Source organism: Phascolarctos cinereus, unplaced genomic scaffold (assembly GCF_003287225.1).
Source record: "Phascolarctos cinereus isolate Bilbo 61053 unplaced genomic scaffold, phaCin_HiC Scaffold_1;HRSCAF=81, whole genome shotgun sequence".
Classification (NCBI taxonomy): domain Eukaryota; kingdom Metazoa; phylum Chordata; class Mammalia; order Diprotodontia; family Phascolarctidae; genus Phascolarctos; species Phascolarctos cinereus.
The window spans coordinates 58,768,634-59,922,066 of NW_027555514.1; the positions used below are offsets into that span (position 1 = coordinate 58,768,634).

At 38.2% G+C, this 1,153,433-nt stretch overlaps 4 protein-coding genes, 2 long non-coding RNA genes and 2 other non-coding genes across 10 annotated transcripts; 3 read left to right on the top strand and 5 right to left on the bottom strand.

The window, feature by feature from the left end:
* The first annotated feature begins 60,541 nt into the window (after positions 1-60,541).
* LOC144456674 (collagen alpha-1(III) chain) lies at positions 60,542-64,726 on the top strand. Its single transcript, XM_078151935.1, has 2 exons — positions 60,542-61,305; positions 61,590-64,726. The coding sequence occupies exons 1-2, from the start codon at positions 61,271-61,273 to the stop codon at positions 62,068-62,070; spliced, it is 516 nt and encodes a 171-aa protein (XP_078008061.1). The 5' UTR covers positions 60,542-61,270; the 3' UTR covers positions 62,071-64,726.
* A 100,105-nt stretch (positions 64,727-164,831) lies between these two features.
* Positions 164,832-169,862, bottom strand: LOC144457724 (uncharacterized). The gene is made up of 3 exons (XR_013487173.1): positions 169,747-169,862; positions 169,407-169,514; positions 164,832-165,319 (listed from the first exon to the last, which is right to left on the bottom strand). It is a non-coding gene; the product is annotated as an uncharacterized LOC144457724 (long non-coding RNA).
* On the top strand, positions 167,782-167,889 carry LOC144455157 (U6 spliceosomal RNA). The gene has a single exon (XR_013483866.1). It is a non-coding gene; the product is annotated as a U6 spliceosomal RNA (small nuclear RNA).
* A 205,198-nt stretch (positions 169,863-375,060) lies between the features above and the next one.
* Positions 375,061-379,651, bottom strand: SKIDA1 (SKI/DACH domain containing 1). Its single transcript, XM_020966890.2, has one exon. It carries the CDS (start codon positions 379,566-379,568, stop codon positions 376,698-376,700), a length of 2,871 nt encoding a protein of 956 aa, XP_020822549.2. The 5' UTR covers positions 379,569-379,651; the 3' UTR covers positions 375,061-376,697.
* Positions 379,652-396,906: 17,255 nt separating this feature from the next.
* Positions 396,907-617,369, top strand: MLLT10 (MLLT10 histone lysine methyltransferase DOT1L cofactor). Its single transcript, XM_078151936.1, has 21 exons — positions 396,907-397,195; positions 397,362-397,521; positions 400,136-400,215; positions 447,140-447,194; positions 475,173-475,282; positions 479,927-480,030; positions 483,071-483,163; positions 484,881-484,977; positions 511,411-511,506; positions 521,431-521,686; positions 524,994-525,563; positions 571,832-572,010; positions 601,804-601,921; positions 603,248-603,320; positions 607,439-607,593; positions 609,524-609,712; positions 610,441-610,529; positions 610,658-611,019; positions 612,103-612,199; positions 613,538-613,750; positions 615,048-617,369. The coding sequence occupies exons 2-21, from the start codon at positions 397,362-397,364 to the stop codon at positions 615,120-615,122; spliced, it is 3,171 nt and encodes a 1,056-aa protein (XP_078008062.1). The 5' UTR covers positions 396,907-397,195; the 3' UTR covers positions 615,123-617,369.
* Positions 617,370-635,208: 17,839 nt separating this feature from the next.
* Positions 635,209-891,002, bottom strand: DNAJC1 (DnaJ heat shock protein family (Hsp40) member C1). Its single transcript, XM_020966879.2, is given in 13 exon segments — positions 635,209-635,434; positions 640,444-640,587; positions 640,590-640,891; positions 646,044-646,092; positions 672,740-672,859; positions 739,355-739,521; positions 756,948-757,038; positions 788,500-788,593; positions 789,765-789,862; positions 790,869-791,034; positions 797,073-797,119; positions 797,679-797,780; positions 890,326-891,002. Coding segments are annotated over 13 exon segments (1,623 nt in total). The 5' UTR covers positions 890,500-891,002; the 3' UTR covers positions 635,209-635,365.
* A 190,438-nt stretch (positions 891,003-1,081,440) lies between these two features.
* Positions 1,081,441-1,091,374, bottom strand: LOC144456678 (uncharacterized). 3 transcript variants are annotated; one of them, XR_013485697.1, is made up of 3 exons: positions 1,090,985-1,091,374; positions 1,089,064-1,090,328; positions 1,081,441-1,088,807 (listed from the first exon to the last, which is right to left on the bottom strand). It is a non-coding gene; the product is annotated as an uncharacterized LOC144456678 (long non-coding RNA). The 3 variants fall into 3 exon arrangements; XR_013485699.1 differs by having other exon boundaries at positions 1,081,441-1,087,365; positions 1,089,064-1,091,374; XR_013485694.1 differs by having other exon boundaries at positions 1,089,064-1,091,374.
* Positions 1,091,375-1,096,136: 4,762 nt separating this feature from the next.
* Positions 1,096,137-1,096,210, bottom strand: TRNAN-GUU (transfer RNA asparagine (anticodon GUU)). The gene has a single exon. It is a non-coding gene; the product is annotated as a tRNA-Asn (tRNA).
* Between the last annotated feature and the right edge of the window lie 57,223 nt (positions 1,096,211-1,153,433).

Here is a 1,153,433-nt window from a genome sequence, read left to right on the forward strand (position 1 = left end):
CACAACTGAAACAACTTAACAACAAGATAGAGGGAGAGTTTTTTCAACCAGTAAAACTTTGCCTTGGGCCGGGGATTGAGAGGTACTGTTCTTTTAGGTGTAATTAAGTGAGCTAACTAGACCAGATGCACCAGAGAGACAAAAAGAAACAGGATCCGAAAGGGAGATTACAGAACAGATTGAAAACTAGATTGGAAAAAAAACAACAGCAGTAGCTCATCTAAATCTCCAATAAACCATGGGACTAACTCAAGTGGCGGGATGTAAACCAGGAGGGAAGAGTGACAATAATGTGCATTTAAAACTGCATAGGAAGCTCACTAGAAAAATATAATGCAAAGAACAATCTCGCGTTAGCAAAAGATAGACTGAATCGTCTAAAGCTGTCTTTACCTCTCTAATTTCTATGATTAATGGAATCATAGGGTCTCTGTAAGCTTACACAAAAATCATTACGGCCCCATGACTGCACATTATGATGAAGCTATAATCTCACATCACTAAGGGGCCTTCATTATATTGAAATGAAATCACCATGAGTTCGTTTTTACATCATGGAATTCCTTTCAAGAGAATGCTTTGTGTTTTAAACAGCCCCATAAACAACTGTTTTGCATTCTGAAGATTTACTATAAGAGGATGGGGGAAGAATGAAAGAAACAGGTTCCTGTGCAAAAAGGAACCATCCAATCATTGGCTTTTTTCCATTAAAGCTATTAAATTATTGGGGTGATGTTACAGATTGGTCTACCAGAAAAGGAACATGTCACTATGCAGGAAAAAAAAAAACAAACAGGTAGGCCAATGTGAAAAGCAGAAGAATTTAAAGGAGTGGGCTTTGTTGTCTCTTGGCCATGAAAAATAGTTGGGTGATGGATTTAAGCCAAAGTTTGAAATAAAAGCATTCTCTCTTCTGTCTGCACCCTACAGAGCTCTCTTTGAAGTGAACATGTGCTCCACAGGGCACAGACCAAAGCAAGAATCAGGCCTCCTTTTTATTATACATATTTGTGTATATAACAGTGCCCTTCAAGCTGCTATAAAAAGGAACCTGCGGCTTCCTTATTCTTAGAGATTTAAAACTCCCAATTTTCCATATTCTTTAAGATTAACATTATACTTCCTTTCTGGGTTTCCCTTGCGGCCCCAGACGCTACCTTACAGACTCTGGCCTAGTCTTACTCTAGCTTTGACCAAACTGGTTCCAAATACCATGTCTATCTAAATCCACTGGTCCTGCGCTCTTTTTGGCTACCTAGCCCCCTGGATATCTCTTCAACCATCATGGACTTCACATCCTTCTTTGTTCTATTCCCTACATCCACCCCACCCCACTACGCTATCCGTCTAGTACTGGATGAGAAGCAGCTGTTACCTCTTCCTGCTAGGTGACCTCCTTACAAAACCAAATATCTATCAAAAAGCGCATTAAAAGTGTTTTACAAGGTTAGTCTCTTTAGAAGCTGATCTCTGTGTCTTTCTTGGCCTACATTTTCCTTCTGGTTTAAAATGTCAGACTGTACGGAGCCTGAACTTTGTTCTGAAATGCCCAAATTAATTAATTGACCATTAGCCACATGCCTGAAGGCAAAAAAATCATCACACAGCCTGAAATCTAAATATTGTCCTCTTCTCACAGTAATTCCACCACTGTGCCATGCAAATAGAAAAACTCAAAGCCATTGACCAGAAACTTCAAATTAGTGAAAAATGTTAGAACAAGATGTTTTCTTGGATCAATGAGTTAAAGTAGTTTATGAAAAGACCATTAGAAGAAGTGCAACATGGACCAAAGAGGAGACAGAAAGAAACAGAAAAAGACAGACACACAGACAGAGACACAGAGTCAGAAAGACAGACAGAGAGGGACAGAGAGGAACAGAAAGAAACAGAGAGACAAAGAAAAGGCAAACAGACACAGAGATAGAGACAAAGAGAGATTATAGCTTATATGATCCCTGCCCATAAGGAATTTACATTCATTTGAGGGACATGTATACATACATACAATTATAATACACATGAGTGCTTATGTTCATTTCGCTATCCTAAAAGAATGTAAACTGTGAGGGCAGGTACTGTTTTATTATTGTCTTATCAATACCCAGTACAGTAACCTGATGCACACATTAGTAGATGCTTAATAAATGATTGTTGATTGATTCTAAACCCAATTCTACCACTAATTCTATGTAATACTTGGTAAGTCCCTTTATATCTCTGGCCCCCATCTTTACCTCTTAGCTAGGTGGGGGAGAGAAGGAAAGAAAAAGAGGGGGAGAGAGGGAGAGGGGGAGAGAAAGAAAGTAAGAGAAAAAATATAGGAAGGAAGGAAGGGTGGGAGGAAGGGTAAGAGGAAAGGAGGGAGGGAGGAAGGAAGGAAGGAGAGAAAGATGGATGGATGGATATAGATTGACAGATAGATATACCATCACTTCCCCTAAAGTTCTGATGATAGGACTACCACCCTCTCAGGCTCATAAGCTCACGGTCAAAACTAATTCTTCCCTTTCTGTTATGATCCCTAGCTATCACTCAGTCAGCTGTCCACTCAAGGTCCTCAATGCTGCCATACTATAGTATTTTAGGAAACTCTAAATTGTCCTCTCTGTTTCCAGTTTACATCTTCCATCTTCCACACTGTCACTTAAACAGTCATCCTACTGTACTGCTTTGGTCAGGTCATTCCTGAACTCACAAACCTTTACATTACTATTTGCCTATTAAGTAAAGAATAATTTAGGGGCAGCTAGGTGGCACAGTGAAGAGAACACCAAGCTTGAAGTCAGGAGGACCCGAATTCAAATCCGGCCTTAGACATTTGCCAGCTGTGTGACCCTGGGCAAGTCTCTTAGGCTCTGTTTGCCTCAGTTTCCTCATCTATGAAACAGGGCTAATAACAGCACCTACCTCCCAGGACTGTTAAGAGAATCAAATAAGATAATAATTGTAAAGCACCTAGCGCACTGCCTGGCCCATACGCAGCAAGCATTATACAAATGTTAGCTATTATTATTAACCAACTGATCCTGTCCTTTGGGGCCCTCTGCAATCTGGTACCAACCCATCTTTCCAGCTGTATCACATACAACTAAAATCGACATTCAGCCAAACTGAACCACTTTTCATTCCCTGTTCTTATCTTGTTTGCCTTTACTCCCACCACCCTCTCCTACCCACATCTCTACCTGCTGAAGTCCCTCCTCTCCCTCAAGACCCAACTGAGTCATCACTTCCTCCATGAATATTCCCCAGAAATTCCCCATCCCCTTCCAACAAAAGTGATCTCTCCCTCCTCAAATCTCTCCACTGCCCAAACTTGCCTTTGCATTTATCACATTTCACCTTACATCCCAGTAATCTTTGTACGTGTGTTTTTTCTTCCCTATCAGATGACAAGCTCCTTAGAAGCAGTTTCTATCATTTATATCTTTATAAGTACATTAGCTAGCATGGTGCTTTACCCATGTGCTTTTTAAAATGTCTACTGAGTTTAATTTAATTCCAATCCTTTTTCTACCTGGTACACTCTGACAGCAATGAGTCTCTAACTGCCCTCTCCCATTCTGTTAGAATTGTCTTTTGTTGTTAGTTGTGAGAAGCAGCATGACAAAACTGGATAAAGCAGATGGCCTTGGAGCCATGAAGGCTTGGATTCAAGGCCCATCTCCAACATGCTCTGGCTGTGTGACCTTGGACAAATCACTTAATCTCTCAGTCAATTTTTTAATATTATAAATTTCGAAGAAAGCACTGCAATGCTTCCTTGTAAAAGAAAGCTAGGTGGAGCAGTGGATAAAGGACTGAGCTTGGAGTCAGGAAGACCTGCGGCCAACTGCTTCCTAGCTGGGTGATCCAGAGTAAGTCACATGACCTCTGTCTGCCTTAGTTTCCTCAATTAGTAAAATGGGGATGATAACAACACCTACCTCACAGGACTGCTATGAGGATCAAATAAGGTGATATTTATAAAAGTGCTTAGCACAACGTTTGGCACACAGAAGGAATTTAATAAATGTGCATTCCCTTCCCTTCTATCTCTCCAGCAGAACAAGGGAATGAGAATAGTTTGTTCCAATGGTCATGAAGGCAGCTAAAGCAGATGTTAGGGAGGGCTTAGAGTTTGATCAAACATGGAAGACTCACGGTCATCCACTGCACCCTGGGCCATCGCCAGTCTTCTTGACTTTTGACGTGCCATTGGTCTTCAGTGACTCTAGAAGAGAGAGTAAGGCTGACAACTCTGTGCAATTCTGTCTCACTTAAATCCAATTCATGCACAAGTCAAAACATCACCCAGGGGTGTCGCTGAGCTTCAAAAACAAGCCAAGCAACAGCAACATCTCCACTATACACTTAAATTACACGTTATGTTCCTGTCTCCTGTCGCAGCTAATGTATTGGGATTATTTGTGCAGATGCTCTATTCCCACCATTTGACTATAAGCTCCAGGAGGGTAAGGTCCATATTATGTCCATCTTGGTAGTCCCATGATGCCTACCCCAGCGATTTGCCCAGAGTAGATGTTCAACGTTTGTTAAAGGAGCAAATGAACATAGGCCATAAGTAAAATGCACTGGGGATATGTTGGCATTAGTAGCACAACAGAAGCAGCTGATGGCTTGAAGGCCAATTATTTTATCTTTCATCAAATCAGTAATGAGAAACAACAGAATATCAAGAACAATTATAGCATCTATCATCCACTATTTGATTCAGTGCTTTAGACTTTGCAAACCAAGAGGATTTTCTGTCAAGTTAAATAAATAAATGAAATAAACAGAAAAGGAGAGAGGAAGGAAGGAAGGAAGGAAGGAAGGAAGGAAGGAAGGAAGGAAGGAAGGAAGGAAGGAAGGAAGGAAGGAAGGAAGGAAGGAAGGAAGGAAGGAAGGAAGGAAGGATGGATTTTTCCCCCAGCAGAGGAAAAGCAAAACCCTCAAAGCCCATGTTGCCAGCCAAGCACGACCAAAGCTTGCTCTTTTGTAACACATTTGTACTCTTTGATGTGTTTGACAGGTCATGACACGGAACACTGACCTGAAGATAGAAACAGAAACAGACTCGTTTTTTTCCTCCCTGATAAACTATTCTTTTTTTCCAACTCTGCTGTTTCTGGGACGGTGAGTAAAGCAAGAAGAAATCAACAAGGAGTCCACTTAATTGTGATCTTCATCCCAGTAACTTTCCTCAAAATGGCAGCAGGCAACACTTCCTTTTTAAAATACTCTTGGAAAACAGTTGTCTCAATTTTTCCAGGTTTTCTCTGGCAACTGAAGCAAACGCTCAAGACTCATTGACACATGGGTTGCTTCAGTATAACAGTGAAATTCTAGTTTTTAGGCAAGATGAAATTAGGAACTATTTTTATAAAGATAAGGTGATTAATTAAGCTATGTTTGAGGTCTACAGGGAGGCAGAGCCACTGAGAAAACCTTGGCATACATGAAAAGAAGTGAGGCTTGATATAATACCATCTATGCAATCAATGGCCAAGACAGAGTAACATTAATCCTGGTGATGGAATATCTAAAGACAAATCATATATCCCAAGACAATTCTACCCAAGATCAATTAAATACAGATAGAGATGTGGATATAGATAAAGATATAAGCTATATAGCATTTGTGGCTGTATGATAAATTCTAGTAGGTGAGGATGAAGTAGTCTCCAAAAGAATGCCAATACAAAACTAAAAGGCCAGTAAATATTTGATGATTATTATGAGGATGACTATGACAATGATGTATGCTAGGTGATCCCTGTTTTCTTCCAACAGATATGCCAGATTATGAGAAAAATACCAAATCAAATGCCTATATTTACATATCATAAAAATGAAATTTGGTTTTACTCATGAACTACTCTATAGAGCATAGACAAAAGTTGCTACTTAGGGACAAAATATTACTTTTTCATTATACAGTATGTCTATTTCTAGGTCATTTGCAGTTGCAGGGTCCCTTTATAAAATTGTATAGTCAATACTCAGACAAAGATAGAACACTTTTAGTCTAGAGTGGGTTTCTCTGATACCCAGAATGCCACTGGACCACCTCCCATTCTCCTCCACCAGTGTGTACTCAGGGATTGAAAATTACTCTTAATATTAACATAAGTAAAATCTAATTACTTAAGTAACTTTAATGTGGTCACAGGAGAGATCTGATCATAAAAGTCCAAAAGAATATTTGTCTAAAAAATCAGAGAGATCAGAATTTATATATTCAAACTAATATTAACCCCTTCAAGGTAATCACCTTAGAAAGCCATACACTTATTTTAGCAATGCTGTCATTACTCAAAATACTTTAAATCCTTTTTTAGAACTGTTTCCAGACATGTCAGAGAGATGGTAGGCTGCAGGCACAGAGAAATACACAGCAGACATGACAAATGCACTAATTTGTTTGACTTAACTGTACTTCTTGGTTACAAAAGAGGGCTCAGTTGGGGGAGGGGAAGGAAATTGGGAGTTGAGAAATGATAGTAATGTAAATAAAGAGAATCCGTAAAACTTTTTTAAAAGAATTCTCTTTAAAGTTATCAAAGGAAATCAGTATCATTCTTTAATAGTCTTGTTTTTAATTTTAAATAGCATTGCCTGGCTTGACTGTCCCATATTTAATAGACCTGGATCCAAATTGTTTTTAGTTATTTTCCAAAATTGAAACCAATCCCCCAAAAGGGAGATTGGTCCCCACTACAAGCTAATCAAAAGAATGCACTATAGACTCTGAAGTCATTTCCAAAAGGAAATTTTCTTTTTTTTCTTGCCAGGCAATTGGAGTTAAGTGATTTGCCCAGGGTCACATAGCTAGTGAGTATCATGTGTCTGAGGTCTGATTTGAACTCAGATCCTCCTGATTCCAGGGCCGATGCTCTATCCACTATGCCATCCAACTGCCCCACCAAAAGGGAATTTTCAAAAATATTTACAGCAATGGCAGCACCTTCGGGATATGAGTGTGAGCTCATGAGGTGATTATTTTGAAGGGTATGATATTCATTCAGATAGAAAAGTTGTAGTTTGTTTAAAAATCAGACACCTGACTTAGAAAGATAATGTGGTACAGTGGACAGCTCACCGGACCTAGAGTCAAAAAACATGGATCTGAGTTCCAGCTCTACTCTTTACTAGCTGTGTGACCTTGTGCTACTTACCTAACTCTCAGAACCTCAATTTCCTCTTCTGAAAAATGGAGGTTGATCATATGTGTGCTATCTGACAGTGGAACAACAAGGAAAGCATTAAGAGGAAGGAAGGAAGGAAGGAAGGAAGGAAGGAAGGAAGGAAGGAAGGAAGGAAGGAAGGAAGGAAGGACGGACGGACAATAATAATAACAATAATAGTAGCACATAACCCTGTTTTTTATTCAAATATAAACAGATTACAGGACTGTCTACTATATAGATTAGCCATCTTATCCTAGAGTCCTCATAGGATTCCGCAGTCACTCTGGGGATTTCAGTTGACCTTGAGGCTGAGTAAATTCCATACAACCTCATCTTGGAAAATGAATTCTAAAAGATAAAACTAAAGCCCGCTTAAGAGATAAGGAACCACAGTAGTAGGAAGTAAAGATGGAGAATGAACCATAGTCAATGATACCAAGTTGGGGAATCCCTCCTTAAGCTATTCGCTCTCTTATTTAACAATTCCTACTCTAAGAAGTTTCTTTTTTTATATCGAAATTCTCCCATTTGAGCTAAACTCATTGACTCCAGTTAAATCCTCAGTGGAGCTAGAAAACATTTGGCCCTGTTCCTTTGCCTAATTACTCTTCACAAGTTTAAATGCAGTCTATTAAACCACTTCTCAGAATAAGTACAGCTGCCGTCCAATCACAGAACAGGCACAGCTGCTGTCCAACCAGGCCCTGTAGGGCTTGAGGGCTCAATTTTGGATGGATGGATGGATGGATGGATGGATGGATGGATGGAAGGAAAGAAGGAGGGAGGAAGGGAAGGAAGGGAAGGATGGAAAGGGAGGGAAGGGGAGGGAATGAAGGAAGGAAGGAAGGAAGGAAGGAAGGAAGGAAGGAAGGAAGGAAGGAAGGAAGGAAGGAAGGAAGGAAGGAAGGAAGGAAGGAAGGAAGGAAGGCAGGCAGGCAGGCAGGCAGGCAGGCAAGCAGGCAGGCAGCCCCCTCAACCATCCAGCCATTCCTACCAACAGAGCCATTATGAGAGTGGGAAGACTACAGCTTTGCCACAGGGTGCCCAAATTTCCACTTGAGGTCCTTCCTCAGCATAGTAATAACTGATACTTAGAATCTAATTCATAAACTGTTAAATTAGGAAAGTGGCAGATGAAGGGCTATGATTCCAACTTCTCCTCATCTCCTCCTGCTCTCCCTAACCCCACCCCCCTAGAGTAGTTTTTGCTTGAATCTTTGACCTTCCCACACACACACCCAATCCCCTTAATTGAAAGAGTCCTTCATACTGCTTATGTGCACAAAAATTCCCTAGTTAGACTCTTGCCACATTTCTGTAGGATATTGGGCAGAAGAAACACAACCTGTTTGCAAAGGATTATGGGTAGGGGCAGGAATTTCAACACGTCTTACCCTTTCTGTTCCAAGGGAGATAAATACAACTCCAACTGCTGTTGAACATTTCAGGAGCAAGAAAATACCAAGAGAGTTTCCCGCCCCAAAACGGCAAAATGCCCAACTCATCAAGGAAAGGTCAAATAGAAAACATGCCCTAAAAGTGAAAGAACCCCAAGTAAATGGAAGTTCTTACACTAAAAAAAGAGGGAAAACAGACCTGCAGAAAAAGAGTTAGCTGTTACTCCTAATTCCAGCTGACACCCTGAAGAAGATAAATCACCTGCCAAGAAAGTAACAGATTCAAATTGCTACCATCATTCTGACTAACTGCCACACAGCAGAAGACACCAGCAAGCCCAACCCATCTCTATAAAGGTAACCAGTAATAGTGTCTACAAAGCCAGCTCACTGAAGCAGGCTCTACATCTCCCTCCTGTCACCTGGTCATCACAGGGCATGAAAAGTAAAGGGAGACCTGAACCTCACACTTGGGCTTCTCTGAGGACAAGGAAGGCCACTGCCACAACTAGAAATTCCCAGAGTTCTAGAGCAAGCCCCAGAGCCAGGAATAAGGATGAAATCTGTTCATCAAAGCCCAGTATGGCTCAAGAAAAACCATGGAGTCCGTCAGGAGTCGTGGACAATTCAGCTATTGCCAGCACAGGTAAAATCAAGCAATCATCAACCAGGACTGGGTAGGATCCAACTTTAGAGAAAAAACATGCTAACCGACAAGCCAAAGTTAGCAATTCAACAATTACTGATTAAGTACCTACTATGTGTAGAGCGCAGTGAGCTAAGATATGAAAACATTTAGACAAGACACAATACCTACCTTGATGGAACTTATAAGAAGATATGATAAAGATACAGGTAAAGGAAAAAGCATTCATATGGTCCCTACTATGTGCCTGGCACTGTGCTAAGCACTTTTTACACATATCTCATCTAAGCCTCACAATAACCCACAGGTGCTATTATTTATCCACATTTTACAGCTGAGGAAACTGAGGCAAACAAAGGTTAAGTGACTTGCTCAGGGTCACACAGCTTAGTAAGGGTCTGAGGTCAGATTTGAATTCAGGTCTTCCTGACTATAGGTCCAACATTCCCAGGGGTAGGGAACCTGCAGCCTCAAGGCCACATGTGGCCCTCTAGGTCCTCAAGCGCAGCCCTTTGACTGAATCCAAACCTCACAGAACAAATCCCCTTAATAAAAAGATCTGTTCTGTAAGACTTGGACTGCATGAAAGGACCTAGAAGGCCACACGTCTATCCTCTGCACCACCAGCTACTTCAATAACTTCATGGATAACTATAATAGATGTTAAGTTTATTAAAGAGACAGAAAACAAGTCTCTTTGATATTGATATTTGATGTTCATAAGAGTGAAAGGCATCAAGTAAGGTTTCCTGAAACAAGTAGGATTTTAGCTTCAAAGGAAGAACTGAGGAGGGGAGAAGGGAGTGGGATAGCATACCAAACACGGAAACAGTGCAAGCAAGACCCACGGAGGATGGAAAGTGCAGGACATCTATTCAGAGGGCAGAGAGCAGCCCAGGCTATCTGGAACTAGGCAAAGAAGTTTAGATTTTACCACACTGGCAATAGGGAGCCACTGGATATTTTTGGGCAAAGGAAGAGCATGACCATATCAATGCATAAGGAAGATTAATCTGGCAGTGAGGGAGAGGCTAGAGGCAGTAGACGTCTGACTTCTTTGGAATAGGGAACAACTCAATGAGCTAATTCCCTCTACCAATGCAGCCTGGCAAATTCTCTACAACTTATCGTCTTAATTACCTGGAACACCAAGAGGCTAAGTGACTTGCCCAGAGTCATACATCCATGTGGCACAGATAGGATTCAAACCCTAATCTGAAGGAGAAAATTACTCACCCAAGATCACTCTGTTATTAAGTGTCTGAGGCAGGATTTGAACTCAGGACTTCCTGACTCCAGGTCCAGTGCTCTATATACTATACTGACTAACTGCCTACTAATCTTCACCATTCTAAGCAACTGTTCTTCCACAGTGGAAGTACAGAAGTAAGCACAGACAAAATTATGAAGCCTGAGAAGCTTATCTTTTGCACTCTACCTTTTTCTATGTTCCTTTCTCCTTTCAGGAACCCTGTACTACCGCCCTGACTACACACACACCCTCCACCCACAACCATCAACATCGACATCGCCACCGTCATCATCATCACCATCGCCATCGTCATCGCCATGGCCATCGCCATCACACACCACCACCACCACCACCACGACTATGGCGTCCCACCCAGGCCTACACTCCGTGGCCTTCACATCACGTGCTAGAATCTCCTTCTCTGCCCAAAATCAAAAGGACACCAAAGGAGGACATGTGGATTAGTCCAAGTTACGCCAGCGCCAGTTGCCTTCAACTTTCTTGTGCCTATTTCCCCCGCCTTTAAACCATAAACAATAACAGCTGCCCTCTTTGCCTCACTAAGTGGCTGTATGGAGAAATTAGATAGTGTGTGTCTGTGTGCATATATGAAAAATACATAATCCCTATGCAAATATAAGTTAGTACTGAAAATTCCTATTCCATTTGTGCCCCTGCTTCAGCTACATGTGAAGGAGAAAAATGATCTGACAAAGTAATACCCCATGGAAAGACGACTGGCCTCAGATTATAGAGTCAGATAAAGAGCTATTCACTCAGCCTGATGCCCACATTCAAGTTAAATAAACATCTATTAAGTACCTACTCCATGAATGGTACTGTGTAGTCAGTGGGGATAAGGAACATTTATACAAGGTATCCCAAAAGTCTTAGAGAAGTTTTGAGCTGTTAAAGCTTAAACCACACTAAGACATTTGGAACATCCTTTATGATAGTAGATTTCTTGATATGTACTGACAGAGTGCTAGATTTGCTCATCTGTAAAATAAGAGGACCAGCTCCAGATCTATAATCCCAGGAAACTTAGGAAGGGACAAAGGCAGGATTGAGACAAAGTGATCTGGGGAAATTTGAGAAGGGAGAAAAAACTGAGGTGAGAGGCTCCAAGAAACCTTCATAGCTTTGTGGAAAGGGATTCTGAAAGGCAGAGCTGAAAGCATGTATTTTATTAAAAACCATTCCCTAAATGCAAAGTTAAATGCTGTGCTAGGACAACCATGCTAGGATTTGGGGGAAATGCCACACTTAGCCAAGAATCACTCCCTGTTCTCATGGAGTTTACAGTCTGGAAAGGGGGTCTAATGTATAATTAGAATACAAAATATTAACCATAGGAGACATACAAAGTATCTTCTCAGGGGAATCAAGGAAAGTTTCCTGGAGGAAACTGCATTTGCATTGCTCCTAATATCACAGATTTTTAGCTGGGAGGGACCTTAGGGGTCGTTATCTCCACAAACATCATCATTTGATAGATAAAGAAACAGGCTCAGAAGGAAGTGACTTGCAGGGTCACAAAGCCAGAATCAGAGCGGGATTCAAACCCAGGTCTTTCTCACCCTGAGTTCAGCATTCCATCCACTACCAAGGACAGTTCAAATTCAAAGAGAAACGAAGGTGAGCTAGGGCATTCCATGAACTGTGTGTCTGTTCTGGACTAGTGAAACACCACGTCTAGAGAATAAGATGAGCAAGGAACACGAGGATTACCTAGCATCTGACCACAGCCCCCCAGAGGTCAGAGGAATTGATGGCACAGAAACATGGCAATTTACTGTGACACTTCAACGCTGTGATGAACCTGTGATCCCCTCACCATCCACCTCACATCCATCTGTACACCCATCCCATGCAACTCTCATCCATGTTCTCCTAACCATCCGTGTTCATCCCTGTCCATCAGAAGGGATGAGGGCTTCCTCCAGACTTCTTGACATTGTGTAAATATCAGTGGGGCAGAGGGGTTAGGTATTAGTTACTCCTCAGTCTCCTACATGACTGACCTATAGTCTGCTCCAACCATTTTCTGTGATGCCTCCCTTTACCTTCTTCCTCCTGCACAGCCCCAAGTCCTAACTAATTTCTCCTCTCTCTCCCACCTTGCATCCAAATTCTCTTTAGCCATAGAACTGGGTCAGCCACATCATGTAATCATGGCTACCCATCAATTAAATACACTGAAAAACACAGTCCAAGGAAAAATAACTGGTACAAAGCACCCAGAGCTCTCACTCAGCTATTGTGTGAATGTAATGTGCAATGAGTCTCCCACCCCTGATGCTATTTGAATTTTAAAAGAGGACACATAGGGCGGTGATGCCTTAACTCAAAGGAACAGCTCACTAAAGGTGGTATTTTGGGCACTATTATAGACAAGTGGGAGATGGGTCTGGGGACTGCTCAAATTCCTCATTTTATAAATGGGAAGTGGGGTCAAGAGAAGTAAAATGACCTGTATGAGATCACAGAGGTTACAGTTTCAGAGTCAAGATTCTCTAAATTCAGTCTTCTTTCTTCTGTACCATCCTGCCTCTATCTGCCCATTGTTATTATTTTTCCCATATGTGCTTGTTGGACAAGTAAGGGACTCCCAGCTTAGAATCACTCCTAATACTGCAAGTTGGGTCTCCTTAGCCCCCCACACCATGAAGAAGAGAGGTAATGTTTTGGGGGGTTTTTTTCAATTCAAGAAGCTTTATTAAGTGCATACTATGTATTAAGCATTATCAGGCACTAGAACATCGACAGAAAATGGATAAATTCCATTAATAGTCCCAATTTTTTTTTTGCATCAAGGCAATAAAACCTTTTTTCTTAATGGTATTCAATCTGCACGTTGGTATAACAGTACTAATTTTTGTAATATTCCACTGTCAGGAACTTGGAACCCTTCAAACCTGAAAGAAAATCATCACATTTCTATTTAGAAATGAGGTAGTACAAAAAGCATTTTTGAAAAAGATGACATGATTTTATTTTATGGCTAAGAAAAGTTCAATTCTTTCTGGATAAAGTACACATTCACAGGTTCTAAGAATCACTCCAGAATGTGGTTTGGAAAATGCTTTAAGATTTTAAAGAGCTGAGAATACCTTAACAGATTACCTACATTTAACTCTTTAAAAAATGCCAGATTAACATCAAAATGATTTTTTTCTTAAAAAAAGGAAAAGAAAAGGGGAAAAAAGGCAGAAAAAAGAAAAAGAAAACTCTCCCAAAACCCCTGTCAGAGTTAAATTCTGGGTAATAATTATTCTTGGTCTCAGAGAACAGATAATGAAACCTCCTTCTTTCCTCTAAAGAGAGGTGGAAGACTGAGTACAAAATGCTGCACACACCGCCACAGCTAATCTATCAGCTGTTTTTAACTAAATTGTTTTCCTTGGTTATAAGGGAAGATTTAGTACTAGGACCAGGAGAGATTATTTTCAAAAGAAATGACTACTACAAAAACAGAAGATGTAAGTAAAGCCTATTTTAATTTTTTTTTAAAAGAGACAGGAGGAAAAGTAGGTTTTATCTAGCTGTAGTTTTCTTTAACAAAAATCTATTGATTGGGGCAGTTAGTTGGTGCAGTGGATAAAGCACTGGCCCTGAAGTCAGGAGGACCTGAGTTCAAATCCGGCCTCAGACCAAACACTTGATACTCACTAGCTGTGTGACCCTGGGCAAGTCACTTAACCCCAATTGCCTAAAAAAATAAAACAAAATAAAATAATAAAATTAAAAAATCTATTGATATTCTAATACATTTTTAAAAGAAAAGTCACTTTTCAATTTTTAAAATAATTTATTTTAAATTACCTAAGAAGCCAAGAATGACAAAGTTGGAATAAGAGAACAGGGACTGTTATTTCACCCAAACAAAAATAACAAGTATATAAAAAAAAAAAAAAGAAAAAGAAAAAGGTATGTACTCGAAGTTTTACAAAGGCAGGAACATGCCTACATCACTGTTTAATCTAGGACAAACCTTCATAATCACCAAAGGCATTCATTTTGTAAGATAATAGGATTTAGAAGAGACTGGAGATCATATAGTCCGACCTTTTCATTTCACAGAGAAGGACATTTTTTAAGCCCCAGAGAAGGGAAGCACCTTGCTCACGATCAATTAATCAACAAACATTTATTAAGTGTCTACTGTGTGCCAAGCACTGTGTGAGGCACCAGAGATACAAAGTCAAAAATGAAATGGGCCCAAACAAGATGTGAACAGCAGTGCTGGGTTGAAACTCAAGCCTAGTCCACACAGCTGCCTGCTGGCAGCACATTTAAAAATCTATTCTCAGCACCACATTTAAATTCAGCATCCATCCACTGAGGTCAAATACCACAGTCCTCATTAGGATTGCCATTCCACGTTAAATCTATGCTGACTGCACCAAACACACACTCTACGTGTTTGTAGAACGAATCAGCATTTTTTAATGGAACAGAACAATCACAAACAGGTTTGTGTAACATATGGAACAAAGACTCTGCCATCGGTAGGCTTGTGGGCAACCAGAAGATTCAGAATTCCCAGATGTGACATCTCTCAGGAAAAAGATTTCCCTCATTTTTTTTTTGTTCACTGTGTTCTTATATTATCCAAAGATGGTGCTGTGTTTGGGCACTGTTACCTTGGAATTTTCATCTTAATTACAGAAGCTCTTAGTAACAGTTGCTTAGTAACAAACACATTTGAAATAGATTTGTTGACTTAGTATGATATACTCTCTCAAAAGCCCTTAGAATGAAATGTACTGCTTGAGGGATGGAAGCAGTCACATAAGGTAAAAAGATATGAATTTTTATAAGAGACTTTAGGAAACACCAGATTCCAAAGACAGTGCTTAATTCAAATGATAATATTTCTATTACATAAGCATGAAATAATATTTGTGTTGTTTCCATAATTGCTTCGAATCATGTCATTCTACTTAAAGGCTGCCTACCACCCAAACCTTATGATTTGCTGGGATTTAGAGTTGTTATTAGCACAGGATCCTGCAGGGAAAACAGCTGGATTATGGACAAGTCAACAAAAGATTAAAGTTTGCTCTAAATAAGATTTTACTCCCACCTCTTCCACTCAAGAGCAACCAGAAACAGTGGGAGGGGGGTCAAGTTCACAGGCAAAAGGGTGGCCAGGCTTTTGGCTTCACTTTCACAAAAGAAGCAAAGAGAAACCTTTCACTTCCCTCAAAACATTGCGTTATTAGCTGCAGTGACAGTGACAATAAATAGAAGTTTTCCACAAGGAGTTTTTAGAAGGGGATAAACCTTACAGTGACTTGCTGATGAGATCTATGTCATAAATGGAATGTGCTACAAACACATATCACATGTGCATGCCCACCCATATCTCTATGGTCACTTTTCTCCTGTGTAAAGAGCAGGAGAAGAGTAGACATACAGGCTTCCCACCCTGTGTATGAAGCCATACATACTTTAGGTATCACATATTAGCTTTTTATTCCAGATAATAAATTATCAGAGGAGATAAGAGTACAGGCCTTATGAGTCAGAAAGATGTGAAAATAGGTTTAATATGAATGTATATTTAGAGCCTATATCAAATTGCACAATGTCTCGGAGTTGGGGAGAGGGGAGGGATGGGGAGAAATTTTGGAACTTAAAATCTTATGGAAGTGAATGTTGAAAACTACAAATTAATTAATTTTTATAAAAGAATCAGGAAGACCTGGATTCAAGTACTCCTTCTGACATGTATCAGCTGGGTGACCATTACTAGCAGGTTACCTGATCACTCTAGAGCTCCAGACAGCTCCCTAAAGCGATGTGTCAATGGACTTCCTTTGACAGCTCGGTGAATGCTCAGAAATGTGTTTGAAAATAAATGCTAAATTTCAGTTAGAGGCTAGTCAAAATAAGAGATGGATTTTTTTTGTCCCACTCCTAGTTCACAGACCCACTGAAATCTATCCATGAATCCCTTGGGAGTCTATGGACCCCAGGTTTAGGATCCCTGCTCTGAAACTACAAAGACAAGTTGGAGTTTTACATGAGTTTTCCACACCAAGAGTTCCCTATACTGCAGAACTCACAGATACAAACCAAAAAAATTAACAATCCTGGAGAACAAATGGGAAGAGTTTCCAACAAGAATCCCTTTAGGAAAACAGTAAAAACTTGATTAATTCAGAACAGTGTAAAGGGGGAGAGAGGGAGGAAGGTTTCCTAATTATAGACTAATTTAAAGAAATGTAATTTTATTAATGTAATGCACATGCATGCTACAGATTAATTCAGAAATGGATACCAACAAATGATATGAGATATATTCACCAAAAACACTTTTTTTCTATTAAACTTGTATTTCCTAATAATATATCCAATACATAAAGCATTCTAACACCAAAAAAAATTAATTATTAGACCCAGAAGTTGAAGACACATTGAAAGAATTTTTCATTTCTTAAACCTGGCAAAAGCTGCTGATTTTTTAACTGGATTCTCCATGTGCAAAGATCTTAAAATTTCAAAGGAAAAATATCCTTTTTTTACTCCACAGATGTCATGTATACTGTATCTGAACTGCTATAAATTCAGAACTAGTAGGATCCAACAATGATAATAGCAGATTATATTTATCTAAGTCTTTATTGCTATAAAGAATTCCATATGCATTATCTCATTAGATCTATATGAAAATATACCAAAAATACATATGATAGATAATGCTCATTATTATCCCTATTTTACAGTCCAGAAAACTAAGGCCCAGAGCATTTGACTAACTTTCCAAGGGTTACAGGGCTCATAAGTGCTAGAGCTCAAAATTAAAATATTTGATTCTGAACCTTAATGGTCTGTTTTGGGAGGATCATAATCCACTCATTTAACAACTAATATTTTATGTGAGGTCTGAGGGAAGACATGTAATCAGGGAATGCTTCATTCAGAAGGTGATGTCTGAATTACACTTTAAAGAACAGTAGGAATATAAGAGACAATGAAAAGAGGGGAAGACATTTCAGGTAGAAGGAAGACTGGGACAAAGCATATATAAATGGGAATTATATTAAAAAGAGCAAAAAAGACAAAGAAACATTAGATCACGAGGTGCTGAGTAAAGATGGTAGAATAAGAATAAAACATTTTTACCTCACTTGCACAGAAACTCTTCCACAAGAGCCCAGAAAACGAACCAAACAGAATTCTGATCAGGAAACCAAAAAAAAAAAGAGTCAAGAGAGTCATTTTTCCAGATCAGGGTATTTTTCAGAGACAGAGAGGTCTTGCAAGAACTAGGGACAAGAACTGACCAGGAATACATGCAGTGGTGGCAACAGCAGCAGTGAACATTACAATGCCCAGGGACAGAAAGAGGGCTGAGACAATGCATTGAGGAAGAAAGACATCTCAAAGGATCTCTGAACTAGTGCTGCTTGCACCTGGTGGCTTTTTACATAGTGCTAGGTCACAGATAAAGGGCAGAGAGGAGTGGGCCAGTAAGTATGGACACTAGCTGTGACCTGAGCAAAAAACAAGTTCTAGAAATGTAGATGTGTGGTTTTAAACTCAGGAGCAAAGCTGCAAGGCAGTTCTAGTCTTTAGCCCAGCATATAAGCCTACAGTGGAATAAGCCAGGGCAGGGGACCAAAACCAAAAAGGAGCCAGCAATTCATTAGCTCTGAATCTGCAGCACCCCTCCAGAGGACTAACAGTGACGTAGTACAGTAGGAGTCTGCTAAAAAACCACATACAACCCAACAGACCCAAATCTAGGTCAGGAATGTGCACCAATCAGTTTGGAGAGGGATCTCTTTGGGTCATACCACTTTGGGAGCAATGAAAACTTGCAAGTCCCCAGACTAAGGTGTGAAAGCAGCAGGAGAATATAAAAGAACAGACTTCCCCTCTCCTCAAGAAGTGCACAGAACCTGGCACTAATGTCTAAAGTAAAAAAAGTAGGCTGAATGAGCAAACAGAATAGGACCCCACCATAAAGAGCTACTATGGTGACAGGGAAGCTCAAGACACAGCTTCCCTGTTTGTTGAAACACAGAAGATGATGCCCTGAAAACATCTATAAGCAAAGCCTCAAAGAAAAATGTAGATTGTGCACAAACCCAATAAGAATTCCTAGAAGGGTTAAAAAAAATTTCAAAAACTAAATGAGAACTATGAAAGAAAGATATGAAAAGAGAACTAAGAGTTTGGAAAAGAGGTACAAAACTTTACTGAAGAAAATAAGTCCTAGAAAATTAGAATTAACCAAAAAGAAGCTAATTACTCCATTGAAACATCAAGAAATAATAAACCAAAATCAAAAGACTGAAAAAAATAGAAGAAACTTTGAAATACATAATAGGAAAAATGACTGATATGGAAAACATATTGAGAAGAGATCATTTAAGAATCATTAAACTAGGGTCAGCAAAGTGATACAGTGGATAGAGAGCAAGAGTCAAGAGAACCTGAGTTCAAATCTGACCTCAGACACTTACTAGCTGTGTGACCCTAAGCAAGTCACTTAATCCTGACTGCCTCACCAAAAAAAGAATCATTAAGCTATCTGCAAGTCATGAATGAAAAAGGAACCTAGACATCATATTTCAAGAAGTTACCTTAGAACCAGAGGGCAAAGTAGAAATTGAAAGACCCTCCAGTAGTCATCTCCCGAAAGAAACCCCAAAGTGAAAACTCCCAGGAATACTGTAGCCAAAACCCAAAACTCCCAGTTCGATGAGAAAATACTGAAAGTAGTTAGAAAGAAATAACTCAAGTACTATGGAGCCACAGTTAAGAACACACAAAATTTAGTAGCTATCACTAGAGAGAAATAGAGGACTTGGAATGTGATATTACAGGAGGCAAAGGATCTAAGATTACAACTAAGAATAACCTACCCAGCAAAATTGAGCATAGTCCTATGGGGAGGAAATGGATATTTAATGAAATAGAGGACTTTCAAGCATGCCTGATTAAAAGACCTGAGCTGAAGAGAAAAATGTGACATAGAAACTCAGGACTCAACATAAGCATAAAAAGGTAAATATGTGTGAGAAATCATAAGGGACTAAATAAGGTTAAACTATTTATATGTAATATGGGGAGATGATATATGTAATTCCTCAGTGCCTTATCATCGCCAGTCTTAGAGGAAGTCTGATTAGACAGAGGGCCTACGTGATTCATTATGTTTGGATGATCAAAAAATAATAATAATGATAATGGAAGGGTGGGCAAAAGGAATGCTCTGGAAGAGGGAGAGAGGGAGGAAGGGAGAAGAATAGGGAAATTCTTTTCCATAAATGAGGAAGAGTTTATACAATAGAGGGGAAAGTCAGGGGGAACAGGCCACACTAGAACCTTACACTCATCTGCTGAAGTGATTAAAGAAGGGGGAAATACACATACACAAAGTTGGGCAGAGACCTTTATCATATCCAACAGGGAAGGAGGAGGGAAAAGGTTAAGGGAAAGGAGGGGCAGAGAATGAAAATGAGAATAGATTAAAGGAGGAGAGTCAGAAGCAAAACCAACTCTTAAAGAGCAGTCAGGGAGAAAAAAGAGAAGGAAAATTATAAGAGGATAGAATCAGGGTAGAGGAGCGAATACACAATACTCATAACTGTGAATGAGATGAACTTGACCATAAAATGGAAAAGGACAGCAGAATGTATTAGAAACCAGAATCCAACAATATGCTGTTCACAAGAAACACATTTGAAATAGGGAAAAATATACAAAGAATCGAAGCAAGATTTAAAATGCTGTAGATGAAGTAGAAAAGACAGGGGTAACAATCATGATCTCAGACCAAGCAAAAGCAAAAATAAACTTAATTAAAAGAGATGAGCATAGAAACCACATTTTGGTAATGGGATCATAAACAATAAATTGACATCATTACTGAACATACATGGGCCTAGCATCTAAATTCTTAAAGGAAAGGTTAAATGACAAACAGGAAGTAATAGTAAAACCATAATAGTGCAGTACCTCAATATATTCCTTCTAAGATCTAGATAAATCTAATCACAAACAAGATTATGAAACAAGTTAAAGAGATAAATAGCATTTTATAAAACATATAATAGATCTCTGGTGAATACTAAAGGGGAATAGAAAGGAATCTACCTATTTGTCAGTGGTATACGATATGTTCACAAAAACTGATTATCTATTAGGGCATAAAAAACAAACAAATGCAGGAAAGCAGAAATAGTAAGTGTACCTTTTTCTAACCATAATGTAATAAAAATTATATTCAATAAAGTGACTTTGAACCATAGATAAAAATTACTTGGAAACTCTATTAACTTAATCTTAAAGACTGAATGGGCCAAAGAACAAATCACAGAAACAATAATTTCATCAAAGATAATAACAAGAGACAACATACCAAAGTCTGTGGGATGTAGTCAAAGCAATATTTGGGGGAAATTTTATATTTCTAATGCTTATATCAATAAAAGAACAAATAGAAAAACAACAAATTTAAAACCCCCAACTAAACATCAAAATAGAAATCTTGAAAATCAAAGAACAGATTAACAAAACTGAAAGTTAAAAAAAATTGAACTAATGAATAAAATTAGGAGCCTTAAAAAAACAAATAAGCTCTTAGACAATTTGATTTTTAGAAAGAAAGAAGAAAACCTTGTTACCAATATCAAAAGCAAAAAAGGTAAATTCACAACCAATGATGAAGAAATAAAAATAATTATTAGGCATCTCCCCACCATATATGCCAATAAAGCTGATCATCTAAATGAAATAGATGAATATTTACAAAAATATAAATCACCCAATTAGAATAGGAAATAGAATACTTAACCTTATCTTAGAAAAAAAATTGAACAAGCCATAAATTAACTAAAAAAAGAAACAAACAAAAAAAAAACAGCACCAGGTGGATTTACAAGTGAATTCTACCAAACATTTAAAGAACAGTTAATTCCAACACTACATAAAAATAGGAAATGGAAAATGGAAAAATAAATAAGTAAAGAACGAACCTGACCAAAATCCTTCTATAACACAAATATAGTCTCAGTGCCTGAACTACAGAGAACCAAAACAAAGAAATAAAACTATAAACGAATTTTTCTAGTGAATATTGATGCAAAAAAAATTTGATGAAATACTAGCAATTTGATTATGGCAACATATCACAAAGATCAGACACTATGCTCAAGCTGGAACTATAGTAGGAACGAAAGACTGGTTCAATACTAGGAAAACTATATGAATAATTGGCCATGTTAGTAACAAAAACAACAAAAATCATATGATTATTTCAATAGATGCAGAAAAGGCTTTTGACAAAACACAACACCCATTCTTGTTTAAGACACTAGAAAACATAGGAATAAATAGTAAGTCCTTAAAATAATAAGTAGTATCTCTCTAAAACCATGGGCCAGCATTATCTATAATTGAGGACAAGCTAGAAGGCTTTCCAGTAAGATTAGGTGTGAAGCAAGAATGTCCATTATCACCATGACTACTTAATATTGCACTAGAAATGCTCGCTATAACAGTAAGAGAAGAAAAATGAAATTGAAGGAATAAATATAGGCAAAGAGGAAATAAAACTATCACTTTTGTAAATGATATGATGATTTACTCAGAAAACACTAGAAAGTCAACTAAAAAACTATTAGCAACAATTAACAGCTTTAACAAAATCACAGTACATAAAATAACTCCACATAAACCATGTGCATTTCCATATATTACCAACGAAATCCAACAGGAAAAGACAGAAAGAGAAAATCAATTTAAAATAACTACAGACAATATAAAATACTTGGAGGTCTCCTTGGCAAAACACACACAGGAACTATATGAATATAATTACAAAATACTCTTCACACAAATAAAGGCAGATGTAAATAACTGGAGAAATATTAATTGCTCATGGGTAGGCTGTGCCAATATAATAAAAATGGAATACTACACAAATTGTTTTGCTTACTTATTTCCATACCAAAACTACCAAAAGATTATAGAACTAGGAAAAAATGTAAAAATTCATCTGGAGGAACAAAAGTTCAAGAATAGAAAGTCAATCAACGAAAAAATATGGGAAGGAATAAGGCCTAGCAGTACTCAATCTCAAACTATACTAACAAAGCTATAATTGTCAAAAACAAGTTGGTACTGGGTAAGAAATAGAGAGGTTAATCAGTGAAATAGATGAGGTTCAAAATATTCAGAAACAAATAGTATAGTAATGGTGTGTTTCATAAACTGAACGATCCTAGCTATTAGGGCAAGAATTCACTCTTCCACAAAAACTTTCAGGAAAACTGGAAAATAGTCTAGCATTCAAGACTCCCTGCAATCTTTTTTTTTTCCAAACTTTACTTTATTTTTAGCTCTAATTTCACTCTTTTGATCTATACTTCCCTCATCCATTGAGAAAGTAAGAAAAACAAAGACCATTATAAATGTGTATAGTCATGCAAAAATAAGGCATTAGCTATGTCTTAAAAAAAGAAAAGAAAGAAGGAAAAGAAAACATGCTGTGATCTGTACTCTGAGTCTATCATTTCTCTATCTGGAGGTCGTTACTATGTTTCATCATGAGTTTTTTGGAGTTGTGGATGGTCATAGAATTCCTACATCTTTCAGAATTAATTATCCTTACGGTATTGTTATCGGTTCATAAATTGTCCTGCTTCTGCTGAATTTCCTCAGGTTATACAAGTCTTTAACAGATTTGTTTCTGAAACTATCCTCTCCATCATTTCTTGTAGTAAAATAACATACCATCACATTTATATACCATAATTTATTCAGCCATTCTCTAATTGATGTGCATCTCCTCAGTTTCCAATTCTTTGCTACCACAAAAAAAAAAAGAGCTGCAATAAATATTTTTTGTACATGTGGGTCCTTTTCCTTTTTCTTTGATATCTTTGGGATATAGACCTTGTAGTTGTATTTTAGGGTCAAAATGTATACACAGTTTTATAATCTTTTGCTGTATAGTCCCACATTGCTTTCCAGAATGGTTGGATTAATTCACTGCTTTATCAAGAGAATATTAGCATACCTGTTTTCCAAAAATCCCCTCCAGCATTTGTGATTTTCTTGTTTCACCATTTTAGCCAATCTGATAAGTGTTAAGGTGGTACTTCAGAGCTGTTCTGATTTGCATTTAGAGCATTTTTTCATATGGTTATTGATAACTTAGACTTCTTTTTCTGAAAACTTCCTATTCATATCCTTTGACCATTTAGCAGGTTGGGGAATGGCTTTTAGTCTTACAAATTTGACTCAATTTCCTATATATCTTAGAAATGAGACCTTCATCTGAAAAACTTGCTGCAAAGAGTTTTTTTTTTCTCAGTTTCCATCTTGCAATAATTATCTCATTTGAACCTCATAACAACCCTGGGAGGTAGGTATTGTTATTATTATTCCTATCTTACAGATGAGGAAACAGAAGCAAACGTAGGTTAAGTGAATTACCCATGGCCACACAGCTGAGAAGCGTCTGAGGCTGGATTTGAACTCATGTGTTCCTGATTCTAGGTCCAGTGCTCTATCCACTGTACCACCTAGCTACCTATGGACCTCTCTGTTCCATCCCCCAAAGCTGGTCCAGTAGCCATGCCCCTGCAGGGGTCAGATGCTTTCAGTTTCTTCCCATTTCTGGTTTTTCCACCTGGAAGCAGATGCCTGACCACTGCACTCAGCAGGGAACGTAAACCAGAACCATTTTCAGAAAGCCTGTACTCTAAGCACTACTCATGATCCAATTGCTAGAACCTCTCCCATCAACCTGCCCATCCCATCCTGCCTCTCCTAACCTCCTGAATCCCTGTCATCTAGTCCTATTTTACGGTCTCTTACTCTGTAATCTTTACCCTCTACTCTTTGATTTCCCCAAGATCACGATGTAGCTTGCCTGCATTCTGACCTGAAGGTCCTGCTAGAACGGTGCTGATTTCCCCCAGAACCCAGACTTTGTTTTCCTATTTGGACTCTAAGACACCCCTGTACTAGCTGGTCTTTGATTTTTTGTGATCCCTTACTGTCTCAACCCCTACAATAAAATATAAACTAAGAAACCTTAAATTATGATGCATTTACAATTGCACATGTGTTTATACATAAATATATGCCCTTAAGCATACATACCCATACAAAATCACACATACTGGCTGTATGACCCCAAGGAAGTCATTTAAACTCTCAGAATCCCAGGCAACTGCTTATGCATACATATACACATATAAATACATACATATGGATGGGCATATACATACACATACATATCTACAGTTTTGTCTGGAGCTATGACTTCATAACCCACCCAACCCTGGAGAAACTCTCTCTAGCAATTCAGGTCAGCAAGTCCTCTGTAACTTGGAGTCTCAGAGAGTTGCCAGGGCAACTGAGAGTTTAAGAGATTTCCCCTTCGTTAAACAACCTGTATTGTGGCTGAGCTAGACAACAGCCTAAGTCTCACAGATATTCCAGGCCAGTACTCTATCCATTAGGCCACCAGAATCTCTCTGGTTAGTTGGGTTGTTTTTTTTTTAGTATACTGATTTTTGAGCTGACAACTGGCATAATCACTTTGTAGCTATGTCAACGTACTTGAGGCACTCATTTCTTCAAAGATTTCTTAACTAAGGAACGTGTTTTAGGATGCTGCAAGCATTCACCTCTCATCGACTTTGACAAATTTTGCTCGGCACAGCTGCTGCCATAAATTTTAATTTGCCACTTCCCTCCTCAAAAAAAAAATGTAATTTCAGAGTAAAATAACTTTATCTTCCTTGCTAATATGTTTCAAATAATTAAAATGTGGCATGAAATATATGTTTAGATTGTCAGGCTGCCATCATCCATACTGCACAACCTACAGCATGTGAATAAAGAAAGTTATGTGGAGTTCCCAAGTGCTTAAGAACATACAGCATGTATCCAAACATTTGCACTGCCAAGAAAAGGAACTGGTGAGGATGTTTGGCAAATAGGAAAATGAGATGTGAATGAGAATTGTCCAGAAGCTGTGTAAATCAATTTCCTTGCTTCAAATATTCCAAAGGCAGAGTCATTATGCAGCTTTAATTAACCTTTGCAGTAACAATTATTTGTATACCTTCTGTCCAAAAGTCACACAGAAAGCCAACAGATTTGCCAGCTGCCCAATGACATTCATTATTAGCTCACAAAATGAAAACTTTTTTCAAATGTTTTCTTAAGTGCCTTAATTGAACAAGAAAATTAACAGGAAATGGAAAGTGGCCAACCCCTTCACTGCTGGATTCAGAGCAACATTCTACTGTTAACATTCACTCCCCTCTGTATCGGAATTATATATTCTGAAGAAGGACAGAGAAATGTTCCCTATACTAGGTTACAGGGAAAGGCCCTGAGAACAAAGTCAACCACTGTGTACTGAAATTTAAAAAAAAAAAAAAGATACAACTCTGGGTGTTTTCTTTTTTTCTAGTCAAGAAAGAGGCTGTACTGTTTTCATCACTTGGGTGAGGCTGAGGTCAGGAACTGTCAAGGTTTTTGCATGGGCAAGGTCCAAACGACACCCAGAGCCATCCCCAGTTTGGGTGTTGGGATAAGGGAGTGAGAGGAAGGAAAGAGTTTGCAGCTAAGAAGGGGTCAGAAACACAGTAGGAATCTGGTCAAGAGCCAGATAAGCAAACTATGTAGATAAATGGGGGCAGAAGCAGAAAGCATCGTCTGAGAAGGATGTCAGATGAAACCAAGCAGAGGCTAAAGGGAATGGGAAAGGAGACAAGGGGAAGGGGTGTGGGGGGAGGGATAGTTACAAGAAGCAAGAGTCAGGCTGCAACAGTTAAGTATCAGGAAGATTAGTGGGGCGCTGAGCTTGACAGTTAACCTCAATTTGCCATCCACCACTGATCTGTGAGGGCAGTGCCTATATCTATGCCCAGCTGTGTATGCGGGCAGCCCCACCCTCCCCCTTCCCCTGAAGTCTCTTTACCTAAAGAGCCCCTGCTGCTTGTTTGCCTCCTTGTTTGCCATGGCAACAGTCAACTCCACTCAGAGTCAATTAGGGCCACTGAATCATACAGGGAAAGGGCAGGGAGTGCCTAAAATCAGCACCAGTTGAGAAATGGACAGGCCTCATGTAGCTGCTGGGCAGCTAGGTGGCTCGATGGACAGAGTGCCAGGCCTAGAGTCAAGAAGACTCATCTTCCCGAGTTCAAATCTGGCCTCAGACATATACTAGCTGGGTGACCCTGGACAAGTCATTTAACTCTGTTTGCTTCCATTTCCTAATCTGTAAAATGAGGTGGAGAAGGAAATGGCAAATCACTCCAGTATTTGGCCAAGAAAACCCCAAACGGGGTCATGAAGAGTCAGACGTGACTCAACGACAACAACATATGGTTGCTGGGTCGCTTTAGATTTTTTTCCTTTTTTTCCTCTGGAAAAAAAATGTTTAGAAAAACAAAAGGGGACAGCTAGGTGGTGCAGTGGATAGAGCACCAGCTCTGGAGTCAAGAGGACCTGAGTTCAAATCCAGCCTCAGACACATAATACTTGCTAGCTGTATGACCCTGGGCAAGTCACTTAACCCCAAGTGCCTTGCCAAAAAAAAAAAAAGTTATGCGCATATGAGTACATTCACTCTTCATTCAATAAACATTCAATAAACATTCCTTAAGCACCTACTTCAAAGTCAGAAGAGGTATGAAAAAGATAAGCACATAAATACATTGTTGGAGTTGTAAAGCAGTACAATCACTCACAAAGGGGATTTGGTATTACGCAAATAAACTACTAAGATGTCGACGCCCTTGACCCAGAGATTCCATAGTGAGGAATGTGCCACATGGAAGTCATTGTTTTTGTCAATTTGAAAGATTCCGTGTGCGCCAAAATATTTACAGCAGCACTTTTCATTGTGGCGAAGAACTAGAAACACAGTAGATGCCCACTGATTAAGGAATATCTAAATAAACCAGTACATGAATTCAACTGAATATCACTGTACTAGGCAAGCTGCTGTCCAGTAGTGTCTGACTCTTTGTGAGGCTTTCTTGGCAAAGATACTGCAGTTATTTGCCATTTCCTTTTCCAGTTCATTTTACAGAAGAGGAAACTGAGGCAAACAGTGCTAAGTGACTTGTCCAGGTTCACACATCTAGTAAGTGTCTGAGGCCGGATTTGAACTTAGGAAGATGAGTCTTCCTGACTCCAAGCCTAGCACTCTGTGCACTATGGCGCTGCCTGGCTGCCCTCAAACATGAATTAGGGGAAACATGAAAAGACTTACATGAACAGATGCAAACTGAAATACACACACCCAGGAACATAATATACATCATTATAGTAAGATAACAGGAAAGACCTTCAAAAACAAGTGAAAAATTGTTGAAAACTGTTGGAAAATCGTAAAGAACGAGAATAGCTCCTAACAACAACAACATAACATTTATATAATGCATTAACATTTGCAAAATACTTTACAGATACCATCTCACTATCATCTCATAATAACCCTGGAAGTAGGTGCTATTGTGATCCCCATTTTATAGCTAAGGAAACTGAAGTAAACAGAAGTGACTGTCCCAGAGTCACACAGCTAATAAGTATCTGAGGCCACATTTGAACTCAGGTCTTCCTGACTGTAGCTCTATCCACTGAACCACCTATCTGCCTAGCAAAGAAGAGATACCAGAAGATAACGTCTCCTGTTCCTTTGCAGAAATCCACAACCACTGGTGTGGAACACTACTGCATTTAATGTCAGATTTCTTTCCCCTTTGGTTTTCTTTTTTAAAAATTCTTTGTCATAAAGGATGGCTTGGAGGTGGGGTAAGAGGAAATTTGGGCAAGATGAAAACAAAATATTTCAATAAAATCTATTTTTAAACACACCTCTTATATACAATGAGCCAATGTTTTACCTCTTGAAAGACGATGCAGAGACAAATATGGCACCTTCCCTGCCCTCCAGAAGACCACACTCCAGTAAGAAAGAGAAGATGTGTACAGAGATGAAGAAGATGCATAGTACATATGAAGATGCAGAAAGCTGTAATATCAGATAAGGCAGTGATCATTTCTGATAGAGATGGGAGGAAGAGGCTATCATGGAAGACTTCACTGAGGAAGCAGCATTTGAACTGATCCTTGAAGGATGCCAGAATGTCAATATACAGAGATAGAGGGACACAGGAAATACAACGAGCCAAGGTATGGAAATGGGGGGGGGGAGACATTTTAACACACATGAAGGTCAGGCACCAGTAGAGCCTGCCTGCACTTAATGCCTGGACAAGTAGCACCAGTAACTAGGGGATAAAGAAGGATTACTCCTCTGGCTATAGCTCTAATGCCCAGGCCCCCATCTTAGCTCTTTTGTCCACTCATACAGAACAACTATGGCCTACATGGCCACACCAAAGAAGTGAGCCTGCCCTTATGTGCCAAGAGGACAAAGAAGTTGTCTTTTCATGTCTATTCAATTTACATCCCAACAAATGGAAGTTTGGGAAGCCAGACCTCCCTGCAACATTCGGCATCGTCCATCCCTTCCTCTTAGATGTTCTCTCCTCTCTGGGTTCTCTTCCTGTCTATAATCACTCCTTTTTAGTCACCTTTGCTGGATTCATGTTTCACCCCCTTGATGTAGAACCCCACCCTCTCCTCCTTTTCTCTCTCTACACTCCCTTTGTGAGTGATCTCATTAGCTGTCAAGGACCCAAATATCAATTCTATTAGATCCACGTGACTAGCCTGTCCTCTCTCCTGAGCTTGAGTCCCACATCACAACTGTCTACTGGCTATCTCCACACCTGGATGTCCCATGGGCATCCCAAACCAACATGCCTAAAATGTAATTATCTTCCCCCATGAAACTCAACACTCCTCTGAACTTCTCTCCATGAAAAATCACGATTCCTCTGGGTCACCCAGGTTTGCAACCTGGGAATCATTTTCAGCTTTTTCTCCTCCCTCACCCTGCTCCACATCCAACCAGATGCTAAGTCTCATTGATTCTAGCTACACAACATCTCTCTCCTCCATTTCCTTCTTTCCACATCCCTGGTTACCATCTCAGTTCAAACCATCATCACCTTTTACCTGCACTATGACAACTCCCTAATTGAACCCCTGGCTTCCAATATTTCTTACTCTCTAATCCATCTTCTATGTAGCTGCCAAAATTATCTTCCTAAAGCACAAGTTTGCACTCCCCTGTTCAAAAGCCTTCCATGGCTCCCCAGTGTACTGGGACAAATACAATCTTCTCAGTCTACCATTTAAAGTCGTTTATAATCTGACTCCAGACTAACTTTCTGGGCATGTCTATAATCATCATCATTATCACAGCTAAAATTTACGGTGTACCAAGTGCTTTACATATATTTTCTCATTAGACCTTCAGAAAATCCCTATGAGATAAGTGCTATTCTTGTCCCCATTTCAGAGATGAGAAAACTGAGGCTGAAAGAGGCTAAGCATCTCCAGATTCAGGATTTGTAGATTTTAAATGCAGTATTTGAACTCAGACTTTCCTGCCTCCAAGCCCAACACTCTAGCCACTACAACACCTAGCTGCTACATTACTCTAAACCACCCACCCCTAAAAGAATGTAATCTACTTGTGGGAAAGGATGATTTTCCATTTTATATTCCATTTATATTATATTTTATAGAGTTATATTTATATCACTTGCACCTAATATCCTTTACATATAGTAGACACTTAATAAATTTTTTTTAAGAATTGACTAATGTAGAAAACACTGTACTGGGCATCAGAGAAAAGTACATAATGTAAAGTATGGATTTTATTTCCTATCAATATTCTGGCATGTGTTTATAGTATTTTTCATTGTAGAGAAGAATTCGATATAAGGTTAATGCACTTTGGTTACCTTCCAGGGAGGTTTAGTTAACATGCCAAAAAAAGGGTCTCATTATAAAGTGATTTTATGGGATTGACCCCAAGAACAACATTATAGTATGTAATGTATATACTACATTTATAAATAATATTCATTTATATATAAAACATACATATTATATCTATGAAGACTGCTACATTGGTTGAAATTAAAATACAACTCTTCCATTTAGGCCACAAAATTTGCATTGACTACATTCATTTACCAACATATTTTCCTCCTATTCAATACTGGGGCCAACTTCCTCGTCCGTGTTTCAGTGCTTGACTCAAGTACCTCAACTGTTAGTATTCTCTCTTTTCAAATTATCTTGCATTTACTTGTCTGTTTATATGCTGAATGCCCATTCTTCATTTTTGTCTTTGCATTTCAGCCTATAATAATATCTTACACATAGTAAGTACTTAATAAATCCTTGTTTAATTGGATTTTTTCCACTTCCAAGACTTTACTCCAAGACATATCATCCATCCACGACATAGCATTACCTTAAAATAACAGAAGCCTCTACCAACAAATATCTAGATGGGTTTCCCCCACTAAATGACATTCTGAAGAAAACCAAGTCAAAGGGGAATAGAACCAGGAAAAAAAAAATAATAATAAGAATGATAATAACATCTGCTGCCTGACTTATATCAGAACCAGGACTTATTTTTAAGGATGACTAACCATGATCACAATTTGTGATCTCGGAAGATTATTTTAACTTCCCAAGTTAAGTAGGGATATCACAAGTGTAGGTGAATCCACCATTATCTTGACAATCCAGTGACCACTAGTCTGATCCCACTTCTTAGTTGCAAGTTTTATATTTTACTTTGGAAAAATAGCAAACTCCTTATGCATCAATATTTCTGTACCACTTAGCCTCTGTAGAACACTGTTTTTTAAAGTTCCTTCCATATATTATTTTATTAAGATCCATGACAACCACCCAGTCTTCATAAGGTATTCTTTTATTTTACTTTATTTTATTATTAGATGATAATGATGATTCCTTTGTTACTAAGGGGAAAATCTGAACACAGACAGTTGTCTGATGCACAGCCAGAGCTAGAAGACAGATCTCTTATTTCCTAGTCTTTGTTGAGAGGGGAAAAAGTCTAAAAAGCAAGCTCCTTGAGGGCAAGGACTGCTTCATTTTTGTCTTTGTATTTCTAGGTTCCAAGACAGTATCAGACACATAGCAGACACTTAATACATGCTTGTCGATTAGTGGATAATAGCAAGAAAACGTGATCTATATATTTACAAACATGAGATTTTACTTTATATTTCTTCTTTTAACATAGGTCTGTGATATCATGGATATGGTTCCTTCTCCATCTGAATGAAGAGGGAAGGAAATCAGCATTTATTAAGTACCTGTAATGTGTCGGCAACGTACTTAATGCATTACAAATATCATACCTCATTTGATCCTCACAAAAACCCCATGCAGTAGATGACATTATTATCCCCATTTTAGAGTTAAATGAGGCAAACAAAGGTTAAGTGACTTGCCCAGGGCCACACAGCTATTATCTGAAGCTGGATTTGAACTCAGATTTTCCTGACTCCAGTCCCAATATTCTATCCATTATATCACCTAGCTACCTCCATATAGAGCCAATCACAAACCATCAATTACTTTCTTGTCCCATATAATTTTTATCCTTATCTTTCCACAAATTCCCCCAAAACAACCTACCTAACGTGGAGGAGTCTTTCATCTGGTTCCTTTAATCTTTTAGGGCTTCCAGTGTCTACTATCTAAACTATTCATTACATGATCAACCTAGTTCATTTTCTAGTCATCCTTAGTCTCGAACACCAGGTTATCACACGACTGCCACAAGTTGTCATTGGTAACACTCTTCAGCCTACTAATACCCATCTTTCCAATGGCCTTTGGTTCATCTGCTATTGTGATATTTCTTTATAAACTGCAACCATAATATAACTGGGAGAAAAAAGGTTGGTTTCCATAAGAACAATTATCTTGGAATCATAGAAGATGCCACAAAGTTTCCAAATGTTGTCCAGCTCCTATTTAACTCCAGACCCAGCTCACCATTCATTTGCAGTATACCAAGCCAGGACATAACATACTGATAGACTAATCAGCAGGCTATTTATACAATTGCATGTCACAAGCTGAGCAATATGTATTTTTCATCCAGTGTGCATGTCCAGTGTGGATGGCGAGGCTGATTTATGTTGAATAAATGTGGATCTCATTGAACAGACTCGCAATGTGTTCTAATGCTTGACACAACAAGTAAAATGCCTTCCACAAATCAGATGTGAATTAGGCCACAAATGTATCCATTATTTATTGCAGTAGTTATATATTTCTTAACTATTTAACACGTATAAAATTGTGCCACTTTTTTTTTATTAGGTTCCTTTTTTCTAACGCATCATTCACAATGCTTTTGAGTAGTGCGCTCCCAACCCCATTTTCCCCATAAATTCTTTAGTGTTTAATGTACAATTTTGTATAATGGGCTTTTTTGTAATACAGATTCCAGTTATAACAGAAGTCCCATTTTTTAAAATTGAAAAAAAAGTTAAAAATTAAAAAAGAAAATAATCTTGGGTCTATTTTTAAGTAAGTTCAATCTATGAATTTTGGGGAAAAGGTTTTGCTGAGTTCCATATTTAAGCCTTTACAAAAAAACATGATGGGAACAATTCTTCAGCCTATCAGAAAAATACCTCAAATTATTACTATCATCCAGAGAGACAACATTCTGTAAAGCAGACATGAGAATCAGATTATTAAATGAGATAAAATATGAAAAGATTTCATTTTCCATTTTTCTTTACATTTCCTTGAAACTATTAAGAAATTCACCAATAACACTTCATGAAACTTATAATATGAAATGTACAAAGAACACTAAGCTGTATGTTTAATAGAAGGAATTCACACATCAACTAGCACGAGAGTTGACTAAATGCCTTCTAAGCCTCTAAAGTCTTTTCCAACTTTCTAATTATGATTCTAGATAAAATGTTAAGAAGACAATTTAAGCACACTTTCCTCAATTAAGAGCACTATAAAAAAAAACTTTGCATATTTTCTATACCAACAAATTAAAATACTTATCTAATTGAAAATCAAGAGGCAGTTTGAAAAAAGAAAGAAACGGGGCTTCATCCTATAACAAAATGTAAAAAAACTCAAAATGTATTCCAGTCTGAAAATAAACATTCATAAATGGCTTTGAGCCATTACCAGAAACCCTCCACATAAAAAGTTAAGCACTTTAAATTTTAAAACAATGTACAAACAGACAAAACCTTCACTGCTAAGCATAAAAGCCAACCACTAAACCTGAGAGAATAAAGTGGAAAAAAAAAAAAGTAAAGCACAACTTGGTTCCAGGCAAGGAGGAAAATAAATGAGACATCAAGGAAAGGCAGTTTGAAACAAGGCTCGTGTTAAATTCACTCATTAGCACGGACTGCTGGATTATAAATCACTTATGTGAATTAATTCTACTGTACGCCTAGAGCCAAAAAGCCATCAAACGGAGTTGTTGGTTTTTTTTTTTAAACCACGATGTTAGCTAATATTTTAGTAGAATTCAAAGATATGACTCACGGTACTAGTGCATGTTTTGTAAAGTTTAAAAAGTAAGACAAACATATGGTGTTACTACTATAATTATTATTATTAAGGTTACAGAAAACACAGAAAGGACTGGTGAAAATAGGCCAACTAGGGGGAAAAAATCCTGAAATCCTAAAATCATTCTTCTAACTATTTGCTAGGTGGGAGGAACCTTAAAGTTCATCTAGACCAAACCCATAATTTTTACAGAGAAAGAAAACAGTCTCAGAGAGGCGCCAAAATATAGCACCTAGAAAATGACAAAGTGAGAAATCAGACTGGAAGCTCAACCTTACGTCCAATATTCTTTCCACCATATTTAAAACGAACGATATTAGCAAGATAGCCTTGGCTTAGAATTTCAAAGTTAAAATCTGATTATAACAAGGGTGGAAATGAGGTGTTTTGATTGGGTTTTACTGGGTTTTTTTTTTAAATAACAAATCAACTTAATTGGAGAATAAGCCTTCTGCCAGGCAACAAAGGGCACCTGGAAGGCTGCGCTAAACAGAACACCTCTTGTCTACCAAAAAAAACAACCTGCCACCAACACAATCATTATTATAGCATACAGCACGGTTTTAAATCTCCCTTATATGCCTGATATTCCTATATAATGCAGCCACCATTACGACAAAACTCTGCCAAGTTTTAGATTACATAGAAAATCCTAAATTACAGTAATAAAACAAGAACGATTTTAGGAACCTAAAACAACCTGAGACTATTTCATGTTTTAAAAAATGATTAATCAAAATGTTAAATGGCCCACGGAGCCTAAATGGCAGAAATGTTAAGGTTACAAATCCCTTATCCAAAGTTTAATATAGACTAAAGTTAACTTCATAGGAATGGGATTTTTTTTCTTATTGTTTAAATAAAGTAGATAGAATTGTGTCCATTTCTGTATAATTTTAAACTAATTCTTGTCTTTTTTCAATTTCACCAAAAAAAATTTTTAATTATTTTTATTATTATATTATATATTTTATTTATTATTTTAATTAAAGGGTTGTTTTAATATTAAGGGTCTATGACATGTAGAGCTGGCAGAAGTGTAAGACACTATGGGAGATACTTAAATTTTGGGCAGGTCAAGAAGCGCTGAAGGAGTCACAAGTGGAAAAAGTTTAAGAAGCCCTGGCTAGACAAATACTGCTTCTGACCTCATGGAGTTTATGATTATTTGTGTATAATAATCCCCATTAAACTATATGCAAAGGAATATATAAGTGCTATGTGAGATCTGGGGGGGGATTCAGGGGAAGAGATCAAGAGAAGTTTCTTAGAAGAGGTGGTTTTTAAAGGGAGATAGGAATTCAAAAGTCAGATAAAAGAAAGGTCATTTCAAACATAAGGAAGAGACAAAGAGATGTTATAGCGTAGGGTGGCCTTAAAGTCCAGTTTGGCTACCCCATAAAACATATTAAAAAGGAATAGAGTAATATTTTTTTCAAAAAATAGATTGGGTGGCACCAAATCATGGAAAGTCCTGAATGCCCAGCCACAAAGTTTGGATTTTACTGGATAGGAAATTCATGGAAGAATTGTGAGCAGAAGAGTAGCCCTACCAGATATGGCCAAACAAATCAGTAATTTGGTTTGGAGGTAAAGAGAACAGAGGTGAGAAAACCTTAGAAGTTTTCTGCAGTCAGCCTTTTCCTCACCATCTTCTAGGAACTTGAAACAAATCAGTTCTTCTAAATTTAACGTGCTCTCCTATGATCAGGAATGATCAAACACTAGGTAATTCTGCGATGGAAACAAAAGTCTTAAAATGGAAAAAACTCACAAAATAACATATTTGGTACTTCATTGATACGACTGGATTTAAAACAGGGTAATATACCTTTAGAAATAGGTCTAGAGCTGGAAGGGCCCAGAGTGGTCATCCAGTCCAACCCCTTCATTTCACACCTGCAGAACTGAACTCAATCCTGGAAAGACTCACATGAACGGATGCAAAGTGAAGGGAGCAGAATCAGGAGAATGTTATATACAACGGCAGCCAGATTGTACAAAGAAGAACTGTGAATAACATAGCTATGCTCAGCAATACAACGATCCAAGACAATCCCAAAGGACTAACATACTATCCGCCTCCAGAGAAAGAATGGATACTGTCTGAATACAAACTGAAGCGTGCTATTTTTCACTTGCTTTCTCTCGTTCTTTTATTCTACTCTTGTGCAAAATAACTAATATGGAAATGCTTTACATGACTGCACATGTGTGAACTATGTCAGATTGCTTACTGTCTCAGGGAGGAAGGGAAGGAGAGATAGAATTTGGAACTCGAAACTTTTTAAAAATGTTAAAAAAATTGTTTTAACATGTAATTGGGGAGGCAATAATATATACATGCGTGTGTGAGAGGCTGTAATTTGCCCTTAAGTCTAGTTACAGAAAGATAAGCTTCAGAAAATAGTGTCAGTACTAGAATTTGAATCCAGACCCTTTGACTCCAAATTCAATCCTCTTTCTTTTGTATTATGCTATTTAGAAATTAGATACAGTAGTAAAAAATTATATCTGTGATGCAAATGACATCTCAATTAAACCCATGGAAAGAACCAAAGATATCACCAAGTTCAAACTCCCTAATTTCACTGAAATGAAATGACTCCATCTCACAAGGAGTAATGAAACCCAAATTAAAGCCCAAGTCCTCTGACTTCAAAACCAGCAGGCTTTCCTGCATTCCAATGCTACAAATTACATAAAGGAATGACAAATCAGAAACATCTTTAACATCAAAAAGACATGGTATGAGTCATTTTTTAAAATATCATCATCAATAGTTTAAGTTACTCTTTCATTCAAGCCTTGATTCCCAGGTTTTTCTTCCCTCTGGGTCTATACTGTAGACCTCACCATAAGACCATATTATCTTCAAAGATAGGAATAATCTTTAATTTCTTTCTGTATTCTATGTACATGTGCTTTCTCAGAAAAAAAGCAACATACCTATGTTCCTTACAAGTACTTCCTCAGTATACATGCAAAAATCATAGAATCAAAGAATCTTATAGTGGAGGAACATTTACATACTACATTTCTAATCCAATCTACTTTTCAGTTTAAGAGCAATAATAATAAACAACTCCTTATATTTATAGAGCACATTACAGTTTTCAAAGTGCTTTCACATGCCAAGTTATTTAATCCTCATCGAAATGCTGTGAGGTAGGGCAAGGCGGGTTTCTTTTTCTCAGTAACCAACAAATAATCACATGATGCCTTCTTGTACATTTCTAATGACAGGTAGCACCATCTTTTTTGAGTTAGCCTATTCCATTGTTGCACGGCTCCAATTGCTACCTTTTTTCTCCTAGTAAAAGAAAATGTTCCACTCTGAAATGTTTGCTCCTTGGCTGTCATTCTGCTCTCAAAGGAATGCAAAAGCAATCTATTAGCTTCCAAAAGAATCATTTGAGACTTTGACTACAGAAATCATGTTTTCTCTAAGATTAAGTTCTTTCTACTCCAGGCTAGGCACTACAGTCCTATGATTACCACACTGTTAATTCATATGGACCTTCCAACAAAAACAAAAACAACTCCAAATCTTTCAGGTTAACTGCTACTAAGCCAGGCCCTCTCAAATCCTGAACATTTGCAACTGATTTTTTGGGCTAACCACTAGCCTTTACATTTACATTTATCTCAATTAAATGTCATTAGCTCCCCTAATATCACACAGGGATAGTCAGAATTGCTACTTCCATGTTCAAGGTACTACATGGTACACTCAAAATGAAAGCTCACTAACACTCACTAGTGTATTTACTTTCCTCTACTAAGTCTGAGAAAATAGATTAAAGCAAATATATAATATATATATATATAAATAAAATAACCTAATAAGATGGTTTATATCAGTATACTTCTTCTATAAATGTAGAACACACTCTCCCACAAATACACATATCATCAATGGAGAGAATGAAAATCCATCGGATTGTGTATGAGGAGCCAATAGGTGAGAAATACAGGATGTTGGGATATCCATTACACGTGTAAGGGTGATTTCCATCTCCAAAATTACTAGTGATTTTAGTCAGTTGGCCAGTCAACAAGCAACTACTATGTTCCAGGCACTTTGCTAAGTGTCAAGGATACCAATAAAGGCCAAAAAAGTCATTGTACTGTTCTCACCAGGCCTGTTTCTTGATGGCTAGAGCAACTTTGATGGATACAGCATCTCTGCTGGACCTGTTACTCTCTTGGCAAGGCATCTCTGATAGGTTCATTGCTTCCGTGATCTGTGCTGTTCTTATTCTTCTCTGGAATGTTCCTATCTTTAAGGCCAGCCTAGTCATTTCCCCTTCAGTCTGCCAGGGCATCGTGGTTAAAATCTCTCTTTTATAGGGACAGAATGACAGCTTTTTAATCTTAGCCACAATATCCAGCTAATGAAAACCAGGTAAAGTGCCCCCTGGCTAAAATTAAGTTTTACCTTTCTGACTTGTTTCCCCACTAGAAAACAAAGTTTTCTGTTACCCAACTTGTGGTAAGTCACTTTTAATGACTCAAAGATTCTCTCTAGTTCAGTTGTAAATGAATTTGAGCCAGACAAAAGATGATCTAAGGAGGTAAGATCACTATTCTCCAATCAAGCTTGGTTTCCTGTCTTTATTATACATATCCATCAATTTGAGAGCTTTGAGGCTTGTATGTAAGCCAGTGAAAACTTCAGCTGCCCTACATACCAAGTCAGGCTTGAATTTTTATCTCACTCTTCAACATTCTGGCTATCCCTCCTTACTTTGTGGCATCCACAAATGTGATTAATTTATGCTTTTCATCCATGTCTTCACCTATGGTTTCCATCATTAACAAAAATATTGATTGGGACAGAGCTAACTTGTAACATACCTTAAAGACCTCTCCTCTAGGTTAATATCCATCCAAATAACACTCTTTGTACAGTAATTCCAGTATGATTAAGAAAGAACATGGTAGAGTGAAAAGAAAAGTAAACTGAAATTAAATGGTGTAGTTTTAAGTATTGTTTTTGGCACTGACAAGTAACATGACCTTGACAGAGTTGCTCAGACTTTCTTGAGTTTATTCATTTATAAAATGGTGATTTAAAAAAAAAAAGTTACATTACCTACTTCATCAAGTTTTTATGAGAAAAGTACTCAAAAAAGACGAGAACAGTCCACAGTTGTGACTTGTTATCATCATTGCTGTTGGTATTACTGTTATGAGGAATATGCCCAGTTATTCTATCACCCAGCCTACATTTCTCCATCTTATCCACAAAGATCTTGTTTCATTCTTGCTGAAATCAAAAGCCACACAGTCTGCAGCATATGTCCCATCCCCCAGTCTGTAACCCTTTCACAAAAAGGAAATGAGGTTAGTTTGGCATGATTTGTTCTAAGGGAAGCCATCCTGCCTTGTAATGATTAACTCTTTTTTAAGTACTCACAAACCATCTGTTTAACAAAATCTCTTCTAGAATTTTATTGGAGATTGATGTCAAACTGACAAGCCTGTGCTCTCTGGATTCTATCATCATCTATACTCTTTAAAAACTTGTAACATTTGCCCCTTTCCAATCTTCTGACTGTTCTCCCATTCTCTGGGATTTCTCAAAGATTACTGATGACATAGTAACATCAGCAAGACCTTTCAGTACCCTGGAAAGCAAATCAGTAGGGTCTTGAACTCTATCTTCTCCCTGAGGCTTCACTTTCCTTTTAGAGATGTTTGTCCTACCCTTTCCAGTTGGACTACTATTCTCTTCTAAGTGAAGAATATGGTAATACAATGGGAGTGGAGGAGCGTTCTTTTTGTATTTTGTTAACATTACATCTTTTCCAAGCATTGTCCCCATAACCTTTCCTTATCCATCTTCTTCTACACACAGTTTTAAACAACAAACTCTTTCAGTTGTGTTCAATCTTTTTTCACACACCTTAGGGTCATTCTGAGATTTAGTTTTTTCTGACATTATTCCAGAGATCTATGCTATTTCTTTTTAATTTATTCCTAATTATATGTCCCTCATCATATTCTATGTACATGTTCTTCAAAAATATGAATTTATCAGAAAGAAACCTATGCGACTAAATTAGTTTGCATATATCTCACTCTTTACTTTTCTTTTGATGTTATTCCTGATTGTACAGTCAGAATTTTATTATTGTTGTCTCCCATTCCTCTTGAGCTATATTCCCTTTTAGCCTCTTGCTAAACTGGAGTCACATACATCTTTTTTTGGGCTAGGCAGTGGGGTTAAGTGATTTGCCCAGAGTCACACAGCTAGTAAGGGTCAAGTGTCTGAGGCAGGATTTGAACTCAGGTCCTCCTGATTCCAGGGCCAGTTCTCTATCCACTGTGCCACCTACATCCGTTCTTTGGAGCTTTGAAACTCAGTTCCCAATGTCTTACTATGCCTCAAAATGATATGATCAATTTTCTCTCAAGGCTCCTACAATTTCTATATCACTGATGAGTTTTTTCCAAGTTTTTTCAGAATTCAACCCAAAATCACAGTGCTCCTTGGTACATCCTCTACAATCGTGAGCCACAAACTGCAAGAATCTATCAGAATTTCTCTGTTTAGCAGAGTGGGACTTTTAGCAAATATCTAGGTAGCTGAAATCCCCTATCACTACTAGACCTTGCCTACTTTCCAGCTCAATAACCAATATTAGGTAAAACATCATTTATCATTCTTATCTTCCTTATGGCTAGACAGTACATATTAACACTTTTGTATCTTTTTCACAAATGTTACCTCCAATTCTTATGCCTTCAGGTTTACAGATTTCCATCCAAGTATGTACCTTCTTGGAGCATCTATATTAAATCGGTTTCTTTCAAACAAAGTACACCTTTATTATATTGTTGCTGCACACTTCCTGCACTTAAATTTAATTAGTTTCTTTTAAATAAGGTATGCCCTTCAATTTCCAGCTCTACTCTACTAGGATGTGATACTAATGGTTAGTTAAACTCTAAAGTAACTTTTTCTTATTCCTCATCTGCCCATTAGGCTCCTTTGGCCTTGCCATTTGCCCTGTTGCTACACCCATAGGACTTCCAGGTCTTTCCATCTTCCCTGCTTTGTGTGTTGTTTCCCTCAGTTAAAGTGTGTAATCCCGAACAGTAGAGACTCTCTGGATATTTGTTGTAGTGGTCTGCATTCCCAGAACTTAGTGAAGTGTTTGAGGAACTGCAAGAATTTTAATAAATATTTCCTTCCTTCCTTCTTTCATTCATTCATTCATATGTAGCTTTCTAGAAGCAAGATTAGATGATATCATCAGAGAGATACATAATGGGAAAAGGAAGTTAAGTGGTCACATAACCACATGCTCTATTTGGTATAATGAAATCTCCAAAGATCTAGAACGGTAGTCCCCAAAGCAGGTAATACACACTTTAACGGGTACACAAAACAATCCTCTCAGGTAAATAAGGAAAATATTAGATTGAGGAGAGCAGCAGAGCTGTTTACAGCACACTTGTTTCCTTCCTCTCCTTGTGCCCAGTATGAGTTTTGACAGTGATCAGCTGTGCTCCTTCCCAGGTGAGCCATCATTCCCAATTCCAGGACCCTAAGCCTATACACTGCTGTCCTCCTTCCTGTACTCTGACTTCAGTCACAATGCATGCCTCATAAGTCCCCTGGCTAGGACCAGAAGTGTTTTTGTACCATTAATAAATAAATTAAATTTAAATTTATCTCTTGAATACCATTTATTTCATTTTACCTCATTTTTTAAAAATTCTGTACATTTTATAAAATGCATACAAGCATAGTCACATACAATTCATAGATAAATAAACATAACTTTGGAGGTCCAAGCTCAAAATCTTTTTTCTGCTGGGATATGTGAGCAAAAGAAATTTGGAGACCACTGATCCATAAGAAAACCCTCTAGAATATGGGTGAGCACCCATTGTCATGGAAGATTAACAGGAGGAGATAGGCAAGAGCTACACAGGATAAAGAGGTGAAGAGGTTTTGGCCTGTACTCAAATTAATGAGATCACAGGTACACCAACCACCTCCCCATCATATATCCCCTTACTATTTCACAGTCAATTGTCTTTAAATGCCTAAGAACTTGGTGTGATTTTTTTCCCCACAGAGCTGAAGAAGGAGACTCGAAGGTTTCAGAACCTGGTAAGATTAAGAAGAGGCAACAGACTGAAACAAAAGGCTTTCTGGGCTTGCTAAAGGGGAGTAAAAGTTGGGGGGCAAAGGGCTAGGAACAGGGTAACTGGAAAAGGGAGGGAGGGCAGGCAGCTTCTGTCATCCCATGGCACCACACCGACATTCTAAGAATTCACACCACCTTAAACAGAATAATTAAGTTACAGCTCTGACACTCTCTGACTAGTGATAAGCACTCTTCCAGGCAAAGCTGCCATTTCAAAAAAGATTTCAACAGAATTCAATACATGTTTAGTCACTTCACTAATACAACAAACATTTTTAAACACCTTATGTATGCACGGCATATAAACATAAGTATTTGGACTACAAAGACAAAAATGAAGCCTACATTTTCCACTGGGTAGATGGAGATAACATTTTTGTTGTTTGGTCATTTTTCAGTCATATCTGACTTTTCATGACCTCATTTGGGGTTTTCTTGATAAAGATACTGGAGTGGTTTGCCATTTCCTTTTCCAATTCATTTTACAGAAAAGGAAACTGAGGCAAATAGGGCCAAGTGGCTTGCCCAGGGTCACACAGCTAGTAAGTGTCTGAGGCCAGATTTGAACTTAGGAAGATGAGTCTTCCTGACTCCCAGCATTCTATCCACTGCACCACCTAGATGCTTTGGATATAACGTATGCCCATGAAAATATAAAAGCTACAGAAGTAATTTCTAGAAAAACAAATGAATGCTGGTAACTGGGGAGACCAGGAAAGACTTCAAACAAGAAGCGACACCTATATTAATGTTACGATTTTTAACGTAACTTTAATTTGTTTTTTTAACTAAGCATTTGTGTTCTCTCTTTCCCACTTCTTCCCCCACCAAAAAAGAAAAAAAAGAAAATAGAAAAACAAAACCTATGTCCAAAAATATGTGTTAGCTCAGCTCTGAAGGAAGCTATGGAATCAACAACTAGCAAAGGTAATCATGGAAGCTTGAAGAAAAACCTGAAGACAGGAATGGTGGGTACAGGAAACAATGAGAGCGTGTGGAGGGGAGTGATGTGAAAGAAAACCAGAAAGGTGTGTGGGTGCAAACTGTAGAGGACTTTAAATGAGAAGGATTTTGTATTTTCTCCTAGACTTCAGAGTTGGGGAGAAGAGGGATGGGGAAAAGGAAATGATCAGATTTGCACGTTAGGAATATCTGTTTGAGAGCTATGTGGAGGATGGACTGGAGAGAGGAAAGACAGGAAGCAAGGAGACCAATCAGAAGGCGTTTGCAACTGTCTAGCCAAGAGACAACGAGGGCCTGAACTAAGGTTGGAGAAATAGACTGGAGAATGTAAACTCCTAGAGGGCTGGGATTATTTTGTTCTGGCTTTGGATACCCAGCTCCTAGTACAGTGCCTGGCACACAGAAGGTGCTTAATAAATGCTCTTACACTGAATTCAGATAGATGATGCAGGATTTATGTACAGCTAGGGATAAGAATCACACAATAGAAGGGGTTGAGATTGATACCAAATTAAAAGGCCATTGGAGGTTCAAAGTACTTGCAAAGCTCTGGACTAAGCTGGCTGTGGGTTTGTTTGGCCCATGCCTCTCCCTTGAGGAAATAATGGGGTTTCGACCAGATAATCAAGTGTTCTTCTTCAGATTGCTGGGGAGGGAAGGAATACAACAACCAGGTCCCCTTACTGCCCCAGTGGACACAGACTCCCTAACACCTCCTTCCACAGAGAGTGGGGAATGTCACCAGCGAATATACAAAGTACACAAAAGATGTTGCTGAAAGAGCCTGGCTCTAGCAAGGACTCCAGAGGTGGACGACGAGCATACCATTCACTGGAAACAGACACCCACAGGTGCTGAGCTGAAAAGCCCTCACTATTCCAATCTTGACCTTTATCCAATTTCAGAATGGCTTTGTAGGGCAGATACACTTAGGAGTACTGATACAAGGATTACAGGACACCAAATACTTAGCACTTCTGATTTCTTCAGAGTGGGAAGAAGCTCCCAGTAGAGGATACCCTTTCCAGCCAAAGAGATGCTAATAATCCATGATCTGGTGGATAAACCTTAAAGACTTGCTTGAGGCAGAACTTAAATGACTTACCCAAGATCACAGAGCTAATACATGTCAGAGACAGGATTTGAATCCCCAGTCTTCCTGGTTATAAGTCCAGCACTCTCCTCACTATTACTTGAAGGAATCACTATGTCACTATATTCTTTACTGTCATGGATTACATTTACATCATCCAAGAACACATCAGTCTGCCAAACTTAAAAAAAAAGCATTAGCAGACACAGCTGTACCCAAGTTATCATCATGCAGATGAAAGTATCAGTAAGAATCATCTGATTAAATGACAAAAATGTTCCAGATGCCTAGCTCTTAAAAAATAAAAAAAGTCCTGATCCCACATATGCATTTACTAAAAGCCTAGGTCTTTAATCTAGTAGTTTATACTAACTGTACGAACAATAGTATTGGGGGGGGAAGCTCACCTACCCTCCTCTAACTCCACAGACGGAGCTTTCAGATGGCTTTGAGGTTCTTCTGAAGGATAAGAATGTCATGTGAATGCCTGTCTATAGAACCTCTTATTCCTTAAATACCCATGAACTACTAATACTCTTTAAAGCCCCCAACTACAAAATGTTTAAGGAAGATGCACTGAAATGCATTAATATACAGACCATTGACATAGAATCAATATGCCGTTAAGCACATCTATAGTTTGCATTAACCTTGCATCTCTCTGAGATTTAGAGGCTGTTCAGTGTTCTTCATCTCAAAATCTTTTCCAACACTGTTCCATACTATTGTGAAGAAAAGAAAACTGCTTATCTAAACCTCTTTTTAGAAATGTTGTAAAACATGGCTATCCTCAATACCCAATATTCAAAGAAAGCCTTTTAAATTTAAAAAACAACCACCTTGGTTATGAAAGATACTGAACAGTATGGTAGATAGAGTGCCAAGCCTGGAACCAGAATGACAGACTTCAAATTCAGCTTCAGACACTTACTAGCTGTGTGATCCTGGACAAGTCATTTTAACCTCTCTCTGCCTCAGTTTCTTCATCTGTAAAATGGAGATAATAATAGCACCTATTTCCCAGAATTGTTATGAGGATTAAATGAGATAATAATCGTAAAGCACTTAGCACAGTGTCTGCCACACAGTAGGCATTATGTTAGCTATTAGCTATTTAGTATATTTTTGTACTATCACATCAATCACAGACCAAAAATAAAAATAAAACACAATTTCAATATGTAAAGGTTTGGGGCAATATATAAATTCATCCATATAGATATTCTCTCCCTTTTTCTTCTCCTTCACTAGCCCTTCCTCACCTTAGCAGATGTTTTCATGAATTGTCACAACCAAAAAGTTCAGGGGCAGCTAGGTGGCACAGTGGATAGAGTACCAGCCCGGGGTCAGGAAGACCCGAGTCTAAATCCAGCCTTAGCCACATACCAGCTGTGTGTTCCTGAGCAAGTCACTGAACCCAACTGCCACTGATTGGTGGCCAACCCACAGATGATGTGCCTCTACACACTTACCTAGACTGGTCCTTGAACTATTGGCATATAGCCCACAGCTGGATCCATATTCAAAGCCAATTCATCTTTAGCAGGACTCACTATGCTCGCATAGCCTTGATGATGGAATGATGAGAAATTGGGAATACCACAAATGCCAGGCCTAACTAGTCCTAGATTACTTATTAATTTATTACTTCTTAATTTAAATTTATTACTTATCAATATAAGTATATATGTAATATAAGTATTATATAATACATATCATATATTATATAATATATAAGTATATATAATATAAATTTATTACTTATTAATTTTTAAAAACTCAAAATGCTAAAATATAAGAACAAATTTACATTTTATAGACCTGAGGGGAAAAGAATTTACAGCATAAAATTTTAAAATTCTTTTCTTTGTGCCTTAATGAATATTAAAAAATGTTAAACAGATTTGAATAAAATTTTAAATAGAATTTTTGTCATAGTTGACACATGATTCTTTAAGATCCGCAAAACATTTTAATAAATTATTTCAATTGGGCCTGACTATATAACCTTGTAAGGAAGATTGAGATGAGGGATACTATCATTTCCACTTTACAAATAAAGGAACTGAAGATCAGAGAGGCTGATTTGCCCACAGGCACAGGTGCTAAGTATGAGAGCCATTTTTGGAAATCAGTTCTTCTTCTTAAGTTCAGCCCTCAATGGAAGATTTAACCACCACCATGTTGCCCCTAACTTAGCATTTCACTAAAAGAAGCTTTAACATACTTTACTCTTAACATACACTAGAAACTTTTTCTTGGTCTTAAATGAGATTTTCTCCTTCCCTCATTACAAAAATAGTCACTTTCCCATATCAGGTCTGAGTTAAGGAGCAAAAGGCCTAATTTGCAAGGGAAAACTATGTTCTATAAGGAACCTCAGACGCAAAGCAGTTAACGATTATTCTAATTGGTTTTAACTGGCACTCCCACACATTGCAAACTTCTTGAACTGAAACTAAACCTTGCTTTCCAAAACACAGCATTACCTGTGCCATAGCAGGAGGAGAAAAGAAGAAACTTTTCCCAATATAATTATTCTACATAACTATTTATTAAGCCAAACTAACTCAGAAGCACCAATAAGAAAAGCTTTATATACGATTTTAACTTTTTGGCATATCACAGACTCCTTTGGGAATCTAGTTAAATCAATGGACCCCTTTTTCAGAATAAAGTTTTTTCAATGACTAAATAAAATGCATATGATTACAAAGGAAAACAATGATTCTGACATGCAGTTACCATCATATTTTTATAACAACTTCATAGACCCCAGTTTAAGAATCCCTGCTTCAGAATGCCTTCATTTTTGAAACTAGGTAGTAGCAGGGACATTGAACAGGGACACTGCATTCAAAAATAATAACAATAATAATAGTTAACATTTATATAATACTTATTATGTGTCAAGGGCTTTACAATTACTATCTCATTTGCTCCTCACACAGATGAGGAATAGGATACTGGTTCAGGGGTGGGGAATCTGCAAACTTGAGGCCATATATGGCTCTCTAGGTCCTCAAGTGCAGCCCTTTCAGTGAACCCGAATTTCACAGAACAAATTCCCCTTAATAAAAAGATTTATTCTGTAAAACTTAGACTCAGTCAAAAAGCCGCAATCAAGAAACTAAGAGGGCTATGTGGCCTTAAAGCCACCGGTTCCCCAGCCCCTGGAAATCAACACATATATCTTGCAACTCTTTCTTATATAAAACTAGCTTAATCAGAACATCAAATGGGTTCCAGGCTCAAGCACCAACAGCTGACATTTTCTTTCATCTTGTTCACAATCTCAAGGCCCACCTAAGACTTGAGAACATGAATTTGAGCACAGGACTCTATGTGCATTTGCAACTCTATGCAAACGTTTCTCCATGATCCTTCCAGGCACAATGGAGGTCAAACTAGATGAAGAGTAAACACAGAATGATCTGAAATAGAAGGGCACATATTTGAATATTGGCTCCATTGTATACTATCTTGTGACTGCAAAAGCCAAGCCCTCTCTCTGGGCCTTAATTTCTTCATCTAAGGTTTCTTCCAGATCCAAATTCTGTGGGGTCAACACAGAGCTCAACTGGGGTGGGACAGATGGAAGAGAGAGTCAAGGAACCATACCCATTGTCAGATTTCACATGAAATGGATTTGGCCATCTTTCCATCCACCCTTCCTGTCTCTCAGCCAGAAATTTGATCTGAGCTTCCCCTGGGACAAGACAATCAGCATGTGCCCAGGGCATCTCATCATCTGGCAAGAACCCTAAACACCAGAGTAATGATAATTGTTTAAAATTCCATCATGAAGTATGCAATCAGTCCATATGGTACCTGTCTTGAGTGGAAAACATTACAAAAAAAAAATTAGCGGGCTTACAGCTGAGCAGATTCTTACCATCTTGGCAGATTTATCCTAATAGTGAAATTGATTGACTTTACCCAAAAGGGGAGAATGGTCTCAACTGTGAACTGCCGGATTTTGTAGGAACTGACAATCACATCTGGTCTATTTCCTCAATGCATTTGCCAGGAAGGAAGTTGTTTTCATTTGCAGGTAAAGACTTGGAGGCATACTAAGAGATGTAAACATAAAAGGACCACAATTCAAACACTAAAAAGTGCTAGACAAAGAAAAGGGAAGCCCTCAAAATTAAAGTAGCACAAAAGAGAACAAAATAGCAACAATATGTTTAAAACTAATATCAAAGTCTAGAACATGCACTCATTTTTATTCACTCTATGTACAAACCATCATTTAAACTTATCACAGAAGGAATTGTTTCCTTTTCAATCTTCCCATTTAATCCCCCACCTTTTTCTTCCTTGAACTTGGCAGCCTAGTGAAATTAGCAACTCAGTTTAGGAAATACAGATTTACTCTGCTTGACTTGCTCCTTAGGAAGTTACAAACATAGTGAAGTTGGGCAAGTTAAATTACTCTTCATATTCACTTTTGAAGGAATTCTATGGACAATTTGTTTGTTTGTTTGTTTGTTTGTTTGGCTAGGCAATGGGGTTAAGTGACTTGCGCAGGGTCACACAGCTAGTAAGTGTTATGTGTCTGAGGCCAGATTTGAACTCAGGTCGTCCTGAATCCAGGGCCCGGTGCTCTATCCACTGCAACACTTAGCTGCCCCTGGACAATTCTTCACAAACAGATATGTTTTGCTAATCAAATAATCACTATTTAATGCACCTCTTTTTATAAATGGACATCTTCTCTAAACAATTGGGAAAATATTAATTGCTCATGGATAGGCCAAGCCAGATATTAAAAATGTCAATTCTACCTAATCAATTTATTTATTCAGTGTCATGCCAATCAAACTACCAAAAAGTTATTTTATAGAGCTAGAAAAAATAACAATTCATCTGGAAGAACAAAAGGTCAAGAATATCAAGGGAACCAATGGGTAAAAATGTGAAGGAAGGTGATCTAGCCATACTAGATCTCAAATTGTATTATAAAGTAATTATCAAAACAACATGGTACTGGCTAAGTAATACAGTGGTGGATCAGTGGAATAGATTAGGTACACAATACACAGTAGTAAATGACCACAGTAACCTAGTATTTGAAAAACCCAAAGATCGAAGCTTTTGGGACAAAAATTCATTACTTGACAAAAACTGCTGGAAAACTGGAAAAAAAAATTTGGCAGAAACTAGTTATAAACCAACATCTCACACCACAGGCCAAGATGAGGTCAAAATGGATACATAATTTAGATATAAAGAGTGATACCATAATCAAATTAAGACAGCATGGAATAGTTTACCTGTCAGATTTTTGAGTAAGGGAAGAATTTAGGAGCAAACAAGATATAGAGAGCATTACAAAATGTAAAATGGATGGTTTTGATTATATAAAATTTAAAAAGTTTTGCACAAACAAAACCAATGCAGCCAAAATTAGAAGGAAAGCAGAAAACCGGGGGAAATTTTATAACAAATATCTCTGATAAAGGCCTCATTTCTCAAATACAGAGAGAAAACCAAGTCAAATTTATAAGAATACAAGTCATTCCCCAACTGATAGTCAAAGGATATAAACAGGTAGTTTTCAGACAAAAGAATCAAAACTATCTATAGTCACATGAAAAAATGCTCTAAATCACTATTGATTAGAGAAATACAAATTAAAATAATTCTGAGGTATCCACTTGCACCTATCAGATTGGCTAATATGACAAAAAAGAAAAAATAATGAATGTTGTAAAGGACGAGGGAAAACTGAACACTAATGCACTGTTGGTGGAGTTGTGAACTGATCCAACTGTTCTGGAGAGCAATTTGGAACTATACCCAAAGGGCATTGCTGTGATCCAGCAATACCACTGCTGGGTCTATATCCCAAAGAGATTTTTTTTTAAGTGAAAAGAACTTTTTGTACAAAAAAAAAAATATTTATAGCAGCTCTTTTTTTTGGTGGCTAAAAATTGGAAATTGAAGGGATGCCCATTAATTGAGTAATGGCTAAACAAGCTGTGGTATATGATTGTAATGGAATGTTATTGTGCTATAAAGAAAAGACTTACATAAACTGATGCAAAGTAAAGTAAGCAGAACCAGGAGAATGTTGTATAAGTAACAGCAACAACTATGGATGACTTGGCTCTGGTGTGGGGAATCTGCAAACTTCACAGAAGAAATCCCCTTAATAAAAGAATCTGTTCTAGAAAACTTGGACTCGGTGAAAGAACCACACTTGAGGACCCAGAGGACCACATGTGGCCTTGAGGTTGCAGGTTCCCCACCCCTGATAGCTATTCTCAACAATACAATGATCTAAGACAATGCCAAAGGAATCATGATGAAAAATATTATCCACTGCCAAAGAAAGAACTGATATCATCTGAATACAGACCGTAGCAAACTTATTTCATTTTCCTTTCTCTGGTTTGAGTTTTCTTGCACAAAATGACTAATATTGAAATGTTTTATATGATTGTATATGTATAACCTATATCAGATTGGTTACCATCTCAGGGAGTAGAGTGGAGACGGGAGGAAGGATAGGATTTGGAACTCAAAACTTTTTTAAAAATGTTTAAAATTGTCATTGCATGTAATTTGGGGGGGGGAATCAAAATATTTAAAATAAATATATAAATGGACATCTTCACATATATGACCTCCTTAAAGTAGAAAACCCTAATGCTAGGTAGGAGCGTATTCATGGAATGATGGGATAGAAAACTGTAAGAACAACGTCACAGTCAATCAGTAAAGGTATGTATGTTACTGGAAGAATTCTAAATGTAGGTATTAAAGTCAGATATTTGGATCCTCTGAGCCCAGCATAGAAGACACATAGACTCAAGTAGGGATTTTTAGAATTAAAAGATTGGCATTTCAATCTCAGCCTGACAGCAAGACTATGGGCCAATATGCACCAAACCTAACAAAGTAGCATGAGCCTCAGGTATTCTTATATACAAAATGATAACATTATACTAGATCAGGAGTTCTTAAACCATTTTGCATCGTGGGCCCCTTTGGCAGTCTGAGGAAGACTGTGGGCCCTTTCTCAGAATAACATGGGTCACTTGCACTCATAATTTAAAGAAATGTCAAATTTCAGTTGAAGGTTAGTGAAAATAAAGATGTAATTTTTCCCCACCAAGTTCACAGACTCCTGGAATCTATCCATGGACCCCCATGGGGATCTCTGGACCCCAGGTTAAGAAGCCTTGGAGTAGGAAATCTCTAAGATCCTTCCAGTTTTAGATTCTATGTTCCTATGATTGTTAACGAATGGAGCCAATGCAAATTTGCTTCTATTTCTGTAAGGCAAGTGATTTCTCAAAATGGATTAGTCTGACCAAATGAAACCACTGCTCCATTATCTGGACCCTACCCTGCCCCAAAATAGCTGTGTTTTGGATAAATCTCATTAACTGATCAATACCTGGTACTGCTATTTCTAAGAGGTAACTCATAAGATAAAGACCTGCTTTCCTTCTCAATAAACAATTAGTGAAAGGGAGAATGTATAAAATAAAGATAATTAAAACAATAACATATAATCAAAGATACTAGTCATAGCTCAAAAAAACTTCCTGGAAGGTAATTACACATAACAATGTCATTTTGACTTTTGCACAAGAGAAATTAATCACAACCCTTTTGAAAAACTGCTGAGAAAAAAATTTGTCTGTTGGACACATGCTTTCTTTCACATGACTAACCTGTATCAAAATCTGAATTATTTTATTTGAGTAAGAAAAACACCTTACTATAGTTTTTTTTAACTAGAATGTATTTTCATGATTTGTGGTTGTTGGGGGTTTTTTTTCTAATAGTCAAGCTCTGTATTCTCAGCACATCTACGAAATAAGCAAAAATGCTGTGTTGTGTTTTTCCCTTCCCAAGTTCCCTGATGAAAAACCGTTCTGACTGAGCTTCATCATCCATCGTCTCCCAATGAAACATGAAAGTTTACAGAAATATGGCATATACCAAAGCAGATCAGTGTTGTTTTAAAATATTTTAATAGCACAGACTGCTGCTTTAGGAACCAAATTTGTATTCTGTTGATTCTCACATCTAGTCTGCACTAACTATACTTTGATCATTCTATCAAAAGATCAAAATTTAAATATTATGCAAATTGTATTTCCTTAATGTTCCCTTTTTGCATGAAATCAAACAGAAAATTTGTTTCCCCTATGAAAACAGAGAACGATAAAAAATCAACGTATTGAAAATAAGGAGGCAATCTTTGCAAACATAGGCCTACTTTATTAGGTTAAAGGTAACATCTCTTATAGTTGCAAATAAAGAGGACTTCTAGTTTCACTTAAAAGAACTCCAGACATCAATTTTCAAGCCTCTTAATATATGAAAAAGATGGACTGGATTACCTATATCATTATGACAAATGTTCTAAGGCCATCCTCAGCGATCAAGATTAATTTCAGAAGAAATGTCACACATATGTCCTTCCTGAAAACACTGTGGCTTCAATAAGCAGAAACGGGGCCAGTAATTGAGCAATGACTGAAACTGAATCGAAAGCAATGAAAGAAAATGTCACTGTCCCAGATTAATATCTGTATGTATATTGAGTTCATTAAATATAAATGCTACCCAATGAGGTACAGAAAAAATATTACCTTACCTCCACATGGAATCTTTCATTTCCAAGGAGCATTGTGTAGTATGTGTAAAAGACCATTGAGAGGAGGAAATTATAGTAGCCATTCTATACAACCATTTTCATAAAGGCTATAGCACAGGTTCTGATAGGAAGGGCCTGAATTCAATTCAATAAGCATCTATCAAGCACTTACTCTCTGCAAGGCATTGTGAATTTAGAAGAGAACTTGTGTAAAGGCTGCCTTGTAAAGACTAACATAGAGTGCAATCAGGGATTTGATGCTTGGTTTATATAGGATTCTAAGCTTTTAAGGCAATGTAGGATCAGAGGGGCAGCTTGGTGGCACAATGGGTAGAGCACCAAGCCTCGAGTCAGAAAGACTCATCTTCCTGAGCTATGTGACCCTGTGCAAGTCACTTAACCCTGTTTGCCTCAGTTTCCTCATCTGTAAAATGAGCTGGAGAAGGAAAATGGCAAACCATTCCAGTATCTTTGCCAAGAAAACCCGAAACAGGGTCATGAAGAGTTGGACACAACTAGAATGACTGAACTAGGATCAGAGAGTCAGAGCTAGAAGAGACCTTTGAAGTCCCAAACGATCATCTAGTCCAACCCCATCATTTTCAAAATGAGGAAACTGAGGCCCAAAGAGTCTAAATAAATTGCACAAGATCACGCAAATGCTAAGTTGTGGAGCTAGGATTTTAACTTCATTTCCATTGCTCTTTCCATCACACTAACCTTCCAATAGTGGCCTAGCATCATGGGAATCTGTCTAGTCTATTCTCTAGAAGTCACATAATAGTAGTGGTTCATACACATAGTACCTTAATAAAGCATCCAGTGAGATGCTTAATGACACTAGCATTATTGCCATTTTATGTATGAGGTAGTTAAGATTCAGAGGGGTCAAGTTACTTGTCCAAGGTCACAGAAGCATAGGACATACAAGTGCAAAAGACCTTCAAAAAGAAAAAGACCTTCAAACTAGATCGAAGCCCCTCATTTTACAGATGAGTAAACTGAGGACTGTGCTCTGCCCAAGGTCAAATAGCTAACAGACAACAAAGCTCGTATTTAACCCAACATCTAGTATGTTTTCTACTATATCCCAAAAGAGCTCTAGACTTGGTCAGGAAGACCCAGGTGAACTGCAGCCTCTCACACTTCTTAGCTATGTGACCCTAAGCAAGTCACTTAACCTCTCTCAGCCTCAGTTTCCTCATCTGTAAAATGGGGATAATAATAGCAAGTCCTTCCCAGGGTTGTTGTGTAAATCAAACGTAATAATATACATAAAGGACTCTGAGACCCTAAAAGGGCTGTACAAACGTTAACTAGTCCATGGCAGGGTTCTTTTCACTTTTCAACGGCCTTGTAACAGGCTTCTATCTGTGTTAGAGTGATTGAAAGGTAAAATAAGCATATTTAAAAGAGTAACATCATCTTCTGTCCAGGTGAACTAAAGAAGGATCACCATCTCCTGCTCATTTCATGCTAACCAGAGCAAAGGACAAGGAAGTTACTTCCTTACCCAAGATCTGTGTTGCTCTCCTTAGAAAGCCTGCTTATCATTAAAAGATTCTATATTTAGCATTACATGGGAAATTTTGGGCAAGTGCTCCTCTTAAGGATAAAAGACACTATGGGTAGTATTTCTATCCATAGTGTTTCTTTGGAACAAAACCTGGATTTTCCTAGATAAAAATGGGCAATGTTTTTGTTTTATGGTTCATCGGAGATCATAAAGGTCCTAATTATGCTGATTCAAGACAAAGTTAGATTGAGAATGACTATACCAACACAATCTGCTAAGGAGCACAAAGTTTTTTTAGGGAGCTTTTCCCATTTCTATTTTAAATTTAATAAAACTTAATGGGGGAAGCAGTAAGAGCATGGCTAAAGCAGTTTTAAGAGTATACATACACACACACAAGGTCTGTCCATTTAATTTCTCTAAATTTAGGTAGTTCCTTGGTTGACAAATACATGGCCATTTGTAGAGGCTCTACTTGGTAGAACTTAAGACTTTACAGAAAGTTAAACCCATCTAGCCTGAAAATATCAACAAAGTAAAATTGTTGCAGGAAATAAAGGTTACTTTTTATTATCTGCAGGCTAATGACCCAGTTTGTAGATTTTTTTTTCCTTTTCTCTTCTCTTGCCTACATATGCTTCCATAGAGAGGAAATGAAGGAATATGCAACTCAAATCTGTTCATTTGGCTACTTGCCTCTAGAGTACAAGGCCTCTAAGGCTCCTTACAGCTCTAAATGTATGATCGCTTTGACACTGATTAAGATGGAGCTCGAGATCAGCTGTAGATTTCATTTATCTAAGCTATGTGGGGGGAGGGGCCAAGGAACAGAAGCCACAATCATTTCATGACACCTTGATGGGCTAACAATGTAGAAATCTCCCAGCCACCTGGTGGCTCAACAGTGGAAAACAAGGAGAAATAAAAATGAAATAAACTCTGCAAGGACATGGTAAAGAAGATGGTTTCATTGGCTGTTGTGAAGACCATTTGTCGTCCTTGGGCAAGAGACAACTGCAGTTTTGTCTAAATAGACTTAAACAGTTGTTTTAAAAAAAATAGTGTTTACCTCCCCTCATCCCCTGCCCTTGAACAGGGAATGTTTTCTTATCCCAATAACAAAATGTGTCAGCTGTGTGACAAGTTTTCCTCAAGAAAATCCCCTTTTTATCCTTTGAACGATTCCCTCCCTTTACTCACCCTTCCCTCTCCTACGAAATGCCTTACTTATCTATCCCAAGTAGGCAAAGAATCCTGCTGACTGACTGTGTACTCTAAGCCATCCTGAAAAACTATAAAAACCAAGTATGTACCCTAGGAAGTTGAACGGTCTTCCTCAGCATACTAATCAATTTCTTTGCTTTTATTTTGGAATCCTTTCTTTGGCCCGCAGTCCTTGAACCCCAGCTGACTAGTATGCCTCTCCCAAGAGGTCCCATTCCTCTTGGTCAAGAGATTCTCCACAATACTTGTTCTCTGTTTTGATGGATAATTAAGGTGAGGAGGTTTTTTGTTTGAATTTTTTTAAAACAATTGCTCAATTTTCTTACATAGTTTGAAAAAATCCCACAGAGATTTATGGATAACTCAATCATTTATAACCATAAAGAACCTCATTCTAATTATACTGACTCAAAGCTATGTTAGATTGCTTTTAGGGTTCACAGGATTGTTTTTAGTGTTTACGAAGTACCTACTAGGTCACCATTAATAAGAATTTGTTGAGTGCCTTCACTACGTACAAAGCACAATACTAATTAATTAGGGAGACATAAATTAGTATTAAAAAAAAACCCTGTGCCTGTGAACCTAGCACTGTGTTATGTGGCACATCTGTAGCAACAGGCCATTCTTATACTTGTAGACCAAGACCGACTTGCTTACTAATTCAAGTATACTAATTTTTGCTTAAGGTAAGGCTACTCCAAGAGGCTATTCAGATACTTCTTAACTGTTTGACCCTGGGCAAGTCAGTTAACCTCTGTTTACTTTAATCCACTGGAGAAGGAAATGGCAAGGCATTCCAGTACCTTTGCAAAATAATGATTATAATAATAATAATAATAAACATTAACAGTATGGTCCATGGGGTCAGACACAACAAAACAAAACCAGAGGGGGAAAAAAAAACACTGCTCTACTATTTTCAAGGAGTTTCAGAGCTCCACCATTTAATAAATAGTTCTATGGATCAAGAGAAGGGAGCAAGAAGTGACCCAATGAATGTCAAGATATGATCTGTTATCAAAACAGCTGGGCTTAACTCTTTCCTGCTACTTCTTGACCCAATTCAAGCCTTCCAGATTCCTTGCTTCCCTGGGATCTCACAAATAGATCAGCATCAGACCCATTAAGGAGCCCCCATGGCAAACTGACCTTATCACACTAACTCTAGAGGCAGTATGGCTTTATTGGCTACAGTGCTGGACGTGGATTCAAAGGTCCTGGGTTCAAATCTCACCTCGCTACTTCATAGCTGTATGACTTATGGGTAAGTGCCTCGACCCATTTCCTCATTTGAGAATGGTGACATTAACATAGTACCTATGTTCTGATGGTTGAGAGGTCTATTAAAATGTTAGTTATTTTGGAAAACAATTTGGAACTATGCCTAAGGGCTATTAAAACTGTGCATAGCCCAATGTTACAGCCATTAGGTCTATATCTCAAGGAGATCAAAAGAAAAGGAAAAAGATCCACACGCATAACAAATACTTATAGCAACTCTTTCTGTAATGGGAAAGAGCTAAAAAATGAGGGGCTGCCCATCGATGAAGGAATGGCCAAACAAGTTATGGTACAATATACGAACACGATGGAATATTACTGTGCTGTAAGAAATGACAAATGGTTCTAGAAAACCCTAGCAAGACTTATATGAACAGCTATGGAGTGAGCAGAACCAAGAGGACAATTTACATGGAAACAGCAACATTATAAACAATAATCAACTGTGAAAGACTTAGCAATTCTGACCAATACAATGATCCGTGACAATTCTAAAGGACTCATGATGAAAAATGCCATCCACCTCCAGATAGAGAATCTGAGCACAGATTGAAACATATTTTTTTCTCTATGTTTTTCTTGCCTTTCCCCCCAAAACCTGGCTAATGTGGAAATATGTTTTGCATGACTTCATAGATATAAGGGTATTATATTTCTTTCCTTCTCAATGAGTAGAGTGAGGCATGAAAGAAGGTAGAAAATTTGGAACTGAAGACAAACATTGAAAAGTCAGTTATTATTACGCAACCTTAATTGTGCCTAGTTCTTGAGTTTTTTTGGCTAAAGTCAGTGTGGAATTATGAAGAGTAGTGGACTTGGTATCAGGAGATTTGAGCTTCAAGCCTAGCTCAGATATGTGAATACGTCACTTAACCTCTTGGAGCCCAGGTTCACTGAACCATAAAATGGTGTTGCCAATGCTTTTAGTACCTACCCCACATGATTACTGTGATTACTTTGAAAACCTTAAACCATGTACATATCAGCTATTTTATAGAGTTCAGCTGAAGTCTCTAAAGCAAGGTTAAATTCACATGAACTAAGTTGCAATGCAAAATCATAACAAAACCAAATGACCTAACCAAATCAATATGAAAAATGAATCCACATAGGCCTGTTATGCTAAGCTCATGCTTTATCTGATAAAGAGTTGGTTTTTCATCCTTTGGATAAAGATCATTTTCATAGCCTTCAAACAATCTTCCCTTACTTTCTATTTTGAAACAGGAAATCTACCTAAAATATTAATAATTTCTTACTCAAAGGTATAGTCATTACCTTACCCAACTTCACTCCATGCACTTCCACAAAGGAACCATTTTCTATGAATAGAAAATTAGCTACAAACCACACTTGGGCTGACAGTGAGTCAATTCTTCATAGTAAGAAGTTTGAACTCTCACATTGATGCCACACATGCCATTTATAATACTTACGCATTACAATAGGGTTTCTTCTCATATCCTTTATAGTTGTTCATGTTTAATGCCATCTTGCAGACTTCACAATGGAAACATCCTTTATGCCAGTACTAGGGGGAAAAAATTTGAATGATTATGTCATCACTATATCCCAAGTTTGATATAGAATTTAAGATCATATTTGACATAAGGAAGGGACCTTGGAGGAAGTATCTGAGGTGGGATATGAAATCACATCTTCTATTCACTTGGCAACATTGCCTCTACATGAATTTAAAATGCTAATTAAATTTTTTACTAATATTTGAAAATGCACTAAAGCTGGGGTTAACAAGGGTTTACAAATTTTTTTAAATATTTTGATAACTACATTTCAATACATTTAGTTGCCTCTGGTTTTTTTTGTTTTTGGGGGGTTTTTTGGGTTAGGCAATGGGGTTAAGTGACTTGCCCAGGGTCACACAACTAGTAAGTGTTATGTTTGAAGCCACATTTGAACTCAGGTCCTCCTGAATCCAGGGCCAGTGCTCAATAATATCCACTGCGAATTAGTTGCCTTTGTAATCTCAAGTATTTTATTTCAGGAATTTAACAACATCACCCTGAGATGGAGTGCACAAACTTTACCAGACAAAGGGTTCCTCAACAAACAAACAAATAAACAAAAAGGTTAAGAATCTATTCACAAAAGGAATTTTAACAGAAGACTGAGCTTGCCTACTGGTAGTTAAACAAAGCAAGCAGCTTTCTAAGTTCTTTAAAGGGGTTTTTAAGTAAGTCGTTATTTTCAGGTTTTTAGGAAGAGGAACAATAGGATATGTAATAGTACAATAATACATACTGGGAAGAGAGACGGTAGAATAGTGGGAAAGCCCTGGTCTTGGAGTCAAGGGAGTGCTTCGCTCAAATCCTGACATTTACTAGCTGACTGACCCTGGGGTCACTTAAAGACTCTGAGACTCACTGTACTCACTCATCTGAAAAAGGGGTATAACAACACATATTAGACTAAAGATCAAATGTGATGCCTGTAAAACTCTTAAAATGCCTTAATATCAGCTGATTATTATTATTATTATTATCATTATTACCCTAGGAAAGAAACGCAAGCTTTCTGTGGTAGATTTTATTAAAGCATTTCTATTTACTGTACCCACAGACAGCTCTGAAACTGATTAATGGAGAAGTTATTGCCCTGGAAGGTGGCTTAAAAAAAAAAACCTAGCTTGAACCTCTCACAGAGTAGATACTTTGTAGGAATGGTCCAACTGTATGCACCCTGCATGGCCTAGTGGCAGTGGAAAGGGCAATGAACTTGGAGTCAGAAGACCTAGGTACAATCCTGCCTCTACTCTTTACTACCGCTATCACCTTGGACAAGCTTCTGTGGACCTCAATTTCCTCACTTGCAAAATGAGGGAAATTGGACTAGCTTATCTCTTCGCTAAGGCCCCTTCCAGCTCAAAATCTTATGAGCCTCAATAAATAACAAACAACGTCTGGCAATTAAAAAAAAACCCAACAATAAATAATACAGTGAGATAAGGTTAGAATCACTTCCTTTCTACGACTTTCACCAAACCCACCCTGGATCACGGAAAAGGTTTGTTTTAACAAGGCATCCCTCCAAATTATCAATGGCATGGGAACCAGAGCATCTGTCTAAATTCCCCTTCTTCCTTGCCCCTGCCGGTCGCTTTCTGAGTGATTTAAAGTAGCAATCACAGTTACATAGGAGGAACAGTCGTGTAATGCTGTGCCATCCATGGGGCCTCTTTCAACCCCGGAAAACTGTGGAGCAGTAGTGACAGCAGGGCTTTCACCTATTCCATTGAACTCCCTCCAGAGGGAGGCAGGAGGAGAGAGGTAGGCAACGCAGGAGAAGCCAGAGTTCCAGCCAAGAGAGCTGAGCGCCCGCCCTAAGCGAACGTCAAAGGTGGTGGTGGGGCCCGGGAACAGCGCCAAAGCCTCGGGTTTCTCTGGAAAGCTCGAGGTCCGGAGCTGGGGCGGGGGAGGCGAACAGCTGGGTGTTGCTTTCCCCCCTCTTAGCAATGCGGCAGTGGCTGCCCCATGGCATATTAATAACTATTTGCTTCTCTACCTCCCGGTGATCCCCCGGCGAAGCCACCACATTCTGAAGGAGCAAGGGAGATGGGAAGAGGGGCGGGGGTCTTGGAGAGATGGAGGGGACAGGGGCGAAAAGGTCGAGGGGCTCACTTGATATAGCAAGTCTGCCGGCCCCCTGGGAGATTCTCGCGCTCTCCCCATCCCATCCTCGACCCCTCCTTGGGCAGGACAGGAGAGTACTGCCTAGCAGCAGCGATGCCAGGATCCGCAGCCCTCTCTCCCCCTCGGAACCCCCAACCCCAACTGAAAATGTAAACACTCCACATCTGACCTTCCCCGGGGAATTTTTTCTTTGCGCGGACCACCCAAACAACCTCCTGTATGTACGTATGCACACAAACACATGCCTCTTTCCTTCCTCCTCCAAAGCCAAACTTCTAGCAGGTGCAGCGGCTGCCGAGGCGCCCGTGGGTAGGGGGCTGGCTCTCCCTATGGCTGCTCGCTCGCTCCCTGGCTCGCTCTCTCGTCCCCCCTTGCTCACCTTATCCAAGCAGTTGACTTTTTCCGTGGGATACACGACTTTCCCACAGCGGGCACACTGGGGGTTCATTTTCGCAGCTCCTGGACTAGGTGACGACTAGAAGAGGCGGTGGCTGAGGCTGCTACTGCTCCTACGGCGGGGCTGACGGCGGAGGCGGTGGCTGGGGGCTCCGGCAAACCGGTGTGACATCCCCTTACGAACTAGACCCCCACCACCTCCGGGCTGGCGTCCCCCGCTGGGGGCGGGGGAGGGGGACGGCGGCGGCGGCTGCTACTGCTCCGGGCTGGGTGGTTGAAGCACAAGACAGCAGTGGTGGTGGCTACAGCCCGGGGCTCGCTCCTTTTGCCGACTGCAGCTCCACGGCATGCGGGATGAGAAGTGGAAGAAGGAGGTGGAGGGACGGAGGGTACGTGAGTGTGTGTGAGTGTGTCTGTGTGTGTGCGTGCGCGTCCCTCTCCTTTCACCCGTGTGGCCACCAACGGCAGCACCAACGCAACGCACTGCAACGCACCCTCCTCCTCCTTCACATCCTCCTCCTACTCGTCCTCCTCCTCCTCCTCCTCCGGTCGCCGCCGCCGCGGCTGCTGCTGCTGTTGATCCGGCTGCTTCTCCCTCTCACTCTAGGTACAAATGACTCATAGAGATAGATAATGTCTCCTTTCCCTCTATCTCTCTCTCCCCACCGTGCAGGAATAAGCCAACCCACCGACGCTCCTGGACCAAAGTTGCAGTGAACGAGCACGTCGGGTATGTAGGGAGGGAGAGAAGGAAACCCGAGAAACCGCGACAGCGGCGGCTGGGCTGTGGCGTAGGCTGGAGCGGTAGCTCTGCGGAAAGAGGAGGAGAGGGAGGACAGCAGCGATCCTGCAGAGGAGTTGGAGATGCTCTGCTCCTCATCCCCTACCCCGGCAACGTCGGGGTAGGTGGGGTGGGGGGAGGCGCCAATCCACCCACGGGCGTCTCTGCGCCCTGCCGGCCGCGGGACAACTGCATCCACGGCCGCCCCCGCCGCGCATACGCGGGTCCCCAACCTGCAGCCCTCCAGGGACGACTGGGAAAAGGAAAGGATAACTGTCTACCCCTACCAGCCTCCTCTGTAAGGAAGGAACAGTCAAGTCAAATCGTTCCCTATGCCCTCTGCTATAATCTATCCCCGAGGCTGGGATCCTGAGGCAGCATCGGTTGCAGCTGTTCTTGCAGCTGGCCGAAAACACGAGCTGGAGCAGAAACCCCCCCCCTTCCCCTACCCCCTGGAGAAGGCTATACACTGGAGGAGTGAAAGGTGAAGGGCTGGTTGTTACAGTCGCACAAGGTTTCTCCCCGGGGAAGTGGAGCTATCCTGTTAGATGCAGTTCTCGGGCACCATTGCTGCTGGCAGGGTGGCCGAAAAGACTTGCCTTTTCCTTCCAACGTCCCATCCCCCTCGCTTTTTTTTAATCTGCTTTTTGAAGGAAGGCTGGTCATGTGGGACCTGAGTTCTATGTTTATTTTGTTAAGAAACACCTATTAATACTTGTTTGGTTTTTAAGTTTTGCAGTCGAAAGCCACTGCAAAATTACAGGTAAATTCCCCAACGCTCTTACCCAGCATGAGAATTTCAGATACAACTCCTCTTGGTATTCTAATGAAAATCAGAACATGAAGCTGAATGGATACATGATAGCTGTCTAACTTCGCAATTCTCCAGTCTGAGAACATGAAAACTGAATGGAGCAGAATTTTTAAACAGCTTTAATAATTGAATGTGCTGGCTATTACAGGGAAGCCAACAGAACTAACACATCTTTAAGGCTTGGTAAATGCTAAATAATATTGGTGATTTTTTTAAAAAATTATGTGGCTGTATAATAGAGAGATAGACATATAGACCTTAGCTTCAGCCTCTCAGGTAGAAGCAGTATCAGAAAAAAATTAGACTTCTTTCTCTATTAGGTAGGAGGCACTATTGAGTGTTTCTTACATAACAATGCCCTATTGTGTAACTCTTCGGGAAAGGTAACTACTTGGGAAGCGTCAGTGAAACTCGGAGCCTTTGAAGCCATTTATTATAGAGCTCACAATCACATCTGAAAAGCAAGCGAAACAAAAAATCCACTGTCCATTGTCATATGAAAATACTTGAGCTTAAAAAGAAAGTCCACATTCACAAGAAATGAATCGTTTCTCAATATTAGTTTTCTGTCTTCCCTCAAAAGCAATGTTATTGTAAACATTAATTTCATCATCTAAAAAATTTTATTTAGCAGAGAGATGGGGGGGTGTTAACGGAAGTCTATAATTTTGGACCTGGCAGATATTTTAACTATGCATTGAGTTAATTAGTAAACTGAAAGTGAGCTATTTTCTCCTTTCCATGGCTAAGAATCAAGTACTCTAATATATTTTACCTCTATTCCATCTGTTTTCTCTTGAAATTTATTCTCACCAAATTCACTTTTGGCTTGAGGATATCTCTTAAAGATTTTAAAGCCTCCTTTACTAATGCAAAAGGGTTATAAGTAGGGTTTGTAAGCTGGACTTAAGCTTTCTAAATTCAAAATCACTGAGTCACTTGGGACCTAGAAAGACAAAGTGGTCCAGCTCTCTGCCTTTAAACTATCCATTCCAGCGTTCTCCACACCGACAGTTCAATCCTTTTTGTTCATCAAACAAAACTTCCCCATACTATAATTTAAGTTCATTTCTTCTTATTTGGAGTTCCACTGTTATGAAGGACAATTAACCAGCAGCGCCCTCATAAAAGCTTTCACTTACATGAAGACATTAATTGAGCTTTCTTTTCTCTAAACTAAAAAAAGAAAGTTCCTTTCATTTTTCTGTTTAGGATCTGTCCTTCACTGGACCTCTGTAGAGTCTTCAGTCATCTCCATTGCTCAGATTATTTATATCTAGTGCTTAATCATGAGCATTAAATAATATTAGGGAAAGGCCTATATTGATTTTGAGAAATACAGTAAATCCTTTTGTCTAAATGCTGGTGCAAGGCATTGATGAATACCACCTCGTTCATTAAAGATGTGAAGCTAATGAAATTGCAAAAGAGATTGTTTCCCCCCTTTCCCCCTCTATTAAAGACATAATGTTTAAATTGAGAGGCTCCCAGTGAAGCATAGATCTTAGAAACTGTGCTGTGTCACTCTTGGCCTCAAATTCACTGTGATGTGTTCCCAAAGAGTAAAAGGGGAGGAAACTTTCTCCACCACCACCACTACTACCCCACCCCAACCCCGAGGATGAATGAAACTCATAACAATGTACAAACTCCGTACAGAAGCCATTCTAGGGAGTTCAGACACTTTGAAGAGATTATCTCATTTTCTATCAAAGTATCTCTGCAGATTAGAGAGAAACTAGGAATTCAGACATTAAAGAGAGTTCCAAATTCAGGACGTGCTACAGAGACTGGGCTACTTGTTCCAAAACAATGGAATTTCTATGTACTGTTTCTTAACGAACTGAATTTCTAAGTATTTTAGGCAGAAAGATTATTAGACAAGGTTAAAGGGGTGAGCCCTTTGCTGACATTTTAAAAAGAAATGTTACGTGCAGAAATATTAATAACCCTATTATAAATTATTCCATTTTTGTACAGGGTTTCAGGAGTATTCCTATTGAGTTTTGAGATGGATTCTATTGTATTTACCTAGATGTATTGTATTTTATTTTTGTAACAAACACAAACATTAACAAATAGGAACATTTCAGCATAGAAACAAGGAACAAAAAAAGAGGATTGTACTTAAAACTACGAACTTTAGTTACTTATAGTTTTCAAGTGTGTATCCAATTGAATGTGATAAAAATAAAATTGCCTCACTTATCTACAACCCCCTCTGAACTTCCTTCTGCCCTCTCTATATTTTTTCATGTTTCAATTACCCTCTTTTCTTTCTTTTTTTTTAATTCCTCTCTATCACCATCAACCAATCCTACCATTTTATATTTATGATAAGAATAACTAATTAGGATGATGGGAAACCAGTGTATATGTGTTGGCTTGTGTTTCAGTGGATAAGTTGATGCATTGTCTTGGTTTTGATGAGCTTTTCTCTTTTTAAATCTTTGTTACAAAGGTTGTTTGTTTGGGTAAGGAAAGGGTCAGGAAATACATATAGAAATGAAAGTGATTCCCCAAAAAAGTTAGCAAGTAAAATGTTTGAAAAGGCTAGAAAACTTTTTAAAATAGGTAAGGGGGCTATGGGTGCAGAATGTTGCATATACAGTCAAACATGGTTTTCTGATGGTCAGTTTTACTTAACTTTTTCTTTGTTACAAGGGAGGGTTCAAAGCTGGGGGGGGGACCATAATATAAAATAAGACTCAAAGAAAATAAACTATAAAAAGAGGTATTGTTTAAAAAAAAAGCCCAATTTTATCCCTGTATATGGTATCTTTCCTAACTAGAATGGAGGCTCCTCAAGGACAGGGATTATTTTGGCTTTAGCTTTGTAACCCCAGCCTGCTCTTAAAAATAGAACTGTTATAAATCAGAGTAAATATAAGTAGGCCTCAGGCTACTTCACTTAAATATTTATTAAGGATATATTCATTAAACAGTTGTAGCAGTATAGCATACTGTTCTCTAACAATTGCTACTTTGAATGACCCTAGGCAAGTCACTTGACCCGAGTCTAAATTTCTAAATGAAATAATCCAGGACTCAAAATATTATAGCAACCATAATCTGCTTAATTTAAAATAAATTAGATAAAATAAATTTCTCCTAAATTATCTAGATAATCTAGGCAAAGGTATATTTTATTCAAGTTAAATGTAGGTTCCACCCAAGTGTGGAGATAGTTGAAGTCTTCAAGTATCTAGATAATTGTGTCAATTATCCAATTAACTTTGCATATGTACAAACACCAAAAAGTTGATTTTTAGGAATTAGCATTTAATAAATAAACACAGTAATTTAAAGGTAGCCAGATGGTACACTACACAGAGCACTGGGTCCATAGTCAGAAAGGCCTGAGTTCAAATTTAGCCTCAGCTACTTCCTAGCTATATAACCTTGGGTAAGTCACTCAACCTATGACTGCCTCAGTTTCCTCAATTGTAAAATGAGGATAATAATAGCGTCTATGTCCCATGGTTGTTGTGAGGCTTAATGAGATAATGTTTGCAAAGCATTTAGTATAATTACTAGCACATAGTAGGTACCTAATAAATACTTTAAAAAATTTTTAAACAAAAATAAAAAGCTTTATATCTAGTATGAGTTGAAAGGTTTTCTGGCCCAGTAGATTCAGTTGCTGCAAGTCTCCTAATAACTATAAACTATACAGAGAAAAGTTAAAAACTTGAATGATTTCAAAATCTATATTCTAGCCAACCAACTCATAGAAAGCTTGATCTGTTCGAAAATTAGTCTATTATCATAGAATATTAGAGCTAAAAGGGACCTTAAGAGATCATCTATATTAACACCTTCATTTGACTAATGAGAGAATCAGGATCCCCGGAGGTTAGGATTTACCTAAGATCATATAGTCAGTAAATAGCAGAATGGGAATTTGAACCAAATCTTTGGATTACAGATGCTGTGCTCCTTCTTTCATAATACACTATGTTATCATTAGAACCCAGGTCTCCTGTTCTCCATCTTGTCCAAAAGGACACCATGAGAATTTAGGCCACTTTTTTTTTGTTTGTTTTGGTGGCAATCAGTGGTAAGTCACTTGCCCAGGGTCACACAGCTAGTAAGTATCTGAGGCCACATTTGAACTCAGGTCCTTCTGACGCCAGAGCCAGTGCTCTATCCACTGTGCCACCTAGGTGCTCCAAGGGCACATATTTTTGCTAACATCTATATTTACTATGTCTACGTAATTCCCCTGATCAAATAGGCTTTTTATTCTTTCAAACACGGAAATGAAGTTACCCTAGCATGACCTGTTCATGGTGAATCCAAGGTAATTTTTAATAAATAGTGCTTCCTTTTTTAAATACTAGCAAACCATTCCTTTAATAATGTATTCTTGGTTGGGTTTTTTTTTCAAGTATTCTAGAAGTTTTCCAGGAATAAAAGACAAGCTCACTAAACTACAAATTGTAGACTCTTCATTTCTCTATTTTTTGAAAAATAGAGATAATTGGCCCTTCTGCAGTCATGTAGCTCCTCTCCCATTCACCGTATCTGTCTCAAAGATCACCAGGCACAGCCTAACAATCCCATCTGCCAGCTTCTTCAGTATCCTAGGCTGTATGTCTGGGCCTGGTGCCTTGAATTCATTGAGGACAACTGCATGCTAACTCGTTCATGTTGGGTTCCATCCCTGCTAACCATTTGTCTTGCCAATCCAAAGATCATTGTTCTTGGAAGAGAAAAATAAGAATTGAATTGTTCTGCTTTCTCACTATTATCCTTTACCATCTCATCCACTTGAACCCTGATGCCTTTTTTGATCTCCTCATTGCCCCCAAAATATGTAAAAGAAAATCTTTTTGGTTGTCCTTAGTATTCAGCACCAGCTTAAGCTTTTGAGGTTTTGGGCTTTAGCATTCTAGTTTATTCTTACAGCGTCATGCTACCCTTTTACGAAGAGGAGGTAGGAGGAAAGAGGGAAAGTGAAAAAAGAGAGAAGAAGGAAGGAAGGAAGGAAGGAAGGAAGGAAGGAAGGAAGGAAGGAAGGAAGGAAGGAAGGAAGGAAGGAAGGAAGGGGAGAAAAGAAAGTGGGAGGGAGAGGGGGGCAAAGGAAAAGGAGGAAGAGGGAGAGAGAGAGAGAGAGAGAGAGAGAGAGAGGGAAAGAGAGAAAGGGAGGAGGGTTGTGGCGGGGAGTTCTCTCTATTCAACCAGCTTATATTCTAATAGGAAAAGAAAACAGTATGTATAAAGAAGAGGTGACCAAGGAGTGGAGATTTGTTGAGGGAATGTGGAGGGGGAGGAAGGAGAGGGTATCTATGGCAGGAGCTCCAATGGATTAACTTCCCTAGGACCTTATGGCACAGAAAATAATAATAGTTATTATTATTATTATTATTATTATTATTATTATTATTATTACTATATAAGAATAATAGCTAACATTTGTGTAGTGCTTACTATGTGCCAGGCACTATACTAAGCACTTTGCAATCATTATCTCATTTGGTGCCCATAACAACCCTGGGAGGTAGGTGCTATTATTATACCCGTGCTACAGAGGAGGAGATGAGGCAAATAGGTCACACAGCTACTAAGTATCTGAAGCCATATTTGAACTCAGGTCTTCTTGACTCTAGGTCTACTGCTATATCCACTACACCACATAATTACCCCACAGATTCAGGAAAACTTTAGTAAGGGGGACCCACATTTTAGGTCCGATGTGGAAAGGTCTGTTCCAGGTGAGAAAGAACTGGTCAGATGTTGCAGACACTAGGTGAGGTGGCCCCAGGTGAATGGCTGATAGGATGTGAAGCCGAAATATGGTTTGGCGTCTAGGACCAGCCAATATATACAGCGAGCTATGTAGTCCAGGTTGCCCAAATTAAGCCACCAATCAATTAAGTTGAGCCCTAGAGAGAGAGCACCCAAAATAATTTACTTCTCTGGGCACTAAGGGCATAAATTTAGGAAGATCTCAGTGTGAAAAGCTATGGCTCAGGTCCAGAACAGAAAATGCTGGTCCAAGTAGGGAGGCAGGAAGATGAGGAGATGGCCTGGGTAGATGGCTGGAAAAGATGTGAAGCTAAAGTATGGGGTTTGCTGTCACTGCTAAGCTCCCTGTATAGCTACATCAGTCTCTGTAAGCAACGCCTTCTTTTCATAGAATCACATCATCTCAGAGTTGGAAGGGATTTCAGAGACCCTCTGGTTCCCTGTACACGTGAACAAGAATTCCTATCCAAGAAATCCAAGAAGTGGTCATTTACTTTTTCCTTGAAACCCTTTATCCCCCAAAGCAACCAGTTCCATAGTTTGCTCCTCAGTAGTCATGTCTGTTTGCCCCTTCAGAAGTCCTTTCTTTAGAACTTCCTCTCCCACTTATATAGTATCACCTCTGAAACAGTAATACATTAAATCCTATCTATTCTTTCTCTGAATCTCTTAAAATTGGCTCTCCCAAAATCTAGGGGACATGTCAGACTAATCATGGTTTTCCTGTCTTCTATCATAAACTCTGCCCTAGTGACACTCTATCACACCACTTGCCCATAAGACGTTTGCTAGTTCTACTTCATGAACTACTTCTGGGCCAGTTAGAATTAGGTCCAGAATAGCAGGTCCCCTTGTCATTTCCTCCACCTTTTGAAAGATGAAATTGTTATTAAGGCAAATGATAAATTTATCAGCTCTTCCACTAGTGTGTGTGTGTGTGTGTGTGTGTGTGTGTGTGTGTGTGTGTGAGAGAGAGAGAGAGAGAGAGAGAGAGAGAGAGAGAGAGAGAGATTCAGCAGATGCTCAGATACTTGAAGTCCATGACCACCACTATCATCATTGTGGTCATCACCAATTGCCACTTAGAAAAGTTCTACTCAGGTGCTGCATCATGGTAGAGAAGTCATCTTGAGACAATAGAGAATATACCAACAAAATAGAACCTGAGTCGGTTTCTACGACACTGAAAAGTATTTGAGTATGGTCTTGGCAACGAATCATGTCTGTTTTCCGAAGACCAGTCTAGCTTAGAGGCTCAACACCAGTAGACTGACAACTTGGTGATGCATGCTTTGGCCATGGCAACCCCTGAAACAAAGAAAATTACAAAGTGACTCCCAGGGTTTTTCAGCCCCTTTCCTCCTCTACAGATGGCAGAGAGGCGAAAAAAGCATGCAGAGGGCAATAAGAATCCCATATTCCTTGACAGATGCAATGACAAAGATGGCTTTGTTTGATAATTCTCCTTTGATAATGAACATCAAGTGAGACATAAAATAAGAAGAGGTATGCTCACCAAAGGCATCTTGCCACTGTCGTGAAGGATATCCAACTCAGAGTTCAAATGGAAAAGGGATTCCAAATAGATGCCAAGATTTTGTCTGCTAACAGATGACAATGGGCTGACAGCATCAAATGCATACTAAGGGGTTTAGACAGCATGATTTCCCAGTTCTTGTCCAAGTCTAAAGTCTATAATTCTGTAAATGAAGAGGAAATGAGTGATGATACCAATAAGTTGTAAGGAATGGAGGAGGGAAGTTAAGGGAAGTCCCTTTGGATGGCTTCAATCTTCCCAGTGAAGTAGGAGGCTGGATCATCTGCTATAAGTACAAGATTGGCAGTAGAAATGGGGAACCTGGGCAGCTAGCTAATCATTTCATCTTTCTAAGCCTCAGTTGCCTCATCTATAAAATGGATTTTATAATACCTATAGCACCTACATCCCTTATAGGTTGATGTGAGGATCAAATGACCTAACACGTGTAGAACATTTTATAAATCTTCAAGCGCTATGTAGATGTTAACTATTACTCCTAATAATAATAATAAAATAATGTGAGAGAGCAAAGTAAAAAGTTTGGAATAGTAGAATAACCTTTATAAGACAGAGAATAAAAAAGAATAGGGCAAGAGGATTGCAGAACAGTGGTGAGGGCCCATTGACTTGTAGAAAAGAAGATAACCAGAATGGTGGAATGATTTAAAATTATATCAAATTAGGGATGGTTGAAGGAACTGAAGCCATTTGCTCTGGAGGAATGACTTAGGTCACATGTGATGGGTAGGGTATGTTTCCCATCCTCGAATATTTGAAGGGCTGTCTCATGGAAGAAGAATTTGACTGTTTATGTAGTTACATAATTCATAGATTTAGCCAACAGGTAGAAGTTATAGGGATCTTGATTTTAATTCAACATAAGGAAAGTTTTTCTAACAATATGAACTGTTGAAAACTAGAATGTACTGTCTTATAAGATCCCTGTTATTAGGAAGTATTCAAGCATGGTGGATGACCATGTATCAGGGATACTATATCAGGGGATTGGTGAATGGGATAGTAAATTACAATGAATGACCTGTGAGGTCCCTTGCAACTCTGGGATTCTATGATACCAACTAGGAACTCCTACATTTTAAAAATGATTTAATAAGATTTTAAAATATTATTTCATTTATGTAGAGAGCTATCTATAAAGAACACCCCCTACCAGTACAGACCAGCATTTTCTCAAAAAGTTAAAGTCTTAGAGATGACTTCTACGTTACGCGACTCATCCAAGATCCCAAGCCAGTATGTGTCAGAATCAGGATTTTAACTCAGGTCTTCCCAATTTAAAGGTCAGTTCTCAGTCCATTATGCCAAGCTATCTCCCATACACTGACCCTTCTCATAGACCTAAAGATCACTTCTGAATCATCTCTGACCTTAATAAAAGGTCAATCAATGAAAACAAAATTTCTATGTAAGAAGAAAAGGTTTTTCTTTATAGTCTTATGTCAGCCAGGGATATATTTTGACCAGACTACATTTTGACATTAGGAACTTCAGCACATTTTGTAGACATTCCATCTCTGAATAGAGTTGCTATTCAGGTCTAGTGGGAGGACAACATAGATGGAATGTTTAGTTGTTTTAATTCCTTGGCGGAAGTGCTGAGTATTCTCTTCTTGAAACTCTGACTCATTAACTAGCATTCTTTCAGACTTCAGAGGCAACTTGATTTCCAACCTACTTGGCAAGAGATTTGCAATTACAGCCAATGACAAATAAAAGGTTGATCCCTTTAAAAAAAAATCAGGCTAACACTAGTTGGTATAATTTATGCACAGTTAATGAATAGGGTTTTTAAATAGGCATGAAAGGATAGGATGGCCCTGGATTGACCTAGAATTCTCTGGGGACCTGTCTGAAAATGGAAATAAAAGTGATCAAAACTCCAAAAAGCAAGTTTTTACTGTTCAAAAATTTGGAAAAAATGTGAAAGAGAAATTGTTTTTTAATGGGATGGGGCAAGCTAAGCTATTTTAAAAGCCTGGTCTTTATTATGGACCAAAAAATGAGCAAGTCAACAATGTACTGTATATTCTTGTTCAGGTCCAGGGATCTCATTAGCATAAACCGTGGAGGTCTATGGGAAATATGGAATAGCTTGCCACTGTTCTAAGGTTTTGAATTATTGTAGGCCTTGCCTCAATTAGACTCCCAGAATTACTTACCCAGCACAGGTGTTATAGTATTACATTCCTTTGATTGCATGAGCCAAACTTCAATGTTTGCCTATTCTCCATGCTCCATTTCTTAGCCCTGAGTACTTCGAGTTAACTGGCAGGTTTATGCTGAGTGCTTAGTGTGTATAAAGAGCCCGCCTCGACGTTTCTTTCCTGGCTTACATCAGCCTGTTGGTACTCGGGCCTGGTGGTCCTGAGCTTCACTCAGACAGCTCCCAGTTGGTGGAAACTCCAGTAACATCTGTACTACTACCCCCATGTTCCCGGATGAATCGAGTCATGGGACCATTGGGACGATTACTCGAGCAGAAAGGGCACATTGTTCCTGTATGCATTCTCTGCCCAATAAACAACCACTTGGGCCTTGCATTATCAATTTCCTTAGCTCAGCATGCTAGCTAAGTGCCTATCCAATCTATTATTACAGCTGACCCAATAGGCATATAACTAATGCAAACTATTAAAATTTTTCTACAATGCATCCTAGAAGAAACTAATAGGAATGAAAAGTACCATAATCCTACCTTCTCTTAACTATTTACAACTATCATTGTTTCCATTTATAAGTACTATTACTAAAGAAGAGATATTTTATAGGCCACAAAGGAGACCAAGACTTAGCAGTTATCAAACATTTGAGCACTGAAGAAAAATTAAGGAATCTATGTTTATTTAGCCAAAGGAAAGGATAGATGTTTATCACGAGTGGCAGTGGTTGGACCTCTTTGAAAAGGTAGGTAATTAGAGAAATGCAAATTAAAACAACTCTGAGGTACCCCCTCATAACCATCAGATTGTCTAATATGACAGAAAAGGAAAAATGATAAACATTGGTGGGAATGTGGGAAAATTGGGACACTAATGCACTGTTGGTGGGGTTATAAATTGATCCAGCGTTTCTGGAGAGCAATTTGGAGCTATGCCCAAAGGGCAATCAAACTGTGCATACTCTTTGATCCAGCAATACCACTGCTAAGTCTGTATCCCAAAGAGATTTTTTTAAAAAGAGGAAAGGACCTACTCGCACAAAAGTATTTATAGCATCTATTTTTGTGGTAGCAAAAAAAAAAAATAGAAATTGAGGGGATGCCCATCAGTTGGGGAATGGTTGAACAAGTTGTGGTATATGCATGCAATAGAATGCTATTGAGCTAGAAGAAATGACAAGCAGGATGATTTCAGAAAAACCTAGAAAGACTTTCATGAATTGATGCAAAGTGAAGTGGGCAGAACCAGGAGAAATTGTACACAGTAACAGCAACACTGTGTGATGATCTACTATGAATGCTCTTCTCAGCAATATAATGATCTGACACAATTCTGAAAGACTCAGGATGAAAAATGCTACCCACAACCAGAGAAAGAACTGATGAAGTGTGAATGCAGATGGAAGCATACTATTTTCACTTTCTTTATTGTGTTGTGGTTTTTTCTTTTGGTCTGTTTCTTCTTTCACAACATGACTAATAAGGAAATATGTTTTACGTGATTGCACATATATAACATATCAAATCGCTTACTGTCTTAGGGAGGGGAGAGGTGAGGGAAGAAGAAAATTCGCAACTCAAAAAAAATTTTAAATGAATGTTAAAATTTGTCTTTACGGGTAATTGGAAAAAATAAAATACTTTTTAAAAGAAAAGAAAAAGTAGGTAATTATTTGTCAATTATCTTGGTTCTGAAGTTGCCTTTACAACACATGGCCACCAAACTCTAATCCAAGTTCTATTCTTTCCTAAATCCTCAACGCAAGAAAGGCAACACCAGTCTAACCTCTCGCTGCCGTTGACTTTTTCCCACCCCACTCCCTCTACTGATCACGATACTGGTCTTGGGGCTTCAGAAATATGGTGGCTGGGGCACCTAACAGCAGGTAAACAAAGAAAGAGAAGACATGGGCAAGGGGATTAGACAGAAGATAGCAGCAATCATGAGGCATAGGGGGAAAAAGGATATGGTGAAGAGAGGCAAAAGACATGAAAGAAAGCAGAAAAGGAGGGAGATGAGATGTAGGAAAGGAAAGAGAAGACATTGGAAGAGATGGTGGTGGCAACACCAGGGAAAGTCTGTTTGAGCAGGGCCAGTCGGGCAGGGCAGCGGCAGGGAAAGGAGCAGATGAAAACAGATGAGCAATTCAGCAGCGTTAGCAAAATGGAAAGCAAGAAGACAGCCATGGGGCATTGGGAGGCTTGAGAGAGGGCAGAACCACTGGGCTGCCAAAGCCCAGGCTCTCTAAGAAGGCAAGAAGCTTGAAAAATCTTCAAAAGGCCTGAAAAAAAAAATCCTAAACAGACAGAAGACCAAACACAAGTACTATTTAAATCATTCTAAAAAGTGGTTTGGATCTTATGGTAAAGTAGAAAATTAGATAGGTTTATCCACAATGTCCATGACCAGTAACTTGGGCTGTTCAGTTATAGTCCTAATGAGGCCAAAGTAGTATGTAACCCAATTACCTTCATTCCATTCCATGGACAGAGCACATCCCTTTGCCCCTTAAGCAAACTCATTTGAGTGGTCATACAGGAGACAAAGTGACAGGATATGGAAGGTTCTGTCTCCATCACCACACCTAGAAAAACAACTAAAAGTGCATGCCCTGCTGACAATGAGTCAGATCAAATTTGTATGGGAAGAACATTTCCTCATTAGGGTGAAGGCTTACTGGCCATCTAAGAGGGACTGCTAGGGAAAACAAATGGAACAGAAAGAGGCATATAAAGAGAAGGCACATCAGCTCCAAAAACCAATGGCCCAGAAAATGGAATGAGATGCTACAAGATGTGAATGTGCAGGTTGTCCCAAAATAGATTTCAGCTTCCCAGGATGGAACTTCATAGAGGGGTGTAATGGAAAGAATCCAGAGGATCAGGTTCAACACAGGTTCAACTGCCAACCCATTACAACCTCTGAGGGACTGGACAAGTGTTCCACCTTTTAGGGCAAATCACAAAACAAATCCTCTTAATAAAAGGATTTGTTCCATAAAACTTGGACTCGGGCAAAAGGCCACACCCACGGACCTAGAGGGCCACATGAGGCCATAGGTTCCCCACCCCTGGACTAGATCATCTCTGAAGTTCATGCCAACTCTACATCTATGATTCTATAACCTCCAACCAACTCCAGAAGCTACAAACAACAGCCAGAAATTAAAAGCTTCCCCTTATGCTCCAGGGATGTTGATCAATGAGGAGAGAAGAAGGGATCTTATATTCAAACAGGGAGAAAGGATTTCCTTTTAAGTAGATAGCTAAAGGGCAGCTAGGTGGTTCAGTGGATAGAGCTCTGGGCCTGGAATCAAGAAGACTCTTCTTCCTGAGTTCAAATCTGACCTCAGACACTTACCAGCTGTGTAACCCTGGGCAAGTCACTTAACCCAGTTTGCCTCAGTTTTCTCATCTGTAAAATGAGCTGGAGAAGGAAATCATATACCATTCAAGTCTCTTTGCCAAGAAAATCCCAAATGGGTCACGAAGAATCAGATACAATCGAAAACAACAACAAACTGTTAGTAGTTCACTAAACTTGCCCAGAAAGTAGGTAGTGATATCAACATTATCATCATAACTATTGTTTGTATAGTCCTTCAAGATTGACAAAGTGATTTACATATATTATCTCATTTTAAGCTTCACCAAAAGCCTAGGCGATAGTGAAATTATTATCCTTAATTTACAAATGAGAATACTGAGACAGACAGCTGTTAAATGACTTGTGCAGTCACACAGCAAGTAAGTTCTCTAAGGCTGGATTTGAACTTAGATCTTCCTGAATCCAGGTCTAGCTCTTTATTTACTATGCTACCTAGCTTAGGCACATTAGAAGCAATTTAAATTAAGGTTAGATAACTATATGAAAGAATTAGTTCTGACAGACTGACTAGTTTGGGCACTTTGCAAAAGGTAACACAACAGATGAGAAACTCCTTAAGGGCAAAGAGTCTTTATATCACCAAGGCCAGGTACAGTGCTTGGGACATAGTAGGACCACAGAGTCTTGTTAAATGCATGCATGCATAAATGAATGAATGAATGAATGGATAGATTCACTGGTTGTTCCTTTACCAGTAATTTTAGACCATCAGAAAGAAATAAGATTTTTTGTCTTTATATCCCTAGGGCCTACCAAATAGGAAGTACACCACGGATGCTTGTTGAATCGAATTGAACTAAATAGGGAAAGGGAGGATGTTATTAGGGAGAAAAAAAGATGGTAAGCAACAACCAGAATCTAATGAACGATTAGAAGATACACCCAAAAAAAATGGCTTCATGGCTTCTAATAAGGACAAGGACAAATAGTTCAATGGGGTGACTGCAGAGGAACAGGCTGCTCACGGGAAATACAAACAACATTGGCAGATATTTGTTGCAAATTTACTTGAGGTCAAGGTCCTGATGATACATGGAAAATTACCATTGCCCAAGCTCAAAATGAATTTTTGCAGAAAATAAATGGGTGGAAATGTTTCTCCTGAAGAAAAGTGTTTTGTTGTTCATTTGTTTCTGTCGTATCCAACTCTTCATGACCCCATTTGGGGTTTTCTTGGCAAAATTACTGGAGTGGTTTGCCATTTCCTCTTCCAGCTCATTTTACAAATGAAGAAATTGAGGCAGATAGGGTTAAGTGACTTGACCAGGGTCACAGAGCTAGGAAGTGTCTGAGGCTAGATTTGAACTTAGAAAGATGTCTTCCTGACTCCAGGCCTGGCACTCTAGCCACTGTGCCACAGTAAAGTAGAATAGCAATAGAAATAAAGTCATCACATTGAATGGCAAACCTACTCTTCATAGCTCCCAAATCTCAATTCATGGATCACTGTTCCCAGCTGAAAAAAGAGGGAAGAGAAGAAAGGAAGGAGAGAGCAAAGGAAGAACGGAGCAGAAAAAAAGAAGAGTGGGAGAGGAGAAAAGTTGGGTGGTTTGTTTTTTTTTTCTTCTTTCAAACACTGCAGAAAAGAAATGTGCTCAGGCTGTGTGTCAGGAATCCTGGGTCTAGTTCACTTACTTGCTATGTGTCCTGAGGCAAATCACTCAGTCTCTTGGGACTTCAGTTTCCTTATCTGTAAAAGAAAGGTACTGGCCCAGATGATCTCTTTAAATACCCTTCCTTAAAGCTCTAGACTCCTATGACCTGAAACTTAAATTAGACGCAATCCCCAGGCATGTATGCCTTGGCTTCTCACTCAGCACAGACTCAGAGACTATGCCGGTAAAGATTTGGAAAGCCAACTTCTCTTCTTTCAGAATGACTCATCAAATGGGAAAGTGTGGATCCTGTTCTGTGGTGTACCAAGCCTTTACAAACCTTGTAGCACATAATGTGCCCATTAGCACTAAGAATCTGGGGCGAGTAAGTGTTGCTCATGATTGGCAATGTGAATAAAACGATTTGAGAGGGAATGGAATGAATGAAGCCACTCAGGGATGGAGCAAAGGCAGGGAGAGCGTCAGTGCAAAAGTGCATTGAGCTGGGGCAGAATAGAGAGCTGGGCTTCCTGAAGCTTCATCTGAGAACAGTATACAATTGAACTCAAATGAAAGAGAACAGAGACATGGTATTTATTTTAAAAAAAAAAAAGAGGAGTTCTTAAAAATAAGACCAAATGATTGTGTGAAATGGGCTTGGTTTTGTTTTTAAGAAATACCTAGCTTTGCCTCAGCCTCACCCATCTTACCTCCCCCGCCCAAGTCTGGCTCATCTCAGTGAAGTCTGGTAGTGCCCCAAAAACTTGACCTGTTCACCCAGTAAAGGGTGGAGCCAGGAGGAAGTAAAAAGCAGCTAGCAAGAAATACTTAAAATCAGGGGTTCTTAACCTTTTTTGTAGACCTCTTTGGCAGTCTGTGGAAGCCTGGGGACCCCTTCTCAAATGATGTTTTTAAATACATAGGATTAAAAAGGAAACCAATTATATTGAAATACAGTTTTCAATGTTTTGTTTTTCAAATACAAGTTCACGGACCACAGGTTAACAACCCCTCAGAATGTGGGGTTTTCTGTTTGTTTGAAAAAAAATCACCTCTTCTCCTTGGTTCCCCCCACCTCTGATTCAAGGCTCAGCTTGAGCACCATCTCCTACGAAGAGATTTTCCTGATTTCTCCAGGAATTAGCACCACCTGCCACCAAAATCACTTTGTATTTATTTTGTTGATATTCTGTATTGACATATCTGTGAACATGTTTATCTGGCAAGAGAACATAAGCTCACTGAAAGCAAGTATTATCTCAATTTTGCATTTGAATACTCAGTATCTAAAAAGGTACCTAGCCAATGGGAGGGCCTTCATAAATTTTTGTTGATTGACTCAATATGCAGATTAGGTCTTAAAAGAAATAAAGTTGATTAGAGTAGGGAGATAAAGACACCTCCCACTTTCCAACTTAGGTACTGGGAAAGTACACCCCGTTTAGAGTCAGAGTTCCTGTGTTCAAATCCAAGCCCTATCACTTCCTATCTTTGTGATCTATGGCAAATCATTTAATTCCTTTCTGTCTCTGTTTACTTATCTATAAATTGAGGCGTTTGGAATTAGATACTCTCAAGTCCCTTCTGGCTCTAAGGTACTGTACAGAGGGTACCTGCACCTTGACGGGTAGAGATAACATTTGACAGGAGCGGAGGATAGCTCCATGCTGAGACCCCTGAAGGTTGGGCCAGGCAGGAGGTTGATGAAATTCCAAGATCTCCTTCCACTTCAAAGATTTCAGGTATCCAATCCAATTCAACTTCAATTCCACAAGCATTTATTCAGGGTCTAAGGGCCAGGCACTGGGAATATAATGATAAAAAATAAAACAGTCTCTAACCTCAAGCAGCTTACATTCCATTTGGGGAAATAACATGTACATAGATAAGTAAATGCAAATGATAGCTGAAGTAAATATAAAGTACGGGCGGGGGGGGGGGGGGGGGGGGGGAAGGGACTACAAAGGAGAGGATCAGGAATACCTTCAAGTAGGAAATAGAATTAAGCTTACTCTTGAAGATAGCTAGGGATTCCAAGAGACCTAGGTGAAGAAAAAGGCATCATACATACAGGGCACCATTTTAGAACAAAGAAATGTCATGATCTGGGGGGGGGGGGGTTAGGAAGCCAAGAGAGTAACGTGAAATCAACCTGGAATGAAGTCCGATTATGAGGGTGTTTAAATGCCGAACAGAAAACTTTGTATGCTTTATCTGAGAGGCAAGAGGAAGCCACTGAAGTTTCTTGATTAGAGATTTAAAAGAGTCAGATCTGTGTTTAATTTGGGGGCAGCTAGGTGCAGCGCAGTGGATAGAGCACTGGCCCTGAAGTCAGGAGGACCTGAGTTCAAATCCACCCTCAGACCAAATACTTGACACTAGCTGTGTGACCCTGGACAAGTCACTTAACCCCAACTGCCTAAGCAAAAAAAAAAAGTTAATTTGCCAGTTACGTAGTGCAGAGACTAGACATGGGAGAGCCTAGAGGCACCCAAGGGACAAAACCTCAACCAAAAGAAAGTTCTAGGTCGCTTTCAGCATTGGTTTGATATTTTTAGCTGCAGTAGATTTTGCTATTTAGAAAGGGATTTGTTATATATATATTTTTTCAATTTAAACTGAAAATCTTTTGCATGAATAAAATCAAGACAACTGTGATAAGAGAAGCTGTCAGTTGGGGAAAATCTTTACACCAAACAGTTCTGATAAGGGTCTGATAATATCTATAGGGAAGGAATACAAATAAATGATGTCAAGAGCCATTCCCCAGGGGGAAAGTGGCCATAGGGTAAAATCAAGCATTTCTCAAAAGAATTGTAAACTGGTAACAGCCACCTTGTGCCATGACTAACTTTGATAAACTTAGCCCTTCTCAGCAATGCAAGGATCTGAGACATCTCCAAAAGTCTCATGATGGAAAATGCTATCCACATCCAGAGAAAAAACTATGGAGTTTGAATGCAGGTGGAAGCATAATATTTGTTCTTTTTTTCTTCTGTTTTGTTTTGGTTCCTCCTATTGGTTCTAATTCTTCTTCACAACGTGACTAATGTGAAAATATGTTTAATAGGAATGTATATGTAGAGCCTATATCAGATTGCACTCAGTTTTGGAGAGGGAGGCCAAGAGGGAGGGGGAGAAAATTTAAAACTGAAAAGTTTATGGAAGTGAATGTTGAAAACTAAAAATAAATTTTTTAAAAAAAATTGTAAACTGTTAATTAGCATATGAAATATTGCTCCAAATTACTAATAGAAAGAGAAATGCAAATCAAAACAACTCTCAGGTTCTGCCTCATACTTAGTAAACTGGCAAAGAGGGCAAAAGACAGGAATAGTCAATGTTGAAGGGGCTGGGGAAAGACAGGCACATTGATTCACTGTTGGTGGAAGCATGAAGTGGCTTCAACCACTCTGGATACAATTTGGAATTATGTTAAGTGCCAAAAGTGTCCATATCCTCTGACTCAGAGGTTCCACTATCAAATTATGATATTACAGGTTATTTGTAAAGTACTTAGCACAGTGCCTGTTACATAGGTGCTTAATTTGTTCCCTTCCACTCTTTCCCAACTAAAAGGCATATACTCTACAGAAGTCAAAGATAGAAAGAAAGGTGTCATATACACCAAGATATTTATAATAGAAATTGTTAGTAGTAGCAAAGAACTGGAAACAAAGTAGATGGGGAATGGTTAAGCAAATTGTGATACAAGATCAATTATTTAGCAAGTATTAAGTCCTTATTAAGTATTAAGCACTTATTTTTTTAAGCATTTATTACGTGCCAGGTGCTGGGGGTGCAAGTATAAATAATGAAAGAATCCCTACTCACAAAAAGGTTAGGTTCCAAAAGGGAAATGGAACGGAATTTTACTGTCTGATAAGAAATTATGAATATGAAGAATTTTTTAAAATCATATTTACAAAGAAACACTTATATGAACTGATGTAAAGTTAATAGATTCAAGGAAATTAACAGTTCAAGGAAATGACTACAACAATGTAATGACAAATAATGCAAAGAAGATGGTAATAACAACAGCATATATATGTGTGTATATACACATATACATATACATATACATACACATACACATACACATACACATATACATATACATATACATATACATATACATATACATATGCATATATATACATACATACAGAGAGAGAGAGAGTGAAGCACCAAGTACCAGACACTATGCAAAGTGATTTACAAATATTTCATTTGGTCCTCACAAAGTTGAGAAGGTACTGCCCTCAATTCTTTGCAGAAGTCAAAGGACTACAGGTTTGGAACACTGCATACAATCTTAGATTTTTTTTCAATGTATTAGCTAGTTTTGCTAAACCTTTTTTCTCTTGTCTTCTTTATTATATAGGATAGCTCTCAGGGAGGAGACAGTGGAATGGGTCTAGTGGTAAATTATTGGATTACATAAAAATGTGTCAATAAAAATTCTTCAAAATAACAAAACTAAACACATTGTATAATTACAATGACCAATGTTGATCCTAAAGAGATATGAGAAAATGCAATTTCCACCCTTCTTTGTAAAGGTTAGAGAGCTATGGTTATAATTGCACAAATTATCAAATTAGGTGAATGTTTTGCTTAGTTTTGCTGAACTTTTTTTTCTTTCTTTAATTCTTATTCTTTGTTACAGTAGATGCCTCTTTGGGCAGTAGAGGGAAATATCATACATACATACACACATACATACATACGTACATGGAAATGGAGATAATATGAAAAATAAAAGTTATCAATCCAATTTTAAAAGAAAAGGTTTTTTCCTGCCTCTCAGACTTTGCATTTGCCTTTATTTCACTCTTTAATGTTTCTGTTACTCATAGGGAATCCAATTATATTTCCTATGACTGAATTCCCAAAGAAATCCATTGATGGAATGCAAGTTTCAATGGTTGCTTTAAATTCTCACTCCACAGTGGTACCATTTTATTATTTCCTCTTAACTTTTCTATGAGATTCCCATCGTTTTGCTAAAGCAGTGAGAAAAAGGTAATAGGCTTACAAATGGGAACTTGTCAAATTCAAAAATGAGCTATAGATATGTAAAGGTAAGATTTCTACATATAATGTGATTAAAAGTTAGAAATGAGTGAATCATTTCAATTATAAAGTTGAAGAACACTAATTATGGTTAATTTTCTTCCCTTCTCCATCTTCCAGGATCTCCCATATAATTCATGAACCCAAGAACAGGACTGAGTTATTGCTAATTTTGTACTATTTCATTCTTCTTAAGTATTATATCCTTTCTGCCATTTTATGGAAGGGAGAAGTATGGAATCAATGATCCTTTGTATCTAAGAAGACCTGTCATCTAGTTTGGGAATTTTTAATTAATATCATTTCTATTGCTAAGCTATTCTTTTCCTAACTTAGCTGTCCCATACGAATCATTAAGAGTAACCTGTATTCATATTAAGTTAATTTTAGTTAAAAGCTCATAAAATTGGCACAAGGTAAGTAATAAGTCACATTTAGATAGTGCTTTAAGGCTTATAAAATACTTTCTTTATAATAAATCTCAAGGAAGAGATTGCAAAAATTAATATTCCCATTTTACAGGTGAGAAAAATGAGGCTTAGAGAGCCCATGACATAAACCCAAGGGTAGCTAGTGGCAAAACTGACACTCAAACTCAGGCCTTCTGATTCTGATACCAGTGTTCCTTCTGCTATACCCCACTACCTCTGCCTTCTCAAGTGTGAGTCCCTTTACATGAGGATCACCTATATAGAGTGACCTCTCAATTAATATTGCCAGAGAAGTAGCGTAACCCATGGACAATCCAAAAATCATTTAATGTTGGGGAGTGGGATCTATTTTTGACTTTTACTTTAAAAGGAAGGGATCTGCTATTGAGAAGCATTATTTCCAGGAAGGAGGAAGGGATAGTACTGTTCTAGTCTTCCATGGTCAGACAGCATATGGAGTATTGTACACAGCCTTGGGTGTCGTGTTTAAGGAAGGAGACTGATAAACTGAAGAACATCTGAAGGAGAGCACCCAGGTGCAGCATATAGAACAACGGATTCAGAGTCAGAAGACCTTCGAATATCAATCCTGCCATCTGCTACACATAAGACTTTGGGCAAGACACCACCTCTAGGACTCTGTTTTCTCATCTGAAACTTGAGAGGCAACATGAGGGGGGAGTGGATAAAACACTTGCCTTGGAGTTAATTAAGATCTCATTCCAAATCCTGCCTCATGCACTTAATAATTGTATCTGAGCCACTTGCTTACCATCTCTGTGCCTCAGCTTCCTCATCTGAAAAATGAGGGAGTTGAACTTAATGATTTCTGAGGCACTTTCAGCTCTATAGCTACAATCCAGTCACATATAAAATGAGGGGATTATACAAGATCAGAGGTTCTTAACCTGGAATTTATAAACTTAGATGGGGAAAATTTCTATTTTTATTTAAAAATAATTGGTTTCCTTTGTAATCCTTTGTATTTTACTTTACACATTTAAAAAGTGTTCTAAGAAAAGTCTTCACAAGACTGTCAGAGGACTTCATGAGACACATGAAAAATTTTATTAATTTATTTTGATTTATCAACAATCACTTCCATATGCTTTTGAGTTGAAAATTTTTCTCCCCCTTCCTCCTCCCCACCCTCCCCAAGACGGCACACAATCTGATATAGACTGTACATTTACATTCCTATTAAACAAATTTTCACATTAGTGAAGTTGTAAGTAAAAATTAAAACCAATAGGAGGAACCATCAGAAAGATGAAACAAAACTCAACAGAAGGTAAAAATATGTGATAGCAATTCGACTTCCATAGTTCTTTCTTTGGATGTGGACAGCATTTTCCATCACTAGGCCTCTGGAGATGTCTTAGATCCTTGTAAAGCTGAGAAGGGTTAATTTATCAATATTAGCCATCGCACAACATGGCTGTTATTGTGTACAAAGTTCTCTTGGCTCTGCTCACTTCACTCAGCATCAGATCATACAAGTCTTTCCAGGTTTTTCTGAAGTCAGCCTGTTCATCATTTCTTATGGCACAACAGTATTCCATTACATTCATATACCAAAACTTGCTCATCCATTCCCCAATTGATGGGCATCCTCTCAATTTCCAATTCTTTGCCACCACAAAAAGAGCTGCTATGAATATTTTTGTACATGGGGGTCCTTTTCCCATTTGTTTGATCTCTTTGGGATATAGCCCTAGAAATGCCATTGCTGGATCAAAGGGTATGCACATGTTTATAGCCCTTTGGGCATAGTTCCAAATTGTTCTCCAAAATAGTTGGATCATTTCACAACTCCACCAACAATGCATTAGTGTTCCAATTTTCCCACATCTTCTCCACATTTTCATTTTCCTGTTTTGTCATGTTGGCCAATCTGATAGGTGTGATGTGGTACCTCAGAGTTGTTTTGATTTGCATTTCTCTAATCAATAACCATTTAGAGTATTTTTTCATATGACTATAGATGACTTTAATTTTCTTCTGAGAACTGTCTGTTCATATCATTTGACCATTTATCAATTGGGGAATGGTTTGTATTCCTATAAATTTGTCTTAATTCTCTATATATTTCAGAAATGAATATTTCAGAGAGACTGGTTGTAAAAATTCTTTCCCAATTTTCTACCTTCCTTCTAATCTTAGTTGCATTGACTTTGTGCAAAAACTTTTCAATTTAATGTAATCAAAATTATCCATTTTGCTTTTCATAATGTTCTCTATCTCTTGTTTGGGTCATGAATTCTTCTGTTCTCCATAGATCTGATAGGTAAACTATACCTTATTCTCCCAATTTACTTATAATATCAGCTAAGTCATGAACCCATTTTGACTTTATTTTGGTATATGGTGTGAGATTCGAGTCTATGCCTAGTTTCTGCCATACTCTTTTCCAGTTTTCCCAGCAGTTGTTTTCAAAGAGTGGGTTCTTATCCCAGAAGCTGGGCTCTTTAGGTTTATCAAATATTAGATTACTATAGTCATTGACTACTGGACACATGAAAAATTTAAGAAGCCCTGTACTAGACAATCTCTAAAGTTTCTAGAGTTTCAGCTGTAAGTCTATGAAATAAAGATCTCATCAAGGTTAAGAGCTTTCAGTCCATATTATATGAGGATCAGTTGAAAGAAATGGGGATGATTTGCCTAAAGAAGACACAGAGGGGAACTAATAGGTGTCTTCAAGTATTTGAAGCCATGTGAAAAAGAAAGAGAAATCAAATTTATTCAACTTGACCCCAGACAGCAGGATTAGGAGCAGTGGATGAAAGTTACAGGGAGGCAAATTTGAGCTGGATGCCAGGAAAAAAAATTCCTAACAATCTGTTGTTGTTAATCATTCATTTCAGTTGTTCTGACTCTTTGTGACCCCATTTTGGGGTTTTCTTGGCAAAGATACTGGAGTAGTTTGCTATTTCCTAACAATTATAGCTCTCCAGAAGTGGAATGAACCACTTTGGTTGAATAACCACTTGCTGGGTTTTTCATAGTGGGGATTCTTTTTCAGATACGGAATAAACTGAATGTTCACTCAGGTCCCTTCCATCTCTGACATTATCTGGATATATTTGTACAATATTTGCTCCAGCCACAGGAGGACTTCAGCTCCCATGGGGACAGGGTTGCCTACACTAAGTGGGTGTGCTTTGGAGTAGCTGGATAGGTCTCTGTAGGTAGCTGAATCTAACTGGAGAAGGAAGGAGAGTCATCCAGATCATTTCTGGGATTTCAGCCTTTGTATTTTCCACTTTCTCTATTTCACAGAGCTAAACAAAGTGAGGCTGGTGACTTTGCACAGCCCTCCCTCACTCAAATCCAATTCACTTGCAGGTCATGGCATCACCTCCCTGATGTCCTAGTCCTCTTCCAGAACAAAGGATAAACAGCAAACAGCAGAGCTAAACAACTTCAGTTGCTGGGAAGCAGAGTGGCATTACAAAGAGACCACTGATTTGAGGGTAGAAAGGCTCAAGTTCAAATCCTGCTTTAGATGTTTCCTAATTGGCCCTGGGCAAGCTACTTTCTTAGCCTCAGTTTCCTCATTTGTAAAATGAGGCTAATAATAGGACTCATCCCACAAGACTGTTATGAGGATCAAAAGAGATAATAAAGTGCTTTGCAAACCTCCAACGAACATATAAATGTCAGCTATGTTTTATTATTTGTTTTTTCCACCAATCCTCACATGGCATGGTCTTGAGAATGACCCTTTATGATCCTAGGGGTCCTCCTCTATACATTCTCCATCTTCTCAACGTCCTTCTTAAAATGTAAGGCTCAGAAGTGAACACATTATTCTAGATACAGTCTACTGATTAAGAGACGTGTCGTTGTACAGTGGAAAGAGTTCTAGGTTCTGAGCCAGAGGGTCCAAGTGCAAATTCTGTCTCTGCCCATCTGACCTCTCTGGGCCTCCGTTTCCCCATCTGTAAAATGAAGAGGTTAGACCAGATTGCCTCTAGGGTCTTGTCCAAGGAAAATTTCTGTGATCTTGACTAGAGAAGACTATAGTCGAGCTATTACCTCCCTTCTTTCTAGATACCATGCTTCTTTCTATACAGCCCAAAATGAAATTAGCTTTTTTTTTGTTTTTTCATTTTTCCTTTTTTTTTCAAGTTGATATATTTTACTTGACACATCATACCAAAGCCCAGGACAGTCACTACTGGATAGATCCCCCATGATATACAATCCCCCCAAAAGAGTTGAGCAAAATAGCAAAAAAAAGTGATTGCCACTGATGATACAAAACAACCTTCCATATTCAAAGATGAGAGTTTGCTTTCTGACTTAGTGCAAATGTTGCCCAAGGTTTTCTTTTTTAATCTGATTTTTGTTGCTTTTTAATGTTATCTTCAGTTATACAGTTAATTGTGTGTATCAAATCAAGGACTCAGAACTGAAACTCTGGGATTACAGTGGCCAGGTCCAATTCTGGTGAAATCTCTCATAAAAGCTTTCTTTGAAGCCCAGACCTCAACACAGCGTCTCCCCTCGGGACCATCAGACTAGACGGCTCATGTCTAGATCTTGACAGAAAAGGTAAAAGGACCTAGGCTTCCATAAAAGGACAGACTAACAATACATTGAATACAGTATAGACTCTTTCACCCAACAGATAGCTGTAATAACCACGTGAGGCTTGGGTACAAGCCTACAAACATCCAAGATAACCCTTGCTCCCTTCCCAGAGAGCTCCCAACTCTCCCGAGGACCTACGTCATCCTCATACTTATTCTATCAGTTTTCGGTTGACTCCCACCCACTATCAAGTGGAAAAAACACTTGGAGTTAATAGGAACAACCCAAGACCTCTTTTTTTCATTTAATATTTTATTTTTCCCAGTTACATGTAAAAATAATTAATACTTTTTTAAATTTTGAGTTCCAAACTCTCCCACCCCCCCCACCATCGAGAAGGCATAGAAAAATTCAGCTGTGCAGGTCTCCCTCCAAGGAATAGTCTGTATCTTTGTACCTCTCCCTCTCCTCACCCCTCATCCATGTCTCCATTTTCAGCTCTATGACTGCCTTTGAAAGATCAATTCCAAAAGCATGGTTCAGTTATACACAAGTCATGACTCAACCATTTATCCTTAATGTGATTTCAATGGCATTGTTTATACCTTCTATAAGAGATATTTTCCGTGCCAGACCAAGGCCATTTTCCTTTAACCTTGTTAACCTTTACCGGGCTCATGGTCATGCCCTCTACGTGAATACTGTTCTCATTTTGCTTTGCTTACCCTGAATCACTTGATACAGACTTCCCACATTTCCTTGAATTAATAATTTTCATTGTTCTTTAGGCCTCAGTAATATTCCATTATATTCACATACACAATTTGGTCAACTGTTCACCAATAGTTGGACATACATTTTGTTTCCAGCTTTTTGCTATTATAAATAGTACAAAGTTTTCATATAGATAGCTCTTTTCTGCACATAGATAACTTCCTTGGAGTTCAAATCCAATGGTGAGATCACTGAGCCAAAGGGTGTGAACAATTTATAACTTTTCTTGTATAACTACAAACTGCTTTCCTAAATAAGTACTCTACTAGTACCATCATATTGGTATACCTGCCAACACTGAATTTTTTCTATTTTTTACCATTATTGCCAATTTGATGGTATGCCATGATAAGCCAGAGTTGTTTTCATCTGGATTTCTTTAATTGCTAATTTATTATATCATTTTATAATTTTATTATTAGTTAATTAATAGTTAATTTAATTAATTGTTGGTGACTCTGAGCCCTTTTTAGATGGCTATTGTTATTTTCTGTGTCTTCATTCTAAAACTGTTTCTCATACCTTTTGACTGCTTATCTATTCAGGAATGACTCTTAATCTTGTAAATTTTGGTTCTTTTCCAAAAATTTTTCATGAGAGATTTTGCATGAACAGATTTTTTTTACTTACCCATAATTTCTTGTTCTAACTGCAAAATTTGTTTCATTTTTCACTGAAGTAGTCTATTTTGTCTTTAATAATGTAACATGGTCAACTCTGGCCCCACTCCCTCAGGGCTAGGCCTGTTATATTTTACCACCTTCTCTTCAGGGTCCTCTGGTACCCTGAAAGGACTGGGAAGTCTCCTGCCTCTGGTATTAACTTAAGCCCCTACTGGCTGTGCTCCTCTCACTCCCTTTTTTTGAGAGTCCCAGGTCTGCATCCTGGTTCCATTTATTTTTTTAATGGATAAATATGTGATTCGTGTTAAATCTATTTAAAATTAAATCATACATCTTTATAGAATGATAATCCATTGTGTATTAATATTTCTATTTTGCTGCTTTAAGGCCAACAGTAGCAAGGAAACCCCCCTCCCTTTTTTGGACTTAATTTTTTTAAATTAGCAAGCATTCTTTTTTCCTCCACCTATCTCTCCCCACCCAGGGGAGAAAGGGAGAGCAGGATGGAGAAAAGGAGGGAAGGAAGAAGGAAAAAGAATGGAGAGAAGGAGAGAGGGAAGGAACTCATCTATGTATCACATAAACACAGTCAAGTAAAATATATTCCCATATTGGTCAGGCCCAAAAACTCATTTCTTATTCTGCATATTAGTCCATCATCTCTCTGTCACAAGGTAGGCAGAAGTTTGTTTCTTTTTTTTCTTTTTTTAGTCCTCTAGAATCATAGTTGATCATTTAATTGATCATAATTCTTAAGTCTTTCAAAATTTTTCAATTTTATAATATTGATATCAGATTAGAAATTATTCTTCTGGTTCTACTCACTTCACTGTACACCACTTCACACCAGGTCTTCCCCGTGTCTCTTTGAAACTACTTTTTTCTTTATTTCTTACAGCATAATATTCCATTATATTCATATATCACAATTGTTCAGCCATTTCCCACTTAATGGGCCTAAGTTTCCAGTTTTTTGCCAACATAAAAAGAGCTACTACAAATATCTGTGTGCACATAAGACCTTTCCTCTTTCTTTGATCTCTTTGGGGTAGAGGTCTAGCAGTGGTAGAGTGGGGGCAAAGGGCATGCACTGTTTAATTACTCTTTGTGAATAGTTCCAAATAGATTTCCAGAATAGTTGGACCCATTCAAAGATCCACCCAACAAGGCATCTATGTGCCTCTTTTCTCACAACCACTATGATATGTCATTTTCTTTTCTGTCATCTTTGCCAAGCTGATGGATGTAAAGCAGAACCTCATAATTGCTTTAATTTGCATTTTTCTATTTATCACTGATTTGGAGCATTTTTTCTAAGAACCCAGGATAACCTGGGTTCTTTCCCTTGAGAACTGCCTTGTTCATATCCTTAGACCATTTCTCAATTGTGGAATGGCTCTAATATGATAAATATAATCACTTAACATCAGTATTTGCTTTTACAAAAGAATATTTACTTCAAAGATATCAATCAATAAAATTTATTAAGTGCCTAATGTATGCCAAGCACTTTGCTAAGACACAGCAAAAGCAAATATACAAACATTTTCCCCAATACCTCAAGGTTATAATTCCCCCTACACTACCTTGGTAGGGCTGGGAGAGTAGGGATTGCGGCTTAGATCAATTCCTACATGGCATTAGTCCCACTAAATTCAAGCCCAAGCTAGCAATGGACTGCTACTGGGCTGGAGTACCAGCATCCTTTTTCCTCAGGACATTGCTGCTAGACTAACCATAATAAGCAGCCCGGGTTCCTTGGCTCCCAAGATCCCATGGCTCTGTTCCCAGGTGAGATGGGAAATTCCTCCTGTGCACCTCCTATGGAAAAGAATGAAAGAAAAGACAAAGACCTAAGCCTGTTTCTTGGGACCACACAGTCTCGGGGAGTTGGGGAAGGGAGGAAACCTCAGTTCCCTCATTCCTTACCATGATCTCACAAGTTATGAGTGAAGGAGTCACCTCCTCCCTCAGACATGAATGACACAAAAATCCCCTGCCAGTATGGGCAGCCTTTTAATGATGATGACAGTTCTAGGTGCCCAGTCAAGTGGGAAAAGGCTGGCCCAACCATGTGGTGTAGTCATTTTTAATATATTGATGTGGCCAGTATTCAAATTGTGACTATTCAAACATTGAGTATCTCTTCATTTATCTAGGTTTTCCTTTTTGTGTGTGAAAATTACTTTGTAACTATTCATATAAGGCCTATATGTTTTGTGACTTATTAACTCCAAGATACTTAATGCATTTTATTTTAAATGCTACCTTTTATCTCTCACTGGTTTTTGTTAGGAATATGCAGAAATGATAAAAACATTATGGATTTATTTTTTATCCTGACAATTTTTGAAATACTTATCTTGATTTTTTGTAGGTTCTCTAGGGTTTACTAAGCAAACCATTATATCATCTACAAATAGAGATAATTTCACTTTCAGTTTGCCAATATTTATTCCTTTTATTTCTTTTTCTTATCACTATAGCAAATATTTCTAATACTATGTCAAATAATAATAGGATAATTAACATCCTTGCTTCACTACTGACCTTAGTGACATAGTTTCAATGTTTCTCCTTTACAAATAATGCTAGCTCTTGAATTTAGATAAGTGCTTTTGATAATATTAAGGAAATGTATATTTATTCCTAAGCTCTTTAGTACTTTAATATAAATCACTGAGGCATTTTTCAAATGCTTTTTTAGCAGTTACTGATATGATTATGCCATTTTGCTGTTCTTGTTATTAATATGATTTATTACATTAATTGGTATTGTAATGTTGAACTGTATTTGCATTCCTGATATAAATCTAATTTGGTCATAACAAGGTATTATATAGTTAAAAAAAACCTATTGGCTTTAAAATCAAAAGACTTTGCATTCTACTCTCTACTCCACCATTAATTTACTGTGTGTCTTTAACAACTCACTTCATGCCCTAGACCTCAGTTTACTAAATCTGTTAAATGAGTTGATTGAATGAGATTATCTCCAAAATCCCTCTCAGCTTTCATATTCTGTGTTGATATGTAAGGAGAGGTCCCCATATGTAGGAAGGCCTATTTGTTACAAGGGCTATCCCCCTATATGATGGAGTCTTTGTGTGTCTCAAAGGGAGGAGGACTAGACATCTCCAGCCTCTTCTCTACCCATTCTTCTCCAAGGGACATTTTAATTACTATCAGAGTGAAACAGGAAGTTGGGGCCAGAAGCCACCACGAGAATCGTACCTAGCTGTTACCTTAAATATTATTTGTCTAGGAGATATGATCAAGTTCAGTCTAACTTCTGGTCACTATGTCATTATTGGGGGGAAGCAGGACCCCAAGCTCTATATCCAAGACAGCCCCTTTTTAAACAAGCATTAATTCTACAATGAATACAAATAGCAAAGAAACCCATTTATCCAAATCATAATAAAAACAGAAGTCAGAAGAAGTATACATAGGAGAATATATACCAGATAATACAGAGTGAAGGAGCTCTCCTCTTGGGAGTAAAGTAACTTGGTTCAACCAAGAGAATCTCAGATCTCACTCCAAGGGAAATTCCACAAAGTCTCTAGTATAGCAAATTGGGAATAGGGATATGATTGAGGCTGCCAGCTCTTCTTATGTCTCTCCAACAGTCTTTTATTTCAGCTACCTGAAGTGGGGTTTTCCTCTTCCATCTTCCTGCTGGAAGCCAGAAGCGCTCAAGGTGACTCAAAGTTCAAAGAAGACAGGAAAACTGAAAAAGTCTGGAGCTCTGTCACTCTTGCCAACTTCACCCCACTGCTCACACCAAGCAGGGTATTCCTCTCCACCAGTGAGAAGAAAGTCCCACATGAATGAGCCTTGGGACAGGAGTTACATATAAATATTGGTAACTAATCTCTTTTATGGGGGCAGCTAAGTGGCACAGTGGATATTGCTGGGCTTGGAGTCAGGAAAACTCATCTTTGAGTTTAAATCTGGCCTCAGACACTCACTAGCTGTGTGATCTTGGACAAGTTACTTCACTCTAATTGCCTCCAAAAGAAAAAAACCCAGGAATGTGTAAGTCTCCTAGAAATATTATGTTATTAACTAGCTCACTTTTTATTTACCTTACTACAGTTATTGTGTATTTTGTTTTCCTGGTTCTGCTTGCCTCACTCTACATCACTTCACATAAATCATCTCATGCTTATTTGAATTCTTCACATGAAGTATTTAAGGTCTAGAAGGAAAGGATATATTTATCACTGATTCTCATCACGGTGGATCCATCAGATCTTCTGGTTAGTGATCCCAGCTCTATGGGAGGGTTCGAAAGCTCCTGGAGAAGCCTTTTCTTCTTACCCAGTGAGAATGTATTTTCCATGGGGTAAGCGCATCCTGCATCACTAGGCAAGATAGTACAAGCCTTAAGGACCAAGAAGACAAAGTCCAAGTTGGGAGGAAATCAACATAAATTAAAAAATCCAGATCTGGTTAGTACCACCATATATATGGAAAACAAAGATACAAGAACGGACATAAGCAGGAATACAAGTTAAAGGTAAAGCTTTATTCAAGGCCAGTTAGATTCACATGAGTTTAGGAAGCCAAAATACAGGGAGTGCTGCAGAGTTGAATGTTTGTCCTACACAAAGTATAGATTGAAGTAGCTGGTGGTCCAGTGGTTAAAGCACCAGCTTTTCAGTGTTTTTCCAAAATACGGTATCCAAATCTAAACTCGATACTCCACATATAAGACAATTACCTCTCTAGTCCTGAATATGATGACTCTTTTTATAGCCTAAGATCTTGGCTACCTGTTGACTCATATAGAGCTTGAAGTACCCTAAAGCCCCCACATATTTTTTAGATAGAGTGCTATCTAGGCATCCTTCTCCCATCTTGTGTTTATGATAAAGATTTTTTGAACCCTAGTGTTAGATTTTACATTTCTATCTATCTTATTTTATCATGTTAAGTTTAGCTCAATGTTCTAGCCTGCCAAGATATCTTTAGATCCCGACTCCATCAAGTGTGTTAGTTTTGTGTTACTGGAAAATTCAAATAACCTGCCACCTATGCCCTTACCCAAGTCACTGATAAGTGTCAGCATTAAACAGCACAGACACAAGCATAGATCCCTAGAACAATCCCCTGGAAACTTCCCTCCATGGACATCAAACCATTAATGACTACTCCTTGGGTCCAGCCATTAAACCAGCTTTGAATTCACCTATTTGTACAATCATCCTTTGATCCAGTGACATTGACCCCCTTGCTATTTCAAACAAGACACTCCATCTCTTGGCTCTGGGCATTTTCTCTGGCTATCCCCCATGCCTAAAATGTTCTTCCTCCTCAACTCCACCTCCCGGCTTGCATTCCTGTCTTTAAGTCTCATCTAGAAGTCCATTTTCTACAGGAAGCCTTTCCCAACTTCTCTTAATTCTAGTGCATTTCCTCTGTTAATTATTTCCTATTTATCCTGCATATACCTTACTTCGCATGTATTTGTTTATGTGTTTATCTCTCCCATTTAATTGTAAGCTCCTTGAGGGCAGAGACTGTCTTTTTCCTTTCTTTGTATCACTAGTACCTGGCACATAGTAGACACTTAATGAATGTTTACTGACTGACTCATCAGCTCACATCTCCCCATCTTCTTCAGAAAAACATGAAAACATTATCAAATGCTTTACTAAGAACTAAACTGTATCTACACCATTTCTCTAACATATACACAATCTGTCAGACCTGTTCTTGTTGATGTTACGCTAGCTCCTTGTGATCACCAATTATTTTTCAAGACAGAAATCAGCCATCTCTGTAATGCTATGTTCTAGAATTTTTACAGGAATTACAAGACCATAGATTTAGTGAGGGTGAAATGATTCTATCAAGGTCATAAGCCAGTAAGTAGCAGAGCAAGGATTTGGACCTACATGTGGATTTTGGTGAAAGATTCATTTTTCTCTGTCACTCATGAAGTAGAGAAATATCCTTCTGTTGGGAGGCAGAGTAATAACTCCAAGTATATGAATCATCCTTTAAATGTGGTCACTAGATCTCTAGGTCCTACCTGTACCATAATGCTACTCATAAAGCCATGAAAAGATATTAAAAGAGAGCTTTCAATTCAACAAATGCTTATTAAGCACCTACTACAAGTTATGTACTGTGGGAAGTCCTTGAGATAACGCAAAGTAGGCCCTGACCTTAGAGAACTTGCTAGTGGGAAAAACAGCTCTACAGGTAAATATTTATAGTTTATATACAAGAGATACATGGTACATCATTTATAAATGTAGTATGTAGTTTATATGTAAAGCTATACAGATAAGTAAAAACTTAGAGTTTATATACAAAAGATATATGGTATACAATTTTTATATAGTATGTAGTTTGTACATAAAGCCACACAGATAAGTACATACTTATAGTTTATATACAAGATATTCTTCATATACAAGATGGGTGTAGGATATAGTTTATATATAAAGCTATACAGATAAGTACTTATAGTTTATATACAAGATATATAATATATGGTTTATCTATAGTCTATAGTTTATACATAAAGCTATATAGATAATACTTACAGTTTATATACAAGATATATAATATATGGTTTATCTATAGTCTATAGTTTATACATAAAGCTATATAGATAATACTTACAGTTTATATACAAGATATATAATATATGGTTTATCTATAGTCTATAGTTCATACATAAAGCTATATAGATAATACTTATAGTTTATATACAAACTATATACTATAGTTTATCTGTAGCATGTAGTTTATACATAAAGCCATACAGACAACTAAATACTTATAGTTTACATACAAAACATTCTTTTATATAAGATATGTATAGTATATTGTTTACATATAAAGCTATATAGATAAGTACTTATAGCTTATATACAAGATACATATGTATATAGTTTATATATGAGATATATATGTTTATACATAAAGCAATACAGATAACTAAATACTTATAGTTTATATATACAAGATACATATTGTATAGCTTATGTACAAGATCAATGCAAAGTAACTGGGGGACAGTGGAATTCACTACTAACTGGCAGAATGAGGAACGGCTCTTGTAAGAGGTAGGGCTTGAGCTGAAGGACTTGGATGGGGCTCGGGCTTCCAGGAGGTAGAAGATGAAGCAGAGCATTCTAGGCAGAGAGGCCAGCCTGTGCAAAAGTAACAGAAAATCAGCATAGACTGATAGGTTGGAACTATCAAAGACTTGAAATGTGAAGCAGCTTCATGCCGTTCCCCACATATGGCCTCCCCAGAGAGAGATAAATATTATAACTTATCAGTGCCATGGTCTGGCTTATAACTCTAGGGTTTCAAATCTGTCATCTCATGTCCCTTTTCAGTTTATTCCATTTTATGCAGTTTTATACAATTCCAAACCAAATACTTTATATTTAAAAGGCAGGTTGCCTCAAAAGTCTTAGTGTAGTTCTAGGTAGACACTAAAAAAATCTTAAATTACATTCGCATCAAAGACTATATCACCAAAACAATAACAATTATATTAACAGTGATAATAATGAGAAAACAAAGTTCTCAAAATTGGTCCAGATAACAGAGGAAGTTACATTACATGGTGTTCCAAAAGATTTAGTGCAGTTTTAAGCTTCAATAACTTTAGATACACAAATGGTACAAACTTACAAAAAACAAATTTTGAAAAGTTTATTATTTATAATTTTAAAATATTGATATTTCAGATTAAAATGCAACCTAATCATTATTTGAGGCTATACATCATCACTCTAACCAGTTTTAAAACTTTGTAAAAACTTAGCTGCTGCTCAGTGACTCAAAGGATTCTCTTTGTCATCTTAGCCTTAAGATCATGCAAAGAATGAGGTCTTGATGCCTACAGGGCAGTCTTGACATGACCCCACAAGTCTAATGGAGATAGATTAAGTAACAAAGATAACCACAAAAGAGGACCTCCTTTACCCACTAGTCTGAGAAAATATCATCCAGAAACTATTGTACATATAATGCATAATAACAGAGTTCTCCATTTTTTAAAAATCAAAATTTATTGTTAAAAACACTGACAAATCTAAATAAACATAAAAGAAATTTAAATAATTATACTTTCAAATGATATTTTTGTAAGTTTGCAGCTTTATATTTCTGAAGGTCTTAAAGTTCAAAAACTGCACTAAGACTTTTAGGATACTCTATAATGTAACTTACTACATTATTTAGACCAATTTTGAGAGCTTTGTTTTCCCATTATTATCATTCTCTTTAAATATAATTGCTTTTGTTTTGGTGATATAGCCTTTGATGCATATGTAATTCAGGATTTTTTTTTATTCTATACTTAGAGCTGCATCTCTTATTCCCGTTTCCTTCCTTGGTTACAAACTTTCAGTTTGTTAATGATCTGGAAAACTTTGTGCCTTTCTAGATTTGTTCACAGGTTCTTTCAACTGTAGGTAAAATACTGTCAGTTCATTGGTATATAGAAAACTCACTCTACTGATGTAAATAGCTCAGCACCTTCTCCAACTTGTAAATCAGTGTTACATAGCCAGTACTGTCAGAGGCAGGCTTGAGGCCCTCTGTCCATCCCTTAGGCCAAGCTGTCTCTCACCAGGACAACGGCCTAGTTTATTGATTGTATTGAGGGAGGAGGGAACAGTTACCTAGGAGAGTCCTGTTCAGCAAGAAAATTGACAGTCTAGCTTCTATTACTGCCTCCAGAATTCCATTACGTAACTTTTTGACCATGTGCCCAAAATGTTTGACAATAAGTGCATTTAAAATATACTGTTATTTTAAGCTGCAGGCACTCTTTTCAGTGAGTCATACTATCAAGTACAAATCCCTTTGACCTTAAAATCATTCAGCCCCTCCCTTTTCAGACCCAATATACTTTCCCACAAAAATATGTGATCATATGAAAGCTTTTCTAACTGCAAAAACAAAACAAAATAAAAACAAAAAGGGAGAAGAGAATTACATAGGAGACTTGGGGGTGGGGGGAAGGGCCAGTGAGGTCTTATCTAGGGAGGTAGGGAAAATAGTACATTTTTTTAAAAAAGGTCTGCTAAATATAACTTGTATAATTTTTCTTTTGTTTCCTAAGCAGTGGCATTAAAGGAAATAATGTAATTAATTGTTTTACTCAGAGGTAGTCCCAAGGCTTATTAATAAGTTATACAATAGCTTGAGTATCTTACGGATAAGACATTGTTCCTACGGTCCCTGTTCCCAGGTAATGTAGCCTTCTAATGTAGCCATGTTTTCCTGTCTCTAGCCACCTCTAAACAAACTTTGGAAATATTAGGTATCAAGTTTATGTAATTAAAAGTTTGCTTGAGTCTAGCCCACTTCTTTCTTCTGTATCAGAACTTTTGTCAAATTCATCAAAATGGTTGCCCTCATCCTCATGTGTAGACACAATGATCCTTGGGAAAGAAAGTACTTCACAATGCCCAGGGAGACCTCCTGGGATGAAGTGAAACCACAAGAAACTACAGACAACAATAAATGAGGGAAATGCACATGGCAAAACTTGAGTGACAGCCATGAAATTAACCCTATTGGGGATTCCCCCCCCCCCAATCTCAGAGTTGTCAGGCTGACTTTCAATGTTAAATCACAACATATCCAAATACACAACATTATCCAGTAATTAAATATAATAACTGTCACAAGAAAGGGTTCTTTATTCCCTCTGAATATGTACCTTCCATGAACCTGCCAAGCCACCTCAAACATAAGACAGGTGCTTTCAACAATGAGCTAAATGCTGCATGTCATCCACTTAATTACATAACTACAATTCCTGGAGCTGAAGGGAAAGAATTCTTCATTGCACTTTTATTGTGAAACAAAATCCATTCCTTGCACTATTCCTGAAGTAAAAAGTAGGCATTTGTCATTATTCCATTAAACATAAGAAAATTCAAACACAAAAGCCTATGTGATCAATAGTAAGGTGTGTGTGTGTTACTTAATAACATCCTCTTGGACTAGGCCAGCCATTCTTCCCATTTCCTGATTCAGCAAGATTGTTTCTATACATCTATACAATTCCATTATACAATTCCAAAACAAATTCAATCATTCAGTGAAATCTACACAAAACTCAGGTTTGTTTGTTTTTTAAATGAATTGATTGACTTAGAGATTGTTGTGGTGTCTCCTAGGCTCCAAAATTCAAGCTGCAATCATTTCTATCTCTGATTATAACTATACTGTCATGCTTCTAAAACCCTTTCTTTTCCTCTTGCTCATGAACGCTCCTTAGGTCTAGAACTGGATGGTAACTCCATTTTGCAGATGAATAAAATGGAGTCCTGACAGAAGTGATACACCCAAGGTAGGATTGTGCTTCCAAGTTTTAGCCTTCTATCTACTGTATCATCCTTCATCTTTTCATCTCATGCTCTTTCCATCTTCTGGCTCTGGAAAAAACCTGGCTCCCTCTAGATGACCCTGCATCTCTGGCTACTTTTTTCAGTATTGAGTGTTTTCTTTCTCAAGTCCCCCACTCCCAATGCACCGGACTAGGATCCACCCATACCTTGCTCCCACACTACCGCTGCCAGATCCTTCCCTCTGCCACAGTAACTCTGCAACCCCACCTTGTCTGAGGTTCACTCTATCACCCACAGTCAGATCTTAATCGTTATACCAGTCTAAGCTCTCTCTCCTCCCTTCTAAAGGGGTTTAGCATCTTGCTCAGTCTTCCTCTACACACCTACCCCTGTCCTCAAAATTTGTTACTATATACATTGATGTCATACCAATACATTGATGTCCCACCAAACATCCTAGATTTCCAGTTCATCAATTGTCTACAAATCTACAAGTCACCCACAATGTGGTTGTGCCTTACATCTATCACCCATAACTGCATATATCCATTACTTAGAACTCAGAAAGTCCCCTTTCCAATCATAATTATCTGTACTTCCCTCTCTCCCTTTGTCTTAAATCTCCTAAGATTTTTCTTTGTCTTCATCGTGACCTCTGGTCCCTTCAACCACATTCTTCCAAGCCGTCTCCCCTGCTGAGGCTTCACTTTTCTCTCTTCACAGCACTAATCTTTGGATTGATTTTTCAATATGGAAATTCTTTCTCAGAAATCTACAAGCCTGATGGTTCTTAAACTTTTTTGTCAATTAACAAAACATGTCTCTCCATCCTTCCATTAAGGAAAGAAAAACAAAATCCTTGTGAAAAATATGCATAGTCAAGCATAACAAAATCCTGAAGTTGTGATTTCTTAAAAAATGTAATCCTCATTCAACATTTTGAGCCCTCTGTCTTTCTGTCAAGAGGTAGATTGTATACTTCATCATTGGTTTGCTAGAATTGGGGTTTGCTGATGGATTGATGACAGTTCTTAATGGTTTCAAAGTTGTTTGTCCTTAAAATGCTCTCCTGATTCTGCTCACTTTACTCTATATCAGTTCATACATATCTTTGCAGGTTTCTCTGAAACCATCTCTTTCATCATTTCTTACAGTACAATAACATTACATTACATTCAGGTGCCATAATTTGCTCAGCCATTCACCAGCTGGAAACTAAGAACGCTCGCTTAGTTTACAGCTCTTTGTTACTACAAAAAAGAGCTGCTGCAAATATTTTTTGTAAATATGGGGTCTTTTATTCTTTCTTTAATCTCTGACCATCTGGACATAGTTTCAAATGCTTTCCAGAACAATTGTACCAATTCACAGCTCTACCAACAGTATATTAATGCACCTGTGTTCCCACAGCCTCTCCAGTATTTATAATATTCCTTTTTTGTCCACTTTACCAATCTGCTGTGTATGAGGGAGCACTTCAAAGTTGATTTAATTCAAATTTTTCTAATTATTAGTGATTCAAAGCATTTTTTTTCATATGGCTATCCATAGCTTTGGGCAGTTAGGTGGTGTAGTGGATAGAGCCCAGGATTTGGAGTCAGGAAGACTCATCTTCCCTATTTCAAATCTGGCCTCAGACACTTACTAGCTGTGTGCCCCTGGGCAAATCCTTTAATGTTGTTTGCCTCAGTTTCCTCATCTGTGAAATGAGCTAGAAAAGGAAATTGCAAACCACTCCAGTATCTTTGCCAAGAAAACTTCATAACGGGGTTAGAAGAGTCAGGCATGAATACAAAGGACTGAACAACCATAAAATTCATAGCTTAGATTTCCTTCTTTGAAAACTGGATAGGCCTGATGTTTGAATGGTTTATAAACGGGTCCTCTTGTATCATTCCCCATACTCTCATCCCACCCAACTCAATCCTACCACTCCACAGTGCTCTTCCTTCTCATCCTTTCCTTTGTCTCAACCATTAGAGGCAAAAAAGAAAATAAAACAAAGTCCTTTTTCTGCCTAATTGCACCTACAATTAAGTTTCTCAGAAAGGTACAATATTGTCCAAAAAATGGAACTGGGAACAGTTAATGACATGTCATACCAAAATCTGATGTGAATATTTCACTTTTCAGTGACTTGTTCTGTTACTATTTTGACACAGCCTATGTCAACATAATTGAGAATTCAACTCAGGATCTAGTCCTATTTTTTATTCCTCTATAGCCCTGATTTTCTTTAATAAAAGTCTAAGTCTGACTCCTAAGGAAATGCATTGTCAGCTCTGTGCATTTGGTGCTATTCTCAACCAAATCCCATGTTCCAGGATGTCACTTATAGTTTACCTTATTTTACTGCCAGGCAGGAGTTACACTGATTCTAAGCCTCACAAATTGAGAACATCCTGGGTAGCCATTGTCTTAGATTTACCAAAAACACAATTTGGACTTCAAATTGAAAGAGTTGGCATTTCCCTTCCTAATCTATTTTTGAATATTGGCAAGTGATTTTTGATAGTGTTGATGAATTCTTGAATCTTTAAGGTAAAAGAAATTATTAATTTCTAGGGTTTTTTGAAGCAGCAATTAGGTTTACAGATTTAGAGCTGGAAGAGGTCTCAGAGGTCACCTAACCGGGAGGGAGGTGGAAAGAAAGAAGAAGTGAATAAGCATTTATAAAGCACCAACTGTGTGCCAGGCACTGTGTGAAGTGCTCTTTTTCATTTGATCTTCACAACAACCCTATGAGGTAGGTGTTATTATTATCCCCATTTTACAATTGAATAAACTGAGGCAAACAGAGGTTAAGTGACTTGCTCAGGGTCATACAACTAGTCAGTTGTCTGAGGTTGGACTTGAACTCAGGACTTCCTGACTCCAGACCTAGCACTCTATCCACTGTATCACCTAGCTACCTCAACCTTTTCATTTCAAAGATAAGAAAACCGAGGACCAGAAATGTTAAATTACTTTCCTAGAGTCCTGTAGGCAAGTTGAAGAGCCAGGCTTTGAAGTCAGGTCTTCTGATTCTACACTCCTTCCACTCTTTCCATGGTACCACATTAACTCTTGAGTGATTCTTCATATTTTTGGCACCATGATCGAAAGGAAAAGACCTAAGGGCAGGAATTGAAAAATGAAGACGTGGATGATTGTGGAAAGATGGTGGAGTAGGTCAGAAATGCCCAGGTTCTTCAGACTTCCTCCACAAATAGACAGAAGATAGCCATGAAATGAACATAGAGCAACAAAAATAAAAGGGTAAAGCAGTAAAGTAAAGACAACTTGAGAGGACCTCAGAAAAGACCAAACTGGGGCAGCTAGGTGGCTAAGTGGACAGAGCACCTGCTCTGGAGTCAGGAGGACCAGAGCTCAAATTCAGCCTCAGACCGTTGATATTAGCTGTGTGACCCTAAGCAAGTCACTTCCCCCCCATTGCCTCACAAAGAGAGAGAGAGAGAGAGAGAGAGAGAGAGAGAGAGAGAGAGAAGAAAAAAAAAAAAGAAAAGATAGGACCTCCAGGGGCTGAGGTTTAAGCTGAGTGAAGTATAGACACCTATAAGCTTACTCTACTGGATCAGCAAACAACAGGCCCTGAAGCAGTTCTGTGTTTTGTTCCGTGAATTGAAAATAAAATAATTTTTTTAAAAGAAGATGTCCATCCTGTCTTCACTGCAGATAAAACCCTGTGTTGAGCTGCTGGGCCTCTCAGTTTTAATGCCAATTGTCTTTACTTGCTTCAGAGAATGAATTCTAAGAATGTTTAGATTAATATGGGAGAAAAAATATGTAGCATTCTTTGAGCTCCTTAGAAGAGACAATTAAAAAAAAAAGACAATAGTATTCTAATGCAGCTTTCCTCAATGATTCCCAAATATATTTTTTTCTTACATTAGAATTGTTTTTTGGGTATTTTTTAGGCAATTGGGGTTAACTGACTTGCCTGGGGTCACACAGCTAGTACACATCAAGTGTTTGGTCTGAGGCCGGATTTGAACTCAGGTCCTCCTGACTTCAGGGCCAGTGCTTAGAATCATTTTTATAATGCAGATCTGAATGAAATGGAAAAGATAATAGCACACTAGACTAGAGGGGCCAGAAACAGTAACTGAATGCCACAAAGTCTCCATCAGCCAGAGGTTGCCATTTGAGGTACCAGCTTGCATCCCTTTTTCCAGGCAATCCTAGGTCTGGGATTGTTGTGGATATGGGCTCCAGTCTACAACCAGCATCACCTCCCATTCCAATTGGTCCCACGTGGCCACCAGCAAAGCCTTCTGAACTTTTTCCAGGGACAACAATGCACTGGAGAAACCAGGTTATGTCTATTTGTGTAACCAGTTTAACCATTTACCTAATCATTTCATTTAAACTACCTTTGAGGTCCCTCTCAACACTTAGATTCTGTAAATATAAATGCAACTCAAGTACAGTTCAGTTGATCAAGTACCTTAACAACAGAGCCAAGAAAGGCCAACCAGAGTGGTACAAGGGTAATCAAACTCTTGCTGTAAGAAGATCATTTGAGGTAACTGGAGCTTAACCCGGAAAAGAAAGGACTTGGAGCCCACATCAAGTATCTGAACAGCTATCATACCAGAAAAAGGAATAAGCTTATTTTCCTTGGCTTAGGAGGGCAGAACTAAGAAGGCAAGTAGTTGAGAAAGAGGTGCTGGATTGATAGAAAGAAAAAATTCTGAACAAGTAGGGCTTACCAAAAGTGGGAGAAGTGGCCTCAGGAGTTAGAAATTTCCACAATCCTGGGAAGTCTTGAAGGTAAGGTTAGATGACTCCTTGTCAAGAATATGGGGAAGGCAGGATGATTTAGGGGGGAAATAAGCCAGATTGGGAGACAGAAGACCTTCCTGCAGGATCACAGGCAAGTCATTGACTTTTCTGAAAACTTTAATCTTCACATCTAGAGAACAGTAACAATAAAACTTGCCCCATTTATCACACAGAGTTGTTATAGCAGAAATGCACTCCATAGAGATATTAACAGGAGTTTCCTGCTCAAGTTCAACTCACTCAATGATTTCTGAGGTCCCTTCCAACTCTGCAATTCCATGAGTCAAAGAATTTGTTGCATTAACTTTTTTTTTATTGTACAGACTAATTGGCTGAACTTACCAGTTAATTCAGTCAAAAGCACTAAACCAGCTACGTGAGAAGACACTGCCCCAACATAACTTCAGAATTTTGCCATCTGCCCCTTGGCTTTCAGCTCTACTGCAATTAGAGAGCTCAGCTGGTCAGGATTTGGCTATTAGATTACAGATTCCTTAAAAGCAAAATTTGTGAATCCTCACAGCCTAGTACACAGTAGGCACTTAATACATGTTTATTGAATGCATGAATGAATGTCTATGATACAGAAGAAGTCTGCTCTTTTCCCAACAGATTAGGACACTCAGTAACATTTTGCTTAACTTCTGAGTTGTGGTGTATCATTAGCATCTGTGGTGGTAGGCCAGCACTGATGACATCTACAACTATCTATTAAATGTCGCGTTTAACTGATTTACAGTGAAAAAGATATACAACTTCTATTTATTCATGAAAAAAACCAGCACACTGCTTTCAGCTGAATTGAGCCCAGCATCCCTAGTATGTACATTGCGATTTTTAAAAAAAGAACATCCAGATTTCATTTTCTCTAGCAACACCCACAGTTCCAACATGTCTGAGTCTCTATTTGTTATAAGTCAGATCCAATTTATCCAAAATTTTAGCTCCCTTTTGTGATTTCTGTAAACATAATTTCCTCCTTTTCATTTGCAATTCATGAGGAGGGAGGAAAGTTCTCTTCACTGTAAAAAGTCTCAAGCAAAATTCTACCTTATTTTCAAAGGTGTCAACACTGTGCCTGCAGGACTGTTCCCATTCTAGATAATTCTTCTTACATTAAGAATAAAGTACCTCTGATGCTAAATGTGAAAGTCACTCATTCCAATGCTTTACACATAGTAAATTATAGATTTTGAGCTGAAAGGACCTTAGAGGTCATTCAATCTAATGCCCCATGTTACAGATGAGAAAACTGAGGCCAAGACCCAGGAAATACATTGTCCAAAGTCACACAGATAGTAAATAGTGAAACAAAGATTTGAACCCAAGTTGTCCGATTACATAACCATCACTCTGTACACACTGTGCCACTTAATAAGGGTTTGTCGGATTGAACGCATGAGACTGCCCAATAGCTTTAGTTGAAGTGAACCAAATATCTCAGATGAGAACACTGTAACAAAATATGGACATCCACCTCAGGGGTGGAGGGCTGGAGGGCTGGCTCTGCAGGCGTGAAGACCTGAATCAGTTCAAACCCTGCCACAGACACTTCCTAGCTGACCAACACTGAGCAAGTCACAAAATCTTTCCAGGCCTCAGATTTTTCATCTGTAAAATTAAGATAATTACAGTACCTGCTTCACAAGGTGGGTATAAAGATCAAAGGAAAACAATACATAAATGTTCGCTTTTATACAGGGCAGTAGCCAAGGCATAGCAAAGGGAGAGTTGACCTCAAAGTCAAGAAGATCCTAATTCAAGTCATGCCTCTTACACCTATTGTCTGTGTGGCTGAGCAAGTCACTCCACATCTGGACCCTCAAGGCAACTTCCTAACACCAAATAGCAAGGAAGGTGCCAAATTGCATTAGCATGGGGTAGGTGGGGGGGGGGGTTCCTCATTCAGGATTTCTCTATATTATTGAGAGCACCCGTCCGGCCCTAGCCCTGACCCTATTATTTTTATCCCCAGTATGTGGATGAGCTTTTCCAAGTGAAATCGATAAACATGCTTCTATAGCCAGATCACATGACTCTTAGTCATTTCAGAATTTACCTTGGAGACTATATCACACATTCACATTTTTATGAGCAAACATGGGGAGGGGGGAAGAAGCATGGATGAGAGATGGATTGGTCACATGGCAAAAGCTAGAGACAACCAATGAATGGATATATATTTATATACATACATATGTGTATATGTACATATATGCATGTGGCATACACATATGTGCATGTGAGTGTGTGTATATATACACATACATGTATATATTCATATACATATCAATCAAAAGAATGCAAAGAAGATCCCAGCACATTGGATGGCCCACATCAAAATTATGGAAAGACATGGACAAGAGTTACCACAGAATGAGCAGCAATGGATGGACTGCAAGGGAAAAAATACCCACATCCACGAGATCACAGCTTCATTGCAATGTTAGAGGGCTGCCCCACACATTAATTCTAAAGCACCTTTTCCTTCCAATTCAACCTAGCACTAACTATACAAAGATCTCAGATCAAGGAAGTGGCTTTCAACATATCAGACAATTTTTAATTGCCCCCTCACCCTTTGTTCCTTGTGAACTTCTCAAAGAATCTTTGCCAGTAGTGATCGATGAGGAATCCCAAGACAATAGAAAGAAAACCATCCTTTTCTTATTTTTAATCTTTGAATTTTTTTAAATTACAGAGCGATTTTTAACCCACAGAGGATATCTCAGGTACTCTTAATTTTTTATATTACCTGTACATGGTTCTAAGCTATTTCCATGCTATATAAGGGGTCTTTATTTTTTTTTTCTTTTCTTTCCTTTTCCTAATCATGAACTGAATAAAATAAGGGGGGAGGGGGGAATTCCATAGCAAATATACACAATCAAGCAAAACAAAGAAAAATTATTCTCCCTCTAGTTCTCTAGGTTTCACCAGAATCTCAAAACCTCTTTTCAACTTTTCAAGCAGCTCAACTTGCTTGAAATACAAATAGTTTTCAAAAATAAAAAACTCAGAATCCTCTCAAATAGATATTAAGCTGTACACTGGTAGGCAAAGGGAGAGAGCAAACTCTGTTCCTGGTGGCAGAGGAGGAGGAGAAGAAAGAAGGATGAAGAAGAAGAGAGAAGGAAGAAGGAAGACAAAGAAGAGGGAGGAGGAAGAGGAAGAAGAAAGAGGAGGAAGAAGAAAGAGGAAGAAGAAGAAAAAAGAAGAAACAACTTCCATTTCTATAGTACTGAGTTAGGATTCAAGATGTGCTAAGTGCTTTCTTCTCAATAACTCTGTAAGATAAATAATGCAAAATTATCATCCCCATTTTACATTATGCCGATGAGGAAACAGACCAGGAGAGGCAAGGCCATCAAGCTAGCCTGATGATTAGATTACTGCCCAGCTCATCTGATTTGTGCATACAAGAGGAATGTGTTTTCATCAATGTTGAAGCTACCAGTGGGAAGAATCCCTCTACCAAAACAGACTGGCATTCAGTCTTTGATTTAATAAGACCATGCTAAGAAGTCGCCTACGGCACACAGAGTTTGTGAAGTGATTTGCCCAGGGTCACACAGCTAGCAGATGCCCGAGGTAGAATCTGAAGTATCTTCATAAGAAGGTTTGCAGTAGAAGTGTCCATACTGTGTGATTGATTCCCTGTTGTCCCTCCCTTTAGTTCATTGCAGAAGCAGAGCTAGAGGATTCACACAGCCTTGGGTAGAAATACAGTTGCTGAAGAATTCTTTTGTGTAAAGTAAACCTTAATAAGTTAAAAATGTCTTATTAATAAGGAATGGCCTCATCATCAAATGTGTGTCTGGGGAAGGATGATCTGGTTTCTTAGAAATCTTTGCATGGGGTAGTGGATACTGGACTTCTGGACTTGGAGTCAAGGACACCAGAGTTTGAATCCTGCCCCAGACACTCCCCAGCTGTGTGGCCCTGGAATTGTCACTTAACCTCCACTTGACTTGGTTTCCTCACCTGCAAAATGCAAAAAATAATAGCAACTATTTTAGGGGGTGGTTGTGAGGATCAAAAGAGATTTTATATATACATACACATACATACATACATGCATATATATATGTATATATATATATATATATATATACATATATATAATGTCTTACAAACCTTAAAGTTCAATATGAATTTTAGCTAGTATTATTATCAATACACCAAGCTAACAGCAGTATATTACAAGGTCCATCAATTTATCAGGTACATTGTTGAATCACATTCCTTTGGAAAGATCTTTTAAATTATGTGAATATAAAAAGGGTGTTCAGTTTTACCAGGGGGGTGGCATTCCTCCCACCAAAGCAGATTGCAACCCCTTTACGATTTAAAGTAAAGAAGTTACAGGGAACAGTTTGAGACAAGTTACTTGTCCAGGGTCATACAGCCAAGGCGTATCAGGAGAGAAGATTTGAACCCAAGTCTTCTTAACTTCAACCCAGCATGATGTCCTCTATGCTACACTACCATCCTGGCAAAACAAACAATGAAAAATGCAGAAAATACCCCTAGTTTTTTTGTTTAAATATGCACAGAGAAAAGGAGATATTTGAAAGGTCGGAATCATTCATTTCCAAATCCCTGCATCCATTAGCAGACTCATGGAAATCTAATAACGAGGCTTTTCTAAGGCCAAACAACCCACAGCAACCAACAAAAAGGAGTAAGGGCTGCTGCTCTGGTCCTTGTTCCTTTACAAATGCATGTGGATGGAGCGTTGGCCCTGGACTCAGGATGAGCGGTGTTCTAATTCTGCCTCAGGAGCTCACACAAAGTGTGCGACCCTAGGCAAGACACTGCACCGCTCTCAGCCTCAGTTTCCTCACCTGTAAAATAAGGGAGTTGGACCAGGTGACTTTAAGTTCACTTTCAGATCTAAATCAATGATCTTGTGATTTTTCAAGTCATTGTTACTATAGTTGTTATCAGGACAGCCCTAAGATTCTTTTTTTTTTTAAATTATTTTTCCCTAAGATTCTACCTTAGTTTTTTTACCTTAGAACTTGAGAAATTCTGAGAGAGTATTTTTCCTAGAAGAAAATATTTCTCTCCTCCCCTATCTCGTGAACATAAAGAAAGTTCAACTGAAAGGAAGAGAAAGTGATGATGGCAAGGAGTCGACTTCAATCTGGGGATTTCAAGCTGAGCTAGCAACCCCTAGAGCGGAACCCCCGAAGATCTTGCAAAAGATCTCCCTTAACTCCTACCTCACCTGCTCCCTCAATAGGAGTGGCCCCTGAGGTTGTTTTTTTTTTCCTTTCACAAAGCTTTAGAGAATGTTTTATTGAACTCTTTGTATCTGAAGCAGGAAAATCAAGATGATTGCTAAAGTGACAATCCCAAGAAGGATGTGACAGTCTCAAGAAGGGAATTCTGAAGATATAGAGGGGCACAATTTCAATGAAGAGGGAAAAAAATGGGACTGGTCTGAAGAGTCCCATGAAGATGCACAGAGCTCCAAGAAGCTTTAGCATTAGCAGCGGCCACACCCTGGTAATAACTTGGCAGATGGGCTAAACCAGGCCGAGGGTAACCAACAGACCTCACACTTGTAGCAAGGCATTTAGTAATGTATTTCATACTATCCTAGTGGAGATGAATAGATAGGTTGATACAATTACATTCATTTGGAAATGGATGATTAACTGGACTCAGAGTTATTTTTAATTGTTCCATGTCACCTTGGCAAAAGGTCTCCATTAGAATGCTCCAAAGATCTGTATTTGGTCTTGTGCTGTGTAACATTTTAATTAATGGCATAATCAGTTAATAAACATTTATTAAGCCCCTACTGTGTGCTATACACCGTTAAATACTGGAGATACAAAAAGAAAAAACCAGTCCATACTGTCAAAGAGTGGACTAATGGAAGAGACAACATGCTAACAGCTCTGTCCAGACAGGCTATCTATAGGAGAAATAGAAGAAAATCATTCAAGGGAAGGCTTCTTGTAGTGTGTCAGGGAAGCCACAAGGCAGAGATGAAGGAGAGAATTCCAGGCATAGGAGACAGCTAGTGAAGTGTCCAGATGGAGGCGGATTGTTTTGTGCAAGAAATTAGCAGATTGGCTAATGTGACAGAAAAGGAAAATGATAAATGTTGGAGAAGATGTGGGAAAATTGGGACACTAAAACATTGTTGGTGGAGTTGTGAACTGATTCAGTCCTTCCAGAGAATAATCTGGAGCTATGCCCAAAGGGCTATAAAATTCTGCATACCGTTTGATCCAGCAATACCATCTCTAGGGCTGTATCCCAAAGAGATCATAAAAATGAGAAAAAGACCCACATGTACAAAAATATTTAGAGCAGCTCTTTCTGTGGTAGCAAACAACTGGAAATTGAGGGGATGCTCATCAATTGGGGAATGGCTGAACAAGTTGTCGTATATGAATGTAATGGAATGCTATCTGTTGTAAGAAATGATGAGCAGACGGATTTCAGAAAAACCTGAAAGACTTACATGAACTGATGCTGAGTGAAGTGAGCAGAACCAGAACATCGTACACAGTAACTGTTACATTGTGTGGTGACTAACTTTGATAGACTTAGCTCTTCTCAACAATATAAAGATCCAAGAAAATTCCAAAAGACTCATGATGGAAAATGCTATCCAGAGAAAGAACTATGGCGTCTGAATGCAAATTGAAACATACTATTCAGTCTTTGTTTTGTTTTTCATGGCTTTTCCCTTTTGTTCCATTTCTTCTTTCACAATATGACTAATGTCGAAATAGGTTTAATATGACTGCACATGTATCACCTACATCAGATTGCTTGTCATCTTGGGGAGGGGGAATGAGAGGGAGGGAGAAAAAAAATTGGAACTCAAAATCATATAAAAATGAATGTCAAAAACTATTTTTACATGAAATTGGAAAAAATAAAATACTATTTACACAGCATGGTAGATAGATAGATAGATAGATATAAACAGAGAGAGAGAGAGAGAGAGAGAGATCCTTCTTTCTTTTTTTTCTGGCCATCACAGTAGTTCAGGCCCTGTATCACCTCTTATATGGATTACTGCGCTATCCTCCTGGTTTCCCTACTGCTAGTCTTCCCCTTCTCAAATTTGTCTTCTACATAGTTGTCAAAGTGATTTTCCTAAAGTGCATCTTTAACTTTTAGTATGCACAGAACAACCACTTTTAAATCATTTTCAGTTCCTGTGACTCTTACAACTTTTTTTAATCAAGTTCATGTTCTTGTCCTGTTCAATGGACCATAATATTTTCTGAAGGGGAGAACGAGTCTCCCTGTCACGGAGGGTGGAAGTGCAGCAGCCATTTGTGGGCCTTGTCCTACGGCTGATAGAAGCTTTAACCAACTCTGTACCAAGCTGGGATGGTTTCCCCCTCCTCAGGCAGCCCAATGCTCCACTTACTCTCGGGGGCTGTGGATATCTGATCAGCTTAGTATGATGCAGCTCAGAATTCCTGAGCTCAAGAGATCCACCCGCCTCAGTGCTCCCAGAATTAGGGATGACAGGCATGTTCCACCATACCTACTAGTAAGAATGTCTTATAGGAAGTGATGTTGGTGATTTCTATGGTGGAATACCAGCTTGTTTTGTTTTTAAGTTCTAAACCAGGCACAAAAGTAGGCTTTTTACTCATTATTTTAGGTCTGGCTATGTCATTTTTCTTTTACTCAATAAGCTACAATGATTAAATATAAGATCTTCTGTTAAGTTTTTAAAGCCCTTCACAGCCTAGTCTCAACCTACCATTCCGAACTCTCATATAAATGATTCCCTTTCATGAATTCCATGGTCCAGCTAACTTGGCTTTCCTGCAGTTCTTCACACACAACTCTATCTCTTATCTCTTCACCTTTGCATTGGCTGGCTCCCCCATGCCTGGAAGGTATCCCACTTCACCTCTTTGTTTGCTGTATCTGTGCTCAAGAGACACCTTTTATATGCATCTTTTCCTGATCTCCTTCCCCCTTTCCATTTGGCCTTTTATTTATTTTACGTGTATTTACAGAAATAGTGTGCACTCCAATAGAATGTAAGGTCTTTAAGGCTAGGGAATATTTTATTTTTCTCTTTCTATTTCCCAGTGACTGGCACAAAGTACTTAATATTTGTTGGTGGACTGACTGCAGAGCAGAAAGCTAAGCACCAAGAGAAAGTGACTTGCCCAAGGTCACATGACTAGTTGAGCCACGACCGGAGCCCAGTCTCTAGGACTGGAATGTATTCTACAGTATTTCATAAGATATATAACTAGAACAAGAGTCATCACTAATTATTCTTATCCATGTTAACGATGTCTAAGTAGTCATCTTATATTGGCATTCAACATTTCACTTTTTCTAATAAGACTCTTGAGACTCAGAGAGATGCTCAAGTTAATCAGTGCAAACATTTGTATTCCTCGAATATTACAAAAACAGAAAGAGTGGTGTATTATAGTAGAGATCTGGGTTCAAGTCCAAACTCTGACATAGACTGTCTGTGAGAACCCTGAACAATTCATTTAATCTCTCAGTGCTCTAGGGAACTCTATAAAACTAAACTTCAGAGAAGATGCTAACCTGCATTTCCAGAGGAAGTTTCCTCACTTGGGAGGACTAGTGAAATCATAAATCTAGTCCCTATCTCCAGTTACAAAACAGTTGTTCAGTCATTTTGGTGTGTCTAACTCTTCATGACATCTCTTGGCAAAGATAGTGGATTGGTTTGCCATTCCCTTCTCCAGCTCATTTTACAGATAAGGAAACTGAAGCAAACAGGGTTAAGTGACTTGCCCTGGGTCACACAGCTAGAGAGTATCTGAGGTCAGATTTGAACTGGGGAAGATGAGTTTGATTCCAAACCCAGTGCTCTATCCACTGCACCAACAAGCTGCCCTACAAAACAGAGGGATTGCTTTTATAGAACATATCTGATTGCAATGCCCCCATTTTACATCACAATTTTAAAATTGGGAAAAAGCAAAGCACTGCCCAACAAAAAAATATCCAAAGGACCCAACAGCAAATTTAGACAAGGTACGAAAGTGTCAATTTATGCTGATGTAATTATGGACAATTTGAGATTGAAACAAGGTAGTTTGCCTTGAAGCGACCAAAAAGCATTCTTGACATAATTTAGGATAGGGTAATCACCACTAAAAATGTTCAAGTATATAATCAAGGAAACTTTCAGTTAATAAGAACAGATTATATATGTTGACTATTTTAACAATTTCAAATATAATTGAATGTTGCAAACATCACCACCAGCTGATGTGGGTGATACCAAGAGTAACAAAAATAATTCGTAGAAATTAGTCCCCAAATTTAACTGGATAATAGATCACAGGATTTAGACCTGAAAAAAATATTAACAATCATCCAATCCTACTATCTCATTTTGTAGACAGGAAGTTGAGGTCCAGTGAGATTAAGTGACTTGTTCAGTCACATAGGTAATAAGCAGTATATTCAGGATTCAAACCCTGTCCTCCAACTCCAAGACCTCTGACTTTCACTATGCCATGCAGAAAATGACCATAGTAAGATGAACTGGAATAGACCCAATCATAGATCAAAAACTCAATCAATAGATCATACCTTTTAGGCTATTTGATCAAATTAATAAAAAAAAATAATAAAGCAGGGAACTTACTAATATAGCCATCTTACTTAGCAGAAACTTCACAAAGACCTAGAAACACTCATGTAGCTCTAAGGCCAATGTGAAAATTAATCACTAAAGAGTTGATCACCTTGTCGATGAATGGTTTTACATATAATTAGATGTAGATTTTAAAGAGTTAGGGATGTGCCATGTTTCAGTGGCTATTCCAAAGGCTTTATTACTAAATACATGTCATAGGGAAAAAAGATGCCTGTCTCAAAAATAGATTCCTTGTCATCTGCTGGGCCAATAGAGTTTTACTTGTTATTATGAGTTTAACTCTAGACTCCTCTGGGTTATAAAAGAATAATATAAATTAGCAACGTGTAAGAAAAATTTAGTAAGAAAAATGTAACGTCCATTGTACAGACTCTGACCTGCAGTTGGACGCCTGACTCATTGAGTTAGTCTTTCTGCATGTAACTGTTAGGCAGAGATGCCAGATGGACAATGAACTGGGTCCAGAATAAGGAATAAAGGAGCAAGCCGAATAACATTTGGGAAATTGTATGGTGCTTTCCACAGTCCTAAGCTGCTCCCTGAAATAAAAACAACTTTTAAAACATAAACACTCCTTTATGATATTAGGTAGCTGTGAATCAAAGAGTACAATAACTGAGTCAGCCACATGGCACAATAGATAAAGTGCTGGACATGGAGTCAGGAAGACCTGAGTTCAAATCCATCTCAAACACTTACTGTATGGCCCCAGGCAATTACCTTAATCTCTCCAAGCCTCTGTTTCCTCATCTATGAAGTAAAGACATAATAACACCCAACACCCAGGGCTTTTGTGAGGCTCAGATGGGGCTGCTAGGTGGCGTCATAGTGCATACAGCACTGGACTTGGAATCAGGAAGATTCATCTACCCAGGTTCAAATCTGATCTCAGACACTTACTAGCGGTGGTACCCTGGGCAAGTCATTTAACCTTCTTTATTCTTCATCTGCAAAATGAGTTGGAGGAGAAAATGGCAAATCATTCCAAAGTCTTTGCCAAGAAAGCCCCAAACTGGGTCATGAAGAATTGGATACAACTTAACAATAACAAATAAACATGTAAAGTATTTTGCAAACCTTAAACCACTTTGTAAATGCTTGCTATTATTTCCAAAGAATCAAAATTACAAGTGCACCAAAGGGCAATCCTTTTTTATGGTCCATAAATAATAATAATAATAATAATAGCTGGCATTTATATAGAGCTTTAACATTTGCAAAGCACTTTCCAAATATATCACCCATTCAATGAAGGCTTTCTTGACCCTTTCCCTAAAATCTGATCTCTACATACCAAGGCTAAAGTGATCTCTTCTTTTTTTAAATTCATCTCCATGCTTTGCTTGGACTCGGCACTTGTTACAATTTTATTTATCTTATCTTAGTTACTTATATATGTGTATTTTTTCTGCTAGTAGACTGTTATGCTCTTTCAAAGTCTGATCTGTGTAGAATCTACCATTGTATCCCCAGCTCCAAATACAGTTGTAGATGCTTCTAAAATACTTGTTGTATTGGTTTGGGCAAACGATATCACCTCTGAGTTTTTATTTCCTTACTTGGGACAGTGAATGTCACTTAAAATCAGGAGGACCTGGGTTCAACACCCCTACACATACAAACTTACTAGCCATAAGTTTGACCCTACACATGGCTCTTCCATTCTCTGTGACAGTTTTGCCATTTATAAACTGAGGGGGTTGGACTCAGTGACCTCTACGATCCCCTCCAGCTCAAGTGCCTATAATCTAATTTTGACAACATTTATCTTATTATATAAGATCATGAAAATAATTTACATTAGAGATTGAAACAGGATGGGTTTTTTTAACAGGGAATTTTATTAACTTTTTAATAAAAAATGGTTCAAAAGCAGAGAGTGTGTGATTAAATTAAAATGCTTCACATTTTCATCAAGGAATTGTAGTGCCTCTGATCAAATTCTATTCTTAATGATTCTTATTCATTCTGATGACACCGAAGAAGTCACACAGGGTAGCTCAGTGATTTAAAGTTTCCGTAATAAGACCCTAGAGACCAAGACTCATATCGAGGAAAAACACACTCAAGGATGTCACATTCTGTTCTCGACACATGATTGTCATTATCGGCCAAGTCAATAATGCTTAAAAATGGACAAGCTACATCTAGGCTACCATAAATCTTTCAAATCTCATGGCTTGACATTTATAGCCTGTTCTAGGCAGCAGGAGTTAATTTTCATCCAATGGTACAGTTTTAAGCCTGTCCTTTGGATTCTCTAGAAACTACCATAAAAACATAATGGCAAGGCTTGTTATGGATATCCCTAGTCAATTTTTCCTTGAACTTATTGGCCATAATAACCAGATACCAAATTTGTAAGCTCAGAAAGAACCAAACTTTGTAGCAATGTGTCTGTGCCTTCAGAAGCCTGAGTTATGACTTATTCCCAAATAAATCAGTTTTGGTAAATCAGTTTTTCAGAAAGCTTGATGGATCTCATTCAAAGGAATGGACCCATTCCAATGAATACTCAATGAATGCTTTAGGCAATGTATGCTCATCACTAGTCAGGCCTTTACTGCAGCCCCTCAGGCATTCTCTACCTCTGACCATAACTTTCTATAGGGGGGGAACTCATGAAGCTCATGAGGACTACCTCAAGTTCCAATACTATGGTCAAGAACCTCAAACATTAACAATGTTTATCAAGAATGGTATCAGGCAGGACCCAGATGTTTGCATGACTCTCCATTTCCTCTTTTTTTAGAATGAACTTATGGTTTGGGAGGAGAGAAAAGTATAAATGAACAAGTAGCTACAGTCATGAGAAGTAATGGATAGTGGGTTATTGTAGCATAGAGGTCAGAAAATCCTGAGTTCAAGTCCTGCTTCTGATATATACTCAGAGGCAAACCATGGAAAATTACAGAGACTTGCCTTTTGTATCAGTACTAAGTAGAATGAATTTCCATAGTGGGAGTTCTACCATACCAATAAAAGCACAGGCAATTCTCCACGACCATAAGACACAGAGGACTTGTCTTTTCTATCAGCACATAGTGGAAGGAAATTCCAAAGTGGGAGTTGCCCAACACCAATAAAATCACAGGTTCTGACCAGGAAAAAAAAATATTATAGCCACAGCTATTTTACAATGGAAATATATTTTTTGAAAACATAAAGGCAGCATGACACAATGGATAAGGCTCTGGCTTCAGAGCTAGGAAGACCTGGGTTCAAGTCCCACCTCTGACATATTGACTATGTGACCCCACACAAATCACTTAAGCTCTCAACCTTCCACAAGGAACTTTCTAAGACCGTAAAGAAGGTGCCTAGCAGCAATGGGAGAAGGAGTTTCCTTAATGGGAATTCTCTGTACTAATGAAATGACAGGTCCAGTTCTTGTTGAGTAACCACTTGGCAGTCATACCTTGACCTCTCTGATTATAGAACTCGGTATAGGATGATAGCAGAGTTTTAGAGTTAAAGGAGATATAGGTGTGTGTGTACATATATGTATGTGTGTATGCATATCTCAGGTAAGTCACAACCTCCCTAGCTTCAGTGTCCTCGTCTATAAAATGATATGGGGATGGTTTCATTTTTTTAAGTCATATCCAACTCTTCATGACCCTTTTTTAGGGTTTTCTTGGCAAAGATATTGGAGTGGTTTGTCATTTTCAGTTCATTTTACAGATGAGGAAACTGAGGCAAACAGGATTAAGTGACTTGCCAGGGTCACATAGCTAGTAGATTTGAACTCAGGTCCTCCTGGCTCCAGAGCCAGCACTCAACACACTCACTGTGCCACTTAGTTGACCATAAAATGAGAAGGGTTGGCCTAAATGATCTTTAAGGCCCTTTCCAATTAAAGATTTAAAACGGAAGAGACAGACAGACATAGACATGATTCTATGAGCTAAAACAGTAAATGGTAATGCTGATCTAGTTCTGGTAAGCAAAACTTAACATTTCATCTTTCAATTCTAGCTCTGTGCCTCTGATGCCCAGACTATTCCCCATGCATGAAATACATACCCTCCTCACCTTGGCCTCCTATGATTCTTGGCCTCCTTCGAGGTTCAGCTCACATGTCACCTCCTATAGGAAGCCTTCCACGATTTCCCCAAATTTTTCCATTACCTCCCCCTCCTTAAACAATCACCCCTGATGTGTATATTTCCATATTGAACCTCTGCAGTACAACATAAGCTCCTTGAGGGCAGGTCTAGTTTTCATTTTTTGCCTTGATGGCCCCAGCACCTGGAACTATCTTGCAGATAACATTTAATAAATATTGTTGGTTTTGATTACATTAAGCTTTTAATGTGGGCAATTTCATGACTAATGATCAGTGGCAGCCATTTTCATGAGTTGGAAAATGAAATATACTGCCTCCTTGGAAAAGTACCTTTTACTAAAGCTGTCTTTCTTGTTTTGCATAAGTACTTAAGCAAATCTTATCCAAAACCCTTTATTTTGAGAAAAATGCAGTTTACTTCTCCATTGGTCATTATCAATCAATCAACAGTAGAAAGGAAAAGAGTGTTAATTCTAACTCAGCAGGGAGGTCATTTTGCCTGTATTTCTGACTTCATTGAAATGAGACAGCTAATCTCACAAGAAAAGAAATACTTAGGTGAAATTTCCACTCTTTGGTCTAGTCTAAAAAGAAAAATCTTACATTATTTCAGAAATTGTTCTTCCTCCACAAAGTACTACTCTGATGCTCCACAGTGGTACAGAAATGACCATGGGATCTTGAAAACTATTCCAGTGGATATGAACTCTATAAGGGACTTCCATTCTGGAAAGGTTTCATATGTGGACAGGAAACAGACCAAGTCTATTTCTTAGGACCAGCCTAGCTAAACATGGAGACACAACACCAGTAGGCTGGCCATTTAGTGGTAATTTGGCCATGGCAACCCATGAAACAAAGAAACATAAAAAATGTTCCTCAGTGCCACAAAGCCCCCTTCCATTTCTTCAGTGCAGTGAAATGAGGCAGAGGGTGCTAAGAATCATACAATTTTTAGAATGTCAACAAGCTTTAATTCGATTGTTGGTCACCTTAATGCAAGACCCTTGTCCAGTTACCAAGTAGATGCTTTGCTGAAAGAGTATAATTATATCAATCTTGACATTCTTGCAATAAAAAAAGCAAAAAGAAAGGAGTTGCAGCTCATTAGAAGGATGGCTCCCAGGCATAGAGACAAAGTAAGGAGTTGGCACAGTGGGTTTTATCATATGCCCTAAAGTGACAAGAAACACTTCACGGGACATACCACTGCCCCTGAAGAACCAAAGATAAGCATCTCTTAGAAGGTAATGGAGGCATGTGGTAAGTGTAAGAAGGCATACAATATAACCAAAGAGGAACTCTGAAGAACAGGAGTAAAGGATAGTATTAAGGAATTGTGTGACAGAAAGAGAAGATGGGCTACTCATGAGATAAGATTGAAGGATAAAGGAGGATAGCCAGAGTGATCACCTGGTACCCTCTTGGTGTAAGAAGAATTTGAGGAAGGCCTCCAACATGTAAGATGGCTCCCCATGACCAACTTTTGGGAGGAAATGGGATGATTTGCATCATTGGAGGGAACTCACAAATCACAGATCCCTTTGTATAGCTGAGTATGATTCTTCACCCTTCAGTTATTGTAAATGCTTTAAACATTGCTTCAGTTTAATTCTTTTAAAGTGTTCACATTAGCATTTGTCAAATATACATATATATTATACACACACACACACGAATATATCATTAGAGGTGATTAGAGTCATAGCAGTTAAATTCCAAGCCCAGAATCAGGAAGACTCAGGTTCAAATCCAGCCTCAGACCCCAGTGAAATAGCTGTTTACCTCAGTTTCCTCACCTGTAAAATGGGGGTAAATAATAGCAACTACCTCCCAGAGTATTGTGAGAATTAAATGAGAAAATATTTAATTTTTAAAAGTGCTTAGCACAGGATCTAGCATATAGTAGCATTACATAAATGTTTATTTTCTTCCCCTCCCTGTTATGATAAATAGAGAAGGCATTATAATACTACAATCTATTTTTGTCCTTCAAAACATATTTTAGTTTTTTTAGTGGACCAGATCCATGATTTCATCGACATAGGGAATTTCTCCTAAGTTAGAGAACTTCCTCTACCAATGCAGATTGGCACCTGTCCTGCAATTTATAGTCGCAGAGAATTAATTGCCTGAAATACCAAAGGGAATCACAAGATCACACAGTCAATACTTGTCAGAGGTAGGACTTGAAATTGGGGCTTCCTTGGTTCTAAGTCCTCTATCCATTATACCACATTGTTTCAAACAAAAACTAATTTTTTTTAAATAGTTGACAATTTTAAAATTTTATTTTTATGTAGTGTTTTTCTCACAACTCTATGGGTAAGTAGTACAAATGCTGTCCTTATTTTGGACATGAGAAAATTGAGGATCCAAGAGGTTGTTTGTGCACAGCTAAGAAGTTTCTGTGGCAGCACTACTCCAAGTCCAGTGCTTTTTTCACCATGGTAGGCTACACAAATTCGATTGCCTAATCTCCTGAGGACTCATAGTATGTGAAATGATCACTCCCTTCCTTGCTTGGGTTGGGAAGAGAAAGTCAGGAAATTCCTTCATGCCAGGACACTCTTTCTTCCTCACTTTTCACTGCTTTCTTTAAAGTCATGTTTATTTTATCAAGAAGAATATATGCCTAATCTTATCTTTCTTCACTTTTTCTACCTCCTAGAAAAAAAAAAAGGTTAAGAACCATGGATCTAGGGGCAAGTTCTATAGCTCTCTCTTTTTGATAGATGATGAAATGAAGGTTCAGAGTGATTTATCCACAGTCACCCAATTAATGTTAGAAGCAAGATTTGAATCCAGATTTTCCCGACTGCCAGTGTAGCAGGTAACCATCATGCCAAGCTGCCTCTTAGGACAAATAATGAAACAGCGATATGAACAACTCAGGGTAGTTCAGAAACAATGCAGAATTGTTCAGGCAGGAAGACTCCTCCTGCAAAATCTCCAACGAGATTTCCCCCAGGGATTCCCGTTTCTTTTCCTTTGAGGGCCTTGTTTGCTTTCAGGCACTGGCCTGCCTTCTTTTCAACTGTCTGGAGCAAGGAAGAGCAAGGAAGATACAAACACTTTGTACTGTATCCCTGACTCTGCATTTTGTTCTGTCACTGAATGCAAATTGGTCACCATCAGCAATGCCCAAGCTCACATCCTGAGGCCCAGTACAACTGTCACTAGGGTGTTAGATACTTCTGCTTGGGTCCTGGTTTCCCACTGTCCAGATCATCCCCAATAAAACTCCTGGACATGGCTTGCTAATTACTATTGATGTCACTTCCCACCCCCCTCCCTTCTAAGATAACTTGGCACGGACTCAATTCATGGTCTTCAGAGTCCCCTTTATTGACTTTCAAGTTTAGAATCCCTATGCCTTTGGGATAGAGCCCCCAGTATAGCTTGGACCTTGGAAGGCTTTCATCTGAACAATCTCATTGCTAGCTGGTCACGGCTCTACCCTCGTCAGATCATCACACAGAACCCCCAAATAAGAAAAATGGTAAACAGTATGTTATAGAAGCAATTGCGGTGTAGATTATTAACTACTCACAAATTGTTTTTTAAATCATGGATCAAAACCAGTAATAGTACCATGCAATTAATGGAAAATTCCACCCTTTCATGTGGCACTGTAAAAAATATCAAATGTTGTTAATGATTTGGAATTTCAGATGAGTTGAAGGGATTGAATAAGATGACAGGTACTGTGTTTTAGAGGGTAAGAGTGGTAGGGTCACTATCAGGGAACCATGGTTTGAATCCTAGTAAAGGTTTATTGTATAAAAGTAGTTCTCAAAAATTTTGGTGTCAATACCCCTTTACATACTTTAAAATTGGTGAGACTGCCTCCTTAAAATGAGCTTGTTTACTGGGTTATATCTAGTTATATTTTAACATATTAGAAAGTAAAATATCTTGGTATTATTACGAAATAGTTTTGACTTCATGGACCTATGATAGGGCCTGGGTCCCCAGACCACACCTTGTAAACCACTGCTCTACAGTATTCTGACTGATATAAAAAAAGTCACTTGCACGATTCCCTGGCTCACATAAAGCATTATTTTCTACCTAGTTGGCAAGTAATCAGATAATTCCAGATAAATCATACAATAGCATCTAAATACAAAAATCACTAGCATTTTTGAGCTGGAAGGTACTTTAGAGAGAATTCATTCATTCAACAAGGATTTATTAAGCCCTTACCAGCCATTTTATTTTTCTCTTAAAATATAGAATTTTATTTGGAAACTTTAAAATAGAAAAAAATCTATCAAGAAATAGCAGGTAGAACATGGTTTCCCAGTAAAGTAGAATTTTTAGGGCAACAAAAAATCTAAAAGGTCACAGCAGAGAAACAGTATCACCAAACCTTAACAATGGTAAGTTCCTTGCATTTGGAGCATTTTTATTATTCACTGAATTGGGATTTTCCTCAGAATTCCACACAGATTTATGCATCCACAACAATTTCATCATAAAATACTCACCTTCTACATACATTTCAGAATCTACCTTGAGAAACAAAATGATACAAGCCTATCAGGACTAATAGGTCTCAGTAGTAAGCAACCGAGAAATCTGTGCACCAGGCATATTGCCAAGCACTGGGGATCCAAAGACAAAAATGAAACAATCTTTAATGACTTTAGGGAAGTCGATTCTGCAGATCAGGTTAAAAGGATATATACTCAAGTTGCAATTAACACCAATTAGACCTTACAGGTATACCAAGAATAGCATTTAAAAACACCATAAGTGAAATCCAATCAAATGTTTCTGTGGCAAACAGTTGCATGATGAAAATCGGTCTTCTGATTTTCATACTTACAGACTTGGATAGATAAACTGAAAAGTATTGCTTAAGCTGGAAAGTTTTTGTATGTCTTCCAATTCTACTTTGCAAAAATCAAGAAATCTCATTCTTAAAAATAATCAAAATTCATCCCTGAAAACCTCAATGTACCTTTTGTGAAATCTATTGTGCCTCCAGGTTTTGAAAAATATTCTTTAAATTTTTTTTTTTTCATTACATTATAATGACATATTGGGGAAAGGGTCCCCCAAGAATCTAAATACAAAGGAACATGAGCAAATAAGTCTTCCCTTCACTGAGACTTCCTTCATTACCTCATCACCTTGAGCGAAGTCAGTTTTACTCCAGATGAACTGCATGAGGTTAAGCCCAATTGCTAATTGGAAAAATACCAGAAACCTGAAAATACAGTCCAAGATAAGAATCTGCCACCCCAAATGGCTTCCCCGCCATCATTTGTTTAACATTACATGAATTATTTTATTTTATGCTTTCTATGAAAATGAAGCAAGATCCAGGCAGTGATAAAAAAAAAAAAAGGAGTTTTATTATCTAGTACCCCCTTGCTAACAGGGAGAAGTGTATAGGTTAGCAATAGCACAGATCTCCCAGATAGAGATGATCAAAATGGAGCACTAAGCAAAAACTGCCTGCTCCAGGGTTTCAATTAAAAAGTCCTCTATCCAGATGGTTTCTGTGGCCTAGCAAACAAACTTAAAAAAAAAAAACCAACCCACAACTACCCTCTACTTCCTGTTGCTTTTTTTATGCTAGCCCCTGGTAATGATGACCAGCTGCATTGCCTCCATCCCTTTAACTGCTTTCTGCCTAACCCTGTACTGTTGGAGTCTCTTACATTCCAGGAACTGTTTAAACTGCTCGAAGAGGGCTCAGGACTTAAAGACGGTAACTGGTCCTATATAAGTAACTGGTCCTATATTAAGCCTGTGCAAAGGAGAATAAATGTAAAGAGGGAAAGGATAGCTCGTGTTTCTGTAGACTTTTAAAACTTCAAGATGTGCTTTGAACCCATCAAACCAGTTCTATACAATGACCCTGGGAGGTATGTAGCCTTCTTAGGTCCATTTTACAGATAAAGTTAAGTGACCTCCCCAAGATCATGTGGTCAGAAAATGTCAGAGTCAACACTGTAACTGAAGTCTTCAAGCAACAAGTGCCACATTCTTTCCTATATACCACAATCTCCTAGGGTCAACTTCTATAATTTACAGATGCCAGAGCTAAGTCCAACAGAAGGTTACTCAGGTAATAAGAAGAACCATATTGTCTGACTCCAAATCCAGCATTTTTTCCCCACGCACCCATGCTGCCTCTTATACTATTTAGGCCTTTTTAAAAAAATCCCCTGGATAAACAACTGATACGTAAACGCACCTGACTTTAGCCTTGGGGATATGAAAAAAAAAAGGTTATCTTCAACTTTGAAAGCCTTCAGAACTGATCAGAGCTATGACTAATCGTCATCCTGGAGGACTGATGCTACCTACGCTACCCTGTCTCCTGACAGAGAAGTAATGCATTCAAAATAGAAAACGAGATATACACTTTTGCACACAGCCAACGTGGGGAGTTGTGGGGTTTTTTGCTTGATTGTGCATTTTTCTGTTAGAAGAGTTTTGTTTTTATTTTTTTCTCCAATAGGATAAGGTAGGAGGGAGAGAAAAGAAATGGTTGTTAATTGAAAAAAATAATTTTTAACAAAACCAATTATCTTTGGGGAAAGGAAGCACAATATTACGGGGGACTTCCTCTCCAACATTTATATCAGGGATTGGGTTTTTTAAAAACTGCCAATTTTACCTTTGAGTTATTTATGATTTGTTTCATCTAATGGGCTAGAAATCTCCAAGCAGCCCTCTACTCTCCTCTCCTGTCACTGCCCCTCAACCTCAAAGACAGTTGCTGCCTACTTTTAGGACTTGACTTCAAGACAGAAGCTGAATCAGGCTTTATAGGTACAAAAAGAAGCTATCTCTTCCCCCAAAAGAGTCCTTTGTTAGAAAGCTGGCCATCAGTCAGAATTCTCACCTTAAGTTTCAGAAAACTGGGGATTCATTTATTTCAGTAGAAGGAAGAAAACAGTTTGGAATGCCTGGCATGCTCTACAGCAGTCTTAGCTCTGAAGCGTAGCTTACTCCTGGGGGATTCTTTATAAGAAGAAAAGTAGAAGAAGCTTCTTAAGAAGCAATGAGAAAGAATGCCACTGCACCACAACAGCCTTCTCACCCTAAAAGTTCATGCTGCCCCTGCAGCCCCTTCCTCTGATTGGTTGATTTCTCCCAGAACTTCCGTTTTAAGGAAGATGCCCAGGCCAGTCATTTTCATTCCCTTCCCAGCTTCATGCCTATATCTGCAGCCTGGCTCCACCACCTGTTACCTTCTCTTTTCTCCCTATAACTTCCCCTTTTCTTTTGTGTGTTATCTTTCCCCCATTCGAATGTAAGCTCCTTGAAGGTAGGGATTGCTTTTCTTTCTGGTTATATTTATATATTTAGCACAGGGCCTGCGATGTTTGCTTTATAAATACTTGCTGTCTTGACTATAAATGCAATGATAAAAGGAAAAATCCAAAGGACAGAAGAGACCATCACTTGAATAACCTTAAGAAAACCCACATCTCTTCTCCAAGAAGTGGACAGCACATAGCATAAGTAACATATCAGTACAAAGACTTGCATCAGTGAACTGATGATTGGAAACAAAAACATTTTTCTTTGACAGATTTCTCAAAAATGGATAGTAGTTAAAATATTTACCTTGTTTCTCTCTTTTAATTAGGGATTAAGTCCATGTCAAGGCAAAAAGAACCTTTTTACTGCATCCTTCCCTGATTTATAGCATCCGTATCTCACCTGAGCTGTGGAGATCATTCATTCCTCCTGAAATCTGGGCCATCAGTCAAATCCTCTAGACCATATTACAAAATTGAAAGGAAATGGCTTTTTGTGAATGATATATGGCACAGCCTACAGCCCCTTATGGTCTGGGAAGGGTTCAAGGCCAACTGTTCTGACATTCATAGCCCCCATGGTTTTTATTTATATGATAAAACCCAAAGCTGTTCCTCCTGAATCGATTTCCTCTTCACCTATACAAGATTAGTAATCAGTAATTCTTTCTCCAGGTGTTTCCCATCAATTCCATTCGCTAGACCCATGTCCCCAGTCACAGTTCTCTTGGGGGGGTGAAGAGGAAGAAACACTCACACCATTGGTAATATGGGTCTGTGGTAAGAAAAGGGGCAGGTAGGACTTAAAAGAAGCAGAGATTTCCCAGTTGCATCCTACAGAAGCTGTAGTCCCTGATGTTTTTTATTCATCACTCTCTGTTCCTGCCTTGTTTTCCCAGGAATACTTTTGGGCTACAAAACACAGGTATGATCCCAACTGAGTCATATTTTTCACTACAAAACCTGACATTACAACCTGCAGTGGTAACATAGCCATGTGTTCTCCCAATATCCCAGGTATTGGCTATTTCAGGAGCCAGGAACTCAATCTACAAGGTTCAATCACTCCTATGTGCATGGCCCTTTTAATAAGGAACCTAGGAACCTGTTTGAAATAGCTACGAGTCACAAGCCGCCACCACCACCCCCATCCAGGTTTAAGGATGTAAAACAGGATTTCTACAACCTGACTGGTACTTTCACAGAAATGAACATGGTGCTTTTTACCTTTTAAAAAAAATACCCAAACACTGTCACAGTCCCCTATGAATAGTATCAAGGAACTGTTTAAGACAGCGGCAGGTGGATGATGGGCTGATACCTGTGGTGTCTCTGCTGCTCTATTGGAAAGATCCAGTCACCAAGAATACTAAGGATGTGGTTACCTTGACAACATAGGTAACTCATGGCTACAGGATGTTTGACTCTCAATTCCCTTTCGATGTCTTGATAGATTTAATGCTATTTGATCAGAACTGTGTGGATGGAATGTTTGTCCCTGTGGCAGAATAAGAAACCTCACATTCTGCTGGTAACTTTGTCTCCAGGATGAAAATATATTCCATTTCTGTATACAGGTTTAATAAGTCAGATAATTGAAGTCCCCAACCTTGAATTATCTAGGTTGCCTATATACACTACCTGTTCTCACTGTGTAATTGGCCAGTCCTCTATTTCTTTTGATTTATATCATTAATATCTGACATATCACTTTAAGATTTGCAACACTTTACAAATATTATTTCATTGGCTATTCACAGCAGTCTTGAGACATCTGCTATGATTATCCCCATTTTACAAAGAGGAAATGGAGCCTCAATGTAACAATTTTAATTTAACTAGCAGGGAGAAACTGCTGAGTGGGGCAGAAAAGATGGGACCTTTAGGGTGAGGTGAAAACCACCTCCTAGAGTTTGTGTGATGAAGGAGAAAAAAAGCTAGGCACAGTCTGACATTTTAAGATATGGCCTAGATCTTAAGGACACTTATTTGAAGGGCTTATAGGAAAGACATGGACCAAAATTCTATAGGGAAAGTCAGTTCATAAGAGATAGGGAAAGTGAAATTCTCAAGCTACCAAAGGAAGTCATTCCAAAGGGGAGGAAAAATGGGAATCATCTGAAAAGACCAAGGTATATACCCAGAGAACTTGCCAAGTAGATTTTTTGAAATTAATGAACAGAAGATGAAGGCAAAAGCAGGTGACAGAAGTTGAATCCAATAAGCATGGAATAATAATGTAATAATAATATTCGTTTCGTCTCAGAAAAAAAAATTAGTGGAGGATGGTGAGGCTTCACTATAGTGGAGGCTGGGGAGGGGGAATGAAGGATTGAAAAAGATGTGATTCCTGCTTATAGTAGATAAGGGGGTATTCACTGACAATGCCTTCTCTAGGCAGTAATGTTCAACTGTCATTTTATTTTCTCTGCCAACGAAAATTATCTTTGCATGGTCAGGCAAGGAAAGAACAAAATGCCAAATAGAGTTGACACCCCCAAATAAGTAAGGAAGTAGTAAGAGAGCATTTAGTCTCCCTTGAAGAATTCAGTCACCTGGCCTAGGCGAATGAACTCACTGAAATGAAAAGGACGATAAACTTGGAAGTCAAGGGACCTGAGTTCTAATCATGCTGTTGCCTTTACTGCTACCCCACCCCAGCCGCTCACCACCTGTGTGGTCATAAGTCATTTAACCCCTTGAGGCCTCCGTTTTCTCATTTGTAAAATGAGAGGGTTGAACTAGAATCATGTAGAATTAACACATAGCTTTTGAACTGGAAAGGACCTTCCCAAGCCCTTTATTTTATAGGTGCATAAACTGACACTCAAAGAGGTTATAATTTGCATACAGGTGGCACAGGCAGGATTTGAATTCAGGTCCCAGTTACATGAAGGTGTCTAGGTAGTGCAGTTGATAGAGTGCTGGACCTGGGGTCACAAAGCTGTTGTTGTGAATGTTGATTCACTTCAGTCATGTCTGACTCTTCGTGACCCCATTCAGGGTTTTCTTGGCAAAGACTGGTTTGCCATTTCCTTTTCTAGCTCATTTTTACAGATGAGGAAACTGAGGGAAACAGGGTTAAGTGACTTGCCCAGGGTCACACAGCTAGTAAGTATCTAAGACCAGATTTGAACTCAGGTCTTCCTGAGATCCACTGTGCCACCTAGCTGACCTGAGTTCCAGTGTGACCTCAGATACTTGCTAGCCACGTCAGTTTCTTCATCTATAAAATGGGGCTAATAAGAGTACCTACTTCCCAGGGTAGCTGTGAGGATCACATAAGATTACAAATATGTATAAAGTGCTTGGCACATAGGAGATGTTTGTTTCCTTCCTTTCTTCCTTGTCAGTTACTGAGGAAGTATAACTATAGAGCAGGGGAAAAAAATGGATTATACAGAAAATCAGGTTTTTATTTCTTCTGGATGCAATTGTCTTCCATAGTATCAGATACAAAAAGGGACATTTTTAGAAAATAAAATAGGGGAAGAGTGAGATAGAAGGAAAACCAGCAAAAAGGGGAGAGGGAAGGCCCCAAATCCATAGTTTAGAGAATACAGCATTTGCCCCACGGGCTTTTATCTAATCAGCAGCCTGTGCCAATGAAAATGAACTTGTACGGAACACTAGATTTGAAGTCAGGACACCTGGCTTCAAAGGCTCCTTCTGACATTTGGTAGGTGCCTTATCATAGGTAAGTCATAACCTGTGAAGGCCTCAGCCTCATCATCTCCAAAATGGGAATGCGAATACTTGTACTATCTCCTTCAGAACACTGTTGTTAGGAAAGGGCTTTGTTAACCTTAAATACTTAAAATAACTGACATTTAAATTGTGTAAAGCCCCTTTATCTGCATTATCTCATTTGAGAAACAACAGCTTTGTGGCACATCAGGCCTCAGTAAGAAATGAATTTGAAGTCACAAGGCTAGGATTTGAATCCCAGCTCTGCCTCTTAACTACTTGGTGTGACTCTGGGCAAGTCATTTAACTTGTCTGAGTTTCTTCACCCATAAAAGGAAAGGGTTGAACTAGATAACCTTTGGGGTCCCTTCCACTTCTCAATCTAACATCCTATAAATTCCAAAGTCCCTTTTAGCCTTAAATTCACCATAATGGAAGTAAAGGTACTATAGGTTTTATAAACACTGCTTTTCCAAACAACGAAACAAATTAAGGAGAGCTTAAGTAGTCTGCCCATAGTTACACAGCTCCTCAGAGGTAGCATTTGAACTCTCTTCCTCACTCACCTCTAATGATCTAGCCTCTATATAAGCTGCCATGCTCAATTTATTAAAACATAAAATTGAGCCTTGTATTACTTTCTGAACCACCACCTCATTTTTGTCTTCTTCATGAGATTCCATAGATTGAAGGTTTCCTGAAGTTGAAACATTGTTTCAACTCTTTTGAAACTCTGTTCTTCCACATTGTTTCCCTTCTAGACCGATATTTCTCAGGGGCTGGGAAAGAAAGAAAAATCTTCAGAACCGTAACACTTCCTAACAGCAAGACAGAATGAAGGGTGTGCCTGGCAGGATCCCAGCGTGCATTTCCAGTTTATATACCTGAAAACATTTTCTCACATCAAATCCCAAGCATGCTACTGTTTGGTGACATTCTCTCATCACCAACATTTCTCCTTTTCAATGCCAAAAAACTCACTAACTCTCTCAAAAATCCTTCCTCTCCTAAAAGGCCTGGTGTGTTAGTCCAGCCTCCATAGTCACAGTCACGTTTTTAAAACAACACAAGCCATAGAGAACTGGCTGTTTTTGTATGAAAATAGCTTTTTATGAAAATACCCTAACCCAAGGGCAAGAAGAGACAGACAGCAAACTGAATGAGAGAAACCTTGTTTCCTACCTGTTAAGACACATCTGGAGAGCTGAGGTCTTCTGAGCTCAAGAGACACGCACACCTGCTTCATTGATTTTTTGATTGGGCCCTAAGGTTAACTAGAAGGGAAGGATGTAGCTTTGCTCAGATAAGAGTGCTTAACCTTTTTTTTTTGTCATGGATCCTTTCGGCTGAATGAACCCCTTCTCAGAATAATGTTTTTAAATGAATATGTATGCATAAAAATATACATGTATTATGTATGTATGTATGTATGTATGCATGTATGTATGTATAGCTTAAAATGGAAACCAACTATAGTGAATTGCTGTTCAGTCATTTCAGTTTTGTCTGACTCTGTGACCCCATTTGGGGCTTTCTTAGCAAAGATACTGGAGCGGTTTGCTGTTTCCTTCTCCAGCTCAGTTTACAGATGAGGAAACTGAGGCAAACAGGGTAAAGTGACTTGCCCAGGGTCACACAGCTAGTAAGTGTCTGAGGCCAGAATTGAACTCTGGAAAATGAGTCTTTCCCGATTTCAGTCCCAGTACTTTATCCACTGAGCTACCTAGCTGCCCCTGAAATGTAATTATAAAAATTTTTAAGTTTGCAGACCCCAGGTTAAGAACCCATGATTTATATGAAGATAAGAGAGTCTGACAAAAGTTTATCTCAAGCACAACCCTATCTGAGAGAAAAGACATCAGCTCTGGTCAGAAGGCATCAGGATATTGAGCTTTGTGACAGTGCCTGCATTTTAAGAAGTCATTAATAAAATGGAGTCAGTCTAGGCAACCATGAAAGTGAGCAGTCTAGAAAACATTCAGAATGAGGAGCAGTTGAAGAAACTGGGGATTCGAAACCTTAGGGAAGATGGAAGAGCTGTCTGGAATTTGGAAACAGGATAAGACCTGCCAGATTTGTTTTGCTTATCCCTTGAGGGCAGAACTAGTGGATGAAAATTACAGAAAGGTATATTTTGATTCAGTGTAAGAATGAATTCTGTACAGCAGTGGAATGGGCTGCTATAAGAGGTAGTGAGCTGCCCACCTCTAAAAGTCTCCAAATAAAGGCTACATGGCCATTTGTGACAAGTAAAGGAGATTCCTGCTTTAGGTGTGGATTACCTCCCTCTATCTCTAGTTCTGTGATCTTATCATCTCCGGGATCCCTAAAAGACTCCGAGATTCTATCGAGTAAATAACTCCTTCCTGTGTCCTGAAGTGAACTTTAGGCAAGAGCAGGAAGGAAAATAAACAATTCAAAGAAAAATGCTGAGAAAGATTGCACAGAGAAGCCAAGATTGAAATTTTAATTCACTTCTGGGGAACAACAAAAAGTTTCCATTGGAGAAGCCTTTGGATCAACAAAGCTTTTGTGATACTTAACAGGTTTTTAAAATGATGGCTATAATTCTGAATAATAAATGACAAAAGTTTATTGGTAAACATTGCTCAGAATTAACTGTCAGTGATAAAGATCTCATTTAAGAAGCAGTAACTTATCCTTGTATTCTCTCATGTCCTCCCCTTTGGAAAGCTAGCTTTTAACAATAATACCAGCTAGCATTTATACAGTGTTTTAAGGTTGGCAAAGTACATTTCATTTATTATCTCATTTGATCCTTATGACTACCCTGTAAGGTAGATACCATTATTATCTCCATTTTACTGATAAGGAAAGCAAGGGTCACAGATTAAATGACTTGTCTACGGTCACACAGCCATGAAGCATAGGGGACAGGATTTGAACTCAAGCCATGCCAACTACTGAGGCAGTTAGGTGGATAGAGTACCAGCCCTAGAATCAGGAAGATCTGAGTTCTAATCTGACCTCAGATACTCGCTAGCTATGTGAGCTTGGGCAAGTCACTTCACCCTGTTTGCCTCAGTTTCCTCATCTGTAAAATGAGCTGGAGAAGGAAATGACAAACTATCCCAATATCTTTACCAAAAAAACCCCAAAAGGGGTCATGAAGAGTCAGACATGACTGAAAAATGACTAAACAACAACTTGTTGACTATAAGTCAGCCCTCTATCCACTGTGCCACCTTTATTCAAGAAGAGAATCAAGAAGGACAGAACATATCACCAAATAACACAGAAGGAAGCAAGGAAGACATTCTTCTGAAGGATTTATGGAGTGACAGGGACAAATGTCATGCAAGGGGAGAGAATATGGATTACTTTTCACAGTCTGATGACATACCTTTTGAGGACCCTGGGTTACCTCCATGCCACAATGGGGCATTGGATAATAAATATTAAATACCACATTTGGAACCAAATTCCATGGATCCAGATGTATGGATCTTTAGCTGGTTGTGAAACCAGATAACAGGAATTTGTTATGAAGCAGTGATCTCAAACCCAGTTTCTAAGGCCCGTCAGATATAGCTTAGGGTCCTTTGCCTTTCTGTTCAGAGAAATGTGTAATGAGATTAACAAATCTTTATGAAGGAAAATATTTATATAAAGAGAAAATCAGCATTATCAGCTTAAAACAAACATGTCATTTGTTTGAAATCATTGATCTAAACAATTTCTTCTTATAATAAAAGTCTGCTGTTTGAAAATTATTGTCAGGGGGCAGCTAAGTGGAACAATAGATAGAGCACCAGCCCTGGATTCAGGAGGACCTGAGTTCAAATCCAGCCTCAGACATATAACACTAGCTGTGTGACCTTGGGCAAGTCACTTAACCCCACTGCCTAGCCAAGAAAGAAAGAAAGAAAGAAAGAAAGAAAGAAAGAAAGAAAGAAAGAAAGAAAGAAAGAAAGAAAGAAAGAAAGAAAGAAAAGAAGAGAAAAGTATTGTCAGAAGATTCAAATTTGTTTAAGAACTCTAGAAAGTCAGAAGCTTCTAGCCAATATTTGAATTGTAGGGAAAGGATCCACCATTTTTTAATAAGGGTTGTTTCTCTAATAATATAATAAGATCCACAGGTCATGAGATCTCCATTTTTTAATTACATAACCTATGCATATCAATCTTCAATTTTTAAAATCTCATTCATATGTATACTCCCTCCAATAAGAGAGATCAAAACTCATCCATATCTCATCATCCTCTTGCTCAAATATTCTCATAAGTTTTCATAAGAATCCATCCTTTTATCAAGAAAAGCAATTCCTCAATATCTGCCATACCTCCATCATGGACCTTCTCTGTCTAAATTTGGTCAGTTATTTAGTATATCAATAAGCATTTATTAAGAACCGCTATGTGCCAGATACTGTACTAAGTAGTAATGATACAAAGAAAGGCAAAAGACAGTCCCAGCTCTCAAGGAACTCACAGTCTAATGGTCTGGTCTAGCTGTTCTTCCTCTCCTTGTTTTTAGAGCCATTATGACAGATCTTTTCCACTTTTCTTCGTTGTGTGTTGTCCTCCTAGTATTAAACTGAAAATGCTCTCAGGATTATCTAGTTTAATGGGGACTTTCACCAAGCTGTCTGTGAACTCTTGTTTCCCTTCAATCACTTTTTACTGTTTTATGAGGTAATAATGCTCAGAATCTTCTACCATCCTCCTTTATAGGATTTTGCAAATAAGTTCATATTCTGGATTAATACTGCCCTTTACTGCCATAACAAAGCACTACTGTATTGTTTGAACAGTTAAGTTGTAATTTTCCTGTACTACCCAGTTACTGACCTTCCATCCTTCCTATTCAACCCAATTCAATTAAACAAATATTTATAGAGCACCTACTATGTACACACAGCATATGGCCACCATCTTCTCCACACAGTAGGCATTAATAAACATTAGTAAATATTTATTGTATTTTTCCATCATCTTATCATATGAAGATCCACATGGGATTCAGGAGCAAGAAGACATGGTCAATGTCCTCAAGGAACTTAAAGTCTTGTTGGAGAAAGAAGACCTCTATGCATGAAACAATCAGAGCACAACTTTACTTTAACACAAAAATAACTCTTAGAATGGGACAACATTGTTTGATGAAAGGCTCAGAGACCTGAGCTCAGAAATGTCAATTGGTGAAAGCCGGTATGCCCTTAGCTTCCCCAGGATGCAAATATGGAAAAGTTCATAAACCCGGAGACAAGGTATTAGTCTCTCTGTCCTCTTCCTGAAATGAAATCATTAAGGTTAGATTTTCTGCTTTCCTACTTCTTAGTCCTCATTCTTTATTAAATAATTTGGAAAATACCCTCACTCTACGGGTCTCAGAGATAACAGGGCAATCTCCCATTGGTATCTTTGTCTCCAAGACATATTAGTTTGAGCCTTGAAAGGTTTAGGGTCTTTGACTGGAGTATAGACCCCTCCTCCCCACCTTGTGTGCTGTCATGGAGGCTATACTGCTAGCCATTGTTCTCCTTCCCCTTGTGACTAGCAATGAAGTTTGTTAACACTGTCTCTGTGTGCTAATGTTCTTCAGCTCCACTCTCCAGAACTGCAAAATTTCTCTACAAAATCTTTACATTGGGAAAATAATTTAAACTCCCTTAAACTAGGTTCTTTATCTGTAAAACAGGGGAAAATAACATTGCTAATACTACCCAACAGATTTGATGGGAGAAAAGCAATTTGTAAAACTTGAAGTACTATATAGTAGAGGTGGCCAATGTACTGATTTGTTTCACATGACTATCCTTATTTGTTACAGGGGAAAGTCATCTTGGTGGGGAGGGGGGAGTCATTGGGAAGTGATGGGGATATAAAAACAGAGAACAGCATCAATAAAACATTTAAAAGGGAGGAAAAGCACTATATAACTACAGGTTATTATTATTATTATCATTATCACTATCATAGTGTGGTCAAGAATGCATACTTGAATCCTAAAGGAAATCAAAATAAGAGAACGAACACTGTGTGCTGCAATGAGACTTGGAATGATTTATGGAGCTGCTAAATTGATCTTGGATTGAAAGAAGGTATAGAGTCTGTTTCAGAGCCTCAAGTCATTGCCCATCCCCCATCTCCATGATCCTTAAAAGAATTCTCATTTTTGAGATATCTACCTCTCCCTTCCCTCAAAGTTCTGCTGGATAGGGAAGAATCCTACCTATCAGAGGTAGCTCAACGTGACAGAGTGTATAAAGCACTGGGCCTGAAGTCAGTGTGACTTGAGTTCAAAAGTGACCTCGAATATTTGCTAGCTGTGTGAGTCACCAGACTTCTGCTTTCCTCAGTATCCTCATTTGTAAAAGTGAGGATGATAGCGGCCCAAACCTCCTGGGTTTGTTGTCAGAATTGAATGAGATAATACTTGTAAGTGCTTGACACAGTGCCTGGTACAAAGTTGTTGTTCAGTTGTTTCAGTCACATCTGACTCTTCATGACCCCACTTGGGGTTTTCCTGGCAAAGATACAGGAGTGGTTTGCCATTTCCTTCTTCAGCTCATTTTACACATGAGGAAACTGAGGCAAACAGGATTAAGTGACTTGCCCAGGGTCACACAGCTAGTAAGTGTCTGAGGTCAGATTTGAACTCAAGAAAATGAGTCTTCCTGACTCCAGGCCTGGCACTCCACCTCACCCTCAGGCACATAGTAGACACTACAAAAATGCTAGCTATCATCATCATCATCATCATTATTTACCTGGGAAATAAATTCAGTACAGATTCTTGGGACATTCTTCCCTCTACAATGTCAAAAAGCATGCCACCAAAATAAATGCTTCTTAACCAAAAACAATATACAATTTAATTTTTTAAAAAGACAAAAAAAAATGCACCTTCATCTCTTCTCCTTCCCAGATAGACTGAGAAGCCTTAGAAGTTGACTTACCACCAAGACAGCCTACACCTCTGAGGCCAGTAGACCCTCTAGGATCCTTAAACATGTGGCCTGTGAATTTTGATGGGAAAAAAATTCCATTTTATTTCAATATAATCAGCTTCCTTTATAATCCTGTAAGTTTTATTTTATTCATGTTAAAACATCATTCTGAGAAAACAACTGTAGGCTTCCCCAGGCTGCCAAAGGGGTCCATAACACACACTCAAAAAGCTTAACAACCCCATCTTTAGTGTGAGGGCCACCTGGAGCAGATCGTCTACACCTATGTTGCTAAACAACATAGCAACTCTGAAATGGGCCCAGAGCCCAGTGGTATACCCAGCCTACAGTCAGGGCCTGCTGATCTCTGACACAAACTGACCAGTTACATGCCAGGACATTCCAAGCCCCACCGCAGGAATTTTTTCCCTTAGTCTTTATTCCATGTTTATCATTTTTAATTGAAGATACTGGCTTCTATTCGTTATATTAGAAGTATTCATCCTTAATCTGGGTATTTTCCTTCCTTTCAAACAGACTTGGACCTGTACTGCTGCATTTTAACCTTTCTTCAATTTTAATCTTCACTGGTTTGCTTTTTCTGCATTTGGAATTGTTTCCAGCCAAGAAACCTTAGGCACTGGATCATTAGCTTCCTCTGTTTTCCCTTTTCAACTAGTCCAGTTAAAACCCTCAGTAAAAACAGACAAGTGTTTTCCAACCACCCCTTGGAGAATCAAGGCAGCCTCGAGTGCCACACACTGGTCCCAACTGCAGGAGAACCATCCTAAAGTCACTGAGGAATCTGGTCTCCTAAGAGAGAAGAATGTTGACCTTCACTTTGCCACTGGAAGAGTTCCGGTCCCCATTTTTTTGGCTGTGCTAGCTCCAATGGAAAACCTTTGACTTGTACGTCATTAAGCTATTTCACTACTGATTACATTGTAAATGTCAGGGGTGGGAAACCACAGCAAAATCATTAGGATCAGAGGAAATTTCTTCAGAGGCTTTTAAAAAGATTTTACAACAACAAAATAAAATCTAGCAGGAAACTTCACAAAATCTAGGGAAGAAAAATTCCCCCGCTGCCTGAATCTTTTCAAGGGATTTGTACAGTAAGTACTCAGAGCATCTGTATAATTTTAATTTATTTTCTGAAGAAACGGGGAATCACCGAAAAGTGATTTCTCAATGGCAATAGATACTTTGAGTTGCCAATGACATTAATAATCTATATGGCAGTTAAAGTTTTGTAAACCACTTTGGTACGTTATTTTCATTTGAGCCTCACAATACTGAGCATAGGTGTTATCTAGATCTTCATTTGATAGAAAAGGAAACTGAGTTTCAGAGACATTAAGTGACTTACCCAAGGTCATGCATTTAGTAAATATCTGAATTGGTATTCAAACCCAAATCAGGGCTATGAACCTTTGATATCTTAGGATCATAGAACGTTAGAGACCATCTAGCCCAGGGGTGGGGAATCTTCAGCCTTGAGACCACATGTGGCCTTCTAGGTCCTTGGGTGCAACCTTTTGACTGAGTCCAAGTTTTATAAAACAAATCCTTTTATTAAAGGGATTTCTGAAGTTTGGATTTAGTCAAAGGGCTGTACCTGAGGACCTCGAGGACGAAGGTTCCCCATCCCTGATCTAGTTCAACTTCCTCATTTTATAGATGGAGAAACTCAGGCCTGGGGAGGGGAAATGATTTCACCCAACTGAGCCAGGGATTTTTCAGTTCATAAAATCAGAGATTCAAATCTGGAAGGGACCTGAAAGCCTCTCTAACCTAACCTCCCCATTTTACAGATTAAGAAATTGAGGCCCAAGGAGGTCAAACAGCTTGCCCAAGTCACACTGTCATAAGTGAGAGTAAAACCTATGTCCTCTTCACTTAGACCCATTATGCAAACTACATTCTCCAAGAAATGACCCTTCTCTTTTTTTCCCGTGCATTCATTAGGAATCTGAGCAGAGGAGAATCCAGAGCACCCATGCTCTGAAATGTCCTAATACTTCTCCTGTGATCCAGAGAGTCCCATTGGTTTTCCAGAATGAAATAAAAACCTTTTTGCCTCTAAATGTCAACCTGAGAAGAAAAGTGTAAGATGTCCCTAGACAGATAGGGTTTTTGCTGTAGCAGTCCTGAGTGGGAGATAAGGTGATGAGCACGACAGGCAGAGACACACGTCTTTCCCCAAAATATCCTCGAGTCTTCCCTGGTCAGAAAAACCAGTGCCCATCTTGTAGTTGCCCTTCTGGAGAGAGACAAGTCCCTGCCTGAGAGACAGCCATATAAAGTTAGTTCAGACTGTTTCAATCAAAAATATCATGCAGGATAATGAGCAAAAGGTTTGAGGATTTTGAAACCAAAGGGCTTCTCTTTTATGAGGCTATCCCTCAACTGAAGGCCAACCAAAAAAGGCATGGGGGAGGGGAGAGAAGGAGGGAGGATAAAATAAGACAGACTTTGTCTTATTAACCTGGCACTCATACCCAGGGATTAGAAACTGGCAGTGGCAGGCACCTCGATGGGGATTCAAAACTCAACAAGTGAATGTCACTATGGAAACGACTCAAATGAACCAGAAGTATGAAGAAACCAGACCTCAGGAAAATGTTTGAGGAGAAGGAATATGGCTATGAACCAGTCAGTGAGTTTGCAAGGGATGCTGGGAAAGGCTAAAGCCACTGATCAGGTCACCTTTTGGTCCTAAAATAAAAACAAGATGATTGTTCCTTGGGCTGTAGGCAAGAAGGATTTTGAGATGAGTGGGTAGCTCTTCTATACACACACACACACACACACACACACACACACACACACATACATAGTTTTTCTAAGGAAGAGCCCAGCCTGGATCATCTGATGTTCCCAAATCCAGTTGGCCAGCAGTTCTGTTGCTAACAGTCTCCAAATGGATGATGGGTTGGCAAGGTACAGCACGTTAACAGCTTGAGAAACAGGGTGAACAAGGAAAACCTGAATCCATCCTGGATGGAAGATAAACTAAGGTTTGAAACTATCCCACGCCATGGAGTAGGTAAACACTTTACTCTAAAAAAAAGTGATCAGATTCAAGATTGTATCTTTTCCTATGAGAGGAAGGGGTGAATCTTCAAGTCTACAAAAGCCATTTATCTGTCACATTGCGTGAAGTTGGGGCAGTGGCTAGAAGCAGGAAGGCAGACCTGATCACCTGTGGGCAACCCCTCCAATTTTATGAGTCTCTGATAGTAATTACTTGGAGTATGCAGTGATGTTCAAATACCAGTTGGACTTGATAACCTTTTGGCACCTTCCACCTCAAAATCCTGTCATGCTATGACCCTCCACCTTTTCTACAGATTCTTACTTCAGTATTTTCAGGATTTGGCATTTCTACCACAGCAAGTGAGCTCTAACCCTCTCTGGAAAGCCAGGTTGCTACATCTGCCCCTCAGTGTCTAGGGTACCTTGAGGGGTTGGTGTTTATGTCTCTCTACTGCCACTGACTTGAGTCCTTACCAACATTTTCCTCCCACCCCCACCCCACTCTTAGGGGCCTGTGACTATAACTCCAGTTCCATGTAACTACTTAATATCAATTAGCTTTTTAAAAGGGATATTTACTTGGAAAAAAACAGCAAGTACTAATGTAAAAACATTTTCCCACCAAGACCACAGAAACAAAATTTCCCCTATACAATTGTGGTCTTAACTTAGCTCAGTTCTTACATAACACAGGTCCCATCGAATTCAAGTCTAGATATGGCATAACTGCTGGATGGGTCCTTGTCTCAACTTTCGATGACCTGGATCTAGAAGGTCACTCCTTAAGAATATTCCTTGTTCCTTGGGGTATTAATGCTGGGCTGGTTACAAAATATAGCCTGGACTCTGACTTTCAGATTTCCGAGAGCCCACTCTCCTGACATTTCTAAATTCCATGGGGTTGGAGACTCTATTTCCTTCACCTAGAACAGAAATAGAGGAGATTTTGTCTCTGTGGAACTAGGGTTATATTCACAGGCCCCCCTAACAGTGGGGGCAGGGCTGGAACACAGCTGATGGGGGCTCAAGAGAGGAAAGGAACAGGAAGCAGGCAGTGACAGGGATTCTACCATAGCATTCCCTGGCTTCTCAATACACTCAAAGCCAGCCTTGAAAACAGAAGCACAGAAAGCTCTCTTCTCACCTGCTACATTGTGAGTTCTGACAAAGACAGAAAAGTTCCCCAGAATCCAAGGCACAAAGTAAATCCATGAAATCCAAGATAACTCTTGAAAACAGAAGCTTGTTCAAGGTGTCCCACAAGATAAGTGTTAGTTACAAATCCAGCCTCAGACATTTGCTAGCTGTGTGACCGTGGGCAAGTCACTTAACCCCAACTACCTCAAAAAAAAAAAAGTCATCCTCCAATACTAAGAGTATGTGATTCTATGGCAATTGGCAGAAATCATTTTTTCAAAAAGATAATTATTAGTGGCTGACCTGGGCAGATCACCCACATAGAGATCCATGAAATCCATGTCCCAAGAGCCAAACTAAACTCATCAGGAATGGTTTTTCACTAACCTAATGATGTTGGTTCCCATCCAAGTTCCCCTATCCTGACGGCCATTTTATTAGCAAATGACTCACTTGACTGTTGGATCTCGTCACAATGTTCAAAGCACTAAAAAACACCACAGGAATTTTTACCTGTAAAAATAAGGCTAAGTGAAGGGCAGAGCGCCTGAATTGATCCCTTATTGTCTAAGAAAGCTACAAATGCAATTCCCAATTTGGCAGATTCCTTTCTTAAGTAGAAGAAACACTTTCATTAAGTATAGTTTATTGTAATACTTATAGCTTACACCTTAATTGCTTTTTTTCTGGAACTTCCCTATTTAGGTTAACGGCATCACCTTTCCAAGAACTTAGATTCACAACCTCAGTGTCCTAAACTCAAGTAAATGTTTAATAATCAGCTCTGGAGGACTGGGGGAAATGTACACACAACATAATTTTAAGTTTCATCTGTATTATTAATACTTTCTCCACCACTTTCTTAATTCTAGACAATCAACAACACAATAAATTGAACCCTAATTTGTAGCATTTGCTGATTGCTGAGGCATAAATGCTCACATTGAAAATTTAACAATGACTAGGCATGAACTGGCCCCATCTCACCTCTCCCGATTTCTCACTCCACCCCACCCCACATATTTGCCATTTTGACCTCTTGCATCCATTCCCTTTTCTCCATCCATACAGCTGCCAGGTGGCTAAGGCCCTCATCACTTCTCATCTGAACTATTAAGATAACCTCCTCATTGATCTCCCTATTTTAAGTCTCTTCCTCTCCAATTCATCTTCCACACAGCTGTTAAAGGGATTTTCCTGAAGTGTAGGTTTGACCATATCACTCCCCTGCTCAAAATACTCCAATGGTACCCTATCAACTCTAGAATCAAATATAGGTTTCTCTGTTTAGCATTTAAGGACCTTTCTGCTATTCTTCACACATAGTACTTCATTTCCCATCTCCACACCTTTGTACCCGCTGACCCCCATGCCTGGAATACACTCCCTCTTCACTTTCCCCTTTAGAACCCTAGCATCCTTTCAAATCCCCGTCATGATTCAGCATAAGTGCCACTTTCTTTATATCCCCTCTCTCCCAGTTGCTAGTGCCTTCCTCTCAAAGCTTACCTTTACATCTATCTAGTATATATTTACATAAGTACAGGATGTTTCCTTTTTTAGAATGTAAAATCCTTGAGAGCAGGAACTATCTTACTTTTCAGAGGATTAAAAAATTCTTGCTGATTGATTGAAGTCTAGCCTCTTATAATTTCACAGGTGAAGTGCTAAAAGTTCAGATATTTTCTAAAGAAGTCTAGGCTTTATCCTGTCCACCCCCTATTCCACTTCAAGATAACAGAAGCTTCTTTGAGGTCTCCTTCAGGATAATTATTAATAACTGACTTGGATGGATCATGGACATGGAGATAACAGCTACCTCCCAAGGTCACTGAATAGATGTTATCCTTAGACTAATTGTAAGAAGTTGCCCAGAAGATCACTGGTCCCTTTGTAACATTCATCTATACCTGAGGCTACCGAGGAATTATAAAATTAGAAGAATAACATTTGCACTATCAATCTCACTAAGTTATTCTGACAAAAGTGCTTTGTAAACTATTGAGCCCTATATAAATATAAGAAGCTAATATTACCATTTTGTAAAAGTCTATTACTTTCTCTATTGTTATTTTATGGTAGGTGGAAGACAAAGAAAAATTCCACTGTGGACAGGAATAAAGTTCAAGAATCCATACATAATTCTTAATTCTTACTTTATTTGAGAATATTCTAAGGAGTTGGACATATGAGAATTTGCCACAATAATAAATGACATTTTTGTTGTTATTCAGTCATTTTCAGTTACATCCGACTCTTCATGACCCCATCTGGTATTTCTTGGCAAAAAGACTGAAATTGTTTGTCATTTCCTTCTCCACCTCATTTTACAGATGATGAAACTGAGGCAAACATGGTTAAATGACTTGTCCAGGGTCATACAGCTAGTAAGTATCTGAAGCCAGATTTGAACTCACAAATGACTCTTTCTGACTCCAGGCCTGGCACTGTATCCACTGTGCCACCCAGCTGCCCCTATAGGACATCAAAATTTTCAAAGTTCCTTACCTATCCCATTTGAGCCTCACAACAATACTTAGAAGCAAGTTATTAATTAATGTCCCCATTTGAGAGCAGGGGGAATAGGATGGGACCTGTAATTTCAATGGCATAGAGAAAGCCTGCTGAAGAAATTCCAGGATCAATGCACACCAGCATCTTCTCTGCACCTTCTAGTCTGAGACAGGTGTCTGGGGCTCTGAGATGCTAACCGGGATTGCTCAGAGCCTGTGAGGTCTAAGAATGTAGCAAAATAGAAATCTACTTTCTGAAGCATCCCTTTTGGCAGGCTCTCTTTCTGATGCTTCATTTTGGGGATGTGACTGTCCTGGGGAGTGAAAGATGCTTGAACGACTACCATGTTCTGTGTTCAGCTGTAAGGGATGATTCAGATGATACACGTCCATCCCCCCAGCATTCAGCCTTGGCTCAACAAAATTCTTACACAAATCCAAGTTAACTCTAATGTATTCCCCAATCTCCAAAAGTCAAGCTATCAAGTGGCTCAGTGAACATAACTGGTCCCCCTCCCCTGGAAATACTCCAACTTGTCTGTGTCCTTCCTGAAGTGAGACACCCCCAACTGAATACACTATTTCTCCTTCATTCTAGACACTCCTCCACTCTTCATGCAGCCCTTTCTGGCTGCCAGGTCTTACTGTTGACTAGCATCCAAAGAATACAGTTGCCTCACCTGAGAAGGAGAATTCCTGTAACTCCCTCCCAGAACAGCCCTTCACTTAATCTCAGTAGTAATTGCCATAAACTACCTTTAAGTGTTGTTTTGTGTGTGTCAAGGTTTTATTTTTTCTAAATAATTAAATATGTAGGTATATTTATTTATATTACAGACTTATGGTGACAGGCATCTAGAAGAGTCACACGCTTGAAAATACCTGAAGTAGAAATCATTCATAAAGGAGTGAATATGGACTGGACTTAAAATTAAGTCAGTTATCTCAGCTCTGCAAGTAAGCTGAGAACTAGAGATATTCCCTCAGCCTGGAAACAGGAATATTTTGAAAGCGGTAACAGGGGCTCTCAACTTTGAAATGAAAAAAAATGGCAACATGAGGCTGACCTTTAGGGATACGCTCACAAAGGAGACAAACTTCTGGGGGTGATAGTATGGTTATCCAGTCTTGCAGAGCCCCAAGGAGAGCACCAAGCCTAAATGTTAGCCAAGAAAAAGAAGGAGCCAAGTTTCACCCAAAGTTCTGTAAGACTTGCCTTGACAAGCAGCTAGTAAATTCTCGTCATACCAGGACGGAGAGAGACAAAGTTGAGGGGACTCCCAAGGTGTGAGAGCCATCCAGACGTCCAATGAGGTCAGAGGAGACAACTATGACAGTGTTGGGCTCAACATATCTGAGGAGATGGTCAGAATCTTTTTTCATTGATGTTGTCGTGTCTGACTCTTCATGACACTGTTTAGGGTTTTCTTGGCAAAGAGACTGGAGTGGTTTGCCATTTCCTTCTCCAGCTCATTTTACAGATGAAGAAACTGAAGCAAACATGGTTAAATGACTTGCCCAGGGTCACACAGCTTACTAAGCGTCTGAGGCCAGAATTGAACTCAAGAAGATGAGAGTTCTTGATTCTAAGCCCGGTGCTCTATCTGCTGTGCCATCTAGTTGCCCAAAGAATCTTTAAGGATGATGATAATGATAGTAATAATGGCTGCCCTTTACATAGCACTGAATGTATCACAAAGGGCTTTACACTCATGGTCTCTTTGGCTCCCTTGGAATACCTACCCTATAATATAAGGCTTTCGTGGGGTTCAAATGAAATAAAGCATGAAACCTACTCTGCAAAGTTTCAATCTCAATCAAAATGTCAAATATTATCACCATTCCAACAACCCTGTGAAGTAGGTGGCACAGGTATTAATACCCTCATTTTGCAGATGAAGAAATTGGGGCACAGAGAGTCTAAGGGGCTCATCTTCTCTTGAACTAAGAGCTCTTCATCCAGGAGCACGGTGAAGACCCAGACTAGGAAAAAGGCTCTAAAAGATGCTAAGAATTCTAATAGTGTTGCCAGTTTGTATCCACCTTGGCTAGAAGCCTGAACCTTTGTATTAGTAACCAGTCAAGCCCAGGCAAGGATGACTCTGGGATGAACTAAAAGAATTCACAGCTAAAAATGGACATTTGCATTAAAAACCAAAGCAGTCTACTGTTATGAGTTTTTAAGATGCCTTAAAACTCCCCCATTTTGTTTATTATTCTAAACCCCATAAGAGGTTTCCCCACGAGAGGTGTTAGGGCTCACTGCATAGAGGGCTGGTCTTGAGGTCAGGAATCAAGCCCTGCCTCTGATACATACATGCTGTGTTACTGTAGACAAACTGCTTAACCTCAGTGCCCCAAAGAAACTCTGTACAACCATAATGCCATAGCACAAGGGGTTCTTAACTTTTGTGTGTATCATGGACCTAATTTGGTAGTCTACTAAAGCTTTTGGATGCTTTCTCAAAACAGTATTTTCCATCATAACTAAAAGAAATGCTAAAATTCAGTTAGAGATTAGTGAAAAATAAAGTTGTTCATTTTTTCAGAGTTCAGAGACCTGAAATCTGGGAGTCCATGAAACACAGGTTAAGAAACATTGCTATACGACAGAGGGAGTTTGCGTGCTGGGAGTTACCTACATTGTTGAAATCACAGATCCAGATTGGGGTGTGTGTGTGTGTGTGTGTGTGTGTGTGTGTGTGTGTGTGTGTGTGTGTGTGTGTGTGTGTACATTTCCTACCAAAACCAGTTCTCTACTTAAAACGCTTAGAAAAGCTTTATAAAAAGGTTCTATGCCTATTCCAGAGGCAGCAGAGAAAGGGAACAGTTGGAAACCTGTGCCCCCTTCTTGAAGAGATCAAGAAAGATTTTCATCCAGAAAGATTCTGACCTGAAAAGAATAGAAGGGTGGGTGGTAGCCCAGATTTCCAAAGGAAAGGAAATGGCACACTCAGCAGGGTGCCCCTGGGGCAGCATGTTATTTTACATGGCTCCTCATCTAGAGTTCAGGCTCCAGGCTCCAGCCTGCAATAGAGTGTATAGTAACATCAGCAATGTTTAGAATTCTTATTTTCCTTTAAGAAAACAGAATGATGCTCAGGCTTCTGAAGAGATGGTGCCTAGAGTCTTAAAATGAAGTCAAGAGACTGGTGATAGATCGAGCCCAGACTCTGATTTGGTTCAACTCACTTTGCTGCTATAGAGACTGATACCAAATCAACAGAGACAGATTCCTGAACATTCCTGGACTCAGCTTTCAAGTGCTGAGTGCTTGGAGATCTTCAGGGAAGCACAATAGTTTTGGATTGCTTTAATGGATTGCTTTCATGGTCATTACCTTCCTCCCTTCTCCCACTTCACGGAGACAAGATGTTCTAGGTGTTTAATATTCTAAAACAGACCTCGTTGCCAAAAAATGATGAATTGTTCACAGTTAGGGGCATTGCGGGTAGAGTCCAGAACATTCTGATTTCATCCAATAAGGCGTTCTCTCTTATATCAAATATTACTAAATATTAGCACATTAGGATGGAACCCACAGACTCATTAATGTTGAATGTAATTGAATCAGGCTGGCCACCCAAGCTTTTCCAGTGGGCTAAATCTGTTTTTTATCAAATTCTTCCAAAGTGAATATATTTGCGTGTACACGGGTGGGCATGTTATGAAAAAAAAAAAAGAATTTGTAATAAAAGGAAATGTGAAGGTTTGCCTACAAGGCGGTGGTTTGATTTCCCAGAGTGGCTTGCCTACAATGGCTCTCTTCTCTTCGACTTCCTCATATGGCCCCACTCACCTGGAAGCTCTAGAGCAACAGATAACAGATAGTCAGTGAGATCAAAGGTACAACTGATTAACAAATTGACTTTCCTGGTCTAGCAGTCTAAAATACCCACATGTACTATTCCATGCTAACCTATTCCTTTGCATACATGCTCATATGCATGCATACCACATGAAGATTATAGTAAGGGAATAATGGACATCTTAAAATGTGTAAGCATCTTGGGGTCTATGAGCTCAAACCAGCCAAAATATATGTCGCAAGAGCACAAATTTCTAGAATTCTACTGAGTGGTGGCACCATCTGGTGGATACAAATAGCACTACAATAACTCTACAAGAATATTCTCAAATTTCACCATCGTGGCGGGGGGGGGGGAGGATGTGCTCTTTTTCAAAGATGATTTTAGGTGTTTGATTTTTTTTTAATTCTTTCCAACAGCCCAAGTTAATATCTCCCTTCTCCAAAGAGCTTTAGCATTTATCAAATGTGGCATGATTAGATTTGGTCTTGTAATGTTCTCTGGCTGTTGGTTTTATGTAGTGAATGTAATCTCAGATTACACTAAGAATCACATAGTGTCCAACTGAAAGCTGAGAGTCCTGTTGTACTTTGTCCTGATTAGACTTCATCTGGAGAATCATGTTCAAATGTGAGCACCACATTTTGGAAAGGACATAGATAAGTTGGAAAGAATCCAGAGGAGGGACAGCCAAAGTGGTGAAGGGTCTTAAAATGAATGGATGAATAAATGAATGAAAAAAAAATCTATTAAGTGCTTACAATACATCAAGATCGGACCATACTAAGGATCTGTGTAAGCAACAGTTAATATCTGCTCTGTGGAAAATATCAAACATAGATGGGACAAGATCACTGTCTTCAACTATTTCAAGTCCAGACATGGTCTTCTTGGCCCAAATGGCAGAAGTAGTAGCAATGGGAAAGATTTCAGCTTGATACAAAGAAAAACTTCCTAATAAATAGAGCCATATTAGGAGCTGATGGGTTTCCCCTCACTGAAGATATTCAAGCAAAAAATGAAGATAATCATAAACATATGAATCTTTATTGGGGGGGGGGGCCTTGGAGGGGATATATATAAGGAATTTCCAGCCTACACAAGCACGAATGTTGCCATATGCATGTCCCAGGCTACTCCAATGTTCACAATTTATAGAAGGAAACTGAAGGAGGTAACTGGCAGCTAGGTAGCACAAGAGATAAGAGTACTGGACCTGAACTCAGAAGAGTTTAAATCCTGCCTCAGATACTTATTAGTTGTATGACCCTGGGCAAGTCACTTAACCTTTATCTGTCTCGATTTCCTCAACTGCAAAATAAGGAGAACATTTACCTCCCCAGGTGGATTCTTGTGAGGATCAAATGAGATAATATTTGTAAAGTGTTTTGCAAACCTTACATAAATGTTAGCTATTACTAGTGAGCAAGAGGTCCCACATTTCACCCAGCAATGAGAGGCAGAAAGGAAAAAGGGGTGTTGCAGGCATGCTTACTGCTGCCATCACTTCATTTACAGCAGAGGTCAGAAAATAAGGGAAAATCATGGACAGAAATTTTCCTTTTCACAATGAAAAAAGGGTAATAGTCCCAAAACAGTCCAGCATCCCTTACCAGGGATAGGTCATAGGATCAGTCCTCTGATTCTCATCCAACTCCTTCATTTAAAGATGAGACCCAGAAAGGATAAGTGATTTGCCCAATGTCACTAGAAAGTATGGGAGCCAGGTTTTGAACTCACTATACCAGCTGCCTCTCATTAACATACTGAAAGGGGGTAACTAGGAGCAAACACAACCTGCCAAGAGGGGTCGCTATTTTCACACACTCCCTAATGTTACTCATTAGGAACAGGATGATTTCTAGCAGTGTCCTTAAAGTGTCTGTTGCTAATGGTGTTCATTATACTAGTCCACTTAGTTCTAGGGAAGCCAAAACAATTATGTTATATCACAGTGATGGATTCTTTTGATGCCTCAATGAATCAACATCCCCTAGATGTTGGTATTCCCTTGAATAATTCAGATTGAAATTTTCTGTATCCTCCCATAAATCATCTCCAAGAGGTGCTGGGAGCCTTCCTCTAAATGTCTCATATCATGTGAATACCAACAGAGTCTATCAATCCATCTCTCATTCTCATTATGTGATTGGCCCATCTTTTGACATCTCTAAGACGACATCCTTTACTCTGCTTTTCCTAAACAGTTTTTTTCCAATATACAAATACCAAAGACCCTGCAATATGCACCAACTGCATATCATAGTCTTGATAATAAACATTCCTCATCCACTTGGTTTTTCCTGTTTGGATTGTTAAGCCAACCTCTTTTGATTGCTTGTGGATCTTCTACAATGCTCCAGGACTTGATAAAATCATCACAAATAAACAGGAGCCTAGAAATAATCAATTGGCCCAGTGATTAGCAACTTACTATAAATTTAACTAATTAACGTCAATCAGCTTTTACAAAAATATATTAACTAAAAAGATATAGCAAAAACAGAAGTACAAAACATCCAAACCAGGGACATATGTTCCCTCATGCCATTTCAGTTCCTGGGGCCAGTGTGCTCAAATTTAAAGCAGTTGGTATAAAGCATTTGCCTCCACAAAAGTAACTTCCAAATGTTGCATAGCTGATGGTCAAAGTCACTCTAGAAAATCTCATCGGCCAGATCCCATTCATTGTTAGGCTAACATGTGTCCTCTCAATAGGTAAAGTAGCCATAAAACTTTGGCAAGAACTCTGTTTCCTAGAACTGTGAAGGTTCAAACTTTCAAAGATGCTCCTTTACCTAAAAAAAAGAAAGAATAGATACAACAGAGACAAAAACAATGGCAGAGGCATGTGCCCAAAGATTATGGTCAAGATTTTAAAAGGGCCTGAATCCCTTTGCCCACCAGCAGCCCAGGGCACTTTGTCCTCTTCAGTCAAAGGCAGCCAGGGAAGAAAGAGATCGAAGTCTTCTCTGTGGACTTCGCTTATATGCACATTCAATTCCCACTCAGCCAGTCAAAAAAGCTTCTCATCACCACAGAGTAAACAGACAGGGAACAGTCATATAATACCTGTGCATGCTCCAAAGTTCACATGGGGATTGCATCACATGGAGAATTCTCTGCATGTTCATAAGAATGATGCTTTCATTGGCCAGTCCACTGTCCGTATTTTCTTCTCTGGGCCCCCTGTATCCCAAAAGATTTTAAGTTCTTTGTGAGCAGGGATTTTCATTTTTTTCCTTGTCTTTGTATCCGCATCCTTTATCACAAAGCCTAGCATACAGTAGGCATTTGATAAATGCTTGTTGAATTCATTAAGGATTCCCATATGACTTATATAGGTCATTTTCATAAATGTGATAGGAACAAGACAGGAAACTAGGTCTATGGTAAGCTGTTATTGATATTCTCTTGATCACCTATTTTTTGATCATGATAAAATGTGAAATTTTTCCCAACTCTTTGGTATCCTCCTCACTTTCAAATAACTGGAAAACTGATCCCTCAGGGCCCTCAAAAGTTGTGTCAGCTCCAAAGAACTCTCTTGTGTGTAGTTTGTCTAGACCAGATGTTCATCTCATCTTTTTTCTTCAGTGATATTCCCACTTCTTCATATAGCACATCTTGGACTATGATATGAGAGTCCAAATAGGATGACTTTACTGTTACAGATGGGGAAAAAAATGTTATAAAGCTCCTTACAGATTTTTTTTCCATCAATTTTTTGCCTTTTGTCCAGTTTCATCTTTAAATATCCTCAGAATGATTTTGTTTAGTTGAGTTTCTCATCAGTTTTCTGCAAGTTTGTTTTTCCATCCATTGTTTCATGAGCCTATGTTGCCTGCCCATAACTTTGCACCCTCCTCCTCTTTAAGATTTTACAAATTCATATTTTAAGCCAGTGGATTTTTTGTTTAGTTTTTATTTTAGTTTTGTTTTGGTTTTTTTGGGGGGTTGGTTTTTGTTTTGTTTTGTTTTATTCTTTTTTGTTGTTGTTGTTGCTGTATCTCTCCGCTTAGCAAGGAGATAAAGTGTTTGCTGACTGAGATGGCATTTTGTTTCTTTCAGTTTCCTCTTTAGGATGACTGATTTACATCCAATCTATGGTAATCTGTGTTGATGTCTAGTCTCTTATCTCTTTCTTACATTTCATTACCAATAGCTTGTTTGCCTAGGTCAGTCTGGAGTTGCTGTGGTTCCATTTTTTTCTCATGTGTGGTCTCCTAGTTGGCTACTGACTTTGATCTTTTCTTTAATAACTCAGAGGTCTAACTATAAAAAAGCAACTGATTCAGAAACGATTTCATATCAGTTGCTTATCATTTTATGTCTGTTAGGATATAATGAATTTCATTTTTGTCAGTTTAGGCACATTGATGCACTGCTGATGAGTTGTGAAATGGTCCAACCATTCAGGAAAGCATTTTGGAACTATACTCCAAAAGTTATTAAATAGAGCACACCCTTTGACCCAGCAATACTAGTACTAGGCATATATACTGCAAGGAAATGAAAGACAAAAGGAAAGAACTCACATGTACAAAAATATCTGTAGCAGCACTTGCTATAACGAATAACTAGAAAATAAGCATATGCCTGTCAGTTGGTAGCTAAACAAAGTGTCGTATACAAATGTAATGGATTATTACCATGCCATTCGAAATAATGAAAGGGATGCATTCAGAAAATCATTGGAAGTTTTAATATGACTTGATAAGGAGTGAAGTAAGAACCAGGAGAACAATTTATAAATTGACCATAGCATTGTTGTCTTAAGAAAAAAAAAATTGACTTAAGAATTCTGCTCAACTAAATAGCCAACTAAAAGTCCAGAGGACCAATAATGAAGCTTTCTACCCAGCTCCTGACAGAGAGGCAGTTCATGTAAGATACATATTTTCCAGCATGGCCAATGTATGAATTTGTTTGTTTGCCTACTCTTATTTGCTATAAGATCATAGAGATAGAACTAAAAAGGCACCTCAAAAACCATCTAACTCCACATTGCTAGTATCTTCCCTCTGAGATTACCTACCATTTATCCTGTCCATATTTTACAAGTACAATTTTTTTGCATGCTATTTTCCCCCTTAGAATGTGAGGTCCTTGAGGGCAGGGGCTATGTTTTTACCTTTCTTCGAATTCTTACTACTAATTGGCCAGTCCACCATTACATTTGTAAAAGGGATATCCTAGTGAGATTCAGCAAAAACTGAAGTTCTGACAGGACTAAAAGACTGAGAGACATTGCAAGGTAAAGGGGAAAGCCTTCAAATGCAAAACAGACATTCCCCCCCTTCCCAGAAAGGGTGAGGGGCTGAAAAATCTTAATTGGGTATGGAGAGGCCAGCAAGACAATGAATGTGCTTGAGGGCATAGACTGCCTTCTTGTCTTTTTCCCTAGCCACTCATTTCCATAGATTCCCAAAGGAGTATGTGAGGTGAAACTGACTGAACTGAAACTAATCACTGTAAGATATTGTGGAATGGCTTAGGGAACTTTTGAGCAAGAAAGATATTTGGCCATTAGACAGGCAAGCATTCTCCTATCTCCTCCCTGAAGGTGACAAACAACCTCGTAGCTAAGATTATGAAGGAGTCAAAGGAAAGAAGGAATCTCAACTAGGTGCTGTTGCCCCACCTGAAAGAGCCTTCTCACTGAAAAGAGTTTAATAATACTCCAGCTGAAAAAGGCACAGTAGCACCAAGCCCAGTTAGTAAATGAACATGGGGGGGGAAAGGATTACAACTACCCATCAAAAAGTGAGTCCAGGAGACCTACTGGATCAGTCTGTTCAGCAGAATCATTGCATCCTGAGAAAAGCTCAGCAGCTAGCTGAGCAACCTGCCCAACCCAGCCAGGAGCCACTGCTCCATGGTTGTGTGGTCCAACATAGAAGCATCAGGTCATGGTGAGGACCTAGCCCAATAACAGATTGGCCCAGTCAGCTGAGACACTATGCCACCAGTTAAAGAGATGTATAACAAACCACAAAGAGAAGAAACGATAATACCTTGCAGTTCCAAAGTTGTGAGTTTCTTTGCTCATATATGTCCCCTACAAGTATGTATGATTATCCTTACTCTTTAAACTCATGTCTACTCTTTCCTCCCTCTCACGTATTTGTGGGGAGATTAATGTCCCTGGTATTGGGGAAAATGAGTTGTAACTACTATCATTGCTATATCATTTGAGTAAAAGTCTTTGCTAAAGAATTGAGTCTGATTGTCAAGAGGAAGCACACTAGTGGGGGCTTGGGAATTAGTGTTTTGGAGGATTACCCCTAGAAGTCTGGAATTAGTAACAGTCTCTGGGGACCCAAGCTATCAGTGATAGAGCTGGCAACTGAGCCCCACTGAGACATTACACACACACACACACACACACACACACACACACATCTCTGTATCTGTATTTTTTTTCCTGTCCCCCTCAATAGAATGTAAGTTCTTTGTGGACAGGAATCATTTTTATTTTTGTGCTTCTATACCCAGCACTTAGCACAATGTCTGACACATAGTTAGGACTTAATAAATGCTTCTTGACAGCCTGAACTCACTTACTGTACAGATAAGGAAGCTGAGACACAGGGAAGTTAAGTGACTTACCTAAGGTCACACAGACAATAGGGTAAAAGGTGAAAGTTCTTCTCCACTCTACCCCAGGATTGTTTTTTGTTTTGTTTTGCTTATAATTTCAGGAGGTGAAATTTGAGTGGGAGAAGGAGACAAGTATAAGGATGTCAAAAAAAAAGGCAAAAGAAAAGAGAAACATTTTTTTAAAGACCATAGAAGAGAACAGAGAAAGGGCCTGGGGTGTGGGGAGGGGGAGAGACAAAAAAGCCAGCAAACTTTAAGACTAACAGTGAATTTATTATATGCTTTTTGTTAAAGGGCAAACTATTTGTCATGGAGAGTTGCGGTTTCCCCATACAATCCTCTTTTCCTGTACAAAGGAAAATGTTTGTATTAATTTGTACTTGTCAGCTACAGATTATCAAAAGAAAAGTTGTTTTTCAATATTTGGTGATAGGGACTGGATCTATGGTCTCACTGGTATAGGGAACTCTTGGTGAGGCAGCTTTCTACCAATTCAGGTCAGTACTTTCTCTGCAATTTATAGTTTTGGAGTATTGCGTAGAGCAGTGGCCTCAAGCTCAAATAGATACATAAGGATCCCTATGGGCACAAATTGACTTAGAAAACCACAGTTTCACATTATCTATGTTTTGTTGGATTTTTTTGTATTTTGTTAAATATTTACCAATTATATTTTAATCTGGTTTGGCTACACATGTTGTAGAGTATTATGGGATTCATGCTGCCTACCTGTAGCCATGTATTTGCAACTCTGCCCTAGAGAACTAAGTGGTTAAATGACTTGCCCAGCAACTCACAGCCAGTATGTGTCAGATGTGGGACTTGAACCCAGGTCTTTCTGGCCCCTCCATCAGTTCTTTCCACTAAACCTTGGTGCTTCTCTTAAACATATATGTGCATATATACAAGAAGGCAGCTAGGTGGCACCATGGTGCACAGAGTGCTGGTCCTGGAGTCAGGAAGACTCATCTTTGTGAATTTAAATCTACCCTCAAGACACTAGCTGGTGACCCTGGGCAAGTCACTTTACCTCCCCCCCACCTTTGCCTCAGTTTTCCTCATTTGTAAAATGTGCTACAGAAGGAAATGGCAAACTACTCCAGCATCTTTGCCAAGAAAACACCAAATGGGGGGTCACAAAGAGTTGGACATGACTGAAATGATTGAACAACAACATATATATAGAGAGAGAGAGGGTCCCCAAAGTCTTACTGTAGATTATGCTAATAAAACTTTGCATATATGTTGTTGTCGAGTCATTTGCTAATATAACTTAAAGCTGCAGTAAGACTTTGGGGATACTCTGCATACATAAATACATGTCATTAGTTTCATCTTTTGCAGTGTTATTTAGTGCTCCCTATTTTCAGCACTTCTTGACTTTTCCTACAGAAATTATTCATGATATATAATTGAAATACTTCTCAGTAGTGTGTACAGAGCTTTGGACTCTCACATTTCTTATTCCTCAACCACATTTTCCAACATATTTTTGCTGTTCTTCCTCATCACAACATTTTACGTGTGTGAAGGGGGGTGGTATACACACACACACACACACACACACACACATATTCAGATTTTCTATGTAGTTTTTCAACATATATATATATATATATATATATATATATATATATACACATGTATAAAATCTCTCTACTTCTTCAACTTCTGCAACAGATATTGTGGTATGAACTGGAGTCCTCTTGGGTCTCACGGCTGTTTTTTTTTTTTGTAGTGTGGATTATTGTGTTATTCTAGAATCCTGAGGATTTCTCAGGCTGGGTACCTATAAGGTTTCAGTGTGCCCACATTAGTCTGATCCAGGACAAATCTGACTACTGTCCTTCTAATCTGAGCTCTGCAAGTTCCTGACTTGGGTTTGGGTCTGAACAACACAACCATTAGCTTGCCCTGATTGGAGTTCCAGTAGACTGATTCATACTGAGCCACTATCAACCAACTAGAAAACTCTGTATATTGAGAGCATCAGAGAACTACAGGCTCCCTTTTGGTTTGGGCTTTCTGCTCTGGTTATTCTGCTACAGGCTTCAGACTGATCTAGAGGCTGAATCTGAAGCCCTGCTCTATTCCTAAGGTCAGAGCCACACACCTACTTGTATCTATATTTGTTCCTCATTCAATATACAGCTTACAAGTTGCCAGCACCCCTTACCCTGGACCGCCAGGACCTGTCAACCAGCAGTGGGTAGTGAGCAACAGGGCTACTTATTCTTACTCCATGTACAATGTCACATCCCCTCCATGCTGAATCTGGGTCCTTTTCTTGCCCTGGTGCAGAGCCAAAGGCAGGCTGTGCCTGTGCCAAAGTTCAGTGCCTGTGCTGGAATGCTCTATGCAGCAGTTCCTGGCTAGACTCCCATCCTCACTATAGGTAGAACTCCTTGTTTCCCTAGGCAGACCTGGGATGGAAAATTACTTACCGTGGGGTTTTTTTCCTCCCTTGGATTTCCTGATCAGAACTTAGTCTGGTATGTTTTCTAGATCTCTGTGAAGTAGTTGTTGGGAAGAGTTCGGCTGGACTGCTCACTTTTACTCCATCACCTTGGCAAATCTCTGCATATGCTATTTCTAAGTAACTGAAAGGGCTCTAGATGTGGAGTTGGATGGGACCTGAGTATGAATACCACATCTATCACTTATAACTTCTCTGTTTTCCTCGTCAATAAAATGGGGGCTATTACCTATAGTATTTACTTTACAGAGTTGTTCAAATGAGTTAAGGTCAGTAAAATTAATTTCAAACCTTATAGTGCTACACTAATGTCATTACTGTTACCATTATTATTATATTATTGTTGTTATTATTACACTGCTGTTTATTATTCTTCTTCTCTGCCTCCCCAAGTCTGACCATAGCCACAATTTGGCTTAGTTTGTGACTCAACATCCCAAATCACAGCATCTCTTTACATCATTTTCCCTATTGATATGCAACAGCCACATCCTATTTCCCATCTTAAATCCAAGCTCAATACTCATCTGTTTGTTCTGCTATTCGGGCACTAATTGCCATCCCTGATTCTGTTTGAGATGTTTGACCTGGTATTTTAGAACCAACTCTTAATTGTGTTTTTATTTAATATGGACAGCACATATAAAACATGAGCAGAAGGAATGCTATATATATGCAAATTTTATTGTATTTTACTCTCTAACCTAAGAGATTTGCCAAACTCAGTTAGCCTCTAAAGAAGTTTTGTTCTGAGATTCCTCTGAACACTCCCCTTCCTCTTTCCCTAGCCAAGAATGACTTAGAGTCTTGGCTGTTCATCTATGTTTACTCTATAAATCTTGCATAAAATTGGTTGATTTTATAGCATTTCACGGTGTTTTCTACATCTTCCTTTTGTAAGATCAATCAATCAACAAATATTTTTGGGCACCTTCTATTCACCCAGCACTCTACAGGATGCTTCAAATCAAGATATAGGATCTGAGGTCAAGTTAGTATCACGCCATTTAAACTTTAATTCTTCGACAGAAAAGTATGTTTTAATCAATTCATTCTCTGATGCTTCAATGTGGCATGAACAGGCCACCAAGATCTGTAAGGATATCTCAACAGAATGAAAGCTCTGGAAAGCTCTACCCACCAAGCTGGAAAGACTTGGAGGACAGGCATAGTGACAGGTTTAATGTTTATTGTCTGAGGATCAGCCTAGCTAAGTTTAGAGATAGGCTTATCATCAAAAGATTGGTGATAGAAATTAAAGTTTCTGGCCATGGTAACACATGAAGACCATTTAATAAAGCATAAAAGGAACACTGATGCAGATGAAATCATGGAACTTCAGAAATACCAAAGTACTTTTTGTATAGATTTGCCCTTTCAGAAATTGTTCATTAAATGCTAGGTAACTAGTACCACTTAAAGGACTCCACTTCTAACCTTCTCACCTAATCCATCCTTCCCACAGTTGCCAAATTGTTATTCCTAAGACATGAATCTGGCCACATCCTTCCTCTACTCAAACATTTCAGTGGCTTCCTGTTAACTTTAGAATAACAAACAAAATCCATAGCCAGAGATTTAGTCTTCCACAATCACTTCCCATCGACATTTCCAGCCTTGTTTCACGTTACTCCCCTCCACCCATTCTCCATTCCAATCAAACTAGCTTGCCAGCTGTTCTCCATACACAACATTCCATCCTCCACTTCTAACCTCCATGCTTTTGTAGGCACCCCACCATTCCACCCCAGACATGTATGAAATGTAGCCCCCCTTTACCTTTGCCCCTCCTCCTTCAAAGCATAGGTGACACCTTCTCCACAAGGTCTTTCCAGATCCTCTGAAATAATAGTGCTCCATCTTGCTCTTGAAATTGCTTTTAATATTTCATATAGACTTTGTACTTACTTATCTATGCACATGTTGTGTCCTGTAATAAAACATAAGTTCCTCGAGGACAAGGACTATGTGTTGTTTTCATATATTCAGTTATCTGGCACAGGGTTTTACATTTAGCAGGTACTTAATAAATGTTGGTGAACTGAATTGTTTTTTATTAGATGGACTACTGTGCTTCCAAGGGATGTCAAGAATTTTAATTATCATGAAACTCTGTACCAAGAATGAATCCATTGGGAGCACGGCCAAGATGGTAGAATAGAAAAAAATAGTACAGCAAACTTAGGGGTCATGAAACATTGGACATGACTGAAGTGACTGAACAACAACAGCAAATTCTCCCCCATAATCTCCTCCAAACAGATCTAGAAAATGCCACAGACTGAATTCTGATGGGGAAATCCAGGACAAAGTCAAAGTGGATCATTGTCCAGCCCAAGTTGGCATAGGGAGACAAAGAATCTATGGACACTGGGACAGGTTTAGGCCTCTAGAACTGCAGAGCAAACATTCTAGCACAGACAGAGCCTGTCCATTAGAACAAACTGGGGTCCCAGACTCTGACCAGGGTATTCCCAAACCCACATTAAAACAATGGGAGACAGGAGCCACCTGGCAGCTTTGTCACCACTATCCAATTCTTCTTGGTCACAGATCCAGGGTAAAAGGATAATGGGACCTGTCCTTGGTAGAGAGGTCCTGAATAGTATATTGAGAAAGGGGCAGGCTCAGAAGTAAACTACAGCGATGTGTCTCTGAAGCCTGCAGAGGATTAACCAGGGCAAGAATTCCAGACCAAAAGGGAGGCTTCAGTTAAGTCATTTTGAACAAAAAGAGCTTTCCAACAGGCTCATAGTGGCTGGACCTAGTAATTGTCTACTGCTAGACCCAAATTCATGTCAAGAACTTGCAAAGCTTAGACCAGGGGAACAGTAATCATATTTTTACTTTGGATAAGACCATTTGGGATCACTGAAAACTTGTGTGGCCCCAGCCTGAGCTGTCCTTGAGACCTTGGAACAGTACAACATTCAACATCCCAAGAAAGCAGCAACACTCCAGCTCAGATATTCCCTTTAGAAACGCACAGATCCTGGCCCTAACATCAAGCACAAAGTCAGAAAGTAGGCTGGAAGAATGAGCCAAAAAAATCCCACCATAAGAAGCTACTGTGGTGACAGGGATACATAAGGCACAAACTCAGAATAAGAGAATGACTCCAAAACATATATAAGCAAAGCCTCAAAGAAAAACGCAGTATGGGTGCAAAGTCAAAGAGAATTCTTAGAAAAGATGATGCAAGAGTTTCTTTTAAAAGAGTTTGAAATGTTTTTATCAATGAAAGGAGAACACTAAAGGAAAAAAAAAACTAGAAAAGAAATTAGAGCAGTAGAAGAAAGAATTGGAAAAAGAATTAACAGTTTGGCACAAGAGGTACAAATCCTTGACCAAGCAACAACCTCCATGGAAATCAGAATGGTCTAAATGGAAGCTAAAGACACCATGAGACAATAAGAAATATTAAAACAAAGTCAAAAGAGTGAAAAACTAGAAGAAAATGTAAGGTATCTAAAGTAAAAACAATTAATCTGGAAAACATTAAATTTAAAAAAATTAAGAATCAATGGACTACCTGAACATTATGACCAGAACAAGAGCCTAGACATCATATTTCAAGAAATCTGGAGGAAGAAAAAACTTCCCTGAGCTCTTAGAACCAAAGAGTGAAATGAAAACAAAAAGAATGGGCCAGTCACTTTCTAGAAGAAATTTCCAAATAAAAACTTCCAGAAACATTATGACCAAAATCCAGAGCTTCTAAGTAAAAAAAAAAAAATGCTGCAAGTAGCCAGAATGCAAGAAGTCAAGTACCAAGGAACCACTGTCCAGATCACATACAATTTAGTAGCCTCTCTTAACAGAGAACAGAGAGATTGCAATACCATATTCCAAAAGGCAAAGGATACAGTCTTACAGCCAAAAAGACCTTATACAGCAAAACTGAACATAATTCTAAAAGGAGGGGGTGAAGGGAAGAATGGACTTAAATGAAACAGAGGCCTTCCAAGTATTTCTGACGAAAAGACAAGAACTATTTAGAAACTTTGAAGTTCAAACACAGCAGTCAAAAAATAAATTTTAAAGGTAAACAAGAATAACAATGATAAAAGATTAAAAGATAAACAGCTTATATTCAAATAGGGCAAGAAATGTCCTCACTGAACTATATCATCATCAGGGGCAGAAGCAGTCTAATTAGACATAAGGCCTGGGTTCTGTTATGTCTTGATAATCTTAAGAAAAGAATGGAAAGAAACAGGAAGAGGAATACATGGGGGGGGGGATAGAAAGGAAGGTTAAGGGAAATTTTTTATTTTTTTACATAATTTTAATGTAATTTTTTTAACATATTTTACATATTTTAACATAATTACGGCATATACAAACAAGAGATGTGGAATGATTGATACTTGAACCTTGCTGTCATCTGAACTGGTCAAAGAAGGAAGCATACACACACAGAGTTGGGTACAAATATATATATCTCATTTAATAAGGAAATAGGAGAAGTAGAAATTCATGGAAGGGTAGCTTAAGGAAGGGATTAGTCTTAAGCAAAGTAAACTCTATGGATGTACAAAAATATTTATAGCTCTTTTTGAGGTGGCAAAGAAATCAAATCTGAGGGAATGCCCATCAACTGGGGAATGACTGAACAAATTATGGTGTATTCAGGTGATGAAATATTATTGTGCTGTAAGAAATGATGAAAAAGATGGTTTCAGAGAAACCTAGGAAGACTTATATGAACTGATGCAAAGTGACATGAATAAGATCAGAATAAGTAATACAATGATAATTAATACGGCAAAGACAAAACTATGAAAGATTTAGAACTCTGATCAATCTAATCAACAACCACAATGCCAGAAGACCAATGATAAAACATGTTGCCCACTTCCAGATAAAGAGGTGAACGACTCAGAGGGCAGAATGAGACTATATGCATGTGTGTGTATAGACACATGCATATATACATATTATGGCCAATGTGAAGGTGGATTTTTCCTGATTGAAAAATATGTATTTACATTTTTAAAAAAGAAAACAACCACCACAAAACAACTGAATTTTGCAAAATACAAAGAACAAGCTTATCCCTAAAGGAGAGACATGCGAAATATCTCCCCCTACCAATTCCTTTGTAGAGATGGAGGATCCATGGGTGTGCAATATTGCATATAGTATCATTTTTTTATAAAAATGTTTATCAGTTTTGCTAATTTTTTTCTCTTATTTATCTTTTTCTTTTTTAAACAATGCTTGTCATGTGGAATGGTTCTCTGGGAGGAAAAGGAAGGATAGAAGGGGAAATTTAGGTGATATGAAAACAAAAGATATCAAAAAAATTATTTTAAAATTTACATTTCCAGAGCATTATTATACTTAGAATTTTAACCTGCCTTGTATATCTTGCATGTTTTTTTTTCTTTTTTCCTTGTGTTTTCATTTGTTTTACCATGCTTTGCCATCATTGCTGGGGTACGACAGACTAGGTTTAAGTCATGTCTATAAGCACTTGGTAGAATCAAACTTCATTCAAGTATTCAGTCTTTGTGAATTATGGTAGGCAACAAAGAAGAAATGGTCTAGTGAGGCTAGGACTGGGAGAGATAAGCAGTAGGTCAAGTCTTAGCTGAGCTGTGACTTAAGGGCTACTAGAAACAAAAATCAGGCAAAGGACTACCAGAAGTCAAGGTCAGAAGCAAAGGACTGATTGGTTACCTGATAACAAGGATAGATGCTGAACAGTTGCAACCACAGCCAAAGGGAACCATTGTCAAGTACAAAGAGTTAAAGAGTCTAATTCACAGTAAGAATCAGCAGGTACATCTTATCAGGAATCCTGGAGTCCAAGGAGCCATGAGAGAGGTTAAAGCACCGGCACTTGTGGGGATGCTACTCAATGTCTTCCACTCCAGTTTTCCACTACAGAGAAAAGCATCGATGAAGTCCTAGCTAACGCTGCTAGCCATGTTGCTAAACATAGGGATTATTTTTCATCTTCAGATGACTACCCTTCAGTTTGACACATTACATCAGGAAAAAATGGAAGAGTAGCACCAAGAAGGTCACTAATAATGGAAATAATGATGAAACTACAATTTCAATAGCTCCTCCCACACAGACTTCGGATACTGTTATTCTATCTTTAAGAGGAAATCAAATTTTATGAGAGACAACTATCACTCTAGATTTAGAGGAATCACACTCCCTGACCCCATAGTGTAGCCCAAACCAGATTAAAATGTAATTGAGAAATGCTTAACAAAATAAATAAAAATGCATGTTATTTTTCAGTCATTTCAGTCATGTCCGAATCTTCATGACCCCATTTGAGGTTTTCCTGGCAAAGATACTAGAATGGTTTGCCATTTCCTTCTCCAGCTCATTTTATAGATGAGGAAACTGAGGCAAACAGGGTTAAATGACTTGCTCAGGGTCACATAGCTAGTAAGTTTCTGAGGCCAGATTTGAACTCAGGAAGATAAGTCTTTCTGACCATAGGCCCAGCACTCTCTCTACTGTGCCACCTAAATTGCCCACAATACAACATAAATAATGTTGATTTGTGGTTTTCCAAGTCAATATGTGGCCTGCAGGGATCCATTTCTAATTGGTTTTTAAACCACTGATCTAGACTGTTAACTGTCATACTTGGAAAGAAACAGGACAGAGAAAGAAAGAACAAGAACTTCTTTCCCAAGTGATTAGTCTTAAACAAAATAAACTCTAAGGATGTATAAAAATATTTCTATCTCGAGAACATTATGAAAAGCAAAATGGATAATTTTGATTACACTAAATTGAAAAGTTTTTGCACAAACAAAGCCAATGCAACTAAGATAAGAAGGAAGGTAGAAAATTGGGAAAGAATTTTTACAACCAGTCTCTCTGAAATATTCATTTCTGAAATATATAGAGAATTAAGACAAATTTATAAGAACACAAGCCATTCCCCAATTGATGAATGGTCAAAGGATATGAACAGACAGTTCTCAGAGGAAGAAATTAAAGCCATCTATAGTCATATGAAAAAATACTCTAAATGGTTATTGATTAGAGAAATGCAAATCAAAACAACTCTGAGGTACCACAACACACCTATCAGATTGGCCAACATGACAAAACAGGAAAATGATAAATGTTGGAGAAGATGTGGGAAAATTGGAACACTAATGCATTGTTGGTGGAGTTGTGAGATGATCCAACCATTTTGGAGAACAATTTGGAACTATGCCCAAAGGGCTACAAAAATGTGCATACCCTTTGATCCAGCAATAGCACTTCTAGGGCTATATCCCAAAGAGATCATACAAATGGGAAAAGGACCCACATGTACAAAAATATTCATAGCAGCTCTTTTTGTGGTGGCAAAGAATTGGAAATTGAGAGGATGCCCATCAATTGGGTTAATGGCTGAGCAAGTTGTGGTATATGAATGTAATGGAATATAAGAAATGATGAACAGGCTGACTTCAGAAAAACCTGGAAAGACTTGTATGGTCTGATGCTGAGTGAAGTGAGCAGAACCAAGAGGACTTTGTACACAATAACAGCCACGTTATGCGATGACTAATATTGTTAAACTGAACCCTTCTCAGCTTTACAAGGATCTAAGACATCTCCAGAGGCCTAGTGATGGAAAATGCTCTCCACATCCAAAGAAAGAACTATGGAAGTCGAATCGCTATCACTTATTTTTTACCTTCTGTTGAGTTTTGTTTCATCTTTCTAATGGTTCCTCCTATTGGTTTTAATTTTTACTTACAACTTCACTAATGTGAAAATATGTTTAATAGGAATGTAAATGTAAAGCCTATATCAGATTGTGCACCGTCTTGGGGAGGGTGGGGGGGGAGGAAGGGGAGAAAAATTTTCAACTCAAAAGCATATGGAAGTGATTGTTGATAAATCAGAATAAATTAATAAAATTTTAAAAATATATAAAAAATTTCTATCTCTTTTTGAAGTGGTGAAGAAATGAAATCTGAAGGAGTACCCATCAATGGGGGAATGACTTTAGCTCATCCTTTGGAGAAGATATCTTGAGGAAAATTCTTTAAGAAAGGAAAGAAAGTTGGGAAATGACTTTAGTTCATCCTTTGGAGAAGATATCTTGAAGAAAATTCTTTTTTAAAAAAAGAAAGAAACAAAAGAAAATTCTTAAAAGGTTTTGCCATCCTGAGAGAACCAAGTGAAGAGACTGTTTTCAGAGATAAAGAGAAGTCAACAGTTGGAGCTGATGGCTAGAGGTGACTTTAGTTGTGATCTTTCTTATAGCAATACATTGTTACAGTATTTAAATATGTCTCTTTTTTACACCGTTAATAAATTATCCAACAAGCAACTGATGTTTATTGAAGCCTATAAGACTATGGAATGGGGTGGGAGGGAAGAGAGATAGACCCACAGACACACACACAAAGAAAGAGATAGAGAAAGAAGAAAGCTGATAGAAAAGAGAGTTCTCTAGCTTATTTAATAAGTTGTGGTGGGGGCTCAGGGCTAATTGTTTAAGTATTGAAAGAGACTGCATTTCTGTAAATCATGAGGGAATAACAGAATATATCCTTGATTGCTATAAAACTGGGGAATGAAAATTACTAAGGAAATGAGTCAGTAGCAGTAACCATCCCCACCAAAGCTATATTGAAAAATAAGAGAGAAATCCACAAGACCTTGAAAAAGCTAGAGAGTAAAGTAAAGGATGGAAGCAACATCAGGTTCCTCTCATCCAGCCCTAGGCTTGAAATGGAAATTGGATCAGGGTGATGATAATTATGATAAATTAAAACCTGATTGTTTCTTAATTTATCCCATATGCAGATTATAGCTGCTCTTAGAACTTGCTCCTTTTCCAAAAAAACAAAAACTCACCGTGTAGTCCAACTATAACTGTAGTAATGTAGTTAAACTCAACATAATAGAACCAAAAAAAATCAGATAGTTCAAGACATTTGTTTTTTGGATTCTGCTCCATAATTTGTGTTATCCTCTCCAATCTTTGTATTTCTGTGGAGACTTTCATCAAAGCATCTCAGTTAGGGGTTTGTGTTTTATCTTTTCATTAAAACTCACATACTTTCCCTAGAACTTGTGGGATGCATTTTCCCTAATCAACATTTCAAGGTCTGAGATATTCAGATCTTAATAACATGAGTTGATCAGTAAAGCATACTAAAAAAAATGTAAATCAGAATTTTATAGAATGCTGTAATTGGAGCCTTTCAAGGCACCCCACCCTGATGTTGAGAACCACATTTATAAGGGGGGAAAAAATCTGGATCATTTTAAAGTTGATATTTAGGCCACTGAATTCATAAATGGTTATGGGGTGGAAAATAACTTGACATTGAGAAATCAGACTAAGGGAAATGATAAATATACTTAATTCTTGGGACAGAGAAAACTCCAAACCATTGAAACCATGAAATCAGCATATTGACAAATTTTATGGCTAAGTTACTTTGCTGCCTTTGTGCATAAAAGAACTTGAATCGTTGACATTCTTCCACCCACTTCAGGCAGCCAGCAGGAATGCAGGAATCAAAGCAGCTGCATTCCTGTCTCCATAAAAAGTAAGCACACTCGGCAAGTGGCAAAGATTCAGGTCATCATTTAAAGATGATTGCCAAGCGGTAAAGATGAGCTCTGAAAGAGAGCAAATAACTGGATATAAAATCAATGATCTATCATGTTGCAGGAAACAGTCCAAATTTCTCTGTGTCCCAAGGGGACGTGGTTCTTAGCAGTGCTTGCTTTGACGTGGTAAGTGGGGCAAAAGTAGCTTGCACCCGTGAGGGACTTTGACGTTCACTTAAATTGTTTTTACACCTAGTCCAAGAGAATTGGGGTGGAATTATATTTATTACAACTGTGCAAATGTATTTACTGTTTAAGCCACTCTTTCTTCAAGTCCTAGCTGTCAACAGCTCTTCTCCTTATTTTTCTTAGAGCCCTTTAGGAGCCAAGAATGTTTTGTTTCTTCAGCCATGCACCTGAAGAGCTAAAATAACAATCTCGTTAATGAGAAGACAATAACGCTAACTGCAGTACTGTGCCATGTTATTGTAGGCCTTACCTTTTAATTGCTTAGTGCTGGCAACTTAACAGACAGTAATGAGTACGTTCTTCTGGGGTGGGTTTTTTTGTTGGGTTTTTTTTTTTCCACGAAACTCCTTAAGTGTATTGGAAACGGAGTTTATCTTGTGTACCGAGTGGAGAAAACTCTTATTAAAAGATGACTGAAGCATGTGGAATGAGGAGTTTATTTTGATGAGTAAGGTATGTCTTGATATTTTGCATTCAAATTCAAGAGGAAAAGGAGATAGGGTGGATTAGCCTCAATCATCTGGGAGATGACATTTCTCACTGTGTTTGAAGTATTTTATGAATTAGGGAATGGGACTGATTTTGAAGCTTAAATTAATTTAATCTGTTTGCTTTTGTTTGATGCAGCAGCTGGGCTGACACACCCAGTTTCTTTGAAAATGCTCAGCTTCAAGGGCCTAGGTTTAGAAGAGCCTGAGTGTAGTACAGAGGTGGTGTCTTCCTTTCTGGGGAGAAGAGGAAATCAGTTTTCAATTTCCCCTTGTTGACGTCTGGCATCCTCAACTAGGGATTGGCCTCCTGTGGAAAGGTAGACACCATCAGGCTTGCAGATTATGCTTTCAATTAAAGATGAACTTGCCAACTGAAGCAGACATGACAAAGAAAAGAGAAATTATTATCCCCACTCAGAATCCCAAGCACATTTTCATTGAAAGGGCCTCAGGGTGAAGATGAAAGGGGAAGAAAGGTTAAAAATGATTTGGGTCCATTAATGATGATTGACACCCAGTTTGTCATATACCTGACACCTCCCCTAAGATTCTCCTTCTAGTCTTTCAGCTCTGTATTTCACGTCTTACCTCCCTTAGGTGCCGACTTGTACATTTCTCTGATCTTGGGGGGATCCACATGTGTAAGACCACGAAATACAAACTTTTGTTCTAACTATTGGCATCTGTCCTCACTCTCCATTGTCATTTTTTTTTACTCAGATTTGGCACATTTTATTATTGATCATCAAAACATCAGAGACCGACCTTGTCGAAACATGAATTCCCTTGGTGTTGTGTAGGTCAGGTGCCAAACAGCAGTCCTCAGACATTCACTTACTTGCTTGCTTCCACAGATACATAAGCAGATTAGACAGTTTTTCTTGTGCCCAGCCCATGCAATACGGGACCCAGGAAGACACAAATTCAAACACCGAAACAGGTGAGAAAGGGATTTCCTGCCAGCCAGATGTGTATAGAAGTTACTCAGTTCCTAGGGTTGGGCTGAAGAGGAAGTATGTCCAACTCACAGCATGCATCCTGCAACATTCACTCTAGCACACCAGAAGAAAGAATGAGCCACCACTATCTGCAGGGATTTGCATCTTCTAATGAATTTTACTCTCTGGCGACTACTTTTAGAGAAAAAAAGGTATGAATGAAGATGCCCCCAGCAACAACCCCTGGAGGGGATCACTGCAGCTGTTCTCCAAACCTCCCTGACATTGCTGCTAGTTCAGTGGTGAAAACCAGAGCGTTGCTTATGCTCTCTGTACATGCTTTCCTCTTTGTTCCTTTTGCCAGAGGATTTAAAGCTGGAATAACATAGAACTGTAAGTTTTGAGATCAAAGGGACCTTAGGGGCCATCCCTCAGTCCAACCTTCCCATTTTACAGATGAGAAAACTGAAGCCAGAGAAGTTAAGTGATGTGTCACAGACATCACAGAACCAAGTCACAAAACTAGTAAGTAATAAAGCTGTGATTCGAAGTCATTTCCTCTAAATCAAAATCCAAGACTTGTCCCACTTGGCCATGGTTTGAAACAATAGGTCTAGTTAATGTGTCTTCTGGTTAACCTGGCTATCTTCACAACAAGCTCAAATTAGTTTTCAGTAGTGTGACTCTCAGAGGCCATCACATTCTTTTCCCATATTTGCTCATTATAAAAGTGAAGAGGAAGGTACGATTAACAACTACAATACTTGACTGGCATGGATAGAGGGCCAACTTAGTAAAGATGATCTGGGTTCAAGTTTTGCCTTTTACACATGTTAACTATATAACACAAAACAAGGCAGTTGACCACTTGGCACCCCAGAATACTCTAAGATTATAAATTACAGAATAGGTAGCAATGTGTATTAGCAGAGGAAATTTCTTCACCAGCGAGTTCTCTATACTAATAAAAATTCTCAGGTCCACACCCCCTCCAAGATCCTACCCAAAAAGTGCTTCCTTATAGCAGACAGACACACAGCCCCACACAGGGCTGCCTCTTCTCAAATTCCTTCTGATGGAACAAGAAAGGGAAATGGTCTGGTATCTTTTTGGAAAGGAGGGCCTTTGGAAAGGCTTAACGAAAGCATATAAGTGGTTATGACATTCCTTATCTAAACAAACAAAATCAGTCCTGATTGCAAACCAGTCTCCAGAATCTAAGTGGTCCCAATCCATCTGTAAGTCACAGAATGCCAGAGCTGGAAGGAACCTCAAAGGCCCCATCCAATCTAAGTCAGACTTGAAGTAGGAATGGCTTCTACAACATTCAATGTGACAAATAGTCATTCGGCTTTCCCTTGATGATCTCCATTCATTCTAAATTCTAACCCATTGCCTTCTAAATGCAGCCCATTTCACAGTGGGATGGCTCTTCAAGCCCAAGTCTACTTCTATAATTATCATCATTGCTCTTGATTCTGACCCCAAGTCTAAGCAAAAAAAAAAATTCTGATATCTCTCTGAATGACAGCCCTTTAAATGTTTGAAGGCAAATGCTATGTCTCTTCTCAATCTTCTCTTCTCCAGGCTAAATACCCCTAATTCCTTCCACTAATCCCCAGATGTCATGGCCCTTCACCATTCTGTTCACCTTCCTTTTGCCCTAGGGTTCTTAACCATTTTTGTGACATGAATCCCTTTGGCAGTCTGGTGAAGCCTACTGGCCCCCTCTCAGAATGTTTTGAAATGCTTAAGATAAAATGCTAAGTTTACAAAGGAAACCAATTCTATAGAAATACAGTTATCAAACCTTTTTTTAATCAATTCACAAGTGCTCACTTGGGCAGTACATATATTAAAATTGGAATAATACAGAGAAAATCAGCGAGGCTCCTGTGCAAGGGTGCCATACAAATTTTGAAGGGATTGGTATTTTTTTTTCTCAGCATGGCTAATGTGGAAATATGTTTTGCATTACTTTATTATATGTATAATAGGTAATGTATTCCTTGCCCCCTTAATAGGATGACAGGAAAGAATTTAGAACTGAAATTTTTTTTAATTTTTAAAATTCAATTAAAAAAAAAGTTCACAGACCCCAGATTAAGAAACCTTGCTCTAAATGGTCTCTGGTTTTTCAATGTCCTTCCTAAAAGGTGGCACCCTATACTGAGCATAATATTCTAATGGATACTGGGAATATTATGGGTGAAAAAGACAGGTGCTCTGGTAATAAAGTTCAGTTTCCTCATCTGAAAATGAAGGAAGCTGGATTTAATGGCCTCTAAGGCTTTTGCCCTCTCATCTATAATTCTGGGTTCCTATGAAACCACTTATAAGGACGGTTTGAGAGAAGGGAGGGAAAGACAGTAAATATATACCACATATAATATATACATGAGTATATATACATATTACAGATCCATATGTATATATATGGAAGTAGACATAGATATACATAGATATAGGTGCTTACATTCCAAAATCTATGACAAATCAAGCCAGATGCCTTCTTTCTTGGTTACTTAGTCAACATTTTTTTTTCAGTTATGTCAGAACCTTCATGACCCCATTTAGGGTTTTCTTGGCAAAGACACTAGAATGGATTGCCATTTCCTTCTCCAGCTCATTTTACAGATGAGGAAACTGAGGCAAATAGGGTTAAATGACTTGCTCAGGGTCACACAGCTAGTAGATGTCTGAGGCTAGATTTGAAGTCAGGAAGATGAATCTTCCTGACTCCAGGCCCAGCACTCTATCCACTACAACACCTAGCTCCTCCTTGGTCACTTAGGATTAGGGTAAAAGAGATACCAAGCCCCAGTTTTAGGATGCAGTAGCATCCATTATTGCTTCTGCATTTCTACTAAAGCAGAGGGCTGCCCCAAACCTTCTTCTTAAGTTAAATCTGACTAAGGCAGAGGGGAAAAAGAATGGCTAGCATCTTCCCACATTACTGCATCCCTGTTACTGGCTGGCTAAGCTGTTAATCAGCATCTGTTCAACCAATATCCTATAACCACTGGTCTAATACTGAACATTCAGCCAATCAATAAGGTTGGTGCAAAGAGAAAGCAAGAGTGTTGCTTCTTTGCCTCTCTGTATTATACAAACGGCTCTAAGTCTCTTCAAACTTTCCAGGAGTCATAAAAAGGTGTCAAGCTCTTATCACAGAGAATTGAAAGTTATTCCTGAGAACTCTTCTTCAGAAAACAATAAATAATTATCTTGTCAGCTAGAATGCGGTTTTAAATTTCTCTTCAAGGAATGATGTTTAATGTTTGACTTCTTTATTTCTTTTTTTTTCAAGTGAAGTTTCTGCTTGTATCTGCAGGAACAAACTAACATCTTAACCCAAAATCAACATAAATATGTTAATTTTCCCAGACCCAGTTTATCCAAGCCCTCCAACATTCACTGCCTACATAGACCAAAGGTTGCAGAAGGAGTGCTCACCATCAAAATGGGCATGGAGCAGGTCCATTGGTACAAATGGCTCCATTGATCAAGCTTCAAATCATGGCCTTCTTAAATTCCTGGATTGCCCAGACCAAATCCATCCAGCTGTTGGTGGGAGGAGAAGTAGAAAAGTGGAAGTTGGAAAACAGGAGAAGAGCACCTGGTTCCACACAGGAACTGAATCTGAAAATAGCCAAGGACTCAAAGACAGTGAGATTCCTACTGAGGCTGCATTCCCCAGAGCCTTCCCCTTCCCTCCCTTTCCTTTCTTTGCTGAACTGCCCCTGCTGTCTCCAAGGCCAATCCCTGGATGAATTCCACCCTTCCTTCTACTCACTGCTCCATCTCCTCCCCTACTCCCTGCAGAGGATTGAAACTCTTCCAACGGACTAACTGTTAAAGTAGGTTTTGCCTCCAAATAAGCAGCTGTGGCAAGTAACCAGTTAGCGTGAATAAATGCAGTGTCTCTATTATACCTTAGACAAAGGTCTTCTCTTACAAAGCTACAATAGACCGGAGCGGCTGCCACAGCCGTGGTTAACCAAAACATCATCTTTCTGGGCCAAACCAGTTTCCCTGGGGTACCACCCACCATCACTTCCACCAGTCTGCTATTCATGGAAACGGAGATTTGGTGTAAACACAGGCTTTCCACTCAGCAACAGAGTATGAGCAGAGTAAATGGTTTGTAAAGAGAATTCCTTACAGCTTGCCACCCTATTTGTCAAAATTTAGTCCTGCATTACATTTTCCACCATGCCTTGACCCCTGCAGGGAAAAGCACAGGGCATTCATTTGAATGGGTTATTTACTGTATTTAATAGTCACAAAGAACTACCAACTGTGTTTCCATTCCGAAGATACTTGTTAGATAAGAAATTTCTAATTTCCATAGGAAACATCTTGGTCAATCCATTATTAAGCATTTATTAAATGCCCATTTTATTCCACTGTGCTGGATGCTAGGGATACAGTAACAAGAAATGAAATCATACCTGTCCTCAAAGAGTTTACATTCTATCATAGAAACAACATGTACATATATAAGTAGATTATATAAAAATATATTTATGTATGTATGTATATACCTAGATATACAAATATATATTATTATTGTTGTTGTTCAGTCATTTCAGTTGTGTCTGACTCTTCGTGACCCCATTTGGGGTTTTCTTGGCAAAGACATTAGTGTGGTTTGCTCATTCTATACATGAGGAAACTGAGGCAAACAAGATTAAGTGACTTGCCCAGGGTCACACAGTTACTAAATGTCTGAGGCTGGATTTGAAATCAAGAAGATGAATGTTCCTGACTCCAGAAGGGGTACTCTATCCACAGTGCCACCTATCTGATATAGATATAGATATATATAGATATATATATATATATGTATTTATACATTATATATATATGTATTTATACATTATATATCTGTATATGTGTAGATATATACATATATACATAAATATGAAGCATCTTTTGGGGAGAGAGAGAGAGAAAGAGAGTTTCGTGATTAAGTTTAAAGCTTTTTTGGTCTATGGGATCCCTTTTTCCTTTCTCCATTGTGTCCTCTACTCCTTTATAGCAAATACTCAGAGTACAATAGAAATCAGCTTACCATTATCTAGAGACAAAATTCATTATCAAAATATACACAACAAATAAAGTTTAAAAGGAGCAAGAAACTCCTGAAAGTAAGCAATACTATTCACTAGGTAACAGTGAGGCAGAGGAGTGGAGAGCAGATAAATTCACCAGGTGCCAATAACAGCAACAGTTAGGGAAACGACAAAATTCTGTCCAAGCAGATGCCTCTTTAAGAGTGTCACTATGCCAAAAAAGGTTCTAACTGGTCATGATTATATTCAGGTTAGGGTAGTGGTGGCCTTCACTTACAATCAGCTGGCCAACGGCCCTGTTGTATATCAGCACTCTGAGCACCTTTTTCTCTGTGTGATGCTCAAAAGAGCCCAAGAGGTAGATTTACCTCTACCTCCCCTCAGTCTCTGCCTCCTGTGATCCTTCAGTTCCTCCTTCCAGCTAGGAAAAACTACCCTTCTCATCAGCCCTCTTGCTAATAAGGAGGAACATAAAGTAAATACAAGGTAATTTGAAGGGGGGGAGGGAAGGAGCAATAGCGGGGTGGGGGTGGGGGAACAGGAAAGGCCCCACACAAGAAGCAGCAATGGAGTTTCTGAGAGGCTATGTGTAGTGCTGTAAGTCAGAAGAACACATACAGCAGATCTCCACCCTAGCTTACAAAGACTAAAATCTCATTAAGCCACATAGCCTTTGTGAGACTGGTTGAATAATTCCTGTTTTACAGGTAGGCCACAGAGAGAGGTTAATTGTCTTTCCCAAGCTACCTTAGCAACTCAGTCAGGAGCCTTCACTAGAGCTGCTCTGAGCCCCTGCTATTTCCAGCTCTCAAACCACATTGACTTCTCAATCCTGAGTTCAGTTACATCTTAGAAGATGCACTGCCTCACTGCCCTGTAAGAAAATGCTTTCCAAATAATAACAGAACTGTAACTTTGACTAACTCAAAACCAGCTGTTCAAAGAATTTATTTTTCCAGTCCTGAGCCTTATAAATAGTAGCAGCACACGACTATGGCACTTAACATTTGCATAGTACTTAACAGTTTACAAGGGTCTTTCTTAAACATTATTTCGATTCTGACTACAGACCTGTGAATGAGGTAGGGCTGGGAGGAACTTACTAAGGTCTCACAGCTAATAAATGGTAGGGCCAGGACCTTAGAAACAATCTAGTCTAACCCAGAGACAGTAAATGTCTTGCCCAAGGTCATACAGAGCCAAGATTACAACTTAGGTCACCTGATCCCATGCTGCCTTTCTAACAACCTACTCTAAACTGACACTTACTAGCTGTGTGACCCTAGGCAAGTCACTTAACCCTGTTTGCCTCAGTTTCCCCATCCACAAAAATGAACTGAAGAAGGAAATGGCAAACCACTCCAGTATCTTTGGCAAGAAAACCCCAGATGGGGTCACAAAGTGAGAGACATGACTGAAAATGACTGAACAACAACAGTAACAGCTCTAAACATATGCAAGGGAACAGATACTTCTATACTATTTACTTAAGACTAGAGCTTTTACAATGAAATATAAGGAAAATCTAAGCTGGTTTAATGAAAGTGTAAGTTCATGGTCAGCATAACATCCAAATGTGACAGCATGAATACATCAAAACAAAAGCAGGGAATAAGAATCACACATAACAGAAAAGTAAGAACTTTCTTTTCATTAACAGATTCCTAACATTCTTCAAAGGATGAGGCCAGAGTGAGATAGACATCCATGTAGAGATCATCCCACATCGAACTGTAACATATGAGAAAATGTGCAAATGAGCCTTCACAGAACCAGCTTCTGCTGGTGGAAGAAGAGAAGTAGGAAAGGAGAAAATGCTCTCTGATACAGCAAGCTTCCTATCACCTCCAACATTCAGTCAGCTATAAGTATTTTAGGAAGGGTTTACTATGTGCCAGGCACTGTGCTGCTTACCAAAAAAAAAAAAAAAAGAGCAAAAACAGCCCCTGATTTCAAGGAGCTCCAATCCTAATGATAGACCTAAGTTTGGGGAAAAAAAAATCCATCCTAACATTAAAAAGGGACCCTGTCAGTCTACTGCCCACCTTCTTACAGTGAAGGTAATCTTAATTCTTTTAGACAGGCTATCTTAAAAATAATAAAAGCACAGTGACACTGTTAACACTTTTATCTTCTATGCCAAAAATAATTTCTGTACAACGTACCCTGCTTTGTTCACCTGATTTGGAACTATATCTGCTATCACTTCTTAACCTTAGGCTTGCAGAGAGAATCTACTACTACCACCCACCAAGGTCATACAGAGCCAAGATTAGAACCACCACCACCACCACCACCACCACCACCACCACCATCATCATCATCATCATCATCATCATCCTGCAATTTTACTATGCTACCACTAGGTGGCAGGAGCGTCTCAGTCTCAGTCCAACCTAACAAACCCATGTTTTGCCTGAGAATCAGATTGGGTCCTCCATTCAAACTGCCAGACATTACTAATCAGGAATTCTGTACCCTTTACTTATCAAAAATACATATCTTCAACAAAATAACCTAACCTAGTCCATTGCTGGTTTCAAAAATGAAATTTTAAAGAAAAGGCTGGGAAGAAAAACCATGATACAATTTGGTACCTTTCTCACTAACCTTAACTGTTGTTTTATCAGCTTAACTGGAAGTTTAAATTATCGTCAAAAATCCACTCCCAAGTTTTGTTTTCATTCTTCTGAGCTATCTCAATATTAAAATGCCGAGGCTACTTATCTTCTAAATATCTGGTTATACATACTTTCTATTTCTGCCATGAGTGATCTCCTCACTCCTCCCTGGCTTTTGGAGCTACTTAAAGAGCCCTTTCTAGCCCTCAGAGCTCCTGAATTCCCAACTCTCTTTCTCTTTGGGAAACATTGGGGGGAGGGGAGGCAGTGGAGAGAGAAATGACTAAGTAGCTATGCAATGCTACTGGAATAAAAGCCCTATTTTGGAAGCTTTCTCTTTTATTCAGTTTTCTCCTTCTACCAGCTCTGACTGTGAGCATATTTAAATTGTATTACATATAATAGAAAAATTATATATTAGCCCCAGGTAACTGATTACCCTCAGTAACTTCACATTAAATGGCGGCTTCTGTTACAAACTGCCTCAATTTAAAGAATGGTATTTCTTACACAGAACAGAATATTCTGAGCAAAATTCAAGTGAAGCTTTTGGAGCAAAGATTTAAAACTTGGTTTATCTTTCTGAGGTTTCTGGCTTAACATCCCATCAACTTGTTTGTAATCTAGGGAGCAAAGAAAACAAATATAAATCTTAAAATATCACAATTAAAATACAAGTAATAAATTCGCTTAATTTGAAGATGATGACTTGCTTCTGGGGAACTCAGAAGCTTATTAGAGGCATTATTCAGTTCTCCAGCTGAAAGGACCCCTATGAATTCCTTAAAGCTTGGGGAAGTGAAGATCCCAAATCTACCCCTCTCCCTAAAGCCCCAAAAGCTTTCATAGCTAAGCCAGCCAAGTCACTGAGCCTCCCCAGGCCTCAGAGTTTTTTGTCTGTAAAATAAAGAGGTTGGATTAGATGCCCTCTGAGGTCACTTCTAGCTCTTGAACTATGCTTATGGAAGGGTTCCACGTTCCAGCCCTTCCTGAATATAGACTCCTCATGGGGGCTACAAAGGTACAGGCAGATAGGAAACACTTCTTAAAGGAGGAAGTGTTGAAATTTGGGAGTTTGATCCTTTGCGACAGGGAATTTTTGTAAGCACACCAATCCCAAACTTTTGAGTTCAAATCCAGCCTCACACTTACTAGCTTGTCTGACCCTGGGCAAGTCACTCAACAAAGACTCTTTGCCTCAGTTTCCTCAATTGTAAAATGGGAATAAAAATAGCACCTACCTCCCAAGTTTGTTGTGAGGAACAGATAAGGTAATATTTGTTAAAAAAAAAAAAAGCACTTAGCATGGTACATGGCACATAAGATATGCTATATAAATGTTTATTCCATTCCATTCCATTCCCCCACCTGAGTATGCATATGTCTGGTGATATTTCTATTAATAAAAAGTACTGGGTTCTGGTGACATTATAACTAATTATAACTAATATTAGGATATTATCATAAACTTCTTTAATCAGAGCTGGAAATAACAGTGGTAACAATTACCATTTCTAACATTTATAAATTATTGTTAATCATTTGCTTAAAGCCTCACAATAACCCTGGAAGATAATTGCTATTATCATCCCCCTTTTACAGAGCAGAAAACTGAGGCAGATAGAGGCTAAGTGATTTGCCCAGAGTCACACAGGTTGGAAGTGTCTGAGGTAAGATTTGAACTTGGGTTTTCCTGACTTCAAGTCTAGCACTCCACCCAGCATGCTATCCAGTTGCCCCTATCAAAATGTGGATACCTTTCCTGCTGCACTTTGGAAAGTCATTTCCTCTCTAACTCTCCTTAAGAAGAGGCAACATGGAGTGTCCCCCCCAAAAATTCAATTCAACAAATATTGATTAAGTACTTCCTCTATGCCAAACACTGTTCTAGACAGTGGGGATACAAAGACAAAAATAAAACAATACTTGCCCTCAAGGAGCTTATATTCTAATGGGGGGAAATATGTACCTAGGTAAATAAAAATTGAGATCAACTTATAAAATGACTACAATATTACAAGGGAAAGCAACTTTCTGATTATTGCAGTGACCAGTCACAACTCCCGACGACTGAAGCATGCCTCAGACCTCTTGCCAGAAAAGTGATGGATTAGAGGAGTTTCCAAAGGGAGGTCCAGAGATCCCAGGACCCCCAAGATCCCTTTTCAAGGTTTCCACAAAGTCAAAACCACTTGCTATTCCCAAGGCATGCCATTTCCTCTCAGATGTTTGAACTCCCACCAATTACTTTTATTTACTGTTGTATGTATTTAATATTTACTTATTAAATTAGGATTCCTGACTCCAAGGCCTTTACCCAGCATGGGATTCATTAGTGTTACTCTTTCCTAATCAAACAGTAGAATCCAATGGAATACATCACATTTTCTTTCAGGAGACCTGGAAAGTAGGGGTGATGGTGTTGAAGTATAGAAAGTCAGAAGCAGAGTAAGAAGGGGAATGCTGATTAGCCAGCCTGGGCCTCTCCCCAAAATGAAGGACCCAGGAGGAAGTAACCAATGGAAGTAGGGGACAGGCATGCCAGATGGATGTTCCAGGGTAAGAAGGTTTCAGGAACAGACAGATGTTCCCAGGTAAACAGGCCCCAGGCACCGAGGGGAAGCTCCTGGGTAAGATGGCAACTGAGGCACGGTATCGAAGTCAGAAAGTCAGGAGCAAAACCAGGAAAGGAAAGGCAGAAAGGAGTCACAAAATGTGAGAAGTCTTGGCTCAATGCGGTGGATAAAAAGAGACATAACAGGGAAAGGTGGGTGCGTCGAGAGATGGAAGCAAGGCTTTGAAGGCAAATTTTACGTACCACACGCTTTTCCTTAAGGCTTTCCCTATCACGAGAAACTGGTATATAGCAATATGATGCCTGCCCTAGTGAGCCTCTCACAGAGTCATCAAGGTAACCCTGAGGAACTGCCAAGGAGCTACGCTAGGTTTTCCACTTTCTCTTTGCTGACCATTGTAAAACTACTGTAGATATTCCATGACCGTTTGCATTTAACTGCATAAGCCTATGAGAAAGAAAATGAAGAGAATAATAGCAATATGAGAAATTGTTTTCTAAGATGTCTCAACTTCAAATGTGGTAATATTGATGAGCTGTTGGGATGGGTTCTCAATAATTTTTAAGAATATGAAGGAGTCATGAGACCAAAAAGGTTGAGAACTGCTGGGCTTGTACAGAAAGAAGGGTGCGCATTCTCAGACATGACCAATGTGTAGATTTCTTCTGCTTCACGGCATTTATTTGTTACGAAGGTCAGCTTTTACAGGCAGAAGAGAGCAGAAGGAAGTTGGGAAGCATGCATAAGCAGGGCAGTGCTGATATTAGCATAGTCAACTCAATACAGCTTTTAAAAAGTATGCAAAAGGGAATCAGCTTCATATACAATCATCTCTTTTGTGGTTGTCATTCAGTCGTTTTCAGTTGTTCCCAACACTTCGTGACTCCAAATGTGGTTTTCTTTTTTTTCCTGGATAATTCTTTTTTTAAATTAATTTATTTTTGGTTTTCAATATTCACTTACATAAGCTTTTGAGTCTTACATTTTCTCCATCTCCCTCCTCCCCAAGACAGTGTGCAATCTGATATAGGCTCTACATATACATTCTTATTCAACATATTTTCACATTAGCCATGTTGTAAAGTCATGAATGGAAGGAACTACAAGAAAGAAGAAACATAACAAAACAGAGAGAGAGAGAGAGAGAGAGAGCAAATAGTATGCTCCAATCCAATGTAGTTTTCTCAGCAAAGATACTGGAGTGGTTTGCCATTTCCTTCTCCAGCTCATTTCACAGGTGAGAAAACTGAGGCAAAAAGGGTTAAGTGACTTGCCCAGGGTCACACAGCTAGTAAGTGTAGGAGGTCAGATTTTTAACTCAGATCTTCCTGACTCTAGTGTCAATGTTCTATCCACTGCACCACCTAGCTGCCCTATCATCTCTTATGGTACTTTGCAAATTAGAAAAGTTCTTTTTTGTCAATATTTATGAAGTACACCAAAAAAAATTAGTAAGTAAATATTAAATATGTACACAGTAAATAAAAGTAATTGGTGGGAGTACAAACATCTGAGAGGAAATAACATGTAGGTGAGCAACTTTGCCTGAAATGCAAAGTGCTTGGGAGAAGACATAAGTACCCAAGATGAGCTGGAGCCAGATTGTGAAGATCTGTAAATGCTAAAACAATGAAGTTTCTATTTAGCCACTGAAACTTTTAAAGGAGAGGAAAGAGAGACAATCCTCTCCTAGGACAGACCCTGAATGAGTCATTTGAAAGCCACCTATGGTTAGAGAAAGACAAAGGTTCCACCTCCTTGTGACAAGGCTGCCTCCTTCAAAACAATCACCATCACCAAGCCATTAGTAAGGAAACCTGGACTCTTCCTAACCCTCTTCATTTTCAGGTCGACTTTGTTTAAACAGTTTTGTTCCCAGAGGATTTATTAATCAAAGTATGACAGGATAACAGGAGGTAGCATGGACCTCAAAGGTCATAGAGTCCAATGCTCCCATTGCAGAGATGGGATAACTGAGGCTCAGTGAAGAGACGCTACTTGCCCAAGGTCACACAGGAAGCAAGCTTTAGAGCTGGAATTCAAACTCAAGTGTTCTGATTCCAACTGCAGCCATCTTTCCACTTTCCTACGCTGCTCCTATAACACAAAGTATAAAATTTCTACCTGGATAGATAAGATAGGTAAGTAGGTAGACATATATATTATATACATAAAGAAAGAATTTCTGAGCACATTCCTACAAATACTACCAAGAAAATTCAACAAAACAATTTATTTTCATCAAAAGTCCTCATTACCTGCCCCAATCCATGCCCCCAGAATATTCCAGTGTTGTCCTCCTCAACCAGCCTGCAAGTGGATTATCCAATTGGAAAGGGTCAGGAGTAAAACTCCAAGATGAACACCGCCAAAGTCCCCATTTTGATCGACTAAGAAACACTTTTATTAATCCCAAAGACTATTAACTAGGCACTGTGGATGGAAGGAGAAAAGAAACAGAAACCTCCCTCTGCCCCCAAGGAACTTACATTCTACATTTCTTCAGAGAAAGACTCAAAAAGGTTAATGCCCAAGCAGACCCAAGGACAAAGCACCCAGCTCAATTGAATGGGGAAGAAGAGCAAGTGTTTATGAAGCATCTACCATGTGCCAGGCTCTGTGCTAAGTGCATTACAAATAGTATCTTATCTAGTCCTTGCAACAACCCTGGGAGGTAGGTGGGTGCTGTCTTTGTGATCACAATGGCATGGAAAGGATATTCAGCAAAGATACAGCATCGATTCAGTTGGGCTTGGCCTCCTTGTCTCTTTTTGCCATGGTGACACATTTGGTTGGAACTGTATCAAGCCTGAGGATTTCTCATTAACTGGACTTGTGTACTAACATGACCACAAAGTCACATCAATGTTTCAAATCTTATTCTGCTACACAAATTAAGTCTCTAGGACACGATCATCACCTTTTAGTGGAAAACTAGGACAGGCTTTACGGCAGGGGCTTCAGTACATGTTGTTCTTGACATACGTGTTGGGCTTGAGTAGAACAAGACACATTCCCAACCAAGAATTGTCCAGGTGGTGCAATGGATAGAGCTCTGGGCTTGGATTCAGGAGGACCTGAGCTCAAATCTGGTCTCAGACCAGACACTTGACACTTACTAGCTGTGTGACCCTGGGCAAGTCACTTAACCCCCTACTGCCTCACCAAAAAGCAAAAAAAAAAAATTGTCCAGAAGAAGCTAAATAAAGATATTATTAAAGGGGCCAGAAAAGTAGGGCCAGTTATAAACTAACAATGACCAGTCATCAGTGGAAGGTCTTTGGGCCCCCTTGGTACTACACAAAGGACTATGCTAAGCAGTTTCATAAACAATATCTCATCTGATCCTCACAATAATCCTGGGAGGTAGATGCGACTTATATCCTCTCTTCATACAAGGAAACTGAAGCCGAGAGAGGTTAGATGACTTTTCCAGGATCACACAGCTAGTAAGTGTCTAAGGCCAGAACTCAGGTCTTCCTGACTTTGGACCCATTGCTCTCTCCATGGTATCTAATGAGGATAATCCCTGTCTATATCACAAGGTTATTGTGCCAAGCAAATGAAATAACATAGGTAAAAGTGCTTAGGAAGTAATAATAATTGATATTTACAGAATGCTTTAAAGTTTGCAAAGTGTTCTATATCCTTATCTCATTTGGTCCTTAAAACAATCCCGGAATGCACAATAGGCATCATCACCTCATTTACGGATGAGAAATTTAGATTTCATTTCATTTAAATGGCTTTCTCATGGTCATGGAGTTATAAAGAATTTAAATCGCTTTCTCACAGTCACACAGCTATAAAATACCAAAGACAGGATTTGAATCCAGGCCTTCCCTGCTTCAAATTCAGCTTTCTATCCTCAATACCAGCCAAATCCCCTCATCTTATGTTATTTTTCAAACCTTGTGTGTGGCCCTTCATTATGGCTTTTTATGTGTATTTTTTAAAACTATCCCCAGGCCTGCCCTACAACAACCAGTCATTTATGTAGAAATAATCCTTTTCATTTCCTTAAAAGAATATGAAAGGACTTTTCAGAAAATTGAGGCATTTGTCTCATTCTGTAAATTAGCAAGTGGAAGTTTAGGGGGTTTGAATAACTTGTCTAAGCCACCCAGAAAATCATTAGTAAACATGGGAGCAGATTACAGGAGTCAACTTACCGAGCCTGGCCCCCATCAATAGCAAATATTTCTTTCTATCCAAATTATCTAGTAACCTCACTTCGTCGAGTCAAACTGCATATTCTCTTGGTTATGGATGGTGACCTGATGTTACTTCTATATCTGACTGGGCCCTTTGATGTCTTAATTATGTCTGACTTCTCTGGATTTCCAGTTCCCTGGCCAAGGTCCAGGTCTCCCTCTGTGTTCTGCAGCACCTAGCACATTTTCAGTGAATGTTAGGTAATCAAGAGGGGAAAAAAAAAAACAATAGAAAAGATAAAATATCATGAGAAAAGGCTCCTATAATCAACTCATGCAGGAAGTCCCCCAGGAAATCATAGTTTAAAAATGATGTGATTTCCAGATCATCACTACCACCTCCCCCTCTCTTTTTTCCCTTCTTCGCCAAAGTCTTGCATCCCATTTCTTTAATTAAGTTCCCAACACTTTCCATGGTGAAAGGATGTCCTTTGTATTAATTCAGCCTTGCAGAAAACAGTCTCAGGGTAAACAATGGTCCCAGCAAACTCCAGCACTGTACCACCCACAAGCCCCCCATTCACCTCAATGAAGTGTTAACTCCAGGCTTATGGGGGCTATTAAAATTCCAACTTTATTAAGCACACCAATCAGAGAAACAAACACTTACTGGAGCTGGGCATCTGGCTTATGTGTTTGTCTCTGTATTTAGGTATCTTTGTGGCCTTGGTGTTTGTCCTTTTTCTTTCTTGTCTTTTTGGCAGAGGACTCATTCTCTGTGAATATTAGTATAATGTACCAAACCTTTACCTGTGACTCTGCTGATAGAGCTTCTATGAGGGCAGGCTAAGGACAGCCACCCAGTCTGGTCAGCCCTAAATCCAGGCAAGTTTCACTCTGCCTGCCTCTCACACTGGGGTCCAAAGGGACCCTTTTAGGACAGATGGGTACTGACTCTTAAAGAAACAAGAGACCCCATGATCCCTTGCTAGAGTTCAATCCACAGACAGCTAGGAAAACTAAGATTTTTCCAAATACATTTTTGAATTGCCTTATTTTATTTATGGCTCTCTTTTTGCAATCAAAAATATTGATGTTAAATTGAAGGCGTATAAATTCAAGGCCCCAAATCCTAAGCTCTAGGTTTAAATGTGCCAGGCTAACCTGGGAGAATTTAGATTAGCTTGTGCTCCATCCCTATCCACAGTTCCCCTACAGAATATCAGAATTTGAGTGGTTGATCTCAGAAGCAACAAGTATAGCTTGTGTCTAGGTCTACATAAATGTGAGTACAAAGGGCTCACTTCCATGCAAGCACTCAGGCTAACAATATATATATATATATATATATCAAATATATATATATATCAAATATATATATATATATATATATCAAATATAGACCTGCTTTTATTTCATCCTATAGAAAATGCCAAACACACGGAGTACTTACAAAAGTCCACACACCCTCAAGCACAACTCTCATTGAGTCCCACTCCCCTCCCCTCCAGGGATTTATAATGATCCTCCCAATTCAGAGCCACTTCTTGTTGAGATTTCTCTAGAAAGGAAACATACTTGAAACTAATAAGGGGGGGGGGTGGCCCTTTATCCTCTGATGAGCCCCACCCAACTCTCCAGGGATCTTTATAGTCCTTCTTACTTATAATACAAACCTGGCTTTGAAGATACTCCTGAAAGGAAATTTTACACTTGGGATTGCTAAAGAGAAAACCCCACTTCCTCATCAAAACTGACATAACCTACGGCAATAGTGAAGAATGAGGTCTAGGTTTGCTTCTTCACTTTATATCTTAGTCTCCTGGCGCTCCTCTGGTTCCAGGGCCTTGGGATCACTCTTCTTCTCTCTAGAAGGAACTGGCATTGACCAATTCCTCCATATTGCCCAGAAGAGTCTCCTCCTCTTTCAGGCTAGGTCCAAGAACTATTGCCAATTCACTGTTATCCCTGCTTGCATGCACCTCTCGGTTCTTCCACTGCCTCTCAGTGGCTGCCATTTCTAGGGACAAGGAGCTTCTGGGGAGGGCTGCCAAGGTTCATCAACTTTGTCACATGTCCCCTCCTTATGTGTCTATTCCCCTGACCCTTGTGTCTCCACTTTACCTCTACTTCTCCGATTTCCCTTCTAGATCAGTCTTGTCCAACTCTCCATGTCCCTGTGAACCATGTTGCCCATGGGGTTTCTTGACAATGACACTGGAGTGGTTTGTCATTTACTTCTCCAGTGGATTAAGGTAAACAGAGGTGAAGTGACTTGCCCAGGGCCACACAGCTAGCAAGTGTCTGAGGCCAGATTTGAACTCAGTCTTTCTGACTCCAGGGCCAGCACTCTATCCAGAGTCACCTACCTAGATCAGGCTACTCCCTTTTTAAAAGCCTGAGTGCAAGAATGGCTCAGATACAAAATAATCATGACATAATCATCATCTTTCATGAAGGAGAAATAGGTTAATATGCCTAGGCCAAAAGTATACCCTCTACCCCATGATGTCCTCAATCATCTCAGATATCCTGTTAACAGGGATATCCACAGCTTTTATGAGGAGAGGTCTTCAAAGATGGGGCAGCTGGGTGGCATAGTGGATCCCAGGATGATAAGATTTAGAGTTAAAAGGAACCCTAGAGATTACCAAGTGGTACCCTGGAAAGACTTCTAGCTTTAGAGTCAGAGGACCTGAGTTCAAATCCTGACTATCTCACTACTTTGTGACCTTGGGCAAATCACAACCTCTCTGGGCCTCAGTTCCCATATCTGTAAAATGAGGGAATTGGACTAAGATGCCTCTGAAGTTCCCTTCAGGCTCTAAATCTAAAACCCTATTCCAATTCCCTCGTTTTACCATTGAAAAACCTGAAGCATAGATGTTAAAGAATGATACCAAAGATCACATGTGTTATACGGAAGGTAGCAGGGTAGGGGCTAATGAAAAGAGTTCTGGCTCTTCCCAACAAACAGAGGTAACATTTAGTTAAGTTGTCTGAGGAGAAGGGAGGGCAATTATTCGTGCTGGTCGTACTATTTCTGGTATATTCAAGACTGGGCCGAGGAGGATACTTACACTATCCTCTAACTGAAATTTAGCACGTTCCTCAATTATTTAAACACAATATTCTGAGAAGTGGTCCAATGCTTCACCAAACTTCCAAAGGGGTCCATTACAGATTTTTGAAATATATACTATTATTCCCATTTTATAGTTACAGAAACTTAAGCAAACAGAGGCTAGGTGACTTGTCCAGGATCACACAGCCCCAAAGTAGTGTCTAAATTGTTCTATTTTTCTGAAATTTTGTTGTATTTCATATTGCATGAAAGAAGCCAGCTGCTGTAACTTGGAAGTGGTTTGTTCTACAAAGATTTTGTTGTAATGGTATTCTACCTGTAGAATGCAATTAAACAACCACTATTCAGTCACCCATAAGAGCATAAAAGTCTAAAAAACAAACAAGATGGCTTTATGTATAGCAAATCATATCTTCTATAATAAAATGACAGGTCCTATCAAGAATTACAGAATCTCTGAGTTGGAAGTGACCTTGGGGACCAATTAGTCCAGCCCCTATCTGTACAAGAAAATCCTCTGGGACCTATCAGACAAGCGCTCATCCAGGCTTTGCTTGAAGACCTCTATCTATTACTTCCCATGGCAATCCATTCCATATTTAAATGGCTCTAATTGTTCGGAACTTTTCCCTTAGATTAAGGTGAAATCTGCTTCACGATCATTTCCACCTATTATTCATAGTTCTAGCCATAACAAGACTAACTCTATTCCCATATGACAGCCTTTCAAATACTTGAACTCAGGTTTTCTGTCTAACTCTTATCTTCTCTGGGCTAAACATCACCAGCCTCAAACGGACTGATCCCAGAACCATTTGCCTTCCTGTTTGCTCATCTCTGGATGTTCTACAGATTATCAATGTCCTTCCTAAAAGGGAGTACCTAGAACTGAATACATGACTCTAGGTTTGGTCTGACGAGGACAAAACACATCAGTACTATCACCTCCCTAGTCCTGAACACTATACCCCTCAATGTAGTTTAAGATTGCATCAACTTGCTTGGGCTGCCATATTCCCCATCAATTTGATTCATATTGATAATGGAGTTTCCCTAAGATCTTTTTGAGATGAATGAAAATCTAGGCTGATTTTTTTAAACACAATAATCCTTATTTTATTTCATCTTAGTATTTTCCACACAACATTCTAAGCTGTCAAAATCTTTAGGGATCCTTACTCTGCTATCCAGTATGGTAGCTCTCCCTCTAAGCGTGTATCATCTACAGATTTGATAAATGTGCCCTTATGCAAGTCATTTATTAAAATTTTAAACACCACATGGCCAAACACAAATACCTGGGATACACCCCTAGGGACCTCCTTCTAACTTAGCATCAATCCAATAAATACTATTCTTCTGGGCTAGTCACTGGGCCAGTTTCAAGTCCACCTATGTGTACCATTGTATAGTCAACATCTCTTCTTCTTGTCAAAAAGGACAGAATGAAAAAAAAGTAATCAACTGCTCTGTTGAAATCTGGGTAAACTATATTGCTGTTTGTCTAGACAACATCTCTCACCACTCTAATACAGGCTCTCATCACCTCATGCCTTGATTATTGCAGGAGCTGGTGATGGGTCTGCCTGTCTCAAGTCTCTCCTCACTCCAATCCACCCTCCATTTAGCCACCAAAATGATTTTCCTAAAACACAGGTCTTATCATTTCACCCCTCTACTCAAAAAACTCCAGTGGCTTCCTATTGCCTCCTGAAACATATACAAAATGTTCTGTTTGGCATTCAAAGCCCTTCATAAACTACCTTCCTCCTATTTCCCAGTCTTTCATCTTACTCTGAGACACAAACTCTTTGATCCTGTGACGTTGGCCTCCTAGCTGTTCCAAGAACAAAACAATGCATCTCTTGACCCCAGGCATTCCCTCTGCCTGTCTCCCAAGTGTGGAGCGTTCTCCCTTTTCCACTGGCTTCCCTAGTTTCCTTTAAATTCCAACTAAAATCCCCCCATCTATCAGAAGCTTTCCCCAACCCCTCTTAATTCCAGTGCTTTCCATCTGTTAATTATTTCCTATTTATCCTGTATATAGCATGCTTTGTACAGTATTGTTTCTATGTTTTCTCCCCCATTAGACTGTAAGCTCCTTAAGGGCAGGAACTATCCTTTGCCTCTTTTTGTATCCCTAGCACAGTGCCTGACACATAATAGGCACTTGATAAATGTTTATCAATTGTTTAGCAATTTATTATTTCTTTTTATCAAGTTTATTTATCAATTTATTGGTTGATTGAAAGAGTTGGTCAATTGCTTTCTTGAATTCTCTGTAAACTATTTCTAAAGCATTCCCTGGACTGACTAGCATCACTTCTTTCTCAAGTTGTTTAATAACTATCCATTAAAATTCTAATATTTGGATAAAAATCTAAGTCGAGTTCATTGTCCAATAATTTGCAGACTCTTCAGTTTTCTGAAAATTAGGATATTTGGTGTTTTCCAAAACAGAAGCTTAGAGAAATTAAGTTACTTGCCTAGTGTCACACAGCCAATACGTGTCTGAGGCAGAATTTTGATTCAGGTAATTTGGATTCCTAGTCCAGCATTTAATTGACTGCATCATCTATCTGCTTCTTGGTAGTCATGTATACAGCAGCTGGAACCCTGGGAACAGATTAGGTCACCAAGGAACAGGATGTATAGAGGGAAGAAAAGAGAGCCTAAGACAGAATCTAGGGTGATACCTATACTTACAATGCAGGAAATCGATAATGAGAGAAGAAGAACAAGGAAGAGGTACAGGAGGAGGTGGGGGAGAGGAGGAGGAATGGACATATAAGTACAAAAAAAAAACTAGAAGAGAGCAATGTCAAAGAAACTGAAGCAGAAGAGAATATAGGAAAAGGGGAAGGGGAATGTCAATACTATTGAAAGCTAAAGAAAAGTCAAGAATGATGAAGACTGAAAAAGGCTGTCAGATTTAGCAGGGTCGTATAACAGAAAGAACACTACCCTTAGAATCAAGAGAGACTCAGATTTGAGTCCTAGAACTCCTGTTTACTAGCTATATAGCCATGGGCAAGTCATTTAACTTCTGAGCCTCAACTTTCTCACCTGTAAAATGAGGGTAATAATATTGTATAAAAGAGGTTCTTAACCTTTTGTTGCGTCATGGATCTCCTTGGAAGTCTGCTGAAGCCTATGGACCCCTTCTCAAAATTATATTTGAATGCATAAAACAAAATATATGGGATTACAAAGGAAACCAAAGATTATTGGAAATGAGGATGTAATTTTTCCCCATCCAAATTTAGAGTCCCTGAAATCTTTCCATGGGCCCATTTATAGGTTCCAGGTTAAGAAACCCTGGTTATCTCATGAGCCGCAAATGAGTTCATGTGAGGCATTTTATAAACCTTATATGAATAGGTAGATAGATAGACAGATAGATAGATCGATAGATTATAAATGTTAGCTATTATAGCCTATGGAGAATTTAAGGGGAGAAGAGACAATGAAAACACAGGATGAGAAGGCATGGAAAAGTTGTGGGCTATACCACTGAGGAAAGTACCTATATTGATAAGATCATGTATCACTGAAACATCAATGCACTGTCCTGGAAAGATTGGACTAATTACTGGTCTTGGAATCAGAAAGACCTGCATTCAAATGTCTGATGTTTACTAGCTGTGTGACCATGGGCAAGTCACATACATCTGAGTTTCCATTTCCTGATCTGTAGAGTGAGAGTGGTAATACCTGTACTAGTCACCTCACAATGTTATTGTGAGGCTCAGATGAGCTATGTAAAGTGCTCTGCAAATTGCAGAGTTCGATATGTTCATTTTTGTTGTTATTCCTAACCACTGGAGGAGATAACATAAGGACAAAGGAAACAGTCTCTGACCTCCAGGGGCTTACAATTCAGTCATTCAACAAGGGAAGGAAAAAGAGATGAAGCAAATCAAAACACTTGCAGCTTATTAGCTATTCTAATTTTTAAAAAATTGATGAAATTCAGAGGAAAAAATTATTGACTCGAAGAAGATTTTTTAAATTAATTCAAAGGAGATTTTTTAAATTAATTCAGTGAACTTAACAAGGAAGTGCCAGGCATTACTAAGTGCAAGACACCATGCTAGACACTTGGGACAGAAATATGGCAAAGAAACATTACCTCTGGATATGCATGTGTTTCTGACCATACATAGATGTGGACCACTTGGAGATGAGCATAACCATTTGTTAATGATTATGGAGAACAGCAGGAACTAAGAATATTGCAAGGTCACCAGCCCCAACTAAACGTGTGAGAGCAGGGGAAGGTTATAAATACAAGCAAAAGGAGATTCTAAAATTGAATCCACACAAGTGTTATACTTACACAGGAAAGTAAGTCCATGGAGGCAAGAAAAATTATGTAATGGAACAAGAACCTTCTGGGAGGAACCTGATATACTTCTGGATGGTTCCCATGACTACAAGTCCAAGTATCATGATCCCATGTCTTAGAAACAACTTTCCGCTGACCAGTGTGATTCGGGCTTTTCTCTCTCCTCCCTGCCAATCCCTAGTGGAGGGACTGGGTGAGAAAAGTTTGGTGAAGCAGGGACCTCCCCGGCATTTCACCCCTCCATCTCTATAGCCCCACACCCTCAGTTAATTTTCTTTGACCACCAAAGTAAAAGGGATAGTCTCCTCCAAAGACCCAGCCTTTGGGACCCTGGTTTCTCCCTCTTTTTATTCTCCCCAGTAATTCTTCAGTACAATATATTCAGCCTTTTAAAGTGAGGAAAGTTTTACTACAGAGCGAGGAAATCTCTAGGTACAAGCCATAGGTGTAACTAAAAGTAATAAGACAATTTTTTTTGAATGTTTGGTGGAAAGAGAAGGCTAGCAGCTGCAGTGAATAAAAGTTCAAGACTGACATTAAAAAAAAAAGAGTGACAGCTATTTGGAGCAAAGAATTAATTTCAAAATGTGTGCAAGGAAAACGTGACATGTCAACATCAGCTTATGGGAATGAAGTCACATCAAAAGTAAGCATTTTCAACAAATACAAAGAAGGCTATTTCCAATTCAGCTAAAAAAACACTCAGTAAGAATTTACGTACAGAATATTAACTAGGCAATAAGAAGACAAATACTTTTTAAATGCCATCCCTGTACCCGTGAATAGTGGGAGAGGTGTTAGATTTGGAATCAGAGGGCGTTGGTTCAAATCTTGGCACTTTGTGACATTAAGTAAGTCATTTAACTTATCTGTGCCTCAGTTCTTCATCTGTAAAATGAGAGAGGGTTAAAGGAGAAGACCTTTAACATCTCTTCCAGCTCTAAATCTATGATGCTCTGATCTAATCGTCGGATAAGACATTTACACAAAGAACATTAATTCAGAATAGAATGTGTCTAAGTGCACAGGGAAGGTTCAGTGGAGACAGATGAGTGATTCAGGGAGAGATCATATCTAGCTAAGGGGATCAAGGATGGCTTAATGGAGAGGAAGTAACACCTGAGTTGACCCTTGAAGGAATAGAAAGATTTGAACAGGCAGAGTTATGAAAGGAGTCTGTTGGGGGGAGGGGGGGAGCAGGCTACCCTGCACATGGAAGGTGGAAGAGGGGAGAAAGAAATTAGGGACTAGCCCATTGCTCAACCAGGCTGGAACATAGGGAAGTGTGAAATAATACTAGAGTGGGAGCTTAGAGCCAGCTCATAGAAAATCTTGAATGCTCAGCTAAGAGATTTATAAAGAGTTGCCTGGGGCGCTGGAAGTTAGAGTCACCCAAGATCACGTGACTAATATGTGCAAAGGGGAGACCTGAACTCAGGTCTTTCTGACTTCAAAGTCAACAATGCTGACTAAGCTACACTGAGCCTTCTGTAGAAATTATGAAGAATCTGAGACCAAAAAAAAAGTGAATTCTGCTGGTTATGTCTTAAAAAACCAGCCAGGAGTGGTGGCTCCTGGAGAGGCTGAGGTTGTTGGATCCCCTGAGCTCAGCAGTTCTGAGCTGCAGTGGACTATGACCAGGTATCCATATGAAGATAAGAATCAATGTGATGGAGAGGAGGGTACCAGGCTACCTAAGGAGGGGATTCTGTACATCTTGGAATCAGTGCTGGTCAAAGCTTCCCAGTCCCAGCTCATAGTGGGATATGGCCTGTGAATGGTCCCTGCATTTCCAGGCTGGGCAAGCTAGGGAGACTCAATCCTTAAAAAAAAAAAAAAAAAAAAAAAAAAAAAAAAAATTCAAAAATCAAAATGCAAAACTTAAAGAAATTCACAATCATTGAATGTTCATAACCAATCAAAAGGTAGTGCCACAGGCAAATCCAAAAGCAGACCGTCAAAAATGTTTACATCATTGTGCTAATCCTGCACTAACCAGAATATCATCCCCCAAAGAGGACTCCGTTGAAGTTGACCACATTCACTTGGAGTTAAATCCAAACGAATGCGTCTGTTGAAAATTAAGTTTGCTGAAAAAAATTAGTCACATGACTTGACAGCCACACTTTAGCTATAGGGTTGGGTAAGTTATAGATATACTGTATTAATTAAATGAGTTTCATGCAATTGAATAATACACTAATCAGGGCCATCAACAAAGGATCTCCATTTTCACCTTCTAGTCCCACTTTTGCTCCAGCTCCCAGCCTAAATAAAGCCATCTTTCTTAGCTCTTCTGCTCACTGGAAAAGAAAATCCCTTCTGTACGGCCTCTCCTAGCTTTACACTCACGTTCAGGTTGGATTGCATTCCAAAGCGCCCCCTGACATCCCGAGCAATAATACTTACTTGGTCCCTCACTCACAAAAATTCCCCTGAACTCGTTTCCTTCTTTGCCGGGTACACAGACTTCCATTCAGCTCCAATGAGCAGCCCCCTGCTTCTTTCCTGCTCTGCACTTTTCAAGCCTTCCCTAATGACTGCTCCTCGAAGCCTTGATCAGCTCTTTCCCACCCTACAGAATGGTCTCTTTTCACCCAAACAGTTTCTTCTTTATTCTGCCTATCTCTGCTGTTTTTTCTTTAAACTAGAGGTTCTTAACCTGGGGCCCTTGAACTTTTTTTTAATAGTTTGGTAACTATATTTCAACATATGGTTTCCTTTGTATTCTTATGTATTTTATCTTATACCTTTAAAAATATTATTCTGAGAAGAGGTCCATTGGTTTCACCAGACTGCTAGAGGGATCCGTGGACTCCCCAAAAAGGCTTAAGAACCCCTGCTCAAGACCCATATTTTTAATAGCTCCTGAATGCCTTTATATTAATCTCTTCTTCCCAATTACATGAGATTTGCCATCTTGTTCACCATGTTTCCTTCTACTTCAAGTTGCCAAACTGACCACGTCTATACCTTCTGGTCATTGTCCTTTCCTTACAAGAAAATACAGTTTTTAAACCTCCCCCCACTTATATTTCAGCTTCTCCTGTATCACACAATTGAGATTATTCTCAAATCCAAGTAAATTTTGGGGTAGGAGGATTCTCACGTCCAAGGAGCTGTCAAGCTGCCTATTAAATAACACAACAATCAGTTGTTAAACTGTTGTTGTATGCCTATTATGGACATATGCTTTGCATGACTTCACACGGATGATCTATATCGAATTGCTTGCCTTCTCAAGGAGGTGGGAGAGGTGGGAGTTAGGCAAAAAATTTGTAACTCAAATTTTTTAAAAAATAAATGTTAAAATTTTACATGTAATTGGAGAATATTACAAAAAAGTATCTGGGAAAAAAATTCTTGTGCTCAAGATACTAAAATCATATGCACCTTAAGATGCATTAAAACCACCATTGCCAGAAAAGGGGAGACAAATGCTCCAGCAGTTCAATGTTAGGTGGGAGGAATACTTCATCTGAAGTCAGAAGACATGAGTTCAAGCCTACCTCATCTATTTGTTTTCTCTATGACCATGAACAAGTTGCTGTACTGTCAGAGCCTCAGTTTCCTCATCTGTGAAATAAAGGTATTGCATTAAATTATATCCAAGGTAAAAGAAGCAAGCAGGAGAGCAGGGGATGGAACCCCAGTTTTCGGATTTCAAATCTAGTTTTTTCACCCATGCCAAGATCATCTGAGGTCGTACTGAATAAATGTCATTCAACAGCTACGACTAAATGGATGAAAATACACAGTGACACCCTAATCAAAAGTCCCTTCCAAGCTCTAAGGCCTGTGATCCTACTTCTGGCTGGTTAAACTGCATCTGAAATACTGAACTAAGCTCTAGCAGCTTCGTTTTGGTGTGGGGTGGGCTGGTTGGCTGGTTTAGAGGCAGATGAGAGAGATAGCACATGCAGCACTAGGCTCAGAGTCAGTAAGACCCAAGTTCAAAGTCGGTCTCAGACACTTACCAGCTGTGAGACCCTGGGTACCACATAACCTTCCTCAGTCTCCTTGTTTGTAAATAACAATGATAATAACAGCACCTTCATCTCTAGGTTGTGGTAGAGACTTAATTGACACAACATTTATAAAGTGCTTTGCAAGCCTTAAGGTGCCCTATAACTGCTGAATATTATTATTGTTGTTGTTTTTATTTGTGCTTCATTTCAAGAGAGACGTTGACAAGTTTCAGAATGCTCAGAGAAGGCTGGTCGGAAGGTTAAGGGGTTGTCTTCCCATGGTGTGAGAGAATCGATCAATAGACATTTATTAAGCATTTACTACTGTGTGCCAGGCACTGTGCTAATCAGTTGTAGGAGCTGTGAATCTTTATTAATTGACATTAAAGCTCTATAATTTATCAGGGACCGATCAAAGAGGGCCCCGTCCTGGCTGTATGTACAAACTTCTCTGCCTGGTACCAATCCGTCCGATACACGGAACTTCTGGAAGTGTGTGATAACTTGGAATGGAGTAGCCTACCCCGAATTCAGAGCATGCACAGGTAGTCCAAGACTGCCTCTGGTCCACTTGCTGAATGGGGGATGAATATCAATTAATTGCTTGCTGAAGCAGAACAGTGTGTACATACGAAAGGCACTGACCAGCCAAAGAGATCTCCAGCTAGTGTAAGCCTCTGGGTGATGAGAGAAAGAGGCAGTATAGGATCTTAGTGCCTTTTGTATGCACACAGTTAACAACTAAAAGGTTTGCAGTAAATGGACAGGAAAGTGGTAGAATACCTGTTTATGCTCTGAATTGGGGGCTGGGCCCCAACCAGTCACAGGTTTTTAGAAGCAAGTCTGCCCCCTCCCCCAAGTGTCCACATGGGAAGGCTGACCCCAGGCATAGTAGACTGCACAGGCACCCAGGACTTTGCCCTCATTGTCCCTTCTCCCCTCCCCCTGCCCCCCACCTTATACCAGTCTTACTCCCTTCCATACACTCTACAATCCAGCCCTACTGGCCAATTTATCGTTCCCCATGGGACACTTTTGTGTTCCCATCTCCTTTGTGCTGACTGTGCCTTGTGCCTGGAATGTTCTTTCTCCTCATCCACCTCTTTAAATGCCTGTCTTCCTCCATGACTCATTTAAAATGGCATTTTCCACAGGAGCCTTTCCTGGTATTCCTAGCAGCTAGTACCTTCTCTTTTAAAGTTACTTTGTTTCTACTTTGAACCTATCTTGTACATTTTTGTCTGTACATGTCATCTCCTCCATCAGAATGTAATCTAGAGGGCGAGGTCTTTTCACTACGGCTCATAGTAGGTGCTTAATAAATGTTTATTGACTGATTGAATAATGCTGATATTTATATAATGTTTTAAGGCTTGCACACCTAAATCAGTACTATAAGTTTCGATCTATTTTATAGATGAGGAAACTGAGGCTCGGAGAGAAAAAGCGACTTACCTACAGTCATATAGCCAATTGTTTATACCCCTAGTCTACACTGTCTTCATGGTAAAACTCAGGATGGGACGTGACATCTATTTTCAAATATTTGAAGGCCTACAGGTGGAAGAGGAATTAGACTTATTTGGTGTCCCTCCAAAGATTGGAGCTAAGACCCACGGGTCAAAGTTACAGGAAGATGGATTTCAGTTGGATAGCAGGAAGAGCTTTTCAACCCAATCAACCTCTTCTCCCTACCACCATGAAAAAATGGACATCTCCATGAGCTGGAGCCCCCTGTTACTGGAAGCCTTTAAGTAAAGGTTCACAAGAATATCTGCACCAAAGCAGGGCCAGGGATGGGGGAAGGAGGAGGGAGGGATCCTGAATTGAGTAAGGGTTTAGATAACTTTTAAATCCCTTCCAGCTCTTAAGAGTCTCCGATTCTAATTCCATGCACCAAGTTTGGAATATACATTCTGTCTAAACCAGGTCAGCGAGACCCAGATGGCTAATAAGGCAAGCTAAAGAGTGGGCGGAGCATGTTGTCAGGTGCAATGCTAAGGTGTGGGCAGCTGGTACGTCGGAAGAATCATACACTTAGTGCTAGCCAGAGAAGGCCCTCTAATACAATCTCTCATTTTACAGATGATGAAACTGAGGCTCTGGGAAATTAAATGATTTTACCAAGGTCATAGTGGGAGTATGTGCCAAGATATGAACCCAGGCTTTCTATGCTCAGACTGTCCCATGTGTCCCAACCAAGAATTTCCCAGGTCTCTTAATGGGCTGCTCACTCATTCCCCCCAGATATCATAGCCTAGGTGAAAGAGACTCAGGGAGTTCTGGAACCCACTCTAAGAATGAAAACAGTGATTTTCCTTGTAAGAGCTGAGAAGAGGAACTGACATATCACAACCATATCACAGCCCCTGAGTGCGGGTCTTCTAAATACCTTTTTCCCCTTATAATATTTAGTGCAAAATGGAACACACCTTAGAAACCTTGCAGGGATCGGAGGAGAGCCACAAAGACATTTAAGGGGTTGGAAAATAGGACCTTTGAGGGAAGGCTAAAGGAACCAGGATTATTTAGCCTGAAGAAGATAAGGCTCAAAAGCAACTTAATAATGCTCTTCAAATTTTAAGGATTATTCCACAGAGTATGGAGACCAGCTGTTCTCCGTCTCCAATGAGGAAGAAACAAAAGGAAATGAGCTTCAGCCTCCCCGTGAGTGATTTAGGCTAGAAAATAATTTCTGACAATGAAGGATATCAGACATTGGAAGAGGTTATCAAGGGAGGTTGTGAGCTCTCCTCTCTGGAATTCTTTAAAAATCCAATAGAGTCTCATTATTCTGGATAGATGTAGGTGTGATCCAGTCAGCAGACAGGGGAATAGATGAGATGAGTCTCAAGTTTCTCTTCAAACCCTCTGAGTCTATGATTTTATGTTACAAATAGCCAGGGATTTTCCCCCTCCGAATGCACAGCTGCAGAGCACTTTTTGGACTCTAACAGTTGAAGAGCACAGTTGGAGGGGGGAGGGGAGGGGGAGGGGAGCAGGGAGCAGAGAAAAGGAGACATAGATAAAGAAAGGAGGAGAGAAAAGGAGATAGACAAGAGGAGAGAAAAAGAAAGGGAGAGAGAAGACAGGAAGAGAGAAAAGGAAAAGGAGACAGAAATAGAGATAGGAGGAGGGAAAAGGAGACAGAGACAAGAGGAGAAAAAAAGAAAGGAAGAGAGAAGACAGAGATAGGAGAGAAAAGGAGATAGACAAGAGGAGAGAAAAAGAAAAGGGAGAGAGGGGGAAGAGAGAGAAGATAGGGGAAGAGTGAGGAGGAAAAAAGAGGAGAGAAAAAAGAGGGAGAGAGGTGGGAAAAGAGAAAGTGAGGAGAGGGAAAGGGGAGGGAGATTCAGGCAGCGCATATCAAAGGGGAGGGGAGAGTGGTACCTTTTTCCTTAGGAGAATGAAAAAAAATCCCAGCAAATAACTAACTTAGGTCCTTGGTAACACTGGCAATTTCTAAAGTGAGAATTCCTCACTTTTTCATATGAAAATTAGCTTTTCCCATAAATACACTAATTGGCAACTCTTTTTTCCCCCTTTCCTTTATGGGTTTTCTGGCATCAGTTTGAGCCCCTTTGTACTTTACTTTGAGCTCTCCTTGTCCACATACAATATTAGCCCTTTTCAGTTTCCTGTGTAAGAAAAGAGCTATGTTTGTTTCCTATTTCTATAACCATCCCCTGTTCAGAATCAAATATTTAGTAGAGTTACCACCACCCCACCGTCAGCCTGATGCTGTCCCCACCTAGTACTTCATGTTTCTTATTTTTAACCTCAACAAAATTTCTAAGTTCTATTTTTTTCTCCCTTCCTTAACAAAAAATACAAAAATGTAAAAAAAAAAAAAAGACAAAGGGGAGTTTCAGAAAAATCAGGGGAAGACATGTGAATTGATAGAGTGAAGTGAACAGAACCAAAAGAATAATTTATACAATAAAAAACCCAAACAACTTTGAAAGATTTAAGAACCTCAATCTACTAAAAGACTAACTACAATTTCCCAAGAACTGATGATAAAGCATGCTACCCACCAAACGACAGAGAAGTGATGGACTCAGTACGTGTAATAATACACTTCTTATATATGACCAATATGGGAATTTGTTTTGCTTGGCTATGAATATTTGTTACAAGGGTTTTGTTTTCCTTCTTTTTCCAATACAAACACACACACCCACACACACACACACCCCTACCTTTGATTCTCTTAGGTAATCAGGAGTCCTGCCTCCTTACAAATGCACAGCGCTGTCCTTGAGGATATCACGAAGTGCGGCTGGTGGCTTTGCACAGCCCTCCCTCACTTACATCCAATCCACTCACATGTCGTGGCATCCTGACTTGATGTCCTTTTCAGGATGAAGGACAAACAACAAACTTGCCTCAGACAGGAGCACAGAAGTGAAATTCTAAGCAATCTGAGGAGAACAATGCCATCAGTTAAGATCCAGTGAATTCTAGCGCTTTCCAGTCTCTCCTCCATCACCTCATATTTGTTATCTTCATTTTTGTCTATACAGGTTATTTCCCCTGAAGAAAGTCCTAGAAGGCTGGGCTGCTGAGGGGGTTTTTGCATTTGTATCACCTAGGCCCAGCACATAGGCTGCTTAACGAATTGCTCTTGATTGATTCTGTGAAGGCAGAGGGGCCTGTTTGCCTCTTAGAATCTCCCTCTGTTCCTTCCACAGTACTCTGTACTTCTGGAGTAGGGCAGTGGGTGGCCACTTCTGCTGATAGAAGGAAGGTCTTCAGCACTGGTCTGTGCAAACCTTCAGAAACAAGGAGGATATCACTGCCTCAAGGAAAGGGTGGGAAAGTCTACTCTTCCCTCATCCTAAAGGAGAAAGGTGGAAATCTCTTGAGAAAGGGAAAAGATGTGGCATGGGGAGAGATGAGGGGTGAGCTGAGATGCTGGGGGGCGGGGAGAGAGGGAGAGAGGGAGAGAGGGAGGGAGAGGGAGGGAGAGGGAGGGAGAGGGAGGGAGGGAGAGGGAGGGAGAGGGAGGGAGAGGGAGGGAGAGAGAGGGAGGGAGGGAGAGGGAGGGAGAGAGAGGGAGAGAGAGAGGGAGAGAGGGAGAGAGGGAGAAGAAGTAGAAATGGAAGAGGCTGGAGAGACTGATTAGATAGGGTTAATGTTTGAGAACAACTGTGTGCAATCACTGCTGATTTTGCTTTTGCCCACCTGGGGACAGATAGGAAAGCCCATGTCCAAGAGAGGGGTGTGTGCCATCAGTGGCACAGGGTCAAGGGCTGATTCCCTGTCCTCTGTTCTGTTCAAGAAGACAGATATTAAATCCAAAGTTTTCCAAAGTTTAAAATCCATTTATACTTTCTCTTTTAATTAGCACCACAACCAGCTTAGGTAAATATTTGATCAATAACAGTAGGTATTTAGCAAATGTTCATTGATTGATTGTTGTGAAGGAGAAGCCAAAGAAAAGGGGTCTGTGATGGCAATGTATACAGACCAAAATGAAAGGGACTGAGGTTTGGGCCCATTGTCTAAATGACGGTGACCCTTATTTCACCTGAGGGCTCAGGAGTGAAGAAAGAGAGAATAACCTACATGAATCTGGACCTCATGATCGTCTTATATGATCCTCACAGCCACCTAGCAAGGGTGGTACTAGAGGGGGAGGGTCTCTTAACCTTTTTATGTGTCATGGCTCCCTTCTCAGAATACTTATTTGCCTACATTCACAGTAGAAGGAAATGCTAAATTTTAGTATGTGTCTTTTTTTCCTCATTCAAGTTCATGGACTCTCTGAAATCTACCCATGTATCCTAGACTAAAATGCCTTGCATTATAGGTATTTTCATCCATATTTTTCCACATGAAGAAACTAAAGCTCTCAGTGAAATAGAATGACTTGCCCATGGTCACACAGCTAGTAATTGTTTAAGATGGGATTTGAACTCAAATCTTCCTGACATAAATTCAGTGATTTTATCCTCTGCAAAGCCTCTGGCCCACCCCCATGATGATGACAGGTTCCATAACAGAGGCCAGAAGCAATCAGCTTGGCTTTTACCAGGTAGGAAGCAGCCAGGGACCCCAGTACAGGAGCTAAGACCAAGGTCTGGAAATGTGGGTGGACAGTGAGGGAGCATCAGGGTCTAAGAAGAAGTTGTAGGCCTGGTGGATGGGAGCGCAAGCCTCCAAGAAAACCAGGCATCAAGACCAAGGCTGAGCTCACCCAAGAGGTCTATTTTTCCATTTGGTTCCATCTGTTCACTGAACAGGGCGCGCATTTAAGTCCTCACCTCTTAATCGGGTGAGCCCCAACACACACCCCCTCTCCTTCGGCTTCAGCTGTTAACAGCTTCCCATCACTGCTAGGGTTTTCTGTATTGGAAACAGCTGAGTCTGAACAACCCTGAGAGGCATCCAGGTGCAATGTTCTTGAGTCAGAGGACCTGAGGTTGAATCCTTTTTCAGCCAGTTAATCTCCATCTGTTTGCCTCTGGGCAATCGCTAACCTCTGGAGGCCTCTTCCCTCATCTGCAAAATAAACTAGATGACCTTTGAGGTGCCTTTCAGCTCTAAATCTGGGGTCCCAAGCAGACACAAGCCTCCAGATATTTCCCAAGGTCCTATAGTCCCTTTAAATATCAACACGTATTGTGTCTCATTTCCTCAGGGCTTTTGTGGGGCGATAAATTCCTAATCTGATCAATTAATCCACAATAAACTGTTAATGAGCCCTAATAGGCTAATGTGTTACCCTCCCTAAGTAACATCCTAACATTTTAACTAGGGCCTCCAGGAAACAATGCTGTCTTCCAAAGAAATTACTCTAAGGATGGGAAATTTAGGCACTAGGAAGCCAGCCAGCATTGGCTTAACTACCACTATGCTGGTTTACACTACTTCCAGGAGAGCCACATCAACTGAGAGACAGAAGAGAACTTGGAGATGATTGGATACAACTTGTTTATTTCCCAGAAAAGGGAACCGAGATACAGAGAGGTGTCATGTGCCAGGTCGGCCAAACCACCACCACCATCATGTTGGCCTCCATCTCCCTCCAGATCCTGAAACCTGAAGCCCAAGAGCCCTGAGAATAGCAGTACTGCCCTGCCCAGCCCAGCCCGACGCTAGGGCAGTGGTCCCCAGCCTGCTCTGACTCCCAGACATCACTGAGGGGAGCACGCTCTGTGAACACCAACTTGGCGCCTTACAAGGGTATAACCCCTATCACCTCAACAGCCGTAGCTACCGAACACACAGAAAAGAAAGCTTTTTGCCATCAAAATGTCCATCACTAAGAAGAGACATGGTTGTATCAATGGAAATGACACTGAAGAAGATGCATTACCAGTTGCCTTGCCACTACTCCCTAAGGACCACCAGGCTTTTCTGCCTCCTGCTGAACCCTTGTACAGGTGTTCCTGCCCCAACCATCACCAACCACCTCCACTGCTCTTTCCATTTCACGCTTCCCTTGGAGAAGGGGCAGGGATGGTCATATATTTATTCCTTTAGAGTTAAAAGGGGGGGGAAAAGAGTCTTCTCAGACAGCTAATTGGAGCTAAACAGGTTAAGATGCTAGATTGTCTATACACCAGTGAAGGAAAGATTCTACTGCCCATTCCCTTGGGATTTACTCTCCCAACTGAGGCTACAGGTCCCATGCACAGAAAAAATACTCCATAAGAATTCAGGAAATGGGAGATCCCAACTGCTCTATCCTTGATGCAGCACACAGGACTGTTCATTGAAGTCCAAAGGTTACCACAAAGGGAAAATTCAAACAAATTTGATTATGCATTGGGAGAAGGAAACTAGCAGCAATTTCCACATAGACCCCTGTGGGCTTTAGACAAAAGGGAAATTGACCCAGGTTTTCTCCCTCTTCCCAGACTCAGAGCTGGGAGAATTAGCCTGATCTGGTTATACTGATTCAACCTGAGTTAGCATAACCATTTCCTTCACTGCCCAAGGAAGCTAAAGTAGAGTCTACTATTATACAGTCATAGGTCTTTAGGCAGGGGGCTAAATTTAAGTCCTAGGTGTCTTCCCTGTCTGACCAAACTCTAAGGGCTCAACGGTGCCTGAGTCAGCCACCTTCATGGTCACTGGAACAAAAAATTCTCATTCCCCTATTCCCCCCAGGGGAAGTCTTCACATGCTTGGGATAGATATCACCCCAAATCCCCAATGAGTTTGAAGCATCTCAGTTACCCTCAACCTAATTTAGCCCCCCTGTTGAGACAATTTTACTGAGGTGTGGCTGCTATGCATGCTACAGTTTCTTGGAGTCACGGGGGAGAGTTGGGACACAGGTGGACGAGTGATGAGTGGATGAGGAGTCCTGAATACCCCATGCAATATCAATCAACAGACAAGCATGCATTAAGTACTGCATGACACCAAACAAGCAGAACTAGTGGAAAGAGACTTAGATTTGGAATCATAGGTTTTAAGTTCAAATCTTGACACTTTTCTGGGACTCAATTTCCTTACCTGTCAAATGAGAACATCAAACCTGTCAAATGAGAACATCAAACCAAATCTACAATCGTATAAACTAGAGTCATCAGGTTTAAGAATTACCTCAGAGGTCAAGGATCTCTGTTTCTTTGGGAGCAGAACTCTCACCATCACTTCAGGCTGCAATTCGATTCCAATCATTTCAATAAGCATCTCCTAAATACCTATTACCTGCCAGGCTCCTAGCCAAGTGCTAGGGCTACAAAGACTAAATGAAAAACAGTCCCTGACCTGGAGAGCTAATATTCTACCATTGGGACACATGTACACAAGTAAATAAATACAGAATCATATTAGAAGAGCTAGCGAACTAATAACCATAGGGATCAGGAAAGGTTTTTCTTAGAAGACAGCACTAAGCTAAGACTAGAGGGAAGCTTCAGAGTCTAGGAGGACAGGAAGGAATTGTAACATGATTGCTTCGGTCCCCTCCTCTCCCCAAGTCATCAAGCCAAGAAGCATCGTTTTAAGTGTCTACTGTGTGCCAGGAACTGTACTTAGCACTGGGAATGCAAAGAAAGACAAAGAACTGTCCCTGCTCTCAAGGAGCTTGGTCTAATGGGGAGACAACACGCAAAGATAAGATAATATACAAGATAAATTGGGGATAATTTCAGAGGGGAGGAAGGAAATAGGACTTTAGCTGAGACTTGAAGGAAGCCAGAGAAGCCAGGAGGCAGAGATAAGGAGGGGGAAAGTTCTAGGCATAGGGGACAGTCAATGAAACCATTCAAAGTAAGGAGATGGAGTCTCCCGTTAGAGGTGCTACAAAGACAGCCAGAGAGAGAATGACACGGGGTCACAGGGGATGTGAAGAGGAGTACAGTATAAGAAGACTTGAAAGATCTGAAGGGCCCAGGGAAGGAAAAACTTTAAAAGCCATTTTTATTTTTATAATGGAGGCAATAGGGAGCCACTGACAAAATTCCTCCCCTTTGAGCAGCCCAGTGACTAGCACCCAACTCCATTTAACCACTCAACATCAGATTAACTTTTATAAGGGGGTATTTAGTTGAAAGCTACAGCAAGAACAGACATACATTTTCCCTAACACCCCCTATACCACCCAATTTTTTGGTGGGGGGGGATTAGACTCACAGTTTTGCTCTGTTCGTACACAGCATTAGTACCGCCAAGTTCATATACAAAGCCAATGTCTGCTGGGCTGACTAGACACCCAGACAGGATTCCTGCACTCCCAGTTTCTGTGGCTTATGATCTGGGGTACGATCAAAGCCTCGAAGATCAGTCCCTGTTTCTTAGGTCCAGTTGATCCTGTGGGAAAGAAAGAATCAGTCCTCAGGCCCTCCCCACCTTTCCACATGGTGTGAGTATAGGAGTCATCTTCACCCTCAGATGCGAATGATACAAAAATCCCTAACGGTAATGAGTCCGGCCATTTTGAAGAGGCTAATAGCTCTGGCTACTCCAGTAGAAAAAAAAAAGGTACTCCCAGCAGTGTAGTAAGATAACCCAGAATGTCCATACCTGCTCTAGGCCTCAAGTCTCCCAAAAGCAATCCTGAGCATCTTCCATGTGGATGATGCCATCTTGGATAGCCTAGGCATTAACTTAATGCCCGTTATAGATGCATGAGGGACAGCCTGCTTGAAGGAAACAAGTTTGAGAGATTCAGTTACCCAATTTGGGTAGCCACAAGCGGACCAGATTCTCTAGAGCATAGAGGAAGAGTCATGTGAAATTTCTGGAAAGGTAGAAGCCAGATTGCCAAGGGTTTAAAATGTCATACTGTGGCATTTGTGTTTTAGCCTACAAGCAATAGGGAGCCACCAGTAACTTTGAGCAGAAGAGTGACAGCAGCAAAGCCTTCAAGCCCTGGCCCACAAACACACAGCCTGGAGCAAAGAGCGACCCACCATCAGATTCTGCCCTAGGATCGGAACTCCTCCTCCAAGGACTCCCTAGTTTCTTCATCTGTCTCTCTGACTCCCTACCTCAATTCACCTAAACCTTCAACACCTGCCTGACCCTTGCTACAATAGCTCTGGGCTCTCTCCTGGTCTGCCTGACAACACTGAGTTACCTACCCAGTGATGCTCACTGCAGCCTATTTTTCTTCCATGTTCTTGTCTGGGACATAAGGATTCCACTGAGGGTGAGATCACTTGCACTGACCAAGCAATTAGGCTTAACCTGGGTTTGTGCAGTTCCGATCAGCATCTCCAGGCTGGCTCGGAGCAAAGTCCTCATCCTTGGTTATTCCTCCCAATTCTGGTACACTGTGGGGAGGTTTTGGAGCAGCAGGAGCCTAGAACCCAGACTGACAGAGTCATCCCTAAATAACGACGGTGCAAGGGAGAGGAAACACCTAGCCCCTCAACACCGCAAGCACTGCCACCCCATTGCTCTTCCCAGACTATAGCGGCCTCTTCCTGAATTCCCTCCAGACACTTTTACATCAAACACCACTCAATCAATCAATATACTTATTAAGCATCTCCTCTGTGCCAAGCATTGTGCTATAGGCTAAGACTACAAAGACAATAATAAAACGACCCCTGACCCCTGGAAGCTTACATTCTTCAAGGGTAGATATGTACACACACAACTACAGAAAAAAAAATAAATACAAGTTAACTCGGGAGCAGGAGAGGCACTAACAGCAGAGGTCAGGAAAGGCTTCACGTAGGAGCCTTGAGCTATAAGTATTCTGTAACCTGATTAACGTGTATCATAGCTTAACTAGCTTATTTGTAACTTAACTATAATAACACACCCTGATTGGAGAGACTTGGAGAATTCTACAAGACACGTCTATGATTAGAAGACTATAGTGCTTTTATTTACTTTGTAATGGAAATTATATTTAAAAAGAAAAAAATGCTACACAGACAGCTAACATTAAGTCACATTACCTTGGACAGAGACTTCCCTGAAATGGATTGAGGTTGGAGAGGAAGTCCCATGGAAGCAGATACCAACTAAAGCTCTAGCACTAAGTAAGCATCATGTTTGTCAGAAACAGAACATCCCACCCCTTTGTGAAAGATGGCTAGTTCCCATTAGAAAGATATTTGATGTGCCCCGTCGGGATATGGAATCTGGGGACCAGAGGTGACTCCTTGGCAAACGCCTGTCAAGTATCCATGACAAAAGACAGCTTTAATCAGCTAAGTGGCAAATACTGATTCCTTTCTTAGCTCAGAACCCAGAATAAGAATCCTTTTAGACCAAGACTTCTTAAGCTGGAATCTGTGACCTTGTTTGGAAATACACAGACACACATTATTATATTTCAACATGACTGGTTTATTTTGTAATCCTCTATGCTTCATTTTATACATTTAAAAACATTATTCTGAGAAGGGATCCACAGGGTCTACCAGACTGCCAAAGGGGCCCTTAACACTCAGAAATGAGTAAGAACTCTTGGACTAGACTGACCCATGTCATCTCAGTGTGACACCGAGATCCTTCTGGGAGTATATTTAATGTTGATATCCAAAAAATGTTAATATTCAAAGCAAAGTATTTTTTAAATATATATATATATATATATATATATATGCTATGTGGCACAGAGTATAGAATACAGGACTTGGAGTCAGAAAGACCTGAGTTCCAATCCTGTTTCAAACACTAGCCATGTGACTTTGGGTAAATCACTTAACCTTTTTCTGCCTCAGTTTCCTCATCTGTAAAATGGAGGAAAAGTTGTTGTGAGGATCGAATATGCATGCACTTTGTAAATCTTAAAATGCTATGTAAATTCTAGCCATCATCATCATCATCATCATCATGGAAAGAAAAAGAAACCTTTAAAAAAAAGGAAAAGAATTATCCTAAAGGAACGCAAAATCTGTACAAATAATTACCAGTATCAAATGTTAAATTCTGGGCCCAGAAGCAAAAGTTTCAGAAAGTTGCCTTGGCCTTTGTTACTCTGTCAGACCACAAATTGCAAATCAAATGTCGATCTGCTTTGAGAGAGAGAGTTCCCTTCAATGAATCCCTCCAATGAAATCATAGATCCTGTCTATATGTAGGATCAGGGGTAGTTACTTGAGTGACTACTAGACATATATGTGTGCATTTGTACATATATTTATATATGTACATAAATTATATATAATATCTGCATACATAAATATGTTTACATATATTATGAAGAGCCTAAGGGCCCTTCTCTCTACATTGCCATTAACAAGGGATATATATGCATGTATATATATATATATATATATATATATATATACACACATATATTACATGTGTATATGCATATATCTGTATAAATACATCTGTGTATGTACATATATGCATATACATATATAATATTTATATGTATATGCTATATATCTATTGCATATGTATTGTATGTATATGACAATATATTCTAATATGCATGTGTCATATGTACACATATGTGTTAATATAATTATATACACACCTATGCATTCTTTGTTAATGGCAACACAGAAAGAGGGGCCTTAGGTCCCTCCTGATTAACAGTCCCTACTTTTAAATCTGAATAAGAGACTACCACCTAATAAAATCAGGAGGCTAGGAAGCCTCAACCATCTCCCAATTCTTCCCATCAGTAAAACATTACTCTGTTTATCATGAAGATATACACAGGTCCTTCATTCTCCAGCAGGTGCTGCTGGTACTCTAATCCTAATGCAGCACATTGGAGGACATCAATCATAAATTAAAGGGACACACTGAAAGGATTTTATGTGCAAGTGACTCAATGATTTCTTTATTTATTATAACTGACATGCAATTAGCTGACCTTCTAACCAATGATTTCTCCTAAAACAAAGCCCTTTTTATGTTCTTATCTCTATAAAATTAGTGTTCCCTGCTGACTTTAAAAAAAGAAAGAAAGAAAAAAGAAAAAAAAAACTTAATGGAATGTGCTGCTTCTTTTCTAGTCTGGGTGAGAGAATGCTCATTTCTAGGACTCTCATTCATCACCGTTATCTAAAAAAACCAACAACAACAACAAACTTTCCCCCCTCAAATCCTGAGAGCTTGGTTTTAAGGAAATATATTTTGTTGAGAGAGGGGAGGAAAAGGGGGTTACTTATTCTTTTTCAAGAGAGTTGTACAGTCTCAATTAATGGATAAGCAAGGGTGTCAGTTTGACTGGCCTATTTACAAAGGGGCCAAGATGGTTGATGAAGATTCTGAGACAATCTACACTGTGAACAGTGGGTTCTCTAGTGACATCTCAAGTATGTGGCCATTCAGGAGCACAGAGCATTTTAACCATGTCCTGAATTCTTTTTCTCAAATGTTTAATTTGTTTACTTAGTGCCCTTCTAGGAAGTGGGGAATTCTTATTAAACACTTTCTAGCTTGTCACTTTTTCAAATTGTGCTCTGTGGTTTGAGCAAGGTCATTTAGAGAAGCAAATATTTTTTATTCTAACTAGTCATTCTTAATGAGATCAAATGAGATAGCACACGTAAAGAATTTTGTAAACCCTAGTATTAAGTATTGTTGTTAATGCTAGCTTTTTCACCTTGTCATTCAGAGGAGAAATAGTTTATTTCTGGGAAAGGACAATTCAGGGCCATTGAAAACCAATATATTTATACTTTTACATACGAGTGATCAAAAGACAATGATGAATCTGCCTATAATGATTTACCTCAAAATGAACAAAGCTACAGAGAGAGAAACAAAGCAAATCTTTCCTCTAAAGATCAAATTCCACAGGTAGAGAAACAGCACATCAGAAGAGTTTCAGGAGCCTTTGGTTAAAGACAGAACTGGCTCAGCAACTATGACTGGAACTTTGTACCTCTAGAGCTAGATTCACTACAGGCATGCTGAGTGGGGGGTGGGAAGGGGAAGGAAAACTATGCCCCTGGGGTTAGACAGTGAACTTAGAGCCAACACCTCCAAGGGTCGGAGAGGTCCTTGAGGGGAGAGAGGAGCTCAACCCCAAGAGCATAAGGACTGAAAGTCTTTATTACACTCTAAACTGAAATCAAATGAATTGACAAATGTAAATTGATTTGCAAAAGGCCAGCTACATGGAGCAGAGCACTGGGCCTGAAGTCAGGAAGACTCATCTCCTTGAGTTCAAACCTGGCCTCAGATACTTACTAGCTATATGACCCTGGACAAGTCACTTCACCCTGTTTGCCTCAGTTTCCTCATCTGTAAAATAAACTGGAAAAGGAAATGGTAAACCATTCCAGTTATCTCTGCCAAGGAAATCCCAAATAGGGTCACATGAATGAAATGACTAAAAAACAGCAGTAACAAATTTTATTTGCAAACTTTAAAGAATTATATAAATGCTAGCTATTTTCATTGTTAGAAATTTTGTTCCATCAGGCTGTCCCACCCTAATTATGGCTGTGTCTGAGCCACAAGGACAAAACCACTCACCTCCTTAATTGATAAATGCACAGCTCCAACACAAAAGATGGTCCCACTGGGAAGATCCTGAACAGCTAAAATCTCTGTAAGATGACCTGTTGTTCACCCAGGTGATCACCCTGCTATGTCCTTCTGCTTACTGTCTCAGCTTTGCCCTTGACTGTGACAGCTGAACCTTAACTGTATCTGCTGAGTGTCCAGCTCTCACATAACCTCATCTGATTAGGTCAGGAATTCTCAACATTCTTGTGTGTCATGGACCCTTTGACAATCTGGTGATATCTATGGCTGTTCTCAGAATCATGTTTTCTTTTAGTTCATAGTCAAAGGAATTGCTAGGTTTTAGTTAGAAAATAAAAATGTGATTTCTTTTTCCAAACAAGTTCAAGATCCCCTTAGATTTATCCATGTGCCCAGTCCTAGTAACCCAAGTTAAGAACCCTTTGTCTAGATCAGTCAGGATGAACACAAATCAGACTTAGATGATGCTAATAATATGCCCGAGGGGCATTTTGTAAACCTCTTTGCCTCCAAACATATTGATTTAGCTAAATTGGGTGTCACAGGTAGAGCGATCTTTCTGAAGCCAACCTTCATGGAAAAAGCAGAAATGTCAAAGTCCCTAGTTCCCATGACTGCCCAGTCAGTTTCCTTTTAACCCCATGCCTCATAAATCACTCAAATGGAAGATGTGTCAAGCTCTAGGTATAAATGTAGTCCAAGATATGATTATTTGTTCTACATGTTTAGAATGGAAGTGAAAGTTGCAGGATTTTGTGGAATTAGAGAAGTCTGTCCAGTCAAGGTTCCAGGCCTAATGACCTCTTCTAGGAAGTTCCAGTAGCCACATCATGGGATCACTTCGATGAGTTCTGTTAATTCAACAAGCCAGCAATTGCAGACAGTTATCAGAGACTTGTAAGGCTCCATAAAGCGCTGTGCTTTTATAGAATTTTTGCTCAGAATTTGAAGGACCAGTAGACCCCTGGAAGCAATGGGAGGTTGGGGAGGTCTTAAGAGACCAAGCAGGAAAGAGAAGAACATCTGTAAGGGCTCTTTCTTTCAATTCAGCAAAGGATAATTAACCAAAGAAACCTCTGGCATCAGTAAAAAAAAGAACTTCAAGATGATACTTGCTTGACGGAGAGGGTTTGCAGACTCTGTCTCTAGAAAGTGTTGCACAGCAAAGTGGGCCAGATAAAATCTAACTAGTCAGGAAGCTGGGTAAATGAGGTTGCCCTGAATTTCAAAAGTAACACACTGAAGAAAGAAGTCAGCTGGAAGCCTTGAAGTCATATGATTCTGAAGACCACTGGGGTTATTACTGGTTAGGACTAGCAGAATTTGAAAGGGTAGAAATCAACATGAAGATTTGAAAGCATTACCTGAATAGACTCAGCAAAGCAGAGATTCTGCAGGTCAGGGGAGAAAGGGAACGTGAAGGTAGAAAGCAAAAAGGTTCAGAAATTGGGGAAGAATTACTGCTATTCCAAAAATAAAGCCTGAGAAAAGACAAAACTTGAGCTAATTTTCTGATAAAAGAAGTAGTGTGACTAGAGCTGGCATTGGACCCCTAGAAGACCCGGGTTCAGCAGCAGCAGCAGCAGCAGCATCACTTATTAAGCTTTACTATGTGAAAGGCACTGTGCTAAGTGCTAAAGATACAAAGAAAGGCAAAGCATGGTACCTGCCCTCAAAGAGCCCGCATTCTAGTGGGAAGACACAACCTGCCAACAACCATGTACGTACAAATACATGATACAGATGGTATAAAGGGAGTTCACCTCAGAGAGTTCAGGTTGGGGGCATGCTAGGGCCAGGTTGGATTGGAAATCAGCCAACACCATGATTCAGAGCTTGATTTAGTGTTGTACTGATTGTTAAGACTTAATAAAGTGATGGGAAAAAAAACATTAATAATGTAGATCAAATTTAAATGTATGTCATGAATACTTTTTGGAGAGCTGGTTGTGAAACATTTACCAACACTCCCCTAGATCAAGTCTCATCTCTGACACAATACTTGCTGTGTGTCCCTAGGCAACCCACTTAAACCCCTCAGTGTTCTAGACAACTCTCTAAGATGAGGAGTTGAAGAGAAGGTGCCAACCTGGATTGATAAAGGAAAGTTCCTCACCTGAAGCTCCCTATACCATATAATCACTGGCTCAGTCTCTTTCACTAACCTTCCAACACAAAACTGATTCACACATCTAACTCCCACCATTAGACTGTAAACCCCTTGAGGGCTTGGTGCTGTTTGATTTTCTTCTGGTTTTACCATCTTCAAAGCCTCTAGCTTAGAAGATCCTTAACAAATTCTTGTTGAATTAGCTATTAGCATTGTTAGACTGAAAAGAGAGGTAAAGTATCATTTTAAGACTTCACTTAAGGGACTTCAATTTAGACGGTTATAGAACCTCTCAGAAGAAGAAATAAGTATTTGTTTACTATTTGTTCAAGTGTTCTCAATGAGGTATCTGTGAAGAGTTGTAAAAAATTGACAAGAAAGTTCCTCTAATGATAATCCTATTTTTTTTTCAGGGATTGGGGAGAAAAGGGAGGTAAGGGTCTAAATCACCAATTTCACTTGTATAGGGAAGCTCCCCCAAAAGAAAATTTCCTCTACAATACACAGCTGCACCTTTTCTTCAACTTGCCTAGCACAGAACAGCCCAGTATCATACAGCCAGTATTGTGTTGAAGGCAGAATTTGAACCCAGGTTTTCCTGGGGCCAAGGCCAGCTTTCCATCTACTACACCACAATGCCTATCAATAATAAAATAAATGCAAATTAAAATAAGTCTGAGGTTCTATCTCTTACTTACCAAACTGGCAACGATGAAAAGAATAGACCATCATTGGAGGGTGGGGGGGAGGATAGGCACACTAAATACTTCTGGTGGAGCTGTGAATTGGTACAGCCATCCTGGAAAACAATTTGCAACTGTGACCCAAAAGTCACTAAACTGAATACGCCCCCTAGCCCAGAAATACCACTACTAGCCATATAACGCCAAGAAATCAAAGAGGAAAAGGACCCTACACGTACAAAAATATTGATAGCAGTCATCTTACTCCCTTGAAAGTCACCAGGGAAGAAATAGACCATCCCTTAAACAGTTTGTATGTACCCTCAGTTCCTGTTCCTTGGCTAATTAGAAATCCCTTCATCATCACAACACCAGCTCCTCAGTCACTCATGGCTGGAAGAAGGCTCCCTGAGCTTCCACATCACATGTTGGAATTGAAACCAGTCATGGACTATTATTACTCATGCTCTGAATGATTTCACCAAGAAGGGCAAATATGAGTCTGTGCTAAGGACTGGGCCCTTGTTGTCCAGTCTCCCCATTACAAATACAATGGATGGCCAATTATAACTCTAAAAGACAGATGATAAATCATGCTATAAGTGTAGAGTAAGACTTATATTTTTCAGACGCAGCCAATGTGGGATGTCTTTACATTAGAAGAAAGAGCTTTTTATTTTTTTAATAAAATAAGTCTAGATCAATATGGTGAACCATCAGGAGTAGGAAGCACTACCAAGCCGCCTAAGGGATGGAAAACCTGACCACTTAGGAAACAGCAGGTCAAAGTTTCTATGACAATCAACCATCAGACTTGTAGCCTGAATGAGATGCAGAGATCCCATCTCCAAAAAAAAAAAAAAACCAATTGCACTTTGCTTCATCCTTAGATCTACAACATTTTCCCAGACAGGTAGCATATTTCTATGAAGTGTCAGACAAACATTTGATCTGGGCAGAGCACCCCAAGACTGGCTTCCAGATGAAGGACAGGCCCTAAGGAATGCAAAATAGGAAAGCTGACTGAAGACAGCTATGACTGATTCATAGACACTTTAATGTTAGCCATCTGATAATGGAACGTCCTTGCAAATAACTACCTGATTTGTGAATGTCCCTATCCCGACACACCCACAAAGCCAGGAGCATCAGGTACTGTCTGCTAAGTACTGCTGGTGGACTCTTTAATCTAGCAGATGTTTGAACAGAACTACAAACTCAGGCTAGAATCTACTTATTCTACTGGGATATAATTCTGAGAGTAGCATGTTAATTATATCAGTGTGTAAAGGACTTGTGATTTGTCCCTATTATTTTTTGCCAATGTCCTTCATTTCTGAGAAGGTACCCATGTTCTCAAGTGCTGATTACAGTTAACTTGCAACACTGAATGCAATTTAGCCTACAAATTACTGCCCCATTCCCCCCCTGAAATTAGGCTACCCCATACAACAACCAAATTCAATTGATAGAGATTTTCTATGATTTGTATTTTCCCTCAAACCCCATTCAGAAGCGTCACACAGATCAGACACAACTTACTTCCAACTGTATGCTAATTAAAAGTTTCCCTGTTTTTCAAAACTGAGTGGTCAAAGACAAATCCCTAGAGGTTGTTCTTGGGAGTATATACCTGTAATTAATTGAGCAGACTGCTGGGAATGAGACCGTCTCTTCAGCTGAAAAAATAATTCATTGGCAGTAAAATATATGTGGCCCCTTGAGTGCCCTAGACCCAGTGTTTAATTATACCAAAATAACACTGATAATTATTTAAGGTGCTTTCACTGCCTTACCCAAGAGATCTGAATAACTGACAAAGGAGGGGAGGGAAGGAACATTTATACAGCGCCTACTACACACCAGGCCCCATGCTAAGCACTTTACAAATATATCATTTTATCCTCACAATGACCCTGAGGAGTAAGTGCCATGATTATTCCCATTTCACAGTTGATGTAAAGAGGCGTAAAGTGATTTGCTCAGGGTCACACAGCTTGTAAGCACCTGAGGCCACATCTGAACTCAGGTCTTCCTGACTCCAGGCCTAGGACTCTCTCCAATGTCACACCTACCTGCTCCTAGCAAGAAACAGGAAAAAGTCTCTGTCTCCTCCAGGCAAGTATGTAAACTTTCATCTTTTTGGAAGCTGAAGAGAACACAAAACAGATTATTTTTTATTAACAACCACATTTATAGGCCACTTTGGAAAACTTAGAGTTTTTCGTATTTTCTCATTTGAACCTTACAATAACCCTCTGAAGTAGGTGATCTCCATTTTACAGATGAAGAAACTGAGATCAAAAGAAGTAACATGACTTTCTCAAGTTCACACAACCAGAAAGAAGCAAAAGTCCGAGTCAAACCCAATTCTTCTGACTCTGGATCTGCTCTGCTCTTTTCACCATGTTAGTGGTTTTTTGTCTGAAAGTACAGACAGTTCCTTTTTAAGGGATCCAAAAATCCAATTTAAGGCACTTCCACCTAATGGTTCTCCAGTGCAGTCCATTTGTTGAGAAACTATGAATTCAGTACTCAAATTATCTATCAGTTCATCAATGCAGATGCTCCCTCCAAAGTTACAAATCAAAGGGGCAGCTAGGTGGCACAGTGGATAGAGCACCAGCCCTGGAGTCAGGAGGACCTGAGTACAAATCTGACCTCAGATCAAATACTTGACACTTACTAGGTGTGTGACCCTGGGCAAGTCACTTAACCCCAATTGCCTAAAAAACAAAGTTGCAAATCAAAACACATCCATGCCCAACCATCACATATAACTCTTATTCTTATCCTCTCCAAAGATTGCCATAGGTGATCTACCCAACATCCTTCAAGACTTCCCACTATACTCTTGACATTGGAAGGATACCAGGTAAGCACTCCAGCTATCCATCTATGACTTCAGTAACACTTTCAAATGAATTTGTATTTTATCAACCATAACAGCATCGCTGGAGGAAATGTGGCATGGTGTGTAGAGAGCTGACCTTAAGGTCAGCTTAGAAGACTTGGATTCAAATTCTATCTCTGATACAAACCAACTGAGCCACCCTGGTCCAGTCTTTTAACTTCTCAATGCTCTAGTCTAGGCAACTCTTTTAAAACTAGCAGTTGCAGAGATGGTGCCAATCTGCACTAATAAAAAAGGTTTTCCCATGTGAGAGTTCACTACATAATTAAAATTAGAGGTACAACCTCTATCCCTACTATTTATATGGTAGTAATAGGTATGTGCAAGACACTCTTTCCAGACGGTGTGTTTTTTTCTACTGAATTGCACTGCATATTTTGTAGATACTAAATTAAGCTCAAAATGGCACTTGTGAACTTTGGGATCGTCAGACCCCTTATGATAACTCTAGCTACCTCCTGAGGTCCTCAACCAGAGTGGAAACCACTGCATCACACCACATCTTTCATGGCTATACAACCTAACAAGGACTGATGCTGCAAAACAGGAACGGAGAATAGGGATTGGACCTGTGATTCAATCGGTGTAAGGAGCTCCTGGCAAGAAATTCCCTTGACCAGTACAGCTTGGCATCTTCTCTGCATTGTGTAATCTTAGAGCTGGGCCTGGAATCGGGAAGACCCAAGTTCAAATCCAGCTTCAGATATTAGCAGTGTCACCCTAGGCAAGACATTTAACCTCTATTTGCCTCAGTTTCTTCAAACATAAAATGGGGACAGTAATAGCACTTACCTCTCAGAGTTTGTTGGGAGGATCAAATGAGAAAATATTTGCAAAGGGCAGTGCCTGGCACATGACAGGTGCCATAGAGATGCTTGTTCCCTTCCGTTCCAGCAGGGATTCTTAATTGTTTTTTGTGTCATAGACCCCTTTGACAATCTGTTGAGGCCAACTGCATTGTTCTTGTTAGTCCTTCATTCTCTTTTTTTTTTTTAGGCAATTTGGGTTAAGTGACTTGCCCAGGGTCACACAGCTAGTAAGTATCAAGTGCTTTGGTCTGAGGCTGGATTTGAACTCAGGTACTCCTGACTTCAGGGCTGGTGCTCTATCCACTGCACAACCTAGCTGCCCCTTAGTCCTTTATTCTCGAAGAGAACCAATGACACTACGAGGGTGATATCTTGACTAGCTAGTAAACTGGATTTAAGTGAGGCAGAGCTGTGCAAAATCATCAGCCTCACTTTCGCCCCCAGTCATCAGAATCCAGTGGCCAGACACAGGTCAAGATGACTCATCATGACCTCCAAAGCCAATTAGAATAATGTTTCTGAATGCATAAAATAAAAAAAAAAACATAGTATTGCAAGGGAAACCAACTATGGAAAGACAGTTATTAAAATATTTTGAAAACCAGGTTCACAGACTTCAGATTAAGAAGCCCTGCTTTAGAGAGTTGCCTAGAGCAATAAGAGATTGAGTGATTTGCCTAGGGTCATACACTCAGTTTGTCTCAGGGGCAGAACTCAAATCCAGGTCTTCTGGGGTCAGAGGGTGGCTCTTTCCACACCATTTCATTAACTATGCAAAGAATTATAATTAATTAGGTACTGGTAGCAGTTCCATTACCAAGGATAATTATTTTGTTACCATGTCACTGTTGTGGGTTCAGTTGTAAAATATCTTGAGGCTGAATGCTGACAACTATGAGATAAAACATGCGGGTAAATATTCAATAATCATTCTCATTTCTGTAGCATTTTTCTCACAACAGCCCTGTTAGACAGGTGGAACAACGTATAATCCAGAGAAAAGAAGCAATTTGACCATAACCTCACAGATAATCAACAGCAGGATTTGAACCCAGGCTTTCTGGCTTCAGCGCCAGTGTTCTGCTTACCTCTCCACTACTACCCTCTCTGGCCACCAAGACCTTCCCACAAACACTCTGTCAAGTGAAATACCACTGTCAGGAAGTAATGACTTCAAAGTGGATGTCATCTGCTCTTACAATATTATCAGATCACAGATTCAGAGTGGGAAGGAAGAACAGGAGTCCAACCTCCTCATATTGCAAGTGAAGAAACTGAGACCAAATAAGTTGAGGGGCTTGTACAAAGTCACCGAGGGCTGTTAAGAGCAGAGCTAGGATTTAAATCTAGGTCAACTGGCTGCAAATCCATCGCTTTTCATCCAGGTGACTATTTAGTGTTCTCACCCACTTCTGCCTATAGTCTCTAGGATGGGTACACCTAGTGACTATCTTTTGGTGCAACAGGAAGCCTCATACCTTACTATACCTGACTGCAAAGCATGGTCTCTAGAAGCCAGGGACAGCTACATCCAGAGGCACTTAGGTCCCAGGCCACCAAAAACATCAAAAGAGAATTGAGCAGGTCTTTCATACCATCAGGGATTCACAAGATTCAGAATTAAAGGCACACAAAGACAAAAAAAAGTCCCCTTTCTTCTCCTACCTCCTCCCCACCTCACACCCCTTTCCTTCATAATTACTCATCTTACATTAGGAAAATTGTGGGGCTAATGTGAGAAGCACCAGCAATGTTTCATTGCGCCTTCTCCTTTTAAATGCACCTGTTAATTACACCCCAGCTGGTGCAAAAGCACAGCTATGCTTCCCAGAAGCAGCAGTTGGGCTTTTGCTCAGCCTGTTCTCACCCCTCCCCCTCCTTCGGCAGCACTTCTCGCCCTTCTATCGCTAGAGCTCAGGTCAGACCCACTCTCATGCCAGGCCTCCGTTGCCCTGCACACAGCCAGCAAGATGGCCGGGAGTCAACAGCACCTTTCAAGAGCTGTGGCCCAGGGAAAAGAGGGTGCATCCCAAGACAGGCGTGTTCAATGAAAAGGCATGGTAGTTTTTGTGAGGGTCAGAGGTGGCCACGCCAAATCCAAGTACCAAGGAGGCCAGGCTGTCGACAAGCATTTATTAAGCACTCACTATGTTGCCAGGCACCGTGCTAAGTGCACAAAGTGCAACATCCCCCCAAAAAATATTCAAGCAGTAGGATTTAAGTGGTCGATTTTCCAGAAACTAGAATCATATACCTAGAATTGTAATGGACCTTGGCCATCATCTAACCCAACTCCCTTCTCTTATAGTTGAGAAAAATAAGAAAAGTTACTTGTCCAGATGGTAAATGGCAAAGTCAGAATTCGAACCCAGACCCTCCCCCCAAAAGATGCTGCTCTTGCCACAGTACCATACTGATCCCCCCCCCAACTAGATGGAATAAGCTTGGCTATACAATGGAAACAGATATTTTCACCTGCTCAGGCAGACAGAGCAGACACTCAGCTCTTAGGAATGACTGATCCTGACTTTGCACAGGAGAAGGTTTGCAAGCGGTTTGGTGGTTGTGCAAAGCTCTATGCCTGCCTTACTCCCCCACTTTGCCTTGGTTCTCCCAGTTTTTGTTTTCCATTCTGGGTCTGGAAATGAGAAGCACAAGCCACTGTATTCAGACATACAGGATTACTTCATAGCTTTCTAAATGTTCGCCATCTCCCCTTCCTTCCTCTCCACTCTACTAATACCACCACAAGCTTTCATCTCTCACTTGGACTATTGCAGCAGCTTTAGAATTGGACCCCTGCCTCCAGACTCCCCTCCTTCCAGACCTTCCTTCACAGAGTGGCCAGAAGGACTTTTCTAAAAGCACAGGTCTAACCATATTACCCTCCTGATCAGAAAGTTCCAGTGGTTCCATATTGTCTCTGGGCTGAAATACAAATTCCTCTTTTTGGCATTGAAAACTGCCCTTCACTGTCTAGAGCTTTCCAGGCTGATTATACATAACTCCCCTTCAGTCACACTACATTCCTGACAAACTGGTCTACTTCCTGTCCCCCAAACACAACGTTTCAATATCCACATCTTTGCATAGGCTGCCTGGAATGTATTGCCTCTTCACCTTCAGCTAGTAGAATCTCTAACTCCAGAAAGAAAGAAAGGAAAAGAAGGAAGGAAGGAAAGAAGGAAGGAAGGAAGGAAGGAAGGAAGGAAGGAAGGAAGGAAGGAAGGAAGGAAAGAAGGAAGGAAGGAAGGAAGGCAGGCAGGAAGGAAGCAAGGAAGGAAAGATCCTTAACTCCCTTCAAAATTCCACCTCCTAAATAAGACTCCTTTACTACCCTCCTCCAGTGCCCCCTTGGAATCACTTTATATTTCCACAGTATTGATTTTGTATTTTATCTGTGTACATTTTTTAATGTTTGACTAACTATCCACACAGGAAAAAACCAAATGGATGAAGAATATTATTATCCAACTAATAGGCAGTTGAATGGATAAGCAGTAGAATTCCTGTGTTTGTATGTATATCTTAGACATACGTGTTAAATAGACAATGATGTGGGCCTCAAATTGCCCTGTAAGAGAAGGGAGGACTGAATTTCCTTGGAAAGGCTGCAAAAGTTCTTCCAATGACCTCTGTCTTCTCCCTGAGACAGAGGACCCATCTTTTAAAATGCCTATTTTGTGTTACACAGCTGAGTCATGAGGGGAAGGGAATAAGGGAATAAGCATTTATTAAGCACCTACTATGTGCTGAGCAGGAGGCAGTGAGGGGGCTCAGTGGATAGAGCACTAGGCTTAGAGTCAGAAAGATCTAGGTTCATATCCAGCCCTAGATACTTACTAGCTATATGACCCTGGGCAAGTCACTTAACCTTTGTTTGCCTTAATCCACTGGAGAAGGAAATTAAAAACCAATATCTCTGGAAAGAAAACCCCGTGGACAATATGGTCCATGGGATCACAAAGAGTCAGATACTACTAAACTAAATTTTGACAAGTATGGTACTAACTGCTTTACAAATATAATCTGTTTTAATACTCACAGCAACCTACCAAGTAGGTAATGTTATTATCTTCATTTTACATATGGCAAAACTGAGGCAAACAGAGGTTAAGTGATTTGACCAGAGTTACACAACTAGTAAGTGTCTAAGGCCAGATCTGAACTCAGGTCTACCTGACTCCAAGCTCACTGCTGAATCCATTGGAACACCAGCTGCCTCATGGAACACCAGAGTCCTTGAAGAACTAAAATTGAGGCTCACCTAGAGGTCAGGGGTAAGGCAAATGGTAGGCAAAATGCTGGCTACAGAACATTACAATGTTCAGAGAGGGCAGAATTTGAGTGTGCAAGACCAGGAAAGTGGTCCATTTGGGGCAGCAGTCCCTAGCCTTATCCCCAGTGGCATCCAAGGGAAATGTAAATTTGCTACAAGGGAGTCTGTGTTGCTACTTTCACTATCACCACCACACAAATAGTCCTTTTGACATTAGGGAAAGGGATACAGTAAGGGGGCAAGGCACAGGAGGAAGAAAGGATTCAATCTGCCACTGCCATCTTTCCTCATAACCCTAGAGGTGGGAAAAGCCATTTTCATATAGTTATTCAAGCTCACAATGGCAAAGGGATGGCAGAAGAAGGATGAGGAAGAAGGGGATAGCTAGGCTATTAATCAAAGTGCTAGAGCTGTCCTTTGCCATGGAAAATGCCAGGAGTAACACAGGCACTCAAGAAGTGTTGCTTAACAATCACAGTCCATCAAGAAATACCAATGGCCTATAAAGAACTGACACACACTTGGGCCTTGATTAGTGCGATTAATGAAAGTGTCAAATGTATTTGAATTCTCACTGTTCGAAGTTATAATCATGTAATATGTGGCCATTGGCTCTAGTTTAATGGAAATCAGTAGTGGGAATTCAAATAATACAGCTACTTTGAGGGATTCATTATTCCCACTAATTGGGACCTGGTGGTATGTAAAAATAGCGTACTGTCTTTTGCTGTTTCTTCATCCACGACATGCCTATTAACAGTGGGAGCCCCACACCCACACCAATCTCTCCTCTGGACCTTCTCCTCTTTCACTTCTACACTATTTGATTTGGTGATCTCATTCATTACCACAGGTTTCATTATCTTCTCTGTGCAAATGATTCCCAGACCCATATATCCAGGCCCAGTCTCTCCTCTAAGCTTCATTCCTGCATTACCAACTGCTTTTGGGACATCTGGATATCCCATAGGCATCTCAAACTCAGCAATGTCTAAAACAAAACTTACTATCTTTCCTCCACAAATCCTCCCCTCTTCCAAACTTTCCTTTTCTGTTGAAGCCATCAGTCAATAACATTTATTAAGCACTTACTATATGCTAGGCCCTGTATTCAGCACTGAAGGACAGAAATAAAGGCAAAAAATACAGTTCTTGCCCTCAAAGAGCTTACATTTCCAAAGGGGAAGGTAACATGCAAATAACCATGTATGAACAAAATATACATAGTGTAAATGGAAGGTTAATCTTACGAGGCATGGGAGAGGGGAAGTTTGAGTGGAATAGCAAAGCCATCTCACTGAAGGATTTGAACTGAGTCCTGTTAGAAGACAGAGAAATAAGGAGGTGATGTTAGGAAACAGCATTGTAGTGACCACCATTATCCCTGTCACCCAAGCGCACATTTCTATGTCATCCTCGGCTCCTCACCCTCAGTCACCCCACATATCCAATACATCACCAAACTTTGTCCTTTCTACCTTCACAGTCTCTTTCATATATGTCCCCTTCTCTCCACTCACATAGCCAATACACTAGTTCAAGTCTTGTCACCTCTCACCAGGACTATTGCAATAGTCTTCCAATTGTTCTCCCTCAAGTCTCTCCCCTCTCCAATCCATTCTTCCTTCAGCTACCAAGATGATTTTTCTAAAATGCAATTTCAACCATGTCATTTATACACGCTCACACACACATTCACTCACAAACTCCGATGGCTCCCTATGACCTTTATGATCGAACATCCACTGCATTGCCAGTCATCTTGACTTTTGTCCTGCCACTGGACTCCGATGACTGGAGGAAAGAGTGGGGCTGACGACTTTTTGCAGCTCTGCCTCACTTAATTCCAATTCAAGGACAAGTCAAGACATCCCCCTCGTGATGCCATTGGTCCTCTTCGAGAACAAAGGACAAATAATGACCAACGGGATCAAAAATAAATTCCTCTGTTTGGCATTTAAAGGCAAACACTTCTACCTTTCCTGTCTTACTTATTCTTTACATCCATCCATTCTTCCTTCCATGAGCTCTGCCATCTGCTACACTTGCCTACCTGCTGTTCCATGACACTCCTGCCGGAAATGATCTGTTCTCTTACCTTTGCCTCTTATTTTCCCCAACCTCCTTCAGGATTGAGCTCATTAAGCACTGAAGCTCACTTTCAACAGTAAACCTTTCCCAACTGATCCCCACTTCCCAGCTCCAAGCGTCTTCCCCATCAGACTACCTTCATCTATTTTGCATATACTTTGTAAGTACCTAGTTATTTGCAAGTCATCTTCCCAGTTAGAATGTGAGCTATCTGGGGCAGCTAGGTGGTGCAGTGGATAGAGCACCAGCCCTGAAGTCAGGAGGACCTGAGTACAAATCCGGCCTCAGACCAAACAGTTGACACTTACTAGCTGTGTGACCCTGGGCAAGTCACTTAACCCAAATTGCCTTGAAAGAAAGAAAGAAAGAAAAGAAAGAAAGAAAGAAAGAAAGAAAGAAAGAAAGAAAGAAAGAAAGAATGTGAGCTACCTGAGGGCAGGGATAAAGGCTTTGCCTTTCTTTCTTTCCCCTAAACATTGCATGGTGCCTGGCATAGAGTAAGTGCTTAATAAATGCCTATTTACTAACTGAATACACACTCCAAAATGGAGTAGTAGGCAAAGAAGGAACCACAAATTATTAGTTACTGCATAAGAAAATGCTCCAGCACCCTGACAATAATAGCAATGCCCATCAAGACAGCCTTAATTTGCCACCTTGTACCAAAGAGAATAGCAAAAACAGCAAAAACAAAATATTATTCATCATGCTTTTTGATCCAGGAACTTCACAGCTAAGGCTTTATTACATATACATGTATATACACAAAAATACATATACATGCATATGCATGGATATGTGTATATATGTATTGTATACATATATGTATGTGTGTATGTGTCTACACATATATACGTGCAAACATGTATGCATGCATGCATGTGGGCAAATGAACACATCTGCACAAAAAATGTTTTTAGCTATTGTCCAGTGGTTGGAAAACAGTTGAATAAAATATTCATATAATGGAAGATTAAAATACCATTAAAAATATGAAGAATACAAAAGAAAACAACATGAAGGATACAAGGGAACACATAATGAACATAAGGTCTTTGAAGGTAGAGACTATTTCAATTTTGTCTTTGTATCCTCAGCACCTAGGACAGTGCTTAGCACAGAGTAGGGATCACTATCTATCTCCCATGCTCAGAATGCTCTCCCTCTTCATCTCTACCTACTGGCTTTCCTGGCTTCCTTCAAGTTCCAACTAAAATCTTGTCTTCTACACAAAACCTTACCCAATTCCCTCTTAATTCTAGTGCCTTCTCTCAGTTGATTATTTCTAAGTTATCAAGTATACCACTCATTTGTCCATAGCTATTTACATGTTGTCTCCCCCATTACACTGTAAGCTCCTGGAGGGCAAGGACTGTCTTGTACCTTCCTCTGTATCTTCAGTGGCACATAGTGATAATAGGCGCTTAACACTCACTGATTAATCTCTATGAAGTGCTGTATCTCAAAAAATGCATTTTATTGTTTATTTTGTATATTTAATTGTCTTTGTTAATGGTTGTAAATTTTTTAATTAAAAATGGACTGAAAACCTACTACATGTATAAGAAAATTATACTATTCTGAAGACAGGCTTTTTATTTTAATGTCTTCTGGTTTGGTAAGCAAACATTAAAACCACAATGGATAGCAATTAATGGCAAGCCCCCAAATTTCCTATACTTATTTTTTTCCCATTTCTGCTTGTGTATGCAAGTGTGGGAAGCAAATTGATGATAATAAGATAGTGTGTTGATATGAGAAAGAAAGACAAAAAGATGGAAAAGGAATGCATCTCATTTCTTTAAGTTTCACCTATTTTAAGCAACTGGGTAAAAAACCAATTTTTTAAATTATGAAAAATCCCTTCATAGTGTCCCCTTTAACTATACCACAGATTTTCCCTTGGGATAATTAGATTTTTTGAACCTTCTTATAATAGTATCTCCTTCTACTTTCCCTCACATTTTTCTCTTTAAATTCTTTCTAATATATTTGGGAAAATATTTTTCATGCATAAAGATGCTTTTTAAAAGAAACACTTGCATGGTATGTAGGATTATCATTACCATGGCTCTTCTTTCCCCTCCTCTCCCTACTACCTTCTCATCAAATAAAGAAAGCTACTAGTGATGTTATAGTTACCAGAGAAACAAAAGACATCCCAATTGCTTCCTCGTTAGAATGGCTCAGTGTTGCTAATAACAAATAAAAAAAAATAGACAAGAAATCTTGTGACTGTTGCTTAGTTGGTGGGAAAGTTCAGGGCCCAAATAAGGCTCAAGATGACCTTCAGGAGAATACACCAGCCACATTGCTGCCAAACCACACTCAAGAGAATAAAATCTATAATGACAGTTAAAAACAATTTTCCCCAGTAATACCCACCACACCTGTCATAAACAGCAGCAATTGAGCTCAAGAGATAACTGGATCTTTGACTGCTGGGTAGCAGTCATTACCAGTTCTGGCTTCCAGAATCACTGAAGTTTCTGGATGACAGCAAATCTTCTATAAAGTCTGATTATTATAATTGATATTTTCAACTTACTGGGAAGAGAAGCTATTGCCACCACAATCAGGAGGTGAAGCACTTGAACAATGGGGGCAGAAAGGCAGGAGAGCCAGCCTGGGAGCCTCTCCCCCATCTGAAAGCTGCCATCAAGCTGTAGGTTTATTTTTTAAGTGGAACAAGATCAACAAATTTTGAGCTACAGCTTCAAAATTAGCCTTCATACTGTGATTTCAAAGCTTGTTGCTTTGATAGAAGGGAAAACAAGAAAGCCAAATGTCAGCACCTGCCCAGAGTATACCAAAAGGCTGGATGGTGATGCCATACCACAAGACCAGTGACAGCTGCATCTTTACTAATACCTTCTACCCCTTCCCCCAGCTCTCTGGAATGGCTGCATCAGAGGTTGCAGGACCCTCACAGCAGGAAGTTACATTTGCCTAGATTTCAACTTATATTCCACTGCTAACAGATTTAGGTTTTTTTTTCCTTAAGTTTGACTGATGCCTTTTGTTTTTATATCACAGTCATTTCCAGATATACCCTTCCTCCCCACCTCGCCAGCTTTCCCTCGTGACAAATAAGTTAAGCAAAACCAGCTGCCACAGAGGAGGTGTCTGACAGCATATCCAGCACTTCACACTCAGTCCTCCATCTCGCCAAGCAAAGGAGAGGGGTTCTACTACTCATCCATTATGAGAACTGACAGATTAAACAAGTCGTGGCATCCCTGGAAAACAGAGGAAAGAATGCCACTGAATGATACAAAAGTACCATGGCCAAGGTTGATCTCAAAGAAGAAATAAGAGAAGCTATCTCCTTGCTCTAAACGCTCTTATTTACATAGGTGAGAGACTAAAGATATGCAATGTTATATATAATGTCAGACTTTTCAAATATGTTGGTTAGTTCTGCTGTACTGTTTTCTTTTTCTTTTTGATTCTTTGCTGCAAAGGATGGCTCTCTGGGAGAGGGAGAGGGTGGGGATCCAGTGGGAAATGTAGATGAGGTAAAAACAAAATATATTACTAATTTTTTTAAATGCCTCTCACTTCACAGAGATATCCTGAGGCTAAACTATTGAATTCTGAGGAAACATTTTAAGTATCTTTAATAAAATTTGTCACCTAAGTATTAAATGGTACTTTTGTCAGGGTTCCCCAAACCAGTAGTATCAAACTCAAATAGAAACAGGGATCTTTAATCCCTACATAAGGATCCCTGAAGGCCACATATTAACTTAGTTTTCATATGTAATATTATCTGTGTTTTATTGCAATTTTAGTTATTTTGCTAAATATTTCCTCATTACATTTTAATCTGGTTCAGGCTACACTCCAGAGTGGGAGGCCCACAGGCCACATTTTTGACACTTCTCCCCGATCACTGACTAGCCACTATCTAGAGCCCCTGTCATGTCATGGCTAAGATAAAAGAGTTTAGGAGGCTTTTTCAAGAACAGAGTTGTCTTCTCCTGAGTCATTGGGTGTCCAGATGTAAAATCTTCTCCAGACCTTTAAATTTCCTTTGTGCCAATGGTCATTCCAAGTATTGTTCTGCCATCTTTGTACTGAGGGGGCAGCTAGGTGGTGGATAGAGTGCTGGGCTTGAAGGTAGGAAGACTCATCTTCCTGAGTTCAAATCTGGCCTCAGTCACTCACTAGCTGTGTGACTCTAGGCAAGTCACTTAACCCTGTTTGCCTCAGTTTCCTCATCTGTATGAGTTAGAGAAGGAAATGGCAAACCACTCTAGTATCTTTGCTAAGAAAATCCCAAGTGGGATCAAGAAGAGTCAGACACAAATGAAAACAACTGAACAACAACTTTGTGCCAAGAGGACTCTACTAGGAAAAGTAAATAGCATGATCCTACCTACCCCTTCCCTTCTTGAGTTCACCCAAGGCCAGGAGAGGTGTAAACTTGTACACTTAATCACATACTAACTCTTATTGTTAACTATATCAGAGAATTGGTACAGTGGAAGGATAAACAAATTGGATCTGGAATCAGAGCAAATCCATCTCAGCTACCTGACTACCTGTGAGTCATTGAAGAAATCATTTAGTCTCTTTGGGTCTCAGTTTGCACATCTGTAAAAGCAGATCAGATTGCCTCTAAGATCTCTTCCAACTCTAAAGCCTATGTGTACACATCCTGTCTCCCCAGATTGATTGTAAGGTTCCAATGGAAAAAGTTCTGGAGTTTGAGTCGAGAAAGAGCTGGGTTTGGACACTACCTCCAACATTTATTAGTTGACCATGGGCAAATCACTTGGCCTCTTGAGCCTCAGTTCTGTAAAAGGGTCATAAAAGAGGTATCAAACTTGCTTGTAACACTCCAAGTGCAGCTGAACCTGATTAAAATGTAATTGAGAAATATTTAACAAAATAAATAAAAAATATGCCCCTCATTTCTATTTTGGTTTCCCACCACTGATATAAGAAAATGTATGTTGAAGTATTTTACAAAGCTAAAGGACTACATATATATATATATATATATATATATATATGTGTGTGTGTGTGTGTGTGTGTGTGTGTGTGTGTATCAACTTGTTATTTTATTTTCTTCATTGTCGCCTTGCCCCAAATTTTGCGCATAATAGATATTCAAGCAGTATTTATTGGATGGAAGAATTAAATAATATTGTTCTCGGTATCCATTTAATACAACAGAGCCTTTTTGTTTTCAGTCTATTAAAAAGAAAAACAGAAACCGGATCAGGGCCAAAATGTTATTTTTAAATATGTTAGTAGGACAGCCCACTTCTATTATATTTACTAGGTAGAAAACATCTGTTAAATGAATGGATCTCTAAGAATATGTGCAAGGAAAGGACATAGTCACTGTAATTTTTTTCACTGGCATTTCTTCTAAATCACTAGATACTGCTATCCTAGTCACTCAGAGTTCTGTACCAGGGCAGACATTGCAGTATGCCTCAGTCTCAATGATTTATTCTATTTCCTCCTCCTGTGTTGTGTCTTCAACGCAGGCACAAAATCCTGCATGCACCCCACATACACCTCATCAATTACACTCCTGCACAATTCTTTGCCCCCTCCCATCCCACCCTTACTACTCCAAGTAGTTCTAGGCCTCTCTGTGTTTCCAAGCTTCAACGGTCCTTAGCAAGGATAGCAATGGCTCATCCTGACAGCAGGACAGGCCATTTGACTTTTGGGCTACAGCTACTTAAACCATCCAGGCACTGTTAACTGAGGATGCTGAACTGTGCAAAGTCCAGTCTGGCAAATGAACACACAGGCCAATAACCCACTAAACACAGAATAAATATATAGACAGGAAGTCACTCTGCTGACACTACCCAGAAAAGCAGACAGTGAAGTGCTTGCCCCTTTCTGCTTTAAGAAGGTGGACCTGTCACCATTATTTCAATCAATCAATCAGTCAATCGACAAGTATGTCCTAAGTGCCTAGAGTGTAGAGTGCCAGGCCTGAAATCAGGAAGGCTCATCTTCCTGAGTACAAATCTGGCCTCAGATCCTTACTAGCTGTGTGACTCTGGGCAAGTCATTTAAGACTGTTTGCCTCAGTTTCCTCATCTGTAAAATGAGCTGGAGGAGGAAATGGCAAACCTCTCCAGTATCTTTGCCCACAAAACCCTAAATGTGGTAACAAAGAATTGGATATGACTGAAATGACAACAAAACAAAACAAAACAAAACAACGATGTCCCAGGTACTGTGCTAAGCTTAGAACAAAAACAAATACAGAGAAAAATGAAACAGTTCCTGCCTTCTTAGAGCCTATATTGTATAAAAATAATCAATATATAAACATATAAGTATGTACAAAATAATTACAAGGTAATGAAGGGAGGGAGTTACTAGCAACTAGGAAGACTCAGGAAAGGCTTTAGGTCAGAAGTGGTATTTAAGCCAAAACTAAAAATTCCAAGAGATGGAAGTAATGAAGATGAAGAATCAAAAGTTCAGTTAGAAATTCTAAAAATCTGTCTTCTCCCCTCTTCTAAAGGGGAAAAAACAATGTAAGAAAGTTTAGTTAGGATGACGTCAACTATTAATGATAACTGAACATAGCTCTCTGTACCCTCAAGAAAGGTGGAGTTTGACCAGTTTACTGGCCACAACAGTGAATTATTCTGTTCTGCTACAAATAAAACCATACATCTTTTAAATCAAGCTTAAATGTATACAAATATTTCACTACCATTCCTCAACAGAAACTAAACTAAGAGAAAGGAAGGAAAGAAGGAAGGGAGAGAAAGAGAGAGGGGGAAGGAAGGAAGGAAGGAAGGAAGGAAGGAAGGAAGAAGGAAGGAAGGAAGGAAGGAAGGAAGGAAGGAAGGAGGGAAGGAAGGAGGGAAGGAAGGAGGGAAGGAAGGAGGGAAGGAAGGAAGGAAGGAAGGAAGGAAGGAAGGAAGGAAGGAAGGAAGGGAGGGAGGGAGGAAGCAAGGAAGGAAGGAAGGAGGGAAGGAAGAAAAAGAAAACAGACTCAAAGAATGTGAGCAAGCAGGATTATTAGAGATTGTCCAGTTCAGTCCTCTCATTTTACAGATCAGGAAACCGAGTGCCAGAGACATTAAGTGACTTGCCCCAAATCATATAGCTAGTTACAAGAACAGCTAGGATTAGATTGCAGGAACCTAAACCCTGGGCTTCTGAAAAAGCCTCTTTCTGCAAAGTCTCTTCTCTTCTTCTCAATTGGGCTAACAACAGCAAAGGATGGGTCAGATGTGCAGGCAATAAGGAATAGATGGGTCCGTCTCTGAAGGGAGATGCATGTATACATAGGGTTGCTTGGATATAAGGTGGGGCTATCACCTGTGTCTTCATGTGAGTTGAATGTACTCCCCCCACACCTCTCCTTAGAATCCCTCTCTTCCTTCAAGTCACTACTCAATCACTACATTCTACATGAAGCCTTTCCTGATCTCCCCAAAAACACTAGTGTCCCTCCCAAACAGCCTTGGATTTAACTATTTTGTATTTATTAGTATTTCGCTTTGCCTTTATTCTGTGTACAGAGAGAGACAGAGACAGAGAGATGGAGAGAAACACAGAGAGACAGAGGAGACAGAGAGAGAGAGAGAGAGAGAGAGAGAGAGAGAGAGAGATGTCTTTGTTGTGTTCCTCACTAATATGAGCCCCTTAAAAGTAAGCATTGTCTTATTCTTTGTTTTGGTTCGGCCGCCCCCTCCCACAGCAGTGTCTGACACATCAGAGATGCTTAATAAATGCTTGTTGATTGCTTCATATCAGCTGAGTCTTGAGGTATGAGCAGTTGGCAAAGACTATCAATAGGCCAGGGAAATTCTGGCAGACAAAATGATTTTTGGAAACAATTTACCATTCTAAACCATGATTTCCACCTACCCACGGTAAGGCCAATGACTGCAAGCTGACTTTTAAGTGTAATCATTTTTTTCATTTGTAGGGAATCAGGCCAGGAGTAGGGGGGATGGATATAAAATTATCCACCCCGCCTTGCCAACGGGTGCTCATGCCCTGTACCCAGGTGCTCTATCATTTTCTATATGATCTCTCCTGGTTAGGTGTTTGAGAGAAAGGGAATTTACCCCCATAATTCACAGAGACCAAAACAATCCTGTACTGAAAGGACACAAGCGGAGCATAGCCTGGGTCCCAGGCTGGTCCAGATCCTGGGATAGGCTGAGACAGTAACATATAACCAGCTGTGAACTGGTCAGCACAGCTCAGGACTGCAGACAGATCCTTGTGACACATTGCACCCAGGGCTTACATTCGTTTGTACAAGGGAATACATAAGGTACTCAAATTCACTTTACAAACACATCAATCTAAGGTGAGAAGCCCCTATGCACTTATGAATCTACCAATCATAAATAAGTCAGGTCCAAATGCAGACTCAGGCTGATACGACTTCTTTCCTACCTTACAGCTGTACTTTATGAATTCACCAGTCATCTCACCTATTCCTACCAATATATGTTTTACTGGGAGGCAAGGACAGGTCTAACTAGCTTACATCATTATAAGAGACAGCAGTAGCTGCTGTCTACATGAAGTCAGGATTTTTTCTTCATCTCATCTCAAAAACAATTGTAGGACACGTATATCATTTTTGGCAGAAAAGTCACTAAACTTTATACCCTTAGACCCAGTGTTACCTCTGCCGAGCCTATGACTCTAAGGAGATCAGAGACAGAGGAAAAGGTCTGATATATTCCAAAATATTTATCATATCCCTTTTTGGGATAGCAGAAACTGAAAACAAAGTAGGTACCCATTAACTGGAGAATAGGCAAACAAATGATATGGGAATGGAATGGAATATTATAACACTTATTACAGAGTAAGAAACAAAGAATATGAAAAATTCAGAAAAATCAGGAAGTATTTATAGGAAGAGATGCAGTTAAGTAAGCAGAAACAAGAACTATATATGTGTGTGTGTGTGTGTGTGTGTATGCTACAGTAATATAAAGGAAGATATCACAACTTAGATCAATGCAATGACCAATTTTTACTAAAGAGAACTGATTATAAAACATGTCTATCTTCTACCAGGAGAGAAGTGATAGACTTCAGGTGCAGAATGAGGCAATAAATGCCAGACATAGTGCACCTGTTTTGCTTAACTGCACCTCTTTGTTACAAGAGCAGATTCTGTGGGAGAGGGATAATGGGAAATGAAAGTGAGGTTTTTGAAATGCTTGTTGACTTTAAAGCATCAATAAAACTTTTTTTTAAGAAAGGGCATTTTTGATATGGAAAGATATACCTTTACAATATTATTCCTCATTTTTGGTTCTAAACCTCTAGGAAACATTTTAGATATATGAATTCATTGACATAACGATATTTTGGTCTGATAGTTTCTGGTATGAGGTCAACATTAGAATATTATGAGTGTTCATTCAGTCTAATTTTGTTCTGCTTGGAATCTCACATCTTGTTCTGAAGTTCATGCTATTTGACTTTTACAATGAGAAGTTTTGCCCAATCTTTTAGCTAACTGCATTAAAATCCAATTCAGATTTTAATCCATTGACAGATTGTTCCTCATTAATTATGAGTGGTTGCTCAAGAGGCTGCATTGATCCGTACGTACAGGTATGAACTCTTTCAAGGAAATGGGCCATAGTTACTTTGAAAGCCTAGGCATACCCTTCACACAAAATCCTATTTGCTTCTCTGATCTGTATCAGCCATTCAAAGTGCCATAAAAATAAATATAAGCAGGGCTACATGATTCCTAAATACAGAAAGAGACCATAAGAAAACTTCATTGATTGCCTATGGCTTCCAAGATAAAAATACAAAATTCTCAATCATTTAAAACCCTAAATCTGATTTCATATTTCTCCCTCTCCAGATTCCAACCAAAATGGACTGCTCCCTGGGCACAATGATCCATCTCCCACCTTTGCACTCTACTGCTTAAAATTTCTAGTTACTTTGGACTGTCAGCTCAAATGCCACCTCTTACACAAGGCCTTTCCCAAACCCCTTCAGTTCTAAATTCCCCCAAAATTACTTTGTACATATTTTGTATTGACTTATCTGTGTACATGTTTCCCTACAATAGAGATGTGATGTCTTTGAGAAAAGAGAATGTTTTGTTTTTGTCTTTGTATCTATGGTGCATAGCCCAATGCCTGGTGTTTAATAAATGATTTTGAAGGAATTAGTGAATGACTCTGAAGGCCAATTTTATTGAAGAGATCAGAAAATGTGTTAAATAACATTATTCAAAAATGCAAATAACAGTACATAAACAAAGTAATTGCTATATGAAAAGGAAAGATTTTCTGAGAACAGAAATACAGCCAGGAGAATGTTGGCATCCCAACTGAGAAAAAACCGGCCTCCAGGGTAGTAACAGAAATAAAACATCCTCAAGTTCAAGATATTACGGGAGAAAATGAAGATAGAGCTGAAACATTTGCTTTTTATTACCCAAAGCTTTGTAAAGAATCACAAAACTATATTAAAAAGGAAAAACATATATGCTTTTACTCGATTGCTTATTTCTTCAACTGAGTTGGAAATCTGAATAACCCTTTCCAACAATCTACAGAAAACGGGTTCTCCAGTATTTAAAGGGATAGGAACACACAGCTCCTCTCCACCATTTTTCAAACTTTCTCAGTAACATTGACCTCACTCCTCTTTCCCTACAGACATAAAAGAAGTGTTCTTTCTATCTCTAAAGTCAACCCTATTATTCTAGTTCCTTCTTTCCTCCTCTAGGATTTTGATGGACCTCTCTCTCTCTCTTGTATCTTCAATCTCTCCTTTCAACTACAGCCTTATCATGTGCCTGAAAACAATACATAAACAAAGTAATTGCTATATAGAAAGGAAAGCTTTTCTGAGAATGGAAATAGACCTTGAAAATGCTGCTTAGGTCTCTCCAATTTAAAAAAAAAAAAGGCTTCAGTTGACCCTTTTCTTCCATCCAGCTACTATCCCATCTCTCTCTTCTACTTCATTCCTAAACTTCTTGAAAATGTCACAACATAATGTCTTTACTCCCTAACACTTTCTCCCCAATCCCTTATAATATTATTTCTAACCATATCATTCTACTGAAACTGTTCTCTCAAATATCACCAACATACTTGCCACCAAATCGAATGGCATTTTTTAGTCCACATCTTCCCAACTTGACCTCTCTATAACTCCTGAAACTCATGACCATTTCCTCCTTCCTGGTTGTTTCTTCCTTTGATTGAAAGATGTGTGTTGTATCCATCATCATTATCATCAACAATAACAACAGTTATGTAATGCCTACTTATGTGCCAGCCACTATGCTAGCACTGTACAAATATTATCTCACCTGACACTCACAACAACCCTGTGACGTAGGTGCTATTACCGTCTCCATTTTACAGATGAGAAGACTGAAGCAAACGGAGGTTAAGTGACTTGCCCAAGGTCACACAGCTAGTATCTGAGGATGGATTCCAGTTCAGGTCTTCCTGACTCCAGGCCCAGTGCTTTGTGTACTGTGACACCACCTATCAGCCTCAATCCCCCCATTAGAATGTTAGTTCCTTGAGGCAGCTAGGTGGTGCAGTGGATAGAGCACTGGCCCTGGATTCAAGAGGACCTGAGTTCAAAGCTGACCTCAGATACATAATACTTACCAGCTGTGTGACCCTGGGCAAGTCATTTAACCCCATTGCCTAGCAAAAACAAAAATAAAAAAATGTCAGTTCCTTGACAGTAGGGTCTGTCATCTTTGCTTTTGTATTTGTATCCACAGACCATGGCACCACACTTGGCACATAGTACATATTTAGTGAACACTTTTTCATCCATGATGAAAATATGAGAAGTGAGGTAGCTGGACTTTCAGTCACAATTTTCTATAGCAGACTACATAATATATGAAAATATGTGACATATATATATATATTATATATATGACAACAGTAACAGCAACTGGCTAAGAAGAAGAGTACAAGATGCTCTGTGTTCTAGATCACTTTTTTAAATTCAGATTTATGATGTCATCGACGTGGATAACTCCAGGTGAGGAAGCTCCCTTTACCCATACTCATGGACAACCGCATAGTACAGTGGAGAAAGCACACACTCTGGAGACTGAGTACTGGGGTTAAATTTTTTCTTCTGAGCCTTACTTTCTGTGCGACCTTCCACAAGTCACGATTCCCTCAGTCTCAGTTCCAACATGGGTAAAACAAGAAGTTTGAAACAGAGCACCTTTGAAGTCACTTCCAGGTGTAAATCTATGAACTGCAACTTAATATCTTAGCAAAAATAATAACAACAAAATAGAAAAATGAATAAATAAATGGATAGATAAAAATGGATAAATGAATGAATGAACAAATGAATGATGCATAGATAGATGGATGGATGGATGGATGGATAGGTAGAGTCTTAGTTGCTGGACCACTGAGAAGTTCAATGACTTGCTCGAGATCATGATGTGGACCCAAGTCTTCCTCACTTAGGTTGGCTCTCTGCTATCCTATGCCACCAAAAACATATGAGGTTGTTTGGGTTTTTAACACAAATAAACTAGTATTTAAGTCTAATAACAGTGATAATAACAGGTGATAATATAACACGTAAAGTTTACAAAGTACACACATCTCATTTGATGCTCAACAACTCTGTAAAGTAGGTGTGATTTTCCTGATTTATAGATAGGCAAAGTCTTTCAGTGATTTCTGTGGTTACTCACATGTCAGTAGTTACCTAGACCTACACACCACTCCAAGGTCATATCTTCATTGTCATCTGCTTTGAGTAATTATGCTCATCAAATGAGATATGTATAAAGAGATTAATTTGTAAAGAGCCTAACACATAATAGGTGCTTAATCAATGCTTTAGGCAGCTAGGTTCAGCCATGGACAGAGTGCTTGCCTGAAGGCATGAAGACTTGAGTTCAAATTTGGCCTCAGCCACTTACTATCTGTGTGACCCTGAGCAAGTCACTTAACCCTGTTTGTCTCAGTTTCCTCATAAAATGAGCTGAAGAAGGAAACGGCAAACCATTCCTGTATCTTTGACAAGAAATTCCCAAAAGGGGACACGAAGAGTTGGATACAATTGAAAAAAACTAAACCACAAAAAATCAAACCTTATTCCTTTCCCTTCCTTTTCCTCACCCTCATTTCCCTCAGTTCAGAAAAGGTAGTAGAATTTCCATTTCATAAATCCTTAGAATTCCCATTCTAATAAAGATAGTTCCCATCCCTGTGGAAGACCACCTTAGACATGCAGTGACTTGAATTCCTATTTGCTATAGTTGTGGGATTTTCATAGACTTAAAAAACATAATATATTTTTAAAATTCTAATACAAAAAACTAAATAGAACATAGAACACAAAAGTAAACACCTTTACGTTAGCTTTATTAGCCAATAGCTAATTAGCCTCATTCACATTTTTAATGATATAAAGAGAAAAGTAGAGGGCTTAAGGAAAGATATCCTGTAGCATACTGATTCTTCAAATGCAGGGGACATATTCTTGTATTCCATCACAATTCAACATTTATTTAAAATGATAAAACTACACAGGATAGGTTTAGGTTAAAAAAAACAGAATGACAAAAATTTCTGATGCTTATTGGTTTGAAACTAGACAAAGTAAAAAAACAAAATCATTCTTGGGAATCACAGTAAGCTTCATCTTTATAAACAAATTATTCCCAAGATGATATTTTGAAACAACTTTTCTAATTGAAAAAATATGGGGAAAATATGCTGGGGTTTTTTTGTTTTAGTAGACCTGGGATTTCATCAATATAGATAGTCTCAGATAAAGATCTCCCCCCACCCCCTTCCCACATAGACTGGCACCACCACTGCAATGTAGAGTCTTAGGAAGTTGTCAGGAACACTGAAAGGCCACACAGTCAGTATGTGTTTGAGATGGTACTGCATGCAGGTTTCCTGATTCTTAGGCTAATTTTCTATATATGCCATGCTGAAAGCATAAACATCTAAATATATCCACAGACTTTTACAGCTGCAAGGGATCTTAGAGATCTCATCCAAATCCATGATTTTACAGGTAGGGAAAGTTAGGTGTACAATGCTAAAGTAAATGCTAAGTTTCATGACCTGTGACTACCAAGATCCCTCAACCTTAAGAAACCATATGCCCAGAAAACTAAGGAAGGCACCATAAGGTGATAATTCAGAGCTGTAAAGGAACTCAAAGGACATCTAGACCATTCTCCTCATTTTACAGATGAGGAAACTGAGGCCCAGAGAGATCAATTGATTTGCCCAAGGTTATTCTGACTACACATCTAGTGATTTATCAGCTATGCTGGGGTGCTTCTATCTTGAAAGTGCATCTAAGATACATTTAGCTATATCTTCACTATATCTAAAGATGGAATTTAATAGTTGTCAAGGTCAATATGAGCACTATATGTGAGTTCCAAGAATCTCTCTTACTTATATGGGTGAGTGCCTAACAGAGTAACTTTCCTCTTATCTAAATTATCTAAAAGAGAGTATGGATCATTAAAAAAAAAAAGACAGCAGATAATCCAAAAATAATTTCTATTTTACTTTGGAATGTGTTTTTGGATTTGCATTTAGATAGGGATATATCTGGTATTCTGGGAATCACTTCAAGCAAAATAATGACCTGACTCTGGAGAAGCTGGGAAGCTGTCCACTTTTAATATCCTGCTAAGCCCCTCCCTGAAAATCATTCCATGCTGGAAAGGGAACCTTCTCTCAGACTGTTGCAAGGTTTACCCTCTCTCAGATCTTCCATGGGGCACTCCTCCCCCCTTTTGTCAGACACATGGGGGAATACGGATATAGAATGTTGCATATGCTGTCAGAAATGTTCAATAAGTCAGCTTTTTTTCCCTTTGTTAAAAGGAAAGGATGGAGTGGGTATATCTGAAAATGACTGTGATATTAAAACAAAAAGCAGCAACAAAACTTTTTTTAATTGAAGCCAAATCACTGAGGACCTTAATTGCCAAGAGGAATTTGTAACTTGGGGCAATGGAAAGCTACAAAAGTTTTTTGAGTAATAGACATAGTCCTATCTGTGCCTTAGAAAGATCATTTTGGTTCCTGTGTCAAGGGTAAATTGGAAAGGGAAGATAATAGAACCAAGAGGGCTAGAGGATATTCCAGTAATATGGGAGAGAGATAACAAGGGCCTGAACAAGAGTGGTGAGATGGATGAGTGGAAAGAGATGGATGGGCAAGATGTCATTGAGGTAGGATCCAAATGACTTGGCAACAGAATGATCGGATGGAAGAAGAGAGAGTAAAACTAGAGTCTGAGATGACATCAAGTTACCTAATTTTGATGACCAGGAGGTTGGAGGTATCCTTGTAGAAATAAGAAATTGGAAAGACAGATTTAGAAGACGATAAATTCAGTTTGGGGTATGTTAACTTTGAAATGGCATCAGGATATCAAGGAGATACATGGGACCAGAGTTTAGAAGAAAGATTATAACTACACATCAACTTTACACCAACTTCAATAGCCCTCCCCACAGAGACCGTGAACTCTGTTACCATATCTTTAAGAAAAAAGAGACTCTTGGTCAAAATGGCAGTTTAAATGGTTGACTGTTGTGGTTGGAGAGGGGCAGAGATAAAAGACATAAAGAGCATCTTTCCTGTGAGACTGGGGGATTTTACTGTCATCTTTAACAAAGGCTATGAGAGAAGTTTCCTAAGAAAATTGAGTTTAACTTTACGCTATGGAGAAAGTAGCCTAAAGAGAATTCTTGAGAGATCAGGAATGCCATTCTGAGAGAATTAAATTATGGGGTCAGCAGTTGCCGTGGATGGTTTGAGGTAAAGTTGTGAGTTGGACCTGACTCAGGCCAGTCTCTTGTTAGTTTGTGTTCGATACTGAAATGAAATAAGATACTCATTGGTCATTCAAGAACTGACAAATGAAGATTTACTTAGTCGCACAAGGTGAGGATATTCAACAGAGAGTGTATTGAAGAAACCCCAAATTGATTCAGCTGAGTGATTCAGCTGCTTGAGCTGCCATTATGGTCTGCCAGCAAAGCATCACTGATGATTGTGATGAATAGTTCAACTATAGTTGTGAAAAAAGATCACAGCCAGAGTCACCTGTATTGTATTGGTTGCTATATTATTAATAAATTATATAGCCAATAACACTGATATTTCTCTAGGTCTATAAGACTAGAGGATCTGATATTATGAGATGAGAGAAAGCTTACAGAAAAAAGGACTCATTTGGTTTATTCAACAAATTGGGGTTGAAACTAATAACTAACTAATAATAAGAGAGATGGTGCATGTTATTAGTTTATGAAGAAATATTAGAACCCAGGTAGAGAATTAATAAGATAATGAGCTAGCAACAATTAAAGAAAGAACCCCCTTTTTGAATCCCACCTCTCAGGTGAGTTCATCCTGTCTACTGGCCTAGACATGCTTGTTAAATCTATGAAATATGAATAATAATACCTAGAGTACCCAGCACAAAGGACTGCCATGAGAACCAAAGTGTATCATATAGGCAAAAACACTGAAAACCTTAAAGCTCTATATAAATGTGACTCATTATTAAACGTCTAAACTCTAGTGCTTCTATATATGTTGTTTTGATACTTCCCCTCACTGCAATGTGTTCACCGTGTTTGTTCATAACCTGAATTTCATAAAATTCTTTGAAAGAGTATTCTTGGTGCTACTCCACCCCTTTCCTGACAGAGAGGTTTTCTCTCTTCACTCAGCTGAATCAATTTGGGGTTTCCTCAATGCAACCTTTGTTGAATATCCTTACCTTGTATGGCTAAGTAAATCTTCCTTTGTTAATTGCTGAGTGACCAACGAGTGTCTTATTTCATTTCACTAGCGAGCACAAACTAACAAGAGACTGGCCTGAGTCAGGCCCAACTCACAACTTTACCTCAAACCATCCACTGCAACTGCTGACCCCACAATTTAAAAAAAAACACACACACAAAAACCATATCCAGAATGAGACACACAGAATGAGACATGGCCCATATGGGAATTTGTTTTACTTGATTATGCATACAAATTACAATGGTTTTATTTTTGTTTTTCCCCCAATGGGGAAGGAATTGGAGAAGAAAAATTAGTGCTTGATGATTAAAAACAGAAAAGATTATTCTTAACTGTGATCAATTCATGGTCAACCATGATTCCAGAGGCCCAATGAGGAAGCATGCTACCCAGTCCCTGGCAGAGCGGTGATGAACTTTTAAATATAACCAGTGTGGGAATTTGTTTTACTTGATTATGTGTATTTGTTACAAGGCTTCAATTTTTTTTTCCAAAGAAGAAAGTGATGAACTTTTAAATATAACCAGTGTGGGAATTTGTTTTACTTAACTATGCATATATGTTACAAAGCTTCAATTTTTTTTTCAAAGGAGAAAATTAGCTGGGTGGGGTGGGGTGGGGAGGGGAGACAGAAATAGGATCGATGGGGCAGCTAGGTGGCGCCATGGATAGAGCACTGGCCCTGGAGTCAGGAGGACCTGAGCTCAAATTTGGCCTCAGACACTTGACAGTTACTAGCTCTGTGACCCTAGGCAAGTCATTTAACCCCACTGCCTAGCAAAATGGAAAAAAAAAAAGAAATAGGATTGACACCTGCCAAAAAAATAAAGAAGAGTGCTATTGAAGTATAAAAATGAAGGGTCAGCCTAAACAATTAATATACCCCATTTAAAGTAAGTGATAACTACGCCCCATACATTTATCATGTGAGAACATGTCTAGTTTGTTCACTAGGAGTGAATAAGACCTAGACGCTTCCCCAGGTGACACTGGAAGTCTATTCAGATTACCTGAAAGACATGGTCAATGCCCCAGGGAACTATATAAAACCACTGAGCTAGCTGGAATTAGGGATCCGGCAGCAGAGAGGTGAAAGCATTCCAGTGTGAGCTTTGAGTGGTCTAAAGGCCTTTGAATTGCCTGTCTTTCCATCAGTCACCTAGCGCAAGCCCCAGAAAACAAGACAGTTTTTATACTAGGAGTCAAGACTAGACTGGACACAGATTGAAGGCTTTACAGAGGTCAACAGAATGGGGACTCCATTCCAAAAGGAAACAGCTTCATGACTCCAGCAAAAGGACCTTGAGGAGCTGAGAGTTATTACTCCTTTGCCCTATGCACTTTTTAAAAAAATAATTAATTAATTGATTTTTAGTTTTTAACATTCATTTCCACAAGATTTTGTGTTCTAAATTTTCTCCTGCTCCCTCCCCTCTCCAAGATGGCGTGCAATCTGATATAGGCTCTACATATACATTCATATTATACATATTTTCACATTGGTCATGCTATAAAGAAGAATTAGAACCAATAGGAAGAACCATGAGAAAGAACAAACAACAAAAAAAGAGCAAAAAGTATGCTTCAATCTGTGTTCAGACTCCCTATTTCTTTTTCTGGATATGGATAGCATTTTCCATCATGAGTCTTTTGGAGTTGTCTGAAATCCTTGCATTGCTGAGAAGAGCCAAGTCTATCAAAGTCAAGTCATTGCACAATGTGGCTGTTACTATGTACAATGTTCTCACTTCACTCAGCATCCCATGTACTTTCAAACCTTAAATACTTTCCCTCAGCCTCTGTAATTGTGGGGAGTATGTTGTACTTTGGAGGAAAATGTCTTATACCAACTATGCCACTGTAGTAAATACCTCTTTCTAAAAGTGAATTAAGTCTGATAACCAACTGATAATCGCGACAGAAAGAACACTATAGGTATTCATGAATTACAGCACTAGATAGGCAACTCTCAAACTCAGAGCTGCCGGTGGACTCTGAGAGGACAATTAGCAGCCTTGCTCTAAAGACCCAACCTGCACTAAGATTAGAAGGAAGGTAGAAAACTGGGAAAGAATTTTTACAACCAGTCTCCCTGATAAAGGGCCTCATTTCTAAAATATACAAAGAACTAAGTCAAATTTATAAGAATACAAGTCATTCTCCAATTGATAAATGGTCAAAGGATATGAACAGACAGTTCTCAGATGAAGAAATTAAAGTCATCTATAGTCATATGAAAAAATACCCTGAATCATTATTGATTAGAGAAATGCAAATCAAAACAATTCTGAGGTACCACATCACACCTATCAGATTGGCCAACATGACAAAACAGGAAAATGATAAATGTTGGAGAAGATGTGGGAAAATTGGAACACTAATGCATTGTTGGTGGAGTTGTGAAATGATCCAACCATTCTGGAGAACAATTTGGAACTATGCCCAAAGGGCTGTAAAAATGCGCATACCCTTTGATCCAGCAATAACACTTCCAGGGCTATATCCCAAAGAGATCATACACATGGGAAAAGGACCCCCATGTGCAAAGATATTCATAGCAGCTCTTTTTGTGGCGGCAAAGAATTGGAAATTGAGAGGATGCCCATCAATTGGGAAATGGCTGAGCAAGTTGTGGTATATGAATGTAATGGAATACTATTGTGCTATAAGAAATGATGAACAGGCTGGCTTCAGAAAAACCTGGAAAGACTTGTATAGTCTGATGCTGAGTGAAGTGAGCAGAACCAAGAGTATAAGTTGTAGACAATAACAGCCACATTGTGCTATGACTAATACTGATAAACTTAACCCTTCTCAGCAATACAAGGATCTAAGACATCTGGTGATGAAAAATGCTATCTACATCCAAAGAAAGAACTATGGAAGTTGAATCACTATCATTTTTTTCTCTTCTGTTGAGTTTTGTTTCCCCTTTCTGATGGTTCCTCCTATTAGTTTTAATTTTTACTTACAACATCGCTAATGTGAAAATATGTTTAATAGGAATGTAAATGTATAGCCTATATCAGATTATGTGCATCTTGGGGAGGGTGGTGGGGAGGAAGGGGGAGAAAAAGCATATGGAAGTGATTGTTGGTAAATCAAAATAAATTAATAACATAAATTAAAAAAAAAAGACTTACATGGAATAAAACTGAGCGGTTGAAGAAAAAAAAAACAAAGACCCAACCTGCTAGTTTCAATGGGGCTTGGGAGAGTAGCTCCAGCGCCTTGCTATAGAAACATTTTTTTAAGTGAACAGAAGGAAACAGAAGGAAGTCCAGAAAAGAAACAATCAGACAGACAAGCAGGACATTTTGGAAGTTACATATTGAAAAGCAAGCTATATTTAACAGTGAGTCACAGCTTCATATATAATGCTTCTTTCAGAAGTAATCAGGAGGCAACCACAGGTAAAGAGCGCTAGACTTGGAGTTAGGTAGACCAGAGTTCAGGGCAGCTAGGTGGAGCCCTAGCGTACAGAGTGCTGGGCCTACAGTCAGGAAGACTCATTCCTGAGTTCAAATCTGTCCTCAGACACTAGGCAAGTCACTTAACCCTGTTTGCCTCAGTTTCCTCATCTGTAAAATGAGCTGGAGAAGGAAATGGCAAATCACTCTAATACCTTTGCCAAGAAAACTCCAAATAGGATCATGAGACTCGAGACATGACTGAACAAGACCAGAGTTCAAATCCCATCTAAGATACTTACTATCTGTGTTATTTCAGCAAGTCATCAAACCTGTCTCAGTCTCAGTTTCCTCTTCAAAAAATGGGGGGGAAATAGCACCTATATTACAAGGCTGTAGTGAGGATCAGCTACAATATTAGGCCCATTCCATAATAAGCCAGTTTCAGAGAGCTCATATCAAACATGACAAGAAGACTCCCTTATCAAGTTAGGCTACTAGAAAATTTCTTCAAGAAAAAAAAGGTTTGAAGTTACATTCTCCAAGGCCATTAATTAAGAAATTAATTAATTAATTAGTCTTAGGTACATTATGAATTAAACTTGCCAGTGTAGGCTAGCCTGGGAACCTATCATTTATAACACCATTTCAATGGGAAAATGTATTCCAAGGTCCAAATCACTGCCTTGCTGTAGAAACTTTTGAGACAGAGTGTCATCATTAGCTCTTGGCTGCCCGAATTTCATCAAGGGAGGAAAAAGGCCAGTAAACACACAGTGCTGCACAAATCCATACACAGGCGACACTCCATAAATATTTGTTGATAGATTGATCAAAATAAGGGGTTGAGGAATTAATTAATTGGCTAATGTAACAATTAGTCTAGCTTGCTGCATTTAGGACCCAAAAGTCAAAAGCTCATCCCACCACAATAGAATCTTTTTTCTAAAATTGCTGCCCCAAATCTTTTCTCTTTGCCTCTCCTCTCAGAAATGCCACAAAAAAATTCCACCGAATTCCTCTTTGACAATTACCTCAGAAGAAAAAAAAGGACCTTGAACTAAAGGCCTACCTGAGCTTGTGAGAAAAAATAAATAACACAAGATATACACTTTAAAAAAGGCTTCTGTCTGTGGTATTGCTATTCAGTATGATACCTCTTCACGTTACTGTCCCATTGAGCCTTTCGACTCCACAAACCAATTTTCTCTCTTGTGAATCAGCTTTAGGGTTTCATATTGTTGTGCAAATTGCATCAGACAAGGCATTCCCATCCCCACCCCACTTTTACTTTGAGAAATAAAAAGAACAAAAACCCAGAAAACTGTGTGACTATAACTAGAAGGGATAAAGAATGGATGCTCCGTTTATGGCTTACTATCAGTGATTCCTGTGATGTGCAGGGCACAGTTCCTGCTAAGGGTGAGCCTATAATAGTTTGCAATCTGAGTTTTTTCACTGTCTTTCCCAATGTCTTCAACCACTGGAGTTCATAAGCAGTGAAGATAAGGGGTTAGAACAGTTGGCCTGGACTCCTGAGTTCTATTTCTGGCTCTGCTAATGACTTCTTGTATGACCTAGGGGCAGATTTATGCCTTAGTTTCCCCCCTGTGTCAAGTAAAGCTAGGAATATCTGCCTAGTTCTCAGGAGTTATTAACCATAATGAGTCTGGCCAGGTCTTGCCAACACAGAGTGAAGTGGAGAATGGGCAATTATATGGCACATTTAGAAAGCTAAGGCAGACAATTCAGGACAAAGCTAGGCAAGAAAGAATCATTCATCCAGCACGTATTTACTGCTCACCCACAGTGTCCATGGCACTATGCTTGGCAGCCGGGGGGAGGGCAGACTGGGGGGGCAGGGAAGGAGGTTACTAAGATGGCTTAGATAAATTCCTGTTCTCAAGAAGTTTATAATTTAGACTAGTGGGCTTTTAAAAAATCAGAGATTCAGAACTAGTAGAGACCTTAAAAGCAGTTGGTGGTGTATTGGATAGAGTGCTGGGCCTGGAGTCGGAAAAACCTGAGTTCAAATCCACCCTCAGACACTTACTCGCTGTGAGACCCCAGACAAGTCACTTAACCTCCAGTTGTCTCAATTTCTTCAACTGTGTAACAAGGATGATAATAGCACCTACTTTTCAGGGCTGTTGTAAAAATCAAATGAGATATTTGTGAAGCGCTTAGCACAGTGCCTGGTACACAGTAGAGGCTATATAAATGCTTATTCTCTGCCCTTCCCCCCTGGGGATCATCTAGGTCAATTCCTTCATTTTACAGATAAGGAGACTGAGGCTCATGGATATTAAGTGACTTGTCCTAGCTCACACAGGCTACATTGGGCTGAGCTTGGGATCCTCCAACTCTGAAATCTCTCTTCCCACTGTAGCACCTGCATGCAAAAGTAACTCTAATACAAAGTATCAACATCATAAGAAAGGCATGCAAAATGCAAAGAGACTTCGAAGGAGAAGGAGATTAATGCAAAAACACCTTCCTTTTCTTTGGTTTTCTTCTGAAACCTTACCACTGGCTGGTTATGCCATCCCAATTCCCTAGGTGCTTGCCAGCAATCTTAGCCGAGGGCTATGAAAATTCTGCTATTAAAACAAGGATTTTTTTTCTCAAAGCCTCCAGACCTTTTGAAAAGATAGAGGTGCTACCTCATTACAAAATTAATGAAAAGTAAATCTGTCTATGGCAGCCGGATTGGTAGATCTTTGCTCTGTCAAATGGTCATACAGCTAGGTGATGTGGGAGATAGAGCCCTAGGCTAGGCATCAGGAAGACTTGAGCTCAAATCCCCCCTTAGATATTTACTAGCTGGGTAACGCTGGGCGAATCACTTAACCTCCACCTGACTCAGTTTCCTCAACTATAAAATGGGGATAATAATAGCAACTACCTTGCAGGTTGTTGTGGGTATCAAATGAGATAGTATTTGCACAGTGTCTGGGACATAGTAGATGTTGAATAAATGCATCTCTCCTTTCCTTCCTAAGTATAATAGCTGGACTTTATATAGCACATTTAAATTTACCAACTGTTTTACACACTGTGGTACTGTATACAAGTTGTATCATCCCCATTTTATGGATGAGAAAACTGAAGGTGAAAGAAGTCATTTATTTATCCAAGGTCAAACAGCTGGTACTTGTCAGAGGCATAATTCAAACCCATGTCTCTGGAGTCCAAGTCTAGCATTTTTTCCTTAGTACCAGGCTACCATAAAAAAAAAAGTCATCCTCCCACTTCATAGATGTGTTTGGAAGACAAATTATACAGGGCAAACCCTTTGGGGGTGTTATTAATCAATCAATTAATTACCTACTCTGTGCCAAGTACTGGGCTAGGTGCTTAGGATATAAAGACAAACATGAAACAAATCCCTGCCCTCAAAAAAAATTACATTCTATTAGGGGAGAAAAAATTTACACATGTAATCACATATAGAATGTATAGCAAATATAGACAAGATAACTTTGAGGCAGAGAATACCAGTAGCCGAAGGAATAAGGAAATGCCTCGTATAGAAGATGGCACATGAGGAATTTTAAAGAAGGCAGGAGGCTCTAAGATACAGAGGTGAGCAGGGAGTTTATGCCAGGTGTGGGGATGGCCAGTACAGAGGCTTAAAGGCAGGGGATGGAGTGCCATTTGGGAGGAATGTCAAGAAGGCCATTTTGGCCAGGTCCATAGAGAACATAAATGGGAATGATGTGCAAAAAGACTGGAAAGGGGGGTCAGATCCAAATGATGAAGGGCTTAAATGTCAAATAGAGGAGTTTATATGTGATCCTAGTAGCAGTAGGAAGCCACTGGAGTTTACTGAGCAAAGGAGTAAGAATGTCTACATTTAAGGAAAATCAGTCTGGGAGCTGGGTAGAGGACAGAGATGCAAGGAGATCAATTAGTAGGCTGTTACAATACTGGAAGTGAGAGATAATTAGGTCCTGAACTAGGGTTGTAGTCATATAACTAGAAAGGGACAAATTCAGGAGATATTGGGGCAATAAAAATAACAAGATTTGGAAATTGATTGGATATGAAGGGAAAAATAGATTGAGGTATCCCATATGACATCAAGGTTGTGGGCCTAGGTTACCGTAAGGATGCTGGTAACAACATCTTGACAAAAATAGAGAGGTTTGGAAGTGGGGTGGATGTTGTGGGGGGAAAAAAAGATGAGTTCTGTTCAGACCGGCTGGGTTCAAGATTTCTTTAGTACTTCCATTTGGAAATGTCCAACAGGCCATGTAAACACAGGAGTAGAGTTCAAGGAAGAGATGAGAGCTCTCTATACAGTGTATTCAAAGTATTATTATTATACCTCATCTCTCTAAATGACCTTAAGAAATATATACCTGGAATTTAGAAAGATACATCGATAATTTTGATCTCAAGGAATTGTTATTGTTGTTGTTGATGATGGTGGTGGTGGTAGTGGTAGTGGTGGGCAGGGGGCAGGGAACAAGTAACCCAAAGGGCAACATGAACTCTTGATGGAGGTACACGGAGTGCAGTGCATTACTAAAGATAACTTATACCCCAGTTGTCATAAAATACCATCAAGGACCTGTCTGTCTAGAAAACAAGATGTGCCACTCAAGGAATAAGAATGGACGACACGGAGCTCAACTGTTCCAGTAGTACCCTTAGACATTTTTTAAAACCAGAAGAAGGCCTTCATCCTGTCAGATGGATCCTTCAGTGAGAAATTTACAAAAATATATGATAAGGTTAAGAAATTGAGAAAGTGGAAGGGCTGAAATCTGCTTTTATTGGGATGCGCCGGAATCATTTCACTGAGTCCAGGTTCACTGATCCATCAAAGCAAATGAGTGCTAGTTTTCAATTTTATTTCAGCTGGATACAAATAACAGCTCACATTTCAATCAACAAGCATTTATTAAGTGTTTACCATGTACAAGGTACAGTGCTAAAGGCTAGAAATAAAGTGAAAAAAAGCAGTCCCTGACCTCTAGGAGCTTACATTCTAATGGGGAAACAACATATATAAATCAGAGTAGATGAAAGGTAACCTTAGAGGAGATGGTACTAACAACTGGGGGGAGGAGGAGAGACCAGGAAGGGCTCCTGGAACTTGAGCTGATTCTATACGTCTCTGTGTGTGACGTATATATACACATATATACACACATATATACACATGGCAATCAGGGGTTAAGTGACTTGCCCAGGGTCACACAGCTAGTAAGTGTCTGAGGCCAGATTTAAACTCAGGTCCTCCTAACTCCCAGGCTGTGCTCTATCCACTGCGCCCCCCCAGCCGTTCCAGCTGAGCTGATTCTTAAAGAAAGCCAAGGTTTACAACAAAAGCACTTCCATCACAGCAACCCAGTCTCCCATAGTGGAAATATTATCCTACATTTGCTCTGGGGAAGGCCAAAATTTGGATGCTGGTGTTGTAAGGGCCCTTAAAGACCCTCTATAAGCTTCCTCAAAGAATTGCAGTGAAGGAGAGAATAATGTGAAGAGCAAACTTCCCCAACTTGACAGACAAGGACATTGAGACCCTAGGGTTAAGTGATTTGCCCAGGGTCCATAGTAAACTAAACAAAAAGCATTGCTAGGACCAGAACTGTTGGACTCCTAACTCCCAGGCCTGTACTCTTTCCCTTACAGATAGATCACAGAGCTATGGGGAGTTGGGGGTGGGGGGGAACCTCCAAGCTCTTCATTTTGCAAATGAGGAAACTGAGAGAGGAGAAAAAAGTAACTTGTCCAAGCTCATGATGATAGTAAACAGAAGAGCTGGGGTCTCTGACTCCAGATGCAGCCTTCTCATATTGCCTTCCACACTCTTTTTTACCCTATATGTTTTACTCTGGAAAAGTTCTGTGCACTTGACAAATGTTCTAGACACCAGCACCTGACATGTAATCTTGAGATCTTGTGCCTGCCACATGAGAATAATTTATGGAAATAAGCATGCAATCTCACACCATACATTTGTTGCTTAGACTGTCCCTATCTTCGACATTGCACTGGATGTATTCAGAAGGAAGAGCTACTGCCCTCCTCCCCTCCCCCCAACCTCCCCCCACCCTTCTCTGACCTTGGCTAATGGGAAAACACCTTCAAAACAGCAAGTTTCTGTAGTCTGTTAATGAATCACTTGGATGAGTCTTTCTGAGGCCAGACAATAGTTAAACATATGCATTTTACAAAAAAACATGGGAACAGTCTTAGTTAAGTAGAAAGGCAGGAGTTACTGTTGACATAAATCAAGTTGGTTTTTCATGAGTTGTTAAGGAAGGATGGAAAGTTGAGCCAGTCAGAAAACTCGGCTGGTTCAACATTCCACACCTCATAAAATCAGCCTGGAGGTGCCCAGTCTGAGATCTGCTCAGCCCTTACAATGCCAGAGCCGATGCGGAAGGGAGAAAATGTGAAAAGCAAACAGCCAGGCTTTAAAAATGCAAATTCAACATGTTTGGGTTCAACTCTTTTAAAATATGACCCTCTCCATCTACTAGCCATTCCATTCAGAAGGAAACTCTTAATTGAGTACTAAGGAGTACCAGGATCTGTTAGAATCACAAGTCTCCTCATCTAGTCTCATGATAAAAAAAAAAAAGAAAGAAATGAAAATGCCTTTGGGAGTATGCCTAGAATAACTTTTTAGAGCCTGTACTCCAATAAAGAGTCCTTTGCTAAAACTTGGATCAGATGTTCATTTATTACTCCCACCTCTTAATCAATTAAAAACATATCATAAAAACACATTCTTCATAAAAGGCCAAACATAGGGGTTATTCTCCTCACTACAGACATAGCACAAATCCTCCAAAATGAAAGGAAACTACACATATGTCCAAAATGGAGAAAATGTGCTTGCATCATGGGGTAGCTGTATGAAATATTATTCCACTCCCAGAGTCAGACAGAAATTGATGGGTTGGATGCTGGCATTTCCCCACGCAAGAAGTCAGCCCTGAGTAGGAGACTGGGCCAGAAGGTAAAAAGAGCATGTTTATATTCAAATCTTAAGACGTTAAGGGCGCCCACCTAAACTAAATCTTCAGGCCTCCTTACCAGACCTGGATAAATGTCCTAGCAAATCCTGCTTCTTCCAGAGTTCTACTTTTTTGACACAATGGACGTTTGCGCTCGCTAGCAGAACCTGGGAGTGGCCTCACCAATTTTCCACACTTCTTAGTGATTCTTGGCACTGGCCTTGCTGCTGGCCCCACCAAGCTCCCATTGACAGACATTGACATAGCACTGTAGATGTACGGTTCCTGTTCCTACTCCCACCGCCTATAAATAATAGCAACATCTAAAATTTTGCACTTGAGGAGGGGGTGAGGAAGATAGGGAAGGGAGGGGGAAAGAGGGAGAGAGAGAAAAAGAGAGAGAGAGAGAGAAAGAGAGAGAAGGAGGAGAGAGGGAATCGATGTAGCTGGCAGAGGGAGCTGCTTCTACTAATCAAGCTTGTCCTAATCACATAGCCCTTAGCAGGAGCACTAAAGCTCAGGAAAGAATCCTTTGGACTGAAGATAAATAAATCTCTTTGAAAAGAATGTGAGGATTTTTTTTTCCAACCAACTCTGATGAATCTTAAAACAGGATCATTCTGCCATGTTACTCACCTTTGTCCCTCAATTGGGAACAATCAGTCAATGAAAAAAGTGTTTATGGAGTGACTGCTCTGTGCCCAGCTCCAATAGTCTCTGTGGGGATACAAGAGGATAGCATTCCTTCCCTAGAGGAGTTTATGGTCTAGTTCAATGGTTCTTAATATAGGGACCATGAGTAGGTTTCAGGGGAGGAGGGTTCTGTGGACTTAGATAGGAAAAAATTCAATACTTATTTTTACTAACCTTTCCTTTCCAATGTAATCCTAGGTATTTTATTTTATGCATTTAAAAATATTCTGAGAAGGGGTACATTTATAGGCTTCACCAGATTGCCAAAGGGGCCTATGACCAAAAAAAAAAAAAGATTAAGGTAAGAACCCCCTAGTCTAGTTGAAGGCAGCTAGGCAGTGTGCTGGGCCCAGTGTTTAACTGGATAAAATCGGAGATCAATCAACAAATATCTGTTAAGCACTGGTCATGGTGCAGACCCTATGCTAGATGCTGGGGAAACGTGGACAAAGAATGAAACCAGACCTGTTCCCAAGGGGCTTAGTACATTCTAATGAGGGAGACAACTATTATATCAAACATTAAGTTAATAAATGCAAATGTACAGAAAAAATACTTAAATACAAGAGAGTTTGGGAGCAAGGGGTGGGGGCGGATCAGGAAAAGCTTCTTCTAAGGAATACTGCCTGAGCTATATCTTAAAGGAGAACAGAGGCTTTCTGAAGCAGAGGGAAGGGGCGAACATATTTCAGGCCTCAAGGACAGCTGGTGAAAAGGCACAAAGATGGGAGATGGGCTGTTGTGATTGAGGAGCAAAGACAAGGCCAGTTGGACCAGACTGTACTGTATAGGAGGGAAAGCCTATAAGTTTGGAAAAATGTAGTGAGTCAAGTTGTGTACAACATTAAAAGTTAAACAGAGGACTTCATGCTTTAGCCTAGAGACATTTAAAATTACTTTGGCAGCTGTCTGTAAGATAGACTGCAGTGGCACCAGACTGGAAGACCAATTAGGAGGCTAGAGCTCAGTTCAAATTCTGCCTCATACTTACTAGCTCTGTGACCAAGGACAAGTCACTTAACCTCTTACCCTCAGTTTCCTAAGCTGTGAAATGGGGGTAATAATAATAGCACCTACCTTCCACAGTTGTTGTGAGGGCAAAATGAGATAACATACACAGCACTTTGCAAACCTTAAATCGCTATATAAATGTCAGCTATTGTTATTATTCAAAGAGAGAAGATTAACAGACTTCAGAGAAAGGAGAATTTAGTGTCAGAAAGGCTTCATGGAAGAGCTAGCACCTGGGCTGGGCCTTCCAGAGTGAGATTTAGATTAACCGGGAAGAAGGAGGAAGGTATTGTAAGGAGGAAAAGCATGAACAAAGCTATGGAGTTGGGAATGAGCATCCCAGGTGGGCATTTCACTTTCCAAGACTAGTCCGATTCTCTCAGAGATTAGATGTTGGGAGCTGGGAGAAATAAAATTGGCCAGTTAGACTGGTAACAAATCATAAAAAGCATTGAAATCTAAGGAGAAGAGTTTGGACATGCAGGAAGCAACCCTGGGCCTTTGCCACTCTCTTAAGCTAAGGAATAAACCAAATTCTGTATTAGCTTTTTCAATTTCTCTTGGATTATCTGTAAACATTCAGCTATCCCCAAATCAATATCTATCCTTATATGAAAGGAAAGAAGTTGGTGGATAAGCTCTGGTCCCACGTTTAGGACAATAAATTGATCGATTAATGAATGAATAAATAATTAAACTCCTCTCTAAAGCCACAACCAGGCAACAGGTATCAGAAAACACCTAAAATGCTAGGAAACCTTGTTCCTTCAGAATGCCTTGTCACATTACAGGCAGGGGGAAAGCGCTCGCTTTCAGTCCACCCATTCATTTCCTGACGTGAGGGTTAGGGGGAAAAGAGAGCAATGGTTATCCTGCTATAAAGCTGAACTAAGAGAAGCTGCCCACTAGATCAGGGCAATAAGAACAGAGAGGGGAAAATATTGGCCACTCTTTTCCACCCTGACCCAACACTATTAACTTGGCAGCCTGGCCAAATCATTGTATAAATTAATTCAGTGTGATCCTGAAGGCCCATCCTTTTGGCAGCTTCTCATCCACGTTTCACATCAGAGAAGAGAACGAAAAGCAGCCAATCTAATTTTAAAGAGGTTGGGAGTTTTGTTTCTTTGTTTGTTTTTAACTAGAACTGCAAAGGGGATTTTACTACTCTGACTTTAGCAGTGAAACCTCCATGTTGGTAGAGGGAAGTGGAGTAGAAGTCAGAGCCCTTGAGACCAAAAAGCAGCCTCATTTTAAGTACAGTCTCTGTGGTCCTTCCCATTTGTGCTGGACGTTATTTTAGGAGCATTTCTTTTTCACTTTACCCACTAGCAAACTCTGTGTTTGGTAGGTAATGTCCTCAGTGCAACTGGATTTTAGTGAACAGTAAATGGCCATTATCTGAACCCTGCCAGAGGTTGTCTGAAAGACTTTCAAATTGAATTGGTTTGGGGGGAAAATAGCAAGTTTTAATTTAATCACTGTGATTCCTTTTTCAGATGATTAAGTTAATTCCTCATTGCTGCTTTTGAAAGACAAGATCAAATGAGGAGGAGGAAGAAGAGGAGAAGGAGGAGAAGAAAAAAAGGAGAAAAAGGACAACAAGAAGAAGAACAAGAACATCCCTGCCATGTTGGATGGTACAAAAACAAAAGCAGAAAAAGTCCCTGCCCTCAATTCTACAAACATCAATAAAGCAACTGGTATGTGCAGAGCATCAGGGCTAGTTAAGCACTGGTAAGGAGACAACAAATAAAACAGAGTCCCCGTTTTCATGGTGCTCATACATGTGGTCATTGGATCCGATGAACAGCCCCACCTATTAGAGTGTGTACTCTATGGGCAATCTTTCCTTCAGAGATATGTCCACCATCCAGTCCAACAGTCCATTTTGCATTTCCCTCCCACCTCAGTGTTTATTCATTCATTCAGCAAGTATATATCTACTACTAGGCATTGGGGAGCAGCTAGATGGTGCAGTGAATAAAGTGCTGGGTCTGGAATCTGGAAGACCTGAGTTCAAATTTGGCTTCAGACACTTACTAGCTCATGTGACCTGGGGCAAGTCGCTTAACCCTGCTTGCCTCAGTTCCTCATCTATAAGATGAGCTAGAGAAAGAAATGGCAAACCACTCTAGTATCTCTGCCAAGAAAATTTCAAATGGGGTCCCAAAGACTCGGACATGATGCATTGACTAAACAATAATTATGCACAAGGCAAAAAACACACAGTCCCTGACCTAAAGGAATTTACATTGAATTGAGCAAAAATAATGCATACATGTGTTTTGGGGGACTAGTTGAAGAACTATGCAATCTGCTCTGCCTGGTACCCATCCATGTGGATGCCTGGGGAGTCTACTTCTGAGCATCCATAATGGAAGTCCTCCCCTCAACTTCATGTTCTCTCTCTCTCTCTCTCTCTCTCTCTCTCTCTCTCTCTCTCTCTCTCATTCTCTCTCAGTCGTTCTCTCTCTATTATATATACTTTTTTTTTGGTAAATATCTTTTGTAAAAGCTAATTGATACTAATTTCTTATCAAAGATATTGAAAAGAAATCAATTGGTTAAACTGATAGAACAATTCCAACAACTGAAACTGATGACACCAAGATGATATTAACTAGCAGTGAATGATTTAGGGGAAGAGAGGGAATACTATGGAGAATGTTCAGCGGATGGAGACTCAAGACAATACATTAGAAAAACACCCCAAAGCCTCTTAGGAGTACTCCTAGAACTCTGAGAAGAGATGGAGAAATAGCCTTGCTCTGGGGACCCTATCAGCCAATGGAATTGGGGTATGGAGAATGAGCTAAGAGCCTGGCTACACATGAATAAATTTATACAACATATAGACCCACAGATTTAGGTCTAGAAGAAACCTTACAAACTATGAGTCCAACCCTTTCATTTTACATATGAAGAGACTAAGGCACAGAAAAGTTAAGTGACATTTCCAGAGTCACACAGTTAGTAAGAGTCTGAGTCAGGATCTGAAACCAGTTCTTCCTGACCTCAAGTCCAGTGCTTAATCAACTTCAACATACTTCATAAAAGACATGTAGTGAGTATTCTCTGGGATCATGATCCCGGAGTTAGGATGATTCATCTTCTCCGAGTTTAAGGGATACCCAGAGGGGTTGGTGATGTCTCTTATTCTACTGTTTTTGACTTGAGCTCCCATTCTAGGAATGTTCCCTCACTGATGGACACTAATGACTAGCTCCCTATACTATTTAACCAATTAGCATCAATTAAGTTTTACATAGTGATATTTACTTTGAAGACTTGGCAGAAACAGAAGCACAAACATTTCCCTCCAACACCTTAGGGGCATACTTTCCCCTATACACCTTGGTTTCTAGGGAGAGTCCACTCACACTTTTAACTAGATTTCTATATAGCACTGCTCACACCAAAGTCACATCCAAGGTTGCTGGATGGATGAGTCCTCATCTTAGCTAACATTGGACTGGGTGTTGAAGGTTGCTCCTTGCTCTAATGCTGGCTAGGCTACAAAAACCCAATGTGGACTGCTCTCTAGAGTGCCTGGGCTCCTAGATTACTGAACAACTCCCTCTTTTGACCTTTTGAAACTTACAAGGTAATAATCTCAAGGTTAATCACAAAAGAACAACCACTGACAGAGGAGAAGAAGCAAAGCCCATAGTCCCCAGGGCCATGTGCAGAAGTCAAAAGGAAGAAGAACCAAAGCCTCTCTCCATTGCCTCTCACTGATCACCATCAGGCAGTAAGATGTGGGCTGAAAAGAAGTCTAACAGAGATAGACACAGAGAGACAGAGAGAGACAGAGAGAGAGACTAAAAAGAAGTCTAACCGAGAGAGAGAGAGAGAGAGAGAGAGAGAGAGAGAGAAGAGAGAGAGAGAGAGAGAGAGAGAACACGAGACCACCAATAAAGGGGTGAAAGGCTGACTAATGACCTTTTGAATGCCACAACAGGCAATCAAAGAGCCTCCTAGTCACCACATGGTCAGTAAACCAGGACCAATGACAGAACATCTACACATGCTCCAAAGTCTCTCCGTGGCATTATTACACATCCTCAGGACTTTTCTAGAAGAAAGATTTCTTCCACATGGGGAAATTGTACCAGCAGCACTCTGGGCATGCTTATAGGGACTGAGCTCACTAGCCAGCCCCCCATTACACAGTACAAAGTGATTTCCAGGGAGGAGTCCGGAGCGTGCTGGAGCCAACTCTGACCTGATCAAGAGGGCCAACTGTCTTTTTTTTTGTTTTGTTTTGTTTTGTTTTTTGTTTTTTCTTTACTTTTAGACAATTGGGGTTAAGTGACTTGCCCAGGGTCACACAGCTAGTAAGTGTCAAATGTTTGGTCTGAGGCCGGATTTGAACTCAGGTCCTCCTGACTTCAGGGCTGGTGCTCTAGCCACTGTGCCACCTTGCTGCTCCAAGAGGACCAACTGTCAGCTCAGAAATTGGCACACAGCACAAATCAAGGCTTGTTTTTTTTTGTTTTGTTCGTTGTCTAGACTTCAGAAAGCGATGGAGAAAATAATTCTTCAGATTAAACTTTTACAATGTGTCATTTGTACTTTTTTTCCTTCTAAATGGTATTTTATGTTTTCCAATTACAAGTAAAGACCATTTATACTTTTCCCCCCAGAAAGCTGATTGTTAAACATTTACTAGCTAACCTCAAGATTAATCACATTCACCTAAAAAAAAAAAACAACCACTGAGACAGGAGTTCTACCCTACGAGTAGAACAACTAGGAAGAGGTTAGGAAAGACTTCATCAAGACAGAGGCACTTGAATCGTGTCTTGGAAACTAGCGATTGTACGACACAGAAATGAAGAGGGAATGTTCCAGGCATTGGGAACAATCCCTTCAATAGTACAGCACCTGAAGATGCTTAAACAAGCAATCCAGTTTATACTTCACACATTTTTCAATGACTTGCAAACTCATGAGGTTGCTCTTAAAGAGTAGTCCATTTTCTATAAAGAAAGGCCATTGCAAACGTTCAAATTCAAGCCATGAATATAAGCCCCATACAAGCAAACCTAATGAAAAGCGGGAGACCTAAATTGAAAAGCAGATAGAAAGCCTTAAATAAATTTGTTGCATCCTATGCCTCCTTTCCATTTGCTTCCCATTTGCTTTCCCAAGGAATCAATGTGGAAATGCATTTTCTGCAGGAAAGCGATTTGTGCTGCTCCCTCCTCCACAGGGTTGCTGGGAGGAAGGGGCCTGGTGAACCTCACAGCCAGCTCTCCAGTGCTGCTGGGCGCTTACTAACTGAGCTGGGGTCATTACTCTACATTTCCCTCCAACCTTTAAGATAACAAGATAAAATTAGTTAAAAGGATTATAGGACTCAGCTGTCAGCATTCCTCTCTCCATCTGAAGGTTTGGCAAAGACAGAAAGGGGACAAATGACTTCTCAGGTTCACGCAGCTTGTCAGTCACTTAATGAAGAATAACTCCCGGAGACAGCCAGCCTGCCAAGTCTCTGCTGGAAAGATGGCCGGCTGGGGCTGTATGTTACTTCAAGAAAGATACTTTTCCAACTGGTCATTATGTATTTAGGGAGCTCGCTTGATGCGCATTTTCCCCACTTGGGAAACATCTTTGTTGGACTGGAAAAAAATTCTACAGAGTACAGACTCTAATACAAGTAAGTACACGTGTAATTATTGAAAATAAAAGTAAGTTTAAAAAGCATAAAAACCAAAAACAAGTAAGTACAAGAAAAAGCCTCCCTTAAACAGAATTGGGCTGCATAAATCCTAGCCTAGTTAAACAGCCCAGAGTTTGTTACTCCCCGCCCAGCACCTGGAAATCCCTCTCCTAGGGATTGGAAAACGAATTCCAAAGAGGACTTATCAGATGAGATAAGCCAAGATCTATTAGCATTTCCAAACAGCCCTGCAAATGGTTAATTAGAATCAGAAAGGAAGGTTCTGGCCTCTTAACAAGCAAATAAGCGACTGAGCTGAGGCCTCCTCCCGTCCTCTCAGCATCTCTGCAAAAGGGGGACACCCTAGGGACTGCACTGTAAACCTGTGAATTTGGCACGTCCCTTTTACCCAGATTCATTGCTTTTTTCCCAACTTTAACTACAGACAAAAGCTTAGTACAGTATTTGGTACATAGCTGGTGCTTAATAAATGTTTATTGATCGTTTAACGATTGAAACAAAACCACTGACAATGGACAGCCCAGAGTATTTCTACCTAGCTTCTCACAAGGCCACGGGATAATGTCCTATCATAGATTCTCAACACTCTACATAAAAGAATGGAAATTCTTTCCTTGCTTTGCCAGATATAACCAAGGGGGGAGAATGATTTGCATTCCCTTTTATTTTTTTTAAGTCCTACTTTGTATGCTTTGTAGGAATACAAAATTTTCTCAAGCTAAAGGTCAGCGCTAATATAGGAATAAGGAGTAAGAATTTATTAAGCACCTACTGTGTGTCAGGCACTGGGCTAACTGCTGTCTACATATCTCACCTTATACAGTGGAAAGATTGCTAGCCTAGGTATCAAAAGACCTAACTTGTGGGGCAGCTAGGTGGCGCAGTGGATAGAGCACTGGCCCTGGAGTCAGGAGGACCTGAGTTCAAATCTTGGCCTCGGACCAAACACATGACACACTTACTGTGTGACCCTGGGCAAGTCACTTAACCCCATTGCCTAGCCAAAAAAACAAAAACAAAAAACACATACACAAAAACAAAAGGCCTAAATTGGAGTCCAGTCTCTCCCTTACCTAGTTCTTTCTGAGCTTGGGGAAGTCACATATAGAGAAGAGGAGGAGGAGGAGGAAGAAGAGGAAGAGGATGATTCCTCTGATTGCAGAGGTTTAGCTCCACAAGCTTTGATACCAGAACATTTAAAACACTAATAAGACATTGCATTCGCATAGAAATGTAGCTCAGGGTAAGCATCCCTCAACCCATCAATGGATACCTCATGCCTCCACTTCTCTTCTCACACTTCTAAACCTACTGCATTCTGGCTTCTGAATTCATTATTCAACTGAAACTGCTTTCCCCAAAATCATCAAGGATCCCTCAATTACCAGATCTAATGTCCTTCTCCCTCTCAATTCATGCCACTCTCCTGGTTCTCCTCCTACATGTTTGACCACTTCTTCTTAGTCTCTCACTAGATTTTCATCCACGTCATGATCACTTTCATGGCTATCCCCATTCCTCCATCCTGGACTCCATCTTGGGCCTTCTCTTTTCACTTTATACTATCTGCTTTGGTGATCTCATCAGCTCCCAACGATTCAATTATAATATCTATGGAGATAATTCCTAGATCTAAATGGTCAGTCTCATTTCTATCTTGCAGTTCATCAAACACTAGACTCTATCTCCTGCCTCCCTACTTTGGCACTCCCATGAGTGAAATGCTGTCCTTCCTTGAATCTACCTCTTAGTACACTTGTACTCTCTCAAAATTTAGCCTAGATCCTACCCCTGTCTCCCAACAGCTATTAATGCCTTTCCCTTTGAGCTAGGTGCTTACAAGTCATCTCCACCATTAGAATGTGAGGTCCTTACTATACCAAAGGACATACCCTTTGACCCAGTAATACCACTACTAGATCTGTATCCTAAAGAGATTTTTAAAAAAACCCTATATGTACAAAAATATTCACAGCAGCTCTTTTTGTGGTGGCAAAAAATTGGAAATTGAGGGGATGCTCATCAATTGGGGAATGGCTGAATAAGCTGTGGTATATGAATGTAATGGAATACTGTCACACTATAAGAAATGAGAGCAGGACAGTTTCAGAAAAACCTGGAAAGCCTTATATGAACTGATGCAAAGAGAATTTGGCAGAAGCAGGATCACATTGTACACAGTAACAGCAATACTGTACTATAATCAACGGTGAATGATCTAGCTATCTTGATAAATCAATAGCTATTTAACCATTGATAGAGTCTGAATGCTTCCTGGGTTTTGTTCTGTTTTGTCTTTTGGTCTGTGTTTTCTTTCCCAGAATGGCTAATATGGAAATATGCTTTTTGTGACTGCACACATATAATCTATATCAAACTGCTTGCCTTCTCAAGGGGGGAGGGAAGAAAAGGAAGAGAATGTTACTCCAATTTAAAAAAAACAAATGTTAAAAATTGTTTTAATATGTAATTGGAAAAAAAAGAAAAGAATGTCAGGTTCTTGACAGCAGGAATTGGTTTTGCCTGACTTTGTAGCCCTGGGCTTTACCACAGTGCCTGACACATAGTAAGCCCTCTTGCTGACTGACTGTTGCCTGACAATCATTGGAGAATAATATAATCACTTAAATCTTCTCTTATAATAAGAATCTATGGTCTTCTGTATACACAAAGAGAGGTATCTATAAAAAAGTAAAAAGGTAGGATAATCAAATATTTGACTTCTGAAAATCTTCCCAATCTAAAATATGTAAACTCAGAGGATAGGAAAGGACAACAGATAAGGAAAGAGGCATAGAACTGAGCTTCAATTCCCTTCCAGGTGAGCTTCCAGATACATCTTCCAGAACGGACTTCAAACCTGGGTCTGTGAAGCCTCAACCAAAACAAGATGGTACCTCAAATCCTTAGAAGTGGCAGTGGCCCCAATGAAAGGAATCAGAGAATTTTAATCAATCAACAAGCATTTATTAAATGCCCGCTATATGCCAGGCACTCAAATAAAACAGTCCCTGCCCTTAAGGACTCACATTCTAATGGGAGAACATGTCCACATATAGGCATGTGCAAAATGGATACAAAGTAGAATTTAGAGCTACTAAAACTTTAGTAATCAACCAAACCAGCCCCCTCACTTTACAGATGGGGAAACTGAGATGCAGGGAAGTCAATCAACTTCAATAGACAATAACAGGTAGCATTTAGCATTTATACAGCGCTTTAAGATTTGCAAAGTACTTTACGAACATTTTCTTATTGAATCCCCATAATAACCCTGTAAGGTATTTGCTATTATTATTATGCCCATTTTACAGATAAGGAAACTGGGGCTAAGCAATAAGTCATGATTGAGTGACTTACTCCGCGTCACACAGCCAGTGCCTAAGGCAAAATTAGAACTCAGTCTTCTTGACTCCAAGTCCAGGTTCTAGCCAAGTCCAAAAAGCCAGGTGATGCAGTGGATAGAGCTGGACTTGGAGTCTAGGTTTCCTCTGGAAAATGAGGAGAATAGCACCTACCTCCTAAAGTTGTTGTTGAGGATCAAATGATAGCAAATATGAAAGTGGGCATTTTGCAAAACTTGAAATGCTATATTAATGCGAGCTCTCCACCACACCACCTTGCCGCCTTCTATGGCACAGGGCCAGCTAGACTCTGGATTCTGCCCAAGATTACAGAAGATACCAGGGCAGAGCCAAGACTTGGAAACAGGGCTCCAAACGAAGCGCTCTCTCCACTACTCGGCAGCTATTCTAAAGTGCTGAGGCAGCTCTCCTTCTGGAAGGAAGATCCTCCTACTCGCCCTTCCCCCAACTTTTCCATGTATTCCATCCTCACCCCCATCCCCCATGGGCTACTATGGTCCTTCTGAATTTAAAAAAAAATGCAGCTTTTCACATTCACATTCTCCAACTGCAGCGAGAGCAGAAGGCGGAGATAATGACAATGAGAAAGGGGAAGTGTCTGAGGTAAGAGCCTCTTGAGAAGGCCAGAGGGAAATAGGGGGACCAGGAGGAAGGGGGAAAGAGGGGGGGAGAGAAAGTGAGGGGGACATTCAGCTTAGCAGAACAGACCCCCCCGGGAGCTCATCTGGACCACCAGCAAGGTCCAAGCAAGCCTTGGACTTTGGAAGAGGCTGTTTATACATGTGCATAATGAAAGGGAGGAGGATGGGGGGAGGGGATGGGAGACGCTTAGACATCTACTAGGGATGAGTACCTATGTAAGAGTGAGAGCGGGCGGGCAGGCGGACTGACAGGCACTGGGTGTGACGTGATGCAGCTGCTCCCCAGAGCCCGGCACATCCTGACTCCGAAGCCACGCCTCCTGGGGGGATGTGCAGTTCTGCTGCGTGGCGATGAGCACACGGTCCTGGCTGGGGGATGGGGAGACGGGGTGGAGGGGTACGGGGGGCGGGGACAAAGGAAAGAGGAAGGAGGAGGAAGAGAAGAGGGAGGAGGAGAAGAAAGAGAGGAGGGTGAAGGGGAGGAAAAAGAGAAGAAAAGTGCTTAATAGGAATGTGTGTCCACAAAGCAAATTCGGGCTCCTGCTCTTCACATACTGGTGCAGAAATGAGACGGACGGAAACAATATGCTGAAAGAATATTAAAGCAGAAAAGGCTATTGAATCATGAATGGAAGAAGAGCAACATTGTAGAGAAAGGCCAGAGATTTCATAAACTGGAAATAAAAGCCAGGCTACTTAGCTACCTGTGCTGCTAGGCTCCTGTTAAAACAGACCTAACTTTGTAACAGAGTTTATGATAATAAACTCCGCCCCCCCTGCCCCAAAGAAACGGAATTCAGAGGCTTTCTTGGGTCTTTATTTACAGGCAAAAGAGACTCCAGCTAGGTTCAAAAATATATATTGAACGAAGACTATCGTGAGCTCCAGAGTTCTGTGGGCATTAATTGTGATATCATAATTATTAGAAAACAATTTAATGTATTGTACTGGGCTGCAGAACCCTATGGAAGTGATTAACAATTTCTCTTTTCCAATTAACAGGGAAATGTTAATTATACTTTCTGAAGAGAGATACAAAATAGCACACATTGTGATTGGCTTTGTAAAGTGGGCAAAAATGCATGATTTTTAAAGATAACTAGCTTGAGTTTGAAATGCAAATATCATAACAGTTATCTTGATAAGACACCTAGCTTTCCCTTGAACATGTTACTTGAGTTGAGGTATTTCATAAATACCTCGCATTTATATAATGCCTTTTAAATTTTTTTTCAAAGAATTTTTGCATGGATTGTGGATAGGGATAGTGATTTCTTTGATATGGAGAACTCTAAGATGAAATTCCTTCTAGCTATGTAGGTCTGAGCACATCTTCTTTGCAACCTGAAGTCTTCTAGAGAGCCTTGGTGCACTGAAAAATAAAGTGATTTGCCCAGGGTCATGCAGCCAATACCATAGAGGTGGGTCTTGAGCCCAGGTATTTCTGGATGCTGTCTAGCCTTCTCCCCACTATGCTAGCTATTCTGTTTGCATGTATTATCTCATCACCATCATAATGCTTCATATTTATATATTGCTAAATTTTTGTAAATTATTTTGTTGTTCAGTAGTGTCTGACTCTTCCTGACCCCATTTGGGGTTTTCTTGGCAAAGATACTGGAGTGGATTTGCCATTTCCTTCTCCAATTCATTTGGTAGATTTGAAAACTGGAGCAAACAGGGTTAAGTGACTTGCCCAGGGTCACACAGCTAGTAAGTGTGGAGGCTGGATTTGAACTTGGAATGCTGAGTCTTAATGGTTTCCAGCCCATTGCTCTATGTATTGTGCCATCTACCTGCCCTTGTAAATTACTTTATATTATTGCTTTTGGGTCTTACAGACCTGTGTTGTAGGTACTGTTATCACTTCTGCTCTGTAGATGAAACTGAAACTCACAAATGTTCATTGACTTGCTCATGGTCACACAGCAAGAAAAAGCCAAACTGACTGAAGAGATGTTCTTCTCATTCAAGATTCTCTCTCCAGTTTTGGTTGCTTTGCATAGGGATGAAAAAGAATCCAGACTGAGGGTATGGTCAACGATATCAAATACTTCAGGTCAAGAAGAATGAGAACTGAGAAAATGGCCGTTAGATCTAGCAATAAAGAGTAGAAACTATTGGTCACTTGTAGACAGTAGTCTCAGTAGAGTAGGGAGGACCGAAGTCAGATTGCAAAGGGTTAAGAAATAGAGTGAACGTAGAAAGTAACTCTTGTAGAAAGCTTTTTTTCCTAAGAATTTTGCTGTGGAAGTGATGAAAGATACAGGAGGATAGACTGAGGGGACGGTAGGGTCAGGTGAGGTTACACTGTGTCTTGTTTTAAGGGTCAGAGAGATGTATCTGTGTCTGAAGGCATCAGAGAAGGAGCCAGTTAACATAGAAAGTTTGGAAATTTGGGTGAGAAGGGGATAATTAAAGGAGGTACCAGAGGAGACAGGAATAAAAATATGAGGAAGGAAACGAGTATTTATTAAGTGACTAATGTGTGCCAGGCCCTGTGCTAAGTATTTTACAAATATTATCTCCTTTGATACTCATAACACCCTTGGGAGCTATTATGATCCCCATTTTCCAAGTGTCAAGAAGTGAGGCAGGCAGAGGTTTAAGTGACTTGACCAGGGTCGCACAACTAGTAAATGTCTGAGGCCAGATTTGAAATTCAAGTCTTCCTGACTCCAAGACCAGTATGCCATCAAATGCCTGTAAGTAGAGGTGTTGTTCCTTGGTGAAGGGAAGGAGCTATCTCATCCTCCCAAACTGGGGCAAGGGAGGGCGGGATAGAGGGGGTATGATGAAGTGAACTGCAATGTGGGACTTAGGAGGAAAGAGCTCAGGACAAATGGCCTTAATGTTTTCAGTGAAGCATGATGCCAGGACCATCGGTTGGGCTTGAGGTATCATAAGTGGCTGGAGGAGAGAAGAAAAAAGATTTGGCACAGCCATTCAGATAAAAGATTGGCATATAGAAGTGAGGACACAGTTGGGGTCACCGAGAGTCAGACATGACTGAAAAACAATAACGGGTTCAAAGCAGGTACTACCTCCTAACTTTTAAGAAAGTTAAGCAGTAGTCACTCCTGCTTCCAAATATCTCACACTTTCTTATCAGTGTAAATGTAGTATCCCCTCAGTTGGCTGCCAGTTCCCTGAGGGTAAGATTTTGTCCTCATAGTCCCTGCCAAGGGAGCAGAGGGCAGGGACTCTTAGCATAATTGTCTTTTCATCCCTCCCCACTCCCCCATTCAGATCTGTGCCAAGAAATTTAGCAAGCTACTTTAATAAATACTTGTTGAATTGAATTGAATTATAAGGACTATCAATGCTCAGTAGATGAAAGAGAGAGGCTTGTGCTACTATCTCCAATCACCTTTTCTTGCTCCACGCCTTTTCTATGTATTCTGATGGTTTGCACTAGTGAGTGATTAGGGACTTTGAGTGAGTTCTTTCTGATTGGGGGTGGGAAGTGGGATGTTGTTAATTGGGGTGTTTGAATTTTAGTTTATGGTGTTGGATAACAGGATCAATAGTATTAGGAGCCCCTCAGTTCAACCCAGGTACTGCCAGGGTCTCTACTGAGGTTCTTCCAGTGAAATCGAATCATTTGCTGATTTTCTACAAAGAGGTCGGCCCCTGTTCTTTCATCTACAAGCCCTATAGCTTCTAATGATATATTTGTCAGAAATGATAGCTAATGTTTGTTGTAGTTCAAAAATTGCTCAGACTCAGGCTCTTAACCTGAGGTCCATGAACTTTTAAAAATATATTTTAATAACTATATTTCAATAAAATTTGCTTCCTTTGTAATCATACATATTTTATGCACTTAAAAATAATATTTTTCAAAGAGGTCCATAGGCTTCACTAGGACATTACCCCGAAATGGTTAAGAACTCCTCTTCTAAAGAGTTCATAACCAAATGGGAATAGACAGAAGATAAATTGGACAATTTTGCATACATAGTGTTTTTAAAAGTTTTTTCACAAACAAATCCAATGCAGCTAAGATTAGAAGAGAAACAGATAACTGGGGAGGGGGGATCTTTGTTGCAGATTTCTCTAATAAGGAGCTCATTTCCGAGATAAAAGGAACAGATTCAATCTTATGAGAATATGAGCTATTCCCCAAATGATAAATAGTCAAAGGATATAGTTCTCTAGGGAAGAAATTTTTTTAATGCTCAAAATCACCAATAAAGAAATGCAACTTAAAGCAACTCTTAAAACAACTTAAACCCCTCATGTTCATCAGATTGGCAAAGCAGACAAATAAGGAAAATAATAAATATTGGGAAGGTTGCAGGAAAGCGAACACATTTATGCTCTGTTAGTAAATTTTTGAATTGGTACAGCCATTCTGGAAAGCAATTTGGAGCTATGCTCCCCAAAAGATAATGGATAGATGGGTGGATAGAGCATTTATTAAGTACTTACTTTGTGCCAGGCACTGCAAGTGCTGAGAATGCAAATACAAGGAAAAAGATAGACAGTCCCTGGCCTCAAGGAGTTTACATTCTAATGCAGGAAAGATACCACATAAAAGAGAACTAAAAAGGGAAGGGAAAGGAAAAAGTCCAAAGAGTCTAGAGGCTACAGGAGTGAAGGCAGCTTCAGTATGAGATGGTCCTGGGACAATAATGGGGGAACTATGCCCAAAGGGCTATCAAACTGTGTATGCCCTTTGATCCAGCAATACCACTTCTAGGTCTGCATCCCCAAGAGATCATAAAAGAGGGAAAAGGACTCACATGTACAAAAATATTTGTAACAGATCTTTTTGTGGTGGCAAAGAATTGTAAATTGAGGGGATGCCTATCAATTGGGGAATGACTGAACAAGTTGTGGCATATGAATGTAATGGAATACTACTGTGCTATAAGAAATGATGAGCAGGCAGATTTTAGAAAAGCCTGGAAGGACTTACATGCATTGATGTTGAGTCGAGTGAGCAGAACCAGGAGAACATTGTACACAGTAATAGCAACATTGTGCAATGATCGACTTTCGTTGACTTAGCTCTTCTAAGCAATACAATGATCTAAGACAATTCCAAAAGACTCTTGATGGAAAATGCTATCCACATTCAGAAAAAGAACTATAGAGAACTATAGATCAAAGCATACTATTTTCTCTTTTTTGCTGTTGTTTTTCCTTTCTTGTGGTTTTTCCCTTCTGACTCTTCTTTCACAACATGACTAATGTGGAAATACGTTTAATATGATTGTACAAGTGTAGCTTACATCAGATTGCTTGTCCCCTTGGGGAAGGGGAGGGAGAGAGAAAAAAATTTAGAACTCAAAATCTTACAAAAGAGAATGTTGAAAACTATCATTACATGTAATTGGGGAAAAAATACTATTAAGTGGGAAAGCTGGGTGGGGGAGGAAATGTGTGCTCCTTTTAGTAATCCAAAAAGTTGCTAAACTTCACATATTCTTTGATCCAGTCATACCACTCCTAGTTCTATTCCCCAAAGACAGGAAAAGGTGTTTATATATCTATATATCTATATCTATATCTATATCTATATCTATATCTATATCTATATCTATATCTATATCTATATCTATATCTATATCTATATATATGTACATCTACATATATATATATATACATACACATATATGTATATATATAATTCTAAATGGGAAGATAACACATATGGAGAGTTCCATCTGCACGTCAGATGGGAAGGTCCCATGATCCTTAGGGTACAGCAAGAAAGATGGTATAACTCTAATGTCATTCCCACTGATAAAAATCCTATCAGTTTCTAATGTTGAACCATTTGACTATGCCAAAGATTTTGGTGGCAAGAAATTTCTCATATGACCAAAAATATTTTAATAGTTCTTTTTGCAGTAGCAAAGAAATGAAAACTAAGAAGGTACCCATCAGCTGGGGAATGGCTAAACAAATTATGGTATATGAATATAATGGAATACCATTGTGCTGTGAGAAATGATGAATGAGACAATTTCAGAGAAACCTGGGAAGACTTGTATGAATTAATGTAGAGTAAAGTGACATAAAAATGCACGACTTTAAAAGACTCAAGAACTTTGATCAATGTAGTTATCAACCCTAATTACAGAAGACTGAAGAATGTTTGCTATCTCCCTGTAGAGAGGTTATAGATTAAACATGCTAAATGTGATATACATCTTTAGACATAGACAATTTGGGAATTTGTTTTCCTTGACTATGCATATTTGGTACAAGGATTTTGTTTTTCTCTTCTTTTTAGTTGTGTGAGGGAAGCAGGAGGAAGGAAAAATAAATAATAATTGAAAAAAATTAAAAACTGAAAAAAAAAAAAGGAACTCTGTCCTAGATGACTTCTGAGGTCTCTTTTAGTGTTTAATCCTATGACAACCCATGACAGTATTAGAGAGAGGCCGGGTGGCTGGTTGGCTGGCTGCTCAGATGATGGGGTAATTATACCCGAAGTCCAGGGTCCCTTTCTTGATTTTATTAGTAATACTCGGGCTCTTGTAGATTGATTTATGCTAACCAAACTTGAAAGACTAATTGGTATTAATTTCTAATATGAAATACATCTGACTCAAATGGGCCACATGCACAAGGTGTATCTTCCAGGTCTCTATAAACTACAAAAAATAAAAATAAAAAGGTTGCGTGGTGATTATCAAACTGGAGCAGAAGGAATTGTATGTTTTTAAGGGAAATTTCCATCCAGTGAAGGAAATTCGATAAATTGCTCTTGTCTACTCGAAGAATTTCTGTCTAAAAAAAAGTGGTCATTCAGAGGTCATTCAGAACCAAAGCATCATTGCCCCTGAACAGGACTGGAGACATAATGGAAGAATTCTTATTCTTTGGCTCCTTTTTCCCAAGATTCCATTCAGATTACCACCCTTGGGTTAGGACAAACATTACCTTGGCCATGTTACAATACAATTAAGTAGGTTGCAGATTTCTTTACATCAGCTGCATTCCAGTCATGCCTTCCAGAAGAGATTCTGGGGAACACCCTCATCTCCTAGATTAAGTTTGGGAGAGGGATCTACAGAATTGCTGTCAAGAGACACCCTGATCTCATCAGCATTTTCATACAACATCTTTTTGTTCTTATTGTTCAGTAGAGTCTGACCCTTTGTGACCCCTGTGGGGTTTTCTTGGTAAAGATGCTAGAGTGGTTTTCCATTTCCTTTCCAGTTTGTCCCTATTTTACACTGGAAGAAACTGAGGCAAACAGAGGTTGACTTGCCCAGGGTCACACAGCTACTAAGTATCTGAGGCAGGATTTCAACTCAGGTCTTCCTAATTTCAGACCTACATTCTATCCACTTTGTCACCTACCTGCCCCTAATTAATTAAGAGTTAATTCAGAAACTGGCTAATGTTATCCATTTTATGTTGAATGTTATTAACTTCAGTTTTAGAGGGTGACATTTTCTGACATCAGCCCTGAAATTTGTAAGGACATAGGACCTATTCAGGACTTGTAGTTTCCTCCAAGGCTAGAGTTCTTTACGTTGTCATGGACCCCTTTTGGGCAGTCTGTCAAAGGCTATGGACCCATCACAATAACACCTTTAAATGCATTAAACAAAATATGTAGGATTACAATGAAAACCAATTATGCTGAATTACAGTTATCAAAATATATATATTTTTAGAAAGGCTTACAGACCCCAGGTTAAAAATCCCTGCAAAGAAAGCTATTGGTAAAGTTTAAAGCACCTATCAATGCCAGTTGTTATTATTACTGAAATGGTTCACAAAAAGAATAATTGGGAAATTTGTGAAATATCTTTTTGTAAGTTAAACAAACAAGCCAATTCAGTAATTGAATTCAACAATGTGTAGAACAATATGCTAGATACTAGAGTTATAAACATATACAAGAAAAGTTTTTGTCTTCTTGGAGTTTACAATCTAGTAAGAGAAAGTGAATGTATCCATAAATAAGCATGATACAAATTAGAATACGATCTGTCCACAAACATTTATTAAGCGCCTACAATGTGCTGGGGATTCTGCTAGGTATTAATATAGAAATATGTAATCCCTACCCTCAAAGGGCTTACATTCTACTGGGGAATAAGGGGAAAATAGAATATATTCCCAGGGAAGAAAGTAAGTGCATGAAATATACAAAATAAATAGACAATGATTCGCATTGGAGGTGAGGCACTAACAACTACAGGAATTGTGAGAAAGCATATTAAACTTTTGTGTATAGAATGGGTTGGAAAGTGGAGACCTTGGATTTTTGCATAAGTGTGAGGCCTCAAGGGAATAGAAATGGGAAGGATAGGATAGATGCAAGAGGCATTTTGGAAGGAAAATCCGTAAGACTTAGCTACTGATTGAATGGAGGAGGTGAAGGAGAAAGAGTCAAAGATGATAGGATTTAGGGCTAGAAAGGGCCTTATAAAGGTTTGCAAAGAAGGTAAATGAGTTGATGAAGGCTGTAAAGTAACTACGCCAAAATTCAAAACAGCTTTTGACTTCATATGTTAAAGTGTCTTTTTAAAAACGTTTTTGCTGATAAATTTTGTTTCAACATATCATATGGGACCTCAGCTTATTCACCATTGAATTCTCATAATGTACAATCCTGAAAAAAGTCAAGTAGAACAACATAAAATAATGAGTATAGGATGATATTCTATCTACTGTAGTAAGACATTAAGATCTGAGTCTGTCGAAGATGACTAGGAGGGTGGTGGTGCCACTAACTAAAATAGGAAAGTCAGAAAAAGGAGTTAGCTAGGGAAAATAAGATTATTTCAGTTTTCAGACAAGGATGAGAAGATGGAGATGAGATGATACAGCATGAAGTAAGCAGACTTTGGGAAAAAAGCAAAAAACCACGACTGAACACTGTATAATGACCAAACTTGGCCCCCAAAGAAGAGTTAGGGAAGAAAATATATCCCCTTCTCTGTTTTGCAAAGATTGGGGAAGAAGGTCTATGGGTATAGAAGATTACACATACTGTCAAATATATCAGATACGTTGGTTGGTTTTGCTGAACTTTTTCATTCCCCTTTTCTCTCTTCCTTTCGTAATTTCTTTTTTTTCCCAAGAGATGGCTCCCAGGGCAGGGAAGGGGAAGGGATATATTTAGAAATAAAGGTGATGTGAAAAGAAAAAATATGAATACTTTTTCTTTTAACAAATTACTTGCAGTTTCAGATATGTGGAGCATGAGGCTTTGACAGGACATCCAGGTGGAGGAATCAGGACTCTTGGCAACATCGAATGTACAGATCACTCTTTCCCATCAAGATATTTCATGTCTCCAGCTGTATCTATTGACAGATTTTTTGGGGGAGGAGGGGTCTCTGTTTTTATATTGATGATGGGTTCTCAATTCTTCTCATGCATATCCTGAGGCAAACCCCACCAAGGAAGGAATGCAAATTCACTTCCTGTCAGTCCCCAATCCCTGGAGGGGTGGAAGGAGAAGCAGTGAGGAGAGCAAAGGCAAAAGTATTAAGAAGGAGGGGATGGTCAACAATGTAAAATTCTCAAGTGCTTCATAAAAACCAAAGAGATAAAGACTTTAAAAAGGCCATCGAATTTGGTAATCATTTATCTTTGATAGAGCCAAGTTGTTGAGCAGAAGATGATAAGGAAGTGAACATAAAATTTATTAAAAAAGGAAATTCTGGAGAATGATTCAAAGGAATTGCAAGATTGAGAACAGAGTTTTGACATGGCGACAACCAAGCATATAGACAGACAGAAGAATAGGACTTAATAGAGGGAAAGGAAGTGGAAATTTGAAGAATATTCCTTTCTACGCACTTATACTTTTCTGACGCCCCCGCCTCCAGCTTCTAGAGGCTTCTCTCTGTGTTGTTGTTCAATTGTGTCTGACTCTTCATGACCCCATTTTCTTGTCAAAGATACTGGAGTGGTTTGCCATTTCCTTCTCCAGCTCATTTTATAGATGAAGAAACTGAGGCAAACAGGGTTAAGTGACTGGCCCAGGTTCACACAGCTAGTAAGTGTCTGAGGTCACATTTGAACTCAGGAAGATGAGTCTTCCTGGCTCCAGATCTGGCACTATATCCACTGTAGCACCTAGCTGCCCGTATTATGCCTCTCTCCCACATTATCTTCTATTTAATTACTCTATATATTTGTATGTACTGATTTTATATTTATACTGTATATATATGTACTTGTTTTCTTCTCCCATTAGATGGTAAATGCATTTTTACTAAGTATTGTTTCATGCTTTATACTTGTAACCACATCTAATACAGTTCCTAGCGTATAGTAGGTACTTAAATATTTGCTGATTGATAGATACTTCAATACTTCAGTGAATTTAGATCTAGGTTAGGTACTTCCTCTAAACTGTGCAAATCACATTCCTTTTCATCCTGATCAACTTTTATCCATATTCTCTCATAAATTCTCTATAGAGAGAACACAACATACAAGGAGCCTCCCCCTAGGTATCTTGATATTACATGGGTACCACTGCAGCAAACATAGACTGTTCAACTATCAATTCTTCCTCTTTTAATATGACTGGCACATCTCCTTTCCCAGTCATATATCTCTTTGATATGTTTTCCACCATTTTTAGCAGGCAATTCTTCCATTTAGTGGTATGTTGGAGCAATGCATACCTGGCATATAGCTCTCTATTGCCCTTTGGGGGACTTGTAATTTTGATTTTTTTGGAGACTGTAGCATTCCATGATTTGTAGACACATAGCATCACAGAAAAAATATTAGTATCAGAAAGATGAGATTTTGTTTCAGGGAGCTTCTTGGTGTCATTAAAAGCACTGGGCAATTTCCCAAACACAATCCAATCCACTTTTCTCTTCTTCTTCAGTTCTGGGCTCAATTCACTGTCTATAAGCAGTGACTGTCCAAGATACCTACACTGATGGGCCAGCTCTCTGGGCTGTGCTACCCCAAACTGGACAATAGGCATTCTTTTTTTTTTCCTAGGCAGTGGGATTAAGTGACTTGCCCAGGGTCACACAGTTAGTAAGTGTTATGTGTCTGAGGCCCGATTTGAACTCAGGTCCTCCCGAATCCAAGGCTGGTGCTCTATCCACTGTGCCACCTAGCTACCCCCAACAATAGGTATTCTTTATCCTCATCGTTTGTCCCGTATGTATGATTAGATCAAATGCTTTTGAGTAATTATGGATCTCATTTAGGAAGTTATGTAATGCTCATTATGCTTGATGCAATTAACATATTATCTGCAAATGATACATCTGAAGGACTTCATTATCTTTAGAAATCTCTCTTCTCCTTGGACTCTGTGCTGGACATTCTTCTAGACAGTTGCAAACACCTTTAGTGAGCATAAAATCTTACTGCCTTATACCTCACTTAGGATTAATAATGAGAGAATAGCCAAGCAAAGTTATCTGTGTTGTCGCATCTATCAAGGAATTTTGCATAATCTTAATACATATATAAGAACTGCCTTATTGAAGGAGACCATTTAAAGCTGCCTTTTGCTCTACTAAATCAAATACTTTTTAAATATTCAGCAATAATCACAGTGATATCTAATATTCTCTGTACCTTTTAGTCAATTGTATGACTGTAAAGATGTGTTCTGCTTTAGAATGTCATTTGCAAGTCTTGATAAAGGAAGTCCACAGTACATCAATGTATATTTTATTCTCATAATTATTTTTAAAAATGAGACAGTAAGTATATGAGTTGGTAATTATTGATATCTTGGTTATGTCTTTCAGTGTAATATAAATAGTGATTTTCCATAGTCATTTGCTATCTTCATTCCTTTCATATATATCCTGAGGATCAATTGTTCAATACACTGGCAACTGTGCCACTTTCAGAACAGGAACTCCTCCTTGACCCTCCACCCCCCACCTTTCTATCTGTTTCTCTGTCTCTGTCTCTGTCAGTTTCTCTCTACATATAATTATGTGTGTGTGTATGTTTATCTGTTTTCTTATCAACTTCCCATTCTTACATATTAATAACTCATTTAAATGTTGAGGTTAAAGCTGACCTATGATTACAGTATCTTCACATTCTTATTTTTTCTTCTAACTTTGTTGTTGTTACCATTGCTATAACAAGTCAATAATCTGACTGCAGATCCCTAAATTAAAAATGACTCCCATGTTAGCAACCAAAAGCTGCCCATATTTTAAGATAATTTCATTTTTTAATGTTATTCATGCTCACCATCTCCAGTGCCTCCCAATTCTCATCTTAAAGAAAGTATTCATCAGATATAAGCATGAAGCTTCCATGTAGTCTACAAGGCTTTAGCTTTTTTAAATTCTTGATCCTGAGCCATAACTGGGAGGGGGGGAAGGTAGTGTTCAAGTGTTGAGGCATGTAAAAAACATTTCAATCTGAGAGTTAGATGACCTAAATTTGAGTCTCAACTTTGCTATTAGCTATGAGTTCTTGGCCAAATTATTTAAACTCAGCTTCAGTTTTCTACTCTGTGAAATGGAGATAAAGATATTTGTAATGTCTACATTGCTGGATTATTTGAGGAAAGTGCTTTTCACTCTACAAAACGCTATGTGTGGGAACGAAGATTATCATTGTCATTATCATTATTATTGACTTACTGCCCAGCCTGGAAACACTGTTTAGTTTGGACCACCAAACTCTTCCCCTATGCCCAATTTTCCAGTGGAGTCATTGAGTGTTAAAGTATTTTTTTCTCCGACCTGTGATTTCATTGGTGTAGGGAGCTCCCAGTGAGGAAATTCTCTCTTAAAGTGCATATTGCTTAATTTGTAGGGTCTTCTTGAGTTCTCCATTGAATCTCTCTACCTTCTCATCCTCTGCCACAGATGTTGACATCTGGACTACAGCTATCTGTTCATGGTGGTCTTTTTGTTACTGTTCCTCTTAAGTATTTCAATGAGTAATGACCAAGTGTCCCAAGAAATATTTCTTATTGCCTTTGGACATCTGACAAAGCTAACTTCTTTATTTGCCCCTCCAAGGAGAACTTTTGAGTCATCTTTTCATTTAACTGGAACTTCCTTATATTTTCTGGTTTCATTTATAAAGAGAATGTTGATACTAATATAATTCATATCCTCATTCATGTCAACTTGTTAGTCATTGGATAAGGATCTTACATTTAGAGGTTCAGTAGTTTTGGGGGTGTACATTTACCAGATCTGTGATTTTTTTGGAATGGGAACTCTGAGTTCATAACTCCTTCTACCAATGCAACTCATAAACTTAGAAAGTTTCCTGGGGCACAGAAGTTAACTAACTTGCCTAGGGTCATTCAGCCAGATTGTGTCACAGGAGGGATTTGAACCTAGTTTTTCCTTTACTACAAGGCTAGCTCCTAACCATTACAGTATACTGGCTTTCTTCCAGCACGTGTCATATTCTGATTTAGGTTACACTTATTTGCATGCATGTCTTGTCTTCCATACTAGATTATACATTCCATGAAGACAAAAACTGACTTACTAATTTTTGTATTCCCCCCAGTCCCACACAGTGTGTTGTATGTAGTATAAGTAGTATATAGTAGGTATTTATTAAATAGTTGTTGGATGGAAGATACAAGAAAGGATGGGAATCAAGAACACAAGAACAAGAGAAATATTATCTTGGAGAGAGGAAGAAGAGGATGATGGAAGACACAAAGAAATTCTGAAAAGTTGAGGATGTGAGGAAGAGTAGAGATTAGGGATCAGCCTGCCCTGGTCTCAGAGGTCATCTGTTAAGAGTGAGGAGAATAGGGTCAAGGATTGGGGTCTTGAGGGATATAAAAAACATTTGAAGCGACCTTCGAAAGTTCAATCATAGGGACTCAACAAGAGATTAATAGAAGAATTACTGGAGGCAGCAAGGTGGCTCAGTAGATAAAGAACTGGGCCTGGAGTCAGGAAGACCTGAGTTCAAATTAAACATCAGACACTACCTAGCTATGTGACCCTGGGCAAGTCACTTAACCTCTGTTTGCTTTAAACCACCGGAAAAGGAGATGGCAAACCACTCCACTATCTTTGCCAAGAATATCCCATAAAGAGATCAGACACAAATGAATGACAATAGCAACAACAATAACAACAAGTCATTGCTGAAGTCAACTCAGTCAAGAAAAAACAGAGCAAACTTGTGAATCAATGCCTCCCATTCTTATAACTTTCTCCAGCAATGTTCTAAAGTCCCAAAGCTGGACTTGAGAAGGTAGGGAAGACCTGGAAATGGGATCTGGGAGATCTTTCTCAACTTGGAGGTGGGGTGGGGAGAGTCTATAATATGTATGATACGATCAAGGGAGTAATTTTAAGAAGCCAAAAATAACACTATTGAAATGGTGAACCAGGCCAGGAAGTGAGATAACAACAATGATGATGATGATGATGATGATGATGATGATGATGATGATGATGATGACAATGATGACGACGATGATGGTGATGATATCCATTCTGTTACATAGCATTTTATAGTGTGAAAAGTGCTTTTCTCACAATAACCCAGCAATGCAGGCATTGCAAGTATCATTATCCTCATTTCACAAATCAGAAAGCTGAGGCTGAGAGCTTAAAAAAAATCTGACCAAGATCACACAACTAGTAGCAAAGTTGAGACTTAGGTCCAGGTCCTCTGACTCTCAGATCCAGTGTTCTTCCCATTATACTCTACCACACCACTTCTCAAATCAAGTGAATTTGCAAATATTCATTGTTCTTCCCAAGCAATGAATTTTATCTGTTACAGTTCTTAAATAGCAACTCTACCAAAGCAAAGTAATTTGGAAAGCCTACCATGAAAAGTTTTCATTCCTTCATTAAAGCCCTGCTCTGGAGATACCTTATCATTGTATGCCTTTGCCAGTGAAGGGCCAGCTGAGGCAGATACTACCAGCAAAACCAGAAAGCCTTTGAGATCTGGAATCCTGGTAATGAATTTTTTTTATCTGTCATCTAAGGACCAGCATGGATAAATTCAAAGAAGATCATCACTACAAGGCAGTAGGAGGAATGAATTTTTGAGCCATGCCACCTCTCAAAGACCATCTATTAAATGTCAAAAGATTTGTGATCTGCACAAGTGGAAGGAATACTCACACCAATAAGAACATGGATCCTTAAAGTATCAATGTGGAATGGATTGGAATGACATTTTTTCTTGTATTCTGCTTTCTGCACGTGTTTCTGGAAAATGACATGTAAATTGAATTTTTATAAAGCAGATCTTCTGGAAATGGAAGTTGATGGTAAATCTTTTTGTAATGTGGTGTCAGCATTTCAAGGTTTACACCTTTGGAAGTCCTTTTGGACCTCCAAATGGAGCTCCTTTTCTAGTACAGATACTTTAGGGCTCAAGAACAGACTCTAATATTAAAGCATTGTTGACAGAGCTGTGACTTGGTCCAACCATTTTGGAAAGTAATTTAGAACTATGCTCCAAAAGCTAATAAACTGCGCATACCTTTTGATCTAGCTGTATATCTACTGGGTCTATAGCCTAAAAGAGATCAAACAAAGGAAAAAAAGACCCATATATATAAAAATATGTATAGCAGCTCTGTTTGTAGTGTCAGTGAACTAGAAACTGAGAAGGTGCCCATCAAATGAGGAATAGCTGAACACTGATATGGTATATGAATGTGATAGAATGTTATTGCCTTATAAGTAAGGAGGGATATGAAGATTTCAGAGAAACTTGGGAAGGCATAAATAAATTGATAGATAGTAAAGTAAGCAGAGCCAGGAGAACATTTACAAATGAGCACAATGATGTAAAGGTAAACAACGGCAAAGGGCTTCAGAACTCTAATCAATACCAAGAATGACAGTAAAGCATGCCCTCTCTACCGAGGGGAGGTGGACTCTAGGAGAATGTCCCTTTGTTTTACTTAATTATACTTCTCTACTCTAAGAGAGGGTTCTCTTCTGGCAGATGTGTGGGTCTGGCCAAGTCATTCCCCTGTTCAAGAAGGTAACTTCCTGTTTCCTATAAAACAAAACTCAATCTCCTTTGGCATTTAAAGTCCATCACAATCTGGCTCCAAGCTGATTACACACCATTCCCCTTCACACAGTCTACATTCTTGATCACCCTACATTCTTGCTAAACCGTTCCCAACAAACTTTCTATCTCCCATCTCCAAGCCTTTGCATAAGCTGTTCCCCATACCTTGCATGCTCTCCCTCCAAACCTGTATACTTGAAAACCTTAGTTTCCTTCTATACTCAATTCAAGCACCACCTCCTTCAAGAGAATTTCCTAAATCTTATCTATTAGTGCTCCTCATTCTAGAATCAAGGTGTATTTATATTGCATTTCCTTATATGGATATAAGTTGAATGTAAATATCCAGTAGAATATAAACGCTGAGGGAGCAGAGACTGTTTCATTTTTGCCTTTGTATTCCCCCAGTGCCTGGAACATAGCAGACGATTAATAAACGGTTGATGAATTGAATAGAGGGGAATGAGTCATTAGGAAATGAGAGAAGTGGAGATTTGGGAATTTGTTTAATATCACTATCCGTATTTGTATTAGTTTTGTTTTTCTTGCCTTCTCAGTGGATGGGAGGGGGGAAGAATTCAGAGCCAAAAATAAAATAAGATTGAATTTTTAAATTAAAAAATAAAATCATATGGAAATGTAAAACAAAACAAAACAAAACCATACCCCTTTCTCCAAAAGCAAGTGCTTTGGATTTAGGGTTAGGAGGGCTCAAATTCATATCTTTCCTCTGTGTGACCATGAGCAACTTGGTTTAGTAGCAAGAACACTAAACTTGAAGTTAAAAAGACCTGGTCTCAAAATCCACCTCGAACACTTGCTAGCTGTGTGACCCTGGACAAGTCACTTTTGTGGCTTCGGCCACCGGTTCCCCACCCCTGGTCTAGATGCCTCAGTTTCCTTATCTGCAAAGTAGAAATAATACTTGTACCGACCCTGCTGTATTGATGGGAAGATCAATAGAGAATGTCTCTAAAAGCACTTTGCAAACTTTAAAGTTAATATGGAACTGTCATTATCATCATCATCATTGCTATTTTCAATAGTATTCTGCCATTACTGTACCAGGGCTGAGAAGGACCAAGGACACCAGCATGGGGCAACTGGGAAGCAGCCTGACCCGCAGCATGTTTGGAACCCTCCCACTCATTTGCCACCATCACCGTCTGGAAATAGGTGGTAAGCTAAGTCTCCGTCAACCAGTATCAAGGAAGGACATGACACAGGGTGATCTCATCAGCCTTCTCTCATTCCCTCTGCCCTCAACTTTTCTCAGAACTCTTAACTTTTCCCAGACTTCTGGAAAGCATATTTTAGAGACTGGAGACTGATTCTGGAGCTATGACATTTGTATAGGATTGTGGACCCTAAAGTGCATCAGTTCAGTTCACCTTTTGTAGAAATTTGTGTGTTTCCCTCTGGGCAGGAATCTGTGGCACAGGCTGAAAGGAGCTGTGTCAAGACCTCATGGTTCTGGGACACACAGCCTAGGGCACAAAAGAGTGAATGGAGAGCAAAGAAAACCCATTCTTACCCATTCCAGCCTAGTTCAAAAATCTCCACTACTACAGACAGCATCTGTCAGAATTAAAAGATTGTTGTGGCAATTTGAATTTTTAAATTTGTCTTTTAAGAAAAATGTATAAACAAGCTCTTGGCTATCAGATCTGAATGGTGGTTGGGGAATGCACAAATAGATGGCAAAGATATGACGGCAATTGAGGATCACTGAAATAAAGAGGCCAAGTGAGTCTTGTTAGAGAATTCTTTGTTTTTCCCCTGGCTTCTGCCCTGGCATAAGGATATAAAACCTTAGTGAGAGGATGAGTCAATATAGTTTGTGTGTTTTGATATGGAAGATGAAAGCACATTCTTCTCTCCCTAATCTATCCAACTTCAATAGGTAGGAACAAGGGAAAATTTAATATCACAATAGATCTTTATTACAGTGACACTTCATGTATCCAGAGGTCACTTATTGGGCACATTTAACTGTTCAGAATACAGACAAGATCCCTGAAGTAAGCAAAAAGGAAAAAAAAGGGCCTCTGAGTAACAAAAACAGATGATACAGCATCAAGGCACTATCCCACCAGGTGGCTGTAAGTTTCAAATAAGATAATATTTATGAAAGCACTTTGTAACTGTGAGACTCTGCTGGGTGCAGTGGAAAGATCGCTCAATTGGAGAGCTAAACACCTCGATTTGAGTCCCAGATCAAACTGGGTGGGCTAACTGCTAAGCTGAAGGTAAATCTCTTAATTAAGGCGAAGCCTCAGTTTCCATATCTGAAAAATGGGAGAGCTATGCTTTTCCTAATCTTATAGACAGCTGCATGGCACTGTTGATTTAGCCTTGGGCCTGGAGTCAAAAAGACTAAATTCAAATCCAATTTCAGACACTTGCTGTGTGATCCTGGCAAATTATTTAACCTCTGTCTGCCTCAGTTTCTTCAACTGTAAAATGTGGTTAATAACGTATTCCTCTCAGGGTTGTTGTGAGGATCCAATGAAATCGTATTTGTAAAATGTTTAACAAGGTGCCTGGCATTTGGCACTTAATAAATGTTTGTTTTCCTCCTTCCTCCCAGGGTGTTGTGAATTAATCACTTTTTAAGTGAGTTATTATTTAAACCCATACACTACTCCTAAGTAAGCCCCTCAGGCCTTCACTCAGACACTACTTGCTCTAATTTAAGATAAAATAGACTTTGGACAGAGGTTAGATACTATAAATACTGAATATACTTTCAGGTTTGATTGATGTGTTGATTAGTTTTACTGGACTGTTTTTTTTTCTTTTTTTAATTCTTTGTTGCAAGGAATGGCTTGCTGAGGAGGAGGTGAGGGGGTATATATCTGAAAACCCATGTGACGTAAAAAACAACAAAAATCAGTAAGATTTTTTTTCAAATATGTAGGGTTGCAGATAGGTATCTATCATTGATAGAAGAAGCTCCCAAATGTAGACATTCTCTATGAATGCAGGTAGACACTTAGGCTCCTAGAGTTTGTCTGGGGAACTGGGAAACTAAGAGATTTGTCCAGGATCACAGACAGGGCTGGTATATGTCCAAGACAGGACTCGAAATCCAGTCTTACTAACTCCTAGGGCAACTCTCTGTATACTACATACCCTCTTCCTCCTCCTCCTCCTCCTCTTCCTCTTCTTCTTCTTCCTTCTCTTCCTCTTCCTCTTTTTCTTTCTCCTCCTCCTCCTTTTCCTCTTCTTCCTACTCCTCTTTTTCCTCCTTTTCCCCCTCCTCTTTCATTTCCTCCTCACCTTCCTCTTCTTCTTCCTTCTCTTCCTCCTCTTCCTCCTTTTCCTCTTCTTCCTTCTCTTTTTTCTACTCTTCCTCCTCCTCTTCCCTCTTTTCCTCCTCCTCTTCCTTCTCCTCCTCCAATACTAGTTGAATTGAATTAACCCTGAGCTAGTCCCTTAATGTCAGTGGGCCTTAGATAATTCCTTAGGACTCGTCTACTAAGGTAAGTGGTGGCATCTGTTGGACAGATACCCATCAGACAAACATCACAGGCATAAGCTGAATTAACTGGCTTAGAGTCCCATAGTAGAATGTTAGAAAGGAATTGGGGGTGATGTTTTGTTGGATGTAAATATAACAGCAGAAGCTAGAAGTGAGAACTCACGTTGACAGAGGAATTCAGACCAATAGAGCAGGCTGAAGCCAAGTAATCTCTTTCTCTCTGAATTTATCTCCATACTTTATTTCTACCTCGCTTATGCAATTTTCTCATCCTCCTTTATATCACAGTAGCTTGTGTACATATTTTCTCTCCCCTACTAGATGAAATGCTACCTGGTCTAACAGATTGTGCCTGTCTGGGCCTCAGTCTCCTCAACAGTAAAATGAGGGGGTTGAACTAGATGACTTTGAAGGTTTCTACTCAGATCTAAACATATGATTCTGTGCTCCTTCAGAGCAGGTCATTTTATTTATCTTTTTATCTCCCTCAGTGCCTGGAACAATGCTCTTCACATAGTAGGTCTTCAAACAATGTTTAATAAGTTGAATTGAATTATGGGAATGAATTGTTCCACATATGGCAAATAGCCACTGGGAGCATATGTATACCTCAGGATGCTGATACGCAATGTTCATAATGATCTCTAGTCATAAAGAAGAGTTCAAGTTTGTTCAGGGCCATCTGTTTACTAAGGCAGAAAACCTGAACAATGGTTTTGAGAAAGGCCTTTATTAAAGTGATTAAAATAAAAATTTTGTCATTTAAGGGGGCAAACTTCAGTTATCTAGAAATTTTTTTTAAAGGAACAACTCATCCTCTGAGGATGCTGGATAAACAAGAGTATTATAGCTGCTCTCTAACTTAGTAAGGGTTCATTTCATTTCCTGATCACATATATAAAATTTTTGAAGTGTGTGAGTTGTTTTTAAGTACATCCCATCAGATAAAGTAGGTAATGGGTTGCTGCTGACTGATCACAAGGAGTCTCAGTGGATAGAGTGCTAGGCCTGGAGTCAGGAAGATCTGAGTTCAAGGCCTCAAACACTTACTAGCTATGTGACCCTAGACAAGTCACTTAACCTCTATTTGCCTTAATCCACCGCAGAAGAAGGTGGCAAACCATGCCAGTATCTTTGCCAAGAAAACCCCATGGACAGTTTGGTCCACAGGTCATGAAGAGTCAGACATGACTGAATAACAAGACCATAGGAAAACCCATACCCAAACCTAGAGATAACCAGGAAAATGTCTCCACCCTACTTCTCATAGGACCTATATAGCTCTCTGACTAGAGAGCTGACCATCACTTCCATGAGCAATGTCAAAATCAAATAAAAATGGCAGCCAGTAATCCATACATAAGGATCCCTGCAGGCCACATAGTGACTTGGTTTTAAATGTAATATTATCGACGTTTTACTGTATGCTTATTTATTTTGTTAAATATCTCCGAATTACTAATTTGAATCTGGTTCCAAGCTCAGAAGTATTGTGGTCCTCTTGCAGCCCATGGGCGGGCGTTTAACACCTCTGATCCACATGACTGAAGAGCAAAGTCTGGATTCCCTTCTTCGTATTATGGCTTTCTTTTCAGTCATTTTTCAATTGTGTCTGCCTCTTCATGACCCCATTTGGGGTTTTCATGGCAAAGATACTGGAGTAGTTTGCCATTTCCTTCTCCAGGTCATTTTACAGATGAAGAAACTGAGGCCAAAAGGGGTAAGTGACTTGCCCAAGGTCACACAGCTAGTAAGTGTCTAGGACAAGATTTGAACTCAGGTCCTTCTGACTCCAGGGCCAGCACTCTATGCACTGTGCCACCTAGCTGCCCCCACTATCACCCCTGCCCCCATGATGGCTTTCTGCCTCCTCTTTGCCCGCCCCTCTCTGTCCTGCTGCTGCCTCTTACTTTCCATCCTCATCATCTCTCCCTGGCACACAAGGTCCTTCTTATATAAAAATAGCTTTCCTCCTGCACGTGAATACTGGGAGTCTTGGGGAGGATGGGTGAGCCTTATCCAATTCTCTCTCTGTGTGCTGGGTTACACTTGACTCAGTCACAGAGCTGGACCTGGAAGTGAAATAGTCACTCTGCTGAGGAAGGCAGAGCCTAGAGACCTTTGAAGGTGGAACTCAAAAAGTTTTATGACTCACTTATCTTAATGATGATATTTAGGGTAGAGAGGACACCCTAAAAAACAAACATCACGATAGGGAAGTTGCTGTCTACCATATCATCTTTTCATAGGCAAGGATTATTTTTAATTTAACCTAATAATTCTTTTCAACACCGTATTACTTCCTAAGTAATTTTATAACCAATATTTTCTCCTCAAGAATTCTCTTCAGTAACACTACCATCATCCAAGTAGCCAGGCTCAATTACAAAGACAACATGAACACACAATCAGAGGCAAATGATTTCTTTTGAAGTGACATATATTAAAAAAAACCAGACAAGTACCATAAAATGCGATATCAGTTAGCTTAGCTCTTCTAGCACTTCCCATGCTGGCATGCAACGTAGTTACCACTTTAATGTAAAATTTTTGTATATCCTTAACAGCATATTTCAATGTATGTTTTTAGTGGCTTTTCACATAAAGTCAAATTGAAATATGCTTAGCAAAGCATAAGCCAGGGCCAGGGTGTCCTGTATTGCTTAGTTCTTCAACGGTGCCCATCTCCAAAGAACTCAGCCCTTCATGAGTAGTAGAAAGAGCTGTGTACTGTGGAAGTCATTTCACTTGCACGCTTCTCGTTTCCTCATCTGGAAAATGAGGGACTTGGGTTAGAGATGTTCCTTCTAATCCCAAGCACTTCTGTCCCTGGGACACTTTAGTAGCCCTTTCCCGATTTTAACAATTTGTAAAGCACCTTATGCTTATGGAAGCAGCAGGGCATGGTGAAGAGGGTGCTAGACTTGGAATCAGGAAGACCTAGGTTCAAATCCTGCTCTTACTACACCAGGTGTATAATCCCTGATGAGTCACATGACCTCTCTAATCCTCAATTTCCTATGTAGTAGCAAAGGATTGTTATAAGGCTCAAATAAAATAATGTACACGAAATGCTAAGCTCTTGACAGTCTGGAATTCTTGCATGCATTGCTCCTGTACCTCCAGTGCTTGGAACAAAGTAAGCACTTAATAAATCCTTGTTATCTGATTTGTAATCAGCAAGCTTTATAAGAATGTAAATTATTATCACCATCACCACCACCACTACCACCATCATCATCGTTATCGTGACAGACCTGGGTGGATTATGAAGTAAGTGAGCCTTTCTAGGCAGCTAGGTGGCACAGTGGATAGAGTACTGGTCCTGGAGTCAGGAAGATCTGAGTTCAGATCTAGTCTCCAATATTTAACAGCTGTGTAGCCTTGGACAAGTCATTTAACTGCCTGCTGTCTGCCTCTGTTTCCCCGACTATAAAATGGGGACAATAACAGCACCTACCTCCTGGGGTTGTCACAAGGATCAAATGCTATAATATTTGTTAAGCATTTAGCACAGGGCCTGACACTTTAAAAATGCTTGTTGCCTTCCCTTCTTCTCCCTCCTTCTGACCTAATCTAGACCTACCTGGACGTACAGGAATGTCCTAAAACGCTTAAGCAAACCATTTCTAATTTCCTGGGCATGACATTACACTCAGTAAACCAGGAATGCTCTTTTTGTCCTTTGTCTTCCCCAGACAATTCAGGAACCCACTTGGAGATCTGTCTAATCATCGTCCCCAGGTCAGAAAAGTGATTATACAGCATCTAATAGCCTGTCTGGCTTGGGAGATTATGGGGATAATGTGGGTGGGGGCAACAGTTTCACCAACGTCTGTATAAATTTCAAATCACATCGCTCTACCCTTTCCCTATCACTTCTGTGAGGCTGGACCCCCTGCTCAGCCGTACCATATATTGCTTGGCTAGAACCTATAATCTTCCTCTGTCTCCCTTTGCCTTGCATCTATTTTCAGTCTCCTGTGTCTTCAGCTGTAATCCTCACACTACAAGCCCAGACTGGGCATACCTATAACAAAAATTGCCTGGGAGGGACATCATTTATCTCAGATCAGTGACACTATCTCCTGCTCCTTCTTGCCCATACAAAAACCAAACTGTTGAATGAAGACAACAAATGTCTTTATATCGAGCCTGTCCTGGGGAGCCATTTATTCACATTCAGTTGCAAGGCAAGCACTTCCAAACTCACTACTGGCACTTACTTATTTTTCGAGATTGCATTTAGTTTAGACTTGCATGAACTGATGAAGAACAAAGCAGGCAGAACCAAGAGAGCACAATGCACCACAACTATAGCAACGTACACAAAGATGCTAAAAGGCAACCACACTCCAGTGAATTGTAAGCCCCAATCTTGTTCTCCCCAGAGAAAAAATGAGAATAATTTATCCAGTGCCAATAATGATGTAAAGAAAACAACCTTGAAAGGCATCAGAACTCTGATCAAGGCATTGACCAATTATGCCTCCAGGGTGCTTATGCTAAAATATGTCACCTGCCTCACAGCAGAGATGTGGTGGAGTACAGGTGCGGGGTGAGGCATACAAAGTCGGATCTGGTCAAAGTGTTGGTTTGTTTTGCTTAATAGTGCTTCCTGGTTACAAGGGAGAATGCTACTGGGACATGGGGAGGGGAGAAGTCATTGGGAAATTATAGCAATGTTAAAAAAAAAAGGTTTTTTTTAAAGAATCTTAGCATTTAAAAATGGACTTCAGAGCTCAGTTAGTACCTTCACAGAAATTCCCTCTATAACAGCTCTGATAAATGATCATATAAACTTTGCTTGAAGATCTCAAGTGATGGAGAAACTCTCATCTCCACAGCCTTTTCTCCTTCTGGACAGGTCTAATTGAGAAAGTATTTCTTTTATTTGAGCCAAAATCTGTCTCTCTGAAATTTTCATCTACCACTATTCATTCTGCTCTGTGGAGCCAGGCAGAACAAGGTTAATCCTTCTTCCGGGAAATAGCCCTTTAAATACTGGAAAACAGCTGTCCTGTAGCCTCCGCGCTTCTCTTTTCTGGGCTAACCATTTCAATTTCTTCAATTTTCTTATGGCATGGTTTCCAGTCTTTTTGCTACCCTGATCACCTAACTCTCCACTCATTTCAGTTTGTGAGTTTATTAGCATGTTCAGTTGTTTCAGTCATGTCTGACTCTTCAGGATTCCATTTGGGGTTTTCTTGGCAAAGATACTGGAGGGGCAGCAGGTCCATCCCACGTTCTGAACATTGGTTCCCTCTGAATGCAACTTAACGTCACTTTATATATGCATATATATGTAGTTTATTTTTAGTTTTCAGCATTCACTTCTATAAGATTTTGAGTTCTAAATTTTCTCCCCCACCCTCCACTCCCCTCTACCCAAGATGGCATGCAATCTGATATAGGCTATACATGTACAATCATAGTAAACATATTTCCATATTTCCATATTAGTCATGTTGTAAAGAAGAATTAGAACCGAAGGGAAAAATCATGAGAAAGAAGAAATGAGAGGGGAGAGAGAGAGAGAGAGAGAGAGAGAGAGAGAGAGAGAGAGAGAGAGAGAGAGAGATAGAGAGAGAGAGAGAGAAAATAGTATGGTTCAATCTGCATTCAAACTCCATAGTTCTTTCTCTGGATATGGATATCATTTTCCATCATGAATCTTTTGGAATTATCTTAGATCCTGGTATTGATGAAAAGAGTTAAATCTATCAAAGTTGGTCATCACACAGTGTGGCTGTTACTGTATACAATGTTCTCCTGGTTCTACTCACTTCATTCAATATCCATTCATATAAGTCTTTCCACACTTTTCTGAAATCTTACTGCTCATCATTTCTTATGGAACAATAATATTCCATTACATTCATATAGCGTAACTTGTTCAGCCATTCCCCAATTGATGGGCATCTCCTCAATTTCTAATTCTTTGCCACAAGAAGAGTTTCTATAAATATTTTTGTACATGTGGGTCCTTTTCCCTTTTTGATGATCTGTTTGGGATACATACCTAGTAGTGGTATTGCTAGATCAAGGGGTATGCACATTTTTATAGCCCTTTGGGCATAGTTCCAAATTGCTCTCTAGAATGGTTAGATCAGCTCACAACTCCACCAACAATGCCTTAGTATTAAGGTCACTTTTTTGGCAGTCATGTCACACTATTGACCCACACTGAATTTGAAGTACAATAAGACCCCCAGCTCTTTTCTAAAGAAACTATTCTTTGGCCACATCTCCTAGACACACACACACACACACACACACACACACACACACACACACACACACATATAATATATACGTGTGTGTGTGTGTGTGTGTGTGTGTGTGTGTATAGAAAGAGAGACAGAGACAAACAGAGATAGAGAGGGAGAGAGAGTGTAGACAGTATATAGGGCCCAGCATCATGGGACCTGAGACTGAGTTAGAAAATGAAATTAGCAGTGAGACAGCCTGAGTACATGAAAAGTAGGAAGGCAACAAGACAGGCTATACATGTAATAGAAGAGGTCAAAGACAAAGTTCTCAAACACAGAGTATGAGAAGGGCCAGTGACACAAAAATTTGTTCCCCTCTTGCACACAGCACAGCCATTATAACCAGAAACCTGAGGGAGCTGGCCAAATCAACAGTGCAAGGTCAAAGATAGAGTCAGCAAAAAAGTTCTCACCATTTGTCAAACTCAATAAACAAAGTACATCTGCAGCCCTTCAAGCTGGAGTGCACTGGGCTGGTCACTGCCATGCCAATCTTCCAGATGATATGCAGCTGTGCATGGCTCTTATTCACCTCCAAGGCAGCTGTGTGCATATGGTAGCAGACACCTTTCAGAAACCAGATGAGAAAAAATGTCTCTCTCCATCCTGACCCTGGCTGTGCTACTTGCTATCTATATGATCCAGGGCAAGTCCCTTCTGCTTTCTGAACCTCAGTTTCCTTATATGCAAAATGAAAAAGTTGGATAAGAAGATCTCTACTTACCCTTGCAGCTCTAATCTCTCACTGATTTAGGCAATTTTCCAAGAGTATAAATTGTAGAGAAGGGGCTGACCTGCATTGAGAGAGGGAATTCCTTCACTCAGGAGGTCCCCTGTACAAAAGAGGGCACAGGTCTAGTCTAGCCCCATTGTACCTTAGCCATTGTTGTTTTTCCTGAAAAAAAAAAATACCATTCTTATTTTTCCCTAAAGAAATGATGTAATTTTTTTAGGTGCTCCATAGTGAATACAACCAGGTCCCAGGTCCAATATATACAATATATACAATTCAGCATTATTTATTAAGTCTCTGAAGATATATGTGGGATAACAGTGAGGTTTGTGTTAGCGGCTTGCAGCAGATATGCAGAATAAAACAGTAATATAGACCCAGGACCAGCTTATTTCAACTAGGCTTTGTTCTAGCTACCAGTTTCATTTTCATGACAAAGGTGTTCTTGGGAGAGAGGATCACCTTGGTGCCCCAGACTCGGAGTACTAGAAATAGAATTTCAGGACACAGATTTACCAAAAAAAACCAAACAAACAAAAATTTTAAAAGAATTCTTTATTCTTTATCGCAGCGGATAGAGAACTGGCCCTAAAGTCAGGAGGACTTGAGTTCAGTTTTGACCTCAGACCAAACACTTGACACTTGCTAAGCTGTGTGACCCTGGACAAGTCACTTAACCTCAATTGCCTTAAAAAAAAAAGAATTCTTTATTGGACCTTGAGCCTTTAAAACAATCAGCATCAACAAAAGGCATTAAGGAGACTAAACTTAATCTTGGCCTGGTAGATTTCTGCTGGCTTTTGTTGGTTGCCCTAGCTGGGCATGCTTTCAACCTTAGGTATAGACAGCCCTAATCAAGGAGAGGCTTTCTAGCCACTGCATCTTGGTAGATGGCAGTGAAGAACTCAGTATGTGATCCTGAAGAGCTACAGTCCTGTGTATAGTTGCAGGAAATACCTTGGTAATCACAAGGCCATCAGATACGATGAAACCAGCAGCGGAGATCAGCTCAATGACATTACCTATGGGTGTCAGCAGCTCCAAAGTGCCAGAGACACGAGTGGCCTCAGCCTTCCATTTGACCATGGTCAAATATGTTCTCTGTGTGCCCTTCACTTATGAGTGGCATGGTGACTTATGAGAAAGTATATCCCCAGTATGCATGGGGCAAAAGGGTATTTCTTTATGTGCACTTAATTCTGCTTAATTGTGTCTTTTGTTTTTTAAGTAATTGGTCCTTTACCCTATACTCAAAGCCTTTGGAGATTAATTGTTGTTGTTTCTCTTTGTTTTTCAAAGCAGACCAATGACATCACAGGGCAGTGTCTTGACTCCTGAATGAATTGGATTTAAGCGAGGCAGAGTTGGGCAAAGTTGTCAGCCTGACTCTCTCTTACAGAATCATCAAAGTCCAGTGGCAAGACAAAAGTCAGGGGGCAGTTAGGTGGCACAGTGGATAGAGCACCGGCCCTGGAGTCAGGAGGACCCGAGTTCAAATCCGGCCTCAGACACATGACACTTACTAGCTGTGTGACCCTGGGCAAGTCACTTAACCCTATTGCCTAGCCAATGGCCAGTGAATGACCTTGGCATCTTCGATGTCTGACCAGTTCCTAAAGCACTCCACGGTGCCTGCTTCAACTGCCTTCATGACCATTGGAAGAAATTGTTCTCATCCTCCCATTCCACCAGGGGAAATCTTCACATGTTTGGGGTAGACACCCCCTAATTCACCCACAGGTTTGTAGCCTGTCAGTTACCCTCAACCTGGGTTAGTTCATCTGCCAAGGATGGTTTGCTGGGTTGTGTATGTGCTACCATTTCTTGGAGCCACAGGTGAGAGTTGAGTGCCAGGTAGACATCAAAGGTGGGTGAGCAGCTCTGAATAGGGCTCAGCAAGCCCTCACATCAGAAGTGCTAGTCGTCCTTGAACACCCAGTAGGACTTGCCAAAACACTAAGCTGTGTCAGCATAATGTAAGTAGCTACAATGTTGCGGACATTGTATTAAGTACAAAGGGTACAAAGAGAAAAGTTAAATAGTCCCTGCCCTCAAAGAGATTTCAGTCTGGAAGAGGGGTGTGGATAATAAAACTAGATACTAAATGTATATAAATGAAATTCAAAGTAATTTGAGGGGATGAGGAGATCACTAGGATGGGGAGGGGAGGGGTCAGGAAAGGCTTAAAGGATTATAAAATGTCATTTGAAGGGAGCTAGAGAGTCCAAGAGAGGAAGGGGAGGAGGGAGTATATTTCAAGCATGGTCCAGGTACATAGGATGTTGTACGCAGAAAGTAGCATAAAACAGAATGTCAAAAACATTTAAGCTGAAACACTCATATTCTTTTACACATTTATCTTTTTTCTCCAACTCTCCAGAGTCCTACACCAAGGAGACCTACACCACCTCTAATTAATGTTTAATTTGTAGTTACTACTTACATTTGCACCCTTAGTAGACTAGTGATCAGTCAGTAACAAACACAGGCTAATTATTTCCCTCTATAGGGCGTAAATGTGATATCCAAGTTATGCAAATTTCCTCAAAGTAGGGTTTTCTGAATGGAACCGTTAGGGCTAAGTTGGAGAACATCTGTACTATGATATGGATAGCATTCCCATCGTAATAATAAAGAGGGGGAAATGCAGAGTTGTGTATTCTTCCTCCACCCATCAGTAATGCAAAAGAATTAAAAGAATAATCACCTGGAAGGGGATAAGGAGGATGGGGTTGTGTGAGGAATGGGTTTGTTTTTGTTTTTAATGATAGGTGAGTGAATTAATTAACTAGAGGTCCCAGGATACAACAATAAAAGGAGCAAAGAAGGATTTTTTCTTTAACCTCAAGCAACAACCAGCATTATCTCACGTGAATAGATAGAGGAGGGGAGTGAAAAGCAGCACTCCTGCATTTTGGGGATTTTTTTTTGTCAGGAAGAGCTTGGGGAAAGGTGAAATTCTGAGAACCTTCTGAATGAGGGAAGAAAGGTTGTTTGACAAGCTGTTAAGGGGAAATCCTTCCAAGTCCTTATATTTGGAATTGGTCTTCCATCTTTCCCCCAATAAAAGCGGTGACTACTCATACATAATACCCTCACCTAAGCACCTAAAAGATCAGCCACAACCACTACATCAACATTGAAATAGATGAATAGGTAGAATTAAGTAGTTGTACTAAAAGATTCTGTTTAGTTTGCTTTCAATCACATGGGAAAATACAATTTTAGAAAAATTTCTATGATAGAGAAAATATGTAAATTAGTTTCAGGCATGGTGCAAAATCTATCCACTAGGAATGTGGTCTCACCCTGGGATTTCCCATATCCAGGCCTGACATGCTCTCCCACCTGGAGCTCCAGAGAGATATCATGGGTCCTACGTCTACAGGAAAACTGAGAATGGAGACATCTGGAGGGAGGCATCTGGCCAGATAAGTGAGAGAAAGATAACCAGAGAGACGAGACGCAGAGCAAAGTAATAATAGCCCAATTACTGGATCAGATGGCAGAAGCTTAGATTTATACAGGCAGCTCTCCTCAATTTCCCTCTTCTACCTCCCCCACCAACCCCAATCTGCCCAGATGGTGGATCTTAATAAGAATAGAGTTCTCTTCCCCTTTCCTCTTCCCTAGTGATCATCTCCTCCTGCTACCTATCATTTACTTCCTCCCACCTTCCATATTCAACACTTCTTTCTACCTCTTCTGATGATCATTTCAATGATTCCACACCTAAAATTATGTGGCCTGCCAGCCCTTACCTGATCTCCCCCTTTGCCCTGCCCTCTCTTATTTATTTTGTCACCTCTTCTGCTTTGACTATATAATACACATTTCACTATAGAACAAGCCCAGAAGCTCAAACAGCATTAAAGGCTTGGGCGATCAGAAGTAAAATTCAGTGAAAGCCCAGAGCTTCTCAGCAAACAGTTTCTGCAATCTGAAGTCAAAATCCATTATTTGTTGCTCTGACTCTAGTAAAACTCTAGCTCCTTGTCAGTTTTCTTTGCTGGATCATGGATCCTCTTTGGTCCCTTAAAGATGGGTTCATCCCATCTTTAAGTACTCTTCTTCTTCTACATTCTCTCCATTACTGATTTAATCCGCATGAATTAATCTCTATGCAAATTGTCCCCAAATCTGTGTAATCAACCCCAATATCCCTCCTGAGCTATAGCCCCACATTGCTAACTGCCTGATAGACATCTCCACTTGGCTATCCCATTGCCATCTCAAGCTCAAGTTAAATGGAAGTCATTATCATGCCCCTTAAACCTATTCCTCTTACAGATTTCCCTAATTCTGTTGAAGACACCACCATCTTCCCAAACACAAACTTTCGTAACCTCTCAGTTAACTTTAACTTTTTTCTCGCTCTCACCCACCCTCATATCCAAATAGTTACAGTCTTAAAAATTCTACCTATACAACATGTCACACCTATTCCTTTCTCTCTACTCAAACGGCCATCATCCTAATACAGGTACTCCGGTCATCTCTCACCTAGGCGTTATAATAGTCTTCCTACTTCTAGTTTATTTCTTCTCTACTCCATCTTCCACTGAGCTGCCAAAATATTTTTCCTAGGACACAAATGTATGCATGTCACTCCTGACTTAGAAACCTATTCATCCATACCTAGAATGTATACCCTCTCTTCTATTCTGTCTCTTCAACTTCTTATATGATCACATACTTAGAGCTAGAAGGGCCCTTAGAGGCCACTGAGTACTCCCCATGCCTCCTTTATAGATAAGGAAAAAGAGGCCCAGAGAAGTTATTTAATTGTCCAATATCACACAGATAGTAGATGACATAGTAGGGGAAAAAAAGTGTTTTTTAGAAGCTGATCAGTGAAATAAAAGGTCATAGTTTCTTTCTCTTGTTTTTGTGTTTGTTTGTTTTTTGGTGAGGCAATTGGGGTTAAGTGACTTGCCCAAGGTCACACAGCTAGTATGTGTCAAGTGTTTGGTCTGAGGCCAGATTAAAGACCATAGTTTCAAGAGGAGGCAAAGCAAAAGGACACTGTTATGGTTATTTCTTTTCAGGATAAGGAGGGCCTGAGTATGTCTGCAAAAAGAGGGTAAGGGGGCAGCTAGGTGGTGCAGTGGATAGAGCACCAGCCCTGAAGTCAGGAATACCTGAGTTCAAATCTGCCCTCAGACCAAACACTTGACACTTACTAGCTGTGTGACCCTGGGCAAGTCACTTAACCCCAATTGCCTAAGAAAAAAAAGAGAGGCTAAGGAATAAGTATAGTGGGAAAGGCTGAGATGAGAGGAGATAGAGGGAATAAGTAATCAATGGAGAAAAGAAACCAAGGGAACAGTCATGTCTTTTTCAAGTAGCACTCTGGATTAGGAACAGAGAAGGCTTATGGTGGGGATGACCAGACTGGGGAGTTAACAGAACTTGAACAATGGGAGAGCAAGGGCATATTTCTGACATGTTTTCAGTGCTTTTATCAGGTATAATGTGTTCTTTTCACATCTTTATGGGTCTAGATTTTTCTCTTTCTTGGTTTCATGGTGACCATTAATATATTTGTTGATATAGCTACAGCTAGGTCCCAATTAGTTCAAATAATACATGCCCCTGAAGTGGTTGCGTTATTCAAGTTCACAATAAATATTTCTGTTGGGTTAGAACCAATGACCATACCATGCCATCATAATTTTGAATAGCGCAAATTAGAATCCATGCATAAGGATTCATTGTTCACACTAATCAGGACATAGCTATAGTTAGGCTTGTGAAGCCAATAGAACTTGAACATTAGGCCAGATCCTTAAGATTAGAATTAAGAAACTCTAGGTAACCACCAGATTAGAGTTTTGTCATACTTAAATACTTTGAGTATCTGATTTCATTTGTGTGAGTTCTTCTTCCTCTGACACAGATCACAATCCCACCCCTTAGTGGAGGGTCTTCATAAGTTGATGTGGCTAAAATACTTATCCTCACCCTTTGGTTATTCTTCTAGTAAAGTCTATCCAAACTTCATTAGGCTGATCATCAGACAGTAGACAAAGGTCCACCACCAGATATTTCCTTATATAAAGGTGTTTTAAATGCTTATATATGTAAACTCAAGTTTGGGGTTTTGAAGGCCATGTTTGATCTGAGGAGCTTCCCAAAAACCACTGTTTTTCTCATGTCTCGCTTAGGGCTTCAAAAATTTGGCTTTTTATTGTTTAAAGGTCTTTACTGATATGTAAAGGAGTTCCAAAACTTCTGTGCAAACTAATAAAATATATCATAGGATTTAGCATATGTAAAGCATTTCACAAACCTTAAAGTACTGTAGCTATTATTATATATTGGATACTGGACAACCTTTATCTTACCTCACAGAAAGAATGTAAAAATTACCAAGGACTCAGAGGCAAATTTAAAGAATAAAGGCACCTTTTCTCCCCTTCTCAAATAAGTTCTTCCTTTCTCCAGAAATCTGGGTAATTCTCTAGACTTAGAGCACAAACCTGAAGGATAAATGGGCTTAATAGCATCTGAGACACCTTTCAACTCCAAAATTCTATAGCTGGTGAAACCAATAAATCAAATATGGTGAGACAGCAAGGTTTCTCATTGGTCAAAATATAGCACCAAAGATTGTTGCTGCTATATACACATTGTAAAGGGAGGAAAACAGGTCAGATAAGTGAACAACAATGACCCTAACTCCTTTATTTAGCTTTTTTTTTTCTTCCGATAACTCTAGTTCATTTGTATACCAAACCAGTGAGTATCTTGGGAATTTTAAAATCTAAGTCAGACTTTTTTCAGATATGGGAGTTAAAAGAAAAGAAAACCTTAACCTGAGATTTGTTAGGCTCTAGCTATGATTAAAGAGCTGTGTCCTTATCAGAGAGAGTCCTCCTAGTCATTACATCCTAGAAGACAGAAACTGAGGTGGTCAATAGAAAGCCCTGAAAAGATAAAGCCCAAAAGTTGAGAGCTGGGAGCAATACCCAGCAGCAACCACAAAGCTAAAGTGATGTATCTATAAGAGAACCTAGAAACCCAGGGGAGAAGAAATAACCAGGGAACAACAGATTTGTACCACCTGGTAGGAGAGCAGCAGAGCGTGATACCCAGGTGCAAACCCAGCAGAGAACAGACTGAGAGAGAACAGTCCAATGGCATGACTAGATGATATTAGTATCCCTGCTGCATCAGAGGTTTGAGTTGCCCTTTCATGCATGTGTTTTGTCCATACTTATTCCCGCATATGTGATAATTATGCATGTATCTCAGATTTATGGGGAGAATTTTATTTTGCTATTTTCCTTGTCATGCTATTTCATTAAATGGCTTTGCTTTTACTAGTCAACCAGAAGTGACAATTAGTTCAAAATGACACATCAGTGGGGGCTCCTGAACTGTCATTTCGATTGTGTGCTTTGAATCGGGAGTAGCTTTTCTGAGGAACTCTATGTGTGAGAGGGTCTTACTCAGATGCTACAAACAATAACAAATCAGAGCAAAGGTCAAAGAAAACAACATCTACATTATCAATCAATCAACAAGCATTTATTAAGTACTTACTATGTGCCAAACACAGTACTAAGTGCAATGGATGCAAAGAAAAAGCAAAAACAGTCCCTGCCCTTAAGGAGTTTGCATTCTAATGGGGGAAACAACATACGTATAGGCAGTGTGTTATTTTGCCTAAGTAACTTGGAATAAATATATATTAACATGCACTCTGTTCCTTACAGCTGTGCTTTAAAATGATAAAATATATTATTCTAGGACCTGCAACAGATTCGTTTTGCCTCACTCTCTCTTAAGCAATCCGTTCTCTATTGAGTTTTAAAGGTCATTTCTTATAATTTCAGGCTAGTATTCATTTTTACATCTCTAGTAGAGAACTATTCTGTCAGGAAACCTTTTGTTCAACTTCTTTAAATCTTTGAAATAGCCTTTTCTCTGGAACAAAAAGTCTAAGTTGATAGCCAGTCTAAGCTGCCCATATGAAGCCAAATCTTGCTTAGGGTTCCTTTCTCCATGGCAGTTTTCTCTGAGCAAATCTTCCCTACACATCAGTCATTGATAAAAACTATAAGAAATAACCAGGAGAACATTGTGCATGGTAACAGCAATGTTGTTCAATGAAAAACTGTGAATGACTTAGTTGTTCTTAGTAATACAATGATCCAAGACAATTGCAAAGGACTAATGATGAAGTCCTCCAGAAAAAGAACTAATATTGTTTGAATACAGACTGAACCATACTATTTTTTACTTTCTTTCTCTCATTTTTTTCTTTTATTCGAGTTTTCTTGTATAAATTACTAATGTGGAAATGTTTACATTTGTCTAATTTTTAAACACATATTACACATTTTACACATGTATAATTTATATCTGATTGCTCCCCAGATATTTCCTCTCCCCTGGGTTTCTAGGTTCTCTTCCAGGTACATCATTTTATTAGCCTTGTGGCTGCTGCTGGGTATTGGGATGGAATTTGGAGCTCAGAACTTTAAATAAAAATGTTTTTTAAAACTATAAGAAATATAGGGGACAGCTAGGTGGTGCAGTGGATAGAGTACTGGCCTTGGAGTCAAGAAGACGTAAGTTCAAATATGGACTCAGACACATAACACTCACTAGCTGTGTGACTCTGGGCAAGTCACTTAAACCTAATTGCCTTACTAAAAAAATGTGTATACATATAGATATAGATATAGGTATAGATATATAGATATAGATATAGATGTAGATGTAGATGTAGATGTAGATGTAGATGTAGATGTAGATGTAGATGTAGATGTAGATGTAGATGTAGATGTAGATGTAGATGTAGATGTAGATGTAGATGTAGATATAGATATAGATATAGATATAGATATAGATATAGATATAGATATAGATATAGATATAGATATAGATATAGATATAGATATAGATATAGATAGATGAAGAAGTAGAGGGCAGGGAAAGAGTCCTTGTTATGTTGGCCAATGGCACAAAGCTGGGAGGGTTAGGTAACACCACAGATAATAAAATGCCAGGCCAAAACCAACAATATAAAATTTAAAAGGGATAATTATAAACATCCTACATTTATATTCCAAAAATTGGCTATGGAAGGCCAAGGTGGGGAAGATCTGACTTGGCAGCCGATCATAAGGTAATAGTCTGAGGGACCACTTCAAAACAAACAAAAAACAAAAGACAATCTCAAGCAATACAATGCCCAGATTACAGGAAGAAACAACTGGGTCACTGGTCATACCACAACTGATTATGTTCAGTTCAAGTATCACCTCCTAAACAAAACTTCCCCAATTCCCCAAGCTATTAATGTCCTACCCCCTCCCCCCAAAATTACATTATATTTATTTTTTGTGCACTTGTAGCATGTAAGCTCCTTGAGGCCGGGCCCTGTTTTTGTCTCTATCTTCAGCAGCTAACATGTAGTTGTTTAATACATTTTTATTAAATTGAATTGACTTGAACCCAAAGGAAAGTAACCAGGATAGGGAGAGGTCTGAAAAACATTTTAGATGAGGAACAGTTTAAAGGAATTGGGAATGTGAATATTTAGTCTTGAGAAAAGAAGATTCAGGGGAGACTTGATAGCTGTCTTCAAATGCTTGAAGAGCCATCATGTGGAAGAGGTATTTCATTTTCATTTCCTTGGCCTCAGAGGGTTGAAGCAATGGGTGGAAGTTCTAAGAAGGCAGATTTCAGCTCAATGTAAGAAAAAACTTTCTAACAGTAGAGCTATCTACAAATGGATTAGACTATTTTGAAAGGTAGTCAGCTCCCTAACACTGGAGATTCTCAAACTAAAACTTAATTACCCTTAAGCAGGAAGAGAGGACTCCTGCTCTATGTGGGAGAAAGGACTGGATGACTTCTAAGGCTTTTATTTTAGGGTGCCATATCCCAAAGTATAGAGAAATTGCTAATCTGTTTTGTTAATTATTTTGCAGTCTTAATGACTAATAATGTTAAAATGCTTGAGTTTCCCACTAGGGCTTATCTTTTTGCAGGGCTTTATAAGACATTTGAAGACATAAGATATAGGGCCTGGCCTGGAGAAGTGAATACTTTCACTGGGGAGGCAAGACAATAGTGTTTAAGAGTGATAAAGACTGTGATTTAATGCTTTACATGAACATGTGCTGGTCTTGTGTGGCCAATAAGATTATTAGCTCCTAAAACTCCAGAAGACTCACAATGGAAAATGCTATCCACATCCAGAGAAAGAACTATGGAGTCTGAATGTAGATGGAAGCATACTATTTGCTCTCCTTCTCTTTTGTTGTTTTGTTTTGTTTCTTCTTTCTCGTAGTTCCTCCCATTAGTTCTAATTCTTCTATACATCATGACTAATGTGAAAATATGTTTCATATGAATGTATAAGTGGAGCCTATATCAGATTGCATGCTGTCTTGGGGAGGGGAGAGAGGGAGGGGTAGAAAATTTTAAATTCAAAATATCATCTAAGTGAATGTTGAAAACTAAAAATTAATAAATTATATTTTTTAAAAAGATTATTAGCTCCTAGAGGAAAGACACCACATTTCAATTTCCTCTTCTGTAAAGTGAGAAAGTTGGATCAGACAACCTTTAAGATCTCTTTCAGTGCTAGAATCCCATTGTGTATATACCCTTCAGTGTCGGGCACCATGCTGTCCATGGAGTAGGCATTTGATAAAGATCTGTTGAATTCATAGATCCTATAAGAATTCAGAAATTGCTGCCAACCGGAATGATTTTGAGAGCTTCGAGGAAGAGATGGGAATGAAGTTGAGCTTTAAAAACAGGATAAGAAAAAAAGAAGAAGAAAAGAAGGGAAAAAACAGGATAAGGTTGGAATAGAGAGAGAAAAGGAGAGAGGCTATTCCAGGCAGATAGAACAAGATAAGCTAAATCAGAGTGGGAATAACATGACATCTTTGGCTACTAGTAAGGGGGTGAGAGTCAGGAGCTGAGAATGGATTGAGAGACTCAGAGAAACAAAAAGGAACTGCAGCTGTTAAGAGGAAGGCATCCAGAGGCAGATGCTTACTACTGCCAGGGCCCATTAATAGCATCAGGCTATAGCCTCAGGACTAGAATTTCATCAGGTGAGCTAAGAAGGATAATTGAGGAGTAGGGACAAAGACCCAGCATTGTAATGTGAAAGAAATCCAGGTGCATGAAGAAGCAAGACTGGGGAGTGAATGAAATGAATCCGCAGAGAATGAGAATAGGGGCCGTGTCCTAATGTGCCCCCCCCCCACACACACGCACGCACACACACACTCCTGACCACACTTAGCACAGTGCCTAGAAATAGGTACTTAGTAAATGCTTGTTGACTGTTGACACACATTCATACGAATACCAATGGAAGAAAATGACGAAAAGCTGCAGAAAGCAAATGTCCTAAACAAGGTATATGAACCATGGATTACTGAGTTCTTAGTTTTATTTTTTGGGAAAAGAATTCAGGGGAGCTACGGAGACAGGGTAACCCAAGGCTTGACATGACTTGAGCATGACAGTATGGCGCAAAGGGAATTAGCTGGATTTGGAGTCAGAGGACCCAGGTTCAGAACCCAACTCCATTACTTACTACCTGTGTGGTCTGGGGCAGGTCACTTGACCCTTCTGTCCTAGAGCTTTTTCATCTGCATCATGAGAGTTGAACCACATACGTTTTGAGATCCCTTCAGGTTCTAAATCTGTGACCCTACGGCAGTGGAATGAAATAAGCCTGGTCAGAGTAGAGAGTTAATTTCGTGAAGTAGCATGAGAAAATTGAGATAGACAATCGACAGCAAGAAGTCATGGAAGATTTTTGAGCCGATTTTTGAAGGGAGTGATATAATGAAAGTAATATTTTAGGAATGTAGCACCCAGGCCTCCTCCCCTTCACCCCAAATTCAAGTCACTTTATGGGTATGGGTAACCATCCATTCAAAATCATAGCACATCAGTTCCCACCAGTCTGTTGGGCTGGGATTGGTTTTTTTTTTTGGGGGGGGGGATTGGGTTGTTGTTGTTGTTGTTGTTTTTAACCAGCCAACCAAAAGACACATTCAAAGCAAAGTGCATTTAAACATCCTAACAAGACACGTGGAAAGAAACAATTACCCTGTGCACCAAGAGTTATACTCTCTCACGGGTGAGCCACCAGCAATAGGGGACGGAACACATCCTAGGAACGCCGGGGAGACAGAGGACTCTCTGCTCTTTGCATGCTCAAAATAACTCATGTCTCTGACATTGCTCATTTCTCTTCTGAGTTGTGGTCTTCTGCTTTGCTGATCTCTCAGCTATGGCACTCTCTGCTGGTCATCTTTACTGATGCTGTTCTTGTCAATCATCTTTTGGTCACTGGACGTAGTGAGGACACCTTCCTCTTAGTGCAGGGGTTCTTAACCTGAGGTCTATGAACCATAAATTGAATTGGTTTCCTTTGTAATCCTATGTATTTTATTTTCACTTAAATTTTAATTTTTTATTTTCCCCAATTATGTAAAAACAATTTTTAAACTTTTTTTTTTACAATTTTGAGTTCCAAATTCGCTCCCACCTTCCCATCCCTCATCATTGAGAAGGCAATTTGATGAAGGTTATACATGTTATTTGCATTTAAGAAGATTATTCTGAGAAGGGGTCCCTAGGCTTCACTAGATTGCCAAAGAGGTCCAAGGCACACAGACAAAAGTTAAGAATCCCCCTCTTAGAAGGAGAGATATGCCAGCTAGTTATGTCGACAACTCCAGGAGTTATTGAATCACCTTTGCCTCTTTTTTCCCTTTAGAAAAAAAAAAACACTCAGGGCAGCTACATAGAGCAATGGACAGACCGCCGGTCCTGGAGTCAGGAGGACCTGAGTTCAAATTTGGCCTCAGACCAAACACTTAATACTTACTAGCTGTGTGACCCTGGGCAAGTCACTTAACCCCAATTGCCTTTTTAAAAAAAAACCATTCAAATAGCATAACAGGAAAACTAGTTATAAAGCATTGTCACCCCTTCCCCCCCCTCAAAAAAACTGGAGCACCTCTCTTACAAATACCCAAAGAATCTGGGAGGAATGGTAGAGGAGAAGAATGAGTACAAATTTAAAGACCACAGTAGTGAAGTACACATGTAGGTAACCTGTATGGCCAAGACAGCTAACAACTCCACAACTTCAGGGCTTTGGTGTCCTCTTTCCTAAGAGTCTTCACAAAATTCACTGTGGGACCAGGGCATTGGTGTCGGAGGTGGATGGGCCACTCTGCTGCTAGGCCAGGCAGGTATGGCATCTCTACTGGACAAGCAGCTCAGCTAGGCTTGCTCTTCACAAGGCATGGCCTCTCAGATTACTTGGTCACTGGACTGGATAAGGCAGGTCTTTTACCTACTGGGTACAGATGCTGTCAGATTGCCCTGGGTGGGTCACTTGGCCATCAGGCTCTTAGCATAGCACAGTATTTCTACTGGATAGTCAATGCACTGAACTCCGGGAACTGACTCCTCTATAGCAGCTAGCCTTCTCTATTTCCAGCCTCTGGCTTGGCTAAGTGTTACTGTGCTTGCATTATGGCGCTCATATGTATGTATTTATCTGTTATTCTGAACTTAACAAACCAAATAAAATTAGCATCTCCATGTATAATGTACACACACATACATACATATATATGGATGGAAGAGAATTGTACATGAAACTCTATCACATAGCTTTCTTCTTAAGCATATGATAAATTCAACATGTAACTTTCAAAACTGTCCTGCTCATCTGTGATTCCTTCTGACTTTCTTTCTATATACTTGTGGGCATTTTCTTTTCTGAGACTGGGTCCCCTGTCTTACCCTGGCTGGAAGTGTTGTGGCTGTGTCCCACTTCCAATCAGCACAGAAATTTGAACCTGTTTTGTGTCCAGCCTGAGCTGGTTTGCCTCTCCTAAGGCAGCCTGTACCATGATCACCACCACACCCCATCTCAGAGGCTCACCACTTGGTGCCAGACTCAGTACAGACACCTGGTCAGCGTTAGCCCTACTATAGCTCAGAACTCCCAGACTCAACAACAGCCTCAACCTCCCCAGTAGCAGCAATTACAGCCATGTACCATCATGCCTGGCTCTTTTGGGCGTTTAAAAAAACTACTTCAATGACCCTCTTTCTTTACATTTCCTTCCTCTGTCCCTCCCTCCCTCCCTTCCTCTCTCTCTCTCTCTCTCTCTCTCTCTCTCTCTCTCTCTCTCTCTCTCTCTCTCTCTCTCCCCCTTCCTTCCTTGTTTTGAAAACGTTATGCTTATACCTCCACCCTGCTCCCCACCATGCCCTTGATTGGGGTAGAGGGGAGAAGAAAAACAAAACCCTTTACATTGCTCTTCTGGGCCGAAGAAGAGTTCCCTTTCAACAAGGGCAGCCTAGAATTGACAGAAGCCTCTCCTCTTTGACTCCCTGTGGGCTTGGGCTTTGAGGTTTGTTACCTCCAGGCAGGAGGTTAAAGAGGTCTAGCCTCTCCAGTTTAAAAGTTCTTCCTGATTGAGAGCAGGAGTCTCTCAGTGAGGGTTTGGCTCTATTTTTATGCAAACTCCAGCCAGCTAGCTAAAGAACACCGAAATTTCTTTGTCTGTAGAGCTGATTCTTCTGTCTTTTGGACTTCCTTCATCCATTATCTGAGTTATGGCCAGAAAATTCCTTTTAACACCTATCATATGGAAGATCTGTGCAAATCACCTCAGGAGTTCCACTTTTAAAAATGCAAAGAAGCTGTAGTGAGGAGACCCTTCTCAGTTCCCCATCCCTGTTATACCCCTAATGTTCCATGCAAATCATGGAGGCAAAGATTCCGTGGCAAAGATCTGACTTCCCACCAGACCAAAAAAATTTTAAAAAATCACTGTGTTTCCTAGAGAAAGTTCAGTCAGGCAGCATTATGTAATGAAACAGAGGTGGGACAGCCCAGAGACAAAAAGTTCAATTAAGAGACTGTTGAAATAATCCAGGCAAGAGATGATAAAGATGGCATTGGGACAGGAAAGTAATGGCCAGATCTGAGACTGATGATGAAGAATTACTGCATGAGGGAGACCAGGGAGAAGGTCCATTTTTCTCATGTAAAGTCATCCCAGTTAAATAAACAATTTTGTTTTTAGACTAAAATTGTTTCCAATTAAGAAGCATTTATTTTTCTCTCTCCCTCTCCTCACCCCCAAACAGAAGTTACCAGACTTTCACAAATGGAAGAAAGATTCTTGGCAGCTCCTTTTCTTCTGCATTGAGGGAATTGAAATGGCCAACGAGCATTTATGAAGGTTCTTCTGTATGCCAAGCACTGGAGAGAAAAAGAAGAAACAAAAGTTTCATCATAAGGACATTCTAAAAGTGTTTGAAAAATGGAAAAACCTTTGCTCCCTTCTTAAAATGCATTCCCCAGTCTTATGTTCCCATCAAACTACTCATCCTTCAAGCCCTGCCTCTTTTATTGAAGTCTTCTTCAACCACTCCAGCCATTATTTGTTTTGACCCTCTGTGAATTCCCATGATGTGTATTTTCTGTATCACAGACTTCAGTACTAAATCAGCAGATCCTAATCTGTGAACCAAAGATACTGTGATGGTTCCACGGCATTATTTCAAGGGCTCCCCAAACCCATGTGAATCCATAAATATGCAGACATATATACATTCTATAGATCAAATATGTATTTCCTTATTAGCCCTATTAATTTTTACCAACGTAGATGCTATCATGGCTAATAAAACATTCATAGTAGCTTCTCGTCTTTGCGTATTTTATCAAAGGACACCACACCAACAATTACTATCCTATGGTGAACTGTGAAATGTTTTGATGCTAAATGGGGATCCTCATACTTGAAAAGGTTAGGAGTCACTAAACTACATATGGCTGTGTGATAAGCGGTGGAGTGGTAGACAAAGGTTGGTAAGTGGCCATTGCTAAGAGCCCAGCCGGGTCGGGTTCAAAGCTGAGGTCTTCTGCCAAAAGGTGTCAATATGGGGAAGTACAGGAAGAAGTCAAGGTGTGAGACTGCCGCTAGGAATGAGTAATCTAGAAACCATTCACCAGGTAATAAAGCCAGGAAACAGAGCAGAGGTGGGGGTGGGCTTAAATAGGCTCCCTGAGGCTTTTAAGTGTACCCCACCTCCATAGGGCAGTACTTCAGGGCAGCTGCTATTCCTGAGAGAGAGAATACTGGATTTAGGATTAGAAGACTTTAGGCTAAAATCCCTTTTTCTCCCCTTAATTGTTGTCTTATCTTGTGCAAATCACCACATCTATAAGATAGCACCATTCGTCCTGCTTAATCCCTGGGGTTGTTGTGATAATCAAATAAGCAAAATAGAAGTGAAGGTGGCATTGGAAATCACACGATAATGTTTTGATAATTCTCTAATTATGTCTCTGAAGTAGACTGTAAATTCCTTGAGGGCAGGGACCCTTTCTTATATTTCTTTTATATCTTCCACAGCACCCGACACGGTGCTGGGCACAGAGTGGACATTTGTCAATCAAGGGGGGGAAACGTTGATCGACAGCTGTGTAGTTAAGTATTCTGCCCAATAGCTCACCCTCTGGGTGAGAGTGCTGTGTGCTCTCAAAAGAAAATTCCCTTGAAATCATGGAGCTTACAAGTATTTCAGAGCTAGTGACTATAGAATGCTAAAGCTCTGTCAGCAGTCCGCACATAATCAACTCTTTGAGCTGTTTTCACTTCTTTCGGTTCTAAAAGTCCGAACTCCAGAAAGCCCCATCCCCCCACAATGACAGCTGCAGTAACAATAGAGAAAGTCCGGGGGGGCCAACAAATCACACCACCGTGGAAATTTTAGGTCAGTGTATTTGGATCGTTGGCTGCACAATGAGACAAGAGGTCAGAGATTAAATTTCACTTCCCATACCCAACAAGGGTTAGCTTGAGCCTCTCAAACCCTCTCTTTAAGCTGGTGTATGCATATGGCAAATTCTGCCCCTATGGCAAATAGTCAGAATTTTTTTCACTGTGGTTCATGAAAACCTTTCTATAAAAAAGCCATAAAATAATTTCTCTATGGTCTTTGCCTGAACAAGACTGAGAAGAGCTATGATTTTTTTTTTTACTCTGTGAATCATTTAATTTTCTATTTTTGTGTTACTTTTAGTATTACTAAATATGAAATTACCCAACCTAGGGGGCAAAATTCCTGTATGAATATATATTTTTTCTTAATTGTGGGAATTTTTTGAAGCCACTGGTTCCCATTGCTATGGGATAGTAACCAGAACAAAGTTTCCAAAAATACCACAGCTTCCCTGCTACTTAGACCCTTCTCCTTAGGAGGCATTCATTCAAAGATTTCTATGGTAGCTAATACCAAATGCAAAAATGCTTAGCTACGTATGCATACAGCCATGACGATCTTCCTCTGATTCCACACGACCGAGGAAGATATCCAGGAGAAATTGCCTTTGTTTGATTTGGTTTTTGATATGTTATGAGATCAATAGGGAGCACATTTTCCATCCCCCAGGGCTGTAACTTGAGATTTTTGCACCTGGGGCAAATGAAGTAGGTAGAACCCTTAGCCTATGAAACATTCCCTCAAATCACACCCTCATAATCATGGCAAAGCCAAGAGCTTTCTGTCTGGTGCATTACAGGGGAGCCAGTTCTGGCTGAGTCATGGAGAAGCTCTTCTGGGGCATAGCAATTGGGGAAGAAAGTCGGCCACATGGTAGCTCTCCGTTCGCTATCTTGCTATCTAGGTGCTAAGCTCAGTTGAGGCATTCTGACAGAGTAGAACAAACGCTAACTCTAGAAGTCAGAGAATGCGAGTTCAAATCTTGTCTCTCATGCTTTCTAACTGTAAAGATGGGCAAGTCATGGCCTTCCTGGGCCTTATTTTCTTCATTTATATAAAATGAGGCTGTTACTAGATGGCTTTGGGGTCCTTTCTGGATCTAAATCTCTGATCCTATGATATTATTTCTGCAAAAGGATTACAAGTGGTGTTTCAATATTGGTCCCTTGGGGGGAAAACCCTGGTTGCCCCCCATCCTAATTATAGCACCGCTATCTCTCAAGTTTCACCTCCTTTCCTAAGTCCAAGCTCTCTTCTGATCCTATCTTATCCAGGACCTACTAAGGTAACCTGGAACCGACTAAAGGGAGAAAAATCATTGCCAAAGTATCGGTGTCAATTGCATGCCTCTATATCTGCCCTTCAGTTCACATCAAAAGGGACCTTTACTAAGAGAGACCAGTTAAATAAAGATATTTAATGCATGGTCTCAAATCTTGGTTTCCCAATTTGCCAGGGGGTTCAGGACCTAAATGGCTTCTGATGTTGCAGATGTAATGAATGTACTGCAAAGCTGTTTTAGATGAAATTCACTTCATTCCTCAGACCCCCTTTGGTCAGTCGTTCCTCTGGGCTTTATGGTTTGTGAGGAGTATCAAATCCCTCCCTAGCCCTAGGGTTCTGATCCCATTGACTCCATCCTTAGCGCTTGGACTGTCAGCTATTGACTTAGTATTCCCAATGAAAAGCAGCTTCTGCTCACCTCAACAGCCATTTGAAATTTAATATTTGTAATTATGAACTAAAATACCGAATAGAATGAGCATTTTCGTACAGAGTACAAAAGAGAAAAAGGAGAATATATATGAAACTACAAATCTCTTATTACATACAGCTTGATTTTCCTTTGAAGAAACAAATGAAATAATATTTGTAAAATGCTTAGCACAGTGCCTGGTACATAGTAGGAGCTTAATAAATGCTTGTTCCCTCACACCTTGTCCCCAAAGTGTGTAATAAATTTAACATGTAACTTTCAAAGCTGGCCTGCTTGTCTGTGTTTCTGTTCTCTTCAGTCATGTTTTTCTCCTTTCTTTTTCCCAACAGACTTTCCATGTGCATTGTCTCCCAGACTGTGAGATTGTAAAGATAAAGGCCAAGTCTATATTTTCTGTATTGCATCTAGCATAGTATGAATGCTTACCAACTAGTAAGCAAGCCAACCACTTGGATGTCCCAGAGAAGACAAACAGAAAAACCCAGTAGTCAGAGCTGCTCAAAGGGTCAACAGAAACCTATGGAACCCAAGAAATCTTTTTAAATCAGTTATAATTTTCTATTTTCTAGCTTTAGGATCAAGAACCCTTGAGTGCTAAGGGCTTCCCAAAAATGTACCAGCAGCTCCAACATTGGTAATCAAGGCAAAACTTTATATAAGGAGACTTTTCTATTTATAATCTGAAATTGTATATGTGTGTGTGTGTGTGTGTGTGTGTGTGTATATAGATATACACACACACACATATGAAAGCATTAAAATGCAAATCACAGCTACTAAAAATGAATTGCGCTTGAGAAGAAACTAGAAAATAAATGAGATCATTGTCTTTATGCACTAAATTTAGGCATAACTCCTTGTAATTGGGCAGGTGGGTTTCATTCATAAATAAATAAGATGGATTAGTGGGAGGTATGAGAATAAAGACAAGGAGAGAGATTCCCATGGATTTCTTTTGAAATGATTTCTTTGCATCCAGGCTCTTCAACTATCCATCCTTTAAACAGTAACCCAGCTGTTGTTCTTACGGCATATATGTATATGGAGATATATATATACACACATATATATATGTAATATATGTGTGTGTTTGTGTGTGTATATGGATGTATATGTATATATGTATGTATATGTGTGTGTGTGTGAATATGACCATGTCACTCTACTACTCAAAAATCTTCAATGGTTCTCCATTATTTCTAAGATAAAATGCAAACTCCTTAGCCTAGTACTTAAAGTCCTCCACAGCCTGGCTACAAGCTACCTTTCCAACTTTATCTTATATAACTCAGCTTCATGTACTCTGCATTCCAGGCAGACTGGTGTACTGGCTGCTCCCCAAAATCAGCATTCTATTTCCCAACTCTATGCTTTCCCACAAACTGTCCTCCATGTCTGGAATGGGCCTCCTCTTCACCTCTATCCCTTAGAATTCTTGGTTTCTTTACATGGCAGAGATTCCTGTATTCATGTGCAAATGTTCATTTGTGTTTGTGTTTATCATGTTCATAATAATACTAATAACTGTGTGACCCTGGGCAAGTCACTTAATCTCCATTGCCTGGCCAAAAAACATCATCATCATCATCATCATCATCATCATCAATAATCTTACAAAAAGAATACCTCACTTCCTTCAGGATCCGCTAAGGTGATATATCGTATGCAAAGCCTTATCTGATCTCTTCCTCTTCCTTACCTCCTCCTCGTTAGCAGAGCTAGGATTGATGTGGGGCAAACAGGACTTTTTCTAGGGCTCTCTGGGGTAGAGTGGCACCCACTTTGGCCCCAAAAGGTCAGACTTCTTTCCTGCACTGACCATCATCCCAGGTTTCATTTGGGGAGGAGCCCACCACCCCTCACAAGACTACGCTGTTATTTGTGCCACTAGGGGGAACAGTGATAGCACATTGGACCTGGAGTTTAGGAAGACCTGAGTTCAAATCCTGCCTTAGACACTAACTGTTAGTCAGTCACTTAATTTCTCTTACCCTGTTTCCTTATCTATAAAATGAGAAAATTGGACTCATTTACCTCTCAGACCCCTTCTGGCTTTAAATCTGTGATCCTGTGACCTCATGAACTAAATTTGCCCTAGATACTGGGATTCCTAGTTATGGCTCTGGCTACTAGTGCCTGCTTCTTCTTCAATTTACCCTTATTAACTTTTCTTTTTATATGTTATGCCCCCAATATAATATAAACTCCTAGAGGACACTGACTTTTACTTTGCCCTTATCTTCTCAGCACCTAGGACAGTACCTTACACATAGCGTTGTTTAGTCACTTCAGTCAGGCCTAACTCTTGGTGACCCCATTTGGCTTTTCTTGGCAAGGATACTGGAATGGTTTGCCATTTCCTTCTCTAGCTCATTTTACAGGTGAGGAACTGAAGCAAACAGGGTAAAGTGACTTGCCTAAGGTCACATAGCTAGTAAGTGTCTGAGGCCAGATTTGAACTCAAGAAAATGAGTCTTCCTGACTCCAGGCCCAGCACTCTATCCACTGTGCCACCTAGGATAAATGTTTGTTGAATTGCCAAGGGACCCCAAACATTGGCAATAGATCAACACATTTAACCTGCCATTGACTTGTTTAATAAAAAAACTGAATAAATGCAAAGGATTTACAAGCTGTGATTGAGCTTAATTGATCTCTTACTTCCCTGGACACCTAATATTCCTATAATTACTACTATGCAAGTGAGTGTGTGGTTTTCTTTGTGTGTGTGTCCTTGGTAAGACTTTAATGGACATAATGCTAGATTTTTAATCAAAAAGACCCAGGTTCAAATTCTACCTTGGATACTCATTTGCTGGGTGATCAAGGGACAGTACCTTAACCTCTCTGACCCTGTTTCTTCATGTGCAAAATGAAGCTGTGATACCTGTAGTATCTATTTCATAAAGCTAAGTCTCAAATGAGATCTACCCCAGGAGGGAGAACCATTTTCCAGAGAGTCCATCCTTTGCCCCTGTAATAGGATGTGGGCTCCAACAAATGGATGCCCTGGCAAAAAGAGCCAGGCAGTGGTGGCAGCCTGCTGGGAAGTATACCCTGTGATAGTGTTTGCTGACAGAGTACCAAAGAATATAGAGTACTCTTGGGGGATGCACACTACTCCAGATTTGGGTGCCCTGTGGCAAAGCCCCATTTTGCTTAAGACCCTGAATCTTTCAAACACCTTGCATTTTCAGATTTACTTATGATATTCTATTTTGTGTAACAGTTATTTCTTCTACCAATATTTCCTCCTCCTGCTAGATTTAAGGACAAAGAATTACATCTTACTTATGAATTCATCCTTGTCAGTGCCAAACACAGTGCTCTACACACAATAGTGCTTACTGTTTGTTAAATGAAATATTTCTTGATGATTAATTGATCAAATTAGCCCTTTTATGTTCTTTCTCATTCCTTCTCTTTCAGACATATACAAATTCTTCCTTTAAAAAAACTCTCCAGAGACATTACAACATTTAATCATCACATAAATATATATGCCATAGAGCTCATGGGCAAAGGAAAGAGAACACAGAAAATACATGCATCACATTTGCAAATTACTTCAGAAATACCAGCCCCTACTCAGTCTATAGAGCATTACATAGACTGTCTGCATCCTGACTATTAAGTTTAGATTCTGCAAAAAGAAGGACCAATCCAAGAGAAAAATATCATCTAAAAATCCATCAGTATGAAGCAGAGAAACTAACATAACAGTTCATGTCATCTGGAATCAGGTATTGTTATTCATTCACATGACAGTAAAGCCCTAGTGTTGTATTATATTCATGGGGTCAATGTCAAGATGCCTCAGGATACTACAATATGAATACAGTAGTATTCATTACCAACAATGAGTACAAGATAGATATTGACTCTGGTATGTTCCCTTAATGACTGATTATAATGTCTTCCATGTATTTTCTCATAAAGCCTATTGCCAATATTGTCAAGGCACCACCATTCATTCTTCAAGATTACAATGACAACTGCTCAGATGATACTACTAGAAACTTATTTGTGGGTATATAGTATAGCTCCTTAATAGAGAGGTTTTCACTCATAGTTGCAAGGGAAAAACGCAAAAGCCTCTTAAGAAGGCACTGATTAACTCCATATGGAATCAGTGTCCAAGACAATCATACCAATGGAACAGGATGAGAGCAAGCATTTGTCAAGATTTCCCAGATTCCTCCACGGACTTGAGATTCCGTTTGAACCTAGCCCAGAGCTTTAGCTAATGGTCCTCATGCCTAGGAAAAAGACAAATTCAGTGAGATGAAGAGGAAAGGTTGAGAGGCATGATGAACAACTGCAGGCAATACCTTGGATCCTTTCCTCATCTTCTTTGACCTTTCTTTTTTGTTTGTTTGTTTGTTTGTGGCTGGTTTTTGGGGGTTTCTTTAAGGCAATTGGGGTTAAGTGACTTGCCCAGGGTCACACACCTAATAAGTGTCAAGTGTTTGGTCCGAGGCTGGATTTGAACTCAGGTCCTCCTGACTTCAGAGCAAGTGTTCTATCCACTGTGTCACCTAGCTGCCCCTCTTTGAGCTTTCTTTACCATGATCCTAAGGATACTAATCCCTTCATGGATACTCTTTTTCTTCAGCTTCAGAGTGTGTACTGCTGAGCCAGTCTCTAACTCTCAATGTGTCCCTTTTGCTTCCTTTGATGGTTCCTCTCTGTAGTGAGCCCCCCTCCCCCGGTTACTCCTCTGGGCCTCTTGTCTTTCCTTTTTCACATTCTCTCATTTGGCAAACTCATTTGCTCCTACAGGTTCAACTACCACTTCTTCCCAAATAATTCATAGATGTTTTTCCAGCCTTGACCACTCCTCCATACTCAGTACTATTTCCATTTTTTGTCATCTTTGTCAATTTGGTAGGTATTAGGTAAAATCTCAGGTTCATTTTGATTTATGTTTCTCTTCTTATTAGTGATTTAGAGCATTTTTTCATGTTTGTTAATAGTTTCCAATTGTTTTGAGAATTGTTTGTTCAAATCCTTTTGACCACATGTATATTTTATAGTCATCTGATCTGACATATTTCTATTTGTTGTCTATATGTCTTGGGTACTAAACTCTTCTCAGAGATATTTAATACAAAGATTTTTCATAGTCTATGGCTTCCCTTCTTATCTGACATACATAAATTTTATTTATATAAAAGCTTTTTAATTTCATGTAATTAAAATTATCTATTTTATCTTTTGTAATTACCTCTATCTTTGCTCAAGAATATATCTCTTACCCACAACTATGAAAGTCATATGATCTGCCATTCTCTTAGTTGTTTTTATGATCTGATCTTTAATATTCAGGTTGCATATCTATTTTGAATTTATTGGAGAAGTTGGTTTAAGGTGTTGATCTAAACCAAATGTCTGCCAGACTACTTTATAGTTTTCCAACAAATTCTTAACAAATAAGGAGTTCTTTCCCAAATAGTTTATGTTTGAGAGTTTATTGAATCCTGGGTTATTGAGCTCCGTTATTTCTGATTCTCCCTCTTCTAGTTTATTCCACTGGGCTACTTTTCTATTTTTAAGCCAGTAACAAATGGTTTTGATGACTGCAGCTTATAATATAATTTGAGGCTTGGAACTGCTACTCCCTCTTCATTCTTACCTTTTTGCATTATTTCCCTTGCATTCTAGTTGTTTTAATCCTCCAAGTGAATTTTGTTATTACTTCGTCTAGCACTATAAAGTTTCCCATCCGTAATTTGATTGGTATAATATTAAAATTACAAATCAACTTTGGGAGTATTGTTTTCATTATGTTTCAATGGCCCATCTACGAACATTAAATGTTCTTCTAGCTATTTAAGTTGTTCATTATTTCTTTAGGGAGTATTTTCTAATTGAATCTGTACAAGTATTGTGTGTGCTTTGATGGATCGACTCCCAGATGTTTTATGTATTTTGTAGTTATTTTGAATAACTTCCCTTTCTATTATTGCTCCTTGCATTTTATTATTATAGAAATGTTGTTGATTTTGTGGGTTTATTTTGTAGTCTGCAACTCTGGGCAGCTGGTGATTGTCTCAATTGGTTTCTTTGCTGATTCCCTAGGATTTTCTAAGTAAACCATCTTGTCATCAGGAAATAGGGGAAGGTTTATCTCCTCTGCCATTCTTTATGCTTTTTGTTTTTCTTTTCTTATTGCTATCACTAGTGTTTCTAGAGCTATATCAAATAATAGTAGGAATAGAAATAATCCTTGCCTTAATTTATTGGAAAAGTTCTGGCATATTTCCTTTGTATATGATGCTTGGATTTGGTTTTAGTTGGATTTTTTTTATATTAAGAAAGATTCCTCCATTCCTATACTTTGTAGGGGTTTTTTGCATAAATATGTGCTCTATTTTTTTTTGAAGACTTTTTCTACATCTATTGAGATAGTCATATGGCTGGGTATGTGTTTGTTTTTAATATGATTAATCATGCTGATTATTTTCCTAATGTAACAATAATTACACTGGCCTGTATTGCCTGAAGTCAGGTCTATTACATTTCACCCTTCTTCCAGGTTCTCCAGTACCCTTCAGAGGTTGGAGAGTTTCTTCTTTCTGCTATCGACTCAAATCCCCACCAACTGGGTTTCTCCAATTTTAGGTGTCCAAACACCCCAGTTCCACCTAACCACTTGACAGAAAAGTTTTTTGCAAAGGAATATTCACTTCAAAGGTATAGCAACACCCAACATGCAACATTTCTGCCCAACACCAGGTAGACATAACCCCCCTACACCACCTGTGATCTCTGGGGAGGGAAGAAGGATTAGGCTCACAGTTTAGCTCAGTTCCTAAATAGAATCAGTCCCACCAAGTCCAAAATTCCTGTTCAAAACTTCTCAGGGCTTCTCTGCTGGACTGGTTGCAATGTAAGGACTAGAATGCTGTTTTCCAAGGTTAAAATCGTTCAGGCTCCCAGGTCTAGGATCCCACACCCTGTACCGAGGACTAAAAGGGATAAACAAAAGAGACCTAAACCTCAAGCCCATTTTCTTGGGCCACAGACCCTAAGAGAAGAGGAAAGTGACCCTTCAGGTCTTCCCCCCAACCCCAGATTAATACATTTTGTCCTTGCTATGGGTGAATGTGACCTTCACCTCTACATGCTGTTGGAAAGAGAGAAGAGCTGTGCCTCAGTCAGGTAGATCTAAAGATGCAGGCAGATCCAGCAAGAGTGCTCCCTCATACATGGTAGGCCAACACAGATGTCTTTTCCCAGAAGTATGTAGCTGCTGTCTCTCTGTGGGTGTCACCAACTTAGGTGATCTAGTCGTGTGCCAAAGCCCTATTACACAAATACTGAACCATACTTCCATCCCTGGTATAAGTCCAACTTGGGCATAATGAGTTATTAAAGTCTTTCTTACACCTTTGTGCCTAGACCTGAACACAACAAACTCCAGACAAGGTCCACAAAGGCACCATACCTGACAGCTTGCTCCCTTTTCATGCAATCTAAGATTACATTAGCTGATTTGTCTTCTCCACCACAATACTGCCTCATGTCTTATTAAGCTTGCTAGCCTCTAAAACCCCCAAATCTTTTTCAGAACTATTGTTGTCTAACCATGCTTCCCCATCTCATAGTTGTAAAGTTGGTTTTGGGGGTCCAAGTTCAAAATTTAACATTGATCTCAATTGAATATCATCTTATTTGATTTGGCCTAATTCTTTAACCTGCCAGGATTTTTTTAGGACCCAGCTTTGTTATATGCTGTTAGCTGTCCTTCCAAACTTTGTGTCATCTGCAAATTTGATGAAGACACTATCTAAGATTCTATCTCATCTGTATCACCCCACCTCCTTCTGCCATGTTACTTCACACAATTTAATAAAGCACTCAAAAGTACCCTAGTACTAAAAGTATTTCAGCAGCCAAGTGGTACAGTGGGTAGAATGCTGGACCTGAAGTAAAGAAGGCCTGCATTCAAATCCAACCCCATATACTTACTAGCTGTGTGACCCTGGGCAAGTCATTCCTATCTGCCTCAATTTCCTCACATGCAAAATGAAGATGATAATAATAGCATCTTCCTCCCAGGGTTGTTGTGAGAATTAAATGATACACAGATTGAGAGCTGTGTTGGGGAGGGAGGTGGAGAGGGAGGGGGAGAAAAATGTAAAACTCAAAAGCTTATGGAAGTGATTATTGATAAATCAAAATAAATTAATAAAAAAAATCATTTTGATGAATTCAACCCCTCTTGATCTTTCCTTCCAAAGTCTCCTTTGCAGAAAGCATGAATCAGTTCTGCTCTGTACCACAATTAAAATAAAGAATTATCAGTTATTCTAAAAAAAAAGAATTAGATGATATAGTATTTGTGAAGCACTTAGCACTGCTGCCTGGCACATAATAAGTACTTAATAAATGTTTCTTTCTTCCCTTCCTTCCTTCTTCCCTTTTTTCCTTCCTTCCTTTCAATCTGCTGTGAGAAATGATGAAGTAGTCTTGGTCAACAGAGCTATTAGTATGGAGATGCAATTGGGGCTTTATTGTGGATTTCTAACAGTACTTGTAGTCTTTCAGTGTGTTGGGGTAAGCTTCTTCCCTTCCCTACCCTGCCCTGTTCCTTTACCTGGTGCCTCCCCCGCAGCAGCTTCTACTAGTGTCCCAAGGGCTTTGTCTATTTGCCATGGAGCATTACCCCACTCTTGCACCTCTCAACTGAGGGTGTCTTTCATGCTACCTACCCTTGGTTCAAAAATATCTAGTTACAACTCCATTGGATAAGAATCCATTTTGATTTAGTAGGAATATTCCAGATGGAAAACTGAACATGAGAGACTCTCTTAAAACGGTTCCACACGCTTCTAGCTCCACTTAAATCCCTGCCACCATTTTAGTTCTTCAGCAGTTTTTTTTATTCAATCAATAAACATTTATTAAGTACCAATTATGTGCCAGGCACTGTGCTAATCACTGCATATATATATATATGTATATATACTAAGACATTTATTTCACACAAGTCTACGTGTGACTCTGTTGAATTTAAAGTGGGCAGGAACCGTAAGGTGTCACCATCATATTTTATCACCCTCTAGAAAGTGGTCAGACTGAAAGGATGGGGCAGACTACTAAGGATGCCTTGAAGCAGATTGTTGGAGGCGACTGGCCAGCAATACTTGCCAAGCATCTCATTGTTCAGTATGTCATTCTATGTCCAACAGTTGGAATTGTGTTGAATTACAAATGTGGCAATATCCCAAGACTTGCCCTAACTGTCTTCATCCACAATTCCTCAAGAATTTACAAGACCAAAAGGGATATATTTTGGATGCTGTTCTGTCTGTGCCTGCTCTTGAAATCTTGACCTACAAATAAGCAGTTTTTGCTAGGGACTACAGCAACAAACCATGATGGGTTCTTAATATCTCAACTTGGGTAATGGATATGTCATACGAGGTCCATGGTGCAGGTAGATATCATGTTAGTGATCATTTGTGAAAGTATTCCTCTGAGAGTGACAGAATAACAGCAAAGCCATTATACTGCAAGCACTATGAGAGCAGGAACCGTATCTTATTTATCATGGTATCTCCAAGGACACAGCATAGTGCTCTGCATATAACAGGCTCTTGATAAATGTTGGTGGCTATTGTAAACATATACATCAGAGCTACCTGATGTTGACTTTTCATCTATCACTTTTAGATTACAGTGGAAAAGGTGTGGCATTTGGGGTTAGAAGAACTGCATTCAAAACCTAATCCTAACATTTACTAGCTGGATTATCTTGAGTAATTCAAGGAATATTCATTAGACATCTATGTGTTCAGGCATTGGGGATAAAAAGACAAAATGCAGCAGTCCCTAGCCTGAAGAAGCTTACATTATCCTGGGGGACTACAACCTGGACATAAGTAAATATAAAGTAAATGATATTTTAAAGTGATGCAAAGGAATTCCAAGTGGGAAGGAGTATTTATAACCTTGGGGATCATGAAAGACCTCATAGAGGAGAAAGCACCTGAACTGTGGTTTGAAAGAACTTAAAGATTCCATGAGGTAGAAGTGGGATGAGAGAGCATTACAAATATGGAGGACCACTTGCGTAAAGGCAAAAAGATGGGCTATAGATGTCATGTATCACCAAGTACCGAGAAGAGCTGGTAGGCCCATTTGACTGTAACAGAGTATGTGAAAGGGGGGAATATGAAATAACAACAAAATATTTAAAAGGTATTGAAATATTGAAAAATAAATTGAAAAAAGTATCCAAAATATTGGAAAGGTATGTGGGAGCTAGATTATAGAGAGCTTTAAATGCCTGGCAAAGGAATGTGAATTTTATCTTAGAGGCAAAAGGAAGACATTGAAGATTCGGGCCTCATTTAATTTCTCTGAGCCTCAGTTTCCTCATCTGTAAAATTAGTAGGTTGGACCATATCATCCCTAAGGCCCTTAAATCTGGTTCACCAGAGTCACAAAGTGACAGAAGCATAAGTCTCTCAACAGTGTAAATCCCCAAATAGAGTATCCTGATTTCTACACCCTTGTGATTAATAGTGTAACATAACGATGAGGCACTGTTAGCCCCATCCCCCTGTTAAAATAGAAAAGCTTCCTCCTCGTGGGCTGTCTTTAAAGATTACTGTCAGAGTGCACAGCTGCAATACCTTCGGCTAAGCCTGTGAGGAGGGAAGAGAAGATGAAGATGGCCAGCACCCTGCCAGCCATAAATACTGATGCCAGGACCATTATCCTTTCATGAAGCAAATAACGTTCACAAAGCTCCTTTCCTGTGTTGTTTCCTGTTCCTATCCTGGGTGGGCCACTTGTAAAATGTGAGCTGAGCCCCCAGATCTGGTATTTCTTGGCTTGTTTGAATTCCTGGCCTCAAATTCTTGACCGAGCTTACTCATCTGATCTGTGGTTTCCCTGAACTCTGGCTTTTTATTCAGACCATGCCCTGCCTCATCCCCTCAGGCTATTGACTCTCTTACACCCTGGCAAAGCCAGCTAACTCGATGCTAACCTCTGGCACAATTTGTCCATCCCAGCAGGGGCCAGGGGAACACTGTAATTATGCTAAGTGAAGGGGAGGGGTGAAAGAGGGTGTTCTGTATGCTTGGGGTGGGGCCGAGGGGTACTGGTGCAGCAATCAGAGCTTTTAATCGCTTGCTAAGAAAATTGTACACCTTTTGAGATTCCAGAGTTTGAATTCTGTAGCGATCTCTTCACATGGGGTTTTTGACCAAAGTGGTTTCTGCACTAATGAAAGATCTTTGGTGTGGAAGTGGGTTTATCCTCATCCGTAGTACCCCACACGACAAACACGTGTTACCACAGAAGCATAGAAGCCCATACAGGGGGTTTCTCTTTACAGCAATCAGGATGGCAAAAAGGAAAGGCTGAGTAGGCTCAAATCCATTCCCCACATCTATGCTGAACGTATGGGACAGATGGAGAAACAAATTAACATCCAAAAGGTCGCCAGCTTTGACATTCCTGGAACAGAAATGCTTCCAAGTAGGCATAAATCCACAAGTCTTCAACATTTGGAGGACTAATTCTTTTCATGACCCTTATCAAATAGTTAAGAAAGCAAATGGGGGAAATGGGGAATGGACCTTAAAGTGGTTTGAACACTTAAAACTTAGGCATTGTATTTTATATGAGTTTTGTATTAAACCTCCCAGAGTTCATTGCTATTTCAAAGGTTAACAGCGATGGGGCTGAATGCCTAAAAGATAAATTATACATAACCTTGGCATCAGAGCATGCATCCCTCCTGACAGGAGAACCTGGGTGCAATTGTGAGGGAAAAGGGAAGAGAACTCTAACAAATTCTCAAAAGCTCGTATTTTTCCTCCCTTTTTTGCTTCTACCCAGCGAAATTCTGGGAAATTTGGCAATCTGGCTCATTTTGCCCCACCTAGGTAGCAGTGGAGACCTTGACAGGTGGTGTCCCCCCCCAAAAGGAGTGTCTTCAACTCCCCTTCAGGTATCAAGGCTAAAATCTCAAGTACAGAGCCAATTTTATTTAACACAGCATGAACACATAAAGAACACAAATTGTACCCCCCCAAAAAGTAAGGAAATCTTCCTCCCTTTTTTGGTGGTACCGTCAGGGACCTATACAATTACTTCCTACTTATAATATTATTCCATATTGAGTCACTCTTCCATGTCATGAAAAAACCAAAAGTCAAGCGACACTTCCTTCTGATGGGCGCCATGTTTCCCAAGAGACTATAGAGTCAATCCCAGTTGATAGACCTATAACTCTGGACTGACATCCCCTTTTATGAAAAGAACTCAGAGTCACTAAAGAGCCCAACCCTTCCTGCTGGACCTTCAAACTTCACAGGCCACCATAACCAATGAAAAGCCAGGTCCAGGTCTGTTCCTCCACATGGCAGCTCAATGGTTCATTGCTTGATGGTGCTGACCCCTCTTCCAGGCCTCAGTGGTTCCCTGGTGATCTAGCTCTAGTCTTTCTCCTCCCTTCCCTCTGTTGATATGTGACTTCCACATCCTACTGCCTTAGCCAGGGCTGCTTGTTCTAGCTTTACACTCCCTTTGTGAGTGAGCTCTGCTGTGCCACTACATTCCCTTTGCCTCCTTCACAGGTCTCCTACATTACCTCTCCTCCATCACAAAACAGCTTTTAGGTGTCCCTCTTTTCCTCAGGGTTGTGTTCCAACCCTCTTATCATATCCAAGTTGTCTAAGACCATCATGCCTCTGGTCTGTTTGTCATATGTTTTGCTCTTTCAGACAGGCCCAGGATTGGAATGCTTCTGGCCAACTTTGTTGTTGTTCAGTCATTTCAGTCATAACTAATTCTTCGCGACCCCATTTAGGGTTTTCTTGGCGAAGGTGGTAGAGTGGTTTGCCATTTCTTTCTCCAGCTCATTTTACAGATGAGAAAACTGAGGCAAACAAGGTTTAGTGACTTACCCCGAGTCACACAGCTAGTAAGTGTCTGAGGTCACATTCGAACTCAGGAAGAGGAGTCTTCCTGACTCCAGGCCCAGTGTTCTATACACTTTGAAACCTAGCTGCCCTATTCTGGCTAAATAACATAGTCCAAATCAAGAGTCTGAGTCAAGTACAAGAATCAACCAAAACTGTACACCAGGTAGGCCAAAAACACACAATTTGTCATACTCACTTAGTTGTGGCATTTACACGCTTTTAAGTGTTGTGACCCGTCTTGTCCTTGTTTTTCCACATGAATTGCAGCTGTAGCTTCTCATTGACAACGGAGCTTGAATGAAAGTCAACTGCCAGGGCAGCAGTGATGACTTGGGCTCGGGGACACAGGTGCCTGGCAGGGAGAAAACAAACCCATATGCACTCAGCAGAAGCCATTCCTACTATGCCATCACAGGCAGCAGGATCAGCTGTCGCTGCAGAAAGACTAGGAGAGGGGAAGGTATTGGTCTTTGGCAGAGAGAGAGCAATTACACAGACAACAGAGATGTAGCCATGGTCTTGATGTTGACAACCCTCACACCTGGCCCTTTAGCTTAAAAAAAAATTCTGGTTTTTATGCAGCACTTTAAGGTTTTTCCAAGTGTTTTGCATACATTATTTCATTTACCAGCATCAAGTATCACTCTGATGCTGGTAATCTGCCCAGCTGCCGTACTTAAAGAGGTTATTATAGAGCCAAGAAATCTGTGAACCTGTGAAAACTGGTCTGACTGGTATGGCTACTGGTATGGCAACAGTGCCCAGGATGCATGTATGCCAAGGCTAATAAATCCAGAAAGTCACTCCAGCCTCTTACTGGACAGAACAGTTAGATTTATGTACCCATGTCCCTTCCCCTCATTCTTCATTCCTTATGAGGCACTTTTTGAAAATACTAGTCTCAACAATACTACTCTACAACTATGCTGCTCTATCAGATTATGAGCTCCTTGAGGACAGGGATTATGTTTTGCCTCTTTTTGTACCCCAGCACTCAGGAGAGTGCCTGGCACACAGCAGGTGCTTAATAAATGTTCACTGACTGACTATTCTCTTCCACTGTAGATGATGGCACATATTGCTGTCAGCCATCTCAGTCTAAAATTCTGTGTAATTTTGGGCCCTGAAGTGGCTGGATCTTCTACTGGAGTTAAAAAACCATTGCATGGTTCCATGTCTGGGGCCATCCCACTATGTGTTCCCATTGTCTGAGGGTCATGGGGGCCACACACACAAGACTATTCCCCATTGGCATCTATTCTCTCCTCTCCTTGTGAATAGTAATAAAACTATCTTTCACAGCATGACTAATGAGGAAATATGTTTAATATGCATAGCCTGTATCAGATTGCATGCTGTCTTGAAGAAGGGAAAGTGGAGGGAGGGGGGAAATTTTAGAACTCAAGATCTTATAAAATCGAATATTGAAAACTAAAAATAAATAATTTTTAAAAAAATTTAAAAAAAGGAATTCATTAGAGAAATGCAAATCAAAACAACTCTGAGGTACCACATCACACCTACCAGATTGGCCAACATGACAAAACAGGAAAATGATAAATATTGGAGAAAATGTGGGAAAATTGGAACATTAATGCATTAGTGGTGGAGTTGTGAAATGATCCAACCATTTTGGAGAGCAATTTGGAACTATGCTCAAAGGGCTAGAAAAATGTGCATATCTTTTGACCCAGCAATAGCACCTCTAGGGCTATATCCCAAAGAGATCATACAAATGGGAAAAGGACCCACATGTACAAAAAATATTTATAGTAGCTCTTTTTGTGGTGGCAAAGAATTGGAAATGGAGAGGATGCCCATCAATTGGGGAATGGCTGAACAAGGTGTGGTATATGAATGTAATGCAATACTATTGTGCTATAAGAAATGATGAGCAGGCAGACATCAGAAAAACCTGGAAAAACTTGTATGGTCTGATGCTGAGCGAAGTGAGCAGAACCAGGAGAACTTGGATACAGTAACAGCCACATTGTGCAATGACTAATATTGATAGACTTAATCCTTCTCAGCAATGCAAGGATCTCAGACATCTCCAAAGGTCTCATGATGGAAAATGCTCTCCACATCCAAAGAAATAACTGTGGAGTTTGAATGCAGATGGAAGCATACTATTTGCTTTTTTTCCCTTCTGTTGTGTTTTGTTTTCTCTTTCTGATGGTTCCTCCTATTGGTTCTAATTCTTCCTTACAACATGACTAATATGAAAATACATTTAATAGGAATGTATATATACATATAGCCTATATCAGATTATGCACCGTCTTGGGGAGGGAGGTGGGGAGGAAGGAGGAGAAAATTTAAAACTCAAAAGCTTATGGAAGTGATTGTTGATAAAGCAAAATAAATTAATTTTTTTAAAAAGGAAAAAGCTGATTCTTAAGATCTGGCCTGCTTGCATTAGTGATACAAAAGCTTAGATTCCTTAAGAGTCTGTCCAATAAGGCAGATTCTTTAAATCTCACCCGCCCCTGAGCGATGTTCTAACAAACCTTGTCTTTCGCTGAAAAAAATGAAATAAAATAAATCAAAAAAGGGGAAAAAAATAGTAATAAAGCAAAATGACCCCATAGATATAGTACTGGGCTCAGAATCAGGAAGACTTGGTTTCAGTATTATTAGCTGTGTAGCCTTGGGTAATTCACTAAACTGCTATTGGCCTCAGTTTCCTCAACTGTAAAATGGGAATAATAGCAGCAAATACCTCCCAGGGTTGTTGTGAAGATCAAATGAGATCATATTTGTAAAGCATCTGGCATATGGTAGGCATTATACAAATGCTAGCTAACACTACTATTACTATTATTGTTAACTGCTATCCAGGTGCGGTACTAACGCCTCCTTCTCCTCTAAGATACCTCCATCTCACTGTCAATTGTTCTAAAGGTAACTTGCCTCCCTCTGACTTCCTGGGTGCTCTTCCTCAGTGTCTTCCAGTTTGACCCACTACTCCTGCTCAATCATCCACAGTATCTGCCTATTTCTAGACTCCCAAGCAAAGGGGGTGGAGGGTTCTGAGAGGTGTCTGCTTCCTGATTTCCCCCCTACCACTGTTAATTCTTTTTTTTTTCATATTTGATATAAATGTATTTATTTTCAGTTTTCAATATTTACTTTCACAAGATTTTGAGTTCCAAATTTTCACCCCATCTCCCCCTCCCCCCACCCCAAGATGGCGTGCATTCTGAATATCCCTTCCTCTAGTCTGTCCTCTCTTCTCTCTCTTCCCCCCTTCTCTTATCCCTTTCCCCTTCTATTTTCCTGTAGGTCAGGACAGACTCTGTACCCCATTTCCTGTATTTCTTATTTCCCAGTAGAGTGTGAAAACATTTTTTTAAATATATGTTTTTAAAACTTTAGGTTTCAAATCTTCTCCCTTCCTCCCTCCCCACCCACCTTCACTGAAAAGGCAAGCAACTCAATATAGGTTATACATGTGCAGTTATGCAAAATACTTCCATAGTAGACATGTTGTGAAAAACTAACTCTATTTCCCTTAATCCTATCCTGCCCTCCCATTTCTTCTATTCTTTCTTTTGACCCTGTCCCTCCTCAGAAGTATTTGCTGCTGATTACCCCCTTTCCCAATCTGCCCTCCTCTCTATCATCACCCTGCTCTCTTGTCCCCTTCTCCCCCTATTTTCCTGTAGGGTAAGACAGATTTCCTTACTCAATTGAATTACTACTGTTAATTCTTAAAGGAGCCCTTCCCTTTTAATCTGGCAAGCTCCTTTATCTATTAGCCAAGTATTGCTACCTCTTTCCCTTCCCCTTCCCTCTGTCACAGGTCGAGGGGGAAGAGAGAAACTTCCCCAAATTAAAGACCTGTTAATCTGCTCTCAAGGAGCTTGTAAATAATCAGTCAGCCAGAACCTATTAAGCATCTACTATGTGCCAGGCACTGTGCTAGCAGCTAGCAGGGATAAGGAACCTGCAGACTCGAGGCCACGTGTGGTATTCTAGGTCCTTGGGTGTGGCCTTTTGACTGAGTCCAAGTTTTACAGAATAAATCCTTTTATTAAGGGGATTTGTTCTATGAAGTTTGGATTCAGTCAAAGGGCCACACTTGAGGACCTAGAAGGCCATATGTGGCCCCAAGGCCATAGGTTCCCCACCCCTGGTAGGGATACAGAGAAAAACAAAAAACAGTTCCTGTTTTCAAGGAGCTCCCAGTCTAATGGGGGAAACCATATGCAATTAACTACATACAAACAAGATACATAAGGGGGGAGCAGCTAGGTGACATAGTGGATAGAGCACCAGCCCTGGAGTCAGGAGGACCTGAGTTCAAATGCGGTCTCAGACATATAACACTTACTAGCTATGTGACCCTGGGCAAGTCACTTAACCCCATTGCCTAGCCAAAAAAAAAAAAAGATATATACAGGGTAAGTGGAGATAATCAACAGAGGGCAGGAACTAACAGTAAGGGTGACCAGTAAAGGCTTCTTGTAGGAGGTGGGATTTTAGCTGAGACTTGAATGAAGCCAGGAGGTAGAAATGAGGAAGGAGAAAATTCCAGGTACAAGGGATGGCCAGAGAAAAGATTCAGAGTGAGGAGATTAGTGTCTCACTCCAGTAACAGCAAGGAGACCAGTGTCACTCGGTCACAAAGTACTTGGAAGTGTAATTAACATAGGTGTAATTAGCATGATATAAAAACATACTGTATATACATACTTTCATCATCATGTAATACATTATTATGATGCATAACTGTTGGAATCTTGGTCCTATAAAGCAACTTGTTGCATATTTTCTTTTTTGTTATTCATTCTGTTGAATTAGGTTTTTTAAATTTTCAGTTATCTAGAATTTATTTTTTTATCCTCACACCCCCACAAATGAAAAATAAAAGGAAGAAGAAAACTCATGTAGCAAATGTTCATGGTCAACCCCTACTGGCCTCATTAAAAGGTGTGTGTGTGTCATTCTGTATCTTGGGTCCATTGTTTCTCTCTCAGGAGATGGGTAGCTCTCTTCATCATCAGTCCTCTGGAATGACAGTCAATCATTGTGTTGGTTGAACTTCTTTAAGTCTTTCCAAATTGTTTGTTTTTCCAATGTTGTTATACTATAGATTGTTCTCCTGGCATTAATTAATTAATTAAATAGATGGATGGATAAATGAATAAATCAATCAAAGTTCATTTCATTTCATTTCATTGATTGTTTAGCAGTTCCCTTTATTGAGGCAGATTGAAACCCATCTTTAATTTGCTATATAAGTGGCCTGAAACTCATAGAGATTAGGACTTTCCTGTGGTCACACAGCTACTGAGTGTCAGAGACTAGATTCAATATAGGTCTTCCTGAGTCCCAAGTCCTATGCACTGGCTCTGATTGGTGAGATACCAGAATGTTTAGCTAGCTCCAAAATCAACCTTGCTTAACCCTAGCCATTTTGTCATCCTCCTCAGTGGCCCAGCTGCCATCCAGTACCACTTCTGCCTTTCCACATCTTATTCCAGGAACCGTAATTAAATCAAGAGTACATTTGCTTCTGGAAACAGCATGCAAATCAACTAGTCCATTGCTCCACTCACCAACTCGATAACTTCCTAGACTAAAACATCCTTTCAAGGCTGTTACTCTCCTCCTTATATGGCCTTATTTCCCCTATTCAAATATGAGCTCCTTGAGGACAGGAGCTGTCTGGCTTTGTATTTGTACGTAATAAATTTGTAGCACTTAAGAAATGTATTTTTTTTCATTTATTCATTCATTCACAAAACCTCACTGCCTCTCATAGTTTGAAAAATAAACAATAGAATAAAGGTTCGCTGTTGTTGCTGTTTTTATTTATCTCCATACCTCAAGAGTGTTTAGGTAGCACCCCAGTTCTAAAGTCCAGTATTTATTAAATTTTAAGCACGTTGTGTATTTGGCTTCTGTTGCAAAGTCAATTTAGAAGGTTACTAAGAATATCTGGGAAGTGAAGAAGTAATAGGGATCGCAAAGGTGATTCTCAGCTAGGACCTAGTTTTACCAGGGCAATTTATGATACTACATCCTCACTTTCTTCTCACACTAAATTTCACTTGAATTAAAATCAAAATGAAAACCAAGAGAAGGACCTTGCAGCCTACCGTTGTTAAACTGATTGGTCTCAGAACTAGGTTGAACTTCCTGTATTATACAGTGAACTCTCACTATGACATTGTCCCTATTATGAGATCACCTCGTAGGTGAAACTACTTTATAATGAAAGCATCTTGGTACTTTGCTACCAAAAAGACCTTGAACTGAGGTCTAAGGCAGACCTGCTTTAGGCAGGACTCGCTGCCTAGACAATAGTGCTATTGTGAGATTCCAAGTAACCCTGTTTATAAATATCATGTATACACGTTCTTGGCTAAAAACTAAAGTGGAGAATATATTAATGTACCTGAATAGTACCAATCTGTCAATAGCCACATCTGAGCTGGAATTTGAATGGCGAAGCTCTTGTGACTTGAAACTGTAATATTTCAAAGACTGCTGTGTAGGTAATGCCCACCACCAATGCCAGTAACACTCCTTTCACATCTTACCGGAAGACTTAATGAGTTGCTATGGTCGGAGCTACGGTAATGAACCTCCAGTCTTCACAAGGCTGTGGAATGAAACTGTCATTTACAATTGTGTGCACCTGACAAGACAGTGGCCAATTTTGCTTAAAGGCCTCTAATGAGGGGGAACCCGCTACCACCCGAGGTGTCCCGTTCTGGCTTTGAATAACGCCAATTGTCAGAAAGGCTCTCGTGATTTAAAAAAAAAGTCGACCTCTTCGCAATTTCCACTCATCATTCCTAGTTCTGCTCTTTGAGGTCAAGAAGAACAAATCTTCTTCTTCCATAGGATGACCTTTCAAATACATGAACCTGGCTAGCGTGACTCCTCAAAGTCTTTACTTCTTCAGGCTAAACATCCCTAGTCGCTTCAGGTTATTCTCATGTTGCATGAACTCAAGACCTACTTACTCTCCTTTGAACGCCCTATGTCTCATTAGTGGCCTTTTTAAAAAAAACCAGTCCTCAGAACCAAATATGATACTGTAGGGGTTTTCTGAGCAGGGCAGAGTACAACAACACTGTCCCCTCTCTCCTTCTGGACACTATGCCTCTGTTAATGTGGTCTACCATCCACACTGGCTGTTTTGGCCTGCTGTATCGCCCATTGGCTTATACTGAACTTTCAGTCCGCCATAATCCCCACAACAGTTTTCATGTGAACTGCTTCCTAATCACTTGTTGTTATTCAGTCATTTCAGTCGTATCCGACTCTTCACGACCCCGTTTGAGGTTTTCTTGGCAGAGATACTGGAGTGGTTTGCCGTTTCCTTCTCTGGCTCATTTTATAGATGAGGAAACTGAGGCAAACAGGGTGAAGTGACTTGCCCAAGGTCACACAGCTAGTAAGTGTCTGAGGCTGGACTTGAACTCAAGTCTTCCTGACTCCAGACCCAGCGCTCTATGTACTGTGCCACCTAGCTGTGTGTGTTTTTTTAAGTTGATTGTTTTTAAGCCAAGTATTAGACTTTATATTTCATTTAGACTGTTTGGACCAAGCAAGACTTCACATTTCTCCCTCATAAATTACATCTTCCTATTATTCAGCTCAGTGTTCTAACTTGTCAAGACCTTTTTGAATCCTGACTCTGTCATCCACCCAGTGTGTTTGCTATCATTTCCACCTTTATGTTATCTGCATATTTGATAAGCATGCTATCAAGTCATGAATAAAGAATGTTAGACAGCAAAGGGTCAAGCACAAAGACTTGGAGGATTCCACCAGAAAGCTCATTCCAAGTTGACATTGAACTATTAATGACTACCCTTTGGTTCTGGCCATTCAATCAGAAATGAATCCGCTTACTTATATCATTGTCTATTCCGTGCTTCTCCTTTTCATAAAAATAACATGAGACTTTGTCAAATGCTTTGCTAAAATACAGGTAAACTACGTCTACATCATTTCTCCAATCTACCAGTCTAATAATCCTGTCTGAAAAAATGACAATAAGGTTAGTCTGGCATGATCTTTTCTTTGTGAAGCCATGCTGGCTCTTAGTTATCATGACTATTTTTCCCAGATGGGTACTAAGCAATCCTTTAAGAATTTATTCTAAAAAAAATAAAATTTTTGAAAAGGAATTTATTCTGCAATTTCACCAGAAAATGAAGGTAAGCTCTTTGGTTTTAGTGGAGGGACATATCATTACTTCAATGGTTCTGTCTCTTCATAAGTATGGCTACTCTCTCCACTAATGTAAACTCAATCACAACTAATCTTCTGTCTATGCCTTTCCATTAATCGTCTTAGTTTCTATCAAATACAATGGATATCTTTCTCTGTAATGAAATTATATTTACATATGTGTAGGGCAGCAAGGTGGTACTGTAGGTAGAGTGCCAGACCTGGAGTCAGGAAGACCTGAGTTCAAATCCAGCCTCAGATACTTAGTTGCTATGTGTCCCTGGGCAAGTCACTTAACCCTGTTTACCTCAGTTTCCTCATCTGTAAAATAAACTAGAGAAGAGAATGGCAAACCACTCTAGTATCTTTGTCAAGAAAACCCCAAGTGGGGTCATAAAGACTCAGACATTACTGAAACAACTGAACAACAACCACAAAAATACATATGTGTGCATATATATATATATATATAGTATGTATGTATATATATATACACACACACACACACACACAGACATATATACATGCATATGTGTGTGTGTGTGTGTGTATACACACCAAGCTATGAGCTATAAAACAACTTTTAATACCTACTCACTGTTCTCTAGGAATTAAAATTCTACTAATACATACTTTGGCACTTATTCTATCCTTTCTAGGGTTGTCCTCTACCATTTCATGTCTTTATATCTTGTCTACCTAACCAGACCATGACTAGTTAGGGAAATTGTTACGTAGATTACTAAACTGTAAGCTCTCTGAAGACAAGTACTAGGTATGGTATCCCCTAAGTATTTCCATCAGTGTCCAACACAATTTTTGGCATGTAGATTCTGGGGACTATTTGTTTATTAATTAATTCAGAGGAAACTTTTATTCTAAGAGTAGATTTTACCATTGTATTCCAATTAATATAGAGTTTCCTGGGGAAGGCAATATTGGATAAAGGGAAAAACATCCTTAGTGGGAAATAGAGTAAAACAAAAGAAATCATTCAGGCTACTATCTCTAATGAAAGGTCTTTATATACACGGAAACAAATCTTGGTATGATGTCTTATTTATTAAGAAACACAGAATTGGGGGCAGCGAGGTGGCACAGTGGATAGAGCACTGGCCTTGGCATCAGGAGGACCTGAGTTCAAATCTAGGCTCAGAAATAACACTCATTAACTGTGTGACTCTGGGCAAGTCACTTAACTCCAATTGACTAGAAAGAAAGGAAGGAAGGAAGGAAGGAAGGAAGGAAGGAAGGAAGGAAGGAAGGAGGAAAGAAAGGAAGGAAGGAAGGAAGGAAGGAAGGAAGGAAGGAAGGAAGGAAGGAAGGAAGGAAGGAAGGAAGGAAGGAAGGAAGGAAGGAAGGAAGGAAGGAAGGAAGGAAGAAAGAAAGAAAAATTAGAGGGAATAAAAAAATTTGATTTGGGGCAGGTAGGTGGCGCAGTGGATAGAGCACCAGCCCTAAAGTCAGGAAGACCTGAGTTCAAATACGGCCTCATACCAAACACTTGCCATTTACTAGCTGCGTGACCCTGGGCAAATCACTTAACCCCAATTGCAAGAAAGAAAGAAAGAAAGAAAGAAAGAAAGAAAGAAAGAAAGAAAGAAAGAAAGAAAGAAAGAAAGAAAGAAAGAAAGAAAGAAAGAAAGAAAGAAAGAAAAATTTGATCAGGTTACCTCCATTTACAACCCCTACCCCAGCTGCGCCCCACAGACACATACACATTCATATATATGCACACATGCACAAGCACACACATATACATACACTTCTTCTGCCTACCCTCCCCCTAAAAAAAAAAGGTAGGGCATTTTGTAAACCAAATTTTCTAGCTGTAGAACTGCTTTCTTTTAGGAAGCAAAGGAAAAACGCCAATGATTGATGGCTTTGGCTAAAAGCATAGAATGGTGAGGTTATTTATGGTTCTTCTCTTTAGGCGCTAATAGAGTCAGATGCTATCCTAAAAGGTTGAAAATCTTACTGTGGGGATGTTTTTACAGGACAAAAGCAGCTCCTGGAGAGAAGCATAAATACTATCTGAAGGAAGCCATAACAGCTCCTAATTTTGCTGTAAGTGCTCAGTCAAAGACAGATCAACATGTTTCACTTGATTAAAAATGGACAGTGTGTTATCCTGAGAGCTTTAGGGAAGCAGTCATCAGGGCTAGAACACAGCTTTCCACGTCAGGTTTTAAGATGGAAAGAGGTTGTGTCAACTACCAGGTCACCCCACCACAGTTAGAACCAGTTCACTGCCTCCTTTTCTGAGCTTAAGGTTGCTTTATTTATTTACTTCTCCTTCTTACCCTCCCTTTGCTAAGACTATACCCAAGATTGCTGCTTTTAAAGTCGTTTCTTTGGAAAAAAAACAAAGCTGGAAATTGTGAAAGTATAGCAATCCAGCTTGGCCTTAAAAAAAAAAGAGAAATGCAGACCACCCCTACTGTGCAGGCCTACAGGTGGGGAGTGCTGTCAGACTTCGGTCATTTATTGGATGGTGGTGCGAAATGGCTTTTCTCTCTATTTAAGTTCTTTGTTACAAGGAATGGTTCTTTGAGAAAGGAGGATATATTTGGGATGATGTGATGTTAATTGACTGTTAATCATTGTTGATGAAGGTGATGTTAAAATAAAACACAATAATTTTTAAGAGTCTTTGGTGTTTTTTTAAAATTCAGCTTATTGGGAAAGGGGTTAAAAGACAAGACATTTCTGGCAGGAAAGTTTTTGTCTGTTCTGTATCTAAAAAAAATTAAAGAGTCCAGAAAAAACACCAACCAGTACCACTTGCTTGGTAGCGTTCTTAAACAAAGCTTTGAATTTAATGGGTGATGGAGAACAAATCATGAGCCCACAACAGCATGGAAAATAAAACGGGAGATAAATGCTTGTGAATGAAAGAAAAGAAAGAAGAAAATAAAATAAGAGGCCTAAGGAAGAATTCTGAAGCAAATGTATTGCTATCTTTCTATAAAAGAGGTTCCCATAGAACAGCTGTGTTAGATATAAGAAAACCAAAGTTGGTTACTCTCTTAATTCTGATAGTGATTGAGACTGTTCCCATAAAAATGGCAGCAGGACTGTTCCAAAATTATTCCCCACAACTTTGGGTCAGACTAACCAGCTGGCCATGTCAACATCCAATTAACGCACAATCCTATCCACCACCATGTGATAGGAGAATGTAAGTTCCCTGAGGTCAGGGACTGTTTTTCCATCTTCCCTTTGTCTCTCCAGTGCCTACCACAATGCCTTGTAAGTAGTAGGTGCTTGGTAAATTCCTACTGAATGAATTTTTATGTATCAAAATACTCTCAGTATGGACTGATGTTTATATAAAGTTCTGCCTTCCTTCAGGTTCTTCTTCAGCTCCCTAGCTGCCTTCACAGCTTCAAATTGCCATTGCTGACTTGGTGTTCTGGGGCATAATCGGAGGGCAGAGATCATTTCTTATAACTTTAGCTACTCCTTATAGTGCACAACACAGTGCCTTGCATACAAAACGTGTTAAAACAAGATTTGTTGATTGATTGGTCAAGATACAAAAGGTTGTTTGGCTTTTCAAACAGCTGTATTACAAATCATTCCTATCAACAGAGTCTCTTAGTTACTAGAATGCAAATTCCATGAGGGCAAGCATGGTATTTTATTTATCTTTATACATCTTCAAGTGAGGCAACTAAGTGGTGCAGTATGTAGAGCACTGGACCTAGAATCAAGATCAGATTCAACTCCAGTCTCAGACACTTACTAGCTGTGTGACCGTGGGCAAGTCACTTAACCCTGTTTGCCTCGGTTTCCTCATCTGTAAAAATGAACTGGAGAAGGAAATGGCAAACCACTCTAGTATCTGTGTCAAGAAAATCCCAAATGGGATCACAAAAAGGTCAGACACAACTGAAAAAGTGAACAACAAATCTGCAAGTACCTAATGCAGCACTTAGAACAGACTCAATAAATGTTTGTTAAATTGAATATAGTAGAATTCATAGAATCACAGAATATTGGAGTCATAAAAGACCTCATCAAACCTATACCTGCATAATATCCCCTCACATCTCCAAGATGTAGTTGTCCAGTCTTTAAAAAGACCTGAATGGAATTGAATTGGCAGTTTTTATAAGTTTGGTGCCTCCTCCACAACATAACTGTTTGAAAATGTCTCAAAATAAAATTGCCCTATTTGCACACATAATCCTGCCCCTGCCAGATATTTTCACCCTAAAATGGAGAAATTTTGCAAACATCTGGCTTACAGCAGAGAAGCTTTATGAGATTCTCACCCTTGTGTAATGAAAAAAGTGTTATACAAAGTTATACAGAAATAGGGGCAAAGCTCATTACAGTTTGCATCTCATGGCATTTCTGCCTCCTTTTGTGATGTTCAAATACTTCCATATAGATTTTTGCACCTCCAAAAGTTAAATTCAACACCTTTTATACTCTAGCTCTGACTTACTTTTCCAATTTTATCTCCCATTACTTCAGCTGGAATATATATTCATTGTCTTCTGAACATTTGCTCACATAAATTGTCACTTGAACAATCTCCTTGCCCTGTCTTCTCTGTCCACATGAATCCTAGTTATCTTTCAAAGCCTAGCTTGAGTTCCATTTGTTTGACAACCTTAGCCCAGAGCGATCACTCCATCCTCTGAATTTCTCTAGTATCTCTTGTCTTTATCACTCATTTGATATCCATCATTGACTATCTAATAGCATTAATTATCACTTATGTCAATCAATCAATTAACAAGCACTTATTAAGTGTCTACTATATGCCGGGTACTATGCAAAGACAAAGTGAAACATTCCCTGCTCTCAAGAATATACAAAAGAGGTACAAAAATGAATTCAAGATACTGGGGTGGGGGGAGATTAGCCGCTAGGTAATGACTTCATGAAGAAGGAAGCACATCAACTAGGTTTCAAAGGAAACTAGAAATTTAAAGAAATGGAGATGATGAAGCAATGCATTCCATGCATGAGGGACTGCCAGTGTAAAGAGGTGGAGATGAGAGATGGAGTATTGTCTCTATGTGGACCAAGAATGCCAATTTGGCCAAATACTGTGGTAAGTTCCTTGAAGAATCACAGAATTGTAGATTGATAGCTGGTAACAAAATTAGTGGTCATGTATTCCACCCCTTATCTTCTAGATGAAAAATTGAGATCCAAAGAAATTATGTGATTTTCTCAAGGTCACACAGAAGATAAAAACCAGTAGTGAACAAGAACATTGAAGGAGAAATAACTCCTTCACCTTAATAGAGATCCATAGACATCTGACTTTGGTGAATCTCCACTGTCTCAGGAATGGAAGGATAATCAAAAGAAGAAGTTCAGAAAAAAGCACATATAAAACAATTATTAAAGTAGCATATAAAATGTATTATAATTTTTAAAGTAAGTAATATGAAATAGAAAGTGATAGTTTCATATGTAATCCTCTTTTGTGTTCTGCTATGTACATAGAAATATTCTTTTCTGATGTTTTAAGCTCAGGATAAAAAATAATTTTTAAAAGTAATATAGCCAAAGAGTTATAAAACTGTGCTTACCCTTTGGCCTAGCAATACTACTATTTGGTCTGTTTCCCAAGGTGATCAGGGAAAAAAAGAAAAGAACCTATATGTTCTAAAATATTTACAGCACCTCTCTTTGTAGCGGCAAAGAACTGGAAATTGAGGGGATGCCTATCAGTTGCGGAATGGCTGAAAAAGTTTAGTATATGACTGTGATGGAATGTTTTGCTATAAGAAATGATGAGCTGGTTGGTTTTAGAAAAACATGGAAAGACTTACATGAAATAATGAAGAGTGAAATAAGCAGGGGGGGCGGAGCCAAGATGGCGGAGTGAAAGCAGTGAGTTGCTTGAACTCTCCTCCAAACCCCTCCAAATACTCATAAAAAATGGCTCTAAACAAACTCTGAAGCAGCAGAACCCACAAAAAGACAGAGTGAAACAAATTTCCAGCCCAAGACAACCTGGACGATTGATCAGAAAGATGTATCACGCCGGGCTGGGAGCACAGCGCACCGTGGGCACACAGGCCACAATGAACCTGGAGCAGGCCTCAGAGGACTGAATCGGGGGCAGCTGTAGCAGTTTCCAGACTCCTCAATCCACCAATGCCAAAGACAACTTAGAAGGTCAGTGGGAAAAGTCTGTTTCTGTCCGTGCTGAGACAGGAAGGTGGGGTTTCAGCTCCATTCCCCAAGAGTGTGGCGGGGGGGGGGGCAGCTGCTTCCCGAGCTTCCGGCCCACAGACTGAGGGGGAATCCAGTGGCTGATCAGAGAGGGATTGCAGGGATCTCTTTGCCAGTGCTGAGGCAGGAATCTCTTCCTTTGCCCGTGTTTGGATCTGGGTCACACTTCTGGGCTGCCGTGCTGGGGTGAGGAGGAGCACTGGTGGAGCTTGGAGTGGCTGTGGAGAGGAACCCCTCCTCACAGTTACAGGACAGAAAGGAATACTTGTGGTCACAGGCCAGGAAAGGAGTAAACACCTCACCCCTTATCATACCACCTTGGAAGAACTGAAAATTTACAGGTCCCTACAAGTATCTCTGAAAACAGCTGTACAAACCCCTGAAGCTTGGGGCAAGTACATTCTCCACATTGGAAGCAGACTCTTACCTTAACAAAGAGTTTAAAACTCAAGTAATTGGCTGGGATCATGAGCAAGCAGTGCAAAAAGAGTCAGACTATATTATCTTACTTTGGTGAAAAGAAGATCAAAATATACAACCAGAAGAAGACAACAAAATCAAAGCTCCTACATCCAAAGCCTCCAAGAAAAATATGAATCAGTCCCAGGCCTTGGAAGAGCTCAAAAGGGATTTTGAGAAGCAAGTAAGGGAAGCAGAGGAAAAACTGGGAAGAGAAATGAGAGTGATGCAAGAAAATCATGAAAAACAAGTCAACAGCTTGCTAAAGGAGACCCAAAAAAATACTGAAGAAAATAACACCTTAAAAAATAGCCTAACCCAAATGGCAAAAGAGGTCCAAAAAGCCAATGAGGAGAAAAATGCCCTAAAAAGCAAAACTGGCCAAATGGAAAAGGAAGTCCAAAAGATTACTGAAGAAAATACTTCCTTAAAAATTAGAATAGAGCAATTGGAATAGTGACTTTATGAGAAATCAAGACACTGTAAAACAAATCCAAAAGAATGAAAAATTAGAAAACAATGTGAAATATCTCATTGGAAAAACAACTGACCTGGAAAATAGATCCAGGAGAGAGAATTTAAAAATTATTGGACTATCTGAAAGCCATGATCAAAAAAAGAGCCTAGACATCATCTTTCAAGAAATTATCAAGGAAAACTGCCCTGATAATTAGAACCAGAGGGCAAAATAGAAATTGAAAGAATCCACAGATCTCCTCCTGAAAGAGATCCCCAAAGGAAAACTCCTAGGAATATTATAGCCAAATTCCAGAGTTCCCAGGTCAAGGAGAAAATATTACAAGCTGCCAGAAGGAAACATTCAAGTACTGTGGAAACACAATCAGGATAACACAAGATTTAGCAGCTTCTACATTAAAGGACGCAGGGCATGGAATATAATATTCCAGAGGGCAAAGGAGATAGGATTACAACCAAGAATCACCTACCCAGCAAAACTGAGTATAATCCTTCAGGGGAAAAAATGGTCATTCAGTGAAATAGAGGACTTTCAAGCATTCTTGATGAAAAGACCAGAGCTGAATAGAAAATTTGACTTTCAAATACAGGACTCAGTGGAACATGAAGAGGTAAACAGGAAAGAGAAATCATAAGAGACTTATTAAGATTGAACTGTTTACATTCCTGCATGGAAAGATGATATTTATAACTCATGAGACCTTTGTCAGTATTAGGGTAGTTGGAGGAAAAAAATCATATTGTATGTATATATAGATAGATAGATAGAGGGCACAGGGTGAGTTGAAGATTAAGGGGTCATATCTGGAGAATAAAATTAAGGGATGAGAGAGGATATACTCAGAGAAGAAGAAAGGGAGAGGTAGAATGGGGTAAATTATCTCACAAAAAAAAACAGAAAAGTCTCTTACAGTGGAGGGGAAACGGGGAAGGTGAGAGAATGAGTGAATCTTATTCTCATAGGATTTGGCTTGGAGGGAATAACAGACACATTCAATTGGGTATGGAAATCTGTCTTACCCTACAGGAAAATAGGGGGAGAAGGGGACAAGAGAGCAGGGGGATGATAGAGAGGAGGGCAGATTGGGAAAGGGGGTAATCAGAAGTAAATACTTCTGAGGAGGGACAGGGTCAAAAGAAAGAATAGAATAAATGGGAGGGCAGGATAGGATTAAGGGAAATAAGAGTTAGTTTTTCACAACATGTCTTATGGAGTGTTTTGCATAACTGCACCTGTACAATCTATATTGAGTTGCTTGCCTTTTCAATGAGGGTGGGTGGGGAGGGAGGAAGAGAGAAAATTTGAAACCTAAAGTTTTAAAAACATATGTTTAAAAAAATGTTTTCACATGCTACTGGGAAATAAGAAATACAGGAAATGGGGTACAGAAGTCTATCCTGCCCTACAGGAAAATAGAAGGGGAAGGGGATAAGAGAAGGGGAGAGAGAGAGAAGAGAGGACAGACTAGGGGAAGGGATATTCAGAATGCATGCCATCTTGGGTGGGGAGGGGGAGATGGGTATAAATTTGGAATTCAAAAACTTGTGGAGTGAATGTTGAAAGCTAAAAATAAATAAATTTATTTAATTAAACATGAAAAAAATAAAAAAAATAAATTGAAATTTTAAAGTAGTAAAAAAAAAAGAGTGAAATAAGCAGAACCAAGAGAAAACTGGATTCAGTAACAGCAATATTGTTTGAAGAATAATTGTGTGCAACCAAGTATTTCTGAGTACTATAAATACTCAAATAAACTACGAAAGACCTATGAAGGAAGATGCTAACTACCTTCAGAGAAAGAACTGATAAATAGAAGTACACATAGTATGGTTTTGCAGATATTTATAAATCTGCGTCAAATGGTGGCCTTCTCTACTGCAGAGTGAAGAGAAGGGGAGGGAGACAGTTTGGCCCTTAAAATGTAACAAAAAATAAACAAAAAAACTAAATAAATAAAAATAATATTGCCAACTGGAGTGTTCTCACTGCATAAACAGAATTGGGGAGTGCCTGTGGAACAATGAACAGAATTTACCTCGAGCACTAGTGGAAATCCTGAAAGATTGCCCTCTTTGAGATGGGAAACCTCAAAAACTGTTTGAAGGAGCTGTGAATCAACGGCAGTTCAGAGTCAGACAGTCCACATGCCCCACCCATAATGGTGGTATAGTAGAATGACGACAAGTTCTGAGATGTATATAGGTGGGAAGTAGACGATAGCAGGAGTTCAAGATGTCCTGAACTGTTTGCTAGGCAGCCAGTGGTTTTCCGCATTGGACTTGTCCAGTAGCTACTGTAATATTCTTGTGGCAGAGGATGACAAAGAAAAGGCAGCTGTCATCTGCCCAGCAAGATTTTACTGTTTGAACAGATGCCCCAAGGTATCTTGGAGGTATCTGCCCCTTTTCATGAACTTACAGAGAAAGTGGTTAGAGATGCTGACCATGGGAAAGTGTGGATGTATCTAAATGATCTTGTTGTCTGTTGGAAGATGTTGAGAAAAGGGGCAGGGCAAAGGGATAAGCATTTATATAGCACCAGCGGTGTGCCAGGTGATGTGTTAAGCACTTTCACAAATTTCACCTCATTTGATCTTCACAACAATCTTTGATGCTTTTATTATCCCCATTTTACAACTGAGGAAATTAAGGCGAACAGAGCTTAAGTGATTTGCCTAGGGTCATGCAGATAGTAAGTATTCTGAGGCTGAATTTGAACTCAGGTCTTCCTCACTCCAGGTCTAGTATTCTATCTACTGCAGCAACAGTAACCGCTGGTATCTTCTTCCTTTCGCATCTAATTTCTTTTTGTGCTGTGATTGTTTATATTCCTTTTTCTTGAGAAGTGTTGGACTTGGAACTGGGACTGTGCTCCATAGGAACAGAGCTAAGCTAAGAACCTAATCCTCTTCTCCTCCTCAGAGACTAACCAAGATGGTGCAGGGAGAGAGAATTATGCCTCCCATGTGTTGGGGGAGTAAGTTCGTATATATCTGTGATTATACCTTCTGAAGTAAATATGTATTTGTAAAAGTAAAAAAAACAAAACAAAAAACTCAGAAAATGAATGGAGTTCTGCTATGAAATCTTGGTGTGCAGGAAACACACAAGACAGAGGATTGATGTTACCAATTAGTTGAAAGATTAGGCAATGTAGCAATCTAAAAAAATAGTCTCAAAGAATGTTTGGGACCCTCGAAAGACAACGTATCACAATCCCCTATTGTCTGTTAGGGAGGTAGACTCTCTGGAGAGAAGAAAGATAGTGAATCAGTCAAACAAACTCTGAAAAGAAAAAAAAAATCTATTAACCAATTGTTGAGAGATCATCAGAGCCAGGGAGAAAAGGGAATACGTGAGACGGGAAAAGGCAAAACAAGCTCAGACTGCTTCAGTATATCTGGCTCTGATGAAACATCAGGCACCCTTTTATTTTAGCATTCATGAACAAGCTTTTTTTAATTATTAATTTATTTTTGACTTTCTTTTCTTTTTAGATTTTGAGTTCCAAATTCTCTCCTTCCCACCCCTCCCCCAGCCACTGAGAAGGTAAGCAATACGATATCAATTATACATGTGAAATCATGCAAAACATTTCTATGTTAGCCATATTTTTTAAAAGCAAGAAAAATGAAGCTATAAAATCATATTTTAATTTTTACTCAGAGTCCATCATTTCTCTCTCTGAGGATGGATAGTATTTTTTCATCACAAGACCTTTGGAATTGTCTTGGATCATTTTATTGATCAGAGTAGCTAAATCTTCCTAGTTGATCATCATTACAGCATTGCTGTTACTGTGCACAATGATCTCTCAGTTCTTCTCACTTCATTTTGCATCAGTTCATATACGTCTTGCCATGTTTTTCTGAAACTACTTCCCTCATCATTTCCCACAGCACAATAGTACTCCATCACAATCATATGTCACAACTGAACAAACTTTTACTGAGTGCTTGCTTACTAAGTATCAGGTACTATGCAGAGACCATACAAAGAAAAAGCAAAAATGGTTCTTGCTCTCAAGGAGTTTACATTCTAATAGAGAATGATGTATTTAAATATGAGTATAGAAAATACACATGGAATAGATACAAGGGAAGACAGTAGAGTTGGGGGGGGACCCTTTGACACAACTCTCATGTGGAAGCTAAACTTGCCAGTTTAGTCTTCTAGCTGCTATTTGGGAAGGCAGATCTGGAAAGTGAATGTCGGAGCGGGGGTAGGCGCGGGGTGCAGGGGAGGATTTGAAGCCTGGAATGCAACACATGAATTGGGAATAGAATAGGGGACTGGAGTCAAAGGATAAATCTATGAATCTATATATTCTATTTATAAAATAGTATATCATACACTACATATATGCCATCAAAATGGTAAAAATATGTGTATATATTTGTATATACATATAAGTATATATGCACAATTATGTACATATATACAAATGCATATTTTTATCATTTTTACTAAATACTTTAACAAATTAACTATATTGGTAGGGGTAAATCAATAAGGGTTATAGCCAGTGACATAATACATGGGAGTAGATAAGTAGATGCTGGCCATTGTGGGATTTGATTAGATGATTTAGATCCCAGGACTAAGTGAGAGTATTAACATCATTTAAAACATCATTATATCTAAAATGTGGCACCCAAAACAACCCAGATGTTGTCTGATAGGGGACAAAGTACAGCAGGATTATGATCTCCTTATTTCCCAAAGTTAATGTCTCTCTTAATGCAACGTAAGATCATTATTAGCTTTCTCCCCTGCTATATCATTGCAACTCAAATTACACTTAAAGTCTACCAAAATACTAGGATCTTTTTCAGATCAACTGCTTTCTAGTGACACCACACAAATTTGTGAAATTGATTTGTTTGAACCCAAGCCTAAGATTTTACATTTATTTATCTCTATTAAATTTCATTTTGGTAGACATGGCCCAATGATCTAGCCTATCACAATTTGGGGAGGATTCTATTGTCATCTAATGTTTTAATAGTTCTCCCCAAATCTTCCAACAAATCTTTATGTAACAAGAGTCTGGCCAATAAGCCCAATATTTGTGAGCTTGCGAGGAGTGTATCAGTATACTCAGCCAATGCAATTCTCTGTGTGGATAAGGCTAAGGAGTTTACTTTCGGGAGAGTTGAGGTGATATATAGTGGAAGTGTTCCTTGAAGAGACTTTGGAGCATGTATAAACATTGTGACAGGTTCTAGTCATTCATCACATCGTGAATGGAAGCCTCTTTGATTGGCTGCAGTGGCATAATCACAAATGAAGGCATCTCCCAAAAAAGTCTTACTCAGTCTTACCTTCTTCTCTTGTTTGACTTCTTTTCTCTGGTTTTCTTTGGTCCTCCTACCTAATCATGTCTAGTGAGAGACAACAATATGATGGAAGAGGACTCAGGCTTTCTCCACATTCAAAGCTAACATGTTGCCCCATGAATAAATGAATCCCCTAGTTTTTTGCCTGCCTTAGAATTTGTTCTGTCATTTTAGGTGAAGGAAGGCATATGAGATCATCTTGTGAGTTGCGAAAAGTCAGAAGAATAAGACATCAGGGGTGTCATATTGGGCCAGTGGGGGATGGTAGAAAAAGTTGGGAAAGTCAGGAGTAGAGCCTGGAGAGGAATGAAAACATAGTTAGTTGGCCTACTATGTCTTCATTGGACATAGATTGAGGAAACCATAGTTTCCTCAATCTAGTCCTTGTAGGATATGCTTTCAAGTTGTGATTGTCAGTGTCCCTTCAGAAAAGTTGGAAGGAATCCTGGTTGGAGTGGAAAGAATACTGCATTTTTAGCCATTGGAACCTGAGGTCAAATCCCAGCTTTGTCATTTGCTGTGTGTGTGACCTTTGGTAAGTCATTTCCCCCTCTCAGAACAGCAGTTTTTTCATCTGTAAAATGAAGCAGCTGGACTAATTGATTTCTTAAAGACAACGTCTGAATATATGATCCCATAAGCCCATAACTGAACAAAATATTTCAGATGTGATATGAACAGAACAGATTATCGTGAAACCATTATCATTATTTTTCTAGACTATATACACTAGTGGGTTACTAATCGTCTTTTTCCTTCTTTCCTTTTAATCAAATGCTAAAATAGCCCACTTCCTGTTGAATGGTGAATGAATGTGTGTGTGTGTGTGTGTGTGTGTGTGTGTGTGTGTGTGTGTGTATCTGAAAGGGTTTCAGCAAGAGAGTTAGAAGAAGGAATGTGTATATATTATACTCAAGGGTGCATGTCACCATTTTTTTTTTGGGTCAAGAAGTGAAACATAGTATTAAAAAAATCATAGTTCAGGATCATAAGCAGAAGTTTTTGGAGGAACCAGCCAATCAGAGAAAGGAATGGCAGGAGTCAATCAATAAACATTTATTAAGCACCTACTGTGTACTAGGTACTGTGCTAAGCACTTGAGATTCGCAAAAAAAAAAAAGCCAAAAGAAAGTTCCTGCCCTCAGGAAGCTTATAATCTAATGGAGGAGACAACATGCAAACAAATACGGAATTTTTCCTGTAGAATATGGAATTTTAGTTGAGACTTAAAGAAAACCAGGGAAGTCAAAAGGCAGAGATGAAGAGGGAGATTATTCCAGATATAGGGAAGAGCCAAAAAAATTCTTGGAGCCAAGAGATGAGTATCTTGTTCTTGGAACAGCAAGGAAGCTAGTGTCACTGAATCAAAGAGTGGGTATACAGTTGACATGTGCTGTAGGAAAATCACTTTGATCGCTGAATTAAGGATGGATTGGAGCGGGGAGTGGAACAGAGGCTGGCAGACCCACCAGCAGGATATCGGAATAGTCTAGCTGTGAGGTGATGAGGGTCTCCACCAGAGGGATGGCAGTGTCAGAAGAAAGAAGGAGGTATATTTAAGAGATGTTGCAAAAGTTAAATTGACAGGCTTTGGCAACTGATTGGATATGGGGAGTGAGAGATAGTGAGAAGTCAAGGATACCTAAGAGGATATTGTTGCCCTCTACAGTAACAGAGAAGTTAAAAGGAAGAGTTTCGGAAGAAAGAGAATGAGTTCAGTTTTGGACAAGTTGAGTTGAAGATGTCTACAGGACATCCAGTATGTCTAAAAGGCATTTGGAGATGTGAAATTGGAGGTGACTAAAGAGGTTAGGAGAGGATAGGTAGATTTAAGAATCATCAGCAGTGGTAATTCAATCTATGGGAGCTGATGAGATCACCAACTGAAGAAATATAGAGGGATAAGAGAAGAGGGTCCAGTATAGAACCCTGTGGAACACCTATAGTTAGAGGGCATGATTTGCATGAGGATCCAGCAAAGGAGCCTGAAACAGACTGGTCTGATAGATAGAAGGAGAATCAGGGAATAGTGATGTCCCAAAAAGCTACAGACAAGAGATTATCAAAGAGAAGAGGGTGGTCAACAGTGTCAACAGCTGCAAAGAGGTTGAAGAAAATAAAAATTGAGAAAAGGCCATTGAATTTTGCAATTAAGAAACCATTGGTAACTTTGGAGAGGGTAGTTTCAATGGAGTGATGACATTGGAAACCAGATTGTAAAGGGTTAAGAAAAGGAGAGAAAATAGAGGCACCTATTGCAGATGTTTTTTTCAAAGAGTTTAGTCACAAAGGACAGAATGGATATAGGATGATAATTAGTGGGTCTAGAAAGATCAGGTAAGAGTTTTTTTGAGGATGAGAGAAACATGGGTATGTTTGTGGGTAGTAGGGAAGGAGCCAGTAGACAGGGAAAGATTGAAAGGAAGTGATAAACCGGGAATAACAGAGGGAGAAATCTGTTGGAGGAGACTGGATAGAATGAAGGTAGAGGGGTTATTCTAGATAAGGAGTAACGCCAATCTTTATGTGAGACAGTGCTGAAGGAGGAAATAGTGGCAGAAATCATATGAGTGATACAAGATGAAAAATTGAGGAGACAAAGGAATTCTTGGCAAATGGCCTCAATTTCTTTTGTAAAATATGAGGCAAGATTCTTAGCTGTGAGGATGAGGGGAGAGAGAACCATGAAAGATCTGAGGAGGATGAAAAAGTTTAGAAGCCTGATGTGGAGAGATAAGGGATTTGATAATTCTTGAGCATGGAAGTAGTGCATTTGTGGGTAATGGCAAAATTAAGTAATGACCATCTTTGAGTGTGTGTAGAGGGATAGAGGAGTAGGTCATGGGATATGTATAGGTTGAGGAACTAAGTGTTTAGAGCGTTTGAGGGAGAGTTAATATGTATGTTGAAGTCCCTAATATAAGGGCAAGAATTAAAGAGGGAAGAAAAATTGTGAGCCAGGTACCAAACTCATTGAGTAAGGAAAGAGAGTAACATAGAGGTCTGTAGACAACAGCTATCAGGATTTTGATTGGCCAGTATTCCTAGGCAGTGCCTAGGTCGTTCTCGGGTAGCTAAGAGATGATCATCAACTCAGACAGCCACTTTATGGATCAGTTCATAAGTTCTGCGATTTTGAAGCATAGCCTTTGTTTTGATATTTCATAATAGATGAAAAGCCTTAATTTTGATACAAAGCTTGCAGCACACAACTCCATGTGATGTCATAAGTAATGTGACATAGTCAATAAGTAACAAACCACCATTTACCCATGTGCTGTAAATGTCCTATATCAATTTTCAGCAACCAGCTAAGAGTTACATATGGAGCATGTGCAAACATGTAATGTTAGAGCTCTCTAACTCAAAAAATACTAGACTTTTTTTCAACTTAACAAGGATTGTATTCCTTGGAGGACTATGAATATGTAAAGTTTGAAGTTTTTATGTTCAGCCATTTCTTGAGTTATTTGAGGGCAAAGCAAGGTCACTGGAGGTTTTTTTTTTTAACGGTAGGAAAAGTGCATTTTTTTCATACTCATTTAATCCAAAAACAGCTGAACTGATTTGACTCAAGCTTCCCCAAACCTTGCATGGAAGCTCAACCTGTAATGTTTCAACCCCTAAAGTATGCAGGATTTTAGAGAGTGATGCCTATGGCTGACAAACATTTTTTGGCAATGGAATGCTTCCCCAGATTTACTGGTTGGTAGTTATTCTGAAAGCTTTAGACTGCTAAAGAAGCTTCCTGATTCTAATAAAGACATCATTAACTCTAAGTACAAAAATGACTCTTATCATGTTTGAGTTACAGCAGGGGAAAGCCTAGTTATAATTCATTGATATCAAACAAACTCATCATTCCTCATGATTTGATAAATAAAATCAATTCTTCTGGCAGCCATATGCATTGCCATAAATGAAACCAAAAAAAAACTTAAAAAAGGAAGAAACTAAAGTCTACTTTGAAACACAGTGAACATTCACACTATTCTCATACCTGTTTTGTGCTCTCACTTTTTATCTCTCACCAAGAGATTCAAGCATTTATTGTAATTCTTTGGATTTCTATAGGAACTTGCCTCCGAAGTTCTCAAAATGCTCCCATGAACTTTTCCCCCTCCATCCTCATAACATTCTTGTGAGTGACACGGTTTTTTAAAACATGGTATGTTCATTTTAAGTGATGAGGTAAGACCTTGGACTCTCTTTGCAGATTTCCCCTGGCTATGGATTATTGTCTGCTTTATTAGCTTAGAAAAAAAATTTGGAATGAACCTCCTTGAATTATCTGTCACTGGGATTCAAGGACGAAAAATGTTAGGGGTAAAAAAGAACTTTCACACACATGAGCACTTGCAGACTTGGTTTATATAAATGATGCAGCTGCATAGAGCTCTAGGATTTTAGAAGTCCCAAAATGCAAAGTTTAGCAATACTATACATAATAGGATTTGTGGTGCAGAGAAGCAAATACCGATACATGGTTCAAGGAAGAAAATCAGGTCACTTGTCTGATCTCACATTATTTTTTATTTTTTCTCTGGACCTGTGATTTTATGTGTATAGATTACTGCCAGCTTGGAAATTTCCTCCAGCCTACTGATTTGCCTGGGACACTGAGAGGTAAAGAGACATTAGAGGTCATTTGGTCCAAGCCCTCCCCAAATCCTGTCTACAATGTACCATTTGGATGCTGGATTTAAGGAAGAGGGGCATAGCTTATGCTCTCAAGGAACTTGCCTATTTACAATGTATTGATATAAAAAAATAAAAGCTAGAGAAGGAACATGAACCACTCTCAGAAACGGAGCCCTCTTGACCTAATTTGGGACATGCTACAGCATGAGACCTAACCAGTCAACTCTATCAGGACCATAAACTGGCCAGGAATGACCTAAACATTGGGGCTTACATTTTTAAATAAAAGAGGAGGAGCAGCTAGGTGATGCAGTGAATAGAGCACTGGCCCTGGATTCAGGAGGACCTGAGTTCGAATCTGACCTCAGACACATAGCACTAGCTGTGTGACCCTGGGCAAGTCACTTAACTCCATTTCTTAGACCCCCCCAAAAAAATAATTAATTAATTAAAGAGGAAAGGGGCTTGGCAGCTTCCACAAATGCACAAACCATGGTCAAGAAGACCCTTGGCACCACTGTGACGTACTCATCAAGGGTAGTTTAGTTAAGGATGCACAGGATGCCATCTAAACTCTGACTTCTTCCTCTTCCATCCAGAACTCAACTCTGCACCCTGGGATGCAAGGCTCTAGGTTTTCCCATCATCTTGCCCAGAAATGGGCCACCACGGTCATTCCCAGCCACTTATAAGCCATGCCCCTATGTGTGTACCTTGCCTGATCCTCATATACTTTCCAACTCTTATGTTCTCCTATTTGAATGCCAACTTCTTATGGCAAGAGACTATCTTGCTTGCTTGTATTTGTATCTCCAGTACTAAGCAGATGCTTGGTACATGGTAACAACTTAATAAATGCTTTATATATTGATTCATTTACTCCAGAGGAGGTAGCAGGTATGGATATCTTTTTCAAAAAATGCTTAAATTGAATAAATAGATAACAAGGTAGTTGGGTAGAGGAGTCTAAGGAAGAAGTATTTTAAGACCTGAGAATGATTTAAGACAGAGGGAAGAGGATGGAATTGGGAAAGAGGAATTGCATATGAATTTGAGATAGGGAAATATTTGTAACAAAAATAATAGTTAACATTTATATTGTACTTTAAGGCTTGCAATGCGCTTTAAAAATACTGTCTCATTTTATCTTCACAACAATCCTGGGGGCAAGGAGGAGGTACTAATATTATTCCCATTTTGCAGATGAGAAAACTCAAGCAGAGATCATTTCAGTGGCTTGCCCAAGACCACAGAATTAGTGTCCGAGGCCAGATTTAAACTTGTGTCCTTCCTGACCCCAGGGCTTGTGCAACCTAATTGTCTCTTCTTCCTTATAAAGCAAGATCCTAAGCAGAGACAAAAAGGAGTGAATCAAAAGTTCACATAGAGGGATTAACTTTAGTGAGAAATAGGAATAGATACTTCTTCCACTGTGACCAAAGAGAACAAGGAAAGAGTGCATGAAGATGGTAAAAAGACTTGAAGAGGGGGAAGGCAGGACTGAGGGAGCATACCTTGGATGGCCTCCATCTTCCCAGTGAAGCAGAAAACTAGGTCATCCGGTATTGTGTGGGGACTTAATAAATTAGGGGGAGGTTTAGGGAGGAAGAAGGTTGGGGGGATAGATCTTGAGGGGGACGAGATAGGGGCGGAATAAAAGGATTATAGAAAAAAGTAAGGGTCAGCAGAGGTTACATAACATGAAGCTGTAGTATGTCAAATTGGCTCCATTTTGTGATCTTTCCCAGCAAGGTTCATTAATGTGAAACAGGGATATTCTATAGTATTATCTCAAACAAGAAGGTGAGGCGGTTGAGCTGGAAGGAGGGGAGGCAGTAGCTGCTGCTAATAGGCCCTAAAGAGAACACCAGTCTCTTCTACATTGTGACTCCCATATGCAACTGTTAGAAAGAGCTTCAGGGCTTCAGAGTTGGTATTTAGACTGACTAATGATAACACAGTAAAGCTCTGCATTCTGCAAAGACAAAGAACCAGAGTCAAGTCAGGTATTTTTGTGGCAAAGCAATGTGGCTCTGAGGAATCTGGTTCCCCGGGAAGCCTTCCCTGAGTACCTGTGTTTGGGTTCGCCTCTGTTACCCGTGTCCCTGGGAAATGCTTTGTGTATTAGGCTGTGTCACTCACTGCCTGAGGGAAAGCAAAGGAATGGGCAAAGATGGAACAAGGTCAGTGACAACTGTGTCTTTGAAAATACCTTCCAAGTCCTTCCCGATTCTCTCAGGCATGCCTTTGCCAGAGGTCCTGGGAACCTGGCTGCCTGCGGTCACAGAACCCTGACAAAGGCAATCCAGCCCATAAATCACTTTGCAGTGAGCAGCAGTATTATACAACGATGAGAGGCAACTGAGGGGTACAAATTAACCTGCATATACTTGAAGGATACCACACAAAATCTTGCATTGGCTCAATTAGCTTGAACAGTTTGAATCGTTGAATAATCTCTTCAGGTACTCCTTGCCATCACTTCCTTGTTTTTGTCAAAACGCCCTTCCCTAGGTCGGTGGTTAACCTTTTTTTGGGTCGTGGACCCCTTTAATAGTATGGTGAAACCAATGGGCCCCTTTTCAGAATAATTTTTTAAAATTCAAAATGAAAGGAAATGCTGAATTTCCATTAGAGGGCAGTAAAAATGAAGATAGATATTTTTTTTTGTCCCATCCAAGTTCATGACCTCTTGAAATCTATCCATGGGCTCCAGGCTTAAGAACTTCTGCTTATGATCGTGAACTATGATTTTTTTAATACTATGTTTCACTTCTTGACCCAAAAAAAAAATGGTGACATGCACCCTTGAGTATAATATATACACATTCCTTCTTCTAACTCTCTTGCTGAAACCCTTTCAGATACACACACACACACACACACACACACACACACACACACACACACACATTCATTCACCATTCAACAGGAAGTGGGCTATTTTAGCATTTGATTAAAAGGAAAGAAGGAAAAAGATAATTAGTAACCCACTAGTGTATATAGTCTAGAAAAATAATGGTAATGGTTTCACGATAATCTGTTCTGTTCATATCGCATTTGAAATATTTTGTTCAGTTATGGGTTTATAGGATCATATATTCAGACGTTGTCTTTAAGAAATCAATTAGTCCAGCTGCTTCATTTTACAGATGAAAAAACTGCTGTTCTGAGAGGGGGAAATGACTTACCAAAGGTCACACACACAGCAAATGACAAAGCTGGGATTTGACCTCAGGTTCCAATGGCTAAAAATGCAGCATTCTTTCTACTCCACCAGGATTCCTCCCAACTTTTCTGAAGGGACACTAACAATCACAACTTGAAAGCATATCCTACAAGGACTAGATTGAGGAAACTATAGTCTTTAACCTGGAAAAAACTTATGAATACCATCATCATTATTATCAAATATTTAACAAATCGAGGTATGAAAGAAGCATTCATTAGTCGTTTCAGATGACAGGCCTAGTGCCAATGAGTGAAAAGTATATGGAGGTACATTTTCTACTCTATTTTAGGAAGAACTTTCTGGTGATTAGGGCTGCTGGAGAGGACAATACCTAACTCACAAAATTATTTTGATCAGTTAAGCTAAAATGTTATGTTCACCGTAATGGTTATAGAAATGTCACTTCTTTTGTTTGTTTTTTACTGGACCCATGATCTCATCAAGAACTCCTAGGGAGGAACTCCCCCTCTCAATGCAGATCAGCACCTACTCTGAATCTTAGAGTCTTAGAAAGTTGCCTAGAAAGTTTTCAAAGGAAGAAATTCAAGGTCTCAATACTCATATTTTTAAAATGCACCAAGCCACTAATAATTAAATATATTCAAATTAGGACAACTGTAAGTTTCCATTTGATCTTTCCCAGCCCATTGACAAGATAGGAAAATGACAATTGTTGTAGGGGCAACAGGAAAATAAGCATTCTAAGATGGAACTGTGGATTAGTCCAACCATTCTGGAAAGCGACTTGATATGTTCCCAAAGTCACTAAACTGTGTAATCATCAAAACAATCTATCTGAAACTCTTTGACTCAGTAATAACTCCACTAGCTAGCAATTTTACAGAACAAGTCCTTTTATTGAGGGGATTTATTCTGTGAAGTTTGGATTCAGTCAAAGGGCCACACTTGAGGACCTAGAGGGCCACAGGTTCCCCATCCCTGAGCTAGACTATACCTCACAAAAATCAAAGAGGAAAATGACCTACATGTATAAACATATTTATAGCAGTTCTTTGTTAGCAAAGAACAGGAAACTAAGGGGATGCCCACCAATTGGGTAACGACTGAATGAATTATGACATTTCAGATGGCAGACCTAGCACCAATGAGTGAAAACTATATAGAGGTAAGTTTTTTACTCAATGTTATGAAGAACTTTGTGGTGATTAGGACTGCTGGAGACAATATCTAACTCACAATTAATGCATGTGATATAGAATTATTGTATATGAATGTAATATGGCATATAAATATTATTGTGTCTAAAGAGATTATGGAAGAGAGTTTCACAGAAAGCTGCGAAAATTTTTATGAGTTGATGCAGAATGAAGTAAACACAATCAGAAGAACAATTTACATAAGAACAACAACATTCTTTAAAAAACATTTTTGCTAAAAAATAAAAACAAAACAAAAAGGGGCAGCGAGGTGGCTCAGTGGATAGGGCACCAGCCCTGAAGTCAGGAGGACCTGAGTTCAAATCCAGACTCAGACACTTGACACTTACTAGCTGTGTGATCCTGGGCAAGTCACTTAACCCCAATTGCCTAAAAAAAAAAAGGGCAATAAGAGCTCCTCTTCCTGCTTTTCAGCTGGGGTAAGACAGAGTGAGCACGCAGTAGGTGCAGGCACAGCCAGGAGGCAATCCGCACCAAAGATTTCATTAACTTTCTTTTCCCCCAAACTCACCCTCTTCTCCAAATTTCCCTGTTTCTATTCAGGGAGCTACCGTTGATGCTGGAGATCATCACCAGGTTTTCTATATTTGATGCCTTACCTTCACTGATTCCACATGTCTAAGTAGTTTTCAAATCTTGTCATTCCTCTTTCTACAAAAATCTCTCCAATCCATCCCTACTCACACGCCCACTACTCAGTTCCTCATCATCTCTCACCTAGAGTATCTCAGTGGCCTCTTAATTAGGCTCCCTCTCCTTCCTTCATCTCTTCCCATTCTAATCTATTCTCCGCATACCTCAAACAAATTTTCATAAAGTAGTATCTGATCATATCACCCCCCACACACACTTCATAAGCTCTAATGTCTCCCTATTGATGCTAGGATTAAATACAAATTTCCCTGCTTGACATTTAAAGTCCTTCACAACCTGACTACAACCTACCTTTCCAGTCTGTTTATACAATACTCCTCTTCCAGGTCTCTATGGTCCTGCCACGCTGGCCTTCTTACTTCTTCTCATGAACATACTAAAACACAACTAAGATATTGGTAGGAAAATAAAGTACGATAATATCTCTTAAGCAGAACCATATAAAAAAAGAATAGATTGTTATTGGGTTGGGGGCTTTAGGGTTTTGTTTTGTTTTGTTTTTGCAATGTATAGTAAAAACCTACACACAGAGAAATATGACACCTAATGGAAAGCTAATATATTTACTGACTGTTGTGACCTATTATTTGATTATTATATTGTATATCTTTCAATTGAAAAAGTGTCTAGGAAAAAAAAATTTAACTGTTTGGCTAGCCACATTGATCAAATTAACTGAACAATGAATTACTAGCAAACATGCTTATTATGTCTACCTTGTCATTCAGGAGGGCAACTAGGTGGCACAGTGGATAGAAGGCTGGGCCTGGAGTCAGGAAGAATGGATTTCATTGAGAGTATGCCCATTAATTGGGGAATGGTTGAACAAGTTGTGGCATATGAATGCAATGGAATACTATTATGCTATAAGAAATGATGAGCAGGCAGACTTCAGAAAAACCTGGAAGGGCTTGCATGAACTGATGCTGAGTAAAGTGAGCAGAACCAAGAGAACATTGTATACAGTAACAGCCACGGTGTGCAATGACTAACATTGATAGACAGCCCTTCTCAGCAATGCAAGGATCTAAGACATCTGCAAAGGTCTCATGATGGAAAATGCTATCCACATCCAAAGAAAGAACTATGGAGTTTGAATGCAGATCAAAGCATACTCTTTGCTATTTTTTTCTTCTGTTTTGTTTTCTCTTTCTTGTGGGTCCTCCTGTTGGTTCTAATTCTTCCTTGCAACATCACTAATGTGAAAATATGTTTAATAGGAATGTATATGTATAGCCTATATCAGATTGCATGTCATCTTGGGGAGGGAGGGGGAGAAAAATTTAAAACTCAAAAGCTTATGAAAGTGATTGCTGATAAATCAAAATAAATTAATAAAAAAAAAAGACAATTTCAAATCTAGTCTCAGATACTTACTAACTGTGTGACCCTGGGCAAATGACCTAACCTTGTTTGCCTCAGTTTCCTCATCTGTAAAATGAGCTGGAGAAGTAAATGGCAAACCACTCTGGTATCTTTGCCAAGAAATCCCCAAAAAGTCAGAAATGACTGAACAACAACAATACATTTAGCACCATTAATTCATGTCATAGATGGTACCTAACACAAAGGCAGAAAGAAGCCTAACCTGGTTTTCTAGCAAGACATATTTCACTGGACCCATACTCAAAGCCTTCTTGGCTTGGTTGAACCTACCAGAACCTGCCTGGGCTCTGCTGTGTCACCTTAAATAAGCCAGTCACATGACAAAGAATCAAAATACATGTATAGTAGAAAATCACAAAAACCGACACAAGAAAAAACAACCACATAGGCAGACTAGATAAAGAGAGCAGGGAAATTAAGGAACAGGTAAGAAAAACAAATTATTTGCTTGAACATTAGATAGTTTCACATGTACTCATTAGCAATCCTACAGAATGCAGGCTCTCCCACATTTTTACATCTATTCAGAAGGTTGAATTGGACTTTTATGCACTGGCCATATTTCCCAAGAAATTTCTATTTCAACAATAGATTGTTAAAAAAATATTTAGCCAATAAGACCGACACTGTGTTAGTTTATATTTTGTTTATAGAAGTCAGTTAAATGTAATACGTAATCAAGCAATTGATTCTGACTTCTAAAAGCTGAAAGAATACAATTTTTAAAATAGGTGTTGTTCCCAATTGTTATGGGAGGGGTTTTTAAAACAAAGCTCTTCAAATACTTCTCCCACTTTGTTGGAGGTACCAGTTCTCTCTAGATACTTCTCACTACATTTCTAGGCCTTTTTAACTTAGCATGTTTCTTTTGACTTTCTTATTATCTATCACAAGACCTTGTATACACTAGAGCTTAGTCTGCTTGGCAATTTTTCTTTCTTACTTATTTTGGCAATTTGCCACCAAGAATATAAGTCCCCTGAGATATACTGTCAGAGACAACACTCCTGGAACTGCCTGTTGCATTTTTTCCATGCGTGATGGGAAGAGCAAGACTCCCATAGGAGCAATGCAATATCTTTTGCATCCCCCCCACAAAAAAAAAAACAAAACAACAACCCTGAGAAGAGTTGGGCTCTATTGTGGAATGTTTGGCATGATTTTCAGGAAAACTCTCTTTTTAAAAATTGGATAGCCTTGATTTAATGGAAAAGGCTTTCTCTGTTGCTCAAAGAATTCCTGGGATCAATGGAGACATTTTTCAAAATTTTTAAACTTCATTAATCTATGGTAGAGACTCTACCCAAAAGGGTAAGCCTCCAAGGAACCTGTCTACCTGGCATAATCAATCCAATTCCTTGTCCAATGCACTTTTCAATGTTGAAAAAGTTATTGAAATAACATTACTGAAAAAAAAAAACTGTAGAAAAGAACTTTGACTGATGCAGTGATCAACAGAATCAGAAGATGACACTGAAAGGGACCTCCTTCTTCTTAGGAGAAAGGTGGTCCCCAAGGTATGCCTCACGTATGGCCAATGTGCTGGTTTGCTTTGCTTAATTGTACTTCTTTGTTATAAGAAAGGGCTATATTGGTAAAAAAAAAAAGTTGCTGGAAAGCTAGACTGAGATTAATAAAAATCAAATAAAGTTGTTTTTAATTGAGAATAGAAAATACATTTTGTATTAAGCTTAACTGAATTTTAATTTATGTGAAGGATGCACTTTTTTTTTATTGTTTCCTTGGCTTGAAACCTATAGTTCAAATTAGTAAACCAAAAAAATTTGGGGATTTCTCAAGATGGAACCTAGAATGAGGTGGAAGAAAATAAGGATTAAGCTCTCTGAGTTATACTGTAGATGTCTCCAGAGTTAGTTGCTCTAGATGCCAAACCATTCCCACTGAGATCAAGACTTTTAACTTAAGCTAACACAGTAATATTTGCTTAAAAGTGCCCCTATCAAGCTCCCAAAGCTCCCAGCCTACCAAAAAGGAAATCAATAAACAACAGAGGAAAAAAAAAACTGGTGCATTTTCTGTGAACAAGAGAAACAAGAGCAAAAATAAAAATGGATTCCTGAGATAAACTTCAGGGTGGAATTTTAAGGTTTCCATATTGTTATATTGCCTGTAACAACAGACTTCTCATTAATAATGATTTCTTTTTCTGATAAGGTCCATGGAGTCCTTCACTGATAGATACTATCTCCTTGGGATCAAATATTTTCAAATGAAGAGACATGTCTGCTCCTTCCTGTGAGCAATTTGTTATTTTCACTTTGGAAAGATTGTTATCTTCATGTATATAAATCCATGTGTGTATTATGAATGATGGATTGATTTAATCCTTCTTATATTTAATAAATTATCTTACGTCTTTGGAGGTTTGCATAATTTTTTCCCATTTCTTTCCTCAAGATTTCTGTTGTACTGGGAAGAACGTATCATCCAACATACACAAATACATAATAAAAAAAGTTTTGTGGATTTTCTTTTTAGTCTCAACTTGATTCAAGCGGTTACATACTAGCATTTAAGATCTTTGGATAGTATAGCTGACTAATATATCACTGCTTTCAGGAGGCTTTTCCCTATAGCACTGCAAATCCATGATGAGAGAAAGGAGTGTGGGAAAGTGTGAGTTGAGTAATAAAATGTCCACAAAACAAACCTTACAACTGCACATAATTGAATATTTCACATTTTAACTTATCTAAACTGTGTTAGCTCCAAAGCAGCACTTATTAGACTTTTTTCCCGCCTCTCCATTGACCTTCATTAGACTTGCTTTAGGTTTATGAGGACTGTAAAATTAGAGAACTCCAATAAAAAAAATTAAAACCCACCAGGATGGTTTTCCAAAGCACACCCAGCATTAGTCAAGACTTCATTATTTCAGCTAGTTGGAAATATCATATCTCCAGCTATACTCTGTTCAGTAAAAGAGTTCTGTGCCTAATGCCTAATGAAACCAATTTTCAGTCTGGCAGAACAAATTCAGGTTCTAATACTAACTTGAATTCCTGGTTTCTATTGGATGTCAGAAATCAGATACTTTGAGGGAAAATTGTGTCAGAGCATCTGCCTTTTAAGCATTATTCTGTTTATTTCAGCTAAATAGCTCACAGGAACACTTCTTCACTGACGCCAAATCCAGACAACAAAAACTTGTGGGTTTTCTTTTTTTATAATACTGAATTCAGTTTTATATTCTTCTTTCCACTATGGCCTAAATTCACCATGAACCCCACCCATCCCTACCATGGACCAGAGATCTCAGGTCCTTAAAATAGGGACAAACACTGTAGTTACCCACTAAAGCTGACAATCCCATTACAGTCACAGTCCATTGAACAGCCCTCAGATTGTATTACCCTGAACCTGATGAGCATTGATGCCTTTGGGTGCTTACCTCTGTGCTGGAAAGAAAAAATAATAATAATTTCAGTCTGTCTCCCAAAGTTAGCATGTTTTGTCAATAGCTTCATTGTTCTGTATTTCAGTTGATCACATCTTGCTTGCTATTGAAATCTTACCTTACATTCTAACATTATTAACATCACTCAAAGGAGATTCTTTTGCAAATCCTGTGACAGTGTTGACTGAGAATCACATTTTCAGTGCTACAAACTTGATTGCATTCATTTGTGAAATTTAAAAGCAAATATATTTTTCTCACATATTTCCAAAGAATCATGATGGAATTTTCCTGTGGACAGTGATATCATAGGAAATATGATGCTTGTCTTGCCATCATGGTTTTCCTGCATGGCAAGTGTGATGCTGTAAAAGGAGTTTAAATTCCTTCCCCTCCCCCAATATTGGTACAAATGAAAGTTTTTACTTCTGTATCCTGTATGATAACTTATCTTAATTCTAACAAATAAAAATCACTGAACAAAATGTAACCGTTGTCCCCAGAGTCATAGTGATTCACTTTCATTAAAGTGTTTTTTCATTGTGCTTAGTTTCTGAAAAGTAAGGATCGCTTTTTCCAAAGCTCATTTGTTTTTGTTTTTCAGAAAAGAAACTTTTCATCCAAGTTTTGTCAGATGACCAATAAGTATCCTTAATTAGTTCATGGCTCAGAATTTTCTGTCTCATGAACTGAGTCTGTATCAGATAACCGATTTTTTTAACTTGATTTTTTTTTCTAGGTGAATGTCTTAATGTTATGCATTGTTTATTTCACTCTTTTCCAACTAAATTTGTTGTCAGTTGTTCCCCTTCACCAAAAAAAAAAGTTATTCTAAATGAAAAGTTTTAATTTCTGAATATTTGGAACAATAACGAGCATTCTTATTTTAAATAATTTGTCGATGTTTCCAAATAGTGTTTTTAACACTGTACTCAGCTGTTGTTCTTTTAAACACAAAGAAAGTAGAATTCATAGCAAGGGCTTGTGTTTTATTGATTTACCAAAGATCCCTGATGAGGTGTCCACACAATGAAGGGCCAAGTTCAGTTCTTCGACATATGTGTTGTTCAAACACAGGCTGGGAAGTTAAAATCTGATTTACTGGCCATATATTAGGGTCTGATTAGAAAAAAAGCTGTGGATAATGTGTATACTTTTTGTGTTCATGTGTGTGAAAGAGAAGAAGCCCAGAGAGGGAGTGAGCTACAGGCGGATAGTATGACTTATCTCTGTTATGAGATTTATGAATGGGGAGTGGAGAGATAACTCAGGACCATTCTCTCCAGTGACAATAAATATTATAAAAAAATCAGCCATCACAGAATTATTTATTACGAGGCTCTTGACTACAGTGTTGGTTACAGCGAATGTAGTACTGCTGTGTGTGAACATATGTACGTCTATACATAAGTATTATGTACCCTTGCTAAAATTTTAGTAACCTATTACTTTAAAGCAAAATGAATTAGACTTCAAATGCATGAAAATAGACTCCTCTGAAAAGTTTGCATCTTAAATAAATGAAAATTAAATAACAAACAATAATAATTCTGAATTAAATAAACATTCCAGGATTGCCTCTGTGTTGTCGTTTTGTTTTGTTTTTTTAATTTAGGAGAAAGCGTTCTCTCTCTCTCTCTCTCTCTCTCTCTCTCTCTCTCTCTCTCTCTCTCTCTCTCTCTCTCTCTCTTTTTCTCTCTCTCATTTAAATAAGGAAGGAAATACCGTCTCATTAAACAATTTGGCTGCTAAATATTTGTCTGCACCTGACCAGCATGAAATAGAACAGACTCCAAACGGGATGGACATCAGGTTTCTGAACCCACTCCCCCACCTTCCCGGTACCGCCTGCCATCTTCTCTGCCAGCTTTGCGGTAGGGCCTCGGGGCCAATCTTCTGCTGGCTCGCTTTCACTCGGACCTGGCGTTTCTCTAGGACTGACTGGGCTTCTTCGCCCCGCCACAGCACAGGCTGCGGAGCGTGGCTGAGCAGCCACCAGCATTGGCTCTCTTCCCAGTTCCTGCGGTAGCTCCCAGAGCTGAGCCAGCCCAGCAGCGAAAGCCTAAACGCGCGCGAAGCAGGAAATCCTCGCGGCAACCCGGGAGACCTTTCCTGCAGCTCGCCTTCGTTTTCTTTCAGAGAGTGGGGGTGAGAAGGTCAGGGGAGGGGAAAGCTGGACAGGCCCAGAAATAGCTGCTGCTAGAACCTCTGGTCTGCTCCAGGGTGCAAATCTTTGGCTGACTGCTGGGACTAACTACGTGAACCCTTCCTATCTCTTCTCAGGCTGCCAAGGATGCCCATCAAAAGAATTCTCAGGCCGCAATTTTCTCTTCTTTGCAGTCTCCTCTCTGGAATCTGATCTTAGCTCGGGCCATCTCCGGACTGCAATGCCCTCCCCTTACTGACATGGGCTCATCCAGAGGCGGGGGATGTGGAGGCCCCAGTTGGGGACTGAAGGCTGGGAAGCTGATAAACACACCGCATTGACAGCATTCACGCGGACACAGCAGTTCAATAGGGTTAGTAGGTTCGACTGGGGCTTCTGCTCTTCCCTCTGCCTAAATCTCCAAGTTCCTTCCAATAAGCGAATAAAGACGTGGTTTGTTTTCCCTCTTAACCAGAGGGAAATGGGTTGTCACCGGGGAGACTGAGGTAAACTAGGTTGGGTAAAGAAAGAATGCTATGGAGCTGGTCTGGGTTTGGTTTTCTTACTTGCTTCTCAACTTAAGAGTTACCGCCTGGGTGCTTTCTCTGCGTTTTCCACCCAGGAAACGGATTAAAGGCCATACTAGCCCTTCCTTTTGGTTGCGGTTGGAAACTGCAGAGGGAGAGAAAGGGACAGGTCTGCTCCTGGACCAAAGGAAGCTGGCATTGGTACCTGTCCTTGGGTGCCCCTCTAACTAAATTAAAACACTACCTCCTCTTTGGGAAGCCCCAGGCCACTGCCTCCTGGAGTCAGGGAGACAGAAGAGGCAGCCACTCAGGCCCCAACCTGGCTGGCCGGCACACTTAGGCCCCCCAGCTCATAACCCATGGGAAGAGGGAACTCGACCCTCTTTACCACCAGATTTCCACCCAGCGGGGCCTGAACCGTTGGCTGTGTCGGTAGCTACCCCTGGGCTGGTGCCAGAGAGGGTTGGAAAGAGTGTGGCTGGGGATGGGTTCGCCTCAAAACGAATGCAGAGGGAGTTGGGAGAGGATTAGGAGAGTGTTCCCACGGCAAAGGTAAACTGAGCTGGAGAGGGTCCGGAAGGCTGGGGTGGGCAGAAGGAAGAATGGCAAAGAGAACTGAGGCAGCTGGAGTTGCTTTTAACAAATGGGACTTGGTCCTGGCGGCATGCCAGTCCCCTTTCTCACCTTTCCTACTTCATGGAGGCTAGCTCTGACTGATACCACTCTACCTCTTCTCTCTCGTCCTTGGGGCCTTCTTCCTCTCACTCTAGTGAAGAACTGCAGGGGGAACAAGACTAGAATCTCCCTTCCCTCCGAAAGTGGCTGGAGCTGGAAAAGCCCACAGCCCCGGAACTTTAGAAACAGACTTGAAGGAGTGGGAGTGAGGAGAGGGAGCATTACCCACAATCTGCAGAAGAGAGCTCTGGGGTGACCCCGAGATGGGCTTCCTACCCTTCCCCACAAGAGATGGGGGGGGGACAGGGAGGAGAGAAGTGACCTAATGAAAAGAGAGGAGAGGAGAGGAAATTCCTCGGAATACCGCCGGAACCTGAACTGGTTTTTTTTTCCGTTTCCTGCTGGTTTCTTAAGCTCCGATCTAGTTGGTTTCCCCCCAAGAATCGTAGTGTGGAGAGAAGGGTACTTCTTCCCGGGAGCCGATAGCTTTCCACAGCACACTCAGAGACATACATTTATTCTTTTTTAAAATATATTTTTAAAAGTTTGTTTAATGGATCTTCCAATCCTCCGTTTTAGACTGCACGGTCACATATCCTACCACATGCACACAAAAAGGACAGAAAGAAAGAAAGAAAGAAAGGAAGAAAGAAAGAAAGAAAGAAAGAAAGAAAGAAAGAAAGAAAGAAAGAAAGAAAGAAAGAAAGAAAGAAAAGAAGAGAAAGGAAAGAAAGGAGGAAAAGAAAAGAAAAAGAAAAAACTACCGGACCTGCTGGGATACTGAGGCTTTAGTCCCTGCATTGACGCGCAGCGGACTCCGGGCCGGAGTTGTCTCCAGCAAAAACCCTGCTGAAACTTCAGCCACCTCTACCTCCCACTCTTACGGGCAGTGAGCTACTGAAGAATATAAAGGGGAAATGGGAATTACTAGGTAAATGGAGAGGGATCATCTCGGGATTTCCCACCTCGAAGTTTAATGGGAGAAGATACGTCTTCCAGAACGTGGTTAGTAATTAACACTCTTCCACTTCCAAGGTTCTCGTTCTCTCTCTCTCTCTCTCTCTCTCTCTCTCTCTCTCTCTCTCTCTCCTCTCTCTCTCTCTCTCTCTCTCTCTCTCTCTCTTCCTTCCACTTTCTTCCTTCTTTCTTTTCTAAGAAAAAAAGTGTATTCAGCTTAAAGAAAAACGATGCATCGCTATTTCAATCCTAACGATTGACTGGAAGTCTGCGGGCAACCAATTATTGTGATTATCTAAATCGATGTCTGCGCATCCGCGCACCAGGCTCTACAGGTAGTGATGGTGTAGTGCATGAAAAAATTAGGTTCGACTTCTGAGCAATATAAATGTTCCTGGCTAACAGCTCAGAGTAAAGGTTGTGTACAGACACGTAAAAAGAGGAATACTGAAAGGGCTGTGGACTGGGCTGTAAGCCAGTGGGAAAAGGAAAAAAGGGAAGGTTCCCAGGAAAACACGTTCCACCTTAAAAGAGTCTTCCCCTTTAAGAGGAGGTTGAGTAGAAAATGGCTGCATATGCGCCTTTCACCTGTAGGGGGAGGTGCTGTCCCGTGATTCCGACTCAGCCCGCTAAGCTTGCGTGTTAATTGCTAAGCACGCTTCTGGAGCCGAGCTCTGTCTCCAGCAATCTCCCCAGAGGGGGGCGGGGAAGAAGGGGGAGGGAAGAGGCCATGCAGCACTTAAATAAGAAATCCAAGTCTTCCCTTGTTTTGTAGCTGCACGGTGCCTCAGTGAGGAGTTTGGGGGAGGGGATTCAAATCATTTTGCTGAGGGAGAAAATATGGGGAGTTGCCTTTTCCCCACCCCCATCTCTACCCTAGCCTCCTTCTGCCCACCACCATTCCCCTACCCAGCCTGGATCGCTTTTCCCAGCCTCTTTGTTCACGTTATTAGGAGCTGCTGGGTATGGGTTTACCTGGGAAAAGAGGTTCCATTGCAACATACAAAGGGGGTACCACTGCCTTTTCTCACCCTCTCCCTCCTCCCCTCCCAGTTTTTGTCTTTCCTTTCTGTTCTGGATTTTGCCAGCTCCTGAGACCCCTCTCCAGAGGGTTTTGTTTTTGGTTTGGGGTTTGTGGATTTTTTTTTGTTTGGTTAGGGATTTTGTTTTATTTTTTATTTTTTAGCCTCTCGTGGGTCTGGGAAACAGGTCCTTTCTCCGCCCTTCCCTGCTGTCCCCTTCAAAGCTCGACCCAGAGGCAGAGGTAGAAAGATTCAGGAAAGACTTGGGGCAGGGGGAGGGGAAGAGGGAAGCTCTGGTGCCTAGTCTACCACTGCGTTTACTCTGAGAAGCTGTTCAGGGCTGCAGATCTCAGGGCATATACTGCAGGACCAGCTTTCTAAGGACGAGTTCCAGACAAGGGATGCCCGGAACCTTCCGGACTAAGGCCCCAACAGCTGGGAAAAGACGATATCCCGTGGGGAGGTGCTTCTGGAAGAGAGGGCAACCGGAGTACTGAAACCTTAGAACCGGCTCCTGAGAGTCACACAAACATTAACCTCACCTCTAGCTCTTAGCCGCCAAACCCAAAGCCCATGGATCCCTGCAGCATCTCTTGGGAGAAGTTTGAGGGTGAATGAGCTATGTGGTTGACACCTGGCTCTCAGAGCAGCCGCGACCGTGACCTCCTGTAGGAGGGGAAAGGAGAAAAGGCTTCAGGGACCCGTGGAAGCTGACTACTAAAGCTGCCTCTGTCCCTCTGCTTCTCCCATCACCAGTCTGGTATTGAGACCCCGAGGACTCTTCGCAATTGTTTTTTTTTTCCTTTTTGTATTAAACTTTCCAATTTGTATTAAACTTAATTTCTTAAGTTCTGTGAAGGGGTCTTTGAGTTAAGTGGAAGGAAAGGGGGAGGGGAGAGGAAAAGGAGGGGGCGGAAGGAGAGAGAGCAAGGCATCGATAAACTGAAATAGCAGGTCTCTTCGCGGCTCGATGGAAAAGTGACAGCTAGACCAATTGAATAAACAGGTTTCAAAAGTTGATATAGACTCCGTGCAGAAATGCACGTCCCCCAGAACAGTTAACAAATACAGTACGGTCCTAGAGACATCACCTAAATTATGTGCATAAAACGTCTGTCCCTGACACTGACGGCATAAAAAGTCACGTCGTAGTCCCTCTCTCTTGTCTCCTCCCCCTACCCTCCACTCCCTCACGCTCCCGGACAGAGTAAGCACAATCTCGCACGCGCGCGTTTTCATTGCACGCCGCGGCGGCTCAGGGTAAAGGAGGCCATACGAGGCTCGACATCAGCCAGCAAAGGCATCCAAAGACCCGAGAAAGGCGAGGAAAACGTTGCCAAGTCTCGGTCCGAGGCATTGCGTAGCGATCCAACGCAGTCCCGGCTTTTCTGGTCCCTTGGCACAACCCACTTGGTAACCAACTAGTCGGACGTGAACAGCTCAAGTGTTTCCCTCCCCCAATCCCTTCAACGGTGCAGCCCACCACAGGGTTTAGCAGCCAGTTCCACATTTCAGTCTGAGCTGCCCCGGCTCCTCGCCAAATTCCGTGCTCATTTCCTAGAGGCAAGGGGAACATTCCCAGAGTTGCGTGTTTTAGGCTCGGGAAACCCCTGGCAGTTCGGGTTTTGGAACAAGTTGGCGGAATGCAAAGTCCCACAGGGCACCAGTAATGTCACTGCAGGTTGAATTCCTGTTCAGTATCATTTCAGTTTTAATTAATCTTTTAAAACTGTGCTGTCAGGCCGCTTACAGAAAATTAATCAAACCTGAATCTTTGCTTCAGAGCAAGAATTTCGATCGAAGTCCTTTAAAAAGTACTTGACTTTGCAAAGTCATGTCTCTAACAGTTCCCTTATTCCCCCTTTACCAAAGGAAATATTAGAGGACTCAAAACATGTTTGTTTGGTTCCTCAAAATGTAACTGCTGCCTATTCCTGATCTATCCTGTCTTCCAGCAAAATGTAACGAGATAAATTGCCTTTCTCCGTTAATTCGAAATATAATTACATTGAATGATCTTTGTTTAAGAGCTCAGATAAACTAAGATAATCTTAATTTTAATGTGACATGACCCCTATTTTTCCTTGTGAATAATGAGAATAAAGCAGCCATTAATTAATACCTAGATATCTCCATATGAAGATGATATCTAGTTGCACTGAGACGCTGAAACATCAGTTGTATTAGTAATTGATACTGTGTAATTGAACATGGAGATAGTCGTCTATTTTTAACCTGAAAGCTCAGAGTTTATTTGGTGATTACTGAGCACCTAATAATTAATATTTGTTCCTACAACTGCATAAATAATTCCTATGGCTCTGACTTACCATGCAACAACAGTGACTTCTCATTAAAACCTAAATACTAGGAAGGGAGGTTATTATATCGTGCAACAAACTCTCTTCCCCTATTTATAACTCATTCATTGTAGTAAGGTATCTTCCGTCCTGTGACACTCACTTTTCCTTGCATTAAAAAGGCAAAAGACTATAGCTAAAAACATGCTTTGAAACAAAATTATCTCTGGCTAAGGAAAATTGTAGCAATTTTTTATTTATCCTATTTTAGATTTTAGGATTTTCTTATTTTTCAAGCTCTCGAAGTCACGCTGAAGAGTCAAATATTCCCTACTTGAAGTTGCTATATCCTGTACCCCTATCTAACACACGACCTGCATTATCACATACTATTTTGTTAAAAATAGATTTTGCTCAGACACATTCTACTTTCCACCAAGAATTCAAGATCAATATTCACAATTCTGTGTCACATTTTTGCATGTTAACACAACTTTTCTGCATGAAAAACAAACAAAACCCTTTCTTCCCCTTCCCTCAAGAAACAGGAAAATCTTGGAAATCAAAGAAATTGGATCATATCATTTAAAGAACCTAATTATTTTCTGAGACAGTGTGTTCCAGAATCAAACCTCACAACTACAATACGATTATATATTGTGAAGTTTAAAAATAAATATTACTGTTATTTATAATGAACATGGGAGGATGGGAGGTACTGTCTCTACACATTTCCTCAACAGAGCATCTCCTCAATACAATGAAATGTTTTGTCCGACACAATTGTTCTTAGGAACCCTTCCTATCTGTGCACTTTATTTTTTTTTTAATCTTCGATGCTATTGCTAAAATGTTAAAGCTATTTCTGCTTTAGGGTTCACATTTTCTCTTCTTAAATACAATTAAAAGGTTCAGTCAGTGTATGAAGGAGTCATTCTCCTCCCAGATTTGATATTTTCCCACTATAATTTAGACAGAAATGGGATTAAAACAGGATCTAGAGTTCTAATCTTGGTTGATGTTTTGGTGTATTCACGGTAATGAGTCCTATTCCCTGGGGTCACGAAGCCCCCAAATGTCAATCAAGTAAACTGATTCAGAAATGCCATTGTTCGACTCCCACGTCACTCGCCTTCCTCTCATTTTACTTAACAATACGGGAGTTCTCTGATCAGTCATTCGGAATATGGGCATTATCTAGGGAAAATTCACAAAGTGTCTTGATCTTCCATTGGAAGATACTGTTAAGGGGTTTCCGCCAAACAGACAGTGCGTGTTTATATTTCTGCCTTAAGACTGTAGAACAGCTTCGGAGGAAAAAGAAAAGAAGAGGAAAAAACATCCCCAATGAATATCTCTTGAAAGAAAATCGTAACATAATTCTGTCAAAAATGAGTCTAGGTAAGTATTAGGTAAATTTCTATTTTAATCTCAAACTAGCTCCGAAAAGCACACTCTAATTTAGTATCCCAGGAGTGGTAGGACCAGGTCTACTTGCAACTCTTGTCTATTTCACCCTAGTTAGTACTAATGTATCTGGTCCATTGTAGTTAAGAAGTAGTTTACATAGAGAATGGAAAGGGAAAGGAAAAAGCCTCTCCCCAAGAATTCTACTAACTCGTCCATATCTCGGTCAAATAGTTTTTGCTGCTCCTATTCTTCATTCACTGTCCTTACGTCACCTCTGCCTCAGTTCCAGCTCCCAGACAATTCCCAAAGCTAAAGGCATCATGTACTGCCTGCCTTGCACAGCTCAAATGAATAATCAAATTAACGCTCGAGAGTGAGCGTGTGGGGAATTCTGAGACCCTATTCGTAGCTCAGGAAAGGTTCCCAGTGCGGGGGACGCGGGTTTCTTCAAGGATTTCCTTTCAGACGTTCAGATGTCCAGGTGACAGGATTTCGTAGGAAGAGGCCACAGCTGCCTCCGCAGATGCCTTTACCTGGTGAGCTGTAGGGAGACACAAATCAAAAGTCACGTTACAGGTTCTCACGTCAGAGTTCAGCCAAAAGAGCAACAATCACTCAAACAACACTTGCCTCTGTCTCCTTGACAAGGCATCGTGAACAAATACGAACCTACGTCCCCAGCTCACACATTTTCATTCCTACGAACATTAACATACGCTTGGGGCTGATGGGACGGAGGGGCCAATTTATTTATTTTGTGTTCTGGTGCTTCTATTTCTGACAAACATTGAGGAGCATCTTTTAAGCAAAAGATTCAAAAGTTGAAACGTTCTTAAATCAACCGGCAAATCTCTTCCTTGGGCCTGCTTCACATTCCTGCTCGCTAGAGCCCTCTACTCTCTCATTCCTGAGGCCTCCAGCGGGTTTGCCCGGAAAATCCCACTTGGGAAGGGAGACTCTAGATATAGAAGCCGCGATGCAACCCAGACCCTTCTCGCCTCCCGCGCCGGGAAAGTCCAGCCTAGCTAACTTGCGGAGGGAGACTGCTCAGCCTTGGCAGGAATAGCAGAAGCTCGGAGCCTGCCTGCGGCCGACTTAACACTTCAGCAGCTTGCTAGAGGGAGATGCTTTTCCCTTTTTCAGGAAGCGGGGAAATACCAGCTACGAGCAGCGGCGCTAGGACGATCGCGGTGGCTGCCGCTACCGCCCCCAGGCAGCGTTCTCTGGCCCCAGGCCCAAGGAGGTCATCACACTTCCCGCCAGTCGGGTCGGGCCTCTTCGCCCCTGCTCTGAACAGAGGAGGGTGGGGGTGGAAGGGAAGCAGAGCAGCGCTGGACAAGGTGGATTAGTGAACAAATTCCTGAAGGCAGCCCATTCCAACAAGCACCTAGACGGAACCTTCTTTCTGGGACAAGTTACAAATGCCCTAGGTCCAGGGTGCAAAAAGGAAAACAAACCCCTCATCTCAACCCCACCTCTCCCGACTGTTGCGTTGATTTCATTAGACCTCCGGATAGTCTCTGGCCTGAGCTGCTTCCTCAGCCCTGAGGGGGCCTTCCGCAAGACCACCTCCATTGTCTCCTTCTAGACCATTCTTCCTTCAGCGGCTTACTTCCGCACCCCCCCATCCCACCACCACCACCACCACCACCACCCCCGACCCCGCCCCCGCCCCCGGGCTGAAGGTCTTCGCCAAGTTCTAACATTCTCCTCCAGTGTACTCCAGCTCCACTCCTCCTCCCTTCCCTTTTCTACTCCAACTCCTAGTTTCCTACTTCTCCCCAGTGCCCAAGGCTGCCTAGGATACAGCCGTGGAAATGAAATTGTTTGGGGGATAAATGTGGAGGCCAGGGGCCTTTGGCCCAGCCTACCTTTGTTTTTGGGCTGAGTTTGGGCTTTTTTAGGAGAGGCTTATTAGTTGGGTTGGGGTTTTTCTTGGGGGGGGGATTAATCTTGAGGCTCTATGTTAAGTGCAAACTTGTATTTCCCTTCACAAGAATGGCCAAAATTTCTCGCTTATTTGCAGTTTTCCAAAGTCCTACATACAGATCAGTGAACCTTAAGCGCCCCTTTCAGGCCCTTATTGTGGAGGTTTGTCAGGGTCCCTCCACTGTGATCGCAATGACAGGTGAATCCAGCAGCTCTAAGGAGAGCCTAGCCTGGCCCTTGGACCCAACAACAGAGGAGAAGCTCTGGAGAACCCCTGGAAAGCAGCCAAAAGTAACAGATTCCCCCAAATCCAGAAGGCTTACACATCTGAATTTCCACCCTGCAGTTTCCCATGCCAGGGCCCAGATTCCAAAACATATTTCCCCTGTTTGGCCAAGTTCTGTTTCCCTGGGAGCCAAGCAGGTACTCTGTTCCCCTGAGATTCCTTTTATCCATTAGTTCCCACTGAAGAAGACATGGAATTCTTCATCTTTTGGATCTATCCCTGCCCCCCCATATATGCAGATATATGTACATCTTTGGCTTCATTAGGATTGTCAGTGGAGACCCATTAGAATCTTCACCCTATTTCTTTTCATATTCATGCTTTTTTTTTAAATGGAAAAGAAATTGAGGATCTAGTGAAGGGGTAAGGGGGCAGAGAGATTCCAATTTCTTTATCTACCCCCTACATTATCCAGATTCTCTCTTTTGGCACATAGAAGGAGAAATCTGATCTCAATACCTCCTGCTCCTCTCAGAGCAACCTCTTGGGTGTGACTTTTTTGTTCTTCAGTCTGGCTCGAATTCAGCCTCCACCACTCACCTCAGTGTAGAGATGCATTTCAGCCCCAGCAAAAGGAAGAAGACTTTAGTATACCATGGGAGACATAGAGGAATCTCATTTCCTTGGCTCTATGCTATACCTGTCTCCTACAGATATATCATTTCACGGGGGAGAGGGCAGGCCAGAAGAAATGGAGCTGAACTGAACTTCCCCATTCCCACTTCCAACCTCAGGCAATCCAAACCCCAGGCAGCATAAGTGAGTCAAAAAGTGTCCTTACTGAAGGCTCCTTCTCCCTAACTGAACTCTAATGGAAACCAAGGAGTACAGCATTTGCTTTCCACTTGAGCCAGAAATGTGACCAATAAACCCAGTAAGAATGAGGCCAGAAAAGAGCAGAAGAGACACGGAGAACTGAGAAAGATTAGTTAGGAAGGGGCCCTTTGTGGTTTGGGGCCAGGCCTTCTTTGCTTGAAACTGGGGCCTAGTCCCAGGGTCTCCTGGGTCCTGCCCATCGCTCTGGACTTAGAGACGCTCGGTAATCTAACATGGATCTGCTTTGGAATTAAGCAGAAGACCCGGTTGGGGGGAAGGGAGGGATTTATCTGAGAGACTGGGAGGGTAGTAACTTCCCTCAGTCCCCTTGACTGGTGTGAGCTCAAGGAGTGAAGGAGAAGGGGAGGGAGAAATGGGCTGGCAGAGGGATGGGAGACCCACACAGCAACAGCAGCTGCTGCTGCAGCAGCCACAGCACTTCCATAGTCACAAGACAGAGGACCTCTTCCTCCTCATTATAGAAATCCTTTGTATGATGCTGCATTTCCACCCTTCCCCATTTGCTGCGGCAGCAACAGCAAGAGGAGGAGGAGAAAGAGGAGGAGGAAGAGAAGAGGCCAGTGCAGTTAGTGCAAGCAGCCAGTAGCAAAGTGTAGCTGGCAACACATTTGAAGTCCGAAGCTTGGATTTCGGTTCTAGCGTTGCATGCAATGCAGGAACCGCAAACAATCTCCTTACCGGTAATGAAGTCACAGCCCTAAACATACTCCTGAGCCCATGAGGACGCCCAGGTCAGTCCCTGGTGAGGTAGAAGCAGCAGCAGAGAATGCCAGAGCTGGCCTGACAACTCCGTGGAGTGTGTATATATGTTCACATATGCGTCCATGGGTACAATCCGTTCAGTCCTAGAGGGACCCATTTTGAATGTTTCTTCTCTGTCCAGGTTGAAGCACAAACCCATGTTTAAAGTTGTACCACTGAGAATTAACCCGATTGTGCGTCCTCTTCAACCCTCCCTCCCCCATCTCAGCCTTTAACGAAAAGGCAGTTTGTGCAAAGGCAACAACTCCTGAGTCAAAACAAAGACTTGCCCACTGACTTGGAGAGGAGTCTCCAAAAATATAGCCCTCTCTGATTTTAGAGGAAAGCTCCTAGGGTGATCAACCTATAATTGTGGTTGATATTTAATCCTCCTTAGTACAAAAGCTCATCTTTTTACTGCGTTGAAACGCTATTGAGATGCGACTAACCTGTAGGGTTATATCCCAAACTGGGAGCCTGGAGCTTAAAAGCTGATTGTCCGGCCCTCTTCTAACCTGAACAAAAAGGATCTGCAGAAAATCGCATTTCTTTCCTCGCAACAAAGCATTCCTAATCACTTCAGCTTGTGGGCGAATTTTTATTCCCGTGTCCACTCAGGGTATTGAAATCGATCGCTGCAATATTTAATATATTACACTCTCAGGGTCGTCTCTCTTGTAAGACCGAATTTTTTCTACCCCATACCCTCACTGCAGCCGGTGCTTTACCCTTCCCCCTCCTTCTGGCCCTGTCTGTTTATCTACCCCACTCTAATGCCTTTAGTTTGCAATTGGGCATCTCTAACTTTCATTTATTCTACTTCTCCTGGCCCAGAAGATAGTAAGTAATGCCACTCTCAGAAGTGAAAAACCAGAGCCTCAGGAGATCTGAAATAGTGGAAGGAAAACAACTTCCAAGGTAGCCACAAATATCCCAATTAAAGAACTGCCCACCAAAAGTTTAGCGTTAATAGAATGAAGGAGGTGGGGGGGGTAGTAAACTGTTGAGTGAGGAGAACCTTAAGCTTCCTTCCATGAAAGTTGAATAATTTACAAGTCCAATGTAACTTCCAGTTTTTATTTCCCTTTCCTAGTGACCTGTCTCATAACCTTGTAATCCACAGTGGGTGTTTTCTTTCTGTCCTTTTTCTTCTTTTATCCCCACAGGTTTGTGGCCAGGATGCTTTCTGTTGTTGATGGTTCAAATATTCGTGTTATGTAATTAAATTATTTTACATCTTAAAAAAAACTTAATTGCAAGTCTAGAAAGACACTGGAGGTAATGTCATATAATGATGAGGTATTTCCATTAAAAATGCATATGCATATATGTAATCTACTTCTAATATATGCATATATATATAGAATGTTTGGATGGGAAAACAGGAAAGAAGGTAAATGGAAAACAAAAAGCACACATCTTGTAGCATGCTCTTGTGTTCTATGAGCTGCTTTCTACATGGAGTTAAAAGTTAAGTAAAGGTTGTGGATACGGACTGTGGTTTTTAAAAAATTATATTTTCATGGGCATTGTATTCCATACTGGCATTTTACACACACTGTCTCATCTCAGTGCATAGCTACATACTTTGAACATCCTGGAATACTAAGATGAGAATGTAGTATGGGCATTACATTCAATTTCATTGGTTTCAGTAAGACTTTGCATATCTAGATTTACATTGTAATGGCTTATCTTTTTCTGAGGTGTTGCATGGGGAGAATTTTACACATTCACATGCTATCCCATTTGCCAGGATTCTGAAGAGTAAGAACCATGTCAATGGAAAAGCTATAACGACTCCATTCATATTACAGCAAGTTCCAGGGAACAATGGTCTTAACACAACATTTATGGAAGATTTCCTGCTTCCTTTTTTCTTTGTAATAATTTTTTTTTGTTTTTAAGATAAATTAAAATTTAAAAATCAAGGTTATAATGGACACTAAGGATTTGGTTCAAAACAGGAAAAGTTAGGAAACTGATATGATGAAAATGATTGGGGTTATTCCAAACCATCTCTAAATTATTCCATTGTTTCAAGATATTCTATGTAGTGTGCGTATTATACAGGGTATGTTATGCAGGATCTTTTGGTGTTCAGAAACCCTAGCCATTCCTAGGAACAAAGGGAAGACTGTTGAGGACCTGGTCCTCAACACTGTCTTTCCTGTCTTGGAAGTCTTGGATCTTAGGGCATATAGGGTAAATATCTCCCCATGTACAATAATTATTGTAAATTGGAAACTACTTACTGAACATTATTTTATAGAAAGATGTAATGAAACAATGTAATTTCCTCAAAAATAGACATTTTGTAGTCTATTTGCTAAAGAAGATGGGCATGGTTTTGCTTTATTTCCATTATTTATTTGCTCTTTAAAGCTTACTGCACATGAAAAATGTGAAAAAGACAAAAACATTCAAGTAATGATTATCATTCTCTGAAAAGTGCTACAATAGTAGAAAAACAAAGCATTTAGAAATGAACCAAGACCATTTATTGAAAAAATTGATAAACTGTCTATATGTGTGTGTGTGTGTGTGTGTATACATATACATATACATATATAAACATTGGTATTATGGATGTTTCATTTTTATCCTGTATCATATATGAGCAAAGTCATTAAAAATTTTTTGATTGCTAACAGAGAAAAATCAAAACTGGCTTTCTAAAGACTCATTTACCACATGTTGATGTATAACACTTGGGGTAAAATTAAAAACATCTCTTTTCATCTGGTACTCACTGTGTTTGGTGTGAGTGCTGCAGCCCCTATGTTTATGTAGTTGAGTTTTCCTAGGTCATCAGGTTCAATCGGATGTTCATAAGCTAACCTGAATAAGCCTGCACACCCAGCCTCTGAGGCCCTACCTATGAAGTCACAGCCACTGGTGCTATCACAGAGAAACTGCATCATGATTTTTTTCCCCCTCTCAGGTTCTGCTTGATATAGAAGGGATCGTTCTGAAGCATTGCCTTCTTCAAAGAGGGCCTTGATGAATGAATAACGTCTAAGTGAAATATCATCCTTTCCACCTCTGGAAAAATACTAATAAATATTGGCATTTCCACAAGAAGTCTTCACAAGGGTGCTAGGGTTAGGGAGGGGGAGGGGAAGGCGAAGACTGAGAGGAGGAAGGGAAGAATGAGGCAGACAGACAAAAGGGGAAAAAGATAAACGTGTTCACCTCAAAGCCTGAGACTTTGCAGCTTTCACTTTATGGCTGCTTCTCTCCCCCCACCTCCCCACTCCATGCTTACCTATCAGTCGTTCTATTTTCCATTTAAATGAATACCCATATTAAGTATTGAAGACCTGGGAGTTCACCAAGCTGTGACAACGCATTGGTTGTCTAACGATATTGCAAATACTAACTTAATGGCAAGGTGAGGAGGGCATCTATGCAATGGGAAAAGAGGAAAAGAGAGAGAGGACAGTCAAAGACATTTTAAAAAAAAATATGCCTTTATTACTTGAAAAAAAACCCGAATTCTAAACTCTTCAACAGCGTTTCAGCCGTCCGAATTAACAGAAGGAAGCAGCCCTTCACCTAACAACCCGCTTCTCTCAGTCGCAATCTTTGGATGTTAGTTTGTCATAAACTAACTTTTGAAAAGAAAAAGAAACACAGGGCAGTTCTCCAGCGTGGCGCAGTAGTTCTCCTGGAGACGCGGCATCAAATGTGGCTTTCCTCCGTGCTCTCATCATTTATCACACGAATTGTGTTTCCCATCAGCCAAGCAACGTTAAAAAGGCAACCACTGCAAGAGTTATTTCCACCGTATTGGTATCCAGAATCTGCTTCTCCCCAGGCCTCTTCTTGCTCAGAATTTTTGGTATGTTTATTTATTTATTTTCCAACGTCAGGCACTGGGTTTGTGGGCTTCTCTCTTTATTTCCTTCCTTCACTTGGATCTCATAGAGAGGTGACCAAAGACATTTGCAGGTTGGTGAGACTTCGCTCCCTTCCCTAACACAGAGAGATGACATTTAGGTGGAGCTATCGTTTCCAAGTCTGTTTTTATTTATAAATCTTCTGAACTCGTAAAAAGATAGTACAAAACAAAGGTTCACACAGTTTATATGTATGGATGCTTCAACCTCCCTGAAGAACAGCAAGCACCAATAAGGTTTCTGTTCTCATACCCTCTAAATCACACGCCTACTCGTATACATACCCTTCACACATTCCGAACTCAGGACATCAAGGCAGAGTGAGTTGAGCTTGAAAAACAGGAAAACCCTGATGCCGGCTGTGTATGCGAATTTGCTATCTCTTGCGTCAGGCTCATAAGCATCCTCCCTGGGAAGTAGCAGGCTTAGATATGTCCTTTCCAAATTCTCGTTTACGTCCTCCCACCCTCATCTCTCCATCCTCTCCCTTTCTGTCTTTAAGTAGCCATTTTAAAAGCAACACCCTTCAGTCCTCCATTTTTTTCCCAAAGTAAGATAGCAAGGCCATACATCAATCAGTGCAAGCCAGAGCCCCAAGTTGATAATACTTAATAGGAATGCAGGAGCTCGTCCAAAAGCAGATGGATAGCAACTCGGTGGCCCAAATTGGAACAGCCCCCCAACTATCAAACCATCTATTCAATTTTGAACAGGTAGATTTTGGCTTCTAGGAAAATAAGGAAAAAGGAACTGACAGGTAGTAGTATAATACAAATATGTGAAGGGATTCAGGAGTGTCGCTATAGACAAGTTTTTATCTCCACATGTTTGAGAGAGTCGTGTTTTCCAACTAAACGGGAATGATCTTTGGGGAAAACCAAATACAGCATGATGGAAACATCCTGTTTGGAGGGAAATGAACTGTGGAAGCCTCAGTGTCTACTCGGAGTGCAGTAATCTGACTGAAAAGGGATGGGGAAGCCAGGCCCTTGAATTTGGTGAATTTGTGCATTTGAGGCATTTCGACTTAATATTGATCTCGAAACTCAATTTTGAAAATAGCCTCCACCGTAGGAGTGTGGGTTGTGTTATCCCAGTATTTGCACGCATCGATTGGGGCTAAAATAAAATTCATCATATTCTTCGTAGTAGAAGAAAGGCAGCGTCCAAGAAAAGGGAGACAGTTATTGAGACAGTGACGAGGAATAGCAGCAGAAAGTGAATAGTTAATATGTGTTGTAAGCAAATCCTCGAAACAAGTGCTTTAAACCCTGGGGGATTTCACCTAACAGCTAATTGGGGGGGGGAAGAAAAAAAGGGGAAAGAGAGAGAAAAAGGGAGAGAGAGAAAGAGAGAGAGAGAGATTTTAAAAATGAAGAGAATACTGGTTTCCTCCGTGAAATTTACATCTTTGTGATTTGCATTTGCTAACGCCCAGACTTTCACAGGCTTTCATTCCCAGGCCTGAGAATGAAACTCACACCCACCTATGTGGTGTTTTCTTCGATTCGGCACAGAGCTCGGGGCTTTCTGTAGCCGGGTTGCAGAGGAGGCTGGGAAATCTATGCTGCTTTTCCCCCGGTATGGTCACAGAATCTTAGGGAAATGCCGCAGGTCCGAGTACAAGAAGACCACTTCCCTGCCCCCTCCCCCATCTTCTCTTTCAGGACCCAGGTTTTGTATGGTGTCCTTTTCTGTAAGTTAATCAAATAAACACAGCGCTTGTTTGGTTTTGCCCATAACCCTCCCCAAGATCCAACTGCTTGGAAAGAGAAGAATTAGAGGAGACGGGGAAAGGAAAAGGGAATACTTTCCCTTGGACTGAAGAAAGATTATTTATCCTTCAGAGGGGAAGGAGGGAGAAACGTATCCTTTAATTAAACACCTTTCCTCCTATTTCTCCTGTCTCGGAATTCAATTTTTAAAATTCAGATTCTTAGGTAGTGGATGTATGGGTGAGAAAAAGAGGAAAGGAAGGAGAGGAGGGCCGAAAAACAGCGAGGGTTGAAGAGGGAAGGGAAGAGATGAAACGAGGAAAGAGGAGGAAAGAGGTCTTCAAACAAAAGCCTAGGAGTTTAAAGCCATTGTGGGTTTATCAGCTCTTCTCTGGAGCCTTGGAGCTTTTCATAGATTGCAGATTCCCTCCCCAGACCCTATATTTGGGGCTTTCTCAGAGTCCGGCCGAAAGGGTCTTTCTCCTGAATCCAAGGGCGCTGCTGGAACACTAAGGACAAAGCCGCTGCTTTGAGAGACAGTGAGAGAGCCAATCACATACACAACTCTGCTCCCAGCCTTGAGGACGGGGGGCCCAACTTAGCCCCGGAGTGACAGCAGTGCAAGGGGTCTAGGACTCCTGGGTCCATCGCTCCTATCGCCACCCACTGCAGGCTCTCGGTACCTAAGGGATTGGCCACCGTCCATTTTAGCCTGTGGTAGGACCCCTCCACTTTCCCTCCGGGCCTTAGCACTCAACGTGGTAGGATTGGCCCGGAGTCGGCCCTGGGGCTTACCCAGCAGCACTTTGCAAGCTGCTCTCTATTGCCAGCCTGTTAAAAACACACCTTCTAATTAATTAAAATCTGGAAAACCCCTCCGCCTCGCTAGTCGAGAGTAAAGTGTGCAAAGCCAGAATACTGCCGCTTCTCGAAAAGGTCAGAGAGCCTCTGCCACAGCGGATCCCAGCTTTTGCGTTACGCCACAGAAGCAGAGCGGCCATTTACTACCCCTTGATTGCACCGAGGACCAGGTTACCTCATAAAGCCATTCACACTCAACAATGAGGATTTTCTCAACAATTAACAAGAAACAACATAATAAAGCCATTTACAAAGACCTTGCTATTTACTATAAATTAGGCACTCTTTAAGAGACCAGTGCGTAATTTCACACACTTTACAACTGTGGCTGCATTTTAAACACCAGGGAAAACAAGCTTGTTGCACTTTTCTATTGACCTATCCGCAGTTCACCTCTACTTTCCCTCTTTTGGAAGTTACTGCTTTGTTTGCTTTGCTCAACTGTAACTTCTCACAACCAGGGATTTTTTTTTTACAATCCACAACTTCAATTTTCAGCTTAACTGTGAGATTCAAAGAACCACAACAACACAACAGGCCACGTTATTCTCCCTTTGTGAGTTATTTCCCCCTCTCTCTCTCTCTCTCTCTCTCTCTCTCTCTCTCTCTCTCTCTCTCTCTCTCTCTCTCTCTCTCTCTCTCTCCCCCCCCTCTCTCTTTCTCTCTCTTTCTCTCTTTCTCTCTCTCCCCCAGATTTTGTATGTATTACACATTCTCTATGTGTGCCTCCTTCATATAGCTTGTTTGCAGCCATATTTACGTTGTGTGAAGCTTCCCTTCATTATCACTGATTTTTAAGTCGGACATGTAAACGAATGTGTTTTAGTGACACTTAACCAGCTCTCAGGCCAGAACAAAAAGATAATTCGCGTTTGCACGTGGAAGAGCTTGAACGTGGACTGAGTGTGGAGAAAGGGGCAGGGGAGCGGGGGAGGAGCATCAGATTGCTAAGGATCAGACAAAAGGAGAGCAAAGTTTAAAAAAAAAATTCAGCTAAGGAACTACCGAAGTGAGGACGAAAGAAGGAGTCCAAAAGGCTGCTCTCGTGACTGAGCGTCCTCCCGGCCTCCCTCAAAGAGAAGAGCCAGAGCAGTGGCCCAGCAGAACTGGCCTCTTTGATGTGGGAGAGAGGTGTAGGGAGAAAGGCGGCTGTGATGGAAGGGTTCAAGCTCTTCCGCCTAGGCTAATGAGTTCATAACAAATTCAGTGAAGAACCCAGTCTGGGAAAAAGGAAAAAAAATTCACACAGAAATTTGTTTGCCATCAGGCAAGATGGCGGCATTTAAAAAGTCTTCCTAGTGCCTTGTCGCTGTGGCTAGAGAACAGAAAGCAGCTCAGGGTCAGGCTAGCCTCTGGGTTGCACGTGTCTTGCTTGCATGGCTCAAGGACTCGCAGGAGCCGGCCAGCAAGAGTGGGCCAGTCTCCGTTGCTGCACGGGCATCTCTGACCCCTTTCCCACCGGGTAGGCCTTTTTTTTTTCCTCCCGTGGTTCCTACAGACACCAGGCCATCCCCCTTTCATTCCACGGAGCCAGCTAGTCCTAAATGAAGCTTCTCCAAACTGACCCTTGTTTACAAACACAGCTTAATGGTGGGGGTGAAGGGGAGCAGAGAAAAAAGATGAAGAACGTTGTGTGGTAAGGTGGGGGAAGATTTACTGGGCGAGGAAAACGTGACCAGCAGTGGGGAGCCCAAGAGAGAGATGGTGTAAGCAAGAGGTCCTCGGCAGCTGGAAAGGACAGAACGCCTTGTTTTTAAAACTGTCAATTCCCTCAACCCCTATTGTGAGAGCCTCATGCAAAACATCTCAGGCCTTTTAAAGCTGGAGCTTGTGAGGCCGCCACAGTTTGAAAAGAGGTAGAGAGAAGCGGGGACCTAGGGCATGGCAAAGAATGATAGCTGGGGCAGTTGTGGGTTTTTTTTTTCCCTCTAAAAAGCAACAGAGAGGCCCAGAAAACAGGTAAAATTCAACCCTCCTCCTCTATCTGCTTAATGTCCCCCCCTCCCCAGACTAGTGTGCAAAATGCTCTTTGGCCCAGGTCAGCAAAGCAGGCCTTTTGGGACTGTTTTCTTACGGAATAGGGAAAAAGACTAGGAGGAAATCCTGGAAATGACTAGTGGCTAAGGGAGCTAGACTCTGTAAGGTGGATGCCTTTAGCCTTCTTTCCAGTTTCCTGAGGTTAGTTGCTCCTTTTAATTTTTTTTTTCTTTTGGAGGAGCTGCCTCCAATGGCTTTGGGAACTCCCTTCATTTACATATTATATTCAAGCAGGAAGCTTTATTCTTCTTAGGTGAAGCAAATTACTCATTACATTTTCTGACTTTTGTATATGTGAATATTTTATTAAAATAACTTTACAGATCATTACTGAGGACCTCTAGAGTGTTTTGGTTTGAAATTTTTTTGGGGGGAGGGGAGGAGAAAGGCCTTTGAGATGCAAGTTTTTACATCTTTTGCCATATTTAACAAACAAAAGCATTATTCTCATTTCTGCAGACATTTCCATTTCTTGGTAATTAAAACTTTGGAAGGATATTCCCAAACTATAGAAAGCCATCCAGACAAGGATAAGACAAAAATCTATACACCAGCCCCTCTAATTTGTGTTATTGCTGCTTAGTGGTAGCTCCTTGTTGTTGTTGATTTTAAAATAAACAACCATTATTGAGATTAGTCCACTATAATCAAGTAAGCCTGTAGGAGAGAACACCCACTTTAAGAAAGGCAAGTTACATATTTTAAGGCATAGATACCTGACTGTGGAAGAAAACAAAATAAATACATCCTTTAAAAGAAAATGCCCTAGAGAATTAGGAATATTTCAAAACTTTCTTTATCGTCACTACTTCAGCAGGAATCTTTCCAGGAAATTTCTTATTATTTTTATGGGGAATGAAACCTTTAGAATATTTTCTAAAAAGCCAACGTGCTTTCCTACTTTACTTTCTATGAGTGTTGACCTTTACAAATATAGGACTCAGTGATCCTGGAGCTTCACAGTGCAGTGTGTGTGTGTGTGTGTGTGTGTGTGTGTGTGTGTGTGTGTGTGTGTGTGTGTGTGTGTAAGTTCAATTCCCTGCTAAGCTACCATATAAAACTGCATCTTAGCAATGGAGCTCTCTCTCTCTCACTCTCTCTCTTAGTAAAACTTACCTTTTCTGAACAAATGAAGCATTTACAGCAAGTTATGAAATTTAGTTTTTGTCATTAATCATATAACAATAATAATAAACTTTTCAAAACAATTCCCATAGCAGAGTCGGAAAAAGCTAAGGGGGCCACCAGGTTTTGAAAGAATATTCTTTTTTTTTTAAAGTTACTGTACAGTACTTTGTACATTTCCTCAACAGAAACCCCTACTCAAGTTTTCCCTGTGTTTGACTGTCTTGCAGTAGAATCGTGTGGGTAAAATTCATGTTGACTATTTAAATTCTCTCCTTTTGATGGTGCCTTTGTTCATCGACCCCACCAGAAAAGTCTGCAGGAATGACACACTCTGGAATGCCTCGGCCTCGATGTTGCTCATTCTCCAGCTCCCATAAACTGAAACTATTGATTCTCTGAGGGCAGGAGAGTAAGTGTCAGAGCTGGATGCCCATATTTTATGTCTGAAATTCCATAGGGTCCATTTGTTTCAAATTGTGCTTATTTCACCTCTCTCCTCTTTCTTCTTCCCCTTCCCACAAAAAGAGTATATGTGAGCTAAAAAAAAATAATGTTCTCAACTTACAATTTAGGAGAAAACGACTTCATCTTCAAGAAGTGTACAAGTTCTAGATGTAGTAGTAACAAGACTTTGACATTTCTCAATTAAGTAACTATGAAAGAGGAAAAATTGCAGACTTTCAATGTGTGTGTCTCACTCTTGAAAAAATAGTTTTCTCTCCAAAGCAATTCACTATATCTAAAAGCTACTTCCCAAAGAATCAAGAACCCAGACTGAGAGGCCAGTCACAACTTTCTGGGAATGGAAGTTTGGAAGTACTGGAAGTGTGAAGTACACTGTCTCCAGGACACTCTTACAAACACAGATTTAAGTATAACTTTCCCCAATTTATGCATCGTGCATAGCCACCATTCCAACAAAATAGTTGTTCTAAGTTTTCCCTGCATCTACATCTGGCAGCTTTGAAGAAGGGAAGGAAGGGAATCATTTCCAAAGCATCTGTTTACTCCATCCAAGTGGATTTGGATGCAGGTATTCTTAGCTCTCCTTTGCAATGAAAGGAAAACCACACCACATATCTATTCATCAGGACTGAGATCAGCCTAGTGTCTCCTGGAGATATTATAGACAAAAGAAAAGTTTCAATGGAGGTAAAATTTAAAGATTTTTCAAAAAATTGATTGTAAACTAATTTCCATTAGAAATGTTGACTTCAATTCATAAGTAAACATTTCATTGGTATTTTGTTTTCTTGTGTGATTTATGATAAGGTATTCTCCAGGTATTGATCAGGAAATGCAATTGCTTAGATTCAATTTGGCAGGGTTTTGGGATATGTAACACATTAGGCAGAGAAAATTGACTAGGAATTATTAGACCCAAGTTCCACTAGAATTACAATTGAACTGTGACTCACTTTCCTCTAACTTGGAACTTTTTACCCTTGATTTATGACAAGTTTGCAAAGTTTTTTCAAAGGATTTCACTAGCATTCTGTCCTTTCCCTGGCTCTTCTCATCTCACTTTTTCGAGGAAACACTAACCCCTGTATAAGCATTTCCTCCAAACAAAACTTAAAAGTGAAAAAGCCAAGAAAACCATTCATTCCTATTAATTATACTTCAATCTTGAATAAGTCGAAATGTATGGAACCAGGAATTTTAAACAATGTTTTTAATTGAAAATAAAGCTAAAGCATGCTTTTCAACAGTGCAAATTTCCATAATTTTGATTTACTGCTTCCATCATCACAACATATTACACCAGCACGGCCCTGACCAAGGGCTACACCCTAGCCATCTGCATGTTCCACTACTTTGATATTAAGTGCAAATATAGATAATCATCTCTGATTGTCACTTGCAGTAGAGATACTCTTGCTCTATATACAGGATGGTGAGGGAAACTGAAGTTTAGAGAGATGCAGGAAAAAAAAGAAATGGGTAACAAAATTCAAATGCCTGAGTTCTGGTACCAAAAGGCCCTGGACAGCCTGGTATTTGCATTGGTGGTGTTCTAGCCATTTCTGACCTCTCATTTGACTTTTCTGGGTTATATTAACTTTTTTGCTCTATTTGCTATCAGGAGGTGGGCTATAAATTGTCCTCCTATCCAGGGAAATATTTTAGTTGCTTTGCAAGCTTTAAGGGGCATTTTCAGACCACAACTTCAGCACATTAGTGGGGTACAGTAACCTTATTTAAGACAACAACAACAACAACAACAAACAACCCTACTTTTCCAATTGCAAGGAGTGGCTGTACAAGTAAAAACACACCTTTCCAAAAATACAATTCCATATTTATTTTTACTCATTATAGAAGAGGCAGCTTTTACCAGTACTTGAGCAGGACTCAAACCCCAACCTTTCCACTCTATAGAAAAAATAGTAAGTGCAACTCCTCTGGGGGGGGGGGTGGAGAAAAAGAAAAAGAAAAGATACCCTACACCACCGGAACAAGAGCTCCAGGAAAGTAGAGCGTGGCCACACAGAACCCTCTTGATACCTCCCTGTGTAACCATGTAACTTAACAAACTTTCACTGAATTAACAGTTATACTTCCATGTCCGAAATCTAGTGCATAAACTTAATGGCTCATTGTAATATTTATTATTCAACCTTTTGACATTTATTTGTAGCAGTTGAATTGAGGTACCCGGTGCATTATTAGCATTGAAACAGTAAAGTGTTCCAGCTCTACCATAATAACTGAGTTTTACTTGAGTCTTTAGCCTGAAGTAGTCTGTGGAATGTAAACCAACCCTCCTCCCACCCACCCCCACCCCACTAAAAAAAAAACCACAATGAAAAAAAAGTAATCCGATTTCTGTCTTCACAATGTGATAAACCAGGACTCCAAAAGGGGTGTAAAGCATAATGGACTTGTACAAACCATCCCGTGCAGTTTACAACATAAGGAAGGTAATATGGTTCAAGAAAATATCTCCCAAAATATTTTTATGAATTAAATTTCCTGAATTTGTGACTAGGTGGAAGAGGTATTGCAGAACCGCCCAGCTGCCATTTCCATATAGGATGGGCCTTGTGAGGAGGTTGGGAATCCTTAGTGGTGTTTAAGGAATAAGCCGGCAACAAATCCCCATCATTCCCAATAATTAGTGATGGTGGACAGGGAAAATTTGCCATGAAATTAAATGGCCTTTTCACTGCTGATGCTACATTGCTGGCTACCCTTTTTCGTCTATTGGTAACTGTAAAATCATCCAGTGTTCCTTCATGTGTCTCAGTTTTACCTGTAGGACGAGGGCTTCTAGCTGATTTCAAATTTGGTTTGACTGGAGGAGTCTGCAGTACAGGTCGCTTTCCCAGCACCAGTGTCCTGTAATTTTTTCTCACCCTCGCACCAAATTTATATTCCCCATCCTCAGGTTTTGGAGAACCTAAAGTGCATGAAAGGCCCTGACTCTGAGTCAGTGGATTTAAGGAAGTGGTTTCTTTTTCAGTGCATGCAAAATCTTCCTTGGCTGTTAACAAAGCGTCCTCCTCCTTACTTCCAGTCACACTGTAAAACTCACCCTTTGTATCATTGCACTCACACTTTAGCTTATGCTTAACAAGGTCAGGTTCATATTCTTCATTAGCACTACTGTCCTCTATTTTGATTTTAATATTGTGCAGAAATGGCAATGGTTTATTGCCTGAGTCAGGGCACGGAGTTTCTGTTTTAGCTGCTGCTGCTGCTGCTGCTACTGCTGATTTTGGGTGTGCAGGAGCGACAGCAGCATCCACCTCAGGATCAGTTTGTAAAGGGGGCAAATCCGTGGCAAATTCAATACAATGAGAGGTTTTGGAACCTTTTTCTGAATTTGCTGCAGCAGCAGCCCCAAAATCATTTAAAAACCTAGAAGGTATTGTATTGTTATCTGCACAGTGAGTAGTAGTAGCTTGCAGGCATTTCCTTGCCTCTCTGAGTATTCTTTGTGGTGGAAATGCATTGTTTGTCTTTGGGCTAGGTGAAGAGGCCCCCTCTGCAACGCAGTTAATTGTCAGGTCAGTTCTCTTTAAGTTATTGGAAATTTCAGAGTGTGGGAATGTGATCTCAGATACCCTATCGTTCCTTATCTCTGTAAAACAACTTCCCAGGCTGCCGGGGCAGCACACGGGAGGCGCTTTGGATGCCCAGCCCTGATGACTCCAATCCTCTGGCGATTCTGCTTTGACATTGCTTTTGAGGTCGGGCAGCTTGCCGGCCTCCTCGAAAGCAACGGGTTTGGTTGCAGTAGCGGCGGTGGCCAGGTGGTACAAGAAGTTGGCCTGCGCCTGCATGCTGGGGGGTTTACAAAAGCTGGTACGCCTGAAACGGATGCTCTGCACTGAGACCTGGCTGGAGCCGGAGCTGGAATCCGAGTCCGAAGACGTGTCCTCCTCCTCAGAGCTGACTTCGCTCGAGTCCGACAAGCCACTCCCGTCTTCCTCCTCCTCCTCTTCTTCCTCCTCCTCCTCCTCCTCTCCCTCTTCCTCTTCTTCTTCCTCTTCGGAGGACACGGAGTTGCTGGTACTGGACAGACTGGAGCCAAAATCCGAGTCGTTGGCTGCATGGTCCGAGTACGAGCTGGATTCGGAGTCGCTACTGTAACTCTCGGGGAAGCTGCCCAGATGTGGCTGCTGCTGCGGCGGCTGCTGCTGCTGCTGCTGCTGCGGCGGCGGCGGCGGCGGCGGCGGCGGTGGCGGCTGAGGAGGCGGCGGCTGGTGATGGGGGAGGTGCGGGGGATGGTGGGCAGGCGGCTGCGGCGGCGGCGGCTGCTGCTGCTGTTGCTGCTGCCGGGGATGGTGGTGGTGGTGATGATGGTGGTGGTGGTGGTGAGGGGGACAGAAGCCGTTGACGAGGTGAAACCGCTCCAGACAAGTGGCCCCCGCCGCCGCCGCCGCCGCAGCAGCAGCAGCAGCTGCAGCCGCCGCCGCCGCCGCCTTGGCTTTGTAGGACCTGGGCAGGATGAGGAGGCGCCGGGCGCTGGCGTGGGGGTTCAGCAGGCAGTCCTTGCCGCCCGCCTCGCAGGCTCGCTTCCGCTTGTATCTGTAAGTCAAGCTCACGGGGCTCCCTGTGGCCCCGGGCGCGAGCTTGGGCTGCGGGAGGGCTGCGGACGACTGGTAGTAGGCGGCGGCGGCGGCGGCCGCTGCTGCTGCCGCCGCCGCCGCCGCCGCCGGGTGCTTGCTGCAGAGCAGGCTCCGAAAGTACGGGGGATCCGAGTGGAAGGCGATGTAATTCCCGGGGACTGGAGCAGTTTCATAGTTTAGAGGGGGTTTGCAAGGCGATCGCGCGATTTCCGGGTAACGCTGACCCGAGGATTTGCTAAAAATCTGAGGTAGATCGACGGCCGGTAGCGAGGCGGCGTCCCCGGGACGCAGAGCCTGCCTGCTGATTGGCAGAGCCTGCGCCGATTCATTCAATCCCAGCCAAAGTTGGTGGTTGTCCTTCCAAAAGCTGGGGTAAGGGTCGGCGGCGGCGTGTTCCGGTTGGAGCTCCTTTGTTGACAATGCCCTACTGACTTTCCTTCGCTTGGTTTTGAGGACTCGTTCGGTTTTGCAAGAAGTGTAGAGCGCTTCCACGTCTTCCCGGGAGATCAGAGTGCATTTGGCCGCGTGGAAGGCAACGCTGTTGATAGCCTTGAGTTTCCTCAACTCCTCCAGGTCGCAGTGATGCTTTTTCACCTTCAGATGATCCATTCGCTTGTGGACGGTGGTCCTCGGGATGTTTTTCAGCAAGTCTGTGAAAACCTGGGAGAGTGCAAACATTTGCTTTCCTTTAATGATGAGGTACCCGAGCCTCACGCCATCCACCTCTTCAAAGCCCGACTTCAAGTCGCCCATTTCGGGTCTTAAATGATTCCCATCATTTGCAGTAAATATATATGTGACGCATACATAGAGATGTATGTATGTTAATCCTCCACCAGATGCTGCATATGTCTCAAGGCATCCTGCTAATAAAACAACAAAGACTGTTATTCCCGGTGAAAGGGAGTGCCAAAGTCGAGGAGAAATAATATAGACATATAGATGGAAAAAAATATGAAATTACATTGACCAGATTCTTGATTGGCTTTTGCTTTTGTTTTTTGAAAAAAGGAAAAAATCATCAGGCTTCTGGTTTGCCAGTGTCTAAGTTGCTGTTGAAGATCAGTACCTGTGCCCCTTTATTATACCCTGCTTCTCCATGGGAGCCCTATGATAATGGAATGTGAAGGGAGAAAGAGAAAAGAAATGCAGCTGCTATTCCCGCCGCTGCTTTAGCTACAAATAAAATGACAGAGTGAAGTGAGCTCGTCCGGAGACACCTTCATCAATTAATTCCCCTAAAGCCAACGCTGATTGGACACTCCTGACAGGTGATGCAATAAAAATTGATATTCCACCCCTTCCCCCAAAAAAATCTCCCACTAATTAGCATACCCTTATACTGCCACCTCCCCTCCCAAAGTAAATAATACAGTTAGTATATAAATCTTTCTATTAAACTATCGGAGCTCAAATACACTGGCTCACAGACTTCATCTCCAGTAGGATGTGCATGCCTTGTAGGCTTTAAAAAATACTATATATGTATTTAAAGGAATACTGCTTATTTTTGCTTTCTTGGCGTTTTACGGACACAATGTATCATCCTTTAAAAGGAAAGGGACTTTAAAAATATTACCACGTCTACATAAGCACTCATTCCCTTCTCCTTTCTGGAAAATGGAGCTAAGGGGAAATGTGCAGAATCGCCTGGTGTTTCCCTTATGGGAGTGGGGAAGGGAGGCTGGGAACTACAAAGTTAAACCCTCGACTGTTCACCACCCCTAGCAGATACTTACGTTTTGGATTTCCCTTGATTTTCCTCTTTTGCTTAATCTAGCCTTTTTACATCCAGCAACAAAGTTATTTGATTGTGGAGGCTGTCGAAGGCTTCTGCTCCGAAATACAGTAACAGTTCAACAGAATATCTGCTCTGTAGTATGGAGGGAGGAGGTGGTTTCATGTCAGACCCATAACAAAGCATAGATAAGCCAGAAATGTGTGCACTTTTCACAATTAACCAGGCTGGATCGCCTGCAAAATCGTAGTAGAATCCCCAGCCTAGGCAATTCCAGGGTGTTGGATTGTGCAGTCAGGATTCCAGGGAGCTGATTGCTTCTGCAGCAAAGAAAAGAAAATGTAAAACACCCAAGGTGCTTCCAGAGGTTTTACGTAATAATGATGAAAAAAAAAGTGCTGCTGTGTGATGTAGACTTTCAGTAGTCTGTGATGTTCCTGGTTGGTAGTTTTCAATGAGCTTTTTCACAGTCTTCTATTTTTCCGTGGAAGCCAAGCATTCTAATCTTTTTTTTTAATTCACTTTGGATATGTAACAGTAAGATTTAACTTCTTCTTAGGTACCTTAAAGACATTTTCGTGTCATTCACAAGGATATCCCAAAGACTGCCAAGTGAGAGCAAGCTTCTTACTTGGATTACAATGCTTCCCTTGGCAGATTGCAAGCTGATATGTAAAATTCTGCAAAGTCCCACTAACTCTCCTCTGTTAACGTTTGCAACTGCAAACTGGATGCAACATAGACACTTATATAGATTCTTGCTCCTCCAAAAATAGACACATCCGAGTGGTTAAAAGAATAAACGGATATTTTTTTTGGGGGGTGCTTCAATGAGGGGAAAAGGTGTATAATAATGTCTTCCTTCTCATTCAAAAGTTCCAGCTTCCACTGCCATGGCCTGGAGAGTTTATCACCAGTAGATAAGACAAAATAAAAATAAAAATCAAGAATTTAACAGGGGAAAGGAGAAAAAAGGTAGTTTTGCATGACAAGGCGGAATCTATGCCACAGCTCCCCACCCCCACTTCAGCTCCCTTGCAATTTCCCAGGAATTCTGAAGAGAATTGGGAATTTCAAGAAGTACATCCGGAAATTAAGGAAGTCTATTTAGGAGAGTCTGTAACTCAGGAGGCTGGGATTTGAAAAGTCAGCCTTGGACTACTGTTGCACTCAGCACCGATGTAATCGCCGCTCTTCAACTTAATCAATGTGTGTACAAACCACGATGTCTAGTTCTTGCCTTTGAAATCTAAGGATAGCATTTCCATCCAAGAAATCAGAGCTATAGCAAATTACATTTTTGTCCCTTGAATGAAAGAAGGCTCATTGAATGGATCTCGTGATATTTCAGGCTTTCAACGTAACCGAGAGGCAGAATGAACAATGCCTCGTCACAGCTCAGACCATCCACCGAGTTAGCTTTCTGGTGCATCGGGATCTATCACGCCGCGGATTTCTCCTTCACTTTCACAGGAGGCAGAATGCACAATCTCTGAGCAGAAAGCAAAGTTTCGTGGCAAAACAGATGCTGGTATTTGTTTTACAAAGTAGAATCATCAGAGCCTTTCTATTGCCAGAGACAATAATGTCGTTTAAAAATTCCTCCTGATGCACTTATATACTGCCAACTCTCCTCCCTCCCAGCTCCCCTCCGCCCAATTCCCCTCCCCCCCGCTTTAAGGTTAAGACTATAGAGTCAAACCGTCAAGAAACAGTAAACTCAGAGAAAGCCTTTGAGAAGAGATCACAAAAGGTTGGATAGACAGTCTTCTCTTGCCAGGTAGTTTAGCTGTTCTCTAGTCCTGTTTAGATTTTCTTTCTTTCTTTCTTTCTTTCTCTCTCTCTCTCTCTCTCTCTCTCTCTCTCTCTCTCTCTCTCTCTCTCACACACACACACACACACACACACACACGCACACGGCAACATGATTTAGTAACTTTCAAAATTACCTGACTTCCCTCTTAGCCATCTCTTAAGATGTTTGCAGCATAGAATGCTCTAAATACCAGTAGCAAATATGTTGGGTTAAAAAAAATAACAAATACAGTTAGTGAGAGTCAAATAGGGAAAAACAAAAGCCAGAAATCTTGGGAAATGTTACCTCTATTTAAACGTGATATGTATCTCTGTATGTGCTCACATATTCACACATTTATATATTTTTATACTTCTAGTAAGAATCTTTCTGAATGTCAAATGCATTCTTTTGTTCCTTTAACTTCCCCCTGTGTGTGTGTGTTGTGTGTGTGTGTGTGTGTGTGTGTGTGTGCACGAAGAATGTGACAGACAGCTTTCTTGTGGCCATCAGCACACGTTGTATATCCGGGGTCTTCTCCAGGAACCTTGGGGGTCGATCCCGATAAAAAGATCTAGTGGAGGCCCCTGCCCGCACACACATGAAAGGCAGGGGACTTTAAGATGGATTTGCATGCACACAGGGGATTTCGATCAATAGCTACCAACATTTATGGCTTAGATTATTAATGTGAAAGCTGGCCAAAAGAATGGAGATGAAAAATTAAAGGTGTCTGTTATCAATTATGTTTAAAGTTATGCAATAATTTACTTACTTTGAGTGTGTGTACAGATCCAGATGTATATAAAGTGCTATCTCTCAAAAGCAAAGGACTTTCTTTGATAAATTTGTCGACCATGTCAACCTCCTTTACAATCAACTGTGAACCCAGTTCAGGAGATGGTCAGTCTTAATTTCTTCTTAACAAAATATCTATTGATTCTTATGCTTCCCAAAGCCATATATATATGTTTGTTGATACACTAAAATCCACATATATGTATGTTCCACCTTCATAGCTCCGTGAGTGAAGTATGTGCATGTTTAGATATATGCACAAGACATACCCTAAATTTATTAATTAAATATGATAATTTTTGTGGTGAGGAATGTGCAATCTATAATCTATGGTAGAAAGTAGTTCAGCTTTCAAAACAATGCTGCTTGGTCAAAGGAAAAGCATCATTAATAAATAAAGATAAAAAAGATTCTTAACACCTACTTACTATATGTATTGTTAAAAAAAGATTGCGCTTTCATTTTTTAAAAAGGTGTTAAATGAATGAAAATACAAAACTTTATCTTTACATATCCCTTGTGAATGTGCTAAATTTACCTTCAGATGCTGTATTTTGATTTATTTTCCCTGCATTTTTATGTTTAAATACCATTGCAATTCAGTCTGACCTCTTCCCTCTGGAGCCGAGTAATGCACACAGCATTTACAGTCTTTTAAATGGTTAGCTGGGAAATGCAACAGCAATTTGCAGCAGTAGTTTACTAATGGGGAAAATTCTTTTGAAAACCTGAAGGAAAACCTAAGGGTACTTTTGCATTTTCCACACTACAACTGTCATATAATTAAAGTACTGAAGAGCATTAAAATAAACCTTTTCCTTCCAAGCTCTCACCCAGACATACATAATTTAAATAAGGATTCAACCCCTCAGTCCTCTCCCCCACCTCCTTCTCTGTATACATTTGTTTTAGTGATCCATGGGCACAATTTGTTCAAACTGGATTAAAAAAGAAAACAGTTTGAGGACATCACAGAGACACCAATAACGTAAGTATAATAGTTAGAAAGAATAAGAGGAGTTCCTTCTGCTATTAGTAAAAGGCAAATGTAATACTTAAAAGATAGCATAAATTAAAATATGAGAAAAATAATCATGTTGAATTGAACCACTTGAAGATGTGAGACAATGAAATCCTATCTGACAGTTAAAAGATCCATAACTTAATTTATCCAACAATATCACACCTTTTAAGGTTTTTGGGGGGAAGGGGAGAGGATAAATAATAAACTAAGCAACAATATACAATCTAGCTAAGTGTATTTTCCTCGAATTTTCTTTTCTTTTAGGCTGATCTCAAACTGACCAGGAATGATGGTGTCTTCCAAACTGCCTATCTTTCTATTCTGAGGCATTTTAAAATCCTGTTTTTAACAGGAGTTCAGGGCACATAGTACATGCCATGTTGTCTACTGACCCATAATCAAAATGCAGTGACCTTCTACCCTTTTTTTGCCCCTTGACCCATCTTGAATTCAATGCAGCCTTTATAAATTTGCAAATCCTTGGAGGTAAAGAGGGTTTTGTGAGGCTTTGTTCTGAAAAGGCCCTAAAAGTGTGCATTTTGAATTAGACAAAGGTACAGCAAAGGACCCTGATGCATTAGACCATTTTCTTATGTACAGGTGAGCAATATGCTACTCAAGAATTATTATCAGAAATTATATATTGTGAGCTAAAAAGCAATGATAAATGTAGGAGGATCAGAAAGTTATGAAATGCATCAAATCAGCAACATGATACAAATCATTTTGATAATGTAAGGATTGGTCAGGCCACAAAGCTCCAGTTGTCCATGTTTCCAAGGACTGTGAGGACCCTGGTGATCAAGGAAGGAATAGGAAGGGAAGAGGGAGGATGACAGACAGAGAAAAGACAGGGGGACAGGGAGAGAGAGAGAGAGAGAGAGAGAGAGAGAGAGAGAGAGAAGAGAGAGAGAGAGAGAGAAAGAGAGAGAGAGAGAGAGAGAGAGAGAGAGAGAGAGAGAGAGAGTAGAGGATAGAAAAGAGATATGATCTGAATCTGCAGGCCCATTCCCTTATCTTTCCTGCTATCAACCAGTTTAAAGGACACCATAATTATGATGGTGATAAAACAATGCTTGCTTATGTGTGCTGAATAAATAAAGAATATTTACAGCTCAAGAATCTTTTAATTCCAATTAAATGCTATCAAAGAAAAGGCACTTTTCCTTCTGCAAGCGCCTTCCCCCCCCCCCCATTATCTTGTTTTGTTGCAATATTTTCCTGAGACTCAAGGGCATTTTAGAACGTGCCTCTGAATTTAGGGAAAAAAATCTGGAAAAGTAGGGTGCAAAACAGATTTTTTAAAATGACACCTAGATACCAAGAACCTCAATTTATTTGGATTACCAGAGTTTTTATTTGTTTATTTTACACAGGGACCAAATGTGTAGAGATTCAGTGCTAAGTGACACTGAAGTGTCAAGCGCCATCCCTGGCTGCTGAGGCTTCTCTGGAAAACTCAGTAGCACCCATAGGCGGCAGAGAGCAAGGAAGGAGGTACAAGGGACAATACCAGCTTCCGAAAGCAGTTTTTGTTCCAATCCACTGGCGGTAGCCCAAGCACCTCTAGGAATATGAACTCCAGTCAGTACCTTCCACTGTTGCAATTAAACAGAGCACAAAAAAGTAGGAGATAAAAAACTCACAAGTTTCCAGTTAAGTATGCACAAGGATCCTTTCAAATATTAATTGTATCAACAGATCTCATCTCAATCAGATTAAAACAAGGTTTTATAGAGCAATGCCCTGCAGCCCGGGCACTAATGCTTTATTGGATTACACAGAAACCAGGAAATTCCCTTTTTTGGTTTGTTTTGGAATCATTGGAGTAAAATGAAAATTAAGGCATTTCAAGCTGAACAGCTATGTTTTATGAGGTCGATTCTCCCCTCCCCCCCAAATTGAAAAGAATCGTCTCTACCCAATTCCTCACATACTATTCAAATTCAAACTTTCATTTCCAATATTTCTGGGTTCTTACTGTTTTGTTTGTTGTTTTTATAAGCACATGGCACAACAAACGTTATGTAAAACGCACTCATAGCGTTAAATGCTGATACAAATCTGCCTTTCACTCCATCTGTCTAAGTATCACAATTGCTAAGTGTAAACTTAAAAAAAAACTTTCCATAGATAAAATGTTTAATATTTCTTGGCAAATTACACTTGGTGATGTAGTGCAAAATATAGTGTTAAAAAAAAGCCTGAGTATTTGTAAGTTTTCTAGATAGTTGTAGGCACCCTTCCTTTTGAAAGTTTAGACCTCCAATACCCTCGATTCTACCGGCAGAATTAGGATAGACTTAGAGGGTCCTAAACGCGACCGATTCACTAAGGCGGGGGGCTACAGCTTGCAACAACGTGCTTGGCAACTTAATCCTACACTAAAAGAGGGCAGAGAGCGGAAAAAGAATGGAATACAAACTCTTCCGACATTTGTAGTTACTTTCGAGGTGGATCGTATATTTTCAGGCTGATGGGAACGTCTGACTTTTGGAGCGAAAAGAAGAGAAGGTAAGTGTCTGTCCTTGTATCCGGCAGTTCGTAGAGAAACAATGAAAGAACAAAGGGAACCCACTTCACCATTTGAACATTTTTTTTTAATATCTCCCTCCGTCTCAAGCTAACGGCCAAGGAGCCTGGAGGACTCGTTTAACTTTGCCTTTAGATGGTCTGTGGCAGGTCTCGTTTGGACTAAGAATAGGCAAAAGTTGAGGGGCTATTTAAATAAATAATAATAAAAGCTTGCTGCGGCTGATCAGTACAACACAATCAGCAGAATCCAACCAGAAGTTGTTAAATGCCAGTAGGTAAAACCCATGAAATAGCCTTTAAATGACAGAAATCAAACTTCATATCAGTCAAATATCTTTCTTGTAATTTTAAGGGTTCATCTTCCTCAAAATTGGGAGGGGGGAGAAGATGGTTGAAAGGCATGTGATATTTAAGGCATAAAACAAGTCACAAGAATTGATCTCTCGATGCTGACTAGGAAGGCGTTTAAAAAAGCAAAATAGGATTAAAGCTTCGACACGATTGTTTGCTAATGGAAGAAAGTGCAGTAAAGGCTGGGCACAGAGAGGGGATTCGTGTACAAATAAATAGTATTCTCTTTGGCTGCGTTGAACATCAGCAAAGTCTCGCTTTGTCGGTCGGTGTAGCAGAATGAGTAAGTGACCCAGTGCCGGCGGCATTATATAAATAGATCCGAGAGGGAGGGGGAGCCCCCAAAGCGGACGGGCACGTGAAGCACGCGTTTTTACTGCCCCCAAAGCGGCCACCGACCCCCCCTCCCGCCTCCACCCCACCCTCAAATCCGTATATTACCTGCCCTGTTACAGTGACACATGTTTATGTTTATAGTCCTGGTTTGTACTAGTGTCAAGAGCCCCAGAAAGAGGGGGAGGGAGGAGGAGGAGAGAGAGGAGGAGGAGAAAATACAACCACCCCCACTTGTTGTTAAAGCAAATTTACTGCGTTATTGCATACCGTGTAAAAAAAAAAGAGGGGGGCAGCGCATAGGGGAGGAGGGTGGAGAGGAAGGGGAGAGTTGGGCTATGGGGTTGGTGGGTGGGTGGGTGGGTGGGGGCTGCAGTGCTCGAGCCCAGCTCCTCCGCCTCGGGGAAAGGCAGCCCGGCAGAAAGGGCGAGCGGCGGCCGGGAAGTAGAGGGGCCTCCCCTTCAGCGCGCCGCCTTCACGTGGGGGCTCGGCGGGCGCGCGGGGCTCCCAGGCGCTGACCTCTCACCCCGGCTCCTCTCGGCGTTTTCCTTCAGCGGCCGCGGCCACTTTTTACCCAGAATCCCTCGCGCGGGCCGCGCTCGTGCCGAGCTCGAGACTTCCCTAATCCTCGGCCGGCGCCGCCCCCCCACCCCCACTCACTCCCCACCCCACGCCATTCCGGGCGCCTTCCCTTCCCTTCCTTCCCCGCCGCCCCTCCCCCCCCACCCGGTTCCCTAGCGCCCTGGGGAAGGATTCTCTCGGCTGGGAGCCCCCGCCTTCCCTCCCTTCCTCTCTTCTTCTCCATCCTCCCCCTCCCCCCTCCCCAATCCCCAGGGAGCTCCGGCGGAGATGGCGGGAGTAGGCGGGGGTGGTGGCATGGGGTGGAGGTGGGGGAAGTGGTGGAGCTGGGCCTTCCGTGTGCTTCCTGGCCCAGCTGGAGAGGGAGGGAGAGGGGGAGGGGAGCAGAAAGGAGGGGGAGAGGGGCTGCTTGCCCCGGGGGGTTGCGGCAGCCACAGCAGCAGCCCTAGATGGGGGGTGGAGGATGACCAGTACCTGTTGAATATTATTGGACCCCATTAATCTTGTTCCTTTTCTCTCTCCCTGCTAACCACATCTTTAGCTCCTCTAAGGAAACGTGGGAGGAAGAAATGAATGGCTTTTCTCGCTCTGATTACCCGCCTCCCCTCTCCCCCTTTTAATTTTTTTTTCTTAAAAACAAGAAAGCTCAAACTCTATCCCCCTTCCCCCTCTCCTGCAAGTATAGCTATGGGTTTGCACCTCCCCCTCCCCCACTTCCCACAATAAACTACTCTTCTCTTGGAGAGGAGAGGAGCTCCCTTCTGCCCAAGGGTTATACTACGCTCCAGCCCCTCCTCCCCATTTCCCTTGTGCTTCTGATTCCCTCATTTGTGAAATGTGTAGACTTGATAGTGGCTCTTCTTTCTTCCCTTTCCTTTTCCCTTCTGTACCCGATCCCCGTAGCCTACAATGCCCATGTGAGTTGTGCTCCATCCACTTCCGAAGCTCCTTCATTTGGTTCTATCTCTCAGCTTCTCTTTTTTCCTTTCCAAGAAGCAAAAAATAAATCTGATTTTTAATGTCCTGCCCAACATATGCTGTCTTACTCCCCATCCCCTTATAAAAATGCATGTATGTAATGCATTTGGTTTAAAATAGCAAACCTAAAGTTTAAAATAACTGCGTTAAAAGGGAGAAATGAAAATTGAGAGGATTCGCTCTTTTGCCCAGATCACAGCGTAAGTCAGGTTTAAAATGTAGGGGTACATTTCAGCTAAAGAAAGAAGTTTCCTTTCATTAGCTACATCTGTATCTCTAAAGTGGAATATCCTATCCACAGAAAAACTCACAGAAGGTGGAAGGAAAACGACAGCGTGGATTTCCCCCCCCTCCCCCTTTAAAAGCAGTTCTGAGTCGCTTTTTAAAAGAGGAGAAAGCAGTAACCTTAATACTGGCAGTATTGAATAAAGTATCATAAAAGCCGCTGAGAAAAAGGGGGGGACAGAAAGGCGGGCTTCAAGCAGCTTAGCTCCAGGAAGAAGGAAGGAAACGCGGGCAGGCTTGGAAACACTGCAGTGAGGCAGTCAGTGAATGGAGCAGGCTGGCGGGCGGGCTGAGGATAGCTGCAGTGACGCCGGGGTGGGGTGGGGTGGGGTGGGGGTCGGGGGGTGGGAGGACGGCGGCTGCGAAGAGGATCTGGCAGTCTGCAGTGTCAGTGAGAGTGGAACGCTGGCGGGTTCGGGGGAATCCTACGAGACAGAGGAAGGCGGGCTAGAGGAAAGCTATAGAGTGCAGCTAGAGTGGGGTGGGGGATGAAGGCAGAGAGGGAAGAGGGAGAGGAGGGGGCGCCGGGTGCTGCGGTGGTGAATGAGTAGAAAGGGAGGAAGTGCAAGTTGGGCTCCTTTTCCTCCAGCAGCTCCCATTGTTCAGGGGCCTTCGCACAGTTTTCTCCTCTAGCTTCTCCTGCGAGGGAGGGAGAAGAGCTCGAGCTACCCTGCTGTCAGCCCCATCCCCCCACCTACCCTAAACTTCAAACATTGTTGGGTCAGAGCGACAAGTTTTATTATCTGACAAGGCAGGCTAGGGGTTCTCAGCTAAAGAGCCGGTGGAAAGGGAGGCTTTAAAACGTGTCAGGAACTGAAGGAAGCCGAGTAAGGCTGCAATTCACGTGTTAAAAGAAAAGGAAAAGGCAAATCAGCTTATAGATATGTTCATAAAGTTAACAGTTGTTTATAGACATGCAGACTGTATATATGTGTGTATATATATATACATACATACACACACACACATATATATGTTTTGAACCTGGAAAGTTGGAAGATTTAACAATTTCTTAAAAGTATGAATTCAGGAAAAAAGTCTTAATGGAGAGTGGTATGGAAAAACATGTTTGTATATAAAGGCTAAGATTACTTTGGAGCACAAAATATCATTAAGATAGGAAATCCGTAATGCAACAAAGTTAAAGGTAATCCTGTGTTCTTGAAAAGAAAGTTTTCAAAATTATGGCATTTTTCAAAAGAAAAAACCATTTAATGTCTTGTAACTAAAATTTTGAAAGAAATTGTTGAAACCACTCTATCAAAAATCAACCTTGTTTTTCCCTTGCCGTGAGTTAGAGGCAATATTTCTGGCATACATCACATTTTCCAAAAAGTCAAGGAATGGAGAATTTCCAAGTGCTCTAGACTCTGTCAGGCAAACCTGTGATCACTCTAAGTAAAGACTAGTTAGAAGGAGAAAATCAAGCCCAGTGGCCCAGGTCTTTCTAGAAAAGGAGAATCCTTTCTAAGTAAATTGGTAGATGATTTTTGATATTCCCTCTAAAACATCCATTCTCTGGTTCTTATAATGCAAATAGCATTGTTTTCTAAGTTGGATAAAACATTTAGAATTGATTTCTAATGAATTATTATATTTACACATCACTATGAAAACATCATTTGACAAAAGTTTTTGATTACAACAAAGAAGGTAACAGATGATGTTCATAAACTGCATCTCTTTGCACATACCCCTTAAGAGGCATGTTAGAGGTATTGGTAATAGTGGATTCCTTTTTTTCCTTGTCTTTCGAAACACTGAAGCAAAGTCAGAAATTTTTTTTATTCATAGACGCCAACACATCACTTTGACTGGTCTCCTACCTCCTAAACTTGTATTTCCTTTATGGAATTCTCTCAGTAATATTTTTTTGAGGATGGGGGAATTAAAAATAAATTATCTGAAGAGTAAACATTGTAAAGTTTTTTTTAATCTATGCTTATAATTAAATGCACCGAATCAATTTTCCTCTATATTCGTCCTCATTCAGGTCCTTCCGCTTCCAAGCAAACTAGAATCAGTTAGAGATTTCTTTTGGTTATACTTAGTTGATCATTCTGGTGTTAGGTTTTGTGCTAAACTGCTGTTTGGTTGGTATTTGAAGGCTAGGGGAATCGTATTTAGATCCTAAGTCCAGACATGTATCATTTAGAATAAAGAGTATATGTTGGAAACTACAACAGCAAAGAGTTTCTCTGTGAGAAAAGCTGAGAACAATCAGGTGGGAGATGGAGGAGAGGAGTGGTTTAGCTGTGACTTGGGGAAGAGGGATGCAGGATTCCTGATCGGTCTTCTGTGCTACCTTTTTTTGATTTTGCGTGTTACCTTATTTCCTACTCTTGCATGCACCAAGGGCCATTGCTTTTTTAATTGGGGGGAAGTACCACCATATAAAAATTACCCACATTCCGACCCCGAAGTACCACAGTAAGATTGACAAAAAGGGATCCGAGAGCCTTGTGCGTTTAATTCGCCAGGAATGTTAAGCTTCATAAGATTCACCCTATGGGGTCATGTTAGACTCTGGCACTGTTATCATACAATTTCAAAGGATAAAATTATACACATTGCAGATTTTTAAAATCGAAATTAGGTGCTTGACAATCAGTTGTAACATATTAATCAAAGAGGTTTTAAAAAAAATTTAATGCTGAAATTGTATTGTCAACTTTTTCCCTGGGAAACAATGCAATTAATTAACATATTCTTGGGCCTGTTTCTGAATTTAGGAAGTGGTGGCCTCTTTTGAGGAGAAAACATTTTAAATAAAAAAGTAACCTTGCTTTGTCCAAGTTGTATTTGCAAATCAGTTTCATTCAACAGGAACAGCAATCCAGGGTGCTTCATTTACATCAAATTCTCTTCTAGCATTTAATAAACGGATTTTCCTCTTTTTCATAATCACCATCTTTTCTCTTACCCAAACTTATTTTACAGTAATTTTTGTCTTTCAAACAGTTTCTAGAGACTAAAATATGTTACTTTCTTTAGGAATTAATTATGATAGAAATGCAAATCTTTAGTGCTAGGGAAAATGGGAATGTGGTTTTTTAGAATAACATGCTATTACATTATTTGATAATCACTTTGAAAACTCAAAGCATACAACCTTTTACTATTGCTACCCTGCCTAAAAACAAATTTTCTAACACATAGTAAAGGGTTGAAATTTTTATACAGGTTATGTGAGAAATAAAAGAATATGAAGACAGGCTTCTGATTTACTCCCTGTGTTGGTAATTAATTATGTGGTATTTGATAGAAAAAATGGAACTAGTCAATATAACACCATTATCAGAAATCAGATTCAAATGCAACACCCCCAACTGTACTCTCATACTTGTCTAATCAAACTTTCCAAGTGAATATTAGTCTCTGATTTTAAGAAAGTATTTCATTTAAATTGCATGTAATTTAAAATTCCCCATTTACTAACTGGAGATTTCCTGGGATTAACACAATAATATTCACTGTGATGGTTTGAAGTTTGGAGGTCTTTTGTAACATAATTACCATTTGTAGACAAAAAAGTGTTTAGCATTTGAGGACTGTTTAAGTGTAGAGAATTACAAATCACCTGGCAAATAAAAATCCTTCCTCTGTATCATCTCAAACAATAGAGAACCTTTAAAGAAATTAATCGCCTATCAGGAATTTTCATTTTAATAGTTTCCTTAATTACAAATTATAGTTTAATATTGTTTTTAGAAAACTAAATGTTACTTTACACATAACATTAAATCTGGGCCTGAAATTAAAATTTAAATATCAATGTTGTTTGTCCATTCAATAAATGTTTATTGAGATCCTACTATGTGAAAGGCATTTTATGGCACTTGAAGGCTACTTAGTAAGTCTGTTACCCTTTCTTAAATGGAATTTGCCAAAAGCCAAGAAAGGTGATGCTCCAATTATAAAAACTCAATTGAAATAATAACTTTAAGACACCACTTATGACACTGGGAATACTATAATAATACACGTGTGATATATGTGTATATCTAAAAAAATACCCAGTATAAGATACATAAGTATGAATGAATATATGTCTTTATAGATATAATAGCAAAATTAGTATGCCAAAATAACATGCAAGTAGCTCAACTTTTAAATTATTTTACCCAAACTGGAATAAATAAATGTGTTCCTATCAAGTCTCTAGATAAAAGGTCTGGATTCTTGGAGACCAAATAGGTAGAAAAACAAAACAAAACAAAAAACCCTTTCTAATTAATTAAGGAACCACATTGTTGTAGGAATTGTCTGTAAGTATAGTCTATCATATAAAGTAGAAACTGCCTTTTCCTAACTGAAGTTTTCTAACTTAAGTAATGTAAAAGCAAGACTAAGTATTGATTATGGCTAGAAATAATTGCTGGATCTGAGCCAATATACCGTTTAAAACACCATTTGCAGAGGTCAAAACATAAGTTAAGAAAATACATTGTGAAAAATGACCATGTGGCTTATTCTCCCTTAGTTTTATGCACATATCTGATTAAAATGTATTTTGATTAGGGTTGTTACAGTGTCTACCAACAAGATAATCAAGAGTGATTTATTTAAAAGGGATAAACATGAACAATATTAATCTCTCTATATATAGCAATTATTGTTCTAAATATTTCCTTCTGGGTATATACTTTTAAAAGGTAATATAAAATGTAGGCTCATATGAAAGGAAATCAACAAAACAGTTAAGAAATGAAACAAAGAAAAAAATTTTAAGACCTCTTCCTACAGAAGAGAAAAATTATTTATATTTTTCATTATACTTAGGTCATAGGTCAAATCATAAAATATTTTCCTTGAGCTTCTTATGGTATTCATCAGATGATTAGCTCAGAGGAATAGCTGAGCTATCCCTGATATAACTGCTATTATATTAAGAGGAATATTAGGGAATCTAGGTGTAATCTTATTCAACAAGTACTAGATTTATTTTTCAACATGTTATGAGAAAGTTGAGCAGATTGAAAGAGAAAATATCTAGCAATAATATATCACTGTTTTAAGAAATTTCAAATTTTCTTTTCATTAAGTTAATCTAGGAATTCTATTTTGATTATTTTCATCACTATTCTTTTTTGCACAAAAAGATGAAAAAAAACCAAACAAACCTCCCAAACAAACAAAACCAGCCCAGTTGATCTTTAACAATTTTTGGAACTAAAGCATAATAATGTCCAATTACCTAGAAGTACAAGAATTACTACAGTGTGCAGCACTTTACAAATTGTCTTGAATTGCATATATACAGAGGGAAAATGTTAATGCATGAATTGTATCATGAAGATTTCCTAATATTCTTCCTATTCACTCTTCATAGAAATTTACGAAATATTCTTCCAATACATAATTTGTAAGAAAAAGTTTTATATCTGGCAAATAAGTTCATACTTATTTAGATTCACAAGATTTTCTCCTGATTATCACAATTATAATTATACATGGCTATATTAAGTTACTTTCAGAGATGATTTTTATCTATGAAAAAATTGACTTCTATATCCATGCTTAACGGCACTATGTTACTAACAAAAGTTCATTTTTAGATTTTGTTGCTTGTTTCCTTTTTTTGAAGTAATGTATTCTTATTTTTTTTATTTCAAAGGTTTCTTCCAAATGATTGTTTTATGCAACTATCAAGAGGTTATCTAAAATTTTGCTATCAAATATTATAGACTACTACTGTAAGGTAGTAATCATGGAATCCTTCTGTTCATATAAATTAATTCCATCAAAAGAACTAAGCTTCAATCCATTAAAAATAAAACAAATGTATTATTAAATAATTTAGTGCATTAAGACTTGACTGCATTTTTGAAGAAGGGAAGTTTCACATTGATCTTAACTCAGAAACACTGCACATTAGGAGTCTGAGCAGCAATTGGGTATTGAACTGGTATTCCATTGTATTAGTATAGAGATAAAATATACAGTGAAATGGAATATATGAAGCAATGTGATTTTGCTTGAATGCAATTTTCAATTTTACACATAACAATGAATTAAGCATATAGCTATGATACGTTCAGAGTATCAATTATTACTATCCCAAAAGGAAGAGATCACATAGTACATATAAACATTCATATATTGCAATAAAATTTTCTAAATTTATTGATGCTACTAAGGAGAAAACATTTTCTTTAGAGCATCTGGTCAATTTAAATTTTCTTCTACTTCTTATGGTCTGTTAGATTTTAATGAGTTTCTATGTCCTTTCTTTTTTTCTATACCATATTATTATACAAGTATATGTATGAGCATTATAATTCTATTGTGAATTTCTACTGAATTAGTGAGATTGTTTCCATTCTTGTCTGGGTTACAAAAATATTTGGATTGCTTTTGAAACTAAAGACGTTTCTTTTGTGAAGAGAGAAATAGGTAGAAGTAGGGCTCCTTCATCTTTTTTACTTCAAATAATTATATTTTTTCTAATCATCACTTTTTAAATGATGCTATTTCTGCCATGAATACCAAGTCTGCACCTGCAATTTGCAAGTTATTAAACCAAAACCGCAAACTTGCTTTGTAACCATGCCTGCTATGTTAAACATTATCTACAGATACATTCTAATTTCAATGGAAAGTATGTGACTAGTTGACTGATGTAGAAGGAAACTATGTTAAACTACTATCTTTGTGACCATGGATCTTATTTCCAATCAAATGCTGTGCTCACGTGGAGTGAATTTCACAGCTTGACGGTGCTCTGTGTCCTGTTACGCTAATTAAACAATCTAGGTCCAATTCATTTTTGTTTATATGCATATAAAAAGACAGCTCCTTCCAATCTACCTAAATAATACAAATTTCCAGGGTGGATTTTGGGGAAAAAAATATACCTGAAGTCCTGAGTCAAAAATGCATTCGGGTATCTCTTGGGATTAAGGAGTTAAAGTTACATACATGCCATAAAGCAAAGGGCTAGTTTAGGTGTTATCACCAGTCCTTCCATGTGTAACACTAACACATGGTTTTGGCCTTCAAGATGAAGATGTATTAACGTTCATTTGTCACTAGAGCCAACGTTATCAGGGTCGCTGGATTTGGTAGACCTTCTTTCCACGCGATCTACTAACTTTGAGCAGTTTCCATAATGGGAATTAAGCGGCTAGAAGAGCTGCAGCAGAATTGATAAGTTAGCAGAACCAACTGCAAGAAGCCATGCTTCATTACCCCACCCTCCATTCTTAGGAAGCCCAAACATGCCGCCAACGCCGGGGCTCTTAAATGAGTTAAGTGCTCAGGGAGGATTCGTTCAGGTAGACAGAATGAGGGAGAGGCCACGGATGTCATCTTCATCCGCAATTCACCAAACATCAGCCACTACCCTCTTCTCTCCCGCAATGGCCTCATTGGCAAGTGTGCAGGCCGAGAAAGGAAGAGGCTGACCCGACGCCCCCGTCGTGCGCGTGCGTGTGCGCGTGCACGGCACGGCGCGCTCCCCATCCTCGTGCTACTGCCGAGGCTCTCCAGGGTCTGGTCTCCCTCCCATCCCGCTCCGCTCCACCCTCAGGGATAGGAATGGGGGAGGGGAAGAAGACGAAGCGACGGAGGGAAGGGGAAAAGGAAGCCGCGCCGTCGTGCCGGCGGCGCGCACGTTCTGCTTCCCTAACCCCTCCCCCTTTTCCCTTCCTCCTGGGGGCTGAGGCGGGCGCGCACGCTGGATGACGCTAAGGAGGAAGCGAGCTCCCTCTCTCCCCTCCCAGGCTCCCCGCTGCCCCGCGGGAGCCCCCCAGTGCGCCTGTGCGGAGGCCTAGTTGCTATGTGTGTCCTCTCCAGGTTCCTGTGTTAGCATCCCGGGTGGAGGTGGGGAGGGGAGAGAAGGAGAGGAGGAGGCGAAGGAGGAGGCGAAGAGGGGGTGGGGAGGGGGGAGGGGGTAGGGAGTCAGCACGGACATGGCTCCTGACTCCAGTGCAGAACGTGAGTGACTGAGCAGCAAAGCCCGAGTGAGCGAACAACGAGCGAGCGGGCGGGCGGGCGGGCTCGGGCTGGGGGGTGGAGTGCGGGGGGAGGGGACGAGGGGGAGGGGAGGGCGGCGGCGAGGCTCGAGGTGAGGAGGGGGTCCTCGTGAGCGCCCTCCCCCCTCAATGGTCTTTCTCCCCTCCCCCGCAGATGGTCTCTAGCGACCGGCCCGTGTCACTGGAGGACGAGGTCTCCCATAGTATGAAGGAGATGATTGGAGGCTGCTGCGTTTGCTCAGACGAGAGAGGCTGGGCCGAGAACCCGCTGGTTTACTGCGACGGCCACGGCTGCAGCGTCGCCGTGCATCAAGGTAAACACTCCATCAACAGCCCGCCCGCCCGGCCTCCCCCCAACCGCCACCCGGAGCCCCGCCCGCGGCGCTCCCGGCCCCCCGGCTCCTCTCGGCCCGGCCCGGGGGCGGGGGGTAGAAGTGCGTGTGGCCGCGCTGTCAGGGGGCGGGAAGCCCCTCGGGCTGCGGGCTCCCCGCGGCGGGCTGTGGAGCAGGCCGGCAGGGGAGGGCGGGCGGCTGCGGCCGCGGCCGGGCTCGGGGCGGTGGGCGGGGGCCGCTCCGTGCGCCCCTCCTCTCGGTGCCTGCGCGGGGGGGGCGGGGGGCCCGTCTTCCCGCCCCTTTGCCTCTGGCTGGCTGGCTGTCTGGCAGCCGCTCGGCAGACTTCCTGGGCTGTGGGGAGGAGGGCTGCTGGGAAGCGGGGGTTGCCAGGCTGCTGTGGGTTACTAGGGAAGGAGGCTGCGGCGGAGCCTGCGGCGCCCGGGGCGGCGGCTGCTGGTGCTGCCCGGGCCGCCGCCGCCGCTGCCGCGGCTTGGGCGCGACCGGGGAGAGGCTGCTCCGGCCGCCGCCACCGGCGCCGGCGCCGAGTGCTCGGGGCTGCTGCGCGATGCGGGCGGCCGACCTTGACCGACGCTCGGACTGCTGACCAGAGAAGATGAGCCTGGTGTCAGGCGCCCAGGAAGTAGTTTGCTTGGGATGTTTGTTTGGGGGTCTTCCGTCTTGGTGAGTCGTAGGATCCCCTAGCTGACGGGGATGCACGTGGGGGAGGGGGATTGGGGAGGGCTGTCATGGAGCCCCGTGGCTGGCTGTAGTATTTTGTGGGCTAAAGAAATTAGGCAGAAACGGCTTGGGTTCAGCGATCCTCACCTCAGGTTATCTACCGATTTGTTTGTACACCATCTTCGAAAATCTTTTGCAGGTTGAGACATATTAGAGTAAGGATCCAGTACCACAGTGATGAACATGAGTAATCTGGTGCTCATGTGCCTTTAAAGAGGTAGAAATTAGCTTTTCTTTTTGAAGAGTTAAGTCCTCTCAAAAGAACAAATTAAGTGCAGGCATCAGGAACATTAGAAAACAAGAAAATACAGCTTTGATGCTTTGGACCTGGTTTTTTTTGTATCATGTGGAGTTAAGATTTCCATGGGCAATTAGGGGGAAGTGTGACATGTACTTTATGAATTTATCATGTAGTTATCTTACTTCCCATACTTGAATATTTATATTTAGACGTTACTGGTTCTCCCCCCCCCCCCAAGCCCTCTTCTAGGAGGTGTAACTTGGGAGAATTTGATCGTATTCCCTTAAGGTACATTTTCTGAGTAAGCAGGGAAAGAACAATTGAGATTTGGCTTTTAATACGTTGTAATTCTGCACAAATTTTCTTCATGTATTTAAATACAACCTATATTTACAGATGCTTAAAGTAGTGGTGTTAGTAGAGCAGGATAGTGTTTAATAGTATGGAAATGTTCCCCTTTTTCTCAGGTGACTAGTTCAGTGTCTTTTCAGCAGTGAAGAGATATGTTCAATTATTACATAAACAGTTTAATACTAGAATGCTCATCAAATGTTGAGGCCTTTAACGACTTAAAAATATTTACTTAGGACTAAGTTGTGATATGTAATTCTATTTTTTAGCATGAGGGCATGATATATATGGGTATGAAATGTTGATAAAAATACGTTACTAAACTGAAATGTTTGATAGACTTTTAGCTGAATTTGACATTGATAGAAGTCATCTTACTAACTAGCCAACGTGAAATATGTTTCTTTGAAAATGTTCAGTTATATTTTGAATAGTATAATCTGCCTTACCCAATTTGAGAACAGAGGTGAGGGCTTAGAGTTTATTGCACACCTGCTGTGTTCTTTGTACTGTTGTTTTTAATCTTCTGATATTGTATGTCGCTTTGAATCTGAGATTTATCATCATGTTTATTAGTAACTTCATTAAAATCACGTAGTTGAAATTTCAGGTGAAGTTATGGCTCTAGCTTTTAACTATGTGTAGATATGCATATATGTATATATGCATTTAGAAGTAAAAATAGAATGATAGTAATTCAGAGCACTATGTTTTCAAGAGGTTAGAGGTATTGGAGCCAACTATGTATTTCCATTTACATATTTAAAGTTAAGATTAAGTAATATTTTAGCATGACATTTAGTTTTTTCTTTTTGTCCTATTAACTTAGTTTTAAAAGGTGTTTTGAAAATCTTCATTTAATTAAAATGTAATGTGGAACGCTTGCTATGCCTTAAGTTTATGCCAAAACGAGAGGATGAAGTTTTGAATTTTTATTTCTCAGAAAAATCTCATGAATTGTGTTAATTTTGACACACTGGTGGTCTTTCCTTTACAAAGAGCTATTTAACATGAGTGGCATGTTTTGGTACTGATTAAAAAGCAATGTTATGTTTAAAATTTTAAAATGTAATGCTTTGTTTTTCTTGTTAACTAGAATATTTCAAATCATCATTTATATATCCTATTCTATTGAAAAGTAGAACAGGTTTTGAAAGGTTTTGATTTTCTATGTTTTTGAGATATATATATATATATATATACATATGTATATATATATACACACACACACATATGTTAAAAACTGTTTTATTTTTATTCTAACAGCTTGCTATGGCATTGTTCAAGTACCCACTGGACCTTGGTTTTGCAGGAAATGTGAGTCTCAGGAAAGAGCAGCAAGAGTGGTAAGGGCTGTGTTCATTTAAAACATTAACCTATTGTAGATACTGCAGTTTAGTATAACCTTGCAGTTTTTCTGCACTTTGTGTATTGTCAAATTTCTGTTTAAAGTCTTATAGAATTAATTTGGACTGAATGTTGAAATGTGGTTTTTAAATAGATTTGAAAAAATGAGAAACTTGGAAATGTTTGAACAACCCAACTATTTATTGACTTCCTTTGAACACCTAAAAGCAGTGAAGTTAAAATTGGGATTTATTAGCAATTTCTCTGGATTGAAAAACCCAGAAATGGATATAAAGGTTGAATCAACTGATCACATTTGAACTGTATGTAGTAGGATAACTAGTTAATATGTTGACTTTGGTCTTTTTTAATGAGGAAATATTCCGAATTTCGATTTAGACTTTATTCTTTTTATTAAATCTGTAGACATGTTGCATTACTCACATTGAAATACACAGTATGTTCATATATTGCCACATTTGACATAAGTTTAAAAAAAACCCTTTTCACTTGATTATCCTTTTTATATTCTTTATAGTATTCCTGTGGTAGAATATGATAAAAGCAGTTCTCTAGTAATGTTTTTGGGAACCCTGAAGAGATAGATTAAGTTTCATTATTTTTATTTGTGTATTACTTTGTGCAGTGTGATCCTTCTTTGTTCTTAATTTTGGGTGAAGAAGTTGGTAGAAAATAGAAAAGCATTTTTATTCTCCTTCCAGGCCTCCAGCAAAAGCAGTTCATACTTTTGTGTTTGGGCAATGTTTGGTCATTAAGAACAACAGGTACACTGATTGTTCAGAAGTATATTGATCATAGCAGTATTTGGTGTATATATTTTGTGAAGAGGAGGAAAGACACAAATATGACCCAGAATAGAAGTATAGGAATTAGGATGTGGTAGGAGAAGTTAACCTTAAAATTTTGATGACTTGGAAGGTTAATTATCTTAGTCTTTTTGTTTATGACCAAAGTGATGGATTGGGGGATATGATGGTACACAGCAGAAAGGGTGATTAAAATTCTTTTGATGGGAGGGCTGCATAATGCTCATAGATACTGTTTGGGAAACTAAGAGATGTATAAGGGAAAATAATAATCATAAAAGGTAACATTTGTATAATGCTTACTCTGCCAGGCACTGTGCTAAACACTTTACAATTATTATCTCATTTGATTCTCATAACAACCCCTGGGAGGTAGGTGCTACTATGATCTCTGTTTTACAGATGAGAACACTGAGGTAGACAGAGCTTAAGCAGACAGAGGCTAAGTGACTTGCCCATAGTCACTCAGTAAGTGTTGGAGGCCACATTTGAACTCAAGTATTACTGGCTTTTTATCTACTTTGACACCTAAGAAAAGAAAGGGAGAAGAATAGAATTGGGGGGAGGGAGAAAGAGAGAAGAGAAGTGAAAAGCCTCTAATATCTGCTTTAGGTTCCCTATACCTCTTATCTTTCATCAAAAAGTAAGTGGGATTGATAGGATAGAGTGGATAATTTTTAATAATCTAGTTATTTTGTCTGCTGAAAGTTCATTATATAGGAATGAAAGACATTTGCTAGATTTTCTTTTTTTTTTAATATTAGTTTATTTTTTCCAATTATATGTAATGACAATTTTAGATATTTGTTTTTACGAAATTTTAAGTTCCAGATTTTTCTCTCTTTCTCCCTCTCCCTAAAATGGTAAACAATTTGATATAGGTTATTTATGTACAATCATGTAAAAAATTTCTATATTACTCATATTATAAAAGAAGAAATAGACCAAAAGGAAAAAACTACAAAGAAATAAAGTGAAAATAGTATGTTTTAATCTGCATTCAGACTACAACAGTTCTTTTTCTGGATTTGGACAGCATTTTCCATCATGAGTGCTTTGGAATTGTCTTAGATCATTATATTGCTGAGAGGAACTAAGTCATTCACAGTTGATCATTGTACAGTATTGCTGTTACTTGTATACCGAGTTCTGGTTCTGCTTGTTTCACTTTGCATCAGTTCATGTAAGTTTTTCCAGGTTTTTCTGAAAGTATCCTGCTTTTTATTTTACTTGTTTATTTTGTGAGCCAGTTGAGGTTAAGTGACTTGCCCAGGGTCACACAGCTAGTAAGTGTGACGTGTCTGGTCTGAGACCTTATTTGAACTCAGGTCTTCCTGACTCCAGGGGCTGGTGCTCTATCCACTGCTTCACTTAGCTGCCCCCATATCTTAGTCTTTGTTAAAAAAAATTTTTTGTGGTGGTGGTAGTGGTGGTTATTATTATTTTAGGCAGTGGGGTTAAGTGACTTGCCCAGGGTCATACAGCTAGTAAGTATGTGTCTGAGGGCGGATTTGAACTCAGGTCCTCCTGAATACAGGGCTGGTGCTCTATCCACTGCGCCAGCTAGCTGCCCCTAAAACAATTTTTTCTTATTTGCCGGTGCTTATTCCTTCATTTTTCCTTTTTTTCTTTTCTTTTCTTTTTTCTCACTTAATAGTATTTTATTTTTTTCCAATTACATGTATCATTTTTTTCTTACAGCTAGCAATTCTAGCACTTTTTTTTTTTAAAGTATAGGCAATGGGGTTAAGTGACTTTCCCAGGGTCACACAGCTAGTAGGTGCTATGTGTCTGAGGTGGGATTTGAGCTCAGGTCCTCCTGAATCCAAGGCCGATGCTCTATGTACTGTGCCATCTAGCTGCCATGCAGTTCTGGCACTCTTGTTGAATAGTAGTGGTGATAATGGGCATCCTTCCTTTACCCTTAACCTTATTGGAAAATCTTCTAACTTTTCTTCATTATATATGTTTATTCTTAGATTTATATAGATAGTATTTACTAGATTAAGGAAGAGGGAAAGCTTACATTTGAATTGGGGAGGCAACATGTAAATAAATTAGTATATACAAGATACATAGTAAATGGAAAGTAACTTGGAGGGGCTGCTGGGGGTGAATGGGAAAGGCCTTTAAGGGTTAAAGCTAGGTTTTGCAGAGACTTGAATACTGGTCAGAGGAGATTATACTTTATAGGCTGTGAAGATTTTTTTCAGTTTCTATTGGATAATTAAAGTATGCTTTTGAATGATTATTTTGGCAGCAGTGTGCAAGATGAGTTATTGTACTATATGTGAAGTGAGCCCTAACTGGGTGGGTTGCTGACAGTAGGATTCTTTTCACTGATAACTTTTTATTTATATCATCTTCATTTCCTAAATTGTTATCCCTTTCCCTCTTTATCTAACTAGCCATCCCTTGAACAAACCTGAGGGGGGAAGGGAAGGGAACAGAATAGGAATGTGAATGGGAAGCACTTCTGGAAAACTAACCAATGCATAAATTAAGTCTGACAGCATAATGGAATTTTCACACTCATAGTTTCCCTGCCTTTTCAAAGGAGGATGTTGCTTTTTCTCACTTCTCCTGGGCAGAGTTTCTTGGTCATTATATTGAACTGGTTTTCTTTCCATTTATGTTGTCACTTTGCATATTGTTTTTATTTTTGCTTGTCACTGCATCAGTTCATATAAACCTTTCCATACTTCTCTGAATCTTGTTTCTTAGTTTTTGCTACTTCAAAAAGAGTGTTACTGTAAATAATTGATTTTATAGGACCTTTTCCCTTTGTTTTTGCCATCCTTGCAGTACATACGCAACAGTAGTATTTCTGGGTCAGAGTGTTTGTATAGTTTAGTTCCAGATTATTCTCTGCAATGATTGTGCCAGATAACGGCTCTACCAACTATGCATTATTGTGCAATAATGTGTCCTGAGAATGTGATTTTTTTTTTGATGCTTACTATCAGGTCACATTGTATTAGGTGTTTTAAAGACAGATGAATTCAAACATAGTTCTTGTCCTCTCAGAACTTAGAATCTGGTAGGGGAAATGAGATCTGTACAGAAATCATGATAATACAAATTAGGAAATGTGGAACAAAAATAAAGTTCTGTGAGAAGTTGTGGGGAGTAACTAATGATTGCATTGTGTGGGATTGTTAAAATTGGGAGGTGATTATGAAAAAATACGGTGAAGGATAAATAATGTAGAAAAAGAAGTCAGAGTCAAAAATTACTCTCATGTTTCAGGCATGGGTTACTAGGATTAAGGTCAGAATAAAAGAAGAGAAGAGTTGGTTTGGAGTAGGAAAAATGAGTTCTCTTTTTAGCATATTGAATATTCTGGAAAATGATTTGGAACTAATAATAATAATAATCCTAATGCCTAATATTTATATAGTGCTTATTGTCTGCTAAGCACTTGTGCTAAGCATATTACAAATATCACTCATTTCGTTTGATACTCACAAAAACCCTGGGAGATAGGTGCTCTCATCCTCATGTTATAGTAATCAAACCTGTTCATGCCCTTTGACCTGGAAATAACTCTGTGTGCAAGTTTGAGACAAGTGCTGTAGAGAGAAGTTGTGGCTGGAGATAGGTAGAGAATTTTCTCTTGGTGGAATAGAGTGTAAAAGTGAGACGGGGGACTAAAGAGAAGAATCTTATGAAATGCCTCTGGAAGTGGAAGGGAGGAAGGAGTTAGGATTGAGATTTAGAAGAAGCAGAGTAGTAGTAGGATCATACAGGGACAGTAAAGGAAGGCAGAAGAGTGTCAAGGAGACTACCTTGGGAAGTAGTAGGTTGCTTCTTACCAGAGGTCATCAAGCAAAGACCAGATGGCCACTTACTGTGGATGTTAAAGAGATGATTCTAGATGGACCTCTGAGGTCTCTTGTAACACTGAGGTTCTATGTTTCTTAACCTCACAGCCACACACCCCCTTCTCCCCTCCCTGAACATTTAAAAGGTTTGTGTATTAAGGAATTAATGGTTATTTTTTGGACTAAGGCTTTTTTTTTTCGTGATGAGGCAGTTGTGGTTAAGTGACCTGCCTGCCCAGAGTCACACAGGCTAGTGAGTGTTACGCGTCTGAGGCCAGATTTGAACGCAGGTACTCCTGACTAATGATTATTTTTGAAAGTAATTTCAGTAGAATGTGTAGGGAGATTACAAGCCTGCTTTTGTAGGTTAATTGAAGAAAGTAAGGATGATGAGGGAGTTTTAGCAGTGGGTATAGATTAGTGATGCTCAAGACTTTTGGACCCCTTTACACTCTCAAAGATTATTAAAGATTCCAAAGAGCTTTTGTTTATGTGGATAGTATGTATTGATATTTACTGTGTTAGAAATTAAAATGGATAATTTTAAAATATTTTGTTAACTTAAAAATAACAAACCTATTACATGTTCACATAACATTTTAAGTGGAAAATGACTTTCAAAAGAAACACTGAAAAGTGGCATTGTGTGATATATTTTTGCAAGCTTCTTTAATGTCTTTAATACAAGATAGCTGGTTTCTCTTATCTATTTTCTGCATTCAAGCTGTTTTCGATATATTGTTTTGGTTGAAGTATATGAAGGAAATCCAGCCTCACACAGATATGTAGTTGGAAAAGGGAGGAGTATTTTAGTAAGCATGTAACATCTTAGTATATTATGAAAATATTTTTGACTTTGTGGACCCACTTGAAAGGGTTTCAGGGAACCATAGAGGTTTGCAGACCACACTTTGGCGACCACTGGTATAGGTCATTAATTGGAGAAAGACTTTTTTTTTTGGTTGGGCATTGGGATTAAGTGACTTGCCCATGGTCATACAGCTAGTAAGTGACAAGTGTCTGAGGTCAGATTTGAACTCAGGTCCTCTTGACTCCAGGGCTGGTGTTCTATCCATTGTGCCACCTAGCGTCCCCTAGAGAAAGATATTTGTAGGGCAAGGAGAACTGCGTTTCTGTAGACAGAAGAGTCAGCGGAGAGGGAGAGATTGAAGATGCTATAGGATGGAGGTAAATTGGGCCATTGCCCTATATATTTAGTCAGCTTAGTTTTGTATCTCTGTCTGGGGCTGAGCTGGACTGATGAGCGTGTGTGCATAGTCACCTGATGCTCTACATTTAATCTAGGTGGCTGAAAACCCTGCTGTGTTTTCCATCCAGACCTTCCAGGAAACCAGGGCTGACCTGGAGATCTTGCCATCTTCTCAGGTGCTTGACCAGTACCCCACCTTTTCCTCCTTCCCATTTCTTGACATGACTTCCTAGACCTAAACTCCTGTATGTATCATCTTCCTGTAGTAGAATGTAAGCACTTTGAGGGCAGGGACTTTCTCATTTTTGTATTTGTATTTTCCTTTTGTGGCTCAGTGCTTGGCATATAAAAATGTTAAAATTAATATTTAAAAGTGTTAATAACATTTAAAAGGTTAATATGTTGTTTTCTGTTTACTTGTTCAATCATTTGTATTTCCCTGAGGATTAAGTAGTTGGGGCCCATCATCTTTTGGTTTTCCATGTCTTGATTTTGAGAATTCAGTTAAGTAAATAATGGTGAATCCTGAGTCTGTTCTTCATATAATCTTACTCTGTGATTTCCACCTTTATCTTCCAGGTTCTAATGGTTCAGTTCAGTTGTCCTGTACATTAGTAATGTAAAGGTAGATATGACATGCATGTTGAGGTAGAATGGAGGAAAGCACGTGTACAGTTAACCATGAATCCAAGGAGAGGTTCAAGTAAAGTCTTACCAGAAATTTCTGAAGACAGATCACTTTCACACCTGGAGCATGGCAGTAGATTGGAGGTTAGAGAAAGTTTTGTAGACTTGATGGCACCTGAGTTGGAACTTAAAAGGAGTGATAGCAAATTGGGGGAGAGGAGAGCCATTCTAGTGTAAGCAAGGGCAAGGAGACAGAAGAGGGCAGGATAAGAAATTCACTTTTGAAACACAGTATATGAAGAGGAATGGTATGAAATGAAACTGGAAAGGTAGACTAGAACTAGTTAGTATTAGGTAGGAGACTTTTTAAAGTTAAAGCCTACTCATTGTAGCATTTGAATAAGGACTTCCTGGTTTGGAGGAAGTTAAAAATGAGGAAGAAACTGGTTCATTTTCTACCACCCATTTCAGTTCCTTCATTTGGCTGCAAATTCTTCTCCAAATAAGTGATTATATGTGGTTATAGGGAAACAGGAGTAGGTGGCTAAACACCTTTCAAATCTGTGTTCAGACTGAATTGATGAGATAGCAACTTCAAATATAGCTTGTAAGTTTTTTCTTTTTGTACAGGAAAGGTTCCTTTTCTCATGTATTTGGGATGCTCCCTCCTTTTCAGGCCTGAGGTGAGAGGAGAAGAGGTGTTTGGGGAGCAAAATGTTATTTGTTACCCCTGTTTCCAAACCTATACTTTATGATCTTTGAATTCTATATTTGGTTGAGGGGGAGGAGAACATGAACTTGGATTGTTTCTTGATTATAGCTAATGGGCAATGTGGAGAATCTTTGCTGTGATGTCAGGTACTGTGAGGCAGCTCTTTGGACGCAGATGGATACTTTATCTATAAGGTTACAATAGGGATATCTTCTTAGTGAGTTTTAGGAGTAAAAGCAAAAATTGAGGGATAATTAACATGGGATTGATGCTGATTGTCTGGCAAGTGCCAGGAGTAGGTCTTAGTTTGTTCTCTCAGCTGAGGACTCAGAGACCTTAAAGGGAGTGCTGAAGGCTTTTGTTGTTGAAATTCTGCGTGTGAAATACTAAGATACCATAGGGAAGGAGGAATAAATTTCCAATACACAAAGATTACAACAAGGCTTTACCTTTTTAAAATAAATTTTTATTAATATCTTTTTTCTATCACAAGTATTTTTCCAGTATCTCTCCTTTTCCTCAAAGAGCCATCCAATGTAACTTAATATTTTTTAAAATATATTTTATTCCCCCCAATTACATGTTTAAAACAATTTTTAATAGTTTTTAAAAATTTTGAGTTCCAAATTTTATCCCTCCCTTCCCTCCTCCCACGATAAGCAATCAGATGTAGGTTATACATGTGCAATCATGTAGAACATTTCCGTATTAATCATTTTGTACAAGAAGACTTGAATAAAGAAAAAGAACGAAAGAAAGTGAGAAGTAGCATGCTTCAGTCTGCATTCGAACAATATCAGTTCTTTCTCTGGAGGTGGATAGTATGCTTCGTCATCAGTCCTTTGGGATTGTCTCAGATTATTATGTTGCTGAGAACTGCTAAATCATTCACAGTTTTTCATCAAACAATATTGCTGTCACTGTGTATAATGTTTTTCTGGTTCTGTTCACTTCACTTTGTATCAGTTCAGTGTAAGTCTTTCCAGGTTTTTCTGGAATCATCCTGCTTGTCATGTCTTATAGCACAGTAATAAAACTTAATATTTTTTAAAGAGGAAGAAGAGAAAATATCAGCAAAACCAATCAATACACTGAAAAATCTATATATTAATATAGCTGTGTATAAGTGCTTGAATGTATATATTTCATGGTAAGCAGTGTTGATTCACTTATATTCCTTAGTGTGGAAGAATAGCAGCTACAAAAATTCAAGAAGCAAAACCATATCCTCATATACATAATAACAATGGGTATAGAACTTTAAAGACCAGGCATTGTGAAAAGCAGTGAAATATTTAAAGTTCCATTGGCCCTGCCACAGCCTTGCATGTTGGAGTTAGGAGTTTATTCTGTCTTTACTAGGCACTGGAGAGCTGCAGAAGGTTTTTGAGTAGAAGAGTAATCAGAGCATTGCATTTCCTGTTGGAGTGAAGAAAGACTTAAGAGAAGTGATATATTGATTGTGTAATGACCAGTTAGGAAGCAGTCGTCATTTGTTTTAAGAGTAAGAGGTTTGTTTTTTTCACATGAAACTGTGAATTTCCCATTATGTAAAGCTTACTTTTTTAGTATGTAGTCATATCAGCAATTTAGTATGTAGTCAATGCAAAGCTACTCTGCTTGTCTTTGATTCTTTCTGGCCTTCCTTCTGTTAGGAGACTTATGATTTTGTAAAGAGGTAATGAGAGCCTGAGTAGTTGGAATGGAAAAGAGTAGATGGATATGAGGGCTGACCAAGGCGTAATGTTCACAGAACTTGGTAACTGGTTAGATATGGGAAGGGAAAGGGTAGTGTTTACTTGCATGGTGGTATCGTTATCAAAACTGGAGAGGCAGATTTTTTTGGATAGCAGCTGAATGCAGTTTTGAGTTTGGCAAGACATCCCAGGTGAAGAAGGAGAACAAGCAATCAGGAACACAGTACTAGATCTCTGGGGAGAGGTTCCCAGAATTTCATATTTGGAAGGTACCTGTGTTGTCTGGTATTTACACTAAAAATAATTCTACAGCATCCCTAACAACTAGTTGTTGCATCTTCGCTTAAAGAATGGTAACCCTTTCCTCTGGAGGCAACACATTCACCTTTAGGTAACCCTAATCATTAGGAAGTTTTTCCTGATATCAAACCTAAATGGTCCTTTTTAAAAAAAAACAAACTTCTACATTTTGTTCCTAATTCTGTGTTCTGGGGCCAAACAGAACTAGTCAGATCCCTCTTTTACAGTCTTTCACAAACTTGAAGGTAGCTGTCATTTCCTCTCAGGAAACTTCTCTTCTCCAGGTTAAATAATGCCAATTTCTTTTGCCAGTTTTTAAAATAAAAAAAAAATTCTGAACATAAACACCAACAAAAGAGCATTTGCATATATACAGCAGACCACAAAAGGAAAATTGTATTTGAAACTATGAATCTCCATTTCATGTCACTTGCTTTATTTAAAAAAGAATATAATGATTTCACACTTTACTTTAAAAACTGCTCTGGGCTTCTGTGCTTTCTTTTGAAATTCCACCTGTTCCCTTGTATGCAGTAGTCCTCTTACTTTGGCATCACTGTTACTCTACCACTTCTCTTTCAATCCCTTCTCCCATTTAAAAACAGAGGGAAAAAAATTGACAAAATAGTATAGTCAAGTAAAATGAATTCACACAGTGGTAATGGCCAGATAATGTGTCTTTTTCTGTACTTCGACTCTCTATTAGGAAGTAGATGGCGCATAATTCATCCAGTATGTTCTTTGGAGACATAGATGATCAGAAATCTTGAATTTTTCAAAGTTATTTTTCCTTTATAATATTTTGTGTGCTTTTTAATTCTGGATCCATTGCTTTTTGTTGTACAAAAGCTTTTAGAAATATAATCAAACTCATCTACTTTATCTCATAATCAAATTTTTATATATTACAATATAATAATAATTTATCTCTTCACAATTATGAAAGGCCAGTATTAGGAAATATTAGGAATTCAGAGTTCAGGAAGTTGAGAAGAGGGAAGGGGAGGAAGTACAAATTTTTTTCCCTTAGAAATTTAGCAGTGGAAAAGAGGGTAGTACCTGGTTAGGGATAAGTTGGATCAGTGGAAAGTTTTTGTTTTGTTTTTTCAGGAGTAGGGGAGAAGTTGGGGTGGGAGGAGGTAAGGATATGGGAGACCTGAACCTATTTGTAGGCTGATAAAAGATTGTAAAGAGGAGTGCTTGAGATTGCCTGAGTGAAAGGGGATGAATAATGGGTCATGTTTATGAAAGGGAGAGAGAAGACATGGCATAACTCCTGAGGTCTCTGTTATGAACTAGACTTGATAAGAAGGGCTATTTCCAGAGATCGGAGGCAAGGAATGGGGAGCACATTGAAAGGTTTAGAGGAGGGGAATTGACAGTTCACTTTGATTGCCTGAGTTCATTAAAACAGGTGCCTAACTAGGTCATCTGTGGAAGGTACAATTAGGACTTTGAATGGTGTTAATAAGGAATGAGTAAAAGGATTGTTGTGAAGTAGTGAAAGCCCATTTGCTATTAAGTAAACATAAATTCATAGTGCACCAAGTCAGCATGAATTCAAGAATTCCTTCAATATCACTCAGCAACTTGGGTATCGGAAATAGAGGAGGTAGATGGGAGAAGTTATCCAGCATTGAGAGAGTTGGGTAGGGCAGCATCTACTTGTGTCTGTTCCTCCCCACCCCCCCAAGAAAAAATAGAAGGGCAGGATTTTGGCAAAAAGAGGAAGTGCAGAATTTAGGCTCTCCGGGCACTTTTTTTTTTTTAAAGGCAATTAGGGTTAAGTGACTTGCCCAGGGTCACACAGCTAGTAAGTGTCAAGTGTTTGGTCTGAGGCTGGATTTGAACCCAGGTCCTCCTGACTTCAGGGCCAGTGCTCTATCCATTCTGCTGCCTAGCAGCCCCTCTCAGGGCACTTTTTTTTTTCCCTTCACGAGGCATTTGCGGTTAAGTGACTTGCCCAGAGTCACACAGCTAGTGAGTGTTATGTGTCCGAAGCCACATTTGAACTCAGGTTCTCCTGATTGCAGGGTCAGTGCTCTATCCACTGGGCCACCTAGCGGCTCCTTCTCAGGGCACTTTTGAAAGGTAAAGTGTAAGATGAAGTAGAATGGAATAATAGCATCGAAGATGGAAAATTCAAGCAAGTGTGAGGATAGGGTGATTGTGAAGACTCCAAGGATGATATCAGCTGGAGAGAAAGATAGTGAACCAGGTGCCAGAATGATTTTGAAAGAGTTCTATATTGTTTAGGAGCTTAGGAAGATGACAAAAGCAAGTATTAGGAAAGTGAATAATAAAAGAAGTCAGTGAAAGTTGATTTTGTTTGCACTTAGAGGGTAGGAGGATTTTGTGTTTTTTGATAAAAATCTTGTGTTTTCATTATGTATGTGCTTTAGTCATCCTTGATAAGAATGTATTTTAGTAGCCTTCTGATAAACTGTTTCTATAATTTTGATGAAAACTAGAGATAGCACTATATTTTAAAGGACAAAAACTAGGCAAATGTTGCAGGCCTTGAAGCTGGGAAGATGTGAATTCAAGTCTTATCTCTTGCTCTAGACCTAAACTCTCTAAAACCCATACTTAACTGAGAAGGTAGGTCTCTTATTCAGTACTAGTAGCCTGTGTGTGTGCTTCTAGGCATAGGAGAGAGAAGGAATCTGTAGGAGTCACTAGAATCTTAAGTGAAATTACAAGATAGCCTGGTGTAGTGAATGGTTAGAGCTTAAATCTAGGGGACTGGAGATCTAAAATTAGAATTCCACTTACGACACTGATTTAGCTGTGCTCCTGGAGGATGAGTATGTTGTACTATCCATCTCACAAGTAAGAGCTTTGAAAATCTTAAAGCACTATATAAAGTCAGCTGTTAAATATACAAAATTTGTCTAAGGCCCCCTTTCCCCCCTCCAAGTGCTGCCTTCTGAACCCCTTCTGTTTTCCTTCTACAAAATTACCCCTCATAATTTGAGGTATAAAGTAGGTGGCTAGTGAACAAAAAACTGGGCTTGAAGAAGAGAAGACTTGAGTTCAAATACTTACCGTAGACACTTAATAGCTTTGTGACTCTGGAGAAGTCACAACTTCTGTTTTCCTGATCTGTAAAATGGGGATAATAATAGCATCTACCTCTCAGGGTTGTTGTAAGGTCAAATGTGATAACATGAAAGTGCTTTGCAATTATATGTGCTAATACTCTAGAGCAGTGGTGACAAACTCAAATAGAAACAGATCCTCGTGGGCTGCAGATTGACTTAGAAAACCATAAATTAATAATATCCGTGCTTTATTGTGTTTTTATTTATTTTGTTAAACATTTCCCACCTACATTTTTTTAATTTAAAATTTTTTTATTAATTTATTTTGAATAATCAACAATCACTTCCATAAGCTTTTGAGTTTTAAGTTTTTCTCCCCCTCCCTCCCCACCTGCCTCCCTAGATGGCATGCGATCTGATATAGGCTATACATATACATTCCTATTAAACACATTTTCACATTAGTGATGTTGCAAGGAAGAATTAGAACCAATAGAAGGAACCACCAGAAAGAGGAAACAAAACTCAACAGAAGAAAAAAAAATAGCAAATAGTATGCTTACATCTGCATTCAAACTCTATGGTTCTTTGTGGACAGCATTTTCCATCATGAGGCCTTTGGAGATATCTTAAATCCTTGCATTGCTGAGAAGGGTTAAGTTGATCAGTATTAGTCATCGTACAGTGTGGCTGTTATTGTGTACAACGTTCTCTTGGTTCTTTTCACTTCACTCAGCATCAGACCATGCGGGTCTTTCCAAAGTCAATCTGTTCATCATTCTTATAACACAGTAGTTTTCCATTATATACATATACCACACCTTGTTCAGCCATTCCCCAATTGATGGGCATCCTTTCAATTTCCAATTCTTTGCCACCGCAAAAAGAGCTGCTATAAATATTTTTGTACATGTGAGTCCTTTACCTATTTGTATGATCTCTCTGGGATATAGCCCTAGAAGTGCTATTGCTGGGTCAAAGGGTATGTGCATTTTTTATAGACCTTTGGGCATAGTTCCAAATTGCTCTCCAAAATGATTGGATCATTTCCCAACTCCACCAACAATGCAGTAGTCTTCCAATTTTCCCACATCTTCTCCAACATTTATCATTTTCCTGTTTTGTCATGTTGGCCAATCTGATAGGTGTGATGTGGTACCTCAGAGTTGTTTTGATTTATATTTCTCTAATCGATAGTGATTTAGAGCATTTTTTCGTGTGACTATAGATAGCTTTAATTTCTTCATCTGCGAACTGCTTGTTCATATATCCTTTGACCATTTATCAGTTGGGGAATGATTTGTATTTTTATAAATTTGACTTAATTCTCTATATATTTTAGAAATGAGACCCTTATCAGAGAGACTGGTTGTAAAAATTCTTTCCGAATTTTCTGCTTTCCTTCTAATCTTGGTTACATTAGCTTTTTTTGGTGCAAAAACTTTTCAATTAATGTAATCAAAGTTATCCATTTTGCTTTTCGTAATGTTCTCTATCTCCTGTTTGGTCATGAATTCTTCTGTTCATCTGATAGGTAAACTATTCCTTGCTCTCCCAGTTTGCTTACAGTATCAGCCTTTATATCTAAATCATGAACTCATTTTGACTTTATTTTGGTATATGGTGTGAGATTTTGATCTATGCCTAGTTTCTGCCATACTCTTTTCCATTTTTCCCAGCAGTTTTTGTCAAAGAGTGAGTTCTTATCCCAGAAGCTGGGGTCATCAAATAATAGATTACTATAGTTATTGACTACTTAACCTATTCTGCTGATCCACCACTCTATTTCTTAGCCATTACCAAGCAGTTTTGATGATTGCTGCTTTATAATACAATTTAAGATCTGGAATGGCTAGGCCACCTTCCCCTGCATTTCTTTTTATTAGTTTCCTTTTTTTTCCTTTTTTTTTTTAAAGCAGTTGGGGTTAAGTGACTTGCCGAGGATCACACAGCTAGTAAGTGCCAGGTGTTCGGTCAGAGACTGGATTTGAACTCAGGTACTCCTGACTTCAGAGCCGGTGCTCTATCTGCTGCCCCGAGAATTGTCATTTTTGTTATATTAGCTCAGCCTATCCATGAGCAACTGATGTTTTTCCAGTTATTTAGATCTGACTTTATTTGTCCCACCTACATTTTAATCTCCTTCCAGCTGTTCATGGGAGTTTTTCAGTCTTGCAGTTTGACCCTTGTGGCCTAGAGCATTGAAAAGTTAAGCTACTTGATTAGGGTTTGCATAGTCAGTATGTAAAAAGGGTAGAACTTCAATCTGAATTTTTCTTGGTCCCAAGGTTTTCTTGCTTAATAAACACCTAAATAAATCTAATCTGAATATGTGAAAGAATATTATCAATCTTTTTGTGGAGAGAGGGGTCTTTCACCTACCCATTTGAACTATAATGTTTCCCTGGCAAATTTCTTTAAGGCTTAGTTTAAGTCTGACTTTAGTGACTTAACTTCTTTAATCTCTTGTAACTTGTTCCTATTTCCAACTTAGTTGCTATTTTCTATACTCCTCTGTGATTTCCTGGTTTCCTTCAGTCCTTATTCTTAAAAGATTTCTTGGCAGTTTTTGATATGTTAATATCAGACCATTATGGTTTTTTGGAAGCTCTGCAGTCCTATGGTTTGCAAGACAGTACACTTTGCTAGTATTTAATATTTAATAATAATCTCTCTGTTAACTCTGAATCTTAGTATTTCTCATACCTCCCAAGAGCTGCTCCTTGGCCCCTTCCTTAAAGTTGTCATTAGAAATTCTATCCTTTCCATGATTTGAAAAGTCTTCTAAATCAGTTTGATCCTAATTTTCCTCTCACATTCCAGTCTTGCATATACATTAGCCTGCTGAATATTTTCATTTAAATATCCCTTAGAGCCTAAAAGGTATTGTGTTTAAGGTTGCATTCATAATCTTTCATCTGGAGACTAAATTCTCTTGTCTTACCAGTCAGTTATGAGTATCATGAGTGTCCTAGTTATTTAGGAACAAAATCTGTGTCTTTCATTTAACTGCTTACATATCCAGTCAGTTTCCAGTATTTTTGATTCTTCTTTGGAAATATCCCTCATGCGTGTCCTTTACATTTTTATTGTCATTGTAGTCCCCTCTACACTCTCCCTCTCCTCCAGTATAGGTTTTTATATATTTTAGATGTTAAGATTTGTCATACATTTAAATTTTTTTATTGATGCTTTTTAAAAAATGTTTTAATTAATGTCACTTGCTTTTATATGAATGAATGAAAAAGCATTTTAAAATACTATGTGTAAAACACTATGCGAAGAGCTGAGGATACAGATACAAAAGTAAGACTATTCCTGTTCTCAAAAAACTCACCTTTTTCTTTTCTTCAAAATTATTTATTTATTTTGAACATGCATTTAAATTTTGAATTCCAAATTATCTTCTCTCCCTCCTCTGCCCCCACTGATTGAGAAAGCAAGCAGTATGGTATAAATTATACATGTGAAGTCCATAATAACCATGTTGAAAAAAAAATTAGCAAGAAACAAAGAAAGTGAAAAAAAGTATGCTTTAGTCTGCACTTAGAGTTTCATCAGTTTTCTTTCCGGAGGTGAACAGCATTTTTCATCATGAGTCCTTTGGAATTATCTTAGGTAGTTGTATTGATTGAGTAGCTAAGTCTTTCACAGTTAGTTGATCATTGTTACAATACTGTGTACAGTGTTCTCTTGGTTCTACTCACTTCACTTTATATCAGCTTCTGTAAATCTTTCCAAGTTTTTCTGAAAGCATCCTACTCATCATTTCTTACAGCACAATAGTATTTCATCACAATCATATATCACAGCTTGTTCAGCCATTTCCCAGTTGATGGGCATCTCCTCAATTTCCAATTATTTGCCATCATAAAAAGAGCTGCTATAAATATTTTTGTATATATAGGTCCTTTTCCCTTTCCTTTTTCTAGTCTTTTGGAGATACAAATCTAGTAGTAGTATTGCTGGTTCAAAGGATATGCACAATTTATAGTCCTTCGTGCATAAAGAAACAGTCTTTCAAATGGAGGAGACTACATGTGGAAGGCTTCAGCTGCAAGTCAGATGAAAAGGTTTAGGGTACATCAACAAAGCAGATGGTAACTCACCTTCTTTAATGTCACTTTCACTTAGCAAATCACACCAATTTTTGATGTTGGGCTTTTTGACAATGCCTAGATTTTGGTGGTGAGAAGTTTCTTTTCTGGGTCTTCGGTAGCTGTAGGTGTATCTATAGAAGAAATTACCCAGACTTTATCTTATGGGGATGATGGCTATAGGGGTTGTGCTAGAAACATGATGGGTGTTTGGGGAGGGGGAAGGGCTCCTGCTACTCTCATGGTTCTTGGACTTAACCTCAAGACTGTTAAGTGACGGTTGGTCAGCATTTGGTGGTGGTGGGTAAGTAAGGTGGGGCCCTTCTCCATGGTGATTGCTCCCTTTGAGGATCCCTGTGGAAGCAGGGCTGGTGGTGTGGGTGGTACTTCTGTTTTGTAAGTACTTGGGTACAGGGGCCTAGGTTATTTCTGTTGGGGTCTAAGGGGAGTTGGTGATTTGATTTGGCTGACACATGCCACCTCCTGTCTTTTCCTCAGGGTCCCTTGCTGCTTTAGTCAGTCTTGTTTACTTGTTCTGTATTTGGCAGTTGGTGAGGAATCCTGGCCTATGTAGTCTCTTTCCTAGAAGATGGTTGTGGGGCTTGGGCCAAAAAAGCAGGGCTGGTAGGGGTTGGGGTGGGAATTGGGCAGGAAAAGTGAATTGTTACTTCTAAGGCTGTTGGACTTCCCTTCGTTTCTACATATGTCTCTCTTCTACACAGTGAACCTTTACTTGTTACAGATTTTAAAAAGAAAACAGAAGCATAGGTCAGTAAAATTAATCACTGTTCAGTACTATACAACATTTTATACACTTGTGGTCCTTCACCTCTTTACTGAAAGGAAGATATATTTATTCATCTCTTTTTTGGGGCCAAGCTTGGTTATTATAATTATACAATGTTTAATTTCGTTTGTTTCTTTTTATGTTGTTGTAGTCATTGTGTATATTTTCCTGGTCATACTACTTACTTTTTGTCAAATCATAGAAACTTACTATTTTTTTGAGTTGCTCTTATTATTGTTTCTTGTGATGTAATAATATTCCATGACATTCATATTGCCAGTTTGTTTAGATATTCCCAATCAATAGGTACCCGTTTTGTTTTGTTATTTGCTACTATGAAAAAGTTCACCCAGACTATTGGAATAATCTCTCTACTGATCTCTTTTGCCTCTAATCCATCTTGGCCAGGCCATATCGATTGTGTCACTTTTCTACTCAGAAACCTTCCTTGATACTTTTGCATATGAAGTAAAATCTGGACTTCTTGAAATGGGCATTCATAATTATCCAATCCACTGTTGTTAGGCTTACCTCTAACTGCTCTCTAGTACAGAAGTTCTCTGTGGATGAAACCTTTCTTGAAAATGAATTGGCCTTTTTTATCTCAATATGTTCTACCTAGACCTTTCCCATTCCATCATCCCCCCTCCCCTCCCCCCCTCCTGAAAATTTTTGTGTTGAAATATGCATTAGCATAAATGCTTTTTCATACAAATTGGCTTCTTTATTTTGCCTAATGAGATGTAGTTTTTCCTGTTCTCATTCTAGTTCATTTAACTTATATGACTTTAACCACATGTAGCCTTAAATTGTAGGTATTTGTGTACATGTTTCTCTACTGTATTGAAAGCTCTGAGATGGCAGGGACCTTGATTTATATTTGTTACCCTGAATGATGCATTGGCTGTAATAGGTTCTTGATAAATATTTATTGACTAAATGAATTGCTGAGTTGCCAATATCACTTTTAGGGAGTGTCCTTGAGGAATAATTTTCCTGTTTGCCATTTGAACTTATCCTCTTGTGATCTTACTGCTTTTTTCAGGAGTGAGAAATCCAGACTGTATGTGTTGGCAAGTGTATTTATTCCCACTGGAGGCCTGCTGCCATCAGTCACTAAACTAGTCCAAGTTTTACAGAACAAATTATTTTATTAAGGGGATTTGTTCTGCGACATTCAGATTCAGTCAAAGGGTTGCATTTGAGGACCTAGAGGGCCACATGTAGCCTTGAGGCCACAGGTTCCCCACCCCTGGTCTAAGAATGAGGTTATTTTGCTTTTTAAGCTCTCTCTTTCTCTTTCTCTTTTTTTTTTGCCTTAGGAATTTCAAAACAGATTACCATTTCTAGGTTTACTTGGAGCTGTAAGGCTAATTGTAGTTAGTGTTTGGCTGGGTTGGACTCTTCCCCTTCTTCCTCTTCTCAGTTCAATTTTCACCTTCAGAGTTCTCTGGTTTAGCAATAATTTGGAAACTTGAGAATTGGAGGCAGGTGGTAGAGGTACTGCTCATTTTTCTGAAGTGGAGAAGTTTGATCTGTAGCATTTCTGTCAAGGAGGACACAGATTTCAGATCTCATTTTAGTTTTGCAGTCTGTAGATCAGGTTAGGGTCAAGTCAAGCTAGTAAACATTTATTAAGTAGCCGTACCTGCTGTGTGTCAGACACTGACAAGTGCTGGAGATCCAAAGAAAGGTAAAAAACAACAAAAAACTCAATCCCTACTCTCATGGAGCATACAGTCTTTAAGGGGAGGTAGAAGGGAAGGAGAGACAAAATGCAAACAACACGTACAAACAAAATATAAATATAGACACACATGATAAAATGGAGTTAATCATAGAATGGAAGCATTAGTGTTAAGCAGGACTGTGAAAGGGTACTTGTAGAAGGTGGGATTTTATTGGGGACTTGAGAAGCTAGGAAACTGAGAGTTGAGGATGAGGATAAAGAAATTTCCAGGCATGGGAGACAGCCAGTGAAAATTCATGGAGTTAGAAAATGGAGTGTCTTTTATGAGGAATAGCAGCAAAGAGGCCAGTGTAACTAGAGAATAGTTAGAGAAGAGTAAGATGTAAGAAGACTGGACAAGTGGGAAGGAGCCAGGTTATGAAAGGCTTCAAGGGTTTTAGTAAAAGATTACTCCCCTCCTAGGTCTAGCCAGTTTCCCCCAAGTCTAGGGTAAGAGTGCCTTTTTATTTGTTTGAAATATCTTTTTATTGGTATCTGTTGTTTTTCTATTGCTTACATGTCCCCTGCATCACTTCCCTCTCCAAAAGTATCTTATATAACAGATTTTCTTTTTAAAAAGAGGAAGAAGAGAAAAAAAATAAAGCCCATCCCTATATCAAGAACATGTAACAATATATTCAATGTTCTATGCTGTGGACTTCCCACCTCAGCAAAGGAGTGGGTGGAGGTGTCTTATGTATCTTTTTTGGGCCTGTACTTGTTTTTTGTAATTTTACAACGTTCATTTTTTGAGTAAGTGGCAGTTCTTTCTATTTACATTGTTATAGACATTGTATATATTGTTTCCTTGGGTTTGCTTACTTCAATTTGCATTACTTCATGGAAATCATGCTTCTTTGTATTCATTAAATTCGCTATTTCTTGTAGCATAGTAATATTCCATTACATTCATGTACTGCAGTCTGTTTAGTCATTCCTTAATTGATGGATTTCTATTTTGTTTCTAGTTCTTTGCTATTATAAAATGTGAAGCTATAAATATTTTAGTGTGTGTGGGGGCCATCTTATCTATCAGTGGCCTCCTTGGTGTATAAATGCCTGGTAATAGAATATCTCAGTCACGAGAGTAAGGATGTTTTAGTCACTTTATTCGCACAATTCCAAATGCCTTTCCAGAAATACTTTTACTAGTTCTTAGCTGTAACAAAAATACATTATCAATTCACAACCTATTCAACATTGATTATATCCATTTTTTGTCATCTTTGCCAGTTTGCTGGGTGTGAGGGTGTGAGGCATTGTTTGGATTTGGATTTGTTTTATTTGCAATTTGGCTTATTCTTTCGTACATTTAATAGCTTGCAGTTCTTTTGAGAACTGTTTTTTCACATTCTTTAATCACTTATCTATTAGGAAATAGCTCTTAGTAAAAAAAATTAGTGGGGTGTGTGTGTGTGTGTGACCTCGATTAGAGGAATTTGATAAAAAGATTCTTTTCTCCATTTGGCCACTGCCCTTTACTGGGTGCATTAATTTTGTTTGTGCAGAAGCTTTTCAGTGTTATTGTAATCAAAATTACCTGTGTTATCTTTTGTAATTGCCTCTGTTCCTTGTTTGGTTGATGATATGTTTCTTACCCATTATAGTTGTGACGAGTATATGACCTGCTCATAATTTTTTTTAAGGTAACTTGTTTAATATTCAGATCATGTGTCCATTTTTAATTTGTTGTGGGGCATAGTATAGGGTATACTCTAAGCCTAATTTTTCCCCCACTTATCTGTTTCTCTTTTTATTTTTACTACGCTGGATTTGTTCATGTAAAAACTTTTGTTTTACTTAATCAAAACTGTCCATCCATCTTGTGAGCCTTTCTATCTCTTGGTTACCGAAGGAACTCTTCCCCTCTCTATAGATATGAAAGGTAATGTCTTCCTTGCTGCTTGTCTTTGCTTATGATGTGACCATTTTTATCTAACTCATGTGTCCGTTTGGAATTTATCTTGGTATATGGTATGAAGTGTTGGTCTTAACACTAATTTCTGACAGACTGCTTTTTTAGTTTTCCCATCAGTTTTTGTCAAATTTTGTCAAAAAGTGCTTTCAGTAGTTGGTGTCTTTGGGTTTATCAAAAAAACTTTGCTACTTTTTTTAAAAAAAAATTTGTTTTTTGTTTTTACTTCTGTGTGTTCTGTACCTAATCTGTTCTAGAGATTGACCATCCTTCTCCCACCCCCCATCCCTCTCTTCTAAAAAATCATACCAAATTGTTTTTGATGATTACTGTTTTGTAGTATAATTTGAGTTCTGATACTGACACCCCTTTGCTCCCCATTTTTTTTCATTATTACCCTTGAGATTCTTGGCCCTTTTTTCTCCATATGAATTGTTTTTATCTTTTCCATCTTTATAAAATATTCCTTTGATAGTTTGATTGGCATAGCATTTAATAAGTATATTAATTTAGATAATATTGTCTTTTTTTAAATATTAACTTGACTTAGCCATGGGCACTTAATGTTTCTCCAGTAATTTAGGCCTGGCTTTTATTTCTGCAAAGAATGTTTTAGAGTTGGAATCAGGGGTGAGTCTTCGAAGATACTCTTTCCAGTAATTACTTTGAAAGGAATTTCTCTTTCTAGCTCCTCCTGCTGAGTTTTATTGGTAGTATACAGAAAGGCTGATAATCATGTAGATTTATCTTATATTCTGCAACTTTGTTGAAATTATTTGTTATTTCAGTTAATTTTTACTTGATTCTAGGGCTTTTTAAGTAAATCATATTTTCAAAAGTGAGAATTTTTTTCTTTGCCTGTGCTTACTCCTTCAGTTTCCTTTTTCTTATAGCTAGCAATTCTAGCACTCTTGTTGAATAGTAGTGGTGATAATGGACATCTTTCTTTTACTCCTGATATTATTACAAAGGCATCAAATTTTTGTTTTAGAATTTAGGTAAATATTATTCACTATATTAAGAAAAAATAATTTCCCCTAGATTTCTAAATTTTTGAATAGGAATGAATATTGGATTTTGTCAAAAGTTTTTCAGCATTTAGATATCATATAGCTTTTCTTTTTTAATATTAACATGGGTTGTTATATTTATAATTTTAATGTTGAACCAACCTGGCATTTCTTATATAAACCAAACATTGCCATTGTATGATCCTTATAATATGTTGTATTAGTCTACTTAATATTTTATTTAAAATTTTCATTACTGTATTTTTTAAAGATTTTGAGTTCAAAATCTTCCTTTTTAAAAAAAAGTTTTATTTGTTTTTAGTTTTCAACTTTTTCTTTTTGGGTGAGGCAGTTGGGGTTAAGTGACTTGATCAGAGTCACACAGCTGGTGAGTGTTATATGTTTGAGGCCGGATTTGAACTCAGGTCTTCCTGACTCCAGGACAGGACCAATGCTCTATCTACTTTGCCACCTAGCTGCCCCGACATGTATACTTTGTTTTCTTTGGATTTTCATTATTCTATTCTCCTTTTGTTTTTTTCCTGTCTCTTTTTTTTAGTCTCCTTTTCTGGATCTTCCTACCTGGCATGTCTGTTAACCATGGCTATTCTACCAAGACTGACCTGAACCTTCTTTTCTTTTATTCTCTATACTGTCTCTGTTGGTGATCAGCTCCCCTTGGGTTCAGTTATCTCTATAAAGATGATTTCCAGATTGATATATCTAGCCTTAGTTTTTCTGAGTTCCATTTCTGCATCAGTAACTGCCTAATTGGACATTTCAAACTGGATTTCCCAAAGACATCTGAAACTCAACTTGTCAAAAATGGTACTCCTTATCTTTTACCCCAAACCATCTACCCTTCCAGACTTCTCTGTTACTATAAAGGAGGCCAGCATTCCTTCAAGCCAAAGGTTCAAAACAATGATATCATCCTTCATTCCTCACTCTCACCACATATACACAGTCTGTTGCCAAATGTTTTACTTTGTACAACATCTTTCTCTGTCTTTACTTTGTTCTCCCCTTGTCCTCTGATGCTAATAGATGTGGGCAGTAGAGATTCTTGATTTCATGTGCAGTCTTTATGTGATCTTGGACTTTTTAAAAAATGTGTTTTTATTGTGAACTTAACAAACCAAATGAAATGGACATTTTCATGTATATATGTGTATGTACACGTGTGAGTGTGTATATGTGTTTATATGTATGTGTGTGTGTATAGTTTTAAATTGTTTTTTCTTTCAGTATTTCTGTAGAAATTATAAATCCTTTAAATGGAGAAGGCAGCATGTTGCAGTACCCAGAGCATTACATTGATATTTAGATCTGGGCTCTGGCTCTGCCTATGTCACTTCTGTTCCCATCTTGCCAATTTTCTTATCAGTAATTAAAAGTTGTTTTATAAGAAGTTTTAAAAGTTTGCAAAGGATCTTCCAGTGAAATCGCTAAAGCCTCTTGTAGCTTTGAAATTCTGTGATACCTCTTTTCTTTTGTTGTTCTATAGTAATAGTAGCTAGCATTTGTAGTGCTTTAGGGTCTACAGAGCACCCTCAGTACAGCCCTGTGAAGTAGGGAGTAATGTGTTTGTTTCAGTCTGATAGATTAGGAAACTGAGGCTTAGAAAATGAGAGTGGCTTTTTTAGGGTCACAAAGCTCTAGGTTTCTAGCCTTGGTATAACTCCAAATTCTACCAGTAGGCCACACTTTTTTTTTAGTTTGTATTTGTTCGAGATTGGGTCTATTAAATTTTTTTTTAGATGAATTTTAGATCTCCATGTCCACGTTCTTTTGTTCAGTTATTTTTTAGACATTTTACTAGTGAATATTTTACTGTTCCTTGCTTTCTGCTTTAGTTTAAAAAAATAGTTTGGTTGGAGTTTTTTTGTAATTTTTTTTTGTGGTAATTTTAATTTAGTTTCTGGTTATCTTTATTTCCCTGAAGATAAGGTCAGCTAACTCAGTTAGTTGATAATAGAATTTTAAAGAATAGATGTTTTTACAGCTAGAAAATTTAAGTTGTCCAAAAAAAATTTTTCTAAAATTGTTGCTAGCTGTGTGATCTCTGTTATCTTAGCTCCACCCTTAGCTTGCTTATTATTTAGGTTTGCTTCATTTGTTTTAGGAGACTTTTAGGGAGAAATATGAGCTTGTTTTTATGTGTTTATTTTTGTAATTAGTGTATTTTTGATTCTTAATTTTTTCAATGTTCTTCTAGAGAATCTACCTATCTTTTATAGATTTTGTTTTTTTTCCCCTTGACATAGTTCTTTTAACTATGAAGAGAGTGTTTGATGATGTGCTGTTGATTTTCTAATTTATATTAGCTTTATTTGGCTTGTTTCTGTTTGCAGTTACAGAATGTTTCACACAATTCGAAATAGAACCTTCTAAGTCCTTCATTTCCATCGAGTGTTTGTTTTTCAGATTACACTTAAAATTGATTGAATGCTGCTAGCCTATTAGGTAATGCACAGCTCAATTATTAATAATGCATTTTGGCAGTTAAATTACAGATTTCCAGATAACTGATTGATATGAATTGTTTTCTTTCTTACCTGGACATGCTGTCTTCCATATATCGTTTTAAGAGGTCTATGTTAATTTAATTTTGTTCCTTCATGTTGTATTTCTACTTTTATTTGTGCTGCATTCATTTCTGTGTGGTCTGTGTTCTCTGAAGTTTGTTTTGTTTATATCAATATTTTATCATTTATCATTTTTATGACCCACTCTTTGTGTCCTTTTTTTCTAGTCCTGGCTTCCGGCTACCTCTAAATTCTTTCTTGTTCTTAGCATTAGATGAGTAGATTCTTACCTCTAAAAGTTGACTTTTGCCTCAGATTTTATAGAATCTGAGAATTTATTTTGTGTCATGGATTCAGAGAAATAAAGTTTTTTCACCTTTCATTCCCACCTCCTTTCAAACCCCCTTACTGTTAATCTCTTTTGATCTGTAGCTAATATTGATTTAAGGTCTATTTTTTTTTGTTAGTTACACTAAGAGCTCTATATATCATTACAAATATTGAAACTAAAATTTGAATACTCTTAGAACTAGTATTTTGCCATTGGAAAGATCATCATTTGTTTTAACCAATTTAGTCCTTTTGTGTTGATTAACTTAGCCTTTGCTTCTTTCTTCAAAGAGTTTTGTTTTGTTTTGTTTTTTTGGAGGTGAGAATCTTTTTAAAGGTTCATGAAGGAGAGACTTTAAAGGCATATTACATAACTTTCCAGCTTGTGTTCTTTGGGCAGTTGGCAATAGTTTTACTATTTAATACTAGAAAGATTTATTTATAATTTCACTTTTTGGACTGTGGGACTTAAATTTTTTGTTTTTAAGAGTTAACCAGAAATAATTTGTTTTGTGTTTCCCTTCCCATAATTAACACCTTCGTTTGGAATTAATTGTTGACTGGAAGCTTTGCTTTTATAAAAAAAAGTTTTATTGATGCTTTTTTTTAATATCACAGTTATTTCTGCAGAAACTCCTTGTCTCTACTACAGATTGAACTCTTCATTATATGGAGGAAAAAAGTTAAGTAAAAATAACTGATAGAGTGGCCACATCTGGCAACATTAAGTCCTAGTTCCTAGGGCTCCTGCCTCTGTACTCAGAAAAGGAGAAGGTATAGTTCTTGATCTCTTCTCCTGAACAATTATTGTTTTTTCATTTGCTTAGAGTTACCCTTGTAGTTATCTTTTCGTTTTTGTTATTGCGGTTGGGGATTTTTTTTGGTTCTTCTTTTTTCTCTCTTCATTAGTTTATACAAATCTTCCTGTGTCTCTGAGTTCCGTATCTTTGTCATTTCTTACTGCATAATTACATTCATGTACTAGAGTTTGTTCTGACAGTCCTAGAATGATTGGCATCCATTTTATTTCTAATTCCTTGGGTTTTTGTATGTTTGTTTTTGGCTAGGCAATGTGGGGTTCAGTGACTTGCCCAGGGTCACACAATTAGTAAGTGTTATGTGTCTGAGGCTGGATTTGAACTCAGGTCCTCCTGAATCCAGGGCGTGTGCTCTATCCGCTGCACCATCTAGCTGCCCCTCTACTTCCTTGTTAATATAAGTCTTTCTTTGAATATTTTGATATATATTAGGCCTTTGTTATGTTTTTGACCTTCTCAGAGAATATACCAAGTAGTGAGATAACAAGGTAAAAGGTTTTTCTTACATAATTCCAAATTAATTTCCATATCAGTAGGACCCTTTCACAGCTTCTCCAGCCATATAGGTGAGCCTATCTTCCCATAGTACCTCCCATCATTGATATTCTCCATTTTTTGTAATCTTTGCAAATTTGCAGGGCATGAGATGAAACTTGATTTATTTTAATTTGTATTTCTCTAGCCACATTATGTTTTTATGTGAGTCATTAAGTTTTTATATTTCTTTTGAAACTATTCATAGACTTTACTTTTTTGTTGGAGAATGGGTATTACTATATTCCATTGTTTTCCTGTGTATCTTAGAGATTAGCTATTTGTCAGTATTACTTGATGCAAATATTTTCCCTACCTGGCTGTTTCTCATTGTTGATGATTTTGTTTGTGTAAAAGCTTTTTAATATTATGTTATCCAAAAGATGTTTTGTCTTTTATCATTATCTTTGTCCCAGTATCCTATCAGTTGCCTTGACTAAGCATATTATTAGAACAATACTATTTTAAAAATTGTTTGATTTGTTAATGTATTTTATTTGGAACAGCCAATGTTTCCTGAAAACAATATGACAAAATTTATCTCCTGAAAAAAATTTATTGACTCTTAATTGAAATGGGAGTGTTGCCATAAATATTTTGATGTACATGTGGCCTTTTCCCCCATCCACGTAACAGTATTTTATTTTTTCCCAATTACATGTAAAGATAGTTTTCAGCATGGACAGTTATAAGATTTTGAGTTCCAAATTTTTTCTCTTTCCCTGTCCTCCCCCCTCCTCAAGAAGGCAGGCAATAGGCTATACATGTAGAATCAGATTAAACATATTCCCACGTTTGTCGTGTTGTGAAAGAAGAATCAGAACAAAAAGGAAAAACCATGAAAAAGAACACCCCCCCCCCAGAAAAAAGGAGAAAGGAAATAGTATGATTTGATCTGCATTCAGTTCTTTCTCTGGATGTGGATAGCATTTTCCATCATGAGTGTTTTGGAATCATCTTAAATCATTGCCTTGCTGAGAAAAGCTAAGTCTATCAAAGTTGGTCATCATACCATGTTGCTGTTACTGTGTGCAATGTTCTCCTGATTCTGCTCACTTCACTTGGCATCAGTTCATGTAAGTCTTTCCAGGTTTTTCTGAAGGCCTTTCTTTTTGTTATTGGCGTTCTTGAGATATATGCCTGACAGAACAACATCTGGCCTGGAGAGTACAGCCATTTTTGCTACTTTATTTTGTCACTTAAACTCTCTCAGCCTCAGGTTCTTTATCTGTAAAATGGAGATAATAGTATCACCTACCTCTCCAGAAATTTGATAGTTTTTTCTCAGTTTTTGCAGATTGTTTGTTTATAATGTTATCAAATTGTTCTTTAAAAATTTCATAGTATTGTCCTGTAAGTTTGTCAGGACAAGAGTGTTTTTCTTTCTTAGCTGTTCTATAGTTAGGTCATTTTCATTCTCCCAGACTTCTGTTTGGTTTTCTGTTAATTTGGGTATTTGATATTTTTATAGCTAATCCTTTATTTCTTTTTAATTCTGTTTTGTTGGCACATAACTGCATATATAGTGGGTTCTAAGAATCTTTTCATATCATATGTTGTGATTTTACCTTTTTCAGTTTTTACTTTGTTAATTTGATTTTCTTCCTTTTTTGTAAAGAAATAAGTTTATCAGTTTCAGTCATTTCAAAGAACCAGTTTTAAAATTTTGTTTATCACTTCTATAATGTTTATGGTTTCTAATTTATCAGTTCCCTAATTTTCAAAATTTATCTTTTTTTGTTGATTTTCTAATTTTTAAATTGCATATGTAGCTTATTAACCATCTCTGTTTTGTTAGTTTATTTTTTAAAAAATGATTTTTTTTTCCAGCAAACAGACATCTAGTATCTTTCCTCCTCCCTTCCCTTGGGGAAAAAATAAGAAAAAAACAGACTTCTTGTAAAATATATATATTAAGCAAAAACAAATTCCTTTGTTGCCTATGTCTGAAACATGTATGTCTCATTCTGTTCCTTGAGGCTACTGTCTTTCTGTTAGAAGGCTGGATAGCATACTTCATCATTCCTTTGGAGTCTTCGTTGGTCATTATATTTAACAGAATTGTTAAGTCTTTTGAAGTTGTTTGTCTTTACAATGTTGTTAGTGTATAAATTGTTCTGGTTTTGTGCACTTCACTCTGCATCGGTTCATACAACTCTTTCCAGGTTTTTCTGAAACTATTCTCTTTATCATTTCTTATAGCACAGTTTTTGATTACAGTTATATATCAGCTATTCCTAATTGATAATCATCCACCCCACCTACTTAGTTTGCAGTTCTTTGTCACCACAAAAAGAGCTACTATAACTATTTTGTACATGTGATTCCTTTTCCTTTTATCTCTTTATCATCACTTTGTTTTTAGGAATATAATTTTTCCTCTGAGGGCTGCTTTAGCTGCTTCTCAAAAATTTCACTGTTGTCTTAATATAATTTCCTTTCTCATAGTTAATTATTTCTGTGTTCTAGTCGTTATTTAGCATTTTTCAAAATTGAATCTATTTTTAGGTTTGTGTCTTTGCTTCAGCTCTCTATATTGATTATCCCTTTAATGAATTGTGGCCTGAAAAACATGTTGTTAGAACTGATGCTTTATCACATTTATTTTTAATTGCTTTTTGGGGGATATTATCATTAGCCCACATAACTCTTTATTCCTCCCATGTGTCCCTGACTGCTAGCAAACCAACCAACACATCTTTTTGTAATAAATAAATACAGTAAAGAAAAAAATACATTTATTATATATTTTAAAATATATGTTTAAGTTTGTGCCTCTAGTCTGTCACTTCTTTGCCTGAAGGTGGTCAGCATGATTTATTGTCAGTCTTCCTGAGTCTGGATGGTCATTGCATTTTTCTTAAATTTTTTTGCAGCAAAAAAGATCTAGTATCTGGCCTTTTGGTGACCTTCAGTGCCTTCTATACTTAAAAATAAACTTGGTGATATTTTCCCTTTTCTAATAGCCTGAGAAAAGATTTCTGTGTTTCATAGTTCGAGAAGATTCTAGTAAAAGATGGGAGGTGGGGGGATGGGGTGGAGCATTTAATGTGAAAAACACATTATTTCTCTGGTTAGCCTGTGTGATTAGAGTTTCAGACCTACCCTGATTAGCCTTTGCTGTTGTCTTGCTGAATCCTATACCCAGCTATTACAGGTCAGTGTTCATAACCTTTTAAAAATAAATAACTTGTGAATAGAGTGCCGGGACTGAAGTCAGGAAGACTCATCTTCCTGAGTTCAAATCCTGCCTCAGACACTTATAGCTGTTTGACCCTGGGCAAGTCACTTAATTCTTTTTGCTTCAGTTTCCTCATCTGTAAAATGAGCCATCAAAAGAAGTGGCAACCCACTGCAGTATCTTTGTCAAGAAAATCCTAAATGGAATCACAAAAAGTTGGACGTAACTGAAAACAAATGAGCACAGCAGCGGCAATAATACTTGACAAATTATGCTCTGCCTCCTGGTTGAATCATTGGCAAAAATTGAGTATAAGATTGTGAGTATTGGTTTAGGACCAGTATAGTCTTGTTTTTGTTTACTTGGGAGAAACATACAAAAAATATAAGGTAAATGTTCCTTTTTATTCCTATTGATTGATAAACAGTGCCCTAGAGGATTAATCTAAAGCAGTATTGTGTGTTCCAAGAACAGTTAACAGCTCTTATAAAACAGTTCTCAAAAGTTCAGGTAACTTAATTAAAATAACATATATGCTAAGGCATCCATAAACTTTGTAAATGGACAGGTTAGTAATTTTTATTTTTGTTATTTGCATAAGCTTTAAATGAGTAATGGATAGAAAATAAATAAACATTTCAGTTAATAAATATTTGATCCTTTTTCTGTGTTCAAGAAGCAGGATTTTAAGGGGCAGCTAGGTGGCGCAGTGGATAGAGCACTGGCCTTGGATTCAGGAGGACCTGAGTTCAAATCCAGCCTCAGACACATAATACTTACTAGCTGTGTGACCCTGGGCAAGTCACTTAACCCCATTGCTTATCCTTAAAAAATATAAAAATAAAGAAGCAAGATTTTACATAACCAGAAAAATAAAAATTTTTAAATTTTTAAATTTTTAATTTTCTTAATATTATATCACCAGTCTAATAGCTTATATATGTGTGGGTATACACACACACACACACACACACACACACACACACACACGTCGACATAAAGATTTCTGATAAATACTTTTCTTATAACCACCTAGTAAGATAGGTCTTAAAACATTATTCTTTTGCTTCTCAAATGTAGACGATGCTTTTCAAATGACATCTCTTTGAAATGTGAATACACACAGAACAGTATTCCAAGGAAAATTATCTTCCATTTTTTCCCCTACTTAATAGTATTTTATTTTTTTCCAATTACATGTAAAGATAGTTTTAAACATTCTTTTTTTAATAAGTTTTTGTTTTATAAGATTTTTTAAACATGATTTTATAAGATTTTGAGTTCCAAATTTTTCTCCCTTTTTCCCTTTCCCCCTCTATCTTAAGATAGCAAGCAGTGTGATATAGGTTATACATGTACAGTCATGTTAAACATATTTCCACGTTAGTCATGTTGTGAAAAAAGAATCAGAACGAAAGGGAAAAATCACAAGAAACAAAGACAAAAAGTGAAAATGATATGCTTCGATCTACATTCAGACTGCATAGTTCTTTCTGTGGATGTTGATAGCATTTTCAATTATGAGTCTTTTGGAATTGTCTTAGATCCTTGTATTGATGAAAAGAGTTAAATCTGTCAAAGTTGGTCATCACACAGTGTGGCTATTACTGTGTACAGTGTTCTCCTGGTTCTGTTCACTTCACTCAGCATCCATTCATATACGTCTTTCCGCACTTTTCTGAAATCTGACTGCTCATCATTTCTTATGGAACAATAGTATTCCCTTACATTCATATACCGTGGCTTGTTCAGCCATTCCCCAATTGATGGGCATCCCCTCAATTTCTATTTCTTTGCCACAACAAAAAGAGCTGCTATAAATATTTTTGTACGTGTGGGTCCTCCACCAGCAATGCATTAGTGTTCCAATTTTCCCACATCTTCCCTAACATTTATCATTTTCCTTTTCTGTCATGTTAGCCAGTCTGAAGGGTGTGAGGTGGTACCTCATAGTTATTTTGTTTCTATTTCTCTAATAGTGATTTAGAGCATTTTTTCATATGACTATAGATAGCTTATTTTTTCATCAGAAAACTGCCTATTTACATCCTTTGATCATTTATCAATTGGTAAATGACTTGTATTCTTCTAAATCTGTCTCAGTTCTCTATATATTTTAGAAATGAGGCCTTTATCAGAGACACTGGTTGAAAAATTGTTCCCCAGCTTTCTGCTTTGTTTTTGTAAAACATTCTTAATTTCAGGTAATCAAAATGTTTTCGATGTCTTCTTTGGGCGTAAATTCTTCATTTTCCATAGATCTGACAGGTGAAGTATACCTTGCTGTCCTAATTTGCTTATGGTATCACTGTTTATATAAATATAAATTGTGTACCCATTTTGACCTTATTTTGGTATGCAGTCTAAGATATTGGTCTGAACTTAGTTTTTGTGATACTGTTTTCCACTTTTCCCAGCAGTTTTTGTCAGATAGTGAGTTCTTATCCTAGAAGCTAGAGTCTTTGGGTTTATCAAACAGTAGATTACTATAGTCATTGACTACTATGTCTTGTGTACCTAATCTTTTCCACTGATCCACCACTCTATCTTTTTTTATTTTAATATAAATTTATTTTTAGTTTTCAACATTCACTTCCACAAGTTTTTGAGTTCCAAATTTTCACCCCATCTCCCCCCTCCCCCCACTCCAAGATGGCATGCATTCTGAATATCCCTTCCCCTAGTCTGTCCTCTCTTCTATCTCTGCCTCCTCCCCCGCTTCTCTTATCCCTTTCCCCTTCTATTTTCCTGTAGGGCAGGATAGACTTCTGTACCCCATTTCCTGTATTTCTTATTTGCCAGTAGCATGTGAAAACATTTTTTTAAATATATGTTTTTAAAACTTTAGGTTTCAAATTTTCTCTCTTCCTCCCTCCCCACATGCCCTCATTGAAAAGGTAAGCAACTCAATATAGGTTGTACATGTGCAGTTATGCAAAACACTTCCATAGTAGATATGTTGTGAAAAACTAACTCTATTTCCCTTAATCCTATCCTGCCCTCACATTTGTTCTATTCTTTCTTTTGACCCTGTCCCTCCTCAGAAGTATTTACTTCTGATTACCCCCTTTCCCGATCTGCCCTCCTCTCTATCATCCCCCTGCTCTCTTGTCCCCTTCTCCCCCTATTTTCCTGTAGGGTAAGACAGATTTCCATACCCAACTGAATGTGTATGTTATTCCCTCCTTAAGCCAGATCCTATGAGAATAAGATTCACTCATTCCCTCTCACCTTCCCCATTTCCCCTCCACTGTAAGAGACTTTTCTGTTTTTTTGTGAGATAATTTACCCCATTCTACCTCTCCCTTTCTTCTTCTCTGAGTATCATCCTCTCTCATCCCTTAATTTTATTCTCCAGATAAGACCCCTTAATCTTCAACTCACCCTGTGCCCTCTATCTATCTATCTATCTATCTATCTATCTATCTATCTGTCTGTCTGTCTGTCTGTCTGTCTGTCTGTCTGTCTGTCTGTCTGTCTATCCATATAATTTTTTTCCTCCAACTACCCTAATACTGATGAAGGTCTCATGAGTTATAAATATCATCTTTCCATGCAGGAATGTAAACAGTTCAGTCTTAATAAGTCTCTTATGATTTCTCTTTCCTGTTTACCTCTTCATGTTCCACTGGAGTACTGAATTTGAAAGTCAAATTTTCTATTCAGCTCTGGTCTTTTTATCAAGAATGCTTGAAAGTCCTCTATTTCACTGAATGACCATTTTTCCCCCTGAAGGATTATACTCAGTTTTGCTGGGTAGGTGATTCTTGGTTGTAATCCTATCTCCTTTGCCCTCTGGAATATTCCATGCCCTGCAGTCCTCTAATGTAGAAGCTGCTTAATCTTGTGTTATCCTGATTGTGTTTCCACAGTACTTGAACTGTTTCCTTCTGGCAGTTTGTAATATTTTCTCCTTGACCTGGGAACTCTGGAATTTGGCTACAATATTCCTAGGAGTTTTCCTTTGGGGATCTCTTTCAGGAGGAGATGTGGATTCTTTCAATTTCTATTTTGCCCTCTGGTTCTACTCTATCAGGGCAGTTTTCCTTGATAATTTCTTGAAAGATGATGTCTAGGCTCTTTTTTTGATCATGGCTTTCAGATAGTCCAGTAATTTTAAAATTCTCTCTCCTGGATCTATTTTCCAGGTCAGTTGTTTTTCCAGTGAGATATTTCACATTGTTTTCTAATTTTTCATTCTTTTGGATTTGTTCTACTGTGTCATGATTTCTCATAAAGTCACTATCTTCCAATTGCTCTATTCTAATTTTTAAGGAAGTATTTTCTTCAGTAAGCTTTTGGACTTCCTTTTCCATTTGGCCAGTTTTGCTTTTTTAGGGCATTTTTCTCCTCATTGGCTTTTTGGACCTCTTTTGCTATTTGGGTTAGGCTATTTTTTTAAGGTGTTATTTTCTTCAGTATTTTTTTGGTCTCCTTTAGCAAGCTGTTGACTTGTTTTTCGTGATTTTCTTGCATCACTCTCATTTCTCTTCCCAGTTTTTCCTCTACTTCCCTTACTTACTTCTCAAAATCCCTTTTGAGCTCTTCCAAGGCCTGGACTGATTCATCTTTTTCTTGGAGGCTTTGGATGTAGGAGCTTTGACTTTGTTGTCTTCTTCTGGTTGTATATTTTGATCTTCTTTTTCACTAAAGTAAGATAATATAGTCTGAGTCTTTTTGTGCTGCTTGCTCATGATCCCAGCCAATTACTTGCCAGTGTTCCTCCTCACCCCAGCACTGCAGCCCAGAAGTGTGACCCAGATCCAAACACGGGCAAAGGAAGAGATTCCTGCCTCAGTACTGGCAAAGAGATCCCTGCAGTCCCTCTCTGATCAACCACTGCATTCCTCCTCAGTCTATGGGCTGGAAGCTTGGGAAGCAGCTGCACCGCCACCGTGTGCGCGCCCCCCCCCCCTTGGGGAATGGAGCTGAGACCCTGCCTTCCTGTCTCAGTACCGACAGAAACAGACTTTTCCCACTGACCTTCTAAGTTGTCTTTGGCATTGGTGGATTGAGGAGTCTAGAAACTGCCAGAGCTGCCCATGATTCAGTTCTCTGAGGCCTCCTCCAGGTTTGCTGCGGCCTGTGCGCCCATGCTGCGCTCCACTCCCAGCCCTGTGTGATACACCTTTCTGATCAATCATCCAGGTTGTCTTGGGTTGGAAATTTGTTTCACTCTGTCTTTTTGTGGGTTCTGCTGCTTCAGAATTTTAGAGCCTTTTTTAATGAGTATTTGGAGAGGTTTTGAAGAGAGCCTAAGCAACTCACTGCTTTCACTCCACCATCTTGGCTCCCCCCCCCCCCCCCCCATTTCTTAGCCAGTATCAAATAGTCTTTTTTTTTGAGGGGTAGGAAGGCTTTTTGGTGAGGCAGTTGTGTTTAAATGACTTGGGGTCACTCGGCTGGTAAGTATCAAGAGTCTGAGGCCGGATTTACACTCAGGTCCTCCTCACTCCAAGGCTTGAGCTCTATCCACTCCACCACCTTGCTGCCCCTATGAAATAGTTTTGATGATTGCTGTTTTATAACATAGTGTTAGATCTGGTTTAGCTAATGGCTAGGCCACCTTCCTTTGCATTTTGCCCATTAATTCCTTTCATATTCTTGACCTTTGTTCTTCCAGATTAATTTTGTTATTATTTTTGCTAGCTCTATAAAATAATTTTTTGGTGGTTTGATTAGTATGGCACTGAAGAAGTAAATTAATTTAGGAAAAATTCTCATTTAGCTTGGCCTACTCGTTAGATATTTTTCCATTTAGATCTGACTTTATTTGTGTGAAAAGCATTTTGTAATTGTGTTCATATAGTTCCTGGGCTTGCACAAGTATTTATATTGTCTATAATTATTTTCTTTTCTTTCATTTTATTTTTTTTTAGGCAGTTGGGGTTAAGTGACTTGCCCAGGGTCACACAATTAGTAAGTGTCAAGTGTTTGGTCTGAGGCTGGATTTGAACTCAGCTCCTCCTGACTTCAGGGCTGGTGCTCTATCCACTGCACCACCTAGCTGCCCCTCTACAGTTATTTTAAATGCAATTGCTGTTTCTCTCTCTTGCTACTGGGCATTGTTGGTAATATATAGAAATGCTGATGATTTATGTCGGTTTATTTTATCCTGCAACTTTGCCAAAGTTGTTAATTATTTCAAGTAGTTTTTTAATTGATTCCCTAGGATTCTCTGCCTATACTGCCATATCATCTGCAAAGAACAATTGTTATGTTTCCTCATTGCCTATTCTAATTCCTTCAATTTCTTTTTCTTCTGTAATTGATAAAGCTCACATTTCTAGTACAATATTAAATAATAGCGGTGACAGTGGACATTCTTGTTTCACCCCTGATCTTATCAGGAAAGCTTCTAGCTTGTCCCCGTTATGTAATAATGCTTGCTGATGGTTTTAGATAGGTACTACTTATCATTTTAAGGAAAACTCCATTTATTTCTGTGCTCTCTAGTGTTTATAATAGGAATGGGTGCTTTATTTTGTCAAAAGCCTCTTCTGCATCTATTGAGATAATCATATGATTTCTGTTAGTTTTGTTAGTGATACGGTCAGTTATATTGATAATTTTCCTAATATTGAACCAGTCCTGCATTCCTGGTATAAATCTCATCTGTTGATAGTGTTTTATCTTTGTGATAAGTTGCTGTAATATCTTTGCTAATATTTTACTTAAAATTTTTGCACCTATATTTGTTAGGGAAATTGGTCTATAATTTTCTTTTTTTTTTCTTTTCCCGATTTAGGTATCAGCACCATATTTGTGTCATAAAAGGAATTTGGTAGGACTTCTTCGCCCATTTCTCCTAATAGTTTATAGAGTAATGAAATTAATTGTCCTTTAAATGTTTGATAGAATTCCCTTGTAAATCCATCTGTCTCTGGAGCTTTTTTCCTAGGGAGTTCAAGTTCTTTTTCCAAAATGGGATTAAGTATTTTATTTTCTCTTCGCTTATTCTGGGCAATATATATTTTTGTAAGTAGTCATCCATTTCACTTAGATTGTCAAATTTATTGACTTACACTTGGGCAAAATGGTTCCTAATTATTGCTTTAATTTCCTCTTCATTGGTATTGAATTCACCCTTTTCATTTTTTTTTATAGTGGTAACATATTTTCTTTCCTTTTTTTAATCAAATTAACCAAAGGTTTATCAATTTTATTGTTGTTTTCATAAAACCAGGTCTTGGTTTTATTTATTAGTTCAATAGTTTCCTTACTTTCAATTTTGTTAATCTCTCCTTTGGTTTTCAGAATTTCTAATTTGGCTTTTTTTTTTTGATTTTTAATTTGTTCTTTTTCTAGCCTTTTTAGTTGCATGCCCAATTCATTGATCCCCTCTTTCCCTATTTTATTCATGTAAGCATTTGGAGATCTAAAATTTCCCCTAAGAACTGCTTTGTCTGCATCCCGTTAATTTTGGTGTGTTGTCACATTATTGTCGTTCTTTTTGGTGAAATTGATTGTTTCAGTGATTTGTTATTTGACCTACTCATTCTTTAGGATTAAATTATTTAGTTTCCAATTAATTTTTAATCTGTCTTTCCATGGCCCTTTATTACATGTAATTTTTATTGCATTGTGATCTGAAAAGAATGCATTTAATATTTCTGCCTTTCTGCATTGGATTGTGAGGTTCTTATGCTCCTAATAGTTAATTTTTGCATAGGTCTGTTTGCTGCTGAGAAAAAGGTATATTCCTTTCTATCCCTATTCAGTTTTTTCCAGAGGTTTATCATATCTAACTTTTCTAAAATTCTGCTCACCTCCTTAACTTTCTTGTTTATTTTGTGGTTAGGTTTACCTAGCTCTGAGAGGGGGAGGTTAAGGTCACTCACTAGTATGGTTTTGCTGTCTATTTTTTCCCATAACTCACTTAGCTTCTCCTCTAAGAATTTATATGTCATGCCACTTGGTGCATATATATTTAATATTGATATTTCTTCATTGTGTATGGTTCCTTTTAGCAAGATGTACTTTCCTTCCTTTTAATTAGATCTATTTTTGCTTTTACTTTGAGATCAGGATGCTACCCCTGCTTTTTTTTTTTTTAACTTCAGCTGAAGTGTAATTTATTCTCCTGCAGTCTTTTACCTTTACTCTGTGTAGTATCTCTTTGCTTCAGATGTGTTTCTTGGAAATAACATATTATAGAATTCTGTTTTTTAATCCACTCTGCTATACACTTCTGTTTGATGGGAGAGTTCATTCCATTCACATTCACACTTATGATTACTTACTGTGTATTTCTCTCCATCCCATTTTTCTCCCTGTTTATACTTTTCTCTCTCCTTTCACCCTGTCCCTCACTAGTATTTTGCTTCTGATTATCACTTCCCTCAATCTGCTCTCTTTGTATCAGCCTTCCCTCCCTACCTTTTTTTCTCCTTTTTCGTCTTACTTCCATATAGAGTAAGATAAATTTCTATACCCAGCTGAGTAGGTATGTTATTTCCTCTTTGAACCAAATTTGATTGAGAGTAAGGTTCAAACCGTGCTCACCCTCTGCCTACATTCCCTCTACTGTAATAGGGCTTTTGTGCATCTTCATGTGACATAATTTACTCTGTTCTGCCTCCCCCTTTCCTCTTCTCCCAGTACAATCCTTTTTTTTCACTTTTTAATTTTTTTATGTCATCATAGCAAAGTCTATGTACATTCCTTCCAGCTACCCTAATAGAGATAACAGTTTCCAAGATTTACAAGTATTATCTTCCCAAATAGGTTTGTAAACAGTTTAACCTTATTGAATAACATTTTTTTCCCTGCTTACCTTTTTATGCTTCCCTTTAAGTCTTATATTTGCAGATCAAATTTTCAGTTCAGCTCTGGTCTTTTCGTCAGGAAAGTTTGAAAGTTTCTCATTTCATTGAATGTCCATTTTTTTCCCCTGGGATATTATGCTCAGTTTTGCTGGGTAATTGATTTTTGGTTGTAATCCAAACTGCTTTACTTTCCGCAATATCATATTCCAAGCTCTTCCGATCCTTTAATGTTGAAGCTTCTAAGTCCTGTGTAATTCTAACTGTGGCTCCTTGACATTTGAATTGTTTGTTTCTGGCTGCTTGTGGTATTTTTTCCTTGACCTGGTAATTCTGGAAATTGTCTACAATATTCCTTGGAGTTTTCATTTTGGGAACTCTTTTAGGAGGTGATCAGTGGATTCTCACAATGACTGTTTTACCTTCTGGTTCTAGAATATCAGGGCGGTTTTCCTTGAGAATTTCTTTAAAGATGCTGTCCAGGCTTCCCCCCCCCCCAATGGCATTCAGGTAGTCCAGTAATTCTTAAATTATCTCTCCTGGATCTATTTTCCAGGTCAATTGTTTTTCCAGTGAGTCATATTTTACATTTTATTCTATTTTTTCATTTTTTTTACTGATTCTTGATATCTCATAGAATCATTAGCCTCCGCTTGCCCAATTCTAATTTTTAAGGAAGTATTTTCTTCAGTTTGCTTTTGTACCACCTTTTCCATTTGCTTGTTTGTTTATTTATTTTCTTTTTTGCGAGGCAATAGGGGCTAAGTGCCCCCAGAGTTACACAGCTTGTAATGTCAAATATCTGAGGCTGGATTTGAATGCGGGTCCTCCTGAGGGCCAGTGCTCTATCCACTGCGCCACTTAGCTGCCACCCTCCTTTTCCATTTGGCCAATTCTTCATACCTCCACCCCCCCATTCTGCTTTTTAAACGAGTTATTTTCTTGAATGTCTTTTTTTTTTTTATTTGGGCAATTGTATTTTTTAAGGAATTATTTTCTTCAGTCAAGTTTTGTCCTTTTCCAAGCTGTTGACCCTCTCTTACATAGCTTTCATTTCTTTTCCCAGTTTTTCTTCTGCTTCTCTTACTTGATTTTTAAAATCCTTTTTGAGCTCTTCCAAGAAGACTTTTTGGTTTTGAGACCAATTCATCTTCCCCTTTGCGGCTTTGCCTTGTAGGCATTTTGACATTGATGTCCTCTTCTGAGATTGTGTTTTGATCTTCCCTCTTGCCATAGTAGCTTTCTATATGGTCAGGGCTCTTTTCTGTTTTTTACTCATTTTTAAAGCCTATTTCATGACTTTTAAAGTTGAACTCTGCTCCTGGGATACAGGGGGCATTGTCCCAAGCCTCTTGTTGTGGGGGCCAGGGGACTGGTTGCTAGCTCTCTGTGCTGGGGTCTCAGGTGTTGGCAGCTTGCCCACTGTGCTGTGGTGGCCTAGCCTACTTGCATCTGTTGTGCTCTGGACTGGCAATTTGCCTTCTGCTCTGGGGCTGGAGGACTCAAAGCTGGTGTGCTGAGCCATGATGGTGGGGCCTCAGTTGCGGATCTGTCCTGTGGCTAAGAGCCTCCCACTGGCTTACTAGGACATTGTGTGTGCTGGGCTGGGTTCATCTTTTATCCAGGTGAGACAGACCTTTCTTGAAGTCCTTCTAAGTTATCTTAAGGTAGAGAATTGTTTCACTCCATCTTTTTGTAGGTTCTGTTGTTCTAGAATCAGTTTAGAGATTTAATTTAACATTTTTTCTGAGGATAACTGGGAGAGCTCAGGCAACTTCCTGGCTTTTCTCCGTCATCTTTTATTTTATATTTCTTACTGTAACTGTAATTTTCTTTTTTTTCTTTACAATGAAAATAAAGCTATTTCACTTTATTTTTATCATTATTTTTCTATTCGTATTACTTTTGTTGTCATTCTTCCCCACCATATTATTTTTACTACCATCCACCACGAAAAGTATTGTTATAAGTCATGTTTTGGTTTTATATAAATCAGATTCTTGGGAAAAAGTATGGCCTATGTTTGGATCAACATGGATTACCCAATTTTCTGTTCATTTATGTCTCAACTGTGAGGTAATAAGATTTTCTCACTCTCAAGTGTCTAGTGAATGATAGTTGGCCCTTGAATCCAGGTCTTCTACTCCCAGCATCCTTTCTGTCATTAAGTGCTTCTTCTCATAATTTTACTGCTTTTTCATAGTATAATATTAAATGTTGTTTGTTACTGAATTTGTCAGTGAAGATTTTCACGTGGGTAAGATCCACCAGTACTCATTATTTTCACAAATTTGGGTGAAATTTTTTCATGGCTGGGAGGCACTCAGGGTTAAGTGATTTGCCCAGGATCATATAGGGAGGAGGTGTCCTCTTGACTCCAAGGCCAGTGCTCTATCAGCTGCGCCACCTAGGTGCCTCAGATTGACAGCTTTTTTTACCTTTCCTAAATCCAAAATGAGATAAAATTCTTGTGGGTACTGAAGGTGTCCTTGGAGGTATTTTTGTCATGCAAAATTCTAAGTGGACAGGGTTGAGACAGAATTGTCATCAATTTGTCCTTCTTTCTTGTGTTCTACATCACAGTCATCATTTTTCTATTAAATCTTTTTTCTCTGATTGTTTAATGATAGATTTTGCCAACATTTAAACAGATTTCTGGTATGAACAAGCAGATAGGAATAAATTTGCCCGTAGTTCTTCTATAGTCTTTGTTTCTCTTAGATTGTTTCTTATTTCACTGAGTGGGGGGGGGCACTGGTGGGATGTGGAAGAAAGAAAGGGGAGCTAGATGTACAGAAGCATAGGAAGTATTCCATTGTCAGTAGCTTTTCCTGGACTCTAATGCTGTTCATTTTAAAGGTTCCCTTCCTTCCTTTCCTGCCTGCTCATCACAGTTTAGAATTTCCTCAGGCCTCCAAAAGCAAATTTGTATTGAGGTGTGAACTCAAATTACTCTCCTGCTCCATCAAGTCCTGCGACTCTATTTTGCCTGTAGGATAAAATAAAAACTCTTATGGAAGGGGAAAGGGGAAAGCATTCATAAGCACCTACTATGTGTTATGTTTCCTCATTTGATTCTCACAACAGCCCTTCAAACTTGATGCAGTTATCCCTGTTTTACAGATGAGGACACTAAGAGGTTGTATGACTTGGCCACTTGCACACATCTAGGAAATGTCTGAAACCAGATTCGAACTAAAATCTTCCTGGCTGTAGGCCCACTGCTCTATGCTCTATGCTGCCTAGTCCTCTTTTTAACTTTTAAACTCTTTTTAATCTGACTTTAACCTATCTTTCGAGCTTCATTGTATGGTGCTCCTCTCTCTGCACTTATGTGTGCAGCCAGTCTGAGCTTCTGTCCATTCTGCTATCCGCTCAGCTTAAATACCATCTACATGAAGCTTTTCCTGGTCCCTGCAAGTGCTGGTGCTCTCTATCCCAGACTGCCTTTGTACTTACTCTCTTTGTATTTATTCTATATGTACTGTAAAGAGTGTGTGTGTGTGTGTGTGTGTGTGTGTGTGTGTGTGTATGTGTGTGTACTCTTACATTGTTGTTCCTGTTTCCCACTCCCCGCTACAATGTAATGAGAAGAGGTTGTGTCTTTCTTGTATATGTTTTTCTTAGTGGATAGCATAGTACCTATGATAGGCTTAATAAATCCTCATATCTAAGGTTAACAATGTTTTAAAACCCAAACGATCCCTTTTTGTTGTATGAATACCTTTGCCTGGATAGGCAGAGTAAGGAAGCTGGTGAGGGGGAAGGAAGTAGAATAATACTTCTGTGGAAGAGGAAGCCATTTTCCTCTCTCCTTCCATGGCACCTACTTAGAGATAAAATTGCAGGTAGAATGTTTATTAAGCAATTACTGTGTGCCTGACATTGTGCTGTAAGCTAGAAATACAGAAACCAGGAAACAAGACAGTCTTTCCTTTCTAAGATCTTACATTTTAAAAGGGGAGGAAAAACCATAAAGAACTGGGGGTGGGGGTGGGAGGGTGGTCATGAAGAGGGACGGCAGCTGGTGGAGCTCACTGAAATTGAGGGGGAGTGAAGTTTAGCATTATTTTTGGGACTGCTTACTATATGGATTGTGATCCCCTGGAGGTACTTAACCAGTCATCTAGGGCTCTTTTGGATGGAGTCATCCTTACTGCCAAGGTAGATGGTATATAAATAGAACAGATTGGGGCCAGAGGGTGGAGAGAGAGAGAGAGAGAGAAATCTACTTAGCAGAAGAAAAGTCCAACTTATGGAGATACTTGGAGAGATTGTAAGCCTGTAGTTGCCAGTAGAGAAGACCTCTTTTAGGGTAGAAAAAGCTAATATTGGCGATACAGCTTTTGAAAGAGAATTTTTAGATCAGTAGTAGGCATTGTATTCAATGGGGAACAGAGGCTCCTGTCTTCTAGCAGCAGAGAACAGAGTTAATATGGAAAAGAACAGCCTGCTCACCTGATACTAAAGAAAGTTTGTTTGAGTACTCTAAAGGGACAAAGTGCTTCCAGGCCCTGAAGTGTGAGAAGTTGTAAATTGCCTTTACCACCTGTATATTCTATATATTTGCTATCACTAGCATTATACACTAGGTTTGAGTACATTCTTTCAGTGGAAACTTGTATTTGTGGGAGAGTGCTTTAAGGGTGCATGGGGGAACATTTTATAACTACTACTGTTGTTACTATGTTAGTATACCAGTAAATACTTTTATTAAGAGCTAATTGTGTCTATAAGCTGATATGGGGGGGGGCTGCAGCTTGTGAACTATAGTGTGAAAACCCATAAGGTTGTCCCTAGAATCCAAGAGCAGCAGCAGCTCTGGGAATCAAACTTGTGTGTTAGTTGGAGAAGATGTTACCCAGTGGTATTTTATATTTTTGTAATTAGCCTTTTTGGCAAATTTCGACTATATCCCTATAATTATTCAATATATTCTTTTTCTGTTTTTGATAATGAAATTTGTGATTACAAAGTATATTGTTAGAATACATCATCTGTTAGTGGAAATATTATAATAGAATCATATTAACCTTTTGCCTGACCAGTGCAGTTATTTTCCTTTTAGGTTATTATGAGTAAAAGTTCTAATAGCTGTGAGGCCAACTCTTGGGGGTGAGTCAGAGAAGAAGAGTAGATGAAATTGACAAAATGGAAGTTAGTTATTATTCAGAGAAAAGTAACTTCCTAGTCCAGTTTGAAAGAGATGCTAGCTTTGGAGATAGTTTTTTTTCCTTAGGAAGAGTTAGAACTACACTGATATCTACCCTGATCTGTAATGAAAGTTTCATGTTGATGTAGAATAATTTAGAAAACCATGTCTCGAGCCTCTATATTTATATTCAACATCAGGAATATGTGGGATTGTACTTATTTTTGTGCCTTAAGTTCTTCAGATTGGTAGTTATAATGGCATTAACCTCAAAGTTAAGACAAAATAACTTTTTTCATTTTTATTTAAAGTTTTGAGTTCCAAATTCTGTCTGTTCTTCCCTTTCTCCCCTCCCCCTCCCTGAGATGGTAAGCAATCAGATATAGGTTATACACGTGCAATTACGTAAAACGTTTCCATATTAGTCATTTTGTACAAGAATACTCAAAAAAATTAAAGAAAGTGAAAAATAGCATGCTTCAATCTGTATTCAATCAATATCAGTTCTTTTTCTGGAGGCAGATAATATCTTCATCATTAGTTCTTTGAGATTTTTCTAATATTGTTGTTACTGTGTGCAATGTTCTCCTGGTTCTGTTCATTTTACTTTATATCAGTTCATGTAAGTCTTTTCCTGGTTTTTCAGAAAACATCCTGCTTGTCATTTTTTTTTATAGCCCAGTAATTTTTCATTTCAGTCGTATAGCACAGCTTGTTTAGCCATTCCTCCATTGATGGGCATCCCTTTGATATCTTAGCCACCACAAAAAGAGCTGCTATATAATATTTTTGTACAAATAGGTCCTTTTCCTTTTTTTTTTTTTAATGTCTTTGGGATATAGACCTAGTAGTGGTATAACCAAATAACTTTTAAAAGAAGTTGGTGGGTGGGAGATGATTCTGGGAAGATGGAGGAGTAAGTCAGAAAATTCTAAGCTTTCCAGATTTCCTCCACAAATAAGCCAAAATAGCACCTCAGGGTAGTAAAAATAAGCAAGAGTTGGGTCAGAAGGTTGGTCCTCCTGGGGCAACCAGAGAAAACCTAAGATTTGGTCTCCACGCTAGTTCTACTGAAAGAGCAAATGGTGAGTCCTTGGGCTCGCTGGGTTGGGAGGTAGTCTTGCTTCCAGCCAGAGGAATTCTCACCTCTGGACAGTGTGGGGAGTCAGGTTTCTGAGCGGGGGAAGACTGAGGGAATCTCTCCTGATAAGGGGTGTCAGGCCCATCTGTGCTGCAGAGACAGGGCTCTGAGTGAGAAGGAACCAGCACAGGACAAGTGAGTGGAGAACCAGTGGGGTGGGGGACATTGCTGGCTGTGGGTATTTACAGGAGTGCTGAATGCTTGGTTTCGGTTCCAGGCCAGAGGGGAGAAGAACTGAAGGAGGATTTGAGGCCAGAGACACCATCTCCCATAACCCCAGGACTAGAGGTGATTACAATAACAAGCAGCTTAAAAAAAAACCAAACAAACAGGCAAAGGAGAAAACCCAACTATAGAAAATTATTATGGGAATAGAAAAGTCTGGGGTTTGTCTTCAGAGGAGGATATTGAAGCAAACAAAGCATCTCCTACCCCAAAGAGTAACGTCAAATGGTTCTCTGCTCCAAAAGAATTCATAGAACTTAAAAAAGACTTTAAAAATCGAATGAGAGAGACTGAGGAAAATTTTTTTTAAAAAGTACAATGCAAGGAAAACAAGAAGATCATGAAAAGAAAGTCAGTCAATTAGAAAAGGAGATCCACAGTCTTAAGGAAGAAAATAACTTTTTTGAAAATTAAAATTGGGCAAGGGGAAGCCATTGAAGTTATAAGAGACCAAGAAATAACCAAAGAAAATGTGAAGAATGAAAAAATAGAAGAGAAAGTGAAACATCTCATAAGAAAAACAGTTTATTTGGAGAACAAATCAAAAAGAGAAAACATAATAATCAGACTACCTGAAAGCTACAATCAAAAAAAGAGTGTTGATGCAATAATACAGTGACATAGTTATAGCAAATTGTCCTGAAGTGTTAGAACAAGAGGGGAAAGTAGAAATAGAAAAAATCCACCTATCACAACCTGGAAGAGATCTATGAGGAAAAACTACAGGAATACCATAGCTAGATTCTGAAACCCCCAGCTCAAGGAGAAAATATTATAAACAACAAGAAAAAAAAAATTCAAATTTAGTGGAGCCACAATTAGAATCACGCAGGACCTAGCAGCGGCTACTCAAAAAGTGCGCAGGTCCTGGAATACTATATATGGAAGAGAAAAGGACTTGGGGTTGTGGCCAAAAATATCATACCCAATAAAGTTAAGCATACTCCAGAATGGAAAAAAAAGTGGACATTCAGTGAATTGCTAGACTTTCAGGATTTTGTGGCAAAATCACCTGAAATCAATGGAAAATTTGACTTACAAGATCCAAGAGAAATATAAGGTAAACATCAAAGACTAATTACAAGGGCCTCAATAAGGACAGACTGTTTACTTTTTGTACAAGGAAATGTAAATTGTATGTCTAAGACTGTTTATTAGTAATTGGGTAGTTCAAAAGAGAGATTGTGATAGAGCTGAGTATGATGCAATACTTAAACGTAAAACTGTCTAAGAAAAGGTAAAAAGAGCTTTATCTTATAAAAATGAGATGTGAGAGGAAGAGCTGACACAGGAATTAGATGGCGGAGGAGGGCCAGTAGTTCTGAACCCTACTGATCTGCAATGGGTTAAAGAGGGAACAACGCATATTTTATATGTGTGTGTGTGTGTGTGTGTGTGTGTGTAGAAGGGCATAAAAATCTTCTAAATTCAGAAGGAAAAAGCTAAGGGGGTGGGGAGGGGGGAATAAGGGAGGGATTTCAGGTTGGGGAGTAGGATAAGGGAGAGATCTTTGGTGGGGGAGGGAGTTAGGTTAAGTAATAGGAGGGCAAGGTACCAGTAGAAGCAAAATAGAAGAATCAGGAGGGATAGGAAATAGGAGATACACTTAAACATAAAAGAAAGATCAGGAGGAGAATTTATTAGGGGGAAGAAAATAAAAGCAGGGGTAGTAATCATGATCTCAGACAAGTTAAAGCTAAAATAGGTTTAATCAAAATAGAAAAATAGGGAAACTATACTATATGTCAGCCAATATTCTTTTAGACTACTTAAGATAACTAGATAGTATAAGGTTGGAATATTGCTGTGATATAGGAAAGATGAGTTGATAGACTTAGAAAAACATGGAAAGGCTTGGACTTAAAAAGAAAGATGTTATCTACCCTTAGAGAAACAGAGGACAAACAAGTATAGTACAGTCTTACATAGATGCATATGAATGCATATTTCTACTTATGAGTATGGTTATAAGTATATACATGTATATGTATGTTGGTATGTGTGTATGTGCATGTTTGTGTGTGTGTGTGTGTATATATATTTATCATATGTAGTATTATATAGGCTTTCTCAAAGTGGAAGTTAATTGCTGTTAAGTTTTTAATCCTTTTACGTTCTGCTATGCACATAGCAATGCTTTTTTCCCCTTTTTTCCTTAGCATTTAAGTTCATAATATTTCTTTTTCTTTTCTTGTGTATTTAAGTTTTAATATTTAAGTTTAAAATAAATTAACAAAGAAAAGAAGTTGGCAACCACTCCTTCAAAAACATTATACTATTTGTTCTTAAGGAAGATGAATTATCATTTAGGAGTTCTTAAATTGTACTGTTCTTGGGAGTTGCTAATGCAAATTGTTTTAAATATTTTTCCCTTAATAAAATAGCATTGAATACTATGGCCTTTTGCAGTTTATACACTTGTGCTAAGTTCATAATTTCCATCATTTTTTGCTTTTTGTTTTTCCTCTAGAGATGTGAATTATGTCCTCATAAGGATGGTGCTTTAAAGAGAACAGATAATGGGGGTAAGTACTCACATTTGTAAAATTTTTATTTAAAATAGGAAAAAGTGTTTTCAAATATGTGTTATATGTTAATTTATCAAAATTCTTTCTGAACTTTGAGAAATTATTTTAAGGCAGTGTAATATAGTAGAAAGAAGCCTAGGTGTAAAGGGGAAAGTGGAGGACATGTATTAGTGTAGGCTTTGTAGAACTGATGACATTTGGGTAGGGCTTTGAAGGATGGGTTGGATTTTATGTTAAAAAAAATAATAAGCATTGCAGGCATAAGAGATGATTTGAGCAAAGACAGGGAGGTTGGAAAGCATAGGATGTGTTTGGGAGGTATTAGAGTGGTTCAGTTTTACTGGAGCATAGATCCCTGCATGGAAAGGAGTGATAAGAGGTAAGGCTAAAAAGGTTGTGCCAAATTGTGGTGGTCCTTGAATGCCAGGCAGAGGAGTTTGAACTTGGTTGATGAGTAGGGAGTCACTAAAGATCTTTGAACAGAATGGTGATGTAAATAGCACTTTGAATAAGATACATTATTGTATAAATGGTATGTTAGAGATGACTTGGAGTGAGGGGACAGTGGAGGCAGGAGAACTGATGAGGAGAATTACTACTGTAGTTCTTGTAAGTTGTAGTAGCATCCTGTACTAATACATGGCTTTTGGAATAGAGATGAGTAGGGAAATGTAAGACACATTATTGAGGTGGAATTGTTAGGATTTTATCATTAGTTGGATATGAGAGGAAAAGCTGAAGGAAGTGTCAAAGATAATTCCTAGATGTGAATGTGGGAAACTGGGTGGGGTGAATGGTGATGCAGCATGGAGACATTCAGTAAGTTTTTATTTAATGTTTACTACGCGCCAAGCATTGAGTACGTAAAGACAAAACCAAAATGATTCCTGTTTTTAAGCTTATGTTTTACTGGTAGAGTAAGGGGGAGTGAAGGTGGCAAGCGACATGAATATCTAACTCACGTAAATAAAAACAAAACTTAGGCTAGATAATTTCCAGTATTATACTAGCAGCTGGTGGAATTTGGATCAGCCTAATATAGGAGGCAGCACTTGAGGTTAATGTTTTGGGATGTTTGGGGACTCATTGAAGCCAAAGTAAGGAGAGGCTACATTACAGGCATGAGGACAGCCTGTGCAGAAGCATGGGGCAGAATGTTGTGCAGCTAGTTTGGCTGGAATATCAAATATATAAAGGAGAGTAATATACAGTAGTGGTGGAAACACAAGCTGGAGTCACATGGCTAGAAATTCCAGAGAAGTTTGCATTTTACAGAAGCATTTGGGAACTACCAGAGTTTCTTAGATAGTGGAAAACATGATCAGATGAGTATCTTAGGAGGATCAGTTTGGGAGTTCTGTGGAAGGTGATTTGAAGATGAGAGAGACTGGAGTGAGGGAGGCCATTGGGAGTAGATAGGAGTAGTCCATGAGAGAGGTTATGGTGGAGTGTTGGTTTTGTGAATGGAAAGCAAGAAATAGGAGAGAAGTAAATGTGAATTTAGTATTGATAAGCCTTGGTCTGGGCAGGAGCATGCTATATTTGGAGCAATCCAGTACCCAAGGAGAGCATATTCACCAGAGTAAGTGGAGATCCCAGACCGATACTAGAGCAGAAAGTGCAGGGTGCCAGGGACAAGGTGCCACCTTCTAGCTTTGGTGCCTAGTATCCAGTTCTAGTTAACTGATACATGGTGGGGTGTGGAGGGAAACAATATTGATGGATGGTGTGCCCAGGTAGGGAGACCTAGGATTCTGTTCTAAAGGGGGCAAGTTCAGAAACAAGAAGAATGGCATGGCTCATATTCAAGGAACAAATCATGGTCCCAGCTCTACCACCTGGAACAGTCTTTAGAACCATAATCAGGGCAGAAATCCCAGACCAATGGGGAGGCTGTATTTCTGTCACTCTAAGCTGTCAGAACTTCCCATTTGTCTGATAAGGGCTCTGTCCAACAGCAGTTTACTGCTCCAAACCAAACCTAGATCAGGAACTTGCAGAGCTCAGACCAATCAGATTTTGCCCTAACAATCAGACCACTTTGATAGCACTGAAAGTTTGCAGGTCCCAAGCCTGTCCCTGAGGTTCTGGAAATACACAATACCCCATACTCCAAGAAAGCTACAACAGGATCAGCCCAGACCTTCCTAACAGAAGGGCAAAGAGTCCAGCCCTAAACATCAAGTCTGAAGTGAGGAAGCAGGCTGGAACAAGGGGCAGACAAAAAAAAAATCCCATTGTAAATAGTTATTACAGTGGCTGTGAAGCTCAAGACACAAACCTAGAAGAGAATGACTCCAAGATGTCTGCATGCAAAACCTCAGAGAAAAAACAGCTTGGACCCAAAATTCCTGAAAGAGATAAAGCAAGAGTTTCTGGTTTGGGGTTTTTTTTAAAAAGAGTTTTTAAAAAAAGACTAACCCTATTAATGAAATAAGAAAACTTGAGGAAAAAAATTTGAAAAGAAATGAGAGCTATGTAAAAAAGAATTGGGAAGAGAATTTACAGCTTGGCGTAAGAGATATAAAACCTTTCCCAAGGAAGAAACTTGCTGAAAATTTGCATGGACTACACAGAAGCCAATGATGCCATGAGACAACAAGAAATAGTAAAATAAAGTCAGAAGATTAAAAAAAAATAGAAGAAAATGTAATGTGTCTCAAAAGAAAAACAACTCACCTGAAAAATAGATTAAGTAAAAAAAAAATTAAGGATTGTTTGATTATCTGAATGCCACAATCATAACAAGAGCCTAGACATCTTATTTCAAGAAAACTCGACATCTCTTAGAACCAGAGGGAATAGCTGAAAGAGAAAGACTCCACTGGCTGTATCATGAAAAACCCCAACATAAAAACTTCCAAGAGCATCACAGACAAAATTCGGAAGTTCTGGGTCAAATAAAAAATACTATAGGCTTCCAGAACCAAAGAATGCAAGTACTGAGGAGACACAGTCTTGATCACCAATGATTTAACAGCCACCATCATAAAGCAGCAGAGAGCTTGGAATTCGATATTGTAGAAGGCAAAAGGTATAGTCTTATACCCAAGAATAACATAACTTGTAAAACTGACCATAATGCTGGGGGTTAGGGAGTGGGGCGGATTTTTAATTTATTAAATAAGAGGATTTCCAACCATTCCTGATGTAAAGGTCAGAGCTGTGTAGAAACTTTGAAGTTCAAATGCGATGGCGAATAACAAAATAAAAAGGTAAACACATTACAATCATATGGGACTAAGCAAGAATAAAGTGCTTACATTCCAACTTTGGAGATGGTACATGTCATCTGTCCTCTGAACTGTATCATCGTCAGCGTCAGGGATCATAGAGGGAATATAATTAGACACAAGGCTTGGAAATGATTTTGTTATGTCTTGATGATCTTAAGAGAAGGATGTAAAGAGATGATTAGGAGAATATACTCGGGGGTGGGGGAGAGGGAAGAGAAAGGAAGGTTAAGGAAAATTATCTCATATAATCAAGGTCCACCAACTAGAGATCTATACAAATTAGGAGTTGGGGGAGGGAGGGGCACAGCTGATGCCTGAATCTCACTGTCATCTTAGCTGTTCAAAGGATAGAATACACACATTCACAGACAGTTGGGTACTCCACAGAGGAATGGGAGGGAAAGCAGGGAGAAGAGGAAATTAGAATGAGAGTAGATTAAGGGAGAGAGATTTTAGTCCTAAGAAAAACAAACTCTAAGAATGTACTAAAAAACATCACTATAGTCTCCATAAGCTGTTTTTGAGGTGGGAAAGTATGGGAATCTGAGGGAGTGCCCATAAATTGTAGAATGGCTAAATAAGTATTGGTATGGGAATGTGCTAGAATATTATGCTGTAAGAAATGATGGAGATGGTTTCAAAGAAACCTGGGAAGACTTAAAATGAACTGATGCATAGTGAAGTGAACAGAATCAGAACATTAATATATACGTGATATATAATATATCATGAAGACAAACAATTCTGAAAGAATTAACTCTGTTAGTGTAAAGACCAACTCTGATTCCAGCCATAACATGTCATCTCTTCCTGTTAGAGATGTGAAGGACTTAAATGCAGAATATAAATAAATGCATGCACATATATATCTAGACATGGCCAATGTGGAAATTTGTTTTACTTGTCTGTATGGGTTTTTTGTTTTTTGGCTAGTCAGTGGGGGTAAGTGACTTGCCCAGAGTCACACAGCTAATGAGTGTTATGTGTGTGAGGTCAAATTTGACCTCAGGTCCTCTGTACATGTTTTTTGTTTTTCTGAGGCAATTGGGGTTGAGTGACTTGCCCAGGGTCACACAACTAGTAAGTGTCAAGTATTTGGTCTGAGGCTGGATTTGAACTCAGGTCCTCCCGACTTTATGGCAGGTGCTCTATCCACTGCGCCATCTAGCTGCCCCACTGTACATGTTTTTTAAAAAGGATTTTGTTTCAGTTGAGGATTGGGTGAGAGAGGAAGAGGAGGATTTTTTGCTTAATGAAAAATGAAGTGTTTTAAAGTTGTTAAACTTTGATGCTGTGAAGGTAGAATCAATCAGTAGTACTTGGGAACTGTTTGGGTATGAGAGGTGAAGGAGAGGGAAGGGTTGTTTTACTCTGTGGTTTCAAACCTGAGTGACTGGAAGGATGGTAGTGATCTCAATACAAAAAGGAAAGTTAGGAAGAAGGAGGGTTTTAGGGGCAAGATTAGTTCTGTTTTGAACATCTAGTTAGGTTTAAAAGGAGTAACAGGTTTAAAGGAAAATACTACGAGATGAGTTTTAGACATGTTGTGAGGTACTTGCAGACTATCCCGGATGTTTTCAGTTAATTGGAGAAATAAATCTCAGCTGGAGTTGTGCATGTGGGAGGAGATGTGCATAGAGGAAACCAACTAAGTGAATGAGACTGATGTGAGAAAGAATAGAAATGATAGGAAGGAAGATGAAGGGCCATCAAAGAAGAGAGAGGAGGAAAAATATCTATTTGTCCCCAGCATAAAAAACTGCAAAAAAAATTTAAGTTCCAAAGGAAGGGAAGAGAAGAAAAGGGAAAGAAAGGAGGAGAATAGAGGGAAAGGGAAGGGAATTCTTCTGTTCATTGTATGGAGAAATGTTCATATTAGTTGATATTTGTGAAGTTAATAATAATAAAACGTGAGCATTCATTAAGCATGTACCACATGCAAAGCACTAGGCTAGGAATTGTGAATAGAGAAGTGAATAATAGTCCTTAATCTCCAGGATTCTCCTGGAACTTAAATTCTTTTTGAAGCTTTTTACCCTGGGGATTTATTACTCCTAATCCAAACAGATATTCTTTCCTCCCCTATTTTCTTTAACATAACTGAAAAAGTCCTAAATCATGCATTGTTTAACACCTGTGTACTTTTCACCTTCTGAAACTAGGGGTGGTTTAGGATCTCTTCTTTTGATTGTATTTTGCTAGGCAATGGGGTTAAGTGACTTGCCCAGGGTCACACAGCTAGTAAGTGTTAAGTGTTTGAAATCACATTTGAACTCAGTTCTTCCTGGCTTTCAGGGCCAGTGCTCTATCCATTGCGCCACCTAGTTGCCCCTAGGAGTATCTTCTTACATCTCATCAGGTTATACTTGATCTTTGTAATTTTGTTAAGTTCACTTTTGATTTTTTGCCGTATGGCCATTCTTTCCATTTACATTGTTATGGTGATTTTGTATAACGTTTTCTTGATTCTGCTTACTTCAGTTTGCATCATTTCATGTAGATCTTCCTATGCTTCTGTATTCATCACGCACATCATTTTGTATAGCACAGTAATATTTCATTACATCGTGTGCCACAATTTGTGTAGCCATTTCCCAGTCAGTGGCATTTATTTTGTTTCCAGTTCATTATCACTTAAAAGTGTTGCTATAACTATTTTGGTTTATGTGACAACTTTATCAATTACTTCCTTGGAGTGTAAACCCATTAATGAGTTTGAGGTTGAAAGGGTATATACGTTTTAGTTACTTTACTTGCATAATTCTAAATTGCTTTCTGAAATGGTTGTATCATTTCAGAGCTCCACCAACAATGCATTAGTGTTCCCATCATTCTATAACCCCTCCAACATTGACTGTTGCCTTTTTAAAAAAAACTTTGCAAATTTGCGGGGTATGAAATGAAACCGTAGTGTTCTTGTGATTTGTGTTTCTCTTATTAGTGATTTGCAGCATTGTTTTCTGTGGTTGTGAATACTTTGCCATTCTTCTTTTGAGAACTATTTGTCCATATTCTTTGACTACATATGTATACATACATACATGTTTATTGATTATTTATGTATTTTGGATACCAAACTCTTATCAGGGAGATTTGATGGAAAGATTCTTTTCTCATTCGACTACTTTGCCTGCATATCCTAGACGCGTTAATTTTGTTTATGTAGAAGCTTTTTAGTTTCACGTAATAAAAGTTGTCTGTAATTACCTCTGTCTTTTGTTTGGTTAAGAGTACACCTCTTGCCCATATCTGTTAGAGACATACGATCTGTCTTCTAATTTTTAACAATGATACATTATTTATAATATCACATATAATATTGTGACATTATGGTTTAGTATTTTTAAAATATTAAAGTTATATGTTTTTTAAAAAATGTATTGGAGAATATGATACAAAATATTTGTCTAATTTCTGTCAGACTACTTTCCAGGTTTCCCACCAGTTTTTCGCAAATAAAGAGTTTTTTTCCTAGTTAATTTATGTTTTCCACTTTATCAAGACTGTTTTATTGAGTTGCATTGTTTCTGGTTCTCCCTTGTCTATTGATCTATCTCTGTTTTTTAAACAATAGCAGCTGGTTTTGATGAAATGCATGCTTTTTAATTGAATTATGGTTATGTTTTCTTTATTCTTCATTAAGACTTTACAAATCCTCCTTGGTTTTTCTCAGGCCAGTCTTTTGTTATTTCATACAGTGTAATACCATACCTTTGCATTTATATGATTTATTTTTCTTAGCCTTTCCCGTTTGATTGGGTATGCATATTTTGGCTTCCAGTTCTTTGTTATAACAAATAGTACTGCTATAAGAATGCGCTTTTTTTAACCTATTGGTCCTTTCTCTCTTCGATCTCTTCAAAGTTTATGTTTAGTGGTACATTTTATCCGAAAGGGGTATTTCTTTTAGTCATTTTTTGGTTATAGTTCCATTTTGCTTTCTAGAATGGTTGGATCAACACATAGGTCCACTGGCAGTGCATTGACATATCTGCCTTCCCATGGCTCCTCCAATTGTCATTTTCATTTTTTGTCATCTTTGCCAGTCTAACCAATGTGAAGTGTAACCTCAGAGTTATTTTAATTTGCATTTCTTTTATTATTTTTGATTTAGAGCATTTTTTCATATGTTTTTTGATAGGTTTGATTTTCTTACCTTGTGGAACTGCCTGTTTATTTCTTTTTGACTGTTTATTGTAGATTGGCTCTTGATCTTATATATTTGTATCAATTTACTGTAATATCTTAGATATCAGTTCTTTATCAGAGAAATGAATTTGCTGTGAAAATTATTTCTCAGTTCACTGTTTCCCTTCTAATTCTTAATGCATTTTTCAAAACTTTTTCAGTTTTATATAATCCATTTTATCTTATGTGATCCTCTCTATTTCTTGTTTGTTCAACAACTCTTCTATGAAAATAATGATGAAAATTCTTTCCTTTCGTGCCCCTTTAGTTCATTTATGCTATTATCTTTCATATCTAAATCATATATACATTCAAAGCTTATTGTGGTATGTAGCATAAAATGTTGGTCTAAACCTCATTTCTGGCAGTTTGATTTACAGTTTTTTCATGCACTAATCAAATAATCTTTCTTCAGGTAGCCCATGGTCCAAGCCCTGGGGTTTATTTTAAATTTTGCTATTATGCTTGATTGCTTCTATGTCTTCTGTTTCAAATCTGTTAAACTAACTAGTTTTTATTTTTTTTATTTTTTTGCTTTTTCGTGAGGCAGTTGGGGTTAAGTGACTTGCCCAGGGTCACACAGCTAGTAAGGGTGAAGCATCTGAGGCCAGATTTGAACCCAGGTCCTCCTGACACCAAGGCTGGAGCACTGTCTACTGTTCCATGTAGCTGCCCCTTAATTTTTATTTTTAAATAGTGCCAAATAGTTTTGATGATTTCATCTTTGTAGTATAGTTTGTAATCTGGTATTAGTTGATCTCTGTCCTACTTTTTCCTTTGAGAGTGCTTCATATCCAGATGAATTTTGTAATTTTTTTCCCTAATTCTTGATAGTTTGCTATGGTATTGAGTCTGTAAATAATTTTAGCAGTATTGTTGGTTTTATTATGTTTGCGTAGTGCCTGGTACATAGTAAGTGCTTAATAAGTGATTGATTGACTATTGACTGACCATTAGCAATTTGTATTTCTAATCATTTGTCTTTATTTTTGTAAAGAGACTTGTGCTTGTATACATATAAATCCTCTCTGTCTCCATAGGTGAATTTCTATCTATCATATGCATTCTGTAGTTATTTTGAATGAAATTTTTTTCTTTCTCTTCTTGATGTGGTTTGTTGGCAGTATTCACAAAGGTTAATGATTTTTCAGTCAGTATTAATTTCCTGCTATGTGCTGGATATTCTGCCAAGAGCTAGTTTTTTATTTCTTTTACATTGTTTTGATTTTGTTGTTGTTGAAACTCTTGGATTTTCTAGAGGTCAAGGAAGGTTAGGGACAGAAGGAGGATGTTGAATTTGGTGATTATGTGGGATATCACTGATGACATTTTTGAGAGCAGTTGCAGTAGAGGTATGGGAATGTATAAAATTAATTTTTTAATTGTATACTCTATCAGTAAAAACTGAGTATGCTTCACCAGCATGAATGTGTGTATATAGCGTACATTATATGTATTATAGTATATGCTATATATATAGGTATATATATATGCATGCATAATATACTGGTATTAATATGTATATATATACAGGCATAGTATAGATAACATATATTGTGTGTTTATATACACATATACATTACATACATATGCACTTTATCAGTAAAAACTGAGTATGCTTTGCCAGCATAAATGTATATATAGTACACTTTTTGTTATAGTATATGATATATATAGGTGTATGTATGTATGTCTATATGTAACATGTACTGGTATTACATATGTGTGCATGTACGTGTGTGTACATATACTGGCATAGTGTGTATGACATATTGTTTGTATACGTGCACATAAACATACATATGTACATGTGTGTGTGGCTGTGTGTGTGTATATGGGTGTGGTATATACCAGTAATATGTACATTATAAAATATTCACAAATCATAAAAGATTAATAGCACAGAAACATTCTCACTGAAAAAATATTAGAAAAAATTTTTAGAACAATGAGATTGAATCTAGTTCAATATATTTTTTAACATTTTTATTTTTTATTTTATTTTTTTAGGCAGTTGGGGTTAAGTGACTTGCCCAGGGTCACACAGCTGTCAAGTGTTTGGTGTGAGGCCAGATTTGAACTCAGGTTCTCCTGACTCCGGGGCTGGTGCTCTATCCACTGCGCCACCTAGCTGCCCCCTAGTTCAATATTTTTTAGAAAAGAAACTTAGTTTAAAATTTGATAATATGGTAATTTTAAGTCTAGTTCTGTTATTATTCTAAGATGAAAAAGTTCATAAATATATGTAGTTCCAAATGGAAAAAATGCTTCATTGGCTAAGCTAAATCATATCACTTACCTTACAGTTCTTTCTACCACTTATGAATAGGTTTTTATTGAAGTTTTGCAAGTTACTTTCCATATTCCATGATGCCAGTCAGTTGATATCACTATAACCTTTTTCTTGGATTTACTCACCAAGATTTGGCCTGGTAGGTTTTCTAGATCGTTTGCATAAGTTTTGTGTTGGAGTTGTCTCTAATGCTTCCTGCTATTTTGCTATTTTGGTTCCACCTCCCACCTCCAGGGAACACTTTTAATTACCTGGAAAGACTGAAATTTAGCAAGATGAGTTATTATTAATTTCAAGATAATTTAAATTGGAGTGGACGCTTCAATTAGAGAGCAAGAGAAATAGTTTTTAAAAGTCCAAATGGCAGGAAGGGAGATTAGTAGGCTGCTTTTTTTGTTTGTTTGTTTTGAATGTTTTGTTGTTTGTTATTGGGATAGAATAGTGGTATAATTTATTTAAATATTGAAAAGTACCCAAAAAATTTAAATAGGTAATCCTGAGACCCAATGGTACGTAGGCCTTTGCTTTTGTTTTTAAGAAGAGTGGATATTTAGGGTGTCCGAAAAGTCTGTGTGCTGTTTTAAGCTTTAGTAGCATAACCTTTAAAGCTTTAGTAGCTGAAAACAACACAAACTTTTGAGACACCTTATGTATCATGTTCTGCACGGACAAGTGATATAAATTTAAAGTCATGTTACAATTGGAGGAAAATTGACGGTTATATCTTTCACATATGTAAGTAGAGGAATAGTTCATAGCTACATAGGAGACAGGTGATCATTTAAGATGAAATAGGCAAAATCTGACTTAAAAATTCATCCTTGAAAAGCATTTGTTGATAGAAAAATGGATAAATGGAAATTAGCTTCCCAGGCAATCCTGTAATAAAAGTCTTTCCTTTTTTTTCTTTTTTAATACTCATACCCAAAGGGTAAGTGTTTTACAAACGAGATTAATTCAGTTATCATTTTCTTACTGTTTTTCTTTATCTTGAGTCTTTCACATCTGTCAGAAGATGAATAGAATGTATCATCCTCTGTTCCCTGGAGTCATGTTTGATCACGGCATTGACCAGAGGTCCTAAGTTTATCAAAATTATTATTATTATTATTTTTTTACGATGTTGATAGCTATTATATAAATTATTCTCCTGGGTCTGCTCACTGTGCTCTTTATCAGTTCATACAGATCTTCCCAAGTTTCTCTTTTGTCTTTTTAAAAAAAAAATAGTGACAGAAACAGTAACATAATACTTAGCATAGTGCCTACTATGTACCAGGCGTAGAATGTTACATGCTTTCTAATTATTATCTCATTTGATCCCACAGTAATTGAAGATCTGTTATTTTCACCCCCATTTTACAAATGAAGAAACTGAGGGAAATAGTTTCAGTGACTTCCCAAGGTCACACTGCTACTAAGTGCCTGAAGCCATGTTTGAACTTGGCCTATCCAGGCACTGTATCCACTGTGCTATTTAGCTGCCCCACACTATGTAATAATAATCTATTATATTCCTATACCATAATTTGTTCAGCCATTTACCAGTTGATATATACCCTCTTAATTTCCTGTTCTTTGCTGTAACAAAAAGAGCTGCTATAAACGTTTTTATGAGCGCATGTTCTCATTCTCTCTCTCTCTCTCTCTCTCTCTCTCTTTCTCTCTCTCTCTCTTTCTCTCTCTCTCTGTGTCTGTCTCTCTCTGTCTCTCTCTCTCATTTCTTAGGGATATAGACTTAATAGTGCAATCTTTGGGCAAAGAGTATGGCACAATTTAATAACTATTTTGATATATTTTTTGATTAATCTTTCAGAATTTAACCTTTCCATATTTTTTTTATTATTTTTTGTGTATTATGTTTATGGTTTTCATAATATTGAACCAGCCTTGCATTTTTGATATGAACTTAACCTGGTTATAGTATATGTGTTGCTGTTATCTCTTAGGTCTGTGTTTGTTAGAATTTTTGGCATATACATACATACATACATACATACATACATACATACATATATACATATCTATGTATCTATATATCTTTTTTGTGTTCTATTTTGATTCTCTTTAGTTTAAGTATTAAGAACATATCTGTATCACAGAAGGAATTTGAATCCCTTTCCTATGTTTGTAAGAAGTTTATGTAATATTGGGGAATAAGTATTGCCTCAGACAAACTGAGACCTGGGAAAAACCTTAGTTTAAAAAGGCCAAGGTCTCCCACTGCATCTGGGGCGATTGCCAGTCATCCTGATCTATGTCTTGTAACTGGACTCTGATGACTCTGGAGGAGAGAGTGGGGCTGCTGACTTTGCACAGCTCCCCCTCACTTAAATATAGTTCATTTGCAAGTCAAGACATCACCCTCCTGATGTCATTGGTCCCCTTCAAGAATGAAGGACGAACAACAACAACATTGTAATAGTGGAATTAATTGTTCTTTAAATGTTTGATAGAATTTGCTTATAAACCCATCAGGTTTCAGTATTTTTCTCTCTTCTTTGGGATCCTAATTTGGTCAGGTAGGTGGTGCAATGAATAGAGGTTTGGGTCTGAAGAGTCAGGAAGATGAGAGTTCTAGTCCGGCCTCAGACATTTACTAGCTATGTAACCCTGGGCAGGTAACTTCTGATTGCCTCAGTTTCCCCAGAATGGGTAGATGAGAACAGTTTCTTCTAATGGCCATGAAGGTGGCTGCAGCACATGTTGCAGAGTGCTTAGAGCTTGGTCAGACATCAAAGATGCCAAAGTTATTCACTGCAACCTGGGCCATCGCCAGTCATTTTCACTTTTGTCTTACCACTGGACTTCAGTGACTCTGGAAGGGAGAAAGTGAGACTGATGACTTTGTGCAGCCCTGCCTCATTTACATTTACGTGTATGTATCCTATGATGTCTTTGATCTTTTTTGAAAATGAAAGATGAACAACTTCCTCCACTGTTACAGGGCTTTTACTGATGCCAGATTTTTACCTAAAATGAACACCTACCTTTTGAGTATTCGTAGTTGTATTTGAGTGTTGTGGAATACTACATTTTCTTAAGATTTAAAGGTGCAAGTCATCTAAAGGACAGTAGGCTAGTAGAGAGGTGCACAATGTGTATGAACAGGGTACAGCATATTTTAGGTGAAGTAGCAAGGCACCCTGAGGGAGAGACAGGAGAAAACAATTATGCTAGGCAAGTCAGACCACAACTTCCACTTTGACCACCATGACCTCTCAGACCCCAATGATGACAGCTCAGGACCCCGAACCCAAGAGCCTTAGGATTAATAGGGCCCCCAGATATCCAAATGTACTTCTAGCTGAACCCCTGGCCTTACTTTTCTTACCACCCTCAGCAACAACTGTCAACCAGAAGTCACCAGTGGTCTAACACCTCGGAGTGATAGCCCTCCCTAGACTGACAGTCTTGCTTCTAGTTCAGACTTCACAAACCTGATCCCAGGGAGCTGCTCTTATGATCCCAGCCATGTTCACCAACTACTCACCATAAGAAAGCCATAAGTTACTCTCAGATAAAGATAGGAAATAGTATATGACAGTTGAGTCAAAACACCAACCCCTTGAGTACCATCTTTTTTTTTTTTTTTTGGGCAATTGGGTTTAAGTGACTTGCCCAGAGTCACACAGGTAGTAAGTGTCAAGTGTTTGGTCTGAGGCCAGATTTGAACTCAGGTCCTCCTGACTTCAGGGCTGGTGCTCTATCCACTGTACCACCTAGCTGCCCCTGAGTACCATCGTTCCTTTCAGTCTAATAAAGACAGCCCAAGATCCTGAACCTAAGAGTCTTTGGAATATCAGTACTTCCATCCCAGTGTCCACAACCATCATCCTGGGATACGCTACAGTGCCTGATGACTTAGGGAAAAAAGTTCTTGCCACAAAAGTCTTTCAATAGGATTTCAATATTAGAAACCAATGTGATTTTGTCAGTGGAAGTGACATTAGAAAAGATGCATCACCATCTGATTAGAGTATTTTATTCTTTTGGACCTGGAAATTCTGGGTTTTCTCTATAATATTCCTGAAAGTTTTCATTCTAGGGTTTCTTTTAGGATCCGACCAGTGGATTCTTTCTATTTCTACTTTGCCCTCTGGTTCTGAGAGATCTGTTTAGTTTTCTTGAAATAGAATGTCTAGGCTTTTGTCATAGTTGTGCCATTCAGATAGTCCAATAGTCCTTACGCTTCTGCAGATTATGCCAGCTGTTGAAGCTGAGACTCTGATCTGTTCCTGGGATCTGAGCCATGTTACTGATACTTATTTCTGAACCTCCTTTTCTTGGTACAGTGTCCAGGACTTTCCTACCAGGACACATCAGTATCTGCTTTGCTTAAGCAAAAAGGGGTATCAAAGAAATGTATAAATGGGAAGTGTTTTAATTTGAATTTCAAGGGAGATATGTTTGAGATTTTGAGAGTAGTTTGACTCTCCTGGCCCAAGCTCTGTTCTGTCTCTCAGAGTGCCTTGGTAATCACAGATCTGTCAGAGTTTGTCTTGGGGGTGAGTGAGTGAGGTTGTGAGTGTGTTTGTGTTGTCTTTGTGTTCAGATGTTTGGATTGAATCATGCTATTTTGTATATTTTCATACATACGCACACACTGTATTGGGATATACTATCTTGGGTTCTGTCCTGGCATTCTACATAATTGAGCAATTCCGTTTTACTTTATGTAACTACGTGCTGAGCTTCTTCGTTGCTTGTACGTTGTGTTATCTCCTTTATTTTTATTCATTTTCAGTATTCCAAAACTTAACATATAAACATTTAAAAATTGAGCCATATTGTAGGGAAAAAACTTTTAAAATTATAATAACATATTTATGTAATGAGGTACTGCTTGGAAAGAACTGGGTACACGACCTTATTTACTAGGTATAGCAAGTATTGTTATTCCCATTTTGTTAGATAAAGGAGCAACTTCAGCATAGATTTCTTCATGGTCATAAAACAAGTACGAATTATGGGAACCATGCCTGTCTTTTGATTCTAATGCCAGTGTCTTTTTTCTCTTGGACACTAATGATAGGATGAAAAATTATTTATGAAAACAGTTGATATTTCTGTTTAAGTATGCAGAAATCACTGCTTCATTATTTCTAGGGAAGTGAGCCATCATAGTGGAGAAAGTTAAAATGGAATAAGACTGAGTAGTTAGGGAAATAGTCACTAAACAGTCACAACCAACTGGAGTTTATTATTTGTTTTGTGATTGGTTCCAGGTATTTTGATAGCTTTTGCCAAAATTCTTTTCAAAATGTTTGAAGAAAAGATTTTAAAGGACTGGTTACCATGTTCTGGCCTAGATGGCTGCCCACATTCCCTATATCTGCTCTAACAAAAGGCTGAGGTTTCCCCAAGCCAAATAATGATCAAGAAATCGAATGAGAGGAGGTGGGGCTAAGATGGGAGAGTAAAGGCAAGAACTCATCTGAACTCTCTGAAATTCCCTTCACATAACTTTAAAATAACAGCTCAAATCAAATTCTGGAGCAGCAGAAACAAGAAAAGATCAGGGGAAAACAGTTTTCCAGTCTAAGAAACTTAGGAGGTGAGCAGAAAAGTTCTCTCATTGGGGTGCTGTTTGTCCCAGTGTAGTGCAAGCTAGCAAGAAGGCTTTGGGAGGTGATTGTATCAGTAATGGCAGCAGCTTTGGGAGCTCTCAACCCACAGATAGTAAAGGGGTTGTATACCAGGTGAGGAGATTACAGGGGACCCTTTGCTGTCAACTGGGAGCATAACCCTGTTGCATTGCCCATACACAATTCCTGGTCACAGTCCCAGGGCGAAGAGCAACACTAGTGCTTGTGACCGCAAAGGAGCAAGGGACTGAATGACTGTTCCAGGGCAGAAAAGAGTGCTTGTGGTTTCTTACAGGACAGGTGAGCAGGGGCCACACCTCTTCTTAGATCATACCACCTTGGAAGAACTGAAAACTTAACAGGCTCCCAGAACGAGATCTGAAAACCATAGCATGAAAAACCTGAAACTTGGAACAATGTCCCTTCCACCCTGGGAGCACAGCCCAAGTTTAGCATAAAGTTCAGAGTCAAGAATTAGGCTGAAAAAATAAGCAGGCAACAAAAAAAGAACCTGACTGTAGACAGTTACTATGGTGACAAGGAAGATCGAGACATAAACTCAGAAAAAGACAAGTCAAAATAGCCACATGCAGAGCCTCTAAAAAGAATGTGAATTAGATACCAGCCCAAATAGAATTCCTGGAAGAGCTCAAAAAGAATAAGAGGTAGAGGAAAATTTGAAAAAAGAAATGAGTGATGCAATAGAATTGTGAAAAGAGAATTGATATCTTGGTAAAAGAGGCATAAAAAAATACTGAAGAAAATAACACCTTTAAAAAAAAGTTGTCCAAATGGTTAAAAAAAAAGCACAAAAGTCTACTGAAGAGAACTCCTTAAAAAGCAGAATTGGTCAAAATGAAAAAAAAAAAGGATACAAAAATTGATTGAAGAAAAGAATATAAAAAGTGAAATTGGCGAAATGGGAAAGGAGGTGCAAAAGCTCACTGGAGAAACTAATTCTTTAAAAATTAGAATTGGGCAAGTGGAAGCTAATAATTCTCTGACATCAAGAAGGAATGAAACAAAATAAAAAGAATGAAAAAAAATAAAAGGAAATGTGAAATAACTCTTTGGAAAAACAACTTGCCTGGAAAACAGATCAAGAAGAGATAATATAAGAATTATTGGACTACCTAAAAGCCAAGATCAAAAAAAGAGCTCGGACATTATATTTCAAGAAATTATCAAGGAAAACTGTCCTCATATCCTAGAACTAGAGGGTAACAGAAATTGAAAGAATCCACTGATCACCTGAAAGAGATCCCAAGATGAAAACTCCCAGGAATATTGTAACCAAATTCCAGACCTCCCAGGTCAAGGAAAAAATATTTCAAGCAGCCAGAAAGAAACAATTCAAATATCATGGAGCCACAGCCAGGATCACCCAAGATTTAGTAGCTTCTACATTAAAGGATCTGAAGACTTGAGAAGTGATATTCTAGAAGGCAAAGGAGCTGGGATTACAACCAAGAATCACTTACCCAGTGATTTAGAGGGGGGAAATGGATATTTAACAAAACAGAGGACTTTCAAGTATTCTTAATGAAAAGGTTAGAGCAGAATAGAAAAACGTGGCTTTCAAGTAGACTTTCAAAGACTGGAGAAGCATAACAAGGTAAACATGGAAAAGAAATCCTAAGGGATTCAGTAAGGTTAAAGTGTTTACATTCTTACATGGGATACTTGTAAGTCCCAAAAACTTTATCATTATTAGGGCACGTAGGAGTGTGTGTAGGGGAAATGGATGTAAGTCAGTTATGTTGTGGTGATCTCAAAAAAAAAATGAAGGTGTGAAAAAAGAGGGATCCACTGGGATAAAGAGGAAGAACGGGGTAGAATGCAGAAAACTTGTCACATAAAAGAGATGCTAAAGGAAGAGTTTCTATTGTCGAGGGGAATATGGCTGGTATTGGTATCAGGCAACTCTTGGACCTTACTCTCCTCAAAATTGGCTCAGAGAGGGAATAACACACACATTCAATTGGATGTAGAAATCAGTCTTACCCTACAGGGAAGTAAGAGGGGAAGGAGATAAGAGAAAGGGCCAGGAGAGGTTGCTGATAGGATGGAGGTTAGAATAAGAGGGACAGAGGTCAGAAGCAAAACAGACTTTTGAGGGAGTGACAGGTTAAAAAGAGAGAAAAGGATAAATGGGAGGGAAATGAGGGAAATGTTCAGTTTTTGATGTTTTCTTGGCATTTTTTGGTGTTTTCTTGGCAAAGATCCTAGAGTGATTTGCTACTTCTTCTCTAGCTAATTTTACGATGAGGAATTGAGGCAAACAGAGTTAAGTGACTTTCCCAGGGTTACATAGCTAATAAGGGTCTGGGGCTGGATATGAATTCATGAAGATGAGTCTTCCTGATTCCACGTTGTGTGCTCTATTTACTGTGCCACTTAGTGTACAGTAATCTATCATAGCTGTGGATGTGAATTGAATCAACTCACCCATAAAACACCGGTAGAGAGTTGAATGGATTAAAAACTGGAATCTGACAACATGTTTACAGGAAACACACTGGAAACAGAAACAGTAAAAATAAGGGGCAGGAGCTGAATCTATTATGCATAAGCTGAAGTTTTTTTTTTTTTAAAAAGCAGAGATAGCAATCATGATTTCAGAAAAAGTAAAAAATAGATCAATTAAAAGAGATAAGCAAGGAAACTATATTGTGCTAAAAAGTACCATAGACAATGAAGTATTATCAATATAAACATATGTACCAAATGACATAGAATCCCGATTCTTAAGGAAAAAGTTAAATGAGTTACAGGAAGAAATAGACAGTAAAACTGTATGAGTGGGGGATCTCAACGTTCTCAAAACTAGAGAAATGTAACTGTAAAATAAACAAGAAAGAAGTAGAGATGAAATAGAATTTTACAAAAGTTAGTCAGGAAAGGTCTCTGGAGAAAACTAAATGGAAACAGAAAGGAGTATGCCTTTTTCTCAACTGAGCATGATACCGTCACAAAAATTGACCATGTATTCAGGCATAAAAACTTCACAGCTAGATGCAGAAAAATTAAATGCACCCTTTTCAGACATAATGCAATAAAAATTATATTCAATAAAGAGCCCTGGAAGCATAGATTAAAAATTAATTGGCAACTAAACAGTCTAATTCTAAAGAATGAGTGGGTCAAAAAAAAACATCATAGAAGCAGTCAATAATTTCATTAAAGAGAGTGACAACAAGACAACATTCCAAAATTTACTAGATGCTTCTGAAGTGATAGGGGAAATTTTCTATTTCTAAATGCTTACATCAATAAAATAAAGAGGTGATCAATGAATTGTCATGCAACAACAAAAAAAAGACAACTAGAAAGAGAACATATTAAAAATCCCCAACTAAACACCAAATTGGAATTCCTGAAAATCAGAGGAGAGATTAGTAAAATTGAAAGAAAGAAAACCATTGAACTGATAAAACTAGGAGCTGGTTTTACAAAAAAGTCAATAAAATAGATAAGCTGTTGGTTAATTTGATTTAAAAAAAGAAAGAAGACCGAATTATCAGTATCAAAAATGAAAAGGATAAATTCCCCATCAATGGAGAGGAAATAAAAGCAATTATTAGGTGCTATTTTGCTCAGTTTTTTAAAAATTTCATTTTTCTTTATTTTTCTTTTTAAAATTTAAATAAAATTTTTTTTGCCCAGTTATATGCCAATAAATCTGGCAGCTTAAGTGAAATGGGTGAATATTTACAAAAATCTAAATTACCGAGATTAACAGAAGAAAAAATAAAATACTTGAATTAACCCTATCTTAGAAATTGAACAAGTGATCAATGAGCTTCCTAAGAAAAAATTCCAAGGACCAGATGATTAATAAGTGAATTCTACCAAATGATTAAAGAACAATTAATTGTAATACTGTGTAAATACTTGGGAAAATAGGCAAAGAAGGAGTCCTACCAGATTCCTTTTATGACATAAATATGGTGCTGATACCTAAACCAGTAAAAGCAAATACAGAGAAAGAAAAGTGTAGGCCAATTTGTCTGATGAATATTGATCCAAAAATTTTAAATAAAATACTAGCAAGGAGATTACAGCAATATATCACAAGGATCATACGCTATGATCAGATGGGATTTATACCAGGAATGCAGGGTTGGTTTATTATTAGGAAAACTACCATAATCAATTGTATCATTAACAAAAATAAAAATCATATGATTATCTCAGTAGATATAGAAAAAACTTTTGACAAAATACCATACAGTCCTTTTAAAAACACTGGAAAACATAGGAATTAATGGAGCTTTGCTTTTAAAAAAATTTTTTTTTGAATTTATTTTTAGTTTTCAGCATTCACTTCATTAAGCTTTTGAGTTTTCAATTTTCTCCCCCTCCTTTCTCTCATCCTTCCCCAAGATGGCATGCAATCTGATACAGGCTCTGCATGTATATTCATATTAAACATATTTTTACATTAGTCATGTTGTAAAATAAGAATTAGAACCAATGGGAGGAACCATAAGAAAGAAGAAACAAAACAAAAAACAACAAAAAGGGCAAATAGTACGCATTTATCTGCATTCAGACTCCATAGTTCTTTCTTTGGATATGGATAGCGTTTTCCATCATGGGTCTTTTGGAATGGTCTTAGACCCTTGCATTGCATTGCTAAGAAGAGCTAAGTCTATCAGAGTTAGTCATCGCCCAGTATTGCTGTGTGCTGCGTACAGTGTTCTCCTAGTTTGGCTCACTTCACTTAACATCAGTTCATCTACGTCTTTCCAGGTTTTTCTGAAGTCCATCTGTTCATCATTATGGAAAAGTAGTATTCCATTACATTCATATACCACAACTTGTTCAGCCATTCCCCAATTGATAGGCATCCCCTCGATTTCCAATTCTTGGCCACCACAAAAGATCTGCTATAAATATTTGTGTATATGTGGGTCCTTTACCCATTTGCATGATATCTTTGGGATACAGCCCCAGAAGTGGTATTGCTGGGTCAAAGGGTATGCACAGGTTTATAGCCCTTTGGGCATAGTTCCAAATTGTTCTCCAGAAGGGTTGGATCAGTTCACAACTCCACCAGCAATGCATTAGTGTTCCAATTTTTGTACATCTTCTCCAACATTTATCATTTTCCTGTTTTGTCATGTCCAGTCTGTTATGTGTGATGTGGTACCTCAGAGTTGTTTTGATTTGCATTTCTCTTAACAATAGTGATTTAGAGCATTTTTTTCATATGACTATAGATAGTTTTAATTTCTTCATCAGAAAACTGCCTCTTTATATCCTTTGACCATTTGTCAATTGGGAAAATGAATTGTATTCTTGTGTTTGACTCAGTTCTCTGTATGTTTTAGAAATGAGGCCTTTATCAGAGACACTGGCTCTAAAATTTTTTTCTCAGCTTTCTGCTTCCCTTTTGATCTTGGTTGCATTGACTTTGTGCAAAAACTTTTCAGTTTAATGTAATCAGAATTATCCTTTTTGTATTTCTCTGTCTCATTTGGTCATAAATTCTTCCCTTCTCCATAAATCTGACAGGTAAACTATTCCTTGCTCTCCTAGTTTGCTTATAGTATCAGTCTTTATATCTAAATCCTGTACTCATTTTGCCTTTATCTTGGTATACAGCATAAGCTATTAGTCTGTGCCTAGTTTGTGCCATACTGTTTTCCAGTTTTCCCAGCAGTTTTGTTAAATAGTGAATTCTTACCCAGAAGCTGGAGTTTTTGGATTTATGACAGTAGATTAGCAGAGTCATTGACTATTGCGTCTTTTTTACCTAACCTATTCCACTGATCCACCACTTTAGCCAGTACCAAGTAGTTTTGATGTTTGTTGCTTTATAATACAATTTAAGATCTGTTACAGTTAGGCCACCCTTCCCTTGCCTTTCTTTTCATTAAATCCTTGATGTTCTGGACATTTTGAATTTTTTTTTCTAGCTTTATAAAGTAATTTTTTGATAGTTTGATTGATATGACACTGAATATCTAAATTAATTTAGGTAGAATTGTCATTTTTATTGTATTAGCTTGGCCTACCCTTGAGTGACTGATATTTTTCCAGTTATTTAGATCTAACTTTATTCATGTGAAATGTGATTTGTAATTGTGTTAGTGTAGTTCCTGGGTGTGTCTTGGCAGATAGGTTCCCACCTATTTTATAATGTCTACAAGTAACTTTAAATGGAATTTCTCTTTCTATCTCTTGCTATTGGGCTTTGTTAGTAATATTACAGAAATGCACAATGATTTATTTGAGTTTATTTTATATCCTGCAACTTTGCTGAAGTTGTTTATTATTTCAAGTAGTTTTTTACTTGATTCTCCAGGATTCTCTAAGAATACCATTGTATCATCTGCAAAGAGTGATACCTTTGTTTCTTCTTTGCCTATTCTAATTCCTTCAATTTCCTTTTCTGATTGCTAAAGCTAATATTTTTAGTACAATATTGAATGACAGTGGTGATAATGGACATCCTTATTTCACCCCTCATCTTATTAGAAATGCTTCTAGGTTATCCCTGTTACATATAATACTTTCTGATGGTTTTAGATAGATGCTACTTATCGTTTTAAGAAGACTCCATTTATTCATATGCTCTCTAATGTTTTTAAGAGGAATGGGTGCTTTATTTTGTCAGAAGCTTTTTCTGTATCTATTGAGATAATCATGAGATAATCATATGATTTCTATTCTGTTTTTGACACGGTCAGTTATCCTGATAGTTTTCCTAATATTGAATCAGCCCTGCATTCCTGGTATAAATCCTACTTGGTCATTGTGTATTATCCTCGTGATAAGTTGCTGTAATCTCTTTGCTGATATTTCATTTAAATTTTTTGCATCTATACTCATTAGGGAAATTGGTCTATATTTTTTTCTTAGTTTTGGCTCTTCATGGTCTAGGTATCAGCACCATGCTTGTATCATAAAAAGATATTCCTGTTTTTCTAAATAGTTTATATAGTATTGGAATTAATTGTACTTTAAATGTTTGATAGAAATCACTTGTAAATCCATCTGGCCCTGGAGATTTTTTCCTAGGGACTTCATTTATGGCTTGTTCATTTTATTTTTCTGAAATGGGGTTATTTCCTCTTCTGTTATTCTGAGCAATTTATATTTTTGTAAATATTCATACATTTCACTAAGATTATCAAATATATTAGCATACAGTTGGGCAGAATAGCTCCTAATTGTTGTTTTAATTTCCTCTTCATTGGTAATGAATTCACGCTTTTCATATTTGATATTGGTAATTTGGTTTTCTTTTCGTCTTTTTTTTTTGATCAAATTAACCAAAGGTTTATCTATTTTATTGTTTTTTTCCATAAAATCTGTTCTTAGTTTTACTTATTAGTTCAATAGTTTCCTTACTTTCAGTTTTCTTAACCTCTCCTTTGGCTTTCAGAATTTCTAATTTGGTATTTAATGGGAATTTTAAATTTGTTCTTTTTCTAGCTTTTTTAGTTGCATGCCCAATTCATTGATCTCCTCTTTCTCTGTTTTATTCATGTAAACATTTAGATATATAAAACTTGCTAAGAACCACTTTCAATGCATCCCATTAATTTTGGTGTGTTGTCTTATTATTGTCATTCTTCGGATGAAATTATTGATTGTTTCTATGATTTGTTGTTTGAACTCATTCTTTAGGATTAGATTATTTAGTTTCTAATTAATTTTTGGTCTGTCTTTCCATGGCCTTTTATTACATGTAATTTTTATTGCATCATGATCTGAAAAGGATACATTTAATATTTCTGCCTTTCTGCATTGGATTGTGAGGTTTTTATGCCCTAATACATGGTCATCCTTCATAGGTTCTATGTAACACTGAGAAAAAGGTACATTCCTTTCTATCCCCATTCAGTTTTCTCCAGAGGTCTATCATATCTAACTTTTCCAAAATTCTGTTCACCTCCTTAACTTAATTGTTTATTTTTTGTGGTTAGGTTTATCTTGTTCTTTGAAGGGGTGATTGAATTTCCCCGTCAGTATGGTTTTGCTGTCTATTTCTTCCTGTAACTCCCCAAACTTCTCCTCTAAGAATTTGGATGCTATACCATTTGGTGCATTTATGTTTAGTAATGACTTTACTTCAGTGTCATTATCAATGGTACTTTTTAGCAGGGTATAGTTTCCTTCTTTATCTCTTTTAATTAGATCTGTTTTTGCTTTTGCTTTGTCTGAGGTCAGGATTGCCACCTCTGCTTTTTTTTTTTTTACTTCAGCTGAAGCATAATATATTCTACTCCAGCCTTTTATCTTTTCTCTGTGTGTATCCCCTCTGCTTCAAATGTGTTTCTTGTAAACAGCATATTGCAGGATTCTGGTTTTTAATCTACTCTGTCCACTTCCGTTTTATGGGAGAGTTCGTCCCATTCACATTTACAGTTATGATTACTCTTTCTTTGTGTCTTTGTCTCCATCTCATCCTCTCCCTCCTGTTTATGCTTTTCTATTTCCTTTCTCCCTTTCCCTCCTCACTTGAGTTTTGCTTTAGACTACCGCTTCCCTCATTCTGCCCTCCCTTCTATCAGCCCTCTCCCTTTTCTTTCCCTTTTTCCTTACTACTTCTTCCCTCCCGTCTTTTCTTTCTTCTTTCCCCTCCTAATTTTTATAGGGTAAGTTAAATTTCTGTACATAACTGAGTATGTTATTCCCTCTTTGAGCCAGATCTGATGAGAGTAAGGTTCAAACAATGCCCATTTCCCTCTGTACTTTCCTTCTACTTTAATAAGTCTTTGGCCTCTTCATGTGATGTAATTTACCCTCTTCTAACTCCTCTTTCTTCTTCTCCCAGTATAATCTCTTTTCACCACTCAATTAGATTTTTTATCATCACATCAAAGTTAACTTATACACACACCCTCTATGTATACTCCTTCTAAATGTTTTAATAAAGAGGCAGTTCTCAAGAGTTAACAAGTATCATCTTCCCATGTAGGGATTTAAACAGTTTACCCTTATTGAATAACATGTTTTTTTTTTCTCATTTACCTTTTTATGCCTCTTTTGGATCTTATATTTGAAGATCAGATTTTCTGTTGCACTCTGGTCTTTTCATCAAGAAGTTTTGGATGTCTCCTATTTCACTGCATGTCCATCTCTTCTCCTGAATGATTATGCTCATTTTTGTTGAGTGGTTGATCTTTGGTTGTAATCCAAGTTCCTTTGCCTTACAGATATCATATTCCAAGCTCGCTGATCTTTTATTGTAGAAGCTGCAGGGTCCTGCATAATATTGACTGTGGTTGCATGGTTTTTAATTGTTTCTTTCTGGCTGCTTGCATTATTGTCTCCTTGACCTGATAATTCTGGAATTTGGCTACTATATTCCTTGGCATTTTCAATTTGTGATGTCTTTCACCCTCTGGTTCTAGGACCTCAGGGCAGTTTTCCTTGATGATTCCTTGAAAAATGGCCAGGCTCTTTTTTTGATCGTGGCTTTCAGGTAGACCAAGGAGCTTTCCTTAAACTGATATGTATCTAAAACCATCATTAAATATTATCTATAATGGGCAAGCTAGAAACCTTTCTAATAGGGTCGTGGTGAATCAAGGATGTCCATTATCAACACTGTTATTCAGTTATCGTATCAGAAGTGCTAGTTGTAGCAATAAGAAGAAAAAGAAATTGAAGGAATTAGAATAGGCAGCAAGGAAACAAAACTATTACTCTTTGCAGATGATATGATGGTATATTTAGAGAATCAACTAAAAAGCTAGTTGAAATAATTAACTTAAGCAAAAGTTACAGGATACAAAATAACCGCACATCAATTTTCAGTATTTCTGTATATTACCAACAAAGTTCAGTAAGGGAAGATGGAAAGAGAAATTCCATTTAAAATAATTGCAGACAATATAAAATACTTTGAGTTTATGAAAACCATTACAAAATATTTTCCACATAAATGGAGATCTAAACATATTGAGAAATGTTATTGTTCATGGGTAGGCTGAGCCAATATAATAAAAATGACAATTTTACCTGAATTAATTTATTTATACATTGCCATACCACTCAAACTACCAAAAAAAAATTTTTTTAGTAGAGCTAGAAAATGATGATGAAATTCATCTGAAAGAACAAACGTTCAAGAATATCAAGGGAATTGATGAAAAAAAACTACTCAAGGTTTCACAACTAAGATGCACAGTTAATTGCTTAATGTCTCTCTTTTTATTGGTGTTTTCTTCATGATGGAATTATTTCATTTTAGACAATAATTATATACTTATTCCTAAATGACCAAACCAGATTGTGACTGTTTAACACATAGGGATATCTGCCAGCAATCCAAATATTCTCAAACTTTTGATTTTTCAATATTTGGGGATCCCCTTTATGTCCTCAGACTTTGTGGGAATCTTTAGTGTTCCCTAGAATTCAATATGTCCATTTTTCCTAAATATCACTTCCCTAATCTTCTATTCCTTTCCTCATTCCCAGCTCTATGAATGCTCTGTTACTACCTCTTCAATACTGCGTACTTCTTGAAAAGTGAAAAGGGGTCAAAATATGTGGAAGGTGTTCTGTCCTTTGACTATCCCAGAATACATGCTATTTTCCTTAGGTTGCTGAAAGCTTAATGTTAATAAAGACTAATATGTTTATCACTTTTGAAAGTAGTTACTATGTGTAAGGATGGGCAATGAGGATGGGCAATGAGGGAAGTTGTTACCTGAATTCTTGTTAATATTGCAGTACTAGCTGTCACTTGATGAGACAGAGTATCACTACCTTATGTTAGATTGCCTGCAGCCACTGGTGATGGGAATACACTCATTAGTAGGAAGAGCTGTGGGCCAAACTAGTCCCAGTTTAAGCTTAAGTGTTCAATTGGGAATTTGGTACTTTGGAATAACCATTTCATTTTGTACTCCTCATTAGTTGAGGAAATGTTACATTATTTTCATTACCAAACACATTTATTATTATGTGCCTACAGCAAGACTAGTGGTACTGTAACCAACCAATGTAGAATCGCTGTTGGAGGGTGGCCTAGACGTGAGCCATACCCTTAGCACTTCACTGTTCCATTGTAACTTCTCACTGCCTGCAAAGGTATATCTTATATGCAAAACTATGATATGCAAGGATTTTACAAATCCTTTTTTAAGCCTAATAGAGTAGGCCTGGAAATGTCATCATCAGTTTGTCATTCTTTATCCAGTGATAAAATCATCTTAAGTGGCTCAGTAGTACGAGCACTAGACCTGGAGTCAGGAAGACCTGAGGTCAAATCCAACCTCACATATTTATTAGTTATGTCACCCTGGGCAAGTCACTTTAATTTTTCTCTGCTTCATTTTCTTATCTGTAAAAGGTGAAATAATAGCAGCTGTCTCCCGGAGTGGTGAGTATAAAATGAGATAATATTTGTAAAGTGTTTTGCCTACCTTAAAGCAATTATTAGTTATTGTTGTTATATTTGTAAAGCACTTTGGAAATCGTAAGATGGTATATAACTGCTAGCTATTGTTAACCATCATCGTTATTAGAAATAGTTATAGGCAGTCATTTTTGAAACGTTTACAGGTTTTAGTATTGAGGTTTGATAATTAATAGTTTATCACAAAAAATGAAATGGCTTTTGAATACATGAAATTAAGAGGTTTTTGTACTAACAGTATCATTGCAAATTTAAGAGAAGCTTTCAATTGGGGAAAATCTTTTCATCAAATATCTCTGATGACATAAAGGCAACTAACACAAATATATAATACTGAGAGCCATGTCTGAAAGAATAAGTGGTCAAAGGATACGAACAAACATTTCTCAAAAGAAGAATCACCAACTATTGACCATATGAGAGTTACTGCAAGTCACCAATGATAAGAAATCCATATAATACCTCATAACCAGGAAATTGACGAGGATGATGACGTAAGACAGGAATTGTCAATATTGAAGTGGTTATGAAAATATTGACATATTACTCAACTTTTTTGGAAAGCTGTGAATTGTTCCAACCATTCTGGAAAGAAATTTGCAATTAGATTATGAAGGTGAACAAAATTTTCATATCTTTGACCCAGAGAACCTACTGCTAGTTAGTTATATATCCTAGGGAGGTCAAAGACAAATAGAAATATTCAATATTTAATGAAATATTCATAACAAAGAATTGAATGCCAAGTAGATTTCTGTTGACTGAAGAGTGAACAAATTTTGGGACAAGATTACAATGGAATATTAAAATTATGAGTATGAAGAGTTCAGAGAAGTATTAGAAAGACTTTAATCAACTGATATAGAGACAGATAGGTAGAACCAGGCAAACAGTGTGCACAACGTAAGCAACAATGTATGTAGAAAGAACAAAACCTCCTGAAACTAAACACTGGCTATGATAATGATTGGCCCTGAAAAAAGAGGTGAAAAAATGCACCTTCCTTCCTTTGTAGGACTTGGCACTGTGGTTGTTGAATATTACCCATACTTTCAGACTTAGTTCATGTGTTGGTTAGTTTTGCTTAACTATTTCCTCCTCTCAAAACAAATATTTTTTATTATAAGGGGTGGTTTTTTAGATAGGTTAGATGGGAGGTATATATTCATTAATGAAGATGATGAAAAACAAGTTAAAAATAAAAAAGAAAGTGGTTATTATTTACAAAATAAACATTTTCATGAGGTACCAAGGTTAATGTATTTTGTTTTCTTTCCTTTTAAGGTTGGGCTCATGTTGTTTGTGCCCTGTATATTCCTGAGGTTCAGTTTGCCAACGTTTCTACAATGGAACCTATTGTATTGCAGTCTGTTCCACATGATCGTTATAATAAGGTACCATATGTATAATTATATGAATTTTTTGCAGTAATTTAATAACTTTTGGTTTTAAAATTGTAGAGTGCTTGTTAGAATAAAGTGTCTTAGTTCCTTAACTGAAAAGTTTGACTTTTCCAGTCCTAGATAAAAAGCTAGATCTGTTCTGAGGGGAACCATATTTCCATCTGGCCTAAAATACCTAAAATATGTATGTATCCCTGGCTCAGAATTTTTTAGCTGACTGAAACTCAAACTATTGCTGCCCTGATGTACTTAGAGATCTTATCTATTCTCGTTTTCCCTTTTCCCCTCAGCCATGTACACTTGAAAGCATAATGTTTTTCAATTTTCAATGAAAAAGCATTATTTTCTTTCCTTCCTCCATCTCATCCAATTTTTTTTAAAGGCAATTGGGGTTAAGTGACTTGCCCAGGGTCACACAGCTAGTAAGTATCAAATGTTTGGTCTGAGGTCAAATTTGAACTCAGGTTCTCCTGACTTCAGGGTTGGTGCTCTATCCACTGCGCCACCTAGTTGCTCCTATGTCATCCCAGTCTTAAAGAAAAGAAGTAAAACAAAACTTTTGTACCAAATGCGCACAATTAAGCAAAACAAATTCATACATTGTCCATGTCTAAAAATGTATGTCTCAATCTGCATTTTGATAAGAGGTCATTTTTTTTTACATAGCTTATTTGTAAAGGAAAGAATACAGAGATATTTTGCAAAGGTGCTGGTAGTTAGTGGTTCATGAGGTTTTTTCATATGTCCTGTAACATCTGTTTTTACTTGACCAATAAAATGTAAGCCACTTGAAGATAGGGATTGTTTTACCTCCACATTAATTTAAACTCTATGGCATTCTTAACTCTTGAATCTCTTGCTCTTTTGTCCTGTTGCTACTCATTGCTCCTCAGACTCAGTCCTGAATTATTTCTACTTATCTACCTCCTCTTCTAAATCTATCTGTTGGAAATTAAACAATTATGCTAATTGGATATGGTATAAATTCATGTTAATTCATTTTTAAGGCCATCACTCCAGTATTACTCGTACCTAATTGATTGCCTGTCTCTATCCCTGTGGCAGTTTTTCTAATCCTTTTCTTCTTTCCTCAGTCTTCCCAACATCCAATCCCTATTCCCAGTTGAGGATTTTATCTAGTAATTTATAAGGAAAATCAAGGTCGTTCTCGGTAACTTCCTCCTTCTTAGTGTTCCATGGAACCTTGACATCATTCTTCACTGTCTCCTCCTTTATTTTCTAATAATGTAGTATGGCTCTTCTTGCCAAGGCAAAACCTCTCTTTGATTCTCCTTTTTTCTCCTCCAGAAGATGGCCTCCCTCAGTCGTCACCTTTCACTCTGATTTCCCATATTTTCTGTTTTCATCCATGCTGCCTTCAATTTTACTCAGTTTCCCACATTTAAAAAAAATATCTTTAGACTCTACAGTCCCCTTCAAGCTCTCAGTATTGTGCTATATTGATATCCCATCCCTCATGCAAAATCCTGGAAAAAGCTATCGTCTGCAAAGTTACCAGTGATCTCTTAATTTCTTGATCTGGTGGATTTGATTTTGTTTTCAGACTTCATCCTTCACCTATCTGTTGCATTTGACTCTTTTGGCTACACTTTCATGGAGCCTTTCTCCTCTCTGGGTTTTCTTTTCTGTTTCTCTTCCTACTGTTCTGGCTACTTTTTCTCAGTATGCTTTGCCAGCTCATCCATATCACACTACCCAATTATAGGTATATCCCTAGCCTCAGTCCTAGGTTCTCTTCTCTCTTTATATTCTTGATGATCTCATTAATTCCCTTAAGTTTAATTATTAGCTCTGCCTTTGGTCTGTGTATCTATTTCTGCTCAAATCAGCATATTTATTCCTAACCCATCTCCTGAGTTCCTATTTCATATCACCAGTTATTGGTTGGACGTTTCAAACTGAATGTCCTGAAAACATCTGAAACTTAACACATCTAAAGGCAGAATTTGTTATCTTTTAAAAAAAAATTCATTAAATTTTTTTTTTATTTTCCAATTCTCTTCCTCCTTCCTCCCCTACCCTCAATGAGAAAACAAGAAGAATAAATTCCATTACAAATACGTGTCATCATACAAAATACATTTCTTGTTTTAGCCTTGTGCAAAAGAAAAAAAGAAAATATGCTATAGTTTGGACTGTGAGTCTATCACTTCTCTATCTGGAGATGAATAGTATATTTTATCATTAGTCCTTTGGAATTATGGGTGGTCATTCTGTTGATCAGGAACTCATCTTTTGCCACCAAACCATGTCCATTCACTATTTTTATTGAGGTCACCCTCAATATTATTTTACTCTCCCAGGATTGTTACCTCAGCTTTAGCCTCTGCTCCTTACTTTTCTTCACCCCACATTGCAGTCATTTGCCAAACCTTGCCATTTCTGTCTTCATAATAGCTCTTTCATCTGTACCCTTCTCTCAATTCTCAACCATTATAGTTCAAGCCCTCATCAGTTCTCACCTCTCCCTTCAAGTATTGCTATGGCCTCCTAATCGGTCTCCCAGCCTCAAGCCTCTCCCCACTTCAATTTATCTGTCTGTCACAGAGGCCAAATCGATTTTCTTTAAGTGCAAATCTGGTCATGTTATTCTGTTCAGCACACTCCAGTGGCTTTCTCTTGCCTCTAGGATGAAATGTATTGTGGTAGCCAGGTTGTCATGCTTGAACAAAAGTGACCCCATATTGTTGAGCTATCCATTTTTGACTTGAGGTACCTGAGGCAACAGTTGGCAAGGTATGCAAGGCTTATATCATGTAATACTCCTTTCAAAATGTGCTCCTTATAACTCTTTCCAAAACCACATCTCCATGTCTTGTTCCTTAAGCCTGTTTTTTTGTTCTTCTTGCTGCCTAATTGGTTGACTCACTGCTGAGTCCATATAGTCTTTTGTAATCCTATTTATTTAATTTTTAATTTTATTAAAGCAGTATTCTGACCCATAGGTTTTATTCTCCTTCTAAAGAGATCCGCGATGCAAAAAACGTTGAGTCCCTGATCTGTTGCCAGAAAAACTTTTATCACATTATATTCACTTAATACTTTAATAATTTAAAGATAATTATGTCTGTGTATATTGCTGTGGTTGCTAAAAAAATTGGGATTGAAGTCTCTGCTTCACCATTTAACAACTGTTTGAATTTGGCAAGTTATTTAAGCCCTCCATTTCTTCTGTGTTAAGGTTGTGGAAATACTAAATATCAGTACTTAGTGTAGGTCTAATGCACTATATAAATGTGTTATGAATGGAGTAAATGATATCGCCAGGAGACAAATTAAAGAGTAGAATTCCAGGTGAGGCATTCTTGGTTGACTGCCAGTCACTTAGCACACTTAGGCTGTTTTTTCTAAAGTAAAATAATGAGAACCTTGTATTGAACAAGCCCTAAAGTTAGGGATGTTTTTCTTTAGAAATTAATACAACTTGAAATGATACAAATGAAACCTAATTTCCTTGCAAAATGATATATTGACAAAGGTTTACCTTTCTAATCAATTTTAATAGAATTAACAATCACTATTAAGCATATCTGTAATTGTAAAAACAATTTAGTAAAATTTTTTTAAGCTCCTAATGTGTGTAGAACACTGCTAGTGCTGGAGTTACAAAAACAAAACTGTCTCTGATCCTAAGGCATTTTTGTATTTTATAGGAGGAATACAACAAGGAGACAATGTAGTGTAGTACAAAGAACACTAGCTTTGAAGTTAAGAGGAATTCTGTTCAAATCCTTCCTTAAACTAATTGCCTGTGTTTTCATTGGTTACCTCTCTGGTTCTTACTTTCCTTGTGAGAGATTTGGACGAGTGGACCACTTAGGTTCCTTGTAGGTTCCTTCCAGCTCTCAATTTATGATATTATATAAATGAGTAGATCAGTGTAAAATAATTTTGGGAGGGAGAGAGTACTAATACTTGGGGTAAGGTGGCAGACCAGAAAAAGCCTCTTAAAGAAGGTGGTGTCTGAACTGTGCTTTGAAGAACATTAGGGGACAGCTAGGTGGCGCAGTGGATAGAGCACTGGCCCTGGAGTCACGAGGATCTGAGTTCAAATGTGGCCTCAGACATGTGACACTTACTAGCTAGGTGACCCTGGACAAGTCACTTAACCCTGATTTCCTCACCAAAAAGAAAAAAATCTACTAGGTGGAATGGACTCAGAACATCTCAGACACTTTAAACAGAAGTTTAAAGTCAGGAGGTGCCATGTCAGCACTCAGCACTCTTCTTAGTGCTACCTTCAGATGCTTTGCTAAAGCCCAGACACAATGATTCTTGCTTTGTGTATGTCATTTCCTGGAATGCAGATAATAAAAATTACTTTCTGGTAAGTCTCTGAGAATTGTGGAGCAAAGTACTGATGTATATATTTATACCATGGTATGCCGTGGTATAAATTGGAATAGATGAAGCACTTATTGTCTACCTCAAGAATCAGCACAGCTGCTCTGTAATTGTCAAGGTTTTACAATATTATTGTTGACTAATTTAATTTTTATTTAAGAAGTAATACTTGATTAAAATGAAATGAACCTGTTTGAAGAATATTTACCAGACTCTTGTTGAAATATTTTGCTGCAATTTTGCACTCATTTTCTTTTTTCTTTTAAAAAGACTTGCTATATTTGTGATGAACAAGGAAGAGAGAGCAAAGCTGCTACAGGTGCTTGCATGACATGTAATAAGCATGGATGTCGACAAGCTTTCCATGTAACCTGGTAAGTATTTTACATTAATATTTTGAAGTTCATAGGAGTAAGGAAGTGAATTTATGAAAAAAAAGTTTGATAATGAAAAATTATTCACAGTAAGTATAACAGGTGGATTTTATATCCATACTATTTGTGTAAAAGTTATTATCATTATTTTATTGCAGTTTTGAGTACTCAGGTAGGTAGTTTTGGGCTCAATACTCAATTTCCTGTCTGCATCTAGCTCTTCTAGTTATCAATCTAAATCTCAAAGCTACAAAAATACATTTGCAAGATATGAAGTTTGGAATGTCAAACCACAGAAGATATTTTATAAAATCCATACACTTTTCAGGATGATTTTCTAAAGCCTGATATTATTACTAAATATAAATGTCATGTAAAATAAAATATAATTTAAAAGTAGAATTTGTAAAGACCAGAGATAGTACTTTGTGGAAATATCTAAGGTGAGATTAGGAGGGAAGTTAAGATTTTTCTTTGGATTGGTGCCAACAGATGTATATTGCAGCATCATGGAATGTCAGCACATTCCATGATAGCCGTTTCTAGTTGTAGATCTCTAAGGCATTTCATTGAAGACCTCTTTCACAGTTGGCATCGATAATGAACCAGAGAGAGATTTCCATTCCTCTTTCTGTTTGATGACATAGAAATATTAAATGATTATTCACCTAGTTTTATTATGATCTACTCATATCTCCATTTTTTCTGTGAAAATGAAATGAATAAGAGATTGTCAAACGCTTTGCTGGAGTAAACTGTATCTAAAGTAGGAGTTCTTAATCTAAGGTTCATGAATTTTTTTTTAAATTTTGATAACTGTTTAAGTATAATTTATTTTGTAATGTAATGTGGTTTTGTACATTTAAGAACATTATTGTGAGAATAGGTCCATTGGCTTCTTCAGATTCCAAAAAGAGCCCATAACACAAAAAAGACTGAGAACCCCTCATCTAAAGCATTCCACTGATTTACTAGTGTAGCAGTGCTTTCAGAAAAGGTATTAAGGTATTAAGGTTCATTTTTTAAAACTTTTTTATCATGAGCTCAAAAATGATCAGCAAACATGAATATTATCATATTCAAGGAAAGCCAGAAAAGGTATATAAAACTATCCATCTATTATAGCCCATTTAAAAAATATGTACAAAATTTAATGTGGTGATACTAACATTGCTATGCTTGTCTATGTTCTCTTCTGAAATTTATTCTGTTTTCTTTTTACATATCTTAGATATTTCATTAATGTTCTTTCCTATGTTGCATCGCTTTACTGTTCACTCGTGCCACAAGTTTTCCCCAGACTGAATAAAAGCTCTTCCTTATAGAACTGTTTCTTATTAAGCCATGTGGGCCTTTTGTGATCTTCCTTTCTTGTATGTTCATTAACTGTTCCTTTAATATTATCATTTAGAATTTTTCCAGAAATCAAGGTCCAGATCTGTTGACCTATAGTTGTTAGACTGTCTTCCTTTTTTTTTTTTAATTTTGACAGTATTGTTTTCCCCACAGCCTATGATATCTCCTTCTCCGTAATCTTTCAGAGTTCACTTTCAGTCACTAGGCAAGCAAACTTACCTGTTTGTTGTTTTATTACCCAGAAGTGTTGATGTGGCTGAGGTGACTTGAACTCATCAGGCATCTAGATGCTTTCTTACCATATCCTTCCTTATTATAGTAGTCTCTAGTAGCCATTTTCTTTCATTTCAAATCCAAAGATCATTTTCCTTGGTAGAAAACAAGTAGAATGAGAGTTGGTCAGCTTTCTCATTATTATCTTTCATCTTCCTATCCATCCTTAGCAGTGATCCTATCCTGCTTTTGAAATTCCTTCTGCCGCCCCAGCCCCTTTCTGTGTGATCTTTAGCTTTCCTCAATATCCTTACCTCATAATGAACTTTAGCACTCATGACAGGTTGATGCAATCTATGCTTTTATATTCAACCTTTGCTACTTTCTTCAGTCTTCTGTACATGCCTTTTAAAGTTGGTTGGTTAATGTTGACCTCTTTAGATAATTTCCCCTTTTCCTTCAAACCACAGTGCTTTCTTTTTGTGTTTTCAGAATTGCATATTTAAGAACTTTCCACAGCACTCTTTCCACCACATTATGTAAGGATAAATTTAATTCAGTGGTTTAATTATCAACATTGCTTTTACTGTTTCTGAGTATCATCATACTCACTGTAGAAAGCCTAATTTTTCTTTGTATTAAATGTGATAAAATTTAGACAGTGGTTTCTGATCATTGCTGTTAAACTAGGAAAAATATGTTTTCTAAGGATTCCACTTAGGCTTTCTAAATAAATACTTTGTGTTAGAGCATGGTGGATGAGATAAACAAAAGTTGCATTACTGTCATTAAAGACCACTGGAAGAAATTTCCAGAGCCAAAAAGTTACTACATCTGTTGTTAGGACAGTGGGGTGAAAAGATTTTGCCCTCGTGCTACTTTCTTCACCATGTCAAAAAAATAAAATTTAAATGTACTTAGATCCCCCCCAAAAAAACTTTCATTTTCAGAAAAAACACAGTGTTAAGTATTCATGAATAGAGTAATCCCATCCCATTTTCTGTGGTTACTTTCCTAGAAAATGGCACAATTATGAACTACAGGAAGTTAAACCCTAAGCTGTTAACCTGAACATCAGTGGATATTTTGGATGAGAACAGATGCGCTGAAGAGAGAGAGAGAGAGAGATCATTGGGACTTTCGGGAGGTGGGCGATTGGAAAGAAGGGGAGAAAGAGAAAGAGGGAATGAAACAAGAAAAGGGAGGTAAAGGATGTTATAACAGTATGGTAAGCATTTAATATTTTTAGTTGCAAGAGCTGGATTTAAACTTTAAATCTGTAGCTTCTTAAGAGCCTTTTCAGTTCATGGCAGAAGTGAATCATATCGTCAGATGTAGACTAAGGGGATTATTTTATCTCTAGAATAGAGGAGGAATATATTAAAAATCTTTTATGCCTTCAGGAGAATTTGATGTATAAGGATATTATTGTGGTTTGAATGATTTTTATACTTTTGGCTTTTATTTTCAGTGCCCAGTTTGCAGGACTCCTTTGTGAAGAAGAAGGTAATGGGGCAGATAATGTCCAATACTGTGGCTACTGTAAATACCATTTTAGTAAGCTGGTAAGAATTTATCTTAAATTTAATATGAAAATTAAAATGTTTTGTTTTGAGAGTAAGTGTAGTGTTTGGAAAAGTTTTTCTTTTTTTTTTCCTTTTATATAAGTAAAATAGCAAATGAATTTTTGTTTTGATAGTTTTTGTTTGGAAGAAAATTTGCTCTAAGATGCCGCTTCCTAGTATTTTAAAAACCTGTCAACTAAACATGCAGATGTTCTTTTAATTGAGACAATTACAGTTATGTTTTAGTATTTTAAACAATATGTAGTTGAAATAATTGAATAGATTATCTACTTAATGAGTTATTTGTGCCACTAATTTTTCTTCTTCCAGTTTCATGACTTCTGTGGATTTTACTTCTTCAGAAGAACTGAAACTCAAATCAGTACATTTGCTTCTTATTGTTCAAATGTTTTAGGTTAGAGAAGTTAATTAAATTTCCTTTAGGAATTAGTTTTGAAATTAATATATTTGAGCTTTCTTATGTAAGCATTGATGATTGGGTTAAGTATTAGCTGACCATATTGTGTTCAGATATTCCTTGCAAGGGCAAATATATGTGTATTTTGTTTCTTAACTGTTAGTGTCTCAGTCTTACTGAATTGTAGAAAATGGTTTTGAGCTTTAGTTCTCCCCCCCCCCCCGTTTTTCTTGTTGTTGTTTGTGCTTTTTTTCCGTAATGGAATTTTTAATTTGAGGCAAGGAACAAATCACACCCACACCCACACACCCATCATAGACATTAGATAGAATACCATTTAATGAATCTAACCTAGAATAATTTAGAATGTTTGTCATTGTATATTTTATACTTGTATGTATTGTTCTAATGAAATAGACAAGCGTATGAACTAGAAGTTTAAAGGTCAAATATTCTAAGAGAAATGATAAAAGGAATTTGGGAGTTTTGCATATGAATGAACTCTCTGTTTTCTAGGCATTTAAGATATTGTCCCAAACACCCTATTAATTGTGTGGCTTTTTAAAAAAAATTAAGCTGTGTGTTTGCATGATAATTCCCAACATCTTTTATGGCCAGTGTTATTTAATTTTACACCTATTGCTTTTGATCACTCAGAAAAGTACTCACCTTATTCCTTTTTTATGCAACGGCTTCAGTATTCTATAAACTATTTTTCTTACTATCTACTAGTTATGCTGTTATTAATGTCTTGTAAATGCATGGGTCTGATATTGACATTCTTTTTTCACTTATTTCCTAATAGTAGCTTAATAATTAATTGTGTAAAGGCTGATTTTAAAGAACTGTCTTTGTCACTGCTGTTAACATAATATTGGAAGACCTCATGCTTTGTCTGGAGGCATGCAGTGATTTTCCAAATATTTACTTCTTCCAGTTTTAGCAGCTGCCTTAAAGACAGTGTTTTCTTCCTTTTAGTTGAGACTTTTACAAAATAGACATTAAAAATGTGGTAAATTTATTTTAAAACAGCAAATATGTTTTTCTTTATCATGAAAACCATGGCATTTAAAATATTTCAAGATCAGGGTGAGATTTTCTTTTACTGTGCTTTGGATAATTATTTGACTGCTGTCCAAGCTAATTATGAAGAATGAAAAATTGGGACATTTTTCCTGTTAAGATATTTTATGAACTTCCCATTTAAACTGGCTTGTGCCTTTAAAAAAATAATTCCTTTACTATTTTATATACATATGCAAATATGTATATACATATATATATATGTTTCTCTTTTGGAAAAAGAGCAAACGGGGATCTAATAGGTCATATGATCAAAGTTTAAGTGATTCTTCCTCTCACTCTCAGGATAAACATCATGAGAAAGAGAAAAAAGTAAGTGGATTTGTTGTTGCTAATCATGTGGCACATCTACTTAAAAGCATCTTTTTCCAGCTAATTTTATTTTTGTTAGTTGGAGACCTTAATAAATATGAAAAAGTCAGAATAATAAAGGGTGGTAAGTCAGGTTTTAAAGAACACTTGATATATGTGTAAACAATATTGCTACCCTTTTCTAATCAGCATTGAAAAACAGCATGAGACACAGCATGAGAGGGATATATTTCTCGCATGTATTTACATTAGCCTTGTGAAATCTTTGGGTGATTTAAATACTAAAGTTGGTTGATATGATCACTGATAGGTTGACATGTAGATAAATCTCTTACCAGCTTTTTTTCTGTGTAATGGAAGGAGTTTTGAAGTTTACTGTGGTGTTTGTTGGCCATCATTTTCAGTGATGCTGGCAGCTCTGGCAGCCTAGTACTTTGTAATGGCATAGTGCCATGCTAGTCACATGAGAACTCTAATCTTTTAATAAAAATATAAGTAGCATGCCTGAGTACTATATTTGCCTACCTGCTAACTAACCCCCTTTCTGCTTAGGTTTTAAAAGCTACATGATTAATTATAAACTATAAACTAGTGTTCTTTATAACACAAAGAATTTATAGTTCTTTAAAGACATTTTGTACAGTGGTCATAGCTTGAAGATAAGAATGTGATTTAAAATACCTGTATACATATATTTTGAAAGGTTTTGATCAGTGTTCAGAAGTAAAATGTAATCTTCTTAAATTTTTGATTGAGAAGTTTTCTAGTCTTAATATTGAATGATCATAATGAAACAATCAGTATAGTTCACACTAGAAAGAGCTGTTTCAAAATTTGTGATTAGAAACTTCTGTTCTTATAGTAATTCCAGAAAATCTGGTAGTTTTTGACAGACCATTTTTCAGTGACATTCCTTGTTTTCAGTGAAACCTATTTACCTCACATTTTTTGAGGACACTGTTAACAAGTAATTAATTTAAGCCGTTATACAGTCAGCCTGCTCCAAATAATGCTTCTGTAGCTTGTAATCATTTGGGTTGGCAGTTAAGCTTTCTCTTCCTCTTACCTACTTCCCTTAAATTTAGTGGCCTTTTGGGTATATTGATCTTGATAAAATGAAATTTTTATCATATCTCGGGATTATAGTTTTGGAGGCCCTTCAGTTAATTTCAGCAAAGGTTTATTAAGCACCTACTATGTACAGAAACACTGTTCCCTTAATTGAAATGAGAGGTGTGTATGCTGCTGTTTACTGCTATTAATATTAGGTTTAGGGAACTCAGACCTTTGTATATTTGTTTTTTTGTTTTTTGTTTTTTAATTTTTTTTTTAAATTTTAGGCAGTTGGGGTTGAGTGACTTGTCCAGGGTCACACAGCTAATAAGTGTCCAGTGTTTGATCTGAGGCTGGATTTGAACTCAGGTCTTCCTGACTTCAGGGCTGGTGCTCTATCCACCTAGCTACCCCAGGAACTCAGACCTTTGGTACCAGATAGGCTCAATTACTTTGTACTTTCAAAATAGAAAAGGTTTTAGATCTTTATTTTGCATAAAGTGGGGATAACAGCATGTTGAATTATCTCTTGGACTCAGGTCACAATGATATTCTATCCTGTGTTTTCAGATTATGATATATTTTAGCACTGTATAAAAATATGTAGAAAGAATGATTATTTATTTTAACAATATTTTCCTTCATTATATATAAAGGAACAAATATTAAGCATAACCACAGCAGCATTCCATTAAATTGCTGCTACTTGTCTTCCTTAATTCCAAAACTCATTTATTTATAGGAAGTACTGATTACATTTCTTAGACTATGAAACTTTTAGAGTCATTCTTAATTATGAAAACAAGTTAATTTTTTTTGAATACCATACATTATTTTTTGATTAAGATTTTATTAGCAAAGTTCACATAAAGTTTTATTTGGGAGATAGTAAAAGTTAAATAATATTTACTTGGTATAATAGAATCCTCAGCTTATTCATGAAACAGGATTTTGGTCATAGTTATGCCCCTTGAATTCTGTGTTTCAGCCAGATTGGAATATTAGCTATTCTTCCCTAACATGTATTTGTGATATAGTAGAAAGGTTGCTAGGTTTAAAGCCAAAAGGCTTGGGCTCAAATCTTGCCTCTGCTGCTTAATACCTGTGTGACTTTGGGCTACAATTAATTCATTTACAAAATGAAAGTGCTGCACTATCCCTAATGTCCTTTCTAGCTTTAATTGTATAATCCTTTGATCTTTGTAAGCAGTTCTCTATTCCTGAAATGTGTTTTTTGCATGTCTCTACCTGTCAAGATTTTTCTTAAGCTTAGGTGTTAGATCATCCACCGTGAAGTCTTCTTTGATTGTTCCCACAGGATAGTGATCATTTCTTTCTCAGATGTCTTTTTTTATACCACGATCACTTCGCAGTAAGTCCACTCTCTCCACTTACAAGATCCAACTTTATTTTTTTCCATCTTGAATAGTATTTTTCCCCAATTACATGTAAGAACAATTTTAAACATTATTTTAAAAAATTTTTTAGTTCTGATTTCTTTCGCTCCCTTTCTCTCCTCCCCCCTCTCCCTGAGACAGTAAATAATTCAATATAGTTTATATATTGAATATATATCTATGTCTATATATCTGTATATGTATATGTATATATGCATATGTATATATTCATGCAAAACATAGTTCCATGTTAGTCATATTGTGAAAGAAGGCATAGACCCAAAAAAACCCCCGTGAAAAATAGTATGTTTTAATTTGCATTCAGACTCCCATCAGTTCTTTCTCTGGAGGTGGATAGCATTTTTCATCATGAGTCCTTTGGAATTGTCTTGGATCGTTGTGTTGCTGAGAAGAGCTAAGTCATTTCACAGTTGATCGTCATATAATATTGCAGTTCCTCTGTATAATGTTCTCCTGGTTCTGCTCACTTCACTTTGTATCAGTTCGTGTAAGTCTTTGCAGGTTTTTCTGAAATCATCCTGTTCATCATTTCTTGTAGCACAATAGTGTTTCTGTTGCATTCAGATCTACAACTGCTTCAGCCATTCCCTAGTTGATGGATATCCCTTCAATTTCTAATTCTTTGCCACCACAGAAATATTTTTGCACAAATAGGTTCTTTTCCCTTTTTTTGGGTCTCTTTGGTATATACACTTAGCAATGGTATTACTGGACCAAAGGGTGCACACAATTTTATATCCCTTTGGGCATAGTTTCAAATTGTTTTCCAGAATGGTTGGATAATTTTACAACTCCACCAATATAAGATCCAACTTTAGAATAAAAAACAAATAAACAGATAAACAAAACCAACCTAATAGTAAGTTTGAAACTGAACAATTGAGTAGTCTTCTTTATGACCATTTCATGGCAGCATTGTGGTGTGATTAGCACTTGCTTGATTTGGAGTCAGAGGACCTGGCTTCAGATCCTAACTTTGTCCTATTAAGTCTTGGGTAAATCCTTTATAGGACTCTATTTCATCATCTGTGAAATGAGAGGTCTTGAGACTTCTAAAGTCTCTTCTGCTCTAAACCTACGATCTTGTTAACCAATAACTACCTTATCTGAACCATGTGTAGAATTCTGTGACTAGTCCGCAGATCCTCTACTGAAATCCTCAAATGGCTGATATCATTTTGTATCTTGGCCTTCTCGCACTCTACGTTATAGCACACTCATTTTATTGAATCACAGAATTTGAGAGTAGGAAGGCACTGCAGTAGTTTTTGAGTTCAGGCCATTGTTTGCAGGTCTTCTTATTTGTGTTACGTTGAGTTCAGGGAAATGTATGTTTTTCATGTTTGTTTCTATTTTCCCCATCTTTATATCCTTCCTTGTAGACTGTAGGCCATGACTGAGTTGAATGGAACCAGCACTGTAACCAGAGACAAGTCACTTTGCTTCTGTGGTACTCCACTTTCTCATTTGTAATATGTGGGAGTTGGAATAGATGGTCGCTTCTAGCTCATAGGTTATATGAAGTCTTTTGTTAAATGCAACAGTTTGACATACAATTGTCTTTATGTATTACAATAAGCTCTTTACTTAAATATAAACCATATGAAGCAGTCATAGACTAATTTAGAACTTTGTTATTGACTTGATTAGATTGTGTTATTTGACTCCTCATTGCCATGCTTTGTTAAATGGCATTACATTGCTTTCTTGACTTCTTTTTATATATGTATTTTAATTCTTGTCACTTGCCTGGAAAGAACAAATTGTTTCTGTTATGGAACGAGTCCCAAAGGTTGTGATCATTGTTTTTTGGTATCTGAAAAGTTTTGATGATGAGAGACCCTTCAGGCTGTACTTTATGAAGTTATATAAATAATTTTGATATCATTATCATTTTTATTAGACAATTTAACCAAAGAATATTAGTACAACATTGCAACAGGTGGGAGTTGTTATGTAGACCCACAGGTGTCTTGGCTGTTCTAATACCTGAAGGAAATCTTATAATAAATGAAATTGAGCTGCCGTGTATACAATCCAGAGCATATTGGCTCTGGAGCTTTGTATGTATTCTTTAGATTTTTGTTTAGGATGCATCCTTGGATTACTACTTGATTGTGTTGGAGTATCGCAGAAAGTGTTTAAAAACAAAACAAAACCCTTAACTGAGTATTAAACAGTTTCTTTTCGTAGAACAGAAAGACCTCACAATTGTGATTTAGGTTCTGGTTATATTTTAATTTGACAGTAGTTAGGACCTACAAAGATTGTCATGTGGTATATTGGAAAGAGCTATTGATTTGGAATTGAGAAGCCTATTTGAATCTTGTCCTCAACATTTATTAGCCTACAGTGTAATCATTGGCAAGTTACTTAACCTTTTAAAGCCTCTCCTTTTTCTTTAGTTAAGTACAGATGATAATATTTAGTATATTTACCTACTTTATAGGGTTGTTATGATGTTGTAAGAGTAAAATAAAGTGAGGCATAGCCAAGGTGATGGAGTAAAGGCAGGGACTCAACCTGAGCTCTGCCCCAAACTCCTCCAGATACCTTTAAAAATGACTCTAAACAAATTCTAGAGCAGCATAACCCACAAAAAGATGGAGTGAAACAAATTTCTAGCCCAAGACAACCTGGAAGGTCAGCAGGAAAGGTCTATTGCATCAGGGTGAGACAGGAGTGCAGTCCAGCATAGACCTGACCCTAGCAAACTCAGAGCAGGCCTTGAGAATGACTGAATCAACAGCAGCAGCTGTTTCCAGAGTTCTCAGCCTACAGAGGATCATACCATCTTAGAGGAACTGAAAACTTAAAGGTCCCTAGAAATATCTCTGAAAACAGCTGCACAGACCCCTAAAACTTGGAATCGTGTCCTTCACCATGGAATCAGAGCCTACTTTAACAAAGATTTAAAAGTCAGCTAATAAGCTGGGGAAATGAGTAAACAATGGAAAACAAACAAAACTCTGACTATTGAAAGTTACTATTGTGACAAGGAACTTCAAAACACATTCAGAAGAAGACAACAAAATCAAAGCTCTTACATCCAAAGCCTCCAAGAAAAATAGAAATTGTTCTTACGCCACAGAAGAGCTCAGAAAGGATTTTGAATATCAAATAAGAGACATAGAGGAAAAATTGGGAAGAGAAATGAGAGTGATGCAAGAAAATCATGAAAAATGAGTCAACAGCTTGGTAGAGGAGACACCCAAAAATACTGAAGAATATAACGCCTTCAAAAACAGACTAGGCCAAATGGTGAAAGAGGTCCAAAAAGCCATTGAGGAGAAGAATACCTTAAAAAGCAGAATTAGACAAATGGAAAAGGAGGTCTAAAAGCTCACTGAAGAAAATAATTCCTTAAAAATTAGAATGGAGCATATGGAACCTAATGACTTTATAAGAAATCAAGAAATGATAAAACAAAATCACAAGAATGAAAAAATAGAAGACATTGTGAAATATCTCATTGGAAAAGCAGCTGACCTAGAAAATAGATCCAGGAAAAATAATTGAAAAATTATTGGACTACCTGAAAGCCATGATCAAAAAAAGATAGAATTCAAGGAGCATAACTAGTCAGATAGCCTAAACTAGGCCTAGGTCACAACATGGTCCATTTTCCTTTGTAACATAATACTCAGCTTTTTGGATTTTTATTCTTCATGATAAAGCTTGTTCTTTTTGCATTTTGGAATGTTGCATTCTAAGATCTCTGGTTCTTAGTAGTAGTTCTTAGGTCATGCGTGGTCCTGACTAGTGTTCTCTGGTATTTCGTTTGAATATTTTTTCTTGTTGTGGAAGTCTAGGACTTTCAATATGTTATTCTTGAGATTTATCCTTTCGGGGTTTCTTCCTGGAAGTAATTTTTTTAATCACGGTTTTCAAGGTGTCTAATGAGTCTTAAATTTTATGTCTCCTTGACCTATTTCTCAAGTCATTTGTTTTAATCTTGTCTTTTCTTTTTTTCCCCAACTTTTCAGTTATTTGATTTTTTTTCTAATATTTTTTATTATCTCATGGAATCATTGATTTCTTTTTGTTCTCTAGGTGTTATAAAGGAGTCAGTTACTTAGGTAATATTTACTACTTATAAACTATTCACCTTTTGATTCTTTCCTTCAGACCTTTTCTTTGATTTTTAAAATTATTTGCTTCATTCCTTCTGGGTAATCATGTATACTTTGTAGACAATTTTTTCCCCCCTTTGAGTCTTTTTGCAGTTGTGACAATTTATTCTCCTTCTTTTGCGGTCTCTCTATATTTGTAGTAATTTTTTGTCCTCGTTGATGTTATCTTTGATTATCTCTTCAGCTTTAATTCCCCAATTCCGGCCAAAGCTGTACTTTGTTCCCTGTTTTTCTTTTGGGTAAGTTGGTCTTCATGCATTTAATTTCCCACTGAATCCTCCTTTCTGTGCTGAGCTTTACTTCCTGGAATTTACTTCCTTGGATCTTTGAGGGTCAGAGCCCTGGATCTTCAGGGTCCTATTCTCAAAATGGAGATACAGGGACCTCAGAGATCGAGGTTAGTGTAGTACCCCATTTGGCTGCTTGTTTTTCCTTCTGCTGTAGCCACTCTGGCATTTTCCATGGGAGCCTTCCTTTTTTGCTGCCTCTGAACAGGGAGCCCCTACGTGTATCTCTGACTCTCTTCTTGCTCCATCAGCTATTTACATTTCTTTTGCCTATATTCTACTGGCTGACTTTTTGTCCAGTTCTGGTGAAAAAAGTCATTTAATGACTGCAGTTTTTAATTGTTTTTCTTCTTGATCATTATTTATTACAAATTTCAGATTTTTGCTGGAGTAAAGTATGTGGTACCTGGGCAGCCATCTTAAAGTTCCAATTCAGTTTTACAGTGTAATGTGCTACTATACAGGTATTTTGGTATGTGATTTTGTTTTAAAAAGAATCTTCTAATTCATCCTAGTTTTTTAAATTAAGTAATCTTTGCATTTTTTTTTAGCATGCCTTTAATTCAGATAAGTTCTGGAACTTTTACTTAAATAATTTTAACTATGCAATACAATATTGTAGTACCAGTGCTTCGAAAAGTATTTTCAGTTAATAATTTAAGACAAATTTGAAATCACTTCTTGAGCATTTCAAATGAAATTATTCTTGATTTACTATAATATCTAAAAATTACATTTTGACGGAGAAACCTACTTATTAAAAGTATACTTATAAAAATGAATGACATTGAGAAATATGAAAGATATTAAATTACTTTTGACCTCTCCCTAAAAGTTATTTAACGTTTAGATATTTTACATTTGAGTTCACCAGGTAACATGATTATGCAGCTCATCTGGCAGATTGTGTCAGCATTCAGATTTGGCAGTGTATTTAAATTTGACCTCTTTTGCAACTATTGTATTTAATAGCTGCTGTGGTCCATTCACTGTCAGCTGGAATGAATTTTTTGCATTAATCTCAATTTTGTTCAGTTAGATTTGTTTACATTGGGAAAAAGTGGATTTATTTTTGTGTGATTTATGCTCAATAACATCCAATAATTTTGACCATTGATGATCCTACTGTCCCTAAAAGGTCTAATTTTCTGCCTTGTAGGGGTGTTCACTACATTTTAACAACTTCAGCCTTAAAATGCTATTTTGAATACCAGCTGTTGTTATGTGGTACGGTTCCACTTAGTAAAGATGGTATGTTACTGAATAGATGAAAATTGTTAGAGATTATATCATCTTATTCTCCTACCTGATAAGTAACTAATGTGATTGAGGATTATATCAATAATTTTGCCTCTCTTAAGCCCAAAATGAGTATCACCATCAAATACCTATTATTATATTCCCCTTAAGAGCAGTTAAGTATAAATGAGATTGAGCTTGATTTAAATTTTGAATTATCTGTGTTATACTTTTATTTTCTTTATACAAATTGCTTATGATGTTCCTGAGGTTGTTTGGCATTAATTTTTGTAGGTGAAAATAAAAATAGCAGCTGGATGTGATAATATTTTAGAAATTGATTTTGTATACATGCATGATTTTCATGTAATCTGGAATGGTTTTACTTTAACTCTCAGTACAATCTGAAGAGATACTACTTTCTCTTTTTCTAGGTTATTAGCATTTTGACTTAACTTGATTTGGCAACTATATTTGTTCTTGAGATGAATTCCCTTTTCATTATTTAGGAAGATGCTGAGATAATTTCTGTGTTTTGTAACTATTCTTCCCATCTTCAGAAAAATGGTATCCTTAATATTCCCTGGGTAATAATAAAGATTGGTGTGTGTATGTGCACATGCATGTGTGCACATGTATGCATGCACATGTGAGTGTTAATGGTCCTCATGCTTGTAACATCAAGAATTTTCTTTAATATCTTGGACTATAGAAAGCATGTGTCTTGTACCCACATGTCAAATTTTGATTATCCTTAAATAGGGATTGAAAGGATTTCCTAGGAAACATTTTTGAGATCAAACTTCTATTTCAGGTAGAACTGAGCCTCATTTCCCTGCCTGCTGCCTATCCATAAAACATATTGGAATAACTATGCTGTTTTTCTTCCCACATTGTCACCTCGTAATTTTTGTAAATGAAGAACATTCCTTCTGATACTTTAGTACTTGAATCATTCTGCAATCACATTTACATGGCTATTCCCTCTAATTGGTTCAGCTTGAAACTCTTCCCTGTCTTTTCATCCTCAGTGATTCTTGTTCATGTTTTCTTATCTATTCTCAATCAATTACTTAATCAGCCAGCCTTTGTTATGTGTGCACGTTATGCCTAGAGGCTTTGTGCTAACTTCTGGTGATACAAATATAAGAACTAAGTCATAGTTCAGGTCATAGTTCTGCAAGTGGTTCAGTGGATCTTTCAGAGCCATTCTGTCAGTCATTAAACATTTGTTAAGCACCTGCTGTGTGCTAGTAATAGTACTGTACTAAGTGCTGGGAAAGAGGCAAAAGACAATCCCTGCCCTCAAGGAATTCATTTAATGGAGTAGATAACGTGTGTGTGTGTGTGTGTGTGTGTGTGTGTGTGTGTGTGTGTAAGTAAACAAACTATAGGCTAGATAGGAAGTAATTAAAAGAGAGATTAGGAAAGGCTTCCTGTAGAAAGTGGATTTTAGTTAGGACAGAATGGAATCTGGAAAAGCCAGTTGGCATAGATGAAGAGGGAGACAGGGAGACCATTGTCAGCATGGAAGATAGACAGAGAACTCCTAAAGCCTACAAGTAGAATGTCTTATTTGTAGAAAAGCAAGAAGGCCATTGGCACTGGATCGAAGACTCTCTGTTGGGGATTAGGGTGTCAGAAAATTGGATAGGAAGGGTTTCAGTTATGAAGGACTTTGAACACCACACCATTGGGTGGGGATGACATGTTTGATCTGTGCATTAGGAAAATATTTTTTCTGCTGAATGGAAGATGGTTTGGAATGGGAAGAGATACAGGACATAGCCTGTAATAGTCCAGGTGTAAGGTGATGAGGGCTTACCTTAGAGTGGTGGCAGTATCAGAGGAGAAAATTAGTAGTATTTGAGAGTTGTTGCAAGGTGAAATCAACAGTTCTTGGAAAAAGATTGGAAACAGTGGTGAGGCGACAGAAGGAGTGATGAGAGATATAGTCAAACATAACAGCTAGATTTCAAGCCTGAGGGATTGGGGAGATGGTATTGCCCTCTGCAGTAGTAAGGAAGTTAGTGAAGGGAGAAGTCTGACAAGGAAAAATAGTGAATTCATTTTTGAAGATAGTGAGATCAAGAGGTCTGTCAGATACAGTTTGAGATATCTGAAAGGCATTTGGAGGTGTGAGTAGTATATAGGGAGAAGGGAAGACAGCCTAGGACATATGGTACAGATGGTACTTATAGTACAGAGATGGTTAGAGTGCATGATCTGGATGAGGATCCAGCCAAGGAGAGTGAGAAAGAGTTGTCAGGTAGGAGGAGAACCAGAAGAGAGTGGTGTCCCAGAACAGAGTATCAAAGAGGAGAGGTTGATCAGTAGTGTCAAATGCTGCAGAGAGGTCAAGGATAATGAGGTTTGAGAAAAGACTATTGGGTTTGTCAAGAGACCATTGGTAACTTTGTATAGAGCAGTTTTAGTGGAATAATGGTGTCTGAAGGTAGATTTTAAGGAGTTAAGAAGCGAATAAGAGGAGAGAGAGTGGAGGCACCTATTTTAGATGGCCTTTTTGAGGAGTTTAGCTACAAAGGACAAAAGAGAAATAGAATGCTGATTAATGGGGATGGAAGAATAAACTGGGGTTTTTTTCCCCAGGGTTGGGAAACATAGGCATGTTTGTATGGGAATAAACCAGTAGAGAGGCAAAGACTGAAGATAAGTGATGGAGTAGGGCTGAAGGAAGACAATATGTTGGCGATGGGATGGAATTATGTAGCTTGTTTAGGTAGAGGGGTTTCTTTGATGAGGAATTAGGTTACTACTTCTTGTGAGGCGGTGGCAAAGGCATATAAGTGATACGTGAGGAAGAGGGGAAAAGAGGGAGCTTATAGCCAATTGCCTCTGTTTTTTTCTGTAAAATATGAGGCAAGGTTCTCAGCTGAGAGGATGAGAGGAGAGGGAGCCCCAGGAGATTTGGAGGACTTGGAATAGCTCTGTGGGAAATGAGACAGTCAATTGATAAGGGAGGTAGTAGGAGTGACTGGCAACATTGAGGGCCCAGTTGAGGTTTTGTTTCATAAATTTTTAGTGAGTTAGTGGACTCAGAACGGCTGTGTGATTTTCTCTATGTTTGTTCAACAGCATGTGAATAGGAGGGAAGGCAGTGGATGGCAGGGCAGAATTGATAGGGCTAGGGACTCAAGAGAAGAGGACAGTGTGGGGTTGAACTGCTTCACCAAGGAGTGAAAAATGAAGAAAGAGGAGAGAGTGGCTAGTGCAGGGAGGGTGGCCTGGGAGAAAACTGAGGGGTCAAGGAATTGAAGGGTGCATTTTGGGCTAAGAGTGGGGTTTAGAAAGGGAAGACTGAGAAAAAGGTGTAAATCCAAAAGATTATGGTCAGATAACGGGATTTCAGAATTCTACTACAAAGAGGTGTGGAGTGTTTTTGAGTTGTGGGAAGATGAAAGGTATGACTGACGGTCTTTGTGTATGGCTGAGATGGGCTGTCAGAGTAAGTTATAGGAAATTAGTAGATTGAGGAACTGAGGGTTAGTTTATTTGAGGAAGATTATGTATGTTGACATCCTCAAGTATGAGGGCAGGAGCAGGGTAGGAAAAAAAATTGTTAGCCTGGTTCCAAATTCAGCGAGTTAGTAAGAAGAGTTATTTGGAGGCCTGTAGACTACAGATATCAGGATTTTGATGAACCTCAGAGGAGGAGTAGTTATTGAGTGATGAAGGTAGGAGGAGAAGGGAGAGCAAGAGGTATTCCAGTTCCTTCTCCTAAATCAGCAAGCCCAGGGGAATAAGTGAAGGTGCAGCCACTATTGGAAAAGGTTGCTAGAAAGCTGTGTTTTCCGGGGAGGGGAATGAAGGGAGCTAGATTTCAGTTATAACTATAAGATAAGAAGCAGTGGGAAAGGAGAAGATTCAGGATAAAGGAAAGTTTGCTTGTATTTACAGCATTCCAGAAGACACAGGGGAAGGGTTTGGTAGCATTTGATTGGAACTTTGGGGTGTGACAGGTTAAGGGAAAAGAGAATAAGGAATCAAGTGGGGGTGGGGAATGGGATTTGGGTGATGACCTTTAGGGTCCAGAATTTTTGGGATGTGTAGGATATCACTGGGTGTGAGAATGTTCATCATTGAGTAGAAGGTGCCATTCTTCCCAGAGGAAATTGGAAGGTGCATGATCAAGTGGGAGGCCTCGTTTCACTACTCTTCCCTTCAAAGACTGGAGATTAGGAAGGTGGAGATTAGGAAGGAAACAGCAGCAGATGGAAGTTAGAAGTCCCATTTCCCACTGACTTTCCTCTTTTTCTTCCCTCAAGGGATAGACCAGCAAGGGATGGAATGTTCAGGGTCAAAGGGAATGTTGCCCCAGAAGCTCTTCACATTACCATTGGGAGATCAGGCTGGCATCAGGAGGTAGAAGTTGCCTAGTGCTGGCACAGATGGGTGACTTTTCTGGTCTCTAGCAGTCTTCAGAGGAAGGTCTAGCTCTTCTTTCACCTGAGGCTAGAGATTAGGCAGGGCAGCAGATTGAGAAAGTTGCTTCGAGGCAGATAGAAGTTATCTTAGTGTCTTGCCAACTTCTCTCAGTGGACATAAGAATGTTCAAACAAAATATCCATTTAGTAAAAATATGTTTACGTAACCCTGTGTAAAATCAGGGGTCAAGATGTTTATAAAGTAGGAAGGTAGAAGCAGATAAAAGTGGCTGGCATGAAGGTAAAAACAGGGAAGGAGGTGACTTGAGATTTCAGAAGTTTTTTCCAAAATCCCAGGAACCACTTTGAGATTATTTTTGTCCAAAAGGCCCATAGCTTGGTTCTGTATGAATAAATCCTGCTGTCTGCAAAGTTAACCCAAATAACCTCAGCTGTGTGCCACACAACTTCCTTTCCTTACAACAGTTTCCATGTTGTGAGGAGTGGTTGTTTAACTCACCCTTTTCCAGTTCCCTTAATGTCTTGGCACACAGTAGAAATAATAGCTAACATTTACATAGTAACATTTATAGAGTGCTTTAATATTTTCAGTTTCCTAAATAATTCCTACTCTCAGGGAATATATAGTTAAGGGTGAAGACAACAACATATATATAGAATAAATATAGAGAATCAATATAAATAAATGTAGTAAAATATAACATACTTTGAGAGGGAGGATACTAATAGTTGGGGAGAGGGGGTGAGAGGAAAGGGTTCATGTAGAAGGTAGCACTTGAGCTATCTGGAAAAGGTTTACTTAAGGCAGAGGTGAGGAAGAAGTACATTTTCGGTGTGAGGGACCACCAATGTAAAGGCATGGAGATAAAAAATAGAATAGTGGATGAGGGTGTGTGTGTGTGTGTGAGAGAGAGAGAGGGAGAGAGAGGTCAAGATAATAAGATTTGGAAACTGATCAGATATGTAGGATGAGAATTAGTGAAATGAGGAGTCAAGGATATTCAGCAGAAATAGGGAAATTAGGAAGAGGGGAGAATTTGGGGAGAAGAGTAGTGAGTTCACTTTTCAACATATAATGAGTTTTGGATTTCTCCAGGACATTCAACTTTAAGTTTCAAATAGGCAGTTTGGAACGCTTGCTAAAGTTTGGTGGAAAACATTCACATACATACATGCATACATACATTTCTATATAGAGAGTTGTTGAAGTTAGGAAGAGAGTAGAGAGAAAAGGGCACAGATAGATCCTTGGGCAACCTACAGTTAAGGGGTATGATATGAGTGATGAGCTAGCAAAGGGGACTGAGGAGAGGTCAGATGGGTAGAATGAGAACCAGAAGGGAAAATAAGAGAACATTTCAGGAGGAGGGGGTGGTCAACAGTGTCAAATGTGGCAGGATAGGTCAGGAAGGATGGGGACTGAGGAGGGGAGGAACACTGTCAGATTTGACAATTAAGACATAGTCATTAGCTGTGGAGAGAGTAATTACATTTAAGTGACGAGATTAGAAGCCAAATTGCAAAGAGAATTGACCCAATATTTTAAAGGCCTTCCTCTAGATTTTTTAACATTTAGTGGGAACCAGTGTAGCTGTCAGGTTGTCTGTCTGTCATCCTTTCCTTTCTATTGTATGACTGGGCTACTACTTTTTTTTCCAATCGTATGTTTCTTTGATGATAACCCATGTACTATTTCTTGAACATAGATTATTATTGGAAATAACTGGTTGTTTATTGAAGCCCAACAGGGAATAGTATAGGATCTTTAAAAGCCTGATGTAATTTTACATATGCCGTTCATTCATTTGTGTCTTCTTTCTATATCTAACTTATTATCCCCCTCCGTACTTATGTATTATTATTATTATTATTATTATTATTGTTATTATTATTATTATTGTTATTATGTGAGGCAGTTGGAGTTAAGTGACTTGCCCAGGGTCACACAGCTATTAAGTGTCTGGATCAGTTTTGAACTCAGGTCCTTCTGACTCCAGGGCCAGTGCTCTATCCACTGTGCTGCTAGCTGCCCCATGTGTTATTTCAGTGGACTAGTTATCCAACTTCTTTGTGTAATCTTGTCAACAGACTTTTCCTTCCATTTATTTGGACATTTCTTTGTTTCCCTGGCACATAATAAGTACTTAATGCTTGTTTACTGGCTTTATAGATTGTTGTGCTGTATCTTTTTGGTATATTACCCTTTGCATTGAGGGAGTCTTATGATCTGATCTACTGGTAGGTACACAAAGAAGGAACTTCTGGAGGAACTTGCCTTTTTGATTTAGGTCTTCTATTTAGAGCTTTTATATTAAGATCTAACGATCACATGACCAAGCAAGTAAATGATGAATGGTAAGTATACGTTGCCCTATTTCATGTCTCACTTGATGGTAAATTTACATTGTCTTATTTTAAACCTCATTTTGATATTAGTAATAAGATTTTTTTAAACAAACTCGAAATTATCTTTATAATCCCAACATTTACATGGCAGAGTCCTTATTGCTGGAGAACCTCTAGGTGTTTTTTGTTATACTAAGGTTTATTTTTGGTTTTGGATAATCAACAATTAGTAACACAGCAGCACCTTGAACTTCCCGAACCTTTCTGTCAGTTATCTGATTGTAAAAAGGGAGGCTAATATAGCAGTTTGTTTATGACAACTGTGTGTTCCCTCCTCATTTTTAAAACAAAAAAATTTATCAGCATATTGTTTTAATGTTACCTTAATTTACAAATATTTGCATGTATATTCTTCCTCCTTTCATTTTCATGAAGGATATCCTCAAGGATAAACATAGAATATTCTGAAAAAGAATATATAACATATATAAAACATATAATAATATATAACATATATAAAGAATATATGTTCTCTTTATTATCTTTTTTGGCAATGTCCTTAGTAATTTTTTCCCATTCTGTAATAGCTTGTAAAATAAATTCATTCAGTATACTTCCTTGAATATAGGCCTGTGGTTTTAGGGTTCATATGTGTGGTGAGTGGTTTGTCACTGATGATGAAAATGTAATTAGCAATCATCGAGGATTTGTTAAGTACTTTTTATGTTTTAGACATTGTGGTAATGGGTATACAAAGAAAACAAAGTACACGGAAATAGTCTCTGCCTTCAGGGAACTTATGTACAACTGGGGAGAGAAAGTATAAATGAATAGGAACATTTTCTGTAGATACAGATTAGAAAGATGGTAACTTTAAAGGGACTTAACTCTAGTAACTTTAATCAACTGGGAAGGCTTCCTGCAGAAGATGACATTTTTCTTGAAAAGAGCCAAGGATGTCAGGAGATAAAACTGAGGAGGGACAGCATTCTAGTATTAGAGGATAGCCAGCACAAAGACATGGGAATGGGAGATGGAGCATTGTGTGTGAAGAATTAGAAATTGTCTTGTATCACTAGACTTTTGAGTATATAGGGATGGTAAAGTGAAAAGATTTGAAAGGTAGGAATAGTTCAATTTGGGAAGAGTCTTATATGCCAGGAACCATATTTTATTCTAAATATTAATGATGTGAACTAGTATTTATGTAGCCCTTTAAGGTTTGCAAAGCACTTTGCAAATATCTCATTTGATACTTACAATAACTCTGAGAGGTAGGTGCTGTTATCCCCATTTTACATATGAAGAAATTGAGGCAAACAAAGATTAAATGAATTGCCCAAGGTCACATCCAGAAAGTGACTACGACTGTCTTTCTTATGTTAGATCCAGTATTCTATCTACCACAATATCTGGATGCCCATAAAAGGAAATTTTGAGTTAGTTACTGGGGTGATTGCTTAGTCATTGGTTGTTGCTTATCCATTGTGCCACCTAATTATCTGAAGGTAGTGATGGTGTCACTGAATTTTATTTGAGTGCAGTCAAACTTATGCATTAGAAAAATAATTTTGTTAGCTTTGTGGAAGATAGATTGTAGTGGAGAGAATAGGCAATGATATGTCAATAGGTGAAAAGTGAACAAGGGTGGTGGTTCAATAATCGGTGAGAAAGGAAGGTATACTGGAGAATTTTTGAGGGTAAAATTGAAAAGTCTTGGCAAATGATTAGGCATGCTGGGTGAGTGAATACTTGAGAACATTGTGAACTTGGATAACTGGGAGGATGGTGGCACCCTCAACAGTAATAAGGAAATTCAAAAGAAGGGTTGTTTGGATGTAAAAATAATGTTTTGTTTTGGACATGTTGAATTTAAGATGTCTTTGAGACATTTAGTCCTGCTTGTCCAATAGGTAGTTGCAGGTGTGGGACTGGAGCTCCAAAGAGAGACTAAAGCTTGTTAGAGATCTTGGATTCATCTATGTAGAGATAACTTAAACCCACGGGAAACGATCAGATAGTTAAGGAGAGACAGTGTGGAGAGAAAAGGGCATAGGACAAAGCCTTGGAAAATACCTAGAGTTTAGGGAGCATGATAAAAATGAACATTCAGGAATGGAGACTGAAAAGGAGCAGTCAGACCCGTAGGAGGAGAATCAAGAGACAGCAGGATCTTGAAAATTCAGAGAAAGAGAGTAAGTATCCAAGAGGAGTAAGTGATTAGCAGTTTTAAATGTTACAGAAGGACCAAGAACAATGAAGATTGAGAAACAGCCGTTAGACTTGTTAATTTAGATACAATTGATAACTTTGTAGAAGGCAATTTCAGTCAAATGATGAGATCAGAAACCAGAATTCAGTGAGATTTTAAGGAGTGAGACAAGATCTGGAGGCACTGAGCATAGATCACTTTTTAGAGGAATTTAGCAGAGAAGGGAAGTTGAGGTAAAGGAAGATAGCTATTGGGGATTGTAGGATGAAGTGAGAGGTTTTTTTTTTTTTGATTTTGTTTTTGTTTTTGATGATGACATGGACTTGAGTGTATTTGTAGGTAACAAAGGGGCCAGTATATAGTGATGGAAGATGTGTGAAAGAGTGATCGAAAGGCAGTCTTCTGGAAGAAAAGGTAAAGGATGACATCAAGGACACAGAGAGGGTTTGGCCTTGACCAGCAGAGGTACCCCCTCTCCATCAGATTATTGGAGTGAAAGAAGAGATAATAGTATGAAAGGGATGTCGTTAATGGATGAATTTTTATTGAAAAGTAAGTTGAAGTTCTCAGTCATGAAGTGAGGGAGGTCGTGCCTTCAAAGTCTTGAGGAAAGATAAGGTTTAAAATAGCTGAAGCAGAGAATCAATAAGAGCAGTGGAGTAATTTCCTTCCTTCCTTTTATGAGGGCACAGTTGGGATCAGATTGTATAAATTTGTAGTGGTTTTGTGACTTCTTCCAGAACTACTTAGCAGCCTATGGAAGTAGAAAAATAAATAGATGATGGGAATTATTCAGGTATGGTGTTTGCATGAGTCTTATTTGTGTTTGTACAAGGGGACAAGGTCTAGAGAGTTGAGGGTAGCATAGAGTTTTGATGGTCGGTTTCTCAAAGGTAAAGATTGAGAAGTTGAGAGAGAGTGTAGCTAGTGCAAGAGTAAAGGCTTGATAAAATATTAAAGGCGTTGGAGGCATTCATGGTCTTAGTATAAAAAATATAGTTAGTGATTGAAAGGCATAGGGAAAGATGGAATGATAGGTTATGGTCAGGTAAAGGAATCTTGAAGTCCTTGATTCTGGAAATAGAACATTTGTGGTTATCAGAAAATCTAGGATAATCTCTTATCAGGAGATTAAAAAGAAATAACCATGTGTTGCTGAAGTAGATTGGAGGAGTAGGTCCTTAGTGGTTGAGTAGATTAAGGAACTTAAAAGTTAAAAGTATTTGTAAGCAAGAGAGAATGTAGAGGGGTGGGTGTGGGTGTTGAAGTTTCCTGGTTTAAGGGCTGGAATTGGGGTGGAGAAAATGACCATAAACCAGGTATTTAATACATTGAGAAAGGAGGGAGAATGACCTAGAGGTTGGTGTAAGAAGTTTCTGGTTAATAGTGTTGGAGGTAGAACCTTGAAATGGCAGTGTTAAACAAAATGAATGTTTTGACCCCCTTGCCAGATCATCCAATAAGTTAGGGCATGAAAAAGTGTAGCCAGAATTAGAAAGGGTGGCTAGGGAAAAACAGTGCTATTGGTAAGGAGTCAGGTTTCAGTGAGCACCAGAATATAGAAGAACAGATAAAGGAAAAGGTTTAACATGAAAAGAACTTAGGTTCAGAGCAGGAATTCCAGGGAGCACATGAGGAAACATGCAGACAGATTTAGGGTAGGCATGAAATGGATAGGAATAAGGAAGCAGATAGCTGGGATAGGTGAGAGGAATTAGTCCTTTGATAGATGGATATTCAGCATCACTGGAATAGGAAGAGTGAAATGGTGTAGGAGAATGCTAATCGTTGAGGAATGAGATCAGGCAGAGTATCTGAAAGGGAAGAGAGGTTCATCAAAGGAAGCAGTTAATGCGGTGGCCCAGTTATAGAAAAGTTGACAAACAGGTTTAATTTCTGTCTCTTGTCTTCTTGGCAGTTTTATCTGTGAATGATTTTGGAAGGATATTCTTCAGTTGGGTCTTGCACCACACTTTCTATTTGTGTTTGATTCTGCTACTTTTTGCTGTTTTATATTGTTATTTCTTTTTCAAAGTGTTTTACCAATGAATATGTATTCTTTGGGGTTGTTTTTCCAGTAATCATTCAGTTGGCATGCTGTTGTTGTTAATATTTATATTCTCGTGATGAACAACTACAGTAATAAAAAGAAAATTGCAGCTAAATGGAAGGATGATGCTACTGTCTTCTTTGGGGAGGTAGTGCAAACAAAGGAGTTTGCAGAGTTTGTTTCATCACATACTCAAGACAGTGAAAATTATCATTTCCATGGGACAGTGGGTTATTTTATTTTTCATTGCTTATGATGAGCATAACTAAAACCACAATGAAGATAAATGAAACTTATTATGCCAACACCTGTGACAGAAGATTAAGAAATAGAGAAATTTTATGAAGAACTTGGCCAAACTAAGACAACGCATATTTTCATATTTGGTTACCTGAATGAAACTGTGTAAAAGGGAGAATGATTAAAAAAAAAAGTTGGAAAATGTCTCAGTGTTGAGAAATTAAAGAGGTCAAAGTCTTGTAGACTATACAGAGGTCTCATGCCTCTCTATGTGATTTCTTCATTCCAGAAGGCAGTGGACATAACAAGTACTGAATGTCACACACAGAAAAGAAATTAACTCTCTGAAAAGACAGAAAATAACTGGGTTGCTTATGTGGATATCATTTCACAGTCAGCTGTCTGTGTATAGTCAGACCATGGACTGCTTAGGGAAAAGGTCAAAATCAACATTAAGTTAGAAGAAAGGCTGAAGATGAGAAGACACTGAACAACTGGAGTACCTTCAATGTGACCTAATCAAATAGGCTGTTAATGCAGAAAAATAGGAAGTGGAAAAAAGACAAAGGTCTTTCTCATCATTTCCTATTTAAAAAAAAATTAACAGCATATAAAGCAGTCACCATAGTGACCTGCCAAAAGAACCCAGCAATTGTTTTAGCCATCAAATATGAGTTTGCCTTTGCCAATCAGCAAGTGATGGCAGCCAAGGGAAACATTGGTTTAGCTATTCATGATGTCTGATTTTTTTTTTCAAATTGTATCTTAAATTTATTCCTTCAAAAACAATTATATATAAGCCATACATTGTCATATGTTTAGGGTTAGGCTCTGGACCTGTGATTTCATCGATATGAGATGGGTAATTGTTCTGAAACTTTTTGGTCTTGGGACTGGACCCCTTTGTACACTAAAAAATTATTGAGGACCTTGAAGAGCTTTTGTTTATTTGAGTTTTATTTATCAATATTTACCATATTAAAAATTTGATTATTTTAAACTAATTTCTTTAAAACTAGTAATAAACCTATTACATATTAATGCAATATTTTTTAATTAAAAAGCTATATTTAAAAAAACAAGAATTTAGAAGAGTGACATTGTTTTACGTAATTTTGCAAATCTCTTGTATCTGGGCTTGAGAAGGGAGTTGGATTTCATATCTGCTTCTGTATTCATTGTGTTGCAATATGTTTTGGTTGACGTATTATGAAGAAAATCTGGCCTGTATGTAATATGTAGTTAAAAAAAGGGGGAACGTTTTAACAGACTTTCCAAATGATTGTGTATATTGTTTGATATACTAAACTTGACAAGCAGTGTTTTCTTAGTTGCAGCGTGGAATCTAAAACCTTTTCATTGTGCTTTCTGTATTCTGTTACATTAAAATTCATTATGCAGCCATGTCTTCAGCTATCGCCATCTTGCAGGGAGCTTACAATACTATGTCTTCCTGTTGCCTTCTATGGTAGATTTGTATTATTCCTATACCATCTCTCCCAAGCTCCAGACTCAAATTTCCAGTTACAGGATGTTCTAGCTGGATATTCTAGTGGAATATTCAACACAACAATGACCTTTCCCTCCCAGACTTTACCATTGTCCTTGTATGTATCCTTACCTGGGTAGATTGAAGAAATATACTTTCATGAATATTTTGAGAGAGGCAGTTTAGCAGTGGATAGAGTTTGAGACATGGAGTCAAGAGGAACTGTATTGAATCCCACCTCAGACACTTAGGGTTAACCTTCTTGATTCTTAGTTTTCTTATCTGTAAAAAAGGAATGATAATAGCTCTCCCCTTACCTTATTTGGCTAACTGAAGAACAGTGAAATAATGTATGTAAAGCACTTTATAATCCTTAAAGAAACTATATACATCTTGGTGAAGATAATGATGATGAATCTCTAATCTTATGAGTATGGAAACTTAAGCAGAACAGATGAGTGCCCTTCTTATACCTTCTCATTCTGTGTGTTCATTCTCCCCTATGGGGGGGGAGGGGCAGAGGTAGGTCCACACAGCAGGCTGTTTATTGGCCTTCATTTACCATGCTTGAATATTAGAATGTAAGCTCCTTTAGGTTAGGGGCTGTTTTTGCATTTTCTTTGTATCCCCAGTGGTTAACATAGTGCTTAGTAAATAGTAAGGGTTTAATAAATGTTTGTTAATTGATTGCCACTGTGTGGCTAGTGGTGGAGTATGCAGGCTGTTCCTTACTTAACCTTGGCTTAAGCTACATGACCATCTCACCACCTTTTCTGGGTATATATCACTGATTATATCTGCTATGCTGCTTTTGGTGTTTAATTCTTAATTCATGTGTCACACTATAGTTGTACTTTTCACGTATCTCTCTTCCTTGCCTTTGGGTGATCTTTAGATATAAATCTTGAGAATTTTTCATGACTTTCAGCAATAAGAATATTGAGGGTAAAAAAGATGAACCTTTGTTTTAGGTGGGAGCTTGGGATCATGAAAAGAATTGCACATTAGAGGGTCTTTGGATAGAGGGCTCTGTGGTTAGAATTTTTAGGGAACCTTAAATGATTTTAACTTTTGCTTAAGAGACAAATCTTTTTGGAAGAGACTCTTTAATATAGTATTTTGCTGTACCAAATGAAATGCTTTTTAAGCTAACAAACCATAAACACAGTGAGATTTTTTTTTTATTCCCTACACTTGTTTAACTGAAGGGGTGTGCTCTTCTGTGGAATGTTTATAAAATCTTATCTTTTTCTTGGCCATACTTTAATCAAGGATGAATTCAACATGACTGTTAACTTATTGTCATAGAGTTTATAGACGTGAAAGGTATTTATCTCAAGCACTTTTTGGGAAGCAGTAATGTCTGCAACATTTTGTAAGTGCTTGGTAATTCCCTTTCACATTTGAGAATCACTCCCTCAATAACATCAAGCTTGTCTCTAGCAGACTTTTTTCTTTTCTTTTTTTTGGGGGGTGGTGGTGAGGCAATTGGGGTTAAGTGACTTGCCCAGGGTCACACAGCTAGTAAGTGTTATGTGTCTGAGGCCTGACTTGAACTCAGGTGCTCCTGACTCCAGGGCCAGTGCTCTATCCATTGCACCACATAGCTGCCCCTTATTTTTATTTTTTTTGCAGCACATGGGGAACTATCATGAGAGTCCAAATGACTCCATTACCATTGTAGAGAAAAGAACTTACAGAAAACTCAACAGGTATTTGTTCTTTTTCATCTGTTCTCTTGGAAGAACTTAGATTCATTGGATCTCTTGCGAAGTGTCTGTGGACTTGTTTTTCCCTTCAATGCTCCTCATTCTTTGAATTGATAATATTGTTGATAATCTTATACCATCATCCTGGCATCTGGAAAAGAGAGATCCTCCTGTTAATTTCATCTTATCCAGGCTTCATCCTACCTTTCTTCAGGCCACCTTCTCAGGTCCTAAACCATTCCTAGTTCCACAAGTTTCATTAACATGTAATAGGGAAAAGTGTTCCAAAAAATTACTGTGATCATTTTGTAATTAATAACAACCAGTCTTACCTCTCAAGAAGAATTGAAAAAATATACCTCCTTTTTGTGCTGGTTAGTTTTCCCTAAACTGCTTTTCCCCCCTCTTTTTTTAATCTTTGGGAATGAAAGTATGTAAAAATAAAAGATAACAAAATAAGATTAAAAGGAAAAAATTAAAATTTTCAAGTAAGTTTATATTCTAAGTTGTGTTGCCCTTTACTATTATACCCTTCTACTCCACTCAGTGAATTAGCACTTCAGAATACTTTCTAGCTAAGACAATGGCATTGGAAGTAAAATAAAAATAAAGCTCTTGTAGCAAATATACCTAGTCAACAAAAATACATTCCCACACCAGGCCATGTCCAAAATGTCAGTCTCATTCTGCATCTTGAGTCCATCACTTCTCTTCTGGGAGGTCTGTAGCGTGTTTCATCATTAGTCTTCTGGAATTATGGTTGGTTATTACACCAATCAGAGTTCTTAAGTCTTTCCAAGTTGTTTTACATGGCATGATTTTTAATCTTCTAATTTGGTGGTCATTTTGATTTCTGCTCTAACAAATTGATGGTTTTACTTCATACAGCTGTTTCAGAGATGACTCCCATATCAGTAACCATTTCTTATCATTTGTAATAAATTTAATTTTTGTCATGGTGTATTTATATGTTCAATGACTTCTGAATTTTTTGGGAGGGGTTAACTTTTTTTATATTATGAACTTAACCATCATCCATAGATACAAGCATTTCAGTGTTTAGTCTGCATATATTGGTCTCTTGTTTTTTACTCCTAAACCATGTTTTCTAGTACATTTTTTGTTGTCTTTCCTTACATACTCTTGCATTGAAATTCCTGAGTTTGAAAATGTATGTTAACTTAATTTAGATAAGGGAGTTCTAAGGGATGTCTAAGAGGGTTCTTCTGATTTTCTTTATAGCAAGAATACCAAGATTGATAAGATTCCGATTCTCTTCCTATTGGTCACCAGATAAGGATTTTTATATTTCAAGTGCCGACAGTTAAGCTAGTGTTAATGGACAATCTAGAAAGGAAGTGATTTTTTAAAAATACCTTTTCTGTCATTCCCTTCTGTTATGACAGGAATCAGGGTCAAATTTTCCTGTGCAAATAGGTGAGGGTTTTGTTGTTGTTGTTTTATTTTCGTGGATTACAATGAAATCGCTTGTGGTATTTTCCAGTTTGCTGGCATGACTCCACATTATGCCCTTTGAAAGTAAACCATTTCTGTTGCTGTGATAGTACTCAAAGCTTTTCTAGCTAGGTAGAACCTATCAAAGATTTGGTTCTCCTAAACCTTCAACTTCAAACCGTGATGAGGCATCTGAGTAGGAATTTTTGGACCTTTTTCTTTTTATCATCTTTTTTTTTAATTGACCTTCCCATTTACACTCTATTCAAAACTTTGATGTTACTTTTGACTCCTCTTTGTTGACATGCATAAGTCCTCTCAGTTTTATCTCCATATTATCTAGCCCATCCTTCCCTTCCTCCCTTTTCCCATTGGAATAGGGATCTATACCATTTGTCTCTTAATCTTTCCACCTTAACAAACTCTCCCTTTTCCATTATCTTTTATTCTGTTATGAGATGAAGTTTGGGAATCTGTGTAGACATGTCACCTCTACTCTCAGGAAATCTTCAGTGGCTTCTTCCCCTTGCCTAGTGAGTGAAGTTTCAAGTCATTTCCTCTCTTTCTGATTTTATTTCATATGATTTTTCTTTGTTTACTTAATGTTTCTGCCGTATGTGCCATTCACCAACACTGTCATTTATACTACTTCTGTGCCTTTCCTCATGCTGTTCTTCATTTCATGAATGGCATTCCTTTCTTCAGTTTTGGATTTTGACTTACTTCATAAAACTTACCTCAAATGCAGTCTTACCTCTTCTAGGAAACCTCTTATTTCTCCCTATCAGTAATGAGCTTTCCAGATCTTAGGTCTAATGCAGTCCATGTGCTTTTGTATATATGATGTGTTATATAGTCATAAGTCATATCTCCCTACCAGATTATATGCTCTATGAGGACAGGAACTCTGTCTTATCTAAAATTTCAGTGTTCCTCAGTATTTAGGACAGTGTTCAACATTCGATGCTTTATAAATGTAAAAAGTGTTTTTGTGTGTATTGGATTACATATTGTTGCTAGTTTAATCTTTTTAAAATCTTCAGTATGCTCTTTCCCTACATAATTATGTAATAATTCCTCAGGCTAGCATTCTTATGTATGGTAACAGTTGATCTTTCTAGTTTTATTTCTTTGCTTCCCAGTTTTACTGGGCCTCTGTTTAAGAAAGGGACTCAGCATAATCTTTTCCCCATTTCCCATCAGTTATATTGCTATTGGACTTCTTTGGACTTCCACATCATGCTTTTCTTCTCTAGGAATGTCACCATTGGGAAATCCCATTATTCTGCATGTTTGAATCTGCCTGGTACACATATCTCATTAGTCACATCTGCCCTTTTGATTGGACTTTTTGGCCTGAGGACAGAGCCATGAACTTGAAGGCTGTTTAAAAAGGAGTTCAGCACAGTATTCTTCCTGTTTCCCACCAGCTGCGTTGCTTTTAGTCTTCTCCATCATGCCCTCTTACTAGGTACTCCTCCATCCCTAGCTTTTCAACTTTCTATTGTGTGTTGTTTCCGCCCTTTAGACTGTAAGGTTGTTGAGGGTAAGGACTCCCCCCCTTTTTTTAAACTAATATTTTTATCCCCAGCACTTAGCATAGCGCCTGGCACAGAACATATTAAACATTTATTGACTGACTGACTGACTATTCACTCTATGCTGTAGCCAAACTGGACTACATAATTGTTCCATAAACACACTTTATATTTCCTAGTCTCCTCTTCCTCCTTTGTGCTGTTTTCCTACCTGATATGCCTGTCTCCCACTTCTCCATTTTGAAAATATTCTCACCTTTAAAGTCCTGATGTAAATGCTTTGTCTGTGAAGTTATTCCCTGATTTTCTGTTTAACCAGATGAGCTGTGATCTTGCTCTGGGTCCTCATAGCACTTTGTGTATCCTATGGAACTTTCTGCGTTGTTTGAACCAGTTATTTATATTCTTTTCTGATCCTTTCCTCCATTTAACTTGATGCTTATAAAAGACAGAAGATTCAGGTGTTCTTATTTATTTAGGTATCATCATCTATATGTAGCATATCTTGAACAGTCCAGTTGGTTAGATTATTTTGCATTTTTTGGTCTAAGCAGTTGAGGCTAGAAGCTAAAGTGCTTATTTTATATAATTTTTAATGTATGGAAAACTGCTGTTATGAATAACCCTAAGATCATTCTGATAGAAGCAGTTGATTTATCTTAGTTTATTTTTTGCAGTCAGATATTTTGAATGATTAAATACTGTCTACCAATCACATTCCCCTCACCCTATCTCCCACCTACTGCTGCCACCACCAAGAAAACAAAGAAAAAAAAACTTTACTCTTTTTGTTGTGCTAAAATAAGTATGGATCATCATATGAACCTAAACCTGTACTTTACTTTTCTTAATTTTTAGAAATATAAAGAAAAAGACAAACACAAACAAAAACATAAGAAACAACCAGAACCATCACCAGCCTTGGTTCCTTCTTTGACGGTTACTACTGAGAAAGTAAGTTAAATAATTGTAACTTTTTATTTTATAGATTTTCAAATTTATATAGCATAGGATATAAAAATTACAGCAAAAAAAGAATAGCCCAATTGTAACTTTATTGATGAAATGTTGTACTTCAACTACAGAGGACTGTTTTTTATTCTGTCTGCTTTTTGAGTCCTTGAAACACTTGCCCTCTTCCCCACCTCAGGCCTTTCATTTCATTCTCCTTTAATTCTCCTCATTCATTATTTAGAGACTCTAGATCTTCAAAATATCTAGGTAAGAAGAGCTAAAAATTCTGAAATGATTATCTTAAGAGGAGTTATTATAAAAGTTTGACTTAAAAAAATGAATTTCTTGATCTTTTTTCATAATTAATCTTCATTCATTTAATGATTATGGGCCCTTCCCCCATGTAGATAGCCTTCTGACTTTTTAGCAGTCTGTGTGATATAATTGTGTAGTACATTGTGTGGGCCCACTTCCAACTCATAATTCACTAGTAGGTTGGATCCTGAGATAGTGAGCCACTACTGTTTCCCTCAGGGATCTAGGAATCACTCTGAGGAGCTGTGACTTCTAATATTCTTACTCATGAGCTCTGATGCAATTATTCACTCCATTATTGATTAACCAGTTGTATTTACTCAAGAGTTATAGCAAGAGCAATAGTTATAAAACAGCTCCCCCAAGACCAGAAGGTGCACACCCTTCACTAATTGCCCACAGAGTCCATCTGAAGGCACAAATTTAAAATATCGTGACAATGAGGCACACAGAAAGGGATGATGTCAGGCAGAGGTATATCTGATGATTCTTGGTCCCATTGGAGGGTCCCCACCAAGTTTGCTTCTGGTGTGGTGTTGCTGATGAACCAGTTGCTGTCTTGCTTGGCTGGACTAGTTTCTTGCTTGATGACAGTGTTTTGGCTGATGGATCAGTCCACTGTTGGATTGAGTCAGGTTGGTCACTACTCAGGACTGGCTTCTTACCAAACTTAGCAGCTGCTGCTACTGGCTCCAGGGATGTCTTCTACCAGATCCCCTTGCTGAGTGGACCTCTCTGATAGCTCTTCTGATGCTTTGAAGCACACTAACATAACAGTTACATCTCCAGTTACTTGTTCACCTAAGAGCAGGATAAAAGAAACATAATAGAAAAAGATTTGCCCTGAAATCAGGTCCACATAGAGATTTTGTGAGAGATAGGGTAGACTTTCCCTCCCTGACTCAGTAGTTCAGAGCATTCCTTATTCTTTTTTCTTTCTTTTTGGTGAGTCACTTGGGGTTAAGTGACTTGCCCAGAGTCACACAGCTAGTAAGTGTCAGGTGTCTGAGGCCAGATTTGAACTCAGATCCTCCTGACTCCAAGAGCATTCCTTATTCTGAAGCCACTTGGGAGGAGAAGGAGAGATTGCCCATCCTCATTTCTAGCACTTGGGCCAATTAGAAGACTTTGTGTTCCCATTGGACCAACTCTCTCATCGTTCCTGGTCAGAAATAGGCTCACTAGCATCCCTCTTGGCTATGTACCCTGTTATACTGAAATACTACCTACTAACTCCTATGGAACACTGTTCTGGAGAGTTGCACCCGTCTAGGATGAGGATCGTAAAAGGGTTTGGTCTTGTATGATCTTAGGTATTAAAAAATCATATTTATCTTCATTCCTTAGTTGTCATTTAGAACTCTCAGTATTTTAACTTTTAGAGGAATACATATTTTGAACCATAACCTTTCCTTCTTCATCCAAATTTTGTTTTTATCTCTGTGTTGTGTTTACCAAATGACCATTTCAGCTGCATAGTTTTTTGCTTGAGTTTAAGGTAACAACAGTAAGTTCAAGCTTTCTGTTAGTGCTTGCTTTGTAGTCAGAATTGAGGAGGGAAGGGTACAAGCATTTAATTAGCATCTACTCTGTTTCAGGCACTGAGCTAAACATTTTAGAAATATTATCTTAGTTTTATTCTCACAGAAACCCCAGGAGGTAGGTGCTATTATGTTCTTCATTTAACAGTGAGGAAACTGAAGCAGACAAAGTTAAATGATTTACCCAAGGTCAGCACAACTTGTGTGTGAGGCCAGATTTGAACTTAGTTCTTCCTTACTCCAGGCCTCTATCCACAGAAGCATTAATTGCCTCTGATCAGAAAGACCAAAAATTCTAAGATGGTCATCTTAGGGGAAGTAGTTACAATATTTTAATTTGAATAATCAAGAATGGATTGTTTAATATTTTGTCACAGTTTTCATTCATTTAATGATTGCTTCCCCTCCTCCATGGAGATAACCTTTTGACTGTTCATCAAAATATGTGATTAAATTGTGTAGCACACCCTCTCTGAGCCTATTTCCAACTCATACAGGACCAATGAGTTCAGTCCCTATTTAGTAATTGACTGCTTCTCCCCTCAGGACTGTAGGAGTAAACCATAAGGTATTGTGACTTATAAAATTCTCATTCATGAGCCCTGATCCGGGATGGTTGTAATAATATTCCACTGTGGTTATGGTACTAACAACAAAAATAATAATAGCAATAGCTACCATATAGTGCCCTCTATGTGCCAGATATTATTTCATTTGGTCCTCACAACATCCTTGGGAGGTAGATGCTATTATTACCTCCATTTTATAATTGAAGAAGCTGAGGCAGACAGGTTACATGACTTGCCCAAGATCATACAGCTAGTAAATATCTGAGGCTGGATTTGAACTCAGATTTTCCTGATTCCAGGGTCAGCGCACTGTGACTGTACCCACCAGCATCCTGCTCATTCATAAGGAGAAGAGAGTAACAGATAAATACATAGATGTCCATGTTGTGTTTTATGTCCAAATATCCTAATTATGGTTTTTCTACATTCAGTTCATAGACAAATTCAAATTCTTCACACCAAGCTCTTAATGTCCCAAAACATGCAAAATCAACCTGAAAACTGGAGTACTCTTTGTGAGGTCAGAAGGAAGAATAAGGCTCAGGTTTGGGTATAGAGTGATTAAGAGGAGATATTGCTTCATCCAGCTTTGTCTAGAGGCATGTTATTCTATTTATGGATTATTTTAATTGTTAGGAAATTCTTCCTTACATCAAACCTAAATATGCATCATTGAAGCTTTGCTGTTTCTAATTCTGCCTTTTTGGCCAAACAGAACAAGTCTGACCTCTCCTTTACATACTTCAAAAACTCATGAGTTTTTGCCAGAATAAATGTCTTCATATTCTTTAAATTATCCTCATATGACATTTGCTCAGGGCCCTTCACCATCCTGATAATTCTCTTGTGGACATTATCCTAAAATGTGGTATCCAGATCTCAACACAACATCCCAGATGTAGTCTGACCAGGCAAGAGCCATGAGGGCCTTTCACCTCCTTTTGCTTGGAAGCTGAGAACTTCTTGATATAGCCAAGATCATGATAGCTTTTTTGGCTGCCACGCCAAACCACTGATTTCTTGAGCTTGAAGAGCCACCAAAATCCCTAGGTCTTGTTTAGGAAATGTATTGTTTAACCTTTTACTTCCCATCTCATATTTGTCAAATCAGTTTTTTGGACCCAAGTATTAAACCTTGTATCCCTCATAAATTTTGTCTCATTAGATTGGGTCTGATACTGTTACTGTCTGAATTTTTTTGGATCTTGATCGTGTGTTAGCTGTCTGTCGCTTCCAGCTTTATTTTATCTGCATATTTGATGAGGATACCCTGTATACCTTTATTCAAGTCATTGGCAAAGAAATTTAAGCAGCATTATTTATTAAAAGGATCTTATTTTGTATGTACATGTCTGAATAAGCATACATACACACATATATGTGGGATGATGGTTTTTTAAATATCTTTACTTCAAGAAGGAAAATATTTCTGTTTTGATAGTATTCAATCCTTAAATAATATCCATAATCTTAGTGACATGGCTCTTCTCTTATCCTTGCATATGGAAAGTCATTCGTGGCTTCTCAGCCTGTAATTATTGTCCATATCTTTCCATAAAACCTCAAAAGATGATTTACCCTATTTGTATAGATCTTCCTGCCATTCTTTTAATATTTTGTGATTACCAAGGTAGCACTAATCAGTTATCCCTCATTCTTGCTTCATGACTAGCCCACATCCTTAGGTCTTGATTTCCAGGATGATAGTTTTTAAACCATTTCTTATACACAAGCTATTATTGCTAACATGCTATAGCTTACCACCCCATTATCTTTCTGCTGTGTTACCTGCATTTTGAATTTTCTGAGATGATGGTTTTCCCTAAATTATAGCATATAGAAACACCAGTGGAATGTTGGTCTTGAAAAAAATGACTTTTGTTATATTGAACAATTGAGCCATTTGAGATCAGTGAAATTAAATCTATCCAATTCTTTTCTTCTCTTTTTGCTCTGGGCTCTAGTCACCATCCAAATTTAATTCCTCTCCAAGCTGTGTAGTGGCAGCCTAACTCAGTGGACTCTGTATCCAATTATGTCATCATTTAGTCAAAATAAGTTCTTCATTTCTTGTGTGTGGATTGCTGTGTCTACCTCCTTTGAGTGATTGTGGAGTTCTCAGTACATTCATCACAGTGTCATCTGCAAATAAGAGCATCTGGAGAACCATTTTATCCATAGGGAATCTCTCTTCCCTTTGGCTAAACAAGGCTCTTTTACAGTGATTTTGTTATTGAAATGAATTTAATATTCTCAATACATTTTAAAAAGCTTATTCAAGGTTAAAATTCCATGGAAAGATTCTTCTAGTTTACAAATTTTAAAAAAATTGACGAAATAGCCATCTTTTATATTTTTTAAAAATTATAATGAATTTAAAATAATCTTTGACTTTTTTGATACTGAGTCTTTTTCCCACCTGGCAATACAAAGAAATAATAATATTCTATTTTTCTTTTTCTTTTCTTTTCCTATTTAAAAAAATAAGTGAAAATGCTCATTTATTAAAAGCATGTTTTACTTTTAGAAATTCAAAATAAATGGGTTGAATTATTTGCACCTTTCTTCCAGTATAGGAGTGTAAGTGGGTAATCAAGTTGGTTGCTTTGCTAATTCAACGGATACGAGATTGTGTATAACTTTAGCTTTGTCTGCCTATTTCCTTTCACACGTTAGTTTGGAATTCTGAGACTTTTATGCAATTTCATTGCTTTTTTAAAAATTGCATTCTTTTAAGATCTAAAAATCTAATCACTACTTTGAAGACATTTCACTGCTATTCCAACATACAAATGAATGAGTGAATGAATTAAACACTTATTCTACTCTGTTGGTTGCTTTGTTAGCTACAGAGATTGATGTTGAAGGAGATGGAAACGTTATCTATGTTCTTAACTATGAATGTTAAGAATGGTGCTTGTTCTATTGTGTTGGAATGTGTTAATATGCTTTGTTCCATCTTATTAAATAAAAAGTGCTAAAAATGACCTCATGTGTAGTAACCCAAGATGAATCTGAGTAATATACTACCATCTTTCCATGTTAAATATTAAGGTTATAAATATATGACTGATACCTGCCAGGAAACTTTAACTCTTGATACTTTAAATCCTTTAGTAGAGGGATAAATCTTGCATTTAGAATGTAGTTTCTGTTCTCTTAGCTTCTTTATAGCATTCTTGAGTTTGCTCTCTCCATTCATGACTTCTAGACTCCTTCCCCCTTGTTCTTGGGAAAAACTGTTATTTTATAGTTGAACATTTTGTCCAGAAAGTGACTTATATATGATTATTACCTCATCTGAACTTAAACTATTTCAAATGACACAATATTTATCTAGTGCTTAGCATAGTGCCTGGCATGTAGCAGGCGCTATATAAATACTTACTCTCTTACCCTTTCATATTTTTGTAGAAGGCATTACCATTCTTCCAGTTATCTAGGCTTGCAACCTTACTGTCATTCTTGACTTATTCTCACTTCGTTTATCTAGTCAGTTGCCAAATATTGTAGTTTCTGCCATGATAACATCTCTTGTATCTGTCACCTTCTCTTCACCCACATAGCAACCATCCTAGTTCAAGTCTTCATTACCTCCCACCTAGACTAGAGAATTAACCTTCTAATTGGTCTCCCTGCTGCAGATTTTCCCCCCAGACACCCTCCACACAGTTGCCAAACCAATTTTCATAATACTTAGGCTTAGGTTATTTTCCTACTTAGGAAATTCTAATTATTTACCTTTTACCTTTAGAATCAAATGTAATCTACTCTGTTTGGCGTTTAAAGCCTTTTGATTAACCTGGCCCTGAGCTACCTTTCTAGCCTTATGGTATGCATTACTTCCCTCCACATACTTTGTGGTCTAGCCAAACTGAGCTTCTTACTGTTCCTCATATATGATATTCCATTTCTGTTGCATTGACTATCTTCCATGACTTAAACATATTCCCACCTGTGTCTTATAATCCTTACATTCTATCACAGTTCTGTTCAAGTTTTACCATCTGCATGAAGCCTTTCCATCTCACTACCCATACCCTTACATGGGTATGTGCGTCTACCAGCGCCGCACAATGGAAGCCCTGAGGGCAGGGACTATTTCTCTTTTGTGTTTTCATTCCTAGGGCCTAGCAGGATAACCTACCACATACCAGACACTTAATACATTTTTTAATTGATTGATTGACATTTGTTTTGTGAGTTGCAAAGCTATTAAGGAAGCTAAACTCTTCATATTTTGAGCCCATTAGTGGAAAAGTAGATCTTACATGTGGACTGTTATTATATATTTTAAGTATGAGTTTAAAACTATTAAGACAGCCATAATAATTCTTCACCTAATTATGCTTTGTAACATTGAGTTAATCTTAGGAGTACTAAGTACTACGTAAGAATACTTTTTAATTTTTCTTTTAAATAGTGGAATTGGGCCACTATAACTAACCATTCTTTCTTGGCAGGTTCCAGAGATTTTGAGGCAAGAAAAAATTATTTTGTCATGACGTGGCACTGAGATAATGTGTATAAAGTACATCGTAAACCTTAAAGTGCTACGTAAATGTCAGCTACTGTTATGATTCTTCCAGATCATAATACCTCTGTTCCTTTTTAATTTTACTTTTCTTTCTCAAAAGTTGCTTTGTTTTGTGTCTCAGTATTATTTTTTGACAGAAATTTCTGATATGAGTGGTTTGGAATTTAAACAGTGAATTGCTAAATCTCCTGGTTTGTAATTTGTGTTTATATGTATTATGTCATGTTATTACTGGAAATTTTTCTTTTTTGTAATTTAAAAAAATTATTTGCAATTTTGTACTTTAGCCTTTGATATTTAATAGTTCAAAGGTTTTTTAATCTTCTAAGAGAGAAAATGAATCTTATTTTAGTAATTGTTGACTACTCACTAAAAAGAGTGGTAATATTAATATCAATTTTAAATAATAGACGGAATTTTTTTAAAGACATGATTCATGAAGAATTGTTCAAGAGAAGATAGGTAGCTGTTTGTTATTAACATGATATGTACTCATTGGATAATTTTATGAAAAACATTGTAACTGTAGTATTTGATTTCGCTATAACAGTTGAGCTGCACTCTATTTTGATATGTTAACTACTGGGTCTTCTAGATTAAGACTCTTGGTTATAATTAAAAAGGTAGGAGTTGTACTTTTGTGTCCATATATGCTTTTTTGGTTCTTTGAACTGGGCCTGTTTTCTAGAGTAGTCCCAATTTACTCCCTTATGCCGGATATCAGTAGGTGATAGTGAAAAATGTTTGGATGACATAAACATAGCAAAATTGTGTGGGGCACTAATGCAAATTAAGATTTTATTATAAGCATGGATTTATTTGAGAATGAGTATTTGAATTTTATATCTTATATTGATTAGTTTTATATTAGAATGACTTTTGTTTAGCAATTTGGCATTACTTTCTCTTTTTTTGCTAATAGAAACAAAAATTTTAACTAAAATGCATTTTCTCCTATGATGTGGTGTCTTGAATCAATTGTCACTTCAAAGTTTTCTAGGATTGAAAATTTCCCCTTTATCAGAAAAAAAAAAGCTAATTGTGATTAAATTATGGCCATTGAAGTTTACTTGGCTTTGTCATTCATGGCTTTCTTTGTATTGCCTTTTCTAACATAGTAAATTTTGTAAATAATTTTTACTGAATTTATGGTCTTCAGCATATGGGCAGTTTTGTACTGTAGGTCAATAGACTTTCCAGTTAAATTGACCAACCCTAATTTATACGTATATGTAGAAGCTAATATTATATTTCCGTTTACAGTACTCCCAGTGAGTTTTCTCTCCTTCCCTCACTTGACACATGAGTGAAGAGTACCAATGTGTTTTTTTTATATGGCTTTTGACCTGCACTGGGTCATACAGGGTCAGATGTGAGTGGGATGGAGAACTTCAGGACCAGCCCAAGCTAATGGAAAAATGATTGAAAAGTGAGCTGGGGTGGTTTCCAAATTGACCTGCCCAGCATGGAAAAGGTTCGTGTTTCTAAAGTAAGCCATGAAGTTTAACCAACTTAAATCCTATTGGTCTGTTAAATGGGATTTTATCTTTTACTGAGCTCACTTTGAAGCCTGTTGGGCATGCTTGTGGATTATATAGTTCAGGATAATAGTGATCAACTCTGTTTTGGTAGACCTCATTGTGTTTACATTTTAAAAAGTGGAAAATAGGTAGTGAGATTAGAGAAAAATAAGAAAATATTCCCAGTAAATCATTAATTTTCATTGGAATATGTCCCTTCCTCACCTTTCCCCCTACTTCTAAACATCAGTTTTACTAAAAACTCTTTAACCATTTTGCTCAGTACAAACCTCAGAGTTCATAGCCCTCTCCTCATTTTTCAAATGTATCTGACAGTTTGTATTGAGTGGTGAGTGTATGGTGGAGGTTTCAGATTCTAATTTGTATTTTGCAAGTTTTGATTCCTCATATCACCCTAGGTTTATCATTATGATTAAAATTTTTTTTCTTTTAAAAATATATTTAGCCTTAGAAGTAATACTTAGAATTGGGGGAAGAAGTATATTTTTTTATGTTAGGAAATATCTACAAAATCTTAACATTTGGAGGCATTTCAATTAATGTACACAAATTGCTGTTTGTAGTTTTCGAATTTGGCTTTATTTAGACAGTGTGTAGTCAATGCAAAGTATAACAAACTTATTTAAGCAAATGTTTATTTAGCCTTCAAAAAAGAAATAATCTCCATCAATTTGAAGTGTATTTTGAAGTGCAGTAATTCTTAAGAAATATTGCTCTGCAAAATAAGTTTTCTCTATAATTCCCCTTATCCACTTCAGCGTTGAAATCATTTTCCACTTTGAATATTTAAATCTTTCTATCTTTTAAAACATTCTTCCCCTCTTCCCTGAGTTCTTTAAAACATTCTTGCTCTGTCCTTACTAGATTTTCTTCCTATTCTCATGGGCATAGTGATTTAAAGTAGTCCTCCCTAGTTCTTTGCAGTTGTCCTGTTATTATGCTGAATGCCAAAATTGTTTTTATAATTTAATAATAATGAAAGCAGTGTTTTCTTTTTGTGGGAAAGAATGCAGTTTTCAGATGTTTCATGGTGCCTTCAGTTTTATTCGTTGTCATTTAATAAATAAGATTACTACTATAATGTGCACTTTCACTGATTGCTGCAATCTAATGCTGTACTAGTCATATTGTCAGCTCATATTCTAATGTGAAGAAGTTTACATTTAAAATAGCCATATGTATAGTCTTAATTCAATGTTAGAGTAAATTTAAAGTTTTTTTAGATGTATAATGTAAACTGGTTTGATTTGTAGCACTGAAAATGAACCTTAGGTTATTTTCTTATGTGTATTTTTAAATATGCGATATTCATTTTTCATAAGGTGACATGCAGTCTGGGGCTTTTTTTTTTGGTGGTCTAATTTAGTCCTTTTATTTTTTTTCTTTTTTCTTTTACTTCCTTTTTTTAATCCAAATGTTAGACATATACAAGCACTAGCAACAGCTCTATGTCAGGCTCATTGAAGCGCTTGGAAGATACTGCAGCTCGATTTACAAATGCAAATTTCCAGGAAGTCTCCTCACTCACTTCAAGTGGAAACGATGTGTCAGAGACTAGAGGGTCAGAGAGCAAAGGGAAGAAATCAGCAGGTCACAGCTCAGGTCAGAGGGGAAGAAAGCCTGGTGGTGGAAGGAATCCAGGAACAACTGTGTCAGCAGCTAGTCCTTTTCAGCAAGGTATTAATTATGGTGCTATAGTTATAACATTGTTTTCTTGTTCATCAAAAGTAGTTAAATTTTACAAAAGATAATTGTTCTTTTAGTCTTGGCTAATGAAAGAAGTTAAGTTGGAACATATAAAAATAATTAAATGATTATTTGCCTAGTCCAGGTTAATATGCTTTGAAATGAGGTGGGGGGAATTAAATGTTAGATGACTAATGGTTCCTTTTATATGTTGATGTATATTGAAGTTGAACTGGATTTTCATTGTAAATGAATTCAATATAAAACTTGATATTAGGGTGACAGCAGAGAATATATAGCTTAAGATTTGGTGATTATGTTTCTTTTGGCTCAAATTTATGTAGCTCTAGCCTTTAATTTTTCTGTTCATTAAAAATAATTGCTTTCTTAAACCAATAACTTTTGGATTTTTCTATTTGTATTAGGCTTATATTCTTTTGTTACTATAAATATTTTTTAGGTTTTAAGCTTGTCATTTTCAAAAGACAAGGTTCTTTTTAGGCTATACAGTAGTCTTTCCTCTCTGTTGGTTAATTTGGCACTTTTATTTCCCTTTCCTATTAAAATTCCCTTTTCCAAAACTGCAAAAAAGAATAACCCAACTGAAACCAAAGGGGGAAAAAAACCCCTAATTTTCATAGCTAATATGTAATCTAGAAGAAAATTTGTCCTTTAAATTTCTAGTAGATGACTCATTTTCATCGAAAAGCAGTATTTCTCAAGCATGTTATTTCTAATGAATGTGTTAAAAGTGAATTTATTGTCATAGAATATAGTAATCCTATCAGATTTTTTGTTCTGTTTAATTTTTTCTTATATATGTATATTGGGGTGTTAAGTACACATAAACATACAAATATACAAGTAAAAATTGCCAAATATTTTATCTATACTTTTTGTATTAAATATCTGTTTTCTGTTAGCCCTGTAGGGATAAGTAAGTAAAATTTTTGTCTTCCTATAACATTACTTCATCAAAGTAACCATACTTTCAAATTCAATTCAGTTCCATAAACATTTATGTAAAATTCCTTAGTTTGTCACTCTGTTTAGAAAAATGTAGATTAGCATGTTTTATACACAAAAGATTATTTCAGACATAATGATTTTTCAAATCCTTTTTCATTTCTTCTACTTAAAGAATTATTTAAAAAGTAAAGCAAAACTGGAAAATGCCCCAGGAATTTACTATATGTTTTAGATGAATAAAATTGTTAGCTCATAAAATAGACTTGTTTTGCAATTTTTGCATTACATTTGTTCACATTTCATATTAATTCATATATTAACAGGAATCACTCAAATATTCTCTTACAATTAAGACCCAGTTTTTCACTAGCATAATTGCATTTCTGAGTTCATTTTTATTGTTCTGTCTTTGAATTAAAAATCTACTTGGAAAACCCATCTTCTTAAATTTCATAAAAATTAAAGGAATTTTCAAAACGCCTGTATCATAGGCAAATGCTAGATATATTCATGCCATATTTTTATGTGAGAATTTATGTATTGTATATAATTTAAAAAATCTTTAATTGTGGTTATCAGAAAATGAAGGAAGTTTATTTTTGTTTTATATCAGAATGAGGAGGTATGTTAGGGAAGATATTCTATCAAAGTATTGGTATTATTATGTGCTGGTAAAATATTCCTTAATTTAATACTATTTAGTTTATGCTATGGTAAAATTTTAATGCCAGATGTAAGAACAAAAAAAAAATTGTAAAAGCAAGACAGATGGTGACAGATCAGGATTGATGATGGAGAACCTCTTTATAGCTGCTAATTAAGTGACAAAACTGGTTGTCCTTAAATCATTGAAATAATGAAAATTATATAGTATAAGCAGGTTGTTAATGTGTATGCTTTTCTACTTAAGTAATTTAAAAATGTTAATCTTAGTGGGCATGCCAACAAAATATTTGGTAAACTTAAAAAGTAAAATGTTTTATATGCCCATGAAAAAAAAGTTCTTACTTTTGAACTTTATAGAAAACCTCTGTATTCAGATGACTTTTATGTATTTCTTGATAAAAACAGATCTCAACAATATAATTTTTCTTTACATGTAAACATATCGTGCTGTTAAATTTATTACTTAACCCCTTGAAAGTTCCTTTTTACTGTGTGAAAGTGTGTTTCATTTGAACTTCTTTATATTGCTTTCGCTAAAACATGATACTGGTCAAGTTTACAAAACATGTGCTGGGTCAAAATGGGTCAAAATTTGTTAATTCACTTCATTATAAAAAGTATATTTTGCCATACATTTTTCAGTGGAGATGATAGTGAAAAAAATGTTTTTGGATCTAACTGTATTAAGTTTTCAGTATGAAATAAGAGCACTTAGTGAGTAAAAATGTGTGCTCCCGTAGTGGTCTTACGTAACTTAGTTGAGGATGATGTGAGTTTCTCAGAAGAGATGTTTTAAACACTTTCCGCCTCCTACCCTCTTGCCTTCCCTTTGATCCATTTGAGAGGAAGGGAAGGGAGTAAAAAAGGTACCAAGATTAGAAAATAAGTTGACTTGGTTTCATTTTTAGCTGCTTTAGCAATGGGTTGGAAGACATCTACGAAGTTTAGGTCCTGTCTACTCATAAACATGCCAGCATTTGTAACCTTTGGTAGAATGATTGGAATAAAAAATGGCAAAACTAATACTTGACATATTTGGTCAAACATAGGTATATTATCAGCTCTTCATCTTATCATTTGATGAAATACTCACACCCAGAAAGAAGGACTTTGGTTCATAAAGTGTATGAGCAGTACTCACAACCTTCTTGGTATTGTTAATATTTGAATGAGTATGTAGTTTCCTTTCCCTTTCTTCCTCCCATGTATGTTAAAGTCTTGTTAGGTCCCCCTGTAGCTTTGGGTTGTCCAAAGGAGACCCTACTGTTGTTTATAGTCTTAGCCACATTCTGAATATCTGCTTGGGGAAAAAGTTGAGAGATGAGGGTCCTCCCAAAAGGTAGGTTCTTTGGTAGAATTTTAAATCACACATAAAATAGTGTCCTTATAGTCCTTTGCCTTTTAAGATAAAAAATGTGTATTTGCCACTATGTGGTTTTCCTTTCAACTGTGACAATTTTTAAATGGTATATGTTGGGAAATCCAAAATTTATTTGGTATAAAATAATAGTCCTTAGTTTTATGTTAAATTTTTATTCCTACTTTTTTTTCTTTTTTCTTTTCTTTTTCTTTTTTTTGCAAATGAATTATTTAAGCTGGTTCGCTGATGGGATTTTTTGTATCCAATTTTTTCCCCCTGTCCCACCCTGTCTTTTTACTACAGGAAGTTTTTCGGGAACTCCAGGCAGTGTAAAATCATCTTCTGGAAGTTCAGTCCAGTCTCCTCAGGATTTCTTGAGCTTTACGGAATCAGACCTACGCAATGACAGTTATACTCACTCCCAACAGTCATCATCAACCAAAGATGTACATAAAGGAGAATCTGGAAGCCAGGAAGGGGGGGTGAATAGTTTTAGTTCCTTAATTGGTCTCCCTTCCACGTCAGCAGTTGTTTCTCAGCCTAAAAACTTTGAAAATTCACCTGGAGACTTGGGCAATGCCAGTCTTACTACTGCAGGATACAAACGAGTTCAGTGTTCTGGCATTGAAGAGGAAACTGTAAAAGAAAAGAAGAGAAAAGGAAGTAAACAAAATAAGCATGGGCCTGGTCGACCCAAAGGAAACAAAAATCAAGAGAATGTTTCCCATCTTTCTGTTTCGTCTGCTTCTCCAACATCATCTGTAGCATCTGCTGCAGGAAGTATAACAAGCTCTAGTCTTCAGAAATCTCCTACATTGCTCAGGAATGGAAGTTTACAAAGTCTTAGTGTTGGCTCTTCTCCTGTTGGTTCAGGTAGGGATTTGTCAGTTTTTATTTTCCAAAACATATTTCAGTTTTTTGTGTGTATGTATGTGTATGAGAGTGAGTGGGTGAGTGTGTGTGTGTGTGTGTGTGTGTGTGTGTGTGTGTGTGTGTGCCCCTGTCTATAAAATGCATATATGCATAAATACCTACTTAAAACACTACTTTTTATTGTATTTTCATTGTAAACTAGCACTCTAATTTTAGTTTCTTGAGAATCAATTAGAGAGCTCACAAGGTGTTTATAACAATACTGTTAAGAATTTTGGTGTTCATACTAATCTTAAATTTCACCCAGTTCATATAGCACCACCATTTTACTAGGTCAAATCTTTTCCTTCCCACCACAATCCTATATATGACATAATACTTTCAAACTTTTAATTGAGATTTATTCAGAAGTTCCCTGCTTAAGATCTGTTAACTTTCTGGATTTCAGGTTGAAGTATAGTTATTTCTGTGAATGTTTTGTAATAAAAATAAAGATCATGCAGTTTCCTGAGAATTGGTGTGAGTTTTTAAATGCCTTTACTTTTGAGATACTTTCCTCAAAGTTTAGATCTGTAATTCTTACATATCTGAACGTTAGTGTTCAAATACTATTTTTTATTTTGTTAGGACAATTTTGACTGAGTGGTAAATGAATTAATTTAAGTTATGAAAGTCATTTGTTATTTGCTTTGATGTAATGCTATCATTTTATGTTTTAAATTTGTTAACAGTGTTAGTGCTTTATATAGAGAATCACATGAATTTTTCCAAATTTGCTTTTAAACTATTTAAAAATTTCCACAGGCCTTGATTATTTGTACTGTGATTATCGCTTTTCACTTGTGTTTAAACTTTGAAAAATGTGTGTGACCTGTATAAAAATTTGCTAGTTAGCATTTTTTTTCTAATTTGGAGAATTGTAATTGGGTTATAGATTTTTGGGTAATGAAGGGAATGAAAGGGTCTTTAATGTATCCTAAATCTTTGTCTTTAGGATATTACTATAAAAAAAAAAAGACTGAATTTTGATCACACTAGGATTTATGTGACTGTTTTTATTATTTGTAAAATACCTTAATTGGTAGGGAAAATATGGCAAAAACAGAGGGAGGGAGAGCCATCTGAGAATATTAATGTGTGTGTTTTATAAAATTGAAATTATAGTTAATTTTATAGGAACTTTTTAAATGCAGGTTGTTTTTTGGTCAGATTTTTATTTAAATAATTTTACCAGCATACAAGCATGATGCTTTAACAATTCCAGTGACTATCATTTATCTTCAAAAAATATCAGTATCCAGTATTGTGTCTTTTGGAAGTATAATTAATCTATGAAATGTGTGTGAGATACAATGCAAGCTGAATTTTGGTAGGATACCTATGCTGAAAATGTATAGCTTTGAAATTTTTCTCTCTTTTATAATCTTTGAGATACCTAAAAACCAAGAATTTAAAATTTATATTCCTTTGAAATTATTTTCATAACCTAAAATTGTCTTAATAATTTTAATATGTGTATACCTGGTATGGAATTTTGGGAATCAGCAGTTACAAGTTTGATTATTTAAAAAGTCACTTGATTTGTGAATTAGGTTTATAACTTTGTAAGGCATGTAAGTATTAAATACTGTTTAGTGCATTTCATATAGTCCTGAATCATCACAGAAATTATATCTGGTACCTTTAAATTTAACATTTATCATAAATTCTTACTAAAATGTCCATATGTAGTTAGGGTAGTTTGTCAGTTTGTCAAATTGCATCATACTACATTTTATAGGCCCAACCAAAGCTCCTAGCTGGTAGACATTTCTTATTCAGTGTTTCTTTGTCAGGGGCTGTTTCCAAGTTTGTGCCACAAATGTGTGAAAATGTAGTGCTCCACTGTTCTTTCTTCCCCTCTCCATCCTAGGTATTTCTTAGTGGGGCAGCGTCCTAAATGATCCACTGTGGTTTCAGGTCCTGACACACATGTATGTTGTGTGTATTTATAAATGGTAATGTATTAGGCTCAGTATTTTAAAGGGGTATATGTATATATAGGAGAAAACAGTCCTAAAGCACATTTTTCAATGAGGTTCCTTTTGAACGTCTGATTGAAACATTACTAAAATCATAAAACAAAGCATTTTAGTTCTAGAAAGGAATTTGTTAAAAGCTTATGTGTATATAATACTATTTTACATATCATATGTATAAAATAACATCAAGGCACCCCGGAGGAGAGGTAGAAAGCACCGTGTGCTGGCCACGTCAGGCTGCCACCACTCCCTTAACCACATTTCCCAGACGGAGAAAGTCTTGGATCCTGAACCCAGGATTCTTGGAATAGCAGTGTCCCTCAGACCACCAGACCTGCTTCCAGCCCAGCCCTCCCAGTTATCATTGAGGAGAGAAGCTGTGGAGGGGACCCGCCTTTCTTACAGCCACGAGCAGTAACTGCTGACCGGCTGTCACCGGTAGGTAGATGAGCACAGGAGCTCTTCGAGTGGCGGGATCTTCCACGGCACTCATCTCGCGTCTAGTTCAGCTGTCCTATATGGGGAGGCAGCTCCTGTGGAGAAGGAGCCAGTTCTTTTACCCTGCTGCTAACCTGTTGCTGCTCACAGGGCAGACAGACCAGCCTAGCTGAAATAGTGAGGCATCCTGGGGTAAAGACAGGAGACGGTGTGAGCTGTGCAGTTGCAGGGCTACCTGGCACTGACCCTACCACCCTGATAAAGACAGCCCAGGACCCTGAGCCCAAGAACCTGGAGAATGGCAGTGCTTCCAGCCTGTTGTCCTCGGCTGTCATCGTAATTGGCAATTGCTCCTGTAGGGACTAGAACTACTTACTCTTGAAGGCTCACCAAGACCAAAGTCTTTGGCACAGTGAAGTGTTTTCGACATGAGAAACTGATGTGATTTTATCAGTGGAGATGGCATTAAAGAAGAAGCATTCCTATGTGCTTCATTGTTCTACCTTAAGGACCCTAGAACCTTCCCATCTGACTTACAGCTGAAGCATTTTGTGTGTGTTATTTCTCCCACTAGAATGTGAACTCCTGAGAACAGGGCCTGGTTTTTGTTTTGTTTTGTTTGTATCCCTGTCATTTAGTACAGGGCTTTGCTCATTTAGTACAGGGCTTTGCTTGTGACAAATGCTTTAGTCATTCATTAATAATTAATTCAGAAACATGCCTTGTTGCTCACAATCATGAAAATGCTATATTTGTCCACATTATAAATAATTTTGTTCTTTTGGGGGCCGGAGGAGGTTCCATACCCATGATTTCTTTTTTCTTTTTTTCCACCTTGATTCAAGCTTCTCCTCCTCCTCTTCTTTTTCTTCCTCTTCCTCCTTCAAGTTCCAAATTCTCTACCTTCCTCCCTCCCTCCCCAGCCACCTCATTGAGAAGGCAAGCAATTCGATATAGATTATATATATCATACCTGTGATTTTGTTGGTACAGGGAAATCCCAATGAGTAGAACTTTTTCAATTACTGCAGATCAGCAGTTCATTGTCCTAGGGGGTTGCCAGGGGCACATACAGATTAAGTAACTTCCCCAAGGTCACATAGCCAGTATGTTGGCTGGAATCAGAATTTAAATTCGTATCTTGCCAGCTCTAAAAGTCGCTATCAACTACGCCAAATTACTTTTTTTCATACTTATAATAAATTTATTTATTATCGACTACACTAGAAAGAGCAAAGAGATAATATTTAACTGGTGACATACTTGATAGGGAAACTAAAAGGAAATTGACAATTTCTCTCTGTTTGGGCTAAAGAAATTGGCGGTGAACTGGTTACTTGGGGGATCTGAATAGATGGCAAAGGATTCATGGTACACTGGAGAGTGCTAGATTGGGAACTTAGAGGACCTGAGTCTTAAACCCTCCACTGCTATTTACCCCTTGGTCTTGGGTGAATTCTTAACTTATCTAGGTGTAGGTTTCCACATTTGAAAAATTAGTTGATCAAACTAGATGATTTGCTCGTCCAGTTCTAAGTCAGTGACTTGTGATTGTATAATACTATCCCTTTTACCTGTCAGTCAACAAGCAAGTGCCAGTCACTGCTAAGCATTTCAAAGCATAAAGAAAATCAGTCATTGCTGGAAGGAGCTTACATTCTAATGAGGGGAACATAACACATCAAGAGAGAGAGACAGAGAAAGAGAGACAGTGTGTTGGGGAAGATACTGGGTTCAGGACTTGGTAGAAAAAGTGCTGTGGAGATGAGTCAGCAGGGCGGCCTGGAAAGGGATGAAGATATCTTTCACCTGGGCTTTCTCCTTAAATTGGAGGTTTGGAGAGGAGCTAGCCATTCAAAAGAAGAGCCATCTGGTTGGTGAGTACTTTCAATATGAAAAGTGCTTTGCCTTTATCATTACCCTCCAGATATGCTAATTTTATTGAATTATTAAGAAATTAAAATTCATTTGCAGTATTTTTTCTTAGGCAATGACTTATCTCCCAATATATCAGTGATTGAGCCAAAGATATTTTAACAGACCCATTCCTGGGCATTATAATTAATGTCTATTTACTTGACACCTATAACCACATTAAGGCCTGTTTGCTAGTGTCATAGTTAACATCTTGGGCTATTTCTTATCAATCATAAAGTATTTATAAAGCATGTATATTGCTAGGGATACAGAAGCTAAATGAATTAATGAAAAATCATTTTGGGGAGGATGACGGTCGTAAAAGAACAGTTTTCTCATATACTCCAGCAGTGTTCCGAAAAGGACACTAGATCAAATAAAGATCAAGAAATTTTAAGAGAAACAATAGTGGATTCCTATCCGGTTGAGGATAGTCAAAGATGGCTGAAAGGAGAGCACAAGCTGCAGGCTAAAATCTGCCACCATTCTAACCAGGAACAGGATAGCCTGAAGCCTGCCAGTGCTTTGAGCACAGACATGCCAGTGGAGGTAGAAACTCATTTTGAAGAGGTAGAAATGTGGGGATAGAAGTAAACAGAGCTTGACAGCCTCATCTAACAATGTGTGAAGAGGTAGAACCTGTCCTAAGCACAGAGTTCCAAACTAAGAATGGAGGCTGGAATTATGAGCAAACAAAAAAGACTGCCAAACACAGTGAAGAAATAATGTTGTTAGCTAAGTGTTGCCAAAGAGATAAACCTAGAAGAGAGTAACTTTACCAAAAGAGCCTCAGAGGAAGAAAAAATGGCTTGACAGTAAGAACTACAAGAACATCTGGAAGATGTAAAGCAAGAGTTTAAAAAAAATGAAATCTGAGCTCGTGAGGAAAAAATCAGGACAGTAAATAATATAAAAGAGAAAGTGGACTTACCAAGTAGCTGATTCTCTGAAAAATAAAATGGAGCAACAAAAAAATGGATATTTATGGTTCTTATAGAATACTCTTTTTATGTTCTGCTAGGGGTATAGAAATGCTCATTTCTTTGGTGTTCTGAGTTTAATACAAAAATGAAAACATCTAAAAGATTTTTCCAACAACAAGGCTGTTAATTAAAATGAAAAAAGGGACACCTGAGATTTATATAGAAAACTGAAATAAAAGAATGATGGCTGTTTTTCTAGTAGGTAAATGGTCAAAGATATGAGCAGGGAATTTTCAGAGAAAGAACAAGCAAGCATGCTCCAAATTATTAACAATCAGAATAATGCAAATTAAAACAAAGATAATGCTCTACTTAATTCTAGTCAGATTAGCAAAGAAGACAGAAAATTATAATTATTGGAGATTCTGAAGAGAAAAGGCAAATTTAATGTACTTTTTGTGGAGCTGTGAATTAGTTCCACCCATTCTTGACAACGATTTGAAACTACATCCATAAAATCTCAAACTTCTCCATATTTTTTAGCTCAGTTATACTACTTCTAGACATACCTCAAAGAGATCAAAGAAAAAGGAAAAGAAACTGTGCAAAAATATTTATAGCAGCTCTTTTTTATAGTAAAGGATATGATAAAGAGGGGAGGGGGATATCCATCAGATGGGATATGGCTGAACAAATCATAGTATATGAGTATAAAGAAATATTATTGTATCATAAATTATAAAATGGATTATTTCTTTTTTAATAGTATTTTTTTTCCAATTACGTGTAAAGATAGTTTTCAACATTCATTTTTTAAATAAGATTTTGAGTTCCAAATTTCCTTCTTTCCCCTCCCCCTCCTAAGATGGTAAGCAATCTTATATATAGTTTATAGGTGTGCAGTCATGTTCAGCATATTTCCACATTGGTCATGTTGTGAAAGAAGAAACAGCCGAAAGGAAAAACCACCCAAAAAATCCCCCCAAAATATGAAAATAGTATGCTTTGATCTGCGTTCAGACTCCACAGTTCTCTGGATGTGAATAGCGTTTTCCATCATGAATCTTTCGGAATTGTCTTGGATCGTAACATTGCTGAGAAGAGCTACGTCTGTCATAGTTGATCATTGCACAGTGTTGCTGTTACTGTGTACAATGTACACCCGGTTTTCCTCACTTAACTTAACATCAGTTCATGTAAGTCTTTCCAGGTTTGAAATGGATTATTTCAGTGAAACTTGGGAGGACTTCTGTGAACTGATGGAGAATGAATCGAGCAGAGCTATACTTATAAAATATAAACTTTGGTAAAGAACTCAGATCAGTGTAGCAACCAGTCAGAATTCCAGGGACTAGTAATAAAGTGTGCTAAATTCTTTATATGTCAGAGATATGGTTGGGTTCAAGATGTAGAATAAGACATAAAAGTTTTGATATCTCGGTATGGTGATTTGTTTTGCTTTGAATATGGGTCTTTAATGTAAGTGTTATATTTGTTTATTTTTTTCTTCCATTTTAATGGAAAGAGGTTAATGGGAAGAAAGACTAGTGAGAATAAGATAACCCTACCCATCCAACCCTCCTCAGCCAGGGTCTGTGAAACTTTTTTTAAAAAAATGAACAGGAAAGAACAAAAAGAAGACCAGAGGGAGTCAGTGAAGCTAGACAACTTTGAAAGTTACATTTTGAATTTATTACGTTTATAAGCAAGCTCTATGTAGTAGAGATTTGCAATGTGAAATACATTCTTCATTTTCTCTTCTGTTTATTTCAGTTTTATTTGGAGTTAAGTTTAGAACAAAAAGAAACATTCTAAAAGAGATATACAGGGAAATCTGCATTAAACTTAAACATACCATAGATAATGAAATCATATCAATACCAAGATATATGTATCAAACAGTATAGTATCTAAATATTTAAAGGAAAAAAATTAAATGGATTACAGAGAGAAATTGATAGCAAAATTACAATAGTTGTGTGTTGTGGTGTGTTCCCTTTAAGATCTAAATAGCAAGTTTTATGAAGGAAGTTAAGGAGCTGAATAAAATTTTAGGAAAGTTAGGTATCCTAGATATCTATAACTTAATGAATTTGAACAAAAAGAAGTGTGTATATCACTCAACTGCCTGTACAACATTTAAGCATCTGTTTGGACTCATATAAACCTTATAAGTACATGAAATACATGCAGACAGTTGGAAATATTAAGCATTGTTTTTAACCATAATAACAAAAATTAAAATCAAATGGATATTGAAGAAAGGATTCATATACTTAGGTATTGATTAAATAATTTTATTATAAAGATTGGTCAGTCAGTGAATAAATCAGAGATATAATAGTTTCTACAAAGAAAATGACAACAGTGAGAGAATAAAAATCTTGGGATCCAACCAAAGCAGTCCTTAGGAGAAAAAAAATATCTATCCCTAGATACTTTCCTTAAGTCAAGAAGAGAGGAAAAAGATATCAGTGAATTAGACATGCAACTTAAAAAAACCCTAGAAAAGCAACAGATCACAAAAAGAGCAACCAAGCACCAAAAATAGAAATTCAGGAAATTTAGAAATAAACAGAATTGAAATCAATAAAATCCATCAAATAGTAAAATAGAACTAGGAGCGTTCTGCATTTATACTTGTTGGTGGAACCTAATAATATAGATAAACCATTTGTAATCTGGTTTAAAAAAAGAGAAGAATACCAAATTGTCAAAATCAAAAGTTAAAAAAAGGAGAATTTGCAACAAATGAAGAGAAAAGAAAGGAAATTAATAAAGATTTTTGTTCAGTTATATGCCAACAAAACTTAATAAATGGATTGTTTTCAAAAACACAAAATATTCAGGTTAACAAAATAAAATGTAAATAACCCAGTCTTATAAAAAGAAGTTTAACAGATCGTAAATACACTTTCAAAGGAAAAAAAAATCCTCAAGGCAAAAGGAATTTACCAGTGAATTCTGTTAAGCATTCGAAGAACAATTAATTTTTGTGTTAAATAGTTTTTTCTTTTTCCATGAAAATAGGGAATTGCAAACTGCATAACAAATATACTCTTGATACATAAGCCAGGGAGAGACAACACAGAAAAAAACCATGGACCAGTATCCCTAATAAATGTTGAATGCAAAACTAGTAATGAGGCTACAAATGCATGCAGAAAAAAAATTATACTATAACTGAGTTGAATTTATAGTGAGTACAGGGTTGGTTCAATTATAAACACAATAGACCATATTAATAACAAAACAATAAAAATCACAGGATTTTATAAAGATGAAGAAAAAAGTTTTGGCAGTATATACCCTTTAACTTTTTATGTCAATCAAATAATCACCTAGTTTTTATTATACCCTTACTTCATCCTGCTAAAGCCTGGGGATATAAATCAAGGTGAAAACGTGATCTGTATTTTTAAGAATCTTATAATTTTAAGGATTCTTCTAGTGAGTGAAACAAAAGGCATTTAGATAACTAAGCTCCTTGAAGGCAGGAACTGTAATTGTTTGTATCCCTGTCCCACAGCTGTATCATTCACCAAGTAAGCACTAAATAATGCTTTCTCTATTTATTTACATAGGAGATATGATATATACACTATAAATGGAAGATAATCTCAGAGAAAAGGTGTTAACAGTCAGAGTGGAAGGGGCCCAAGGGTCATCCTGCAGAAATTCTTATTTATCCTGAGTCTTGAGAGAAGCCAAAAGGTAGAACGTTCTGCACATGAGATACAGCCATTGGAAACATATAGAGTCAGAGAGTGAATTGTTCTGTGTGAGAAACAGTAGCTTAGGCCTGAATATCTGGGTCGCAGAGTACATGGAGACATGTATAAAAAACCTAGAAAGATTGAAAGAGACTAGACTGTGAATGACTTTAAATGCCAGCAGCATTTTATTTTAGTGGTAACAGGTAACTTCTGGAGTTTGTTGTGTGTGGGTATGACATGGTTGAACCTGCACTGCAGGAAAGTCATGTTGGCAGCTCGGTGGAGGGTGATTTGGCAAGGGGGTAGACTTGAGGCTGCGAGACTAGCCAGAGGACTGTTCCCATAGTGCGGGGGTGAGGTGTGAGGGCCTATACACAGGGAGCAGCTGTGGGAGTGGAAAGAAGGCGATACATTTGGAGGTGGGGGAAAACCAAGACTGGGTACATTGGGTACTCACTGAGTGTGAGTGAAGAATTGAGGAATGTGCTTAAGTTGTTTGACTGAGGGCTTGATGGTACCCTTGACAAAAAGAGGAAAATTCGGAAGAAGGGAGGATTTGGAGGAAAAATAAGGGTTCTTTTTTGTACACATTGAATTTGAGATGCCTATGAATGTTCGAAAGGTGATTGGTGATGTGAGACAGAAATTTAGGAGACAAGTTAAGGCAGCACGTTTAGATCTGGGAATCATCTCTATAGACATAATTGAAACTATGGGAGTTGATGAGATCCCCCAAAATTTTAGGAATAAATAGATCTTTTTAAAAATATGGTAAACAATATCTAAAATTAATCATCTGTGATAGAGAAACATTAGAGCCCTTTCCAAAAAGATTAAATAAAGTGATGTGCATTGTCATCACTAATATTTAATAGAGTTCTAGATAAACCACTTATAGCAGTAAGAAAAGAAAAAGAAATTGAAATAATCATAAGAAGTAAGAATCTTCACTTTTTTGCAGGTGATATGGTTATTCACTTAACTCTAGAAATTCAATTAAAATCAATAGAAATAATGGGGATGGGGACCAGACCCTTAGAAACTCCCTCCACTAATGCTGGTTGGCCCCTTCTCTGCACTCCATGGTCTTAAAGAGTTGTCTGAGGCTCTGAAAGGTTAAGTTACTTGCCTCTAATAGTGAATAATGTTAGTAAAGTAGCCAAACATGGAGTTAATCCATATATGTCATCAGTATTTCATATTTCTTACCAGCAGAAACAAAAGGTGACTTTCTGATCAAAATTATAACTATACATATACATGCATATGTGTAAAAAACATTATGACGATTTATAAACTATCTGGGAGTCCACTTATAAATATAGCCATAGGAATGATATGTAAAAAACTACAGGACAATCTGTAGAAATAAAGGAATACCAGTAATTGGAGTAATTACTTGCTAATGATTGGTTTCTGCCAATATAATAAAAATGATAATAGTACTTTAATTTATACATTCAATTCCATACCAATCAAATCTAACAGACCAAATTATAACAAAATTCATTTGGGGGAACCAAGGTTAAGCATCTGAAAAATCAAAGGGAAAAAAAATGAAAAGGAAGGCATCCTAGAAGTACTAGAACCAGATCTGAAACTATATTACCAAACTTTATATTTTGTATGTATGTAATTGATTAAATTTTATCTACCCCATTAGAGCAGTAGCTCCTTGAGGACAATGTACTGGTATTCCCAGAGCTTAGTGTGGTGTTTGGCAAATAGTAAGTGCTTGTTGACTGGCTAATAATCAAAACTCTTTGCTGTTTCGTTAAAAATAGAAAAGTTTTTGGTGGAATAGATTAGGGACAAAAGAGCCAGGATCAGTTAAACAGAGTAGCATATTATTTAATTCAACCCAAGGAAGTATTCGGAATTCTATAAAAACTGCTTAGAAAATACGAAAGCATTTTTGGAGATGTATTTACATCAAAATCTGGTAAGCTACAAGTTGGATACATTTCCTAGATTAAAAGGTCATATAAATTAGAGGAGAATGGAAGGAGCTCTTTTTTTTATAATTGGATCTTGAGGAGGCAAGGGATAGGGAGGATCACAGGAGATAAAATGGACAATTTTGATTCCTTAAGATTAAAAAGTTTTACATGGACAAAACTAATATTTGTAGAAAATTTCTGTGATAAAGTTCTGATTTCTAAAAGATATGGGGAATTATGTAGCCATTTTTCAATCAAAGGATATGAACAGGCCGTTCTCAAAGGAAGAAATCTAACATATCAACAACCATATAAAATACTCCAGATACTAATGAAATACAAATTAAAACCACATCATACCCATCATATTGTCACAAATGACAGGAAAATGTTGGAAGTGATGTAGGAGGATAAGCACACTGATGTATTATTGGTCCAGTGGTCCAAGCTATAAAGTAGTTTGAAACTATAAAAGATCACTGAACTGTACCATACCCTTTAGCCCAGCAATATCAGCACTATCCATGTACCCCAATGAGAGCAAAGAGAAAAATCACCTTTATGTACAAAAATATTTATAGCAGCACTTTTGGTGTAGCAAAGAATTGGAAATAAAGTGGGTGCTTACCGGTTGGAGATTGGTTGGATAAATTATGAAATATGAATAATGGCATCTTATTAGTCAGGAGTCAGCATACATTTTGTTAAATGCTTACTATAAGCTATACATAATGCTTATTTTACCATAAAAATGATGAAAGGGCTGGATTGAGAGAGTACTGGGAAAATTTATGGACTAATGCAAGGGTAGGAGAACTATTTTTACAATGACTACAGCATTGTAAAGGAAAACAACTTTGAAAGAGTAGAAGTTCTGGATTATGTAGGTACACAAAAAGACATTTTCAGACAGGTCCAATAAAACACAAATTGTTTGGTTCGACCATACGTTAATTATTATAAGGGAATGCTTCTATGGGCATAAGGGGAGAGGAGTGAGGCAATGATAGTATTCTTGGAAAAAAAATTCCCCTCCCCCCTTTTTCTGGGCAGTTGGGGTTTAAGTGACTTGCCCAGGGTCCACAGCTAGTAAATGTCAAGTGTTTGGTCAGAGGCCGGACTTGAACCCAGGTCCTTCTGACTTCAGGGCCGGTGCTCTATCTACTGTGCCACCTACCTGCTCTGAAAAAAAAAAACATTTTAAGAAGTCAATGAAATAGTTAAAAAAAAAAACACAACAGTTCACAGACAGGCAACGTCAGTGTCATCATGTTAAATTTACATATATGTGTATATACATGTGTATATGTGCATGTGATGTTCATGCACATTTAAAAAGTCATGTTTAATAGAGTCATAATTTTATACATAATTCTCTTTTCCTGGCCTCATTTATATCTAGAAATATTAATGTTGATGGTTTCCTAGTTCATAAGAAAATATTTTCATCAAAAACATTTGGTAATATTCTGTAGTATCTGGTTATTTTTCATTTATGTAATTTTTAAAGGTTAATTGTACTCTTAGTGTGATTTTTTTTGGATTGTTGTTGTTTATTGACTTAAGCCTCATTTTACTTTCTGGAAAGAATTTCTGGATTTACAGTAGCAGGTAGAATAGTATCCATGTGGGGTTTGAGGAGAAGGGGGAGTAAAAGCAACAGTATGCTCCCTAAAATGGTCATTGGTACATTTTTAAAAAAGGTACAGAAGAGAACAAAACAAAGTCAAATAATAAGTCCTGTCAAGCAAGACCGTTTCAAAAATAACTTGTGGACTTTGTTATATGCTTTCTTTTTTTAAAGCAAGTGGTGTGAAATGGAAAGTCATAGTTTCATATACCATCCCCTTGTTATTCTCTGTATTTGCAAATGTTATTAGTTTTTGCTAAATACATAATAAAATAAATTTTAAAATAAAAAAATAAAGTTTAAAATGCCCATTGGGTTAAGCAGGGGATACTGACAATTATCCAGCAAAGTCTTATTCACATGTCTCAAAATGGCAGACCATTCCAACCTGGGAAGATTTTGACTGTTCATGATAAGCAGTCTTGTGTGTTGTCCAACAATTGGCTTTGCTTAGCCTGGGGAGACTTTATCAATAGAAAGATAGCCTCTGGAAGTGATTGGGAGGTGGGGTATGGCAGGATTGCAGTCTTTATCTATGACAGAACATCCTCAAAGAACTTTTGAATTGTTGAAGTAGTACGTGTACAGTACAATGAAAGACAAAATAATTTGTCAGCTAGGACAGGGCCTGTCATCCAACAAGAGAATTTACAACAGGACTTGAAATCAGAATTAAGAAAGCAGCAACCTGGAAAGCACACTGGAGCTTCTTGTAGAGGTAATAATAACCTTGAGTAGTATCTAAAAACCGGGGGAAAACATAAAATGAGCTCGAAGCAGAAGTAATAGGCTTTTAGCTATGTATAGATTTGGTAGCATGATTTTGTTGAAAATATGACTGACCTTATATTTCTTATGGAAAATATGCCTGCTGTAGCTTTCATCTAGTTTCATACTTTTTTCTCCTTAGAAAATCAGAGTTAGGACTACCCTAGAAAACTGTCTTATAATATGTTTTTTCTTTGAATCATGAAATTGTTCTTATCTAGATAGATAGTATTTCAGAAACTTTATACACTTGAGAATATATTTTTCTATTTAATGTGATTGTTACAGAAGGATATAAAGTACGTCATGTATGTTCTTTTAAAAATATTTAAACAGCACTTGACAGAATAATGGAATATGCTTTCCCAAAATGATAATTTTAGTATCTATTAGTGAATTTATTTTATTTTTTTTTGGTGAGGCAGTGGGGTTAAGTGACTTGCCTAGGGTCACATAGTTAGTGAGTATCATGTGTCTGAGGTTGGATTTGAGCTCAGGTCCTCCTGACTCCAGGGCCAATGCTCTATCCACTGTACCACCTAGCTGCCCCTTTTTAGTGAATTCTTTTTGTTTTGAACTAACATCCATAGTAGGCAGTGTAGCATAGTAGATAAAGTGCTGGCCTTGGAAATAGGAAGACCTGGATTCAGTTCCTGCTCAAGTGTTATTAGCTATCTAACTATAAGGAAGTCATTTAACATATATGCCACAAGCAGTCTCTAGGACGTATTTACTAAGTCAAGGTCAGTTTCTGTCTCCCTTTGTCAGAGAGAATTTTCCATTTTGATTCAATCAAGCATCCTTCTCTATTCCCTTATCTTTATTTATCTCAGATAGCTATACGGCATAGTGAAGGAGAGTGAATGCTGGACCTGGAGTCAGGAACACTTGAAAATTGGGTCCGAGACACTATGACTCTTAAGCTGAATTTTGTGACTTTTAACCAGTCACTTAATCTCTGTCTGCCTTAGTTTCTTCATCTGAAATGGTATTAACAGGAGCGCCTACTTCCCAATGTTGTTGTAAAATTGAAATAATATTTGTACTTTGTAAACCTTAAAGTTGGTGGTGGTGGTGATTGTTATCATCATCATTGCTGTATTGACTTGTCTTTAGCTAGGACCAATAATCTGTTTAGCTACCAGTAGATTTTAAGCAGCATCTTCGAGTGCTACTCTCATCTAGTTGATATAAATAGTAAAGTGAAAAACATGAAGCAGGAGAAAAGGAAAAGGATTGTGAATATAAAGAAAGCATTAAGGTAAAGAATTGGGCAGATGATGGAGAATAGTTATATACTACCAATAAGTAATAGTCTTAGGTGTTGCCTACTTTTGACCTCAAAGATTGGTAGGCCACAGTTCATTGACTAAATCAGGTAACTAAAAAAATAATAGCAGCTAATATTTTTGTAGCACCTTTGTTTATAAAGTGTATTGCACAGAGTTTAGTTCTTTCTATTATTGTTATTTCTCATTAGGCTGTGATTAAGAGACTAACTGGGCTTCTATGCCAGTTCACATACTTTCGTGTCCTCCTGTATTTCAAAGAGAAATCATTATTATAAAAAACAATCAGAGGCTGTGATTTCAGTCCTGTTATTTATTCTTTATATACTTACTTATGTCCTTTTTTCTTCCTTTATTAGAATGTAAACTCCTTGTGAGTAGGCATTATTTCATTCCTTGTATTTGTATCTTCAGTGCCTAGCACACAGTAGGCACTTAATAAATATGTGTTGATTAATTGACTCCATTGTGGTTTTTTTTTTAAATTAGTACCCCCCCCAAAAAAAAACCTATTCTTTTGAAGCAGAAACTGTGGTAGCACTGCATAACAGGGGCAGGGACCATGTTTCCTCTCTGTATACCAGAGTTCCATGATCCAAATCAACCTAGCAGTTAATTTCTATAAATAATATTAGAAAATATGGCTAGAAACCCATCCCTTGCCCACCCTGTCCTAGCCATTAGAGAGAACAAAGACAAGAATAATGGCAGAGACTCCGTGGTAAAAAAAAAAATTCAATAAAAACATGGGAAACACTTCAGATTTCTTAAAAGGTATGAAATGAACTATATTTAAATAAGCATGGTACCATTCCATTCACCAAGCATTTATTAAGTGTCTATGATATGCTGCTACATACTGGGTACACAAATAAGAAACAGTCCTTACTCTCAAGGAACTTATATTCTAGTGAAGAGGAGTCTGTGTACGTACATGTGTGTGCATGTATGTGTACCTATGCATATATGTAATATTTTAAAAAATGTATGTTAAATATATACAAGGAAATGAGGAAAGATAACTAATAAAGCTACCAGATCTCTGAATTACTAAATCTAATGGCCTATTCTCAGTCTTTTTCCTTAACTTCTCTATAGCTTCTGACACTGTCAATTATCTACTCTCCTTGATATTCTCTTCACTCTTTGTACTGTGTGTGTGAGAGAGACTACTCTCTTCTGATTCTCTTCATATCTGTTTAATTGGTCTTTGTCAATTTGCTTTGCTGGATCTTCATGCAGGTTGTGCTTGATAGGCGCTGTCCCAGGCCCTCTTCTTTCTCTGTAGTGTTTCATTTGGTTATCTCATCAACTTACATGGCTTTAAGATGCAGATAGTTCCCAGATCCAGCTCTAACCTCTATCTTGACCTCCATTCTCATATCTTCGACTGCCCATTGGACATCTTGAACTCAGTGCCTTAAACTCGTCATGTCCAAACCTGAAATCTTTATATTTCTCCTCAAATTCTCTGGAATCCCTTTTGCTAGCTTCCCCATTACTTTTGAGGATACCACCATCCTCCCAGTCACGTAGACTCCCAATCTGGATTTTATCTTCAGTTCCTCACTCCCAATTTCCCTTCCCCACTCCCACATAGCCAAATAGTTACCAAGTCCTGTTGTTTCTCCCTTAATGTATCATCTATATGTCTGTCCTGATGTCGCAATCACCCAATACAGCTGTCAAAATCTCACGCCTGGACTATTGTAATAGCCTGCTGTGTGGTCTTCCTGCAAGTCCCTCTCTAGTCTCCACTCATTTCTCAAATTAATCTTCCTAATCGTTTGTCTATCATATTCATCCTCTATTCAGCAAATCCTGGTGGCTACTTATTGCTTCCAGGATCATATGTAAAATCTTCTGTTTGGCATAACCTGGCACCTGCCAACCTTTCCAGTCTCGTCATCCTCTGCATGCTCTGTGATCCATTGACACTGGCTCGCGGGGTGTTCCTCTAACACAGCATTCCATTTCTTACTGACCCAACTGACTGACAGATGGTGCAATCAAGAAAGACCTCTTAAAGGAGGTAATACTTCAGCAGAACTTCGAAGGGATTTGGGGCCTCCAGGGGTCACAAATTAGAAGAGAAAACTGTCCAGCCGTGAGGAAAGAATTGTGAAAAGATGTAGAAGCGTCAGGTGTGGGGGACCGCAAGGAGACCACGTTAGCTAGAACATGCAGTGGGTGAGGGGAAGTAATTTTTAATGAGCCCAGAAAGATAGGTTGAAAGAAAAGCCTTCATAAAAGGTTTTAAAACCCAGAGGCAGCAGTAAACCATTGCAATTTCTTGAGCAGCAAAATGCCATGGTCAAATTTGGGTTTTCGGGTTGTCAGGCAGATGTGTAGTTGGATTGGAGAGGGGAAACACTAAAGGCAGGGGAACCAAGTTAGCATGTTCCTTGAAGTGAGAGTATGTTGGTGGCCCTTCTCAATGAGGTTGTTAGAAAGAGGCCAAAGGTGGAAACTGATGAACTGTTTCTCCATAAAGGAGCCCAAGCTGTGATCATGGAATGGAACCAGAGCTTCTATAACTGCCTTCCGTACTAATTCCTGCTAATACAATTAAATTGGAATGAATGACAGGACAGGGCTGAGAAGAGTTCTAATTATGAGCATGTACAAACGGCCTTATTTCTCTGAGCTTCTTCTCCTCATCTTTGAAGTGAGGATACTTGCACTATCTCAGAGGTGGTATGTTTCTTTCATTGAATTTTTACTAATTTGTAAGATAGAGGGTTACTAAACTAGCGGATAGGGGTAATAGAAGGATATAATTTGCTCAGATTTTTGCAAAACCCAGGATGTGCTGAGCCAGCTTTAACTAGCTTCAGAAAACTAATTTTTGAAAATTTCAATATGAGCATTGATGTCTTGGAAATATACTACAAATCAGGGTTTGATTTATTGTTTTTCTGATTGTCCAGATTTAAGAAAGTGGTGGAGAAAATGTTAATAAAGAGATTGAGTTTAAACTTGTGCATACATGGGGTTCACATTCCCCCAGTGGTTTGTTAAATGTTACCAGGATACCCCTGAGCAAATTTTTTGATAAATGCTCTAACTGTTCTTGTGGATGTTGCACTGTTATTTCTGAAGTCCTTTCCAGCTCTAAAATCCTGTTTCTTCTAATAAAGACCTAGCAAGTAACATCTCAGATTGTACCTCTGAGATCCCTTCCAGCTTATAGTCATTGATCCTATTTCAGATTTTTTAAAAAAATTATAACCTTTAGAAAAAGATCAGTTTTCCTTGTCATCAAATGTAAGCTCTTCAAGGACAGGGACTATTTTGTATCCTCATTGCTTAGCACAGTGCTTGGCATATAGTAAATTCTTATTGAATAATTGTTGATTTGATGTAATTCAGTTTTATTTGTCCTTATAGATTCATGGACAACTATAATTATAATGACCAGACTTAGCCCTTGAGAAGAGTAGAGGTTACATTCAGTCCCTTTCTCTTTGTACAGATGGAACTATGTGTAGTCAGACTGGATTAATGATTTGATTGATTTTGCTAAACTGCTTTTTTCCCCCTTCTTTTGCAGTTTTTGTTTCAAGGGATGGTTTATTCAGTGGGGATGCAGGGAGGAACATATTTAGAAATGAAGGTGATATACAATCAAAAGATATCAATAAAATAAAAACCAAAAGAATCACAATGTAAAGTGGTATATCCACCATACTAACAAAATGTTGATTTTGTGGGAAATTGGATGTGCATTAACTTATTTTCTTCCAGACTAGTCATGTTCTCCGTTCACCGAACCCCACCTCAATTTAATAGGCATTCCTTAAGTGCTTACTTTATGCCAAACAAACACTTTGTTAGATGCCAGGGATATCAAAGACAAAAATGGGATAGTTTCTGCCTTTGTAGATATTATGATCTACTGATTTGGAACTAGAATTTGGGTTGACTGTTTATAGGTTGAGTCCTTGTTCTTTCTTGGTTTTTGAATTGGTTTACATCAGGTATTTTTTTTTATATTTGTGGCTACTCTGGGTAAAGTGTTTCTAAGATGTTCAGATTTGAGGATCGCTGTTTTTTGACCTAGGTCATTAAGGCTGTTGCTTATGTCTTTATTTTAAGTCGTAAGTCACATCCCATTATTTCAGATGTACCAGTATTTATGTCCTTGGTTCTCTCTTTCACTTGTTAGATCCATCCTGTGATGGGAATTGGTTTGTAGACATCTGAAGTCAGGAGTATATTAACTTTGTCCTTTCAAATACTGTTTCTTCTGAATTACTGGTTACCCCTTTATTATTTGTTTTTCTGTGTTGTATAAACCATTTAAAAATGTATAGTATAGCAGTATTTTTTTTTCCTCCTTTCTCTTCTATTTTGGTCTCTTAGTCTCCAAGCAAATATATTATTCTTGACCTTTGTTAGATGTGATTCATTCTTATCCAGGAGCCCATATCCTTGTATTTTAAGCAATGGTCCAGAAAACTGAACGTCATCTTTAAGCACCATCTTATTGGCTAGTTTTTAATGTGTTGCCTACATTTTCAAATTCTCTATAATACATTCATTCAACAAATATTTATTAAAGGGCAGAAAGGGAAAAAGAATCTATTCTCCACCTGTTGTGTGCCTGGCACTGTTCTAAGCACTTTACAAATATTATCTCATTTGATCCTCACAGCAGCTTTGTGAGGTAGGTGCTAAAATGGGGATCCATCTTACAGTTGAGAACGCTGAAGCACACAGGTTAATTGACTTGCCCATTGTTACATAACTAGTAAAATGGTCTGGGGCAGGACTTGAACTCAGGTCTTCCTGACTCCAGGCCCTATGATCTATCCTACTGTACCCCCTACTTTCTTTTTTTTTTCTTTTTTTGTTTTTGGTGAGGCAGTTGGGGTTAAGTGACTTGCCCAGGGTCACACAGCTAGTAAGTGTCAAGTGTCTGAGGCTAAATTTGACTTGGAGTCCCTCTGACTCCAAGGCTGGAGCTTTATCCACTGCACCATCTAGGTGCCCCTGTAGCCCCTATCTTCGTGTAGATTTTTGCCACATCATGGAGATACAAAGATAAAAATACACACACACACACACACACACACACACACACCCTCTTGCCTTCCAGTACTTTACAGTGGGGGGGGATGGGAGACAGGGCACTCACATCAATAACTGTGATGCAAGCAAGTGTGATTTAAGTGAAATGGAATAGCCTAGACCAGAGGATCTTATGAACTTCTGGGGGGAAAAAAATCATTCTAATCTAATCGGGTTGGGTCTTTGTGTGTGTGTGTGTGTGTGTGTGTGTGTGTGTGTGATTCTATGTATTTTATTTTATGCATTTTAAAATGTTCTAAGAAAGAGTCCCTAGGCTTCTGCAGACTGCCAGAGAGTCTATGACACAAGGAAGATTAAGAAGCTCTAGACTGGGCAAAATGCTATGAGAAACTTGGACAAATCCCTCAGTGGGCAAGGGGAGGGATTTAGGAATGGGCAGGAGCAAATACAAATAAATGGCCCTTCCTTTATTCAGGAAAGGGAACAGAGGATTTATTAGAATCCCATCATCTTTAGACTATCTATATATGTTAAATGTTGACACTGTAAATGTGAGAGCTTTGTCCAGTGCATGAATGGACATTCTGTTGGTAGGACTCAAACCATATCATTTTTGACATTCTCAGTATAAATGAAGCAGGATTGAGACAAAATGAATTTGTTACTACTTGGAAATGATCATAAAAGAGTTTTATTTTACGTCTGTTGACCTCAGGAAACCTTTCATGGGACATTTGGTTATCATGTGTTACAGTTCTCATAGTGAACATTTGCAAAGAGAAGACTTTGAAGATAATTATAGCTTTTTTAAAATTGTGGGTGGTGGTTGTTATTTACCAATATCCATTGCAGAGGGTAAGAAGAAGAAGAGAAATTCTTTGTAGGATTACAGAAGAATATCCAGTTAATACTTGGTAATTTGGTGACAGATTAGCAAAAATATGTTGAAAAATATAGCTCAGGATTAAGAAACAAGGAAATAACAGATTTTTTTCCCCACTGAATATGGTGACTTTACTGACGGTACAGAACACAGGACTCTATGTTTCTCCTCCCTGCCCTTCTTGCCTTATTGGGGTACATTGATGCAGGGACTATGCTTGGGGTATGAGATCTTTAGAATAGAGAAATAGGTCATGGGTAATAAATAGGTTATGGGTGTGGGCTTCCCAGTGGTGGAACTCCTATTTTGGCTAGAGATGAAGATCCATGACTTTCTGTTTCATTCCTTAGAGGTCATATAGAACCTGAGGTCTACTATATAGTTGCTATACCCAAACTCATTGTCACACCAGAAAATTTGCTTGACAAAGTGATCATTAAAAGTAATACCAGTGCCAATATCATAGGTAGGTAAGTGAGTATTGCTGTTAAATTCACATGATACAACCTGGTCCTTGTACACCAAAGTGCCATTCAAGGATCCTTCTGACCCTTGCTTTATCACTTTCTTGATAGCATCATATTTGTTTATTGTTTTTTGTTTTTCTTTTTAGGCAAATTGGGGTTAAGTGACTTGCCCAGGGTCACACAGCTAGTAAGTGTCAAGTGTTTGGTCTGAGGCTGGATTTGAACTCAGGTCCTCCTGACTTCAGGGCTGGTGCTGTATCCACTGTGCCACCTAGCTGCCCCAACAGCATCATATTTGGCAGGTTTCTCTAGGTGGGAGGTCAGATCCTCAATAAATACATTAGGAATAGGATTGTAGAAAGTGATGCCATTAGTACAGTCGTGTGTGTGTGTGTGTGTGTGTGTGTGTGTGTTTGTCTATCTGTCTCCAAGGTCAATTGTAGCCTTTTGGGGGGGGAGGGGAAGAGGGGGAAAAATAAAGTAAAAAGTGCATAGCAGAGAACAAAAGAAAACCTACAAGGAAGCAAAGAAAGGCTAGACAGCTTTGAAAACAATGTGTAGTATTTATTATATAGGTTTTCTTGAAATGGAAGTTTATTGCTTTATATTGAATCCTCTCATACGTTCTGTGTACATGGCAATGTTTTTTTCTTAATTTTGTATTTAAATTTAAATTTAAAAACTAAAAAAGAAAGTAATGCCCTGTGAATTTCCCATTCAATTCAGGGATGACCTTTCCTGGAGATGGGATGATGTTATCAACTATCATATCAACTATCATATCATAACTTGCCAAAGGGTCAATCTACTGTTTTCTGGGTAGTGTAATGTTATGGACTATCGTTATTACTCTGCAACCTTCATCACCCTGTGCAGATGGCCAAATCCATTGACTACAACCCTCATCATCTTGTCTCAGGGATATGGCTACTGTAGCATTGGATTCTGGAGCTGAGTTTTGACCTAATACAGATTTTTCCAGTGTATAAAAACCACATCTCTGTATCATGAATAATTTCTTGAAGTCATGAGTGGATATGAGCCAAATGTTAGCACAGAAGAAAAAAACAAACCCAAAACAAAACACAAAAACCCAGAATTAACTATATCTTAAGACTGAAAATCATTGGTGACTAATATGGGAGTCATTTCCAAGTAAATGGTTTATGTTCAGTTAGACCATCTACTTGAGAACAAAAATCAAACCCAATACTAGATTATATGAGTAAAAATGACGTGTGGCATACAACTAATGTAGCTCTAAACTGACTATTTTAAACAAGCTATTGGTTTTGAAAAATGGAAAATTAATTTTAAAAAAACAACACAGTTTATTCATTCTGTTCGTGTGTATAACATGTGTATAGCATGTTAAGAAAGTTTAACTGATTTAGATAATCAGTACTGCTAGGAGGCCAAAATAACCTGTAAAATGCCTCAGACCTGTGTTTCATATCTTTGCCCAGCAGAAAGATATGACAACAAGAGCAACATTGGTTTGGCATATAAATTCATTTACAAAATCTTAGCAGGTTAATGGAAGCTTTTGAACACTGTTGCTGCCTCATAAACCATGAAGAAACAGTAGGAGAAAATAACAAATTATGGAAAGCTTAATCAGAAACACAGTTAAGGCAGATTACCCTGAGAAGATTAGAGGTTAAACTTGAAGGACCAGAAATGTGAAAGATCTGTTAAGATTTCTGTAATGAACTGTTTTCACCAGTAGTGACATTTATATATCTGGACTTGTAATGTGAATCTCTGATGTACAGTAGTATGAGAAAGTTAAAATGGTATCTTTAGAATCAAAAAGACCAGCCAGTCTAGCTGCCATATATATATAAGAGAGGTCTGTGCTGTAGATTACATAATTTTCAGGGCATTGATTTTCAAGGTTACTTGAAAGGGGGAGAATATCATGTGCTTAGAATACCATCTATCCTGTTACTCTCCCCCCAAAAAAAGGTGTGTGGGGGAGGGTGGTGAGTGGTTAAAATAACAATAACTGCTAATCCATATTCCTACTTTCCCATGTTTGTAATATGTTTATGACTAATCTACCCATATATTGAGATTAATTAAATTTAACGAACGTGTGAGAAGAGAGGAAGCAGGTTTTTAAAAATGGTGTTCCATAGTAGACCATTTCTTGATAGTAATTGCTCATTTCACTGAAAGGTAGAAGAATATAAGAACCTGCTTTTTGTTCATTGATTTGACTTTTCAGTTATAAATCACATCTTTATCAGTATTTTAATGATCATTTTGTGTTTCTTGATCTGCATATTAAGATAAAGCAAAATGGGGACATGTGGGGTAAAATGGGAGGTTTTCTGAATCTGTCTATTTATAGATGACCTTGTATTAATTGCACCAACCCCAGAATGTTATGTAACTTCTTCAATGAAATTCATATTCAGGAGAAAGATTGAGCTAACTCTTCTCACTGGATAAGCTAAGTGGATAGAGCACCAGCCCTGAAGTCAGGAGGACCTGAGTTCAAATGTGGCCTCAGACCAAACACTTGACACTTAACTAGCTGTGTGACCCTGGGCAAGTCACTTAATCCCAGTTGCCTGAAAAGAAAAAAAAAACTTTAAAAAAATTTCTATTGGGGATAGATATTGGTCCTGTGACTTCATTGGTATGGAGAATTCATGGATGAGGAAACTCACTCTGCCAATGCAGGTCAGCACTTTTTCTGCAACTTACGTATCGTAGAGAATGGCCACCATAGTTAATATGTGTCACAACTAAGAATTGAACCCAGGTCTTCTGGGCTCTAAGGCCTCCTTTCTATCCCCTGTGCCATGATGCCTCTCATCAAAATTTATATTGTGGTGTATGTATGTGAATGCATAAATACATATAATGCTACCTACATTTATATTGTATTGAAAGGTTTGCAGAATACTTCCTTGGCCCCTACCATCATCTCAATTTTCCAGGTAAGAAATTGGAGGATCAAAGAAGTAATTAAATGAGTTACCCCTCATCACAAGTTAGTATTTGAGATGAGATTTCACTGTCTGAATCTAAGTATACACCACCCTACACTCCCTCTCTCAGTATGGTGTGAATGTGTTTGTATGTACATGTTTATTCAGATAAATAGTATTCTGGTCCTAGAAAAGAATAGAAAATGGGAATCAAGCTGGTTCATTTTGGAAGCTGCAGTTATTCCACATTGCTTGATGTCACAAAAATCCATCACGTAAATGTCAGTATACTCCCAGTAATGCTATGTGGGCAGGCATCTTGGAATATCACATTTCTTGGAGGAATCGGGTACCCAAGAAAGTAATGGAAAGATGATGAATAGTGAACTGATACTAGTTGCTGTTATTTGTCTGATGAGGCCCTGATTTTGAGAAGTAGTAGAGAATGCAAAGTCATTTATCATCAACGAGATAGGACAGAGCAATAGCCAAGGTGGTGCATTTCTGTCCTTGAGATATTAGAGGGATTCCGTTAGTACTACCTGACTCTCTACTGCATGGAAACATACACACAGTTTTTTGTGATCTCCAGTTTTTAGAACTTCCCTTGATTTTTAAAAGCTGGTGGATTTGGGGTTTTCTTGTATCGTTTTGGTTCCCTTCATTTTTCCCTTTTGTATTGTGACTGCCTGATTGATGGCAAAGAATCATGGACTTTAGAGATGGGAGGGACCTGACGGACCGTGAAGTCCAAACCCTTCATTTTCCAGATGAGGAATCTGAGACTCAGAGATTTTTCTTTGCCAAAGGTCACATAGTTAACAGGTTTGTGGCTATGCTAAGACCACCAGATGTAATGATTTTTCTTAGTTGACTTTTTTTTAATTAACATATATACATTTACTTGTCTTCTGACTTGTTGAAACAGTAGGTTAGACAACACTTGTCGACAGGCAACACACATCTGTGAAAATGGCTAGCCATAAAGATTTCAGCACCACATTCTTCAGAAGGGTACTCTTGTCAAAGGCGGCTAATGTTGCCATTCTCATCAACCTTATAGTGCTTCAGAACAGCAAGCTTAACCTTCTTTCTCTTATGCTTGTTCTTTTAGGGAGTGATACAAGACTTCTTTCTCTTCTTGGCACCATCTCGAAGCTTCAGAACAAGATGAAGGGTAGACTTCTTCTGAATATTGTAGTCAGACAAAGTACATCCATCTTCCAGTTGCTTGTCCACAAAAATCAATCTTTGTTCAGGGGGAATACCTTCTTTATCTTGTATCTTGGCCTTACATTTTCAGTAGTGTTAGATGGTTCAGCCTCAAGGGTGATGGTCTTCCCCATCAAAGTCGTCATGAAAATCTGCATCTTGGCACTGGGTCCACCTGTTGATGGTGGATCCAAAAGAACAGGTGTAATGATTTAATTATTAGTCTAAAACGTTTCCCATTTCCTGCTATACCATGTGGTATGCCTGTGACCAGACCTTATGAATTAGAGCATATTCTGGATGGACTTGAAGGTATTGAGACCTTTTTTAACCAAAACTCAGACATCGACCTTATGATAAAACTTTATTAATTAAACATAAGCAGTTTCAGTCATTTTAGTACATATAAGCTTATTTTTTTAAAAAAAGATGCGTCTTCCTCTGCCATGTTGTAGTGGAAAATACATAGAAAATGAGTAATTTAGATCACCATGCCTTTCATGATGGCTGTAATTTAAAGACAATTCAATTTCCATTTTTAATATGCTGATGAAATGGGTTTTTAATAAGCTACCACATATAGTTGAATTAATATTGTGTTGCATTAGTATAATCTAGATGTATTATTCATTTTTTCTTAAGTTGAGTTATTAAGTATTCTTGTTGCTTTTTTGGGTTAACATTTAAGGTAACCTATTATATAACGCTAGAAAAACCAACCATTGAAAATATTTTAAATGTTATTAAATTGAAAAAAAAAAAAGGTATACATGTAATTTTTTTGTTGTTGCAAAAGTTATACAATGTTTTTTCAGTGAATGGGCCTGACAGTATACCTCTTTATTGCCCTTGATCTTCATACTTGTTTGCTGGTTGCTGTGATAGAATTTAACTTTTTCTTCCCCAGTTACCATAATTTCCATAGTTAGCTGCCGTTTACACACGTAACTATAGTGGTGGTACAATCTCGGGCTTTTTCTTGTCTTTGTTTATATGTTCCTTAAATACGCAAATGGATCTGTGGTATCAGCCTTCATTTTCTTGACTCCTTATTTTTCATAAAGCTTGTGGTGAACACTATGAAAATAAAACTCTATAAGATTTCCTTTAAAAGCAATTCTAGTTCATTGTTTTTTCTACTGTTTCAAGGAACCCTGAAGCATCTGAGGTTTTTTTTTTAATTAAACCTTATGTTGTGTGTTAATTTAAAATAATTTTAGAGAATTTTGCTACAAAGATCCTGCTAAATGGTTTTTTTTAACTGAAGGGTTCTACTAATATGGAAAAATTTGATGACCAGTGGTCAAGTCTTATTAATGCTTGACCAAGAATTCAATTCATAGACAAGTAATCACTAATTTTGGCTGGAATACCTCTAAATGAGAAATCATATTGTTTCCTCAGGTAGGCATTTTGCTTTTGGAGAACTTTAATTGTTAGTAAGTTTTCCTTTACCTCAAGTTTAAGTTTGCCTCTTTATAGATTCTATTCATTTTGCCTGATTCTACCCTCTGAAGCCAGGCAGATGCCACTGCATTTTCTATGTAATAATCCTTCCACATATTTGAAAAGTACTGTCTCTCAGTCTTTTTTTATCCAGGGAAACTTTGCCAGTTACTTAAACAGACTCCTCTTTTGTTAAAATATTTGAAGTCTTAATTTCACTGTTATAAAATTAGGATTATGGCTTAATGGCTTTGACATATAGTATTTTACAAAATATTTTTGTCTAAATCCTACCCAAAAAGTTTCATGCACAGCCCACTATAAGTATTTTACTATTCCTAGCTCATTTTGAGAGATAAATAAACGTAGTAATAATAGAAACATACATTTACATAGTCCTTTCAAATTGGCTGAGCATTTTTAATACATTATGTCATTCAATTCTCACAACTATTAGAAGTAAGTAGTACAAGTTTTATCCCTATTTTTCAACTCAGGAAATTTGGGTTCAGAGATATAAGTGACTTGCCCATTCTCCTGTAACTAACAAATCTCAGAGTCAAGATTCAAATACAGTTTTTTTTTTCTAGCTCCAAGGCTGGAATTCTTTCTAGTCAGTCAACATATATTTAGTAAGGGACTACCATGTTCTGGGAACATAAGTACAAAGAATGAAATAATTCCTTCTCACAAGAAGTATACATTCTAATAGGGGAGAAAAATACATAGATAAATATGTACACAATAAATATAAAGTGAACAAATACAAACACATACAAAGTAGTTAAATACAAGGTAGTTGTGTTGGGGAGGAGGTCATTAACAGTACCTAGGTTTGTTTTTTAACTAGAAAATAAGTTGGCCTTAGAGTAGAATGTAGCAATTCACCTTCATTATTCCAGGTCTGATAAATTTGGGGCTGTATAAAATTCAAGAAAAGAGTTGCTGATGAAATTTTACAGAGTGATGGTTTACTGCGTTGGTGTGAGCCACTCGTACATACCATGATTTCATTAGAGACCTTCAAAACAGTACCCTAGTTTATAATAGCACTGGCAACTACTTCTTTTGGGCAAATTCATTTTAAATAGTGAAGTTATTTAAAAATTGGAAATATAGGAAACATCATTTTTCCTGTTCTGTGAGTAAGTGGAAAGAAGTAAAGATTGAATGTATTGTGTAGAGGTCATTATTTTAAGATTTTCATATTGATTTTTGTAGCCACAGTATTTGAGAATTTGGTAAGGATTAGGATGGCTTCCCATAGTTGTCATTTGTTCATTATGTATTTGAGTGCTTGCAGAGTGCATAATGTCATGCTGTAGGTCAGCTGAAATCTTGAGCCATAGCGCGTAGTTTCTTCTCTCCAAGAGCTTATGGTTCAATTGGGGAGGATTGACCTACATATAAAGAAACAATAATGTGCAAGCTGTTGTTTGATTAAGTTCCATTATTAACTGGTACAGAAAAGTAGGTCTTTATGAATTTATATAAAGGTATTCTAAGGTACTTATTCTCTTTCCAGTTCTTTCTTCCAGAGCTTTTGTTGCTCTCTCTTTTTTTAAATCTCTCCATTTCTTCTACATATTCATGTAGTTCTTGTAGAAAATTTTCTTTTTCTCCCTTTGACTCTCTTACACTTGTTTCCAAATTAGGTCATCTGTATTCTCGTGTAATTTGGCAGGCATTTCTGCATCTATGGTAATTCTTGAGAGCAGTTACTATTTTCTTTGGTGAATTTCTTTGGTTAATTCATGCCCTAGTTCCTGAACTTGGACTTCGTGCCAGGGCCAGGCTCTATCTATTCCCTGCTGAATTTTGGGGTAGAGGTATCAACCATGCTTCATCTTGCCCTGAAACGCCTGTGTTCCTGTGCTGACCTCCACCATGCAGGATTAGACTACCTAGGAGCTTTGAGATTCAGAGTGTTGGTTCTTCAGGACCCTGCATGAGATGGTCTTCGATTCCAGGGGCCAGCCTGGAGCATCCTAGACTGAGCACTGCTTCTGTATGCCTCACTGGCAACTACTGCTCCTGTTAGCCTGCAATTCCCCCACAATGGGGTTTTCTGTTGAAGCTCTGAGCTCTTGTTGCCTTAGCAAACAGTCTTGTGGGCTCCATGTGTCTCTGGTTGCATTTGGAGGATGCCTGGTTGTTTGCCTATGCTGGCACTGGTTTTACTCACTCACTATTTGTTCAGTGGATGGAAAAGTCAGTTACTGTAGGTTCTCATTGTAATGCTTCATTGTTATTTGGCCTGGTATGATTTTTAGGCTTTTGCTGGAGTAGGTGTGGAGGAACTGATCTGCCTGCCCCTTTAGATCATTATCTTGGCTGGAATTCTACCTTAGTCTACTTTTCTCATCTCATCTCCAACTATTCTACATCTTCTCTTTTGCTTCTCTTAATAAATATTTTGTTTCTGTTCCTCATTCCAAGTTTTATTCATGTTGTTCTTATCCTGAGGGTGAGACTGGAACTGGATCTTGTAAGGTGGACTATAGTTGAATAGGAGCAGAATACCCTGGGTGTCCTTGAGTTAAGTTTTAACTCCACCTTTGTCAAATGGAGAGCAAAACTGGCCTGGCAAGGTAGTAAAATATAATTTTCTTCCATAGAAAGAAAGCGTTATGAGACACGGAAAATTTTAAGTTATCTATCTCCATGAAAACATTTTTAATCATGTGCTGCTGAGATGTTTGGTTTGTATTTCTTGTTTATACCGGTGTACCTAAATTTTACTGTACTATGATCATTTAGATCCAAGCTGTGGATCTGTTCTGTGACAAGTTACAGCATTTCTGGTTTTTTCCAGTAATAATCACCTTGGATGTAGCTAGAGAAAGATCTGCTTGTGTTTTCCTGAATTTCATGCTTTAGCAGATTGTTTTGAAAGACTCTGGTATATTTAGATGATCTTCTTTTGATTCTTTAAGAAACATGACAATTATTATAAAGCAAATAATTACCTTTTGTATGATCATAAAATATTTTGGACTAAGTTTAGTAGCTAATGTGTTGCTAAGGGGGAGAAAACCTTGTCTATCATTAAGGAATCATGAATCTATGTAAATAGAACCAGGCTTACAATTTTGATGACTTGTAATTGATCAAGCAGTGATACAAAGTAGATGTATTGAGATATAGTCTACTTATTCATTCAATGCCTATGCATTTCTTTTGTGTGTCTGAATATGATCTTAACATGAAATTCTTTTTTCTTGACTCAAAAGCTTTCTCACAGTTGATGAATACCATATACAATGGAAAGTTATATTAGAATCTTCTCCAGTGGTTCATTTATCACAAAGGTGGCCTTTTGTGAAGAATCTTGATTGAAAGACTGTATGTTCTATTGATTGGATAAAATCCAGGGCTGCAGTCAGTCAATTGTTCAGTACCTTTAGTACCCTCAGTACCTAACTTTGTAGATTGCCGCAGGAGGCTGATAGGTCAATAGTTCCTCAGGTTGGTTTTATTATCTCTTTGTGAGGGAAGATGATGATACTGTTGTTCCAGTTTTCTGATACTCTTTTCTCTTTAATTATTTTTGTGAATAGTTCTTCCATTTCTTTTAGGCTTCATTCATATCAGTATAGATGTAATGTTGTCTACATTAGCAATTTCCCCATTTACTGTTTGAATTATTTCTACCTTTCATTGAGATGCAGGGGTTTTTTTTCCATTTCTACTTTATTATTTTAGTTTGTTATGACTTGTTATATGTTCTGTGTATTATATAGATGTCAAAGTAATGTGTAATTAAAAAAAAAGATAGGTTCATTTTAGAACAAGAGTACAACTGATAGGCTGCATTTTCCACTCAAGAGAAGATCACATTCTTCATCAGTGGGGAAGTTCTCTGGCACTTTGGGTGACTCCCTTGTTGAAAATGTATGGAATGATATCAGTATTAGCCATATAAGATAAGCAAGTGGGAATAGATTTCAACCACCATCGATGGAGAGAATGCCCACGTAGATGAGATTGCAGATCTGTTGGAGTTTATATCATACTTGGTTTTGTTCTTGACAGTACATGAAAGGTAGGACATGTGTTTTTGAATTAGAGTTCATTACTAATAAGAAGGTGTTAGTGAAATTGCATTTTTATGTGACTATTGTTTTGATAATTTTAAGTTCTTTATGTAGTACCAGTTCGTATCTGTAAGTTAGAAAGATGGCGTTAAACTTGTTTCTGCTATCAGCTGCTTATCAACATATTTGAAAATACATTGAAAACTAAAAGAGGCCTTAGAGTTCAGTGCCTTTAAAGTAGCAGATGCTTAATAAATATTTATTGATTAGTTGATCTAGTCCAAACCCCTTTCATTTTATTGACAAGAAAACTCAAGCCCAAAGAAGTGAGTGAATGAATGTAAAAACATTTCTTAACGAAGGTATAGGGACTTTAAGTTACAGGTAGTAAGTGGCTGATCCAGCTCACCTGCATCCATACCCAGAATTCCTTCCCTCTTACCATGCCACCCCTAAGAGAACATTCTGGAGGAGGTTGATTGGCAGTGAAAAGCTTTCAGGCATATCTACAGATAAAAGATCAATTCCAAGGATATAAAAAGGGTATAAAAGGGTAGTTCTGCTAGATAGCATATATACCTGAGGTATAGATTTCCCACATTTGTATGATTTTACTAATCTGTTTGTGGAGCATCTATGCAAGATTTAATTCTAAAAATTTCCTACAAAGTCAGAGTCTTGTATGAATAGAGCATACACTTTGACTTATTTTCTAATCACTGTTACAAATTTTCACAGATCTACATTAACCTGGCCCTTCTAGATATATGTACATATATTTATGCAGAAACTAATTGGAGACTAACAGCTATGTGGCCATGGAACTAATGGTTCCTACTTACTACAGTTAAATACATGGCCAAAGCCAAGTCAGCCATATACAGATAAAATGTGTCATCTGAGAGTCATTAGTACAGTGTCAGTTGAGTTGACCTTCCAGAGACAGAGAGACCATAGTCTATTGAAAATAACAGATTCTACCCTGTAACTATTAAATTTCTATCCATTCTTCATATACCAGTTTAACTAATTCTCTCCTCAGTCAGTACCTTTCTTTCCTCATTCAGACTTCACGGAGTTCTTATGCACTTATGTTTTATTTTGTATTGTGGTGTGGTAGATAGAGAGATTCCTTTTAGCCAGAAGCTTCTGATACATTCTGGCTTGGTGCCCATGATAGGTGTCCTAGGCAACTCTTTAAGGCAGTAAGATACAGAGAAGGTGCTGACCTGGATTGGTAAAGGAAGTTTCTTATCAGGAGCTCCCCACATCAGTGAGATCACAGCTCTAGCTCCTGTAGTTAGGGTTTAGGTACACTGTGTATCCTGCATGTGTTCTGCCTACGATGTTTGTAACCACATTATTCAACTTGTAGGTGATCCAGCTGATCAAGGCAATGATGCATCTTTACAGTACACATATGATCAAAATAAAGTTTTTGTTTCCCTGTCTGCTCAGATCTGTCATTCTAGTACAGGCTTTCATCCTTTTTTACCAGTACTACTGCAAAAGTTTCCCACCTTTTCTTATCTCCCTTTCCAAATACTCTTCCTAAAGCATTATTATTGCCATATCACTCACTTGTTCAAGAAGCTTCCTGTTGTATTTAGGATAAAATACAAACTTTTAAGTTAAACTTTTCACAGGATTTCTGGCTAATAGGGCTGCCCACACCAAGGCAGATTGCCCAGCTCCCGCAGAACACTGAAATTGATACCAGATTTAATAATGATCAACAAATCCCATATAGTAACTAACTTCACCCATCCCCTCCCCCTTTTTTTAAAGGCAGTTGGGTTAAGTGACTTGCCCAGGGTCACACAGCTGGTGTCAAGTGTTTGGTCTGAGGCCAGATTTGAACTCACATGCTCGTGACTTCAGGGCCGTTGCTCTATCCACTGCGCCACCTACCTGCCCCCATCCATCCCTAAATGGCACAGAAATTCAGCAAGGAGGCCAAAGACCTGGCTGGAATGGGAGTCACCAGGAACAGAGTGCTTCAGAGGCAAACAAGCCTCCTACCCAGCCAGCACAAGGACTGAGATGTGCTCAGTGTCTGGAAGCAGTAAGAGCTGAAGGGTCTGACAGAATGCCCCAGGGTAATTAGAAATCCACGTGGGGCCTTGGGAACCAAGAGAAGCATCAGTGACCAGTAGGAGATGTGGAACCAGGGTACTGAATAGGACACACCAGGCTGGCCCTTGTCCTCTGCTGAGACACCTCAGAGGACCCTGGGAAGTGGAGGTCACAAGGGCACAGGCCATCCAGCCTGATGACCTTGGCACAAAGTCCCAGTTCAAGGTCCAAGGCTAGAGAGATGTCATGAAGAATCACTGTTGCCTGGGGCAGCTAGGTGGGGCAGTGGATAGAGCACCGGCCCTGGATTCAGGAAGACCTGAGTTCAAATGTGACCTCAGACCAAACACTTGACACTTACTAGCTGTGTCACCCTGGGCAAGTCACTTAACCCCAATTGCCTAAAACAAAACATAACAACAACAAAAAAAGGATCACTGTTGATTTGGACATGTCCAAAAATCCATCCTAGCAGTTGCCAACGGAGAATCAAAGGGAGGAAAAGGGTTCTCTACAAGAATACCTAAAGGAAATGAAAAGAGTAAAAATAAAACCCCTGGGAGAAAGAATTGGAAGGAGAATGAGTAGCTTAGAACAGAAAGTAGTAGTACACATGAGCTTTTAAGTGAACTCCTTAAAAACTAAAATAAACCAAGCAAAAAGTAATGATTCCATGATAGAGCAAGAAATAGAAGAAAAAGAAAATATATGATATTTAAAAAAAAAAAACCCAACCTGGCCTGGGAAAGAGATCAAGGAGAGAGAATTTAAGAATCACTGGACTCCCTGAAAACCATGATTGTTTATTTCTTTAAAGGCCTTGATACTATATCTCAAAAAATCTTAGAAGAAAACTACCTAAATTTATTGGAACCATAGGACAAATTAAAGATAGAACTCAACTATTGTTAGTGAAGGAAACTTCAAAAGGAAAAGTCCCAAGACTGCTGGAGCCAAAATTCAGAATTCCCATTTCATAGAGAAAATTTGTAAGTATCCAGAAAGAAGCTCAAATAACAAAGAACCACAGTTAGGTCACATAGGACCTAGCAAATACTACTCAAAACCAGAATGTATCTTAGAATACAGTATTCTAGAAGGCAAAAGACAGAGGCTTACAACCAAGAGTAACTTACTCTGCCCAGCTAGGTATAATTCTATAGGGAGAAAAAATGTTTTATATTAAACATTTTTTTTCTGTTATATTATTCTATTTTTTCCTATCATATTATAGGAAAGTTTAAAGCTTTCTTGAATAAAGGCTAACCTAAGTAGGAAATTTGAAATGCAAACACAAGAGTTCAGAGAAACATAGGTGAATTTATGATAGAAATTTTAAGGGCCTGTGTATGTTACGGTGGGAACATTGTAAGAAGAGAAGAAACACATGTTCTTTGTAACCTTAATGACTTCAAAAGTATTGAGGGAGTTAAATAAGAAAAACAGAGGCCCTGATAGTGGATTAGTTCTGTTCTGAGTATGTAAGAGGGAGAAGGAAAAGATTTGTAAAAGGAAGACGCTAATGTAGAACGGAGGAGGGAAAAGGCACAGAACTGGCTGTTTCTCATAATTGGAGTTCATGGGCAGGGAAACATAAATATAAAGGAATGGTTGGTTGGGAGGGGACATGAGGATCAGGCAAACCTCACTATTATATGAACTAGAAAAGGGGTTGAACACAAAAATATTTTGATGTAGAAATATATTAAAACTTTGCACAAGAAATCTAATGGAGATGGGGGGAAAAAAGATAATGAAGAGAGGAGGGTAATAGCTCCAAGCAGAATAGATTTTCTGATTGTCTAAGAGGAACTAAAAGAGAAAAAGAAAAAAGCTAGAATCTAACAGCCACAACAACTGGGGAACACCTGAACTTATTTTGGCCTATGAGTGTAGTAGGCTATTATTGTGAGATAGAACTGACCGAAGAGATAATTTCAGGGATACTGGCTAGTGAAACTGATGAAGTGAGCAGAATCAGGAGAACAGTGAATACCCGGACACAATGGTGTAAAGGAAAAAAAAAAGAAAATTCTTAGGAACGCTAATGAAACCAGTCTAATGAAACGTGTCTCCAGAGGACTTGTGATGTAACCCTAAATGCATCTCCTGACATGAATTAGAGTCTTGAGGCCACTGCGATTTGTTTTGTTTCATTTAGTATGCTTATTTGTTTATGGTTTTTCCCCCCTTTATTTCAGTTTTTAATGGGAAGGGGTGAGATTTGGAGCATGGGGGGGGCGCGGCGCTAGCAGTTGTGATGCCGTTGAAACAATTTTTAAACGACACAAGAGAAATGAGGAAGTTCAGGAGGAAGCATAGACAAGGATAGGTCTGAAAGCATTGAATTTTTATGTTTTTTCATTAAAGCAAGAAATATATATAAAATGGATTCATGGTTTCTTGTCCGTTCCTCTTTTTGTATTTTGTGTATGTGAAAGTACTTATTTTTGGTATTAAAATTTGGAATTAAAAATAAATTTGAAAAGAAAAGGAAAACCTTTTACAGTCTGATTCTGGCTTACCACTGTAGACTTACTTCACATTATTCCTGTTTTAAATGTGCATTAGATTAGTTTAGCGCCATGACGGCATAAGAATATGATTGAAAGCCAGTGGGGTGGTAAAAATTTAGGAAGATTAGGGAACTTGTTTGGGACATATTTATAAGAAACAGTTTCCATTTGTTTATACTTGATCTTTACCCTAAACCTAATCATGAACCCTAATTTATAGGCTTTTTTAAAATTGAAAAATAGAAAATCACATAATTTCTGAATTGGTAAAGACCTTAGAGCAGAGCCACCTAGTCTAATCCATATCTGTGTAAAAATTTCCTTCTACAGTTTCTCCAAAAAGTAGTTAATTTAACCCTTGTTTGGAGACTTGGTGAGATGAAACCTATTTCTTTTAAAAAAAAATTTATTTCCCCAATTACATATAAAGGCAATTTTAAACATTCATTGTTTTAAAATTTTGAGTTCTCGGATTTTTCCCCCCCTGTCTTCCTCACTCTCCCCCCACCCCTTGAAACTGTAAGCAATTTGATAAGGATTATACATGTGCAATAAAGAACCCACTATTTATTTACCCAAGGTAGTCCGTCCCACTTTTATACAACTCCAGTTTTTAAGGTTTTCCTTACAGTGTGCTTCTTTAAAACATCATTTTTATTCCATTCTGCTAGTGTAGTTTTGTGTATACATTGTGACTTGTTATTAGAGACTGAAACAAAGCATCTCCTGGCCTCAATAAAGTTATGTTCTACTGAGGGGATAGAACATGTACACAGGTAAATTAAAAATTAAAGAACATGTACACAAGGTAATTTAAATACAGACCGTTGACACTTGGGAGAGGAGAGAGAGTCAAGGGAGGTTCCAAGAGGAGCTGGTTCCTCAACTGAACTGAGTTGTCAAAGAAAGTATGGATTCCTAGAGGTAGAAATGAGCAGGAAGTTCCTTCTAGGTATGAGGTACAGGCGATAAGTTATCCTGCACAGAGAACAACTTACTCAGTTTTGCTGGAATGTCCAATGCGTGAAGGTAAAGAATAATATCAGTTGTTTGAAAACAAAGGTGGGAGTCACCCTGTGGCTCCTTAAATGCTAGTTTTAGGAATTTGTATTCTCTTTTTGAGGCAAATTGGGAGCCTCTGAAGATTTTTGAGCAGGGGAGTGATTTAGACCTATGCCTTATCATTTGGGAAATGGCTCTTATTCTTGTAAATTTTTGATGTGTTTCCTCTATCTTAGAAATGAAACCTCTATTAAAGAAACTTGCTGCAAAGATTTTCCCCTAATTTCTGCTCCATTGGTTTTGTTTGTGTAAAAACTGTAATTTTGTGAACCTGTCTATATGTTGTTTGGTCATAAGGTCTTCTGCTATCCATAAATCTTACAGGTGATTTCTTCCATGCTTCATTAATATCCTTATGATGTCATCTTTTTTGAGTAAATGGGTCATGTGCTCATTTTGAGCTTATCTTGGCATATGATGTGAGGTGCTGGTTTATGGTTTGCCAGATGACTTCCCTGTTTTCCCAACAGTTTTTGTTGAATAATGAGTTCTTGGTCCAATAGCTGGGATCTTTGAATTTTTCAAACACAAAAGGTTACCATGCTGGTTTGCTTCTTTATCTGTTGTGTCCTTAATCTATTCCACTGAACAACCTTTCTTCTATTCTTAATCAGTCCCAGATAGTTTTTGATGATTATAGATTTGTAGTATAGTTTGAGAGGTGGTACTGCTAGGTCCCTTTCCTTTCCATTTTAAAATTTTTATTGATTTGCTTGATATTCTTGACATTTTGTTTCTCCAGATGAATCTTGCTATTTTATTTTTTTAGTTCTGTAAAGTAATTCTTTGGTAGCTTGGTATGACACTAAATAAGTAAACTAATTTAGATATCATTGTTACTTATATTGGCATTATGTTATATTGTGTAAGCAATTAATATTGCTCCAGTTATTTAGATCTGTATTTGTATAAGCAATTTTTTGTAATTGTGTTCATAAAGTAACTCTGTGTGTCTTGGTGGGGAAACTACCAAATATTTTATATCTGTAGTTATTTTAAATAGAATTTCTCTTTCGCTTCTTGCCCTTTTTTGGGGGAAGGGGTAAACAAGTAGAAATTCTGATGACTTATGTGGGTTTATTTTGTATTCTGCAACTTTGCTGAAGTTGTTAATCATTTCAGTTAAATTTTTAGCTGACTCCAGAGTTCTCAACTATCACATCATCTGCAAAATGTGATCGTTTTATTTCTGTTATATTTATTGCTTCAATTTCTTTTCTTCTTATTGCTTATAGCTAGCATTTCTAGTACAGTATTAAATAAGTATTTGGAACAGTTAGGTGGTATAGTGGATGAGCAGTGGATCCGGAGTCAGGAAAACCTGAATTCAAATCTGGCCTCAGACATGTACTAGCCGTGTGACCCTGAGCGAGTCACTTAACTCTGTTTGTTCCAGTTTCCTCATGTGTAAAATGAGCTGGAAAAGGAAATGGCAAGCCATTCCAGTATTTTTGCCAAGAAAACCTCAGATGGGGTCACAAAGAGTCTGACTGAAAAATGACTGAATACCAACAAAAAATTGAACAGTACAGGTGATAATGGGCATCCTTGCTTCACTCCTGATTTTACTGGAAAGTCTTCTAGTTTATCCCCCTTATAAGTAATGCTTCATCTTGGTTTTATATAGGTACTACTTATCATTTTAAGGAAAGCTCCATTTATTCCTATGCTACCAGTGTTTTGAACAGGAATGGATTTTGTCAGAAGCTTTTTCTGCATCTATTGAAGTAATCATGATCTTTTTTTGTTTTTGTTATTTATGTGATCAGTTGTATTTATAGTTTTCCTAATTTTTAACCAGCCCTACACTCTCAGTATAAATCCAGCTTGGTCATAGTATGATCTTTGTGAAATATTGTTTAAAATTTTTGCATTAATATTCATTAAGGAAATTAGTCTATAGTTTTCTTTTGCTGTTTAGACTCTCCCTGGTGTTAAGTATCAAGACCATATTTTTTTGTCATAAAAGGAATTTGGTAGAACTTTTTTTTTTTAGCTTTTATTTAGTATTTTATTTTCCCCCAGTTACATGGATAAACAATTTTTAACATTCGTTTTTAAAACTTTGAGTTCCAAATCCTCTCCCTTCCTCCCTCATCAACCCCCCTCATTGAGAAGGCAAGCAATTTGATATATACGTTATACATATGTAGTCATGCAAACCAAATCCATAATAGTCATGTTGTAAAAGAATACATAGACAAAAAAGAACTCAAGAAAAAATAAAATAAAACATGCTTCAATCTGTATTCAGACACCATCACTTTTTTTCTGGGGATGGATAGCATTTTTCATCATAAGTAGGACTTCTTTACCTATTTTTTTCCCAAACAATTTATGTAATATTAGAATTAATTGTTCTTTAAATGTTTGGTAGAATCCTCTACTATATCTGTCTGATCCTATTTTTCCACCCTTTTGGGAATTCATTTATGGCTTGTTCACTTTCTTTTTCTAAGATAGAATTATTTAAGTATTCTATTTGAATTCATTTCTGTTATTTGGGCCATTTATATTTTTGCAAACATCCATACATTTCATTTTGATTGTCAGTTTCATTGGCATATAATTGGGCAAAATAGCTTCTGATAATTGCTTTTATTCATTGATTGTGAATTTACCTTTTTCATGTTTGTTGCTGATAATTTTGGGGGGAGGTTCATTCTTTATTTTTTTAAAAAATCAAATTAACTAATGACTTATCTGAATATCCAGTTCAAAATATTTAAAAGTAGTTGGTGATTCAAAACTAGATGTCTAGTGAGAGACTGACTTAATATTTAAGGTTGGGAGTCCTTCATAGAGGCGTTAATTAAAATCAGGAGTTGATGAGGTCAACAAGAGAGAAGAGAAGGGGCCTGAGGATTGAGTCTTTGGGTATGCCTACAGTAGTTAGTAGATTTAAAATATAGATGATCCAGCAGAGGAATTTGAGAAAGATCCATGGCTTTACTAAGATGATTTATATAAAACTCTAGTACTTGTTCATTTAACCCCAACGAAGTAGAATAGTTTAAACTTTCTATTCTTTCTTTTTGTGTCTTCACATTTTTCTATTACCTTTTTTTCTCAGAGAATGGCTTTCCTTTTTTTTTTTTTTAGATTTTATTGATTTTCTCATTTATTGAATTTCTCTTAAAGCCATTTTTAATACCAGAAATTGGAGTGGGGAAATACTTTCTAGAAGATGAAACTCCCATATAAAATCTTTTTGGAAGCACCTCTTTACCTTCAAGAAATTTAGTATGCTAGTTAAAAAGCAGACAACTCTCTCCCCTTGTTGGCAGTAGCCAGTCAATGAAGTTGGTTAGCCAACTTTGCATTGTGGTTTATATTTAGAATGGGAATTATTTTGGAAAATTCTCAATAGTTTACCAATTCAGACTTAACTTCAAATAGGACTTGGTAAGGGAATAGTTGAAGTAGGTGAACGTTCTCTGTTAAATGTTAGAGTGTTTTTGGAAGGGGAAACATTTTTGAATATGTATATATAAAAGAGATCGAGAAAAAAAGAATTTTTAACTTTAAAATTCATGGAGGTATGAATTCTGAATGTAAAAGTAAAGGGTTTTTTAAATTGATGAAATATTCAGTTTCTAGAGCACAAAGGAGAAAAATCAGCAACTGTCAATTAGAAAAATGAATTTTCAAAAACCAGATTTCAGTAATCCAGTGAGATAAGGTGAAGACCAAAGGAAAAAAAGACCTAGCAACAAAAAGATGGTAGAAAATCTAGGTGACTAAAAATGACACAAATAGTGAAAATTGAAAGTGAAACATATGTTGAGGGTTTGTTTTGAGATGATGTGGGGAACAGTTACAAGGAATTTGTGTAACTTTGTATAGGTATGAACAAAAAGTCAAATTTAGAAGCCAAGGAGGTTTCATTTTAAAAAAATGTTATAGAATTAATGAACATTTCTTTATCCACAGTACAGCAGGAAAAATGATATGTGGAACTGTGAATCTCCCTTATGTATAGCTTGATTTTCTTTTCAGGAATATAATAAATTCAATATGCAACTTTAAAAGCTGTTCAGGGATGTTTTAAAGGGAGGGAAATAGATGATATGATCAAAAATACCTCACCATTTGTACATGCTCAGGGAGATTGTGGATGACCCTGAGACTGTAACACTTTTTTAAAGATTGGATTTATGGTAGCACTTTGGTGAACTTGACTTAGATTTAAAAACTTTTTTTCCCCCCTCTCTCTTTTTCTCTGCCTCCCTTTCCTCCTTATAACAAATATTTGTAGTTTTAAAAAAGGACAAATTTCTGCATTGTCCATGTTCAGAAAATATGTCTCATTCAGCACATTGAGCCTGTCACTTATCTCTCAGAAGGTGATTGCTATCCTTTATGAGGAAACTGAAACCCAGAGAGGCTATAGGACTTGCTTCAGATCTCAACCTAAACCCTATTACTCCAGAGTCATTGAATTTTCCAGTCTATCACACTGCCTCCCATAAAATCGTAAGAAGGGTAAAAGTATGATCTTTGGTACAGCTTTCAGATATTTCTGCATGCAGTCATTGCCAGACTCAACCTTACTTTGTTCTGTTAGTGAGATAAAATCAAAGGTCAATAAAAGACCTTTGTATGGAAATAAGGAGCCAGTATACACTTTAAAGAAAAGGCAGATGCTTGGATTTGCACAGTGCTTCAGCCTATTTAAACAGTGTGTTAAAAGGAAATTTAAAGAATTTAAAGCCAATTATTATTACTTTATTAACCTCCGCTTGATGTCACCAGGTAAGCTCTTCCTTTTAATGTAGCATCTGAGCCTTTCATTGTTAAGCTTGGTGGCCGACAGAACATACCTTCTTTGCCACACTCTATAGGGTGAGAGAAAAAGAACAGGGTGATTTGTTTTTTTTAATTTTTAGTGTTCCTAATTGGTCACATCTTTATTATTTTGGCCCATATCTTCTGAATCAAACTTTGGAGTTAGTGAGTGCTTTATGCCATTTCTGTACTGCTTCTTGGTTAGCCTCCTGGATTCCTGAGGCCCTAGTTTTATGCCTGCCTCCTTCACCCATCTATCACCCTTCTCTCTTATGCCTTCTGAAGAATTCTTGATCATTTCTTGTGACTCAGTAATATATTCCTGTTCCTTTAGGGCATATGTCTTTGAAAGTACTTTAGGATCAGTTGAGAGATAGCATATGATGTATGAAATTACTCTGCACTTGAAAAAAGGGCAGATGGATATTTTCTAATTAATGCACGTCAGCTTTGTTCATGCATGTATGTAGCCCAACCCTACCCCTTCCTCCAAAAGTCCAAAGCTTAGGGATTATTTTTTAAAAGCCCATTTTAGATCAAATTTATACTGAAAAATACTTCACTAGTGCCTTCAGTTTATGATTAAGAATTTTCCCATTTTATTCTCAAGCATAAGAAAATAAAGTCTGAACTTTGAAACTCTGAAAGCTTAAGTAAATGAAAGAAACTTACTTTTAACTTTTATGCTGGTTGTACCTAGATCCCAGGGATATTTGGAACATTGTCTCTCGTTTCTTCTCTCCTGAACCATGTAACAGCCTTAGCTGATTCCCGCTTCCCTTAAACCTAGCCTTCGTATTTTTTCCAAAGGAATTTGAGCATGTCACATTCAGAACATCCCTCTTGCTTACTTAACAAAAGGTAATTTTTCTTTAACTTGCCATTTAAAGCCCTCTACAATCTGATTCAGGTTTATTCCGTATTCTTATTTCACAACACTATCTCAGTCATCCTTCAGCCAAAGCAGACTACTACTAGTTCCTAGAGTTTATGCTTTGTGCCTTCTCCATGCTATTCCACCAGTTTGGAATGCATATCTTTCTCTTTATATCTGTTGATAATCTTCCCCATCATCTTTCATGGAATGTGAGAGTTGGCAGGGACTTTAGAGGGATTATTTAATCCAACCACTTGTACAAATCCCCTATGGAATATCCCATCTCTAAATAGACATATGATCCCAGTAGATTTACTTCCAGTGATGGGGAATTTATTACTTCACAAGGTAGTTCATTTAGCTTTCTTATATAATGCAGAAATATGCCTCTGTTGCTCCTGCTTATGCCATCAAGAGCCACATTCAGAATGAATATATTCTCTAGTCCTCACATGGTAAATCTTCAGGTATTTGAAGACAACTGTTACGTCAGATGTGTTTAATGATGTGTATCTGGTTGGTTGGCATCATAAAGATTGAGTGAAAGAGTTGAAAGGAACATTACAACAGTCCTTCATGTAAGTCTCCTTTCAAAATCTCCAACAAGTGGTCATCTGGCCTCTGCTTGAACGTGTCCAATGATGGTAAATTATCTCATGAAGCATTTCATTCCATTTTTCATCTGTATGTAGTATGTGGTATAGTATGTAGGAACCAGGATCTATCTTTTTTTCCATTTTGAATGTTAGGAAAATGTTTGCACATTTCCAGTCTTGGGACACTAATGTTCATTCAGTCAGTAAACATTTATTAAGTGCCTACTACGTGTCAGACACTGTGCTAAGTGCTGGGGATGCAAAGAAAGGTGAAAAGAGTCCCTGCCCTCAAGAAGCTCACAGTCTAACAGAGGTGACAACATTCAAGCAACTATGTATGCAGACCAGTTACATAAGGGATAAATGGGAGATGATCGGCAGAGGGAAGGCACAAGCATTAAAGGGAATTGGGGAAAGGCTCTTGTAGAAGGTGAGATTTCATCTAGGACCTGAAGGAAGCAGTTGAACAACTATGTCTAAAATTTAGCCACTGAAATGTAATTCATTCTTTCATTCATTCATTCATTCAACCATCTTGTGATTTGAAGTCATTTAGTCTAGCTATATAATTTTTCTGTCTCTTCATTTAGTTTGGATTTCAGTGCTCTCTTAATTATTTTTCTTCATTTCTTGTCAGTCAAGATTTTTCTCCTTGATAGAGAAAACAAGCAAATTAAGACTAGTCTTTTCTGCCTGTGTAATAGATGCAAATCATTTCATGATAATCTTAATTCCTTTGTTGGGAATAAACCTGCGTATTTGGGAGTGTACTGTTAGTCTTCTCCCCCTAGCCCCTATATTTGCTGACCATCAGTTGCCCCATCTGCTACAACCATTGCTTCCTCTGTTTTGTTTCTCTTTTTGAAAATTCCCTTTTCATGGTCTTTATTTTGGGCATTCTTTAGTTTATTGTGGGCCTTATAGACTTTCTGATACTGTTACAGCTTTGAGCTTCTCAAAGAACTTTCTTTGCAGTGACATGTTTCCCTTTAGACAGACTATTCTCCCTTTGCTTCATTGGCATTATTTGTGATTGTATTGTCAGAATTTCACTTTTGATAAGCTCCCATCCCTCTTGAGCCATCTTCCCTTTTGGAATTTCAGATCATTAATATTTGTGACATTTTGTCCATTAGTATGGATAATTGAGAGAAAATGGTATTTAGACATCACGTGTAATTGCCAAAGAGCTATATTTTTCATATGTGATGAAGCTTTGGTAGAAAAGTCAATATGACATTTCCCAGAGGACAAATATATTGACTGCTAGTGGATATAAAGGTTTTTGAGACTTTGGGCTTGATTCAAGAGCTATTATATAGAGATATTTAAGCAAGAGGGTAACATGGTAAAAGCCGTATCAGGAAGAAATTTGGCAGTATTTAGTAAAATTCCATTGTGTTGTCGTCCAACTATATATGTTCTTCAATAGAGTTTTGTTGTTTGAGACTACAGTGCTCCTTTTTTGGGTTATAAGCAATTTATACAATATTATCCTAGATTTCTTAAATGTGATACTTAAATACAACATACATTTGCCATGTGTCTGCTGTTTCAAAGGCACTGGGGCCACCTATACAAAAACCAAAAGTAGTCCTTACCTTTGAGAAACTTAAACATATCCATATAGAATTAAATATATAATTTGATGGGAAAGATGGGAATCAAATCTGGCTGAGTTCTGGGGAGGCTTTTCATGGGAATAGATCGGTAACCTGAAATTTAAAGGAAGCAAAGATCCCAAGGCATAGGTCTGGAGGGCAATTATTCCAGGCATGGGGCTCAGCCAGTTTGAAGGTAAAAAGATGGATCACGGGATGTGAAATAAAACTGGAAATGTAGGCTGAAGAGAGAGAGTGACATGGTGTTAAATTCCAGTGAAAAGTTTATGTTTTATCCTAGAGGTAGTCACCAAAGTTATTTAAGCAGGGGCAGACCTGTGGCTTGAGAAGATCATTTTGACTGTGTGGAGGATAGATCAGCGAGAAGATTGACTGGACGTAGGGAGACTAAGTAGGAAGATATTTTAATTAATCCATGTGAGATGAGTATCTGAACTAGAATAGGGGCTGTATTAATGAAAAGAAGGGGATAGTTAAAAGATTTGTTGTGGAAATGGAATTAATAAGACCTAATAACTGATTGGATATAGAGATTGAGGGAGCGTTGGGGATAACTTTGAAGTTGTGAAATATAAGAGAGAGAGGATAAGGAACCCATCCAGAGGGGATGGGGAACCCATCAACAAAAATCATGGAAGTTTAAGTGAAAGCTTGTTTTAGGTGGGAGGGAAAATAATCAGCTTTGTTGGACATGTTGAATTTAAGATGCAAATAGCGTAGCCAGGTCAAGATGTCCAGTAGGTAGCTGACAATGTGGAACCACAGTTCAAGAGAACTAGTATAGTGGAAGCTCTTGGAGAGGATGGGCATACACTGTCTCACCTTTTTTATTTGTACCTCTAGTTCTGTCAGAGTGCCTGGTGCATAGGATCATGGAGCCAAGCTGGAAGGGACCTCAGAAGAAGGTCATTTTGTCTTAACACCTTCATTTTTCAGATGAAGAGAGTTAGCCTAGATGGGTAAACATGACTTGCCCAAGGTCACATAGGTAGTACTTATCAGAGGTAAAATATAAACCTTGATCATCTAATTTCAGATTGTTTTAGCTGAACTACACAACCTGTTCAATGGTAGTTGCTTAATAAATGTTTGTTGATTATTTGTATGGGTGTGGATGTGACAGAGATAGGGAGACAGAGAGATAGGGAAATTGGGGAATCTCCAGTTGGGAGGATATAGATGAAATAACTAAGGGAGACAGCATAAAGAGAAGAGACCCTAGGACAAAGCCTTGGGGAATAATTTGTTAGTAGGAGAAAAACAGATTGATAATCCAGCAAAGGAGATTGAAGAATGGTCTGGACAATCAGGAGGAAGACAAGGGAATATCAGTGCCTTGGAGCCTTGATATATAAAGGGAGTGGTCAGCCTTGTCTCAATCTCCAAGAAAGGTAAGAAAGCATGAGGATTGGGAAAAGACCATTGTTGTTAACAGTTAAATTCTTAGTCATCTCAGAACAGTTTCAGTGAGTGATGAAGAAATTTGGCTGTTAAAAGGATAAAGAAATAGAACCATAGCTTAAGGGGATGTTAGTTTAAAGTTATGGTTTTTTGTTGTTGTTGTTGTTTTTAAGGATGGGGTAAATTTGAATGTGTTTATGGGCAGCAAGGAAGGAAATAGATAAAAGTGTAAAGATGACAGAGGGAATGATAGAAGAAACAAGCTTCCAGAGGGAAGGGATTAGATGAAGGACACAAGTTCTTGCCCATAGTCACTCCTTCCCTACCTTCTTTATCATCAGCTCCAGGAAAAGGTCTGCCTTCCCTCACCCCACCCCCCACATTCTTTATCCCCTCCCCTCACCCCAGACTTTGTAAAGAAGTATTTTCCTACTTCACATTCCTTTGGAAGTTACGCTTTTTAATGAATTGTCCAAATTCAGTTTTTAATCGCTGAAAGACAACTGGGTCAGGCTGTGGATCTTGAAAAGTCAATATTCAGAAGTTAGGTGTAACATAACCACTACTATGGGTTTTGTTTCCTGTGTTTTGTGAAGTATGATACTTTGATGTAACTTACTGATTAATTTTGCATTTCACTAACACAAGACAATTTCTTTTCTTTTAGGTATTTTTAGCAGCAATGATGTAGCAGTATCATTTCCGAATGCAGTATCTGGCTCAGGATCCAGCACTCCTGTTTCCAGTTCTCATTTACCTCCACAGTCTTCGGGTCATTTGCAACAAGTTGGAGGTCTCTCTCCTTCAGCCACATCATCCGTGACCACTGCTGTTGCTACAACTCAGGCAAGTAACTACAGTTGTCTAGAAGGTCTTGTCATTTGGTCTTGTCTTTTGTTTCCTCTGGGGGAACAAATTATCAGCAGGACCTTGCCTTCTATCATAATTTGTGCTGATGTAGCCATTGGGAAATAATCCATATTTCTTTCTTATGTATGTCATAAGGATCACGGGTTTTACCACCCAAGGAGCTCCTAAAAGAGCATAAGATCATAGATACAGAGCTAGGAAGAACCTCAGAGACCATCTCTTTCACCTGGTCCAGCCTCCTCTCTTTACGCAGTAAGGCAGCAAAGTCCAGCAGAGATCGAGGGTTCTAGACTTACATCTGAAAGGGCCATTTAACCCACTGCCCTCATTTTATGGATGAGGTGAAATGACTTGTACCAGGTAACATACGTGGTAAGGTATTTGGACCCACCTCCTCTGACTCCAAAACTTTTATTTTTCCTATTTTATCCCACTGTGGGAAAGGGTAAATTAGAAGGCAAGAACGAATTAGATTATTTTCATTTTGGAGGTTCTTAAGTCTCTTTCAGATTTATCTTGGGTTGACATGAAAAACTTAGTTATTCAATGGAAATTTTAATTCTTTTTCCATTCTAAAACAATTAAGATCAAGATATGAACCATTTTATAACTTTTTTAAACTTCTTAAAAACATGTAGGTCATGCGCTGTGAAAAGTTTAAAAATAGAATATCCATCAAATTTTGTTATAGCAAGTACTAGTATTGTTAATATTTTGAAGAAAAAATTCTCCCTGACCAGATGACTTTCCACTAATTTTGTGAAATACTCAGTATGACATAATCTCAGTATGGTGTAATGAACAAATCTGGACCTTCTTTTAAAGCTTTTAAATAGAATTTCTTGGCATGGCATACCTCTTACACTCAAATCAATCTAGGATTTCATTGATTCAAGAGTTTCTTCCAGTGATTCAGGTAACAAGTCATCTATGCCTGCCCATACTTTTCAACTTTTATTTATATCCTGCCGTTGATTTGCTTCAAGAGATCCATACCACATGCTAGAAGGCTTCCCCACATTCTCTTGACATTGTGAGAACAGCAGTGGAGAACTTTTCATTTCTTTTTCTTGCCTTACGACCAGCCATGGCAACCGAAGAAACAACATATGATGGGGGGGGGGGACCAAAAATCACTAGATATGACCTTTTATTCTTGTGGGGGGGTTGTTTTGTTTTGTTTTTTGGTTTGTTTGTGTGGTGAGGCAGTCGGGGTTAAGTGACTTTCCCAGGGTCACATAGCTAATAAGTGTCAAGTGTCTGAGGCCAGATTTGAACTTCTGTCCTCCTGTCTCCAAGACTGGGACTCTATCCACTGTGCCACTTAGCTGCCCTTATCCTTTTTGTTCTTTCTTTGGGGATATAGATATTTATCTTTTAAGAGCTAAAATTAGAAACATCATATGAGAAAAGCCTGATTTTGATTATGCATTTGAATGTATCTTAAATGCGATTCTAGTAGTCAGGGGAAAAATATTGTGAAAGATCCTCTTCCATATGTAAAGCATATTGATATACCAGCACATCCCCAAACTTGGTACCTGCATCACTCCCTTCTGTATCTGACATTTTATTAGTAAAGCTAAAATATGCAATAGAACACATTTTAAAATCTGTCAACATTTGTGTATTTCTGAACATGTGAGATTCTTTTTTTACCTTAAGTTTCTACTATATTAGACTGTATATTGGGGGATGGGAAGGGGAAACAACATTGAATATATTGGATCATATGATCTGGAGATGTTAAGGGCTTCAGAAATCCACCAGATTTATATTGATCATAATACAGATAAGGAAAATGAGACCCAGAGAAGTCATTCACATGTTAGCGACCATCATCCCCTTCATCAGAGGTCAAAAATAACTTGCCCACCATCTCACAGGTAGTAACCTTCGGAGCTGACCTCCTGAATGAATCCTAGTCCTTTGACTTCAGAATACACTGCTTTTCCCACATCAGTCACAAAGGTGGTAGATAGGAGACCTAGGATGTGAACCTAGTGACAGTTTTTTCAGCTGAAACAACAGAGTTGCCCAGAGAAAAACAATTTGGAGTGTTTGATCACTCCAAAAGTACTAACATACTTTAACTTCTGTTGCAGTGCTATATACGTTGTGTTTACATTTAGTGAGCTGTAACTTAGAAGCTTTTGTAAGTAAAGAAAATACTTAAATTCATTTAGTTATGAAGATAGAACCATAACTAGGAACTTTGTGCCTAAGGCATGTAGGGTAGGATGGGAGATACCAAGACAAATAAAAGGTAATTGGCTGGAGAGACAGAGAACTGAGGTGGTGGAAATTAATTAAATACGCTGGAAAGTAGATGAGAGGGATACCCTACCTTTGGGCTCAGGAGAAGTTTGATCTGAGATACTGCCTCTGGAGAAAGGAAAAACTTGGAACTTACTACTTTAAAATATTGTTGTTAATGAAGTTTTAAGCTTAGCTGTTTCTCTGCTGGTCAGAGGTGCCTGCACATGGGCCTTGAGGGAAAGCCCCCATCACACTATCCTGGTTACCACTCTGAGTGTTAAATATTTGGACCTATCACCAGAGTTCTATATTTCATTCCTTTAATTGTATATAATGAAATTATTAATTTTTAGTTTTTTTAATGTAAAATAAATGTGATTTTGTCATAAGGAAAATTATTTACAGTGTTATTTGGTTAGTTGTAAGCATTAAAAATAACAGGATGGTAGAGGAAAAAAATTAAAGGCAACAAGTAGCTTAGGACAGAATTTGGAAGACCTCATACAAGTAGTAAGCTTCATTAAAAATGTAATGGAACAAAGATAATTTAGTGATTATAGGAGAAAAAGAAATATTAAGACAAATTCAAAGATTAAACTAAAAGAAAAAAAATGCAAGATACCTACTTTCAAAAGTAACATCAGGTAAATGGGTATAAGAGAATTAATTTAAGATTCCTTGCACTTCCTGAATACCACAAGCCATCATTAGACTTCCTGAAAAACTATGTCCTGTTTCAAGGCCATAAAAGAAAACTGTTCAGATCTTTTAGAATCAGAAGGCAAAGTATGAATAAAAAGAATCTACTGGTCAACCCTTGAAAAGGAACCCCAAAGGAAAAAGTCCCAGAATCTGAGAACCCAAATCCAGACCTTTCAGGTCAAAGGAAAATTACTACAAGCTAATCCAGAAAGAACTACATAAGAACATTGCAACTGCCATGAAAGATAGAAAATCCTAAAATACAGTATTGTAAATGGAAAGAAATTGAGACAACCAAGAATAAATTAAACTGTAAAACAGTCTAATTCTACTGGGAGAGGGGGGAATGGACATGTAATAAAATAAAGTACTCTTAAGAATTTCTGATGAAAGGACAGAGATACAAGCAGTCTTTGCTGACAGACACACCAAAGGCAAAAGAAACTTTTAAAAGTCAGTGCATTTGAGCAGTGGAAATGAGAAGACCAAGTGTCTGCAAGCCAGACATCCTGCAGGTCCCGTGTGCTTCGCAGATGCTATGTCATTTGATCATATCTAAATCAGGGATTTAATTCAAGGCTTCTTCACATTTTTTCTGTCATGGATCCTTTTGGCAGTCTGGTGAGGCCTGTGGACCCCTCCTCAGAATAATGGCTCATTGCTTACATTCTTAATGGAAAGAAATGTAAAATTTCAGTTAGAGGTTAGAGAAAATAAAGATGTAGTGTTTTTTTGCCCACCAAGATTATGGATCCAGGGTCCCTGGACCCCAGGGTTAGTACCCTTGGTCTAAAATGAGGATGGAGAGAGAGAGAGAGAGAGAGAGAGAGAGAGAGAGAGAGAGAGAGAGAGAGAGAGAGAGAGAGAGAGAGAGAGTGTGTGTGTGTGTGTGTGTGTGTGTGTGTGTGTGTGTGTGTGTGTGTGTAGGTAGGTATGCATATGCACATAAGTACATCTTTTTTTTTCTCAATTACATGTAAAAAATTTTTATAAACATTTCATTTTTTAAAATTTTGAGATCCAAATTCTCCTCTTTTCCTTCCTTCCTGCCCACCTCCTTCAGAAGGCAAGCAATTTGACATGGATTATACAGGCAAAACATTTCCACATGAGCCATGTTGCAAAAGAAAATACAGACCAAAAAAACCGATAATAATAAAGTAAAAAAAAGTATACTTCAATCTGCATTCAGACTCTTTATCAGTTTTACATTTTTCATCATAAGTCCTTTGGAATTGTCTTGCATCATTGAGAATTGCTAAGTCATTCACAGTTCATTATCGTACAGTATTGCCATTACTATGTACCATGTTCTCCTAGTTCTGCTCATTTCACTTTGCATCAGTTCATGTGAGTCTTCTAGTCATTTCTTATAACAAAATAGTATTTCATCAAAATCATATACTACAACTTTTCCTCCCCTGTGGAGACATGGATTTGAACTCCACTCCTGACAGTTGCCTTTAGGGCAGCTAGGTGGCTAAACTAGAGTGCTGGACCTGGAGTTAAAAGACCTGAGTTCAGATCTGGCTTCAGACATTTACTGTGTGACCCAGGCAAGTCACTCGACCCTGCTTGCCTCAGTTTTCTCATCTGTAAAATAAGCTGGAGAAGGAAATGGCAAACTACGCAAGTATCTTTGCCAAGAAAAACCCAAATGGGGTCACAGAGTCCCAAAATCTTGGATCTTTGGTTTTGTCAAACACTAGATTAGTACAATTGTTTACTACTGTGTATTGAATGCCTAGTCTATTTCACTGATCCACCACTCTTATTTCTTAGCTAGTACTAGATTGTTTTGATGATTACCACTTTGTAATACAGTTTAAAATTTGTTACTACTAGACTGACTTTGAATTATATTTTCACTTATTCCCTTGATATTCTTGATCTTTTGTTCTTGTAGATGAATTTTGTTATTATTTGTCTAGCTCTGTGAAATGTTTTTGGTAATTTGATTGGTATGGCACTGAATAAGTAAATTAATTTAGGTAGAATCGTCATTTTATTTGTGTTGGATCAACCTACCCGTGAACGATTATTATTTCTTCATATGTTTAGATCTGACTTGATTTGTGTAAAAAGTGTTTTATAATTGTGTTCATGTAGTTTCTGGGTTTGTCTTTACAGATAAACTTCCAACTATTTTATATTATATTCAGTTATTTTAAATGGAATTTTCCTTTCTGTTGCTTTGTGCTGGACTTTGTTGGTAGTATAGAGAAATGTTTATCATTTATGTGGGTTTATTTTATATCCTACAACTTCGCTGAAGTTAATTATTTCAGCTAGCTTTTTAGTTGATTCTCTAGGTTTTTCTAAGTATACCATCATGTTATCTGCAAAGAGTGATAGTTTTGTTTCCTCATTGCCTATTCTAATTCCTCCAGTTTCTTTTTTTTCTTATTGCTATAGCTAGCATTCATAGAACAATATTGAATAATAGTGATAATTAAGGGAATGCTTGCTTCAATCCTGATCTTATTGGGAAACTTTTTAGCTTATTCCCGTTAACAGATAATAACTTGCTGATGATCTTAGATAGATACTGCTCATCAGTTTAATTACAGCCCCATTTAGTCCTCTACTTTCCAGTGTCTTTAATAGGAATGAGTGTTGTATTTTGTCAGAAGCTTTTTCTGTAGCTATTGAGGTAATCATATGATTTTTGTTGGTTTTGTTATTGATATGGTCAATTATGCTGATAGTTCTCCTAATATTCAACCAGCCCTGCATTCCTGTTGTAAATCCCACCAGGTCATGGTGTTGTGTGGTTGTGGTTTGTCCTTTGTTCTTGAAGAGGACCTATGACATTAGGAAGATGATTCCATGATTTGCAGGTGAATTGGATTTAAGTGAGAGAGGGCGGTACAAAGTCATCAGGACTCAATTTCTCTTCCAGAGCCATCTAAGTCCAGTGGCTCTGTATAGATCAGGACAACTGGGGATGGCACAGTGGTCGTGGTGTATGATCTTTGTGATATATTGCTGTAATCTACTTGCTAGAATTTTCTTTAAATTTTTTTGCATCAATATTTGATAGGGAAATTGGCCTATAGTTATCTTTTTCTGTTTTTGCTCTTCCTGGTTTAGGCACCATATTTGTGTTGTAAAAGAAATTTGGCAGTTCTTCTTTGCCTATTTTTCCAAATGGTTTATATAGTGCTGGAATAATTGTTCTTTAAATGTTTTATACAATTCACTAGTGAATTCATCTGGTCCTGGGGATTTTTTCTTAGGGAGCTCATTGATGTTTGTTGAATTTCTTTTCTTAAGATAGGTTAGTTAAATATTCTATCTCCTCTTCTGTTAATCTGGGCAATTTATACTTTTGTAGCCACTCATCCATTTTGCTTAGATTGTCATATTTATTGGCATATAATTAATTGGTAAAATAGCTCAATAATTGCTTTACTTATCTCTTCATTTTGGTGAATTCACCTTTTTCATTTTTGATACTAGTAATTTGGTGTTCTTTTTTAAAATCAAATTAACCAATGGTTTATCTATTTCTTTTTCATAAAACCAGCTCCTAGTTTTATTTATTAGTTCAATGGTCTCCTTAATTTTAATTTTATTTATCTCCTTTGATTTTCAGCATTTCCAGTTTGATGTTGAATTGGGGATTTTTAACTTTGGTTTTTTTTTTTTAATGGTTTTTTTTTTAGATGCGTGCCCAACTCATTGATCTGTTCTTTCTGTTTTATTGATGTAAGCATTTGGAGATATAAATTTTCTCCTAAGTACTGCTTTGGCTATATCCCATACATTTTGGAATGTTGTCTCATTGCTGTCATTTTCTTTAATGAAATTATTGATTGTTTCCATGATTTGTTCTTTGACCCACTCATTATTTAGGATTAGATTATTTACAATTTATTTTTAATCTGTTTCCATGGCCCTTTATTGAATATAATTTTTATTGCATTATGGTCTGAAAAGGATGCATTTAATATTTCTGCTTTTCTCCATTTGTTTTGATGTTTTTATGCCCCAATACATAGTCAGTTTTTGTCGATGTGCCATGTACAGCAGAGAAAGAGGTATACTCCTTTCTATTTCCATTCAGTTTTCTCCAGAGATCTATCATAACTAACTTTTCTAAAATTCTATTCATCTCCTTAATTTCTTTCTTGTTTATTTTATAGTTAGATTTATCTAGTTCTGAAAGGGGAGAGTTAACATCCCCCACTAGTATAGTTCTGTTTACTTCTGTACCTCATTTAACTTTTCCTTTAAGGATTTGTGCTTTATGGAAGTTTTGATACGTTAATAGAGAAGAGAAAAGTGTCCCTTCAAAATCCTTCTTGTCTTCAAGGCTCACAGGAGGAGCTAAGCCAGATTAACATAGGGTCTGGATGTAGTTTTGGTTTATTGCTTTGGCATTAAACGATAAAAGAATAAGGGGCAGAAGAAATACACTCTTCAAGAAATTAGGAAGAATAGGGAGGAAAAGTTGGAGGAAAGAGGCAGCTCACGAACCTCAGTCTTATCTGAACTAAACAAAGGATAATTGGTTATACATGCCTGTTTGAAGAGTTTGGTATAAAATACGTTGAATTCAACAGAGAAACTGGTAAGGATGGTAGGAGGAAAGCAAAGATTAAGTTATGGAGTGTAGAACCCAAGAAGGAATATTCACAAGCAAAACAAACTTCATCTTAAGAGGGAAGATTACAGAGAAAGAAAGAAAATGTAAGAACTTAGGTTTAGAGTCTGGGCTAGGTAAAGAGAGAATGGGCAGTAGAGTAGGTGCAGACCACTTCTGTTATAGATTAATAGTGTTTTCACATCATTTTTCTTTATTTCTTGATAAAGAATGGGTAGTGGGCAAAGAGAGGATGTGAAGGAGATAAATACAAAATTAGCAATCATGTCCTCAAAGAGGAATTGGTTGACCTTATCCATAAAATACAGAAGGGAGCCAGAATCAAAAAAATGATGTTTACAAGATATACAGCTAAAGACCAAAGATTCACATGGTATTAAAATAATGAGGCTGGAAGAATTTATTATGTTTAGAGCAATTTTTTTTTCAATTTAACAGCTTTTTTTATTTAAAAAAATTTTTCCCCACTTAATAGTATTTTTTTTCTACCTATATAAAAAGTTAGTTTTCAACATTCACTTTTTTAAGATTTTGAGTTCCAAATTTTTTTCTTCCTCCCATCCCCGCTCCCCAAGATGGCAAACAGTCTGATATAGGCTGTGCATGTACAATCATATTAAACATATTTCCACATTAGTCACGTTATGAAGGAAGAATCAGAACAAAAGGGAAAAAACCATGAGAAAGAAAAAACAACAAAAAAAGAGAAAACGATATGCTTTGATGTGCATTCAGACTCCATAGTTCTTAATCTGGATGTGGATAGCATTTTCCCTCATGAGTCTGTTGGAATTGTCTTAGATCATTGTATTACAAAGAAGAGCTGAGTCTATCAAAGTTAGTCATCACACAATGTACAATGTTCTCCTGGTTTTACTCATTTCACTCAACATCAGTTCTTTAAGTCTAGGTTTTTCTGAAATCCGCCTCTCATTACTTCTTATAGCACAATAGGATTCCATTACATTCACATACCACAACTTGTTCAGCCATTCCTCAGTTGATGGGCAGTCCTTCAATTTCCAATTCTTGGCCACCGCAAAAAACACATTTTTAAAAAGAGGTGCCAGTTGTGATCTCAAAGGCAAGGCAGCATTAAAAATACATGTATATAAAGGAGATAAAGCAGAGAAAAACTTAATTATATTCTGAGACGCTTTTTGTAGTAGAAAAGAATTGGAAACCATGATTTCTTTTTTTTAGGCAATTGGGGTTAAGTGACTTGCCTAGGCTCACACAGCTAGTTAAGTGTCAAGTGTTTGGTCTGAGGTCGAATTTGAACTCAGGTCCTCCTGACTTCAGGGCCGGTGCTCTATCCACTGTGCCACCTAGCTGCCCCGGAAACCATGATTTCTCATCTTAGTTGGGGAATTCCTGAACAAATTATGGTATATGAATGTAATGTGATATTGTTTTGCTGTTAGAAATAACAAAAGGTCATATTCAGAGAAACCTGGGAAAATTTGCATGAGCTAGTATTTAGAATGAGTAGAACCATAAGAACTATTTACATACAATGACTATAGCCATGTAAAAGAAAGCAACTTTGAAAGATTTAAAAATTCTGATTAATGCGAAGACCAGAAGACGAATAATAATGATCCATGCACCAATTCTGCCTCTCAACAGAAAGGTGATTGACTAGAGGTACAGAATGACATTCATTTTTCAGACACAGCCAGTGTATGGATTATAACATATTTGTTATAAGAGAGAACTTTTATTTTGGAAGTAGTTAGTCAAAGTGATTCTAGAAGAAAAAAAGAAAAAGATCATAAATGCTAGAGAGATCAGAAGAGGACACAAGCAAGCAAGGCAATGTTAATATATACTTTAGAAAATCAGATGGGCAGCTAGATGTTTCAGTGGATAGAGTGCTGGGTCTGGAGTCAGGAAGATCTGAGTTAAAATCCAGCCTCCGACACTTACTAGCTGTGTAACCCTGGGCAAATCACTTCATCCTGTTTGCCTTAGTTTCCTCATTTGTAAAATGAGCTGGAGAAGGAAATGGCAAGCCCTTCCAATATCTTTGCTAAGAAAACCCCAAATGGGGTGATGAAGAGTTGGACAGAACTGAAATGACTGAATATATGTCACATGTACACATAATGGATATTCACAGTGTAGACAGTTCTCTTTTCCTGTTTATGCAAATATTTATGTTTGTTGAAGTATGTCATGTTTATAATAAAAAAGAAAATTTAAAAAACAAGTTCTTTCAACAAAATATTTGGTAAATTCTGTGCAACGAACGTGAAATACAATTTTTCAAAGCAAATGCCCCAATCTTATTAAATTTTCCATGAAATTTCTTTAAAGTCCCTTCACTAACCATTTTCTATGTCCCATTCTCATCAGTCTTACCCTTTCTCCTCTGTTCAATTCCAACTATGCCCACCTTTACCCTGGGGAAGAACGTAATAAGTTTACCTTTCTTTTCAACCCCTCCCTTTTATGCTCCCATTTTAGCACTACAGAAATCTCTCTGGCCATCCTCTTCAGCACTGGTTACACCTTGTTTTATTTCCCATCATCATACCCTTGATGTGAAGTCCTTGAATGGCAGTCAGAATATTCTTTGCTCCCTACTGCCTTTTGCTACCATAATTCAGTAACTTACCTTTTTTTGATGTTCACTGTATCCAGTGTAAACCATCCTGGCTGTTTTCTGTCATTTCTTGAGGAGTTCAGTAATTGGCTCACTGTTTTACTTCTTTCCATTTCACTCTATCATACGTGTTAATGCTTCTGAAACATCCTAAATTTTCAGTTCTTTATTCTCCTCATATCCCATGACCCAATCCTCCACACTACCAGAACCACACTTGAGAATAAGTATTGTTTAAATCCTTACTATGTACCAGGCACTGTGCTGGATGCTTTACAAATATTATTTAAATCTACCTTCTAACGTCTTTTCATTCCATCTCCTCCAGAGCTTACACAAAACTATCTTAAACTTATTCTTCAACCTCAGTACCTCCAGGCCTTTCAACCCTCAGTATTTTTCTCCAGCTCTCTCAGTATTCTTCTCTCACTTCACTTGCCACTCTTGCAATCTCAGCCCTATAGGCATAACCATTTCAGCTCTACAATTTCTTTCTCTCTCAAAAGCCTTGTGTTCTTATCATGCCATCACTCATGCCATGCTAAAAATCCCAATGCTGGATTACTGTCACCATCCCCTTCTGCTGATTGTCACTTACTGCTGAACAGAACTGGGGGAGTCATACAACCAAGGTAACCAGGTCAATAAAAAATTACGTTATCTATCTTCAACTAGACCCTCCTTGCAGCAGAGCAGTCATTTCACTAACCTTTAATCAGTTCCTTTCCCAGTTCACACATAAATTCTTCCAAACCTTCTCTCCTCTCAAACTTTCCTCTCCTTTTGACTCTCCTGATTCTCAAAAACTCTTCATCCTAGAAGTTCCTTCCACTCCTGGACTTCATACATTGGAAATATCTTTTTCATTTCACACACTGGAAATGTCATCTTCCCTATGGTCTCTCCCTCTGATTGGCTGATTTTAAGAAGGTAGTCTAGACCAGCCATGTCGACATTCCTCTCCAGGCTGTCCTTGATTCTCTCAGACTTTGTCTACAATCCTTCTCCCAAACACCTCCCCCCTCCAACACCTGGTACCTGCATCTCTTCCCTACCCCAAATTTCAGTTCCCTTTTATGTGTTGGCTTCCTCCTACTAGAATGTAAGTTTCTTGGGGGCAGGGGTTATTTTTCTGCTTGTATTTGTGTTCCTGTTGCTTAGCACAGTACCAGGAACATAGTAATTAATACACATTTGTTGACTTTACTCTCTTAGTTGAGGTTCTTGCCTCTTTACTAAGATCAAGGACATTCAAGATGAGTTTCTTTTTCTACTCTTTCACTTCATCTCAGACCTCCTTATGAATTTCTTTCATTTTCTCCTCTTTTACCCTCCTCTCAGTTTGTGATGTGTCCCTTTTCCTCAACAAAACAAATTGTCTGCTCCTGCCCTTGATTCTGTTGCTTCCTGTCTTCTCCAGTAGACTGCCCTCTCAATCATTTCTTCCAGTTTTTATCCAAGCTGTACTTGAAATCTACTGATTTCCCCCCTGCTGCCTACAAACATTCGAGTCTCTTTTCCCTTAAAAATTTTTGTCAGTAAATCCAATTTCTTCTCAAGCTATTGTCCTATATGTCTCCTTCCTTTCTCAGCCAAACTCTCATTAAAAAGTCTAAATTCATGGCTTTTATTTCCTTTTCTCTTACTTCTTGACCCTTTGTAATTTAGCTTCAAAATTCATCACTCAGCTGCCCTCTCCAAATTTATTAATAGTCTCTTAATTGCCAAATCCGATTGATGACCTTTTTTCAGTTCTCAGCCTTCTCTGTCTGCAGCATTCAACACTGTTGATTACTCTCTTCTCAGGACCCCTCTCCTCTGTTTGTTTGTTGTTGTTTTGACCACACTTACTTTCCATGTCTGATTCATGATTCATACTGCACTTCCTGTCTATTCCTCAAGATTTTGTCCTTGACTCTCTTCTCTCCTCTCTGTTTTCTGTTGGCATTATCACCAAGTGCTGCAGATTTAACTATCATCTCTGTGTAGATGACTCCCAGAACTGTAACCTGCAGCCCATGACTCTCCTCTTAGCTTTATTTATGAAATCGCCAACTACCTACTGGATCATTCAAGCTAGATTCTCTTTAGTTCATCTTGTCCAAAAGAGAAGAGAACTCCCCTTTTCCCCAAACCGTTCCCAGCTCCTGTAGCGGATAGAGTGCTGGGTCAGCAGTCACCAAGACCTTAGTTCAAATGGGTCCTCTGATAGTTATTAGCTGTGTGACCTCAGGCAAGTCATTTAACCTCTGGATCGGTTTCACTTTTCTGGTTTGTAAAATGGGGATGATGATGACACCTACCTCCAGGGTTGTTGTGAGGATCAAATAGCAAAGTGTGGACACTTGATAAAGTCTTCCTCCCTTTCTTCTTCCCTCCCTTCCTTTTTTTCCTTCCTGTCCCTCTCTCCTTTCCTTCCTTCCTTTCTAACTTCTCTATTTTTATCAAAAACATTAACATCTTTCCAATCCCCCAAGGAACTTTGGCATTTTCTTGAACTCTCTCACCCAGCATAGCTAATCAGTTTCCATAGCTTGCTCTTCTGCCCTCACAACAACTCTTGTATCTGAGTCCTCACCATTTAACACAGCTGCCATCTTAGTTCAGGCCCTCATCACCACTTCCTCATTGGTCTCCCTGTCCTAAGTTTTCTTCAGGGCAGATGTGATTGTGCCATTCTAGTACTTCTTCAACTCCATTGTCTTCCTGTTGTCTTTAGGATGAATCCTAACCTCAGTCTGGTCCCGCTGTTCTTTCCCCCCCATTTTATTTGTTTTTAAATGAATTGATTTATTTTTAGTTTTCAGCATTCACTTCCATAAGCTTTTGAATTTTACAATTTCTCCCTCTTTCCCGCATTTTAGAGGCAGCTGTACTGGCCTGCTCTGTTTCTCACACACAACACTGCATCTACCTTCTCTGTGGCTTTACGGTGACTCCCTGCTGTGTCTGGAATGCTTTCCTTCTTCTCCTCTCCCTTATCGATTCCTTGTGGTTATACATCTTACTGCAGCTGAAGTGCCATTCTCTACCTAAAGCCTTCCTTGATCTGCTCTCCCAGAATAACTACTCTGCATGTATTTTTGTTTATTCCGTTTGTCTTTATGTTGTCTATATTGATATATGTACTTGTTTTCTCCTTCATTAGAATAGAAGCTCTTTGCAAGTAGGAATTGTTCTGTTCTTGGTTCTTGTATCCCAGGCGCCCACCTAGCCCTCGTTTGATTGGTTGGTCGTCACGTCTGTCTTTTCTTCACACAGCTGTCACTCTGGATGAAGTCCTCATCAACTTTCAACAGCACCATTGAAGTGTCCTCCCGATTGGCTTCCCTACCTCATAGGTCTCAGCTCCCAACATACCTTCCACACTGCTGCCAAAATGATTTCCTTCAGGCAGTTTTGGTCATGTCGCTCTGCTCCTCAGTAAACTGCAGTAGCTCTCTGTTGCATCTGGGATAAAATATAAACCCCCTGTTTGATTTGTAAAGCCCTTCATAACCTAGCCTCAGTCGACCTTTCTAGCCTTGTTATACATCACTCCTCTCACACTGTGCGGTCCAGTCAAAGCAGCTGTGCTGTGCCATCTCCCTCCGCACTGTCCATTTCCTAATGGCCTGGAGTGTACTACTTCCTCACTTGCATCTCCAAGAATCCTCTTTCTTCAGGGCCACAGTTCAAGCATCACCACCCCCAAGTAATAAAGATTTTCATAAACTACCTTACATTTATTTTGTGTTTGCTCTGTTTCCGTATTCCCATGTACACACGTATACACGTATGCACCATGTTTTCCTTGATAGTGTGTAAGCTCCTTGAGAGCAAAGACTTCATTTTTGTCTCTGTATTCATTCCCAATATCTAGCTGACAGGGGTGGGGAATCTGCAACCTCAAGACTGCGTGTGGCTTTCTAGGTCCGTGGGTGCAGCCTTTTGACTGAGTCCAAGTTTTAACAGAACAAATCCTTTCATTAAAGGGTCTCTAGCACAATGCCTGGAACATAGAAGACTAAAGAATTATTTATTAAGTGATTAGTTTGTTTTCTTTTTTCCTTTTTTCTGCCTAAAATAATGCAGAGTTTCATGAATGGATATAAAATAGCCGTTTGGCTGTTGATATTATTAACATTCTTAGTACACTACATTTGTGGCTTTGAATCTTGTCAGTTTCTATTACCTGGGGATTTCATAGATTGTACATCTGGGTTATTCATTTGTACTCTCCAATGCTATTCTAGAATTAGCTTTATCTAAAGGTCTAAGATATCTTAATTGAGGATGCTTGTTTGGGATATTATGTAGTGAATGTAAATTTTATTGGCATGATTAGGCATGTTACCACTCTTGAGGAGCTTAGAATTTAATTGGGGAGAAAAGGCAAGATTTATAAAAAACCAGTGAAGATACTCAGATACAGAAAATAATTATTTGAGTGTGAAAATACTGGGCTTTTTGATTTTGCTAGTTTGTTTTTGGTGTGGATGGCTCAGGGAATGATTCTTGAAGATTCTGTTGTAACATAAAGGGAGACTGTAAGATTATGTCTTATTTATTATTGTATTCTTTTTCTTTGTGCCACCCTCATGTCCAGCACAATGCTTTCCGAAAAATAAGTGCTTAATAAATATTTGAAAAATAAGTACTATTCAGTGTTCGAGTAAAGATAGAAAGAAGTTTAAATGTGATGGGTTGCAAGAAGGCAGACTTGGTTGAAATGGAAGATACAGAATGTTCAAAGATGAGCTTAGGTTTAGTTATTAAAAATAGCAGAAACAAGAAGTGATGTTTCATGATTAATATGATTAGTTATGGTAACTTTGTACAACTACCTTTAAAAAAAAACTACCTTTATTAGACATTAGAATCATCTGTTTCTACCCTCAAGAACTGTCTCCTGTAACAAATAATTGTCAAAAAAAAAAACAAACCCTGGCATTTTTAGTGGTCTTTCCTATAACGAGGTGAGGGGGAAAAAGTAGTGGTAGAAATTGTGTGGCTCTAGTCCGCTTCCCTCCTCCTCTCCTCTAATAAAGCGCATATTCTCCTCTTTATTTTACATCACCTTCCAGTCTTTTCTCTCAATTAGAGGGGGGGATGCCCAGATCAACAAGGCTAGAGCGAGGAGAGAGAACTACACTGGGAGAACACAGAGTTGGTAGTCTTCCAAAGTAGTCCTGTTATCTTGGGCATTGACATGGCTCTAGGCATAAGTGGGTTGTGCACTGATACATGTCCCAGGGAAATATTGCTGAATAGTATTCCATTATATCATAAAGGAAGGAATAATGGTCCAACTCAAGCACTTCCCCTGGTAGGGCAATTAGATGTACAATAGATAGAGCACTTTACCTGGAGTCAAACTTGAGTTCAAATCCAGCCTCTGATGTTTGCCCTCTTAGTGACCCTGGGGAAGTGACTTCACCTCTATCTGCCTCTGTTTTCTTGTAAAATGGGGATAATAAAAACACCTACCTTCCCGTGTTGTGATGATTAAAACAGATGATACTTGCCAAGCATTTTGCAAATCTTATTACACTATATAAACGCAAGCTATAATGTCAGTATTGGTAGAAAATGAGGTACTATTAGGTCACTCAGCAGTTAACAGAAAGAGGTTTACCGAGTCATAGCATGCAATGGACTCTATTTAAGGACGTTATAGAACTTAGCCACGATACACACAGGCCCTATGCCCTTATTCGCTTGCCCCTTCCACCTCCTTGACTGGTCCCCAGTGCAGGGTGTAGGAACTCACAGCGTCTGGGGACATCCTACAAGTTGGAAAGGGCCAGACTCCATGTGGTTGACCCTTTTTTATGCTTTTAAATGATCAGGAAGCCAGTTCAGCACAGCCAGAGGCTACCAGGAAAGCTTTGTCAGCCTAGGCATTGATTGAACCTTAGCCCTCTGTGCCTCCTAATCTGCTCCCCAGGACACCTTCTTTGCCTTTCAGGGAAGAAGCCAGCATTGGGGGAGAGGGGGCAACTAAATCATGATCCTAACCCCATTTCCCTCAAGCATAGAGAACCTCCTCTTTTTTTGTTTTTGTTTGTTGTTTGTTTTTAATCCTTTACCCTAAGCAAAATTTTCTCTTACTTGCTTCCTCTTTTGAAGACCCTTCTAAGCTGATCCTTGTCTTTCACGTACCCAAAGCCTTCATTGTGTCCCCTGATAATCCATAGGCCTTTATTCATTGGGCTTGTCCACAATTTCCACTGTCTTCCCCCTTTAAGTTAAATTATATTTTTGAAGAATGCAGTTGATTGCTAGATGTGTTTTTGACTACCTGATTAAATAGTTCACCTGAAAGAGAGACAGCATTGGGTTTAAGTTAGCGGTAAGACCACGGCAAAGTCACTTAACCTTGATGCTTCATTTCTTCACCTGTGAAATGCTGTCAACAAAACATAATACCTCAAAGGACTGTGGAGAGGCTCAAATGAGATAATTTAGGTAAAATGTTTTTAATACCTAGATAAATGTCAGCAGTTATTACTTAGCATTTGATGGCTCTGCTCAAAATTTGTAATAGCCTTGTATTAATTCAGATGAATATCAGATTGGTAAAATACATGTAGGTAGACAGTAAGGTAGCTAGACTGACCTTCCTTGTCCTTTTTTCCTACTCTATCAGCTCTCTCTCGTATAAACGCTCTCTTTTTCTTGTCTTCCAGGAAGTCCCAATATATGGAAGTTTCTGCCTCTGCCTCCTCATGTGTGTGGGTGGAATTTTTGGGTATTTCTTGTAAAGCGTAGATGTAGGCTGGTTGTGAACTCTTAAAAGCAAAAATATGAACAATGCCCATCTTATGTATTTCAGTTAGATAATTTTGTAGTGGTAATGCCAAGCCCTGCGAGACATTCTTGCTTATGGACGGAGTGCTGGGCTCTTGGTGGTATCTACAAGAAGGTTCAGATTCTGCCTCTGCACTTACTGTGTGATCACAGCTTCTCATGTTACTTCTCTGGGCTTTGGGCAACTCCCTAAGATTTTACTAAGTTACCATCTAGAATACCAAGATTTATCTTATTGCATAGCAGAAACACTGTCATTTCTTAAATTCCATAACACATAATGTAAAACAGAAAGAAACTGAAGATCTAGCTGTTTGGTGTTATTACCTTTCATATTACTAATCAACAAGCGTTTATTAAGCACCTGATGTTACAGGCACCTGCAGGAAGCTGTGTGTGGTGTGCAGTATGTGCTGAGTCGTGGGATTTGGGTTTTGGACATATTTGAATTGTTAATACCACGGGTATTCTTAGAGACCAATATGTGCATTAATAAATAATATTAAATTAGTTATGTAGTTGTTAATAACGAGTGAAAACATTTATACGTTGATGAAGGAAGTGCTCTTTCCTCAGCACAGGTTTTCCAGGTAGGGTAGTACACCTTTTATCGGCATTTTACTGATGAGAACACTGAGGCTCTGAGAATTAGAGAACTTGCCTGAGGCTCCATTGCTAATAGCCGAATGTTGGATTTACATGAATTAGCCCTGTTAAGATTAATTTAGGGATGGGTTAAGAGAACTCCAAACATATTTTCTCTTCTTCTGAATGAAATAGAATTATTTACTTACCTCTCTTCATGATATAACTTTAAATTTCACTAGATAGAAATTGAAATGATTGTTACCACTTTTGTATGCTTAATAAGGTTATATATTTAAATTGCCTTACAAATCTTACAAGTAAATATTTTTTGATATTTTATTAGTTTTGTACTCATTTTGTTTCTTGTGATAAAGTTCTTAAAGGCATAAATTTTTTGAGATTCCCATGATGCTATTCAGTTATGTGGATATTAAATTTGATGTATGAGCAAATTGCAGCGCTAGCCATTATGTTCTATATGCTTGAGATCCCTCATAGTTTCAATTAGAGAAGTTATTGTCCTTTCCAGAGCTATTATGTAAGAGTCTTAACGATAGACTGATAAAATTATTCTAACAGTTATGATAATTGCGTAATTATATAAGGGAAAAGAAGATGCTGTAAATCTTTGCTGTTGTGATTTCTAATTGTCAGTTACACAGTCCCTTCACAACACACACACACACCCACACACACACACACACACACACACACACATACATATATATATATATATAACTTGAAGAACTTTTTGATACTGCCCTTAAGTTGACACTTACCCTTCTTTGTGGGACGAGTTTCACAACACAGAATGGGGCAGAAAATCGAGTGTGTATAGAGGTTGGCCATTAGGCTGTCGCCACTTTATCATCAACTCATGTTTGGTGGTCAAGGTTTGTGCCCAAGATTCCGAATTGTCTGCTGCACACACTCGGAAAGTGAAAGATAGTCATTGAAGTGACTCTTTTTATGCTGACTCAAGGGAGTTTGGCTGGTTTTGCCTAGGTTCTCCATGCCCCCCCCCATATCCTCTTTTAGTAGCAAAGGTTAGGTCACCCCAGTAATAGGATTCCAGGTTAGAGAGAGTAAAAGGATAAATGAGTGAATGGCTCTTATAAGTAGTTTTATCTCTTTTAATTAAATGAAGAGTTCTCTGTTGATATCATTTTTTTTTTACCACTGGACAGTCTCACACGAGTATTTTCAATGTGCATTCTCTCATTTCATTCTTTACATAAAGTCTGTTTTAATTACTCTCTGGTTACTTCCAGGCTGAATTAAGCAAAAATCTCATCTCTTCTCATTCATTATGGTTGTGGGTTTGGGGGATGGGGGGAAGAGGCAATGAAGAGGAATTTACAGCCAGAGGGAAAATTCCATGTAACATGTGACTCAACTAGAAGAACAAAGAAATCTTAGTTGCTGGTAATCCGGGATTCCTTCAAATTAAAATCTTTACTGTTTCTCCCCTTGTCTCATTCCAGTAAGATTGGTCTTTTATAAATATGATCACCCGGCTAGGCTAAAAGGCAGTTGCATGATTTTTCACAGCACTGCATGCTGAGACAGCTGCATCTCTGTTCGCCCACCAGCAAATGCTTCCTGCCTTCTCTCGGAAGCTTATTTAGACTGGCTTATCTGGTGCTGCTGTAGCAACCATCAGTCTCCAGGCAACTGAGGCACATTGACCTCTGGGTTGAACTGAGTGTAACGCTACTTCTATTTAGCCGCCTGAGACAATAGTAATGGTGTGGAATGTGGAAAATGTGAAATTTTTTAGCTTCTTTCCGTGTAAGGATACAAAAATATTTTGAAGGAATTGAATGTTTAGGAATGACTTCAGAGATTGGGGGTGCAGTGGGTGGTGAATCTTCTTTTCAAAGCTACAAACTTTATTTCTGATCGAACTTCCATAAAGAATATAGTGTATAATAAACTTCAGTCTACATAATTCTTACGGGCTTCATTTTATATAGGAATTCGTTAAAGGTAAACTACTTGGAATGAAGATATTAATACATTCTGTAACCAGGTAAAGGAAAATAAATGAATAGTATCCAGAAAAAATTCTGGAATACCCACCAGGTAGTTAAGATGATCAACTCACCGTTGCAAATGTTTTTTGTTTGTTTATGAAAAACTTGTCAAATTTAAATGCTGTTTCCTTACATTTTTATTGCTTAATGAGGGCAGTAATTCTTAGTGGCTGGCCTGATGCCAGCAGGTTAGAAATTCAGAGGTCATTCTTGATGTTTGTGCACTTGGTTTAAAGAAAAACAGACAAGCCTCTGTTTGGCATCTTTGCCACTATTAGAAATGTTAGTGGGCAAACTGCTAAGGGGAGGTCAGGGAGGGAGGAGTGGCCAGTGAAATTTAAATAGGCTAGAGTGATTGGTGCATCAGGGGACCCTTACTAGGGAAGGAGAGGAGGAGGCATTGTAAAGATGTGAGCAGTTCCTGAATCTGACGACCAAATGGGAAAAAAATCAAGAAAAAGAAAATGTCATAGCTCTTCAAGAACTGTTTGGCAGCCCAGTTTCAAAAATTAAATGTTAATATATTTGTTATGCTTGTTTTTTAAACATTTAAACTTTAGTGATTAATTCAAGACTATGCATCTTGATTACATATTAGCAAACCAGTAATATAGTTACAGTTCTGACAATTACAGTTTCACGTCATTGGAAGATAGAGCAGCTTCTATCTTTGTGTTTTTTTAATGATTTGATCTGCCCTTGTTGTACAGTGGGCAGAGGTATAAATTAGTTTCTGTAGGTGTGCCATTAATTTTTCATTTTGCCTTTCAAATCCCACTGTGTTTCTCAGTTATATTCATTCTTGCCTGTCTTAGGGAGCATGCAAGTGCTTTTGTTTCAAGGGCTTTTAAAAAAATTAAAGAATTAAAGACCGAATTTAATTTTTTTAAATGCTTCTATAAGGAGCTCTTTTCTGGGTTTTGCTTTTGGATAGAATCTTGATATCTGTATATATGTAATTTGTGTATATGTTTAAGTAACCCATATTACCCATCTGCAGTATATGTTACTGTCAAAACAAAGAAGATAGGTTTCCCATGTCTAAAAATCTTTTGGATGAAGGAAATTTAGAGATTTACCTGATGTTTAATAGACATAAACATCAAAGGGAGTTTTTATGATATAATTTTTGGTTCTTAAGCTTCTTGAATTTACAAGTGAGACTTTTACTACATGTTCTTTGTTATATGTTTTAGTAGGTACTGGACTGATGTGTATAGTTATGCCATTTTATTTTTTTAGATATAGTGAATTAAGGAACTATTTAGTGCTACTTTTATTAAGGTTTCTTTACTAATTGAAGTGTTTTAAACTTTGATAAAATATATATAATCTTGGGATGTGTTTATCTTAATTTTCACCAAGAGGATGTTTTTAATAGTAATTTTGGTAATGGTATATAAATATGCTGAAATTACAAAAGAATAACTCCATCATTAAGAATAATGCTATTCTAAGCAAACTACTTTGAAAGGGAAACAGTAGTGGCTTATTTTGTTTCACTTCTCTAGGGTATAATGTTGTTAATTATTGCTCTAAGCAATAACTTAGTTGACACAGTGTCAATGGATGATATGAGTTCTTAGAAACAGCCTATTAGGAAAATAAGAGTATTCTCCCCCTTTTTTATAAGGAGGGAGCTGTGTAAGATGATTTTTATCATAAGCTATTAAGGTATTTGTTTTCGTTCCAAAGATCGCACGTGTGTGAATCAAAACCAAAAATTCTACATATACAGAATCAGAATTATCCTTAAAATAAACACATGATAGTTTGTGGTATCAGTGGTCTGATTAGCATCTGATTTTACCTCTGTTTCGTGTTGATTTGAGAAAACCTGACAGTTCCATGGTGAGAGTTTTTTCAGAATTTAAAAAAACATAGTTGGTTAACTTTTTTATAAATGGTTTGTTAAAGTTAAGATAGCTTTCTGAGGATGTTAACGTTTGAATGCCTTCTAACAGGTAAATTGTTTATTCAAAGTACATTTTAGCTCCAACTCTTAAAACTTACATTTCTCAATTAACATTTTAAATGTCTGGCTTCTTGAAGGTAATTTTAAAATCGAAGGTAAATTTAAAATTATTTTTATTGTCTGTTTTCATGTATTATTTACATATATTACAGATTACATATGTATGCCTATAATTCTGACTTCATTTGTAGGAAATATTTGATCAATTCAAGGAAAGACTAATATGAAATTCCTTTGCTACGAGTAAGGTAACCTAACTGTCCCTATTTCATAGACTCAAACTTTAGTATTAGGAAGAGAAAGGAATGATTCTTACCTCCAAGCCCACTACTAAATATTGTAAAGTTTGCCAAAACTTTATAGTACTGAAGTGTTAGCATTGACTTAAAAATTAAAAGGAAAGAGGTGTACTGATTAGAAATAAACTGATTAAGAATCTGTTCTGGAATTGGTTGTTAGACCCCCTTCCTGTTGTCCTATCATGAATGAAGGAGTTCAGTAATGGTTTAACTACAATTAAATCCCTCCCCCTTCTTTATGGAAACTCAACTGTGGGCATTTCAGCATTAGCCTAAACAATGGTTTTGAATATGTTAAGCCTCTAACAATTAGGGAGCAGTTTGGGGCATTGAATAATGTGGAATGATGCAATTGAACCTGACAGCTTCAACAGTCAGCCTACTCATGGGACCTGAAAGTTGTTCACACTTGGTTTCATCTCTCATCACACGCTGAGTATTAAAACCTTACTGGTGGGGAGCTGAAACAGACAGAAATGGGGCCTGTTAGCAAAAAATATTTCAGAGTATCAAACCTGAAAAGAACAAGGCAATGAGTAGGATTGTGTATTGTCACGTGTTCTTGTTTCTCAGAGGCCATTTGTAGTGTAATTTATATTTAAGTGAATAGAGCTTTTCAGTAATTGTATTTCAGAAACATGTCTCATTTTTATTTGAACATTTTCCATGAAAACTTTTTCTGACCCCAGATAAAAATTTTATTTGCTAAATTTAAGAATAAAAGTCTTGCCATTTAAAATCACCTGTTCTTTTGTAGTAGTATTTCTGCATGGTCATTTGGAGATATGTAAATATACTAGTTTTTACTTTGAAACATTAAGCACTGCAAAGGGAATGAATAATACCATCATTTTTCTTAATACTCAGTTAAAGATGTTCCCTACATTTTCTATTTTAAAATTATTCTTAATTGGGGGGGGTGGAGGATTTTTTTTTTTTTGGAAAGTAGCTAAGGTGAGCGTTGCAGTTGTGTTCTTGTGAGAATTGAGTATTCTCTTAAAAAATAAAAGATTCCATTTAAAAAATATCTCTGGCAAGGTTTCTAAAAACCATTTTTTTAGACATGTGTGAGTTGGTTATTAAAGTCTGATGAAAAAAGACTGGAGTTTTTAAAGTACTGCATTTTAAAACTTGTTTGAATCCTTTGACCTTAATGTGTATTGACAGGATGATTACGCATTTTTAATAAATGCTTGCTGTAGCCTGTTTCTACAGTGAGTGTGGTATGAAGTTCCTGGTTCATCTCTAAATAATGCATTACACAATACTTTCCTAAAAGGGAAATTGTAGTATACCTAAGGTGCTTTCAGACCTCTTTATATACACCTTCTCTCTATTACTGCCTTTATCTGCCCACGTGAAAAGAAAACAATACTCAGTTTTAAGACTTAAGTACTTGTGTAGTCGCATTTGATGTGACTCTCCTTAGGGAAGGCCTGCAGAATATCCCCAAATTCTCTTAATTTAGTTTATATTATAGTTAAACTTTTCATGAAACATATGTATGTGACTGTAAACAAAGATTTAAAATTTTGGAAATGAAATACCAGTTGGGCAAGAGCTAAAACTGAAATATTTTAAATCATGCCAATATTTTTGATCTGGTGTGCCAATCTACTTAGCAAACTTAATTTCTTTAATGTCTTCTATTTCAAGTTTGTGTACCTCCTTGAAAAAGACTTGTTAAGCTTTAAGTATATTTAACGTAGTGAGTTTATCCAGATTTGCTTAGGAAAATCAGTGTTTTGGCTCAGTCACCTAATGCGTTTCATCTGAACATGTGTTGAGTCTGCCATGATAATTCAGTTATTTATAGCAATCAGAAAAGTTTTACTGCATTGATCTACATGTTTGTGTAGCAGAAATTACACTTAATTAGGCTCCCAATGAATTATGAAAATCAAAGTAGTAGAATATAGTATGAGAACTAAAAAGCTTTGCAGGGTCAGAAGTGATTAACTTCCCATTCCCCAGTCTTAAATTGCCTTTCTGAAAATCTAAATTTTTGAAACTTAAAAAGCAAAGCTTTATTGTAGCAGCTTAAAATGTTTAAATTTGCAAAATGCCATACATTAATTTAGTGGATTATTTAAGTTCTTAGTCGGTGACTCACTGGTTTTAGGGCAGGGAACCTAATTCTTTAGAGAAACCGATTAGTTTTCCTTACAAGCTCTTTCCGGTCCCAGGACAGGGATTTGTGTTAGGAGCTGGACAGGGAGTCAGGAAAACTGAGTTTTAAACCTTGGAAGGACTCTAACATTGAACAAATTATTTAACTTTTGTACCCTTTTCTTCATCTGTATAAGAAGATATCTCTAAAAAAACTGTTTTCCCAGAGTATTGTCAGTTACTTGAAAGGGAAAGGTAGGAAAGACATAAGGAAATTCATTCTCCTCTTGACTTGCTCAGGCCATCTTTGTTGGCAGTGGGTGTGTGTGTGTGTGTGTGTGTGTGTGTGTGTGTGTGTGTGTGTGTGTGTGTGTGTGTGTGTGTGTGAGTGATAATGGTCAGAGAAAATTTAAAATATGGGAGACGTGGGACTCCCTCGGAAGATTTTTGGTTTATGCCTGTAATTCATACTTCATCAGTTTCCTATGTATACTATTCTTCTCCTCCACAGTGTGCCAAGATTTCTGTAGTAGGCATGTATCTGTCACCCTGAGAGGCTTACTTGGAGTCAGGAAACATCTGACTGCAAAGCCCAACTGCAAAGTCTTTCTAGGTGGTTAAGTCCCCTAACATTTCTGAGCCTTCTTCGTCTTGTCATCTATTAAATGGGAATACTGATATTTGTGTCATCCTACCCTGGGAAGCTGTGGTAAGAAATGTACTTTTGAGTGTTGAATAAAGGTGGGCTATTATAGCTACATACAAATGGACACAGTCTTTACCCCTAAACCCTTCCCTCTTCCTAACCTCACTATTTCTATTGAAGGTACCACTGTCCTTCTAGTCACTCAGTAGTCATTATCTACTCCTCAACTCTGTCTCATCCCCCATATCTAACCTATTGCCAAGACCTGTCAATTTTACCTTCATCACATCACTTCCATATGCCCACTTCTTTCCCCTGGCATTGTCTTGCCCCTGGTGCAGGCCTCACCTATTGTAGGAGTCTGCTGATTGTTTTCTCTTCCCATTCCAGTTCATCTTCCACTCAACTGTCAAAGTGATCTTCCTAAATAGCAGACTTCTGACCATGTAACCCCCTTCTCAGTAAACTCCAGGGGCTCCCTGTCACCTTCAGGATAAAAAAATTTTTTTTTTTTGGCTAGGCAGTGGGGTTAAGTGACTTGCCCAGGGTCACACAGGTAGTAAATGTTATGTGTCTGAGGCCAGATTTGAACTCAGGTCCTTTCAGGATCAAACATTAAATCCTCTGTTTCACATTCAAAGACCTACATAAGCTCTGGCAATCTTGCCCCCTTTTTTTCCAGTCTTCTTACACTTTAGCTTCTCCACTTCAGCCCTCACACTCTGTGATCCATTGACATCAGCCTCCTTTGCTGTTCCTTGAACAAGAAATCCTCTTGCTCAGGGTGGTCCTCTAGGCCAGGAATGTCTCCCCTCCTCATCTCTGCTTCCTGGCTTTCTGCTAAAAGCCCACCTTCTGCAGGATTCTCTAGTGCCAGCACCTTCCCTCCATGGGTTATTTCCTATTTATCTTCGCTGTGGCTTGTTGGTCCTTAGTTATTTCATGTTGTCTCCCCCATTGCACTGAGAGCTGCTTGAGGACGAGGGGGCTGTCTTTTACTTTGCTTTGTATCTTTGGTGTTTAGCACAGTGCCTGGCACATAGTAGTCACTTAATACATGTTTATTGACTGACTCACTGACTGACACAAATATATTTAGCTTTTTTGTGTTATGTCTTTTTTGTTCCGTCATTTTTTTTTTGGCAGTGAAGTAGAGAACCCTTTGGATAGCAAGATTAGCTATCTGCTAATGGAAAAGTGCTGTCCATTTTTGCAAAGAACTTGTTGCATATGGAGTTCTTATCACAGAAGTCTATGTTCTTGGATTTAATGATCACTAAGCAGCTATGTTTGGTTGCTTTTATATCTTGTTTGCCTGTGCTTACTAGTATTATTATTTTTGCTTTCCCATTGGGGTATGATTAGCAGTCACTGATTTTATTAAGTGTTTCCTTTTTAAAATGTAGGCAGATGTTCAGCTGTTCAGAATGTTATCCTTGGGTACAGGTTGGGTTTCTTTTATATTTTGGTAGGTCATATTCCAGTCTTCCCTTCCCTTTCTCATTACTTATGGATTGTTCTGTGTGATCCCAAATATTGCTCTTAGTAAGTGAACTGTATCTTCCTGTTGGCTTGCAGGGTACTAGGGAACCCTTGACCACTTCCCCTTCCCACACTCTATATATAAATTTTGCCAGTTTAAGGGTGATGAAAAAACAAAGTTAGAGCGCAGGAATTTTTAACCATTTTTTCCTTCATAGATCTCTTTGGCAGTCTGATAAAAAACGTATGGGCTCTTCAGAATAATGCTTTTAAATGCATAAAAAAAGATGCATAGGATTGCAGAGGAAACCAGTTGTGTTCAAATATAGTTATAAACTTGTTTTAAAAACAACTTCATAGATCCCAGGTTAAGAACCCCTGAATTAGAGCTTTGTTGTGAGTTCTCAAAATGCTGGTAATTTAAAATGTCAGACCTGTCACCTTCCAAAACCCATCAAGCATGGCTCTTTTAAGAATGGCCCAGCTGGAGAAGCAGCTGTATTTTCCAAAATAGAGGAACCAGAACTGGAACCCAGATCTGCTGACTCCTCTGGTGTGGTCCTTCTCTTATTTACTAGTGCAGCTTTGACCTTTATGGTAGATAAAATTGGTTCCAAGCTGCCACCCAGGTAAAGGCTGGGCTAAAGTAGAACAAACTAAGATTGTATGAAACTGGTGCTGTCTGTGAGGTAGGTCTGGAAGCCCTGGGAACGATTTATCTCTTAGGCACAACTTTGCCTGCTAGCTCTTCTGTTTGCTTTTAGGCTGTAACTTAGATAAACAATTGCTCATGCTTTTTTAGTTTACTATAACTGGCACTACGTAAGAGAGATGTGTCTATTGGATGTTTAACATTTCTTATTCACACCATCTTTTATACCAAATTGTCCATGTTCCTTATAATTCCCCATTAATGTCTCTGTAACTTCAGCTCACTAATGAGTTTTTTCTGTTTCCCTAATCCTCATTTTTTTTTCAATTCAGAGTAGTCCTTTCAGCAGGTTGCTTCCCTTAGTGCTGTAGAAATGTGAATTGTTGTTATTGTTGTTATTATTATTCTTTTCCTTATTACTCCCACTAAATCCATTATCCCATCACAAAGGTTTTAGTATCTCCCTTTTTTTTTAAACTGCTTTTCTTCAAAAGTCTTCAGGAACTTCAGATTGTCTCAGCAATTCCTGAACAGTTCTTTCAGCATATTTTAGAATTATTGGTCAAAAAATGACAGGTAACTCAAAGTCCATTGAAATAGAAAATACCGAGGCAAAAAGAGTTGTATGTGTTGTTGTGCTCTCCAGTTAAACAGTATGAATTAAAAAAAAAACAAACAAAAGCAAAAACATTTTAATTGAAAAGAGAAAAAAGCAAAGATTTAAAAACCTCTGTAGTTTGGGGGTTTTTTTAGTATTCTGAACAGATAATTTTTAGCTGTAGAATTTGTTAACATAGTAAATAAACCTCAACTATCTGGAACTCTTGAAGAGCAAATGATTCTCCATAGTGATTTTTTTTAACTCAGCTGTACTCCTTTAATCACTACTGTTTTTAAAATCTTAGCCATTTTAATGGAAATCTTTTAAAAATATATTATGCATTTTAACCTTTTCTTGATTAGGGCCATCACTGCCATATCAGTTATTACACTGTACTGTGAGACAGTTGTGTTCTCAGGACTTTCTTTTTGGTTCCTCCTATCTCAGTTGTTTTTTGTTTTTATGCAGGCTCATGTTAGGTTTTCTTTTTCTTTCTTTGCCCACATTTGCCATTTTTTTGTTCCTGTCTATATGCTTACCTGTAGCACAGCCCTCCTTAGACTGTCTTTTGTGGTCTGAAAACCAGAACAGCCAACTTAGGAGAATTGTCTTGCAAAGCAGAAGTAGATCGTCTAGTCCCTGAGGAGTAAGAGCTCAGTGCCTCGAGTGCATGGGCTTTTGTGTCAGTGTTTTGTAATCTCTCTTTTTACTACCCAAAGTCTTTATTGCTTTGCTCTAGTTCTCAGTAGCCAGATTAGTCAGGTAGGACTGTATTTTTGATTATATAATATACATTAGGAATTGTATTATATTAGAGGAATATTTGTTAATGTCTTATAGAATGTTTTTCTGGAATTTTTATCCTTTTTGAGGTTACTAATTGATTGTTAAACAAGACTTATATTGTGAACTTAATAGATTCTTATGCAAATCTTCAATTAAGAGGACAGATGAAACAGGGAATTGACAGATTGAACTTAAAGCTACATGAAATTGTGAACTCTAAGGTATACAGTATGGAACAATAAAAAACATGAACTGGATTCTGCATCACTGAAAGCATTCCTGTGAATTATAAAAGTCCATTTATCATACTTAATAAGTTGGCTGGGAGCCAAAATGTAATGGCCGGGTGTGATTCCTTCCAGAAACACCGTTTATAGTCCTGTACTATTTTGTTTGTAATAACTACTGTGTTGTCTTGGTCTCTAGTGCGCAGTTATAAACATCAGTCTGTACCACATGTTTGACTTTTTAAAATTAGAAATACTTCAGTTCCTGGAAGTCATTTTCAGATATCTTCTTTTTCCTGTTTTTAAATATCTATATGGAATGATTCTGTTTTAGGGATCGGTTGTATGAAAACTATATTTTGTGCCAGTTTGAATTTTGTGTCAGAACCCTGTTCTTTTGAGTGAATGTGATGAGGTCCTTTCCAAATGTAGCATTTGAAGGCTGTAGTATTCTTCGAAAGGGAGCAGCCCCGTGAAGAAGGCATTTTTATTACATTGGATTATGCAAGACTTTGGCCAGCCTCCTTTGCTTCATCTGTTTAAGGGTTCATTTTCGCTTGTTTGGCACAAGTCCCAGTAGAGGCCTTCAGAATTGTGGTTAGCAACATGAATGAATTACAAACTTTGGACGCGCTCTTCAGTAAGTCGAGCTGGCCAGCTGCCAAAAATACAGTGCCTTATATGGGGTCAGGGCAAAGCTGCGATTCGTCGAGCCCTGTATTGTATAGAAAACATACTTGTGATGCCTGTTTGCTTTCTTTTAAAATAAAAACAAAACAAAAAAAAAAACCCACCAGGCTTCTAAGTCTATCAAAATAGGAAGTAACAAAATACTGTGCAGGTTTTACTAATGACAGAGTAAAGCAAAGGAAATATGGCCTGGGAGGCTAAATGTAGGGCTGGAACTGAGACCTTTTGACCTCCTCAGCCGGCTTGTGATGTAAGGGACCCAGGCATTTGTGAGACATCTGTTGTCTACCTGCCCTTATTTTGTAAATGCCTTAATAAGATTAAATAATTAGGAGGAGAACCACGTGATCACCGTGCCCCTGAGTTCTGGCATTGCCTATATACTTTCAAGCTGGAAGCGATAGAATTCATTCTCTACCTGGCATATGTCATTCGTTTTAAAAGTGTTACTCAAAACAAAATTTGCAAATAGCATTTTAAAAATCATGATTTTGGGAAAGTAGAATTAAACTCCTTCTATGTACTCTATTTCATTAGAAATCATGATCTCCTTAGTGCTTTTTCAGACAGTCATTTACTCAGTTAGTTGTTGTATCAATGAGGGCAGAATACCTGGTGACTGGGTTTGTTTGAAAAAGCTAAAAAAGCAATAACTAGTGAAAGCTGTCAAAATACAAGTTATTTATCTTTGCACTTTTTTCCATTTAGGCAAATACCCTGTCTGGATCTTCCTTAAGTCTAGCTCCTTCCCATATGTATGGCAATAGGTTAAATCCAAATTCAGCGATGGCAACTCTTATAGCTCACTCAGAAAACAGTCAAGCAGGTAAGTTTCAAGAAATATTGAAATTCTCCCTAATTTAACTGTCTTTATAGTGAACTAATTTTATTTGTAAACTCTAGGACTATAGTTACTACAGGATTGTGTGATTTTTTTTTCCAAAAGAATCACAGTTGGAAGTAAATGCTCTGCTGTGCCACAGAATAGCCATGTGCATTTTTTACTGTCTGAAATGTAAATGTTTAAGCAGAGCCATCAGCAGGCAGGAATGCAGCAGCGTCTCCTGTGACTTCTGTGATTGATGTGTTCAGTTCTCAGTTCTTCGCAATGAAAGTAACGTAGCACGGGGCTTCTCTGTGAACGGCCTAAACCTTTATTTGCATAATTCATGAAATTGCATTACACAAACTTGGTTTAAAAAGAAATCCTGTTAGAGAACTTCTACAATGTTTAGTAATCCTGTGAATATTTGCCAGTTGACATTTTGTAGCATTTTCCTCTTCTCCTGTTTTAATGAGCCACTGGATTTGCTTTGTTTCATTCCATCCTTAAGGATTTGTTGACATGTCCAAGTAGTCATGCCTGTTTGGGGGAAGGGAATGGGTTTAGCAGTTTACCAAGAATGGATCAGTCATGTCTTTGCCCTCTAAGGGGTCAGAGGTCACTTGACTCAGAATAAGAGGAGGACAACCTTGAAGGGGGCCAGATAGGGTTGTTATTTAACTGAGAGGCCATAGGGAAAATCGTCCGTTTCAGTTTTACCAATGGAAAGGATTTTGTGTTAGCTAAGGAAGTAGAATTTTAAAGTACTTTAAAAGTGTGTCTTATTTTGTTTACTGAATTTTTCATATTAATTTGAAAAGCAAAAAAAAATGTCCAGGTAATATTAAATCCTCATCTAAGTATTCACATTAAACTCAGTGAGGGTCAGCATAGAGAATTAGGTGTTTTATGGCTTGTCTCGGAATGCAAAGTGTTAAAAAATACAAAGCATCAGGATTTGCTGTGATAAGCATACAGATGAGCTGTCCACAGCTGTGATTCATTACTTTCACCGTAGAAATTAAAAGTGGCTGAGGGGAGGGTACTGCAAATGCAAACCACGCTTCCGTGCTGTAAAATTGAAAGGAACGAAAGAACTGAACATAATCCACGGCCTTCTCCACCCACAGAAACATGCAGGGACAACGCCTTACATGCTACAGTTCAGCAATTTTAAACTAGCAACATATTAGGTCTTTTACCTTCGTAGAGACTGCAGAGATAGTGCTTAAGGTCTAATGTATGTTTTAGGGAAAAATCAGAGCAGCAGCTTAAAACCTCTTATCTAGTGAGAGTCACTTTATCAGCTATGAAATATTTACACTGCAGATCCAGATCTTGGAGACAATAGCCGCAGCCTTGTTGGCAGGGGAAGCTCACCCAGAGGAAGTCTCTCACCGCGGTAAGCATTATTTACACTGTAGAGTAAAGGCAAAGGAAACATTCCAAGGTCTGGAAACTTCTTTATCTCTTATCAGTAGCATATACGTTTGTGAGACCGTAAAGAATTATGTAGATAAATGGCATGTCCAGACAGACAAGAAAAGTGGTTTTTAATTTATGTGGATGTTAATTTAAACACATGTGATTATGTTTACAAGTTAAAAGGAATACCTTCTCTTAAGCTTATAATTGCTTTTAGTTTGCCTGTTTTTATCATTTTTGTCTGATGATAATATCTAATCTTTGTTTTTTCAATTGCCTATTTCGATTATAAAATGTGCAGTTGTTAAAAAATCGCTTATTGCACTAGATTAACATGCTAGAGGACTTGTTTTGGGAAATTGAATTTTTTTTCTTTTACAGAGTAAAATAAAGATATTACAGAGAAAAATTGATTTTTAAAATAAATTTCTGGGTCAGATACAGATATTTGTTTTTAACCCAAATGCTAATATATCATATGATGTTTATCAGAAGATGCAGATTTTCAAATAAAAATTTAACAAATTCTCTGGTATACTTTGTGTAAAGTGTTTCACATTAATATGTAAAATTATCTCCGTCTCCTAAAACATGCTTGGAAATCTTGGAAAATCTTTAGTTTATTAAATATTTAGAATCTATCTGTATTAGAGGCCACTTGGCCTCAGAGTCAAGAAGAACTGTGCCCATATTTTGCCTCTCACTTGCTGTATGATCCCTGAGATTGTAACACTTTTGAGCTTCAGAATAGTCACCTGCCTGTTTTGATGGAGGGAATTTTCTCACCAGGAGCTCCCTCTACCAATGAAATGACAGGTCCAGACTAAAGTAAAGGGAAAAAAATAGTAGTGAAAAGAACACTACACTTGATGTAGCTGTAGATGGCACAGTAATTTGAGTGCCAGACCTGGAGTCAGGAAAACTGACTCCAGTCTCAGACGCTATCTGTTTGACCCTGGGCAAGTCACTTAAACTATGTCTCGGTTTCCTCATTTGTAAATTGGAGATCATAGTATCACCCACCTCCCAAGCTTGTTGTGAGGATCAAATGAAATAATATTTGTAAAATATTTTGTAAATCTTTCAAGCACTATCTAAATGCTACCTACTTCTCCTAGCCACCATGTTGGAACAGCTGGGTTATATTCCTTATTCTGTCACTAACAGTTAATGCCAATGGCTTTTTGGGCCTCCATTATCTCCTCTGTAAAATGATGGTGTTGGACTAGATGAGCAGTCAGCAAGCTACAGCCTGTGAACTAAGTATGGCTGGCCACCTGTTTTTGTCCAGGCTGGGAGCTAAGAATGGTTTTCTTTGCATTTTTATATAAAGTTTTGTTATATCTAAAAATATGAGGGAGAAAAAAAAAACATTCTAGGGTGTGATAGATAATCTCTACAGTTCTTTCCAGCCCTGTGGTAAATATAAAAATTCTGTAGGTTCTCTGTTGTAGTACTCTAGTGGTTCTGTGATCTCAGTGAGGTAGATATTATCCCTTTGTCTTTATAGATGAGGCCTATCCACAGTGGGATTTTACATCATAACAAAATATTTTCTGGTACAAGTGTGACCCCTTTTCTGCTATAATTTTAGTGGTTATCTGAGAGTCTATCGTAGTTGCTCATTTTAGGGTCAAATATGTGTCCCTTGGGACTCTTAGCTTAAAACAAGGCTCATGCTAAAACTCCAACACTTCCAAGAAATGCAGTCTGACTATATTCCCAGTCCATCAGACCACTTGCGTTAGTGAGGCAAGAGAAGTTGAAAATTAGTGTTTGGAGGTATAGCCATCGTACAGCGCGCACACGCGTGTGTGTGTTTCAAATCAAATAAGTGGCTTAGGTTTTCTCCTTCTTTAAGGAGTTAGAAAATGTTTTTATTTTGAATTCATCCATGAAAAAAAGGACAGAAAAATTTAAGGCTTGAGATGGTGTGGAACAAGGTTAACTTAGTCCTCTAATTCAGGAAGGACTTGAATGACTTACCTTAATAACTCTCCAGTTCTTCTGACCTTACCCTCTTTCTCCTCTTCTGACTAATCTTATACATTGAAGCTAGGAATTAGGAGTAGAGGGGATGTCAGGAATCCATCCCAGGTACCCCTACCTACTATGCATCAGGCTGTAAATGAAATTTTAATAAAGACTTAAGGTATGAGAGAAATCAGTACTTGCCAGTAATGTCAAACTGTAATCAAAAAAATTCTAACATCAAACCTTATTAATTTTGCAGCATAAATTTAGGAGAGTCGTACTGCTTAATTATCTGTGAATTGCTAGTGACATGATCATTGGCAAGGCTCTCACAGAACCTGAGTTTCATCATCTATAAAATGGTGGGGATTAATAATACTTAGGATACATCTCCCTCATAGGGCTGTTATGAGGAAAATGCATTCTAAAATCTTAGATGGCTATATAAATCAGTTATTTTTCCTCAGTTTTCTTGGATATGTCCTCAAATGTTTTAAACTGTTTGTTCAGATTTCTTCTTTTAGAAGCACTTCAGTAAGTCTGGTAAATTTTAGTCTTACATTTTTAGCCTTGTAGTCCATGATTAATTTCAGTTAGTAATATACTTTGCCCAAGTACACCCAGTGGAGTTTTTTTCCTTTGGAAATCAGGAAATTTAGATAAACAGTGGTTAATTGATGTGCCTAGTCTCACCTCTAAGGTTATTGCTAAAGTTGGGAGTATTACCTTTGACTAAAAGTTTTAGCATACTTTTAAAAATTGATTTGTTGTGGGGGTATTTGTTTATAAGGTGAAAAACTGAAAGACATTTCCTTTCTCCAGGTTCCTTTAGTGATCTGGCCAAACCCTGATGTTTATGCCTCCCATGCAACCTTGGGCAAATCCCCTTCCTCCTTGTGCTTCATTTTCTTCATATGTAAAATGGGGGCATTGGACTCCATGACCCTTGAGACTCTTTCCAGCTTTTAAAATTTATGCTCCATCTTGCCTTTGTGCATGCCTAGCCCTTCTCGATTTTCTAGTTAACTACATACGGTTAGGTAATAAAGCAAAAAAGTTTCTTTTTGGTATTTTGTTAGTTATCCTTCTTAAATCTCAGGGACATAAGAGAAGTAGCTGGTCTGGTGTACTTACTTCCATCTTTTTTTGCTAAACATTAAAATGATTGTCATAAGTTGAATCTCAGAAATGATTTTTTAAAAAGTCTAATTTCATGCTAATCTAGTTTTATAGATATGTTAAAAGTTCATTTATAACTTAATGCTTATGTAAAGTTAATTACCATCTGAAATGTATACTTTATAAGTTATAGAAATTATCATTCTTCACTCCAAAGATTAAAAACGTCTTAGATTCTCATACAGAAAAACAACAAAAATTCATCCAAATGCCCACCTAAAATCTGGCACTTTTTATTCCTGTCTAATAAATATAAAAAGTAGCCCAGAATTTAAAATGGGAATTAAAGGAGACTTCCAAACCGCAATAAGGCATTTTTTTTTGTTTTTTACAGTATATGCAAATTTGTATGATATTTGAATGTTTTAATTCTTCATACTTTAGTTAACTATTATGATAAAAAAAAGTTACAGAATTTTAAAGTATTCTGGATACATGTCTTGACTCAGATACCTCTAGCTATGAAATCCCTGGTTTTTTATCCATCAGGAGTAGAATTTGGTCAGATAGATGAATAAAATCTTTTTAATCATACAGAAATTGAAGATAAACTGGAGACTATTTTGGTCGTTCCCATTATGCTGCGTAGACTTGATTAATGGGCTATACAGGATTTTAAGAATTCAGCTTTTTTGTTTGTTTGGAAGTTTTTGAAGCCCATTTCGGAGATTATGTGCTATATTTGTGTAGCTTATACTGAAATAGTATTTAGTTATTTTCCAGATATATTAACTCGTGTTAAATTTGAAGGGGCAATATTTGGTATTAAATTTTTGGTTAGATTTTGTTTCAGAGATGGTTAGCATAAGCAACTAAATACTGGAAAACCAGGAATGTGTAGACATAAGGGGTTAAAATAAAACAAGGTAAGAAACCTTAGTAGACCCTTCCTTGCAAGTCCTTCCCTTCTTTTTAATGTATGAATTATACTGTTTTCAACAGCTCCCCTGTAAGCAGCTTACAGATTCGCTATGATCAATCAGGCAACAGCAGCTTGGAAAGTCTGCCCCCAGTAGCAGCCAGCATAGAGCAGCTTTTGGAGAGGCAATGGAGTGAAGGACAGCAGTTTTTGCTAGAACAGGGCACCCCTAGTGACAGTAAGTATTCCTTTTCTTTTCTTTGAATAACTGCTGTGTCTCAAGCAACCTATAGCTGCTGAAGAGTTTAATAAACTGCATGTTATTTAGCACTACTAAATAAATTATTATATTAAATATTGATCATTATTGACTTCTTTTTGGTTCTACTCCATTCTTGTGTTTGAAATTGCAATGACTGTGTCTTAGCTTTATTATCTTAAGAAGAAAGAAGCTGTCTTTTGAGAAGTTCACGTAAGGCCTTTTCTGAGTATGGTCAGCATTTTTAGTATTTTTTTGATTTCTGTTATTCATCAGGGCCCACAAGTTAGTGATGCAAAAAAAAAATTATTGTTTCAGATGGTTTTTAACTGAGAAGATCGAGTTGTACGCAGATTTAAAGAAAAAATCGTTAAGAAGTGTCATGGTTTGGGGGAGGGTATAAACCTTCTTTGCTTTTGTTTCATTGAAAAAGCTCTTTGCTTGGTGTTAGTGAGCCAAGTGCTATCTCGTTGGTATTTTTATGAATGGTATCCTGACAAAAATGCTAATTGTGAGGAAATTCATGCCGGGATAATCCTTTAAACATGATAGCTGGAGGACAGGTTTAGCTTACTCTTATTGCATCTCATTTGGGCACACTGAGGGTTCCTTTGTATGTTCTTGAAGAGGCAGGGATAAAAGTTAAATCCTTGGGAAATGACCAGATGTGCCTATACCAGTAGAGTTGTGTCTGGAGTAGGCCCAGAGGTCACATTAAACAAATACAACTTTTTAATACATCACTGTGGCTGCACAGCAACCCTCTCTGGGTTGCCAATTGGGAGATCCAAGTTCTAGAATTGAGACAGAATTTGAGGTAATGGGCAGGGTCAAAGCTGACGATTTAGGATGGGGTGCACTTTATCTCTAAAGGGTGATGGTTGCAGTGCATACACAGTGCTCCCTGCTGGGTGATCCGGAGATCAACATTGGTAGCAGCTGGAATATGAGGCCCCCAGCCAGGTATATAGAGTAATACAAATTAATTTAAAATAAATAAAGAAATTGGTGTGCTATGTTTGTGGCAGAGGATTTTGTTTATTGATAAGTAAATTTTGTTTTTAAATGTAGCCTTGATGAAAAATCACGTGCATATGAAAGCCAGTCTTTATTTTTATTTAAACTCTTTTATCTTTCAACATTTCTATTTTGATTGTGGATAATATGTAAAGCCTTTGGCACTGGGCTGGGCATAGTTCCCTTTCTTTCAAAGGTATATTTATATTCATAGACACATAAATTAGGCATCCAAAAATAAAAAGCATTTTCCTTCACTTCAGCCTCAAATAATTTAGACAAAATGCACAGCAGGTTCCATCCGTCTTGTTTTATTTCCCATTCTATATTTTACATGGAACTAAAATTATTGACATCTTTAGTACTTGACTTTTTCAATAATTAATATACATGGAGCGGTGGAATAGTTTTAGGTTTTCAGATAATGAAATAAAGTAGAAACATGTTTCTAAAAGTTATTCACTCAGAATATATCCCAAAGCAATAATTCCAAAGAGGGGAAGGTGATCAAGGATATTCATAGTAGCATTATTTATAATATTGAAAAATTGGAATCAATGCAAATGCCCAACAATAGAGGAATGGCTAATCAAACCATGTGTTATTAACATGATAGGCTACTCTGTCTATTAGAAATGATAAGCATTAGGTCATCCATCTATCCATCCATCCAGGGAAACTTGTGTGTAAACTCTAACGTGAAAAGAGCAGAGTGCAAAATAGTGTGATCACAACAATGAGAACTACATGGGAGTATGTGCGTGTCGGCAAGGACCAGAGAAAAAGTGGGTGTGATGTCAGTAGCTTCACAAAGTTCATGTGGGTTTTTTTTTCTCGTAAAGTGGCTTAAACTTCTAAAAGTCATCCTGTTCATGAGTCATTTGATGACTAGTTCTAGGAATGCTGAAGTCCTTACACCAACTTCAAGTTGAAAATCGAAGACTGGAGGAACAGATCAAAAACTTGACAGCGAAAAAGGAACGTCTTCAGTTGCTGAATGCTCAGCTCTCTGTCCCCTTTCCTACCCTGACCACCAATCCTAGCCCATCTCATCAAGTCCATGCTTTTCCAGCACAAACTGGTAAGTACAAAAAACTATTGTTTTGTGTATGTAAAGAGTGTTGACTCTACTTTCAGAGTTTCCCTTCCTTCCTGTCTAACAGCTGGGATGTGGATGTGGATGCACACACTTTACGTACTGGGATGGAGAGAGAGAAAGAGACAGAGACAAGAGCTGATTGCCCAGCTGGCCTTGGAGCGGGAAGGCCTGGGTTCCAGTCCTGCCGCTGACACATACCTGTGCGGGGCCCTGAATCTCCCAGCACTCTAGCCCAGTGGGGTCAAACTCAAATAGATTATCAGATCCCTGCAGGTTCCATATTGACTTAGAAAAACTACAAATTGATACTACATTGAATTGTATTTTTATCTATTTCATTAAACTCTTCTCAATTTTGGGGGCTGGGGCTGGGGGAGTTTGACCCCTCTCTGACTGGAAGTTGCCACGGAGGTGCTGACCTGCTTTGGTGGAGGGAGTGTCCTTACTGGGGAGATTCCCATGTCAGTGAACTCACAGGTCAAGCCCTTCTCCCTTACGTCATGCATGCACATCTGTTTCCTGAAGTGGCAAGATTTTAACATGTTCAATTTTTTTTCTTTGTTCAGCTTGGCAGTTTTGTTTAGCTTTAGCATGAGCTTTTGCTTTAGTTGTATATGAATCCAGGTCATCAATCTCATAAGTTCTTTGGAACCGCCATTTTGTTGGTAGTTTAACAAGAAAATCTGATTGTGTTCTTTTTCTTTTTTTAGCTCCCACCACCGATTCCTTAAACAACAGTAAGAGTCCCCATCTAGGACACAGCTTTTTACCTGATAGTTCTCTTCCTGCACTCAATCAGGTAATTGTGGCATGGTTTTTCTGCTGTGTGTCACCTCTAACCTTTTGCATTACACTCTCCCCAAAATCATTGACTAGCTCTGCTCTGCCAAGCTCTTTGCCATTCAGCTTTCTGTTTTCCTACATCAGGACTTAACCTCCAGTGGACAAAGCACCAGCAGTTCCTCAGCCCTCTCCACTCCGCCTCCTGCTGGGCAGAGTCCAGCTCAACAAGGCTCTGGAGTGGCTGGAGTTCAGCAGGTCAATGGGGTGACCGTGGGGGCGCTGGCTGGCGGCATGCAGACTGTAACATCCACCATTCCTGCGGTGCCTGCAGTGGGTGGAATAATTGGAGCTCTGCCAGGTAACCAACTGGCAATCAATGGAATTGTAGGAGCTTTAAACGGCGTCATTCAGACCCCTGTCACAATATCGCAGAACCCTACTTCCCTCCCCCACACGCCTGTGCCACCTAATGCAGCCCATCCACTGCCAGCGACTCTGAACAACAGGTAAGACGCCGACAGAAACCGCATCGGGACTGTTAATGTTTCCCAGGCTCTTGGAGGAAGACCCCCATGTTTTTTCTTTAATATGTTTTTTTAAAATGAATTCTTTGTACTTGAGCTATATACAGCATTTTCAAAACAGACTAATCCAGGTGTTTACAGAACCAGTGACAGAGGCATGTTTTTATTTGTGGATATCATGTTATTCAGAAGAAAAACACAGATTTGGTTTTGTCATCTACACTAGCATGGAAAATGTTAGTTCACTAGCTTTTTGTTTTAATTATTTTTTGGTCTATAATACATATTTTTAAAAGCACTCCTCCCCCATCATTATCTGTATTTTCATGTCATTTGGTGAAATTTATAAATTCTAGAGAGAAGTAATATTATGATAGAGTTAGTTACTCCTTGAATAGTAAGTCTTTTAAAAGAGAATTGAGTGTGCATTTGATTTACCTTTTTAGAATTAAGATATAAAATTGTCAAATACATTGTGAATATCAAGTGAATGATCAGTTAAATTAATTTTTCCATAATTCTCATGTTGAATATTACTTGAAATAAGTGGGTAGTCTGGACTCAGAAATATTTTTACTAAACACAGCTTTGGGAATTAGTATATTCTGAGCAAACTTTTAAAAATCTGTGTTGTTTTTTAAAAATTTTCCACTTTCCTCCCTTCCTTGAAAGCTTAAGATACTGAATGCTTTTTGCATTTGGTTTTCTTTGTTTAAAAAATGCGATTAAAATGTTGGTGAATTTTTAAACAAATTGTTCTTGGATAACTTAAGAATAAGTGTGTTAATATTGACTGCGAGTTTGTAAAATTCTATACAATAAGCCAGCGCTTTTTTTTTTAATTCATGGGAATAGAGATGTGAGTGGGTGTGAGTGTGATCGCATGAGAATTTGTAGAGGTGTTGACTTCAGAACAACTGAAGAGACAAGTTTCTGCTCCCAGCCCATGGTCCTCTTTGTGATTTTGTCTCTGTATTAAAATTTCAAATGAGAAGAATTTAATTCTAAAAAACAAACCACAGAATTATATGGAAGAAAGTCAGAATTTCAATCGTTACTTTTCAGTGCCTCTGGACTAGGCTTATTGTCTGATCAGCAAAGACAACTACTTCTACATCAGCAGCAGTTTCAACAATTGTTGAATTCTCAGCAGCTTACATCTGTAAGTCCTTCATTTCTTTTGTCGTGACTTTGTTTTAATACTTAGCAACAAATCTTTGTAGTGTCCGTTTGTTTTTTTTTTTTGGATTACCAATATAAGAAATATGTCAATAAAAGCCTTGCCCCTAAGATTGATAGATTTGAAAAACTCAGTCTAGAAACAGTCAAGATCGAAAATAAATGTTTTCTTTTTTTGCCCTGTGGATTAGCCTAGATAAGTTTCACTACAAGAATGCTTTTCCCTGACTCCCAGCAAAGTCCTGGGATACCTGGAGTAGATTTTTATTGTTTAGTAAGACATCAAATAACCAAAAAATTGATGGGATGCTGTGCTTAATTCAGTTCTCTTTTTAGCTTAGGATAAACCACTAAATAAATTTTTGTTTGTTTCTTTCAAGTCCTAAGTGTTAAAAACTTTTCTGAAATGTGAAAGTACACATTTCCTGACTATGTAATTAGAGAATGCTCAACGTGATTTATGTATAGTATAGATAGCAAAGGATTTCTTTGATTTAGGTTGTTGTCGGCCATTGTGATCATTAGCCTGAATATTGGCTCTCACTGTATAGTAAATACAGATGATAAACTTATCCCATAGTTTACTTTAAAGGTCATGCTTTGGCCAGGAGTGAGGAAGAAGAAGGCTGGGAATCTTATGTTCTTGGCTCTTATATCCTTTCTCTTGAAAGTAATATACGATAAACTGGTTAATTGAGCTTTCTATTTAATCAAGAGTTACTGTAATTAGTAGATATTACATTTCCAGCCCACAGTGAATTACCTTGTTAAGTTTTCTGCTGCAAAGTAAGTGCTTGGTAAATATTGTTGAGTGTAAAGTGACTTCTAGGGCTAGGACTGAAAGCATTTAAATCCTGTTCTCCTGGTTAAGTCAAGACTTTAGGAGTATATCATTCCTGTTGTCATTACAAGCATATTAGACATAATTGGCTGCTTCTTTGATTGTGGGAAAATTTTTCTATAGATAATTTTCATATGGCCAAGTCAAGAAAACGATTAGTTCTTGGGTACTAGTGGAATTGTAAATACATATCTAGTAAAGTATGTTTATTTAATTAGTGAGTTTTTTATAAATTTGCTTTGTTAGGAAAAAGGGTTATTTTTGAGAGTATTATTTTCCCATCAGATAAGGTGGGATAGCATTCCTTCCCTGTGAATTTGAAAATAACAGATTTATAAATATCTAAGATTAGACTTTAAATATGGTATCAGTTAAAAAGGGAAGTATGTGCCAAGGGCCTAATCTAATATGATTGATTAGGAACTCATTTTGACCCCTATTCCTATTTTTCTTCAACCCCTTTTCTGTGTCTTTGCTTAGGAACAACATCAGGCCCTCCTTTATCAGTTAGTACAGCAGCAGCACCACCAGCAGCACCACCACCAGCCTGAACTGCAGCAGCTTCAGCTCCCGGGCCCATCGCAGATACCCATAAATAACCTCCTGGCAGGCACCCCAGCACCCCCACTTCACCCGTCAACCACCAACCCATTTCTCACAATTCATGGGGATAATACAAATCAGAAAGTAACAGTAAGTAGACTTTATTGTGCTACATGTATTACCAAGGTGTTGGTAGAATTGTTAGATCTAGTCATCCTTGAATTGCAAGCTAGAAGGGAATCTTAGAAAGTATCTGTTCCAAGTACTCACCTTATAGATGGGTCATCTGGGGCCCACTGAGGCAGGAAAGTCAGCTGCCAGAGGTTACACAGTGAGTAGAGTCCAGATTCAGAACCCCAGTCCTCATATCCAAATTTACTGTTTTTCCCTGCTGCCTTTGATCTAACCTTTGTTTTTATTTGTGTGCAAAGTTCCCCTGATAATTATTTCTTAAACCAGTTGTCTTAGCAACTGGTGGGGGGAAAAAAAAGCAAAGTAACTGAGCCAACTTATTATGCATTTTCTAATTATATCAGGCTATATTTGCACATAGATTTAGAGAATATTTCTTTAAAAAAACAAACAAACAGAAAAATATATTTAAGCTGTACAGCATGGCCACTTAGGTGTTTCTAAAAAATCCCCGCTTTGTGCAATTTGATCTGTTATTTGAATAATTTAAAACTTTTTTCCTTAAAATAAAGGAATTATGCTTATGCTAAAATTAATTCTTAAATTGTCTTTTAATTTGATTACTCTCCTCCTAGAAAAGTAAATAAAATCCCAGTCACTAACAGGCTAGAATGAATTTTATTAATTTCTTTACCTCTGTTTTTCTCATTTTCATGCAAATTCTAGTCCACAATCACTGACTGAGGTAAAACTTAGGGTGGAGAAGGTGTGAAGAAAAGACTGTGATGGCAGGCACAGCAGTAGAGCTTTCATGTTACCAAACAGCATCGCGCCTGCAATTAGCCAAGCAGGAATCCGGCTCAGGGTCAGATGCTAAGGCTGAGTTCCAAATGAGAGCAGGCTTCAGGCCAGGTGTGCTGGGGGACGAAGAGCTCCCTGGGCAGTGGAGAGGGACTGGGACCCTACGGGAAGTGTCGAGCAAGCTTAGGGACTTGATTTTAGAGCAGGCGTTTCCCTTGGCCTTGTAAAGGTTTCCATTCTGTGCTTTCTGACCAAAAACTGCGCATTTGGCTTTTGTTGGAAGGAAGGGGTTCATTCAGCATGTGTTTTAATGAAATTATTCATAGCCAACTTCAGGTTTATAATTCATTGTCTAATTGGCCAAGTCTACATTTCTTAATTGCCCCACTGTTTTTAAGGACAGTCCCTGTCTTCTTAATTTTGAAATAACTGTCATTCTCATGGACTCAGTCACAGCTTTACTATTTTGCTGATTTCTTTGAATTTCAGTAGTTCTATATTGATTTTTGAATAGTTTTGTGTCTTCCTTCCCAGTTCTTCAAACACAAGTTGTTGCCAGACTGATGAGGTGAAGTTACAAGTCAACTAACATTGGATTATACAGCAATATAAATGTATCTTTTGGTTAACAGAGCCCAGGAATGGAGAAGAAATGAAGCCTTGATGGTACATTTAGGCAGCTTTGGAGGAATACAGATGTGACAGGAAGAAGGCCCAGAGCCTAGAATAACTGGAGATGTTTAATTAGCATAACCATAGAAAAGAGTTCTCTTTCATGCCTCGTAAATAGCATCCCTGGAAAAATAAGAGGAGTTAAATACTCTGTCCATATGCTGCTCAATTTCATTTTGCTTTTATACGTAAAGTTTAGAGTATCTCCACCTCCAGAGACTATTGGCTCTCCAGAAAAGAACTATCTACCTTATTTTAAATCATACTTTATGTTGCTATGGCACTGATCATGACTTAGGATGTTTTGTTTGCCCAAAATTGATTTGCCAACTTTGATTTAAAATATTTTGAATTTTAATTGCAGAGACTTAATGATAAAACTGGGCCTGTTGCACAAGAGAAAAGTTGACCCATAGAAACATTTTGGAAACTCCTTATCCTGCTGTTTTAGCACTTCTTATGGCTGCTATTGCAGTCCTCCTTTCTGCAACTATGAAGAATGCAACAAGGAGCTAACTGCACAGCAAAGGATGGTTTGTCATGAGGACATTCTTCTAACGCTTTGATTTACTTCCTTGTTGCTTTGTTGCACTGAAATGGAACTCTTCTCCCCCAAGATTTCATGAACTTTGAAGGAAAGTTCAGCAACTAATTATTTTTGTCAATGCAACAACGTACATGCAATGAGTGCATCAACCATAAAGAGAAAACGTATCGTTGGTGCACTATTTTTTGTTACAAATTGGACTTATAAATAGCAAAAGTGAAGACTTAATCCAATGACAAATTACTTGATTTTTAATACATAAGTTGAAAAGAAAAAAGAACCAACAAAACCGTAATCTTTTGCTGTGGCTAGATATGCTTGACTGCAGGTCAGATCCTGTTAACACAATCTGAGGGACTGTCCGGAATATTTTCTTGTACTGGAATTTTATTGTATTGGAAATTGCTTGAAATAAATGGGTCATCAGCTGGGGCTTGGGCAATCTTTTTATTAGAGAGATTTCCTTTATAATGGGACTTGATCTGTATTGTTAATCAAGTTCTGATGGTAATGTCTACTGCTAAATGCTTTTACTTTAGAGTTGGTACTGACTTATTTTGTAACACAAAGCTATTAACCTTAAGCAAGTTTTGGGCTGCTGGGTGAACTAGATCAATTCATATAGAAAGAATCCTTTCCATAAGAGAAGGCCACTCTGGAAAGTGCTGGTCATGTCTGGCCTCGACCAAGTGCCTGGAAGTACCTCCATTGTGTTGAAATGGCTCTAGACAGCTGAGCTTGCACTGTGGACAGTCGTCGTAAACAGTGGGAGTTTGGGACATTGGACCAGCAGCCTTTCCTCTGGTTCTGCCTTTATTAAAACTTTCTATGCCACTGTAGATAGCTCAGGCAAAACTATTACCTGGGTGTTTTTCCACTAATGAGTCACCACAAAAGGGAGTGGACATGCAAAAAAGATGTTTTGTTTAACTGCGTCCCATCACTGTCAGTGATTGAAACACCCCAGTGTTTAAAACAGGTAAAACTTGTATTACGACACTTCTGCTTAGGGTAGCTAAGCTCCTGGTGTGACAGTAAGGCAGAGTAGAAATTAAACAATTGGGGCAATAACCACTGATCTGTACTTAAATGTGTGAATTATTAGTGGAAAAGACCCAGCTGTAATTAGACCTCCACTGTGTACTTAGCTGGAAGAACATGTTAATTCTGCAATATGTCTCTTGGTTAAACATTGCACAGTTCTTACCTCATTTCTGTAAATAAGGTTTTGTGAATCTGTTTTGTATTGTGAAAAATTAATAAGAAAACATTGATATTTTGATTTGTAATATTTCTAATTGGTAGATTTAATTGAAAAAGTAAAAATTAATTTATTTTTATATGTTCAGGGGGATTTTAAAGAAATTGTCAAATCATTTTTGTAGATACTTTACAAAAGTAAATCAGTGTGGTTTATTTTACTTAGCCCACTGGTTGTTATTCTGTAACAATTTGTATAAACGGTAAAATTTGAATGTGCTGTTATTTTACCTAGTTGTAAAATTCCAATGTATTAAAAGAAATGTGTACAAAGTTTTTTGTTAATAAAATTTAATAATGTTTATAGCCCTGTGGAGAAATGGAGGTTGGAAGACCTGCATTTGTCACTTAAGCATTGCTTGTGTTATTTTGTGTACTTTGTCATTGCAGTGCATTAAGCATCTCAACCTTACCTTCCCCCCCCAAAAAAAAGGTAAATAATTTGCTCTTATTTGAGCTTTGCCCAAATGGCAACGATATGGATGATGTCACTGAATTGATGGTAGCATTAATTCTTGTTAAAAAAGAATTCCCTTTGTTTTTTACAGTTAGCTGTGTATATTACTCAACAAAGAGAGCGTGGGTAATTGAAGTGACCAAAGAGAAGCAGAAAGCGGAGGGCTTTAGATAATTCAGTGACCCATACAGGCAACTCCCTAACAATTAGGAGTGGACTGGGGGGGGAGGGAAGTAGTCCCAATGCTACTGGAAGTGAGTTTCAAGCTCTCACTTAGCAAAGCTATCATCATCTCAATTGAAAAAACAAAAACAAAATGTATCCTTTGTCCTTCTCCTTCATTACCAGATGTGACACCCCCCCCCCCATGCCAAGTGATTTCAGTGTTTACCTCCCTTACTTTTTCATGTTTTATTATGGTTATACAGTAGAGTCTATTTGAGGCTGATGTGCAGCTTTTTTGATTTTCTTGTCTCTATGAATGAATGAATGAATGAATGCGCACTTACATGCTTGATATGTTAAGACACTATGCTAAGCAAGAAGAATGCAAATAAAAACACGCAAGACAGCCATTGCCTTCAAGAAGTAAATTCTAATAGGGGAAGATGACACATGAAAGTTGACTAGAGCTAAAAAACTTAAAGAAGGGAGGAGGTGGTTGGGAAGCAGCCAAAAGTGGCATGGTGGCTGAGGGCTGGGCCAGGAGGAGGTGAGAGCTCACCTAGCAGAGGCCATGGCCCCAAGTTTGGAGTCCAAAGTTGGGAGAGAGGAGGGGAGCTGGAGGGTAGGTGGCATGGTTTAGAAACAACGGGGAAATGCGTCTGATACTTACAGCTGGCCTTCTTCCAGTCTGGTATGACTTAACGGCCTCAATGGTAAACCATAATCGGAAATATATTGCCTCTTTGCATGTCTGGTTATGTTAATCCTCGTGTACAATACACACTCTGTGCGGATCCTCCAAAGTGTTCATTTTTACTGGATGACACCTTCTGAGCTGAAAACATGGCTCCATAGGGAAAGCACATCTGGGATGCTGAATACTGTGAGTTTGAGGGTAATGGTAGGGCAAGAGGCTGGGTATTATGAAATTAATGTTATCCATGCATTTACTTACATCAAGAACACAGGATCAAGGATGAATATAAGCCCAAGTAAAAAGAAAAGAAGCAAGTTAGAGAGTCATAGGGTTATAAGTTGAATTGGAAGAGGCATTAGAGCTCATTTTACAGGTGAGGAAACTGAGGTCCCAGAGACATCACACAGGAAGTGTGAGCAAGAGCCTCTGATTCCACATCTGCTGTGACTTTCTCCTTTACTAACCACAGGAGAAACGTGGTTAAGAAAAGAAAGATGCTGGGCTAGAAATTGAAGGAAGCAAAGAACTTATCCTCAGTTCACTTTCAATTTGTAAGTAGATCATGTGCTTTTGCTTTTTCTCAAAGTAACTAAACACTTAACATCTCTTAGATAAATAACAGCAACTACATAGGTTTGCACCTGAGCTTAAATTACAGGCTACTGAAAGAAATCCCTGTCAGAATGACTGCCAGGAATGTTTCCTTGTTCCCCTTGATAACATCGGGTCAGCGTAGCAGGGCATGGGACTATTTGTTAAATCGAGAGCATACAGAGGCTTGTCACAGGTTTTGTAAGCCAAAGGTGATATTGACGTTACCCGTCTAACTTGCCATCCAACCGTAGCATCTTAGACCAAAGCATTTTAGCCCCACCTTCCAAACTCTGGGTTGACAGTACCATTGAGGAGTGGTATTTGGCCATCAAGTCACGGTTGAGACTGGTGTTTGGAGACAGCATAACTTTAGGCATGAACGTATCAAACAGGCCCATCACTAACTCACAGGCTTCTCTCAGCACGAGTTGGAGGCATATGTGGTGGCACGGTTACTCCATAGGTTCACAATGGGAATCTGGGAAAGAGGAAAACTTAAAATAATTGAAAAACAGATTAAAGGAGGAGAGAAGAGTAATTTGAAGGAGTGATGGTTTATGAGTTAGCAGTCGTATCAAAACAGTGTAATTCATTCTGGGTTCCATCTTTCATATTGAGAATTTCTTCCACTTGACATATTTGTGACAAGGGTATGTTTAGTGACCACCCCAAAGTTAGAACAAGGATGGCACTCTAAAGTATAAAGGAAAGCACCCCTTAATAATATCCTGGAAGGGCCTCACCAAAGTTTTTACTAATCAAGAAGAGTTTAATTTCAGAGCTAGACAATTCATTAGAGAACATCTCATTCAATATCCTTGTATTTCTGTTGAGGAAACTGAGGCCCAGAGAGACTGTGGCTCCCTCAAAGTCACACAGTTAAGTACTGTAAGTAACAGAGCCAGGATTCAAAACCTATGTCTTCTGACCCCAACAGTACTCTTTCTCCTGTGCCACTCTGAATTTCATCACTTAGTCCCACAATTATTAAATAAAAATTCATTTTTGGTATCACATAAGTGCTTCTAAACTCCACTGCATTTTGCTTGAAGGTATCTGTTTCTGTAATCACTGAACTCCCAAAATACAGAAGGAGATCAAGAACTCCACTGCTTCAAAACCATTGGAAAGACTTTTTATAGTTGAGTATTCATTCAAGGCAGTTAAAGAGGCAAATACCTACTTTCTAGATCAGTTGTCCAGGGTGCCAGATGGTGGGTCCAGGGTGTGGGTCTTAATACATGATAAGCTGTTTTTCCCACGGTATCCATCCAGTTCTGATAAATTTGCCATAGAGGAGCTCAGACCAGTGCTTAGAAAAGTTTCTGGAGAATTACGCTTGAAGAAAATTGTGCTTAACTATGAGCCACACACCCTGCTGATGCCATTTTGTGGGAATGCCCCTGTGCATTCACACCAGCTGGGTCCCATTCCTCAGCCACCCTTACATTCCTGCCTTTCAGATACCTTCTTCATCTCCTTTTCCAAGTCTCAGCTCAGGGGCTGCCTTGACTCTGAAGCTTTCCCCATTCTCCCTAGTTAACAGTCTTCAAATTACTTATTTAAAAAAGTTTAAATTTTTATATTTTTCAATCAACAAAACTCCACGTTGTTTCCTTCTACCCTCCTTCCCTCACTATTGAGAAAAAAAATCAACTCCTGTTGCAAACATATGTAGTCAAGCAAAACAAATTCTTCCATTGGACATGTTAGAAAAAGTCTTGATCTGCGCTTGTCTCACCTCATTGTCAGGAGTTGGGTAGCAGGTAGCATGTTTCATCATGAATCCTCCACAATTGTTGTGGGTCATGTGTTGCTTGTTCTAAAGTCTTTTAAAGTTGTCTTTGCAGTAATGTGTAAATTGTTTTCCTTGTTCTCACCTCATTGTACGTGAGTTCATACAAGTCTTCCCAGGTTTCTCTAAAACCATCACCAACATTTCTTACGGCACAATAGTATTCTGTCACAGGCAATACCTTGTTCATCCATTTCCCAATTGATGGACCCTCTTAGTTTCCAATTCTTTGGTACTACATATGGGTCTTTTTAATTTTTTTTGGTCTCTTTAGGGTATACACTTAATGCTGGCATTGCTGGGTCAAAAAGTATTCACAGTTTAATAACCTTTTGGGTCATAGTTCAAATTGCTTTCCAGAATGGCTAGACTCCCACACAGTTCCAACAGTGAATTAATGTACCTGTTTCCCCACAATCTTTTCAGCCTGTCTTATGTTGTTGTTGTTGTTAACTTTGCTAATATGATGGGAGTGAGGTGGAGTTGTTTTAATTAGCATTTCTCTAATTGATGGTGATTTAGAACATTTTTTTTTTGGTATGGCTATTGATAGCTTGGATTTCTTCCTCTGAAAAATGCCTGTTCATATTCTTTGACAATTTATCAATTATAGCTTTTATTCTTATAAATTATTCCATATATACATATATTTTGTATATGTGATATATGGATGGAGACCTTTATCAGAGAAACTTGCAAAGATGTTTTTTCCTCATCTACTTGCTTCTCTCCTAATTTTAGGTGTGTTAGTTTTGTTTGTACAAAACCTTTTTAATTTTATGTATTCACAGTTGTTCGTTTTATCTCCAGTGATCCTCTCTATCTCTTGTTTGGTCATGAACTCGTCTTCTATCCATATATCTGACAGATAATTTCCTTGCTTCTCTCGTTTCTTTATAATGTCACCCTTTATGTTGATAAGTCATGTATCCATTTGGAGTTTATCTTGGCATATGGTGTGAGATGCCGATCTGTACCTAGTTTCTGTCAGACTGCTTTCCAGGTTGCCCAGTGGTTTTTGTCAGATGCTGAGTTCTCATCTCAATAAAGCATGTATATCTGTGTACTTATCTGTATTCTTATCTGTATTCCTCCAATATTCAGTCTAATCCAGCAAACATTTGTTAAGCGCTTACTTTGTGTAAGGTAGTCCTAGGCACTAGATATAAAAAGAAAAAATGCCTTCAAGGAGATTGTATTTGACTGGCAGATAAAGCATGTAAACTACTAGGCACACACACGGTCAATTCCAGGGCTTAGTGTGCTTCCAGGTACATAGTAAGTATTTAATAATTGCTTATTAATCGATGAGGAAAGAGAATTGGGAATGGCTTTCAAAGAAAATTGCAAAGAAGCTGAGCTTTGAAGGAAACTAGGAAATCTCAGAGGTGGAGGGAGGTAAGAAAGAACTGCATTCCAAACCTGGGGGACAATCTATGCTAAAGTACAGAGATGGTAAATGTCAAGTTCAAGGAACAGCAAGTAAGCCAGTTTGGTTGGAACACAGAATAAGTGAGGGGGAACAAAGCAGAGTAAGTCTAAAAAGCTCATCTGGACCCAGATTGTGAGGGGCTTTAAATGCCAGGCTGGGGAGCTTTTATTTTATCCTACATCAGGGGTTCTTAAACTGGGGTGGTTAGTGAACTTGTTTTTATTGAATATCTTCATATTTCAATATAATTGGTTTCATTTGTAATCATGCGTGTGTGTGTGTGTGTGTGTGTGTATTCATTTAAAAACATTTTGAGAAGGAATACATGGGCTTTATCAGATACAAAAAAGGTTAAGAACCTTGTCCTTAGAGGTAATAGTAGTCACTGAGCTCTTGAACACTGGAGGAAGGTGACCAAGCTAGTGCTTTAGGAAGATGACTTCGGCAGCTGTGTGAAGGATGGTTTGGAGCCGGGACAGACTGGGAGTCCAATTATGAAACTTTGGTAATGGTCCAAGTGAGAAGTAGTGATGCCTTGAATTGGAAGTGGTGGCCACGTGAGTGAAGACAAGGGATGGCAGAAGAGAAAAAATTGATCTGGGAAGTAAATAGCTAATTCACAAGAACAGGATTGGTGTTTGGGGGCCACAGCTTAAAACAGGAATGACAGGCTGTCAATTAGGAACAGAGGTTAGGGGCACTTAACAAAGTGTCAATCAACATTTATTAAGAGCTTATGGTGCTGGGGACTGGGGGTGCAATGACAAAAGTGAAACACTTTGCCCTTGGGGAGTTTACAATCTTACCTATAGGAGGGGTGTGTACACATAAAACAGACAAAATTTTTTGCAGGGTAGGGGCTTGGGGGAAGTACTAAGTGGCTGGGGGAATCCAGAAAGGCTTCATGACAAATATCCCAATTTAAAAAAGCAGAAGAGTTTGAAAATCAATGAGCTTAACTTTGATTCTTGGTGAAATTCTAGGCTGGGATACTAACGCAATGATTAGTAGGCATCTTGGTAAGGATACAGCCTGGCTTCATAACTGAGAGATCATGTCAGACTCACCTTATTTTCTTTCATGCATGTTTACCAGATTGACAGTTATGTGTGTAGGTGGGTGGGTGGGGTGGGGGAGTGAGGTGGGGAATGTTGTAGATACGATTCACCAAAATCTTAGCAAAAGGTTGAGAAAATATTTCATTCTGTTCTTGAGGGAAAAATGGAAAGATGTAGACATTTAATTGTACAATTAGATGGATTTGGAAGACTAGAACAATCAGACTCAAAAGCCATGAATAGTTCCATGTCAGCTTGGAAGGAGGTCTCCAGGGGAGTGCCCTGGGACCTGGATAAAGACATAGATGGCATCTTTTTCCAATTTGAAGATAATGCAGAAATGGAAGGAACAGCTAATACGGACTCAGCATCCAAAATTATCTTGACATCTACAGCAAAAATCTTACACGTGGGTTTTTTAAAATGAACCCGCACAAGATGGAGGGAGCAGGGTCAGACTGTAATTTGGCTGAAAAAGATCTGGAAATCTTGATGGACTGCAAGCTCAGTACAATTCATCCGTGTGATTTGGTAGCCGATAGCAGCGAATGCTTTACGAGAAGCATCGTTCTTAGGATGCAGCTTCATCGGGCCTTTTCTTGATGTTGATAAGCTCAAGCACACCCAGAAGAGGACAACTCGAATCGCTAAGGACTTCGAGTCCATGCTGTAGGAAGATTAGTTGAAAGAACTGGGTGTGTTTAGCCTGGAGAAGAGAAGATAAAGGGGTGGGGCACGAAAACTGGATGTAAGTATGTAAGGGGTTGTCATGTGAAAGGAATTAGACCTGTTCCACTTGACCCCAGAGGGAGGGAGGAATGAGGAATGATGTATGGAAGTTTCCTAAATTTAGGCTTTTTTTTTTTTAAGGCAATCAGGGTTGAGTGGCTTGCCCAGGGCCATGCAACTGATAAGTGTCAAGTGTCTGAAGTCGAATTTGAACTCAGGTCCTCCTGACTCGAGGGCTGGTGCTCTATCCACTGCACCACCTAGCTGCCCTTAAATTTAGTCTTGAAACAAAGAACAACCAAAGGTGCAAGGGGCTGTCTTGGGAACATTGGGAGTCTTTGAGCAAAGTTTCTATAACCACTTATTCAATATGTTGTCGTGTGGATTCTTTTTTTCAAGTATGGGACAGACGAAACAGCCTCTGAGGTCCCTTCCAACTCTGAAATTCTGTGACTGATGAATGTAAGAAATATGGTGATGGTGATGGTGCTGGTGGTGGTGGTGGTGGTGCTTGATGGGCAAAGGAAAGGGAAAGGTAGGGGATGACAGTGAGGTTGGAAAACTAGGTGCCTGAGGTATGTTGGTTCCCATGACAGAACGGCATCTGATACCCGGGAGTTTGGTTAGAGACATTGGGAAGACATCATGGAACAGGTAGGATTTGGACTTGAAGGATAGGCAAGACTTGACCAGTTGGATAAGAGGAAAGTGAGACATTCGATGCTGAGAGAGCAGCATGAATAAAGGTAGGGGACCAAAGTGAGCAATTCTGTCCTAGGGAGTGGGGGAGGGGGAGACCAGTGAGGAGACATCTGACTTCTAGAAAGTAGTGGGCCATAAATGGGGAAGGTAGGTTGAGTCTGGATCATGGGAATTGGCACAGAAAAAATTTTAATGTTCTGGAATAGGTAGTGGCAGAGCCATTGTGGATTTCTGAGCAACGGCAGTGACATAAAAGCAATGTTTTAGAAAGACAAAAGCAATGCACAAGTTCTGTCTGAAGGAGGGAAGACCAGGGACCAAGAAACCACCTAGAAGACTGTACCAATCATCTCACTGTGAGGTGATTAGAGCCTGGACTCAGTGACGGCAGTGGAACAAGGAGGTTTCCAAAGAGTATTTGACAAGACGCGGGATGAAAAAGGAGGAGTAAAAAACCAAAGTTTTAGCCTGAGCAACTGAGATAATGGAGGTGCTTTTTATAGTAATAGTGAAACCGGGGCCTGGAGCTAGTTAGGACAAGATGACATATTAGGTGTTTGAAATTGTGTTTGAAGCCATGACATGTCATTCAAAACAGTCCAAGACTGTTCTTCTACTAGTGACTTGTTCTATAGGTTTCCTGGTAGCAGAGAGTAAAACCCAAGTTGGAATTCTAGGTGTAGAATTTAAAAGCGTAGAGATAGAGGTTGAGAAGAGGAGGGAGGCCATGAGAAGATGATGAATACGATGTTCATGTAGTCCTGTGCTATGCATTTCTCAGCAAATGATGTCACATGTTTTAGGCTACCCAATGAGCTTTTTTCTTTTTTTAAACAATTCTATCCTGGGAGGACACTTTAGTAATTCAATGTATCTCCTTAATGGGGATATACCCTCCATTGTGGTACAAAAGATAACCCATCTATCCCTCTTCATGCTATACAGTTCTTCCCTATATATTCTGTACGTGCCAAGAGAGTACTCATTTCCTGGTAGGATATGCATTTTTAAAAGTTTGGCTGACCTTGTTTGCATGACAGTTTTGTTTTTTTAAGCACTGTTGATGTCTTTTGTAGTATAGGCACTCCTTCCCCTAACATTTCACTCCACCATCGAATCTTCACTTTCCCAACAAAGGCTGCGTCTGATGCCATGTGCAGCATGCCACAAAACCATTGTCCATCCTCAATCCTTCCTGAGGAATGGAGGGAGGTGTGTTTCTTCATCTCCTCTTTGGAGCCAAGATTGGCATGGCATTCATTCTGGGTAATCATTGAAATAATAGAGATCTCTAATAGGAAAAGCACTGGACTTGGAGTTAGAAAACTAGTTCCATTCTCAGCTCTGACACTTAGCCAGCTGGGTGACTTTACATGTCCAACTTTCAGTGTCCTTCTGTGTGAAATGGGCATGAGCATATTTGCACAACCTACCTCACAGCTGCTGTGAGGGAACGGTTTTATCCGAAAGCGAAGCATGGATGTGTGTTATTGCTTCACTGCTGAGTTTTTCTTCTATTAGTAACCTACTTTCTGAATAGTACAGTTCTTTAAAATGAAAATGGAAAACAGGATTGGCCCACACATGCTGGTCGATTTCCTTGGAAGAAGAACATAATTTCAAGATTGGGAGACCATTCTCATTAATGCTCGCAGCATCCTAGGAAGGTAAGACCATTCATGGCAGTTTGAGTATCAGAGGTACATTGAACTTAAGTGACCTGTGCTCATTTCTCTTTATGATTGTATGCTTTAATCCTGTCCCTGTTGTTCAATTTTTTTGGGGGGTGGTGGTGGAGGATGCACAACAAAATACCCCAAAAGAAGTTACCTGATATAATATAGAAATAAACTCACAACATTTTTATTTGGTGCAACCTCCTAAAGCTTAAAGTTTAATGAAAAAAAAACCCAATGTTTTTTTCTGATTGGGTTTATTTTATTTTATTTTTCCATACTCTGATTAATGCATCTGGTGTTTTTCATTTGGCTCCCTTAAGAAGCAGACGGACCAATTAGGAGATTTTACATTTTTGGCACCAGTAGCATTCATGTTACAACAGTGTTTTTCACTCTCCTCATCTCCTCCCTAGAGCAAGTACAGACAGGTGTTTCCAGCAGCTGAAATGTCCATGTAGAATTCTTTAAACAAAATAAGGTGCATGCTTCCCCCCTCCCCCAAACCTTTGACCTAACATTTCAGTTACAGTGTGTTATTAGCCTTTTTTTTGGTCAAATGGCACCTCATCCTTTCATTATGCCCTTTTTTGTGTCTGTTACTTTTCCCTCTTCTGGGAGACTTTCTCTCTCTATGCATCTCCCTAGAACGACCTCCTTCCAAACCAACAGGCCATCTCTGCTCCGCCTAGCAGGGAGGACTCCAGCCATGATGCTGTGCTCCCAGGGTACCAGTCAGCCAGCATTCAGACTTGCTAGTCCCTGGCGGTTCTAGAGGCAACACAGTTAACTCATTAGCTAGTTGTGTCTGTTGGTTTGGGAAGCCAAGTGAAGCCTCCCCTCCTTTTGCTTGGGGCTGAAAGACTAGAACTTTACACACACTCAGGACAATTTTGAGTTTCATCCTGATTTAAGACTTTCATTTTTTACGTTGGAGAAGATGTAAATGCTCGTCTGGTTGGATGGATGCACCTCTGAGAGTTTGAACTAACTTTCCGTCTTTTTTGGCTAAGTAGACTGTAAGGCTGGGCCCTGCTTCATTAATGATTTCTAATGTTCCTTTAGCTCTGGCTTCATAAAGTACCCTTTCTCCTCTTCCCCTGGTGATTCTTTAACAACTTCTTAGATTCTAAAATGTTGACTTTTTTTCAGATTTTTTTTCTTATGGTTCATATATCCCTTTCTCTGCTGGTAGGAGCTTTAGGCTCCTTTGAGTTGGCACCTGGATCAAAGTCTGACCCATTTCCAGGAACGGTACACAGAAAAGATAGAGTATTGACCTGATTAAAACCTAACTATTTAGAACTGGTAGAGCAAATCTTAAACTAAGAACCAAACCAACCCCCTTTTTTTCCCCTCTGGGTGAAAATTGTTCTGCATAGTCAATTACCTCTTGTAGCAAAGTGTAATAGTTAATTCTTAAAAGCGATTAAGTGTTCTGTTCAGCGGCGTGGTGCCTCGTCTGAGTGCAGTTATTAAATGACTGAAGTGCTGTGCATCCACCATCATAGTGCCTGCTGACTTTAGGGTGGGAGCAGGGTGCCCTTTATCCTTGGACATTCACCATATTCCCAACCATTGCCAAGTCTCAAGTCCAAGTGCAGGCTCTTGAGGACTCTGGCCTCCTGTCTGTCCTTTCCTTAGTGTCTGTTACAGATAAGATGCTGGCCAGCGTAAGGGAGGAAGAAATTGTCTCTGGAGTGTGATGGTGCCTGACTGCCTTCCAGCTGGGCATTGACTCTTCAACTACAATTGGGCAACAGCCTGGCATGGGCCAGAAGCAGCACAGGAGACTCAAGGTTCCTGAAAGAAGTTAAGGGCTAGGGCATTCTGGGAGCAAGAGGAGCGACAAGCAATGATTGCCATACATGAGAAGCCAAGAAGGAATCCTCTGAAGGGCTCTGGGGCAGAAGAGGTGTGCTCCCCCTTGGACTCTTGATGGCGGAAGCCTTGTGGAAGGGAGCAAGGCATCGACCCTGAAGATCTGGGTTCTTCTACCCACCCCCCTTCAAAGTACCAGGTCTGACCAGTCTTCTGGGATTAAGACAAGCAGAAGCACAGCAAACCTAGTGATCCGGTCATGACTGTACAGACCTGTTCTTGCAGAGTTCCCTTTTCAAGACCCTTCTACTAGGAATTTCTAAAGCTCACCTAAGAAGGGAAACTAAGACCATGTAAAAGGGTCTCAAAACTGCTGTTTGACAAGAGTAAAATCCTGTTTTCATGGAACAGATTGGGACCAGAGTCATTTGGTAAACACAGAAGCCAATAATTTACCCTTAATTCTCAAAAAAAAAATTCTCTGCAGCAAATCAGCCAGGCGGTGTGTTGTATTGGCTTTGGAGTCAGAGAACTTGTTCTACCCCTCAGCACCTGAATGGCCTTGGACAAGCCAATTAATCTTTCTTGGGCCTGTTTCCTTGTCTAGAAAATGAGGAGACTGAGTCAAACGATCTCTAACGAACCCTCCAGCTTTAACTCCATGATTCCACGATGCCCAATGCTTCATTGTGGCAAACACGAAAGACTCGCCCAGCTATGGGGCACAAACTCTGTCAGGTCCTACCATCTTGAGGTTGTTTTGGTTTTTTTTTTGGTTAGGCAATGGGGTTAAATTGCTTGCCCAGGGTCACACAGCTAGTAAGTGTTATGTGTCTGAGGCCATATTTGAACTCAGGTCCTCCTGAATCCAGGGCCGGTGCTCTATCCACTGTGCCACCTAGCTGCCCCCAGGTCCTACCATCTTGAAACAGTCCATTTCTAGTCTAGGGGAGTCTTCAGAAAGCTGGCCACTAGATGATGCATTTTGCAGGCATGGCAGCCCCACGACCTGATGTTTTTCTTAATCTGAATGACAGGAGGGGATCTGTTCCACTCAGATTTTTCTCTATTTCCTCACTGATTAGGATATGGGGATGCTGGCCAATTAAGTCACTTCCATTTAGAGAAATGGGAATTGCAGGTAAAGTAATCTTAAGTGAAAATGGGATATGATTATTGTTGAAAATCTGATAAGAATAATAATCCTAGAAAGATACACCCATTACAGTTGTCCAAGAGAGATAGCTGGGCAGCAACTCCTGCTGCCTCTCTCCTGGCCACTCTGGTGTTGGTGGGTTGGCTTCCCTTAGAAGTTTCTCAAAATCTGCTGCTGCAGTCCTGGTGTCTTTGTGCCTTTAAAAAAATCCCGGAAGGATTTAGACTCAACATCTAAAGAAATATGTCTTAGAGATGCTGGTTTAATATTGCTTCCAGGCCAAAGCAACATCACACAGATGGGGAAGGGGGAACCCTCTGACTGGTGTCAGCTCTGGGGCCATAACTTTAACTCTTTCTCAGCCCCATGCATTTCTCATTAATTTTTTGGTGAATTGCAATTATGCATCCCCAAATCAAATCTCCCCCAACATATGCATTTCAATAAGGCCAGCAGACATCCCAAACAAGGACAATGCAGAAAAGCTGCCTGGGCCTGTCTCAGACTTTTGGAAGAAGGGTTCTTTTCCCCTCCTCCCAAATTAGCAGTCTTTCCTACAAATCAGATTGATGAAGTGGTTTCTACTTTGTATTCTACAAGGAGCATTTCCTTCTCCTGAACCAGAGGGAAAATGATTGTAACCTCTCAGTTTTACAGGGTAATAATCCAGTCTCCCAAGTGAATCGAGGCTAAGGCTGAAGGCCAAGTAGTTTATTCAAACAAGGGACTGGGAATGTTGCCAAAACAAAGACCACGGGGTTGGCCCGCCATGTAACCGTATTATCACGACTGAGTTTACAGGTGACTTAGAGATGGGGACAGCCCCAGCCAGGAGAGAAATAGCGGTTTTGTTTTTACAAGTGACTGAGATGGAAATCAAATCTGAAAGTGTAGCTTTAGGGAATAACAACTATGAATTTAATAATACTACTGCTAATAATCTTCCACTGAAGTCCTACTCTGATGCATGGAGGTGACCCTTGGCTTTTAAAAATTAGATATTTTTTTTCAATCGGCAAAAATCTGCTTTCTCTGCCTCCCACCCTAATTCACTCCCCCCCACCCCTTATTGTGAATGAAAGAAAAATAAAACCCATGTATAGTCAAACAAAATAAATGTCTACATTAGTCATGTCCAAAAAAGTACATGTCTCATTCTGCACCCTGAGTTCTTCACTTCTCTTCTCTTTCAGAAAGGGAGTGACTTGTTTTGTTATTAGCCCTCTGGAACTGTGGTCCGTCATTTCTCTGATCAGAGCTCCTCATTCTTCCAAAGTGGTTTTTCTTTGTATTCGTGTCATCAGATAAATTGGTATTCTAGTTCTATTCACTTCTTTCTGCATCAGTTCATACCAGTCTTCTGAGTTTTTTTCTGAATCCATCCTCTCCATCATTTCTTCCAGCGTAGTGGTCCATCACATTTCTAACTTGTTCAGCCATTCTGAACGAGGGGCACCCCCTCAGATTCTCATTCTTGCTGCCTCAAACTTGATATTAGGACTAGGCTTTTAGACACCAATGGAGGGGAGAATAGGGCTCTTCTTGTTGCTACTTTCTTGGGGGTACTGAGTGTTGTGTTTATTCTGAGATCCCTGGGAAAGTTCAGGCTTGGGACCTGCAAGCTTCTAGTGTTTCCAGAGTGGTCTGACCCAGGGTAAAGTCAGATGGCTGCCTCCCTGGTCTGAGCTCTGCAAGTTCCCGATGTTGGTTTGGGTCTGAGCAACACTAGCTTGCTGCTGGACTCACCACTGTGAGCCAGCTGGGAAATTCTGCTGGTTCAGAGCAATAGAATTTCAGGCTTTCCTTTGGTCTGGGATTCATGGGCCTTGATTTTTCCTCCACAGGTTTTAGTATGGGCTAGGAGGAATTGGTACTCTGCTCCACTCTTATGATCTGAACCACCCTATTGCTGCTTTCTTATGAATCTGCTCTTGTCTTGAAATGACCCTGGAACAGAACACCATCCCTGGGTGCGGATGCTCTCCCTCGTCTGCCCTGTCTGTGAACTGGGAATGGGTAGTGGGCAATGAAGCTTCCAGTTGGCACCCATTCCCACTGGATGGCCAAGTGCAGCCCTCTTCTCCTCTGGTGCACAGCCTCTCCCCGGCCTGGCCTGGATTTCTCTGCATGGCAGCCCTCATCAACACTGTCTGCAAGACCTCTCGGTGGCAACCTGGGCTGGAAAAATGATTCACTGTGACTTCTGGATTTCCCATCAGGATGTGGTTTGCTCCCTTTTCCGCATGTTGTTTGGAGGATTTGGGGCTGGGAGCTGGTTGTCCTGCTTCCTGCTACTCTGACATCCTGGCTTTACCTCCTTACCCTGGGTTTTCGACAGTGTTGCCAGCAGGACCTATGCTCTGGAAAGTCCTACCAAGCTGGAAAGGCTTCGACTATAGAATTCTGACACCCAGCATAATATCTGGAACATAGCCGGTTCTTAACAAATGCTGGACATTTGATTGAATGTCAGAGAACTGGCCTGGCTACGTTTGGAGAGGTTCATAACCAAGCAGAACACAGGATAATGGTGGGGGTTTTTTGTTTTTGTTTTTGTTTTTGTTTTGGCTGCAGCAACTTGTCTAAACCTACTAATACACAGTGGCGGTGGCCTGTGTTGGTAGGGAGACAAGATACCTACAAGATACATCATGGTACTGAAGTATTGAAAGAATAATCAATAACTTGCCAAAGGTCAAGCAGGTGGTACAGTGGATAGAGCGCTGGGCCTGGAGTCAGGAAGACCTAAGTTCAAATCTGGCCTCAGATAGCTGTGTGACCCTCGGCAATGTCACTTAACCTCTTGTTTGCCTCAGCTTCCTCATCTGTAAAATGGGGATTAAAAAACAGCCCCTGTCTCCCCCAGACTTGTTATATTGCAAAGCACTTGGTACAGTGCCTGGCAGTGAGTGCTCTATAAATGGTAGTTACTATCATTATTGTCACGTGGCTAGAAATGACAGCCGAGGTCTAGAACAGAGGACGTCTGACGCCCAGGCCAGCGCTTCGGAGTGGGATGTTTGGTGGGGCTGAGGGCGTTCAATGATGTTCACATAATCAAACAGACACCTTTGAGGCCCCTACACCAATGCTGCAAATCTAGGTGTCTGCTTTATAAAAAGGAAGCCATGGATCTGCAGCCTTTGTTTCTCAAATCCACAATTCAGGAAGCTTTAGAACCATTAATTAGAGGCCTCTAGTTTGCCAGACTAAATAATCCAATTCAATGTTGTTGTTTTGTAGATTCCTATAAGGAATCTTAAATTCACCTCACTTCCATTTCTTGACAATGGCTATGGGACTGTGGGGGAAGGACGGACAATCTCCCCGAGGATGAGTCATCTGCAAAATCCAGTTCGATAGAAAAGGTTTTGTATTGGGACAAACAACCATCAACACTTTGCTGACAGAAGCCGTCACTCTCAGACCACTTAGAGCTCTCAGTATTACCAGCCTTCCCTGGGGGTGGGAGGAGGGGCTCGTGAGCTATTCCAATGTTCCCTAGAAAGAGAAAGGAAAAGGAGATAGGAACAGTTAGAAAGATTTTAATAACCCCTTCTAACTGCAGACCCTCTTGGCACACCAAACAAAAATGAAATATAACTATGCCTCTTAGCCATCCTCTTAGGGCATCTCAGGTTCCCCCAGGAGTCCCCAGGCCTCTGCTGCACATGAATTCTGTTTGCTGGCTCCCTCTAAGTTAGAGGCATTTACTGAAGGCTGTAAGATGTGGAATCTGGGAGAAAATTTCCAGAATTAGCTTTGGGATACATTTCTTGGTGGGATGAAACCATCCCTGAAAACAGGTAGTGATGGGAGCAGTTTATAGTTTTTCAAGAGCCTTTTGGCTTAACAGTGAAAAAGCATTTATTAAATACTTGTTCTGTGCCTCAGATATCAGAGGACTTTAGGGGAAGACACAGCCTTTGATGTTCCTTAAAAGTTTACAAAAGGAAACTTCTTTCTTTCACTTTCCTTTGGAGGACAGACTATGAAAAGGTATCAGTTATGGAGAAGGGACCACGGTGTAAGCATTTCTGGTTGAAACATGTAGTAGGTCAGGACGTTTGCCAAGCATATAGATTGAGGAGAGATCAAAAATGCATATTTGAAGTGGGCCCAACATCAGAAGAATTAGGTCAGTGTGGTCTACAGATGAGCAAAAACCTGAATTTTTAATAACAAAACATTCTTAGAAGAGCAGGTGCAAAGATCCTATCCCAGATGAAAAAGAACATCGCCAAGCATTACACAACATGGTTCTAACCCTCTAGGCATTCGGCAGCATTTGCCACTGTGAGTGGAACAGACTCAATTTCTTCTAAGGCAAGGTTTAGGTCTTTGAGAATTGCAAGGATTTTTAACCAAACCTGTTCAGTGGTCCAGGGTTGTGAAAAGGAAAAGGGAAAGAATCAGCATTTAGAGAGGGAAGGAATTATGATGTTTTAAAGATTGCTCTAAAGACTGAGATGTCATGTATGAATGGAGATTGTTTCTGTGATTAGTCAGTGTGCTTAAGAGCCTGAGGAGCAAGGAATGAAGGGAAGGACTGCCCTCCTGGCCAGCTGCTCCTTCAGCCAGGGGCAGACAGGTTAAGGTAATGGCCATTCTCCTCGGGGAACAAGAACATGCAGCTTTTCTTCTGACAGAACTACAGCATCCTTGTTTGACCTCTTTGTTCTGGATAACAACCTTGACTTTTCTACTCCCATCTTTTGTGAAGTCACTCAGGAGCAAGTGTGAAAAAAGGAAACCATCTTCCCCAGAGAGGAATGGTCGTAGGCCTTAAATGGCTTCACCAGTTTCTTTGAGCAGGGGAAGTTGCTTCATGTCTCTGGGTCCGAGTTTCCTCATTTGAAATGAGAGGCTCTTGATCTCTGATTTCCTTTCCGGTGCTTGTCCTGTAAGTCTGTGTCCTTGCCTACAGTTAAAATACCTACCAGATAAAAGCAGAAGATAACTGGCTGAATGTGTAAAGACATCGGACTTTTCATTTGCCTTTGCCCCATTACTGATGTCTCTTTTCCTAACATGCAGAGTGCACTGTCCACAGGGCTTCACTGCCTGGTCAAGCTTGGACCTCCAGCTGCTGGGTGGGCCCGGGTCTCGGCAGCTGTCTAGTTCTCTAACTGGATGTGCTTAGCCCTGCTCAGCACATTTCCTGTGCCGTAGAGGGCATCCAGGAGGTTGGTGGAGCACAACCATGCCAGTCAACTCCCTAGTCATTCATTCATCCAGAGAGCATGGGAACTGTGTGGGTAGGGAGGAGGGTGCTGGCAGATTGGGTCAGCATTCTGAGAATGGGATGAAGAGAAAAACACTGGTGAGAGACTAATGGGACACAGTGCAGAGAAAGCATCCATGTGTAACTCTAACAAATGACCACTAACTATATCCTGAATGGGCCAGGAACCAGGAGGGTGAGTTACTAAGTGGTATAACATCATTTCTGCTGATGGTACCTTGAAACCTAATTGTTTGCTGAAGACCTTATCCAGTCCTACTACCAAAGCCATGGAGACCCCATCCTGAGCTCACAGACCATGGCATGCACCCTATCACATGTCTGGCCGAGGGCCTGGGCTTTTATAAAGTTGTCAGATCATCTTCTCATGGTCTGAAAAAGATACTAATCAGTTAGTGTTTCAAGGATGTCCATGGCTTGTATGAAACACATTTTTTAACACATATTGGTTTATTGTTTACATACATTCCTTTTCACACTGGCATGATGCATGCTTGCGCATGCGCATACACACGCACACACACACACAAACACACAAACACAGTCTTAAACCAGTGGGAAATGATTGGTCTGAATTTTTCCAAAACAGTTGACTCTTTACAATGAAGTGTTAGATAAATAGTTCTCCAAATGCAAAAATACAGTTTAGCTTCTTTAACACAGTCAATGTTTAAGCAAGACGGCATAAGATTTATTGGTATTTTCTTTTACTAAGGCACATGACGTATAGAAATACTGAGGTACAAAAATGCAAATCACTGCAGATGACATTTAAAATATTCGTTCGTTCTGGAAAATGAAAGGACGATTCTTCTTTCCAGAAGACTCAGCTTTTGGCTTGTTTTTTCTTTTGTACTAGTTCAACCAGCAGCTTGTATCTAGCCACACATTCTTCCTGTAGGGAGAAAGGTGAAGATATTTACTTTCCCATCCAAGTATGATTTTACACCTTCTATCCAGTTTCTACTGAGACAAACATCATGAATTCAGCCCTTTACAGGTCAAGTTGGAAATTCAAATTTAACAAATGTTTATCAATCACCTGTTATGTGTAGTGTACTATCTATGCTAGGAGATAAGGATAAAAACAAGCAGCCCCTGCCCTTCAGGAGCTTACAATCTAGTAAGTAAACAAGACAAATACAGAAATACGTATAAAACACATATTTGGAATATGTCCAAAAAGATGCCTAAGAGTAGAGGGAGGAGGAGGAACAGGGACTGGAAGAGGTGGTACCTGAAGTAGGCCTTGAAGTAAGGGAAGATTTTCAACAGGCAACAATGTAGGCTAAGACCATTCCAGGAATGGGTGACAGATGGGGGAGCAAAAAGAGACGGAGGTGGGAAAGGACGGGACAGATCAGGCGACACAAAGTCCCAGTCCACTCTGGCTCTTCTAGAGGGTTAGTGTGTGAGAGGCCCGGAGAGAAGGACTGAAGCCAGGCTGTTTTTACAAGTTTTACAGAACAAACCCTTTTCTTAAGGGGATTTGTTCTGTGAAGTTTGGATTCAGTCAAAGAGCTGCGCTTGAGGACCTAGAGGGCCTCATGTGGCCTCGAGGCTGCAGGTTCCCCAGCCCTGGGCCAGAGGTATCAAGGGCCTGGACTAGAAGGAAAGTGACCAGTGTGGACAGGAGGGGAGGGTGAGAGAAATATTTTTTGGGTACAAATAACAGAACTTGGCAACTGATTGGAGGCGGGGGGAGTTAAGGGTAAGTCCAAGCTTGCAAACCTGGCTGACCAGGAAAATGGCAGTAGCATTTAAAACACGGAGGGAAGTGAGAAGGCTTGCCACGTTCTGGGCAAAAGGCACTAAGCTTAGTTTTTGAGGCGTCAGGGGAAGGTTTGGGGGAAGGTATCCCACAGGCAGTTAGACTGGAGCCCAAGGGGCCATCCGCGTAGAGCCAACGGCTGCAGTCTTGGAAGGAGAGAAGGCGCACCACAGCAGTGAGGACTCATGCCTGACGGTAAAGGGCCAGTGGGGGGAGTAGAGAGCGCAGCGCAGTGGAGGATATAGATTATTCTTCCTAGACCTCTGGCCAAGAAGGAGGGGAGCCAGAGGAGGATGCCTGAGGGAAAGGACAGCCCAAGTTCCTGCCAATCATTCTCACAACGGGCAGCAGGCTATGGATGAAATCAAAGCAAATGGGCATGACTGCCGGGGGGGTGGGGGGACGGGGACGGGGACGGGACACAGCTTGGTTTATGTCTCCCTGAGGAGGGAGGGGCAAGTGAGCACCAAAATGTGTGTGTGTGTGTGTGTGTGTGTGTGTGTGTGTGTGTGTGAAGGTCAGTTCGTTGTTATTATTCTTACTTCACATTACCAAGAGCTTCGTAAAAGGCATGTACATTCTGCCAAGATGGTGTCAGAGAGCTTGGCTGCAGTCACGGGATGGGGATTTGGATCTAGACTGGTGCTGCTCTTTACCCCCTCTGAGTTCATCTCCCACGTATGTAGAATTGAGGCTGTTAGATGAGAGGATCTCTTTAAATCCTATGGACCTTACACGTAAACATAAAACTAGAGTCCCTTCTCTTCCCCATCTTCTTCCAGACCTTGCCTCCTGGCTCTCATCCACTAACTGATTTTCCCATTTGTAGTCTATCTCTACCCCAGAACAACTGGGATGGAGAGCTGGCACTAGTGATCTCTGCCCCTAAGGTGAAGGTAGCTTTCTTCCCTGCTAGAGGGCTAGTGGCCTTGGTATGGACTGGAAGGAGAGAGGGGGCCTCGGGACGGGGCAGGTGGTACCCTAAAGAGTCTGACGGTCTGGGGCAGAGCTCCAGTTTCCCTGGCCTTGCGGTCTGCTGACCACTAAGCCTCCTACGGGAGGCCTGAGTGTGGCACGGTTCTTTGTGCTGTGGACTGCTTGTAGCAAGCACTTGTGCTGGTCTCTACTTGCTAACTAGAATCCTCCTGCTCTTGATGATCAGCACAGTGTCCCTGATCCCTCTGACAAAAGAAGTGCTAGAAATAAGGGATCTCTTGACAGCGCCTAACTCCTATGGACTGTACCTGGTTTTCCACCTGTGGGGGCTCAAGAAATGCTGGATTCAGATGCAAGCTTCCCTCACACAGTCACTTTGTAAAATTGTACCTCCAGACCTCAGCTCCTTACTGGAGAAGAGATGGAGGGGAAAGAAAATGTCCATTTGTTCATCGGGGGGGAGAAAAAAGGCAAGATTCCATTCAGTAATATCTATGCCTCAGATGATCCTCACTGGTTATCAACACTGCCACTGTAGGAACTAGGCCGCTTTCTGGCAAGGTCAGAGTGTTAACCAGGGCCCACTCTGCTTCTGCTAAAAAACACTCTCAGCTAAGCAGGGGTTAGAGGAGATCCCACACAGTTCAGGCCCTGGCAAAACCTGGTTTTTATCTCTTTTGGGTCATTATATTGGCTGCTGCAGGGTGGGAATGCCTGACTGTTCAATTCCCTTCCCCCAAACCTTTGACTTAGTTTCAGTTTTATGGTTTTACATAAGTATTTTCCAATATAAAGCTTAGTATCTTCTTTTAATTTTTTAATTTTAATTTTTTTTTTGGCAATTGGGGTTAAGTTACTTGCCCAGGGTCACACAACTAGTAAGTGTCAAGTGTTTGGTCTGAGGCCAGATTTGAACTCAGGTCCTCCTGACTTCGAGGCACTGTGCCACCTAGCTGCCCCATAAAGTTTAATATCTGAAGCCTCTCCAGAATCCATTATGTCATAACTAAAAAGAAAACCTAATACAAATAAATTCTTGAATAAGAAATGGATTTGAATTTTATGTGTGAACGCAGCATTTTTTGAGGACTGTCCTCCCCTAAGTAACTAGCATCCTGTGTCATAGAGAAAGCAGTTATTCCCCACCTACAATGGCTAGGAAGGAAGCACTGATATGGAGCTTGGCCCAGTTAACTTCCAGTCACATTCGTAGCTCTGAGCTCTCCTCCCTGTCCAGACTTCACTCTTTGGGGTCCATTGTCAGGCTATTTGGACGATAGGGAGGGCAATCAGCAACCTCCTGAGCAGCCTGGTCCTATGCCCAACACTTTAAGGTGAATGAACAAACCAGCTTTAAGAGGAAAACTCTAGCTGTGGACTGAAAATGTCAATATGCTGAGTGAGCTTCTGAGTCTTTTCATCTACAGAGGTTAGCATGACCAGCTCCCTGTTTCTAAACCAGTGTGAACTAATCAAAAATGCAAATATGCCTGCTTATTCTTATAAGTGAGTCACAGACAGATGCTGACAGATGTCAGGCAAAGGGACAAATAATTTAGTTCTGATAAACTAGGGGGCTGGACTGGACAAATCTGAGTCTCCCAGTTTGGCTCAACCACCAGCGTCAACTTTTTTAAGCATGGGTCTCTGCACTTAGACGTGTACGGGGCCACAAGCTAGACTTTTCTAACACAGAATTTCAATTAAAAAAAAAACAAAACCAAACCAAGAATTTAAATGAACATCAATTTGCCCAGAGGCTGCTAAGTGATAGGCACATCCAACAGAATAGAGATCTGTGTTTTTGGTGTCTGAAAGTGTTCCTGGTGCCTCGGTCTGGTCTCTGAATACAGCTACAACTAAAGAGTAGTTATTACAATAAATAACACCCATGGGACTCCCTTTGTGTCAAGAAAGACCCAAATTGAAAAGACCACACCCTAAAGCTCAATGGATCTGAACTGTTGGCTCCTGAGGGGAAGGGAATTCCCAAGATAAGGGCCTTCCACGGGTTTCCTTCTTTCACATCCTCCACGTGGGAGTCGTGTACAGATGGATTTTGGCTGATGGGAACAACTGGGAAGCTTCACAGGGTAAGAAGTAAGTAGGAGGTTGCTAGCTAAGCCATATCATGGGCTGCAGAAGCTACACTGGAGATACAATACTAATTCTGGCATTGGTCACAGAGTAAAACACTGACCCAAACTTCTGCCACTAGGTGTTCCACAATTAATTTACATCAGGGAACCAATCAGGATTGTGGGGATACTCTCTGAGGTACAGGGATCCTGAGAGTTGGATTCAAGTCTTGTGATTTTGTAAGAAATTGTGTTTTCACTGCACACACCTAGTGCTTTCAAAGAAGATGATAACATATCTGACTTTTTCCGGCATTTTGTAGCAGGGCTGACCTTAGATTTTAGAGCAGGGAGGATCCTCTAACTAGTCCAGGGGCTCTTAAGGATTGTTTGTGTCCTAAGCCCCTTTGGCAGAAGTCTGGTGAGACCTATGGACCCCTTTTCAGAAACATATTTTTAAATGCACAGGATTACAAAGGAAACCAATTATATCAAAATGCTGCTATCAAATAGATCTTTTTTAAAGTTCATGGGTTTGAGATTAAAATTCCTTGATCTAGCACACGCCTTCATTTTCACATGAGGAAACTGAGGCCCAGAGACATCATATAACTTGTTCACAGACACAAAAGTAGTAAGTGGCAAAGCTGGGATTTGAACGCAGGTCTTCTGGTCTCTAACACCTCATTCTTTGCATTGCCTTACATTGATTCCTCCTGATGGTTGTGCTTATGAACAGCTGCGTATATTCACAAGATGGCCTATCATGGTGTGTGTCTGTAGGGGTAATGGGGTGGGAATTAGGGATGCTATCTAGAGTAAAGTTTTCTAAATGGTGTTCTCTGTCAGCAAGCAACTGGTCTGTAAGAGGACTGAGCCCATGACCTTGACTTCATTAACATTATGCTCTAATTAACTGAGCCATAACAAGCACATAGAAAGATATGGAAAAGTAACAGATGAGTAATAATAGAGTTGGCTATTTATAGAAAAATAAGTAGTTAGCTCTAAATAGAAGAGAGAAATGACAGATGATAGAATTGGCCCTAACTACACAGTTTCCTCCATTCAGTACTGAAGGCAGTGTCGGCCTCTCCCCTCCCCTCCCCGGTAACTGACCTTAGACTTCTCTGGCACACACTTGGCGATCTTGTCCCAACGGTCCGACGTGCCCTTTGGGTACTGCTGTAGAGCCAGTTCCAGGAGCTTCTGCTGGTTCTGCGTCCACAGCTCTTCAGCCAGAGGGCGGCTCCGCACTCTCCTCCTGCCTCCTCCTCGTCGCTGGCCTCGTCCTGTTCGTTGATGTCAAAGTCTTTCTGCCTCTTTCCTCTGGACCTTTCCTCTGCCTCTTCCTTCATGGTGGAGCTGGCTGGTTTGCGCCTCCGCTGCCTGGTTTCGGGCATCATCGTTTCGCTCGGATCTCCTAGGCTGTCTCCGTGGTCCTCGACCTCCTCCGCCACCTCTCTCTCTTCTCTCTGAGTGATGAGGTGGTCTGACAAAGTCACGGCGGCTTTTGTGGGCCTGGAGTTCTGGGCTGTGGATTTGAGTTCGGAAAGCCTAACCATTCCTGTGGGAAAGCAAAAGCTGGCTTAGATGGGAGGGCAAGGTCATTTCAGGTGATGAGGAAAGTGACATTGTTAAAAGAATAATAACTGCTAGTGGTGGAAACGGCCTTGCCTTTTAGGAGGTGAAGAAGCACACTTTTCACTAATAATCTGGAAGTTTAATTATAAATACATTATTTAAGATGACTAAAACAATTTTGTCAAAATGACCTCAAATTTCTGTTTACTGATATTGTAAACTCCAGCAGGTAGGTTGCTATTTTTTTCTGCTAAAACAATGAAACATATAATAATAATAACCATTTGTATAGTGCTTTAAAGTTTGAAAAGCACTTTTAAAATATAATAATAATAACAACAGCTATTAGTTATGTAGTGCCTAGCACGTGCCAGACACTGTGCTAAGTGTCTCACAAATATCTCATTTGACCCTGACAACAATCCTGAGTAGGAGTGTTATACCCAGTGCACCCCCCAGCTGCCTCCATTCATTAGAACATCAGTCCTAAGTAGATATTAACATTTTTAGAAACATTTAAAAATGCAAATCATATTAAAAAATAAAACACCTGTATCTTTAATAATAGTTTCTTAAAAATAGATCATGTACTTGAAAGCTGTATTTTCAAACGAAAGATGAAGATAATTAATGTAAAAACTCAATGTGATTCACAATTACCGATGGAAAGTCTCTGCTTTCCCCACACTTGGATATGCCATTAGAGACAAGGAGAAGAGGAAATGGAAGCACTTATGTTTATGCAGTGTTTTACACTTTACCAAGCACTGTGCTTACAACCCTGGAGACAGGCAGTGCAAAAATGGCCAGCCCCATTTGAAAGAAGGGCTTAGAAGTGACGTGATTCACTTAGTTCCCCAGCTGTTAAAAATGTAAAGCCAGAACTTGAAGCTGACTTCTGACCCCCAGCCCAGTGGTGCAGGGGAGAGCGCTGCACCTGGAGTTAGGAAGACTTCCGTTCAAATCTGGTCTCCGCCACTTACTAGCTATGTGACCTTGGGCAAGTCACTTAACCTCTATTTGCCTCAATTTCTTCAACTGTGAAATGGGGGTAATAACACCTCTCTCCTAGGGTTGTTATGAGGATCAAACGAGGTAACATTAGTAAAGCACTTAGCACAGTGCCTGGCACGTAGTACGTGCGATATACCTGGCAGTTGTTGTTATTCTGAAATTTGTAAAAGGGCTTTTCAAACATGAAAGCACTACATAAATGCTAGTTATAATGATGATGATAATGATGTCACTGTTTTAAATGGAAGAAAATAGCACCTTGCCTGCTAGAGTTTGCAGAGTCAATAAATAGAAATTTAAGGTCATTTTGACAAAGTTGTTTTAGTCATATTAAATAACTTAATTAAAATCCCTGATTATTAGTGAAAAGTATGCTGCTTTGCCTCCCAAGCGGCAGGGGCATTTCCTCTACAAGGAGTTGTTTTACATCTACTACCCACCTCCCCGAAATGTCATTTGAGGTGGCTTGGGCTGATGTAGCCCTCAAATATGGACAAATGTTCTCTTATATTTCATTAGTTCTATATTTTCAAACTATGAAATTATTTTCAAATGGAAAGTTGGTGCACTGTGTCTTTGTGAGAACCTCTAAGTATCTTCCCCCCAAAGCTTTCCGTTTTCAGACTCAGTTTGCTCTTTGGAAGTAATTCCAGATTGAGGGCATGAGGGTCATGTATCAAGAGTAGCTACAGGACAGTGCGGGGGCAGGCAGGGCTGCAAAGATGATTCTAGGTCTGGAAGATGCAAGAAAATTCTGGGCTTTCAGTGCTACGGATCCAACCTGTGGTTTCATTAGTCACTGGTCTAAGGAACTTCCAGTGCAGGGATGTCCTCCACAGCTACAGATTGGCAGCTTGTATCTAGGTCTTGTTCTCTGGTTTCTGGCTTCTCCTTAAAGAAACATGGATCAAGTCCACTACATACAGAACAGTGGGGGTAGGACACAAAATTGAAAGAAAAAAGATTTGGGCCCTGCCTCATGGAGCTTGCTTTCCAGTAGAAGGCTGCACTACATCCCAAACAGTGATAATGCTACTAATGTAGGATCTGTGCTGGAAAAAGGGGCAAACCAAGCCCTACGTGAGGTGAAGGGGTGGTTACTGGGGGGAGTGAGGGTTGGGAAGGGTTTAAGGAAACTCCACAGAGATGGCATTTGATTAAGGCCTCAGAGGATGGGTAGCATTTCATTAGATAGAAATGGGAGGAGGAGGGGAAGAGAAGAGAATTCTGGACACGGGGAAGTAATATGGGCAAAGACACGGAGGTAGGACAGTGTGGGATGTGTGTGTGGGATGGTGAATAGTTCAGTCTAGCTGAAGTACAGCCCACATAGAGGGAAGGAGGATGAGAGAAAGCTGGAAAAATTGGGTGATACCAGATGATTGAGAATCTTCAACATGAGGTTAAGGAATCTTTCCTCTTCAGGGAACAGGGCACCACTGTGGACTTTTGAGCAGGACAGCGATGTGTGCTTGGCCCCATACAGATGCAATACTGACCTGGAAGTGGTATGACAGTGGAGGAGGAAGAATAGATGTGAGAAACGAGTTGGGGGACACACTGACAGTCCACGTGAGTGGAAATGAAGGGCATGTTACTGAGATGGTGGCCGTGGGAATGGGAGGAGGGCATGGATACCAAAGAGATTTTAGAGGCAAACAAAACAGGCCTTGACAACTGATTGGGCAGTGGAAGGGAAAAGAAGAAAAACAATCAAAGTCACCCAAACTCTGAACAGAATGAGGGGAACCAGAGCAAGGGTTGGTTCGTTTGGTTTTTTTGAGCAAGATAGGTTCAGTTTGGCATGTGAGTTGGGGGGACGATGGCAAGACACACTGGTGAAGACCCTCGCAGTCATCCTGGGTCGAGACCCCGACCCCTCAATAAGGAAGAGGTGCTCTTATTCTTTTTTCTCATGCCCTGGGCTCCTCGATATGGGCTGAAGAAAAGAACAGGGTAGCTCAGAGGCCTGTGACGTGGATCCCCCACATTGTCACTCAGGAGGCGAAGGACAGGAATGCTCTTCTGGGGGACAAGCAGCACCTAAAAGCATTTCATCGGGTCCCTGGCGTCCACCGTGGCCGTGGGGACCAATTGTCATTGTTATATATCTGATCTCCAATAAATGACGGGGCTTCAGTTTGGCTTGTGGGAAGGCTCAAAGTGCAGGGAGCAATTTTCATCTGATGCTGAACAGCTTAGATCTGATGCCCAGGCGAGGAATACCTGGAGCCTCAAGTCTGTAAGCAGAGTGGGTGGGAGTTTATGGGAGAAAGGATTACAGAAGGGGTGCCTGTGCAGGTATGGGGAGCTAAAGAGTGCTTCTCAGAGATTGCTCAGCAGCAGCACACGTGAAACCAAAACATTTTAATTTAAAATGACTTCAAACTTTTTAAGGCCACTAAATCAATCAATCAATAACTTATCCATATGTGTGTGTATATATGTATATATATATATTATACATATATATATATGCTGTATATATTTATTATATAGGTATAATTATCCTTTATGAGATTACAATGTTTTACATGTGGCCAGAGGGCTTTTATTTCACTATTCTAGACTTCATCTTTTCATTGTTTTTCTCCTTCTGTAAATGAGTTCCCACCATAGGGGCTTGCTCTCCTTAACACTGCTTCTAGTGTTCTCTAAGTCATGGATGTCATCTCCGAGATCCACCTTAGGTCTGTCCACATTCCCTTCTCCTCTCACTTATGGGTGACCAAGCTATTGGGAGGAAATTGGGAAAGCTCACATTGAGCTTCCTGCCCCAAATTGCTCCACCTTATTAAAATAACAATCAATCAATCCCCTAGAAAAGACAAAAGCTAGTGATCAGCCTTTGGGGTCATGTCTTTGAGGGGAGCCTGCCTCACATAACACTGAATGGGGCCAGCCAGCCAGCAGACACCCTCCCCCCCACCCCCAGCCCTTCAATGTTGCAGAGGAAACCCATCCACTTCCTGCTGCTGCCAAGAAGGAGAAGCCGCCTCCATCCAGGTGCATTGTTGAAACCACAGCTTGGGCTGGTCACAGGCCTGGGCTCAGAATGAGGCTTTAAGGGACCCCAGCCCTCTTCCTTCAGTTCCTGTCTCTCTACCCCAAGCATAGAGATGCTAAAGAAATACTGGTGAGTCTGAGGAGGAAATATCTGTGGTGGATTCAAGTGTGTATAACAGCTCTTAGTATTCTCTCTTTGAAAGGTGTGTGTGTGTGTGTGTGTGTGTGTGTGTGTGTGTGTGTGTGTGAGAGAGAGAGAGAGAGAGAGAGAGAGAGAGAGAGAGAGAGAGAGAGAGAGAGAGTGCATGTGCCTGCATGTGAGTAGCAGAGAATATGGCTTTCCTTCAGTAAGACCATGGATTCTGAAGACTGTCAGCAACAGTCTGTTCATTCTGCAGTCCCCTGAAGGATGTTTTCTGAGGGTCCTCTGTGGGTCCCCAGACTGTTTGGCGCTGCTGGCCAAGGACTTTTTATTGAATGGGCAGATGAAGCAATTCTGGGTACATCACTTCCTAAAGGGTGACACTGGCGCAAGCAGAGGATCCCCCACAATACCCCTGCCTGGGCCAGTGTCCTCTGACAGTGGGGTCTTTGGGCCAGCGTAACTCAGTCCTGCTGTAAAGCAAGGCTGTCAAACCCAAAAAGAAACGAGGGTCACTGAAGTGTACATGAGGAGACCTGAACGTCTCACGCTGACTTAGAAAACCTCCTATTAATGTTACCTATGTTCTGCTGTTTTTTTTTTTTTGCTAAATAGTTCCCAATTCCCTTTTAATCTGGGCCCCACTCGGCCACGGGTCTCACATTTAACACCTTTCGGAGGCTCACCTGACCTAGAAGTCACAAACCCAGAAGCATAAACTCTTCAGAGCAGCCCCTAAGAGCCTGCTAGTTCATCTGTGGTTACCTTGTTTACTATGTAGATAGAGATAATTGTTTCTGTGGAATTTGTTTTTCATATGCTATGTTTTAATGATGGAAGCTACACCCAAGTTAGGCATGGAATCCCTGTCCCTGAGCAATCCTGCATGTCAAGACCTTAATGGAGAAAGGGATTAATTATTTCTAGGAAGCAGTTGTCAGTGAATACAATAATGTTCATACTTAACACGCACCTGGGGTGCACGTCACAGAATCCTTCAGCTGTTTGGCTTTCATCGTCACCTGTTTAAAAACACAAAAGCAAAATGTCTCAGTTGAAATGGCTGAGTGTTAACAACTGGCGCTTAAAATTCCGAGCCAGGATGTGTCAGACTGCATCTGGCCTTGTGCGTCTGTCAATGCGATTTCAAAGGTTTTCACAGAATTGTAGATTTTGACAGAACTTCAGAGAGTTCTACCTGTCCTGTTCATGTGTGAAGGAAAAGATTCCCTGTAGCACAATGACCAATCCAAGGCCACTCAGCTAGTGAGTGACAGAGATGGAGAATGCAGGAATCCAGCAATTTCCCCATGAAAATTTTCCACATTCTCTCAACATACCAGTTTATATTTTTATGAACAAGTCACTTTCTAAAAGTGAAATATCATTAAAAAATATATAAACCAAAGAGGCTATATATCTACTCCTTCTTTTCTCTTCCTTCTACCTCCAAAAAGCAAATCCTTAATCAGCCCAAAAGCATTTTTCCTCCTACCAAAAAGCGTAGAGGAAAAAGAATAAGACATTTGAGGCCTAGGTTGCATAAGTAGTTGGGATGCAATCCATTCAGAATAATAATAGCGAATCTCCAAAGAAATTCTAAAGCATCGAATCAATAGTGCAGACTGTATGGGATAAGTTGTAAAGAAAGCATGATGACATAATGGATGGACAGGTGATCTTTGAGTTGGAAGAACTGGGTCCAGGCTATCTCTGGGTAGGTCACCGAACCTGCTGTCCTCAGAATATCTCTCCAAGACTCTAAATGGCAGAACAGCCACCAGTATGCAAGGATAAAAGAAAAATGTCCTCACCAGAAGCATGCTACACCACCACCCAGGCCTGGATCCCCCATCCCTCCACAGCACCCCCAAGATCTAAGCTTAACTTTTAAACTAAAATGTCCATGTAGAAAAAGAATGGGAACATAATTAGTTATTCTCTAAAGTGATATTTTAATTCAAATTGCAGTGTTGTTTTTTTTTCTTTTTCACTTTGTATCAAGTCCAGAAAGAGCAGTGAAGTTAAAATTCAAAAAGAGCTGTATTTTTGTCCAAGGTAAAGAAGACTAGAAGTGTGCACACCCGGATCACCCTCCTCTGTCTTCAGATGAATTGTAGCAAAGAGAGATTTAGGTTAGCTATGATTGAAGCATGCACAAAGCTTTGGGCTAAGGAGACATTCTGCTGGAGCGTGATTGCATGCAAAGATATGCTTAAATTTAGACTCTTGACAATTTTGCTACATCCTGGTACGAACCCAATACATATTTTTCAATGTGGAAATACAGAAATCAGAAAGAGCTGTCATTGACAGACATTACAGCAGGTATGAGATGTATTTGGCTGGAAAGGCATTTGCATGATTCAGGGAGAATGTGATGCCTTTGCTAATGAGCTACTGTGTATTGGCTTGCTCCTGGAGTCAACTGATAAACACATATTAGGCGCCTCCAATGTGCCAGGCACTGTGCTAAGTGCTGGGAATACAAAGAAAGGCAAAAGACAGTCCCTGATGAGGGAGACCACATGAAGAAACTCTGTAAAAACAAGTAGAAAGGAAAAATGTGAAATAATCCATAGAGGGAAGGCACTAGAATTGAGGGTGATTAGGGTGTGGGATTAAGCTGAGATCCTTTCCAAGGGCTCTGTTTTTGCCTTTGTGCCTTAGGATCTGTAGAAGAATTTCCTCCAAGGACATTACGCTGTGCCCTGGCTATTGCACAAGGACAGTCTGTCATCTGCTGCAGTTTCCAAGAAATCTACACTTACATCTCATGACCTGAAATGGAGATGGAGTGTGTATCCTTAGTCATTTTTGTCTGCTTTTTAAGGGAGATGGCAATAAGTTTTTGATCGCTCAAAAGAAATCTTGTCCAGTTTCCTCCAAAGCTCAGCTCCTCCATGAAGGGGCTGCCTCCTCCACGAAGCCTTCCCTGATCCCCCTCATTGGCAGTACTTTCTCCTTCCCCTCTCAGGCTGTCCTCCATCTACTTTGTATGTATCCTATAGCAACAATTTATATGTTGTCTCTGCATTAGAATGGAAACTTCTTGAGGACTCACCATTCTTAAGGGCTGATTTCTGATTTTCTTTGGAACTATGCCTTGCATAACATGCATATATATGTTACTACACATAGTAAATGTTTAATAAATGCTCTTTGATTGATTCCTCAAATTATCTCATATTTATGTATCTCCTGACATGTTGCATCCCTCCTGGAGAATGCGAGCTCTCTGAAGACACTCCTTTTTTTTTGGTCTCTGTAATCCCAGTGTTTACCATAGTTCCCAGCTTGTAGAAATGCTTAAAAATGTTGACAATGACCAACCAGAGGACCCATGATGAAACATGTTCTCTACCCCTAGACCAACTCACAGTACAGACTGAAGAATATTTTCTTTTTCTCTTTTTAGGGGAACACGGCTAATGTGGGAATCTGTTTTGCATGGCTGTAACAGGCTTTGTTTTTATTGCCTTCTCAATACACGGTGGGGTGAGGAGGGAAATGGAGAGAATTCAAAACCAAACAAAAACAAAATAAAAGCGAATTAAAAAAAAAACAACCAAACAAAATACTTGTTGACTTGGATAAATCTGCCAACAGGTCCTTGGCTAACTGCAAATTTGGCCATCTAGGCTTGGACTTAATTAAGTTCTTCCAAAACTCTTGAGTGTCTCAGCCTCAACACATATACTCTCACTAAAGATGCAACAAGCTCGTTAGTTGGATGCCGATTTGCACAGGCCAAAATATCTTTTGCCTCAATATCTCATCACCCATTATGTATCTTTATCTCATTTTAATCTAAAAGTCACAATTCAGACTTCTATATTAACTCCTTTCTTCTTTTATACAAAGAGCTGCAAAGTACTGTTGATGTATTTCTCCCTGTCCAATTGGTCTTCACTTGGTTGCAGTAAACCAGTACCAATGATAAAAAAAAAATTGGCATCTCAGAAAGCTGTTTGGTGGCCATACATAAACACTTGAGTACTGGGTTTCTGAGATGGTATCGCCAACAAGGTTTCTCACAAAGCCACAGAACTGATTTGAGGGCTTCTAGTGATATACTGTCCATAATGAGAGTGTTTGGAGTATGTCAAGGGATAGCCTGGCCAGCGCTCAGCGCTACACCACTGTAGTAATCTGAAATATCGTTCAGATCCCACTGTAAGAAACAGAACATATCAAACGCTCCTCCTTTCACCTAAGTGATCTCTATATTTTTATTTCTTGGGAAGGCACAACCCAGCCCTTGTGGCATTCACTAATCAGGAGAAAAGTCTTCTTGTACAGCTTTCTTAGCTCTTGTACTTCAAAGATTCACCTACGAATCTCAGCATCTCTGCTAAAATAGCCAATGTTTCTGACAATCAGCTACTTGTAGGTATTTGATAAATGTTTATTGACTGACTGACTGACTTGTAACGTGGATTGTGGGAGGCAGCTAAAGTGTAGTAGAAAGCATAATGGATTTAGAATTACCAGACCTGGGTGTGAACCCTAGCTTGGGCAAATTATTAACCGTATAATCTCAATATCTGTCACTTAATATCTCTGAGCCTCAGTTTCCTTTCTGTAAAATGGTGATAATAATACTTGTATAACCTATCATACATGATTATCATGAGACCCAAGGGAGAGAACTTTATAAAATATAAAGTCCCATATAAATATCAGCTATTATTTTATGATGACCAATTCATATTTCTGTAGAATTTCTGACTTCATTTTTTAATTTAAAAAATTTTTTTGGGGGGGCTAGGCAATGGAACCCCATTGCCCAGGGTCACACAGCTAGTAAGTGTTATGTGTCTCAGGCCGGATTTGAACTCAGGTCCTCCTGAATCCAGAGCCGGTGCTTTAACCATTGTGCCACCTAGCTGCCCCTAGAATTTCTGACTTCAAATTAACCCTTATCTCAGTAGAGCCGCAAGCATGGATAATGATGGCCAAGTCCTTTTTGGTTCAGAGACAGGTATAGTATTATCAGAGAATAGATGATGCCTCCAGGCAGATTGGACAGTCCCAAGATTAAGTGGCTATATAGCTAAAAACTCAATGTCTTGTTTTTTCTCAAGACATATCTATCACCATGCCTAGTTTCTTTTTGAATTTAATTTTTTTTTTAATATTTCAAGTTCCAAACTGTCTCCCTCCCTCCCCACCCCTAAACTAGATAAGGTCAAGATTTGACATATACATATTATATATGTATACATACACACATATGTATATACATGTGTGTGTATGTGTATAAGTGTGCAGACTATGCATACTTGTATTTATCAGTTCTTTCTCTGGAGGTGAATAGAATCTTCCTTCATAGGTCCTTTGTAGCTGATCTAAATATTTATACTACTCAGAATAGCTTAGCCATTCAAAGTAATTCCTTGAATAATATTGCTGTTACTGTATACAACATTCTCTTGGTTCTGCTCATTTCATTCTTCATTATTTCATGCAAGTCTTTCCATGTTTTTCTAAAATTAACTGGCTTTTAACTTCTTACAGCACAGTAGTATAATATACCATAACTTGTTTAGCCATTCCCCAATTGCTGGGTATCTCTTCAACTTCCAGTTCTTTGCCCCACAAAGAAAATTGCTATAAATATTTTAGAACATATTGGTTCTTGTCCTTTTTCCCTGATCACCTTGGGTCCATATTATCTTGGAAAACAGACCTACTAGTGATATTGTTGGGTCAAAGGGTATACACAATTTTATAATTCTTTGGGCATAATTCTAGATTGTTCTCTAAAATAGTTGCATCAGTTCACAGTTCCAACAATAGTGTTTTAGTGTCTCAGTTTTTCCACATCCCCTCCAAAACTTGTCATTTTCCTCTTCTATCATTTTAGTCAATCTGATAGGTATGAGGGATATCTCAAAGTTGTTTTAATTTGCATTTCTCTAATCAATAAGGATTTAGAGCATTTTTTCATATGACTATATAAAGCTTTGATTTCTTCTTCCAAAAAACTGCCTGCTCATATCCTTTGACCATTTACCAATTGGGGAAATGACTCATATGCTTATAAATTTGATAGAGTTCTATACATATTTGAGGTATGAGACCTTTATCTGAGAAACTGTCTATAAAATTTTTCCCCAATTTTTTGCTTTCCTTCTAATCTTAATTATATTGGTTTTATTTGTATAAAACCTTTTTAATTTAACATAGTAAACATTATCCATTTTACATCTCACAATGCTCTCTCCTCTTGATTATTAATAAATTCTTCTCCTATCCTGATAGGTAATATGGTCCATGCTCTTTTAACTTATTTATGATATCTCCCTTTATGTTTAGGTCATGTATCCATTTTGACCTTACCTTGGTAAATGGTGTAAGATAATGTTCTATACCTGGTTTCTGTCAGACTGCTTTCCAGTTTTCCCAACAATTTTTTTTTTACCAAACAGTGAATTATTATCCTAAAAGCTTAAATCTTTACATTTGTCAAACACAAGGTTACTATAATCATTGACTACTGTGTATTTTATGTCTACTTTGTTCCACTGATCCATCTATCTATCATACCTAGAGCCATGTCAGCTCTAGTTGTAGACAAGTCTTCCTGTCTTCTCAGTAACATGTATACTCTCTAAAGTTTGCTGTTATTTCATCTACCTGTCCATTTACTCAAATGTTTATCCAGCACTGTATCTATATATCAATATGTCTACAGATATAGTATATGATACTATCACATGCTATATGATTTCACTGTAGTTGGCATGGGGGATGCAAATAATTTGGATCAATTAAATGACCAAATCTGATTCCATGGGACTGATGAAGAAGTATGACTACTTACTCTGGGTAGAGAGGTTGTGGACTATGGGGAATGATATACATTTGGAATGAGATAAATTTTGTTAGACATAGTCAGTGGGTAGGCTTGCTTTGTACAGCTTTGTTTTGTTACAAGAGGGGACTGTAGTGAAGGGGAAAGTTATTAGGAAGCAATAATGACATAAAACCCCTAAAATCACCAGTAAAACACCAAAAAAAAAAGACACGAATATGGATAGTTATTTTTGTGTAGCACCCTGAAGTTCTATGACATGATAATTTTCCAGTTAAGGTCTTATGTTTTATGAGAGCATAATTATTGTATTACAAAAGCAGTAAGAATAATATTTCTCACAATGTTGGAAAGAGCATGAATTGTAAACAGTCACAATAGAGAATATTCTGAAAAACAAGATAATCTACTACCATTATATAAAAAATAAAAATCTTTTGCACAAATAAAGATAAAATAAATGCAGCTAGAATAAAAAGGAAAGATATGGATGAGGGAAATCTTTGTACGGAAGATTTCTGATAAAAGTCTGACATTCAAAATCTATAGGGAATTGGTATAAATCTATTTCATTAAGAGTCATTATTCAACAGATAAGTGGTTAAAGGATAGGGACACATACACAGTTCACAAATTATGAGCCATCATCTAAAAAGGCCATCATTAAGTCCCTAAAAATGCAAATTAACACAATTTGATCATCAACTCACACTCATCAAATTGGCAAAGGTGGAAAAAGATATAAAGATTCACTGTAGGAATGTGGGAAAGGAAACTATGCTATGCAGCCTTCCTAAACATCTAAAATCTATTTTTTTTGTTTAAAAATACTTATTTGTTTGATTTACAGGAGGCAATGCTTGAGGCTACTGCTCTAGCTCGTTCCTCGTCTAGTGTCCCCATGGTGTTCCTAACGTGGGCTTGGAGAGCTGGACGTGGCGGCAGAGCACGTTCTTCACTGTCCCTCACAAACCAGCAGCCCCCGCCGTGGTCTGCCATAGTGGCAGACATGTAGTGGACACTGTAAAAATGCTTGCTAGCAGACTGCTTCATGTGGAAGTTGGTGCCTGAGCTGAAGCCAGAAAGAAGTGAGGGATTTTGTGCGACAGAAGAGGGCAGGAGATGAGCATTCTAGGCATGGGGGAGAGTCAGGGTAAAGGCACGGAGATGGGAGATGGAACATAAAAGGGTGGTTCAATACAGGAAGGATGGCGCCAGGAATATTAAAGCTCAGAATGAGCTCAGTTAAGACAACAGAAAGTTAGTTTCTCAAAGCTATACTGGGGAAAGAGAAGGATCAAAGAAAGGACAGCATTGCTGCTTGGGGTGAAGGAGATATAACTGACAAGTGAGAGAAGGCAGAATGTTCAATTATTGTCTCTGTTTTCTCTGCTAAGGAGAATGACCTTTGGGCTGGAGAGGACTGAACAAAAATGGCTACTGAATAGAAGCAAGGAGATGAGGGCATAAAGCTACCCTTGGTGAATTCAAGGCCCTCTGACCCTGCAGAACCACACTCCTGAGTACAGAAGGAACCCTCAGCTCTGATGAGGAAGCCACTGTCAGTTGGACTGGAAAGACGCTGCATCACAAGAGAGCTAATGCAGGCCTGGAGAAGGCTAGATGTCCCAATTTCCAATAAAAGAAAAATAGAATAGAATGTGCAAACTACAGGCCAGGGAGCATGACTTCAATTCCTGGCAAAGTTCTAGAAGAAAGTGACTGACTGCCAAGGGCTAGCTTGGCTTCATCAGGGATAGTTCGTGCCATACTAGTAAGATTTCCATTTCTGACAAGGACACTAAACTGGCAGAGCAGTGGAATGTGGTAGATATTGTTTACCTGGATTTTAGGAAAGTATCTGATAAATATCTCATGCTATTCTTGTGGAACTATGGAGAGATGTGGCCTAGATAACAGTATGATTGGCTGCATTTATAACTGAATGGCTGGAATTGAAGACTATCATTAGTGGTTTGATATCCCAGTGGCTGGTTTGTCTCCAATGAAGGAAGTGAGGCAAGGATCTCTATCCAGTCCTCTCAACATCTTTATCAATGACTTGGATGAAGGTGTACATGATATCCACATCACATTTGCAAATGCTTAAAAGCTGGGGACATCAGGGTGCACAAAGATTGTGGCAGGCTAAAAGAACTGGAATGAATTGAATTAAGTAAAATTTTATAGGGATATACATAGAGTTCCACCCTTGAGTTTAAAAAAGATCTACTTTTCCAAGGATGAGAGGGGCGAGGTGTGATAAGACAGCAGTTTGTCTGGAAAAGATTTGAGGGTTTTAGTGGACTAGAAGTTCAATATAAGTACATAGTGTGATACAGCCACCAAAAAAGCCACTGGGCTCTTGAGTTGCCTGAAGAGAGGCACAGCTTCCAGGAATAAAGAAACAATTCTGCTATATTTGGCTTTTCTCAGACTATATCCATCGGAAGTACCAACCCCAGTATCTACTAGAAGTCTTTCCATAGGAAGTCTCTTTTTTTGGGTAAACATTCATCTTTTTTTTAAATCCCTCCCCCACTGCTCCCCCCTCTCTGAGATGGTAAGCAATCAGATATAGGTTAATCATGTGAAACATTTCCATATTAGTCATTTTGAATAAAAAGATTTGAATAAAAAAAGGAATGAAGAAAAAGAAAGAAACAATATATATGCTTCAGTTATATTCAGACTCTATAGTTCTTTCTTAGAGGTGGATAGCATTTTTCATCATAAGTCCTTTGGTATAGTGTTAGAGCATTGTATTCCTGAGAACAACTAAGCCATTCGCAGCTGTTCATTGTACAATGTGGCTGTTAACTGTGTACAATATTCTCCTGGTTCTGCTTACTTCACTTTGTATCAGATGTTCATGTAAGTGTTTCCAAGTTTTTCTGAAATCACTCTGCTTGTCATTTCTCATAGCAGAATAATATTCCATCACAATCACATACCATTCCCCAACTGATGGGTATCCCCTCAATTTCCAATTCTTAGCCAACCACAAAAAGAGCTGCTATAAGTATTTTTGTACAAATAAGTTCTTTTCCCTTTTTAAAAAAAATCTGTTTGGGATACAGACCTAGCAGTGGTGTTTGCTGGATCAAAGAGTATGCACAGTTTTATAGCCCTTTGGGCATAGTTCCAAATTGCTCTCCAGACTCCACCGTTAGTGGAGTGTATTAGTGTCCCAGTTTTTGCACATCCCCTCCAACGTTTATCATTTTCCTGGGAAGTCTTTCTTAATTCTAGTGTCTTCCCTCCGTTGGCTATTTCCAATTTATCCTGTCTATAGCTTGTTTGCACACAGCTGATTGCATGTTGAATCCCTGAGGGGAGCACTTTGAGAGCAAGGACTGTTTTATTCCTTTCTTTGTATCCCTAGTGCTTAGCACAGTGCCTGGCACAGTGTTTACTGACTGACCGGAATATTGTGCTCATTTCTGAGGAACGACATTGGCGCAGAGCATCCAAAGCAAGGTAGTGGTGAAGAGCAGTAAACCTAAGCAAATGAAGTCTGGCTGAAGGAGCCGTGGATGTTTAGCTTGGAAAAGAAAAGACTGGGAGGCGGGGCAGGTCTTTCAAGGGCAGTCACCATGGAAAAGAGGTCACATTTGTCATCTTGGCCTTCAGAGTGCAGAAGGTAGAATAAAGGTGGAAGCTGAAAAGGGACGAAGAAGCTTGGGATCAGGAAAATCTCCTAACAATCAGAGGGATCCCAAAGTGGGAGGCAGTGGAGGTATTCAGGCAAAGGCTAAGAACCACATGCCGGGCTTGCTGTGGAAGGGATCCTTCTTCAGAGATGAACTGGCCTTTGAAGTTTCTTTTCAGTTCTGAAATTCTGTGATAACGCGTGGTGGTTGAGTTTGTGCATTACTTTAGTTGAATCATCTCCTCAGAGTATTTAGTTATCCTTTTTAATTATTATTTTTTCAATCAAGAAAAATCCACCTTTTCTCTCTCCCACCTCCTCTTTTGGGAAAGCAAGAAAAACAAAACCCTGTTTCAAACACCTATAGTTGAGCAAAACAAATTTTCACATTGGCCACACACCAAAAGACCACGTCTCAGTCACCCACCGACAGGAAGCGGATAGTATGTTTCATCATGAGCGCTCAGGAATCATGGTCAGGCCTGGACTGATCACTGTTCCTAAGGCTCTCAAAGTTGTCTTTACAACATTACTATCACCATATAAACTGTTCTTTTGGTTCTGCTCACTTCAATCTGCATCAGTTTATACAAATCTTTTCAGGTTTTTCTGATACCATCCCCTTCATCCTTTCTTAGAGCACAATAGTATTCCATCACATTCACATATCATAACTTGCTCAGCCATTCACCAATTAAAAAACACGCTTTTTGTTTCCAATTCTTTGACACTGCAAACAAAGCTACTATAAATATTTTTGTACACATGTGCCCCTTTTCTATTTTTTAAATCTCTTTGGGAAAAAGACATGGTAGTGTATTGCTGGGCTGAAGGGCATACAGAATTTAATAGCTTTTTAGGCACAGTTCTCCATTGTTTTCCAGGATGGCTGGACGAGATCACAGCTCCAACAGCACTAAAGGGTCTATTTTCCCACAGGCATTTGTCATTTTCCATTTTTGCTAACTTTGCTAATCTGATGGGTGTGAGGTAGAACCTCAGAGTTGTTTTGATTTGCATTTCTCTATTAGCGATTTAGAGCAGGGGTGTCAAACTTGGCTTCTTGTGTTTGCAAAATTCCTGAATGCTGTCTGAAGCAGTGGAAAATATAATTGGGAAATGTTTAAAAAAATTAAATATACAACATAGATAATTTAGACTCATAGATTTTGACACCACTGATTCAGAGTATTTTTTTTTTAATGTGACTACTGATAGCTTGGATCACTTCCTCTGAAGACATGTGCTGTTCGTATTATTGACCATTTATCAGTCGGGGAATTAGCCATTCCCTTTTCTTAAAAATTTCTTGAAATAGAGAACTTACTTAAGATAGAGATATATAGAGAACCTACTTAAGAATTATGGGTTATGCTTAAGAAGAAGCCAAGGCTCCTGAATGTGCCTCCTCCCAGGTCTAGAGATCTTTAAGAAAAGCAACAGGAAATGCTGTATTCCTGTTCCTGTTCCTCTTCCCTGACACAGCCTGGGGAGGTTGATGACAATCATCTGTGCATCACATTTTCAAACTCATCCTAGAATGGTGTGAAATTTTAACGCCTAAGCTGATAATGAAAATTATGCAACTGTGAAGTTCATTACTCTCATTTGCTCATATTTATTTTTGGCTAATTTTCTTTTCAAACTTAGCACTTACCACTTGCTGAGAATTAATGTTTTTGCTTTCAAATCCAAATTGCAATTTGTTACCTGAACATTAAATAAAGCACTCAAACAGGTTTCCACCTGGTGGGAAACAGTGTGTTGTTTGTATTCTTAATACGTCTTCAATCATTCTAAAATTTCTCTCTAGAAGGAGCAGAAGACATTGCCGCACAAAATAGAAAACACCAAAGATTCATGTAAGTTTTGAGCTGGAAGAGACCTCTGATATAAGGCCAACCTCTCACACTTTACAGAAAAAGAAACTGAGGCACAGAGAGTTTAAGGGCTTTATAAAGTGCCAGGGCCAGGACTTGAACCCAGGTCTTCCGACTTCCAGACTTGTAAACTTTTACAGATATAATGCTATCTTTTACCACTCATAAAAGGGCACTAAACCTTACTTTTGACCTGTGGGAGGGACAGAAATGTTTTTATTTGCTACTTCATGGTTAAAAAATTTTGTAACATTTGTGTTGGAGATTAATTCTGAAGAATTTATTTTAGCCTATTAGGCCACCAAAACAGCTAAACAACTATCCAATTGTCATCCAACTTTCTCACTCTTGTTTTTTTGTTTTGTTTTGTTTTTTTACTTTTTTAGGCAACTTGGGGTTAAGTGACCTGCCCAGGGTCACACAGCTATAAGTGTCAAGTGTTTGGTCAGAGGCCAGATTTGAACTCAGGTCCTCCTGACTTCAGGGCCGGTGCTCTATCCACTGCGTCACCTAGCTGCCCCCAACTTTCTCACTCTTAATTACATAAATAATGGCACATCTGATGGCAGTGAAAACCAGTAATTTCCCAAACGAAAAGGACCCGGTCTTTGACCATTAGGCTTCCTTACTTTTGTCGTACCTGATTTTTTTTTAGTTCTAAGGTTCATTTTTCTTTTTCTTTTTTTTGGGGGGGGGAGGTGAGGCAATTGCGGTTAAGTGACTTGCCCAGGGTCACACAGCTAGGAAGTATTATGTGTTTGAGGCTGGATTTGAACTCAGGTCCTCCTGACTCCAGGGCCGGTGCTCTATCCACTGCGCCACCTAGTGCCCCACTAAGCCTCATTTTTCTGGTCCCTGGGTCTTACACTAAATTCCATGGAGGTTGGTTTAGCCTGGAAACCACGTGTAACAAAATCTTGTCTTTCACAGTTTTTTTCTGGGAACTGGGAGAAATAGCCACAAAATAGCAGCAAAATACTAAGGGAGACGGAAAGCATTGCTTTTATCTGGATAATGAACCACAGTCATGAAGCACATTGTAGTCACTGTGTAAAGTGGTCAGTATGAACTTTCTCTATCTCAATAACCAATGAAGACTTCTCAAAGAGTAAGTTCTTTCGGTCTCCCTCTTCCTAGTTTAGTCCTCAGCCCAAGGAGATGACTCTACAGGCAACAAGAAAGCATTAATGTCATGTATCAAGGACTCTTGGTGGTGGAATTGCTCCATCTCCATGCTAGACACAGCTAAAAGTGTTAAGAAAATGATGGGGAAGGGGAAGATGGAGTAAAAACCTATTACAAACCACCTTAGGAGATGGAGAAAAGGGTTGTACTTAGAATACTAAGAATGATACTTTCATAATATAATCCCTTCAACATCTCATTCTACATGATAGATTATAGTTTGAATTGAATCAGGCTCCATATGCATTAATGGACTTATAGAATGCATTTTAATTGAACACTAAAAGCTTATGATGTGTAACCCCAGGTCAGAAAGACAAGATGAACCTCATCACCAGAGGTTGGCCATCAGGTGAACCAGGCATGGAAGGCTATGGATTTGCAATACACAAATCAAATATAGTTTCCTTCTGCTGTGCTTTTAACACTCAGATATTTGATTTGTAAGAAAACATAAATTATTTGAGGAAGAGTACCTTATTTGATCATAATTGCTGAGAAAACTAGAAACTAGTTTGGATCCAAATTTTATACCTTATGTCCAATAAGCTAAAAATAGATCTTGGGTCTGAATATTAAAGCTTGTATTATTAAAAAATCAGAAAAAAACCAAATAAGGTACTTTTCACAATTATGGTTAGGGGGCTAATTTCTAATAAAAGAAGGTATAGAAAGAATCACAAAAGATAAAATAAGTTCACTTCATAAAAATGAAACGCTTTTGCACAAATAAAATGAATATAAACTAGGATAAGAAGGAAAGTGATCAATTAGGGGGAAAATTGCATTAAATATATATGATGAAGGTCTGATAGCCAAACTATACAGAGAACTAACAGAAATAAATACTATCAAAAACCTTTCCACAATGGATAAGTAAAGAAATAACTCTTATGTATAAGCAGTTCTCAAAAATAAAATTACAAACTGTAAAAAGTATAGAAATGATTGCTTAGACCAATCATAAAGTGATTTAGAATCACTAAGAGAAATAGGCACAAGGGATGGGGATGGACCTCTGATTTCATTGGTAGAGGGAATTCCTAGATAAGGAAACTCCCTTCACGAATGAAGATCATCATCTTTTCTGCAATTTATAGTGCTAGAGGATTACTGAGAGTGAGGAGAGGTTACATCAGGCTACCAGGTGGCTATTGTGCATAGAGCGTCAGGCCTGAAGTCAGGAAGACCTGAGTTCAAATGTGAACTCAGACATCTAGTAGCTGTGTGACCCTGGGCAAATGACTTCACCTCTGTTTGCTTCAGTTTCCTCATCTGTAAGATGGGGATAATAATAGCACCTACTTCCAGAATAGTATCAAATGAGATAATATTTGTAAAATGATATTATTATTATTATTATTGTTGTTATTATTATTACTACTATAATATCTCTTGCTCAGCATCACACAGCCAGGATATGCAGAACCTGAACCCAGGTCTTCCTGGCTCCAAGGTAGCTCTCTATCCACCATATCACACTACTTCTTAATATAATAAATGGAAATAAAAAATACTCTAAGGTTTACCTTATACCCAGACAAGTGACAGAGATGATAAAAGGTGGGAATAGTGGAAGGATAATAACACTCAACTATTCTTAGAAGCAATTTGGGAGTATAGTAAGAGAAATAATTGACCCAGAGATCACTCAAGGAGGACAAGAATAAAAAGAGAGGTCCCATATATGCTCAACATGGATAGCAGTATTTTTTGTAGCAGCAGAAAACTGAAAACAAAGCAGACTCCCATTGATTTGGGGACTGGCTAAACAAACTGTGGTACGTAGAAATAATGGAATATTACTGCATTTTAAGCATGTGGTAAATACAGAAAAGCATTTGAAGATGTATATAGACTAATGCAAAGTGAAGGAAGCAACAGAAAAAAATACCCAATGACTACATTGGAAGGAACAAAAAAATAATGCTATGAAATGATACCAAGCTTAGTGATGTGATAATCCATCTCCCTTCTTTGAAGATGGGTGTGGATCACTGCATATAATATCAGACTTGGTGGATGCTAAACTTAGTTATTTTACTGAACTGTTTCCCTCCCCCCTCTTTATTCTTTGGCAATGGGATGGCTCTCTGAGAAGGAAGAGGGATATCTTGGGGAATGTAAGTGAGGTGAGTCAGTGAACTAGGATTTATTAAGTGCCTAGTCAGTCAATAAACATTTATCAAGTAAATACTATGTGCCAGGCACTATGCTAAGCAACGGGGACACACAAAAAGGCAAAAGACGGTCCCTGCCCCCCAGAGCTCACAGTGCAATGGAGGAGACAGCATGCAACAAGTAGGAGCAAACAAGCTAGAGATGGGGATTAGCTGGGACTGATGTTGGAGGGAAGGTACGAAGATTAAGGAGGACTAGGAAAGGCTGCCTGCAAAAGCAGGCAGTTTAGTTGAGACCTGAAGGAAGCCCGGGAAGCCAGTGTGTGGAGGGAGACATTCCAGGCATGGGGGGCAGTCAAGGAGACCAGAGAGTGGGTAGAGGCCAGTACGGTCAGTGAAGAATAGAATGGTCGTCTTAGGAAGGGGCCGGGTTCTGAATCTGAGCTTTTAAATAAGTCAAAGAGAGGATTTTCTATTTGACCCTAGAGGAGTTGACTGACGAGGGAGGTGAGATGGTCAGATCTGCACTTTTGGAAGATCAATTGGCCAGCTGCATGGAGGAGCGATGAGGCAAGGTGGGGGCTGTGTTCATGGTCTAGGTAGGAGGTGATGATGGCTCGCACCAGGGTGGACACAAGAGAAGAAGGTAAAAATGACAGCTGATGGGCTATGGTGGGTGGAGTGAGAGGAGTTTGGATCCAAGGACGACACCTGGAGACAGGAAGGATGGCAGTGTCCCCCACAGTAACAGGGAGGCCAGGAGGTGAGCAGAAGGGGAAAATGTTTATTTTGACCAGTGGGGAAACCTCCCAGCGTCTCCCATCCCTTGTCCACTTGCAATGCCACGAGTGGGATGGTGGCAGCACCAGCCTTGTTCTGCAAGGTCCCAAGGGGCAGGATTCATATACTATCTGGTATTTATGAGTGCTTTAAAGAGTGTATAACACTTTAGGTCCATGATCACATTTGAGCCTCAGGACACCCTTTGAGAGGCAGTCCCCTCCATTGACAGAGGGGACTGAGGCTCAGAGAAGTTAAACAATTTGCAGTGTCACACAGCTAAGTATCGAGGGGGCAGGATTTGGACTCAGGTCTTCAGACTCTAGGTTCAATACTCTATAGCAGGAGTAGTTAACCTTCGGCAGTCTGGTGAAACCTATCAATCCTTTCTCAGAACAATACTTTTAAATGCTGAAGTAAAATACACAAGAAAACAATTATTTTGAAATAAAGTTATATTAAATTAAAAAAAAAAGTTAATGGATCCCAAGTTAAGAATCCCAGCTCTTGAGATTACGTGAAACTCTCTCAACCAGGCATGAGAATGGCCAGACGACACTGGGCAGTGTCAGTGCCCCATCATGCGGCTCCAGACTTTGTGGTTGTCTCTGATTTGTTAGCCTCCTCCCCCACCCCCATATCGAAGCACTGATTCTACCCCCAGGATGGGGATTGCATTCATTCCCTCTTTCTACTCACACAGCTGCCTGTCCAGGCCAGGCACCGCTCCCTGCACTTTTGCAAGTCTCCTACTTGGAGGTTTTTGACCTCTCTCATCTTCCTGTCATACACATGCCAAAATCACCTTTCTAAGGCACAGGTCTAAGATACAGGTCACTACATGGTTAAGAAACCTTCAGTGCCTTGCTGATGCCTATAGGATAAAACGACATACCCTACACGTGGTACTGAAGGACTTCCACCTACCTTTCAGGCTTATGTCATACTACTTAGGCAGCTAGGTAGCTCAGTGGTTAGAGTGCTGGAACTGGAAGACCTGAGTTCACATCCCATCAGGGGTACCATTTACTAGCTGTGTGACCTTGGGGAAGTCACTTAACCTTTGCCTCAGTTTCCTTGTCTGTAAAATGGGATAATGATTGTACCTACCTCCCAGGGTTGTGTGGCTCAAATGAGATAACGTATGTGAAGTGCTTAGCACTGGGCCTGGCCCACACAAATGCTAGCCACCCTTCTCCTCCCCAAACTCTGTATTCCAGCCCAGCTGGATGATCAGCTTCCCCTGAACTTGCGGCTTCATCTCCTCCCTCTCTGCAACTGCACAAGTCATTTCCTATGCTTGGAAGACACTCCTGGCCCACATCTGCCTCTTAGAAGCTTTCCTGATCTTTAAGGCTCAGCTCAGGTGGCATATCCTCAGTGAATATTCCCCTCTTCTCAAATGACCTTATCTTTACTTAGCTGGGCACATGCTATCTCCCCACAATAGACTGCGAGCTCCTTGAGGGCAGGGACTTTCCTTTTTATCTCTGAATGCATAGCTCCTAGTACATTGTCTAATACGCAGCAGGTCTGCTGAATTGAGATGAATTCACATTGCTACCAGAGGAATCTTCCCCATGTAACAGGTTTGCCTCTACATTCCCATGTGACCATCATATTCCTTTGCTCCGAGACTTCACAGGTGCTTGTTACCCATCAAGACCCTGCTCCTTTGCCTTGCGTTCACAATCTGGCTCCCACCCACCCTTTACCATTCCATAGATTTCTCTCTCATATTTCCCCGTTTTTTTTTGCCTTGTTTGTGATGGTCTCTGCCTGGAATGTCTTCAGCACCCCTATCTCCATGTGATGAAACTGTATCCAGCCTCCATGACCCAACTCAAATGTGGGATAGGTGGGACTGGCTCTTTCTCTTCTGAGAACCCTTTATGACCTATGTATACTTTTCTCTGTAGTTGTATGTGTGGGTTTCCGGCTCCCCTACTAGATTATAAACTTCCTGATGGCAAGGATGCACCTTTCTTCCCCCTCCCCAGTACAACTTCAAATGGTGGCTTGCCTTCAGGGGGCACTTAGTCAATGTCTGCCGAATCAAAGAAAATGCTCTTCTCAGGAAGTAACTGCGAGTCTTGGAGGACTGTTCAGTCTGTACACAGCCCATGATTCCCACCTATGGGAAAACGTGAAGCTCTTTCAATGCTATTATGTCCAGAATATCTCTGACTAATCTATTCTCCCATGGGTAATCCTGACTGTAGAGACTTTCCATTTGTCTCTAACCCTGGAAGCTGTTAGTTAGCCTTGAGGATACCTTGGAGAACGATTCTTTCTTTTGAGAAGTGAAGTGAGGCACTGGAGAGGAAGGGGAGGGAGGGGCTGGTTTTCTCTAGAGCTGCCTCAGTTCTCTTGGCTCTTTCTAGGTTCTGGAGTGGGTTCCCCCCATATAAGAGGATGGATTGATTCCCTTACATCTTCTAGGGGAAAAAAATTTCTTTTCCTCTTAGTTCAGCTAGAGCAAGGTGAGGGTGCTTTTCTTTTCTTCCTTTTAAAAGAAACTAATAAAAGAAAAAAATCAAAACCAAAGCAGAGAGGGCAAGTTTATAGACCATGATTTGCTGATGTAAACTTCAGTAGTCTAGCCACATATGAGGTTGGTTGGCACAGTGCTCCTAACCCTCAGCTCTTTCTTCCTTGCTTTAACCCTTTCCTGATGGTTAGATATTATATACAGATGCTCAAACTTGTAGTCCAAGATGGAGTTGCATTGACACTGCTTCTAGGGATTGTGGGAGACAATCTCTTCCAGGCCCTGCTCCTTAGACTTCCCTGCCTCAGAGTGTGGGCTCCTAGAATAGCCCTCCCCCCATCCCCCCACTGGAAATGTGGAGATTTTTCTTGGTTCCCTGGATCTCTCTCTGGATGAGACACCCTGACCTCTTCGACCTCCCAGCCTCTCTTCCCCTTGATTTCAGACCTACCATTATCTTTTTGTAGCTCCTTTACTCATCCTGAGAGTTTATTTGGATTGTACTCAGTAATTCAGGTTGATTATATCCTCTAGAAGGCTAGACTTTTTCACCCTTCTTTAGCATCTCAGGAGCCAAATGGCCACCAGTACATCTCATCTAAATCTTCCCAAAGATCAAAGGACTTCAAATGGCAGGCATCATTTCCCCCAATAGACCTTATGCATTCCATTAGCTCCATCTGATGGCCAGAAACAGAATCCCTAAGTCTTCATTTCCAAGTTTAGATTTCCTATCTGAAGGATATCTCCAAGCCCTCAATTTGTTGGAAGACTTCTTCAAACCTAAGCTAGTATCTCAGCATAATAAACGATATACCCTTACACCAGGAGCGTTCTATGGATTGATTTCACAAGGTCCATGAACTTGGATGGGGAAAAAAGTGACACCTTCATTTTCACGAACCTCTAATTGAAATTTAGCATTTTATTCAATTACTTAATATTCTGAGAAGGATCCAGAGGCTTCACCAAATTCCAAAAGGGGTCCATGAACCAAAAAAAAAAAAGGTTAAGAATCCTTGCTTTAGACTACTACAATGACTTCCATTCTTACCCTAGGTTCTCTTTGATCACTTAGGTACCTTCAGTTTGGCTTTAAATTGAACATGAAAAATTCTGTTTTCATGTAATAAATACACGGCTTGTGATTTCCTTTTTGAGATTCACTCACTCAACAAGCATTAAGTGTCTACTATGGCCCAGGCACAGTGCCAGACACTTGGGATACAAAGACAAAACAGTGCCTGCCTTCAAGGAGTTACCTTTCTATTGGAGAGAACAACTTGAACAAAGATAAACACACGCAAAATACATGCAAAGCAAGTTTTGGGAGAGGGGAAGGGCACTAGTCAGGAAGACGAGCCCAAATTTTGCTGCAGACACTTACTACCTATGGAACCCTGAGCAAGGGGTGGGCAAAAGGGCTGGACTGGCTGAGGAGGAGCTGAGCCTCGAGGCAAAGCGGGGGAAAAGCTTGTACAAAAGCATGGAGACAGGAGATACAGCATCATGCACTGGAAACAGCAAGGTGGCCCCTTGGCTGGGCCATGTGGCCTGAAAGGGTGAGGAGTAAGTAATACGCCTGGAGAGGCGTGCTGGGATTAGCTGGTGCAGGGCTTTATGGGTCACACAGAGGAACCCCTGAAACCTTTGAAGAGCGGTCTCTTGCTCTAGGAATCTCCATTTTGCAGTTGTGCAGAGGACAGCATGGGAAGAGAGAAGAGACCAGTTAGGAGGCACTTTCAAAAGTCCAGGGGAAAGGAGAAGAGGAGCTTTTCAAGGGCAGTGGTCCTGTGAGTGGAGAGGGGGGATGGAAGGAAGACGTATTTTGGAGGTGGCATGGGCAAGGCGTGGGGAACCACTGGCTATGGGAAGTGAAGGAGAGAGAAGAGTCGAGGTTGGCTCTGAGGTAGCAAGCCCGAATGACAGGCAGGATGATGGCGTCCTCAACAGAACACACGGCGTTTAAGACTCCTATGGGACGTCCAGCAGGAAATATTCAATAGGCAGTTGGTGATGTGGAACTATGACTCAGGAAAGAGAGGAGGGCTAAATGTATAGATCTGGGAGTCATCTGCACAGAGATAATGTGATCACCAAGAAACAGATTCTGTTCATTGCTATCCTGTTGGGGGCATTAAAACCATTTAACAATATACTAAGGTCCCATTTGGTACCTATTAATATATACCACTATAGCATAATCTGAGAGACCTTAAAAAGTCTCACTGCTCCTTAAGTATCACTTTTACCCATCTGCTAAGTTTCCTGAAATCTTCAAAATAGTTACTTCTATTGGGTTAGCACCTGAAGGCCTGCTGAAGCACAAACACAGTGAGTATGCTACCATGGGTAAAGCCAGAAGGAAAAGAGCTCATTGAATGCTGAACAGTCCAGTTCAGCTGAAAAATAGGTCATTATCATTAACATTTTATTTTGAATTAATGTATCATATTAACTAACTGGGTAAGTTTTGATCGTCATAAGAGGCTGTTTTTTGAAGGATCAATAGGAAGGGGTCCTGCCTGAGAAGTGGTGCCATAGTGGGAAGACAAGGCTAGGCAAACTGGAGTAACACGGCAGGAAGGTGGGGAGGCAAAGAGGCAGATGGACAGAATGAAAGGGGGAGAGAGGGAGGATTTCTGAAAACAACCTTTTCTACTTCATAAATTTTCATTTCCTTCTCTTCTGCTTTCAAATTTGCTCAAGTCTTCCAATACTTACAGATAAAAACAAACAAAAACCCTTTACTAGATCTTGCTGTCTCCTCAAACCATCCTCTCTTTTTTCAGCCAAACTCTTTGAAAGAGTTGCCTACATTTACTGCCTCCACTTCCTTTCTTTGCACTCTTCAATCCTCAGAGTCTGGCTAATTGATCCAGCTCATCTCAATCTGCTCTCTTTAATGTTACTGAAGTTCTTTTATCACCAAATAGGATGGTCTTTCCTAATTCTTCTCTCCCTATGTGCTGTATTTGATACCAGTGACCACCTTCTCCTGGACACTCTTTCTTCTCTGGGTTTTTGGGATACTCCTTTCTGCTGGTTCACCTCTTACTTGTCCGATGTTTCTTTCTTGGTGGTTTGTGATAGCTCATCACCCACCTCACAACCCCTTAACTGTGGGTATCACTCAAGGTTTCTTCCTGTGCCATCTCTTCTTTTTCCTTGGTAGTCTCTCCTCTGAGCTTCAGGTCCGTATCGTCAACTGTGCTATTGGCTATTTCAAATTGGATGTCCTGGAGATATTTTAACCTCGACATGTTTAAAACTGAACTCACTAACTTTCCCTCTGAATCCACTCCTCTTCTCAACTTCTCCATTTCTGTCAAAGATACCACCCTCTTTTTGTTCTCCCAGGTTTATCACTTCAGCATTATCCTGGGCTCTTGACCCTATATCACTCCACACAGCCAATCAGTTAATTTTGCTTTTTCTGCTTTCACAACATCCTTCCCATCTGACACCTTCTTTCCACTTCCAGGGCTACCACCGTGGTTCAATTCCTCATCATCCCCTACCTAGGCTATTACAACAGCCTCCTAATTGGTCTCTGACTCAGGTCTCTCCCTACTATAATACATCCTATGTGCTGCTGTCAAAATAATTTTCCTTAAGTGCAGATCTGTCCATGTGATTCCCCTACTGAGCTAATTCCAGTTGCTTCTTCTTGCCTCTAGAATAAAATGTAAACTCTTCGGTTTAGCTTTTAAAGCCTGATACAACCTGACCCCAACCTACCCCTCATGCCTGAAATGCATTCCTTCCTTACCTCCATTTCCTAGCTTAGACATCATGTTCTGCCTGAAGCTTTTTTTTGGATACCCTCAACTCTTCTTACGTGCCTTCCCATAATACCTTGTATTTAATTTCTTGTGTGTATTTGTGTGTGCACGTATATACACAGATATATGTATGTATGTCTTTATTAATTTTATATTTTTGCTGTCTCTCTACATATGTTTGCTTTCTCCTCATTAGACTGTAAGGTCATTGTAAATGGGAACAGTTTCATTATTTTTACTTGTATTCTCAGTAACTAACCACAGTGACTAACACATAGTAGGTGCTTATTAAATACTTCTTGACCAACTGGTTATGGTTACAGTTTCAAAAAAAAAAATCCACCTCTGTCCCTGACATACACTGAGCCTTGTTTTTAAGTGGGTAATACAATTACGCATTTTCAGACCAATAAAACTTAGACTTCCCAAATGAATCTATTCTCATCAGTTGAAGCTACATAGTTCAACGAAAGTTAATGATTTGATCATCTTTCCTTTGACATATGGGGCAGCTTATCTAACTGCACACCTCTTACCTCACACTGTGGCCCCATGCTTATTAGAAAAGTCGGCTTCAATCTCTCCACCTGTCTATTGTTTTGCTGCCTACCTGGTCCCTTTTCCAAGCAGGAGGCAAATCCCTATCAGTCTGTTATCGCAACCAAAATGTAAGAGATTAGTAGCCACCAAGGGAAGCAGAATCAGTTTACATCCTTTCAGGCAAGTGAATGATATGACTTCCCAAGTAGGAAATCTGAGATCTCCCTGCCTTAAATTTAGAAAACCTGCAGTTAATAATCACATTAAAGTCTGTTTTGCATGCCAGACAGTTTTTGTTTCCTCTGTTGTTTTTACAATTTTAAGCACCCTTTGTGGTTACCAAAATTATTTGCTGAAAGGCATAAATTAACATTTTAAGCATTTTATCCAGACTAAGGTAGGTCTTGTCTGGTCACATTACATTATCAGGTTAGGTATATCAGAGCTAAAAGATACTTATGCTTTGTCTTAATTAAAAAAAAGAAAAAAGAAAGCTAATGACATTACTTGTATTCATCTAGGTTAGAATTTAGTAATCTAACTCAATGTTAATTTGACAGTAATACACTTAAAACCTTCTTCCTAATTGAGGATTAAAATGGGTTTTTCACAATAAATCCACTGACAATCCAAATCACTGAATCACTAAATCACTGACAATCCAAATGTAGAATTTATGATATTTTTTAAAAGGTCAATTGTTTCTCTAAGCATTCAAAGATAGGAATGAGAACTAAGCCTGCAGCTACAAATTCAACAAGGAAAATGGGTCAAAGAACAGATGTGTGGAGGCTGACAGGGAGCACCGTCCAGGTAACCAGGTCAGCAGGCAGGAGTTTTGATTACAGTAAAGTGAACCAGGTTTCCTTTTCATTATCAAATGCCTGATGAAAACAAATCTAATTAATAACACAACCAAAAATATGAGAATTGTTGTTGTTACCATTGTGCCAGTTTTCATTTAAAATGCCAGTTGAGCTGTTCAGACTCATTTTGACTGGAATCAGTGAGATTTAAAAGTCCCACACTAAAACACTAGTTTTCTTTTGCATCTTTCTGTGCCTGGCACATGCATAAAGCTGCAGAGGTTGAGCTGCTCTATTTTGGCCTGAGTAAGCTCATTTTTGCTTGTGCTATTAGAATGGAATATGTTGTTCTCATCTATGAAAAAGGTGCTAAGAGAATGGAAATACAGAGCAAACTTATATGTACTACACACATGTCAAAGAAAGTCACAGAGGTAATGTGGGATGTTATAAAAATTCAGGACCATTGATTATACTACCTTATAAATGTTGCTATGTTCTTGGTGTTCTAAAATTAATTAAAAAATGCCAAACTGTCCCAGTTGATCTCTTCCATGAGAGAAAGGAAAAAGCAGCTGCTACAGACACCAAATTAGGCTTCTCTGGGAACTGCTGGAACTATCCAACTTCAAGCTGGACCAGGGATGACCACCACTGCATGATGACTTTGCAGAAAGGAAGAGGTCTTTTTCCGCAGGAAGGGATGGCAGCTCCACCAAGGCTGCACCTGTATGCAGAATTTTTTCCCCTCTAGTCTTTAACATGATAATGTAACCATTCTAAATTGCATCAGGGACATTTCATGCATTCTAAATATTTCTTATTCTCGTTATCTTATTTTAGTCCACTGTTTTCTCTATACTTTCCAAAGTAGAGAAGAGCATTTTTGCCTCTAATAAAATTTTTGGATAGTAATTATTAACAAAAACCCTCTAAAAGCCAGAAAATTCTATCCTCAAATAATTTCATATCAATTTAAATGCCACAGTCTAGTGTTGATGGGAAAAGTTAAAAGAGAACCATGGGATTAAGAGTTGAGAAAGGGGCTTAGAGATCACAGAGTCTATCGTTCTCATTTTACAGAGAAAACAAAAGGGAATAAGCATTCATTAAGTGCCTCTAATGTGTCAGGCACTGTGCTAAGTGCTTTACAATTATTATCTCGCTTGATCTTCACAACAACTCTGGGAGACAGGTGCTATTATTATCCCCATTTTACAGCTGAGGAAATTGAAGCGAAAAGAGGTAAAGTGACTTGTCCATGGTCACATAGCTAGTAAGTGTATGAAGCTGGATTTGAACTCTGGTCTTCCTGACTCTAGGTCCAGAGCTCTGTGCACTGTGGTGCCTCCTACTTGTCCTCAAAAGATAAGGGAAATAAAACCCTTTGACTCCAAACCCAGTTCTCCTTCCACACATTGCAGGGTCCATCACTTGGTTTCATCAGGCAGCTAGGGAGCACCATAGTGCACAGAGCTCTGGACTCAGAGTCAGAAGACCAAAGTTCGTAGCTAGCTTCAGACACTTGGTAGCTGCGTGACCATGACCAAATCACGTATCCTCTCTTTGCCTCAGTTTTCTCATCTGTAAAATGGGGATAATAGTAGCACCTACCTCCCAGAGCTGTTGGGAGGGTCAAATGAAATAACATTTGTAAAGCCCCTAGCACAATGAGCGGCACATAGCAGGCACTATACGTTTATTCCCTTCCCTACCCGATCAAAGCCAAAATGAGAGATTTTCTGCCCTTGCAAACCAACACTTTGAGAGAAGCACCACAATTGTGTAGCCTCTTCAAGAAAACATTACTTTCCATTTTCATAAGTAACTTTTAGCAAACACTAGTCCCCAGATTACAACAGCATAAGCCACTTTGAGTAACTTCCAGAGAGAAAGTCTCCATGTTAAAAAGCCTTCTATTCTTTCTAGATTAAATAAAATCTGGATCAGGTGTTTCTCCAGAAATCCCTTTATCTTAAGACTCACAAACACTGCACTTTGGAAAGTGAATAAAACATTCCCCTCCTTTGGCAGTCCCAGAAAAAGAGAGACTCTCCTTTGGAACTGTCATTCTCTACTTAGATCCACGACAATTGTCCTTTCCCAGAAAATGAAACATCCTAAAAATGTTACCAGGGTGCGGATCCGAACCGTCAGGTTTCCAAACCTTGGTCTTTCAACCTAACACAATGTGCAATTCCAGACTCATACAGTCTCTTTAGTTCTTTATGAGGAGCAGCTCTAACTTTTTAAAGTGGCACAACTGACATACATTAAGACAGAATTCCAAGATTTAGTGCTGGAAGGGGCCCCTTTACTGTACAGAGGAGAAAACTGGATGTCCGGGAGGTGAATGACTTACTCACAGTCACACAGGCACCAAGGAGCTGAAACAGGCTCTGAGCCCAGGATAAGTTGCTCTCTGTCCCCCAATCTGCTCTCCAAACATGTAATTTCATTTACATCCTTCAAAATGGAAAAAAACCTGACAGCAGTTTTTCCGAGTTCCCATTTGTTTCCAAAAGCAAAACGTGGAAATTTACCAGGAAAATGACTTCTAAACGTATGTGGTTAATTGGCTTTATTACAAATGGGCCATGAGACATTTTTTTTTTTGGTCAGGCTTTTCCTTGAGTTTAAGTCAAGACCCAAGACAAATACTATGAAAACTGGAAAATATAATAAAGTGTAGTGTAAAGATCCCTGGATGTGGAGTCAGAAGACTAGGGTTCAAATCCTGAGTTTCTTGGCTACTAGTTGAGTAACCTTGAGCAAATTCAGTTCTTTGACCCTAAGCCATGAAACAAAGAAATCAGAAAATGAACTCCCAGATCCCTTCAAGCACTTGCTGAAGACTTTGCCTTCACTAACCCCTCCAGTTCCAGAATGACAGTTATCTGTGGAGTACGGTGCATCAAATCTACTGCCAAAAATACTGTCTTGTTTTTTAAACATTCTTTCCCAATTTTCTAGGAAGATAACAAAAAGGATTTTAGCACAAACTTTTTGGTATAACTAATTAGGTTATTATTCTTTGCATAGCTTACTTTTTACTTGATTATATGACTTCTTACATTGAAAGGTATTAACTTTGTACAAAAGGCAAAAATACCTTTTGTATCTTTAAAAATTTTTTTAACTTTAATTAATGCAAACCACCTCTATAGATACCAAAAGCTATCTGTGCCTAGATGTGTACAGGTAAATATATTACACATATGTACATATATGTGTATACACACACACATATGTTTAAAATCCAGTAGAAATAGAATTGTATTTCACTGGACTGTTCTTTCACAGTTAGAAGGGGTCACTACAAACACCCCAACCATCATAGTTTTCCTCGTGATTAGCTTACAGTAGCTCAGCTCGCCAAGCCTAGAAGCCCCCATCCAGCTGATCAGTTACAGCTGTTAATTGTGGGGCAGGGGACAGGAGGACATCTGCTTTTTGCTGAGTTAGTTAATGGTTCACTTCCAGGTCCTAAAAGGATCACAGCCTTCCTCCAAACACAATGTCGGACCCCATCTATGTCTGCCTTCTTCTACACAGCCTGTTTTGTTCTGGTTTGTCACTCTCCATACAATGCAAATCTGAGTGAACTCACATCTGTCACTGATCGACCCAATTCGTGAGCAATCTTTTCCCATCGACCTGGGGTCCCCCCTGGGAACTTAACCATACTTCTTGTCAGCTGGCTGAGGTCCTCTTCTGTCCATTCGGGTGCCTGTAAGACATTTAAAAAAAAAGAATAATGGGAAATTGGAAAAATTGCTTGCCAAAATGTTTAATCAAGAATGCTAATAAATCACCCACCACAATGCTTTTTGCAAAATGCACTACATTTTAAAAAACAGTTCTACCAGCTTATGAGGATTTCCCATTTTAGGAATTAGATGTGGAATAAAATGTAGCTCCCATTTTAGGAACCAGAGCTCAGGACAAACAACTGTTCATGGCACACAAGAAACAGGACATCTGGACTAGTGCAAGTCACTTTCTGCATAAAGGATACCAAACTTCATTTTTAAAGAGAGACAGGAATTACTCTCATGTAAAGTTTGTATATCATTGGTGTTCAGTAAGCCTTATGCATGGAAATGGGGTATCTCCTAATGCTCATGTAGGGAAAAAACGTGTAACAAGCATTGGTACAGATAAAGCAGAGGAAAGGGATACTGGTGTAGAGTCAAAAGACCTGGAGTTTAGGCCTGGGTGGCTGTGACTGGGGGCAAGTGACTTAATTTCTCGGCGCCTGCATTATCTGTAAATTGGGGTAATGATACATTTACTCCCTACCTCACAGGACTGTTGTAAGAAAAGCACCTTGTAACCTACCACAAAGATATGGGGAGTTATTATTAGCTTAAAAGTTCTCTACACAAAGAAAGCAAAGACCACTTAAAAGTATAAATTAAACATGTTTCACTGTGTGATGTTTGGAATCAGAACAGAGGCAGAGACTGTGTCTGAAAAGTGGTATGTTTTCTGTTTATGCGGTACTAAAGTACAGTCTACATTCTCCAAAAATGATTGATCAGGAAAATTCAAACTAGTCAGTGGGTAATTTTAGGATATTTGTGAATGCCCTGCAATTAGGGATTTGCGAGGTTAACGTGCTAAGACTCAAATCCTTAATTACACAAAGGTTGCAGTTCATCTTTGGGCGCACCATAGCTTTTGAAAACTAAACTAGCCATTTTAACTATCATCAGAAAACCAGAAAATAAACAGGCTTCCAAAGTAAAAAAAACTGAATTAAAAACACAAATTCTAAACACTTTTCCTATCACTATTAATGATTAAATCAGAAACTGATCAAATCAAGAGACAATCAGTAGCAAACAGCTAATAATTACAGGACAACAATTTGCACTGTCTTGCTACGCTAAATTATCATTCTTCAGGGCAGCAACCATCCCACGTTTAGAAAACAAACAAACACCAAACCCAGTAAAAATTGTAAGTAGAGAGAATATTTAAAACTAACCTTATTTCTCTTTAATTTTTATTTTTAAAGAAGCCTTGGAGACAAATGCATCTTCTAATCACCATTTCTGATAATGAACAGGCATCCATCTAGCAGTCTGCATTACAGATCCAGGAGCCCAGAACAACAGTCAGAGGTGAGTGACCCCAGGGACCATCTCTGCAGCTCCAGCAAAGCTTCTCCCTGACGCTAATCCTCCCTGTCATTCTCCTACTGTGCTCTAACCACACTGACATCCGCCTGCCGCACCGCGAGCTTAACGGCCCTTCCTGACTTTTTACTGTCTCCCCCAATCAATGGTCCAAGCGTGCTCTTTTCACCATGTCCAAATGGCAGCTTCACTCATAATCAACGTGCTCTGTCCCAGTAAAAGGGCTTTCCGAAGGCTCTCCATTTGCATTCATTTGCAAAGCAAACTACTTTTATTCACTTTGTTCTGCTATCAAGAATGTTCCCTGAAGCAGATAAATTGGCATAAATACAACCTGCCACTTAAGAGTCAGTAAATAATAGCCAATAGGAGGGAGGATTTTATCAATCATTCCATTTTGTCTCCACTAAACGCTGAAAGCCTCAAACATATTCATCTGTATAGCCTACTACAATGCACCCAGAAATTCGCTAATATGAAAAGGTGGCCCTTGGGGAGAGCCAAGATCGAAGTCCATAGCTGGGTGCAGCATTTCAATGGCTGTGACCTCTTTGATATTTAGAGAAAACCCCAAATGTAATTCTTCTCCATGTCAGAAGACCTTCAAAATTTACTCTCTGATGTTTTAAACTTTGTGTAGGGAGGGAAAAAAAAGTCTCGAGGTGAATATTGGTATTTTTAAGAGGAACTTATAGGACTAGTAAGAACAGTGAAGCCAGCCACAGCCATGGATGTGCTCTCATTCTCAAAGTCCACTTTGGAATCATTAGAAAAACAGACGCTTTAACAAATTTAGTTTGAGAAACACAAAGGGGCTAAGTTTCAAATTGAATTTAAATGTAAAAGCTTGCAGTACAAAATCATACTGTGAATATCAGGAGGTTGAAACTGCATATAGATGTACATTAATACAGTATTCTAACCACATAAATATAGTGTATCAAAGCAATTTCACACAAAATCAAATCATCATATTTCTGCATGAAATATAACAAATGCATAATAAACATTTTAGGAGCAACAAAATTGTCTAAAACGTCAAGAGTGTAAAACATTACTTCACATCATGAAACAATTCTTTAATTCATACTTTCTTTTAGATTAGATTTCCAAATATGCAGTACATATTAACAGTGAGCATTAAAAATGAATCTAATTTTAATTCCTCATTTGTAGCATCTGGCTATGACAATACAGTACCACATCCTTTTGAAAGGCCAAAAAAAAAAATATATATATATATATATATATTTAAATTGCCTAATCTAAATTTTACTGAACATATGTAAAAATCTTAGCTCTTACCCATAATCATGACACCAATACCCAGAAAACCACCCAGTGTTATGGTGATCAATCCTCTTGGTTTCACGGTTTTCAGTCATGGTAACTTTTACTAAATATTTAAAAATAAAATAAAAACAGACCCCTAACAACAGACCTGAAAATCTGAAGGAAAGAGAGTGCCCTTTCGGCACTCATTGTTATCTGCTCTTGCTGTAAGGCACTCGGTTGAATCTGTTATTCCTCAGCAATCCCAAGTTTTGTCTCTGGAAGCAACACAGCCCACTGTGATGTAGCTCCTCCAGCAGCAAGGAGGGTGGCCGTGGTGTGAATGTATTCTCCCTGTTCTAATCTGGAGCCAACTGTAGCTGTGAGAGTCAAGCGAATGCATAAGCATACTGCTTTGCCACTTAAACCATGTGTGTCCAATATTCCTGAAACACTGGGCCAAAAATTCATCTCTACAGTAAAAGTAATGGAGGATACCACATGGTGTGGGGACAGCTGTTGTGACTCCTCAAGCATTCAGATTGTGCATCAGAAAAGCCCTCTCTGGGACGGAATCTCCATATTGAATACAAAATGTTAAAATGAGGCAGTTTTCAAATTATTCAATATTTTAACAGAATAATACAAAAACAGATTCCCCAGAAGAACAGATATAAAAATTTAAATTATATGTCCAAATAACACCCACTCAGAATGAATTTTTGCTCTAACATTTGCCATGTTCAAAATTTTTCTACCTTTAAATAGAAAAATCTTTACCTCCTATGGGAAGCACAGCACCAGAATTTTTAGATAATTGATTTGTTGCTTCATACTTTTTCAATTCAGGAACGTTAGCCACAGTGTATGAGATTATGAGATTACCCTCTTTCCCCCTCCCCCCAATTTAATTCTGTAAAATCCTTTGCATCTAGAAAAGTAAATGCTGAGTTCAAAGAAAATAAAAAGGCAGGAACATATAACATTATATATTGCCGAATTCTCATACTTCAATGTCAAAAGACGCAATCCTTTAAAAGGAGAGAGTATCTTTAAAGACTCAAATGAAAAATAAAGCCTTTCATGGCCATCAAGAAATTATTTGTAGAATTAGGAATTAGGAATTTTATCTTACAGCATTCAACTATTTTATAAAAAGGATTCAGCTCAATTCAAAAGATAAGTATCCTCAGGTATTTCCAACACATACATTTGTGCTAAAGCTACAAGTTGAATAAATATCACCAAGTTTTAAAATGATATACCTAATATACCTAAGTTTATGATTTGCCTACTAATTGGCTATTCTTCAAGCCTATACTCTGAATGCCTTTTTTTCCTGGGTTTTATTGTTGCTGTTTGTTTGTTTGTTTGTTTTGGCTAAGCAATGGGGTTAAATGACTTGCCCAGGGGTCACACAACTAGTAAGTGTCAAGTGTCTGAGGCAAGATTTGAACTCAGGTCCTCCTGACTGCAGGGTCAGTGCTCTATCTAATGTGCCACCTAGCTGCCCCTGAATATGCTTTTTAATTTGAAAATTTATATCTGCTTTTAGAAATGCACTCTCCTGCCAATAATCATATTCAAATTCACAGTCAATCCAGTCTTCCTAAATCATTATGTAGAACAATGGAATGGAAATGGAAATTCCATTTCTTCTAACAGATACAGAGGGACAAACTTTCTTCTTGAAAGTAAAGATGATAACTTTATTTTAAACTATTATAATAAAATGTCAAGTTGAACACTGAGATCTACCTGAAACCTTCTGGTACCCAAGAGTATTTCGTGGGATTGTTGAAGGAAGAATATTTCCTCAACAGACAATGACATCAAAGAAGAACCTTCTTTCTTAGTACTACTTGCCTAGAGTTATTGTTCAGTCATTTGTTAGTTGTGTCTGACTCTCTGTGACCCCGTTTGGGGTTTTCTTGGCAAAGATATTGGAACAGCTTGCTGTTTCCTTCTGCTCATTTTACAGATGAGGAAACTGAGGCAGACAAGGTTATGTGACTTGCACAGGGTCACACAGCCAATAAGTCTGGGGCTGGATTTGAACTCACAAAGAGGAGTCTTCCTGACTCTAGTTCACAAGCATTTATTAAACTCCTACTATACGCCAGACATTGCACTAATCACTTATGATACAAAAAAGGCAACAGACCGTCCTTGCCCTCAAGGAGCACCTGATCTAATGGGGAAGACAACAAGCAAACATGCACATATAAACAATAACATACAAACTACATACAAAATACAAACACATAGGAACATACACACGACAAAATCAAAATAATTAACAGAGAGAAGGCATGAGAATGAAGAGGGATTGCGAAAAGCTTTCTGTAGAAGGCAGGATTTCAGTTGAGGCTTGAAGGAGGCCAAGGAAGTCAGCAGATGGAGAGGAGGAAGGAGAAAATTCTAAGCATGGGGAACAGACAGAGAAAATGGCAGGAGCTGAGAGATGGAGTGTCTTGTTTGTGGAACGGCCAGAAGGTCAGTCACACCAGATTAAAGAGTATGTTGGAGGTATAAGGAGCAAAAAGACTGGAAAGGTAATGGTTGGCTAGGTTATGGAGGGCTCTGAATGCCAAATAGAGCATTTTGAATTTGATTCTGCTGGCTATAGGGAGCCACTGGGGTTTACTGAGTAGGGGGTGACACAGTTGGACCTGTGCTTTAGGAAAATCCCCTTGGCAGATGAATGGAGGATGGACGGCAGAGGGAAGAGATATGAGTCAGGAAAATCAACCAGAGGCTATTGCACTAGTCCAGGCGAGAGATGATGAGGGCCTGTACCCCGGGAGTGGCACTATCAGAGCTGAGAAGGGGGTATATCAGAGAGTGATTTCGAAGCTGATTCTGACAGGCCTTGAAAGCAGATGAATATGAGGGGTGAGTAGTTAAGGGTGAGGCCGAGGGCTGTGGGCCTGGGTGCCTGGGAGAACAGTGTTGCCCTTGATAGTAAAAGGGAAATTTGGAAATGGAGAGTTTGGGGGGAAGATAATGAATTCAGTTTTGGACATGTTGAATTCAAGATGCCTACTGGAGATCTGGTTTGAGATGTCTGGAAGGCAGCTGAAATGCAAGATTGAAGGAGAAAGAGATCACTGCAGCCTGAGGTCATTTCATGGAAGAAGTGGGACTCGACTGAAGCTTTGGATATAATTATTTTGCTCACCACTGTTCAGTACCTTCTAACTTTCTTTCAGAAAAAGAGTTACTCATGATATGTAGGTGTGCATCTTCCGAGTAATCTATAAGGCTTTGACCTCTTACATTTCTCAAAAGCTTGTGCACAGATATTGAGCCAACATATTTTTCTCCATCCTTTCCTGTACCTATCATTGCACTGGAATCACTAGATATCAAAGTAGTTTTTATTTGGTATGAAGGATCCTGTTGATGCTTCAGAAAATTTTTCTACTTTTTCATTCTTTGCAATAGATGCTGGTACATGTATTGCAATGATCTTCCCTATGGATTTTTTTTTGTATTACATCATTGAACATTCAAAGATGAGATTGTGAAATTGTTTCTCATTACCTTTGGAGACATGATGAAACCACCTGTATCAATTCCTTTTCTGACCTTTGCAAGATGAAGCCATGAGGCATCCTTCCATTTAGTTGCAACTTCATTTTATCTTCTGCTTTTGTTTATTTTGAGAATGCTGATATTAATATAGTTCAGTTCTTCCAAAAGAAGATTTATTGCTCATTGGACAAAGATATCATATTAAAATAACTAGAGTAATGTTTATATTCAAAAACATCTCTTCACATCCTTCGCCACCCTCTCTTTCAAGTATTCCATCCTCATTAGTATGGGTTGACAGAACTAAATGATTCATAACCAAGTTGATAAGTCTAAGGGGTGAAGTATTTCTGTACTTAGCTAGACTAGTCCTTGGATAGAAGACTTAAACTATCCCCAGGACCATACTTAAAGTATTTCCCACAGAGTAGAACCTTTTAGAATTTGCAGTCTACTGGTAAAGCCTTAGTAAATTCAGATGAGATTTTGTGGAGGGCAAACAGTAAGAGGAAAACAAAAGAAGCAAAACTACCAGAAATCCTTAAAAGAAATTTTAAAACCCTCAAATCAGTGATCAAATTAAAAAAGAACTTTAACACAATAAAAAAATTATGGATTCAAAGATTCCAAGACAAAAACAAAAATGTCATAAAAATTGAAAAACCACCAATAGTAACACCAGAAAAAAACCCTAAATTTTCTCAAGACATATAAATAACAAACATATTGAATTAATGCAAGGAATAAAATCAACCATGCTATGAGATGAAATAAAGGAAATGAATGAAAATTAAAAAAAAAAACTTAGGCCAAGATGGCAAAAAAATTTCAAAATTTTAGAAACATTTGTGGAAAATGAAATGCATAGATCAGATAAAAACCAATTCTTCCTTCCTTCCTTCCTTCCTTCCTTCCTTCCTTCCTTCCTTCCTTCCTTCCTTCCTTCCTTCCTTCCTTCTTAACTGATAGAATAGCAGAAAGAATGAGGAAACATGAAGAAGAAATTCAGAAAACTCAACCGGCAAAAGATTTGGAATCGACCAGAAGTGATGGAACTAATTGGAGGACAGAGTAAATGAGAAATAATAATTAGCTAGATCTTTAAGTTCTGCCACATATTTCACATAGGTTATCTCCCTTGATCCTTAAAACAGCCTTATTAAGTAGGTATTATTATTATCCATATTTTATAAATGAGGAAATTGAGGCTGAGAGGTTAAGTGATTCGTCCATGGCCACACAGCTAATAACTGTCAAATGAAGAATTTGAATCCAGATTACCCAGATACATGATGCCACCTAATTGTCATAGAACGATCAGGCTTCTATGTTGCCTTTATGCATGTTGGTACATAACAAATATTGAATAATTTAAAGAAACAATTGAAGACCAGTGAGAAGTTTTTAGATTAATCAGTCAATCAATCAGCCTGTGCCTACTATATGCCAGGTGCCATTCTAGGCTGCAGAGATACAGAAATAAAAACAATTTCTGCCTTCATGGAGCTGAGGCTGTATTGGGAGAGATAACATGTAAACAGAGGAGTAAATGTGAAATAGCCACAAGGTAATCTCAGAGTTGGGCATACTGGTTGGAGGAGAGGGAGAAGATGATGTAATCATGTAATTAGGACATCACTGGATTTATGGTTACTCTAGATTAAGACACAGACAGAAAAAAAAAAGTCAATATGCTTATGCTATTGATTTAGTTGGTCTTTCTGCCTTGAGCCTCTCTCCCCCCAGTCTATCCTCCACTCAGCTGTTGAATTAATTTTCTTTTTTTTTTTTTTTTGGTGAGGCAATCAGGGTTAAGTGACTTGCCCAGGGTTGCACAGCTAGTAAGTATCAAGTGTCTGAGACTGGATTTGAACTCAGGTCCTCCTGACTCCAAGGCTGGAGCTCTATCCACTGCGTCATCTAGCTGTCCCTCAAATTAATAGTCTCAAAGCACAGACCTGACCAATCACCTCACTATTCAATCAATTCCCTGTCATATCTCTAGGATCAAATATAAAATCCTCTGTTTGGCATTCGAAGCCCTTCACAACCTGGCCCCCTCCTGTCTTTCCAGTGTCCTCATGCCTTACTGTCCAACGCTTATTCTTTGACTGAGTGACACTGGTATGATGGTTGTTCCCTGCATGAGACACTCTATCCTGACCCTTGGCATTTTTGCTGATTATTCCCTCTGCCTCCTGCCCTCTTTGGCTTCCTGAAAGTCTCAACTAAAATCCTACCTTCTAAAGAAGCTTTTTCCCATCCAGCTTAATGATAGCACCTTCTTTCTGCTGACCATCTCCAGGACATTCTGTCTGCATCTTGTCTGTACAGCATGGTTTCATGTTTTCTCCCCCATTAGACTGGGAGCTTCTTGAGAGCAGGGGCTGTATTTTGCTGGTGCCTGGTACACAGCAGGCACTTAATCAATCCCTGCTGTCTGACTAGAAAAGCAAAAAAAGAACTGTGATTCCAGTGGTAGAAAAGCTGTAGAAAGTGGTCTCAGTTATAAAAGTCACGAAGCAGAGTTATTGCCAACATTACGATGTGATTATGGCCAGCGTACTTGGTACTGAGAGGCTGTGTATCTTAAATGGTTATGATTCAAGTTTTTAGCTAGTCTGATGCTCATTACAGAAATACTGAAGCGTATCACCACACTGGAGACTTCCTCCTAAAAGTTAGGACGTGAAATCTGGAGACGAGTGGCCACGGAACAGAGAGCAGACTCACAGTTAGCTACTTCACACTGAAAGAAACAGAGCAAACTCTAGTGCAAATGGTACCCGGGGACCTGGTACAATACTGGATCAGGACTGGTCCAAAGGTTACTGGCTATGACAGGACCAATATCTACTCAGGTTTTCCCCTAACTCCAGGCACCAAGGGTTAGGCTAGATTTTTCCTAAAAGGCAACAAAGCTGTCAGCTTCTGGCAGCATTTGGCAGCACTGGCTGTGGCTTCCTGGTCACCCAAGGCCATAAAGAGGCCCGCTCACATGAGGTTTGGGCCCTTCAGACCATCCGAGAGCCACCACACCCTTTCCTGCTGACCAGATTCGTTTCCATACAGAGACAAAGGAGGCTGCATCTATCTCCCCAAGCCAGGTGCTGAAGAGTCCCTGTTGAACATCTTTTCAGTGTTATGTCTAATTGAAACTCCTTTTGTTAACTGTTGAATGACCTACAAATCCCTCATTTTCAATGAACCTGAACTAAGAGGATCCTGGCCTGAGTGAGGTTCTCTCTCAACACCTAGGAAACTAAGTAGATTCAGGAAACATCCCAGGGAGCAGGGTCACTAAGACCCTTCTGGATCACTAAAATCCCTTTTGGATACTAAGAAATAGCTAGGGTATGTCTTTGTGCTAGCAATAGCCTTAAAGCCGTGTGGCTCCTATGGTTTCCCTGACCCAGGCAAGACCCACACTTGAGCCTGTCACACACGGGATGGGACTATTCGGGATCACCCTTGGTCTGTGCTGAAAACCCTAGGGCTGACCCAGAGCTGGATCACTTCCCCTGCTGTGCTTGCCAGGCTATATTACCAGTGTGAGAAACAGAACAGGGAATTGGTATTAGCTAAGGAATTAAGAAAAGAAGGAATAAGGGTACTGCCAAAAAACTAAATTAATCCAGTTGTTCGCCAGTTGTTCTTATATAACCAACTAATAAGCCTTCTGAAATGTGTCATACCAGCTTACGCTATGTCATTTGTTTATACAGAGGAGACACAAAATAATTTGGAACAGTGGTGGGCAGAGGTGGGGAGCCTCCAGCAAAGGTAAAAACAGGGCCTGATGGAGTAATTCAGCTAAAAAAAAGATGACCCAATTTATTGACTAGACAGTCTTAAAAATGAATCTATCAGGAAAGCCTTCAAGCAGAATACTGAACCTAGGAACCACCCCAGAGCAACTTGTAATTTTACGTTTGTCACTGATCAAAACGATTTGAGTCATGTAAAAGAAAACTTTAGATTGCTTTTTTCACAGGGTTTTTTTTTAAACCCTATTTAGTTTGAATGGAAAGATAACTATGATATAAGTTGTAAATTATACACAACAAAACAAAAAGGAGTAATGTATCTGAATTGAACCAGGATAAAAGCATCTTCCCCCAAATGCTCACCATTATATATAGAGAAACCTGATATTACAGGCTGACGTAGCTAGATAGCTAGCTGTATTGAGGTCAGCTTATACTTAGGTTAGCCTACACTATCAGGCTTAATCATTTCTCCACTACTACCTTTAAAAAGCATTTGGTATTTGTGTTTAATCAGAGGCTTATGAATTGGGAACAGTACATTATAATTCATAACGTATAGTTTGACAGTGAATATAAATACAACAATTTATGAGAATGAGATCATGTATAAATGTGGTCCATGTTTTAACTAATATAAGGTAATATTAATAATAACCCATATTTGTTCTTACACTGATTACTTGAGAATGAGTTAACCATTTACTTGGTTAACGACCACCATGGCTCCAGTCTATGTGCATAACTATATGAATAATAGTCTGAGGATGTGACCTGGTATTAATCTTTCCTGTGAGGTTCCTCTGTCTCTCAGCAGAGTGTTATTTTTGTCTATAATTCTAAGGGATCTAATCTGAAGAGAAACTGGATTGGCTATTTTTCTGCAAACATTCTCTGAAGGTCTGATAGAATTTGCTGGTAAATCCACTTGGTCTTGAAGTTTTATTTTATTTTGTTTTGTTCTTTGGAAGCTCATTTATGGTCTCTATAACCTCTTTCTCTGATTTTGAGGCAGGAGACTTGGGTTGAATCTTGATTCTAAAACCTAGCTATGTAACCACAGGCAAGCCGACCTCTCTGAATCTCAATCGCTTCACTCGTGAAACGGGATACTTGCAGTGTCCTCCCCTGAAGTCCAACTCCAGTGTCTTGTTGTCAGAAGGAGAAGACCTAGGGTTTTCAAAGGTATGGCACAGGCTCTAGCAGGCCCTATGAAGTCCAAGTCTGAATGGGCTGGATGGATGTCTGTGGTTTGATGACGACCTTAGCTGAAGCTTGGGGAAGGAACATAACCAGGGTAACTTGAGGAAGAACTTTTTTTTGACCACAAACACTCTCAAAGACCACTTACTAAATTATGGAGAGGGTTGTGATCTGCATCAGGGGAAGGAGTAACCACACTAATGAAACTGGAGTTCTTGAGCCATTACACTCTACCTCCCATTCACAGGATTATTGTGCTGATAAACCTTAAAACACAGTACATAAATGTGAGTTATGTTTACAACATTGAAGGCAAAGTATGGATTATCGTAATGTGAAGATAATTCAGAAAATTTTAATATTAGAGAGTTTAAAGGAAAATGAATGTGGGAGGAAATTACAAATATCCTTTCTTTCTGTCTTCTTTTTTTTTTAGAAGAACATTTCTCCCAAACATGAAAGCTATTGGGCACTTCTTTGAAATAGTTATGAGAATACTGTTGTGGTTTATCTTGACCTAAGAGATGATTTTTTTTTTTAATCAAAAAGCTAAGAATTCTGTGAAACAATTAAGAATGGGCTAGATTTCTAACAAAAATACCAAATGAGTGACCTTTATTTAGAAAAGAAGTTAAAACCTTAGGTTCTCCTGAAGTCAAAGCTTTAAATTCTTTACACTATTTAGTAAGTTTTACAATGATGACTTTATATATGAAATCTGGAATCTTGGAATCTATTTCTTTTTCAGGGTGAGTCCGGTGTGTTGGTGGAAATAAAGTTAGAATTTATTATTCCTTACTTTAATACTGATAGGTAGATTGACTTGACCTAAAATGAGTACTAGGTCTGCCTGTCTAAACCTTATTTCAACTGTAAAACCCTTATTAAATTTAATTCCATCTCATTCAAATAACAAGGTTTTTAAAATTTAACATTTTCTTTTCAAAATAAGCATGTGCCAGATCTGTAAGCCCTTGCTCTTGGCAGGCTGATCAGATTTCTTTAACTTTCCTGGTCCAGGGCCTTTATTGACATAAATGAAGGACTCAGCTTAGTTTTTTTCAGGTTATCTTAAAGGATAAAATGACCACTTGCCATGATTATCTTTTTTCTTGTCATTTCCTTAGAAGAATTTGGTAGATAGCAAGTTCTTCCCTGTTATTTTTAATTAGGCAAGCCTTTTAAGTTGAGCAGCTGAAATGCATTTTAGTTATCCAACACTAATTACCACAAACTAAGAAATAGTTTCTATGTCTTGTTAAAGCTACTGTGCACACTCTTCCTTTCCTATCTTCAGGGCTCACAAATGATGTATGCGATCCACATTTTGTGAAGACATTTGACATACAATCTACTAAAGAAAGACAGTTCTCTTTCACACGCTTTCCGGGTCAGAAGGTAAAATAAGTGGCATTACAAAGGCAGTCTACGTAGGACCAATTTGACTACAATTTCTCCAAGAAAACTGAACAGTTTAAAGGGATTGTTATAGAAACATTAATTGCAGTACATGTTGGGTTTGTTGTTACAAAAAGAAAGAGGGATGACATTTATTTTCCTAAAAAAATCATCTTTAGAAAAATAATATGGATGCATAGATAAACGCTACCATCCTGTGACAAAAGGTTAAGTGAAAATGCAACATGCAAATCTGTCAATTTGCATTACAGAATTAAACCAGAAAATTAAGAATCTAGGCTGGGTCTCTGATATTAAATATCATTAATCTTCATTTAAGACTAACTTGAATAATCTGATCTCCTGTTCTTTCCTTACAGCGATCAGAAATTGTCTCCACTATACTTCATTTACCAAAGTGTGGTGGATCACAATTAGTATTCTTTATTAGGCTTGTGGGGAAATGGAACATATAATAATATTAAAACAAAGTAAAAAAAATCCAAACATTCTATAATAACATTAAAACAAAGTAAAAAAAAAATCCAAACATTCTAACATTGTTACCTCTAGGTCCTGCTCTAGCGAAAAAAATCAAATATAATTTCTCTCCAATTTACAGGGGTAATGCTCATTATATTCTACATCATGTGTAATATGAATCATGCTATCCAAAATTTAGCAAGACAATAAAATGCATTGAAATGGATACCACACCCATAGGAACTAAATCAGGCATTATTTTGCAGAAATTTCAGCTTTTTTGCACCCTTCTGGACAAAACCCAGCAGTGGTGGGGCACGTGTCTCCATCTGGCCTGATGAGAAGACATGGAGGCATCATGAAGTACTTATTAATATCCTACAAGTTACAAGGCTCTGGGGATGCAAAGACATAAGATGGCAGAGAACCTATCCTTGAACAGCTTAAAAAACTGGAAGGGGCCATATAGAATGTAAGTTAGAATTCAATGAGGCACAGAGCCGAGATGAAATCACATGGCATGGACATGTGAGTGGGGAGGGGTCACCTCTAGCTCGAACGATCCAGAAGAATTTGATGGAGGATGAAGAAACTGGCCTGGACCTTACAGAAAGGGTAAAACCTTCAACAGATGGAGACATGGGAGCACAATTCCAAGAATCAGAAAGGGCAGAGGAGACACGTGAATTAGTAAGACTAGACACATACAGGAGTGACTAAGCACTTTGGATTTAATTGAGGTATATTCATTATCCAAGGCTGAGAAAGTAAAAAACAACTGTGAGAACAGGAAAGATACATAGAAAGATCCTGTTAACTGGACTTCTAACAATGCTAGTAAGTAACATCCGATCATGAGGGTCTTCTATGATAACGACACGACTGAGATCAATGGAATTACAGTAACATAATTCGGAGTCCTCTGAAAATGCTCAAACACTGCATACGCTCTAAGGTAGCAAGTCATCCTGGATTGGGAGACCCAAGACCAAGGTTATACTTGTGTTCAAGGTTCTGACTGCTATTCCTCAGCAGCACGCACTATTCACCACTGTAGGTAAGACTGGAAGGGTTACGCGCCCAAGGAAAGGCTAGGGGGTGGTCCGCTTCTCTGCAGGTGCTTTGGGGAAAAGGCACCAACTGCTGCTGTGGCCACCTGACAACCTCAGCCCTTCTTGAAGGCTCAGCTCAGGGCAGGCAGACAGCTCACTTACCACATAGAGGAAACACTGAAGGTACAGGAGAACCATTTACTTGTGGGTTTGCCATTTACCTGCTCTGTCATCTTGGGAAATATGGTTGAGTTTAACTGAATTAGTTTGGTTCACTTTTACTGAAGAAAGGATAATGATCTTCTCATCAGATTAGGTGGAAATGAATTTAGAAGTATAACATTTACTGCTCTCTCTGAAAGGAATATACAATATACCAGCAAAACAAGAAAACTGTTAAAATGGAATTCTGGGGAGTAGGAGATTCTATATTACACACAGAATCATATAGTCCTCATGGACAATATTTTCTTATATATCTTTTCAATGGACTCAATCAGAAAATGTTTCAAGAGTGAATCAAAGGAAGGTGTGAATGAATGAATGAATAAAGCAAAGAAAGGCAAAAAACCAGTCTTTGTTTTTGAGGATCTGAGGGGAAGGTGATGGTCGCAGTGATGATGGTGGTGTGACTGGCCTGGCTGCCTCCTGTCTTACCTTCACGGTCCCTTGTTTCTTCAGCTAAGCTGGTTTGCTTGCTCAGTGAGGGACAGTTGGTACAGATGGCTGGCCCAGAAGCACGACAGGTGACCAAGGTGGGGGATGGGGCTGCCATGTCAAGGGTTCTTGTGCTCATCTTCTTGTTGGTGGCATTTGCTGCTGGTGGCAATAAGAAAGGTGGGCCTCCTCTTCATAATGACTTCTTCCCTCAATAGAAGGTAAGGGGACTGGCCTAGAAGCAGATCTGGTGGTTTCTAGGGAATGGGGCACTGTTCTTCCCAAGGCTTACGGGTTTAAGGTCCTGAGTTATCTCCACCAGAATCTAAGTGGACAGGGTAGTCAAAGTAGTGGTGATTGGACCTGCCTAGCACAATACTGCCTCGTCTCTTTCTCTCAGGGTGCCCATTGTTTGGGTTGGGTTGACTTAATAGCCCTTTGAATAGCAGCTGGTTAGCAGTGGGTGGGGATGATCAGATCCTCCTCCCAGGATGATGGCTGTGATGGCTGGTTTGGAAGCAGGCAGGAGAAGCAGTCAGGGGGAGGGGAGGCAGGGCTGATATTACATACTCACCCAACCACAAAAATATACCCCCCCATATACACATCTATAATTATACATAGATAATTAGTTATATATGTATGTGTATACCCACACATATAGATATGTTACCCATATATACATATAAGTATAGTATACTAATTTGGGTTTTACATATAAAATGTATACATGTATGCATAATAAATACCTAAAACATTTATATGTATATATCTATATATTCATATAAAAATCTAAACTTGCTCAATCGAAATCACTTGAACCAATTTTCTGTCAAAAACAGTTAACAACCCATGAACTGCCTTGGTCAGGGAAGTATGTGATTTCATTAGTCAAATTTTTTTTTTTTGGCGAGTCAATTGGGATTAAGTGACTTGCCTTGAGTCACACAGCTAGTAAGTGTTATGTATTTGAGGCCAGATTTGACCTCAGGTCCTCCTGACTCCAAGGCCAGAGCTCTATCCACTGTGCCACCTATCTGCCCCAGTCAAATATTTTTGTTAGTAGAAGCTTGCTAGGTATTCTGTATATAAATTTCCAATTTTCAAATAATTAAAACAAAAATACTTTTACAATTAAATCTATGTTGAATAATAATTAAAACAGCACATTTAAACAGTAGGTTAACATAATACTTTTCCTCATGAAATCCCTTTAAGGTAGTTTGTGTAAGTACTATTTTCTCCAATTTGCAGGATAGAAAACCGAGACTGAATCACATGACTGGGGAGTTTCACCAGGTTTTAATACCAGTGCTCCCCTCTCCAAATGCAGGGTTATTTCTACCATATCCCACTGCCTCTGAATGGAACTCAAAGCCATTTGATGATTTTGTAGCATGAACATCAGTGATTGTTAAACCTGAGAAAATGCCAGCTAAATCTAGCTTTTTTTGGTTTGGTTTTGTTTTTTTTTGGGGGGCTAGGTAATGGGGTTAAGTGGCTCACCCAGGATCACACAGCTAGTAAGTGTTATGTGTCTAAGGCTGGATTTGAACTCAGGTCCTCATGAATCCAGGGCTGGTGCTCTATCCACTGCGCCACCTAGCTGCCCCCTTAAATCTAGCTTTTTATTGAATTGAGATTCTAAACAAATCACTTAACCTTCACAGATACCTGTCTCTTTATCCATCAATTCAATTCAAACATTTATTAAAGACCTACTGCATGCTTTAGAGAAGTACAGAACAAAGTGCTACACGAGGGCTGGAAGGAAATGGTTATTAGGGAAGGCTTTATTTAAAATGTGAAAGCTCTGACCTGCCTTATCTAAACTTTGTATATCTCTGTGCCAGTAACAGAGCTCTGCATACAGTTGGTACTTAATACAGTCTATTGAACTGAGGCGGCATTTGGGTTGGATTTTAAGGACAGGAACTCAGTAGAATAATGGGGAGGAAGGAAATAACTGAATGGGGAAAGACACGGAAGTTTTTGAGGAGCTTGGGCTGTATAGGCTCTCAAATAATCACATGATACTCATGAAAGTATCTATGACTGAGAACTTCCAAAAGGGAGAAAACACGAACGAGAGGGAGGGCTCATTAAAGGACTGTAAGATTACTGAATATCTATACATTCTGTAAGTCACATTTTGGGAAAATATTTTTTGTTTTTGTTTTCTATATATTTATTTGATGGTCTAGTGATCTCACTCAACTGAGAGATGTGACAGTGACCATTTTACTGCATAGGTAGAGCTATCAAGTTTTTTTAAATGAGAAAATTTGATGGTTTTCCAAAAACCTCCTTTGTTTAGATGATTTATAACTGAGCATGTGTATATAATTTTGACAGTATAAAATAAAAACTTATTTTGTTATTGTTGTTAAGAAACCACTCACTAATTCAATACAAATTAAATACTTGGGTGACACCTACAAAGGGGCTACAAACCAGTTTCTGCCTTCAAGTAGCTTTCACTTTATTCATAGAGAAAAGTGTAATATAAAATAGGAGAGGAAGGGAGCAAAGATGAGATCAGAGTCCCAGAAATCATTCAGAGGGCAAGGGGGCTACTATCTGCATAGAGGTGAATGAAAGAAGGCTTCCTAGAGGAGGTGGTGCCTGAGCTGAGCTTTTGAGGAAGATGTGACTTCTGACAGATGGGGCTGAGAGGAGCACATTGCAGGCACGGTAGTAGGTCAGCAGGAATGCACAGCACTGGGAATTTTGTTTACTGAGTTTGAAGAAAATAAATAGGTTGGTTTGGTTGGAATATACATTGGATGACCGGAAGTAATGTGAAGATTGTGAAGGTGAGGGAAGGCCAGATTGGGAAGAGCTTAAAATTCCAGGCAGAGGAGTTGGGGTGTGTGTGTGTGTGTATGAAATAAATATGTGGAATCTCAGAAGGTCCTTTTTGTTTCTGTTTTTAACACTTTAGTACTTAATCCTTTAGAAGAGTCTTTTGGCAGGATGAATTGGAGTTGGAAGAGATGAGGCAGAGGCCAAGAAAGACACTACTACAGTTGACATGAGGCTGGAAGAGGGCAGGTTTGAGTGATGCTGGACTTGGCAAACATCTGGTTGAAGGCAGGTGGGGAAGGGGTGTGAAGGAGGCTGTTTGAGAAAATTCCCTTCTCTTATTTTCAGAAGTATTTTTTTATTTCATAAGAAATTGTCCTTTTTAAATAATTTTTAAAAAAACTTTCAGGTGTGTGAAAAATAATAAATGTGAACATCTATTTTATCAGGTACAAATTATTAATCCTTTATAAAACCAGAAAGACATACTTTTTGTTGTCAATGTCGGAGATGTTCCTGACATTTAATATTACAACATTTATTATAAATAGTTATTTTACCGCTTATATTATACTTATATTTAATAAAACATATTATTAATTAGTAGTATTTATTTTAACATTTATATTTAATTTTCTGATAAAGTAATACTATGAAGTAAAGTAATTATGGAGGCACTTCCTATTAAAATGTAATAAAAAAAAAACCCTGCACATCAAATTTTAAGTAAGTGTGGAACAGAAACGGGCATATTTTAAATGAGCAGGTTAAGTTACACTGGTGACTAAAAAGCGAATTCATCACCATCTGGAAACATATTAATTTTGTTAGGCAGAGGAAAGCATCCTTATAAAGCTGGATGTAAAAACTGATTGGTCTGAAAAAACTTTGTTTCATTATAAAATTGTGATGAGCATATCTTATGCTCTGCAAAGCAATAACAATAAATACCAGAAGACTGTGCCCATCAGTAGCTAGAAATACATCTGCATTATCAGTTTCCATTTTATTACAATTCTCTTGCCCAGAGTCTGATGTCTTTCAGATATGGCCTAACTGTTTAAACCTTAAGCTCGTGGACCGTTGTTAATTTGTAAGGCTCTCTGAGGAATGCTTCCAGGACACTTCCCAAATCATCTCGATAGGATTTATGGAAAGACTTGGACAAGAATCACAGACTGAAAAAGGTGGGAGGTGATGCTCTGCATGAGTGGGGAGAGAAGCCATGTTAATGAGATCACAGACCAAGGTACCAAAAGATGACTAAAAAAAAAACACAACACAGTGCCTGTGCTTTCATCACTGTAGGGAACTCTTGGTGAGGAAACTCCCTTTCCCAATGAAGATCATCAGCACTTGCTTGGCAATTTACAGTCTTAGAGAGTCATCTGGAAGCACTGAGAGGTTAAGTGATTTGTCTGGGGACACAGAACCAGCATTAGAGGCAGGACCTGAACCCAGGTCTTCCTGTCTCGAAGGCTGGCTCTCTATCCATTACAAATGTTGCCCTTAATGCGTATATGTGTGTGGGAGGGGAAGGATATGTTGGCCACTATGGTGGATACAGAGCCTTACAGCTCCTATTTACCAACTCAAAATAACTTTTTTGGGAAACTCTCTAATGTGACTGTTCTTCATTTCTTAAACTTGTCATTTCCTGCTACAGGAGACAGGGGGCTGTAGGAGAGTTGCCATAGGGTAATGTTCCTTGGGACAGGAAGGCAGTAAGAATTCCCAATAGCTCCCATCTCCAACAGTGCCTGCAGCCAGCCGGCTAGAGGAAGCTTCTGGGCCAGGATTTTTAAGGTGTACCTTGCTATGCAGGTCTGACTGTATTGTAAGGAGGCAGAGGTAGGTGAGAGCTCTGTAGGGCAGAGAAGAGCAGCTCTGGGGAATTTCACTCCCTGGGTGGCTTCCCCTGTGCTCCCCTGGGTTGTGCATCCTTGGAAAAGAGTGTCAGGCAGTGAGTGGCCTGTATCACTTGTTGCTAGAGGTCTTAAGACACAAAAATGACAGTATGGTATATAAGCTAACAGCAGCAGCAGTACAAGAAATCTCTCAGTACCCAAGCCCCCTCCCCCCCAAAAGTGTGTGTGTGTGTGTGTGTGTGTGATGTATATATGTATGTATGTATATATATTGTCAAATTTATAAGGCTAAGAACCATTCCCCAGTGGATACATGGTCAAAAGATACGAAAAAGCAGTCTTCAAAGGAAGAAATCTAAGCTTTCAACAACCATATGAAAAAATTCTCTACATCACTATTGTTAGGAAAAGCAAATTAAAGCAACTTTGAGGCTCCCTCTTACAATCATTAGACTAGCAAGATGCAAAAACAGGAATGTGATGATGTTGGAAGTACTACACTAGTGTCTTGGTGGTAGAGCTGTGAATTGGTCCAGGCATTCTGGAAAGCAATTTGGAACTTTGCCCAGAAAGTTACTGAACTCTTTGACTTAGCTATGCCACTACTAGATCTATTCTCCAAAGAAATAAAAAAGAGGAAAAAGACATATGCGTACAAAAATATTTATATCAGTTCTTCTGTGGTAGCCAAAAAAACTGGAAACTAAGGAGGTATCTTATCAGGAAAAGGTAAACAAATTGATCTATAAATGTAAAGAAATATTATTGCACCATAAGAAACAACGAAACGGACAATTTCAGAGGAAACAGGGAAAATCTTTATGGACTGATGCAGAGCCAAGTGAGCAGAGCTAGAAGAAGAATCCTTGTGATAAAAACATTATAGAGAAAGACAACTTTGGAAGACTTTAGAAGTCGGATCAGCACAATGATAAATCAAGAATCCAAAAGAATGAAGATAAAACATCTCCTGCTAGAGAGGACATGCAGAATGAGACATACATTTTTGGATGTGTTCAATACAAGAGTTTGTTTTGCTGGACTATGCAGAATTAATTTAGAACTTTATTAATTGGCTTCTTAAAAATGCTCAAGTGAGGAGGTGGTATGGGAAAGAGAGATTAAAACATTTTAAAAAGAAAAAAAGGAATAGCACATAAACAAAAGGCATCAATATTTTTTTAAAAAGTATCTTCAGACCCTTCTGCAAAGTCTTTTGAATGATTATAATCTCACTTAGGAGGCTTTACAGCGTTCCAGGGTTTAGAATAATCAGCATATCATCCACAAACAGAACGTTTCTAATATTAGAAAGTAATGTTTGTGATGGCATTATTTATCTATAACTGACCTGTAGTCCATTTCCTCTTGGGCATCTCAGTATATCTTACTGATCATGATACTTTTCTTTTTCGGCTTGATTTTTTTTTAAAGCCATCCTAAGTGCTCTATCAAAGTCATACTAGGCTTTGGCTTCACTGGAAGTACTCATCATCTTCCAAATGAGTAATCTAAGGCATAAAGAGGTTAAATTATTTTCCTGAAGCCTTGTAAGTCTATGTAAGAATCACATCAGGACTCAAAGCTCTTATCAAAAGAACTGAGCTTGATCAGGCTATGGTTTTTCTCAGTGATACTGGATTAAGATATAACTTTCACTATATTATTTTATAAGAGAACGTTGTCTTCAAAAACGACCATTTGTAAATTTACCCTAGAAAATCTTTCTGTGATCATTACTACTTATTTTCTGCTATTTCTTGATGATGAAAAGCAGAAAAATCTCATAAAGGATTTGATTACTATCTACTTACTACTGCCTTGTTATTTTTAGAAAATTGTAGAAGGGTAAATTGTAGAAAATCAAAGATAGATGCATCACTATTGCACTACTAAGGCTAAAGTAAAATCACATTTAAAGACTAACATGGTGTTAATAGAAAATTTTTTAGAGCATGACACTGCATTAAGTTTGAGGCCATATGACATGATAAAGCAATGAAACTGGTTGAAAAGTTTTGGAAGTGATATGGAAGGGCAACACCTTATAAATAATATTTCAAATAATTCAAGTTTTTAAAATGAGCTGGCTTGTCACTGACATAAAATTATAGAAGCCTAGAATCCTGGAACTAGAAGGAAACTCAAGAAGTCAAGTCCAGTTCTCTTTCAAATCTCTCCCTGTCTCTCTCTCTTTCTCTCTCTCTCTTTCCCTCCTCCCCCTTCCCCCCGTGTCTCTCTCTGGGTTTCTGTCTCTGTCTCTCTCACACATACACACATAGACACACATATATGTGTGTATATATAGATACATGTATACATAAATACCTGTCAAAGACAGATGATTATCTTATACTTTAAGATTTAGGTGGAGATTTCAGGATTTTCTTAATAGCCTTTCTAATGTTTCATCACTTACTGTCAAGTGCTTCCTTATGTCCAACCTATATCTACTCTGTTGCAATCTAAGTCTACTTTTTTTTACAGATTGTCTTTTTTGGAAATGAACAGTACTTTCCTATTAGAACTGGTCAAAATCTTAGTTAATAATTAAGTCCTGCTACTTTTAGGAGAAAAGGACAAATGATATGAAAATAAATTCATATAAAAATGTCTTACCTTCCCATGAAATGAAAACAAAGTAAAATAAAAAAGAACAACTTTTAATCATGTATCTAGGGATTACTGAACGCATTCCAGACATGCTAATAACACAACGAGGCCCAATTAGGAGCTGACAAGAAATGATAATAGTATTAGAGTTAGGATAACTGTGTCTGTGCTTCAGACAACTTACCTTTGGACCTAACAGGGATTGTAATCAATTCAGAAGTTATTCACCAATGGTAAAGCTAGAAAGCACCAACAGAGATCAGACGATGCAAGGTTGCAACCTATTCATGCCCTACTTGATAATGTGGCTACAAAAATTAACCACTTGGTGGTAAATATTCTGGTCATTTCAGAAAAAACAGAAGCTCAGGGTTGGGAGGGGCCGGAGAGGCCGTCCAGTCCAACCTATACCTGAGAATCTCCTTCCACAACCTCCTGACGAGTGATCATTACCCAGACTTCACTTGAAGCCTGTACTTCTTGAGGTGGCCCATTTGATTTTTCCCATTTGGGGACAGTTCTATTTGTTAGGAAACTTAAACTTACATAAAATATAACTAATACTTCTTAGGCATGCACAGTCCTTGGGTGGTTTCAGGGGATACAAAGACAAAATAGTATCTGCCCTCAAGAAGCTTACATTCTATTGGGGTGTGGAGATACAATAAGTACAAAGAGGAGGGAGAAAACCCCAACAACTAGGACAGGTCAGGAAATGCTTCCTGAGCTGAGCCTTTAAGGAGCCTAAAGATTCTAAAAAAGGTGTAGGTGAAGAACTAGCTCAATCTTTCCATGCAGAAATTTGTTTCTCTTTCATTCCATCCATTCATTCTAATTCTGTTCTTTGGGGCCAGTCACAACAAAGCTAAGTCTTCTTTCAGATTACAGCCCTTCAGATGCTTGCAGAGAGCTATCCTGTCATCCCTACATCTACTCTTCTCTGGGATAAACACCTCAGTTCCTTTAACTGGTCCTTATATGGCAACATTTCAGGTCCCACTTTCTGACTGGTACCTGTGTGATCAGGTCCTTTCAATTTTGATAAACGCGTTACCTTTATTTAAAAATTTTTTTTAACATGTTACCTTTAAAAAGTGCATTTAGATACTATGCCTCCATTTCTAAAATATTTTATAAAGTTTTACAGCTGGAAAGCTTCTCAGAGCTCATTTAAGTGATTTGCTCACACTTACGCAACCACTTAAAGGCAGATCCAGGAGAGAAACTCAGGTTTTTAGACTTCTAGGTTAGTTTTTTTCCCACTACACAACCCAGACAGTACCTTCACAAGTCGTTAGTGGATGGACATCAGAAATTGCCATTATCAACAAGCATATATTTTATACCACGATACAGAATGTATCTATGAGCAAAAACATTGTTAGAAAATCTTTGAGTATTTTTGCAAAATATAGGTGGACTGAGAATACTACCTCGCACCAGTCCTATAACTACTAAAAGAGACCTGAATACCGTCTATGTCAAATACTTTGAAGAAGTTGAAAATCTGATAGTTTAGGACAGATATTACAAAATCCCTTCTAGTTTAGTTTTATGTTTTGAAAAGTACTCGTCCAGGGATCACTAACTGCTTGTTGCCTGAGAGAAAGGCTGTTTATGAATTAGAAAAGAAGTTTATGAATTAGATATCTTGGATATTTTAAAGCATAAATAGTCTGACATATGCTACTATTAACGAGAGAAAGCCTATATATTTAGTAAAGAATAAAAATAAAAAACAAGAAGGCAATCAACAAGTAGAGAGAAGTGGAATCATTTACAGAATTACGATTAGATGAAGTAACAGCTATTTTGTTTTAGATAAACTCATCTATATTCAACAAGTTTGTGCCTTAGGGCCTATTACTAATCCACAGATTTTATTCACAGCTCTTAGAGCTAAAAGGGACCCAAGGGATTATCCTCTCTGATTTTCTACCTCGTGGTGTAACAGAAAGAAGACCTGAAGGAGAAACAGAAGAGGTGTGTGCTAGTCCTGATTTTTCTATTGTGACCTTGTACAAAACATCACATTTTTCTAGGCCTTTCCCTCGATTTAAAAAATTTGTTTTGACTAGATGATCTCCCTGCACCGATTCTAATCCAAAGCATCAGAATCTCGCACTTGGTAAATATCTGTAAAACTACAAATCAACCCAACAGAGAGAAGTATAAAGATAAGAAAAAAGATGCTTTTTAAACTCATAAGCACTCTTCCCAGCTAAGTTCTCAGTTGTTTTTCCTAGTTGTAACTGCATTAGTTTATGCCCTCATCACCTCTTGCCTAGACATTGTAATAATCTCCCAGTTCCATCTTTTCCTTTTTCTAATCCATTCTCCACACAGCTGCCAAACTAATCTTCTTATAGTATAGGTCTAGGATAAGATAAAAAGTCATCAAAGGCATTTAAGGCTTCCTCAATCTGGATCTGACCTTTCCAGACGATTCCTATTACTTACCTTCATGCATTCTACTTCTACATTCTAGGCCATCTGGCTTACTGAATATCTCCTGAAGTTGGCATTCTATTTCCCATTTCAAAATCCTTATCCATATTGTCTGTACCTAGTATCTGAAAGTTGTTTCCTTTTTTCCTCTTACTCTTGGATTCCTTAGCTTTTTTTTTTCTTAATTTTTGGGATTAAGTGACTTGCCCAGGGTCACACAGCTAGTGAGTGTCAAGTCTGAGGCCGGATTTGAACTCAGGTCCTCCTGACTTCAGGGCCTGTGCTCTATCTACTGCGCCACCTAGCTGCCCCGATGCCTTAGCTTCTTCAAGGCTTCACTCCAATGTTAACCGCTATGCTGAGCCTCCACTGATCCCCACTGATCTTACAGAGATGCAGAGAGGTGCAGTGACCTGCTGCCCTGGGTCAAAGAACCAACAAGAGTCAGAGGCGGGGCTTGAAGCCAGGCCTTGTGGGCTCTAAAGCCGGATCTCTTACCGCTTCACCAAATATTCTCTCAGGATAAAACAAAATTCTGCATTTTTATAAAATTTGTTTAAAAATAATCATTCAAACTAAACAGATGCCGACGTACAATTATTTTAAAAATTACAAAATTCACTCAACATTTTCTAGACCTTCATAAATATCAATAAAATAATAACATATGAAAAATGCATAAGGCAACTTACTTGGAAAAACACACAATGACAGGAAACAACAGATTCTGAGAGGGTAGAGTTTTGTCTTCTGAGGAAGACACACACACACACACACACACACACACACACACACACACACACACACACACATTTTTTTGGTGAGGCAATTGGGGTTAAGTGACTTGCCCACCAGGGTCACACAGCCAGTAAATGTCAAGTGTCTGGTCAGGGACTAGATTTGAACTCAGGTCCTCCTGACTCCAAGGCCGGTGCTCTATCCACTGTGCCACCCAGCTGCCCCTGTTTATATGTGGTGCCTAGAATAAAACCCATTGCTCCAGATGTGGACTAACTAGGAGAGAGTACATTATGATCATCTTCTCCTACATTATGAAGCTCAGTGGGCTCTTGGCCTCAGCATCCAGGCTCAGAGCAGGCCTCGGCTAGTAGGGTGGTCTCTTTGACCCCAGAACAAGAACAAGGTTTTAGCACCTGGGATCAGAGCAGAAGCAAGCCAGAGGTTTGTCTCTGTGAACCTAGAGAGCCTTCTAGCTAGCTAACAGAGTATGGAGTCAGTGACTCTTTTACAACTCTACTCAGGGGCAAATCAACAGTTGTGTTGCCCAGACCCAACTAGGGGTATGGCATCTCAAATGTCCAGGGAGTCAGTCATCAGACTGTCTTAGATCTACTTAGGGCCCACTCTAAATTTATGGTTCCCTAGTCCAAGTCAGGCCTGCAATCCTTGGACTAGAGGATTTAATAACTAAGGAAACTAGCAGCAAGCCCTGGAGAATACCAACCAGGACCAAACAAGTCTCTGGCATTCCCTCCAGAAGTACACAGAACCTGGTCCTAACACACCAAATCCGAGAAGCCAGCCTGAAAGAATAGGTAAACAAAAAGTTTTCCATGATATATAGCTATTATGGTGCCACGGATGCTGAAGACACAAACTCAAAAGAGGATAAAGATTCATAAGCAAAGCCTCAACAAAAAACTCAGCTTGACCATCAGGTCAACTAGACTGTCTGGAAGAAATAAAGCAAGAATTTAAAAGAATTAATTAGTAATAATACAAATGAAATGAGAGTACTTAGAGGAAAGAATTGGGGGAAAAAAGAAAGGAAACACTTAAATAATTAACAACTTAGCACAAGAGGTAAAACAAATGAACAAACAAACAAAAAAACTTATCCAAGAAACTGATTCCTTGACAATTAGAATGGACCAAACTTAAGTAAATGACTCTGTGAGACAATAAGAACTAATAAAGTCCAAAGACTAAAAAAAAAGGGAAGAAAATGTAAGGCATCTTATATAAAAAAACAATTAACCTGGAAAACAGATATGAAGGAGAGATAATTTAAAAATCATTGTACTACCTGAAAGCTATGACTAAAAAAGAGTCTGGATATTGTATTTCAAGAAATCATGGAAGAAAATTGCCAAGATCTACTAGAACCCAAGTGCAAAGTAAAAACATATAAAATGCACCAGTTTTCTCTTGAATAAAACCCCTAAATTAAAACTCTATACCCAGAATTTCCAGGTCAAAGAAAAAACACAGGAAGCATCCTAAAAGAAAGAGTTCAAGTACCAAGACACTTCAGTAAGGATCCCAAAAGATTTAGAAGATACTAATTCAGAGCAGAAAGCATGAGGCAAAAGATATAGGCTTACAACCAAGAATAGCTTACCTAGAAAAATGGAGTACAATCTTAAAGGGCAAAAAGGGGTATCTTTAATGAAACAGAAGAGTTCCAAGAATTCCTCAAGAAAAGGCTAGTGCTGAGTAGAAATTCTGAAACAACAACATCAGAGTCAAGAGAAATACTAAAAGTTAAATACAAATAAGTAATCAGAAGGGATTACATAAAGACAAAGTGTTTGCATTCTAATGGGGAAGATAATATAAATTTGTACTCTAAACTTTAATGTCATCAGGACCTGGGAAAAGAAAGGGAAGAGAGAAGAAAAGGAATACATTAGAGAAGAAAGAGAGAACTTCTTATATCATGTCATTAGGGTACATGAGTGGAAGACTATACAAACAAGGGGGAAGAAGTCAGAGAAGGAAGGAAGAGGTATGGACTAAGTGGAAGGTTATCCAGGAAATGAGATAGCCTAGTGAGATAGGTTAAGTTCCTTTTTCGAAAATTTCCAGATATCCTTGGGGAATATTCTGTAGACAATGGGTTCTTAAGTTTTTTGTGTGTGTCATGGACCCTATGGACTCCTCAGAAAAATGTTTTAAAATGCATAAAATAAAATATATAGGTTTATAAAGGAATCCAACAATATTGAAATAGTTATCAAAATATATATTAAAAAAAACCAAGATCACAAACCCTAGGTTGAGAATCCCTTCTATAGATCCTCACTGACCTGATTTTGAGCCTTAAGATAAGAAACCAATTTTTATTACAAATATGTCTGTTTATTCCTTTCCTCAAAAGCTGAAAAACTAATCATTCTGGGACTGGTTCCAATTAAAAGCAAATTTGTTAAGATCTGATTTAATGCAAAGAACAATACTAGGCTGAAAAGAAATTGTGGTTCCAATAAATGCTATAAAAATAATAAGAACAGTAAGGAGAATGGAGGAGCTATCATATCCTTCCAAGTTTAATCCATATCTAACGTGCAGCATTTCTTTCTATTCGTATCTACAAGGCATTTATAAACATCCATTATAAATCTATGGTTTCCTGTAGCTATGGGATAATCTAAAATTTATAGTGAGTAGCAACATAAAGGGCCTGGAAGCTGATTTGTAATAGATTGGCCAACAAGATAAAACAAAGGTAAATGAAAACCAGGAAAGAAGGGAATCAAATAGGAGGGCATTGGCTCAGTTAGGCTTAAAGTTGAAATATAACTGTAATAGAATAACAATGGGGTAAAAAGGGAAATGGAAATTGAGAGGAAATGGAAAGCCAAACCATGGAAGTTGTCTGTTGATCAGGCAATAGAGAACACTGGTATTTTTTTTTCTTTTTTCAGTATAAGATCACCACTTCTAGAAGAGAGGAAATAATTCTAGAGCAATGTGAGAAAATGGTTTTAGCAGGAGAAAGGAAAATTGATCAATTAAAATTAGAATTTATGGAGCAGCAACCGCAATGTATATTGTTTGGAAGGAAAAAAGTATTCCTGAGGACATGGATGAGGAAAATCTACAAATGATGTCAAGCCATCACCAGTTATCTCCTGGAGTAGGGTGTGATGTGACTAGAAAATCCTTTTCAATGGCAAAAGTGCAGCATGATGACAAGTGCCAATCCTAAAACTCCATTATCTCAACTTTCTACTTTTCCTTCTTTTGACATACTCTCATTATCCCTACATGCCTTCATATATGAGCAATGTCTAGGACTGTAACATTGGAAACCCACGGTTTAGGTTGTATCATTTATTTCTTGTCCTGTCAAAGAGAGGAAAAATCTTATGCGGTAAATGTACTACAAAACTACTGAGTGTGTATATACATATCTACATTTTCTTTATAGCTAATAAACAAGAATGAAAATACACAACAGGAAAATCCCTTGTTTTCTGGTTTAGTATCTCTGAATTAAATGACAATGGAGGTCTTAAAGATCTATACACATGAGAAAAAATTAGAATAAAAATTTTCCAGGTATTACAGGAAGCCAAAATACCTATTATAGACAGTATCTTGAGTGAGATTAAGTCTAGTGTAAGAAATAGGTTAAAAAAAAATCAAAGTTAGCTTTACCATCACATAATAACATGATTCAAGCCAACTAGATAAGGCAGCTACATTGATCAGATTAGCAGATCGTCTAGAATTATTTTCTAGACGCCCAATTATTTTCTGACCACATAAAAACACTGTTTAAGTGAAATAGAAACTTTTACTAAATTTCTGTTTTGATCTCTTTATTCAAGAAAGCTAGTCGAGAAAGATGTGACTGAACCATTCAGCCTATACATTTTTTGTTTCTTTGGTGTTTATTTTTAATCAATTACAGAGAGGACATTAAATTCATATTTTCCCTTTGATATGTACTTAATCAGATTAATCAATAACATCTTCAGTTCTGACATGATGATCTCCCAAGTCACAGCATCAGAGCTCAAGATAGAGCATAATTAAGTGCCTTGTTTCACAGTTCAGTTGATTATGAATATTGTCACCATTGGCCACATTAATTTACATCCATTGTCAATTACAGAATAAAAATAACATGTTCAAATCTGAGATCTAAACGATGAGACATGAATTTGGGGAGAAGCCAATCCATTGTTTGTCATTCAGGTCTCTCTCTGCCACTAAATGACGAGTCTACTCTGACAGCCCTTACATGGCCCTTCAGTGCACAAAACTCTAGTGGTAATCAACAGGAGCAGAGTGTATACAGCAGGAGGAGAGCAGGAAAATGTATTTTTCTTAAATTGCAACCATTGTCAGGACTATTAAGAGTAGTTACCTATCTTTAATTTTCCTAAAAGGTACCTCCTTAATGAAATAAATCCAGAAGTAGAAGAGAGCTTGTTTTTAGAGGATATCCTCCTGACCAAATTATGTACCCAAAATATAAATCCATAAAATAACAAGAGTGCCCATCAAATAACCAAACACCAAGGGTGTGGAGGTATTCTATTAGATCACCTCTACTAAGAAAAGTGCAGAGAAGCTGCTAAGGATCCTATAACAATCTGTAATCTGTAACAAAGAAGTGAGTCTTTAAACAGGTTAATTTTTATATCTTGTCACCTACATATTAACTATGGAGACAGTAGAGTTAATAAACATAAGTAATGTTTCAAGTCCAAATGAAAAACTGAATAGGTGATAAGTTTACAAGACAGCTAAACACGGAAATTTGTTGAAGGTATACCCATTGTTCCCTTTGAGAATTATCTAATTCAGTTACACACTTAAAATTACATGTAGGTATAGCTGAAGATCTCAAACCATATTCAGCAGAGACTCTGCTTCGTACCAATGAGATGCCAGAACCATTTTATTTTGGCTTATTTATAAAGCTTTAATAAATGTATAGTATTTGAAACCATACATGTTCTAGATTTCATTTAAAACATCTTTGCAGATAAAAAGACTTTCAAGATTATTTTATTTTTTAACAGAAATACAATAAAGACCTGCATTTCCCTAGAAATGATCTGGATCCCTCAAGGTACAATCAGTTCCAAGAAACTGAAGCGCAGCCCGAATGCTAAAAGATAAACAGATTAAGCGTCCACAAAACCCCACCATATTTTGGTTCCTTCCTTCCTTAGGCCATAAGTTTCTTCTTTCTCATATAAAGCTAATGATACACATCTGAAATAACTATTGCTATCTACTTTCATTACAGGTTCATGACGATTTTTTTAAACTTATGGAAAATTTATACAAGGAGGCAAATGTTACAAATAACAAAACATGGACTGTTCTTTTACAGTCTTTTGCAGAAACAGTATCAATAATCAATCTTTTTGTCAGAAGACTGCCCCAGAGAGGTGTAAAATGAGGAGTGAACAAGATGTAACAGTAATTGTAATGGTAGTAATAGCTCATATTAATGCATTCATTTAAAGTTTAACTAGCACTTTCCTTAAAACAGCACAAATATTAGTAGACCCATTTTAGAGATGGAAAAAATTGAAGCTAAGAGAGATTACATAACATGGATAGTATGGGACGCAGTTAAGACTTGGACTTGGGGCTTCTGATTTCAAGTCTAGGGCTCTTTTACCTAATCTATACTTTCTTTTACAATATTTAAGATTCTTCCTAGTTGTAAGGTACACTTCCAACACAATTCTACGTCAAGGCATCATTTGCCTGACAGCTTGTGCAACATCCTGCACTGTGCTATAGCGTGTTCTCTCCAGGAACTCTGATTTGTAAACTGGTATCGTGGAAATTGGTCTAGTGTGCTTTTTCATGTCATTTCAGTCCTAATTAGAAGTCTATAAGGAAAAGTTAAAAAAAAACCACACACATTTAATGATAAGCTTTTGCTAACTAGGCCAATTTTCAAAGCCAAGTCATGGTATCCCATTAAAAAAAAAAAAAGACAAAATAAAGCATGGTCCCCAAGCCTGCCTGCTTCTAGAGTGGTGGAACTAGAGTGATGGGTAAGGAGACAGAGGCTGCTGAGAACTGTACAGTTTTTAGGCTGTCTATAAACATTAACTTAATTGTTGGTTCTCTGAATATGAGATCTTTGGCTGATGGCCAGAGAGCTGACAGATTTCTAAGGAAATTGAATCATATCAATACTGACATCTTCATTATGAAATTAAACCTGATACTACCAAGAAATGAAAGACGCCAACGATGGTTTGTAGACTACACAGAAATTTCACACCCATATATGACAAACACTTTCTTCAAGAAGAGTATCAAGAGGTATTGGACGTGTCAAACACCCAATAACGTCATATTCAGAAAAGAAATTGACTACATTTCAAGAGATCGATAATAACTAGCTACTGTGTACAGTTGGGAGACACTGATTTGTTAAAGCAAGAATCCAAATTAACACCTGACTAAAATTGAGAAGACATGGAATGCAAAACAAAACAGGCTCCAAACTCAGGCTATTTACACTGAAAAATGGGTAGAACAAAATGCAGTCTTAAAGGGTTCCCCTTCAACAAAGAGTCTTGAATAGACAAGATTTCTTGAAAGACAGACCAAATAAATAACTTTAATGATAATTTGATTACTAATATTAAATGAGGCACATAAGAAGGAAAGACACTCACCAAAAGTGTTCTGGCTACTAGAATGGAGACCAACTTCCCCATGCTATTTCTATGTATTTGATAATGTTCTAATCTGAATAACAGTTATTTGTGCATGTCTCAGCTCTTCCTCCCAACCAGACTGTAACTTCCCCGAAGGCAGGGGCTATGTTATTTTTCATTTTTTTTGTGTGTGTGAAATGTCTTGTTTTAATTGAATTCATTTAATGTTTTAATTAGATTAAGCAATTTGTGTTGTAATGGAAAGAACACTGGACTGGGAGTTGGCAAAACTGACTTCTAATTTTCATTCTGTTAACTATTTAGTTGTGAGACCTTAGACATGTCACAACTTCCCTTGACCTGAGTTTTCTCATCAATAAAATGAAGGAGTTAGAGTAAATAATCTCCCAAGTTCTTTCTAGCTTTAAAAATATAAGATTCTATTATTTTAAACACCTAATATGTTAATAATTGTGTTAGACACTGTGAGGGTCACCACCAAAAAGATGTTTTTTAATCTCATTAAGGTTTGCAGTTTTGTTGGGAAGTCAATGCAAATGAATTAACTAAAGAACAATATAAATCAACATACATATAGTTGTCTACAATCATACTACTCTGAATGAGCCCAAAACCTCATCTTGGAAGCTAAGTAGGGTTGGGTCTCATTAGTACTTGGATGGCAAATGACCTGGGAATAGGGACTGCTGTAGGCTTTTCCTTGAAATGTTGTATGGCATAGCGAAGAGCACTCTGGATGTGGAATCAGAAAGATCTAGGTTCAAATCCCACCTCTGACATATACAAGTTGCAACCACAGGCAAGTCTTTCAGTCTGTAAAATGAAGGGGCTGGAGTAGCTGGCCTTTAAGGTGCCTTCCAGGTCTGCATCTCTAAGCTGTAGATCTTCTGGCACATATTAAAGCTCTATGGAAATTCAGAGAGGCGACAGCTTAGCTTGATGACTTCATCAGAGAAGGGTTGTTTCACAAAGGTCATAGGCTATGATGAAAGTGGGGTTTAGGCTATGATAAATACAAATGCTGTGGAAGTATACAGGAAGAATTGGAAGGGCCGGAGTCAAAGAGGCCAATTCAGAGGTTATTTCTAGCCAGTAGGTGAAAAAAAGACTGGCTGAGGATAATGGCAATATAGATATGAAGAAAAAGGGGTGAAGAAGAAAGCAATCAGAAAGGCAGAATAACTAGAACTTAGTGACTGGTTGGACAGAATTGGGTAGAGAGGAAGAGGTCAAAGATTATTTTCAAACTTTCAGTCTGAGGAGTTAGGAACATGATGGCACCCACTAGAAGAAATTGACAGGTTGGGAACGGAAACTGGATTTTGCATGGAGGGTAGGTGGTAAGACAAATTTAGTTTTAGTCATGTTGAATTTAAAATTAACAGTGTAACAGTCCAAGGAAACTTTCTGTAGACAATGGAAATTTGAGGCTAGAGCCTAGGTAAGAGGTTTTAGCTATAGAGAGATATATTTAAATAGTATGAGCATAGTGACAGCTTTAGTCACGAGCATGGCAAAGCCTAGCTGGAGAGTGAAAACAGAAGGAGAAAAGTGAAGAACCAAGGTCTGTACCTTGAGGGATGCCCTCTATTAAGAGATATAAGAAAGAACAAGAGTCAGGAAGGGAGACAAAGAGGTAGAAGTTATAGAAGTAGGAGATCCAGAAGTTAACATCTGGAACAAATACAATATCCTTTTCCACATTTTTATCCTTTTCCTATGCAGAAGGAAAAGAAATGGAAAGACAAAGAGAGAACACTTTAAAATATCGTTAGTTTTCCTTCAGCAAAATTGCTTTTCTCTCCTATAATAAAGATATTTTATTTTATCTTTTAAGACACTGAGTGAAAGGGACCCTAGAGATCATCTAGTCTTATTCTTCCCATTTCTTATTCCTAATCAACCAACCCTTCTCTCTAACCCCAATATTAAATATATTTTCCCATAAGATCAGTGCTCCAATTATCTAAAACTATGTCAAAGAAAGGCAAAGGAAGGCAATATGAATAGTTTCTGTATCTTTATGTCCTTGTAGGGGGCCTGCATGGACTCAGCAATAAGGATATGCAAGAACAACAACAACAACAACAACAACAACAACAACAACAACAACAACAACCACCACCACCTAACTCCTTAGACTTTAAGCTTCCAGGCAACCAAGACAACATCTTTTAGAGTCCAGTATAGTTCCATAGTAACCAATCAAAAATGTTTGAATGGGAGGGACGTAGCTCTTAGAAACAACATATTTGGAAAAGATGTCAAGGACAAATGCAATAAACTCCCCTATACAGAGAAACACAGTATGGAGCTATGTGGCATATATCTCTTTGGAACCACAATTTAATTCTTTGTTCAAATCAAAGAAGATTTGCCCCCAATGCATGCTAACAGGAAATTAAAATAGTTATCAGTTCATATACCTTCACTAAATGCTTGTAGGTGAGTTAAATTCCAGAAACTGTCTCAACACTATTTCTACCAGAAAGTTTTACATTAAAGCAGGTTTCAATTATAGTGTAAGCAATGGTAAAATATTGGGATTCTTAAGAACACATGGAAGAATGCTAAAAATCAAAAATGAAGCTTTGGGTTTTAATATAAAACAGCACTGTGGCAATAGTATGACTTCATAAATAAAGCTAAAATAAGCCTGTGCTTTAACTTCACCATTTTTGTTTAGATTAAGATTTTTTGTTTGGGGGAGATCTACTTTATATCAATTTAAGCACTGATTTGGAGTATATTTATTAGCATAATTTATTTATATTTACTAGTGAGGATGCCACCATTTCTAGACAAAGGAATGTTAAAAAGACTAGCCCACTAACTTCTTTGGCTAGTAAAAATTATGAAGGTTTTAAATCACTCAGATAAAAACTTAAAGGATTTTGTAGAAGAAATAGTTTCTCTCATATAGACCTGTTTGTCATTTATAAGGACCTGGTCATGATGAAATATACAATAAATTTTCTCCAAATTATTTGGCATCACATAAATTCTGACCCTACATCAGGCAAACTGGAAGAAAAAAGCCATTATTAGATGGTTTGTAAATGCTACACTAAAATTACTGCTTAAGTCTACATAATTACACAGAAATTAAGATGTAGTTTTAATAAATTGTCCTATACAACTTAACTAGTGGTACTTAAGACATGAAGTGTTAACTCATTTATTTTTTGATTGTTCAATGCTTCAAGGCAATTGGTTTAATGCAGAAAATAATGATGAAAAACACTTCAGTAAATGTGATTTTAAGGCATTCAGGCATGCAGATTAAATAAGCTATAGGCTGACTGGGTAATTAGATTTGGCCTGTGATATCACATGCTCACCTCTTTAAGAAAGGACTTATGAATACTGTCTTTAGTAAAGACGCTTTAAGAAGATACTTTAAAAAACTACAAGGCAGGTAGGCATTTACATTTTTGGAAGAAGCTTGCCTTGTTCCTCCTCCTAGGGTAAGAAGAACTCTATCAACTTTCAGTGAGGGTAGCATCCAGTGGTTGCTACAGGGGCTTCTACTGGTTTCACACTCCAAAGAGAAAATGGTTGCAACTGCATCCATTAAGGAAACTAATGATAAAAGAAAAATATGGAAATTAATTTGTTTAAATACATGGATTAAAAGACCAAACAAATGAGGATACTGTAACGTTTGACTCAATTTGACTCCAGATTTGGCCAATATAGATAACTAAATCTATTACAGGCATCTAAGAAATCTGAACCACAGGGGCAGGTAAGTGGTGCAGTGGATAAAGCACCAACCCTGGAGTCAGGAGGACCTGAGTTCAAATCCGGCCTCAGACCAAACACTTGACACTTACTAGCTGTGTGACCCTGGGCAAGTCACTTAATCCTACTGCCTAGCCAAAAAAAAAAAAAGTTAACCATAATTAACTCAAATATATAAAGGCTCTTTGCTTTCATCACTGTGGGAAACTTCTCATAAGTGAACTTCCCCTATCCAATCCATATATCAGTTAGTAGTAGATAAGTCCCAGAAAGCTGCCAGAGGGCCTGTCCACTCATAGTCTAACAGCTAGTAAGTCTCAGAAGTGGGACCTGAACCCAGGTCTTTCTATGTTTAAACCCAGAACTCTACCACAGGGGTAGGGAACCTGTAGTCTCGAGGCCAAATGTGGTCCTCTCAGTCCTCAAGTGTGGCCCTTTGACTGAATCCAAACTTCACTGTGAAGTCCACTGCACCATAGTTATTCCTTTTTTTTTTTTCCTGAGTAGTGATGAAAATTTAAACAATGGCAGTTCTAACTATGGTTTTTCCAACGCATCAACTGCTTCATAAGTGTCCAGCAAACTTAAGGCAAAATGGCAGAATGTGATATATTGTCTCAGGTGTTAAGGGAGGGTTTTGTTTAACGATGGCATAGGATGGAGGTTTGTTACTATATAGGTGAACCCTATTTCTGGTTTAGAGGTTAAGACTAAGCTCTGTGTAAGGCATAAAAAGAAAAGAAATTCACACTAATGATAACATCTAGGCTATGGGTTTTTAATAACTATATTTTCAAGAGCATCTTGCCCGGGCTATTTAACAACCAAGGGGCTGTAGTTGGGGGATGTCAAAGGAAAGTAAAGTTATGTATTTGAATTTTTTGTATGAAACTACTTATCCAAAATAAATCCATCCCATTTAAAGAAACTCTGCATAAGAGAGATGAACTTATAAATATAAATTTATATGTTGAGTGATAAGTTTAATAGAAATGTTGCTGTTTGGGACTTTTATTGTGGAATTTTATTGCCATAACATCAATTAACAATAAAAGTTAAGGTTTTTTTTAACTTGAGGCCAGACTGATAACCACTCAGTCCTCAGGAGATGAGATTGAAGTGAGAACAGACAGCACAACACCATGTGATAGGTCATTTCGCTAAGAAGACACAGATCACACTGCAAGGCTCAGTCTTCTTTGCCCCATTACAGAACTGTTACTCCTTTTCACCTTCAAGGGAGTAATGGTCCTGAGTTCCTGCTTCTTCATCTCAATGTTATTTCTTCCCTCCTCCTACCCCCTTATTGAAAAAGACAATAAAATCACAAAAACAGAAATACTTTACTGTTTTTCTACTTTGAAAATATTTAATAGATATTTGTGTAAGCCCATGTCCATGTCTGGTCCATTTAGGAAATAAAGTCCTCAGGCACAAAAATTTTCAAAATCATTTATCGTGCCAATACTGTGGAATATAAACATATGTTAAAAGAGCTGTCACCATTTCATTTTATTTAAGCTAACAGCATTATCAATGTTAACCACTTCCCTGGAGAGCATTGTGGCAAAAAGATAAGGGATTCCTACATAAGCATACATCATAAGATTGCCAAAAAACATGATTAGCAAAACTAAAGACCCTTAGCAGCTACTGAATTTTTGCCAAATGAGAGACTATTTTTGAAACTATGGAGGAAAGTACTTCTAATTGATATTCAGATCCAGAACTATCTCTAGTTTGCTTAATGAATAACTTTTAAGTATCTGGCTCAAATGCTGGGCTTGAGGTAGGCAGTAAAATAAAATATATGAGGAACAAAATTTGTAAATTAGGTAAAAAATATCATGGAGGTTGTCAAAACAGCAATCCCCAAGACGAAACACAGAATGAAACTGAGGCATGGTCCTAACCTTGTTAACGTGATGCATTTTAAAATTGTATAACAACATGCAAGGGGAAAAAGTAAGCTCAGGGTCAGGCCAAGAGCTAAGCTTTATCTCTCAGCTGAAATGGCCATAATACATACTGGACACGACCACTTAGTCATTATGAATTACAGAGTCAAAAACGCCTCCTTTTTCAGAACTCCAAAGGCTATAGCCGACTGTCAAGCCTAGCAGGGTTTTAAACTAGCCAAGATGAGGACAGAAGCATTTGAAGTCTGACAGTGAAGAGAAACTTTTTTTTAAGTCCGCTGCTTCCTACCTCCAGATGCCAATCTGACATAAACCTAACTTCAGGAAGATGTAACTGCCTGGGACCAGTTCGGACCCAGCCCTTTATCTCTGGCATAGAGACCTCCTCAGCCTCCTCAGCGTCGTGGGTCACTTCTAACAAAGGCCTAGGCTCAGCCTCCAATTCTGGGAAGTCTTTCTTTCAGTCTGCTCCTGAGCTTACCACACTGGCCTTTGCTCCACTTCCCTGAACTGTGGTTTATGCTAGAAGACTAATAATGATGGAGAGTCTTAAGAATTTAGGGAAAAGATGAGGACACAAAGGGGAAACAGAGCAGTTTTGTTACTACCTTATTAAATTTACACATACAAACACATACACATGTATGTGTATATGTATGTGCATATGGATATGTGTATATAGTTCTGAAAAAACAAACTGCAGATGAATTGAGTTAACAATAGCTAGCATTTATATTGTGCTTCAAGGTTTGCAAAATGTCTTACAAAATATTATCTCATTTGAACCTAACAACCACCCAGGGAGTAAGTGCTATTATAATCTCCTTTGTACAGAGGAAAAAACTGAGGCACATAGCAGTTAAGTGACTTTGCCCAGGGTTACAATGGTAGTAAGCGTCTGAAGCCAGATTCGAATTTGGGTCTTCCTGATTCCAAGTCCAGTGCTCTGTCCACTGTGTTATCTAGCTGCATCTCATACAGGTTTCTTTCTTTTTCCTTTTTTTTTTTTAGCATGATGAAATGTTTATTTTGTTGACAGTTAAGTTCACAATAAAAACAAAAACTGAAAAAACTTTCTTTAGATGATAATAGAATTTTCCTCTGCTTATATATAAATATACACAGCATAAACAATTTTCTTCCTCAGAAGTTTTTTTTTTCCTGGTCAATTTTTGGTAGCTGGTTTTCTGGAAAAAATGTCTTGAGGTCTTTTGTTTATTAATACTCTGAGAGAGGTATCATAGCATCCCCCCGCTGATACCTGCTGGCTGTATGATCCTCAGCAAGTTCTGTGACTTTGCAGTGCCCCAGGTGGCTCTGAGAGCAGATGCCTATCAGATTTGGTACAGACAGGAAGAACCTCACAGGAAGCTACTTACAGCCACGTCAAGTCAGGTCCTGTCAACATGCATTTATCAATTACCCACAATGTATCAGGAATGCCAAAAGGTCTTCACCTGAAGTCTGTGAACTTATTTTTCTTAACATAACTGTATTTCAATATAATTGGTTTCCTTTGTAATTCTATTGATTTTACTTTATGCATTTAAACACATGATTTTCAGATGAGAGTCCATAGGATGCATTCACCAGACTGTCAAAAGGGACTAAGACACAAACACACACACACACACACACAAAGATTAAGAACCCCTCCCCTACACTGATGAAATCACAGGCCTGGTTCAAAAAAATTAATTCTTTGAAGCTTACCACATAGCTGTCTTGGATACTGTATTTGTATATTATGTATACTGCTAAGGAAGCTTTTTCCCAGTTTTTAATTCTAGTGCCTTCTCTCTATTAATCATTTCCTATTTATCCTGCATATTGCTTGTTTGTACATATTCGTTTACATGTTGTATCACCTTCAGATTGTGAATTCTTGGAAAACAGGGACTGTCTTTTGCCTTTCTTCGTCTCCCCAACACTTAGCACAGTGCTTGGTACATTGTAGGAGTTTAATAAATGCTTATTGACTACGTTAATCTTGGAAAACAAATGACGAACTAGAGACTCATAGAACATTAAGGTTTGTTTGACATTAGAAGTGATTGTTGGGTTGTTCTGAATAGTGTTAAACTCCCAAATTAAAACTAGTATTAAAAAGAAAAAAAAGACCCAGTTAAAAAATTTCTAAACTGATTTATACATAATTGAAAACTTTGGATGATTTTTCTATTAGTTTTAAATAATAAATAATATACTTCCATCAGACTTCCCCACCTTCACTGCTGATCCTGTCAAACCGACATGCAGAGAGAAAATGGCAGGACAGCTCTGCCATAATCCAGGTTAATAGTCCCTCAATAATAATCACAGAGCTGTTTCTGAACATTACTTAAGGGACCAGTGGTGAGATATTGAGCTTTGAATCTAGTCCAGGATGGTAATGAATAAAAGTTGTCCCTTGTGTTGGCTGTCTGGTGTTTTGGGGAGGACAAATCTGTGGATTCAGTGCAATTCCTTCCAGAAAAATAGTCATCTAAATCATGAATGAGACTGGACATTGGGGGAATGACACTGAATAAAAAGCCCCTATCTTATTGCACATGTCACACCTTTTCTGAGGAAAAAAAGGAGTATAATATAAGAGGCTCTATTTTTGTCAATCAGCACTCAATTGTTAAAATTTTTTATGTCTCCAAATGTGCACTCCATTTACTTTCTCTTCACTGATCTATCCAGCTGTATTTGAGATAACTTCAGATTTTTGCTTTTGGAAAGCATTTAGCTTAATAGAGTTGCTTCCTTGAAAAAGGAATATCAAATTTATTAAATATCTGCTTTATACAACATCATAATCCGGCTAAGACAGAAGTGGTTCATTTATGAAGGGAAAAAAACCCCACAGGAAACAGTATTCAGGTAATCTGTAATATGATGTCTGACTAGAAGAGGCAGCATATTATTTGCTACTAAGGGAAAAGCCCTCTCAGGTTTCAACCAGCACAGATGTGGGAAGATTCAAGGCAGAAGAGAGCAGGTGGTATGGTAACAGTCATTAATTATAAGATGTGTAGGCTTAATATAATATCCTCTTTTAAAGATTTAATTATCAATATTTTCTTGGCCTTCTTAAATAGACTTTAAACAGCTTCTATAGTAGAAATTTCTTTAAAAAAAATTTATCGCTCAAAATTTTACTGAATTGCAACCACAAAAGGAGAAATTTTAAATAACAAAAATTATTTTCCTCAACCATTTGTGAAATACAGCTCTTTAATGACATTAAAGGAACTCAAGGTAATTTTTAAGGGATATTATCACAGAAATATGACAGTGAACCAATGTGTCAATATTCATGTGCCTGGATTCCACCTGCTAATGAGATCTTTATAAATGATCTGGAATCAATATGTACTTTTCTATCCATTTGTGACATTTCTTTGAATGAGTGTTACGTATACATTTTATGTAACTCTGGTTTACATACTTAGTTCATAAGCTGACCCATTTTCCTGGCCATTTCCTTACTTTACTCAGACTAGAAAATATTGAGGATAGGAACTGTGTCCTCTTCTCTGTATATACCTATTCTTTATTTACCCTTCCTTCCTTCCTTCCTTCCTTCCTTCCTTCCTTCCTTCCTTCCTTCCTTCCTTCCTTCCTTCCTTCCCTCCTCCTCCTTCCTCTCTCTCTCTCTCTCTCTTCTCTCTCTCTCTCTCTCTCTCTCTCTCTCTCTCTCTCTCTCTCTCTCTCCCCCTCTCCCTCTCTCTCCCCTTCCTCTTTTCCCTTCCCTTCCCTCTGTCCACATAGGTTATTATACTCTCACCTGTTCGTGCTCTGGCCAAAGGAATGTAAATTTTGATTGCTGAAACCTCGCAAGATATCTTGCAGTTTACCAGCTAGATTTTTTCTTAAGGACCATGCCTTAAATCCAAATCACTCTGACTCTCATTGACTGGCCAACAATACATCCCAGGCCAAGCCCTGACTTGGTCATTGTTTTGGCCAGAAACCCTGAAGGTCTTCCCCTCCCAGACTGTTTTTTATTTATTTAATTTTTTTTGATTAGGTAAAAGAGGCCATTCTCTGCCTAGTTTCTTATCCAGCCTTAATCACTGAAAAGGACATTGCCTCAGTCAAACTCAGACCTGTTAAAAACCTTAGCTTAGAAAGGCCAAGGTCTCCCACCGCATCCAGGACCGTCACTACTTGCCCTGATCTCTATCTGGCCACTGGACCTCGATGGCTCTGGAGGAGAAAGTGCGGCTGGTGACTTTGCACAGCCCTCCTTCACTCAAATCCGATTCACTTGCATGTCATGGTATCACCTCCCTGATGTCATGGTGTTCTTTGAGAATGAAGGACAAACAATAACAATACCTAGAAAAATATCTTACAAATACTAAGTTGACAATCAGTTTTTAGAGATGATGATGATGATGACAATGATTGATAGACAAAGAAACAGGGTTTCTGTGAAGCCTATTTCGTGAAAGTCTCCGGATACTCTATTTGTGTATGCTCAATGACAAATGCCCCAATTTCTGGCCTTTCAGATCACTGGGACATTTCTCTCATTATCATCCTACCACAAGAGTTATCCTTATGCTTATCCTTCATTAAGGTATTTTTATTTTACCCAGATTATTAAAAAGAGGAAGTGATACATTAAATGAAAGTATGTTCTTGAGGCTGTTACTGTTTATGAAGTAAATATACGGAATTTTAATTACCAAAGACCAACTTAATGATGTACATGGCTTTCCACCAAATGAAACTCAGTTTGTCATGAGGAAATCACTCTGTAAATTTGAGAGCACTATATAAATGTGAATTGTTATTATCAAATATAATTTTAGTGATGCAATGGAAAATTTTAATCTAGTCTGACTCTAAGCTTCTAATCATTCTTAGAACATATAAATGCTTTTTGAAAAATTATCTTAAATTATTAATTTTATTTAAAGTTAAGCTGATGAATGGCTAAAACATTCAGTGACAAGCTGATATCATCAATATTAAAACAAACAGTTGAATACTAGGGCAAAAGCTTGAGATCTTTCGCTGGGGATTTCAGCTGTTATCAAACTAATTACATTAAAAAGCTTTTTAAAAAATCCCAGCTCCCTCTTAACAGCAAAACAGATCAGTTACCTATAGTCAGTTTAAGATCTATTAAACAAAATGCCTCAGCAGGCTTTACTCCAACATACACAAGGCCTGCTCTATACTTTGTCCTGTTCTAAAAGGTATTGGAAAGAAATTCATTTTTATTGCTTTAAAAGTCATCTATAGCAATGTTAGGAAGGTAGCAGGAAGGTAAGAGATTAAACGGCTGCAGAGTAATCTGATAGGTGGCTTAATGATATATACAGAGAAACAAATTGATGGAGAGAAGCAGGAAACAGACTAGAATTTACATCCTCTAAATATCCCCCTAAATCCCAACAGAAGAATCTACACCACTATTTACAGTGAATTCTGGAGACAGATACAGAGATGAAAGTATAGTTCCAATATGCGTAAGAGAAAATTTTATATTCTTTTCTCATCGAAATAGAAATTTATCTTAAGGGTCAAGAATAGCAAAGACATTTTTTCTGGAAGGATGTCTCCAAAATAAGATGAGTCCTGCTTTTATCAAAAATATATGAAACCTTACATGCTAATCAATCAACAAAACTGACAAATGACACAAAACAAATATTTCACCAAATTCATGAGTTCACCAGTGTGGGTACTCCTTCCACCGACGTGCACCACCACCTTTTCCTGCCTTACTTCATAAGATGCCATGGCCAAAAACATTCATCATTTAGGGTGTCTTCATTGAGGTCAACATTCCAATTTAAAAATTCATTAATCAGCTTCTCCCATACAATGTACTGGGCTGGGCATGAGGGGATATAGAAATGAAAATTAACACAGTCCCTCCTGACCCTTGAGGATCTTACAATTTAAACTTTTTTTTTTTAGTTTTTCTTTTAGGCAATCGGGGTTAAGTGACTTGCCCAGGGTCACACAGCTAGTAAGTGTCAAGTGTTTGCTCTGAGGCTGGAGTTGAACTCAGGCCCTCCTGACTTCAGGGCCGGTGCTCTATTCACTACACTACCTAGCTGCCCCAAGGATCTTACAATTTAATAAAGGAGATAAGACATATGCAAACAAGCCCTCAATAGTGTAGGACCTGGTGAGGTCTGGACAAAGTGCTATGACAAATTTTAGGGAGAAACTACATTCACATGAGAGAAGTGGGGATTGCTTCCCATGAAAGGCGGGATGTGATCTGGGCCAGTAAGGAAGAGGAGTTCAACAGGTAGAACTGTGGAAGGAACATATCCCAGACAAGGACATTTTGCATAAAGGCTAGAGATCGGGGATTGGTTTGACTCAAAGTTTGTGATGGAGAGTAAAATGAAATACAGTTGGAACAATGGTTTGGATGGAGCCAAGTTGTGGGAGGTCTTAATGAGCAGTTTGTATTTCAGTCTCCTGGGGGGGGGGTGCAGGGAGGTATCTGACTAGGTTAGTCATCAGGACAACAGATCCATGATCTATCTCTGAGCCAACACTTGAAGCCTTTCCATTGTGGAAGGGCTTTCAGGAACTTTTACTCTGCTGGTTTTCAAGACCCACTAAAGTGGGACAAAATATACTTCCACCAGATAATAGGACCTTAGATCAGAGTAATAAGGAATGTCAGAGGTCCATCTAGTCCAACTCTAAGGCTTTACATGTAAGGAAAGGGAGGCCCAAGTGAATGGAAGGACTTGCTCAAGGTTAGACAAAACGTGCATCACCAGTAGGATTTGGGCCCATGTCCTTTGACTCTAGAGTCAAGTTTTTTTTCTACTGTATGCCATGCTGGACCAAACAGGGAGAGATTCAGAACTTGGGCTTAAAGGTCTAATTTTCAGTGTCATTTTCAGCACAAGAAGGGAGCAAGGAATGACCAGAGGGCACAATGGTGTTTTCATGCACATATTCAGAGGTATGGATTTCAACAACATGCACTGGGGGGTTCTCTAATGTCCATTTTTCTCTCCCTGCCCTTTCCTTTACAGATCTATACATCTTTCTCAACAAGTGAGCATTTTCTCCCATTGAGCTATCCACTTATTTATCTTTTTAACCAAATGCCCTCAATTTGATTAAAGAGCTCAATAAACATTTATTAAGGACCTACAGGCCAAGTACTGTGCTAGGCAAGGGAGAGAGGGAGGGAGGGAGGAAGGGAGACAGAGAGAGAGAGAGAGAGATGACCCAAGCAATCTTTGTTCTTAAAAGTCTTGCATTCTACTGGGGAAGAACAGCATGTACACATAAACAAATATAGGATGCATGCATAGCGATTTTAGGAATCTGGGGAAAGCGCCAGCATCTGAAGAAATGAGAAACAGGCACATACTAGGAGAGACCAGTTGAGTTGTATGGCTGTCACTTGAAGGCACAGAGTCAAGAGACAGAGAGGAGGAAGAAAAATGTTCCAGGCATAGACAGCATCAAAGTCAGAATGCAGAGTGAAATCCTTAATCAGCCTAAAAGACAGGTTGGACCTAGTTTACGAAGAACTTTAAATACCAAACACAGGAGTTTACATTTTATCTTGGATGTTATAGGAAACCACTTAAGTTTTTTGAGCAGCGGAGTGACCTCGTTACAACTGGCCTTTGGGAATACGAATTTGGTAGCTGAATGATGGCTGCATTAAAGGAGAGAAGTAGGATGCAGGGGAACCAATATGGAAGCTCTTTCAATAGCCCATGAGAGAGGTGATTAGAGTTGGGAGTAGGGTGCTTGTGGGGTAAGTGGGAAGAAGGGAATAGATATGAGAGACACTGAAGGCAGAACTGACAAGACCTGACAACTGGCTGGCTGTGGGAAGACTCATGGATGCCTCCTAGGTTGTGAAGGGGGGTAGTACCCTTAAGTAAATGGGCTGGAGCCTGATTATGAAGGGCTTTAAATGCTAAACAATTAGAAAGTTTGCTTTAGGAGGAGAAAGAATGAATTCTGGACATACTAAATTTGAGATGTCCAAGGTATACCCATGGAGATGTCCAGCAGGCCAATGGAGATGTAAGCTGGGAGTTTAAAACAGAAATGAGAGCTGAATATGTAGATTTGGGACTCATACACATAGAGACAAGAGTTGAACCTATACAGACATGATGAGATGACTGAGAGAGTACAGAGAAAAGAGAAATGGGCCCAAGACAGAGCCACACATTGCAAAAGGACATAGATGATCATCCTGCCAAGGAGACAGAAGCACTGGTCAGAGAGATGGGACAGCCACGAGACAGCACTATCTGGAACACTCAGAGATGGTAGAGTATCCAAAAAGAGGGGGTGATCAATAATATCAAATGCTACAGATAACTCAAGAGTTTTAATATGTGTTTTAATCTATTTGTGTGAATACAGATGTGAAGTCTGGATGTCTATGTATAACACTGTCAGGGTTAATGATTGGTATAGGTAGACAAAGGATAGGGATCAGGTTGGTTTGTAAATATAAATTATTGTAAATATGAATTTTTGGCTAAAACTAGGGATATAGTATTTGATTATAAACTAGAGACTCTTCCACCTTCTACACATACACATAGTGAAAAAAATCATAACAAGACAGTGATTTTTATAAAGTCTGAGGTTTTCTTCGCCATTGCTGCTCACAATCTTAAAATAATTATTGATAGGAATTGATATATAGTAAGTAGTAATATATTTATAAAACAAAATTTAGAAAATAAAAAAAATTAGAAAAAGCTAGATTTGGAATTTTCAGAGATAATACATGGAAAATAATTGTGAATATAGATTTTGCAGACAATAAAAATATCCTTTGTTTGAAATCCTAATTGAATCCTGGTATGTTCCCCGACACCTTGCAAATTGAACTCTGTCCTATATCTAACTAGCATACACAAGTAAATATATTTATCATATTTACTAAAACTGCATTCATTTCTGCCTTGTTCTTAGCAGGTAAATCAATAAACCGGTAAAGAGGAAAGTGAAATTGTAACTGTAGGACAAGGTTTTGTGGAAGATGAAATAGTGGTTGAGGAGGCCTGGGCACAGAAGATGTGTGTTCCATGGCCTTCCTTTTCTTTGAGGTCTTCTATCCCAATACTAACTAGTCCCATCTAGCTTAGCTTATGAGATCTGACAAGAGTACAGCCCATGGCAAGAACGATGCAGCATAGTGATTTTATTTCTTATTTTATTCATTGCAGCCTCAGGGAGAGAGATAATGAGAACAGGAACGAAACCCAGGTCTCCTACATAAAACACTGCAGAACACTACCACCAGATCATCAGGAAAAAAAGAGAAAGACTTTATATATAATGCTCACGGAAGCAAATCTATAGTTCAGCTTTCTCAATGACTCATTAAAACCCTCATGTGACTGGCTCCTGCATGTGAATTAAAATGTTCATATTCGGTAGTCTGATATCTGCCCAATGCTAAGTTAAAGATATAACTTCATTATATCAGCACTTGTTTTTTAAAGACAAAAAGCTCACACTACCAATTTTTTAGCTTAATGAAAATTCAGACATTTAATTGTTAAAAATTAAAAATAACCTGTAGGATTTCACTTTTCATTTAATTTTTATATTGGATATTTCCAACTTTCTCCCACCTGCTATATAAAATACCCCAAGTTATAATCATTTATGAAAAACCTGGCCAAACAAAAATCTCCTTAGAAGCCTAGAAGTTATCAGGATACTTCTAAGAAAAAATTCTATAGTTAGATACATATTAAATCTACTCATATTTCTAGACTTGCAAATATTGTTACCTTTATATTTAAATATGATGTCACTCTAGATTTAATTTCACCTGCCAGAAACCCCAATATCTTCCAAGTGCATAACTAATATTCTACAATGGCACCTTGCACCTATGACTGTTTGCCTCCCCAAACACCCCTATAACAATTGGTTCCAGCCCCTTTGCTCTTCATCTATACACTTTCTATGATGTCAGGACACTCCTTTTCATATGACCTGCCACCCTCCTTACAATCAATTACGTAAACCTCTGGTTATAACTGGGAATTAAAAAAAAATCCAGATATGTGGTAGGGAAAATAATACAATAGGCCATAGAGTATCAACCTCTTAGTACAAAAGGCACAGAAATTTATGAAGGTGTACATCTTTCTTAATTTGAGTCTTATTTAGTTATACAATTATGGAGCTGAAAGGGACCTGGAGTTACTCCATTTAGATTTGGATTCCAGGTCTGTTACTACTTAAATGATCTTGGGCAGTTTTATGATGGCATGCTTGCACAAGTTCTGGATAGCAGATGATACTCTTGCACTTTCCCAGTGACCAATTGCTTCTGTGCTTTTTTAGCATGATGTTTTCAGCACTGTTGTCGGACACGTTCAATGAAGATGAAAATGGCATCAAGGTCAGCTACCATACTGACAGTAAATTATTTAACTTGAAAAGGCTACAGGGCCAAGACTAAAGTGAAAGGAGAGTTAGTGCATGACTTTTTGTTTGCAGAGGATTGTACATTCAATGCAGCCACTGAGGATGGGATGCAATAGAGTATGGATCAAGTCTTTGCCACTTGTGCTAATTTTGGCCTGACAACACCAAGAAAACACAGGTTCTCCACCAGCCAGCATCGCACCACCCATACGGGGTATCACCAGTTACAGCAGATGGAGACATTTTGAATGCTGTGCATAAATTCACTTACTTTGGCAGTATACTTTCTAGGGATGGCCACATTGATGATGAGGTTGATGCACACATTGCCAGAGCTGGTTTAGTGTTTTGGAGGCTCCGAAAGAATGTATGGGAGAGAAGGATTAGGGTGCCTACCAATGTGAAGGTCTACAGAGCTGTTGTGCTGACTTCACTGTTGTATGCCTGTGAAACCTGGACAGTCTACCAGTGCCATGCCAGGAAATTGAATCATTTCCATTTGAATTGTCTTAGGAAGATGCTGAAGACCACCTGGCAAGAGAAGGTACTGGACACTGAGGTCCTTTCTTGAGCTGAACTGCCAAGCATTCAAACTCTACTGCAGAGAGTGCAACTCTGATGGGCTGGCCACGTTGTTCAATTGCCAAATGTACGTTTGCCTAAAAGACTATTTTATGGACAACTCCCAGAAGGCAGGCACACTCACATGGCTGTATTGATCATGAGACACTGGTAAAGGATCACACCGCATGACATGTCCACATCAAAGAAGGTGCTGTGCTCTGTGAACAAAGCAGAATTGCAGTAGCTCAAAAGAAACATGAGATGCACACGTTTTGAGACAATCTCCCTTCAAAATGGTCATATGGACTATTTGTGCCAGACCTGCAGTACAGCCTTCTGAGCTCATGCTGGTATGATCACCCACAGCCAGACACACTGTATATTAGTTCTGACATAGTGATGTCATTCTGTTCCTCTTGGAGCATGAAGGACAGACAACATTTATGTGCCATGATTTGTTTAGTCATATCCTAACTGAAGGGCATCTACTCTATTTCTAATTTTTAGCTATCACAAAAAGTGTTGCTATAAATATTTGTGAGTATATGGGGACACTCTCCTTATCGTTGGGTATAAGCCCAGGAACACAGTCTGGTTCAACGGGTATGAACATTTTAGTCATTTTATATGCATAATTCCATATTGCTTTCCAAATTGATTGTGCATTTTACAGCTCCAGCAGCAATGTATCAGTGTGCCAATCATTCCACAACCCCTCCAATTTGATTATTGCCATTTTTTTGTCCTTTTGTCCATTTGAAAGGTGTGAGATAAAGCCTCAGAGTTGTTTTGATTTGCAATTTCTCTTATTAGTGATTTGGAGGACTCTTTCACGTAGTTGTAAATACCGTAGGATTCTTCTTTTGAGAATTGTTTGCTCATATACTTTGACCACTTATCTACTGGGGAATAGCTATTAGTGTGTGTGTGTGTGTGTGTGTGTGTGTATAAACTGTTTATCTGTCTTATATACCAAACTCTTATCAGAGAAGCTTGATACAAAGATTTTTTCCTATTCAGCCACTTCCCTTTTTATCATAAGTGCAATAATTTTGTCTATTCAGAAGCTTCTTAGGTTCAAATAATCTGAATTATCTATCTCATCTTTTGTAATTTGCTTCTATCTCTTGTTTGGTTAAGATTACATCACCTACTCATATATATGAGAGTTATAAGGTCTGTTTCTCTTCTAAAGTTTCTTATAAGATGATCTTTAATATTAGCTGTGTATCCATTTAGATTGTATTTTGGAATATGGTATAAGGTTTTGGTCTATATCTAATTTCTGCCAGACTGCTTTCCAGCTTTCCAGCAGTTTTTATCAAATAAGGAGTTTTTTTCCTAGGTAATTTATATTTTCTACTCTGTCAAACTCTGAGATATTGAATTCTGCTGTTTCTGAGTCTCTCTTACTTAGTCTGTTCATGAATCCTTCTCTCTATTACTTATCCAATGCCAGGTGATTAATGACTGCTGCTTTATAATATAGTTTGAGGTCTGGAAGTGCTGTTCATTCATACTTCTTTTCATTATTTCCCTTGATATTCTAGATCTTTGTTTTTACAATGAATTTTGTTATTATTTTATCAAGTCCTAGAAAATATCCCCTTGGTAATTTGATTGGTATAGCATCAAAACCATAAATTAATTTTGGTAGCATTGTCATTTTTATCATATTTGCATGATTTAGCCATGAGCACTGAATAGTCCTTCAGCTGTTTACATTGTTCTTTATTTCTTTAAGGAACCCTTTGTAACCGAATCTACACAAGACTCTTGTGTGCTTTGCTAGGCTGAGACATAGCTATTTAACACATTTTGTAGTCATTTGGAATGTGATTTCTCTTTCCTTTCTTGTGTTTTGTTATTATTACCTAGAAATGTTATTGATTTTTAAGGATTTATTTTGTAGCGATCAACTTTGCTGAAGCTACTATTTCAGTTAGTCTCCATTTGATTCCTTAGGATTTTCCAAGTAAATCATCATATCATCAGTAAACAGGGATAGTTTTAGATCCTCTTTTCCTTATCTTTATGCCTTAATATCTTTCTCTTGTCTCATTACTGTTGGTAGCATTTTTGGAAATGTATCAAAATTATCATTTGAGAATCCTTGTTTTTTTACTAGAAAAGGTTCTGGTGTATCCCCATTGCATATGATGATTGTTTTTGGTTTTAGATAGATTCTTTTTATAATATTTTTATAATATTTAAAAAGGTCCCTTTATGCCTATACTTTGTAGGGTTTTTAGCAGAAAAGAGTATTGTACTCTGTCAAAGGCCTTTTCTGCATCAATTGAGATGATCATGTGGTTTTGGATATCTTGGTTTTTAATATGATTATGTTGATTGCTTTCTGATATTGAAACATATTTGCAAACCTGGCATAAATCCCACTTGGTTATAATGAATGATTCGTGGATAAATCACTGTGGTCTGATAGGATTTTGTTTAACATTTATGAGTCAATGTTCATTAATGATATTTACCTACAATTTTCTTTTTTTTCCTGTGTTTTTTAAAATTCTAGTTTGGTGTTTTGTTTCTTAACTTTTTGAGAATAATTTGTGAAGTATCAGTATTCACTGTTCTTCAAAAGTTTCATAGATTCAATAACAGGCAGTGGAAAGATAGATAACAAATTAATTGGAAATGAAATACTCCAATCCTAAAAAATAAATGGTTCAAAGAACAAATCATAGGAACAATTGATAATTTCATTAAGAGAATGATGACAATGAGACAACATATCAAAATTTACGGGACGCAGCCAAAGTGGTATCTAGGGGAAAATTTATATCTCTAATTGCTTATATCAATAAAATAAAGAAAAAGCAGCTCAATGAATTGGGCATGCAACTTAAAAAAAAACTATAAAAAGAACAAATTAAAAATACCCAATTAAAAATTAAATTGGAAATCTTGAAAATCAAAGGAGAGATTAATAAAATGAAAGTAGGAAAATCATTGAATTAATAAATGAAACTAGAAGCTGTTTTTATGAAAAAAAAATAGATAAACCAGTGGTTAATTTGATTCAAAAAAGGAAAGAAGAAAATCAAATTACCAGTATCAAAAATGAAATATGTGAATTCGCCACCAATGAAGAGGAAATTAAAACAATTATTAGGAGCTATTCTGAAATCATTCTGCTCATCATTTCTTACAGCACAATAATATTCCATCACAATCCTATACCACATCTTATTCAGTCATTCCCCAATTAATGGGCACCCCCTTGACTTCCAATCTGTAGCTACCACAAAAAGAGCTGCTATAAATATTTTTGGACAAATAGGTCCTTTTCCCTTTTTTTTTTAAACTCTTTAGGATACAGACCTAGCAGTGGATCAAAGGGTATGCTGGATTGCCAGGTCAAAGAGGAAACTAAGTCCACAAATATTAAGTGACTTACTTAAGGTTCTACAGATAGTAACAGACGGGACAAGAACATAGTATTATTTTTTACTCCAAAACCAGCATTCTTTCTAGCAGTACACCATACTGCACTAGTTCACAAACTATAGATGGAATAATGGCCTCGGTAGAAGTGGCATTTAAAATCCTAAGGAAAGAAAAGGAATAAGCAAGGTAAAGAAAATAAGTTCTGGGAGTGAACTGAAGGTATTTTGTTAGTTTAACAAGCATTTATTTAAAGATCTTTGTGTGTGCACAATCTTATACTAGGGCTTATAATGGAATGCACCTTGTAGAAAGACTTACTGTAAGAAGGAGTTTAAGAAAGTAAACATTCTTCAAATATACAGTTTTGCAGACAATAAACAAACTGTAGCAGAATACAGAAAAGACAGAAAAGGTACCACAATTTTAAGTCAGCAAAACTCTGAATTTTAAAGGTATATCTTTTCTTTCTGGAATAAACATGTTTTGTTTTTTTTCAAATGGTAAATGAACATTTAATTTAAAAAATCCTCAAAAATATTTTAAATGCAGTAGGGGAATTTATTATTTAAAGAATTCTTTGATGACTGCTTTGATAAAGTCAACAATCGCCCCATCCCTTAGTTCTTCTCTTTTGTAAATGACAATTTTTCACATTTCCGTTTTTCTTTCACATGGGATGCACTTGTACCTCTTTCTTTGAGCACCTTCTATATAGGTGTAAATTTATGCACTTAATGATAGCTTTTAGCACACAGTGTCTGTAACTTCTGCCCAACAGAACAAATGCTTTTTTACAACCTCTTTGTTACTGATAGCACATTATCAGGATAAATAATCATTTATTTATAATCCTAATGGTCATGAAATCCCATGGATTTCACTTGTTACAAATTTTATTCTGCCCAAGTTCTGCTTTAAATCCCAGCTCCTACATAAGACTTTACTCAAGGTCAGAATTTAGTGACCAGAACTCAAACCCAGGCCTCTTTCCAATGCAGTGCTCCTTCTACTACACCATATTGCACTAGTTTAGGACTAAGAATGCAGGCAACATAACTTGTCTGTACTTCCCTTGGGCATCTGTCAAGTATTATTTTGTTTTATAGTTAGTGTATATGTCATATAACCTTGCAAATCCAAAAACTCCATGAGGGCAGGCACCACTTCTGGTTTAGTCTTTGTATCTCATCAGTACCTAGAACAGAATTCTGAACATAGTAGGTTCTTAATAATTACTTACTGGCAACCCCATTTAAAGGATCAGTCAAAATTTTACTGTTAATTCGAAATCCAAGATTACTAACACTGCTACAGTCAGTGGAAAAGCAAGTTCATATGTTCTCTTTCACCTAGGTAGTCCATGCAGTAATGGCATAACTGATATAGTTGCTTACACTTTTAACCACCATTCCATCAGTAAGATCTTTAAATGAAATAGGAATCACACTATATTTCTACACCTGAGTTTATACATCATCTTGCAAGATCTTGTGGGCCATTCATCTTTTTCACCAATTTCTTCTGTGATTTGGAAAAACTGAATCTCCTTAGCTCCAACACTGACAAAAACAAAAGCCTTGAAGTTAATGAAAAATTCTTAACAGTAATTTTGGGGGGGGGGCAGCTAGGTGGATCAGTGGATAGAGCATTAGCCCTGGAGTCAGGAGGACCTGAGTTCAAATCCGGCCTCAGACAGTTGACACTTGCTAGCTTTGTGAACCTGTACAAGTCACTTAACCCCGATTGCCTCACTCCCCCCCCTCCAAAGTGATATTTGATGTGTTAGGATCAAATATTATCATAAATTCATGATGAAATTATAATAGAATTTAATAGGAAATTATAACTAGTTATGCAATGTCAGTATTACATGTGTCTTTTCGAAAACATTACTGTTGCACAAAGGCTAACTTGTTCAGAAAACTGAAAGGTGAAATAAAAAGCCATGAAAAAATAAAAATCAGCCCAGAATGAAGGATAAGAATAATGAAGTAACAAGACTATACAGAAATATTTTTTGGTTATGTAAAGAGGGAAAGACATCAACTCAACAAACATTTACTGTTTATTTACAGTCCAGGCACTAGAGATATAAAGATAAAGAGAAAACAGTTCCCGTTCTCAAGGAATTTACAGTATTCTGGAGGAACACAACAAACATGTAAAAAAATTAATGTGACATAATCTGAGAAAGTAGAGAGCATAAATAATCAGAGAAGTTCAGTACGGTCTAAAGCAAGAGGTGGTACCTCAGGTAAGCCCTGAAGGTAGATAAGGGCTATGGGAGGCATAGTTTAGCAGGAACTACACTGGAGGAATGTCTCTCCAGAAACTTGTCTGTGCTTTCCTTGGGCTTCTCCAGAGCACAGCAGTAGATGATGGAATGTTGAGTTTGGGGACGAGCTAGGGGCCCAGCTTATCCGGAATATAGCGTACGTAGATGATGGGAAATAATGTGAAACAAGGTTGAAAAGGTAGGTTGGAGTTAGATTAAGGAGGGCTTAAAACACCAATCTAAGGAGTTTATAATTTATCCTAAATACAATAGAGGTCACTGAGTGTTTTTTGTGCTGGGAAGTGAAATATAATGACCTGTGCTTTGGGGAAATTATTTTATCAATTAAGTGGAGAACAGATTAAAGAGGGAAGAGCCAGTGGCATGAAGACCAATTAAGAGATCATTACAATATTCCTAGTTAGAGCAATGAAGGACTGAACTAGGAGGGGTGGCTGTGTGAGTGGAGCAAAAAGGATGGATGTCATGGAAGTGGAATGAACAAGACCTGGCAATTGGTTAGAGAGGCGAGAATAGAAGACAATCAGGGTTTTGAACCTGAGTGACCAGCAGAATGGTAGTATCAGAGAGAGAAATAGGGAAATTTTATGGAGGGGTACATTTAGGAGGCAAGATTACACTTTCCAATTGGACATGTTGAATTTGAGATGCCAACGGGTCATTTATATGTGAACTGTGAGAAGCTGGTGAGAAGGGACTGGAGTTCAAGAAAGATATCTGGAAGTTATCTGAAAAGACATGATAATTGATCCCAAAGAAGCTAATGAGACCATTCAGCAGAGTGAAGAAAGAAGAGATGAGAGGCCTGAAAAAAGCCTTAGGGAATCCCAGTGTCTAGAGGGTATGAGTTCAGCGATGAGCAAGCCAAGGAGACCAAAAGGAGTGATCACACTGGTAGGAGGAGAACCAGGAAAGAAGTGTGTTCCAGAAGTAAAGGAGCATGGATGCAGGCAGCCCAGACACCTCACACCTATTGTAGCAAAACCCTAAAAATCACACCTCAAACATAATGAGCCCTTGCTAGCTGTCCCACAGCCAGGAAGACACAGTCACCACTATACTACCATTAGGTCACATTCCATAGTAGTTAATCACAAACGGATATTAATGACACGATAATGGAAAGAATGTTGGACAGAGACCTGCATTTATATCCCAGGTCTAAGATTTACCAGCTGCGTCACTCTGTTCAAGTCACAATAACCACTGTGAGCCTCAGTTTTCTTAACTGTAAAATGGGATAAAAATGCTTGTCCTACTTTACCTCACACACAGGGTTATTAGGAAAAAAAAAAGATCACTTTCTGAACACCAAATCACTATACAGATGTGGAATATTACCATCTCAACGAGGCCAGTCCTTAAACTAACATTATTTATATTAATAGCTCTGATAATATAATAATTTGAACTACATTCTGGCTTTCAGGTAACACAAATTTGGAAGATATAGACAAAATTCACAAACCATTATACTAACTAAATGCTCACTCAAAAATCAGATGAAATTTAATAATGCCAAGCATCAGCTGGTCCAGGGAAGGCCCAGAAGCATCCAGCTGACACAATGCAAGAGCCCTAGGTGTGCCGTCAGGAACACCTGACTCCAGTTCTTGCCTCAGCCACTCATGAGCAGCATCCCCCTGGGCAAGTCACTTAACTGCTGTCTGCTTGAGTTTCCTCCTCTATAAAAAGGGGTAATCATAGCAATTACCTCCCAGAGTTGCTGTGAGGCTAAAATGACATGATATTTATAAAGAGCTTTGCAAATCTTATAGTGCTACATAAATGATACCAATTGTTAATATTATTACTAAACTATCTGCTTTTTGGGCAAATATTTCTAATACCTGTACTGAGCGACAGTTATCTACCTTTAAAAATTCTTAGCAATTGAGCTTTATTATTATTATAGGTATTATTACATATATAGGATGGAAACAGACTGGTAAGATGCAACGTTGGCAGACAAGACTCAAGACTCCAATTTGTGGATCACAAACTGAACATTAATCAGGACCACAGCACTGTTATTAAAAGTGTGTACAAGACACTGAAATATATGGATGAACATGTGACCTCTAAGAGCCAGGCAATAATTCTCCACTCTGCTTGGCACTAATCAGTTCCTTATTGGACTGTTGTATTTGGGTCTGGTTTCTCTATCATAAAAAGTATGAAGATACTTGAGAGGGACCAAAGAAGGGCAGCAAAAATGATTAAAAGGATGGTGGCATTATTTAGCCTACAGAATACAAGGGTAAAAGGTGACTTAATTGTCTTTACATACATGGGTGCTTATCAGAATAGTTTTTCTTCTTTTCCAGAGAAGACTGGAAATCAGAGAAGAGATTAGATTTCAGCAATAGAGAGTTATAAGAATGATCATTTGGACCAAAAAGAGAACTAAAAATGGAAGAAAGCTTTGAGATTTCTATGCCTACAGACAATATGGGCAATTATTTTGTACTGGATTTTTAAAAATCTCTTAGGTATTAATTGATAAGTATTTACTATATGCTGATTATGGGCCAATTACTCAACACTATCAAGGGACTCGGTCTGTAGAAGATGCCACACAACATAAGACGTGGTCACTGCCCTCAAAGGCCATTCAGGCTGTCGAGGGAGGCAACACTAATAAAAGTGAAACAATTAGACAATAAGTATCACTGTAATAGCTGTTCAAAAGAAGGAGAGATCAGGGTGGTCTGGAATAATAAAGAAGGTATTGTAGATGAGATAGGACTAGAGCTGGGTCATAACAAATGGGTAGGATTTGGATAATTAGAGGAAGAAGAGGAAGCATACTAAGCAAAATAAACATTTGGTGTTAAAGGAATGCAGGTGGGAATCAACATGCTGCAAATGAAAGACAGTCTGACCAGAGTGGTAGGTGCGGACAGGCAAGGCTGGACTAGGTGCTGGGAGACATGAAAAACTAGGCATAGGGCTTTGCATTTGATACTGTAGATAAAAAATTCTCATTGTAGCCTTTTGAGTAAGGCAGGGACAGAAAGATGGTTGTGTTTTAGGGCTGGTCTAATGTTTGTACCCAAGATCAATTAGAATTTGTAAAGATCAGAGTTAGGTATCGTCGCTGCCATAATAATTCAGGCATAAGGTGATGTAAGTGAGGACTAGAGTTATAGCAGTGGGAATGAGGAGGAAAGGGTGAATTTAAGGAACATTACAAAGGAGGGAAAATGTGATAAAAGAGAGGAAGGAGTCAAGGATAATTCCAAGTTCTTTATCTTAAGAGACTTAAAGGGGGCAGCTAGGTGGCAGCTAGGTGGCGCAGTGGATAGAGTGCTGGCCCTGAAGTCAGGAGGATCTGAGTTCAAATCCGACCTCAGACCAAACACTTGACACTTACTAGCTGTGTGATCCTGGGCAAGTCACTTAACCTCAATTGCCTAAAACAAACAAACAAATAAACAAAAAAAGAGACTTAAAGCATGGTGGATTCAATGCAACTCAACAACCATTTACTGACTACTAGGTAAAGAGCACTAGGTAGCTCTATTGGCATAAACTAGGGACAGAGGGCGGGTTAATTTAGGGGGAAAGGAATAAATCCAGTTTTGGACATGCTAAGACTGAGGTTACAGGATCATGAAATTATAGCATTTTAAAGATGCAAGGGAATTTAGAGATCATACCATCTATCTCCCATAATTTATAACTGAGAAGGCTGAGGCTCAGAGAGTATAAGGTCCCATAGCTAGTTACTTAGAGGTAGAATTGTTATTAGAACTTAGGCCGTCCCCTTGACCCTAAGTCTGTTTGGGTGGAGGGAGCTGATGAAAGGGCAGCTCTGGAGCCAGGAGGACCTGAGTTCAAATCCGGTCTCAGACCAGACACTTGATACTTAATAGCTATATGACCCTGGGCAGTCAACTTAACCCCAATTTGCCTCATATAAAAAAAAAAAAAAAGAAAGAAAGAAAAAAGAAATGAGTGGGGCAGCTAGGTGGTGCAGTGAAGTCAGGATGACCTGAGTTCAAATCTGGTCTCAATTGCCCCAATTGCCAAAAAAGAAAAAAAAGAAGACTCAGATGGAGATCTCTCATAGGGAGCTTATTTAGAATTCATACGCGTCTTCTTTCAAGAGAATTTGGTGTCTATCACAATTTAAACATAATACCAAGTAGTACAATTGGGAATAAAAACAGATTGGAAACAGTCTACAAGAAGCAAAGAGGCACTGTACGTAACAGAACTCAGAGATTACCCTCAATTTACCTGCTTATCTTGTTTTTTACAATTTACAAAATGTTATTTACAATTTATCTTGTTTGCACATAGTTTGCATAGTTGCATAGTTGTCTCCCCCATTAGACAGGGAGCTCCTTGAGAGCAGGGACTGGGTTTTTTTTGCTTCTCTTTGTATCCCCAGAGATGAGCATAGTGCCTGACCCATAGTAAGCACCTAAAAATGCTTGTTGACTTGAACTGATCTTTACGGTTTCATATGCAAGCCTCTTTCTTGTTCTTCTGCACATATTAAAATGTTTATTCTTTTTGAAAGTTGTTAAGTTCGTAATAAAATAATTTTTTAAAAGATGACACTAGATACTTGAAATAAGCTGATTACTATAACTAGGCTATGAATTTGGCTTGGTTTTTTTTAATAGCTAAGAGAAAAACAGATGCATAGTGTTATACAGTTTTCATTTTCTAACAAAAGGAAATATACAAAATTCATCTGCAGATATAATCCTCTTCCTGGAACTAAAGTCAAGCAGGAAGTTACTGGGTGGGTTTTGCAATGGAAATTGGGTAACATAGCGGAAAGTATCTTTAATTGCAGGTTTACAAAAGATAGACAAAACTGTGTTCAAACAGATGATTATGCATCCAAAAAGGCTGAGAACATAACATTAAATTGTAATTCAGTGAAGGTATTTCTGTAGGTGGCCAAGATAATATGATCCAGGTTCTTTCCTTTTTGAGGATTTATCAAAACACATAGCTAGAACTTGAACAATCAAGGTGATTCATTACCTAAAGGATCTAATAGATTCTCAACTATAAGATACTATAAATGAACCTTTGAGAGAGTAAGTTCCTTGAGAACAGAGCCTGACAAAATCACAGAATTTCAGAGTTGGGTGGGAAGTCATTGGCCACTGAATCCAAACATATATGAAAAAGCATTTCCCTTTTACCAAACCCAACAAGAGGTCATGGAGCTTTTGCCTCAAGACTTCCAATAAAGGGAAACCCACCCTCTTTCAAAGCAGACCATTTCACCTTTGGTTAGCTCTAATTGTTAAAAATTTTCCACTTAGATTAAACCTAAATTTGGCCCTGTCTAGCTTTCTCTCTGTTCCAAGTTATGCCCTCTAGGGCTAAATAGAGCAAATTTGCTCTTCCACATGAGAGCCCTTCTAATAGCTGGACACAGCTATCATGTTTACCTGCCTTCTCTCCAGTCTCAACAACTCTAGTTCCTTTAATTGATCTTCATATGGCTTGGATTCAAGTCCCTTTACCATCGTGGTTGCTTTCCTCTGGGTGTACGCCATCTTATCAATGTTTCCTCTACGCTGTAGCACCCAGAACACAATACTCTAGATAGGTATAGAGCAGAATATAATACTCCTCTTATTATTGAAGCCACAAACTCTTCTTCTTCCTCCATTTATATTAATATTGGGCATTTTAGCATTTAATTAGTTTCTTTTTTTTTCACTTCTATCCCTTCTATCTCCCTAGGTAGGGGAATATTAAGAAACAAACAGTTATGCAATAAAGTCACTCCATAATTTTTGAGAATTCAAGAGAAAGAGGGGAGGGGAAAAGAGAAGAAAAAGAGAAGAGGAAGAAAAATTTAAAAATGGCAGGGGATTGGTGGCAGGTCAATGAGTACACACTAATCCTTGAGTGAACTTGAGATTGGAGATCTGGTCATTGTTTCCTCAGTTGTTTTGGTTCCTTCCCGTGGCTCTCACACTGTAAGTATCACTTACTGTCAAGCTCGATTCTAGAAGATGCTCATCATATTAATTTTGTGTAGGCTGCTGGTACACCTAATTAAAGGGGTGGCATTACTGGTCAAACAGAAGGCCCCTACTGGCTTCCTTTTGACTTCTTTGTGTCCCTTCATGCCTCATAGCAAAGTAGGGGTTGAAACAGTTATGTAGTAGTATGATCAACTGCAAACATAACCACACTTGCGTGTGAAGCCCTTTCAAAGACTATTTCCCCCCAATTATCACTTTTCTTGCTAGTCTTTACCTGTTTTTGTTCTTTTCTATTTGAGTAGAAGCCTTGGTTGCTTATCTCCTGATCAACAGTGCCCTTACCCATCACCTTGGGAAGCAACATCTGTGGAAATGCAGCCTGGCAACTGTTCCTACAGGTGCTCTAAGCTACGGCTGCTGAAGACCCAGAAAATCAAGTTCTTTTTTTTTTTTGCTGTTTGTTTTTTTGGTTTTTGGCAAGGCAATTGGGGTTAAGTGACTTTCCCAGGATCACACAGCTAGTAAGTCAAGTATCTGTTCTGAGACCGGATTTTAACTCAGGTCCTCCTGACTCCAGAGCCAGTGCTCTATCCACTGTGTCACCTAGCTGCCCCGAAAATCAAGTTCTTGTTACCAAAGTCCTTGGCACTGGCAAATGGTTCAGCATCAGAAACTGATACGATTCTATCAGCAAAAGTGACCTTAGAAAAAATGCATCCCCTACCTGCTTTGCTGCCACACGCATTGACCACAGGACCTCTCTATCTGACTTGTTGCTGAAGCCTTCCACTTGTATTGTCTCCCCACCAGAATGAGAGCACCTTGAGAGGAGGGCTATCTTTCTATTTGGTTATCAGTGCTTATCACAGTGTTTTGTACAAGATAAGTATGTAATAAATGATTCCTTCATTCATTTATTCATTCACTAGCTTAGCTAGATGGAGTGGAAAAAAACATTTATGGGTTACTGTTTTGACAGCAACCTATCTCAGACTCAACTGCTCTCTGATACAAATGGCTTCCTTTTTAAAAAACAGTCAAATCCCCTTTCCCGCTACAAAGGTTTAAAGATATTGTACTGTATTGACTTTATGGTCAATTTAAAGGATTTACAGGGTAATTGCGACTATACTCAATTTTCACCTTATAGGATACATATGGAGTCACTTCACTGAACTTACTGATGTCCCTTAAAGTACTTAACACTGCTGAGCACATAACTGGCAGTGAAAACAATTCTGATTAATTAATCACTTTGGAGGAAACCATTTCGTAGGGGAGAAGCCAAACTGCAAGGAGTTAAAGAAGCAGGGGAGGAGGGTGGAGAAATAGATGGACAGAAAATATGGCTATAGATAAGACATTCAAATAGCTTTGTGGCAGAAGAAAAGAGAGTTTGGTCAGCACCTAGAAGAGATGGCATAATCAAGAAAATTCTCTAAAGTAAATGTGAGAAGTCCAAAGGGAAGCAGACTTGAGGCCAAACAAGGAAAAGGGTCATTGGGAAGGGGGAGGGGCCTAGACTTTGGAAGGGAATTCCTTTCAAGAGAAAGCAAGAAATCCTCAAGTTGAAAAAGTTTTATGTATAAATATACAAAATCCTTATGCTTATTATTTCTATGAAATGCTACACTATCAGAAGGTTTGAGACTAGGAGTAAGGACTGTTTGAGATGTTTAATTACTTGAAGGCAGGGATTTGGATAAGATGGCTTTCTGCAGTCCTTTCCAGCAACATTCTCTTATTACCTCCTCTCTAGGGATTATCTCTGACACTTCTCACCATGGTTAATCAATGAACAAGCATTTATTAAGCACCAACTATATGCCAGGCATAAAGGTAGGTGCTACAGGGTTGAAAAACAAGTGTGAATAGTCCCTGTCCTCAAGAAGTTTACCATTTACCTGGAGGAATCAACATGTACACATACAGGTATATATAAAATAGAGATAAGATGATTTTGAGGGAAAGAATTTACCAGATGGAGGGAAACAATTTGAAACAAAAAGTGGTACTTATGCTAACCCTTAAGAAAAACTAAGGATTTTGCCAAATGGAGGTAAGGAAGAAATGAATTCCAGCCATGGGGATAGTGAGGGCAAAGACATGGAGAGAGGAGTTGAAGGGATGTGTCTGAGGAGCAGTAAATAACAGGGCCAGTTTTGGTGGACTACACTGTGTAAGGAGGGGAGTAAGGTGCAATAAGCCTATAAAGTAGGTTTGACTCAGTTGTGAAGGGCTTTAAAAGCCACACAGAACAGTTCATATTTCATCCTAAAGGCCATTGGACTTTATTGGGGACTAACATAGTTAGACTAGAGTTTTAGGAAAACCATTTCGGCACTAGGCAGAAAGTGGATTAGAGTGAAGAAGACCAATTAGGAAGCTGATGAAACAGTCTAGGTGAAAGATGATGAGGACCTGAGCTAGACTGGTAGATGGAGGAACAGAGAGAAGGGGAAAGATGTGAGAGATGTGGTGGAAATGACAAAATTTGGTAAATGAATGGATATATGAGGAAAGTGAAGAGACATGTAGATCTGGGAATCGTCATTGTAGAGATGGTAATTAAACCCATGGGAGCTGATGAAGTCACCAAGAGAGGAAGCACAGAGGGAGGAGGGAAAGAGGGTCAAGGACTGAGAATGGGACCACACCAACTAGTTATTAAATCTAAAATTACACTACTTATAGTCTTAGGAAGGTTCAAGATCCTCAGGAGAAAGGCATCGCCTTCCTTATCACTCCTAGGCCTTGGATTCTCCAGCTATTAAGATCCGAGAGGGCAAGCCTGAGAGAAGCACAGGAGAAGCAGGATGATTCTAGCTTCGGTGTCCTAGTGATAACAAAGTGTTCCAAGAACTGGAGGCAGGTATGATGGAACTATTCACATGAATGGAATCTGCACAGTTTCGGGCTTACCAGAATATGCAGACTTAAACATAACCCGACACAGGGCTTTAATCCACTAACAGCTCAGTAGCTATGAGCAGCTACTTTGGAAAGAAAGGACTAACATGACCCAAGTGAAGACTCTGAAAAGTTCTGGCATCACCAGCCTATTAATCCAGTTGAATAAACCATCAACCCTTGAAATGAACCTTTAAAAATCTATAATTTTCATGTATCTTCTGGGCCACAAAGGCTGATTGGTTTCCTCAGAAACAAAAAGAAATAAAAACAAACATACTAATTCAACCGCTGGTTTGAATTTCACCCACAGGTTTACTTTTCAGTTGAAAAAAATTTTTTCTGGAGGAACTCTGAACTGGTACATTGTTTTTGCTTTTGGAGGGAAACTCGACCTTGTACAATGATAATTATGTACTTTCTCATTCCCTTTGACCCAATGATCTTATTGCTAGGACCATTTCCTAAGGATAAGGGCCCTTCCCAAAGAATACTTCTTAGAAAACTGCCAAAGTCCAGGTGTGACTATGTCACATCCCTGCTCAGTAAGCTCTAATATAGTCCTATAATCTTGGGGAATAAAAGTACAAACTTCTCTGTTTGGCATTTAGGGTCATTCAAAGCTTGGCTCCTAGGGCAGCTAAGTGGTACAGTGGATAGAGCACCAGACCTGGAGTTTGGAAGACCTAGGTTCAAATCCAGCCTCAGACAGTTACTAGCTGCGTGACGCTGGGCAAGTTAACTCTGTTTGCCTCAGTTTCCTCATCTGTAAAATGAGCTGGAGAAGCAAACGGCAAACCACTTGAGTGTCTTTGCCAAGAAAACCCCAAATGCAGGGCTGCTAGGTGACACAGTGGATAGAGCACCGGCCCTGAAGTCAGGAGGACCTGAGTTCAAATCCGGCCTCAGACCAAACACCTGACACTTACTAGCTGTGTGAGCCTGGGCAAGTCACTTAACCCCAATTGCCTCAAAAAAAAAAAACCAACAAAAAAAACCCAACCCAAATGGGATCATGATGAGTTGACTGAACAACAAAAAGCATGACTTCACCCGACCGTTCTGGGCCCTTCACTTCTGACTGTCCTTTCACGTATTCTACTGTTCTGTCACACTGTGTCTTTGTGCTACTTTTCACAGGACACTGCATGTCCAATCTCTAAATTGGTCCCTATTCCTACGAGGACCTCCTCCTCTTAAAGCTTCTAGTCTCCTTCAAAGCTTAGCTCAGGAGCCACGTTCTACATGAATCAGTGTTTCCTACCTAAAATTATTTTTATAAATCCTGATGTTTCTGGAGGGCAGGGACAATTTCAGCTTTGTCTCTGAATTTCTAGATCCCAGAACGTGCTGTTGTTCAGTCGTTTTCAGTCGTCTCCAACTGTTTTGGCAACAGCAGGTGCTTAAGTAATGCTTGCTGATAATAACAACAAGAATAGCATTTACATAGTATTTTAAGGTTAGCAAAGTACATCACTTACAGTAACTCATTAGATATTCACAATAACCCTGTGAGGTAGGTACTATAATCATTCCCATTTTACAGGTGAGGAAACTGAGGGAGTGAGGGGTTCAGTCACATAGCAAGTAAGTATCTGAGGTAGGATTTGAATTCATATCTTTTATGGATTAATGAATTTGTGATGTCACCCACAGGGCTCCTCTCTCCACTAATGTAGACAACAGCAGGGACTTTTCAGTTTAGGTGACTCTTGTTCATATTTTCCCATGAATCTCTCAAAGAGAATCTACTCAACACAGTGGAAGCCTTCTCCTGGCTCTTTTGAGATTTCTACTTTTGGTTTATTTTATTTTTGCCAGTAGTGTATTAGCTCATTTGTTATGGGAAAAAGATCTCACATTAACAGAACCTGAAGTTAAATTAACATATGTAGATAGTTGTAAGTAATCTGAAAACTATTATTCTTACCACTCTGTTTCTTTCTCTCTCTCTTTGGCCACTCTACAATCAATGCTGTCACAGAAATCACAAAACAGAATGATTTTTTTGTATTTACATCTCTTTCATGGGTGGCCACGACCAAAGACTACATTCCTTAGTGGACAGTCTTCTGGTGATGTGCTATTCCATAGACAGGGAAGCTAGACCCTGGAAAGCTGACACTGTCCATCACCAACACCATACCAAAAGTTTGTTCAACATGGCAGACAAAGACAAAGCTTGTAATCTGCTGGCACAGCCTTCAAAAAACCAGTTTATTTCTATGCCACAACAAGGCACTACAGTAGGAATTTTGCAGGAAAAGACCTATTTATGCCAAAATGTTTAACGTCACTTTATTTGCAACAATAGGAAATAACTGGAAGAGGCACTGGACCTGTGGGTTTACTGATATAGAGAAAATTCTCTCTAACAATACAAGTTGGCAACTTCTCTGCAACTTACAGTTTCAGAGAGCTGCCCAGACCACTGATAGAGTAAGGGTCTTTCTTGCCCAGGCTTATACAACCAGAATGTATAAAAGGCCGACTTTAGCCTGGGTCTTCTGGCTTCGAGGTGAGTGCTCTAGCCGTGATTCCATATTGTTTCTCAATTTATATGTTCCACTATTGAAGTATGGCTGAATACTTTAAAGAATATTAACATAATAGAATATTATCACCCCCAAAAATAATAAATAGAAGAAATACAAAGAAATATGGGAACAACTTGTAGGAGGGGATATAGAATAAAAAAGGTGAAATCAGAGTAGAAACAAATAGGTTGACTGTGACTACAAAAAAAAAAACAGAAACAAAACTTTATAAGAATATAGATTAAAAAAACATCAGGGGATAATGAGCCAACAAAATTGTTAATGTTTCTTTGTTAAAATTGTTTAATATCTATAGTTTGAAGCTTGATGTTTCATTTGGGATTCTGTTTCTTATTTTCTTTATTTGATCACTGTTATTTGTTGAGTTGCTATTAAATTTATAATAGAATATTTAAACTAAAAATCTCACCATTTCCCCCATTCTCTAAGCAGATAACATTTCCTCCATTCTCATAACAGATAACAATATTCCCACTGATTCAGTAAAAAAAAAGTCAAGCATTTTATATATATTATGTATACAACTTAATTAATTTTTGCTTTAAATATCTTTATTGATACCTCTTTAAACCTCATCATGAAAATTTCCTCAGTCTTTTTTCTTTTTTACCAATCTCATCTAAATAATCCATCTGATAATGATGAAAATTAAATAAATGCCTGCAAAAATATGCTCTCTTTTCAATAATTTAAATGGATCTGATTTCCAAAGATGGTCCACTGTTATTAAGCCTACATACAAGTTGACAGCTCTATATTAATTTATATTATTGTCTGAAGTGTTCATTTACCTTCTTTTTTTGCATTTTGTTCCGATTCTCTAACCAATCATCCATTTGTTCTTCAATTTCTTCTATAGAAGTTCCATGATCATAAGAAGGTTTATATGCGCTGGGTTCCAAAGAAGTATACGTGGGAAATTCTGGCTTTGTTTTTTTAACTTTAGATTTCTTTTCCTCTACAAAAAAGAAAAAAATATGTATTATTGAAGTTTTCCAAGAATAAGAATTATTTCTAACATTCTATTCTTAAGTTGTATCTAGGAAGCATATCTAGGTAGTCTACTTCAAAGAAAATTATTTTAATATATTCAGAAATTAATTTTATCATTCATCTATCATTACTTTGCATAAATAAATTCACAGGGGAAAGGATCAGATAGTTATTATAATAGAACCAAGACAGTTTGTGAAGTGTTTTGAATTTTGAAAACACTTTCTTTCCACCCTCTTTCAACATTCCTTTAAGATATACAGGACAGGTGGTAATATCTCCTTTCTAATAAGGAACAACCAAGGTCTCAGTGTGTTAAAGGACTCATTAAAAAATGTAAAAGTTAGTGGCAGGACTTTGGGACAACATGGTTCCTTGAACAGAGACAGGCAGCCCAGCTTCTACAACCCAATGGAAAAGTATATTAGGTGGCTTCATCCACTCTAAAATTGCATAAAAATGTTTGCTAGAAGTCAGTCCACTGACAGTAAGAAAAAGCCTGCTGGAAATGTCAGCACCAGCACAGACAATTAAGACAGAAGCTTCCCTATGCAACCAAAGACTGGACAGAGATACCCGCAAGGCTCTGCATGCACAGGTACTAAGAGCGGCTAGCTCCTAGGAGAAACCTACAGGGTCACTGGAAGACAGCACAATGACAGAAATAAACAGGACCAGTTCAGACATAGCAAAGCCCAGAGACCGGGACAGTGCAGGGACTCCAAAAATCACTTTTACTCTATCCTGCAGTGTTATAAACTGCCCTACATGCTTGTCCTGAATCTCAAAGCTTCAGAGTGTCCTAAAACCTACCACCGCTCTTAGAATATACATGGCTGAAAAGGTAAACCAGAGATATCTAAAAATCCAATCTAGAAGGAGTAACTTCACAACTTCAAGCAAAACTTAGAGGAAAAAATGGATTTTACACGAGAGCTACATGAATGGCTGGAATAAATTAAGCAAGAGATTTAAAAAAATGAAATAAAGGCTCTAGAGGAAAGAACTAAAAAAAACTAGAGGGAGATTAAGTAGCTTAGTAAAGAAAGTGGCAAGCTTTACCAAATAATGAACTCTCTCTTTTAAAAAACAAAAAAAGATATGAAGTGAAAATGAATGACTCTGTAAGACAGCATGAAATATTAGAATAAAATATAAAGACTGAAAAAAATAGAAGAAAATGAAAGATCTCTACTACCAAAAACAAATGACCTGGAAAATAGATCAAAGATAACTTAAGAATCATTAGATTCTCTGAAAACAATGCTTAAAAACAAAAGCCTGGACACTATATATTTTTTTCTTCAATATTAGCTTTATTAGATTTGTTTGTGCAAGAACTTTTTAACTTTATGCAGACAAAATTATCCATTTTATCTTCTGTGATCCTTAGCATTTATTTTTTCCTTTAAAAATTTTTTTTATTAATTTATTTTGATTTATCAACAATCACTTCCATATGCTTTTGAGTTTAAAATTTTTCTCCCCCTAACTCCCCACCACCCTCCCCAAGATGGAGCACAATCGGATATAGGCTATACATATACATTCTTATTAAACGTATCTTCACATTAGTGATGTTGTAAGTAAAAATTAGAGCCAATAGGAGGAACCACCAGAAAGAGGAAACAAAACTCAATAGAAGAGAAAAAAATAGCAATTCAAATTCCATAGTTCTTTCTTTGGATGTGGGTAGCATTTTCTATCACGAGGCCTTTGCAGATGTCTTATATCCCTGTATTGCTGGGAAGTGTTAAGTTTATCAATATTAGTCATCTCACGACGTGACTGTTATTGTGTACAATGTTCTCCTGGTTCTGCTCACTTCACTCAGCATCAGATCTTACAAGTCTTTTCAGGTTTTTCTGAAGTCAGCCTATTCATCATTTCTTACAGCACAACAGTATTCCATTACATTCACATACCACAATTTGCTCAGCCATTTCCCAATTGATGGGCATCCTCTCAATTTCCAATTCTTTGCCACCACAAAAAGAGCTGCTATGAATATTTTTGTACATGTGGGTCCTTTTCCCATTTGTATGATCTCTTCGGGATATAGCTCTAGAAGTGCTATTGCTGGATCAAAGGGCTAGACACTATATTTCAAGAAATTACAGATGAAAACTATCTAGATCTATTAGAATCAGTTGGCAAGGTAAAGATATAAAAATCTACCAATCACATCCTAAAAGACACCCCAAAAGGAAAATTTCCAGGAATATCAAAATAAAACAACACTTCTACATCAAATTAAAAAAACACTGCAAGCCTCCAGAAAGAAAGAATTTAAGTATCAAGAAACCACAGTTAGCATTACACAAGACCTAGCAGCTTCCACTACAAATAAGAGAAGAGCTTAGAATACAACATTCCTAAAGGCAAAAGACAGAGCCTTACAACTAAGATTGTTGTACAAAGATGCTAAATAGTTCTAAGAAATAGGTTTTCTCCTTAGATTTCCATTGGTTACCAAAGGTCTATCTTAGCTAGTTTTTCTAACATTCTTTTCTGATCCTTAATTTCTTATTTGTCTGTTATAGTTATCTTAAGTCTCAAAGAAACATACTGAAAAAATAAACAATTGTTGTACTGTAATTCATTTGGTTTTTCCTTTATATATGCAGATACAATGTAATTTACTGCATGTGTATGGGTACATGTGTGTATACATGCATATACACACTGCATATTTTTTCATTGTTTATGGTGCCTTTAAACATAATGTACTTTCTGTCTGTCTCTTTTGATCGGATATATATTTTACTGCTGTCTTGCCATTTCTGCTATTTTCAATTCAGCTATTCCCTAAGAGAAAAAGATATCTCTAAACACACCTAATGAGAGAAAGAGAAGATGAATGAACTGAGTCTGCATTTGAAAAAAGAAAAAAAAAACAAGTTAAAAATTCTTAGCCATAAAAATAGAAAATTTGAAAATTGAAGAGAAAACCAAAATTGGTAACAAAATCATTTAGAAGTTTTTCTTTTACTGATGTCCTTTGCTTTTACATCACATTCATTTCTGAATCCATTCCCCCCTGCAACTTCTCTTTCCCTTACACCCAAGAATTATAAAAGTTTACCAAAACTATTCAACATGATGATGACCCTTTACCTACATACAACAACCATAGTACCCTCACACTTCTAATGAAAAGAGCAAGGAACATTTTCTCATCTATTCTCTAGGGCCAAGTTTATTTAAAAAAAAAAAAGAATACTGAGATGTTACATAAAATTAGATTAAAAAAAAGAAGACCAATATAACAAATTGTTAGCTAACAGCTTTTTTTTGTTTGTTTGTTTTTGGCTAGGCAATGGGGTTAAGTGACTTGAGGGTCACACAGCTAGTAAGTGTTACGTGTTTGAGGCTGGATTTGAACTCAGTTCCTCCTGAATCCAGGGCCAGTACTCTATCTACTGCACCACCTACCTGCCCCATCTATTGTTTTTAAAGAGAGAAAGAAAGGAAAAAGAAATTACCAAACGAAATAAGAAATTCACAATGAATGGAACAGAAATAAAGAAAATTCTCGGAAATCACAAAACCATTTAAAATCAACAAAATATGAAACTTAAATAAAATGGACATTTACAAAATTATGAAAAACTCATATAAACAAGAAAAAATACAGACTTTATCTCCAAACAAGAAATGGAACAAGACATTAATGAAAGTCCGAAAAGGGGAAAAAAAATCCTGATTCAGATATATGTACAGGTGAATTCTATTCAACATTTTAAAAAAAACCTCTTATACTATATAAAGTATTGATAAAAACAAAACATGATGGCACTTTGCCAGATTCCTTCTCAGAAACTAATATGGATTTGATTCCCCAACTAAGGTAAGATAAATAAAAAACATACATCTATAAATGACTACCATTAATGAATATTGATAGAAAACTATTAAATGCAATATTAGTCAAGAGATAGAGCAATGAATTAAACATTACCTTTACTCTGATAAGGTTAGATTTCTATTAGGAATATAAGGATGGTTCAGTGGTAGGATAGCAATAAATATAAAGAATCATCATAATAACCCCCCCCAAATCTCATGACTATATCAATAAATGTAGAAAAATTTTTGAAAAAAATAACATTTTAGGACAAAAATGCTAAAAATCAATGGAATAAAAGGAGCTTTCAGTAATATGATCAGAAGTATTTAAAGACAAAGACTAAAAAATGAATAAAAAACACAAGGCATGGTATTATTTGCAAAAGACAAAATACTGAAAGTTATCTCAGTAAGGTCAGGTATAAAATATGGATATCCAGTGTTTCCACTATCATTTGAGTTAATGCTAGAAAGGTTAGCTATGCCATTAAGACAAAGAAAATAAATTAAAGAATAAGCACAGTTAAAGAGGAGGCACAATTACCTTATTACTTGCAGATATGAGAGAACTTAAGAAAATTAAGTAAAATTAAAAGCATTATTAAATTAGTGAAATCAAATAAATTTTTAAAAATCACCAACCTTTGGGAATGTTACTAACAAAATACAGGAGGAAGAGTTAGGAAGAAAAATTACAACTGAAGTAACAACAGAGCAAATTAAATATCTGGAAGTTAAGCTAGTAAAACATAGGAAGGACATAAAACAACTAAAAACCAATTTTATAGGAATAAAATAACAGTTGAATAACTGGGGGGAGCTAGTCAATAATTATGATAACTCTACATTACTGTATTAAAAATGAAGATACTATTACTCAAAAGGAATAATGTGTAACGAAGCTAGAAATAAAGGTGTAGGTTTTTAAAAGCTAAACTGAGCAGTCCAAATTTTATATTAGAAGCAATAGGAAGCCACTAGAGTTGGTTAAATAGGGGATGTAAATGGTCAGTTTTGAATTTAAGAAAAATTACTTTGACAGCAGTATTTAGGATGGAATGGAGTGGTAAGTTTTGAGGCAAGGAGACCAATTAGCAGGGCACTGCAATAATCCAAACGAGAGGTAATAAGGGTCTAAAATAAGGTGGTAAACTGTGAGTGGAAAGAAAGGGTTAAGATATGTGATAGATGGTGAGAGTAGATGTGGCAAGATCTGGCAATTAACTAGATATGTGAGAGAATGAAGAGTCTAAGGTAAATATCAAAATTACAAAGTTGAGACATATATATGTATATATGTATACATATATATGCTATATATTGTATATATATGTGTGTGTGTGTATACACACATATATATACATATATTAAAGGTGTTCCCTAGGACATCCAGTTTGAAACGTCCAATGATGATGTGAGACCGAAGCTCAGGGGTAAGGCTAGTGCTGGGTATACAGATCTCAGAGTTATCTAGATAAGTTGACAGTTATATTCATGGAAGCGGATAAGGAGAGGAAAGGAGAGAAGTGGAGAGAATGAATAGAGAGGAAAGAGAAGAGGACCCAGGATGGCATCAGGAGGAATACCAACAGTTAGGAGGTGTGACTGAGATGATAATCCAGCAAAAGAGATTGAGAAAGCTCTCCTAATACCTATGTTACCTCTAGACTAACCTACTCTGTATGGTTTTTTTGTTTTCCCATTTCTGTTTTCTTCACTACTGTTTCCACTTCCTCATGTGGCATATCTGGGACAATGGTATTAATTTTCTTTCTTTTTTTTAAATATAAATTTATTTATTTTTAGTTTTCAGCATTCACTTCCACAAGTTTTTGAGTTCCAAATTTTCACCCCATCTCCCCCTTCCCCCCACCCCAAGATGGCATGCATTCTGAATATCCCTTCCCCTAGTCTGTCCTCTCTTCTCTCTCTCCCCTTCTCTTATCCCCTTCCCCTTCTATTTTCCTGTAGGGCAGGATAGACTTCTGTACCCCATTTCCTATATTTTTATTTCCCAGTAGCATGTGAAAACATTTTTTTAAATATGTTTTTTAAAACTTTAGGTTTCAAATTTTCTCTCTTCCTCCCTCCCACCCACCCTCATTGAAAAGGCAAGCAACTCAATATAGGTTGTACATGTGCAGTTATGCAAAACACTCCATAGTAGACATGTTGTGAAAAACTAACTCTATTTCCCTTAATCCTATCCTGCCCTCCCATTTATTCTATTCTTTCTTTTGACCCTGTCCCTCCTCAGAAGTATTTACTTCTGATTACCCCTTTCCCAATCTGCCCTCCTCTCTATCATCCCCTGCTCTCTTGTCCCCTTCTCCCCCTATTTTCCTGTAGGGTAAGACAGATTTCCATACCCAATTGAATGTGTATGTTATTCCCTCCTTAAGCCAAATCCTATGAGAATAAGATTCATCATTTCACCTTCCCCTTTCCCCTCCACTGTAAGAGACTTTTCTTTTCTGTTTTTTTTTTGTGAGATAATTTACCCCATTCTACCTCTCCCTTTCTTCTTCTCCGAGTATATCCTCTCTCATCCCTTAATTTTATTCTCCAGATATGACCCCTTAATCTTCAACTCACCCTGTGCCCTCTATCTATCTATCATACATATACATACATATAATTTTTTTCCTCCAACTACCCTAATACTGACAAAGTTCATGAGTTATAAATATCATCTTTCCATGCAGGAATGTAAACAGTTCAATCTTAATAAGTCTCTTATGATTTCTCTTTCCTGTTTACCTCTTCATGTTCCACTTGAGTCCTGTATTTGAAAGTCAAATTTTCTATTCAGCTCTGGTCTTTTCATCAGGAATGCTTGAAAGTCCTCTATTTCACTGAATGACCATTTTTTCCCCTGAAGGATTATACTCAGTTTTGCTGGGTAGGTGATTCTTGGTTGTAATCCTATCTCCTTTGCCCTCCGGAATATTATATTCCATGCCCTGCGGTCCTTTAATGTAGAAGCTGCTAAATCTTGTGTTATCCTGATTGTGTTTCCACAGTACTTGAATGTTTCCTTCTGGCAGCTTGTAATATTTTCTCCTTGACCTGGGAACTCTGGAATTTGGCTACAATATTCCTAGGAGTTTTCCTTTGGGGATCTCTTTCAGGAGGAGATCTGTGGATTCTTTCAATTTCTATTTTGCCCTCTGGTTCTAATATATCAGGGCAGTTTTCCTTGATAATTTCTTGAAAGATGATGTCTAGGCTCTTTTTTTGATCATGGCTTTCAGATAGTCCAATAATTTTTAAATTCTCTCTCCTGGATCTATTTTCCAGGTCAGTTGTTTTTCCAATGAGATATTTCACATTGTTTTCTAATTTTTCATTCTTTTGGATTTGTTACTGTGTCTGATTTCTCATAAAGTCACTATCTTCCAATTGCTCTATTCTAATTTTTAAGGAAGTATTTTCTTCAGTAAGCTTTTGGACTTCCTTTTCCATTTGGCCAATTTTGCTTTTTAGGGCATTTTTCTCCTCATTGGCTTTTTGGACCTCTTTTGCCATTTGGGTTAGGCTATTTTTTAAGGTGTTATTTTCTTCAGTATTTTTTTGGGTCTCCTTTAGCAAGCTGTTGACTTGTTTTTCATGATTTTCTTGCATCACTCTCAGTTTTTCCTCTACTTCCCTTACTTACTTCTCAATCCCTTTTGAGCTCTTCCAAGGCCTGGGACTGATTCATATTTTTCTTGGAGGCTTTGGATGTAGGAGCTTTGACTTTGTTGTCTTCTTCTGGTTGTATATTTTGATCTTCTTTTTCACCAAAGTAAGATAATATAGTCTGACTCTTTTTGCGCTGCTTGCTCATGATCCTGGCCAATTACTTGAGTTTTAAACTCTTTGTTAAGGTATGAATCTGCTTCCAATGTGGAGAATGTACTGTCCCAAGCTTCGGGGGGTTTGTACAGCTGTTTTCAGAGATACTTGTAGGGACCTGTAAATTTTCAGTTCTTCCAAGGTGGTATGATAAGGGGAGGTGTTTACTCCTTTCCTGGCCTGTGACTCAAGTACTCCTTTCTGTCTGTAACTGTGAGGAGGGGTTTCTCTCCACAGCACTACAAGCTCCACCAAGCCAGCTCCTCCTCACCCCAGCACCGCTGCCCAGAACTGTGACCCAGATCCAAACACGGGCAAAGCAAGAGATTCCTGCCTCAGCACTGGCAAAGAGATCCTTGTGATCCCTCTCTGATCAGCCACTGGATTCCCCCTCAGTCTGTGGGCCGCAAGCTGCCCCCTGCCCCCCGCCATGCTGAAACCCCACCTTCCTTTCTCAGCACCTATAGAAACAGACTTTTCCCACTGACCTTCTAAGTTGTCTTTGGCATTGGTGGATTGAGGAGTCTGGAAACCTGCACAGCTGCCCGAGATTCAGTCCTCTGAGGCCTGCTCCAGGTTTGCTGTGGCCTACGTGCCCAAGCCGCGCTGCACTGTGCTCCCAGCCTGGCATGATACACCTTTCTGATCAATCATCCAGGTTGTCTTGGGCTGGAAATTTGTTTCACTCTGTCTTTTTGTGGGTTCTGCTGCTTCAGAATTTGTTTAGAGCCATTTTTTATGAGTATTTGGAGGGGTTTGGAGGAGAGCTCAAGCAAGTCACTGCTTTCACTCTGCCATCTTGGCTCCGCCCCCTGACAATGGTATTAGAATTCAATGTGGTTGTTTTACTATCCTTGACGGTGAAAAAAAGGTTTTAAAACAACCTTTACAGAACTTTTACATTTTTTTCCTATCATTATACTTGCAATTTAATTCATAAATGCATTTGGGATAACTTTGCTTAGTTGGATCTCTAACCAAACTTTTTATAACTTGTTTTTTCTTGAGGGTTTTCAAATTTTCAATTTGTCTTTGCATCCCCAGTGTCTAGCACTGAGCCTGGCATACAATAGGTACTTAATAAGTGCTTATTGATTGTTGTTTCATGAAGTGATGCTGTCCACAATCTTCCACTCCTCTTCTCTAGAATATTTTACTAATGCATTATATTCTAACCTACAATTTTTATTGGTCTCCATCTCTCTCTGTTTATAAAGGAGATCAAGTGTTTAATGGCTCAGGCAATTACTAGGCCATTCTAGATTCCTTATTATGGTTACCAAATTATATTAGTTAATCTTCCTCAAGAAATTGTCAAGATTAGTGTTTATATACCTGCCTCAGTCTATCTCCCTCTTTTCAAATGTCAATAGTTGTCATTGAACATTTACTAAGTGCTTACTGTGTGCTAATCATTATGCTAAGAGCTGAGATATTTAAATAGGTCAAATTCAAGTTGCCATATCTTTTTCTTAGTCTCATTCTCTCTTCTAGTTTTATATTAATTTTCAACTTTGCTCTGCTAAGAGGAAAAGGTAAATGCCTACTGTCCATACAGTGAGATGCTATTGGATAATCAGTCCATTGAGTTGGATGGTGGATTCCCATCATCTGAGACAAGCATAGCTGATGGGGTAGGAATTGGAACTATAACAAAAGGAGGAAGACAGCAAGTTTGATTGTATTTAAGAGACTGTACATTAATTTCAACAATCTTAAGCTATTCCTCCAGCTAGAAAAACTGATATTTTACCATGGATGTTCTCCTAGTAATGTATGCTTATCTTGGAATATGATAGTCTCTGAAGAATCAGAATGACACACGACATAAAGGGCAACGAAGATCCACACAGTGGGCACAACCAGTTGGTTACATATTTTCAATGCTGACCTGTATGTGAGAAGTTGTGTGAGGGCTTGGTGTCAAACTCAAATACCATACATAAGGATCCCTGTGGGTCACATATTGACCTAAAAAACCACATGTGAATTTATCTATGTATTTTGTAAAATATTTACCAATTACCTTTTAATCTGGTTCTGGCAGCACTTGGGACTATTGTGAGCCATGTGTCTGATACCTCTGGGATTTCAATCAATCCATCACCAGTTGGAGTAGAGGAGGGAAAGGATTCCAGGAGAGAAGATGCCCCTCTGGAGGGGCACCTAGAAGGGGCTCAGCATCAGGACTTGCATTAAGTACCCAGAATTATTCAAAGGCTATTAGAAATTGCATTTCTTGAATTACTACATTTCACCCATGCAGATACAGGTGCCTTATGCTTTAGAGTTTTTTTCTGCTACTAGAATACAACATAGTATAAAGCTTGGCAATTTAAAAAGATCACTCATCATTAGGAGAAAAGGTTAGTGTCCTGGACACAAACAAATAAACCCAAGAGAAACATACCAATGATCCTAGAATCATTCCCCAAGATAACATAATTGGGAGTGCTGAGCCATAAATTCATATTTGCAACAATGCCCCCAAACTGTAGTCTTTTGAAATTACATAATTTGATAATAACAAAGAGCCTAGGATGTTATTATGCATTATTAATAAAAATGAATTAACAATCATAAGACGCAATTCTGTTATTTTCCACCTACAATTTCTATTATAAGTATAATTCAATAGAGTTAAAGCATAACTTGTCTTTTGTTTTATTTTGCCTCGTGGACTAGTATTACTGACTCTGATCATGTATCTGGCACAAAAGTAGAAGACCTCAGACTAAGAAAAGTTCCTAACCCTTGAATATGGTCTTTACTATGAGTAAAGCATATTGAAACCCAAGTTAGGATTGTCCCTGCAGAGGTCTGTTCAGCTATTACTGTAGGTAAAATTTAGTGGGGAAAAGTAGAGAAAAATGACCTATTTCTGGGAACATAAATTACCTACAAAATGGAAACTGGACGTTTGGCCTGGGTTTTTACCACATTTCAAGACTTTTGTTAGGCCAGGTAGACAGCTCAGACAACAGTAATGAGGGTAAGAAAAAAAAATTATAGAGCCAACTAGTGCCTATCATGCAAAGATTTGCTATTTTCCTTTCTACTATGGAAGGAATATAAATTAGGAAACTCAAAAAGCTGTACTTTTATAAATACTTATGCTAATATAAAAGTTGCATCTTAATAGGTATTCATAATTTAAATTTAAACTATAAAAATGGAAAAAAACTCATTCAAGATAAAGACATAAGGAATGCCAAAAAAATTTATGAACAGACATCAACAGAATTTTGGCATAAAGATTTCCCAAAAGGATAATATTTACTTTTCAAGAAATTACCTTTTTCACACCTTTTGTCCTCTCTAGCAAAAAATCATAATTTTAATAAGACCTTCATGCTGCATTTTCTCCAATTTGCAAATTATGTGGAATTCCCCCTACACAGCTCTAGTTCAACCCTCAGAGAATATTACACAATCTCAGCAGTAAAGCAGACAGACATGAGGGCAGATTAGCAATTAGGTCATGAAAAACAGGCAGCATAAAACAGCTATTGCTAATCTGCATGAGATGCATTTACTCAATTAAGTAGATGGAAATGTTATTATGAACTCAGTATTCCAATGATGGTCTTTAAAATTAAGAAGGATGGGGGCAAATGAAATGCACACTGGGGGATTTTCGGCCTTTATATATTAATTCTAAAGTATACAATGCAGAACACCATAATGAAGTTAACAAAATTAATTAAAAGATTCTTTGCATGTAACCATTGGAGACTAAATTTTTAAAAAGCCCAAACACATAACAAGTTTTTGACATTATTAACAGTGAATGTGTCTGCTCTTTAATATCCTTAACACTGAATCCTATCACCTTCTCTAAATATACAATGGATCTCAGAAATTGGAGATGAAAAAGCCCAACTAGGTCTTCTAAAGTCCTAATAGGTATCCAAAGCCAACCACCAGGTTGTTTTGTTTTTTCCTTTCTCAACAATAATCTCTGAATACTCAATTCACTTTAGGTTCTAGTCCTAGAATTACTGGTTAACAATTTTTAAACTTATCTGGTTGTAAGTTTTCAGAAAATTAATGTAATTTTTTAAGTGGATTCCCCAATCTTGGGGCATAATAATATGTCCAGAAGAGACAAAATAATACATTTGTATTGGAACAACTGGTATAGATCCAAATATCATGAATGTTTTTAGCAAAGGAAAAGATTTAAACAAAATAGCTGGAATTTTTAAGGGGTAAAAATCCTTTGAACGATTTTTTTAAGTGACCACAAATTCTGGAAAGTTTCATTAAGTTAAGGGGATAGTTATTTTTTGTACTGTTGCAACTATAAGTGTTACAAGGTATTATGAATATTCCTATATAGAAAAACTGACAGAATTATTTGCCATACCCCATAACTGGAAGAAGTGAATACTGGCATAGCAAAAGGCTCCCAAACAAGTTTTCAAAAGAAAAGGAATAAAAATGACAAATTTTGCTGAGCAGGGAAGAGATTACAAAAAAGAACACTAGCTTTTAAATGAAATTTAGATTTTGCCTCTCTTGCTCAGTTAGAGAAAATTGACTATTTTCTCCCTCTTCCTTTAAAAAAAATACATTAATAGATCTGAGACCTCCTAGAAGTGAGTAAACTCATTCACAACCTTCTAAACCTTCTCATCCTGTCCTCCAGTAAATTCTCAGATGCGCTAGGAGACTTCCTCCATGGCTCTGAACAGTGTGTACCAATGCAGCATTAAAGAAGAACAAGCACTATTATTCCTTCACAGATGTAGAATGATGAAAGTCAAGAAAAGTGTGGATTCTAGTGCAATGCCACACACCCATTTTACAGATGACAAAGACCTGGTCCAGACGGATGAAGTGACTGGTCACACAGCCAGTTTGTGGCACACTCATCCTAACATGGACTGAGTGCCACGTCTGTGGCCAAGTTCTGTGCTGGGTATTTGGGAACAAAGACAAATTAAAACTGTCCTTGCCCTTAAGAGCTTATATTCTACCAAAGGAAAAAATGTGGACATATACAAGTATACATAAAGACTCATGTAGGAGGTGGCAGATAAGCTGAACTTTGAAGGAAGCCAGGGCTTCTGAGGTAGCAGAGAGGAGGAAGTACATTCTATGAGAATGGAGAGTGTACAAAACAGCCTGGGCAAAGAAAAGCCTCGAGAAGGGAGATAAAATCCAGGTATCCAGAACTCCTGTCTAGGGCTTTTTCATTATAACATACTTACTGATCACCTTGGACAAAGTTTAAAATATTTCTATGCAATGTAGTTATTTGGGAAAACAGCAATTTATGCTAAGTTATATTTTAAATATTGGGAAATTCATTCAGGATATTAAAATTATTAAGGCTTTCATGTAGTTATCCAAGAAACCAGGTCCTCTGACTTTAAGCTGGTCAACGTCTCCACAATCAACTCCATTGTCTACTTTGGAACCATTGAAGTATTGGTTACCTTTCTTGTACCCACTTCTCAAGCCCTGCCCAGCCTTTGGAAATTATATATTCAATCTCAAATGAATGAAAAAGTATTTGTTAATATTTGGTGCAAAGGCATTGCTCTAAGAGCTAAGACAGTCTCTACTTCCATGGAGTTCATGTTTTAGCTGAGGGCGACAACACACGCATAGAAGATTTCAGCTTCACGTCAGATGGAAAGATCCAGTGGTCCTCAGGGTACAGCAGTACAGCAGATGGTAATTCATCTTTTTTAATGTCAGATCCATTGATAAGATCCATAAACATTTCTGAAGTTGAACCATCTGACAGTGCCAAGGACTTTGGTAGCAAGAACATTCTTTCCCAGGGCTATATAGTAGGTGTGGCTTTAGTATGCATCATTTCTTAAGTAGAATATTATGTTATTTAGTATCTTATTTTAATCCTTAGTATCTTATTTCTGTTTAATGACATTTTGTTTTATAATTGCTTTCTAGTTACATTATTGGTGTGTTTTAACCAGACTATCTATCTCTTGAGGGCAGGTTTTAATTTTTAACTTTCTCACGTAATTTAAAAAAAAATTTCCCACAGTGTCAAGTACAATAGGCAAGATATAAATATATTTAAAGTTATATTCCTGGGGATCGAGAAAATATTAGCTGCTCTGTGTGTCCCTTCTACTCACAGATTTGATCTCAGAATGTCAGGAAGAATGCCAAGGCAATTAGCACCCGATAACCAAGGGAGAAAGCTCATTTTAATCATTTCCTATCTGCTGAATGGGAGTCTTCCACACAGAGGTAATTCCTTTCCAATCTGTTCTTGGCGCTTCTACCATAAGTGCTACAGAGCCTTTCATGATATATTCAAGAGTGTGTGAGGTCTTTCTGTCCTCTGCAGCCATAAGGGATGGCCATCCCTCTTGGATGACCACGATGATTCCGAAAACAAGGAACTGATGAGAACCTCAGCTTCTTGAGAGGGGGCAGAGATGGGAATTTTTCACCCAGAACAAACACGAGAAACCTGTTTTAAGGCTCATCAGAGAACAATGAGCCAACTATAAAAGTTCATGTCTGTGTAATTATTCATCTAATAAGTACGGGTCCTGAAGATCTACAGTAAAAATGGCGGTGGTTGTGGTTAGAGGCTGGCTCCCTATGGCCTCTGGACCAAACATAAACTCCTCTGTGTGGCTTTGAAGGCTATTTACACCAGGCCCTGTTCCCATCTTTCCAGCCTCATCACACGTTGCTTCCCTTACCATACTCGATGGCTCCGCCAAATTAGCCTTCTCTCTCTTCCCCAGATACAGCACTCCATTTTCCAGCTTTCTGTATTTATACTCATTGCTCCCTGGACCTGAAACACACTCCCTTCTTACCTCCTCCTGAGAGAATCCCTTCCTTTGAGTCTCAGCTCAAGCAAAACCTTCCTCTGCAAGAAGCCTTTCCTGATCCTCATTCTCCCTTTACCCATTGCTCTCTACTTCTCAACACCTTGTATTTAACTATTTTGTATTTATTATGTAATTATTCTATAGATATATGTGGGTGCACACATATTTTCTGTATATACAGGCAGCATGTCACAGTAGGTAGAGAACGATCTGTAGAACAAGAAGATATGGATTCAAGTCCCATCACTGATATATGCTTGGCTGTGTAACCTTGGGCAAGTCACTTAAACTCTCAGTGTTCTAGGCCAGTGGTATCAAACTCAAATAGAAACAAAGGCTACTAGACTGTACATTTCTGGCTGTACAGAAAACACATGTGAGCATTAACTATCTTCTATTGTATTTTTATTTATTTTGCTAAATATTTCCCAATTATATTTTGGGAGTGCTGGAGGCAGCATTGGCCATCTATCCGACACCTCTTTTCTAGGCAACTAACTCTCTAAGACCACAAGTTTCAGAGAAGGTGGAGTTTCCTCACCCAGGAATTCCCAGTAAGAATGAAATCATAGGTCCAGACCCTATTGATTAAAAGAGCATTTCACTACAGGATACAACTAAATACATGGAGAATTTAACTCAGAAATTAATTAAATTAAAAAAATTCCTATTAAGTTCCTGTTGCATGTAAGGCACACTGTGCTAGGAATTTCAGGAGATACAAAGTTTAGGTAAGAAAATTCCCTGCCCATACTGGGATTACTGTCTCCTGGTGAGATAAGAGACACAGGTAACTATGACAATTAATACATTATAATTGCATCAGAGAATTGCAAAACAAGGTGCCATGTAAAGGACAAAGGAAAAAAATGTTACTTTCAAGGGAGATTAGCAAATCTTTACAGTTATTCAGGCTTTAAATGATGGATAAGAATTCAGTAGGCAAAGGTGATTTTGGGGCATATATTTCAGGCATAAGTGTGAGTAAAGGCATGGTGAAGGGGAGGAGACTAGAATGTTGGGCCAAACATAAGAAAGAAATGTAAAAGAAATTCGTGTAAGGTTTTTATACTTGGGTTCAAATAAATTAACCTTGCCAATATGGGGTAGGGAAGGCAGGTCTAAAAAGGTCTCTGAAAAACATCTGGGTGGTTCAGTGGGCTGCAGTATCGATGAGTCAACAGTATGAAGTAACAGCCCAAAATGCTGGTGTGATTTTAGGTTGTGTTGAGAGAGAAACAGCATCCTAGGCTAGAACATGGTACAGGATACTCCAGGTATACGGTTCTAATGAGATCACAACCATGGGAGAGCCTCCAGAGGAACGCAACAAGGATGGTAAAAGGCCTCAGGTGTGTGCCCTATGAGGACCTCTTCAAAGAAAGGAGGATGTCTGGTCTGTAGATAAGAACACATAATAGGGGGAGATGCTGTAGTTGTTTTCATGTGCTTCAGCAGAAGAATTGCCTTTTGGAAAAGATAAATGAAAGTTGCAAAGGGGGAATATACTAACTAAATATACTAACAACAAGAGTTATCCAAAAATGACCTGCCTTGGGAGGTAATGGATTTATCTCACATGAGCTCTTTAGGCGCTCTGATGAAGAACTCTCTTCATCAGAAGCTCTGATGAAGAAACTTGGGATATTGTAGAGGCACAGGTTGGATGAGAGGCCTCTGTGGTCTCTTCAGTTCCTGAGATTGTGTAAACTGTTAGGAGACTATCAAGAACATCTGAGGACGCTCATAAGTTCTGGACTGGCCACCTGCATTTGAAAGATTATGTAACCACAACCCTAATGACATTCTCAGTCTTTACAAACTTGGGGAAAAAAGTGACTTAAGAAATTCAAGCTATCAATAAGCATATAAAATTATCTAAATTGTTAATATTTGAAAAATGCAAATTAAAACAATTATGAGATACCACCTCACAACCATCAAAGTAGCTAAGATGAAGAAGGAAAAGGAAATGACAAATGCTGGAGAGGCTGTGGGAAAACAGGTACACTGATGGTTTGTTGGTAGAGCTGTGAACTAGTCCAACTATTCTAGAAAGTAATTTGGAACTATGCCCCAAAATTACTAAACTGTGCATACTCTCTGATCCAATAATACTACTACTACTAAGTGTATACCCCAAAAAGATCAAAGAAAGAGGAAAAGGACCCATATGCACAAAAATATTTATGGCAGCTCCTGTTACAGTAGCAATGAAGTAGAAACTGAGAGGATGCCCATCAACTGGCGAATAGCTGAACAAGTTATGATATATGAATATGACAGAATACAACTGTGCTATAAGACATCATGAAGGGGATAGTGAAAAAAGTCTGGAAGACCTGTATGAACTGATGCAGAGTGAGGTGACCAGAACCAGGAGGACAATTTATACAATAACAACAATACTGTAGATAACCAACTATGGAAAACTTAGTAACTCTAATCAACACAAAGACAAACCATAATTTCAATGGACTTCACGAAACAAACCGTCCACATTCAGACAGAAAGTTGATGGACTTAGAGAATGGACTGAAACTTGTTTTCTTCTCTTTTTGGGGGAAATGACTAATGCAGGAATTTATTTTGCATAACTGTATGCATTTGTAATAGGTTTTGTTTTTCTTATCTTCTCAATGAGTAGGGGAAGGTGAGAGATAATAAGAGAATCCAAAATAGAAAATGCAATAAAACTGAATTTTAAAAAAAAGTGACCTTAATGAGGGTCAGTAAGAAAATATGGACATTTTGTTTCATTGCATTTATGTGATATCAAAAAGCCAACAAAATTACACGTTTAAACTGTTTAAGTGGATTTTTTGAGGAATTTTACATGATATTGTTCACACAATAAGACAATGGTTAAACTCACTTTGAAGTGTTTCAAGTTCAGCTCTAGCCAAGGCATCTTCTTTTTCCTTCAGTTTTGTTTCTTTATATTCCTCATAAAATTGTCTGGCATCCTTAAAAAGAAGTTTTGAAGAAATTAACAAAAACAGTTTGCTTTAGCAGTATTTTCCACTTAATTTCACTGTATAGTTAAAAAATTAATTCACTTGATAAATATTTCTCATTGCTTGACATTTTCATATTTCATGGGGAACAAAAGAAATGAATATTTTCTTCAAAGTTTTCTTTCTTGGGGAGTTTACTGAAGATACTGCTACTGCATGAATATTATGTAAATTTTCTTCTCTCTTTGACAAAGAAAAGAGGTATCCCTCCTCTTGGTTTCTTCTTTCGTATGATTTTTTTCATTAGTGTGAGTGATGACTACTACTACAATCACAAAGGCTGGAAAAGAAGTACTTGCTGAACTGAATTATTTGCAGATTTCACTGAAATGACACTAACAAAACATCACCATCAACTTTCATTCCTGATGCAGAAGTATTAGCATCTTAGTTATTAATTTTGTAATAGATTTTGACCTGATTAAAATAAATTCTTATATATGAATGTCTTAGCTTTTTTGATTAATGACACAAGGTTAACTCAGGTATAGCTGCCAAACACTTAAAAATGGATTCTCCACTCATTTTATTTAACAGCCATAAGCCAGAATACATGATATGGAGAGAGCTACGATAGGAGGATTGAAAAGGTAGATTGGATCCATATTGTGCAGGGCTTTTGCCAGACTAAGGAGCCTGAACTTTTTCAATTACTATATCACATCAATACAGAAATGCAAATTAAGTAAAAATGAAGCAAAGGTCATAATTCCCAAACAATTCAAAAATGGGTCCAATTTATACATTGCTCTATTTGTTTAAGAATAATCCAATTATGCAAACTACTTAATTAAAATATATAACTGACTTAGGGAAAAGAAATATTTTAAAATTCACTTTCTCATTTGAATGGTTAAAACAAAAATTCCTAATGCATTTATAGTATTTGGCACCAAATAAGAGAGAAAGCAAACAAACATTAAGCTGTTCTTCCTTAAACATTCACAAAAGAGGAAGCAATACTTAAAAAAATTTTGGGGTAGATATCTTTATTTTTCAAACTAAAACATTCATTTTTTAAAAAATGTTGAGTTCCAAATTCTCTCCTTCCCTTCTTCCCCTTGCCCACCCATTGAGAAGGCAAACAGTAGGATATCAATTATATATGTGAAATTATGCAAAACAAATTTCCAGATTATTCATGTTGAAAAAAAAAACCCCAGTAAAAAGCAAGAAAATAAGGAAGGTTAAAAATGTATGCTTCACTTTACACTCAGTTCTTCAGTTCTCTCTCTGGAGGTGGATAGCATTTTTCATCATGGATTCTTTGGAATAGTCATGGATCCTTGTCCTGATCAGAATAGCCATATCTTTCACAGTCAATCTTCCTTACAATATTGCTGTTACTGTGTACAATGATTTCCTGGTTCTGCTAATTTCATTTTGCATCAGTTCATATAAGCCTTCCCAGGTTTTTCTGAAACCATCCTGCTTCTTATTTCTTATAGCACAATAGTATTCCATTACAATAGTCCTCCACAACTTGTTCAACCATTCTCCAACTGATGGGCATTCCCTGCAATTCTAATTCTTTGACATCACAAAGAGAGCTGCTAGAAATACTTCTGTATATCTAGGTCATCCCCCTCACCCCTCTTTTAATCTCTTTGGGACTGCTAGCAGTGGTATTGCTGGGTCAGTTTTATAGCCCTTTAGGTGTAGCTCCAAACTATTCTCCAGAATGATTAGATGAGTTCACAACTCCATCAAACAGTGCGTCATATCCCTATTTTTCCATATCACCTCCAACATTTTTATTTTCCTTTTCTTTCATGTTAGCCAGGTACCCCAGAGTTGTTTCAGTTTGCATTTCTCTAATCAACAGTGGTTTCTGCATTTTTTCATGTAATTATAAACAGCTTTCATTTCTTCTTCTGAAAAATGCCCACGTATATCCTTTATTGTGGTTGTTTAGTCATTTTTCAGTTGTGTCTGACTCTTCATGACCCCATTTGGGGTGTCCTTGGCAAAGACACTGAAGTGGTTTGTCATTTCATTCTCTAGCTTGGAGGTAAGGTAAACAGAGTTAAGTGACTTGCCCAGGGTCACACTACTAGTAAGTATCTAAAACTAGATTTGAACCCAGGAAGATGAATCTTCCTAACTCGAGACCTGGCACCCTATCTACTGTGCCACCTAGCTGCCCCCTCATATCCTTTGACCATTTATGAAGTGGGGAATGGCTTTTTTTTTTTATAAATTTGGCACAGTTCCTCATTCTTTATCAGAGAAACTTGCCTTCAATTCCCCCTACCTATTAGTTTTCTGCTTTCCTTTTAATTTGGGCTACATTAGTTTTATTTCTGCAAAATCTTTTTTAATTTCATGTAATCAAAATTATCCACTTCACTTCCTGTGATCCTCTCTTCCTCTTGTTGGGTCATAAACTCTTCCCTTACCCATAGGTCTATATGTAAATTTTCCTATGTTTCCCTAATTTATTTATGATATCACCCTTTATGTCATTTACCCATTTTGACCTTATTTTGGCATATAGTGTGAGAAGCTGGTCTACGTCTTGTTTCTGCCATTTTGCCTACCAGTTTGTTCAGGAATTTTTGTTAAATGGTGAGTTCTTGCCCTCAAAGCTTGGATCTTTGGGTTTATCAAACACTAGATTATTATGGTCATTTACTACTGTGTACTGAATACCTAATATATTTCATTGATTTACCACTCTACTTCTTAGCCAGTAACACATTGGTTTGATGATTATTGCTTTATAATATAGCTTAAAATTTGATACTGCTGGACTGTCTTCCTTTTGCTTCCCCCCCCCATTTATTCCCTTGATATTCTTGACCTTTTTTTCTTGCAGATAGACTTTGTTATCGGTTTTTTTAGGTCAACAAAATAATTCATTGGTAGACTGCCACGGCACTGAATAAGTAAATTAATTTAAGTAGCATTGTCATTTTTATTATATTGGCTCAGCTTACCCATGAACAATTAATATTTCTCCATTTATTTAGAACTGTCTTTATTTGTGTGAAATGTTTTGCAACTGTACTCATATAGTCCCTGGGTTTGTCTTGGCAGGTAGACTCCCAATTATTTTATAATGTCTACAGTTATTTCAAATGGAATTTTTCTTTTTATCTTTTCTTGCTGTGTTTTGTTGATAATATATAGAAATGCTGATAATTGAAGTGGGTTTATGTTATATCCTGCAACTTTACTAATTCTGTTGTTTCAAAAAGTTTTTTAGTTGATTATCTAGGACTCTCTAAGTATGCCATCATATCATCTGCAAAAAAGTGGTATTTTTGTTTCCTCATTGTCTATTCTAATTCCTTCAATTTCTTTTTCTCGTTTCATTGCTACAGCTAGAATTTCTAATACAAAATTGAATAATAGTAGTAACAGTAGACATCCTTGCTTCATCTCTAATCTTACAGATAATGCTTGCTGATGTTTTAGATAGATCCTACTTATCATTTTAAGGAAAGTTCCATTTATTGTTATGCTTTCTAGTGTTTTTAACAGGAATGAATATTGTATTTTGTCAAAAGTTATCTATTGAGATAACCATATGATTTTTGTTGGTTTTGTTATTGACATGGTTGGTTATGCTGACAGTTTTCCTCACACTGAACCAGCCCTGCATTCCTGATATAAATCCCACCTGGTTATGGTATATGATCTTTGTGACATATTGCTATACTTTCCTTGCTAGCATTTCATTTAAGAGTTTTGCATCAATATTTATTGGGTAAATTAACTTCTAGTCTTTCTCTGTTTTTGTTTTCCCTAGTTTAGGTATCAAAACCATATTTGTGTCATAAAAGGAATCTGGTAGGACTCCTTCTTTACCTGTTAAAAATACATATAGAGCATTGGTAGTAATTGTTCCTTAAATGTTTGGCAGAATTTCTAAGTCCTTTTGGTTCTGGGAATTTTTTCTTAGGGCTTGTTGATTTGATTGATGGCTTGTTCAATTTCTTTTTCTAAGATAGCGTTATTTAAGTATTTCTTTTTCTGTTAGTCTGGGCAATTTATATTTTTGTAAATATTCATCCTTTTCATTTAGATTGCTAGTTTTACTGGCATATAATTGGGCAAAATAGCTCTTAATAATTGCCTTAATTTCATCTTCATTGGTGGTTTAGTCACCCTTCTTATTTTTGATACTGGTAATTTGGTTTTCTTTTTTTAAATCAAATTAACTAATGGTTTATCTATTTTGTTGCCCACCCCCCAAATCAAGCTCCTAGTTTTATTTATTAATTCTTTTTTTTTGTTTGTTTTAACAATACTTAGCAATAAGATAGAAAATAGTGACTGACTCACAGAAGGGCATTCTCTAGCATGGGATAGGTATACTTCTAGGAAAACAGACAACAGTGATTAATCATTCTTTACTTTTTTCTGCCTTTTCTACTTTTTACTTTTTAATCATTCTGCTTTATTTTTTTGGACTAGACATAAATTATTTGGTGTAGGGAACTCCCTCCATTAATGCAGATCAACAACTTGTCATTGCCTCAGAGATTAAGTGACTTGCCCAGGGTCACATAGCTAGTATGTGTCAGAGGCAAGCCTCAAAGCTAGACCTCCTTGATCCCTAGGTTAGCCCTCTATTCACTATTCCACATGCTCTATGGCAATATTACTTATACCTTTGTGCAACCAGAACACATATGATTATGTGAATGTTCACTGGTGGAAGATAATTTTCCCTCCATTTCTAGGGGAGGGTCCAACCTAAGGTCAAAATGTTCATCCATAGTCTCATTTCAATTAGGGAACCTCTATTAGGGTAAATTAATGTATCATATTCAGTTCACAGAACAGATTTCAGTGAGGAGGGCTTGAAGAAAATACACATGGATCAATGGCTAATTTGCCCCTAGGCTATATAGCCCCTTCTCTGACACTGCTACTACTTTAGTACCAGCCTTACCACTTCACACTTGGGACTACTACAATATAGCCTGTTCAGGGGTCTGCCAGCATCAAGTCTTTCTGAACTCCAATCCATTCTTTATTCAGCCACCAAAGTGATTTCAGCCACTAAAGTGCAGGTCTGTGTCTGCCTATGTCACCCTCCTACTAAATAAACTCCATTGGCTTCCTATCACTTCCATGATCAAATACAAAATCCTGTTAAACCTTAGGGGCAAGACATAGCCCTCCTGTTACCTTTCCAGTCTGCTTACACCTTATTCCTTGATGTGTATGCTTTGATCCAGGGATATTAGCCTCCCCATTGTTACACCAAGACACTCCATCTCTTGCCTCCAGGCATTTTTTTCTAGCTGCCTCCCATGCTTGGAATGGGCTCCCTCCTCCTCTCCACTTTCTGGCTTCTCTGCCTTCCTTCAAGTCCAAACTAAAGCTCCATCTTCTATAGGAAACCTTTCCCTTTTCCTTTCCTCTTAATTCTACTGTCTTCTCTCTTTTAATTATTTCCTATTTATCATGCATATGGGGCAGCTAGGTGGCAAAGTGGAAAGAGTGCTGGACCTGGAGTCAGAAAGAGCTGAGTTCAAATTTGGCCTCAGATAGTTATGAGCTATGTGACCCTGTGGTACTGTTTGCCTGTTTTCTCATCTATAAACTGAGCTGGAGAAGAAAATGGCCAACCACTCCAGGATCTTTGCCAAGAAAACCCCAAATGGGGTCACAAAGATTGGATATGACTAAAGTGATTGAATGACACCACACAGCTTGTACACCCCTGTTTGCTTGTTTTCTCCTCTACTAGATGGTAAATGTGAGAGCAGGGACTGTCTTTTGACTCTTTTTATATCCCTAGCACTTAGCACAGTGTCTGACACGTAGTCAGTGCTTAATAAAGGCTTACTGACGGACAGTAAGTTGGCTAGAAAGGAGCTCATAGTTATGGTCCGGTATGGCTGATCAGACAGTGGGAGGCTCCAGGCAAGACTCCAGCTCTTACTCAAAAGGGGAAAGGACAAGGTAAAGTTTTCTCCCTTTCCCCCTTTGCCCAGTGAGAGAGAAAGGTGTGGTATAGAAGGATTCCTTACCCTTTTCCTGCTAGGAGAAGGGAATAAAAAAAGAAAGAGGGAATGCCAAGCCAACTTCGTTCCATGATTATACCCAGGTGCGATAATATTTATTGTCAGACTCTTGTCCTAAAGTCTACACACTGGGGCTGCCACCCTCTTAGCCTCATCTGTCTCAATCACTGCCCAAAAGGCCTTTGCTTTATCTCACCAACTCAAGACCTATTGCCTAGAGAAAACCATACTCTGGATTAAAGATCATGGGATCCCAGGTCTCTTCCAAGGTGGTTAAAACTAAAACTTCCAGGATTTATACTGAGAACTCAAACTCTTCCTTTGCCTATGGGGCAGCCAGTCTGAGCCCTGGTTTCATATAGAAGGTATAGCTGGAGACATAAGAAGAGAAATAGGAGAGTGTGGTGTCTCTAAATATAAGGAAGGAGAAAATAACAAACAGCTCCTCATATTATGGCAGCTACGTGGAATAAAGCCCTGGACCTAAAGTTAAGAAGATCTGAATTCAAATCCTGCCTCAGACACTTCCTAGCTGTGTGATGCTGAGCAGGATACTTAAATCTCTATCTCAGTTTTCTCCTGCATAAAATCAGAATAACAGTACCTACTTGCAAGGGTTGTTGTGAGGATAAAATGAATTAATATTTGTAAACCATTTTGCAAACCTTACTAAATAAATGCTTATTGCTTTTATTATTATAATACTTGTGGGCATCCTTCTCCCCTTGCCAACATTATTTTGTATATATTTTGCACTGCTTTTATGTGCACATTGATTTTCTCAAATACAACATCATCTTGAGGCATGGCACTGTTTCATTTTTGACTACGTATTACTGGCGCCTCACTTTGGCCTGGCACATAGTAGGTAGGAAATAAATGTCTAATGAATTGTTTGATTGGATGGAATAGGGGCAGTTGACCAAAGAAGGAAAAACCAAAGAGGTTAAGGAGACTGAAGAATGAAAAAAGGTATTTAGATTTGGTGCTCAGGAAAGAGGCATGGGGGCAGCTGCCCAGGGATAAGAATTCATAGGCAAGGAATGGCAGTACAATGGGAATGGGGCAATGGCTTCTAGGGTAATAGCTTATAAATCATTAAAGTGAAAGACAGTGGGGCTAAAGTGAGAGACAGAAATAAGGGAAAGTGCAATAAGAGAAATGGACTCAAAAAGAATAGGGATGGACCATATGACTGGAGGTCACAATAAGGAGGTCAAAGAGCAGTTTTAGTATAAAAAATAGTTAGAAATGTGGAGGATGAGAAACTACAACCAAAAAGTAGAATTCCAAAATTCTCAGTCTTAAAGGTTGTATAATTCTAATCAATTGACAAGAATTTATTTTGCCTTCTGTGCTAGATTCTGGGGAGACAACAAAATAAGAAAAAAACCCATAATTTCAGGAAGCATATAATATACAGAATACATAAAGAATAACCACAAAACAAAGGCAACAAGGGCATGAAGAACAGAGAAGATCAAGAAAGATTTCTTTAAAAAGCTGATGCTTGAGCTGAGTCTTGAAGAAAATGAGGGACTGTCTGAGGCGGAAATGAGGAGGGCATGTCAGAAATCATTTTGACAGCGGGAGGAGGAGAGACTTTGGACGAAGAGACCAGCTAACAAGCTGGAGAGGATGTCCTGTAGGTGGCTTCTTGCTCAGGTCTACTTTGGATGAGACAGGCCCTGAAGTGTCAAAAGAAGAGTGACCAGACCTCCTCTCTCTCCTGAGTTCCCATCCTGCATTCCCAACTGTCTGCTCGACAGCTACACCTGGATGCCCCAGATGCACTCCCACGCGGCATGTTCAATGTTGAATTCATTGTGAGTCCTCTCACCCGCTTGTTCCCACTTTCAGGCTTCTCTATTTTTGTTGAAGGCACAACCATCCTTCAAGCTATCCAGGATCTCAACCTTGGGATCATCTTTGACTCTTTATTTTCCTTCATTGTCTATGTCCATTGGAGCCAAGTCTTGTTGATTTTATTTCCATGGCACTGTTAGCATCCATCCCTTTTACTCTATTCATAAAGCGTAGGCTTTTATCACCTTCCACTTGTATTACCACAATAGCCTCCTAACTGGTCTCTCTACCTCTAGTTGATAACCCTCTCTACACAGCAGCCATGTTCTACTCCCAAAGTACAAGTACGACTTGGGTCACTTCCTTCATTAAGAAGCTTCGTTGGTTCCCTATTGCCTCTAACTCCTCTGTTTGGCATGCAAAGCCAATAATATAATACTGTTATACAATTCTAAAAAAAATAAACATGATCAAATAGAAGAATTTTAACTGAGGACTTTTAATTGACTTTTAAAAAGTGAAAGCATATAAAAATTATGAAAACATTTTGTATTTTATTATGTGCCATAATATGCCAATATTTAGGAAGAACTAGGGTTATTCTGTATTCTACTTTAAAATATATTACTACAGAGCCTGGCACAAAGTAGACCCCTAATAAATGTTATTGATTGATTGATGTTAGATTACTATGTATTTGAAGGGCACAAATACAACTGATCTTACTTATTTGGGCACATGATATTTTCCCAAGAAAATGTAAACTCCTTGGGGAGTAGGGATTATTTCATTTTTGGTTTTGTATTATCAGTATCTGGCACACAGTAGACACTTAATACATGCTTATTGATTGACTGAGAAGAGGGAGGTGTGATTTGTTATCTGTCCTCTGGAACTATAACTAGTTTTTCAGTTGCTCATAGATTGGCTTCCTTTTACTGATTTTTTTTCCACTTATATTGCTGCTGTCACTTTATAGAATGTTGGGGGGTTTTTTTGGTTTTGCCCATTTCATTCTGCATTAATTCATAGCCATTTCCCTATGTTTCTTTGAATTCTTCCTGCCATTTCCTAAGGTACAATAATATTCAATTATATTCATATATCAGTTTTTTTGTAAGCCCATTTGTTTCCAGTTCTTTGCTACCACAAAAGTGCTGCTTATAAATATTATCATATGTTGGAACTTTATTTCTGTTTCTTGTACTTTATGCCCAACTATGAGATCACCGAGTCAAATAAAGCACATGTGATATTTTAGTCATACTTCCTGTGTAAATCAAAATAGAAATTCACAACAACTGGATTAATCTCCTACTCCACCAACAATGCACTGATGCTCCAGTCATCTTACAGCCATGTTGCTACTGGCTCTTTCCATTTTTTGTCATCTCTGCCAATTTACAGGGTGTGAGGTGAAACCTTGGAAATGGTTTAACTGGTATTTCTCTATTACTAATGACTAGGAGCATGTTTTAATATGGTCACTCATAATTTGTGATTCTTCTTTTGAAGACTGTTCATATCCTTTGGCCACTTAGCTTTTGGAGTCCTGATCTTATATATTTGCATCAATTCCTGGTTATCAGACTTTTATCAGAGATATTTGATGCAAATATTTTTCTTATTCATTTCCTTTTCTTATTCAATCTTCATTGATTTCTAGCTACTCATCCAGATATTTCAGCTTTCCATCTCCTATCTCCACCCCTTTGCACAGGTTGACTCCTATGCCTGAAATGCATTCCTTCTTCACCTTCAACTCCTAGCATTTTCAGCATCAATGCTCAGTTCAAAAACAACTTATTTGAAGCTGTTTTATGTCCTTAGGGTTCTCTTCTTTTTCAAACTACTTATTTACTAACATAGGGACAGGTTGTATCCTCCCAAGAGACAGTAAGCTTCCTGAGGACAAAGACTACTTTGATTTTATTTTTATATGCATAGTGTTTCATGAACTATATAGTAGGGGATTAACAAACTTCTGTTGAATGGACTCAAATTGATGCTCTCTGACATCAGACTAAGATCCTTCAGGAAAAGGACTATAGTGAGTCCAAATTATATTCACCATAGGAGCCACACCAAAGGATTCATGCATCATAGGAGCTCTGTTAATGTTTACTGCTGATGGTGACAACATTCATTTTGCATTTGCTGTGATGCATTCAGCTCAATGTTAGGTAGCTGTGGGCAGTAACTCAATGGAGAAATTGCTGTCAGCTTGACCCCTGGGCTTCATTCTTTGGAGATTTTTCATGGCTCTGGGTCACAATAAACCTCCAGCAGAGAAGAGACTGTTATGATGACTACAAATTATTGGCAGTGCTCTTTAAGTTTTGAGTGAAAATGTCTGCATAGATACCAAATGCTATGTAATGAAACAGAAGTTAAATGAAAATTATTGACTTGATTAAAAACAATCAAATAGGATAAGAAAACTCATGAATGAAAAAATTAAAAGGATGATAAAATGTATACAAATATAAAAGGAGTAGCAAAACACTTTGAGGAGGATGTATTTTTAACATCAGAGAAATTTGAAAAATGAGAATATTTATATAATGTAATTTAATGGCATAGTTATGTTCTCTATTTCTTTCCAATATCTTTTCATGTGAGTGCTTGAATAGAAATTTTCCCAACTTCTATCACTATAAGTCAAGCTAAAGTGTTTCCATAATTAAAGTTGAAATTTATTAGAGAGTCCTCAATACAACTAGCCCCCAAACTGTGAGCTGAAAATTGAGACCTAGGTCTCAGGGAACTGGAGAATTTGAAATTACTATAATACTTATTATTATTATCTGAATTTAGGTAATATTTATAAAGTACTTATGACCGTACCCAGCATATAGTAAGCACTTAATAAATGCTTATTCCCTTCCCTCCCACTTTAAAAAAATAACGTTACTAGTGATAAATATAGTTTATTACCCATTCACAACTCATACTAGTAACTAAAGGTTTTATAACTTCCTCACAATATATAAATTGTTTCTTTTAAAATTTCAGACTTGCCAAGTGTTCACTGCAGGCTGATGTATTTAGTATCCTTCCTCTACAAGGAAGTGACAATGGATACTTGAAGGTTATGACAGTGGAGCATAAGCTCTGGCAGGTTCCACCAAGTTGAAAAGAGAAAGAAAAGACAGAAAGACAGACAGAGAGGAAGGGAAGAAAGAAAGAAGGGGGCATGTATTAATACTTTCTATGGCTAAGTCTACAGATAAAAATATAAAATGAGAGACAGTTCCTATAGTAGAGAGATGGCCAGTAGGGTAATGGTGATTAGAGACATCATGGGGGAGAAGACTGATAGAGATTTGCCAGCAGTACTAGCACTATTGATTTTATTTTAGATCTAGGATGAGGGACAGGTTGAGCTCCTTTGCCTTTCAAAATATGTCATTCCATTCTTTCCTGTGATTTCCTGTAAATAAGGAATAATCCCACGTTATTTGATTTCCTTTCCTTCATATGTACAGGTCTTCCTCTGGGGCACTTGCAAAATTTGTTGTTTGTCACTGAAATTGATAAATTTAACTACCATGTGTCAACAGTTGTTTTTCTAGTGGTGGCCTGTGGGTTCTCTCAATCGATGCTTTATAGTCTATATTCAGAAAGTCTGAACGTCATTGTATTATTTTCTGCATCATGGTAATCAGGTTTTTTTTTTTAAGTTGTCATGGTTTGTCTAGGCCATTGGGTTAGCCAGTTGGTGATAAATTATTTGCTAACAGCAATCCACGAAGCAAATTCAAAATGTTCCTGAGTCTTTTGCAGGGATGCTGGAAGAATGGAGAGAACAGGAGTAGAGAAGTATGGTTCATTTCCTCTAGGAGCAGACCAACTCATTTGTTGTACAATGATCTCACAAAAACAGGATTGCCTAAAAGGCTCTTCTGAGAGAGAAAAATGATAGTTGATGGAATTGGTTTCATCTCATGCCAAAGGCAATAAGAAATGTCATTTAAGGAGAACACGGTCATCTAACCTTACACAACAGAGGCTAGCATAAGCAAAGAGACTATTATGAAGGTAACTACAGTTTAGGTACCAATATCTATTACAGAGGATAAGGAAGTAGATAAGCTTTTTGACCATGATAAAGTCCTTCAAACCAAGAAACTTTGATGTTCATTGACTGCAGTGGGCATGAGGAAGGATGGTTAAAACTATATTGAAAGATATGGTTCAGCATTAAGAAATGTAAGAGAGATAGAAATGAGGCATAGGCCAACATTTTATACCATATACTAAGATAAAGTCAAAATGGGTACAGGATTTAGATATAAAGGCTGATACTATAAGCAAACTAGGGGAGCAAGGAATAGTTTACCTGTCAGATTTATAGAGAAGGGAAGAATTTATGACCAAACAAGAGATAGAGAACATTATGAAATGCAAAATAGATGATTTTGGTTACATCAAATTGAAAAGTTTTTGCACAAAAAAAGACAATGCAAAGAAGATGAGAAGGAAAGCAGAAAGCTGGGAAACAAATTTTACAGCCAATGTCTTTGATAAAGGCCTCATTTCTAAAATATATAGAGAATTGAGTAAAATTTATGAGAATACAAGTCATTCCCCATTGATAAATGAGCAAAGGATCTGAACAGACAGTTCTCAGATGAAGAAATTAAAGCTATCTATAGTCATATGAAAAAATGCTCTAAATCACTATTGATTAGAGAAATGCAAAACAACTCTGAGGTAGCACATCACACCTATCAGATTGGCTAACATGACAAAACAAGAAAATGATAACTGTTGGAGAAGATGTGGGAAAATTGGAACACTAATGCATTGTTGGTGGAGTTGTGAACTTACCCAACCATTTTGGGGAACAATTTGGAACTATGCCCAAAGGGCTATAAAACTGTGCATACCCTTTGCCTAGCAATACCACTTTTAGGGCTATATCCCAAAGAGATCATAAACATGGGAAAAGGACCCACATATACAAAAAATATTTATAGCACCTCTTTTTGTGTTGGCCAAGAATTGGAAATTGAGAGGATGCCCATCAATTGAGGAATGGCTAAACAAGTTGTGATATATGAATGTAATGAAATACTATTGTGCTATAAGAAATGATGAGCTGGTAGATTTCAGAAAAACCTGGAAAGACTTATATGAACCGATGCTGAGTGAAGCGAGCAAAATCAGGAGAACATTGTACACAGTAACAGCCACGTTGTGCAATGACTGACTTTGATAGACTTATTTCCTCTCAACAATGCATGGATCTAAGATAATTCCAAAAAACTCATGATGGAAAATGCTATCCACATCCAGAGACAGAACTTTGGAGTCTGAATGCAGATGGAAGCATACTATTTGCTCTCTATTTTTTGTTGTTTTGTCTCTTCTTTCATGTGGTTCTTCCCATTGGTTCTAATTTTTCTTTACAACATGACTAATGTGAAAATATGTTTAATATGAATGTATATGTAGAGCCTATATCAGATTGCATGCTGTCTCGGGGAGGAGGAAGGGGGAGAAAATTTAAAACTCAAAATCTTATGGAAGTGAGTGTTGAAAACTAAAAATAAATAATTTTTTAAAAAAAGATATACAAGCAGCCAAAGAAAAGCATGGAGATTCCTTCTGCATATTTTTTGTAAAGATAGTTGGAAGCCCCCAAATGTAGTAAGCACAAAATAAGAACACACACACAAAAAAAAGAAATTGGAACACAGGAAATGACGGTCATTTTCAGAATTTGACTCTAATAAGACCACTGACTAATTAGAACAAAGGTCAAAATGAACCTCAGATTAGAAGAAAATAAAAAGATGAGAAGACATAATGTCTTCTCACAAGTGTAAGTGTTCTTGACCGATGAATCTAAAGAAGCAGTTGACTCTGAAAAGTAGAAAATGGATAAAAGTGAAGACTTACTGATCACCATCCTTCATTAGGGAAGCTTAAGTGACAAAAAAAAAAAAACAAAACAAACCAAAAGGAACAGGCCAATAAGACCCAGGAACTGCCTCAGCCACCAAACACTTGAATTGGAGCCAGCAAACAAGTGAATCAAAGGACTAAGAAACCAAGGATGACACTAGTTTTGATTTCAAGCTTATTTGCAAAATTACTATGGAGGATGATTAAAGAGTATAAGCAGAATCATCTCACAATAGGATAAAAGCATCAGAAAGGAAAATAGGCCTAGAGAAAATTTGGCATGAGAGTCAAATAAGCCAGATTATCTCAAGAGCATGTCTCAGTGAAACTGAAAGGAAGACCAAAAATTTCCAAATGAAAAACAAAAAAACAAACAACAACAACAAAAAAAGTCCCTTCTGATGCAGATGCAAAACTGTACCTTCTCTGTGATTTGCAAATTTTTTTTTTTTATTGGTCAGGCAATCGGAGTTAAGTGACTTACCTATGGTCACATAGCCAAGTCCTCCTGACTGCAAGGCTGGAGCTCTGTCTATCACACCACCTAGCTTCCCCTGTGATTTATAATTTTAAAGAGCTGCCTTCAAGCACCGAGAGGTTCGGTAACTTGACAAATCTCTCAGCACATAGTGTCAGAAGCAGGACTGAGTTAGGCACTTCCTTCCTCCAGAGCCAGCTCTCTATTTACTAACCCATGTATGGTAGCTATTACTATTAATTATTATTTCAGAAGCATTACCTTTTCCTGTTTGTGTCCTGCTGCTTGTCATAGTCTTGCAGCCTCTGACTCTGAAACTCATTCCCTCCAAAGACACCAATTGTCCTGTAGGTCAGGGACTTAGTCTATCTGTACCAATTCAGTTCTTCCACTTTTGCCCTTCCCAATTCTTTTAGATCCCCTTAAATCATTAGCTTCTTGCACCTTTTTTATCCATTGATAATTTCATTACTCATTATCTTTTGATAATTTTACTTAGTTACTTTCTTGTGCTTCTTCTGTAGGATTGTAATCATGCTACCAAAGTAAAAATAAGAATTCAGTAATTTTTCTGGTTCTCCTCCTATTGTCTGTCCAGTCTTTCTTAGTCTGGTTTGCTGGGCCAGCAACTATCTCCAAGCCACTAAGAACAGGCATTACCTCAAGATCTGTCCTGGGTTTTCTTGTCTTTTCTACTGGTGATCTCATTAAGTCCACTAGATTCAGTTATCGCCAGCATGCAGGTTATTCACATGTATGTATGTATATGTGCAGGTATATATGTGTGTACATGTGTATATATCTATAGCACCCTAATCTCTCTCCAGAACTCCAGTCCTGTATTGCCAACTGAATCACAGAACTGCAAAGTTTGAAGGATATGACATATGCATGTATGTGTATATATGTATGTGTGTATACATATGTATGTATACACTCTTGCACACACCCTCTACGACATACTCACCAAGTGGTTCACTTAGTATTTGTTTGAAGATAACCAGTGATGGAGAGCCCACTACCTAGTAAATCAGCCACTGAACTTTTGTATTGCTCTAATTATTAGCTCCATTTATTTCCTTATATGAAGACTCAGTCTTCCTCTTTGCAACTTATATACACAGCTTCTAATTTTTTTCTTTTGGGGCCGAGAAGAATATGCCTAACACTTAAGGGCAGTTTTCATGCTCTTTGCTAAACCTTTCCTTCTCCAGGATAAATATTCTCACTTCCCATAATCAATTGATCCTTATATAGCATGATTTCATTGCAATTCGCCATCCTCTAGATACTCTCCTGTGTGTCACTATCTCTACTGAAATGTGGTATCCAGGACTGAGTCCGACACTCCAGACATGATCTGATCAGCCCCATCATACCACCGTGCCATTGCATTTAGCAGTTAAGAGATCATTAGTAACCATGGAGAGAGCCATTTCAGTACAGTGCAGCAGGTCTTTTAACCTCATGTCCTGGATATTATGGCTCTCTTAATGGAGCCTAACAATGCATTAGTTTTTGGCTACTACATCACACTGTTGACTCATATTGAGCTTGCAGCCCATTAAAAACCCTTAGATAAGATGAATTGCTGTCTAGCCATGTCTTCTACATACTGTACTGGTGAAGGTTGATCTTTTGAACCCAAGTAAAATATTATCTATGTATCCCGATTACATTTCATCTTATTGGATTTGGTGCACATACACACATAGTTCCTGTTTGTCAAGATCATTTTGGAATCTGACTATATTATCTTTCTCAGCTTTGTGCCAACTGGCAAATCTAATAAACACGATGTCTATGCATTTACCCAAGTCACTGATAAAAATGATTAGCAGTGCAGAACCAATCACAAACCCTCAGGGCACTCTACTGGAGAGACCTTCTTCCAAGCGGACATCAAACCATTATTGACCACTCTGGGGGTCTGACTGATCAACTAGTTATGACTCTACCCAATGATCTAAATAGTTACAAAGCTAAATCTTCAGTGGCTTCTTATTGCTAAAGTCAAATTCCTCCACCTGGAATTTAATATCTTCAAACATGATGCCTACCTTTCCTTTCCAGGCTGATTTTTTTTATTATTCCTATTCACATACTCTGAATCCTAGCCAAGCTGTCTGACTGGTCCCTGGGCCTCAACATTCAATTTCTTGGCCACGCTTTTATACAGGCTACCTGCCTTCTTCACTTCCTCCACCCTCTACTCCCCCATCTCTCCCCCCCCACCTGTCTGGAATATACTTGCTCCTCATTTTTTCAACTTTTTAGAACCTTCAGTTTTCCTCAAGATTCCTTCAAGTGTTCACCACGATCAAACCCTCTCCATGATCACTTTCTCTCCTCAAACGAGCTGTTACTTATCTGTGTACAATGGAGCTGTACAAGAAACGTGAGGGGGAAGGAGGAAGGGAAAGGGATAAAGTAATTCTAATAGTGAGGTAATTTTGCCCCCATTCTACTGATTAAAGCTCATGCTTTGAAACAAACTTGAGAAGAAAGGCTTGGCTCTGTTGTGCCCGTCAGTCACTTCCCATGCCTGTGGCAGTGTGGGCACCTAGCTCTGTTGATTGAGTCTAGAATCTCTACTTCATTCTCCCCAGTGTATTCATTCTATTTGGGCTGGTGCAGCTCAGTAGAGGGATGGGCTTAGTGAGCCTTCCCAGCACTACCGGGGAGATCGAAGGTTGCTGCTATGTCTCCTTTGACTTGCTGGTGCCCTTTCTTGACTCACAGTAAATTAGGAAGAAATGGGGTGGTGTGATCACCCTGTAATGTAATCACATTGATGTGCAAAGCCCTTTCAATGCTATTTTCCCCTAATTATCAAGTTTTCCAGTAGGCTAAGTCTTTACCTGTTTTAATTTCCTTCTATTTGAGAAGTCCTGATTTGCCTATCTGATTTATCTGAGCTTTGCTGGGTGTAGTGAAAAATAAAATCTACATTCCATTATTTCCATATCACCCAATTCAGATCCATCTGCTCTGTGATACAAATTGCCATGTTTTACTTAAGAATTTTAATATAAACTAAATAAACATCAATATATGAATATGTCCATATATAACAGAATGAGGACCATACACGAAGCAATGAAATTCTATTATGTACAATCTAAAAATATATATGTACATATTTACACACACATATATGTTATACACACACACACTTAATGCTGTAGCATGGTGTTACCACACCATGGAGAGCCAGCTTTGAAGCCAGGAAGATCTGAATTCCTCTCATCTAACACAGACTGGCTATGTAACTCAGGGCAAATCACTTAACCTCTCAGCTCTAGGCAACTTGCTAAGCCTATAAGCTGCAGAGGAGATGCTGACTGACATTGGTAGACAGTTTCCTTACTTAGGAGCTCCCTATATTAATGAAATCACAGATCTATTTCCTATTTTTATTCAATTTAAGATGATAATACTAACACCAACACTGCCCTGACTGTCCCCTTCCAAACCTCATTTCTTTCTTCACTCTTTGTATTTTTAAATGTTTCACTGATGCTCTTTTCATCCTTTTCTTTTTTAAACGCTGCTTCTCAACTCTCCTTGAAAAAAATTAGAAGCCTTCTCTTGTAATAAATAAGTATAGTAGAGCAAAACAAATTCCACCTCAACCAAGTCTCAAAATGAATGCCTCATTTTGCATGTTAGTCCATTATCTCTTTGCCAAGAGGTGGGAAGCATGCTCCATCAGCAATTTTCTGGAATGGCTGATCACTGCAATGATCAGAATTTTCAATTCTTTCAGAGTAGTTTTCCTTTATAGCATTATAGTCATTGTATAAGTTCTTCTCCTGGTTCTGCTTGCTTCCTTCTGCATCAGCTCATACAAGTCTTCTAGGCTTTGCCAAATTCATCCCTTGTGTCATTTCTTGCAGCACAATATTCCATTACACTTATATACCATAATTGTTTAGCTAAAATGGAAACTCATTTGGTTTCCAGTTCTTTGTTAAAACAGAGATTGCAGATATAAATATTCTTTGTACATATGGTTCTTTTCCCCTGTCTTTGACTTCTGTTGGACTATGACTGTATTGGTCAGACTGTCTTCTTTGAATGAGATCTCTTTTCAGTTAAAATGGCTTCAAGATATCATACTGTATTTCATGAGTGATTTAACAGATGTTTCAAGGGTAATTTTGACTATACCAGATTTTCACCTTATACACTGAATTTAGAACCTAACCTCTATATAAAGTATCACTCTACTATGTCTTCCCACCCCCATCCTCTGCCCCCCCCAGTAGAACATGAGCTCCTTGAGAGTAGGAAATGTGTTGTTTTTGACTTTGTATCCTCAATGCCTAATATTGTAGGTGTCATATGGAGAAATAGACTGCAAACTTCTTGAGGGCAGGAAATGTTTTCTTTGTCTTTGTATCCTCAGTGTCTAGCTCAGAGCCTTCCACATGAACTCTTATTACGTCTTTGTTGAACAAAATTGAATTTCAATGGCTCAGATGACCTTTTCTCAGTGCTCATTCTCCTGAATCTTTCTTTCAGCTCTTAATACAGTTGAAGACTAGATACACACATGTGCAAGGTGCTGAACCTCTCAATACTCCATGAAATACTGTAAGGTTACAAGTTGCAGCGGAGGTGCCTGCTGATGGGCATTGGTAGAGAAAATATCCTTGCTAAGAGTTTCTACACCAGTAAAATACAGGTCCCAACCAATTCCCATTCCCTCCCCCCCACCCACCAAAAACAAAACAAAACAAAAAAACACAAAGCAGTAGCAAAGGTCAATAAGTGGAAATTGTGAGGAGACAGGTAGAGGCTTTATGAAAGGAAAATCTTCCCAACAATTAAGGCTTTCCCAAAGTGCAGTGGGCCACTTCGGGAGATAGTGGTTCAGTCTCACTGGAGGTCTTCAAAAACAATAGCTGGATGACAACAGGTTGGGAATGCCACAGAAGAGATTCTTATTTACATGCAGACTGGACTAGCTGGCTTCAGTGACTCTGATCACCACCTGGATATTCTGAAAGCCATCCCAATGGATCATATCCAAAATGGAACCCCTCATCTTTCCTCCATGCCTAACCTGCTCTAAACTTCTGTTTCTTTTAGAGTTACGTCCATTTCCCCATCACCCAAGTGTGAAACCTCAGAGTGATCTTTGACTCTTCCTTCTACTTTCTTGAATATTACCTTTCATTCATTTGTGGAACTGACCCTCCCAGGAACCTCTTCCCCCAAACACACATATATAGTTCTGTGTATGGTACAGAGATATTTTGAGAGCTTACTACTGACCAATTTCCCCATCAGTAAATATATAGGTCCAAGAAAATAGAAATCACTTCAAATTTTTAAAAAATGGTTTCTAGCAAAAATATAGTTGCTTCATAGCAACCAGAACTTCTAATTTATTTATGGTCAAGGAAGACATATATAAATATGTATGTTCCTTCCTTTTTCTGGTCAGAAGTCAGAACCCTTCACACAGGTTTTAAGAACCAAAGGTGGGCTGCATCTTTGTTGTTCAGTCTGTTTTCCCAAGCTAAGGGATTTTCATGGTAGATAACAATTCTCTACCATTCCCAAGCCCAGCTTTCTGGAGACCACTTAGAAGTTACTGGCTCAGTCAGCAGATTTTGGTATGGCAGCTCTCTGCTGCCCTCAGCTGGTACCCAATCACAATAGCCCTTCCACCACTTGCTGTCCACCATAGGCTGTGTACTCTAGAAGGAAGGACAAACAAAAACAACCGCAGGCTGTGTACTCTAGGATCTTTGAAAGATACATACCCATGTGTCATCTACTGTTCTCCAGGACTCATTTCTACCTACCAATACCATTTCAATGTCTGGCTTACATTCTACTTCTCTACTCCATCCTCTCCTCAGGACTCGTATTGACAATCTTACAGAGAGGCAGTCTGGTGTAGTTGAATAGAGTGCTAAGTAATAATACTCAATAGAGGAGTAAAGAGACTCCTGCCTAGATATTGACTGAATACGTGATTAGGAACAAGTTACTTTATGCCTCACTTTCCTCACTTGTAAAGTGGGAATATTTGTACATCCTACTTTACAGGGTGGTTTGAGGAAAGTGCTTTGCAAACATTAAAGTGCCACATAAATGTGTTAGAATTATTCATCTTCATTGACCTCATAGTTTCTTACTCTCTTTGAAGGTAAGAACCTCTGAACCTACATCAGCCATTTACCTGCTTACTCCTCCTTTCAAATTACAACCTTATCTGCCATCTCTTCTACTCTCTCACCTCACCCAGCAATTTGCTTTCTGACATTACTATGAATGTCAACCAATTACAGACAGTTCTCGCTTTATGTAAGTGGACCATTCTGCAGACCTCTACACAAAGTGATGTTTACATGATGTGAATTTGCCCAGGGATGTAGGGAAGGGAGGGAAGAAGAAGGCAAGAAGAAAGGGGGCTGCATACCTGTGGAGGGAGGGAGCTGGCACACTGTTCAAGGACACATAGGGGCTGGGGATAGACATATGATGTCCAAGCTCTGAAGGATGGAAGATAGACATGTTGGGGCTGGACATGTGTGCAGGCGGGTAGAGTAGGACAAAGGTCTCCTCTCTTGGAGCCAGAGGTTTCAAGCCAGAATCGGGCTGTAAGTGGCAGTTTCTCCTCACCTTTTTCCTTCTGATTTCACTTGGAGAGGTTTTTTTTATCTTTTTTTGGGAGTTGGTGGAGTGCTGCACAGAGGGCAGAAGCAGAAAGAGACAGAGAGAGAGAGAAAGAGAGAGAGAGAGGAAAGACAGAGAGGGAGAAAGAGATACAGAGAGAGAGAGGAGAGAGAGAGACAGAGAGAGAGAGAGAGAGAGAGAGAGAGAGACAGACAGACACTGGATGGTTGCTCCTTTTCCTCTCAGATATATCAGGCCAGGAAAAAGAACTGAAATATTACTTGCTCCCTGTCAGGAGCAGACCTGAAGTCAACACCTGTTAGTTCAGGTTCAGTGTTGGGACAAAATGTTTCCTTAGCTCTGACATCATTTAGCTTCTATATATGCAGCCTCCCACTTCATATGGAAATGAGTCTGTTCAGGAGGGCAGGGTGTGGTGATTCTCATGTTTTTCAGGAATCCACCATGAGAGAAGGGCTCTTTTATATTCCTAGGAGACCAGGAAGCCACTGTTAACACAGTGATAGGGCACCAGGAAGTGTTATCAAGGCAGGTATCGTTTGAGCCTTGCCACCCCAGACCAATCAAATCCCCAATTTGTAGCCTTTAAGGGAAAAAAATCTATTTTAATCCATGTTGGAGGGAGGGTGTTGAGGAGAGGTCCTGATGGATATTGGTCTTATCACACTCTCTACTGCCAATTCTAGATTCTCCTCTCTGCCACTATCACATACCAGCTTCTCTTCTTTTGAGGTTTGTCCCATCATCCTGTATCGAGTGGTCTGTAATGAATATTTATTCTTGCTAGGATCTACCAGAATCCAGGTCACTCTTCCTCCTTTCTGAAGTTGTTCGGTACGTGGCTTGTACCACTTCACCACTCCAACCTCTGCCTTCATAACTGAAGATTTTCATACGCATGTTGATATAGATGATGTCATATATATTTCATATACATACTGATGTCTCCTCAAATACTCTGACCTCCCAGGTTATCAACCTTATCAATTCCCATATCTATGCCATAGCTAGCAACAAGACGGTCATAGCTTAGCACTCACTATTACCCATAACTTTATCACTAACAGGATTTTAGCCCCTCAAGTTCCCTTCTCTGATCATCACCTCCTCTCCTTCAGTCTCTTCCTCTGTCTCACACCTTTAACTTGCCTAACCCCCATTCACCTTGGTTGCAAACCTTTATCTCTCTAGTGTTCCCTGTCCTCTTAAGGCATTGTTCCGGTTCTGCCCTCATCTGCTTCACTACACAGAGTTCATCTGTTCCACATCACATTGTCTTCCACTTTTGTCCTAGCACTTTCATGCCCTCCCAATCCTCCAGCCTGGACCATCACTATCACCCGCCTTCTCTACTTGGATTCCTGAGCCAACGAATGCAGAGGTTCAGATCTCTACTCACCCCTCAATCTTTCTTATTAATGTTGAGGGTACCATCATCTTTTGCAACCACTCCAACTGGTAATCCCAAAGTCATCTTTGACTCTTCCTCCCTCCCTCTCCCTGCTCCTATTTCCAACCAGTTCAACCTCCATGACATCTCACTTCACCCTCTTCTCTACAGTTGCATTGTCACAGCCCTAGTTCAGGCTCTCCTCACTTCTCAACTGGACTGCTCTGTATGCCTCACAGAAACAAAGATTTAGATTAGAACTAGAAAGTACCCCAAAGGTCAATTAATCCAACCCCCTCATTTAGAGATCAAGAAATAGAGACGAGAGAAGAAAAATTACTTGCAATGGGCATTACAGAGTATAAATGGTACAGCTGTCTAATTAGTTTCCTTTCCTTCTAGTCTCTCCCCTTTTCAATCCATTCTTTATATAGCTAACATAGGTCTGATTATCCCCATTCAAAAATCTCTAGTGGCATCCTGCTTTCTCTAGGATAAAATACAAACTCCTCATCTTAGCATTTAAAACTCTCTAGAATTTGGCCCCCACCTAGACATTTCATATTATTCCCTTTCAGAAAAATCTGTTCTAAATGACCTGGCCATGCCTGGTCAAGCTGCTCCATGCTCCTCCTCCCTTCTCTGTGCATTTTCACATGCCACCTGCTATCTCACAAGCATACTCTCTCTTCATCTTAGCTTTTCACAATCCTTGCCTTCTTTCAAGGCTCAATGTAGGTGCCTTGTCCTGATCTCCCTAATGGTCAGTGCTCTCTCCCTCCTTAATTTCTTTCATACTCTATTTGCGCTCATGATAAGATAGATGCCTTCTGGATAGTCTTTTTATCTCCAGGCACTTTCTTGATTTATTTATCCACTGTCAAATCTTTCTAAAACGTTTTTTTCCTTAATGTTATTATTTTGCCCAAGAAGCTAGAAATAGTCTCCATTTGCTTGCCATATCAAGGTCAAACTCCTTTGCCTGACATTCAAAGCCCTTTGCCACCTGGCCACATATCTCCCTTCCTTTCTAATATTTCTTCACCACATACCACCTGCTTTAGCTGGGCTCATCTCCGCAATGTCCTCCAGGTAGACACTCATTCCACGTTGGTGCCTTTATTTAAGTTCTTCCCTGGCTGCGAATACCCTTTCCTTTCAAATTCTACCCATCTGTCAAGCCTTTGTTTCACCCTCACCTTCTCCGAGGACCCTACTCGATTACTTCTCCACTTTTTTCCAACAATATTACACTGATGTCAACATCACATAATTAAGCGCTTGATTCCCTTTGTTTCATATATGCCAGGTTTGTGTAGGTAGATGGCAAATTCCTCCAACACACAAGCCATGCTGAATACTACTTTGGTGTCTCATAACAACATTTGGCAGAGTGTTAAGGGTAGCAGTGTGGTATGGTTTCTATGGTGCTAATCAAGTCTGGATGACCAGGATTGAAACTTGCCTTACAGACTCACTAGCTATGATTTTATCTCTCTGGATGGAGAAAACAGAACATGACAATGACTAGGAATGACACAGACTATGCCTCTGAAACTGCATTTAAGTTGTGTAAATGATTAGGCAATGAAGTTGATATAGCTGATAACACTGACTAGAAACATCTAAATAGGAATTGAACGCTTTGTCAAACAAGACATTTTCTCCAAACATTTGTAAGACTAGATCTATGAAACGTTTCCTCAGCGACTGATAAAAACACAAATTTGAACAAATCAAAAACTGATTATGGGCACAGTTTTGTTTTTTCATGAACAAATGAGGCTTTGAAAATTACACCATCCCAATTCAAAAGAAATGCTATTATGCTGTTTTAAAAGTGAATATCCTCCCCTGAGATAAGGTAACCACATTCATACACACACACACACACACACACACACACACACACACACACACACACACACATCAACAAAATAAAGTTAACCTCCCTGACTGATCTCATAAGAAGAATGGCAATAGAACTGACAGTCAATTCTAAAATCACTAGTCCTCATGAAATATCATGCAGAAAACAAGTACATGGCTATAGAAGTATCCAAATATCAACTGAGAAGTGGAATTTAAAAAAAAAAGATGAATTGTAGCCCTCCCAGGAAAAGTAATGACACAATGTTGGCTTACATAGTTTTTTTCCCCAAGGTACACACTATAATGCTTATATAGATTTTTTTTAAAGCTATGGAACTCTTTATGGATTGCAGTCCCTTCAAAGGCCTGAATCAACAAATTTATAAAATAAGTATTTATTGAATGCTTTCTAAATGCAAGGGACTATGTTAGGCACTATAATCTTCTGGATACAAGTCAATAAAAATTTTATCTTCTATCATCTCAACCAACTGAAGGTGATTGGCTTTCTGACTCATAGAAATTATCAGTTTTTGCCTTCATTGCAGCTCCTCTTCTACGCCCAAGGAAAATTAGGGGTCCCATTTAAAAAATGAAGGGTTTGGGTTAGATGACATCTAAAGTCCCTTCTAGCTCTAACATTCTATGATTCCATGGTTCAATGGAGATGAAAACTCCTGCACAGCCTTACTATATCAATTCTCCTATTGCTCTTCACATCTGGAAAGTAAGAAAATACAAATGTCTGCCTACAGGAAATACATTCACAGTTTTCTCTCACGTAGAAATTCTAAGGTAAAAAAATTTAAAGTACTGAGAGGGAGAAACAGTTTAATTTCTTTTAGCCCTTGGACTAATGGACCTATGTTAACATGAATACTTGGTGTAGGTCACACAAATTTTTCTATGATAGAATTACCATTTTCCTCTAATATTTAAAGAAGAATCTTCCACATTAATTTCTTAAAATTTATTATAGTGTTTATATATTTGTTTATGAAATCATTCACTTAAGCCTTAGGTCAGTGACATGAAAGTACAATAAACTCTGAGGATTCAGGCAGCTTATTCACATTACCAATTTCTCTCTCAATTTCTTCTAATGGAATTCATCCAGGTGACAAAATGTCATCATGACATTCATTCTCTCTTGTTTACTTTTCTCCATGACACAAATGTGCTAGCTTACCTTAGGTTGGTGTTTTCCATCAATGTGAAGTGAGGATGTCTATTTTCTACCATGGAATGAGGGATTAGCAATACAAGAGAGGGGGAAGGATACTGAGAAGAAGATGCTGGATGAAGAAGCTAGGCAGCTTTCCAGCCTCTCTGAAGTTCATTTCAGCTTGACTCATTTCGTTTGAAACTTAGATATCCTTCAATATACAAAACACTAGAGATGCTTTCCTGCAATTACGCTTGTAAAGACAAATGTTCCAAACCAAATTCAATTTTCTCAATGATTTTTTTGTTGGAGGAGTGCTGGACTTGGAGTGAGGAGATACATGTCTCTTAACAATCCCAAATACATAAGTTCCCTTTCTGGGAAAGCCCAAATCTTACAGTAGGTCTGTAAGTCTTAAGATGATGGACGCTTCCCTGACAGGGTAAATAGTCTGAAAACACCTTCTACATATTTCAAGCACTTTGAAAGTAGTGAAATACTATATAAATATCAGCTCTTGTTATGACTATTATTGTCAGAAATGTGTTCCTATAAAATTCATCATAATATTTAATAAAAATCAGTTGACATGATAGCAAACTATTCAAAAACATTTTTTGCATAAACTACTCAAATAAAACTAGTGAATCAGAAGGACAATTTCTGATATTCTCAATTTTAGTCTTCCATGTGAGGTGATAACACAGAAAGTTACAGAAGCAGCAGGCTCTAATGCTGTGCCAAATGGGATATCCGAGAATCAAAGAGTCATTGTTGGAGGTGGCACCATATATAATGGAGAAAGCAGTCTCTTGAGGGGGTGACAATTGGGAGAAATGACCCTGAGTTCTGCCACCAGACAAGGGGAGACGTTGTATTATCTGTCATCGTGTGATTGCATCACTAAGCCCAGTGCCTATTTCACACTGGACTGGTTCTGTCTCCTTTCCTTGTCTTTCCCTTTGGTTATTAATAGCGTCCCAACTTCTTTTGGGGCTACTTATGGCAGTGTTTACTATTCAATGCAAAACAAAGCTGATTTATTTTATCTTATTGACCTGAGCTATCCAGTATATCATGCTCCCTAGGAGAATAATGGCCATGGGGTAGTATAGTATGATGGATAAGTGGAGAGAGATTTGGCCTTGGGGTCAGAAAGACCTGGATTCAAGTCCTGTCTCTGAGACATAGTGGTTGTGTAAGCCCAGACAAGTCACTGCCCTGGGAACTCTAAGATACGACGTTGAAGAAAAGATATCTATTTGTATTGATAGCAGAAGTTCTTCACTGGGAGTACTCTATACCTAGAGCTCCCTACACTAATGAGATGGCAGGCCTAGTTTCCTTGCACCCCAAATGACCCAAGTTAACATTCAGCTCTCCCCAGTGGGGAGAGAACAGCTAAATAAGACAGATTTCCCACCACATATGGTGGAACCAAATTGGCCTGGGAGTCACAAAATAGGGGTTCTTATCCAGTTCTGCTAACTCTGCTACTACCTTAGGGAAATTGCTTAACCTTTTGAGGCCTCCTTTCCTCAGCTATAAAATACACTGGTTGAATTAGATGATCTTAAGAATTCCTTCCAGCTCTAACATTTTGTTAACGTGAGATGGATCTAGCACAACTCTATACAGGAAGGCTTTTAACAGTATCCTAGCAGAGAAGCTCCCAAGGCAGTCAAGTGCTCTGTTAGTGAGTTTTAACTCCTGGGAATTTCTTATTTTTCACCTTTTTTGATCCACTTTAACACTGCTGGTTTTGTATCTAAAATAACAATTCCTCATTTGGGTTGTCTATCACTTGTGCTCAATGTCATCTTTTCAGAGAATGGGAAGACTTTGCCCCTAGTCTTAGGTATCTCAAAAGAATGTCTGCTTTCTTCCACATCGACTGTACTGTTCAACTATCCTAAAAGTTCAGATCAGCTTCTTAATCTTTCCTTGCCTTTGTCCCTCATGCCTATAAAACAGGGATACAAACATTTGTTGGTCTGAAATGCCTTTTTAAAAGTTATTACAGTATTTTGCATAACCTTTTGGGCACTCCCCTTTTTTGCTTAGAAAATTATTGCTGAATTTGGAGGTCAGACAGTCCAGTTTCCTTCTAATGCTTTCCAATCCACCATAGGTCATTCATTTGCTAATTAACCATGAGTGTTTTGTTTGTTTGGGTCCAAACCAGTGGAAGGAAAGGGCTGAGAAAGAAAAGGCCCTAATGGCAATGGAGTCATTGCATATCCTTAGTAATAGTCACAATGTGAGAAGCATGGCGGTAAAAGGAGGCTTTCTATCTCTGAATCTTAATAAAGCACAGAATATATTAAGGGGAAGGCTACTATAACCTAATGAGGAACCTCCAAGATTATTCTTATAATCAATTCTTTCCACAAAACTATAACTGTGTCTAGAAAGGACTGTGAAATACTTTGTTGTTTTTCAGTCATTTCAGTCATGTCCAACTCTTTGTGACTTGATGTGGGGTTTTCTTGGCAAAGACACTAGACTGGTTTGCCATTTCCTTCTCCAGCTCACTTTACAGATGAGGGACTGAGGCAAACAGGGATAAATGACCTGACTAGGGTCACACAGCCAGTAAGAGTCTGAGGCTGAATTTGAACTCAGGAAGATGAGGCCTTTAGACCTCCACTGATCTATACATTTCTAAAAGTCTTCTCAAATCTCAGAGGCTATCTAGTCTAATTCCCTAATTTTACAAATAAGGAAACTGAGGTCCAGGGAATTTAAGTGACTTACCAAAGGTCATACAAGTAGTATTCAGTTAAGATTTGAACCTGGGTCCTCAAACTACAAAGCCAGTGGTTTTTCCCCTACCACCCTGTCTTTTTCAAACTATAGATCAGTGGTAGGTATGAGGACAACTTTCCCAGAATGTTGGAGAAGGGTATATGTACATTGACTGGCTTTATCTGGAATGGACTTAAGGTTTCTAAGGTAATATATCCGTTTTCACTCTGTATAGAATGTTTATTCTATAAACACAGGTGCAAGTGTTTTGCTGCCTAACTTTACTGATTTCATTTTGTTTTAATATCTGTTATAAGTTTATTCAATTTCTTTCAAAATGTCAGCAAATGGGAGTAACTGTCTATGCAGCTCTTTTTTCGTACACTGCACAAACCTATTCCTCAAAACCCAGTTCAAATGCTATCTCCTCCAAACAACATTCTTTATTGTTTGGTTTTTTTATTTTACTTTTTTTTTTTTGCTTTTTTATTTTTCAAAAGACATTCGTTAAACCTAGAGATCTGGTCCCCTAAATTTCTAAAAGACCAATCTTCATGTACTGCTCTATACTGTAACTATGTTTAAGCATACATTCTTTACTAGATTGTAAACTCTTCTAGGGAAAAGACCATGTCTTATTTATCTTTGAATCCTCCTTCAGCATCTAGAAGGAAAAAAATCCACCAACCTGGCACACAGTCAGTCCTCAACAAATATCTGAGGAATGAATGACCTGAGTTTTTGTTTCAAAACAGGAGGCAGCATAGGGAACTGGTCCCCTTGGAATGTCAGTGAGGAGGTAGTCAGACAAGGCGTAAGCTGTGGCTCTGGGCCGAGCGGGCCCTTCTGCTTACATGAGGTATAGATTGTTGGTTAGTGGTAACCAAAGAATCTGGATATCTTGAACTATGGTCACAATTGATGGCATTACTACTGGCAATCATGGTGGCGAGGATGGAAGGGACCAAAGTCTCTGTATTAATTTGTTGGAGGCAGGACTAGAGTGAAAAGGATTGGATATAGGTGACAGTTACTGGCTGGCTCTGAAATGGCTATTCCTAGCTCGGAGCTTGCTTCTGAACCGACCACTATGAATCTGCATAGAGGAATATCAATAAATAACGAGATAGAGCTCCTTCTGTGTGGCTCCTCCCCTCTAAGAATTCAAAGAGCTTTATACATTGTCTCATTTTATCCTGATCTGATTTCTAATTACAGCAGATTTTACAAGAGTATCAGCAGGTATGGCACGCACATTCCCAATGCTCTTTTTCTAGAGCTAAAGAAAAATTGAGGTAAAAATTGCAGAAGTTCACTCTAGACTGAAGAAAAAAGGCAAAGTTTAGACCGAGTTGCAACTGTTCACTATTCTGTTTCTTTTTACCCCTTCTACATCAATCAGGTTAAAATGTTTGCTTATTACTATAGGATGGCCCAAAATCTTAGTGCAGTTTTAAGCTATGAAACTATTACCATACCACCTACATTGCTGTGCGATGAGCATCAGAAATAGGAATTTAATTTCCAAATAATGAATTAAATAATCAAAGTATGGTAAACCTAAAACTTAATTAAAAGCAAATTCAAAGTTTTCTTAGGTGTCAATTAAAGGAAAAAATGCTTAGAAATAAAAATTATGTTTACAAGGTTTTAGTGACTCATTGCATGTCTTCCAAAATCTGAATACAAGACAAACATAAAAAAGGCTAAAACTTTGAAGATCAGAGATACCTTTAAAGTCCAAGAAAATATGACTACTGAAAGGAGAAAAACAAGTCATTAACATAAGGCATTTATTACGTGGTATCTAAATTCATACTTTACAGATACCCCCCCAACTTTTGTTTATGGCAAAGTACAACAGTTCCTAGCATGTGGTTTTAGTTACCACTGGGAGACAATCTTAAAATAATGAATTGCAAATCCAAACGTACATGATGTATTAGTTTCATCTGGGTTAATTACTCTGTAGCATTTGGTTGTATCCTTCCTCAATGTTAACCAGGCAGTATGTAAATTCTACAAATTGGATTTAATTTCAAATTACTTATAAGTGAAGATCATAAAGGAGGTATCAGAATTGAACTTTGTGACATTCTATTTATGGTATCTCTTTATGGACTATATTGTTTATACTTTGCTACTGTCTACTGTCTAGATCTTATGCTGACAAAAATTATTTACATGCACAACATAAGATCTGACCTTAAATTCTTTTGTTGTTTTCCCTCTTTTATGAATACATTGAAAAAAATGCACATGCTTTCCCCCCTTCATATTAATTCACCTTTTTAGAAATCACTATAAAAATAGCAGGTTTTTTTTAAAGACTAAGAAATTGAAAATAATTAACTACAAAAGCAATTCCCATTTTTCTCACTAGTTCTGAGCCATCCTAAGACAATAATAGCTATGTGGACGGGTAGCAGATATTGGAAAAGAACATCTCCCAACCTAGAAATTTGTTAAACATTTTAAGTTCTATTTTCTTAACTGGGAAATTTTGGTGAAAAGTAGAGGAAGAAAAGGAGTGTAATAAGTCATAGAAGTCACCAGTTTCCTTAGATAATTACATATAGAGAAGATCTTTGAAATGTGACTATCGAGAAGGCAAATCTGCAGCAAGTAGCTATTAGCTTACTTAATTAGCAAACATAAATATGATTTTCTGATAAGAGACGTTTTCCAAATAAATTTATAAAAGTGGTCAAACTCTAAGCTTCTACTGGCTTAGCCTAAGAGACAGCTATTGCTCAAACAAACACCTATGTGCAATATACAAATTCAGCGCTGGTTTGAGATGGCAAAAACATTAAATTCTGTGGCAGACTGTTATAGACCACATCTGTAAAAGAAAGGCTTTCTCTTGGTTGACCAACAAGTGAACAGTTGCAGAAGCACCTGAACTTAAGTTACCAGTACAAGAAGATATAAAATGTCTCTCAATAACCTGAAAAAACACTCATGCTATTTTTTAATTTCCTATTAAATTTATATCTTATAATAAAAACAATAAAAGCTTTTGCAGAATTGTACAGATAAGTGAGCAAAATATTTAAAATGTGAAACTAAAGTCTTAATTGCTAAATAATCAGTAATAAACTATTTCAGTCTTGCTCTTTTTCACTGACTATACTCTTTAAAGTATATGCTATGTGATAATTGTAATTTTCTTTGCATGTGTTTTCTATTCATACACACAAATTCTTTTTTATGTTTAAGGTATAATGAAAATTTTAAAGAAATTTAAAAATACAAAAAAGCCAGATGGAAGTTATATATAAAAAATAGTGAGATTTTAATTAGGAATACATGTAGAAGATTCAATAAAACAAGCACATCTTTTACTGATAATTAAAATATTTATGTAGACTAGAGAAAGAAAGGTGACTTTTACCTGTATTAGCTGAGGCAGGGCTTTTAAAGTCAGGCAGAACCAAATTCCCAACTTGCACGGAAGCAAATCATGCCACTGTGGTTTCATTAACAATCTAAAGTAAATAAAGTTTTCTTTTAAAAATAGTAAAGCTGAGAAAACCAGTAGGTAAATGGAATGTTTTAGTAAAAGGTCAAGTTTTCCCTGAATACAAACAATATTGAAACATCAAACAGCATGATTCCTTCCTTAAAATGTGTTATGACCCATAATAAAATAAAACTTGTTTAACATTTATGACATTCATTAGATTAACTTGATTTTTGATACAAAATATAGTAAATAAAGCAAATACAATAAACAGAGCAAGTAAGGTAATCCAGGATTGAGATTTTAAGGCAGGTAGCCAGACTCCAATCATTTTATAAAGATAAAGAACAAAAACCTTCTCTCTAACCTGGGCTTTTCATCACTTTTATAAAATGAATTCTTAGACCTTATGATTACTTCACCAAAATGTTCACAAGTGCTGACAACCAGATATGAAGACTGTAGCATAAACAAACCAATACATAAAAATTAATGTCATTTGCAGTTCACTGAAGCATTACTCACTGATGTCATCAGAAGAGAAGACAAGCAGAGTAGACTCTGATCTCCATTCCACATTGATCCAGTTCATGCCCCTGCTGTGTGAACTATTTAAACCCTTTATTTCTTTCTATGAATCAATAGAAGAAATGGTGGTATCTTTTAGAATATACTGAATGTCACTCTCTCCCTATGTCGCTTCAGAACTGAACAGCAATGACAGAATTTTTCCACTAAGGCTGTATTTCTAGTTTGTTAAATATAAGTCTGGCTTAGTGTTAAGGTAAAACCCCTATCAGTTTCACCATCAAACATAAAAATAACTTGTTTTCCATATGGAAGAAAAATATGTCTGTGGCACACACTTCTCTTAAGAACAGAAACTGTCTTTCAAACAGTTCGTGAAGAAAGTTTGCTTCAAGTCTTAGCATGCTCCTGGAGTTTTCCATATTAACCTCACGCATGAATGTAAAACAGACATATACTTGTAATATTTTACTGACCATCACCTCTCTATAAACAAAGCTGGAGCTCTTCAAAGGCTGAACAGGCTGCCTTTAGGTATACATACACAAGTACTTATTATCAAGAGGCTGAACACTTAAAACATTATGGGCAGTTTCTTTTAAAACGGAAGTTGTGTAACATATCAAAGACATACTTTAAAATCATCAAGCATTTATGCAGGCTCCCACCTTTCATGTTTCTCTAGAGCGGTAAGTTTCCCTTCATCCGCACTCTTGTTTCCTGCCTTTTTCTTCTTTTCTCTCTTTTTTTTGCTAAGCAGTTCATCCTTAACATATAAAGAATTATAGTTACAGGTTATCATTAACATAGACTCTCTGAATGTTACTGGGACTCTTCTGTGAAGGGTAAACATTACGGAGTAGCATTTATGCAAATGTATGTAGGGTCCTACATGATTAAGTAAAATCATCTATCTCTAACAATAACTGTTGCCATGGTATCCAGTCCTTAAACACACATGAAGTCCAGCTCTGTCAGTCATGTGTATCTCCATAGCAATCAAAGTTTTCTAAGAAGAAAAAGCATTCAACTTGTCTTTTCTCATTCATCAACTTTAATAATGTCGCTTCAACAAGGAGTAATCAAATGGTAATGCAGGAATAGTTTAAACTATATTTTATTATTTTTTAGTATATAAATAAAAATCCATAAAAGAATATAACTAAATAGACGGATACCAGACTAACTAGGGAGTAAATTAGTGCCTTGCTTTTGACTTTATACCAAATAGGCTCTAGAAGTTGTTAAATTATGCTTAAGTCAAGTTTGTGATTTATTTAGTTAAAAAAAACAAATAAATTAAAATGCAGTATTCAATGTCCTGTGACAAAAGGAATGTCTAAAATCATATTTAAGGATTAAAAACATAATAATGAGAGAAAATGTTTATTTATGCTTTAGTGAAATTGATGAAAACAAGACATCTTTGCTATCTTCTAATAAGCCATAGCTCAAGACTCTGGTGAATAGCAAATGTATAACTATGAATTAAAATGCAAAATATTATTTTGACGCTATTATTCTTAATTATAAGGAACACAAGATATCTTCTTAAATTATTGATTCTGGAACATATCAAATATTATAATGAATTTTGAAAACAAAAAGATATTTAGGTTATACATATAAATACACACACATATGTTTAAATATCCAAGCATTAGTAACATACTTTCTGAAATGCTATTCACACACATATGTATATATGTACACACACACACACACATATATCCTGAAGACTATAGATCATCTGATTTATTACCAATACCTACCAGCTGTTTTTCCAGGTAGATTGACCAAACCACAGCATAATGGCCCACTGTGAGAATAATGAACAAGAGTAATGCCAGCTCAGCATTGCTCATTTTTCTCACCCGCCTGTAGTAGAATACAGGCTGTCGCCAATCTGGTAGTCCATTGATCAGAATATCATCATACCTATAGTAGCAAATATAAGAGGTTTTCATGAGGTGGTCACAATTGAAACAACAACATAAACAAAACATCAACTGCATCAGCACTTAAAAGGCGGTTGAGAAAGACTCCAAAATCTATACAAATGACCTAGAGGTGGAAAACCAACATTATGTTCCTTACTTCAGTTTTAGGCAGCAGTCAAAGCTTCACACCAATACAACATGCCACGGATTTAAACTGGCCATAAGAAAGGTGCTAAGTCTTCTGCTCCTATAGCACCCCCAAATGATGGACTCATGGAATGACACCTGCACTAAAAGAACCTATGTTCTACCTGTCTATCATAGTGATAAAGAATACACTATAAAAAAGAGCAGCAAAAGGAAGAATTTTCTTGGGAAAAACAAGAGTTCTATTTATTATCATGAATGATTTATTAAAGTTATAAACCCACTATAAAATGGTTATTATTTTTCTCTTCTTAAGTACATTTCTACATGAATAACACGGTTCAAGGTTGAAATACTAATTTGTATTATTTTTAAAATCTTTTTAATGAGATAACAGATTGCTTATAATGACAGATAACTTAAATTCCTTCAGAAAAATTAAAAATTCCTAGGCTGCAAAAATATAATGGTAAATTTTCATGTATGTTCTTTTAATAAAATTACATATGTTTTAAAAATATATTTAAAGTTTTCCTTTTTTTTTTCCTGGAAGTGAAAACAAAAAACTTCTTCTAAATGCATTTGATGAAACTTTCTTGTCACTGTCTTACATGGCAGATTTGTACTTTGAAGATTTAAATTCCTTTAAATTTAAATTTATCTGCTGGACAAATATTTTAAAAATTAAAAAAAAGAGAAACATCTAAAACGTAAAACTCAAAACAGTCACATTCAAATACTGTATGTTCAAGACACACAACCTGTTAATCTTAATTGATTAACACACAACTCATTAAATATTCTAATCACACCATTTCCAGAATTAAATCTGCACTGAAAGGCCTAATTTGGTGCAACACATTGACCAAAATATTTTAATTAAAAATATTCTGAGTTAGTCGCAGGCCTAATTACAGGAATAGAAATAGGGCCTATATTGTCAGGCAGGTCAGTAGAACTCAGTAGTAGGTTTTTCTCAAGTAAATTGACCGATCTAGGAATAATAGCGCAGCTGCTAAACTGCCAGTCTTGACATGTAAATCAATTTAAATGCAACAACTGCAGTAGCTACTTTGATAGTTATTAAATTGATACCTTGGAGATGTGCTAAAAAAAAATAAAAACCACAAGATTTATTACAGGCAAACTTCTGCTTTTTAGTAGAAAAGCAATAATTTTACATGCAAAATATATTTTATTTAACAAATCTAGAAAACCTGACTTTTAGACAAATCTAGATGATTAATAACACTGTCGCATCAGAATGACCATTGTTCAAAGCAAAAGACCTTAATTAGTACTAGAGTTTTTACCAGGCAAAAATTGTTTAATGCACAAGAGTCTAACAAAATTAAAATGCAGTTGTGTACTAGACTGATTATACAGAATTTGCTGATGTCAACATTTTCAGCAATATTTAAAAATAATATCAAGAGGCATAAATTTTATCACAAGATTTACTTTTTCATGTAAATGATTCAATTTAAAATATTGTGATAATCTATCCATTTTAACACAGAAGAAATTTCAGAGACCAATAGATTGGTAAAAAGACATCAGAAATTTAAAAGGTATAAAACAAAAACTTCATTTGATAGAAGCCCAAGAAAGTGTTACATCTTGTGTTTAATCGAAATACACATTCTACACTATATTTGTTGACTGGTAGAAAAGCTGGGTAAATACAAAACCATTATTAGTAAATCCCTTTGGCAATAATTTAAGACAAAAGAAAAAACCTTCAGTTTTAGAAAAAAATTCTCATTACAGCTTCTTTTTTCATTCGAATATAGTATTTTAAACTATGTTTGAAGAAAAACTATGCTGGTAAGATTCCTAAGCATCAGTAGTAAAATATTTTTATCACATATCACATAGCAATACATACTAACAATATTTATCTGCCTTCACTCTATAAATCCTATTTAGTGCACATCCAAATTTCAGATAGCAGAATCTAATGCATTAAACACACTAAACAGTACTGGGTATTTACTAGGCTACTTCGGCCTCTCTGAACAACAGCCTCTAAGGATTAAGTCTTAGAATCAATGCTCTATTGATTTTACTATCAATGAACATTATGGCTCACACGACTGGCCATTTTAAGGGAAGATAGCTTCTATTATAGCCTACTTTTTAGAATATATGTTGGTAAAAGATAAATCACTGCTTTCATTATAAAGCTCTGAAAAAAAAAATAATGGAATCTTTCCTCAAACTGGCTCAGGCCAATGCTCCTTAAGTTATTTAAGAAGAAAAAAGAAAAGTCTTGGTGACATGATGCCAAATTTGAAATGTCACTATATTAAGCTCTAATTTTGAAACTTGTTTTTCACTTGTATAATATTATACAAATAAATAATACAATTTTTTCACTGAATTATTTAAATGGAGATGCCAACTGTTGTTAGAAACTAAAGTCAGAAAAAATAAATTCAAGAAAATATACATGAGTAAATCTCTTGAGATTGTTTTTCTTAGAATACTTACCTAAGTTACTTTGAGATAAACTAACTTAAAGAATATTAACTCTTCAAATACATGTATGAAGTATATAGGGTAACAAGTATTCTATTTGTTTGCTTTTCCTATAATTTACACAACAAATATCATGCAATAGTACACATCCAATGAGAATAGGTGCCATGATTTGAGATTAAAAAAAATTAATCATCACTCCATGAAACAGTACTATTTTGACATAGAAACCACTGGAAAGCAAATTCAACTTCTAAAAAACCCAGCTTTTTGGCATTAATAATATATAGTTCTACATTAGCATAATGTTTGAAATACATAATAGTAATTTGATAACCAAAATGAAAAAATATTTTTCTTAACCATAAGTCCTATATACTTGTGGAATAATCTAATTTTAAATTTTGACAATTTTCATCTAATTTTTGAAAACTAGATGATCCTAACAATGATTTAAATCCTGATTTCTCCATAGTAAGAAGTTTTAATTTAAGGATTAAAAAAAAATCCTTTAGGAAATTCATGTTTTGAAAGATAGGTAAAATCTGCTTCATTTTAAGTATGAAGGATAGTTAACATACCTAAAGTAATTAATGACATCTAATTTTAAAATTAAAATTCACAAAAGGCTCATTTGCTTCTTTAAAAAAAAACTGATGAAGAAGATACTTGATGTAACTGTGGTAGAGGAGTTTGTACTTTTCATATGGTAGATTTATTATACCTCCTAATTAAAGAGGAGACGTACATAGAGACTTGTTATTTTCACAAGAATGTTTATTTTAGTTTAACTACTAAACACTTCCTATAATCAAATTTACATTAATAAGATAATAGGGTTCACAAAAAGTTACTAGATTATCATGCTTTTCATTTTACTTAAAAAGAAAAACATAATTTTCTTTTGTTTTAGCAAGTGGAAAGGTTGTCAATTATCACAAATATTATGCACTAAAATAGTGATTAAACAACACATTAACAACCTTAACTATCATGATGGTAGCAAATAAATACTTATTTAAAAATCTAATAGATTTCACATAAAGGCACATATACATTCACATTCACAAACTAGTACTCATGTAACTATTTTGTCTCTGGTGGTGGGTGATCATTTCAAATGCCAATCAGGCACATAATTTTACACCATGGAACAGGTAAAAGTTGAGGTTCATCAATTTCAGAAAGGCTAGTCAATAAGTAAATATAGAAAACTTTATAAAAGCTTTATAAAATTAATGTGAAAACTATGATTTTCTTTTGGTAATTTTTAAAAATTTCATTTACTTCACTGCTATTCCTTCTTTGAACTGAAAAAAAAAAAACCCACCCCACTGTGCTTCTAACCTCTTTTGAAAATACAATTAAATCTAAGAAAAATGAAATCTGAAGATTGCCCAGAATATACTCTCTAAAGTCACTTTTTTCCTCCAGGAACACATCATTTTCCATTACTTATTGCTAAAGAATACTTGTAACAATGAAATGATTATAATATCAGAAAGCAACCTTTTAAAATGTAAAAATGACTGCAACTTTGTTTACAAGCAATTACAAGCTTTAGGTAAATTTCTGGAGTATATAGGTCTCTCCTGTCTACTCCAACACCCACAGGTCACCAGTCCTCAGGCATGTGGCTTTCAAGGAGTGATTCTCAGCTTGATTACTTAAGACTTTTGCCTCAAGGAAAACCAGTTACCAATGAGTTAGTCCTGCCTCGAGGGGTATCTGTTTGTGTAACTGTCAGTTCCATTTTTCAACCTAGACTCTAATACAAGGGCAACAGGAACCAATCCTGAAAGAAGACAGAGTAGATGAGTCTAAAACTACAGGTTCTACTCTAATTTGGATGAAGCACTTTCTAAGGAAGCAATAATATTTTCCTCAGAGATACCAGCAATATCAGGAATTAAATGCAAATACAATAAAAATGCAACAAAGTTTACTGCCTAACCAATAATAAAACAATTTTTTTTCTATTAAAATCTTGTTCAATGATAATATGTTATGGCAACTCCCAAAGAAAGTACTGTGTCTGTTTTTAAGGTAAAATCTAGAACTAATATTGTTAGATGTTCTATCAGAACTTTCTTGATCTATGAGACAAATGTGAGAGCTTTTCGGAGAAATTAATTACAAAACATGTACAAAATGACCCAAATTCTCTTCTACCCACTTCCAGGACTCTTTCAACATACAGTATTATCTCAAAGCAGAGGAATCTTTCCTAAGGCATATGGACTAATGCCAGGACTCCTTATAAAGCAAAGGGCTTTAAGAGAAGATTCTAAAATCTAGTTCCACAAACTGACACAGTGAGGTATTCAAATGATTTTAATAAATTCTGTAGCAAATACCTTAGAAAACAACACATTAAAAAAAAAACAACTCTCAAAGAGAAATGCAGAACTTCACACTCATTATCTTGTCTTTTAGGTATATTAATGCTTTCAGTGAACGTTATGGGTCATTAAGTTGTTTTAAATACTACAATTCCAAATTTCTAATCTCTTCATTTAAAAATCCCAACCTCTTAAACTCGACTGTAAACTATTAAAATGCCACATGTGATATTCATCTTGATTCTAATTTCAGTGTAAGGTAAGGCACAAGCCACAAATGTGGAGGTGGAAGTACTCTCCTGTGTTCTCTCTCCCAAATATCATATACAACTACTACATCAGCACCTTTGAAAGTACTACAGATAAAAATTCTTGTATGGTAGCTGCTACTCTTTGCCTGGTCATTTCAATAATCAGCCTGGTCTCCTTCTCAGCCCCACCCCTAAATCAGGAAAGACAGTGGCTATGGGCAGTGTTATTCTATTCTTAGGAATGAATGTGTATGTGGTAATGGCAGACACATATGAGAAAGCTGGAATAAAGAAAAAAAAACAGATATTGGCAGATCTTACCTACAAGTTTATTTTCCAACATGAGGTAGAGAGATTAGGCTTGCTATTTTATGGATGAAATAAAACTTATAAGAAAAACAGAATGTCAAAATGTTAAATGTTAAGTGGTGAGTCTCCAGAGGGAATCCATGTAAGCAACAAGTGGGAATTACTACCAATATACAGGCAAAATAGGTAGTTATTTAATGTAGATATGGGGTTTTTATTTCCCAAGGCAAAGAGGCATATGACTAAAGTCTTATTTAATCAAGCCATGACTTGCTAACTTAATGACACATGATGTATTAATATAACTTAGTGAATTAATGAATTCCATTCCAAATGCAAGCTGTTTCCAGTATAGTGTATATCCACTTACAAATGAAAATGTCACTAACCTGTGAACCATCAAAGTATATATGGTACATGATCTAATTGATTTTATATGGTCTTATTTTTACAATAGCTATGTGGAACTTAAAAAGTTAAATTTAAAAGTAAAAATAAAAACTCACCTCTGCCTTCGTTCATCATCCTTTAAAACTTCATAAATAGCCACCAACTAAAACAGAAGCATTACTTTAAGGTAAAAATATTCCCAACTACAAGAAATCACTTGTGAGAACAAAGATGCTATCTTACATATACAGAGATAGTATTTCCTTACACATACATATGAATTTAGAGAAGAGCCTTGACTAAGAGATACATTTGGCTTTACTATGAGGGTCACTTTGGACATTAGAAAAACACTTATTTTAAAAGAAATTCTCTGCTGTACCTTCTTTAAGTGGCACGCTGAATGTGAAAACTAGCGATTTTTCACCTTACATTTTCTAAAGCAAGACCTGCATAATAAGATAGTATCATAAGAGTTATATCCCTTCAAACGGACAATGGGTGCCCTGTCTGAATGACAGAGGCTATAAAAATGTATTCATTTCATGGCATGGAATGCATAAAAAGATAAATACTTTCTCTTTTCCAAATTTCATTTTCAAAAATACATATTCCAAATGTAAGTCATATTTTAGTTAATATATATACATATACATACACACATGTAGATATTTACTTTATTACTTTCCACAAAACATGTAGTTGTAAACAACATCACTTACTTGTCTAAACTGAGTTTCTGCATTTTCATCTTTATTCTTGTCTGGGTGTAAAGTTAGTGAAAGCTTACGGTATGCTTTTCTGATGTCCGCAGATGAAGCATCCTGAAGGGGAAAAAATGAAGGGAAAAAAAAACACAAAGCAAACTTTGTCAGAAACAGAAATTCCCAGAACCTTGTTAAGATCTAAGAAGACAGCCAACCAAGTGCAGGACCTGAGGCAATGTAATTTGAGCAATCAGTCTAACAACCAGGCTATGCAACTACCCTGACCCACATGACTGAACAATCATTCAATCTAATTTGGCTCTCCTCTTAACTTCTTTCATTACCATATAGTCATTACAAGAAGACAGTATTTGCCAAAACTTTTCAAACACTTGCCTTCTTAAAATTAACCCAATAAATCTTTTTCCGTAATTAAGAGATCAAAAAGAGACAACTTAAGAATTAATATATCTGTGTGCCTTCTGAAAAAGTCTTCATTCATTTCAGATTCTCATGGTCAACTGTTGAATCCAAGGCCTTGCCATATGCTATTTCTTCAATATTATTTACATTCAAGTCACTGTCTCAAAACAGCTCCCTCCATCTGAATATCACACATAAAAAGGTATGCCTATGAAATAAACATAACTATGAATGGTTATATAGCATCTAATATTGCCTCCCTCTGAAGGATGTTTTCAGTAGTCAAATTTGTGTAGCATAGGTTACAGAAATACATTTACTTATTTCTTGTGCATGAAAATGATTTTGTAATATTTTAAAAGTTAATACTAGACTGGCAAAGAGGCCTGCCAAGCAAAGACAGCAGTAAAGTTAGACTGTTTTCATGTGTGTGCGTGGATAAATTAAACTGTGTCATTCTATATAGTTAAAGCTTGGTTACCCAACAAGAATAAAAGACTCATATTGTCATGACGGCGCTCAAAACTACATCTGCAAGAAGGAACTATAATTTAATCAGAAGATACTCAATTATGCTGAGGAATGTACTCAAGTAGGAAAAACTGATAATAAAGTTGGCTGTTAAATTTTATTTCTTTTGTAATCGGATATTTTTATTTCTCTTTTGGCTGGACATTTGTTCAAAATATCAAAATTGTTTCTAAAACTAATAATATAAGGGTCAAAAAACAATCTGACTAAAATATTGTGCTCTATGATTGAATAGATGTTAGAGAAATAGAATAGGAGGACGATAATTAAAGGGACACTATAATTAGTCTCTCAAACTTTCTAATCCAAACTACTATTTTCATTACCAGTTTTTTGAGATTTACAGCTGTAACTCAACATAAAAGTGTTAGCTTAGAAAAGAATATTTTCATGATTTTGTTGTGATGGAGGAATAAAAAGCAGGGAATCAGTTTTGGTTGTATATAATTAAGTTGTTATTTAAATTTTTTTCAAAACTTTTCTGCCATCATAAAGATATAACTCACTTTATGTAACACCCACATCCTCAATAGTTACGTGTGAATTGCTTTTCTGTACATTTTAAACCACAAATCACATGCTTTATGAGAATTGATTATTAATGGGAATCTATGGCAAACCTTTTTGTGCAGTGAAGGACTCTTTGTGATGTAAATACCTACCCTGTAATTTTCTATTTTAATTTAAAGTTACTATATTGAGTTTAAGGCACAGCTATATACTATAAATACCAACTGTATAGCCTGTTCAAAAGCACCTATAATAATAAGATCACAGTTTTCATGCACATGAGTAATGTTTCTGATCTTGAGCTATAATGTTTAAGTATGTATACTATACTGCACAATTAAATTCCTGAAATGTGAAGCTACACTTTAAGAGGTGCACCAGAAGTTAAGCAGAGCAACAAAAATAGAGACCCTGACTGTTCCCAAGTCAAAAGCAAAGCAAAATTTCTTGTTCACACAAAAAAGAAAACTCAAAAAAACCCCTTCTGAACTAAATCCATAGAACTACAAATTATAAATATGTAATTATAAAGAATTGTTTGACTATCCTGGGGGGGAGATACACAACAGAAAATTAGTACCTTATACAATGAAAAACAAAATTATTATAGTATATTTGTTTATAAGTGGTGTTCTAACTAATCTTTATTATAATTTCTCTCTTCTATTGGTCACTATGTTTTCTTTTCATGTCAATGATGTGATGATCTCCACCTGAAACTGTCTTGGTTTTCATAAAGCCTAAAATATTTTTACTTCAATTCAAGGGAATATTTATTAAATGTCTAGTATGTCCACAGCATGAAGCAAGTATTGAAAGAGATGCAAAGTTTAGATTAAGACACAAGCCCCTGCTCTGTGTAGCTGTGGTAGATAAAACACGAGCACTATAAAACAATTATACTACATTAAGTATGGGAAAGAGGTACCCCAAAATGCCATGTAATGTATGAACAGGAAAGGTCACAGCATTACATAATTTCATAGTTGGAAGGGACCTAAGCAGCCACATTGTACAACCCACAACCAGAAAATCCCATCTGTAGCATACCCCAAAAGTGCTTTAAAACATTTCCTGGAGGCAAGCAAACCAGCAAATAAACATTTACTACTTGAGACTCTAAGATATGCACTGACAAATCAAAGACAAAAGCAGGGCAGCTTCCACCTCCAATACCTTCATATTAAACTAGAGATAAACAACACATATACATCAGGGTAAAATACAAGATACATACACAATAAATACAAAGTAATGCGGGGGGCACTAAAAACTACGGGAATCAGGATAGGCATCTTGATTCCGAAGGTGGTATTTGGGCTATGCCTGGAAGGGAGATAGGGGTTCCAAAAGATGAAGGGAAGGAGAGAGAGAGTTCCAAAGCCTGTTCAAAGGTAGGGGAGAAAATGTCAGGTAGGTGGGTATGTCAAAGGGAGTGAATCTAAATTGTGAAGGGCATTTTATCCCAGAGATTTTAGAAAGTGACCGAAGGCTCTTGAGCAGCAGGGGAATGATGTGGTTAGACCTGTATTCATTTGGCAGCTGTGCTGAGGATTGATTGGAGAGGGCAGAGGATGGCCATCACCTCTATTCTGGGTCCCTTTCCTCCCTTCCCCATCTGGACTCTCCAGACAACTAGTCCAATACCACACTGTTCTCTACTCTGGAATCCATTGCCCCCTCATCCTATTCTCACTCGTGTATCGTCAAATCTCAAACCTGGATTACTCTACCTACCTCTTTTGTTTCTACTGCTGTTAAATGGAGCTAGAGTAAATCATGTAAATCATGTAAACCACATGAATACAAACTCATTTTGCCATCTCATTTCAACTGGGTTCTCACTGCAGCAAGAACATCCTTCTATTCTTCCCTAATTGATTCTCTTTCACACTCTTCCCAGCTGTTCTCCTAAACCTTCTTTTCTCTCCTCAAGCCTACAACATAACCCCACTCTCCACAGCCTCTCAGTAGAGGACCTTGCCTCACATGTTATTGAGGAAATAGGGACATTCACTATAAGTTTCCTCTTCTTCTCTGTTCTGGATTACGAACTTTCTTGACATCATATCCCATAATTTCTCCTTGATTCTAATCTCTCATCAAAAGGCAGCTCTTCTCACCATGGCCTTGATCCTTTTCTCTGTGGTACCCTTTGACATACCATCCCCATAATTATCCCCCCTTGCTTGAATTTTTTATTTTCCCCTATGTTTTGGCTCATTTCACGTAGCTTACAAATACACCTTGGTCTCCCTTAGCTTAAAAAACAAACACACAGCCCCATTTGGCCCTACCATTTCCTCAAGCTATCAGTCATCCTAATATCTCCTCACAACCAAATTCTTAGAAAAAGTTATCTCCCTCATCACCTCTACTTTCTTTCTCATTCCTTTCTCACCTCCTTTCAATGTGGCTTCCAATCCTATCACTCAACTAAAACTGCTCTCTCCAAAGTTGCTAATAATTTCCTAATTGCCAAACCTGATGGCTTTTTCTCACTTCTCATCCAACTGGGCATCTCTGCAGCATTTGACATTTCTGACCACTCTCTCCTCCCAGGCACTCTCTTCTCTCTGGGTTTTAGTGACTGATGTCTCTCTTGGTCTGAGCGCTCCTTTCCCACTCTCCTTTGATGGATCATTATCCATCTCTTAGCCACTACCTCAGTCAAATAGGGTGTGTAGCTCCAGATTAAGGTGCAAAACTAGAAGAGTGTCAACTTCTGAAACTGAAGCCAATACAAATCAGCATAAAACGAACCAGATTAATCCACTGCAAAGAAGCTGACTTTAAGAGATGATTTGTAAATATGTTGCTGGTTAGAGTGCTTCCCTAAAGAGGAAAATGATTATAATAAAATGTAACTGGTAGTAAATGAATTGTAATGCTGAAAACTAAAATCATTTCTAAGTATGACCACGTGGTTTTTGCCTCTCTTTGTATCCCCCGTGCCTGGCACATAGTAGGCACCTAATCTATGTTTATTGACCTAACTTGGTACCTGATAAGAAATGTTGAAAAAAAGGAAAGTTGAGAGTACCCTGACCAGCCAACATGAGCACTAAGGTCACCTCAGTAGATCACTTCCTTCAGTGAAGAATTTTAACAAGTGAAACATGATCTAAGATAACCCAATTCCATTTGTACTATGATTTTATGTTCACCAATTTAGTATTAAGTTGGGTTTTCGTGAGAAAAACTACTAGGAAGAACACATGCTGGTCACTTGGATAGATGTATTCTCATTATAAATAAATCGGCATACTGGATGATCCTTCAGTTTCTGCGGAGTTAGTATGAATCAGCTCAGGAAGCTTGATCACGTCTGGTTAGATGAATATAATCAAGCTTCTTAGACTTCAGAGTAGAGCTGTAGATGCTGGCCTTGAGATGATGTCATCAAGGTATTGTACTGGGGGAGGTTCAGCGTGAGCAGCAAGCTGACCTCTCTTTCCTACCCTCCTTTGACCATGACAAAGTACTGGAGGAGTTCAAAACCAATGATTAATGACAGCATAGAATTTGAGCTGGAGTTTGAAAATAGCCTGAAGCCTGACAAAAGAGCTACCACAGTAAAACTTGGAGTATTTACACTTGATATTCCTTTTTATGCTGTCCAACCATTTTATGCACTTCTGTCAAAGAAATGTTTCTAATTCTGACTGTGACATGGCCCTGCTCAACAACCTCCACATAAAAGTCCTACATGGTTGGGCTTATGAGATGCTTTGCAGATGCGACAAGTTTTTCTTTCCAGTTTATTTCATATTACTTACGATTACAAACTATGCTCCAAACTAGTAACCATTCCCCAAATATCTCTTGTGCATTGCTACCTTGATATTTTGCTCTTACCATTCCCAAAACCAGGAATGTCTTAATCACCATATCAGCCTATTAAAATCTCATCCATACATTTAAGCCCAGATGAAATACCATGTTTTATGAAGTCTTCTCTCATCCTCTCAGCCAGAATTAATCCCCTTCTTCCAGTGAACACCCACTGACACCTTATTTATAACTTTCTTATATTCCATTTTGTATCATAGTTGACTGGCCTCAATTTCATCTTTCCTCAGTCTTGAATCTAGGGTCAGACACTTAAAGGATACCGTTTCCTTCATTCTTGAATCTCCTGTCCCTTTGACTTTATGCTATTTCCATTTTATTATATCACATACAGGATATATTTAATATTTTTGCCTTTCTCTATTGATGAGGTCATTGTTGCAGCATGGAATGTGCTCAGCTTTTGTAGCAATGCCATATAATACTAAAAACTAAAAATACTTCACAAGATTTCTTCATTTGCATTTCAAAATAGAACTACTCAAGTTTACCTAAAGGGAATGATTGGAAGTCATTAATTTTATTAAAAGTTTATCTTCTCCCCTGAGGGATTATATTCAACTCTGTAAGATAAATTATGCTTCAGTGTAAGTCAATTTCCCTTGCTTTTTCAGTATAACATATTCCAATCTTTCCTTTCCCTTCTCATTGCTCTTGTAGAGTCCTGCATAATTATAACTGGAGTTATATGATATATGGCCCATCTCCTCTGAAACTTGGGGGGAAAATCACATTTCTAAGATTCTTCCAGAAACTAATTGATTTTATTTATCTACACATTCCCCCTTATTGGCAATCAAAAAATAAATTAAAAGGTTTTTAAATTTTTAATTTTTATCACAATTTTTACAGAAACACTCTATTTCATCCTCTTTTATCACCTTTACTACATTATTCCACCAACAACCTCTCTCCCCATATATCTTTAATTTGACACACTTTTAATATGCTTCTATGTGCAAAGTACTGTGCTTAAACTATATCCACCATGGTTCAGATCATAGCTTTTCATTTGTGTTTACTATCATTCTTTTTATGATGTGCGTAAGGATATGTTTCCATCTTGGAATTTTTATAACTATGAGGGTCATTTTTCCTATAGGAATACAAAGGAATTGACATTGCTTGCTACAGAATATACATATATTTATAATAACATTAGTAATTTGGGTCTTTTCTACCATGCTGAGATCCTTGTATGTTAGGAAGCTGTCCTTCCTCCCCCAAGAATCTGAGTTGACATTTATATGCAGAATTCATGTACATAATTTATTTGTGAAAAAGCTTTTCAGTTTTGTAAAACTTGAGATTGTTTACTTTGTCTTTTTTTAATCTCTTCCATCTTGTGGTTACAAAAATTTCCATTATGTATAGCTCTAAATGTTATAAACTTCAATTCTCTGATTTTTAATTTGGTCTTTAAATATTGAGATTATCTGTTTGGAATATACAATGATATAAGATGTAAGATGCTGATCTAAACTTTTTTTTTCAGGCTGTTTTCTAAATTTCCCAGCAGTTCTTGTTAAGTAAAGAATTATTTTGCCATTTGTTTGTGTCTCTGGGTTTATTAAACACCATATTGTCATGCTTACCTGAAAAACTGTAATCATCTCTAAGAAAGGGCATTTGAGCTTTCATCAGAAAAAAAACAACCCAAGGTCTCTTCCCTGGCAATGGGCAGGCAATTTAGAAACAACTCAATCCAATTGCAGTGAGAGACTCTAATTTAGCTAAACATTGGGAATTTAAAAAAAGAAAAAGGCAGACTGTGCCCTCAAGAAGCTTGTGCTCTCCTTGGGAATACAACATTTACACAGATAGAGGAGTTTACATATTGGAAACCGCCTACAGCAAAAATCACAATGAAATAAATGCATCAAGGAGAATGAGATTAAATTACAATATTTACTATGGGGGAGAGAGACAGAGGGAGGGAAGGAAGGAGGGAGAGAGAGAGGGAAAGGAAGAGGGAGAGAGAGAGGGAGGGAGAGGGAGAGAGAGAGAGAGAGAGAGAGAGAGAGAGAGAGAGAGAGAGAGAGAGAGAGAGAGAGAGAGAGAGAGAGAGAGAGAGAGAGAGAGAATAGATCCTAGGGACCTTTATGCTCATGACATAGCATCTAAGTGTTTAAAGGAAAATCTAATCAAATTATATGGAAAGGGGGGCAAAAAACCTATAAGAGCTGGGGACCTTATTTTGTCCCTTTTAGGTCTAGACAAATCTAACAAAAAGATAAACAAGAAAGAATTTAAGGACATCAATAGAATTTTAGAAACCAAATTGCCAAAATAAAAAATGAAAAGGGATTTACAACAGATTTTTAAAAGTTATTGAAAATGATTTTGCCTAATTATGTATTGAGAAAACAATTTAAATGAAATAAATATTTACAAGAGTATAAATACAAAATAATGAGACTAATAGAAAAATAAATAAAAAATTTATACAACCCAATTTCACACAAAAAAAATTGGACAAGTCAGAAATGAACTCCTGGGGGGAGAAAAAAACCCAGGACCTAACACAGTAACAGTGTTGATAGAGCAAAAGTCAGCAGGTGATGGATAATGACCCAACTTTCAATAAAAACTGCTCAGAGAATTAGAAAGCAGTCTGGGAGAAATTAAGCTTTGACCAATTTCACATACTATATATATATCATAAGTTCCAAATATGTGTATATATATATATATGTATATGTGTGTGTGTGTATATATATGTATACATACGTGTGTATATATATGTACATATATATATACATATATATATATATCTCAAAACCTAGAAATGTAAAAGGTCATATTTTTTAAAAGAAAGAAAAAAAACATTTATTAAACTCCTACTGTGTGACAGGCACTGTGCTAAGTGCTTTACAAATTTCTTTCATTTGATCTTTACAACAACCCTGGGAAGGAGGTGCTGTTATTATCCCTATTTCACAATTGAGTCTAAAAGAGGCTAGAGGGCATGTTAGTCTAAAGAATGGAATGGATGGGAAACTAGTTGTAGAAGCATCATTGACATGACTGGGAAACTAGTTGGATATGTGAGGAAAAGTGAAGAATAAAAGGTAACTATAATGTTGTAAACTTTGCTGACTTGAGATGGTGATACCCTCAAGAAAAGTTGGGAAATTTGAAGGAAAGATGAATTTTGGGAGGAAAATAATTCTTCCACTGGGAGTTCCACTTGGAGAGGGCACTGGATGTGAAGGTGGATGATCTTGGTTCAATTCCCAGGTTTTCTATTTATGATCCCTGTGACCTTGAGTAAATTATTTTACCTCCCTGTGCCACGGTTTCCCCATCTGTCAAATCAAGGGTTTGGTCTTGATGATCTGTAGTCTCTTCCACTTCTAAATTCATGCTGAGCTTGAGGTACTAATGGCACATCCATGTAGAAATATATAAAACAGGCAGACTGTGCAGCTCAAGATTGAAATTAGGGCTAGATGTTTAGATTCGGGAGTCACCTAACACAAATAACATCTGGATATATGAAAGCTGATGATATCTTCATGACTTTATATAGAGAGAAAACAATAGGCTTCAGCACCGAAACTTGGACTTTACCTTCAGTTAGGAAGTAGGGCACAGATGATGAGCTTACAAAAGAAACTAAGTAATGGTCAGACAGGGGAGGAGAAATAGAAGAGAATAGCGTAATAAATACCACAGAAGGACAGTGGTCAACCCTGTTAAATGCTACAGAAAGGTCAAAATGGATCAGGACTGGGAAATGGCCATTAGATTTAATAATTAAAAGATAAAGCAAATTGTGGGACTGGAAGATAGTTTGCAGAGGGGAGTGAGAGTATAGTTTTTCTTTGCTTAATCAATTTCTTAATCTCTTAACATCTATCCTCAAATACAGCAGCTTCCTGGTAGGGAGTTCTTTCCTATTTTAGTTGTTTTTTAAAGCTTATTTGGGGCATTTCTAGGAGTTTAGGAGTGAGTTTAGGAGAGGGGCCTGGATTTAAACACCTTAAGCTGTCTTGCAAGAAGACACTTTTACCAATCTCTCATGATATCACATGTCTCACAAAGGCTATTCCGAACCATTTTTCTCTCAAGCCCTCAAATTCACCCCACTGACACTCAGCACAAGAATTCACCCTCTTCTTTACTAAGATGACAGAGTCCATCCAACTCCTTCAATTTCACTCTTTCATTCCCCTACCCATCCTTTCTGCCTTCTGTCCAGTCACAGAGGGAGAGGGGCATTTCATTCTTGCTTAAATTAACTTCTCTAGCTGCACCCTTCATCTTCTCCTCTGTTTTCTGCTCCATGATCCTGTTCCATTAACCATGCCCTCCTCCTATATATCTTTATTCTTTCTGTCTCTAACGGGTCCTTTCCTCTCAGTCTACAACCGTGCTCACATATCACTAGTCCTTTAAAAGAAACAGCTTTTCCTTCACTGTCACTGCCACACAATCAAGCTATCAGTCTCTTACCTCTCTTTACTGTCAAATTTCTAAAAAGAATATTCCACATTCACTACCTTCACTTCCTCATCACCCATTTACTCAACAAACTTCTTTAATATGGTTTCCATTCCCACCACCCTCAGAAACAACTGACTTCAAAGTCATTAGTGACCTACTTGTTGCCAAATTCAATGGTCATTTTCCATTAGATGATGGAGAGAGAAGCTGATAGGACAAAGATCTACCAAATACACTAGGAGGAAAAAAACCTGACAATGGAAAAATGCAATGTCAAGAATAGGAAAACTGAAAGACCCAAAGAAGGTAATTCTTATTAAAAAAATAACTGAAGACCAACTTACCACCTTGTTGCTCCTAGCATTAATACCTCTAGCACTGCTCCTACTATTGAGCACAGCCCAATTACTTCAGAATGGCTATAGCTATAGGCACAGACTTTTGGATTTAACCCCTTAGCAGTGTCTCAAGGGGACCTTGGTACCCAGTTGGCTCTAAGCCCCTGCATTAAACCCAGGCTGAGGCTTGAGAGGCAAAAAAGAGACAACTGTGGAGGATTATGGAGAGCTGGAGGGAAGAATGTGGAGAACAGAGGGATAGGGAAGTGTGGTACTCTTTTGCAGCTATCTGATAGTGAAGGAAGAAAAAAAAAACTAGAAGGAATCAGAGGAAGGAGAAAAGACTTAATTGCAAAGGCATCTCAGAATCTCCCCTCAGATGAATTTTAGAAGACCCTTCCCTATCCCCATCACAAGTGGTGTCTCAGAGTCAGTCTGTGGACTAAAGGTCAGTTTCAAAGATGAAGGTGGAGCCCAGAAAACCGGGCTGGGGAAAAATGGAGAACAGGTGTAACTACAAGGTGGTTCCTTAGAGTCTTACAGTGGAAGTTGTCTCAATGGTCATTTTCACCCCTTAAGGGCAGCAGATCTCATCCAAATTCAGCAGTTCAAGAGGGCTGAGGACAAGATACACAGTATTGGGCATACAGAAGGGAAAGGGCAAATATAAAAACCACATCAGAACAAGGACAACACTGAAAAATCAGTAGAATAATTGCAATAGTAGATAAAAGCTGACTGAGGAGAAATGAATAAACATTCAGAGGAATAGCCATCACAATAAAGAAGTATTTGGCAATAGATTTCGAGTCAAAATCCCCTAAGGGAGATGAAGGTATTACAATGAACTCTAGGAGGCCCCCTCTAATAATGGAGCAACTCCAAAAAGTCAGCATGACACAGTGCCTGACATGGAGTAGGTATTAATAAATGTTTGTTTACTGAATAGTTCAGAAAATGAGATAATTAACTGAAAACATAAAAGAAATAAAGATGGAATTAAGATGTCTGAAGGAAGAAACCTATAAATCTATACAGCACCTATGGCATATGTAATAAAATAAAGAGTGACACTCCAAAAAGGAGACTCTGAAAAAAATAGAATTAAACTGCAAAATATGGAGGCAGAGGGAAAATTAAATTTAAAATAGCAAAAAATTACAAGATTAGTAGTTTACAGGAGTGCATGACAAAATAAGAAAAATTAACCTGAAGATATGATTTGAAAATTTAGTGTAAGCATTATGTGTCTTCTAGAAAAACATTAAGTAAAGAAAACCTGAATACCATATTCCAAGAAGTGATATAAGAATATTGCACAGAAACACTGGAAGAGAAAAATTGACATCAGATGAAACCATAGAAAATCAGTGGAAAGAAACCCATAATTTAACCCACCAAGAAACACTGTAGTTAAACTTCAGTATTATAATATAAAACAACAAAATTTTCAGGTGCAGGGGAAAAAAAACCTTTCACATTTCAAAGAGAATCAATCAAAATAGTCTAGGAATAATTCTTTTGAGAAATCAAAGGAAAATATGGAACATGATGTTCCAAAATACAAAGACGCTTGCTTGGCATTAAAAAAAAAAAACTATAAAGCTGAGCCCATGTACCAAAGAAATGTAACTGAATGCTCAGCAAAAGGGAAGAAGTTGAGTCATGACTTCAAGAGAGCCCAGATATAAGTAGTGTTCAACATGCAAAGTGACCAAAGCAGGAGAAATTTAATCTCAGTTAGTAGCAATTAATGACTAAGAAAACAAATGATTAATAGGGCTGGATAAAGTCATACATATTGGATAGTTGAGTCATTTAATTAAAAAAAACTCTTGCATATTGTCTAAGACAAGGAAACAAGAGAGAGAACATCAACGGGGTAAGGAGCAAAAGATACGAGAAAAATCTGGAGGAGAAAAGGAAAAAATAAATATTTCACTGATAAAGAGGAGCACAGAGAAAATCTGGTCAAAACTCAACAGGAGAGGTAAGGAAGAGGTTTTCAATTTCCCTCCCTGCATTTAGGGAGGTAGGACTGTAAGGCCCAGCCATTGGAAGGCAGATCACAGAGGGAAGAGTGAGAGGTGAGTGTTATCACCATTGGAAGAAAAAGAACACTTTATTACTATCACAAAACAATCCCATAGATGTGGTAGTGGTTAGGAAGGGATCTTGAAATGAGTGTTGTGGGGTCGGTGGGGTGAACTCTTCAGGAAGTGAGCTTCCCTAACATGGGGTCATTCATTTTAGCACTTATACATTATGGCTGTATTTCATCCCTTATTCACATTCACCTCCTCTTTACCACTCAGCAGCTGAGTACAGGCCCTCGTTCTCCTTCTTACCTGCACTATTACAATAGCCTCCTAATTCAGCAGTCTTTCCCCTCTCTAGTCCTTCCTTCCCCTAATGTACCACAGAGACTTTCCTAAAGCCCAAGGTCAATCATGTCACTCTCTGGTGGCTACCTATAGCTTCTATAATTAAGTACAAACTCCTCTGTTTGTTATTTAAAGCCATTCATAACTTTACTCCAATCAACTTTTGCACCCTATTATACATTACTATCTTATGTTTATTCTAAACCTGAGCAGAAAAACATATGGAAGAAGAGAAAGGTCAAGAAAATTTTCATGAAATGGGGTTTGCCACCTGTCCACGAATGATATCTAACTGACAGTAACCCCATCTCATACACACAAAAATACTGATATGATGAAAAGATAATCAGGTCATGGTAGAGCGAAAAAAAAAAAACAAGGTATAAACACTGCTTTTCTTAGTATACAGAGGTAAGACCATTTGTTTCAAGGAGAAGGTGATATAATTTACTAGATATCTTACATAGGAATTTCATAGATTTCCTATAAATTTGGATTAGAAATAACAAAGAATCATTTTCAATTTATAACTTTCCATTTTAAACAAATTATACTACTTAGTACACACTTTGACAACACACTTTGACATTTCACCTTTTCCCCTCAAAACAAATACATTCTTCTCAGTATGTCAAAATAACAATTTTACTATTCTACCACTATTTGAGTAATTTGAATTAAATAATAGAGCTCAGATGATTAATTTCCACTGCCTTTGTGACAACAGCATTTTTCTTATTCTTAATAATTTTATTCAGGTAAAGAGGTCACTACTTTAAAGGATCAAGCCCTCAGTATAGGAGTGAGAAATCAAACATTAATTGTTATACATAGGCAGAAATAGACTTCAATTATAATTTGACGGTCAGAGGACGTGCCCACAGAAGCATATATTTGATGACACCAAAGACAGACTACAAAGTAAAATATAAATGCCTTTATTGTTAGTAAGAACAGTGGTTAGAATAAAGTTCATGTTTCTTTGGTTAAAAAATAAGAAGAAAACTTCAGTATTCTCTATAAGCAAACAAGACTTGAGGAACAGAGAAGTGTATCCCATAGATATTAATAACTGTGGTAGATTTTTGGACTGAAATACACTTTTACATTTTATTTTTCTAAAAATGCAAACAAAATAATACCAATAAACGAGGTATTTTCCTTCTCCTCTCCTAAATTCTTAACATGCATTCTTATTGTTGATAATAAATTAAAAGTGATAACTGGCAGTTGGAATGAAATAATGTTAGATATAGTATTACTCTTAAAAGGAGGACCCTAAAACAGCTTCTACTAAGAGGAAATCTGCAGTTAGAGAAACATCCCACCTCTTTGTATATTTGAATGAAATTATAGACAAAACATCCCACTCACTTTTCTAGGAAGGCAAAAAATAGATTTCTACACATTCAAAGTATTATAGACCTAATGTTTACACGCAAAGCAATACTTTGGCAAAGGAAAAACGTCTCTGAGCGAATTATAATTTTAAAAAACCTCAAGAATGTATTTTCTGATTCAAAATACAAGGTATTTATTAATTCTTAACTTTTTTCAATTATTTTTGTTTTGCAAGTTATAAAAAGAATAATCATTGTGTTGATTTTTCTATCTCTGTAACTTAAGGTCTAGTTATACAATTTAAAAAATTTGTATATAAGATTTGGAATTTCTCATACAGATAATTCTGGGAGAAGGGTGGAAGAGATCCTTTGTTTTCAGAAGTGTTCTGAGAGGGAAACCAAAATGCCAAGTAATCTCAGCATATTATGATTTATAGGTCAAGGCAATCTGCATCTCTACTTCTAGTAACAGAAAAGAAAGAATTGGTACATATACCTATATACTTTCATAGTTCCAACCCCACATTCCATTCTATCTCTAAAAGAGCTTCAACAAAACCTTTTTTCAAGGTAAAGAACAAAAAATAGTACAGATGGAGACATAGTTTTTATAGTTCACTTAAACATGTATGTTTTTAAATTTTTTAAAATTTAGATTTAAACACCAAAAAAGGCATTTCCACCCACACAGCCACACACAAAATGAAGATTGTATATGAAACCATGAATTTCCATTTCTTATCACTTGCTTTTCAAAAAATATATAAAATAAATTCCAGGTGTTATTTTCAAAACTGTCCTGCCTTGTCTATGCTTCTTTCTGAACTTGTTTCTGTTTTATTCTACGCATTAAAAAAATCAAATTACCCTTGTTTAATTGGCATGAAGATTGCTAACCTCTACCCTCTTCCCAATTAAAAACTGAGAGAAAGAAAAGGAAAAAAAACCCTTGTAACAAGTATAGTCAAGCAAAACAAATCCACACAGTGGCCATGTCCAAAAACATATGAGTGGATGGAAGGAATGGGCATCAGATGAACTTCACTCATATATGAATCAGACAACGGACAGCAGAAGCCAATTAGAAACACACACAGTTTGGCGCATAAATCCATCAAACAACACAGGGAATCAAGTGGGGTCTGGGACAGGGCTGGCTAAAAGAGAGGATAATTTTTCTGAGGAGGGAAGTTAAAAGAATAACAAATCTTGATTATAAAGGGCAGGGGAATTAAAAGAAAGAAAAAGAAAATTAAATTTTAAGAGTTTTCCCATCAACTTGGGAATGACTGAATGGTATATGAATATGGTAGAATATTATTTTTCTATAACAAAGGACAAAAGACACAATCCAGAGAATCCTGGGAAATATGATGCAGATTGAAGTAACCAGAACCTGGAGGGCAATTTATTTAAGGACAACATTGTAAATAAAAATAACTTTAAAAGATTTAAGAACTCTGATCAAAGCAACGATCAACCATGTCTCCAGATGACTCATAATGAAACATATTATCTGCTTTCTAACAGAGAGGTGTTAGACTTAAGGTGCAGAAAGAGATATACATTATTTGACATGGATACTACACAGATCTATTCTGCTAGATTATGATTATTTGTTACAAGTGGGTTTTTTTTTCCCTCTGTTGTTTTTAGTTAGATGGGAAATAGAGAAAAGAGGATGGTCATAATAGTGATGTCAAAAAAAAGAAAGGCCATTAAAGCCTTCCCGTAATGCATGGGAGAAAACAGAAGCACATCCAAAAAAAGTGCAGACAAGCAGGACAGTTTTGAATATAACACATGGAATGTATTATATACTTAAAAAAATAAGTGATATGGAGTAGAAACTTAAGTTTCACGGAAAATTCTCCTTGTGTCCTGCTCTATATATGGAGATAATTGTGTTTTGGTGAGTAAATTCAGAATAAAAAGAAAAATTTATACAAAAAAGAAAAACAAAAAGAAATGGAGATAATCTGTTAATGTCTATTACTTATCCATTTCCCATTTTTTTTAGTAATTGCATACTACATTATCTTATTTTAATTCTTTCTTCCAATTTAAGTGAGGATTTCAATCTTTGTGCTTAAAAAACCTAGGATCTGACCTTACATAGACAAAATATCCAGGAACAACTTACAAATTGGTAACCAGTTATTTCCTTTCTATTAAAATATTCTTAATTTCACTGTGTTATATTATTTAGTATTGACCATTCCTAGTGCCTCTTGACTCTCTTCCTGAACAAAGTATTCATGACATACAGGCATGAGGCTTCTGTGTGGTCTTCAAGACTTCGGCATCTTTTGTTTTTTAATCCAGAGTCGTATCTTAGAATATATATAGATATAGACATAGACCTACATCTATGTATATGTATGTGTGTATACATACACATATATATGAATGGATATTTTCTGAGAGGCAGCATGGTATAGTGGAAAGAGTGCTGAACTCAAGTTCAAGTCCTATTTCTAAAATTTACTAGTCATATAACTATGGCCAAGCCATTTAACTTCTCTGGGCCTCAATTTGCTCATCTACAAAATGGTTATATTAATACCTTTATGAATTAGAATAAAGCACTCCAGCAACTGGAATTTTGGCTCCCTCAATTTGAGGAATTATATGGAAATAGTTCATCACTTTCTCCTACCCTTTTCAATTTCTTTACTTGGTGGCAAATACCTCTCCTAACGAGTAATTATGTGGTAACCCAAGCATCCTCACTAGGAAGTAGCAAAGGAAACCCATACATAAGCCTAACTGTCAAAAAAGAGACTTATTTTAAAATATTTTTTACAGCTGGCTAGAGATTAGAATGCAATACTATAGGCCTCCAAATCTGTAGATAAGGGCAACAGTATGGCAGATCCCAAGACTGTGATGATGTAGCATGTCCAAAGATGGCTTCCCAACTTTCCCTTTTTGTTTAAGAAAAGTCTTATCTCTGACATGTGTTAGATATGCTTCCTCCTTTGGGTGGATCCAATTGGTGAATGGCAGAACAAGGCATTATCAGCTGCCTCTGCTTCCATATATACATTTTGGGATCTTTGAGCACAGTAAATGGTCAGGGGATGAGAATGTGGGAGTGAAATGTTCCTTTATTTACTCAAGGTTGGCCAACAAGGGGGACATGAAAGGTTTTATCTATGATTCAAGGGATTCTGGGGACAACTGGACCCAAATGGACAGTAGTTTATGAAGTTATGAGGAGTGGGGAAACTTCTTGACTCTTATGGGGAGCGGGAAACTAAAGCAAAAAGCAAGAAGAATTAATATTTATAGAATACATGCCAATTATCTGCCAAGAGCCAGGAGAATGACCTTGAGTTATTCTCAGAAGTCAAGAACTGAAGGCTTCAGAAAGGTGCTTTTTTTCCCCCTTGCAATTCTACGTGGTAAATGGCAGCATGGCCTTATTAGAGGATGGGGGAATAAACTTCTAATGCACAAAGATCCTAATAGGGAAATAAAGGCTTTACTTATTAATATAGCCATGCATAAGATATGCACATTATCCTACAGAAAGCAATATTGATTCATTTACATTCTTCAGAATGGGTAAGGATAGCATTTGCATTTGTAAAATTTTTAAAAGCACAATTTAATAAAAGGAATTTAGAACTACAGCGAATGGACATCATGAAAAACATCACAGAAGTTAAAGTTTTGTTGGAATTCACATGGTATTTTACAGGACTGTTCTAGGACCAAGTATCATCCTTCTCTAAGCCCAACTTTCACTGAAGTCACTGAATTTGATTTAATTGGGAGTTTTATTGAGTTCTCCATTGAATTTCTCTACCTCCTCATCCTTTTCAACAAATGTCTATGCACATGCTGTGATGACTTGATGGTGACTTTTTTTTTTTAAACAAATGCTTATAATGAACACTGCAACACAGATGACCAAGTATCCCATGAAATAAGGTTTCTTGTTGCATTTAAACATATGGTAATACCAACTTTTTCATTTATGTCTCTCCAAGGAGAACCTGGAAGCCATCCCTCTATTTAGCTTCAACTTGCTTTGGTCTTCTGGTTCATTTCTAGCAACAATGTCGATATCATACGGTTCAGTTCCTCCAGTAGTATTATGTGTGTGTGTGTGTGTGTGCGCGCACCGGTGTGTGTGCATATATGTGTGTATGTATGTCCAGAGCTTGTTAGTCACTGGATAAGAATCTCACATTTAAATTACTGCCATTTAAGTGAATATTTATAATGGTCCAAATTATAAGTGGTCCCCAAACTATAATTCTTGGCACTCTCTGCCTCTTTCTCTGTCACCCTTGCCTCAGAAATAGATAGAGGAGGGATGCTCAAGACTGATGGTCATTTTGTAGTTTACTTTGTTTCATGCGTTGCCATGGCCAAAAATCCATCACCAAGTGACCAGCCTGCTGGTGATGAGCTTCTCAGTACTTTGCTAGACTGGTGCTTGCAAATTATAAGTAATTATAATATTGTAAAATTATCTTATAACACTTGTCAAGTTATTAGAAACTAAACATGTAGGAGGAAAATGGAAGACTATACACTTATAAATGGAACCTCAAATGGTAAAATGTGATAAAACTAGACATGAGGCATTCAATAATCCCTTTTTGTCACTCCATTTTTTTAAATAAAATACTTGAAAACAATCAGGAGACTTCTTGCAGAAGATATTAGTGAGTTTCTAAGAATTCTTGGCTCTAGTTGATAGCTCCAAAGGGCCTCTTGATTTTCACATTCATTTCATGGGTACAGGAAAAAAAGAAATAGATACAATTCACAAGCAACAATGATTAGCTACTACATATTGCAGATGAAATGAAGGTGTCAGACTCTTTTAGCTATAATTTTTGGCAAGTAAAGAAAACATCCATTCTGGTTAAGAGTTGGCTACAGTTCAATTCAATACTTCAATGAATTTATAACATTATCACTGAGAATATTCCCACTAATGCTTCAGGTCATAACCCTTCTGTTCTTTCTCTTCCTGAGCAATTCCTATCCATGGCATGCATACATTTTTCATGGGAAGTCTACCAACATGCTGGGAGCCTTCTTTTCGGTCTTTTATTATGAAATGGCTGCTAATACAATTACTCAAGCTGTCCATATGTTATCCCTCCATGTGACTGGACTGCCATCTCCTTTTCTAGTCATAAGGAAAACAGTTGGGCTACTTATTTTGTTCAAGTCACTGTTTTAGTTTATTTAGGCCAGCTACATATCTCTCATTTTCCACTGGATTAACAGTGATAGCAGTGGCAAACATATTTCATAAGCATACATCTCATTGTTTTATGATTAATTTAATATTAACAATTAGATGATCAAAGTAATTTCTTCTGATTCTGTTCTTACTGGCCTCCACTGCTGTTCCACAAACAAGACACTCCATTTCTTAGCTCCCAGCATTTTCTCTGGCTGTTCCCCATGCATGAATGCTCTTCCTCTTCAACTTTGCCTACTGGCTTCCTTTAAGTCCCAACTAAAATTATATCTTTTACAGTCCCAACCCTTCTTAATTCTTGTGCCCTCCCTCTGTTAATTATTTCTTATTCATTCATTATATAGCTTGATATATATACATATGTGTGTGTGTGTGTGTGTGTGTGTGTGTGTGTATGTATATATTTGTTTGCTGTGTCCTCCATTAGATTGTGAGGTCCTTGAGGGCAGGGACTATCTTTTGCCTCTTTCTGTATCCTCAATGCTTAGCAAAGTGCCTGGAACATAGTAGGTATGAAAGAAATGCCCAGTAAAAATATCCAAAGTCAGGAGATAGAGTGTCTTGTTCAAGAAATAATAAAAAGGCCAGTATTACTGGATTGAAGAGTATATGTAGATGTGGGATGGGGGTAAAGTATAAGAAGACTAGAAAGGTGAGGAAGAACAGGTTAAAAACGCTTTGTTCACCAAATAGAGGACTTTATATTTGATCCTGGAGGTGACAGGAAGCCAGTGGAGTACAGTTTGTGTGTGTGTGCGTGTGTGTGCGCGCGTGTGTGTGTGTGCGCGCGCGCGAGACAGAGAGAGAGAGAGAGAGAGAGAGAGAGAGAGAGAGAGAGAGAGAGAGAGAGAGAGAGAGAGAAGTTTTAGGAAGATCATCTTGACAGCTGAGTGGAAGATGAATTGGAGTGGGGCAAGATGTATAGCAAGGAGACCAACCAGAAGGCCAGTGCAATGGTCTTGGCATGAAGAGATAAGGGTCTGCACCAGGGTGGTTATGTCAAAGGAGAGAAGTGGGCATGTGTAAGAGATGTTATGAAAGTAAAATCAATAAGCCTTGGGGACTAATTCGATATGGGGGGCAGGGGTGAAAGAGAATGAAGGATTGAGGATGACACCTAGATTGGTGATTGGATGGATACTGGTACCATTGATAGCTACAGGGAAGTTTGGAAGAGAGGAGAGTTTAGGGGTATGGATGGAGATGACTTCAGTTTTAGACATTGCATTCTAAGAGGAATGTCAGGTTGATTTGTGGTCAGGAAATCAAAGGAGAAACCATAGAAGGCCATCTTTCTAACAGGAGCAGGTTAAAGCTTCTATGCTGATAAGCATTGGGATTGGGCCTATGAGTAGCAACTGTACTTCCATCCTAAGTGAGTTAGGGAGATCCCAGTCCCTCCCCCCAGAAAGAATCTACCAATTACAATACTACCAATTAGCTTATAAAAGAAACCCCAAAATAAAAAGTCCCATTGCCAAAATCTAGAGCTTCCAGGTCAAAGAAAAAAAAATACTATAAGCAGCCAGTAGAATTCAAGTACCCAAGAATCACTATAAAGGAGCAGAGAGCACAGAATACAAGATTCCAAAAGGCAAAAGATATTGGCTGCCAACAAAGAATTGGTTACTCAGCAAAACTAAGTATACTCCTATATGAGAAAAATTGGACCTTTAATGAAGTAAAGACTTCCAAGAAGTCCTGATGAAAAGACCAGAACTGAGTAGAAACTTGGAAATACAAACACAGGAGTCAAAAGAAATATAAAAAAGGTAAACATAAGTGATCAATAGGAAACAATTTTATAAGGATGTAGTGTTTACATACTAATGAAGAGGATGATGCTACAAGTAAATTCTATGGACCCTAATGTCATCAGAGGTCATAGAGGCAGTCAAAGAAGACAGAGGGCTTTAGAAGTGGCTTTAAAAAAATTGATGACCTTAAAAGAAGAACAGAAAAGGAAGGGAAAAGAATATGCCAGACAAGAAAAGAGAAGGACAAAGCAGTGGCTTATTATCTTATATAACTGAAGCACGCAAGTACAAGTTTACACCAATGAGGAGGGTATAGGAGCAGTACTTGAACCTCATTTTTATCTGAACTGCTCAAAGGACATATCTACACATGAAGATAAAGATTTATGACAAAATATAACAGCCATTTATGTTATATAAACAATAAAACATATGAATAAATGGATCTTTCCTTAAAATTAAATAGTATAATCCAAAAGGCAACATTACATGAAATAAGAATGAGCTAGAGTCTTTCTGATAAGACCAAGTACAAAGCAAAAATATTTATCACTATCACGGCTTTTCGATATAGTGCTAGAAATGCCAGCTATAGGAATAAGATACAAAAAAGAATATGTATTGGCTAAGAAGAAATTAAAAATTAGTGGTTTGGGGAGATGATACGATGATATACTTAGAGAGCCTTAGACAGTTAACTAAAATTAATTGAAATAATAACTTCCAAAAAGTTGCAGGATATAAAATTAATCCGCACAAATCATCAGCACTCTTGTATAATACAAACAAAACACAGGAGGAAGAGCTAGAAAGAGAAATTATATTGAAAATTACTACAGAATGCATAAAATATCTGGAAGTCTATATCCCAAGATACACCTAGGACTTAAATGCACTACAAAAGATTCTGAAGAAATAAAAACAGCCCTAAATAATTGTAGAAATATTAGTTACTCATGAATAGGCCAAGCCAATGTAATAAAAATGACAACATTACCAAAATTCACTTACTTATTCAATCCTATGCCAATCAAACTACAAAAGAATTACTTAATAAAGCTAGAAAAAATAATAATGACATTCAAGTACAGGAACAAGAAAGTCAAGAATCTCAGAGAAGTAATAGGGAAAAAAAGAAGGCAGGGGGCCCACACCTCAAATTTAACTACAAAGCAGTAATTATTAAAAATGATTTGGAACTGGCTAAAAAAACAGAGAGGTTGATCAATGTAACAATTGTGTAAATACATACAGAAGCAAACAAACACAGCAGTAGTGTTTGTTAAAACCAAAGACCCCAGTTCCTACAGTAAGAACTCACTAATAGACAAAAACTAATGGGAAAACTAAAAAGCAGAAATATAGCACACCAGGACAAACTCCAAATGAATATAGTAGACACAACCATTATAACAGCAAATTTAGAGGAGTAAGATAGAAATCACCTGTCAGATCTAGGGATGGGGAAGAACTCATGACTAAACAAGTGATAGAGAGTATCAAAGAAGATAAAACGGACAACCTCATATAAAATTAAAATGTTTTTATTTACAAACAGAACTAAAGTAGTTATTAAAATAGAAGGGAACAAGTTACCCGGGAAAATTCTGCAGTGAGTTTCTTTGATAAAGGTTTCATTTCTGAGACAGATAAGGAACTGACTTAAATGTGAAAGACAAAGGATGATACACCAATGGCTAAACAATCAAAGATATGAGCAGGCTGTTTTCAATGGACTAAATCTAAGCTATAGCCCTATTGGGGAGAAAAAACTTCATTACTAATAATTAGAAAAAGGCACATTAAAGCAGCTTTATGACTCTACCTTATATCCATTACGTTGGCAAAGATGAGAAAAAGGGAAAATGACAGTGGCAGAGGGCCTGCCAGAAAACAGGTCCATCACTGGACTGTTGGTAGAGCTGTGAACTGATTGCACTATACTGGAAAGCAATTTGAACTTTTCCCCCAAAGTCACAAAAATGCATGCCCTTTGACCACTAGTAGGCCTAACCCCAGAAGAGGTCAAAGGAGAAAGAATAGGATCCCACCCATTCATGATATTTGTAGCAGCTTTGTTTTGAAGTACCCCAAACTGGCAACTAAGGGGTTGTCCACCTGGTGAGCAATGGTTAAATTATGGCATATGAATTTAATGGAACATCAGTATGACACGAGAAAGGAGGAAATGGTCTGTTTTGGAAGAAAGTGAGAAGACCTCTGAATTGTTAAGAAGTAAATAAAGTATACAGAACTAGAACAGTTTATATAACAAACAACATTATAAAGAAAAACAACTGAAAGACTTTAGAATTCTGAATGATGCAATGACTAATCAGGTTGCCAGAGTACTGCAGAAGAACATATATGCATGTATATCTAAATTGGTAGGTACTTCATGAGGACAAGACAGATAGTAAATGCAAAAAACGAACAATATAGGTGACAATAGCTTCATCACATTTAAATTTGGAAAGGATTTTTTAAAAAGAGCTTCACACTAATTCCACAAGTTGTTATCCTCATCTTACAATTTTTATGTTTCACATTTCACATTTCCATTTATGGTTAAACCAAATCATCCTGGCCATTCCGGCTCTGTTATGCTTTATGACTTGAACAAAGGTACTTTTTAGACCTAGAAACCATAGTCAAGAACCAGAAACCCAATCAACCCTTTTGTCTTGAGAAAACTGTACAAAAGATTTAATGATTGAGTCTTTTTTGAAAGAAGAAATATGCTGGTCAATACCTTGGCAGCTTGGAAAGTGGTACAATGATGTCAAACACAGGGAGGCACGTTGCTATCCAACACATAGAATATAAAAATGGATAGGGGAAAAATCACTAGTAGAAAAAAGTATGAGGCATATGTGGGGTAAATGATGACATCCTTTTTTTTAATAATACAGAACCACCTCACATTTGTCTAAGGTTCTTAACTTTTTCAAAGCACTTTCACACTTCATTTTATCCTCATGCCCCTGTGAGGTATGTATTATTATCCTCATTTGACAGATCAGCTGGGCAAAACAGAGCGGCAGTTCAATTGTTCTGAAGTACAAGTCATGGGGAATGCAGCATCATAGAATCAAAATGTGATCGGAGATGCTGTTATGTGACAATGATCCGGTGTTATCTGACTTCAAGCATATATCAAGGGACTGACTCTAGACCTTATAGAAAGAGATACTGTTAGCACTAGCACTCAGAGGCTAAACCTATTTGTTCATATGAAACTTTCTGGATTAAAACATTTATTTTTGAACCCAACAACTATTTATCACATGCTGCTGAACAGAGATGGAGGAAATCATAAAACCATGCTGACTGGGTCCACTACAAATTTGTTATTTAATTGCAACTGAGACTTCAATGCAGTAAGGCAAACATTCTATTCCTCCCTAATCAAGTTGACATCCTACTCAGTTGTCTAGAAGCTGTTCTATGCATTCTCATCTCTCCTCAAGCCTCTCATAGTACCCTGCATCTCAGCTAAGACCTTATCTCATATTTCACTGAAATTGCTGAGACCATTTGCTAAGAACTTCTGATCTTCCTCTCCTCCTCATCTTGCATCATTCAGACATTTTCCCCCAGTATATCCTCCTTCACTTGGACTCTGATAAAGAGAGTAGATCATTTCCTTGCTAAGGCTAAACCCCTTTACACACACCCTTGATCCTCTTCTCCTGACTTTGCCAGCAAAATGCACCACTATCATTTTTCTTCTGTCTCTCATCTTAAATATCTCCCTGACTACTGGCTCATTCTCTACTGTCCATGTCTCTCTCAGTCTGGAAGAAACCTTCCCTATCATCCCCTCTAGCTACTTTCCTACATCTTTTTGCCCCTGCATGGCTAACCTCCTTGAGAAAGTCATCTATGCTAGGTCACTCTACTTCCTCTCCTCTCCCTTCTGAACTCTCTCCTGTGTCTTCCAAACCCATCACTAGAAAAAAGCCATCTGTCTTGCATTTAAATCTCTCCAAACTTGGACTCCGCTTAGCTCTCCAATTTTCTTACATTTTATTTCCCTCCACACACTCTATTTAATAGCTACATTGGCTACTTCCTGGCTGTTCATCGCAGGCAGCACTCCATTTCCCATTTGTTTTGTTTTGGCTATCCCCCATTCCTGGAAGGTTCTGCCTGCTCACCTCCACCTTTTGTTTCTCTGGTTTCTTTTAAGACTCAACTCAAATCCCACCTTCTTCAGGAGGCCTTTCTCAATCCCCTCCTAGCTGCCAGTGCCTTCCCCTTTGAGATCACCTTCCATGTACTCTGTCTGTATATCTTGTATATACCTCATTATTTAGAACATGAGTTTCCTGAGGACAAGGTCTTTTTAATTTAATTTTACTTTATTTAGCCTTTCCTTGTAATCCCTAGTGCTTGCCATGGTACCTAGAAAGTACTTTGTAGACTATTAAGAACCTGTACTGTGCAAGATAATGTGGATACAAAGATATCTAAGAAATTGTTCCTATCTTTAAGTAGCTTACAAATAAAAGACATGAAGCTCACGATAAAAAAAATAATTTTAAATTATTTAAGATATGCATAACCATGAAAAGGTAACATGATAAATGTCACAAATGGTACACAATTAATAGGAGGGAAAGGTCACTTCCTCCTGCACTGACTAGGGAAGGCTTCATGGGGGAGGTGGCATTTAATTTGCTTTGAAGGATGTCAATACACAAATGTTCAGAATTTTAGTCGTAAACAAGATAAATTAGAGATCTTAAGACCACCATTCCTGACTAGTAAAGATTAACCTGGTATCGAGTACTAAAAACATTGGGGAAAACAAGTTAGAGATATCGTATGGCCCAAGAAAATTTTGAATGAAATATATTTAAAAAGGTTACGTAAGCGTATTTTCTCAAATTCTATATAACTAAAGCACCTGTTCCATAATACCATTTCACGTTTTTCATAATATCATCAGTCCACCAGTATTTCATATGCAATATAACAAAACATTCTTCTCTATTAGTGACAGGTAAACTTTCATATTTGGAATTTAAAATCACAGTTCTCATTCACATTCACAATCATATTCCTCCTGTCTGAGGAAGGTAAAGATTCAACCGAAAGGAGGATGGAAAAGAGGCAGGAGCTGGCAATTTGAGATGGGTCTCACTTGGAAAAGGCCTTGGAGTGAAGAGAAGAGTTAGAGGCCCAAGGCCTGGATCCAAGGCTGACTCATGAGCAAGGTGGCTGGAGATGAGTGGGCTCGATGCAGGGACAAGGGTAGAGGGCACAACAAATAGTTATACCTCTATTTCCCCATGTAGAAGAATTCTTCATGCTCATCATTTTTTATAGTAATTCTATTAAGTTTGTGTGCCATAATTTACGTAGCCATTCTCCACTCACTGGGTTTTAATTTGTTTCTAGGTCCTATCTACCAGAAGAAGTGCTGCTATGAAAATTTTGGGGTAAATGGGACCTCTCTGTCTTTGATTTCCTGGGGTCAGATGCCTGACAGCAGGATCTTCGGGTCAAAGGTTAAGGGCATATTAGTCCCATTTTGGGGCACATAATTCCAAAACTGCTTTCTAGAATGGTTGGGCCAGTTAGTGAAGCTCTATTCCTGTGTTGGCTCCAACACCCATAACCTCCAGTTGGTTTTCTCTGCAAATTTGCAAGGTATGATGCATGTTCTGGGTGTGAGACACATTCTACTGGCCAAGCATCAGAATGCTCTTGGAGATCTTTGTGGCGGTTTGATTCTCAAGCAATGAGAAAGTAACATCAGTAGTCTGAGCCTTTAGTATCCTCAGCCAATCAAGTCTTAAAGAAGGTCTCCATACTTTTACCCTGCTTTGCACTGGGAGGAGGGATTACCTGTTGCTCCTGCTGCACATGAAAATTTCAGAGTTCTGTGGTGCAGTGGATAGAGCTCCAGCCTTGGAGTCAGGAGGACCTGAGTTCAAATGTGACCTCAAACACTTGCCACTTACTAGCTGTGTGACCCTGGGCAAGTCACTTAACCCCTATTGCCTCCCAAAAAAAAGGGGGAAAAAATTCAGAGTTCTTTTGATTTGTAATTCCCTTAATATTACTGATTTAGAGCAATTTTTCATATGGTTACTAATAGCTTGCAGTATTTCTCTTGAGAGCTGTTTGTTTATACCTCCAGACCACTTATCCATTGGGGAATGGCTCTTGGTCTTCTATATTTGTTTTAATTCCCTCTATTACTTGGATGTAAGATCCTTATGAGAAATATTTGATGCAAAGACTTCTCTCCAATCAATAGTTTCCCTTCTTATCCTGGCTCCACTGATTGTATTCCTACAAAATCTTTTCAATTTCATGTAATGGCTGACTATCCAATTCAATTCAGATTAATTTCATTTCATTGAAGAAGCAGTTAATAAGTATCTACTATGTGATAGGCATTGAGAATTCAAAGATAAAAGATAAAAAATAAAACAGTCCCTGCCCTTCAAGAGCTTAGATTTCTCCAGGAGGAAACAATATGTACACAGATAAGTAAATGCAGCATATATACGGAAGAAATACAAAATGATTATTAAGGGGGACAGTAACAAGGAGGGGAATGAGGAAAAGTCTCTTGTAGGAGGTGACCCTGAAGCTGAGTCTTGAAGGAAATGAAAGGGTCTAAGAAGGAAAGGGAAGAAGAAAGAGGACTACTGGCACAGGGGGATGGACTGTGTCAAGGCACCAATGTGGAAGATGGAACATTGCATGGGGGGAACAACAGATTGGCCAGGTTAGCTGAGATGCAGAGCACACAAGTGTCAACCAATGTTTAATCTGGGTGAAGCCAGGCTAAGTGTTTTAAATGCCAAAAGAGGAATTTTTTTCTACCTAGAGGCAAGAGAAGTACTGAAGTCTCGAGCAGGAGACTGATAAGAGTTGTACAGTACTTGTACAGTGACCGGCACATAGCAGGTGCTAAATAAATGTTTCCTGATTGACTGACTGACTGTACTTTAGGTGATAAGTTTAGTAGCTACGTGAATGACGACTGTAGAGAAGAGAGATTGGGTACTTGGAGACTAATTGGATGGCTACTGTTATAGCTTAGGTGAGAGGTTTATTAGTGGTACTTAGGCAGCAAGTACAGCCTCCTATTACCTTCTATGACAGAATGCTCCCCTTTGGGGGAAGATGGGCACACAGGATGTATCTGCATGGGCAGAGAAGCTCTGACATTCTCTTAAGCATATAAATCTCTGATGTTCATGACTGTCTCAACATCAACCAAGGCATAAAATAAGGAGGGACACGCTCACCAAAGGTGTTTGCCACTGTCATGGAGGATGTGTAGAACAGGGACCAAAATGAAGAGGGATTCTCTAGGAATAGTGGGATCCTCCATACGTTCTTCTTTGCAGAACGAACTGGGCAGACTACATATCAGACAGCACTGCAGAGTGACCTAAATGAGATCCCTAAACAGCCAAAAGAATTTAGCCTAACTATCCACACAAGAAAAAATCCAGATGAAAAATACCTATTGTCTAACTGAAGATATATAGTTTAATGGACAACTGATAGAACTGGGGTCGCTCACGTGCTCTCTCTCTCTCTCTCTCTCTCTCTCTCTCTCTCTCTCTCTCTCTCTCTCTGTCTCTGTCTGTCTCTCTCTCTCTGTCTCTGTGTGTGTGTGTGTCTTAGACAGAAACTAAAGATGGAGTTTGAGTAGCCCTAGAGTGGAATAGAGGAGAGTGGGCTGCACTAGTTCTTGGGAAACCATTCAGTGCTTTTAGTGAGCATATTCAAACAAAAGCTCCTATTTCAACATCAATATTCTTCCAGGGGTACGGCTACAAGTCATGTAATACCAAAGTCACTGAAAAGTTAAACATTATGGGTGACGTGTGGCAATGGGAGGCATGAATAGGCTGCAATCCATTACCAATGTATCGTCCAAGAGACATATACTCACAAAAGGAGGTAGGCCAATTTTGTGTCAAGGGCACAGAATAAACTGGCAGATAGCCTGTGCGGTCTATCACTATCCATGCAATCTTAAATTTTCCAGAAGAAGGCCCCTACCACGTGAGATAGAACTACTATGGAGAATTTATTGCAGGACATGGGCAAGAGTAACTTGGGAGAAAATGTAGATGGGTTGCAGTTGTATCATTGGAAGGAGTATTCAACATTCATGAAGTTATAAATCCATAAATGATTGATTGATTTTAAAACTTACACTATCTACACAATCCTTACTGAAGATATTTTTACAAAGATTTTTTCCTCTCAATTGAGCTTATATTAAGGGGTGTTACCTAATAATATTAACAACTCAGATTTGTTTAGAAATTATTTACATGGAATTTTCTTCAAATTAACATAAAAGTGCTATCTATAAATGGCAGCTTAATAAATGACATCTTAAATCCTGAGGAAAAAAAAAAAGAAGACACGATTTGTCATAAAAATTCACTATGTATCTCTCGGGTACTTGTACGTAAGATAAATTTGGGACACAGCTTGCCTGAAGAAAACCAAAGAAAGGTTCAAATTGACATCCAATCTATTTACTTTAAGCCAACACATGCATTTGTTGGAAAAAAAAAAGTTGAATTTATGCCATTTTACTTCACTTCTATCTAAATAATAAATCATCTCCTTTAGCCATTACTGAGGGAAAATTATTTCTAATGGGTTGTATACAATGTACATTAGGGCCTGTGAATACAAGTCTAAAATTCAGCTTACAAATTGTTCTCAATAAGTATACATTTTTGCTTTTGTAAACCACCAATGAATGGACCTATGGAAATAAAATGCTACACTAGAAATAGGTTGCCCTTTAGCCACTCTGTACAAACTAAGCATTAATTTTGAATGTAAAAGTCCCCAGTCTAAACCCAAGATGAGACAAACTAGCCCACCCTGCTATTGGTCATTTGTTAAGTAATAAATAAAATTTTCATTTAGATTTAAAAATATAAGATATATTCTATTATTTTACACATACTTTTTTCTCTATGGGTCTATCAGCAACTATAGCCTCAATAAGCAACATAAAAATTAAAGAACATGGGTTCTTTAGGCTAAAGGACCTAAAAACTATTTCTTAAAATTAGTGACCTTAAAACTACGATTGGCTAAAATTAATTTTTAGATATTCTTTGTAAGATCTCTTACCAAATCAATTTTAAAAGCATAAAATAATGTTCTTCAAATTATTTTAAAATTACACTTCCTGAGAATAGAAAGGTAGACTATAATAAATTATAACATGGAAGGAACATATTAATTGATTGAACTATAAATGCCGACAACTGGTTAGGGTTAATCCACAAACCTTCTTGGAAGCTAATTATTTAAGTAGTATTTAGAAAAGACATAACCTATTTATTTATGCAAATGTGAAAATTTTAAACTGCCAGACCCGTGTCTACAATTCAACGGGTGAGGTCTGATCTCCCACTGAGATAAACTTTCTTTGAGCTGCTCTTCTGCATTAAAGTATGTTTAGCTAAAGGCCTCTTTACTAGAAATCATCTCCAGTGGGAAAGGGAGAAGCGAATAGGCTACAAAGTGGGAGGAGGAATTTAAAGTGGCTCTGCTCTCGATTTGTACTGGACTTCTCTTACATAGGCTCTGATTAATGTTCCTAAAGTACACTTTAAAGTCCCTGCGCTGAATCTGCCCCAAATTTTACATTCTGTGATCTGTGTGTACAACATTGGTTTGAGAAAAGGTGGCTGTATCACAATAACATCACATCTATTAAACACTATACTCAAAGCTTTCCAATCTATTTCCTTCCTAGAATCATTCTGTGAAATGGTTCCTGTCTTTCTTGAATTGCACAAAATTTGTGGATCTTAAGTGTTCTGAGTTGAAATTATACTTGATCTTAAAGTCTCCCAGTTGGTTTAAAAGCAGCAATTGGCACTAACACTTGATGCCTACCTCTCATTTTTTTTTGAATTATGACATTAGAAAGAGATCAAAGATATTAAAATTCTCTTGATAGAAAAGAGCAATGCCTAATCCCATTGCAAATTAAATTAGCAATGACTTAGCTAATTTAGGACTATTTTTCCATTTTATAGTGGAATATTCAGATAATGCAATTTCAAAAATATTTTAGTTTTCTAGTTTAACCTGCTTCTCAATGCATACTAAGCTTTTAAAAACTAATAATTAAGCTGTTACTAATGAAGAAAACACTCCCCCCAAATCTCAAGATATTGTCATAACAATTTAAAAAGCCTATATGCCACAAACAGCCTGGAAGACATTCATGTTAAAAAAAAAGAAGTCAGAAATTGAGATCCATAAGTGCCCTTAATCCTATAACCACAAAATCCCTTTGATAACTGTAGTCACTTGAAATTCCAATTATACATGGGCAAATCTTTTAAAAATAAATATTTGCTTCAATAAGGAACTTAATCAGTCGATTCACATTGTTATAGGATTTTATTTATTTTAGGATATAATGTCCTAACTTTTTCTATGCACATCAACAAAACCTCAGAATCAAGCTTGCTAGTCAATATGTATACTACAAGGTGCCCCCAAAGTCTTAGTGCAGTTTATAACTTTAATGGTTTAAAGCTATACTAAGATTTTTTGGAGACCATTATGGTTTTTTATCTTTCATAGAAATTGATGATTTTCTATACTAAAATGTATTTCATACATTTTTCAGCAAGTTCTTAAATTCTTATCCCACACCACAAAATTTCATAGACAATTACTAAGTGCTCTACAATCACATTTATTTGGTTACTTTAAAATTTGACAAACGTCCCTAACACTCAACATGTAACTCTAACACATCAAGATTTTTAAATATAGCAAATAAAACCTCTAACATCAAATTTTATATTCATTGTATAATAATTTCCCATACCAAAACATTCTACCCATTATTAGCAATTCCTTTCGAGTGGAATTCATTAATTAATAAATTTGAAAGATAGGAATTTTCATCCTAAACAATACCTTCATGCAATTCAACAAAAGTTTTAACTATAAAATTTATCTGATTTTGCTATATATCCATGGCATCTTACTTTAAATCACAAAATGTTTGTAACTATTCCTCATCTAAATTTTTCCATTTTTAGAAATCAAAAATTGCTCTAATTATCATACTACTGAGGTAAATTTAGAGTTAAACACACATTGCAAATAATTTCTATCTTAAAATTAATATCAAATTCAAGTAAGAAATGCATTTCACAAAATTTCACTCTTAACATTTCCAATATCAGAAACAAACAAACCAAAGAAAAAAAGAATATATGCACAAACCCATCATTACTTCAATGGGAAGGAACCAAATGTAAATATTGAAAACATACACTGAATATTTCAATCTTCTACTAAAATATTTTACATATTATATCTGGGATTGAATGTTTTCTCTATTCTGAAGTACAATGAATAGCTCATTATTTCTTCCTTTGATTTGTAAGCAAAAAAAAAAAGTTAGTCCTAAGTCATGAATTAAATCTGTTTTACATAGCACATAATTATAAGATGCTCATATGCAAAAAGATTGTACCCTCATAGGAAATACAGTGATGAGGTTATCTTTAAGTCCATATTTTTATTACAATCAAATATTTTGTTCATTCTTAATATAACATTCTACAGAATATTAACAAAATATAAATTATAGTGTGATCAGATCCATACATTATTTTTATAGTTTTATAAAAAGATGTCATTCTTACATTAAGTAATTTCTAAAAATCCTTATTTAATGTCTATTGTTTTTGTTTATCTATCATAAAATAGTTAAAATTCAAGAAAGGCAAACAGAAATGTAAAACTTAGAAAAGCTCAGTATACATTTTCAAGTATTTGGAAAAAACCCACAATAATAATTATTCTACTACTGCAATATATTAAAAATAAAATTCTCACTCTATCAGTTGCCACTGAATGTTTTAGCATCACACATATATACACACATCCAATTAAAAATAAACCTCATGATTCAGTTAACTAATAGCCTTTGCTAATGACCAAAGTTAAATTAGTCTTTCTAGCTGATGTAGAAAAAAGCAGCACTAAACAGGAAAAAAAACCAATTTTTGAAAACTGTATTCTTTGTTTGCAGACCAGGAGTCAGGGAATATAAATTCAGGGGAAAAATAAGCTTAAGATAATTATTTCATAAAAAGTCAATAGAAATAAAATTTTACTAGATGAATGAATATTTTTACTATTTATTTACTCATAATATGATTAGTTAGTTGTCCCCATAAAAAATTAAAGTAATATAGATACACCTAACTTCAGTTTTGTATTAGCATGAAAATTAATGTCAAAAAGGTCACATCATCATCAGAAAAGTCATAATACTTATCTATACTTACTATAAAAATATCAGACCAAGTTAGAATGCTCAGAAAAAAAATAATTTTACAAGGAAGCATTTCTAAGCTTTTAATTAAAAGATTTATTTTCTGGAATAAAGTATTCATATATATAAAAGTACATTGACAACATAATACTGTATGAAAAAATCCAGTAACATTTCATATTTGATATGAAATTTTATATTTTATGAATATAAGAATTAGCTGCCTAAAATTATAAAATCATTTTAATACAGATCAGGTTTATAGTTGAAGATAATATCTCATGTAAATTACAAAAAAGATATAATGTTAGAAAAATGCGCATTAAGAAATTAGTAATTTTACTGAAACTTAAGTAGAGAATAGAAGAGAAACAAATTAGGGGATGCTGACATGTCCAGAAGTGAATATCCAATAGTGATGGGGCGATAAAACTTTTAGGTGGAGTGAAAAGACAGTTGATATTCTACTACTTAAGTTGATGGTAGAGCTGTCCAGTGATATTCCTTCTAGAAAGTCTTACAATGGGCATGTGTTTTTTCAAACTCTGTATTTCTAGCAGGAGCCGATTCAGTGCTTTATTGTAGCTATAATAGGCTGTTTTGACAAATCAAAGGAGATTTGGTTTAAACATCACGGTAACTGCTACAGACTGCCTTGTGCTTATTCATTATGTTTTCACCATACAGTTTAATAAAAATCTGTTAACTAGACCACATTTCAAGATAATTTATAAATTGACTAGTTTAAAAGGAAACATAAGAGGAAATGATAGCTTTGTGAGTTCTTTTCTCAAAGTGCTTTCAACTCCTATTTGGGTACTTAATTTTGTTTTCTGTACACTGAAAAAATGTATGGTAATTGATAATTCTATCAATATAATGCAACATAATTTAGTGATACTTTTACAAAAGGGACTTTTGGTCAATTGCAATGCCTCACTGCAGATTTTGACAACAGCTTCTTCAAGCAAGATGAAATCATCATTTAAACAAAGTGTTAGATTAGGAAGATTATATACAAAAAACCAAGACAAATGGCTGAGAAGTAAAATATATAGTAAAACAACAAAATGATTCCAAAACAAAATTTGAATAAAAATCTTCTCACTTAATTGAATGTAAATTGGGAATTTCATTAGCCACAGTCAGGATCACCACATGCTGTATTTTGGCCATCTTAAAAAGGTTTTAGCAGGCAAAATTAACTTTTCCCTAATGTTACAACCTCATTTTACTGCCAAATATTCTAAATTAAAGTATTTCATTAGTATTCCCCCCAAATCTTCACAAAAATACAGATTGTAGATTCTGGTGTAAGCTATACAATTCTCAGATCTTTTTTATATATTTCTCGATACCTAATATATGGAGACAACAACCTACTTGAATCATTACAATGGTACATTATCGTAGTTTAGAAACAATTAGTAATACGAAGTGATCTTTTGAAAACTTAAAGAAACATTTCTGAAACGTATTTCCTCCTTACTAAGGTCTGCAACACTAAATCACATAAAGAAATAAAGAAATAATACATGGCTTTGGGGAGTGGAGAAGGGGAGAGTTGGTATTAGGAATTACTAAAATAATCAGCACAATTAAAATAAACTATTTGGTAGATCCTAATTACCCTCAAGGAATTTTTTTTTTTGTGAGAAATATTTTTTTAAAAATTATGTTGATTTTATGGTTTATCAATAGCAGAGAGTTATATTCTGTGAGCTGTGCTCTCAGCCATGGCTAAACTTAATTTTGGAGAAGGAAAAAATGCTATCTCATACCTGTGATCCCAGGGCTTTCCAATTGTATACTTTTTGCCAAAGAAAAAAGCAAAGCTCCATAGCACCAAATTAAAATATAACAGTATCAAAGATTTCCTTAGGACATTCTTAATGTTAAAAGATTAAGTTGGTGTCCATTTAAAAATAAACGTTGACATAATCATCACAAATTATAAGCATGATACTTGTTGAAACACTTTGAGGAATAAATATGAACATTGTTATGGTGTACTGGGAGAAATTCATGAAAAATTATCTGCTGTAATGATAGCCTCTTTTTTGTTACTATTATTACTCTGAAAAGGCTCAGCATGCATTCTCCCCAAAACAACAGAGTATTGAGAAAGTTAACAACTGTTCTCAAAGGGAAAAAAAAATCAAGAAGAAGCAATAGCATCCTCATTTGACTACAAAGATAAACATTACTGACAGAGTATGAAGGTTTCATTTTTAAAAGTTATTTGGTATGTTATTTTAATTTAAAATTTACATATACACACATTTATGCTAGATGAAAAGAGAACCTGGGTTATATCTACATGAAAAAAAAAACTGTATTTCTAAAAAGTCAAATTTTGCATGGGAAAATTAGCAAAATGAATAGCCTAAGTGTTTTTATGTAAGTACAAAAGTAATTTCAGTTATATATCTCCAAATTTTTTTTTAAATACCATTTTATTATCTATAACTTTCATGTTAGTCACGTCATCTTATTTGAAATTTGGAAATAATAATTGTACTCAAAATATTAATTTTTAATATGGAAAATGTTATTTAATTCATTCAATTTAAAACAGCTGGCAACAGATACGATAATTATTACTTAACAAATTTTGGTATCTAGTATTCCTAAAAACCCAAGTTTCTCTCCAAACCCCAAGACAATACAGCTATAAGAAAAGTATAAACAAAATAACACTTTTCTGAAAACAACATAGTTTTATTTGAACTTCATTGTATAACATTCATATTCATCAAATCAAATATAAGTAATATTCAAAGATTTTATGCTGCTAAAGCTTAAAACTTTCTCAAGGCTCTGCATATTTGCTAATCTATTTGTCCTAGACTTAATAGCTCATTTTAAAGCAATTTTTTTCTGAAACCAAAGTTAGTTGGGTTTAATTCCAGTTTAGAATTCAAATATTTCCCCAACTACCAAGTGTCTTATTGAATCATTTAATAAAGCATGTCCCCCAGGGTTAACCTTGCACATAGTAGGAGTTTTTGAAAATCCAGTGAATGAGTCAGTGACTTTCCTTTATATTTCAAAATAGTAATATACACAGATATTCTAATATTTTATCAGAAATAGGGTGAATTACTAAACATTTAAATGTAATTTATCTAACTTTAATCATTGAAACTATTTTAATATTTGACATTTAAAATGTTACTCTCAAATTATTATTAGGAGCCAGTGAAGAAATAATTGTGTTTTTCCCATTAAAAAAAGATGTAAGTTCATTCTTAAATACTATTGGGAGAAGTATGTTTATGTTTCACAGCATTATTTCAAACATAAAAATGCATTTGAAAAGATGCAGAAAATAGGTTCCCTTAGAAAGTACTGAAGCTCCATCTAGAGGCTTTTCCCCCCCACTACTGTCACTTGTAATATAAGTAATATCACCTAGAAATGTGAATAATATGAAAATGGCAGAGACTTCCTTTGTACCTCCCCTTTTGTCATTCATAATAGGGTCTTGCCCTAACCTTCTCTTGTAGCACTAGTTCCTTCACTGCCATCAAGTGGTAAAAAACTAAAACTGAGGCTGAAAAAACTGAAATCGGCCCATTTCATGGCATCTGTTCTTTGTTTTAACGCAAAAATTACACATTATGGACATATATCTGACTACCAGATATGTTCCTTTTCTTATGCTAAATTCTAGAAAGCAAAGTTTTAGTATTTGTTTTTACAAAATGGGGGGGGGGAATCTGTATTTGTCTGTCCTCTAGCCTGAAATACTTTTACTGCATTTAAAATTATTACGAGGTATAAATTAAATGTTATATAACACTAGCTTTTATTAAGTTCAAAACAGAAGTAATCTTAAATATAAGGCAACTGGTCATATTCTTCAGTGATGAAAAAAAACTATGAAAAAAAGCACAGTGATTTTTACTATTAATGAAATCCAATGTAGTCAGTTCATTGTTAAAAGGGAAAATACCAATCATGACATCACTGAAATAATAATGTTTATAGGTGACTTCTCTTAAGTGAGTCATATCTTAAGGAATTAATTTCTCTCAGAGAGAAATTCATTATCTCTGACCCCAAACCTGCCCTCTTCTGAGATTTTCTATTATTCTTGAAAGTACCACCATTCTTCCAGTCGTCGAAAATTTCAACCTCAGCCACCCCGATTCCTCATCTTTCCTCACCCCACACATTCAGTGTTGCCAAATCTTGTCATTTTCCCTCCCTCCCATCGATCCCCTTCGCCCCTACCTAAAGCCCTCATTATCTCTCCCCAGGACTATTGCAGTGGCTTTCTCATTGTTGTCGCTGCCTCAAGCTTCTCTCCCTCTTCAATCGGTTGTGGGAGTCTGATCGTGGTAGCGCCCTGCTCAGTGAACTCCAGGAGCTCCCTACGACCTCTAGGATCAGTAGCAGTCTCTTCTGTTTGGCACTTTAACAGCGCTTTCCACCCTGACTCTCACCTAAGTTTTCTAGCCTTAGTGTATATCACTTGCCTTCATGTACTAAGGTAGTCGAAGTGACTTGTCTGCTGTTCCTCATGTCCAATATTCCATCTCCCCTCCCACAGCCTTTGCCCAAGCTATGTTCCCTAGTCTTGGAATGTATTCACTCCTTCCTCATCTCTCCCTTTTAGAAGGCCTAGTTCCCATCCAAGCTCAGATTAGGTGCCACCTTCTTTTTACTCAAAGCCCTTCCTGATCTCTCTCAGCCACCAAAACCTTCCTTCTTTCCTCCACAGAATTACTCTGTGGGTATATGTGTGTGTGCGTGTATACATACTGTCTCCCCTGAAATAATATAGGCTCCTTAAGTGCAGGGATTGTCCTTTTCATGTACTTCACACATGTTCCTGTACCACAGTCTCTGATGTTGTTCAGTCTTGTCTGACTCTTCATGACCTCATTTGGGATTTTCTTGGCAAAGATACTGGAGTGGTTTGCCATTTCCTTCTCCAGCTTATCTTATAAATGAGGAACTGAGGTAAAGTATAAGCTACTTGCCCAGGGTCACACAGCTAGTAAATGTCTGAGACCAGATTTGAACTCAGGAAGATGAGTCTTCCTGACTTCAGACCTGGCACTGTATTCACTGTGCCACCCAGCTATCCACCACAGTCTCTAAAACATCGTTACTTTTTAATAAAAGCTTGTCAATTGATTGATTCGAAATCAAAGGACCTGGGTCTGAATCCCTGATCTACTTACAACTTACATGAACAAGGTCAAGTCATTGTAAAATAAGGGAGTTGGTCATGGCAATTCCAAGGTTTCTTCCCGCTATAAATCTAGGCGCTTATAATCCATTCACATAAGTTTCCTTTAATGTCCAACAGATCTATGCACTGGATGACTATTGCAACCCCAGCTGAGGATAGAAATAGGTCTGAAAAAAGATCTAATATAGGTGAATGCCAAATGAATCTAACAACATTTTTTTTCTTTTTTTACAAGAAATTTTAAAGAAGAAAAAGCAAAAGAAGCAGCTCAGAACTATTGCCTTTCTCTTCTTAATATAACTACATGAAAAAAACATGATCAAACATAACTTTTAGTCAAACTTCATAACTAAATATAACATGCAGATAACACCAATAAAGGTACATCCATCACAATTTCAATGACACATTACCAGATTAACTTGTATAATGTATTTACGAAATTCTTGGTAAAGCAATTTACACATAAATTAGTATAATGATGTCAAATTTGGAATTAGTAGCACCCCCTCCTTCCCCTGCCCCCACCTCCAACTGCAGAATCAAACTAATTTAGACAGGCAACATAATATAGTAGGAAGAACAGGAGAGAATCAGGAAAGACTTAGATCAAATATTACCTTCAATATGCACTCTTTAAATGATCAAAGACAAATCACTTAAGCTCTTTAAGCTTCAGTTTTGTCATCTGTAAAATGGGTACAATAATTACCATAGTAACAACCTCAATAAGTGTCATAGTATTTATGCGTGCTTTGAACACCTTAAACACAAACATTGCATATACATATCTAAAGGTAATATAGAATATATTTTATATGACAACATATTTAGGTCTCAAATATACACACATACACACATATATATGTATGTGTGGTGTGTGATCCATAATTAGTAATAACATTAATGAGTTTTATAATATTTTTTACATCTCTTAGCCCTTTGGGGGCATGATTTAAAACATTAACACTTCATAGTTCTGAGTCAGCTTTTTGGCACTTTACCATTTAGACCCTGAAATGACCTCACGCAGCCTAGTTTCACAAAGAAAAGTTAACCCAAGTTAACATGGACGAACTCGGAAGCCTTCCTACAGAGTACCAATTTTCATTTCGAAAAGAAGAGTAAAAAGATAATCAGCTATAACATAAAAAAATCCCTCAAATTGTCATCAATGTACTACAACCCACTCCCATCCACCACTGATTTTTAAATTATATGCCATGATGCAGAAATTCCTTAAGAGAAAAACACTGGAATAACTAAAATAATAATAATAATAGTAATAATGACATACAAAGACGATCATAGAGGTATGAGGAACAAGACTCAGAGGACAAGATCTATAGAGGCAAAAATAAGAGTACCCCAAGGGAAAGTAATGTAATCAAAAATAAACCTCCCCTGATAATTCATTTTGGCTTAATGCCATTGTCTTAACTGTATTTGTTAAGGGGCATGGCTACAGAGGTCTACTCATTGCTCTCTGTTCAACTCCACTTTAAGTGGGCAATAAATTTTATGGAAGAATAAAAATGTCTCAAAGAATATTAATTTTTCTATATAATGGACCATAGGATTGATGCTCAAAAAAGTTTAATTAAAAGAAGCTGGAACATTTTCAAAGGAAAAACACCTAAAGATGTATTTTATATAGATTACTTGAATAGATTTACATTTTTATTTTTGAACATTTTTGTTAATTTCTAGAATCCTTTACCATAGAGGTATGCTCTTACCAAAGCCCCATTATTTTCACATGTTTTTGCTTTTATGATTACTTTTGGTTAGCCTTGAATCTGTAACTCAGCTTTTGGCCAACAAGAGGACCTTTACTCATTTTTTACGCTATACCAGTAAACAAAACTTTTCACAAATTCAAATTTGTTGTTTAGTCATTCAGTTGTGTCCAACTCCTCATGAATCTGTGGACCACAACATGCCATTGCCGTCCATGGAGTTTTCTTGGCAAAGATATTGGAATGGTTTGCCATTTCCTTCTCTAATAATTCAAATAGTTCATAAGTAATCCTACTTTTATATACAATCTTTACTGTAACATTCACATGCATTTCTTAGGCATTATTGCTTCTAAAGTTTTGGATTATTGTCTTTAATTGAAGAATGTTCAATATAGATTATTTTATACTCAGTATAATACATGTGACCACTTAGAAATTTAAATATTGATACACTGGAAACAGCAAGTTTAATAGCATACTAATCAAAATAAGGGACATATTTTGAGTAGCTGAATTTTTAAAATTACCTGACAGGTAAGCACAAACTTCGTTTAGTGTCAGAAACATTTCTTGTTGAACATCTTCTAAAATATATAACAGTATACTTTCCCGATTTAATAAGCTTAACATGCTGAACACAATTGAATCCTTTACTAATTACTAAAGAACTTAGAGTGTGTCAGGATCATTATTCTGAAACACTGTACTACAGATGTAGTAGATACTGAACTAAATCTTAACTGGAGTCAGGACAGAATTCATGAGATTAAAGAAAATATGAAATATTTCACACACAATATGTTAACCCTAATACTTAATCCCCACCAATCTGTACTTCTTACAACTCCTCTAGAACTGGGCATAGATATGATTTTATTTGCCTTCACATTTACCCCATGCATGAATTTCCCAAAATACTAATCTAGGTTTAGTATGAAAAGGCCTACTCTTTTTCATACCTGGCCTTTTTCAAAATTCAGTTTAATGTTAACAATCATCACTGTTGCCTTAGCATACTTTAAAATTACTTGATTTATATAGGTATTTAAACGATGCTTCCTAATATTGCTCTATTAGAACACTTCTTTTAGATGAGTCAGGTCACAAACCCCAACGACAAAGGACTAAACCCCACAGCTTCTGATGCCTGGGGCAGCTTTCCATCCAAAAATCGTTTTTCCTTAGTCCTTCTCGTTTTAGAATAATTAAAATATGATGTCATTAATATAAACAGAAGTCTGAACAAATTGCTTAAATTCCTTCAGAGTCAGTAGCACACAGGACGGAGCCAGTTGTTATTAGAAACACTTCAATGTTGCTCCTCCCTGAGTTCCTGTACCCAACCTTACATCTCCTGCTTGCAGGGATATTATCATATCCCGTTTCTTCCTCGTTCCTCTTATTACCATAGAGATAGAGGATGGACGGGATTTCATAGGTAGACAGGTGGAAGCCAATTTGGACATAAGCTCAGTGAGGGGAGATATACAGAAAAAACACATGTGTCCCACTAACTACAGCCCTGAAGCAAAGATTTTCTAAAAATCTGTTTCTTGGTGTAATTGTGCACCCTGCTGCTATGTATGATAGGGGGTGCTGTTGAGTGACACAACCTATATTTTACTCTTGCACACCCTGTAGGTATAATCCCACTGATGCAATGTCTAGCCTTTTAAAGCTTGCAATATAACATCTATCATTTACTGAATTCTCACAGATCAAGAGCTAAAACAAAAATTACCCAAAGGTGTCAATAATTTTATATTTTTATCCTAATGGTAGTTACTACTTTTAAGTAGCTAACGATTTCTTATGAAACATGTCACTATTTTCTGTAGTAATTTTGAAAGGAAAGAAGCAGAAGAATCCTATGTGTTCACAAGTTTCTAAAATTATCTAATATATTGAACTATCTTCCTTAATTCTTTAATAGCTAGATACTTTTATAACTACTAAGCCAATAATTAAGTTTAGAAAAATTCTACAAATGTTAAAAACAACCTCTAGGTTTGCCATAATTTTCCTCAGGGGTGCTTCCACAGACAAACACTACGTTTATCAATGTTCCTCCCTCCCTACATGCTTCTATTGCTCTTTCAATCAACAAGTAGTTATTAGGCATCACCTAAGTGCCAGGCATCATGATAGGCATTGGGCATACAAAGGCCAAAATGAAACAATTTCTTACATTCGAACAGGGAGATAACATATATAAGAATGCATAAAATACATACAAGGCAAATACAATAGAGGATATGAGAGCGGGGCTGAGAGAAACACGTTCTCATTTTAAAAAATCCTAAAAGGTAATCAAGTAAAACCTATTAAATAGCAGAAACAACACAACTGATTATACAACTTCAAAAATAACACTACTCAAAATACGTTCTCCAGAATATAGGCAGTCCATGATAAAACACTTTTTAGTTTTTCAAGTAAGGGTGTTAAGCTTATAATGGAGTTACAGTGCATTATTTTAAATCACTGAGGTTTGTTATACTGATTTTTTTTAATGCAATGGGCAGAGACATCTGAGTTTGAAACAAATTTAGTTTCTTATATTCTCAAATTATCACTGGTATCATCAGCTGTTTGCCAGCTACAAAAATCCATTTGTATGCCTTCTCCAAAGATGTTCCTTATTAAAAAATGCTAGACTATTTAAACGTCATATTTACCCTAATTTTTTTTTTAAGAATGGATGCTGTGAATTTTAAAGCTCTTTGGTATTCTGAAGGAAAAAAAAGTCTTATTATTTTGAAAACAATTACCTAGAAAACTCACGTACTCATGCTTCTCATTACAGCTATATTATTTAAAGAGGATCAATAAAAGAATCAGAAAATTTTGCATTAGTATATAAAATTTATAAGATCAAAATTGAAATATGACTAAATAATAGCTGAAATTTTTTTTAGCATGTCCAGAAAAGTTTCAAAATTAAGAAATGCTAGCCAGGGAAAAAAAAATTAAAAAAAATTTAAAATAAAGGATTTGGATTTTTTTAAGTTAGGAGAAAGTATTTGTCATCCTGTTCAAATATTTGCCCCTGTCTTTCCATAATGAATGCTTTCCTCCTTTCTCCTTTGCAAATCTTGACTCCCTTGCATAGCATCTCTATTTAAAGCTGACAGACAAAAGATTTATTTCCAAAGGTAACTCACATAAACATGTAAAGTTGATGTGCCTTCTTTTGTTACATTGTATAGAAATGTCCTGTTACAAAGTTATTTACTGTTTTTCCCTGCACCTACTCAACAGGTAAAAAGATGAAGGGGGAAAAGTCAGACAAAGTTGTTGAGATCTTTTATCTTTGGAATAGTAGTAGTCAGTTTCAAGGTTAAATACAAATACTACTATACTCTTATTTAAAAATTTTTTCTGAATATTATTTCCAAGCTCTCTTCTCTTGTTTCCCCAAACTCATGTATATACATTACATTAAACTTAAAATGTTTTGAATTTCTGCTACTTCTAAACTTTTTTCATAAACCACTTAGAACAAGGATCTTAATCTTACATGCTGTCTGATCACATTTCAAAAACTAAATATCTTAATTTTTAAAATACATGTAGTTAAGTGACACAAAAAAATAACTTATTTACAGGAATTAGGAAAAAACTCTGCTTCTGTGCTTTTTTTCTTATCACATTGGAGTTGGCTCACCAATCAGTTATAAATTAACAAATCACCCAAAAACTAAGAGCTAAAAAAAGCATATATGGGCATCTTTGTTTTTATCAAACTTTACTAAGGTTTTTTTTAGAGACAACCCACTGTATAAACAGCCTTCCAAATTTATCACAAGACAACCATATCTGGTATTTCTCCTAACTGCTCATTGACTTCAAAGAGATCACTGTAAGTCAGGTTGTCTTCCTCTCCTCATGGTAAAACCTTTTCTCAAAAAAAAAAATTAAGTGTGATGTGAAGAACTTGAGAAATCCTTTAGATAAGAAATATGACCTAAATAGCTGGTGGAAGAACACTAACAAATTATTCAAATCCTCTCTGGAGAGAAAAATAAGATAACTTGGAACATGTACTTACTTTTAAAATCATTTGCCATAGCTGATTAAAGAAATGTTTCTGATCAGATCAGAAGCTGCTTTTAGTATTTTAGGAACATCCTGAATTAACAGATTACACTGAAAATACTCAGATTATTTTCCAGTTAGAATAATAATTGCAACCCAGAGACAAATGGTACAAATACCACTGTACACAAATACAAATATAATGCTTAGGCCATAGCGAGTATTTGTTATAATTTAAAATTTAAGAAATTGACATAAGCTAACTCTGAAGGTACCAGAAAAAGACAAAGAAGTATATGGAATGAAGACGATTTCAAATGTAACAAAAATGTATTTTGTATGATAAATGGAAAAAATGTGGAACCACATGCTATATCTTCCAAATACATTCTTTGCTTCTCTTCCCCCTGTTTATGTGAATGCACAGTTGCATTACAATAAGAATTTTGCTCCTGAAGAGCTCATCTGGCCCCTCTGCCAGTTGGCGATGTGGAAGCTGCAGAACACAACCGAGTCTTTGTTATGCTTTCAGCAAAGTCTTAGTGATTGGTCTAAGGAATGCTTCCATTGTTTTCTCACCTTTTCAAAAGAATAGTTAAAGCTAAAAAATACAAGTTGCCTTCCCAGCCCCTCTCAATGTGCAAAACAAAAACCTAGCATTATTTGTTCATTTATTAACACTGCGACTATTTAAAAAGGGACGTGAGGTGCACAAAAATCCACTCGATTTTTGGAAAGGAAAATATTTTTTTTAAGTTTTAATTGAACACAGTTCAATATTTTTAATGAGGGGAAAATATCATGTTAAATACTGCAGGGGGAAGCAACAACAAAATTCTCAGGAGTACCTAAGGTATCCCAGAAGTTCCAGCTTCTTAAAAAAGTCTTGTATAACAAAGAAAATATGGAATAAATTCGAGAAATTATATGAGGTCAGTGCTGGAAAAAACTGGGATTTTCTATGAGTCTATACTTACCTTAAAAAAGGGTAACATGAAGTCATAGAGACCTGGTTTCAAGTATTCTTTCTGGAATAAAATGGTTGAGTCAACCTGGACAAGTTACCTAACCTCCAGTGCCCCAAGCAGTGCTTCAAGGCTCTAAGTTGCTGAGCAGATGCTGGCTCCATTGGTAGAGGGAATTAAAAAAAAAATTATTTACTGACAATTCCTTGTATCAGTGTCTGGATACCACTACCAACACCACCACCCTTTTCTTCCCTCTCCAAAAAAGCTGGGTGGGGTTGACAAAAGTAATCTGATACATAATTCATTAATTCCTTGATAATGATTCCTCAGCAACTGAATAAGAGGACTTAAACACTGTAAGAACAGATTTTAAATGGCAAAAGTAATAGGGAAATAATTGAAATATAATTTTCAGGCAACAAGTTTTGGATATGAAACCACAACCACAACAATAAAAAATGTATATGGTAAAGCTAACACAAACAACAGCAACAACCATTTAGCCATGTAATTAAGATACAGCCTCCTACAATGCATCTGCTTTAAAGTTTTCTTTAAGTTCATTTGTATTCTATAGAATACTACATTTATTTCTAAACTGGATAAGCATTAAATCCAAACTGTCTTACTGGAATCAGTCACTAAATAACATAAATATTTTTTCTATCTTTCACGCACAGACATATATCTAACACATGCATCAAAATGTATATTTCTTCTTACAACTAAGTTGTACAACATCATATTTACAGATAAATGAACATTTTAGAATGTTTGCTATGCAATTAATTTCAAAAAGTAAAATGTGTGTCTAGCGTAAAAAAGGTCTGCTAATCCACATTGTTCCCATGAATTAGTGGCTGCTTAAAGGAAACAAATAAACAGGCTCTATATCTACATGAAGGGGGGAAGGGGAAGGAAGTAAGCATCTATATAGCACCTACTATGTACCAGGCACTGTGCTAAGCACTTTACAAATATCTTATTTTATGAGAGAAATATGATTAGCAGAAACCATAACTTGACTTGGGTAAATGGGAGTGCAGTTGTTTCCAAGATCAGAATTAGAGAGACAGACTACTGTGGTGAAAAGAACTCTGGCCTTGGGATCGATAGACCTGAACCTGAGTTCTGATTCTGTCACTTAGTAGCTATGTAACCTGGGATAAATGACTTTCACCTCTTTAATTCTCAGGTTCCTCTTTTAAAAAATGGTAATAGTAATCATTGGAACTTCCCTACTATCACACAATTGTTTCATGCACTAGAGCTGGAGTAGTCCTTATAAACTGCCTAGTCCAACGCCTTTATTTTATAGATGGGTACACTGAGGCACAAGGGTATAAAATGACCCATGCAGGTCACATAAATAGTAAATACCAAAACAGCAACTCAAACTCAGGTCTTTGACCCCAAATTCAATGTTCTTTTCATTTTACCATGGTGGCCTCTCTATAAGGATTGGGTTAGATAATGCACGCTTTGTAACCATAAAGTGTTAAACAAATATAATTTATTTTTGTTATAACTCACTGATCTTTTGTTACTCCTGTACATTGGGAAGATGTAGATTTCACCTTTCACTTTTGACTTTTTTTCCTGAAATAAAAGTAGCTATTTATTCAGAACTTAAATAGTTGTCCCAACTATTCACAAGTAGTTCCCAGCATGATATATAAACTCCACATTATAAAAAATGGAACCAAGATATTTTGAGCTTGCAAAACCATGATCTGTCAGAGGGGGAAAAACCTCTTTTCACAAAATTATTAGGCCGTACAGGGCACTGATGATACATAAATATATATGTACACACATAGGTAAAAATAGATACACATGCATGTGCTTCAGGGTAGTGAGATACCATTTAAAATGTTAGAAATTGCATAGCTGAGAAAAGAAAATCAAAGTAAGAATTCTTGTCTCCAATTTGTGAAATCTTATACACGGGATTCCAATTTTATAGAATTAATAAAGCAGGGATTTAATTAGGTGCACATTAAATAAATACCCCTGGTTACTAAATATTGAATTTCTTATATCAGGTCGTTGCAGAAATAGTAGCAAAGTGGCAATCCTGTACATAAAAACATTGGAAGGGCTACCTATAAAAAAAGAGAATGTACCATTTTGTGTTGCTCTGGAAGTCAGAAACAGGCCCTTTGGTTGTGAGTTACAAAGAGACATAATTCAGCTCAATGGACAATTTACCATTAGAGCTATCTAATAAAGAATCAGCTGCCTCAGGAGGTAGCAAGCTCCCTATCACAAGAGACTTGCAAGTATAGGGCAGATAACTATCTCTAAGGAATGGTGGATTATTGTACTCTATACTGGCACCATTGAGGGAAGAATGAAGTAAATACTCCTTCAAAACATCACTACAACTCATCTCCCTTTTATAATAGAAGACAATGAAAAAATGAGCTATGTTGTTATGTAGAATTTTGTTTCATAGCCAACTGCTGAAATGCACCTATTGTAGCTCCTGAGAGGTATCTAGGGCCTTCAAACACAATGAAATTTAAATCATGCTAATTAAAGAAACATTTGGCATTAGTCTCCCAGGGTAGAAAAGAATTGTGTTTCCAAACTGATTTCAGATGCACGTTAGTATAACACAGCTTCACAAACCAATGTTAACAAAATGGATTTTGGCAATTAAGTGCAAAGTCCACAACAGTCGTATGACCTATTATTTTCAAAACATAAGAAGTAAAGGAATGTGTTGGAAAAGGTTGTGTTTCTCTAGTTGCAGACATGATTCGTTACCTACAAAACAGATTCTACTTAACTCAGCCTTGAAGATTTTTTTTTTAAGAACAAGGAAGTTTTCATTTTATTTGACAAAATGATTCAGAGTGGTTGCATCAAGTTACAAGCTATGAATGAGTGGAATTAGGATAAATTTGAGGAAGAAGAAACTCGAAAAGAGGAGTCAGGTACAGAAAGAGAAGAAAAAATGAGAGGAAACAGCAGCTGCTAAAGGGGGTTAGAATCTTCAGAACTGACAAAGGTTAGGCAGGTGGGTAATAGCAGCTGGGAAGCAGTGAATGAGAAAGGAGGAAGAAAGGGTTCCTTTCGAGGCCGAGGGAGACTGGTAAACTGATCCTCCCTCATTGGTGATTCCGCTGTGTAAATAAAAGGGTAGCTGCATGGTGGGAAAGTACTTAGCAACTCTGTTTACACAGACAACACAACAGGCCACTAAAATGGCAAATTGAACTGTGCAGGTCCAATTAACCCTTTCACCTCGGTGTTTTGTACGGTGGTCTTTACTGGGCTTATGCGTCAGAGACACACTGTACATATATTAGCTCCGGCTGTAATTATAAATCATCACTGGATGCACTGATGAATTCTGCAAATTCTCTGAAGCACATCCATTGCATTTGGTGTTCTGAATCACTTATTTGCAATCTTCCTCTGTTTCTAATTAGAAAATACCTTCAAAGGGAGAAAGGCTACGTAGACATTCAAATTGTTTCTGGATACTACAGTTATCCTTTACTAAAACTGACTTGATTAATAATTATTTTTCGATTAAAATGTAAAAATAAAAGTTGGCTTATGTATTTATTTTCTTCTAAAAGAAAGAGGCTGGGCAACAGAGATTGGAAAATGACTAAATTGTAATACATGAACATTAATATAATTTAAGAAACAATTAAGATGAAGAATACAGAAAAGTGTAGGAAAACACATAAACTGACACAGAACCATGGAATATATATATTATATATATATATACATATATGTACATATACACACACACTCATACACACACTTATACACGCTCACATATATATATATATATATATATATATATATATATATATATATATATATAATCTCAACAATGGAAACAGGAAGAACAAAAAAAGGAACCTCAATGCTGTGTAATTATAATGACCAAGCCATCCCTGGAGGAAAGCCGAAAAAATGTATCTCCCTCCCTTTGTAAAAGTGGGGGACAGCACAGATGTGCAACACTGCACACACTGTTGGACTCAGTCGGTATGTTGGTTAGTTTTGCTGAAATATTTTTTTCCCTTCCCCTTACCTCTTTTAATCTTTTTTTTTTTTTAAAGAGATGGCTTCCTGGATAATGAATGGGTGAGGAATATACTTGGCAATAAAGGTGATAAAAAAAAATCAATAAAAAAAATTTTTTTAATAAAAAAATGTGCAAACTATGCAAAGTTCAAGGACAGATTAGGGTTCTTTGTTTTTAAATATAAGAAATCTTACAGTACAGGGAGATTTAAAAAACAAATAGCTGCTACATGGGCAGTTATATTTATAATTATAATTTACTACTTAGAAGACACTTTATTATATTATATAAAGCTTAACACTTAAAGTGTCATAAAATCAGGGTCTGAAAAACAATAATCAACTCAGCATTGGCATTTATATACTTGATTTTGATTATGGGGACTATTTTCTCCCTTCTTTCAAACTGTGGAGCTGGGAATGGATCCAGCCATTCTGGAAAGCAATTTGGCACGATGCCCAGAAAGTTACCAAATAGTGCATAGCCTTTGACCCAGATATACCAATATTAGGCCTATATCCCAAAGAAATCAAGGAAGCAGGAAAAGGACACATATGTACAAAATAATATTTATAGCAGCTCTTTTCATGGTAACTCAAAATTGGAAACTAAAGGGCTGTCCTATTGGGTACAAAATGTGGTACAGAAATGTAATGGAATATTATTGTGCCATAAGAAATAATGAAATGAACAATTTCAGAAGAACCTGGAAAGACTTTTATGAACTGAGACAGAGCCAAGTGAGGAGAACTTAGAAACAATTTCTATGATGATAACATTATTGAGGAAAAAAATCCTAATCAACGCATTGATAAATCATGAGTCCAAGAGAATGAAGATGAAACATGCCCTTTACCTACTGAGTGAGGGTGATGAACTTAAAATAGAGAAAAAGACAGACATTTTTGGACATGGCTAATAGGAGACTATGTAGGTATACGCCAAGGGATTTGCTTAATTGGGGTATATGGTAATGACAGATTTTAAAAAGTGGTTTTTTTTTTTAATTTAAAAGAAAGGAAAAAATAAACTATTTCTTGAGGGAAGAATCTTTTCTTCTCCAGATTCTATGAAACCTTGATGTTGCGCTCAAAGTGGGGACTTAAAGATTTGATAATATTCACAATTATGTTGCTGAAATATGAAAGAATGCCTAGTCTTTTTTCATGCCAGTGACATACTGGGAAAATATGGAGGTGGAAGTGCAAGAATGAATATGAAAAATAAGTATCTAACTTTTCAATAGCAACTTTAAGACACTGTGGATAGCTATTTATTATTTATTCATCATTACAGTGGGTAGCTTGTATTCCAGGAGGGGCTCTGAGAAAGGCTGAGGCTGATGTGCTTGTCTCTTCTTTGATTGATCTTGAACATAGTCATAGAAGCGAATAAATATAACTGCTGTTATAACAGCATGATGGGCAGACTGAATAGTCCCCAAATCTGACGACTATTGTTACTCATTGGGAATAGCTGAAAAGGGTAAGAACTGGGTAACATTCCCTGCCCCAAGCAAAGGAAAGGGTAACCTCAGATTTGCATTTATCTTTGCTGAGTCAGGAAATATAATGTTTTTCCTTTAAACTATCCTAGGGGGAAAAAAAATATTCAGAAGCCAATTTCTGGTTGATTCCATTTTAACACAAGCTATCCTTTTTTATGGCCTCTTAGGAATGTTTTATATACAACATGTCTAAGGGACAGAGTGCTGGAACTGCAGTCAGAAGACCTGAGTTCAAATTCCATCTCTGATAGGAGCTGACTATGGGCAAGTAATATGACTCTCTGAATTTGTTTATTCATCTATAAAGTAAAATGAATACCTTCCTCATAGGGTGGTTGTGAGATTCAAATCAGAGTATATAAAGTATTTTACAAATAGCAAATTTACATACAGCTATATATGTATAATTATTGTAAATATATGGGAAAGATGTTTTTCATGGAATTTCGACTGATAATGTAATATTAGTGACTTGGTCTGAAGGTAGTGGAGAGAAGGAAAGTGTAATGATGAAGTCCCCTTCTGCCTTTAGTCTTCCATGACAGCTCCAACATAACCATTATAAGAATAGTTAGAAAAGAATCGGCAGAAGCAGGAAGAAGGAACAGAAGCCAACGATAAGTAACCAAGGAAGTGGCAATAATGGCCTTACATCAATGCTCATTATGGAGCCTGAGCATCCTGATGCTCGGGCAGGGAGGTGGTGCAGTGGATAGAGCACTGGGCCTGAAATCACAAAGACTCACCTTCCTGAAGTCAAATCTGACCTCAGACACTTACTAGCTGTATGACCCTGAGCAAATCACTTAACCCTATTGTTGCCTCAGTTTCCTTACTGTAAAATGAGCTAGAGAAGGAAATGGCAAGCCACTCTAGTATCTTTGCCAAGAAAATCCCAAATACAGGCACAAAGAGTTAGACACAACCGAAGATGATCAAACAACAAAAACAACCACAACAATCCTGACACTTCTCTGATTGCGTGGAGAGACAGTAATTAGATTGGAGTACATACCCAGCTGGCCCTCTTACTCACAATTCTGTAAAGTGCAACAGCAGAGCCTTAGGTAAAATACATACTTCAAAGAAGCCCTAGTGCAGTGACATTCAAAATACATTAGAATTTGGGGAGGGAAAAACAAAATTGTAAAAGTCACCTAAGTCGTCCTTTATTACTCCAAGTAAAATTCAATCTATCTAGTCTAAGTACTTTACCTAGTTTCTTTCTAAAAATTTTCCCCCATGTTTTCTCAAGGAGTTCTGCAGTAGTTTATTTCACTGGATTTCAGATAGTTACATAATCATTAACATCATTAAAGGCCTGGATCTTGGAAAAGAAATTCCTCAAAGGAACATTACAAATTTAACTAAAGCAAAGACTTGTGGAGTATAGGGAATCTTGCCGGTAACACTTCAGCAACCAGGTGACTCAGTGGATAGAGTACCGGGTCTAGATTCAGGAAGAGCTAAGTTCAGAACCAGCCTCAGATACTTACTGGCTGTGTGACTAAGTCACTTAGATTTTGTCTGCCTTAGTTTCCCTGTCTATAAGATGGGGATAATAATAACACCTATCTCTAAGGACTGTTGTGAGTATTAAATAAGATAATATTTATAAAGTGCTTTGAAAGCTAAAAACACTATATAAATGCTACAATCATTATTCTCTGCTCAACGTCCTAATCCCATTTGGCCAATCATGAGCTCGAATTTAGGGGTAAATCTCCAAGCTAAGAAGAAACCTCTAAAAATCAAGTACATAGGGAACCTACTAAACAAAGGAGGGTCACTTATTTGGCTCTGGACAAGCCTCAGTATTGTCTACCTATGGGATCTCCAGCCTTTAGTTTCCTCAATTGTAAAATGGAGTTGAACAAGATTCTTGTTCTCTATGGTTCCTTCTAGACCTAACTCCATAATCCTATGGTCAAAGTTTTGACATAAGAGCAGAATTTCAGTTACCATAATAAAAATACTGCACAAATTCATATAGTAGTGCAAGGTTGAAAAGATGCTTTTGTCACAAGAAATCAAGTATGATCATTCCCATTTTACAGAAGAAGAAAATTAGGTTTACGTCAGTTAAGTGACTTGACCCAGCACACAACTAAGAACCGGGGTAGGGAAGAAGAAGGTTTCATGAAGGCGACTTCTGCCTCTGATCTAGGCTCAGGCACGGCTGCCACCTTCTCATTTTCCCTCCCCTTGAAGGCAATCTCTCCTTTCTCAAATTTCTTACAGATTTTTTTCCTGACACACCTTGTATCACACTTGTTTGTGAAGATGCCATATCCTTCTGCAGCAGACCCTAGAGTCCTTGAGGAGAGGGGCTGCTTCATTCTTTCATCTTTTTTATCTAGCACAGTGCCTTGAACATGAGCAAATAAGTAGTGTGAAGTACAGACACAGTGTTTGTTGAGAATGTTCGTATTTACTTGACCCTGGCCTAAAGAGGGCTACATACAAATATGAGAAAGAGCAAACTAAAGCCAGAATAAGAAGACTGGCTTTCTCCTGCTGCCTCCATAACTTACTCTCTTCAAAACTCAGAACCACAGCAGTGGCTGACAATTTTACTCGTCCTGCCTTGATAGGTAAGGCCATGATTTCAACGCAACTTGAGTGAACAACCCAAAGATTTTTATCCACGCCACTGTTCCCCTTTGTGATGTAAATAATCAAGGATCAACTATATTTAACATTTATTAAGAGATCAATACATTGTAATATGAGATGAGACATAAATAAACTTGACTGAATGAACACTCCTGAGGGCTCAAAAATATTTGCCTAAAGAATTGACCTGAAGAGAATGGGTACAAGGTCCCTGAACCAACATGTTTCACTTGAGTTAATCTCATTTGGGCTAAGACCCTTAGCATGTAGTACCACTAACAGGTGGAATAAGATCCTCAGCTCCTGAAGGGGTCACACAGAAACCACTTCCATTTATTTAAGGCTTCATTTCTGATGTGGGATTACTGTGTTTGCTTTCACCTGAAGGTCTGTAGTAATGGATCTGTGCATATGAGATCACATAAAGAACTAAGCAGGATTCATCTTGAAACCTGACTAGTTCTCCCTACAAAGATTCAGTCAGTTCATTTCTGGACCAGTCCTAGGATAAGTACATTCTAATGTAGGCTCAGTGGTTCTGTTTTGTTTCTTCTATAGAAGCCATAGGTATTTTGAGCTAACCCAAACCTAACCTAGTGCAGAGAACTGTGGAACTACAATTGATCCAGATTTAGATTTACTCTTATGCCTTAGTTTCAGGCTTGGGTCAAAACTGAACTGGATTCCAGGGTTTATAAGGAAGGACATGAAAAACAAAAATAATCCTTAATTATTTTATGTTAGACTCATCTGAAGGTACCTTTCTTCCAGGCAAATATACATTTACCATGATTATGAAAAGATAATTCTACTTTTTCCATATCATTAGAAAGCAAAACACCTCCCAATGATTCTACCCCTTGGTTCCCTTTCTTCAGCCTCCCTCCAGTCCTTAAGAAAGGGAGTTGTCTAAGAAAAAGGAGTTGTACAAGCCATTTTGGGAAAAAAGAGATTTGCCAATGAAGGGGCAGCTGAACCACGTCCCCAGGGTATTCAGAACTGTCTAAGGGGCAAAAATACCAAGGTCTGGGCAAGCCAAAGTAGAGGTAAAAATAAGGAAGGGCTGGAGGGGTCAGTTAGGACTATGTCTAAAAGGAGCCCATTTTTATCAGTAAAGTGTTCCTAGAAGCTGGACTCCATAGCAACGAAGAGCCCTACTCCTCTCTATGAGATCACCAATTGTCACTGATACAGAGAGGTCAAAAGAAAGATAAAACTGAAAAAAAAAAGGCATTGAAATGGCTGACAAAGACATCATAGGTGACCAGTGGGCACACTGCCAGCAAACTGGTGGTAGTGGAACCTAGACAACAAGGGATTAAGGACCAGTGGGTAGTAAGGAATTATAGGCACCAGGTGAAGACAATTTTTAAAAGAAGTTAAGCTATGACAAGGAGGAAAGAAATGAGATAACAAGTAATTTGGAAATGTTTTAGGAATAATAAGATACAAACATGTTCAAGACAGAAGGAAAGAAAACAGGGAGACAAGGAGAAGAAAAGGAATGAGAGGAAAGGAACGATTCCATGAACACATTTCTAGAGGGGCCAAGAAGGAATAGGATACTAATTTAACTTATATAATACTTTGAAGTTTACAAAGTGCATTCCTCCCAACAGTCCTGTAATTTAGGTAGTGTGGGCACTATTATCTCCATTTTACAGATGGGAAAATTGTAGAGATTAAATTATTTGCACACAAATAAATAGCTAGCAAGTATGTGAGATAGGCAGGATTCAAACCCAGATCTCTTGACTTCCCACAATCCAGTACTCTATCAACTGTGCATCACACTGCTTGTTAGTATAACATATACTAAAAAGGAGAGATAGAAGGTGAAGAGTATGGATAACTCATATTTTGAAACTGATGGGAAGGAGAAGAGAATTGGTGATGATTCTGAGAAGTTCTGGGGAAGAACATTTCTATAGATGGAATTTAATCTCTTCAATGAAACAGGAGGCTAAATCACCTGTTCTTAATTAATATGGAGGTTGAGATGCAGTTGGGAGATAAATGAAGGAAGAAAACATTTGGAAATGCCACTCACTCACTGAGTGAGCCAATAAGAATAAAGTAGGAGAAAGGTATCTATCTGAAATCAAAAGCAGGCATCGCATGTAATGGTAATACAGTAGAAGCTTTCACGAAATGCATATATTTGGGAGGCAAGCTACTGAAACACACCCAATACTTGTATAGATGCAATTTCAAAACCCTCCTTAAAGAAATAACAAATAATTTAAATAACTGGAGGAATATTTAGTGTTCATGGCTAGGCCTTGCCAGTATAACAAAAATGATGCTACCAAGATTAACTTGTAGTTTAAATACTATACCAAAGTATCAAATACAGTCTTTACAGAGCTTGATAAAATAATAATACATTTCATTCAGAGAAATAAAAATCTAGAATGTCAAAGGAAATAATGAAAGAAAGTAGGAACAAAGGCAGAACAGGACTTCATGATCTCAGGCTATATTATAAAGTAGGAATCATTAGAATCCTTCATTATCTCTTAAACAGTAGAAAAGTAGATCAACAGACCAAACAAGACAAGGGATGATCAGAAATAACAGAACTCAATAACTCAATGTTTAATAAAATCAAAAGCACAAACTACTTAGGAAAGTATTCTCTATTTGATAAGAACTGTTGATAAAGGTGTGCAGTCTGCTGCAAACAAAACTTAGACCAAAATCTCACGCTATATTTCACAATAAATTTTAAAATGGACACATGACTTGAATGTTAAAGATTGTACCATTAAACATCAGAAGAGAAACAGATCGTAGAAAAACCATCTAGTTAGCTGGGTGGACGATAGATTAAGATGCAGAAAGACTTGAGGCAAAATGATTTAGAAGGCTACTGTAATAGTATAGGACAGAAGTGATAAAGGCCTGAACAAGGGGAGTGGCTGTGAATGAAAAGGTGATATATAAGAAAGATGTTGTGAAGGTAGAAATTATAAGATCTGTCAATAGACTGGATATGTGGGGTGAGTGGAAATGTTCTTATTATTGTCAAGGGCACCACCATCCTCCCAGTTACCGAGGCTGGCAACCTAATTGTCATCCTTGATTCCTTGGCCTTTCTTACTCTCCCTCTGCGATCTATTGTCAAAGCCTGTCAATCTTACTTTTTTTTTTTTAACATCTCTTGTATGCACATACTCTCTTCTCTCCTCTGATACTGTCACCACCCTGAGGTAGGCCCTCATTATCTGATGCTTGGGCTATTGCAATAGCCTGCTGGTTGGTCTCCCTACCCACATCTCTCCCCACTCCAATCCATCTTTCACTCACCTGTTTTATTGATCTTCCTAAATCAAAGATCTGGTCATCTTGCTCCTTGAACAAAACACTCCATCTCCAGACAAGGAAGATGGGAAGATTCCTCCAACTATTTAAACTATTCTTTATTTCTTTAAGGAGTGTTTTATAATTGCATCCATACAAGTATTGGTCGTGTTTTGGTAGCTTGCCTGCTGAGTATTATATACATTATATGAAAGCTTCTAGTGTATCACCATTGCATGTGATGCCTGCTTTTGATTTTAGATAGCTACATTTCTCCTACTTTATTCTTACTGATTCACTCTCTCATTCTCTATGGTGGCATTTCCAAATTATTTTCTCCCTTGATAATAACAAGGAAGTTTAGAATAGAGAGGGTTGTAGCAGAAAGATAATGCACTGTTTTGGACATAATGAGTTTGAGACAACTATGGGGAATCCTATTCCAGTAGTTGGAGATTCGCAACTACAGCTCAGCGGAGAGACTAGGGCTGGAGATACAGATCTGGGAATCATCAGCATAAAGAGGATAATGGAATGAGGAGGGGGCAAAATGAAGTGTGAGCAGGAGGTTGTTATGGCAGAAGAACTGATGGTGCAGGAGATGCTGAAGTCCAAGGGATGGCCGTGCCAGCGGAGAACTAACACCGGATCACTGGAGTTCTGATTACGGAATTAAGCTGGCAGGGGGTCAGAGGGTCAGTAACCTGAGTACTGAAGGAGATGATCATTCAAGTAAAGACTGAAAGCCTTGGAGGTGATGGAGACAACGGGAGGGGATGAGTTAGATGGGAAGAATGAGTTAAGAGGTCAGGCTCCTGAGGAAGACACCTGTTGTTGGTGGATGATGGAAACAAGAAGGTCATCCACTCCCAGGGCCACCACCACAGTTCAGGCCCTATTCACCTCTTGGCTGTCCGGGCCTACTAGCTTTGTAATTTGGTCTTCCTGCTTCCTGTCTCTCTCCTCTCCAATTGAAATTTCAAACAGCAACCAAACCGCTATTTTTAAAGGACAGGTTTTGACCGTATCACTGCCTTGCTGAAGAAGTTTCAATGTTCCCCTACTGCCTCTAGGATAAAAATTCCCACTCCTATGTTTGGCACCTCAAACCCTCCACAGTCTGTCACCAGCCAGATTTATTTCACAATATTTAGTTCAGATTACTCCCCCTCCCACACTCTATAGACGCTAGCCAAACTGGCCTCCTTGCTGTTTCCTGAACACAACATTTCACAATCCGTCTCCATTTGGAATCAAAGTCTGATCCCTACATGAGATGTGCTCTCCTTCTGCACTGCCATCTCTTGGAATACCCGCCTCCCTTCAAAAGCCAACTCAGGTGCCATTTTCTGCCCATGGCCTTCCTGTTTCAGCCTTCCCCCATCAGTGCTTTCTCCCACTCACAAAATTACTTTATTTACTTTTTACATAATTGATGTTTTTCTATATAAATGTTGTAGCGCTCCCCTTCCCCACCCCCAACCCCACCCCGGCTGAGGACACAGGCTTACCTTGCATCTAACACCAGTGCCTAGCAATACTGTAGTAGGTACTTGCTGAACTGAAGGCAAAATAACTAGGTTATATAAACTTACAAAGAGACTCAACCCTAACTAGTCTCCTTGTTCCTGGCTCCAGGCTCTTCCCTCTCCAACCCATTCTCACATAGCATCCAAATCGATATTCCAGAAGCACAGAACTAACCAGGTCACTGCCCTTCTCAAGAAATTCCAATAGCTACCCACTGTTTCCAAACTCTCTGTTTGGCACTTAAGTTCTTCCACAACCCGGATAAAGCATGCCCTTCTAGTCTTATTACAGATACCTCCCTTCCATGCATTCTGTGGTCCGGCAAACTAGGCTGCCAACTGTTCCCTGTACGTGACATTCTATTTTCTAACCTTATGCTTCTTCTCAGGACCCTCATACCTGGAATGCATGGAATCCATCTTAATGAATCCCTGGTTTCCTTCAAGACTCTAATAAAGTGCCATCTCCTATATGAGACCTAAACTGATGCCTCCAAAAGCTAGCGCACGCTCTCCTAGAAAAAACCTGGCATATGTTCTGAATTAACTTCTAGTCCCATTTCTCGTCCAAAAGAATGTAAGCTCCTTGAGGACAGGGACTGTTTTGTTTTTCTCTTTGTGTTCCTACATAATGACTGGCACAAAGTCAGAACTTAGTACATGTTTGAATGAATAAGTCCCTCTCTCTTTCTACCTATTGTGCTCAGATCATGTAGAATGTATGCAAAAGCATACCCAGGGATAGGAGATTACAAATAAAGATATATTTGCCTGTATTTAACAGCATATGCATAAATATATACATATGTATTATGACACTTTGGCTTGCTTACTAAACGTTTAATGGGACATACACGTATATGTATATGTATGTATGTGTATATATACATACATATGTGCATGTATGAATGTTGTAATAATTTTGCTTGCCTTCTGCACTCCTGAAGAGGCCACCCTTTATGAGGCCTTCCACCTTACACACAGAGTTGGGAGATAACAGCTATATTTCCAAGGCACATAAAGTGGCTCTCTTCCTATATACGTGCACAGAGATGTATATTATAAACGTGCAACATTAACTGTAAGCTGGCTTAGCTCCTCAGCCAATTATAATGTCCAAACACTCCAAGACATAGATTTAGAAGCAGAAGCAAGAGGCAGCACATTGTTTTCTTGCCCATTAAAATGCTAGAAAGTCTTAAACAGCAATAGAGGAACCAGGGATAAAAGATCACATTTCAGACCCAATACCACCCCCACCTATCACACCACTATATAAAGGGGCAGACACTGTGCAATTACATGCTCTGTCTGTCCCTACAGACACTTCATGTTGTCTGTGCCTGAAGAAGGAGATCCCCAGGGGAAGAATTAGAAAAGCACACACACAGGGTTAAAGATGGCAATGCTTTACCTTAATTAAGGTAATGTGGTGAATGTGTAGCACTGGTGTGTTGCTGAATTAAAGTAAACTACAAACAGGTGGGAATAGCTGGCTTGCTTTCCAGAGTGAAGAAGGAAAAGGGGCATTTCGCAGTGCAGTTCAGACTTCTGAGGTGGGAGAGACAAGCCTTCCATCTGTCTTAGCAAGGGCTAACCATAGTGTGTTGGGGAAGCCTGTTACCCTATGACAAGCTATTGATATATTCCACAGCCGTTAAGACAGTTCTCAACTTCGAGCAACTGACACTTAGGATACACCATCTACGTTACCCTGATGTTATAATTTACAGCATTTATATAGCAGAGATGATGCAAAATCCTGAAGATATAAAGAAAAATATAAATAGTCCTTCCTCTCTAAGACATTACATTCAATTGAGGGGAAACAACATTTACATGGAAAAATTAAGTAATTTCTAGAGGGAGGGCACTAGCAAGGGGAGAGATCAGTATAGTTTCCTGTAGGAAATGTTGCTTTAAAACTGAGCACTGAAGTCAGCCAGGGAGCCCACAGTAGGCATGGGAGATAGCCTGTGCAAAGACCCAGAGATAGTCTATGTCCAAGGCACAAGAAGTTGGGATAATGCCCCTCTGGCCAAAACATGCCATCTCCTGCCCCAGCACCTTGGACAAGTCTGTCTCCAATAGCTGGGAGGCTCTCTCTTCTCCTCTTGGATTCCCTGAGGACCTTCAAGGTAGAGATCAAGCCTCCTATAGACTGTGCTTCATTCTCTCCAGTTCCTCTCAGATTTCTACTGCCTTCAAGATTCCTCAGTTGCTGGTATTCCCTCCCTCATCACTGTGTATTTATTTTGTATATATACTATATATACTATACTATTTCACATATATCTTATATATATACTACATATATTTTGTATATATACCGTGTGTGTGTGTGTATGTGTATATATATACACATACACACACACACACTTATTTTGTTGTTGAGTTATTTCAGTCATGTCTTACTCTTTGTGACCCCATTTGGGGTTTTCTTGGCAAAGTTATTGGAGTACCTTGCCATTTCCTTCTCCAGTTCATTTTACAGATTGAGGAAATTGAGGCAAACAGGGTTAAGTGACTTGCCCGGGGTCACACAGCTAGTAAGTGTCTAAGAACATATTTGAACTTTAGGAAATGAGTCTTCCTGATTCCAGTGCTCTATCCACTACCACCTACATGCCCCATTTACTTATCTACAAACATGTTATATCCTGCCAGTAGAATATAAACTATTTTATTTATAAATAGAGTAGTGCCATGCCTAGGACAATGCTTGGCACATAGTGGACTCTTAAAAAACATTTGTTGATTGATTCTAGTAAAAATAAATCAATAATTACTTAAGACCTGAATTTTACATAGTACATTATAATATAGCATTATATAAATATTTGTGATTAGCTTATGCATTGCCCTATTCAATTTATTTATATATTTTTTATAAATCATTTATTGTTATGTTTACATGTATTCACTAATTTATGGCTGCCTAACAATGATACTTCTGTAAATAGTTTATTTTTGTGAAAAGTTAGGCATTAAATCTTTGGTTAGGTAAATAACCCCATATTTTAGCATTTGACATACCTATTTTCAAATTACAGAACTGTTCTTTGGAATAAAATCCATGATAAATGTAAGGACTCCATATATATACATATATATTTAATTATAATAAAATGCTATTCGAGTATAATTTAATCTTATTCATATAGTTCCTACATTTACCATACCTGGTTTATTAATTCTGTATAACATTTCATTTGTCTTTAATGATTCCTAAGATGCTTTATGATCTCAGTATGAGAAACACAAGTATAAATGTTTGAAAGTGTCTTAATGGGGAGCCCCAGTGCCAACATGGCAGAGAGTGAGGAAGGAACCCTCTGAAGCCCTCCCAAATTCCCCTCCAAACAACTAGAAAACCACCTCAGAACTGATCTAGGAGCAGGGCAGCAGCAAAGGTCCATGTCACAGAGGGGTGGTAAGGGAACGAGGTCCAGGAACAACAGCAGCCACCAGACTCATAGCAGGGGGCCTGCAGCAAGGTTCCAAGCCGGGGGCAATCCACCAGTGAGGCCCCAACCTCCTGCAAACCAGCAGCCCCCCTAGGCAGGAAAGTAGTCTATGCAGCACAGCAAGACCCCATCCCAGCAACCCCACCCCCAGCACAAGACACTACGAAGGCTTTGACACCATTGCTAATGGGTGGTGAGGTCCAGAAGGCAGCAGTAAAACCCAGAGCCCCAGCACAAAAGCTTGGGACAGTCCAGGATGGGAATCCAATGCTCACATAAAAACACTAAGTCACAAAGAAAGGCAGGAAAAATGAAAAAAAAAATAAAAAAAGAGCTTTATTATAGAAAGTTACTATGGTAATAGGGAGTATCAAGGCATAAACTTAGAAGACAATGGTGTCAAAATAGCTACACATGAAGTCTCAAAGAAAAATGTAATTTGGTCTCAGGCCCCAAAAGAATTCCTGGAAGAGCTTAAAAAGAATTTTAAAAAGCAAAGTTATCATAAGATAACTAATTGTATATGTATGGGCAAAGAAATGAGAGTAATGCAAAAGAATCATGAAAAAAGAGTCAATAGCATGGGAAAAGATATACAAAAATTTACCAAGGAAAATAACTCCCTAAAAAAAATAGAATTGGAGAAATGGAAAAAGAAATACAAAAGCTCATTGAAGAAAATAATTCCTTAAAAATCAGAATTGAACACGTGGAAACTAATGACTCTATGAGACATCAACAAACTATAAAACAAAATTAAAAAAGTAAAAAAAAAGAAAATGTGAAAGTCCTCGTTGGAAAAACGACTGACCTGGAAAACAGATCCAGGAGAGATAATATAAGAATTACTGGACTGCCTAAAAGCCATGATCAAAAACAAATACTAGACAACATCTTTCAAGAAATTATCAAAGAAACTGTCCTCATATAGAACCAGAGCAAAATAGAAACAGAAAGAATCCACTTATCACCACCTGAAAGAGATCCCAAAATGAAAACTCCCAGGAACATCATAGCCAAATTCCAGAGCTCACAGATCAAGGAGAAAGAACTTCAAGCAGCCAAAAAGAAACAATTTAAATATCATGGAGCTACAGACAGGATTACATAGAATTTGGCAGCTTTTATATTAAAGAACTGGCGGGGTTGGAATATGATATACCTGCAGGCAAAGGAGTTAGGATCACAACCAAGAATCACCTACCCAGCAAAATTGAATATAATCTTTCAGGGGGAAAAATGAACATTTAATGAAAGAGAGCACTTTCAAGCATTTCTAATTAAAAGACCAGAGCTGAATAAAAAATATGACCTCCAAATACAAGACTCAAGGGAAATATAAAAAGGTGAAAAAGAAACAAGGAAGAGAAAACACAAATTCAATAAGGTTAAAACTGTTTATATTTCTATTTGGCAAGATAATATTTGTAACTCTTAACAACTTCATTACTACAAGAACAATGAGAAAGATCTATGTAGACAGAGGGTGTGGATATAAGATGACTTAAATGGGACCCCCAAAAAAACAAAACATAGGGGTGAGAGAGAAAACTGCACTAGAAGAAAGAGGGGGGAGATTGAATGGGATAAATTATCCTACACAAAAGAGGCATGAAAGAGCTTTTATAATGTAGGGAAACGAGGAGGGGGAAGGTGGCAGGCAAAACTTAAACCTTACTCTCATCAAAATTAACTCAAAGTGGGAATAACAGGGCAATCTATCTTACCCTATAAGGAAGTGAATGGGATGGGGATAATAGAAGGAAGAGAGGGGAACTGATAAAAGGGAGGGTATATTGGTAAAGTGGTTATCAGAAATAAAACATATAAGGAGGGAAAGAGTGGGGTATAAGAGAGAAATGGGGATAATCAAAAAATAGTGGAGCAAAATATACAATTAGTTACGATAATTATGACTATAAAGATGAATGGGATGAATTCACCAATAAAACAGAAGCAGATAGCAGAATGGATTAGAACCCAGAATCCAACAATATGTTGTTTATAAGAAATACATCTGAAGCAGAGAGATACACACAGGGTAAAGGTAAGGGACTGGAGCAGAATCTATTATGTTTCATCTGAAGCAGAGAAAACAGGGGTAGCGATCATGATCTCTGACAAAACAAAAGTAAAAATAGATCTAATTAAAAGAAATAAAGAAGGAAACTATATCTTTCTGAAAGGTACCATAGAATAGACAGTGAAGTCATATCAATACTAAACATATATGCACCAAATGGCATAGCATACAAATTTTTGAAGAAGTTGAATGAGTTACAGGAGGAAATTGAAAATAAACCTATACTAGTGGGGGGACCTCAGCTTTCCTCTATCAGAACCAGATAAACCTAATAAAAAAAATAAACAAGAAAGACGTTAAAGAGGTGAATAAAATTCAGGAAAACTTGTGATAGATCTCTGGAGAAAAATGAATGGGAATAGAAAGGAATATACCTCTTTCTCAGCAGTGAATGGCACCTACATAAAAACTGACCACATATTAGGACATAAAAACCTCACAACCAAATGCAGAAAAAGTAAACACATCCTTTTCAGATCATAATATGATAAAAATTACATTCAATAATGGACAATGGAAAGAGAGATTAAAAATTAATTGGAAATTAAATAATCTAATCCTAAAAAACAAGCGGGTCAAATAACAAATCATAGAAACTATCAGTAATTCCATTAAAGAAAACAATAATGAGATAACATACTAAAATTTATGGGATGCAGCCAAAGTGCTACTTAGGGAAAAATTTGTATCTCTAATTGCTTACATCAATAAAATACAGAAAACGCAGATCAATTAATTGAGCATGCAACTAAAAAAAAAAATTAAAAATTCCTAATTAAACCCCAAATTGGAAAGCCTGAAAATCAAAGGAGAGATTAATAAAATTGAAAGTAATAAAACCATTGAAGTAATAAATAAAACTAGAAGTTAGTTTTATGAACCCCCCCCCACTAAACCACTGGTTAATTTGATTAAGAAAGAAGAAAACCGAATTACTAGTATCAAAAAATGAAAGAAGAGAATTTACCACCAATGTAGAAGAAATTAAAAAAATTGTTAGGAGCTGTTTTGCCCAATTATATGCCAATAAATTTGACAATCTAAATGAAATGGATGAATACCTACACAAATATAAATTACCCAGATTAACAGAAGAACAAATAAAATACTTAACCCAATATTAGAAAGAGAAATTGAACAAGCCATCAATTAACTTCCTAAGGAAAAAGAAAAAAAACCAGGACCAGATAGATTTGTAAGCGAATTCTACCAAACATTTAAAGAACAATTAATACACAATACTATATAAAATATTTGGAAAAGTAGGCAAAGAAGGAATCCTACCAAATTTCTTTTATGACACAAGTACGGTGCTACTACCCAAACTAGGAAGAGTGAAAACAGAAAGAAAATTACAGACCAATTTCCCTAACAAATATCAATGCAAAATTTTTAAATAAAATGCTAGCGAAGAGATTACAGCAATATATCACAAGAATCATACACTATGACCAGGTTAGATTTATACCAGGAATGTAGGGCTGATTCAAAATTAGGAAAACTATCAGCATAATTGACCATATTAATAACAAAACCAACAGAAATAATTTGATTGTCTCAATAGATGCAGAAAAAGCCTTTGACAGAATATAGCACCCATCCCTATTAAAAACACTAGAGAGCATAGGAAATGTAGCTTCCCTTAAAATGATAAGTAATATTTATTTAAAACCATCAGCAAACATTATCCATAACGGAGGAAGCTAGCAGCCTTCCCAATACAATCAGAGGTGAAGCAAGGATGCCCATTATTACCTCTATTATTTAATATTTTACTAGAAACTTTAGCTATAGCAATTAGAGTAGAAAAACATTAAAGGAAGTAGAATAGGCAATGAGTAAACAAAACTATCACTCTTTGCAGATATGATGTTATACTTAGAAAATCCTAAGAATCAACTAAAAAACTACTTAAAATTATTAACGTTAGCAAAGTTGCAGGATACAAAATAAATCCACATAAATCATCAGCATTGCTATATATTAGCAACAAAGTCCAGCAGCAAGAGATAGAAAGAGAAAGTCCATTTGAAATAATTGCAGACAATACAAAATACTTGTGAGTCTACCTGCCAAGACAAACCCAGGAACTATATGAACACAACTATAAAACACTTTTCACACAAATAAAGTCAGATCTAAACAACTGGAAAAATATTAATTGCTCATGAGTAGGCAGAGACAACATAATAAAAATGACAATTCTATCTAAATTAATATATTTATTCAAGTGCCATACTAATCAAACTATCAAAAATTATTTTATAGGGCTAGAAAAAATAATAACAAAAATTCATCTGTAAGAACAAAAGCTCAAGGATATCAAGGGAGTCAATTGAAAAAAAATTCGAAGGAAGGTGGTCTAGCAGTATCAGATCTCAAACTGTATTATAAAGTGGTAATTATGAAAACAATCTGGTACTGGCTAAGAAATAGAGCAGTAGATCAGTGGAATAAATTAGGTACAAATTACATTATAGTAAATGACCACAGTAATCTAGTATATGACAAACACAAAGATCCAGGCTTTTGGAACAAAAACTCCTTATTTGACAAAAACCATTGAGAAAACTGGAAAACAGTATGGCAGAAACTAGATATAGGACAACATCTCTCACTGTATACCAAGATAAGATCAAAATGTGTACATTTACACACAAAGGATGATACCATAAGCAAACTAGGGGAGTACAGAATAGTTATCTGTCAGATTTATGAATAAGGGAAGAATTTAGGACCAAAGAAGATATAGACAGCATTACAAAACGTAAAACAGAAAATTTTGATTATAGAAAATTAAAAAGTTTTTGCAGAAACAAAACCAAATGCAACCAAAATTACAAGGAAAGCTGAAAACGGGGTGGGGGGGGAATTCGCAACAAGTATCTCTGTTAAAGGTCTCATTTCTCAAACATATAGAGAACTGAGTCAAATTTATAAAAATGCAAATCATTCCACAATTGATAAATGGTCAAAGGATATGAACAGGCAGTTTTTAGACAAAGAAATCAAAGCTATGTATAGTCATATGAAAAAATACTCTAAGTCACCACTGATTAAGAAATGCAAATTAACAACTCTGAGGTACCACCTCACACCTATCACAGTGGCTAACATGATTAAAAAGGAAAATGGTGGATGTGGGAAAACTGAGACACTAATTGGTGGAGTTGTGAATTGATCCAACCATTCTGGAGAGCAATTCAAAACTATGCCCAAAGGACTATTAAACTGTGCATATTCTTTGACCCAGCAATACCATATTAGGTCTGTATCCCAAAGATAATTTGTTTTTTAAAAAAGGAAAAGGACTTATTTATACAAAAATATTTATAGCAGCTCTTTTTGTGGTGGCTAAGAATTGGAAATCAAAGGGATGCTCATCAATTTGGGAATGGCTAAACAAGTTGTGGTATATGATTGTAATAGAATATTATGGTGCTATAAGGACTGACAAATAGGATGATTTCAGAAAAACCTGAAAAGACTTACATGAACTGATGCAGAGTGAAGTGAAGAGAACCAAGAGAATGTTGTACATAGTAACACAAATATTGTTCAATGAAGAATTGTGAATGACTTGGCTATTCTCAGAAATACAAGGAACCAAGACAATCCCAAAGGACTAATGAAACATGTTATCCACTTTCAGACAAAGAACTGACATTGACTGAATACGGAGTGAAGCATGCTATTTTCACTTTTTTTCTTTTATTCAAGTCTTCTTGTACAAAACGCTAATGTGGAACTGTTTTAATAAATTGTGCACGTATAACCTATATCTGATTGCTTACCATCTAAGAGAAGGGGGAAAGGAAGAAGGGATAGGTTTGGAACCCAACTACTTTAAATAAAAATATTTTTAAAAAAATTTTAAGTGACTTAATAGAACAAATCCACCCAAAAGAATGACAAATAGAAAATTTACTTTATTTCTTACACTGATAAGATGCTTATAAGTTTACAAAGAACTTTCTTCACAACAACCCTATGAAATCAGTAGCACAAATACTATTATCTTTGTTTTATAGATGAGGAAAGTAAAGGAAGAGTTTTCTTTCATTGTGATCAGTATGCCTACCACACTGCCAAAAAGGGCCATAAGCGGGCCATAAGCAACGAAAAAGGTGGTAAGACAGTGATCAAATGATATTGATGACTGACCAACCAGGAACTCCAACACTATCCTGAATGATTACCACAAAATCACATTACCAACATGTATGTCTTATTTTCAGTAATTAACTAAACATAGATTTAATTACATAATCTTAAGTAGGTACCATCACGATTTTTTAATTTCTAAGTCTGAACTGCTGTTCTTTCACAAATGTTAGTGATGACTGTTACCAATATAAGAATCAGAATTTCAGAGCTGGAAAACTAGCTAATATATATTTCAATCACACTTGCTGTATATTCAATGGACCCAACCTAATTAAATTTCTTTTCTCACTTCCTTTGACTTTAACTGCTCCTTCCTACCTACAAAATTAAGCAAATCTTCCATGCCTGGAATTCACACCCCTCCCAAATCTGGCCCAATGCTCATTACCCAGAACTCTTCAACATGAGCCCTCCACCTAGGCTGGTTAGGCTGGTCTGTTTACGGCCCTCTAACATGTTCATTTCCAATCCCAAGTTACTTTGGCTGTTTCCTGCATCTGGAACGTTACCCTCCATCCTTCCCACTCTCCCTTCAAAGTCCTTGAAGGTCTCAAGACCTATTTTTTCTAGGAAACCTCCTTCAGGCCTTGCAGCCTAGTTACTGCTCACCTCCGTAAAGTTCTATAGTACTTGTCTGTATTAATCATTTTGACGTTATTTTATACAATCATTTACCTCTTCTTACCCCACAAGAATGAGCTCTGAGAGAAGGGATCTTAATCTGTAGTTTTATAATATGTAACAATATAGAAAATGTAGCAAATGTACAAGAAATACCTGTTAAATTGGCAAGTACACCTATTCCTTTCACTCTGACGCTTGAATTAAAATGAAATTTTCTCCACAAATGACTGTTTTCCTTAGTCCTTAAAAATGATATGTTTAATGTCCCTTAACTACAGAAATCTTTGATGTTTCCATTATGACCTTAAGCAAGTTACTACCCCCTCTCTTGGCCTTGGTCCCCTCAATAATTACCTCCAACGTCCCTTAGAGTTCTAATTTGCTACGTCTTGGGTTTTAGAGGTATGGTCAAGATCTTCCCTCTTTGTCCTTTCCTTCAAAGTTATTTCAAGTGAGGGCTCAGGAGCCGCATTGTTTGCTACTATGGGGGCTCTGTTTAAACACAACTTGAAGACAGAGTTGCAGCTCGTGGTCTTTGCTACTGCAGAACCTCTCAGATAATACAAAATAGAGAGCACTTTGGGTTCCCAATCATGGTTTAGATTCTCTCTGACAGTACAATGAAAACTCTGACTATATACCCTCACAAAAAGATCATATCATTTATACTTGAGCCAAACCTCCTATCATCCACAATATAAGTATGAATGCTGGTCACTGCTCAGGCAAAATACTTCTTAAAATTAAACTTACGTAGCACTTGTTTCACAGCCCAGACTGAAAGCTGCCTCAAAGGCGTGTGATTGCCTCCCATGTCTAATGCACACTCCACATACTTGTCTTACAGTGTGTTCTATCTCCTTACTTTTCAACTAGAATGAATGCTTATTAAGCACCTGTCATGCACCTGACCCTCAAGGATAAAGATTTCCTTTCTTAAAGCAAGTCTGCTTTTCATAGTAAAACTGTAGGGCGAGAGTTTTAATTTTCGAAACTGAAATCATTCCATGAATGATCATCTCTCTTCTTTTTACAGTGGTTGCTAAATTATGAGCAGTGTAAAATATTTAGAGGGTCAGATTTAGTCTGCAAAGTAGGAGATTATTCAGTAGTCTCTACAATCCTGGATTATGGAGATCCCGCATATGTAAATGCATTTAGAATGGTAATGCAGAGGTTGGAAGCACTGAACTGTGTAGTCATCATCAAGACCTCATTAGGTGGCTGACTTGGCCAAGCTGCTGGGAATGAAGGCAGTAGTGTTTGTTTACCAGAACGTATAAATATATTCATAGCTTGGCACCCGTGTATTTACAACTACTTTTATTCCACATAGACCATAAATATTCTTCACTTGACCCAGTCTATTAATTTTTCAAGTGACTAGAGCCTAAACTTATGAGAAGATGGCTTTTAGGGGGATATAATCCCCTAAGTCTTTGTAAAAACCATAAAAAAAAAGATTTGGTAATAACTTTTAAAAGAATAAAAATGAAAACAACTCTTATTTGTTTTTATTGTGTTGTCTCTTAAAGGGCTTTTGCCCTAGCCTAAAGTAATAGCTTGTTTTATTTCCTTTAGGGATTTTATGTAGATTAAAGGCAACTTGCAGAAATTTCAAGGTTCCATATAACATGTATTAGGACATTTGTTGTTAATTTGGATAAACCATACTGTATATATTTGAATATCTCAAATTCCCACTGCTCAGTGTTTACTGCAGTTAAAAATTAATTCTCCCACATCTTCCATGTGTCAGAACCAGCTCTGTGAAGTGACAGTATCAGAGCCAGTGAGCTTCCTTCAACTGAGGCATATTATTGCTGACTAAAAACCACTGTGATAGGATAGAACAAATTTTGAAGCTTAGGTTTGAGTTTTGGTTGAGCAGAACAAATGCTTAATGTCTGCTACCTCATATTAAAATTCTACTATAAGTATTGTATTCCACATTTTGATTAAAAATAAATTCTCTTTCATATTATTCACCTAAAACAGTAAATGTGAATGTTCAGGGTAAGAAGGCAGCTGAGAAAGAGACAAATGTCTGTACTACAGTCTAAATGTAATGGACTTTATCTTCTTTCTCAGCAATTGCCAATCTTTTACAATCTCTGCTAACCTCTCACTTTTTGCTTAATTATATGATGTCCCTTTTCTAGACCACTCTATAGCACAGATTTTTAAAACTGAAGTGAACTAAAAAGTAGCTTTGTTTTCACAATTTCATAATATCCAGAAAGAAGCACAGAACTGATAGGATGAGGACTGAAAGAGACTTCAGGGATAGTTCAAACCTCTCATTTTACAGACAAGGAAACAGGCCCAGATCAGGAGAAATGACTTGTCTAAAGTCACACAAGCAGTAAATAAAAGAGCCAGAATGAAGGTACTCTGACATGCCATAAAATGACTAATGGAAAGCTATCCTTCACACATATGCAGTAATGCTTTTCTTCAAGAAAATTTACAAAGGCTCTCTGTGACTGAAAGTGCAATTTCAAAGGGTAATGCACCTAAATTCCCAGAGTCACAGTCATCAAGGACTTCACCTGGCAAGTCATTCAGTTTTGGCTCAAAGACATCTAGTGAGAGGCAAAACTCTGATTCATGAAGCAACATGGTCCATTTGGGAATGGCTTTAAGAGAAAGTGATTTAATTTTTGTTTTCTAAAACATGAGTCTAACTTCAAAGGAGTTATTACTTATGAACACAACATAATTTTACTAAAATAGTTCAGTAAACTGGAAACATTACATCTATTGTTAAACAGGAATAGTATGACTACTCTATACTCCTTTAGCTAATGTCATTTTAAATCTTACAGAATCAAAGAATGGTGCTAAAACAATATGGAATGTTGATAGAGAATAAACGAAAAATTACTGTCTAGCTTGTTAATGGAAATAAGGTCTTTGTTTCTGAATATAACTGTTGTCTCAATATCAATAAGATGTGCATTTTTGAGTTTTCCTAATAGTGATAAAGGGTTTGCTTTGAGTAACTCACTTTTTCCTTGAATTCATAAACTATACAAATTTGCAAAATGGTAGGCTAAGGTTAGAGGCACACCATGGAGTACAGTTTTTCTCTGTGTAAAGCATGTTTCTGCATGAAACTGGATTTATGAAGATCAGACCCTTGATCTTGTCCTCATAAGTTAAATAATGTAAGTCATGCTTTTTATCCTTAAAGCTACAAATCTATATATTTACTGATAGCACTAGATGGGAATTTACTTCCCATCTAACAATGCAAATGCACAATTAGGAAAAGAAGAATGGGAGATAATAGGTAGACATACTAGAGAAGTCAGAAAGTGAAAGGAGGTTCAAGACACATAGATTTCCCTTATCCATGGATTTGACAGGTAAACTATTCCATGCTTCCCTAATTTGCTTATGGTATTACCCTACATGTCTAAATCATGTACCCATTTTGACCTTATCTTGGTATATGGTGTGAAACATCGGTCTATATGTAGCTTCTGCCAAATAATTTTTCAGTTTTCATAGCTGTTTTTGTCAAATAGTGAGTTCTTGTCCCAAAAGCTTAGATCTTTAGGTTTGTCAAATACTAGATTACTATGGTCATTTCCTACTAGGTATTGTGTACCTAATCTATTCTACTGATCCATCATTCTGCCAGTACCAGATTTTTTTTTGATGATTACCACATATAGTTTGAGATATGGCATGGCTAGGCCACCTTCCTTCACATTTTTTTCAATAATTCCCTTGATATTTTTTACCTTTTGTTCTTCTAGGTGAATTTTGGTTTTTTTTTTCTAGCCCGATAAAATATTTTTTGTTAGTTTGATTGGTATGGCCCTGAATAAGTAAATTAATTTAGGCAGAATTGTAATTTTTATTACATTGGCTCAGCCTACCCACGAGCAACTAATATTTTTCCCGTTGTTCAGATATGACTTTGCGTGAAAAGTGTTTTGTAACTATATTCATATAGTTCCTGGGTTTGTCTTGGCAGGTAAGACTCCCAAGTATTCCATATTGTCTACAGCAATTTTAAATAGAATTTCTCTATCTCTTGCTGCTGGACTTTGTTGGAACATACAGAAATGCTGATGATTTATGTGGGTTTGTTTTATATCCTGCAACTTTGTTAAAATTATTAATTATTTCAACTAGTTTCTTTAGTTGATTCTCTAGGATTCTCTAAGTATACCATTATATCATCTGCAAAGAGTGATAGTTTTATTTCCTCATTTCCTCTTTTAATTCCTTCAATTTCTTTTTCTTCTCTTACTGCTACAGCTACCATTTCTAGTGCAATATTGAATAAAAGTGGTGATAATGGGCAACAGTGCTTCAATCCTTATCTTACTGCAAAAGCTTCTTGCTTATCTCCATTGTAGATGCTTGCTGTTGGTTTTAGATACTACTTATTTTAAGGAAAGCTCCATTTATTCCTGTGTTCTCTAGTGTTTTTAGTAAGAATGTGTGTTGTATTTTGTAAAAGGGTTTTTCTGCATCTATTGAGATAATCATATAATTTCTATTGGTTTTGTTATTGATGTGGTCAATTATGCTGATAGTTTTTTAAATATTGAACCATGGGACAGCTAGGTGGCACAGTAGATAGAGCACTGGCCCTGGAGTCAGGAGGATCCGAGTTCAAATTTGGCCTCAGACACATAACACTCACTAAGCTGTGTGACTCTGGGCAACTCACTTAACCCCAACTGCCACACTCAAATAACAAAATAAAATAAAATATTGAACCAGTCCTGCATTCCTGGCATACATCTCACCTGATTTTTTGTGATATATTGCTGTAATATCTTTGCTAGTATTTTATTTAAAAATTTTGCATCAATATTCATTAAGAAAATTGGCCTATAGTTTTATTTCTGTTTTTTCTCTTCCTTCTTTAGGTATCAGCACTATATTTATTTCATAAAAGGAATTTAGAGGGACTCCTCCCTTGCTTATTTTTCCAAAAGATTTATATAGTATTAGAATTAATTGTCATTTAAATGTTAGGTAGAATTCACTTGTGAATCCAACTGGGGATTTTTTCTTAGGGAGCTCATTGATGGCTTGTTCGATTTCTTTTTTTAAGATAAGGTTTAAGTATTATATTTTTTTCTTCTGTTAATCTGGACAATTTATACTTTTGTATCTATTCATCCATTTCACTTAGGTTGTCAGATTTATTGGCACATAACTGTGCAAAACAGCTCCTAAAAATTGCTTTAATTTCCTCTCCACTGGTGACACATTCATCATTTTCATTTTTGATACTGATAATTTGGTTTTCTTCTTTCTTTTTAAATCAAATTAACCAATGGTGCGTCTATTTTATTGTTTTTTTCTCATTAGACCAGCTCCTAGTTTAATTTATTAGTTCAATGCTTTTTATTAATCTTTCCTTTGATTTTCAGGATTGCCAATGTGATATTTAATTGAAGATTCTAAATTTTTTTATTTCTAGATTCTTAGTTGCATGCCCAATTCATTGATCTGTTCTTTCTCTATTTTACTGATATAAGCATTTAGAGATATAAATTTTCCCCTAAGCACTGTTTTGGCTGCATCTGATAAATTTCAGTATGTCGTCTCATTGTTGTCATTCTCTTTAATGAAATTATTAATTGTTTCTGTAATTTGTTCTTTGACCCACTCATTCTTTAGCATTAGCTTATTTAGTTTCTGATGAATTTTTAATGTTTCCATGGCCCTTTACTGAATGTAATTTTTATCTCATTGTGATCTATAAAGGATGTGCTTAATTTTTATGCTTTTCTGCATTTGGTTGTGAGGTTTTTATGCCCTGATACATGGTTAATTTTCATGTGGGTTCCATGTACCACTGAGAAAAAGGTGTATTCCTTTCTATTCCCATTCAATGGTCTCCAGAGGTCTATCATATCTAACTTTTCTAAGATTCTATTCATTTCCTTAACTTCCTCCTTGTGTATTTTTGGTTAGATTTACCTAGTTCTGAAAGGGACAAGTTCAGGTCTCCCACTAGGTGTGTCTATTTTCTTCTGCAACTCATTTAACTTTTCCTTTAAGAATCTGGATGCTATACCATTTGGTGCCTATTTGTCTAGTACTGACATTACTTCATTGTCTATGGTATCTTTCAGCAAAATGTAGTTTCCCTACTTATCACTTTTAATTAGATCTATTTTTGCTTTTCCTTTGCCTGAGATCATGATTGCTGGGTTTTTTTTCCCACATCTGCTGAAGTATAATAGATTTCCCCCCCAGCCCTCTACCTTTATTTACTGTGTGAGCGTGAGTATGTGTGTGTCTATGTCTGTTTCAAACGTGTTTCTTGTAAACAACATATTGTAGGATTCTGGTTTTTAGTCCATTCTGTTATCTGCTTCTATTTTATGGGTGAGTTCATCCCATTTACATTCACAGTTAGGATTACTATTTATTTTCCTACACCCTTCTTTTTTTCATCTGCTTATACTTCTCTCTCTCCTTTCACCCTTTCCCTCCTCAAAGCTCTTTTATTCTGACCACCACCTCCCCTCAACTCACCCCCCTTCTAGCAGCGTCTTTTCTCTTATTCCCCTCCACTCCTACTTCCCTATAGGATAGGAGAGATTTATATACTTAAGGTATACTTATGTGTGTATGTTATTCCCTCCTTGATTCAATTCTGATGACAGTAAGATTCAAATATTGTCCCGCCCCCATCTTCCCCTCCAGAATAAAAGCTCTTTTGAGTTTCTTTTATGTGAGACAATTTACCCCATCTTACTTCTCCCTTCCCTCTTTCCCCAGTGTATTCCTCTTTTCACCCATTTTATATCTATCTATCTATCTATCTATCTATCTATCTATCTATCTATCTATCTATCTATCTATCTCTCATCTCATCATAGTCAGGTCACACTCATGTACTCTGTACACACTCCTTCTAACTGCCCTAACAAACAAAAAGTTCTTTGATGTTACAAGTATCATCTTCCCATGTAGGATGTAAACAACTGAACCTTATTGAATCCCTTATGATTTCTCTTTCCTGTTCACCTTTTTGTGCTTTTCTTGAGTCTTGTATTTGAATGTCAAATTTTCTATTCCCCTCTTTTTTTTTTTGACAGCAATGCTTGAAAGTTCTCAATTTCTTTAAATTTCCATTTTTTCCCCCTGAAGGATTACATTCAGTTTTGCTGGGTAAGTGATTCTTATTTGTAATCCTACCTCCTTTGCCCTCTAGAATATCATATTCCAAGCCCTCTGCTCCTTTAATGTGGAAACTGCTAAATCTTATGTTATTGTTAATATGTTATCATATTCGAATTGTTTCTTCCTGGTACTTGCAGTATTTTCTCCTTGACTTGGATACTCCCAAATTTGGTTATAATGTTCCTGGGAGTTTTCATTTTGGGATCTCCTTCAGGAGGCAATTGGTGGATTCTTTCAATTTCTATGTTACTCTCTGATTCTAGGACGTCAGGGCAATTTTCCTTAATAATTTCTCGAAATCTGATGTTTATGCTCTTTTTTTGATCATGCCCTTCAGGCAGTCCAATAATTCTTAAGTGATCTCTCCTCAATCTATTTTCCAGGTCAGCTGTTTTTCCAATGAGATAGTCACATTTTCTTTTTTTCCCCCATTCTTTTGATTTTGTTTTATTGTTTGCTGATGTCTTATGGAGTCACTAACTTCCACTTGCCCAATTTTAATTTTTAAGGAATTATTTTCTTCAGTGAGGTTTTGCACTTTCTTTTGAATTTGACCAACTCTACTTTTCAAAGAATGCTTCTCTTCAGTGGATTTTTGCACCTCTTTTACCATTTGGCCTATTCTGTGTGTTAAGGTGTCATTTTCTTCAGTATTTTTTTCGTGCCTCCTTTATCAAGCTATTGACACTTTCTTGCATCACTTTAATTTCTTTTCCCCATTTTTCCTTTGCCTCTGATTTTTAAAATCCTTTTTCAGTTCTTCCAGGGCCTAAGACAAATTCACATTTTTCTCTGAGACTTTGCATATAGCTGCTTTGATCACATTACCTTCTTCTGAGTTTGTGTTTCAATCTTCCCTGTCTTTTAGTTGATCAGGTAACTTTTTATGATCAGGCTCTTTTTTTTTTCTTATTTTTCTAGCCTTTTTCATGACTTTTAACTTCATGTTAAAGTTGGGTTCTGCTCTGGGGTGGAGAGGGTTCTGTCCCAAACTTCAGATTTTTCATGCTTCTGTGTTCAGAACTCGTTCTGGGGGTATATAAGTTTTAGTTCTTCAAGATGGTTTTAAGGAGAGGCATTGTCAATGCTCTCCTGGCCTGTGCTCTGGTCTATGAGTGACCACAACCAGTCTTTTCCATACTGGAACTGTGGCCAGGATCCCTGCTCCTGCTAGTGCTCCTCTTCACCTTGGGACTATGACCCAGAACCATGTGTGGGCAATAAAACCGAGTCTTGCACCCAGTGCCAGCAAAGGATCTCCTGTAATTTCCTTCTGCCCAGTTTTCTGACCTCCTTACTATCTGTGGGTTGAGAGTTCCAGAAGCTGCCACTGCCTGCTGCAGCTGATTCAGCTGCCCCCACCCACCCACCCACCCAAAGGCCTGCTCCTGGTTTGCCAGGTCACAGCCTGTGCTGGACTTCCCTCTGCTCCATTTTCACTGCAGTGAGACCGAGCTTTCTTGCTGACCTTCTAAGTTGTCTTGGACTGAAAAATTCTTTCACCCCATCTTTTTGTTGGTTCTGCAGCTCTGGAATTCATTTGGAGGATCAATTTTAAAGTTGTTTGGAGGAGAATGTGGGAGAGTTCAGGCAAATCCTTGCCTTTTTTCCACCATTTTGGCTCTGAGTTTATATTTTAATGAGGAAGACAGTACTTATACAATTAAACACAGAATAAATATGAAGAGGATAAATTGTAAGAGTAAAATTTAAGGCATATTTTACCTATCATAGTTCTAGATATATGAGATTTATAATTAATAGGATTTAACTCCCTATGTGCTAAGTATTTTAATTTTTAGCTTTTTTCCACAGAACTCTTTAAAATATATATATATACACACATATATATATATATATGTATATATATATATATATATATATACACATATATGGAGAGAGAGAGAGAGAGAGAAGAGAGAGAGAGAGAGAGAGTGAGTATATACTTCCTTGTCTTGGTAAACACATTACATGTGCTGAACATAATAGTCTTATCACTGTTAACATTACCATAAATTGTACTATAAACACTGATGAAGATGACATGGTGGGAAACATAATTTTGCTGAATTGAAATGGATTTGAAATCAATGGTCATAGGCTTAAGGGTCCTGTCTAAGGCCATAGTATTTAACTTCCCTGAGCCTCAGTTCTTCATCTGAAAAATAATTCATACTTCAATGATACACATTAGTGTAACTGTTCTTTCAACTTATACAACTAATGACCAATTGAAACATTAGTAATCTTTTAAGACAGTAACCAAAACAATTCATCACTTGTTCAGCCTTCTGGGGATGAACTACGTAGTTAGGTGGTGATCTTCAGAAAACAGAGTCACACAGTCTATCTCCAATCCTCTCTGGCTTATTAAGATCACCCAAAATTTGCCCTCCGTTGCCATAATCTTGGAAACCAGGGCCATTTCCACACAGTGATGTCGTAGTGAAGTAAGCCTTAGGGGGAAGTTCTCCCACATTATGCATACATCCATATTGTCCTTTGATTTGCCGTCCAGTACTAAAACACTATTGACTTCCAGGAAACCTGTTCCAGAAGAGTACTACATAAACTGCATTTTTGTATTGAGTCATATTTCAAATATTCCTCTGCTTTGATAAACTCCATCATCTAAGCCACCAATTCTAATTCTGGGAGAAGATGAAGAAAGAAGGCTCCGTGCTGTTACAGATGGCCTGGCTGTTCACGTAGACGCTCTGAATGATGCATAGCTTCAGGGACAGGTCCTTAGCACTGAAATTCTGAAAGGCATTCCTGAAGTACCCCAGACTCAAACCTAGCCAGTGTCATCTTTCAGGGTTCATGAAGTGCTACCTATCCACAGATATAAAGACAAACATGAAGCCATTCCTTTCCTCAGTAAGTTCATATTCTAGGGAGCAGACAATATGCACACACAGAAACACAGATAGACTACATACAAAACACAAAAGGGTTTCAGGATGGGGTACAGTAGAAGCTGAGGGTACCAGGAAAAGTTTCATTTAAAAGGTGATGCCTGAGATGAGTCATGAGGGAAACAAGGCAGAAGTAAGGAAGGGAAGCATTCCAGCACAGCGGACAGGGGAAGGAGCAAAGGCAAATGTTCTACATGAGGAACACCAACAAGTCCATTCCAGCAGACCAAAGAGTGTGATAACAGGAACAATATACAATATAATGTATAATGAGGTAAAAAGAGATAAGATTGGGGCTAGGTTGTAAAGGGCTTCAAACAAAAGAGTTTAAATTTTATCCAAGAGGCAAAAGGGAGCCCCGCAAGTTTACTGAGTAAGGGAGGAAAATCACTTTGGCGGCTGTGCGAAGGATGGATTGGAGTGGGAGAGCTCATTTGTTGCAGTCAAACTGGGTGATGATGGTTTGGGGGTAATCGAGGAAATTAAGCATCTTACCTTGGGTTAATTGCTATTTCCGTTCATGCAAATATAAATGCTGAGTGTTCTGCTATAAACAAGGTAATGCAAGAAAAATTCTAGGTATAAGAACTAGTTAAAGAAATATAACTGTATGTGGGTGGGTAAGGGGGAGATGTTGGTTATTTATGTATGTGTACTTACTTCTAAATCCTTTAATTTCACTGATATGATTAAATTCCCTGATTGCTTCCTCCACTGATGGAAACCATAACCATTCTATGAGTTAGCAAACAGTCTTTGAGAGTTTCTATAAGTCAGAAAAATTTATCACCCTGTGGTCTTTCTGGAAATGGGGTATCATGGGTAGATTTGAAACCAAGAAGCCCTGAGTCACAACTCTTGCCTCTAGCTATGGAATCATGGCTAATTAACTCCATCTCTCTGAGCCTACGTTTTTTTTTCTTTCTTTCTTTCTTTTTTTTTTTTTGCAAGGCAATCGGGGTTAAGTGACTTGTCCAGGGTCACACAGCTAGTAAGTTTCAAGTGTCTGAGGCTGGATTTGCCTGAGTTTCTTCATCTGTAAATTGGGCATAAAAATATAGTAGTGCCTTTCTAACATGGCTGTTAAGAAGCTTGAATGAAAGCTGTGCATGTACCCTGCAAACCTTAAAGAGATAGATAAGTGTCAGTGGTTATTGTTACGGATATCTCTGAATTTAGCTAAGCTAAGCTGATGTTTGAATAGTAGATACATAGTGTGTCATTAGGCCCATCCTTAAAACCTATAGAGTACAGACATAACCTTTGAGAAGCCAGGATCACTTCCATAAAGCATGACACGAAAACTTACTGCTACTGCCAAAGGTACCCCTGTGCATGCTTCTTTACGTCTAGGCCTCACATCACTCATCTACAAATACATAAGCAAACATACATGCTAATACACACTAGACATTAAAATTAACTTATTATCTATCAAGATGCTTTGAGAACTTCTTCCTAAAAAAATCACTAAAAGTCTTTATACTTGGGCTACAAGTAGAGTATATGTAAAAATATTTTGTTTACCTCCACACTTTAAAAATACATGCATTAATATTGATGGTTACATATCCTGATATGTCACACATTATTGATTAGAATGAAATCCACAAAAGCCATAACAGATAGAGAAGAAATATGTACAGTTACTTGTCATTTTATTATCTTTATAAATCATGAAGCACATGACATCTAATCCTAATTTATTCAGTTGATAAAGCTTTTATCCTGAGTAATGAAAAACAAACAATTCAGGAGATTCAAATAGAAAGGTTTTACTTCAGGGCTAAAAACTAAAGTAGCATAAATATAATTATTCAAATAAAGTTAAAGTAACAGTATAGTTTAAAAAATTTCTGACTGTCTCAGTGGTTAAGAATATGGTGAAAGAATAATTGTCAGTCATCCTATTCTACACTGTAAATAATTTTCAGGATAGGAGGGCACTCTATGATTGGACAAGGGGAACTTCTTAGCATAATTTTAAAAAGCTTATTCACATAAAAAATATTGAAGAAATGGCAAAGTTGTGATTATTTTGCTTTAATATGTATATGGACTTTTTCCTTTTGAAACTTTGGGTTTTACAAAAGTTTTTCACATTTAAAACAGTATCTATGTTTAAATCTCAGTCTGGAACAAAATTTGTCAATTGAAAAATAAACGGATCTCCAATAGAAAGGAGTCTTGTTTTAGAAGGTCCCCTGGAGTGAAGTGATGGCTGGACAGTGTTTATGTCCATGGTTCCAACTCTTGAGTTCTCTTCTAAGACTATTCAATAAGGGGAACAGTCAGAAAAAGAATTTTTGTGAGATATATACCAGCCCTCTAAAAACAGATGTAGACCCTTCAGTTACTTATATGACTAAATAAGTACTCATGTCACAAAGGAAGTCTGCTTTTTTTTTCTCCTTCTGTCACAAAGAATTTGATAAAAATATCAAAAGGAGCTAGAAAACAGAAAAAAAAAATTAGAAGCTCTTATCTCATCACGTATTATAACACTGGCCTAAAATGCTTTCAATTTGTTTTTAAAGTTTGCTGAACAACTATAACATGAATAAATCAATAGTCCACTCAATTGTATCCTGGGTCCCTTTGTGCAGAACCAGAATTCACAAAAAATTTGTACCCTAAAATAATAATATTACTAAAAAGGAATTAAATTATTTAAATAGCTCAATAAAGCTTATGAATGTAGATGGAAACTAAGAATAAAAACATTATTAAAGTGTTATTTAAGATTTTATGCTCTACTTACTACACCAAAAGGTCTAGATTCAGTAAACGCTTTGAGTATCTATGAATTATGAGATTTACAGAAAGAAACATAATTCTAGAGAATGGCTTTCTACATTATATTTACCCAAGTGCTGACACTTAAGTTTTATTTATTCTATATAGTATGAACATCTAACATTGTAAACACTTCTATTCACCCAAGATCCAGATTGTTATGGATATCTTTTGGTTTTATATCATGTACATTTCATGCGGTACTCCTCCCCCCACCCTGACACCCGGCTCTATTAAAACAAAATAATAAACCGGGCAAAAAAAAAAGTTCCACAAAACGAAGTAACACCTTTTAAAAGTGTGATTTTATGTTCAGCATTCCACAGCCATCGTTTCTCACTTCTGAAGTGGGGGAGGTGTCCTCATACCTCTTCCCGGGCCTGGCTTGGCTGTTGCAATTTATTAGCATTCACTTTTGATTATTTTGTTGTCAGTGCTGGTGTTCTTTCCATCTCAACTGTGGTAGTCATCGTGTATATTCTTTTTATCGGTTTTGCTTACTTCACATCAATTCATGCTTTTTACTCCATGCTCATTTTGACCTCTTAAAACTACAATCAAACAATCACACATTATTAAAACTACAGATTAAGTGGGGAAAGTAAACTTCAAACACAAAGGCTTATGAAAGGAAGATAAATGTTTATCCTTCACAGTGAAAGCACAGGCTCCATTGTTCTGGGAAGAAAGGTAATCATTATAAAAGTCCTATATCCAGGCTTCCTTCATTGTAGCATGGGAGTGAACCTGGGTCTTTGAAGACTTTGCCAGAAGTGTACAAATCCTACCAGCACACTGAAAAGCCTTTGGGTAGGGATGGGGAAGCCTGCATCTGCTATATGAGGACTAGCCTCACCACCAACAGGATCCTCACTAGGTAATCAATTCTGTGGCTACCATGACCCACGAAGCATCAACATACAAACATTCCCACAGTCCTGTGCAGCTCACTTGGCTTCTGTGGGGATGGTGGTGGAGTAGCAAAAGAGAGAATAAAGAATAAAAAGTTTTTATGCCATCTGCAAACATTAATTTAACATTTAGTCCTAGAAACATCAAAAGATAAATTAGGTGACATATTCTGAGAAACTGAACCATATTTGTATTGACGTTCTTGCCACAAATGAAATCAAAGGACATTAAAAATTACTAATAAATGAAAGGCTGGATTCTCCTCAAAGAGATGAATAAGGGAAATGGTCAAGTAGGTTTCACATAGAAAGGCAAGAAGAAAACAATTTCATGGGATATTTTGTCTTCTCCCCAAAAATTTCACTGTGAAGATAAATACAACTTCAGCACTACAATCTGTTGCTGAAGATAAAAAAATAAAATTCTACAGGAACTTCCACACAATCCTTGAAATCAGTTCCTCAATACTCAATGACTTCACTTTGAAGAAGAACAGAGAAACATGGCTAGACACATACACCCACATATGGATATTGGACAATATGATTGGTGCAGCTTTAAGAGGATAAAGAATCACAGATTACTCAGCTGTCTTTCATTGGCAAATGATTAATATTTCATTCAAAAAGCATTTGAAAGAACTAAATATGGCAAGCACTAATCAACATCACAAAAAACAAAACGGTCAATATCTTAACACATACAAAATGACTGTTTATCAATATAGAAGGAATTTCAGAATCAGCTATGTACAGCCAGATCATCATCTAGTTTGAAAGGTCCAAGTCAACACCTCCTTAGAAGGATAAAGATGAGAAAACATTATGTTCAGTTGACAACTTTAACCCAATACACTTAGACAAGTTGTTGACTTGGAAAAATGGGAAAGGGATGAAATAAGTGCCACAGATTTTTGATGATCAACATTCTTAGAGGGCTTTAATACATGTAAAAGTCACTATAACAAAGAATCAATCAATCAAGAAAACATTTATTAAGCTCCTACTATGCACCAGGCACTAGGTTGAGGTCTGGGGATATAAAAAGAGGCAAAAGACAGCCCCTAACCTCAAGTAGCTTACAATTTAACAGGGGAGACAACAATCAAACACATACAAACAAGCTATAAACAGGATAAACAGGAAATAATTAACAGAGGGAAAACACTAGAATGAAGAAGGATTGAGAAAAATTTCCTGTAGAAGATGGAAATTTAGTTGGACGCAAAAGGAAGCCAGTAGGCAGAGATAAGGAGGGAAAACATTCTAGGCAAGGAAGACAAAACGGCCCCTAAAACAAACTCTGCCAGTGACATTTAACCTTGTTGTCAAATGGTGAAACAGCAGCCAAGAACAACACTATTTGAGAATATTTGAGCTAACTTGCAAAACATGAGGAAGAATGGTGGTAAATTATGAACAGGACCGTCTCATAAACAACAAAAAACTGTGGAAGGAAAATTAACCTTCAAAGAGCTCAGAATGAGAACCAATTAAGCCAGACCATTCCCAAGCAAATTATAGGTAGCACTAGAAGGGCAACAAATCAATGTCAAATGGAACAGATGTTCAAAACTTTTCTAGAGTAAGCATTCTCAACATCTGAGCAATTTCCACATAAGCAAGCCGAGATTGCACTGAAGAAGCTGAAATCAAGGAAGAGCAGCTGACCTGATCAAAATCCACACAGAGGAAATGTTTATTGTAGGTGACACACTGTTAAAGATACTTAGGAAGTGATTTTCAAGATATTTCAAAGAGGAGAAGATTTCAAAAGATCACAATCAGTATCGTTACTCCCTTGCCTCCCCACCCCAATCAAGAACACATAAGCAACTATCAACCACAGGCCTATTTTATCTCTCTTACATAAAATCTATAGAAAACATTTTTATAACAAATTCTTTTCATCATCAAGGTGAGTAGATCTACTACATGTGGACTGTAACATGACAGTCCTAACATGTGCTTTAAAAGGAAGCAAAAATGCCACTGAAGAATAAAAAAAAGGAAGGACCAACTATCTGGACTACTGCAGAAATATAAAGAGGAGATCCATGCTGGAGGTGATGATTTTGAGAGTACTGAGGCTTAAAGTTTCTTATAGATTGGAGGACAAAAATATGGAAAAAGTCTTGGACTTTCTAATATTTTTTTAAAAAGAGGATAATAAAATATCAGTAACTACCAGCCCATGTGTCTATTTCCCATCTGTACAAAAATTTTTATGAGAGTAATCTAAACACACACACAGGGGATCCTTGATGATGGTAAGAGAAAGGAACAGGCAGGGTTGTTTTTTTTCTTTTTAACAAATTATACTCTACAGCAGACCACATCTTTATAGTCATACAATTGATGGAAATGTATAGAGAGTATAATATCCCACTGTGCTATTGTTAACTATAAAAACCATTTGATTCTGTCGAACAAAATGCCATCTTTAAAGCTCTCATCAACAAGGTGCCTTTTATACATGTGTCAAAATCATACAAGATTCCCAGAAAGGTATAACAACAGAAATAACTTTGTTCACTGACCCACTGATTATTAGTATCAAATGAGGCATAAAAGAGAGAGACATATGCTTGAAGGGGTTTTATGTCATGCAGGATGTACAGTGCAGAGTCCAAGCGGATGAGGAATTTCCTATACATAGTGTGGTCTTACAAAAATTCCTATTTACAGATGACATAGTACTGACTGTATTTAGCCATAGAACTTTGCAGACACGATGTGGAGAGTCAGATCCAAAGATTCCTCAAAAAAGCTCAGCCTAACTCTCCAAAAAAAAAAAAGTCCAGACCATAATATGCAGTTGGATGGACAAACCTTTGAGTTTATCCATCAATACATATGCCTTGGATGGACACTACAAATAAAAAATGAGCTGAGTTCAGAATAGAACAGGATGAAAAGAGCAGGCTATGATGCCTTCGGGAAATTATGCCATTCCTTTAATGACTCCCCAAGCTTCTATTTAAAACAAAGGCTCCTCTTTCTCACATCAGCACTCTTCCAAGGATGTTGTGTTACAGTGTATAATCTAAAGAATTTAAGGCAAAGATCACTCAAAGGCAACTGAGTGGTACACAGTGGACAGAAACAGATTGTAATACATTACAAATGAGGAATTGTGCAGAAGTGAAGAAAAGAATATCATAAGAAAAATGTATAACTAGGAAAACAACAGTTTAGTCATGTAATGAGGAAAAACTGACAGTCTATATACCCTGTTGAGAGCCACATAACGTCATCTATAAAGGAAGGCCCTCAGATGAAAGGTGAAATACATGTGGAAGCATTCTTGATGTCCCCAGGACTTAACACAGTGCCTGGCACATAGTAGGTCTAATAAATGCTTATTGACTGACTGATTCATTTAAGTACCTGCTACAGGCTTGGGATAGAAAAACAAAAAATGAAACTGTCTCTGTTCTCCAAGCACTTACCTTCTATCTGTGGAAACAACATGGTACATAATGAGCATAAACAAATATAAATAATATAAATTCAAGGGAATGGTGGGGGTTTGGGAAGGAGTTACTAGCAAGCTGGAGGGCTCAGGAAAGTGTTTCTGTAAGAGGTGCCATTTCAACTGAGCTCTGAAGGAAGCTAGAGATCCTAAGGGGCAGAGGTAAGCAGTACGTTCTGGGAATGGGGAACAGACTGCAAAAGCACAGAGAGGTGTGAGAAAGAGCAAGGCCAGTCTATTGACTTCGTCTATTGACTCTCCCAAATGGTGATCATTTAAAAAGTTTCTCCATCCCTGTTGTATGAGATGTGGCTACAAAACAATAGGACATTTAAATGACAAAAAACAAATAATATCAGAATTCGTAGATACAAAAGAGTGATGCCTTCTTCAAAGTGGTCACCTCAGAAGACACCCAAAGATACTGTCATTGCTTAAGACACTTCTGGGGCTGCTTTTTTGAGACCTAGTTTACAAGCCATAAAAGAAAACCAATTTCATTACTTAATATAGCCACATATCTTAAGGCAGCTAGGTGACACAGTGGATAGAACTCTGGACCTGAAGTCAGAAGATATGAGTTCAGATCCAGCCTTTTTTAAACTAGCTATATAACCCTAGAAAAGCCACTAAATCACTGTTTGCCTCAGTTTGCTCATCTATAAAATGGGGGAAATAAGAGCAACTACACCTCCTCAGGTTGTTGTGAAGACAAATTGAGAATATTTGTAAAGTACTTTGCAAACCTTATATCGCTATTTAAAGGCTATTATTATTATTTATTGCATCATAATTTAACATACCGTCTAGTTGAAAGAGCTTCTCTAGTTTTTTATGCTCAACCCTATATAAAACAAGGCAGCAACATTATTTTCCAAGTATTTAAGTCAAGTTCAAATTAAAGGTGCAACCCACTGGTATAACTGGCTGGTCTGACCATACAATGCCCAGTTATGAAAAAGGTTCCTCAAGATCACCCAAACATGTGTTCTGGAGATGAATAAGTGAACAAAAACAAATCCAAGTGGATTCTGACAGGCACACTATGCATTTCTAGAGACAATGTGTGCTGCTTTCTCTTCAGAGACCTCAAGTCTGTTCTCAGAATAATCCCTAGAAGCCTGGATGTGGCCATTATGTCCCACAGACTCCTGAAGGCAACCCTACCACCCTCATACATTGATGGTGCATATTCAAGAGTAAGGTAGAGAAAGGGTGTCAAAAATGTTCTAATGGCTGATTAGAAGAACAACAACCAATGAGTTAACCTAGGAAAAGCTACTATTCAGAAAAGTGATTAGAAAAAATATCAATTGTTCGAACTTTAATACTACTCTACTTCAGACAGGAAAAAGTTTAACATGATAGCTTCTCATAATTTGACACTCAGGCAACCTCCCCCTACCACCAAGTTCAGTGTACTTGGTAAAAATAAATTCATCTTAATATTGATGTATGTCTTATGAAACAGTAGATAAAGAGCTAACCTCAAGAGCCAGAAGTCCTGAGTTCAAGACCCATCTCAGCTAGTCACATACTAACTGTGTGACCCTAGGAAAACCACTTAACTTTTTAGAGTCCCATGTAACTTCCTAAGATTCTTCAGTTAAAAAGAAAGTACAGATCTTCATTGATAGCAGGAGTTTTCTCATCAGGATTTCCTATACCAGTGAATCATAGGTCTAGCCTCCCATCAGCATAAGAAGAATATGTTCTTTCATAAAGTCCTATCATCAAAAGGGTATGAAATACCCTTTTCATGGCATTCCAAAGAAAATATAATTTGGGCATATCAGCCATTACTTAATTTTTTTTCTACTTTTTGCTCTCAATTAGCACATATCACCCAGAATTTATTGTATTTTTAACTCCATTGACAAAAAGAAACTGAGGAATAAAAGCTAAAAATCAAGAGCACACAGAGACCCAACTGAAAAGACAGTTTTATTTATTCCATAAGCAACAACAGGCAATCCCAGTTCCTCATGTATCTGTGCAAGGCATCATTCTCATACCTGAGAAAGACTGCCAAATATAAAATCTGAATTTGATGTCTGAAAACACTAGTTGAAGTAAATGACAAATAGTTTTCGGGTCACTATCAAAATAAATAAGACCCAAATGCTTGAAGGCAGTCAGCACATCTCATTCCAACTCTGTAACTCCCCAAGGCCTGGAAAAGTGAGTGGTGAGGCTGCACATTGTAGGACCTCAGTGCTGGTCGCTGCAGGAAGCCCGTCCATCACATGGTAACAGCTTTTTGTGTCATCACAAGCTTCAAGAGGCATTTGAATCATAAGCAAAGCAGGAGAGAAACTAAGCAAATTTCTTACTGATATCAATAGCAGTCTAAAATAACTGTTGGTATGAGAAGGCAGCTAACTGTATCATATAACGGACAACTGTAAAATTGGAGACCCTGTAGCTTGCTAAGGCTACCGTTCAAAGAACAGTTTGAATTTGGTATTTTTGTGTTGTAGACGGTACTCCACGTACCATCCACAGGTATGGATCTGTGATGTTATCAATATAGAAATTCCTTCCAGTGAAGCAGATTTTATGAGCTCTCCACATCTGCCAATCCTACTCAGCTCTCTTCCATGTCCTCTACAGTGTATCTACCAAATGTGCTGGCAGCCCTTCCTCATGCTCACTTGACATCCCATAGATACCAATACAGCATGAAGGCTGAAGAACCCACCATGTTACCAGAACATCATACATTTCATTTATGACCTCCTTTATAACAAGTTTTTCTCCATTATTTCTTGTTTATGATATGTTTCAGCCGGCTGAGGTCTACCTGTACCTCCACAGTGCCTTTTGAGTGACCCTCAATTTGAATTCTTTGGGGATTATGGTGTTCTATGACCCCTGCACAACAAATAAAAAGCCATGATCTCCAAAGAGACCAGCTATGCCAAGATGTGGATGAGGACACATGACCTCTATAACAACTTCAATGCCTTAAAAAAAGAGATAACCCTACAAATTATGTGATGAGATCACCTTTCAAAATCCTGGGAAAGAGGTGGCCTCTTTGTAAAATTGCTTAGGGGTCCGGAATTTTGGCTCTCTGCAAAAAATATTTTGCTGAAAACATCTTTTTCTTCTCTTATCCTTGCCCTTTCCACCCAAATCAAGTCAATTTCCCCAAAAAATCCAAAATGGTTTCCTGGACCTCTGGACCATTAGGACTAGACAGGAACTGTCCTGTATTTTCGAGGAGAAGGCTAAGCCTGTATGACATTTCTGTGGCCATCCCACTCCTCCCTCTCACCAATCAACCAATACATACATTGCCCTGAGACTCTGCAACAAACCTATGCTCCAGGAGTACTTGGCAAGTAGCTCCCCAGCAGTAGGACTGTGGAATATAACATGTAACCCACTGCAGTAAAGAAGGAGAATGAAAGATGGGAACATCCTGGCAATGGCCTCAAGGAGGTAAGAAGAGTGCCACTGTCAAGCTCCTGATTTGGGAGGAGACAAAGGATGAGCTAATTAGTGTATGAGTCTGGAGATACCACGTTAAGCATTCAGTCTCCTTACGGGCTTGGTTCAGTTGCCAAGAAATCTGGATACAATATTGATTCTGAGCTGAAAATTACATTTTAAGAACCTGGGAGAAAGAATTTGAGGGAAAAGTTGTCAATATCAGTCTCTTCTGATTTCTAAAGGCCCCCCCCTTCAACAGCATCACACCACTAACCCTTTCTAATTGCTCACTGTTTCGACTTTTATGGAAGCACTTCCCTTCACTGTGGCTAATCTGAGCTTCAGTGTCTGCATTTGCAAAATGAGGGAGGGAGATGAACTACCCAATTGCTATGGTCCCTCCAAGTTCCCAATTCATAATCCTGTTGAATGATGGATTGGGAATCAGGAGGACTTGGGTTCAAATGCTGACTCGTCTATTTACTGGCAAGTCACTCTCTGGATTGTTTCCTTCTATAAAATGAGAGCGGGGAGGATGACGAGATGACCTCTAAAGTCTCTTCCAGCTCCAGATCCAAACAGATGACAGACCTCCTAGTCCTATCTGCTCATCACTAAACATACCCTGGGACTTGAGAGAGAATACTAGTGTGCTGTATGAAATGATGAGTTGGTTGATTTTAGAAAAACATGGCGCATGGAATAATGAAAAGTGAAATGAACAGAAGCAAGAAAGCATTGTATACAGTAACAGAAATGTTGTTCCAAGAATAACTGTGAGCAACCAAGTTGTTCTCAGTACCATAAATACTCAGATCAACTATAAAGGACCTATAAAAGGAAGATGCTATCTACCTCCAGAGAAAGAATTGATAACTTTTACATATATTTTTAAACTTACATATTTATAAATCTGCGTCAAATGGTGGCCTTCTCTAGTATGGTGGTGGGTAAGGAGAGAGGAGACAGTATGGAACTTAAAATGTAAAAACAATTTTTTAAATTAAATTTTTAAATGAGAGAGTGCTAAACTAGGCTTACTCAGTTCTCCTTGTTGTTGTTCAGTCATTTCAGTTGTGTCCAACTGGAGTGATTTACCATTTCCTTCTCCAGCTCATTTTTATGGATGAGGAAGCTGAGGCAAATAGGGTTAAGTGACTTGCCCAGGACAAGTTACAGCTAGTAAGTATATGAGGCCAGATTTAAACTCAGGAAGATGAGTCTTTCTGACTCCAGGCCCAATTCTCCCTAAATTCTACCTGTTGAAATTCTACCCATTCTGCAAAGGATAGCTTAGAGACCACCACTTCCATAAAGCACACCTCCCTGACCCCCCGTCTACAGGATCTAACCAGAAGAGAGGCACTTAATAAATGGTTGATTTGTTGTAATAAACTGAAGAAGTCTCCTTCTAATCACTTCCAGATCTCATTTTAAATGCCTTATTTAAATAGTTATTACAGCTGATACCTCCTCTTAATTAGCAAAATACTGCTACTGGTCTATTTTACCAGTCTTGATAACACAATGGACTGGAAAGCCATCAATTAAAATATCTTTCTGGGTCCTTCTGTTTCTCTCTACTACAGAGTTTCAATCTCCATCTTAAACAAGTCTCTTCCCAATTGCCTACATTTCTTTATTTTCTCATCATTGCCATTATGGTTGACTGCTTCAAATTGTCCCCTGCCTAATTAACTTTGCAAAATAAGTTGCATAAAATTATAAGTGAAATTTTATATGATACCATATGCTAAATTATACTATATAACTTGGATCCTAAAACACTGACAGCCCATTTTCTTAGATCTCATTGGATTTGCTCATTTAGGTTGTTTGTTCATAGAGGAATGTACACTTTCAATGAATTATATAGCAAGCATACTTGAACTCTCTTTTGTAAAATATGTATAGGACCCTACCTATCTCTGGTATTATGGTTGATAAAAGACAAGGAAAAGACAATGTAAATTGATGCATAAAGCAACGCATGCTATTTTGCAATCACTTGAAGCTACATTAAATTCTAAACACTTTCCATAGTCTAGAAATTAAGAATTTCTTTCAAGAGCAGTATGATCACTAACTTATTTTTACATAGATTGAAAGTTCATAGACTTTGAAAGTAAGGCAATAAGTGGTGCTGGGTGACAGCTCATAAACATACAGACAGTTATTACATAACAGCCAGCACATATGGATTGAAGTGTGAAATGCTCTCACTTCATGGTTCTTGAAAGAAAGAATGTTAAGCTTATGGTGACATGGCAATTAAGTGCTATATATACAATGATGGAATGAAAACAGAATGTTTGAAGATGAAATTCCCACTTATTCTAAGTTTGGTAGTTCAGGCAAACTTATATTTACCTATGTAAGAAAAAAAATGTGTTGCCTGCCCACACTTAAAAGACGTAGTAAATTTAATTTTACTTCTTAATGCATTTTACAGGTGGGTTAAATCCAGTTTTCAGGAAGTACTGAGACTCCTACCTCAAAGATCTGAAAGGAGTGAGGCGGATTATCGATTTTCCTTGGCACCAGCACTCAGTTAGTGACAGGGGGTTGCTTAATTTGCTCCTAACCTTCTCCCCCGCCAAAAAAAAAAAAAAACAAAGAAATTTTAAAAAGCAAATAACAATCCCTAACAAACTAAAACCAATTTTTCCCCAAGAAACTTCTGGTCTTTAAAACAGGTCTTCTTCCCACAGCACCTCTTTTACCCTGAAAATGTCCCAGCTCCTATAGGAGAGTGCCCTCAGCCATGTCTAACTTGAAACGACCCTGGGTTTTGCGCAAACCCAGAACAGTGTTACGGTGCAAATTACAATGTTAGATGGGATAAAAACAAAACAAATCCCCCAAAACTACAGCTAACGAGTTTTGGGAACAAAACTTAGTTCAAGCCTTCTTTGAAGGAGGCAGGGAAAAGGGAGAACAAGGAAAAGGGTATGTGGGGAAGAAGATCTAAACTAGGGTGAGCAATGTGATCTTCTGGATCACTTCTGGATCACGCTTGGAAAAGGCACCACTGCCAGCACTTTGCTCAGTTAGTGGAATTTTCTTCCGCAGAGGGAGGAGAAGCTGGAAGTCAGGGTATGTGTGGTTATGGGGTCTTACCCCAGGGCTCTCCTACCTGTCAAGGGGGCAGCAATGTGAGGGCAGTGGAGGAGTCTGAGGAGCAGGAGGGTCACGGAAGGAGGTCTCCTAGACCGGGCCGGATGGGGCTGATCGAGCCAGACCTGAAGAGGACACCGGGGGACCCAAGTCCCGCTGGGGTCGAGAAAGCGAGGTTCTTCTTCGCCAGAGAAGGTGGGGTCCTCCAAGGGTGGAGCTGAGTGCCACCCGAAGTTGGGGGCACAGAGTGAATCAGTCCCGCCTGGGGTTCCCCACTCACCCCGGCGAAGTACACCAGGTCCTCCCAGCCCTAGAGCGTGGCAGAGGAAGCACCAGCGCGGGGAGGCCAAGAGCGCGTGGTCGGCCACGCGGCCCCGCTTACCTGCTGCACGCCGAGGAAGTGGTAGAAGTTGAGCTGCACCTCCTCCACCAGGTCGAACAGCTCCAGGTCGGCGCTCTCCCAAGCCCGGGCGGGCACCGACTGCAGCAGCAACGGCAGGAGTAGGAGGAGCAGCGGCCGCCGCCGCGAGAGCCCGGGGCAAGGGGCAGCAGCCATAGCGCGCGCGTACCGAGCTCCCTCGTGCTCCACGCGCGGAGCTCCGCGCGAGCCACGCCGCGCCGCGCCGCTCGAGGGCCTCCTCCCCACCGGGGTCAGAACCCGAGCGCGGACGTGGCGGGCGCGCCGGCGGTGGAGAACAGAGGCGTCAGACGTGGACACCGCCGCGCGTGGGGTGAGGCGGCTCAGCCCGCGGGCGCCCGGGACGCGACGGGGACACTCACGCTCTTGGTGCCCGCGGACCCTCACTCCCGGGCCAGGCCGAGGGGGTGGGGGAGCCAGCAGGGCTAGGCTGGGGGCGGGGAGGCGGAGGTCGGGGGAGGAAAGAGGCGCGGCTTTCGCTCGCCACAACCTATCAGGAGTCGAGCTTCCGGTGATATCACGTCTCCTAGCAACCCCGGGAGAGGCTGACAGGACCGGAAGTGGGGTAAAGCCGGCCTCCCCAGGAAGACACCCGAAGGGTTCCAGGTCCCCAGCCTCCCTCGGCCGCGCCCCGCCCCCGCGCCTCCCAAACTGTGCTTAGAGTCTTGAATGGACGCGGGAAACTGAAGCATTACTCAAATACCTGGCACGTTCCCCCCTCCCCCAACGCTCTTCCTTGACATGTTTTCCCTTCACCAGATATTTTAGGTTTGGAAGAGGGCCTTCATTTTGTCCGTAAGGGTCACACGCTACCTCCCCGTCTTCGCAGGGCCCCCCCCCCGGCCCCAAGTTCTTTAGGACCCCCGGGGCAGGCTGTGTTTTTTTTTTTAAGTGACAAGTCAAGTTTCATTCAAAGATGTCTCCCACCCCGCTAAGATTCCACCCCAACATCCCCCGCCTCCGAGTAATAATACTAGATGACCTTGATTGGATCAGTGTTTAAGAATCACCCATAATAGCAACGGAGGTGAGGGTTGGGTGGCCCACGCAGGGCGGACTTGAGGGTCAGGCAGGAGAAAAAGGGCATTGGTGAGTGGTAGGATTGTGGAACCAAGGCGGAAAGTTTCTCGAGTTATCATTCTGGGAATTGAAGGAGAGACAGAGACAGGGGCTGGTGGAAGAAGACAGACAGACAGACAGACAGAAAAAGAGACCAACAAAGAGACAGAGACAGAAAAAGACAGAGATACAAAGACACAGAGAGAGAGACAGACAGAGAAAGATAGAGAGAGAGAGAGACAGAGAGAGAGAGGAAGAGGGAGGGAGAGAGACAGAGAGAGACAGAAAAAGACAGAGGCAGGAATTGGTGGGGAGAGACAGAGAGAGAGTGTGTGTGAGAGAGAGAGACAGAGAGAGAGAGAGGAAGAGGGAGGGAGAGAAAGACAGAGACAGAGAGGGAGAGATAGAGTGAGAGAGAGACAGAGAGAGACAGAGACAGAGAGTGGTGGGGAGAGAGAGACAGAGAGAGACAGAAAAAGACAGAGACAGGAATTGGTGGGGAGAGACAGAGAGACAGAGAAAGACAGAGAGAGTGTGTGTGTGTGTGAGAGAGAGACAGAGAAAGACAGAGAGAGAGAGAGAGAGAGAGAGAGAGAGAGAGAGAGAGAGAGAGAGAGAGAGAGAGAGAGAGATAGGAGTGGTGGAGCAGAGACAAAGAGAGAGAGAGAGAGAGAGAGAGAGAGAGTGTGTGTATGTGGGAGAGTGTGTGTGTATGTGGGAGAGTGTGTGTGTGTGTGTGTGTGAGAGAGAGAGACTACACACACACACACACACACACACACACACACACACACACACACACACACACGGTGGCATGACGGGAGTTGTATGCTTGTACGCAGTCTCGTGGGAAATGTAGTCCTCTCTCCTGTATATGGCATTTCGCCTCCACTACTACCGCTACCCATCCTCTCATATTTGCAGGAGAGGTTGAATAAGAGTTTTAGGAAATTCTCAGTTCCTGTGATTGATGATTTTTCACTGCTCCTCTCATTCTACAGAGCTCATGTTGATTTCTTCTGAGGCTTCTTCCTCCTCTGCTGCAGTCTCCTGATTCCCATCCCCCTCCTGCTTTCTCTTTCATTTGCACAACTGGTCACTCTTGCTCCTGGTTTCCCAGGGCCGGACTGGGACCTCAGAGAAGATCCAGAATGCTTGGCACTTTGCAAAGTTGGAAGTCTGATTGATCCCATTTTGGATCCAGGCTGCTAGACCACGCTGAGGAGGAACATGATAAGGCTAATTTTCCTATCAGTATAAGAACATTGTATTTGATAAAGGTTGGAAAAATACTTGCGATGTGAGGAACTCTGATACATTCTTCCAGTTTTGCTTGGCTATATACCAATCTTTTTTTTTTTCCATGTTAGGTGTTTGTCACTTCTGTAGGACAAATGTGTATCTAAAATGTATTAAGATTGAAAGTTTGTCCATTTAATAATATTGTTAATGTGTTAGGATGGCTCACTATTTAAAGGAACATTGGTGAATTATTTTGTAGTGTGAATACCCACATGGTATCATTGAAGATAGAGTGGAAAGGTATTTCCCATTTCTCTTGAGATTACCACCATCTTTCCAATCACCCTAGTTGACACATCAGTGTCATCCAGAACTTCTTTCTCACTCAGTCTGCATATGCAATCATATACAATCTTGTCATTTCTCCCTCCATAACATCTCTCACATAAGTCCACTTTTCTCTGTTCACACAGCTTATACCTTAGTTCAGCCCCACATTGCTTTTTGTCCTCAATGTGCAATATCTCAATGACTTTCTAATCGGTCTCCTTGCCTCAAATCTCCCCCTTCTCCCCATAATCTATCCTATACACAGTTGCCTAAATTATTTTCCTAAAGTGAAGATCTGACTTATCATTACCCCATCCCCACATTCAGTAAACTACAGGGCTCCCTATTGTCTCAAGGACTGAATTTAAACTCCTATGTTTGGTATTTTATACCTGTACTGGTTCAGACCTGATGCAGGCTGCTTCAGTGGTTCCAGCTCAGTACTGGAGTGAAAGGAGACACTTAAAGATCACATAATATTTCACAAAAGAAATTTAACTACAGACACAACAATAGACTGTAGACTATTCAGTAAGGATATAGCACTGATTCAGTTTGACACAGCATCCTTCTCATTTCCTAGAATGGGTTCCCTTATAATTTCCTGGTCAGTGAAGGATAAAAGCCCAGCACAGGAAGAGTAACAAGCCTGAGGAGTCCCTGACTCATCATGGGCTAGGTTTTTATCTTTAGTCAACCAGGAAGCTATATCAACAGTTCAAATATTAGACCCCTGGACCACTTCTCAAGGATGGTTTTATTGCCCTTTAGAAAAAGAAAAAACTAGACTAGCCAATGTGAGTAGATATTGCTGCTACATTACCTTTTCAATCTGATTACACTTTACTCCTCTCTGACTCTCTGTGGTCAGAGACTGACCAGACTGGCCTCCTTGCTATTCCTCACACGTGACAGACATCCTTTTGTACTGACTGTCTGACATTCCTGGACTGCTTTCCCACCTCACTTTTCCCTAACTTCCTTCTAGAGTTAACTTTGACTGTTTTCTGCAAGAGATCTTTTCTGATTTTTCCTACCCCATCCCCCAATCCCACCTGCTAGTGCTTTCCCTTCTGGAATTATTTTCCATTTATTCTGTTTGTATCTTGAATGTATCTGGTTATTTACATGTTGTCTTCTTCATTAGCATGTGAGCTCCTGGAGAGTGAGTAGGGATTGTTTTTGCCTATCTTTGTCCCCATACACTCTCTCCTCATCTTTGTTTCTTGGAATTCTTGGCTTCCTTCAAGACTCAGATCAAGTGCCACCTCCTGAATGAGCCCTTTCCTGGTCCCCCTAATTGATAATGTGCCTCCCTCTACCTTACTTTGTATCTGCTCTGTATGTGTTCTGTATTTATCTGTATATGTGCATCTTATCTTCCCCATTAAAATGTAATCTTCTCTAGGGCAGGGTAGGGACTTTCACTTTTGTCTCTTATTCCCTACACTTCCACGGTGTCTGGCCCGTAATAAGTACTCAACATATACTTGATTCATTGATCTAGTCCTGCTCTCTGAATTTATAAGTTGAGAAAAACCAAGTCCATAAATTAGGTGTTGTACAAAAGGTCACACTTTGTGTGGGACCATTCCATTTGTGAGAATAGAATCATAAAAATGTTAGGACTGAAGGGCTTTTAGAAACCATCTAGTCCCAAAGTTTTTAACCAATTTTTGTGTCGTGTTTCCCTTTTGTAACCTAGTGGAGCTCTACTTAGAATAATGTTTTTAAATGCATGAAATAAAATATATAGAATTGGAAAATAAACTAATTATATTGAAATAAAGATGTATTTTTTCCCCCATTCAAGTCCATGGATAGCCTGAAATCTGTCCACAGTCTGTGGATCTCAGATTAAGAAGCACAGATCTAGTTCATTGTTTAATTCAGGTTAAGATTCTCTCCCTTTTAGGGTAAATTTGTTAATGTTTGGCTTGGTTTGCTTTTCCATTGAGACTCGGTTTTGGGGCTTGATATTTATGGGGTGTTTTTCCTTTTCTTTTTTTTTCTGTTTCATTGATTCATTTCAAAACCAATAAGTAATAGAGAGATTATTTCACAGTCAGTGGCTAAATTACAGATTTACAGAATGTTGGAGGTGTAAGGAACTATAGAAATATAAAATCATTTAGATCAGCTCCCTCAATTTGTAGATGAGGAAACTGAGACACAGAAAAGGTAAATGATTCCGCCAATAGATTGCAAGCTCCTTTTGAACAGGAACTGTCTTTTGTATCTTTTTGTGTCCCTAAAACTTAGCTTAGTGCCTGGCAAATAGTAGGTGCTTAATAATTGTTTATTAAATTAAATTGCATTGATCCCAAGGTCATATACTTATTACCCGGTAAATCAAGGACTCGATGTCTTCCTAGGAGAGGTTAAGAAAAAGGGACATTTCAGATATTCTGTTTTGGAAACTTCAATAGATTTTATTCACATATCACCTTCATCTCCTCCTGTGTCCTTCTCGTGCCACCTCTCAGAAAGCCATCCCTTATAAAAAAAAAAAAGAACAAAAAAAAAAAAGGAAGGAGGGAAGGAAGAAATAAAGAAAAGTTTGGCAAAACAAATTAACATACAAAAACTGGTACTGTGTACACTATTCCACACCAGGAGTGGCTTATTTCAGCAAAGTGGGTGGGGTAGGGGTAAGGGAAAAATATCTTTTCATACATCTTTTTTGAGGCCAAGTTTGGTCATTATAATTTTGCTACTTTCTGTTTTCTCTGGTTTATTGTTGTTGTTGTTGTTGTTCTTTCCATTTACTTTTTTTGAGTCATTGTGTATGTTGACCTGGTTGGTTGCTTTAATTTGCATCAGGCCATACAAGTCTTTCTAAGCTTCTCTATATTCATCATTTCTTACAGCACAATATATTGTTACAGCCACATAACACATTTCATTTTCTCCTTCCCTTTTTTCATATATTTTAATTGAAGTTCAAGTTAACACATATTTATGAAGTACCTATTACATGTAAGTCATTATGCTATGAGTGGGGAATACAAAGATAAAGAATGACCCAGTCCCTGCCGCCAATCTTCTTTTTTCTTTTTTGTTTCATTTCCTTTCTCATTGTCTTTCTCAGTTTTTCTCAGTTTTTCAAAGTGAGGATGAGCCTAATAGAAATGCCTTTCCGGAGAAAGACTGGGAAATCTTAGGGTTTCTTTTCCCCCTTTCCTAAGAAGAATCAAATATCTCCAAAGCTATTTTTTTCCTGATGTCACTCAGTCAACTGGCATTTATTTAGCTCTTACTATGTGCCAGGCACCGTGCTAAGTGCTGGTAATACAAAATATGAAAATTTTATACTCCATCCTATTTCCTAAAACATGCCAGTCCCAAAGCTCAGTTTGGTCACCTAGCATCATGAAAACATGGCTGGCATGTTTAAGTAGTCCAACATAGGCAGAACTCATTCCATTGCTCTCTCATTCTGCTTTCTAGGAGGACTAGGAGGGAATGGCTCTAGCAAAATTATGGCTATCTTGAGTTAGAAGGGACTTTCACAAGTCATCTAGCCCATCCCATCTACCATCAGACTGAATCAAATTGAATTACCTTAGGAAAATTCAACCATAGCATATCTGTTGCAGGTAAAATGGAAACCCTTGTCTAGTCTTGGCACAAATCAGAGGATTCTGGCTCATCTTAAATCTTGGGGAAAAAAAACAAATAGAGTTTATGGTTAATTGAATGTGGTAGCCATTGCTGACCTTGATTTGTTTCACCTAGTCATACATTTGTCCAACAAACATTGATGGAATGCTCAGTATATTCAATAGCAAGAGCTTCCATTGCTTCAAAGTATTCTCCTCACAACAACCCTCTAAGGCTGGTACAGAGAGGCAACATGATGGCAGAAAGAAAAGGAGCCTCAGAGTCAGGGAGGTCTCAGACTCCTTGTCTTTGAAAATGGACAATAATAATACCTGCCTCACAGGGTAGCAAGGTTCAGATGAGATAATGTATGTAAAGTGTGTGTGGAGTGCTTTGTCAACTTCAAGCTCTTGGTAAATGTCAACTATAATTACTAGCCTTGTTTTAAAGATACAGTGCACAGACATTTATTAAGCACGTCCTCTGTGCTCGGTATTGAGGATAAAAGGACAAAAATGAAAAAAAAAAAGGCCCTCCCCTCGTGTTACTTACAGTCTGTGGAGGGGAGGGGAAACAAAGACTATAGATCTAATTCTGGCATACTTTAAAGGCTACCTAGTCCAACACTATAATTTTACAGATAAGGAAACTGAAGCCCAGGCAGGTTAAATTACACAGTCACAGGTCAGAGAATATTTGAACACAAATCTGCTTCCCCCAGAGCCAGCATGTCATGCTCCAGATAAGCAAATATAAATGATAAATACAAAGTAATCTTGTGAATGAGGAAACCAAGGAGAATAAGCTCACACAGCTAGAATGGGTAGGGATACGATTCAATCCCAAACCCTCTGACCTTAGTGCCAAAGCTCTTTCCACCCACCCGCAGCCTCTGGGTAGCACTGTTCTGGGGGTACATCTCTGTTGATCATTCTAAAAGAAACAGATCAGCCAGACTTCTGCAGATAATGTTAAAATTAGCCCGGCAATATAGCAGAAAAAGTTCCTAGCCATACTATACTCATAGTTCTATAAATATGGAAAATAAATTCTTATCTATAAGAAGATAAGTCTATTTCTAGGAGTTCAAATATTGCCTTTTTAGTTTTAAACTTCGGTCATACCTGTACCCTTGTCCCAGTACACAGGGTTACTTGAATTTACGAAATTGTTCCAGGCACCAAAAGTCTGCCTGTTTTCATCTATTTTCTTATCCAAGCTCAGTGAGAACATGCTATCCATGTTTCTTTTTCTAAATTCAGTTTCAAGGTTAAAAGATAGAGGCTGACTTAAAAGCACCATACACACATGCTTCCCTGGCTAAGGAGAAAAAAGTCCCCAATCCATATTCAATTATTTGATCTCCAAACACCCCAGTTGGTCATTATTCTCTCCCCTTGAAGTAGCTGCTGTGTTACCGGATAATGATGTTGCCAACTTCACACAAACTTTAACCCACGACAGTAAAATCTGCTATTTCTTCAAATATCTTTCCCAGTTCCAGTCGTTTTTAATTTGTGCAAGGGTTCCATCTTCACTCACTCATTTTAATCTTTAGACTTGAATATGTGCTGTTTTCTTCAGTTCCTTTTACTAATGATTCCAAATTTACCAACCTGGATATCCTCCTTTCAAGACTTCTCAACTCAGCTCAAGCACAATTCTTGTGTTTTCCTCCTATACAAGAACGCTAATTAGCCTGCAAAACGGAGGAATTTAACAGGGTTCTTCAGCATCTCTCCTTTCACTCTGAAGGGCTTGGTTTTGGTAAACTGGCTTAGGGCCCTAATCTTGTTTGGGATGCCAAATTGAGGCACAAAGGAAAACAAAATATAGAGTCTGTGCACCCTGACCAGCAATTGCTAATGCATTAATTTTTTTGTGTGGAACTACCAACTCACATGAGAGTATATGATTGGATTTATCAAATAGCAGACATTATTTTAAAATCTGGAATTAGACATGGGCCACACACATAATCAGATATTCATTGGTTCAGGATAATTAGTCACAACCTGTAGGGCATTAGAAATTTTAAATTTGTTGCCCTAAATGTAAATGTTATGCAAGAACTATATTATTTTGGTTATTCTCATAACTTCACCTCCTTCCTGCTCCCCAACTCCACTTGATTTCCATATGTAATGCTTGGACTAATTTAGTTGGTAGTATTTTTCTTTCCACTAAAGTGTCTCCAACTCTAAGGAGCTAAAAAAAAACCCAAACAAACCCAAATTCCTCAACTTTTCAAAAGAATTTTAAAAATAATAATCTCACCACCAGAGGGCAAAGAACAAATACTGTAGGCGCAGGGGATCTCCACTTTTTAGACGAACGATGTTAACAAGGTCTTCTCCTATTTGTAAGGACTTTTTTTTAAGGGGTTAAAAGGTGAAGAGTCTCCAAAGAAAAGGTGCTAATTATAAAATTAATCTATAGATCAAGAGACTTCCCTATTTGTTTTATGAAGGAAAAAAAGCCCTGATAGATATCATAATCTGAGTCTGATGATCTTCCTCTTTTAGACTAATTCTGGGACCATTTTTTTTCCTTTTTAAAGAACTTTCATAAATCTCCTTGAAAGAAAGAAGGAAACAAACAAATAAGTGAAATTCCAAAAAGAGGCAGCTTGAGGTATTAGGTAGATTCAAGGCTTTACAGCCAGGGAGACCTGAGTTTATGTTCTGCTGACAGTATATATATAGTAGCTGTGTCACCGTGATCTTGTTACTCAGGCAACTCCCTAATTACAAAGGAGTTGCCAGGTCATATTTCTGCGATGATGGAAAATACTCCAAATCCTTAAAAGGTCCACAAGACAGCTTCTGTTTTAGGACACCCAGGAAATTAATAAACTTAATGTAATACTGATTGAGTTTTCAAATATAGCACCTATTAATTTGCTTTTGTTGAACTGAATTGATTGAAGATTTGTGATATATTCCAATTCATCTTCATAATAATAATTGCAAATATATTTCTCCCTGAAATTGGAGTGAGCAAGCCTGCTTTTGCGTCATGCATTGTTATTGGTTTAAATGTGCTTTGTAGATGAGGTCATATCATTCAGTTTCCTGCCATTACATAAATCTATCCTCCTTCAGCATCTCTGAGAGTTAAGACATTTCTAGTTATGGAGAGTTAATGCTTCAGGAGGTAGCCGCTTTGGGCAACTTGAATTATTTGTTCTTCCATACATAGATCTGAAATCTACCTCTAGGTAACTTCAATCCATTGATCTTGATTTTTCTTTCTAGAGCCACACAAAATGTCAATTTTCTCTTCTAGATATTTAAAGAAAACTCTCATTGCCCCCTTGATTTTCAATATTGCTCTGCAAATCACAGCATTGTAACTCTGATGCACAGATTGGAAATTTGGTCTTCTTTTCTCTACTGCTTTTAAAGCTTCCAACTACCCCCAAACATGTCATTCACTCTATTTCTTGAGTAAGTCATTTGAAGACTAGCTTTATTAACAATCCTTTCACATATATTGCCCTTTCCCACCCCACACCTCCTCCCTTGGTATCCAAAAATTCTCAACCATTTCATATCATAAAAATAATTTCCAAATTCTAGTATATGAAAATAAGTTCATTGATTTATCTTTCTACTTTTTAAAGTCTTTTTGCAACAATTATCTTGCTTCACTCTCCTAAGCCACCAGGGTAGCATAATAGATGAAGCACTGGGCCTGGAGTGAGAAAGATCTGAGTTCAAAGCTGGCCTCAGATGCTTACTAGCTGTGTAATCCTGGATAAGTCACTTAACTTCTATCTGCCTCAGTTTTCTCATCTGTGAGATGGGGATAATACTAGTACCTACCTCTCAGAACCTTTGTACAGATAAAATGATACATTTGTAAGGTACTTTGTAAACCTTAATCCTTAAGGTGTTATTTAAAAGCCTGTTATTATTATTATTATTTCTATGAGATTTGCAGAGCAAGGTTAGATCTTCCCATTTTATAGATGAAGAACTTAAGACCCCTGGAAGTCATAGATAGTCTATTTTCAGGATTATATTAGGAAGCTTTTCTAGTTTGGTAGAACTTACCAAATATGCATTCATCTGGTGTAGCCCTTCGGAACCCATGGTCTCCTAAGTGGTAAGCCCTTTAAAAAACCCAATTACCTGTTTTATGGTCTCTGGAATCCTTGCTCAATTTAATCTGATGCCACATCTTAAGTCACAGATGCTTCAGATCATAGATAGATTTGAAGAACCTTAAATGTCATTTAGGCCAACCTTCTCACTTTCCAGAGAGGCACCTGAAGCCAAGACAGTCTAATATACACACAATCAGCCAAAAGTACGATGCATTTTTTCTCCTTACTTGCAGTTTATCCAAAGTGAAGCTACTTTGGTAAAGTAATTAAAACTGAAGGTCTCAGGTGAAACAAAAATTGGGATCTTGAACACAAATCTGACAGAGTAAAGGAAAAGGTACAACATTTCTTTCTTTCTTGACAGAAAAATGAAGGCACTTTTCTCAAAGGTTTATTTAACAGTACCAGTACATCAGGGGTCTGTGGTGGGGTGATGGATGAAGAATTGGGTAGATTGAGCCTTCAGGCTTTGTATATTGGCAGTGTGACCCTGGGCACTGCTTTTCTACCTTAAAACCTAAAAATCATACCTACCCCAGGACAGTTCCTAAGTAGAAGGGAAGAAAGAGGGAATTTATTTTTCTTTTCTTTCATTCACCATTTTTATTGAAGTGAAATCAAGTTAAAATAGTGTCAAGGACAGTCTTGAAAGAAAATGGAAGTCAAAAGGGTAGCCTGAAGTGGTTTAGGGAAGGGGATTGATCAGTCCTACCAAATTTTAGTGATGGTGAATTTCTAGGCTGATTGTGTCTATCTTGTCTATTGGTCATTCCCACCCCCCACCCAGCCCTTCTTTCTAGTTGTCTGCTGTTCTAAATTACTGTCTAGGCGTCAGAATTCCAAGATCTTGGGACAATTAGCTATGCCTTAGCTGTCCATTGCTTTCACTGTGAGTGACCTTGAAAGGAGACAAAAAGTAGCTAAAAGTACTATTCCAGGCTGCTTTGGGACCACTTAAAAGAGGCAGAGGGTTTGCCATACACATACACCCCATCCAAATTCAAACACTGGTTAGTTCAAGAGGCTTTGTAAGGGAGACAGGAAAATAACTCTTCCCCATTTAAGTACATGATTTAGGGGCTTAGTGGCTTATTGACAGGGATAGGATAATAGACTCCCATTATAACTTGCACAAGACACTCCATTTTTCCGAACTCCAGAAATTTTCATTGGCAGTCCTCCATGCCTGGAATTCTCATCTCCATCTCTTGGCTTCCCTAGCTTCTTCCTTCAAGTCTTAGTTAAAACCTGACCTTCTGTAAGAGGCTTTCTCAATCTCCCTTAATGCTAGTGCCTTCCTGTTCTTATCTCCTATTTATCCTGTCTATATTTTGTCTTACAGCCAGTTCTCAGTGTAAGTGGACTACTCCGCAGAACTCTTCCCTCCCCTCTCAGGCCTCCCATTGGCCCACTACCTACAAAGCTCTGTGGGGATGCTTGCATAATGCAAATTTATTTAATGCAAGAACTGTCTGGAGGATGTTGTCTTCCTCATTAGACCCTAGGCTTGTTGAGAGCAAAAAATATTTTTACCTTTTTTTTTTGTAAGCCTAGAGCTTAGAAAAGTGGCTGACACATAACAGACACTTAATAAATTCTTGTTGATGACTTATAATCAGCCTGTTATTACATAGATTCATAAATACTTTAGGTCAGATTATATTTTCTAAAGCATAACAATGTAAATAAACACAAAACAATTCTTTTAATTAGCTTATAAGGCAGATTTCAATTCTCCTTCCCAATACACAAAGGAATTCCACTGTGTTTTTTTAATGAGTGAAGAGTAAAATAAATAATTTGTATAAAGAAATCAATCCCTTGCTTATACAAGTAGAAAATTCAGTCTCTTAATTCTTCCTCCAGATCTATCCTTGATCTTAGAGCTAAAAGCAAACTGAAGAGATTGAAATTCATAGAATCTTAGAGCTAGAAGAGATCTTAGAAATTACAAGATTTTACAAGATATTAGAGGATATCTAATCTAACCTCCTTATTTTACAGGCAAAGAAACTGATGCCCAGACAAGTTAAGTGACTCACCTAAAATCATATTGCTACTGGAGTGGAATACATAGCAAATAAAATATATTTTTTACGTTCACCAGAATGTGCAACATATAACTCAGACATCTGAGTTCTAATCTTACCTCTGACACTTCCTGTGTGACCATGGGAAAATTTCAACCTTTCCTAGCTTCAATTTCTTATAAGTGGAAGTAGTAATGCTTACACTTACAGTACTTACCACATGGGATTTTTCTAGGATCACATGAGCTAACATATGTAAAGTATTTTTTAAACCTTAAAGTACTATATAAATATCAGTTATTATTGTTATCATTAAAAACTGTATCTTCTACCTCCTAATGTGGATGTGTTTTGGCTACTATGGCAGGTTGCCTTTTCTTGAACTTGACTTCTAGTTTGAAACTCAAAAAGATATATTTTAAAACATAATGTTTTGTGGGGGACCACCCAGTAAAAACTTAATGCTTTTTTTTTCAGAGGAAAGTAGAGAATTTGAGACATTTAGTAATGACTTTAAAAATTGGAACATAAGTACTTAGGCAAAACTTCTTAAGAGGGTTTTATTATATTAAGAAATATACTGAAACTTTTAAACATCATTAAGGTTAAGTGCTTCTGGTTGACATAAGAGTTTCTGCTAATTTATTTTTTTGAAGGGTTGGTTTCTAAAACTAACTGAATCAAGAAAGATGCTATAGAATATAAAACAATCATGAGCAGAAGTACCCTATTTTTTAAATATGTTTCACAAATATTGGCATGAATTGGCACTTAGTAAGTGTTCAAGAATATTTGCTAAATGAATGGATATGTAGTGTTGAAACTTGGAACCAGTTCTTCTGACTCTTTCATATTCCTTATGTAAACCTTAATGAAACGATAGAGCAGGGTTTCTTCACCTGGAATCCATGGTCTTATTTTTTAAAATTCTGATAGCTGTATTTCAAATATTGTTGGTTTCCTTGGTAATCCCACGTATTTTATTTTATGCAATTAAAAACATTATTCTGAGAAGAGATGCACAGGCTTTCCCAGATGGCCAGAGATGTTTGTGGCACAAAGAAGGTTAAGAACCCCAGTTGCAGAAGGTTACATCTTTTAAATAGAGGTTTCATTTTTTTTTAAGGTAAAAAAATAAAATATACCATCTCTTTAACAAAAAACCCCGCCAGGATAGTTTTTGTCGTTGCCTTTTCTCACTATTAACCTAGACCTGCTGCCATCTTCATTACGTACAGGGAAGCTTCATAATTTGCTGTTTTGAATATTTGTGGTGTGCCACACCAATTTATACTGTGCACACACAGAGCCCACAACTCCCCCTTTTCATTGCTCTTTTGGTACATCTAGTAGGTGCTAATCTCTTTTTAATACCTCCTAGCCCCAGTGCCTGATTAATTTGTTAAAGGAAGGTTAACACCTTGTAGTACTGCCTCTGATTGAGAGTATTTCTCCACTTACACAGGTGCAGTGCATAATCAAGCACCCAGAGGGTAAGAATAGTTACCCTTGCTCACTCAGGCTCCTGAGCCCCAGGGGCCTGGTTGTGGGGGGTGTATCTCTGCCTTTACCATTCTTCTTAGAGAATCAGAACTGAGCTGTTAACTGAGAGCAAGTAAAGAGTTGCCCAATGGCCTTGGGGATGACATGTATTTTTTATGCTTTTCTAGGATTTAGAAGAAAGGGAGGAGGTAGGACGATATTTGCCAGCTGCCTTTAAATGCTGAGTCAAGTAGGAATTTACCCAGCCTGCTTTTTAGAAGTATTCCTACCATGCCCAGAAGATCAAGGAAGGCAGCAGCAATCTTACCCCTCCATGGCCTCTGGAATACATGGACGCAGCTAGGTGTGCTTTTCTCTCTTCCTCCACCGAGCCCTATGTACATAGTAAGTACACGCCCCAGATTGTCTGGGATGGTACTCATTTCAAGAAAATGAAATGTATCTTTAACAGGTCTTTGCAAAAGGGACATTGTGTGTCTCTACATTTGGTTCAGAAAATATGATGACTTTACACCATGTAAAATTAGATTCTGATTTTAAGGTCAGACTTTGCACTCCAGGTTCCCTCTGCCTACTCCTACCAGGAACTAATGCATTTGGTCGAATAAATGACAAACAGAATGTCTTTCTGATGCCTGCTGGAATGTGTAACACATAACTCAGTTTATAGGCATAGTTAATAGATATATGTTTACACACATCTTTCCATCTTTCAGCCAACTCGAATCCCTAAATACAACCTTCAACATTAGAGCACATTATGTGGATTTATGGTGCTCACTGTGGGACTTTAGATCCATAAACAATTAACTAGATTACTCATAGGGTTCTTTAGGCAATAAATTCTATTCCCAGTGTTTATAGAGGCCCTATCACTAGAGTGCCAGAAGGCTTTGCATTATTACTATTATTATTATTTAGCATTTAGAGAACATCATATACAAGGAAAATACCTTATAATTTTATTAGCTAGCTCAAATAACATTCCCATTTTGCAGATGAAAAAGTTGAGAAAATTAAAAGACTTTGTCATGGTATAAATCAGCAGCATAGTTAGAGAATTCTTAGCTCCCGAGATTCTTTCTAGTACCTTGTGTAGACTTAAAGATATATTTTATTTCTTCTATTAACTCTATAGCATTTGAATTTTCATATTAGTTCTTTTTACAGAATATCTTGTGTAGTAATAATGTTGCATCTTAAGGTTTACAAAGCACTTTATGATTTCTAATACAAAGATGCATAACAATTATAATAACAACATTATTATGATATATAATATTTATTATTGCAAAGCACTACATTATTTCATTTATTTCTTACAACAACTCTTTGAGGTAAGTAAATTCTACAGATATTATTCCCATTTTACAGATGAAGAACCTCAAGCTGAAAGAGATGTATGAGGTAGGATTCAAATCCAGGTTTTCCTTCTTCCAGCTCTAGCACTCCATCCAATGTCACGCTGTAGTAGGAGGATTGTTGTGAGGAAAAAACTTTATAAACTGTAAAATGTGATGTCAATGTGAGATGATGATGGTGGGGGTGGTAGTGGTGGTGGTAGTGGTAAATAATTGCCTAAGTGAGATGGTGGAGGGCAAAGTTTCTTGAGAGGTAGCCTATTGCAGTAGACACAATACTAGTATAAAATACTGGGTAAAGTTAGGAAGAGCTGGGTTCAAATTCTGCCTCAGATACTTAACTAGTTGTGTGACCCTAGGCAAGTACCCTTTCTGAGTCTCATTTTCATCGTAAAATGGGAATAATAATCACACAGGGGTTTTTGTGAGTATCTGATGAGTTAACTAACATATATAAAGCACTTTGCAAACTTGAATGTGCTTTATAAATGCTAGCTATTATTATTATTATTATTTTATTTCTTCAAATTTAGTATCCTACATGCTGGTACATGCTGCTTTAAAAAAATTTATGCTAGTAAAACAAATATTTGTGACGTGATACTATTTTTCTTTTAATTAGTACAAGTCACAAAATAGAAATATCTATATCATTCTAAATCTGATCCCCTTCTTCTATGCTCATTAACTCATTCTTTTTCTGCTACTTCAATTTCTGCTGCCTTCTCCAGCATTTTCAATTTCTTCCTTCCTACTGGTCCTTTTGGGCAGGTAGGTGGTACAGTGGATAGAGTGCTGGGCCTGAGGTCAGAGAGACTAATTTTCCTGAGTTCAAATCTGGCCTCAGAAACGTACTAGCTTTGTCACCCTGGAGAAGTCACTTAACTCTGTTTGCCGCAGTTTTCTCATCTGTAAAATGAGCTGGAGGAGGAAATGGCAAACCACTCCAATATCTTTGCCAAGAAAATGCCCCAAAAAGGGGTCAAGAAGAGTCAAACGTGACTGAAATGACTGAACGACAACTGTAGCAGCTATAATGGTGGCTGGGTGTGAGGGGAAAGGAGATGTCACCTTGGCCACTGGATTGACATTATCTCCCCCGAAATCTTAATAAAATTTCTCAGCTCATAAAAACCTACTTAACTCACAATTAAGCTAAAATATGATTCCCCCCAGATCACTCCACATTATGGATTTAAGATATGATGCACTGAGAAAATAGACCCTACAAAATAATACTGTATTTTTGGCAAAAGTCTGGGAATCTTTTTTTTTTTTAGCTAGGCAATGGGGTTAAATGACTTGCCCAGGGTCACACAGCTAGTAAGTGTTATGTGTCTGAGGCTGGATTTGAACTAAGGTCCTCCTGACTCCAGGGCCAGTGCTCTATCCACTGTGCCACCCAGCTGCCCCTTGGAATCATTTTTTTAAAACAAATTCAAGGAAACGTTTATTAATCCTGCACTCTATGAATAGTACAATGTTAGAAGCTAGGGAATATATGAAGTTTATATTAACCAGGATCTCTGTCCTCATTGGATTTGAAGTGTTTATGCGTTACACAAATGTGACCAGAGTGCCTCTGGGACACTGAGAAACACCTGAGGGAAGCTGAAGTTCCTGAAATGGATGGAACCTGTTGGATTGGGACCTGTAGGGAGGGCAGTGAGCCAGAGCATCTATCAATGAGTTTGGATTTTACTGAAGTGGAACTGGGGTTTGCAGGAGAAACAAGCATGTGGCCGTAGCACAATCATGGTTGGTGAGAGAGAAAATCAAGGTTTCTTTCTTTTGTTTTGACTTTCCACCTAAAACTCCAAACCCTGCCAGGTAGTGACACTAGCTGGTTACAAAGAAATGTATATTATAGTCAAGAATGGGGTATGGTACATGCAGAAATACAAAACAGTGAATAAATGCATGAGAAAGTACAAATCACTATGTGAAGCACGGGCAGGAGGTAGGGGAGGCTAGGTCATCACTGACTAAAGAGATTGATGAAGGCTTCCCGGAAGAGGGAGTATCTGATTTGGGCTTTAAAGGCAAAGCAGGAATTCATCAGGTTGGGAATGAGGGGCTTATACTTTAGACACTGGGAAAAGAATAATTAGAAGAATTTGGAATTTGATAAGGCCATTTAATTCTAAAATAAAACTTCCCCTGCCCCCATATGCTTAAGCAAGGTGCTGTGACTTCATAGACAGATGGTACAATGGATAGAGCTCTGGACTGGAGTCAGGAAGACCTGAATTCAAATCTGCTAGCTGTATAACCCCAGGCAAGTCACTTAACCTGTTTGCCTCAGTTTTCTCAACTGTAAAATGGAGATCATAACAGTGCCTACCTCTCAGGATTGCTGTGAGGATCAAATGAGATAATATTCGTAAAGCATTTAGCACAGGGCGTGGCACACAGCAGGCACTATCTAAATGATTATTCCCTCCCCTCCCCTCCAAAAGTCAAAAATGGACTAATTAGAGAAGTGTCTGATTCATGTTAGATATGCTTTTCTCAGTGTCTCAACTACATGCTTCCTTGCTGTCAATGTATTCAACTTTGCAATGTCAATTTCAAGATTGTGTTTAATGACTTGTCTTCTTATTCATTATCTTCATTTCTTGGCACATCGATAATTCCTTAAATTCTCAAGGGCTGTAGCCTGGTAAGTTCTATATCCAGGAAGGGCCAGAAAGTTTGGGACCTTTTTTGTTCAACTTGGGTTTTCGCCATTAAGCTGTCTCAGATTATAGTGGGAGCAAAATTGAACAGTGGCAACAGAGTAGAGACTTACTGACCCTCTGGTCCCCATTACAGAAATCTCTCAAAATAGTGGTGGAAAGAGATTAATAGAAAAGCAAAACACAGACAATTATAAGCAAGTATAGCAGGTTTCTCCAAGAAAGTAATTTTATGGTATTCTATGAAAATGCCTTGTTCCCCTCACTTCAAAAATTAGGGGGTAAAAGTAAACCAAGAATCCCTTCATTATCTCTCTTTCTTCTGAGGTTTGAGTGGGAAAAGTCCCAACGCAGGCTTCATTACCCTGTTGGATTCTGGTCAGCTGCATCTTGTACCCAGTTGAAACATGGCCTTGCTTACAGATTACATTAGTCCTAGGAGAGTTGGAGGAAAGACAGTAAGAAGTATTTCTTATCTGATTGTTACAAAGACATAACCGTTTTTCACATAGAACTAGAAGGCCCTGCCAAAACATAAAAACATATTACAGCAATTTCATCAACCCTGCCAACCAGTATCTAAAATTGCTTTTTCACTTTTTAAATGTACAGTATCATTTCTCACAGGACTATTCAGAGTATCATTTCCCTGAAAGTTTACATTCTAAATAACATTGCAATTAAGGGGTTTTGGTTTTGGCAAATGATGGCTCCTTGTATTCATTTGGAGAGTAAATTTCTGTTCCTCTAAATCAATGCTTCTCAAACTTTTTTATTTCAGGACCGTTTTAGGCTTTTAAAAATTGTTGAGGACCCCAAAGAGCTTTTGTTCCTGTGAGTTATAGTTATTGATATTTACCATCCTAGAAATGAAAACTGGTACATTTAAAAATATTTACTTATTGGTTGATTTTAAAATAACAATTAAATACCCATTATATGTTAAAATAAATAATATAATGACAAGAGTGGCACTGTTTTTACATTTTTGCAGATTTCTTTGTCTAGCTTTATAGAAGAAGTTGGATTCCCATACTGCTTCTACATGCAATCTATTGTGCTATGTTGTTTTGGTTGAGGTATGTGAAGAAGATCCGGCCTCACACAGATATGTAGTTGGAAAAGGGAGCAGTATTTTAATAGCCTTTTCAGGTCATTGGATATTCTTTTCTGATGTTATACCAAAACTTGACAAGGGGTGGCTATGTAGAATTAATTGCAATGTGGAATAAGATACCGCAGCAGTAGGCTTTTCCTACTTTGTGACATTAAAAGCCATTTATCCAACTTGCACTTCGAATGGATCTTTTACCCATGTGTAATTTTGTAATACTGTGTTTTGGACATTTGGAAAATATTGTTTCACTACCATGCACAAAAGGCAATCAAACTGTGCATTCCCTTTGACTCAGCAATACCACTTCTAGGTCTGTATCCCAAAGAGATCACGAAAGAGGGAAAAAGAACTCACATGTACAAAAATAATTATAGCAGCTCTTTTTGTGGTGGCAAAGAATTGGAAATTGAGGGGATGTTCATCAATTGGAGAATGGCTGAGCAAATTGTGGTATGTGAATGTAATGGAATACTATTGTGCCAGAAGAAATGATGAGCAGGAGGATTTCAGAAAAACGTGGGAAGACTTACATGAACTGATGCTGAGGGAAGTGAGTAGAACCAGGAGAACATTATACACAGTGACAGCAACATTGTACAATGATCAACTATGATAGATTTAGCTCTTCTCAGAGCTAATACAAACATCTAAGACAGTTCCAAAGGACTTATGATGAAAAATGTTATCTAAATCCAGAGGAAGAACTGCTGGAGTCTGAATGCAGTTCGAAGCATACTATTTTCACTTTCTGTGGTTTTTTCATGGCTTTTTTCCTTTTGATCTGTTTCTTCTTTCACAACCTGACTAATGTGGAAATATGTTTAACATGATTGCACATGTATCGCCCATATCAGATTGCTTGCCATTTAGGGGAGGAGAGAGGCGAGGGAGGGAGGGAGAAAAATTTGGAACTCAAAATTTTATTAAAAAAAATGAATGTTGAAAACTATCTTTATATGTAATTGGAAAAATAAAATACTATTTATGTAAAAAAAATCAATTCACTGAGTTATATAACTCTTCTGAATATTGACACATTTCATTGCACAATATTAAAAAATCCCATTTGTTAATATCTCCACTGATCTCATCAGAAAAGTCTTTAAGTATAGGGAAGCTGTCAAGCTCACGTCGGCCAATATGGGTTCCCCAAAATTCTAATTTTCACTTGAAATCTTAAATTTTATCATTGGTAACAAGTACTGTCAGTTGTATTCCTTGAAGTGACAGGCTCATCTTGTTCACTTTTGAGACAATGTCTGCCGAATACCCAAGTCTGAATAACCATACAAAGCTTGTCTATCATTCTTTCATATAAAAATGGATGAATGAATAAATGAATAAAGCATTTATTAAGCAAACTTTGCATGTTGCTAAGCACTAGGCATATAAATAGAAAAGTAAGACAGTCCCTGTTCTCAAGATGCTCACTTTGTTGGGGAAGATAGCACTTACTGAAAGTTTCAGCTACAAGTGAGATGGAAAAAAATCCCATGATCCTTAGGGTACGTTGGCAAAGCAGATGTTAATGCTTATTCTGTAATGTCATTTCCTCTGATAAGATGATATCAGTTTCTGATGCTGAACCATTTTGAGAGCGCCAAGGACTTTGGTGGCAAGAACTTTATTTTCTGAGTCCTCAATAGCTGTGACCATAGCAGCTGCAGGCACAGTTGCCAGGCTGCATCTTCACAGTGGTTGCTTCCCAGGATTATGGCTGAAGGTACTGGTTTGGAAGCATTGCTATTCCTAAGGTCCTTGGGTTCAAGGTCCTAGGAAGTCCCCGTCAAGATGGTGGTAAAGGTGGCGATGGTGGTTTGACTTCTATCCTACCTCCTGTCTCTCCCTCAGTTGCTTCAGCTAACCTGGCTTGACCGTCCAGCGTGTAGCCGCTGATTGAGAGTTAGAGAGCCCTAACAATTATGGAGATCAGGAAGGGCTTTCTGGAGTAGGTGGTTTTTAGGAAGCTAAGAATTTTAAGAGGCGGAGGTGAGATGGTAATGTGTTCTAGGCATGGTGGACAGCCTATGGAAAGGCACATAGTCAGGAAATGCAATGCCTAGTTTGGAAACAGCAAACAGGCTAATGTGGATAGAGCATAAAGAATTTAAAGGGAAGTGATGTGAGATAAGTATGGAATGGTGTATTGGAGCCAAACTAGGAAGGTCTTTAATTGCCAAGCTGAGGAGTCTGTATCTAATCCTTGAGGTAGTAAGAGCCTACTGAAGATCTCGAGTAGGGGAGTGACACGGTCAAGGAGGATTATTCCTCCCATAATGTCCCAACTCTTCTTGGCCATAGACAAACAGCTCACATTTAAAATGTCAACTGATGTTTATAAACTGGAAGCTAAGGGGCTGCCCACTGATTGGGGAATAGTTAAACAAATTCTGGGATATAGATGTAATGGAACAGTAGTATACCTAAGGAATGAGGACACGGACAGTTTCTAGCAAAACTGGGGAGAACTCTACACGCTGATGCAGGGAGAAGTGGCTAGAATCAGCAGAACAATTTACCCGGCTGCAGCACAGAAAAAAACAGCTTTGAAAGACAATAGAAATCTGATCAATGCAATAATAAATTAGAGGATATAAGAGGACTAAAGATAAAACGCAATGTCTGCTTCCTGGCTGAGAAGTGATAGATTTAAAATGACATGACATTGTTGGACGTGGAATTTGTTTTTGTGGACTATGCAAATTGGTGATGAGGGGTTTCTTTCAGTTTTTAATCGAGCATGAGGCAGTGGGAGGGAGAGGTAATAAGTCCTTAAAATGTTTATGATGCTCTAAGAATTATAATTTTTAGCTTCCTTTGTCCACTTCCAAAACTCTAGCACTGTTGGTGTAAAAGCAGAAAGGGACAACACAGGACTGATAGAGATTTTGCATTTTCATCTGTTTTATGGGCTACCAAGGCCAAAGAATTCTTCACCAGTAGTCAGCCTGCTGTTAATGAGTCTCTCTGTGCTTAGCTGGTATTGCCCTAGGACGATAGAACCAGTTTGCCACCAAGATCACACTTGAAGATTTCCGGTTTATAGAACCTGCCATAGCTTATACTCTGCTAGCATAGTTTGCAAGCATCTACAGTCACAGATATATCACAATTAAACTTCAGAGTAAGACTTCAGGTGGAGGATAATTGAAAATTTTAAAGAAAATTTGCCACATGCTCTGTTGGTATTCTCTAAATTGCGGTGACATTATTGGGAAAATGGCATGTGCTTTCGAAGGAACACTCATTTTAATGTTGAAATTCTGGAATATTTGTTAAAATAGCAATCTAATGCCTTTATTGTTAGACTTCATATAGGTTTGTCAAATTTACATTCATTATTCAATCAATAAATATTTATTAAGTGTCTACTGTGTGCCTGGCACTGTTCTAAGTGCTGGGGATACAAAAAAGAGGCAAAAGATAGTCCCTGCACTGAGGGATTTCACAATCTAACCACTAATACATTGGACTCTGGGTAAATAGCCAAAGAAACCCCATCATCATTCTGTCTTAAAATATCCTAGCAAGTTTGTCAAGTTTATTTATTAAAATGTTAACTTTAACTCATATTTATTATGAACTATTATATTTATTAGCTCATATTATGATTTGGTTCTTAGTTTTTCTTTGCCACAAAAGAATCTTATTGTAATGTTTTGTTTCCTTTCTACTTCTTTGTTAAGGGGAATTTCATGTCTCCTCACCCCATATCAACTTCCCTTATCTTTACTCCTCATTTACCTTCTGAAGTTCCTTCTTTTTGTGTGGTCCCGTCACATAAATATTAAAAATGCTGAATTCGACTTCTTACAGTAGACACAAAATAAGCAATAGTAATGGATATTCTGTCCGACAAACAAATATTGGATGCAAAATGTGTGATATGGGGGTATATCTGTTATGTTTCCCTCACCAAGGATGAATTCATAGGAAAGTATGTGTGATTTTCAAAGAAAGGCTGGCAGAAAAATTGGCTCTTCCCTTAGGTGACTGACAATACCAGAAATTAGCCAGTGAGTGGAAGCCCATAAAAAATAATCAGCGGCTTGATGCTGTGTGAGCTGCAGAGCCAGTCGGAAGGGAGACTGGGTTATTGCTTCTTAAATTTCGTCCTCTGTGACACATTCACCATGTTATGACATTTATTTATGGACTTATTAATGAAATGACAGAGCGCTTTGACGCAGAACACCACATTATAGATTCATTCAAAAACATTTAAAGCTGCTCATCCCAACTCATTCATCACAACTAATGGGTGAGGCTGAAACCACACGGTCACTGACAGTCACATACACACATTCTGGTGCTTCTCATGCAGAAAACACTACATACAAAAATCTAGTTAAGCTGAGAAGGTGATTGTTTGCTTTACAAAATAATTGCCACAAGTTTCTTTAAATAGCTTGCTTTGATTTGACTTGCTGGAGAAATGACTTAGACACAGCTTGTTAGGGACACATATCTTGCATAGATCACCTACTTCTTATCTCATGATGCACTATAATACTGTGGCACTGGTTTATTAATCTCAGATTTTGTGGCTGTATTAAATTATCCACTTAAATTAATATTGGCTTCCCCCCAAAAAAAAGACCTGCTTTAAAATAAATCCTGCTCCTCTTGAATAGATTTTTGACACAATCTACAACACTAATCCTGTACTACTCTAATCTAACCACTGCTATCCATCTGTAAAATGATGTGATATTATGCCTCAGGGAAAGGATGATGAAAACTTGGGAGGATATTAATGAATGTAACAAGTTGACACATGTGAATGAGCTGATCTGTATAGTTGCAATAAACATTTTATTTTTGTGACCTCTCCTATGTAGGAGAGATTCTCCTTAGCTTCCCCATCCCCACCCAAGCTTTGAATTTGACCCAATCCAATATAAATTTGCACTATCACCAGTACCTGCTAGAAACCTCCTGATCAGTTGACAGTGATCATCAGCTACAAAGTTGGTAGCCTAGCTTCCAAATAGCTCGTCGTGTTTAATTTGTTCCTGCTTTCAGGATTAATACAAATGTTTATGATCTTAAGTAGTGTGATGAAATATTAATCAATTAAATCAGAGTAAGGCAAAGTCAGACAGATTAAAGATGACTGCTCCTAGTAATTATAGAGAATTTAAATAAATTATAGGTGAAATATCAAAGCACACAGTTTTCATGAAACAATTTAAATTAAACAACAATACAATCCTATATGTACTAAAATTTCCATTGCACTTACTGTGGTAACTCAAACCTGGAAACAAATTGGGTGTCCGTTGATTGATAAATGGCTATAAATTGTGGTACATCAATATAATTGAATATTATACTACCCTGTAAGTAAAGGTGAATATAAGGAGTTCAGAGCAACACAAGAAGGCTTCTCTGAACTGATACTGCATGAAGTAAAGCAGCTCCCAAAGAATTCAAACAATGACTCCAACAAATTAAAATATAGACAAATGCTGAGCAATTATAATGACTCTTCTTGGACCCGGAGGAAAGAGAAGGAAGTACCTCTTTCCTTTCAGTAGAGACATAGGGGTTGCTTTTTATTTGTATCCTCAGTGTTTGCCACAGTCCTGGGAGCATTGTAAACACTTAATAAATGCTTGTGGATCGACTGATTGGGAATGGAGTGTTACATGCCCACTATGTCAGCTAGATTTGCTTACCTGTTTGCATTTTTTTTTTTGGTTTTGTTTTTTGATACAAGGGAGAGTTTATTTGGTGACAGAGGTGGAAATTACTATGATGTAAAAACAGAAGACATCAAAGAAAATGGTTATTTTAAAAAGGTTATTTAAAAAATAACCACAAGAATGAAGAGAATTTGAAAGGCATATTTAACATATACTCACCAAGAAATCCCTCTAAGCTTAACTAGGGGAATGGAATTTGCCAAAATTTCCATGTTCTTAGTCTATATAAATAGAAGTGCCCTAAAAATATAAACAAATTTTAAAAGATCTTCTTGGTCATATATGAGAAAATTTTAAAAATGAAAATTTTTTGAATATTTCACATTTAAAATTATGGCTACATCTAGAATTCCAAATGAATGCATTGTAGCTTGTTTACTCTGTTCATTTCTTTGAATGTTCATCATTTCAATCACTAAGTCAACCATATCAGACGATACCAATGGTGAACACTAGTGAAAAGATGAATTCAGGTCAGTTAGCTTTATTGGCTTCATATAAATATGATCTAAAGCTCACTCCCCAGAATCAATGTACATTTTTATTATCACATTATCAGAATGTGGCCCAACCTATTTTATTAGTGCTTTTTCAAAAAAGAGATATTGGAGACACAAGCAGAGGAACCAGTTTCCAATATAATGGCTTGCAAACTGTAAGGAAACACTGACCAATGATAGTGACATGGCGTATCTGTCAGTATAAATGTACCTAGGAGTTGGGAGCCACAAGCTATATGGCTGTTGTGACTCTCCATAAACAATACTGAAAAATCCTTCTGGTTCAGCCTTTCTCGTGGTTTATCCATCTTCAAGATGCCAGGGCCAGGTATCAATAATCAAGTGATTTCCTTTGGACTGTAACCAGCATTGTACCAAGCATGTATATTTTGCCCAGAGTTTTAACAGTAGAGACTCTTAATATATTATGTACATTTTTTTCCTGGTGTAGTTTCATTTGCTAAGAAAGTAAAAAAGCAACTGATTGTCACTGAAGCAAGCAGTTTTGACAAAATGACACCAAAAACTATATAGCACTACATTTACTGACAATTCTGATATTATTGTTACAATAAAGCAACACTTTGAATTTCAAAGTCATATGACACTGCTGGACTGCATGCTGTTTATGTTTGCTGTGGTAATGAATAGCCCATTAGAAATGAGAAGTTAAGAGTGCATATAGTGCATACTGTGCAAAAAGTTATTTGTAATAACAATGGATTATTCTTATAATTATTATCTCTATGCTTCATTTTCTGCTTATAAATATAAACAAAATCCAAGAATTATGGAGTTTTATGGCTCCAAATTCCTTCATGTTTGCATGGTAATTTGAAAAGTTTTAGCACATTTAGGATTTTAAAATGCCAGGCCATTTTTAAATCAAATTTTGGTGTCAAAGAAAAGACCTGTTCTTATTAGCTGTGCAAGTGACTTGGGCAAGCCACTTAATTTCCACTTAAAGTCTATTTTTCCACTTGTGGAATGGAAATGTAACATCTGCCCTGCCTACTCCACAGAGTTAATTCCAGGATCAAATGAGATAATGTATGTGAATGCTCTTTGTAAATTGTAAAGCATTACAAAATATAAGACAATATTCTTATTCTCATTTTTAACTTTCTCAAAAGAGTTCAAAAAGAAATGGTCCTCAGACAAGACAGTATTCTGCCAAAATTCTTTTCTTTTTTTAATGTTCTATGAGCTATTGATTTTTTGTAATTGAATAAGAATACTGGGATATCTTCTGTACATTCCCCTAAAGCATCTTTAGGACAATGCTAGTAGTTGACAGGAAAACAGGGATAATATACCTCATCTTGTCCCCATATGCTTTGGATTTTTTTTGCTTATCTCTATATTTTGAAAACTTTTCATTTCATGTAGCTTGGAGACTGAGTATTAAAATATTTCTTAAATTTTTTATGAATTAATTTCATGTCTAGGTGACTGTGGGTAGCAATTCTATTTGTCTTAAGGACCCTCATTCAGTACAGTTTACTTAGTGAATTCTTAAGGGTATTTTGAAGTCTGTATTTGTGTATAACATTTGTCATATGTTAGTTTATGAAAGATAGCAAGCTTCTGGTGTGTTTTCAAACCATTAAATTGTTTATTGCTAGGTATTCAGTAGGTGCTAAATTTTTGCAGCATTCAGTGATGTGTTGTACAGTACTTATTTTTGAAATTATTGTTATTGGAAGAAGAAAGAGAAGGAGGAAGAAGAGGAGACAAGTCATATATAGGGGATGGAAAGCTCACCTCAAAGGCAAGAAAACTTGAAAGTCCTGTTTCCAACAAATACATATTTTTAAAATTCTGGGTAAGCCCCTTAACCTCCCAATGTCTCCAAAGAGCTCTCTAAGAGTGTAAGTTGCAGAACAAATTTGTCTGCATTAGTAGAGGGAGTTCCATTAGAGAGCCCTGCTATCTTGATGAAATCAATCAATAAGCATTTATGTAGCACCCCCCCCCCCCAAAGTACCAGACACTGTGCTGGGAAATGGGGAAACACATACAAAATTACAGGTCCAGTTTCAACAAGAATATTAGAATAAAGATTCTAGTAATGGTAGGGTTATTCAAATGCTTTGTTCACGGATAACAGTTAATTCCACTAGTCACTAGAAAACTACAAGACCTCCTTAACAAAATCAGTAACAAGGCTAAGAGATTGTCCTTACCATCTACACAGAAAAAGCAAAGCTGGTTTTAAAAAATATATATTGCTTATACTTTGCAGCTTAACAAGTAGCCTTGCTGGTTGGAGATAGGGGACTGGACTTCCCTGTGATGCATTAAATGTTTATTGACTATGAAAAGGAAGAGTAATCAGTAAAGGAATAATCAAAGATATAGAAGAACTTTAAGAAAGTGTCACTTTAAATTGCTCTTGGTGCAATACCACTTCTAGGTCTGTACCCCAAAGAGATCATAAAAATGGAAAAGGACCCACATGTACAAAAATATAACAGCTCTTTTTGTGATGACCAAGAATTGGAAATTGAGGGGATGCCCATCGATTCGGGAATGGCTGAACAGGTTGTGGTATATGAATGTAATGGAATACTATTGTGCTATGAGAAATGATGAGCAGGCAGACTTCAGGGGAAAAAAAACCTGAAAAGACTTGAATGAACTGATGCTGAGTGAAGTGAGCAGATCCAGGAGAACATCGTACACAGTAACAGCCACAATGTACGATGACTAACTTTGATAGACTCATCTCTTCTTACCAATGCATGGATCGAAGATAATTCCAAAAGACTCACAATGTAAAAATTCTATCCGCATCCAGAGAAAGAACTATGGAGTTGAATGCAGATCAAAGCATACTATTTTCTCTCCTTCCCTTTTTGTTTCTTCTTTCTCCTGGCTTTTCCCTTTGGTCCTAATTCTTCTTTACAACATGATTAATGTGGAAATATGTTTAAAAAATAAATAGTTTTTGCTGCATACTGGGAGAACCAGGGTAATGTCTTATATAGGAGACTATAATCAAATATGTTGCCATTTTGACCAGATAAGGCTCAGGAATTGTAACCAAAAGGAAATTTCCAATGACCTAGCCTGGTGGAGAGAATACAATGGAAAAACACAATCAAACAAGGATAAGGAACATATATGAAAAGACATATTCATTAGGCTAAATGCGGAATGAAAGCAGCTTTTCTAGCCACAGATCTTATCACATAATCTACAGGCAGACTGAAGCTATGAACGTTAATATGTATCTGTTTCAGTCAACTTAGCTTTCCACTCTGAGAATATTCTTATTTCCAGTTTCCTCCCTTCCAATATAAAGTATTTCATATATTTTCAGTCGAAACATTTTTTTTTCATCCAACACATTTCAGCCAGTCAGTGGGAGAGTGTAACACAGCTATATTCTTGAGGCAGGTTGAAAAAAAAAATAGACCTGCCTGTTACCTGTATCTCATTAGCATCCCAAAGGTACTGTAGCCCTGAGTATCTCTTTCCTTTTCAGGAGAACTATCCAGCAAGCTGAGTAAAAAAAGTCCCATTCATTTTTCATTTTCTGTGTCCAGCTGCAAAAATCCAAAAAAGCTGACCGCAAACCTAACAATTCAATCCCATCTACCAACTCCCATTTCTGCCATTACCACTATTTTCAAAACCCAACTCCTCTCCAATTCCTCCTTGCTTTTTTCCCACATTTCCACCTAGCCACCAAATCTTCCGAAATGTATCTCTATAATAGATTTCAGATCTGTTCCCTCCTTTCCCATTTCTCTTCCACATCCAGGTCTCCGTTACCTCTGCCCAAGACTATTACAATAAACTCCTAATTGAACTCCCTCACTGTCTAGTTTCTGACCACTCCAAGGTCTCCTACCCACTGCTGTCAAATTTATTATTCTATGGCCCAGTTTGGAGTATGCCATATCTTCATTTGAAACCTTCAATGATACCCCTTTGCCTAAAGCATGAACTCAAAATGTATAGTTTATTGTTGTTCAGTTGTGTCCAACTCTTCTTGACCCCATGGACCTTATCATCCATGGGTTTTTCTTAGCAAAGATACTGGAGTGGTTTGCCGTTTCCTTCTCCAGTGGATTGAGGCAAACAGAAGTTAAGTGACTTGCCCAGGGTCACACAGCTAGTGAATATGTGTGGCAGAATTTGAACTTGGGTCTTCCTGACTCCAGCCTCAGCGTTCTATCCACTGAACCACCTAGCTGCCTCTACCACCCTCCAGAATGTAGATACTACCTACTTTGACAACCTCATCTCAAACTCCCTATACCTTGCTGCTCTGCGCAGCTCACCACCATTCCCTAAGCATAACACACACACTTTTCTGCCTCCCTTTGCTTGTGGTCTAGTCCCTGACTAAAAATAATAACTCATATTTTTAGAACTCTTTACAATTTATAAAGCAATTCTTTGCCTCTAGTTCTTTACTTATACTACTCCCTCTGTTTGATCATTATAGCTGTGTATTCTCATGAGTCAAAAACAACCTCTTATCCTTTCCACTACTCCTTCTGTCTCTGTCCCTTTCTCCAAGAGATATAGAAAGACCTAGGTAACTGACATGGTGCCCCTAAGTGGAGGGGAACTCCATTTCCCAGAGTGCTGTGTACCAAAAGCATATGGCAGAAATACAACCAGGAGCTGCTGAGAGGAAGAAAGAAGCAAGACAGTGAGGTAGAGATTGGGAAGCATGTCCACATGGCATGGAAGACAAACAAACAGGCTTCACTATCAGTAAGAGCTGGGGAAGAATGGGTCGCTTAGAAGTTCCATTGCTAGAGGAAAGTGAAGCTATGGACACACACAAAGGGTTCCTCCAGCAACATAGTTGGGGAACTGAGACTTTTCCATGTGGTAGTATGAGTCTTTTTCAAGGAATTGAGATTTTCTCAATTGGTATCAGGAGGTCTTTTAGGAGGACTGGGATTTTCCCATTTGATATTGTGAACCTTTTGAGTAGCCTGAGACTGCACCATTCTGTTTGGAATAAGCTGTAAGAAATGCACTCACTTAGAGGTAAGATTGCTTCACTAAAGGTTTTGGCATACCAACCGTGTGCACATCCAGTGTTTAAGTGTTGATGAGAAACCATAGGGAGTTTATAAGAGTTTTGAGCAGGACAGTCACATGGTCAGAACTGCTTTATTTGTGTCTTTGTAGTCCTAGTATTCAGTACATATTTGGCTCTTAATAAACGCATGCTGATTGATTACAACAAATAAATACTGAGTGTCTGAAGGTGGAATAGCTTTTTTTTCCTTTTTTTCCCCCCAAAGACCAGCTCAACTGTAATTAAGTAGAAAAAGCTTGGCTGTGCATAAAAAAGCTTGATCAGGGGTTGAAAGCAATGAAGTCAATAATAACAATTTAAAACATTATTTTTTAATCCACATTTTTACCAAGTTGAACAATGGCTTTTTAAACTTAATTGCTTCTGAATTTATTCAATTCAATAAAAAAAAAGGGTATGGCAGTTATATTTGTTTGGTTGCTTTATTTATTTATTTTTTGCTCATTATAAATTAACAGTGCCTACAGGATAAAGTCTGGACTCCTTAGCATAACATCCAAGGACTTCAACAATCTGACCCTAATTTGCCTATTCAAACTTAACTGCCACTGCTCCCAATAAAAGCCACACCCCTGCCCCTCCAACAGGACCATTTTCCTCACTGTCTCCTAAACACAGAATGTTTATTCCTGTCTCTGAGCAAGAATAGCATTGCTCAAGCTGGTCTTCCTGCCAGGAATGCCTATTGACCTATTCAAATTCTACCCATCCTTCAGGGTCTATTCCAAGGCCACTTCTATCATGAAGACTTCTGACTCTTCTGGCCTGCAGTGATTTTTTACTATTCTTATTTCCCATGGTACCAATTATCCGTACTTCTTACTCTTCACCTCAGCATTCAATCATATAATCTTGTCCTCTCACCTTTCTTGTCCATATGCTTTGTTTCCCCATTGGCTTCATAAGCTCCCTGAGGGCAGAGACTGTGTCTTTATACTTTCTTTATATTACCTACAGCGCCTGTCTTTGTGTTCACACATGGAGATATCCAACAAACTGAATGCCAGTTGCACTTATTTTTTATGTTTTCCTTATTTTTCTCCAGCATTTTGGTCAGTTTTCATCTGTCAGTTTGGAGATGAACCAATACATTTGCAAATAGACTGAGCCAGCCTGACTTTATCAAGAATAGGTCATGCTAGACTAATCTCATTTCTTTTCTTCTCTTTTTTTTTCTTTACAAGGTTACTAGCCTGATAGAAGGGGACAATATTGAAGATAGAGTTTATTTATATTTTAGCAAAAACACTTGACAAATCTGCTCGTGTTATTCTTCTGAAAAATATGGATTTACATGTGCTAGATTATCATGGAACCAGGGGGATTTGGAGCTGGTTGAATGGCTGGACCCAAAACATGGTCATTAATGGTCTGATGTCAGCTTAAAAGGAAGTCTTCCCTGGACTGCCCTGAGCTGTTGAATATATATATATATATATATATATATATATATATATATATATATTTATTTATTTATTTATCAATGATTTGGATAAAGGCACACTCATGACATTTAGAGATAATCCAAAATGGGGAGAACTAACCTAACATACGATGACAGACTCAGGACTCAAAAAGACCTTAAAAAACTGGAATACAGGGTTGGCTTTCAATAAGACGAAATTTAATAGGAAGTTTAAAGTCTTGCACTCAGGTTAAAAAACACCAACTTCAAAGTACCAAGATGGCAAGACATAGCTAGACAGATATTCAACAGAAAAAGGTCTGAGAGTTTAATAGACTGAAAGCTCAGTATGAGTCAATGGTGTGATATGGCCACCACAAAATACTAGTATCATCTTAGGCTGAATTAAGGCAGGTATAGTGGCCACACCTGGGGAGGTGATAGTCCTGCTGTTCTCTGCCGTGGTCAAACTATTTGTGGAGCACACTGTGTGGTCCTGTGTACTACATTTTAGGAAGGGCATGAGATAAGTTGGGAAGCAGTCAAAGGAAGACATTGAAGATAGGGAAAGACTTTAAGAATATGTCATATGAGAGTCTTCATGTCTTCAGGCTGAACATCTGCAGACCCTAGCACAGTAGCATGCTGCCTCCCACAGCAGGCACTTTAAAAATATCTGTGGATTAATACAAAGGAATTGGGGAGGTTTTGCCTGAAGAAAAGAAGATTTACGAGGAGACATGATAGCTTTCTCCAAGTATTTGAAAGATCATCATACTGTATAGGGATCTGATTGATTCTGCTTGACTCCAGAGGAAAGTTCTAGGAACAATGAGAAGAAATGATAAAGAAACAACTTCAGGGTTGATGTTAGAAAGGTCTTCCTAGCAATGAAGGCTATCTGAAAGTGAGATGAGGACTTCCTTGGGAGGTAGTGGGTTCCCTTTCATCAAAAGTCTTCAAGCAAAGGCTGAATGACCACTTTTTGGATATACTATAGAGGGTATAGGTTGTAGTAGATGGCCTCTAAGGTCCATTCCAACTGTGATCTTCTTTGATTTGGTGACACCTTTATATATATATATATATATAGTGTGTATATATATATTATTCATTCAATAAGTGATTATTAGGTGCCTAGTGTGGGCAAGGCACTGGGAATACAAACTTTTTTTTTTAAAAGACACAATCCCTGACCTCAAAGAGCTTACATTCCACTGGGTTAATTATCTGTGCACAGATAATTAAACCAACAATTGAGAGTGATGGAAATAAAGGTTAGATACAGACAAAGCATATCAGGAACATTTGAGAAGGGAAAGAAGGGCACTTAAAATGGGGGGAGGGTGGGAGAGATCAGGGAAGTGATGTCAACTTAGAGGAACCTTGAAGGAAGAGGATTCTGAAAGGGGTAAATGAGAAGAGAATACATTCCAGACATGAGGGAACAAGCTATCTGAAGGCATGAAGGCAAGGAATAGCATGTTGAGTTCCGTAAACATCTCATAGTCCAGCTTAGCTGGAATGTAGTATGACTGAAGTTATTGCCCATTTGTTGTATGCTTTAAAAACAAGACTGACTTTTTTTTTAAATTCCCAAAGCTATAGGGAATCAGGAAGGTTTTTGAGGAGGGCAGTGAGAAGGTCAGATCTGAACTTTGGGGAGATTATTTTAGCAGCTGACAATTTAGAGAGAGGGGAGTCCAGGGGTAAGGTGTCTAGTTTGAAGACTATAAGTTTCACATGGTCTCTTAGTTATCACTGGGACTTGGTGTGATGGAATCCATGACTGGAAATTGGATCTGGAAAAGTAGACCTTATTTAAAAGAAACAGAAAAGATCAAATGCAGGAAGAGTGGTATTGTATATTAAGACAATATACTAATGAAAAAATTCAGAAATTAGAGGGGGAAGCATAGTGGAGAGAATTTGGCTGAAAATCAACAGAGACTGAAATAGAAGCATTGTTGTTGGGACAGTATATGACAGACTGTCTAGAGAGAAAGAAAATAGCTTCATATTTTAGGAATCTTATAGCAATTATGGGAGGCTTCATTATCTGGACATTTGCTAGCTCTCTTTCCCTAAAGTATGGAAGCTAATAAATTCTTGGATTGCCTTAATGGTCAATCAACAAACATTTATTAAATGCTTTCCATGTGTCAAACACAGTGCTAGGCCCTAGGAATATAAAGAGAAAAATAAAATGGTCCCTGACCTTAAGAAGCTTATGTTCTCTCAGGGGATACAACAATTACACATATAAGCACATACAAATTATGAGGAGACGGACCAGGGCCTAGAACTGTGTTTCCATTGACATAGGGAGCTTCCTCTCCCCCCTGCCCCAAAGACACTGCGTCTACCAATGCACGCCCAGGTCAACTAAGATAGAGTCATCCAACTGTGAGATACTATGAGATCTGGGCATGTACCAAACCCTCAATACATTTATACTTCAAAAGGCAGAGGGCTTTCAAGGGGAACTGCTATTCTGTATCTAATTCTAAGCAGAAGCCAGGAAGCCAGGAAGATGAATCTTTCTGAGTTCAAATCTGGCCTCAGAAACTTACTAGTCATGTGACCCAGGGCAAGTCACTTAACCTGTTTGCCTCAGTTTATCATCTGTAAAATGAGCTGGAGAAGGACATAGCAAACAACTCTAGTACCTTTGCCAAGAAAACCCCAAATGGGGTCATGAAGAGTCAGATGTAAGTGAAATGACAACAACAATTTTAAGTAACAAGAAATAGAATTATGTGGTGAAATGATCAGTCCATCATAGAACTTGTGATAAAGAAGAGAAAACCTAGGTATAATCTGACATGCACCCTAGATTTGGAAAGGGCAGCTCTCAAAGTATTCAGAAGAAAGTTAGTTATGATGTCACAGACTGAAATCCTATTGGGAAAGTCAGTCCAGGAAAGGTCAGTGGTGAAATTCTGAAGATATGCAAAGCAACCTCAAATGTAATGATAGAAGAAAGGGGGAATTATATATAGAGATCAATGTGGATGTATAGGAGTTCATTGACAAACTTGGATTTTCAAAAGACACACACAGAGTCCTACTCTCACATGTTGTTGGAATGAAGTGACGTGACACCAGGCCAATGCTAACAAAATGTAAGCTCTGTCATATTCTATCATTGTGCTGGAGAAACACTGTATGTCATGGTATCAGCAATAGACTCTGCTTTCCAAAAACTAGTCTATCTACCTAAGTATGGAGAGATTCACCACCAGTAGGCTGATTACTCAGTCATGAATTCTTTGGTCATGGCAACACATGCTATGATGAAAAATGCAACATGGCTCTTAGTCATGTGTGCTCTGTTTCTGTTTCAGCAGTGGTGGTGATAGAGTGGTGGGAAGGGGGTAAAAACCAAGCAAAGATTAACAATTTTTAGACCATCTATAACAGATGGGGTTTATAGTTTATCTTAGAGATAATAGAAAGACATTGGAGTTGACTGAATAAGAGAGTCACATGTCAGACTTACACTTAAGGAAAATAACTTTGGCAGCAAAAGACAGGAGGGATTATAGCGATGGGAGACTGGCTGCAGTTAGGAGGCTGTTGGAATAATTTAGGTAAGTTTTGTTGAGGGCCTGAAACGAGATGGTATCTGTGTGAATGGGGAGAAAGTTTCTGATACGAAAAATATTTCTGAATTAGAAATGGCAAGACTTGGAAACTGATTGGAAAAGTGAGGTGAGTCAAAGATATTGCTGAAGTTATGAACCTGGGACACTAGAAGGATGGCAGTGCCTTTGACGGGAAGGGAGAAGTTTGGAAGAGGGGAGGGTTTGGGAAAAATTTAATGAGTTCACTTTGGGGCATGTGGAGTTTGAGAGCTATATCTCGGACAGACACTACCAATGGGCACTGATCTGGGCCCAGAACTGAGCAGGACTTGATTGACTTTGAGAAATTGCAATTTTTTTAATGATCCCAAGTTTCTCCCTGAAACAAAGCCCATCTTTGTTTAAGACTGGTATTCTTCTGGTGATGTTTTCTGGCTGTGGGTCATGGAATACTATGTTCTCCAAAGAATCAGAGAGGAGAATCACCTAAAAGGCCATGAAGAGGAATGTGAGGGGCCTGAGAAGGCTGGAACACATTACAAAGAAAGATTGGTCAGTCATATAGCATGATGATGGAATACCTGATGGACAGCCGACACATTCCATTGGTTGGGTAGGAGAGTCACATGTCTGATCTACTCGTAAGGAAAATGACTGGCAGCAGCAGGCAGGATGGATTGGAGTGGGTCAGGGAGGGCAATTAGGGGCTGTTGGTATGATCTAGGTGAGAGGTGGTGAGGGCCTGAACTGAGGTGGTACCCATGTGCATGGAGAGAAGGGATCAAGAGAATTTGAGAAGAGCTTCCAGTATGTTGGGTGCACCACCTAAGGCAGATTTATAAGACAGAGATGGGAATTGCAAAGCATAAACCATCACAATTGGGTTAAAGAGAGTGCCCACATGGATGAGATTACAGATGCACATATAGAAGAGAAAAAGGTCAATTAATGGAGTTTTGATCCAAAGCATCGAATTGTCCTGTAAGTATACTAAGAGGGTTGCTAAAGCTTAGATTAAACTGCACCTGAGAAGCAATGCTAAGGGGTGCTCTTTGCTTTGTTTTATGGCAATGCAGAGAGAGGAGAAGGCCGAAGAAGGGACAGAACCATTTTTCAGGGTGGAGGGGATAATCTCAGAATGTCAGATTCAGAAGGGACCCCAGAATTCATTCAATGCAGTCTATACCTGAATACTAATACTCTCTAGAATGGATCCGACAAATGGCCATCCAGTCTTTGCTTAAAGGCTTCTGATGGGGAGGAGCCCGCCACTTCCTGAGTCAGTCTGCTGCACTTTTGGATGGCTCTAGTTGTTAGGAAGTTTTTCTTTACATCATGTCTAAATTTTCCTCTTTGTCACTTCCTCCCATTGTTCCAAATTCTGCCCTCTGAGGCCAAGAAGGACAAGTCTGATGGGTCTTCCACGAGACAGCCTTTTATGAACCCATCAATTACTATTTTGTCCTTCAGAAGTCCTGTCTAGGCTAAATCGCTGCAGTTACTTCAAACGTTCCTTATGTGGTACGATGTCAGCGCCTTTCACCACCCTTTCTTTTTAACTACCTTTTGCCTGGTTGGTTTCTGAACACCCCACAGATTATCTACGTCTATCCTAAAACATGGCACCTCCAACTGAACTCTAGACATCTGACTAGGGCAATGTGTATGTAGCAGGACTTTCATTTCCCTAAGGCTGGACAATTATGGGCTTTTCAATTTATCCTAAGATTGCATGACCTTTTTGGGGTTATGCCATCACACTCCAGTCGAGTTTGCCATCTACTAAAACCTCCCAGGTCTTTTTGTTTGTTTGTTTGTTTGTTGTTTGTTTTTTTGGCTAGGCAATGGGGTTAAGTGACTTGCCCGGGATCACACAGCTAGTAAGTGTTATATGTCTGAGGCCAGGTTTGAACTCAGGTCCTCCTGACTCCAAGGCCCGTGCTCTATCCACTGTGCCACCTAGCTGCCCCCTTGTTTTTTTGTTTTTGTTTTTTTCTTCCAGGTCTTTTTTTTAAGTAACCATTCTTTCCCCATCTACTATGTGCAACATTGATTTTTAACCCTTTAAAATTTTATTTTTATAGGTTCTGCCCATTGTTCTAGCCTGGCAAAATCTTTTGGGATCTTAACCCTGGTATCCAGTGTGGTAGCTGGTCAACTCACTTCATCTTACACCTTAGTACTTTAGTATTTTCATCTATAAAATAGGAACAATATTTCCATTTCCTGCTTCACAGAGTTGTTGGGAGGAAAGCACTTGGTAAACCTTCAGATCAAGTTCTGTCTAAACGTAAGGAATGACTATTCACAATTAATTTTAAGGAATTGTCAGAAGGCACGTAGCACAGCCAAAGCAGAGTTGAACCCACAACTCCAGCATGTAGAAATACGCCACATTACTCTGAATCTGGAAGGCTATACATAGTTAACTCAGGAGTTATTGAAAGCTTCTAAATATATGCAAATTTAATGCTCATTCTTCAGGATTCTCAGGAAATAAGAACTGTGTTTTTGAAAACCATTAATACAGATTGTTTATATGATTAAATAATGTATATTTATGTAAATTAACAAAAAAGCATATATTATCAAACTTTGCAGTCAGTGCCTTAGAACATCATTCTGGACTGACATCCTCAATGATCCAGGGATGGTTCTGAGTCTTCCTGAGTGTCTTTGGCATCCGGCCAGCAGGTCCACACTCACTGAAAGGCCCCAAGAGCTTGATGGCTAGATTTCCTAACCTTAGATGCCAGATTCAGGCCAAAGTCACTCTTGCCTTCGTATCTTATCAGTAAGAATCAGAGAGTGAAAAGTTTCTTTCTCTTTTTCACTTGCTAAAATATGAAATAAGAGTGAGAGGCTGGAATGGGGTATAAACCCACAAGTAGCAAATAGATTGTTGGATTTGGCTTCAGGAAGATCTGAATTCAAATCCTACCTTAAATATTTACTGGCTATATGACTCTGGGCAAATCACTTAAACCTCCCTAGGTCTCAGTTCTCTCATCTCTAAAATGAGGGGGTTGGATTCAATGACCTTTCAAGTTCCTACTGGCTCCTAATATATGATCCTACAATACTGAGTTATCGGTAAGAACTAACTAATCAGTGGAATTAAGAGTGGATAGGGGTTAGCACAGGTATATTTGAAAAGTTGGTAGTTATTCAGGTTATGGCAGCTGGTATAGTGGAAAGAGCCCTGGCTCTGCACTCAGAGAACCTGGGTTCTAATCCTGCCTATGATGCTTAGTGCCGCTTTGACTTTGGGTAAATCACCAAATCTCAATGGGTCTCAGTTTCCCTGGTTTTAAAACAAGGAGGTCGTACCAGGTGGCCTCTGAGGGCTCTTTTGGATCAACGATTCCTTGAAAAAGCAGCATTTCATTATTATGCACGTCGTCTCATTTGATTCCTATAGAAATCTTATGAGGTAGACATTATTAATGTTATTAGTTCCATTTTACAGATGAAGAAATAAAGCTTAAAAATTTAAGTGATTTCCCCAAATGCCAAAAACAAACAAACAACCCCCCCCCAAAAAAAACCCTACAGGTGGAATCTGAACACAGGTTTCTCTAGACTCTTGGTCTAGAAATCTTTCCCAGGGAGGCAGCACGTTATAGTGGAAAGAGCATTTTACCTGGATTTGAATACTACCTCTGCAGCTTGCCACACCTGACACTTAAACTCTCTGAGCTTCAGGTTTTTCATCTGTAAAATGGGAATAATAGGATCATAGATTTTGAGCCAGAAGGGCCCTCAGAGGTCACATAGTCCAACCCTTTCATTTTACAGAGGAAGAAACCAAGACGTAGGGAGATGAACATGAGTTAAGTCAACAAGCATTTATTAAGCACCTACTATGTACTATGCACTGAGCTAAGTCCTGAGGATAAGAAGAAAGGCGAAAAGCCAGCCCCTGCCCTCAAGGAGTTCACAGCCTAGTCAGGGAGATAACATGGAAACAATTATGTACAAACAAGACAAAAGCCAAATAAATGAGAGAGGATCTCAGCAGAAAGGCACTAGCATTACAGGGGAACAGGCAAAGCTTCTTGCAGAAGATGGATTTTAGCTGAGATTTGAGAGAAGTGAGAACCTAGGATGCAGTGATGAGAAGTGAGAGCATTCCAGCTATGAAGGGTAACCAGAGAAAATGCAGAGTGGCAAGATGTTGTGTCCTCTTGTGAGGAACTGTAAAGAGGTCACTGGCACTGGATCATTGAGAATGGGGAGGGCTGTAAGGTATGAGAAAACTGGAAAAACAGGAAGGGGCCAGGTTATGAAGGGCTCTAGAAATGAACAAGAGGATTCTGTATTTGATCTTGTAGAGTTAACTGAAGGGGTGACATGGTCAGATCTGCTCTTCAGAAGATCACATTGACAACTGAATGGAGAATGGATTGGGGTGGAGTGGAGAAAGACCTGAGGTAGAGAGACCAACCAGCAGCCTATTGCAATAGTCCAGCATGAGGTGATAAGGGTCTAGACCAGGATGGTGGTAGGGTCAGAGGAGAGGAGAGAATATATGCAAGTGACATGGTTGAAGGTAGAGTTGTCAGGTCTTGGTAACGGATCGAGAGTGAGGAGTTGAGGATGACATATAGGTCATGCCCTTATAGTAATAGGGAAATATGGAAGGGGGGAGGATTTGTGTGGAAAGATAATGAGTTCAGTTTTGGACATGTTGAGTTTAAGATATCTGCAGGACGTGATATCCAATCATGATAGGTGATAAAGCTCATAATATTCAATAGGCAGTTGGAGATGTGACTTGAGAAAAGTCAGGAGAAAAGTTAGGGCTAGACAAATAGATCTGCATAGAGATGATACTTGAATCTATGGGAGCTGAGGAGATCACCAAGTAAAGTAGTATAAAAGGAGAAGAGAAAAGGGCCCAGAACAACCTCTGGGAGACCTCTATGGTTAGCTGGTATGACCTGGATGAAGATGCAATTTAAAGGAAATTGAGAAGGAGCAGTCAGATAAGAATAAGGAGAGAATGGTGTCCTGAAAGCCTAGAGATAAGAGCGTCAAGGAGAAGAAGGGACTCAAGAGCATCAGAGACTGCACAGATCAAGAAGGATAAGGACTGGAAAATATCTATTAGATTCGACAATTAAGAGATCATCGGGAATTTTGGAGAGAGCAGTTTCAGTTGAACGATTGGGTCAGAAGCTAGAGAGTGAGAAGACGGGAAGTAGAGTCATAAATTGTAGATAACTTTCCCAAGGAATTTAGCCATGAAATGGAGGGCAATAACTAGCAGAAGTAGATAGATCAAGTAAGGATTTTTTAAGGATGGAGGAGAAATAGGAGTGTTAGTAAGCAGCAAAGAAGCAGCCAGTAGATAGAGCAAGACTGAAAATTAGTAGAGAATGGGGATGATAGAGGGAGCAATCTGCTGCGGTGGAATGTGGCCACTTGTACACTCGTGTATAGAGGTTTGCACTGGCAAGGAGAAGGACCACCTCTCTGAAGTGACTTGCCCAAGCAGAACACTTATCTCACAGCACTTTTGGGGATCATCAAATGAATTATATATTGATTATGTTCAATTATAAATGTGCAAACTTAGAGTGCTTTACGAATATCGGCTATCATTATCATTATTTGATTCAAGTAATTGTCATAGTTTTTCCCCCCTTAGAATTTTTGTGTATTTGCTGTAGTAGCAGGTCCTGCTACTGGGGCCCACTTGAAAAGATTGTCTTTATGGCTTCTGAGTGAATTTTGATTAAAGTATTTCCTTAACATCTCACAAAAGCCAGATTTAGTGAATAGTCCTATTTATATATTAGCATCTTTTTGTTATTTCATAGTAGGATAGGTTTATTTTCCTTATTACAGGAAGCAGTCATTTTGTTTTTCTTATTCTTTCTACGTTACAACAGAACAGTATTTTGGGAGGTACAAAAGTAAATGAAACCTGAAAACATGTACTTTCCAAATTTGTTTCCAGTTTTATAAATGATTTAGAAAAGTGGAAGGTCCTTTACATAGATTTCGTTTTCTGTTTTCTTTTTCTTTGGCATTTTACTCTTTTTTTCCATTAAAGAAATAGGCAGCAAATGAAGAAACTACAATTTGTGAAAAAAGGAGTCTGTGGTCAGAAAATCAGTCAGCCAGTCTTGGCAAATGGGCTTCAGTTTCCACCACTCTGTTCCAACTCTGTAAAGCCAGAGAAACATAATAACGGGAACATAATAGCAATCGTCCCTTAAATTCTAAGATTTCAAGTCACTCTGAAAATGGTCATTTGACTTCATGCAATGAATGCTCAGATGGGAAGAATAGGCTTTTAGAACCTTATCTGATAGATGCACAAAGTGAGGGAGGGTGATATTATTTAGTGTAATCGAAAGAAGCAGAGAAACTGTGGACTGGTTTTAGCTTTGCTACTAGCTTCCTGTGTTACCGTGGGCAAGTTGCTTAACTTCTCTGGGCCTCAGTTTCCTCATCTGTAAAATTTGGGGATTGGGCTACATGATCACTAAGTTCTCTTCCAGTTCTAACCCCTTTTAAGTTTTCACTTATTTTCTAGTATCATAGACAAGAATTAAGTGACTGACTCCTGAGCTGCTGATAGAATCAGGAAGAGGTTGGCTGTTTTGTTTTCCTTGCATATGGATAAACTCCTTTCTCTGTTATTATGAGATGAGGGTATTAATATTTAAAGTTCAGTATTTGTATATGTAATGCTCCTTATAGTATCAGGAGAGAGGAAGTTGTATAGTTAGGGGCTGAATGTGTAGATGAATGGTCAGAAATATCTATTCCAGGATATTGCAAAGAGAAGAGAGAAACTGGTATGGGAGCTAGAGTTCTAGAGTCGGTGTCAGAAAGACCTGGGTTCAAAGTCTTATTTGCTATGTGACCCCGGGCAACTAATCACTTAATCTTCACATCTGTGACATGGGAATAAAAATAAATAATAGTACCAGTTATTGTTCTGTTGCTCCTGACTCTTTGTGACCCCATTTGGGGTTTTCTTGGCAAAGACACTGGAGTAGTTTGCTATTTCCTTCTCCAGCTCAGTTTACAGATGAGGAAACTGAGGCAAACAGAGTTAAGTGACTTACCCAGGGTCACACAGCTAGTAAGTGTCTGAGGCCAGATTGGAATCAGGAAGAGGATGCAACACTGTATCCACTGCACCACCTAGCTGTCCTTAACAATAGTACTTACCTTGCTTCATACCTGTGAGACCATGGGCAAGTCACTTAACCCTCAGGAGCTAGGTGGCACTGTAGATAAAGGGTTGGACCAGAAGTGTGGAAGACCTAAATTCCAATCCAGCTTCTCAGATACTTACTAGCTGTGTCAGCCTGGGTCAATTAATCGCTATCTACCTCAGTTTCTCAAACGTTAAATAGAGGTGATAATAGTAGCCACTTCCCAGGGTTGTTGTGACAATTAAATGAGACCATGTTCGTAAAGCATTTTATATTTTCCTGACCTCCCAGACTGCATCCCAGAGTCTTCTCATTGTGGGGCTCTTCTCCTGGTGCTGTATCCACACACCTCTCAACTCTTGGCCATACTGTGCTACAGAGAGTGCCACACACTCCCCCCCCATTTGTCCCATGTAAAAATGTCTGGTTTTAGCTCTATTGATCCTCTCCAAATTTTCTTAAAGCTATTCATATTCATATTTGCCCCCATCACTCCCTATGTTGTATTGTATGTATCTATGCACATTTTAAAATCTCCTGCTCACTCCCTTTTCTCCTTTGCAATGACATATGAAATGGAGTCCTGAGATCACTTTGTCTCAACCTCATAACATAGCAGTTTGGGGGAGGGGGTATCCTTGCAAGGAGCTCCTGATGGTGACCTTGGGGTGAAAGTCCATGTGTTCAGCCCTAGGACTGGATAAGAGAACCTCTAGGCCATGGTGAGTTCCTGACCACAGCCTGAAAGAGTCATGTGCATAACTTCTCAATCACGTGGGAACCATGGAAGAGGGAGCCATGTAGCTAACTGATGAGAGTTCCTGAGGGCCACCCCTCCAGCAGTTCCAAATTTGAGAGCCCCGGAATCTAGCCCTCTAGCCAGATGATGAGCTAGCCTTCTAGTAGGAAGAGTGAGATTTCTTGGGCAGTGCCAGCCTTGGGGACTCCTGGGGTCTAGAGTTCTGCAACCTGTTCTTTCAGAGAAGGCATATTTCATTGATTCCATGCCTTTTGGGGAGAAAAGAAGATCACGAGTGAGCTACCAGTGTTAGGGTGAGCATCATGAGTGAAGGCCTCTGGTCATAGCATGGGAGAGCAAATGACTTGGACCTCACTTTCTGCTATTATCGTAAGCTATTCAATGGGAAAGAGGTGGTCTGTCTAGCAAGCCTACTTGTATTTCTTTTCTAAGGAGAGTCCAGACCACAGTGTGCTAAGAACCTGGTAGACTGAATTCACTGCTGTGGAAAATTGGCTACATTGGACCGTCCAAGAATTGCCCCATTGACAACCCAAAATTCAGCTCCCTTCTGAGAAGGTTCCAAACCACAGTGTGTATGTGGGTGGGGGAGTGGAGAGTGTAGTGTTATTAGTTGGTAGACTTCAGGACACTGGGGAAAGATAGGATTCACTAGAGAGGGATGAAAATTGGATAGATTGTTTATAGGCCGTTTTTTACAGTGCTTACAGACACCTGAGAGTCATTCGCTTTTCTGTTGGATGAAATAAAGACCATCCTGTACTCAATAAATGAATCTGTTACCTTGAGTTCTTGTATCGGGGCTGGGGACCCTGTTGCCCACATTTACAGAGACTTAATTGGAAATGATATTCAGAGATTTTACAAAGTAAACTCTGGATAGGAGCGTGACACGCCAATGATTACGGAGTGATAAATCCCAAGAAGAAATCTGATCTGAGTAAACCAGAGTCTGAGGGCTGTAATACAGTCATAGATCATAAGTCATAGATTTAGAGACTTAAAGGTCATTTTGTCTCACTTTGTCATTTCACATGTGAGAAAACTGACACCCAGAAAAGTTAAATGACTTGCCTAATTTCACTATGGGCAGTTTGGCGCTGCCATAGTTCATAGAGGGCTGGGTCTGGAGTTAGGAAGACTTATCTTCGTGAGTTCAAATTTGACCTCAGACACTTTCTAGCTGTGTGACCCTAGGCAAGTCACTTAACCCTTGCTTGCCTCAGTTTCCTCTCTGTAAAATGAACTGGAAAAGGAAATAGCAAACCACTCCAGGTTCTTTGCCAAGAAAACCCCAAATGGGGTCACAGAGGGTTGAATATGACTAAAACAACTAAAATTTCACTAATATAGAAAATAGAAGAACCAGGATTTGAACCAGGGGTGTGCTGGAGCTAGTTACAGCTGGCTCACAACAGCCAATTGTTAAATCTTCAGTATGAGCATTTACACTTCAGAAATTAGCAAGTGCTACAAATCAGAGCTTGATTTATTATTTTGGTGATTAATCAGAATTAAGAAAGTGATAGAGAAAATGTTGACTATGCAGATTGGCAGCTAAATGGTACCGTAGTGCCCATGAAATGCGTCCTGCCATCAGGAAGACCTGAATTCAAATCCAACCTCAGACACTTACTAGTTATGTGACCTTGGGCAAGTCATTTGACCTGAATTTACCTCAGTTTCACCTACTATAAAAAGGGGGTAATAACAGCACCCATTTCCCAAGGGTTGCTGTCAAGATCAAATAAGATCATATTTACAAAGCACAGTGGCTGGTACATAGCAAGTCCTATGTAAATGTTAGCTGTCATCATCATCATCTTTATTATATTCAACTGGAAAGTGTGTTGTGGCTATCCCCCCAGAGGGCTGATTGTTAAATATTTACCAGTGCATCCCTGGCTCAAATCCAGGTATTCTGATTCTAAAATCTGGCATGCTTTATGCCATATCACTGTGTTGGTAGAATACTCATAGCTAAGGGATGGCTTTAGCATTAGTTTCAATAGCATATACATTCATTAAAAACTCCTTTGTGGGAGGACTGTTGTTATGGAATTTATTTATAATTTATTTATAGTTGTATATGCTATAATATATAGTATATATAATATATTTATAAATATAGTTATTTATATTTATAATTTATTTATAATCAAATATATCAAGGACCCACAATTTCAAGGCTGTGGACACCTTCCACAGATGCAGCAATTCATTTGTCAGTATACATGAGCTACTGTAACTGAAATATCCATCATCTAATAGCCAGCTTTCTTGCAATGAACCTTCCTGAACTCCATTAAGCTGGACCTTAGATACATCAGATATCTCCTTTTCCAGGGCCTTACTTAGCCTTTCTAGCTTGGTAGGACCTAATAACACATGACTCAGATAGTCATAGCCCTGAGGAGCCCAAGGTGACCTCTGTGTCATTGATTTAGGGTTTGAGTGGAAAGTGCTCTTAAAAAAATGCTATTTTCTCATTGGCAGCTGGGATAAGAATGAACCCCTCACTTTTGGTCTTTAAAGCTAGTTTTACATGTAAATTCAGATTGTAGGAGCTATGAGCTTAGTAACAGGTGAGGCAGCTTGGCATAGTGGATAGGGCTCTGGACTTGGAACCAGGGTGACCCGAGTTCAAATCTTTCCTCTGACAACAGGGGTGTGACCCTGGGCAAGGTCACAACCTGAGTTTGCCCTTAACCTCTCTGGGCCTTCGTTTCCTAATTTGTAGAATAAGAAGGTTGGACTCAATGGTTTCTAAGGTCCTTCCAGTTCTAAATCTATGATACTATGTATATAGGAAATGCAGTTTAACTGGGGTAGAAGAAGGTATAAATTGCGGAAAATAAGTGCAACAACGCCAATAACAGCCTTCATCCTGCTTTTTCACCCTGCTTTTAAAAGAGCAAATGTGCTCCCTTAGAACACGAGTGTTTGTTTTGTGGGGACGCAGAATCATGGGACTACGAGGGGCTTGAAGAAGTCGTAACTCCAACGCCCTTCTTTGAGGTGTGACTATTCCTACCCCCCCAGCAGGCTGTCCTGCTCTCATGAGTCTCCAAGGATAGAAATTCTACCACATTCTTCTGTCGTCCAGATCCGTGGGTGAGCATCGCGGCAGTCAGGAAGTTTGGCATTCTGGGTAACCTGCATCTTTTGTTATAATTTAAGATCACTTCTTTTAGATGGAAAAATAAACTAAGAGGTGCTCTCCATCCATAGCAAGAACTCGAATGCGGTTATAAAGTCACCATTTAGGGACCTGCTTTGGAGGAGAAGCTACCAGCAACAACTTAGCTCTTCTCCAGACCTTAGAGCCCTTCAGTTACTCTCCCCTGGACTCTTTTCATCTCTTCCTTTTATTTTTTTCCTTAAGACGTGAAAATCCAAAAATAGGATACCAGACGAATTCACATGGGTAGAGTGTTCTAAGGACAAACAGTTTTTGTTCCCATTTTCTGTATAGACAAAATCTCCTCATTGGTTAACATCGGGTTTTACAGGTCCCTGGTCTTTCTACAGGTGCTCAGGCCTTCCTGGTTCCAAGTCCAGTGTCCTATCCACTATGTATATGTATATATGTGTGTATGAGAATGTGCATATATATACACACACATACATATGTATGTGTGTATATGTGTGTATACAAATAATTTTTTCCATTTTCCAAATTTTTTCCAAAAAATTTCCAATATATTTCCAAAATTTTCCATGTAATTTCTAAAATTTATGAACGATTTTCCAAATTTTTTCCAAAAATCATTTTGATTTTATCTATACAAAAAATGGAAACAAAAATTATTTGTATATATATACACATATCTAAATACATACACATATATATGCACACCTAGAAACACGTACACAATATATACAATACACACATATACTTACACATGTGTATATATGCACATACATACATATATACATGCATGTACATATATATCATGGACAGACGGATAGAATCATTGACAAAAACAATTCACACATGCATATATACATGCATATACATACATATCATGGCTAGATAGATCGATAGAATCATTGCCAAAAACAATTCACACACGCATATATACATGCATATACATATATATCATGGGTAGATAGATAGACAGATAGATAGATAGATAGATAGATAGATAGATAGATAGATAGATAGATAGATAGAATCATTGACAAAAACAATTCACCAATACTGGTAGCTTTTGGCAGGGGGGAGGAGGGGAAGAATCCTGTTCAAATAGACCATATCATTCCAGAAGAAAAAAACAGAGTAGAATAGGATGGTCTTTTCCCTGCCTCTTTTAGTGAACATATTTAGAAAATGTGCCAGTTGGAAGGAGAGTTCAAAGAGGGACCAATTTTCAGCCAGATGAAATCTGATTCGACTACTAGACACCCCATGATTTTAGTGGGCAGTGTGGGAAAACCTAGCAAGTCAAAAGAATGTGAGGGGCACAGTTTGTCCCAGGTTTCACATGGAGAGGGGGATGGCCTGTCCCCTAGCCTGTACCCCCATGGCACAAGCAGCAGCCCCTGATTCTCAGCCTCTAGGGTGAGTAGTGGGGGAAGACTGGGCCTCAGGAAACAGCCATCATGGCTACAGAACCCTGCAGCGGTGCACTAGCGCTGAGCAAGGGAACAGGGTAGTCAGACCATGAAACATGGGGCCAATATTGGACGACAAGTTGCCAGGATATTTTGAGGAGACACTCCCTCACCCCATGTCACCTCCCCAGGTCCAGCTCCAGTCAGCACTGTATGAGTTTCATTAAATCAGCCCATATCCTTGAACTTTGACGCCAGCTTATTCCCCATTTGGCTTTTTCCTTAGTCCTTGCTAAATTTCTGTTAAGTGAATTTTGTTGAGTTAAATTGAATGCATTTGCTTTCATATCTCCCACTTAATTATCATGTCCACAGCCACCTAATGGAGTTTCTCTGACTCATACACATGCAAAATATACCTCAATTTGCATGTAGAAAATCAAGAGCATGAAGCTGATGAGATCACATGTTGTGGAAAAAAATTTTAAATGAGCCAGTCTGAGTTTTAAAATTGAGAGTCTGATTGCCTCAACAAAGAATTTGGGAGATTGTATGATCCTGAATTAGCTTCAAGAGCACATACTTATATGTACATGGATATTGACATTCCTGGGGCCCTGAATCATGGTGGAGGATTTCTATTTTCATGGTGCATGCTGACCTACCAAGTGTGTGATGCCAAATACTCAATATAAGAGAGCAAAAGCCCCATTGAAATCGCCAAGCCATTACTTGGTAAGCTGTGCAGGCAGGAACAGATTGAGCTCAAAATTAAGAAGGCCGATTCATTTCTGTTAGCTGCGGTAATGGAATTTTCCCCCCAAGACTGTTCACACATGTCTATTTACCTGCACGCACCAAGTATTAACAACTCCAGAATCAAACATTTCTGACCATAAAAGTTAACTAGCCAAAGCTTTAACCAAATTTAAAACTGCAGGAGACCCAGACAAAGGAAAAAATCCCAAACAGAAATATTTATTGCAGACCCAACATAAATAATAAGCGACCACCTAGACTTATGAAAGTCCAGCTCAATATTCTTCAGTCTTCTTAGATCACTGCTGCTTCTGCTCCTATTGTTATTGACGGGTTACAGTTTCAGGTTCTGGGGTGTGTAATATTCGGTTTGGTTTCTATGTGTGCTTAAAAAAAATGACTATGCAACTTCCATCCTGGTCCAAGCTTGGATAGTAATTTGCAAACCAATGAATCACTTTATTTGATAACTCTAGAGGGATATCATTTGAGAAGGAAAGGAAGATGAATCCTAGATAGTCATCAAAAATATTACTGGGCAGTCACGAACAAAATCAATGCAATTAGCATCTGAAGGGAAGCAGCTAATTCGGGGGGAAATCTTTGCTTCAAATATCTTTGACAAGGGTCTGATATCCAGGCTATGAAAGGAACTAAAATGAATTTAAGCACCAGAATCCATTCCCTGATAACCATCCTAATAATCCAAGATTGTTAAGAGAAGAATGGATATTATTAACAGCCACATAAAAATGAAAAAATTAATGCAAATTGGAATTCTGAAGTTTCATATCATACCCAACAAATTGGCAAAGATGATAAAAGATGGGAGATGGTCAGTGTTGGAGGGGTTGTGGAATGGCGCCCAATAATGCACTGTTGGTAGAGTTGTAAATTGGGTTACTAGTCCAACCCCTTATTTTATTGTTGAGGACACCGAGACCTAGGGAAGTTATATGACTTACCCAAGGTTACACAGATAGTAAATGTCAGAGCTGAGATTTGAACATGAGTCCTTTAACTCCAGATGCAGCACTGTTCATTGCCCTACAGATATAGTTAATAAAATACATGGTAATATATGCATAACAAGATACAAATATAGGTATGATAACATATCCAGTAGAGAAATTAGTAAAATTATATAATGCTATGACACGAAATCCAAATGATGAATATATTTTAGACATGCTATTGGACTACCCCTTGCCACACTGATATTGTCAAATGATCAATAAATTATCTGGAAACAAGTTATTATTTCCAGCAGTCAAACCATGATAATGATCATAAAAACATACAAAGTATCTCCTTTAACAACAGCCTTGGACAGCTATGTGGTGCAGAGGATGGAGCACCAGGCCTGGAGTTAGGCAGACTTGAGTTCAAATCTGGCATCAGATACTTACTAGCTGTGTGACCCTGGGCAAGTCACTTAACCTTGTTTGCCTCAGTTTCCTACCAACAAATAGCAACCTGAACCCTGCAGGGTTCATCCGGCATAATGACTTCTTCAACTTTCTTTTTCCTGACTTCTCTGTTCCTTATCATGCTCCTTTCTGTTTATGTGTCCAGTTACATCTTTTGAAGGCTGTTTTTTTTTCCAGGTAGCTAGGTGATGCAGCGGATAGAGAGGTGCCTCGAGTTAGGAAGACCTGAGTTCAAATCCAGTCTCAGACACTCACCTGCAGGATTGTTGTGAGGATCCAATTAGATAACCTTTGTAAAAAGTACTTAGCACAGTGCCTGGCATATAGTAAGCACTGTATGAATGATTATTCCGCTTTGATTACAGAATGCCTATAATCTGTGGAGCGGTTAGGCAGTTAGGTAAAACAGTGATAAAGTACTGAACTTGAAGTTAGGAAGACCTGAGTTTAAATCCTGCCTCAGACACTTGCTGAATATCCTTGGGATAGTTTCCTCATTGGTAAAATGATGATGATAATAGAACCTACTTCTTCTGAGGGTTGCTGAGAGAAGCCATAACCGTAGTTAGCTATTATTTGAGGGCAATGAGGTGGCTCAGAGATAAGAGCGCTGGACTTGGAATCAAGAAGACCTGTGTTCAAATCCTGACCCTGAGTAAATCATTTAGCTTCTCTCAGTTTCAGTTTTCTCATTTGTAAAATGGGGATAATAATGGCACCTCCCCCCTCTCCGATTATTCTGAATGTCAAATGAGATTATGTGTGTAAAGCACTTCGCAGAACTTATGAATGCTAGCTATTATTACTATTCTTGTTGATATTATTGAAGGCAGGAAGAGAAGTTATTTCTTGGTGACCAATCGTTTGATATAAAAATATCATGGCACATAGTAGGTGCTTAATAAATATTTGTTAATTGGTTAATTGATCTGGTAAAGCTTAGGGAAAGGCTAGAGGGTGAGACAGATATCAGACTCCTAAAATTATGGTAACACTGCAAATGCTTATTTAAGGATTCTTATTGACATGGGTTTATGCCGGGGATGGATGGGTGGAGGAATGATAGCCATAGGAGTTACTTAGAGAAAAGACTATTTGGCTGCGAGAGTATGTTTTGGGGGCACGTGACAATGTAGCCAAAGTTGACGGGAGCAAAGCATTTACATTCCTTCTGTGGGTGCTGGAGAATAGCATCCGGTCTCACTGGCTCATTGAAGCTTTGGGCAGAGCTAGGGAGTCATCATCTGTTTAAGGGGTAACACATCATTGTAAATTTTCATCATACATTTCATTCAGTTTCAATAAATGGAAAGAGAAGTCAGCGGCTACTCAGCTAACGGACCACCCTCTCGGTATAGCTAGGAAGAGGTCTTGCCTACAAAAAGAGGCAGTTTTCTTACATCATTTTCTCCTTTTATCCCACACTCAACTTTTCTTGATGTGTTATTTTATTTGTTTCTCTTGAGTCCATCTATCTACCATTAGCAATAGTCAGTTAAAAACTCAACAGCCAGGGGCCACCTAGGTGGCGCAGTAGATAGAGCACTGGTCCTGGATTCAGGAGGACCTGAGTTCAAATGCAGCCTCAGACACATAACACTAGCTGTATGACTCTGGGTGAGTCACTTAACCCCATTACCTAGCCAAAAAAAAAAAGTTTGGGGGCAGCTAGGTGGCGCAGTGGATAGAGCACCGGCCTTGAAATCAGGAGGACCTGAGTTCAAATCTGGCCTCAGACCAAACACTTGCCATTTACTAGCTGTGTGACCCTGGGCAAGTCACTTAACCCCAATTGCCTAAAAACAAAAACAAAAAACCAAAACTCTACAGCCAGTTAGAAAATCAGCATGACTGAATTCTTACCATCCATTGTACTCTATGGTTTCCTAATAGTGGTGTCAACTTCATCCTGTCAATAGTTGGGTGTGTGTGTGAGTGACTATTTAGAGAAGCCAGATAATATGGTGGAAATAGTGCTGGACTTAGAGTCAGCAGAAGCGTAGGATTGAATCTCTCAACAGCTGTTACCACAAGAAAGTCACTTAATGTCTCTGACCCTCAGTTTCCTTATCTGTAAAAAGTAGAAAATAATGTATTTTTACCTCACAGGGTGGTTGTGAGGATCAAACAATATTTTTGCTCTTGTCTTGACTCTTTCTGGAAACTATCTTCTTCTCACCTGACACATTGTCACTCTGGGAAACCACTTCCCTAATAGGCCCTCCTCTCCTCCTTGGCAACTCACCCTCTAGGACCACCATTGCTTTAGCCTGCTCTCACCTCAATTTTCTGCAGATGCTACCTCCTTCTCCTTCATTGCTTCATTGCCTCTACAGCCACCCTTCCTACTTCCCTATCCCTTCTCCAGCATGTGGAATACATGCAGGGGATATGCTGAAGACAAATTGAACCAACTTGCAAGAGCTGATAGTAATCAGTAATCTACAAATCAAGGCTTGATATTTTGTTTTGTTGGTTGTGTGGACTTAAGAAAGTAATAATAATGAAAATTAAACTCAAAAGAGTGTGAATGCATTTTTTGAGAGCCCAGTTGTTAAACATTTACCAGCACACCCTTGTATTGCTCTATAGACATTGCTTGAGCTCAGCAGCAGAAGGTTCAAGGAATGAAATCATTACTGTCCATCCTTCATTTTTGTTTTTGGTGAGGCAATTGGGGTTAAGTGACTTACCCAGGGTCACACAGCTAGTGAGTGTCAAGTGTCTGAGGCTGGATTTCAACTCAGGTCCCCCTGACTCCAAGGCCCAAGCTTTATCCACTGCACCATCTAGCTGCCCCCTGTCCTTCATTTTTGAAGTAGACCAATGACATCATGGGGTAATATCTTGAAGTCACCACCAGACTGGACTGGAGGCCTGGTGATATTAGAATAATAATAATAATAACAACAACAACAACAACAACAACAACTGTAGCTGGCATTTGTGTATCTCTTTAAGGTTTGCAAAATACTTCCTATCTGATATCTCATTTGAGCCTCACAACACCCTTGCCCTTGTGCGTTCTTCCACTATTGGAATATAAGAACTTTGAAGGCAAAGACTATCTTGTTTCCATGTCTTTTTATCTCTAGTGCTTAGTACTTTTTCTGCCATAGTTTTGCTGTTGTTCAGTCATGTCTGACTCTTTGTAACCCCATGTGGGGTTTTCTTAACAAAGATATTGGAGTGGCTTGCATTTCCTTCTCCAGTGGATTAAGGTGAGCACAGGTTAAGCGATTTGCCCAGGGTCATATAGCCAGTGAGTGTCTGAGGCCAGATTTGAACTCAGGTCTTCCTGACTCCAGGCCCAGTGCTCTATTCCCTGAGCCACCTAGCTGCCACATAGTATGTACTTAATAAATGCTCTGTCTTATCTTATCTATCTATCTATCTATCTATCTATCTATCTATCTATCTATCTATCTATCTATCCATCCATCCATCCTTCCTTCCTTCCTTCCTTCCTTCCTTCCTTCCTTCCTTCCTTCCTTCCTTCCTTCCTTCCATCCATCCATCCATCCATCCATCCATCCATCCATCCATCTATCTATCTATCTATCTATCTATCTATCTATCTATCTATTTGCCTATCTACCTATTTATCTATCTTGAATAGCTTTTTGTAAACCTTAAAATGTTACTTATTGCACCCATGATTAAACTCTCAGTGTAGCCATGATAGAGAGAATGTGCATTCAATTCATTTCAATTCAATACTTGAGCAAGTAATCTTACATTGTATACAGAATACTCTACTTAACACAAGGGGAAGAACAAAATTTAGACGGGACAAGTCTCTGCTGTCTGCCTGGAAGGTAAATGTACCCCTCATTCAAGGAGAGGCACAGAGAGGACCACGGCTGTCATTGTTAATCAGTAAGTTAGCAATTTGTAAGTGTCAATCCAGGCAAGGGGAAGGGTTATACCACGCCCTCGGGGCATCTATTATTGGGGGGGGGGGAAGGAGTGCACAATCAAGCCTGTCCAGCTTTTACAGTGTCCATGTCTATGATAATTACAGAGCATTCTACTTCATTTTGTTGTTCTTTCCATTTGCATCATTGTTGCTATAGACTAGGATGTTTTCCTGGTTCTGCTTATTTCATTCTGCATCAATTCATATAGATCTTCCCATCTTTCTCTGAATACCTTCTAGCCTTCATTTTTTATGGCACAATACTATTCCATTTTTTCATAAATTACCATTTGTTTTTTGACCTATACCAATCAACCAACTTACTAGTAGCTGTGTGACCTTGGGCGAGTCACTTATCCACTGGAGAAGGAAATGTCAATCTCCTCCAGTATATTTGCCAAGAAAACCCTATGAACAGTATTGGAGTGCTGTGGTCCACAGGGTCCCCGAAAGACTGAAGAACAACAGCAAATCAATGGCTACAACACTTTCTTTCCAGTTCTTTGTGACCACAAAAGTACAGCTTTGAATATTTTAGCATAAATCTATACGTATATAGATATAGATATTGCTACAGGGGACTGTTCCTTCCATCTTTAACCTTCTTGGGGCATAATCATAAGCACTGAGTTATCTGAGTCAAAGTGTATGAACAACTTAGTTATTTAAAAAAAAACATTTCTGAATTGTTTTCTAGAATTAGAATCAACAAATTCCTCAGACCTTTATTTCTTTTCCTCTCTGATTTTTTTCTTTTTTCTATTGAGGGAAGCCTACATTTTTAAAACTGCCTAACTTTGCCGTCCACTGTTTCCCTTTACTTACTCCCCCTTCTAATTCACAGTAAGACAAAGCTGATTTTAATGGAGCCGTTCCACTTTTGCCGCCTCTCCTTTGGTGGCCCTCCAAGTGTGAGAGATCAAATATTTGATACAATTACAAATGAACGCAGGAAAGGACATAACACATCTGGCCTTTGGGAAAGGGTCCCACATAGGACGCCACCATGCAAAATTGCATTAGAGAAATTAGAATGCTTTCATTTAGTTATTGATGCCATGAAATAGAGTCTAAGCAGCATCTGGTTGGACTGAATTGGTTTAGATTAGTGGCTGTGGTAGAGTTTAGGGTCAGGCCCAGTTTTGTTTAACATCTTCATAAATAATCTGGGAGAGTGAGTAAGAGGCTCTTTAATTACAGCTTTAAGTGATCTCAAGCTAGGAGGTGTTATACATGATACAGGAAGAAAGCACCAGAAGGAGGAGGGCAGATAACAAGATCATTTTTCTCCAACAGAGAAAATTTTAAGATAATAGTTTAGGGCTAGAATAACCTCAAGGAGAAGAAGCAGAGGGAAAGAAGAGATTAGCAAAGGAGGCATTGATAGAGCCCATGGAAAATAAGTTAGTTAAAGGCTGACACCATGGTGTCAAAAGGCAAATTGTCAGCTAACTGTATAGCATTCTAATTAGAAGGCCCTTTGGTATACAGCATCAATTTATCAATTTAAGCACCAATATGATACAGTCTCTGCTAAGAATTTCCTGGATAACGTATGAAACACATACATTCTACAAATCAGTCCGCACAAATATCAATGTGTTCTTTGTCTCTGATCTCTTATCTCAGTATATTCTACAACTCTACTCAGGCCATTTTCAGATTTAAAATATATGATTGCCTCATCATTTCTCAATTTTTCTGTTCCTTCTTACCTTTCCTATTCTTCCTGATCCCACCCAGGGCTGCCCAGAGTGGAATCCCAACAGCCTTTTTGGCAAGTGGAATCAACTGAGGAGAAGTGGGAATTTACCGACAGTACCATTAGAGAAGAAAGGCATTGTGCCATATATGAATAGGGTTTGGAGGATTAGAGTTGGAAAGATCTGGGCTTAAGTCCCCTATAGCTGTTGGCAAGTCATTTAATTTCTTACTTCCCCTAGGAAATTTTCACGCACATGTGTGTGTATGCATATGTGTGTGTGTGTGTGTGTGTGTGTATATATATATATATATATATATATACATACACACACGTATGTGTGGTTATTCATCTTAGAAATCTATCTCATAGATGTATATATACAAAACACATACATTTTTTGTGGCTATTCACCTTAGAAAGATATTCTGTATGTATATATACCCATTAATACACACATATATCCATACACACATATATCCATGTTTATGTATTTATAAAATATATTAAAATATCATATATGTCAATGTCAGTAGAAGAGAGACATAAAACTTGTCAATAGAGGGTCACAGATCAAAAAGTGCCAGATGTCAATTGTTATCCTAAGGAACATGAAAGAACATTGTCAGTTTGTCCAGCAAAGTCCCTTCCTAAGGGAATAATCACTTTTGAGAAGGACTTACATTAGCTTCGGGCCCAGTGTAAAGCCACAGCTCAAAAAGAAAATATTCTGAAGGCACTCTGCCACATTCCTCCTGAGCTTTATGAATTTCCTATATGCTAGAAGACCTTATTTACCTAAGATCATTGAGTCATATCATCCACTCTGAAACATCCGTGTTTCAGTCTACATTTTGCCTGTGTTTCTTTTAATATTTTTTCCACTGAGTCAGAGCTCTTCCTTGATTCTATCTAAAAGAAGTAAAAAAATTGGTGTAAAAATGGAATTTAATTTAAAAAGCATTTCTAAAGCATCTCCTGTGTAGCAGGTGCTAGGCTAGGAACTGGTGATACAAAGACAAAAATGAAAACTGCCCCTGACTTCATGGGACTATCACTTAATGGTAGCTTTCCTTCTTAACATCTCCCTTACTGCTTTCTCACAGGATACTGAGGAAGGCCAATTCCCCTGTGGCTTCTCTCCCTCTCATTTTTCGGACCCCATCCAAGAACTGTATGGTAGAGGGAGAGAAAAACCCATGAAACATAGAAGAAAGGATGAGAGAAGACAATAAGAATCCCCAAGAACCTTTTGGCTGGTTTCTTCCAGGCCCTGATTTGTATAATTACAAAATAAAGCAATAGGAGAGAAATTACCCTAAGGGGCAACAATTTCAGAAAAGCTCATATTTGTACAATGACACATGGCTCAGAGATCTACATTTAGGAGATGACAAAAACTAAAAGAAATTAGAGGGTCAATTACTAACTTAATTCAGTTCAACGAACAAACTTTCTACATGCCACTGGACTTCTCAACCAGAAAAGGATTCTGGCAAAAAGATTGGATTAGGGGGAAGAACAGGAAGGCTGCAGGCTGACGTCAGGCCTGCATTTTCAAATTCATTAAAATGGAAACAGCTTTTCCTCTCCTCTCCGAATTTGTGCCTAGTTGATCTATTTTTTTTTTCCCCTGAATTGAAACTGATAAATCCTTCCTTCTCTCTCTTTAAGGTTCCAGATCACTCAGCATATTCCCCCTTAAAAACAAACAAACAAAAAAACCAAACCAAGATTTTATACCCTTCCTGGGAGGCACTTCTCATTTTAGTCTTCCTAATCAGCAATAGCTGTAATAGAACCTAAGACAACCAATCTAAAGAAAGTAAAGAAGGTTCACCCATGGACTGATGAAGCAAGCACCAGATAAGGAGTCAAGGGGAGGAACTGTGTTCAGATCTGCCCAGCTGAGCATTGACTCAAATAAATATCAGTCTGATACACTGTCATTTTCTTGGCAGTCATATGAAATACTTGGGTAATTCTGGGCAAGCCACTTAGCCTCTCTTTGCCTCAGTTTCCTCATCTGTAAAAATGAGACAGTTGGATTAGGTGACCTTTTCAGCTCTCACTCCTAGTCTCTTCTCATATTCCTTCCCTGTTAAACTGAATAAAGTCCGAATTTACATATTTCAAAGTAAGAATTGCCTACTTAATTAACATCTGCAGAATAACCCGGCCTAGGCCATATTCATCAATTTATTTATTTATTTCTTCACTTATTTATTTATTTTTACGCTTGTGCCCTTTATGTAATTGATGGTGGGTAGAAGTACTGAAAATTAGCACACTAATTGTGTGTTACTTTAGAGAGTCATATGTATGCTCAGTGGTTGGTCGGCTCAGATGAAAAAACAGCAAATCAATCAATATTTTATAAATTAGTTGAAAGTTAATAATACGTGCAAATTATTTTTAAAATACGTTGACCTTCTTTGTAGCTTTTCTATTCCAAACAAGGATTTCCCATGCTGTATGACATACGTTGATGATGTTTTGTGAAGGACTGTAGAACATTCATTTGTTGTTCAAGTTCAAATGAGCTAAATAGTTCTAATGTTCAAATGAGCTCTTCAAATGAGCTCAAATAGCCTTTAAACATTTTTAAATTTAGATTTAATTTTTATCACATTTTAAAAGTCCTATGTAGTCATTTTTAGAAACCTGTGAAGATGCTGAGTTACCTGCCTTGAACTTGGGTTAATTAAAAAAGTTTTAATCACACACGGTGTGAATTAATGTTTCTAAATTAAATTCAAGTAACAGAATTTTTTCCCATTAAGGCCCAGCCCTCATTCAGGCTTGTCTGACTGTGACATCAACAGTGGCCGCAAGCCAGTGAAACTGTATGTGCTCAAACTGCAATATGAGCTGTGTTCCTGGGAGATTGGAAAAGCCTGAGCAAACAGCTGGGCCAGTTTAATTGCTTACTATTTTCAGAGTTTTTATAGCAGTCTTCTCTTGGTGCTTAGTTAAGAACTGAAAATAATGTGAACTTTTTATTTTCAAGAAATCTTATTTAAGGGAGGGGGAGACAAAGAAACAGACGAAATCTCTATGTGAGAATACTACTGAGAGAGTTTAGGTTGGGGCTTATGCTTTGAATCCCCTTTCCTTCCTTTCTCACTTTTTAAACCTCCTTTCTTTCCTTTTTTTCTTTTTGGTCATTATCATTTCCTTTTTGTGTTTTATTCATCTGGCAGAATGCAAGCTCATGGAGGGTAGGGACTGTTACATTTTGTCTGTATCCTCAGTACCTAGCAAAATGCTTTGCATAGAATTAGGCATGTGGTAAAAAATACTAAATTAAATGCCATTTTTTTCTTTTTCATTTTTTTGTTTGTTCTTTACAAAAGAAGGGAAATTTAGTGCTTACAAATTCAAGACAATTCAGATAATTTTAAGAGACTTCTGTGACTGTGATGAAGCCATCAGCTACATGATAAGGCAGCTTTACATGGTAAAATGATTCATGTTCCAAGGCAGAAGACATCCATTTCTTTAAAGATCTTCTACTTAAAAGGTGCTGAAAGCATTTTCTGTTTGTGACTTGTATATCTACATGAATCCCAAAGTCTGTTACTACTGTAATGGGGTGGAAAGGAATAGGCCAATGAGGGCTCAGTTCTTAGAACATGTCCACATCCTCAACTTACTGCCAACCCACAGGGAGGCTTTGAAAGCTTGCTTCCAGAAATGCATGAAAGGGGGTCTTTTCCCTCCTCGCTTCAGGGCAGGGACAGGTTTCCTCTGTTTATTGTTGGCTTATTCCATGATGGCTAAGAGCTTCTTAGCTGGTTAAGCTAGAACTGAGTGTACACATAAAAGATTGGGACAGACCAACTCTCTTTCTTCCCAAATGGTTTTCAGGGAGGAAGGACTATTATGAGTTGCCCCACCCAGCCACCATGGGTCCATGAATTTTTCTTTTGTTTCTGTTGTATTTATTCTTTCTTGATCTTGGATGAATGAGATGAATGGACCAGGTTGTGACCTAGTAAGTTTTGAAAGGTTGGGAAAATATCACAAGACCCCTAAGTAACTGGAACCAGTAACTTTAGTAGCCCCATCAGGTGAGGAGCTAGCCTTGGGGATTGGCCTGCTTGACCCAAGACAGCAGTGATGTAACGTAGCAGCCAAGACACCGAGTCCTGTAAGCAAGAATGACTTTTCCTTCAGCTGTGCCATCCCCAGAAGTGAATCTGGTATATTGGGCGAGTGGGGAGGAATGTTTGGTAGTAATCACTTTCAGGTTGATCCCACTCTCACCAGGGATCAAGGTATAAAGAGGGGACGGTGCACTCCTGGTTTGGGAGGCTGTTATATTTTTTGTCTGTGCTATGCCTTCTTAGTAAAAATCCCTTTGAAAAATCTAATTCAGGTTGATTTGTTAATCAATATTGGGGCACTCTTAACTAGCCAGTTGATATTGGGAGGACACAAAATAGGGGCTTGTAAGTAACAGAATGAAAACAAACCACAGACCTTCACGGTGACGCCTAAAATCACAGTGACCTTTGGGGATCCAACCTGCCATTGGAGTGTAGGTTGGGGGAGAGTGAACCCAGAAGATGCACAGTACTACAATATTCATGTGGAGGATTTAACCTAACCAAATAGACATATCAAACTGAACATATTCATTATTTAATTGCAAAGTCATGCTATTAACAAGCTTTGATATTTTAATATGCATGAATTTGTAGTGTAATGGATAGCATGGTGGTCTTAGATATAGGAAGGACTGGGTTCAAGTCCTACCTCTGACTCACACTAGCTGTGTGACCCTGTATGACTTAACCTCTCAGTGCTCCAAGTAATTCTCCAAGATTAAGTTTTCTGTACAATTGCTGATTGGCATCAGTAGAGGGAGTTCCCTGCACTCCTGAAATCACCTATCATTCTCTTCCTCCCAATCCATCTATGGTCTCTTTAATGTGAATATACTTTTCAATGGTGCAGATTGAAACCCATCCATGCCCTCTTATCTAGCACAACTATTGTCTGCTTTTTCTCTCCCACCTCCAAATCCAATGCCTGCCCAACATTAGATGCTGTCCTTTAGGTCTTTTGATGTTGCCTGATTACCAGCGGAACTCTCAGACTGAAGTCACAGTTTACAAAAGTCAATGAAAACAAGCAACACTTAAAATTGATATTGCATGAGGAAAATGGGACTTCAGACATTAGGTGTGTACAATGGTTCAGTTGATACTGCCAAATTCAAAAACATATTGCCTTCCAACCTTCCTTAATGGCGAAGTATAATTTTTGAATTTAATTTCCAAGGGATTTACTTAATGGGGAAAATACAGATGGATGGAAAAAAACAAAATCCTTTACACCCTCACCCCTGTGGGGAGGGGAGAGGCTGCTGAAGCGCCTTCAAGGAAGTCATCTTTAATCCAAGCACCCTCACCAAAAAACATGCATTTGCTCAAGCCTTTTCAACTAACTCCCCATTAAAACCCGAGCACTAAATGTTTTGACTATACATTGCAAAACACATTACTTAATGCCACCATTCCTCTGAAAATATTTGACTGTTTTTCTTCAAATTTGCTTTGACTTTCCATACTTGAGAAAAGAACACAATATTAACTATGTGTGCCGTTTTTCAAGGTTTTTAGTACATACAAAAAGACATTTTAAAGGGCTCTCTCTCTCTGTCTCTTTCTCTTTTTCTCTCTGTCTCTGTCTCTCTGTCTCTCTCTGTGTCTCTGTCTCCTTCTCTCTCTTTTCCCTTCTGCCCCCCCCCATATATACAGAGGGAAAAATCTCATTACAAAAAAAAATACCATTATAAAGAAGGTTGCTGTATAACAGAGTTATTTCCATGACCTGGCAGATGGCTCACAGAATCAATGCTTCAATTTGATTATAGCAACTTCCATACAACCAATAATATAGTACAAGTGTTCTCTGGTCTTTGCCCATGTAGCTGACATTCCTTCTAACTAAAGAATTCAATAAGGTGATATTTGCATTAAGAGAGGGTAGAAGATAAACAAACTATAATGGAGACTCTTACTTATCTTTCATCCTGCCCTCAACTAATAATTACCCAGTAGCCCCTCACCCTTTCCCACTTCAGAAATTCCAACCACCTAACCATATCTAAGCTCTTGTAAAAACCCAACCCAACACCCAATACATATTAACATCATGAAGGAAAAGTGGTGTGTGTGTGTGTGTGTGTGTGTGTGTGTGTGTGCGCGTGCGTGTGTGCGTGCGACACTTTTCTTTTACTTCTCAGTTTTATAGCATTAAAAAAAAACAACCTTATTGGGTGTTATCTCTTCTGTCTCCAGATCTTGTGGATAATGAATGTAATTTCTAGTAATGTACTTAAAACAAAATCCCATGATAACAAAACAGTTTGGATTTCCTGTGGAATTAATTATAAAGCGATTCCACTCCCACCCCCAAACACACGCAATTTTCTTTCATCTGATTGTGATTTAAAATAAACTAAAATTATTTGTCTCATTTTATTCCCAAGCAATTTATATTTACCTTCAAACAAAATTTCCACCCAAATGTGATATTTCATAAATAATATTGACAACAAAAATATTCATTGTCTACTTTCAATGTTTCATATAGCATGCAAAACTCCTAACAACACAATTGAATATATAATTTTCTCTGAAAGAGGAAGAGTAGAATTACACTGGCCAGAAGACACTGGATCTTATTTGATTCAGAGTGCTGAACAATTTACTGGTATTAATTCTTTTTATCTTCCATGAACAAATCTTCCATCTGTACCAGTGGTTACCATTTAGTGGTTCAAGGGGATTGTACTAAAAATTCTTTAATGATGCTCTGAAGAGAAAATAATTGCAGGATATTAGGAGTAGAATATTAAAGTATCCTGAGGGTGCATAATACATTTTTTGTTGTTATTTAAAGAGGTTCATGGAACAAAAAATGTTGGCAACCATTGATCTGTATAATTATTTGTGATGCTGACTGTGCCCTGTAATATTATTTCACCTAAAACCAAGGAAATAGGTGGGGAATTCCTGTATCTTTGAAGTAGTATTTCCCCCCTATTTTCTTGCTGAAAAATTGAGAAACAAAAAAAAATTAACTTAAATTCACTCAGAAAATCACACTGGAACTAGAACTTAAGGTTATGGGCTTCTAACTCCAAGTCTAAAGCACAGTCTAAACCACAATGTGTTGCTTTTCTTCCTTAGTCTTAAAATTATCCAGAGGTTTTCAAATAATTACAAATAGCCAATGTCTAGATTTCATGTCTCATGATAAGATGTCCTCTATGGGATAACTCATTTAACTGCCTGTTGAGGCATTGGTTCCATATTGCCTTAGAAGGGGAAATGTCATAAGGAAACCCAATGGTACTTTTATTTATGTGTTTTGATGTCTTCTATCCAAATGCTGACCAAGCCTGATCCTGTGTGGCTCATGATATTTGGTGATATTGCAGCCCAAGGCTAGATTAAAACAGAATGAAAAAGGCCTGTATGAACATGTAGAGGAGAAGCAGAAATAAACCTTTGATTAGAATTCAATAACACCATTTCAAAGGTATGTATGGGCTTATTCAACTCTGAGCTTACCGTGGTGAAAAATAGACAACTTTGGAGGGCAAGCTTGGAGAGTGATTAGGTTTCGCTCCTTTCACATTCAAAGGTTTAGGAGGAAGGTGGTGATTGTGGCGTTTCAGAATGGAGGCACTGTGTGTCTGCCAGTTGATCTGCAGTGCCTGCCCCACACCTGTCCATTGCTGCAGGGCCACTCTGTCCTGATGGACACTGCCCAGAATTTGTCCATTTTGGGGTGAAAGTCATTAGCACAGACAGAAGAAAAGATGCTAAAGCAGTTTGCTGAAGTTCTGTTTGGTAAGATGCCATGAATATGAGAGTGACATTGCCTTGTGATTAGATGAACACCTCATAGAAAAGGAAACAAAATGAGTTTTCTGCTCTGGCCTTTTTAAAGGGTGGGTAGGCTGGCAGGCAAGCAGCAAACCCTTCCCAGGGCTTCTCAACATCGTTGTTTGGGTGCAGTTTCCTATTGGGTCAGGTATTCATTTCAACGTGTTAACAATCCTTTCTAAACTTTAACGTTAAAAATGAGGGATTGAGTATTCCATCCCCTACTTCCAAGTCTTTGCAAAGGCTGTCCTTCATTGCTGGAATGCTTTCCCTCCTCACCTCAGCCTGTCTGAATCCTGAGTCCCCTTAAGGCTGAGCTAGAGGGCCACCTCCTACACTGAGCCCTTTCCCCACCTCCCCAGCTCCTAGAGCTCACCATCCACCCACAGTTACTTGGCATTTGTTTTCTGTTTACATTTATTTATCTCTGAGTATATTGTAGCCACTCAGGAAATCAGCGAGCATTTATTAAATGTCTGCTATGTTTCAGGTCCTAGGGATACACAGACAAATGTGAAACAGTCCCTGCCCTTGGGGAGCTTACAGTCTAGCAAGGGGGAGATACGATGTAAGTAAATATTTACTTTGTATGTATACATACATATGCACACATGTTATAGACCATTGATACATAATATATTGTGTATATGCATATATACACATCATATATCATTGATATATAACATATACAACCTATCACGTGTAACATATATGCATATAATGAATTTTCTGCCATGTGTCTATACACGCATGTGTGTACATGTATTCCACGAGGGCAGAGCAGTGTATACATTAATATTATGTGTTATTAAATTATAGCACACATATATGGTGTGATATGTAATATGTGTATATTCATGTATATTATATGTACATATGCACATATACCCCACATATTTATGTGTATATATGTATCTATACACAGTATACATACATACATACATACATATATATATGTGTGTGTGTGTGTGTATATATATATATATATGTATATACATACACATACTCCATGAGAGCAGGGCTATATATGTATGCATACACACATTAGGTATCATTGATATAACACACATATGATATACCATAACTAATATACAGATGTTTATATGCTACACATAGAACACAAATGCATATTATGAGTTCCTACTGTTTATGGGTGAAATATTTACTCTCTGAGTTCACATAGTGGGTAGATGCTGCCAATTATACATTTACCACCACATAGAAATTATGGGTGTAAAAACCTAGGTTTTATTATTATGCTCCAGCATAATAGAGAAAAATTGGACTGTGATGAGGATTCTGACGAGGATTCTTATAGCAAAATTATGTCAGAGTGACAGAGAAATCACCCTTTTACATATTGCAATTTTGTACATTCTTCTCAGTCCATAAGAGTTGAAGAGAAGATAAAGCCGTAATCCCCATACTTCCTTCAATGTCATAAAAGTTGAACAGACAGGGTTATCATCTTGTAGTAAACTCTACAGGGAAACTAAATTTACACTTTAAATCGTATTTAGAGGATTCACAAGTAGACTGATTAAGGAAGAGGATTTATAGGTTACCAAGAAATTTGGGGTTAGTTAAGAGTCTTCTGGCTTCTTATCTAAGGAATGCTTATGGATCTAACTATATTTTAATCTCATGGGACAGCTTTTGTCCAGGTGAGGTTAATACTAAAATAGACTTTTAGCTAGCGAAAACCTGCAGGAAGAATGGCCCTAAATCTGAAATAAGAAAAGGAATAAGAAAATTCCCATAATAACACATAATACACATGCAAGTATCTATATACATACATACACACATACCTACATATGTTCATACATATTTGGGAGCAATGCAAGCTGCCATTTTGGTGGTTTAGTTAGAAAACCCATCCCAACAAGTCTGCTTTTGGATCTCATCAGGATAGTTAGCAAGCACTTAAGGACAAAGTTTATGCTTTAAAAGCATATGTACATATGTATGTTTTATGTATGTATGTATGTGTGCACTTAGGTAACTCCATGAGGGCAGGGACTGTGAGGGCCCAGCAAATTCCTGTGTACTTGATAAATATTGAATTGAATACACCATTGTGATGGCACATAGGCTGCTGGTATGATGAAGTGGATTTTTTCCCTTGCTTTTTGAGCTAACCAAATCTTTCTATTTTTTATTAAAAAAAAAATAGAGCATGGCTTCTTCCGTCCCTATCTAATCTGGCTTCATTTTCCTTGTTGTATATCACGCATTGAAAGTCTTCTTCCAGGAAGAGCCATGTGTCCTCAAAGACTAGGTCGCTGCGGCCCACAGGGCCTAAAACAAAGCCAACAGGCTCTCTAGCTGCAGTTTGGCAGTGGGGGGTTGGGGGGGCTGGGGAGGTCAGCTCTTGGGTCCTGCTCTGTCACGCAATCCTCTCTCCTTGCCATGGGTAACCTCTGGCCCCTGGAAGGTCACTTTGACACTGCTTCCAGGGTTTTCTTCTGTTTCAGACTCAATATGTTACTTCAATATGGTCCTACCCCAACCAAGGCAGTCCCTGCCAAAATGCTAACAGTGTCTGCCCTGGCTTTCAGCAGACTTCATTGCCACAGCCTGGAATAGGAGGGAGGAGGTGGGGCCTGGGATTCAGTTCAGAAACAGGGCTTTCTGATGATACCAAGCAGCTGAAAGAGAGAGCCAGGGGGAGGAAGCTCATGGGGAAAGTCAGAACAGAGTATTGTGTTCCAGGTAATTCTATAAAAACACGAGCATCCAAAGACGATGGGAGAGGAAGGAGAAAATCCTTTATTTGGGAGCAAAGTGAGTTTGCTCTGGTGGTGCTTCAGTTAGTCAGAAAACCCAGCCAAACAAGCTTGTGGGCCACGTCAGGACAGTTAGCACTCACTTAGGACAAAGGTTACTCTTCAAAGGCAAAAAACAGTGTGGACAATTATGCTGACATAAATACTAAAGAATCATGTTCCTCCATGGATGTTACCATAAATTTCTGGGCCTAAGAGAAATCAACCTTAAGGAAATGAGACAACCAAGTAAATAGAAATTGGATATTTTTTTCTCTTTTTAAAATTCCTTTTTCTAAAGTTGTTTTTTCTGGGAAATGGGTGAGGGAAGCCCAGGGCTCCTTTTTCTGGTAGTTCCAAGCTCGTGTTGTCAGTAGGATTTCGTGGGCTCCTGAGAGGAGGAAGTGAGACATGAGGAAGTCAGAAAGTTGTTTGATTTGAAGAGCAGAGGACCTGTGGGCAGTTTTGGGGAGATTTTGCAAGGCATCTACAGATCCATTCCCAGGACCCAATTTAAGGTTGAAGCTTTCATAACTTTATTTTAAAAAAATTGTTTAAATTAATTAATTTATTTTGATTTATTAACAATTACTTCCATATGCTTTTGAGTTTAAAATTTTTCTCCCCCTTCCGTCTCACCACCCTCCCCAAGATGGAGCACAATCTGATATAGGTTATACATATACATTCCTATTAAACATATTTTCACATTAGTAATGTTGTAAGTAAGAATTAGAACCAATAGGAGGAACCACCAGAAAGAGGAAACAAAACTCAGTAGAAGAAAAAAAAAAGCAAATAGTAAACTTTGATCTGCATTCAAACTCTATATTTCTGGCTTTCATAACTTCAATCAGACTTGTTATCTCTGAAGAGGAAAAACACTATTAGCCATCTCCTTAAAAGGCTCAGGATAAGGCATGATGATGTGGGTCAATGGAAAGAACATTGGCTTTGAAGGCTGAAGATAAACAAGCCTAACTTGGCATTCTGGAACAGGTCACCTAACTTCCCAAGCCTTGATTTCCTGTAAAATATACTATGAAATGATAATGGCTTCTGAAGTCCCTTCCAGATTAAGATCTGCAATCCCATGTAGAATAAGCAAAGATATTTTCTGTAGATTGAACATGTAACATCTTGTACATATGTAGATGTATAATAAATAGAAAGATGATTGGACTTGGGATCAGGAGACATGGTCCAAATCCTGGCTTTGACACCTACTGTGCGACCCTGAGCAGATTACTTAGTTTCTTTTAGGCTCAGTTCCCTTATTTGTAACATGTGAGTTGCGATATTCGTACCGCCTACTTTATAGGATTACTGTGAATTAGAGTTTGCCTTGTAAAGCTTTCAGTGCTATAGAAATGTGAATTATTGTGAGACATCATATCCCTTTACATAACTGTGAGCTGCATACATTTGATTTCTGTATTTTCCCAAGCTTTCTAGCTGAATATACTCCATAATTGAAGCATAAATGCTTGTTGAGTTCCCCATGGTTGTGTGGATACCTGAAGGAATAGGACAGGATGAGGTCAGAGCCATGACTAGGGTTTTGCAACTAGCAACTTGAACCTTGACCCAGGGCAAGAATTTAGGGAGTACTGCTAGCATGATCCAAGAGAAGGCTGCAGCCAAGTAAGTGGACATGTTTGCCTAGGAGACCCTCATTTTGTTTCTAATTTTTTTTTTTTTACTACTGAAAAGATGGCTGTTATGACTATTTGGGGATATGCTGGATGTTTGTCTTTGGTAATCTTTGATTTTCTTGGAGATATGTGGCCAACAATGGAATTCTTCCATCAAAGGGTATAGACCATTTATTCCCATTTCTTGCATGGGAACCATGCAACAATGTATCAGTGCACCTATCTTTCCACAGTCCTTCCAACACATATTGTTCCCATCCCTTAAATTTCTTACTGATATGCAAGAGATGAGGTATCACATCAGAATTGTTTAATTTGCATTTCTCTTACTATTTGTGATTTAGAGTATGTTGTCATGGGGTCATTTATAACTTTGAATTCTTTTGAAAATCATTTATATCAAATATGCATATCCTTTGACCCAGCAATATTACTTCTAGGGCTATATCCCAGAGAGATCATAAAAATAGGAAAAAGACCCACATGTACGAAAATATTTACAGCAGCTCTTTTTGTGGTGGCCAAGAATTGGAAATTGAGGGGATGCCCCTCAACTGGGGAATGGCTGAACAAGTTGTGGTTATATGAATGTAATGGAATACTATTGTGCTATAAGAAATGATGAGCAGGCAGACTTCAGAAAAACCTGGAAAGACTTATATGAACTGATGCTGAGTGAAGTGAGCAGAACCAGGAGAATGTTGTACACAGTAACAGCCACATTGTGCAATGACTAACTTTGATAGACTTAGCTCTTCTCAGCAATGCAAGAATCTAAGACATCTCCAAAAGTCTCATGATGGAAAATGCTATCTACATCCAGAGAAAGAACTAAACTATGGAGTCTGAATGCAGATCAAAGCATACTATTTGCTCTCTCTCTCTCTCTTTCTCTCTCGTTTTGTTTCCTCTTTCTAGTGGTTCCTAAACTTCGTTCTAACTCTTCTTTACAACATGACTAATGTGAAAATATGTTTAATAAGAATGTATATGTAGAGCCTATACTATTGCATGCTGTCTTGGGGAGGGGACAGGGAAGTGAGGTGGAGAAAATTTAAAACTCAAAAGCTTATGGAAGTGAATGTTGAAAACTAAAAATAAATTTTTAAAAATTGTTTAAAAAGAAAAAAACACCATTTATATCCTTTGAACACTGGTTCTTTCCATTTATTATAAAAACAGAACCTGCTGCTTAAAGAGTTGAAGGAAAATAGAAACATCCTGTTCAAACAAGTTATTTTCCTACTAATATCTATTTATTGGGAAGGAGTAACGAATGAGACTCATTTATCTTGGAAAGACCTGAAGAGAAACGTCAGCTGCGCTTTAATCAAATTTGCTCTTCTTGAGCGAGGTTGTGCTGCAAAGCATATGAGTAACAATTGTGCTATGAGACAGAGGGCAGAACCAATCACTTGGGCGAGACCAGGGGTCCTTAGCCTTTTATGAGCGTGGACTCTTTTTTCAGTCTGTGTAAAGCCTATGGGACTCTTCAGATAATGTTTTTTAAAGTATAAAATAAAACACACAGGGTTACAAGGAAAACGAATTATATTGAAAGTTATCAAAATGCTAAAAAAAAAAATCAAGTTCATGGATCTCACTAAGAGCTGCCGCCACCAGAGATCCCGCCCAGCGCTCAGAATCTATGAACTTCAGTGAATGACTTCTGTGTAGGCAAGATTTTCAAGGCTCGTAGAGGACTGGGGGTGGAGTTTGGGGCAGAGGGAGGGAGGACACAGCTTCCGGTGATGTCTTTAGAATGCGTGAAATGGATTCTCTGTAAGCCCCAGCTCTGAGAGCAAGAGTCTTCGTGTTTTTCCACCCTCTGGCTAATCGAGATAATTCTGTGTAAAGTTACAGCCCCTTGCTTCACAGTGAAGCTCTGTTCTTCTCGAATGCCTGCCTGAGATTTGGAGGTTTTCAGTCCACCCCGTTTGGCTGCGGTCCTCGGCACAACACTCTAGAGATGACAGATATATTCAGTATCATCAACATGATTCAACGATCGCCTAAAAATGTTGAAAAGTAAGAGATTATGCCGACTTGCCTTTTAACGGGCATAGACTCTAACTTGAGCGATTTCCCCTGGGGATGCCTGGCAGGGGCACTGAGGGCCAGTCCCTCAAGGGTTCTACTTTCCCCGTGATCCTTTAAAAACACACTGTTCTATGATCCAAGAATGAAAAATTGGAAGGCAAACAGAAATAATTTAAAATGTCTTGGAGGATCATAGAATTAAAATTAGCTCTCCCCATTGGAGAACATCGAGCTCCCTCCCCTACTCCTAGTCTCATAGATGAAGAAAGGTAAAGGACAGAAAGGTTAAGGGACTTGCCCTGGGTCACACAGCTAGTGTCTGAGGCGGAATGGGAACCTCGGTCTTCCTGACTCCAAGTTCAGTATCTTAACTCTAACGTCAGTATACTCAGTATTATACTGACTTTCTTTAAAAAAAAAAGTGTAGTCCAGAGTTGCATCCCACAAGGCTTTTCCTGGTCTCCCTCTTGATGTCCCTCTTCTGAGATTAGCTCCTATTTACACTGTATATATCTTCCGTTCATACAATTGTTTGCCTATTCTCTCCCCCATCAGAATATGAGCTCCTGGAGGATTGGCACTGTGGTTTTTTTTTTTGCCTTTCTTTGTATCCCTGGCGTTTAGCATAATTATTGGCACATAGTCAGTGCTTAAGAAGTGTTTGTTGACTGACTGATTGATAGTTACATGGAATATCATAAAATCACCAACCAGCACTTGTTGGCTGCCACAGGGTCCATGCTAGATGCTCCCAACTCCAACCCATGAGTGATACTCTCTGCCTCTTCCCTTCCCTCTCCTCTTCCTCGTACTGGCTGCCTTTCTTCACCATCATGGGATGTCCCCTGTCCCTATGCTGTCTGCCTCTTTACCCTTTTTTGCCACTTGTCTCTGTACTCTGTACTGTGGCATGACTTTACCTATTTTTGCTTAGATGTCTCTGCTCCCAAGATGTTTCAATGCCTGGATAAATCTGCAGAGAGACTAATCAATTTATATGGCATTTTAAGGATCACAAAACACTTTCCATACATCATTTCACCTGATGTTCAAGTGCGATAGGCAGCTCTTTTATTTTTTTAAAAAGAAGACCTGTGATTTCATTGTTACAGGGAAATACTAGTAAGAAAATTCCCTCTATCATTATAGATAAGCACTTACTCTGCTCAAGGTACTGAGAGGTTAAGAAACTTGTCCAGAGTCACACAGCCAGAATGTCAGAGGTAAGATTTGAACCAGGGTCTTTCTAACTCAGAGACTGTTCCTGTGTCATGCTGCCACTTACAAAGAAGGCACTCTAAATATTATTATCCTCACTTTATAGATGAGAAACTGAGGCTTGAAAAAGTTAAGCAACGCATTATAGTGACAGTGTCATAGTCAGTACTCGAACTCAGGTTTCTCCTGACCCCAAATCAAACATTCCTCCTCACCCCCCCCACTGTGCCATATTATCAGCACTTATACTCTTGTTATACCTCCAGTAGAATGTAAGTTCCTTGAGAATTTCCATTTTTAAACTTTCTCCTAATACAGGACGCAGTAAGTACTTCACGTATACTAAATTGAATTGCATCGCCATGAGTGCTTGTTGCAACTGATTCATGCCTTCTCATTCAGTGTGATTCCTGTAAATCTTCCAGAGAGTATTGTGCTAAAATTGTATCTTATTCTGGTCTTCCTGACCACCTTCCCTGCCTTCTAGTCAGTAAGGTAAGTCTATAAGTAGCCAGTATAAAGGGGCAATAGCAGGAAATAAGATTGCAAAGGGAAACTGAAAGCACATACAAACCATCCCAAAGATCAAAGGAGTGCAGCTTATAAATTGTATCATATCTTAACCAAAATTTACACCCAAGCCCCTCTGGCCCTATGACAAATTCCAGACAAAGTCTCAATGTCCACAGTAAAGACCAACAGATTAACGAATAGGGCTGATAATTTTGAGATGATGTAGACATGCTCACTTTAAATTTTTACTGACAACTCTGAAATGATTTGGATCTGTCAGTGAACTAATCAAACAAATAGGAGTTAGTCTGTTTTCCCCCAAACTCACCATAAAAATGAGACCTCAGACGCCCACCCACCTGAGCATTCTTCCATCTCCTAAGGGTCCATGCTAGATGCTCCCAGCTCCAACCCACGAGTGATACTCTCTGCCTCTTCCCTTCCCTCTCCTCTTCCTTGTACTGTCTGCCTTTCTTCACCATCATGGGATGTCCCCTGTCCCTATGCTGTCTGCCTCTTTACCCCTTTTGCTACTTGTTTCTGTACTCTCTGTACTTTTTGGCCCCACATCCTCTGCAGTTATTAAAGTGTGATTACTGCCCTGTTTCCTGCTGCCATTGTTATCTTTCTCAGTGAGTACCCAAAGAACCAGGAGTGCCTGTCACTGTTTCTAATTTCATAAATTAATTCTCAATTCAAGTATTCAACTGATGCGGGATTAGAATGAATCACAAAGGGACCTCTATAGCTCCATCTGTGTGTACCATTAATCAAAGGGTGGAATAATGCAGGCTGGGTTGGCTTGGTTCTTTCCTACCCCACTCACTGGGGACATAGCATTGGCAGCCAGCTATGACTGCTGAACTTGTAGAGAAGAACCACACAATGCCAAAGAGAATTTACCAACCCAGTGTCATTGAATGTAATTGTGCACTCATGCAAGTGTGAGAATTTTTTTAAAAAAAGTCTTTGGCAGAACCCTAGCCTCGCTTTGGCTACTTCACTGTAAAATGGTACACATAAAACCTTAAATGCCTTAGGCCATTCAGGGTCAGTTTATGTCTGGATAGAACTGATTTCCTGGGTTGTGATTATGTGTAAAGCTTTATTTCCCAGAGCCAGACCAAAATTGGAAGCCAATGGTGGTGAGGTAGAAGCAAGTTTCCTTGTATTCTTTCTCTGTGAGTAAAGGGTGTTATAGAAAGAACTGGAATTGGTATCAGGAAGACCAGAATTCATATCCTGCTTCTGACAACTAACTGTTTAAACCTTGAAAGTCTTTTAACTTCTATGAACCTTAAGCAGTTCCTTAGGTCTTACAAATTGAGGGAATCCACCCCAAATGTTCACATGGATTATTTGTGCCCAATACACACATTTCGAGCTCATACTGGTCTGATCAGCCACAATTGGACATACTGTGACTTAACTCTAGCATAATGATGTCATTTTGGTCCTCTTCGAGAACAAAGAACAGTAACCAACCAGGTCTTCCATATTCAGTCATAGATGGCTCCCTTAATGGAAGTTTTCCCTACTCTGAGAAAAATCTCAGAACTTTTGTGTATTCACCGTTCAAGGAGATGTTTGTATGCCATTCACATACCCTTTACTTACATACATTTATACACACGTGTATACGTGCATATATGCACGTATACACATACATACAACTAGGTGGTACAGTGGATAGAGTGCTGGCCTGGAGTCAGGAAGACTCATTTCCTAGTTCAAATCCAACCTCAGTCACTTACTGGCTGTGTGATCCTGGGCAAGTCACTTAACCTTGTTTGTCTCAATTTTCTCATCTGTAAAATAAGCTGGGGAAGGAAAAATGGCAAACCACTCCAGTATCTTTGCCAAGAAACCCCCAAATGGGATAATGCAGTCAGACATGACTGAAACAACTAATCTACAACAACAACAAGTTTCTCTGTTAAACAAGGTGTCTCTCATAGTATGGTGTGTTTGTGTGACCTTAACAGTCATCTAGTCTTACCCTCTCACTTTAAGTAATTTTTCCAAGATCACACAGATAATCAGTGACAGAGGTAGGAACCTGGACCATAAGAACCTGGGTCCTTTGATGTAAAATTCTGCACTCTTTCCTCTGTATTGCAGTGCCTTTTCATATAATAAACATATATCATAATAGTGATAAACAAATGCCTTTTTTTTAATAATTCAGGTTGGGATTCTTGTGATTGCACAGCGTCTTCTGCTCTTTATCCTGCCTTCCAATTTGATGTTGACTTTTTGCTCTAGCCAGCCAATGATCTGACTGCATACTTATAGCTCCTTCTGAAATAACTCCCAGGTGGGTAATCAGTCCCTTCTTGTCAGTTTAGAGAGAGTCAATTTCATTTTCAGAGATATTGTTTGGTGCTTTCCACATGCAGTCCCTTCCGGCTCTGTTCCTTGAAACAAGCATTTTGATGCACAGGTGTGCACACCCTAGTTTGCCACCCCCTGTTTTATGCCTTGCTGTACGTGGGAGGTACTTGACTGTGTCGATCAAGGTTCTTGAGTGAGTTAAATTTTTTTTTCAAGAAAAAAAGTGCAGCTGGTCTGACCCTCCTTCCTACCCACCAGCCTGTGCTAGGCTCACGAAGTTTGGCAGATAGTTTTTTAGGGTGAACCAATGAGCTAGCAATCTTTATAGTCAAATCCAAGCTGTCCTAGAAGCTCTCCCAAGACTACCCCACTGAGAAGTGAAAGTGGGGCTTCTCACACCCATTTGATCAGCTGCTTGGTGGGTGCTGCTGTAGAAGAGATCCTCTTTCTGAAGTCCCAGGGAAGGGGAATGTTATCCATGCATTGGGTAGATCAGGCAGGAGAGGGGCTAAGTGGTAGAAGATTCCAATGCCTTTTTCAGATACAGAACAAAGAGTTTACCTTCTAATGACCAATATGATAGACCAATATAAAAAGGAACTTTCTGATGATATTCAAACTGAATTAGTTCAAGTCAAGATGGCACTTGAGGACTCTAACAGCCCTCATACAGTAGAGCCTCTGTATCCAAGGCTGGCTTTATACCTACAATGGTTTGTCTGGAGGTCAGAGGAGGGGAGGTCACTCACCCCATGTTGTCATCTGGAAAAGGCTTGGCCCAAGGAAACTCATGCGCACAGGCAAAGCCCAATACCAAATAATCCTCACAGAACAGGCAAGGAGATTGTAAGCGACACTAGGTCTGTGCTCTGGGTAGATGGACCACCACCAGGTAAGCTGAGCTACTCAGTGCCATCAAGGTAGAAAGAAAAGAGGAAATGATAATAACAGTAACAACAACAATAATTATTGGTATAATAACAACAGTAGGAATTTATATGGTCCTTCGAGGTTTACAATCTATTTTAAGTGCATTATCTTATCTGAAATTCAATTATCCTGTGAAGGAGATTCAAAACAACATAGAATTAAAGCTGAAAGGGAGCTCAAAGGTCATCTAATCCAACCTCATTTTCTACATGAGAAAACCGAAAGCCAGAGCAGGAAAATGACTTGTCCAAGATCATATAAAGAGTAAATGACATAGGGCAGCTAGGTGGTGCAGTGGATAGAGCACCGGCCCTGGATTCAGGAGGACCTGAGCTCAAATCTGGTACCAGACACATAACACTAGCTAGCTGTGTGACCCTGGGCAAGTCACTTAATCCCAGTGCCTAGCCAAAAAAAAAAAAGAGTAAATGACATGACTGAGACTCACACCCAGCTCCTCCCACTCAAAAGTTTGGCCTCCTATCAGTCTAAGGTTGAAATCGCCAGGCAACTTTGACAGTTAGACTTCACTCTTCTTTCCAGTGATTCCCAGTGACATTTAAATTTTTTAAAAATGTATTTAATTCTGAACTTAAGAAATAAAGCAAGTATTTCCATAACATAGTAGAACAGAAAAAACCCCGCCATTGCTTTTAAACATGTAATAATCATCTAACTTTTTTCTCCTTGTTTTTTCCCTTCCCCTCCCCCAACCTGCCCTAGAGATGGCTGCCATTAGACACAAACATGTATATGTCTGTAAAACCATTCTACACGTACTTCTATTTATCAGTTCTTTCTCTGAATGCAGATAGTGTCTTCCTTCATATGTCCTTTGCAGCTAATCTGGGGATTTATAATAGACAAAATAACTTCTTCACTCAAAGTCATTCTTAAAACAATATTGCTGTTACTGTATACAATGATCTCTTGGTTCTGCTCATTTTGCTCTTCTTTGTTTTGTGCAAGTCTGATTGTGTTTTTCTAAGATCATTGAGCTCATGACTTCTTACAGTGGTATCCTGAGTCTGGTGACTATAGAATGAGACACCAGGTGGGCCGCTTTTGTCACTCGTCCACACAGTTATCACTCATTTTTATTTCCTTTGTGTAGCTTTTCAAACACGTCACTCCATCTGACGGTGCAATGGATAGATCTCTGGGCCTGGAATCCAGAAGACTTGAGTTCAAATTTGGCTTCAGACATTTACTAGATGTGTGACCCTGGGCAAGTCACTTAACTTCTGTTTGCCTTGGTTTTCTCTACTGTAGAATGGGGATAATTATAGCACCTACCTAGCAGGGTTGTTGTGAGCTTCAAATGAGATAATTATTTTTTAAAAAAAGTGCTTAGCATAGTGCCTGGTCCCTTCCCATCTCCGCGTCTTTGTACTGACTGTACCTTATGACTAGAATGCTCTGCTCCTCCACCCTAACCCTTTGGTCTCCCTGCCTTCCTTCAGGACTCAGCTTAAATTCCAATTCCTATAGGTGGCTGTTCTCAGTCCTCCAAAAGTGAATGATTTCCTCTTTCCAATTGTGTTACTCTACTTTGTATTATTTTATACATACTTAAATATTTACATGTCTCCCAAATGAGAACATGTGCTTCTTAAGGGCAGGGACTTTTAAATTATTATCATTTTTTGTTGAACAGAGTACCTGACATGGGGTAAGTGTTTAATAAATATTTGCTGACTAACCATCACCTGTTCAGGCAAACTTCTTAGCGATTCTGTGTCAAGTTCCAACCCACCTCAGAGTGTATAGCAGCTGCCACACAAAACCATGGCAATCTCACAATACTGAAATCCACCCCATCCTTCCATCTGCGGTTCAAAGGTTGCTTTCTCCACGAGGTCCTTCCTTATTTCACCAGTCTGAAATAATCTTTCCTTTATTCATTATTGCCTAGGATGATGTATTTCTCTGGAGGCTTTAACGTACTCTACTCTGCACTAGAATTATGGCACAGGTAATCTCTGTGCATGGGAGGCATCCTTCATCTGCTATATTGTAAGTTTTAGGAGGGCAGGGGTCATGTCTGAGTCATCTTGGTATCTCCTACAGCACCAAGTAAAGTACTTTGTAAATTAGTAAGCACTTTAATAAATAGTTATTGGATTTTGAATGATTGTTACTCATCTAAGCATACACCATAGCTAAAGATTGGAATACTAGCTATTACTTGAAATGCAGGTAGAACAAAGATAATTTGTAAATTGTGTTTCTATTAGTCTTTTATTCCCACGTATATGTGTGTGTCTGTGTGTGTGTAAGGTTTTACAATACATATAATACATATATATATATGTAATCAAATATCATATTTGTTGTTGTTCAATTGTTTTAGTCATGTCTAACTCTTTGTGACCTCATTTGGGGTTTTCTTGGCAAAGATACTGGAGTGGTTGGCCATTTCCTTCTCCAACTGATTTTACAGATGAGGAAACTGAGGCAAATCGGATTAAGTGACTTACCTAGGGTCACACAGCTATTAAGCATCTGAGGCCAGATTTGAACTCAGGAAGATGAGTCTTCCTGACTTTAGGCCTGCTGCTCTATCAGCTGTGCCACCTAACACACACACAGACTTTAGAGAAATACTTAAGATGAAATTCATATTGATGATAAGCTGTATGGACCATGGATCTATTGCTGGGAGGAACTTCTAGTCCAATCTGCTCATTTTACAGGCAAGGACACCATTACCCAAGATGGTCGAGTGATTTTCCTGAGATCACCAAGTATAAGTATCAGAAGTAGGCTTTGATCCCAGAGCCAGATGTTAGCCCATGAAATTGTATTTATTATTCCCGACTCCTTGTTGTAGAGTATAAGTCTTGCAAAATTCAAAAACATTTCCTCATTATAACTCAAGGCAGAATATTTAAGTGAACAATTATCCATCTAAGACTAGAAAGAAATAAAATCAATGAACTAGATTGTCCTTCCCTTACTATGAATTTTAAGTAGGTTTTAGCCTTTATCCCTGATTCCATCTTCATAGGAAGTAGAATGCCTTTTAAAGAACAAATGTATACTGTTCAAATATTTGTTGACTTAAAATAGTTTTCCAAGGGAAGTTTGCACAAGCTATTTTGGTTTATTTGCACAGGAACCTGGAGCATTAGATGTAGATATTGGTCCAAACAGGAAGCTTCATTAACTCCTTCCCTTCATTTTTGCGCAGGTGGAACCCTGGATGATTATTAAAACACCACCCAAAATAGGGACCAGATAATGAACCAATTTCATTTTTCAGTGTCCAAACACATTTCCAGGTAGAGCTAAACAATTGAACACAAAAGGAGAGGCAACAGAAAGTGTTGTCATTGCATGTTTTATCTTCTGCTCTTCATCTTTTTATTGTACCTGTGCCTGATGTCTTGGGCAGTTCATAGGCCAGAACAGAAGACTTCACGTGGACAGATACTACATAGGGGTGTGTGATTATGGTTATAATGAACTCATCTACATTGCAATATAGTTACATATATAAAAAATGAGCAACTCACTATCTTGTCCCCTCTCCCATTTTTAAATAAACACAAAATTGATCTGCAAGGAAGGGGAAGGCTGTAGTCCCTGTTAATAATCCTGGCAAGAGTGCCAGCCTGTCTCCCAATCTCACATTTCTTATTTTATCGTGAGCCAGGTGGATAGCAAACAGAAGTCGTTCTTATAGAACCTCAGGATATCATTAAATAAATGTTGTTTTCGAAGCTCTAGGTTTGACCTTAATCTCCTTAAAGAAGGAATCATCTTTCCATAGCTATCCATTCTCCTCCATATTTGTCTCAGCTACCTGAATCCCTTAAGGATGAGACTCAGTTGGTATTGGGAAAGTGCCTACAGTTGTTAATTCCTTTGAATGTCATGTGCTGAGGCTTGAATCACACCTGATTAGTCTATAGTCTAGGACTATTCATCCCCCCAAAAGAGGGAAACTCTGCCACTGGACTTGACCAATAAGAAGAAACTGACTGTTGGAATAGAAATGACAGGAATCTTAGGTGGAAGGGACCCTGTCATATCTCATGATAGATAAAGGGTGGAGGGAATACTGGGCATACTCTGACATGTACCCTAGACTTTCAGAGACTGGATTTCAAAGAGTTTGAAGAAAGTATTAATAACATTCCATGGCATAAAAACCTATAGGAAGAGTTGGTTTGAGAAGGATGTCTTTTAATAGTGAAAATCTAAGTGTTTAAAGAGACTTGTATGACTAGACGAAGAACCCTTTGAGTAAAACAAATGTTAAATTACATATACATAAGGTAGAAGCAAGGGCAGGTAACTTAGCCCTGTAAAGACAACGTGAGTAAAATGGAAACCCTAAATAAACTAAGATTTGAAGTGAATATTTAGGAGAATAAACATATTTTTTAATAGCTATGTTGCAAACAAGAGAAAGATTTAAAAAAAGAGTACTGCTGCTTAGAATAGATGGAGCAATGATAATGGAAAGAGGGCAGAACTACTGGACTCCTGTTTTGTTTCATCTTCCCTACTAAAGACAACAGTAATCAGACCAAGTTATACAAGGACAACAATGGTTAATGGAGCTTTGAAGGGGGAGACTACCTGGGATTTCTTTTATACAGGGAACTTCATTCTGAAGGGAGTCAGACTAGACGACTTTTAAAGTGACTTCCAGCTTTAATTTGTGATCCCAAGTATTCCCATATTCTGTTTATATTTGATGAGAATGTGACATTGTTTTGAAAGAACACTGAACTCAGAGTTCTGTGTTCTGCCACTTGATAGCTTTTCAATTTGGGGGCAAGTCACGACTTCTTCCAGTCTCAATTTCCTCATCTGTAAAATGGGAATTACTGCATTCTTCAAAAGGGTCTTGTGAGGATCAAATGAGATCATGTGCATATAAAACGCTGTGCATTTCCAATATAAAAGCAAGCTCTTTTATAAACAAAATGGAGATCTGCTTTTTAAGTGACATGGCAAATAGCACAGCATAGGCATAATCTATGTCATGAAACAGAATTCAATTCATTGCCTCTTTCCCTTTGGGTCAAATATGTTGTTCTTGTCTTTGCAGTGCCTTTTGGATGTATTCAGTCCAAACAGGACTCCAGCAACCAATCCTTCACCTTCTGGGAAAGGCATCTTTAGCAATAAAGTACTGAATCCTGAAGCGCAAATACCAGCTGAATACCAATGTCTTGGGCACACAGGTGTGGCCAAGATGGTCTGGAGGGACTGCTGGCGAGTCTCTAAGCTCCTGCTGTGACTGAGAGCTCTGAGGGGCTGGAGTGGCTGGGAAAAGGAACTAGGAGATCAGAGGCATATTAAAAAAAAAGATTAGGATCATAAGATTGCAGATTTAGAGCTTGAAGGAATCTCAGAGGTCATCTGGTCTAAGCCTCTTATCTTTACAGATGAGGAAACTGAGGCCAAGAAAGATTAAGTGACTTGCCGAAGGTCACAAAGGTCACAAAGGTCATAAGTGACAGAGGTGGAATTATAACCAGCAATGTTATATTGAAAGACTGAGTCCTTTTTAAAAAGAGTAGCTGGGATCCAGAGTTATTTTCATCCATTTAAAGGTAAATTTAATCCAAATCTGCTTCAATATTTCCTAATGATCAAAATCTCTAGAGACTTTTAAAAATTGTTTTACTTTTTCTAATAAGAAGAAGTTGCATTCTGGCTGGTGATAAGTAGCTCAAATACTCACAGTGCTTTGAGAGAAAGGCACATTATAAGTACAGAGCATTATTGTTGCTCATGTTGTATATCAAATCTGTATTTTCTGCACAGGTCCTTTCCCTGGAAATTGAGTCTTTCCTTTCTTAATTATGAACTGTATGAAATTGAGCTAACTGTGAAAAGCTAAACTGAACACTTTCATTAACAAATTAGGGCCTGAACAAGGACTAGCTATCTATACTTCTGCCCTTCCCATTTCCCACTCACTACCAGTCCAAGAGGAAAGAACTTCTTACACCCCTTCCTTTCCCTGGGGAGGTCATCTGCTCCACACTAAGGTGAGTCCTAATGTCCTTGCTGAGAGTGAGTACCTCCATAACCAGCCTGGTTCCCAAACTCCACTAACCCGGCTTTGATTATCAAGCAAGACAAGGCATTGAATATCTGCCCTGCTGCTATGAGACATAGCCCATCTTCCTCACCTTTCTACCTCTTGCTCAGGGATTGATAATCAATTCAACACGAACGTACCACTGTGAAAGGCATGATATACTGCCTCCCTATGGCTCCATACTAGAGTATGTGGTCATAGATATGTTACAGGTTATAACCTATACACGTGCCTGTGCTCATTCTTACCTATTCTTACCTATGCTAGCCTCATCCCATCGGTGTCTTTCTCCTACTATTCCCTACCTTTCCATCATGCCCTCTGGAACTTCTGTTCTAGTGTTAACAAACTATCCTGCCATACCAATATTACCCTCCAGAAATTACTTTATGTATATGATTTTATTTACCTGTATGTCTATATATTCCCATCATCATCCCCATGAAGGGAATGTAAGTTCTTTAAGGGCAGCCTGTATTTTGTCTTGTCTTTGACGACCTTATACCTAGTATAGTGCCTGGCACATAATAGATGCTAAATAAACACTTTTTGAATTGAATTGGATTGATGCCAGGCTGATAACACGCAGGTGACACAGGTTGGACATTCTTGTTCTTTTCTGGCCTGGCTACATCTGACCTAAGGAAAGGTTCCAGCTGTCTAGCTTTCTTGCCCTCTTAGAATTGTCATGGGATGGGAAAAGGAGGGAGCTCCAGACAAGACCAAGTGGAGAGGAAACCTTGCATTTCCTCTGAATTATTATTATTATTATTATTTTAAGGCTACAAAACCCAGGAGAGGAGAAAAAAAAATCTGGTCTGACAAAAACATACTCCCTGCTGAATTTCCTGTCTCCCATTTTCCAAGTCTTGGTTGGAGAAGCCAAGTCCCCTGACCTCTGTGAATAAGGTCAATTGGCTGGCTGTCAGTCTGATATCAATATTTACATTAGGTTATCAGGTCTGCTGAGAAAAGTAAGGCCTAAGCAGATACACAGCAAGATTTTGGTTTTACCTCTCTCTTTCTGAGTTTTGGAAATTGTGCTTCCTCCACTTTGAAAATCACAGTCCTCACGGGAACCTCTCCTTGTATCTTGAAATGCTGTCTAACCCATTGTCACCCCCCGAAGTTAACCCCCCTCTTGCTCAGTTGGCAGTCAGTGCGTTCGAGGTGCAAATTGATCGACGCGACTTGTTACATCTGGTATTGAAGTAATTTTTCGTCTGCGAGGCGTATCGACTTCACTTCAGTAAACAGCAAGGAAGTACATTTTAAATGAAAATGGACAAAAGTCAGCTGCAAGGAATATCAGCGGAGGACAGAAGCAGGTCGGCGGGGCCTCGCTCAGTGTAACTTAGACACTACTAGAAAAGATCTGCTAAAGAAAATCGTAGGAAAGCAAGTGGGTCGCCCAGAGTCAATGCTCTCTATAGGCACATTCCACAGATCGTGAGAGATCTGCTATGCACATACTTTAAAAAGAACTAAATGGAAGAGATACTTGCCCATATTGGGATGATGCCAACATCTTCCTCCACAATATCTTACCTTTTTCTCAAATCACCCTCCTTTCTTCATCCTTTCTGCCTTCTCTCCCCATCATGCCATTTCAGTCTCTAATATACCCAAAGACGCAGCTTACAAGAATCCAGATTTCTGGAACCTTGAATGTCAGCCCCAGTGCCCAGCATAATGCATAGCTCATAGGAGGTGCTTTAAAAGGTTTAGCAAAAAAATTAATTAATTTGTGGAGCCCTTATCTTTTGCATTATATCTAGATTGGTATGCATAGGGTCATAGCTTAATGAATCTGCTGAGAAAACTCTTCTTTTCAAGGAATTCATAACTGCATGAGAGAACTTCAGAGAACATGATGACAGAAAAGGGGATTTCCCCAGTCATTTTAAATCTAGTTTCAATAATCACTTACATCCAGGCATCATTTCAAGCATTTCTATAGCACATCCCTTCTGTATCAGCCCGAGGTTCAAAATGACTCCTCTGACGCACTTGAAACCTCTGCATGGTTTGCAGGCTTTGCGTTCACTTTAATCATAATAGCTCATATTTGTGTGAAGCTTTAAAGTTTGCTTTGTGGATGTTAGCACAGTGCCTGGCACATAGCAGGTACTTAATAAATGGTCATTTCCTTCTTTCCTCTTACAACAATCTAGTGAGGTAGGTGCTGTCATTATGTCCATTTATATGAAACACAAAAACAAAAACAAAAACAAAAAACTAAGCCTTGGCTGAATTTAAGTGACAAGCTATAGGAAGAGAAATGGGACCTGTGATTTTATTTGGTATAGGGAACTCCTAGGTGAAGAAATTTGCTCTACAGATTGGCACCTTCTCTGTAATTTACAGTTTTAGACGGTTGTCTAGAAGTCAAATTGACCTGGGGTCCTGCTGTGGTTGGGGGTGCTGGGAACTCTGAAATGCAAAGGTACAAGGGTGTCTGCCTTGAAAGAATTCAACCACTCAAGCCTTCTTTCAGTAGCGCAGTAAGGTGGGCAAGATTCCTGGTAAATCTGCGGTATTGTAACACCAATAGGAGCAGGCAAGTATCTAAGAATCTGAACAATTTAATGGAGGTATGATTGGTTCTTACATACAAGAAAAGACTGTGAGACTGTGAGAAGATCTGGATGGGATTAAGGAGTGGTAAATAGCCTGGGGTGGGCCAGGTGCAGACAATGAAAGGTGTTAAATGGTCAGAGAGCCACAGTGAAAGGGCAATTAAAAGGATTATTGAATATCTAGGTACACTGGAATGGGCCAGATGGCTCAGGCAAAACTCCGGTGTGGGAAAGTTCAGGGGCTTTTAGGGATCCAGGTTCCATTGCCCCATCAGGCCCATAGCCAGGATGTGTCAGAGGTAATAGGATTTTAACTCGGGTCTTCCTGACTTCAAAGAAGACTGTCTATTCACTCTGCCATGGTTTCTTCCATGGACAAAAAGCTTTTGGCCGAACAAATGTGTAATGCAAATGATCACTTGGAAAAATGTAAAATTCCACTAGTAGTTGCCAAAATACAAATTAAAGCCACTGTGTTACCTCTGCATACCCATCAAATTAGCAAAAAATAACTAAGTGAGGTAAGATTCAACGATGATATGTCTGTGTAAAAATTCTTTTTGGTGGATTTGCATGTAGAGTGATCTGGAAGTATACAAAAGCAATCATGAAGTTAATCCTGACCTATGACCTGATTATTTCATTATTAGAAAGATATTTTCAGTGTTATAAAAAAAAAGAAAATCATTAACATTTTTAAATGAAATATAATTTGCAAATTTAAAGAACTGGAAAAGAACTTGTCATTTGTTTGTCCTTTCTTCTCTAAAAGGACCATGACATCAGGAAGGCGATATCATGACTTGCAGGTGAATTGGATTTAAGCAAGTGAAGGCTGAGCAAAGTCACCAGCCTCACTCTTTCCTCCAGAGCCATCTGGGCCTGGTGGCAAGATATATTTCGAGACAACTGGAGATGGTCCAGGATGCAGTGGAGGACCTTGGCCTTTTTAAGCTAAGGTCTTTCCCAGGTCTCAGTTTAACTAAGGCAACATCCATTCAATGATTAAGGCTAAATAAGAAATGAGGCAAAGAATGGCCTCTTTCCCCTAGTCAAACAAAACAAAAATAAAATCAACCTGAGAGGGGAAGACCCTGAGGGTTTTGGCCAAAACAGAAAGAATTGCTGTTTACACTCACTCTGAGCCATCAGAGCCTAAACAATGATCAAATGAGGCTTCAGCTGGGACCTATTTTTGGCCAATCTATGAGAGCCAGAGTAATTTGGGTTTAAGACATGTCCTTAAAAAAGAAATCTAGCCTGTAAACCCTAAGATATCTTGAGAGGTTTCAGCAATCAAAATTTAAGGAGGGAGAGAGAGAAGGAAGGAAGGAAGGCAGAAAGGAAAAGAACTAAATGTTCAACAATTGATGAACAGATGATAATAAACTATGAATTATTAATGTAATTAAATGATAATTCATAATAATAATTTTATAAGTATAATTAATATATAATGCTATAGAATATTATTAATTAATTATTATTACATGATATTTAATTGAATAATTAAATGATATATGATTTGTAATCATTATCATTTTAATGATCATGAAGACTAAAAATTAGGAAAGATATATCAAGAAATATGAAATAAAGTAATAGAATAATATACACCCAGTCTACAACTATATAAGAGGAAAAATGCAAACAAAATTCAGAGGTGAGAGGACAAAAAAATAACAAAGAAGTAGAAAGAGTAACTAATAAACTCTTATGGCCATACTAAATTAAATCCTAAGTATAAAAGTGTGTTTACTTGTTTGTTTTTTTATCTTAAGTTAGGTACATAATAAATTGTTTTTAAAAGTCAAAATTTATTGTGCTATAATAAATGTTGAACTCAATAATCTTAGAAAAACACGGGTAGACTTACATTAAATAATGAAAAGTAAAATGAACAAATGAACAGAAGCAAGAGAATGCTGTATACAGTAACAGCAATATTGTTTCAAGAACACCTTTGAGCAAATAAGTCACTTTGACTATTAAAAATACCCAAATTAACTATAAAAGACATATGAAGGAAGATGCTATCTACATCCAGAGAAAGAACTGATAAAAAAGTATGTATAGAAGGAGTTTACATATGTGTGTGAATATACACACACACACACACACACATACATACATATATACATATATTTGTGTCTAATGGTAGCCATTTCGGGGTGGGGGAAGGGAAGAAAAAAGGGAAAAAAGGAAAAAAAAGTTACATGAAAACTTTATTATATATTTAAATGGAACAGCAACTTGTACATGATAGATTTGCAGTTTCATGTGCAGTCATCTTTTTTTTATTATACTATGTTATGGAAATTTTTATTTTATTCCATAAGTTAAAAATAAAATAATTTTCTAGAAAAGAATTTTAAAGAGTAGTTAGCTCAGATATGCAAATAACCCACAGGGAATAATGAATGGGCAGACTTGCTTCTCAAATTTTGAATGAAGCCATTTTTTTCCCTTATTGATTCTCAATAAAGTTTCACTGGTTTTCGGGCATTCTTTTACACAGGTACACATACATGGATCCTTAATTTTTTTTCTTTGTGTACCAGTTTTTGGCAAGTTACTTCCTCTTTTGTGCCCTACTGCTGACCACTGACACATCCTTTTGTTAGGTAGTAGTTTAGAATGGCTGACATCCTGCCGACAGACTACCAAGTGACCCTGCCAGGTCAGTGTCAGTGATTGCATCAATTTCATTACAAACATGTTTTATAGTAAACAACTTATTGATATGCACTGTTTTGGAATTGCTTAAAGTGTCCTCCCAAGTCATAATTGGAATAAAGTTAGCCTCTTATAAGCAAATTTATCCATAATTGTTAAACCTCGGGGGGGGGGGGGGGGAAAATGACCCTGGCCATTTTCATTCCAAGTGAGAAAGGATTTAGGCTGGAATGAAATTGCTGCAGATGCCCCAATAACCTGATACCATGTTGCTTTACTGCTGTAGAATTAGAGTGAAAAGGCAGAGGGAGAATGGGGCAGTTTTCTAATGGCTCTTGAACTCAGACTTCCTTAACCTTGATTTTTCTTATCACTTGTGTTTCATTGCACTCTTCTAAAGGTATTTTGTGGACTGGGAAATTTGTGAGAAAAGAGGACTCAGAGACATGGGGACGGGGAAAAGAGGCCGAGCTGCTTGTGGTGTCTTTCTCTCATGTCCTAGATTTCATATGTAAAAATTTTTCTTTAAAATACAGTTTGGTGGGGGGAAAGCCACAGGAATCCAAAACAGATAAACAAGTATATTTAAATGATTCTGATTGTATTTAATTATGATTTTTTCCTGTATCTAAAGTAAATGGGAGTCATCTCTGTTGATCAGAAGCCAAGAGTCTGAATTAGAGGTTTAATCTTCTCTGGCTCTACACAGTTATTTCTCCTTCCCCCCACCCCCTCTCTCCCTGTCTGTATGTCTCTCTTCCCTCTTCCTTTCCCTCTCCTTTCTATCTCTGTCTCTCCGGCTCCTCTCCTTTTCTCTCTGTCTCTCCCTCTCCTAACCTCTCCCCGTGTGACTATGAGCAAGTCCATAAGTCTCTCTGTGCATCAGTTTATTCATCTGTACAACTGGTGTAAGAATGACTATAGGACCTACTCCAGGATAGTTATGTATCAGATGTGATCACTGTAAAATACTTTATAAACTTTATAGGGCTATATGAAAGTTAGAGCTTATTACAGATTAATATAACAATTACACAGAATAAGAGAAATGTTTTTTTTCTGATATTCCGTGACACATTAGGACCACATAAATACTCGAAGTGCAAGAGAACCACTGGAGGATGAAATAAAAGTGAGTAGACTTGGGATAGGTTGTGAATCTCAAGCAGAAGGTGTCTTGTAGACTGATCCTTCTTCTGATCTCAAGGTCTATCACCACTTCTATGGGATAGCTTTTTGTGCTTGTACTAATAAGAAGACAATCTGAGATTAGAAAGTAAGAACATTTTTTTAAAAACTTCCACATTTTAACGTGGGAAGATATCCTTCATTTTCTTCTTTTTTTTGTGGCTACAAGGAGAAGAATCTCATTTTATGTTTTAGGGATATCAGATTGCAAAATAATAGACAGTGTGTTAAAAAATATTTTATTGGAGCCTAATAGCAACCCTGGGAGGTAGATACTATCATCATCATCATCATCATCATCATCACCACCACCACCATCATCATAATAATTATTATTATCATTATTATTATTATTCCCATTTTAGTGGTATAGTAGATAGAGGGATAGGCCTGGAGTCAAGAAGACCAGAATTCAAATTTGGCCTCCGATACTTACTAGCTGTGTCCCTAGGCAGCTCTGTCTGCCTCAGTTTCCTCATCTGTGAAATGAGCTAGAGAAGTAGATGGCAAACCACTTCAGTATCTTTGCCAAGAAAACCCCAAATTGGGACATGAAGAGTTGGACAGGACTGAAAATGACTGACCAACAAATAACCACCTTACAAAGACAGTAGGTGATGCTAGAATTGTCATTTCATTTTTAAAATGTGGGCACTCCTCTTTTTTAACTGGTATCCTCTTGCAAAAAATTTTGGCTTTACATAATGTGAAAATATGGCCCTAAAGTGCTTGGATAAAATCTGTTGGGGATTAGGGAAGAATGCCCTGGAATATTCTTATCAACAAAACTAAGTCCCTATTAAAAAATCTTACTAATTTTTTTTTACATCATTATTGTTTCCGAACATATCTTCCCCCTTCTGCCTGCCAGAAAACCATTCTCACATCAATGAATAAAAGTTGAAAAGACATTTGGTAAAACCAGTGTATCAGCTGAGTTGGACTTTATTACTAAAATATAAAATTTGTATTCATGCACTTAGTTTTTAATATCTTCATAGAGATTATCACAGAATGATAAAGAACTCTTTCGCATAGGAATAAAATCAATGTAGTATAAATATTCACTTTAATGCGCCTTTCTTAGAATCTTTAAAAAAACCCATCATATTGTTTTTCTTGGAATCTTGTTGCCAAATAAAACCCCAGATACAGAGTGTCATAGCTTATACTCACACTGATCTTTCTGTATGTTTTAATAAATATTCTTGGATCCATCAACCAATCAGCAAGCTTCTATTAATTCCCAGTTACTAGGAACTGCTTGGCTCTGGAAATACAAAGTCAAGCATGATATAGCCCTTGCCCTTGAGAAGCTTATGGTCTAACCAGGGGAGATAACGGGTGTGTATGTTTTGATATATGCATACATGTGTTCATCCATCCATCCATCCAAGGATATATACACACATATGTATATTCATACACATACAAATACGTAGTCATATACAAAATAGATCCTAGATAATTTGGGGAGTAAGTGGTAGGGAAGGTACTGGTAGCTGGGGAATCAGGAAAGGTTTCATGTACAGGGTAGTACTTGAGTTGGGTCCTGATAGAAACTAGGGAGTTTATGAGTTGGAGGTGAGGATGGAATGTATTTCAGCAATAAAGGACAGCTAGTGCAAAGGAATGCAGATGAGAGATGGTATGCTATATATGTAGAACAGTAAGAAGGCCAGTTGGCCTGGACTATAGTATGAGGAAAAGAGATAAATGTGCAAGAAGGTTGGAAAAGTAGGCTGTGAAACCTTTAAAATCAAACAGAGGGATAAATGGAATGATCAACTATGATTCCAGGGGACCAATGCTACTCACCTCCTGACACCTGCTGGGCTTAGGGGTGGAAAACAATATATATTTTTTGGATGTAGTCACTGGGAATTTGCTTTATTTGACCATGCATATTCATTATCAAGGTTTTCTTTCTTTCTTTCTTTCTTTCTTTCTTTCTTTCTTTCTTTCTTTCTTTCTTTCTTTCTTTCTTTCTTTCTTTCTTTCTTTCTTTCTTTTTCTTTCTCTCTTTCTCTCTCTCTCTCTCTTTCTCTCTTTCTTTCTCTCTCTCTCTCTCTCTCCCTCTTTCCTTCCTTCCTTCCTTCCTTCCTTCCTTCCTTCCTTCCTTCCTTCCTTCCTTCCTTCCTTCCTTCCTTCCTTCTTTCCTTTCTTCCTTCCTGCTTCCTTCCTCCCCCCACCCCTTGTAATGATAGGTGAGACAAGAGGGAGAAAATAGATTTTTGTTTATTTAAAAAAATGAAAAATTTAAGAGTCAAACAGATGGCTCCATATTTTATATACCTCCCCCCCACTCACATATGTGTACATGGGTGTACGCAATACCAGGAATGGGCTCTTCTTACCTGAGTAAAGGATGGAGTTTCAAGGATTTCCACCTTATGTGTTTAAGCATTCTTAAATAAGAAAATGTGTGCTGCCACACAAATGTCTGCTCTTTGGAAAGACTTATATCTGTGCATTGGGAATTTGGCCTTGGTGATCTCTAAGATTCCTTCCAGCCCTAAAAATCTAAAATTTCTATGATTCTAATCAGTCACACTTCATACAACTCTTTCCATCTACACTATACATTTGAAATTGCATTTACAAATCCTCATGCAAGAAGCTTCTACAGTAAAACTACGGGTCTCCACAGAGGGATGCCACATTAGTACAACATTCTCAGTCCTATTCTTTAAAAAATTTTTTAAAATTTATTTTATCAAATATTTCCCAATTATATTAAAAAAACTTTAACATTCATTTAAAAAAATTCAGTTCCAAATTCTTTCCCTCCCACCAGCTTTTTCCCCACCCACTGAGAAGGTAAGCAATATGATATTGATTATACGTGTGAAATCATGCAAAACATTTTTACATTAGCCATGTTGCAAAAGGAAACAGACACACACAAAAGAAAAAATTTAAAAATGGAAAAAAAAAGTATGCTTCAATCTGCACTCAGAGTTCAGTTCTCTCTCTGTAGGTGGACAGCATTTTTCATTATGGGTCCTTTGGAATTATCTTGGATCATTGTCTTGATTAGAGTAGCTAAGTCTTTCACAGTTGATCATAATTACAGTATTACTATTACTGTGTACAATGTTCTCCTGGTTCTGCTCACTTCATTTTTCACAAAATCACATAAGTCTGAGACCATCCTGCTCACCATATCTTATAGTACAATAATATTCCATCATAATCATATACCACAACTTGTTTAGCCATTCCCCAATTGATGGGCTCCACCTAAATTTTTAATTCTTTGCCACCAGAAAAAGAGCTGCTATAATAACTATTTTTATACATAAATGTTCTCTTCTCTTGTCTTTGATGTCTTTAGGATACAGACCTAATAGTGGTATTGCTGGGTATGCACAGTTTAATGGCCCTTTGGGCATAGTTCCAAACTGTTTTCCAGAGTGATTGGACTAGTTCATAACTCCACCAACACTGCATTAGTGTCCCTATATTTCCACATCCCCTTTTGCATTTGTCATTTTCTTTTTCCAGTCATGTTAAGGCAATCTGATAAATGAGATGTGGTACCTCAGAGTTCTTTTAGTTTGGAATTTCTTTAATCAATAGTGATTTAGGAATTTTTATGTGATTATTGATAGCTTTGATTTCTTCTTCTAAAAATTGACTGTTTATATTCTTTGATCATTTATCAATTGAGAAACAGCTCTTATTTTTATAAATCTGGCTCATTCCCAATACATTTGAGAGAGATGAGGCCTTTATCAGAGAAACTTGCTGTAAAAATTCTTTCCCAGTTTTCTGCTTTCCTTCTAACTTTTGCTGCTTTTTAGTTTTGTTTGTGTAAAATCTTTTCAATTTTGTGTAACCAAGATTATTCATTTTACTTCCCATGATCCTCTCTATTACTTGTTTGGTCATAAACTCTTCCCTTATTCATAATCTGACAGGTAAAATTTTTCATGCTTTCCTAATTTGCTTATGATATCACTTTTTATGTCTAAATCATTTATCCATTTTGACCTTATTTTGGTATACAGTATGAGATGTTGGTCTATGCCTAATTTCTGCCTAACCGCTTTCTAGTTTTGCTAGCAATTTTTGTCAAATAGTGGGTGCTTGACCAAAAAGCTTGGATCTTTGGGTTTATCAAACATTACATTACTATGTTATTTATTACTATGTGTTATGTACCCAATCTATTCCACTGATCACCATTCCATTTCTTACCCAGTACCAGACAGTTCTAATGATTACCACTTTGCAACATAGTTTGAAATCTGGCATTCTGTCTTCCTTCACATTTTTTTCATTGATTTTCTTGATATTCTTGACCTTTTGTTCTTCCAGATGAATGTTGTTAATAGTTTTTCTAGATCTAAAAAATAATTCTTTGGTAGTTTCAATGATATGGCACTGAACAAAGAAATTAACTTACGTAGAATTATCATGTTTTTTTTTCTATTGGCTTAGCCTATTCATGAACAATTAATATTTCTCCGATTACTTAGATCTGGATATGTCTTTATTTGTCTGGAAAGTGTGTTCATATTGTCCCTGGCAGGTATCGGCAGGTAGACTCCCAAGTGTTTTGTAATCTCTGCAGTAAATATCATTTCTCTTTCTATTTCTTCCTGTTGGGTTTTATTCGTAATACACATAGAAATGCTGGTGATTTATGTGGATTTATTTTATATCCTGAAACTTTGCTAAAGTTGTTAATTGTTTCAACTAGTTTTTGAGTTGATTTCTAGAGTTCTTTAAGTATGCCATCATCTAATCTTCAATGAGTAATAGTTCTGTTTTCTCATTGCCCATTCCTATTCCTTCAATTTCTTTTTTGTTTCTACTTGCCATAACTAGCATTTCTAATTCAACATTGAATAATAATGGTGATAAAGGACATCCTTACTTTACCCGTTATCTTATTGAGATTTTATCCTCATTACAGATAATGCTTGCTCTTGGTTTCAGATAAGTATTATTTATTTGAAGAAAGGCTCCAATTATTCTTACTTTCTAGTGTTTTTTAATAGGAATGGGTATTGTAATTTTTACTCATTCCCTCTCACCTTCCTCATTTCACCTCCATTGTAAAAGCCTTTTCTTGTCTGTTTTATGTAAAATAATTTATCCCATTCTAGCTCTCCCTTTCAGCTTCTCCAAGTATAATACTCTCTCATCCCTTAATTTTATTCTTCAGATATCACCCCCTCATCTTCAACTCACCCTGTGCCCTCTGTCTATCTACCTACCTGTCTCTCTCTCTCTCTCTCTATCCATACATATAATTTTTTCCCTCCAATTACCCTAATACTGACAAAGGTTTCATGAGTTACAAATATCATCTTTCCATGCAGGAATGTAAACAGTTCAACCTTAATAAGTCCCTTATGATTTCTCTTTCCTGTTTGCTTCTTCATGGTTCTCTTGAGTCTTGTATTTGAAAGTCAAATTTTCTATTCAGTTCTGGTCTTTTCATCAAGAATGCTTGAAAGTCTTCTATTTCACTGAATGTCCATTCCCACCCCCACGCCCCTGAAGGATTATACTCAGTTTTGCTGGGTAGGTGATTCTTGGTTGTAATCCTATCTCCTTTGACCTCCGGAATACTATATTTCAAGCCCTTAATGTAGAAGCTGTTAAGTCTTGTGTTATCCTGATTGTGTTTCCACAATACTTGAATTGTTTCTTTCTGGTTGTTTGCAATATTTTCTCCTTGACCTGGGAACTCTGGAATTTGGCTACAATATTCCTAGGAGTATTCCTTTGGGGATCTCTTTCAGGAGGTGATCAGTGGATTCTTTCAATTTCTATTTTGCCCTCTGGTTCTAAAATATCAGGGCAGTTTTCCTTGATAATTTCTTGAAAGACGATGTCTAGCTTTTTTTTTGATTATGGGTTTCAGGTAGCCCAATAATTTTAAAATTATCTCTCCTAGATCTATTTTCCAGGTCAGTTGTTTTTCCAATGAGATATTTTACATTGTTTTCTATTTTTTCATTCTTTTGGTTTTGTTTTACAATGTCTTGATTTCTCATAAAGTCACTAGCTTCCAATTGCTCTATTCTAAAGTTTAAGGAAGTATTTTTTTCAGTGAGCTTTTGGACTTCCTTTTCCATTTGGCCAATTCTGCTTTTTAAGGCGTTCTTCTCCTCATTGGCTTTTTGGATCTTTTTTGTCATTTGTGTTAGTCTATTTTTAAAGATGTTATTATCTTCAGTATTTTTTTGGGTCTCCTTTAGCAAACTGTTGACTTGTTTTTCATGATTTTCTTGTATCACTCTCATTTCTCTTTCTAATTTTTCCTCTGCTTCTCTTACTTGCTTCTCAAAATCCTTTTCAAGCTCTTTGATGGCCTGGAACCAATTCATATTTTTCTTGGAGGCTTTGGATTTGGAGATTTGACTTTGTTGTCTTCTTCTGGCTGTATGTTTTGTTCTTCTTTGTCATCAAAGAAAGATGTTATGGTCTGTCTTTTTTTTTTTGTACACTTTGCTCACGGTCTCAGCCAATTACTTGAGTTATAAACTCTTTGTTAAGGTAGGGATCTGCTTCCAGTGTGGAGAATGTACTGTCCCAAGCTTCGGGGGTTTTAGATACTTACAGGGATCTGTACATTTTCAGTTCTTCTTAGGTGGTATGATCAAGGGTGAGGTGTTACTCCTTTCCTGGCCTGTGCTCTGGTCTATGAGTGACCATAAGCACTCTTTTCTGCCTTGGAACTGTGAGGAGGATTCTCTCTGTACTGTCACCACAAGCTCCACCACACCAGAGCTCTTCCTCACCCCAAGACTGCCACCCAGAACTGTGACCCAGATCCATGCATGGCAAAGCAAGAGAATCCTGCACCAGCAAAGAGATCCCTGCAAAACCCCTTTAACCAGCCACTCAGTTCCCCCTCAGTCTGTGGGCCAGAAGGTCTGGAAGCAGCTACCACCCCCGGGCTATGCGTGGTGACTGAAGCTGGGACCAAGTTTCTCTCACATCGCAGTCACAGACTTTTCCTACTGACCTTCTAAGTCGTCTTTGGTGTTTGCGGGTTGAGAAATCTGGAAACCACTGCAGCTGCTTGTGATTCAGTCCTCTGAGGCCTTCTCCAGGTTTGCTGAGGCCTGTTTTGTCTGTGTACCTATGCTGAACTGCATTCCTCTCTCTGCCTGGCATGATAGACCTTTCTGGTCAACCATCCAGGTTGTCTTGGGCTGGAAATTTGTTTCACTCCATCTTTTTGTGGGTTCTGCTGCTTTAGAATTTGTTTAGAACCATTTTTTTAAACAGGTATTTGGAGGGGTTAGAGGGAGGGTTCAAACAAGTCACTGCTTTTATTCAGCCATCTTGGCTTCGCCCTTGGTATTGTAATTTTTCAAAAGCTTTATCTGCATCTATTGATATAATTATGATTTTTTTGTTATTGATGCCAATTATGCTTATAGTTTTCCTAATATTGAACAAGCCCTGAATTCCTGGTGTAAATTCCACTTGATAATAGTGTATAATATTTGAGATATAACTGTAATTAATAAGCTATAATCTCCTTGCTACTATTTTACTTAAAAATTTTGCATCAATATTCATTAGGGCGATTGATCTATAGTTTTATTTATCTGTTTTTCCTCTCCCTTGTTTAGGTATCAAAACCACATTTATGTCATAAGAGGAGCTTGAAAGGACTTTTTCATTACCCCCCCCCCAAATAGTTTATGTAGTATTGTGGGCTTAATTGTTCATTATGTGTTTGATAGAATTAATTTGTAAGTCCATCTGGTTCTGGGGATTTTTTCTTAGGGAGCTCCTTTATGGCTTGTTCAGTTACCATTTCGAAGACACAGTAATTTGAGTATTCTATTTCCTCTCTTATTAATCTGGGTACTTTGTATTTTTGCAAGTATTCATCCATTTCAGTTTTACCAGCATGTAATTGGACAAACAAACTCTTAATAATTGTTTAATTTAATCTTCATTGCTGGTGCATTCACCCTTTTTGTTTTTGATATTAATAAATTGGTTTTCTTTTTTTTTAAATTAAGTTAACTAATGGCTTATCTATTTTATTGGTCTTCTTTTCATGAAACCAGCTCCTAGTTTTATTTATTAGTTCAATGTTTTTTTCTTTCAATTTTATTTATTTATACTTAGACTTTTCAGGTGTTTGATTTTTTGGTGTTTAATTGGGGATTTTTAATTTGTTCTTTTTCTAGTTTTTTTAGTTGCATGCCCAATTCATTGATCTGTTCTTTCTTTCTTTTATTGATATAGATATTTAGAGATATAAATTGTCATCCAAATACTGCTTGGCTGCATCCAACAAATTTTGGTAGGTTGTCTCATTGTTGTCATTCTTTTTAATGAAATTATAATTTCCATAATTGCTCTTTGACCCATTCAATCTTTAGGACTAGATTATTTAATTTCCAATTAATTCTAAATATATGCTTCTAAACCCTTTGTTGAATGGAATTTTTATTGCAATATGGTCTGAAAATGGTGCATTTAATATTTCTGCTTTTTTACTTTTGGTTGTGAGGTTTTTGTACCCTAATACAGGATCTTTTTTTGTGAAAGTGCCACGTGCAGCTGAGATAGAGGTATACTTTCTATATCACTTTTTATTCCTTTTCCATTTTCTTCAGAGGTTTAGCATGTGTAACTTATTTTAAATTTTAATTCATCTCCTTAGCTTCTTTCTTAATTAGTTGTCGAATTTATTTAGCTCTGAGAGGGAAAATTGAGATTTACTACTGGTATAGTTCTACTGTCTATTTCCTCCTATAATTCATTTAGCTTTTCCTTTGAGAATTTGGATATTATACTGTTTTGTGCATATATGTTTAGTATTGGTATTACTTCATTGTCTATGGAACCTTTTAGCAAGTTATAGTTTCCCTTGCCTTTTAAATTAGGTCTATTTTTGCTTTTGCTTTGTCTGAAATTATAATTGCTTCCCCTGCCTTTTTTTTAACTTCACCTGAAGTGTAATAGATTCACGCTAGTCCCTTATTTTAACTTTTTGTGCGTTTCTGTGTTTCAAGTGTGTTTATTATAAATAACATATTGTTGGACTCTGGGTTCTACTCCATTCTGCCATCTGTTTCTGTTTTATTGGTGAATTCATCCCATTCACATTCACAATTATAATTACTAACTGTGCATTTCTCTCCATTTTGTTTTCTTCTGTTTGTCTTCCTCTCTTTTCTCACTCCTATTCTTCACCGTTGCATGAGTCTTCTTAGATTTCATGGATTCATCTTTGGGTGAAGCCTAAATCCTCCTTCCTCCTATCCCCAACTCTTGCTGAGGAATATGAGGCACAGTACTTCTAAGTGACCTGTTGGCTGGAACAGCCATCGTTTTCTATCCAGGCTGGGGTTCCCACCCTGTCTTGGGAGCTAGAACCTTATCTCTAACTTAATTTGTTCTTTATCTGGTCAGACTCTGCTAATTATTTCTTGGCCAACCCTAAAAGTAGGGTGAAGGGGTAGGAATGATACCTAGACTTCTGTTGGACCCCCTCGCCCTGGCCCCACACAAATTATTATCCCAGTGTGCTTAACTTTGCCCTTAGCATTGCTACTGTCTGTCAGGTGTTGGGTTATGGTTTCCTAGAGAGAGATTTGTAGTGTAGTCCTATTTCTAGGGATGGCTTTGTTTGTATTATACAGATTTATTTTGTAAATAAAACATTTTGTGGGAAAAAAAAGTCTGATTTTCAACTTATGGTAAAATTGGTCCTCCCATATAGACAGGAACTAAATTGAAATTTTTTAAAAATCCTGAAAACTCTGCCAATCATTTAAAAAAATTATTTATAGTTTTTGTTTTTAAATTACCTTCACTTTTATCAATCAGGCAATTAATCAATAAACACTTTTAAGGGCTTACTTAAGTACTAGGGATACAAAAAAAAGGCAAAAGCCATTCCCTTCTGTCAATGAGCTTACAATCTAATGGGGAGGACAACATGCAAACAAACATGTACAAAGCAAGCTATACACAATATAAATGGGAAATAATTAACAGACAGAAGGCATTAGAATTAAAAAGGATTGGGAAAAGCTTCCTGTAAAAGGTAGGATTTTAGTTGGGACTTAAAGTAAACCAGGAAGGTGAGTAGAAAGCAGAGGAGGAAGAGAGTTCTAGTCATGGAGGATAGCCAGAGAGAATGCCCAGAGCTAAGAGGTGGAGTGTTCCATGAACGCGTGGAACAGCTGGGGTAGTCAGTGTCACTAGATCAAAGAGTTTGTTTTTAAATCACCTTCATTTTCTAAAAAAATATATTCTACCCTCATGTCCTACCCAGAAAGCCATCTCTTGTAACAAAGAATAAAAAAGAATAGAAATAATAACAATTCACCAAAGTTATCCAGCACGTCCACAGAATCTGATAGTAAAGGACCACCCAGTATGTGCTAGGCCCTGCCCTAAATGCAGAGAACACAAAAAAATATAATAGTCCCTGCTGCCAAGGAACTCATAGTCTAATGGGGGAGACAAGATGAAACGACATACAAACAAGATACATACAGAATAAGTTGGAGAAAATCAATAGAAGGAAGGTGCTAGCATTAAGGGGGAATCAAGAAGAAGCTTTCTGTAGAAGGTGGGATCTTAGCTGGGACTTTCCCTCCAGTGAATCCAGGAGGCAGAGATGAGGAGAGAGTGTATTCCAGGCATGAGAAACGGGCAATAAGAATGCTTACTCTCTGGACAGCTTCCATACCAGCAGACCTCTACCACCGTGGAGAAGAGAGAATCCTCTCATCTCTGCTCCAGGGGCAAGCTCAGGCATCACAGTTACACAGCTTTCATTTACCATTGTTCTTTCCATTGCATTGCTCTAACCATCACACATATTTTCTTCCCAGTTCTGTTGGCTTCATTCTGCATCAGTTCATAGAAGTGTTTTCTGGGTCTATTTGACTTTTTCATATTCATTATTTCTTTTGGTAGGAAGGTGGAAGGGTACAAGCATTCATAGAGCACCTACTACGCACTGGATACCACACTAAGAGCTTTAGAAATATTATATCATTTGATCCAGACAACAGCCCTGGGAAGTAGGTGCTATTATCATCCCCATTTTACAGATGAGGAAACTGAGGCAAACAGAGGTTAAGTGACCCAGGGTCATGTAGCTAGTACCTATCTGAGGCTGAATGTGAACTCAGGTCTTCTTGACTCCAGGCCCAACACTCTATCCACTGTGCCACCTAGATGCCTCAGGCTTGCTTTGCTGCAACAATATTCCATTTCATTCCAGTGTCACAATTTGTTTATCCGTTCCTCAATCAATGCTACCTACTATTTCAAATTGATCATTTCTCTATTGTGTTCACTTCCTAACGGAAGTAGACAAAGATTGGGCTCATCTACTCACACTCTAAAATTATATCAACCCTGAAGAATCATAGGATCATAGATTTAGTTCTGGATGATACCTTAGAAGTGGTCTAATCTAATCCCTTCATTTCATAAATGAGGAAACTGAAGCCTACCGAGGTTGAGCAATTTTCCCAGGTCAAACAGACTATGCATAGAAGAGTCAAAATTTGAACCCAGATCCCTCTGATTCCATATGTAGTTTTCTTTCTACTACATTGAAAGACTACAAACTGAAACAAGGTCAATAAGAATTATATAATGACCACATCTGTATTTTATTTTCTTTTAAAAATAGTATTCTTTTCCCAATTACATGTCAAGACATTTTTTAGCATTCATTTTTATAAGATTTTGAGTTCCAAATTTTTCTCTCTCCCCCTCTCCCCTCCCTTTTCCTCTTCTGAAAAATGGTAGGCAATGTGATATAGGTTCTACATGTGCTATCATGTAAAATGTATTTCCATATTAGTCACAGTTGTGAAAGAAGAAACGGATCAAAAGGGAAAAAAAATGAAAAAGAATAAAGTGAAAAAAAATAGGCTTCAGTCTGCATTCAGAATCTATCAGTTCTTTATCTAGATATGGATAGGATTTTCCTCCCTGAGTCCTTTGTACTTGTCTTGGATCATTGTGTTTCTGAGAAGAGCTGAGTCATTCGTAGTTGATCATCATACAATGTTGCTGATACTGTGTACAATGTTTTCCTGCTTCTGCTTACTTCATTTTGCATCAGTTTGTACAAGTTTTTCCAGGTCTTTTTGGAAATCTACCTGTTCATCATTTCTTATTGCATAATAGTATTCCATTACATTCATATACTACAGCTTGTTCAGCCATTCCTTAATTAATAGATGTCCTCTCAATTTCCAATATTTTGCCACCATGAAAAGGGTTGCTATAAATATTTTTGCACACGTAGGTCTTTTCCCCCTTTTTATGATCTCTTTGGGATACAGACCTAGTAATGGTATTGCTGGATCAAATGGTATGCACAATTTGGTTTCCCCTTTGGGCATAGTTCCAAATTGTTTTCCAAATGATTGAATCAGTTCACAACTCCACCAACAGTTCATCAGTGTCCCAATATTCCCACATCCTCTCCAACATTCATCATTTTCCTTTTTTGTCATATTAGCCAATCTGATAGGTGTGAGGTGGTACCTCAGAGTTGTTTTAATTTGTATTTCTCTAATCAAAAGTGATTTAGAGCACTTCTTCATTTAGAGTACTTCATATTTAGAACACTTCTATAGATAGCTTTAATTTCTTCATCTGAAAACTGCCTGTTCATATCCTTTGACCATTTATCAATTGGGGAATGGCCTGTATTCTTATAAATTTTCCTTAGTTCTCTGTATATTTGGGAAATGAAGCCTTTATCACAGACACTTGCAGTAAAGATTGTTTCTCAGCTTTCTGCTTTCCTTCTAATCTTGGTTACATTTGGTTTTGTTTGTGCAAAAAATTTTTTAAAAAATTTAATGTAATCAAAATTGTCTATTTTACATTTCATAATGTTCTCTATCTCTTGTTTGGTCGTAAATCTTCCCCATAGATCTGACAGGTAGATTATTCTTTGTGCTTCTGATTTGCTTATGGTGTCACCCTTTATGTGTAAATCATGCACCCAATTAGTGTCCTATTGTTTTCCAGTTTTCCTGGCAGTTTTTGTCAAATAGTGAGTTCTTATCCCAAAAGCTGGAGTCTTTAGATTTGTCAAACACTAGGTTACTAGGGTCATTGACCACTGTGTCTTGAGTGCCTAATCTCCACTGAGCCACCACTCTATTTCTTAGCCAGTACTGGATAGTTGTGATGATTACAAATTTAGAATATAGTTTGAGATCTGCTATTGCTAAGGCCACCTTCCTTTGTATTTTTTTCTCATTAATTCCCTTGATATTCTTGACCTTTTCTTCTTCCAGATGAATTTTGTTGTTATTTTTTCTAGTTCTATAAAATAACTTTTTGGTAGTTTGATTGCTGATACTGAATGAGTAAATTAGTTCAGGCTGAATTGTCATTTTATTATATTGGCTCAGTCTACCCATGAGCAATTGCTATTTTTCCAATTATTTAGATCTGATTTTATTTGTGTGAAAAGTGTTTTGTGATTGTGTTCATATAGTTCCTGGGCTTGTCTTGGCAAGTAGATTTATCCAAGTATTTTATATTGTTTACAGTTACTTTAAATGGAATTTCTCTTTCTATCTCTTGCTGTTGGGCTTTGTTGGTCATATAAAGAAATTCTGTTGATTTATGTAGGTTTATCTTGAATCCTGCAACTTTGCTAAAGTTGTTGATTATTTCAAGTATTTTTTTAATTGATTCTCTAAGTATACCATCATATCATCTGCACAGAGTGATAGTTTTGTTTCTTCATTGCCTATTCTAATTCTTTTTCTTCCCTTATTGCTATAGCTAGCATTTCTAGCACTATATTGAAAAATAGTGATGATAATGGGCATCCTTGCTTCTCCCCTGATCTTATTGGGAAGGCCACATCTGTATTTTGAAAGAAGCAAACTCATTCTTGTTCCACAACAGTCAGAGATATGTAAATAATTGATCAACTCTGTGTACTAAGAGGGTAAGAATGAAAATGTCATTTATCTTTCTCAGGATGGAAAGTTCCATACATACAGGGAGTGCAGAATTAACCAAGCTCTGACCTGCCGGCCTCAAGAGAGCTGTTAAGAGTTGTCAGAAATCACTGTATAGTTTATGTATGTGTAATGTTTATCTTTGGACTGAGTGTTCATCTGGGGTGGAACTGCTTTAAATGACAGATGTGGAAAATTTAAAGTGCTTGGAATGTGAGAGAATAGAAATTTCCTGACTACTCATATCTTTAATAGCCTGAAGGTTATTATATTACTTATATGTAGACATGTGTTAAAATTGGGAGGGGGGAGGGAAGAGTGTTGAAATGTAGAGACCCTTGTTAAATGCTGGGGCTGGCAGTTAGAAGAATCCATCTTCTTTCCACATTATTTTTCTTTTAAGAGCAATGTTCAATAGATCAACACTGGGAGGTGTAAATTCAGCCTAAACAGTGCTTGGGGTGGAGGGAATGTGTCTGGGGTAGAGGAGGAGGGGTTGGAAACAAGCACCAGGGAAATGGAGGGAGGGTCTCCAGAGGAGAACTAGAGCCAATATATAGATCTGATGAAAATGGGCATCAGAAAATCCTCAGGAGAATTTGGATCCAATACAATAATCTTAATTCCAGATTGTCTCCCCCAGAAGCCCACCCTTTTCTTTTTTGTTTGTTTTTTCTAATTCCACCTTCCAGGAAATTTTTCCATCAGGTGTCTAACCTCTTTAGGACATTTCTCCTTTTACTCCTTGATTAGAGTCATAGCTACTGATTTTTGCCCTAATAGCAATATTTTTCTCCTCCCTTCCACCCTTCCTTCCTTCCTTCCTTCCTTCCTTCCTTCCTTCCTTCCTTCCTTCCTTCCTTCCTGTCTTGGAATCTATCAGGAATTCAACAATAGTAACCACATATGAAGTTATAACCACTCTGGAAGTATTTACCGAATATGATTTATGTGTTCAACACTGTGCTAGGTGCTGTGAGTGAGAGAAGACATAAGATATGCTCTCAGATATAATCCAGTTTGAGGAATCAAAGCTAACAAACATTAAATATTTGCCAACAATGCAAAACAGCTTATGTTTTGTGTTCTCAAGATATTTCAAAACATCTAAAGATTCTTAAAGTATCTCTGAGAGGTGAAGATTTCAAAAGAATGGAAAAGATTCCCAGATGGTGCTTTTACAACCTCCCCCAAAAGGGAGAAGACTTCAGCAATAATCTGCTTTCTCATTTCTATTAAATCCATATTAAAATGATCTGGCTGTGTATAGAGGGTATCATTGGTAAAAATATGAAAAAGATACAGACAGGCTTTCACAGGCAATTCTCTATAGTGGACATCTTTATGGACACACAGCTGATTGGGTTAAAGAATATAAGATGCTATTGTATTTTGTTCATTATATATTGACCTCAAGAAACTATTTTAATATAGCTTGGTGGTATCTCTTATATGATCATCAAAATCATATAACTCCATGACAAATTTTACCATAAAGATGCTTTACTTAGTTCAGTGACCCATTGAGTATTGACATCAAGCAAGTGCTAAGCGTGGAGATACATGTTAACCCTTTGGTGACTTGCCAGTGTCATGGAAGATGTACCCCATTAGGTTAAAAGAAAGGATTTTTCTATTGATAATAAGATTCTCCAAGTGCTCCTAATTGTGGGAATTGAATTGAAAATGAATTGCACCTATCCTCAGAGATCCTTCTTTAGAGAAACACACATTAGTGCATTAAGAGATTGGTTTAGCCATTCACTTTGGAAAAACAAATTGGATGAAAAAATACACATTTACCAGATTGTAGTAAACAGCTGGATACGCAGCCTGATCAATTAGTCCATCAATATATGTATCTTGGATAAATGTTTCAAATAATGAATTGAGCACACAATTGTGTAGTATACTAAAATTGGAATGGATTGGATTTGGCAAATTATGGAATTATTTCAGTGACCTCAAACTGCCTACTACTGCACAAGTCCATATTTTAAAAAAAATATCTTTTTGATAATGCTATATGGCTATGAATCATCCAATGCCAGGATATCAAAAGTATTAAAATAACAACCAACCCAAAGGTCAATGGAAAGGCACATGAGGAGGACAAGCAGGGTACAGCATGCCATTAAAGTTGATTACTTGTATTTGAGAAATAATGTAGGACATTGAGGGTATGTATGACTAGGGAAGGACACAGGCAAATCATAATAGCAAAAAAAGGAAGGAAGGAAGGAAGAAAGAGAGGAAGAAAGAAAGAAAGAAAGAGAGGAAGAAAGAAAGAAAGAAAAAGAAAGAAAGAAAGAAAGAAAGAAAAGAAAGAAAGAAAGAAAGAAAGAAAAAGAAAAAGAAAGAAAGAAAAAAATATCAAACCAATTATCTTAAGTGGAACATTAGTATCCCAAGATACAAAAGAGCAACAGACTTCTAGGATATCAGTAGTTACTCTTAGTGTCAGGTAATGGAAACTGTGGACGAAAAGCACACACAATGATGTATGAAAGGGTTGTAATTTCCAGCAGTGGAGGCAGTTCCTACAATGATGGATTCATCAAAATATTGAAGGAAAACAAGTTAGATTGTGAGAAATATTATAAGTTTTGAAGTGAGGGTGATCAATAAGGTCTGGAGTATTCAAGGAAGGCTATTTGAAGGAGGTAAGGCTTGAGTTATGCCTTGGAGGATGGATTTTTGGATAGGTCGAGAGAAGCACAGAATCTCAGTGCTGAAAGGGAGCTCATGTCCCATTCATATTTCACCTTCCCTTCTCATTCAACCGTACTGCTGTCCACCCCTACCACCTTTCCGCTGTCCTGCTATTGCTGCCCTGCCCCTCCCCATCAGACTTGCACCTCCGCAATCCATGTCCTTAGTTCCTGGGGAGAGTTGATCCACTCATTTGGATTTCTGGAAAGTGCTGGAAAATCTGTCCTATACATCAACTCTGTGAGCCTCTAGACCAAACTCTTGTATCTGGCTCCCACCCCTTATATGGGTTACCTTCCCCTATTAGAATGTAAACTCCCTGAGGACAAGGACTATTTGTCTTTTTGTATTGTTTGTCCAGAGCTTAATGCAATACCTGGCATATACTAAGAACTTAATGTTTTTTCATTGCTTAATTCCTTTACCTATTCCATCCTGTACTTAAACAAGAATCCCTACTATAACATCAATAATAAGTTGTCTCATCAGGCCTCTGTTTGAATACCTCTAATGAAGCAGCTTATTTCATTTTAGAATAGCCCTGATTGTTAGGGATTTGAAGAAGCAAAGGTTTCAAGTAGAAGATTTTGTGTGGTATATCGACTCCATTCATTCAAAGCCTACCTCTGACACCAGTTGTCTCGTGGGTTAAATTACGATTTCTAAGCCTTGGGGGTTTTCTCTTCTGTAAAATGGGGATAAATGGTACCTCCAATACCCACTACACAAGGTTGTTGTGTAGCTCAAATGAGATAATGTGTGTAAACTGTTGTGCAACCTTGGAGTATTACATCAGTTATTATTATAAAATAGGCTGAAAAGAAAAAAGGTTTGAAAGAAATAGGCAACAGAAGTAAGTAAATGGGGGCAGCTAGGTGGTGCAGTGGATAGGGCACCGGCTCTGGATTCAGGAGGACCTGAGTTCAAATCTGGCCTCAGACACATAACACTTACTAGCTGTGCGACCCTGGGCACTTAACCCCATTGCCTAGCCAAGAAAAAAAAAAGTAAGTAAATGATGATGCTAGATTTCATGTCCCTGCTAAAAGAAGAGCTAAAACAAAATTCAATTCATGAACATATTTTAAACTACTTCTTGCAAAGCACCATCTTAGGGTGGGTCATACAGAGACAAAAATGAAGAAGTACCTGCCCTAAAGGTGCTTAAATGCTACTTGAGCAATGAAAACGTTGTCAAAGTAACATGCAGCACTTATTTCCTTCTTCTGGCCCTGGTACTTTCCCTTTCCCATAATTAAATCCAACACACAGCTATTAAGCACTTACTGTATGCAGATCACTGTGTTAGGCTCTGGGGCAGGTAAAAAGTTTAGACAGAGTTTCTCTTGAAACTTAGGGAGTTGTGTGTGTGTATGTCTGTGTGCAAGTATATGAGTATGTATGTGTATGCATATATGTGAGTATATGTGTGCATTAGGGAGGGGAGGTAACTATCATACTCAGTATTACCCAAGTGCTTCAGAGTAGTACAAAACAAGTGTTTAATGCAAAGTTGAAGAGGGAGATTTACTGATCAAACTGATCAAGAGGTATTCTATGAAGATAGTATTACAATTGGGATTTTAAAGGTGAATAGAAATTCATAAGGTAAAGAAGAGGAGGGAGGACATTCTGTGCATACGGAAAAGCATGAGCAAAAACGTGGAGGTATCTTGCTGCTTGAATCCCATTATACAATTTCGTCAGATCTACCTGTAGCCCAACATTGTGTAGCTTTTGTGATTGGATAAACATCTACATCTATATGTTTTACATTCAGATTATAATCACCTTACAAATAGATACATTGTTTCCCTTGGATTCCACAAATGTATATCATTGATCTTATGGGGATCATAGGTCATAGATTTTGAGCTGGACAGGAGATGAGAGACCACCTAGTTCAATCTCATTATTTTACAGATGTCCCAATAAGTTCAATGACTTGCCTCTGAGACTGGACTAGACTATCCTAACCATTCAAAACTCATGTCTTACTGATGATTGATTGGAAACATTATCTTATTATCATTATTTTCAAATTTGCATTGATGCCTTTTGTTTTTTATACTAGTCATTTTCTGATCTGCCTCTCACGCTTACCCCCTCTTCAGACTTCCACTTGTAAGAAAGAAAAATAGTTAAGGAAAATCAACCAACAAAATGCCCACAGCATATGTAGCATTCTGCATCTATAGTCCTCCATCTTTTTACTAAGAGGTGGAAAACATATTTCAATGTCTGTTTTCCAGAAAAAAATAATTGTTCTTCATAGCATATTATTCTTCAAAGAACTTGAAAACATATGTTTACCATGTAACTATTTACTATATAATATATGAAGAATAGAGCCTGATTTACCACTGGAGATTACTGTTATTACCTAATGATATTAGGAATATGGGGAAAGAGGTAAAATCAGAACCACTTTTAACTAATGAACACAAAGAAAAGTTATCTCTGAGTGACTATCACATAGGATGAGACACCTGGTTGAGAGCACTTCAAAGGAAGCTGCTGCAGGAAAAAGCTAAAAAGCAACATTCTCCAAAACTTTGGTCTTCATTGATCTTTTTTTTTTTTTGTAATTTAAAGGATGAATAAATCTTAAAAAATGAAAGATAAAAATTAAAAGCATTAATAATGAAGTTATGTGGAAAGGAAAAATCATGTTTGAATCTGCTCAGTAATTTATAAACTTCTTGTGGAATTTTATATTTTTGGCTACAAATAGCACTGGCTTTTGTAGATAGTCAGACAGCAACCCAGAGGGAAATTTAAAGACATGGGTTTAATTTAGGTACCGTCCTCCACCCATTACTTGCATTATTTTTATTAAACATCATTGATGCTTTTTCTTTTTATGTCATAGTTGTTTTCCACCCATCTCCAAGACTGAATTCTCTTTTGTGACAAAGAAAGACAACTAAATAAAACCATTTGGTATAGAAACTTTGTCTGATGATGTGTGCAATATTCTGTCCCAGGAGTCCTTCACTTTTCTGCCATGAGGAAGGAGGTGTATTTCATTATCTCTCCTTCAGCACCTTAGCTATTTTTTCCCTATTCTTCAGGGTTTAAATTCATTACAGCAATCTTTTCTTTTTGTTTATGTTGTGATCATTGTATATATTGTTCTCTTGGTTCTGCTTGTTTCAACCTGCATCAGTTCATAAAAATTTTCCCATTTGTCTCTGAATTCCTCACAGTCCTCATTTCTTAGTGAACATCACATTTACATACCTTAATTGTTTTTTTTTAGCCATTCTGCAATCAATGGACACATGCTTTCTTTCCTATTATTTCCTGTCTCAAAGAAGACTATTATGAATATTTTGGTATGTATTCAATTTTTGTTTCTAATTTTAAATCCCTCGGGCATATGCCCAAGAGTGGGATTGCTGGATTGAAGGGTAGGGACAATTCAGTCATTTTCTTACATAATCGCAAACTGATCTCCAGGATGGATGTACTTACTTTTTATGGGTCCAATAATTATTTCTGGGATTGTACTCTTAATCAAGGACCTGCTATAAACTAGGTGCTCTATCCTGAGTGGCAGAGTCAGGCATTGTGCTAGATGCTGAGAATACAAAACCAAAAATGAAACAACCAGCATAAAATTCGTGGGCGATTGCTATGTAAATATAGGCTTATGTAAATTCACACATAATCAGCCTCTTTACTCACTTCCCCTTTGGTCTTCCACCCTCCTGGAACTGACTTTTTCCTTGGTTGGTTAAGTTGTACAGCAGGTGAGGTAGAGACCTGAAAACCCTAACTCCTATCTCCAATGAGGTTGTAACTAGGGAAACAAAATCAACATAAATTAACATGAGAGCATTTACAAAGTCTTGTCAACAAATACAACGCAGAACTATAGATTGTAGTTATATAGTGTGTGTGTATATATATATATATATATATGTATATATATGTATATGTATACACACACACACATAGATATATGTATGTGTGTGTATACATGTGCATATATACATATATAAAAAGTTCTATAGATCAAAGCTAGAAGAAAACTTCTGGTCCACTATCTACACAGTCTAGAACATCTGGACTACTCTGACTAATCTAGCACAAACCCTCTCATTTTACAGATGAGGAAACAGGCCCAGAGAGTTGGAATGACTTACTCAAATTTGCATCACTAGGTGGCTGCACCAGTTGAAGGGAAGTAGACCTAAGTGATGTAGCTGAGATTAGCCCCAGGAAGAAGTTTTTGAAAAGGGAGCTGAATGGGGCTTGACTAACATTCTCTCTCATTTCTCTTCGTCTTCTAAAATCAGATTCTCTAGATTTTCTTTGCACCTCAGTGTGAAAGACATCCCCACGTTCTTCCAAAGTCATAGCTTTGTTTTTATTCAGATTTGATTTTATTCTGCTAGCAGGACAGAATTCCTAGATAGGGCTTGGAACTGACCAATCACTGGTAGTCAGCTCCTAAAGGGTTCAGAGGCTATATTTAGAGTCTGAGTTATTAGGGTGCACTCAAAAATAATAAAAATAAAAACAAATAAAAACAAAATAATATTGGAAAAGTGCAGGCAGAGGAAGACACCAAGAACTACTCTAGCTTGGTGGAGCTAGCTATTGTAGATTGAAATAGGATCACAAAATCAGAACTAGAAGGTGCCTTAGAGATCATTTACTCTAACACTTGCCGTTTTACAGATGAGAAAATTGAGACCTAGAGAGGTAAAAAGACTGACTCAAGGTCACACGGGCAATAAGTAGCAGACCTGAGATTAGAAACAAGGATATTAAACTCAGTGCTCTGTCCATTATATTGTGTTACTTTCCAAAATTAAGTTTCTCCTTTCTGAGTACCACCTCCTCTCAAGCTGCCCTACAGACTGCCTTCATCCCCTCATACTTTTTTGGGTTTTTTTTTTTAACCCTGAGATCTGCATTCTTTCAATGCCTTTTTCTTGTTTCCTTTTCATTACCTTTCTCATTCTTTATTGATACGAAGTAAAGGTATTCAATTCCACTTTTCCATTCTCTCCAGACTCATTAGCTCCATGAGCAGTGTCGGCAAAGAAATGTGAATATGTTATGTCCCTCAAATCGAGTTTTAATTTTATAATTGTTTCCCTGGTTTCTTTACAGACATGGCCATAGTGAAATGGGAAAGTTACTGATTAGCTGCACAGCTTGACTGTGTAGAATAGATCCTACATCTTAATCATTCAAACCCATAGTGGACTTTTGTTATTTTTTTTGGGTCTGTTTCAATTCATTAGATGTTTGGCAGTTCTCCACTTTATTTGACTTAATTTAGTATAGCTGTTCTTCATGGACAATGCAGGAGAAGTATAGAAATATGAATTCTGTTGCTTACGGCCTGGCATTTAAGAAAAAGGTTGGGATGCATACTAAGTTCTAGCTCAGTGGCTAATTAAAAGGCCTTTCATCATCACAAAATAACTCAACAGGAAACAGTCAGAAGACAGCTGCAAGAGCTCTGAAGTAGGAAGAATAGCCTGGAGGCAGGGCAGGGCAAATGAGATAACATGTGTAAGGTACTTTGCTCACCTTAAAGTACTATGTAAATGCTCATCATCATTTTTATTGTTACTTCTCTAAGGACTAGGCCATTATCTATTGCACAAATATTCTGCAATATTTACTAAAGAAGCAGGGGGGACGCCCAAAGTGATATTGAGCAAAAATGTGTTTGTCAAGTTCAATGTAAGAGGCTGACACTTATTACAACATTGGTGTTTGTGGAAAGGTGCCATCGTGCTGTAAACTTAGAATATTGAAAAGTGTTTATAAAGGCTACAACTTTCAAGAGAAGTGAAAAAAAATTCTGAAGGATATAAAAGTTAAAATGGATAATGATACCAATAAGTTTCCCACATGAAGAAAGAGGACTTTACCACAACTTTAGGCACATGGTACCTTTGAATATAAAGGACAACATGCCAGGCCACAAAGACATATATGCCCAATTTTCTCAGAGGAAAATTTGTCTTACTTTCCAATATCTACATATATCAATATGATACTTATAAGTTATGATTTGCACATTGATCCAAATCTTGCCCTAAGTGTTTATATACACATCACTGATTTTTCCCTTAGATAAAACTAACTCCTGATTTTATCTACCCAGGAGGGTAGGGGTATGAAATCAACCAATTGAAACTCTTCATTTTAACCATTTGTCTCAGACTCTTCTCTCCCAAACTTTTTACCAAATCAAATAACAAGAAGTAAAATGACTAAATTGAATGTCATCTTTCTCTTTCTATTCTCAGACCTATGAGCTATGTTATGGTAGAGATGGGTATATCAGAAATAGTTTCTTAGATGGTTGTAACATTTAGAAAAGATACCATGTCATTGCAAAAAATAGGTTCCCACTTGTCTTAGAAAAAAGCTGAGGAATGACTCTGATTTATCTGAATTTCCATATTCTGACCTTTTTCACATATATTGGCATGCCTGGCTGGTATATTGGGGCATCTGGAATGAGTAGAAAGTCAATCTAGACCATCTAAGAAGAAGGAGAAGAAGTAAAGGAGGATGAGGAGGAGGGGGAGGAGGAGGAGAAATATTTGAACTTCTTAAGGAAAGACGGAAAATAAAAACAGTTCACTCCTGAGTTAGTAAAGGAGGCAGAAGGTGCCACAGAAAGAACTATGAACCTAGAAAACAAATGCAGGAGAGCAGTAATCTTTGCATATTTCTCTAACTTTCCTAACCAAGAGAACGGATAAATTGATTTGTTAAAAAGCAGCTTCACCAATGTGCTTGATTACAACTGCTGTGGTTTATCTTTTTTTTTTTTTTGCAGTGGTTTATCATTCATTGCGCAACCTAAAGGCAGCTGGGTGGCACAGTGAATGGAGCATTGAGACTTGAGGAAAAGCTGTGTGACTTTGAGTAAGTCATTTATCCTCTGTCTGCCTCAGTTTCCTCAAATTAAAAATGGGATCATAATAGTACCTACCTTCCAAGGTTGTTGTGAGGGTCAAATGAGATAATAGTGGTGAAACATTTAGTGTAGTGCCTGGCACACAGTAGGTGCTTAAAAATGTTTACTTCCTTTACAGCAATTAACTCATCCCAGCTTGCCATTACACCCATTTAACATCTCTTTTAAAATGATGTTTACTCTGCCCTTATTTTTTGTCTTGTTGTCGGTATGCTAATTTTGCATGCCTCCTCAAATAATTTTTTAAAACAGGTGGGAGTACAAATCAAAAATCAATAAGGAAATAAATTATTTTTCTATTGCTTATAATAAATGACTCTAATGGAGTCAGAATTCTTATTAAAAAATGTTCACCAAGTACCATGCAAATTAATAGTTTGAACTAAGGGTTCTGGTCCTTTTTCACCCCCTATTTATGAGGTTCATTTATTCAGAACTCAGTGTGTTGGAAATGCTTTTGTAGGGTTAGTTAAGTTCATTGTGTTAAAAAAAAAAGCAGCCTTGGAAGATTTCTGGCTTGCCTTTGGCTTTTTTTTTTTTAAAAAAAAAACACATCTTTATGAATGCCTTAGTTGCTACTTTTCATTGAAAAACATCTAAAGAGGCAGTAGCCTGATACAGTGGGAAAAGCAGATTGAAAATTCCGGATTCAAATTTTAGTCGTCACTTAATTCCTCTGGGTCTTGGTCACCTGAATCTGTCATATGAGAGGACTGGCTTCTAAGGTCTCTTTCAACCCTAAATCTATTATGATTACCTGATCCTGATAAATTCAGATAATAATTGTTCAGATTTACATGGGACTTTAAAGCTTATATAAAGTGCAAGCATTATTATTTTTCCCATTTTCCAGATGAAGAAACTAAGATTCTGGAAGGTAAGCACTTGCCTAAAAATCACATAGCTGGGAAATGTTGGCTGGAGACTTGAACTTAGGTATTCTTACTCTTCATCTTATGACATTTTGATTCAATTCTTCCCTCCCCAACAGCCTCCTCCCCAAATACATGTAGGAATAAGAAGGGGCCTTTTTAATAATCACCTACAGAAGCAAGGCAGTTTGGTAGAATGGAAACAGCATCCCATTTCAAATCTGAAGACTTCAATTTGCATCCCAGACTCCTTGCTAATCATGTGACTATGGGCAAGTCACATCAGCTTCTGATCCTAATCTCAAATATACAGATAATACTACTTTCACTCCCACTTCTCTTGTCTTACCTCCTTATTTCTTAAAGGGCAGGGGCAGCCTATTCATTTTTGGATTCTTAGTTTCCAGCAAGGTACCTGATAGTAAGAGTTGAAACTGTTGGATCACCTGCAATAGTTGTTATTGCAAACCTTAAAATGCTGTAGAATTGCCAGTTATTATGATTATCATTATTATTCCCATGTGGCCTCATATTTAATATTTGTGGCAAAAAAAATCTAAGTATTTACCCTTTTAGGTGAGCAGAGCAGATATCTCTTCTGGAAATGTGGACAAAGTCTATACAAATAGTATCTATAAGACAAGGACAATCAAGAGTGTAGAGCTAGAAGGTAGTTTAAAGGTCATTGATTCTAACTCTCTCATTTTACAAATGAGGAATTTGAGGCTCAGATGGATTAAACGAGTTGCCCAAAGTCACAGATGGCCAAGTGGCCACCTCTAGATGTAGCATCCTTTCTTTCTACTGTTTCAATTATGTTTCTGTACATACTAAGCATGAACATTCATAAGCAAAAGGTTGACTTTTCCAAACCTGAAATGTAAACTTCTTTAATGCTTCCCACAAATAGAGCCTTTCTTTGTTGCAGGAGCTGTTTTTTTTTTTTTCAGATTTGCCTTTGACTACAAGTTGGCCATTTAGAAGGAGCCTTATTTCAGTTCTGAACCACTTAAAATAGGGCTTCCCTGAAACAGGTCATCCATGGGTTTTTGAAACCTGAACTGAATGATCAATGACAGGCAATCCCAGGAATGGGAGAGCACACCAACATACTACTTACTGCAAAGAGGCAAAGGGTTTAAGAAAAGCCTGGGCTGACAAGGCATCAGTATGCTTGGAAGTCGATATCATCTCTCTGGGGACTTAGGTATAAATCCAGCTCATCAGCAGGCATCCGAGCCTTGCCATCTAGCCCCTCAGTAAACCGAGTTAAATGCTGAGGGAGGGGCAACTTCCTGACACCTGGGATAAATGAAAGGTGACAACATGCATCAATTCATCTGGCATTGATCTATTAGGTGTCTATTCGGTGCCAGACCCTAGGCTAGAGATACAGAAACAATGACAACATATTCCCTGTCCTCAAGGAGCTTACATTTTACTGGGAGTAATCAACATGTAGACAAATTAGAAGGGAAGGAGGGACGGAGGAGAAACCTCGAACAACTGAGGGTATCAGAAAAGGCCTTCTCTATATCCACTTAAAAGCAAATTGATACAAATATATCCGTGCTTAATTGTAGCCTTCTTGGGCGAGGCGAGGGAAGAAGGGGGAAAAAAGAACAAAGTAAAAAGTGCACAGCAGAGAACAAAACTTAACAAGGAAGCAAAGAAAAAATGGACAGTGGTGAACACAATGTGTAGCATTATATAAGCTTTCTTGAACCAGAAATTTATTGCTGCATGTTTTGAATCCTCTCTTGTGTTCTGCTGCACACGTGGCAATGCTTTTTTCCATTTTTCATTTTGTATTTAAGTTTTAGTATTGAAGTTTATTACATATTTCTTTTTCTTTTCTTATTGTATATTTAAAGTTTAAAATAAATTAATTTTAAAAAGCATATTGATGCCCTATCAGCCTAGGCTTTTCTTAAACCTCTCTCTCTCTCTCTCTCTCTCTTTGTAGGCAGTGGACTTGATATGATTCTTCAAGGGACTCAGGGATTCCAAGAAGCAGCATCATAAAGAATATTGGAAAAAGGGAGCTCAACCTGCAGAAAGGTACAGTTTTATTTCTATCTATCGAGGCTAGAAATTTAAAACAAATAAGCAAAAGACCCCAGCACAAGATAGCAACACTGCTGGGGAGTAAGAAGGGACAGTGAGAAAAGAATCTCTAGCTGTTCAGTCCACCTCTGCCAAGCCTGACCAATTACACTTCGCTTGTATGGACTTAACCTGAGATAAGTGATTCAGTTTCATTATTTTACTTCCAGGACACCTACTTGAGGGAGAAGCCCAATCCCCTTCTCCAGACTGATAATTTTTGTTGAGATGGTGTTTGGTAGTAGTAAAAGAAGCACTGGACTGGTCAGGTTGCCTGGGTTTTGAATCTTGCCTCAAACACCTCCTTCATTCTGTGACTGTGAACTTCACTTTCCTCATATGTAACATGGGGATAATAATTCTCATGCCACCTACCTTGCAGGGTTGTTGGAGAAAAAAGTTCTTGGTAAATCTTAAAACACTTTTGTTGTTGCTGTCTAGTCATTTCAGTCACATCTGACTCTCTGTGACCCATCTGGAGTTTTCTTAGCAGAGATATTGGAGCGGTTTGCCCTTTCCTTCTCCAGCCCATTTTAGAGATGAGGAAACTGAGGGAAATAGGATTAATTGACTTGCCAGGTCACAAAGCTAGGAAGTATCTGAGGTCAGATTTGAACTCAGGTCTTCTTGATTCCAGGTCCAGCACTCTATCCAGTGAGCCACCTAGCTGCCCCTTAAAGCACTATATACATGCTATTATAATTAAGGACCTTATTAAGTTAATCAGTATTGATCGAGTCCATACTCTTCACTTAACACTGTTTGAAATATAAAAATATAGAATGATTTTGGTCCTTGTCCCCAAAGAGCTTTCAATATTGTCAGGGAGACAATTATGCACAAAGAAACCCATTGGAGAACAATGCATTGAGTTTTAACTTGAACGGTCCAGCCCAAAGACTCTAAGTCAGTCAGTCAATGAACATTTATTTTGCTCTTACTGTGTCAGGCACTGAGCTAAGTACTGGGGATGCCAAGAAAAGAAAAACCTGTTCTTGCCTTCAGGGAGCTTACAACCTAATAGGAGAATCACCATGTAAATAATAAAATATGAAGGAAGTAGAAGGGAAGTGGGGAGGGACCAAGAAAGGCTTCTTGCAGAAGGTGAGACAAGAGTCTTGAAGAAAACCTGGGAAGTAAGAGAGAAATGAGGGCTGGTCTACTCAAAAGCTTCCTGGAAGAGGTGAGATTTGTGCTTTGCATTAACAACGCTCATTTTTCAGCACATTAAGGTTTTCCCATCATCCAACTTTCAAGTCTGACACTCAGTCTATCATGCCACAACACATGGCTGCTTCCCTTATCGTACTAAAGGATAACCAAGCAACCAGGGTTGGACCAGATGACCTCTGAGGGTGCTTTTGGCTCTCAATCTATGAATAGCAAGTGCTCCAACACACAGGTCCCTAAACTTTTTTGCGTCAAGGACCCCTTTGGTGAATCCATCCCTTCTCAGAATAATGTTTTTAAATGCATAAACCGAACTATATTAGAATTACCAAAAAAAGCAATTATGTTGAAATACAATGATCAAAATAGCAACAAAAAACAAATTCTTGGACTCATAGCAACACCTATTTCTGAGATTGGTGCAAAATCCACCCTAAAGTGGATTATCTCTAACCATATGACATTAATTTAATAGCAATTAATATTTTTCATGGTGGTATTTAAATTGCCTTCTATCTCTGTCATCACACTCCCTTTAGAGACCAATAGCTATTTATAATTTAGAAAGCTGTCCTAGGAATCAGCTTTAAGACAGCAGCCTCTATTCTTAAATTGTTTTGGGGGGTGATATTTACTTCAAGTAAAAAAATGAATTGTTGACTACAAGGAATGTAGAACAGTGAACATCAGAATAATTATTAGGTTGTTGGGGTCTGGTCCATATAAATAGAGGCCAAATGGAATTTAGGGAAGGAAAGGAAAAAACTGTATGCAGGCACGGTTATTTATAAAATTTATCATTTAAAAAATCATCCTAAGTATCATAACTCATATAATATATACCTTTTATTTGTGAAAATTTGCATGGTTATTAATGTGACCATGAGGCTAATGTAATACTGAAAAAATATTCATTTTCTTTTTTCTCAAACAAAGAATCCATTCACTCTGCCCTTACACAGGACGTCTCTGTAGACAAGTCCCATTAATGCTAATATGCAGCCTTCTAAGAATAGAACTCCCTTCCAGTGTATATTTTCTCAAGAAGTCAGATGTGTGTAAGTGAAAATATGGAACAACATGTATGTTTGGGCCAGAAAGAAATCCTTGCTGGTTCAGGGGAGTGTCTTCAAAACTCACAGATTGGGGTGGGGGGAGAGAAACCATTCGCGCCAACTATTTACTGATGCAGCTATGTATGAAAAGACTAGTCATTTCATGTGGCATTTATGAACCTCAAGCTGATGGAAACTGACATAATTTGTAACACCAGCAGTTATATCATAGGCCTAAGCTAACGAACTGCAAAACCAGATTTCATTTTGCTGTAATGCTCACTTACACAAGCTATTGGCAAGCAATGGAGGCATAAATGAATATGTTGGTTCAAAGAGAAGAGCAAGCAATGGTATATCAGCTCAAAGCTACCAGGCTGTGATGCTCTAACAAAAAAAAGTGGGTGGGGGAGATTTTAGGTATGTATTAGACTGGAGATGAATTAATCTATAGAGGTCTTAGAAAAACACAAATCAATAAGGAACTGCCCCAGGGTTATAGCCTTAGGCAGGCTCAGGCTGCAGTAAGTGAAGACCCCTCTCCATTTTGTAGAAAGAGACAAAGACAGAGAGACAGACATGGAGAATAGAGAGAGAGATAAATAGACAGACAAGCTTGTCTAACATGTAAGAGAGACAGAAGAGTCAGAGAGAATAAGAAAGAGACAGAGAAACAGACAGAAAGAAAAAGAGAGACAGAGAGAGACAGAGAGAGAGAAGAAGGATAGAGACAGAGAGACAGAAAGATACACAGAGATGGAGAGACAGAGAAAAAAGAGAAACAGAGAGACAAAGGAGAGAGGGGGGAGAGAGAGAGAGAGAGAGAGAGAGAGAGAGAGAGAGAGAGAGAGAGAGAGAGAGAGAGAGAGAGAGAGAGAGAGAACTTCAATATAGGTTTGTGATAGGGGCTTAATAGATCTTTGTTGAACTCAGTTGAATGGTTTCATAGCAGATCATTCATAATTGACTCCTGTAACAATTATCTCATCCCAGGAAAGGCTCTCTGTCCTGGTGCCATCATCCTAATACCTGAGAAGACAGGACAGCCCTCAATAAATGAGAAGTTTCATTGGTTCTGAAAAGCCAACAGCAGCAGGTGGGCTGTCCTTATCTGCTCCTCCAGAAGCTCAAGACTATCAGATGATGATTATCAAGTCTCTTATTTGAAAAAGAAAAAAAAAGCTGATGGGAAATGTATTTCTTCTTCTCCAGGTGGAAAGAGCAGTGAAAGGAGGGTGAGGAGCAGAAAGTATGCCTAAATGGGGAAGCCTAGGAACTTTGGAACCCCACTGAGGGCAGAGGAGCCCAAGGGATGCAGATGTATGCCAGTGACAGGAGCCAGCTAATTGCAAACAAAATGACTGCCACACTGAACTGAATTATAATCATGAACAGTTGGAATCTCACCCACCCCCTTAAAAAGAGGGATCTGCCAGACAAAATGTTGCAGATTTCTCTGACTGTACCTTTGCTGGTGTCTGGTGAATTTATCCCTTCTCCTCCTTCTCCCTTTCCCTGTTTCATTGCTGTCACCTGGCAAACTGCCGCCACTTACCCTTACATTGTTTATTAGCTGAATGTACTTTTACAATGGTTTTTGTCTAGATAAAGAAGCTGGTTTTCATTGCATTCTTAGTTTTTGTTATAAAGGGTTGCCCAGTTACGTACTTGTAACAGTACATAAGGGAACCCATGGGTAGTGACAGAGAAGTTCTGAATGCTGTTGGTCTTCGCTTTTTCCACAGAGCCATGCTGCCCCACTTTTCTCAAGTGCAGACTAAGGAATCTGGATTAGAAGACCATAAGGGACCTTCCAGCTTTCAAACAATGATGGTGTGTTCGCTCGAGTTCTTAATAGATGAGGATCTACTGAAAGAGCTAGGGATGTTTGTCTTGGAGAAGGAATGACTTGAGACCATGACAGCTGACTTCAAGTATTTGATTGTTTCTTTTTTCTTTTTCTTTTTTTTTTTTAGCTAGGCAATGGGGTTAAGTGACTTGCCCAAGGTCACACAGCTAGTAAGTATCAAGTGTTTGGTCTGAGGCCAGATTTGAACTCAGGTCCTCCTGACTCCAGGGCCAGCGCTCTATCCACTGTGCCACCTAGCTGCCCCCTGACTTCAAGTATTTGAAAGGCTGTCATGTGGAATGAAGGACTGAGTTGGCTCTGCTTGGCTCCAGAGGTGATGTTTTGGTTCTCCAGAACCATAAGTGATGGGTAGACAAATTTTGGCTTGATACCAGGGATACCATCTTAACCATCAGAGATATCCCAAAGTGCAAGGGCACTGAGCTCCCCCTCCTTGTTAGGCCTAACAAAAACTGGATGGGCACTTGTCCGATATGTTCTAAAGGGGATTCTTTGGAAGGGATAGGCTAGACTAAGAAACCACCGAGCTCCCTTCCTAGGTCCAGCACTCTATCCGCTGAGCCACATAGCTGCCTAAAAGGCTAAAAAAAAAAAGTTAGCTGGTGAAAAATCAATGTGATTTCATTTCAGGCCCTTCACTTTAATAACACAGGGTGTGTACAAGGCATTTTTGGAACAGACTTAGCTTATCTTCAAAATCAACCTCTAAACATTGGAGGAATATTCCTATTTAATAACAATGCCTCGTTTCAAGAGTCAGTGTGGTTTTTCCTTAGTCTAAGCTGGAGAATAATGGGGCATCTGTTTCTCACTTTGTATTCTTTTCAGTTGTGTGTCAAAAATATCATCCCATTTCTAGGAAACTGGTTCCCAGGAAGAGCCTCCATCTTCCAGTTGAGGATTGAAACTGCCAACGAGTGAATCCTGTATTCACCCCTCAGGCTCTAGTGTGTGCAATGGGTTTGGGGTCACACAACTCATGTTAGGGGAATGGCTTTGTCTTGGACAGGAAAGAAAAATGTTTATTGGCACAGGTTGACATAGCTACAAACAGAACACCCAGCTCTTTCTTTCTGGTTTGTCAAAAAACCCTGCAGCAATGAGCTTCACTGATGAATAAAACATTTCTTCTCCAGGTTAACCTAACACAGAGACAAATCAACACTGAACAAATACATAAATTAACCAGCAAAGTGTTTACATTATTTTGACTTTCTTTATATGGGTTTTGATGCACCAGACACAGAAAGATGATATTTCTAAATAAACTCTCAGTGTGATGGATACTTGAATTGGTTTTTGTTGATTGGTTTTAGTAACAGACTGAAGAGCATAATGAGATCTTGGACCTAGAAGCAAGAGATCTGGGTTGGAATTTGGTAACCTATCCTCAGCAGGTATCTGACCATAAGAAATCATTTTTGTCATCTGTAAAATAGAGAAAATAATAATACTTATACTCTCTAGCTTATAGAGGGGTTACAAGGGAGGTACATTGTTGAAACCTCACAGGATTATGTAAATCTGAGTTATTAGAAATGGTGATGGGCCGCACTGATTCCTAGCAGTAATAGCCCACACTTAGATAGTGCTTTAAGGTTTTGGGGGTATGGTACATACATTATCTCATTTGTCTCTGACATTCTTTTGATCCTGTGGTGACCTTCAGGGGGAAGGGAAGGGAATGAGAATTTATACGGCACTTACTCCATGCTAAGCACTTAACAAAGGATATCTCATTTATTTATAGGATATCCCACATTTATTTATTTTATTTTTAATTTGTGGAACAAAACAAGCATTTCCATAACATGGCATAATTAAAAAAAAAAAGATGATTGCACACGAAACTGCAAATTTATTATTTACAACTTGCTATTCTTTTTAAATATATAATAATGCTATCAGGTGAATTGATTTCCTCCTCTTTTTTTCTACCCTCCCCCTCAACAAACCTTGTGAGGTAGATGCTGTTGCTATCCTTATTGTATTTGTGATACTTCTTTGCCATGAGTCTGTACTTCATGTCTAGAATCTTTTCCCTCCTCACATCTCTTAGAATCCCAGGCTTGGTACAATATGCCTTCACCTTCCGCAGAAGGCCTTTCCCATGGATTTCTCTCTTTTTCCCCTCCCCCTGCCCACTACTATAGCCTTCCCCCTCTAAGTTACCTTACATCTATTCTCTATGTATCTTATTTGTACCCAATTATTCATATACTGTCTTCCTAATTAGAATGTAAGTTCCTTAAAGGAAGACGATTTTCCCCTTCTTTTTTGCCTCCTGAGTACTTATCATGGTGCTGGCACATAGCAAATGCTTGATCGATTGCTCAATTCATTGATGAAGGCAGGTAAATATGTTAGAGGAAGCTTCAGCTCAGTGGGTAGAGCTTTGGGACTGGAGGCCTCAGACACTCCTAGCTGTGTGACCCTGGGCAAGTCACTTAACCTTTGTTTGCCTTACTCCACTAAAGAATAAAATGGCAAATCACTCCAGTGTCTTTGCCACGGAAACCCCATATGGGGACACAAAGAATCAGATGTGACTGAACAACAACAAACATGTTCCCAGTGATGATTCAGGATGCTCAGATCAAAGATGTAGAGCTGAAAGGGACCATCTAGGCCATATAGTCTAACCCCCTTATTTTATAGATAAGGAAAATGAGGCTGGGATAGGTTTGGTAACTTGCCAAGGGTCACACAGCTAGAGTCTTGAGCATGAGAAATGATGTAAGAGGAATTATTGAGGATTTACATCACCGAGAGAATGAGCTGGTCTTGAGCAACAGCATGCAGAATGACTGCTTGTTATGCTGGTGTTCCCACGTATACCAAAGAAGGAAAATCAGGTCTGTGACATGATGAATAGACTCTCAGTGAAGGATTTATAGAAAGACATCAATGATAACCTCATGAGATTAAAAAGCAGGGGTTGCAATCTATATCACTGAAGGAAGCAGGCATACCACCAAAATCACGGATCCTTCAAACTGACATGTGGACTGGACCAAAGGAAATTGGGAGGGGGTTCTGAAAATACAGTTTTGTGTTATCTTTATGCTTTATAATTTGTTTAGAGCCATTTTTTTACAGGTACTTGGAGGGGTTTGGGGGAGAACTCAAGCAAATCACTGCTTTTACTCTGCCATCTTGGTTCTGCGCTGTGTTATCTTTATGGAAATGCAAGTTAAACCTATAAGAATTACCAACTGGGCCTTGGGAGGTAAGAAAGAAGGAGAACAAGAGAGACTGTTACAGAATTCACATGAATATATTTCCATCTTTAAAATTTGGTGCTTGGAGGATTTTGTTTTTGTTTTTAAGTTTTTAATAAGCTTGCTATAACACTTTACCTAAATGTGGTAGATAATTATTGAAAATATGGTAACTTGCTTTGCAATATACCTGGTATAGACCATATAAGCACATTGAGCTAGTTTTTTAAAAAAATATTTATTAAATGCCTACTATGGATATACTGTGGCACAAAAGTGAAACGGAAGACATGGTCCCACACTTGGTTTCCTCAGGGGAAGGAAATCCTCATGTTGAAATCCCCAATACTCATGCAGACCAGTTAACTCATCTGTAACTTACAGCCTCAGAGGCATGAGGCACAGAAACATCCTGATGTTTCTTAGGAAACGTCGAAGTCAGAACTTAAGCTCAGATCTTCGTGACTCAAAGGCCAGAGCACTATCAGTTATAGTGCACTGCCTCCAGCCTCTCCTTTAAGGCACGTGAAATCTCTTTGGAAGAAATAAAATATATTCATGACATACTGTGATCCTCTCTCTCTAGATAGGCTACCGTGATCCCAGTCAGCAGGCGGAGAACTTACTAGGTATAGCAAGTGGATGGCATGAAACTTCCTCGGGGAGTCAGGAATTGTGATGGTTCATAGTGGTTGATACTTGGTCATCTGGGCAAGATGGATCAGTCAGGAAAGGCAGACTTGAGTAGGGGTTGTCAAAGCACTAGGGAGAGTCCCCTGTGAGTAGGTTGATACTGAAAGGCCTAAGGCATCTGGTGCTTCTTTATCCCTCACTGCTATTAACTCTTGTTTTCCCAAGGCCCTTCAGCCCTTGGAAAAGCCCTAATCTGTTAAAGTGAGCTTCGTTCCTGGGAGAGGAGGTAGCTATCTAGCAGCCTCTGTGTCTACAAGCTTGCTGGGCTCTGGTCTTCATCATTCTCATCTTCCTCAGTGTTGTAACCCCCTTCCTAGAGCAGAGTCATGCATTCTAGTAGCACTTCGACACATGAAATTGTATGAGATCCATGCCTGTGTCTTCTCTGAACTTCAGTAATCTCATCTGTTAAATGGGGATAATCAAATTTTACCTATGTCGCAGGGTTATGTGGTGGGGGGGAACTATAAAGCAGGACCCAAATGTGAAGTTTCTTAGAAAAGGCAAAAGGAGGGGAGGGAGGGAAGGAAAGAATTTGGATCTCAAAACTTGAAAAAAAGTTTTAAAATTGTTTTAACATGTAATTGGGGAAAATATATATATATATATATATATATATATATATATGTACACACACACACACACATATATATATATATATGTATGTGTGTATATCTATATCTCAATGAAAAAAGTTCTAATCAATTCACAACATAAATGCTAATGGTGAGATGGTATTAGGGTAAGGACTGTATGTTCACTATAGTCTGTAACCCCTTTTCCCCCCAATAATGCCTTTACCAATGTCATGTAAACATTTGACCTTAGCTTCTCCCCACCCCTTCCACCTTCTCTAACTTTCCTCAAACATTTATTAAGAACCTGTCATGTGGGAAGGAAGGAAGGAAAAACAAAGCTATGTTAAAAATATAAAATGTATTTATTAATACATGGTCCCCCAAGGAACTGACATTCTCAAACTTTTTTACTGTTAAGCTGGCATTTATATACTGCTTTAAGGTTTACAAAACACTTCACATTATCGAATTTGATCCTCACAACGGCCTTATTAAGCGGGGTTAGCCCTATTTTTGCAGAGGAGGAAACTGAAGCAAAGAGAGAGTAAGGGACTTGCCCAGAGTCACTCAGCTAGGAGGTTTCTCAGGTAGCATTTCATCTTCCTGAGTTCACATTCAGCACTCTATCCACTGCCCCACTTAGCTGCCCCTACTTAGCATTCAACCTGTATTAGGTGGAGGTGATATTGTTTATGAGCCATTTTGGAAGGAGATTGATTTATGATCTGGGGCAAAAAGGGACAGTGTGGGAGATAGATGACTCAGTTTCAGGAAGCAGCATTAAATACTCTGGACGGCTTCTTTAGGGATTTAACACCAAGGTATTTGAAGTCTCCTGGGTTTTCCTAAAGGAGCAGGCACATGACAGGCACAGCCTGGCCATTTGAAAGCCAGGCCTCATACTGAGGTTACACCCTGTCAACAGCAAATTTCACACCCTCTGAAAATGCAAGCCAGAACCTAGCCACATTAAGCAAATGTATGAACTGAGGGGCCAAGGAAAGGGTGTTGATACAGAGCTTCCTGACTGATATAAAATGCTAGCAATCAGCTGCATGAAGGTGGTTTCAGGAGCAACTTATTTATATGATAAGAAACGATATTCGATTAAGAAAACAGCCTTGTTGCCTAAGAAATATGCCTAGGCTCGACATATACTGACTGGGTGACCTTGGGTAAGTCTCCTAATCTCTCACTGGCCCAGAACTTTCCCAGACTTTTAAGTTGCAGAGCAAATATTGAACTACATTAGTGTAGTTGGCCTCACAAATCTCCTCCCCCCATTACATATGTATATATGCACACATGTGTAGGATATGTATGTGTGTATTTGATTGAACCTGTGATTTTTTTGACTTTTTAATTTATAATCCCAAGAGAGCTCCCTGGTGGGTACTGAGGAGTAAAGTGACATGAGCACAGTCATACAGCCAGTGTATGCTGGAGGCAGGACCTAGATGGTTCTGGAGCTATTATCCTATGATCCATATGCTTATTGATCTATTCATTTTTTTCTCTTTATTGATATTAATAATAATATCTCCTATTGCTATGGTGATTTAAGACTTCTAAGGCATTTTCCTCACAACAACCTCATGGGGTAGGAAGTATCAGTATTATTATTCCTATTTTATATATGGGGAAACTGAGGTAGGAAGGTAGAGCGATTTTTTCATCATCACACAATTAGTGACTATCAAAGCTGAGATTGCAACCCAGATTTCCTGCCTTTGAGTCCAACACTCTTTTCACTCTAAGGTAGAGTATAGTTGTTAACCTTTTATTTATTCACGTAGCTGAGTAGCAAATAGCTCTACAAGATAAAGTATGAAAGACTCACTGTACATAAAGAATTGGATGTGGAGACAGGTTGCTTGTTTTTAAACAATCATTTTTAATTTTGAGGGCCCTCTTTAAGGAATAACACATGGCCTGTTAGTTATTGGCTTGATGGGTTGACGGACTAATGTAAACCCCTTGGTGGTCATTTTTTCCTTCAGAAAACACACTGGGTCAAGTTTATAGTGTTGCTATTGTAAGCTCTCAGGGACAAAAAAGTTTAAATTAAACTTTCATCAGCATTCAAAGCTGTGTGCATGGCTTTTTTGCAGCACTATATATGGTACCACAGAGAGGTGTAAAAGCAAACTTTATTATTAGATTTGATGCCAAAGACACAAATGGCCTTTTAATTTGTTTATAGAAAGAGCATTTAAAGTTCCCAGTAATGGAAAGAAAAGACAACAGATATAACACAGAGGAGACTGAAGCAAGATGTCATCAGTGGCACTTTCAGCATTGTTTGGCACTAACGGAATGGGAATTGGAATCCACATAACCATTGAAAGAAAAGTCTAAAGATGCTGTTACCAAATTTATCTTCCCCTCCTAACTCCCTGAATATAAGGGGGGAAAGGATTGCCGGGGGGATACTGTTTGTTAAACTTGGAGTCAAGGGCCCCAGGGATTTGTGGGACTTTTAAGAGTTCACAGAAACTTAGCAGTTGCTGGAATGCAGATAACTTATTTTATTCAACTTACAAACTGAGTTAACTTATTTACTCTCCTGTATTTATTAAGCCTTTCCCATGTAGATCCTTTTTCTTCAGCTCTAAGGTTACCGGTATTACCAGTATATGTCTTGTATACACCTCTAGAGATGTATATTGCTTCCACTGTTAGACTATTATCTCCATGAGAACAGAGAACACATCTATTTCATTTTTGTATCCCTAGCATTTAGCATAATACTTGGTATGTAGTTAGAACCTAATTGAGGCCTATCAAGCTAGTTTTTCTTTTTATGTTTTCTTTATTTTATTTTTAATTTATGGAATAAAACAAGCATTTCTATAACATACTATAATTTTAAAAAGATGATTGCACAGGAAACTGCAAACCTATTATGTAGAGCTTGCTATTCCTTCTAAATATATAATACAGTTATCATGTAAATTCCTTTTTTTTCCCCTTCCCCGTACAGCAAGTTTTTCTTTTCTTGATGAAATAATGCTGGCAACTGGTTTTTAAACACAGTATTGATCAAGAAGAAACGCAGAAATAAACAACATTTTAAAAAATGAGAAAAATAAATTCCTGGCTGAGTTTAGTTTACAGTGTAGGACATTCCCAAAGTGGTACTGAAAAGCCTTTGTCTAGTTTAATATTATAAGTTAATATAATACAAAGAAAGCAATACCAAAAAACAAAACAAAACAATCTTTCATTAGTTTATAAGCCAGCTAACATTTGGCTTCATTTTGAGAGAATGCCCATCAGTTTCTCTGTCTCTTTTACTTGTAGTCAAGAGCAAGCTAACACAAGCCCCATCATCCATCTCTTCTATGCAGTCACTCCCAAGCCATTAAGTGGCGGATGAAAATGACAACTTCACCAGCTAAGGATGGGAATACTCTGCATGAATGGACCTGCGATTCCATTGCCATGGGTATTCCCTCCAATACTACGGTGCATAATCCCATTCATACTTTCTCATCTTGAACGATTATCCATATTTTCTCATGAATCTCCTAAGAAGTCCTCTCCCACAAGCAGGAGACTTTCCTTTCATCTCTTAGTATCTTAGGGGTAAATGGTAACCCCCCCAAACTATCCATCTGCCATTTCTCATCCCTAATGCATGATTGACCCACCTTCATTTCTGGTCATACATATCTGTATTGTCTTTTGTTCCTTTTTCTACAAGTTGCTTGTAACATCAAGTCTCCTGCGTCACCTGAAATGGTGTTTAAAGTGTCCAAAGGCTTAACCTCTCTGGAGAGCTGGCGGGGAGGGAGTAAGTATCAGCAAGAACCTGCTCAGATTCGCATTTGCTTTCTGTAAGAATCATGGGTCCCTGCTAGCCTTGAGATTCCTATTGCTTGGGAGGGTATGGACTGAATAAGAGATAGTATTCTGGGCTGGGTGCCAGAGGAGTTTTGCTCTTCTGCAATCTTAGGCCTAGAGTCATCATCCAGTTGTCAGTTGGGCTGAATTGATCCCACACATCAACTTCTTTACCCTTAATCTGAACATGACCTATAAAGAATGATTGGGGTTGGGGGTGGTAAATGGGATTGAGAGAAAGAGTGAAGGTAGAATGACTTAACAAAGAAATTATAGCAGAGGAGAGAGCAAGAAGGGAATAACCTGAGGACTATGGAAGAAAGGAAGAGAAGCCAGCCCAAAGACTCATAGATGAGTATGACTCCAGGAGAGAATTGTGCAATGTTAGATTGTTTTGATGAGATGCAGAAAACCTTGGCTAAAGATGTTTTATTTGTGTAGATACTCTGTCCATGGCATGTGGAAAAATTAGAACACTAATTCCCTGTTGGTGGAACCGTGAACTAATCCAACTATTTGAGAGACATAATTTGGAATTATGCCCAAAGAGTTATTAAATTGTGTACACAGTTTCGAACCAGTAATACCGCTCTTATGTCTGTTTCCCAAGGTGATCAGGGAAAAATGAAAAGAACCAATATCTTCTAAAATATTTATGGTAGCTCTCTTGCAGTGGCAAAGACTTGGAAACTGAGGGGTTGCCTGCCAATTGAACTGAACTGAATTGAACAAGTTGTGGTATAAGATTGTGATGGATACTACTGTGCTATAAGAAATGATGAACTTGTTGATTTTACAAAAATATGGAAAGACTTGCATGAAATAATGAAGAGTGAAATGAGCAGAAATGCCAAAAAAAAGCAAAAAAAAAATGAGCAGAAACAAGAAAATGTTGTATACAGTACCAACAATATTGTTTGAAGAACAACATTGAGCAACTATACACACACACACACACACACACACACACAGACATATTTGTATCTAATGGTAGCCATCTCTAGGGCAAGGTGGGAAGGATGAGAAAAAATATAAAAAATACATAGCAGAGAATAAAAGAAAAGTTAGAAAGAAGCATACAAAACAGAATAGCTTTGAAAACAATGTGTAGTACTTATTTTTATAGATTTTGAATTTTATTCTTAATTTATGGAATAAAACAAGCACATTGTACATGAAACTACAAATCTACTATGCACAACTTGCTATTCCTTTCAAATATACTTATTATATAGTTTTTTTTACAAAAGTAAACAATGTGAAACATAAATTCTGGTTTTATAGTGAATCCTCTTTTCATGTGCTGTGTACATGAAAATTTTTTACCTATGTATTTAAGTTCAAAATAATAAATTTTTTAAAAAATTCTTTTACTGATGGAAACAAAAAGAAAGAAACCTTATCCTTCTTTCCCCTTCACTCTCTCCCCTCTAGATAAATGCTTTTTAAGCTGCATTTTGGCCAGTTATCTTCAAAGCCATTCAATCATATTTGCAACTATTGGGGCAGTGGGTATAACATGTCCTTCCAAAGTCCTTTGGGTTATTTGTAATATTTTTGAGATCATGGCGTACCATACATAATTCTCAGACATATGTACCTCTAGGACAAAACTGATAGATTTTCTGCAGCAGTGAGCAGAATCTATGCAAGTTTCCAAAATGTGGCATATGAGCTATGGAATAAAATTGTTACTGTTGCACAAGCCATTGTAAATCATTGAAGGCACAAACAACACACTGGGGGGCTGCCATATTCACCCAGTGGGAAGCTAGAGTTCTGAAGCAATGTAAGATCTGGCAAGGAATAGGATTGTCCTCACTTGTCTAAGATCTGTTTTAGTTTAGAAACAGATGCATTAAGTTGAAGAATTGGCCTTATCTGTAGACCTCTCTTTTGCCCTCAGACTTTTCCTTCTTTTCTGTTTTGTTTCCTCATACTCTACTGCTGAAAACCAAAGGATACCAAAATGTTGATGAAAGTGGTCAGAACAGAAATTACCATACCGTCACATCGTTCAGTTCAATTCAACAAGCGTTTATTGAACAACTACTGTGCATAAGACATTGGGCTAGGCATTAGGGACACAAAAAGAAAAAAGAAAAATGGTCTCTGTCCTCAAGGGGTTTGTATTCTACTGGAGAGGTGCAGTTTATGACATTTAAATGTAAATAAATACAACATAGTCAACACGGTTTGAGAAGAGACCACCATAGCAACTGGGAAGATAAGGAACGGCTTCCCATAGGAAGTGGTACTTAAGTTGAGTCATGAAGGAAGCAAAGGATTCTGGGTGGTGGAGCTAAGATGGGAACACAGAACGGGCATGCAGGATGACCTATGCAAAAGCATGGAGACGGGAGGTAGAATGTCAGATTTGGGGAATATCAAATTGACATGGCCATCAAATCCACGATCCTAACAGTAGGAAATGGTGATTGTGTTGTGAAAGGCTAGGATCATTTTTCTTGATGGCAATCTCAGTGTTATGAATGTGCTCCCAAAATAGTCTTCCTATTAATGAAATAGAGAGGAAGATAATCCCTGCTGCTTTCCATCTTCCACAATGACAAAACAAGAGCAGATAAGTTTGACATAAAGAATGGTTTTTAAAATTTTTTTTAATGATGAAGATACTTGACCCAACAGAACAAAAGTTGCTTGAAAGGAGCTCTTTAAGAACATAATGGGTCGCTAAGTGTCATAGTGAATAGAGGGCCGGGCCTGGAGTCAGAAAGACCAGAGTTCAAATCTGGCCTCAGACATTTACTAGCTGTGTGACCCTGGGCAGGTCACTTAACTCTGTTTGCCTCAGTTTCCTCATCTGTAAAATGAGCTGGGGAAGGAAATGGCAAACCACTCCAGTATCTCTGCCAAGGAAACCCCAAAATGGGATCATGAGGGATTAGACCCAACTGAAATAATTCAATAACAAGGCACTACAGTAGTTTAGCTAAAATCTTACTGGGAAAGAAGCAGAATGGACTAAACCAGGGCTTTTCTACGGGTGTGTGTGTGTGTGTGTGTGTGTGTGTGTGTGTGTGTGTGATGGACCCCTTTGGCAGCCTAGAGAAACATATGGACCCTTTCTCATAAAGTCTTTAAAAACACGTAAGATTACAAAGGAAACCAATGGTAATATATATAATTATCAAAATGTTTATTAAAAAAAAAGCTCCCATACATCAGGTTAAGAACCCCTAGACTATATGAACTCTGAAATCCTTTTCAATCCAAAGATTCTACCTTCTCTTATGGGTTACACAAGTTTGTCAAGAGCATACATACATACACCAATTATCAGAAAGGTTGGAACCTTCAGTTCAAATTATGCGTGTGTTGTGTTGATAATGAGTCTCATGCTTATGCAGTTAACAAAGCTTTCAAAGGGCAACAGCCTCATAGGGTAACCCTAGAACCTAGGAGTAGCTGCTGCCTTCTGGGGACCCAACAGGAATGTAGATGCTAATTGGGGGAGTAGTCCAGAGATGGTGCCACACAAAAATCAACCAGCGTTTACACCTGAACCACTCATTTAATCAATCAATTATTATAATGTGCCACTGTGCTAGGCACTAGTGATAGAAAGTACAAAGAATGAAATAATCCCACTTCTAGAGAGTTTTTATCCTAATGGAGGAGAGGAAAAAAAAGTTTATTAAAAATTAGTTTAGAATATTCTTCCAGATGATGACAGTGAGAATAACATATATTGGGATGCTGCTCCATGCAGTATTTTGTTTAATGCTCACAACCTGGTGATATAGATTGGACCAATATTTTTAGTAGTTTTGACAGATGAGAAGATAGCATAGAGTGCTTAAGTAAGCTGATCACAGTCATGCATCCCATTAGTGACAAAGCTGAGACCTAAATATGGTTGTCCTGATTCTCAGTCAAGTGCTTTTAGATAATCTTGTTCAAAGTAGCCTGAACCTTTTGGGGAGATTATAATTTTCATTAAAGTCTTTGTAGTATTCCAGGTCATGATGCAAATTGCACGTCATCAGTGAATAGGAACATCTGGAGAACCTTGGAATCTATAGATAGATAGACAGAGAGACTGATAGAGAGATAAATAGATGGATAGATTTAGAATACTTATTAAGTGCTTACTATGTATCAGACACTGGGTTATGGTGTAAAGAATCTTTCTTCCATTTGAATTGCGAGCTGGATATCTTCCATGATAACAGCAAACTCCCTGGGGAGCATATCTGTCCACGACTCTATTTTATGCTTTGCTTGATATTAATAATCATAAGGTTGCAAAACAAAGTTACATTTATTGTTACAACTTTCAAGAAATCTTGTATGATTTTGAAATTATACATAGAAGATGTCTGTTGGACTTCAAGGGGGCTCTACACAAATATTATTTTTATTTTGAACAAAAAATAAGTATAGCAGGGGATTGCATTTTCTGTACCTTTTCGTTAATTCATGAATTACTATAAAATACTGGATGCTACAGAATTTTGTTTGCTGAAGCCTATTTGTTCCCTTTTCATATCTTCATTAAAGATGCCTGTGATGTGTATGAAGGTTATTCTCATAAAGGATTTGTTGAGATGGGAAAATAGTCATATGGTTCAGCAGTTATGGATAATTTCTCAATCATAAGGTCTATGTTGTTTCTAAGTCTTTAATAGCCTCTCTTTTGTCTGTCTTGACAATTGATCCCTTTATGCCTCAAAACTGTTTTACTTCTAATGTGAATCTCCTCTGTGTATACTTGTTCAAATCAAGCTACATTTCCTATCTTTGATTTTTTTTCCCCATGTTATTTACAATTTTTCATGCAGCTTATCTGGGATTGCGATGTTGTCAGCCAATGAGTCAACAAACATTTATTAGCCTTTTACTATGTTGCAGACACTGTGCTAAGCAAAAAGGCAAAAACAATCTCTTACTGAAAGGAACTCACATTTTAACAAGGGAGAAAACTACAAAAAAATTGTACATACAAGGTATATCCATTGCAAGTGAAAGATAAATCTTAGAGGGAAGGCATCAACATTTGTAGGGAGTGAGGGTAGGGGACCAGAAAAACCTCCTTCAGAAGGTGAGATTTATTTTAAATCTTGAGGGGAAGCCAGGGAAGCCAGGAGGTAGAGATGAGGAAGAGCTTTCCTAGCATGAGGGGAGGGCAGGGGGCAGAGAAGAGGGGCACAGTTGGTGAAAAGACATAGAGCAGGAAGATGGACTAATGAGAGACAGCAAAAAAACCTCGAAGTTGTTGGATGTTGGAGTCCAAGATCAGTTACTTTACTGCCTCTGATGTTAAAGAGTTTGCCATAAACATTTTTTTCAGCTCTTTCTTATTTTTTGTCTGTCAATGGTCCTCCTTCCATTTTCATTCTTAGATTGCTTAAACTTGTCTGACTTTGTTGGATCTCTCATCAAGCTGTCAGTAAATTTACCCCTCTCTATGCTTCCTGCTTGTTATGGGTTAATAATATTCATAAGCTTCTACCATCCTACTCTGTAAGATTTTATAAGCATTTTTGAAGTCTAATTCATTGTTATCCTTGGCTATCATGCCTCTATGCTTGAGAATACCAAGTGTTTGCTTACTAAAATGGTTTTAAGTTCTTTCAGTCTCCTTATGGGCAATTTAATTTGGCTAGATTTCCCTAGTAAATAATGACAGTCTGTAGCTATTTCTGTTCTTTTATCCATTTCCACTTTGTTCTCATCAAAGGTTTAAATAGGTCAGGTTGGAATTATGTCAACTGCATGCCATTTTTCTCATTTTTATTCTTCTAATTTTGTATTAGATTTAATTTTTGTTCTAGTTAGTTGATATTCTGACTGTGTATAAATAGCTGATTTGGTAATGATTTGCACATCAGTAACCAGATGTTTCCTATCTGTTAAAATATAATCAACTTCAGTTGTTGTTCCTACTTAGTATTCACAATATCCAGCACCTATGAACTCTTCTTGAAGGAAATAGTCATGATCTTTGGTCTCTCTCATTTCTTGCTCCAGAACCATGATTTCCAACATATTATTCATCACCTTCTCCTATATACATCTTTGAGCTGAAATCACCAAAAGTTGCAAGTATATCTTTGTTTAATAGAATATCTCTACTTTCTCATCCTTCTCTAACAGATGTTGGCACAGAAACTGCAATTATAGTTATGGTGGTCACTTTACAAACATTTATCTTGAGCAATGCAAGATCCCATAAAATTGTGTGTCTTGCTGCCTTTGTACACACAATGAAACTAACTAGCCAGTCTCTTATTTGCCTCTCTAAAGAAAACTTGAGAACCGTTTAGGTACAACTTCCTTTTCAATTGCAGCAAGAATGTCAAAATTGATGTGATTCAGTCCCTCTTATATTCCACTTCTTAGTTACTAGACAATGACCTTGCATTTAGAATATCAACCATTAAGTAAATGTTTGTAGGATGTCTAAATGCTATATGATTTTTATTACCCTCAGCCACCATTGCTGCAGAAGCAAAAGGGGGACATTGAGGACAAAGGCCATTTTTCATTTTTCTTTGTTTCATGGATTTCCATGACCAAAAATAAACTACCAAGCCACCAGTTTGCTGATTTTTAAAAGCAGATTGTTATTGGCATCTTTTGTTTTTGCATCACCTAGATTTTTCTTGCACCCTTTCCTTTGATCCTACTTAGAGAGCCATCCTTTATAACAAAGGTTTTTTTTTTGTAAAGAGGGAGAAAAAGAAAAATAAAACAGCAAAAGCAATCAACACATTGAATAACTCTGATGTTATATATGATGTCCCATACATATGAACCCCTCACTTCTGCAAAGGCATTGGGAGAGGTGTGTTCTCATATCTTTTCTTTGGGGTCAAGCTTGTTCTTTACACTTCTACAACATTAAGTTTTGACGTGTGTGTATCATTTCTTTTCATTTATAGTGTTATAGCCATTGTGAATATTGTTCTCCTGACTCTTCTTACTTTACCTTATATCAGTTCATGAAATTCTTTTCATGTTTCTTTGTATTCATTATGTTTGACATTTCTTATAGCCCAGTAATATTCTATTATGTTCATGTGCCACAGGTTGTTTAGCCATTCCCCAGTTGATGGCCACTCACTTTGTTTCCACTTATTTGCAACCATTAAAAGTGCTGCTATGAATATTTTAATGTATATGGAGCCCTTTATTCTTATTGATGACATTCTTAAGGTATGTGCCTTGGATTGTTTTCCAGAAAAATTATGCCAACTCATAGTTCCACCAAAAATGTATTGGTGTGCTTGTTTTTCCACAACCGCAAGTTGACCATTAACTATTTCTCTTTTTTGTCATCTTTGCCCATTTCCCATCAACCTATTTTTGATGAGCTTTTCTGTAATTAACTAGAGGGGGGTTCTGATATAAACAATAGAGCTGATTGCTGAGAAACATGCTTGAAGCTTTTTGGGTTATTAACCCTTTCAGACTTTGTGTTCTTGTTGGCATATCCTTGAAAACTAAATGTCATCTCATACCTTGATGATACATCAGAGTAGGACTTGTTGGAGGTGATCATTGGAATGTTAGGTCTGCCTAATGTTACAAAAATAAAGCAGAAGGTAGTTCAATTCATTATTAGTTTGACCTATGTTATCTGAATATAATCATGCTGGCTGTGGAGGTCTGGCTCTATTGTCTGTTCAATGTCTTGGACAAATCTAGTGGGGTGAGAGGGAATCTTAATACATTTCATTTGTCAGGTGTCCAAAGGCTCCCTTACCTAGTGAATCATTTACATTAATTTGCCTTCATTGTTTAGACAAATTATAATTCACCAACTATAATTCACCAAAGTTAAAACATAAACCATGTCTACAGGGAGATTGGAGTAGGGGGAGATGTGATTAGATGTTTGGTACATCTAGTTAACCCTGCTTGACCAAAACAACCTCCTTATCTCTACCATTTTGTAAAAGTTTATTTAGGTTCGGCTTCAAGGAGGGGAGCAGACAACAGTGGGGCTGAGCTGAGAGAATGAAGAATACGATGATGGCAGGAGGAGTAGGAAGGGCAGTCCTAGTTATATCCCCTTTAGCTATGAGTCAATGGTTGATATTTTCCCATAACTTATGAGCTGGAAGGAACCTTCTAGACAAACTCTTAGTTTTTATTTTCTAATGTGAATTTATAATAAACTTTACTTATTTATTTTTGGGAGGCAATCAGGGTTAAGTGACTTGCCCAGGGTCACACGGCTAGTAAGTGTCTGAGATAAAATTTGAACTCAGGTCTTCCTGACTTCAGGGTCAGTTCTTTATCCATTGTACCACCTAGCTGCCCCTGAATTTATAATAAACTTTAAAACAATCTTAACATTTTAATTTGAATTTAAACTCCACTATTGGCCATATAATTAGAACTACTTATAATTAAATAACATTTTACATTATCTTCCAATCTTTTGTTCTTTTATATTTATGTGTTCATATGTGTGTGTGGGGGTAGGACAATCTATTAAGCCAGGCACTGTGTTAAATACTTTACAGATATTGTCACATTTGATCCTCACAACAACCTTGTGAGGTAAATGCTATTATAATGCTGATATTACAGTTGAAGAAACTGAGGCAGAGAGAGGTTAAATGATTTGCTCAAGGCCACATGGCTGGTAAATGTCTAAGGTCAGATTTGAACTCAGTTCTTCTTGACTTCCGGCCCAGTGTTCTTCAGGCCCACTGTGCCACTTAGCTGTCTATATATGTTATTTCCTACTACTTTCTATTGTAATCAATGTATAAGCTGTTCTTTTTGTTCTACTTTCTTACCTTCACATTATGTCCTGTGTCTTAGCTTATTTCTTTATATTCCTTTTATGGTCTCTAATAGTGCAATGGTATTCCATTATTGACACAGCATGTTTATTCAGCCATTGCCTGACCATTTGCTTCCCATTTTTGTTATTTCAAATAAAGCAGCTGCAAATATTTGAGCATATAGTAGTATTTTCTTTTAAGTTCAATCCTTAGGATCAAATTGGAGAGAGGCAACATGGCATGGTGGATAGACAGTTGGCCTCAGAGGCAAGAAGACCCGGATTCAAGTCCTGCTTCTGAGACATGTTGGCTGTATGACCTCAGGCAAGTCACTTGACTTCCTAGTTCTGTAGGCAATTCTGAATAAGTTATAGAGAAAATGATGACTTGCATTAGTAGAGGGCATGTCTTCATCAGGCATTTCCTCCATCAGTGAAATCACAGTTCCGTTCCTTGTCCCCATCCCTATCCCTTAGGATTCATTTCTAATCATGGAATTAATAGTTCAAAAAGTATAATCAACATAGTAGCTTTTGAGTACTGCCAGATTGCTTTCCAAAAAAATTATTCCAACTTGCAATTCCACCAGTGATGTAATAATATACCTATTTCTCTGCAGTGACATCACATTGATTTTTGCCACTTTTAATTATTTTTCCCAATTGATGTGTATGAAGTACCATTATTTTAATCTGCATTTAGTTGACTGTGAGAGATGTTAAATAATTTTAGATGATTACTCATAATTTTGTTTCTTCTCTATAAATTGTCTTCATATCCTTTCAACATTTCCCCATTGTTACCCTTGTATATTTGTGATGATTCTTGAACAATTCTGGTTGTCAGACTTTAGCTGTATATTTACTCTAAAAATTTCTCCTATCTATTACTTTTCATTTTATTTTGAAGATACTGTTTTTATTCTCCAACTTCTTCATTTTTACACATAAATTTACTTTGTTCCCAATAATATCTTCCATTTGTTTGATAGATAAAAATCACAATAAATCCCATAAGTCTAACTTATTGAAGTATGTAAATTGATTATCTTTGTTTATTTTAATAATGAGATATTGAAATTTCATATTTTACCAATTTCCTAATAATATTATCTGATAGGTAGGGCTGTAAGTTTTATAAAGCACTTTCCTCTAGTAAACCTATGAAGCAGGTAGTATGATATTAAGATCCCCATTTTACAGATGAGGAAACTGATATCCAGAGAGATTAGGTGACTTGCTCATGGCCACATAGCTAGAAATGGCAGGCAAGATTAGAATCTAGTTCTCCTAATTCCAAACCCAGTGATCTTTACCACATTTACTCTCTTTTGCTTATAAAAGTCAGTTGAATTTAACAACTATATTACTTAGTGCAGAGGGGTCAAACATGCAGCCCTTGAAAAACCAAATTAAACTGTAATTGGGAAATGTTTAACAAAATAAATAAAGATATAATAGAATTTAGATAATGTTATTATGTGGTTTTCTATGTTAATATGTGGCCCATGGGGATCCTTATATATGGTTTAGTGACTCTTTCTATTTGGGTTTGACATCATTGTTTTAGTATGTAAACAGTCCCCAGATTAATAGAAGAGGAAATAAAATACTTAAATAACCCCGTCTCAGAAAAAGAAATTGAACAAGCCATTGATAAACTCCCTAGGGAAAAATCTCCAGGGCCAGATGGATTTACATGCGAATTCTATCAAACATTTAAAGAACAATTAATTCCAATACTATGCAGACTATTTGGGGAAATAGGTGAAGAAGGAGTCTAACCAAATTCTTTTTATGATACAAATATGGTGCTGATACCTAAACTGGGAAGAATTAAAAGAGAAAGAAAATTATAGACCAATTGCCCTAATGAATATAGATGCCAAAATTTTAAGTAAAATATTACCAATAGATTACAGCAACTTATCACAAGAATAATACACTATGACCAGGTAGGATTTATACCAGAAATGCAGGGCTGGTTCAATATTAGGAAAAGTATTAGCATAATTGATCATATCAACACCGAAACTAACAGAAACTACATGATCATCTCAATAGATGCAGAAAAAGCTTTTGACAAAATACAACACCCATTCCTATTAAAAACACTGGAGAGCATAGGAATAAATGGAGTCTTCCTTAAAATAGTAAGTAGCATCCACCTAAAATATTCAGCAAGCATCATTTTTGGGACAAGCTAGAAGCATTTGCAATAAGATCGGGGGTGAAACAAATAGGTCCATTATCACCACTGTTGTCCAATGTTGTACTGGAAATGTTAGCTTCAGCAATAAGGGAAGAAAAAGAAATTGAAGGTATTAGAATAGGCAAAGAAGAAACAAAGCTATCGCTCTTTGCAGATGATATGATGATACACTTAGAGAATCTTAGAGAATCAAGTAAAAAACTACTTGAAATAATAAACAACTTTAGCAAAATTGCAGGCTATAAAATAAACCCACATTAAATCATCAGCATTTCTATATATTACGAACAAAGCCCAACAGTATGTAAACAGTCAAGAATATTCCATTATTAATTGATCATTTTTGCATAATATATTCTTATTTATCATTCAGGTTTGACTTAAACTTCATCAGGTGCCATCTTCTAATTGCCCCTACTTTTCTACATTTGGTGGCTGGATAATACATATGAGACCAAGCTTTGAATTTAAGTGTGTACAAATCTTTTGCATCTGAATTGTTTGTCATAGTCAACAAAGTGGTGGATTTTGCCATTCAATGACCCTTTTTGTTTATATAGGAGCATACAATCCACTTTGTAGTTCGATGGTGATGATCTGAGTTGAATTTTAATTTCTTCTTATTTAATTTCAACTAGTTTAGAACTCCAGAGTTATTCTACTAGCTTAATAATTCTAGTGGTTGTTAGTGTTCTTTTAGTTTAGTTAATAGAGGAACTTGTTGAACTAATGAGGATTGAAGACCCAACTAGTATTGATTTAGACCAGAACAAATTCTGTAGGTATAGAAGAGTGGGAGACATAGAGGATCAGAAGTTGTCTTCCCAACTTCCCCATTTTGGTTATTGACACCACCCCACTCCCAGTCAGTCATACAGTAAATCAGTAAATACTTATTGCCTACTTACTATGTGCCAGGCACTGTGCTAAGTGCTGAGGATATAAAAAGATGTATAAAAGACAGTCCTATAGGGGCAGCTAGTGAATAGAGCACCGGCCCTGGATTCAGGAGGACCTGAGTTCAAATCCAGCCTAGACACATAACACTTACTAACTGTGTGACCGTGGGCAAGTCACTTAACCCCATTGCCTAGCCAAACTCCCCCCCCCCAAAAAAAAGACAGTCCCGGACCTCAAGGAGCTCACAATTCAATGACAGAGATGACAAACAGCTATGTCCAAACAATATACATGCAGGATAAGTAGGAAATAACCAACAGAGTGAAGGCATTAAAATTAAAAGGGATTGGGAAAGCCTTCCTAGAAGGTAGGGATTTTAGTTGGAACTTAAAGGAAGCCAAGGAAACTAGTCAGTAGAGATGGGGAAGAAGAGCTTTCCATGAATGAAGGGTAGTCAGGAAAAAATGCCCAAACCTGAGAGATGAAACATCTTGTGAAATAGTGAGGTCGCCAGTGTCACTAGATTGAAGAGTACGTGGTGAGGATAAGATACAAGAAGGCTGGAAATGTAGGAGGGGGCTGGGTTATTAAAGTCTTTAAACATCAAACTGAGGATTTTGTATTTGATCCTGGGGATGATAGGTGGTCACTGGAGGGGGACGAGACTTGAGGCAGGCAACCCCACCAGCAGCCTATTTCAATAGTCCAGGCATGAGGTGATGGGGGCCTGAATCAGAATGATGTCTGGCAGAGAGAGAGGTGTTGCAAGAGTGAAATTAACAGACTTTGGCAGTAGACTGGATAGTGAGGAGTCAAGGATGATGCCTAGGTTGCAAGTCTAAGGGCCTGGGAGGATGGTGCTGTCCTTAACTATAATGGAGAAGTTAAGAGGTCTGAGAAGTTTTAAGGGAGAAGATAATGAGTTCAGTTTTGGGCATGTTAAGCTTAAGATGTCTACTGGACACTTAGTTTGAGACACCTGAAAGGCAGTTGGAGATGTGGGACTGGAGTTCAGCAGAGAGATGGGGGTAGGGTGGGTGGACTTGAGAATCATCAGCACAGGGATGATAATTAAATCAAGGGGAACTGATGAGATCACCAAGAGAAGTAGGATAGAGGGAGAAGAGGGCCCAAGACCAAAACCCATGGCACAGAGATGGTAAGAAGGAGCAATCTGGATAAAGATCCAGCAAAGGAGACTGAGAAGTAGTGGTGTGATAGCCAGGAAGAGAACCAGGAGAGAGTGGTATTCCAAAAACCCAGAGAGAAGAGTGTCTAGGAGAAGACACAACATACAACAGTGTCAAAGGCTGCAGAGTTGGGGAGAATGAAGATTAAGAAGAGGCAGTTAAGAGATTGCTGGTAACTTCAGAGAACAGTTTTAATAGAATGGTGAGTTTGGAAGCTGAATTCTAAAAGCTTAAGAAGAGAGTGATGGGAGAGAAAGTGGAGACCTCTATTGACTGTCTTTTCAGGAGTTTGGCCACAAAGAGCAGAAGAGACAGGATGAGAGTAAGCAGGGATTGAAGGATCAAGTGAGGATTTTTTGAGGATGGGGGAAACATGGGCATGTTTGTAGGCAGTAGGGAAGGAGCCAGCACAAAGGGAGAGACTGAAAATAACTGATAAGAGTGGGGATGACAGAAGGGGCAATCTGTTGGAGAAGATGAGCTGGATTGGGATCACTTGTGCAGGTAGAGAGGCTAGCCTTGGTAAGGAATAAGCTTTTGTGTAAGAGAGAAATGGAGGGGATAGCAGCAGAAGGTATTTGAATCACATGAAATAAGGAAGAGAGGAGAAGAAGGAGCTCATGGCAAATAGCCCTATTTTTTTTTTCTGTAAAATATGAGGCAAGTTTCTCAGCTGAGACAGTGGGGGGAGGGGGATTCATGGAAGGTTTGAGGAGTGAAGAACTGCTGTGGAGAGTGGAATTGTGAGTTGGTAAGGGAGGTAAAATAGGATTGCCTAGCAGCAGTGAGGGCCCAGTCAAGGTTGTACAATATAAATTTATGGTGTACTCAATCAGAATAGTTGCACAATTTTCTCCAGCTTTGTTCAGTAGCACTTGTGTAGGAACAAAAGTGGTAGATGCTGGGAATGATCCAAAATGGAATCTTGGCAGGGCACAATTGATTATATGATAAGGGGGCTAGGACTGAAGAGAAGAGGACAGTGTACAGGGGAAGGAGAATGGCTAGTGCAGGGCTAATAGCCTGGGAGAGAACTGAGGGGTTGAGAGATTGAAGATCACAGCATGGAGGTAAACAAGGTTTGACAAGGGAAGACAGGGGAAGAGGTAGAAAGTCAATAGATTGTGGTCAGATATGGGGATTTTTTTGAATTCTTGAACATGGAGGTAGTACATTTGACAAGATGACAAGATCAAGGATATGACTATTTTTGTGTGTGGTTGAGGTGGGGTGGAGGTGTAGGTCATGGAAAATGAGTAGGTTGAGTGTTTAGGGTGTTTGAGAGAGAGTCAGCATGAATGTTGAAGTCCTGAAGTATGAGAGCAGGAGTTGGGGAGGAGAGAAAAATTGTGAGCCAAACATTGAGTATATTTAGAAAGAAAGGGGAGTGATCTGGAAGTCTCTAGAGAAGAGTTACCCGGGTTTTGGTTGGGTGATAGATATCAAGAATATGAACCTCAAAGGAGGAGAGGTTACTGAGTGATGGACATAGAGGGAGAACCTAGAGGTGGCAATGGGGAACAAGATATATTCTAACTCCCCCACCTTGATCAGTGAGCAGAGAGGAATGAGTGAAGGTGCAGCCAGTACTGGAATGGTGGCCTGGGAGGCTGTATCTTTGGGGGGAACCAAGTTTCAATTACAGGTAGGTGAAAGGATTGAGAGAGGAAAAGGTTTAGGATGAAAGGAACCTTGTTGCCTTTGGAACAGGTATTCTAGAGGGCATAATGGAAGGTGTGGGTGACATTTAGTTGGACATTTGAGGCTGGAAGAGTTGAGGGGGATGGGAATAAGAAAATAGATGGTAGGAGAGTGGGGTGGATGATGACATGTGGGAGTTTAGAATCACTGGAATGTGTCATTCATCCATCATTCATGCTTGAAGACTTGGAATCATCTTTGATTTTTTCCTCTCCCCTCTACCATCTAATATAATCATTTGCCAAGTCCTTGGGATTCTAACTTTTTTAACATCTCTTGCAGCCATCTTGTCTGCACTTAATCTATCACCTCTCTAGTTCAGGACTTCATCATCTTGAACCTGGAATATTGTAATAAAATTTCTCCCTGCCTCCATACTAACCCCTCTCCAATCATTCTTCATGTAGCTGCCAAATTAATCAAGTCATTCCCCTGCTCAGAAATCTTCCGAGGCTCCCTATTACCTCCAGGATGAAATACAAACTTCTTAGCAAAGCGTTAAAGATCCTTCACAGTCAGGCTCCAACCTACATTTTCAGACTTGTTTCATATCATCTCCTTCATGAACTTTATGCTGCAGTCTAACTGAACCATTATCTCTTCCTCTAACTCAGCAAGCCTATTCCTCGTACCTGAAATGCACTCTCTCTTCATATACAGCTGTGAAATCCTTTTTCTTTCTTCAAGATTTAGCTCAGGTACTCCCTCTCCCCATGAAGCCTTACCTGATTTTCCATGTACTACTCCCCCCCTCCCCCAGCTTTCAGCTATTTCAGTCTTCTCTCTTTCCTCAGATTTTCTTAGAGCATTTCCATTACACTCTCTCTGTGTCCATTCCCCTCCCCTCAAGTAGAATGTAAGTTTCCTTGAGGACAGATGTCACCATTTTTCATCTTTATATTCTCAGCTTCTAGTACAGTTCCCTGTACATTATAGAAGCTTGATAAATATTTGCTGAATGAAACTGAATTGGATAGAGAAGAGAAATGCAGAGTTTAATATCAAGAACCAGGCTCAGGGTTCCACAGTGGTCACAAACATTCCTTCCAGGGGCTCTCAAAGATCTGGCCAGCTCAACACCTAGAGTGAGGTTTTATAAACTGACAAATTCGGAAATGGAGTTATAAAGGGGCATCCCAGCAGTAGCTTGGCATCTACCAATAGGTCTTGAAGCTTTACCTGGTAGATATTGACTGAATCTATTGTCAAGGCCCTGTTTACCTTAATAGCTATCTAAGGTTACCAGCATGAAGCAGGACTCCTATATCCACCCTGCTTAAACACCTTCTTTCCCTATACCTTGCCAGTGACCTGAGCTGTGGGGAAATAAAAAGTAGCTCCTTATTTAAGGAAAAAAAAAAGATTGGGGATCCTAGGCTTAGCAATGGGGTTTTGGTGAATAAGAACCACTACTTAAAATTTAAAAAAAATTTAAGCCTCTCGTTTATGGTTTCTACAGGGAAAAGTTTAAACTGGTGTGTTAAGGGTACCTTGATAATTTAAAGTCCAGGTAACCCAAATTTACCAATTTACTCTTTGTTGTTCAGTCATGTCTGATTCTTTGTGACCCAATTTGGGGTTTTCTTGGCAAAGATACTGGAGTGATTTGCCATTTCCTTCTCCAAATTTACTGCTTACTCTGACTTTAGAAAAAGTCACTGACAAATGTTTTCTGGTGGATAATAACAGTAGCTAGTATTTACATAGCACTTTAAAGTTTGCAAACACTTTACAATTATTATCTCATTTGATCCTCACAACCACCCTGAGAAGTCAGTGCTCTTATTATCTCTATTCTACAGACGAGGAGACTGAGACAGATACAAATAACTTCTCCAGGGTCACCCAGCTAGTAAATGTCTGATGTGAGATTTGAATTCACATCAGCCTGATTCAAGGTCCCATGCTCTAGCCACTGCTCTAACTCTCCGTCTTTTAGGAAGTTTTTTAGCCTTCTATGCTTGGTTTTCCTGAGTTAGGTGGAAGATTTAACTCATTGCTGTTTTAGATTCTTTCCAACTGAGTTGCAAAAATTTTATATTCTGTAGGACTGTTGGTATGGAACTCTACCTGACTTTTGGTGTTATTGATTATAAAGTTCTTTCATTTCTAGCAATCTCACACAAACGACATACTTTATATCTCACAGGAGGAGATACATGCAGTCTCCATGACATGACTATAGTATATATAAACCCTCATAAATACTGCAGTATTTTAATTAATATCATTTCATTGAACTTGTATCCTGAGGCTGTTTTGGCAAAGAGTGAACATTTTAAAAAGAAAATAAGGAAAATAAATATGTATCGTTTATTCCTCTTTACAATGATGAAATTCAGCAACTTCTGAGAGTAACAATAGCATTGTTTCTTCTTTTCTTCTTTTTCTTCATCTTTTTTAACAATAAAGTGCTACACAGAAAGTGCGATGATTGAACTATACTGAAACCAGTTTCCTGAGACAAGCACAAAGTCCTTCTAGTTAATAATTTGTATTATAACATTATTTCAGAGTTCACAGTTTTCAACAAATGTCTTTTCTGCTCTGAATATTCAAATTCTTATGAAAAAGAAGTTTGTACCTTCATTTTAACACTTTCTATAGCAGGTCATTTAAACTATTCATCATTGATACCTTACGTTTTCCCCCTACACACTCCCCACTTCCCTTGGGGTATAAAGTGAGCATGCTTCCACTATCACACACAACCATCTTACAGAGGTCATTTCTGTAATTATGAACCACAGACAAATTGCCTTTGTTTACCAGGCTCTGAATCAACCATGGGGGCAGACGAGTTACCCAACCTAAGTATGTAATTCTACTATATTGGTAAGCCAGCTTCTGAGCACATCCCCATGAAGTCTCGGCAACTAGCCCATGACATTTCCATTTAATTGGAATACAGTTTTTTTTCCCTTTAGTAGGAAGTACTAGGTAATGAGCTGCCCAGAACCATCGTTCTATCACAAAGTAATGGCTGATATTATCAGTCCCCCATTAGGCTTTCATTTCGACGGAGGATGAAATGCTGTACAGATTCAAACTACCCCCTCCTGGTATGCTGTTTATAACACCTTACATTTACACAGCGCTTTAAGATCATGTTTAATAGTCTGGGATGCAGGTTAACATTATTACCCCTCTTTTTAAAATGATAAAAATTAGGCACTCAGAGGTTAAGTGAAATCACTTACCTTGCCTAAGGTTCCATAGTAAGTTAGTACCAAAGCCAGTTACTGAGAGCTCCTAACCCCTGAGGGTTCCATTACTTAACCGCTAGACAGAGCATTCCATATATCACTATCGCCAAAGCAGGGGACACCCTTCACTCCTTCATTATTAGCCTAATGAAGCTCGCTGGGTATTATAAAATATATGCTGTCTACCCCCCAATGATCAGTAAATAACTAAGCTTTTTAAAGATGCTATTTACCTAGGTTAGTCTCGTTAGAGGAATCTAAATTTATCTGATAGACTACTAACAAAACACATGCAGTAATACTTGTATTCATTTTGAAAACACATTTTATATACCCTGTCAATCATGTAAATCTATATCTAGGGATTTTTTTAATTGGCTTTACAACTTGACTGACTAGAATTGCTTCCTTGCCATCATTTCAGTCTCTTGTGCAAATGTTTCTCAGTTCACATATCATTGACCTCAAGAAAGATAAACCTTCCATGTCGATCAACTTGAAAAAAAATTCAATTTACATTTTGCTGAATTTTTTTTTACTGCCAAATGTAAAGCTCAATAATTTTTCATTTATTTCCCCCTCAAATGCCAAAAGCAGTTATATTGCGTGATAAGGTAATGGTTTCCAAATCTCACATTGAAGCTATTTTAAAATTTTGTTTAAAAGCATTATTGTAGTTTCAGACTGGCATCGAGGCCTCTTAATCCAGATTTTCTATCTAAATGAATTTTTATAAACATTTGATTTATAAACCTTTAGTATTGGTGGAATTTTAACTCAAAGTATAATAGCCTTGCCACAATGTAGTACTAGCAGTGGAATCATACAGAGTAATGTCATCCCCTTCCCAAGAGTGCAGATAACAATCAACTCTTTACCCCTAGGGGAACTCCCTTGGCCCAGTTTCATGGTTAATGCTAAGTCAGGCTTTATTTTGAGTTTTTGGTATTGTTCATTTGAATGGGAGCACAAGAAAATGATCAAAAAGCTGAACTTTATTTTATTTCATGCCAAAATCAAATCATAATGCTGACTGGATGTGGCATTCAATTTTGTGCATTATTTGCTCAGACCGGAGTTTGGAGTGATAGAGGGTAGCACATCCTAAAATTTTCAGGATATTTCAATTTCAGCTAACAGGAGTTTAAACTTCTACCTCTGCATTTGTGTTTCAGAGAAACCAGAGAATGCATCTGATAAGAATTTCAGGAGTACCCATGTCCTTTTTGTACCAAGATGGCAGAAAAGTCTGACTGAATAAACAGAGAATCATTTTAGCTAGTGCTTTATGGAGAGACTCATGGGGGTAAATAATACACCAAAGATTACTCCTCCTGAGATGGTAAGATAAGAGGGAAATAACTGAAGCATTTGAAGTGTGTGTTATAAAACTGAGCTATTAAATATTTTAAAAAATCATTAGATCCATGAGAATAAGGCAATAAGAAAAAGGTGAATAAGAATAAGGTGAAATGAAATGTGACTATGAAAAATTTTAAGGGGTTGGTGAAATGTTGGGGTAGATGAATATATTGTTTATAAATACATTGCAAAGAAAAAAAATCTGATTGTTATGTGTATTTCTCAATACATTAAATTTTTTAAAAAGTCCTAACTGCTTTTGCAAGGTGGTAATGATCCTGGTGTGTAGAGTGTAAATACATTCGAATGGAGCAGTTTTCTTTAGTTTTTTTTTTTTCAGAGGATTGTGTGTGTGTGTATGTATTTATGTGTGTGTGATACCTGTTTGTGTTTCTCTCCCAGGATTATATCCTCTCTTTGTACTCATACCTAATCTTATGGCACAAAATATGGTAACATTTGTAGGGGACGAATAAAAGTTGTCATAAATGATTTCAGCCCCCAAAGAGTCTGATTTCCCACTCTGTCAGGCAATGATGCAATTCTTGGACTCACAAAATTCTTGGCAAAGAAACAGTTTGCCTCAGTTTCCTCAGGATACATCCTGTTCCCTGGTTCTGCCCATCCTTAGCTCCAGTACTTAATCCCTGATGGAAAATCTGGCTGCCTACTTGACACACTGGAAAGTGACATAGTGGGGTTATTACAGACTGTCATTCTTCCCCCTAGAGAATTTTGAGATAAATTAAATTAAAATATTTTTTGACATATTACAGTCATTTATTATGTCATTTATAAAGATAGCTGTAAAGTAACTAAGAAATGCTTTATTATGATTTTAAATTTAAAATAACTTTTATTTAATTGCCAAAAAGACTACCTAATAGATACCCATCTAACATAAGCCTAATCAATATTTTATTCTTTTTTTTAAATTTGGGCCTGTGATTTCTTCCCTTCCCCTCCCCCAAACACACTCCTATGCTGAATTTCCCCATTCCCATTGAGGATGCCACTTCATTTTGATCGCCCATGCTTACAATCTTGGCATTTTCCTCAGCAGATCATGTTCAGTCACGTCACATACCCAATCAGTTTATTAAATCTTGTTTCTACCTTCATGACATTTGTTGTATAGATCCCCTTCTCTGCACTCATACAGCCAAGACCCCTAGCTCTGGCTTTCGATTCCCTCTTCTCTGGATCACTGTAATAGCCTCCTATTTGTTCTTCTCGCCTTGCCTCTAGTTCAGGGCATCCTCCACACAGCCTACGAAGTGATTTTCCCAAAGTAAAGGTCTGACCGTGTCACTCCCTTACTCGATAAACTCTAGTGACTCATTACTTCTAAGATCAAATATAAACTCTGCTCAGCATTTAAAGCACTTTACCACCTGGACATGTCCTTTCTCTTGAGTCTTCTTATATATTATTTTACAATCCCCCCTACTCCAGTCTTATGGCTCTTCTTCACACACAAGTCTCTATTCTTCCATCTCCAGGCCTTTGCGCTGATTTTTTCCTCCCTCTCCTCCATGCTAGGCATTCTCTCCCTCCACAACTCCATCTCTCATCAATTTTTTGTTTCTTTCCAGAATCAGCCTATGCCCCATATTCTGTTGGAAGCCCTTCCTGCCCAGCCCCACAGATGCTATTCCATTGATGTGGTTAAGACAGTGCTTAATACTAAGAGCATACTGGGCACTGATCAAGTGCTTGCTGATTGATGGATTTCATCAATCTCAAGTACTCAGTGAAAAAAAAAATGTCTATCCCTGCAGATCCACAAATCTTAGGCAATATCTAGTCTTAGAGAGGTCCCTAGGGCACTGAGAGTTTAAATGCCTTCCTCAGGGTCACACAGCCACTATGTGTCAAAGGCCAAACTTGAACCCAACTTTGTCAGTCAATAACCATTCTACGGTCAGTGCTCAATTGGTCACTACGGTCAATAAGCCTTTCATGTGCTGGATGCTACGCTAGGCTAAATGCCACAATTACAAAGAAAGGCAAAGGATTGTCCCTACACTCAAGGAGCTGACAGTCGACCCAAGCAGCCCTGCCTCTGAGACCAGATGTCTCTCTACTACTCTCCATTACTTCCGCAGTTTATTGACGGGTGATTTTATTTTAGATGGAGATTTAGCATATAAAGTTTACCATCTCTAAAAAGGCACATGTAAAATTCGTTGCCCCTATATATTTTAAAGAAAACTGCCATGTCAGAGAGGCTTCTTTAGAAAGTGTGAGTGAGGGCTGTGTCAGCATTTTCACATTCAAAGAGTTGAGACCTTGAAAATCTAAAGACTGGAGAGCTATAATAATTTATAGTGAAATTATATGAGCCAAGTACACATTCTATTGTACCTACAGGTACAACATAAAAATATTATAGATCATCTAACAATATGTGAAAATGTCACAGCATTAATTTTAAATAGCTATTTGTAATACTGTGCTTATATCCTGTTTGACTTGGGGCAATATATTTCCATTTCTTATGAAATTATTAATTCTCATTAAACTCTAATGATCCTCACTGTGAAGATCAGAACTAATTAACTGCTCCTTTCACCTACATTAATTTATTAGTTACTCATGATGAATCTGGTAAACGTTTCAGCTTTGTTAGGCCGATGGAAGTTTTATGGGCTGATACTGATACCACTAAACATACATGGTATACAAACACTTCCAAGAATAAACATTGCCATCCTTAGATAAGCAAGTCTGTGAACAGATGGAAAGCAGGGATAAGTGCCACAATAAAATAAATACTTACCTGACTTCTATAGTTGGTGTCCCCAAAGGGCTGTTTACACAGGGAGGCTAGTTAAAGGGTCAATGTAAATTGCCAGTTTGAAGAAGGTTATGTGTGATCATCTTCAAGATGAGAAGCGATATCTGTTTGGAAATCATCAAGTCTCAAGGACCAAATTCCTTGGCACTTACAATAGGGAAAATGCCTCTCTAGTTTTCCACAACCTGGGATTTTTCAAACAAATGAAACTAGCTGTGACATCAATTTGTCATTGACAGAAATAAGCAAGGGAAATTTTTCAAGGAAAATCTCATTGATGTAAATAGCACTCAATAGCCAGTTTCCACTTTAGGGTAATTTTTTTTCACAAGATTTCTCTTTATTTTGGAGGGCTTTGTGGAAATATAGCACAGGCATTTGTATATTCAGTGACGTTGTCTATCAAGGATTAAACAAGAAAAATTGGTTTTAAAGTTTCAAACTTTCAACTTATAGGTTGTGGATGAAGAAGTTTTAGTGTGTCATTGGGTTGATGTTATCATAAGTATGGAAAATCATCATATATTATAAAGGCATTTAAACATCACTTTATAGTTATGGAAATAATATACCAAACATACTTTTATTTGCACTTACCTCTTCTTCTAAAACCCTTCTCTAATGCTTTACTGTGGAATGGACATGACCCTAGGTTCTGGAAGGCCATACCAACCAAGAATAGATTCTTGCCATCTTCTGGAAATGCTTGAAGCACAGGCCCAGTGATAAACTGTCTGTTGTTGAAGGACCAGCCTAACTCATTCCCAAAAGGCTCATTTCCAGGTGAATTACTTTTAGTTATACCAATTTAAGAAACTGTTTACTAAGGTGGGAAAAAGTTGTAATCTGTACTACTGAACTCACTGATCTTTAAAAGCATATTTAACATTTGTATACAATCTAGTTCATTTTGGCATATTTTGTATGGCATGCATTATAATCCATATTTTTATTTTCCTTTCAGAAAATCTCATATATATAAATCTAAAATTTTAAAAATAAATACATAAATTAGGCAGTGCTCACATTGCAAACAGGATTTATCACTAACTTCCTTTGAATGAGTTCTCCTAATTCATTTAAAGTAGATCAGTTTTCCAGATGATCAGTTATAAAGCATGATACCCACCTCTTGACAGCAAAATGATGGATTCAAGACAGAATGAGACACACGTTTTTGAACATGATCAATGTGGGAATTTATTTCATTTGCCTATATGCATTTTTAACAAGAATTTTCTTTTTGTTTTCCTTTTTTTCCAATGGCGAAGGTAGGAGGGAAAGAAAATAAATGCTTATTAATTGAAATATTAAACTTAAATCAAATCAGCAAGCATTTATTAAGCACTTACTGTATACTAGGAGCTGTACCAAGTGCTGAATATATAAATACAAGCAAAAAGAAAGACTGTCCCAGCCCTCAAAGAGCTTACATTCTTCTTGTTGTTTGTCCTTTGTTCTGGAAGAGGACCGTGAGATCAAGGAGAGGCAAGTGAAATGGATTGAAGTGAGGGAGAGCTGTGCAAAGTCACCTGCCTCACTTTCTTCTCCAGAGCCATCTGGTGCTTACATTCTAAGGGAAGAGGCAAGTTACAAAAGGAAGCTGAAAATCAGGAAGCTGGGAAGATACCTGTGTGGAGTCACAATAACAAAGTCTGGAGTCAAAAGGGGAGTCAGGAAAGGGATGAAGGATGGTTGACCTGGGTTTTTCCTAAAGATGGAAATGTTAAGGTAACACGTTCTTGCCAATGGGAGAAGGGGGACACAGAAGAAGAAGGATATTCTAGAGTGAGAAGGCAGTGGAGGCAGGCTGGCAAAGTTCAGAGAATCGGAAACATAGCCAAGAGAGGAATTTACACATAGATTTTGGGGAAGACATTTAAGTAAGTTATCCACTTATTTCAGATACACAAAACTTCAATACTTCACAAACTTAAAATGTCTCACAAATCCTATCCCTCCTGGTGCACTGAATGCTTTTCTCATCTGACATATCTTCTGGTCTTTTACAAGGATATTTTGTCTAATTTTTTTCCAAAGACCTATAGGCCATATCATAAATTTTCTTGGTCTCCTATTGTTATGAATAATCAATCATTTGATCAATCAGCAAGCAGTTATTAAGCCTTTCCTACAAGTCATGCACTTTGCTCAGTGTTGGGGTTACAAAGACCAAAGTGAATGTCCTTGTCCCCAAGGAAAGTCCTGGATTGGTGAAAGATTATTGGAATGTTGGAGGGACTACTCAACAGCTGCCCACTTCTTTGTTTGGTTCACGGGCCACACACATAATGAATAAAGGGGAAGGTTATCATGGACAATATTTTGAAACCATAAAACAAAGCCCACAGCAATGGTATATCATCAAATGTAAAACATAGAGGTAACAGAAGAGATATTGATTATCTGAGACAGACATAAGGGTTGAAAATGTCTCAATTAAATTGAATTAGAAGAACCTAACATAAACAGGAAAAAGCCAGAAGGGCATCATGGAGGGAATATAGGAAGAAGAGACAAAGAACAGAAGATTAAACTGAGATGCCATTGGTTTCCACTTCTTATCATCAAATAACTGCTAGGTTGAAAGTGTGAGTTTCAGTACTTTTGCATGCATGAAGGAATACATAGAACAAAAGTGATTAGCACGATTACTAATTTTGTAACAAATATTGATATTATTCATTGTGATATTTTGCTATCCTTATAATTTCTTTCTAAATAATAATTGTGCTATTTTATTTTTTAATACTAGGGCAAATTGGAACTTCCAATGTCACAGTCTTAGGCTCTTGTTTTGACTCCACTTGACATGTATCACATGTATAACTGCTCCAAAAGAAAAACAAAAGTTCTAAGCCTCTCTGGGGCTATCCAATTTCTCTCCAATTTCTCTCCAATTTTTCTCCTACAAATGGTAACCTTAGATAAAGCAGCTATATCATGTCTTAGTAGTAAAGGTCTTCTGTAACACTGAACTCTAGCATGACAACGCCTTCTAGAATATCCATCTGCTTTTGACTTGTTCATTATGATGAACGTAAATGACATCTGCTTGCCCTCATACTTTGCTGATGGTAATGGAGCTGTGCTTAGTGATAAAATATCAGGTGGGAGGAGTCCAGTCAATAATGCAAAATTATAGGAAGAAGTACAGTTATACTGTCCTCCATAAGTATTCTATGAAATCTCAAAAACACACCAAACTGAGTCCTGATCAGGAAAGCCAAGAAAAATATCATAGTGAGTCATTTTTCTAGCCAAGAATAGCTACTAATTTGCTTTCCAATTCTTTCTTCCATAGCTTTTATTTCTTTCCCAATTTTCCCTTTATTACTTTCATTTATATTCTAATTGTTTCCTTTAGTGCTATAATTTCATTTATAAAATTATTTTAGCACATTTTAAAAACTCTTGCTCCATCTTTTCCAGGAATTCTAGTTGAACTTGTGCCCAAGCTATGTTTTTTTTTTGTTTGCTCATTCTTCCAACCTCCGTGACTTTGGACTTTATACTGGGGCCAAGCTCTGCAGCAGGAATCTCTAGAAAGTACGTGATCGTATTTTGTGTTCTTTAGGGACCTGTTGCTGATTTCTCAAGATACTAAGTGTTGTGTTATCCTAGGATCTCAAGAATAGCTCAGGTGAGGGACTTGGAAGCTTTCAGTGCTCCCAAAGTGATTTACTCTAGAGTAGAGTTGATTGCCACCCTCCCTGTCTGAGCTCTGCAAGTTTCTGAACTGGATTTGGGTCTGAGCAAGAGAAGCGTGGGCTTCCTTCTCGTTGGATCTCCAGGAAACTGCTACTGGACATAGCTAATGTCAGTCAGCTAGAAATAAGGAGGAAAGGGATGTGGACAGCAAGAGGCACTTGAACCTAACTTTCATCTGAACTGATCAAAGACAAAAGAATATACACATAGAGTTGAATATAGAAATACATTTCATTCAACAGGGGAATAAGAAGGAAAGGGGAGAAGGGAGACAAGAGAAAGCAGAGATTAAGGGAAGGATTGGTCCTAATTAAAAAACAAACAAACAAACAAACAAAACCCCTCTAATCATGGAGGGTGGGTTGTGAATAGTTTAACAGATAAGATAAGGATAAGAACCAAGACTGGACTCTGGGTATGGGAAAGAGAAGAGAGGCAGGAGAACAGAAATACATTAGATTTACCCTAGAGCACCTGCTGATCACACTCCTTTCTCACTATCCTTTTCTTTACAAAGAAGGGATGGGAAAGTGATCATCAAAATAACCAACCAAGATTCCAGTTAGCCATTGGACATGGCCAATGTGGGAATTTGTTTTGTATGACAATGTATATTTGTCACAAGGATTTTGTTCAGTTGTTCAATTTTGTTCACTTGGGGTTTGTGTGTGTGTGTGTGTGTGTGTGTGTGTGTGTGTGTGTGTGTGGTGGTGGCGGAGGGATAGGGAGAGAAAGTAAATGCTTGTTAATTGAAAAAAAAATGTTTTAAAGAGAATGCTTTTTGTCAAAAAGCAAAATATTCCAGATGGCACTTTTAAGCACCAGTTGCTAATTACTCAAGGAAGCTGTCAGCTATAGAATAGAACTACACATGCATTAATCAATCTATCATCAAGTATTTCTTAAACATCTGCGATGGTTCAGGCTCTGTGTTAGGTTCTGGGGATACAAGGACCAAAACAAAGTAGTTCCTTCCCTCAACAAGCTTATACTCGGTTAGTTGAAACAACATATACACATCTAAGTGGGACTGGAAAGGAAGCCCTGGTTGTTATTACAAGAGTCAAAAGGTTGCATGGTGTCCTCAACACCCAAGTCTTCACAGTCTCTTCTTTATGATGTCACCAGGTGTCTACTACAGGAGTATTTCAGTGTTTGTGACTACATGTTTGACTACAAATCTGGAATAACAACCACCAGTGTGGATGTCCTGTGCCACCTTTGGTGAGGGAGCTTGGATTATGTTGTGCCCCACCTCCCATGGGAGTATTTATACTTGAAGTCCTCTCTGACCCATATCTTCAAGATGATTAAATTGGATAGTAAATCACATGAGGTATCAGATTTTGAATGCAAGTGTTCACTATTGCTTTTTTACAGAGAAAACTTCCTTCAGGAATTAGGTGGATTGACAAAAGCTGTTTTTGCCCACCAAAAATACTTCTTAAAGGGAAATCACTCCAGTAGGCCCTTGTCTTGTCCATATAATAGAACAAATGCTGGGACTTGCAGTCAGCAGAGGCCTGGGTTGAATGAAACCCTATCAAACATGTTAATGGGGTGACATTGGGCAAGTCATTAAACCTCTCTGAGGTTTGGTTTTCTTGTTTGTACAATGGAGATGAGCATACTCAAAATGGCAGCCTCACAAGGTTGTTTTGAGGAAGATGATCTGTGAATTTTAAAGAACTATTAAATGTGAGTTATAGGAAAGGGCAGGCTACAGTCAGTTTGAAGGATGGAAAGGGCCAATTGTTAAATTTTCAATGTGAGTATTTACACCTCACTGAACTACAAATCAGGGTTTGATTTATTGTTTTGCTGATTGTCTAGACTTAAGAAAGTGATGGAGAAAATGGAAATAATGTAGAATAAACTTAGAAGTGCATCATGGGTCCTCCTCCTTCCCCAGGGCTCTGGTTATTAAATATTTCTCATCACACCTCCAGGTATAAACCATACTACGTACAATGGATTTGAAAACAGTTTGCATTATACCTTTGGCCAGATGGTCACTAATTCTGAAAGAGGAAAGAGCAGCTGCAAGAGAGTAGAGCACATGCCAGGAAATCAAGCCTGATTCACTCCAAGCACTCATTTTCTTTGGGTAGTTATCAAGAAACCTTGGTTAAGAACCCATCTAGATGAGAATGGAGGAGGAAGTGGGGAGAAGTGTGGTTGTTAATTTTAAAATATTTAAAATAATTTTTAAAAATCCATTTTAATTTTTCAGGACCATCCTAGGGGAAAAATTCCTAAACTATCCCTAGATTATTCCTCAAAATGGCTTAAGGTTTTCCTAGCTCCATCTCAAACTTCTGTGAGAACAATAATCAGAGTTTATGATAGCTTTTTTTGATAACACAAAGAATACTTGGGTATTTCTGATATTTGGCATTTACCTTTGTGGAGTTAAGGAATTTGTAGAAACATTTGACCAATTAATTCAACATCCTTATCTATTCCTACTGCAGCCATCCTAGCCTAGGCTCTTAACATCATATATCTGGACTATTGAAACAGGCTCCTAACAGATCTTCCTGCCCTGCCCCTGTTCTTCTTCCAATATATCTCTCACATTGCTGTGAGATGCAACCTCTTCATCCATTGATCTGGTCATATCACTCCTTTGAGAACATAAGAAAAACAATGACCTAGGTCCTGAGTTGAGGAGTTTATGTTCTTCTTCAGGTAATGAGAGTGTACCATATAATGGATAGATGAGAAGAGCTCAAGGTACAGAGTAAAAGTACCAAAGGGAGACTGAGACAAGTGCTCATGGAGAGATTACTTTCAGCTAGGAGGTGAGAAGGAAGGATCAGGAAAGGCTTTATTGAGGAAGTGGGAAGTAAGCTGAACTTCGAAAAAAAAAGAATCCTAAATTAAATAAGAGAAAATGAGTAAAGAAAAACCACATCCAGAGGCTACTCTGTCCACATCTATTCTCCCTTCATTCTTAATGAAAGAAATAGTATTTGCTTGGTGTTGTAGAGCAGGACCATGGTAGCTTTCTGTCCAGTGACTGATGGGTTGACATCACATAATTTGTGTCATAAAAACTCCAAATGCAAAGTCCAATGTGGTGCCACCATGTTGGAAATGTGCATGAGTGATCCTCTTGAGCCAGAGATTCAGGAAGAAGACTGTCAATAGCAGAACTATTAGACAAGATTCTTGCAGGGACATATGGAACGCTTTTGTTTGTTTGTTTGTTTTGTTTTGTTTTTGCCAACTCCCCCTGAGCATTCCCTGAAGTTACAACATGAAGGAAGCAATTATTTCCCTCTGTCCAACATCACAGATGAAGTGGAGTTACTGGGTGTTTTCACACCAACTAGGAACAGAGGCAGCCTTGCAAAAGGATGTCTTTAACCCTAATGGTGTAAAGATTATGCTGACTAAAGGAGAGAGGAGAGTTAGGTAACTTTACTATTTTTATTCCCATAGATGTCTGTTCAGAGTCTCTGACCCTGATTGTCTATGTGATCCTGGCCAAGTTGTTTCACTTCTCAGAGCCCTAGGCAACTCTCCATATCTATAAATTACAGAGAAGCCACTGATCTGAACCTGTGAATGGAGTTTGCACACGATGAATTTCCTGAACCAACAAAATCACAACTCCAGGAACAAATAGACAAAAAAGCTTCTATTTGTCTTTTTGAATCCCTATAATTGTGATCTAACATGAAGAACAAAACATATACACAAGTTTGAGTATAATACAAGATAGAAAGTAGAAATGCAAAAGGAGAAATCCAGGCAAAGTACTTTAGGATGATTTTAGGAGGGAAAGACAAAGTTTGAGAGGATTAGGATAGGCACGTTATCTACCAATAAAGCAATCGACAAGCATTTAACAAGCACTAGGTGGTGCAGCCTAGGTCTAGATTTCAAATCAAATTCAAATGTGACTCAGGGTAAATCCCTTAATCGCTGTTTGACTCAGTTTCCTCAATTGTAAAATGAGAATGATAATAGCACTTAACTTTCAGGGTTGTTGTGAGGATCAAATGAGATACTAACCTAGCACCTGGCACATAGAAAATGCTAATTATTATTGTTATTGTTATTGTTATTGTTGTTGTTGTTGTTATTATTATCATGTATCAGGAAGGGCAGCTAGGTGGCACAGTCAATAGAGTGCTGGACCTAGACTCAGGAAGATTCATCTTCCCAAGTTTAAATCCGGCCTCAGACACTTCCTAGCTGCGTAATCCTGGGCAAGTCACTTGACCCTGTTTGCCTCAGTTTCCTCATTTGTGAAATGAGCTGGAGAAGGAAATGGCAAACCAGTCCAATATCTTAGCCAAAAAAAAGTCCAAATGGGGTCACGAAGCCATACACGACTGAAAAACGACTCAACCACAATGACAAAAATGTACCAGGACCTGTAAGAACAAGACAATTCATGCACACAAGGAGCTCGCATTCCTGGAGGAAGAAACACCTGAAGTCAGCCTTGAAGGAAGAGAAGGATTCCAGCAGACATTGATGAGAAAAGAGTTCCTTCTAGGCCAGAGGGATAGTCTGGGCAAAGGTGTGGCAGTGAGAGTGTCTAGTACAAGATTCAGGATCAGTGACAAATTTAGTTGGCTAAAATGTACATATGTATTTGGAAAAGGTTTGTTCTATAAAAGAGGCCCAGAAGGTAGGAGAGGGCTTTATATGCCGGGTTGAGAATTTTGTATATTATCTTACAGGGAAAAGAGATGCAGTAAAATTTCTGAGGAGAGTGATATGGTCAAAACTGTGCATGCCAGCTAGATCTCCAGTAGTGCAAATAATGAGTACTGTGAAGTGGGTTGCATTTGCGCTGCATATTTCCATGGAGCTGGAGCCAATTACCATATTTCACATAACTATAACTTTAAATACTGTGAATTCAAACACACATGATTAACTTCATGGGATTCATTATTCACAGTTTTTGAAACTTAGTTGTAGCAAGATTAATTCGGCAAGTAGGTGAAGAATGGGTTGTCAACAGAAAAGACTGGAGGCAGAGAGAGCAGGTAGGAGGCTATGACAATAGCCCAGGTGAGAAGGATTGAGGTCCTTAATTAAGGTCGGGGTTCAGTCTCTGTGGAGAGCAGGAGATGGTTATAAGAGATATTACAGAGGTAAAATCAATACTATTTGGCCAACTGATAGAAGATGATGCAACTCAGGGGGGAAGAAAGCTAAAATAAAAGTCTATAGATATTTGTCTTTTATGAGCTATGAGATTTGTAATTATGGACAATTAAATTGTAATTATGGATTGGAAAATGATTTTATGCTTTACTACCTGAAAAACATTACAGAAGTTAAATGAATTCTAAAGTCCAATAATATTCCACCAGATAGGGTTAAAGGAAGCCCAGACTTCTTAGCTTTGTAACACTGTTGTCTAAAATACTCAGGGATATAAATTTTATGGTTTAGTCCAGAGCAAATACAAAAGAAAAAAGCTAGTACTAGGGAGATAATGTCACTTTAACATGATAAGGCATGAGTACTGGGGATGTTTATTTGACCCCTTCCCAACTACAGGTTAAGAGACCTTGGCCAGTATGAACATGGATACCAGAGCACAAAGCCTTTTTGGGTTTTGTTTTTGTTTTTTAGGAAACCTCACAACTTTATGGAGTAACTAGAATGTTTTTTCTTTAAAGTATATTTACATTCACTTGAAATGCAAATGTGTTATGTTTGGGGAAGATGCCCTCATGTAGTCTTAAGCATATATTAGATCAATCTATAATCTGTAATCTTGCAGTTCAAGGGTCTGTAGGCCTAGGATACTTATCTGAACAATTCCATCTCTCATCCTTTTATCTTCTGTTTATGTAACAAATGGAAGAAATCATGTTTTTTCCAAATTGTATAACATGCACTAAGTACCTTGATAGAGTTCAACATTTTTTGAAAAATAACCCTAATAATATTACTGATGATAATAGTACTGTTTTCGATTTGAATTTTCCATTTCTTGTACAAAGCTGCCAACAGGTAAGAGGCAATATTAATTTATTTATTTTAGTAAATAGTATTTTATTTTTTCAATTATGTGTAAAAATAGTTTTCAACATTCATTTTTATAAGATTTTGAGTTTCAAAATTTTCTCCCTTCCTCCCTTGCCTCTTCTCTCCCCAAGATGGCAAGCAAGCTGATATAGGTGATATATTTGCAATCATGTTAAACATATTTCCACATTAGTCAGGGTATGAAAGAAGAAACAGATCAAAAGGAAAATACTACAAAAAATTTAAAAAAAAGAAAATAGTATGCTTTGATCTGCATTCGGACTCCATAATTCTTTCTCTGGATGTGGATAGCATTTTCCATCATGAGTCTTTTGGAATTGTCTTGGATTATTGTACTGCTGAGAAGAACTAATTCAATCATAGTTGATCATTGCACAACATTGCTGTTTCTGTGTACAATGTTCTCCAGTTCTGCTTACTTCACTCAGCATCAGTTCATGTAAGCCTTTCCAGGTTTTTCTAAAATCCACCTGCTCATCATTTCTTATAGCACGATAGTATTCCATTATATTCATATACTACAATTTATTCAGCCATTTCCCAATTGATGGACATCCTTTTCAATTTCCAATTTTTTGCCACCACAGAGTTGCTAAAAATATTTTTGTACGTGTAGGTCCTTCCCCCTTTTTTATGTTCTCTTTGGGATACAGACCTAGTAGTGGTATTGCTGGATCAAAGGGCGTGTACAGTTTCATAGCCCTTTGGGCATAGTTCCAAATTACTCTTTAGAATGTTTAGATCAGTTCACAACTCCACCAATAACGTATTAATGTCCAATTTTCCTATATCTCCAACATTTATCATTTTCCTTTTCTGTCATACCAGTCAGTCTGATAGGTGTGAGGTGGTACCTTGGAGTTGTTTTGTTTTGCATTTCTCTAATCAATAGTGATTTATAACATTTTTTCTTATGACTACAGATAGATTTAATTTCTTCATCTGAAAATTGCCTGTTCATATCCTTTGACCATTTATCAATCGGGGAATGACTTGTGTTCTTACAAATTTGACTCAGTTCTCTATATATTTTAGAAATGATGCCTTTATCAGAAACACTTGCTGTAAAAATTGTTTCCCATCTTTCTGCTTTCCTTCTAATCTTGGTTGTGTTTATGGAAACCCTTTTTAATTTAATGTGATAAAAATTATCCACTTTGCATTTCATAATGTTCTCTATCTTTTGTTTGGTTATAGATTCTTCCTTTCTCCATAGATCTGATAGGTAAATTACTGTGATATTTAATTTAAATTAAATTTAATTTAATTTAAAAATTTTAAAAAAACATACACACACATAACATATTTCACATAATAAGTTCCCTTCATACTACAGAGCTATAAGATTATAGACTAGAAACGTTAGTGTCAAATATTTCCAAAAGATGATCCATGATGTATTTTCCAGAAAGTCAGGAGGAAGACAGGAAGAAACATTGAAGTTATTTTACTCTCCTGTACATATAGAAGAAGAAACAATTTCATGATTATGTGGAACAGACAGGATAAAATCCATGACATTTTTGCTTGGACATTCAAGGCCTCCCTCATTCTTATCTGCTACTGCTTACTAAAATGAACCTATATTCTTTAGTCAAGATGCTGTCCTCAAAATTTCCCAGACATATATATCATAGACTCTCAGCATTTGTTTACTGTGTCATCCAACCTTTAGAATGCTCTACCCTCTCCTCTAGATACATCCATATATTACCCTTCAGAGAACAGCATGAGTCCCATATGCATGAAGCCTTAACCAACTTAGATTGACTTAGATTAATCTCTCCCTATTTTAAGCTCCGCGAGGGTTTATTTCTCTACTCTATTTTGGTACTGAAGCACTTAATCTCATGCTGCTTCCAGGTGGAATTATACTGTTTATTGTGCATGCCTTCTGTCCCCAGAAAGACTGCAAATTCCTTCAGGGCAGGTATTGTAGGATGTTCATAGACACAGAGCTAGAAGGGACCAGTCCAACTCCCTCATTTTAGGATAAGGAGACAGAGATGTTAACTCACAAAGGAAGAAAATGGAATTTGAATGCAGGTCTGTTGATGCCAAGCCAATGGCTACATGTGGTAATAAGTATTCATTGAATATCCACTGGGAAATCACAGGGATGAACTCTATGGGACTGATAGTGCAGCACACCTGTTAGATCCAGGTTAGCCCTAGGCAAGCACAAATGTCAAACTTATCAACACTTCTGTTCAAGGTTCTGACTATGATCTTGACTATAGCTAATGAGAAGAAGACAGGGCATAATCTTCATTCTTCCATCATTCATGGCCCTGCAAACTTATTTGTTGCCTACTATTTTGCAAGTTCCTCCATTCCTAACTCCATAGAGTTATTTATTTTTTTTGTATAATTTGTGAGTTCAACATCAGTGCTTGATGGGAACCTTACTTTGGAGAATTCATATGACATGGCAGTCAAAAGTGTTCATCTAGGAATCAGGAAACCTCAGTGACAATCACAATTCTATTACTAATTGTGTATGAATTTGGACAAAATACATCATATCTTTCACTCTCAGTTTTCTCATTTATAAAATGGGGAAAATAATATCACCTCTGTCTGCCACAAGAGTATTATGAGAGTCAAATGAGATAATTGTTGGGAAAGGGTTTTTTTGAGTTCTACACATTACACAAATGGAAAGCATTATTTAATATCAGTCCACCCTCCTGTTCCTACACATCTGCAGATTTGAGATTTCCAGATATGATAAGCTTTTAATGTGTGTGACATACTTGCCTTCAACACTTTAAAAGATCTGTGATCTTATTAATGTAGTATTATCTCTTCTGATATAGATTGCAACCCCTCCATGACCTAGTAGACCATTTTATGAGCTGTGGTGACCAAAATCAAATTAATCACCTGGTACCTAACCCTAGCTCTCAATACTTTCTGGATTTAGCTAGGTTGAACATTCCATTTCAGTCAAGTGGTCTGACATTAGGACTGTACTTTAGAGATTTGCCAGACCTCCCAAAGCTTAAACTTCTTGTACACGACATTGAGAACCCAGGGGCATCTCTTTGCTGTGAGGCAATAAGTCTTTGTAAACCCTAAATGACTCTAAATTTGGGACTATTGTGACAAATAGCCACAAATACAATCATCACTTTTTCCATCTTTTGAAAATTATTTGTGTAAACCTAACAATCTAATGATTTCTCCCTTGAAAGACTGCTGCTTCTAAATATAACTTCTGGGTATAAATTCTTTTTTTAAAAAATTTTTATTAATTTATTTTGATTTATCAACAATCACTTCCATATGCTTTTGAGTTGAAAATTTTTCTCCCCCCTCCTCCCCCCCCAAGACGGTGCACAATCTGACATAGGCTTTACATTTACATACCCCATTAAACATATTTTCACATTAGTGAAGTTGTAAGTAAAAATTAAAATCAATAGGAGGAACCATCAGAAAGATGAAACAAAACTCAACAGAAGGTAAAAATAAGTGATAGCGATTTGACTTCCATAGTTTTTTCTCTGGACGTGGACAGCATTTTCCATCCCGAGGCCTCTGGAGATGTCTTAGATCCTGGGTAATGCTGAGAAGGGTTCAGTTTCACAATCTTAGTCATTGCGTAATGTGGCTGTTATTGTGTACAAAGTCCTCTTGGTTCTGCTCACTTCATTCAGCATCAGACCATATATGTCTTTCCAGGTTTTTCTGAAGTCAGCCTGGTCATCATTTCTTATAGCACAATAGTATTCCATTACATTCATATACCACAACTTGCTCAGCCATTCCCCAATTGATGGGCATCCTCTCAATTTCCAATTCTTTGCCACCACAAAAAGAGCTGCTATGAATATTTTTGTACATGTGGGTCCTTTTCCCATTTGTTTGATCTCTTTGGGATATAGCCCTAGAAGTGCTATTGCTGGATCAAAGGGTATGCACATTTTTGTAGCCCTTTGGGCATAGTTCCAAATTGTTCTCCAAAATGGTTGGATCATTTCACAACTCCACCAACAATGTTAGTGTTCCAATTTTCCCACATCTTCTCCAACATTTATCATTTTCCTGTTTTGTCATGTTGGCCAATCTGATAGGTGTGATGTGGTACCTCAGAGTTGTTTTGATTTGCATTTCTCTAATCAATAATGATTTAGAGCATTTTTTCATATGACTATAGATGGCTTTAATTTCTTCATCTGAGAACTGTCTGTTCATATCCTTTGACCATTTATCAATTGGGGAATGGCTTGTGTTCTTATAAATTTGTCTTAATTCTCTATATATTTTAGAAATGAGGCCTTTATCAGAGAGACTGGTTGTAAAAATTCTTTCCCAATTTTCTACCTTCCTTCTAATCTTAGTTGCATTGGCTTTGTTTGTGCAAAAACTTTTCAATTTAATGTAATCAAAATTATCCATTTTGCTTTTCATAATGTTCTCTATCTCCTTCATGTTCTCCATAGATCTGATAGGTAAACTATTCCTTGTTCTCCCAGTTTACTTATGGTATCAGCCTTTATATCTAAGTCATGAACCCATTTTGACTTTATTTTGGTATATGGTGTGAGATTTGGGTCTATGCCTAGTTTCTGCCATACTCTTTTCCAGTTTTCCCAGCAGTTTTTTTCAAAGAGTGGGTTCTTATCCCAGAAGCTGGGGTCTTTGGGTTTATCAAATAATAGATTACTATAGTCATTGACTACTGTGTCTTGCATATTTAACCTATTCCACTGATCCACCTCCCTATTTCTTAGCCAGTACCAAGCAGTTTTGATGATTGCTGCTTTATAATACAATTTAAGATCTGGAATTGCTAGGCCACCTTCCCCTGCATTTCTTTTCATTAGTTCCTTTGATATTCTGGACCTTTTGTTTTTCCAAATGAATCTTGTTATTATTTTTTCTAACTCTATAATTTTTTGGTAGTTTGATTGGTATGGCACTGAATAAGTAAATTAGCTTAGGTAGGATTGTCATTTTTATTATATTAGCTCGGCCTACCCATGAGCAACTGATGTTTTTCCAATTATTTAGATCTGATTTTATTTGTGTGAAAAGTGTTTTGTAATTGTGTTCATAGAGTTCCTGGGTTTGTTTCGGGAGGTAGACTCCTAAATATTTTATAATGTCTACAGTAAGTTTAAATGGGATTTCTCTTTCTATCTCTTGCTGTTGGGCTTTGTTGGTAATATATAGAAATGCTGATGATTTATGTGGGTTTATTTTATAGCCTGCAACTTTGCTAAAGTTGTTTATTATTTCAAGTAGTTTTTTACTTGATTCTCTAAGTATATCATCATGTCATCTGCAAAGAGTGATAGCTTTGTTTCTTCTTTGCCTATTCTAATGCCTTCAATTTCTTTTTCTTCTCTTATTGCTAAAGCTAAGGTTTCCAGTACAATATTGAATAACAGTGGTGATAATGGACATCCTTGTTTCACCCCGATCTTATTGGAAATGCTTCTAGCCTGTCCCCATTACATATAATGCTTGCTGAAGGTTTTAGATAATGCTATTTATTATTTTAAGGAAGACTCCATTTATACCTATGCTTTCTAGTGTTTTTAATAGGAATGGGTGTTGTATTTTATCAAAAGCTTTTTCTGCATCTATTGAGATGATCATGTGGTTTCTGTTGGTTTTGTGTTGATATGCTCAATGATGCTGATAGTTTTCCTAATATTGAACCAACCCTGCATTCCTGGTATAAATCCTACCTGGTCATAGTGTATTATTCTTGTGATAAGTTGCTGCAATCTACTTGCTAGTATTTTGTTTAAAATTTTTGCATCTATATTCATTAGAGAAATTGGTCTATAATTTTCTTTCTCTATTTTGACTCTTCCTGGTTTAGGTATCAACACCATATTTGTATCATAAAAAGAATTTGGTAAGACTCCTTCTTCACCTATTTTCCCAAATAGTCTATATAGTATTGGAATTAATTGTTCTTTAAATGTTTGATAGAATTCGCATGTAAATCCATCTGGCCCTGGAGATTTTTTCCTAGGGAGTTCATCAATGGCTTGTTCAATTTCTTTTTCTGAGATGGGGTTATTTAAGTATTTTACTTCCTCTTCGTTAATCTGGGCAATTTATATTTTTGTAAATATGTATCCATTTCACTAAGATTGTCAAATTTGTTGGCATATAGTTGGGCAAAATAATTCCTAATTATTGTTTTAATTTCCTCTTCCTTGGTGGTAGCTTCCCTTTTCATTCTTGATACTAGTAATTTGGTTTTCTTCTTTCTTTTTTTAATTAAATTAACCAAAGGCTTATCTATTTTATTGGTTTTTTCATAAAACCAGCTCTTAGTTTTATTTATTAGTTCAATAGTTTTCTTAATTTCAATTTTATTAATTTTTCCTTTGGTTTTCAATATTTCTAATTTGGTGTTTAGTTGAGGATTTTTAATTTGTTCTTTTTCTAGTTTTTTTAGTTGTATGCCCAATTCATTAATCTCCTCTTTTTCTATTTTATTTATGTAAGCATTTAGAGATATAAAACTTCCCCTAAGAACTGCTTTGCTGCATCCCATAGGTTTTGGTATGTTGTCTCATTATTGTCATTCTCTTGAATGAAAATTGATTGTTTCTATGATTTGTTGTTTGACCCAATCATTTTTTAGGATTAGATTATTTAGTTTCCAATTATTTTTTAGTCTATCTTTCCATGGCCCTTTATTACATATAATTTTTATTGCATCATGATCTGAAAAGGATGCATTTAATATTTCTGCCTTTCTGCATTGGATTGTGAGGTTTTTATGCCCTAGTACATGGTCAATTTTTGTGTATGTGCCATGTACTGCCAAGAAAAAAGTATATTCCTTTCTATCCCCATTCAGTTTTCTCCAGAGGTCTATCATACCTAACTTTTCTAATGTTCTAGTCACCTCCTTAACTTCTTTCTTGTTTATTTTGTGGTTAGACTTATCTAGTGCCGACAGGGGGAGGTTCAGGTCCACCACTAGTATAGTTTTGCTGTCTATTTCTTCCTGTAACTCCCTGAACTTCTCCTGTAAGAATTTGGATGCTATACCATTTGTGCATATATGTTTAGTAATGATTACTTCTTGTCTATGGCCTTTAGCACATATAGTAGAAAGGCCTGCCAAACTTGTCTGAATTGCACTCATTTTTTCCTCTTTGTGTTGAAGTTATTTAGTATTCTACACTGGGAGGAATAAAGGGTATTCCTTATCTCTTTTGATTAGATCTATTTTTGCTTTTGCTTTGTCTGAGATCAGGATTGCCCCTGCTTTTTTCACTTCAGCTGACACATAATATATTTTGCTCCAGCCTTTTACCTTTACCCTGTATGTGTCACTCTTTTTCAAATGTGTTTCCTGTAAACAACATATTGTAGAATTATGTTTTTTAATCCATTCTGCAATCCGTTTCCGTTTTGTGGGAGAATTCATCCCATTCACATTCACAGTTACGATTACTATCTGTGTCTTTTTCTCCATCCTTTCCCCCCCATTTATGCTTTTCTTTCTCCTTTTTCCTTTCCCCCCTTCACTAGTGTTTTGCTTTTGACCACTGCCTCCTTCAGTCCCTTCCCCCTTTTATTATCCCTTTCCCTTTTCTTCCCCTTTAGTCTTACTGCTTCTTCCCTCCCTTCTTTTCCCCCTCCCTTTTCTTTCCCCCCTCCCTTTTCTTTCCTCTTTCCCCTCCTACTGCCTATAAGGCAAGTTAGATTTCTATCCCTAACTGATTATATTATGCCCTTCTTGAGCCAAATCTGATGAGAGTAAGGTTCAAACAATGCTCCCCCCTCCCTTCTTTCCCTTGCTGTAATAGGATTTTGTGTCTTTTCCTGTAATGTAATTTACCCTTGTCTGCCTCCTCCTTTCTCAGTGCATTTTCTAAGATCAGATTGATCCACTTATTTGGATCCATTTAACCCACTTGATTAGATTTTTTTTATCATTACATCAAAGTCAACTAATATCCACCCTCTTCTGATATACTCCTTTAACAAGGTGTAATAACAATACAGTTCTCAAAGGTTGCAAGTGTCATATTCCCTTGTAGGGGTTTAAACAGCCCCCCCCTTATTAACAACATATTGTATCTTTCTGTCCCATTTACCTTTTTAAGTCCTTCTTGAGTACTGTACTTGAAGATCAAATTTTTGTTGAGCTCTGGTCTTTTTATCAGGAAAGTTTGGAAGTCTCCTTTTCATTGAATATCCACCTCCTCCCTTGAAAAATGATGCTCATTTTTGCTGGGTAATTGATCCTTGGCTGCATTCCAAGCTCCTTTGCCTTACGGAATATCATGTTCCATGCCCTGTGGTCTTTTAATGTAGAAGCTGCAAGGTCCTGTGTAATCCTGACTGTGGTTCCATGATATTTAAATTGTTTCTTTCTGGCTGCTTGCAGCACCTTCTCTTTCATCTGGTAATTTTGGAATTTTGCTATTATATTCCTTGGCATTGTCAATTTGGGATCTCTTTCAGGTGGTGATTGGTGGATTCTTTCTATGGTTATTTTCCCTTCTGGTTCTAGGACTTCAGGCAGTTTTCCTTTATGATTTCCTGAAAGATACTGTCCAGGCTCTTTTTTCATCATGATTTTCAGGTAGTCCAATAATTTTTAAATTGTCTCTCCTGAGTCGATTTTCCAGGTTGGTTGTTTTACTGATGAGGTATTTTACATTTTCATCTATTTTTTCATTTTTTGTTTCTGTTTGACTGATTCTTGCTCTCTCATAGAGACATTAGTTTCCATTTGTCCAATTCTAGTTTTTAACAGATTGGTTTCTTCTGTTAGTTTTTGTACTTCCTTCTTCAACTGGCCAATTGTGTCTTTTAGGGACTTGTTTCTTCAGTATATCTTCTGTTAGTTTTTGTCCTTCCTTCTTCAATTGGCCAATTGTATTTTTTAGGGACTTGTTTTCTTCAGTGTATTTTTTTTCCAATTGGCCAATTGTATTTTTGAAGGACTCTTCTACCTCTCTCATTTGACTATTAAAATCCTTCTTGAGCTCTGCCAAGAAGGCTTTTTGGGCTTCAGACCAGTTCATATTCCCTTTTGTTGTTGCAGATATGGCTTTGTTTGACAATGTTGTCCTCTTCAGAATTTCTGTCTTGATCTTCACTCTTCTCATAATATGAATCTATGGTACATTTCTTTTTACTCATGGTGTTTCTTTATTCCCTGGCCTTTAAAGAGATTGAGCTCTCCTGCTGGGGAACAGAGGGTACTGACCCAAGCTTCTTGTGTTGGGAGCCTAGGTCTTGGTCACTGGCTTTGCATTCTGGGGCCTCTTATGCTGGCAACTGGAGGCTGTAGGTTTCTGGCAGCTTACCTTGCATTGGGCTAGAATCAGCAAGGCTGGAACTTTCAGGCAATTCTAGGTTGCCTGCTTTTCCTTTCCTTTAGCTTTCTTCAGCTCCTTTTAGATGGGTGCTGCAGGATGTTTATCTGCCTGGGGCCCCCCGCAGTGTTGTCTCCCTCATTTCTGCTAAAGCACCAGGAGATTCCTTTGCGGTGGATTGCCTAGACTCCTGGTGGTTTTCTTAGCTGGTTTCCACCGTTTCCCCCCACCCTCACTGAGGCGCTTGGAGGTGCAGGTGTTGGTGTTTGCCTGCTCTACCACCTGGGCTTCAGGATTTCTTCACAATTGGAGGCTGGAGGGCTCTGATAGCTCACCTGGTGTTGGGTTGGTATCAGCAAGGCCAGAGCTTTAGGAAGCCTTTTGGTTGTTTTCTTCACCTCCTTTCAGATGAATGGCACAGGGTATTTTTCCGCCTGGGGCCCCTTGTAGTTCTGCCTCCCTTATTTTTGCTGAGGCACCGGGAGACCCGTTTGCTGGGCTGCTGCACTGCTGCTCCTTGTCTTTCTTCTAGTTCAGGTGTTCCAGGGTTTTTTTCCTGGGGTGATGTTTTCTGGGTTTTCAGAGGTTGATAGGGGAGAGTGAGAGTGACTACCTTTTCACTCCGCCATCTTGGCTCCCGGAAGCGGAAGTCCTGGGTATAAATTCTTGTTGTAATCTAAAAAGTACTAAATTTGGAGTGTTAAGCCCTGGATTCAAGTTTAGGTTCTAACAACTATTAGCTCTATGATCAAGGGAGAAGTCACTTCCATCTGAGACTCAGTTTTCCATCTATAAAATAACCATTAACAACAGTTGAACTTTCCACCTTATAGCATTATTATGTTATTTTGGTGCAAATAGGCCTTTGTAAAGTATAAACCATTTTGTCCTGGTCAACAGTCTCTCATCAATTCAGGGCTGAAACCACCTGATAAGTCTGAAATTCTTAATTTTCTAAAAGCTCAGATCTTCCTTGTTTTTTAATAAGCTCTGTGTGAAAAACAAAACCAAACAATGAGATAACTCTTATGGCTTGAAGTTATTCAGTGAAGCTCATTGTCTTATTCCCACCATTCCATTTATGTCAGGAAACAATTATGTTGTGGTCTTGTCAGAGTATGGTCTATTTTAAATCTTCAAGTGCAAGCCAGCACTGATTAGCTGGAAACATAACTAACAGCTATAATTCCATTACCAGAAAGACTTATGGCCTACAGATCACTCTGTGGCAACCAATGAATACCCTTTATTCCTCCCAGTGTAGAATACTAAATAACTTTAACACAAAGAGGAAAAAATGAGTGCAATTCAGAAAAATTTGGCAGGCCTTTCTACTATATGTGATTATGGATTTCTTTCAAGACTTGGGAATTATTCTCAATTGCTCTTAGCTTTCTCATTGGAGAACATATTCTTTCCACTCTGTTCTGTCTTTTGTGTTTTTACATATCATAATAAACTTTCACTTATCAATGATTACCAACCACCCACTTTAATGTTAGACTGTATCTAAACCTGACTATAATTCACATTAATTTTCACTTTTTCAATCCCATGTTAAATTACTTTATTCCAAATTAAAATGTGAAAATCTTGATATTACTTTCCTTTCTGTAACTAACAATTTTTTTTTGACTAGGCAATGGGGTTAAGTGACTTGCCCAGGGTCACACAGCTAGTAAGTGTGTTATGTGTTGAAGGCAGGATTTGAACTCAGGTCCTCCTGAATTCAGGGCTGGTGCTCTATCTACTGTGCCACCTAGCTGCCTAATGTTTTTTGACTAAATTCACACTAAATGTTCAACTTTTACTATTTTCACTGATTAATCATTTTTAAATTGCCTTCTGTTTAAAATAATTTCTAACCTGAAAAGCAGATTTTGAAGGTTTGGCCTTGTCAGTCGCCCAAATATTGACAATGGCATACAACAAAAATGTTGTATGTGTCGAATGCTTACAAAAAGGGTGATGTAGTGGATAGAGCATTGGGTCTGGAGTCAGGAAAATCTAAGTTCAAATCCAGCATCAGACACTTACTAGCTGTGTGGCTCTGGGCAAGTCACTTAACCCTGTTTGCCTCAGTTACCTCATCCATAAAATGAGCTGGAAAGGAAAGGGCAAACTACTCCAGTACCTCTGCCAAGAAAACCCCAAATGGGGTCACAGAGAGTCAGAGAGGACTGAAATGGCTGAACAACAACAACAAAGAATATGTAATTCTCAAGCCCTTCTTGCAAAAGACATAACTAATTTCAAAGTATTGCTCAGTTAATAAATATGGAATTCAGATAACTTTTGAATTTTTATTGTAGTTCTTAAATTTTCAGATGCAAAAAATAAAATAAAATGAAAATGTGGCATTTTTCCTGGGTCTAATTTTCTTCATATATAAAATGTAGGTAGTTTGGACTAGACTACTTCAAATATCCCTGCCATTTCTATGATTCTATGATTCTAAGAAACACATTAGATGTGTTAAGGAATGATATTTAATGATGTTATGGTAAACAAGTATTAGATTATTCTTTATTCATCCCTTTTTTCTGTTACAACTTTTTTGCTGCTGTTGCTCTGTCTGGATCTTCATGACCCCATCTGGGTTTGTTGTTGTTTTTTTTTTTAGCAGAGGTACTGGAGTGGTTTGTCATTTCCTTCTCTAGCTTATTTTATAGCTTGAGAAAACTGAGGAAAGCAGGGTTGAGTGACTTGCTTCGGGTCACACAGCTAATAAGTGTCTGAGGCTGGATTTGAACTCAGGAAGAGAGGTCTTCCTGACTCCAGGCCCAGCACTCTATCCATTGTACTACCTAGCTGCCCTTGTAAGCTTAGCATAATCTTTGACTCCTCATTCTCCCTCCACCCACATATCCAGTGAGTTGCCAAATCTTGTCCTTTCTACCTCCACACCCCACTCCTTCTCTATAGTCACATGTCCACCAATCTAGGCCTTCATCACCTCCTGCCTGGATTATTGCAGATGTCTCCAAACTGGTCTCCCTGTCTTATTTCCAACCTTGTGAGCCTATTCTCCACAAAGCTGCCAAAATAATGTTCTCAAAGATTAGTCTGACCTTGTCCTGTTCACTTCAGTGCCTTGCTATTATGGCTCCTCTTTTTGGGCAGTTAAAGCCCTTCCCCATCTGTGGCCACCTGACTTCCCCAGCTGTCACTCACTCTTGGATTCAGTCCACTGGCCTCTTCACCACTCCACATAAATGACACTCCATCACCAACATACCTGCCTTTGTAGGTACTGGCATGCCTTCATTTACTCTCCGCACCTTGGAGAAACCTTAGTTTGCTTCAAGGCTGAGCCTTGTGTGCCAACTTCTATGGGAAGTCTTTTCTTATTCCTCTAGCTCCTAATGCACCCCCCCCATGCCCTACCCTTCTAAATTTTGAATACATTTTATACGTACCATCTTCCCATAAAGCATAAGATCATGAAGGTAAGAAACTGCTTTACTTCTACATATTAGCCGTGCCTAGCACAGTCCCTGGTGAGTGATAGGCCATTAAGAAATGTTTGTTGATTGATTGATTCTATATGATTACTTCTTGAATAGACTAGCTACTAATTTAGGACAAAGAAATAGTGAATGGCTTGAGACTGAATCATAATACCTACCTAAAAAACTACTTTCTTGTTAGATTTTCCTCCAAGGTTATAAGGTTCTTTGAAAAATGTGTTATATAGCAGAAACAGACAATCCTCAAAATTAAGTATTTAAGTTCTTATAAAATACATTTCAAAAACTAATGATGAATTAAAATAACAACCACCACAAATCCCTTCATATTATAATCTACTGCTTTTTCAATTGTGTCTGAAGTTGACAGAAAACAATGAAACATGGGAGTTATAAACATTTTCTGTTGGTCTTTATGTGGTGTTAATCATGGTCACTTAAAGATCCATTTGGTTAACCATATCACTACCCACCCTTATGTTCTAAACATTTAGTTAATCATGACCTGACTCTAATTTACCAGTTATAGTCACAATATCTTAAACATTCTTAATGGTGAAAAGTTATCTTATGTCAATAAACTAGATGTTTTGAATATGCATGTGGGGACCATTAATAATCTTAATTATTTGCAGAATTAAGAATTAGGCTAAAAGTGGGATTTACAGTGTTGCCAGCAACAATGTTGTCCCCTCCTCCCCCTCCCTCCTTCCCATGCTGAGCAAGCTGCTGGATCCTGCGGGGCTGTGGGGCATAACAGAACTTTTGTGACTCTTCTAATAAACTTGCACCAGTAGCAAAGGAGGGTGTTCAGTTTAATTAGCTAATAAATACCTTAGACTGACCACTTTTGTATTCTCCAGCAATACCTGCTATGAAAAGCTAGAGAGAATATAAAATGTAAGTCAAATATCCATGAGAAATTCTTTAAATGTACAGTTTTAAAACTCCATATATTCAGCCCTAATCCTCTGATCTTTTTAGGGTTTATTGCTAAAAAAAAAACCCAATGCATTTTTAATTTCCTTAAAAATGAAAATAAAGATGATATTGGAACTACAGAGCAAAAACAAATTTTATAACTTACATGGCATTGACACAGGTTTTTGAGGGCCATGATACAAATTTGTGAATTTGACAGTGACTTTGTATAACCTTTCACTTCATTTTGACTAGGTACCTTACGTCATTCTTAAAAGAATTCTCATTTACTTTGTCAACACAGTAACATTATCCTTAAAATAGCTATCATTTTGTTTCCTGGTTTTAAGATTCAGTTTCACAAGGAAATCTTCCTTTCCATTCTGAGACCTGGGTTTTAGAATGATTTATTTATAGTTAACTGAAAGGGGGCCTGGGCATTTTAGTATAGCAGTCTACCCCAATAACAATTTTTCCCTAATTTTACTTTCTGGAAAATATTTGACAGTATATTTGATGCTATGGCTTTGGAACAATAAAAATTCTATGCTATTCTATATATAAAATGTACACCCTCACCTCTACCCCTTAGATTCTTAAATGCCCATTAAAAAAAAAATAAGATGTCTGCCCCTGCATCTTGACCATGACTTTGACATTCATGTCTCTTTTTTCTGACTCCCTCTAGATTTATTGATACTGGTGGACCCTTTGAACTAAGATAAATTTAAAGGTCTAAAGTCTCTCCCTAGAGTAAAGGGACCAAACAAACAGGTAGTGGTAGTAGCCAAGGGTAATGAGAAAGAGCTGAGGATTTGGTTTCAGCTTGCATAGACAACAGGCGAACTGATACAGAAGCACTTACTATGTGTCAGGCACTGTTCTGAATGCTGGGGATACAAATACAAGCAAAAAGACAGTCCCTGCCCTCTGGGAGTGCACCTTCTGATGGAGGAAGGCAATGCATAAGGGGGAGCTGCAAAGAGTAAGGGAGAAAGTAATCCTGTGGAGGTTCTAGTCCTGAGTGTAAGAGGCACAGCTGAGAAAGGAAGAAAGTGTCCCCAATTGGAGCCCATCCCCAAAGTGGAGGCCTTGGCAGGAACTCACGAATAGGAGAAGTTCTGTGACTGTCTAGTCCTGAATATGATATTAATCTCCATAGTGAAGAGGTTAAATGATTAGAAGAATGCTCTTCTACTCTCTCACACCAGGAAAGATGAGATCCCTTTCAATTCTGCATCTTACAATCCAGAAGTGTGTCTTGATAGAATGCAAGAAATGTTCTGAGAAAAAAAGACCCTGAAGGGATAAAGGACTTAAATTAGATCGTGAAGTTGAAGGGTAGGGGGAATGGGACACAGATGAGGAATAAAAAGAGGGGCGAATTGTTGAAGTTTCATGATTGCTTGCAAGATTGCTTCCCAGAAAGTGGATCTGGAATCTTTGAGGTGGAAGCAGCTTCCTGTGATCCACACAGTGATGAAAATCACCCACATAAGAGCACAGGCAAGTACATCTGTTACTGGCCACCAGAAAAAGAGACATGTTGTGGTAGTTGTAGCTTCCTTCTAAGAGATATAGATATGTCTAGGTATATCTGGAATATGATGGAGAGCCTCTTGAGACTGATAATTACTGTTCATTTATGTGGGGACAAATGATATTGTCAGAAGGAATGGCCAAAGCCAACAACAGTGCTGGCACAGGAAAGGGTGTATCTGGCACCCCTTTACACAGTCTTTGGTGGAGTCATTGCATTATTGTTTTATAATACTTTATACTGTTAACTGACCAATTCCATCCTAACACCTTTCTAGGTCCTTCTAAACCTGACACTCTTTAATTCTTCACCCTCTGTTTTCTGATTCAAACCGATCCTCTAGATTTGTTGATCACAGGATTAGGCTGTTACTGGAGGTGGGGGGAAGTGGGACAAAGGTCATTAGCCTTTTCAGGCTTCTCCAACACACCAAGTCCTTTCCTTTTGAATAAAAGTATGATGCACACCACTTTTTTTAAAAACACAGTTATCTCATTATATATTCAGTTAGCTCCTTTCCTGTTTGAGGAAGTACATCTCTGGGGATATTTACATTAGTTAGATGGGAATAATAAAAGTGTAAGACCTAAAATATGTTTTTGACCATAAGCCAGAGCAGAGTGGAACTGAGGGATTCAGAGGAGAACACGAGGGAGAAGTTCAAAGGGCAGACATGATATTAGCCTGGACATCTATATTACCTTCAATTAGCATCCATCTGAGGGAAGGGAAGATCCTTATACATCCAATGAGTGGAAAAGCTGAATAAGGAGAGCTATAGCCTTCCCATTCAGGGGAGAATCTTACTATCCACAACACCTTCTCCCCATGTGTGGAAACTGGAATGATGGGTGGCCTTGAATATAACACCTCGGTTTAAAGCTATAGCTAAGGCCCCATAGGAGGCTGAAAGGGTTGACTGAAAAGAACAATAATTCTCTGCTACAGGGCAAAGGCAGTATCCCAAAGTGGAAGGAAGAAGTGGCCACAAGAACCAGTTGCAGCCTTCCGCTGCAAGGCAGAGTTACTAAGCTGAACACCCTTAGCGGATGTTGAACAGATGAACTAAAAACATGGAAATGGCTGAAGACTAGTCGGAGCACAGAAAGGATATCAAACAGGAAGGAGACGAGAAGCATCGACCAGGGGGAAGCAGGCCCAGAAGAGAGCAACTTGATGACATCACAAGAAAACATCTACAGCTGCAGGATCAGAGGTGCGAATTACCCTTCCACATGGATGCCCTGAGTGCATGCTCTTCCACATGGTTGCCCTGGCCATTGAAGATGTGTATTTTTAAGGTTAATAGAGGGGATAGAGAGAACTGTTCTGCTGTTACTTTTATTACTGTGCTGTTTCATGAAAAGCCTTTGCTTTGAACTAATTGTATCCTTTGGGTAACTAGTAAAAGTAAACTTTTGAGCAGGGGCTTATGTATTGTGACTTGGAGAAGGCTCTAACCCACAAAATATAAAAGACCTAGGGCATCTTTCTGAGGCTCCTGGATGCTATGTTGAGCTTGGAGAATTCTGACTTAGACCACTGCCTTTCCCTCCCAACAAATACTCTTCTTCTAGTCCTGTTAATCCCTATTAATCAATAGCATTTGTGGGACAGGTGTACTTAACCTTTGAGGTGTCATGGGCCCTTTAGGCAGTCTGTTGAAACATATGAATCCCTTCTCAGAATAATGTTTGTTGTAAATATTCACAATCAAAGGAAAATGATAAATTTCAGATAGATATTAGTGAAAATAAAGATGCATTTTTTCCCCATACAAGTTCATGAACTTCCTAAAATCCATCCATTGCTCTCTTGGGGCAGAGGAAGTATGTGGACCTCAGGTTAAGAACTCTTGCTATAAGAGATTCAAATGAAGACGAGAAAATCTTGTCTAGGGCAGCTCGGTGGTGCAGTAGATAGAGCACCGGCCCTGGAGTCGTGAAGATCTGAGTTCAAATTTGGTCTCAGATCAGACGCTTGACACTTACTAGCTGTGTGACCTTGGGCAAGTCATTTAACCCCAATTGCCTCACCAAAATAAAAATCTTATCTAATGTAGGCCTTCATGCTCATAACAAATAATGCTGGACCTGCTTATTGCCCTGAAGGCCATCCAGGTGGGGAAACTGGAGCTAAAGACCCTGACTGCTGTGCTTCCACACTAGTTAGAACAGACCTCTGCAGAAGTGACTATACTTGATATTTTTGAGGCCTTGCAGGAAGCAAATGGTTGGCCTTGCCATTGTACAGTGAGCTAGCCTATCAAATGGCAGGAAAATGAGTTCTCTGGATTTTCAGTGGCTCAGCAGAGAATCTTTCAAGGTTTCTGATTCAATGGAAACTACTTCTCAACTTTTATTTACAGAAGAATGTGGAACGTATTGATGCTTGATAGGTGTCTTCTGAATTAAATCGATTGGTCTTTGGCAAAGTCAGCCATATTCACTTATGATGAATTATCTCAGATGAAGATAGATATCAATCTATTCATGTTGATACAACAATGTGCCTTCATTGAGTTCTGCCTCAGGTCATGGCCAAAGCTATAGTAGTTTCTCCGGTATCATCCTGGCCCACCTACCAGGAGCACAACAATTGACAGGAGAGCCATAATGGAAGACAGTTCCATAAGTTGGGTCGTCTCTATATTCCACCATTTCAAATAAATAAGCAATGCATATAATATTTAGGTAGCAAAATCATAACAAGAAGATATGATGGGAAATACCTCCACAAAATAAAAAGCTTTTTGAACTGAAAAAGAAAAGGTGAAGAATCTACAACCTAGACAATATCAAATTCAAACCCTACCTGTCTTCCTTGTGGAGCTCTAGCAGAAATGAACTCTATAATTTCCTCATGGCAGTGAGCCCAGTGCTCCAATAATACATGAAGCAGAATACTAACCTAACCTCATTAGAAAGGTTAAATAACTGTATGGTAGGAGGAAACAACAATCCTGTGGAAAGGAGATGTTAAAAGCTGGCTTCAGATAACCTCTGTGGAGTTTCCACATGGCAGGCAGCCAGCCAGATACCCATCCCCAATATTCAACTTTAGGAGAGCTCTGAAATCACTCAGGCCTGTTGTTCTGGACAGGACAAAACGTAAGTGTGTTTAGGGGATAGGTCAGGGAGTGTGGACACTTGGTACAAAATCTGACTCCTTATCAGAAGACACAGAAGGCAAGGGAAGAGAGAAAGAAGGCTAATAGATAAAACTTGCTTATAAGTAAAGTTCTCAGCTGTAGTTGAGACCAGACAGTGCAAAAGCCTGAATCAAAGCTTGAATCACATTATTTTATCAGAAGGCAGATAAGACAGGTGGCATAGAGTAAGAAGGCAAACAGAGAAAGTTTGGGTACAAGAAAAGCTCCCAGGTGGCTGAAGAAAAGGCCGCAGAATGCACAAGTCTAGCACAAAGTTTGATACAACACTATAGTAATATGAGGAGTCAGATAATGAAAGAAGGCAAAAAGAAAGACAAAGAAAATATGGGGACGTTGAGATCCTAAATAGAATAATCAACAGGGAGATTCATAAAGAATGAAAAAAAGAAGAGGTAGATTAGGAAAAGTCACAATACAATGAAGAAATAATTTTAATAGAAAATGAACTGAGAGTTAAAGCAAGGCAACAAAGTCTATCATTCCCTCTTCACTCAAGCAAAGAATGAACAGTAAAAAATTCCCAATGCTTTAAAAAGGCAAAAATCATACTTTACAGAATTTCACAGTTTTAAAATTCAACTTTCTCTTCTTCTTGGCATGTTGAAATGTTTTTGATGACTATGTTGACCATAAACAATAAATTTTAATTTTAAAGAGTAGTTGTTGATGTCGAAAACTTTTGAGAAAAAAGAGAATTAAGGGAAGTCTTGTCAGATGGCCCCAGGGTTCTCAGTGAAGCAGGAAACTGTCATCTGCTCTAAGTATGTATAAGCAGGGACAAGGGCATTAGGGGAGTATGGGTTGGGAGTTTAAGGAGAGAGCCAGAGAGTGAGAGAGTTACAAGAGAGAGAGCATGGTTTATAGGACAAAGTCCTTGAAGAGGCAGTGATAAGACATATGCATTAATAACTTCAGTACAAGACCACAAGTGCTGAGTGTCATAAGAAAGATATAAATGTTATATTCCTTCTGAGGTGGAGATCGGGCAGATCAGGCACAAGGTGAGAAATTCAATGTCATGTGTATTGTTACATTTATGCTTTCAGGACAAATTTTTTTTCTATAGCAAGAACAATTAATGAGCACCACCAATTCACAGTTCAGTATAAATATATAAAAGTATAAATTGCATATAATGTATAAAGTAAATGAGAATGTAATACCAGCATAGTAACTTAGGTCCCAATCCATACTGTGCTTGGTTGATACTCTTTGCCCAACCGTAACTCTTACCTATCATAACAGCAGAATCACAGACTCTTCAAAATGGAAGGAATCTCAGGAACCATTTAGTCAGAAATGTAGCTGAAGGGGAATCTCATTTACAATACTCCCAAGCAAGTGGCCATTCAGACTTTGCTTGAGGACCTCCAGTAAGGGAGATCCTGCTGGTCCTGAGATAACCTATTCCATTTTTAAATAGCCCTAGTCATTTGGAAATTTTTCTTCACATCAAGCCTAAATTTGTCTCTTTGTGTCTTAAGCCCATTGCTCCTAAGTTCTGCCCTCTGGGACCAAGTAGAATAAGACAAATTCTTTTTTTTCTATCTGGACAAATATTTCTTTTTCCTGTTGGAATTGAATGATCAGATGAATAGATTCAGCTTATCACCATGAAAATTAAGTGCAGCAGAGATTGGAAGTAAAATGCTCTTTCCCCTACACATAGGTCTGCAAGTAGCATGAGGTAAGGATGTTGGCACAATCTGGGAGACGATGCCCATTGACTTGCCTCTGAACACGTAAAGTAGGAAAACTGCCAAATGCCAGCTGCTTTGGCCATAGCCACACCTTTTTTTCCTGGAAAGGGAGGAGCACACCCAATGAGAATGCTTGCCCAGGAAGCCCATGCTCTATGTATACCCAGGATCCTACTTCTAAACTAGGTTTTGAATTTTCATGGTGTAAACTTCTCATGTTATGGGTGATTTCATTTTTCTATTGCCTTTCTGAACCTCAGAAAACTACTTTAAGTGAAAAGATGTAGTATTTATCATTGCTTTGTCATGCAGACATTCTGCATGCAATTAGTGTAAGAGGCACAAAACTCTTGTATTAGTATTTAGAAAGGAATTGTGTGTTAACTTTAGTGGGGGAAAAAAACAATCAGAAATTATAATCTTCAGGGGGCAGATAGGTGGCATAGTGGATAGAGCACTGGGTCTGGAGTCAGGAGGATCTGAATTCAAATCCACCTTCAGACACTTACTAGCTAGCCTTGTGACCCTGGGCAAGCTCTTAAGCTTCATTGTCTCCAAAATAAAAAAAAGAAAGAAAGAAAGAAAACAAAAAACAACAACAACAACAAAAGAAATCATCATCTTCAGAAGAGCATTGTTCCTGTAGAAATGCAATAAAATCACCCACTGAGGTCTACTTTTTAATTTTAGACCTATCTTAAAGAATCCAAAAGGCCATGTCTCCCTGCAAAATAAATGCTCTAGAGCTTTTATGAAAAATTCTTCATGAATGAAGCAAAACTCAAAATGCTACTTTTTCACACTTAACATTGTGATTATGAAAATAAAGGTCCATAAGAAAGGCACATGCATGGCCTCATTGGCAATTTTAATGAAGTGTTTACAGTATGGTAGGCCTTACAGTAAATAATGAATTTCTTTTAAGGAGATTATTGTCAAAGGACAGATGGGAGTATACGCGTATAAACTCAATATGAGTTTTTAATTTTGAGAATATCCAAGCAACCTTTAAAATAAGAGAAGTGAGGAGATATTCAACAAAATAATTATAGAAAAGATAAAACTTAGAAAAAAATAACAAACTTGAGTTATTCTATAGTCTCAGAGACAAACAACTACATGAGAAGCCGTTGCTATTACCCAGCTAGAAACCAATAGCTAAGCCCAATTATTAAATGCAAAAGCATGAATCTAAGCTCATCTATTCTGTATAGCTTCTCTAATAGCACCACAAGTACTTTACATATTAAAAACTCTCCTGACATGCTTAAATTGTCATTCCATTAGAAATCTTAAAAATAAATTAACTGGTAAAAGGGCTATTACGGCTAATTTCCTTAAATGTTTATATGACTCATTATAATGTCAAAAACTTCCTTCTCTCCATACCCCCCACCAAGCTTGTATTCATGGACCCTGTGGGACAGTGTCATTTATGCGATATATATTATATGTTGGAATTTCTTTTGTGTATTCCAATAGTTTTAACTATAGGTCATACTTTCATTTTTCTTTTTTTTTCTACAACCATTAAGATAGTCAGCACATTTTATCTTTTAATTGAGCACATGTGGACAAAGTACAGTATGTGTGAAACCAGGTGGCACAACGGGACAAGTACAGTATGTAACGTAAAGGAACCTGACATCATTTTTGCAAAGACCCCTTGATAATGCCCACAGAACCAGTAGAAGCCTTGAAGAGGCAGAATAAGAGATTCAATCACATGGCTGAGTAGGAAGGGGGTCAATTTGTATGCATCAGCCCTGCTGTGACTGAAAGAATATAGGGGGTTTGAGTTGGTGGGGGGGCTGTAAGTGGACAGAAGAGAGAGACAATGCCAAGAGAATTGAAGGGAAAACAGAGATAAAAAGAATGGAAGAAAAAAAAGAATGAAAGAGACTAGAAATGAACTTAAAAGCAGAGAAATGGTAGAGAATGAGAGATTGGTTCTATCAGAAACAGTAACTCTTGGGGTTCCAACAGCAAAGCCTATTTCCAAAGGAGTTTGTAGATAGGCAGGAAAAATACTACAGGAACTCAGGGGAGGCCTGTATTCTCTGACCTCAGGCAGAAAAACTGGGGCTAAGGGGTGGGGAAAAGGGAAGTACTATTGTAGAATATGGAGAATGGGAAAAGAATGAAAGAGAATGGAAAAGAGGAGGTCATTTATCTCAGTAAATGTATCTCGGTATGAAAATGTATATAAAACCCATACAGATGATGTGAGAGCAAAATGATATACTGGAGCATGAGACTTACAATAAATGCTGTCATTCTCTCTAACCTTAAATGGCTCAGAGATGACACAGTTTTATTTCTGGCATTTTGTACTTCTACAAGAGAACTGATTTGAGTGAAGACAATATTCATTCATTAGCTATAATCTCTCAGTTTGATAATTCTCCCATCATTGCCATTCCTCCTGTTCTATACAAATCATTTTTTTCCCTTTGCTCTCTACATGTGGACAGCTGCTGTTACCTGTCTTTGAAGGTTGATCCTAGAGAGTAAGGACCATATCCATGTCATTATCTTCCTATGGTTAGTGCTTAACATGGTTCACATGCAATTAGGCATCTTTTCCTTTATGATAATAAAATACAAGTAAAAGGGTTTCAGTTTGGGGTTGTATGTCCATAGAAACTATCTGAATTATTATCCTCCACTAACCTCAGTCCCCAAACTATCGTGTATTTATTTAGCATATATGCATTTATTTTAGCATGTGTGTGCATTATTTCCACTGATAGAATGTAAGTTCCTTGAGGGCAGGGGTTGTTTTGTTTTTGCATCCCCAGAACCTAGCACAGTGCATGGAATACAGTAAATACTTACAAAATGCTCTGTGGGGCAGCTAGGTGGCGCAGTGGACAAAGCACTGCCCCTGGAGTCTGGAGGACCTGAGTTCAAATTTGACCTCAGGCCAGACACTTGACAGTTACTAGCTGTGTGACCCTGGGGCAAGTCACTTAACCACAATTGCCTTTAAAAAAATGCTTTGTGATTGTCAGTGAACAAGTAGTTATTATGCACTTACTGTAGTCCAAGTACATTGCAAGTGCTGGGGATAAAAAGAAAGGTAAAAAATAGTTCTTACCTTGAGAGAGTTCACATTCTAATAGGGCAGAGAACATGTGAAACACTAGATCCGTATGAGATATCTAGAGAAAGGTTGGTTGGTTGCTGTCCTTTGTTCTAGAAGAGGACCAAAATGACCTCACTGTGTTAGAGTCAAGTTACAGTGTGTCCAACTGTGGCTGAGAAGGCCAAAATGAACTCAGAATGCTCTACCACAGGTCAGACACAAACAGTCCATATGAACACTTGGAGTGGATTTTCTAAATTTGCGCATCTCCTGTGTCTTTTGAGCTACTTCAATTCTGCTTTGTTCATAGAGCACAGAGCCTTCTCTGATGAGGGTATGCCATACTGGGGAGTCCAGTGCCAGAGTCTCCTATGTCACACAATCAATTCTAAAGTTCTTTAGAGAGACCTTGAGAGTGTCCTTGTATCACTTCTTCTGACCACTATGTGAACACTGGCCCTGTGCGAGATACATACAGAGTAGATGGAAAGTCATCTCAGAGGTAAAGATATTAGGAGCTAGCAGACATAATAAGATTGAGTAAGGATTTTTTAAAGATGGGGGAGACATGAACATGTTTGTAGGCAGCATGGAAGAAGCCAGTTGATAAGGAGAGGCTAAAAATGAGAGAAAATAGGGAAGACAGTGGAGGTAATTTGCTGGAGAAGTTGGGAGGCGATGAAGCCCAAGACTCACTTAGGTGGGTTAGCCCTGGCAAGGAGAAAGACTACCTCTTCATCTGAGACCAGAGTGAAGGAGGAGATGGTGGGGAAAGGTATCTGAATGATCTGAGATGAGGAAAAGGGGAGGAAGAGGAACTCTTGGTGAACGGTCTCAAATTGTTTTGGTGTAATATGAAGTCTGGTTCTCAGCTGAGAAAGCTGATGAAAGACAGCATGGGAGGCTTGAAAAGAAATGAGGTCTAGGCCAGCTGATTGGTTTGGTTTTAGGCAAAATGAAATTGTTTCATCAGTAGTAACTAGTACCTCTGAAGAACTTTACTAAATATTCTCTAGTCTTAATCTCCAACAAAATCTTAGTTGGAATTATCTTGTCAAAGCAATAAGACAGTTTCTTTCAAGATTTACTTTATTCAAACCACAAACCTAGATGGATTCCATTTAGCTTTGGGTCTCAAAACTTGTGTATAGCTTTATTTTACCCTGAGTCAGGTAATCAGAATTCAAGGTTGCCTTCATGATTCATGCTTATTACTAAAAAAAAAAATAGCTCTTGCTTGATTTTTTAAAGAGATTAACATGTACTCTCTTGAATTTAAAAAAAAATCCTATTAGCAAACAGCTTTTCAGGAATATTAAAATCCACTGTCATGGATTTCTTCCCCAGACAACTGTAAATAGTTGTACTGAAAGGAACATTTTCTCATTACCTAATCTAATATCCTTTTCTCCTTTGCTAAATACTAATATGGAGAAGGAAAGCAAGAGAGAGAACTTGTTTCCTTTATTTTCTACTACATATGATTGCAGTTATCAGGTTTTGTTTTCAAATAGTTACACTGTTTACTCTACCTCTGTCCTTTGAGTCTGCAGAAGAAAGAGAAGCAATACTCTCACTTGGCCTCTTTCCACACATTAATCCTCACTAGAATACTTCTTCCCAGTGAGAATTAAAACTGAATTTTTCACAACCTGTTTGGTAGTCTTTCCTTCCATTCGAGAGCTCAACATTTCTCCTTCAAGTTATTTATATCTTCAAAGTGACAGGTCAGTCACCTGTTTTTTCCTGAAAGAACACTATGTATGTTTTTAGCAGGTATCTTTCAGCAAGCTATTAGTGAGATTCATACTTTTTCTTTCCATTCATTCAGCCTGTCCTTAAAGTTTACAGCTCATTTCCCAAAACAAAGATTTGTTTAATTTGGATGGAGCAATTCCCTCTTGCAAGTTATTTAGTTTTTATGTGCATTTTATATGGGCTTTCATGTTTGGCTGCCAAATGGATACAAAGCTTTTAATAAGTCATAAGTAAGTGGACCTCCAGGAAGATGATTGAGCAACTAAAAGCCAGAGAAATGACTCTACTAATATGCCACCCCACCTTCTCTTTATCTCCCTCAACCCAAACAAAAAATATAAGAAAACAAATGAAAATTCTAGAAATAATGAGAGAATCCAGGGAATAAACTTCTTTCCCTGCAGCTGCAGAAAGGAAAGGTGAGAACCACCAGAGGAAAGCCCACTTGCTTGTTACCAGGAGCTAACATAGAGGGGGAATTATAAAAGACAAGAAGCTAAGATTGCAACTATCATAACACTAACACCTGCAGCTTTCAGGCTGAGTGGTCATTACTGGTACAATGTCAACTTGGAAAGAGATCTCCAGGGATATGTATTTCACTATTTTAACTAGCATTTTTAAACCTTTTTAGCTGTTTAAGATTTTTATTAATGACTTGGATCAGGGCATAGAGGGCATCCTTGCCAAATTTGCAGCTGATGCAAAGTTGGCAGAGTAACTGATGCATTGGATGACAGAATCAGGAGAACCTTGGTCCAAATATATTACGATGAAATTGAAGAGATAAATTCTGTGACTGTGGTTCTTCTTCATGTTTCAGGGCACCAAAACAACATCACTATGTCAAGATCAAGGTGCAGTGTGTCTGACCAGGGCTGCTCAGACCAACACGACCTCAGAAGGCTCTAGCACAGGTCAGGCACAAATAGTCCATGTGAACATTTGGAGTAGAGATGTCTCTAAAGCTGTGCATTTCACATTTCTTTTGAGTTACTGAAATTCTGCTTTCCTCATAGCGTACAGCGCCATGCAGGAATGCCACGCTGGGTGGTTCTGTGACAGCGTCTCCTGTGTCTCATAGTTGATGGCAAAGTTGTTCAGAGAGACCATGAAAGTGTTCTTGTACCACTTCTCCTGACCTCCATGTAGGCGCTTCCCTTGTGTGAGTTCTCCATGAAATAGGCTTTTAGGCAAACATACATTTGGCACTTGAACAACATGGCCAGTCCACCAGAGTTGTGCTCTCTGCAGTAGAGTTTGGATGCTTGGCAGTTCAGCTCAAGAAAGGACCTCAGTGTCTGGTATTTTATCCTGCCAGGTGATCTTCAGAATCTTCCTAAGACAATCCAAATGGAAGCAATTTAGTTTCCTGGCATGGTGCTGGTATATTGTCCAGGCTTCACCATCGTACAACAATGAGGTCAGCACTGTGGCTCTGTAGACCTTCAGTTTGGTGAGCAGCCTAATACTCTTCTCTGCTACACTTTTCTTCAGAACCTCCCAAATACTGAGCTAGCTCTGGCAATGCATGTGTGAACCTCATCATCTATGTGTACCTCCCTGGAAAGCATACTGTCAAGCAAACTTATCCACCGCGTTCAAAATTCCTCCTCTTGCTGTAACTGATGGTTCCGTGTATGGCCAGTGCAATGCTGGTTGGTGGGGAACCTCTGTTTTGTAGGTGTTAATTATCAAGCCAAAATTAGCACTAGCAGCAGAGAATTGATCCACACTCTGTTGCATCTTAGCCTTAGAGGCTGCATTGAGCACACGATCATCTTGAACAAAAAGTTATGCACCCGTTCTCCCTCTCTTTACTCCTGGCTTGCAGCCTTTTCAAATTAAATAATTTACTGTCGCTGCTGTAGTGGATCTTCATACCATTTTCATCCTCGTTGAAGGCATCTAACAACATTGCTGAAAACATCATGCTAAAAAGTACGGGAGCAGTCACACAGCCCTGCTACACTACACTGGTGAATGGGAAAGCATGAGAGCGTCATCCATTATCCAGAACCTGTGTAAGTACACCATCATGAAACTGGCATATGATACTGACAAACTTCGCCATTCAACGAAATTTTGCCATGATCCACAGGCCCTCACAACTGACGGTATCAAACGCCTTGGTCAGAGTGACAAATGTTGTGTACAGACCTCTGTTCTGCTCCTGGCATTTCTCCTGGAGTTGTCACGCAGTAAACACCATATTGACCATCTCTTGCCCTTTTCTGAAGCCACACTGGCTCTCAGGTAGATCACCATCTTCCAAGTGAAGAATCAGACTATTAGGGGCAGCTGGGTGGCGCAGCATATGGAGCTCTGGCTTTGAAGTCAGGAGAACCTGAGTTCAAATCCGGTCTCAGACACACAACACACAACGTGTACTAGCTGTGTGACCCTGGGCAAGTCACTTAACCCCAAATGCCTAGCAAAAAGCCAAAACCAAAACCAAACCAAACCCAAGAATCAGACTATTAAAGAGGACTCTGTCAAGGATCTTGCTGGCAATGAGTAAGAGAGAGAGATCCTCTTCCCACCATGGGTGTCGTAGGACAAATTATTTTCCTTTCCTTTACAGAGATGGATAATGGAGGCATTCTTGATCTCCTGGGGGATGACCCAGAAGATTTCCATCAGCTTTTGTATGAGCAGTGGATGCCCTACCTTCTGAATCTCAGCTGGAATAGAACCAGCACCAGGAGTTTTGCTACGTGAGAGGAACCTAATGGCATGCAAAACCTCCTCTTCAGTTGGAAGTTCAGCTAGAGAGAGACTGACTTCAACATTAGGTAAACAGTCAATGGCTTCAGCATTGGTTGATGATGGTCTATTGAGAACACTATGGAAGTGTTCAGCCCATCTTTCCAGGATCACATACTTATCACTAATCAATGTGGTTCCATTAGCACTGAGTAGTTGAGATGTATCATAGATCTTTAGCCCATAAATAATCTTCAGGGCATCATAAAAGTGCTCTGGATTATTATTATCAGTGTAAAATTGAATTTCATCTGCCTTCTTACTAAGAATGCTGTATCCCTCTAAGCTTTGCTTGCACTCTACTTTTAATAGAGTTAAACCCTGCCTTCTTAGAGATGGATGAACCTCCTGCTGGTAAGTGCTGTGGATTTCTCATTTTTGTTTAGCAGCTTCTGAAATTCCCCATTTTTGTCAAACCAATCTTGTTGTTTACTAGTGTTCTGGCCCAGATGAATAAATGTGGTGCTGTACATCAAAAAAATCTGCCCACTCCTTTTCTATTCCACTGTTGCCAACCATGTGTTGGCTTAGCTTTCCTTCTTAGTAACAAACTGTTCACCCATGCAGAAACACTCTAATCTTTTGACATTAAGTGTGCTAGTAGTTGTCTTGCCTTAGGGTTGCCACTTCTGTTTAATGCAAACGTTTAGCTTGGAGACGATATGTCTGTGATCAGTCCAGCACTCTGTATCACTCTGTACGTCTCCTTCATCATGCTCACAGCCTGTGTCTTCTCCTAACAATGACATAGCCTACTAAATGTCAATGTTTGCCGTGAGCATGCACCCACAAAATTTTATAGCATTTTAGGTAAATGGAAGACAGTGTTGGTGATGAGGTCATGAATGTCACAAGTCTTCAGCAGTAAGTGACCATTGTTGTTGCTTTTCCAGCTCCATTGTGCCATGGACTACCTGCCATGATTAATAGTCAGTATTCGTTCTGGTATTGAAGTCCCCCAGAATTACAAGCTCGTCCTCTTTTGGCACAGTGGTGATGAGGGTCTCTAGGTCTTCATAAAGATGTCCTTTGACCTTGTCAGGGTTTGTCATGGTGGGAACATCAGCGCTGATGGCGGTGGCATGGCATTCTCCTGCAAGTGGCCATCACATTGTCATGAGTCTGTCATTCACTCCTCTCGGTAGGCATACAAGCTTGTTGCCTAGATTTGTTTTGATTTCAAAATCTATGCCAGCTTCATAGGGCTCCCCATCACTGCAGCCGCTCCAGAAAAAACATGTATCTAGCTCCAACTTCAGTAAGCTGGCCTTCACTTGCCAGGTTTCTTTGGCTGCAATACCTGCTGAATTCTCCCCCAACAAGAGCTGCTCCATTTTTCAGGTCTACTGGCACAAGCATGTGCACATTCCATGTACCAATGGTGAGTAGACTCATCTTCACAAAAGGTTTTGTACATTTGTGTGTGTGTGTGTGTGTTTCAACCACAGGGTGAGGTCACTGCCTGCTGCAGTAAGCAGGCCAAGGTTGGGTGAAGAAGAAAACCTTTAGAGCACCCTTTCTAGCTCCTTCCTCATGCCAGGAAGTGAACAGTGCAGTCCTTTAAAAAGGCTGCTCAGACCCCCAGGGGGCTGCTGAATCCCACCGCTACTTCAGTCCCTTGAGAAGTAAGTCCCTATGGCCTGGGACACCTGTGCAGCATTGTGACCACAGCTCCCAGTGTAACTGCACCTGCTGCTTCATCACTTGCCTGTTGCCACAGGACCTTGAGGTAGGTAATAATGGTAAAGTGGTATGGATGACATCTTTCAACTTATGCAAAAATGTGACTTAAGTGAAGCAGGGTTGTGTGAAGTCATCAGCCTCACTCTCTCTTCCAGAGCCTTCAGAGTCCAGTGGCAAGACAAAAGTCAAGATGACTGATGATGGCTCAGGATGAAATGGATGACCTTGGCATCTTCAATGTCTAACCACGCTCTCAACATTCCACAGAACCTGCTTCTGCTGCCTTCATAGCCATTGGAACAAATTGTTCTCGTCCACCCATTCTGCTGGGGATGGTCTTCACGTGCTTGGGGTAAATAACCCCTTAACTCACGAACAGGTTTGAGGTCCCTCTCTCAACCTGGTTTAGCCCACCTGACAAAGCGGTTCACCATGGTGTGACTGCTGGGCATGCTACAGCTTCTCGGGGCCACAGGTGAGAGTTAGGTGACAGGTGGACAACAAAAGTGGGAGAGGAGGCCTGAGAAGGGCCCGAAAGCCCTCATACCAGTGGTGCTAGTCTTCCCTGAACACCTGTACATGCCCAGATTCTGTGTACTACGTTTATATCTAAAAAAATGCCAACTTCACAAGTATGCGAAGGGAGAGTGGAGAGAAAACAGGGCATGTGAAAAAAGATGTGGCTTTCTGTGGAATGCAAACTCAGAGTCAATGTGATATGACTGCAACAACAAAAAATGCTGCTGTGATTTTAGGCCATATTAAGAATAGCCTTGTATCCAAGGCGAGGGAGGGGGTAGTCCTGCCGTACTTTTCCCTGGTCAGATCATATCTAGAATGTTCTGTCAAGTTCTGGGTGGCATTTATGGAACAACACTGATTAGTTGTAGGGCAGCCAGAGAAGGACAACCATGATGGTGAAGCATCTTGAAATCATACCATCTGAAGAGCAATCGAAATGGGAATGTTTGTTTTGGAGGAGAGATGATGGGATAGCATGATAGTTATCATTAGGTATTTAAAGGCCTGTTGTGGGAGAGATTAGGCTCACTCTTCTTGTCCCAAACAGAAAGGACCAGAAGCAATGGATAGAAGTGATCAAGAGACAGATTTAGGCCTGAGGTAAGAAGTAGCATGGTAAAATGGACATAGTGGTGAATTTGGAATAAAAAGACCCAAGTTCAAATGCTGCTCCTAACACTCAGTAGCTACGTGACCATGGCCAAGTCATTTAACCACTTTGTGCCTCAGTACCTGAGTGTACTCATCTGTAAAATGTGAACAATCCTATGCCACAGGATTGTTTTGAGGATGAAATGAATACAAAATGGACAACACATTGCAAACTTTAGAGACTTACATCTCTAGCTAGATAACTAAGTAAAAGTTCCTGACAATTAGTAATCCAAAGGGAAGTGGGCTGCCTCAGGGGTATGAGTTCCTTCTAAAAGAAGTCTTCACAGAAGGATTATATCAGGAATGTTGCAAAAGGGACTCTTGTTCAGGTAAAAGCAAGTGTAGTTCCCTCCACCTCTGAGATAGTGTGGTTCTGAAGAGGAACTCCCCCAAAAGGAATCTCAATATGGAACTACCGTTACCCTTGCTACTCAAACTACTGTCCTAAGAACCTACTAGGTTCTTCAGATATACAGAGGAATGAAGGAGCCTATAATCCAACCATACATTGCCCTAAGTCAGGGGTGGGGAACCTGTGGCCTTCCAGATCCTTAAGAGTGGCCTTTTGACTGAATCCAACTGAATCCAACACTTAAGGATCTAGAAGGCCACATGCGGCCTCAAGGCCCAGGTTCCCAACCCCTGACCTAAGTAGACCACCGCTGAAGCTTTGTTACCAATTCTGGATGCTACATTTTAGGAAGGACATTAACAGGCTGTACTTTGTCCAGAAAAAAAGGCAACTGGTCTGGTAAGAACCTTAAAGTAATACCATATGAGGATCTGTTGACATAACTGCCTGGGTTTTCATGACATTGCTCTCTGCCTCTAAATTATTGTTAAATTGAACTAAATTGGAGGAGATACTGTCCCAGAGGTGCACCGTTTGAGACTAAGATAACTGTCTCTTGGAGGTACAAGCATTCATATCCTATTCTTGCTAGCCAGTCAAGGGAACAGACACAATATAGTGATCTTCCCATGACATGAACAGAAAGACTACTCAAATTTAGAAGAAAAATCTCCAAAGTCTGGCTTCATTACCCAGCTCTTACATTTACCAGCTGTGTAACCATTGGGTTACACCTTGGGGTGGGGGAAGGTGAGAAAAGAAAAACTCCTTTTACAAGATAAAGAAATTCTACACCAAAGAAGAACCAAGGGACAAGAATGCTACAGACCTATAAGGTGAGTCCATCAGAAAAAAATTAAATACTAAGAAGACCAAATGGTCTGTATAATATACAGAAAAGGAATCAAAGGAAGGTTAGAACTTGGCCCCAAAAAGGCAAATAAAAAAATATAGAGGAAAAATTTACAAAGATGTAAAGCAACGTATTTCAAAATGTTGTATTCTCGTTGTTTTGGATTCTGTTTTTACCAACACAGTTACCTCTTTATCCCTCCATGCTTATCACAATGCCTGATGCATAGTAAGTGGTTTTTTTGTTTTTTGTTTTTGTTTTTTTGGTGAGGAAGTTGGGGTTAAGTGACTTGTCCAGGGTCACACAGCTAGTAAGTGTCACTGGATTTGAACTCAAGTCAGACTCTATCCACTGTGCCACCTAGTTTCCCCTGCTTAATACATGTTTATTGACTGACTGGCTTATACATTAGGAGATTTCATGAGTTGTTGTGACCAAAAAGAGGCACTCTCTTCTTGCGATGAGCCTCACTGTGACTGCTGCTGCTGCTGCATCACGTCTGACTCTTTGTGACCCTCTGGATCACAGTCTGTGGTGTTTTCTTGGCAAAGATACTGGAGTAGTTTGCCATTTCCTTCTCTAGATCATTTTACTGATGCAAACAGGGTTTAGTGGCCTGTCCAAGGTCACACAGCTAGTGACTGAGGTCAGCTTTGAACTCAGGATTTGAACCCAGACTTTGAAGATTTTTACTCCAACTTTGAGTAGTCTTTCCATTCATGTACTGGGAAGATCACTAAAGTGTGTCTGTTCCCTTGAATAGCTAGCAGGGAGAGGGCCTAACTCCAGGCCCAGTGCTCTATCCACTGAGCCACCTAGCCGCCCTGGTAGACCTGGTATTTTACTGGCATAACTTCGAAGAATCTAAGGTCATTTCCATACCACAGAGAGGCATCAGAGGAGAATTTAATGGAGGCAAACTACAGATGATGGACTACGCCTGAGCGAGTCAATGCAGAAGAATTTAAAACATCAATGGAAGTAGGAAAAAGCAATGTAAAAATAGTTGCACAAAGCTCAGCGGTCTGTTGGTCAATAAGCATTTAGTAACTGCCTAAAATGTGCCCAATGGAACACAAAGAACAAAATCAAATCACAGTTTATACATATATACCTGCCGCTGTTCAGTCATTTCCGTGTCTGGCTCTTCATGACCCCACCTGGGGGTTGTCTTGGCAAAGATACTGGAGGGCTTTGCCATTTCCTTCTCCAGCTCATTTTACAGATGAGGAAACGGAGGCAAACAAGGTTAGGTGACTTGCCCAGGGTCACCCAGCTAGTAAGTGTCTGAGGCAAAATTTGAACTCAAATTTTCCTGACTCCAGCCACAGCACTCTATCCACTGAACCACCTAGCTGCCCTAGAAAGAAGGGGAAAAGTAGGGGAGAAAGGTTACTCAGCTTGGGCTCATGATGAATTCCTGCAGTCCTACAGATGTAAACAGTTAAAAGTTTCAGAGTTGATTTCATCTTGCAGAATGATGAGTTTCTAGATACGACGGAAGTCCAGGAAAGCATTAAATCCAGATAGATGGCACTTTCCTATTAGAGGGGAAAGTTCCAGAATAGATTAAAAGTCAAAGCCACCAAGAAATTCCTTATAGGAGGCACATTTTTAATTACAAATATCAAAATTGAGATCTTGGTCTAAAATATGCCATGCAGTTGTATGTTTTGAAAAAAATATAGCAGTAAAAATAAGAGTTAAAGGTGAATTCAAACCAGAAAACAGCAAAGAAAATACACCGGGATATTATATTATGATAAAAGGCAGAATGAAAAATGACTTTTGTTTTACTGGATCTGTGATATCATGTACTGGTGAGGAATTCCTTCTACCAATACATACTAACACCTGACCTGCAACTTAAAGTCGTAATTGCCTAACCATTCTTAATACCACATAATTAGGCAGTGTAAAAGAAAGGCTAACTTTAGTACAGGGCAGCTAGATGGTGTGGTGGCGAGGAGTCAGGAAGACTTGAGTTCAAATCCAGCCCCAGACCATTAGTAACTGTGTGATCCTGGGCAAGCCACTTAACCCTGTTTGCCTCAGTTTCCTTATCTGCAAAACAAGCTAGAGAAGGAAACGGCAAACCACTCCAGTATCTTTGCCAAGAAAACCCCAAATGGGGCCATGAAGAATTGGATGCAACTGAAATGACTGAACAACAACAAAACTATAATGTAAAAACAATCAAAATGTAATGAAATTAAATAAGTTAAATATCTCATTATCAGAATATGACATCCATTCATAACAGCAAAGAAATCACAGATCTGAACTGTTTACTGAACAAGGTAGAAATAATGGTCATACAAGAAAAGCAGGAAATGCATGTTCAACTCCACAAAGAACTCTCACAAAGACATTACATAGCGAATCATAAAGAAGCCCTGGCTAAAATAAGATGAAAATTATATACATATATATATATGTATATGTATATTTATAGATTATAATATGATGAAATAATAAAATTGTTAAATAAATGTCAAATGAATTTTATAATCTATCAAATTAAAGATTATTTTTATAAACAAATATGATATGTAATATCATATGATAGTAACAATAATGCGACAAAATCAGAATCTGTGGAATATAGCCAAAGCTATTTTCTTAAGCAAATTTATAGTGATTAGGATATATGAGTGAAAATGAGAGAAACAACTGACTGTACCTAAAGATACTAGAAAAGACACAAAGCAGTAATCAAAGAAACTTCTAACTCAACTTTCCTAAGAAATACATATGCAAAAATCATAGACAAAATTAGCTAATGCACTAAACCAAATCAATAAATAAAAAAAAAAAACATTGTTCTGTGGAAACAATACATATACATCTAAGTAAATGTGAAATATCCTCAAAGCTATGATATCATCCATTTGGATACTCTCTCCAAAGTGCAGATAACATTTCATCCATCTATGCCGGTCTTGTCCATATTCTCCCACAAGTTCACCACAAGGGGTCCACCCAATGTGTCCAACTCATGTTCTCTTTCTCTTGACATCACGACAATATCAGTGGAGTGCTCAGGCTGTCCATCTTGTCCCAGGCACTCTCCACATGACCAGCCTACCTTCCCTCCCTAATAACATTTTTTACTTCCATTTTCCAAAGTTCCTCATTGGTCATATGTTGTGGTCTACTTACATCTACCATGCACCTCTCCATCGCTTTCTTTGTAAGAGTCTTCTTTTCTTAAAAAGTATTTTATGATATCTTTTCTTTTTCAACCACCCAGATTTCCTTGTTTCCCATCTCCCTCAGGAAGAGCTAGACCATAAAAAGAAAAAAAAAGGAAAAGAAGGAAAAGAAAGAAATACAGCAAAACTAATCAACATATTTTAAAAAATGATGTTATATGCAATGTTCACCACCTGCGGACTCCAATCTCTGACTAGTAGCAGAGACATTTGTCTTCTCCCATGGCTTCTTCAGGTCCACTCTTGTTCTTTACACCTCGGAGGTGTTCAGTTCTCATTGTTTTGTGGTTTAAAATTATTGTGTATTGTGTAGAAAGTTTTCCTGGCTCATTTCAAAAAGTCTTTTCAGGATTCTCTCTGTTCATTAAGTTTGTTGTTTCTTACAGCATAGTGATATTCCATCATATTCATGTACCACAATGTATTTAATCATTCCTCAACTGAGCGTATTTGGTGTGTATTGGGTCTTCCTTTTGGTCAGTGATACTGTTGGAGGTATATACCTAGTAGCAGAACCACTGGGTCAAAAGGTATTAATGTTTTAATTTATTCTTATTATTCCAAATTACTTTCTAGAATGGTTAGACCAATAATGCTCCACCAAAAACGTATTGGTGCGCTTGTCTTTATATACCCCTTTCAATACTGACTGTTTTCTTCGTTTATCATCTTTTGCCAATTTGCTGGGTGCAAGGTGATACCTCAGAGTTTTGATCTATTGTTGTTCAGTCATTTTTCAGTCATGTCTGATTCTTCATGACCCTTATTAGTGATTTGGAGCATTCTTCCATATGGTTGTTAACAGTTGACAATTCTTTTGAGAACTGTTTGTTCATTGCCATATCTCTTATCTTTTGGGGAATGGCTTTTGGTCCTATATATTCCAAAATTCTTTGCGCAGTTTCAAGTTATTAAAGCTTTGGGACACGTTGTACATGTTAGTTGTCTATATATTTTGGATATCAAACTCCTATCAAGAAAATCTGATACAAGGATTTTTCCCAATTGACTTCTGTTCATAGATGCATTGTTTGTGTAAAAGCTTTTAGATTTCATATAATCCAAATGATCCATTTTTATGTTTAGTATTTGCCTCTGTTTCATTTGGTTAAGAATTAATGCCTCTCCATAGCTATGAAAGGAATGTGATCTGCTTTTCTTCCAATTTTTTATGGTATGATACGTAATCATATCCATTTTGAATTTATTGTGGAATATGGTATAAGATGTTGGTTTAAGTCTAATTTCTGCCAGGATGCTTTCCAGTTTTGCCAGCAGTTAAGTAGGGAGTTCTTTCAGGTTTATCAAGTACTAGATTATTAAATTAAATTATGTCCTATTGTTCCTTGTCTATTCTGCTGATCTCCTTTTGTATTTTAACCAATGCCAAGTGGTTCTGATGATTTCTAATTTATAATATAATTTGAGGCCTGAAATGCCACTCCCTTTTCATTCCCATCTTTTAAAAATTATTTCTTTTGATATTTTAGACAGTGGTTCTTTACCTGAGATCTCTAAGCTTGTTTTAAAAAATATTTTGATAAATACATTTTAATATAATTGGTTTCCTTTATGATCCTATGTATTTTGTTTTATTCATTTTAAAACATTCTGATATGGGTCCATAAGCTTCATCAGACTGACAAAAGGGTCCATAACAAAAAAGGGTTAAGAACCCCTGTTCTAGAAGAGCTTTCATATTCCACCAAAAGAATGTTATTTTACCTCTGTCTCTAAAGCATCCTTTTTGGTAGTTTGATATGACGGTAAATCTGTAAATTAATTTTGGTAGTATAGTCATTTTTATTACTTCTTTAAAAAGTACTTTGGAATTCAAATATTGAGTGTGCCTTGATAGATTGACTCTCAAATATTTTATACATTTTGAAGTTATTTTGAGTGGAATTGCCTTCTGGATTATTTTTATGATTATATAGAAATGCTTTGATTTTTGTGGTTTATTTGGCAGCCTGAAACTTTGTTCAATTTATACTCAGTTCCTTTGCTAATTCCCTAGGATTTTCTAAGTAAATGATATGATAGTCATTTTCAGTTCTTTGGAGAATATGATGTTTCATAGAACCATACAATAACATTGGTAGAACAATGGCATTAAAAAGATGATACTGTTTCCAGGCGAAGTTTGAAGACATTAAAGCAGCTTTGCAATTTCCTGAAGGTAATTCAGCCTGCTCATCCATTCCTTTTTATTCCTGAGCCCAGTGTGTTCTCCACTTGTCCTGTTCATCCCAGATAGAAATATCAAGGGACAAGTTCTATAGTCTGCCCATCCAGGTCATAATATGGGTAATGTTGTTCTTAGTCAGTCATGTCTGATTCTTCATGATCCCAATTGGGCTTTTCTTGGCAAAGGCACTGGAGTGGCTTGCCATTTCCTTCTTCAGCTCATTTTACAGATGAGGAAACTGAGGCAAACAGGGTTAAGTAATTTGCCCAGTGTCACAGTCTAGTGAGTCTTTGACTCCAGGCTCAGCACTCTATCCACTGAGCCATCTAGATGCCATAATTGCAACAGACATTTTTTATCTGCTTGGTCTTTTAGAGCCATCTAGGCTCTAAATCTGAGTTCAAATGTGGTCCCAGAAGTGATGACTCTGGAAAAGTCACTTAACCTCTCTCAGCTTCAGTTTCCTCTTCTATAAAATGAAGATAATAACAGCATCTACCTTCCAGGGTTGTTGTGAGGATCAAATGAGATATTTGTAAAGCACTTAGGACCTGGCACACAGCATTATATAAAGGCTTTTTTCCTCCCCTCTCCCCCCTGCTCCTTCATCCCTCTCTCTTTTATGTGGTCAGGTCAGATTCTTGAGTGGTTACAAATACCACCAAGCTCTGCAATGTTTCAAAGTTTGAGGAAACTTTGTTTCATAATAACCCATGAAACAAAGAAACAAATACCAAAAAAATATACAAAGTAAACACAAAGTAACTGGCAGGGTCTAGCAGTTGTAATCAGAAAAGGCCCCCAGGAGCTGAGATTTCTCTTCCCACAGGCAGGAGTGAAAAATGAGTGCATTCCAGGCCTCAGGGAGAGCCAATGCAAAGGGAAAGAATGGGTGCAGACATAATGAGAAGAAACCACTAGTTTGTAATAGATATCTATAGGTTGTTCCAGATATGTGTATTCAAATATGCATGTGTATACATACACATATGCATATATACCCATATACAAATGTACACATACATATATTTGAATACACATGTGCATGCACACACACACACACACACACACACACACAGCATGTTTAGGTTATTTCACAAACCTGAAATGTACTCCTTCCTCAGCTCTTTTTCTCTGAGACCTAATCTTGCATCATCACTTGCACACTGGACATTTTGAACCTTATGTTCCACAGATGTTTCAAACTCAGTTTTGTCCAAAAGAGAACTTTTCTTTTCCCCAAACACACCTCTCTCCTGAACTTCCCTCCCTCTGTTGAGGTCACCATCATCCTTCCAGGTGCACACATTTACAACTTCATAGTCATTCGGAGTCAATAAGGCATTATACGAAGCACGGGGGTGGCAAGAAAGGTAGAAGGCAGTTCCTACCTCACGGAGCTCACAGCCTAATGGAAAAAAACCAACACATTAAAAAGAAGCTGAAGGGGGTTAGCAAGGGAGGGGGGAGGTTGATCAGCATGGAGGCATGATGAAGTCCTGTAGTTAGCTGGGGTGGGAAATAAGCTGAGGAGGTATGAATTCCAAAATTGATTTCATTTTGTAGAAAGATGAGTTTCTGGAGATCCAGGTGAGAAATGAGAATTCCCCAATATCTATCCTTTCCTCTCTCTAACCAGAAAGAGGGAGGGGTCCCAGGGGCAGGCGTTGCTGAGGTGGTGTGAGTTTCAGAGTTGATTTCACCTTGCACATCAATGAGTTTCTGGAGATGAGGTACAGGAAAGCAGCCCAGCAGGTTATGAGGAGCCTCTCTACTCCTCACTCTCCCTCACCCCACACTCAGGTGCCACCACACCCCCTGGAGAGTCTGTCTCCACAGTATCTCTTGTATCCACCAGCTTCTGTCTCATCACATAGCTATTTCCCTAGTTTGGAGGCTCATAATTTTTCCATGGGCCATTGCAATAGCTCATTAATTGACCTTGTCTCATGTCTCCCTTTGTGATACAGCCTTCGCACAAATGCTGAAATGCTTATTCTGCCAGAGGAAGCGGGTGGCGCAGTGGACACAGCACTAGGTCTGCAGTCAGAAACGCTCAGCTCAAATCTAGCCTTGGACAGTTACTAGTTGTGTGACCCTGGGCAAGTCACTTTAACCTCAATTTCCTCAACTCTAAAATGGGGAGAATAATAGCACCTACCTTGCAGGGTTGCACCTAACAGGTACCATACAAATGCTTAATTCCCTCCCACAGACTGCTCTGTTCAATAAAGTCCAGTGATTCCCTATTACTTCTAGAACAAACTGTAACTCTTAAAATCCTTCATAATCTGACTCCATCCTGCTCATCCAACCTTGTAGCATTCCCCTCCTTGTACTCATCATTTCAATTAAACTGGCCACGCTGCTCCTCACACATAAGAAGATTGGCCATCAGACTGTCTATTATCCATGACAAGACTGTCCATTAGAATGTTCACTTCCGTTTCTTAGATATCTGAGTCTGAGCCTACTCTAGCATTAAAGTCACCCAGAATTATAAGCTCATCCTCTTTCAGCACATTGATGATAGGGGTCTCCAGGTCTTCATAAAATTTTTTCTTTGACCTCATCAGGGTTTGTGATGGTGGGAGCACAGGTGCTGAAGATGGTGGTATGACACTTTCCTGCAAATGCCAATTTCAGGACAGCATGCTTGCCTAGGTTCTGGATAACAGACAATGCTTTTGTGCTTTCCCAGTCACCACTGGAGGGAAATAAGGCTGTGTGCTTGCTCCTATGCTTTTGAGCACGATGTTTTCAGAAATGTTGTCAAATATCTTCAACGAGGGCAAAAACAGCATCATGGTCACCTACTGCACTGACAGTAAATTCTTCAACTTGAAAAGGCTGCAAGCCAAGACCAAAGTAGAGGGAGTGTTGGTGCATGATCTTCTGTTTGCACATGATTGTGCACTCAATGCAGCCTCTGAAAGCTGAGTTGTGACAAAGTATGGATGGATTCTCTGCTATTTGTGTTAATTTTGGTCTAACAATTAATACCAAGAAAACAGGTGCTCCATCAGCCAGCACCACACCATCCATCCTGGAACCATCAATTACAGTAAATGGAGAAGTTTTCAATGCTGTGGATAAGCTCGCTTACCTTGGTAGTGTACTTTCCAGGGATGTGCACATTGATTAAGAGGTTGACACACATGTTGCCGGAGCTAGCTCAGTGTTTGGGAGGCTCTGAAGGAAAGTGTGGGAGAGAAGAGGTATTAGATTGACTGCCAAACTGAAGGTCTTTATAGCTATTGTGCTGACCTCATTGTTGTATGCCTGGGAAACCTAGTCAGTAGGCCAGCACCATGCCAGGAAACTGAATCGCTTCCATTTGAATTATCTTAGGAAGATTCTGAAGATCACCAGACCCTGAGGTCCTTTCTTGAACTAAACTACCAATAATTTAAACTCTGTTGCAGAGAGCACAACTCCAGTGGGCTAGCCATGTTGTTCAAATGCAAAACATATGCTTGCCAGAAAGACTGTTTTATGGAGAACTCAAACAGGGCAAGTGTTCACATGGTGATCAGAAGTGATATAACAATTTCAAGGTCTCTCTTTAGAACTTTGGAATTGATTGTGTGAATTGGGAGACATTGGCACAGGTCCACCCAACATAGTGTGCCCTCATCAGAGTAGGTGCTGTGCTCTATAGGCAAAGCAGAAATGAGGTAGCTCAAAAGAAATATGAGATGTGCAAATTTAGAGAATCCAGCCCAAATGTGCGTGAGGACTATTTGCGCCCAACCTGTGATAGAACATTCTGAGCTCATATTGCTCTGATCAGCCACAGTCAGATGCACTGTAACTTGACTCTAGTATAGTGATGTCATCTTGGTCCTCTTCGAGAACAAAGGACAACAATCTTATCCTCTCTAGTTTCCTTCAAAGCTCAGCTCTAATGGTACCTCCTACTTAAGACTTGATTCCCCCAGCTTCTAGTGCCTTCCTCCTAAATTATCTTGTATTTTTTGTAATCTGTCTTGCATATATGTATACGTGTAGAAGGTACACCTGTTGCCTCCCCTTATGGAACATACACTCCTTGAGGGCAAGGACTATTTCAATTCTGTGTATTCCTAGAACTCCTGAATGCCTGAAATATACCAGGCACTTGATAAAATACTAGGGTGTTTGTTTGCATACACGTCTCCTTTCCAAGCTGAGTTCTGGTGCCACTGCCTTAGGAATTTCTTTCTTGATCCTTTCCTCAAGTTATCTTGAATGTGCTTACCTGCATCTACTAATTTTTTTATCTGTAAAATGAAACGACTGCACAAGATGATGTCCAAGGTCCCCTCCAGCTTCAAACGTATGATCCTCTGATTCTGTTCTATCACCCCAGTCCCAGGGGAATGCAAATGCCTTGAGGGGAGGAATTGTTTGTTATATTATCTTTGTAAGTGTGACGCCTCCAAACTAGGGAAACAGCTACGTGACTAGGCAGAAAGGAATGGATACAAGAGGTATTGTGGAGACAGACTCTCCAGGGGGCGCAGTGGCACCCCTCAGTGCAGGGTTGGGGAGAGTGAGGAGTGGAGAGTCTCCTCATTTCCTGCTGGGCTGCTTTCCTGGACTTCATTTCCAGAAACTCACTGATCTGCAGAATGAAATCAGCTGGGAAACTGGAATTGTCTGGTGTCTCATTTTTGTAGCTCCAGCATCCAGCACAATGCCAGGCACATAGGCACTTAAAAGTTTGCAGAACTGAACATGCTAAAAACCTTTTAAAGTTTCTTCAGCTGCAAGTATAAGTTTGACTTTTGCTTTTGTTTGAAGTTAATCATACTGAGCATTTATAGAGCACTCTAAAGTTTGCAAAATGCTTTACAAATATCTTATTTGATCCCTACAACAACCTTGGCAAGTAGCTTTTATCCCCATTTTATAGATGAGGAAATTGAAGTAGGCAGGGGTTAAGGGACTTGCCTGTTGTCTAAGGCCATATTTGAACTCAATTCTTCCTGATTCCATGCTCTAACCACCGTGTCAACCAGTGGCCTAAGTTCATGATTACTTACTTAAAAACATATTAAAGATGATATGTCATAAATAAGTTACTTAGACTTTTTCTTCTTTGGCTTATATGTTCTTGCCATGATTATCATACAAGAGTAAATGGAATAAGCATCTAGGATAGAAGGAATGGAAAGAAAAGCAAGATTAATCTTTCTAGAAGTTTGCATTCCTAAGCTGTTGTCCAAACCTTTTGTTCTTTCCGGAATACTCATTTCCATATACTCACATAAGAGTTAGTAAATTCATTTTCTATTCCCAACCTATGACAATATGTTATAGTCTCATTTTAAATTAATAACCTGAAAATCAAGATCTTAAAAAAATCAAAATAAAAATTAAAAGCAAAAGAACTCCTCAATACTATAAAATACATTTTAAAATACTGATAGCCAAAAACCAATTTCTTTTAAAGTTATATAAAAGAAAATATAGACAAAAACACATTTTAAAATTAAATAGGATAGCATTTGCTTTAATTTTACAGAAATAGTAAATATGTAGTTTTAATAAGCTCAGAATCATTTCTCAGTATAGGGAGAGAGCGGGATAAACTGTCAACTTTATCAAGGGAATCTAAACCATGTTGTGAAAAAGCGATTGCCTTGAAACCATATATTGAAAGGTAGGATTTTAAATATACAATTTATAAACCTTCCAAAAGCACACTGGTTTAAAAACAACAACAACAAAATAATGGCTGTCTGTTTTTCTTAATTCATCAGGCTCCTGAAATATTTTCACTTTGAATGCGATAGATACTATCCAATCTCCATTGCCTTTTCTGCTAATGACACAAGCCCAAACTGGAACATATATTTGAAGTCATGCACTCACACATTTCCTAGAAAACATCAGGTAACTAATATAAGTTGGCACTATTCTTTATTATGTATGAAAAAAATGCTATCAAGTGTTCTCTGCTTTCTTTACTTTAGCATCTCACATAGCAGTATCAGAACTGAAGAAAATGACACTGGTACCTATGTCGTTTCCTTCCAATATCCACTTTGTTGTAAAGAAAAGCATTTTTCACATGCTAAAATATTCATGATGTGACTTCCTCACCCTTCCAGAAAGAGCTAATATTTTGCATCTACCAAATCTTCATATTTCTTTCCTTTGTGTGTATACCGCATTCTCTATGTGACTAGTCAATAATCATTACACATCAGCTAACAACAATCAAATGGAATTTAAAGAATTTCTCTTTTTAGGCTTAGAAACTGATCTGTGTATTTTGACGTGATTCTATCTGTAACGTAGGACTTTATTCATATACACTGAGTAAGGAAGATATACAATTTAAGTTCAGAAGACAGAGAACTGGTATGCAGAAACTTAAGGATTGAAATGATCAAAAACCACAAATTTAATGCTATTTAACACTGAATTCACATTCTAGTCTAAGTAATTGTAGCATATTATCATGGGTAGTTGATAAAAGAAACCAGAACAACAAAATACTGAGGTGTTTCATAGGGGTTAGAGCTGAAGGGACTTTAGGAATCCAGCTCCCTCAACATGTGTATTAGGAACCTGAGGCCTAGATAGAATTTATTTACCCAAATGCTGGCTTCCTAGGACTTTGCTTTTTTGTCATGCATAAACTAACATAAACTTTACAATTCAGTGTTTCGTAATCAAAAAAGCTTTGTTCTTTCTTTCTTGTCTACAGATTTGTCTTCCAAGCAGGGTAAATTAAGGTATTCTTAGATCTTTCTGAGCACATTTATTAACAGTTGACCTAAATCTGAGCAAAGTAGAAACAGGGACCATAAGCAGGAATGTGGTTTAGCATTCACCTCACTCTGAGCTGTCATCCCCAGAAAGTGTTCTTAGATGGTACCTATGTAATCCCCCTATGTCATCCTTAAACTTAGGAGTGAAAGCTTTTTCTAAAACTAGCTGAGTTCAGGAGATGGAAGATATTTGCTACTGTCTCTATGTTTACACCCACATATGATAGGCTCTCATTTCTAATCTTGCCTGTTTTTCTAATATAACATATAATTGCAAACTTTCAGTTTTTCCCCTCAAAGATGGGTTGCAGATTAATATTTCATATTTCCACATCATACTATATCTCCAGTTTTTATCTAAATAAAATTAGGAATTATAGTAAACAGACAATTTAATAACGTCATTTAGTACACTTCAAGTGATAGATTATTTTTTGTTTGTAACCTGAGGAGATTCAGGGAGACAATATGTACGTAATATCCCATAAAACACATTAAAAAACCTATAGTTTTAAAATAATTTTGTGACTTTTATTTTGACTAGATTTTATGTCAAAAGGGGGAATTTTTTGTTATTTTTACTTTTCAAGAACAAAATGTTTATCTTTTTCTTCACAACTATTTAAAATATCTTAAGCAATATATATACATGTAAATGTATAAGCACAGTTAGTACACTATTAAGTAATCCATCCAGAACAGCCTATAAATTGTGCTGATCTGTTTAAGCACAAAAATTTTGCCAGAGTGGTTCTAGAATACTATATTATTATTATTATGATATACTGTACTGTTTCATAGATTTATTTTTAATATAAATATACTGCAGTTTCATGTCTATTAAATATAACATACTGTTTCGTACATCTATTTATTGATATAAATACACTGCCCTGTTTCATATGTGTGCTTATATGAAACAGTACAGAATATTTATATTAATAATACAGTACTCTAGAACTATTCTGGAGAAATTTTTATAATTCATGAAGTAAATCAAATACATACACATATATAATGTATTCAGAGAAACATGCCAGCAGTTTTCCCATTCTAATCTTTTCAGATTATTAGCTAACCTTGAAATAAAGTTTCATAATTACATGGTTGAAAAATTGCACCTACCTTTCTGTATTAATAGCCATGACACACAAAGGGCTTTTGACACCTGTGTCACAGAAGAAACTCAAACAAAAAAAAAAATCAATACAGGTTTTTGCTTTTTTTTTTAATCCAAGTCATCTATACGCTATTGCCATTTTCCACAGATACACTGATGACTTTAAGTGAAAATATCAGAGTGCAACTCCAAGAGAAAGTTATTCACAAACACTGCTATTCTTGCTTGTACAAAAGGTTTATTTTCAGAGGAGTTATTTCTAAGTTGTGTAGAATTAGTGGTTAATAGGACCACATTAGTGGCTCATGTTTGTACTGACTGGGGTACAGGCAGAGGGAGTGACCATTTTTACAGGTCTGGTAAAAAATTAAGAGGTCTAGATGGGTAACAAATGTGACACCAAATTGCTCATGTGTCACTGTGTAGCATGCACACATATGTGATAAGCTAACAAATATTTTTACCTATCTGAGAGTTGCATGTATGTTTATATACACATCTATATTTATCTATCTGGAAGATATAATCAAATGACATATTCAAACTTTTGAATATCATATAAACACTATTATAAAAGATATGTTTATAGCTACACCTTTCTCAAAAAATACTGTGCAAAGCCCTTTGCAAGTCTTAAAGTGCTACACGATAACTGTAAAAGCTTTGCAGGCTATATCAATATTAACTATTATAATATATATCCCAAAGAAAACTGTAGAATTAAGTGGTCTCTGTAAAGAGCTTTGGAGGCCACATAAATGTTAGCTCTTATATATTTACATCTATCTCGAGGATAACTTAGAATTAAATTATATCTGTAAAGAGCTTTACATTTACACATTTGCTATTTATATATCTAGAATTTATTTATATTATGTATGCTATTTATACATTTACTATTTACACTTATCCCAAAGATAATTATAGAATTAAATAATACAGGTAAAGAACTTTGCAAGCTAATCAATGTTACCTATTACAAAAGCTATTTATATATTTACACCTATCCCAAAGATAATTATAGAATGAAATGATATATGTACAAAGCTTTGCAAGCTACATCAATGTTATCTATTATAAAAGCTATTTATATACTTAAACCTATCCAGAAAGATAATTACAGAATTAAAAGATACACGAAAAGAGCTTTGCAAGCTACATCAATGTTACCTATTATAACAGACATGTATATATTTACATCTATGCCAAAGACACAGAATTACATATGTGTAAAGGGCTTCAAATTTATATATTCACTATTTATATGTCCATAATTTACTCATATTATTCATACTGTTTACTTATTCATACTATTTAAAAATCTACTATTACTAAAAATATTACTATTTACAACTATCCCAAAGATAATTATGGAATTAAATGACATGTAGAGCTTTGAAAACCAGATCAGTGTTATCGATTATAAAAGCTATTTATATATTCACATCTATCCCCAAAATAGACATGCATAACTAGTTACATATGTATATGCATATACATATACACATCGCTCTAATCTTACATGTGAAATCTCATCTCATACTACATATATGTATCTAAATAGTAAATACACAGGTATGTATATTGAAAATATATCACTTTTACATTTTGTCGGGTAAAAGCCCACTAAGGCCCAGCAGCGGCCCCCAACCCCCTCGCGCCAGGGCCGTAACCGCGGCCCGGCCGCCCAGAGGGCGCGCGCGGACGCTAATGGAGGCTCCCCAGCCCCGCCCCTTGACCCCGCCCCCGCGCTCGGCCCGGGCACGTGGCCGCGCTTCCTCCTCCTGCCTTCCCCCTCCTCCCGCTGCGGTCGCTCAAAGCCACCCCTCCCCCACTCTCACCCCAGTCCCGCGGGAGGCCCCTGGGAGGGGCAGGCAGGGCTGTGGACCCTAGGGGGTGAGGAAAAGAGGAGAGATCGGTACAGACAGGAACGACTGGGGTGTTGGAGAGCAGGTTAAGGGAGGGGGCGCGCAGACGCCCCCTGGGGCTGAGCTTGGGCTCATCCTCCCCGCCGGGCCCAAAGCTGGCTCGGCCTCGCCGCCTCGGCTAAAGCGGAAGGCGCCGGGGGAGGGGGAGGGGCCGGGCTGCCGCCGGAAATGGAGGAGTCACCGCCTGTTTTTGCTGCGAAGTGAGAAGGCTCAGCAAGCTCGCTCCCACCCATCCTCCTTCGCTCCCTCCGCCGCCTGGAACTCGTATCACCGTATCCCTCCTCGCTCAGACCCACCCGCTCCTTCCTTGCGCCTCCCTTACTCCAGTATCTCTGCAAAACCATTCGTCAAAGCTTCAAAAGAAAGCCGTCCCTGGGTGGGCTCGAACCACCAACCTTTCGGTTAACAGCCGAACGCGCTAACCGATTGCGCCACAGAGACTTCCTTACCCGCTAGCGTCCAGAGGAGCTTCCTATGAAGAGAAGTCCAGACTGCCTGGTGTCTCCCGGGCTGGGGTGTTCTCTTCCCTTAGAACTGCGACTCAAAGACCGTGTCTGCGTCTCCTCAAATCCCCTGCTTTCCTCTCCAGTCTAGGATCCCTTCTCTTTTCCCGCAGAATGCAAAAGGCTGAGATGCAACAGGATCGATTGGTGGATGTTTGCACGCATTGGGAGGAGAAAAAAAAACAACCACTCCTTGATTTTTCACCTCTTTTTACGGAATAATGGAATAATTATTAGGAATAATGGAAATAAATCATTTATATGGAATTAAGTCAAAGTTTGAGACAAGCTCTTCCTCCCCCACCCATCCTCTACTTATTTCCTGGACTATTTCTACAATAACTTTCACAGTTAGCTTTTACAGAAGCTCTTTGAAAGTGGAGTTGGTGAGATGTTCCCAAGGGACATCTGAAATGTATTAAACTTCAGCACTGCCAAATAGCATTAAAAACCTATGGCCATGTTGATTTTTTTTTCCAATATAACCCATCTTGCAAACATTTGTCGCACTTCCGTCCTTTGTTCCTAAAAAGAACATCAGGAAAAAAATATTGTAACATTCCTTAATCTCTGTGCACTGTGGAATACATCATAAAATCTGCCCTGGATTCTCCCTAGAATATCCTGTAAATTCACATTCGAGCCATACCAATTACAAAAAAACACACCCCTCGAGCATTTACCATCAGAAGAGGGGGAAGAGAAAGAAGACTTGTAATGGAGAGGAAGAGTATGATTTATGTTTAACATTTTAATTTCTATTTTAAAGAAAATTCTGAGCACAGAAACACTGTCGGTTGTATGTACTTACAAATACTATTATATAAGATTTAACATATGCATATGTATGTATGTATATATTTGTATCGTGTATGTATGTTTCCTTTTTTTTTAAAAGCTAATGCTTTTAATATACTGCAAAGTTCCAAGTCCCCTTTTTCCTATGTTCCCCTTTCCCGGCTCAAAGCAAGTAGCACAGCTTTCATTTCTTATCAAGGGTAAATTAGCATTACCCTTATTAATTTATTAAGTCCTTCATAATTACCAAATCACTCTGTTAAACATGCCCATGCCTACAAAATGAAATCAGTTATCACCATTCTGAATTTATCGAAATGAACACCAGGCGACTTCATCCAAGGTTAAACAAGTTAGAAATAAGAGTTTCTGTTACAGGATCGGAAAGTTTAAAGACTGTGCTTCTTTGGAACCAATTAGCAGTGTTCCTGGAATGAATTTGGATGTTAAACAGCTTCCTACTCCATTTTCCATAAGCTTAAAACTAGATCTTAGAAGGGTCTGAATATGAAAAACTAGAACAAGCAGCCCTTATTTTAGACTGCAGCACGGATTTGCTTTCATTTAACTAAATTATCTTTATATTTTTACATTTTAGCCAGCTTCCTCGTGTGAATTCAAACTACCAGGAAGCTGCTTTTCCATTCCAAATTTAACTTTTGTGTTCTGGTGGCCCTTAAATTGGAAAAGGCTGTACACCAGTGCAAATGTTCATGAAATGCTGACTTCCCTGTTTGAAATATTATTAGGAGCAATTCTGGCCACATATATCTGGGATCTTCTTTATCATTCATTAATTAACTCATTTAACTAATCAGAGTAACAACTAAGGGGAAAGGTTAAGGAGCACAGTTAAAGTAGTTCTTAACAAAATGGCTAATAGGTTCAGAACTTTAGCCATCTCACACAAAGACTAGCAGTGAGTAGAAACGGAATAGTTCCAGCTAACAGTGGGAAAATCAATTTATTGATGCTGAGAATGTGTCTTTGTAAGTAACCTTACCACTGTTTGCTTTACAATTTAGCTTCAAAGTCTGATTTGTAATTTTGTATACTTTTTTGTTAAGCCAAACAGATAAGGAGCCTGTTTCACTTTTTAAAATTCGTCTCTCTGCTGGAAAGTATTACAGGCAAGCATCCATTTTCATGACATTAAAAAAAAATAGAATTTGAAACTGAGAGTAGAGTAAGATAAAAATTATGCTGCTATGATGTTGAGTGGCATTTTATTGTTTCTAAAAACTATTTTTAAAAATGAGAGTGCAGTGCATATTCTCCTGAAAATCCATCTTTAGAATCTCCTAGTTATGATTTTTTAAAAATTCATTCTCTAAATAAATCCATTATACTGAGCTTCTGGATAACTTTTTGTAGATTTTTGTTCTTCCTTAACTTCCTGATCCCTGAGGATGGGTTATAAAAACGAGTTCCATTTATTAATACTTAAGTCTTTAGAATGTTGTGCCTGGACATAAGAAAGCTAGGCTATTTTCATTTTTGTGTGTATTTGCAATCACACATAATTGAACTACAAACTTACCTTTCCAAGAATGTGCCTTGTCAAGGGGGCTGACCTGTGCAGATTAATGGGCCTATACATCTTACTTTCTTGGTGGAAGAAAAAAAGAAAAGCTGTAATTGAAAGGACATCTGTGCAAATGGGATCCACCTGTCTTAACAGACAAGGCAAGACAGACCCACACTGATTTATGGACCTTCCAGGTACCATGAATCCAAAGTTTTCAGATAATGGACCTCCATCCCTAACACAACAGAACAAATCTTCACTGAACACAAGAATTTCATCAGCACCACAACAGGTGATCTTAATTGCCTACAACTTATTTTTAGCAGATCTTTGCTTGTCCTTTAACATAGAGCTGGAGTATAAATTGGCTGGGATAATGGAAAATCCAACATTTTGGAAGTATTGTTGAGATAGGTGGAAGATTTTGCCAACAAGAAGCACATTGAAAACAATTTTAAACAAGATGTCAGCAACAATAAATGATGTATCATATTACCAAGTTTGAGGGTCAGTGTAAGACTATTAAAACAGTCTTTAAGAAATGAATTAATCTTTTCAGTCAATCAATTTCTTAAAAAATATATATAGCTGTCTCACCAAGATTGTCATCCTAATATAGCATTACAGTGAAGTAATCGACACAATCATCAAGTTTAGAAATCAGGGGAATAATAACATGGTACTAAAGAGATGAAGAATATTCTCTATTTGTTGATGATTTAGGCTGTGTCTAATCGACATGTCATTTTAAAAATTGGTCTCAATCTGTACATGCATGTCTTGTGAAAAGCGGCTCATTCATCTGAATTATCAAAATACTTGCCTCAATTTCGCTTTGGGTTTATAGATGCAGCTTAAGGAATGTAAAACTAAGATGGAAATTTCAATGCTCTTAGATGGTATGCCTATGTTGGTCACTCAAAAATTTACTAGAGTATTGTAATTTTTTTCATGAGCCCCAGGAAAGGATTCACAAGTATTTTTGTTTTTATTGCTTTGTAGAATGTATAGAGTTTCCATTTTGCCTGTTGCTTTTCTACTGGTAGAAAGAGACTATTATTCCCAATCAGTTTCAGTGATTTCAACTTCTGCCTTCTATTATCAGTTCTGGAGCAGGGCTATTTCTTAAGACCAAGTTACTCCATGAAGAACACAAAAAGTAAGGCAAACCTATGAACTTTGTTTGATACACTGGAGAAATTCTCTCCTGTAGAACTAACTACAGTATACAGTCATCATAGTATATTCTGATAGTTTCAAATGTTCAAGTCGTGCCTACATCATGCCACTATTTGTAAGTAAACCACAAGTTTTACTACCAAATGATTGTTTCATGTCCATCTACACAACAGAATACAAAAACATGTCTTGGGTTACGCTATCTATATACTGAAACTGGTAAAAACATTGAGAATCTACAATCCTACTTCTCTTTGAAGCTTCTCTTTAAAATAAACAACGAAAAAAGCAAACAGAGCAGATAGCCCCTCTCAGGTTGCTTCAAAAGAAGGAAGAAAGTAAAGATGATGCCAAGAGAAGAATACATTCTTCAGCTGTGGGTGGCTGATCCATCACACAGTGGTGGGTCAATTGGTTGCTGAACTCAAAAGAAGAAATGGGAGCAAAGCTCTCTAGCAAAGCTAACTTAAAAGTTGAATTAAATTAATGTCGATTCAACCGGCATGACTTAGATTCTAGTGGGGAGCCATTGTGACTAACTCTAGAAGACCAACCTAGTTGATCAAGGGGTGGCAATTCTCACAATGGATCCTTCCTCTGTCAATTATGTGCTTCCCTAAGAATGTCACTCCCCTCCTCAAGAAGCATCATTGTCTCAGGGATAAAATAAGAATTTTCCTCTGCCTAGCATTTAAAACCCCTTACAATATGGCTTCAGCCTATCTTCTAGACTTATTTGACACTGGTCCCCCTTATATAGTCTACTTTTGGCCTATCTGCTATTCCCAGTACATGTCATTCTATCTCCCTTCTCTGTGCCTTTAGTAAACTGGTCCCCAATGTCTGGAATGCTTTACCTTCTTGCCTCTGCCTCTTCAAATCTCTAGCTTCCTCCAAAAGACATTTCAGGTGCTACCTCCGAGAAGAAGCCTCTCCTGATTTGACTACTCAGTTGTGTTCTGCCCATATAGAAATTCCTTTGTAGTCATTCTGTACATATCTTGTATTACTTATCTGTGTACAAGTCTCTGTCCTGCCTCTAGCCATAAAAAGCTAGCTTCTCTGCTAGGGAAGGGGCTGTTATATTTTTGTCTTTGTATCACCAGAGTCTAACATTGTATCCTCCACGTCTAACACAGATAAGGCTGAATAAATTCTTGTTAACTGACTTGCATTGCATTGCATCAACTTGAGGGGAAAGCATGGTTTGTAGTTGTCACCATGCTCTCCACCCCACACATGTACTCATTAATCTCAAGTGAAGAGGAGAGAGAGCATGGCTATCGGCCTCCTTCCTTTCCATTCTCAGACAGCTGCTCTCAGCCCTCCTCCCCCTCAGGAACTTCACTGTCCACATCACTCCTCTAGTTCCTCTTCATACTTCCACTCCCTCCGAATTTTTTGAGAAGTCAAAAGTACTTCCTCTGACTAAATGGCTGGGAACTGAATGGATGGCACAAATTTAAAAAGCCACCAAAATGATCCACAATCATCATTAGGTGACATGTTTTAATCTGATGTCACGTGAGTTTATTAAATACTTATTATGAGTCAGGCTCTGGGGACACAAAGACAAAACTGAAACAACCCCTGTCCTTAAGAAACTTATATACTACCTCCTATGAGTGCATAGGGCCAGCTAAATGGCACAGGGGATAGAGCTTTATGCCTGGAATCAGGAAGACTCCTCTTCCTAAGTTCAAATCTGGCCTCAGACACTTACTAGCTGTATGATCCTGGGCAAGTCATTTAAGCCTGTTTGCCTCAGTTTCCTCATCTGTAAAATGAGCAGGAGAAGGAAATGGCAAACCACTCCAGTATCTTTGCCAAGAAAACCCCAAAAAGGTCACAAAGAATCAGACATGACTCAACAAAAGCAAGTACATATGCTACTTCCTGACTATTCCATTGGCCGGTGTCTCCTCTCCAAAATTATTTTGTATATTTCCTGTATATATTTATTCTGTTACTTATATGTATGTATGTTGCATCCCCTACAGAATATTAAGCTCCTCGTGGGCAAGGACCATTTTTTTTTTTGTCTCTGAATGCCCAGTTCTATGCGTAGCACAGCACCAGTCAAGTGGCACTTAAAAGATGCTTGTTTATTAATTGATACATTCTATTAGGGGAATCAAACTCACCTTGTTACCCCTAGAACTGAGGTAGCAACCTTTGGGGATCCAGGCCTCAAGTTCAAGTTAATGGGAAGGAGTTCACGAAGAATAAAGGGAGGGAAGGAAGGAAGGAAGGAAGGAAGGAAGGAAGAAGAGAGGGAAGAAGGGAAGGAGGAAGAAGGGGAGGATTGAGAGAAGGAAGGAAGGAAAGAAGAGGGAGGGAGAGAGAGAGAGAGGAAGGGAGGAAGAAAGAAAGAAAGAGGGAAGGAAGCAAATAAAACAAGAACAACAGAAAGAAAACCCCAGTTCTAAATAAAGAGAGGTAAAGGAAAGGAGGGAGAGAAGAAGGAATGAAGGAAAGATAAATTAACTATTTTCTTTGCAAAATAATTCACAATAGAATGGTTTAAATAATAATTTGCTCTACACTTAAAATGTGACTTAAGTGACTACTACATGCATTGTACTAGGCTTCAGGGATACCAAGATAGATGGGATGTGGTCTCAGCTCTTTAGGAGTTTATACTCCAACGGAGGAAGATCAAGTCTTCCAATACTCATGGTATGGAAGAGAATGAAATTAATGCAAAGGAGAGATCCAGAGAAAATGCTGTGAGAAATCTGAGAAAAAGAGATCACTTTCATCTAGAGAGAGGGAAGATAGAATTGGGGTAAATCTTCAACTAGGAGGCACCAACTAAATTGGATGAGCCCTAAAGAGAGTGGAGGGATTGGGTGTGTGTGTGAAGTGATAAGGAAGATAAAAAATATCAACTTATAAATTTTTAATAACACATCTTTTGTATAAATTAGGATAGTTAGTTATATTTGAAGCCTCTCCTTAAAGGTCACATTAAAATGAAAAATTCTATTTTTATCATTCATACTGATGGTGATGATGATTGATTATAAAATGAAATTTTAAAACATTTGTTGTATGGTCACTGTAGGAGGTGAATATGGGCTTCAGTAAGAACAATATAATAGATTCTGAAATTTGGAGCCAGATATGGTTAAGGAAAAGGTTGGGAAGGAGACAAACCCATTAGGGTTTGGAGATGGAGATGTAGAAGAATATCATAGATTACGGCAAGGTATTTAGGGGTTTCAAGGAAACCCTCTCACAAGGAATCTGTTTTAAGATGTTTTGGAGACATGACATGAAAGTATTTTGCTGAGTGCTCTCAGCCAACCTTTCTCACTAACCCAAAGCAATTTAAAATAAATGGTAGACTTAGGAATGATGGCATGAAAAGGAGTGATATAAGGACAAGTGCAAATGGAATTGTGATGTTGAAAATGAGTGTACAAAAGGAAGGGTGGATGAACAAGCAGCATTTCAGTGATTTTATAGGAAGGGTACCAGTTATTTAGACAGGAATATACTCAGACCAGAGGAGGGCAATTCATCATAGTTTGATAAAAACAGAACAGAACAAACACACACACACACACACACACACACACACACACACACACACACACATATATATATATATATGTATTAGCTTTGGGAGACAAAAGCAAAGCAAAGCAAAACAAAACAAACAAAAAAACCCAGTCTTTGAGGAGCTACTTGGAGAATGCAACATTTACACAGATAATTATGTACATGATTACTTGAAGAGAAAGAACACAAGCAACTAGGAAAAGCAGGAATGCCTACAGGAAGTGGTACCTGAGTTGAACTTTGAAGTAAGTTAAGGATTCCAAGAAGCAGAGATGAGGAAGAAGTGCATTTTAGGCATGGCAGACAGCCTATGAAAAGGAACCAAAGTGGCAAACGAAATGCAGAGTTTGTTGAGCAATAAGTAAGCCACTTTGGCTGGAACATAGAGCACATGAAGGGAAGTAATTGCAAATCTGGAAAAAGAGTCCACAGCCAGACTTTGAAGGGCTTTAAATGTCAAATGGAGGGGTTTGTATTTTATCTTAGGAAAAGTGACTGCACATGGGAGAATAGGGGCATAGGGGAGTGGAGGGGGAGGGAAGAGTTGAGGGATAATTGAGGTTTTGAATCTGGGATAACTGGAGAGATGGTGGTTCAGAAGTTTGGATAAAGGGCAGGCTTAGTGGTGTTTATTGATGAATAGAATCATATGTTTAGAAACAGAAGGAACTTCAGGCCATCTCATGCAACTGCCTTATTTTATAGATGAGGAGCTGAGGCCAAGAGAGGAATAACAACAACAACATTGATGTAGTACTTTAAGCTACATAATCGCTTAAATAACTTTTCAAGTGTTGTTTTGTTTTATTCTTAGTACAACCCAGGGAGATAAGTGATACTATTATCCCCATTTTCTGGTGATGAAATTGAGGGAGAATGACTTGCCTACAGCTAATAAATGTCTGAGACAATAGTTGAACCCAGGTCTTTCTGATGCTACATTCACCATTCTACCTAGTACACCATGAATCTGATGCATCGGAGACTCAGTGTAATGCTTACATAAATTCATAGGACACAAGAAGGCAGAGACGTTTTGAAAACCTACATCATCAAAAGAAATGGAGCTTATTTGAATGGCTTCTTTGGGCAGGCATTGCAAAATTTTCAATCAAAATGCAGTCTAAATATTCTGCATAGGAGATTCTTTTAGTGCAAAAATCTTATTCCAAAAGAAGTACAAGAGAACATTCTAAAATCCTGGACAAATGCTTTCAAATGTGCTCTCAGTTCAGGGACATCAGGTAAAATTTCGTATCATTATAGTATTAAACCAATGATATGATGTGTTTTGATGGATAATGCAAGTGAACAAAATTCACATTTTATGAACAATGCTGGGGGAAAACATGAACCTTTGATAGTAATCATATATACATTCACTACAATAATATAATATGATGCAATGATATTTACTTCTGGAATACTAACTCATGACATATAGCTTGCTCAAAAATTAAGACATGGTAGAGTAGTAAATTTCATATAATTTTAACTCATTCTTTCATTTCTCTCCACCCTAAAAATCCTACATTATATTTTATGTTTGAGTTTAAGGTAAAATAATAATGTACATTTTATTTTTATTTAGAGAGGCTTTGCTTGCTTGCTTTTTAAGTGGAGCAAAACAATGATTAGATTAAAACCCATTTTTGTCACTTTGGATTATGGCCAGATTAAGAAAGTGTTTCTTTTAACTTTTAACATCCACATTATGAACTATTTACAACAGTTGTCATTGCAAAAAAGCAGGGGAGGAAGGAGGGCAAATTGATTTTTAAAACAAAAGTGTTTATACAATGTAAACATTTCTGAAGATAGGCACCATGGGGTAAAGGATAGAGAGATTCCCTCAATGACCATTCCCCAATCTTGGAGTCAGAAAACCTGGACTCAAGTCTACCCCCTCACACTTACTGACTCTTTGACCCTAGGTCATTCGAACTTGAAATTCTCCAAGGCTCTAAATTTCAGAACAGGTGCTATTCTGCATTGGTAGAGGGACTTTCCTCACCAGGAGTTCTCTATACAATAAAATCAAAGGAGCAGAACAAAACAAATACACTAAATATAATATACTCTATGTAGCCTCCCAGCACTATCAACATCCCTCCTGTACTGATGAGGTTCGTTTTTCCATCCTACACCACTGACACATATCTGTACATATGTGCACAAAATAACCAATCTTATAAGCAATATAATGGTTTGTGTGAATGACCTTGTCTTTATTTCTTAAAGAACTCACTAGCACATGAGTGTTAGTTCTACCAACATATCAGATAGGAGGGCTCTCCATGCCAAACACCCAACAAAATAAATTCACTTCATGTATAGCTCTGCTAACCTTCCTGTCTTTCTACACCATTATTTACCCTTCTGATCATAGAATTTTTGTGCCAGGAAGCCTCTTAGAAGATATCTAATCAAACCTTCTTATTTTATTCAAATACTCCAATGTGTTTGCAGTCTCATCAATTTGGAAGTTCTTTCCAATAAAGTAGATTGCAATCCACATATTCCTGTCCATATGGTAGGAAGCCAAGACTAGAACCAGATCATTTGATTCTGTCTATTACATCTTTCATTGTACTACACTGCACCTAAACTTTGTCCATTCAGGGCGACCTTCTGACTTAATCTGATTTATGATTCATTTCCCTGTGTGGACAATAATCTAATAGGAATTGTTCAGCCTGGTGCTAAAGCACTCCAGTCAAACAGGAGCAGTGTCGAATGCTTTCTTGTTCTCTTATTCACTTTAATCTGTGTATTGTATAATCTTCATATTGTATGTTTGTTGCTGGAAGATGATTACAGTTTCAAAACTTACTGATGCTAAGGTAAGGCAATAAAGTTGACTAGGAGATATAATGGCATACATGTGCATATATACACTTAAATGTGATCAGGTTCCCTGAAAATGAAATTGGTCAAAATTATTTTGGGGGGATCACTGTAATGATTTTGGAAAATTAGGTACAAGGTCCACCTAAAATCTCTTTTAACATACTTAAAAGATCAACTGGAAGTCAGAAGAAGGATAATAGTACTAGTAGGTATTATACCACCACCACCACCACCACCTTTTTTTTTTTTTAGCAGCCTTAAAGGAAAGACATATCCTGCTCAACTTACAACCGGGGTGCGGACTCTGCTCCTTCACTTGCTGGGAAAGAAGTCAGAAGTAAGACTGACCTTTGTAAGCCACACATGCATTTCTCGGGCATCTTGCCACCAGCCTTCTAGTTCTCTTTCCTTTCTATAGACTTTGGATCCAGGGAGCCATAACACACAGATCATATACACAACGGCCTTTCTATATTGATTTGGAAATGTTATATTCTCCAAAATGACAGTTCTCTGATTGTTTGAGAAACATTGTCCTCTGTCCAAAAGGATTAACAACATCAGCCATTCTCTTTGTGTTGTAGCTAATAGCTTACATTCATAGCATGCTCTGGGGTTTTCAGAGGCTCTGTGTGTGTCTGAAAGAATCATGAGTGGAAAATGAAGTTCATATTTTAAACTATTCATTTCGCTCTAGTTGTTTTTCCTCTCCAAAAAAAAAAGAGAGAGAGAGAGAGAAAGAGTATGTGTGGATGTGGACATTAGTGCTACCATTCTCCCCAGTGGGAAGTCCTCGGAGAAAAAAGTAGGGATTCAGATCCACACCTAGCTATATCATTTCAACTTCTCAGTCACTTTAAAAATTAAGGTTGAAATTAACTTCTGTGGGGTAAAGGGAGAGCATTCGACATAAAACCACTACCAAATCATGGACACAAACCTCAAATAAAAACAAGGAAATTTTTCAAAGGACAAATATTGGGATCAATACATTTCGTAATGAAAGGCACAAGTGAAGTAGATGCTAGTTCATAGCTGCTGTTAACTCAGCCAGGAAAAGGCACCCATATTTAAATAGGAATCTTGTGTTCTGAAATAAAATCTTTCTGTAGCAAACTACTCCTTCCCGCCCCCCACTTACATACATATTCCTCCCCACCACCCCGTAAGGGGTAGGGGTGGGGGAAAGTAGAACAAAAAAAAAAGTACAAGGAAGAAAGGAAGTCGGTGAAGAAAAAGCGCCAGCGAAACAAAATGGAGAAAGAGAAAGAGATGATGGAAGGAAAGAAGGAAAAACAGAAGGAAAGAAAGAAAAATATCATTTGGGAAAGGGAGAGGGGATATGGGGAGGAAAGGAGAAAGGGTCTAAGGGGAGCTAACGGTAAAGGACAAAGAGAAAGAGGCCGAATAAAAAGCTGAAGAAGGAAAGGAAATAAATGAAAGGAGCCGGAGAAGCAGGGGCTCCATTTTCAGCCGCGCCATATTCTCGCTCTTTTCACGGGATTTTTCGTTTTGTTTGGTTTGGTTTCAGTGGACAGAAGCCAGCACATTTCTGCAGCCTCAGCAGCCTCCAGTAGGACAGATGGGGAGAATGTAAAAGGGGAGCAGGGCGCGGGCAGGGATATCTCTTGGGCTTTCTGGGCCGCCTGGACCCTGCCCCTTTCGGGCTGAAAGGGAGCCAGAAAGCTCCCCGGGATCCTTTCCGTCCAGTTCCCGGGCCCCTCCTTTCTCCTTTTGGGTCCGCTCCTCTCAGTTATTCCCGCTAAATCCAGCATAGATCCCAGAGATCCTCGGGCTCAGAGCAGAAAACAGCTGAAAATGGACATTTCGAGAGGGCAGAGAGTGTCCCGATGTGCCCAGAGCTGTGTGGAAAGGGCAGAGGGCAACCAGCCTGGGAACTTCTACAGGGGGCGAAAAAGGAAGGGAAAATAGGCAGAGCCAGAGGCAAACAGACAGACTGGCGGACAGGCAGACAGATCGACAACCACAGAGCCAAGAGCAGTCAGGTTGGCTGACTGACAGACGGACAGGCAGGCAGACAAAACGAAGGGAGAGGGAAGGGGAGCGAAGAATGTGCCTCTGGGACTAGGGTGGGGTAGGGAAACTTTCAGCGAGAGATTCTGGGACCTCGGAAATGCGCCCTTAGGTAACTCTTGGGACACGTGTTAATGATTTCAGGCAAGACTGGAAGAAAGATCACTACAAACTAAAACCAAACATGCAGAAAAAACACCTGCCTGCCTCCGCCCGTCAGCCGGGAAGTTGTGGTCGCAAGTGGGGGGCGGGGGCCGTGCCCGCTCTGGACCGCCCTGATACTGGTGCCAGCATTCTTGCGAAGGCTCGGGGTCTCGGCTCCGGCACCCTCTTCCTCGCCTCCCCTTCCTTCCTTCCCACTCCCACCCCCAGCCTCTGCCTTTACGGAATCTTTCCCACCTCCCTTTCCAGCTCCACAAAGCCTGGCCCGGGACCGATGGTGCTGGTGAGGGATAGGGTTGCGCCGGCCCTCCTTAATCCAGTTCGAGGAAGGGGCCTGGGGAAGACCCAAGTGCAGATTCCAGTTCTCTGCAGTGGAGATCTCAGGGAGAGGGGGTTGCTCTGTGTCTTGCTTCAACATAAAGTCCTGTAGGCAAATCATTGGAAAGACACCCGTCGAAGCCCCAAGCTCCCATTTCTCGTTCTCTTTGAAATATGTGTACTTTAACGAGCTTTAAGCACGTGCCACGTTTACATTTGCTTCCAGTCCTTTTTTCTTTTCTCCTCCAAGCCCCCTAAGTACGTCTTGATCCAGGCTTCCCTAGCGGGCTGCCCTTTGCCCATTTCCACAGTCTTGCAGGTGCAAGGTGAGTTCCCCTTCGCTGTTCACTGCTGTTGATTCTGTCCCTGGACCGCTGAGCCTGCTCCAAACAAAGAAACCAGAGTGGCAGGTCCACAAAGCGAGAAAAGCCAGAGTTCGGAATGCCCAGCCCTTCCCGGCCCTGCCCCGGTCTCTGGCCCTGCCCCTGCCCGGCTCCTGTCTTTTTCATGTCAGATACTGATAGCCGGCGGCCTCGGACTTCAGGAGTCCTCCAGCAGCTCCGTGAATAAGGTGGCTGCAGAGGGGATGCCAGCCCTGGCCCCCTTTCCCTTGCTCCCCACAAATTGTCCCTCAGTCGTTCCCTACAAAGCATGTGGAGCATACACACAGCATGTTAGAAAGAGGCTGCCTCTCAGAGGACATCCCCTGACCCATGAAAAGCTGGGGTGCATTTCCCAATTCCTGGCTCTTGATACTTTTAAAAATACTGTCATAACCAAATGAAAGAGGAGAGTACTTGTTTGAGACTGAAAGCAACAGATTTCCCCTAGGCTCTTTGAGGCAGGTCCTCTGGCAGAGGCACTTTGGGCCGGGGCCCAGAAACCGCTTTTCACCAGAGTTTTCTTGTTCTCCGCCTCAGCACGTCTCCCTCAGCACGTCTGTCTCGAATAGAACCTCTCTGCCCTTCGTGTTCCATTGACTCATTAAGTTCGCCAGCCCTGAGCAGATAACTAACATTTCGTGTGTCAAACAGCCACAGCATCTCTTGTAACTCACAAATCCAGACAAATCTTCCAAACTGCAAAGCTCATGTATTCCTCTTTTGAATAAGATCCATTCACTTCCCAGGAGGAATTTCGTCATTCAGTAACATGCCCATGCATAACTTTTAAATATTACAACCTGGCTGACAGTGAAAATTTTTTTTTGGCCTTTACATTCTAAACCAAAATGTATATATTCAACAGTGATTTGCAGAAATGTTTGGTACTTTGGCACACAGTTTAAAAACAAATTCCCATCAAAATGCAAGAACTCTGACCTATTACTTGTCTAAGAGATGAACAAACAAAAGTCCATTTACCTGGCAAGCTTCTCATTATTTCATTATGATACATTGTTCCTCCACAAAAAGGTAAATAGCTATCAATAGAGTCTTGAAAACATTCCCCTGAATTGAGTTATTTCTTTGTCATTTTTTGTTAAATATTCTAAAACAATTTCAAATTAAAAAGAAATACAGGTATTGGTATTGCTAGATAATTCATCTAAATGGGAAAATGTGTGATTAATCAGGGCCTAGTTTACAGCTAATGTATCTAGTTTTTGTATCACAAACAGTGTAAAAGACTTCAATAGCCTTTTGAAATGAATGTTTTGTAGCCCTGAGTGGGCTTTTACTGTCTGACAGAATATAAAATTTTAATATTGCACATAATTATAAGCCCTATGCTTTTTTCATTTCATAGAATCATCAAATTTGGGAGAGCTACTGTACTGTAGAGCCCTCTTTTTCCTTCCTTCTTTCATTAGGGATTTAGGGTTTTACCCACTGACTTTCCTTTAATTTCATCATGTAACTTGTATTTGGAGGTATATGCTAAAACCTTTAAGGAAAAGATACTTTTATGAAAGCAAACATGTGTCCTAAATGTGTCCTAAAACTAGTTACTTCCTCTTCCTCCAACTGTTGCTTCCTTCTGAAATAAATAGAAGTTGTACCACCAACAGGTGTCCTGTCAACAAATAAATGGATGAACTCAACTACCTATTCAGGCCTACTTTTCATTATTGCTAAAAAAAAAAGCACATAGTATTAAAGAGAAACTCAGCTTTCTTTTCATGAGGCCATGTGCTTATCTCTCTCTTAAGGAAAGCAAAGATAGAGGACTTCTGGAGAAAAATAACAGTATCAAAATATTCAGCATTCTGCATTACATTGAGAGTGTGGCTGCTACACAATTTACAATTGAAAAAGAAAGTCATCTCTCCATGACTACTTAGCCATCTACTGAATAGACATCCATCCACTGTCTTACCTGGGCATAAAGTCCTTTTCAAATTCTTTGTTCCTATTTACATGCAAAGCTTTACTGTACAAACTCCCTTATGTATGCAGGGCTCTTGTATATTTTTAAAAATTATTTGCACCAGCGAATTTATCTATTCTCAATTCTGTTTGGGAGTGGGAGTGGGAGTGAGAGTGGGAGTGGGTAGGGAGCATAATAAATAAATTTCATAAAGAAGAATGTTAATCTAGAACTTTGCAAAATGTGATAGGTTAGTGAATGATATATATGAATATAAATTATTATTTTATTTCAATACAATAATTGTCCTTTCGATAATTAAGAAGACACACCTTTTAGACTGTAAAATTAATTACTTACAAGGTATTTGCCTTATTTTTTAAAAACATAGTTTTTTTCCTTGTTAAATCCTAAGTCACAACAACCTCAGTAGTCATTTCAATTTACTTGAAAAAAGTGTTGACATTGTCTACATTTGTGTTTGTGATTATCACAAATCTCAGAAACATCAGTGTATTAAATTAAAATCTGTGTATAATCTTGAGCATTGGTCACACCATGCATATCGGTATTTCCTTCAGATAAAGAACATAAAAGCACATGTCTAAAAATGTTAATTTCACCATAAGCAGGAAATAAAGAACTTCATTCATTGAACAGTAGTCTGTTAATATTTTACCATAATTCAACTGGCTTATTGTATTATAAGCTACAGGTTATTAAGACATATAGTAATTCAAATATTCAGTTTATCAAGACCATAGTTTTGGAGTATGTATAAAATAAAAAGAGAGATGACGTATATTCTCTGAAAACTCCCTTTGAGGAGAATGTTTGAAGAAACTGTTTTCTCAGCTCATTCTTATTCTCTGGCAGCCTCTCCTACGTCAAGTTTAGAGATGTTTACAAATATCTACATGATTAAGTTAAGTTTTCACTTTCACTCCCGTATATAGGGTGCTAGTTAGACATAGACCATAGCCCTTGTAACTTGGTGGATGGTAGAGTACCACTTTAAAAAACAATTTTTAACTGTGACTAAGAGAAATAATTACATATATTCATCAAATGAAGAGAAACAGTTGTGAACAGTTTACATCAGTAATGTGTTCATAATAAATGTTGAACTTCAGGTAATGACAATGATAGAAAATATTCCTGTTGTGTATTTTGCTACAGCATGCCATCTCTTTCCTTTTCCTTTTAGTAAAATTACTTATTGTAATCTTTTCCTCTATGATGCCAAACATTCCAGGCAAAAGTGGAAAAACTCAGTCTTCTAGATGTTTTGTCTCTACTTCTGTTGGAAGTACATTTGGCTAAACTATTCAGTTTTCATCTTGTTATTTGGCATTTATAGATGGCCTCACAATCTATTTTGTATTTGTATTTCAACATTATTTCTAAAAATGGGGGGGGGAAACAAAGGTACAGTGATCAGAAGTGATTTTAGAGGGGTTTTTTGGCTAGATAAGTAAGAATTGTACAAGTCAGTTATACTTTTGAGTATTTGATGGCATTTATGAATATAATATAAAATATTACAGGCTGATTGTGCCTAACTGAATTAAATGGTAAGTTTACAAGTAGATGCCATTTTTATGGAATTGTGATAGTTCTAAAGTGCATGGAATATCTCAAAGAGCTGAAAAGATTACAAAAATATTTCTATGAGGAAATAAAAACAATTTTAAATGAGTAGAACCATTATTAGTCTTTTTAAATGTTAAAAAAGTTAAAAAACAATATTTTTTTTCAGAGGAAACCATGCACATGTTTTCTATTCTTCATTTTGCTTTAGAAAACCTAAATGTAATTGGGCTTTAAACTGCTGAGGGCACAGTTGACTTTGTGCATTAGAAATAACTCTAAGGAGCTATTGGAATTCTTGGCTGCCAACAATGGTCTAAACTCAGCGATAACAAAATTTCACAAATCAATTATATGCCCTGTTTGAAGATTCTAAGGCTTAATTAACTTACTTGACCCCAATACAAATAAGGCTTTGTTTCTCTGCAGCATGGTCTGAGAGCTTTGTGTTATTATTGTATTGTATTGCTGTCCTCTACAATTAACAAATGAATGGAGTATTCCCATACTCTACACTCTACTGTAGGCAATCTACAATGGAGCTATCCAATTGTTTTTCAAATATGTGTAGCAATGTATTCAATATGTATCATTTATTTTTCACTGGGGAGCTAGAGATTACTTAATTATTTTATGAACTATGGCAACCCTAGTGAAAATCTTTCAGAGAATTTAAAAATTACAAAGAACTCATTAGGAAATGTTCTTCATTATAGAATGAAATAAAAATAATCACTTGAAATGACCACTATAAATTAATTCCAATTCACAATGTAGAATATTCATTATGTTATATGATAGCAAAAATATGTATTATCTAGGGTCAGGGAAATCTAGAGCTGGAGAAGGCTTTAAAAATATCTTTTCTAATTCTTTCATTTTACAATTGAGGAAACTGATGCCCCTAGATATTCCTGTGCCTTTTTGCTCACTTTAATTTGTGGCACAGTAGGATGTAGGAGAACCCAGGTAAAAAATAATAACAAAATCCCCAAGTCTCTTGACTCCCAGGGCCTCATCAAACTACTTTTTCTACTTATTGCCACCTAGTAATTATATTATGGCTGCATATACAAAATGAAGTTTTAAAAAAATCAGATAACTCAACACAGGGGTGGCAAATACCTATGTAATTCAACAAAACAGAACTTTCTGTCCTATCCTCCCTGCCCTTACCTCTAACTCTTTGTAGCTACAAGTCAATGATCTTACTGAGCAGAATTTAGATTGGTCTTTCTCAGACCTAGGATAGGTGACAATCAATTGGTGATTTCAGGGGATCTGGGGAAATCTATTAATCCCATCCACACACAAACACAAAGCAAAGCCCCACAACCTTTTCCCAACTAACTGAGATTGGTGCTTCATCTTTTTCTTTTCTTTACTTTTTTTTTTTGCCCAGGCCAGTGATTTCATCTCTGTGTGGAAACTCACATAATTATTACAGAGCAGTAATTCATAGTCCTAAAGAGTGTTTTGGGAGTCTGAGAGATTAAGTGAGATACCTGTAGTCACACAGCCAGTATGTGTCAGAATTAGCACTTGAAGCCGGGTCTTCCTGACTCCAAGGCCTGTTCTCTCTATCTTCTACCCCAGGCTGCTTCTCTGAAGCTTCATTCCTTTCAGAGGTATCCATGAACTTCAAAAAATATTTTGATAACTGTTTCAATAAAATTGGCTGCCTTTTTGATCCTGTGTATTTTATGCATTTAAAAACATAATTGTAAGGAGTCCATGGACTTCACTAGAAGGCCAAGGGGATCCATGACACACACAAAAAGGGTAAGAACCCTGGCTTTAAGATTTGATCCCTGTTATGATGCAACTACCACTAGGAAAATTAGGAATTTAAGCAATTATCAGTCATTTACACCTTTAAATGAGTTTCAGATTCTTTTCTGAAAGCAGATGTTAATGGAGGAAAGAAAGATCAGAAGGCATTGGGTGATTAGAAGCAAGTAATGAGCTACCGAGGAGGAGAAAGGGCTGAGAATATGAATGTTGGGAGCAACAAATATTACCTGCTTCACAATTTTACTAGGTGACAATTATCTGAGTAATTTATTATACTCCAGAATCAGTCAATTTTTCTATCATTCCTTACACTTGAATAATGTGCTGTGTGTGCAAATTACCTAGATAGTTCAGACCTCCAATATATTTTATGCACACTGATGAGAAGAAATAGCATAATATATACCATGTAGGACCTGTACCACAAAAATCCCAGCTGAACTCCTGTCTCTGGCTGTGTATGGGGAAGTAACTTAAGCTCTCAGAGTCTATTTCTTCATCTGTGGTACCTATCAATAGAATTGTGAGAATAAAAAAAGATCATGTATGAAAAAAGGCTTTGTAGATTTTTTAAAGTGCTATGTTGATAACAATTATTAATTAACTTGTAAGATCCAAATAATTGATTTTTACAGATGTCCACAAAGTGAAAAAAGAAAGAGTGATTTTTCTTCAGAGTTAGGTGCCAGATTTACCCACACCAATATCTCACATTAATCAGATTAAAAGAAAAACTGCTAAATGTCATCCTTTCATTGCACTAAAAAAGGTCACTAAATCTAACAATTTGTGGTAGGTTGATAACGACACTGTGTGCAAATTGGACTGACAAACCATGTGTCAATCAGAATAAAATGATATTGCACTATAAAGTTATTAAAACATATTACATACATTATCTTGTTTGATGCAACAACCCTATGAGGTAAGGACAACACATTTAGTCTGTGATTCTAGTTTATAAAGTATTCTTATTCTCTAAGATCCTATGAGAGAAGGCTATAGGTTAGGTGTTAAAATGGCCAAGGGCGGTGAGGTGGCACAGTGGGTAGAGCCCTTGGCCTGAAGTCAGGAAGACCTGAGTTCAAACCCAGGCTTAGGCACTTACTAGCTGTGTGACCCTAGGCAAGTCACTACACCCTGTTTACCTTGGTTTCTGCATTTATAAAATAAACTGGGGAAGGAAATAGCAAACCTCTCCAGGATCTTTGCCAAGAAAACACCAAAAGAGTCACAGAGTCAAAACGACTGAACAACAATAAGATACCCAAAGAACCAGTTAATAATGCAGTCATTTCAGTATGGAAACACAGCCACTTCCTTAGAAACCAAGACTCGGAATAACTCTTTATATACATTTGTGGGCTTTTAAAAATTATTTTAAATTTGTCCAACTAGATTTCTGAACTAACTTTGTGAAAATATAAAATAGAATCTTCAAATATTAAAGCTGGAAGGTTTCTTAATGATCATCTAAAATCAAATAGCCATATGGCCCCAAGTAAGTCATTGGTCACCTCTGAGCCTCGGTTTTCTTGTCTGGGCAATAATACTTGAACACCTACCCCAATAAGTTTGTTGTTAGGAATGGATTGGGGACCAGCCGAAGCTACTTGAATAAAGTGACGGTTTAGCTGAGACTTGAAGAAAACTAGCGAGATGCTGATAAGGAAGGAGGGCATTCCAGGAATGAGGGGAAGTCAGTAAAAATGCATGAAGTCTGGAGATCAAATGCTTTTTCAAGGAACATCAAAGATCATAAAATGTGTGTAGCAGAGTCAAGTGTAAGAAGACAGGAAGGTGGCAAGGCACCAGGGTATGAAGGGCTTTAAAAACCCAACTCAGTACTTTATATTTTATCCTGGAGGAGATAGGAAACTGCTAAATATTGTTGAATAGTAGGGTGACCTGGTCAGTCCTGTACATTTGACAGCAAGGTGAATTATGGAGTGGAGTGAAGAAAGATGAGGCAGTGAGACCAACCAGAAAGTGAATGCAATAGTCTGGAGTGCAGTGATGAAGGTCTGTAGCAGCATAGTGGCACTGCCAGCAGAGAAAAGGGGCATTATACCAGAGATGTGAGTGTAGACTTAATAGGAATTGGCAACAGATTACGGGTGAGGATGAGAAAAAATATGAAAGTAAGAATGACATCTAGGTTGTAAGCCTGGGTGACTGGGAGAATGTGGTGTCCTCAATACTAAACTCGTCTATATTGGTTTAAAAGAAAAAAAAAACAAGATGGAGAGAAATAAAACTGGGTAGCAAGTAATCTCAAAGGGATCTTAAATTTTTAAATGGACTGGAAATTATTGTGAATCAATAGGTGGTTAAAAAAGCTAATGGGATTTTTGGCTATTATATGAGAATCTTAATGTCCAGATCAAGGAAGATGATAGCCCCGTTGTATTTTGTCCTGGTCAGAACACATTTGGAGGACATTTAGTGCTCAATTCACTTTTTCAGAAGTATATTGATAAGTGAAAGAGGAAGGTAACAAAGATGGTTAATGGTCTCAAGATTAGCCCATGAGCTGAGAATGTTTAGTGTAGAGGAGGAAAGACTTAGAGGTAACATAGCAGGTGTCTTCTAAGATTTAAAGGTCTGTCATTCAGAAGAGGGATTAGGCTTGTTCAGCTTGGCCTCAGACGGTAGAACTAGGGACAATGGGTAGAAGTTAGAGAGGCAGAGCTGTTCAAAAGTGGAATGAGATGCCTTGGGAGATAATGGGTACTCCCTCTATCAGCTATGGAACCATGAGAAAGTCATGTTACTTTCTCTGAATCTGTTTCCTTAACTGTAAAATGGAAATAGCAACGTTTATAGCTATCTTACAGGATTGTCATAAAGAAAGCATTTTGTAAACTCTGAATCACTAACTAAATTAATGTTACAGTATCATACAGTACAGTAAATGATATTCATGTTACAGTATTGGCAATAATAGTATGTTTTATGAATGAGATAATACATGTAAAGCATTTTTCAAACCTTAAAGCGCTGTACAAATGCTGGCTATTATCATCCTTTTTGTTGTGGTTCAGTTGTTTCAGTCATGTCTGATTCTTTGTGACCCCGTTTGCAGTTTTCTTGGGAAAGATATTGAAGTGGTATGTCATTTCCTTCTCCAGCTCATTTTACAGCTGAGTAAACTGAGGCAAATAGGGTTAAGTGACTTTTCCAGGGTCACACAGCTAGTAAGTGCCTGAGGTTGGATTGAGCTCAGGACTTAATGACTCCAGGCCCAGGACTCTTTTCACCATGCTATCTAGCTGACCCATTATTATCCTTAAATACTTAGTAAACTGGATAAATGCTTAATAAATATTGGTATAAAACTTGACAAATTCTCAATAATGTGTAGTTTTAAAAAGACAAATCTAATTAGCCTGTTGGTCCTTTACAATAATTATTATATTATAATATAATTTACAATAATGATTGTAATTATTGATGAACAACTCAATCAGTTGGTAGTAATTAAAGATGTGATTCTACAAGCTGATGCTTCTTCTGGGCCAAATAAGAGAGCACTGATGTAGGATGAGATTCCTCAATGGTGTCTCACCCCTTAATGGTCTATTCGTGTCTTGGAGACTTGACGTCGAGTTTTGACCCATAGAAGGAGAGAAGCAGATTGCACTTGAAAGGTGAGTGAGTGTCAGATGAAGAAGACATGCCCCAGATGAAGTCAGGTGTTAAAAGTCCCTCCCGGGTGATATTTCCCCACCCCTGCTCTAGGCCTACAGAGAACATAAAAATTAAAGAGAGAAAAATAAAGTGAAAATAATCATTGGGTTTGGAGCCAGTAGAGAGTTCATAGAGGATAGAGTTCTGGATAATGACCCTGGGAGACCCAAACTCAAACCTTCCCTCAGAAACTTACCAGCAGTGTAATCCCCTAGTCAGTTTCTATTAGCCTCAGTTGCCTCATCTGTAAAATGGGGAGAGCAATAGCATCTATTTCAAATACAGTTATCTATGCCACATTGTGACTTTCCCCATCAAGGCCTCAATATATTGGGGGTCAGCATAAGAAATTAAATGGACATTTTTTTGGAGTTTTGTGGAAGCTACAGACAACATGGGAAGACCATCAGATGACACAGACCTATGATCAAATACTTCACCAAAATTTTACAATTATGTACTGTAAGCACTCCATGAAAAAAGAAAGAAAGAAAAAAATCTCGACTTCTCCAGTAAGAACAGAGGGCCAAAAACTTTTGCATGGATTTTCCAGATCATGGGGGCACTGTACCCCTAACTCTTGCAATGTGGAAGGAATAACTGTAATCATATGTATAAAACACTTTGCAAACCTTAAAATGCTATACAAATGTTAGCTATTATTATTAAATCTTGCTTCCAACATTTACTAGCTGTGTGACCATGGGTAAGTCATTTAAATTTGATTAGCCTCAGATTCCTTAACTGTAATAATAATATGAATAACTGGGCATACTACCTATAGTATTTACCTTACAGGAATGTTGTGAGGATGAAAAGAGATAACGTACCCTCCCCTGGTCAGACCAAATCTGGAATAAAATGCTCCATTGGGAAACCATAGTTCATCAAGGACATTGATAAGTCGGTGGGTAATCAGAGGAATATACTTAGGATGGTCAAAGGCCTTAAGATCCTGCCAGTTGAGAATCAATTAAAAGAACTGAGTCCATCTAATGGAAAGAAGAGAAGACTTCCAGAAAACTGGTAACTGTTGTCTGGCATGTGTATGGCTGCCTGTGAGAGAGGAATGTCTCCTTCAGTCTGACCCCCGCGGACAGAAATAGAAATGAGAGATGAAGGTTGCAAAGAAGCAACTGTAAGCTTAATCTAGGTATATCACACATATACCTGGAGCGTAGCACACACAGAAGACATAGCTTTTCATTTTTATTATTTCTTCTGGTTTAATTATGAAGTCAATACACACTATTGTCATATATGCAAAGGGTCAGGTATGGATGCCCAATATTGCAATATGCAAAGAATAAAAAGGAGGGTTGCATATGATATCCAGAGATTCTGTTACACAATTTGGGTTTTTCTAAAGTGTATATTAACCCAAATTCTAATAGCGTTCCCTATTTGGAATGGCAAATGCCAACATGATGGTATCTTCCTTGGCTAATACGTCAACTCAATTCAGTAGATGCTTACTAAGTGCCCATAATATGCAAAGCCATTTTAAAATTTTTTCTCTGTTTCACAGTGAGAATAGAGTTTTAAAATCCTAAAAGATAGGAAAGTGTGTGGTGTGGGAGTCATGTCTGAATCAGCTGTCTGCAGTTTGACCATCAACTAATTAGAGCAGGAGTTCTTAACCTAGAGTCTGAGGAGTGAAAAAAAAATAGATAGAAAAAATTAGACGTATTTCAATACATTTGTTTTCCTTTGTAATCCTATGTGATTTTATGCATTTAAAAACATTATTCTGAGAAGAGATCCACAGGCTTCACCCAACTGCTGAAGAGATCTAAGACACAAAAAAGCTTAAGAACCTGTTAGAGCAAACATTATAAATTCAACACCAAATTAAAAGAAAGAACAAAACTGAAAATAGCTCCAAATTAAACTATTTAAATAACTTATCAATGAAGAAAAATGCTTAGAAAGGAAAGTGAGGAATAACAGATTTATACCCACAGTACTTTACTTGTGCCCATGAAATATGAAAAAAAAAACTCAGATGAAGGCCATCAGCTCATTAGGTAGATCCTCTATGCAAGACATATGGGAGGACATGGACAAGAGTTCCACACAATGAAAAGGCACAAATTACAATCTGCTCCGTTGGCAGAAACCCATATTTGTAATAGTAACTAAAGGCATCTTTCTTCTCCAACCCCCGACACCACCGCTTCCCCCACCCCTCTTGGTGGCTGGCTTCATGAAAACACTTCAAGAAAATTGAGGAGGCAGGGTGTGTTGGATGATGGAAGAATCAATATCATGGGTAACAGAGTTGAATAGAGCCAGAATCACCCTAATCATGTATGAGGCTTGGGATTTTATGATGGGATCTGGTTATCAGTATAACCAGGGTAGGGATACTGGGGCTTTGTCCAGTGGCAAAAATTGTCCCAGGCTAGATAATTTAAAGGGCTACTGGGAGCACTTATTTTTCTAAGGAAGAAGGTTGAGAAGGAATCTGGTGCCAGGACAGAGACATGGTAGAGTGGAGGTGATAGCAGGGCTTGACTGCATCCCTTCCTCTGGTGAGGGAGGAGATAGGATGAATGCCATAGTTGGCTTGCCCAGAGACATTCCATGATCTAGGCATGGAGATGAAGCCCATCCCTCCTCCTAGCTCTGGCCAAGCTAGTCAATGTCCTTCGTGCTGACCTCAGCGGCCCTTCAGAAGTTGCCCCAAAAGAGAAGCAGTGTTTAAACAGGAGTAGGAGCTCAAAGCAAGGCAGGGCTGGGGATGGGAAACCAGTGCCAATTTCCATACCACGCTGGAAAGTCATGTCTTCCAGGGAATGTTTCTGCCTATCCCCATTCAAGGGACCTTTACTTTCCCTTGAAATTTTGATTCTCAAACTTTTCTACTCATGAGAGCCAGAATAATTAAGGGAACCATGCCCTGGAAAGATTATAACAGTGTACTTAATTCCCTTTGGGGATTTAAAAAAAAATCGTGTCACCTTAAGTAACCCATCTGGGTGAGGTTTCTCAGAAGACTCCTACATATTGGCAGCTAGAACCATGAACACATCACAAGAGGTTCCTTCTCAGAATGCACAAACCCTTGGGCCAGTAATACCAGCAGAACAAGTTGATGGTCAGGGCACAGCATGGGTATCCTGCTTAGTACAAAACATGAAAACATAGGTCCAAGGTACATTCAGTAGTTTGTTCACATTCATTGGGCTGCTGGTTGGAGGGTTGCCAACCAAAGGCTAATGAGGAGCAGGTAAGAAAACAGGTCTTGGGGGGCCTGGGAGGAAGCAGTTTGGACCCAAGAAAGAGAATCTGAAGAGTTAGTAACTCAGCTAACAGAGAAGATAAACCAAGGTCTAGAAACTAGGAAATCAGGCTAGAAGTCAGGGGATTTGCTGGGGCAAGATGAGGGTCTGGAATCCTTTAATCACATGGGTGTGTGAAGAAGTAATTGCAACAACAAAAAAAGAGAAGGATAATGAGTAGATCTTAATTCTGAAAAGCATCTGGTAGAATAGTTTCATCTTTATTTTTGTATCTCCAGAACCAATACAGTGCCTTATACATAGCAGGTACTTAATGTCTGTTGAATTGAATTCTGTTGATATTTCAAATATTTGCGTGCGTGTCTTGTTTTTCTTAATAGATTGTAAGTTAATTGAGAACCAGGCACATGTCTCATTTGTCTTCATTATCTCCCTACTGAATAGAACTATAACATAAGACTTTGCACTCAGAAGACACTTAATTAGTGAGAGATTGTTGTTGAATAAGATCTTTGCCTATTGATATCTCAGCATATTTAAGAAAGGAATGAAAAGGCTAAGGACATTCAGACACACCCTAGCAACGAGCATTGGCAGGGCATGCCTCTGCACTTGTTCTCTCATTCTGTCAGTGGGGTACCCCTAACATCATCTTCCAGAACCCCAGGTCCTTCTCCCAAGACAAAATTTATAGGAAGGAGGGAAAAGGCATACAGTCGGGAGCTTGTAGGAAAGTAGGGAGACTGAGAAACCAAGCTGAAGGAGGTGAAAGGAAGGGAAGGTGATTCACACTGAAAATGAAAGTGAGAGAAGTGTTTATCACATACCTACATTTCTGTTTAGCACCTAGAACTCTTCTTCTTCCTCTTTCTCATCTTTCCCTTTCCTTTTCCTTTCCCTTTCCCTTTCTCCTCCTTTTCTTCCTCCTCCTCCTCCTTCTTTTTCTCCCCCTCCTCCTCTTTCTTCTCCTCTTCCTCCTTCTCCTCCTCCTTTCCCTTCCTCCTCCTCCTCTTCCCCTTTCTTCTCCTCCTGTCCTCCTTCTCTTCCTCTTTCTCCTCCTCCTCTTCTTTTTCTTCCTCTCCCTGCTCCTTCTTTTCACAATACCTCGCACTTAATTAATACTTTATTAGGCACTTACTTAACAAATATTTGTGAATGAATAAACTGGAAAGGGAAAACTGAACAATCCAAAGATTGGAACGTAAAGAATGAGCCATCTGGCCTAGGAACAAAATGTAGAATAATACCAAAGTATTTAGTTATTCCCCTCCTAGTAGTCTTAATAATGATAATAAGCCAAATTGTATCTGTTGCTTTATAGTTAATTTAAAAAAATTTCCTTGCAACAAACCTGTGGGGTTAAGTAATATAAATATTATTAACTTCATTTTATGAACCCAGAAACCATGATTCAGAGCTTAAATGACTTGCTCAAGATCATACAGTTAGCCAGTAGCAGTCAAGATGCTGCTCTAAGTTAAAAGGTTCTTTCCATCACATTAACAAAACTCCAAACTTCTAATTTGCATATCTGCATAATAGGTGAACTTTGTGTTACAAAGATAATTCACTCCTGAAAAACGCCATTGAAACTAGAGTTGCTGAATCGATAGAAAATTGGGGAACAGAGACTTATAGCAAAGATTTGATCATCTTATCTCAATATTTTTGAAGGCTATTTGAATATAAGTGCTTCTCACAAAGTGGTTTGGGGACCTCCACGGGTTTCTTGAGAAACTTTCAGAGGTCAACACTATTTTCATAATAATTATAAGATGCTTTAATTTTTACTATGATGAATATCAATAGCCATAACTCAAAGAACCAAAGGTCCTTGATTTTCAATCATTTTTAGGGTGTAAATGGATCCTGAGAGTAAAAAATTGAGAACCACTGCTGTAATGGAATAAATGCTCTTACTAAACACTTTATTCAAAAATTAAAACTAGTGCCATTGTTAATTAATGAGTATTTCTTTTACAATTTACTTACCAAGTAATTTATTTGGTTCCTTTTAGGAAGTGCTAGCAGTCTCTGAAGAGATAGGTTGAGATTTGGAGAAGAATGTGAGTCTTTAAAACAGTTTTGTTGTTTTTCTTTAGTTATTTTCAGTCGTGTCCAACTTTTCATGACCCCATTTGAGGGTTTCTTGGCATAGATACTGGAGTGGCTTACCATTCCTTCGCCAGGAAAGTGAGGAAACTGAGGCAAACTTTTCCAGGGCCATACAGCTAGTAAGTGCCTGAGGCTAGATTTGAACTTAGGTCTTCCTGACCGCAGACTGGGACCTCTATTCACTGTGCCACTTAGCTGCTCCTTAAAGACTCTAGATCCCCTTAATTGAGTGGAGTGTCATGGCTAAGCCTCCCATTTCTATACTGACTGAGACTCTTGAAACTGCCCTGCCCCAGATCTCCACTAGGTGCTTGAATGAGGGGCACAAATGAAATGAAATATCAGTAAATGGAAAAGAAGTGCCAAAAAGAACACCAAAGCAAAAAATGCATTTACAACACACCACCATAAAAATCACTGCAACTTAGGTTACAATATGTATTACATAGGATGAAAAGTTAGAGAAATTCTACAAAGAACTCACAAAAACCCTCTGGTAAAATCAACATATAGTGACTATATGTATATGTCATATACATTATTATTTGATGACTTCAGTGAACATGTGACCATAGGAGAGGATGGTGAAGCATTTGTTGGAAAACATGCTTTAGTAGTAGGAAATAAGAGAGGCCAGAGGCTTTTGACTATAAAGAAACCCAACGCCTACATGTCATGAGAGGAGAGAGTTGAGAGGCGCTGGACATTATCAACATCAAATGACACCACAGGAAAGGTAATTGTGTATATGTCAACAAAATGATCATTTACTCATGTTGATTCGTTTCCAAAAAGCCATCTGCATGTAGTCAGACTACCAAACTACTCTAACAAAGTTAAAAATCAATACCAAACTAGAAGAAAGAATAGTAATGGTAAGATATGGTATGTGATGGAGGAAACTCTTTCCTGACCTACTTAAACTAGCTGTTGACACTGAAAAATGGGAGGTAAGCAAAATAATAGACATTTACACTGACTATCACCATTTCCTAAGGAAGTTTAACTGATACAGGTCAATGACCACAATGAGAAGACAAGAGGTACCAGAAAACACCTCAGCTAGTAATACTTGATTTCCTTTCCAAGTGGAGAGATATGTCAACACTGTCTTAGAATATAAATGCCTTTTTTTTTAAAAAAAGGAAGATGGTGGAATGTTATGAGTAATACTGACAAAAAACAGCAAGAGGTAGTAGAAAGAAAACAAATTTATTTAAGCCTTGGCAAGAGACCCAAGTAAGCAAAATCATCCCCTGGCCAGTCAACCAGTATTTATTATGCTTTGGATATTTATAGATGAAACTGGAAAACAAACAGATGATAAATGAAAAAAACATTTATAAAGACTTATATAACTTTCCCCATTAGTGACAATGGAACATCCATATTTAGACTCTAACATTACACTTCCATATGTGCAGAATGAGGAAGTAGAAATAAAGCTGTGAAGATCAGCTACACTCAATTAAGTAGACACAGAGGAAGTCTGTATTGGAGGATTGAGTGAGTTTACACATAGAAAATTCTTTTCAGATCCTTGAAATGCTATCTAAATGCTAGATATCTTCATCATCATCATCCTCATCCTCATGGGGGGGTGACATATTTTGAGGGTATTAAGGGATTCAACATTAAGGCATCTGAAAGCTTGGCGGGGGGTGGGGGGGGAAGAATCTCATACCTTGTTAGCAAAAGGAGGTAACTGAGAGAACGTTAATGATAATGAGTTATATGATTTCTTCCCCAGTTCGAGAATAGTTTATATGAAGGACATCGTTAGGATCACTTTGTTTTACCCCAGAGAGCAAATGGAAAGAAAGTGGAAAGGGACTAAATACATAAGGGGGGGAAATCTTTTGTCAACTAGAGCTATACAAAAGTGGAAGGTAGGAGGTTTTCCCTCATTGGAAGTGCTCAAACAGAATCTATATGACAACTGGTATGTTATAACAGAAATTCTTTTTGCATATCAGTTGGACAGATTGACTGCTGAAGTTGCTTCCGTTGCTGGACTTCTGTGAAAGTATGCTTGTCATTAGTGGGTAGAAAAAAAGGCATTTTATTCTCTAGGACAGGGGTGGGGAGCCTGTGGCCTTAAGGCTGCATGTGATCTTCTAAATCCTTAAATGCAGCCTTTTGACTGAATCCAAATTTTACAGTTTTTACAAATTTTGGATTCAATTAAAAGGTAATAGTTAAGGATTTAGAAGGCCACATGCGGACCTAAGGCCACAGGTTCCCCAGCCCTGCTCTATAACAATATGCTGCCTTAAAGGCTTTCCTCCAAAGTGTCTCTCACACAAGATTCCTTGAAACATGTTAGAGAAGAGATAACTACAGCTGATTACCCTCTGATTATTAATGTCAAGTAAAGTGTCAAAACCAGAAGACCTATGTTCACTGAAACTAGTTGCCATTGTCATGGAGGATGTCTGGTACAGGGTCCAAATGAAAGAAATAGTCACTGTAGATCACAGGATCATAGGTTTAGAATTGGAAGGGTCCTTATAAGCCGCGTAATCCAACTCCCTCCTTTTATAGATGAGAAAACAAATGAGATCAAAGAGATGGTAACTTGCCCAAGGTCATAAAGGTAGTAAATTTCAGAGGTGAGATTTGAAGCTAGGTCTTTTAACTTCAGAGTCAGTGCTTTTTCTACTACACCATTCTTCCTCCCAATAATGAGGTCCCCTAAATGCTCCTATTGGTAGATAACATCATGCTAATCGTAGTAAGGCCTGGAACATTTCAGAGTTTCCTAAATGGGAACTATAGTCACTAAAAAGAGTCTGTCCTAACTATCCACACAAGGAATACCAAGTAAATTGAGAATGTATAAGAAGAAAATGGACTGGGTTGCCTTTGGGAAGTTTCCCAATGCTTTTAATATGTTTCTCTTTATCCTAATCACAAACACACACCCGTTTTAAAAATAATATTCTTCCAATGAAATTATGTGGTCATGAATCATGGAATTAAAGTTAGGGTCATATAAAGGTGAAAAGTAGACATGAGTAGGCTAAAACACATATATAGGACACTAATAAAGAGTTACCCAAGAGAAGTATCATGAAGTATGTCACCATGTAGATGCATGGTGAGAAAAGAAGGTGGGCTTCACACAATGTCAAGAGATCTAGAGGAAGATCCATAACATACTGGGAGGATCCTTTGTAAAGGATTGAAGGAAGAGTATAGATGAGTTCAAGCCTGTACTGTTGGAAGGAGCATCTTATCAATGATGTCACAGATCTATTGGTGTATCAAAGTGGTGATCAGATAGTAGGCAATCTTTGCCATTCACACAATTTAGCTGGACTATCTTCCTTACTGTGTTAACATTTGTCATCTACTTGATTACAAAGTCCTTACAGACTGAGATTGCATCTAATTGGACCTAGCATGGTGAACTGTGCATGGCAGATGCTGAATAGATGTTGAATTGTGGTTACTGAATTTGAATCTATATAATTGGGAATCTGACTGTTTCCTATGCAAGAAGATTTCTTCATCTTGTAGTACAATTGTTTGCATTTTAAAAGTCTGGTTGAATGTAATTATGCTGAAGAGAACACAGAGATAAAAGAAAGGGAAATGGTTCTGATTCCAAGGTCACAATCTAAGGAGTAGGAAATTCTGATTTTTCCAATGGAAGTAGGGAAAATTTTCCTGGCAGTTAAAAGAGAGGGTTGGGTTTTTGTTTCCCACCAATGGAGAGAATGCTCATAAAAATGATATCATGGATCCATTGAAATATGGAAGTATAAAATAACAAAGAACACTTGGGGCATGCTTTAATCTTGTTTTGTCACCAACTGTTATGCAGAAAAAATGTATATTTCTTCTTCTGACAAATCCAGTCATTTCTTGCTGTGTTTCATTACCCCTCATGGAGATAAGCTGAGGAGAAGAATAAGTAAATAAGTTCTAGGCCAAATAATACAGGATACTGAAGACATTTGTCTTGCATATATACTGCCTAAAAGTCCAGTTCCTTTCAATGGTTCACTTAACAAGTATGTATTAAGCACCCACCAATTTGTCAGGAACCATGCTAGGTACAAAGGATACAAATACAAAAAATGAAACAATTCCTACTTGGAATGATAGGGAGATAAAGGGAACATACAAGATATGTATAGTATAAATATGGAGTTTATAAATACAACTCTATACAAGCTAATTATTACAAGATAGTTTCGGAGGCAGGACACTAGCAGCTGAAGGAATCAGGAGAGGATTCACATAGAAGATGTTGCCTAAGCTTCATCTTAAAGGAAGAGAGAAAGACTCAGTGAGGCAGGGGTAATGAGCCATGCAGTCAGCACATGGGAGACAGACAGTGTAAAGACATAGAGATAGGAGATGAAGTGTTGTGAGCAGAGATTCCTAGACTTATTTGGCCTACCACCCCCTTTTCAAAAGAAAATTATTTAGTGCTCCCCTGGAAATCTACTTTCTTTAACCCTTTAATGTCTTTTAAAAATTTGCATCATTCCAAAAATATAAGATTATATATATATATATATGAATATATATATATGATATATATATATATATATATATATATACATATATATTTAAATGACACACCATAAATTTAATAATTTGTTGTAAATTCGTGGTTTTTCCTGCATTGAAATTTTGATGATGCAATATTGCATTATATAACCATATAGCATCATATTATAAACAAGTCATTACACACATGCCTGCTGATGTATGCTGGACTTCCCAGCAATGTGTGACACACTCACCTACCAACACTTGTTTGTTAAGACCTGTCAGCAGACTTGACCACTGATTAGGTGTAACTTGCATTTTGTGTGTTTAAAAAATAATGTAATCACTATGACTTCAGTACTGTTACACAACAGATGAAACATGTACAAATGGTTTTTCAAAATGTTCTTCTCTTTTCTTCTTTCCTTATGCTTCCACCTCCTCTTACTTTTTATTCAATGCCCCCAAATTGTACTTGAGGCTACTACCACCCCCTGGATTGTTCTAGTGCCTCCCCAGTGGGTAGTATCACACACTTTGGAAATAAATGTGGGAGTGAGTAATGGTGAGTGAGGCTGGAAAAATAGATTGGGGCTAAGCTGTGTAGGGCTTTGAAAGCTAAACAGAAGAATTTATATTTCATTATAAACTAGTAGGAAGATATTGGAGTTAGTTGAGGAGAGTCACATGGTTAGATTTTACCTTAAGGAAAATTGCTTTGGCAACATTGTAGGATGGAGGGAGATGAGGTTGAAGATTGCAAAAGGTGAGAAGAGAGTGAGAGAGAGAAAGAGTGTATAGGAAGAGGCAGAGTATGCAGACAACTTTTTCAAGGAGTTTGCCTGAGAAAGGAAGGTGGGGCATAGTGAAGGGTTTTTATTTTTATCTTTTTTAAGGATGAGGGCATGTTTGAAGGCAGCAGGGAAGGAACCAGTTGATGGGAAGACGTTGAAGATATGAGGTAGGGGATTGAGGATCTAATTTGATCAAGAAGAAGGAAGTGGATGGGATCAAGGGCATATATAAAATGGTTGGTCTTGGCAAGGACAAGAACCTCTTTTGTTAGAGACTTGGGGAACGGAGGAGAGAGTGACACATAACTTCAAGGGCTTTTGAGATGAAGAGAATGGAAGGAAGGAGACTTGACATTGAATGACCTCAGTTATTTCAGTAAAATAAAAGGCAAGGCCCTCAGTTGTGAGAAATGGAGGAAGAGGAGATGTAGGGGGCTTAAAAAGAGAAGAGAAGGTTTGTAATCACTTCTGTAGTGAGTGGATAGGGAATCAATTAGAGTGAAATAAAAGGACTACCTTATCCTGTAGGACCCTGTAGGATAACATAAATTTGCAATGTATCCAATCAACTCAGTTGTGGGACTTCCTCTAGCTTTGTTCAGCAGCAGATGAGTAGGAGTAGAGGAGGCAGGTCATGGGAATAATCCAGGGCTGACATTTCACTAAAGGCAATAAGACAAGGTGGCAAAAGATACCAGAGCCGATCACATTTTAGAATTGAATGGATAGCTATTGGGTTGAGATTAGAGAAGAAGGAAAGTGAAGATCAGGGGTAGTTGCTGAGAAAGTGTTGAAGGGTGGAGGGATTGGAGGTCCAAGTGAAGGGAAGATAGGGAGAGGGGAAGCATAGGGAGAGGTGGGAATGATAGGGGGTTAGATAGGGTGATGTCGGGGACAGCTAGGTGGCACAGTGGATAGAGCTCTGGCCTTGGACTCAGGAGGACCTAAATTCAAATCCAGCCTCAGACACATAACACTTCCTGGCTGTGTGACCCTGGGCAAGTCACTTAGCCCCAGTTGCCTCACCAAAAAAAAAATAATAATAGATAGGGTGATGTCAGTGTTTCTAATTAGGGAAGTGGAATACTTGTGGGTAATGGCAAGATCTAATATCTGAGATCTTCCATAACAGTGGCAAATACTTTCAGTGAACATGGCAAGTCTCCTAGGTTTAACACTTCACTTGACATTAATAATCTTACCTTCAAAATATCTCTCAAATATTCCCCCTTCTGTCCTATGACACTGTAACCAACCTGGTGCAAGCCCTAACGATATCACCCCTGGACTATTGGATTAGCCTTCTGGTTGGACTCCCTGCATCATATGTCTCCCTCCAACCTTGTGTTGCATTCCACTCCATCCCCCACTCCACTTATCAAAGTAATCTTAAAGTTCATGTCCAACTGTGTCCTCCCCCTATTCAATAAGCTCCATAGGTTCCCATTTACCTCTAAGATCACATATAAAATGCCTTGTCTTTTAAAGTCATTCCTAACGTGGTCCCTTCCTACCTTTCCAATCTTCTCTTACCTTATTAAGATAAGTCTTCTCATACCTTACCATCACCTCCCCTCCCTCTATATACTCCTCAATCTAGTGACACCAGCCTCCTTTCTCTTCTTTGAAGTCTTCTGCCTTTAAGCTTTTTCACTGGCTGATCCTCATACCTGGAATCTTTCCTTCCTCATTTCTGCCTTCTGGCTTCCCTTGCTTCCTTAAAAGTCTCAGCTAAAGGCTCACCTTTTGTAAGAAGCTTTTCCCAGTCTTCCTCAATTTTACTGTCTTCTAAGACTACCCCCAATTTATCCTGTAAAGATTTTGTTTGTACATATTTGTTTGCACTTCATCTCTTCTACTAGACTGAGCTCTTTGAGAGCAGTGACTTTTATGTTTTGTCCTTTCTCTGTGACACCAGAGCATAGCACAGTGACTGGCACACAGTAAGCAATTAATAAATGCTAGTTGACTGCCTGAACTCCCTGAGAAAGGAGGGAGGAAAGGTCTGGGGGTTAGTATGCTACAGCTACCATAATTTTGATTTTATGGTATCACTGAGAAACTAAAATGTGTAGAATTATTTTGTAAAAATAATCTTCCATGCTGGTGATCTATTATAGGAAATAACTGCTAGTCATCCACTCAGTAATTATGCACACACACACACACACACACACACACACGTTACTGCCTAGCACTAGTGTATATGGTTCATCCCACCTAGCACAGTACCTTATGTATAGCATTTGATAAATGTTTGTTTAAAAAAATCAAACTCTAGCCATAATACAATTAAAAACACTTTCCCCAACTTCAGCTCCTACCAACTCCCAAACACAATAGGTTATCTAGGTAACTGGCCCATAAGGAGTCATGTTATCCAATAGCAAACAAATGTTTGGCAAGAAGTCTCTCTCTTTAGCCCTGTAGAACACGTTGGTTTGAATGGGATTTTAAAATATTTCATGGGGGAAACTCATTTTACCATGAAGAAACTTACATTTGAGATCATGTGTGCCAATTTTATTCCTTTCCACCAAAACATTTGCCATGATGTCCTAGACACAGGCTTAGAGTGAAAACATTGCAATAATTCACCCTAATTGATAACATGAGTGATCTTGCTATCTCTTTTTTTTTATTATACTCACCAATAAAATGAGTTTTATTTCAAAGAGATGGGTCCAGAACTCTAGAAAGTAAATATTATTCTTTTATACTATTTGCTTTTTACCTGCTGTCAAATGTAATGATGGTAAGCATTTTTAAAAATCAGTTTTTCTAAATAAAACAAATGCTTTTGGTTTGGAATGTTTATTTGAACCAGCTGTATGCCATTACTTGCCAGTTTCAGTAAGTTAATATATTCTTCAGTAGTATCATGTGTAATAAACTATTCTTGCCAGTAAACAAAAATAGTTATAAACCAATAATCAACATAATGATATATAATATTGGATGATGACACTTTTGCATGACTAGAAGGCATCAGTAATGTTATATGCTTCAGCTACCATGTGCATAGTGGATGGCAGATATTGCTGATCTATTTCAACATTATTTAATGAGTATTTAGTCCAATTCTCCCTCCTGGTAAGGTAGAAATCATATTATGAAAGTTGCAGCATAAAAATATTTTGGTGTTCTGTTATTTATTCATTTTTCCCCAAGCTAGGCAGGTATATCTCCCTACATTGTAAACAATCTTAGCAGCTCCACAAGATCTGGTCTACTCATTGTCCTAAACAGTAATCTCTTGACAAAAGATGGTCTAACTAAGATTGAGAGTGTTGGGAGTGGGAGAAAAAGAGGTAAGAAATAAAATATACGTGAGTAGTGATTGTACTACTTCAAGTCACTTTGAAAGAGGGCATAAATAGAGCTTCTTGACTAACAGCCATGATATCTGTTTCTTCAATAAAATATTAATATGAAACTAGAGAAAGCAAAACTCTCTTCTCTTTTATTGTTATCACTCTTCTAAATACACAAAGGAGGAAATGTTATAATACAACACTTTATTGAGGGTTTGTCTCTTCCTTTTAGGCTGATGATTAAAACACATCTTTACCATACTTTTAGAGACAATCATGGTATAGTAGGCAGAGATGTACCTTCAGAGGCATTACAGCTACCTGTTTTATGCTTCATTTGATATTAATAATCACAAGGTAAGCAAGGTTGTCTCTCTAGTATTATCAAAAAAAATCTGTATGATCTTAAAATATGGAGAAGAGACTCCTTACTGGAGGAGAGCTTGGGAGCCCGTTTGGATCTGCTGAATGAAATGCTCCTTCCTTCTTTTTGTAATCTACAACGACAAACACAGTGCAAGCTTATCTTCGCTGTACTTTATAACCAGTTGTGTGACTATACAGATGTGGTCTGCTGCAGATTATCATTTGTGAACTTCTACTTTTTTCCTTTCCATGTTTTCAGCAAGTGTGCCCCTTGATGTATGAGCAGATCATTCTCATAAAGGTGACGAAAAAAAGTTTATGGTCAGTAGTTATTGATATTCTCATAATTCCCCTCTTCATAGTAATAGCATCCATGCTCTTTTCCTAATTGTTCAGTATTTTCCTCTCTCAAATGTTTAGTCTTTTATTATTAAAGAACTAGGATGTAAATAAAATTTGTTTGACAGCAGCTTCTAGAATTTAGGAAGATTTTGTTTTGTTTTGGAGAGAATATACATTTGTCTTGGTTAATTTTTGCCCACAGTTAGTCCAAAGATAAACATGAGACAAAGAAAAAAATGTGTTTTGTTCCTGGCTTCCTAAAGAATCCATGATGAAATCCATTATGATGACATTGTTTCTTTGTAGTTTTGTGATTTATACTTAGTTGAAAAGTAAGAAGATGTGCCTTAACCCCACAGAGAAAATACTCAGATTGAGATATTTACTTGAACTATCAAATCAGAAATTGTCTCTATGTTAGGAAGTCAGAGAGTTTCAAATTTTTCAGTTACGAAAATTATTTAAGTGCTAGAAAATATTGAATTAGGTTCCAAATATGAATCTTTGATTTGTTCCTAAGTCCTGCATTCCTTGTTTTTCTTCTGGTTTGGGGAAAGGAAATTAGATAGTCACAATTTGGTAGGATCATGAGTGGAAAACTCAAATGCCTGTCATTTTGTTTTCTTCTTGTCTTTCTATCCCCCAACTCTATCAATGTCTTATATTTGGAAAGCCCTTAAAATGGTTGTTAAATTGTTGAATGTTGATATGAAGTTTCCTGATTTACTGAGTGTATACCTAGGATTACAGATTGGCTTAATGAGTCTTATCCCACATACCTATATAGTGTGCTTTTGGATTGGCAGGGATATATTGTCACAGAAGATACCATGCTTTTTAGATGCTACAGAGGAACTAGATACAATGACGTCGGGCCCTTGGCTTTGAAAGTCATGATCGGATAGAAACCTGGACCAGTTTAGTTAGAGAATAAAGGTAAAAGCTTAGGTTTCTATTATGTTACAGGTTTGTCATGAGGCTCAAATGAGATAGTGCACTCAAAGGGCTTTGTAAACATTAAAGCAATATGCTAATGTACTTACTAACTAATTAGTTACTGAGCAGTTTCCTTATTCCTACTTCTAATTGTCTCACTTCAATGCTTCAAGTAATCTATGGTTTTGTAGAAGTGGTTACTCCCTCTAAACAAAGCAATTCTCAACAAATCCATTCCTTCTCATCCCATGGGACTCTGTCACAGCCATAGTCTTCTATAGCTATGTAGCAAGTTCTATAAAGAACTTGCGCCATATAATAGAGGCTTTTATGTAATTTCATATGTAAGAAGAGCCTCTTCAGAGGTGCACCACTATTCCCAAATGGCTTTGTGACCAGAGAGGTCTTGAGAGAATGTGTATGGACTAGGGCACAGGTATGCCTCTGAGTTGGGAGTTTTAAAGGAGAGCCCTGAGGAAACCAGGAAGAGAAGCGTGTCAAGAGGAAGAAAATGGCTGCTAAACTCAGGGATTCTGCAGTGCCAGACTTGACTTGGTGAAGTAATCCATTGCCCACTTTGGGAAGACACACCCCTTCTGCACCAGAAACAGTAGCTTCTATTAGTTGTGTTACCCACAATTTTCATTCTGTGGCAATTATGGTGTTCTATGATTTAAAATCATACAACAGACAGAATATCATAGAGAACGTTGATGGGGGGAGTTTTGTTTGGTTTCATATTAGTGATCATTGAAAGTACTGCATAATTTTCTTAATGTGATCTGGTCCACTCTCTTCATCTTATTCAATTCTGGGCTCAGTTCACCATCCATCTTGATTACCTATCCTAGTTGTGTGAATTTACTCAATGGGTTGCCCATCCTATTGCATATCACCAGCTAGACACTAGGTATTTGGTTTTTGCTGTATGGATTGTGAGGCTTATATGCTTTGAGTGGAGGAGGTTCTGGAATTTTTTTTAACAGTATAATCAACACAGTATCATGTATAACCAAAAGGCTCTGGAGAACCTCATGAATAGCGAATGTGGACTCCACAATGAACAACCATGAGCAACTCTGGTGAACATATGTCTTCCTGTCTTATCACACCTTGTGTGATATTGATGTAGCACCTGGGTAACCATCTTTCTTTCATACATGGGTGCCCAGAAAAGCTACCCTAGGTTCAAGCACTCTGTGGGTCTGCACTTTCTCAAAACTATAGTTTGTGAGCCTCAACGAATGTGTTTACTTTTACCTGTCAGTGAAACAACACAGTTTTTTAAAATGGGGGAAAAAAAGATGTTCAATTAAGCAGCACAGGAAATAAAGCAACAAGAGAAGATACCTAAGCTTTGCAGCATAAGATATATTCTGCTACACTAGTTAGGAAACAACCAGCGGGGAAGGATAAACAAGCAGATATTGTGTGTGATCAGAGAACACACATGGAGGGCATACATGGCTGGAAGAATTAACTTTAGGAAAGAGAAGAGTACCTTTTTTCATCAAATACAGGAATAACGGAGAAGAGAATGGTGGATGACAAAAAGGGCTTCTGAAGTGTGGAATGGTGAAGAAGAGAAAGCTCATTAGAAATAGATTTATTTTTCTTAGTAAAATACATATAACATCATCTCCCACCTCTGTCTCTTTGCACAGGTCATTTTTCATGATTGGAATGGACCTTGTCCTCACCTCTGCCTTGTAAAGTCCCTGGTTTCTTTCATAGCCCAGCTTAATTGCCACCTTCAGTGCCTGGCACATAGCAAGTGTTTAATATATTGATGATGATCCTCCCCACTGTTAATTCTCTCTCTCTCTCTCTCTCTCTCTCTTTGTAGTATTATTCATATACTTCATATTTACTAATCTACTAATCTCTCCACTAATATTGTATCCCTCTAAAGAGTTGCTTTCTCCAAAGTTACTAACAATCTTTTAATTACCCAATTCGATGACATTTCTCAATCCTCATCCCTCTTGACCTCTCTGTAGCGTTTTACAGTGTCCATCACCCTCATCTCCTTGATATTGTCTTCTCTGTAGGTTTTCATGACACTATTCTTTCCTAGTTCTCCTCCTACCCATCTGACCATTCCTCTTTTCAGTTTCTTTTGCTGTAACTTTATCCATATCATTTCTGCTAACTATAGGTATCTCACCAGTCTCTGATGTGGCCCTTCTTTTGTTCTTTCTCTATATTATTTTATTTGGTGATCTCATTAGCCCCTACGGATTTCATTATCATAACTGTTCTGATGATTTTCATACCTGTTTGTCCAGTCTGAACTTCTCTTCTGACCTCCAGATTCAAATCTCCAACTGCCTATTGGACTTTTGGAACTGGGCATCTTAAACTCAACCTCTTCAAAACTGAACTCATTATCTTTTCCCCTAAACTCTCTCCTTTTCCTAACTTCCTTGTTACTGTGGAAGGTACCACCATCCTCTCAGTCACCCAGGCTCATAACTTAGGTGTCATCGTCACCTCTCACTCACTCTCTCATATTCCCCCTCCTCCAGTCAATCTGTTGGTAAGATTTTTAAAAAATTACCTTTGTAACATCTCTCACATATGCTGTCTCCTCTCCTCTGACACTGCCACCATCATACATCAAGCTCTCATCACTTCTCAGCTGACTATTGCAATAGTTGCTGGTTGGTCTGCCTGCCACAAGTCTCTCCCCACTTCAGTTCATCCTCCACTCAGCTGTCAAGGTGATCTTCCAAAAGTCGATGTCCGACTATGTCACATGTTACTCCCCACCATTATTCAGTAAACTCCAGTGATTCCGTTACCTCTAGAATCAAATGTAAAATCCCATTTGGCTTTTAAAGTTATTCATAATCTGGTCCCTTATTACCTTTCCATCCTTCTTACACTTTACACTCCCCTACTGTCATTTACTTTGTGACCTAGTGGCACTGGCTTTGGTCTTCCTCAAACAAGACACTCCATCTGCCAACTATGTTCATTTTCCCTGACTGTCACCGAAGCCTACAATTCTCTCCTTTGTCTCCCTCCTTATCTAACTTTCTGGTTTCCCTGCCTTCCTTTAAGTGTCAGCTGAAATCCCACCTTCTGTAAGAAGCCTTTCCCAATTTCTCTTAATGCTAGTTCTTTCCTTCTGAGATTATCTCCAACTAATCCTGTATCCATCTTGCTTGTACATAGCTGTCTGTATGTTGTCTCCCTTAATAGACCATGAGCTCCTTGAGAGCACAAAAAAATTGTTTTGCTTTCTTTGTATTCCCATAGGTTGGCACTGTTCCTGGCACATAGGAGGTGTTTAAAAATGCTTGTTGACTTGACTTGTTGGCTGACAATCCAGTTTTGATTTCACTATCATTGATAATCAAAATAGATCAGTACAGAAATGCTGACAAATCTGTTCTATTTTATGTGTATTTGTTGTCCTCATTCCAGTTTCATTTGTATGTTCTCTAGGGAGGATTTGGTTTAGTTTGTTCTCACATCAAGAAACTACACTTTCTGTAGACCTGTTGTCATGTAACTTTTTTTAAACTGGTACATGAGGCAATGTGGCTTCGAATCATCTGCCATCCCTCTGTGTAACATTTTATCAATGTGCTTGCCTTATAAAACAGAGTTGGCTTGGCTGCTTATGCTTGTCAGGGAAATCAAATGTTTGCTGAATAAGGTGGTTTCTGCATTTTTTTTGGTCTTCCTCGTTGTGATTGCTTTTGTAAGAACTTATAATCGTCAATATCTTGACCTTTTTGTGTTCTCCATTTTGAGTGTTGGTAGCTGCTTTGAATAGGTACCTTCCAGGGGTATATAAGGAAGTGACTTAGGCCATCATGAGCCATGAGCAAGGACTAATGAAGTATATGTAGTTCAGAAAAGGTCAAGGGAAATTAGAAGGAAATGTAATTCTAGGAATTATAACTTGTATATATGGGAGAAAATATATAGCCTCAAAATGTCAATGTGAAAATGAAATTCTTTCCTGTGAGTCTGATTTTTCTTTTCTCCCGACAACCTGACAGATTAGCAGAAGCAATGACAGCAGCAACAACAGCACAATTTTACCCCAAATAATTAATATTTATTGAATGCTTACATGTCTGTATTCTAGATACTATAGAAGATTTTTAAAATTCTAGCATTCATATCAAGGGGCATTTTGCTTCTATCAGGATACATTTTGCTGTTTTTGAGGTGGAGTAAAGTAATGTATTGGTGGAAAGAAAACGTTGACTTTAAAATCAAAAGAGCTGAGTTTGAATTCTGACCTTATCACTTAGTAGCTATGTGATGTTGTCAAGTTGCTTAATTTGTCTTAGTCCATGTTTCCTCGTGTTACCACATGGACTTCTATCAATCAACCATGTATTTGTTAGGTACTTTCTGTATTTTCGATTGAGCATAATACCTGCCTTAAACGAGTTTAAAGTATAGTGGGACTGATTAGATACATGCATAAAAAGAATGCTACAAGGCAAACCCTAAAATGTGCTTAGTGGGACTCCCACTGAGTGCTAGAAGTTTGGAGGAAGGAGACTTGGTTGGGGGTCTTTACCTTCATAGAGAAGGCAGGACCTGAGCTGGACCTTGACTGAAGGCCCTTAAAGAAAGAAATGATAAAGGAAGAGGATATTCCAAGCAGAGGGATAAGGTGGGGAAGGACTTGTTCAAGGACAGTAATTTGACAAGTTTAGATGCAGTGCAGAATTGGTAGGGGATTTGTGGAATATCATGTATTATGTTTTGCCTTGTAGTGGTATCATTTTATGTACCCATCTTACCAACCCAACTAAACTCTAAATTCCTTGAAGTCAGTGGTCATGTTTAATTAAAAATATAGAAGATATTAAACAAATACACGTTTGATTTATAGAACTCCATGTGATGAAGCTTTCTTTTAAGAATTGTTTGGGAGAATATAGATAGCAAAGTACTTTAAAATGTATTCATACTGAGCCTCTGAACAACCCTATGAGATAAGTAAATATAGATTGTATGTAAATTGTAGAACTCTCAATCAATGAATCAACAGGTATTTGTTAAGTACCTCCTATGTGCTATGCACTTAGGGATATAAAGACAAAAATGAAACAATCCTTGACCTCAAGGAACAATTTTATTGGCAAGGAGAGGAGGAGGGAAGAGAGGAGAAGGGGAGGAATAACAATTAAAAGAGTTTGTATATTATCCTGTAGGTAACAAAGAGCCATTAAAAGAATTTGAGCAAGGAGAAGACATGCTGAAAGTGGTTACATGATCGAATCCACATGATCTTTGCACACTCATTTTAAAAACACACTTGGTATTACTACCAGCCCATTAATTCCCACTAGCATCATGAGTTCTGTATATAGAATGCATATTGCTAAGGGGTACCTCTAGACTCTTGGCCTTGGAAATCTTTTTCTCCCTTTGCAGATTCCTCATGAAGTTTTCCTTTGGCAGTATCTCCTTGTTGGGGATGTAGCCCAGGTGGGCCCAAGAGTCAGTGCCATCAGGTCCATAGCTGGCACATCTCTCTTCCATGAGGATGTCACACTCCCTGAAGGTGTCTTCCTCTAATGATTCTACATCCATTTTCAAGCCCTTGTTCTGCTCCTGACCACTGCTACTCCAATAGCTACTCCAGCCATCCTCAGTCACAGATGAGACCCCTTAGAAGACCCCTGTATCCCCCTAACACACTAAGTAATCTGAACACTCCCATTTTTAAATACTGATTCACTTAAGATCAGGAAAGAACACACATAATACAGAGTCCATGTACTTACAGACATGTGATGGCCAGATAAGAGAATGCAGCAAACTGACTCTCCTAGACATGGCAGCTCAAGCAGTCCTTCTGAAATGGAAGCTGCCAAGGAAAAAGACCAAGAGATAGACAGGTTGCAGTTTTCCATGCACACTTATTTCTGGCTCAACACCTTCTGAGTTTTCAGTTTTTCTGGTTCTGCAACCAATTAAAAGACTTTTCATGAACACACAGTGCCAACCCCTTTGCTTCTTGGGGCTGAAGTAGACTTACCAAAGTTCCCACATGGTTGTATTGGAAGTGAGAGAAAATATCCATTCATGCTTCAAGGACATTGGGTACTCATTGACCACTCCTCTATCCCTCCCCCCAGCTAGAAGGAAATGGAAGAAGTTGCAGAGAATCAAGGTATAGGATCGATATGAGGAAAAACTACCTAGTAATTTGAGCTATCCACAAGTAGAGAGGGCTGTTATAAGGTGTGGTGGTTTCTCCCTCACTTGAGGTTTTCAGGCAAAGTCTAGATGACTACTGGGTGTGGAAGTTTAGAAAGGCTCTTTGGTTGTGTATGTGTTGAACAAGATGGTTTCTGAGGTCCCTTCCAACTTTGAGTTTCCATAAAAGCTGGTGAAGAAACAAAAATTTTGGCATAACAAATCACTTTTTAGAGGACCAGACAGAAGGAGCTTGAATCAACTTTTCATGACTGAGTGATTCCAATTTAGAACTAACTTCTGTTTGGGGTAAAATGAGCACTTATATACACTTTTCCAAATCTAGGTTCACCCTACCCCAAACCCTGTTCCACACTCTGAAAGCCAAGCACAGATAAAGAACAAGTCCTTGTTCCTGTCCTTTCTATTGTCTCCCTGAGATTAACAAGTCATCTTTTCTAGAGTGTGAGAGTCCATTGTGTGTCCAGTTCAAAGGTTCAAAGATTCATCTGAATCTCCCTGTAACTATATATATGTATATATATATATATATATATATATATATATACATACACACACACATATGTGTATATATGTATATATGTATATATACACACACATACATATATGTATATATGTGTATATATACATATATACACACACAAGCACGCACATATATGTATGTATATATACACATATACACACATATATACACTTAAAAATAAATAAAGCTTCAGAGGAGATGTCAATCAATTGGTTGTGGTATATGATTGTAATGAATACTGTGCTATAAAAAATGGTAAGCAGGATAATTTCAGAAAAACCTGGAAAGACTTATACAAACTGATGCAAAGTGAAGTGAACAGAACCAGGAGAACACTGTACACAGTAACAGCATATTGTACAATGAACAGTTGTGAATGACTTGGATATTATCAGCAGTATAATAATCCAAGACACTTCCAAAGGACTCATGATAAAAGATGCTATCCATTTCCAGAAAAAGAATTGATGGAGTATGAATGTAGATTGAAGCTTACTACTTTCATTTTATTTTTTCATGGGGTTTTTTGGTCTGTGTTTTCTTTTACAACATCACTAATATGGAAATATGTTTTGCATGATTGCACATGTATAACCTATATTAAGTTTCTTGCTGTCTCAGGGAGGGAGTCATGAGGGAAGGGAAGAATTTGGAATTCAAATTTTTTAACAAAATGAATGCTAAAATTTGCTTTTACATGTAATTGGGAAAAATAAAATTTTATTCAAAGATAGATTTTAAAGCAGTATATAAAAATAAATAAAGCTTCTTCTGATACAAACCCTTAAATTGTAAGTTGTGGTTTGTGCCATGAAAAATTGAAGATTTTTTCAAATTGAACTTTTTAATTTAGTAAGCTCCCTGACAATCCGGAGCATAGCCAGAGGGTGGCAACCAGGATGAGAAGAGCTCTAGAGATCACGCCATCATGGCTGAAGGACCTGGGGATATTAGGCTAAAGAAGAAGAGAGATCTTGCAGGGCCATGGTAGCTGTCTTTGAGTATCTGAATGTATACACACATTTCTGGCTCAGCACCTCCTGAGTTTTCTGTTTTTGGGGCTCTGCAGCCTCTTAGAAGACTATATGATATGTTTAAGAGAAAGGAACCTGCTCTGCTTATCTCTGGAAGGCAAAACTAGGAAGAGTAAGTGGAAATTTAAATCCTGGCTCTGCCACTTAATTCCTGTATGACCTCGGCTAAGTCACTCAAGTTCATGAGGTTGCAGTTTCCTCATTTGCAAAAGGAGAAAGTGAACTAGTTGACCTCTGAGATGCCTTCCAACTCTAAAATCTAGGAAGTTGCAAAGAGGAAGATTTTGTTCAATTCAATTTAACAGAAAACTTTCTAAATCCTGTGAAGAAAACAAGCTCTCCTATCAGTGTCAATATTCACATTGTCTGGGATACTATATAAGGAGTTTCTGCTCATATATTGATCAGACGTTATGACCTCTGGGGTCCTTTCCAGCTCTGAGATTCTGTAATTCTTCAAATCTGCAACCAGGAAGGGTGGAGAGAGGAGCAAAGAAGGATAAATAATGCAAGGAGTCATCAGGAAAAATGTGACACATTATTCCCTAGCTCTTCAGGTTTAGCTCTTTCCCTGCTAAACCAACTGCTCTTTCCCGCACCAACTTTTCTCTTAATCTTTTCACTAAATCTACCTAGGCAAGCCATCCTGTTTGTTTTTTAGATGCTGACATAAGGCTTACTGCATCCAAAATATGCCTGTTAAAGGAACTTATTTCAATCCAGTTTGAATGATGAGGTAAATACACTCACAAAACTTGCTTGCTTCCTCACTAGTTCATCATAAAGCAGGCATAAAATCAAACGAAAATTGGGGAAAAGATGCCTTGGAGAGGCAATAATATCTTACATCCATGAACCGCTTTTATCTTTTCAAAACACTTTCAGTCTACCATCTCATTTAAATCAATAAATACCACAGTATGCTGGGTTATGCTTATCTTGTGTAAACATGGTCTCTCAGCAGATTTAACAAATCCATAACCAGAATTTGAAGGAAACTTAACTATGTCTGGCTCAACCTTCTTCCCAATGCAGGAATTCCTACCTAGTATCCCTTAGAGATGCAGACAGTCTCTGAATATTTAGGCACCTAATGCTTACTCTTTTTAGGCAATCCATCTCATTGTTGGATTTCTATAGTTAATAGTTCTATTTTATACCCAAATATTTAAAGACATGCCTCTCATTCCTCCATGACCAAAGTCTTCTCTCCTCCAAGCTAAATATCTTCAGTTCCTTCAAATATTTATTATGACATGGTCTCTATATTTCTCACCCTTCTGGTAGCCTCCCTTATGGATATTAGTTTATTAATGTTTCTTTTGAAATATGGTGTTCAGAACTGGATACAATACTTCAGATATGGCAGAGAGCATAATCAGACTATTATCTTCCTTGATCTGCACACAACGGTTCTTTTACTGCTTTCTAAAATTAAATGAACATCTTAAGCACCTGCTCATACTGTGGGATCCTATTGAGCTTCCAGCTCACTAAAAACCCAAACGAATAAACCTAGGGTTTTTTCACATATAAACTACTTTCGGGCCAGACCTCCCTAATCCTATAATTATGTAGCCGAATATTTGTAAAATAACTGCAGACTTTACATTTATCCATGTTAAATTTTGTTTTAATTCATAATTATACATAGGATAGAGAGGATGATCATAAAAGACAAGAATGTCAAATATGAAACACAAAAGCTTTTGCATAAATAAATTCATTGCTGCTAGAATATTGGGCAAAAATATGGATTGTGAAAATTCCTTGCTTCTGAAAGGTCTGACATTAAAAACCTACAGGGAATTGAAACAAATATAGAAGATAAACAGCCACTTCCCAAAAGAAAAAGTGGCCAAAAGTTATGAGCAATTTTCTAAAACAGACCTAGAAGCTGTCAATAACCATATGGAAAAGTATTTAAAATCACTAAGAATAAGATAACGACAAATGGAAACAATTCTGATATATCTCATACTCATCAAATTGGCAAAGAGGATAAAAGATGGAAAAGAGTCAATGTTGGAGGGCCTGTGGGAAGATAGGCACTCAAGTTTACCATGGGCAGAACTATAAATTGATTCAGCTATTCTGGAAAACAATTTGGAATAACTATTTTCCCCCCTTTAATCCAGCAATTCCACTACTGAGTTTATAATAGCAAGGAGGTCAATGACAGATTAAATTAAATTAGATTGGATAAAGCTCTTATTAAATCCTTACAATGTACCAGGCATTTAGCTAATCTCTGCGAATACAAATAAAAGCAAAAACAAAGATAGTAGCTGCCTTCAAGGAGTTTACATTCTAGTGGGAAAATATGAAATGTAGTATGGAGCTGAAGAGCGGAAGAGGGTGAGTGGAAATGGAGTTCAGAAAGTCAGGAGCTGAGGGGTGTGGTTAATGTTGAGTGAGCCTGGTAAGTACTTCTTGAGAGGATAAGTTCCAAGAAGGAGCTCATTCATGAGAGGAAGAGGCTGCAGAGATGGAGGCTCTTTGATGCGAGAAGGTCAGTGGGACAGAGATGGAAAAGTAGTTTGGAGAGTTAAGATAAAGAAAGGTCCGATATAAACCAAAATATTTATAGCAGTACAATTTGTAATAGCAAAAAAGCTGGGAACAATTTATGAACCCAGTGATTGGGGATTAGCAGAACAAATCATGGCACATGAATGTTGCAAGAGCTGTCCTTCATACGTTGCATGTAGAAATTATAGTGTGACTCTAAGAGAGGCAGAATAGACATCTCTAACCTCTTGTCCTCCATCCTTCTCCAAGAGAAGCTATTATTCCTGCCAGGAGTGAAAGCAGAAGGTAGAATCTGACTACTCTGCTTTCTGCAGAGACATAGGGTACTGACCTAGAATTATAGTAATCTCTTCCCTTGAATAATATTAGTCTAAGGGATGAGATTTTAAGATTTAAGCTAACTTCTGTTCACTGTTTCATTGATAAGGGAAACATAAGGAGTTCAAGGTTTATATCCAAAGCTTGACCCCCTTCCCACCAAATACCAGTTGAGCCATGAGTACAAGAAACCCATTTATCCAGGTCAAGTAGCAAAAAACATTGGAAATCAGAAAAAGCACACATAATAGAATGTATATCAGATAAAAATGAAGGAAAGGATCTCTCCCATTGAAAGTGAGGTAACTTAGCTCAACCAAGAGAGAGAGGGTTCTGGATCTTACCCAAGGGGGAGTTAGCAGAAGGTGCTAGTGGAGAAAACTGGGATAGGGACATGATGGAAATTGCCAACTCCTCTCCTATCTTCTCCGAGTCTTTCCTTTTAACAGTCTGGAGTGGGATTGGCCTCATCCATCTTCTCTCCCCAAGTTAGAAGCCCAAAAAGACTGAAAAAGCCCTGAAGAGCCTTGAGCTCTCTCACTGTCTCCATCTCAATTCACCTCTAATGTAAGCACAGGGCATTGATCTTCACCAGTAAGGAGAAGTCTCATACCACTGAGTTTTGGGACTTGGGTTACATGAATGCACATTATTATATCACAAGAAACAACAAATTTGAAGAATTCAGGGGAGCAAAGGAAAACTTGTATAAATTGATGCAACATGAAAAAGTCAAGACCTAAATAATAACATATCTGTCCATAACAATGCTAAAGAAAAAACAATGCTAAAAGGCAATAAAACTTTAGTCAAATATAATGGGCAAATATTTTTGAAAATCATCTTGGAATGAGGAGAGGAAAATTGTGGATCAGGGATCTTACTAGTGGGCATGTACTTTAAAGAGGTGAAAGACAGAAAGGAAGGTACCACAGTAGAATTACCAGATCAAAGGGCATGAACAGTTTAGTAATATACCCAAGTAACCATAGCAGTATGTTTTGAAGTAGTAAAAATATTGGAAACATAATGGACTCCTTTAATTGGGGAATGTCTTAGAAATTGTAATAGATGAATACAAAGGTGTTCTGGGCCAGGGATGACATAAAACAATCTGCTGACTTGGGCTTAGATTTGGATCAAAATGAGACATTCATAGATCACCTAACATTTAACAAAAATTAGTTTATGTTACAGTAACACAGAAAGACTATTCAGCAAAAATATGGCACCAGTTCACTTGGGCGTAGCTTCCCTTCTCATTTGCCATTGTGATGCACCTGATCAGAAATATCTGACCCCTGTGCAGGTCTATTGTACTTAGGCAACCAGTAAGCTGTGTCAATGATCTACTGGTTAGTTCCTTCCAATGAAGTCTTAAAAGTCATTTCATTACTTTTTGTGGAAATAATTAGTCTAGCCTATGTTTCAGGGACCTTAGGAGATGTTGCTCTCCCCACAAATTATTATTTGCCATAAGAAATGGTAAAAGATGCAAAATGGTCTAGTGGGTAGAAAACTGACCTTGGAGTCAGAAAGACCTGGTTTCAAGACCCAACTTAGACACATATTGGTTGCTTGGCTCTGGACAAGAGATTGGACCTGTCAGCGTTCCAGCCAACCCTATAAGACTCAGGGTTGTAGAATAATTGCTTATCTGCACTGCTAGAGGGAAGTTTCTTGAAAGGAATTTTCTAAACCTTAGATCCTATTCCATGCCTCGCTCTCCACCAACATAAAAAAGGATATGACAAATATGAGAAACTCATATAAACATGGGATGACTCATAGGAACCAATCCAGAGCAAAGAAAGTTGAGGTGTGGAATTACTACAATATCACACTAAAAATGACACCAAGGCGCTGGGACTCATTAAATGTAACAAACAATCTCGGTTCTACAGAACAGAAGATGAAACCCACTTCCTCTTGGGGTAGAAATAGTGGATTATGAAATACAAAGTTCCACACAATGTTGGACAAGCTCCCTGTTTTGTTTGGCTTTGCTAAACTTTTCCTTTGTTTTGAGGTAGGGTCTGAGTGGACGGAACATACATTGGAAAGCGATTTATAAAACAAAAGAAATTGACAAAATGCTTTTAAAAATGACATGGACAATGTTAGTTCCAAATTACTAAAATTAAAGCATACATCCTTCCTATTCAAAAAGAGTTAACTACAAAAATGGAAATGCACATGTATGATTGGTCTTAATCATTGAATTAGGTGGCTTTATTTACCATTGTTTTATAGAAAGTTATTCTCTGTGCATGTTTGTGAGTGTGTTATTTATGAGGAAGTGTCTGATATGTTAAAATAAAATATGTAAGTTAAAAGTATTTTAAATTGTCTTCTTGGTTTTGGTTCATTGGTATTGCCTATCAGCATCTTTTCTGAAACCTGATTTGGTCATCATTTGTGTTAGTTATACCTTCAAGTTTGCATATAACCTACCTACCATACCAAATCTTAAATTCTTGCAGATTATTAGATTCCTTCCATGTTGGGTATTTTAGGAATAAATATACCTAATTCTATTCAAGTGCCCACCTCAGATAACTGAGAATCTCAAAAATCATTGTTTGTACCAAGCTTGTAGACTATACCATACTAAGAGTCCATATGCATTCTAAACATAAATTTTAATCTGTATTAGAACAATAAGCAAAGGAATCTCTACATCCTCCTATGAAGTGACAGAACACTGACTCTCATACTGAATTTTTTCCTTTTACAATCCTTCACTTCCTTTGGCACCAAAGAGATTCTACAGTAGAATTTCTCTATATCCCCCCTTGAATTAAAGTATACAATACTTTCTTAATGCTTTCTGCCTGTGCTGATCTTGATTTTATTCTAAACTTCTGCACAGGAGGGATGGTTTTCCAGGGTGCTTAGGTGCTAGGCCTCAGCTCTCAACCTAAAATACTCTACCAGTTCTTTAAAGAGGCTAGAGTTGGTCCTAAGCAATTCTGAAACTCTAGAGACGATTAGCAGAACTGAATGATTGTCAAGAAACTTCCTTAGGGAATTCTGGACTCACTATTCTATAACCCAAATACAGATAGTTCTTGTTCAGGCCACAGAGACCCAGCTTCAATAGACTACAACTGGCCTGAGTACAATGAATAATGGTCACTTGGTGTCTACAGTCTAGCACAGCAAGGCATTCTTTATCTTCATCCCTCACTGTCACTGCTATACTGATACATTTGGTCCTTTGAATACAAATGGAATTAAATTTCTTCTTCCCTCAACCACAGCTTCATTCCCCAAGTGATAGTCCAGTGGGGCTCAGTTACTGGCAAACTTGTTTCAAATTCCTCTCTTGAATGCATTCATGCGAATATTTAGTCTAAGGTGCAGCAAAATACATCATGGCCTCCTTGGCTATGCTTTGCCAGCGCTGTTCCCAAAGCAGGTTGCCTTGCTGATTCTAGTCCCAAGCCCTTTTGCCTTTCAGAAAGGAGTATCTCTGCAAACTGGTCCATCTCTCAGTGGGCTTGGTCCAACTTTCTGTGAAGGAATTTGATTGATTTGTGTCAGCCTCTCATTTGGTCTCTATGGACCATACCTGAAGAGATGCCTTAGGCACGAAGGGCTGCCTTTTGCCATTTCTTACCATGCTCTCACTCTCTGCAAAATGGAGTCTGCAAACTAGAGGACAATAAGCCTGACTTCTTCTATTCTTGGCAAAATTCTAGAATAAATTATTAAAAGAATGGTTAGTGAACATCTAGAAAAGAAAGCAGTGATCACTAAGAGGCAACGTGATTTCACCAAGAAGAAGTTTTGCCATGCTAACCCCATCTCCCATTCTGATAGGCTACTGGACTGGTACCTCAGGGAAATGAAGATAGAGATTATCTAGGTTTTAACAAAGCATGGGACAAAGTATCTCAAGGTATTCTTGTGGAAAAGATGTTGAGATGTGGGCTAGAGGATAGTTACCATTTACATATGAATTCAGAACTAGATTAGCGTCCAGGCTGAAAGTAATAATAATAGCATTCATTTATATGGTGTTACAAGCTTTGCAAGATATTTTACAAACACCCCATCTGATATTCACAATGGTCCTGTGAGGTAGATGCAATTCTTAGTCCCATTTTGTAAAAGAGGATATTGCCAGATTTGAATCCTGATCTTACTGACTCCATGTCAAGTACACTATCTACTATGTCACATGAATGGTTATATTTACAAGGAAGTATCCAGTCAAATGTTGCAGGGATCTATGTTTGGCTCTTTGCTGTTTTATTTTTTTTAATCAAACATTTAGATAAAGGTATAGATGACATGCTTATCAAATCTGCAGCTAATACAAAGCCAACCCATGCTGGACAGCAGACTCAGAATCCAAAAAGCTGTTACAGACTAGAAGGTTAGGTTCCATCTAATTGAATAAGGATGAATGTAAACTTAATGAAATGACTTGGGTTCAAAAAAGTCAACTTCACAAGCAAAAGTTGGGGAGGCATGGAGAGAGAGTAGTTTATCTGAAAAATATCTGGCTGTGTTGGTAGACTGCAAATTCAATTTGAGTTTGCAGTGGTATGTATGCAGTCTTTGGATGCATTCAGAGAGGAATGGTCACCAGGATTAAGCAGAAGATAGTTCCACCATATTCTGACCTGGTCAGACTGTACTTTGACTATCATGTGCTGCTTGGAGTGCCCATTTTAGGAAGGACATTGACAAGAATATCCAGAGGGCAGGAGGTAAGATGATAAAGGACCTCAAAGCCATGCCATAAACTCTCAAATTGGAAGATGGTGGAACAAGGCAGGAAATTACTTGGCTCTCCCAAATTCCCCCCCCCCAAATAATTTAAAATAATGCCTCAGTGAACTTTAGAGTAGCAGAAATAATTAAAAGTCAGGATAAAGCAGTTGTCCAGCCTAAGGCAGCTTGGAATGATGTTAGGAAAGACCTGCCCTCCTGGAGTGGTGGTCTGGCCTGATTGAAGTGCAGATACCTTAGGGCAGATCACTGAATCAACAAACAGCAAGCCTTCAAGAATGTTCACCCTCCAGCCAATGTACAGGTTATATAAGCTGATCAAGGGAAGATTTTAGGGCCCTCCATTGGTGCTGAACATTAGGTCCAGGTATAGAAACCAGGAATGATCCCAGGCTGTGACTGTGGCTATGGGCACTCACAGGAGAGTAGAGTCCCTGGTTTTGGTGCCAGGGCACAGGGATAAGCTGGAGCTTGCACCAGCTGGAGGAAGCACAGGGAGTAGGAGCATTTGTGGTGACAGGTTGCTGGGGGTCCTGATCATGATTGCTACCCCTGCTTTTGGTGTATCAGCTGAAGAATAATAAATTCTACTGTGGCCCTTTATTTTTACTCTGTGTGTATCTCTCATCTTTAAAAGTGCTTCTTGTAAATAATATATTGTTGGATTCTGGTTTTTAATCTATTCTGCTATCTGTTTCCAGTTGAGTTCATCTCATTCATATTCAAAGTTATAATTGCTAGTTGTATATTTCCCTCCATCTTATTTTTCCTCACTGTTTATACTTCTCTCCTTCTCTTTTTATTCTATCCCTCTTTGGATGTCTAATTTACTTCTGACCACTGCCTCCCTAAACACTTTCTCCCTAATTCTCTCCCTTTGCCCTCCTATTCCTTAATTTACCCATCCTTCTAAGAGTCGCTCCCTTATCTTACCTCTTGCCCTCTTATTTCTTAATCTTCACACCCATCTAAGAGTCCCTCCTTTATCATATGCCTTCACCCATCCCTTTCTCTGTAAATAAGAAGATTGTTATGTCCTTTTAGATGTATTTATTATTCCCTCTTTAACCCAATTCCAATGAGAATAAGGTTCTAGAACTACCAGCCCTCCACACCTTCTGGCTCTCCTCTATAACAGTTCTTCCATTCATGCTTCATCTGTATGATGTAATTGCTCCATTTTCCCTTTCCCTACCCAATTTTGTTTTTTAGGCTATCTCATCATACTCAACTCAACCTCAAGCCTTCTATCTATGCATGCTCTTTCAAACCGTCCTAGTAATGATGACATTCTTAAGAGTTACAGATGTTCACACCTATCAGAGTGGCTAACACAATAAAATAGTAAAATGATAAATGCTGGAGAAGATGTGGAAAAATTGGAACACTAATGCATTATTGGTGGAATTGTGAAATGATCCAACCATTTTGGAGAGCAATTTGGAACTTTGCCCAAAGGGCCATAAAAATATGCATGCCCTTTGACCCAGCAATAGCAATTCTAGGGCTGTATCCCAAAGAGATCACACAAATGGGAAAAGGACCCACACATACAAAAATATTTATGGCACCTCTTTTTGTAGTGGCAAAGAACTGGAAATTGAAGGGATGCCCATCAGTTGGGGGAATGGCTAAACAAATTGTGGTATATGAATGTAATGAAATACTATTGTGCTATAAGAAATGATGGGCAGGCAGACTTCAGAAAATCCTGGAAAGATGTATATGAACTGATGCTGAGTGAAATGAGCAGAAGCAGGAGAACATTGTAAATGGTAACAGCCACAATGTGCAATGACTAACTTTGATAGACTTTTCTTCTCTTAGCAATGCAAGGATCCAAGACAGCTCCAAAGGACTCATAATGGAAAATGCTGTCCACATCTAGAAAAAACAACTATGGAGTGTGAATGCAGATTAAAGCATATTATTTGCTCTCTCTCTTTCTTTTTTCTTTTTTTTTTTGCTTGTTTTTTGTTTCTTGTAGTCTCTCTCATTGGTTCTAATTCTTCTTTACAACATGACTAGTGTGAAAATAGGTTCAATATGAAGATATATGTAGAGCCTATATGAAATTGCACATTGTCTTGGGGGGGGAGGTGACAGATGGGAAGAAAATTTGGAACTCAAAATCTGGTGGAAGTGAATGTTAAAAACTAAAAATAAATAAATAATTTTTTTAAAAAAGAAAAGAAGACTCCAAATGGGATCATGAAGAGTCAGCTATGACTGAAAATGACTGAAAAAAAACTACAGATATTTTCCTATATGCAAAGTAAACAGTTTGGCCTTATTAAATTCTTTGTAATTGATCTTTCATGTTTACCTTCTTATGTTTCTCCTTATTTTTGTAGATCAAATTTTCTGTTCAGTTCTGGTCTTTTCCTCACAAATACCTGAAAGTCATTTAATTCATGAAATATCCATTTTTTCATGCAGGATTACACTCAGCTTTGCTGGGTAAATTATTCTTCATTACAAACCCAGATCCTTTGCTCTTTGGAATATTATGTTCCATGCCCTTTGGTCTTTTAATGTAGAAGGTGCTAAATCTTATTTATCCTGACTGTAGCTCCATAGCATTTACATTGTTTCTTTCTAGTTGCTTGTAGTACTTTCTTCTTGACCTGGGAGTTTTGAAACTTAGCTATAATGTTCCTATGAGTTTTCATTTTGGGATCTCTTTCAGGTGGTGATTGGTGGATTATTTTTTGTTTCTATTTTACTGTCTCATTCTAAAACTTTAGGTCAAATTTTCTTAATAATTTCTTGAAGTATTGTATCTAGACTCCTTTTTGATCATAAATTTGGTGTAGTCCAATAATTCTTGTATTGTCTTTCTTTAATCTGTTTTCCAGGTCAGTTATTTTTCTAATGAAATGTTTCACATTCTATTCTATTTTTCATTCTTTTGATTTTGTTTTATCATTTCTTGGAGTCCTGTGAAAGTCTTTAGCTTCCTCTTGCCCAATTCTAATTTTTAGAATTATTTTCTTAAGTTAATTTTTGTGTCGCTTTTCCCAACTGATTGACTCTCTTCTCATAATTTTTAAAAATTTTTCTTGCATTACTCTTATTTTCCCCTAATTTTTCCTCAACCTCTCTTATTTGATTTTTCAAATCCTTTTTAAGCTTGTGACTATGTCACATTTTTCTTTGAATTAAAAGTAGCTGCTTGGGCTTCATTGTCTTCTTCTGGGTTTGAATACAGATCTTCTCTATCATATAGTTATCTATATGTGGTCAGGTTCTTTTTCTTTCACTTGCTCATTTTTAGTGGCTTATTTCCTTGCTGTTAACTTTATGTTAGAGTCAGGCTCTGTTCCTGAGGTGTGGGAGATAATGTCTCAAGCTTCACGTTTTTTTGTGCTATTGTTTTCTGAGCTCTATCTGTGGGCCTGACCTCAGGTACTCATTTCACTCAGCATCAGTTCATATACGTCTTTCCCTTCATATGCTCATTTCCCTTCAATTTCCAGTTCTTTGCCACTACAAAAAGAGGTGCCATAAATATTTTTGTATGTGTGGGTCCTTTTCCCATTTGTGTGATCTCTTTGGGATACAGCCCTAGAATTGCTATTGCTGGGTCAAAGGGCATGCATATTTTTATGGCCCTTTGGGCAAAGTTCCAAATTGCTCTCCAAAATGGTTGGATCATTTCACAATTCCACCAATAATGCATTAGTGTTCCAATTTTTCCACATCTTCTCCAGCATTTATCATTTTACTATTTTATTGTGTTAGCCACTCTGATAGGTGTGAACATCTGTAACTCTTAAGAATGTCATCATTACTAGGACGGTTTGAAAGAGCATGCATAGATAGAAGGCTTGAGGTTGAGTTGAGTATGATGAGATAGCCTAAAAAACAAAATTGGGTAGGGAAAGGGAAAATGGAGCAATTACATCATACAGATGAAGCATGAATGGAAGAACTGTTATAGAGGAGAGCCAGAAGGTGTGGAGGGCTGGTAGTTCTAGAACCTTATTCTCATTGGAATTGGGTTAAAGAGGGAATAATAAATACATCTAAAAGGACATAACAATCTTCTTATTTACAGAGAAAGGGATGGGTGAAGGCATATGATAAAGGAGGGACTCTTAGATGGGTGTGAAGATTAAGAAATAAGAGGGCAAGAGGTAAGATAAGGGAGCGACTCTTAGAAGGATGGGTAAATTAAGGAATAGGAGGGCAAAGGGAGAGAATTAGGGAGAAAGTGTTTAGGGAGGCAGTGGTCAGAAGTAAATTAGACATCCAAAGAGGGATAGAATAAAAAGAGAAGGAGAGAAGTATAAACAGTGAGGAAAAATAAGATGGAGGGAAATATACAACTAGCAATTATAACTTTGAATATGAATGAGATGAACTCAAC

Excerpts from the sequence above, each read along its gene's own strand:
- SKIDA1 (XM_020966890.2), bottom strand. The coding sequence starts at position 379,568 with ATGGGCGACTTGAAGTCGGGCTTTGAAGAGGTGGATGGCGTGAGGCTC.
- LOC144456674 (XM_078151935.1), top strand. The coding sequence starts at position 61,271 with ATGAGAAGTGGAAGAAGGAGGTGGAGGGACGGAGG. Across the intron at positions 61,306-61,589 it reads AGGAGGTGGAGGGACGGAGG|GAATAAGCCAACCCACCGAC; the intron begins GTACGTGAGTGT and ends CCCACCGTGCAG.
- MLLT10 (XM_078151936.1), top strand. The coding sequence starts at position 397,362 with ATGGTCTCTAGCGACCGGCCCGTGTCACTGGAGGACGAGGTCTCCCAT. Across the intron at positions 400,216-447,139 it reads AGGAAAGAGCAGCAAGAGTG|AGATGTGAATTATGTCCTCA; the intron begins GTAAGGGCTGTG and ends TTTTTCCTCTAG. Across the intron at positions 511,507-521,430 it reads TGACGGTTACTACTGAGAAA|ACATATACAAGCACTAGCAA; the intron begins GTAAGTTAAATA and ends TCCAAATGTTAG.